At 43.4% G+C, this 1,147,132-nt stretch overlaps 8 protein-coding genes and 1 pseudogene across 23 annotated transcripts; 3 read left to right on the plus strand and 6 right to left on the minus strand.

Annotated features, from left to right (window-relative positions):
* Positions 1 to 14,581: 14,581 nt before the first annotated feature.
* Positions 14,582 to 263,319, minus strand: LOC121453471 (protein hinderin-like). Of its 3 annotated transcripts, XM_041660274.1 has the most exons (11): positions 262,996 to 263,319; positions 252,964 to 252,999; positions 251,945 to 252,081; positions 247,741 to 247,835; positions 220,876 to 220,991; positions 170,858 to 170,985; positions 108,183 to 108,859; positions 99,932 to 100,039; positions 54,479 to 54,660; positions 43,445 to 43,553; positions 14,582 to 16,225 (listed from the first exon to the last, which is right to left on the minus strand). In XM_041660274.1, exons 1-11 carry the CDS (start codon positions 263,291 to 263,293, stop codon positions 16,021 to 16,023), a joined length of 2,091 nt encoding a protein of 696 aa, XP_041516208.1. In that variant the 5' UTR covers positions 263,294 to 263,319; the 3' UTR covers positions 14,582 to 16,020. The 3 variants fall into 3 exon arrangements, with proteins under 3 accessions (XP_041516208.1, XP_041516209.1, XP_041516210.1); XM_041660275.1 differs by lacking the exon at positions 99,932 to 100,039 and having other exon boundaries at positions 54,479 to 54,582; XM_041660276.1 differs by lacking the exons at positions 170,858 to 170,985; positions 247,741 to 247,835; positions 251,945 to 252,081; positions 252,964 to 252,999; positions 262,996 to 263,319 and having other exon boundaries at positions 220,840 to 220,920.
* On the plus strand, positions 263,191 to 322,537 carry LOC121453472 (tubulin polyglutamylase complex subunit 2-like). Its single transcript, XM_041660277.1, has 7 exons — positions 263,191 to 263,543; positions 280,876 to 280,955; positions 292,553 to 292,640; positions 295,066 to 295,191; positions 317,560 to 317,673; positions 319,310 to 319,470; positions 320,812 to 322,537. Exons 1-7 carry the CDS (start codon positions 263,462 to 263,464, stop codon positions 321,046 to 321,048), a joined length of 888 nt encoding a protein of 295 aa, XP_041516211.1. The 5' UTR covers positions 263,191 to 263,461; the 3' UTR covers positions 321,049 to 322,537.
* An 8,994-nt stretch (positions 322,538 to 331,531) lies between these two features.
* Positions 331,532 to 743,731, minus strand: Fhod3 (formin homology 2 domain containing 3). 5 transcript variants are annotated; one of them, XM_041660396.1, is made up of 28 exons: positions 742,990 to 743,731; positions 703,772 to 703,878; positions 688,622 to 688,686; positions 569,675 to 569,742; positions 562,682 to 562,787; positions 491,165 to 491,259; positions 476,779 to 476,890; positions 471,455 to 471,549; positions 463,285 to 463,428; positions 457,427 to 457,668; positions 436,227 to 436,322; positions 433,650 to 433,991; positions 428,123 to 428,227; positions 407,325 to 407,423; positions 403,588 to 403,638; positions 397,050 to 397,261; positions 378,996 to 379,274; positions 374,173 to 375,050; positions 363,857 to 364,015; positions 356,387 to 356,569; positions 354,141 to 354,260; positions 353,118 to 353,279; positions 349,488 to 349,678; positions 346,377 to 346,569; positions 342,199 to 342,222; positions 340,599 to 340,773; positions 338,043 to 338,204; positions 331,532 to 332,120 (listed from the first exon to the last, which is right to left on the minus strand). In XM_041660396.1, exons 1-28 carry the CDS (start codon positions 743,152 to 743,154, stop codon positions 332,038 to 332,040), a joined length of 4,713 nt encoding a protein of 1,570 aa, XP_041516330.1. In that variant the 5' UTR covers positions 743,155 to 743,731; the 3' UTR covers positions 331,532 to 332,037. The 5 variants fall into 5 exon arrangements, with proteins under 5 accessions (XP_041516330.1, XP_041516328.1, XP_041516329.1 ...); XM_041660394.1 differs by having other exon boundaries at positions 407,325 to 407,459; XM_041660395.1 differs by lacking the exon at positions 342,199 to 342,222 and having other exon boundaries at positions 407,325 to 407,459.
* A 10,497-nt stretch (positions 743,732 to 754,228) lies between these two features.
* On the minus strand, positions 754,229 to 801,131 carry LOC121453495 (molybdenum cofactor sulfurase-like). 5 transcript variants are annotated; one of them, XM_041660314.1, is made up of 16 exons: positions 800,932 to 801,131; positions 795,006 to 795,095; positions 792,158 to 792,224; positions 789,426 to 789,804; positions 789,163 to 789,311; positions 786,792 to 786,868; positions 783,798 to 783,997; positions 782,267 to 782,383; positions 779,318 to 779,743; positions 775,710 to 775,872; positions 772,245 to 772,323; positions 768,663 to 768,787; positions 764,947 to 765,052; positions 761,401 to 761,539; positions 755,644 to 755,748; positions 754,229 to 754,418 (listed from the first exon to the last, which is right to left on the minus strand). In XM_041660314.1, exons 1-16 carry the CDS (start codon positions 801,065 to 801,067, stop codon positions 754,308 to 754,310), a joined length of 2,469 nt encoding a protein of 822 aa, XP_041516248.1. In that variant the 5' UTR covers positions 801,068 to 801,131; the 3' UTR covers positions 754,229 to 754,307. The 5 variants fall into 5 exon arrangements, 4 of the variants coding, with proteins under 4 accessions (XP_041516248.1, XP_041516246.1, XP_041516247.1 ...); XM_041660312.1 differs by having other exon boundaries at positions 789,163 to 789,804; XM_041660313.1 differs by lacking the exon at positions 795,006 to 795,095 and having other exon boundaries at positions 789,163 to 789,804.
* Positions 801,132 to 815,827: 14,696 nt separating this feature from the next.
* LOC121453400 (elongator complex protein 2-like) lies at positions 815,828 to 858,021 on the minus strand. Of its 2 annotated transcripts, XM_041660147.1 has the most exons (22): positions 857,847 to 858,021; positions 854,345 to 854,423; positions 852,316 to 852,386; positions 841,058 to 841,211; positions 840,602 to 840,679; positions 838,859 to 838,923; positions 838,584 to 838,650; positions 837,848 to 837,991; positions 836,525 to 836,620; positions 834,228 to 834,328; positions 833,901 to 834,032; positions 830,950 to 831,096; positions 830,632 to 830,820; positions 828,388 to 828,457; positions 827,861 to 827,956; positions 827,651 to 827,708; positions 827,028 to 827,100; positions 823,600 to 823,792; positions 821,807 to 821,928; positions 819,832 to 819,965; positions 818,935 to 819,042; positions 815,828 to 816,763 (listed from the first exon to the last, which is right to left on the minus strand). In XM_041660147.1, exons 1-22 carry the CDS (start codon positions 857,982 to 857,984, stop codon positions 816,589 to 816,591), a joined length of 2,490 nt encoding a protein of 829 aa, XP_041516081.1. In that variant the 5' UTR covers positions 857,985 to 858,021; the 3' UTR covers positions 815,828 to 816,588. The 2 variants fall into 2 exon arrangements, with proteins under 2 accessions (XP_041516081.1, XP_041516082.1); XM_041660148.1 differs by lacking the exon at positions 836,525 to 836,620.
* LOC121453742 lies at positions 826,600 to 826,699 on the minus strand (annotated as a pseudogene).
* Positions 858,022 to 858,170: 149 nt separating the features above from the next.
* On the plus strand, positions 858,171 to 882,881 carry LOC121453705 (zinc transporter ZIP6). 2 transcript variants are annotated; one of them, XM_041660638.1, is made up of 10 exons: positions 858,171 to 858,687; positions 860,384 to 861,241; positions 862,574 to 862,757; positions 863,826 to 863,995; positions 865,435 to 865,653; positions 872,221 to 872,326; positions 876,548 to 876,925; positions 878,216 to 878,296; positions 880,007 to 880,197; positions 881,709 to 882,881. In XM_041660638.1, the coding sequence occupies exons 2-10, from the start codon at positions 860,393 to 860,395 to the stop codon at positions 881,859 to 881,861; spliced, it is 2,331 nt and encodes a 776-aa protein (XP_041516572.1). In that variant the 5' UTR covers positions 858,171 to 858,687; positions 860,384 to 860,392; the 3' UTR covers positions 881,862 to 882,881. The 2 variants fall into 2 exon arrangements, with proteins under 2 accessions (XP_041516572.1, XP_041516573.1); XM_041660639.1 differs by lacking the exon at positions 878,216 to 878,296.
* A 28,456-nt stretch (positions 882,882 to 911,337) lies between these two features.
* Positions 911,338 to 962,064, plus strand: LOC121453474 (regulation of nuclear pre-mRNA domain-containing protein 1A). 3 transcript variants are annotated; one of them, XM_041660281.1, is made up of 8 exons: positions 911,338 to 911,614; positions 934,151 to 934,280; positions 937,664 to 937,770; positions 937,849 to 937,946; positions 939,372 to 939,498; positions 939,598 to 939,773; positions 958,677 to 958,872; positions 961,375 to 962,064. In XM_041660281.1, exons 1-7 carry the CDS (start codon positions 911,464 to 911,466, stop codon positions 958,824 to 958,826), a joined length of 939 nt encoding a protein of 312 aa, XP_041516215.1. In that variant the 5' UTR covers positions 911,338 to 911,463; the 3' UTR covers positions 958,827 to 958,872; positions 961,375 to 962,064. The 3 variants fall into 3 exon arrangements, with proteins under 3 accessions (XP_041516215.1, XP_041516214.1, XP_041516213.1); XM_041660280.1 differs by lacking the exon at positions 961,375 to 962,064 and adding an exon at positions 959,162 to 960,077; XM_041660279.1 differs by lacking the exon at positions 961,375 to 962,064 and having other exon boundaries at positions 911,339 to 911,614; positions 958,677 to 960,077.
* A 4,839-nt stretch (positions 962,065 to 966,903) lies between these two features.
* On the minus strand, positions 966,904 to 974,246 carry LOC121453381 (UPF0711 protein C18orf21 homolog). 2 transcript variants are annotated; one of them, XM_041660116.1, is made up of 5 exons: positions 974,112 to 974,246; positions 974,012 to 974,034; positions 972,007 to 972,206; positions 969,408 to 969,607; positions 966,904 to 967,459 (listed from the first exon to the last, which is right to left on the minus strand). In XM_041660116.1, exons 1-5 carry the CDS (start codon positions 974,186 to 974,188, stop codon positions 967,306 to 967,308), a joined length of 654 nt encoding a protein of 217 aa, XP_041516050.1. In that variant the 5' UTR covers positions 974,189 to 974,246; the 3' UTR covers positions 966,904 to 967,305. The 2 variants fall into 2 exon arrangements, with proteins under 2 accessions (XP_041516050.1, XP_041516051.1); XM_041660117.1 differs by lacking the exon at positions 974,012 to 974,034 and having other exon boundaries at positions 974,112 to 974,182.
* Positions 974,247 to 1,147,132: the final 172,886 nt, after the last annotated feature.

Below are 1,147,132 nucleotides of genomic sequence, written 5' to 3' on the forward strand. Positions count from 1 at the left end.
GTGACATGAGACCTATGGGACCCAGAACAGGCTGTCACCTTAGTTTTCTACTCCCTGCTTTCCTCTTTAAGGTCAGAGAAAGTCCTCCAGAATGAGGTCATTTTTACCAGTGTAGGCAGGTAACATGAGGTTCCACCGGGCAGGCCCCACACTCTTGCCAAACTTCACACTACTCCAGCTCTGCTCAGGACTTCAGGTCCAATCATTAGGCCATTCTCTTTGGGATAGACTTGATCTCTGTAGCTCGACTTTCATGTGACAATTACAGGGGGACAGCATTTTTTTGCTTATGCGTTCAACCATTCAAAGTGCACATAGCACTGGGCTAAGGATTAGGGGGGAGAGGTCAAAGCAGTGGACAAACAGCTACCTTCCAGTCCCTTACAGAGGTGCTAGTTTCCATTTGTAATCCTGGAGGTCCTTCTGGAAGGTGATGTCACTTTCCTCGATGGAAACAACCAGAAACATGGACATGGTAGGTAACTTGCCTCAAATCATACTGCAAGGAAGCAGTGGAGCCTGAACTCAAATCAGCTGCCCTTGTTCCCCCATTCCTAGACAATCAGAAGACAGCTACAGGGGCCAGGGAGGTTGAGGAGGGAACTCATGTAGTCTAGACTGGAGAGAAGGCACCACTGGCGGATGAGTGGGTGCTGAGTGGACGTAAGGGTGGAAGGCATGGAAGAACAGAAGGCGTCTGACCTGAAGAACTACAAAATACCCTGGAGAGGGGTAGGGAATGGGGCCTTGTTTAGACCAGTAGACTTCTCAGTCGTGACGACACCACTCTCGTTATTCCCAGCACCCCTAACCTCACAATACAGGTAAGTTTCAGCGGAGTGTGGAGGTCTCAGGTTGCGTAGCAGAACTGGCGCTGAACCCAGGGCTCCCAGCAGGAGATCTCTCTTCGTGTTGCCAGCATGCGGGACAGGTTTCCCTGTTTAGAGTGCACGCATGACTCAAGGCTCAGGAGCCTCTTGGCTAGGTTATCAGATCTCGAAGGCACACATTCCAAAAGGCCAGAAGAACGGAACCAGGCTTCCCTAGAGAGGCCCAGCTCTCTCCACAGCAGTTTCCTTCTCTGAAGAGTGAAAGCGTCTCTTGGGTCTCAAGGTTTGTCCCAACTCCAGTGCATCTGAAACTCCCTGCCAAGTGCTAGAAGGGACAGTGGGCAGGAGCAAGAGCAGAGGCGGAGCACAGCGTGAGTGCTCACAGCCCATCCGTGCACCGGACATGCATTCCCAGAAAGAGAAGCTCATACAGTATTCCTCCCATCCCTTTCTTCTTCCCTCAGCTCTGGGAGAAGCCTGTTTGCTGGGCTGGAGAGAGCCACCCATTAATGACTAACTACTTCAGCATTGATTGCAGGTCTGGCCAGAGCAGCTACTCAGTAGCACTGACTGCCTGTGTAAGAAATGACAGGGTTGGAGGGGTCCTTCCATGGCCTCATGCCCTGCCCTGCACACTCTGTGATGCCTCCCTGCTCCTCTGCCTCCATTCTGAATAGAGCTCAGAAGTAGTTCCTGGGGTAATGGCTACTGTGCCAGCATCCTACTGGGACCCTTCACGTTGGTTTATGGATACAGATCACCATGCTTTTCCAGATTTCTGACCATTCAAATTCCTCTTGTCCCTTAACACAGAGTCTAGGGTCCATTTGCTTCAGAGGGCCTCCTATTTCCCGCAGAGGAGAATCCCTGGGCTGGGCCTGCCTGGTATATAACCTGTTCTGCATTGCAGGGAGTTTATAGCTCTCACCCCAGTGAGCACTGAGGACAAGAAACAAACAATCTACTCTCAGTCTCCTGGCACTGGGTGGTGGAAGACAATAAAAACCAAGTGGAAGACAGGTTTTTATTGGGAGGTGAGGAAATTTTGCTGGGTTATGGAATCCATTGGTGAACGGTTGAGCAACAGCATGTATGTGGTCTCAAAAGACAGTGCTGAATGACAAAAGAGAAGTTCTTTACAGTGCAGAAACCCGGCCAACATCACCTTACCCAGCTGATCCAGGCTCATCTCGTCAATTGTGATGAAGCTGTCTGAGGGCATGGCGCCACTTTTTCTTGCAAAAATGCATGATCTGAATCAACCCCCCCAGGAAATATCAGATGAGCATATCAGATGAGTCCAAATTAGGGAACACACTATTAAGTAAATGGCTTATACTCCTCTACAGAAACATAACCACTAACCCCAATTCACGATTCTCGATTAGAACCTTGGCCAGCATGTGCCCATGGGTTTGTTTTTTGTAAAGAATATTAGTGCAGCAGCTGACCAGAGTCAAATGAGGTCCATGCATTATATTACATGATGGTACACTGTCTTCATTTCCTGAATTTGAGCACCGTGGTTCTGTAATAAGCTGCCCTTGTGTTTTGGAAGTGCACACAGAACTAACTACTTACAGGAGTCAGAGGGTGCTGGACCTTCAGCTTACCCTCGAGCATGTTTAATAATAATGGCATGGTTGTAGGCATGTCTGTGAGAACCAGGGAGTGGCCAAGCAATGAGCAAGTGTGAACTCTGAAACCTGAGGGTGAAAGATGTGCAGGCGTGCTTTGTATCATTTCTAAGACTTTTCTGTATTCTAAGCTTAACACAAAATAGCCGGGTAGCTCCTATTTAATCTTCAAATATTCAGCTCACATTGTATTGCATATAGATAAAAGGCCATTAAAAGTAAAGAAAAATGTTGAAAACATAAAAGCCAACAATGACTGTGGCCAGTGTGAACAATATTCACTGTCCATTCCCCCTTTCTGTGCTCAAGCAGCCTGACTGATGTCTTAGTTAGGTTTTATTATTGCTGTGAGGAGACACCATGACCACGGCAACTCTTATAAAGACAATATTTTAATTGAGGGGGCTTTCTTACAATTCAGAGGTTCAGTCCATTATGGCAGGGAGCATGGCTGCACTCAGGCAGTCATGGAGCCGGAGAATTAGCCGAGTGTCCTACGTCTTCCAGGCAACAGGAAGCCGACTGACTGTCACACTGAGTGAAGCTTGAGAAAAAGACCTCAAAGCCCGCCCCACAGTGACACACTTTCAAAAGAAGGTGTGCCCTCTAGCCTCAAGGTCTGGATTTAAGGCATGTGTCCAATGAGACCACACTTCCTCCAACAAGGCTACACCTCCTAATAATGTCATTCCCTATGAGCTTATGGGAGTCAGATACATTCAAACTATCACAACTACCCAGGCAGAAAGCAATATCACCACTGAATACATTGTGTGTGTGTTGTGCGTGTGCATATGCACATGCTGTCGCAGGTATTCTGCAGGCACTGTTCACCTGTTAATGAGGCAGTTTCTCTCAATGGCCAGAACTTGCCAAATAGGCTAATCTGAGTGGTTAGTAAACCCTTTGTTTCGGTCTCCCCAGCACTGGAATTACAGGTGTGCACCATAACACCTAGCTTTTTTGATCATGGGCTTTGGGGATTGAACTCTGGTCCTCATGGATACAAAGCAAGCAACCTTACTAAGCTACTATATTCCATTCTGGATGGAGAGGACATCTGTGAAAAAGGGACAGTGCACGTGTGTGTGTGTGTGTGTGTGTGTGTGTGTGTGTATAGTGTGAGAAGGGGAGAAGGGAAAGATCCCGAGTCATTAACAGTACCCCAGTATATAAACACCCCCACTCAGGCCAAGGTCACCTGAGATGAAGTCCACGAGAAACTGAATCAGGTCAGTCAGAGGGCCCACAGCAAAATTTAAGCTGTGGCAATTTTATGGAGAGCAATAAGACTTTGTATACATTTATCAGAAACAGAATATACAGATTATAGTGACAATTGCCAGGATCAATATAGTTGTAGTTGCCAGGATACAATGACAGTTACAAATTTTACAGGGTATACACAATTAATGTTGTAGCAGCAGGCCGCTTGGCCGCTTCTTCATTTCCTGGTCCCCCAGGCCCCCCAAAATAATCACACAGAAACTGTATTAATTAAATAACTGCTTGGCCCATTAGCTCTAGCTTATTGGCTAACTCTTACATATTAATTTAACCCATTTCTATTAATCTGTGTATCGCCACGTGGCAGTGGCTTACTGGCAAAGTTTTGGCATGTCTGATTCTGGCAATGGCTCCATGGCATCTCTCTGACTCCGCCCTTCTTTCTCCCAGCATACAGCCTAGCTTTCCCTGCCTAGTTCTGTTCTTTCCTGCCATAGGCTCAAAAATAGTTCTTTATTCATTAACCAATAAAATCAACACAGAGACAGAAGGAGCTCCAACACCATAATTTCTAAGACCAATTGTCCTGTCAAGCTTCCATGCTTCCTTGACTTCTGGGGGAACATACAGAGAAACACAAAGTAGCCTGAAAACTTCTCTACCTGAGGGAACACGTAGGTCTCTCAGGAACTGGAAGACTCATTGTTACCCAGGAGTCATGGACTCTAACCTGAAAAACCTATGGCATATGCCTCTCAAGTCAGCTAGGCCTGGCCAGCTCCATGATTCCCTGCACCAGCTCAGAAGTCCCAGCCTTGAACCAGCTCTCAGCTTTGCCTGCTGCTGACATTCATCTAGGTTGAGGTCTGTAAAGCCAAGTGTAGCCCTGAATGGATAATAAAGTCCCAGACTGAAGAGAAAAACAGGGAAGCAGCACTCTAAAACTGGGGTGGTAGGTTACTCTGCTAGGGCCAGGAAGGAGCTGGAAGCTCTGCCTGAGGCAGGACATGTTGTGGGAATTGGCAGGTCAGTTCCTGCGGGCAGTCTCCATGCTTCAGAGAGGTCTGCTGCCACCTGCTAACCTCCAGATAAATTGTGACAATACCTGCTTCGCATCCCAGTAGGCACGGGGACAACCTTTCATTGGAGCCCTAATTTGAACAAGGCAAAGGCAAAGGCAGGTGTGAATATGGATGTTGTCTACACTGTGCGGGCTGAAACACTCAGTTTGGGCTGGCATAGGGACTTGGATGTCACACAGATAGGAATCTCCCTAGTGCTCAACTAGCACCTAGTTGAGCACTAGGGAGACAATACACTGCTCCAGAGGGTTGGAACCTCACAAGTCTTTTCCCATGGGCTTTGCTTTGCACACACTGAGCGCCTACGGAAGTCTGTAAGCTTGCTCATGGTCTTAGTGTTTCTTCTGGTGCTGTGATAAAATACTCTGATATAGAGAAGTCAGAAGCTTGCAGCAGCTGCGCAGTAGAGAGATGGGTGTGTACTGTTGCTCAGCTCCCTCTAGACACTTCAGGATCTGTGCCAGGGAATGGTGTGACCCATAGTGAGGAAGTCTTCCTGAGAAAGATAACAGCCCCTGCATGGAAGCCTCTCTCCCAGATGACTCATGAGCCTCCCTCGTTGACAGCACCAACACCACATTTGCCTTATCTCTGCACTCTCCACATCTTTAAACACACCACTCCTTTGCAGGTGATGATAGAAGACAAGGGAGAATGTTCTAGAAAGATGGTGTCCTAATGCTTTAGACAAGAATTTGTCCTCATGAGGAGATGTAGCTTTTATTTCTAGCCCAGTTTCACTCTGATGTCTGTTTCTGGACAGAACAAGATGTAAGGCCGCTGGCATTCCTCATCCCATTTCTCTGCTCAGCAGACCTTCCCAAGCTCAGGCGTGAATCTGTGGGGGTGAAATGCCAGGCAGAGCCACCCCAGGAAGCAGCCCAATGGGACCAGAGTTCTTTTTGCTTTCACTGCTCCAAGTGGGTCTTTCTCACACTCAGCATCTCTCAACTTTTGCCACCCCTGTCACAGTAAATCTCTTCCTGTTGTGGATGTAGTAAGCTGTTATTCTGAGAAGAAACACATAATGGGATATTAAAGGACTCATGGATCTCCTCATTCATGCTCAGAAAAAATTATTACAATGTAACAAGGTCTGAATAGCATGAATTTATTACTATGATTTAACATTTCTAGCACGTGAGTTAAAAACGCCCCCTCCATAAATAACCATCCTTGGAAAACACAGAAAATTTACACAGTTTACCATTGTCCAATGCTACATAAATCCAACTAGCTAAAATCTCTCAGAGAAGAAGGTTTTTGAAAAAGTGAGGGTTCACTTCATCTCACATGGTCTCCCTCATCTCGGCATCCTACTGGCCACCCCAAGACCTAAAGCTAGCAAGGGTGGAGAAAAGGAGAAGGAGGGGCAGCACCCAGGAAAACCAAAGAGGGGGCATCCAGGTGGAAGCCCAGTGTGAACAATTGTTTGGGTGGTGGTGCCATCCTGGGGCCAGCCAATCAGTTGATAGACTACAGAAAAGGGGAGGAATCAGTTCTCAAATGGGGCTGGTCTGGGCGGCCACCGCTCGTGCTTCTCTAGCACCAACACAGCTCCCTGCTTGCACCCTTTTGGTTGCTCCATCTTCCAAAGAGACATGTCTCAGTGCCCAACTCGCGTTCTTGAGAACTTCGAGCTCATTCTGACTTTTCCCCTTGGTCTCCATTCTAGGGCTAGGTCAGCAGAATAGGCATAAAACCTGTAGGTGGTCTTCTCACCATCTTTACAAGGAATTTCATGAACTGATATGTCTGAAGCTCAGAAGGTATCAATAACTCACCTGGATATCTATTTCACAAATGGTGAGGCCAACTTTTCCAAAATAGCACGTTAGTTTGGAACTTTAATAAGAAAACAGTATCCAGTAAGATACAGCATAATGAGGTGGGCCATCACAACCTATTGATACTGCAACATGATGCTTATATACAGAGCTCATGCTTGAGAGCTGCACAACCAAGTTACACACAAAAGTGACAAAAAATCCAACAAAATTCAAAATGTCTTAGGTAAGTTTATATTCTACATTGGACCACATTCACAGCTATCCTTGACCAAATGTGGCCTATGGGCTATGGTTTGGATACGTCTGTAAGGCTTACTATAGCCAGGAGCACATGCCAGGAACATAAGGACGAGATCACAAAGTGGTGAGAGCTTAGAGAGTTTCAAGTTATTCACCCAGAAGGACTTGGAAAGAGAAGTGCATCACTGGGGCGTGCCTGACAGTAGGGAGCTGCAGTGGGGAGTAGAGAGAAGATAATGCAGGTGGATGAGGCAGAAGAGGGGCATGGGACCAAAGACTGAGAGCCCAATGTGCTGCTCTAGGGCTGTGCTCCTTGTCCTGTAATACCTGGGAAGTTCTTTGGATTTTTAAGTACGGAAGTGATAAATCCTAAATTTGGGAGAAAATAATTCCTACTGTATATTCGGCCCTGGGGAGGGAAAAATAGAGGTGTCCCAAAGCCCATCATCTCCAATCTCCAGTTCTATCTGCTGGCTCTCCTTCTCTGTTTCATTGAGAGAACTGCATGCAACATGGAATGGTACCAAGGCTGCAAAGGACTTAGGCTCGTTTCCTGTCCATCCTTTCCCTGTTCTTGTGTGCTTACCAACCCCTCTGATAGCAGTGATGGAGAGCTCACAATATGCCAGGAACCATGCTGCATTTGGAGGAATTAGCGATGAATAAGAGTGGCCATCTTACTCTAGTCAGCTTAGTGTGTAGTCTAAAGGAGGAATCGGGAAAGGGAACAGACATTAGAGCACAAATCGTTTATGAGAGGCTGAAGTAGGGTGTACAGTTGGCAAAGGCTGTCACAGTGCCCTCGGGAACTCATGGTTCAGAGCGCCTGGAACAAGTGCAGAGGGAAAGACCTGCAAGAGTGGGAGTCTAGAGACTGCAGCGAGTCAAATCATAAAGTCTGGAGCTGTAGGCGAACAGACATCCGAGAGCCACAGAAAACTTAACTTTCCACCAGGGTGGTAAGAAGACCCTGGTAGCTTCAAGGATGATAGCAGGGATGAGGTGGTACTATGTGCTGGGCTGAGCACACTGCATCAGCTCACACAACCCTTAAAATAACACTAAGAGGAAGTCCTAACAGGATCACTGGTGAAGACAAGAGTGAGGCATCCTAAGGTGTATGCAGGCCCTCTGGGGCTGACATCTCAGAGAAGTACTGGTAGACATGGGGAAGTTGGTGGGATTGGAAAGTAGAAGATGGCCTTGATAGTTTGGATATTTGACTCAAAACAGGAAAGAAAAGTAGAAAAGAGCAGTGACCCCCCCCACCCACCTGAGTTTGATCCACTCCATACTATCTGATGACCTTGGTGAATCTTGTTAAACCTCACTTTTATTATTGAGTGAAAAAAAAACAGCTCAAATCTTTTGTGTGCGTACATGTATATTTGTGTGCAGTTTCACCCCACAAAGGATTCAAGATGGGTTATGAGGAAAACCCTTATGCTGAAATCAATTTTAAACTCTGAAAAGAACCTTGCCTCCTACAGATCTGATGAGATACAGATAGCAAACTGTCTATAGCAAATGCTTTGGGAGCAGCCAAGCTTTAATGAACTTTACTTCATAAGGCCAATGCTTTCTATTCTCTTCCCATTACAAAGTGGGTTTATATATTCTGTCCTGGGTAACTGTTACTCCAGATTACCAACCCACAATGGCATAATTTTTGCCCTCTCAAGTTCTTCCTACCAACAATATTTTCGGTGTCCTTTGTTGGTACCCCTATATACTCCATTTGTGAAATTAGTTTGCTCATGTTTTATAATCAATTTTTATTAAAAATACATTTTTCATGCAGTATATTCTGGTCACAGTTTCCTTTCCTCAAGTCTTCCCCAATCCTTCCCATTTCATTACTAACCCAAATCTACACTCTTTCTTTCTCTCATTAGAAAACAGTCAACAACAACAAAATTAAAACACAAACCCCAAACAAACCAGAACAACAACAACAAAAAATAGGAGCTGAAGAAAAAGCAAAGAGAAACACACACACACACACACACACACACACACACACAGAGAGAGAGAGACAGAGACACACACAGAGAGAAAACCCATGAACACAAAGTAGGAAATTAAAATAAAAGCAAAAGACCTGTAAAATTCAAAAAAGAAAGCCCAGAGAAAATATTATTAGAAACTCTCCAAATATACCAGTTTTGAGTTGGGTATAGGACCTTTCCTTAAGTGTGGTTTGGATATGCCCAATGAAACTCTTTTGGGGAAAACTGTTTTTCTCCTGCAAGAGGTTATCAATTGAAGATAGCTTCTGGGTTGGAGATGGGGCTTGCATATACTTCTTTCAGCTCTAGGACCCATCTGGTTAAGACCTGTTCTGTGCATGCTGCTTCAGTGTCCTGTGTGCACTGGTCTTGTTAATTTCGAGGGCTTTGTTTCCTTGGTGCCCTCCATCCCCTCTAGGTATTTCTGCCTCCTCTTCATACTCTGAACCTGTGGGATTTGAGAAAGATGTCCTGGTTAGGACTGAGTGTTCTGAGGTCCCTCACACTCTGTACATTTTGCAGCTGCCAGTCTTTATTAGCTCCCATCTGCTGCAGGATGAAGCTTCTCTGATGATGGCTGAGTAAGACACTGATCTATGAGTATAGCAAAATGTCATTAGGAGTCTTTTTATTGCAGCCCAGTAGTATTTGGTTTTCCCCTAGGTCCATGGTCTTAGGTTTATTGGTCACTCGAGCAATGTCAGGTATGGATTCCATCTCATAAAGGCCTTAAATCTTACCAGATAGTGGTTGGTTACTCCTGTAACTTTTGTGCCACCAGTGTGTCAGCATGTCATATAGGCAGAACACCATTGTAGTCAAAAGGCCTTGAAGGTGAGTTGATATTTATTTTTCCCCTTTTGTATCATACAAAGTATGTTGCAATATTATGAACACTAGCCAATAGGGATAAAGAATCTAGGTAGCTTAACTTCTCTGTGTTTGGTGAGTTTATGTAGGTGTTATCTTTAGCAATATGGCCTTACCATCAGTTTGTGGGGAGCAATCAATATGCTTGGCAATAGCCTGGTTTGTTTGGCAGTTTTCATGGTGCCCATTTAGCCAACAACTTAATTAAATGTAATGTACTTCTGCCACTGGAGGTTTCATTTGGTGGTGAGAGATACAAAGTTGGGGTTTTATCTCCCCCATTATTTGGTGATCCCATTTAGATTTCGTGAGAGTGTGTGTGTGTGTGTGTGTGTAAGAACCTTCTACTATAGGTTTCCATATGACCCCTCATATGTGAATTTTCAAATTAAGCACAGATGCAAGTGTGTTGGATGCACAGATATACCAATGAGAAAGTCCTTCCCTCTTCACACAACTAACCAAAGTTACCACAACTTGACACAGTGATTTCCAGTTCTGAGTGTAGAAGTGATGCTGTGGGAGGCCTGTGAAGCTTTCACCTGCTGAAATGTGGGGTGCTCCTTTGCTGCTTCCCGAATAACAACTTGTTGATGGAGAGAGGGTCCTTTGTTCCGGCCGCCTGGCTAGCTTAAACCCAAAATAACCACACAGAAACTGTATTAATTAAATTACTGCTTGGCCCATTAGCTCTAGCCTCTTATTGGCTAACTCTCATATCTTGGTTTAACTCATTTCTATTAATCTGTATATCACCACGAGGTCGTGGCTTACCAGGAAAGATTCAGCATGTCTGACCTGGTGGCTCCATGGTGACTCTCTCTTTACTTTCTTCCTCCCAGAATTCAGTTCTGTCTTCTCTGCTTACCTAAATTCTGCCCTATCAGGTCAAGCAGTTTCTTTCTTGATTAACCAATGAAAGCAACACATAAACAGAAGGACCTCCTACACCAACAACTGTTCGTGGATTACCTTCTACCTATGTGGATTTCAATGTAATGGTATCATACCATATGTGGTCTTTTATGACCACTTGTTTTCATTCAGCTTCATGTTTTCAAGTTGAATCTATTTGGTAGTGTGTATTCATTTCCTTTCATTACCAAGTAATATTCTGGCATATGGAGATACCATAATTTGTTTATCTGTTAATTGGTTGATGAACAGTTGAGTTGTTTCTACATCTTTTCATTTCTCTTGGAAATATCCAGGTATGAACTTGCTGGGTCATTTTTGAACTGTTTGACATTTTCAACCTGCCAGGTGATTTTTCCCAAGTGAATGCACATTAATTTACATTCCCATCAGCAATGTATGAGGACTAATGAATCCATCTTTGCCTCAGAAGTCCTTTCCTTCACTGTCCTTGACACTAATGGGGCCTACCACCTTGCTCACTCTCCTTGACATCCTTCTATGAGAGAGCTGGCCAAAGCAATTTCTGACCTATCTCTACTTCTGATCTTTCTCTTGAAGGCCTTGTTATTCACCAGTCAGTGTTACTCCAGTTTCTTTAGGTATACATTCGTCCTCAGGAATTGAAGTCTTTCTATTTAGTCCCTAGCACATGAGTCAGTTGTCCTGTGGATGAGTTGCCACAAGATCCAGACTTAGGAAGAATTATTAGGAAACTTGATGACAGTAGTATATCAAATACTCTCTCTCCAGACTTGTAAGCACTAGAGGGACAAGGTGGCAGTAATGAAGTTCTAGTCTCTCTGTTGCCTGTGACAACATTGTGAAAACTGGTATCTCTGTATCATGTCTTACCTGCTTTGGCAGACAAGAAGTCTCAACAGGACACAGAACATGGATAGGGAATGAATAGCCTCAATCCCAATTCACCTAGGAGCAGCACGAATTACTGGCTGAGATGCAACCTCCAACATCTCCAAGCAGTTGCTGTGTGGGTTAAATGAGAATGCTACCTACAAGCCTCACTCAGTATTTAGCAGACACTGGATAGGTGTTATTTTACTTATCTTTTCAGATCTTGTCTCCTCTGAAAGAGAACACCACTAATGCTAGAGGAATATTTAATAAGTAACCTCAAAGTATCTCAGGTTTTCCATTGAGTGAAGGTTAAAATCCATCGTCTGATATTTAGCGTGCCCTTATTTGGGCCACCGTCTAATTCCACCTGAATGCTGAGATTACAGGTGTAATCCCTGGTTCTTCACTATAGATCTGTATCATGGTTTCATAGCTCACGCTGTTAACCACTTTCCCAGAGACGGCAATAGTGCCTAATGTGTAAAGTGAGTATCTCTCAAGTGCCCAAGAACACTGATGAAGATCTGAGCACCAGTGTTAGGATTGGCAGCTCAGAACAATGGAGCTGTGCCCCTTGGCAATATAAGGGATGGATCATTCCTACTGATCTCCAAGGACCAACCAACTGGTTTCCTGCCTCTACAACTCCTCATTTCCTTTTGGTCACTGTCCTGGAGAAGAAGTCTTTACTAGAGATATTATTTAGAGAAGCCATTCTGGAAATGCATGTTTGTTTCCCCCTAGGCATGTCATTTTGGATAGTTTTAGATAGCCTCCCATGGCCTCCACTTCTGCAGGTGAGACGTCCATACAGTAGCATCAGTCCTTGAGGGCTACCAACTGACAATGACCCCAAGGAGGACATACATGGTTCACTCCTAAGAGACAGAAATGGAATGCTCAGTTATAGATGGAATTCTTAAAAATGCTTTTCTTGGAAAAGTCCACAAAGGCAGATACTGTGCTGTAGAGAGGATATGAACCTGGTGGCCAGATATGTCTCTGCCAGGATGTGGGATATCAGACAAGTTACTTAAAAACAAGCAAGCAAGCAAACTAACAACACTTTCTTCTGTAAAGCAAAAGGATGGATTAAACAGGCTCCTGGGTCCATCCTGGTCACAGAGGATATAATAATATAATGGACTTACAGTGGTACAGGCAGGAGAGGCTGCAGACTAGTTCTGGACTACATGTTTGGTTTGCGTATGTCTACTTCAAAATTCAAGCATTGCTAATGTGACACTGTTAATAGGGTGGGGGGGGGGGTTAGGTGACAGACAACCTGGGCTAGTTCGTTGATAGTCATAAGGCCCTTATAAAAGGAGGTTTGTGTCAGCATTAGGGTAATCTGCTAGTTAAGTCGTGAGCCATATAAGGATAAAGATAGCTGCCCTCTGGATGACGCAGTACAGACAGACAGTACCCGCATCCTAGACCTAGCCTACAGAAATATAGAAACAAATTCCTGGCTTTAATAAATAACCAAGTTTCAGGCATTTTGTTGCAGCAGCATTGATGGGTTAGGAGAAGGAGCTTATCCAGTTCTTAGTGTGTTTGTGGTAAGGATGACAGGGAAGGAAAATATTTACAAAGCTGAAGCCTGAGAGGTAAGACGCCCCACCCCCACCAAGTGGAGCAGAAATGTCAAGAAGCCACGCAATGGGTCACTAATCTATGAAGCTGGTTCTCTAGCTGTCTGCTTATCCGTCCTCTCAAGATAAGGACCGTTTTACATATGCTCAGCCTTCTCCTCATACTCACAGGTATCTTTTTGACAATTGAGCAAACTGCTTACTTATTTCATTTCTGGTGTGAGAGAGGGCTGATGATTCTGCTCCTCTACCTGAGTCTCTGAGGGGCAGCTGCTCAGAGTTCTTGCTCAATGGGGGTGACAGGCTGGTCTGAAGGAAGGGAGCAAGTCAGGGTCTTTGGCTGTTTTGGGGGAACACAAGGGTGTGATTTGGAACTATGAATCTGTGCAAACCGTGGCTTGGATTCTTCAAGAACCTAACACCCACCAGGCAGGGTCACAAGTTCTATCTTTCTTGCTGATATGCTAAGGAGATGGACTCAGAAGTGTGCTTAGATTGAATTGTCCATTCCAGCAGCTACAGAACCTATTAAGTCCTGACGTCCTGGTGATGGGAACGGCATGGAGCTGCACTGGGAACACCAGCTGAGATATGGCACACTATTTCCATTTTTTTCAAATGGCCATGCACCCCTGTTGTCCCAACAAGTGACAAGGAGATAATAGTACTTACATAATTTGGGGTTATGCTCTTGCTCTAAAGCTATGGTTATAGCTTTAGATCAGGTGCAAGGGGAGAATTCATTATCAAATCACAAGAGGAAGATAGCCATATAGACTGTTTATCAACTTACCACAAACATTTGCCAATGTTAAAAATAATATACCTTTAGCCAACTGTAGTGACTTCTTTCAGGCCCTTTTCCTTCCCAGAAAAAGTTAGGTTCTTAAAGAATCCAAGCCACGGTTTGCACAGATTCATAGTTCCAAATCACACCCTTGTGTTCCCCCAAAACAGCCAAAGACCTGTGCTGATAAACCTCGTGCTGATGTAGAGCCAGTAAAAAGTGATTTGATGGGTGGGAGACAGTCAGGCCTTCTTTGGGACACCTAAAATGCTCTGGATGAGTCCCCACTGTGGGCCAGGTCTGAAGAGACACATGTGCCTCTTGAAAAGTGGAAGGGGGATGGGTACAAAAGGTATTCCTTGATTAATCAAGCACTTGAACCTCACTTAGGGAGTCCAGTGGACACACTCCGATTCCATTTTACAACACTGATTAGTTTTTTTCTCACAGGGTGGCAGTTTGCAAGGTGGGCAATACCTTAGCTGTGGCATTCACAGTGTGTGTGCAGCCTTGCTTTGAGGAAACACCTAGGAGCCAGTCACTGAAGGGAACTTTATCAGGAGAGGTCACATGGCTCCTATTTTCTTCCCATTCTTCCATGGGACAGGCTGCAATTAGCTCATGCCCAAATACTTTGCAACAACATATACATCTCGAAGTAAATTTAATAGAGATTAAAATGTTAACATATATCATTCAATTAATAACAAAGACACTAGTTTATATATATATAAACTACCACCCTCGTACCAATACCAAAAAAAAAAAAAAGCTGGCAGGGTATAGAAACTGTTAATTGATTTTTTTTCCTTTTACAAACTTCCCATGTTGTTAAGGCACAGAAGCAATTAAATTCCATTCACTGGTATGGCATCCCCCCAAAACCTTTAACTTTTAGGCAAACAAGCTTCTTAAAGAGATCATATTCCATTTCTCATTCTTCTGGAGACACATACTTTGGAGTAGCATGAACACCAATGCCCAGAACAAGTGACTATGGTTATAGCAAGTCTAAGAAAATAGGTAAGTTGTGACACACAGGAAAGAGAGAAGATGGTTCTGGAAACCTAACTGCCATTTCTGCCACTCCAAAGACGTATCCTAAAGGTATTTTGAAATAGAACAAGTTTATTTTAGTTACTCTCAGGGTGATTTTGAAAATTTGAATCTGCAGTGAACTGTCAACTTCCAGAGGGAACGACTATAGTAATTAGTCTTGCCCTTGTATTTGCCTCAGATGAAGAGTATGGAATTGAGAGTCTCGAAGGGAAAGGAAACTGGGTAGACTCAACAGGACTGAGCTTGGACTGGAGAGGAAAGATTTAGATCTAGGCAAATAAGGATGCTCAGCTGAGCTTTCCTAGACTTGGTGCACCCTGGGGCAGTCACCCTTAGGGAGTGAAGCAGGGGCAGAGGAAAACTGCCAACTACAGCCACTAGGTACCACTCTTTCTGTAGTGCCGTCTTCCTCTGACACACCTATGGAGGAAGAACACACGGATACCCAGAATTGGAGTCAACAAGAAACATCCTCATGAGACACTGGAGGGATGGTTGTCTGGACACAGGTAGATTTCCCCAGGCAGCCATTCCCACATAAGGTTTAATACCACAGTCTGGTTGGAAACTTCCCTCTAACCATTGAGCTTTTTAGTGTAAGGGGCAGCAATGGTCATGTTGATGACCATTATGACTCACATGTACTGGGTCCCAAGTAGTGGTGATACTAGGGTTACTAACTCCAATATCAGAATGAACAGTCACTCTCAGTGAGGAGAGAAAGAATGAAGGAAGAACCCTTCTGAAGTGGATACTTTCCTAATGTAAGGACAGAGCCAACATTTTGTAGCAGTAAATTGAAAACCCTCTTAAAATGATACTAGATATTCACCGTGTCGGGTATGCAGAAAATATCCTAAATTTCTAATCTCTGTTTGCCATAGAAAAGATTCTATCCCTAAGCCCACCTCCTGTAGCCTGTTTCTTGATTAGTTGGACAAAATACACCCTGATTTGTTAGGATGATTTCTGTATTCAACACTTAAGAGGATGCCAGTAGGATAGGTCCCTGTGAAAGGAGAGACTTGGCTGCTTTGCAGTTAAGTAATTTAACATCCTACATCAGCATGTAAAGGAACCCAAATATTTCCTATGGAAATTCTGCAGCATGTTCTTCAGAGTCATATGAAAAATATGTCTTCCAGAATCTGATTCTCCTCCAGGTCTTCAGGGCTCCTGCGCGTCCCCACTTTCTTCCAGATAGATTTCTGAGGGCTAGGTCGGAAAGCACTCCACACTCCTGCTGCTCTGGAGGGATGGTGATGAGATTTGGGAGCAGAATTTGGGCTGAGAGACTGAACCAAATCCAGCAGAGATGCCTCATACCTGTAAGACAGCCCAGACAAAACAGGACCAATTAGAACATGAGAAACCAAAAGGCCCTCAGAGGTACCCAGGGCAAGGGTTTGACCACAGATCCCACCATGGGGAAACTTAAGGGAAAAATTCCCAAGGAGGGGTTTGAGAACAAGGCCCCTGTTACTGTCTGTAAGGTTTACTCTTCTACTGACCCCACCAGCCCTTTTTAACTTAGGAAGAGAGACTGTAGAAGAGGAAGAACAGTCTTGAGAACAGGGATGATATTGCTTATGTCAAACTAGCCTGCAGCAGGCAGGGGCTCCGTCACCACGGTGTGCAAGTTTTTCTGTTGCATGACAGAGAAGCTGAAGAATTCTACATGTTCTTCATGACTTGGAAGTGATAAAGTACTTCTTGTATGGGACAGATTTGATCTCTAAGAGAAGTACTTATAATGTTTATCCACTGAGCAAAGGGGTCTTTGATATATTTGTACTAATTTTCCTATTTATGGGTAAGGAAACTGAGATCCAGAAAGATGAGTCAAGTGATTTGAACCAAGACCTGGTATAGGAGGTCCTTCTGTCTTTGTGTTGCTTTCATTGGTTAATAAAGAAACTGCTTTGGGCCTGTTGATAGAGCAGAACTTAGGTAGGCAGGGAAGACAGAACTGAATGCTGGGAGAAAGAAGGGCAGAGTCAGGGAGATGCCATGGAACTGCTGCCAGAGTGAGACATGCTGAATCTGTCCCGGTAAGCCACTGTCACGTGGCGATATACAGATTAATAGAAATGTGTTAAATCAAGATGTGAGAGTTAGCCAATAAGAGGCTAGAGCTAATGGGCCAAGCAGTGATTTAATTAATACAATTTCTGTGTGGTTATTTTGGGGCTAAACTAGCTGGGCTTCTCCTTCTCCCTTCACTCTTACAATCCATCTTTAGTTTCAGGAATACCATTGCTCTCTCAATCTCTTCCCACATTCTTTTTAAAAGAAAAGGACGCACATAGTGTAAGAAGAATAGTGTAAGACAAACAATTGGATTTTAATTATGCTCCCATTCTTCTCTTAGATAACTATTACTCATCCTGCTAGAGATGAACTAGAACCTTCAGAAAAGCCATCCTTAACTCCACAATCTAATGTCAGATCACAAAGCTGATTTTTAGTTCATAATTCTTTGCTCTTTTCTTTCACAGCATTGGCCATAACTTATAGAATCTAATTTGTACGAGTCTGTCTGACATGTTTCCTCATCTGATTGGAAACGGTGAGGACAAGAACCAAATGGATTTGTCTTGCCATCGTATCCTTAATGACAAGCACTTTGTAAACAATGTGTCAAATTACATTGTTCTATTTTCTTAAACATTTTAATTGTTCAAACAATTAAACGAGTCAGAACATAATGGCTCAGTCCTCTAATCCCAGCACTTGCGAGGCAGAGGCAAAAGTATTTCATGCCAGTCTAGTCTCTATAGAGTGAGTCTCAAGTCACTCAGGGCTATCACATGGCTACATAGAGAGATTCTGTTTCAAAGGTAAAGAAAGGATATGTTTACATTTATAAAAATTATAATAAGATAAAGAGATAAAGGGTAGCAATGTGATGAGGATGTAGGGATCTCTTCTTCACAGTCAGGGGAACTGCAAACTGGGGTAGCCAATATGGATATCAGTGTAATAAATTCTTAAAAAGTTAAAAAATAGATCTACCATATGACTCAACTATACGACTCTTTGGCCCAAAGGACTACGTTCTACAACAGAGATACTAGCTTGGACACCCAGCCATTGTGGTCGTTTGTATAGGAATGGCTTCCATAGACTCGTGTGCATGAATGTTTGGCCCATAGGGAATGGTACTATTAGTGGTGTGGCCTTGTTGGAGTGGGTATGGTCTTGTTGGATGAAGTGTGTTACTGTGGATGTGGGCTTTGAGGACTTATAAGCTCAAGTCTGGCCAATGTGACAGTTTTTCTTTCTGCTGCTTGAGGATCAAGATGTAGGACTCAGCTTCTTCTCCAGCACCATGTCTGTCTGAATGCTGCCATGTCCCAACAGGATGATAATGGACTAAGCCTCTGAACTGTAAGCCAGCCCCAATGAAATATTTTCCTTTACAAGAGTTGCCATGTGGCTAGTGGTGGCACACGCCTTTAATCCCAGTACAGAGGCAGAGGCAGGCGGACCTGTGTGAGTTCAAGGCCAGCCTAGTCTACAGAGCAAGTTCCAGGACAGGCTTCAGAGCTACACAGAGAAATCCTGTCTCAAAAGCCAAAACAAACAAACATACAAAAAACCCCAAACAAACAAACAAAACCCTGAAACAAACAAACAAACAAACAAACAAAAAAAACCAACACACAGACACACAAAATAAGAGTTGCCATGGTCATGCTGTCTCTTTTAACAATAGAAACCTAAAAAAAGACCGTCATGCTTATTGTTTCTATAGTCAAAATAGCTAGAGAATGGAAACAGTCTAAAGGTCCATAAATCAATGAATGGATAATAAAACTGTGGTACACATACACAATGGAATACTATTCAGTTCTAAAGAAAAATGAAATAATGAAAATTTCAGGTAAATAAATAGAGCTACAAAATATTACACCGAGTAAGATAACCCAGACCTAGAAAGACAAACACTTAGCCAAGTTATGAATACACAACTTGGAGTAAGTGTGGAAGATAGGAAAGTAGATGGGGACCACTGGAGGAGGGAGGAAGAAAGAGCTCTAGGTGGGTGGATAACAGGACTCAGGAGGGTAAAGAGGTGGGAAGCCACAAATAACATTAAAACATTTGAAAAAGCCATAGGGAAACTATTACTTTACAAGCTTTCTAACACACACACACACACACAGAGAGAGAGAGAGAGAGAGAGAGAGAGAGAGAGAGAGAGAGAGAGAGAGAACTTTAGTTGGGTTGGAGTTACAATTCACAGAGGGATAATGATCTCTCCAGGGGCCATAAACTATCCAACAGAAATCACACTGCCAGGCAAGGGCTTTTCTAGTTGTTGGTTAGGGGTTCTAAAGGACCCCCAAAACAATATTGCCATTGCTCTTGGCTGCTTGAGGATAGGACCCTATTGCTGAAGACATTACATACTTTTGTCACAGGACTTGGAGAAACCAAGGTAGCACTGGCCTGGTAGCCTCCTCCCTGAGGACTAGCTCTCATGGTGTTATGCAGCTGCTGGAAGATAAAAGGTCCCAGAAAATATTCACACAACCCTGAGAAATTTTGGTGCAAAGCTGCTCTAAACCCCACAGGAAGCACATTCAACATAAGTCCTGCTGGGTATTTATTCCTAACAAAGGGGTTCTGTGCCTTATTCTGAGTGGTCAGAGGTTAGCCTTATGTTCTCATGCATGGTCGGCTAACTGAAAAAGACACATCTGTTAAGCAAATGTAACTTTTGAGAGTGGAATCGACCTTGTGCACATACTTTTGTCTTAGAAAACACTGACTGGGGGAGAGATTTTTGCTAGATGGTATCTTCATTAATTTATTTAAAGATGGAAATTTATTTGTTTCATTTAACTCCACGATAGAGAAGATTTTACGTTTTACTTATCTTTCCTACATTCTGGATCTGACAGAAATATTGTACCCCTGAACTAGCAGCAATATGCTTGTCTGCACAAGGCCCACATGAAGCCATAACGGTTGATGTGCTAGCAAGGATGGGGAAGCTTCACAAGTCCCCACTCCTACTTGAAGAGCCACAGGCAGTCCTACTTAGGTAGAATCTGGGTTTTCTCCCCTCATGAAAAGCCCCTTGACAGCTTTCTCATGCCCATATAGTTATCCGTAAATCCATATACAGATGGGCATCACTACCAGAATCAGTAGGTTGCTGTGTATGTGTGTGTTTAACAATAATAAATATAGAAGAAGAGGACATGAATTTGAGAGGGGCATATAAGGGACATGGTAGGAGTTAGAGAAATAAGAAGAAAAGGAAGGGGTGAATATGATATAAATACAGTGTACTCATATATGAAATTCTCAAATAATAATATAAAAAGTATGTTTACATTACAAAAATTCAAATATATAAAATTATATAAAGAAAAGCCCTTTCAGTATCCAATTTCTCCATTCAAATGTCACTCCTATTCCCTGTATCAAAAGCCAGTGCTAACAGTCTAGTGCTTAAGATTCTATATACACCGACAGTGCTTAGTGCAATGCCTGGCCTCTAGTTATTGCTCCATAGTACAGCTATTTCTTTATTTGCTATTATGTTGTTTAATTGTTTTTATGAAGAAGGAGAAATTCAGTCACAGTCCAGCTGGCGGCCTTGGTGAGCTCCCAATAGATCAGCCCCACTGTCTCCGTGGGTGGGCGCACCCCTTGTGGTCCTGACTTCTTTGCTCATGTTCTCCCTCCTTCTGCTCCTCATTGGGATATTGGGAGCTCAGTTCGGTGCTCCAGTGTGGGTCTGTTTCTATCTCCATCTATCGCCAGATGAAGGTTCTATGGTGATATGCAAGATATTCATCAGTATGGCTATAGGATAGGGTTATTTCAGGTTCCCTATCCTCAGCTGCCCCAGGAACTAACTGGGGACATCGCCCTGGGCACCTGGAAGCCCTTCTAGGTCCAAGTCTCTTGCCAACCCTAAGATGGCTCCCTTAATTAAGATATGTGCTTCCCTGCTCCCCTATCCAACCTTCCTTTATCCCAATCATCCCGTTTCCCCAAGTTCCCCCCATCCTCCCCTTCTCACTTTTCTCTCCCCATCTCCCCTTACTCCCCTCCCACCCCACCCCCAAGATCCCAATTTTTTGCCCGGCAATCTTGTCTACTTCCCATAACCAGGAGGATAGCTATATGTTTTTCTTTGGGTTCACCTTCTTACTTAGCTTCTTTAGGATTTCAAATTATAGACTCAATGACATTTATTTATGGCTAGAAACCAATTATGAGTGAGTACATCCCATGTTCATCTTTTTGGGTCTGGGTTACCTCACTCAGGATAGTGTTTTCTATTTCTATCCATTTGCATGCAAAATTTGAGAAGTCATTGTTTTTTACTGCTGAGTAGTACTCTAATGTGTATATATTCCACACTTTCTTCATCCATTCTTCCATTGAAGGGCATCTAGGTTGTTTCCAGGTTCTGGGGATAAAACTGGACTCTCTGAATATGGCGGACAGTGAGGGCTGCTGAGAAGCCAAGGAAAATGGCACTGGGTTTTGATCCTACTTCATGTTCTGGCTTTGTGGGAGCCTAGCCAGTTTGGATGGTCACCTTCCTAGACTAGGATGGAGGGGGGAGGACTTTGGACTTTCCACAGGGCAGGGAACCCTGACTGCTCTTCAGACTGGAGAGGGAGGGGGAGAAGAGTGGGGGGAGGGGGAGAGAAGTAAGAGGAGGGGGAGGGAAATGGGAGGCTGGGAGGAGGCAGAAATTTTTTTTTTCAATAAAAAAAAAAGAAAAAAAAGAAGGAGAAATTCAAAGAAAGGATAGTTATAGGATCTGAAAAACAAAATGAAACACCCCAAACAACTCCAGTTAATAGAGACATTAAAAGCTATTATAACAAATTACTTCATGAATAAGCAGAGAGAAAGGACCAGAGACAAAACATAGGTATACCTATTCAAGATACTGACTAATCATTTGTATGGGAGAATTTTCTGAATAGAAAAATCCTGATAAATACCTAAGTAAAAAGAAAAACTGGGAAATGACGCAAGATATTACAAATAATTATTTATAATAATAGATATCACAAAATGGACTACTTTCCTTCAAAGGAAAAATACTTGCAAGGAAAAATGAAAAATATTAACAACTTGGTGCAAAAATGGGCAAAAAAAGCCATTCTTTATAGAAAATAAAATTCCAAGTCTGGAGATAAAGCTCAGTTGGCATAGTGCTTGTGTGGGGATGCATGAGGCGCTGACATTGATTGCCACTGCTACATAACCAGTTACATCAGACACACCTCTAATCCCAGCACTCTGGAAATGAAGCGCTGACTTTGATTGATTGCCACTGCTACATAAACAGTTACAGCAGACACATCTCTAATCCCAGCACTCTGGAAATGGAGACAGGAGGATCACAAGTTCAAGGTCATCACTGGCTATGTAAGAAGATGAAGGGCAGTTCGGGTTATATAACCCCGTTTCTAACTGAAGAATGCATAAGTGAATAAATAAAATAAATGATAATGATAATTATAAGATATTGTATTAGGTTACCTTTTTTATTATTAAAACTCCATTCTAAAGAACTTACAAATGAAAAACATCATGCAATTAACCAGACTCAAAGTATTTTCATCTCAACCAACTTCTATATAGTTATAATAGCCATTCTAAAACCATGGAGCTTGTCATTGGATGTTACACTTTCATTGTCAAATATACTTTTATGCATTTATCCACCACCAAAAATGAAAACTCTATGACATAGTTAAAGCTAAAAATTCAGTTTCATGTCCTTGTTCATGAATAAAGTATCTATTACCTGCTTTTTAAAGAAATGACAAAATAGACACATTCAAATATTTCAGGTGGACATACACTCTTGAAACAATTTGGTAATGTCTTTGGAATCCAGTGAGATCATCTGCCCTATAATCCCATCTCTAGGACTACCTATGGATATCCTCTCATATACATAAGCAATATGAATAAGAATAATCAATGAGCATTTTATCTAATCACAAGAGTGAAAATAACTTAAGTATCCATTCACTGCTTGACTGTCCAGTTGCATCATGGTTGTTGACTATGCTAGAACATTACAGAGCAAGTCAAACAAATGAGGCATGTCTACAGTTCATGCATCTATACACATGCCCTAAAGCACCCACAGAAAATTTCTGAAAGGTCACAGAGGAAGCTGGTGATAGCCACCCCAATCTGTGTCCAAAGCTGGCTGAGAGACTGGATATGAAGTAAAGAAGCCTCTTAAATCAACATCCTTACACATTTGCTCATCTGATGACAATAACTAAGAACAGTTGAGTTTTCTTCTGTGAACTGTAAGTATTTACTGTATTGGACACAAATGCCTTCACAGGCTCCTTCTGTAACCCCGACAACCTATTGAAACTTCTCTACAAGAACACAAAGAAACAGGTAGAGGAAAGCAGAGATTTTTATGGGATTCTTGGACTGCGAATAGACACAATAAATAAAATGTCTAAGAGTGATTAAATTAGCTCTAATCTTCAGTTTTGAAATCTTAAAAGTACCGAGCACTCAATTTTTTTCACTGTTCAGTAACAACATTGATCCTTTACCCAAGTCTGTGTGTCCACAAAATCTGACTCAGAGGGATATAAAACATGCATTTTAAGAATAATCTGAAATATATCTGGCCCCCAGAGTTTTGAGAGACTAACCCTGGAGCACTATCATTTCTTTGAAAGACTTACATCTTTACTAGTTCACATCACACTAACAGAAAGAACCTTCTAAAAATAACAAAACCTTTGGCTAACTTCCACCAAGATTCACAAGATGCCCACCTGTGTATTTCTGAGTTCTTGTAAAAAAAAAATCTCACTGTAAATTGAGGTATTGGGGTGCTGCTTAGTGGTACAGTGATTCTGTATCACAACTGAGAAGAGAGGAGGGAATAAATACAGATGAGAATGAATATAGAAGGGAAAAATAAAGTATCATCACTCCCTACACAAAGCACTTGATCTCAGAGATCTGAGCAAGTCTAATAAGCTGTGGAACCATAAAAATTGAATTGATTCTTTTCACTGTGTCACAGAAGGCACTGCACGTGGATTTTTAAAGCACATTGTCTCTGTCATTTATGACTACTTTAAAGCACTAGAGAATGTAATATATCTAGCTTTTTAGCATCTTAATTGCTTTGGGAACTTATAAAATGACCATTCAATATAAAATACTTTCATTTCTATAGAATTATAATTTCCTGCTAATCATGAATTAAGACACAATTTAGAACAGTTGGAAAAGCTACAGAACAATTGAAATGTACAGGTATTTATTTCATTGTACTGAAAGGTAAGTACTGCTGAAACTGAAACTTGAAGCTGAAGAACATTATGTGCCAGACTTCCAAAGGCAGAGCAAACTACAGAAGAACACAGTGCAGAAACCAAATCAAGAGAAGAGACTCTTGCCTCATAAACCTTGCTAGATCAAAGTGGTAAGAGATTATCCTGTTCATTAACATGCACTGAAGTACATTTAGGGCACACATAGATAAGCATTCAAGGACTCCAGGAAATGTGAGAGCAAATGGATAGAACTAGAAAAAAAATCATCCTGAGTGAGGTAACCCAGACTGAGGGACAAAATGGTACATACTGTAGTAAGAAGGCAGGCAGTGTCCTGCCGCCTGGATAGCTTACATCCGAAATAATTACACAGAAACTGTATTCATTTAAACATTGCCTGGCCCATTAGTTCTCGCCTCTTCTTGGCTAACTCTCACATCTTGAGTCAACCCATTTCTAATAATCTGTATGTCACCACGAGGTCGTGGCTTATGGGGAAAGATTCAGCATGTCTGACCTGGCAGCTTCATGGTGGGCAGCTCTCTGACTCTGTTCTTCCCAGCATCCAGTTCTTTCTTCCCCACCTACTTAAGTTTCTGCCCTATCAAAAGGCCAAGGCAGCTTCTTTATTTAACCAATGAAAGCAACACAAATACAGAAGGAACTCCTACGCCAACAAACTCACTTATAAGTGGATATTAGCTGTAAAACAAAGAATAACCATGCTACAATCCATGGCCCCAGAAAACTAGATAACAGGAAGGACACTGTGGTGAGGGGGACTATCAGGTCTTCCCGGGAAGGGGAAATAGAAGAGATTTGGTGAGTAGAGGGAGGGAGGGTGGTCAATGGAACATGAACAATCAGGTTGTTGGGACACAGAGGGAGAGAGTACTGAAAGAGACTACTGGGAAGGGGGGGACATTTCCAGGTCAGGTAAAAAAGCCTGGCACAAGGAACTCTCCCAGGAAGACCTCAGCTTACAATCCTTGCAATAGCAGATGCGTAATATGATCTGGCCTTCTCCTGTGATCAGATTGGTGCCTAGCCCAACTGTCATCAGAGAGATACCACCCAGCAACTGATGGAAACAGATGCAGACCCACAGTCAAACATTAGGTGAAGTTCAAGGAATCCTACAGGGGAAGGGGCAGGGGAAAAAGGGTGTTGGAGCCAGAGGGATCAAGGACATCACAAGAAAACTCACAGAATTAACCAACCTCAGCTCACAGGGGCTCACGAGACTGAACTGACAACCATGGAGCCTGCATGGGACTGATCTAGGCACTTTGCATTTATGCTACAGTTGTGTAGCTTGGTCCTCTTGTGGGACACCTAACAGTGGGAGCAGGGGCTATCTCCAACTCTTTTACTGGCCTGTGGGACCCTACTCCTCATACTGGGTCACCCTGCCCAGCCTTAATACATGGGGAGGTACTTAGTCTTACTGCAACATATATGCCATGTTTTGCTGATACTCATGGGGACGGGACCTGCCCTTTCCTGATCAGAAACAGAGGATAAAGAATGGATTGAGGTGGGAGAGTGGAAGAGGATGGGAGAAAACAACTGGGAGGAGAGGAGGAAGGGGAAACTGTGGCCAGGATGCAAAATAAATAAATAAATTCATTAAAAAACTTGTTTAGAGAAAAAAAAAGATTAGGCTGTCAGCAAGACTGTAGGGCATTTTCTTTATTAGTCATTGTGGAAGGCCAAGACCATTGTAGAACCCCTCAAGGGCCTCTGCATCAGCTCCTGCCTTCAGGTTCCTGCCTTGTTTGAGTTCCTGTCCTGATTTACTTCGATGATGAATAGTGATGTGGAAGTATAGGTCAAATAAACCCTTCCCTTCCCAAGTTGCTTTGGTTATGGTGTTCCATCACAGCAATAGTAACCCTAGTAAGACACAGGGTATATGCTGGAGGCAGCACCACGACTCCCATACTAAGTGTAAGAGGGAGCACTATGGCAATACATCTACGGAGGTATGGGTGCAGACCACTAGTCATGAGACAATACTCCCCTTGCAAATAAGCTTGACTCGGAACACCAGGAAAGATTTTCTTTGAGTTTACTGATAGTACTCATCATTCTAATTGACAATTTGTTGCACTGACAATAGTATTTCAGTGTGCATGTGCCATAGGGAGGTTAAACACACATGCATAGTTACCTAGGTGAAGGAAGAAAGAAAAGACGGAAAGGAAGAAGAGGAAAAGAGAAAGGGAGAAATGCAAAAGAAGGGGAGAAAAAAGAAAAATAGTGAATAAAATGGCATCAGATTTACTGTTAATCTCCCACCATGAGGTTTTATTGAGTTAGGAAAACGAGAAGAACTTGGCAGAAAGGGACGAGAGGAAAGGGGAAAGTACCTGTAGCCAAACAGACTGCTTGACTGTTGCTAGCCAAGGACAAGCTAAAGCAGATTCAGATAGGGGAGAAACCAGCTCTCTGGGGATTACTGTCAGACCTCAGGCCTGTGGGAACACCTTTTAGCAGTCTAAAAGAAAAACAACAACAAAAAAAAGCAACCCAGAAAGATTCCCTACCTGTTAAAGGTTGAAAGCATTCGAAAAATTGAATGATAAGAAAAAGCCCAATGAATCCATTATTGAAACATAAGAGCTGTCAATAAGAAAAAATTGACTCTGATGAAGATAGATGGAAGGCCAAGGACTTCTGGCTCATTAGAGCCAGGACTGGGTCAGCATAGTAACTGAACTGGACAACCCTTGTTTGCGTCAAAATCAGTGATAAATGGGAGAAAAGAGAACAATGAGTAAGTGGATGTACCATGCTGAAAATTCAACATTATTTTGATGTCTTTCGAGAGGCCTGGGGGAAGAGAAGCATGGCACAGTCAATCTTTCAACCCTACTTTAGCTTCTGCAAAAGGACAAAGCAGAACTGCACTGGCAACTGTGATGGGCACACAGGAAGCACCGTGGTGCACTACCTGCCAGGAGGAGTCTATTCTACACAATCACTTTGTCTTTCCTTTCCTTTGTTTAAATAGAGAAGTTCACTCTAAGGACTGTGGATGTAGCCCTGATGGTAGAGTGCTTGTCTAGTATGAAAAAAGACTTGGTTCCATCTATGGTACCACATGAAGCTAGATGCAGTGTCGCAATCCTGAAATCCCATGTTTTGGGAGACAGGCAGTAGCAGCAGGAGATCAAGGTATTCTCACCTATATAGTGAACTCAAGACCAGTCTGGCCCACAAGAGGCCCTTTCTCAAAAACAAACAAGATGCTTCTAATTGCTTGTAATAACTTTAATTCACAACTTTCTCATCTTAAACACAGAGTTAGAAGTCATTCTTATACCATACTATATATAATTGTATAAGTGATCTCAATTTCAGATTAAGCTTCTAATGCTTATAACTGGACACATCATGTTATTCCTTATGAGAGAAGAATATACTGGCTAACAACAACCTGCCCTACACCAATGCTTGGCTGTGTCTTCCTTATTCAGAGGGTAGAAAACCAGAACTCAACTAATCAAACAAACAAACCTATCTATCTAGGGCTGGCAGTACAGGTTAGTGGTAGCACATTTGTTTAGCATAAATAAGGCTGTGAGTTCATTCACCAGCACAAAAAAGGAAACATGAGCATAGAGTGAGAAGATTCTCATCTACTCTTAGACTTTACTTTGCAGCTCAGTCTAGCCTCAAATTCATAGTAATGCTCCAGCCTGAGTCTCTTGAATGCTGATATTAGAAGCACAAACTGCAGTGCCTGGGGAAAGACTTTAGAGAAAACATAAGTGCATAAAGCAAAAGCAAAAGCAGTCTATAATGAAGCATACTAAACATTAAACTATTTATTAACACATATAGTATAGATAGTGAGATTACGGTTATTGATAATTTATATGCTCCTTCAAAACCCTACAATTCTGTTCTAATTGCTCCAACTCAACACAAGCACTTACGGTGATTGCTGTCAAGCCACCTGTAAGAGCATGCTCATTTTATTTTAGAGTGAACCCTTCCTACTTCATGTTCATCTACAACTACCATGGGCGGCCTGTGAGGAGGTGAATTCTGGTTCTTCATGTCATAGTACTCATTTTTTCTCAGTAGGTTAAGTCTGAAGATAGTGGCAAGAAAGTCGATCTGAAGTTCATTACAGACTACAGAATGTTTTTAATTTCTGTAAAGGCTAGCTAAATATACTTATTAGTAGTGTTCAAAAGTTAGAGCTCTTGGTACACTTCTAATTCTGTGCTACCTTTGTTCTTAAACCTCTGGCAGGAAAAAACTTTACACACAGACAGTCTTTGTTAAGGTTTCTACTGCTGTGAAGAGACACCATGACCATAGCAACTCTTATAAAGGAAAATATTTAATTGGGGAGGCTAGCTTACAATTCAGAGATTTAGTCCATTATCATCATTGGGGAATATTGTGGCAACATGATGGGACATGGAGGCATGCAGGTAGATACGGTGATGAAGAAGTAGCTGAGTGTCTTACATCTTACAAGCATCAGGAAGTGGTCTGAGACACTGGGTGGTGTCTTGAGCATATATGAGACCTCAGAGCCTGCCTCCATGGAGAAACACTTCCTCCTAATAGTGCCACTCCCTTTGGGGGCTATTTTCTTTCAAACCATCACACAGGCTTTGTTTCATTTTTTTTTTTAAAAAAATTCACTTAAACAAAATATCCAATATCAGTAATGTCTGGCTTTTCTCTAACATGCCTGTTATAGAACTATCCAGACATTACTTACCTACACAGCTTTCTCTACTACGTTTCTTTCTTCTTACAACTCTTACAGCTGCAAGAAGATAGATTAAAATTTTCTCTCACATCAGCATTGTTTAGGTAAAAAATTATCTTGGCCACAGTATGAGGTTTTTGATCTTCCAATACTTTAGGAGTCTATGTTTCCCTTAAGAGTTCATGACCACAGTGCAGAGACAGACAGCACTCACAATGGGAAGAGCTTCCTCCCTCTTGTGATCCTTAGAGCCCGACTCACCTAGATTAGTTGAAAAGAATTATTTTTGTTCTCAAACAATTTCTCTTTTTAGATCTGAAGTTGTCTGGGTACTTCAAATGGATCACCTGTACTTTCTTTTAATCTAAAAGAAATGTGAACCCAGTATTTTCTCTGTATGTATAAACAGGAGCAGAGAGAACACATAAGTCCATGAAATCTGCAGGCTGTGAAATTAAAATGTTCATATTGATACAAATAATAGCACTAAAGTAATGATGGCATGTTACAATCCTGCCATGAAATCTTGTCTGAGTCAAAGTCAACACCTTATAGCCTACAGTGTGTATCTCAGTTGCTGTTCACCAAGATACTTGTATACTAGTGTAGAAGGAATGGATGGGGTCTGCTGTAGTATGGCACACAGTGGAGAAGGAATGGATGGGGTCTGCTGTGGTACAGCACACAGTGGAGAAGGAGTGGACGGGGTCTGCTGTGGTACACAGTGGAGGAGGAATGGATGGGGTCTGCTGTGGTACAGCACACAGTGGAGAAGGAGTGGATGGGGTCTGCTGTGGTACGGCACACAGTGGAGAAGGAACAGATGGGGTCTACTGTGGTACGGCACACAGTGGAGAAGGAGTGGATGGGGTCTGCTGTGGTACAGCACACAGTGGAGAAGGAGTGGATGGGGTCTGCTGTGGTACAGCACACAGTGGAGAAGGAGTGGATGGGGTCTGCTGTGGTACAGCACACAGTGGAGAAGGAGTGGATGGGGTCTGCTGTGGTACGGCACACAGTGTAGAAGGAATGGATGGGGTCTGCTGTGGTACGGCACACAGTGGAGAAGGAATGGATGGGGTCTGCTGTGGTACAGCACACAGTGGAGAAGGAGTGGACGGGGTCTGCTGTGGTACACAGTGGAGAAGGAATGGATGGGGTCTGCTGTGGTACAGCACACAGTGGAGAAGGAGTGGATGGGGTCTGCTGTGGTACGGCACACAGTGGAGAAGGAATGGATGGGGTCTGCTGTGGTACAGCACACAGTGGAGAAGGTCAGTTCTGGGAAAGCTCTCAAGAGGAGCAAGGAAGGAAAACTACAGCCCAGGCTATGAGGTTCATCTCTGAGCATTACAGCAATGCCAGTGTCCCCTATCTCTCCAAAGAGGTTCAAGAGGATTCAGAGGAGAATGTTAGCATGTGGCCTAGAGACTGTCTTTGTGACATTTTGGCAAAGAATGAGTTTGCTTTTTGCCCTTGCTGGGGATGTGTACCTGAGGCTAAAGTGAAAAATTTAGAATTAATTCTGTTGGCAGAGAAAACCTCCAAAGAGCCCAGTATAGACTCCGTTGTATGGTTGTTAGTGTTCAATTTTATGAAGATCTTATAATGACAAATATCAAGCGGAGCTGGGAAAAATACAAAATGTACAGATTGTGAGAAAAAGGACACCAGAAGTGGTATAGGGCTAAGTGTTCAAGGGGATAAATAGATTAAGGAAACCCCTGAAGACAGACAAATGTCAGTGGTGTCCCTGTATGGAGGCCTAGAGGCCACTGTGTGAAGCTGTGAAGGTGAAGCCTGGATTGCCTGTAGACAGCAAAATTTAGTTGACGCCAGTCACGGATACCTGCCAAGGAAAGCTGCTTATGAGAGAGTGGAACCAGCCCAAGAGAAAGAAGTGTGTTGCAGCCAACAAGGGGTTGGAGAGCACTTTGACATCAGACATAGAGATGCAGACTTTGGACTTTACACAGCTGGTTTTCGGTCTTGCTTTGGTCCAGTCTTTCCTCACTATTCTCCCTTTCCTTCATTTTGGAATAGTAATATAGATCCTGTTTAATTATATGCTGGAAGTAGATGACCTGATTTTTTAATTTTGATTTTATAGGTGATTAAAGTTAAAATTGCACGAATCTTAGAAGAGACTTTGAACTTTGGGCTTCTAAACAAGTTTGAAACTGTTACTGACTATGGGGACTTTTGAAGCTGGACTGAATGCATTTCTGCATTATTTTATGGCTATGAGCCTATGGGGGTTAGGGAGTGGAATGTGGTGGTTTGAATAGGAATGGCCCTTATAGAATCATGTGATTGAATGCTTGGCCTATAGGGAGTGGCATTATTAGGTGTGGCCTTGTTGGAAGAAATGTGTCACCATAGAGGCGGGCTTTGAGGTTTTATATGCTCAAGCCAGGCCTAGTGTGGCAGTTTGCTTCTGCTGCCTGCAAATCAAGATGCAGAACTCTCAGCTCCTTCTCCAGCACCATGTCTGCCTGCATGCTGCCATGCTTCCTGCCATAATAATAGACTAAATCTCTGAACTGTAAGCCTGCACTAATTAAATGTTTTCCTTTATGAGAGTTGCCATGGTCATGGTGTCTCTTCACAGCAATAGAAATGCAAACTAAGTCAGTATATCAAATGCAGTTAGTACTGGGGTTTATAGTGCTGGTAGTCGTGATCTACAATCTGTGAGCTCTAGAGAAGATATATCTTAGATCATTTAGAAAATACAGAGTTAATATTTGGGCTTATAGTGCTTATATCCATACCTTTTGTGGTGAGGAATGTGGGAGAAGATCTTCACTAGGTACTGTGGTTGAAATAAACTTGGTGCTGGCACCTTGACTGTTATCTATGGTTCTGGAGCTACACAGCTTGTTGGGATTATCTCTCAGCTACATGAGGAAAGCTGTGATAGGATTGATACATGTGGCATTGTAGATTATAATCATATAGTTGAAGGACATAAATACATCCTTTCCCTGCTCTTGGGGCAAGCTAAAGTGATACCAAAGCTTTTTGCACTAACATCTAGTTCCAAAGCCACCACAGAGGAAGGAATGCTGCCTGATACTTCAGGGTAAGTATAGGTGTTGGCAGGGGTTGAGACCAGAGGCAGCTACATTTCTAGAGCTGTAGGACTCTTCTGGATGCTTCCAAATATAGGCGAGGGTGAAACAGATTTCACAAGAGTAGCTAGCCTCAAGATTATGCATTGAGGAAGAGACTTTACCTAATTATTGCAGGGCAAACTTGGGTGGATTCAGCATTGTTGCCATGGCAGTTGCTTGCCCTCATTGTAAGGATGCTGAGGGAGTTGGCCTATGTCCAATGAGTCAATGCCCAATGACACTGGAGTTTCTAACAGGGCAAGTGTTCAGCTTTGCTAACTAACCCTTGGCTGGCCACTGAGGCAATGGGACACTTGGCAGTGACTACTGTAGTTGTTTAACTTCTTGGGGGCTGGAGCAGTCCAAATGAGTTTCTTCTTGGAATAAGGAATCACTTAGTATAGCCAGTTTCTGGGTTTTGGGAACCTATTCCCCATGCTGGGATGCCTCATCCAGCTTTGATGTAGGGGGAGGAGCTTGGTCTTGTCTCAACTTGATATGCCATGCTTTGTTGACTTTCATGGGAGGCTTTACCCTTTCTGAAAAGTTGATGAGGGGATAGAAAGGAGGTGGGGGAGGGAACATGAGGAAAGGAGGGAGGAGAAACTGTGATTGGTATGTAACATAAATAATTAAAAATTAACAAAATCTTTTTCTTTATGTATGACATGTGCAAGTGCCATGGCACACATGTGGAGTCAGAACACAATCTTGGGTCTTTACACTAGCCTTCTACCTTGCTTGATATAGCTTATTGGCTGTAGGTGGGTTCTCATGTTCTCCTCCTTGTATGGGAAGTACTTTTACTAATGCCGAAATCTCCCTATAATACCTGAAAAATCCTGCTAAGGCAGGTCATTCAAGATTGTCTTTAAACCATCTTTGCAGTGGTACTATTCATGGCATTTGATGGGAAGGCCAGTATCATTAACACACATTGTTCCTGAAAATTCTTGTTCCCCACATCACAGAAGAAAGCTAAAATGGATTTTAGCATATTGGATGTGTCTAACATAGCTATCTTTATACTTCTGTTGCAAGGCCAACATATAAACATATCATATTTTGGGTATAGGTATTTTCCTGAAATTCTGGCACTTTAGAAGTTAAGGCAAGAAGATCAGAAGTCCTAAGCCAATCTGGGATACACAGGAAGACCCTCTTAGGAAAATCAACCCAAAGCCAAATGACAACAAAACAAAACAATTCAAATGCTCACCTCAGAGTTGAGCCTAAACATATTGTGTGCTAATGTTGTGCTAGGTTAAATCTTGGAATCACATCATGTTCTCAGGCTTATGGGCCTTGGGAAGTTCTATAATGGTAGTTACTCTGTGTAGAGCATTTAGCATGGAACAGAACAGTGTGAAGTACTTTATATATACTGTCTTGCTTAATCATCTTGACATGCCTATAAGGGAGCTGTTATTATTCCCATTTTATAGATTACATAAAATTATTTTTCAAAACTGCAACACTAGCATTGAAGCCCAGGCCTATAAACCCAGGTGTTACAGGGCTCTTAGGTGTCTTATAATTGCCTCTTGAAGGTTTATGTTTTCATGATTCTGAGGATTACTTTATGTAACATATATAAAGCGATTTTCTACAAAGGAATTAAAGTTTCTAGAACAGTTAAAGGTACTCAAAAAAAGTTTCTTAAATGTTGAAGTTAAGAGAATCTGGTGATCTCAAATAGATGAAGAATTCCAAACTGCATTTCTTTCATGAGATTAAAAACTGTGAAATGATAGCAAGGGCTGCAATATTGAAACGATGCCACTAATTACAGTTTTCAGAGTTGAGTTGACACACCACAGAAAGCATAACCTCACTGTTTCTGGATTAACAAAGAGATGGAATGCTTATGTGACACGGGCCAAGGTACCCTTAGTAACTCTGCAACCGTTTGGGATTACAGAGTGTAAAATTCTGAAGTGTGTTTATATCCTACAAATGTGCACTTTCTGCCTTCATTTTAAATATTTTTTTAAAGCTGTACGTGGAAATGCTCACTTGAAATCTAAGCACTTGAGAGGCTGATATAGGAGACTGCAAATCTGAGGCCAGCCTGTACCACAAAGTGAAGGCATGGCAACAAATAAGTAAGGACACAAACAAAAATTTACAAAACACATTGGCAACGTATGATTGTTACGGAACATTTGGACAGCATAAAACTGTGAGGAATAAAATACTTAAGATCTTGTCTTCACTGTGCAGTCTGGACTTTGTAGCATGTCCTGTCACTAGTAAATATAAGCTGGGACGATATAAGCTGGGCATTATTCCCATGATAACAATGTCCTAATGAGGTTCCTTTAGTATTGATAATCAGCCAATTAGCTTCATTTTATTACCTTATTCTATAAAGCAAGTATACAAAGAGATATGGGTGATCACAACATTTTATTTTTGAAATGGAGTTTGTGATGGCTAATTTCTCTTGTCAACTTTATTGCATAAAGAAACACCTAGGGAATCACTGAGGCACACCTCTGAGTATGTTTATAAGGGTATTTCTAGGGAAATGTAATTGAGGTAGAAGTTCCTGAATATGTCTGTCAGCAACATGGGCTGGGTCGCTGAATGAATAAGAGGGAAAACATCTTCAAATGAGCATGTACATATCTGTCTCCTGACTGCTGCAATGCATACAAGTAGCTTCATGTTCCAGCTGCAATGACACTGAGCAAAAATAACCCACTCCCTCCCTCCTTAAGTTGATTCTTGTCAGGTATTTGCTCAAAATAATGAGAAAAGTAGCAACTTATTGTTCTTGCTATGTATCTCTATCTGGGCTCAAACTTAAAACCCTCCTGCCTCAGGCCATCTGAGTGCTCACATCCCATGTACGGACCACAAGACTGAGGTACTAATGGGATTTACAAGTGCGAATTATTGCATCAGCATACCATAATCCAATCAAAACAGGAGCTGTCCATTTGCTGATGACTGCATAATGAAAATCAGATACATTTACACAATAGCATTTTATTCAACTACTATGAAAAATGAAATCTGAAGGTAAATGAATGGAGCAAGAGACAATTATCCTGAGGTAACCCAGACCTAAAAATAAATATCACATTTGCTTTTATATAAGGATGGTAGCTTCTAAGTTTTTGATATGTGTACTTAATTTTGAATAAAAATAGAAGTTAGGTATCTATAATAAGGGACAGTTAATCCCAAAGATTCAAGGAGAAAGACCACTGACCCAAATCATCATGGCCAAATTAATTAAAGCGAGCTTTTAAAAAAATTGTGTAGTATGTAGCTGTCTCCCTAAAGGCAGGGTTCAAGAGATTGGCAAGGGACATGGGGAAGATTAGGGATTTTAAAGCTCAGGGCAAGGGGGTTTCAAAATGGGGGATTTTGTGGGAAAATAAGTAGGGTTACAGAAGCAGAATATAACAAGGTGATCATAACAAGGTAGTCATAACAACCTTTTGAAACAAAAGTATGGTTGCCGTTCCTGGAACAGGCAGTACAGAACCATTTGTAGTTAAGGTTACAGGTGGGGCATGGCCCAATCCTTAAGAAACAGAGGGTCAACCATAAACAGGAATGAACCTAGTTTGTCTTTACTATAAGATGGCTTTTAAGCCTAATATGGAGGCAGGCTGGTTTATCATGACAAGGTGGATGAGAAAACCCAAGGAAGGGGACATAGAATATAGCGTTACAAAGAGAAGCCCAGATTAGGAGGATAGGAGGGCAGGGTAAAGAAAAAGAATGGGGTGGGACAACTAACACTAAAACAGTGGTTCTCAACCTTCCCAATGCTGTGATCCTTTAATACAGTTCCTGATGCTGTGGTGACCTCAACCATAAAATTCTTTTGCTGTTACTTCAAAACTGTAATTTTACTACTGTTATGAATTATAATGTAAGGATCTGATATGAAGGATATCTGATATGCGACCCTCAAGGGGGTTATAACCCACAAGTTGAGAACCACTTCAATAAAAATAAAGCCTTTTGAAAAGCTACATGGGACTGGTAGAACTTTCATTTTACATATATATTAAAGGAATTTAGATGGATTTACCATATAACATGGAGACAGCACCCTAACTAGACATCTTATGTCACCAAGTAAACCCCCTAGTGCCAAGAAAGGGTTACATCTTATTGAGCCACTGGCCAAAAGAGTCCCACAGGAGCCGCCCCCCCCCCCCACATAAAAATAGTACAAGACTATTGGTTACTCCACACAACTTGTTGGTAAGGCCCTTAAACTGATAATAACTCCAAACCGAGAGGCCACCATAAGAACACAATTAACAATACCCAGGTCAATATGGCATGACCAGAGTCCAGTTATCCTACTACAGCAAGTCCTGGCTAGTCCAACACAGTGGAACACAAGAAAATGACCTTAAACCAAGTCTTATGAAGACGCTAGAGGACCTTAAAGAGGAAATGACAAATCCCTTAAAGAAATCCAGAAAAACACAAACAGTTGAAGAAAATTAATAAAACCATTCAAAACTGGAAAATAGAAATAGAAGCAATTAAAAAAAAAACACAAACTGAGGGATTCCTGGAGATGGAAAGTATAGGTAAGCAAACAGGAACTACAGACATTAGCATCACCAACAGAATACAAGAGATGGAAGAGATAATCTCAGGCGTAGAAGATACAAGAAATTGATACAGCAGCCAAAGAAAATGTTAAATCTAAAAAGTTCCTGACACAAAACATCCAGGAAACCTGGGACATTATGAAAAGACCAACCTAAGAATAACAGGAAAAGAAGAAAGAACAGAGTCCCAGATCAAAGGCCCCGCAAATCCCCCACCAAATAATAAAGCACTAAACATATAGGACAAAGAAAGAATATTAAAAGCTGCAAGGGAGCTAAATAGTGGTGTTGCACACCTTTTTTTTGGGGGGGGTTACAGGTTTCTCTGTAGCTTTGGACAACAGGACAGAATGGCAGCTTACAGAATGGGCAAAGTTCTTCACTCACCCCATATCTGAAAGAGGGCTAATATCCAAAATATATAAAGAACTCATACTAGACATCAAAAAACCCCAAATAATCCAACTAAAAATGGGGTACAGATCTAAACAGAGAATTCTCAACAGAAGAATCTCAAATGGCTGAGAAACACTTAAGCATTCAACATCCTTAGCCATCATGGAAATACAAATCAAACTACTCTGAGATTTCACCTTATACCTGTCAGAATGGCTAAGATCAAAACCACGAGAAACAGCTCACATTGCAGAGGATGTGGAACAGGGGAATACTCCTTCATTACTGGTGGGAGTGATATCTTGTATCCATTAAGGAAATCAATAAGGCAGTTGCTCAGGAAATTGGGAATTGATCCACCTCAAGACCCAAACGATGCTCAATCATACTACAAGGACACTTGCTCAACTATGTTCATAGCAGCATTATTCATAATAGCCAGAATCTGGAAACAACATATATGTCTGTCAACTAAAGAATGGGTAAAGGAAATGTGGTACATTTATACAATAGAGTATTACATTGTAAAAACAATGACATCATGAAATTTGTAGTCAAGTTGATGAAAGAAAAAAATCATCCTGAGTGAGGCAACCCAGATCAAGAAAGACAAACATGGTATGTAATCACTCACAAGTGGGTATTAGCTGTAAAGTATAGGATAACCAACCATGCTACAATCCACAGACCCAAAAGGGCTAGGTAACAAGGGAGGGTCCAATGGGGGTGGAATGACACTTAGATTTCTCTGGGAAGGGGAAATAATAGATTTCTTGGATGGACTAACAGTGGGTGGGGATGGAAACATGAGGAATCATGTGGAGGGTATAGAGGGTAAGAGTACTGAAAGAGATGGCTGAAAAAGGGGGGCATTGCAGGATGAGGTAGAAACCTGGTACAAGGGAACCTGCCAGGAATCTACAAGGGTGACCCCAATTAAGACTCCTAGAAATAGGGGACACATAGCCTGAACTGGTCATTTACTGTGGCCAGACAAGACTTCTAGTGGAGGAATGAGACATCAACTCAGTCACACAGCCTTAGACCTACAGTCTGTACTGATTACGGGATATGCTGGGGGTAAGGGTGGGGCAGAGATTGTGGGTGTGGCCAACCAATGACTGGTCCAGCCTCAGACCCATGCCATGAGAGTGCCCACCCCTGATACCACCTGGCTCACCAAGACTAAGAGTCTGGATTGGTCAGAGACCTAGGATAGAACCAAACATGACTGGCAAAAAAAGTCAATGTAATGATGCCTAATGATATTCTGCTATACTCATAGATGGATGCCTAGTCCAAAAGTCAAGTCATCAGAGAGGTTTCATCCAGCAACTGATGGAAACAGATAAAAAGACACAGTCAAACATATGGAGCTTGGGGAATGTTGCTGAAGAGAGGGAAGAGGATTGTAGGATCCAGATGGGTCAAAGACACCATAAGAAAACTCACAGAGTCAACTAACCTGGGCTCATAGGGGCTTAGAGACTGAACTGACAACCAGTGAGCCTGCATGGGACTGACCTAGGCACTCTGCATATGTGTGACAGTTGTAGTTTAGTCTTCTTGTGGAACTGCTAACAGCAGGAGCAGGGGCTGTCTCTGACTCTTTAGCTGACTTTTGGGACCCTATTCCTCCTATTGGGTTGCCTTGCCCACCCTTAATACAAGTGGAGGTGTTTAGTCTTACTATAACTTGATATGCCATATTTTGCTGATATCCTTGGGAGGTCTGCCATTTTCTAAATAGAAAAGGAGGAGGAGTGGATGGGAGAGCAAAACGGAGGTGTTGGGGGTGGTAGGAGAAGAGGAGGGAGGGGAAACTGCAGTAAGAATGTAAAAATATTAATAAATAAAAACTCAAAATCTTCCTGAAAACAAATAAAATAAGTCAAAAGATATAAAGACAAACAGTACTTTTTAGAAACAGATAAATCTAACTCTATGTGTACAAATTTTCTTGCTGTGCATGATGTATAGGGATTGCTTTGCTCTCTTTGTATGTCACAAGAAAGCAGATATGCAAGAGCAAGTGCCCTGATATTTAATGAGTCATGGAGGAGCAGAGAAGAGGCTCAGTGACCTTGCACTTCAGAGACCATGGATTAATCCTGCAGCCATGGGTCTGGAGTTAGTCTCTGTTTATCATCAGTGTGTTGTCACAGAACTGAGAAATAGACACTCCATCAGTATTTCAAAAAGTGACATTTCTGCTGCTCTGAAGGAGCACAGAAGGTACTTCCCTCATTTTAGTAGGAAATGCACCATATGACATGAAAGGACATACAGCTGTATAACACCTTATTTCCTAGTATGGTTTAAGATAAAAGACTTGAAATCCAAAGCTACATTACTGCAAGTATCTGCTTAATGGAAGTATACTTTGTGATTAAATTGGCATACATCAAGTATAATCAGAAAGGTTATTTACAGTGAGGAAACACATAATTCTGCCCTTACTGGCATGCACACAATTACAGCTGTTGGCTAAGAAATATAACTTCTTTGGCTTTTGTGCTTAGAAACTTTTCTTTTATTGTTGGCAGTGGATGTACCCAGTTTGGGAAGGTGCGCAAGGACATATTTGTGGCATGTAAAAAGTAATATTTGTGTTCCTAATGATTTGTTTGAGAAGTAAAGGGTAAACCGCCCATCTCTGGCTTCATGATGGATAAAAGAGAATCAAATGATTCAGTTTCAGAGCAACAGAGAACATCCCCAGTTTTTCTACAGAGCTAAGGTGGCTCACATATCCACAAGAAGCTCACAATGAGAAGGAACAAAGTCCCTCCAGGTGGCCTGGTCCGTGCAGGATCACTTGCTCTTACTAAGCAGAAGTGAACAGTATCATTTTGTTTAAGACCAGAGCCTCTTGGACCAAGATAACCACTGTCCTTGCCATCCCTGAGAGCTTAGGGGTTTGCAACTAGCACTGGAGTCACTGTAAAACGGAGAGAGAGAAAGAAGCGCCCTGGTTTCAGCAGGGACGGCTATAATGCTTTCCGCTTGTGCTGTAAATTACATGTTTATTTTGTTAGCATGAGACAGATGAATATTTCTACATACAAACTTGCCCAGCTAAAATCAAGATAAGTGATATTAATGTCCTATGGTCAGTATTATTGAACCTCAAAAGCAATAAACTTTATGAGTTGATAAATATTACATCTGCAACATAGTTAACATTCTTTTACTGTCTCAAGCACTTATTACACATTGTAACCGCAAGTCTACAATACATTATTCATATCTGGGGTGTCACCAAGTGATGGATTGCTGTAGGAGAGGCTGTCCTTTAAATAAATCAACAAATAAAAATGCAAATGTTAACATTTTCAGCCACAAACTTTTTCCATCTTAAATGGGGGAATGAAAATTTCACATTATATTGACAGCCAGCAGAGAACAATTAAAAACCTATACCATGAAGGGAAAGATGACTGCCATGACTGTTTTCTTTTCCTGTACATGGAATGATATGGATACTTTAGGTGTTTTCCAAGAACAAAGGAAAAACATCTCTCCCAGCACTGAAACATGCCATCATCTTCTGTAAGCCTTTCATAAACCTTAAACATTCTTGGAATTTAGGGTGTGTAAGGCTTAAAATGTATTCTCTTCAAAGGAAGAGTCAGAATTTGTATAACGAAAAAGTCTATAAAAATGATTAGTGTACACTTTGAAATGCGAATGATGCAAATATCTGGATTCTAAGGATGGAGAAGCACAAATGTGCTGTCCTGATTTTCACAGGACTGAATCATCTTCAACTCTGCACTCTGTATAACACACTGATGATATGCCATTGTGCACTCCTCTAAAGATAGGATCGGGTGTGCTACATATTCTTTTAGTCAGCCAAGTGCTTATTATTTACAAAGCTCCTAAGAATCTCTATTTAGCTCATCAGCAGTATTAAGGACCAGTAGATGAATAATCCTTTTCTTAACATCTGTAAATATAAGAATTTGCAGCACTCTTAACCAGGGCTTGTAATGCTCTACTATGCTGATATTCAGAAAATTTATGGTCATTCAGAAAATTTATGCTGAGGATGTTTTACAAAACCTTTACAGGGAAACATTTTATTCCTACTTTTCATGCTTCCCTCTAAATTGAAAATAAGCCTTTACAAATACATTAAGGTTGCGTTAGAGATCACATCTTAGTGCTGTAGTGTAGCTTAGGGGTGGATTGTTTGCCTACCGTGTACACAGCTCCGAGTATGCGGCCTAGTTCCAACTAACCAACCAAAAATGCCATTTAAATACTAACAGTAAGAAAATTCAGAAAATTTAGAAAATCAAGACTATTAGCCGTTTCTAACTCAGCTGGGCCAGTCCATGTGAGTTGGATGGAAAGCTTCTGAGTACAAGCTTCCAAGCTCAATGTGAAGTGGTACAGAACAAAGGGAGCTCTCTCCACTCTTCAGAATCATAACTCATTTGTTACTTAGAAAATCCAGCACTAAAGAAAGAGAGAGGGTCAGCGGGGAAAAATGGGCAAACTAACTAATCACTGTGATTATGCCACCCTTGCAGTGGGTGGGTGGGGGGACTGGTGATGTTGGCCATTACAGTACTTAAGTTAATGGCTTTGGAGTCTGAAATGCTGGCCCTGTCTTTTATCAGCTAAGGGTCTGTGATTGAAAGAAAGTGGTCTCCAAAGGGAGCAGCGTCATTAGAAGGTGTTGGAGGAAGTGTATCCCTGTAGGGGTGAGCTTTGAAGTCTCTTTTGCTCAAGCTTCCCTCTGGAGATGTTCAGCTGACTTCCGGTTCCCTACAAGATGTAGCACTCTCAGCTCCAGCATCACATCTGCATGCATGCCACCATGCTCCCTGTCATTATGATAATGGACTGAAACTCTGAAACTGTAAGTGAGCCACCCCAATTAAATGTTTTCTTTCTAAGAGTTGTCATGGTCATGGTGTCTCTTCACAGCAATGAAAACCCAAAGGAAGGAAGGAAGGTCTTAGACACTCAATCTCTCTAACTCATGGTTTCCCAATCTTAAAATGGGGATAAGTGTAGTCGTATCTCTACAGGGTGTGAAAACTAAATTAGACGACAAGTCAAGGATCTTGGCACAGTTCTGGGTACACAGTACTCAAGACAGCAGCCTAACTTACTATCCTCTGCAGCATTCACTTCCCTGTTTTTTTTTTTTTTGGTGTTTATCTTTCTGCCTTCAGAATTTATTGCATGCCAGTAAGAGCCACACTAGAACAAATACTGCTTCTCAAGTATGTGTAGGTTTGTCTTCTGTGGCACTGTACTTATATGAGACTTGGATAAAAGATAGCTCTATAGAGAACAAAGAGTTAAAACTCTTTCCTTTCTAAAACCATAAACCAAAGAATATATTTTAGAGTATACCTTTGAAATCACCAGCCTTGATATTAACAATTTAGGCAATTAAACTACAAATTAAGTCTTAAAATATATATTTATGTGATAATATGAGGTATTTAAGTACCCCAAACTAACCTTATCCCCAAGGAAACATAAAAAAAGTCCTTTTGAAATGGATGCACATGTGTGTATATATAAAATACTTGTATAATATGTTAATATGTGAGTTGCTATATTGATGTAAGAAGTTTTAAATAATATATTTCTTTAACTACAGAAATGGCTGGTCAAATGAGTAGCTCTTCTAAAGTCTCTGGTATAAATGAATGCAAATATACCTTTAGCAAATCACAAATCCACTGTGATTTGCAGAATTTAATCACTTAAAGTTGTTGCTGTGGGAGAATGTGCTTGTACACTGTAAAGATTTGTCCCTCGTATTGGTTTAATAAAATGCTGCTTGGCCAGTAGCCAGGCAAGAAGTACAGGCGGGGCAACCAGATTAGGAGAATTCTGGGAAGAAGAAAAGCAGAGTCAGTCATAGCCAGCCACCAAGGAAACAAGGCATGTAGAAAATGAGGTAACGCCATGGCCATGTGGCAGTACATAGGCTGATAGAAATAGTTGAATTTAAGATGTAAGAGATAGCTAGAAATATGCCTGAGCCATTAGCCAAACAGTGTTGTAATTAATAGTTTCTATGTAATTATTTGAGTCTTGATGGCCGGGAAAGAAAAGCGCATTCTCCGTCTATAAGTTGCAGACCAAATACATTACCTTCCATGATGAGCTGAGAAGGACCTGCTGCTAAGCGGTTTCTGTGGACAGGATACTTTGGGTTTCTATGGAAATCTTTGCCAACTGTCATATCATTTCAGAAGTGCAAATACGGAGAAAAGAACTAGGCGATGAATTTGGCAAACCTATAGCTTTATAGTAAGTGCCTCAAGAGTAAGGGCACTAGAACTGTCAAATTTTCTTCAGTCTTATAAACACTCTCCCAAGGAGAACACCAGTCAAGGGTCTCCCAGGCTCACCGTGAGGTGGTGTGCTGGGATGATGACGAGGCTGGGGTCATGGGGTCCTTAGGGCTTCTTGTTGCCATAGGAGATGTGGATGCATCTTTTCTAACGGCTGTCACTGTCTCTGTATAAACAATAAAGGAAATAATTTGAGTACTCAATAAAAGAAATAAAAAGTTCACTTCAAGTAACAAAGTAGACCATTTGGAGCACCCCAAAATCTCAACGGATAACTGTTTTTTCCTCCTGAAAAGGAACAGTGACAGATGAAATATTCTTTGTGTTGTTTATTTTCATACATATCAGTGATTTACATTGCCTCACTTAAAAACAAACAAAACCCACTCATCTGTACAGTAACAGAGAAGTTATTTTGTTTTTTGACATATTTGCCCATCATATTTCTCATGATTTGGCTTTACTGTGGAGATGTCTAAGAAGGTAAGCTGTTTTAATCTGTTCCCTTTAACATTATTAACTAAAACATTTTTGCAAACAAAACAGAAAATCGTAGCACCTTGCATCTCTAGACCTTTCAAGTTGAAGGAGTCTCTTTAAAAGCATTTAAGATTAGACATAAATATCTCATTTCTTTTAAAGAAGTCTGATTTGGACTACAACAAATATTATGTGAAAGACCTGAGTAACATATCTTCATTTAGGGTCCTAGGATATTCCTAAGCAATAATATATCTTTCTACAGTATGGGCTGATCTGGCCTCCATTCCCTTCTAAGAGGTGCTGATTCATTACTTTTCACTTCCTGATATTAAATAAAATGATGACAGTACTGAAAGGAGGCATTTTTCATTTTGGTTCTACCTTTCTACCTTATCTATCTATCTATCCATCCATCATCTATCTATCTACCTATTTTATATTTTTGTTCTTAATATGTTCTGGCTGCAGTTTCCCCTCCCTTCATTCCTCCCATTTCTCCTCAACCCACCTCCCCTCTCTTCAGCAGATCCATTTCTCCTCCATTTCCCTTCATAAAAGAGCAGGCCTCCCAGGGATATATAACAAGATCAGTTAAGACTAGGCACAAGCCTCCAGATCAAGGCTACATGAGGCAACTCAGTCGGAGGAAAAGTGTCTCAAAAGCTCATGAAAGAGTCAGAGAAACCTCCACTCCCACTGTTAGGGGGTCCCACAAAATATCAAGTTAAAAACTATAACATATATGCATAGGACCTAGCACAGACCCATGTAGATTCCGTGATTGTCACTTCAGTCTCTGTGGGCCTCAATGAGCCCTACTTAAGTTTTTCTTTTTGGTTTTATTTTATATTTATTACCTTTCAACAACATGAAATACCTTTGTCTTTATTTTGGAGAACTGTGAGAATTCTGTCACATTTTCTGTTGGTTTCTGGGAAACTGCTGCTCAATATTCATTAAAAGTTTATTTGGGAAGATCTACTCTTTCTCGTAGGAAAGAATGATGTGGTAGTTTGAAAGAAAATGGCTCCCAAAGGAGGAGGCACTATTAGGAGGTGTGGCCTTGTTAGTGTAAGTGTGTTACTGTGGGGGCGGGCTTTGAGGTCTCTTTTGCTCAAGTTTCCCACAGTGTGACAGTCAGTTGACTTCCTGCTGACTTCTGGTCAAGATGTAGCACTTTTAGCTCCAACATTTCTGCCTGCATGTCGCCATGCTCCCTGTCATGATGATAATGGGATGAACCTCTGAACTATAAGGTAGTCACCCTGATTAAATGCTTTCTTTATAAGAGTTGCTGTGGTCATGGTATCTTATCACAGCAATAAATATTTATTAAAAATGACTAAACCTTGATAACTTTCTAATAAGTATTTTAAGTTATTAGTTGTTTTAAGAGTCTCAGGTTCTTTTCTGTTCCCCATCTTATGGAACTGGAGATGGAGATCAAGTGCATGTCCAGCACTGCACAGCTATTGAGGGTGACACTGGATTAAATGCACTCAGGTCTGCTAGACAGCTATCTAGTCACCCTGTTAGATAGTTTGAAAAGGAAAACTAGCAACAACAACACTGTGCCTAACTGTTATGGAGAGATGAACCTGGTGGTAGACTCAAGGACAGAAATAATAAAAGCTAGAGAGTTTAATATTACAATTTAGGATAGACAGAATAGAGGCAGGGGATGAAGAGAGGTAACAAGTAGAGACAACAAGTAGAGACAAAAAGAAGGGGCTTGTGGGTGAGCAGGGAGGAAAGAAGACGTTTCTGGTAGGAAAAGATTACAATTATTCTTTAGTCACTACCTTGGAACACGACACTAGTCTTTTTTGTTTTGATACTCCTGTTAAAGTCAGTTCTGACAAGTGATATCTAATGAAAGTGAAGGAAGGGACTTTCAGAGGATCTAGGTGGTATCCCCACTTCTAGAATGTACATCAGGTACGTATGGATTCCTTGGAAAAGCAGGCATAACAACTTGCATACATGTGGGGAGAAGGACCACAGATTCCATCAAATTCTGAAGGGTATGGATCCCAAAAAGGTCAAGAATGTTGCCTCTCAGGTATAGGTCCAGTTTCTTCTTGTTTATCTTTTAATTCTCAAAGCGTTTTAAAAGTTAAGTTTTCAAAAGCCACATGTTAGTTTTTAACTATATTTGTTCCTTTAATAAATTCTGATTTAATATTAAGTCAGCAATGATATATCTTCATCTATCCACAGAAATATACAACCCTATACAATTACAAACACAAATACAAAGATGTTACATGTTATAAAAAATCTAAGTTCTAGGAAGAATGGTATCCAATAGGTTATCAAATTTTTATATAAATGCCTATGTTAATTCATGTGTGAATATACCTATAATTTTTGCTTATAAAGATGAATGGGGTCATTTCCTCTTTATATGTAGCTGGGTTTATCTGCCTACCCATCAGTCAACTGCTGTGGAATATTATTTTAACTAGGCAAAGATGTGTTGCATTTTTTTATCGTGCAGGATATTACTTTAACTGTGTAAAGGTGTGTTATGTTTGTTTGTGCTGCATTTGTTTCATGATGTAAGAATATGTGTTTAATTATGTAAACATGCGCTGCATCTGTTTCAGCTTGCCTGCCTAAGGCACCTGATTGTTCTAATAAAAAGCTGAATGGCCAATAGCTAGGCAGAGAGACTGAGTAGGAGAAATCTAGGCTTATGAGGAAGAAGAGAGGAGAGAATGAAGGAAATGCCCAGGGCCAGAAGCCAGGCAGCCACAGAGACAGAAAGTAAAAGAAGGTAAAAACCCTGAGGCAAAAGGTAGATAAAGAGAAACAGGTTAATTACAATGAAAAGAGCTAGCTAGAAACGTTGAGCCTAACATAGGCTGAGCACTCAAAACTAGTAAGTGTCTGTCGTGATGTGTGAGCGGGTTGGTGGCCCCAAAGGAAAAAAGCCTAGTATAGTCAACATTTCTGATAACTTTTTTTTTTTTTTTTTGGTTTTTTGAGACAGGGTTTCTCTGTGGCTTTGGAGCCTGTCCTGGAACTAGCTCTGTAGACCAGGCTGGTCTCGAACTCACAGAGATCCGCCTGCCTCTGCCTCCCAAGTGCTGGGATTAAAGGCGTGCGCCACCACCGCCCGGCCTCTGATAACTTTTCATGGTGTTCAAAGAGTAAGAACTTCTGCTTCTGGGCTCTTTGTTAAAAACAGCTGAATTGCATCATATGTTCAGTTTAGGTTTAGGAACCCATACCACACACACACACACACACACACACACACACACACACACACACACAAATGCTGGCATAACCTTTCCCCAGATCCAGTGACAGCACTGGTGGTTAGGACACCTCCTGTTTCTGTCCCCAGTCATGATGTCTTTGTTTCTCAGAGTCAAGCACTATTTTGATTATTGTTTCCTTTCTGTTCTCTACAGCTTTAATATGTATTTGGCTTAAAAATGTTAATTATATTCTGTCAATTATAAAAAAAAATGTTCTTTAGCATTGGTGCTCTTGATTCTTTAAAAACTAAGTAAGTTCTTAAAGTTTATTTCTGTTGATTGTGTGTGGTTTGCTCACTTTGCTGCGTCCTCTTCCGTGCCATGCACTATTGCTGTGGGTGGATACTGAAGTGCTCTGGTTTGGAGTGATTATGAAAAATAGGACTATGACAGAAGATAGCAGTTATTTGCTGAAATGCACTGTTTCTTTCTTCCCAGCAGAGAGTCATATGACATTCCTCAGTTTCTTTATGCTTAAGTATGGTAAGGTTAACAATACAGGATGTTAATGCACCAATCAGCCTGTCCTATAAAAATGTTCCACGTTTCTGTCCCACAGCCCATTTTACCTCTTCCTTCTCTACACTGTGGCGGGGTCAACAAACATCTTAGGTTTTGTGGGCCAGACTACTAGTCACTATGCTCAATTCCGCGATGGTAAAGAAAACCAGCCAAGGTATTATGTAGACAAAAGGCACAGCTGCATTCCAACAAGGGTTAGAGTGCCCTGGAGTTCAGGTCCCTTGCCTTAGTTTCAAAATTGTGTGTGTGGGGGGTCAATCTTACAGCTGAATATGATACTCTCTGTAGGTTTTACACATAAGTTCTTCTAATTGCTTAGGAAATCTCCCTCCCCCCCCAAAAAAAAATCTGTGTTAAATGTGTTTTCCCCGTCAACTGAAATGACCATGAGGGTTTGCCTTCATTCTGCTAATGTGGTGCATTACATTGCCAGACTTTTCTGAATTGAATCACCGTTGCATTCCTGAGCTAAATCCCACTTGGTCATGATTTATCATCTTCTTAATATGCTGCTACATCCAGCTTGCTTCTGTTTTGTTTAGGCTATTTCCATGCATATTTATAATAGATATTGGGCTACAGTTTGCTTTGTGGTTGCCTGGTTTCAGCACTGGGGACTCTTAAAGTCAGTTAAGATGTAAACTTCCTGTTCTATTTTATGGAAGGTTGTAAGTAGCATTTGCCTTTTTTTTTTTTTTTGAGGCAGGGTTTCTCTGTGTTACAGCCCTGGCTGTTCTGAAATTTGCTTTGTAGACCAGAATGTCCTCAAACTCACAGAGATCAGCCTGCCTCTGCCTCCCGAGTGCTGGGATTAAAGGTGTGCCCACCACCGCCTGGCTAGCACCACCACCCAGCCATTTGTCTTACTTTCGAAAGATTTGGTGAAATTCTCTTGTGAAGCTATATGGTTCTGGCTTCTTCATGAAAGTTTTAAAAAAACAATAATTGCTAGATTCTGGTAATTTATGTGTTCATCCAGGTCTTGTAATTTCTTGGCCTTTACTGTGTATTTTTGTCTCAATATTACTTTCTTATCCTAGGAGGCAGCAGCATGTTCATTTGGCTTTCAAAGTCTTCACAGAATAACCTATGAAAGATGAGCATTAGGAAGAATACAAAGCAGAACCTGTGTCTTGAGACATTCCAAAACAAACCCCTGGTATCTGACCCCAGGATTCTGCTTTCACCGAGATCAGGGTCTCATCTGTGTTTGGGTTGACATCTCAGGACTGATGCCATCCTAGGGCAGGGGTCATCAATGCTGAGAATCCACAAAGTTCTCCTATTGTGTTTCTGCAAAGCCGCCCTTTCTTCAGAGTTCTGATGAACTGGATTCTTTTTCCTTCCTTCCTTCCTTTTTTTTTTTTTTTTTTTTTGGTTGTTTGAGATAGGGTCTCTCTGTAGCTCCAGGCTGGTCTCGAACTCACAGAGATCTGCCTGCCTCTGACTCCCAAGTGCTGGTATTAAAGGTGTGCACCACCACTGCCCAGCTTGAAGTGGATTCTTAATTGTGTGGTCTTCAGTGTTTCTGGGAGAGGGTGATTACCTAGGCTTATCTATACCACTGTTTTCAATGATATGTTATGATAAGCAAATCTGAATAATTATTACAACCACACAGACATTATATCTCAAATACCTCAGAGTTAGCAAATAATCAAATTGGTGAATGAAAAAAACATGATTATTATGGTTTGGGTAGGAAATGTTCCCCCAAATGCTCATGCATTGAAAAGTTGGTCTCTAGTTAGTGATGCTATCTTTGGAGGTTCTAGAAACATTAGAAGGTGGGACCCAGCTGGAGAAAGAACATCACGGGGGTGGGAGAGATGCTTCCTATATCTCAAGGAATGTAGCAGTCTCCACAATGCTCCTCTCACCTTGATGTTCTACCCAAGGGTGGTAGCCTACTGGGCTCTCTGACACTGTGGGCCAGAATAAAATCCCCACTCTTTCAAACTGATTTTTTTTTAGGTATTTGGTCATAGTGATGCAATAACTAAAACAATTTTATCTCAACTGATGCAGAAAAAATAGATTTGACAAAATCAAACACAAATTTATGAGAACGATTCCCGACTATCTAGGAGGAACTTTTCCAACCTGATAAAAAAAAACAATTACAAAAAGCACCAGTAAGATCATTCTTAGTCGGTGCACGACTGTCTTCTCTGAGACCTGGAACAGGTAAAGCAAACAAATTTTTAACATTTATTTATTGGAATGGAACCCCTAGGTAGTCAACAACAACAAAAATAAAAGCCATAAATTATAGAAAGGAAGAAGTTGATTATGGACTAGCTATATTCCGGTCCTAATTCCCAGTACTCTTTAAAACTTATTGTACTTGGAGACAAAGCTTTCAAAGAGGTCATCAAGGGCTAATGGAGTCACATGAGTGTTGGTATCTTTGGAAAGAGGAGAGATGCCTGGGAGGCGTATATACAGAAAGGACCATGAGAAGTAACAATGAGAAGAGAGCCCTCATAAGCCCAGGGAAGGGCCTAGGGAGGTAACTGATTAGCCAATAGTATAGGGTACTTGGTAATCAGGGAAATGTACTACATATGAACTGGTGATTCCATGAGTGTAAAAGAACTGTGAGACTTATCAAGCTACATTTAAGACGTGTGCAACTGTAGTATATATAATTAAACCTCAATTAGAATAAAAGGAAATGAAACAATGACCAAGGTTTTCTTGACTTCTCAGGCACTGCTATTTTAAGGCCTCACTATAGTCTTTCTCTTTGACATTAGCAATCAATCATCATAAGGACTCTGAAGAGGTAAGCATATATTTTGCTTAAATCACTAAATCACTGCAGGCGCTGAGGTCAAAAGGTCTAACTGATTAGGTCCTTATTTTGAGAAAATGAAACAAGGGAAGAAAAAGAAAAATCAATATTTAGTGTTATGTTAATTCAGTTGACACATATATAATGAGAACATACCATATGTTGAGCTATGCTCTAAAATATAGAGGTGTGCATGTTATTGTTTAGTGACAGAAGATCTGAAACATAATAAAATAGATGATATTTTCAGGAATTCTTTCAATTACAGAGGATGGCAAATGTAGATGCTCTGGTTTAAGTGACAGTATTCCATATTTACAGCAAGATTAACTCTTAAAGAAAGATTCTAAACTTGAATTCCTTTTTTAGGATGATTTACTCTTCTGTCTGGGTTTATTCATAGCACTCTAGTGTGCGTGTCTTTCGTGTGCTGTTGATAAAGACATCAGTGTTTAGCATATCTTTTATTCACTTCTAGGAATCAGTTTATTTTCCTATGATTAAACATAAGCTACAGATGACAGTAATAATAAAGGGAACATAAGTAAATGATCCCTAGAGGCTAGATGGAAACCACTTCCGTATTTTGATTCTTCCAACATACTTATTATTTTGTGTGCTGTGCTTATCCACCATGGGGCATCAAGCATCTTGCATCACTACAAGCAGAGGTTCACTTATAGCACTGGAGGTTATTATTCACTTCAGTTAAGTAGAAAATAATCGTTTCCCAGAAAAAATAACAGTGTGTGTCCAACAGTATCAACTAAGCTGAAATTACTCTGGACTGAAGTTCTGCCACAAATATAAAGGGATCCAGGGATCTGTGACAGAGGAATGAGCAAAAGGTATCCCCAAATACAGTAGGGACCTTTGGAATGATGTTCAGGCAGAGTTAAAAAGGAGAGTGCCAAGCTCCATGGTCTGATTCATTTTAATTCTGAAATTTGTGCTTAGTGGATTCAGCCTTAGTTAGTTCATCAGTGTTGCAGGGAAAATGTTCTGAGTTGCAAGGGCTTTTGTGACAGAGGATCAGTCATTTTTCAGGTAGAAGCAGTTGTAGAATGTTCCCTCGTGGGGAGAAGGAAGAGGCAGGAAGAGCATGTGTTCCCCCTGAGCATGCCTTCTAAAAGCACTTTACCCAAGTTTAGATTATCTAAAGTAGCATTTCCTCATTCTATATAACTCAATGAAAACCAACTAAAATATAACATTCTAAATGATGATGGAAGAGAAAACTTACAATGTAGGCTAATTTGATAATAATGTACCCATTTTTGTTATCATAAGGTTGCTCTTTGAGTCGACTCTGTTTCTTTTATATGTTCAGCATCAATAAAGTTGGCCAAATGTTGAGGAGACCAGGAGAGGTGAAGGAGTGAGAGACTGGCAATAAAGATTAATGGCCCTGCAGTAAATATTCTGTATAACACTTCAGGATTAAATGATAGCAACAAAAGAAACCACAGATATAAAGAAGAAATGTATACCAAAAAATTCTGTCATGCTAACGAGAGGAGAACAATTAAGGAGGTGCAACCAAGCAGTGTAACTTGGGCAGTTAGTGCTGGGTCACTGACACTGGAATAATCAGGGCATCCAGACCCATGGTGCACACCTAGGGAAGTTAACTCTCCCATTAGGCTGGATGCTGCAGCAAAGGCCAAGGCAATAACCCTGCCCTGTCTCTAGTCTTCATGCACCAGCTCTGCAGTGGCAGAGTGGCTCAAGGGGGCAACTTCATGTCTTCAGTGATCAGGCAGACCATAAAAGAAGAGAAGAATACAAGATAGTCTTTTCCATGAGTAGAAAAACTTCATGGTTCTTATATTTTAAAATGTTAAAACATTTCAAACTTTTAAACAGATGAGGTTTTTGATATTATTTTCACTAGCACACTATGTTCTCTTGCCCTTTAAAGAAAAAGGGAAAAGAGTGATGAATAAAAGGGTGAATGACAGCGCTCCTGAAATCTCTGCAGATGTGTAACAGCTGCCTTCGAGTTAGCTCGATTGTCTAGCAGCACTCCTGGGACTCACTGTGCGGAACACAAAGTGCTGCAAGGTCAGCACACAACACGGCACAAGTAATGGGTTCTGAACTGCTGGTAGTCAAAAATGGTTTTGTTTCAAATTAGAAATTGATTTCTTTGGTATAGCAGCCTTTTCCAGGCTTCTGTAGCTGGGAATAGGAGAGGTTTGTTCCCGCACCGCCAGGTTGTCCCACCAGTTTTCACGAGCTGCTCTCTAACATTGCAGCCATCTCAATCAGCCGCAATGCTCTTTATCCCTCTGCTCTTCTTATACAGTTTTTCATTTTGCCATTTTAGCGCTGGCACATGACATACATGTGTTGACACGTCAACACAAGATTACGTTTTTGCAGAGTAACCACTAGACCAGTTCTGACTGGAACCTCTCTCTGCAGCAATGGCGAGAATAAGGGGAACTAAAGGTTTTCACTGCTGAAAGATGACTGCCAGAGAAAGTAAGAGGCTAGCTTGGACAGTAAGTCTCCTCAGTTTCATCTTTGTCTTGTGAGCAACACCTAAAAGGAAGCTTCACTGTTGTCTGTCCTCAGTGGCACTCTGTAGAATATTTATTTGCCTTATGCTAAAGAGAAATTGTGGTGTTTCTCTTTTGAAGTTTGGAAAAATTGTCATCTCTCAGTTGCCTGGAAGAGGATAAAGCAATTTATTTTAGATTACTGGCAATTAACCCTCAGAAACAGCAAAGCTGGCAGCAGGTAGGGAAAGCAGAGAAGGGTGTGTGTGAAATTTTCTCCTGGAGCACACCCATTCTCAAATAAATAAAGCAAACGTGAGAGTTGATGCAGAGATGATGAACAGTTGGCTGCTTAACATCGCAGGAGAGGAACTATGCTGGTAGACGGAGGAGTATGAAAAAAATCATGAGCAGGGTGTGAGCAGAAGAGGCTGTTTCCCATACATCTCTCCACAAGGAGGTTCATACCCCCCCCCCTTTTTTTGTCCTTAAGGCTGTTGGCATAGACTGCACCAGGAGTCACACTAGGAGCAGCTGGGAAGCAAATACCTCTTTCATTCATCATTTCAGAGTTCCTTGTAGTATTATTAGCACTTCAAAGAAGGCAAAGCAATATTTTCTCAAAGTTGGGTGATCATGTCTAGTTCCAATGTAAAGTTGCTCATGACCTCCCCATGTTACCAGTCAATTGAGGACTAACCATTATTATGGGACCTTACTTTTCCAGGAGAGATTTAGGTTCAACTCTTTATTCTGTTATTCACTTTGAGAACATCATTTAGAATCTATAACCTTACTGTTTAATTCAGATTTTAAAAAGGGGGTCAAATTGAACAGATTGTCTCCTATCAATACTCTCAGAGAAATAAATGCAGATGTGATCTGAGCATCCAGTAGCTGTGCCGCCGACAGTTTTGCAGGCATATGTTTATCTGAAATGCTACCTTGTAGTAATAAGAGCGGCGGGGCTGCGTCCCCAGCACCCCGGCCGCCTGCTAGCTTATGCCCCGAAATAACAACACACAAATTGTATTCATTTAAACACTGCTTGGCCCATTTCTATCTAGCCTCTTCTAGGCTAAGTCTCGCACCTGGACTAGCCCATTTCTAATAATCTTTGTAGCACCCCAAGGTGCGCTTACCGGGAAGATTCTAGCCTACATCCATCCTGGGTTGGAGCTTCATCACGTGTGTGTCAGAGAGCAGAGCTCTCACGTCCGCCCAGGAGAGCGGAGCATGGCGTCTCTGCTCCAGAGAACAGATCTGTCGAGTCTGAGCTCACTTCCTCTTCCTCCCAGCATTCATTCTGTTTACTCCTCTCACCTATGTTTTAACCTATGAGGGCCAAGCAGTTTCTTTATTACTTAACCAATGAAATCAACAGATTGATATATGACACTCCCACATCACTACCTCGAGCTCGGCATAGTGGAAATAACCTGCTGTCCACTGGCTTGCAGGCACCAGCCACCTTCCACCATCCTTCTCTTTCTGCTACTGCAGACACTACACTCACCTCTCTGGGGGCTGCATGTATCTTTCTGTTGGCATATCCACTGGACGTCATCCTCCGCATGTGACTGAAACTCCACTGTCTTCTTCTCCCTCCTGTTTTGTCCACTGTTTGGAGAGTTTGAGCACGCATTAACGGATGATGAGGTTCCATGCAGCCATCCATCACATTTTGACTTTAATAAACTGAAAGAGGAAGCATGAATGGATTGTGGGGGGCACAGGGGAAGACACAGATCACATGGACATATCTGAAATGGACAAGAGTTTCAATACAGTTCACGGCAGTGAGAATCTTTTCCTTATTTTAATTGATAGATAATTTGAATATTTTTCTAGATGTATATTTTGTGTATTGCTACAACTGTTTTGGAGAACAGTTTAATGATGTTAATCCTCAAAATTTACAGAGTTACAGAAATAAGACTCAAGTCCATTAAACTGCAATAAAGCTGAAGAGTATGAGTAAGAATCAGAATGTCTACAGAATGAAAAAAAGCAGATTAAAGCGAGATTGCATATCTAACACATTTCGTAAGTACTAAAGATGAACTTAAAATTAAATTAAAATGTCAGCATTAATATCCAGGGATAGGGCAACAACTGGAGGCCAAAGGAGGTTAAGTAAGCTGGCAAGGAGGCATTTATGTTAACTTTATGGTCTGGGATAGCAGCAAAAAGAGACTGAAGCAATGAGGAATCAAAGACTGGCAGGAAATCAAAAAGAAATGAAGTATTATTTATGTAAGATCAATCAAAAACAAAAGAAGATTAATGTGAAGATCTCTGGTGTGGTGAGGAATGTGAGGCAGAAGGCTGAAGAAAGATAAGCAGGAACACAAAGGCAGGGCACTAAGGCAATGCATTTGGGATGGAACTACAATAGGTGACAAGCTTGGTATATGGTCATATGGCAGTCACTCTAGAAAAGTGGAGAAATGAAGAACAAAATCTCCTTGGCTACACCTGGGATGGACCAACCATGTGGCTATGAGAGGTTCACCAAAGGATTGTAGGGAGTGGAAACAGTGATTTTGATTGGCACGTCAATGTTCTACTGAGATAATGATAGAAAACAACTGGAGGATGGAACATAGTGGACACACTGAGATTCACATAGATGCAGGTTTGTCAGAAAAATGCTGGCATGCTTGTCACTGTTCTTATCAAATGGTACAGGAGAAAAGGCCTCTGTCACAAGTAGTGTTCTCAGATAAGATGCTGATTTTAGGCACTGGTTCATAGCCCGGTGGTGAGTTTAAATTATCTGGAAAGGTTTTAGTGAGAGGACATCTGGAGTCTCACCCATTTAACTGAATGGACTGCCTGGGACCAGCCCCGCCCCCTCCATGCCTGTTTCCCTCTTGCTTGCTCTTCTTTTCAAAGGCTCCCAAGGGGGCTTCTACAATCATGGCTGTTCCTTGGGAAGATGGCATCTCCTTTTGCCCAGTATTCTGAACTCTAAAGAAAAGCCATGCCTTCTTGATTAAGATGTTAACTACTATCCATCTAGTTTGATGTTAGCTGTTGGCTTGTTGTATCAGAATCAATGCAATCCCCATCAAAATCCCAGTACAATTCTTCACAGACCTTGAAATGCTGTGGGACAATGGTCTTGTACCCTGTAAAGATTTGTCACTTATGGGTTAATGTAAGATAAAAGAATTAATTAGCTGGACGGTGGTGGTGCACGCCTTTAATCCCAGCACTCAGGAGGCAGAGGCAGGAGGATCTCTGGGAGTTCGAGGCCAGCCTGGTCTACAGGAGCTAGTTCCGAGACAGGCACCAAAGCTACAGAGAAACCCTGTCTCGAAAAACAAAAAACAAAAAACAAAAAAAAAAAAACCAAAACAAAAAAAAAAAGAAAAACCAAAACAAAAAAAAAAGAATTAATTAATAAGAAACCTGAGATAATAGGCCAACCAGTTTATAATTAATGTAGGCCTCTGTGTGTTTCTTTGGGACTGAAGAGCTGTGGAATCTGGCAGGACAGAAACCTCTGTCAACATAGAAAAAACACTACTCAATTTCATATGGAAAATCAAAAAACCCAGGATAGCCCAAACAATCCTGTACAATAAAGGGAGTTCCAGAGAGATCACAATCCCTGATGTCAAATTCTACTACAGAGCTATAGTAATGAAAACAGCTTGGTACTGGCACAAAACAGCTAGGTGGACCAATGGAATAGAATCAAAGACCCTTATATAAAGCCACACACCTCTGAACACCTGATTTTTGACAAAGAAGCTAAAATTATACAATGAAAAAGAAGCCTATTTAGCAAATGGTGCTGGCATAACTGGATGTCAACATGTAGAAAAGAAGCCAGGCAGGAACAGTTCTTTCCTCTTCCCAGAATTCTCCTATTCTGGCCACCCCACCTATACTTCCTGCCTGGCTACTGGCCAATCAGTGTTTTATTAAAACAATACAAGTGATAAATCTTTACAGGGTACAAGACCATTGTCCCACAGGGGCAGTAGAGGAGTGGGGAGAGAAGGAGATCAGGGGATTAGGGAGAAGAACATGAGGGATCGGGAAGGTTGAGTTGGGTGACGGACAGAGAGGGAAAGCAAGGAAAGACATACCTTAAAAGAGGGAGCCATGATGGGGTTAGGGAGAAACCAGGCACTAGGGAAATTTCCAGGAATCTACAAGGATGAACCAAGCTAAGAATCTAAGCAATAGTGGAGAGGGTACCTAAATTGCCCTTCCCCTGTGATCAGATTAATGATTACATTAATTGTCATCATAGAACCTTCACCAGTAACTGATGAAAGCAGATGCAGAGATCCACAGCTAAGCACTGGACTAAACTCCTGGAGTCCGGTCATAGAGAGGGAAGAGTGGTATTACAAGCAAAGGTGACAGACCATGAAGGGAATACCCATAGAGACAGATGACCTGAGGTAGTGGGAGCTCAGGGACTCCTGACTGATGGCTAGGGAACCTGCATAAGACCAAACTAGGCCCTCTGAATGTGGGTAACAGTTGTGTTGTTTGGGAAGTTTGTGGGGCCTAGCAGTGGACCCAGTATTAAATTCCTAGTACATAACTCGCTTTTTGTAGCCTGTTCCATATGTAGGGATACCTTGCTCAACCTAGATACAGGGGAAAAGAGTCGTGGCCTTGCCTCAAGTGATTTGACAGACTTTGTTGACTGCCCATGGAGGTCTCACCTTCTCTGAGGAGTCGATGGGGGTGGGGTGAGAAAATGGGAGGGGGGAGCGGGAGGATGGGAGGGAGAGGGAACTGGGATTGGTATATAAAATGAGATTGTTTAAAGAATAAAAAAAATATACTATTTAAATAAAAAGGATGCTAACTGCTAAATAATCTTTTCTTCTCTATTCTCTTCTTCTCACCCCACCCTCCCTTTGTCTTCTGTCCCCTCCTCTTAATTGTTTTTTCCTTTAGACTAACAAACCCATGTCTATTGAGCTCCAAATTTCATCAGAATATATGATGGTCTTTCTTAGTCTTTTGTTCTATGTATCAATAATACAAAACATATAAATTGATATGTGGCTTAACTTCCAGAGATAGCTGTTGAAAGAACCGCAGGAGGCCCAGATCCACTCTAGTGTGCATCACAGAAACATAGGAGATAAGATATACACCCTGGATGAGTCTTACTGTCTGCTGCATTCTTATCTACACATGAAGCCCCTTTTATATAGTTGAGTTTTCTAAGGTAATTGTTATGGGGAAATGAGAGCTTCCCTTTTTTTTAAACAAAGGTTTGGTTGTTGATGTGATTTCCTATTCATTAACTCTCTTTGAATAATTTTTTAAAATGTCCATGATCGAAAGATCACAAGTCATGGCAGAGATTGGGAACAAAATTCTTGTGAAAAGTTTTTATTTTTCAAGGGGGAAAACTTTTAAAGTCCTGAATGAAGAGATGGAATATAGAGAAGAATCCCTCTCCAAACATGATGAACTCCTGTGTGGAGGAGGATGAAGAGGAAAGAAAGGTAGGGAAATGTTTTCATGTCCCTTGCTGTTCTACAAAGAAAAGGGGATTTGTCCGTATTCTCTCTACTGTGGTGAATGAAAACTGACTACGGAAGATAACTTCAGACCTACAGAGGAGTCCATTATATACACACACACACATATTTACTTAGGTAATATTATACCCACCTATAGTCTTTGATGGAGTTGAAGAACAGATAGTTATTGTTATAGTTTTCCTTAGTTATGATAAAAAATAAAGTATATATAAATGCTGTAACTGTAATTCTTGGTTGATACCTGCCTTGTTATATGTAATTTTACTATGTTAAAGTTAAAACCTTCCTTTTTTATTTAAACAGAAAAAGGGAAATGGTGTGGGAGGTCCTTCTATATATGTGTTGCTTTTATTTGTTAATGAATAAAGAAGCTATTTTGGCCTGTGATAGGGCAGAATAGAGCTAGGTGATACAGTAGAATAGAGCTAGGGGGGGAAAACTAAACTGAATACTGGGAGAAAGAAGGTGGAGTTGCAAGAAGCCATGGAGTAGCCGGAGGAGAAAGATGCGAGCTGCCAGCTGGAACCTTGCCAATAGGCCAAGAGCCTTATGGTAAAATAGGAAATAATAGAAATGGGTTGATACTAGATGTAAAAGCTAGCTAGCAATACGCTTAAGTGATTGGCCAAGCAGTGATTTAAATAATATAATTTCTGTGTGATTATTTTGGGAGTCTGGGTGGCCAGGAAATGAATAAGCAGCTTCCAACAACAATATATGTATATCCTCATGTCACTTCCAGTTTGCTTTCTCTGCTGCTTTCTTGTGGTTGAATATTTCATATCTTGGCTTCCTGACCTGGTTCCAGTCATTATGGGCTCTCCCTAGGAACATTAAGCCAAAATAAACTAATCCATTTATAAAAAAATTTATTTTTTAAATAGTATATATGTATATAATAAAATAGGATCATATTTACTTTCTACACCTTTCCCCTCCTTCCAACTCCCTTTATATTCTTTTAATAAGCCTTCTCCCAAGTTATGTCATTTTTTTGATATCTACTAAGTCCAGTTAGTGCCACCCAAATGTATATGGGTGTGTAGCCATCCATTGGAGCATAGGAAACCTACCAATGGCTCTATCTTCAATAAAGGATGATTCTCTTTCTCCCAGGAACTATTCACTGCCAATAGATCCTCAGTTTGGAATGGCATCTGGGGATCATCTTCTCATCCATGCTGGGATTCTGGCTGGCTTGATCTTGAGGTGACCAGGGATGCTTTGAGTTCATTATTGTGGTTGTCATGTCATCTCCAGAAGACACTATTTTTTTTAAACAGCACTCATCTCCATCTTCCAGCTCTTACATTCTTTCTTGCCTCTTATTTCAGAATATTTCCTGAGTGTTGGTGATGGTGGGGTTATTAATAAAGATGTCCCTTTATGGCTTAGCACTCAGCCTTTTATTCTCAGCACTTTGACTAGCTGGATATCTCTTCATTGCACAAAGAAGCTTTTCTGACCAAAGCTGAGAGCAGCCCAGGTCCTTTGGTGGTAGAAGCAGAGCTGAACTAGATTTTTGACTTGAGCTAATTTCAATTTAAGGTTGGTTTATCAGGCAATCAAGGAGTAGTTATATGATGGACATAAAACAAAATCTTAATGAATGAGCAGACAACCAGCTTCAGGAGAGATATTTAGACTGTAATTAAAACTAGATGGAAATTTTAGAACTGAAAATTACAGTAGTTGATATAAAAATTGGAAAATGAAGATGAAAACATAAATGTTAAGTGAATTTTATAACAGAAGCAACAGAAATGACCTAATTTAAAAAATAGAAAAAAAAAACATTTGGAGAAAAATAAGCAGGCTCTCCGGGACCTTAGGAGAAACCCAAAGCTATCCAAGAAGGTAAAACCGAACCTTTAAAGGAGAAATCACGAGACTGGGGCAGAAAATAATAAAGAAATGTGTCCTAAATGTAATGTAAGAATATTTTCTAGCCCTGATGAAAGCTAAGATTCCAATGGAGTAAAAGCAGAGATAAAGAGGACCCTTCAACTTGAGAAATGTTAGTGATACACAGAAGAGAGGCAGGCATGACATATGATGCTCTACTAGCATTACAATAGGATGGCCAGAACGTAAGAGGGATAGCGCCACAATGCTGAAAGTAAACAGAAAACCTGTCACCTCAGAATGTGATTTCTCATAAAAAATTCCTCAAAAAAAATGATATTTTTAAATTAAAAATGGAAATTTTGTTGCTAGAACACCTGCACTAAAAGAAATAACAGGATGTTTTTCAAATCATAGGGAAATTACAGCATATGGAAATTTTGATCTATAAAGAGAAATGAGAAGCATTAGAATAGTACATGGTTAGATAAATATAAAAGGATGTTATATAAAAAAGGATGTTTTGTTATTATTATTTTTTTGAAAAGTACAGGAATCTTCAAGCCAAAATGTTAACACTATGCTATCAGGCTTACATGTACCGAGATGTTATAAGTGTGTGTGTGTGTATACATACATATGAGATAGACTTATATATCATATATACAAATATATGTATATGATAACAGTGCCATAGGATCAGGGAAGTAAATGTACTGATACAACTGAAAAGATCCCACTGTCTACACAAAGCAGCACAGTATTGCTGCTACACAGGCATACTCTAAGTTAGGGAAGCATTCTGAGCTGGTTACAGAATCTACCAAAAGGAACACCTGGGGAGTTAACAGAAAAAGTATATATTTTTTCCTTTAAAGGCAAGATGAAAAAGAAGGGGGCTTGCGGTCATGTCTGTAAAGCCAACACTTGGGAGGGTAAGGAAGGAGGGCTGCCAAGAGTTCTAGTCCAGTCTGTGTCACAGAGTAAGACCATGTCTCTAAACACAAAAGGAATGAGCTGGCCCTTCCTAATCTATATAAGCCTAACTTTAAATGAATTATGTACATTAGTTAGCTTCTGTCATCTGTTGTATAGAAAGCTGTTTGATTACAAGGCTGGAGACCAAACCCAGAACACTGCACAGATAGGTGAGCTCTCCACTCCATTACAAACTGTAACCGTTTGCAAAAGAAAGGTTAAGTTTTTCCAACAGAGTCTCACTAGGCTTACAAACCACACTTAAGGGCAGGCCCCATGCCCAGCAGTAGATAGCAACAGAAAATGAAGTTAATGATATTTTTGGAGGTATTTTTCTATCTCATAATGCTTTGTCTGGAATTTTTTTTTTAACCTCATAGGTCTTCTGCTTAACATATTATGGTTTCCAATTTTATTTTTATGGGTTCTCTCTGTGTGTGAATGTATCTCTGTATCCATGTTTCTAGTGCTTTTGTTTTAGCTCTTTTTTCTACTCATTTTTCTATTCATATATCAGAATATATTGCATGAAAAATATTTTCAATTAAAAATAGAATCTAAACTAAAAAATGTCAGAAGACACAAAAATCATAGGACACATGCATGCATCTAAGACAATGCATCAAAACAGATGTAGCAAAGCCTGTTAAGACTGAAGAGTGTGTCCTGAGTGAGATAATCCAGACTGAGAAGGACAAACATGTTATGTACTCACTCATAACTGGATATTGGCTGTAAAATAAAGGAGAACCATGCTACAATCTAGAGACCCAGAGAGCCTAGGTAACAATGAGGGTTCAAGTGGGGGAATGCCAAGCTCTCCATAAAAGGGGAAATAGAAGAGATTCTGTGAGCAGAATGTGGGCGGATGGGGATGGGAACATGAGCAATAAGGTGTGTAGGGGAGATTGATGGGAAGAGTACGAAAAGAGACTACTGAAAAAGGGGAGTGGCATTTGGGGATCAGGTAGAAACATGGTACAATGGAACCTCCCAGGAATCTGCAAGGATGACCCCAGTTAAGACTAGCAAAAGAGGATACACAGCCTGAGCTGGCCATCTCCTGTGGCCAGGCAAGACTTCAAGTAGAGTGATTGGGACACCAACCTAGCCAGATAACCTTCAACCTACAGTTTCTGCTGCCTATGGGATGTGCTAGGGTAAGGGTGGTCTAAAGATTGAGGGAATGGCCAATCAATGACTGATCTAGCCTAAAATTCTGCCCTATTAAAACATGAATATTATATAGCCACAAATATTAGGAATTAGCAATTATATATCATTACAAAGTCTATAGACAGAAAAGGACATGAAAAGTGTATCACAAACAACTTTAACACCAATATAGCAAAATAAAATTAAATGAAAAATGCATATTTCTTGTTTGTTTTTACAAGAGAAAACCAAACAAATTTATTAATGCACGCAGTACACATTGTACACGACAAACCTTGATGTGGGATGCCCTTCTGTATGCTGTGAATATGTCTTATTACCATTGGTTAATAAAGCAGCTGATTTGGCCAATAGCCAGGCAGAATATAGCTAGGCCGGAAATCCAAGCAGAGAGACAGAGGAGAGAAGGCAAAGCTGGGGGAGATGCCAGCAGCTGCTGGAGAAGCAAGATGTGAGGTAGCAAGCCATAAACCCCATGGTAAAATATAAAATAGTAGAAATGGGTTAATTAAGACCTACTTCGTAATTAGCCTAAACTATCAGCCAAACTTTTATAGTTAATATAAGCCTCCGAGTGTTTATTTGGTAACTGGTAGGTGAGAGAGAAACCTCCATTTAAAAATAGCGCCAATTTGGTGCACGTACATCCATACAAAGCCTACAAAAGCTTAAAAAAAAAAAGAGGGCTTCTAGACCCACAGAAACAGGTGTCAAGTGCGGCATCCTGGTAACCACATTTTTCAGATAGGCTCTGTTTGCTGCAGCGAGCAGATGCGCAGCTCCTTTAAGAGACAGCTTCCTGGTTCGTGCTGGCAGCACAAACAGCTCTTCTAAGAGGTCCTACTATGGAGCACCTGAGTATGGTTTGTGGGTAGTGTGCTATAAGCTGCTTCCCAGAGTTGGGGCTTACAATGCACTTCCCTGTTACTTAGGTAATATTATATTCTTCTGGAGTATTTGATGAAGTTGAAGACTAAATAGTTATAATTACACTTTTCCTTAGTTATGATAAAGGATAAATTAAATATGAAACTTTAGACTCAAAAAGAAAGGTTAGATGATAGTCTATTTTCCTTAATTTTTAGTAATAAGCCTGAGCCATCAGCCATACTTTTATAATTAATATAAACTTCTGAATGTTTACTTGGTAACTGGTGGGTGGGAGAGAAACGTCCATTTACAAACCCAACTGAAATGAACTCCAAATAGCTGCTTAGAGCCCTGGTCTACACAGTATCTTCAACAGACAGCAATAGGATTTTAGAGATATGATAATACTGACATTAGGCTTGGCTTTTGGCATCCACCAGTGGGGAATTATGGAAGTGAATTTATGAAAATAAACTAATGAAGCAAGGCTTGTCAATTCTTCCAGTGCCAGCAAGTCTGAACTGGTAAGAGATGTCTTTAGTGATTGACCTCCATCCTTTGTAGTTATGGGAGTGAAGATACCTTCATACTTTTAGTCCTTGCTTTTACACAAATTATTAAGGGAGGACAGAGAGTTTTTCTGACTCTGCTTATGGTTAACTGTCTTCAAAGTGTTATGCTAAAAAGCCATATTTTATAATGATGCATTTTGGTTTTCTTCATACCATACAAAAACATCACAAAACACTAAAACACTACAGAGGAGCAAGACATAAGAATTCTTTTAGGATATACACACAATAACAAAAAATAGCAAACTATTTCACATACTATTTCTACACTATTATAAACTGCAGCAGTAAAAGTTTCCTCACATTGGCAAGAAGCACTGAGAAAATTGTTGGTCCCCCATGTTCTCTTGAAACTTTGCTAGGCACTCAAGCAATTGGACACTTCCCATTCCTTTGCTTCATTTAGGCTCACAGAAAATATAAATGGGCTCTCAGGATGTTTAGGGTCAATACTAGAGGATATAAATTACAATTTATTATTGTGAACCTTTCTAATAACTAGAGCATGGCAATCTTTTATACAAGTTGGCTGACTTCTGCAGCTTTTCATTATCTATGTTAGCAGTGAAAATGGCTTCCTTTCTTCCTAGAAAATTCCTCCTTCAGATGCTGGTTATCGGACATCAGTACTTCCAGCCCAGCTTTTTGCCCTCTACTTCAGCAATCGTCTTTATCAGGGCTCTTTTCTTGAATGAGTGTATTTTCCTTACAGACCTGACTTTGATATTCTAGAAACATCTCAACCATCTGTTATTCTTCCTTTAATTTCAAAACCAGCTTTTCTGAAAGTGCTGTACTGGAGTCCTTGTAGGCATTTCTTAGCCACAGCACCCGACTAGGATCATCACTGAAACTGTTTCTGAAATTCTCCTAAATTCATTTATGCTTTTTAGAAGACTGCCAGCTTGTCTTTGCCACGGTGTAAGCTGCTGGGTGGCCTGGTGCGGTTCCCACTTTTGTCAGACCTTTGTTCTATAGCCATGCTGACTTCCTGAAATATGCATACTTCTTGAAAAAAAATCTCGATTGTCAAAAACTAAGAAGAAATAGAAAAACATAGTCTCAGGCCTAGAAAAACGGAACTCAAAAGTCAAAGATAATTTTACAAGAGAAACTGCCAAAATAGCTTCACTGGTAATTTTTATCATGTGTAAGAAATAAGCATTAGCAATCTTATACTAATCCTTTCAGAAACAAAAGAAAATATAGAATATTGTGTGATTATATGATACACGAATCTCATGGAGTGTGATAAAAAGGGTATTACTAAGATATTACCCACATGAACATGGGACATAAGAATTCTCAACAAAATATTAGCAAACCAGATTCTAGATTACACACAGCGTAGCCCATAATGACTAAGTGTGTTCTTCTGCAAAAACACAATGTTAGCTGGACATTTCTAAATAAATCCTGATGTTGACCACATGAAAGAATTAAGAGAACAACCACACGATTCTATCACTAAATACACACAGAGTATTTGACAAAATACTGATGGAAAATCAACCACCATGGGCATGAGGTGAACATTCAATTTGCTAAAAGGCTTGTTGATGTTTGTTATCCAAGGTCCCTATGTCAGGACTGGTTTCTCCAGTTAGTGGTACTGAAAAAATTTCCCCCAACATAGTATTTTTATTAATTATCTTGGAGTTTCACATGATGCATCCTGATCACACTCACTTTCCAGCCCTCCCAGGTCTGCCCTCTTCTTGTGCCCCCTCCCCGAAAAACCCCACAAGTCTAATTTGTGTTGCCCATATACTCACCAGAGCATGGCACACTCCCACTGGCCAGCCCCTTTAAGAAAACTACCCTGGAAAATTTTTAAGAGGTGAGAAATGTTTAGTTTGAGAACCTCACAATGACTGAGTTTGTCCTTGGATGAATGACAAGTGTCTCACTTCTTTGGCTTTCAGGTTTGTAGTGTGATTCTTTCCTCCTACAGGGAGGGACTCATATGCTACAGGCCTGGCCATTCTCAACGCTGTGTTGTGCGGACTTTTAGTCTGTAGATCTGTGAGCTTAAAAAAAAAAAAACTCCTTGTGCAGCATGCCTGGTTCAAGTACTTGTTACAGTAATGAAAAAATGGATTAAGAAAAGGCATCAATGAAAACCTATATTAATGGACTTACTAGTGACATATTGATTGTCTTTTCCTAAATATTGGGAACAATGTAGGAATTTCTTCTCTAGCTACTTTTATTCCATATTGTATTGGAAGTTTAGACAAAACAATGAAGCAAAAACAAGCAACAAAAGACATAAAGCTTGTAAAGGTATAAATAAACATTCAAACATAACATAATTGTGAACTTGAATATGTTAAGAAATCTACAAAACAAAAAAATTGGCAAGTTATATGCACTTAAGCAAATTGTGGTGCACAAGTCAGATATTTATAAGCTAGTATTTTTCCCTAAATTCTACCATTAAATTCAATTAAAAATATATGCAAGATCATTATAATGAAATTTACAAGGCATTACTGAATTAATTTGAAAAGATTTAAATAAATGTAGAAATAACATGATTTCACTATCAATATTTTGAGTATGTTAGTTATCCTCAATGGATCACATCAAAATCAAATTCAATTTTCTCAATAGAAACTGATAAACTAAGTGTAAGCAGTAAATACCTAGAATAGCCAAGAAAAATTTCAGTAAGAAAAAAAAGGTAGATTTTTTTCTGCTAGATTTACTTATTTACTAAAAAGTTGAAATAATGAACACTCCATATTATTGACATTTGAATGGGCATAACAATCAACATTGTCCTGTGTATATGCCCTTGGTATTCAGTTGACTTCTGACAATGTATTTCACAGTTTAATGAAGAAAAAAATTGAATAAATAATGCTTAAATAACTGGGTATCTGCATAAAGAAAGAATGAGAGCTGGGCCGTTGTGGTGCATGTCTTTAATTCCAGCACTCAGGAGGTAGAGGCAGGTGGATCTCTGTGAGTGCTAGACCAGCCTGGTCTACAAAGCAAGTTACAGGACAGCCAGAGTCAAACAGTGAAACCCGTTCTTTTAAAACCAAGCCAAAGCAATCAAATCAGCCAACCAAAAAAAAAAAAAAAAAAAAAAAAAAAAAAAAAAAAAAGGAAAAGAATGAGTCTTGAGATTTATTTTGAAGCTATCTAAATATCTATCCATATAGGAAGTGAAAAATCAATAGTAGTACAGACCTATACAGTGAATTGTTAGTATGAAATAAAAAGCAATGGATTATTGAAACATACAATAAAGTATATTACTCAAACCTTGTGGCTAATGAAAGATACCAGATATCTACATTTTATATGATTTTATTTTATGAATATTTATACCATACAAAACAATTTGAAGTGATAATAGTCAGATGGCTGGCTGTTTGGGACAGGGACTATAAATATACTAAAAAAATGAAACTAAGAGCTTTTGGGTGTGTGCATGCTTTATTAATTAAGGTGCCAGTTACACAATATATATGTTAGTATCTTCTGGACTTGAGAAGGCCATTACAAGCATGAATTCAAGTGTCGGCTGTCTGCTCAAGACCTGCATAAAATCAAGCCAGTCAAAATTCCAGCATGGATGAGGGATGAGTTCATGTAGCCCCACTCTTAACTAAGGAGCAATTAGCATTGCTAGTTGCTAGTGAAGGGAGAGTCAGTAGCTACTCATGCTCCAGGGGATGACTCTATATCCTTGCCCATGCTGGAAGCACTACTGAACTCAGTGGATTGAAAATAGAGGATATCAAGAAGGAGGGAGACATGGTGAGAAAGCGCTGCTAGGAGGTGGAGGGCAGCAGGGGGTGCATATTAAGAAAACACGTTAAATATATACATGGAATTCTCAAAGAATAAATAAAAAGTACACTTGAAAAGAAATTAAGCAAAAGTACAGATAGAAAATATGTCACCAAAGGAGTCTTGAGATGTATAAAAGTCCATAACAACATATTGTTTCCCACAGACTAAACTGCATAAACAGGCACTGAACACATGCTCTGTACCATGAACCACAAAGTCAGCTAAGCAGTATTTCTTACTATTTTTACAGTCTGGATGAACCATGTACAGAATTCACTGAAGAGTTATGATGGACATCCCATATCAGTTAGAGATGGGCTAAAACTATTAGGGACAGCAGTTATTATTTAGCATTGATTGGAGCTAGTCAACTGATGGGAAAATGATCAAACAAGATAGAAGATTAAAGCCATGATATTTAGAATTACTATCTTAGTCTCCTTCAAGGTACTAAGATTTTACTAAGTTATTCCTCACGTTTTAATATTATAAAATACTACTAAATGGGTATCTAAGAAACTCTGTTTTGGAGTAGGCAGAGGTAAACCACTTTACTAAAGCATCCGCAAGTTTTCTTTCTCATTTGCCCATGTCTCATATCGCGATAGTCTGCTCTTGAATGGCAAATTTTAAATGTCATTCAGGACCAATTGAAAACCACTTGTATTTGCATTCCTTAAAAAGCAGAAAAACATTAACCTTTTGTTTTATTGAATTTAAATGCCAGGGAAATGCTGATGCAGTCTTGGGAGACTGAAATACTTTTATAAGGAAGAATAGCTGTCATTTATTAACACAAAGAACAATTACTTGATAGGATGCCTTCTGACAAAAAGCAGATTGGTATTCTCATCATAGAAAAGGCATTATAAAAAAATCTAGCCTAGACCTCTGAGACTTGAATAATTTAAAGCTGCATTTGGTGCAATTTGAATTTTTCTTTAGGGAGGCAAAGTTAAATACCTTTAATTTGTTCTAATTATTTCAAATTTGCAAGTTAATTATGGCTGATCATTAAATAACAAAAAGGACTATCGTCTCCATAGAGTTTTACCTCCTACCCTCTGCATTACTTAAGCTAGATTTTAGTATGCATGAATTAACTTTCTAAATAATCACACGGTTTGACTAAATGGCTCAGTAAAATGAGCTCTGATCCTCAGAATAAGCATTAATGGACATTAGAAATGCTACTGGGACTCATGTTACTTACATTATAAGTATTTTTAATGGAGTCTTATTTACTAATCTTTATGTACTGCTCAAGTTAGAATGCCATATAGATACATTATTCCGCTTTACTGGAGGAAAAGTCCAATCTTGGAGACAATAAAAACAAATGTCCATTTAACACCAACTAAATTCATATTGAAATTTATGCAGGGATGTGATGATAGGATTTCACTTGTTCTTGCTGTTCATCTCAATAAATCAATCTAGGCCAGACGGGTTGCTTATTCTATAAACAGAGTATTACTGATATATTATATGACTCAAACAGCAAAGGGGGGTTTAGTAACAACTCCAAGTGGAACATTTAAATTCTATCCACTGTTTTCAAAGACTTGGTGATGTTTTCTGCTTTCAGCTTCTGGGCACCATTTCTAAGCATATTGGCAAAAGCGAAAACGAAGCCAGATGTCATACAACCATACTACTTAGAAATTTTTACTAAATATTCTAGATAAATCTTCACATCCTTAGAGACAGATTGAAAAAAATATTTTGAGACCAAATAATCTTCAGAATAAGATTTAATAAATAAAATGTTCAACATACTCTTATATTTGTTTTCCCATTTCAGAATCATCGATGTAAGTTTTATTTTCATATATCCAGTACATTGGACCAGAAGAGCCTACTATGTGTTGATTCTATATTTAGGCATGGAAGCACACAAAGGAATAACTGTCTTTGAATACTTATGGGTTAACAAGGAGAAATAAATGAGCAAACAATATATATATATATATATATATATATATATATATATATATACACACACACACACACACATTGTGGTATGGTGTAACGATGGTAGTATAAGCAAAATATAGGGATGAAAAAACAATAGTAGAAAGTTTTAGAAAGGGGTAAAAGGGAAATGGAGACACGGAGGGAAGAGAAGTCATGAGTTGGAGTGGCACTTTACAATGGGATGGCCCCTGGCTCCATAATGGAACACTTCTATGAACAATTTATGTCATGGGTTGGAGCAATAGCTCAGCTGTGAGCACTTCCTATTTGCTGCTCTTTCAGAGAATGTAGATTGATTCCCAGCATCCACATGGTAGATCAGTTCCAGGGTATCTGACATTCTCTTCTGACTTCCACAGGGGCCAGACACACATGTAGTATACAGTATGAAGACAAAACATCCATGCATATAAAAGTTACAAAAGAAAAGAATTGATTCCAGATCCCTTACTTGTAGTAGGTAGATGATAATATCTGGACAACAGGCTCTTTGGAAGTCTTATAGACATAACCGAAACATGCTTTGTGTAGTGTAGGGAAGAAAGGAGCAAGACTTTAGGAGCACTTATGGGAGTCTAGTAGTTGAGACGACTTGTTTTGGTGTCAGAGAAAACTGAGTAGATTTCAGCTATTTGTAAGTTCTGGCAGATGTGATTTCTTAACTTGTCTTGTCCCCATAGGCATCTCAACTAAAAAAAAGAGATTTTTATTATCAACTTCTGTCATCATTATTGTTATATTAGACAACATTTTAAAAGCTTAGAAAAATAGCTGGTTCATAGTAGATGTTCAATACATATTCACAGACTAGCTAAATAGATGAGTATTAATGATAATTGACATTATAGAGGAAAGGTAAGTCATTTTTTCATGTACAAATTAAATGGATAAGTTATGGAGATGTTGAATTTGAGCGATCTGCAAATGACTCCTGAGAGACTATATTAGTATGCAGTTGTAAAGATAGGATTAGACTTCAGGAAGGAAAGAGATGGGACCCAAGACAGAGACTGTAGCATAATTGGGATATAAATATGACCTAAGTCATGAGAATGAGCTGAGAAGATGGAAGAGGATAGAAGTGTCAAAATAAAGATAGCAGGCAGAGGAAAAGGAAGGAAAAGCCAACAGGGAGATAATCTCCAATGAGTAGATAAGCAAAGAAGTAAAGAATACTGCCAAGGAAGCACAGACATAAAAAAGATATTTGGATACCAAATCAACCCATAATAGTTGAAATTAACCCTGTTTGGCTATAGTACATAAACCATTCTGTATTGCTGGGTTTGGTCAATTAAGATTCTATTAAGAATTTTATACCTATATTCACTTAACATAGAATTTTGTAGCTTATTGGATTATAAAATCAGGTAAGCTGTGTTGCTATTGGAAAGTCATGTAAGATTAAACAGTTGGTAATGTTTGCTTTGTAATCACAGGGACCTGGGTTCAACCTCCAAAATCAATGTAAAAGACAGGCACCGTGAGACATATTTACAACGTCAGTATTGGGAGGTAGGGTTGGATGGATCCCTGGAGATCACTGGGAACTTATTGCTTTCCTTAATGAATCTTAAAAACCACAACAATAACAACAACAACAACAAACATAGACAGCACTTGAGGAACTGAGAGGTTAAGATCATCCTCTGGTCTCCACATTCAGATATGTGTTAGACACACATATGCATCATCACACACCAACATGAACATGCATACACACACATAACAAAGTGACTTGGGAGTTGGGAGAATAGTAATGACCATGGTTTCAGCTGAATGATACAGCAGGCCGCAAATGAATGGAGGTGAAGTAGAGAAAAATGACCTGAGAGATGAGTAATAATGCGATACGAGATGAAATATGCCTCACTGTTGTTTTAAGAATATGGAGCTGCAACACCTAAGAAACACAACAATTACCAGCATGGAAAGGTGCAATAAGTGGCATTCACAAGTTGGTGGTGACCAACAGCTGTATAACTGGACTTAAGGCCCACTTAACAGGAGGGAAGTCATGCCTGGTACAGAGAACCTAGCCACCTTCCAGGGCTAGTAAAAAGAAATCTACCATTGCGCTTTACAGTACCAGCATAATTTCTTACAGCATTTTAATTTTTTTTGTTTGTTTTTTGTTTTTTCGAGACAGGGTTTCTCTGTGGCTTTGGAGCCTGTCCTGGCACTAGCTCTGTAGACCAGGCTGGTCTCAAACTCACAGAGATCCGCCTGCCTCTGCCTCCCGAGTGCTGGGATTAAAGGCGTGTGCCACCATCGCCCGGCCCAGCATTCTAAATTTTTAAGAAGCTTCTCATTACAGCAAATGGAGACAATCAAGGAAAAGCATAACTGGATGCAATACAGAGATTGACAAATTGTTGGGAGTCCAGAGCCAACAGATACGTCTACATCACAGCTCCTGCGTCTAAAGCTCATGAAACATCACCGAAGGGGTGGAAAGATTATAAGAGCAGGAATTCTAGGAAGTCTACTATAAAACACTCTCTCTAAGAAGTGGCTGCATTAACCCAGACCCAGAAAGACAAATATAATATGTACTCACTCATAAGTGGCTCTTAGACATAAAGCAAAGAAAAATCAGCCTACAATTCAGAATCCCAGAGAATATAGACAAAAAAGAGGACCCCAAGAGAGACATACATGGATATAATCTACATGGGAAGCAGAAAAAGACAAGATCTCTTGAGTAAATTAGGAGCGTGGGGATCATGGGAGAGGGTAGAAAGAGAGGAAAGAGGAAGGGAGAAGAGCAGAAAAATGTAAAACTCAATAAAAAAAATTAAAAAAAAGAAGTGGATGCATCAACAAGACTAGAACAACATGGTAATATTAACAAAAATGCTAATGTAGAAGGGGAACTCACCACTGGATTGGGGGTCTACCACTAATAACTACAAGTAACTAGTGCCTGCTTAGATGAGCACCCTTTATTGGTTATTTAATGCAAAATGGTCAGCCTTGAAACCACATACACACAATACACACAGACAACAGATTAAGTGGGTTGTATTAACATACATATATATACACATACACGTGTGTGTATAACAAAAAGGAAAAAGAGACGGGGACGAGGCAGAAATCCTTAATAAATAAATAAATTAAAAAATAAATAAAAAAAGAAAAATAAAACATATATAATCAAGTTTAAAAAAAAGAAAAAGAAAAAGAGACTATTAATTGGAGAGTAGGAGGCATGAGATAGATTGGAGGGAAGGTACCTACGAGGGCCTGGAGGGAGGAAAGTGAAGGGGAAACATGATGGAATCCTATTTAATCAAACATTTATAAGAATAAACTTAAAAATTAACAAAAGAATAAGCATTCTTGTACATGTTTGTAGGTAGATAAGATTCAGAGTACAGAGGAAGAACTGAGAGGCTCTTGTAAGAAGCAGTGATACAGTGAGAGAGTTGGGAAAGAGGAACGGACGTGAATGAGTCACTATAGCAGACACTTTTGGGTGTGAGACCTCTGAGATATTCAAGCAGAAATTCCCAATTCAACTTTAAAATGTTCATCCAAAGAGAGGCTAGTGACCTCACACGTTATTACATATTAGGACAGGTCTCATTTTGAGTGAAGATGTACTTTACACTTAGAGGCATCTTTAGATTTAAACTGGTTTTATTAACGTGAAATTCATTAATGCATTCTTATTTTAAGTCTGTGCAGAAGCAGCAAGAACTAAGTGAGAGGTTTTTTGTTTTTGTTTTTTAAGTGAATGATAATGATTATGTGAAAAATAAAACATGGCTCCAGCAACCACCAAACTGTTCATTCAGAGTTCTCCTGTTCTAGTCCAGATTCCATAATTCTATTAGGTTGTCAAGAAACAAAATAGCTCTTAAGTTAATGAATGCATGATTTTGCAAAGAAGTGATCCCACGTAACTTTTAAAAACATTAAAAAAACGGTTAACAGATGTGAAGGTAACATACTTTTCACAAAGGACTTGGAGGATTCAAGCTACATCTGACCTGGATATGTGCCTTCTCTAAGAACTACCTCTCATAATATCTGAAAGTTCTACACAAGCTGCTAAGGGAAAAAAGAAATTAAAAAAAACCAGTAGAGAGGCCAATACATCAGCAGAACTCCCAACCTACCTATAACTTCAGCAGAAGCCCCCTGTTCTCCCAGAGGTGAACCTTGCTGCCAAAACTCCTGAAGCCACATCAGTTGCCAGAACCCTAGGCCACAACTCCTACTGAACTCACCAAGGCCAGCTGGACTGTGACTGAAAAAGCATGGGATAAAACTGGACTCTCTGAGCATGGCGAACAATGAGGGCTGATGAGAAGCCAAGGACAATGGCACGGGGTTTTGAACCTACGTAATGTGCTGGCTTTGTGGGAGCCTAGCCAGTTTGGATGTTCACCTTCCTAGAAATGGATGGAGAGGGGAGGACCTAGGACTTACCACAGGGCAGGGAACCCTGACTGCTCTTTGGACTGGAGAGGGAGGGGGAGAGGAGTGCGGGGAGGGGGAGAAGGGTGGGAGGAGGGGGAGAAAGGTGGGAGGAGGGGGAGGGAAATGGGAGGCTGGGAGGAGGTGGAAACTTGTTTTTTTTTTCTCCTTTTCTCAATAAAAAAATGGAAAAAAAAAAGAATACTTCTCCACCAGAGAGCAAGCCCACTGCCAAAAGTCTAGTACCCAACCCAGGTGGAAAGCTGCTACTCAATCACAGGCCACCCTTCCCAGAAGACTAAAGAGAAAACAGAAACCAAAAAACACCATCCAACAAAGACAAACCCAGAAATCAGCACCTAGACTTATAATCTCCCCAAATCTAAATGCGTAGATGATAGTGTAAGAACACAATTGACAACAGCAAAGGCAACATGTCATCCCCAGAAGCCAGATATCCTACACTACAGCATGCCCCGAATATTATAGCAGAGTTGAAACACAAGAAAACAATCTTAAAACCAAATTTATGAAGATGACTGTGGTCCTTAAGGAGGAAAAGAATAAAAACCTTCAGAAAATGCAGGAAAATAAAAACAATTGGAGGAAATGAATAAATACCTTAAAGGAGTCAAGAAACGCAACAAACAGTTGAAGGAAACAAACAAAACTGAACTTTCAGGATCTGAAAATGGAAATAGAAGCAATAAAGAAAACACAAACTGACAGAATTCTGGAAATGGAAAAATCTAGATAAATGAACAAGAACTACAGAAAGAAGTATCACCAATACAATAGAAGAGATGGAAGAAAGTCTTTTAGGCATTGAAGCTATAATAGAAGAAATAGATACACCAATTAAAGAAAAAGTTAAATCTAAAAAAAATACTGATACAAAGTACACAGGACACTCTGAAAAGACCAAACCTAAGAATAAGACTGGGGTCGGGGCAGGGCAGCCCAGCTCAAAGACCCAGAAAATATTTTTAACATCATAGAAGAAAATTTTACTAACTTAAAAAAAAGGACAGGCCTATAAAGGTACAAAAGTTTACAGAACACCAAATAGATTGGATGAGAAAAGAAACCCCCCTCACTACATAATCAAAACACTAAAAATATAAAACTAATAAAGAATACTAAAAGTTGCAAGAGAAAGAGGCCAAGTAACATATAAAGGCAGACCTATTAGACTTTTACCTGACTTCTCAATGAAGACTCTAAAAGCCAAAAATGTCCGGATAGATATCTTGCAGACTACAAGAGTTCACAGATGCCAGCCCAGATTATCACACCAAGCAAAATGTTCAATGACTACAGTTGGAGAAAACAAGATATTTCCAAACAGGGTTGAATTTAAACAATATCTACTCACAAATCCATCACTATATAAGATTCTAGAAGGAAAACTCCAACCCAAGGAAGGTAACTACACACAGGAAAACACAGGCAATAAATAATCTCACACCAGCAAGAGCAAGATAAGGGAAACACACACACCACCACCACCACCACCACCACCACCACCACCACCACCACCACCAAAATAACAGGAATTAAAATTATTGATCATTAATATCTCTCAATATCAATGGACTCAATTACCTAGTAAAAAAAGTCACAGACTAATAGAATGGAAGCAAAACCAGGATCCATCCTTCTGTTGCACAGAAGAAACACACCTCAAAGATAGGCCTTACCTCAGAGTAAAAGGAGAGAAAAAGATTTTCCAAGCAAATGGACCTAAGAAACAAACTGGTGCAGCTGTTCTAATATCTAATGAAAGACTTCAAATCAAAGTAAGTAAAAAGAAATGGGAAAGGACACTTCATATGCATCAAATGAAAATTCATAAAGATGATGTCTCAATTCTCATCAGCTATGCCCAAACACAAGGGCACCCATATTTGTAAAGGAAATCCCATTGAAGCTTAAGTCACAGCTACCCTCACACATCGACAGTGGAAGACTTCAATACCCCACTTTCACCAATTAAAAGGTCATCCAGATAAAACTAAAAAGAGAAATACTGGAGCTAACAGATTTTATTAATCAAATGAACCTAACAGACTTCTACAGAATATTTCACCCCAAAACAAAAGAATGCACCTTCTCAGCACCTCATGGAACCTTCTCTAAAACTTTTGGTCACAAAATAAGACTCAACAGATATAAGAAAACTGAAATAACCCTTGCATCCTATCAGACCACCACAGATTAAGGTTGCATATCCTCAAAACAGAAATAACAAAAAGCCTACAGAGTCCTGGAAACCAAACAGCTATCTACTATATCAAGAAAGACATAAAGGAAGAAATTAGATATGTCTTAGGATCCAATGGAAATAAATGCACAACATACCCAAACTTATGGGACACGATGAAAGTGGTGGTAAGCAGAGACAGTTCATAGCACTAATTCCCTACATAAAGAAATTGGAAAGATCTAATACTAGCAACTTAATAACATACCTAAAAGCTCTAAAACAAAAAGAAGCAAGCATAGAAAATAATCAAATTGAGTGTTGGAATCAATAGAAACAAAGTGAACAATACAAAGAATCAACGAAATAAAGAGTTAGTGCTTTGAAAGAGTCAACAAGATAGATGAACCCTTATCCAAACTAACTAAAAGAGGGAGTGAGAGACAATCCAAATTAACAAAATCAGAAATGAAAACGGGGACATAACAAGATACACCAAGGAAATCTGGAAAATCATTAGGTAATACTTTAAAAACTTGTACTTCAGCACTCGGGAGGCAGAGGCAGGAGATCTATGTGAGTTTGAGGCTAGCCTGGTCTACCAGCTATTAGCCTGGTGTACCAGCTAGTTACAGGACAGTCACCAAAGCTACACAGAAAAAAAAAAAACCTGTCTCAAAAAACCAAAACCAAACCAATCAACCAACCAAACACACACAAAAAACCCTCTGTACTTCACAAAATTGGAAAATTTAAAATAAAAGGACAAATTTCTTGATAGATACCACTATCAAAGTTAAATCAAGATCAGATAAACAATTTAAATAAATATATAAAATAGATGTTTAACACCCAAGGAAATAGAAGCAGTCAGTAAAGTCTTTCAATCAAAAAAGGCCCAGGGCCAAAGGGTTGCAGCACAGAATCCCATCAGACTTTCAAAGAAGAGCAAATGCCAACAGTCCTTAAATTATTCCATAAGAAAGAAAAAGAAGAAACATTACCAAATTCATTTTATGAGAATGTAGTCACTCTGATACTCTAACTACACAAATGCTCAACTATCAAAGAGAATTACATACCAATGTCTGTAATAAACACTGATGCCAAAATACTCAATAAAATACTCTTAAATCAAATTCAAGAACACATCCAAAAGATCATCCACCATGATCAAGTAGGCTTCATTCAAGAGATTCAGGAATAGTTCAACAGATGAAAATCAGTCAAAAAAATCCATCATATAAACAAACTTAAAGAAAAAACCCTACATGATCATCTCACTAGATGAAGAAAAAGTCTTTGAAAGTCCAAAACTCCTTCGTGATAAAAGTCTTTGAGAGATTAGTGATAAAAAGGGATATACATAAACATAATGAAGGCAATACAGCAAGCTTATAGCCAACATCAAAGTAAATTGCTGTGAGAGAAACTTAGAGCAATTCCACTAAAATCAGGAACAAGACCAGGCTATCCACTATCTCTCTATTCAATATAGTACTTGAAGTTCTAGTTAGAGCAATAAGATAACTGAAGAAGATAAAGGAGATTAAAATTGGAAAGGAAGAAGTCAAAATATTTTTATTTGCAGATGATATAATAGTATACATAAACAACCCCCCAAAATTCTAGCAGGGAACTCTTACAGCTTATATTCTTCTTTATCAAAGTGGCTGGATACAAGATTTATTTAAAAAAAAAATCAGTAGCCCTCCTATATACAAAGGATAAATGGACCGAGAAATCAGGAAAATAATACTTCACAAAAGCCACAAATAATATAAAAAAATTGAGGTAACTTTAACCAGTCAAGTGAAAGATCCATATAATTAAAAACTTCAAGTCTTTGAAGAATGAAATTGAAGGAGATATTAGTACATGGAAAGATCTCTCATGCTCATGGATCGCTAGAATTAACATAGTAAAAATAGCCATCTTCTTTGTGGGAGCCTAGCCAGTTTGGATGTTCACTTTCCTAGATATGGACGGAGGGGGGAGGTCCTAGGACTTACCACAGGGCAGGGAACCCTGACTGCTCTTTGGACTGGAGAAGGAGGGGGAAAGGAGTGGGTGGAGGGGGAGAAGGGTGGGAGGAGGGGGCGAAGAGTGGGAGGAGGGGGAGGGAAATGGGAGGCTGGGAGGAGGTGGAAACTTGTTTTTTTTTTCTCCTTTTCTCAATAAAAAAAAAAATGGCCATCTTACCAAAAGCAATCTATAGATTCAATGCAATCCCCATTAAAATCCCAACATAATTCTTTACAGACCTTAAAAGCAATTTTTAAATTCATGTGGAAAAAGAAAACCCCACCCCAATAGCTAAAACAATACTGTATAATAAAAGAACTTCTGGAGTTATCACCATCCCTGATTTTAAGTTCTACTATAGTAATAAAACAAGCATGGTATTGGCATAGAAATAGACAGTTTGATCAATGGAAATGAATAGTAGACATAGACATAAATCCACACACCCATTGACAACCTGATTTTATTTTCATAAAGAAGCCCGAAATACACAATGGGAAAAAGTATATTCAACAAATGGTGCTGGTCTAACTGGATGTCTGGATACAGAAAAACATATCTATTTCCCTGAACAAAACTCAAGTCCAAGTGGATCAAAGACCTCAACATAAAACAAGATACCATGAGTCTAATTGAAGAAAAAAAATGGGGACTAGCCTTGAAAGGATTGGGACAGGAGACAACTGTGTTGTTGCCTTGAACTGAGACATTGATAGTATATGCGCTAAGATCAAAAATCAATATATAAGATCTATAGGACAAATTGGTAGCTTTCATAAAAGATTCTCACCAACTTCACTTCTTACAGAAGATTAATTTCCAAAATATATAAAGAACTCAAGAAACTAGACATCAGAAAAACATAATCCAATCAAAAATGGGATGCAGATATAAACAGAGGAATCTCAAATGACTGAAGAACATTTAAAGAAATGTTCAACATCCTTAGCCATCAGGGAAATGCAAATCAATATGACTTTGAGATTTCATCTTACACCTGTCAAAATGGCTAAGATCAAAAACACAAGTGACAGCTCATGCTGGTGAGGATGGGGAGCAAAGGCAACACCCATCCTTTGCTGGTGGGAGTCCAAACTTGTAGAGCTGCTTTGTAAATCAACATGGTGGTTCCTCAGGTAACTGGGAATCGATCTACCTCAAGACCAGCTATATTACTCTTGTACATATACCTAAAGGACACTCCTCCCTACCACAAGGACATTTGCTCAACTATGTTCATACAGCTTTTTTAATAATGGCCAAAAATGGGAAACAATCTAGATGTCCCTGAACTGAAGAACAGATAAAAAAATGTGGTGTATTTATACAATGGAATATTACTCAGCTATTAAAAACAATGACATCATGGAATTTTCAGGCAAATGGATGAAAAAAATTATCCTGATTGAGGTGATCCAGACCCAGGGAGACAAACATGGTAAGATGTTAAGTAAAGGATTATCATGTTACAATTCACAGGCCCAGAAAGGTTAAGTAACAAGGAGGGTTCAAGTTGGGATACATAGATCTCTCTGGGAAGGGGAAATAGAATAGATTATGTGAGTGGACTAGGGATTGGGTAGGGATAGGAACAGGAGGGATTAGGTGCAGGGTGGTGGTTTTGGATGGAGAGCGTACTGGGAGAGACAACTGGAACTGGGGGACATTAAGGGAATGATATGTAAACCCAGTACAGTGGAAACTCCCTGGAATCTTCAAGTGACCCTAGCAAAGAGTCTTAGTAATGAGAGAGAGATAAAGAGCCTGAACAGGCCATTTTCTATAACCAGGCAAGACCACCTGCCAAGGGACTGTGGCACCAACACAGCCTCAAACTTCAATTTACAATCTGTTTTACCTCTAAGATGTGCTGGTGTAATGATGGTGCAAAACTTGAGGAGTGGCCAACCAATGACTGGTACCACTTGAGGCCCATGCCACAAGAGGGAGCCCATGCCTGACAGTTCCTGGACATCAGAAACCAGAGGATGGAGAGTCCAGAGAGCTAGCTCAGAACCAAACATGACTTAGAAAAGCAAATTCAATGAAATGATTGTTAATGATAATCTGCTATACTCATAGATTGGTATCTAGCCCAATTGCCATCAGAGGAGCGTCATCCAGAAATTGATGGGAACAGATGCAGAAACCCAGAGCCAAATATCAAGCAGAGCCAGAGGTGGGAGGGGGTTGCAGTAACCAGAGGAGCCGAGGCCAACATGAGAACACAACCCACAAAATCAACTAAGCATGTCTTCTAAGGGATTACAGAGAATGAAGTGGCAATCACAGACCCTGTATGGGTCTGAGTTAGGTCCTCTGTATATACATTATGGGTGTGTATGGATGTTCTTGTGGGACTCTAACAGTGTGAGTGGGGGCTGATGTCTCTGACATTTCCCTGCTTTTGGGACCCTTTTCCTCTTACCGAGTTGCTTTATCCAGCCTTGATATGAGGGTTTATGACTAGTCTTACTGTAATTTGTTATGCCATGTCTAGTTGACACCCATGGGAGGCCTGCTCTTTTTTTTTAAATTTTTTATTTATTTTATTTTATTTTAGTTTAGTTTTAGTTTTTCAAGACAGGGTTTCTCTGTAGCTTTGGAGCCTGTCCTGGCACTAGCTCTTGTAGACCAGGCTGGCCTCGAACTCACAGAGATCCGCCTGCCTCTGCCTCCTGAGTGCTGGGATTAAAGGCGTGTGCCACCACCGCCCGGCTTTTTTTTATTTTTTTATTGAGAAAAAAAAAGTTTCCACCTCCTCCCAGCCTCCCATTTCCCTCCCCTCCTCCCGCCCTTCTCCCCCTTCCCCCACACCTCTCCCTCTCCCTCTCCAGTCCAAAGAGTAGTCAGGGTTGTGGAAAGTCCAAGGTCCTCCCCCCTTCGTCCATGTCTAGGAAGGTGAACATCCAAACTGGCTAGGCTCCCACAAAGCCAGAACATGAAGTAGGATCAAAACCCCGTGCCATTGTCCTTGGCTTCTCATCAGCCCTCATTGTTCGCTATGTTCAGAGAGTCCGGTTTTATCCCATGCTTTTTCAGTCACAGTCCAGCTGGCCTTGGTGAGCTCCCAATAGATCAATCCCACTGTCTCAGTGGGGGGCTCTTTTTTTTGAAGGAACAAAGAAGAGGCGTAAATCTGGGGGAGAGAGGAGGTTAAGGGGGGGAGGATCAAGAAGAGTAGAGGGAAGGGGAATTATAGTCATGATGTAATGTATGAGAGAATATTAAAAGAAAAAAATGTCTGTAAAGCCAATGAAGCATAATAATGATTGGCCTTGTAAGACATTTCCAATGGTGTAATACCTGTATCTTTATTTTTGGGATAATAAATAGCTGTCTACTTGGATAGAAGGCCCAGTTCAATAGGAAGTATCTGATACTGTAAAACTAGCCAACTACTCATGGCTAGAAAGATAATAGAACTAGAAGAAAAATTACTACTACCATTTTCCTAAACCAATATAATTTATAGCTGTACTCTAAATACACAGCCTTATACTTCTAGGTGATTGTAGTTCTCATCCCTTATCTTTTCACAACAGATGGAGATTATTATAGAAATCCACAAATGATCAAAATATGAAGAATAGAGACCATGGAATGCCCAGCCCCAACTATTATATTTACAATATTCACCCCTACACTAAGGCTCAAGGAAACTCATAAAAAAAAGGCAGCAGAAAGATTGTAAGGGCCAGAGGAACTGATGCCTTCTGTTTGATAGCACCTTCTAGATAACACAGGGAAGCTGTACTGTAGCCATGAAATCTCAACAATACGCTTGTCTAAACAATTTCATAATGATGCACTAGTTGACAAGTCCATGTGGATGTGGAATGCTGAGTATTTACTGGGCGAACAGATGTACTTCAGATGCCATGTGTGGGACTAGGATGACAGCACTTAGAGTCTGTTGTCATTCTTACATGACATGGCTATTCACAGTCATCCTGAGACTCATAATCTACATTTTAAGCTGTTCAAGAATATACTTATGAAGCTTCAAAAATCTTACACAAAGCTGGGCTGTTGTGGGCACACCTTTAATCCCAGGACTCAGGGAGGCAGAAGCAAGCAGGTGTCTTTGAGTTCGAGGCCAGCCTGATCTACAAAGAGAATTCCAGGACAGAGATACACAAAGAAACCTTGTCTCGAAAAACCAAAAGAAAAAGAATCTTACACAAGAAGAGAAGGCACGCTGACAGTGCACAAAACAACACCACCCTTTCAGACTGACCATGAATACAACACAAAATTCTAGAACCAAAGCAAACCCAATCTATAGTGCCAAAGGCTAGTAAATGTCAAGAAAGAAAGTCTTAATGGTATCAGGTGTGGGCTGTGACTGGCATCTCCTTGAAGAAGGCAAAGATATACTGGGTGAATTAACACAGCCGGTCTCACTGATGACCAAGGTGAGGACAAGCTTGTGTTTCTACTATCTCTAAAACAGCGAGTAGTTCCTAGGTGTGGCATGAGGATGTGAGACCACTATAAAAGTACCAAAGTGTCATTCTTCTTTTTTACTTTTATTCTCTCCCAAGTGTACCACGAAACTCTTCAAGGCACATGACCTGAGAGAACATTAAACTGAACACAGAAGCAGATAGAAAAAGTCAGACATTAGGGAAATTTGTAAAAAACAAATAGAAAGCACAATTTTCATACATATGTATCACTTATGTTAACTTAAAAATGAATATTTTGTTTTAATTTCTATTACAGAAAATATTAATAGATATTACATCAAATAGTTATGAACTATTATCTTAATTTTCTATTGCTGTGTTAACACACTATAACCAAGGAAGCTCATAATTGTTTAATTTATACTTACAAACACTATTCTTTTATTCTCAATTCAAAATTTTGTGAAAGCTTTGAAAGTAAGTAAAAAAGAAGCTGAGGTAAGAGATTAGTTGAGACCAGACATTTGAACAGACTAGGCAACATAGTAAGATATTTTTTCAACTTTTGCTGTTTAGTAGGTCTTATTCATAGAAGCACCACTGAATGAAGGTTGCGAATGTAACAGAAATCTGGTTACAAAAAAAAAATGTAGCATTTTAGAGGGATTCAAAGAAACATGTAAAAGGCCCTATAATTGGAACAGTCAGCTTCCAGCTACAAAGTCATGGTTACTTGCTATTTGTATGGGTCATGCGCTGGCACTCATGATTCAGAGCCATTCAACAGTATGAAAAGCCCCAGCTCTAAAAAAGGACACGGTGAAAGCTTTTAATTGCCCTAATGTGAAGAACCTAAGGGAAACCAATCATGCTTTTAAAAAATGTTTATTAATGTAATTTTTTATTGACTCTTTGTGAATTTCACACCATGCACCCCAATTCCACCCATTTTCGAGTCCCTCTGTATTTGCCCTTCACTCTTGTATGGTCCTGTGCAAAGGGTAAGCTTCAAAGCCTCTGGCTTCTGACACACGACCAATACTGGACCCTCGCGGAAGCACCTCTCTGATATCCTGCAGTTTCTCTGAGTCATGGAGATCCCTGTGGTTATGATTCTATAGAACCAGTTCCTTCACAGGCTCTAGCAGGTCATAGATGGGGTAGATGAGGGGGATTGCCCACTCAAAGCCCTGGATGTGTGTCTTGGTGGTAGCTGGGGTGTTCTAATTGGGTCTTAGGGACCAGCCCCCTTAGGTAAGAGGTAGAGCCAGCTCTCCCATGCCCATGGTGAAGGGGGGGATCAGTTTTTCCAAGTGTATAGGGGACTGGGGCTCTCTATTAGGGGCAGAGCCAGCTTTCCTATGCTGGAGTCATGTATCTACTGAGAAGCAGGGCCAGTTCAGCACAGCCCTCATACTTCAACACATGGTTCACATGGGCCCCTGTGGAACACTGACAATAGACATAACACAGACCCCAGCTTCAGCAGGCCCATGGACCCAGACATGACCAGCAGTTGCAGCAACTTGGGGTCAGATGTCACGATGGCCCCAGGTAGCAGCGCAGGCCTCTCAAATTAGCATGGGCTGGGCAGCAGCGTGGTCTCTGGACTTCAGCATGGCTCCAGATGGCAGACCCTTGGCGGTTGCATGGCCTTCAATAATAACAAGAGCCAAGGATCTTAACACAGTCCATGACTGCAGTAGGGTCACAAACCTAAATATGGCCCCTGGCCACAGCTTGAGCCAGATGTCAACATGCTGGAGTCATGTTGACCCAAGAGTAGCAGCATGACCCTTGGGCACCAAGATGACCTTAGGTGTTAACCCAGACTCTGGGCATCTGTACTGCCTTGGGTGATAACTAGAAGCATGTACACTGATACAGACCCTGCCTATGGTAGGGCCATGGACCCAGATATGGTCCTCGACAGCAGTTCTGGCCCAGATGACATCATGGCCACAGGTGGCAACACAAGACCACTCAGATTGGCATGGCCCCAGCACCTGGCATGTCCCTTGGACCCAAACATGGCTATAAGTAGTGGCCAAGAAGCTGTGCATCCTTGTGGCCTTTGGTGGCAACAGGTGGCCATGGACATCAACATAGGCTCTGGATGCAGTAGGAGCACAGACCTAGACATGGTCCTCAGCAGCATGCTGTCAATCATACTTATTTAATGTTAGTAGTGACATGTAATTTAAAGATAGTCATTAAAATATTTTTATCACTTATTGTTTGTGATACTGGCTATATTGTACAGTTACCAAATGAACCACACTTTGAAACTTCTGGTATTTGAAATTGGGCTCTTCGATTGTGATCTTCCATAAAAAGTCTTCTGTGTGCATCCAGCAAGTGTGATTCATCAAAGTCCTCACTGTTAGGTATAATGCTTCATTGATTACTGCAGAGAAGTGAATAATAGGGGCAGAGCTGCTAAATATAGAGATACAAATAATCAGTCATGGGAACTATGACAGTGTATTTTGTGTACTCCTTCATGCATCAGAGATGTAAGTTCCTCTTACATTGTCCAAAGGTGCTGCAAACAAAATCTGAGGATCCTAACCAGCTGGTGGTGGCGCATGCCTCTAATCCCAGCACTTGGGTGGCAGAGGTAGGTGGATCTCTGTGAGCTCGAGGCCAGCCTGGTCTACAGAGTGAGTTCCAGGACAGGCTTCAACGCTACACAGAGAAACCCTGTCTCTAAAAACTCTAAGAACAAAACAAACAAACAAACAAACAAGAAAACAAAACAAAATAGAGGATCTTAACTATGGCTCCTGAGGGTGGCTTCGCACATTTCCATCAGCCATATTTCCATGCTAGAAAGCATGTTAGAGTGACTTCAGAGCTACTTTAAATTTCCAATGAAATATGTTAAGGTTATTAGCTAAAAATACTGACCAAGAATTACAATGAAATGTTACTTGATGTCAGTCACATTACAGCAGGACACTTGTCACAATGATTCACACAAGCACAACCAGTGTAGAGAGGACTCTGGCTAGCGCTCCCCCTATGAGACAGGATCAGAATCAGCCAGTTGAGAGACAGTTGTCTATATTCTGTCAATTATGTTTTAAATAAATGCTGATTGGCCAGTAGCCAGGCAGGAAGTATAGGCAGGACAACCAGACAGGAAGTAAAGGCAGGTCTAGGAGAACAGGAGAATTCTGGGAAGGAGGAAGCCCATTCCTCCCCAGTCTTGTCCAGACTCGGAAGAAGGAAGATGTGATTGCCCAGCTGAAAAAGGTACCGAGCTATGTGGCTAACATCGATAAGAATAATGGGTTAATATAACTTATAAAAGTTAATAAGAAGCCTGAGCTAATAGGCCAATAAGTTTATCATTAATACAGAACTCTGTGTGATTTGGTTGGGACCTAACGTTTGCGGGAACGGGGCAGGACACAGAAACCTCCGTCAACACAGGGTGCTATCTAAACACACATTCCTGGGCCTTGTCCCTCAACACTATGATTTAGTAGATGACTAAATGTCTTTGCAATCCCCTATAATTTGTTTTAAAACATAGATTTTACTTTTCATAGCTCATAATTAAAGAGATTAGATAACACAGACTAATTTGAAGATTTGATGTGATGACGAAACACTATTGAAATTATTCGGGTAACTCAAACACTAAACTCTAAAAATACATATTACTATGAATCACTTAACAAAACCATAACTGGCTGTGATGAAGAAGGAGGTACGGAAAGGCAGGTGGATACATAGCCATCCTCAACCTTCCAAGCATTATCAAGATATCTATAAAAATCAGCTTAATAATCTGTCATATTAGGGCATTTCAGGATGAAGTTTAAATGTATTATGAAAAGATACACATCTTTAGATATTATTAGAATTCTTGTTCAAATGCTTTTGTGAAATCAGCATCTTCTTCCTGCTATATTTTCTTTCAAGGTCAGAAAGCTTATAGAAATGAACTAAGATTCTGTTAATAACTCTAGTAAGTCATTTTTAAAGTAAATAATATATGCATATGATTTAAATACTTTAATACTATGACACAGAGTAGAAACATATCAAATGATACATATAAAATCAAGATTGACTTGTAAAAAGAAATCAATACTTTCTCTAATTTATCTGCCTTTTTTTCATCTTTACACATTTCATTTTCTTAAAAAAGGAAGATCATTTCAACGATATTTTGAGAAGGACTTCCTATTCTATGTAGCCCAGACCTTAAGCTCAGTCTTCCTACCTCAGTGCATGGGTTGTGGGGGAAATTTATTACCATGCCCTCCTAAGATTAAAGCTTTCACCTTAGAATAACTGTCAACATCTCATCATTTCCAAAGAAAATATAGGTAATTCCCATACCTCTTCAACCAGATTTCCCTAATGTAAACATCATATAAATCTACTGCACCAAGAAAGCAAACTATTAAGAAAACAGATTGGTACATAAATACTGACTATACTCTATAGACAGCTGGACTGCATCAGTCATTGCATGTCTTCCTTTGTGGTCATCTAGTAGATACCATGTTTAGGTATTATATCTCTTTAGTTTCCTCTAGCCTGCTATAGATGCTCAACCTTCCTTCTTCATTCATGATTTATATGACCAGTTTGCAGAAGTGCTCACCAGACAACTAATGCCTGTCAATTTGTATACTTCTCTTGTTTTCTCACAGTTAGTGTTCTGAGCATTAAAAAATAAACTGAGAAGCACACATGGCAGTGCATGTCTATAACCCAGCACATGGCAGTGCATGTCTATAACCCAGCACTTGGAGGCTGAGGCAAACAGATCCCAAGTTTAAGTCCAGTCTAAGAGGTTTAAGGCCACCCTAGACTATATAACACAAAGCCCAAACCAAGAATATAGATGTGAAGTTCTTCATCACGCTAAAGCAGTTACATGATACCAACATGACTGAATTGCTGGTGAGAATAAGCAGAGCTGTTTGATTAGGTTAGTGTCTGCAAGATTTCCTGCTTTTCACATATCTTTCTGCTGTGAGAGTTGTTAACTGTTGCCTATGCTCAAGAGGAGTGAAAATTCACTTTGCTTTCCCCTGGGAATAAGAACTTAAGGACCTAATTAAGAATTTCCAGTGAAAATACATATTTTCTCTTGTATTTATATATATATTTTGAGTTTTAACTCGATGTCATACTAATAATTTTGCTCTTTAAGGTGATCAAACTTCCTTGCTCTCTGGTGTTATCTGTATCTTCATTTTATTTTGTCATCCTGAGCATTAACTTTATTGAAAAAAGAGTGTCTTTTATTAGAGATTTTAGGAACCAAGATTTAGATCCTAGAGAAATTTATTGCTACGGTATCACTGCTCCTAAGCAGCTTTTATAAATCTAGGTGCGCGCATGCGCGCGCGCGCGCGCGCACACACACACACACACACACGCGCGCGCGCGCACATGCATAGAGACTCACAGTAAAGTTTTGGTAAACAGCTACTGTGATATCATATACACACACTATTGACTGAATTGTTTCCCCTTATATGTATAATCTCACCCCCAATTCATACAAGGACACATCAAGAAAGTAAACATGCATGCCAGTTAGAAATTTCTATCTTCTAAACTTGAGAAAATAATATATAATATTTATGTCAAGACTTCTAATTTGCTTTCCTCTTAGGACTGAAGGAGGTGGAGGGAGGGATTGGGGGGAGTGGAGGGGGGGAAGTGGGAGGAGGGGAGGAAGTGGGAATTTTGATTGGTATTATTTATAAAGTAATAAAAAATAAAAAAGAATTTTGAATAATACTAAAAACATAACATGTTTTAAAGATGTTTTAGTTGCTTAAAGTGAGCTCAGGTGAGTACAATAGTCATCACAACCTAATGTTACATTATTATACACACCCCAAAGAAACATGACATCCATGTGCAGCCATTCCACATTTTCCTTTCCCAAGTGGATCACCAAGGACTTACAACTTTTATCTATGCAGCTGATTCCTCAGGACATTTTGTTCAACAGTAACCATGCTTTAGGAGTGTGCATCCGCAACTTGCTCCTCTCTACTGCCAAGTATTCCATAGTAGAAAAGGACATTTTATTTACCATTTACTGGCCATACATCTGTAGTGCCTCCACCATTCAGTGACTATAAGAAAACGGAGCTATGAGCATGCACAAGAAGTTTCCTATGTGTATGTTATTTAGTGGGATAGATGGACAATTCAAGTATTCAATGATTAACTGATGATTATACAGCTATCAAAAAGGTACAGAAATTTTGAAAATTGTAATGTAGGACTAGGAAAAAGTACTGCAGAGAAAACAACCTTTAAAATAACTCAAAACAATTTGAGAGATGAGAACAGGTCTCCAGAGCACTGCCTCCAGCATCTGGTAACCATCATTCTATTCATAAGTTCTACAAGATCAGCTTTCATGTCACACAGATGAATGGGGTCAACCAAGAAGACAGACAGACACCAAAGGAACAGAAGGTTGTACCCACAAATAGCTCCACACATCTACAGATAATTGATTTTTGACAAAAATAAAATAGCATATTGGAGAAAAGACAATCTTATCAATAAATGGTTCTGGGCAAATGGCACCCCAATCATTTACAAGCTCAGTCCTGAATGGACTGAAACCTACATATAGGACTCACAACAGTGAAATGCTATAGAAACATAGCCCTTAGGACAATGCTCTGTGTACTATTTTTTTGACACATTGTAAGAGTACATGAAATTTAAAAAAAAAAAAGATAGCCAGGAGGCGATGGCACACATCTTTAATCCCAGCATTCGGGAAGCAGAGGCAGATCTCTGTGAGTTAGAGGCAAGCCTGGTTTACAAGAGCTAGTTCCAGGAGAGGCTCCAAAGCTACAGAGAAACCCTGTCTCAAAAAACAAAGAAAAAAAGAGATACCTAAAACCTGTATAGCAAAGGAAACAAACACTAGGGTGAAGAGTGAAAAAACTATTTGTAAACTATATATCTGAAAAGTATTAATATACAGAATTATAAAAAACTAAAAAAAAATAACAGCAAAAAATCAAAAACACAAGTAGTCTGGTATTAAAAATGGGAATTAACCAAGCAGACATTTTCAAAATATATTACAAATGGCCAATAGGTAGATGGCAACTAAAAAAAATAAGGAAGGATAAAAGAAGAGAGAAAGAGAAAAGAAAGATAGACAGGTGGGCTCAACGATCTCTGTCAACTTGTAACTTCTGACATAAATACCCCCCCCCCAACTTTGTCCTTAGGATTCTCACATGTAGGTATTTCCTAAGGTTTCTCTCTCTCCTCTCTCTTTTTTTTTCTCTCTCTCCCTCCCCCCCCCCAACCCTTTTTTCAGAGATAAACATCCATACTTTTAGGTCTAACGCTAACACACGATTTCCAATTGAAATCCCTAACTTTGGTGTTTTTGAAGATATTTTGATCCATTTCCTAGTCATCTATTGGAGAGCTTAGCCTGAGAATCCTCCCTGCTGAACAGTCCAACTTCCAAGGTTGGGAAAACCTCCTTGTTAGTGTTCGGGGACACAGGGAGATTAGGGGGCACCACAGCATCTCTAAAGCTGCAGCTAATTAGTAAATAGCAAACCCCAGCATCCGACTACACCAGTGATCTTCAAAATCAAATCAGCCAGCTCTTCACAAATCTCTTTTTCTGAAGTCTTTCCCTCCATATCACTCAGGTTCCAAACTTGGAACCTGACACTTAAAACCTCTTAAATCTAACCTAATCTACCATTTGACTCTTCAGTGGACTTCCCCTTAATCTTCTAGTTGCAGTGAAACATTCCTGCCACTGTCTTCATACACAAGTGTCAACTTCTTACTTTCCCTAAGAGTCTCCCCACCTCCTTCCCACTGGCAGAAGAGGATGTCCCTACTTCTGGACTGTCAAATACTACCTTACCTTTCAGGACTCTGCTCAAATTGTATTTATAAATAGATACCTTTTATTTCCTATGCTTCTTAAAAACTTAGATATTTGCCTTCTCTTTTTTTTTGAAAAAAACCATTTTATTACAAAACTTAATTACAACTAATAATTTAAAAAGTTCTTGTACTTTAAGAAACTATTTTATTAAAAAATTTATTATGAAAATCCTACAAATAAATAAAACTATTATTCACATACCCAAAACAATGAGGCCCAGAGTCTGCACAACTCAAAGCACTTATGTGCAGTAGGAACAGAAGCTGTGAAGCTTCACATTAAGTCCTACACTTTCAGCTCCGACTATATTTTATCTACCACCCCCACCCCCAATGACAGAAATAGATCTAGAGAAAACACTTAGCCTTTCTCGTCATTTGTGTCTGCACCGCACTCAGTTCTCACTCTCCCTAGAACTCCTTAAGGTAATAGCTCCCCTACACTTTTGGCACACTCAGCAAAACTGACGTCTATTTATTTAGCTGGTGGGGATCCAACCCAGAATCTCAGCACACTAGACAAATGGTCTACTGTTGAGCCACATTCCCAGCCCCTACTTATTTTTAAAAGTAAGTATTTAATAAACTGGTTGAATAAATGGGTAAGGGCAATAAAGTGTGGTTAATAAAGTGTCTAGCATTATATGAAAGCACAAAAGTGGTGAGAAGTTTAGAAGTCTGCTTAATTAGAAAAGTGGCTACTTTATAAAAGTCATCTTTTTTCAGTAAATAAACAAACATCTAAGGAATTAAATAATAAAAAGGGTCTGTAAATAGTCAAAGATTCTGGTGAATTCAGTCAGTTCCATCTTTCTGTGATAATTACTTTCCAAGGGCTTGGCTCAGCTGTGCTCTATGATTTGATCATTTGTCATTAAGGCTTTGCATATTATTTATTTTCACTCTATAGCATTTATGCAGGAAGGCTGCAATGGAAGCTCCCTTGTCTGTGATTCTTCCCACAGATAATAGAAAATAAATTGCAATTAGATTTTGGTAATTGTATATAATTAACTCAAAATGAGCTGTTAATTATAAAAAAATATGTTTTTTAACTTTCTCATTATCTCATTTATTTTACTTCCAAATTCTTAATGCCTCACTTGAGTCAGTTTGATATTTTAAATACATAGAGTACTTTTAATACTCAGATAATTTAAATTTCCAAATAAACAAAATTTAGCTCATAATTAAATTTTATCTAGGGAGTTCTCCTATTAACATCAAAGAGCTTGTGAGGTAGAAAGAAGGTCATTCTTCTAATGGTTTGTGATTAGTCTTCTAAAACAGCAGGCATTCTAGCTCAAACAATGCAGGCTGCTCAAGGCAGTAGAGGACTCTTGACTGATCCACCTCTACCATTTCCATTACCAACTGAGTCAGCGAGAATTACTGTCCTCTCCTTTTTAAATTTCATTTTATATTTAAAAAATTTAAGAGCTACTGGGTGAGAATTCTTGGCTTCCCAACAACTCTCACACTGTCAAAGCAATGACTAACGCTGCTTCCATTTCTTAGATAACAATATTTCCAAAGTCCATGTTTTCATCATCATAGGCATACTAAAAAAGTTTTCTGGAAGCAGTGTATAATCTTATCATTCTTACAGTTTAAGGTTTAGAGCATACACAGCATAATGCCTGGAAACCTTGTTAAAGCAGGCCCATCTCTTCACAGGAGCACCAATCTTCACAGCATTCTCTATACACACCTGACCACCAGCCAGGAAAGCTTTCTGAAATCCAAAACAGGAATCTGAACAGCTACAAACTTCCAGGAGCGAATCAGCATGGCTATGGTATCTATGGTATGACTGCAGTATCTGACGGAAACACCTTAAAGGACAAAGGTTTACTCTGCTCAGTCTCAGTTCAGTTCATGGATGCTGGAATGTGCACAGGAGCTCATTCACATCATAGCAGACGCTACAGGAAGCAGAGGGTGGGTATGTCTTTCAGAGAGCCCCTACTTCTGATATGTGGCCCCATTTCTAAAGCCTACTGAAATAGTGCTGGGAGAACCAGGGTTCAAAGCACAAGTCTCTGGGTGGGGATTCATTTCAGATTTAAACTGTAACAATCTGTCAAGTATAATTTACCATAATAAATTACTCAAAGTATCTTGTAAAAATAACTTCTGGCCCACCGACTTTATTTTGGAGTAGTCTATCTTTTAAAAACATACCAGAATACTGAATTTGGAGACTGCTTTGGTAAGATGGCATTTTTACTATATTAATCCTACTGATCCATGAGAGATCTTTCCATCTTCTGATATATTCCTCAATTTCTTTCTTCGATGTCTTAAAGTTTCACATCACTCAAGTCTCCCACTTGCTTAGTTAGAGCTAACCCAAAGATATTTTCTATATATTTGAGGTTATCATGAAAGGTGTTGTTTCCCTGATTCCTTTCTCGGTCTATTTGTCATTTGTATACAGGAAGGCTATTGATTTTTGTGTGTTAATTTGTATACACCTACTTTGCTGAATGTGTTTATCAGATGTTGTAGTTTCCTGGTGGAATTTTAGGGTCATTTATGTATACTATTTTATCATCTGCAAATAAAAATATTTTGACTTCTTCCTTTCCTTTTTGTGTAACCAATATCTGATTTGATTTAATGCCCACTCCATGAGATGGATGATACCAGACACCGCTAGGGTAGTCAAGAGCCTGAGACTGAGAGGTTAGAGACCTGTGGGAAATATAGATAGTACTGTTCTGTTAAAGCAATGTAGCAATCAAATGATTGCTAATGACACTCTGCTATACCCATAGATGTGTGTCTTGCTCAGCCATCATCAGAGAAACTTCCCCCTGCAACAGATGGGAACAAATAGACCACAGACAGACAATTTGCAGTGAGTGAGACCTTGGACTACTCGACCCTGTAAGGGATATTTCCATCAACTCCCTCCCTTCAGGGCTCAGGGAACTCGTGGAAGAGGAGGCAGAAAGAGTTAAAAAGTCAGAAGGAATAGACATCAAGGTATTGAGGCCTTCTAGACACAAGAGAGCTGGCACATACATGAACTCACAGAGGGTCTGCACTGGACCAGGTCCCTAGAGCTGAAAGGAAGTATGGACACTTTATCCATCCTTAACTCAGATGCTATCCCCAATTGATAGCCACTTGCATATGAAAAATTATTTTTCCCCAAGGGCGTATCACTGGGAAAATAAACCATTCTTAAGGGTAGGCCTATGCCCAACAGTAGATGACCGACACAAAAGCAGCTTTAAAGGTTCTTTGTCTCATTATATTCTCTGAGGGTGTTTTTTCCTGTTTTGTTTTGTTTTTGCTTTCTACCTTACAGGTTCTTTTTTGGCTTCTTACGGCTTCCAGTTTGGGCTTTTATAGGATTTCTGAGTATGGAAATGCGTGTCTCTACATTTATATTTCTTTCTTGTGCTTTTACTTTAGCTGCATTTCTTGTTGGTTGTTTTGTCATATTCTGATTTTTTAATTTATCTTTATTTTTTATTTACAAGAGACAGAAAAGGTATAGATCTGAATGGAAGGGGAGTTGGGAAGGAACTGGGATGAGTAGAGGTAGGGTAAATGATAATCAGAATATATTGTATGAAAACAAATCTATTTGTTTGAAAATTTGTATGAAAAACAAATTACCTGAACACAAGAACATATGTTCCATCATGCTTACTTTATCATTGTGTGCAATACTAAAGAATATGGAATAACTTGAATACTTGGTGATAGAAACTTACTAGTTAAGCTACCTATATATACTATGGAATGTTATACACTTATAATAATGAATTAGCATTTGTAGTAGTTTTCTATTATTTAAGAACTTACCACAAATTAGTTGAATTAAATAAAATGAACTTTATAGTTTTGTGACTCAGAAGTCTGATGGGATCTCACTTGGATAGTCAGGTATCAATCAGCAGGCTGTTCCTTTGTTCACTGAAGGTGCTACTTCCTTGCTTGTTATCAGATATCTGTTCTTATTCTTTTACCTGAATTTCTTAGCTTGTGTTCGCCTTCCTCCATCTTGAAAGCCAGCAAAGGATGGTGGAGTCACTTTCATATTTATAATCTCCATTTTCCTTTTTCCCCCATGTGTCTGGACCAGCACATAAAGATTTTCCACACTTAAGGGCTCCAGCATTTAGACTGGGCCCATTAAAAGAATCCAAAGTAACCGCCCTATGTCAGTGTTTAATCATACTTGCAAAGTCTCTTTGCCATGTGAAGCAACAGATTCAGGCATTCCAATGATCTTGAGCATGAACCTCTTTGGGGGAGAAGTATTTCTTTATGTTTGTTCATGTGTTTATTTAATTAGAAAGAGTGTGCGGGCCACAGTGAGTACACAGAAGCTCAGGAATTGGTGCTGTCCTTCCACCATGTAGATTCCCTGGGATAGAATTCAGTTAATCAATCTTGGTAGTGCACAGAGCAGTCTCACCAGCTCCCTATGGGGGAAGATTATTAGATTACTACAACTATATATCTAAAAACTTGATAATCATTAAGTACTATGTGGAGTGGGAAGGCCGATGTGTTCAGATTAATCTGAAGTATACACACGTGCTGTGTCTATAAGCATAAAGAGAGGTTTAGGAACTTATATCAAGGTACCAACAATTAATTGAGTCAACCAAAATAGGATAGGGAATGAGATACAGAACAAAAAAGACAGATATTTTTTAGATATGCATCATTTTATTTTTTACAACTGACTATCTTATTATTTGTAAGATAAAAGGGTATTAATTTTTAAATTTTAATGAAGGTTAAACTATTTGAAGATTATGATTTGAATGTTTTCTAGATTATGAAATGAATGTATTATTAAAAACATACTGATTTATCAGATGTAGAAATTACATATTACACCTATATGATGAGATTATAGGTGTATTTAATTTTCTTGCTTTGACTTGCTAGCATTTTTAATGTTTTTATGTCATATGTAAGTAATATATATATATACACACATATAAAATAGTATTAATAGGAAAAATATTTTAAACTAAAAAGTAGCAAAAAGGCTAGCATGGTGGCTCACACCATTAACCTCATTACTTAGGAGGCATAAGCAGGGATACTTCTGTGTGTCCAGGTCAGCCACAGTCAGTGAGTTTCAGATCAGCCAAGTCTACACAGTGAGACCCTGTGCCTCCCTCCAAAAAAAAAAAAAAAAAACAAACAAACAAAATTTTTACATAGCAACTAAAAATGGTAATGCCCCCAAAAGAAAACTATCAGGGAATGAAAATTCTACAAGGAAGAAATACAAAGTGCTAACAGAAAGTTGCTAATTACATAGGATTCTGTTTATTAAATTTCCAAGTGTCGCTTAAATATTAAAATCAACATTAGAAAGCTAATTAACTCGATTGAAAACATAACTCTGTCCCTTTCTAAAGCTTCTCTGAAAGGACAGTAAAAGAATGAGAAGGATAGAAGCCCATAAATCTGTAGAAATATGACTCCCCAGAAATCAGCTGGCTGAAAGTGGCCTGAGCCTGAACGCCAAGCTGCCCTTGGCTCTCTGTCTCCATCTAGTGGTGGAGACAGGAGCTGTGCCTTCATAAAGGTGGGAAAGTGACTGCTGGTGGGGGATGGTTCAGTGGGTAAAACGATTGCTGGGTTTGATCTTTAGCACCCATGTAAAAAGCAAAAAGCATAAACAAACAAAGAAGCAAATAAAAGACAATACCCACATAGGTGTCAAACGCTTGTAATTCCAGCACTGGGGAAGCAGGGATAGGTGAGGCTCACTGACCACCCTATTTGTCAAGTTCCAGGCCAGACAGATGCTGTCTCAAAAATCAAGGGAAATGGGAGATGGATCGGGAAAGCGTTAGGGGGAGAAGTGGAGGGTGAATATGATTAAAATGCATTGCATGACATTCTCAAAGTGTTAATAAAAATATTAACAAGGTAGATGACACCTGAGGCCTTCGCATGTACACCCACACATGAACACATGCACATGTATACATAAGAATGATCCTAGACTTGGGAGTCTGAAGCACAGTTAGGGCTAGAAAGACAAATAGTTTAAAGGGCCTCTTCTTCCTTCACAGAGCTCCTCACATTGCCAGCTGCTATAATCCAGATCTTAAGTGTTCCGGGAGATTTTCTGGCTGCTGGTGGTACATTTAGATCAGCCATGAGCAAACACTGTGGACACACTCTTTTTCTTTTCTTCTTAAATTTATTTATTTATTAAAACCCCATCTTTTCTCATTTTACATACCAATCATGTTTCCCACTCCCTCCACCTCCCCGCCCCATCCCATGCTCACTCAGAGTGGGTAACGCTGTTAGGAATATTTTTTAATATTAGCTCCCTGACGACACAAAAATTCCCACTCAAGCCAAATCAAAACAAGCCAAATTAAGAAATATCCAGGTTTAATGGGAGATCTGCGCTTTCAGGTGACCCCGAGGGGGAAACTGGGAAGCCACAAGAACGCGACCCCCAGGAGGAAGAAAGGAAAGGAAGACCACGTGTTCTTCTTTTGGGGGATCACTTAAGTACCCTGGGGAGTGGTCCTGACTCCACTGGCCTGCTGGGATTTGAAGTCCAGACCAGGCCTGGGGGCTGGGATAGAAGCAAGGGACTGGGACCTATGCTCCCAACCTAACAAAGGCTTCCCAGGGGGAGTCAAAAAGTTTAGCACTTTGCTTTGAGGCAGAACCAAGACCCTCCCCATTATATCTACGCTGAGCAAGGTATCCCTCCAAAGAGAATGGTTCCAAAAAGCCAGTACAAGCAGTAAGGATAAATTCTGGTCTCATTGCCAGTGGCCCTACAGTCTGCAACTGTCATATAACTGGGGGACATACTCTTGAACAGGATAGGAATCCTGGCTCCTTTTCTCTGTTTCCTTGCTACCATGAGGTAAACAACGTTGTTCTTCCAAGTGTTCTCTACCACGATACTCTGCCTCACCACAGACTCAGAAACAATAGGCTAACTCATCACAGACTGAAATCTCTCAAATAAAAATGATCTTCTCATCTTTTGAGTTTTTTTAAATGCATTTGTTATAGCAATGCAAACCTGACTAAGAGCAGCCTAGCTCATAAAATGGTCCCATCCAATTTTCCCAGCAAGTCATACAATTTATCCATAGGAGAACTGACTACCTAAGAGAAAAAAGACTTATAGGCAGAAACAGTTAGAAGTCCTCATGGCTCTAGCCTACCCATAGGGAACCCAGGAGTTGACAAACTTTGCTGACACACACCAAAACTTTTCATAGTTCTTTACCTCTTTTACTTAGAAATAGCAGTGGCTTACTAGACATCTGTGGACAAAACAAACTTGAACTTGTTAGAAAAAGAATAAAGTACCAGGAACAGAAGCAGCTTCAAAATCTACTACAAAACATCTCCAGAGTTATGAGAAATATGACACATATAGAACAAGAATGGGCGAATATTTTTTAAAGGCACATTTGAAGAACAGTGGTTCTTTGACATTAAAAATTACAGCAATAATAAAGTTGAACAGAAACACTGAAAGATAAAATTCAGCAAGATTCTTATGGGCTAGAGGGAAAGATAAAGATGAATAGTAAAAATAGGAGAGGAGGAAAAAGAAGCAAGGAAAGATGCTCTAAGAAATTCATCTTCTGAATTTCAATTCAAGTTCCAGGAAGAGACCACACAAGAATAGACTCAATAGACTGAAAAAAGTACATTTCTTTGCACTGAAGCAAGTTTCCCAACTGTAGGAGCACACTTGGTACAAAAATAGGTGTTTAAAAGGCTAACTCATGTACAGTAGCACTAATGGTTACAATAATTCACAGAAAGACAAGGTCAAGATACTTTTCATAGAGAATGTATAACAAAAAGATCAGTATTCAAACTGCATCAATTTTAAAATGGCAGTAAATGTAGCACAGGTTAATACAGAAATAGTGAGGCACACAGGAGCTACACAATAAATATTTGCTGACTAAACTAACACAGTTTTACACAGTATTAAATGATTTCAGAAAAGGGTCAGGAAATAATATTCTGCATAAGCATAATCTTTATTACTCAATATAGAATACAATAATTAGGAATAAAATGGCTTAAAGATTGTTTCTGAGAAGTAGGATTGTGAATGATTTTTATTCTTTTAAAACTTTAAAAAATTTGGCAATGAGAATGTATTTATGCAGTTTTATGTGATCAAAAATAGTAATAAAAACCAAGCAAGTAGCTCACAAACATGACCTGTATGTCTCAGTAGAGGTAGAAGGATCAAAAGTTCAAGGCCAATCTTGGTCAGATAATGAGTTCAAGACCAGCCTGAGCCGGTTGAGACTGTGCCTCAAAAATACCATAATTATCAACTGTTAAAAAAAAAAGAAAATATCTTAATTAAGGGAGCCATTTTAGGGTTGGCAAGAACCTTGACTCTAGAGGGATTCCCAGGGATCCTGAGAGATGTTCCCAACTAGGTCCTTGGGCAGCTGAGGAGAGAGAGCCTGAAATGGCCCGATCCTATAGCCATACTTTTGAGTATCTTGCATATCACCATAGAACCTTCATCTGGCGATGGATGGAGATAGAGACAGAGACCCACACTGGAGCAACGGACTGAGCTCCCAAGGTCCAAATGAGGAACAGAAGGAGGGAGAACATGAGCAAGGAAGTCAAGACCGTGAGGGGGGCACCCACCCACTGAGACAGTGGGGCTGAGCTCACCAAGGCCAGCTGGACTAGAACTGAAAAAGCATGGGATAAAACTGGACTCTCTGAACATGGCAGACAATGAGGGCTGCTGAGAAGCCAAGGAAAATGGCACTGAGTTTTGATCCTACTGTATGTACTGGCTTTGTGGGAGCCTAGCCTGTTTGGATGCTCACCTTCCTAGACCTGGATGGAGGGGGGAGGACCTTGGACTGCCCACAGGGCAGGGAACCCTGACTGCACTTCAGACTGGAGAGGGAGGGGGAGAGGAGTGGAGTAGGGAGTGGGGGGAGGGGGAGGGAAAAGGGAGGTGGGGAGGAGGCGGAAATTTTTAATAAAAAAAAACAGCGTACTTAAGGACTGAGGAGATGGCTCAGTGAATAAAAGTACTTGCTGAGTGTGAATGAAAAAAAAAAGAAAAGAAAAAGAAAACAAGCTAATGATCAAGATAAAAGTAAAAACAATTTTTGGATTATCAAACACATTCTAAATATGTATATCCTTAGTATTTTCAACATCCCCCACCCTCAGGTTTACCTTGGTCCAGAGTCACTACCATTCACATGGAGATCAAGTTCTTGGGGTTTAGTAAACTCTTTATCAGCAACCAGTTCTCGAGACTTAAATAGCGCTTGAGTCTTTAACCTGTAAAAATAAATTTAAGAATGTCTAACCCCAAAGCACCTGACAGACTCAATACACACACACACACACACACACACACACACACACACACACGCCCTAAATACACATTAAGTAGGCCCATCAGTTTACAAGACTTAGATTTTCCATATAGAAGCATGTGGGGAGACTGAGCTGGTGAGAACATGATTTTAAAACTCAAGACTGTAAATGACTGTTTTGCCCATTGTGTTAGTTACTTTGCTCTTAGTCACTTTTCCAGTCTCTGTGATAAAATGTTAGACCAGAAAATCTAAGGGAGAAAAGGTTTATTCGGCTCCCAGTTTGATGATGTAGTCCATCACAATGGGGAGGACCTGAAAGGAAGAGGTTGAGGCAGCTGGTCACACTGCATTTGTGGTTAGGAGGCAGAAGGAATAAATGCTAGACTTCAGCTAGACTCCCCCTTTTCATGTAATCTAGGACCTGAGCTCAAACAACCATATACCCACAGTTAGAGTGAGGTCTTCCTACCTTAACCAACCTAACCAGGATAGGCCTTTACAGGCAAGCCTGGAGGCTTGTTTTATGTGATTCCCGATCCTGTCAACTTAACAATCAACATTACTATCACAATTTTCATTATTGTTACAAAATACACAAGTAAATAAATTAATGGGGGAAAGATTTATTGGATTCATGGTTTGTATTTCTATTTCTGTGGGTCTGCAGTGAGGCAGAAGAGCGTAGCAGAAGAAAGCTGCTCACCTCTTGTCAGCCTGGAAGCAGAGAGGGACAGGAAATACCCATCAAAGGCACACATTGGACAGGCCTGTCTTGTAGATTTTACCAAGTCATAATAATGCCGGAAATTGTGAATTATCAATAGCTTTAACAGAAAAGATTAACTCATTGATGGGTTAATGGATTATTTCATTGGCTCAATTACTTGATTAGACCAGAGCCCTTATGAGCTAATCATATCCCTTAAGCTCCATCACTGAACACTGGACATTATGACTGAGCCTACACCATGTGGGCCTTTTGAGGAAACACTTTAAATAGAAGCCATTTAAGTCATCATGGTCTAAATAAAGACTTTTGTAATTCTCAAGTATTATTGACTCTGTAAAACATAAACTCAGGAGGTACCCAACTTCTCATGGTGACACTTCAAAGAGCTGGTAGATCAGTGACAAAATATTTTCTTTAGGACACAGACAAAAATAGAACTAGGTGTCCTGGTTAATTTCATTTGTCAACTTGACATAAGCTAGAGTCATTTGTGAAAAGGGAACCTCTACTGAGAATGGCCCCAACCAGATTGGCCTGTGGGCACTTTCTTGATTAATGATTGATATGAAAAGGTTCAGTTCCCTTCAGTGCTGATGGTCCTTGGTGCTGTAAGAAGGCTGAGCAAACCACAGGGAGAAAATGAGTTCCTCCATAGCTTCTGCTTTGGTTCCTTCCTTAATTCTTACCTTGACTTCCCTCAGTGATGGACTATTACCTGGAAATAAACCCTTTCCTCTCCAACTCGCTTTTTTTCCCACAGTGTTTTTATCACAATAGAAAACCTAAGACAGAATGCATAGCATCTACTGAGATTAAGACCATACTCACATGTACTGAAAAGGGAAGGCTGTTGAAAATATCCGTACAAACCCTTTCTAGAATTTAGGGATCAATCACTGATAACAAACATGTGGTGCTTAATATGCATCCCTTCAGCTTTTTGGAAAATGAGTTCTGATTACATGTACAAGTATATTCTTTAACTATGAAAAAAATAGAGGAGGAGGTAGTACACACCTTTAGTACCAGCATGTGGCAGGCATAGGCAAGTGGATCTCTAAGTGTTCGAGGCCAGCCTGATCTACAAGACAAATTCCATGACAGCCAGAACTGTTACACAGAGAAATCCTATATTGAAAAAACCAAAGCAACCAACCAAACAAACAGAACAAGAAAACAAACAAAAGCTATTAAATAAAACTATGAAATGTTTTGTAAAAGAACCATGAACATGGTATTTTCACCATCACAAGACATTCTTTCAGTTGTACTATACATGGTGATAAACAAAGAATTTACAGTATTATTATTTTGTAGTGACACGCAAATGAACACAAGTGTCAAATGCTAAAATCAGGTAATTATAAGAAAAGAGTAAGAAAAACTGTAATAACAGCAGTCAGTAGCAATCACTTATGGAATATTTCTTACATATATTATTGTGTTGATCCTCATGAATACCCCAGAAGCAATAACTTTATTATAAGTATTTACAGAGGAAAGAGGGGCAGATCTAGGCACAAAATTTACCCAAGGTGGAACACTTTTAAGTGGTAAAGGTGGTACAGTTCTCCTAGCTAGGTATACAGTATATACAGTATAAAAGAGAAAGACAAAGACAATATTTATGAATAGCTTTGAGTTTATTCACTACAAATGCATTCTTACTCCCAAAGGAGTTTATGGTGGTTCTTGGCACTACCATCAACTGTATTCTGGATAAATCTTGAACTAGTTTAGAAAGGACTTACAAAGGAAGGCTTTCTGAAAGCACTGACTATGTATGTAATCTCAAGGTGGCAGAACCAATTATAAATCAGAATTAAGTAAGTGTTAACTGAAGGGACAAAACCAACTCTATTTTGCACTAGGCCCCAAGGTGGCTGTCAGCAGAACGCCAAGTTCTCTAGTCGGGAGTCCAGCTGCTGAAGGTGCTGTCAGCAGAGTGGGACGTTCCCTAGACTGGAGCCCAGCTGCTCAAGATTGATATCAGCAGAGTGGAAAATCCCCCGGGCTGGAGTCAATCAGAGAGTCACCAGTACCCCTTATGCCCAAAACAATAGATTTGTGGGTTTTTTTTCCCTTTATAAACCCTGCCTAGGAAGAGTGGCATGTGGGATACCTCCTCTGGCTCCCACTGCATTGGTGTGCAAGAAGAGGTCCAAATCACGATTTGCATAATTAAACCTTGCTTTTGCATTTTGATGAGTCTATCTCTAGTGGTCTTTTTGGGGTCCCAGCGACTTGGGTACTACATTAATGTTTTCCCAAATTCACTTAAATGGGAAAGTCTCATCTCTGAGACGTTAAAGTAGTTCTGAACTACTTTAACTACTTTAATTATATGCTACTCATTTAGTATTCAATTATAGATTGTATTTCTATACATTTCCTAAATATCCTAAGCACCATAAATAATGCCATGTACATAGCCAGTATTAATTTATTACTAATTGAAATGAGTTACCTGATCACTTAAATTACAAATTCAGTAAAGATATATAATTGTTCATATTATATATAAATTAGTATATGAGACTGCATAACACACTGAAAGAGGCCAGGTTTTAGTCATCTAGGTATACCTTCCATTTAGTTTTGGGCAGAAATAATAAATACTTTGCTAAAACAATGAAAACTGAGCTGAGTTATAGGCTACAGTAGATAAAATATATTATGATTCTCCTTTGTATATATCCTAAAACCTAAAGAGCTAGGGACAAAGAAACTAGATCTAAAATTAAGTAAGGCATAGATAATTGGAAAAGGAAAGCAAACATTTAAACCAGAGGAGAAAGCATAGCTTGAGAAAGAGCTATGAGTGGTGTATGGAAAGAGTTGCACTAAGACAAATTTTCAGAAAAAGCATTTCTTAGGAAATTGAGCAAATGGGTAGACAGGTGACTGCAAATCATAGCAAGTTTTGCAAACTAGAATGATTGGCAGCATCTAATCTAGAACTAATTTTTTAGCCAGGTTTTAAAATACAGAGTGGTAAAATAAAGGCACTGTTAGGGTTCATTTGCCACAGAAATTTTTGGTTTACGTCACTATTGGGCAGACTTTCAGATAACTCCTAAGTGATAAAATTGCCTGACTCTAAAATGCAGGACAGAGAGTAGGCCAACTTTCAGTTTAGAAATGAGAATTGTGACACTGATTAAACCCAAGTCCTGATTTCTGGCCTAGCCTGGCCCAGCTGACCATGATAGATCAGATGATTTCCATAGCAGAAAAGCAGGAAGAGAGAAGCTCCTCTAGTTAAAAGTGTCTGCAGGCAGGTGTGATGAAAATTAATCTTAGCACTTGGGAGGAGGCAGGAGAAAACACATGTTTGGGTTAGCTTGGGCCACAGAGGCAGAATCTGTCTCAGAAAGCTTCTATTCCAGTATCTTAAGTTTATCTGGGAAACTCATTAGAAGCTTCTAACTTCTTGACCTGGGGGAATTTTATTTTATGATCAGAGCTACAAACAACAAATGAAATGGCAGAATTGTGATGGCCAAGATTCACAGAACCACAAAGACCTTTAAGAGATGCCTAAGGCACCAGAAACCAGCATGATCAGGTCTGAAGATGGAAAGTACTGTGACTGGGCACTGTTTCATGATTTGTATATATTTACAAGTCCCGATCAACAAGACTGAAAACACCCTAGTGTAAAACACTGAGGACTTTCAAAGACTGCAATTAGCAACTACACAGAGTAATACTCATCCATGCAAGGGAACTGACTAAATCACATGATAATTTGAGGACAATAATTCTGAATACAGGACAGTATTCCTGAATACAAAACAGTCAGTGAAGAGTTCAGGAATAGAATATAGAAATAAAGGCTCCCATCCAGGAAAATGGAAATATAAAATTGTAAGCCCAAACACATTTTGGAAAAAAAAATATAAAGGTGGCAGTTGCTGTTAGCCTTTAGAAAAAACACTTTCTGCCTTAACAGCAGACATCCTGGCAGCCACTGTGTACAGAGTTAAACTTTTAACAATTGTCCCCTGCCTCCCAGCTTCACAGCTAGGCAGGTACTGCAGACAAAGCTTAGCTTCTAACTATTGCCTCTATGGGATCCTCTGCTTGTATTTCCTTAATTTTTAACTGTCCCTTATGTGACTCTACTCTCTGCCTTACATTCTTTCAGGGACAGTGAAAAGCAGCTGTGTCAGCCACAGGCTTTTGCAAACATCATAAGTTAACATCCTATTGTCCTATAACCAAAAGTTGTAAAACTTAAAATGTTGTGACTTTAAGCTTGACCTCAAGGTTGCAAAAGTTCTTTGACCCACACCTGGTGCTTGATTTTACTATAAGAGAAGGTCCAAAACGAACACTCACTGCCAAAATTTCAGAAGCTGATCTCTGGCTGTTGTCACAGCTATAGCTGATAAGCTTTGTGTGCCCCATAGTGTTTTTTTTCTTTTTCTGTAATAAAGCTTGATTCTGGTTTAATAGACTTTGGTGGTCTATCTCCCCATCATTGCATAAACCTTGGATCCAATAGTTAGGTTAAAAAGAAAACTGGGATAGAGAGAATGAGAGGAAGTGCAAACTATTTCTGTAGAATTTTCCAGAAGACAGAAATTTTTAGAGTTTAAGAAATGAAAGGTGAGAAGCCATCTTTTGAGTTGTTAGTCAGGGCTGTCTAAAAGACTCCAAAAACAGTCCACTGCTGTTGCCCTTGATTGACCCCTAGAGGCACAAGTTAAGTTCCTAATAGGGCCCAGAGGCCCTTGAGCTGGCATTGACCTGAATGCCCCTTCCCTGAGAAATTTCCAGCAAGCTTCAAAAGGGAAGAGACAATCAACAGTACCGTTCAGTTACGATGCCTATGAACCTCGTTGCTGAGTTTAAAGCAAACAATGACAGAAAGGTGGGCAATTAGTAGGCTGGGTCCCAAGGAAGGATGCACTTTTCAATGACTTTGTTTTTGTCTGTACACTTAGAATACTGGTGGCCTAGAAACTTCAAAAGCATGGAAGGGGGTCAGCTATATAGTCAAAGAAGTAGAAAGCTTTTAAACAGTAAACCTACTCTATTGTTCTACTCTAATCAACCCCAGTGGCACATGTGTGGCCTCACTTGCCCTGTTCCTACCAGTAAACACTGAGTAGAAGCCGGACTTTCATTTTCTCTGGGCTTTCATGAGGCAGTCAAGCCCTCTGCCTCACCAATGTTAGAGAAGGGATACTACAGAAGAATATTTAAGCAACACCCAGTGACTAAGGCTACAAACTAAATACCCAGAACAAAGCTGAAAACCAGTCATCACATCAAGAATGAAAAAAAAGAATGGCAGAAATACTTAATGACTTTGTGGGTGCCTAGTCTGTTTGGATGCTCACCTTCCTAGTCCTGTATGGAGGTGGGGAGGACCTTGGACTTCCCACAGAATGGGGAATCCCGACTGCTCTTTGGACTGGAGAGGGAGGGGAAGAGAGATGGGGGGAGTGGGAGGGAAATGGAAGGAGGGAAGGAGGTGGAAATTTTTAATTAAATAATAAAAATAAATAAAGAAATAAAAAAGAAATACTTAATGAGAATAAAGAGCAAGCACTACAAAAATGCCTCAAAGAACACTTCTGAATATCCTTGAAGGAAACTGAAAGACAGAAAATCTATAAAAAGAAACAGGAGACATAAATAAAAACCAGACAGAAACTGTACTTTGGAAACATGCTCACCTGAGATAAGTAAAAGAATATCGTCAGTACAATGGAAAGAAAACAAACCTCACTAGATTAATGTCGATGATCAACTAAGAGGGCAGAAAGGAGAGCCGGACACTCGACTGCAGCACAAGAGAAACAACACAGTGCAAACAGAAGCAGCGTAGCTCACAGGATCAGATCCCAGGGACCTCAGCCACAACAACAACAAAAATCTAGATTTATGTCTATGAAATTTGAGAGAAGAACATGAGTGGGCTCAAAATGTGCTATCAGAAAATGCTTATCAATTCTGTAAATGCAGCAATCTTTGTAGTGACAAACAGCTCTGTCTTTTTATTGTGGTGGTGATATCAATAAAATGGCAGCAGATAATCATATATACTGTACCGATGATAACTCACCAGTTAAGTTATGTAACATGAAGTCATTGGAGAAGCTCATATGGGATGTCTCTGTAATATTTTTAAAATGACTCATGAACCTATAATTGCTTCAAAATAAAATTTGAAAGTAACTATGAATATGTGTAAAAATATCATTAAAAATATACACACAAATTTTCCTCAAAAGTCCTATTTCTTCGGTCTTTTTACTAAGCTAGAATTATAAAGAGATGAGTGCATCTAATAAGAATCTATAGATGGAGATGGCAACAAGGCAGGAGACAGAAGCTTTTTCCTTGGAAAATCTGTAATTCATTGGTTTTCAAAGAATATAAATGACACATTTTAGGATTTTAAATAAACACTCTGATTTACTATAGTAAAAAAATAATGTTCTTAAATTAAACAATAAACTTTATGAATCTGAGTAAAAAAAACCACACTGAATAGTAGGTAACATCAAAATAGCAATCCAGCTTTTGAAACCATATTCTAAGGAGATAATTATTAAGGGAAGAACAATGGGGGTGAGGATATATCTCAATGGTAGAACACTAGCATAGCATGAACAAGGTCCTGGGATTGAGCCCCAGCTCCAATAAAAATAAATAATAAAAAGGAAGATACAGAGCAAATATGATCAACACACATGTACTTGTATAAATGTCCTTAACACATTACCACATGCTATAAAATATTTTATATGATGGCAGAAAGACATGATGACAACAAATCACACTGCTTTACAACCTGTTTTTACACTCTGAAATACTAGGACTTAACTTAGAGATTAACTTTCCATAGTGACAAAGCAGATGGCTTTGAAGTCTGAGAAAAGTCACCACTGAAACTTCAGAGATAGTTCAGTGGGTAAAGAACTTGCTGTACAAGGAAGAGGACTTGAGTCCACATCCCTAGATAGGCATGATTACATATGCTTGTAACCCTAGCACTGGGGGTGGTTAGGCAGGTGGAGCCCAGAATTCAGGGGCTATTCAGCCTAGCAGAAATGGTGAGCTTCTGACTGAGTAGAGACTTTGTCTAACGGAAGTAAGGTAGAGAATGACAGATGAAGACACCTGAAGTCCTCGTCAGGCCTCCACATGTGTCCTTAAAGACACAAGCACCATGTACATACTTGTATGCATACAGTCTGTATAAAACAGCAATTTACTTGTAGTCATAGTTGGTGTGCACTCCAACAAGCCAAGATACTGAAGAACCTCTGTGAACTGAGGTTCATAAAAACCAAGTGTTTGAAACTGTATTCTCCAACCTATATACAGTGCAGAAAGAAGAGGTAGGACTCACCAATTGTAATCTAGTCGGGACTGGTGCAGCTGTTGCTGTTTGAGGAGAAGCTTTGTCTCTTGTTGAGCCAGAAGATGCTGAAGGCGTTCCTTTTCAATTTCTAGTTCCATTTTCTGAAGCATCAACTGTTGCCTTCGGTCTTCTGAGAGTTGCTTTTTTACATCAGCTTCACTGGGTTGCAATGTCACTCTACCATGCATGAGAGATGCCCAGGAAAGCCCACAATGACATGATTCCATATGTGTCTTACAGTACTGAGGGGCCATGTTTGCAGGCTGATAGTTCTCACGAACATAGTCTTCACTTTCAGAGCATTTATGACCACAGTACTGACTTAATGGAGTACGTGAAAGGTGTGGATATTCCTTTATCTTCAAGTCTTCTGAAGGTAGGACTTTCTCTATTGGGGCTGCATCTACTGGTTTCCTCCCTAGAGATTCAGAATTACCTGTTCTGGTTTCTGATGACACCCTCTCTAAACCCTCTTTGTGATGATGAGGTGTTATTGGTTTAAACGGATTATTCCTCAGTGCTGTAAGGGATTCGGAAACTGAGTCCTGGTTTGCTGACTTAGGCCTTGCCTTGGTCTGACAGTAGGTTTGTGGTTTGGCTACACTCAGGTAGGAACCATCCAGGTCCATCAGTGAAGACTGGTGAGCACTTTTCCTGTTGGTTATCTAAAAAGAAACATGGAAAAAACAACTTTTGGTTTTTCTTTTTCAGTGATATATATTCACTAAAACAAAAGTTGTATTTCTTTTTCTTAAATATTACAGTATCTACATTGCTAATATTCCACAAAGATATATCAATTTCAAACAACCTTTATTTCAGCAAATCTATAGGAGGAAAAGAAAGATCCAGCATTATTCCATGTTGCTTTTGCAAATCTTTGGTGGTTTTAGGAGTTGCAAGTACTTAAGGTTACATAAAATCAACTTTAAGATGTCAACACATTAAACATTAATATCTAAAAATGTCTATCTTTGAATATTGAGCCAAGAAATCCATGCAGTCACCTTAAATATTCTTTGATTAGCCATTATACAGAACAAGATTTGGTGTAAAACATTTCACATTATTCTGAATAGCAACTGTTAGATGAATTTTTATAAATATCTTTAGAGAATACAGATAAAACCAACTAATTTCGACATACATAATTCTAATAAAAAGCAATTATTTAAATATTTTTCATTTCAGCTACAAACATAAGTGATTTTTCAATTAAACCATTCAAGTGATTACAGTCTAACAGAACTCAGGCAGAGAGGGAGCAGTTGTAAATTTAAGCTGCCAGGTGAAGAGCAAGATTTCCCAACATTTTAGCTGTAAACCTGTTCTAGTGGGAGAGTGAAACTTCATCTATATCAATTATTCTCAAACTTGAATGGGCATGAGAATTACCTGAAGGGCTACAGAGTCTCTGACTCTGTTCAGAGCAGTCAGCTCTCCTGCATCTTTAGGAGGGTTTCAGGTGATGCTGAGCGAGCACTAGTTCAGCTCTTAACATCTTTGATTTACTATAAGTAAGTGGGTTTTCCTCTCAGTGCCTTTTAGAAACATTGTATATCTAAATTCTAGCCAGACTAGATTAAAATAGTTTAGGCTCAAGCAAATGCTGAATGTAGCAAAGATAAGCCGCTTGTTTGTAAAGTTGGATACTTGGGATTAACAAAACATTAATGCAGAAGAATCTTAATGAATGAAATTGATAGGGAAGAGTATAATTCTGAAAATGAATCCAACAAAGTCTAGATTCTTCCAAGGACAGATAATCTTCTATAGACAAAACTTAGATATTAGGTATAACATATGAGAGTCACCAAGTCCCAATTACTTAAGTACAAAGATGGGTTCTTCAAAGTGGTATCATTCCTAGCTGTGTAGATTCCTTTTGGGAAGCTAGAGTATAAGTTTTAGCACAAAGGCTGAAAGGCACAGATCATCTACCTCTGGAGAAAACACAGTCGCCAACACAGACACCAATGAAAGATAAGCCAAGAGAAGGCTAAGCAAATGAGAAAGAGTGATGGAGGAAGGTCATTGGTTAAATAAAAAGAAACTGCTTGGCCCTCATTGGTTAGAAGATAGGTGGGAGGAATAAACAGAACAGAACACTGGGAGAAAGAGGAAGTGAGCTCAATCTCCACAGCTCTCCTCTTGGGGGCAGACGCCTCAGAGAGACGCCATGCTCCGCTCCCAGGCAGACGCGATTCAGCTCCAACCCAGGATGGACCTAGAATCTTCCAGGTAAGACCGGTGCTCACAGATTATTAGAGATGGGTTGATCGGGATATCAGAATTAGCCAGTAAGGGCTAGAGCTAAAGGGCCAAGCAGTGTTTAAATGAATACAGTTTGTGTGTTGTTATTTCGGGCACAAGCTAGCCAGGCAGCCGGGGTGCTGGGGACGCAGCCCCGCCGCCCCTATTACTACAAAAGAGGTTTGAAATATTCTTTATGGCATCCACTCACACCTTCCTCTTCCCTTTGGCTTTCATTTACAAAATCTTTCATTTACATAAACTCTCCTACTTCTGTGCCATTTCCTATCTGGATTCAAGTCCAGAAAGCCATTAATAGTACTGAACAGTACTATTAACCAAACAAGCAAAAGAATCTTAAATCATGTTGTCTAGATTTTATTGTGTCTTGAGCAGCTGCTTTGTTACAAGTTACTCAAGGCTGGCTACAAATACTGAGACAGAATAACTTGGCATCTTGTTCATAAATAATCGCCATCTGTCTTAACATCATAAAGCATAGGCTTATTCATGCTTATTAAAAAATACCACCTTTAAGCTTATTGGACAGACCAAATCAATGAAAGCAGCAGCCTCAAATCTGAACATAGGAGAACCATCTGAGCCCACACCATGGCACACCAACTTGGTATGTGTCATTGGCCACTGCTCAGGAGATTGCCAGATGACACACTTCCAACTGTGCCCTGACTTGGTTTAGCCTGATCCTACTGTCACTGACATCACCAACTTCAAAGTTGTCAAGTTCCCTCAGCCGAGCACCTGCCTACCTGAAATGGCTCTCTGATTGGTACCAATGCTGCACTTACTACCTGTTAGCTTCTATATACTCATTTTTAACTTTGGCACTATATGTAATTGATTGAAGTGTGATGTATCATTCTAGTGCCAGATATTATCAGAAAGGAATGGAATATTGCCATAGTTATGACTTCAGAGGAATGTATAAGTACTTGGTGAAGGTGACTCTATTAACACTCAATATATTCTGACATTGTAGAAGGGCACAAAGGTATCCATATGTTAATGACACAGCTTGCTAATAACATAACCCACTAAAGTATTTTTTTTTACTTTTCCTGGAAAATTATCTGCACACTGAGTTTATTTGCTCAAGGTTGTTGAGAGAAATATCCCTTTCAAAATAAACTAATATATCACAATTACTACATTCATTTCTTATTGCCACTATAGTGAATTACTACAAATGTGGCAGTGTACAACACAAATGTCTTCTCCAAAGATTGTGGAGGTCAGAAATTAAAAATCTATCTCATGGGGCTCAGATCCAGGTTTTGGCAGGACTTGTTCCTTTGGGAAACCCTGAAGACAGAATCTATTTCCCTTTTGTTTCTTTAAAGCATCTAGTGACCATATATATTCCTTGGTTTGCCGTCTCTCCTCCATCTTCAAAGTGCATCACTCCAGCTTCAGCTTCCAACACTATAGTGTCCTGCGCTCTGACTTCTTTCTTACTCCTTTTGGTCTATAGGGGACACCTATCCAGGTAATCCAGGATGATTTCTTCACCTTCAAAGCCTTAATCACATATGCAAAGTCCTTTTGTTCATAAAGACCGCTTAACCATATAAGTTGATATTTATGGTTTGCAGGATTTAGGGCATTGGTGTGTGTGTGTGTGTGTGTGTGTGTGTGTGTGTGTAGTATGCATATCTTTTAAAATGACCTAATTCATGAACAGTTTAGATAGTTATCTAGACAGAATGAATGAGTTCTGAGATCTTTGGCAGCAGAAATAAACATCTCCCCAATTTACAAGAGCTGAAAAATGATGGCTATTCAACAACTTCTGACAGAAAGGGCTATGTATATATCTGTGTATGGAACATTTGTGCTTACACATACTATATTCTCAATAAGCATGCTTTGACTGCATGCTTTGTTATTGGAAAAATTCAAGTTGAGTTATGGGCTAGTTATGAAAAAAAATAGAATCCTAGGACTTGATGGGAAAAGAAGAACCACAAAGCCAGTCAGAGCTCTGTAGCAGGTTCCAGCCCAACCTGGCGTCCAGAGAGACTCCTCAAATCATATGTCACCAAGAGAAAGTGAGAAAAGACATAGAAAACAAACTTCCTAAATACAAACTTTCTAAATATAAAATTCAGCTACTTTATTAGCAGAGTTGAAGATATCTATTGCCTTGGGGACCCATGCAAATAACAATAGACCTGAATGAAACAGATGTGTTTTTCTTTCTAAAGCTGCTCCATCAACAAACACACATAACACTTAACAAAGGCTTAAACTAACAAAAAGTTCTGAATTGTTTCTGTATTACATATTTCAGTGCATGTACATGCATGCACGCAGTTGTGCACCAGCACAAAGCTACCATGATGCTCACAGAGAGATCAGAGGACAACTTGTGGGAGTTCGTCCTTTCCTTCAACCACCCAGGTCCTGAGGATCAAACCAAGGTTGTCAGGCTCAGTGCCAGCACCTTACGCTATGGATCATCTCTCTAGCCTGCAAAAGGGTTTAATAGGAAATTTTCACATTAACATATAACACAAACTTAGAAATATTATTTTTTAAATAGAGGCAAAATTTCTAGTAAAATGCACAGCTTAAGAGTATGGTTTAATAAAATTTCACAATTGTTCATATGGGTGTAACTATCTTCCTGGTCAAGTTACAGAACATCTCTATTACCCAGAAGCTTCCTTGTATGCTTTCTGGTCAACACCATTGCTCTATGTTCATCAGTTATACCTTTATTGATTTACACCTACAGTAAATGAACATTCATTTTTTTTCATCACTACATGGTATTTTGTTGTATTACTAAGGCACAAGTTATTTTTCTCTTGTTAATGGGGGGGGGGGACAGCCATTCAGAACTCTTATAGAGCTGCTATTGTTCATACATAAGTGTTTTAAAAATATTTTTATTTTTTGAAATTTAAATATAATTACATCATTTCTTTCCCATTCCATCCCACTTCTTTCTTCACACACAAACCTGCCTGGATCATTTAATGTTATCTATATGTATGTGATTTTAGGCTGACCACTTGGCATTGAATAACCATTTAGAGGCTCTTCCCTGAAGAAGAATGTTTTTCCCACTTTCAGCATTTCGTAGTATTTTATCTAGGACTTGGGGACCCATCTTATTTTTTTTTCCTTCCATGTTAACACATCTTTTGGTAACATCTTTGTTCAAGATATGTTTAGAGCCAAGTTGGTGAGATTCCTCTGACATTTCTAGGAGACAGAATCTCACAGAAAACTTCTGTTCTCTGGCTCTTAGAAATAAGTGTTGTATTGTAGATGTATCCAGGTGTTTTCTGTGTTTTGATAGGCTGTGGTTTTCTTTAATAGTCTCTGTCTGTAATTTTTTTTTCTGTAATTGAATAGTAGTCCACAGTGTATATTTACCACATGAAGGACATCGGGTTATTCCCATTTCCTAGTTACTGTGAGCGTGTGGTATATGCCCAAGAAGCAGACTAGCCGGGTCATATGGTAGATTTATTCTCAGCTTTATAAGGGCTCTCCACAGAGAATCCAGATTGACGCAGCAGTTTCTTCACGACCCCTTCAGCGTTTGTCTTCAGTCATTCAGCTGATCTTTGCCATTTGGACTGGGGTAAGATGAAATCATCGTTTTTTTTTTTTTTTTGTTGTTGTTGTTGTTTTTAGTTGTTTCTTTGTCATTATTTCTTCTTTTGATAGCAATCTTTTCAGGTTCCTGGGATATATTTTGAATTGGTTGGGGTTTTTGTTTTGTTTTTAATCTCTGTTTTTGGAGTTCTTTATATATTCTGGATATTAATTCTCTGTCAGACATATATTTGGCAAAGATTTTCTCCCATCCTATGAACTCCTTCTTTAAGTGATATTTTAGCTGTGCAGAACTTTTTAATTTTATGAGGTATTCTCAAGTATTGGCCAATGGAGTCCTATTCAGAAAACCCTTTCTTACATCTGTATCATTAAGATACCACCTATATCTTTCCTAGCAGTTTCAGTGTCTATGGTTTCACATTTAGGTCTTTGATTCATTTGGAGTTACTATGGTACAAGGTGATAGATACCGGTCTAATTTCACTCTTCTGCATATGGACATTTGGTTTTCCCAGCACCGTAGGAAAATTTTTTCTTTTCTGTGGCTTACAATTTTGTCATCTTTGTTAAATATTAGATGGCTGTAGTAATTCATACTCATGTTAGGATCTTCACTGTTGTTTCACTGGTCTACATCTGTCTTTTTATACAATTATATAAATTTTATTACTATAGGTCTGTAATATATTTTGAGATTATGAATGATAATCTCTCCAGCATCCCCCCTCAGGACTGTTTTGGCCATTTAGAATATTTTTCGATTCCATATGAACTTGGATTTTTTCCAATTTTTATGAAGAATGACACGAGGAATTTGATGGACTTGCACTGAATCTGTTAAAGACTTTTGGTAGAACAGTTATTTTCACAATCTCAATGTCACCAATCCACAAGCATGGGGTGGTTTTCCACTTTTCTAGTCTTTTATCTCTTTCTTTAGTAACTTAAAGATTTCATTGCAGAGAGATCTTTCACCCCTTTAGTGAGGCTTAGTCCTATGTATTTTATTTTCTCTACTAATATCTCTATGGTGGTGTAGGAGGGCCTTCTTTCTATGTGTTGCTTTCATTGGTCAAATAAAGAAACTGCCTAGGCCTTTTATAGGGCAGAACTTAGGCGGGGAAGATAGGACTGGATGCTGGGAGGAAGAAGGCACTGTGGTAGACACCATGGCTCTCCTCTCTGAGACAGACACTGGTTAGACACATGCCAGTAAGCCACAGTCAAGTGGCAATACACATTAATGGAGATGGGTTAAATGAATATGTAAGAGTTAGCCAATAAGAGGCTAGAACTAATGGGCCAGGCAGAAATTTAATTAATACAGATTTCTGTGTGGTTTATTTTGGGTGTATGCTAGCTGGGTGGGATGGAACAAGGAGCCCATACCTCAATACAACACTATGGGTTATTGTGAATGTCCATGATATCTTTTTCTTCAAGCTCATTGTTGGTGCATAAAAAGTTATTGATTTGTTCAGAGTTGATTCTGTATCCTGCCACATTGCTGAAATTGCAGGCAATTTCTAGTTTTTTTGTAAAACTTTAGGGATCTCTTATGTTTGACTTCTTTCCTACTTGTAGCCCTTTAACTTCCTTTCTTTGCCTTATTGCTCTGGTTAGTGCTTTGAGCACCGTATTGAAAATGAAGAGTGATATTGGAACAGCCCCAACTCACTCCTGACTTCAATGGGATTGCTTCATCTATTTCTCCATATGAGGTTACACTGGCTTCCACATGCAGGTTTCTCATAAATAGTTTTTATTATGTTGAGATACATTTCTTTTAATTGTAGTGTAAGATTTTTTTTTTTTTAATTTTGAAACAGGGTTTCTCTGTAGCTTTGGAGCCTGTCCTGGAACTAGTTCTTATAGACCAGGATGGCCTTGAACTCACAGAGATTCACCTGTCTCTGCCTCCCAAGTGCTGGGATTAAAGGTATGTGCCACCACTGTCCAGCGTATACTAAGACTTTTATCATGAAAATACACTGGATTTTGTGAAAGGCTTTTACTGTATCACTTGAGATAATCATGTGATATCTGTATTTAAGTTCACTTTTATTTATTTATTTATTCATTCATTTATTTAATTAATTAATTTATTTATTTAAGATTTCTGCCTCCTCCCCGCCACCGCCTCCCATTGCCCTCCCCCGATCAAGTCCCCCTCCCTCGTCAGCCCGAAGAGCAATCAGAGTTCCCTGCCCTGTGGGAAGTCCAAGGACCACCCACCTCCATCCAGGTCTAGTAAGGTGAGCATCCAAACTGCCTAGGCTCCCACAAAGCCAGTACGTGCAGTAGGATCAAAAACCCATTGCCATTGTTCTTGAGTTCTCAGTAGTCCTCATTGTCCGCTATGTTCAGCGAGTCCGGTTTTATCCCATGCTTTTTCAGACCCAGGCCAGCTGGCCTTGGTGAGTTCCCGATAGAACATCCCCATTGTCTCAGTATGTGGGTGCACCCCTCGCGGTCCTGAGTTCCTTGCTCGTGCTCTCTCTCCTTCTGCTCCTGATTTGGACCTTGAGATTTCAGTCCGGTGCTCCAATGTGGGTCTCTGTCTCTGTCTCCTTTCATTGCCTGATGAAAGTTAATATTCAGGAGGATGCCTATATGTTTTTCTTTGGGTTCACCTTCTTATTTAGCTTCTCTAGGATCACGAATTATAGGCTCAATGCTTTTGTGGTTTATTACATTGATTTCCAGATGTTGAAGCATCCCTGTATTTGAGGAATGTTTTCTTCTACTGTGGCTCTCAGTACTCTGTCCTGTATACTTATTGTTTTAACTACAATATACCATGGGGCTATTCTATTTGATTCTTGTCTATTTGATGTTCTGTGTGCTGCTTATATTTTTATGAGCGTGTCCTTCTTAGTCTGGGGAAGTTTTGTTCTATGACTTGCTGAATATCTGGTCTATACCACTGACCTGGGATTCTTTCCTTTCATCTATTCCTTTAATTCAAAGGTTTGACATGTTTCATGGTATTTCACATTTCTTACACCTTTGTCCTGTATTTTCTTTAATTTTTCATATTCTTTGCTTATTTCATCTAGATCCTCCACTTTATCTTTGGATAATCCATTGATATTCACTGATAACCCATTCTGTTTTATTCATGCTACTTGTAAAGCTTTTGAGTTTTTTCACTAGGTTATTTTTTTTATTACATCTCCATTTCAGCTTGAGTCCTATTCAATGCTTCTATTTCAGTATTGAATTCCATTTTCAAAGCCTGGTCTTTCTTCACCATTCCCATCAGCCTTACATTTATGCTTTATTGAATATTATTCAGATGCTTATTCTCTTTATAGTCTCATTAAGTTCACTGAGATATTTGTGTGTGCTATCTTTAAACCTCCTTGAATTCTTTTAAACAAGTTTACAATTGTTCTTTTAAATGTCCTAGAATTCATCTCAGTAATTGTCACTGGAGAACATGTCTACAGCACTGGTGGGTTTGGAGTGGGGTGAGGAATACTGTCTTGATCTCTCATATTCTTTGTATTATTGCAACAAGATTACAGCACTTGGACCTCCTTTGTTGGTTCTGTGTCTGATATGGAGACAGCAGGCTAGGGCTCATGTGAAGGCTGGGTCAGGCCTGAAGACAGGGTATGCTTTAGAAGGAATCAAGTCAGGTGCAGGGAGGGGGTTTGCCTGGCCTTCAGTATGAAGGTTCTGACCCAAAACTGTTGTTTTGGGGGAGATCTGAGGATAGGAAGGTTTGTGGAGGAGAGGCTTGGAAGGACTTCCCTGATGAAGAATGTGCATGACCTTTATTAGAAACTAACACAGTCGTTTTATTTTATATCCCATCACAAAGTGCAAAATCCTCAGTTGTTCCACATTCTCACTAATACTTGGTCATATACTTTTTCAAGTCATTCTATCATGTAGAAAAGTCTCACCATATTTTAAATTTTATGTTTCTATCATGTGAAATGGCACTAAACAAGTTTTTCTTATCAGCTGACCCATCTAGATAATTCTTACAGGCATGCATGCCCAGAGACAAACCCAAACTAGATAGTCCTTCATAGGCATGTCAGGAGGCTTGTCTCCCAGCTGACTCCAGATCCTGTTAAGTTGATGACCAATATAGTAACTTCCTTCCTCTTTTTTTTTTTGTTTTTTGTTTTTTCAAGACAGGGTTTGTTTGTATAACAGCCCTGGCTGTCCTGGAACTAGCTCTTGTAGACCTGGCTGGTCATGAACTCACAGAGATCCGCCTGCCTTTGTCTTCCAAGTGCTGGAATTAAAGGCATGCGCCACCACCTGGCAATGATAATTATTTCTAATGAGAAAACTTGGCTGTAAGTGATCATGTTCAGTGACCACTGAATAGTCACATACTCCCCAAACATCTGTCACTTAGGGTGTTATGAAACTTTTTTTTTTGGTGTGTGTGTGTGTGTGCATGTACACACTGATGCACATGCATGCAACTGGTATCTGAACCAGTAGTGGTAGGCAAACACACTGCTAATGATCTATATCCTTAACCCCCCCCCCACACACACACAATTCTTAACTCAGAACCTAGAATATACTATGTTAGCTGTCTTATATACATAACTCTTAATATTATCTTAGTGTCAGCCCTACAGCTCTACAAGACAGCTGTTTACTTTTGGAGACAGGGTTTCTCTATGTAGTACTGGCTGTCCTGGAGATTGTTATGTAGATCAGGCTGGCCTCAAACTCACAGAAATCCTGTCTCTGCCTCCCAAGGGCTAGGAAAGCTATTTTAATTAGCAGTTTATGGATAAGAAAATGAGGTTTGATTAAACAATGTAATTTATCAAGTTCACGTCAACATTTCATATGAGACATGCCCTAGCTACCACACACTTTTGTTTTTACAACAGATATTTTAAGATTAATTTTCTTTTATTTATATGGATATTTTGCCTGTATATATATCTGGGTACCAAGTGTGTGGGTACTGAGAATCAATCCCACATCCACTAGAGCTGCCAGTAATCCTAACTTCTTTCTTTTGAACAATCTTATTTTACATACAAATCCCAGTTCCCTCTCCCGCCCTTTCTCCCATTATTCCCTTTCCACCCATCCACTCTTGGAGAGGGTGAGGCCTCCCATAGGAAGTCAACAAAGTCTGTCACATCACTTGAGGGCAGGACCAAGGCCTTACCCCCTGTATCTAAGCTGAGCAAGGGACCCTTCCTTAGGGAATGGGCTCCAAAGAGCCATTTCATGCACTAGGGATAAATAATGGTTCCATTGCTAGTGGTCCCGCCAACTGTCTACGCCACGCAACTGTCACCCTTATTCAGAGGGCCTAGTTGGGTCTTATGCTGTTTCCTCAGCTGTCAGTCCAGGGTCAGTGAACTCCCACAAGCTTGAGTCAGCTGTTTCTGTGGGTATCCTCATCTTTGTCTTGATCTCTTTGCTCATAATGCTATTCCTCCCTTTCTATGACTAGACTTAGGAGTTTGGTCCAGTGCTTAGCTGTGGACCTCTGCATCTGTTTCCATCAGTTACTGGATGAAGGTTCTATGATGACAATTAAGGTAGTCATGAATCTGATTACAGGGGGAAGGGCAGTTTAGGAGCCCTCTCCACTATTGGATTCTTAGCTGGAGTCATCCTTGTGGTTTCCTGGAAGTTTCCCATCTCTCTAGCTCTAGCTTTTCAACAATTCTTTACAGTACAGTAACAATGGATAAATATACAAACTAATATTACCAGTAAATGATCATGAGAAAAATGCCTGGATGGTCCTTGTCTTAAACACTGGAATCCAGATTGACATTTTTTTCTTAAGTCTAAATGAAGTCATATGATTCATAATCTTCTGTATCTGGATTCCATGGTCTAATATTACATTTGTTAAGTGAAATCCATGGTGTTGCAAATAGCTGTAATTCTTTCATTTTTACACATAGACAGTGGAAATCTACAGGGCTTTTTTATTCTGTAAAAGGTCAGGCATTAAGTATTTGAGATTTTGCTATCTCATCTACTTTTGTGGCACAAAACAAGAGATAATAATAAATGAATGTGCATAGCTGTGTTCCAGTTAACCTTATTTATGGACACTGAAAATTTAAATTTCATGACTTTTTTCTTTTCCCTGAAATATTCCTGTCCTCTCTATAACCATATAATAATATAAAAATATTCTTAGCTTACCAGTTCTATAAAACCATGTAGCTGTCCGTACTTTGCCTGCTCTTGTCAACTAAACTGGTGATTACATCTTCCGTATAAAGAATTCTAATAGGGCTGAGGATGGAGCTCAGTTGTAGCATATTTACACTGCATGTGGAATGCCCTGGGATTAATTTATAGAACTGCAAGAAAAAAAATTCTGGATGCTAAGATAAACACAAAACACAACAAGAAAAGTAAACAATGTAGTTGAGTGTAGTGGCTCAAGACTATAATCCAGCACTGACTCAAGAGACTGAGTAGAGATAATCCTGAGTTCAAGGTCAGCCTGAGCTATGTAGCAAGCCTCGGTCCCAATAATAAGCAAAACAAACAAAAATCTCAACCAATCAAAACCCCTAAACCAAGTGCCCTGTAGTGCTCTTCATATGCTTCCTATGTGATAATAAATGGGATAAGACACTTATCAGAAGCTAGAACGATATTTAGCAGGAAAGCATGCCAACTAATATACATAATGCCAGAAAAAGAACTGCATTAAAAATTAGGGGGAAATGATTATCACTGATAAAAGTAATTGAGCACTTTAGGATTTTTCTTATATAAAGGATGCCACCATCACTGACCATGGGGAGTGGCTTCACCAATAAAATCCTTAGCATAGCATACTACAGCACAAAAAAAAATGACACTTCTGGTTTACAACAGAGTTGGAGAATGGTGCTCTTTAACCTGGGTAGACACAAACTAAATGGAAAAATACCATAGAAAAGGAAAAGATTTAAAAATCAAGCATATGAGGGCTGGTAAGATGGATTGGTGGGCAAAAGACTTGCTGCAGAAATCTGACAGAGTTTGATCCCCAGAACCTATGGAAAGTTAGGAATAAAGAAACACTACAAAGCTGTCTTCTGACCTCCACACATGAACCATGGCATACCCAAACTCACATCAAACATACATCATGAATACCCATATTTACACAATAATAAGATAAAAAAGGGTGTAAAATACTTAGGATAGACAATATGAAGAATTTTCTTCAACTAAAATTTAGGAAACTAGTGGAATTGAAAATTTTACTTAAGTTTTAAGATACTTTTTAATATAATACCTTATATATAATATCTACATTATAAATATGTATGATATGGTAGCTTATAGACATCTATGCAAGTACATATATAAACAGCATATTCCCTGTTCTTACATATTAAAATACCCTACATTATTACTTTGTATAATTATCCACATAAGTAGTAATAAGAGCGGCGGGGCTGCGTTCTCAGCACCCTGGCCACCTGCTTGGCTAGCTTATGCCCCGAAATAATTACATGGACACTGTATTCTTTTAATCACTGCTTGGCCCATTTCTATTTAGCCTCTTCTACGCTAATTCTCACACATTAATTTAGCCCATTTCTAATCATCTGTGTAGCGCCCACAGGTGCGCTTACTGGGAAGATTCTAGCCTATGTCCATCCTGGGTCGGAGCTTCATCGCATGCGTCTGCCTGGGAGCTGGGAGCATGGCGTCTCTCTGAGGCTTCTGCTCCCGAGAGGAGAGCTGTGGAGTCTGAGCTCACTTCCTCTTCCTCCCAGTGTTCTGTTCTGTTTACTCTTCCCACCTATCTTCTAACCAATGAGGGCCAAGCAGTTTCTTTTTATTTAACCAATGACCTTCCTCCATCATTTCCCCTTTTTCGGTTTAAACAAAAAAAAAAAAGGCTTTAACTTTAACATAACAAAATTACATATAACGAAACAGTTATCAAGTAAAAGTTACAATAATCTTTATCATAACTAAGGAAAACTATAACTATAACTAACTATTCTTAACTCCATCAAAGACTCCAGAAAGATAGAATACTACCTAAGCAAACAAGAAAAAAGCAGCTTTTAAAACTCGAGAAATGACAGAGACATCTCGCTGCCTGGACAGTCACCCAAAGTTCCTCTGTACCGTTGGGGCATCCATCTTCAGCCTTCAGGCCCATGGTATCCAGCAGACATTTCCATAAAGCAGGAAAATTCAAAGTCTGTTCAGTCACTATCTGTTGTGTCCTGCAGAATGTCTCGCAGACTCTTTCATGAATCAGGAACCCCGAAAGCTCATCTCACCTTAGGCAAGTTCAGTAGTCCTCTCTCTGTGGGTTCTCTGTGTCCAGTTTATGCAATAGTCCAGGCAAGAGCAGTTTCTTGCCCAAATAGCTATCAAACTCCATAACGAGCCTCTTCGATGCCCATCTTCCTCTTGAAGTAGATTGGTGCTGCCAGGAGCAGAGTGTCTCATTGTCATGAAAAGTCCTAAGTTATTAAAACATTTAAAATGCCATATTCTATAATCTTTGAAAAATATGAAGAATGCCTATCTAAAATATATCTACGCACATCTAGAAAATATTAACTAACATGACTACAAACTTGACTATTATTTATGATTATCCATCAACAACCTATATTTCCTAATTATACATTACATTTTAATAATGAAATACACAATCACAATACCTTAATTAATATCAGAAATACATATACACATAACAAAATTGACCGTGAATCTCTATCAATAAAGCAAAATCTATACTAATGCAAATTATACATACCTATATCATATTCCCCTTTAAATGTAAAAGAACATTTATAAACATTTTTTGGGAATATGGGCGCAGTTATTTCTCTCCAAACTGCTTCCTGCTGAATGGGGTCGTCGTTAATTAGGTCTTTCATGGTATAACCTGTGAGCTAGTTTCATTTCAGTTGGCAGTTGAGCGAAGCAATTTTCTGAAGGTGTTCACACCAACCCTTCAGGAGGGCGTGGTCCATCATACCAAATCGGAATAGAAGAAATGAACAGGGTCTCATCCTCTGTGAAAACAAAATAAGAAACTCCTTTCCAAAGCATCATGTCCTTAGATCCAAATTTCAAAGTCCAGGCATCAAAATATCTATGTTGGATTAGCTCAGCAGCATTTATAAATAAATATCTTTCAGCATCTGTTGCTCCTTCCTCAGCATTCAAATAATTTAAAGAGAGCATAATAGCATACAGTATCAAAATTCTCTGTGTATTTTCAATCTTTGTACAGCTTTGTTTTAACCTCTATTTCGTTTATTTTTACTTTTAACTTTTTGCTTTTTGAGACAGGTTCTCTGTATCTTTGACCTAGAATTACTCTGTAGACCAGGCTGTCCTTGAACTCTCAGAGATTGGCCTGTCTCTGCCTTGCAGGCATTGGGATTAAAGGCGTGTGCTACCACACCTTGAAGTCACAGAGGTCAATCTCCCTCTGCCTTCCAAGTGTTGGGATTAAAGGTGTGTACTACCACACACAACAACTCTCTTCCTTTTTTTGTTTCTTACTTTAAGAACTTCAACTTTTAGTCTGCATATATTTTTAATACACTGTAAACCATTTAAAAATTTTCTTTGTCTTTGAATCTCTCTTTACTGTATATCTCTCTTTTTCTGACCACGAGTCTTTAATTTACCAAGCAATATCAGTAGGACTAAAGCTGTGGCTTTGCCAGCTAGATCCAGTCCATTCCTTAGCTTTCCAACCTCGTGGCTGAGGTACTGGCCGTAGCCGCGTTTACTGCCACAACTCTATGGCATTTCAAGGTCCCTGCCAGCAAGCGAGCTTCAGCAGCCTGTGCTTGCAAACCGCACGAACCGCCTGCTTAAAAGAGTCAGAGTTTGCCCTGGCAGGACAGCCCAGAAAGCTGGCATTTTTAAACGGCGCAGCTTTTTTCCTGCTATGGCTGAAAACCGAAAAGCATGTGTTCAGCTTTTCGTCAACACCGTTTAAGTGTTTTGTGGCAGGACCTCTTAATGAGCTGCAGGGTTTTGCAGCTAAAGCTGAGTCAGGAAGCTTCTCTTAGATGAGAGTGCTTGCTTGCCTCTAGCAAGCAGAGTGCCACAAATGCTTTAAAGCCAGAGTTCACGCTGGCAGCACAGCCCCATGAAGCTGTGCTTTAAAATGACACAGCGTTTTTTCTGCTGCTGTTGCCGAATCAGGAAATCTCTCTACAGCACGCCACCAACAAACAGCAAAAATCTTTGTTAAACTCTCTCTCCCTTATTTTTAAGCCTTCTCAGGTTTTTTAAGTGGGTTTAGTCCATCACGTCAGGCGCCATAAATCACCACTATAAAGTTAGATAATCTGCTATAAAAGAACAAGTAGAGCATAAACTAAATACCAGTAATATTTCCTTTATTAAGACATTTTGAGAACTTTATATTTGAGAACTGTATTTACTTCATTTCTACACCACCCTCTCAAACTCATACCTCTTTATTATTGTTACACAGATGTGTGTGCACGCAAACATGCACACTACAATCTGTGGAGTCTATTGAGTGTTGCTCATATGTGTATGTGTTCAGGGCTGATCACTTAGCATAATATAACATATCAGGGTAATGGAGAAGACTGTCTTTCCCTCTCTAAGCAATCACTAATTACCTGAAAGCTCTTCATTCAGGGTATGGACTCGATAAGATTTCCACTGTCCTCTTTGGGAAATCAACTGGTGCTGCCATCACCACATCTTTGGATACTTAGGAACTGATTACTTCCAATGTGCTCATGAGTTTTTATCCACAGGAATAGTTAATATTACCAGCAAGTCTTGAGGTATTTATTTTTTTATGGTAAATAATTTTCCTACCTTGACAAGTGTTAACAATTCTAATTTTCCTCATCAGTTTATGAAAAGATAATTATCAATTCTGAGCTTCAAAACTCCCTCTCCTTTTTTTAAAAGGTCAGTAGCACTGTGTGTGTGTGGGGGTGCAAGTTACTGTTACCTTGCAGGATATTTTGGAATTAATGTGGAAAAAAGCACAGAATGGCATGTTGCATTTTAACATTATACATGGACCAGTTGTCAAACTGACAGAAAATTCGTAATGCAACAGCTGCACTGTGTGGTTTGCCAATGTCTCATCCCAAATAAATGTTCATTCTCCTCAGTGCAATTAACTCTCCTATACTGGCAGATTTTGCTAGAAAATCATCAAGGTAGATTACCTTCCAGCGTTATGAACTAAATACTTACAGGTGTTATATCATCAGTTATAACTTACAAACTTTTGCATTTAGCAAGACACTCAGGAAAATGAATCATCTAATTTATGAATAATTTATAAGAAATTCACAGCATGCTCCTGGCGTCATCTATGGCCTTTTCCAGGTCATATGACACCAATTAGAGCTGAATTTTAAATTATTCAATAACCTGAACTCTCTTGTCATTTAACATATAGATATCAATGCAGTAAACAAGTTAAATCTAATGGACCCTGGGGGTTTGTGCTCCTTCACAGCTCAGCAGCTGAGGCCGTAGGCTATCAACGGAAGGGAAAATGACAAAACACAACAGCCACACACATCTGCAAGGCTCTAATAACTTATTCTAGTTCCCAAAGGGACTGCAGCACACTTTAGGAATATTGAATCTAAAAGACATTAAAGTCACTAATTATAAGGTTTAAAAGAATGTAAGCAAGGGAAGACACAAAATGACATGTAAATGACAGAACAATGAACTAGATACCAAGTACCATACCAGGTTCTAGGAATACTACCATAGGTCTGCCAATAAGTTGTTTTTGCAGTTACTACCAGATGCAGTAAAGGGTTGAACTTTCTTTTATCATTACTATACTTCCTGAAAGTCAGAATTTTGAATTGTTATAAAAACAGTTGTAATAACTGATAGTACATTCAAGCTAAATTCAAAAGACACTGATTAGAATTCCACTATGGTTACTTTGGCGTTCTGTTGCTTTAGGCATGTTACTTTGGCTCTCTGAAGTAGTTTAGTCATTTGTAAGGAGGGATTTAGACTTGATAATCTTTGTGGTGTATGGTATCCTTAAGACTGGAGTTTTGTAACCCAAGGAAAGGGGAGAAAAGAAAAAGGGCAACAAGTGAGTACTCAGTTACTACTCTCTGAGATTCACACATTAAGGAAAACTCACACATTATTTTATATATTTGCCCAAACAGATGACTGGATGGGATAAATGTATACTTATGATAACAATTCTAAGAATTCTGATAGAATCCTTTAATGGGACAATTATTTCATCAAAAGAAATGTAACTACAGTAATGACTCAGCTCATTTAGTCACAATGCAGAAAAAGGGAGCTTTAAAAGTTTTAAATAGTTTCTAGAAGAAATAAACACACAGCTAGTTTTAATTACTTAAGACCAGAAAAAGGTTGTATATGTTTGAGTGTGTGTGTGTGTGTGTGTGTGTGTGTGTGTGTCTGTGTGTGTGTATAAAAGCAGAGAAGGAGATTGACTTATGGCTACATTGGAAAAGGAACAAATATAAGAGTTCCAGTGACTCACACATTGATCTTCAGGGTCTTAACATGAGATATGGGTTTAAACACAGAGCAAGAAGTATACATCGCTAAGCAATCATGGTCATGATGAAATCCTGCCCATCACTGCCCACCCTTGTCTCATCTCACATCTGTCTTACAAGGTGATATGATAAGTTGCCAGAATTGTGTTAATTATCTTCCCAAGAGACAACCTTCCTCTGGTAGGATGAATAGTCATTTTCATTATATTAATTCCACCAATTCGTTCACATGGGTAAGCTTTCCATCTTCTGATTTTCTCAATTTCTTTCTTTAGTGTCCTAAAGTTTTTATTATACAAGTCCTTTACTTGTTCAGTTAGAGTTATCCCAAGAAATTTTACCTTTCTGGGGTAATTATAAAAGGCACGATTTCCTTGATTTTTTTTCTCATCCTGTCATTTGTATATAAGATGGCTACTAATTTTGTGTGTTTATGTCCTGCTAATGTACTGAAAGTGTTTATTAGTGGGATATATATATCTGCAAATAAAGATATCATGACTTCTTCCTTTCCTATTTCTATCCACTTGATATTCTTCAGTTGTCTTATTGCTCTAGCTCCGACTTCAAGTACTATATTGAGTAAGTATGAAGAAGGTGGACATCCTTGTCTTGTTCCTGACTTTAGTGGAAATGCTTCAAGTTCCTTCTCTTTAGCTTGATGTTTCATGTGGGTTTGCTGCAAATCATCTTTATTATGGTGAGGTATGCCACCTGTACCCCTAGACTCTCAAGGACTTTTATCATGAAAGGATGTTGGATTTTCTCAAAGGCCCATTTTGCATCTAATAAGCTGATCATGTGGTTTTTGTCCTTCAGCCTGTTTATATGATGGGTTTCATTTTTCAGTTTACATATGTTGAATCATCCCTATATAATTTTATAGTGAAAATTAGATACAGAAAAAGATACCTTGTCAGAAGTGGTGAAGAATTTTCAGAAGTCCACTCAGTTAAAGATACAGCACCCACAAGCTCCTAAGAGGGTTATATGGCATTTCCTTGTGCCTCCTTCTAGTAACATATAAAGGAAGATGTATCAGAATTACACCCAACTTCTCAATGGAAAACATGAAAGCCAGCAGGTCCTGGGCTGATGTGCTGCAGACACTAAGAAACCACAGATGCAATCCCAGACTACTATACTCAGCAAAGCTTCCAATCACCATTGATGGAAAAAACAAGATATTCCATGACAAAACCAGATTTAAACAATCTGTATCTACAAACCCAGCCCTAAAGTACTAGAAGGAAAACCTCAACCCAAGGAAGCTAACTGTACCCACAAAAACACAGGCAACAGATAACCCCTCACCAAAAAAATTCCAAGAAGGGAAACACACAAACACTACTACCAAAATATAACAGGAATTAACAACCAATTGTCATTAATATCTGATGTGGGAGTGTCATATATCAATCTGTTGATTTCATTGGTTAAGCAATAAAGAAACTGCTAGGCCCATTTGATAGGCCCACCCTTAGGTGGGTGGAGTAAACAGAACAGAATGCTGGGAGGAAGAGGAAGTGAGCTCAGACTCCACAGCTCTCCTCTCGGGGGCAGACGCCTCAGAGAGATGCCATGCTCCTCTCTCCCAGGCAGACGCATGCGATGAAGCAAGCCGCCAGGTTAGACATGCTGAACCTTTCCCGGTAAGACCGGTGCTCACAGATTATTAGAGATGGGTTGATCGGGATGTGAGAATTAGCCTGTAAGGGCTAGAGCTAAAGGACCAAGCAGTGTTTAAATGAATACAGTTTGTGTGTTGTTATTTCGGGTAAAGCTAGCCGTGAGGGCGGCTGGGGTGCTGGGGATGCAGCCCCGCTGCTCATATTACTACAAATATCTCTTAATATCAATGGACTTAATTCACCTATAAAAAGAACAGGCTAAGAGAATGATAATGAAAATAGGATCCAGCCTTTTGCTGTATGCACAAAATACACCTCAACCTCAAAGACAGACACTATCTTAGAGTAAAGGGTTGGGGAAAGATTTTCCAATCAAATATACCTAAGAAACAAGGGTGTAGCTATACTAATATCTAACAAAATAGATTTCAAACTAAAACCAATCAGAAGAGATGAAGAAGGATACTTTATACCCATAACAGGAACAACCCATCAAGATGAAGTCTGAATCCTGAACATCTATGCCCGTAATACAAGATCACCCACATATGTAAAAGACACATTACTAAAGCTTAAATAGCACATCCAACCCCACACACTAATAGTAGGTGACTTCAACACTCCACTCTCTCCAATGAAAAGGTCAACCAGACAGAAACTTAACAGAGAAATAAGAGAACTAACAGATGTCATGAATCAAATGGACCTAACAGACCTCTCTATAGAACATTCCACCCAAATACAAAAGAATATACCTTCTCAGAACCTCATAGAATCGTCTCTAAAATTGATCACATATTCAGTAACAAAGCAAACCTCCACAGATATAAAAAAACAAATTGGAATAACCCCCTGTATCTTATCGGATCACCATGGATTAAAGTTAGAATTTAACAACAATACCTAATCTCAGAAAGCCTACAAACTCATGGAAATTGAACAGTGAACTTCTGAACCACCCTTGGGTCAAGGAAGAAATAAAGAAATGAAAGACTTCCTAGAATTCAATGAAAATAAAGGCACAATGTATCTAATCCTATGGGATACTATAAAAGCAGTGCTAAGAAGAAAGCTCATAGTGTGGATTATGTGGAAGATGCCTGAATCCCAGCCTTTTCATTCTTCACTAATCATCAGGCTCCAGAATGGACCCAAGAATTGCATGTGGACAGATGTATCAAGGCAGTTTTCAAAGGGGCAAGAAAAATGAATTTCTACTTTATGAAGGAGAGTTTAAATTCTTATACCCCCCTCCCCACCAAGTCTGGGACTTACTAGTATCCAATTAATAGTATCTGAAAGTGACCTACTAACTGCTCCTAAGACTGAGACCAGAAGTCACACTGTTATGTATGCCACTGGCTAGGAGAAAATAATTTGCATTAAACTTTAAGACTAACAACTAGACACAAAGTGTTCTGAAAACAAAAGGGGTATTTAAGAAGAACCATTAGGTGTAACCAACAGTAAGAGGTTTGGAAATCTTGAGTATTAAATTAGATCAAGATTTGCCAAAGTAAATCACAGTCCTGTAACTAAAGACCAGAATTCTTCCCGAGCCTCTGTGTGAGCAGCTACAACCCAGGGATGCTGGCAAGCTTCCTAGGAAGAAGTAATTCTGAAGCAGAGCAAAGTATAAAACCAGGGAGTGAAGGTGCCTGCTTTTGGAGGATTAGCCCTGCCTTAAGATAAAAAGAACTGTTTGGAACTAAGTTCTTGGCATTGTGTCAACCTTTATTCTAAAAAATCTGGGACACTCTTATTTAGCTTAGGTTTATTTATTGTAAAAAGCCAAACAATTTGGTTTAAAATAACAAAGAATAAATTGATTCAACTTCCTAGTGCCAAATACCCCAACTCACTTTTCTATTCCTAAGAGCCCTGGTTGGTGCCACTTCCTTCCATGTGGTTTTACCATTCCCTCAGCTCAAATGATTGTGCTTTCACAGCACCCCAAAAGCATATTACTCATTTCTTTATTGCTGAACTTACTTCAACCTGCTCCTATGCCGTTAAGTGTTAAAATTTCCTTGTGATGTTATTCATTTATACTTTTAAAAATAGAAACTCAATACCAGGTGGGCTGTGAAACTTCTGGGTGATCTCCTGTCTCTGCATCACAACTGCCTGTAAGAATGCTTGGATTATAGACACATGCCAATGCATCTAACTTTTTAACATGGATTTTGGAGGTTGAACTCAGGCTTCCATAGCAAATGTTTTTACCTATTTACCATCTCATTAGCCCTTAGAGGATTTTTAATATAAGATCTGTGGAACTATACGAAAATTTGGAGTAAAAATTTCAATTGAAAGCAGAGACAATTACATTACTTTTGACAATGTTGTATAAAAAGAGCTTAAAACGAGAAATTGTAATGGAAAAAAAACCCTGCAAAATACATGCTATTTCAGACTAAAGTTGGGATAGGCAAGCAAACAGTCTACAGAATACAAAATCTGAATAAAAGGCCACATTGGCTTTGGAGTCAAACTTGGATTAAAGAAATTACTCTATGCCACAAACAAGGACACTACATTTTGAGATACAACACGCTCAAAAGAGGAAGTTTGGAACAAGCAGAGATTCAAAAACATGAAGCAAATTGTGTTTTCTACAAGTAATTTCTAGTTTATGTCTTCCAATATAAAAGAAATTATTACCAAATAAATATGATGCTATAACTATCTATTACAGATATCTGGGACCCAGAGTACCTACTTCCTCCTCCAGGGTCTAGCATGGTGAGTATCCTATAGAACTCAATACTTGTTTTTCCATATTCTTCCAGATCTAGCCTGTAATACATCCAAGTGCCCTGGCCTGTTATGCCCAGGATGGCCTTCCTGCTATTACAGCAGTGGAGCTCTTGGCTTGGGCTAGGATATCCTTTTACACCATTCCCTATGCTTCTACTCAGACCTATCTACCTTCACACTTCTGACTTGAAATAGGAAGCATATCCTGTTTCTAACCCAGTACCTTCTGTCCACCCAACTTCATTCCACCCAAGACCCAAGCCACTTCCAACTTTTGAACCCCAAATGCCGCCAGACCTTCTCTTCACCCCTACCCCGCACTGTCTATAATGAACTCAGAACAAAGGAAGTCTACATACTGAGATCTCATCACAAGAGCACCAACAATATGAAAAAAAAATCAAGCCAGTATCTTCTCTCCAAAAGCAACAGTCTTGTGAAAATACATGCCAATGAGATACAGAAATTAAAGCAACAAACATAAACTTCTTAAAAGAATGCAATGAGTAAATAAGCAGCTCAGTGAAATAAAGGAGAAAAAGACTGAAGAGAATAAATGCCCGAGCCATGCCCCAGAAAACACAAACACTGACGGAAATGATGAGGGCAATCCAATGGATTTCAATCAAAATGAAATTCAATCAGAAGATAGAAACATTAAAGAGGAATCAAGATAACATGTAATTGGACTTGAAAAACCCAATATCCCAACTTGAAAACTCAAAGAAAAGCCTTAGGAGTAAAATGAATAAAGCAGAAGATAGAATATTAGGTCTCAAGTATACAATACGGGATCTAGACTGAGTAATCAAAGAACATCAAAAACAAAACAAAAAAGGAAAGGGACATATAGGAAATATGGGAACCATGAAAAAGAAGTCCTTCAGATTATAAACATAGATGAGAAGGAAGAATCCCAATGCAATATCATAGAGCAGATCTTTACCAAGATCACGAAAAAAACTTCCCCAAACAAATGTCCCTAAGGACAGATACAGCCATACAAACACAAGAAGCATAAAACAGAATACCAAAAGACAAGGACAGTAAATCCCCAAGGCAAAATTGGTAAAAAATAAAAACAAACAAACAAAAAGCCCCACTTAAGTATACATAACAAAGAAAGTATTAAAGGTACAAGTCACATATAAGGGAAAACCTATCAGAATAATAGTTGCTTTATTAATAGACACTTTGAAAGCTAGAAGGTCTTCGAGCAATGCATTCCAAGTTCTACTTATGACAGCCAACCTGAAATAATATAGCCAGCAAAATTATTAATCATGACTGAAAGAAAAAAATGTCTATGACATAAACAGTCTTAAACATTTTTATATCCAGCAATTTGCCTGCTTGCCCTAACTCTCTCTGGCAAGTTCATTCTTTCCCTGGTATTAGAGCTTATGTCATGATTCCAGTGTACACTGAAGACCAGCTGAGACGTTGAATCTTGTAGACGGAGCATGGATTGGATTATTGGGCTTTCCAGTGGGAGACAGCCATTGTTGGAATAGTCAGAAAACAGACTATAAGCCACTCTAATAAATCCCCATATTTTTGTAAAAAAAAATTTATAACCAACAAACCAAACATTATTTTTTTGAAGACAAGAATAAGCATAGAAAAAAAATTGGAAAGAAATACAACGCCATAATTACTAAAACACAAAATACTACTGAGAACTCAATACTCCCAAACTCAACAACATGCTGACCACAACTAACACACACATTTCAATAGTAACTTTAAACGTCAATGACCTCAATTCTTCAATCAAAAGACATAAACAGAATACTGAATGGATCAAGAAAGAAAATCCATCTATAGCTATCTGCTTCCTACAAGAAACAAATCTCAGGGTTTTTTTTTTTTTGTTGTTGTTGTTGTTATTTATTTATTTAAAAAACTATCTTAAAACAAAAAAAAAAAGGGGAAAAAATACTCTCATTTTACATACCAATCCCAGTTCCTCCTCCCTCTCCTCCTCCCACTTCCTCCACTTTCTCCCCCATCACCCCCCATTCACTCCAGAGAGGGTAAGGCTTCCCATGGGGAGTCAACAAAGCCTAGCCAAGGCCCTACCCACTATATCTAGGCTGAGCAGGGTATTCCTCCAAAGAGAATGGGTTCAGAGAGCCAGTACAAGCAATATGGGTAAATTCTGGTCTCAGTGCCAGTGGCCTGACATTCTGCCCCAGCCATACATCTGTCACCCACATTTGGCGGCCTACAAACCTCAGTTTTAAAAGAAAGGCACCACCTTAGAGTAAAAGAATGGACAGAAGTACTCGAAACAAATGGAACCGGGAAGCAAGCAAGCATTGCTATCCTAATATATGACAAAATAGACTTCAAACTAAAACTAATCAGAAGAGATAAAGAGGGACATTTTATTCTAATCAAGGGAACAGTTAACTAAAAAAAAAAAAGTGTCCTAAACACACATGTACAGCAAATTCAGAGGTGACTAGTTTCATAAAAAAAAAAAATCAACTACTGGAATAAATACACAAATTAATACCAATCCATTAATAGTAGATGACCTCAACATCCTACTTCCTCTAATAGACAGATCATCTGGACAAAACATAAGCAGAGAAACATCAGAATTCATGAATATCATATACCAAATTGACTGAACAGAAATCTACATAATCTTCTATTCAAATACCAAAGAATAAACATTCAACTCATCAGCACAGGGAAGCTTTTTAAAACAGACCACATCCTGAGACACAAAACAAATCTTTACAAATTCAAAAATATTAAATCACCCCTTGTATCCTATCTAATCACAATGCAATAAAACTTTAAATTGACAGAAAAAACCCATTAGCAAATATGCAAACTTGTAGAGATTAACAAATTTATTACTAAATGCTGATTACTAAATGCTGAATGGGTTAAAGACAGAAGAAAAAAACCTGGAACTAAATGAAAATGAAAAAAACAACAACAAAACCTCTGGAACACTCTGAAAATAATCCTATAAGGAAAATGTATAGCTCTAAGGGCCTAATTAAAAAATCAGAAAGAAAACAACATATGACTTAATGATGCAACTTAAAAAGCCAGTCAATGCTATGAGACAACTGTCTTTTATCCTGTCACTTGTATTATTTTTTTTAATAAAACACTGACTGGCCAGTAGGCAGGCAGGAAGTATAGGTGGAGTGATGAGAACAGGAAAATGCTGGGAAGAGGAAAGGTTAGTCTGCAGTGGTCACTCAGACACAGAGGAAGCGCCAGACACAGAGCAAGCAAGATGAGACTGTCTTGCCGAAAAAGGTACCAAGCTATGTGGCTAACACAGACAAAAATTATGGACCAATATGAGTAATAAAAGTTTATAAGAAGCCTGAGCTAATAGGCCAATCCGTTTATAATTATTGTAGACGTCTGTGGGTTTCTATGGAACTGAACGACTGAACAACCAGGTGAGACAGAAACCTCTGTCAACAAGTCAATGGTAAGAAGTAGTAAGAACTCAGAGCAGAAGTCAATAAAATAGAAGCAAAGAAAACAACACAAAGAATCAACAAATGTAAGCATCATTTCTTTGAGAAGTTAAACTGACAGACCCTTGACTCTACTAACCAGAGAGGACCTAGATAAACAGAATCAAAGATGAACATAACATTATAGCAGATACCAAAAAACCTCAAAATATTATAAAGGGATATTTTAAAAAAAAACTGTACTCCATTAAGTTGTAAAATCTAAAAGAAATAGATGATTCTCTAGATGCAGCCAAACTTCCTGAGTTAATTTTTAAAAAATTAACCCAAGAAGAAATCAACAACTTAAAAGAGGTCCATAACAAACAGGGAGGTTGAAATAGTAATACAAATCTTTCCAGCTTAAAAAACAAAAGTCCAGGGCCAGATGGCATAGCATAATTTTACCAGATATTCAAAGATCTACAGCCAGTACTGTTATCATTTTGCTGACCTTCCCTGTCACCTGGGTACCCTGTCCCTTTAAGAGACAAGCTCTGACCACCCCTAATCACCCTCCCTCCTGCTAAGGCAAACTGATCTTGACCTTCTCTCCATCCTCTTTCTTTCCCTGTCAGTCCCTCCGTACCTCTTTTGTAGAGGTAACTACTGCCTCCCCCTCCCATCCCTCTTCTTTCAACTCTCCCTCCTTCTATATCTGTCTATCTATCTATCTATCTATCTATCTATCTATCTATCTATCTGAAGGTGATGGAAATGAAATTGCCAAATAATAAAAGAGACAGAACTGTAATTGGCCAACTCTTATCACCAAATACGGTTTTAGTACAGGGATTAGGTTACATCTATTTGAGTTGTTGACCAAAAGGGTCCCAGAGGAATCCACAAACAATTCAGGCTGTTGTCAAGACTACAAACTGACAGCAAGGCCCCATTGCTGAAAAGGGGACCTTCATAACAATGACACAACTCATTTTAACATGGAGAAGCTGAGCCCTCCCCACTACGTGCCCAGTGTCTCTGGTATAGGAAGGTACTCCGAACAAAAGAAGAAGAGAAATTTAAATACCACTCTAGCCACAAACTCTTGGATTTACAATGGTGTCTTGCCTGCAAGAAATGCTCGAGCAATGGAGGCACAAAGCTTGCAGGAGTAACCAACCGCTATCTGACTTGACACTCCATGAGATGGAACCCATACCTGAGACTATTGGGGTGACCAAGAACCTGAGATGAGACAGTCCAGGGACTTACAGTAAAACCAAATATTACTGTTCTAAAAATAGAATAAAATGACTCCTAATGACAGTTTGCCCTCAAAAGCAAATATTACACAGAGCTATAAATGAAGCTAGGAAGTGAGCTGCTTGGAATGTCAGCCTATGACTAATGAAAATACAGCCACATACTATTAAATTTGATGTTTGACTTCTGATGTCATGGTATCTTTCTATTAACAAAAATTTTTGTTATGTGATACCATGGTAACCTTTGGAAACACACATTGCCATAAAGTAGAACTGATTGGTTGGAGAAAGCAGCTGACTGACAACTGGCATTTTAACAGGGACACAGGTTTATGAGATACACTAGGTATCCTAAAAGGGATTCCTATATTTTTGTGGTCTGGAAGGCAGTATCTATGCTCAATGTCATGTGTATACTCAGTAGAGATTAGAGGTGGGCCTACCTTTATATTTGATTGTGATATCTTGCATACAGAGAAGATATGAGAAGGCATGATAGAAAATAAAGGTTTTTTTCAACTCACGAGTATAAGCAAGAGTGAAACAGGTGGAAAACCTATTGTTAACAGCCATTTGCTAATTCAAAGGGGTCTTCTATGAACTACGACCTCAAATGACTAAAGATGCCAGGGGATACCTTGCAAGGTAACAGACTAAGAAATAAGAAGTTCCAGGTACCACACCACAGGAAATGTCTACTTTTCAATAAAAAGTTACAAAGAATACAAATAAATAAGAGAAAGTAAACTATATTTAAAAACATCAATTGAAAAGAATAGAGGCCAAATATTAGATACTTTTCAAAGCACTATTAAAAAATATCTTCAAAGAGCTGGGCAGTGGTGCTTTTAATTCCAGCACTCAAGAGGCAGAGATAGGTGGATCTCTGTGAGTTTGAAGCCAGCCTGGTCTACAAGAGCTAGTTCCAGGACAGGCTCCAATGCTACAGAGAAACCCTGTCTCAAAAAAATCAGAAAGGAAAAAAAGAAGAAAAAAAGCTTCAAAGTCTTAAACTGTTTAAAGAGTTAATTGCTGTGGGGTGATCATTCTGTATGCTATGGATATGTATTCCCTTACTGGATAATAATGAAAGCTGTTTGACCAATAGTCAGGCAGGATAGGGTTAGGTGGAACAATCACACTGAGAACTCAAATGGGGAGGGGCAGAGTAAAGAGATGCCAGCCAGCTGCCAAACAAGCAGGACATGTAGAGAATGAAGTAACAAGCCATGAGCCATATGGGAGGGAAATGGGAGGAGGGGAGGAGGTGGAAATTTTTTAAGTAAAAATAAATTAAAAAAAAAAATAGGTGGAGCCCAGGTAAGGCGTGGTTTTCTGGGATTCAAGGAAAAACCTCTGTACTGCTCAGGTGATCTCTCTCTGCCATTCCTGCAGGACACTTCTGTGCTTGGATTTCTCATTTCCTGTTTCGTGAGTTTTCCCCTTATAATAAATAAAACTATAATTGTATACTTTAGCTAGCTTGGTTATTTCAACACTTGGAGCCCAACATATTTGGACATAGACTTCCCAGCTAAGCTATACAGGTATTAAATATTAGGTCAATAGTTGTTCATGTTTCTTATACATACAGTCAGATTAATTAGGTTCTTTAGATACATATTGTATTCTGTCTAGATAGGTAATCTTCAACCACATCATGGATCTGCAGAACATGGCATTTAAATGACTTAGTGTTCTGTTGACATGAGACATGATTGTTCCTGACAGCACCAATCTATTCCTGAGAGAAGGTTGAGCACCAAAGACACTCCACTTGGAGTTTGCTTTCTTCTTGGCACAATTGACCTTTGGGCAAGGAACTCTGTACCATTCCCGTGGGACAATGCTGTGCTTGGATTTTTTGTTTCCTGTTTCATGAGTTTTCCCATTATAATAAATAAAACTACAATTGTTGTATCCTTTAGCTAGCCTGGATATTTCAACACTTGGTGACCTGGAAATGTCATCCCTACTGGCCACCTTTCATAGAACTCAAAGATACTATCTGTGTTACTGGAGAGGTCACAATTAATCTTGCCCAGCTGTGAACTCTGTGAGTTACAATGATGACTCAGCTGTCAAGACCACTGGTATGACTGTGGCACGAATATCATGGTGACAACAACTTTCTCACTGGATTTATATCCTGCTCCATGAGATGAAACCCCCATACCTGGCACCACTACAAGACTAAGAACTATGGTTAGGTGGGTCACAGGCTCTAAGGGAGAACCTACTACTATCATTCTGCTAAATGGACATAGTATAAATTGACTAATGAATTAAGATTTTATGTTTATAAGACACATCTATAAAAAGATTTGCCTGCAAATGGCTATTATTATTCATAGTAGTTAAAAACTGCAAAAACTTCAAATGTCTATTGACTGTTGAAGAGAAAAAAAATGGTACATCTGTAAAACAGAATATTATTTGACAAAAATAGAACAAACTTGATAAATGGTATAAAGAGAATTCACTTAGAAATGATGCTAATCCAAAATACAAATGTAAATGACTATTCTGTGATAATATTTACATCACACATTCAGATAATTCATAAATAGAGAAAACCGATTACTGACTGCCGAGATTCAAAGGAAGAACCAGGAATGAATGCAAATGCACATGACAAACATTTCTGATGTGAGGTTAGAAAACTGAAATATACTTTGATTACATAGATCTGTAAATTTGTCAGAAGATCACAAATTCATATACTTGAAATCACTGAAGTTTAAAATAAAACTACTAAAATGGACAATATTCATTAATTCACTTATTTGTTGATGTTTATCTAATGCACAAATGCAGGTACTTCTGAGAATGTGGGTTCATCTGTGCAAAGAGTCTGCCTGCTTCTACTGAACTCCATTTTCTAGCTGAAAGAGATAACTAAATTTGATGGTCATACTGGCAAGAGGTAAAATGAGAGGGCTGCCTGACTGAGAGTGAAGTGAATGACAGAGCCTTTCTGAAACCCCTGTCTCGGGATTCTGCTGTCTTTGCAGGGTCTCATCTGTTCAAGAAACAAGTCACAAACATGGGCGGTCCGAGGTTCTCCTAGTTTGTGACAAATGGGCCTTTAATGTGTGTTGGCTGAGAAGCCAGAGATACAGCACTTGCTAGCGTGCAAAAGCTCTAGGGTACCATTCTTAGCACTAAAGAAACAGGTTTACTGGTTGAAAGGTTATTTGATTTGGGAAGTGACATATTATTGGCATCCACATATGTCTATGGCACTATATAGATAGTGAACAACTGTTTTTAGAAAAGAGGTGGAAAGAAGAAAAGTTAATTTTAAGGACAAAAAGACTTCAAAGACTGGGTTAGATATTGCTAAGAATGAATAACGATAAAAATTCAAATGAAAGATTACTGCTACAGTGTTTATGGCCTCTTTCTTTTTGTCTTTGCATTGTTCATTGAGTACAGTCATGACTGACTTTTGCTGGTTCGTAGAATATCATGAACATTGGTTGAACTTTTTTATTATCTCTAACAGTCTGGTATTTTTAAATGCTTAAAGATTTTCTACATACATTATCAAGTTGTCTAACATTTTAATACTTACTTCAGAATCTGAGTATCTTTCAGCTTGTTTTACCCTTAAACATTTTTAGATAAAAATTATAATAATATATTTTGATCATATTCTTTGCCCTCTATCATATAATCCTGCTTTTCCCACCTCCTTACCCACACAACTTGAGATCTTTCTCGCTCTCTCAAAACAAACATCTTTCCCCCATCCCCGCCCCACACGCACACCAAAAGGAGAAAATCTCTTACGAGAGATGTACACTGTTCTGTGGTGGGGCTCTGTGCTAATTATCATTTCCTGCAAGAAGACTATTGTCTGATGAGGGCTGAGTGATGATGCAGTGATCGGGATCCCAGCCCAGTGTTCTAGGTTACTTTTAGGATCTAGAAATCATTCTGAAGTATCATATATTGCATAATTCATGAACACATTTTGGCTGAAGTCAAAATTACGGTGATTGTTGAAATTTTCTTATTGTCTGCCAAAGACCACAACAAATAGGTCATTTACACTGAATGGAAGCCAGAGAGTGGGAGACAACCTGACCATACAGAGAGCATCAAACCACAGTCCTACTGCAGAGTGTGGATGGGCAACTAAAAGCTGAGCTCTTTTAGCACCTTTCATGTGGAGAGAGAGAGAGAGAGAGAGAGAGAGAGAGAGAGAGAGGACTTGGTCATTTAAATTAGAAAGATAGTCAATACAATAAATTGAAATAAAATAAGCAGGTGGCTATGAGCATAGAGTAGGCATGTTGGCAAACAGTCTTCTTATTTTGTATGTATCAATAAGAACTGAGCAATTCAGATTGTATGGAATATATGCAGATGCCAAAAAGTCATTATCTGTTCAGCATAGGCCATCTGTCCTAATGAGCTGTATGTAAAGGGTTTCCACCAATCAGTCTCACCTAAGAAGACTGACAGAGCTCCAGCAGGGTAGAGAGCATTCGGGGGTATCAGGCTTATTAGCTAAGTCCTAATTACCTAGTGACTCAGGTGACACCACCACCAGCCTTGCTGTATTACTTGCATGAAACTGTCTCCACCAATAAAAAGGGTAGGGCAGCGTGCACTTGAGCAGCACTTGCAACTGAATGTCATAACAATTGGATTTTTCTGTGGTTTCCAGAAATGATTCAGACCATGTGTGGTTAAATGCTTATGCAAGACAGTGACCATTCACCAGGAAAAATGGAAGCAATAACTAAAACCTGCCCAAACCTGTTCCTAAACAAATACTTTTCTTTTTCCAAGCCATACTTTGAGATAAAGGTGAGGGAAAAGATGAGGTGGTGTAACAAAAGAGAGAAAAACCAAGAAGAACAGAAGAAAGGGAAGGAATAAGGAAAAATAAAAAAGAAGGTAAGCCAGGAAAAGAAATATTGAAAAACAAATAGAGTCCCTTTTCAGTTATTGCAAATTAGGCTTAAAAACCATTTTAAACTTAAAAAACCCTGAAAATACCATATTTGGTTATATCTCTATATATTAAAAACAGTTTAAACACTCTTATCAACGCAGATTGAAATAAGAAATAAGACAAGGAAAGTATGTCACAGGAAAATGGATAAAAGGGGGGATGGTGAGAGAAAGACTATGGGCCTTGGATAGTTCTCTCACAGACAGTTCTGCTTCCTAGCACTTTTGCGACTAAATACACCCATTTCTTCTGCTAGAAAACACGTCTAATGAGTTTACACTGTGAAGGGATTCACTAGCCATTTAAGAAATGAGATTTCTCTTTCACAGCATAGACATTTACAACCCTCAGTGTCTGTGAGAGTCACCTGAAGTGTCTGAGTTCCACCTCCCACGTTTCCACTTTAGTAGGTGCAGGTGGGCTTGAGGATCAAATTCCTTAGACTAGTGTTCAGCTGATAATGAAGCTGGTCTGGGGACGACATATCCAGGGCCATGCACTAACGAACATCACATGTGGACATCTGGCTATAGGAAGTTAGCATCCAGTTTAAGGTTTCTTATTTCCTGATCGTGCACAATGAACCCCACTTCCTTTCCTGCTCAGACACAGCATCATTCTCTATGCCTAGTCTAAAGCTAAACTTCAATCACTGACTAACTTTTTGTGAATTACACTACAGCACATTTTCCTTATGAAAGAAAGAATCCTGACTATACGTTACTCATTGTGGAATATTAGTTGAAGATGTGTTATATTCCTTTATGCTGTGAGTATTTGTTTAATGATGCAAAGATACGTTGCAATCTTTTATGTTGCATTTGTTTAACTCTGTGAAGTTGTGTTACTCTACCTGTCTAAAACACCTGATTGGTTTAAAAAAGAGCTGAACAGCTGATAATGAGCCAGGACAAGGATAGGTGAAGCTGGCAGGCAGAAAGAATAAACAGAAGACAAAGAAGGAACAGGAGGTAGGAGTGAGAAAAAGAGGAGAGGAGGATGCCAGGTACCAGCTACACAGCCAAACAGCCAGACACAGAATATTCTAGAAAGAAAAGATATAACAGAAATAGAAAGAGGTAAAGGCCTTGAGGTAAAAGGTAAATGGGATAATTTAAGAAAAGCTGGCTAGAAAAAAGCCAAGCTAAGGCTGGTCATTCATAAGAAAGAATAAGTACCTGTGCGATTAATTGGGAGCTGGGTGATGGGCCCCTAAAGAGCAAAGAACAAAAACAAACAAACAAACTACATTTTGGAATACCAACATGGGGCTCTCAAATATCCCTAGGGCCTAAGAAAGCTGAAACAAAAACAAAAACAGATTCATCTCCTTTAAGAAACTGCCTTGGGAGTTCCTGGACAGTCAGACATACATAAAGAAACCCTGTCTTGAAAAAAAAAAAAAGGAAAAGAAAGAAAAGAAAAAGAAAGAAAGAAAGAAAGACTCTGCCTTACAGCAGAGCATTTAACAGTTCTTTTCATGCTAAATAGAAACAGAAACATAAAAAAATGCTTATGTGCAGGGCACCCAACTACAAACCTGGGGGGGTTGAATGCAGTTCCTGGCAAGGCACCTCCAACCAGGCCACAAGCTTTAGGCTTCGCTTTCACAACTAGAGAAGCAGGTGGAGCTTAGCCACACCACATAGCAGTGTTTTTGCTCAGCAGACAAAAAAAAAAAAAAAAAAAAAAAAAAAAAACTAAAAACTAGTGATATTCAGTAAAGACAGATCCAGAGAGGAAAATAAAAACCTCTAAGTAAGTATATTTAATAATGACATAGGCTTAAGAAAAGAAAATGAGTAGAGATAGTAATAGAAAAAAAATGAATAGTTTAAGAATAATAAAACAAAGTCTTTAAAGAGAGAGCAAAATAACATTAAAAAAAGAATAAGCCACGTAGAAATGGGAAATACACAGGAAGTAAGCTGCTGTATGGACCTTAAATTTTGATTGTTGATAAGCAAATGGCAGTTGCTAAGAGATGTGAGACTGAAAGAGGAACTGATGATAAAAACAAGCCTAGGTATTTCAAGAATGTCTAAACTTTATAATGGAACTCAAAAAAAAATACTTCTTTGGGGAAGAGGTTTTAGTTTTGTTCTCACAGGAGAGGCGAGGCTGTGGATTCCTTCAGGACTGATATGGATTAGGTTTTTTTCTTTTGATTTTTTCGAGACAGGGTTTCTCCGTAGCTTTTGGTTCCTGTCCTGGAACTAGCTCTTGTAGACCAGGCTGGCCTCGAACTCACAGAGATCCGCCTGCCTCTGCCTCACGGGTGCTGGGATTAAAGGCGTGCGCCACCACCGCCCGGCTGGATTAGGTTTTATTAGGGGAAGATCTCCTGAATCTTGAGAGGTTACAACTGGTATTTCCAGGACTTGGTATTATCTCAATTTTTTGAGAGACCCTTAAAGATGTCTTCACCCACAGGATGAAGTCAAGAACAATGGCACTGAGTTTTGATCATACTGCACGTACTGGCTTTGTGGGAGCCTAGGCTGTTTAAATGTTCACCTTACTAGACCTGGAAGGAGGTGGGTGGTCCTTGGACTCCCCACAGGGCAGGGAAGTGGTCTGCCCTTAGGGCTGATGAGAGAGGGGGAGGTGATTGGGGGAGGGGGAGGGATATGGGAGGCAGTGGCAGGGAAGAGACAGAAATCTTTCAATATTCCAACTAGAATATCCTTATATTTAGTGTTTGATAATTCTAATTGCTGAAATACATAAAACAGTCTAATTCCATTTAAAAAAAAGAAGTCTGGACAACATGACCCCCACATGCCCAAGAGATGGGATTCCCAGCTGCCCAGACATAAATAATTACACAGAAACTATATTAATTACAACACTGTTGGGACTATTAGTTCAGGCTTATTATTAACTAACTCTCACAACTTAAATTAACCTATTTCTATTAATGTGTGTATCACCATGAGGCTGTGGCCTACCAGAAGGTTATGGTAGTGGTGTCTTTCTCCTTTGGCAACTACATGGTATTTCCTTGACTCTGCCTACTCTCTCTCTGTATCTTTTCCAGCCTGGCTATATTCTGTCTTCCAGGCCAAAGAAGCTTTTAACATCATTAACAAATAAAAGCAAAACATATACAGAAGGACATCCCACAACAGGTTATGGATGTTTGTTAGCATTTAGGGGAATATAGGAATGGATAAAAAGACAACAATTAATCTGAGATTAATAGTTTATTTTTTGCATTGGCATGGATTTTAGTATACTGATACAAATTTAAAGTTATTTTTGTTAGGCAATATATATGTTTCTATTCTTTTTTTGGGGTCTTGAGCTTATGAAGCACATTAAAAAATGCAATGTATAATTAAGAAATGAGGTTAGTAGTTAACTATAATAATCAAACTTGTAGTCACATTAGGTATGTTTTGAAGGTTTAAATAGGTATATTTTAGATACACAGATGGTCTTCAAACACGTCAAAGACATATAGAGTATGAAATTTAAAGTGTTTTGTTAACATGGGACTTTTCATGATAGTGAGACATGTTTGCTCTTGGCAGCATCAATCTACTTCATAAAAGAATGATGGGCATTGAAAAAAGCAAACTCTTTATGGAGTTTGCTTTCATTGTGGCAAGGTTAGCCATTTGGACAAAAAATTGTGTTTGCCTTGACTGCTTGACAGTATGCTATACAGACAGTGCGGGACACAGGAAAAAGATGAACTTTGCCAAGACAAGGCAGGAAAGTCCTTTGACATTCCTGCTTCACAGAAGAGGTTGTCATATATATTTGCAGGACACAGAAGAAATGACTGATGAACTTTGCTAATACAAGATGGGATGGTCCTTCAAATTTTTTGTGTCACTGCAAAGTTCACCAGATATTCTAGGCACACACACAACAAATAAGCACTCACATATATACTACACAAAAATATATAAATACAAAGACATAATTTACAAAATTTCAAAAATATAATGAAAGAGAAACAGTAGTATCTCAATACAAATAAAAGTAGAAGAAATGCAAAATATGGGATATATGAATAAAAATGCCACAATAAAAAACATTACATTGTATGCTAACTTTAAAAATTACAAAAGAAGGTGAACATCCAAACTGGCTAGGCTCCCACAAAGCCAGAACATGAAGTAGGATCAAAACCCCGTGCCATTGTCCTTGGCTTCTCATCAGCCCTCATTGCTTGCCATGTTCAGAGAGTCTGGTTTTATCCCATGCTTTTTCAGTCATAGTCCAGCTGGCCTTGGTGAGCTCCCAATAGATCAGCCCCACTGTCTCAGTGGGTGGGTGCACCCCTCGTGGTCCTGACTTCCTTGCTCATCTTCTCCCTCCTTCTGCTCCTCATTGGGACCTTGGGAGCTCAGACCAGTGCTCCAGTGTGGGTCTCTGTCTCTATCTCCATCCATCACCAGATGAAGGTTCTATGGTGGTATGCAAGATATTCGTCAGTATTGCTATAGGATAGGGTCATTTCAGGTTCCCTATCCTCAGCTGCCCAAGGAACTAACTGGGGACATTGTCTTGGGCTCCTGGGAGCCACTCTAGGTTCAAGTCTCTTGCCAACCCTAAGGTGGCTCCCTTAGCTAAGAATTGTGCTTCCGTGCTCCCCTATCCAACCTTCCTAGACATGGGCGGAAGGGGGAGGACCTTGGACTTTCCACAGGGCAGGGAACCCTGACTGTTCTTTGGACTGGAGAGGGAGGGGGGAGAGGAGTGGGGGGGAGGGGGAGAGGAGTGGGGGGAGGGGAAGAAGGGTGGGAGGAGGGGGAGGGAAATGGGAGGCTGGGAGGAGGCTGAAACTTTTTTTTTCCTTTTCTCAATAAAAATAAAAAAGAATGGGGGCAAAAAAAATTACAAAAGAAAAAGATAGAAATAATACAAATTTTAACAGTGGTGATGGGAGGGAAAAAATAAGCTGCTAAACCAGAATCATAAGAATTCCATTACAAATGGAAAGTGAAGCATATATTAACAGAAACAAAAATGAAAGTACATCCAGAAAGACCCACATAACCATCAAAAAACAACATTAAATATGATTAAAATAATACTAAATAGATCTGAATTTGGATCTAAGAATAGAAGAATGTGGATTGAAAGAAATAGAAACGAGCAATATTTTTATACTTAAAATCTATTCAAAGAAAATTGACTTTTTAATGTAATGATAACAAAAATCTTTAAGAGTTTATAACATACAGAAGTAAATCTATGGTGATAATAGATTACAATAAAACTCATGGAAAGTGAGAACTCAAGAACAATGGCAATGGGATTTTGATCCTACTGTACTTACTGGCTTTGGGGGAGCCTAGGCAGTTTGGATGCTCACCTTACTAGACCTGGAGGGAGGTGGGCGGTCCTTGGACTTCCCACAGGTCAGGGAACCCTGATTGTTCTTCGGGCTGATGAGGGAGGGGGACTTGATCAGGGGAGGGGGAGGGAAATGGGAGGCGGTGGCGGAAAGGAGGCAGAAATCTTTAATAAATAAACAAATTATAAAAAAGATAAAAAAAAGAAAGTGAAATGAAAGCAAGCTATTGCAGAGACATATACTGTATATTGTTTATGAGCTGTTGTTATTTGGATCTGAACTGTCCCCTCAAAGATATTATGCTGACAATCTTGACCCTGGCTGGCATCATTACTGGAAAGAAATTCGTAGGAGTAGGTTCCTGGTAGAATGTGTGCTCTGAGAGGCATCTTTTCTCCATGGCCCTCTTTTATTGTTCTCTCTCTTCTCTAGTTTCCCTGCCTCAGTGAAGGAAGCAGTTTAGCTACACCACGAGCTCTTTACCATAACGTTCAGTCTAGCTTTATGCCCAGGCAACAGTGGGTTAAACTCTTTGAAACAACAAGCCAGAATAATCTTTTTATGATTCATTATGTATATATAAACTATGTTTAATCTATCACGAATATTTGGCAAAATAATGAAAAAATGATGGCTACAGTGGTAACAGAAATAATAAAATTATGTTTTTTTGAGTCAGTGTCTCACTATGCTGTCCTGACCGGCCTGGAACACACCGAGAGCCCCGTTTCTGCCTCTCAAGTGCTGGATTAAAAGCAGTTACTATCACTCGCCTAAGTGATAAAATATTTGAAAAAGACTTCTAAAGATGCCATCTGCAGACCCAAGAGCCCAAATGAAATATTATCAAGACTATATAATTAGTCAAAAGACAGTAGGAAAAGCTAAAGAGAAAGGTTACTAACAACTAGAAAATAAATTACAAGGTAGCAGACATAAAACTCCACCATTTTGATAATTACATCAAATACAAATATCCCAAGATTTCAGACTGGATAATAAGCCAATCTGACAATGTAGTGTCTATGAGAATCATGCTTCAATTATAGAAGACAAAGAAGTATCAAATTAGAAAAAAAATTGTTCTACAAATGCCAGCCATAAGGAAGCAGGAGTACTGATTTCAAAGAATGAACACTCTTAAATGTAAATGGGTTTAATAAAGGAAATTTCAAATATGTGGTAATAACAAACCCATAAATAGACTTCAAAAACTTGAACTTCTGTCTTATTTATGAAAAGAAAAAGTAGATCCCAGTTCACTAATTGAAATGCTGAACTGTGAAATTTTAGATTACATAAACATGCATATGTAGATTTGTATATATCTGTATATGTTTATAGAGAATACATGCATACAATAATTAAAGATCAGATTATTTTTGTATGCAGGTGAAATATTTACCAGGATAACCCATAAGATAGGATATAAAAGAAGTTCCAATAATGTCAAGGAATTGAAAATATTTAATGAAAATTAAATTAGGAACACATGACCAAAATCTGAGCAATTTGTAAATATTTAAAAAACCTTATAGCCAGGCATGTTGGTGCATGCCTGTGACCCCACCATTCAGAAGGCAAAAGGAGGGAAAGTGCCAAAAATTCAAGGTTAGCCTGGTTTACACAGAATCTAGGCTACCTAGGACTACATAACAAGACCCAGTCCCAACAAAACAGTCTTATGGTTATGAACAATTTAAAGGGCAATAATTAGAAAATATGTTGAAAAATATTAACAAAACTACAGGAAAACTTGTGTGATATAGCTACAATAATTTTCAAAGGAAAATCTGCAGTTTAAATGGTAATAGTCACTTACTGTTTAAACACAGAGATGTAGTTTGGTGGTTTTGTTTCTGCATAAATGTCAGAGTATATATACATAGGCTACCATTACTATGATGCCAATAGGCTATGAGACTGTGTGGGCCCACTGTGTTTTAGATGTGGTGTGTGTTCTGAACCATTAAATGGTGTATTATCATAATAGAAAAGATGCTAAGGTCCACATCAAGGACTTAAATATTTATATTAGCAGCTTGAAAATTTGCAAATTAAATTGTGAAAAAGAGTAATTAAAAAGGACCAAGAGAAGAAATAAGTGAAATACAAAAGAAGATGACAGAAAAAATGATACAAGCTGATCAAGGAAAAGATAATATAAATGAAAAGAGGGTGCATAAATACAGATATCATAGACATTATTAAGGTATTATAAAGGAAGCTACTTATGATATAGAAGTTTTTCCTTATAGTTTCCTATTTAATTTTCTGAGATTATGGCATAATTAAATTTCTCCCTTCTGTATACTTCTCCATGTTCTCCTTCAAATTTATGGCCTCTTTTCTTGCATACATACACATTGCCCTAGTCAGTATTCTATTGCTGTGAACAGTCACCATTACCATGGCAAATTTGTAAAATAAAGATTTAGTGGGACTTGCTTACAGTTTCATCAACATAGCCCATTGTCATGATGGGAGGAAGCATGGCAGCATGAAGATAGACAAGCTGCTAGAGAAGTAGCTTAGAGTTTTGTTTCTGGCTCATCAGGCAGCAGAAAAAGAGAAACACCTGGGCCTGACTTGAGCTTCTGAAACCCCAAAGCCCAATCCCAGTGACACACTTCTGTGGTGGAGCAATCTTTGTATGCTGTAAATATGGATTACTCTCATGGTTTAACAAAGAGCCGGTTGCCCTATAGCTGTGCAGGAGGGGATTGGGCAGGAAAGCCAGACTAGGAGGATGCCAAGAAGGGCAGAGTCTGAGGAGATACAGAGACATAGAGGAAGCAGGAGATGGGCATGCCATACTGAGAAAAGGTACCGCTGTGTGGCAGAGGACAGCTAAGAAATACGGGCTAATTTAAGTTGGAAGAGTTAGTTAGTGGTCATGGAGAGATGGCTCAGTGTTTAAGAGTATTGACTGCTCTTCCAGAGGATGTGGGTTCAATTCCCAGCACCCACATGGCACGTCATAACTGCCTGAAACTTTTGTTTCAGGGTCCACAATGCCCTCATGCAGACATACATGAATGCAAAACACCAAAATACATAAAATAAAAATAAATGGTTAGTTAAGAATTAGTAACAAGCCTAAGTTATCAGCCAAGCATTTATAATTAATAGAAGGTCTCTGTGTGGTTATTTGTGAGTCAGTGGTCCTGATAAAAAAACTCTGTCTACACACTTCCTCCAAAAATGTCACACCTCCTAATCCCAAGTAGTGCCAGATCCTGATGACCAAGCATCCAAATCAATGAGCCTATGGGGGCCATTCTTATTCAAACTACCACATATGTATATATGTATAAATACATATTGCTAAATATAGCCTGTTAGGTCTGTATAATGTTACTTGTATGTATGTCTTCAGAGCTGAGAGTTTGGTAATGGACTATATAAACCATTTTTAATGAAACAGACAAATGTAATGAAAAGCAGAATCTGTCAAGCAGGCTAAAGGTAAATTAGAAAATATTATTAATAGTATTCACATGTAAATTAAATTATCAAATTAAAAATATTTTAAGAGGAAAGCTGAGTTCCTGATGGCTTCAGTGATACTTATTCCAGTAATTTAAAAAAGTAGAAAATGAAGAAAACAATTCCTGATTAATTTAATAAATCCTGAATTACTTAAATACACAAATCAAGCAAAACAATCACAAGAAAACTATAGCCTGATAGCCTTTATAAGTACAGATATTGTTAAAATGGGAATATAGGTAATGGGATGTGGCTTTTGGCCACTCTGCTAAGCAGGGAAGAGAAAAGAGCCTATGGTTAAAAACTTCCAGTTGCTTACAATGTTACAGTGAAAACAGACACTGCCATTATAAAGGAAGGGTAAAGGTTAAGATGGCAAAGCCTGAACCACTGAGAAAGAAGATGGCTTGTGATTGTGATAACTGAGCAGATAAGAACAAGACAGGATTCTGAGAAATGATGGTGGACCATTTGGCCACCACTCCAAGTCCATACAGGGTACAATTCCTCTTTATATATTATTGCTTATAATTCAGCTTATTTAAGAGATAATGAGCTCACCCTATATCCACTTTCTGTGAAGGCTCCACAAAAATTCCTGTACAAAGAGGTTCAAAGTGGGTTTTTTGTTTATTTTTTGTTTTGTTTGGTTTTTTCCCCTCTTTGGGGAACTACTTTTTTTTTAGGGGGGGGGGTTTATTTTGCTTACATTTTCACGTTGTTGTTCATCTTTGAAGGAAAGCAGGATAGGAATTCAAACAGGGCACGAACCTGGAGGCTGGAGCTAATGCCATGGAGGGTTGCTGCTTACTAGTTTGCTCTCATGGTTTGCTCAGCCTTCTTTCTTATAGAACCCAGGACCACCAACTTTCCCAGGGATGGTATCACCCTCTGTAGGCTAGGCCCTCACCCATCAATCACTAATTAAGAAAATATCTTATAGGCTTTCCTTCACTCCCAATTTATGGGGGCATTTTCTTTTTTTTTTTTAACTTTCTTTTTGTTTTATTGAGAAAAAAACAATTTCCGCCTCCTCCCAGCCTCCCACTCCTCCCCCCTCACTCCTCTCCCCGTCCCCCCACTCCTCTCCCCGTCCCCCCACTCCTCTCCCCGTCCCCCCACTCCTCTCCCCCTCCCTCTCAAGTCTGAAGAGCAGTCAGGGTTCCTTGCCCTGTGGAAAGTCCAAAGTCCCCCCCCCCCCCATCCTGGTCTAGGAACCAGGATGATTTGTGTATTTAAGTAATTCTGGATTTATTAAATTAATCAGGAATTGTTTTCTTCATTTTCTACTTTTTTAAATTACTGGAATAAGTATCACTGAAGCCATCAGGAACTCAGCTTTCCTCTTAAAATATTTTTAAATTGATAATTTAATTTACATGTGAATACTATTAATAATATTTTCTAATTTACCTTTAGCCTGCTTGACAGATTCTGCTTTTCATTACATTTGTCTGTTTCATTAAAAATGGTTTATATAGTCCATTACCAAACTCTCAGCTCTCCAAACTGGCTAGGCTCCCACACAGCCAGAACATGAAGTAGGATCAAAACCCCGTGCCATTGTCCTTGGCTTCTCAGCAGCCCTCATTGTCCGCCATATTCAGAGAGTCCGGTTTTATCCCCTGCTTTTTCAGTCACAGTCCAGCAGGCCTTGGTGAGCTCCCAATAGATCAGCCCCACTGTCTCCGTGGGTGGGTGCACCCCTCTTGGTCCTGACTTCCTTGCTCGTCTTCTCCCTCCTTCTGTTCCTCATTGGGACTTTGGGAGCTCAGTCCAGTACGCCAGTGTGGGTCTCTGTCTCTATCTCCATCCATCGCCAGATGAAGGTTCTATGGTGATATGCAAAATATTCATCAGTATGGCTATACGATAGGATCATTTCAGGTTCCCTATCTTCAGCTGCCCCAGGAACTAACTGGGGACCTCGCCTTGGGCACCTGGAAGCCCCTCTAGGTCCAAGTCTCTTCCCAACCCTAAGATGGCTCCCTTAATTAAGATATGTGCTTCCCTGCTCTCCTATCCAACCTTCCTTTATCCCAATCATCCCGTTGCCCCAAGTTCTCCCCATCCTACCCTTCTCACTTTTCTCTCCCCATCTCCCCTTACCCCCCTCCCCCCCCCACCCTTAAGATCCCGATTTTTGCCAGGCAATCTTGTCTACTTCCCCTACCCAAGAGGATAGTTTTTCTTTGGGTTCACCTTCTTATTTAGCTTCTTTAGGATATCCAATTATAGACTCACTGACCTTTATTTAAGGCTAGAAACCAATTATGAGTGAGTACATCCCATGTTCATCTTTTTGGGTCTGGGTTACCTCACTCAGGATAGTGTTTTCTATTTCCATCCATTTGCATGCAAAATTTGAGAAGTCATTGTTTTTTACCGCTGAGTAGTACTCTAATGTGTATATATTCCACACTTTCTTCATCCATTCTTCCATTGAAGGACATCTAGGTTGTTTCCAGGTTCTGGCTATTACAAATAATACTGCTATGAACATAGTTGAACAAATGCCCTTGTCAGATGATCGGGCATCTCTTGGGTATATTCCCAAGAGTGGTATTGCTGGGTCCAGGGGTAGGGTGATCCCGAATTTCCTGAGAAACCGAAACACTGCTTTCCAAAGTGGTTGCACAAGTTTGCATTCCCACCAGCAATGGATGAGGGAACCCCTTCCTCCACAACCTCTCCAGCACAGGCTATCATTGGTGTTTTTCATTTTAGCCAATCTGACAGGTGTAAGATGATATCTCAAAGTTGTTTTGATTTGCATTTCCCTGATTGCTAAGGAGGTTGAGCATGACTTTAAGTGTCTTTTGGCCATTTGAACTTCTTCTGTTGAGAATTCTCTGTTCAGATCAGTGCCCCATTTTTTAATTGGGTTAATTAGCATTTTAAAGTCTAGTTTTTTGAGTTCTCCATATATTTTGGAGATCAGACCTTTGTCTGTTGCGGGGTTGGTGAAGATCTTCTCCCAGTCAGTGGGTTGCCTTTTTGTCCTAGTGACAGTGTCCTTTGCTTTACAGAAGCTTCTCAGTTTCAGTAGGTCCCATTTATTCAATGTTGCCCTTAATGTCTGTGCTTCTGGGGTTATACATAGGAAGCGATCACCTGTGCCCATCTGTTGTAGGGTACCTCCCAATTTCTCTTCTATCAGGTTCAGTGTGCTTGGACTGATATTGAGGTCTTTGATCCATTTGGACTTGAGTTTTGTGCATGGAGATAGATATGGGTCAATTTTCATTCTTCTACAGGTTGACATCCAGTTGTGCCAGCACCATTTGTTGAAGATGCTTTCTTTCTTCCATTGTATACTTTTAGCTCCTTTATCGAAAATGAGGTGTTCATAGGTTTGTAGGTTAAAATCTGGGTCTTCTATACGATTCCATTGGTCGACTTCTCTGTTTTTATACCAATACCAAGCTGTTTTCAATACTGTAGCTCTGTAGTAGAGTTTGAAGTCAGGGATGGTAATGCCTCCAGAAGTTCCTTTATTATATAAGACTGTTTTGGCTATCCTGGGTTTTTTGTTTTTCCATATAAAGTTGATTATTGTCCTCTCAAGATCTGTGAAGAATTTTGATGGGACCTTGATGGGGATTGCATTGAATCTATAAATTGCCTTTGGTAGAATTGCCATTTTTACTATGTTGATCTTCCCAATCCAAGAGCAAGAGAGATCTTTCCACTTTCTGGTATCCTCTTCAATTTCTTTCTTCAATGCCTTAAAGTTCTTGTCAAATAGATCTTTCACTTCCTTGGTTAGAGTTACCCCAAGATATTTTATGCTATTTGTGGCTATCATGAAAGGTGATGCTTCTCTGATTTCCCTCTCTGCTTCCCTATCCTTTGTGTATAGGAGGGCGACTGATTTTTTGGAGTTGATCTTGTATCCTGACACATTACTAAAGCTGTTTATCAGCTTTAGGAGTTCTTTGGTGGAGTTTTTGGGGTCGCTTATGTACACTATCATATCATCTGCAAATAATGAGAGTTTAACCTCTTCCTTCCCAATTCGAATCCCCTTGATCCCCTTATGTTGTCTTATTGCAATTGCTAAAACTTCAAGCACTATATTGAAGAGGTATGGAGAGAGTGGACAGCCCTGCCGTGTTCCTGATTTTAGGGGAACTACTTTTGAGAGTTTTTCTCACTTTCCCTAATATCTCTTAATAAAGCTTGCTTCCATATTTCTTTACGCCCATGAATACCCACGTCCTTATTCTTCAGTCATGAGACAAAGAACTGAGTGTCAGTCTCTGACGTTTGATGGCCACTGACTGTAGTATTAATAATAAAACCCAGAGATAGATACTGACATTCAACCTGAAGATCAGAAAAGCAAAGCAGCCAGTCACTGGCTTATACCTCTACCTCTGACTGAAAATGGGAGATCCTGGCTCCACAAATCTTCAGATTGAGGCGGAGAATGAGTCCTGTCTCCTCCCATTTTATATTACTCTTTAGTGCTGGGATTAAAGGCATGTACCACCATAACCCAGCCTCTATGGCTAACTAGTATGGCTGCTGGGATTAAAGGTGTGTGCCACCACTGCCTCGCCTGTATGACTGACTAGTGTGGTTGCTTTGCACTGATCTTCAGGAAAGCTTTATTTATTAAAACACAAATGATATGCCACTATAATCGAGTTTTCAGAATCTTGCGTCCCTAAATCAAGCACAACTGGGCCAAGGAAGGTCCCTCCCATTGCACTCAGAATTCCTGCATCACTGCCTAAAGCCTCTATAGTCACAACTGTAAAGAAAATCAACTTAGCATTTCACAGGTGTTCACTGATACTAATAACACAAAAAATGAATTTTCTGTTAGAAATATAACTTCTAAAATCTTTGAAGTGGAACTAAGAGAGGCATAAACTAAAAGTTAGAATCAAATTTACTGCTGTGTTAAACAATAAATGACAAAAACTTGAAAGCAAATTTTAAGCAGTCTGCCAGTGGCATGAAAAAAATGATCATTTACATTTAAAATACAGAAAGAGCCTGTCTGTTACAAAATGCTAGCAGTGCTTTTCAATGAGCAGGAGCTCACTGTCTCTAATTAGAATTGTACAGCAATTGCTCAAGTTATTTGTCTAGACTATGGAAACTACCGTAAGCCAAGAGTGTGTGCAATGGCTTGTACTTTCATAAGTATATCTCCATCTTAACATAACCCTTACCTCCCCAAACTCTTAATGATTTAACAAGCACAAAGTCACAGCAATGCTGCATCTGTGTTTCTAACATCCAGCTTAGAAGTCTAAACAGGAGAAGGTAAGAGGATATATCTGGGGCTCTGACAAGCTTCCACATCTCTTAACACTCCAGGGAACAAGATGACATGTCAAGAAAAGTAGCTTTATTTTTAAAGAGTTTTATTTATGTAATGTAACAATCAAAGGTGTTCAATTTCCTGGTTGTGTTATTAGATACCTCCCTTCTTTAAAAGCACTTTCTATCATCACAGCAACAGAGGAACCCACTAGACTTTCTTTTCCAAAAATTATTGACGACTGATCCTCTAAGGATGAACTACTATCTTGAGACTTCAACCATTATTTACTTTGAAGTCATAATTCTAAGATATTGACCAGGTGATGGGAGTTTCAGTCAGGTTTCTGATCCCTGTGAATTTTTACACTATCTGAGCTTGGGAGCACTATACTCTATCTTCCTTACTTGAATAATAGTCATGCATAGAACTTCATCCAGTTAAAGGATTTAACCAGGGATTCTATCAGATCATAAGAGAAGTTGGCAATTCTTACACCTTGGAGTATGAACACTGGGTTTGGCTTTGGTCAAACCCTCCCTGATCTGAAATTCAATGAGGCACACATTTGGGTTCCAACCAGGCCAGGTTACCTCTCAATCTTCAATGAAACAAAAAACCAGTTCAGGAACATTTATGCTTCCACTGCTTGGAGAAATCTTTCAAGAAACTTCCATAAGCATTAAACAAATACAAACATATCCTGCTAAGTATATTTTTAACATTATAAAGTCCAACTCCAGAGTCAGAACTCAGAAACTGTGCTAAAGGCATTTTCCTTCATAGAAAAAGATTCTAATAGAACAGGGTTCATTACAGAAATGTATTGACTAAAATGAGCTTCATTGCCACTAATGTTCTGCTTAATTTTAAAGATATTATAATACTGAACAGAACAATGGATTACATTACTAGCACTTTATTGAAAGAGTAAACTGATTTATTCCATTTATTTGTTCAGTTATCATCCAGATCATTTGCCGAAAACCTTCTGGTGTCTAATAGGAGACTAAGATGCAACTTTATAAAAATAAAAAGTTATCATTGAACATAATGAAAACTCCAATTTGAAAATTAAACAGTGCACAGTCCAGCTTCATGCTTTTTTTATGGTCTGAAGTTTGTAATGAAGATGAATGAGCTGTTGTAGTTTACTTAAAATAGCTATTCTGAATTGTTTTTTTTTTCTGAGGAAAAACTATAAAAACAATTAAAATATTTTAGGGAGGTGTGGCCATTAGATTCCAAGGCAATTCACTTGAATGCCAATACTTGTAATCCTTAAAATAAAATAGCTTTTAAAATTTAATTTAAAAGTACTTCTAAAATTATTTCATGAGGGTGAGAGAGGCAGTACTTAGCATGAAGACTTGTGCTCATCAGCTGAAATTCACCTCTTTGGAACTTCAGTTTGAAATGAACTGCCCTAAACCCATTTCTGCGTGGATGGACAATTACACAGACTGTTTGCAAACTAGTCCTAGCTGGCAGGATCAGGACACAAGACTACTCCTAAAGGAAATGTGAACTGTTGTGCACACAGCTAAGAGTTCAGGATATATTGTTCTAGATACCTACCATGAATTCTAAAGAAACTTTTCCTTACAGCTGATGTCCCCCATGTACAAAGTTCTTACAGACTTTCTTTACCCGTCATCTTGGAAAATTTAGTTTCTTTTTTAAATTTATATTTGACATTTCGAGTATTAAGAAATTTATTTATTTTTGCCAAAGACATCTGATTTAACTATTTTTAAGAAGTAATAATATCTTCAGCATAAATCTAACGGTGGTATTATAGAAACTACAATGGGAATACTAGCTTTGACACAGACTAGATTTAAGAACTTCACATTTAAAATAATCACTATCAACCTACAATCAATAACGTAATTACACTGTGGTTTATGGAATACTCAACACCTGAACGAAAATTTCAGTTTCTGTATAACATACCATAATTTATTTAAACAGTCCCTTATTAATGGAAATTTAGATAGTATGCTGATGATGGAGGCTTGGCTTACTCCATCTTACCCTTCATTTAACTAGACCAAGTGGGATACTACAAATCACACTCCAAATTCCCTTGCGGCCTGGTCACAGACTCACCAGGCCCCTCCTTAAGACTACATTAAGCAGGAGCAACTGATAGAGAAGGTGAGTATCTTCACTGGAGCTAGTTGAATATTAGGTAGAGAGTTTCAGAAATGCAGTGATTGTGAGTTGTCATCAATTTATCATAGAGTTACCCATGGTCCAATAGGTAATCTCCCAAAATTCACTAAGGTTGATTAGCAATTTCTTTTCAGGCTATTATTTTGGTAAACTATATGGGGATGAATAAACTTTGTTAACATTTTCCCAGAAAAAGGTCACAAAACAGGCAACTTGATTATTACAAAATTTTTCTATGCTGGGTTTTCTAGTTTGTTTTCTCCCAGTTGCTGTCAAGTAGTTGTCTATGTTTTAGAACAGAACTCTAGATTTTCTCAGTTCCTAAAAACTAATTGTGATATATAATTGATCAATATTACCCAAGTTCTAAGGTGAGTAGCCTTCTTATTGCTCCCAAAATTAGTAAGGGATTTCAAAGCACCAACTGAATATTGTCTCTTACTCTTCCAGGTGTATGTATGGCTTACCTCCTCCATTTTCCTTTTAATGGACCCACGACTATTGTTAATGGAGAGCTAACCTGCATAACCTAAAAAACTGCAGATCTAGTGAATGCTTTAGTGACAAAATCTTAGCACCAAAAATAGACATATTATTGCAGTTTCAAAATTAACAGTATAAGATATCACAAACAATGTAGTGGAAGAAGAATGCACTAGCTTAAACAAATTGTGTTTGTTCTGCCCTGCTTTAAGGTCCCTAAAAGAACACAATCTGGGGCTCCTTTAGCCGTTCTCTAGGGTTTTCCACCTCTCAACTAAGATATGGAATCGCCAACCCATAGTCACAAAATGACGGCTTAGCCTCCAAGATGTAGTCACTGTTCCCTAGAGCAGAGCTTCTGTCTTTTGTCTCCTGGCATTTGGTCAGGTATGTGTCCATCTCTACCTGCTTGGTCCTGATGGTATTGAGCAGACCCATAAATTCCTAAACTGTTGTTCTTAATTGTATCCTTGAAAACATTCCTATAATTTTACAAAAGAAATTTTGCCCTCATTTATGTCTTATGAAGACTTTTTTAAGAAGTCACTTTCTGGAGGCTGAGGTTCCCCACCCCGCTTAGGAACTGACTATCCTTTCCTATTTTTTAAAGATAATGTCTTCCTTTGGCCACCAGTGACATAAAGCTTAGACATTTGGTATGCCAGTAGAGACCAAAGTCTCTAACTCATTTGTCTTTGAATGTTAGTTTACTGGGGACATACCCATGAAGAGAAAAGTACAAGTTATTCTCAGGTGTTCTCCTTAGCTAACATGAAACTAATACAGATGCCAATCTTACAAATATCCCATGCCTTCTCAGTACATACTTCGTGTATCTTTGATGACTGCAAACAAAAGATGAAAGAAGTGATGACTGGCTCAAGAAACTGAATTATGGCTACTATTGGTTAAATTGCCATGTAATTTTTCAGATGAGACACAATTTGAGGCCCCACTGTAAAGCAGTCAAAACAAAAGGTATTGCTAGATCACTGCTCTGGAATAGGCATCCTTTCCTGAGGACGTTACAGCATTAGAGATGGAAGGTAATCTGGAGAACTGGAAAAGAGTCCAGTGAAAAAAGAAAAAGATGTGAAAATTCCAGCAATAGAGGCTGCTCTCTGGAATGTTTTGCAAATAAACAGCCATTACTAACTCAGCATTTCTCACTGCTTCTCAGACACTAATCTTGTGAATTTCGTCATGATCATATCAGAAAGAGCACAAGCAACAGCTGCTGTTGGTGACTGCTCACCATGAAGAAGGCCTGATATGCCTGAGCAAAGAAGAAAGACAAGTGAGTTTAAACCTTTCTATATGAATGCCACTAAAAACCAGGACTTGTAAAATGAAGAAAAATTTACAGATTACCTTAAAATTAGAAAAAAATTGAAACTCAGCAAGATAATGTTTACATAATCTACTATTAACCAAGAACCTGTTTAAAATGTGGGGAGTACAGGAAAACTGGAGCCATTTCAGAAAGTTTACATTCTTTTTTAATTTTTTTTTTTTTTGGTTTTTCAAGACAGGGTTTCTCTGTAACTTTGGAGTCTGTACTGGAACTAGCTCTTGTAGACCAGGCTGGCCTCAAACTCACAGAGATCTGCCCGCCTCTGCCTCCCAAGTGCTGGGATTAAAGGGGTGCGCCACCACTGCCTGGCTAGAAAGTTTATAATCTTTGAATACCTTTTATGAAAAAGGAAGTCAGTCAGTAAATACATTTCTAAATCCTAGGTGTTAAAACCATCAAAATACAAATGAATGACTCACAGCAATGTGTTTAAATCCATTCTGGAAGACAATGTGTTTTCTATTCTTTCTTTCACTATTCTTTTCTAAAAAAAATGGGGATAAACTAATAAAATGCCAAGAGTTTAATAGAAAAAAAGTAAAAGCACAATGGTAGTACTCCAGAGCGGTTTTCCTGAACTTCAAAGTCTTGTGTTATCAAACCAGACTGAAAGGAAAAGTTATGTGCATGTCAAGCTCGACACAAGAGTTCCAACTGGACCAAATATTTAACTCACACATAGAAATACTCTGCAAAAAACTTGCCCAAATAATGCCTGCTACCTTTTACCTGGTGATAACAGTGAAAACTAGATGAATATTGCCTTCCAGAACAGCAAAATAAAATGGATGCTTCAGAGAAATTTTTTTCCTTTTCTTCATCTGGAAGTGTTCATGTAGGAAGACAAACATGACAATGAAGATCCCTCTCTCCTCCTTCCCCATACCCTTTTGTTAGCTATTTCTTGTCTAGCAACAGAAACCTAAGCTGTCAGAGGATGTTTAGTGTTTCAATAACATCTCGGAGATTCAAAGAAAAGGAACCCAACCAGTTATTTACTGTTTGTTAAGTTTAAAGCCTTTGCAAAAAACGCAGCAAACAGCTAAGACAAATATAGACATTTTCATCTGCTCCAGTAACAACCTTGCACTCTGTTAGAATCTGGGTCCCACTCATTACAGCTGTAAGTAATTGACTCTGAGCAAGTTATTTTATCGCTTTGACCTCCACAAAAGAGGGTAATAATGGTGCCTATTTTATAAAGTTAAGGTGAGAATTAAACATGTCAATGTACACAAAGAACTTAAAATAGTATTTGATACAGAATAAATGCTGTGTAAGCACAAGCTGTCACTGTTATTGCTGTCATTATGAAAATAAGCAAGAGTCTAAGAAGGTAAAATGTAGAAAAGAATAGGCTTTAGAATCAGAAGTTTTGAAAAGTATGCATAATATAAATGTATTGGACCAGTTATCTAACCTAACAAAAGCTATTTTACTAAGAAGAGGCAACAAGAGACAGCCATCTACCCCACCCCCAATGCATTGCTCCCAATGAGCTCCGTGGAGACCAATTCTTGGTGGACATAAGAGACATAAGAGTTGAAGGAAGAGTTTGGAAGGCACCAATGCAAGAACTCCTCCAACATCCTAAAAAGCAATATGGTACCACCAGAACTCAGAAGACACACAACAGGAAGACTTGATCACCCTAACCCAGAAAAGATAGAAGAAAACGACTTTAAGCATTACTTAATGAAAATGATGGAGACCTTTAAAGAGGAAGTGAAAAACTCCCTTAAAGAAATGGAGAAGAAGACAAACAAAAAGCTGGAAGAAATTAATAAATCCCTCAAAGAAACCCAAGAAAACCAAGAAAAAGCAATCAAACAGGTGAAGGAAACAGTTCAAGATTTGAAGATTGAAATAGAGGTAATAAAAAAAACACAAACCAAGGGAACTCTGGATATCGAAAATCTGGGTGAATGAACAGGAACTTCAGAGACAAGTATAACCAACAGAACACGAGAAACAGAAGGAAGAATCTCAGATGCTGAAGATTCTAGAGTCATTAGTCAAAGAAAACAATAAATCCAACAAATTCTTAACACAAAACATTCAGGAAAACTGGGACACCATAAAAAGACCAAACCTGAGAATAACAGGAGTAGAAGAAGGAGAATTTTAGCTCAAAGGTAAAGAAAATATATTCAACAAAATTATAGAAGAAAACTTTCCCAACCTAAAGAAGGATATACCTATGAAGGTACAAGAAGCTTACAGAACACCAAACAGACTAAATAAAAAAAAAAACCACCTCTTCACCATATAGTAATCAAAACACAAAATATACAGAACAAGAAAGAATATTAAGAGCTGCAAAAGAAAAAGGTCAAGTAACATATAAAGGAAAACCTATCAGAATTACACCTGACTTCTCAATAGAAACCATGAAAGCCAGAAGGTCCTGGATAGATGTGCTGCAGACACAAAGAGGCCATGGACAAATCCAGATTACTGTACTCAGCAAAGCTTTAATTCACCATTGATGGAGAAAACAAGATATTCAATGACAAAAACAGATTTAAACAATATGTATCCACAAACCCAGACTTACAGAAAGTACTATAAGGAAAGCCACAAACCAAGGAAGCTAACTATACCCACAATAACACAGGCATCTGATAACCCCCCACCAGCATAACCCAAAGAAGGAAAACACAGAAACACTACTACTGAAAGATAACCAGAGCTAACAACCACTGTGGTGTAGGAGGTCCTTCTGTTTATGTGTTGCTTTCATTGGTTGAATAAAGAAACTGCCTTGGCCTTTTGATAGGGCAGAACTTAGGTAGGGAGAGGAAGGCAGAACTGAATGCTGGGAAGAAGGGCTGACAGGCAGACACCATGGAGCTCCCGCCTGAGATGGTCACTGGATAGAATCTTGCTGGAAAGCCACAGTCTTGTGGTGATACACATTAAGGGAGATAGGCTAAACTAATATGTAAGAACTAGCCAATAATAAGTTAGAGCTAATGGGCCAGGCAGTGTTTAAATTAATACAGTTTCTCTGTGGTTATTTCGGGTGTTAGCTAGCTGGTCGGCCAGGACAAACAAAGGGCCCACTCTCCTTGTAACACCACTGGTCATTATTATCACTTAATATCAATGGTCTCAATTCACCTATAAAAAGACAGAGGCTAAGAGAATGGATACATAAACAGGATCCAGCATCCTGCTGTTTACAAGAAACACACCTCAACCTCAAAAAAAGATACTACCTCAGAGTAAAGGGTCACTAATCAAATGGAACTAAAAAACAAGCAGGTGTGGCTATTTTAATATCTAACAAAATTGATTTCAAACTAAAATCAGTCAGAAGATATGGAGAAGGACATTTTATACTTATAACAGGAACAATTCATCAAAATGAAGTCTCAATCCTGACTATCTATGCCCCTAATTCAAGAGCATACACATATATAAAAGAAACATTAGTGAAACTTGAATCATACACCAAACCCCACACACTAATAGTAGGAAATTTCAACACTCCTCTCTGGACAATGGACAGGTCAACCAGACAGAAACTTAAGAGAGAAATAAGAGAACTAACAGATATAATGTATCAAATGGACTTAACAGACATCTACAGAACATTCCACCCAAACAAAAAAGAATATACCTTCTTCTCAGCACCTTATGGAACCTTCTCTAAAAATGATCACATGCTCACTACAAAGCAAACACCCACAGATATAAAAAAAATTGAAGTAATCCACTGTGCCTTATCAGATCACCATGGAGTAAAGTTAGACTTCAACAATAATACTACTCCCAGAAAGCCTACAAACTCATGGAAACTAAACAGTCAACTACTGAACCACTCCTGGATCAAGGAAGAAAGAAAGAAAGAAATTAAAATCTTCCTTGAATTCAATGAAAATTAAGGCACAACATATCCAATCCTATGGGACACTATGAAAGCATTGCTAAGAGGAAAGTTCATAGCATTAAGTGCCTATATAAGGAAAGTAGAGAAAGCTCACATCAATGACCTAACAGCATGCCTGAAAGCTATAGAAAAAAAAAGCAGACTCACCCAAAAGGAGAAGACAGGTAATAATCAAATTGAGGGCTGAAATCAACAAAATAGAAACAAAGAAAACCATACAAAGAATCAACGAAACAAAGAACTGGTTCTTTGAGAAAATCAACAAGATTGACAAACCCTTATCCAAACTAATCAAAAGGCAGAGAGAGAACATCCAAATTTACAAAATCAGAAATGAAAAGGGTGATATAACAACAGACACTTTTTGTCATGATATTAATGGTTATATGGAGAACTAACTAATTCTAGAAATAGGCTTTAAATACCTTTCTGTAAATGATTTCTGGTTTGAGTTTCTATCAGTTTTCTGCAGCGAACCATGAGCATGCCTAACGGTGACCTATGCAGTCTCCAAAATAAGGATGGGGTCCCACAACGACAAACAAACCAAGTCTATGATAACACAACTAAGCTGAAAAATACCACCTAAAGTTTGGCTTTGGACTACAGACTGCTCAGAACAGTTTTTGAGGTGGTCAGCTGAGATGATCCTACCTCACAAACTGCACTTTCCCATTACGCATAGACTGGACAATAAATGAAACAGCTAACTCTTCTAAGACTTGACAATTAACCTAAACTTTCCTTTTCAGGATCCCCTAAAGATATCATTGCCCCCAGACAACTGACAGTAAATTTAAAAATATGATACCCACATTCCCAAAGGGTGGGGTGGGTTTTTTTTTTTTGGTCACTTACTGGATTATAGATATATGTCATTGTTTAAGGGGTTACAAGTTGTTATTGGAAATGGTCAGGAAAAAAGCTAGGAGATAATCACAAAGGAGATTAGATTCAGGGTTCTTATTCTGAAAAGAAAAAATGGAAATACAGACATTGTAGGATAAAAGGGTAGATTACTGAATATACTCTGAAAAGAAAAAAGGGAGGATATACATGTGATAAGATAAAAAGGTAGATTATTGAATCTACTTTTTAAAATGAATACTAGTTTTAAATATTTTATAATGGATTGGACATTTGTATATTGTATACAAATTTTGTATAATATAAATTTGAGATTAATTTTTTAGAATATACTGTACATACATTTCGACCCTTGTTCATGGTATTGCACTCATACATATCATTTAACAATGTAATGCAAACTTCTAGTTCTTGAAAGTTATTATTACCAACTATTTAGGATAATAAGAAAATGCAGGTTAGTAATTAGTAGCCTATTAGAACTGATCTTGTAGTCATATTAGGAATGTTTTCAAGGTCAAACAGAGATATAGGTTAGATAGGATGTCTTCAAATATTTCAGAGATCTACAGACTATGGCATTTAAGATGTTTTAACAACAGAGTTTCTCTTTTTCTTTAAATCACAATAAGACATTTTTGGTACTGGCAGCACCAATATACTTTGGAGAAGATGATGGGCATCAAAGAAACTCCACACAGTTTCTTTTTTGGTGGCAAAAGTAAACAACAAGGAAACAAAGTGCTTTTGCCTCGATTGCTGATGGTATGCTGTCCACATTGGACAAGCGGGACGCAAAGAGAGTGACTACAAAACCTTGCCAAGACAAGGTGGAACAGTCCTTTAAAAACACTGCTTAATAGAAAAATCTGTCGAATATTTTAAACCTGTAGGATGAAAATGGATACCAAAATATTGCAGAGGAACCTTGGGTTAATGTCCAGGTAGCCAGCTGTTTTTGTCATTTCTCACATTTTTTGGAAGTTGCTTGGTCATACTTCCTGCTTACTCAGGTAATATTATTTCTTTGGTGGGTCTCTGACAAAGTAAGGGGAACACTCATCCTTTGCTGGTGGGAATGCAAGCTTGTGCAACCACTTTGGAAATCAATGTGGCGGTTTCTCAGAAAATAGGGAGTCAACCTACCTCAGGATTCAGCAATATCACTCTTGGGAATATACCCAAAAGATGCCCAATCATACTACAAAAGCATTTGTTCAACTATGCTCATAGCAGCATTATTTGTAATGGCCAGAACCTGGAAACAACCTAGATGCCCCTCAACGGAAGAATGGATAAAGAAAATGTGGCACATCTACACATTAGAGTACTTAATCAGTGGTAAAAACAATGACATCTTGAATTTTGCATGCAAATGGATGGAATTAGAAAACACAATCCTGAGAGAGATAACCCAGATCCAAAATTATGAATATGGTATGTACTCACTCATTAGTGGATGCTAGCCATAAACAAAGGACATTGAGCCTATAGTTCATGATCCTAGAGAAGCTAAGCATTAAGGTGAACCCAAATATATTTTCCTGGAAATTGGAAGCACACAAGATTGCCAGGCAAAAGTTGGAAGCGTGGAGGTGGGGGGAGGGTAGAGAAAAGGAGAGAGAGGGGAAAAGGGGAGAGTTGGGGAGAGCTTGGGGGAGTGGAATGGTTGATATGGAGGAAGGACGGATATGGGAGTAGGGAAGGAGATATCTTAATTAAGGGAGCCATTTTGGGGTTGGAAAGAGGCTTGGCTCTGGAGGGATTCCCAGGAGTCCAAGGGGATGTCCCCATCTAGGACCCTGGGCAGTGGAGTAGTGGCCTTGTCCTGTAGTCAGACTGATGACTATCTTGAATATCACCATAGAACCTTGGTCCGGTGATGGATGGAAACAGAGACAGAGACCCACACTGGAGCACTGGACTGAGCTCCCCAGGTCCAGTTGAAGAGCAGGAGGGAGAATATGAGCAAGGACGTCAGGACCACAAGGGGCTGGTTCACCCATTCAGACAGTGTGCTTGAGCTAATGGAAGTTCACCAAAGCCAGCTGGACTGAGACTGAATGAGCATGGGATCAAACTGGACCCTCTGAATGTGATTAACAATTGGGGCAGACTGAGGGGCAGATAATGGCACTGGGATTTGTCTCTACTGCATGTACTGGCTTTTTGGGATCCTATTCTCTTTGGATGCATACCTACCTAAGCCTGGATGTATGGGGGAGGGCCCTGGACTTTCCACAGGGCAAGGTGCCTTGCCCTCTCTTAGGACTGGAGGGGGCGGAGGGGAGGGTGTGTGGGGGAACAGGAGGGAAGTTGGAGGAGGGGAGGAAGTGGGAATTTTGACTGATATTATTTATAAAGTAATAAAAAAAGAGGAAAAAATAAAAAATTCTACAAGTAGGAAAAAAAAACTAGATAGTTACAGTTTTCCTTGTTTACCAGACTCAGAAAGCAAACTCTTTAAAGAGGTGGGAAGTGTTATAAGGTTGAAATATATCAAAAGAGAGTTTTGGATGATAATGTAAATTAGGATAGAAAATGAATTCGATACAAGATTTTGGACTCACCAAGATAAAATAGATATTAGGGTATTTTCTCTGAATTTGTCAAATGCCAATGGACTAGACATTGTTGATGTATTTATTACAGCATAAGCAGTATATAGTTATTGTACTTGTTGTATATAGTTTTTCTTAAACTAGTTAGAGATTTCTTTTTCATTTTAGAAAAAAGGAGAAATGTAGTGATATTTTGTTTGTGATCTAACAAATAAAGCTTGCATGAAGATCAGAGTGTAGAGCTAAGTCTCCAGTTAGCCATAGGGACCAGGCAGTAGTGGCACACACCTTTAATCCCAGCACTAAGGAGGTGGAGACAAGAGTGATATGACTGGGCAGAGAGACAGGAGGTCAGGATTCATAGACAGGATCACTCCTTTGGTCTAATCATCGGTAGACGTAAGAACTCTCTAGTGGCCGGCTGCCATGCTTCTTTGATCCTTCAGTTTCACTCCTAATTGCTACTCCAGCTTTTTATTATTAACAATTAAAATTTGTGCTACACCTTTTTTTGTGTTGTTGAATAAAAAAAAATCAAAGTCCTTTTGTTAGGGACTGTACTTTAATTGTACAGTTCTGTTGGATATTGGAGACAGTACCTATTTCTCAGAATAGGGAGCAAAAATTCTTTTAATACTTTGGGTCATCTCTTTACTTTATTGATAGGTTCCTTTGCAGTGGAGAAGCAGCTTTTAAATTTCATAAATTCCACTTCCCAATTCCCGGGGTTATTTCTTGTGTTCCTGGAGTTCTTTTTTTTTTTTAATTTATTTATTTATTAAGGATTTCTGCCTCGTCCCCACAACCGCTTCCCATTTCCCTCCCCCTCCCCCGATCAAGTCCCCCTCCCTCATCTGCTCGAAGAGCAATCAGGGTTCCAAAGTCTTGCCTATGTCTGTATCTTGACGTGTTTCTCTTTATTCCATGCCCCATGAGTGTGTGTGTGTAAAACATGGGTTCATTTTCCTAGCACCATTAGTTGAATAGTCTTTTCCAGTGTGTGTTTCTGATATTTTTGCCAGTTTTTAGGTGTGTCCCTTTTCTCTTTCTCTTGTCTGGATGTTCTGGAGAAGACTCAGAACACTCTATGTTGTTTTAGGAAAGAGTCTGAGTGTGCCAGGAGACAGTGAGCACTCCTGTCTACTACCAGATTTAGGATGAAATTGTTTCAGTTTTCTTTCCACTTACTATAATCATTATTTGCTTATATTCTTGCTGTATATAACATTTGCCACACTGTAATATGTTCTTGTATTCCTAGATTCCTCAGACTTTTAATCATAAAAGCATACTGAACTTTTTCAAATGCTTTTTCTCCATCTAACCAGAATATCCTGTGATTTCTGTTCTGATGTATAGCTACAGAACATATTAAATGTACTGATCTTTATATGTTGAAGTAACTCTGTATCCCTAACATAAAGCCAACTTGGCTGTGATAATCTTTTTATGTGTTCTTAAATTTGATATTCAGAATTTTTGCATCTGTATTCATGAAGGGAATTGATCTAAACTTTTCTGTCTTAGCTGTATTACCAGCACGTTTTGGTATCTGAGAAATAATAGTTTTGTAGAATGAGTTGCAGAGCATTTCTCCCCTTTATGTTTTGTGAAATATTGTGAGAAGTATTGTTAACAGGTCATTCCTAAAAGTTTGGTAGAGCTCAACAGTGAATCAGTCTTACACTTCTTTGTGGGGAGATGTTTCATTATCACTTCTAACATAGCTTGTAATTGGGTTAAAAAGCTGATATAATCTTGATTTAATTTTATTAGGCTACATATATCTAGGAATTGATTAATTTTGTCTACATTTTCCAATTTATTGGAATATAAGCCTTCCATGTATTCCCTAATGTTCCTCTGGAATTTATTAGGGTCTGCTGTAACAATTTCCATTTTATCTCTAATTTCTTGTTTTGAGTATTTTTTCACCTTTGGTTAGCTTGGCTAGAGGCTTGTCAACCATCTTTATCTTTCAAATTACCAGCTTTTTGAGTCTATATATTGTAATTGTATTCTTTATCTCATTACTTTGCCTTAATATTTATTATTTCTTGACATCTGCTGTATTTTTTTGTCTTTTTATTTTTCTAGAACCCTGAAGTGGATCATTAGCTTACTTACTTGAGGTCACTCTGATCTTTATACCAGACTCAGAGCATAGCACCACCTATGTAACAAGCAGTATGCCTGATTTTAGAACACTGTGCAAAAGAAGTGGATGGATAAACTAATTACAATAACATCACAGTGCTCTGCAAAGATGGGCACAGGCTAGTTGTGAATACATTAAGAGAACACTAGACTTCATGATGAGGAAAGGCGAAAAGAAGTCAGGCCAGTATGGTGCTCTTCCTATGGGAAAGCAGGAAAAGAAAAGAGGGGGCTTCCAGTGATCAGCTTAGAGAAGCCTGTCACAAGGTATGAACCAGACAACAAAGGAAGTGACCCTTATTCTCCCTTAAAAAAAGAGAGACATTTTCCCTTTTTAAGTCAAACAGCAGAGCCTCGAAGCTGCCTCTAATTCACAGCTTCATTTTCACTGTTTATGAGGACATTTAGAACTTGACCATCAAGTACTTGAGGAAAACATAGTTTAACCTGGAGTGGTGGCTCAGGAGTCAGGAGCACTTGCTGCTCTTGCAGAGGACTGAGTGCAGTTCCCAAAAACCTTGTGGAATAGCTTCTAAGCACCTGTAACTCCAGCTCCAGAGATATGACACCTCAGATATGTGCACACACCCACACAAACACACATACATAGACATGATTTAAAATGAAACATATAGTTTAAAAAGTTCTCTGGATTAAGCAAAAAAACAAGTGATACTTCTCTCTCCTCTGTCTCTGTCATGGGACTCCCCTCTGTATGATGTGAATACCATTGGTTAATAAAGGACTGCTTTGGACCTATAGCAGGGCAGAACTTAGTTAGGTGGGAAAGACTAAACTGAATGCTGGGAGAAGGAAGGTGGAGTAAGGAGAAGTCATGTTGCCCTGCCGGAGACAGATGCTGGAACTTTACCCTGTAAGCCACAGCCTCGTGGCAATACACAGATTAATAGACATTGGTTAAATTAATATGTAAGAGTTAGTCAATAAGAAGCTAGAGCTAATGGGTCAAGCAGTGTTTTAAATGATAGAGTTTCTGTGTGATTATTTAGGGGCTGAGCAGTCAGGAACAAACAAGAGGCTCTCTTTACAACATGTCTCTGTCTTTCTCTGAGTTGGAACACAGGTCTTTACACATGCTACACAAGTGTTCTATCTACCCCACGTCACACCCCAAGACTAGGTACCTCCTTTAGAGATCATACTCTCTCCATATACTTGACCAATATTTTCATTCTAATATCTCTTTTAGTTACACCACCCAAGGTTTAGATTAAGTGTGGCAGTTTAACAATGATTATTCATACTTAGCTTACATAAAAACCAACAACAACTAAGGAAGTTTTATTTGTCCACAATTTCAGGTTGGGTCTCTTCCAGGTATTCTTAAAGTCTCCCTACCAACTATCAACTTTTCTTTTCCTCCCTCCTGTTGGTTTTCTTTTTCTTCTTTTCTTTTACTTTAGTGATCATGTCTTAGCTCATAGTCTATGCTCCTAGGATTCTAAGACTCTACTAATACTGTTAAATGAAGGCTCTCCTGTCTCCCTGCTGCAGTTCCCTCTTAAATAAGTTGCCTTTGTTTTGTGCTGTCTCATTCAACTAGGTTATGCCAAGGGCATGAGCAGGAATGTGATGAGGAACATAAAACTGACCTTCACAAGCACTCTGGCCTAAAGGCACCTACAGGACTGTCAACCTCCATTTAGACAGTGAAGGCATGCATAGAAATAACATAAGCTGCCACATCCCTCTGTGGTCACTGTAAAATCTAGCTTTCTGAAAACAGAGTAAAACTGGTCTATGTTAAACAACTCAGCTAAACCACATAACATGGCATTAATATAGTTGGGATTTTTGTTTTCACTTTCCCATATATGCAAATTGTAGTTTTAAAACTAGGATTCCATTAGCTAAAACTCTTAACCCATGTAAGGTAGATGTCTCCTGTCTGAGCAGCAATGTTCTTAAGAAAGTTTGCAAGAAATCCTCACGTTTGACCTTTGAGTTTTGACACTACTTGGGAAATGGTAGTTAACACATTCCCTGCATTTTCATAATATGAATTTTTTATGACAGTTATTTTTATGTTAATATATAAAGATTATTTTTTGCTATTTGAAGATTTAAACTCATAAAAACAGAAGACATCAATTATCAGTGTTAGAAGGCCAGAAATGTGGCTTTTACATCATAAAAGGCAAGGTTCTCTGAATACTCATCAATTAATGTCATATAGTTACTTATAAACACTTGTATATTTAAATGTACAAATTAACATATACAAGCTTATACAGTTCTAAATATTCATCAGTTGATGTTATGTGGTTACTTATAAATACTCATATATTTAAATATTTAATACATGCAAACATACAGAAGCCACCAAATAGCTTTTTATTCAAGAACTAAAAACAGAAAGGGGTTTTCCAAAAGGAAACCACTGCTCTTTATTAAGTAACCATCAGTGCATTTTCTTATCCCATCAACTGTCTCTCCAGTAACCCCCTCCTGCTTCAAGTTTCTGTCTCTGATCACTAGATTCCTAAACAACAGGAGAGGAAAAGAAAAGAAGAGGGCCACAGTCAGGGAAGCCAAGAGATAGTTGTATATTTTAAAACAGCATGCATATAATGTGATTTCCAACATAAAAGGAAAAGGAACCTTCTGGGTCAGAAGAGGTCACTTACCTGCTGCTCCTGTGCTCTAGCAGCACCAAGTTCTGAGAGTGACATGGTGAGCTTCTCTTGCTGTTCTGATAGGTACCTCTGGTAGAGACTTAGAAGTTCTTGGCATTCTCTATACTGTAGCTGAAGAGGTGAGATTGCAAATTAAGGAGAAAAAACTGGTTCATATACAGATTTCAATAAAGAAGACAAAAGCAGAAATACAACAACATTTGGTCAGAGGCAGTGAGTATGGGGTCATCAGATAAAAGCAGTGTATCTGTCCAGTCACAAAGCAATAATTTTAATAAATAAAGTAGCACTGAAGCCAGGTAGTGGTGACACACACCCTTAATCCCAGCACTTAGGAGGCAGAGGCAGTGGATCTCTGTGAGTTCTCCAAAGTTACACAGAGAAATCCTGTCTCAAAAAACCAAAACCAAACAACAACAACAAGAAGAATGTAGATCTGGCCATCCCAGTGAAGAGACATTTCTCTTAGTTCTTTGCAGAGTTATGCAAAGGAACGCCTATCACATTATGTAAACAAGCAAAATGAAGCAGAGCATAGACTGTATGACTGCAATCCCATGTGCCCAAGGATGGACTGGGCAAAAGAGTCAGACATAGAAAGAAGGAAAAGGGAAAAGGAAAAAAGAGGAGAAAGAAAAGATAAGGTATGAAAAGGGAAGAGAAGGAAAGGAAAGGAAAATATAAGAAACCAATGATTTAAATTTAAGAGTTAAAATTATAACAATCTCAGACCTGACACAGCAAACACCACAGGAACATATACAGGGGAAGGAACTGTTGAGCAAGTGAGCCAGAGACAGAGACCAATGAGGGTCCAGACATGAATCTGGGACCTTCAAGGGAGTAAGTAGCCAGGAACTCCATGGGTCTGGGCATGAGTCTAAGACCTCCAATGGAACTAGGCCTGAGCTAGGACCTCTGCTGGTCTGGGCATGAATCTGGGACCTTCAATGGAGTAGGCAAAACCCAGAGATCTCTAAGGGTCCAGGTATGAGTCTGGGACCTCAGAGGGAGTAGGCCTGAGCCAGGACCTTTGTGGGTCCAGGCGTTGGTCTGGGACATCAAAGGGAATAGGAAGGAACCAGAAACCTCTGTGGGTTTAAGCCTGAGTCCGGGATCTCTGAGGGAGTAAGCCTGAGCCAGGTCCTCTGCTGGTCTGGGCATACCCAAGCCTGGGAACTCTGAGGGAGTAGAAAAGAGTCAAAGACCTTTGCAGGACCAATTCTAAGCCAGGGACCTAGGAAGGATTGGATCCAGACCAGGATTTACAGAAACAGATTAAAGCCAGTAATAGGCCAAAGTAGGGTTGAGGCAACTAACTCCACCTTGGGCTGGGGCAGGCCTGGGGCAACCAATTCCACAGGAGTGAGACTGAACCAGAGGCCTAGGCCAGAGTAGGCCTGAGAAAGCTAGCTCCATGGGAGCAGGAGTGAATCCAGTCCAGGGACAGTGGTGGACCAGAACTAAGCCAGCAACCTGGGACTGAACAGACCTGAGACAGCAAACTCCACAGAGAATGCTCACCAAAATCCCAGCAAAATTCTTCACAGACCTTGAAAGAATGGTACTCAACTTCATATGAAAAAGCAAAAGACCCAGGATAGCCAAAACAATCCTGTGCAATAAAAGAACTTCTGGGGGCATTACAATCTCTGACTTCAAATTCTAGTACAGAGCTACAGTACTGAAAACAGCCTAGTATTGGCATAAAAACAGACAGGAGGACCAATGGAACCAAATTGAAGACTCAGATATTAATCCACACACCTTTGAACACCTGATTTTTGACAAAAAACATAAAAAAATCAAATGGAAAAAAGAAAGCATATTTAACAAATGGTGCTAGCATAACTGGATATCGGCATGTAGAAGAAAAAATAGGCCCATATCTATCACCATGCACAAAACTCAAATCCAAATGGATCAAACACTTCAACATAAAGCCAGCCACACTGAACCTCAAATAAGAGAAAGTGGGAAGTACACTTGAACGCATTGGCACAGGAGACCACTCCCTAAATATAACCCCAGCAGCACAGACACTTAAACAATTAATAAATGGTACCTCCTAAAAAACTGAAAAGCTTCGTTAAAGCAAAGGACATGGTCAGTAAGACAAAATGTCAGCCTAGAGAATGGAAAAAGATCTTCACTAACTCCACATCAGACAGAGGTCTGATCTCCAAAATATACAAAGAACTCAAAAAAAAAAAACAAAACCAAAAACTGGTCATCAAAAGAACACATAATCCAATAAAAAAAAATGGAATACAGACCTAAACAGAGAACTCTCAATAGAGGAATCTAAAATGGCTGAAAGACACTTAAGGAAATGTTTAACACCCTTAGTCATCAGAGAAATGCAAATCAAACCAACTCTGAGAATCCATCTTACACCGGTATGAATGGCCAAGATCAAAAACACTGATGATAACTTATCCTGGAGAGGTTGTGGGGAAAAGGGAACACTTCTGCATTGCTGGTGGGAATGCAAGCTGGTACAGTCCCTTTGGATCAGTATGGTGATTTCTCTGAAATTTAGGAAACAACCTTCCTCAAGACCCAGTAATACCAATTTTGGATATATATCCAAAGGATGCTCAGTCATGCCACAAGGACATATATTCAACTATGTTCATAGTAGCATTGTTTGTCATAGCCGGAACCTGGAAACAACCTAAACGCCCCACGACCAAAGAATGGATAAGGAAAATGTGGTACATTTACACAATGGAGTACTACATAGCAGAAAAAAATAACTACAAGTGGATGGAGCTAGAAAACATCATTTTGAGTGAGGCAACCCATACCCAGAAAGACAATTATCACATGTACTCACTCATAAGTGGTTTTTAAACATAAAGAAAACCAGCCCACAAATCACAATCCCAGCATACCTAGACAACAATGAGGACCCTAAGAATGACATACATAGATCTACATAGGAAGTAGAAAAAGACAAGATCTCCTGAAGTAAATTGGGAGCATGGGGACTTTGGGAGAGGGTTGAAGTGGAGGGGAAAGGCAAGGAGGGGAGCAGAGAAAAATCAATAAACAAAAAAAAACCCTATAAAAATCTCAGAAGAAATCATACAAGTGCTTCTTTGTGACTTTGAATTAAGAAACCGCAAAAAAATGCCTCAAAATGAAATATGTTGATATTGTATGTATGGTAAAGAATTAATATTCAGAATATATAAACAGCTCCGATAACTAAACATAAATAATATTAATCTAATTTTAAAAACTGTCAAAGGCTGAGGCAATCTGCAAAAGGAAATATGTAGATGACCAAGCAAGTCAAAGAAGCTAACCACAACTGGATATCGGGGAGAAAGGTAAATCAAATGCACTAGGAGAAAGGACTTTATATCCAGTAGGACAGCCTTAATCAAAGACTCATGAGCCGGGCGGTGGTGGCGCACGCCTTTAATCCCAGCACTCAGGAGGCAGAGGCAGGCGGATCTCTGTGAGTTCGAGACCAGCCTGGTCTACAGAGCTAGTTCCAGGACAGGCTCCAAAGCCACAGAGAAACCCTGTCTCGAAAAACAAAAAAAAGAAAAAGAAAAAAAAAAGACTCATGAAGGCAAGTCTAACAAGGACATACTCAAGTGGAACCTTCCAGGCTATCTAACAGGCATGTAAATGTACCACTACTTTGAAAAACAAATTAGTAGTATTTTAAAGTGTGAATTTACTACGTAATCCAATATATCTCATCATCCAGGAAAGAAATTTTAAAAAGCCTAAACAAAAAAACTCATACATGGCATCTTCAGAGCAGCCCTGCTTATAGTAGTTTAGAAGCAACAAGAACCTTAATAATGTCCATCAATTTATCAACAGAGCACTATCTATAAAATAGAACATCTTTTGATCATAAATAAATGAGGAATTGTTACATAAAACAAACCTTGAAAATATCATGTCATGAAAAAGAGTACTTACATAGAGTAGATATCATATGCATTTATTTTTTTTATTTTTTTAACATAACTATTTTTTTTTATTGAGAAAAGAAAAAAAAAGTTTCCCCATCCTCCCAGCCTCCCATTTCCCTCCCCTTCCTCCCACCCTTCTCCCCTTCCCCCTACTCCTCTCCCCCTCCCTCTCCAGTCCAAAGAGCAGTCAGAGTTCCCTGCCCTGTGGAAAGACCAAGGTCCTCCCCCCTCCGTCCATGTCTAGGAAGGTGAACATCCAAACTGGCTAGGCTCCCTACTTCATGTTCTGGCTTTGTGGGAGCCTAGCCAGTTTGGATGTTCACCTTCATAAGCATTTATTTTTATGAGAAGTCAAGAATAGTCAAGTCAAACAAGGAAGTAGATCAGTGTTGCTAAGACTGGAGGAGAGGAGCTTGGGCAATGGGTGCAGGTTTGGAACTAGGTTTTGGAGTGAGATAATGGCAGTGTTGTTACTCGGGAAAATGTCATTTACTTGTACACTTGGAAATGTCAGATTTTTATGTAAACATTATCTTAATGATTATTTTGCCTATTTTATACATTAAGTTCCTAACTCTATTAAGCATAAAGGGATTATACTTTGAATTTTTGTCTTGTTTTGCATGTTAATAATCACATCACTAATACTGTTACCAGGAATTTTCTGCTGTGCTCCTTCCCCCCCCCCCCCCCACAGCTCCTAGCATGTGAAGAATGCTCAATGTAAACACACTAAGTCCAACTTCATAGGTCAGACACCTCCCAGCTTCTTAATGTTCTCCCTTCTTAATTTTCTCCCTTTTCCTCAGATCATTTCTGAATCTCCCTCTCAGCACTTATTTAGGTATGCTGTTGGCATAAGAATTACTGTCCAATGGGATTACTCTATACATATACTTCTACACCAGATCATCATGATTAAGAACAGGGATAATATTTCTTAAATGTCAAAAATTGTAACTAGTTTCAATATTCCTTAACATTTTCATAACCTAATCATTGCTTCTGGGCAGATTCCTGTTCTAATAACTTTTGCCAATCATAACTGCATAAATAACCAACTGCTTCATTATTCTGGTTATTAACCTTTAACAAAAAGGAGCCCAAGATGGCTTATAAGAGAAGACTGGCTCACAGTGAAAGGCCAGGTCACTGAGCTTATAGAATACATTAATTCCAAGAGCTTACTGAATACTTAGCATCTGAAACAATAGCAGAAATAACAGAGGAAGAACAGTGGTCTAAATAAGGTAATAGTTTCTAATGTTAATCTATGTTGGATTCCTGTGGTTTTACATTTCTGGTTTTGTGTGTGTGTGTGTGTGTGTGTGTGTGTGTGTGTGTGTGTGTAAACTTCAAGAGACACAAATGATTTGTTTGGTCCCAAGGTGTTTGTGACAGCTATTATGAATACAAAACGTTTTTATTCTAGCTGATACCATAGGCAATAATATTTATAATAGATGAATGTCTAGTCACAGAATACAAATTTTATTCTGGTAAAAAGCAAGCACAATTACACAGACTATGAGTTAACGTCAGCATTTGACATGAGATATAGACATTAAATACATGCCATGTGGCAGTGTGGTGTTTTGACTAAAAATGGCCCCCACAGGCTTATAGGGAATGGCACTATAAGGAGGTGTGGCCTTGTTGGAGAAGTGCCTTTGCTGGAAGAAGTGCATCATTAACAGGTGGGTTTTGAGGTCTCAAATGTTCAAGCCAGGTCTAGTGTGACATTCACTTCCTGCTGCCTGCCAATTGAGATATAGAACTCTTAGCTCCTTCTCCAGCACCACATCTACCTGCAGACTGCCATGCTTCCATCATGTCTGAAATTGTCAGCCAGTTCCACTTGTATTTTGTAAGCAGCAGGATATAAAAATGTATAGTCTTACATTTAGTTTTTAAATCTCTTTCTTGATTTTACAAGATTTGAGAATGACCCATATTTCCTTTTCCCTAGCATAGTGAGACTTTAGCCCTGTACCTGGAGTGAGATCTTAGGAAAATCCAAGTAAAAGTCTTCTTCACTGAAGGGAGGACTTACTTACCTGAATCTTGGTTATGTAACTGAAAAGGATGTACTAGATATAAGAGATGAAACCTGAGAAAAAGGTGTACAACAAACCATGAAACAAATAGGCATGCTGCAGCATGGCTAACCACCGTGTAGAAGTGAGAAAAGCAACCAGTTACCACAGTCTGTAGTGAAGAATGAGGTCCTCACAAATGACCTACAACAGTAGCAACTTGTATTGAGTAAGATCCCATTGAAATCTAAACAACTAAGCCAATCAGGTGAAGAGGCTACAGTGAACGATTTCTTCCAGCAGCATAAAGACTTAACATGAAAATGGACCACACAGAAAAGGAAAATGAAGCCTCTGAGTAGAATGAATATGGTGGCACATGAAACAGTAAGGACTCTGAGGTGGGGAAACTAAAGACCAGATAAGATGGCCTAGCGGGCTGCCAAAATGAAAAGATACTGTAACTCGAACTCTCTCTCTGGTCCAGCAAAATCCACTGCCATCACCCACCTTAGCCTCTACTCTGATGTTGGGAATACCACTTGATCTGGTACTGAGTATCTGCCTTCTTACAGATAAAGTCAAGAGAAAAGATTCATCATTAAAGGAGAAACCAGGCAGAATAGCCAAGATTGCTTTATTTCAGCCACACACCACAGAAAAAAGATTGCAACTCCTCCGGGGACTTCAGGGAGCCCACGCACCACCCTCTTTCCCCAGGGGTGGTTCCACAGAAGAGGGAGTGAAAGCCAGGAACTGAATCCCCACTTTTACTCCCTCCTCTGTGCTTATGATCATCACTGGAAGCTTCATGAGAAGAAGCTTCACTCCACTTAACATTAAGATATCCCTGTTTGCAAGAGTAGGATAGGAAGCTAATCAAAACTGAAGAAGTTTACTGTTCCAGCAGCAGAATGGAAGTCACCAGGAAAGCCTCTGCCTTTATCAGGTGGTAATGATTTTTACAGGTGATTAAGCTTCCATCCCCTCCCAGCAATAAAGAGGTGCTTATTCCCATGTGCCAAAAAATGTATAGGAAGGACCCTGAACTTTCAAATGCAATGCAGAACCTCTTCTTTTCCATTGGTGTGATATCAGAAAGGTATACTAAAAAAAAGAGGATTTAAATAGGACTATAATACAATATTTCAATTGCCCATAACACAGTTATCATATGCCATACCAAGAGCCAAGAAAATATCAATTCAATGAGAAAAGAAAATCAACCGGTATCAATACTGAAAAAACCCAGATGTTAGATAAGAATTTTATTGTTTACTGCAAAGGACTTTAAACTGGTCATCCTGAAATGTTTCAATATGTATGCTTCAAACAAATGAAAAATTAGAATGCCTCAGAAAAGAAACAGCAAATACAGAAAAATTAAATTGAAAATTAGAAACTGAAAATTATAATAATCAAAATAAAATGCCCTCTGCAAGGACTCAATAAAATAAAAGACATGGGAAAACTAATGACGTTGAAAATACAATACACAGTACACCTCCTGAACAGCAGAGAGAAAACAGATGAAAAAAGAAAATAAACATAGCCTATAGGAACTATGGCAACATAACAAAAGATTCACCTGAGTGCCACTTCAATACCAGAAAGAGAGCACAAGGAAGGGGAAAGAAGAGCATTCAAAGATGTAACAGCTGAAAGTTGAGCAAACCCTGAACAGAATTAACTCCTAAAAATCCATGTCAAGAAACATCATTGTCAAATTCTGAACGCAAAAGACAGAAGTTTGGGGAAAGAATGTGAAGGAGGGGGAAAGAGAAATAATCTTGAGAGCAAGGTGGAAGTCATACCCAATAAAGGGAAAATGATAAATGACAAGGGTCTCATTATGAAACATGGATATTGGAAGACAGCAGCATGTTTTTTGTTTTTTGTTTTTTTTTTTTTTTCATGTGGGGATACTAAAGACCAGACAAGATGGCCTAGCGGGCTGCCAAAATGAAAAGATATTGTAACTCTCTCTCTCTCTCTGGTCCAGCAAAATCCACTGCCATCACCCACCTTAGCCTCTACTCTGATGTTGGGAATACCACTTGATCTGGTACTGAGTATTTGCCTTCTTACAGATAAAGTCAAGAGAAAAGATTCATCATTAAAGGAGAAACCAGGCAGAAAGAACTGTCTGTCTAGATTTGGATATTCAGCAAATATATCTTTCTGACATGGATAAATCAAGGAATTCTCAAATGAAGGATACCTACAAGAATTCATTGTTATCTAGTATAAAGGACTAAAGAGGGCTCTAAGCAAGAAGAAAATGATAAAGGGCTGAATTTTAAAATATCATGGAGGAATGAAAAACAAAAATAACCCAACTCCAGACAGACAAAACTACTTGCTTTCTTGTCTTGAGTTTTGTAAATTATATGTGACAGACAAAACATGTAAAACTTTAACACTGAGAGATGAAAGAAAAGAACAAAAAAATCTTAACAACCTTGGAGAGAAACAAACAAAAGCAACTTATTTTTAAGTACATCCTATTTTTATTAAGGCAGATGGCTTTTATGTACTTGAAGCTTTTAAAATCACATTTTATTCATTTACAACTGGGTGTGCACATGCATGTGTGTGCAAATACGTGTGGGTGCCTGCGTGTGGAGGAGTGCCTGGGTGGAGATCAGAGAACAACGTGTAGGAGTTAGCTCATTATTTCCACTTTGTGTATCCTGGGAATTGAACTCAGATCGCCAGTGTTGGTAACAGGTCGCCTAGCCAGCTGAGCCAGCCAGCCAGCCCCAGTATATTATTACCTCACATTGTGGTATCTGCTCAGTGTTAAATAAGTGCATCAACAGGTGACTGTCCGCCTATGTTCCTCTTCTAGTTCAGGACATTCTTTAGATTAGGCCATCTTTACCCTCTGTAACTTCTGGCTACTGGCCTACTAAGTGCACTCTAAGCACAACCCTTTTCAAATAGTGCTTGCCGTTTACATAGTCAATATGCTTCTCCTTTCTATTATCACTAAAATTCTGAAGAGATTAACACACATGCCTAATCTCTATTTCAGCATTTCCAATTGAACATGTGGCCAGCCTCAGTCTACTCAAACCACATCTTGAAAAGTATTCTCTAATTTAAAATGCATCAATTTGATTTCAATTTCTATCTTACTTGCTAATCACTGACTCCTTCTTCAAAGGACCTTTGCCTTCGTTTTTTAGTTGCTGACCATTCCTGCTGCTTCTGCTTACACTCTGTTCTGTTCTTAATCTTGTTCATTGGCTTCCTTCCATGCGCACATCATCAAATGCAGAAAATCTCTCCTATAATTAAGCCTATCCAGTTAAATCAGTAAAAATGATCTTTCACTCTCCAGTAGTTTCAGACTCAGTATATATGCCAGTGACTCCAAATATTATTTCTTAACTACCCAAGAAAGCAGAATGACAGAGGTGCCATGGTGGTAGGACTATGATCTAGTACTGTTTACAAACATACACGGCAAAATAGATTTTATAAAATGCAATAAAACAATTCACTATTCATTTCAACCTTCAATTTCTCTGATCAATTTCAAATTAAAATGTTGATTTTACCTTTAAATTAAAAATGTTGATGTTCAAAAAGGCAAATAATCTTCTCAACAAGGGCTAGATGTTAATAACTAATACTCCCTTATAATACACCAGGTCTCAAAAAAATGAATATTGAATATCGTTGTGCTGGCACATGTGAGTACCTACATTTCAGTTTCATAGAAGGATGAGGGTGGATGCAATACCACTGCATGTGGGGAGTAAGGCATTATTGCTGGGCTACTTCCTAGAGTAAAGAGTGGGAATCTTCTGTCTTCAAAAATTGAGAGAGAAGTTTTAAATGTATGTGTTAGTTCAACTGCATGTTAAATCTTCTCTCTTAAGTAGCAGGAGCCAGTAATAATTTAGGTAAAAACATGTATTTCCTAAAATATAGACAATCCCACAATTGAATGCCCAATGTTGACAATTCATAAGAGATCAACAAAAGTGAAATGCAAGGCCTACTGTTGTCCTGGCACTAAGTGACAGAAAGGTTACTCTCCGGCTAAGAATTGTTCTGGATTATGTTTTCTTATTAAAAAAATATTTAGATTACAAAATTAAACAAATAAAAGCAACACTGCATAATTTAGCTGTCATTCTCTACCAAATTACTTATAACTGTAGCCATAAAATGATAATAATTTGCCATATGTGCAGCTGCAAAGCTAAGAAAAGCACTGGTCAGTACAACACAAAATGTGAACCTATTACCCCCCCTACTGTCCATGAAACTGAATTGCAATAAAATAAAGTTTTATTTCTCCAATAAGACAGGAAAAGAGTTCTGTTTTAACACTGCTTTAGAATACACAAATTTGTGACGAACTTGGGTATGATACATGCATAATGTGAGTATCACTGTGACAGACACAAGGTACAGGTGGAAAACTACAACTTAATGCAAAATTGCTAAAATAAAAAACATGTGCCCTGAGCCTCAAGCCTCACACACCTGCCAGCACTCACTGTCCACTTGTGTGTCAACACACACACACACACACACACACACACACACACTACAGCTTTCATAATGAAACATAGTTTCATTAGCCTCCCTCTACTGTTACCTACATAAGTTTTGTGTAATCCTTTCAGTGTTTTCAAAATAGTGTGCTACAGGTAAAGCACCCTACTTATTATAGCATTTAACATGACACAGAGGAAGAAAGATGAGAATGCCTCACTGAGGTACCAAGTCATGTGGCTAAACATAGATAAGAATTATGGGTTAAGTTGTAAGAGCTAGTTAATAATAAGCCTGAGCTAATAGGTCAAACAGTTTATAATTAATATAAGCCTCTGTGTGTTTTGATGGGACTGAAAAGCTGCAGGACTCGGCAGGACTGAAATTTCCATCTACAAATATGTGCAAAACTGCACTGCCAATTTTATTAAGTTTATTTTTTTCACTTTTTAAGAGGTTTTATTAGTAATTTTTGAGTGTTGGGGCCCTAAACTCACTTGCCCAAGTATCTTGTGTTGTCTTACCACACAATTTTGCATTATATAATGATTTTCAGAAATCCCTGTGTGTGCATATATATATACGTGTGCTTGTGCATGCTTATGGAAGAGCTGACTGTATAACCTGTATAACAATAAAATTTTATTAAATCTATCCTATTAACATGTGGGACTAAAGCATTTATAAATATCAAAATCATATAAATTTTTGGATATAGTATCATTATATAGTCTATTTTAACCTTAAATTCTCAATCTTCCACCTTCAGACTCCCAAGTACTGAGATTCAGGAATGACTAGCCCAGCTAGCTTAAAATGTTTAATGTGTCTACTTCTTTTATCACCATTTCCCTATTGTCTCCATTTAAATAGGCTCTTTCCTAAGTTACAGATCTTCACAAAAATTTAGGAGTAAATATTTATCTATGTGCATAAACTACAATAAAACACAGTCAAGTTCCTTTTTAAAAAATGTTTTTCCAATTCACTATTTCCCATTCAATACCCTATTGACTATGGCACATGGTCCTGTTCTAATTTTACTATGAAGACCTCTTCAGATGTGAAGTAAAGGTCTGAAATGAGGAAAAGTTTCTGCTAAATAAAAAAATAGGATCTTTTAAATTAAAATACCTGAAGTAAGTTTCTCTGGTATATAAAATATAAGTACCATCTACAATGGTATTAATAATTTCTGTGATAGGCAGAGTTGAAGTAATCAGCTAGCTTATTATATGGTAAGAGAAGAGATACTGTGGAGACAGGGTGAAATGACATGTCTGGTCTCACAAAAATGAATATGAAGAATGGGCAATGTATTAGAATGAGGAAAGTATGGTTGTAAAGATCCTGAAAAAGGAGAGAGACCTGGGTGTGAATCCAGCTTTTTTTTGACAGCTTCCATGTCACTGTGCTCACAATACCAAATCTTCTCAGTAATTTTTCTTAGAACCAAGGATAAAAGGCCTGCTCTAGAGATGAGAAAATATAAAGTGGTCCCATTAAGCCTATGCTTTAAAGGAACTCAAATATTACCTGTGGTGTTTTGATTGAAAATGGCTCACACAGACATATAATTGAATAGTTTTGCACATGATGGCTGTTTAGGAAGAATTAGGGGGTGTAGTTTTGGTGGGTGAGTGATGTGGGATGTCCTTCTGTATGTGTTGCTTTTATTGGATAAGGAATAAAGAAGCTTCCTTTGGCCTGTGATAGGGCAGAATAGAGCTGGGCGGGAAAACTAAACTGAATGCTGGGAGAAAGAAGGCGGAGTCAGTGAGAAGCCATGTAGTAGCCGCTGAAGACAGATGCACAGGAACCTTGCCAGTAAACCATAATAATGATAATCCATAAAATAATAGAAATGGGTTAATTTAAGAAATAAGAGCTAGCTAGCAATATTCTTAAGCTATTGGCCAAGCAGTGTTTTAAATAATATAGTTTCTGTGTGATATTTTAGGAATGAACAAGCATCTTCTGACAATAAAGGAGGTGTGTCTCAGAGGGTGGGTTTTGAGGTCTCAAAATTCTAAACCAGATCTTATTTTTGACACCTTCTCTAACTTGCAGATCAGATGAAATAGCTCAGGTACTACTCCAGTGCCAGCTTACTTGACTGCTGCTATGTTCCCCACCACAACAGTCAGTGACCCAGCCTTTAAAATTGTAAATGAGACCCTAATTAGATGATTCCTTAAATAAAAATAAAAATTTTTGTCTTGTATATGTCATTCAAAATAAAAGATGAAAATGTGATATTAAAAGAGAATGGAGTTTAAAAGAAAATACAATCCAAACATGTTTTCACAAATAAAAAGTACAGTATCTCATAGGTTTTTCATTTTTCCTAAAAGGAAAAAATTTCATTGAGGCAAAAGGGAATTCAAGTTAACCTTTCAGATCTGACAATACTTCATTTAGTTAACAGCTTTTCTCACATGACTTCCTAACTTCCATATTATCAACTTGCTAGAAAAAGAAAAAACAAATTATTTTTCAGAAAGCAGAGAATCTAAAAGTGAATGGGTATCACTAGGTATTATGATATCAAAAGATGGGGTCAGAGTATATTTTGGCTGCTGCTTTGAGAGGTCATCGGTATGTACACTAAGCTGTAGGAAGACTAGAGGGGGGCACCAGTTTAAACCACTATGGAAAGCAACTTTATCATTGAAGTCATAATTTTTATAGAGAATAAGACTGGAAAGCTTTTTTTAAAAAATTAGTTATTTTTGGTTTTTCAATCTTTTATAACATAATGTATATATTTGGATAGTAAAGTGTAGTGATATTTTGTGTTTTAACAAATAAAACTTTCATGAATATCAGAGTGCAGAGTTAAGCCACGTAAGGCCAGGCAGTGGTGGCACACACCTTTAATCCCAGGACTCAGAAGACAGAGGCAGAGGGATCTCTGTTAGTTTAAGGTCACCCTGGGCTACACAAGATTGAATTTTCTAAAAGAGAAACAGAGCTCACACAAAGGTGATCTCAGTAGTTAGGATCCCATGCCTTTAACCCCAGCACGAGGTAGGTGGAGACAAGAGTGATATGCCTGGGCAGAGGGAATACAAGGTGAGAGGAGACAAGAGCTCAGTGGAGTCTGGGGTTTGGTGGAGACAGTTTCAGTCTGGACACTGGTGAAGGTGGAAGGTCTCTCTAATGGCTGGGTACTCTGCTTCTCTGATCCTTCAGCTTTCACCCTCTGACTCCTGGGTTTATTTTTTTAAGATCAATTAGAATTTGTGCAACAGTAAAGTATAAAAATGCTCAAATATTTCTTTTTCAAAAGATGTCTGGAGTAAATTAAAAGTAGCTACATATTAATTTCTCAAAGAGCATATTTTCTTATGTATGTCTATGTACAATATAAGATAATTTCCACATTCATGGGCAGACATTGGCATAGTATAAACCCAGTGATCAAATCAATAAATGCAGGAAAACATCTGATAAAATTCAATGTCTTTACAAATCCTTATCAATCCAGCAAAGAACAAACATACTCCAAGGTCATATACGGAAAGTCCATAGCTAACTCATATTTCATAGCAAAAGGCTGAAAGATTTTCCTCTAAGATCAGGACAAAGCAAGGATGCTTACTCTCAGCACTCTAACTATGTAAGTTCTGTATAAGTTCCAGCCAAAGCAATTAGACAAGAAAAAAATGTTTAAAAAGGGAAAGAAATAAAATTATCTCTGTTAACGGCATGGACTTATAGATATAACCTAAAGGCTCCACCTAACTACCTCATCAAAAGTCCATTATTCTTGGGGAAAAAAAACTGCTAAAATTTGCATGGAACTAGAAAAGAACTCAAACAGCAAAGAGGAAGCCTGTGCAAAAAATTAACAAAACTGGAGGCATTAATCTATACCACTTCAAAATTATTACCAAATTATAACCAGAACCAATATAGCACTATCATACAAAGACTCACTGACTCCATCAACTCAAACTTGCTTGGAGATTTAAGTCTAAGACCCAAATCTATAAAACTAGATAAAAGTATCAGGAAATGTTCCATTGTATTGATCCCAGATAATTACCTGAACACAATTCCAAAAGCAGTTAGGAAAAGTTAAAATATGCAAATCAGACTGCATCAAATTAAAACCCTTAGTCATAGTAAAGAAAACAACGAAGAAACCAAGAAAATCTGTGGACAACAATCTGATAAAAGGCTGATAGGTAAAATTCACAAGAGAGAAGACAAAGAGACGTTTCTCCATGGAGGTTTCACAAATGGCTAACAGATACATGAAAAAGTGTTTCATCAGAGAAATGCTAATTAAAACCACAATGAATTACCCCCTCATATCTGTTAGAGTGGCTTCTATCCAAAAGAACAGACGAGGCAAGCATTTAATTCCAGCACAAGGGAGGCTGAGGGAGGAGGCCTGGTATTTGAGGACAGTTTGGCAAACACACTAAGTTCAAAGCTTGCCTAGGCTACATGGTGAAACCTTGCCTCAAAAAAAGCATGGGATAAAACCGGACTTGCTGAACATAGCGGACAATGAGGACTACTGAGAACTCAAGAACAATGGCAATGGGTTTTTGATCCTACTGCACATACTGGCTTTGTGGGACCCTAGGCAGTTTGGATGCTCACATTACTAGACCTGAATGGAAGTGGGTGGTCCTTGGACTTCCCACAGGTCAGGGAACCCTGATTGCTCTTCAGGCTCATGAGGGAGGGGAACTTGATTGGGGGAGGGGGAGGGAAATGGGAGGCCGTGGCGGGGAGGAGACAGAAATCTTAAATAAATAAATAAATAAATAAATGAACGAACAAAAGATGTCAAGGACTGATAATGCTGTGTAGAAAAGGTAACCCCAAGAACTGCTCTGAAAACGTAAATTATTAATACAGTTATTAGAGCAAGAAGTATGGAAGTTCTTCAAAAAGCTAAAAAGGGGACTAATGTATTATCCAGAAATCCCATTTCTGTACATATAAAATGTCTTAAATCAGTATGTGTAAGAAATACAGACCTGCACTCTTATATTCAGCACTGAACCATTCACAATACCTAAGATATGGAAGTAGTTCAATATCTGAAGAAAATGTAGTCTATATTGTGTAAGAGAATTCTTGTTAGCCTTAAGAAGAAAATTCTGATGTTTGCAACAGGACAGACCTAGACACTACATCAAATAAGCAAGGCACGCATGTGCATACACGTGCGTGCACACACACACATACAGTCACCTACCAAACTCACAGTAGAGACTAAAGTGAAGGTTACCATGGACTAGAGCAGAGACTGTTGATCAGCAAAAGAACTTTAGAGATGTAGCGAGAGAAGTAATACCACACTGTACTTCAGAGTTACTAAGAGATTCCAAATGCTTTAACCACAAAGGACACATATATAAGGAAATAGATTGTTTAATCAATGTGACATCCCACAGTGTAGACACATCAAAATGCTATACTGTACCCAATATACAGATATACAATTCTTAATTGTCAATTAAAAAATTACAGAACAGAAATTCCAGAAACTCACACTTATGTGATATATTTCACTAGTTATTTAAACATTCAAAAAAACCCTGAGAGCTAACATTTTCTTTCTCAATTACATGTAAATGTGCCAAACTCAGACTTTTGGTTATAATAAAGTAAAACACATAGAAAAAAGGTATAATGATGACATCTTCATAAGATTAATCTGAAAGGACTATTTATCAAGTTTTCTGGAAATAATTATACTTCTCATTAATGCATGCATATTATGATAAAATTTAAAATGCCAAGAATCCACAATCTGTTGATAAGATGACTCCTATGACCAAATTATGAGTGACACCTATTACAGACATAAAACATAGCACAGTACTTGAGCACAAGGATGAATCCACATTCAGTACTTTTCCAGACCCATGAGAAAATGGCATTTGAAACTAGGTTTAGGGCCCAGTGATGGTGGCACAAGCCTTTAATCTCAGCACTCAGGAGGCAGAGGCAGGTGGATCTCTGTGAGTTCAAGGCCAGCCTGATCTATAAGAGCTAGTTCCAGGCTCCAAAGCTACAGACAAACCATGTCCCAAAAAAAAAAAAGAAGAAGAAAGGAAGGAAGGAAAGAAAGAAAGAAAGAAAGAAAAGAAAGAAAGAAAGAAAGAAAGAAAAACAAACTAGGTTCAGAACTACTATGATCTACTAATTCTGCAGCCAGGGAACCAGTGAACAACACAAAGCTAAAGCTATTGCTTTGTGGTTTTGTTTTTTATTCAAGAGCAAATTCCTCAGGCTATCCAACAGAGGTACACACCCGCACTTACTATTGATTTTTTTTCCTTTCATGGTAATTATAGTAATTAGAAAAATACCTAAATAAGATTGTCTTTTCCAATGCAAAGTGAAGGATGGATTATTGGAAATGTTTATGGTCAATGGGTGACTAATGTGGTATGTTCCATAAAGGCAATAAGAATAATATAAGTTCATAGTCAATAAAAACTTTCTTTGTGTGTGTGTGTGTGTGTGTGTGTGTGTGTGTGTGTGTTGAGACAGGGTTTCTCTGTACCTTTGGAGCCTGTCCTGGAACTAAACTCTTGTAGACCAGGCTGGTCTCGAACTCACAGAGATCCACCTGACTCTGCCTCCCAAGTGCTGGGATTAAATGCGTGTGTCACCATTGCCTGGCAAAACTTACTTCTTTTGTTCACATTTTACATTTTCATTCTGCTCTCTTGAAAATATAAAAATAAACTAACAAAACATATGGAAAAGTTAATTATATATGGTTTAAACCAGTGGCTCTCAACCTCTGGGTTGTGACCCCTTTGGGGAGGTCACATATTAGATATTAACATTATGATTCATAAAAGTAGCAAAGTTACAGTTATGACATAGCAAGGAAAAAGTTTTATGGTTGGGTTCACGATAACATGAGTAACTGCATTAAAGAGTTGCAGCATTAAGGTTGAGAATTACTTGTTTAAACCTTTTATAACTAATTTTATGAAATTATATATTGTATTTTCTATGGACTATATTATGCAAAGTGGGATTCCAAGAGCAAAAATATTCCTTTAAGGAATATGAAAAAGTAAAGTAAAACAGTAAATGTTAAAATATAACAACTTTTTAAATTATTAAGCTTGGTAGTTTACAAATATTTACACCTCAGCATACATTCTTTCTAAAGTCCCAGGTCACTGTAAATTGATATATTACAGGTTACTTTTATTTCTGGTATAAAATAAAAGCCACAGAGAAGATTAATTTACACATATTTAAAGAGAAAAAAATGTCTTCAAATACTGTAGGAAGTGACCTTAGAGGAAGGCAAACTAGAACCATATGTGTTCTCACTAACACAAAGAAATAAGCAGTCCCGGGACTGTCCACAAATTCAGGCCCTAAAGTGAGATGGAGCTCAGTGGTGGTGGACTTGTCTAGCCAGTTCCATGTTCCATCATTATCACTATAACACAATCAAGATAAGGCAATTCTAGCCCAAGGCCTTCTCTTCTGTTGGTGGTAGCTGCTGCTTATTTGTTTCCTTTTCATTAGACTAGTGTTGGATAAAAGCAGAAGACAGCATCAGGAACAGTCCTAGTGACCACCACGATCTTGGAATGCACACCATCAATGGAGCAACATGCTAATGGCTCAGCCGAAGCTGACAACTATGTAGGTTCCTAAGGTTACAAAGATTTTTTTTTTTTAAAAAAATTGTTCTAAGGATGGACCCAGTGTTTCATGAGTGTTAGGCAGGCACTCTACCACTGAGCTACAATTCCAGCCCTTAATATAATCACTGTCTACTGCTATCAAATTGTTATAGCAGCAACAATATGTAATATATTCAGATTTGGTGTGAATGCTATACTCTTCATTTATACTGAACAGAAGATTAATTAAGGCAAAAGATGAGAGGTTACTGCTTGTACATGACTGACGGGTAGGGAAAAAGAGCAGATCCTGACACTAAATAAATGAGCATGGTTAGAGGCCCACTTTTCTGAACACTACAAAATCAAAGCATTGGTATGCACTCTTTTTAATGCATTTGCACTGCCTATTAAAAAGCATGCTCCTATCCACTTATATATTAATATCCTTATTTGAAAAAAATATTTTAAAACCCTGTTACTATACTCAAAATTTAAAGGGCAGTTCTGCACAGAAAGCATTTCTTCTCTGCCTGACTTGTCTATAAAATACAGGTCACTAAAGTGTGGGAGGGTTCACTCTGTGGAAATGTCAGAAGTCTCAGGAGACTGTTCCTTCCTCACCAAACATGACAAAGATCAAGACAATCTACAGGCTATGATTTTAGGGACCAAGAGTAAAGCTGAGGTCACAGCTAATGAGCTAAAGTATTTGCAAGCCCTCTCAGGAGAGACTGAACCCAGAAGATGTGGCCATAAAAGGAAGGTAAGAAAACAGCTGAAATTTGTAACAACTTTTAAAGCTCATCATGAACCAGTGTGATATGTAGGCACTTATGAGAAGAAGCATATACACGCATGCACTAGATCTTCGTCGTAATTCTATAACAGGGGCTCCTACAGCAAGAGACCTGAGGGAGTCCTTCTCATTGGTACCTACTGGAAGCTGCTAACAGTGTTGGGAAATACATCCTACCATCTGTCTTAGTTCAGACTCCTAAGGAGAGAGAGGCTCATGATTAAGCACAGATTCTGCACAGTTCTGGCAGCTGGATGTCTGAGCGCAGAGGTGCCTTAGCCAGGATCCTCTTCTGAGCTGAAGACTGTATGTTTACAAGGCAGAAAGAACCAGAGTGCTTTGGGAAGTCTGCTTTATAAATTCACTAGTCCCATTCATGAGCACTCTACCTCTAGGCTGCATCTCCAGTCCTTCTTCTCATCTCTTAGCATTAGGGTTTCAAAATATAAATATTTGGAGGGGGGCATAGACTATCACTCTAAAACACTTGCGAGAGACCAGAAACAATAATAAAATGCTCTTAGTATCGAAGGACCCCCATGTTATGAGAAAAGTGGGTCAATGGGTTTGAATAAAAGTAAAGTATCATATCTTACAGAAAGTGAAAGGAAAAGATACCAGGCATTATCTACTGAAGAACCGTATAGAAGTAGACTAACAGCACAGACATAGTCAATAAAGGGAGTGGTAAGAATAGGTAGAAGAACCTAAGAATTGTGAAAAAGGCTACCTCCCCAACTAAAGTCTTGACCTTGAACAAAGGACTCTCTGTTGTAATTCACTGAAAGTAAAAGCAATTAAGGTTCATAAGGTAGGGAAACACAACTCCACTCTTGCAAGGTTCCATTAACAAGAAGTAGCACACTATGAACTCAAAGCACATTTTTATAATTGAAGAGCAGCTATGAATATGCAAAGAAGTAAAGCTAAAGTTTCAATAGCTAAATCAAAAACAACACACTACACATCTGTTACTCCAAAGAGGCAGTAAAAGAGCCTAACAACAAAAAACAAAAATGACATAAATAAACCAACAGAACAATAGAAGGCCAAAGCTTAACGTTGTCAGTAACAGATTAGGAATCCACAATTAAAAGATGACTGGAGTCATGGCTTGGTAGTTAAGAGCACTGACTATTCTTCTATAGGACCCAGGTTCAGTTCCCAGCACTCACATGGCCACTCACTGCCTCATCTTAATCCCAACTTCTGATGATCTGACACTGTCTCCAGGCTTCCACAGGTAATACACCCATGTATGCATACCCACACATACAAATTAAGCAGTATTAAATCTTTGAAAAAAGAAACAAGGGGCTGGAGAGATGATTCGGTGGTGAAGAGCACGAATGCCCTTCCAGAGGTCCTGAGTTCAATTCCCAGCAACCACATGGCCCAAATCATCTATAATATGATCTAATGGCCTCTTCTGACATGCAGGCATACATAAAATGTAAATAAATTTACAAAAAAGGAAACAAATAACTACATCTTAAAATAATGTGTTTAAAAGAAATAAAAATATCTTTAAATGCATTGTGATACAGTTTTTGGAATACAGTCAACAGACAACTTGAATAGGCATTTTTAGTTTTAGGTGTTTGTAAGAAATAATGCAAAATTAGGGAAAATGGTCTGCTTGAATCTCCAGGTTTTAGAAAGAGAGGAACAAACTAATTCCCACATAAGTGAAAGGAAGGAAAGAAATAATAGTAAGAATCATGAAAATTAATTTAAACAATCAAAAAGGAAAATTAAGGCCAAAGATGACTTTTTAGAAAAAACTAAAATTAATAAAGCACAAAAATGAAAAGGTACAAGGCACAAAAGAAAAGACATTTCAATGACTGTAAAAAAGAAAAGAAAACTCCAACTTCCTGTAATATGAAGTAGTTTGTATTGAACCAACTCTTGAATAAATGACAACTTTAAGAAGTCTGTGTGTGTGTCTGTGTGAGAGTATTTAGAAAATAAAGGGAGAAAACACTGAGTATTCCATTTTCTACAGCTTTTTATCTGAAAGTACACCTAACTCACTCTTGAATAAGACCTAGCTCAGATAGGTCTTATTTGTTGTTAAAAATAAAAACTAGAAGAATAATAGCAGTGGGAACTGAGGAGGCATACTACAAGGAAGAAAAGGTAGTACACAATCCCATGAATAAAATTGTCTAAGTCTCTGGCTTGCGTGAATTATGCACGCATAGAGAAGTCTCCAGGATGGAATGAATTGATTATAAATTCTTGTTATAGCCCAGTCTAAGAAAACAGAGGTTGGTGTCTGAGTTTAGGTGAGAAAAAGTAAAATTTAAAATTCTTCAGAGTAACACAATAAAAGGCAAATTGTGTACAATGTATCATTCATAATATGGAAGAGAGATGTAAAATTCTAAAAAAAAAATGTGGCCCATGATGGCAATCAATGGAGCCCAACCCTAAAATAACTTAGTGCTGGGGCTGAAACAAAAGAGATTTAAAACAGTCATTAAAACAATGTTCAATAATGAAAGAACAAGGAATTCAGCACAGAAGAAAAACTATAAAGTAAAATGTGTTATCAAACTTCATATTTAATTATTTTACTTGGCAAAGTAGTATTGTAAATGGTATTTTTAAATTTCATTTAAAAAAATCTTTTCACGGTATAGCAAACTGAACCCATACATAGCCTCTGTGAACTAGGCAAGCATTCTACCACTGAGATCACATCCCCAGCTCTGGTTCTACTTTTAAATTTTCCCTCTATTTTTATTGATATATATATATAATTTTTTACATAGGACTAGATTTTATAATGTCATTTCCCTATCAGAATATAGTATAATTGGGAGTATACTGTGTTCCATCTTAGTTACTATTCTATTGCTAGGATGAAACACCATAATCAAGGCAACTTATAAAAAACTTAACTGAGGGCATGCTTAAAATTTTAGAGGGTGTGGTAGTTTGAACAGTTGGCCTCCATAGACTTATGTTTTTGAATGCTTGGCCCATAAGAGTGGCACTATTAGGTGGCTGGCCTTGTTGGAATAGGTGCGGCCTTGTTGGAGGAAATGTTTCACTGTAAGGGCAGGCATTGAGATGTCACATATTCAAGCTACACCAAATGTGGTACACAGTTCCCTTCTGCTGCTTGTGTATCAAGATGTAGAACTCTTGGCTACTTCAGCACTATATCTGCCTGTATGTCACTGTTTCCCACCATGACAATAATTGACTATACCTTCGAACTGTAAGACAGCCTCGATAAAACGTTTTCCTTCATAAGAGTTGCTGTGGTCATGGTGTCTCTTCACAAGAATAAAATCCTAACTAAAACACAAGTTGGTATACTGCTGTGATAAGACTGATCATGTAGCAATGGGCCATACTAGAAGGAGCATTGAAAACAGTGGTACAAAGAATGATTTAAACTGTGGGGACATGGCTCAAGAGGTTTCAAGAGAAAGAATTTATTATGTTGCCTAGGGATTGTTCGCGTGATATTTTAGCTAAGAATGTGCCAGCTTTTTGCCCTGTCCTAAAAGTCTGCCTGAGGCTTAAGTGAAGATTTTTGGATTAATTGCACTGGAAAAGGAAATCTCAGGACAAATGACTATGGACTCTCTTGTGGGGTTACTAATATTCACTCTTACAAAGATTTACAATGAAAAGAAACAAGCTTAGCAAGTAAAAATACAAAATGTACACAATGAGAAGAAAAGGTGCACCAGAACATAGAATGGAGCTAAATCCTATGTTCAAGGAGATAAGCAGGATTTAAAGAAGAGCTGGATGCTTTTTAATGGAATAAAGGGAGTGGTGACATCAGGGCAAGACCCCACCCATATAAGCTTCTGACTTGTGAAAAGAAAAAAAGGAGGCACAGTGACTGCACTGAAAGGACCAAGAGATGAGTGACTGATCCTCCAGCTGGATAGCCCAGTCTCTAGGCTTTAGGCCCCCTCCCACCCATTTCAGCCATACTATACCAGTCAGTAGCCAAGGCCCCTGTGGGCAGGCTGTTCCACATTACCACCAGACCCTGTAATTTACAAGTCACACTCCAACCCCAAACCCACCCATCCCCCATGACCTCAGTGCTTCTCTGAGACATACATAGTGACTACACCAAGAAGACCAAGAGATGAGTGACTGAACCATTAGCTGGACATCCCAATCTCTAGTCCCTATGCCCTGGAGTAAAATCCTGGGCCCTCCCCCACTATCTTAGCCACACTAGCAGGTCTGCAGGCAAGGCTCCTACAGGCAGGCTCCTTCTCCCGCTGCACTGGACTCTATAACTGACAAGTCCCACTATGCCCCCAAGCCCACCCATTCCCCAAAATATAAGCAACTCCCTGAGACACAGACAGTAACTTCACAGAACAGACCAAGAGAGGATCCCTGAGACACAGACACTAAATGCAATGATTAGACCAAGAGGCAAAAACTCTGTCTGCACCAACTGGAGGAAGAGATGGGTAGACACCAATGCAAGTATGCATTCAACAGCCTAAAAAGCAATATGGTACCACCAGAATCTAGCGGTCCTACAACAGGAAGACCTGAACATCCCAATGCAGAAGAAGCAGAGAAAATGACCTTAAAGATAACTTCATGAAAATGATAGAAACACTTAAAGAGAAAATAAAAAATTAATTCCCTTAAAAAAATCAAGGAAAAGACAAAAAATAGAAGAAATAAATAAATCCCTTAAAGAAAGCAAAGAAAAACCAATCAAACAGATTAAGAAAAGAGTTTAAGACTTGAAAATTTATAGAGGCAATAAAAAAACACAAACAGAGGGAATTCTGGAAATTGAAAATCTGGGTAAACAAACAGGAACTATAGATATAAGCATAACCAACAGAATGCAAGAGATGGAAGAAAGAATTTCAGGCATTGAAGATATGATAGACAAAATAGATACATTAGTCAAAGGAAACATTAAAGCCAACAAATTAAAAATTCAAAACATTCAGGAAATCTGGGACACCATGTAAATGTCAAACCTAAGAATAATAGGGATAGAAGGAGGAAAAAATACCAATTCAAATGCACACAAAATATATTCAACAAAATCATAGAAGAAAACTTTTCTAACCTAAAGAAGAAAATGCTTATGAAGATACAAGAAGCTTACAGAACACCAAATACACTGAACACCCCAAAAGAGTCCCCTCAACACATAATAATCAAAACACAGATCATACAGAATAAAGAAAGAATATTCAGAGCTGCAAAAAAGGCCAAGTAACATACAAAGGCATAACCATCAGAGTAGCACCCAACTTCTCAATGGAGACTCTGCAAGTCTGAAGGTCCTGAACAGATGTTTTGCAGACACTAAGAGACCAAGAACACCAACCCAGATACTATACCCAGAAAACTTTCAAACACCATATATAGAGAAAACAAGATATTCCATGACAAAACTAGATTTAAGCAATACCTATGCACAAATCTAGTCCTACAGAAAGCACAAGAAGGAAATCTCCAACCCAAGGAAGTTAGCTGTACCCACGAAAGCACATGCAATAGATAATTACACACCAGCAAATTCTAAAGGGAAAAACAAAGACACAACCACCAAAATATAACAGGAATTAACAATCAATAGTGATTAATATCCCTTAATATCAATAGACTCAATTCATCTAAGAAAGATACAGGCTAACAGAATGGATACAAAAACAGGACCTATCCTTTTGGTACACACAAGAAACACACCTCAACTTCAAAGACAGATATTACTCCAGAGTAAAGGGTTGGGAAAAGACTTTGTGATCAAATGGACCTAAGAAGCAAGCTATCCAAATATCTAACAAAATAGACTTCAAATTAAAGGTAATCAAAAGAGATGAAGAACATTTCATATTCATCAAAGGAAAACACCATCAAGATGAAAACTCAATTCTGACCATTTATCCCCCAAATAAAAGGGCACCCATGTTTGTAAAAGAAAAATTACTATAGCATAAATTGCACATCAAACCCCACTCACTAACAGTGGGAGACTTCAACCCCTCACTCTCACCAATGGACAGGAATGCCAGACAAAAAATTAATAAGAGAAATAAGGGAAATAACAGACATTATGACTCAAATGAGCTTAACAGGCATCTATAGAACATTCTACCCAAAGATAAAAAAATATATCTTCTTCTCAGAACCTCATGGAACCTTCTCTAAAAGTGAACATATACTCAATGGGTCACAAAACAAATCTCCACAGATACAGAAAATTTGGAATAAACCTCTGTATCTCATTGGATCATCACACTTAAAGTTAAAATTCAACAACAATGCAAAATCCAGAAAAACCTACAAACACATGGAAACTGAATAATAGTCAACTAAATCCGCTAGGTCAAGGAAGATATAAAGAGATTAAAGACTTCCTAGAATTCAATGAAAAGGAATGTATTGAACAGTATGAAAGCAGTACTAAGAGGCAAGTTCAGAGCACTAAATGCCTGCATAAAAATGTTGGAGAAATCCCACACAAGCAAATTAGCAGAACATTTGAAAGCTCTAGAATAAAAACATGCAAACTCACCCAGGAGGAGAGGATGCCAGGAAATAATCAAATTAAAGGCTGAAATTGATAAAATAGTAAGAGAACAATAAAAGGAATCAAGAAATAAAGAATTAGTTCTTAGAGAAAATCAACAAGATAGACAAACCTTATCCAAACTAACCATAAGGCAGAGAGAATATCCAAATTAACAAAATCAGAAAAGAAAAGGACAAAGACACTGAGGAAATTCAGAATCATCAGCTAATGCTTCAAAAATCTGTACCACACAAAACTGGAAAATTTAAAAGAAATGTACAATATTCTGGATAGGGCCCACATACCAAAATTAAATCAAAACTTGATAAACAATATAAAAAAACCCTATAGGGCCTAAGGAAATGAAAGCAGTGATTAAAAGTTTTCCGGCCAAAACAAAGCCCAGAACCAGATGGCATCGGTGCAGAATTCTACCAGAATTTCAAAGATCTAATTCCAATACTCCTCAATACTCCAAGCAATAGAAACAGGAGGAACATTGCCAAACTCCTTTTACGAGGCTACAGTTACCCTGATACCCAACCATACAAAGATGCAACAAAGAAAGAGAACTACAGACCAATCTCCCTCATGAACACTGATGGAAAAATACTCAATAAAATACTGGCAAACCAAATCCAAGTACATATAGAAAAAGTCATCTACTATGACCAAGTAGATTTTATCCCAGAGAAGCAAGGTTGGTTCAACATACAAAAATATGTCAATACAAACAAAGTGAAAGAAAAAATATGATAATCTCATTATATTAAAAAGCCTTCAACAAAATCCAACATGCTTTTAAAATAAAGGTCTTAGAGAGATCAGGTATATAAGGAACATTTCTAAACATAATAAAAGCAATTTACAACAAGCTGACAGCTAACATAAAATTAAATGGAAAGAAACTCAAAGCGATTCCACTAAAATCAGGAATAAGACAGGGCTGTCCACTCTCTCCATGTCTATTCTATATAGTACACAAAGTTCTAGCTAGAGCAATAGGACAACAAAAGAAGATCAAGGGGACACAAATTGGAAAGAAAGAAAATTCATTGCTATTTGCAGATGATATGATTGTATATATACGTGACCCCCAAAAACTCTACCAGGGAGCTCCTACAGCTGAAAAACACCTTCAGTAATGTGACAGGATGCAAGATTAACTAAAAAAATCAGTAGTGTCCTATATTCAAATAATAGACTGAAAAAAATCAGAGAAACATCACCCTTACAATAGCCACAGATATAAAATATCTTGGGGTAACTCTAACCAAACAATGAAATACCTGCATTACAAGAACTTTAAGTCTCTAAAGAAAGAAATTGAAGAAGATATCAGAAAATGAAAAGATCTCCCATTTTCTTGGGTAGGTAGGATCAATATAATAAAAAATGGCAATCTTGCCAAAACCAAGCTACAGATGCAATGCAATCCCGATCAAAATACCAACACAATTTTTCACAGACCTTGAAAGAACAATAATCAAGGTCATATGTAAAAACAAAAAAACTCAGACTAGTTAAAATAATCCTCTACAATAAAGAAACTTCTGGAGGCATTACCACCCCGAACGTCACTCTAATATAGAGCTATAGTAATAAAAACAGCTTGGTATTGACATAAAAACAAACACATAGACTAATGAAATTGAACTGAAAACCCTGACATTAATCCACACACCTATGAACACCTGATTTTTGACAAAGAAGCCAATGGAAAAATGAAAACATATTTAACAAATGGTGCTGGTCTAACTTGATGTCAACATGTAGAAGATTGCAAATATATCCCTATCTATCGCCATGCACAAAACTCAAGTCTAAGTGGATCAAAGACCTCAACATAAATCCAGTTACACTGAGCATGATAAATGAGAAAGCGGGAAGTAATCTTGAATGCACTGGCACAAGAGAAAATATAACACTTGTAGTACAGACATTGAGAACAAGAATCAATGAATGGGACCTCCTTAAACTGAAAAGCATCTGCAAGGCAAAGGACACAGGATATAAGACAAAACAACAGCCTAAAGAATGGGAATAGATTTTATCAATCCCATATATGACCGAGGGTTAATATCCAAAATGTATTAAAGAAACACAAGAAACTAGACATTAAAACACAAAATAATCCAATTAAAAAATGTGTACAGAGCTAAACAGAGAATTCTCAACATAAGAATCTTAAATAGCTGAAAAACATTCTTTATTTTATTTATTTATTTATTAAAGATTTCTGCCTCCTCCCCACCACCGCCTCCCATTTCCCTCCCCCTCCCCCAATCAAGTCCCCCTCCCTCATCAGCCTGAAGAGCAATCAGGGTTCCCTGCCCTGTGGGAAGTCCAAGGATCACCCACCTCCTTCCAGGTCTAGTTAGGTGAGCATCCAAACTGCCTAGGCTCCCACAAAGCCAGTATGTGCAGTAGGATCAAAAACCCATTGCCATTGTTCTTGAGTTCTCAGTAGTCCTCATTGTCAGCTATGTTCAGCGAGTCCGGATTTATCCCATGCTTTTTCAGACCCAGGTCAGCTGGCCTTGGTGAGTTCCTGACATTTAAGGAATTGCTTAACCTCCTTAATTACCAGGGAAATGCAAATCAAAATGACTCAAAGATACCTAATCTTACACTTGTCAAAATGGGTAAGATCAAAAATACTGAGGACAGCTTATGTTGGAGAGGACGTGGAGTCAAGGAAAAAGTCCTCCACTGCTGGCAGGAGTACAAACTTGTACTACTTTGGAAAACTATATGGCAGTTTCTCAGAAAATTGGGGATAAATATACCCCAAGACCAGCAATACCACTCTTGGGCATATCCCAAAGGATGTTCAATCATACACAAGGACACTTACTTTCTCAACAATGTTTATAAAAAGCATTATTGGAAACAACCTAGAAGCCCCTTAACTGAAGAATTAATAAAGAAAATGTGGTACATTTACACAATGGAGCGCTACTTAGCTGTAAAAAACGACATCATAACATTTGAAGGCAAATAGATAGAACTAGAAAAAACCATCCTGAGTGAGGTAACCCAGACTCATAAATACAAACATGATATGTACTCATTCGTAAGTACATATTAGATGTAAAGCAAAGGATAACCAGACCTACAATCTGCTGCTCCAGAGAAGATAGGTAACAATAAGGACCCTAGGGGGGACACATGGATCACTCTAGAAAAGGGAATTAGATTAGATCTTCTGGGTAAACTTGGAGCAAGGGGCATGTGGTAAAGGGGAGATGATGGGAGATGAAAACATGAGGGAATGGGACAGTCAAGGGAGGAGAGGGACAGAATGAGAGAGTAATGAAAAGGTACTCGACAGAGAGAGCCATTATGGGCTTAGGAAGAAACCTGGTGTTTTAGAAATTCCCAGGAATCCACAAGGATGACCCCAGCTAAGACTCTTAGCAATAGTGAAGAGGGTTCCCAAACAGGCCTTCTCCTATAATCAGATTGGTGACTACCCCAACTACTATTATAGAGCCTTTATCTAGTAACTAATGGAACCAGATGGAGGGATCCACAACCAGGTCAAGCTTTGGGAAATCAGTTGAAGAGAGGAAGTGTAGTAGGAGGCCTCTTGTTTGTTCCTGGCTGCCCAGACTCCTCAAATAACCACACAGTAACTGTATTAATCAAATCCCTGCTTGGCCTATTAGCTATAGATTCTTATTGGATAGCTCTTACATCTTAATTTAACTCATTTCTATTCATCTGTGTATCGCCACACTGGCAAGATTCCTGTGCATCTGTCTCTGGCAGGGCTACATGGCTTCTCCACCTTCTTTCTCCCAGCATTTAGATTAGTTTTCCTCACCTAGGTCTATTCTGCCCTATTACAGGCCAAGGAAGTTTCTTTATTCACTAACCAATAAAAGCAACACATACACAGAAGAATTTCCCACACAATTTTCCCTTTTATGTTTAAATAAAAAGGAAGGTTTTAACTTTAGCATAGTAACTACATATAATAAAAGAGGTATCAAGTAAGAATTACTATTATAATATTTATATCTATTTATCTTTTATTATAACTAAGAAAAACTATAATTATAACTATCTATTCTTCAACTCCATCAAAAACTCCAGAAGGATATAATATTATCCAAATTAACAGGAAGTGCATTGTAAACAAATTCCAAAACTCTAGAATTGAGAGACATCTCGTTGCCTAGATAGTCACTCAAAGTTCTTCTGTTATGTTGGGGCACCCATCTTCAGCCTACTGGCCCATAGTATCCAGCAGACTTTTCCATGAAGCAGGAAATTTCAAAGACAGTTCCACCTATCTTGGCAGCTTGTCAGTCACTTTTTTCTGTGTCCTGCAGGATGTCTTGCAGATTCTTTCATGAAGCAGGAACTATGAAGGACAATCTCACCTTTCAGCAGTCATTTCTCTGTGGATCCTGCATGTCCAGTTCATAAAGCAGTCTAGGCAAGAGCAATATCTTGCCCAAATGGCTAACAAACTCCATAAGGAGCCTCTTCGAAGCCCATCATCCACTTGAAGTAGATTGGAGCTGCCAGGAGCAGGTGTATCTCATTGTCATGAAAAGTCTTAAGTTATTAAAACATTTTAAATACCATTTTCTGAAGGTCTCTGAAAGATTTGAAGAATACCTATCTAACTAAAATATATCTCCATGTTTCTACAAAACCTAACTAACATGACTAGAAGCTTGACTATTACAGATAACTCTCTATTAACCTATATTTCAATTATACATTTTTAAATGAGCTGCACAAACACAATACCTTAATCAAGAGCAGAAGCATATATATAACAAAATTGACTTTAAATTTGTATCAATAAACCAAGATCCATACCAATGAAAATCTCTATACCATTTACCCCTTTAAATATAAACACACATTTATAAACAATATTTGGGAATTTGGGTGTAGTTCTCTCCAAACTGCTTCCTGATTTTTGTTGGGGAAAGTTATTCTTGGGGGTCTTAGTCCATCAAACCCCATTAGTTTCAAAATTAATCCACAGGTTCTCATCTTCTGTTAGTTCTAGTTTTTATTTTTTATTTTATTTTTTGAGGATCCTCTATAGAAATTTTTTATAGTGGCTAGACTTATTTTCATTCTGACAAGCAGTGTATAAGGGTTTTTTTTCCTGCATACTTACCAGCACTATTTGATATGTTTTCTTAATGACTGCCATTCTAACTAGGGTGAGATAGAACTGCATGAGGCTTTAATTTACATTTTTCTGATAGCTAGAACTTTTTTCCTATGTTTATTGGCTATTTGTATTTCACTTTTTTGTGAATGCATTTCATTAGCCCATTTATTGATCAGAGGTTTTTTTGATACCTTGCTTGTGATTTTGAGTCCTTTCTATATTTTATATATTAATCCTCTTCCACATAAGTAGCTAAAGAAGCTTTTTCTCCCACTGTGCAGGCTGAGTCCTCAAATGATTCGTGGTTTACTTTGTTATAAGGCTTATTGTTGTTGTTTTATTTTTTTGTTTTGTTTTAAGAAATCCCAGTTTTCAACTTGTTAACATCATTTTTTGAACAATTACAGTACTTGACAGAAAGTTCTTGCATTTGTCAATATATTAAAGAGTTTTCCTTACTTTATTTTCAAAAATTCAAATCTTACCCAAAAGTTTTAAACTAAGCTGATTTTTGTATAGGATTAGAAGTGGGTAAAGGATCCCTTCCCCCTCCCTTCAAAAAAGGAAGGCCCTAAACTGAGCCAGTTATTTGGAGATTACAGAAGTACCTGACTCAGACAATAGCTATCCTCAAAATAAGGTGGTTTGCAGAAAGAGACAAAAGAACTTTAAGTATTAAAAACAGCATATCTAAGGAAAACAACTGACACTTCCTTTCTGTCTCTAAGGGAACCAGTTTATTCCCTCGCTAGCATAGTTATAAAAAAGCCTAAACACAAAGCACATAATCCGCTTTCTCTGAAACTCTGGCACTGTATTTATTGTTGGGCCCTGTATCCTGGTCACAGTGAGAATATTGCCGGTCCATCTCAGGCTAGCTTTACACCCCTCCTAAATAGCCATCTTTGCCCACCTCTGTGTCTGACCTCACACCCTGTCACAAATAGACAAAAACATTTTGAAATCTATCAACTCAGCAGCTTCCGTAAACCTAAGAGCTAAGAATGCTCTCGAAAAGCATGCAAAGCCCATCTTGCTTTGGAGTAGTAATTACCTCTCTGATAAGCACACTAATGTGTGTGTAAACTGTCTTGATTCATGATAATTTTTGTTCTGTAAAACTATAAAACTTCATGAAGCTTAAAATAGCTGTTTCCACCTTGGAAAACAGAATTTAGATTAACCTAAATCTGTGTTCCTGGGCTATGGTCACTCAAATTTGGCTTTAGAAAAAAACTATCTCTTATTTTACATCAACATCATCAATAAAGTAAGCATCTTAATAATTCAGTAAATACATAGGAAACAATGTACCATGAAAAAAATTGTCAAAACTACAGACATGCAAAAGCTATAAATTTGGAATTCTCTGTCACAGTATATATTTAATACACTTAATAAAACAGATAAAGAAATAAAAATCTGAGAAACTTAGAACAAAGCATGGAAAAAAGATCCTATCCAAAAAAATTAAATGATAGGAAAAATTGAATAAAATAATTAAAAATATTCCTACTTAAAAGTTTCCAGAGGGTTAAAATTGAAAGGGGCAATAGCAATAATAAAGTAATGACTAAAAGATTTCACTAGCACTATTACCTAAATTTACAGACTTGAGATGACAAAAGATTTCTTAGGAGGATGAACAGAAGTTACCACAACAGTCATCACAATGAAGCCATATATATTATAGAACAGGGAATGCTTCAATTTACATATGTCATTACAACTAATTATAAACATGTATTAATACATGTTCTGCATTCATTAAGGAGGCTGTAATTCTGCCTCCCAATTTTATGTAAATATAGTCACACCTGACACATACTCTTACAACTTATCTATAAAATTTATTTTATGTGTTTCAGATAATTATAAGTTGCTAAAATAAGTGAAAACAAAATTATTTTAGTATCTTAAAATCAATTGTGTCTCTTATATCAGTCAAGAACTGAGGAATTCCTCCTTAAGGAGGAGGCAACTATGTTTCAAACATTCCTTTTGGAAACATATTTTGAAGGGGAAGAAAACGATGTGAATCTATTACAAGTTAGTTAAAATTAATGTAATAAAAATCTATTTAATCCCTCAAAACCTGTACTTCTCCAACTTTATACATATAAATTTGAAAACATGGAGGAAATGGAAAAATCCGATAAGATAAAAACACAAACTACTGAAGTTTTTAAAGAAGAAACAGATAAACAATAAAACTTTATGGTTAAAATGTTTCTATCTGGAAGTGTGGTAAACACATTTGAGAATCAGGTTTCATTTATGAATTTTAACAAAAATTTAAGGGAAAAGGCTAAAATGTATCCTAAACCAATGAGCTTTGATCAGAGAAGTTTTTTTTTGTTGTTGTTGTTGTTGTTGTTGTTGTTTTGTTTTTACAGGAGATAGCAATTAACATGGTGGAGGTCTATTGCTTTCCAGGACAGGTTCTACTCCCAAGAGTATTTGGGACTTATAGTTTAAAAACAAAGAACATAAGTTGGGTGGGTAGGAAGGTGGGGATGATCATGGGAGGAGAAGCAGGATGCAGAATGAATATGATCAAAATATATTATAGGAAATACCCAAAGAATTAATAAAAAAAGACATTTTAAACACCATCCTATAGCTAGATAATTAATTATATAAAAACTCTCATAGGAAGTATGAAAAAAGAAAATACTTCCCCAAACACCTTCAAGCTCAGCATTACCCGATACAAAAAAAGACAAAGGCATTGTCAAAAAAGGAAAACTTAAGGATAATATGTCTTTTCAGAAAAAATTAACAAAATCTAGCAATATATAAATGAATAATATATCATATCAAGTAAGGGTCAGTTCAGGAATATAGTGCTGGATATTAAAAGCTCTCTTGATTTAACGGCATTGCTAAATTAAACAACCAAAACCAATGGATTCAATCATATCAATTGACACTGAGATAGTATTTTTTAAAGCAAAACAATATTCCTTTGTGATTAAAAGTAAAAGAATAACTATCAACAAGTCAGGAAAGAAACTCCCCTGACCGCCCCTTTGATCCCATAGGAATGTTCAATCTTGCTGAAAGCTAATAAAGGACATCTAGGTAAGGCAGCTACAATCACAGTTAATGGCTAGAGACTAAATAATTACTATTAAAATATGAATGAAAGTGAGGATGGGCCAATTTCATTCATCCAGGTATTACAACTTCTCATATTATAATAAGAAAAAAAAGGAAAGTACACAGATTGTAAAAAAAAAAGAAATCCATTTTTACTTTCAAAAAACATAACTGCCTATTTGAAAAGTGTAAAATTATCTAAAAATTCAATTATAAGAAAATATTGTTAGAAGGTGGGTTTTGGTAAACATATTTAAGAACAAATCAATGCTTATGAATATACTATGTAGAAAGGAAAGCATTAATTTTATCTCAAGATATTAAATTTACCTTTAAAAACTTTAAAGCCTTTATGCTATTTTTAGTTTAGTTAAAGCTTTATTTATTCACTTCTTAAAGAAAACTTTTATATCTAAAACACAGAAAACATACAGCACCTTACATATCTAGGTTATAAACATAGGTAAACTACAGTAATGGCTTATTTTCTTAACCAAAATTAAATTGTTAAAGTTTAAGTTATTATAATAGGCATCTTGAATTTTGTTTTTATTAGAAAAAGCAATTACTTTATATTAGTGTTTATGAGACATCCAAAGTAGAATAAGGCATCTAGAACAGGATAAAGTTTGGCATTTGTGGTAGTTTGAATGAATAAGAATGCTCCTAATAGGTTCATATATTTGATACTTAGTCATTAGGAAGTAGAAGTGTTTGAAAAAATAGAAAGGTAGGAGGTGTGGCCTTGTTGGAGGAATTGTGTAGAAGTGGGTGGGCTTTGCGGTTTCAAAGGTCCAGGCTGAGACTCTCTATCAGCTTGTTGATCAGAAAATAGCTCTCAACTACTTCTCCAGCACCATGCCTGAGTGCCACCACACTCCCACCATGGTAATAAGGGACAAAGCCTCTGAAACTGAAAGCAAGCCCCCAATTAAATGCTTTCTTTTGTAAGAGACTCTTCACAGCAATAGAAAACTGACTAAGACAGCATTTATGACTTTATATTTTTAAACTAAAACTAGAGATGCATAATTTTAAAAAATATTTTATTATTATATAATGTATTAAGAGATAATCTGTAAACTCTAAGACGTCTGTGCAAGCCTTTGAGTAATTTTTAAAGAAAATTTAAAAAACACGTGGGATTTTTTCTTTTATAGACCTAAGATCTTACAAAACCTGCTTAATCATTTGTTTATTTTTGAAGGGGTATAGCGGTACAAAGACAGATGATAGACAGGTAACGTAAAATAAAATTATAATCCTACCAATCTTTTTGAGGGTAACAACAAGCTGATTCTAACTTAATATGAAGAGTAAGAATAGCCAAAACAATTCTTCAAAGGAAGAGGAAAGTTGAAAGATTAGTATTTTAGGATTTCCAGTACTTGCCATATAGCCAGTCATCTAGTGGATTGGTGAAGAAATAGATACAAACTAACAGAACACAAAGCCTTAAAAACACATCCACACAAACACAGTGACATAATCCTGAATTGGCCAATGATAATACAATGATTTGCCTATGAGTTGACTATAAGAAATGCACTTTGAATATTAAGAGAGAACTATTTAGGAAAATACAGGATAGAAAAAGATTTACCATGCTAACACAATTCAAAGAAGCTAAAGTAGGTCAAAAGAATCTTAGAAAGCATAAATTCCAGTGCACGAAATATCACTGGGGATAAATAAGGCTGGTGCACAATGACAAAGGAGTCAATTCATTATACAAAAATAACAATCTTAAAGTTTTATGCATGCAAAAATATACCTTCAAAATGTATGATGCAAAACCAGACAGCACTGCAAAGATATATGGATAAACTCATAACCAGACTCATTGATTTCAATATCCCATTCTCAGTAAATGATAGAACAATTAGATATTAGAAAAAAATGAGCACACAAACAGAAGCTTTGAACCATACATTTAACACTTGAGAAACAATCTACTGAAAAGCGGAATACAGCTCCCTATAATTATCCAAAATTACATATTTGAAAGTGAGATCTTAGAAAAAGAGAGCAAGAGAGCACATGTATAATCTCAGCACTAGGGATATTGGGGCAGGAGAATCACAAGTTCAAGGGCAACATGAGCTAAAAAGCAAGACCTAATTTCAGAAGACAAAATAAAACGTAAAGAAGATCTATGCAGTGTAAAATCAATTTCCTTTACTTAAGTTTCCTTATCCAGTGCTATGCACAGAGTAGTTCCCAGCAGTCTTACAGAGCAGGGGGAGTTCAACCACAGGATCAAGTTCCTCAGTGGTTCAGTCACCTCTCAAAAGGAGGTAATAATTCTCTTCCCCGAGTCATAAAAAAGAAAAAAATAAATAAAACTCAAACACCTCTCAACTGATTGATTCCTTATGGCTGATATCTACCTCAAGTTCAAAAACTACACAGAAGCTGCTAGGAAACAGAGCAAAAACAGTGCTGGAGCACCTCAACTCCTCTGCTCTGGAAGTAAGCATCATAGGTGAATCATCAGAGCAAACGTCATGGTCCTGCAATACTGAATGGGGAGATTAAATTTTTATTTTATTGGTAAGGTTTCCAGAAGAGGAACTATGTATAGGAGGAATGAGAACAATGCTATGCTTTAGTGACAGGGATGTTTCTTCTCTTATGTAGCAAACCGCCCTAACCATCAATAATAGTACCAACTTGGTGCTAAAGGGAACTTTGAAAGGAGTGAAAACACTTTCCTAGAAAAATATTCTGAATTCCCAAACTAAACTTAAACTTGTAAACACTTTATTTGCGGTTACTGTGGGGGAGCAGTGGAGTGTGCCAGAGTGTGGAAGGAGCTCAGAGGGTAATCTGGTAAAGTCAGTCATCTCTTTTCACCCTTACTGGGCTTCCAGAGAGTAACCTCAGTCAGCCAGGCTTGCAGTCACATGCTTTTATCATCTCCTATCCTCTCCCAACACTCATATATGATGCTTGATGTGGCAGCAGATCTTCTGATGAGAAAGACGTTTTCCTTTCTGCCTGCCCAACATATTAAGTATAACTCAGATTTTGTAATTGTGAGAGCTACTAATTTCAGACTTATTTTAAGAGATCATATAGAAAATTCACAAAAAAGCTGGAGTGAAAATGAGTGCACTGATTCACATCTAGTACTTTCTGCACCGTTCTTTCTTTATTCACAACTCCCCAAAGAATAGAAATCTTTGCAAAAATTTCAGTTGCCTCTTGACCTGTTAAACCAAATCACATTCCTATCCAGACAATCCTTGTATGCTGGATCAGTTTTGGGCTAGAGCAATTCTGATTTATTTTTAGCAGGTAATTTGGGGCAAGAACTCTTCTCAAAGCTGCTTCTTGCTCTGTCTTGCAAGACTGCCAACCCTGCGTTTTGCACTGTGCAGAGTCAGCTCCAGCACTGCAGGTCCACTAAGTGTCAACAATAGAATGCTGCCCTAGTTGTCAGAATACAGGAAAAGAAGAGGTGAGACCTACTGAAAAAGTTTAGTGGCTTCAATGACCATCCATCTCATGATAAAACCTCAAACAACTCAAAACAACCGTGTAATTGATAACTGCTATTTAACATACTCCAGCCACTCACAAAAGCATCCCCAACTGCAGGAGACACAGAAGCTGACTGTACACACATAACCAATGGACAAGGAATGTGTCCACAAAGCAGCCTTCTGTATTCTGCTACTTCCCTTGACAGTCTTCCCTACCAAACGACTCACACTCTCACACTCAAGGTTTTGTAAATGCACCAGAGGCTAAGATGTCCAACAGCATTAACATAAAAGCTTTCGTTAGAAAGTTTACGACTCAGGTTAAGAGATTAAAGGAACAAAACCATAGAGAACACATTAAAAGCTAACACTGTGACCTGCAGTATTCAAAAGAGTGGAAAAACCTACATCTCAAGATCAACATTTCAGAAGCAGAATATTGTAAATATTCATAAGCCCCAAGATCTTTATTAAGACTTACCTCTTCATGCAAGACAACAGAACTAACCCAATCAGGTAGATAGCTTTACAACAAAGCATTCTGAAGAAATAACCGGATTAGAACGTTTAACCCTAAAAGTTTTATTTCATAAACGTATTTATATAGAGATGGACTCTGTCAAAAAGTGCAGATTTTTAAAAATCTCTTCTGCAATTTGGGGGGATGGAAAAGCATGCCTGATTTGTATATTAAAGCACAAGCATCTGTCCTACTGATGATATTCTAGGGAAGCACATTAGCATAAAATTTAACGATGTCAAATAAGTGGATGTGAAATAGGGACTGCGTAAAGACACTATTTCCAAGGCTGACAGAAACATCACTGTTTAGAAATGCAAATGAAACCATTATGTTCAATAATTATATGAAAATATGAACAGTTCAGCATGTTTTCCAGCCCTGATGGCGGTTAATGGGATGTACGCTTATGTAAATAACTACTATTAAAGCTAATGCTGAAAAAAACTAATAAATTCATACTAAAGCAACTGATTTAGTATGCTTTTAAACCCCAGCAGTGCTCACTTATTAGAAAAGAGTACGTTATTCTGTTTAGAACTCATTACTGCTACGAGTCACTGCAGCTCCATCAATTACCATGCATTAATGAAAATGGGACACATACAAAAAAATTATTGCCTCTCAGCAGTTTTCTTTAAAGACAAAATCTAGGGGTATTACCACCATGGGGCCTTCTATGGAACATATCCACATGATAATCTTTATTGCTTAAAACAATACTCCTAACGCTGTCATCCTAGGGCATTTTGTTGGGAGGTGACAGAAGAACCCTTGCGCAAAATTCTTAATATTTCACAAGGTTGACCATTTCAACATCAATGGGAGGATTTTAATATTTGAATTACATTTGTAAAACCTTTACTAATATATTTTTAACACATGACTCTCTGGTCCTTTTTTTAAAGGGAATCTAAGAAATAAGAATATATGTTGGTAATTTTAAGATGTGAACAATAGGTGGCTTCGTTCCAAGACACTGTCTGTTCTAACAGATAAATCCCACTTGGTTCTGCATTATGATTCAGTGAATACTGTGCAGCCACAAGATTGGATTTTGAAGAATAAACCACCTTACACTTCATTCTTGCCAACAAGCTGGACTTTCTTATAATACATAAAATATTTAGCATAAGATAATAAGGAACTGGAAAATTCCTGGTCTTTAAAATTCTTGTTTAGCTGGAGCCTAACAGCAAGGAAATGCTGACGGAGTGAGACTGAAAACCAGAAATGTCTTTGCTCTTACTCTCCTGTCAACTACTGTACTTTATTCTGTTTCTGTAAATATAATTAAACTGACCCTCCATCTTTTTCTAGCAGTTAGAAAAACAAAACCCTTCAGAAACTAATAAATGTAAAATACAGTTGCTAGGTCTCAGACACACTGTTGCTATTAAAACGGAGTACGTGTTTACTTAAAAAGTACAGCTCTCACAAGAATTTGATTGTACTTTCAACTCTTATGCTTATTGATTAGAGAAACTGTTATTGTAATTGATATTTATCAGTAGGTAACAGCAGAATGCTGGATTAGGTAGGCTTTGAGGTAAGGTGTAAACTGCTGCCAGGAATCATGTGTTCTCTAAGCAAGGAAAACTGTATCAGCAAATTATTCACATAACAGATATTACTAATGCCAGATATAGCAGTCTCTACTACAGTCGATGTAGGCAACAGCACACAAGGCACAAACTATGTCTGAGGAAAATAGATAATAAGTATATTGTAGAGTGTTATGAATAATCAACATTGATTCACGGTTTCAAAAACAAATAATAAAACAAAAAACAGCAGATAAGGAATAAGGGAAAACTTCGAGGAACAAAAAGGTGGGTAAAAAGTCTGCTACCATTGACCAATGTCAAATTCAAGGAAGAATATGTATTCCTCGTGTGAAACAGAACAAGACAAGGATGTTCTCTCAGATATATCTATTTAACATGTAACTGGAAATACTGCAGAAAGAAAAAGAAGTGGAAGACAGAAAAAAATATCTACAATTGCTTTTATTTGCAGACTGACATCATTTTATATATAAAAGTACTAAAGAACAAAGGATTTAGGAAGGTTAAAAGCTATAAGATTAATATATAAAAATTACTTGTGTTTCTAAATTTAACAATATAAAAAGTTAAAACCAAATTTAGATCAAACTTCAAAATGGGAAGGCTGTGCTGCTGTTAGCGACAATGTACTCATGAGGCCTGAACACTAAATGCCAAGACAGAGAAGGTACGGTTCCCTGACTCATGGAATGATGACTCTAGAAGGCTGGTCCATCGAGGAAATTACTATTCCCAATCTCAGTCTCTCTAGTCCCACCAACCCCAAATCTATTCATTAAATTCTGGAAACTCATCGGACAACAATAGCTAATGATTCCCTACTTTCTGCGACGATTTGACAGAAGCACCCTTTCTTTCCTCAGCTCCACCCTGCACATACCTGAAGAGTCAAGAAAAACAAGTAGCTCAGTATGCAGCATTTCTCCAGGGACTAAAGAGTACTAAGCCAACTCTGAAGCCTTTCAAGCATGGCAGCCCTCTTGGAGAACTCCCTTCAGGCTTTAGACAAGCCATGTAGAACTGATGACCTGTGTAAATGGGCTACAATATGGAAATCTCAAAACTCTGAAAACTTTCTGCCTTCAAACACTTCTGATAATATTAATATCAACCAGTATCATAAAAAGATAATAAATGAGAGGAAAGTCATGACAGTTTTACCATTTTATCTGTAATGACACATAGTTCACATAGTCTATTAACCAACAATCACTTCATGACTATACCATTATGATATTTAGACTTGTGAAAAACTAAAAAACCTCTTAAATGCCGAATATTGGGTATAAGTTTTAAAAAACAGAAGTTACTGTGAAAGTCTGTAACTAAAGTAAAAGTACTACTGTCTGTATGGAGAAGGCCATTCGAAGGTTAAGAATATAAAGAAAAAGTTATTCTTGATTAAAAACACAGTCATTCATTATACTCTCCAAATTCAAAATCATTACAAACAGATATGTCAAATGGACCACTGAAGAGGTATTTCAGAATAGTCCTTTATGGGAGATAAGCAACATGAAAGGCTAAAGAGAATAATGGACGTTATGAACAGTAAGTACTGTAAAACTGATTCACTGAAAGTCTGTTTAATCATGCAGGAATTGTTGGAACTTTCCTAAGTAATTTTATATAATCCTATATATTTGATAAAACATAATCAGAACTGTTTAATTAAAAAGTATAGAAATTTTTATAAATATAGAACTACATATACTATAAATATATACTATATAATTACATATGTGTTATCTATATGTTATATGTTATGTACTATATATATATATATATTACTTAATATACACACATGGGAAGTTTTGTTTTAAGTTCACTTTACTGCATATGTGAACACTGAAAAGAAATAGCTATCCTATCCAAGAGTGCCATATAAACTTTATAGCAATAGTACTAATAATAATTACTTGAATTTCAGTTTCTCTCACTGGAAAGCAATAAAGAAAAGGTTCTCTAGAATCAAGTGCTAAGGACTCATATCTGGAGTTTTTCAAGAAAGCAAAACCAAGCCTATAAAAGGAAACTACTGATTTATTCTAAAATGAGTATACCACAGATGTGAAAAGATCCCAGTCAATATACCAGAAAAATACCTATAAGTGTACCTAGAATAATACTAAGTATTTGTGAGCCCCTCCCCTGAGGACCTCCAACTGCCAGCTTCCACCCATAGAACACTCTAACTACTGAACCATGCCCTCACTCTACAGAGTAAAAAGCCCAATCTCCTGGACTTGAAATCTCACCAATATCCAATACCCTGGAAAGGTCCATCCCGCTCCCCAAGAAACTCTACCGTTTCTCACCAAAGCAGGGGTTTTTCTCTCCAAATAAATTTCTTGTGTGAGATTTGTTGTGGGGTGTGACTCTGTGGTATTCCTTGGCTCCCGACTGCCAGGATACCTGTCCTTTTGAGCTGTAACACTTACAGTAATATTAAAAATTGATGTCCACAAATGTATTACTACCTAGTCAAGGAAGTAAAGATACAGACTATGACAGAAAATGGCACCTAAAAGCACAATAAAGTTTACAAATACAATTTTTAACAAATGCATCAAATGGTTCTTTTACTTTATACTGAGGAAAAAACACCAGAGAATGGGGTACCTTTTAATACTTTCCTACTTCACTCAGACTTCCATAGCCAAGACTTGAAGATGAAGCATCTTAAGCATCAACTGATTTTCTCACAGTTCTGGATTCGACATTCCAGGATCCTGGTTAGGTTTCATATGTGCTGTCTTATGAGTTGCCTTGCGGCTGTGTCCTGTACATTGGTGGGAAGGCAAGCTGGGATCTCAAGCTCTACATGATCAGGGCACACCTACCACTGTGACCTCATTTAACCTTAAGATCTCCTAGAGACCCTATCCAGCTATGGTCACACCAGGGATTAAAACCTCAATGTACAAATTTGGGACAGACACAGTTTGGCCTATACCAAAAGCTACAATAACAAATAATAAATGAACTTGGAACACTCAGAACTAAGGGTAAAAGGGTAAAATTAAAACAACCCAGAAATCACTCCTCCAAATAAATAAGTTACCCTTTAGCTAAAAACTGTCTCTTTCTTGAAGCCTTCACTCTTCCTCAAGCATAAAACTGTTATAAATTGCATCCTTCCTAAAATGCCACTGTAACGCTTAACTGTTCCACGACTTCTTTAAAGTCATACTGGTACAAAAAAGGCAAGATTTGACTCCAAATTTTCAATTCAGGGGGGATGGCTTAGGAAATAAAAGAACTTGCTACCAAACCTGACCACCTGAGTTCCATCCCTGGGGCCACATAATGAAAGGAGAGATCTTATCCTGCCAGTTGTCCTCAGACTTCCATATGCGTGCTGTTGTGTACACACAGACAGACACACACATACACACACACACATATACATGCACACAAATAAGTGTGTTTAGAAAAAAACTGAAGCAAGAACTATTCCAAGTGTCCATAGCTAGCTAGAGAATAGGAAGACATATAAATTAAGGCAGATAGTGTGTGTGAATTGCTTCAGACTCAAATAGTGTATTTATTTGATTACAACAAATAAGTTATATTCAGACTGCAAATACAACTTATTAAGAATGATGTTTTAAAGACACCAGAATAAACAAAACTGATCAAAGGACCAATGCTAAAGAAAAAAAAACTGTAGTAAGGGGGGAAAAGCAAACACTCTTTCCTAGCTATTCTGTAGGAGCCATAGAAGGGGTCATCCAAAGGAAGGTCACCAGTCATTTGACACTAGCAATGCACAGACTTGAATGTCAAAATCAGGACCTATTTGAAGCTGGGCCAAATAATCAACAGGCTGAGGCAGGTGGACTGCAAGTTCAAAGAATGCCCGATTAGAGGCTGAGTGTAAAGTCTGTCTGGGAAAGCTTTGCTAGACACTGTCTTAAAGTTGTTTTGAAAATGTGTCTGGGAATAAGGCTTAGTGGTCCAGTACTTGTCTAGTATATTTGAGGCTCTGGGTTTGATCACCAGTACTGAAGAAAAAAAAAACATTTGATCTTTTAAAGCTATAGAAAGGTATTAAAAGGCAAGTGATGTAATAACACTAGTATTTAAGAAAGTGATGGAACATTCTTAAAGAACAGTTAGACTGTAGATATAAACACAAGAACACCACAACCATGCAGGAATGCAGTGAGGGACACTGAAAAGGACAATAGGCTCAGAATGTGTCACAGGGAGCACAGGAAATACTGAAATCGAAACCCAAGAACCTGTACAACATGACTACCCATATGTAGTCTCTTACGAAAACAGTTTTAAAAGCTTCAGATACAAAACAATATAGATATATATTAGACCTTTTTATAAAGTTATGCTTCAACAGAGGGTTACTAATATTGGACATGTCACCAGTGCTGAAAGAGTTTAGCATAATGGAGAGAGGGGTCAAAGTTCCCTTTTGGCTCTGCACCATGCTGTCCCAGTCACTGCTCCAGACGCAGAGGTCTCCTTCCCTTACTCATCAGGCTGTCACAAAGAAGGAAAAGTATGAGGAAGTGCTCTGTTCATGACAGGAACTTGCAAACGTAAGATGTGTAGTGACAGAAGTACTAAAGAGAACAGAAGGCAACACAGTGTTATGTTGATGCCTAAAATCATGAGACCTGTTATATAATCACTTCCTTTAAAACTAAAGTCTGTACATTTTATCTAGATGATTAAATTCAATATTATTGGCCATCTTCAGTTTTTATGTGCTTTTAAAAGTTTTCTTGTCACTGATTTTCTCAATTTCAATATTTTCGCTATAGTTCTATTTGCTACAAACAATTTTTTGTTTCTAAACTGTAGTGGAATTAAATGTACAGATAGCAAGTGGTGAATTTATTATCCTCAAGAACCCTCTTATAGGGAACGTATACACATAGGTGAGCAGGACAACCTACAAGTGCTTTCTCAATTAGTTTCAGAAAACCCAACTGTACAGATAGTCTGCTATCAAAAAGTAACTTAAATATGGGATGAACCAAAATGAAATTAAGCATACAGATAAGTTAATAGAATTATATTATTTTCTACAAATATTTGCTATCAATTCCTTCTACCCTGTAGTTACCATTAGTAGCTAAATACTTTTAAGAGAAAATAATCTTATTTATCTATTTGTGCCAGGAATTAAATCTAGGACCTTGTTTAACCAAGCAAGCACTCTGCCACTGAGCTATATGTCTAGCCCAACAAATAATCTTCCAGACAATGAATGGTTTAGAGGACAACAAAAGTAACCAGTAAAGATCAGTTTTCCCCTGAAGTGAGATTGTTTCCCTACAACATTCATTAGCAGAAAGAATTATTGTCTGTTAATTCTGACTTATAATGACCTTCCGTGACAGCAAACAATAACATTATGGCCCCAAACCTACTAGATACACACAGCATTATGCAGTAAGCAAAATGGCCTCAAGCAACACAGCGCCTATAGTAATTTACTTTAAAGATTCATTTTGTATGTTTATATTTATATGTGTCTTTGCATGTATGTGTAGGGCCCATGGAGGCCAGAAGAGGGTGTCAAATTCCCTGAACCTGGAGTTACAGGTGGTTGTGAGCCACTTGATGTGGGTGCTCACAGCTGTTCAAATAACTAAAAATAAGTGACAGTGAGTGCTCAGCTACGGATCAACCCCCACACTCAAGATTCAGGGATCATAGTACAAAAGTGGGTGGGGTAAATATAAGACGGAAGGATAAAGAGGAATGCTCTGAAATACTGTTCCTTCGATGGGACATGGCTGCTGTGTAGATGAACACATAGGAGCCATGTTTAGCCTCACACGACCAGCAGAAGTTAGTTAAAAATCCACCATGGAGGGGAAAGGACTCCACCAGGGAGTGGAGAGGAATCCCCAACCTTGAAGTTATTGATAACTGAAGACTACTGGGGCAGAGGCAGTTTTCTTCAGAGGTTGTCTATGTTTCTGTGGATAACCACACACCCATGTGTACAAAGCAGCACTAAACAGATTCAATCTCTCCCTCGCTCTCTCTCTCTCTCTCTCTCTCTCTCTCTCTCTCTCTCTCTCTCTCTCACACACACACACACACACACACACACAGCATCAAGTTGGAAGATGTATCCTGGGATAATGGGGGAAAATGAAGGGAAGGAGGGAACATATATGAGCAAAATAAATTATACACATGTATGAAATTTAAAGAGAATGAATTTTTAAAACAGAGGGGGAAGCGCTTGGTTTCCAACGAAGCAATGCAAAAAGAAGCCCAAATAGACAAACAAACTCTGCCAAAACAAAAACACTAACAACAAAAAATTCTTGGTTTCCTTCAGTGAGTAACAAACAGATACAAGCTAAGTTTTCTTTCACAGAGCTTAGAAGCCAGCCAAGAACTTATATAATATACTAAAAACCTTCCAAATACTAGTGAAAAGGAAGCACGGAAATAAAAACCAAAAGGAACAATCATCCCCTGCTCATGCTCACAAGACAAGTGCCATCTTTTAGTCAGTGCCTACTACAGAACTTGGTAAGATTCTTTACAGGTGTGATAAAAAAAAATTTCAAATTCTAATAAGCCTGTCAAGCAGGCATTATAGATAAAAGGGAGTATTAGATGCAAAAGGAATCACTTTTCAGAGTGGAGATATTGTTCGGTAGTACAACATTTGCTGAAGTACTGAATTCAGTCTCCAATCCTATGATCAGTGGGGTTCAGGTGCTGTTCCCCAGTACTAGTTGGGAAAGTATTTAGTGAGCAGGCATCACAACCTGAGTTCAGATCTCTAACATAATTGTCAATAGCATGTACTACAATCCCAGCGGTGGGTAGGTGGAGAAAGACAGATTCTTGAGATCACTGGCCAGTTCATCCAGCCCAATCTAGCTCCAGATTCAATGAGAGACTGTTTCAAAAATGAGGTGGACAGTGACTAAGGAAAACACCTGACGTCCACCTGTGGTGCCTTCAAATATATGAGCATATCTGCATGGACAAATGCACCACATGCATGTGTGCAACACACACACACGGTTCGGGAGAATGGTGACACAAAGTCATTTAGTAGCCTTCTTATGTAGTCAATGAAAACAAGAAATGTTTTTACTCTAACATGCACTGTGCTTCAGATATTTGCTATCACGGTTCAGAACATAGTAATGCTACCAGACATCAGACCTCACTCTCCTTCTACAAGCTTTTACTAACACCATCAATCTGAGTCATTCTCAAGAAATACAAGTTCAAATATTAATTAACTTTACTAATGAATACACCCATTACAACTTAAAATATTCACATGCATGCATGTTTCAGAATTAGAGTTGTTGGTCAAATTTCTCTTTAGGTCTCTTAAAGATTCTCTCTTGTTTCACACACACTCAGGTAGGCAAAGTTCCACAAGGCTCAAGAGACCCACGTGGCAGTGGAAATGCCATATTTATTTATACTTCTAAGGTCTTAAAGCATAGTATTCCTTGTTTAAAGACTAAAAATTATAAGAACGTTTATGTTTATATATATATATATATATATATATATATATATGCTATCACATGTCATATCCTTATGCAAACATGCAAAATAACTTTCTTTTCCACTAATGAATTAGTCTGTATTGTTAATCCATTATTATCCCTTAAAAGAAAAACTAATTTGGTATACCATACCTTAAAAATGCCCCAAACTACAATTCGTTGGTATATTGCCATGGTGCCCCACACAGAAATGAACTTTAAAATGAACTGAGATTATCTGACTTCATGTAGATGAAAGAGTCTGAACCATTCATGTGTGATAGGTAAATGTATGCGTAGTTAAAATTATATTGTTTTAAATTACAAGCTCATTTTATGTTTCAGAGTTTTATGGAGTTTTATGTACTGTAAAATCATCTGTATTAACCTCTGACAGGTTTATTCTATTAAGGAGATTTGTACCTGGGCAATATACTTGTAACAAAAATCCTGAGTATCATTGTTAGTATCATTTCTTTCTCCCCTTTTGACAATAAACTTCTATAAACATGACCTACCATTTGTGATTTAAAATGCCTCAAGAGGGATTACAGCAACTAATCTATTTTAATTGTTGCTAATACCCCAACATTTACTTCAGTCCTCATTCACAATTCAAAATAAGTGCTGACACCAACTCCCTGCTTACTGTATATGAAACAGTTCTAAGTCTATGAGCTCATGTATATCTTTCCCTTTCTCTGAAGAGAGTTAAACAATGAGTATTTTAGGCTAAGCAAACCCTGGGGTCTTGAACGCAACTACCTGTGGAAGTTAGAGCACAGAAGTAGCCACAGACATAAGGGACACAGCTAAATTTAGTTACTATCACTCTGGATTCAGGCTACAGAAGTAATGTGTTTGTGTTGAGTCTTGAGCTAAGTCCTGGAGGAAACACTAAATATTGTGCCACTCCACTTCACTTGCGCTGTCTTAACACCCTGCTTTCCAGAAGAAACCATTCATGGCCTTGATAAGTTTATACAGCTTAAGCACTGAAAACACCATTCTTCACAGAGTACTAATGTCACTGCCCACTGAAATGACATGCTACCTTCTTAGAAAGCTAAATAAGTATCTTAAGTATTAATACAACAAACAAGGACTTACTCTGGCTGTCCAGCCTTTCAAATATTCTAATACTAATCTCTCTTACCTTCTTTCCTCAAATTAATTCTGATGCCACTGGATGCAATACATCTTGTCCCAAGAAAGTCAAAATATTTCTTTGTTTCCATAGAAAAAGTAAGTTCTATATCCTCTTAGTATATCACTCACTACTTGCAACACTATCCAAATCAGACAACTAACTGTCTGTGCTTAACCTTCTCAGCCTCTTTCATGTCAGAGCAAACCCACATGATATCAGTAATATCATACAGCACTATCACGTGAGGGATGGGAGGACTCCCCAATAAAATTCCTTTATTTTCTTTTTACATGGAGAGGACTTACAGTTGCCCTTTCTTCCTGCCCTAATTTAAATGTGGTCCTTTGAACTCGAACAGACATTAGAAGCTAGAACTGTAGAGCTGCCAACACTGATAACTTTAAACCCGCAAATCAATACCAGAGGTCATTTCTCTCCAGTTCTTACGTGAAAACAGACCTTTAAATGGAAATGTCATTGGATTTCTAAACTACTATTTTGTGAAAGTGCTATCCAAATTGTGTTCTGAATTTTCAGTAAACAGCATTTCTCTAACAAGGAGAAAAAAAAACAGCAGAACATGGTCTCTGTCCTGAGGGCTGACATTCTTGGAACAATGAAGTCAAAAAAAGCCAAAAGAGGCCCAAGATGATGGACCCATGGAGGGATGGAGAGTCAGACAGACAGATAAACAGACAGAGTCAGAGAAAGAGAGACAGAGAGATGTCAGAGAGAGAAGTCAGAGTGAGACACACACAGAGAAAGAGAATGGGAAAAAAAAACTTACTATCATAGTGTCATTAAACCTTATTAATGATCTACTGTACAAATTAAGAAGTAAAAACTCTAACTGTATTAATTTTCTATCATATGATTCTATTGTGTGAAAACAAGTTCAGAACTCATTTTATATTAACAGTTTTGTGATTTTTCAAGCTAGTTAATTTATCTTTATGATTAGATTTCTCTAATATTTTAAATGCATTATTATCAATATAAGAGATTGTTTGTCACCTGCAGAATTTTTTAAAAAATAACCATGAAGTTAGTAATGATTCTGACAGTAAGGACAAGGACTCTTTCAAGCGCTCACACTGCTTTAGCTGAAAGATCCATCATTCTTTGTTTAAGGACAACTGCTTCTCTCTTTGATCTATGACATTATACAATTCTACCCAACCAAGAGAAAGTTCATAAGTACGGTTATTTTAATTCACATATCCCTCTAAGTAGAACTTTTTAATTTAAATACGTTTGTACTGGGGCTAGAGATATGATTCAGAGGTTAAGAATGCTTACTGCTCTTCCAAAAGTACTTAGCACCAATACGGGGTGGCTAATAATCAATTGTTACTGCAGCTCCAGGGAATCCTTTCTCTGACCTCCATGGGCATATGCTCTCACAAACACAAAGCCCCACACACATACAACATAATTTAAACAAAAAGTCAGTCTTACATACTGTGTTTATTTTTGTACAAACCATGCACTACGTACATGGGTACATACACACACACATGCATTCTCAATACTTCTAAATTTAAATTGCAAAGTTTTCTGCTTCATGACATTGCTTATTGGTTTTATACTATAGTGTAAGCATTTATCAGCTACAACGGCTATATACACTATAAGCTGTTGTTCTGGCTTCTAGATTTTTTTTTCATTTCATGTTTATAACAGAACAGGATTCCTTTCAACTGTTTTAAACTTTACCTAGGAAGAATTCTAAATATGAGGAAGTTAAGCCTCTATTATAGTAGTGGGGGATTTAATGAAGATGCAACGTTTTGTGGTAAAGCCCAAATTTCTTATTGTCTGTTTTAGTTGATAAATGTGTTCTGCACGAGCAATAACAGCAGCAGAACAGCTGGATGGCCTTATCAAGCACAAAGGAAGCAACAGCACATGCTGCTAAGTGTCTTTCTGATTGCCCAGAAATGGCAGCACATGCAGATTTATTCCCTGTTATAAATTAGAACAATTATTTCTCTGGAGTATACAATTTCTTCATACAAGAGTCAAACTTACTGTACATAAAAATGAAAGAAACTTTCAAAAGGATATCTTCCCTTTCTTTGATGATCAGTTCATTCTGCTCTTCCAACTGCCGGATCTTCTTCTCAAAGGATTCCTGCTCGGTTTTCAGTCGTTCCTCTGTCACTTCCTTTTCTTCACTTACTCTAAAAGAAATAACAAAATAAAAAAGAGGGAAAAATAAAAAGTTCACCAGAATAAAGACACATATCTACAGCTTCAGCTCACCCAAACTACATTTCTGATTCATGATGTAAGTGGAGACTGCTCATTCATTCCCTGGCTGTCCAGACCCGAATAATCACACATAAACTATATTAAGTACAACACTGTTTGGCCTATTAGCTCAGGCTTCTTATTAACTAACTCATACATCTGAAATTAACCCATTTCTATTAATCTATGTATCACCACAGACTATGGCCTATTGGTAAGGTTCCAGATTTCTAGCATCTTTCTCCTTCAACAGCTACATGGCATCTCTCTGACTCTACCTACTCTACATATCACTGTTCGGATTTCTCACCTGACTTTATTCTGCCCTTCCATGTGCCAAAGTGGCTTCTTCATTAACCAATAGAAATAAAACATATATAAAGCATACAGAGGGGAATCCCACATCATCTCCCCTTTCCTGTCTAAATAAAAAGGAATGTTTTTAGCTTTAACCCAGTAAAATTACATATAACAAAACAGGTATCAAGCAATAATTATAGTTACAATATTTCTTTGTGAGTCCGAAGTTTCGTATCTAATTTGTCTTTTATCATCACTAAGGAAAACAATAACTATCTGTCTTCAACTCCATCAAGGACCCAAAAAGGATATATATTACCTAAGTACACAGGAAGTGCATTGTAAGCAACTTCCAAAACTCTAGAATTGACAGAGACATCTCACAGCCTAGACAGTCACTCAAACTTCTGTAAAGTTGGGGAATCCATCTTTAGCCTACAGGCCCATAGTATCTGGCAGACCTTTCCATGAAGCAGGAAATGTGAAAGGCTGTATTTCCTATATTGGCAGTTTGTCAGTCACTTTCTTCTCTGTCCTGCAGAATGTCTGGCAGTTTCCTGTGTGAAGCAGGAATCCTGAAGGACCATCCTGTCTTTTAGAAAGTTTAGCAGTCACTTTTCTGTGGGTCCTGCATGTCCAGTTCTTAAAGCACACCATCAAGCAGTCCAGGCAAGAGCAGTTTCTTGCACAAACGGCTAGCCTTCTCAATTGAAGGCAAATTCCACACCAAATGTCTTTGATGCCCATCAACCTTTTGAAGTAATTGGTGCTGCCAGAAGCAGATATGTCCCATTGTCAAGAAAAGTCTAAGTTCTTAAAACAGTTTAAATGCCATATTCTGTAGGGCGTTGAAATGTTGAAGAGTATCTAACTGAAATACATCTTTATATGTCTAGAAAACCTAACTTATATGACTACAAATTTGACTATTGTAAATAACTATTAACATGTAGTTTTAATTATTCATTTTTAATGAATGTATAAACATAATACCTTAAACAAGAGTAGAAAAATACAAATAAGAAGATTGTCCTTAAATCTATATCAATAGACGAAGATCCATACCAGTGTAAATATTCATTTCTATACGATATCCCCCATTAAATGAAAACAAAATTTACAAACAACCATTTTGGGAACTTGGGCATTGTTTTCTCTAAATTGCTTCTTGCTGTTTGTGGGGAGAAGTATTTTTAGGGGTTCAAGAAGATCTTTCAGGGGGTCTTGTTCCATCAAACCACATTAGCCTCATCTCATCTCCTGTGGAAACAAAAGCAGATGCTTTTCCAAAGTAATACGTCTTCAGACTCAAATTTTGAAGTCAAAACACCTTTAAAATAAACATGTTGGTTTAGTTTAGCAACAACCCCCACAACAAAATGTCTCTGTGCAGTTAGTTCATTAACAGCCAAAAAATTTAAAGAAAACATACAGTATACATAATCCAGACTCTGTGTATTTTCCATCTTTGAGTGGCTTTTTTCTCTCAATTACTTTTTAATATTTATTACCTTTACTCATTTAATCTACGACTGTCTGTTCTCTTATATTACTTTTACTGTCTCTTTTAAGACTTTGTTTTATTTTTTAAAAAATTATTTTTTATAACTCTCTATACTCTTTTTCCTTTCTCCCAAGCCTATATAAATTTTTTAAAATAATGTATCTCATCTAGAGGTCTTTTATGTCTGAATTTGTCCTACTGTGTAATTGAAATCCCTTTCCAACAAGGAATATTTTCAAATAGTAAGCAGTGTGGTCACAGCAACCCTGGATGCTGGCTCCGCCTCTCTTGGGCTTTCAATATGGCAGAGGTTCATTTACTATCAGCTCTGCAAGCCAAGTTCACTGCCCCAGATCCAGGGATGCAGCAAGTTTATGTTGTTGCCATTAATCAACTTGCAGCATACTGCACACACACACACACACACACACACACACAAATTGATTCTTTGAGAAAAATCATTAAGCTTGATCAACCCTTAACAAATCAAAGTAAAAGGGAAAGATGATCTAAATTAATAATGTGAGAGACAAGACAGTCAGGATATCAGACACCAAGGAAATCCAGAGAATCACAATGACATACTTTAAAAGTCTATACCTCTTGCATATAGAAAATTTAAAAAAAATGGATAATTTCCTTGATACATATCACTTACCAGAATTAAATAAAGATCAGATAAGCAATTTAAATAAATCTATAACCCTATAACCCTAGTGTAATAGAAGCAGTAATTAAATATTTCTCAACCAAAAACAGCACAGGGTCAGATGGATTTAGTACAGAATTCTACTCAATTTTCAAAAGAAAAATAAATGTCAGTACTCCTCAAATTATTCCACAAAATAGAAACTGAAGGATCATGACATATTTCTTCTTATGAGGTCACAATTACACAAGAAAGGAAGTAAGTTACTGTCTATTTTCCCTTATGAACAGAAATGCAAAAACGCTCAAAATACTTGCAAACTGAATAAAAAATACATCACAAAGATTATCTACCATGAGCAAGTAGACTTAATCTTAGAAATGCACAAATGGTTCAACTTACGTAAATTGATAAATGAAATACAACACACTAAACAGAATTGACAAAAACTACATGGTCATCTCATTATCCAATATCCTTTCATGATAAAAGACCAGGAGAGATGAAGGATACAGGGGACATACAGCAACATAATGAAAGTGATTTCCAACAAGCCCACAGACAACATCCCCAGCTCACACATAATATATTTTGCCAATTCTCTGTTCATATCAGACTTTGAACAAAGGAGTCCACATGCCCAAATTTCATTGTAAAAATATCAACAATATAAAAAGGATCAAGTCAGTACCTCCCCTCCAAAAATCTACTGGTCTTGAAAAAATAAAACAAATAACCCCCCCAAAAAATGATAGGCCAATAATAATTACAAAAATGAACCCTAGGACACAGAATTTAAAAGAACAATCAAACTTCATCAAGGAATTCAAGGAGTTTAAAGACAAAAAGAAAGAGTTAAGTAAAATTAAGAAGAATGAATTTAAGAAAAACAAATGCCTGGATGATGACCAAGAAAACACAAACAAGGCTGACATAAATAATGAAGACAATACTGCTTGGTCAAAAGTGAGACCCCAGCCCTCTAACATCACTAAATCCAAAGAGTCTGGAATGTAATATTGAGTTGAAAGTGTCACCCCAGCCCCTGGCCTGGGAATTGCCCTGGTCCGGACTTCAATTTCAGGCGGCCAAGTGCTTGCACTCCAATTCCCAGCCTGCCAAGAGCTTGTACTCAAACTCCCAACCTGCCAAATGCTGAGCCCTCCTTGGGAAGGATCAGGAGCACTCACACTGGGTATTTAGTCTGGAGCCAGAAAAAGGAACATGTGCTTATGTGCTTTCTTTCGGGTTTTGTGTATGCTCTCCCTCTGTCTTCCCCCTGCCATGCTCCCAGCCACCCGAGAGTGTGGCATTCATTAAACGTGGGCATTTTTGATTCAGTCTAATCTGATTTGATTGTAGTTCTACACTGGCAGAGAGGCTCAGTTACGAAATATTTCTAACAAACACAAGACTTAATAATGGAATTTAATAAAGAGACAGAAACATAGAAAAGAACTCAAGCTGAAATAAAGATGTAGTTGCTCTCTTCCGGCACGTAGGTCTACATGCACGGCACTCATACATAAAATTAAATAGTTTTTTTTTTTAAAAAAAAAAAGATGTAGTTGAAAAACACAACAGTCCAACTAAAAAACTCAAAGAAAAGCCTTACAAGTATAATAAATGAGGCAGAAGATAGAATTTCAGGACTTGAATTTAAAGTGAAAGAATCTAGGTCAAATAAAGAGCGTGAAAAAATAAAAAATAAACAAAACACAAAAAATGTGGGATAGTATGGAAAAAACCATTCCTTTGAATTTAAAGGCACAGAAAACAGAGAAGAAGCCTAAGTCGAAGACATAAACCAGATCTCCCTCAAGGTCATAGAAGTAAATTTCCTCAAACTAAGAGAAACATACAAATAAAAGCACATAGAACACCAAGTAGAATAAAAATCCCCACGTATTATCATAGCTAAAACACTAAGTATACATAACATGTATTGAAAGCTGTAAAAGAAAAACAAAAGCCACATATAAAGAAAAACCCATCAGAAATAACAGCTTATTTCTTCATGGAAATTATGAAAGCCAGAGAGTCTACAGTAATAGATTCCAAGTATTAAAAGACTATGACAGCCATCATAGATTAATATGCTCAGTAAACTATTCATGTAAGTGGGGAGAAAAGAAAAACTTCCCATGATATAAACAGTATATATATATATATATATATATATATATATATATATAATATGTCTCCAACAAACCAAACCTAAAGAAAATAGGAAGCAATGTTTTCAGCTAAAGGGAGAAATGTGCTCTGCAGTGATACTGTGGAAAGAAAAGTGAAGCTATAATGATTAAAAAAAAAAGTGCCACTGAGAACATAAACATCATCAAAAATCAACAACACAATGACCACAATTCACACACATATTTTGATAATAACTTTAAATATCAATGGCTTCTTTCTCCAATCAAAAGATACAGACTGACTAATCAGCACCAAAACAACAAACCAATGTCAAAGCAACCCTGGCATGACACATTTGGCTGACATATTTTAAGCCCATTCTGGCAAGAACTCTGTCTTTCTAAGACTCATTTGCCCCACCATCCCCAAGAGCAGGAACTCTCAGATTTGGAGGTGTTCATTTTGAAAAATTGTTTCTACTGTAGAGTCATACTTGTGTGTATAAAAGAACACTAGGAAGTGTGAGAGTCAAGGTTACATTTTAAGTTTAATTACTATGCATAAGAGATCCATGAAATAAAAACACCTATGATCTGCAAGCCCCTTGCCCATGGACAGATAGTTCCTGACATGCTGGAGGCTGTTGTTTATGGGAGATAACAAATCACATGTTCTCACTCCCATAAACAAGTTTGTCTGACCCATCTGCACTGGATGTGCTTCATCACATGTGGGCAGGAGGTAAAAAAGCAGGAAATATGTCAGGATATATACTTGCCCCTGGTAGGACCTAATGAAAATGCAATGAATTATGGGTTTTCCTTTTTATGTCCTTGCCATACTTGATTCTGGGCCATTTCCCAGGAACCTGGGTATAGATCTGGCCAGGTTCCATCCACCTAGCTGGTATTTGATTAAAGTTTCTTCAAATTTGGCTTTATACCATGGTAGTGGCCTTATTCTCAATTGGTGGGATTAATAGGAGACAACCAACCTTACCATCCACAGAATTAGTAAACCTCAGTCCTACTTGAGGAAAAAAATCCAAGTCCAGTTGATGACAAGAAATAATAAAAGTCAGAATGGAAATAAATGAAATAGAAAAAAAAGAACACATATACACACTGGTTTTGCAACAGTTAGTGGCTCAAGATTCACAGACCCTTGGCCCAACTAGCCAAAAAAGTGAGAGAGGGAGAGGGAGAGAGAGAGAGAAAGAGAGAGAGAGAGGGAACTAAACAAGAAAAATTGGAACAGACACCAAAGAAATGCAAAATATTACATAGAAATGTTTTAAAAACTTTTATTGCATTAAGTTGCTGTCTTAGGGTTTTATTGCTATGAAGAGACTCTATAACCATAGCAACTTATTCCTCCAAACAAAAGCGGGGCCTGGGCTATCAGAACAATATTCCAGTCTCAGTTAGGGTTTCCATTGTTGTGATGAGACACCATGACATAGCAATTTGATGGAGGAAGGTCATTGGTTAAATAAAAAGAAACTGCTTGGCTCTCATTGGTTAGAAGATAGGTGGGAGGAGTAAACAGAACAGAACGCTGGGAGGAAGAGGAAGTGAGCTCAGACTCCACAGCTCTCCTCTCGGGAGCAGACGCCTCAGAGAGATGCCATCCTCCGCTCTCCCGGGCAGATGCACGCGATGAAGCAAGCCGCCAGGTTAGACATGCTGAACCTTTCCCGGTAAGACCGGTGCTCACAGATTATTAGAGATGGGTTGATCGGGTTCAGGTTTAGTCCATTATAGTCAGGACCAGAAGCATAGCAGCACACAGGCAGTCTTGATCCTGCAAAGGTAGCTGAAAGTTCTACTTCTGGATTCAAAGTCAGCAGGAAGAAGAGTGACATGGGTTTGAACTTCTGAAAGTTCAAGTCCACCCTCAGTGACATATTTACTTCAACAAGGCCACACATACTCCAAAAAGGCCACACCTCCTAACAGAGCCACTCCCTATGGACCTATGTGGGCCATTTTCACTCAAAGTGCCACATATGTAAAACCTAAACAAAATGGATGAAATTATAGATTCAGAAAAACCACCAAAATCAAATCATAAAGAACTCAACAACCTAAACAGACCCATAACAAAGGAAGACATTAAAATCATAATAAAGTATTCAGCTAAAAAATAAATAAATAAGGCCCAGGACCAAATGGATTAATAGCATAATTCTACCAGACTTTTAAAGAAAGACCCACAGACAATACTATGTAAACTACTCAAGAAAGAAGAAAAAGAAAAAAGAAACAGTATGAGCAGACCAAAATTCCTTCTACAAAAGTAGTATCATTCTAGTGTCAAAACCAGATATAGATACAACAACAAAAAACTGTAAGTTGAAATCCCTGATGAACATAGACTCAAAAATATTCACTAAAATGTTTGTAAATAGTACATTGAGATATATCAAAAGATTATCCATTATGATAAAGTTGGTTTTATCCCTTATGTGCAGGAATGGTTCAATATTTGTGAATCAATAAATGTAATAAAATATATAAATGGACTTAAAGAAAAAAATCACAAGATCATTTCAATAGATACAGAAAAGCCCATTGACCAAATCCAGCATGACTTAACGATAAAGTTCTAAAGAATGTAAAGCAAGAGGAAATATATGTCAACATAAGAGATATGAGAAGTCCACAACCAACATAATCCTAAACAGTAAAATCTTGAAGCAATCCCACTAAAGTCAGGAACAAGAGAAGGAAGGATATCTACTATCCATGCTGTTGTTGTTAGGCATGAGAGGGATCCTTGCCATGGATCCCTTGGAGGGTGGGTCTAAAGGTAGGTGAGCAATAGACAAATCCACCATAGAAACAGTGTGTGGAGTTTATTGAGATAAAGGGAATGGAGAAGGGAAGAGAGAACTGAAGAGACAGACAGAGAAAGCAAGAAGGGGAGACTGGGGAAGGGAGGGGAGGGAGAGAAAGAGTCAAAGGTCTGCTTGCCTCGTCAGAAAAATAAACTGGAGAGAGACTGGGAATGGGTGGAGTTTGTCTCTTAAAGGGACTTTTGTATCTACATACAGTCAGGGAACTGCTTGCCATGTGCAGAGAGGTGAGGTGTTGTAGGAAATTAAGGCCTGCCAGGCCAAAGGAGCAAATCTGGAGTCTGCCTGGCACTGTCAGAGGTTCTGACCATGCCTAGCCAATGAGGGATGACCATGCAGTGTCAACTGATCAGAACATCTGGGTGCTGGGAGAATATACGTTTTTCCTGTTGTTAAATGAACGAATCTGCTGTATGCCTTCTACCTGACTCCCAGTGTCTGAGATATTGACACGGCACCTTCTCACCCCCTCCCCCAAGGAAGACATTAGAGCCCAACGACAAGGTGTGACACACTGTGCCAGGTTCCCAAAGGATAGGGCCAAGGTATGCCTGGATACTAAAACCTACTCCTTTTCAACACTGTGCTCAAAGTACTACCTGGAGCAATAAGACAAAAAGAGGAAATCAAATGAACAGAAACATGGGAAAAATAAGTCAAACTATCTCTATTATAAGATAATATGATACTATATGTTAGAGACCCCAAGAATTCTATCAGAAAACTGTGAGGAAAACAAGAAACTAATTCAATAATGTGACAAGAAAGAGTCAATTTGCACAACTTAATAATTTTTCTATACACTCAACATATAGAGAAGTATTGTGGACACACTCCTATTTAAAATAGCCTAAAAAATATGAAAGAATATGCCTAACCAAGGGAGTAAAAGAACTTAACAATGAAAACTTTAAGCATCTTAAAAAATAAGTACAGAAAGACACTAGAAAATAAAAAGACATCCAGGCTCATGGATTGGTACAATATTGTGGTAATCAACATTTTACTGAAATATGGTTTCAGATTCAATGTAATCCCAATCAAAAATCCTCATCTCATTCTTCACAAAAATAAAAACATAAAATGTCACCCTAAAATTCACATGGAACCACAAAAGACCACAGATAACTAAAACAATCCTGAACAAAAAACCTGCTGGAGGGATATCCATTCCAGATCTAACACATAATATAGAGCCATACTAATAAAAACCATTAAGTAGTGGCACAAAGATTGACATCAAGAGCAATGGAATACAACGAGTACATATAACTTCAGACATTTATTTGACAAAGACAACAAAATCATAAGCTGAAGAAAAAGCATCTTCAACAAATGGTAATGTGAAAACTGGATGTCCACATTCAGAAGAAAGAGTATTTATCACCTGGCATAAAAAATAACTTCAAATGGATCAAAGACCTAAATCTGAAACCTGAAACACCAAAACTGCCAGAAGAAAACACAGGCAGAACTCTATATGATATAACTGTTGGAAAGAATTTCCTGAATAATTTCCCCAAGAATTAGGACTAACAATTGAAAAATGGGACTTCATGAAACTTAAAAGATTCAGCAAAGCTAGAGAAACAATTAGATCCTGTAAAGAGAAAGCCTGCAGAATGGGAGAGAATCTTTGCCAGCTATACATCTGACAGAGTAATAATAATATCTAGGACACAGAAAGAACTAAAAGAAAGCAGTCAAATAAACAAATGTACTGTCTAAAAGAATACAGTACTTTAGAAATAACAGATGAAGCAATGTTTGCAAAGATTTTAAGAACTACAAATACATATCTATTATGAATATATACTCAAAAATCCTTAGCAAGACACTAGCAAGCAGAATCTAGGTATATAAAAAAGTATGTCACAACCAGCTGAGATTTATCTCAGGAATGCAAAGTCGGTACAATATCTAAAACTTAACTCATGCAATGTACCATACATTAATAGAACCAGAGACAAAAATATATGATTATCTATAGTAGATTTATAAAAAACATTTGAAAATAAAAAAATTATAATTTAAAAAATTCAATAAATAGAAAAAACCCACCAGATGATACCAACAAAATGCTAACATGGAAAGGGGAAATGTAATGGGACCCCATTCCTAGATAAACACTGGAGGCAATTAAGGAATGATGAAAATGGGAGAACTAACCTTCCCAAAGTAAGAGGCCCCCAACTGGGTATCTAGCACAAATGGTTAGCCCTGAAACATAACAGTATACAGTATACAGATTCAGCAGGTGATATTTATATACTAGGGAAAAATATATATATGTAAGAAAACATTGAAAGAAAAAGAAGTCATGAACTTGAGAAAGGCAAAGGGCAGTATATGAGGATGGAAAGGGAATGGTAAAGTTATATATTTTTAAGTATATTTTAATTTTAAAAATAAAATCTATTAAAAATATTAAGAAAATTAAAAATGAGAGAAAAAGACCATCTATTATAAGCCTATAAAATATTTTACTTAGTAGTGAAATACTAAAGTAATTCTGCTTATGTTCGGAAACCAGGAATTCAACACAGTATTACCTTACAGCCAAGGCAATCAAGCAATAGAGAGACTGGTATCCAGACTCTAAAGGAAGACTGAACCCATGTCTACGTCATATCATGTAACTTCATGTACAAAACTAAGAAATTGTCTGTGAACATATCCCCTACTCTCATTTGATACTAGACATTACACAGAGATAGGAAAAATTATAAAATTCACTATAAAGTACTGTAATAAAGGAGATCATAGAAAATACAGGCTCCCATAGAAAATTGCAAAAGCCAGCTGTATGTTTATATTGTAGTAGTGAACAACTCAAATATAATTAGGGAAATAACTCCCCTTACATCATGAGAATAAAGTGTAATCAGGTAAAATCCACATAAGGAATACAAGCCTTAATATCTGACAAGTGCAAACACTGCCGAGAGAAAGAAAGACTAAAACAAATGAAAGCATGTGAACTACTGTAACACAATAGTTGGGTGGAGATGGTTTGGGGTTAAAGCATGCCATTCACAAGCTTGTGGGCCTTGAATTGGATCCCATAGCCCATGGATAGGCCTCTCAATTTCAAAACTTACAACTTCACTGAAGAAGAAGGTGTGATAAACCTATAGATTAATCAAACAAAACTGAGAGTTCAGAACATGTCTCATATTTTTTATTTACAATCAAAATTGATTTTTGATTGAAATTTGATTTCAAGCGATTGATTTTCAGCACACTGATTTTCAGACACAGTACTAAGAATGAAATCAGACCCATATCTATTACCCTGCACAAAAATCAACTTTAAATGGACCAAAGACTCCAGCATAAAATTTGAATTGTTGAAATTGCTGGAAGAAAATAAACAAAGTATCTATAAGGTATAGGTATAAAAATAACTTTTTGAACAGGACTCATTTTCCTAGGAATTAAAACCAACAACTGATAAACAGGACCTTACAAAACTAAAGATATTATTTCTTTGTAGAAAAGTAATCAAAAAAAAAATGAAAAGGCCCAGAAAGTGTGAAAGAATCTTTGCCAGCTATATATCTGACAGAGTTAATTTCCAGAATATAGAAAGAATGCAAAGAAACAGTCAAGAATACAATCAATCCAACTGAAAACTTGGCAATGGATCTGAACACAGAGACTATTGATTTCTAAGTTTTTAACATCCAAGCAATTAAATAAATGCAAATCGAGAGCACTTTGAGATTTCATATTATACCAGTCAGAGTTGCTAAGATCAACAAATGCTGGCAAAATGTGGGGAAAGGGAAACTCTCATCCACTATTGGCAGACTGTAAACTGTTACAGCAATGATGAAGATCAGAGAATTCTCAAAATGCCAAAAGTAAATTTACCAAAGGACTTCACTTCTTACTCCACAGATACTTGCTCAGTCATGTTTATTGCCACTCCATTCAAAATAGCTAGAAACCAGAAACAACCTCAATGTCCTGCAAATGATGACTAGATAAAGAAAATGTAGTACACATTTACAATAGTATTCAAATGTAAATAAAAATAAAGTCATGACATTCCCAGTAAATGAAGAGAACTTGAAAATCTTATACTGAATAAGGTAACCCAGACCCAGGATGACAAATGCTGCATGTTCTTGCTTATTTGTGGATCCTAGATCTAAATCTTTAGATGGAATAAATGCAGAAACCAAGGAAGTATAAGAAACAAGGCTGTCTGTAGCAGTGGGAGAAATTGAGTGCTGGAAAGTATAGTAGGACACAGGTGCTTTGTAGGGGAATAATGAAAATAATCGGAGGGCACTTTAACTTGGGGAGGGGAGGAGGGCAATACAGAGGTAAGGGAAAAGGATACATGACAATAAGGTTGTTTGAAAAATTCTGAAGGAAATATTGGTTTATGATTAATTACAATTACACATCTACTATATGCACACACCCATATTAGTTTAAATTAATTTACACCAATTGGGATGATAATACTCACCCCAAGAACCACAAACTATGTAACAAGAACCCTGGGCCCAAAATTGGAAATCTTTTGAGTTGTTGATCGGGGGCACCCAGGAAATTCCCCAAATAATATAGGCTATCTCTGTTCCACTTGGTTGACTCCCAGACTTAACTGTTGCTGCAGAGACCACACACTTTAGACACAGGACTTGGAAGAATTCAGCTGAAACTGACCTAGAAGCCTCTTCCCAAGGGTTAGCTAACATGATATAATATGGTGATGTGCAAGCTGCCAAGGGAGAAAAGCAATCAATAGTCCTACCCAGCTGTGGAGCCTACAAACACAATAATAATAATAACCACTATAACAAAGTATCCCCAAAGATGTAGTAGTGGTACTTTATTATTGTGTGTAACCAACACACATTGTACTTAAGACCAGCTCAATGGTAGAGAATTCAGGACCTAATGGTAGGTATCTAGGACCATAAATTCAGCCAACAACCTGTGGCTGAAAGGAAGATCATGGACCATAAAAGAGAATCTACTACCACTACTTTCATAAACCAGTACTATTTCCTACTGCATTCTAAATATTTATCCTTACACTCACAGATAAAGTATGGTTCTCACCTGTCATTAGAGAAGTTTTTTTTTATTTTTTATTTATTTATTTATTTTTTTGAGACAGGGTTTCTCTGTGGCTTTGGAGCCTGTCCTGGAACTCGCTCTGTAGACCAGGCTGGTCTCGAACTCACAGAGATCCGCCTGCCTCTGCCTCCCGAGTGCTGGGATTAAAGGCGTGCGCCACCATAGTAGATAGAGACCATTACAGAAGTAGAGAACAACTTACCGTGGGGTGCTCAACTGCAACTGATACTCTACAATACAATCTCTACACAGACGACTCAGGGAGGGAGCACTGAGAAAAAGGGAGGGGAAGACTGTGGGAGCCAGAGAACCAGGACAGCTGCAGCAAGATTTTGTTATCTAAATATAACAGTGAAGCTGTACCCACGAAATCGCCACAAAATGGCTGCCTAACAAAACCTGAATACCACCACCAGTTGCCATGTCTACATGGATGGGGTAAACCTCACAAGGCCCAGCCCTAGAATAAGTAGATACAGGCAATTAGTGGGTGCTGAGAGAGAATTACTCTTCTCCAATGAGGAGTCCCCTAATAGGTTCTCTGATCCTAAGTGGCCAGCCTTAAGCAAATATACATACAATCAACACTAAATTAACCCATATATATGTATATATATGTGTGTGTGTGTGTGTGTGTGTGTGTGTAAAGCATCAATAAAGATCAAAAATTTGAGAGAAAATGGGGGACAAAGAAAAAGTTGTAGGGGTGGAAATGATGAAATAACAGTATTCCTATATGAAATTATCAAAAACAGCTGAAAAACCACAAAGATACATATTATGAAAAGAAAGTAAAAGTGTATTTATTCATACTTGTCATATTAATGGAGATCCTTTTTAAAAACTACAAATAAAAAGACAAGCCCTGTACAATAATAACAGCTGACAGAGAAATCAGCAGAAATTCTCAGCTATATAGTGACTTTCAGGCCAGTCTGAGCTACATGAGACCATCTATGTAAAAACAAAGATCTGGACAGAAGACTCAGCAGCTAGCAGTGCTTATTGCTCTTTCAGAAGACCCTACTTCAGTTCCTAGCTCACAACTGAAACCTAGATCAGTGGTTCTCAAGTTGTGGGACGTGATCCCTTTGGGTTTCTAATATAAGCTATCCTGCATACCAGATATTGATATTATAGTTCATAACAGTATCAAAATTATAGTTATAATGTAGGAATGAATTAATTTTATGATTGGAAATCAACACCAAATGAGGGACTATACCAGAGGTTTGCAGCATGAGGAAATTTGATAATCACTGCTTTAGATTCTGGAGATCCAATGACTCCCATCAGAACCTACACTCAAAAGGTACACATACATAGACACATGTGCAATAATAAAAGTATAAAAAAATTAACCCAGATAAACAAATATGAAACTTTATATGCCCATCTATAAGTATAGAAAAGGCAATTGTTAAAAACAATCTTCCATAATAAAAAAAATCTCATTAATCTGAGTACTAAAAGAACTATTCCTCCAATCTAATAAACATCATCTATGGAAAATTCCTTATAGTTATCAACTTAAAAGGTTGAACAAAAAGAAAAATTTGTTTCTGTCCTTGTACTTCTATAAAAAGGCAAGACTGTCAACAACAACTTTATTAAAATGTCTGAAAGTCAATGCAAGAAAAGAAAATACATACAGACAAAAAAGAAACACAGTCTTTATGTACAGGTGACATTGTTCTATAAGAAACATTTAGATAGCTACAAAAAATACATCAAAATAAGGTATTTTAAACAACAATATTACTGTGATAACCCTCTATCCTGGTATTCATTTCCTGTTGCAAAGGTTAGGGCTAACTCACAAATACCCACATCTAAGATTCGGTCACAGAAGACACTGACGTCTGTTATGCGCACTGTTGCTAATTCCAATGGAAGTCAAGAGTCAAGTAAATGCTGAAGGTGTTGCCCTACTTCTTGATGCTTATAGAAACTGGCTGAAGAAAAAGGAAACTAAACAGAGACCATTAAGCTACACTGAGCAAGACCTTAGTGATTTCAAAGATGTTTTACACACAATGCACACATTCTCCCCCTCCTCTCTCAGGGGAGGGGGGCAGGGTGAATTTTTAAAAAATGCTTCTCAATGTATTTTAAATCCTGGATAACACCATGTAAAACATGTGTCAGAGATAAAGGCAAAGTTGAAACTTTTGTTGAGGCATTAAAAAAATTAAAGTCTGTATCTCAATATAAACAGAAAAGACGTATTAAGAGATTAATGTTTGGGCTCAAAATTTCTTCAAACAGCAAAGCCTCCAAGAAGCTTACCAGTACTTTCAGCTGACATGTTTTGTTGTAATGCACTGGGCACCCATAGAGAACACCGATTTTAAATGTGCTAATCAATGGCTTTAAATCCTCATCAGCTTGCTCAGCAGTATGTGCATCCCAACTGCATCTGTCTCTATTGCTGTCTCTCAGATTTCTCTGCTTTCTCTGTGCCTCGTGGTTTACTCATGTCTGAATATGTTGGGAAGTTCAACAAAGAAGATGAGTATAATTCCAGTGCTCAGAACTAAAAAAACCTTCCCATGGCTCATATTCTACTAATCTCACTATGAATAGACTGCTTTGAGGTTTGCTGGCACTTTTGATCCTCAGTGCACTACAGGCATCCTATTCCTCTAGGCAACACTTCCCTTCAGGTAGGCCAGATGCTACTACTCAATGTCTTTCCCCATCCTCAGCTTTATACTTACCTAGTCTGGTGAATTTCTATATTTACTATACATGTGGTAGTCTGGACTTTGGTAGTTTACTTTTGGTTGATGTTGCTATGATTATGCCTATACTAAACAGTCTCGTCCCGCCTGGGTTTATGAAGTATTCTTGTATTTCTTCTATAATTCGGGGACCAGTATGTAACTCTTGCCTTCATTCAGTTTTGTGCCTCCTTCTCACAATGTTAGGTGGCTTTTTAAGAATCATACACTCTATTCCTGAAATGTTTTACAGAGGAAGACAGAGAATGTAGTAGGAGAGAGCCACTTGTTGGTCCCCAGCAGCTCAGCCCTGAAATAATCACACAGAAACTGTATTAATTAAATCACTGTTTGGCTCATTAGCTCTAGCTTCTTATTGGCTAACTCTTACATATTAATTTAATTCATTTCTATGAATCTGTGTATTGCCATGTGGCTGTGGCTTACCAGCTAAAGTTTCAGCATGTCTGTCTCCAGTGGCTCCATGGATTCTCTCTGACTCCTTTCTCCCAGCATTCAGTTTAGTCTTCCCCACCTAGCTCTGTTCTACCCTATCAGGCCAAGCCAGTTTCTTTATTCATTAACCAATAAAAGCAACACATAGACAGAAAGACATCCCAAACCATTTCCCCTTTTCTGTTTAAACAAAAAGAAAGGTTTTAACTTTAACATAGTAAAATTACATACAACAAAACAGGTATCAAGTAATAATTATAGTTACAATATTTAAAACTATAAGTTCTTCAACTCCATCAAAGACTCCAGAAGGATATATTATTAGCTAAGTAAACAGGAAGTACATTGTAAGCAACTTCCAAAACTCTAGAAATGACATCTTGCTGCCTGGACAATCACCCAAAGTTCTTCTGCACGATTAGGGCATCCATCTTCAACCTATAGGCCCATAGTATTCAGCAGACTTTTCCATGAATCAGGAAATTTCAAAGACAGTTCCACCTACATTGGTAGTTTGTCGGTCGCTTGCTCCTGTGTCCTGCAGAATGTCTAGCAGACTCTTTCGTATAGTAGGAACCCCAAAGGACCATCTCACCTTTAGGCAAGTTCAGCAGTCATTTCTCTGTGGTTCCTGAATGTCCAGTTCATCAAGCAGTCCAGGCAAGAGTAGTTTCTTGCCCAAATGGCTAACCAATGGCATAAGGAGCCTCTTCAGTGCCCGTCTTCCTCTTGAAGTAGATTAGTACTGCTAGGATCAGATGTGTCTCACTGTCATGTAAAGTCCCAAGTTCTTAAAATATTTTAAATGCCATATTCTGTAGTCTTTGAAAGATTTGAAGAATCCCTATCCATCTGAAATACATTTCTGTACATCTAGAAAATGTAACTGACTACAAGCTTGATTATTATAGATAATTATCTACTAAACTATATTTCTTAATTATACATTACATTTTTAAATAAACTACACAATCACAATACCTTAATCAAAAGCAGAAATACACATATAACAAAACTGACCTAAAACTTGTATCAATAAACGAAGATCCATACCAATGCAAAGTATCCATCTCTATAGCATATCCCCCTTTAAATATAAACAAACATTTATAAACAATATTTGGGAATCAGGGCGCATTGCCAAAGATGACTTCATGCTGATTGGGGGCACTGTTAATCAGGTCTTTCACGGTATATCCTATGTGCTAGTTTTATTTCAGTGAGCAGTTGGGCAAAGTAATTTTTTGAGGGATGTTCAAGGTGAATTTTCAGGAGGTTTTAGTCCATCAAGCCACATTAGCCTGGAAGGATTCCAGAGGTTCTCACACTCTGTGGAAACCAAAGAAGAACCTCTTTTTCCAAACCAACATATGCTTAGACTCAAATTTTGAAATCAAGATACCTTTGACATATATATGTTGGCTTGGCTTAGCAGTCCCCAGAATGAAATGTCTCTCTGCAGTCAAAAATTCAAAGAAAACAGAATAATATACATAATTCAAACTCTCTTTATTATCTTTACTCCATTAATCTATGACTAACTGTACTCTGTCTCTTTAAAGACTTTGTTGTGTTTTTTTAAAAAAACATCAATTCTTTTTATAGCACTCCATACTCTTTTTCTTCTCTCTCCCAAACCTATGTACATTTATCCAACACTGTGACCCATCTAGAGGTCTTTATTGTCTAAATCTGTCCTATTGTGTATCTGAAATTCTTTTGTCTTGAAGGAACTTTTAAAATGATAACCTGCTTGGTAGCAGAGCCTCTAGATGCTGGCTCTGCCTTTCTCCACTTTCAAAATGGTGGAGGTACCATTACTGCCAGCTCTGGGATCACCAGGTAGGAGCCATGCTCAGCATTTTAACTCTGAGAATGAGCATGCAGCACATAAACCCTTTTTATCTTAGTAATAGCCAGATATGCCATGCAGAACATTGTGCGGTCTGGAAATATCTCTGTGTATGGCAGCAGAAATCCACCATGCCCTCCTGCTTATGCACTCCTAGCAGTCCTGATCCAGTTGCCTGCCTAGGCAGGGGGCGCAGAGCTGTGGGCATCATCTCAGGTATTTTCCTAAGTGGGCATACAAGCACCCAGGCCCACAAACCCCATTCAAGTGCTCCAGAGCTGGACCTCCAGACAGAGACAAAATTTGCGCCAGTACCACAGTCCAGAAAGCCAGCATTTCAAAATAGCGTGGCTTTTTTTCTGCTACTGCTAAGTCAGGAAAACCTCTTTTAAAGGAACTGCTGCATGCCACCATCAAATAGCAAGAAGCTGTATTAAACTCTGTATTTTTGTGTCTATAATTCCTTTTCAAGCTCTCTCGGGTTTTTAAGTGGATTTAGTTGGCCAAGTGGGAACCAATTTGTAGTAGGGAGCCACTTATTGGTCCCCGACTCCTCAGCCCCAAAATAATCACACAGAAACTGTATTAATTAAATCGCTGTTTGGCCCATTATCTTTAGCTTCTTATTGGCTAACTCTTACATATTAATTTAACTGATTTCTATTAATCTGTGTATCACCAGGTGGCTGTGGCTTACCAGCTAAGGTTTCAGCATGTCTGTCTCCAGCAGTGGCTCCATGGCTTCTCTCTGACTCCACCTCCTTTCTCCCAGCATTCAGTTTAGTCTTCCCTGCCTAGCATTGTTCTACCCTATCAGGCCAAGCCAGTTTCTTTATTCATTAACCAATAAAAGCAACACATAGACAGAAGTACCTCCCACACCAAGAGAACTTTCCTGTCATCCCTGTAGCAAGTGTTGTTTCCCTTCAAACACCTGCACCAAGAGAAATCAGTTTTTTTGCCAAATAAAACCTATGAACAAACACTGTCAAAACAAGTTTTGTTTTTTTTGTTTTTTTTTGTTTGGTCCCAGGGAATATTTGCTGCCCCAGGGAATCCCACCCTTATCTGCCCAATGATGACCTCTCCCACAGACTTTAGCTGAAAATCTCATTTGTTTCCAGGTTGTCCAGGTATGTTAGTACTCACTGCTGCCTTTCCTGAGCAACACAGTTCTCCTTAGAACTTAGGCTAATTTGTTACTCTTCCATCTCAGCTCTATTTTAAAGTCCTGTGTTTTCAGTTTGTTCTACATCTTTATTATTGTAAGATAAGCAATAATATCCTTTAAGTCATTAGACTTAATTGTATAATTACATATGCTTACCTACATGGTATTGCACTTATTTTCTTCACAATTCCTTTTCCATTTCCTAAGCTGGAGCAAGTTTAATAACAAAACATTAATCAGCGTTAGATTATAGCCCACGGAATTACAATATGTACTATTTATAACATGGAAAAACCAAGTTCATAATGCAGAAACATGGAGCAGTAAGTCCCCACCTCATCCAGAGTCAGCAAAAAGCACACCACTTCTTTCCTACTCTTGTTATAAATGCAGTGCTTGAATCTTAATAAGAGAAAACAGACAAATCCATACTTAGGAAAATTCTCCACAACATATGACTACTACTCATTGAAAGTGACAAGGTCAAGAAGGAATGAAACACTGTCACAGATTGAAGAACACTAAAAAAAAACATAATTATAAATGGGACTTTTCTTCAACTTGTTCAATCCCACTGGACCAATTTTTCTCTGCCCATTGGGTCGCTGCAGTAGCTTATGGAATAGTCACTCAGAGGCTAATATATATTATATATAATTGTTTGGCCAATGGCTTAGATTTTTTTACTGGCTAACTATACCTATAAATTAACACCTTTTTACTGATCTGTGTTTTGCCACATGGCTATGGCATTACCTCTGTTCTGGTATCTTTCCTCTTGGGATGCTGCTGGCATCTCTCTTCTTTGGCAACAACAAGGCACCTCCTTGACCCTGCCTTTTTTTTTTCTCTCCCTATCTTTGTTTCGATTTCCCACCTAGGTATATTATGTCTGGCCATTGGCTGAAACAGCTTTACTTATCAATCAAAAGTAAAACACATAGTTACACCTTAGGAACGATAAGGACATCCCATATCATCTCCCATTTTCGGTCTAATTAAAAAGGAAGGTTTTAACTTTAACATTGTAAAATTATATAACAAAGCAGTTATCAAGGGAGAACCATATTAAAAATATTTATTCCATTTGTATTTAGCAAAATTTAATAAAATATTCTATCAACTGGTCTACCTTTGTGAGTTCAAGCTATATATCTAATTTATCCTCTATCATAACTAAGGAAAACTATAAGTATCTAGTCTTCAACTACATAAAAGACACAGAAGGATATAATATTACCTAAGTAAACAGGAAGTTGTAAGCAACTTCCAAAACTCTAGAATTGACAGAGATATCTTGCTGCCTAAACTATCACCTAAAGTTCTTCTGGAACGTTAGGGCATCCATCTTCAGCTTAGAGGTCCAGAGCATCTGGCAGTCTTTTTAGTGAAGCAGGAAATTTGAAGATCTGTTCTGCCTTGGATTGGCAATGTTCATCAGTTGTTTTCTTTTGCATCCTTTAGAATGTCTGGCAGTTTCCTCTGTGAAGCGGGAATCCTGAAGAACCATCTCATTTTATCTTGGCAAGTTTAGAAGTCACTCTTCTATGGGTCTTGTATGTCTAGCTCATACAGCATACCATCAAGAAGTCCAGGCAAGAGCAGTTTCTTGACCAAATGACTAGCTTTGTTAAATTGAAGGGAAGTACTGACCGGTTTTTGGTATCAACTTGACAGAAGCAAGAGTCACCAGGGAGGAAGAAACCTCAATTGAGGAAATGCCTCCATGAGATCCAGATGTAAGGCATTTTCTCAATTAGTGAACAATGGTGGAGAGCCCAGTTCATTAATTATGTAAAACATATTCTTTGAGTGACAGATTTCAGAATGGACTATCTAAAATGAAGTTTTGAATACCAACTCTTCTGCACTATTAATGACTTTCTACCTACAGGAAGTTAAAAAGTCCATCTTTTCTTACAATTTCTATGTAATTAATTATAAGGACTATTGTATGTCATCCCCAAACCCCAAATGATTAAAGTTTCAAAAAAGGAAATAAACATAGTTGAACAAATGCTTTTGTCATATGATAGGGCATCTCTTGGGTATATTCCCAAGAGTGGTATTGCTGGATCCAGGGGTAGGTTGATCCCGAATTTCCTGAGAAACCGAAACACTGATTTCCACAGTGGTTGCACAAGATTGCATTCCCACCAGCAATGGATGAGGGTACCCCTTCCTCCACAGCCTCTCCAGCACAGGCTATCATTGGTGTTTTTGACTTTAGCCATTCTGACAGGTGTAAGATGACATCTCAAAGTTGTTTTGATTTGCATTTCCCTGATTGCTAAGGAAGTTGAGCACGACCTTAAGTGTCTTTTGGCCATTTGAAGTTCTTCTGTTGAGAATTCTCTGTTCAGTTCAGTGCCCCATTTTTTAATTGGGTTAATTAGCATTTTAAAGCCTAGTTTCTCGAGTTCTCTATATATTTTGGAGATCAGACCTTTGTCTGTTGCGGGGTTGGTGAAGATCTTCTCCCAGTCAGTAGGTTGCCTTTTTGTCTTAGTGACAGTGTCCTTTGCTTTACAGAAGCTTCTCAGTTTTAGTAGGTCCCATTTATTCAATGTTGCCCTTAATGTCTGTGCTGCTGGGGTTATACATAGGAAGCGATCTCCTGTGCCCATGCCCTATCATATGACAAAAGCATTTGTTCAACTATGTTCATAGCAGTATTATTTGTAATAGCCAGAACCTGGAAACAACCTAGATGCCCTTCAATGGAAGAATGGATGAAGAAAGTATGGAATATATACACATTAGAGTACTACACTGCGGTAAAAAAACAAAGACTTCTCGAATTTGCATGCAAATGGATGGAAATAGAAAACACTATCCTGAGTGAGGTATCCCAGACCCAAAAAGATGAACATGGGATGTACTCACTCATAATTGGTTTCTAGCCATAAATAAGGGTCACGGAGTCTACAATTGGTGAACCTAAAGAAACTAAATAAGAAGGTGAACCCAAGGAAAAACATATAGTTATCCTCTTGGCTATGGGAAGTAGACAAAATTACCGGGGAGAAAATTGGGATCTTGGGGGTGGGGTGGGATGGGGGTAAGGGGAGATGGGGAGAGAAAAGTTAGAAGGGAAGGAGGGGGGAACTTGGGGAAACAGGAGGATTGGGATAAAGGAAGGTTGGACAGGGGCGCACGGAACCACAATTCTTAGTTAAGGGAGCCACTTTAAGGTTGGCAAGAGACTTGACCCTAGAGTGGCTCCCAGGAGCCCATGGTGATGTCCCCAGTTAGTCCCTTGGGCAGCTGAGGATAGGCAACCTGAAATGACCCTATCCTATAGCAATACTGACGAATATCTTGCATACCACCATAGAACCTTCATCTGGTGATGGATGGAGATAGAGACAGAGACCCACACTGGAGCAACGGACTGAGCTTCCAAGGTCCCAATGAGGAGCGGAAGGAGGGAGAAGATGAGCAAGGAAGTCGGGACCACGAGGGGCGCACCCACCCACTGAGACAAGGGGGCTGATCTATTGGGAGCTCTCCAAGGCCAGCTGGACTGGGATTGAAAAAGCATGGGATAAAACCGGACTCTCTGAACATGGCAAACAATGAGGGCTGATGAGAATCCAAGGACAATGGCACAGGGTTTTGACCCTATTTCATGTTCTGGCTTTGTGGGAGCCTAGCCAGTTTGGTTGTTCACCTTCCTGGACATGGATGGAGGGGGGAGGACCTTGGACTTTCCACAGGGCAGGGAACCCTGACTGCTCTTTGGACTGGAGAGGGAGGGGGAGAGGAGTTTGGGAAGAGGGGGAGAAGAGTGGGAGGAGGGGGAGGGAAATGGGAGGCTGGGAAGAGGTGGATACTTTTTTTTCCTTTTCTCAATAAAAAAAGGAAATAAAAATTCTTAAGTTACTGAAAAATCAAAGTCTAGTATTTCTATTGTAGAGTAATGTACATTTCATTCTTACCTAGAAGTTATAAAAAATGGTTTTTTAAATATAAAATAATGATCAACTTACTTTACAATGAGAAACTAATGGTGCATCTGGTTTGTTTTATTTTGTTTTTGTAAGAAAAGATGGACTTTTAACTTTCAATAAAGGAGCTAAAAGTATACAATGGAAGAAAGAAAGCACCTTCAACAAATGGTGCTGGCACAACTGGATGTCAATCTGTAGAAGATAGATCCATATCTATCACCATGCACAAAACTCAAGTCCAAATGGATCAAAGACCTCAATATCAATCTGAACACACTGAACCTTATAGAAGAGAAGTTGGGAAGTACTTTACAACATATGGCACAGGAGATCACTTCCTATGTATAACCCCAGCAGCACAGACATTAAGGGCAACATTGAATAAATGGGACCTCCTGAATATTGAGATTTTATTTTTCTGTGGAGCTGAGAGGTGTCTTTCTGAGCCCTTGTTCCATAGCATCAGTACAGATATTAAACAGGAGGTTCCCATAAAGAGCCTGTATGAGGACCTGTCCAAGATACAAATATGTTTTCCCACATCATATTAGCAAACTCAAGACCATATTTTAAAAAGGGAGAGATGCAGGGCTTGGGAATAGTTCTTATAAAGATGCTTTAAACATCAAAAGTAATATTTGAAAATTATGTAAACATTATGCATTTATATATTAATCTACAACTGAAAAAAGGACAAACAAATGACAATGCTTGTTCTGTAGGCTTGATGAGAGCTACTGAATGCCAGATCCCTCTGAATACACTCTGCTGAAGGCCAGTGTAGCTGCCAACCAATCTCAGTGATGTGGCTACTTAAACAATACCAATAGCTTTGCATCCAAGCCGAAGCTTAAGTAGGTGTATTTAAATATGTCACAGAAATATGTCATTTTCTTAATGCTTTTGGCACTTTTCTCCATTTGATTTGACCTTATACAAGGTACAAGCAATCTCTTATGGCTATTTTTTTTCTAAAAGGATAGGAATTAACATAACTTTTAAAACTACAGTGTAAAAAAAAAAACTACATTTCCTATTAAGACTTCAGCATTATTTTCTATTTAATCAAAATTGAGTCTATTCATTTAAAAAAAACGATATATTAGACCAAGGCAAGCTAAGCATAAAAGCAGCAGATTTTGTGGTGTAGGAAGATCTTCTTTCTATGTGTTGTTTTTATTGGTTGAATAAAGAAGCTGCCTTGGCCTCTTGATAGGTCAGCCCTTAGGTGGGTGGAGAGACAGAAAAGAATTCTTGGAAGAAGAGCAGAGTCAGGCAGACACCATGGCTCTCCTCTCCAAGACGGACACTGATTAGACTCATGCTGGTAAGCCATAGTCAAGTGGCAATACACATTAATGGAGATGGGTTAAACTAATATGTAAGAGTTAGTCAATAAGAGGTTAGAACTAATGGGCCAGGCAGTGTTTAAATGAATACAGTTTCCATGTAATTATTTCGGGTAAAGCTAGCCAGGCGGCGGGAAGCAGCCCACTGCTCCTTTTACAACAATTTTGTATTATTTTATATGATGTGATTTGTAAAGCAAATTTTTCTCATAAATAAGCAACTACATTTAAACATCTTTTTTTTATAAAGAACACAATTGTTTTTTTCTCTTCAGAATGAAATTTGAGCTTTCATTTCCTCTCTCTTCATTTTACTTTGTATTTTCTTCTTGAATACCGAGCAGGAATGGGGATAATCAGAATCTGAATATAATGATGACATCTGCAAAGAGGAGTTGCTCAGAGCAGGGGACCAGAACCCAGGGAGATGTAAAAGAGTATCTATGCAGGAGTCTATTAGGAGGTAGAGACTCAGGCAGGTAAGAAGAGCATTGTGGGGAGAAAGCCAGTCAAATATGCTACAATAGGACCTAAGTAAGGTGAAATGAACTAGGAGATAGTGGTGGTGTAGCATGGAGACTCAGATCCCAAGCATGATGGGAGATCTATGCAGTATTTGGAGGCAGTTGCTGACAAACAAAGTCAATAAGGAATCAACACAGTATTCATATCAAATTAACCTTAAACAGGTTATCAAACCATAAAAAGCTAAGAAGGACAAACACTCAGTCAGCAGCCCTGTATGGGGTATCAAAACCCAGGTAAAAAAAACAAAGTTATCATCAAGAAGGCATGGGCATACAGTGACAGAGTGTGTGGTGAATGAAGAGGATACATACAACAAGGGATGCTCTGGCATGAAATCAAGGCCCACGCAGAGGAAAGAAAACATTCAAATATAAAGAAAAGGCCAACATGAAGAAAACCAGAGGGGAGACAGGAAAACAAAGGCAGAGAGTAGCGGGGACTGATCTGTGAATAAACAGGGAAAAGAAGGTATACAGAGAAGGACTGGTGGGCTGAATAGCTTGTGTCTTAACCAGTTCTAGCAGGCTGAGGCAAGTTTGTCTTCAGTAAAGGAGTAACAACAAAAATTTGGATGAAATGTTACATCCAAAAGGACTAAGGAAAGACACCAAGAAAACAAAACAAAGAAAAAGAGGTCCTCACTGCAAACTAAAAGAGTTAAAATTACAGGTGTTTTTTAAGCCCTCTTGGACATTCATCAAGAACAACCACCTGTGACTGCAGGTCGAGGGAACCCAACATTCTTTTCCAGCTTCCAAGTATACCTACATACACATGCACATAAGCAAAGATTTTTAAGAGCAATTAAAGTGGTATAACACTTCCCTATGTGTACAAGGCCCTAGTCAATTCCCACCACCTCAAAACTCAAAACAAAACAATCCTTACAACAGAACTATTTAGAATTTTGACTATAGTGATTGTGGATAAATTTACAATGAAGACTGGTAGTACGTAAGAGACAAATTCTGTGAATGTCAGTTTTCTAGTTGTAATACTGTACTGTGGTTAATCAAAATGTTACCATCACTGGACACTGGGTAAAGGGTGGATAAGTTCTCTACATATTTATAACAACTCCAATAAAATCTACAGTCATCTTAGAATAAAAAGTTATTCTTTTTTAAGAAATAAAAAGATCATCTTTCTACTTCATTTATTTCTATGATTCCTAGAATTCTATATTATAATAAAATACAAAGTTTATCGAGTCTGATACTAATAAGAAATTAAGTACTGACATAAATAGGGCAAGGAAAAACTCATTCTTCAATAAGAATTCTAATGTGATAATGAAGATAAAACCACTTTGGGAAATATAATGTAGCCATTAGAGTATCATGCAATATAGGATGGAGACACACTCCTTAGATGTACCTTACTATAGTGGTGATAATTTCGGAGCAAAGGTACATTAAATAGTTCCAGTGAATCTCCCCTACAATAACACTATGGTTTTAAGATTCATTGTCCAAAGTCCCATATGTTAAAGATGTGGTCCCCAACTTACGTTACTAGTAGAAAGTGGCAGTAATTTTATAATGTGAGGCCTTTGTGAGGTGTTAGGTCATTGGGAATAATCACTTGAAGGTGACTGTTTGGGCAATACAAAATCTTTTTTTAAAAGTCTATTTCCATAAGACAAATGGCAACAATGACACATTGTCTTAGTCAGTGCTCTACTGCTATGAAAAGAACCATGACCATAGGATATCTTAAAAGGGAAAGCATTTAATTAATGGGGCTTGCTTATAGTTTCAGAGGTATAGTCCATTCTCAGCATGACAACACATGGGCAGACATGGTACTAGAGAAGGATCTGAGAGTTCCACACCCAGATCTGCAGGAAGGAAAAAGAGAGACAGCCTCCAGACCTGGCTTGAACTTCTGAAACACCAAAGTCCAGCTCCAGTGACACTCTTTCTCCAACAAGGCCACACCTCCTAATCCCTTCAAACAAAATCACTTCCTGGTGACCAAGCATTTGAATCTATGATCTTATTCAAAACACCATAGACATCAAATGTATTAGCAATATTCTACTCTTAAAATGAGCTGTCTCATCTATAGATGCATCTAATATAAGGTTTTGTCTCACCTGGCCAGTTCTTTAATTAAGTTGGCAATGCGTCTTTTGTCTTCAAGACATAAATCTTTCAGTGATGCACTCTTCATTCCTTCCTTGCAGAAATCCTAGAATAAAACACTTCTTGTTATTTTTTTTTTTTTACTAAAAACAATTGTTAAGTACTTTTTGAGAAAGAATGCTCGGGTGACATTGGAAGACACTGAGAATATCTGACACTGTAGTCAAGACTGTTTTAAGACATGAAGGCATTCTAGGAGACAGTAGCTGTAGATCTTTAAAAAATCAGAATTCGGAAGGGACAGATCTAAGAAGACTTGGAATTTACCCCTAGTGTTTATCACATGCTAAGAATGTGATAAGTATTTTTTACCTGTTATTTCATATTATTTTAATAGCAGTGCAATTAGGCAGGCATTGTTTCAGTTCTTTAAGAGTATCCAGATTGGCCAAGGTTATAACAGCCACATAGCAGAATGGGGTACAAAGATGGGCTGTGGTCTTAAACACTATGCTATGATGTGGGAGGTCCTTCTGTCTATATGTTTCTTTTATTGGTTAATGAATTAAAAAATGGCTTGGCCTATAGAATGTGAGGAGGAAGGTGGAGTTAGGGAGAAGCCATGGGTCCTCTGCCTGAGACAGATGCTGAAAACTTTTGCAGGTAAGTCACAGCCATTATTACCATAATAACAGAAATGGGTTAGTTTAGGATATGATTTTATCCAGAAATATGCTTAAGCTATTGGCCAAACAGTATTACAAATAATATGGTTTTCTGAATGGTTATTTTGTGGCTGGGCAGCTGGGAACCAACAAGCAACCCTCCGTACAACAATGCTACTGTGGTTTTTGTAGTAGAGTGGGTTTTCTCCAGTACTGTAACAACTTCAGAGGGGTCTTTAAACCCATGAAATTCAAGGAATCACTGGAGAACCCAGAATTCTTGGTGCTACACATAGTTACAGGTAGTCGTTATTCACCATGTGGTTACTGAGATTTGAAACTGGGACCTCTGAAATAGCAGCCAGCGCTCTGAAACGCTGGCCATCTCTCCAGTTAAGTTTCCTGGTTAAAATGATTGAACAAGTGGTGACATGTTAGTAAAAGAAACTTTACATCGGTAAGAGAAGTTTAAAAGTTCCATATACAGCATCAAGGATTCTCACGAATAGACTGAAAAGCAAAACACTTAATTCTATAATAGATATTGTATGGGTGTTTATATAAAGTTCCAAACATATAAAACCAAACATTGCTGAAAAATAAAAATACACTGCTTTATGTAGGACAGGGTTCTGAAAACTAACACCTGAAAGACAAAATTAGCTTACTATATATGTTTGTAAATGAAAATTTATTTTAAAAAAACAACAAAAACCCACTAAGTAAATCATTTACAGAGTCCCTAAGATTATTTTCATACCACAGGGGTAAAGTTGCATAATTGAGATGGATTATTTTGGTCTGTAAGTCAAAGAACCAAGTCAGTAAGTGGTATTCCTCCACAGACTCTGCTTGAAGTTCCTGCTTAACTTCCTGTTCTGTTTTCCCTTTTTTGGGACTATGACCTGGAAGTGTGTGCTAAATAAGCCATTTCTTCCCCACGTTGCTTTTGGTCAGAGTGTTTAAACACAGCTACAGAATAAAATAGGAAACTATGCAAATGAAACAATACGACAGCTGGAAGAAGCGTAACTAGCTAATGGCTTTCATTTATGCCTTTCTGGGTGCGCTGCAGTGCTCATACCAGCATCAACTAACAGCAGAAACACGGCAATGCACCATTTCTACTCCTAAAGCCATCTGAAAAGATACATTGTTCACCACCAAATCCTGTTCACTGCCAGACAATCATTAGTAATACATATCAAAAATGTCTGCATGACATTAGGAATTGTAAAACACTTTCTCCAACTAGTCTGACCATAAATGTTTGGGCTATTTTGGGCTTTGGGGGGTAATAGTCACTATAGCTACTCTGTGATTCTACAAAAGCAGTCATAGACAATACCTCAAAACATAAGCCTACCCAGGGGTTAAAAAAAATTGTATTTACAAAACAAGCTGTTGTATAGCTGCCTCCTTCAAAATGAAGCCCTATTTTTGAGGGACTGAAGAAGCTTAAGTCTTCCAAGGCTCAGGAAGTGCACCTCACAAAGTCCTACTGCTCCCAAAATTCTAAGAGCAGGACACAGTACCTGAGGAGAGAGCTGCTGCCTACAAGTTGAGGAGGGACCTCCAGGGCATAACTGTTCTGAGTTGTCACCCATAGTGAGGTACATTTTGGTGATATAGCTGCCTTGGAATTTTGCATGCTCTTGTAAGTCATCCCAGTAAACTCACTGATTCACCAAGCTAGACTGAGTCTGTTGGTCTTGTCTTATCTAGGATAGATAACAGATTGATCAATTTCCCCCCAGAAAATGTCACACACCATAAGAAAGAAGATTCCGCCCATGAACCCAAGATTACAAACACTAATGTTAAACTTTGATTGAGGAAAGAAAATTTAACAATAGTTATAGCATTACAATAAAGTGAATTTCATTTGAAATACAGCAGTTAAGACAAGTGGAAAAAGACATACGCCAAAGGAATGTGCAGATACCATTATGAAGACAAAGAAAAGGGCAAAACTAGTCAATGGTCTATAAAAAGCAAGAACTGTTGGCAGGGGAAGTAGTTCAGTAGACAAAGAATGTTGGCACTGTAAAAGTCAGGAGCCCCCAAGTCACATAACTAGGCAGGCAATGGTGGCCACCTCTATTCCCAGCAGTTGGGAAGCAAAGACAGAGGATCCCCTGAGAAAACTGGCTAGCTAGATTAAGCCAGATTTGGCTATATCTGGGTTCAACATAATATCCTGCCTCAAAAACAAAGTAGAGAGGAACTGAGGAAGAAACTTGGTGTCAAGTTCAGGCCTTCATACACACAAATATGAATACATGGATAGGCACAACATATGTATATGCAAAAAAGATGACAAAAAATAAAAGAATAATAAAGAAAGATGAGCTGGAGAGATGGGTCAATGGTTAAGAATGCTTTGTGTTCTTGCAGAAGACCTGGGATCAATTCCCGCCACACACAGGATGACTCACAACCATCTGTAACTCCAGTTCCAATGGATCCCATGTCCTCTTCTGGGCTCCTTTGCACTAGTCAAACATATGTGCAGGCAAAACACTCACACACATAAAATAAAATAAATCTGTGATACATCCAGAGTTTTACTGCAATCCCAGTATTGGGGGGGGCAGAGGCAAGAAAATAATGAGCTCAAGATCAGACTCAGTTACACAACAAATTCAAAGCCTAATTCATATATTTGAGACACTGGTTCAAAACAAAACAAAGCAAAAATGTTTAGCTTTGTTATTCTAAAATACAGAACAAAACAAACTCTAAAAAATTTTAATGACATTATTTTCTAAGTCAAAGTCATAAAAATGTAGACTGATTTTCCTAATGTAAGCTTCATTCTAATATGAAAATATCATCCATCAACTAATAAATTTTGAGAAATAAAAACACAAACAATACCTAACCATAAAAATAGTGAATTTAACTTACTCATGAATGCCAGAAAAGAGGAACATGGAAAATTTAAACCTTTTGAGACACAGTAAGATAATATATTTTCTTGGCAAAGACTTAGAGCACATCTGTTATACATTTTAGAGCAAAACTCTCAAGAAGTCCAGATACTTTATGTTGATACTTAGCACTATCAAGGGCCACAAAAGGTTTGTGTCTTCTACAGGCCATCTTTTAAAGGTTTTTGAGTCTTATTGAGCATTATGTATAAAAACCAACAAGCTCAGGAGACGGCTTAGTCAGTAAAGTGCTTGTATCTTAAGCATGAGCATCTGAGTTCAAATGAGGACAGAGTAGCACTTGCCTGTAACTTTGCAACTAAAGGGGGCTGTAAAGGATGGAGACTGACCAGGGCGAGCACTGGGTTCAGTAAGAGACCTGTGTTATAAACAAAAGACAACCCCATTCCACCCCACCTCATCTCACTCCACCCCCAAAAAACCAACAAAGGAGTGTTAGAGGGGTAGAGGATGAGGAGGGTACCTAACTTTGGTTTCCACACATGCACACACACATGTACACATGTTCACACCCACCACTACCCCCCACCCCAACTCATGCACACGTATATGTACACACACACACAGAAAAATAAATATAAAAAAAGATCACTGACCTGTTCAGCTACCAAATCTCCTGCACCTTTTAAAGATTCCATGGAAGCATCAGTCACCCTGGAAGCCTTAACTTTAACATCAACTTTTGGATTTATCAACTTGAGTCTTGATCTTGTATTTCCTTCTGTGGATATTCCTAAGAATGTTCATTAAACAAGACTTCAGATTTGATCTTAATCTTTTCAGCTTCCCCACATTCCCCATTAACCCTCTCTTGGTATCATGTACTTTATGGGACCTGATGAGAAAAAATTTATAAATTTCAATTTAAAGCGCACGTGTGTGTGTGCTTGTGTGCACACAATCACAAAAGGTTACTTATAGAAAATTCAGTAATTCAGTTAGGTACTGGAAGGATTTTTAGATCACATTAAAAGCAATAAGTTACAACATACTGAGATGACATGGGACATCAAGGAACCAGACGGTTTTTACCCTGAGTACCTTCAATGATTCTGCTTGATTACTCATCCAACTGAACAATCAGTGAGCATAAAGACTTGTATTTAATCTGGACCAAATTTTCATATTTTCTTTTGAGATATGAGATGTAAATTTTCAAAAAGAATCTCTTTTCTTTAATAAATGACACATTGTATAAACCATAAATGCTGACTTGCCCAGCCAGACCCTAAAAAGAACCAATATTCAAATCTTTTTTTTTCTTTTTGGTTTTTCGAGACAGGGTTTCTCTGTGGTTTTGGAGCCTGTCCTGGAACTAGCTCTTGTAGACCAGGCTGGTCTCGAACTCACAGAGATCTGCCTGCCTCTGCCTCCCAAGTGCTGGGATTAAAGGCATGCGGCACCACCGCCCGGCTAGTGAAAACCAATATTCAAATCTTAAGAAGTTATAGTCAAATATTCACTAACACTTGTTTTTTAAATTTGTTTTTAATTATATAGAAATGAATTGTTCCATATCCAATTGCACATACAAGGTTGTTATCCCAATATTTAATTTTCTCCTAACAATTAAGAAACAAGGGAAGTTTCAAGAACTTTAATGTAGATGTCATACCTGGAACATAAACTACTGATTGTTCTTCATCAGAAACTAGGGAGGAGAACATAAAGGAAAATACTTTAAAACATCATGAAATATCCATGCATATCTGTAATAAATCTTCATCTATTTTGAACTGAGAAGTTATAACTTACTTAAAAAGAAAACTAGAAAAATAATGAGTATTTCATAAAAGTTCAACTTTGGATAGTCATAACCGTATGTGTAGAGAAGACACTGGAAGCCATGGTTCATGCATCTTTCCTTCACACCTATTCCCAAATAGGATACTTTTGGGATATATGTTTTGCTATTATGTTGTTTTCCTTTTATGAAAAAGGGAGTTAAGCACCACTGAGGAACTGACAGTTATTTTAGGCAGAAAGAATAAATAATTCCAAGACAGGCATTAGCTGTGAAGATCAAACAATGTTTCAGGGCAAATCAACCATGCAAACACAAAGGCAGTATTTATTCTTCTGTAATACATTCGGGAAATGTCCCAAGAAGCCCTACTATAGAAGACATGGGAAAAATTTTAGAACAAAAAAAGAACTATTTTGAATTTCAAAAGGCCTATAGCAAATATATATGTTTATATATACATATATAAACTTTTCTTCTGATAGTTTGTTTTCTGTTGCAAATATGTATATATATGAGTATATATTTTCATGTGCATGCAAATGTATATACACATATATTTGCTACAGATGTGTATATACATATATATATATATGTATATGTTTATAAATATATACATTTGCTAGAGAAAAAGAAACATCACAAAAAAGCTTTCTTTCTAGAGGATCCTATCAGGAACTCTGCCTAAATCCAGATACACCTATATAAACCTACAATTTGATAACATTCCAGGCAAGAAGCATATAAACAATTTTCTATCCAAACTATCTAGGAAATTTCAATTTTTTAGTTTATAAAAAGATTTCTAGATACCACAGTTATTAACCACAGTTGTGTGAAAAAATGGTATAGCGGGTTCCATAACATATCTATAAGGTCAACATGAAGGTTAATTCCGAAGTCAGGATCATACAGAAGGTCCAGATTAAGCTCTATGGGCTACTAAAAGAACCCAACCTACTGAACAGGGGAAACAGATTTTATAGGGAGGAGGAGTTGGGGGCAGGAGAAGCACCAAAATACACGCTGTATATGTATAAAATTATAATTTAATAATAAAGTAAATAGATACATATTTTAGCTCAGTATCAATCCTAGAAAGGGAATCTTTTTCCAGGGAACACTATCAGAATTGCCTAACAATATGATAGGTTTGGTGATGCAAGCCTATAACTCCAGCTACTAGGGAGGCTGAGCAGGTAGAGACCAAGATCTGCCTGGACTACAAAATGAGTTTAAGGACAGTCTGAATTAGGACCCTGTCTCCAAGGAGGAGAGGGTGGGGATATGAGCTGGGTGAGGACTGGGACTGTAGAAGGCTTACCTGGCATGAGCAAGGCCCTAAGTTCTATCATCCACAGTAACAGAAAAGCAGGAACTCTCAGATGCCACCCACTGCCTGAGCTACTGGGTGTTTTCTTCTGCAGCACAAGTACACGTGCTATCACAACTCTGAGATTTGGGTTGACTGGCTAGGTGGTAGTACAGACCTATAATCCCAGTACTCAGGGGAAGAAGGCAGAAGATTAAGAGATCAAAGCCAGCCTCCACTACATGAAACCTTGTCTCAAATAAAGAAATACCTACAAATAGACGTTCACTGAATAATAAACACTCATAAATTTTCAATTTCATCAAGCAATGTGGATGAGGTCTGACAGTATTGGAGAACTAGAATTACGACTATTCCAAAGAAACCAACTTTGACTTCACCATAACCAATCTCAAATAGCTCTATGAAATGAAATGGTATGGTCTCCTGAGCAACAGAAACCATTTTTTTTTTACTTTATATACTCTAAGATTAACACACAGACTTTATACACAGTGGGCACTTGATAAATGTGTGATGTTTGAAATGTACTTGACAAAAACAAAAATAGGGGAAAAAATTCAAGACAATGTTACAAAACATGCTCCATAGAGCAGTGCTTTTAATTATAAGCTAGATGCAGGGTGTTCTCCAAAGATGTACTGGAAAACACATTATATTTTCTAGGTCATTCACCAAAAGCATGCTCACAACTGGAAGAGAAAAACCTGAGTCTAGAACTGGGAGCCTACTCAGTTTCAGAAGCTCAAACAAGCATTCCCCCTCTCTCCTCCTTCTTCAATCCTGACACTTCTACCATTCTTACTCTCAGCTAATAATGTTCCCTATTTCCTTAAGAATACAAACTGTAAAGACCTTCCCAATTTTCCCTTCTTGCTACAGAAGAAGTGTTCATGCACTGATCTAAAGGAAATGGAGCCCTTACACACACACACACACACACACACACACACACAATTACTTTTTCCCTTTTCTCCCAAGGATATTGCTGCTGATGTTTTTGATCCTCCTTCTGTTTAAGCTACCATAATTTTTTCTATTAAGTATTCCTACTAGTATCTAAAGATGTACTACTCTTTTAATTTTTTAAAAAAAGGAAAATAAATTCCTTAACCCTGCATCCCCTCCAACTACTGTACTACATACCCCTTTACAGCCAAACTTCTCAGAAGAGACATCCACAGTCTCCAATTCCTCCCCTCCTAATTAGTCATGAACCTATTCAATCAAGCTTTGATTCTACCAATCCAATAAAGCTAAACTAAAACCCATATTGGTAAACTTATCAATTAATTCATAAGCTTCTTTGGATTTGATCTATCAGTAGCATTTGATATAAATGACCACTCCTTAAAATTTGAATGTGAGACACCACACTCATAAATTCCTCTGCTTTCCTAACAATTCCTGCTCCTTCCCCTCAACTTCTCCTAGACTAACCATTCCTCATCACTTTGGAGATCCCAGGGCCCCCAATTTAGAGGGTTTTTTTCTTCCCTTATTTTACTGATGATCTTGATTCTCCTATCTTTAAGTACTATAAGTTGATTTCTACCAAATTAATCATTAAATCAAGCATATCTGCTAAATTTAACACTGATAGATACATAAAAGATACCAGATTCAGTTAAATCCACTACTGAAGCTCTTACTTACATCTCAAAGGCCACCCATCAGCTTTCCCATACTCCTAGCTGCCCAAAATGTGGAGATATTCTTGACTTTTATTTCCTATCTCACATTTGGGAAATTCTGTTGTCTTAACTTTTAACATATACCTACAGCCCAACAACTTCTGCAAAACAATGGCACATAAATCCAAATCACCATTTCTCTCACCAGGATTGCAGCCATTGCCTCCAAATTGCTCTCTCATTTCCAATCAGAACTCATCAACATTCTACTTTTTTGTTGTTGATGATTTTGTGTGTGTGTGTGTGTGTGTGTTTTGTTTTGCTTTGTTTTGTTTTTTTCAAGACAGGGTTTTTTGTGAAATAGTCCTACCTGTCCTGGAACTTACTTTGTAGACCACTCTGGCTGACCTTGAACTCACAGAGATTCACCTGCCTCTTCCTCCTGAGTGCTGGGATTAAAGATGTGAGCCAACACTGCCTGGCAACATTCTACTTTTTAAACAGAGGCCAGAATAAACATTTTAAAACTTTGTGTTGTTCCTATTTAGAATAAACATCCAAGTATGTACAAGGTCTATAATGCTCAAGAACTGATCCCTCCACCCTAACTCTCTCCTCATTTCTTGATACACTTACCATTCACTCCTAGCATCCATGAATCTGTTAAATGACTACAAAAGCTCCTATGTTAGAGCTGGTGTACTTATGGTTTCTTTGACTACATAGCTTTTCCTCCAAGCCTTCATACTTACTCATTATCTTTAAGCCTTTGGCCATATATCACTGTTTGACTGAGGCCTTCATTGCCTAACCACATAGGGACTTAAACTGCGCAATTCTCTCCAACTGTGATTCCTCTGCTCATCCTTGGCCTTTTCCTACTTTATTTTTCTCTGAAGGATCTACTATTAATAGATGCATGCATTTTATTTATTCATAGCCTTATCCCATCTCTTTAAAATGTTAACACCAAAAAAGATGATTTTCATGCTGTATATTCAATTTTGTATGCATTTCCAAACAAAAAGAATAACTAGTATTTACTAAGCCATCTAAAAGGAATAAAATTGATACTTATTTTTGAGGCATGAGTCCAACAACTCTAAATATTAATTTCAAAAACATTTTTAAAAATAGCATTGGAAGTTGTCTCTTCCAATAACATAAAACAACCTATTGTCTCATTAAAAACTCAAATATTTAACTTATATAAACTCTCCCAACAAAGCTATACTGTTTAGAAAGGTCAAACAGACAAAGGGTATACCAAATATATATTAAAACTGCATGCCAGATTATTTATATATTTTGTTAGCTAGAAGTAATTAAACAAGAATTTCTTCAAGTTACAAAATATTCTTGATGATGATAACAATCTACCTATATCCCCAGAAAGAAAGTAGTCATTGGAAGTCAGGGCAGAAGTGGTATAGAGGAACAAGTATGTGAAATAAATAAGCTAAGTAGGGCTGGAAAGATGGCTCAGAGGTTAAGAGCACTGACTGCTCTTCCAGAGGTCCTGAGTTCAATCCCCAGCAACCACATGGTGGCTCACAGCCATCTGTAATGAGATCTGGTGCCCTCTTCTGGCCAGCAAGCATACAGATAGACAGAACACTGTGTATATAATAAATAAATACATTTTTAAAAAAATAAAATAAATAAGCTAAATATTGCTTACTGTTCTCTAATGCTTTGAATACTATATCATTTGCCACCAACACAGGTATATGTAATTATTATTTACTACAAAGGTTTTGAGGTCAATTAGGCTTAAGTCAATGTAAAGTCTCAATCTATTTTTATTTGAAAATTCAATGACAGAGATGATAATTATTGCAATGTTTTGGGCCACTCCTTTATAGTTTACTTTATTTATATTGTTATTAAGTCTGTTAATCCAGCAAGAGCACATTAGTCATTGAATTTAGATACTGAAGAAAGAGTATCCACTTCTAACACTACTATGAACTATGTGGATTAGTAGGCGATGTTCTTCTGTGTCTGTATTGTTTTTATTCTCTAACGGATAAAGCTGCTTCAGCCAATGGCTTAGCAGAGTAAAGCCAGGTGGTAAATGTGAACAGAGATATAGAAACAAAGTGGCAGAGTCAGAGAGATGCCACACAGCTGCTGAAAGAGACAGATGTCAGAATGCCAAAACCTTACAGGTAGGTGAGTCTAGTGGTGATGCACAGATTAATAGAAATGGGTTAATTTAAGAAATAAAGAGTTAGCCAGGAATGTGCCTAAGCAATTGTTCAAGCATGTTATAATTAATATAGTTTCTGTGTGATTTTTTGGGGTCTGAATGGCCAGGAATGAAAGAGCAGTCTCTGTTTACAAAATGGCACCCACCACCTGAGGCAGCCTCTTGGTAGCTGCAATTTTTTTTTTCCAGATAGTTAGGCTCTGTTTGCTGGTAACAAGCAAAGGCATGGCTCCATTAAAAGAAATCTTCCTGGCTCAGCATTAACAAAAAAAAAAAAAAAAAAAAAAAAAAAAGAAAAAAGAAAAAAAAAAAACTGTGAGGCCGGCTTCCTGGTTTGGGCTGGCAGCCATGAACTGGCTTTCGGGAGGTCCTGCACTTAAATTGTGTTTGTGAGCAGCATGCTACAAATTGTTTAATGGTCACAAAGACCTGCTGTGTCCCTGAAGCTGGGGTGATAAGCATGCCTCCATAATGTTGGACTGGGAAGAGCCAACAGGCAGGGCCATGGAATTGGTCCTAGCCATGCCCAACAAGCACTTAAAAAAAAAGAGGAAGGTACTTATGGTCAGAAAATGATTGCAGCTATGCAATAAAGACAGATTCAGACAAAAAAAAAAAGAGACTCCTAAATGGGTTACAGTATAGGTTAATGTACATGGGCTTATGAGAGAGAAGAAAGAGTACAGAAAGTCATAGATTAAAGAAGTAATGATAATTAAATATTAAAAGGTAATAGAGTAAAACAAAGTAAGTCATGTAAAGATGGAAAACACACAGAGTCTGGATTATGTATATTATTGCATTTTATTTACATTTTTGACTGCAGAGAGACATTTTTTCTGGGGGCTGCTAAGTTAAATCAACATAAAGGTATCTTGACCTCAAAATTTGGGTCTACGGATATGTTGCTTTGGAAAAGAGGTTCTGCTTTTGTTTCCACAGAACATGAGAACCTGTGGATTCCTTCCAGGCTTATGTGGTTTTATAAAACAATACCCCCAAAAGGTCTCTATGAACCATAAAAGCACTTTGCCCAACAAACAGCAGGAAGCAGTTTGGAGAAATCAATGCCCAAATTCACAAAATGATTATTTGTAAATGTTTGTTTTCATTTAAAGGTGGTTGATTATAAATGGCTAAGTACCCACAGTCAATCTCTTTCTTAAAAAAGCGGAGGGGGGGGATATGATATAAAGATGAATATTTAGCATTGGTATGGATCTTGGTTTATTGACACAGATTTAAGGTCGATTTATTATAGTGTGTGTATTTCTGCTCATTTAAGGTATTGTGTTTGTGAAGCTCATTTAAAAATGTATAGTTAAGAAATAAAGACTAATGATAGTGATTTATAATAGTCAAACTTGTAGTCAAGTTAGTTAGGTTTTCTAGATATATAGAGATATATTTAAATTAGATAGGTAATCTTCAATACTTCAAAGACCTACAGAATATGGCATTTAAAATGTTTTAAGAACTTAAGACTTTTCTCAACAGTGAGACATGTCTGCTTCTGGCAGCATCAATTACTTCAAGAGAAAGATGAACATCGAAGAGTTTCCTTATGGACTTTGCTAGACATTTGGGCAAGAAACTACTCTTGCCAGGACTGTTTGATGTTATGCTGTATGAACTGGACATGCAGGACCCACAGAAATGACTGCTGAACTTGCCTAAAGGTGTGACAGTCATTTAGGGTTCCTGCTTCATGAAAGAGTCTGCCATTTTGCAGGACACAGGAGAAAGTGACTGACAAACTACCAATATAGGTGAAACAGTCTTTCAAATTTCCTGCTTCATTGACAAGTTTGCCAGATACTATGGCCTGTAGGCTGAAGATGGATTTCCCAACTTCACAGAACTTTGGGTGACTATCAAGGTATCAAGATGTCTCTGTCATTTCTAGAACTTCAGAAGTTGTTTACAATGAACTTCCTGTTTACTTAGGTAATATTATATCCTTCTGGGGTCTATGAAGAGTTGAAGACATATAGTTATGGTTATAGTTTTCCTTAGTTATAATAAAAGATAAATTAGATATGAAACTTTAGATTCATAAAGAAATACTGTAACTGCAATTGTTGCTTGATAATAGTTTTGCTATATGTAATTTTACTATGTTAAAGTTAAAACCTTCCTTTTAATTAGAAAAGAGAAGATGATGTGGAATGTCCTTCTGTATATGTGCTGCTTTTATTGGCTAATGAATAAAGCTTTTTTGGTCAATGGCTGAACAGCAATATAGAAAAAAAGTAGCACCATGTAGCTGCCAAAGGAGACAGATGCCAGAATGCTAAAACCATATAGGTAGGTCACAGCCTGGTGGTGATATACAGATTAATAGAAACAGGTTAACTTAAGATATAAGAGTTAGCCAGGAATATGCCTAAGTGATTGGCCAAGCAGTGTTGTAATTAATGTAGTTTCTGTGTGATTATTTGGGTCTAGACGGCCAGGAACGAAAGAGCAGTCTCCATTTACAGTAAAGAAATCCACACTCAGCTGGGTGGTGGTGGCATACTCTTTAATCCCAGTACTTGGGAGGCAGAGACAGGAGGATCTCTGTGAGTTTGAGGACAGCCTGGTCTGCAAGAGTAAAATTCACAACCAAAAACCCTGTGTTTTACCAGAAGATTTAACCCACAACTGCAATGTGGCATCCTCACATTAGATGCCAATACTTTGTGTCAAATAGCACCACTGAATCATAATATGCAGTAGATATAAACAACTTTTTTGAAAGTGATGATCTATCACTAATTATCTGCTCTCTCATGATGAAAACTTCCAGGATTGAGAAATCTCTCTATTACATTTATTTAATCATTTAAGTGAAGCACTGAGAATCTTTTATTCAGTAAAGCACAAAGAATATCAGATCATAGGTGCATACCATTTGACTTTATCCTAGTGGGATTTTACTCTGGAGAGGTTTGGGGAATAATCACCAATGTGTCAGGAAGAAATGGAGATTCAAAGACCTAATAGTTCATATTTATCATTACATTTTTTCAGCAAATAGCAACAATGTACATTTAACACAGCTGTAGGCCTTTGGAAATTTAGAATGAAAATATCAGAAGCTGAGTGTTAATTGGTTATTATATGGAATAGGCTAAGGAAAAAAGCAATACCAATAATTTTGCAATTACTTTCTTACATCTGAATTTCTATAGGACCCAATTACCATCACACTTTCCCATACAACTTCAATTCTCATCACTAGTGGATAGATCTGAATGTTTTAAATTGACTATTCGGCTCATGAGGAAATGTAAAAGGTAGGGAGTATGTTATTACGTTTATAACAAATGATGAGTGTTATGACTGCACAAATGAGTCCAAGGCAGCCAACAACAAAAGCAAAGGTTTGGACCACACACTGCTCATTCTCGTCCCAGTGAAACAGGCTGTCATCTCCTCTATTGTATATCAGAAAAATACCATTAGCTGGTATAAGGAAATAACTCTTTATGTTTCCTAAGGACAAGCCTGGTCCCAGTTTCCTGAGTTCCTAATTCAGCACAGCGGTCCTGATGTACATATTTGCTTTTCAACTCTAATAAGTGGAAAAATTGCTTTGAAAGTACACTGGTATGATTTCTTTTACATTACCCGAGGTAATTTTATTTGTTCCTCGCCCACCTATCAGAGACAAGCAGTAATTCCGTTTACTCAGTGCACAACACTAAACCCTTGGCAGCTCAGATCACAAAGGCATTCCTGCCTGCGCGCAGGAAACTCTAACCCAAGTAACTCAATAAAGGAAACTGGAAATACAATTTTCTAAGTTTCACTGGGAGCTATGTCGAATAGAATGTCCAGAATGATTCTGCCAAAGGTAACAGTAACGCCTAAAACAATGTCATTGCCACACCTAGCAAGCCAACTGGCTTCTTTTCGGGCGCTCAGGGACACCGATTACAAGTTCACTCCACTAATGTCCCTCCAGCAAGGAAGTACATAACCAAGGCGACCGCTTAGGATGCAAGAGCTAATCTAATCCTAGAAATGAACCCCTGGAAAGCTCTTCAGTTATTGAACCGGGGATTCTAACTACTGCGCGACTAGAAAGCTCCAGTTTCCTGAGCAAAAACAACCCTCAAACTTCAATTTCCAACAAGGGTGTTGCACAATCTAGTAAGTCAACGCTGCTTCCAGGCACTTCCTAATGCATCCCCTAACTAACACCAGCGATCCAGCCCCCATGAAACCTACACCTCTCTAAAAGACGCAGGAGTAAACACAGCATCACTAAAGGGACTTTCTCAGTCCAAGAAGCAAGCAAAATTACCTGATTTGTTCCCAGTGGCGCACACTAAGGCTAATTCCAAATCAAGAGAAAAAGACTCCCTGCCCACCCAGCAAAGTGTGTCCACCCCCACCTGCCTTCCCTACCACACAAACTCATTCGCACCCTACATCAGCCAGTGATTTCCCGGCAAGGGTTGGCAAAGGAGCTTCTCCAGCCCTGCCTGAGGCGTCCCCATTAAAGGCCATCTTGGCGGAACCCACAGCCGAGGAGGACGGATTTCTCACGAGCCAGAATTCCTACCTAGCGACACCTCGTCGCCAGGCAGGCGCGGGGATACTCAGCTCGGAGTGGAAAGGCCCGTCCCTGGCCCGGCGTGCGCGCCGCACTTCTCTGGCCCAGGAAAGCCTCGCGCCCCCACCCTCGCCACCCCGGGCGGCGCGGCGCCCCCTAGCAGCGGGGCAAAGGATACAGTCGCGGCTCCAGAACGCCGAGCCCGGCAGGGAGGGGCCCGCCGCACCCGCCATCTTGAAACAACCGCCACTCGAGGCGTCGCGCCGGGGCCGCCACGCCCCAGCCTCCAGGCTCAGTCCCCATTGGCCGCTCGGCGCAGAGGACCGCCCTCGCTTGCGCCTCCGGCCCTGGCGAGGGGAGAAGCTCCCGGTCGAGGCGAGGCGGGGTCGCGGAGATGTGAGCTGAGGCCCGGGCCAGGGTCGCGGGAACGAGCGCCCGGCGGAACTGCTGCTGCCAGGGTCGCCCGGGCCACCCATCCTCTCCTCGCCGAGCCGTCAGGCGCCGAAAACTACAACTCCCGGCATGCTGTGAGCCCGACGGCCGCAGAGCTGAGGCGGGGTCGGGCACGTCAGCCGGCCGGCCGGCTCTCCGCGGCGGCCCCGGTCACTGTGGCCGGCGCCGCGCGCGGAGTGGGGACGCGTGCCATGGAGGAGACGCCGCCCCCACTGCAAGCCGGCAGCAAGCCGCACCTGGAGAAGCTGACCCTGGGCATCTCTCGCATCCTAGGTGAGTGGACAAGGACAATGGCTGGGGAAGGACGAGGGCGGAGGGCTGGTGCTGGGTGCTCTGCAGGGAGCTGGACCTGACTGCAGCTGTCGCGAATTCCGCAGAGGAGGAGGAGAAAAGGGGGTGTGTGACCGGGTTGCTAAGTGTGTGCAGAGAGTTCGGGAGGGTAGCCTCACACCTGCAAGGGGGAGCAGAGACAGGGGCACCCGGCCTCTGGGGGTGGGGGCTGGGGACACTTGTCTCCCGGGAGGCTTCCTCAGCCCAGGTCGTAGCCCTGAAAATGCAAGCCCTGCTGATGGTCGCAGGGTGCACTGAGGTCATGGTGCTGCCGGTGTCCCAGGGCGACCGCTGGCCAGCGCTTCCCTGCAGAGCACTGAGCCCTGGAGAGGAGCTGACCACGCTGAAGGAGCTGAGAGTTGTTCTTTCGGTTGGACATTAGTGAACTAACCACCGCAATCTGAGGGTGTGAGACAAACTCACACATTCACTCCCTAACCGCCCAGAGCGGATCGGTAATATTTCCCTGACCAATCGGAGGTAGCAGAGACCAAGAGGTACCTGGCCTTTCTGGGTCGCGGAGAATCGTTTCCCAGAGATGATTCTAGATTTTCTGAGATAAAAGGAGGGGTCAGGGTAAAGCTGCCTAAGCCGGTTGAGGAAGTGTGCTGGAAATGCTTTCCTCGCAACTGGAAAGGAATTGGCATTTTTCTACGGTCACCCACAAGGCCCCTGTGTGATCTGTTTCCATCTTCACTGCTTTGACCATCGTGGGATCTGCTGTTGAGGCTTTAAAGACACTAAACTTGTTCCTAGTTAACTCCATTTGCTGTTAGCCCGGCCTTCCGCCTGGAATTGTCTCCCTTTCATCATTAAGATTTCTGATCAAATTAGTATTATCTCTGGTAAAGTTTACTCTTACTCCCCCCCCCCTTTTTTCATTTTAGCAGCAACTATTAGCACTGTGTTTAATTATGTGTTTATTCAGCCATTGTTTATAATATAAATCTGAGACCAGGCCTGATTTACCCTAGGAATGTGAGATTTGTTTAATATGTAAAAACTAATGTAATAGAATGTTAGTAGAATAAAGGACACATTTACAACATCATTGACTGCCAAAATGGTACTTGAAAAAATCCAGCACCCTTTGACTGAAAAAAAAACTTACAAATAGACTATTCCAGTAATATTGACACTCCTTTTCAGTCCTGTCCCTGGGAAAGGAGTATAATGCTGATCACAAAGTCAGGCTGTGCTACTGATGAGATTTTTCCCCCCTCAAACTCAAACCAAAAAAGAATTAAATAGAGAATTTTGTCGTCTTGATAAAGTGCATTTGTGAAAAATCCCATAGCTAACATCATGTTGATAGACTACCTGCTTTACTCTTAAGATCAAGAACAACAACAAAATACGCTCAAAGTTTAGCAAAGCTGGTTCAGGTTTGCTAATGCACCAGGCTCAGTTTGTTCCAGCGGAAAGAGATAAAGCAAAATCAACAAAGAAAAAAGTATAGGCATGGAGGATAAGGAGACCCTGCGGAAGTTTTCAAGAGTTCTCTAACTGAAACCACACGGGACATACTTCATCTCCCTAGCAACATGTTTATAACAGTGTGTCTGAAATGTAGGTCTGGAGAGTGCTCTTAAACTGTAGAGTCCAAAATTTATTGGCAGTTATATTGATTTGGACATCCTTTATCTAGTATGTACCAAGTTGGGGTCTCCCAAAAAGAAAAGCTTTTATTCAACACACTTTAGCTGCATTAACAATTTGGAGATAGTGAGCCAGGTTCCTTTAACAATGATGGGAACAAACCTCTAAGAAATCCAGCTTCTCAGATGCCATCCTGTAACACCCGATTCTGTGTTACCCCCTCGGTACAGTTCGGGCGCAGGCCTGGAGATTGAAAGAACACACAAAGAGACCTGGGTCATTCGAAAGGAGATAAGCCGAATGCCATTAATTCAACCTTGGGGAAATCCTTATGTACCTAGCAGCTGCACAAGGATTTCTGCCCAGGCAGGTGGGAAATTACCACACCAAAGATGGAGTCAACAATGCCCTACAGCTAATCACCAGGCCGGGCAGAGGGAGCACAGGAACAAACAGAATGCTTTAGTTAGCTGACCAGAAACTGTCCTCAAGATGAACCCCAGGAACAAGGGTAGACCCCGGCACTACACCATCCAAGAGCCAAGCTTACAAAAAGGCCTTGTAAAGGATTGCAATCTTGGTGTACTATGCTTGATCTTTTCAATCTTCGCATTTCTACTCAGCATTGTACTGGAGATTTTGGTCAGGAAATAAAAATAAATTTTAAGGGGAGATGTAAAGATAACTCTGCTTGTGAATGATATGTCCTTACATATTAACCCTAAGGAATTCACACATGTGCGCACACACGTAGCAAAAGGCAATACAAAAATGAAATTAGGAAAGCAGCTGTTTACAATCTGACCAAAGGAATAAACTAGAAATATGTAAACAAAGAAGTCCATGACTTTTGCACTGAAATAGTAAATAAACAAAATGAATGAGAAGAAATGTCATCATTATAGAAGACTAGCTTTTCCCAGGTGGATCAACAAATTTAGGAACTGCGGTTGCTATCAAATCTCAACCGCCTCCATTGCAGAAGCTAACAAATTATGCAGAAGTTAATATCTAAATATAAGAGACTAAGAATAACCAAAACAGTCTTGGAACAGAAGAACAAAGTTCCTCTTGCACATTCTTTTCTCTTTCTCTTTGAAAATTTGCTATATTGAAGATGACTAAAAGTTTGAGAGATAGTAATACTAATGATTATAAACAATGTGAACAATTATGCTGCTGATCTCTACACTTACATGTGATAAAAGGATAAATTTTATGTAACATAGTTACTACATTGAAGATAATTTATTACAAAATTATAGTGATAGTTTTTAAAAGGGATACTGGCATAAAGAAAAATATACAGATCAATGGTATGGAATTGAAACTCGAAAACTAGCTGTCATATTTAAGCTTTATTTTTTTGTTTTATTTTATTTGACTTTTTTCAAAAACCAAAACAAACTATCTTTTTTCATTTTATATACCAATCCCAGTTCCCTTCCTTCCTCCCATTCCTTCCACATCCTCTCCATATCCCCCCTTCACGCCCACACATCCCCCATCCACTCCTCAGAGAGGATAAGGCACATTGCTTTGAGGAAGGACCAAGGCCCTCCCTACTATATCTAGGCCGAGCAAGGTATCCTTCCAAAGAGAATGGGTTCCAAAAAAAACAGTACAAACAGTAGAGATAAATCCAGGTGCCACTGCCAGTGGCCTCACAGTCTGCCCCAGCCATACAACTGTCACTCACATTCAGAGGGCATAGTCTGATCCTATGTTGGCAGACTATCCCATTAAGCAAGAAATTTCAAAGACAGTTCCACCAATATTGGCATTTTTTAATGTAAGAGCCTAAGTTACTCTTAGGAGAGATAAGAATATCTTCTATTTATTAGCAAACAGAAACTTTCTCCAAGCCTCTGGAGAATGAGAGTTTTTGTCTAAATGCTTGACCTTGGTTAAAGGACTTTCTTAGGATATCAGACATTCCATTATTGAATATTGAAGGTTTTTTTATATGGCTTAGTTTATCAAAATAGCTAAAGTTTAAAAGTGAGCAAAGACAAAACTAGGCAAATATTACTATGAACCAGAGTAGTGTTATGCCCAGATGACAAAGTCCCCCAAAGACCACCAAAGAGTCAGCATCTGTATGCAAAAGCAAAAAGCCTTTATTCAAACTCGAGCTTGGACCCTCTGTGTGTCCAATGCAGTGGTAAGAGATCAGAGAGCCTTGAACTCAATCGGGGTGGAGTTTTTATCATAGCAGAGGTTGGGGTTAGGGGGTTTCTAAGGTTCAAATTGATTGGCTGACATTAGTCTTGGGGTGTCTTGGTGAAATGGGTTGGCTCTATGCTGGGTTAAGGGACATCTGGCGATCCTATCTTAAATGGTTGAAACTAAGATATTTCCTTCGGAATGTTAGATATTTTCCACTTGGGTGCCAATTGGTCCAATCCTGAGCAGTCTCAGATTGTGGGCTTTCCTAAAATCAGGTGCTGCTTTAGTGTAAATCGAAACTCAGGCCTACTTTTTGGCTGTTCTCTATTGAGCCTTTTGGGGCAGCAGTATAACCAAGCTGCCCTGGGCCCTACAAGTAGACCTTGGGAATTTATAAATCTTGATTATCAAATATACCATATTTATCAAGCGTATTTTACTTTCTAAATTTTCTAGAAACCTAGTATTCACTAGTATGGGAGTATGCAGAGTTAGTTATGCTATATGGTTCCACAGTGGCAGGGATTTTTTCCAAAACATTATTTTGTTTAAACAGGATATCAATATACACATTTTCATCCTTCCAACCCCACACAAAATTTCCCAGAGGGAAAGTATAAGAGAACACCCATAACACATAGTGAGAATTATTAAAAATGAAAATAAAAGGGTACTGGAGAATTATGATCCCCAAAGTCAAAATGCTGCAATTTCCTCAAGCAGCAGTGGTTGCCATGCAGTCCATGCCAAGTAGGGGATTAGATTTGGAGGAGAAGGACAAATAGGTGAGGATTTGCAGTTAGCCTTCTTCCCTGGTCAGAGCAGCCTCTGGTTTTCCAGGGATTGATTGCCTACTGGAGTTAGGGTCGGGGAGAAAAGTTAGGGGAAGATCTGGTTGATATCCTGAAGATGGGGGTTGGGGAGTAAGGGAGGATGCAGCAGGTGGTCAGGGATGAGACTGGGGGATTAGATTTGGGGGAGAGGACTGATAGGCAAAGATCTGCAGTTAACCTACTGGCTTCCCTGACTGGGGTCAATAGAAAAATTTTAAGTCATACAAAGCAATAGATTCAGCTTGAAAACAAAATGAAAGATGTCAGGAGCAAAGTATTATATCATGGATGATTCTGTTTAGTTGATGGATTCTATTTACATGAAGATGTCCAAAACAGGCAAAGCTATAGAGTCTAAAGTATACTAAGGGTTGCTAGAGCCTAATGAGAAAGGGTTCAGAGGCATGACTGCTAATAGATATGATGTTATTTCTCAGTATAATGATGTACACAATTCCATTAAAACACCGGACTTACTAATTTTATGTAATTTAAAGGAGTAAACTTTATGGTATGGGAATTATGTCCTAATAATGCTAATTTTAAAAAGAAGAATTTTTTTTATTGAGAAAAGTTTCCACCTCCTCCCAGCCTCCCATTTCCCTCCCCCTCCTCCCACCCTTTTCCCCCTCCCCCCACTCCTCTCCCCCTCCCTCTCCAGTCCAAAGAGCAGTCAGGGTTCCCTGCCCTGTGGAAAGTCCCAGGTCCTCCCCCCTCTGTCCATGTCTAGGAAGGTGAACATCCAAACTGGCTAGGCTCCCACAAAGCCAGAACATGAAGTAGGATCACAACCCCGTGCCATTGTCCTTGGCTTCTCATCAGCCCTCATTGTTCGTCATGTTCAGAGAGTCCGGTTTTATCCCATGCTTTTTCAGTCACTGTCCAGCTGGCCTTGGTAAGCTCCCAATAGATCAGCACCACTGTCTCAGTGGGTGGGTGCAACCCTCATGGTCCCGACTTATTTGCTCATGTTCTCCCTCCTTCTGCTTCTCATTGGGACCTTGGGAGCTCAGTCCAGTGCTCCAGTGTGGGTCTCTGTCTCTATCTCCATCCATCACCAGATGAAGGTTCTATGGTGATATGCAAGATATTCATCAGTATTGCTATAAGATAGGGTCATTTCAGGTTCCCTATCTTCAGCTGCCCAAGGAACTAACTGGGGACATCACCATGGGCTCCTGGGAGCCACTCTAGGTTCAAGTCTCTTGCCAACCCTAAGGTGGCTCCCTTAACTAAGAATTGTGGTTCCGTGCTCCCATATCCAACCTTCCTTTATCCCAATCATCCTTTTTCCCCAAGTTCCCCCCATCCTCCCCTTCTCACTTTTCTCTCCCCATCTCCGCTTACCCCCATCCCACCTCGCCCCCAAGATCCCAATTGTCTTCCCAGCAATTTTGTCTACTTCCCATGGCCAAGAGGATAACTATATGATTTTCCTTGGGTTCACCTTCATATTTAGCTTCTTTAGGTTCACCAATTGTAGACTCCGTGACCCTTATTTATGGCTAGAAACCAATTATGAGTGAGTACATCCCATGTTCATCTTTTTGGGTCTGGGTTACCTCACTCAGGATAGTGTTTTCTATTTCCATCCATTTGCATGCAAATTCGAGAAGTCGTTGTTTTTTACCGCAGCGTATTACTCTAATGTGTAGATATTCCACACTTTCTTCATCCATTCTTCCATTGAAGGGCATCTAGGTTGTTTCCAGGTTCTGGCTATTACAAATAATACTGCTATGAACATAGTTGAACAAATGCTTTTGTCATATGATAGGGCATCTCTTGGGTATATTCCCAAGAGTGGTATTGCTGGGTCCAGGGGTAGGGTGATCCCGAATTTCCTGAGAAACCAAAACACTGATTACCAAAGTGGTTGCACAAGATTGCATTCCCACCAGCAATGGATGAGGGTACCCCTTCCTCCACAGCCTCTCCAGCAAAGGCTATCATTGGTGGTTTTGATTTTAGCCATTCTGACAGGTGTAAGATGATATCTCAAAGTTGTTTTGATTTGCATTTCCCTGATCGCTAAGGAGGTTGAGCATGACCTTAAGTGTCTTTTGGCCATTTGAACTTCTTCTGTTGAGAATTCTCTGTTCAGTTCAGTGCCCCATTTTTTAATTGGGTTAATTAGCATTTTAAAATCTAGTTTCTTGAGTTCTCTATATATTTTGGAGATCAGACCTTTGTCTGTTGCGGGGTTGGTGAAGATCTTCTCCCAGTCAGTAGGTTGCCTTTTTGTCTTAGTGACAGTGTCCTTTGCTTTACAGAAGCTTCTCAGTTTTAGTAGGTCCCATTTATTCAATGTTGCCCTTAATGTCTGTGCTGCTGGGGTTATACCTAGGAAGCGATCTCCTGTGCCCATCTGTTGTAGGGTACTTCCCACTTTCTCTTCTATCAGGTTCAGTGTGTTCGGACTGATATTGAGGTCTTTGATCCATTTGGACTTGAGTTTTGTGCATGGTGATAGATATGGGTCTATTTTCATTCTTCTACAGGTTGACATCCAGTTGTGCCAGCACCATTTGTTGAAGATGCTTTCTTTCTTCCATTGTATACTTTTAGCTCCTTTATCGAAAATGAGGTGATCATAGGTTTGTGGGTTAAAATTCGGGTCTTCTATACGATTCCATTGGTCGACTTCTCTGTTTTTATGCCAGTACCACACTGTTTTCATTACTGTAGCTCTGTAATAGAGTTTGAAGTCAGGGATGGTAATGCCTCCAGAAGATCCTTTAATGTATAGGATTGTTTTGGCTATCCTGGGTTTTTTGTTTTTCTATATAAAGTTGATTATTGTCCTCTCAAGTTCTGTGAAGAATTTTGATGGGACCTTGATGGGGATTGCATTGAATCTATAAATTGCCTTTGGTAGAATTGCCATTTTTACTATGTTGATCCTCCCAATCCAAGAGCAAGGGAGGTCCTTCCATTTTCTGGTATCCTCTTCAATTTCTTTCTTCAATGCCTTAAAGTTCTTGTCAAATAGATCTTTCACTTCCTTGGTTAGATTTACCCCAAGATATTTTATGCTGTTTGTGGCTATCATGAAAGGTGAAGCTTCTCTGATTTCCCTCTCTGCTTCCATATCCTTTGTGTATAAGAGGGCGGCTGATTTTTTGGAGTTGATTTTGTATCCTGCCACATTACTAAAGGTGTTTATCAGCTGTAAAAGTTCTTTGGTGGAGTTTTGGGGGTCGCTTATGTACACTATCATATCATCTGCAAATAATGAAAGTTTCACTTCTTCCTTTCCAATTCGAATCCCCTTGATCCCATTATGTTGTCTTATTGCTATTGCTAGAACTTCAAGCACTATATTGAAGAGGTATGGCGAGAGTGGACAGCCTTGTCGTGTTCCTGAGTTTAGTGGGATGGCTTTGATTTTCTCTCCGTTTAATTTGATGTTAGCTGTTGGCTTGCTGTATATAGCTTTTATTATATTTAGGTATGACACTTGTATCCCTAATCTCTCCAATACTTTTATCATAAAGGGATGTTGAATTTTGTCAAATGCTTTTTCAGCATCTAATGAAATGATCATATGGTTTTTTCTTTCAGTTTATTTATATGATGGATTACATTGATAGATTTTCGTATGTTGAACCAGCCCTGCATCTCTGGGATGAAGCCTGCTTGATCATAATGGATAATTTTTCTAATGTGTTCTTGGATTCGGTTTGCCAGTATTTTGTTGAGGATTTTTGCGTCGATGTTCATGAGTGAGATTGGCCTGTAATTCTCTTTCCTGTGGTTTTGGTATCAGAGTAACTGTAGCTTCATAAAAGGAATTTGGTAATGACTATTCTGTTTCTATATTGTGAAATACATTAAGGAGTATAGGTATTAGGTCTTCTTGGAAGTTCTGGTAGAATTCCACATTGAAACCATCTGGTCCTGGGCTTTTTTTGGTAGGGAGGTTTTTGATAACAGCTTCTAATTCTTCACGACTAACAGGTCTATTTAGATTGTTCACCTGATTCTGGTTTAACTTTGGTATATGGTATTTATCTAAAACAGTGTCCATTTCTTTTACATTTTCCAGTTTTGTGGCATACAAGCTTTTGTAGTAAGGTCTAATGATTCTCTGAATTTCCTCTGTGTCTGTGGTTATGTCCCCCTTTTCATTTCTGATCTTATTAATTTGCATATTCTCTCTGCCGTTTGATTAGTTTGGATAGGGGTTTATCATTCTTGTTGATTTTCTCCGGGAACCAGCTTTTTGTTTCATTGATTCTTTGGATTGTTTTCTGTGTTTCTATTTTGTTGTTTTCATCCCTCAGTTTGATTATTTCCAGTCTTCTACTCTTTCTAGGTGAGTCTGCTTCTTTTTTTCTAGAGCTTTCAGGTGGGCTGTTAAGTCTCCAATATGTGCTTTCTCTGTTTTCTTTAAGTGGGCACTTAGTGCTATGAACTTTCCTCTTAGGACTGCTTTCATAGTGTACCATAAGTTTGAGTATGTTGTTTCTTTATTTTCATTGAATTCAAGGAAGGCTTTAATTTCTTTCTTATTTCTTCCTTAATCCAGGTATGGTTCAGTAGTTGACTGTTCAGTTTCTATGAGTTTGTAGGCTTTCTGGGGGTAGCATTGTTGTTGAATTCTAACTTTAATCCATGGTGATCTGAGAAGACACAGGTGGTTACTAATATTTTTTTGTAACTGTGGAAGTTTGCTTTGTTACCGAGTATGTGGTCAATTTTCGAGAAGGTTCCATGAGCTGCAGACAAGAAGGTATATTCTTTCCTATTTGGGTGGAATATTCTATAGGTGTCTGTTAAGTCCAATTGATTCATTACCTCCATTGATTCTGTAATTTCTCTGTTAGATTTCTGTCTGATTGACCTGTCCATTGGTGAGAGAGGAGTGTTGAAGTCTCCTACTATTAGTGTGTGCGGTTTGATGGCTGCCTTGAGTTTTAGTAATGTTTCTTTTACGTACGTGGGTGCTTTTATATTAGGGGCATAGATATTCAGGATTGAGACTTCATCCTGATGAATTGTTCCTGTTATGAGTATAAAATGTCCCTCTCCATCTCTTCTGATTGATTTAAGTTTGAAGTCAGCTTTGTTAGAAATTAGTATGGCCACACCTGCTTGTTTCTTAGGTCCATTTGCTTGATAAGCCTTTTCCCAGCCCTTTACTCTGAGTAGGTGCCTGTCTTTGTGGTTGAGGTGTGTTTCTTGTAAACAGCAGAATGTTGGATCCTGTTTTCGTATCCAATCTCTTCGCCTGTGCCTTTTTATAGGTGAGTTGAGCCCATTGACATTAAGTGATATTAATGACCAGTGGTTGTTAACTCCGGTCACTTTTTTAGTAGTAGAGTTTGTGTGTTTCCCTTCTTTGAGTTGCGCTGGTGAAGGGTCTCTAGATGTCTGAATTATTGTGGTCATTATTGGACTCCTTGGTTAGTGATTTTCCTTCTATTACTTTCTGTAAGGCTGGATTTGTGGCTACGTATTGTTTAAATTTGTTTTTATCCTGGAAAATTTTGTTTTCTCCATTTATAGTGAATGAAAGCTTGGCTGGGTATAGTAGTCTGGGCTTGCATCCATGGTCTCTTAGTTTTTGCAATACATCTATTCAGGACCTTCTGGCTTTCATTGTTTCCATAGAGATGTCAGGTGTAAGTCTGATAGGTTTAACTTCATAAGTGACTTGGCCTTTTTCTTTCGCAGCTCTTAAAATTCTTTCCTTATCTGTATGCTTTGTGTTTTGATTATTATATGGCGAGGGGATGGTTTTTTTTTTTATCCAGCCTATTCGGTGTTCTGTATGCTTCTTGAACCTTCATAGGTACATCTTTCTTTAGGTTGTGAAAGTTTTCTTCTATAATTTTATTAAATATATTTTCTGGACCATTGAGCTGAACTTCTCCTTCTTCTACTCCAATTATTCTTACATTTGGTCTTTTTATTGTGTCCCATATTTCCTTAATTTTTTTTGATGAGAGTTTGTTGGACTTGCTGTTTTCTTTGATCAGTGCGTTTATTTTCTCTCTGTTATCTTCAGAATCTGAGATTCTTTCTTCTATCTCTTGTATTCTGCTGGTTATGCTTGTTTCTGTAGTTTCTATTCGTTTACCTAGATTTTCCATATCCAGCCGGCCCACTGTTTGTGTTTTCTTCTTTGCCTCCATTTCAGTTTTCAAGTCCTGAACTGTTTCCATTATATGATTGATTGTTTTTCCTTGGTTTCCTAGGGTATCATTCACTGATTTACTCAATTCTTCAAACTTTCTGTTATAGTTCTCATCCATTTCTATAAGGGCGTTTTTTTACATGCTGTTTAAGGGCCTCTTTCACTTTCATGAAGTCATTTTTTTCTACTTCTTCTTGATTAAGGTGTTCATGTCCTCCTGTTGTGAGGTCGCTGGGTTCTGGTGGTTTCATGTTGTTTTTCAGATTGTTGGGTGAATTCTTGCATTGGCGCCTGCCCATCTCTTCCTCCGAATGCTCCCCTATGGATCTTCTTTTACAGGATCAGGTCTCCTTGCCTACTGATGTACCTTCCCAGTGATGGCACTCCCCAGTGATGGCTCTCCTGGTGCCCAGATCAGATCTCCGTGCTGCTTGGGTAGCTCGTAAACAAATGGTCTACCTTGCTTGCTGCAGGCAGGCTATTGAGACAAAGGAACTATTGCCCACCCAGTTGCCCTCCCAATTCGGATTCCGTCCCAGCGCCCAAGCAGGCTGAGCTGGGAGATGTTATGTGGCCAAAGAGGGGAGGGAGGCAGACGGCGGGGGGGGGGGGTCTGGATGCAAGCTGGGTGGGATAGGCCAAAAAGAAAAATTTTTTAAAAACAGCCATTACAAGAATTCTTACTCTGAACACCAATATTATGAAGCCTAGGAAATATAAACCTTTGATATGTTAAAGGATAAAATGATAAAAGGGACCTTATTCAGGTAAGCTTAATTAAGCCAAAGATGTCCTTTAAAACAGGCTGCCAACAAAAAGGGATGCCAAAGAGATATGAAATATGGGATAGTTTGTAATGTTCTTGTCTGCTTAACGATGTGCGGAACCACTTGACAGGAAGTAAAGGCCTTCACAGCAGTAACGTTGGTCTTCATAGCAATTAAGTATATGGAAACTGTAGCCCTACTACAACTATAAAGAGCTGAGCTCTTTGAAAAAGATAAATAAGCCAACAAGATGAGTCCATGCTCCAAATAAAAGCATAATGGCTGACAACTAAGCAATCAGTGAAACAATTGAGTGTAGAACCCAGTCATACCATGCCAGGCTTCTGGGCTACAGAATTGTGAGCTAATAGAGTGGTATTTAAAGCTGCAGATTCATGCTGATTGCTTACCAATGCAAAACCAATATATTCCCCAAATGTTTTAAGCAACAAACAAACAAGCAAACAAACATGATAGTCTGTAGGGATGGCTCTGCAGTTGATTACTAACTGCTCTTCCAGAGGACTTGGGTCTGCAGCACCCACATAGTGGCTCATAATAACCTAAAACTCCAGTATTAGAGCATCCGATGCCTTCTTCTAGGCTCCACGGGCCCTGCTTACATGCAGTGCACAGACATATATGCGTACATACACCCATATAAATAAAAATAAACAATAAAGGGAGGCTGCAGCCAGGATGTAAAATAAATAGATGAATTTAAAAATGAATAATAAAAATTATATACATATATATGTACATACATATATATACACATACACATATGTATATGGGGTTATGGTGTGTGTGTGTGTGTGTGTGTGTAGCATAAATGAATACTGACAAAAAACTTAAATCTAGGTCAAAACCCAGTTCAACTATTTGTAGTTTCCAAAAGCGTACACAAAGCAGGCTGAATCATAACTGCTAATGAAAGATTTTTACATGTCTTCATCAGCCATTGATGGGGACTCAAAGACAGTAGTATTCACACAGTATTTTTTATGTTATTAATCAGTAAGAAGAAAAGACATATCAAGTAGAGTTGAGTCAAGAGTAGTCTTGTACAAGCTTATGAAGTTTTTCCTGCAATGAGTGGTCACACAGAATATATTCCTTCCTTAACTAGTCAGATGCTACAGTATGTGTGTAGTATTTCTACACAAGGAAGGCTACTTAAAAACGCAAAATTCTTGTCTGGATATGTAGTTTAGTAACAAAGCACTAGTTTAGAAAACACAAAATTCTATATCCAATCTCCAGTGTGTGTACAAGTACACACAGAGAAAGACAAAATTCCAGTGATGTAATGGGGTCTAGTCTTATAGGAAAAGCAATTGATCACATCTATCAAGATTTCAGATTCCCAAAAGAATAACATGTTAGTGGTTCAGTGCCACATATGAGCACAGTAGCTTTATAAATATTAAAAAGTGTGTGTGGCAGGGATGGAGGAGTTCCCATTGACCAGACTCACAAGCTGGTCTTCCTGTGATATTACTAACTTTAGTTTGAGCTTTCTTTGTTAACTAATTTTCTATGTTGTCCAACCACCTCTACACCTGTACTGTCTATCCCCATCCTCTAATGGGGACATTACTTTGTTCCTGGATTCAAATATACTCTTGCCTAACTGACTTTAGTTTATATAATGACTTTTTTGATATTCTTATCTAACTAAAGATTGTCTTTATCTTCTTCCTCTGGCTCTTACAGACTGTGTTGTCATTTCTTGTATTACAAAGCCTTCCAGAGTTGTTTGTTCGTTGGCCACAATTCTTGTCATTTAAACGACATCTTTCAGACCTGTATGTAGTGATGAGATGAGCTTTTCGTCCCACCTGGCTCCCGCACGGCTAGCTTTACACCTGAAATAACAACATACAAATTGTATTCATTTAAACACTGCCTGGCCCATTAGCTCTAACCTCTTACTGGCGAATTCTCACATCTTGGTTAACTCATTTCTAATAATCTGTGTAGCACCACGAGTTGGTGGCTTACTGGGAAGATTCTAACCTGTATCCATCTTGGGCCCAAGCTTCATGGCGACTGCCTCATTGCCTTCTTCCCAGCATTCTATTCTGTCTTCTCTGCCTATCTAAGCTGCTGTCCTAACAGAGGCCAAGGCAGTCTCTTTATTTGACCAATGAAAGTAACACATAGACAGAATGTAGCCTACCTACATCACCTGTAAGTATATCTCAGTTCTGAGCAAGTCATCTTTTCTGAACCCTCAAACTATTAATACTTTTTAAGATTCTTAATTGCAAATGATAGAACGTAGTGTAGCTAGATTAAAGCTAAAATTACAATTTATTCAAGGATCAACTAAGGGGCATGGACCTACGAAATCTTTAGGAAAGGTAAAGTGAAAAACCTACTGTTTAAAGGAGATATTGAATAGGAAATAGCTATAATTAGTGTAATGAAGCTGGCGGGAAAGAAATTATGTCACTCTTGCTACTGCTATCACCACTATAGTGACTCCTTGAAATCAAATTATGTTTCCAAGAAAACCGAGTTTGTCTATTTGCCTGCTGTCTCACCTACTAATTACTTGTCCAGATTTTATAAGAGTAGGTTTCTATAGAGGAATTGACTTCACCTGGTGGACTTTAGTTTTATTGGATTCTGAAAATTGTAGTCATTAGCTGATCAGTCTCTAAAGCACAAGAATACAAACTTGGAAGGAACAAAGTAGGTCTCCATTGGACCAGAATGCAGAAATTGCCACATCATTCTACAAGATCCAGATCAACTGGACATTATTTTTGACATCTTTAATGTGTTCAGTCTTCATAGACCTCCTGCCTCTAACTATTATGGTACTCAGGGTCATTTTTACCAAGTTTAACATAATTATGCGTTATCTTGAGGCTTTTGTGGTTTTAAACATTTGTGTTGTGTATCTAACTAGCAGTTTTTCTTCAAACAGTGTTCCTTACCTAAATTTTTATTACCTAATAGTAATTTTCCCAAGTTGAGGCCATAGCAGATCCTAATTAAATCTTGAATCATTGACTATTGAAGTGTATTCCACTTATCTATTGCTGATCTACTCCAAATACACAGTAATTTGAAGCAAATTAGTGAATGCTCTTCTAGGTCCAGCAGTGACTGAGGTTTAACTGAGATACTTCTCATTTGGGGCCTCTCAAATGTTTGCAATTAAATAGCAACTCTAATTACCTAATGGCATCTGCATTCACGTGACCGCTGTCCCACAATGTTCTTTATGGCTTCTGTTTCCAGAGACTAGCTTGGGTTTATTGTGTGTTGGCTCCAGATTGAAAGAAAGGAAAAGGAAACTTTCTGTTGACTTAAAGTTTAAGTTCAAAACTGCCATAGTGTGTCATAATTGATTTTAATGGTTGAGACAGTTACAAAACAACCACAAATTCAAGGAGCTGGAAATAAGACTACCTTACAGTGGAGAAATGGTGTTAGAAAAAAGGAACTGATACCACCCAATTTTAGAATGAGTGACTGCAGGGAGCTGAAACACTGGGTGATTGTATGTGTCCTCTTGTAGCTGTAGACACCAGACTAGCCCATTTCTAAGTAAGCAAACATCGCTATTCAGCTCCCACTGAAGGAAGACAGCACCTTCCATCCCTGCATCCCAGGATGGAGAATGACTCACTCATGGTTTCTGTCTTTAGTACCATGCTTTCAGTATCTTAGAACATTGAGTAAAAATAGAAAATTTTATGCTTCTATAGGAAGGTTTCGGAAAGTGATCAAGGAAGACTATTGTCAACTTTGAGCTGCACATTCACATGTATATCATCCACACATATATGAACAAATAAAAAACTCATTTTATTACATTTTTTGATATGATGCTTAGACCTCATATTAAAAAACATAGCTCAAAATAGTTTATAGCTCAAAATATCATATCATTAAATATAAATATATAGTATTTACCATATATAGTATGGGAAATTATATCAGGAAAATTAGAGATCAGTGCAAACCAGAGTAATCTAAAGTGGTTTTATGGTGGAGGTAGAACATGAAATATATGTAAACAGAAGCATGGACACACTTGTATATGTGTATCAGAAAGCAGCTACAACATAATTGAATATGAGTAAAGATTTAGTTTGGGGGTGATTAGAGACATAAAGGCAATGAAAAAACTGATACTGGAGTAAAGGTTCAGACAATGAAAGATAAAATCAAACAAAAATATATTAAAACCCATATTTTGCCAACCAAACGTGTCGAACAAGATTTGTAGCATGCCAAGAACAGATCAGAACAAGAAGAGGGTTTGTGGGTGTGATTTTTTATCATGGTTTGCAGTAGCCATGATGTAAGGGTGACGGCAGTGAGAATGATGCATGCAGTATCGCAGAAAGTAGGTAGACTTTCCATTAGTTACTAGGTCTGCTGTAAAAAGTACCATAGACTGAGTGGCTTTGAATGGTAGCTGTTTACTCTCTCAGAATTCTAGAAGCCTAGAACCTGAAATTAAGGATGTTAACAGGGCACTGTGAAACCATTTCTTTTTATCTTCCTGATAGTTGGCTGGTAGTGGTCTTGTTCTTTATTTTATGAACGAGGATTCATATCCTCTACATATGTATGGGAGGAGATGTTTGTTTGTCCCGGCCACCCAGAACCGAAATAATCACACAAAAACTATTAATTAAATCACTGCTTGGTCCATTAGCTCTAACTTCTTATTGGCTAACTCTTACATATTAATTTAACCCATCTCCATTAATCTGTGTATCACCACGTGGCTGTGGCTTACGGGCTAAAGTTCCAGTGTCTAACTCTGGAGGCAGCTCCATGGCCTCCATCTCCCTCTCCACCTTTCTTCTCCCAGCATTCCATCCAGTTTTCCCCCACCTAGCTCTGTTCCCCTATAGCTCTGCTATAGGCCCAAAGCAGTATTCTTTATTCAATAAAAGCAACACATCATAGACAGAAGGACCTCCCACACCACACATCAAAACTGCATAGCAGTCTTTGCTCATTGTGCCATCTCCCCAACCCCAGCTTTGAATTTGTTTGTTTGTTTAGGCATTATTTGCAGCTTGGACTTACCTGAAACTCACTACTACAGTATAGCCTTGACTTCTGTTAGATCTAGCTCCCTTGTTCTGGCAAGTACTTCAATAAAGTTTGGTACCACCATGCCTAGCCTAGCCTAGTCTAGCTTTTAAATTCTGAACTCCATCAAGTAGAATAACATGTCCAGTAGACAAATTTTATTTAGAAGAAAATTAAACCAAGTCCTTTTTTTTTTTAAAGTCAGGGTTGTCTTGGCTGTCTTGGAACTTGCTATATGTAGACCATATTGGCCTCAATCTCACAGATACCTGCCTGCTTGCCTCTGATTCCTGAGTGCTGGATTAAAGTACTGTATCACTGTGCCTGGATAAATTGTATTTCTTCTAGAAACTTAAAGAGGTGTTATTCCTTATTCCTTTTAACTGTGTATATACCAAGAGATCCAGTGTGTAATCACTGAAAGTTTAGAATCTCTGTATGTTATTCAACTAGATAAATGTAAAGGGTAGAGACAGTTTAGTTGTGGTCTTTCTTTGGGGTATGCTGGGTCCTACAGGTGATGGTACTGGGGCTTTGAGGGATCAGCCAGTCCTTTACTTTGCTCATAGGGGATATAAATGCTCATCAGAAGGATTTGACGGCCATAGAGTAGTAATCAACATGTAACCAACCTAAAGTACAGAATGTGTGAGCAGGCCAACTACAACTTTATACCATATTTTTTCTTCTTCCAGAATCTTCCCCAGGTGTGACAGAAATAAGCATAATAGAAAAGCAACCTGCTGAACGTCATATGATTTCTTCATGGGAACAAGTAAGTTTCTGTGTAGAATCTTCATCTTTCAACAAAGAGAGGTCAATTTAAATGCCCCTGGAAAGGAATAATTCAAGCAAGAAACTTATTATCATGTCAGATCACAGCTTCTATTCCATTCCACTTTCCCAACAAAGTGTTTTCTCGGACCCTGGGGATCTATGAAAGCAATGGATGTTTAGGTTGTATATATACACAACAAACTACAAGTTCAGCTGTGGAAGAGAAAGGTGCCTATTAGTATGCGTCATGCTAGACAGAAAATGGGTAAGTGTTGCAGAAACCACTAACATATCTGTGTGGCTGATGCTTCCCAGCTTCCCTCTGCAAGTTTTTCAGACCTAAATGCTTTTCATTATCTGGACTTTTCATGGTTTGTATATAATGAAAGAATCTGCCTTTGAATTTTCACAACATCCCGGGGCCAAGAGAACCACAATATTATTAAGCATCGTAGTGACATTGCATAGTTACAGAGTCCCTGACAGTTCTTGGGTTAGACTCTCCAGTGCAGTATAGTGATGATGAAACTGCGGCGCACAGAGACCCAACAATTTGGCAAAATACCTTTCTTTTCAGCCTTATATAGATCATGGCCATAGATTCTAAGTTTTCTTGCAGATAAGTCCTTCACACACTCTTGCTGTACATATATTGTAAACGTTTACCAAGTGACAAGTGACAGTCCTCTTCAGCCCCCCAAGCTCTTACTCTTCCAGTTAGTGCTTCATTTCTCCCTCTGTGGTACACTGATAACTTCCTTATAGGGGCTTGTTCATCTCTTTAACATCTAAATAAGACAAAGTGAAATCTTCAGTATATTTCTCCTTCTAGCTGCTTGGTCATCTCTCCTTTGCATGCAAAGCATGTAGAAAATGTGTCAAAGTCAAGATTCAGGAAGTATTTTCTGTTCAAGGAACAAATAGTTTAGGCTCTCTGGCATCTCAGTTGTCACAGTAACTCATTTTTGCTGTGGGAACAAACATTGAAAGCAACCAACAATATACAAGTCCGTGACTTGTTGAATAATTTTGGTGCAGAGGACCTTGTGCTACAGTTTTCCAAGCCCTGGTCTAAACAAGTGTCCTTTTTTCCATCCCCCAATTATTCACTAACTCTCTGCAGCCTTTCTGTCATATTGTCTCCTTGTCTAAGTTAGTGTCAGGGTAATGCTGGCTTTGTAAATGAATTTGAAAGGGTTGCCTCTTTTCAATATGTTGGAATACTTTGAGAAGAAATAAAAATAGTTTTCTTAAATATATGGTAAAGTCTGCAATAAAGCCATACAGTTCTGAGTTTTCTCTATTGGGAGACTTTATTACTGCTCTATTCTTACTCATTATTGGTCTATTCATGCTTTATGTGTCCTCCTGGTTCTAATTTTTTGTTTAGCAATTCAGCTTTATTCTTATTTTTCTCATTCCTTTGTTTTATTATTAGAGTCTGTATTTGAAGTCTTTTCTGTATGTGTTTATAAGCACTGACTGATATAAATGTCTCTCTTAGTACTGCTTTTGTTATACCTTGTAAATTTTTTTAGTAATATACTTCAAGTTTTATGTTATCCTTTGTGGTTGATTGGAAAAAAATGGCACCCAAAGGAAGTGGTGCTATTAGGAGGTGTGGTCTTGTTAGAGGAATTGTGTCACTGTGGTAGTGGGCACAAGATACTACCCAGTGTCACAGACCACTTCCTGTTGCCAGTGAGTCAAGATGTAAGCACTCTCAGCTCCTTCTCTAGCAACATGTCTGCCTGCATGCCGCCATACTCCCTGTCATGATGATAATGGGCAAACCTCTGAACTGTAAGTGGGCTACCACAAGGAAATATTTCTAACAGTTGCTATGGTCATGGTATCTCTTCACAGTAATAGAAACCCAATTAAGACACCCTTGGTTTTTTTTTTTTTGTTGTTTGTTTGTTTGTTTATTTTTCGCCTTTTGTAATCCTTTTTTAAATTTGTTTAAAACAATCTTTTTATTTCACATACCAATCCCAGTTACCCTCCTTGTACTCCCCCTACCTTCTCCCCACCTCACCCCTCATCCACTTGTCAGAGGTCTCCCATGGGAAGTCAACAAAGTCTGTCACATCACTTTGAGGCAGGACCAAGGTCCTCACCCCTATATCTAGGCTGAGCAAGGTATCCCTCCACAGGGAATGGGTTCCAGAAAGCCTGTTTATGCACTAGGGGAAAATCCTGGTCCTACTGCCAGTGGCCCCATGAACTGCCCAGGCCACACAACTGTCACCCATATTCAGAGGGCTTAGTTCAGTCCTATGCAGGTTTTCCAGTTGTCAGTCCGGAGTCAGTATACTGCCACTCACTAAGGTCAATTGTTTCTGTGGGTTTCCCCATCATGGACTTGACCCCTTTGGTCATATTATTGCTCCTCCATCCCTTCGATTGGACCCTGGGAGCTCAGCTCAGTGCTTAGCTGAGACACTCTTGTTTTAGGAAATATTTACATTTCACTTTGATTTCTTTATTCATTCGATTTTCTCTGAAGAGAATGTTGTTTAACTGATATATTTGTATTTTCTTAAGTCCTTCTTACTGATTTCCATTGTGGTCAAAATTTTCTTTAAATTTCATGAGACTTGTTTTACAGTTTATCATAATTTCCTTATAGAATGTTCCATGTGCTAATAAAAAGAATGTTATTCTGCATTTTTTTGTTGAAATGAACTATAGATGTGTGTTATGTCCATAAGGTCTGAAGTATAGTTTAACTCTGATTTTTTTTCTTGATTGTTATGATTTGTCCACTGGTAAAAATCATCTGTTAATAAAATTGCTTCAGTGCCTGGCTATTGTTAGTTTAGAATCTGTTCCTCTGTTAGAGTAAGTGTCTTTATTAAATATTTGGTATTATGTATTATGGTAGTTTGAATGTAATTGGCCCCCATAATCCAAAAGGGAATAGCACTATTAGGAGGTTGGCATTGGTGCAGTAGATATGGTCTTGTTGGAAGAAGTATCTGTTGGGGACAGACTTTGTGGTAGTTTTTGCTTAAGCTTTGCTTGGTGTCATAGTAACTTCCAATCAAGATAGAGCCAGTACCATGTCTGCCTGCACACTGCCCATGATTAAAATGGACTGAACCTCTGAACTGTAAGCTGACACCTCAATTAAATGTTGTCCTTTGTAAGAGTTGCCATGGTCATGGTGTCTTTTCACAGCAATAGAAACCCTAAGATACATACATACATACACACTCACATATGCATATATATTTATATGCTTCCTTTTGTTGAATTGATCCATTTTTTTATATAGTGACCTTCATCTCTTTGTACAGTTTCTGACTTAAAGTCTATTTTATCTGATACAAGTTAACAAGCTACTCCTATTCACTTTTGATTTCTTTTTGTATGTCATAGTGTTCAGTTTTCCATTACTATAATGAATATATGAAATAAATCAATTTGAAAAGAGGAAAAGTTTGTTTTGACGCATGGTTTTGGAGATTTCAATCTATAGTTTCTTAGCTGTTTGCTTTTGGGCCTTTGTAAAGATAGTATATCCTGGCTGGAGTGTGTAGTAAAGAAACCTGTTTACTTCATAGCAACTGAAAGACAGAGGAGGGAAAGGGAGAGGCTGAAATTCCATTATCCCCTTTAAGGACATGCTCCCAGTGATCTAAGACTTCCAATTAGAAACATTTAAAGAAGTATGCTGTTAAGCTCTTCTGTTTTACTTTAGTTTAAGGTAGAGAAACAAATCAAGTCTGTCTTACAATTGTGGAGGTTTTAATCAATCATGGCAGGCAGGGTATGGCAAAGCAGAGCAGCTTCTATCATGGTGGCCAGGAAACAAAAAGAGAATTGCTGGTGCTGTTGGGATTCTCCTTTCCTGCTTTGTACTCCACCAGGACCTTGTGTTATGGGATACTGCCCACACGCACACACATTTAGGATGGGTCTCCTGCCTGGTAATGCTGACTAGGAACACTCTAGCATACATATCCAGATGTATGTTTTACTAATCTAGGTACTTCACTAGTTCGATAAAAATGTTTCTGTTCTTAAATTACTTTTATACTTTAGATAGTTTTCTTGTACCATGTGATTCACTTTTCTTTCCTTGTTGGAATACATTAGGACAGCGGATCTCAACCTGTGGATCTCAACCCTTTTGGCAAACCTCTGTCTCCAAAAATATTTATATTATGATTCATAGCAGTAGAAAAATTATAGTTACGAAGTAGCAATGAAATAATTTTATGGTTGGGAGTCACCACAACATGAAGAATTGTATTAAAGGGCCACAGCCTTAGGAAGGCTGAGAACCACTGCATTATTTCAGCCTTCAAACTTCCTAGACTGGGGATATTAGTCTCTTCACCAAGACCTTGAGCTTCCCAGACTGAATTATGAGTATCTGTACCAAAATTTGGTATTTTTTTCCAATTGCCAATTATTTTCAGCAATTACTTTCTTGCATACATTTTCTTTGCTTCTCCCTTCTTCTGAATTCTCATAATAGTTTTCAGTCTTGATGGTGGCCTGTGCATTTGGAAAGCTTTTTTAATAATTCTTGAAAATCTTCCTTCTGCTTGATCTATTCTGCTGGTGAGACTCTTACTGTATTATTATTTAGCTCGTTAGCTTCAGAATTCCTGTTTGCTGCCTTCTTATAATATTTATTTCTTTGTTCATTCTTATCTTACATCTTAAAATTTTTCCCTTTAAAACCATGCAGCTGACTTCTTTCTTAAGTAGTAAATTGCTTTTCTTTTCTTTTCTTTGGGATCTATTGCTAGAACATTGTGTTCTTTAGAGCTATTTTACTTTGCTTTGCTTCATTTCATGTTTCTTGTCTCATTTTTTCATGTGTTTTTTGTGGCTTTTTTTCTAGAGTTTTTGTTTTGTTCTGCATCTGGTAAGTCAGTTGCTTACCCTAATTTTTATAGAATGATTTTTACAATAAAAATTTTTATAGTTCTGTTCTAGAATGTTGGCTAAATATGCTACATTGAGTTTGACTACACGTTGACACTTCAGTTTCTATGTGATTTCTTCAGCAGTAATCAAAGCTGGTGATATCTGCAGGTAATTCCCTGATCTCTGCTGCAGTAGTTGCCAAATTCTCACAACACCTGAAATACAGGTCTTTTAGATGCAGCAGGTTTACTACAGCTCTGGACATGATGCACCAAGCTAGGTGTGGGGTACCTGTCGATTTTTATAGGTCACATTGTGTGGGGTACTATCACAGCATGCCCAACAGTGGAATACACTGTTAGTATGAGAGATTCTTGTTCACTAGAACATCCATTGGGCTCAGACCAACTACTTGCCAGTGTCCAAGAGCTCCAGAGGTATTGTCTGCAGGTTATCTGGTGCCAGCTTCTGCAGACAGGCTTCCCAGCTGTTTCCCAGGAACAAGGGTGATGAGCAGGGCGTCGCCTTCATTTTTCAAGGCATCAGCAGGCCAAGTTTCTAAGGTCGAGGTGTTCAGCTGCCTCTTGTCTGTTGAAAAATAACTGTGGTTTTTGCCTGGGCTTCACTGAGCCAAGCCACTCAAAGAATGCTGCTCAATCATCCCTACCACCAGCCTTGAATTCCCAGATGAGTGGAACCACCTGTTTGCTTCCCAAGGCATTTGTAGGTTGAACTTCTCAAGGTGGCTGCCAAGCTATTTTGGGAGCTAAGAGTCAACAATTAAAGTCTCCTAAGCTGCTGGGACAGCTTCCTAGCTATTTCCTGGTACCCTTGGTGGGAAAGGTCCCATGGTATTGCTATTCAATAGGAGGCTGAATGGATGAGAGCAGAGTTTGTGCAGTAATCTTTCTCTGGGTATCGCTGTGATGTGATGGCATATGGTACTCAGGGAACTCTCCAAACTGAGCTTAGGATCTAAACTGTTTTAGCAGCAGATACCTTGGTTTCTGGGGTATGAGTAAGATTTATTATGAGCCTCTTCTTACTACTCTGTTCTTATCCAATCAGTCCATTTAGGTTGATCTAGAGATGGAATGGTAGATGTGTTCTTAGTTTCCTCCAAGAAGGCCATTACATTTTCCTGAGCTCTTCAGCATCTCTACTCTTCCTCAGATACCCAGTGGGATAGCTGCTATTGGTGTTTTCTGTTTGTTCATTTGTTTGTGTCTCCATTTAAAGGTAGTTTTCCAGGCCAATTTGCTACCCATAAATCTTTTGGATGCTAAAGCGCCACTATCTTCTGACCTCCCCTCCTCCTCAGGACCCTTCCTGGTCTTCTTTGTCCATCAAAGATCCCCACATGTTGTTCATTTTTCTCTGTATAATTCTAGCAATAGCTTAGACAAAGAGTATTGTTTTTATGTAAGAAGTCTTGTGATGGGCAGTTTGAGTTGCTTCATCAGACAGTATTAAGCCACTGTTTCTGAAATTCTTGTGCCCTTTTCGTTTGTGCTAGCTAAATGACTGCTAGACTTACCCCTGTCACCTAGAGCTCAAGACAGGAAAAAAAGCTGATTCCATGTCTGCCACTTTTGACCAGAAAAGTGAAAGATCGCTCAAAAACCTCCTCTTTGAACTGTGTTTACATCAGTCTGCAGCCTGGATTGCAGAAGTCTTAAAAAGCAAGTGTTTAATAGGATACAGTGCTCTTTAGTTAAGAGAGTGTTCTGTCAAGGATGAAGAGGAAGGTGGGTTTGCATTAGCAGTCCATGTATAACCCAGCCTCCTCTTGGCTCATTCACAGTTTCTAGTGCCCAACCTATAGTAATGTCATAATAGATACTTATTAAATGATGGATTAATGAATGAATTAGATAAAACAACTCAAGAGACTATAAGACTATGACATTATAGCCTGGCTGTTTATGCAGAGTCCTAAAATAGCACCAAGAGCTCTGAAACCAGGTTGCTGCCTTTGCAAAGACCTCCCTGACAATCGTGCTTCAGAATCTTAATTGGGTAAGCCTTAACTGGGCATTATTGACCTGAAGGTTATCTTAGCTGAGTTTTATCAGAGCCTCAGCAATGCAAGTATTGACCCCTAGATAAGACAAATTTTAGAATTGTTTTTAATTGTGTGTACAGAAGAGTCTTCAGCACTTTATCTTTGGCTCCAGACTCTTAGAGACTCTTAGACCATACTCACCAAAAAGGTTTCAATAAACCACCTCCTCTGCCTTTTTCGAGGAAGAACTTTGAAGATGCTTTTGAGAATTGTCCTAGGAATTTCATACCATCACGCCACGACCCAGGTTTTTCCTCCACTATAGAACGTCCTCTCGAAGAAGACTTTAAGTAGATAAATTTGTACTCATTGCTTCAGAGTGCCAGTATTATTTTCATGTACCTTATTGGTGGGCTTCATGAGAAACCTTTTATTTGGCTGTATTTGCAACAGGAACTCAAGATTGTCAGCTTAGCAAAGACAAGTACCTGTTTCAAAATTAATACCCCTCCCTGCCCCTTTGTATCTTCTGTCCTATGCCCTTCCCAGATAAAGTACCTCAATGGTAGAGGGAAGAGTAGCATACAAGATTGTGTAGAAGTAGGCAGGTGACAAGAGACAGTGAGCAGCTCCTCCCCTACCTTGAGGTATAGACAATTCCGATGAAGAGTTTCTAGAAATTCAGTTCCTAAAACGGATTGTGTAATAGTAGAGTTTCTAGTGGGTTCCATTTTTAGTGTAGTTTAAAGAAATTTGTGGTTAGAGGAGAAAGCATTGAAAGTGGAGAGCTGTGTTACAGAACCCTACCTTGCGCTGGAATACATGATTTCCACGTTGCTGGTCTGCAGGGTTATTCCTGACTTTCTCTTTAGCTCCTCCCTCCAATCTTCACTATGTCCCCTTTTCATTCACTTCCTGTCCATTATCTTCTTTCTTGTTCCTTCCCATCTTCTGCCACCAAAGGTGGGGAGCAAAAGGAAAGAGTGAGTATGTATTTGTTGTGGGAAGATGCCCTCTGAAGTAGGTAGGCTGTTCTCCCCACCCCAGGAAAAGCCAACTTTATATTGGCTGAAAGAGAAAATAAAATATCAGCAAGTGAGTCATTGGCCAGGGCAGATAACCCACCTAAATATAGTACCCTGAAAACTTCACTAAATAGAGCTCACTGTGACAGGAGGCCCTGTCAGGACCATGGGTGCCTGGGACAGAAAGACCTGTAGCAAAGCTACCTTAAAGGCCAGGCAAGGACCCACCAGTCACTGTTAGAAGAATAGTGAATATTTAGTGTGTTTCATGAAATTTGGTTTACTTCACAATTTATATGCTGAGGTGAGTACTTGAAATATTTTATTTTGATAGTTTACTCTGATTTGTGAATTTTGACTAATTCTTTTAAAAAATTTAGCTCATTTAGTAAAGTACTGACACAGCATGAGGGCCTATATTTGATACCAGAACCCATGGGGGTGGGAGGAGCCAAGTGTGGTGGATGCACTTGTAACACTAATTCAGTGAGAGTCCTTGTATCAAAAAGCAAAAAGGTAGACAGCACCTGAAGAATGACACCCAAGGTTAGCCTCTAGCATCCATGGACATATAGGTTTATACTATGCGTTCTCTCTCTCTCTCTCTCTCTCTCTCTCTCTCTCTCTCTCTTCTCTCTCCCCCCCCCCACACACACATACACACTGCTTGTATAAAGTAATGTCTTTCTTGGTGAGACAAATATATTACATCAGCAAATGAGTAATTAGTACTACTGGAATTCTACTAGCCCTTTCTGCAGGTATCGCATAAACTGTTTATTAAGAATAGCTGGAAGAGCTGAGCATAGTGGTGCACTCTGCAATCCCAGCGATTCTGAAAGCTGAAGCAGAGGAATCAAGAGGTGGAGGGCCACCTGAGCTACAGAGCAAGGCACAGGCAAGCGTGTGTGTGCGCAAATATATGTATATGCATTTTTATGCGCTATATGTATGGTATACATATGTGTATAAATATATCTTACATACATGTATACACATATATCACATATGTGTGTTACATGTGTGTATATATTATATGCTATGTATGTGTGTGTTTATACATGTATAAATATGTATATATAAACTATATGTATGTATAAATGTGTATATATAAACTATGCCCCTACCATCCTGGTTTTTCTGCTGGTCCAAAATAAAAAAGGCTAGAAGTCTCAAGTTTGTGTTTCTCTGTCAGTAGATGGCACCAGCAGCCAAAATCTGTAAGTAGGTCTTAGCCTCTTAGAGCTACAGAAGTAATCATTTTTTTAATTGAAAAATTTCTTTTCCCACAATAGATTTTGTTCATGTTTTTCTCCTTCCCCAATTCGTCCCAGATTCTACTTACCTATCTACCCACCCAACTTCACATTCTTTTCCTTTTTCTGTCTGTTTCAAAAAACAAAACAAAGTAAGAAGCAGAAACCCTACAAAAATGAAAATCAAAACAATCAAAAGACTGATAAGACAAAAAAATGCCAAGGCAAAATGTAATGAAACAAAAAGTCTACAAAGATCCTATTGAGTTTGTTTTGTGTTGGCTAACTACTCCTGTGCTCAGGGCCTACCCTAGAGTGTGATTAATGTACCTTGTGAGATTCCACTTGTGAACACTGATTTTCCCTTTGTTAGCCAGTATCAATTACAGATGGCTCCTTGGCTAGAAATAGGACCCTGTGTCTACTTTCCCTTCTGAGTTCCCAGACACTGTCTAGCTTGAACCTGAGCAGGTCTTATGCGTGCTAGTACAGTCTCGATGAGTTCTTCAGTCCTATTGTATCTAGAAGACACTATTTCCTTGGAGTAATCCATCACCTCTGGTTCATACAATTTTTTTGACTCCTATTCTTCATAGTTCTCTGAGCCTTGGATGGGGGTGGGAGGCTGATGAAGATATTCCCTCTAAGACTGAGTGCTGCAAAGTCTCTTGTCTCTCCCTCCTTGCACATTGTCCAGTTGTGGTCTCTGATAATTCCCATTATCAAGCTGCAAGAGGAAGCTTCTCTGATATGGATTGAGCAAGGCACTGATCTATGGGTATAGTTGTGTGCCATTAGGAGTCATATGCATACTATGTTCCTTTAGCAGAATAAGTAGTGGGTATTCCTTTAGGTCCATAACCTGTCTAGACTTGGGTTCTTGGTCATCTTAGCAACATGAGGTACAGACTCCATCTCATTAAATCAAATCAAAAGGTTACTTCCATAACATTTGTGCCACTATTATACCAGTATATCTTGCAAAAGTCACTATTTTGTAAGTCACAAGGGTTTGTAGCTCCGTGGTATTGATGATAACTTTTTTTCTTCTAGTAGCTCTTTTCTGCTGACTCTCTCAGAAGTTAGAATCTTAACAATTCATAACTGCAGGTGTCCTATTGAAAGTCTCAAGAATGAACAGAAGACACTAAAATCAAGCCCTGCTCAAGCTAATATACTAAGTAGGAAATAAAACCTTAGAATCTCGTAAGTGTGATTGGGAAGTATTTGGTTTAAAAAATAAACACACACACACACATAACAAACAACAAGAAACAGAGAGGAAATTTAGAAACTTAATTCACTTCAATGAACACTGCTGTTCATTTTATAACTGACAGATGCTGCTTAAAATCACCTGTAGGCCTAAGTTTTCGCATACAATCTTGAAGATGTTACCATAACTTCTCAGTCTTCTTTTTTTCTATCAGGTTGTGCCTTCCCCACCTCAAGTGTTCTGTTGATTTCACCTTAGAGTGTATTCTTAAACCTAGATTAGCCATTTAAACGATAGTGCCCAAGGTCACTCAACTAATGGCTGAGTTGGAAAATGAACCCAGATTGTCCTGCTGCAGAACACCACACTTAGTATTTAGGACTGACAGTATGACCCAAAGTGAAGGATGTACATAGTGGTCGGTATCACACCTTATAAGGATCCACAAAGCCAGATGCTTGAAGTTGCTACTGTATTGTCTTTTTGCCTCCATAACCATGTCAGAAATTACTGGAAAAGATTCCAGAAAGAACCTGAAGAACTTAACCTCTCTCTGCAATTCAGGGATTTGGGTTAAGTAGAGAAGACTAATCAGGCCTGTACATAGATGTAAGTGAGTTAGATTTTAAGGCTTGCTCCTATTACTGCCCGAAAAAAACACTAAGCTGTTCCTTTATTATCCACACCTCCAGTTTGGGTGACGTTTTTTATCCATATGAAATACTTTTGTATATCCTATTGTAATCTTTGTGTTAAGAACTGTCAAAATAGATTCATGTTAGTAAATGCTGTGGAAATAACATACACGGCACACTTTTAAGGTGTATTCCTGTCCAATAATTTGTCTCAAAATACATGTACATGGATCTGCAGTTTATGGCAATCTGCTCTGATAATGTCACACTTTACTTGGAACATTCTCTTGCTACATCCTATTGTCCCCTCTTAGCTTTTACTCCCTTTGAACACCCTCTCCAGCTAACATATCATGACAAAACAGAGACCTAATCTGCTTTATTCGGACACACACAGAAACACACTGGTAACTGTTTGCTAGGCCCAGTACCTGTCTAGTAATTTTATAGGTTATCCAACTTCCTACATGGAGGATAAAGAAGATGGTTAACATTGTATGCAAAACTCTGAGACATTGCCTTCATCTGTTCTCCAAGCCCTGGCCTAACACCAAGCAATTTCTGATTCTAGAAAAACAACTGTGTAATGCCTGAAGATGTGAGAAACTTCTATTTGATGACCAATGGTTTTCATATGACATGGAGTGTGAAGCTGGATGGTAAGTCAGCCTCCTTGATGTTGGAGAACACTCTCCTGGTAGAGGTTAGGTGAGCAGCTCTGAAGGTCCTTGGAATTGTAAGATCTTTTCATCTATACTATTCTTGTGGGTCTCAAGTGTCAAATCCAGAAGCTGTGATCCCCTCCCCTCCAATGCTAATCAATGCTATCAGTGCTTTCCCTACACTTACAGTGTTTGAGCCTGAGTTGTCCTGATCTAGAAGCCCAGTTTAGAGACTTCTTGCTAGAGGAAAATAATTAGTCACCACATAGAGAACCCAACCGACTCAAACATAAAGCATCTGAGAACTTTGTAGCTACAGCAGTACTTTCTACTTTCCTTGAAACAGCTGACCAAGCTCCAAATGTCATTCTTACCACTGTGCAACTTTAAGACTCTAACTCTCAAACCAGGGCTTCTCTTTTTTTACATCAATCACCTCAGCCTACATCACCAAACACCTATGTCCAGGCTTTTATCTAAGCCATGTATCTATACCTAAACATTTGCATTGCAGATGTAGAAGCCCAGCTTGTTACATGCCAGAGATATCAGATAGTATGTAAAATGTGAAAGGTGGTAGACCCTACATATATATATGAAAATTCTTCAAAAAGTTCATAAGTTAGGAAGTCCTGAAGTACCCTTTGGGAGCCCAGCATGTGCCTGGTACAGTCTTACCAGATGTGACCTCAAAGAAGCCTTCATTTCTTTATACTCTAGCTACATCTCTACATGTTCTTGGGCTTAGGGAAGCACCTATAGCTCCCCACTGCTGTTGATAAGGAGGAGTGACTTCTGTTACACAGAGAAGCCACACAACTGACTTATCTCTTCCATATCTTTGCCTTCTGCTAGCACATCTGAGTTGACTTTTTTGATGATTTCTAAAACTTCTGTATCTTGTACCTAGCCAGAGGTACTTTTTCTAGATTATTAATGAATGTATGATATTAGCTTTTACCAAAATCATTCTATTCAGTGGACTAAAATCCTTGTTCATACTTGTAATATCTTCTTCTGTTACTTTATTTCTCAATCACGGTCTTTTTATCCCCATTACTAAATGGCTTAATGCAGTGACAGAAAAGGCAACAGAGCTGAAGAGATGACTGGGTGGTTAAGAGCATTTACTGTTCTTCCAGAGAGTCTAAGTTTGGTTCTTAAGCATCCATGTAACTCATAATCACCTGTAAATCCAGCTCTATGGGACCCAGTGACTCTTCTGGCCTCCATGAGCATCCATACATATGCCAAACACTTGCATACACATAAAAATTAATTAAAGGTAGTAGAGGTGGCCTTTAATATTTACTTTAGTGATCTTTCCTGGTATTCCATGATCTGTATTCCTTTGCTCATTCTAGCCTTCTAGATTTCTGAGTTTTTGTTTGCCACTCTTTATTCATCATCTTATATCAACAGGGTTCTATTATGGCTCAGTGGTTAAGAGCACTGCCTGCTCTTCCAAAAGTCCCAAGTTCAATTCCTAGCAACTACATGGTAGCTCACAATCATTTGTCATGAGATCTGGTGCCCTCTTGAGGGAGAGACCTGGTCAGCAGTCCTCATCAATTAGACCATGAAACCCAATATGGACAAGTTCAACAGAATCACCATATATAGGCTGCCTATGTGTGCTTCAGCATTGCCAGGGCATAAATTTCATTTTCATTTCTATATAATATAAGGCAATATGTAGTATGCGGTTTCTTAGTTATACCCTGTTCATAAAAGACCAGACCCAACAAACAAGAAGGGTGCTAAGTTCTCTATATCAAGGGAAAATGACAAATGGAAGGAGAGCTATTTTCCATCATGAAGGTTTATAATTTTTTAAAAAAAAGTGTCTATTACATAAAGCCACGATTCCATTGGAAACTTTAGTTCTTACCAGGCAATGGTGGCATGTGCTTTAATCCCAGTACTCAGGGGGCAGAAGCAGATGGATCTATGTGAGTTCAAGGCCGCCTTGGTCTACAGAGTGAGTTCCAGGACAACCAAGAACATCTAAGGCTACAAAGAAACCCTATCTCCCACAAAACAAAAACAAACAAACAAACAAAAAGGAAGTAGTTCTAGCTAATATAAGGGAATTGAGTGAGAATATGTTTTAAGTCATTTAGTCTTCAGAGTTACTGAGTAAATTTTCTAGCCCTTGTGAATATCCCATTAAAAACTTTTCAACGGTGCCATAATAAACATGGTTAGAACTGCTCATCATCCTGGGAGCCCAGTTCCTCAATTTGTTTGCATAAAAAGCTAGTGTGTGGGGCATATATAGTGAATGTTCCTCTTCTGTGACCCTCTCTCAGGCTCCTCAGCCATGGAGCCACTCTCAGTGGGTTTATTGGGTTAGCCAAGCAAAATCACTTATGGTCACCATTGTCTAACCTACCACTTGTCATTCTTTTTGTTCCCATAGAACACATCATTCCACTGGGAAGCATGGTGATTAATGGTATTTCAAAACTGACTCAGCTCATCCAGTCTTCTCTGTATTCACTTCCTAATGCACCAACTCTGGCAGACCTAGAGGATGATGACGAAGGTACCTGGTTAGAACTTAGCCCTCTTGGCTCACTTTTTTGATTCAGAGAACTATAGGAACATGCTGTAGAATTGTCTTCCACTAAACTGCAACTCTTTTCATCCATAGCTTCTGGAAATAAGATAGAAACAGAAGAAAACAAATATCAACAAACAAAAATTTCATGAAGGAAATTCTAGGGTTGTGTCTTTTATTTTTTTTTTTCTTGTACCCATTTTAGTGACAGTGATGTAGTAATGGAGGCACTTAATAAGTAGTTACTGCAGGAATCAGTGTTATGGATTAAAATTCACTCAATTCAGAGGCCAGCCATGGTAGCACAGGCTTATAATGTCAGTACTTGGGAGACTGTAGCAGGAGAATCATGCATTTGAATTCAGCCCACTACATAGTGTGACCCTTTCTAAAATAAGAGGATTCAAGAAATAGGGAAGTCTAAATACAGCTACTTTTCTCCCCATTCCGAGCTCTAATCACTTTGCCACTTGAGAATGAGATGGCTTACAGACCGAATAACTGGAAGAGACCAAGAGCAGAGATGGCACGTAAGGAGTTCTTTAGTCAGAACTGTGTTTAACTGCTATGACAGAGTCAGTTATACCGTCTTCTGAAGTAGAAATCCGAGACTAGACAGACCATTGTAGCCTGATTGAGATAGGCAGTCTTCAGGCTTCCTGCAGTACTAGCCTCTTGGGATATAGTGTTGTGTTTTGATTTTCGTTGTGGTTGAGATATATATAGGCTCTACCTATGGGCTTCAAGTCTCTGCTCCTGGGGAAGAAGAAAAGACAAGGTAGGGGAAAGGATCTTGGCAAAATCTACCATTTTTCCCTTATCAGAACAACCATGTTCTCCAAAGCCATTGACCAGAGCATTGTTAAAGCAGGGGAATCTTGAGGGTATTTTGATTTGTAAAGAATTATTTCTTCCAGTGGAATTGGGAATTAAGAAAAGGAAAACAACTTGTTTCTAAGCCTTGAAGGTTTACCAAAGTCCTTGTAAGGGTAATAATGTAAGGCTTTACTCATAACCAGTTGATCAAGAAATAATAGTACCAGAATGGTCAAGGGACAGACTGGTTAAGTCATGGGTACTGGAAAAAAAGAGACTGTTACTCAGAGAGCTATAGGATCACCAAGGATAGGGAGATTGGTTACATTGGCTTAATACATGTATGTTAAGTCTTCTCTAAAAGGCAAAGAAGTAGTTAAATAGACAGGCTAGGGTTATACTCTCCTTGAGATTAGAAGACATGAATCAGATTAGAGAAGATATTTTCACACAAGACTTGAACAAGGAATAGGGACCACAGTGCCTATATACCTATGGATATAAAAAACACTCAGCCTTCTGGTTTCTGCTGGGTGTATGCATTTTACAGTAGTCTAGACTTCGGTATCACTATAGGACGTGAGAAAGAAACATGTTAAGTAAACACTAGTAAAAGAGAATGTTTTGGTGCTAGAGAAATGCCTCGGTGGTAGTTAAGGATGCTCTTACAGAGAACTGAAGCTCCTAGCACCCACATCATCAGGAAGCTCACATATGCATCTGTAATGCTAGTTTCAGGGATTCAAATGCTCTCTGCAGGCACCTGCATGCAAGGGGTGCACATAAAATTATACAGTCATACACACAAGGGAAGTAAGTTGGTTTGGGGGCTAGGGAGATAGCCCAGCAGGTAAGAGCACTTTTTCTGGTAGGGGCCTTGGTTTGCTTCCTAGCACCCACATGCTAGGCTCACAACCAACTTTAACTTCAGTTCTTGTAACGGCGTAAACGAATGCAGACAGATTGTAAAAATATATATACAGCTTTAATGGCGAAATAGACTTACAGAACCACCATTCCAGCGGAGACCAGGAAAGCAGAAGAAGCTGCTGGGAGCATGCTCGCCAAATTTATAGGCAGACATTAGCCCGAGGTGAACATGCCCCCTAAGGGGCGGGACTTATCCCTACATCTCCCCTTTTTGTCTAAATAAGACAGAACTAAACCAAATACAACTATATACAATAATAACAAATAATAAATATAACAAACAATATTGAGAACAAAAGTTTTGCTAAACATTCTATATCAAGGAGTCTAAATAATGTAGAGAGTAACTACAATTATATAATCTTCAACTCCGTCAAAGATCTGAGAAGGGAATAAATACTACTTTACAAACGAGATATATCCAAAATGTGCAACAATTGACAGAGACAACTGACTACCTGGGCAATCACCCAAAAGTCTCGTTTGCAATGTTGAGTCAACCAACTTTGGCTAAGGCCTAACATAACTGACATACCATTATTAAAGGCAAGGAACTTTCCAAAACTATCTTACCCTGTCTTGGCAGGATATGACAGTCCTGTTTTATCCATTGATGCACGCTCTGTATCTCTGTCAGTGGTTGAGGTATGGGCATTTCTTTGTCCAAAGGCCAGTTCTGCCAAATAGAAAGGCTCCAGGTGGAGTGTCTTTGGTGCTCAACATTCTCTCGGGAATAGAGCCATGTTGCCAGGAGCAATTGTGTCTCCCTATCACGAAACTCTGAGTTAGATTAAAGGCCATTTTCTACAGCTCTTTGAAGAGGTTGAAGATTATCTATCTATACTGAGTATAATCTCTATATATCTAGAGAACTTGATTAGTCTAATTATAAATGACAAACTTAGATGACTATTAATCTATATAACTCTCAATATCTATCTAACTTAAAGACTAAGACAATAAACAACTGTGTAACAAATGAGGATAATGACCTCCAAATATAAACACTGTACAAATATACATTGCAATATGGTAAATATATATCAATACACAAACATTATATAAGTATCTTAATCAGAGGTAGAAATGTACACTGCAATATGGTAAATATATACAATGTATATTTATCAGTACAATATATGTCAATACATAAAAAATGTTTTAAACAGAGATAGAAACATGCATGCATACAATAGTAAATATAATTTAACTTTGTATCAATATATAAGAATCGATACCAATATATTTGTCTAAAAGCAGTAACTCACAATTATAAATCTATTATCCCATCATTCCCTCTTTTTTTTTCAAAATGATCCCTGAGCTTATAAAATTCCTCCCCCAACCTCCTAACCCCTAAATGATGTCCCTAAACCCAGGGTTAAACTTAACTGGGAGAGGGGACGTCGTCCTCTAGAATTACTTCCAGCTGTCATGGGGGCGACGTTCTTTCTGGGGGGTTCCTGTGAAAGTAAAATGATGGTTAAATTTCAAGATCAATGTCTTTTAAAATTGCAAATAGTCTCTGAGTATTTTGTGGAGGTCTGGCCAGAATGTTGTACAAGATGTGCACCATTTTAGCTAACCAAGTTGGGATCATCTTGTGCAGTTGGTATCCAAAACAGGTCTTATAGTAGCGCTATCAGTATCATGACTTCATATCAACCAGGTAGAGTTTTTGTTGTGGGGCCCCATCTTCTTCCTGGAAACTTCAAATGTCACTTCAGGAAAAACTCATTGTTCATTGTGAAAAACTTAAATATTAATCATACAGACATATATAGACATACATATATATATTCAATGAAAGGCATGATAAATATATTCAATGAAAAGTATGATAGATATGAAGAAAAGCAAAGATGTTTTCTAAACTCATATTTCTTTCTGTCCCATATCATGGCTCTTGACATGAGACAGAAACTCCAGAAACTCTGGGTTTTTCTCTTACTAACAGGCTTGGAATTGGAGAGGGACTGAGCCAGAGTCCAACTTCAAAACCAGCTCTACATATTTATAAAGAAATGTTTAATAAGACATATATATATATATATATAAATTAATACTTACAAAATGTGTCCATCCATCAGTAATTAAATATTCAGGGTCCCTCAATTTCTTTGAAGATGAGTATTTTCCTGTGGAGATAAGAAAAGAACCCTGCCTCCAACCTACCTGTATTTCTTACCATCAGTATGCTCGCCATCCTTATGAAAGAATTGTTATTTATCTTTTCCAAGTGGCTTCTCTTCTTCAAACCGAACTTTTATTAATTTTGATGGTATCCACAATTTTTCCTCACCTGTGGAGATAAGAGCAAAACCCCTTCCCCAACGTAGCATATCTCTTGGCTTTCATTGTGAGGTCAGCACATCCTTGAAATAAACTGGTTGATTTAGTTCAGTAGACTTTTCCATTATCCAATGTCTTTCTACAGCCGTTGTTCCCTTCTCATTAGCGTTGAGAAAATTCAAGGTTAACAAAGCATTATGTAACCTATTTCTGGGGGTGTTTTCCACCCCTTTCTGTTTGTTCAACATATTCTTTATAGTTCAATTTGATCTTTCTATGACTGCTTGACCTGTAGGATTGTATGGTATACCTGTAACATGCTTGATATTGTAATAATCAAAAAACCGTTTCATTTTCCTAGAGACATAAGCAGGACCATTATCTGTCTTTATTTGTGTAGGTATATCCATGATAGCCATAACTTCTAATAAATGAGTGATTACTGAATCAGCTTTTTCTGAACTTAAAGCAGTTGCCCACTGAAAGCCTGAATAAATGTCAATGGTGTGATGAACATATTTTAATTTGCCAAATTCTGTAAAGTGGAACACATCCATCTGCCAGATTTCATTCCTTTGAGTGCCCTTTGGATTAGCCCCTGCAGGCAGTGGCGTTTGGTTATAGAAAGAGCAAGTAGGGCATTTCTTTACAATCTCCTTAGCTTGTTGCCATGTAATTGAAAACTCTTTCTTCAAACCTTTGCTATTAACATGATGTTTTTTTATGAAATTCAGAGGCTTGTAGCACACTACCAATCAATAATTGATCAATTTCTGCATTACCTTGTGCTAGAGGACCTGGCAGACCCGTATGGGATTGGATGTGTGTTATGTACATAGGGCAAAGCCTGTTCCTGATCAAATCTTGAACCTGGAGGAACAATGAGGTTAGTTCTGTATCATCAGGTATAAATTCAGCAGTTTCAATATGTAAAATAACTCTTTCTGCGTATTGTGAATCAGTGACTATATTAATAGGTTCTTTAAAATCCCTTAGCACCATAAGAATGGCATATAATTCCGCCTTCTGGACAGAATTATAAGGACTTTGTTCCACCTTACCCAAGTCTTCTGATTTGTAACCTGCCTTCCCTAATTTATTGGCATCAGTATAGACTGTACGGGCTCCAGTTATTGGAGCATCACGGACGATTCGAGGAAGAATCCAAGAGGTTCTCTTTATGAAGTTAAGCCTCTTGCTTTTTGGACAGTTGTTATTAATGTCTCCCAAAAAAATTAGCACAAGCTCTTTGCCATGGTTCATTATCTTCCCATAATTTCTTTAGTTCATCAGCAGTGAAAGGCACTATAATTTCTGCTGGGTCTATGCCTGCTAGTTGACGAACTCTCAGCTTGCCTTTTATAATTTACTCAGAGACTTTTTCCACATAAGTTTTCAGTTTCTTACTTGGTTTATGTGGTAAAAAGATCCATTCCAAAATAATATCGTCTCTCTGCATTAAAATTCCTGTAGGAGAAATTTTTGATGGTAGTATGACAAGAATACAATCGAGTTCTGGATTCACCCTGTCCACATGTGCCTGTTGTAATTTTTCCTCAATCATTGTCAGTTCCTTTTCTGCTTCAGCTGTTAATTCTCTGGGACTGTTTAAATCTTTATCACCATCCAAGGTTTTGTTCAAATGAATTATTAGATCAGGTGTTATTTCAATAGCTGGTCATAGACTGGAAATGTCTCCTAACAGTCTTTGAAAGTCATTAAGAGTCTGTAGGCGATCTCCTCTCCTAATTTGTGCTTTTTGTGTCTTAATTTTTTGCAAACCTATTTTATAACCTAAATAATTAACAGAATCTTCCTTCTGAATCTTTTCAGGAGCGATTTGCAATCCCCATTTAGGTAAAAGTGTCTTTATTTCTTCAAACAGTCTGTTCAAGGTATCCGTGTTTGAATCGGATAACAATATGTCGTCCCTGTAATGGTATACTATAGATTTGGGAAATTTCTTGCGTATTATTTGCAATGGTTGGTTCACAAAATATTGGCACAGGGAGGGGCTATTTAACATACCCTGGGGGAGAACGGTCCAGTGGTACCTCCTCGAAGGTTGAGAATTGTTATAAGTAGGCACTGTGAAGGCAAATTTTTCTCTATCTTCTTTTTGCAAAGGTATAGTGAAAAAACAATCCTTTAAATCAATAACTATGAGAGGCCATCCTTTTGGTAATAAAGAGGGCAATGGAATTCCAGATTGCAGAGGGCCCATAGGTTGAATAACCTTGTTGATGGCCCTGAGATCTGTCACCATTCTACATTTACCTGATTTTTTCTTAACCACAAATACAGGAGAATTCCCAGGGCTGGTAGATTCTTCTATATGTCCAGCATCTAATTGTTCTTGTACCAGCTGTTCTAAAGCCTGTAACTTTTCCTCAGCTAAAGACCATTGCTTTGTCCATATTGGTTTCTCAGTCAACCATTTTAGAGGCAAGGCTGTTGTTATCTCTGAAGGGACATCAATTGCTTGTTCTTGTACAGCCCGAATGGCCGGTTTTCTCCATTTGTGATATCTTTTAATATTATTCTCAGAAATATAGGCTCTAGAAGTAGCAGGAATGTTAATTTCGGTATTCCATTGTTGTAATAGGTCATGACCCCATAAATTCTTTGTGATATTGGCTACATATGGCCTTAATTTTCCTATTTGTCCCTCTTGCCCTATACATTCAACCCATCTCCTGCTCTGCCTTACTCGAGATAGGGTTCCAATTCCCAGGAGCTGAACATTTACATTCTGAAGAGGTCAATACGGATGCCAAGATTCTGGGGTAATGATACTTACATCTGCACCTGTGTCCTGCAGGCCAGTAATAAAAATGCCATTTACACACACTCTCAGTTTAGGTCTTTGATCATTTATAGAAGTTTGCCAAAACACACGTAACTTATCTTTCTGATCATTATTGCTTGTAACAGTAGGCATGGGGCTTCCTAATTGTCCTGACGAGGCACATTCTCTGCAGAAACTGGAAATGACTGAACCATGTTTGCCCTGGGGGCCTGTGAGGCCCCCCCTCACGTTTCCCATCTGTATCAGGTTTCCTTGTCTATCTCTTGTAGACCTGCATTCATTCGTCCAATGTCTGCCTTTTCCACATCTTCTACATAAACCTGAAGGCTGAGTCCTCCTATTTCTGTTATTTCTAGAAGATGCATTATTATTATTATTTATGAAAGATGCATTATTATTATTATTATTTCTGAAAATCTGTTGTCTACAATTCCTTTTCATATGACCCATTTTGCCACAATTAAAACATTTGGTATTCTGGTGTCTCCTTTTACCATTGGAAATTGCTTCTTCTACCCATGCTTCAGTGCCATAATCAAATGTATCAACATTGAGTGTATGCAAGACCCATTCTTCCAAGGGCGCTGATCTGAGCTTTAAAGGGCCCAACATCCTTTTGCATTCCACATTTGCATTTTCATAAGCCAAAGACTCGATCATTATACGTCTTGCTTCTGGGTCAGATATCCCTATTTGTACAGCCTTAGTTAATCTTTGTAAAAAGTCACTAAAGGGTTCTCTCTGACCCTGTTTAACTCTGACAAATGATTCCATTCTCTGTCCTGGGTCTTGTACCCTGTCCCAAGCCCTTAAGGCTGCTGTAGTACACATGGAGAGTGTGTTTTCATCTAAATTAGCTTGTTCCTGAGGGTCGGAAAAGAGCCCTTCACCTAGAATTTTATCTAGGGAAATGTCAATTCCCTTTGCTTTTTCCTGCTGTTCTAAGAGTCTAGCCTCTTGCCTGAATAAGCATTTCCATTTCAATTGCGGTCCACTCTCAAGTACCGCAGAGCTCAGCTGGAGCCAATCCGAGGGGGTTGCTCTGCTTGTCGTGGCCCAAGATCTTAGAATCTCTTTAACAAAAGAGGCTTGCATCCCAAAAGTCATGACAGCCTGTTTTATTTCCTTGAGATCATTCATTCGGACAGGCTCCCATGTATCCTCCTTGATGACCCTAGGGTTTCTGGAACCAATCACCTTCTCTGTTGTTATTACTGGAAAGGCAGGTAGAGCTGTAGGTAGAGCTTTGTGGAAATTGTCCCGGAGAGATTTACCCACAGATGTAGTTAAAATTTGCCTTTTTACCCTTTGCTCTCTTCATCAGAATTTTGAAATTCCTAAGTCTTTTCAATTCTATTCACCATTGCCTTCTGCAATGTCTGAATCTCCTGTCCAGAATTATGTTCCAACGCCTTCATTGAGGATTCTAAAGTATGAAGTTTGTCCGTTAGAGATAACATCTCATCTTTGGACATAATTTTTATGGCATAAACCGTGCCTTCTTGTATTGACAATCTTTCCGTCAATCTGTCATAAGCTTTAGACAAAATCCGATTGTCACATTCAGCAGTTTTGATTCTCTCAGTTAATGTTTCATTTCCTACAGAAAGGGACTGAAGCTTACGATCCAAATCAGCTGTTCCCTCTTCCATAGTAATGAATTTCTCCTTAACATCAGCCTGGAGAACTTCAAACTGATTCTTGAGAAGATTGTTGTCATTCTCAATTGTTTTTAAGCGTTCAATCTCTGCCTTAAGAATCCTGGATTCGTCTCGTAAAGACTTTATCATATTTCTATTATCAAACATTTAGTGCCAAAGAAAACTATGAATCCCAGAAGGATCCATAGATGTGGGGTGATAGACACCTCTTGTAAAATCTCCCACATGGTACAATTAAAAAAACTGTTAAATCCTTGAACAGTAACATGTTCAGACATTTTATTTATAAAAGAAAATTTTTTTACCTGCAATGATCGGTTCCTGCCAGTGATGGTCTCTGTGTTTTTGGAGCCTGTCCTAGAACTAGCTCTTGTAGACCAGGCTGGCCTCGAACTCACAGAGATCTGCCTGTCTCTGCCTCCCAAGTGCTGGGATTAAAGGCGTGCGCTACCACTGCCTGGCCGGCCTCAAACTCACAGAGATCCGCCTGCCTCTGCTTCCCAAGTGCTGGGATTAAAGGCGTGAGCCACCACCGCCTGGCTGGCCTTGAACTCACAGAGATCTGACTGCCTCTGCCTCCCAAGTGCTGGTATCAAAGGCGTGTGCCACCACCGCCTGGCCAAGTCACTTTGTATCAGACCAAATCTGCCGCTGTGGCAGCTTTTGTTGCAAAACCGCAGGTACTTGAGCTTCTGCTTATTCAGGCAGTGGGATTCCGCTGCAAACTTAGCCAAGGCAGGCAGAATGAGCCTGTGTGGCCGAGTGTGTCTCGAACTCTGCACTGGGGCCGGAGTCACGAACTAAAAAACAGCACCCAGGAGGGTGCTGTGTTAGCTAGCAGGCTACCCGCTTGAGTCGGGGGCAAAATAGCCCGACGTTGGACGCCAAAAATGTAACGGCGTAAACGAATGCAGACAGATTGTAAAAAGATATATACAGCTTTAATGGCAAAATAGACTTACAGAACCACTGTTCCAGCAGAGACCAGGAAAGCAGAAGAAGTGGCTGGGAGCAGGCTCGCCAAATATAAAGGCAAACATTAGCCCGAGGCAAACACGCCCCCTAAGGGGCGGGACTTATCCCTACAAGTTCTCAGGACCTAATGTCTTCTTCTGAACTCTGCAGACACCAGGGCATGTGTATGGTACACAGACACACATTCAGGAAAAATACTAATAAAAATAAACTAAAACCAATAAATCTGAGTTCTTTTTGATCTTTAGAAGAAAGTATCTACAGATTTGAAAGGATTCATCCAAAATGGGGAGAGAGAGAAGGAGAGAGGGAGGGAAGGAAGGAAGGAAAGAAGAAAAAAAGAAAAGACATTTGTACACCCTGATTACTGGGGAGAGGGTGACAAGCTTTTATACTTGTGAAGAAATGATAATCATGCTAACACACTAATCGAGTTTCTTGTGTGTGATAGTGGAAATTAGAAAATGGTGAGAAACATTTAGTGGTTACGGGGGGGGGGATAATGAAAACTGAAAGTCCTGTATATGCAAAGTAAATGTACCTTTTGGGTTATAAGAAGAAAGTCATAATTTCTAGGACTGTTGCATATAACTTGAAGAAAATACAAGGAACATTTTTCAAACATTTATCCTATTTTAGTTAAACCTAAAATTATAAAGAGAAGCTAACTTAAAGTCTTGTAGGTTAATTTGTAGCCCATTCCGTGAAACAATATCAAGTCATAGATCCCAATTCTTCAGTGTAACCTCCTTCTCAAGTTGCAGTTTGAATTGGCTAAGATGAGATCTTGCTGGAACAGGGCAAACGCTATAAAAAGAAGAAATTTGGAGACAGGCACATGTAAGAAGAGTGCCATTTGAAGATAAAGGCAAAGTTAGGGGTGATTTTTCTGCAAGCCAAGAGCATGTGCATGCACACACACACTTGAGCAAGAAATGAAAAGCTAGAAGAGCAGCTGGAACAGATTCTTCCCCACAGCCCTCAGGTGGAGTGACTTCTAGGCCCTTGGATTTCAAACTTGTGCCCACCAAGTCTATGAGACAAGAAAACCGTTTAGGTCACTGAGTTGGTGGTACTTTATAACCGAAGCCCTCACAAACAGTGGTTTTTGTTCCTCGAGGAGAATGGAGACAAAGCTGGCATTGCAAAAGGTTTCCTTTATTGTAGTAATGAAGTCTTACACCTTATCGGGGGCAACAGTGCCTTAATGTATCAGTTTTCTATGCCTAACAGATTACCACAAATTTAATGAATTGAAACTACACAAATCCATTGTTGGTTTTGTTTATCAACAGTTTCCATGAGTTAAGAATTCACCTACAAGGTAGCTGAGTTCTCTTCTTAGCTAAACGCCCTGGCACTTTTTGATTAAAGTAGTCATATGGTTCTAATTATGTGAGAAAAAAATAAGTTAACTATTTATTCATCTAAAGTAACAACAGAGAGAGTGGCTCTTGAAAAGTTATCTGGGAATGAATAGAATTCCAGTCTGGCTTGTGGTTATAACAGAGCCACAGGTATGCCCAGAAGAGTTCCAGGAAGGAGGGGCTTTGAAAGACAAAATGAAGTTCACATAAGTTGCCTTGAAACAGGTTGAAGGCCATTGCAGACTTGGTGTTAACCATTGATAGAGATAGCCATTGAAATTCTCTATTGAATTTTTGCACTCTTAAAGAATTTATTTTTAAAAATTAATACAGAAAAATGTAATATATGTAAAATGAAGGGAGTGTGCAAATAAAGCATGCTTGAGATGCATGTAGATGGTATAAGAAGAACACCTTTGAATTTGAGGAAACCTTTTTAATAGTTTGTACCTCGGATACAAGCATAAGCTTCCCACTTCTTTATGACCTACCAACTCCAATTTGGGGAGGACAGTGACTTAAGTAACTTTGATACAGTAAAGGAATAAAACACTATATTGGCATCTCCAGTCTAAAAGGGGAGGAAAAGGAAGAAAACATAAAATGAGAAACATAATGGAATAAAATGAAATAGATCAATCATTGTAATAAGTAATACTAAATTGAATCTCCCTTTTGAAAAAATTCTATTAGACCAAAATAAAAAGCAGGACTTACCTGCATCCTACTTTTTAGGAGCACATTTAAACTGGTGAAGATACTTCCTCTTGAGGTAATGGCAAGTGGGTGATTGAGAACAGCCTTCCTGCTGAAGCTGCAAAGTGGGACAGCATTTAAAACTCATCTTCCTAAAAACATCTAAGAGCTACCAACATGATGAAGAAAAACATCAAAGCAATGTCTGGAAGAAGCTAGAGAATACTTACAGTGAAGACTGGCTTTGCCCAGGGTGCACTGTCCTTATTCACAAGAGACAGTATGCAACTGAAAAACTGAACATGTACCCATTACTGAGCCAAAAGAGAAGATGGATTTCAGGGCCTGTGAAAGGTGGTCCCCATTAAAAAACCACTCTACTCTTTGGGTTGGCACTGCAAAAGGCTGTAACCAAGGAGGCAGCATGAACTAGAAGAAACAACTCTTCACATGGATTGAAGCTCAAGTGTGAGTCATCTGTATATTGAAGCAGCCAGAGAGTTCACAGAAAATGTTAAACCCCAAAATTATATTAAATTAATTCTAGTTTTTTCATTGAAATTAATGTTCTATTTAATATAATTGTATTTTGCAATGGATTTGTAATTTCTAAAAAAAGTCACTTAATTCTACAATAAAAATTAATATTTCTGTTATCTAGAGTCATCTCTCTGATCAGGTGTCACATAAACATGGTAAATGAGAAATGTGATTGTCAGCAAATGGGCCAACCTTTCTGTAGTTATTTCTTTTATGCTAACTTTTTTTTTATTAAAAATAGATTCTTCTCTCATACAATAATCCCAACTTCAGTTTCCACTCCTCCAGTTCCCCTCCCCCACCTCCCTTCTCCTCAGATTCACTCACCTTCTTTTTCCTCCTCAGAAAGGAGCAGGTCTCCAAGAGATGATGGTGAGACAGACAAGGTGAAAGCCCTCATGCAGAGCTGGACAAGGCAACTCAATAGGAGGAAAAGAGTCCCAGAAGCAAGCAGAATCGTCAGAGATACATACACCCACCTCCGTTGTTAGGTGTCTCACAGTAACACCAAACTAACAGCCATAACATAAACACAGGGGACCTGGTGCAAACCCATGTAGGCCCCGTGCTTGTCATGTTATTTAGTCTTTGTGAACCCTGCTTAGTTGATTTGGTGAACCATGTTCTCCCAGTGTCCTCCATCCCTGCTGACTCCTCTTCTGCAGGGTCTCCCTATCTCCAAAGGGACAGACGTGATGGAGGCCTCCAATTTAGACACTCTCTGCCTCCTTATTCTCCCCGCCATGTAATATCTGACGATGGATCTCTGCATGTGCTCCCACCTGCTACTGGAGGAAGCCTCTCTGATGACAACTGAACAAGGCACCAATCCTTGGTTTCTGAGCTATCCAGCCTCTGGTTCCAAGCTATCTAGGCAGTGTAGGGCATGTGTTCTCTCTCGTGGGGTAGGCCTCAAGTTAAAGCAAACAATTGTTGGCCGCTCCCACATGTTCTGTGCCACCACCGCACCAGCACATCTTGCAGGCAGGAGAGGTAGTAGATGGAGAGGTTTGTGGCTGGGTTGGTACCCAGGTTTCTCTTTGCACAGCCTACACATTACCTTCTCACACCAAAGACACTAGAATGTAGGGTTGAAGGCTCCAAGCCCACACCAGCTCAACCTCTCTGTGTTCAGTGAGCTGAGTGAAAGTGTCCTTGCCGATGCCCCCAACCCACTATCAGTTTTAGAGGGTGACTTCTGTCCTAACATCAGCATGATTTGTTTAGAGATCTCCACAGGACCTTCTCAGCCAACAACTCTACCAAATGGAAGCCTTGCCTGGCTATAAAATATGGCCAATTGAAATTCCATATCCTTGATTACTAGGTGTCTTCACTAAGATCAACCTCTTAAATTCCAGGAAGTTTTTACTGCACTAGGTATCTCTACCACCCCCACAATGCCTCCAGTTCCAGCTGCCTCTCCCACACTCTCTCTCCCTCCATCCCCCAAACACACACACACACACACACACACACACACACACACACAACTGACTCCCCCATGCTCCCATTCCCACTCATCCCGAGTCTGTCTCCAGAATCTGTTCTATTTCCCCTTCCCAGGGAGATTGATGATTTCCATATAGCTCTCCTCTCCAACCTGTCTGGGTCTATGGATTGTAGCTTGGTTATGATTTACTTAACAAATAATATTGTTTCTCTGATTCTGGGTTCATCTCACTCAGGATGATCTTTTCTAGTTATATCCATTTCCCTACACGTCTCATGGTGCCATTTTTTAACAACTAAGTAATGCTCCATTGTGTAAATGTACTACAATCTCTTTATCCATTCTTTCATTAAGGAAAATGTAGGCTTTTTCCAGTTTCTGACTATTATGAATAAAGTTATAGTGAACGTCAAGTGTGCTTGTGGTAGGATGGAGCATCTTTTGTATATATGCCCAGGAATGGTATAGCTGGATCTTGAGGTGGGTTGATTTCCAATTTTGAGAGAAACCTCCACATTGATTTCACAGTGGCTGTACAAGTTTGCACTCCCACCTGCAACAGCATAAGCTGTCACTTGGGTTATTGATCTTGTCCATTCTAACAGGTGTGAGATGGAATCCTAAAGTAGTTTTGATTTACATTTTACTGATGGCTAAGGATGTTAAGCATTTCTTTAGATGCTTTTCAGCCATTTGAGATTTCTCTGTTGAGAATTCTCTGTTTAGATCTGTATCCCATTTTTAATTGGATTTTTTTTAGTATCTAGTTTCTTGAGGTTTTTTTTTTTAATATTAGACCTCTATCAGATATGGAACTGGTTAAATCTTTTCCCATTTCGTAGGTGCCTCTTTGTCCAATTGATGGTGTCCTTTGCCCTACAGAAATTTTTCAGTATCATGAGGTCCTATTTATTAATTGCTTATCTCAGTGTCTGTGCTGTCCGTGTTCTGTTCAGAAAGTTGTCTTCTGTTCCAGCATGTTCAAGGCTGCTGCTCCCCACATTCTTTTCTATCAGTTGCAGTGTATCTGATTTTGTGTTGAGGTCTTTGATCCACTTGGACTTGAATTTGTACAGAGTGATAAATATGGACCTATTTGCATCCATCTACGTGCCAACATCCAGTTAGACGAGCACCATTTGTTGAAGCTTTTTTTTTCCAGTGTGTATTTCTGACTTCTTTATCAAATATCAGGTGTCTGTAGGTATATGAACTTATTTCTGGGTCTTCAATTCAGGCCCATTGATCAACATGTCTGTTATGTCAATACCATGTGGCTTTTATTACTATAGTTCTGTAGTACAACTTGAAATCAGGAATGGTGATACCTTTAGAAAGTGTCCTTGTGTTAGGATGTAGCTTCTTTTGTTATACAGAATTGTTTTAGATATCCTCGGTTTTTTTGTTTTCCCATAAGAAGTTGAGAATTGTCCTTTCAAAATCTGTAAAGACTTGTGTTGGAATTTTGACAGAGATTGCATTGAATCTGAAAATTGCTTTTGGTAGGATGGTCATTTTTTTTACTGTAATCCTAACAATTCATGAGCATGGGAGATCTTTCCATTTTCTGATTTCTCCAGTTTCTTTCTTCAGAGACTTGAAGTTTTTATCATATAAGTCTTTCACTTGCTTGGTTAGAGTTACAACAAGATATTTTGTATTATTTGAGGCTGTTGTGAAGTGTGTTGTTTCCCTGTTTCTTCCTTAGTTCCTTTTGTTTTTCATTTGTATATAGGGGAGCTTCTGATTTTTTTCCAGTTAATCTTATAGCTAAGCACTTTACTGAACATGTTTACCACCTATTGTAACAGAAGGACCTGCTTAGTTGGGTTTTATGTCCTGCCCAGTTCCCACATATGGTAAGCCCCCAAAGAAAAATCACACAGAGGTCTCCATAAGTTATAAACTGATTGGCCCATGAGCTCAGGCTTCTTATTAGCTCTTGTAGCTTATATTAATCCATTATTGTTATCTGTGTTAGCAACATGGCTCAGTACCTTTTTCAGAGGGACAAATCACAACCTGCTTCTTCGGTGGTCTGGGCAGGACTGGGGGTAATGGGCTTTCTCCCTCCTAGAATTCTCTTGTTCTCATTGCCCTGCCTCTACTTCCTGTCTGGTTGACCCGCTGCTACTTCCTTCCTGGCCAATCAGCATTTATTTAAAATATGATTGACATTGGGACCTTGGGAGCTCAGTCCAGTGCTTCAGTGTGGGTCTCTGTCTCTATCTCCATCCATCAGATGAAGGTTCTATGATGATATGCAAGATATTCATCAGTATTGCTATAGGATAGGGTCATTTCAGGTTCCCTATCCTCAGCTGCCCAAAGAACTAACTGGGGACCTCGGCTTGGGCATCTGGGAGCCACTCTAGGTTCAAGTCTCTTGCCAACTCTAAGGTGGCTCCCTTAACTAAGAATTGTGCTTCCGTGCTCCCCTATCCAACCTTCCTTTATCCCAATCATCCTTTTTCCCCAAGTTCCCCCCATTCTCCCCTTCTCCCTTTTCTCTCCCCATCTCCCCTTACCCCCATCCCACCCCACCCCCAAGATCTCAATTTTCTCCCCGGCAATTTTGTCTACTTCCCATAGCCAAGAGGACAACTATATGTTTTTCCTTTGGTTCACCTTCTTACTAAGCTTCTTTGGGATCACCAATTGTAGACTCCGTGACCCTTGTTTATGGCTAGAAACCAATTATGAGTGAGTACATCCCATATTCATCTTTTTGGGTCTGGGTTACCTCACTCAGGATAGTGTTTTCTATTTCCATCCATTTGCATGCAAAATTTGAGAAGTCATTGTTTTTTACCGCAGCATAGTACTCTAATGTGTAGATATTCCACACTTTCTTCATCCATTCTTCCATTGAAGGGCATCTAGGTTGTTTCCAGGTTCTGGCTATTACAAATAATACTGCTATGAACATAGTTGAGCAAATGCTCTTGTCATATGATAGGGCATCTCTTGGCAAAGAAGTCAGGACCACGAGGGGTGCACCCACCCACTGAGACAGTGGAGCTGATCTACTGGGAGCTCACCAAGGCCAGCTGACTGTGACTGAAAAAGCATGGGATAAAACTGGACTCTCTGAGCATGGCGAACAATGAGGGCTGATGAGAAGCCAAGGACAATGGCACGGGGTTTTGAACCTACGTAATGTGCTGGCTTTGTGGGAGCCTAGCCAGTTTGGATGTTCACCTTCCTAGAAATGGACGGAGAGGGGAGGACCTAGGACTTACCACAGGGCAGGGAACCCTGACTGCTCTTTGGACTGGAGAGGGAGGGGGAGAGGAGTGGGGGGAGGGGGAGAAGGAAGGATGGGAGGAGGGGGAGGGAAATGGGAGACTGGGAGGAGGTGGAAACTTGTTTTTTTTATCTCCTTTTCTCAATAAAAAAAATATATATAAAAAAAATATGATTGACAGAATACAGACAATTCTCCTGCACCAACCTATAGGAGTTCCCTACAGAATTTTTATGGTCATTTATGTATACTATCATATCATCTTAAAATAAAGATATTTTGGATTCTTCCTTTCCAGTTTATATCCCCTTAACATCCTTTAGTTGTCTTACTGCTCTAGCTAAAATTTAAGTACAATATTGAATAGATATGGTGTAAACAGCCTTGTCTTGTTCCTGATTTTAGTGGAATTGCTTTAAGTTTCTCTCCATTTAATTTGATGTTGGTTATAGGCTTGCTGTAAATTGCCTTTATTATGTTTGGATATGTCCCTTGTATCCCTAATGTCTCCAAAACTTTATCATGAAGGGGTTTTGGATTTTGTCAAAGGCTTTTTCAGTATCTAATGAAATGATCATGTGGGTTTTTTTTTCAGTTTATTTATCTGGTGGATTACATTTACTCATTTTCATATGTTGAGCCATCCCTGTGACTCTGTGATGAAGCCTGCTTGATCATGGTGGATGATCTTTTTGACATTTCCTTGGATTCAATTTAATAAGTGTTTTGTTAAGTATTTTTGCATCTATACTCATAAAAGAAATGTTCTGTAATTCTCTTTGTTGAGTTTTTATGTGGCTTGGGTGTCAGGGTGACAGTGGACTCATAAAGTAAATTCTGCTCCTTCTGTTTCTATTTTGTTGAATAATTTGTATTGGCATTAACTCTTCTTTGAAAGTCTGCTAGAATTCTGCTAAAACCCTCTGAACCTGGGTTTTTTTTTTTTTTTAACTTGGGAAACTTTTAATGACTTAATCTGTTTCACTAGTGGTTATAGGCATGTTGAAGTTGTTTGTCTGATTTTAACTTTGGTAAGTGGTACCTACCAAGAAAATTATTTGTTTCTTTTAGATTTTCCAATTTAGAGAAGTATAGGTTTTTTAAGTATGTCCTTATGATTCTCCAGATTTCCTTAGTGTCTGTTATATCTCCCTTTTCATTTCTGATTTTATTAATTTAGATATTCCGTCTTTTAGTTAGTTTGGATAAGGGTTTGTCTGTCCAAAAAAAACCAACTCTTTGTTTCATTGATTCTTTCAGCATTCTTTTTTATAATTTCTTGACATCTGTTCATCTTGGATGTGCTTACATCTTTCTGTTCTAGAGCTTTCTGGTATGCTGTTAGGTTGTTAATATGAGAGCTTGTCAATCTTTTATTATGTGGCCATTTCGTGCCATGAACTTTTAGTGCCACTTTTATACCCATAAATTTGGGTATGTTGTGTATTTATTTTCATTGAATTATAGAAAGTCTTTAATTTCTTTATTTCTGTCTTGAGCTATTTTTCGTTGAGTGGGAGTTATTCAGTTTCCATGAATTTGTAAGCTTTCTGTTGTTTCTGTTGTTGTTGATGCCCAGTTTTAATCCGTGGTGATTTTATAGAATTCAGGGAATTATTTCTACTTTCTTGTATCTGTTGAAACTTGCTTTTATGTCCTAATATGTGGTCAATTTTGGGGAAAGTCCCATGAGATGCTGAGAAGAAGGTGTATTCTTTTGTGTTTGAGTGAAATGTTCTGTAGTTATGTTCATTTGCTTTATGCTGTCAGTTAGCTGTAGCATTTCTTCCATTTAGTTTTTGTCTAGATGACCTGTTCATTGATGAAAATGAAGTATTGCAGTCTCCCACTTTCAGTGTGTGAAGGTTAATGTGTGATTTAAGCTGTCATAGTTTTTCTTTTATAAAGGGGGGTACCCTTGTGTTTGGTGCATAGATAGTAAGAACTGAAATGTCATCTTGGTGAATTTTTCCTTTGATGAATATGTAGTGTCCTTTTCTATCTCTTTTGATTGATTTGGTTTGAAATCTATTTTGTTAGCTATTAATATTGCTACACCAGCTTGCTTCTTAGGTCTGTTTGCTTGGAATAATATCTTTTTCCAACCATATATTTGAGGCATTGTTAATGTTGAGGTGTTTCTTGTATGTAACAAAAGAAAAGGTCCTGTTTTCATATCCATTCAGTTATTCTGTGTCTTTTTATTGGGGAATTAAGGCCATTTATATTAAGGGATATCAATGAACAATGACTGTTAATTCCTGTTATTTTGTTGTTGTCTGTGGTGGTGGTCACAGTCTATCTGTCTGTGTGTGTGTGTGTGTGTGTGTGTGTGTGTGTGTGCGAGTGTGCGCATGCCTTCTTTCTTTTGGTTTTACTGATGTGAAATTATTTATTTCCTGCATTTTCATGTGTGCAGTTAACCTCATTGGTTTGAATTTTTTCCTTCTAGCACTTTGTGTAGGGCTGGGTGTGTAAATAGATATTGTTTAAATTTGACTTTATCATGGAATATCTTGTTTTTTCCATTTATGGTGATTGAACGTTTTCCTGGGTATAGTAACTAGGGCTGGTATCTGTGGTCTCCTAGAGTCTCCAGTACTATTGAGAAGTCAGGTGTATTTTTCTAATAAATCTGCCTTTATATGTTACTTGGTCTTTTTCACTTGTAGCTTTTAATATTCTTACTTTGTTCTGTATAGTTAGTGTTTTGATTATTATGAGGTGAAGGTGATGTGGGATTCCCCTCTATATACTGTGAATACCATTGGTTAATAAAGGAACTGTTTTGGGCCTGTGCAGGGAATAGAGGTGGGCAGGGAAAACTAAGCTGAATACACGGAGTCAGAGAGAAACCATGTAGCCCCACTGGAGACAGACACTGGAACTTTACCCAGTAAGCCACAGCCTCATGGCTATACACAGATTACTAAAAATGGGTTAAATTGAGATATAAGAGTTAGCCAATAAAAAGCTAGACTTAATAGGCCAAGCAGTGATCCAAATAATACAGTTTCTAGGTGGTTATTTTGGTTCTGGGCAGCCGGGATGAACAAGTGGCCTCTTTACAACAGTGAGGGGACTTTTTTCTGGTCCAATCTATCTGGTATTCTGTATGCTGTTTGTACCTTTATAGGCTTCCCCTTCTCTTGGTTAGGAATTTTTTTTCCTATGATTTTGTGGAAACTGTTTTCTTGGCCTTTGACTGGTATTCTTCTCCTTCTCTATTTCTATTAATTTGTAGGTTTGGTCTTTTCATGGTGTTCCAAATTTCCTGGATGTTTTGTGTCAGGAATTTTCTATTCTATCTTAAATACCTGATATTCTCTCTTCTCTCTGTCTCTCTCTCTGTCTCTCTCTCTGTCTCTCTCTCTCTCTCTCTCTCTCTCTCTTTCTCTCTCTCGTTGCAAGCAAGGAGAGGGGGCTCTTTGTTTGTCCCGTCCACCCGGCTAACTTACACCTGAAATAACCACACAGAAACTGTATTAATTAAAACACTGCTTGGCCATTTACTCTAACTTCTTATTGGCTAACTCTTACATATTAGTTTAGCCCATCTCCATTAATCTGTGTATCGCCACGTGGCAGTGGCTTACCATGGCATCTAGGCATCTGGGTTTTTGGGTGATTGGTTTCTCTCAGTTTGATGAGAATTTTGTTCCTTGGTTTCTGTTTCCTCTCTGGAAACAGTAAAACAGGCTGAATGTTGTCTGTTTTACTGGCCTGCTCAGCTGGTGTATGCATGGTGGATGGGAGGTCAGGAGGAGATGGTTTGAGGGATCCACAGGAAGCATCAATGGGATTGTGGTGGGGGCTACCACTGGTGTTCTGTTGCAGTGTAGTAGTGGGAGCGGTGGGGCTGCGTCTCACCACCCGGCTAGCTTTACCCGAAATAATTACACGGAAACTGTATTCTTTTAAACACTGTTTTGCCCTTTAGTTCCAACCTCTTATTGGCTAGCTCTTACATATTGACCTAACCCATTTCTAATAATCTGTATAGCCCACGAAGTGGCTTACCAGGGAAGATCTTAACCTGCGGCTGTGTTGGGAGTGAGAATCATGGCGACTCTCTGACTCAGCTTTTTTCTCCCAGCATTCTGTTCTGTTTACTCCACCCACCTAAGGCCTATCAAATGGGCCTAGGCAGTTTCTTTATTAATTAACCAATGAAAGCAACAGATTAGAAAGAAATCACTCCCACATCATTGCAGCTCTAGGGGCAACGCTGAGAATTGGTTCTGGGATAATAGAGAGAGTAGGGCTGGGGGGGGGGTGGATCTGTGGACTGCCTGCCAGGTCTTCTAGCAGGTGTTGCCTATAGCTGGCCACCCGGGTTGAAGGCTGGGACATAGCAGTATGACAGGAAGGGAAGGACTGATCCTAGGTTTATGGTCTCAGTATCCTGGCAGATACAAATAAAAATTCACTCCAAAAAAAATGTAAAATTAATTATGATGATTATAGTGTAACTTTGTAAAATATTCTAAAATCTATAAATTCTATATTTTATATAAGTGGTATGATAGATGAATTATAACCTAAATAAGCTTTTATATAAAAAGGAGGTAACATTACCCAATGCCTTGGATTTTTTTTATAAGTAAGTTTTCAGAAAGTAAATTTTAATAAAAACTATGTAGATACCTGAAGAAATTCAACCCCATGAACAAGAACCAACCTAAATTATAAAAAGCATGATGAACACTGAGGTTTCTCCCCAGTGTTGCTTCAAGGGAGGAACACACGATTGAGGCTGTAGACTTGGGACAGCATCCAAACACTAACCTTATGCTTCTGGTAACAGCAGAGGACAGTCCCACTGTTCCTAACTTCTTCATGTTTTCTCTTTTCTGGCAGGGTCTTGAACTTGTAAGTTATATAGCTGAGGTGACCCTGAACTCTTAATTCTCCTGCCTCCACCTCCCAAGTGCTAGTATTACAGGCTAAACCATCAGACCCAGCTTCTGCCTGAGAAATCCTAAAAGTAGGGCCAAAGTATTTGCTTCTAAGTAGTTTATCTGTGTCTAAGAACAAAGCTCAAGAATATTTATAGAAATAGAAAACATCAAAAAAAAAAAAGAAATAGAAAACATCTACCACTCAGTAATTTCTGGCATCTAATCATAGGTTACCAGTCAGGAAACTACAGTATTAATGGGGGAAATAGGTTAATTAGAACAAATCCAGAACTAACGCACATTTTGGAATCAGCACCAGAGGATAAGATGTATACATATCACTGGAAGGTGAAATAAGTTATGATTCATCCACCCCCGTAGACCATGCATCCCATTCTTAACACAGTAAACCTAGGAAAGGGAAGAGGCTTTCTTCAGCACCCCAACATTCATATTGCTCTGCCTTAATGTGGCTTCATTCAGTGTTCTGTCAGTTTCTATTGGTGATCAGAAGGCCTGATCCGTCAATGAATCTCACGGCATTTAGAGCATAGAAAATCTCACCATTTTTTCATCTTTGCACAATTATATATAATGCTGTGTAGTATAGTGCTGTATCTGTGTTGAGTTTGTTTGAACATTACTGTTGATTTTCTGTGTTTACAGCCAATGAAGACCAGCCAGAGAAGCCTCACTTTGACGGTCGCAGTGTGATATTTGAACTAGATTCGTGCAACGGTAATGGGAAGGTTTGCCTCGTCTACAAACATGGGAAACCTGGTAAAGATCATTTCCAAAGCATGATTCTACAGTATGGGTGTGGTCTTCCCTGAACTTGCCTGTCAGCTATCAGTGAACAAAAAGCTCTCTGAGATGCTGTCATATCTCTTCTTTGTGCCAAGACTCAGCCCCTCTGATCCCCTCTGAACATCTCCTACTAAGCTAATTTCTGTATTCCATCTCCTTGTGTGAGTCACTTTGAACAGTCCATGGGACACATGAGAAAAGCTTCAGGAACGACTCATTCTGTTCATATGGTTGTGCTTTTGATAAGCATTCGGGAAATGTGGTACCTTTTTTAAATACTTTTATATGTAAGCCAGTTAAGAGCAATAGAAATCTGAATTACTAGACCTCAAGTCCCCACATTGAAAACCAAGAGAAAGCAGGGCTAAATGATAGTTATTGAGAGACTATGAATACCTAAACAGAAACCACTGCCTGCTCCTGCAGACTGAATCTAGAGCTGATCACATTTAAGCGCTCTTCTTACCTCGTTCCGGTGGTGTGAAGAGGCATAAAGATTAGACATTACCTCTGGGGAGAAGAGATTGTTTCCAGGTAAAGCTGCTGTAGAGAAAGACCTGGAGATGCATTGTAAACAATGATTGGAATTAGATATGAGAAAGGAGTGAAAGGGATAACAAAGCAGAGGGAAGGATGGCTAGAAGCCATTATCATGAAAAAGTTCAACTGATTTGTGGTAATGACAGTTCTCTTTGAATGAGCTTAAGTGATTAGCCTGTGCTCATCTCATTCAAAAGAGATGCAGCCACTTCCTCTCATGCAGAGCTTGGCAGGCTTTCCTCTCTGAGCAAAAAGGTCTGGACAGTCTAGAAGACTAAAGAGTTGTTCAAGGCTGGTTAGGAGAGTGGCAAGGTTCAAATGAAAATGGTCAGGTAGTTTTGGAGAAGGAAGAGAGTAGGTGGGAAACACCTAGGGGAAGATGTTACAACTTTCTAGAAAGCTAATGAGCCAGAATAGGCTAAAGGTGACAGAAATGGAAGGTCACAGATGGATATAAGATAGGAGCTGGCTTAATAGTGCCTGGGTTAGCTGACCTAGGACAGGGTATCATATGAGCGGGACTGCAGGAGTGAGCAGGTATAGACCGGTGCTTCTCAGCCCCTTTGGTAGTCACATTATGATTCATAACAATAGCCACAAAAACAATTTTATGGCTGGAGTTCACCAACATGAGGAACTGTATTAAAGGGTGACAGCATTGGGAAAGTTGAGAACCACTAGTATAGACTCTTACATTGGATTTTTGTTATTATTTGCTTTCAAAGCACTTTTGATTAGAGACCTCTTTTTTAAAAGATTGTTTCTTACAGTTTCTTTCCATCAAAAAAGGAGGGAGTGCTGAGTCCACACAGAACAGAAGCATCTACTGAGATAGCCTTAATGAAATGCCTCATGGTCAAAGCCATTGTGTGATCAATCGGGAATCCATGAGTATCAGATTAATGAGAAAAAGCAGCTATGAAAGAGCAGAACTGGGGGCATAGAAGGAGAGTTTTATTTTGTGCTTTAAAACCTTTTTATTATGAGTTTCCCTTAACTTTCAATGTATATTGACATTTTAGCTAAAAGGAAAAACATAAAGCTGTCCCTTTCTTCTTATACTGTTTAGGATTAGCTCATGACACTGAGATCTGGTTCCTGGACAGAGCATTATACTGGCATTTTCTCACAGATACCTTTACTGCCTATTACCGCCTGCTCATCACCCACCTGGGCTTGCCCCAGTGGCAATATGCCTTCACCAGCTATGGCATTAGCCCACAGGCCAAGGTAAGGAGAGACTACCACCATCCCAAAATCTGTTGTGTATCAAGAATTTCCTGTGAAAGTGTTACATTCCAAAATCCATCCGCAGTAATAGATGAAGGGGTGGAACCCAGATTTTCAGTAAGCAGTGCTTCCATTGTTGGCTGATAGCCTCACATGATTTGCATCTAATTAAGTAATCAGGATCAACTGGGGTGTTATTTTTAATTAAATGTCACTGAGGGCTTGGGTCCAGATAACTGTTTTTTGATTAGCAATACAAACCCTTAGAAGGATTAACAAGTTTCTACTTGCCCTCTGCTCCTGGTATACATCTTCATTGGCAGGCACAGCTGTCAGTATGTATGCCCTCCTTGAGAGACTCATTACATGTAAAGTATTAATGCATGGGGTTTGTTGTTGTTGGTGGTTTTGTTTGTTTATTTTGGGGTTTTTTAAAATCTTTGTGCTAACACAAATGTGGCAATTCTGCACTTTTATCTTTTCACTTAGCATTCCATATGGGTACATATAGAACTATCTTCTGCATACAGACTGGGCATCATTTCAAACAGGGATGCCAGGCTTATACAGCCTGCCCTGAAAATACCAAGTGGTGGCTAGAAATTTTTAGTGGAATGAACTGGTCTTGTCTAAAGAAAAATCATAGTGATTTCTTATAGGACTTAATTAGCAAAAAATTAGAGACTGCATTCCTCTGTGGCTTTAATAGATATGGGCTCATTCTTTTCCTATTTTCATAAGAACAGCTTCCATGCAATCAGTGCTGTGAAGTGTTTGGGTCACACAGTGGCACAAAAGAAAAAGAAAATGTGGCTGTCCTTTTTTCGATGGCTTTCTGAGCAACTGCAGGTCTAGAGCACCAGCGCACAGCTTCCCATAGGGAAGTTCTGCAGGTCTAGAGCACCAGCGCACAGCTTCCCATAGGGAAGTTCTGCACGCACCTCTGCCACATCCCCTGGACTTTCCATGGTGGGCACCGTCTGTGCTTTGATGGCAAGTGGAGGACGTTGTCCCCTGGTGAGCTCAGTAGTTCTCATACTGCACTGGATATGCTTGACCAGGAGCTGAGGGGTCTTTCATCACTTACTGTTAGTTTTTAAGGCAGTTTTTCATTAAAAAAAAATGTATAAAATCAGCATTACGTCACTGGGTATGTAGACCAGAAATGTATTAGATTTTATAGCTTTTTGAATTTTGAAATAATCACATATACTTTACCAGCTGACAGTCTAAAAAAAATGTGGGTTAGTGATGGTCAGTTTGTAATGTCTGTCCTATGTGTCCCTGCTCTCGGCCCATTTCCCCTTCAGGCTGTGACTCTTTCTCACTTCTGCCTTACAGCAATGGTTCAGTATGTACAAACCCATCACCTACAACAACACAAGCCTGCTCACAGAAGAGACCGACTCCTTTGTGAATAAGCTGGACCCCAGCAAAGTGTTCAAGAGCAAGAACAAAATCTTAATCCCCAAAAAGAAAGGGCCTGTGCAGCCTGCATGTGGCCAGAAAGGACCCGGGCCCTTAGCTCCTCCTTCTGCTAAACCTTCCTCTGGCTCTGGAAACCCTGTCCGAAAATAAACATCCCATCAGCTTTACAGCAGTGATATCAATGCACAGATGCCCCATCCGCAGGCACTTTGTGACTGCAGGCTTTCTCCTGGGGACCAAAGCCTTAGCCAGGAGTTGGGAAGACCACATAAATTCTCCCCAGGAGTCCTTTCCTCCACAGGTTGTGCCAACCCCATCTCCGAAACCAGCTAAGACTTTCAGGTGTGTCTAGAGATGTTTTGTTTTTACATTTATACCCAATTCTTAATGTCTTAGCAGTAATTAGGTCCTCCCAAGTAAACCCATGGCTCAACTCATCATCATCAGTAACAACTAGTCATGTGACCATCTCAGTTACGAAAATTTTATACCCTCAGTTTCATTAGCCACATTTCGATTATGGATTCCATATGGGATAGCACGGAGACGGGGAGCACTTCTGTCCTGGAAATGTTGCATGCGAACACTTTCATGTTGTCAATGCATACTGTTAATACCTTAGCTTTAGAGGCTGTATGTTTTGAGAAGACACTTTCAAAGACACAGTCTTGTGTTTTTTATGATCTATACCACAAACACATCTCACTTAAGTCATTTCTTTTTTTTAATTTAATGTAAAAACCCACGTTTCTGATCATTTTCCTGTTTCCAGCTTTGTATGGATATTTCTACGTTTGCCAAAACCAACTTTTTAAGAGATTGACTCGTGTTGTATTTTATCTGTTAAAGCCAGTCTGTTCACAAGAACTTTTAGCTGTTCTGCTCATTCACAGCTGGGAGCTGTCTCTCCCATCTACCTCTGTTCTAAGCAATACCCTGCCTGGAACAGTGTGGGTGCCAGGAGGCCTTTGTAAGCATGTCCTGTAATTCAGAAGAAACATGATGGTATTAGACACTGAGCCATCCCACAGGTTTATCTTCTGTTAAATATTAGGCATATAGCAAAATTTCTATAAAGAAATTACTCTGATTTTCAGTTAAGAATATCTAATTCCTTCCTCTGTAGTCCTGGCAGTGGGCAACCCCAATGTTCTTAATGGCTACAATTTTTGTACTGATATTCCAGAGGTAGAAAAATAAAGAGTTCTGAGGAAGGGGAGACTGCACACACCCTTTCCCATTGGCTAGCATATGCTTTCTTGATATTTTCTATCAGTGGTTGTCCATCTAGGTTTTGTGTGCTGCCTCTTCCTACTAGTCACACTAGGCTTCTCTTTTCTGTTGTGATGGGAGCTACAGGTCTCTCTCTCTCTCTCTCTCTCTCTCTCTCTCTCTCTCTCTACCTGCACTCCTCTGACATCACCTTGAATATTTATGAACATTTCAAATTCTTGTTTGGGGGGCTGGAAAGATGGTTTAGCAGTTAAGGGCATGCACTGATAATGCAGAGAACCCAAATTCATCTTTAGCACCCACATGAAGCAGCTCACAGCCACCTGTAACTCCAACTCCAGGGGACCCAAAGTGCCCTTTGGCCTCCACAGGAACCTATGCACACACAAAGAATAAAAAGACTTGAAAAACATATTTTTTGTTGTTGTTGTTGTTCATTATAATAATACTCAGGAAGGGGATGGGGTCTTCAGTCTTTGTCTTACAATCTCTATTGCTGTGAAGAGACATCATAACCATGGCAACTCTTATAAGGAAACATTTCATTGAGATGGATCACTTCCACTTGAAGAGGTTCAGTCCATTATCATCATGGCGGGGAGCATGGTGGTGTATAGGCAGACACGGTGCTGGCTACCTCTTGATCAGAAGACAACAAAAAGTGGTTTGTGACACTGTGAGTAGCTTGAGCAAAGGAGACCTCAAATCCCACCCCGACAGTGACATTCTTCCTCCAACAAGGTCACACCTCCTAATACTGCCACTCCCTGTGAGCTTATGGGGCCATTTACATTCAACCTACCACAGTCTTTCTCCTCCTACCACTTCCATACCGCCAGGATCTCTGTGAGTTCAAGACCAGCCTGGTCTACAAAAGCTAGTTCCAGGATAGGCTCCAAAGCCACAGAGAAACCCTGTCTTGAAAAACCAAAAAAGAAAAAAAAAAAAAGGAATTAGTCATCAAGGACTGGCAGACTGCCTGGCTGCATCCACATCTTTTAATAGTTCAGATACTGAAAGGTAAGTGCTCCAGTGTATTTTGGGAGTACACAGAGCTTCATGTTAGCAGTGTATTCCAATGTTTTAAAACATGCTGATACATGATCCTAGTTTATGTTTCAAGACACGGTCTGTCTCTATAACCCAGGCTGGCCTCAACTTTGCATCTGTCCTGCCTCCATTTTTCCAATGCTGGAATCAGGGCACGTACCACCATACCTGTCCACTTCCAATGGAAAAATGTTTAAAACAACATCAATCTATCTTCTGAAGCAAAAGCAGCTTCAAAACCAACAGTATAACATTCAGTGTGGCAAAAAAAAAAAAATTCTTTATGTGTAACTTGAGGATATGACTGTTGTGACTGTGGCAGATTACCCATAATTTAGGAGATAATGTGAACCTTTTTAAATGATTTATTGTACTTGAACATTTAAAAATGTGTAACAGTTCCAAGGAAATCCAACAGTACCAGGCCGTCATTTGTCTGCTTTTGTGTTAAAATTAGAAGCAATCTTACATTATCTCCATGTAGTAAGTATCCTTCACTTGGTATCTGTGGAGCTCTTGAGTTTGATAGCACAAATGAAGCACCAAAGGAGTGGTGAACAACACACGCATCTCTGCTCATGTGTATTCTTATTTGTCTCATCATACTGCCCTTAAAGGCCAGAATTAAGCAGAGCAGTAAATCAAGAGAAGCCCTGTATAGGTGCTATACACATAGGCTACTCACCCAGGAAACTGGCTCTTTGAAGAGAAAAATGGGCACTTCTAGCAGAGTCTTAACATGGAAGATGAATGAGTTAAGTGGGAGAAACCCCCCATGAGGCTGATGTTTTTAAAAATGCAGTTAGTCAAGTGGTGGTGGTTCATGGCTTTAATCCCAATACTTGGGAGACAGAGGCAGGCAGATCACTCAGAGTACAAGGCCAGCCTGCTCTACAAATTGAGTTCCAGGACAGCCAAGGCTGTTATGCAGAGAAACCCTGTCTCAAAAAAACACAAAAAAGTAAAAAAAAAAAAAAAAAAAAAAAAAAAAAAAAAAAAAAAAAACAACTTTTTAAAAAGTGCAGGAAAAATGTTAGTATATGTTATACAAGAAACTTAACTGCCCAGGAAAAAATCCCTGTTTTAAAGTCACAAAATGAGAAGAGAGCTGAACCCCTCATGCTGTAATGTGTAATGATGTAGCTAGTAGCACATACCACACACAGTGTCACGTCCCTGCTTGTAGGGAGGCAGCCAGGCCAAAGACAAGGATGAAAGGGTCCAGCTAGTATGCACACAATAGCCTTTAGAATCTAATGCTTAAAGCACTGGTATCACATGGAAAATAAGATTCTTGGATTGCAGTTCAGATCTACAAAATCAGAATTGCCAAGGAAGATTCCAGGTATCAGGATTCTCTTTCCTTTTTTTTTTTTTTAAGACAAGACCTCGCCATGTATCTCAGACTGGCCTACAGCTATGTAGTCTCCTGCCTTACACATACAGACACACCCTGCCACTAATGTTTTAATTACAGACGTACACCACTATGCCCACTATGGGATTTTAAGTCAATTTGACAGTAATACTGAGTCTGAAACATTCTGCTTAAGGTCTGAGTTGTTTGGTTTTAATTTCATGAAAAATAAAAAATCTTTTTGTAATCCAGTAAAGCATATATAATACCTGGAATAGAGGGGCTGAAGATATGGCTTAAAGGTTAAGAGCACTGGCTGCTCTTCCAGAGGATACAGGTTCAACTCCCAGCACCTACAAAGCAGCTCACAACTATCTATAACTCCAGTTTTAGGGGATCTGGTACCCTCACACAGATATGCAGTCAAAACACCAATACGTATAAAATAAGTGAAAATTTTTTTAAAGAATAATGAATAGATTCAGGCGAGGGTGGCACACACCTTTAATCCCAGCACTTGGGAGGAAGAGGCAGGCAGATCTCTGTGAGTTCAAGGCCAGCCTGGTCTATAAGAGCTAGTTCCCAGGATAGGCTCCAAAGATATTAAACATTTACAGATATGAATACAACAGTGCCCATCACAGTTTCAATAGTTACTGTCTCATGGCTAAAGTTTTAGCTATACTCCTATTTCTCTAAATTTGTCTCTTAAACAATTGCAACCTATTAGTTTTTAAGCCATATGTCTTCCTTAGGTTTTAGAGGTTGCTCTGATAGTTATAATGCATGTTCCTTTCTCTGTTTAGAGCAGTAGTTCACACAGGGTCCCTGGTCGCACTATCTGTGCAAAGTAATTCTGACCATTACAGCTGAATGGACTACAGGTAGGTAGCAAACCATGGCTGTGCTCTTAAATTTGGAATATGTAGATAGATCCCCTACTTGGCTTCAGTCAATCCCACTTTGTACCATAACCAACAGCAATTTATAGAAGATAGTATTTTTCTTACAGTTCCAAAGGCATCCATAATGGCAGGAGAGGCATTGCTGCAGGCAGCCAGAGCAGGAAACTGAGAGCATATATTCACCTGCAAACATGATGCAGAGAAACCAGGAGCAAAGCTATACTATAACTCTAAAAGGTCACCCCTTTCCTCCAACAAGGCCACACTTCCTAAATACTCTATGGCTTCCCCAAGCACCACCAATCAGGGACCCACTACTCAAATATGTCGACCTATGGAGAATACCAGCCAAGGATTTTCTTATAAACCCACACAGCCTCCATAATGGAGTTGTGACTGCTAAATGAGTTCAGGCATAGAATCAGTCCTCAGAAAAGGCAGTTGCTGCTTTTCCTGTTCTCCCTTTCTAATGTGTTCCCACTGTTTCTAGGTGTCGACTGTCTGCTAGCAGCTGTGCTCTCCTAAGCCATTCACTCTTTGTTCCAAGACACCAGTTTGGTTCTCCCCTGTGCCTGTTTACCTGCCGTTTCCTCCTGCAGTTCAGCTCGAGTGTGCCTCTTTCCAGAACTTGATGTAGCCCCAGCTCTCCTGTAAGGAGATTACCATTCAGTGAATTTTGGTCATCTTACCTGACCTCTGTGGTTCCAGCAGATTTTTGTGACCAGGGGTTTTTGTGCTACTTTGGAAAACCATCCTAATCATTATGAAGCCCCATGGACCATTAATATATAAAATTTAAGTTGGTTATACAAAATTTTGCATTAAGACAAATGTGTCATATTTTAGGACATCTAAAAATTAATGAGGAAAAAGCTATGAAATTGCGTAGCTTTTTAAAAATTGAGAAGACAGTAACTGCCTTATTTTAGAGTCTGGATACCCTTAGTCTAGCTTACAGATTGTATTTGTCAGAAAACCCTGTCATAATGAAATACATTACACATGAAGCCACGAGTGCCCCTCATCTTTTCTGCACCACGTATTCTCTACTCAGAAGCCTAGCTGACTGGGTATCCCACCAGCAGCTATCTTGATAAGACTCTTAAAGAACAAAAAAGTAACTTGTGAGACATGCTGGGATGTACCACATCTTATCCTGTGTCTAGGAAATGTTCTTCAGCAGCGTCGATGCTCCATTTCTTCGGATGTAAAATGAAAATTTATGGAAGGGCTGTAAAACTCTATTAAATAATGCAAATCAAGTACATGGAGATGGCTTCAATAAGCAACAGCTTTTTAAATAGCATTCAGAAAGTCCATTTTCTCCCCATGAATTACCTAACCAACAGAACCGACTACTCTACTGGATGATATTTTGAGAAAATTGATGATCTATTTTAATACATATCTTCACTGTCTATTTCAAAGTCATTAGCTTTCTTTTAAAATTGAAAAGACATTTCATTTCTTAAGCAATTTGGTACTTTTGTGGTGTAGTTATCTCTCTGATAAAATGATTTCTAATCAAAACTAGAAATAGCTAAAGAATGCTGGATAACTGAAATTTAATTCGATGACAGCCTCGCGCAGCTTCTGTTATGCCTCCTAAGGAGAGGGATCATGGTTCTCCCTTTCCCAACTGATTGCCCAGCCCTGGCATGCAGTTACCTCCAGACCTGGCTCTCTGTGCAAATTTGTATAGTTATACCATTTTTTTAAGGACTGCCATAACGAGTTACAACAAACTTGATGGCTTAATAGAACATAAATTTACTCTCATGTACTTCTGGAATCCAAAAGTTCAAGATCAGTTTCATAGAGCCAAAATCCAGGTGTCACTAAAACTGTACTTGGGAGGCTGTCCTGGAGAGCCTGTCCTTGCCTCCTCCAGTAGATGTTACTTTGGGGGCACATCAATTCTTGCTGCTTCTGCTTCACCTTCTCTTCTGTGTTTCTCAAGTCTCTTCTGGCTGACCTTCATAAGGACTTGTGATTGGATATGAGGCACACCTGGACACTGCAGGATGCTCTGCCCGCACCTGTAAATGTCTTCTTTAGAAAGGAATGTTAGACTTCAGAGATTAGAACCTGAGGTCCCAGAGGTGCCATGAGTCAATGTGCCACAGTAGTGTTTGCTACTACACCGCTTCAAGGGACCATGAATGATGTAAATTTTTGTTTTGAGAGCCACAGATGATCTAGAAGCAACTTAAGAGCTAAGAGACTAAACTGCTACTTGTGCCCCTGCTCTTCATCCCTGTGTTGTGTTCAACAATGAACTTAAAAGAAGAAAAAGACTGTATCTCCAGCCTTCCCAGGCTCTATGCACAGTCTCCTTTATCCCCAATTCCCTTTAAGTTACTTTAAACAGAAAATAAAGCCTTACTGCTGAGTAGTACTCTAATATGTATATATTCCATACTTTCTTCATCCATTCTTCCATTAAAGGGCATCTAGGTTGTTTCCAGGTTCTGGCTATTACAAACAATGCTGCTATGAACATAGTAGAGCATATACTTTTGTTGTATGATAAGGCCTCTCTTGGGTATATTCCCAAGAGTGGTATTGCTGGGTCCAGGGGTAAGTTGATCCCGAATTTCCTGAGAAACTGCCACACTGCTTTCCAAAGTGGTTGCACAAGTTTGCATTCCCACCAGCAATGGATGAGGGTACCCCTTTCTCCACAACCTCTCCAGCAAAGGCTATCATTGGTGTTTTTGATTTTAGCCATTCTGACAGGTGTAAGATGGTATCTTAAAGTTGTCTTGATTTGCATTTCCCTGATCACTAAGGAAGTTGAACATGACCTTAAGTGAAAAAAAAAATCAGTTATCTTCAACAAAATAACATTTACCTCTCATCACATCCCAGCATTTATGTGACACAGTAGTACCTATGATAATGACCTGAAGGATTAGCAATGACATCTTACACAGGTAAAGTAGCACACTCTTTAACAAAGGTCTTATAGAGACATTTAGAATGTAAAAATTGCTAATACAGGGCCCAGAGAGATGACTCAGGCTGCTCTTGCAGAAAACCAGAGTTCAGTTACTAGCACCTGTATCAGGCTGCTCACATCCATCTAAAACTCCTATCCCAAGGGATCTTATGCCTCTTCTGGATTTTACAGAGTACACACACACATTTTAAAATTGCTAAATGGAGGGGGATAGATTATAAAGTGGCAACAAGAACAGGAAATAAAACCCTCCAGTTTCACTAAAAGATAATGTTACTAAGCTTAAAGGTACAAAATGGTTTTTTTCAAGGCTCTTTTGAGCTTTTTTAATGTATCTGTTTGATCGGTAGACTTGAACAATCCAAAAGGAAAAGAAATGGAAAACAGTGTTCTAGAGCTATCCTGAAAGGTAGGCTTGACAGACTTACTGGTATATTTTAACTACACTTTGACACTTCCCAACAAGGACCTCAGTTTACCTCCTGCAGCATGTCTACACTAACACTCCCTCAACAAGCATCTCTGGGTAAATAAAAGAGAATTCAAGAGCTGACCTCTTGCACCACAGTCTTGTTTATTCCACATGATAGGACATGGAAAACTGGTGAGAATCTTCTGTCTTTTTTCTGGCTTTCAGGACAGGAAAAGCCAAGCATAGTTCACTAGGCACATACTGTGAAGAAGGCTTTGCTCAAACATGTCCTATTGATCAATTCCTTTCTAGCGTGAGAGTTGTCAACACCAAAAAAAAAAAAACCTTATTTGTATCTATTCCTAAATAAAATGAATCACTCATGCACGCACATGCACGCACACCACAACTTCAGCTTGCTACCTATGCTACCTAGGTTGCACAAGGACAACTAACCCACAGAGATAGTAGGGAGTCATATGAAGACAGCTAGCCAATTGGGCAAGGATATTCACCTGACATTCTCCACTGCTAAGCTGATGTCACCCCCTAGAGTAAGCTCCTGCAACCTACACATTTAATTTGTCTAAAAACTTCCCTTTGCCTAGCCTCCATAGACACCTAGCAATGTACCGTAGTTCACCATAGCACATGCCATGCCCTGGATTGCAACATCCCTGCTAGTCCTGAACAAACAACATCCCTGCTAGTCCTGAACAAACAACATCCCTGCTAGTCCTGAACAAACAAACTCAGCCCCTTTTCTGTTTTTAGGTTGTCAGTGGTAACGAAAAAGTTCTGTTTGGGAAAATTGCATTTGGTTTTATCTAAGTCTCATATAAAGAAAGAAAACAATACCTTGTGGGACTGGTGCAATGGCTCGGCGAGTAAAATGCTTGCTATACAAACATGATGAGTGTGGATCCCTAGTTCTGTATAAAAGCCAGCCTTAACCGCTAACGAATGTGACCCAGCACTGGGGCAGGTTGGAGACAGGCAGGGCCTGGAGCTTACTGGCCAGCAAGTTTAGATTCAATAAAAATCTTCTAGATAATTAATAGTAATAATAATAACAACAACAATAGAGAGCCATGGAGGAAGATGCCTCACATCATCCTCTATTATGGTGCATACAGGAATATAACACACACACACACACACACACACACACACACACACACAATAAAATTCCTTGCAACTCAGTGGCTTTCAAAGTCATCTTCACATTAGTAATAGGGGGTAGAAATGAGATGATCTTTTAAAGGTTCTCAAGTTCAGTCCACACTCTAAACCATCTCGGTCACATCTTGAGGAGGGTAAGAGAGGAAGCTAAAGATACAAGTAGCTCTGAGTACACCGGGTGAGCTCCATCCACAGACTTTGATGGGCATCTCTGGCCTGCTGCATTGTCCCATACTGCAGTGAATATATTCAAATGAAGCTCTAAATAAAAGACTCTCCTTGCCTAGCAGCAGAGGAAGAAACTGGTTAACCTCACTTGCTTCTCAGAAGCATTTGATCCCTAAACTTAATGTTATATTCTCCCAGTCACTCTGATTGTGACCTATGCTAAAACAACAGAATTCAGCAGAACACTAGGGCCTCCCGAAGGGCACCGAAGTATCCATTCACCAAGCAGCGTGACAACAACACAGCTTCCTGTGTTTATACATTCCTGTCCTGTGTGATAGATAGCCCATGCCTGAGTTTGGTGCTGGGGCAATAAGCCAGTGCCCTCAAAGCCAGTAAACCACTTGTTAAATGATTCACATACAAAAGGGAAATGACTATAATGTCCTATGTCTCCTTTCCAAGGGGCGATTAAATCAGTTCCCTGGTCTGTAATCTACAAACCCGCTGACACTCCCAGGTTCTCATGCAGTCCTCACATCCATCAGGTAGCCTCTCCCAAATGCCTGCTTGAAAGAGTGCTCAACACAGGTTAGGGAGGGCACAGTCAAAGGGGCAGGTGTGAATACGTCATCTTTTTATGGCTAACATCTGCTGCACCTTGTCTATAAATCACCGTTCCAGATAGGGGCGCACAAAGCTTTTGAAAGGTGGAATATTCATCCAGCTGCTGAAAGTAGCTCCTGTAAATGGCTTACCTTTTCCTGGTTTGGGAGATAAGCTTTTCATGGGGGAGACCTGGCCAGTCTCTTCCTAGGCACCTGCCATCCCCAGTGTCACTCTGAAACCCCTAAGACCCCAGCACTAATGCTGTTTTGAACACTGTAGGTCTTGATCACTTGCACCTGAGACAAGTGAATGTAAAACCCATAAGGTTCTCTGTAGACAGCACTTTAAGTTCTACTTCATCTAGGTGATCAGTAAAGTTTCTGAGAAAATGAATTTTTATAATAAAAGGCAAAATATGTTGTTTCCAGAATAGTTCAGAATAGTGTGGCAAGCTACCCTGGTCTCTGTTTTAGCTTCACACACATCAAGCGTCCTGGAGAAGGGAGAGCATAACAAGGCTAACAACAGCTAACATTTCCTGCAACAAGTGGAGGATGCTAAAATGCTAAAGAATGTTAACTAAAAATAAAAGAATGTTAAAAAGCATGTTTTTGAGGCTACTCAGTCAACAAAACACAACCCAAAAGACCTGAAGAGCATGCCAATCAAGAGTCCTTGCTGATTAGGAAGGATGTGAACCTGCGTAGCTATTTAAGATCCTTCATCTATGAAATAAAAGTTTCTTGTGATGACATTAAACTCTGTTTATTTAGTAGTTGAAACATGGTGTACATTTATGAGCTTATATAAACATTTAGTACATCTAAAATCCACAACTGGTAAACAATCTGTGCTTGCTTTTGTGTACAACATTGGCATTTATATCTGGACGTTTTGTTGTTGAGGAGACCCAGGTTCCGAGTCTAATCACATTGCCTCGTGTTATCACAACAACTGTGACAGAAGTGATTTGTTCCTTACAAGGACTGCTGCTTCCTAGAAAAGGTGTCACACTGGGAACTAATAAACCAGGTATCAAGGAAACAAGAGAAACACAGCTGACTTGATAAAGAAAGTACATGCAGGAGATTCCTGGGGAGCCACGTCAATGCATGGTGGTGCCACAAGCAGTGGAACATCCCGAAATGAGCTCTCGGTTCTGAACCATCAGATGTTCGAGTCTCCTGCCCCTGCTGAGAAGGGGGGGGGGGGTAGCCAGAGTGGGCGCTCCGCTAGGCACACTTCCTAGGCCCTACAAACGTCACAGCTGCAGTTCAGATGTGCCAACCAGGCCCAGGGCTCTGGCTTCTTCTGGAGTCAGGCCACTCTTCAAGGTCCTTCGTACTGCAGTGGTCCCCACAGGTCACAAACAAAGAGACAAGAAGAGAAGGAAGTATTAGCCAGAGACATATGGCACTCAGCGTATCAATACCCACCTATCCAAAACATCCAGGGTGACCCAGGACTATTCTGCTCTTTCTGAATGAAGTGCCCTGGGAGAGGCCATGGGAAGAGAGGGTTGCAAGGAGGAAAGGGATGTCCTCATAGGGTTTATAGAGAATGGTAGCAGACTGAAGAAAGTGTGGGTGGCTGTGGAAAGCTCAATGTCTCCCTAGGGTGGAATGTAGCGGAACTGTAAGAGTCGAAACATGGGAAACCTGGTTCTAATAATACAAGAGAGGGAAACTAAGCAGCACATAGAGAGGGGTTAGCAAATGCCCAGCTGCAAAGTTGTGGGAGGAAACACAAAATTGGAGATGTAACCAGGCCCTATGCAACCAAGTGGTAGAGAGAGCCCAGGGCAAGGGGTGATGGTCACGAAGAGACTCTGAGTGACGTGGGTCTCAGCCTCAACTTGACCAAGGACCTTTTGGGACAGTGATTGAAATAATCAGTGACTTTCCCTAAAGAGATGCCAAGGAGCAAACTATCCAACTTCTTAGAGCATTTAGTAGATGCTGCTTTCTATATAGCACACAAGTTTCAAGAAGGCCAACGTCCACACCACCTTCACTGGGGCATTGTTGGTCGCTGGAGGTTGTTCATATTTCACACGGAATAGGCTCAGGTTTACCTTGGCAATACACATGTCCTATTGTTTGTTATCAGCAATCTTGATTGAAAATGAAGATTGCATAAGGCCGAAAGAAGTAGCCATTGTCTGCTTAAGAAACCCTGACATTTGAAAGGTTCACTACATTTCCCTGAAGTTATAAATTATATTTGGCCCACTATGGTTATTTGAAGGTCATAAAATAGGTATATTTATTCTGTTTTTAGAATGTTTAGATCTACCTCCTACCCTATTCACAAATTAACCAATTCTTCAGTTGATCAGAACAGTCTACTAATCATTGTAGAAAAAAAGTAAACTAATCCCTTGAATCTTTCCATTCCGTATTCCAACCCACCCAAGTTCCATCATACCTTCCCCAGAAAGGCAGGGCCCCATTTCAAGGCTCTGTTGGCAGTACCCCTTAATCTACGCCACTATTTCCCGCCCCGCCGCACAAAAGCTCATTTTTTATATAGCAAAGGATTTGAAAGTTCCAGGCTGTTTTCATCACCATTCTCTCCCCTGGGTCACATGGATGTCTAGCACAAGAACAGCGTGGTGAGGAATGAGAAAGCCGGTGTTCTCTTTCTGGGTGCTGGCTTCCCATTTGGGCGGGGGTAATTTATTAGTGTGAAGCAAACAGGGCTATGCAGTGCAGCAGAGTCTCCCTGTAACTACCTCTCTGACCAAGGCTTCCAGCTGAACCTGGATTTCTTCCCATCATCATAATCTTAGCTTCTGCTGGTCCATCCTTGCCCACTGAGAGGCAGTGACTAGCCACCTGGGCACACAGCTGTCTTTAGGAGAGAAGTTAGCCCATGAACTCTAAAAGTTCGACCAAAAAATTCTAGTCCTTTTTTGTAACATCTGTTTTCCCCCCAAGAGCAGGAATTTAAAGCCTTAGGCCTGGTGTTAATTTGTTCTATATAAGAACATATATTTGGCTTAGAATAAGGAAAAATAATTTTTTTTCTTAACAAGAGTCATTTAAAAAAACAGTGTACTTCAAATACCATCTTGGAAAAGAAAAGCTAAATGAACTGTGTTGTACACTGGTGCTGTGTCTAACGTGTTGTGAGACAAGTCTTTTAAAATAGATTGAAAATTTCTTATAGTTAGGTAAAAATCATCTCTAGTATTTCACTTATCAGCTACCACAGTTATAATCCTCAGTAAACAACTGCAAAATGTGTCACACAGTCTTCAAGATTGGTGCTCATAAGAGAAGCAGGAGGACATAGTCATAGTATGAGGGAACGGGAATTAGGAAGATAATCAGAGACTGTAATCCTATTGCAGGTATCCTCAGAATCCTCCCAGTGAGCAACCAAGACAAACCTTAAGTTGTCAACTGTTGTAGGTCATGCCAAAGGACAGCATCTTTACAACAACATGGCTCTGATCCCAAAACTTCATGATCCCGTTACAGATAGGAGCCAGATCCTATCTTGAAAGGGAACTCAACAATGAAAGTGTGAACCTCTCTCAATCATGGAAAGACCTGAGACAAGAAAAGGCTAACTATGTGTCCATAGTTTGTGGCTATGTTATCTGATAGGCAGAGTACATGGTATCAGGCATGCTATCACCAAGACAGACCCTTTCAATAAATACATCCAAGAAAAGAAAGAACAAGGAGTGGGATGATTCTCCCTAGCTGCCACAGCTATACTGCATCAGTCTGGGTTGGATCCCTCCAACACTACTGAGCTTCCACATCATCTAAACAAGGCCAAATCCAGGAAGCCTGGGCTTACAATCATTCCTGGGACAATGTATGCAATCCGATATGAAAAAGCGAGAAACTAAAATATAGAACTCAAGTTCCAAGAACACTATCTCTGGTCAGACCTGCCACGACGACTGTGGAGCCATGCCTGGAATTTGTGGGAGAGTGGGGTGACACATCACAGGCTGGTAGTCTCTTGATGAGATGCTAACTAGCAGTGACAGAAAAGCGACAGAATGTGCTGTGGGAGCTTGTGGGGGTATTAAAAAGGCTTGGCACGTCTGAACTGACTGTAGTGTTTCACACCAGCAGGTAGGGCATGGACAGCGGCCTTGTACAAGCACCATGCGTGGAATCCGTTACTGGCTCTGAGCACACGCAAGTGACCTTTATAGACAGGTCACAGATTTCTAGATTTTAGGATTCTGTTTTATTTCTCTAGAGGATGGACTTTTTCTTTAGTCAAGTGAATGATGTATCCGAGACATCTTTATCATTCATATCTATTCACCTTACCACCATTATTAAGAAATTAAACACAGCAAGCACGGTTTCCTACTGAGGTCTATCTAAATCACTGAACTTCACAAAGATTTTTTTTCCAAGTTGTTTTTTGTTTAGTTTTGTTTTGCCTTTACTCTTAAAAAGCTTGGCATTATCATCTCTTTAAAGTAGGATTCGAAGTCTTTTATCTCCCATCTTTAATTTCTGTTGCTAGCACCACCCAGTAGAGATACACACGGACATGCACAGGGCACTGCACCTCTTATAGTGACTGTGTCACAGAAAAACTCAGTTTGGCTAAATCAAAACAGAGTGTATGGCTGCTTTGCATAACACTGAAATAGTAACTATACCACAGGAAATTATGACAACCACCAAAATAGACACTCTCTGGACAGATTGAAGAGGAAAATTCATTGTTACTGTTATTGTTCCCAGTGACATTGTGGGTAGAAAAATCTGAACCATGTGTTGGGTCCAATGCAGACAAGCAACTTGAAGAATAACTTCCACCTCCAAGGAATGGAAAGTTAAGTCAATACCTTATACAGTCAGTCTCTCTGTTTAAAGTCCCTGGCTCAACCTTGCCATTCTCTGCCAGGGTACTCCCAGGTCTGACAACCTGTCGCCATCTCTCTCTAAGCTCACCATGATATCTTCTAGACAAGTATTTTGTGTTTGCTTGTTTGTATATTATTTTGTGGTTCAAGGGGTGGGGTTAGCTCAGGGCTTGGCACACGCTAGGCAAGGCTCTACCCCTGAACACACTCCCAAGCTCCCTACACTTCTTACACTGAGGCTACCCATCCCAGAAAGACCAGCAGTTATCATGTGCAAGGTGTCTTCCATTTGGCTACTAATTTATCAGTGACTGACAGAGGACAACCAATGGCAACCACTGAAGATAATCTCCTGAAGATGTGAAAAAGGCCTCCAGAAATTTCTTTTAAAAAGATTTCTTGTTATTATATTTTTAAATATAGCACTCTTAAAAACTGTAAAAAAAAAGTGCAGAAAAGTTAATCCAAAAAGAAGAGAGCTCCCTAAGAGGCCCACCCATCCTTCCTAGCACACAGGAAATAGAAGTCCACAAAGAAGTACTGTTGCATGGCCTTCACATAGTGTGACATGGGCCTCAACACTGGGATTTGGCCTATAGTCTTCAGCCAGTGTGGATCAGCATCACCCCTCTGGAGAACAGTTGGTCACCTGTGGCTAGCAATGCCACTCCTGGTCATACCACCTACCTACCCACGGCCACCTAGTGCTGCTTCTCCTCGCTACAAATGTGAGTCCCCACTGGTGTTGTTAAATGAGAGTTCTGAGTTGTTTGCCCCGAGATGGGACCCATAAATCCCCATTCGTGAGTAAGCCTAACTCTGAGGAACACATCTCTGACCAAGTTCTTAGACAGGTGCACCAGAAGAGATAAGGAGCCACAACCACACTGGGGAAAGAGTAAACTGCAACCAAACTAAATGTAAAGGGCTTCCCTGGGGCTTGAGAGCCACAAACTAAATGTATTCTGGAAGATGTAAAAATGACAGGACAAGTGACGATAGTCTTTCATTAAAACCTTGAGGGAAGCCAGGAATTATGGTGCATGCCCTTAACGCAACACTTGGGAAGCAGAGGCCAAAGGATATCTGTGAAATCAAAGATAGCTTGATCTACATAGTGAGTTCCAGGCCAGTCAGTGCTGTCCCCCAGTGTAACTAATCTTCTAAGGGGCAGGAACTAAGAGGCCCTGAGTCTGGATAAGCAAAGATGCCTAGAAGTTTAGATCTTGGTAGAACACTCTAACATACATCCAAGGTTGAGAAACACAAGCTCCAGGGCCTTCCTTGATACTCAAAATGAGTACCAAGTGCCAGCAGCAGCAGCAGCACCTAGGAGCTTGCCATAAACCAACTCTTATCCCATCCAACTTCAGCAAAATTGCATCATTCACTCTGACCTCAATGTTATTTTACTTTCTGGGAAGATTCCCAACAGACACTAAAGTAGATCATATGGGAAAAAAAAAAAGCAAGGTATGATAGGCTGAAGGAATTTGTTTTTGCGTTCATTATCCTGAAGAAAAAGCATGGTAGTGAGACATGCAGAACATTGCATCTCATACCCGAGTCACCCCTATGTCAATCTCATGGACAGGGTAAACTGGAGGTATCCTATTTTCGCATTCCTACTAAGTTCTCTGCCAGGGTAGCATGACTCTGCTTTATCCTGGGGACTCCTTTCCTTCCTCGGCATCCCTTATTCTCATAGTCAAAGCCAGTGGACACTCAAGCTGTCCCCTGAATGGCCCAGCAGCAAGCTGAAGCCTGGGAAATGTGCCTAAAACACTGTGGGCCACAGCTAATGCTGGCAGATGCCAGGGATCCACAGGGATCCCATTTCTTCACAGAGAGGGGTGACTAAGAATCAGTGCAGTGCAGAGAGAGGGGTCAAAAGCAGGCAGCAGGTATAGACTAAAAAGATGAAGCAATCACTTTGATTTAACTGAAGGCTGGTTGAAAGGAAAAGGGAGCCAGGAGAACATTAAATGGTAAGTATTCTGCTTGTTCATCAAATCACTTGCTACCCCTGCTTTTTATTGTTAACCTGCCAGAGACTACAGTAAGCCCTGGAGGAGCCAGCCTTTAGTTCAGCAAGTAGCCTCTGGTGCTGGGTGAAGAGCAGAAATTCAGCCTCCAGCAAAGCATTTGAGCCAGTACTTGGTAGTAAGCATTACCTTCCCATATCGGAGGCTTTCAGAGACCTTTGAGACCTTGCTAGTTAACACAGGGTATTAATTGATATGGGCTAGGGCACATACAGAAAGTACTTTTGAAAAGTATAGCTGCCAGCCCTTCCTCCTTAATAGCAGACACTGATAGGAACTTCTTTCCTTATTGCTAAGGAACGCAGGTGGACACTCTAATGGGCGCTTCCTTCTGAGTTCCCGGCTTTCCAGGTCAAACCGAAATGCACTCACGAGATTTGCGGTTGGCCCTGGAACGTTTTCTCTCCCGTGGCACCACTCGCTGACTGGGCACTTGGGTGGCCGATTTGACAATGCGGTCCATGATCTCATCGGCTGCATCATCGGTGACAGCAGGTGACTCATCGGTTCCCATATTCCACGAACTAGTGGATCCTGGAAGATGAGACAACCAGAGAACGCCACGTGCTCAGAGAAAAGACAAACAAAAGTAGCAGAATCTTATCAATTTTCTACGGAGCTGACATCCATCAGAGGTGGATTCCAGAAAAGGCCAGCGATAGCTTCAGAGTTAGTGTCATGCATGGGATGCTGGTCTGTCTCCGCCTGTGTCTGCTATCCTGCCAGTGAAGTGGAAACCTGCATTGGGACATTTGTTTTGCATTTCCCTACAATATAGCTATGTTCCTGTCTCTTGTATTATCTAGCTCTCTCCCCCTCTCCTGTATGTGTCATTGCTACCTGTAGGTCCTGTGATTATCTGAGGACAAATGACCTAAGCCAGACACTACATAGCACATCAGTGACACCCAGCAAGGCACATCCAATAAAGCACAGAGAGCTACCAAAGGGTTAATAAATCAGCTCTCCATCAGTAGCTATATGTGCCTAGTCATTGTCACTAATTGAACTCCCCTCCTGTTAAAGAGAAACCAAGCAGGTCTGTGATACGTTGGGATCACCTCTAAAGCACTGGAAGGGGACGGCTCTCTTCAGTCCTCAGCAGAGTTTGACACAGTTTGTCTTTGAAATACCTGTCTGCTCCTTGACAAAAAAAATGTGTTTTGTAAATAATGACACATCAAGACAGTCCAAATCTCCCTATAGATGGCTATTGACTATAGACAGAAAGAAAGTACAGGTTTCCAAACAACACCAGCTAGAAACCAATGGTAACTTAACATCTAGGACTGTGACCTTTGTGATAGATTAATGTCCTTCTGGAAATTCTGGGATGAGGAGGAGCTTCTTCAAAAGGAAAGATACAGGGGCATCCCAAACTGTTCATCTCTATACCTTAAACTTCATTTTGTAGTAGATGTACAGTTTCAAAAGCTTAAGTTCCCAAATTCATAGCCACTGATAACCCAGCCTAAGTCCCAGCTGAAACCAAATTCTGAGGGAAGGAAAGTGATTTTTTAAATTATTTAAAAATGAACATTAATATGTTAATAAATATGTATTTTACTTCTTCTTTCATACTGTTACATTTAAATTTTTGATATTCATTAGCATCTAGCTATTAATGATCTAGAATTTGATCAAACTATCTAGGAACAGTGGCTCACTGGTTAGTAAACTATGATATTTATGGGTGCACATGAGAGCGTATGTCCATCCATGTGCAAGTGTGTGCTTGAAGTCCTACTATAAATATGAAAGAAGCTGAGGACAATGTTTTCAGGTGGCAAGGGCTGTTGTAATTGTTGACACAGCTTTTAAAGTCTAGTTTGCTTAGCTTTCTAGTGGCATACCTACAGTATCTGCACGTGCACAAAGACTAACCGTGCTTGTTAGTTATAGCTAAGGGGACTTATTTGCTCCCACCAGAAGGCCACCTTTTCTTTCACCATCAAAAACCATCTTAAAAATGGGCGCTTCCCTGCAAATAGCCTTTTAGAGTTGTTGCTGAGTTTCCATGTGTTCTCAGGAAGGTCTGGGTGCTGTGGTAGGTGGTAGAGGGCCCCGTGATTGGTCCAGCTCTCAGACTGGACCACATAGTCTCTATGACAATGGCTGTCTTCAGAGTAGAGCCATCAACAGCAAAACTGTCTTTCATGTAGCAGGGCCCTGATTCCCTTTCACCTACTGGTTTACAATTAATTCTGTGACTTATTTTGAAATCTGAACTACCTTGCATGAACCTCACACAGCTCCCTCAATTCCATTTGGTCCTGATAGACTTTCAGAGCACTGGGCAGAAATTCAGGAATTTAGAGACCCTCCCCTCTGAGAATTACCAGCATCTCCCATCCACTCCTTCCCAGTGACCTCTTTTTAATGTAGCAGTCAGGAGAAACCTAAGGTCACCTCTAGCAATTGGTCCAGCACTATTGGGCTATTCTGTGATGATTGTCATCTAGTGACCTCGTTCTGGAATTGATTTCTGCTTTGCATCTTGGTCACTCTCTTTGCTACCTGGTAGAAAGATAAAACCAACTCCACATGCACATAATAATATTCCCTCTCTTCTCTTCTCTTCTCTTCTCTTCTCTTCTCTCTTTCTCATTCTCTCTCTCTCTCTCTCTCTCTCTCTCTCTCTCTCACACACACACACACACACACACATACACACACTAATAATAATAGTAAATACATTTGAAAAGCCTCAATACTGGAGTCCCTCTCCTAAGATGGTTTCCACTGTACCATTTTTTACATGCAACCAGTACAGCCTTCTGTAGAAGGAGGTATGGCTACGCCCTCACTGAGAGTACTGGGGACTTGATGGCTCTTCACACACGTTCTCTGGGCACAGTCACCTACAAATTGCAACGGGGTTATGGCATGGCCTATCTGAGAAGACAAACCCCACCCACCATAGGTTACCTCGGCTTGCCCGGCTGCGAGTGCGCACGCCAAGCACAGGGGTGGCATCCTCCACAGCCGGAGATGACGTTTTTAAAACAGCCTTCATGTTCTCGTGTTCAGCTGCATCCTCGGCATAGCTCAGACCCTGTGGCTGACTTGGTGTTGCTGGAGAACTGCCAGAGAACTTGCCAGACTGCAAAACCAAAGTGATGTTAAGATGTGAGGAACACTTTCCAAAGAGGCCGTCGAGCTTTGCTTTGAGGGAAACAATCTCTCCTCCAGTTACTCAGTATATTCTGGAGTTCTGTCAGTCATAGAGAATGTCAACAAACAGCAAATACCTCTCTACAGGAAGACATAGCACCAGAAAGTGATGCAACAGGCCCCAGAAGGAACTTCACCTAACCATCCTGCACTGGAGCGGACACCATCTAGGGGAGACTGACACTAACTCCCTCCTGCAAGAGCTAAACATCAAACAAAACCCTGACAAGACCTGACATTTGGCTTGTCCGTCAAATGCCTTGAGCTTCATTTTCTAAGCTATTGCTGAGGGTTCTTGTAGATCTAACCTCATCTCAGAAAGGAAACTGAAAGTCTCTAAGAATAAGCGGCTTTGCCAGAGGTCCCAGATGTGCTGAGTATCAGGTCACAGAACATGCCAGATAAATCCAAGCTGAAACTGAACTCAGCAATACTACTTTTAGTTTCATCGAAAATGCAGATGCTTGCTGTAACAAGCATTAAAAATGCAGGCTGATTTTCTCAAAAATGCACGCATATAGGTTTTCAGGAGGTGCTCTAGAACTCTATACCGAGTTCTATACGCGCACAATGCTTACGTCTGAGTGCAGAGCAAGATCATCCACAAGATGTTGAACATGGACCCAGATCAGATCAGCTCCAACTTTTCGCTTCTCAGCCACTGTTACAGACCTGTGACAAATCTGTGCTTAGGTGTCTATGCTTCTCCGTTCTCAGCCCCCAGGGTCAACCCTCACTGCGCTCCTTCCTCTCTGACTGGAAGATGCTCTATATATTTACTTTGGTTTGTTTTTGCTTGTGATGCTGTGGATCAAACCAAGAGCCATGCACATCCACAGCAGGGCTGTGCCACTGAGCTCCATCCCCAACCTGATTCTACTTTGCTTTGCTCTTTATTCTCTTCTTATGTCACTTAGTCTGGTCTGAAACTAACAATTCTCCTGCCTCAGTCTCTCAAGTGCTGGGGTTACAGCCACGCACCACTGTGCTCACCATATTCACGGCTAAGCTAGAATTCCAGTTCTCATGTTTGGGTTGTAAAAAGCACAGAAAGGGGCTGGAAGGGAAAGCCTTTGCCCAGTTTTCCAGGGCTGAACCTGCTCTTAGGGACAGGATAATGATTAGTCCTTGCTCAGGGGCACTGGAAAATGCAGTTAGCGCCTCACTCTCTGGCACAAACAGCATGACAAGAACTGATCAGATGGTTAGTGATCACAGGAAAGCCAACCAGAAAATGTCCGTGCATAGTTCCAAATGCTAAACAGTGCCAACACTCCATGCTGACTACGTTAGGTTACTCTACAGCACACAGAAGGGCAAAGACAGAATTCTTCACATTCATGAATTGTCATACCTCAATGTCATCCTCGTCATCGGTCTACCCGAAAGGACAGGACAGGACAAGATGGAAAAGACAGAAGGATTCTTAGAAGGCACAGAAGTCAACAAAGATGAGATAATCTCAACGACAAATCACATTCTAAAACCAGAAAGCAACCACTATCATCAGAACACACTGTCTTCAGTCAGAAGGTGCCAGGCTCTCCTCCCTGTTCTTACTGGGTACTTGTTCTGTGTGGAGACTGAGAAGACGCAGAAAGTACCTGAAGGGCTTCAGGTGGTAGTCTCCCGAGGATACCCATGAAGTCAGTAATTGGCTTCCTTGACCACTACTAATCTACATCTTCCATGCAGCTGGCCGCGTCTGCTTGGGCTCACCACCACCTACTGGCTTCAGTAAGTGAACTAGCCTTCATTTACTTGGCTGTGCCTATCAGCAACATTTTCATTTTATCCTAAGTTCTGGGCTCTTCCCTGCCTAGCCTGAAGGCCTAGACTACAGTGTACCCTTCTACACTGTACTGGCCACATGACAGTTCCCAAGAAAAACATACCATACTACCTCCTCCCCAGACACATGAAATCAAGCTCTTTGTAGAATTTTACCAGTCCTCAAGGTAGCCACCAGACGTGACACTGCTCTCACAATTACTTTATCAGCAGATGTGCCTTGAAGACCCCTTCTCTAAATACAAAGTGAGTATGAAAAATCATGTCAATGTCTTGCTTTAAATTCACTACACTTTAAGTATTTCCACAGAGGTTACAGGCCAGGCCAACAAACCAGGCATGACCTTTTGAGAACTGGCTATATTTTTGGAATGTAAGACAACAAGGTGCTTCGCTCAGATGGCAAGAGAGACCACTCCTCTCTAACATCCTTCTTTTTGAGTGGATTATTAGTTTAGCCAGGATGACTGGCATTTTTTTTTTCATCAGGCATATGCACATATGCAAGATGCTGTGTTTTGACTCTCCATCCTTCCCAAGGCCTCAAAGTGTCATTGGTCCCTTTCTATAGAAGAGATGAAGTCAGGGTTGAAAGGTGAGAAGGGTCCCACACTAGGGTCCCTCTTCCCTCTGCAATTTACTTGACACTAAGTTCTCATAAACTTACGAGGACTGTTGGGAGCACAACATGAAGATGCATGCACCCACAGGGCTCCAGAGAAAGCAGAAATGGTTAAGCACACAGGATTGTCCTTCCAATGGGAAAGATGAAAAACCTGTTCTTCCACCCAGAAGACTGGCAATTGGAAGTGATTAGTAGCCCGGTGATCTGTGTCATCTGTTGGACCAGGCCATATCAATCTCCTGCAGTCAGGACTAGAGTTGGCTAGTAATCTAAATGCTCCTTATCGCCAGGGGCTTCTGAACTCCCACAACCAGGAAGGGAGATACATAATAGTCAAAATGGCCTTTATATTATCTGTATGCCCAGAGGCTCCCCCAAGGGTGGCTAATAGCCCAAAACACCTCTAAACTACCTGCATGCCCAAGACTAGGCCAAAACTTTCCCTAAGCCCTTAAGTTATTACAGGTGGCCTATCTCTAGAACCCCTCTTCTTAGAGGAAATGACATGTACTCTGAGTGAGTTTCAATGTGATTATACTTCCCTGTGCACTGGAGATCGTAGTACACCAGGAAACATCTCCAAATTATATCGAGCTTAAATTTGTTGGGAATAAACTGCCTGAAAGCAGACTCTCTGAAGTCTTGATCCGAGTTGACAAAGTCAATCCAAACTAAGCTTTCATTCTCTTCCTTTGTGGTTCGCTTCCCTGCCTGGACAACTTCAGGGTGCCCCTCCGATGGTCACCACTGATGTAGAACCAGGTTTGGATGGAAAGATGAAGAATAAAGTCCACACTGAGCCAGTCACAGAAAGACCCCATGGGTTGTGGGATAGGGGAGTGAGCAGTGCAGGCTCAGGAGGCAGGAAGGTGGAGGAAGTTCAGCCTTACAGACCAGGGAGATCAGCCTCCAGAGCTCCTCCAAGGCTTCTGACTTGAACTCCTGCTTATTTGGTATCTACATTAAAACTGACTGACTACAGAATTCACTAGAATGTTGAGGGCTCCATGATTCGATTTCTGCTGTGTGTATGTCATTTTCTAATCAGGTTATGCCATCCCTGTGGGGTGACCTTGCCTCTCACTGTCAGTCCAGGCACCTAGAACAAGGCATACAGTTCAATCTCAGAGCATGCTAATATGAGACTATTTGGCTTTAGTAACAATATTCTAATATTCCAGAAGGTGGCAGGCTTTCCACGCAAATACAAACAACTTCTACTAATAGGGACTAGGTTAAAAGTTAACTTTGAAGGAATCTGTACTGTCCAGATTTTAATAGAAATTTAAATACTTTTGAATCACACTCTAGATACTTCTAACTCTCTGAGAGCCAAATCTTCTCAAGGAAGGACAAATTTAAAACTTAGTAGTCTCTGCTAAAAAAAATATTCTCAGGAATTTGGCAGGAAATTTTAACATGTTTTCCTAACTATAAGCATATTGGGCTTGTGTTGTTTGCCTTACAATATGTCTAATTTCCACAAAAATAAATGATTCCTTTTTTATGGCTTTTAAAAATAACACATTGGAATGAAATGTAGGTCATAGTTTGCCCAAGTGGGTCCAATCTGCTTTCTGAATACCCCAGAAGGCTCCAAGAGAACCAGATTTTAGGAGACAGAAAAGCCTGGCTGATGATACTAACGGTCAGAGCTGTGAAGAGTTGTAGAACAGGCTCCCTCTCGGAAAGAGTGGTCCTCTACCCCTAGGGCCCGGAAAGTCTGTGGGAGGAGGTCTGAGTAGAGGTGGGTGATATGAGGACTGGTAGTCTAAGGCTCTCCCTAGAATTGCCTTTTAAGTGCAAAGTGTCTTGTAGTCAGTGCATCTGGACAGCCACAGGAAGTGGGAGGCCTCAGGCATGCTTACTCTTAGCAGTAACCACATTCCTGGTTTTGCCTGCACCGTGAACACTCCCCTGGCCACAGATGGCAGCCTCCATAAGGCCTTAATTGATTTCTTTCTTCTGCAAAGACATCTGCCTGACTTGAGTCCAACTGAGGCTTAGAGCCCCAGAGTGATGGCGGTCCTGATGACTTAACCCGTTACTTCTTTCTTCCATCCCACGGATGCCAAGTACTTGCACAGGTGGGAAAGGTTCATGGGCATGAATATAAACAATGAAAAAAAATCACATTGAGATCTTCAATAGGTTCCAAACCTGGTCTAACAGTTCCAACTTCCTATTCCCTCTGAGCCTATTCAAATACGAATAAGCAGTGAGGAAAGAAAGGATTCACTGAAAAGGAGAATTCCGAGAAAATGTCTTCATTTTTTTCCTCAAATGAAACTTCCAGCTTACTAGTAATAATGTATGAGATAGTAATAATACCTGCATGTTTCACAGAGGCACATCAGAAAGGGACCGTGCCCTGAGCGCCTTCGTCAGTCTACAGCAGCTTCCTGCCTCCTTTCTGTTCCACTCATGGAACACGTCACACCATACAGCATCTGTAGCTAGTCTGTTTCTGTTTCTACTTCAAAATCCTTTCCCGGGCCATGGGATATTCTCCTGAGGCTTGAGGTGGGGAATAAAGAGCCAGCAATAGGAGAGAAAAGTGTCAAGGACAACCCCAAATGCCATGGAAAAACTTCCACTGGACTTAATGTCCTATGGAATATCTTCCAACCCTAACATTGTGTGACTCAAATTATGTGACCATAATATTATATCTTAGCGCAGTAACATCAGTTTGCCAACTCACATTCTCGAACTGAGTGGTTCAAGTGGCTGATATTGTTACAAGAATGAAATTCCTAAATTAACATCAAATAAATACATCTGCCTTCCTATGCTCCTGGCATCATCTGATACATGCCCCCAGCATTTTATCAAATGTGAATTGTCATCAGTTTCAAATAACACCAACAGGGCTACGACACACATTCTCCTCCAGGCACCCAGTCTCCAGGCACAGTGTCCTGGTGCTCCTGTACTACACAGCAGAACTCCACAGACACCGTCGAAGAGCAGTGTGAGAACACTTTGTAAAAGGGGAAACTTTGTCCACGATCGGGAAGAAGAAAATAACACACCCCCCCAAATCATGGACCTACTTATGATTTATCTCGGTTTCAAAAGCCACGACACGAAGCAAGCGAGTTCGTGAAACTTACATCGGTGATCATCTTCCCTCTGGTCTTATTTCTCTCTCTGTGATTGGCCCGCTTCTGTTTCTGCTGCAGAACCCTTTCCCTGGTCGTGCGATACTCTAGTGCGAATTCGCTGATGATCCTGCAGAACTTATTGATGTTCACCTCTCGAATTGCATAGGGGGGGTGGCCCATAAAGAGCAAAAAGGAGTGAAACCTGCAGGCAAAAACAACAATAGCGATGGCAGTGACTTCACTTTTGAGGAACCAAAATTACCAGTGTAAAAGTTTTCTATAAGAAATCATTGCGCACAATGGGAGAGCACTGTTCATTCCTGGGCCTCTGAAGTCAAGAGTCCTCTCGAGTAAAAACAGAAACAAAAGTCAAGGCCATTTCACTCTCTCTTCTGAATGGTAAGACTAGGAGGTAAGAGTTCAGATTACTTCATTTGCTTTTACATTTGTACATGGACCTGTGAAGCTTTCCAGAAAAATGATAAAGTTGTGTCTTAAAAAAACAGGCACAATTTCTAGATTGTGGAAGAACTGAGAAGAGTTTTGAAATCCCTGAAATGGTTCTTGGAGTAACTGTGAATATGTACAGATAATGGACTTCAAAAACGGGTTCTAAAGAGACGCCTACCAATCTTTCAAAGAATTTTGAAATGTTTTTCTTGTAATATTATATATGTAATCTTAATTTAACTAGGCTATGCCAAATTAGTTGAACAAAAATTTATTTCAGTTATTATGTTTATAAATCAAAAATTATTAAGATGAACATGGTGGCAGCTGCTTTCTCTCATGGGTCTTTCACAGTCACTGCTAACTGGTGGATCCGTAAGAACAGGTGAGTTTGCACATGATCGATGGGGCCAGTCAAGCTGTTAGGGCAGGAGGATAAAACGAAAGGCAAATGTATGGGTGCCAGCAACCCAAACAGGATTTTCTGGGAGGGTCAGAGGTTTTGAAAGCCAAGAATTGCTTGAAAGCAAAGTATTGCCTGGAGCAACAGTTGTGAAATCATATACAACTTTCTCATCTAAAACTTTTTATGTAGGAATTGATTACAAGGTAGAAGGCCCTAATATAAAGTTCTTTTTTTGGTCTACTTCCCAGTACGTGGGTGAAAGATGACCCTAATAGGTCTGGGCTATGCTTCTGGGCAGTGTTTAAGGACGTGAAGCAAGGCAGTAGGACTCAGTTCTAATCCACCCAGTTTAGCAATAAATTTCTGCTCTCATTCATCCTATAATCCAGGCTCCTACAAGACTTCATTTGAACCCAGAGTTCTAAAGGGTGGATGTTTATGCTGCACACTACCTTGTACCCCCTGTCAGTCATGAAACCTTCAGTACCAACCACAGCTATGATACATTTCTAATCCATCCTGGTCATCCCCAATAAGATGGCCAACAGTGAAGATCTATGAACGTGGGTCAATCAGGAGCAACCAACGTCCCCCATGACCAGCTTGAAAGGATCAATTCAAGCAAACACATGGTAAGGAATGGTTTCTTAAAACAAGTTTTTAATCTATCTTGGATAAAATGGTTAATAAAAGCAGGGACAACAGTTTTGCAAGATCTTCATGTTTTGCTCTAGTTTTACAAGACTCCAAATGGAAATTGTTTATTTTCATATTTTTTAAAGTTGGTAATCACTTGCATAATAAAAAGAATAAACGGTCAAACCAGCCTATATCCTCTGCTTCCCCTTTTATAACCATATCAAAAGCATAGTATAATTTGAGTGAGAAACTTGATAAAATATTTTATAAAATTCTCTTACACAAAAGCAATATAAGGTAATTGAAATGTAGATGTGATTGGATGAAGTGTAGTTAGGGGGTTTATAGTTAAACAGCTTAATCCCAAAAGTTCTCATTAATGGCTAGATACCAACTTAAAATAATACTTTTTCCCAAAATTGCTATCCTGTCCAGTACTTTACATCCCTCTCCCCCACTTTTCCTCACAAGTTACCATCAAGGCCAAGAAAGAGGAGCTGGTGGGGGGAATCACTCAGTAGATGAAGAACTTGCTATGCAACCTTAGGTGAGTTCAGAGTCCCAGAACCCATACAAAATGCTGGGCATGGAAGTGCAGGTTGTACTGCCAGCATTGGGGCAATAGACACAGGAGAATCTAGAGGCTTCCGGGTCAGCTCATCAAGTTCATTCAGTGAGCCCTAGGTTCACTGAGAGACTCAGAAAAAGAGCTGAGGAAGACACCTGATGTTGACCTCTGACTTCCATATGAACATATATGCACATATGGACACACACCAACACTATGCATTTATATCACACAAGGCCTGAGAAAGTACGTTCATCAAAGCAGAAAATGACACAAGAAGGAGTGGGCTACGGGGAGATAAGAGCATTAGGTTTAGAAAGTCCTATATGGTTTAAGAATACTAGAAGGAAATATTGAATAAAGAAAAAAGAGAGGGATACAGATGTCCCTATATCGCTGTGATGAAAATCAAAACAAGGTGATGGCTCATCAAAGAGTGACCCATCCTTGCATGGAAGGTAGGCAGACCAGGACTCTACCTGGATTAAAAGGAAGTGGCGCAGATAGGTACCGAGCCATACTAGACCCGACAGACCTGCACCAGCCTCCTTGGAAATCAAGCATGACTCCAGGAACCTGGTCCTCCTGGATCCTGAGACTCTGAGGAAGGCTGGTGTAGAGGAGAGCCCCGGGGTAGGGTTCCGACCTCACTCATGTATACATGCTGGACAGTAGCTGGAGAGAACACTACTAGAGGGTCTTCAGGGGCTGAGTGTAGGTCAGATACAAGAAAGAACTTTCCTGAGGAGGAAAGCAGTCTCACAGAGAAGTAGGCTCTTTGTAGGTGGCATGACTCCAACGGCTGCGGAAAAGTAGCCAGAGATCTTACAAAAGCATCTCCTGGGTCAAAGGGGATTTTTTTCACTAACGTAACCCCAACATTCCTTCTAATTAGGATTCAATGGTACTGTTTTGCATACATAGATATCAAGACTTCAGTATCTTAGGAGTACCTTCTAAGTACCTAGAATACACAGTAATGTTTTTGTAAATTGAACTTTCTGATCTGTGGGTATAAGTTATTTTCAGTTTTCTGTAACTTCTTCTGCACACACACCTGTTAATTATCCTCCGGTGAACGATCTTTAAAATTATAATTCGCTCTGCACAGTCTTTTAGGAACTCTGACATCCGCTGCTTTAAAACCGGTTTCATCTCATGTTTTGCAATTGCCTTGAGGTGATCCCATGAAGCCTTGCATCTTCTCTCCATCTGACATAAATTATCCTGAAGTTGATCAAAGTCAACCTGAAAATCGGGGGGAGAGAGAACATGGCAAATGCATGAAACAACTGGACACCAGCAGGAGCCGGGAGCCCAAAGCCCCTGGGAGGGAACAAGAATAAAACCAAACTTACATGTTGAAATACAAACATATTTATGGCCTAAAAAATGATTCACATGTGTATTTTTCATTATCTCCACATCAATTTATTTAGTGATAAAACCGTTCTCCAAGTGAATCCAATACAGGAGTCACCTTTTCTTGCCTTGTTTGGGAAGAAGTGTCCTGAGAATCTTTGGGAACTGTAAATTCAAATGTGAAATGAAGGAACCTAGTACACGATGAGCTGAGTAGACGTCTCATAAACCTTTTCAGGGTCCTCTTGTTCTCCAGGGCTAATATTTTACTAAAGGCTAAGGAACTTCTCCCAGTCAGAGAGGCCCTGCTGTGCTCAGCCATGGATGGCTCTGCTGTGCCCAGCCAGCAACAGACAGCTGACTTCTCTTCACCACAATTCACAATTTATATGAAAAAATGATTGGTTTCGTCCATCATTAATAAATCCATCCAACACTCACGGAATACCTACTGCATAACACTCCCTATATCAGTTACTAAATGCACAGAGACCCCATAAGTACACAGAGACAAGTGCAGGATGCAAACTGAATTCCTGTCATCAAATAACTTTATCCCATAGACTAAGCTCTGAGGGGTCTACAGTACCTTCAACACTGTTTGTGTGGAGGTAGAGTGGCTTGAGAGTTAATGCAAGCTACACACGCACACACACTTGAGACAGAGCGTGAACAAGTATTCTGGGAAGTGCAAAGAGTTCAGAAGGACAATAAACCCTATCTGAGGCTTTATAAGGTAATGTAGAGGGTTAGTTAGTCCAGAAAAAATACCCTTTGAGCACCAGGTTTGGTAGAATGAGATGAGGAGTGGGCAGGACACTGAAAGGGACAGGAAAAGAACTAGATAAGCAAGTGGAAATGGGCTGTATGTAGGGGCCGAGGTGGACAAGAAGTGAGCAGCAGTGGGAGGGGGTAAAAGTGAGACAGACAGATTTCTGAAAGAGCAGATCAAGGAGATGACCTTGATGGTCAATACAGGGAGAGCAGTAGGGCTACAAGGGAAGACCCACACAGGATTGGCAGGAATGACCTTGTACTTCCAGCCCCACCCAAAGAAGACAAGGGAAGGGACATGTTGTGGAATATTATCTTAATATTAATATTATTTTAACTGGGCAAAGATGTGTTACCTTTGTTTATGCTGCAGAATATTTAACTGTGTAAAGGTGTGTTACATTTGTTTATTCTGCGTTTGTCTAATTATGTAAACATGTGCTGCATCTGTTTCACCTTGCCTGCCTAAGGCATCTGATTGGTCTGATAAAAAGCTAAGCTAGGCAGACAGAGGATATATGGGGCTGGAAGGCAGAGAGAATAAATAGGAGGAGAAATCTAGACTTAAAACGAAGAACGAGAGGAGGAGGAAGAGAGAACAAGGGAGACACCTGGGGCCAGAAGCCATGCAGCAGTCAGTCAGACATGAGAAGCACTGAAAGTAAGATATACAGAAGGAAGAAAAGTAAAAAGACCCAAGACAAATGGTAGCTAAAGAGAAACGGGTAATGTAAGTTAAAAGAACTAGTCAGAAACAAGCTAAGCTTAGGTCGAGCATTCAAAACTATTAAGTCTCAATGTCATGATTTGGGAGCTGGTTGATGGCCCAAAAGAAAAAGCCTGGTACAGAATCAAGTCAACAAAGGCAGCCTGAAGGAGGATCTGCCATGGGAGAAAGACTAGGAGTAAGAGGATTCCCGAGGCCAGGAAAGCAAGGCTTAGTGCTCCAAGCTACAAACACTCCGTGAAGTCTGGGAAAGGGCAGCAGATAGCCACACGGTCTTCTGTTGGAAGATATGGATCTTGAACAGCCATCATCTAGTGTAACTATTGTGGGCAGTGTGGGTCGGTGTGGCCAGTATGTAGGCAAGGTACATTATGCAGCAACTATTTAAATGACAAGAAAATGTCTAGCGGGCATTGGGAGAAGGCTGGTATTGATGCGGGCCCAGGACGGCCACAGATCTGGTCTGGTATCAGTAATTCTGTGTCAGGGTCACTTTGGTTGCTAACCAGCTCCATCTGGGGAAGACCCTGGGCAGAACCAAATAGAATCCAGGTGTTCTGGGAGGCTCTGAAACAAGGCCAAGAGGAAGGGACTCTAGGCGAACTGGTTTTGGTCTTGAATAGCTATCAAAGCCTTCTGAGGAATGACTTGTGGAGGTGGTACAGTAGCGACTACGGGGCCATCTGAGGAATTTTCTGCATTGCTTAGGGCACTTCATATAAGTAAAGACCACAGCCTAGTGCCCACTACAGAACAGAGGACTCCATTCTGAGAAGCCTTCTGTGAGCTCTGTCAGGACTAGAAAACCACTGGCTGGGCCTCTTCTTGCCTCAAGACAGGGACACTATGAGTCCAACTGAGGGCTCCTTCTGGGTGTACCTGGTAACTGCCAGGTTGTAATTCCTGGGGGAGGTAAAGGAAGCCCTAGTCACCGGGTCACGTGCCAATCCGATGGGTGATGACAGAGAAGGGTGCTCCTTCAAGGAGACCTCTGTAACCCTGGCTCCTGGCCATGCTACTCTCCAGTCACACCTCATCCTCAAGTGCAGTGGATCCTAATACTTTCCACTCACACGTCCAAGCCTACTATATTTCCAGAAGTTTCCTCTACAGTGGCCTGGCTTCCAGAGCTTCTATAGCCTTCAAAATTCTGTTGTGTTTGGGGTTCCCCTGGGTATTGTTCTGCCTCAATGGTCCCCCTATCTTGCAGGCAGCTAAGTGACCACATACCACAATGGTCTCTTCCCTAACCAGCCATGTGCTCAAAGATATTAAGTCTGAACTTTAAGAGCCTGCAGCCGAGGGTCCAAAGCCATATACTGTTTATAGCCCTGTAAAAATGTTCCCTGTGTGTAAGATCATTGGAACAGCCAATCTCTGAGCATTGGGGCCAGGCATACTTGGGTTTCTGGCTCCAGATCTCATCCTGGGTACTGTGTCATCTCAGGAGGAGCCAGATGGCATCTTTTTGATATATTTGCCTCTGATATGCTTACCTAAAGCAGGCTGAATATTTGCAACATTGGAGAGAATAGTCTGGAAACTAGCACTCTCTCTCGCCAGTGGACACTGGAGTGAGGCTTGCATGGCAAGCTTGCCCTGCATACCTCAGTAGGAAAGAATCCGACCAAGAACCAGAGATAGGAAAAAGATCTTAAAAGTTCATTAGAAATGGCATGAAATGAATCATAATTGTGAGTTCCAGAGCAGGCAGTACAGGCTGCACCAAATGGCTTGCGAACAGAGGCCGTATGCCTCTGAGATGACGCAGAAGACCCAACAGTGAGGCCCACGAGGCCAGTGCCTCCAAGGCCAGGGACGTACCTTGGCTGACCTGGTGATGGCCCCGATCTCTGAGTACAGATCTGAGCTGTCTGGAAAGTTCTCCACCACCATGGTGCACACGTGATGGAGAAGTGACTGCTTGTGCACGGTATCTTTGACCTCTGGAACCTTCTCGAGGTAGCTTAACTCAAATGCTTTGGCCTGTTTGGTGACATCGAATAAAGACATGAGAAAAATCAGCATTACATGGGCTCTTTCAACAGGGCAGGTGGTTAGAATCAATGTCCTACAGTAGCCTGACGTTTAGTTTCTCCAAGACCAGTGAGCCACACAATCCTTCCTCTGCTGCTCAAACTGGAACAGCCACACCCAGCACATCCCTGAGTCACCTCCCAGGGCTTTCACAGGTCGCTGACACCTGCATACCAACAGTTTCTTTCTCCTCTGATCATTACTGAAAGTCTGCTTTCTGACCAGACTCAGGCCAACAGCAGCAGCCAATACGTTTGCTTTTTTAAAAGAGAATATCAGGCCTGAAGAAAAGGCTTATAGTGGCTAAAGAGGACATACCGCTGTTGCAGAGGACTGGTTGGATCACCTACACTGGAGGGTTCGCAATTTCACTGATAATGTTATCTCCGAGGCATCCAAAGCCTCTAGCTTCCATGAGTGTATACACTCATGTATATGCACATACTCAATTAGAAATAAAATCAGTCTTTAAAAGAATATCTGAATGTGTATAAGCTTAAATATTTGAGTGATAAGTGTAGAGACAAAAAGAATCTTTCTAGACAAAAATGCTCTGATGTTAATTTCTTAGAGCAGTCATACCCTGTAAGGGCCATGTACTTATTTTTCAAGCTTTCTTATAGAAGAGTTCCTATTCAAATGAATGGGGCTTGATACTTCGAGGACAGAAAGCTTTGAATTTTAAGCAAGAAGACATAAAAGCAGCTTGTTCCACTGTCCTTCAGGGAATCAAAGGCACAGATCCATTGATAAATGACAGCAGAGACTGTGACAAAGGAGGCCGGAGAGTAAGGGACTAGGAAATCTTACGTTGGTTCCATTTAGAAAGTTCCCAATGGCCAGGAGTGTGGACAGGATGAAGCCCAGAGTCTTGTTGTTCTCCAACTGGTCTATTCCTTCCTTCAGGTCCAAAAGTGGTTCAGCCACTTCCTTTCAGATAAAAAGAAAGCAGGAGATGAGAAAGAATACACATTTTGGTTTCCTTTTTCCTTTTCCAGGTTTGCGTGGTCCACAACAATAAGGCATCTGAGATAAGGACAGTCCTGAACGGCGGCAGATAGGAATCTACCCGCAGACATCGCAATGAAGACCCTTGGTCCTATGCAACTCAAGCAGGACCCTCAGGCCTTTCTCTCCACTCCCTCTCCCCCGCCAGCCACGGCTGCCTCCAGAGACCATCTTTCTTTCTTTCCGTGTTCCCTCAGCACCGGCATCACAGGTTCCTCTTTGTCCTTCTTGTTTGTGGCAGATGACTGTACATGCTGTGTCCTCACAGTCTCTGCATCACCACAGTTTCCTCCTGTCCCCTCTAGGCATCCCATGCCGGCCACCTCTTAGCCTAAGTTACTCACATAGATGTGTCCAATATTTGGACACTGTGACATGGCATTGTCATCTACAAAGTTGGCAGTCAAGAAGCACATAATTTAGTCACAGAAACCCAGATCCATATTTTAAATACATTTAAGAATTTGTGTTGAAGGATATGCATAGCTATCCTAAGGTGCATGAAGCCTCTGGGCTTTGGATTGGGCATGCTGGAAAGCCAGTTCTTGTTACTCTCACTCCCTCAGACCTTTGACCTGCCCTGCGCCTCAGTGGCCTCAACCTCTGAAGTCCCCACATCAGGAGGTTCAACTTTAGTCTCTCGAGCAGCCTTGCCTTGCCAGTGTAGTGCTCAGCCACAGCTAGTCACATACCCTTTCCTCCAGCGTCTCTGTTTGTGGCTGTTCTCTAGTGCAGCAGTATGTTAACTCCTCTGGACTCCAATTTCCATCTTCTCTGGTACTAAGTCCCACTGGCCCCTATTCAGCTCACAAAAGCATTCCACTGACCTGTTCTTTAATGTCTCCTTCCAAATCAAAATCCCTAAGAGGGACTTAGGAAGTTACTAAAACTTACAAGTCTCAGGAAATTCCTTAAACACAAGATTCATAAGGCCCCTCCCCAAGTTACATTAAGTCCTAACGACTTCTGGGGAAAGGGGTACTTTTCCAATGTTCTGTTTGTTAGTATGGGGCAGGGCAAGCCAGGAATGCCCACGCAGGAATGGGCTTCATGGTGCTACAACTCCCTTAGAGTTATCTATGTTCTTATAATTAACCCCTGACCCACCTTCATGTAAGTGACCCTGATAAACTCCGGTTCACTGAGTTAGTCTTGGGTGGAAGACTTCTTTGGTCTGCCCTTGTTGCTGTCTGGGGTAGATAGACACTGGTACACAGCTCCCTAGGGAAATCACACAGCATAGCCAGTGCAGGAAGGACGCCGATGTCTCTTCCACTGCTGTTTTAGAAGGGTCTCAGTACCTTTGCCATCTAAGCCCATCCCAACCAGTGTGTGCATGTCTTTGTGTCTGCACATCCACATGTATGTGAGTCAGAGGACAACCTCCGTCAGGTGTCCGTCTCTGTCTGTCCAGGGATTCTCCTGTTGCTATGTCCTATCTTGCCACACACTATGGTGTGTGGCTTTTTAGTTCTGGTATAATTCAGTTTTCTGTCTGCTGCCTCAAGCTGTTGTTACCACGGAAGGCGCTGTCCCGCTCACCATCCCTTTCCCTTCATGAAGGCCTTTGACCTCTGTAATCATGAGCCCAAACAAAATTCACCCCATAAGTCATTCCTGCCAGACATTTGGTCACAACAATGGGGAAAGTGGCTACTAATATTCTCTTGAAAGTACCCGTGAAGGTGCCAACTGCCATGGCCTGTGCCAGTTTAGGTTATTGTCATCAGGTGGAAGGATAATAGGTTTTTTCCCACATTCTGCTTTTCTCTATTTTCTACAGTGAAAATACAATCTAGTAACTTTTGATTGCTAAACATCATTTATTTGTTGCCCACCATCAGCATCTGAGGCTGCATCAAGAAGGCACGCATCACCTAGTACAGATGCAATTCACACACCCCAGTGTGTGAGCTATGATTTAGTCACCATCAGCTGCCCCTCCAAATGCTGTGTCAAGAGTGAGTCTTGCCCAGGTTAATATCCACCAACTGTGAAAAACCCTGGCCTCCACATGGGGCTAGGGAATGCTCCTGTGGCCTGCCTACCTTTTCTGTGGTCTCATAGTCCATTTTGAATGCCCAGAGGTGGAGCCGAGCTGAAAGCTCACTGATGGAGGAGAGTGTGAGGAGGAACTGCTCGGCGCTGCCCAGGGGCACGTCAGGGTTGGCCAGCTGAGCTTCCTGGATTTTCTGCTTCTCTTCTTCAGTTGGAATCATGGTCAGAATTTTCTAGAAAGATAGGGTGATGTAATGATTCTTTGTTAGTAATGGACTCTGCTCCTGCAATGTTTTCAAATTTCTGTTACAATTTTCCAAGCAGAGAGTTAAAAACATTCTGTTTTTATTAGTAGGCAGGTGTTATGATATGATAACCTGTAAACTTGACGTATTCTGCTGTAGGCCTTCTAGGGCATAAAAGGCATCCAGGCAAGAACAGGGAATGATAAATGAGAAAAAAAAGACAATATTGGAGAACAGCTTTCTGCTCGTGAGATACAGCAACATGTGTCAAGAATGTGTGCTTTGTTGCACAACTCATGAACTATTATTTTAATAGATTTCAAAAATGAAATACAAAGAAGTTAGATTGATTTTTCTGTATTAATTATAAATTTTAACTAAAACTCATAGAGAAATAATATGTTAATATCAAACACAAATCTGAGGAAAAACATATATATATATACATACATATATAGATAGATATAGATATATATAAAACAATACCTGCTCAATGATGAAAACAGTATTATCTAACAGTATTTTGTTATATTAAAATTTATATATTATTTATTTTAAAAAAACAATCTTTCTTCATTTTACATACCAATCCCAGTTCCCACTCCCTCCCCTCCTCCCTTTCCCTCTATCTAACCCTTCTATCCCAACTCCCATCCACTCCTCAGAGATGGTAAGGCACACTGCTTTGGGGAAGATTCAATGCCTTCCCTACTATATCTAGGCTGAGCAAGGTATCCATTCTAAAGAGTATAGATTCCAAAAATCCAGGTCAAGCAGTAGGGATAAATCCTGGTGCCACTCCCAGTGGCCCCGCAGTTTGCCCCAACCATACAACTGTCACCCATATTCTGAGGGACTAGTTTGGACTTATGCTGTTTCCTTCCCTGACTGACTAGAGTTGATGAGCTCCCATTAGCTCAGGTAAGCTGTTTCAGTGGGTGTCCCCATCATGGTCTTGACCTCTTTGTTCATATTCTCATTCCTCCCACTCTTCAACTGGACTTTGTTAGCTCAGTTCCAGTGCTCCACTGCGGGTCTCTGCCTGTTCCATCAACTACTGGATGAAGGCTCTATGGTGACATTTAAGATAGTCATCAGTCTGACTACAGGGCAAGGCCAGTTTGGGCACCCTCTCCTCTGTTGTTTAGGGTCTTAGCTGGGGTCATCCTTGTGGATTTCTGGAAATCTTTTTAGTGCCAGGTTTCTTGCTAGCCCCATAATGGCTCCCTCCATCAAACTATCTCTTTCCTTGCTCTCATCTCTGTCTTTCACCATCTTGACTATCCCGTTCCCTCAAGTTATCCTTCCCCTTCCCCTTCTTCCCTCACCTTCTCCTTCCATCGCCCCTACTCCCCCCTACCCCTATGCTCCCAATTTTGTCAGGTGATCTTGTCTATTTCCCTTTTTCCAGGTGACTAACAGTATTATCTTTCTACTTCTATTTGCTTTGGATAAAAGCCAATTGTGAAATACCAAGAGGACAAAGGATGTTAGAATCCGTTTGATTTTTTACAGGTTCAAATGCTTAATTTATCACATTTTTGAAAGAGAAAAAAATTCTTATCCATCCTCATTATTCCTATTTTAGCTCTGTTTGGAAACCCTTTCTTCCCCTCTACAAATACACATGAGAAACATACAGATGAGAGAGAGAGGAAAGAAAAAGGTAAAATTATCCATACTCACAGAGGCTATGATAATCTATGTAAAGAATTATAAGCACCTACAAAAATGTTTCTAAAACACAGAAGTGAGTTTAACAATGTTTCATGATACATGGCTTATACACAAAACCTACTTTATTGGTACATAGTAATGAGTAAATTTTAAAGTGCTATTAATGATGAAATATACAAGTGACAAATCTAATAAATAATTTATAAACTCTACATGTTGGAAATATAAATGCTAATGAAAACAACCATAGATGATCTAAGTGATTGGAGTGGGATACTATGCTTATGGGCTGAGATTTATAGTCAGGATGCTGTCTCCCCAGACAGATCTATAGGTTTAACTCAGTTCCAACCAAAAGGCCAACATGACTTTGCATAGACACAGACAAGCTGGACCTAGATGCTACATAGTAAGGAAGAAGAAATGGAAGAACCATGGTGAAAGGTGACCTCAGAAGTATCACTCTACCCAACTCGAAGAACTATAGAATCATAGTAATTAGGACAAATACTTGTATCAACAGGCAGAACAGCACAGACACGGGGCACAAATACAGTCTGTTAATTCTGACAAAGTGGAAGACTATTCAACAGAGAGGACAGAATTTCCAACGAGTGCTGTGGAAACAACTACATTCCATATTTGAGAAAAATGAACCTCAGCTTAATTCTCTTATATACATAAGGAAACTCAACATGGGTCATGGGTTTCAAAGGAAAATGTAATATCATAAAAATTATGGAAAGAAACAGGAGAAAATTTTTGTGACCCATGGTAGACAAAAAAAAAAATCCCCGATAAGGAGTTGATAAACTGTATCCTAGTTAAATTTTTTCACTGTAAAAAGAATGAAAACATAAGCTTTATTTTGTCAACATAGAGGACCCTATGACCTTGCCATTCTGTTCCTGGACATGTACTCCAGAAATATGAAACCTGATAGTCACAGGAAACTATCAAAATATTGGCAATTGCTTTATTCATAATGGACCAAGGCTGGGTCAAGCAAATTATTTTTAGTGGATAAACAGATAACCAATTGTGGTACATCCCCAAAGAGAACTGTTGTCTGTGGTAACATCAAGATGCTCTTGAGCCTATGATACTTTGATGACTCTCAAGGCTGTCTGTCATGCTGAGTGAAAGAAGACGATCTCTTCAGGTTCTACATGGTGAGAGTCCATATGGCAGTCTCCAAAAGACACAACCACAGTGATGGAAAATGTATCTCTCCTTGCCAGAGGCTGGGACTACAGAAGGGCAGCAAGGGAGATGGGAGGGTTTCAATCCAGATTGCAGGAATCCAGATACATAAACTTTATACTATATCGACTCCAAAAATGTTTAAAATCACAACTATAAAATTAACTGCTGCTATTAAATATGCACATGCTAACGCAATGCATCTGGGTATATCTGAGCAGAAGCAACCTTGAGCTTGATGCATCGTAACAGGCAGGGAGGACTGGCCTCGGCGTATCAGAAGCACAGCTATACTGAAGCTATATTCTAAACTGCAGAGCGAGGCTGCAGAAGGTGACACCTGGCAAACACTCAGGCACATCTCCTGCCAAGTTGTCCTTCATTGCGGCTCCAGGATGAGGCTATGTGTGCAGAATTTGAGTATAAGGAGAGATTTAGCCAAAATTCTCTAGGTCACACTGACCACAAATATAGTGTTTAAAAAACACTTATCCAAACAATTCAGACAGACAACACTGTTGGAAAACATCTATGGTTGGACCGTGACTAGTTTTTAAAGTATTTAGTAAAAAAGTATACTTTAATTTTCATAATGCTTAAATTGTTCTAGGCACAACAGTAATTTCAAAACAAAAGCTTGCCAACACCTAGTAGAGCCTTCAGGAGACAAGTTCCTGCAAGTTTTCTCCCTTTGAAGAAGGAACTGATGGTGTTTCCTTTGTTTTTTACTTCTCTATTTCAAACCATTTCTTCATCACGGAGGATTCTGAGCTCACCAGATACCTGCTAGTCTATTTTCTCATTCCGTATACCACTGTCAATAAAGAGGCTACAGGACAGCTGACCAGGTCAGTCACCTCTGGCGAGCAGAGGCAGGGTTGATGTCAGACTCTTGCCATGTTTATAGTTTATAGTTTCTTTGATGCTATTCTGAATTATCACTTGGTTATGAAAGGAAAGGAACATCTAACAAAACCAAAATGTAATAGCCCAAATATTTGTTTGTTTGTTTACTTCTTTCTAGATCAATGGTTCTCAGCCGTCCTAATGCTGCAACACTTTAACACAGTTACGCTGTGGTAACCGCCCCTCCCCCAGAAATCATTAAGATTTTTTGTTGTTGTTGTTACCTCATAACTATAATTTTGATACTGTTAGGAATCATAATATAAATATTTTCAAATATGCAAGTTTGTTGATGGGGTCACAACCCACAGGTTGAGAATCACTGTTCTGTATTACTACAATAACTACACATGTTTTTATAACAGAAGGTACCCTCCAAAGGAAAACAATGCAAACATATCCTTTATTGTGGACCTAAATGCTAGGCCATTACATTTACCTGCAAATAAGATTTCACTTGTTTTTGGCAGAATTCTTGCTATGGCAATGAAGAATATACTACAAAGGTTTGGGTCGAGCATCAGGGTCTCGGGAAAGTTTGGCTGGGGTTAGTTTGTTGACAGTCTGCATTTACTGAGAAAATGGGTTCTCTCCCTGCACTTCTCTCCAAAAGCAACTTAAAAAGCAGCCCTGATGATATCTCCTTTCGTTCTTGTGAGCACTCTGGGGCAGCACACTGGGGCAAGAGACTATTGTGCCCAGAAGAGAAGAAACAATTTGCTGGAGGTTAGGCTGAAGCTCTCCCAAGCAGAGCCGGAGAGCTACTGGGGCTGCCTCATGTCCTAGCAGGGGTTCCATCATCCAGGGATACTCATCTGCAGGTGCAAACACTATTAACAGCTGGGTCCCGTTGTCAATGCATTCTGGTTCCCTGAGCCAGCTATGTAGCTCACGAGCAGACTCACCTACATCCAGCACCTATGAAGTCAGCTAAGAACGGGTCTTAGGCCATATAAACTCCTTAGAATGACACTGTGGCCCAAACAGTTAAAGGAAATTTCTGCTGGATCTGACAGCCAAAGTGAGATACGTTAAATGCCATGAGAGACAACTGTATTGTCCTACTTCTAAGTGGACTATGCCTTAAAACTCAGAAAAGCAGAGGAGGAAAAGGAAAGCAATGAAGCGATGTCTTCCGGCTTCTGTTTGTGATCATTCTCTGCATTTTACTTGAAAAAAAAGTATTACAGATGCTCTCTAGAGATGACCCTAAAATAACTTCCTCCAGTTTAATACTCATCTGAAAGCCACTTCCTTAATGGAGTTAATTACTCAGGTTTGTATGACAAATCCAGACTCATACCGCAAGTTGCTAGGCAATGGCCCAGGATGTCACTTAATACATCCTAATTGTGTTTTGGTACACAGAGCTTTCCAGTCGCCCTATGAAGCTGCGATGCCGTGACATAATGTGTGTGTCCAGGAAGCAGACGGTCTGGCTGAAGGCCGGAGGGCATTAACTGCAAATCTTATTAGCAAAGGTCTGCAAGTTGACAACTGCTTTTTCTTCCCGGTCTCATTTTAACTCTTGAACGGCAAGAGTCCAGAACAAGCTTTGGGTCCTCCCTCGTGCATGAGTGTATATCTTTTATACCCCTCAGGCAGCTGGCATCAGTGGTCATGAACAGGAGAGGACAGAGGCTCCTGCATTTCCCATTCTATAAGAGGCCTATTGCCATGGTCTTCACAGCTCTGCCTGAGAACAGCTGAGGGATAAGCATAGTCCTAGGATACGGAAGCAGCTCCAATGAGGGCTTCTTGGCTGGGATGCTTTCACTCCCTGAGGAGGTTAGCAGTGTGTGGAGACATTTCTGGCTGTGGGTCAGTGTGGAGGTGGGTAGGTACCACTAGCATTTGCTATACTGGTTGCATGTCCTATTGCTGGCAAAGTAACAACGTTGTTCAAGTCAAGTGGCTTAAAACAGCGTAAATTTATTCTCTCATAATATTCAAAATCAAGGTTGTGGGAAGCCCACAATTTCTCTTCGGAGGCTGGAGAGGAGAACGTCTCCTTGCCTCTTCTGATACTCAACACAACTCTTGGCATCCCTTGGTTTGTAAGCATGTCACTCTAACATCCTTCTCTGTCACCTCATGGACTTCCAGTCTGCGAACCTCCCTGTTTGTTCTCTGATGCAAGTGGCACTCCCACCTATCTGTATCCAAATGTCCCTCCTCTTTTAGGAATACCAGTCAGAAGACTGATGGCCCATCCTAATGGAACTATTTTTCCAAGCAAGTCACCTCCTGGATAGTCATGAGCTTGGCAAAGTATGTTCAACCAAGTACTTGTTTCAGTGGATAGTTTTTCTTGTTATCATCTCTTCTTCCCTAAGTGGCAAGGTGTGCACGGTCTTCTGGGCTCCAAACCTTGCAGGTACTGTTTGCTCACGGCCCTCTCCTCTACCCAGGACTGTAGATGAGTCTAACACCATGGCTCAAGGCTTCCTCTCGGGGGACCTTCCTGACAAAGGCTTGCACTCCCTCTGGAGTTAGGCTTCACTGGTTCCATCCACGTTGAAGTTTTCCAAACAAGACTATGTTTGAATAAACCTCAGATGTGAAGGCCTCTTACCAATAGAAGGATGGATCACCTGAGACCACAAAGCAGTGTCCCCAGACGCCTTATCCACACCCAGATGTCTCCAGGTTATATCACCCTTTGGCACAATCTGTAGAGTGTCCAGTAGCTCCTTCCCTTTTCCATCATGAGGATAACAGGTTTCACCTGCTATAATCCAGCACCATCCCACAGAGGCAGGAGAGCATAAGCACATGCAAGGACAGGAACTGTGGCACGTTAGGTGCAATATGATAGGCTTTCTCATATCAGCAAGCATGAAAGCCTCAGTAGGCTTGCTCTGTTCTCCAGATGATCCAACTAAACATATCTGTTTATTTTTCCTTTTAACACAGGGTTTCATGGAAGCCAAGCTGGCCTCAGACTCCCTGTGCCACTGCGGATGACCTTGTACTTTTCTGATCCTTCTGCCTGCACTTACCAAGCTCGGAGACCACATCAGGTGCCATCACATTCACACTATGCAGTGCTAGGGATTAAACTGGGATTTGTGTATGGTAAGGGAGCCACCTCCCTAGCTCCAAATCACATCTTTTATTAGATCAAAACAATGTCCTTTATGTGGGCTTCAGCACCACATGAAAGACTGCAATTCCTAAGTGTTCCTAGACATATGGACATGACATGGAAGAGACTTAAGCATCCTCATATGGAGGACGTGATGATCTTTTTTCATTCTGAGGTAAGAAATGTTTGGTTAGAGCTGGGGTCCATAAGTGAGCCAAGATCTTTGAACTTCACAGGCAAAGGGGCTTATCTCCGCATCCCAGATAAACATCTAAGAATCATTAACATATTTCAGAGTTCAGTTGAGTAAAAAAGATTACAAACCATCCAAAGTGATATTCAATGCATTAATGTGATGCACATTTTGCAACGCTAACGATGCTTCATAGAACCCGGCTTACCTCGATCCCTTCTTTGTTTAAGGCATACTCATCAAAGTTCAAAATGGCTATCTTGATAGTCCTGGGAGGGGGCAGCACTGTCAGACCGATGTTGATGGCGTTGCTCCTCTTGGAATCCAGAACGATGATCTCCTGCCTTTTACCATCTGCAGCTGTTTTCTTTGTGATAAAACAAGGAAAGTCAAAAGATTAGTGTATCATCCTGGGTCCTTCCTGGGTTTCATTACTAAAAGCAGACACACTCCTTATTTAAAAGAGAAAGCAAATGGCCCAAATTCAGCTCGGGGAAGAACTGGCTGCCACTCAGCATAGGAAGAGAATGGGGAAGTGGAAGATCAAGGCTCAGGCACTTAGTTGCCTCCAATGGAACTTTACAAGCCTTTACATTACAAAATAAAATTGATTTTCTTTCAATAGGAAAAACATTTTGTGCAAGAACAAAACCTGTTTTCCCCCACCATTTTAGAGTTCCTTTCTTGCGTGCTGTGAAGCATTTGGATGCGTCTTGTTGGCTCAGTGTGTGCAGTGTGCCCATAACAGTGAATAAACACAGGGGCTGAGGGGACAGGGAGGACATCCTCTTTGTGTGGCTGCTGTGTCATTTTAGTCCTCGGGTCCCTGGATCTCCCCAGGGCATCGTTTACTACCCAAATGTCCTGCACCCCTCACAGCAGAGTGTGCCCATCTTTCCTGTCCATGTGACCATCATACAGCTATCCACTGGAGGGTGGAGGAGGAAAGAAAGGGCCTGTGCAGAAGAAGAGGTATGAGTGGTAAGTAGGAACAGGCCAAAGAGGACGGCAGAGAAGCAGAGGTGTCCTAGCAGCCTTGTAAAACCCTCTGATGGGGCTTTCCTGATGGCATGGGTGCTCTTCAGAGGCACGCCCTGGGCCTACCTCAAGATGATGGCTAGCATAGGGCTGGAACTCTATGTGCCTTTCAAACTCAATGTTTGTATCCCTTCTCCAAACATACGTTGGCCCCATGATAGCCAAAAAGGTAGAATCTAGTATCAAAGGTCGCAGGCTTGGGAGGGAATTAGGCTTAGGTAAGGTGGTAAGAATGGAATCTTGACAATGGGATTGGTGTTCTTCTTATGGGAACACAGCAAGAAGGACGACATCTTAAAGTCAGGAAGAAAGCAGAATTAACCTGGCTAGCATCTTGATCTTCAACTCCACAGTCTCAGGAACTGTAAGAAATGAATTCCTGTTGTTTAAACCACTGAGTATATAGTATTTAAAATATTTTTATATTTAGTTATTTCATGGGTATTAATGGTATACATATATGTATGTGTAGTGTGTGTATACATATATGTATGTGTAGTGTGTGTAAGCCTGGTGCCTGTGGAGTTAAAAGGGTGTCAAATCCCCTGGAACTGGAGGTATGATGGTTGTGAGCTGCCATGTAGGTGCTGGGAATTGAACTTGACTCATCTGGAAGAGCAACAAAAGGAACCATCTCTCCAGCCTGGGGTATGGTATTTTATCATGACTGTCCTGACAGATAATCACAGACTGTGACACAAGCAGTCTCCACTTTCTCCTTCAGATGTCAGGAAGTCATATGTAGGTGGCAATGGAGGGACGTGGGAGGAGACTGGTCCAACGAGCCTCGACAACTGCTCAGGTTCCCTTGGTGGAAAGGCATCTGGGAAGTTGGGACCCTCTGAGGGTGGCAAAGATGAAGGTCGGGGGGGTTCTCTTAAAGAAAACGCAGCCAGTGATGGTGGGCGCTGCTCACTAAGCAAGGATGCCAACGGCAGGGCAGCTGCTGTGTCTAGAAAAGGCCAGGTCTGTAAGCAGTGACTCTCCAACTGCGCCTTTACGGTCTCTGGGGTTCTGCCAGGCTCCAGGGAGAAAGCAAGCAAAAAAGATACCCTTGTGTTCAGGCTGAGAGCTGTCAGTGATGAGGCTAGATGAGACTATGTCCTGAAAGACCTCCCAGGCCAGCCTGGGGAGGAACTCTGACCACACCTGCAGACAAGTGCCCTCTGGACTGCCCCTTTGAAGCTGCCTGAGCCCAGGGGCAGATGAGCCACTCAACGGGGACAACAGCAGAGCTGTGGTCTAAAAGGAGAATCAGATCATGGCTCTACAGACCCTCCCAGGTCCTCAAACTTAACTGCTACTTTAGGTCCTTAAATATGTGTTTGGGAATCAACGCATGTAGATTTCCTCATGAAGTAAGTGACTGAGACCATCCCAGCCTGGGGAAGAGGCGGTGGGAACATACATCATCTTATCAGTTCTGTGCTATTAGAGAACCCTGACCAATACGACCTCTCTCAAAGGAATAATAATTCTATCAAAATTCTAGTAAGATTTGTTTTGAGATTTTAAAAATCCATTCTAAAGTTAATAAAAGACCATAATCATTTCAAGCTCAACAATATATCTTACAATTCTTTTATATTTATTTATCTGTCTAGCTATTTTGCCTGTGTGTATACATTTTACCACGTGTATTGTATTCTTGGTGTCAGAGAAGGCACTGAATTCCCTGGAAGTGAAGTTATGGATGGTTGTGAGCTACCAAGTAGGTGCTAGGAACTGAACCCAGGTCCTCTGAGAGAGCAGCAAGTGCTCTTAACTGCTGAGCCATCTCTCCAGCCACCAATATTCTTTTGTCAAGCACTAATAATCTCTTTCTGAATGGCCATGGAGCTTTATGCACTACTGAGCCAGTCAGCCGGTGTGCTGAGATAGCGGGACTGAAAGAGCTGTGCGGTACAATGGTACAGAAAGGCTCATACAGCACAGCCCCAGTCATCCTCGCCAAGACTGAAATCCCTGAACCAAAACCTAACGTGAAAGAATGGCAGCTAGCCTGTAACCAAAACAAGAAACAAAGTCAGGTTGAACACGGCAAGTGAGCAGCAGCATGACTGTGGAGGATCCACTGAGGTCTTCTGTTAAGTTGGGAGCGTAGCTCCCAGCCCCTGGCATCCATCCCAGCCTCCAGGCCTTGGAGTTGCTTTGGTCTGGACTCCAAATCCCAGCAGGCCAGTTCCTGACCCCTCCCTGGGAAGGGTCAGGACCACTCCCAGAGGGTATTTAAATGGGCTCCCAGAGGAGAAACTGGTGGTTCTGGTTTTGCATGGGCTCCCTGCTTTCCTGTCTCCCCGCCATGTACTTGGCCACGCACGAGTGTCATTCTTAATAAAACGATGGGCATTTTGATTTGGTTTGATTTGACCTAATTTGATTTCTTGTGCCAGTGGAGCCACCTCTCTTCTTATTTTTTACTTAACATCTTCCTTCTGAGGAAAAGGTCAAGGAGAAAGCAAGCACAGAGGCACAGTGAAAAGGACGAGGCCACACCTAAGGAGCCCCTGCCTTCCTGACTGCTATATGGCAGATGCCCATCTCTGCTGACGGCTGTCTCAAGACATCAGTGGACAGTGAGATCAACGCTTGAACACTGCACGAGAGGTTTAGAGACCAGTCTAATTCTCCAGCAGTCCGTTCTGTTTGTTCTGATTTGGTTTAACTGATAAGATTTCTCTAGGTAGTCTCAACTTACTCTGCAGCCCAAGCTGTTCTCTAACCCATGGCCCTTTTCTCTCAGTCAACCTCCTGGCATCTGGGATAACAGATTTTGGGCACTAAGAGTCTCTTTTCCAATTGGCTGCTTGCCTTTACAGATGTATTTACTGTCCCTCTTTGCTATCTCTTTTGGGTGTCTAGTTCTCAAATGAGAACTTTTCATGTCCGAGTGTGAAAAGAGCATCCCCCCCCATCCCCGGAGGACCAGGAGGCCTCCAATGCTGTTCTAGGCCACAGGAAGGATGGTTTCAGCCTTAGTCCTTCATCAAAGATGGAAGACAGCCAACCTCTACCCTCCTCTTCAGCAAGTGTCAAGAATGGTCAGGGTGGCAGGAATGCTGGAGCAGAAAGTACCTGTTGCCCAGGCTCCAGGCATAGAGGTCTCAACTACAGTGACAAGACGTGAAAACAGGGCTATCTCTAGGGTGCATCTGCTTCTGCATAGCAGGCGTGCGGCCCTGTGAGGGAAACAGCTGCGGGGCAGTGTTGGAACATGCTACTTTCCCAAGTGTGTCCACCGAAGGGTTCAAGGGAGAAGGCAGTTTGTTTATTTCAGAAGGGAGAGACCTTGAAAAGTCTCTAGGCTGTTTTAGCTCCAGAAAGCCTATTAAGGCAAGGTCCTCCCTTGAGAACCTCCATCTCCTCTTACCACCCCGCCCCCAGGACGGTCTCTGGAGACCTGCCTCAGGCCTAGAGGCCCTGCAGGGCTTGTTGTTCATTTGTTTTGCTCTTGACCAGAAACCCTGCAGGGAAAGGGTGAGATGTCAAACATGCCAAGATGGATGAGAGAGAATCAGAGGGTCTCCTGTATGTCCAGGGGAACAGAGACCTCAGAGAGAAGAGACGGGAAGGAACACAGGAGGGCAATACAACATTTTCTCTCAAGCTGTCCCAGAGAGGTGAGGGTCCAGTGTATAAGAAGACGAAACTAAATGTCTTTAGGATGAGGTTTCAACAGACAGCACTAGTGCAAAGGAGTTATAGGACCTCTGGGAAGCAAAGGAGGCAGCCACCTGAGCAGAGACTGATCACTGCTGAAGCTCAGGGCACAGACTATGAGCCAGGGGAGACAGCTGTTCACTGCAGCCCTAGGGGGTGGCTGGCTACCTGGGCTAGGGGTCCACCTCCTAGAGCCAGAGGCCTGCACATCTGCTTCCCAGAGAGTAAAAAGTCACATAAGGTAATGTAAATATTGACTGGAGTAGCTAAGCCATGCTAGGCTTAGCCGAAAAGGGCGCTCGCTGCAGAGACAGATGGCTGATGCTTCCTGGGCTAGAGATGTAGAATCTGGGCTTAAGAGCAGGTCAGTCCGTTATCCCTAAAAGCCAATGTTTTGAAGCTGCAGATAAGGACTCAACTCGACTCTGAACGGTTATGGGGGTATGAGGCCACATGCAAGTGTGATTGCACCCTGATTTCAGTCAACATTCCAGGGAAAGGAAAAGGCTCTAACTTCCCCTCTGAGTCATTCAGCTTTGGAAAACAGAAGGATGAAGATTCAGGTAGCAGGGAGAAAAGTCAGAAAGACATTTAAACAGTAAACAGCTTTCATTACGCCTAAAGTTTGTTAACATGCTGACACAACAGGTTACTTCTTTGACTTTGTCCCCCCTTTGCTGGGGATAGAACCCAGGGCCTTGCATACATTAGGCAACCACTGTACTACTGAGCTATGTCTTGAGCTCACCCTCTTGAATTTTTAAAGAGTCATTTTATTAGGAACAGAGGATCAAAATGTTTAAAAAATGAACGCTGAACACACTGAACTTGTCACCCCAGAGGTGCGATTGAAAATAGAAACTCGTCTAGGGACATGATGCATTTGGAGAACTCCCTGAGTCTTGAAGAATGTCTCTGGGTCTGAGAGCACTTCCATGAAAGGCAACTGGCCTCTGCGCGAGCAGCTTGGCAGCAGCGCTGGAGACCCCGGGTCTGGGTCTGGTTCAGCATGGCCATTCTAGAAATGGTAAATCATGCCTCCCGACTCCCTGCTCACCCGCCAAGAATGACACCACAACATATTTTCAAAACTCTCCCTTGAGAAACTGACAGCTACAAGGTTACAAGGTGCAACGATACAGATGTCACAAGGAAGAGAAGGCTAGAATTTTCCCAGTCTTTCTGCAAGAACAATAAAGAAATACACAGCAGAGCTTTCCAGCAAAAAAATAAAAAAAAATAAAAATAAAAACAAATGAAAACCTAAGTCTACATTAAGGCAAAAAAAAAAAAAAGCCCTCATTAGTTAAGAGTAAGATTTTTAGTTGGCATGGTGGTGCGTGCCTTTAACCCCAGTAGGTAGGAGGCTGACACAGGGCAATTGTTTTGAGTTTGAATCCAGTAAGGAATTATAAGACTGTCTTAAAAAAAAAATAACGGGAGGGTGAAAGAAAAGAGTTCTTTCCATTCCAGAACAGGCTTGCCTTATTATTAAGGGGAAAGTATTATTTCCCCATACTTTGGAGCCTCCGATGGCTGAGGCCAACGGCTAAACAACAAGATAATCTGTGCTTTCCGATCACTGAAAGCAGAGGGAGCACACAGACTCAGTTACTAACTGTGGTAGCACCACAGGAGGAAAACGTTGTGTTTCTAATCTCTAGGTAGAATTTGGGGTTCCTGTTGTTGACATTAAGAACATAACGAACTTCTTTGTATTCCAAATATGAAGCATGGAGACTTTTTTTACTTCTCTGGGAAGAGGCCAGATCGGGGCAGGAGGCCATGCTCAAAGGCCACGTTAAAGCAGGGGCTTACAACTGTGGGCCTACTCCATAATCTCTGCGGCATTTACAAATCATCTAGCCTAGACCTGTAATCCCAACATAAACAGGAAGGTCAACTACAAAGTTGAAGCCAGCCTGGTCTACACAGTAAATTCCAGGCCTGCCAGGGCTACACGTGTGAGGGGGGGGGGGGCGCAAAACAAGCAGAATCACCCAGGCTGAGGCTTATACCTTGGCCAATTAAATCTCTATCTCTCTATTTCTTTAAAAATTCTGATAGTAGTTTCTGATATACTAAGAAACTTCAGGGCAAACGGTAGTTTCAATGTGAATGCCAGGCATTTATTTAAGTACTTGGTTTTGTTAGTGGTACTGCTTGGGTTCGTTTAGGAGGCGTGGCCTTAAGAGGAGGCTTGTCGCTGGGGCTAACCATTTCCAGCTTGCTCTCTGCTTTGTGTTTGCAGCTCAAGCCCTCAGCTTCTTGTCCCTGCTTCCTTATCTTTGCTCTGCCATCATGGACTCTGACTCTCTGGAACTGGAAGCCCAAATAAATTCTCTATTCTATGGTTTGTTTTGATCATGGTATCTTAATAGAAATGTACCTACTACACAGAACCAAGCAAACTTCTCTAGTTCCATCTGGAGACCCTGCCCCAAATAAGCCCAAGAAACCACCGTGTCCTCAAAGGCAAAAACGGGTCCTCTCCTTGCCTCGTTTTTGCTTTCTCCAAACTTGCCTTGGTCTGGTAGTTAGTTGGGGTATGAAGAAGGTGTCCTTTGAGAGTATCCGGGGTCTTCCAGCCCCTGATTGGACAACAGAATTGGTAAGGACATTTCACAGGGTTCCTCATGTCGAGTCCAGACGCTTTGGGGACTCTACCTGACATAGTTCTCTGGAATCATTTGCACATCCACCACCACATCCCAGAGCAGCAGCAAGAATACGGCATGGTAAGGCTTCACCCAGGGCTCGTGTCGCCACACAACACAATGAGCAGCATGCTCTGAAGAGCTCCGTGAACACATTTGCTGCCAAGTCAGCAAAGTGGGCTCTGTTCCACAAACTAGTAAAGAAACCAGGAAGGAAAGGCATCTTTTGCTCTCCTCGTGTTCATTAAGTGGTCCCCCCCCCCCCCCCGGCACTGGCTCTCACACGTGAATCTGGGCTGGGGGTGACTGGCTAATCACAGCCATGCCCTACTGCTTTGGTCTGGTGTCAGCTTTCCAACAGAAACTAAAAGCACTTTCCTTTGTTTCGCATTATCTTGTGGAGTCAATTTCATTTTGCTGTAGACCGTTGTTTGTAATGAGAACCTTCTCCTGCGCCAGGGTTCGGAAGTGCCTGTTTACAGCTGTGCTGCACGGAAATCTCAGTCAGCGATCAAAACCAGACGTGGAATCCGGTTAGATCGGAATTAGCAACATATACACACGGGATCCACCTCTCCAGCGTGATGTCTAATATTAATTTGCATTCTCATTTCTTGTAACATTTTGAAAATTAGCTCCTGCTCAGATTTCCTTTTCTTTTTGAAGATAATCAAACAAGCACTAACACACAAACACACACCCAAAGGTATATGCTCCTGAGTCTCATTGCAGAACATTCTGGAAGCAATTTAATAAATGTTTCAGTTTAGCTGTCCCTTGGTGTCCCTAAGGGATTCGTTACAGGACCACCAGAGAGTACAATAATTCTCAACTGCCTCACATGAAATGGATTTTTACATATTTTGTATATAACCCTTGAAACCCTCTAGAGTGCTCTAAATCGTCTCTGGATTATTAATAGTACCTATCACGATGCATATGCCACGTACTAGCTGTTGTATTGTTTTAGAAATAATGACGAGGAAACATTCTGTAAATGTTCAGCAAAGTTGCACATTTTTAAAAATGGGCTCCATCTGCAGCTCATGTGATCTTAAGATGTTGGACCCGCCAGTGTGGGTGACTATTGTCCTAGGTCCCCACTTTACCAAACCTAAACACACATTTGGCCACTAGCAAGGCCTTTCCGTATTTTCAGAGGTGGTCCCTACTACACGTAAGAACACACTCAGGGTTAGAGAAAGGACAGAAGCCAGTGTCTTTTCACTGACCAGATCAGCCACAGTGAAACCAGGAGAGGAGGGGGATGGGTGAAGCAACAGACTCATTGGAAGTCTTCTCGTGGAAACTTAAGCTCACCGCAAGGGAAGTAAAACATGGCTTCACTACCAACCTGCTGCCCTTTTCCTTCTCTGTCCTGAGGCCACGGGCAGCCTCCCCCCAACAACCTCCAGGGTACGAACAACTTCCAGGATGCCAGCAGCAGAGCTAGCCAAATGAGCACAGGAGGAGGAGGCCAGTTCATTAGTGGATCCGGCACAGTGCATGAGGTGGGTCATAAGAATACTTGACAACTGCAGGCTGCCAGCTAACGCTCAGCTGGCCTTCTCCACAAGGCCAGGTTGACTGTACGAAGTGGGAGAGGACATGTGGGCACTCAAGTGCTATGTGATATCAGCCTGAAGAGGTCAGGACATGGGTACATTGAGAGTAGATGTTTAAGATTTCATCCCCAAGTGACATGTTCTGGAAAGAACAAGGTCTAGGCCTGCTTAAACCAAAAGAACTGGACTGATGAGCTTATATTAAAGCTTAGGAATTGACTTTTAAAGTAAAGAAGCTTTAATTCTGACTTAAGGAGGCTTCTGAGGCAAGAAATAATTAAAAGTCACACCTTCTCCAAACCTGGGGAAACAGACATGGGGATGAACACCAGTGGCAAAGGGTGGCAAGGAGTTTAAGAATCTCCACATGGACTTAAAAGAAGACTGACCAATGACTAGCCCCCTGCTGGTCCCTCAGCATCACCCAACAGCCATGGCATCTCCATAGAAACACATGCACACACACACACACACACACACACACGCGTGCGCGCGCGCGCGCGCACGCGCGCACACACACACACACACGCACGCACACACGCACGCACGCAAACCCTGAGGTTGCTACCTTGTCTTGTCTTCAGAACTGGTACCTGACTCTTAAGTCTGAGAGGCCAACTCAGCTCACATTTATATGACAAATGGCTGAATCGACCTGGGACTACAATTGACTCACAGTGACAAGCCCTTACTTATCTTTTCCACTGCAGGTGTCCAACCTGTAGCTCAGAATAGCTATGAATCTGGCTCAGCATAAAATCAAAAATGTTACTTAAAACATTAAAAACTTTTGCAATTGTTCGGGTGACTCAGTTGCACGGTTCTTGGGCATACGCTTTCTCGATGACACCATGCTGCGCCTGTCTACATTAGACTTTAGAGAGTACTTTCTCATACCCCAAATTCCTAAGAGAAGGTAGCTTCTAGCCTGTTTTTAATGTTCTCTATACCCTGACTCACACATTTTGTGGGCTGAGATACAAAATGGAGGCATTATTGAAGCACTTCCCTGTGGGAAATACGATCCATTGTGCAATTTATATATCAGAATTTGCTGACCATGGTGTTATGTCCAATCATTTTATTATGCTCCCCATGAATAATTGTATATAAAACCAGCATTAACAATACTGCAACAGTAATGCCTGCAGGTTCTCATGAACTCATAGAAAATAAGATTCAGTATGTCGGCTCGGAGAATTATCCAAAGAGACTAAATTATCATCTCTAAAAATCACTGAGTGGCTACAGCTAAGTTTAAAGTGCTTCTATGATCCCGAACTTGAGGTGACATTATATGAGTACATTCAGTGCACCCAGTAAGCAAAGAGGTTCAGTTCCTCAGGAGAGCACTGATATTGCTCCTGGGCTACAGGGCCATCCATAATTAGCCATTTTGCTTTTTTCATGGGTAATCTGGTGTGCTACTGTGCATTTTTGATGTACCATAGATCCAAGGAATACTATCAGAAAAGTTAGACTTCTTATCCCAATGGACTGCTTACCAAACAGTTAAAGCAGCGCAAACGAGCATGCTTCGTCAAGAACCAACCTGTCCAGCTCTTCTCCTCTGCTAATCAAGAACATGCCAGGGCCCAGCCTACCTTGGTGACAGACAGCTCCTTAGACTTGGACTCAAACAGGTGCTCTAGTCTGGAAGTGTCCACCTTGATGGGTTCCAGTTTTGACCACAGGAATTCCCTGCATCGGCGATTGTTCTTATTCGGCCACTCAAAGGGCCGGACTTCATTCCAGAATAGCCGGATAGTCTTCTTTTTCTTGGTGAATGCTGGCTGACCCCTGGGTACCTGGGACCACCCTAAGCCCTGAGGAGTGCTGAACACAGGAGAAGCCAATAAATTACCGGGGACTGGTGGGGGAGGCACAGTGTCCAACAGCGGCGGAGGGGGTGGGGGTGGCAAACCCAGAAAGGTGGGAGGGGGTGGAGGGGGTGGCCCTGGGGCTTCACGGGGGCCAAGGTCCACATCTAGAACATCGATGTCGTCTTCCTCCCCCAGATCAGTGAAATCCATGTCTTGGATCCTGAGCTCCCTCGGATTGGCCATCAGCTGGTCCCAGATGTAGTCAGACTCAGTCTTCAGTTGCGTAGGGGTCGTGTCTGGGACCTTGTCCTGAGACTCTGCCTCGGGAGACGTGGACCCTCTCCCCAGGTCCCCACTGTTGAATTTCTCAGCAAAGGCCTTTACACTGCCCCGGTTGTCCAAGCAGCCAATGTCCACTCTCTTGATGCTCTCCTCTGGGGCCTGAGAGTTGGCCTGCAGGGTGGATATCCTGGTGGCGAGACTGGCCACTGCCTCCACCTCCTGCACAGCCCTCCCAGGTTCGCCATCATCCTTCTCCTCACCATCCGTGGACTTTCGGTTATGGGCATACAGCATGTCCAGCATGAACCTTTTGCTGGTAAGGATGTCGCCACACTGCCCATTCACACCCACATCCTGAAGGCTGGTGGACCATAGACCTGAAAGGACATGGGAAGGAAGAGATAAGAAAGAGGGCAGGGCCTCCATTCCACAAGAAAACCAGTTATGCATGAAAACAGGTGAACACACAGGAGCAACTCTGAAGAAAACGCGAGAAAAACAAGGTAATCAAAGCAGATGTTCACAGCCGAGGACTCACTCCGGGTCTCCAGACTCTTCCAAATGCATGCACTCCTGGTTTCCGCCTGCACTATGTAACTTCCTCCCTTTCTTCTGCTGTGGCAGGAAGGCAGAATCTACCTCCACCATGGCTAAGGGATGTCCGTCCTATCTAGACGAGGGAAGGCAGGAAGTACCCGCCTGGTCCAAGGCAACTAAGCGCTAGAAGGACATCTCTTCCCTGGCTCTACACAAGGCCATCAGTTCAAGCTCACAGTCTCATCTCTAGAGGACTTAATGCTACTTCCTCCAAAATGCTTCCCCACGGCCCCTCTTTCCCTTCACTTGCCTGTACAGCTCATCCTCTGAGTTGTCTTGCTTCTATAGTTTACCAGTTTAACAGATGAGGTCCGAAGGGGTCTGCCATTCAACCTCCAGCCTCCTACCTGCATGTGAACTCAGTCACAGCCTTTCTCTCGTGACAGTCCACAACTGTCCCTTAGTACGACTCTACGTATGTATTAGGACAGCACTGGGGTAATTCTCTGCCCTGCTTCTTCCATGACCCTCTCATCAGTGTTTCCTGCCCCTCCCACTAGGTCCTTTCTGCCCCTCCCACTAGGTCCTTTCAGCCCCTCCCATTAGGTCCTTTCTGCCCCTCCCACTAGGTCCTATCTGCCCTTCCCAGGAGGTCCTTCCTTTCTGCCCCTCCCACTAGCTGGTCTTTCCTGCTCCTCCCACTAGGTGGTCTTTTCAGCCCCTCCTACTAGGTCCTATCTGCCCCTCCCAGGAGATCCTTCCTGCTCCTCCCACTAGGTCCTTTCCACCCCTCCCATCCCATAGAATTTTCCTTTGGCATTGATATTAATCATTTTTTTCCCATCTTACAACCTCTCTTGACTCCTCTTACATCTCCACCACTCTCCCAACTTTTGATCCTTTCCTTTAAGATAATGTTGCTTCTAAACACTGTTTTACTCACTCTGCTCCATCTGCTTTGTGATCCTTCCCAGGCAGTGCATCCAGGCATCCTGCTGATAAACCTTCCTGCCTGCCACAGCCAGAAGCTAGCCTTGCTCCCCACGCCCCTCTCTTGCTCAATCCCAGCTCAAACTAGCATGGCTCTCCTTGCAAACAGGGATACTGCTTTGATAGCAGATAAGCCGCCGGTCTTTCCCAAGAGATGGTCACATTCTTTCTCCATTGTTTGGGAAATGCTGACTTCTCTTATTATGATAACAGGGTGGTTAGTTTTTAAAAAGTTGGTCTTCTTGCTTATTTCTTTACTCATTTAAGTCTTGTGTATATTTGGGGTGTGTGTGGGGTGTATGTGTGTCTTTCTTGTTGGCTTCTTTTGGGGGGGGGTGAGTCTTTTGTTTGCCTGTTTCTTTTTTTAACGAGAAAGAGAAAGAAAGAGCAGGGAGTTGGTTGATTGAGGGGGTGGAGAGATCTGGGAGGAGTTGGGGGAGAGAAAAGCATGATGAGAGTATATTGTATACAAAATTTGCAATAAAAATGGTTTTGTATAGGATGCATACAATAGGTGAGTTTCTAAAAATCCACTGCTAATCTTTTAATGTAAACTAATGACTGAAATGTTAGGACTTAAATGTGTTGTTTTGTTAATTTATTCCTTTTGTTTTTCTTCCCTTGGTCTCCAGTTGGTTGCTTGAACATTGTTTTGTTTTGTTTTTTTAGTTCACCCTGTTTTAAATAGTGTTTTAAAGTAATGACTCTACATATTATTTTTAGTGGTTGTTCCATGTGTTACAATAAACACCCCTAAATTATTCCAGTCTACTAGTACTAGTTTAACAATATAAGTTACTCCATCCACCTTCTGTCAGATAGCATTGAGACTTTCATTTCAACCCCCAAGCTTCTTCTCAGTAACCTCTGGGAAGATTGTGTTCTGAGCACACAGCTAGGAAATAAGGGTTCACAGTGAGCAGGACAGATATCCCCAGCTCTCATCCAGCTGATCATCAAGTATCATATAGCAAAATATGATAAATATGTTCAGAGCTGAACACACAAAACAAGAAGAAAGGTGCCTGAAATGAGTTGGATCTCTTCCAAGCTTTACTTTGGGTGACTTCAAATTCACTTCTTAGTAACAGATACAATGGTGCTAAAAGTAGGATTTGGGACATTTTAAATTGTCTCTAATTTTAATTGTCTTGGTGACTTTGAGGAATAGCAAAAGCTGTCATGACAGAGTGGCCTTGACTCGGCTGCTAAGGAGACTGTGAACACTGTGGAATTTCAGGAACAGTAAATTTCCACAGATCTTCCCAACCCTGGAGGGATGCAGAGGAGTCTCCAGGAACTCCAGTTTCTGCATCTATACACTTGGATCTCACTTGCTCTTTGTGCAAAATTAATAGTCGGTCTCTGGGAGCTCAGAGGTTCCATTTTTGCAGTTTTCCTTTTTTGGAAGAATGTTACATGCTCAGATCCAAGAAAGTTCTGTTCCCTGTTTTAGTTTTCCTAATCCAACTTGTTGATGTGTTTTAGGCTGCTGAGCCCAACTATGATGAATAACTCATAACGCTACTCATAATACACGAAAATCGGTTAGTACTAAAGCGACCCAGAATTTATCTTACCCCCTGACACTGTGATTGTAATTCTGTTAAACTTGAGTAGCACATCTAGTGTTTAGAAATAACTATAATACTATTTTGAGGAAACTAAATAGTACTTCTCAGCATATATGTATTCAAATAAACAAGCTCTTTAGTGCAATACGTTCTAAGATATACACTAATAGTCTTCGAGTCTTGTTACATCATAGTGATAAATCATTTGTAAAGTCAAATTCAGTAGCATGTTCTAACTGGGAAAAACATAGGCAGTAACTATTTTGACTAGGTCATTGATGGATCTGTTGGGAAAGAGAATAGTTTCATTCATTCACTAAATCTTCTGGGCTTCAGAGACTATAGTATCAATTCCTGGCTCATGGCATGGAATGGCAAGGGGAACCTTGGGATTTGAGTGTGGGCTCTGATGTGTGGTTAAAAGAAAGTCAGAGCATAGTCCGTGCCTTCACTAGTAAGGGATGCTATACTTTACCACAAGTCATGGATGAGAAAACCAAACCCAGTGCTGTCACTGGTAGTACGAATTACCCTCTGAACCAAGTTCTAAAGACCCAGTGAGGTCCTTCGCGGCCAGATACACAATCTAGCTTTCTTCTTGGTCCCTGACTGTAAAGATCTCAGTCATAAGCGAAAGGAATGGATTTCAGAGTGTAACACCAAAAAGACAGAGTAATATAAGGAAAACACATAGGTTACATTAAAGAGCGGGTCTAAGTACAATGTGTAACACTACACCTAAAGCCTGTATGTGCTGGTCCAGTTTGTCAAATTCTCCTCCATGCACTGTTAAGCATGCTGTTTGACAAGTACTCAATCAATTTCTTTGCTGAATCTATTTTGGTGGCAGTGTTATACACTTCCCTCCAACAAGTCTTCTAAGGGAACAGACAACATGACAAGAAACCAATCGGGAACTGGAAAGGGCCACATTTGGTATCATCGGCCTTGAGACAGATCAAAGGAAACGAGTGGTTTCTTTTCCACATCTCAGTCCTCGGCACAGTTCTGACGTGTGGACCTCCTTCAGCACCTGTGGGAGTGAGAGATCCCACAGCACGGGAGGAGGTCGCAGAGCCAGAACTCTGACTCGCTGTCACTGTGAGACAGGCGGCAGGTGAGGAGGGAGTGAGCCTTTCCCGCCGGTCACCTTGGAGGCTAGCCTGTGGCCAGGTTATTGTCCAGCAGGACACCGGCACGTGGAGAAGGGGTTTCACTTACCTGTCGTCCTGTCCTCAGACAGCTTGCCTTCCTTCTCTTCCCTCTCCAAGGTGCTACTGGAGGACGAGATGCTGGAGGCCGAGCAGTTGTCCCTCTCGTTCACCTCCTCATTTTGCCTCTCTTTTTCACTCAGCGAGGCTCTCTCTTCAGGCTCCAGCTCCAGCGCCGGCTCTTCTTGGCTCTCTGCACCCTGGTGGGCAGAGGTTATGTCCCGGCTGGCTTCATCAGCACCCTGCCCAGCTTCTGCCTCCAGTTCAGGCTCGTGGTCCTTATCGCTCACTGATGAAGACAAGAGTAGAGATTATATCAACAACAGATTTCTTTGGGGCGCAGGAGTCACACAAGAATTGGGTTGGATTCCACTGGGCAAGGTCTAAGAGTAGCCCCAAGACTCCTTGCGGTTACTGAGCTAATGTCTGCTTCTCTGACCAGGACTGCGCAGGTGGCGTGCGAGTCCACTCAGTGAACCTTAAAATGTGGAGGAGTCAGGCAAGCCAGCCCCAGCAAGGGGAGCCTCTGAAATTGGAGATGCCCAAACAGCAGCACAAAAGTACCAGCAGGCTTAGAAACCTGAGGACCCCACATGTACCACCGGCATTCCAGATGAAACGGGCCATGTGGTAGGAATACAGGTGGCTTCTGTAAGCTGACAGGACACCCTGGCTGGCAGCCAAAAATGAACAGGGACCTGGTCTACAAAGTCACACTGAGCAAACCTGGAAGATGTCTTCCCAGGTCTCCTGGAGATCAAGGCCCAGCTGACCCCACGACCCCAGCTGAGCCGAATTGGGAAACTACAAGACAATATGCAGGTACCATTTTCAATCAAACACAGAATGGAATGCACGGTCTTTGGGAGGGAAACAGCAGAACCCACACTAAACCAAGCTGACTAGCAAGCTGCAGCCCAAAGCTTTTTGACATTTAGGTGTAGGGGCATTGCATTTGAATTTTAATAAATAAAACTTGCCTGAGGTTCAGAAAAGTCAGTCACACTGGCCAGCCTTACAGACCAAGCCATAATAACACACACCTTTAATCACGGTAGCCATACTAGTTTGCCATACATGACTTTAATCCCAGAACTAAAGAGGATTATAAAACGGGAGGAGATAACTCTCAGTCACAGTCTTAGTCTGAGATTCTTGGAGACAGGATCACCGTTTCAGCCTGAGGTAGGTAAGAGCCAGTAAGTGGCTCTTTTGCTTTCCGGACCTTCAGGTTAGTTTTATTTATTAAAATACAGGTGAAATGCCAGTACATCTAAGGGTTAGCCCAGCAAGGCCAATCCCCCTTTGCTTACACACTGCTTACCCACGGTGTGAAGTTAGCCCTCAATTGCAAAAACTGCTTCACGGACTCATTTGGTGTCTCACCCTTGAGAAGCCCAGGCCTGCACTCTTGTCTACACAAATGTTCTTTTCATAGGTATCTTTCTTTCTTCTCCCTATGCTTAAAAATATTTCCCCTTTCTTAATAAGCTCCAACTTTGCTTATAAAAATACTTTTGAAGTAAGTATTGGGTTGGAAAGATAGCTTGATAAATAGGAGCACTTGTTGCTTTTGTAGAGGACCTGGTTCAAATTCCAGCACCCGCATGGTGGCTCACGCCATCTGAAAACCCAGTTTCAGGAGATCCAAGAGGCATGCATGCGGTGCACAAACATACATGCAGGCTAAATATTCATACACATAAAATAAAATAAATTAGCTTGCTTATAAGAAAAGCACTGGGTATGGTGGCTTATGTAATCCTGGTACCCCTGAGAATCTGTGGCTAGCAGGGCTACGCAGTGAGTTCCCCACCAGCACGGGCTACACAGTGAGACTCTGAAAACACAACAAAAACTGCAATAAAAGGGCCACTCGTGGGCAGAGGCCACGTAAACCTGTGGAGACTAGAAACGTGGTGCCAGTGCCAACGTAAAATGCCCGTTTCCAGCCACATGCTGCTCCAGGGTGCAGGGAAATGGCTGTCTGCCTCACACAGCTCTGAGCTTTGGACAAGTAACAAAATGACTGAAAATACAAAAACCTCCAGGCAAACACCATATGGATAGGCCAGATGAGGTCGGGTCCCTCCTGACAGCAACCCCCTGCATGAGGCTATAGTGCTAAAACTGCCAGTGTCTAGGGACACATGCACAGACAAACAGACACACAGACACACAGAGACATACACACATACACCACACCACTCAAGTTGATGAAGACCTTCAGGCAAGACTGAAAGAAACCTCTCCCTCCCTCTCCCTTCTCCCACCCCCTCTTTGGAACATATTGCTGCCTTCAGGGTGGGGGAGAGGTAGCCACAGGGTACTTAGGGTTGGCCTCTCAGCCTGTGGGTGAGCCAAGCTCTGCCTTAACCACAGGAGGAAAAACGGCCTTCACTGGGCAGAGACTCAACCATCATCAGCTTCTTAGCAGGAGGAAAAACGGCCTTCACTGGGCAGAGACTCAACCATCATCAGCTTCTTAGCAGGAAGTCACTGTGCCAGGAGTCACTGGGGACAGCACCCTACCCTGTCTGGTACCTGTGTTATGCTGGGATGGATCAAGGAGATGGGTAGGGGCAGGAAGGATGAGAAGGGCAGAGGAAGGGCAAGGGAAGAACTGTGGCCTTTTCTTACACTCTGGACACTTCCCAGCCACCAGAGAAACACCCTGTGTGGACCCCAGGGTCCTGTGTGGACCCCACAGTGGCCTTCAGGCATGAATTTGGGGTGGGATAGTGTGTTTCTTCCCCCTGCTTGATGGATGACCTGCCATATGTTTATCCCTGGGGTCTCTCACTTAGCACAGGAACCTGCTTTAGAGCCCAGAGGCTGTCCCAGACAGCCAACTTCCCAAGCAAAGATGTTAGGGCCGATAGCAGAAGGAAGCCAAAAAGCACAGCCCTTCGAGCTCACACACCTGAGAACAGGCATGCCTTGCACTGTCTCGTAAAGGCAAAGCTTAGGACATATCCTGGGAAAGACTCAGTATGGCCTCCCGAGAAGCCTGTTTTGGGGTGGAAGGATCTCGATGCTAATTCAACATCCAGTCTTTAGCAGAAAGAGACAAACCTCTGTGAGCTTTACACGCCAGGCCAAAAGGGAGCATGAGCAATGGTGGTGTCATGATGGGGCTGACAGAAAGCATATGTGGACATGCACACGCACTTCAGAATACCCACATCAAATGAAAATGTGTCTGCGACAGCCTAGCATGTGGCCTGCACTTGGGCATTCATGGTGAAGCATGTGGGGGACCTGGACAAGGGTGTCTTCCAGTGACTCTGCCCCTGGCAGGGTGGACTAGAACAGCTCCCCAGCCCCTAGAGACCCCGCAAAGGAGAGGGAATACGCATGGCTGCTGCTGCCCGACTGTAGCTGGCATGGACCACCTGTGCCGTCTCATCCCGCTTAACCCACAGAACTCAGACAACAACTCAGGCCCGGGTTGGCCAAGGGTTGTCTGGACAGATGTGGTAACAGATGTGCTAGGTCTGGATGAGCCACGCACTCCTGGGAAGAAACAACATAATGCCACCCCAGCATGCCAGAACCTAACTGCACGGAGGCTGGGCCATTGATCTGTGATTCCAAACATTGGGGGCTTTCTTCTCATGAGTTGTAGGAAGGCCATCATCTTCAAAGTCACCTCCTGCCTAGAACACGCACCTCAGTGTCCATAGGGTCTGGCTAGAAAGCTGCAGCATGTGGGGCTGTCCTGACTAATTTACGAGCTAATTAAGTACTGCTCATACTCGTCCACATGAAACAAAACAAGCAACGAATTAAGACTCAAGTCAGCAAACAAGAATGGAGGTTTGTTCCTAGGAGCATGCAATGAGCCGCCAGTGATGTTCAACCCTGTCGCCCCCCTGCCTTCAAAAGTTTACCACGCAGTGACGACACTGGCTAGAGAGCCTTGTTTGGGAAGTCAGGCTCGTGTGTGTGTGTGTGTGTGTGTGTGTGTGTGTGTGTGTGTGTGTGTGTAGGAGGTCACTGGGCAAGATGACAGGAAGACCGGGAGGGAGCAGCAGGTCATGGTAGACCCCCTTCTCTAGCCATCTTAAACCGAGCCACAGCTAGGGCAAACGTTCTTTAAGGACCACATCTTCTCTTCTTTCATCTGAGAAGCCCTATCTGGTGCAGGAACCAGCATTCCCTCACAAAGTTCCTGTCACTCCTGGTCAAGTACCTACGATGACCCCGAGACACAACACTAAATCCCACCGTATTCTCTGTCCTCTTTTTCACTCTCTTTAATCAGGGCGTCTCTTAGCAATGCCTCTCTTCATACACACAGCCATTGTTTTGGGGTTACTCTTCCTCTGAAGGGCCTCTTGCCTTGTGGATAAATAGGAGAAGTATCCTCTATTCCAGAGGCTTCAGGACATAGAGGAGGCATGGAGTCTGTAGTCTGCAGGAAACAAAGGTTTTCATCAATGCCTTGGATGAGAACAAGTGTTTCTGCCTCCGGGCTACCCCAAGTTCATGTAGTTAACAAGCATTTCTCCAGTTCAACAGTAGTGTCGGTGGTGACATGGACAGTGATGCCCAATCAGCTGCACTGTGACACCAATGATAACTGCACAGGGTGAGAGAGAAGAGATCCTAAAGTTTTGCACGGCAAGGCACAAAAGTCCTATTGCCCCATGGGAATGGCATGATGCCAGCCATTTAGTTCCTACTACACAATATAAAACTTCTACCATCATGATGCATGTTTCAGTATCAAGAGCACCATGCCCCGGGAAGTTGATGCCCTGGGAAAGGGTAGCAAGGCACTTTCATGAAGTCCAGATGGGATCTATAAGTCCCCGTTCCAAAAAGACATTTTAGCAGTCTCGGAGGATGAGGAGGAGTTAAAGAGGCAGACACTGTGGTGAGAAGGGAGAAGAGCGCACACAGAAGCCTGGAGCGCATGCTATGTGGGAGCTGCTCAGCTGGCTCAGCTCAGTCAGAAGGACTTGGCCAGCTATCTAGGGCTAGGACTACTGGCCTTATGTGCTTAGAAAAGCACCTGAGAGCCTGCCTGAGGGGCAGTGACGGCTGCTTTAGGTAGAGAGCAAGCATGTGTTATGCTGTCTACAAGCTCCCCGTCTACGCCTCTGTCAGGTCGAGCATGCTTCCTGTGGGAACAGCTAGGCTTAGACATAAGGGTGAAGCTCCAATCAAAATGGACTAGAGTCAGGTAGCAACCCTGCAAATGATGAGACTGGAAATGAAGACTAGAAAGAAGCAAATGCCAGTCAAGGAACCTCCACAGGGGAAGAATGCTCATAACCCAGAATTACCCGGGACAGGTGAAAAATTGAAGCTCTCCACAGGGGAAGAATGCTCATAACCCAGGACTACCTGGGACAGGTGAGAGATGGAAGTCCTCCATGGGGGAAGACTGCTTATAACCTAGGACTATCTGGGGCAGGTGAGAGATGGGCCCTGGACAATGGGATGGTTTCCTCCCAGGTATCAGCTAGAGGAAGGGCTATGCTGAGTTTGAGGGAGCAGGCACTGTCAGCACCCTCTGGGCCACACTTACTGAGTATTTTGTATAAAATTTTTGCTGAGGTCTTCCTGATCTCTCCACAGGGAAAGCTCTGTGATAATCCTCAGAAGGTCAAGGCAAGGGGCCAGGGATGTGCACTTCAGTTGGTAGAGTATTTGCCTAGAATGCACAAAGGCATGGGTTCCATCCTTGGTACCACATTAAAACTTGATGTCATGATGCATACCTATAATCCTAGCAATCAAGAGGTAGAGGCCGCGAGGGGACAGGGAGGTAAGAAATTAGAAGTGATCCTGAATTACGTAGTGAGTCAGAGGCTAGCCTGGACTACATAAGAAAGACCCTGTTGAAAAGGGGGTGCCTCTGGTGGCTGGCTCAGACAGTAAAGTGCTTGCCGTATGAACATGAGGATCTGAGTTGATATCCTCAGCACCCACATAGAAAGGCAGGCATAGCACCGCACATCTGTAAACCAGCTGTGGGAAGACAGAGACAGGTAGATTTCTATAGCCATCTGCCTAACCAGTCTAGCTCAATCAGTGAGCTCCAGGTTCCAGGAGAGGGTCTGTCTCAAAAAGTAAGGTAGAAATAACTGAGGAAGAAACTTAACACCTACACATACACATGCCACACACAGATACACACACACACACACCTGCACACACACACCTGCACACATGCACATGCCACGCATACACATACACACCTGCACACATGCACATGCCACACACAGATACACACACCCCTGCACACACACCCCTGCACACAGATACACACACACATGCCACACACAGATACACACACACACCCCTGCACACACACACCTGCACACACAGATACACACACACATGCCACACACAGATACACACACACACCCCTGCACACACACACCTGCACACAGATACACACACACATGCCACACACACATGCCACACACAGATACACACACACCCCTGCACACACACACCTGCACACACAGATACACACACACATGCCACACACACATGCCACACACAGATACACACACACACCCCTGCACACACACACCTGCACACACGCACATGCCACACACAGGGCCAAAACATCACAGTGGGACATTATGCCAATGTGGCTGGGCAGAAGGGGCAGGGTGGGGTATGGTACCTCTTTAGCGTGTGTTCATCAGGATTCCAGCCCTGCCCATGGGACCACCATGATGAAGCAGGTACCTGGGGTAGGGGCTGCCAGGATACCATGCACTTGTCTTCACATCCTGGCTAGAAAGGAGACGTGCAGCTCCGCTTGTGTCTCAAGGGCTGGCAGCGGGAGGGAACTGCAAGCAGTGCTAGCAGCCGCACTTTCTCCAGCAGGGGCCACTGGGCAGGAGTGGAAGGAGAGCATTGCAGGGAGGGGAGGGTGACATTCAAGGGGCCCACAGCTGAATGTGTGCCGCTGGACTGCAGCCTGGGGAGCAGACAGCCACAGCTCAGCATTGCCAGGATGCACTTAGGAACGCCTCGAAAAATGTGCTTGGCCAGAAGCACGCTGACCTGATTCTGAGGGTGGAAACCAGACTTCAAGGTTGGGGAGAAGGATAAGAGAGGAGGGATAAGAAACCTTAACCCAGCGAAAGAATGTGTCCATGTGTCATTTATGCAAAGAAGAAGAAGTACCGGGACAGGAGGGGTCCTGGACCCGCAAGGCCAATGGGCCGCACTCGAAGGAGTGCTCCTTTTAGTTTAGTTTATTAATTGTGGAACATGTGCCTGCGTGTGTGTAGAAGTCAGAGAACTTCGTGGAGTCAGTGCTCTCCTTCCACCTTTAAACCTGGGTCCTGGGGATCAAACTCAGATCGTCCAGCTTGTTCAGCAAGCTTCTCTATCCACTGAGCCCTGGAACCAACCCTCCAAGGATCTCTTCACACCAGAGAATCAAACATTACAGGAGCAAGGGAGTTTAGGAATCCACGAGGGGACCCACAGATGTGAGAAGCCAGAGAAGCAAGGGGGTAACTGGCTCCTTATTCTGTGGATACAAAAGGCTACGCTGTCATGTACATCAGAGAACTGGACATCGGAAAATAGCAGGAAAGACCTGAGCATGGTCACTAGCTCCTCCTGCATTCCAAAGGCAGCCGAGCAGAGAGTCCTCCCAAAGGCCAATATCACCTCCTCAGCAGCTCTCCAAAACCTCTGCTGGACGTTGGGCCCTACTTGGCCTTGAGTGAAGTGAAGACAGAAGTTATCATGTATTAAGTATCTTTTCCAACCGCAGGTTGTGTTAGGAAGCATATTAAAATGTTACCCTTTTTAGTTTCCTCGTCTACACTGTAGAGACCCTTGTCTCCATGTGAGAAGTGAGGAAGCAGCTTCAGAGGGGGCAATCTACTTGCCATGGCACGGATGAAAACAGGACATTCACCATTGCCAGACTGTCCCCCGTACCTTCTGCAGCCAGCAAGACAGGAGAGACTGGAATGTCTACACCAGAGCACCATGGACCAGGAGCTGTTCAGTCCTATGGCTTCTTCCCTTGCTTACGACTCTCTCTGAATGCTGATCACTCACCACAGACCTTCAAGCCTAGCAGTGAGACCATTTCCTCCTTTCCTTAGCTGCTTCCTTCGGGTGCTTGAGCACCTCTGATGGCCCCTTGACTTCCCTACACCTCTGCAAGCAGCCTTTCACTAAACATCTCGAGTCTAGAGCACCTATCTTCCCACAGACTCTCACGGTCAAGCAGAGTACATGGATACTGCTGGGACTCTAGATAGACCTGCCTGAATGTCCTGTTAATAACAGGTTCTGCAGTGTAGAAGGTGATTGAGCCACAAAGGAGGAATATGCAATAGTCCTGAAAACACCCAGAAACATAGTCGTGCTAATAATGGCTGTTTTCTTCAATGTCCCCAAGAGTGGAGCCCAATGTTCACTTACAACATCTAGATTCAATCAGTCTCTGGGTGGCTTTAATCAGTTTTAGTCTGTGGTAGTGTCCCAATGGCTCTGCCAGAGCTTGGCTTTCAGGCAAGTCTTATGAAACCACAGGCTGGGCCAGGCTGTTCTATAATAGCTGCTCAAACAGTGCACGTTCCAGGGACCTCCCCAGTTTAGAGCTAATAACCAACACCATCGACTTGAGACTCGAGGTTTAATGCATAAATCTGAGAATGGTCCCAGGAGGAAAGACTCACAGCTCTGAAAATTCTTCAGACTTTGCTTTGTTGTTGGGCCAACGCTTGCTGCGCTGGTCGCTAAGATTTATCTAAAGCAGGCGTTCTCATCCCTAATACTGTGGGCATTTAGGGCCAAACAAGTCCTTGTCATGGAAAGCAGTCCTGTGTGTTATAGGATTTGTAGCCCTCTGGTTTCTGCTCACTAGGAACCCTTAACATTACACCCACAACCTTCCCATTACTGTGACAAACAAAGATGTCCCCAGACACTGTCAAATGTTCCCCCAAGTGTAAAATCACCCCCAAACAGAATCTCTGCTCACAGGAGTACTTTCATTAGCAGAGTACAAACTGACTTATGCAAGTTTCACAAAAGTAGCATGTTGTGTTGCCAGGGATAGAGCAGCTCAGCAGTTAAGAGCACTGAGCGCTCTCTTAGGACCAGGGTTTTGTTCCCAGCACCCACATGGTAGTTCACAAACTTCTGTAACTCTAGTTCCAGTGGACCCATGTCCTTTTCTGACTCCTGTGGACACTGCATGCATGCCGTGCATATCAACTAATGTAAGTACACACAGAAACACATAAATAGTTTCAATGTAACATGTTTTCACCAGCAAAAAAGTAATTTTACTGTTAATTTATAGGTCTTCGAAACTAAGGTCTCAGCCTTGCTTCAAAATTTAGATCTAGATGTTCATAGAAGTTTATATCTAAGATACACTAAGGTACCTTTAGAAAGCGCCACTTTATAGACCCATAATTGAACTCCACAGTCCCAAAACCACCAAGACTTTTCTCATTTAGCAACGTGGAACTCAATGTGAAGTTCCAGGCTTGTACTCATAGGCTGCGCCATCACCAAATCCAAATTCTGACACTCTCAAATCACATCCAATTTTACATATTAATCTTAATCCAAAGAGTGCATGGGAATAAGGACAAGGTCAAGAAATGACAATGAAGGTCATCAAAGCAGACAGATCTAGGACCTTGATGCCTGGTGTATTCAACTGCTCTGTGTGCTTGGGCTCGAAGTTAGGCAAGATCACAAGTGCTATAGGGAGGGTGGTTTCTAGGCTGGACATGCAGTGGGGTGGTAGAGTACCTGCCTGCCTTGTGCGAGGTCTAGGTTCAAAATAAACAACAGCACATTCTTGCTCCCTCTCTCTCTCTCTCTCTCTCTCTCTCTCTCTCTCTCTCTCTCTGTGTGTGTGTGTGTGTGTCTCTCTCTCTGTGTCTCTCTCTCTGTCTCACACACACACACACACACGCATGCATGCATATGCACACACACATTCACACAGCTGCAGAGATAGTTTAGTCTCTAAAGTACCTGTCATTTAGTCAATCATGAAGATCTGAATTCAGTACACAGAACTTACAGAGAAGCTGGGCTTGTCAGTACACGCTTGTAACCTAGCACTAGGAAGACAGAGACAGGCAGATCTCTGGGGATCTCTGGCCTGCAAGTCTAGCCTAATCTTTAAGCATTAGGCCAAGGGAATCCTAGCTTAGCAAATGAGAGGATGGCAAACTGCAGAATGATGACTCATGTTGACATCTGACCTCCACATGCATGCATAAGCACACACACATGTACACACAATAAATGTTTTTATACACTATGTAACCTATCTTATATTGAAATATATATGTATACACACATACACACACAATTTCTGTTCCTCTCTTCCTTCTAGGTGACACTTCTGACTTGAATTCAACACTGTAGTATCACAAAATAAAACATCCAGTTTCTGGTTCAGTTATTGTGCACCTGATAAAATACTGTAAATATTCTATTTCATACGATAAACAGAAAGTGGGATGCTATCCCAGGTTCGTACACTGTTTTCTGACAGAGTTCTGATTTTGGAATCAGGTGATGGAACCATAAACACTAGGTTACAAAGACTTCTGAACTGTGTGAAAGTCTTTCCTAAAGTCACACACACACTGGTGCTGTTCTGGTTCCAACATGTGGAATGGGAGAGGCCCTACTTCTCACTCATCCTCAGATCAGCCTTTTGTTGAGAGTGGAGACACTCCAAAATGGAGGAGCTTTCCAGTAGCCTCTCTGGCCCGAGTCAACCCTCAAAGAGAAGCACCAAGGAGCAACACAGCTCATAGAAACATGAGATGATGAGGAAACAGCAAGGCAAGGGGAGGACCCAGAATGCAAGCAGCACATTTCTTGTGCATATTATCTTGAAGATGTAAAGGGCTTCAAAGAGATTGCATCAAAAAAAGCTACTAGAACCTTCTAATCAGTGGATCTATCAAACTGAGGCAGCTTTCTCAGAGAAGCTCCAACCTGGAAAGTCATAAAGGAAGCCTATGTGTCTCAAACACACAAAATGTATTTGCAGGATCCCCAAGTCCAGGGGTAGTCTTACAGAATCAGGATTTTAGGGCCTGTAAAGACAGCATGTGCTTCTCAGCTACACTGCAGCTTTTAGATCACTGTGTATATGAGCAGGGAGAGGCGCCCAAGGAAAATAGAAGTTGTGAACACAACATGTGGTTACTAGGGTCCTGAGCCAGAGATAGATGCCAGCAAGGAACTCAGACTGTCATTGATTGTTGCTTCCAAGGTTTTGGTCATTGGACTGTGACTTGCCCTGCTGAAAAAGGTACTGAGTCATATGGCTATCATAGATAAGAATAATGGGTTAATATAAGTTATAAGAGCTAATACAAAGCCTGAGCTAATGGGCCAATCAGTTTATATCTAATGTAGACTCTCTGTGTGATTTTCTATGGGGCTTACCAGCTGTGGGAACTGGACAGGACATAAACCCCAACAAGCTGGCCCTCATGTTACAGAAGACTAAAGATCCTCATTGTCCCAGCTCACAGAACTTCCTGACTACACTGAAAGCATCAGTCTAAGGTTCTTGCTTTCAATGAAAGGCACTCATGTCTCTCCTAGCCTCCCGATGTAAGTAGGACCTTGTGTTCCTTACACCCTCTTTATTAAATAGGAACAAGCAAATTCATTGCTCTTCAAAACATGATTTTTTTACATAACATTAGAATATAAACTTGATGGTAAAGTCTGTTTAAAAACCATTTTACTTTAATGTTGGGTAACAACTGCCTATGGAATTCCCATGTGCCTGTAGCCTTGAGGAGGCACTGAGAGCCCTTCTTCTGGAATAGATCTCTAAAGATATGCATAAAGGCAGAAATAGGAGAGAAAAGAAATAGGAACATGACCGTGAGTGAGAGTAATCATTTCACTGTCCACCATTCTGTGTCTCTGGGATGAAGGAAAAGCATACCTACACCCCCTAAACTCAGAGCTCCTCTCTTCAGGTTTCTCACAGTACATGTCTAGGCAACACTAGCCCATATTCGGATCACCATGGGAACCAGGGCTAGGAAAATGGCACAAGTGAAGGCTCTCTGACCACCTCTGTTGCATACAGTTCTTATCTCTGGCCCTGGAGTTCTATGCTGTCTACCAGCATCTCTGAAGTTCTTACAGCCCAGCTTCTCAGCTTACGTGTAGGGTAAAGTTCCAAGGCTTTCCCAGTTCTTAACACCAGTTTCTTGAGATCATCACGTTGAACAAAAAGTGCCAGCTTCACCAGATTTCTCAAAGTTGTTCAATGTTTTCTCTTCACTTGAGATTTATACTTTATCTACTTCAAAAGACTTAAAACTTTAGTATGCCAAAATATGGCATAAAAGGGGCTGGAGAGATAGTTTAGCAGTTAAGAATATTGGCTGCACTTGCAGAAGACCCAGATTTAACTGTCAGTACCCACTTGGTGCTTCACAACTGTCTTTAGCTCCAGTCCAGATAATCCACTACCCTCTTCTGACCACAGTATGTACATGGTGTACATGCACACATTCATACAAAACACTCACAACACATAAAATAAAAATAAATAAACCTTAAAAAGAAAAACACAGCACAAGAAAAACATTGCAGGCAACTATCCATCTCTCCAACTTAGAACAGTTTCGCCTTTTCCAGTGAACTGCTGGTGGGCACAATGACTTTCACTGAGGATGCACAAGAGAGGAAACAGCAGCCTGCCCTCGGGTGGTGCTCCTGAAGGATTTGGTCAAAGGGACTGAATGGCATCAAGTGGCTTCAGGCGGGTGAGGAATGAGGAGGAATATAGCTCCAAGGCCCAAAGCCACAGGAATCGAGTTTCTAGCCAATTAATAAAACACTGGACTAAAGGTACCCAAAAGTTTCACGCTCACAGACCGGCAAGTATGAGGCTGATGACTGACAGTGTTCACAGCTGCTAGGCCAGGTGGGAACAGGGCACCAGATGTTTCTACCTCATGCCACAGGGATTAGGTCAACGAAGACAGTGCCTGTAACCTGAAGGAGACTCTAACAGCACACAACAAAGCCGACCAGGACACCCAGTCAGCACTACCCATGAGGACTACTGTCAAGACGATCGGTGGAGGCCTCTGTGAGAAATGATCATTCATTTAAATAGCCTGGATATTCTATGACAGAACTGCATGTCTATTCTTTATTTCCAGGTGCCAGGAAGTATACGCTGGAGAACCGTCTTACTTTAAATTCCTGGATCTGAGAGAGACGTAGCAGTAAGCCACCGTCAATTGTTCCTGCAAATGCTTCCAGGTGCATATGTGATTGGATTAGCCTCATAGCCCCAGTATCAATGGGTCCTTTGGTAATACCTTAAGGTCCAATTAAAGACAGCAAAAGAAACTCTGCTAGTGAATATATTTTTCTTGATTTAAATTTTATGTACTAGGCCCAAATTTTCGGATGCACCTCTAAAGTCCTTTCTCAGTATGCGCATACGGGGAACAACACAGACAACCTGGCCTGTGTATGTTCCCCAGTAAGGCGTATGGATAAGAGTTGTATTTCTAAACTCTCAACAGTAGCTTTCCTCCATTGAGAAAAGTAACTCCTCTCCATCTGGCCTCAGGAAGGTCCTGTGTGTTTGAGGAAAGGATTATGGTGGGAGCGTAGTTCCCATTCCCCAGAGACATATTAAAGGGGATATGTCTAGCCGGAACACATCGCCGGGACCAGCAAGACAATAGCTGCCTTTCGGGCCGATGGTTTTACTTTGTTTCCATGAGATGAATCCCCTGGCAACGACTCATTTGGTGATCATACTTTGTGTGACAGTTACTTGTTTCATTGCTCTGACAAAATGTCTGACACAGCATCTTATTTTGGCCCACAGTTCGAGAGTGCAGTCCACTGTGTTAGCGAAGTCACGGGGCGGGGCCTGAGGCAGCTGCCCACACATTGCATCCACAGTCAGATCACAGAGGGAAATGAGCAGGTGGGCCCAGTTTCTGTTTCTCTTTTGTTGCGTTCTGGACCACGGGCTGTGGAAGAGTGCCGCCCACAGAGACTGGATCTTCCCATAGTAACTAAAATTGGTCTAATTCAGACCCCTCACAGCTATGCAGAGAGGCTTGTCCCACGGAAGATTCTAGATGCCATCAAGTTGACAACTGAGTTTAAGCACCACAATTGACTATACTGACTTCTTCTTACTCAAAAAAGGAATTATTCCTTTTAATTCTTCGAAAAATTAAAAACAAATCATATCAAAGAATGTTATCTTAACTGGAACCCTCCACTTTGATCAGTGAGAATAGCCTTGATTCCAGAGTCATCTGTGGGTTTTGGCACAACAAGAAATAAACTTATCATATACTCTGATGCAAGCCCTCGGGTCTCAGTACAATGCCAGCCTACCAAAGCAATGGCTGGCGAGAGATGCTTTGCCATGCTCACTGACCGCTGGCGCTGCTTGCACAACTTACAGCGAGCACAGTGGAAGAAGAGCGCATGCAGATGTCAGCACCTCACTTGGTCTGCTAGCTTGACACAAAAGGAAAAATACCCAGACCATGACAACCAAGACTAGGCAGTTAGGGACACACATCTGCTGTGAGCTGCAAAGGGACCAGATGGGAAAACAATTCCAGCACACACTGTCTTGATGGTGGGGGCCAGTGGCATCGCTTATACGAAAGTTACAGCATACTTAGCTGAGACGGATTTGGAGGGCTCGCTAGATGGTACATGATGCCAACAGTTTAGCCTTTGGGTCCTCCCTTCTCAAGTGGATTTTGTGAGGAGAATGAAAAGGAATTCCAATGTTTTCATATCTTTCTTGCTTTGTGTTTTTGAGACAGGGCCTGCCTTATGTAGCCCTTGATCATGGTATATTGCCAAGACTAGTTTTGAACTCTTAATATTCCTGCCTCTACCTTTACTTGTGCTTAGAATTATAGATCTGTGCCACAGAGCCTAGTTCTTATGATTTTAAAAGTCCTCCAGTGTTTGAGTAAATAATTGTAAGCTGGATGTGGCCATTAATGCCACAGATTCTTGAGGTGAACTCGGGAAGATCAGTAATTCAAAGCCATGATCTGCTACATAGAGAGGCTTGAAGCCTACCGCCAACACACGAGACCCTGTTTCAAAATGCTAAAACCAAACATAGTAAAAAGCAGCCACAAAATGACTGACTGTCTTGAGGCATACATAGGTTAGGAACAAATATTAGCTTTTCCTTTTCTTATCAATATGACTCTGCAATGCTGGCTTTGTGCAAACACTGGGGAGAGGGTAGGCAAAGGGATGGCAGGCATAAACTACAACCACAACACACGGCATGTGCCACTGTGACTCTTCAAATGCTGGGATGCAGCCCTACCCATGGACTCTTCTCCCAGCCCTGGCATAGCCCATAACAGTCCCATGAATCTTCCCTTGCAGTTATCCTCAGGACACTGCAGATGATGCCATGCTACCCAAACACATGACCAAATATTCAACAGGAGCCTGGGAAGGAAGGGACAGGGTACGAGAGAACCACGAAATGCACTGTAGTCATATGCTCCAGAAATGACCAAGAATGAAGAAGCACGCCAACTCTTGGCACATGGGGCACACAACAGTGCCAGGTGTTTGGTGCAGGACAAACATCTGGATGTGTGGTTATATGTGTTATTCTTCTTCCAGATGTTGGACTATTGTAAACATTAGGGGTAAGCAAAAAGTTACTTGGGAAATTTGAAAATGAGACCTGATAGAAGAGGCCAGTGGTCAGAGGCTGTGGGAGTGTTTTAAAGAACAACAAAGCAATAACAAAGCAGAAGGGCTAAACCCTGTCACCTCAGCTTTGTAGTTCTATCAAAAAAAAATGCCCCAAATCAGCAGGAACTCCCAGCAGTTCTTGATCTTCCTCTTAGGGAATTCATTTTAGATCTATCATTCTTGATTTATGGTGTGTAATCATGTGTAGTGTTTGGGTGTTTGTGTGTAAATAGGTGTGTGTAGGGGGGTGCTGTGTTTCTGCTTTGATCACTTTTCCATCTTAATTTCTGAAGCAGGATCTCCCACTAAACATGGGGCTTACCGTTTGGCTGGGCTCCCTGACTAGCAGGCTCCAAGGACTCCTCTGTCTCTCCCCACTCCCTGCCCCCACGCTGGAAATATGGGTGTGACCACTACATCTGACTTATCTGATCCCAACTCAGGTCCCTTGTATTTGCACAGCAAACACTTTCCTGACAGAGTCGTCTCCCCAGACCCTCATCTCCAATGCAAAACTCAACTACACATGAGGACAAGGAAGTTGGAATAGGTGGTGGTCCTGCTTATTCAGACTACAGTTAACGCAGGAGAGCCGGCCACCTGTGTCTTGAAAGACCCACTGGTCTCCCTAAGGGAATTCAAACGATACCACAGAGGTTGTTTTATTGATGTCCAGGTGTGTAAATCCCAGCCTTGTATCGTGTTTCACATTGAAACCGCACCAGTGTGATTTTCAGTCAAACATCCTCTCCGTCTCTCCTAATCCTTTCCCTGGAGACAGCAATGACATTCGCTATTTATCTCTCTGAAAGCTTACTGGGAAAAGGTCATGTTGATTAATATGTATGACTAATATAGCAAATATATATGTGTATAAGTCTAATATATGTGCGTGTTTATTTTATTTTCTGTGCTCTTCTGGGAGCTTAAAATACAGTTTTCTTTTCTCCTTAGATGGGATGGCCTCAGGCAGGACTCTAATTAGACCTAATCCTTGAGGAACTGTCTTCTGCAGCAAACACTGAATGGTTAAAAACTCTGAGGACAAACGAGATTTTATAGGTACCGCCAATCCCCTCTCTTTAGGACTGTCCACTATTTCACATTTAGACTAACGTTGTTCTCCACAGCTGGAGGAACATGTTAGAGTGTAAAATCCCCAGATTAAGCACTGAACCACAACTCTGCTAGAGGCAAATTTTTATACTGCCTGTGGAAATGCCAAGCACAGAGAAGACAATAACCTGAAGGCGGTGTTTGGAAAGCTTACAGTTGCCACAGAACGGCTGCCTTCTCCGACTCAGGCTTGCATTTTCAGACTGAAATTACTCATCTGTGACTGAGCCATCTGCCTGGGACGATCCTCCATGGGGTCAGGAACCAGGAGTAACTAGACATACTGCAAAGTCTGGAGGACGGTAGCCTGTTCCTGCCCAATGGACCCCGAGGCTAGGCGAGCCGGCAGAAAGTTGGATAGACAATCTTTCCGTAGCACCCAGTACTGTTGAGGTCATGGAGTCCTGGAGGAAGCTGCTGCGAGTGATAGCCGACCCTCCCAGAGTCGAAAGCTCTGTGTCTCAGCTGCCTTCAGTTGGCTATGTCTACATCAGGCTGAGCCACAGCACTCGGTGAAGCCCAAAGAGCTGGCGCAGTGCTGTGAATACATTGTGCAAGCGCCTGCATCGGCAGCTGTGCTTTGTATTAACATGAAAGAGAAAGTCCCCCAGTGCAATGCACAGAGCAGGCAGGAAGGCAGCTGTGGTTCAAGGCTGCAGTGAATGATATTGCTAACAAAATTTCTCCAGGGAAAACCTGCCTGTCTACACACAAGCTTGTGGACACATGCGCACACACACACGCACACACACACGATACATATCAGCAAATTTCATTATTTTTCTTTTGTAGTATTTATCATCTATTATCACTATGTTCTGATTTTTTGTTTGCTTTCATTTATTTTATCCTCATCAATTTCAAAAGACAAGTCTTAGGATAGGAGGATTCCAAAGTTGTCACCTTGCAGTGGAAAGCTACGTACATCTGAATCAAGAAGTACTAAATGCCTGGTATTTAGGATGGTCAATATCAGTCTAATTTTGTGTATTTTTATCTTTTAATGACCACAGGTGGGTGACTTCTATCAATGAGTTTGCTGTCGTCTAAGCTGCTCTGGTAACCTCTAGTGCTGTCAGTAGCAGCACAGGCTGCAGCCACCCTGAAACTCACCTGTCCTGTTATCTTCATGTTAGCTTGCATGCTGGACTCCTGAGGGAGCCTGTTTGATGGTGATAGTCACGTTTCCCACCGCTCTCCCAGCACTCACCTTGGGGGTACTGAAGAGTGGGTGGGGAGGTGGGCACCGTGAGAGCCTCTTGTGAGTCAGCAGATGAAGGACTCTGGCTTGATGGGGAGGAAGAGGCAGGGGCTGCTGGCAAGCCCAGGTCCAAGGAGAGGTCAGCTCTGCCCCGGCTCACGCTCCGGCTTCTCAGCTCCTTCTCCTGCGTCTCGGCTGCCAACTGCTCCAAGTATTTGTATCTGAAAGTTAAATTCCAAAGGGTTTCCGTAAAAAGAAAGAGGAGCCCGTGGCTGACGCTTGTTTATGGACGAAACACCTGCAGAGTGAGCTGGTTTCCTGATGCATTGAACAGAGGGCAGGGCTGACTGGAGGGTCCGTCTGCCAAAAGCGCACAGCAAAGCCAAGATGCTAGCGACTAAAAAGCCTGCATCACTCATAAGCAAGGAAGGGAGGACAAGTGGCCACATCACACAAAACCGGATCCTGGTTCACTGCTGCAGAGTCTCCATTCCCCTTTCAGGACACACTGACTCAAATAATAACAACAACAATAAACTAGCAAATAATGAGCCGTCAAAGGCTCTGGCAGTGACAGCTGAGAAATGAACCCCCGTGGAGTTCACAGCTGTGAAGTGGGAGGGTTTCTTGGTGTGGTAGAGAGAAACAGTGCCCCCAAATACCAAAAGGGGGCTGATTGGATAGACGCCTCTTGGAATTCCTGAACCTGCTTCAATGCTCACAGCAACGCAAGTGGAATTCACTTTGTTCTCTCAGCATTAGCCCATGGAAACTTTTTTTATATTCTAAAATATTTCTGAGCAGGACTCAGACATCCAATAGCTTGGACCTGACGTCACATACAGTTTATGCATCAAAGTCAGTTTAAAAGAACAAAGATACATCTGTTTTGCATTGCAGACAGGCAGAACCCACTAACTGTTTATTAAGAACAGCTACCAATCATCTTCCTCACAGTGCACTTTATAGATCAGACCAAAATAACTTTGCAATGTGTGCTTCTCCAGATGTCCACACAGAAATCATGCGTGAGTTAGGCTGGGGCGGGTCTCCATCTTCCCCAGTGGGCAGCGTCGCTCCATGCCTATGCCTTAGGGCACCTCACAAACGCCACCTCCAGCGGTCACCAGGGACCCTGGACTTGACACTCCACGCTCACCAGCATGACGAAGGCAGAGAGCATAGTTAAAGTCTCTAAAGTAATTTAATTAAGAAGCAGGACTGCAACTCGGGGGCAGGGTGTGTGCGTGCGTGCGTGTGTGTGTGTGTGTGTGTGTGTGTGTGAAGCTCAGTTGGTCAAATGTGTACCTTGCACGTATAAAGACCTGAGTTTGATCCTGGGATTCACATATAAAAGCCAGATGTGGTGCCCTGTTCTTATAATTTTCATTCTGGGAAATGAGAGACCAGCAGATCTCTGAGGCTTACTGACCAATCAACCCAGCATACGGGGGGCAGCTCAGGCCACTCAGAGGCACTGTCTTCAAAAGCAACACAGACAACACCCAAGGAACATTTGAGGTTGACCTCTGACCTGCCCACAAGCACATGTGTGCACACACAGGAGCATGCACTTCTAGTCTCACCCTTCAGGAGCGTGTGGCCTCCTCTGTCACCTTCACCCCTCTGCTCCCCCACAGAGGCAGTCTGCCCTCAGGCTATGCCAGTGTGTACTGCTTCCTCTGTGGAGCCAGCTGGGACCAGCACAGCTGCAAGCAATCTCAGTCTTGCCTCTGAACTCATGTCGGATATGTAGCCCATTCCGCGTGGATGGCATGTTACATTTACTGCCTGGCATTGTTAGTCAGCTCTTCCCATGTGTGTGCCTGTTTTCAACAAGCAGATAATGTGATTTGGGAGGGCAGGGAGCGCAGCCTCCTTGGTTCTTTCTGTCGGTGCCTCCCTGTGTCCACTGATGAGAAGCCCGCAAAGTGTGCACAGAGAAAGCTGCCGAGGAGCCCTGACCTGCAGAGGCCCACCTGCAGTCAGGAGGCCTAGGGCGGCACGTGCCCCATCTCACTGGCCAGTGGGTCTGCTTTCCTGCGAGGAGCAGTGATGGGATGCACATGCTAACACCCAAAACTTGGTGCAGAGTGCTGCCTCAGAAAGGCTCTACTCTGTCTGCCCGGCTAAAAGGAGTAGTCTAGGAGATGTGAACCCCAGAGCAGAAAAGTCAGCGTCCCAGGAATCACATTCTCACACGAAAGGCTTCGAGCCAAGAGGCCAACTCAACCATTAAAAACAAAACGGAACAAAACCACTGGCTCCCTAGATGGCTACATCTTGTCTCACACGTGATCCGACCAACCCATTCTGGCCTTTTATCTGGTCTATCCACTCCATATTCTGTGGGCAGCTTGGTTGGCAGGCAGGGGCTGCCAGCCAGTGGGTTCAGATCAGTTTCTGACAAGAATCCAAAGGGCTGCTCTTCCGAGAGATTGTTAGACATTCACAAAGACTACTCCTGACTGTGCATAGGTGCATAAAGGCCATTGCCAAAAATGTATGGGACAGACGAGCCAAAAGACTTAACTAGAATTGTCCCCCAAAAATGAGGATATTTATTTCTAGGGTAACAAGAGGATATTTATTTCCAGGCTGGGGAGAACAGCGCGGGTCAGCAGGGGTACAGCTTCAGTTTACACAATGAGACTTATAGCTATATAATTGTGAGACTGTACCTCACATTACTGGCCCATACATTTAAATGCCTGAAGTGGTCAAGTATTTGATAGGTGTATGTGGTATACATACACACTCTTTAAAGTAACTTTTTTAGGTTTATTTACTGTATGCATATGAGTGTTTGTCTATATGCGTATGCATGCGTCACACATGTTCCTGGTGTCTGGGGAGGTCAGAAGAGGGAAGTGAGATCCCCTGGAACTGGAGTCACAGATGGTTGTGAGTCACCTTGTGGGTGCTGGGAACCGAACCTGTGTCCTCTGTGAAAGCAACAAGTGCTCTAAAGCACGGAGCCGCCGTTGCAGCCCCAGCTCACGCGTCTTTAGTTTAACAGGGCTGCCCTGGGCCCATGCGGATCCGGAGCATTTACTCTCCTGGAAGAGCAGCAGCAGTGTTTGTCTGCAAGGACTGGAGAGATGAGGGTGGCAGGCTGGTCCACATCAAAGTCACAGCTCACAGTGAGGAATGTCATGTGACACACAGGAACTTCCAGCATCCTGGGCAGGAAGCTAGACCTACGGCATGACCTTTGCATCCACAGTGACTCTTACAGCCATGCACTCAAGGGCTCAAACACATCCTCCTGGGAGTCACTAGCTCATGAGGTGACTGTCCCTTCTGACCACATGTCCCTAACGCCTTGTGAAGCAGCACCAACCATACAACCACGATGAGGCTGCGGCCAGAAGCACGACCTATGATGTGCAGCTCAACCGCTTACCTCTGCTCCTCCATCTACCCTTGCTCTGCTGTGCCTGTCTCCTTTGTTTATGCGATCATCTTTTCATTTGTCTAGTGAACGTTTGTTCAATGTGTCTGTTATGTGCTCAGGACCATAGTAGGTATTAAGGGATTAATAACAAACAAGAAAAATATTCCACCCTCCTGCAGCTCACAGTACACTGGGAGAGGTAAATAAATGTTTGGAATAGCTCTGACACCCAGAAGGTACACCAGGGCAGGGCCAGACCAGATTTTTTTTGCTCAGTCTCTTCACTGAGCCACACACACACACCCTGTATGAGCCAGTCCTATTCACTATGACTTTCCCTACTGTCCTCCTACCCAGGTCTCCCTCCCATTGAGTTCAAGCCCTCTGACATCTCTGGGCCTCCAGCAGCACGCAGTGTCCTTTCTCATGGTTCCTGGACCATCATCGTCATGCATGCACCCCCGATCTTCCATTCTGCTTTTTTCCTGGGATCCCCTTGTTTCCTCAGATGAGTCAAACTGAAACAAGAAAAAGGCTGGCTCAGACTGTGGGGGTCTGCCTGGCTCTGTTTACTGAACCCTGTGTAAACTGAGAGGTAGGATGTGGGGGAGGGCTACAGTACAGCCATAGAGAGCTGCTCTTGCACCTGCTGAGGTGACCACCTGCTGTGTAGAGGGGCATTCTGGGAGAAGAGAAGAGGAGATCAAGGGCAGAGCAGGAGCGGGAGAGGCGAGTGACAAGCTGGTACAGACTGGGTGGGGGGGGTCACTGGTAGTGGCACTAGGATTTATCACTACTGCTTGTACTGGCTTTTAGGGAACCTATTCTTTTTGGATGGATACCTTGCTCAGCCTAGATATAGTAGGGAGGACCTTGGTCCTTCCTCAAAGCAATGTGCCTTACCCTCTCTAAGGAATGGATGGGGGCAGTGGGGGTTAAGTGGAGGGAATGGGAGGAGGAGAGGGAGTGGGAACTGGGATTGGTATATAAAATGAAAAAAGATAGTTTGTTTTCTTAAATAAATAAATAAATAAGTAGCGAATATGCCAGCAATAAGCAAAAGCCTGAATGGGGAATAGCTAGAGAGCTCTGTGAGGTCGGCCTGAGCCCAGTTCTGACCTTGACTCTTGACTACACACTGGACATTCCCTGTAGGAGCCAGGGAAACTTGCTTGTGTGGACGTAGATTGACATTCCCAGAATAAACCACCAAGCCTCCCTTGCCTGTGTGGACATAACCTGACAGTCTATGTGTCAGAAGCTCCAAAGTACAGACTCTCTCCAAGAAAAACTAAACATAAAAACATTCAAAATTCTCTAACCCCAGGCAAAAAGTCAAGAGTCCTTCAATAAGGGTATGTCTCCTCTTTCTCTGAAGTTCAGCAGACAAAGAGAAGCTCGTTGCTTTGTCTCCAGCACCTTTCGCTCTGGCTTTACTGGCCACCACTGGTGATTAGGATGACAGTAATCTAATAGAATGTAGGAAATAAACCAATGTTTTATTCATGAGACTGACTTAAGCATCTAATTTTTTAATTGAGCACAGACAGTCTCCGCTGTTGCCTGACTCAGACTGTCTTGATCTATTTAGCTGATGGTGTCTAAAACATTAGCGCAATTCCACATCCCATTGGCACAGGCCAGAAATGGTGATGCTCCCCCTAGGCTCCAGTACAAAAGGCATAAGCTGAGCCTATCCCTCTCCGCATACTATATCGCCATCTGGTGACAGAGTTAGTAACTGCAGACTGTAGGGGGGAAGGGGTAAAAACCGCCTGTCGACGTCCAGAACCAGTGTCCCTTGTTTATCTCAAGTTATCACACACTTAATATGTGAACTTGACCGTTTTAAATGGAGTTAAATTAATGAAATGAGGCTGGGGAGATGATTCAGCAGTGAAGAGCACTGGCTGCTCTTTCAAAAGACCAATATTCTATCCTCAAACCCTACATGGCAGCTCACAATAGTTTGTAACTATAGTCTCAGGGGATCTGACGTCCTTTTCTAGCCTCTGAGGGCACCAGACATGCATATGGTGCACAGATATCCATGCAGCCAAAACACCCATACACATAAAAAATAAAATGGACTAAGTCTGCAGCCTGAAGACTTCAAATAAAGCTGCTAGGTTGTTAAGTCATTTGTTTATTTTTAAAACTACATCGTCTTCTCTCTCCTCTCCCCTCCCCTCCCCTCCTCTTCCTCTCTCTCTCTCTCTCTCTCTCTCTCTCTCTCTTCCTCTGGTGCACTAAATGCATATGGGGGGGGGGGTCAAAGGAAAACTTGCAGAGAGCAGAAGTTGGATCTCTCCATCATGTGGGTCCCAGAGATCAAACTCAGTTCATCAGGCTTGGCAGCAAGTGCCATTACCCTCTGAGCCCTCCTGCAGGGTGTCATTTATTCATTCATTCTATACTTTATTCCTCAGTGCCCACTGTGAGTACCAAATACTTCAGCGGCTGTTTGAGAATGGTTCCTTCCATGTAGGACGGAGAGTATTTCAGGAGGAAGGGAACTGATCAGTTATAAAATTCAAGGGTCTTCTGCACACTGGGGACAATATCTGGCATGGCGCGTGTGCTCAATTATTAAATGAATATGGACCAAGTGACCTGGAACACATACTAAGAATGCCTAAGCCAGGCTCAGGGGCCTCCAGTGTGATTAATGGATGCATTGTAGTGTTTGGTCAGTTATGGATTACTCATGGAATGAGAGTCCGTGAGCAGTTAGTGCCTAGTTTTGGTGCTGCCATCTTTGTTTGCTAGTGCTCACGAAGATATTCAGACAAGGACAAAAGTCATCCAGCGACGGAGTTTTCAGAACACATCTCCATTATTGTGACATATGACGGTAGCAATCATATGTCAAGATGGAGATGATAATATGCTCATTTTGAGGAGGGTTTTGGAGCAAAAATTTTGCCATGATGGTCACTCTAGGCCTCTTTTGATCTCTGATGTCTGTCAGCTGCCACATCTACCACAAATCCAGTTTTCTCAGCATATAAAGTAAGGAGGACAGGCGTTTGCAAGTACCAGCCGTGCAATGATAAGACGAGGTTAATGCATCTCAGAGGGCTCTGCATGCTTGGTTAACAGTGCAAAGTCAAGTGACACCTCGTTACAAAGTGAAGAAAACGTACGCACCTTTCTTCTCTTGCTTGTCTTTGCTCCTCTCTTTTGTCTAGATATTCCCGGCTAGCGGAAATGTTCAGAACAAAGGAAAAGAGGAGAAAAATAGACTTAGATGTTCATAAGATTAAGTAGCAATTATTAAAACTAAAATAATTGGATGTTAAAAGTCTAGAGGCTACTTCAAACATGCTAAACACAATGGATTTTTTTTTTCAACAAAATGGCAAAGATGTCAGAAGAGCAGGAAAACATCAGGCTCACTCAGGGACTACCCAGTGTTCTGTTCTCACCCAAGGCCACCAGGAGGCCTGACTTGGTGCTTTCGCCTTTATTTACACCCATGATATGTCCAATATTGTTCAATTTTAATGTTTCATGTTTCTGGTCTTACTGGTGAGGTTCCAGTTCGAATCTAAGTTTAGGACTCGCTGGCCGCTTGCCTTTCAGCAGACTGTTTTCCTGAAGAGTCTGTTCAGCATCGTCTCCACTGGACATAAGGACACAACATCAGAGAGACGAAAGCGGGTGTAAACTGGGGAGAATGCAGCAAGGATCAGATGTGCTGTGCAGAAGCAGCCAAGGTCATTGCCTTCCGAGCTAGAAACACAGTATTCCAACCCACAACTTAAAGCTTTATCACTAAAGCACCCGAAGCCAGAGAGTGACTCAGAGGTGTGCAGAGGTTCCGAGGCACCTGAACACTTCACTCAGCAACTGAGAGGTGGCTGGGCTGCCCGAGCAAGCATCAGCCCTGGAGAGCGGAGGCTCTCAGCTTTCTGTGCTTCCCTCTTGACTTCCCTTTCCATTCACAGTCTCAAATGTGGAGTCGTGGTCACTGTTACTAACTGTCACCCACGGAGAGGTGACTAGCGTTCTTCGTAGAAAGGGGGTCACTTGACCTGGTTCTCTCTGCACACTTAAATGACAAGTGATAATCACGTGAACACCAGAGCAAAGGGTGACTGGTGGTAAACCATCTCTGAAGACGGGATATCGGGGCCAGTCCCCAGTCTGCATGCATGTAGATGTGTGTACAACATGGGTTCGAATGTTATGTGTTTTCAGCCCCTCTTCCTGCTTTACTGGGATCCAGCGACACAAATGTTAGGGATTCGGGTGCTACTCCAAGGGTTTCTAAGACTTCTTTCTCACACTTTGTTTCCAAACTGGCCTTCCTCCCTCATCTCAATTCTGCTGCCTGGCTCATCCAATGAATTCCTTATTTTTCCCATGTTCCAGTTATTTCAGTGTATTTCTAGCTGGCTCTTCTTCAGATCTTCACAAAGCCTTGTCTTTTCAGTTATTTCAAGCATACTTCTCGTACTCTTTTATTTTAAGTCTTACTAGTAAAAGGCCTTACTCTATCATTCCACTGTAATATAACGGGAATGAATTCTAATATAGTTTGTCATATAGATCAATTATTTCCAAGAATAGCTTGTGGCAGAGATGTGTCTGCCCTTCCTCTTGGAGCACATCCACAATAGTTCTTTTCAAATCGGCCTGATAACAACGCCATCCGCGTCTCCTCTGTAGTTATCAGCTTTTCATTCTTTCTTCTTTGTCTAAAATTTCCCTAGCTGTTTGTGACGGACTGTTTTACACTGCATCTGTACATCTTCAACCTACAACAAGATCCTGAGGACTAAAAATGATACTCATTCTCGTTTTGTCTTTGCAGCTAATCAAAGAGGTTGGGTTCCACTGTGAGTTCTGAAGCAGCTTCTGATGTTGGCGCCCGTGTTAGCTCAGGTCTCAGGTGTTTCTACCGTGTTCTATCAGGCACTGTGTGCCACCCAGCAGCCATTATGGGGCCTGGGTGATAGTCCTCTCTCTAGCTAGTCCTCAGAGCTGGGCTTGCTATTTATGCTAGGAGCTACACATGTTCAAATCAGAGATGGGTGGGTTGTGCCTCAGGAAGTTCCTTGTTCTTGTATTCCTTGTCTCTGTCTTTCTGTCTCTGTAATGTATGTGTCTGTCCCTGTTTCTTTCTCTACTGTGTGTATGTGTGCATGAAGGTCAGAGGACAACCTTGGGTTATTCCTCAGAAGTCACTATGCACCTTATTTGTGTGTGTGTGTGTGTGTGTGTGTGTGTGTGTGTGTGTGTGTGTATGTGTGCATGAAGGTCAGAGGACAACCTTGGGTTATTCCTCAGAAGTCACTATGCACCTTATTTGTGTGTGTGTGTGTGTGTGTGTGTGTGTGTGTGTGTGAAGGTCAGAGAAAACCTTGGGTTATTCCCTGGAAATCACTCTGCACCTTGTTTGGTTTTGTGGGTGTAAGGGATTTTCAATAAGACTTTTGATGCATAACTTAATACCGGAATTTTCCACATATTTTGAGGCAAATTCCCAGCTGCTAATTGGTGGTAAAATATGGGATTTCTCAGAGATCCATAAATCAAGAAGCATTTAACTTGTCCCAGAGGTTTTAAAAATTGGATCTTATAAACCACTTCTGGAACTGCCTCAGAAGGGGTGCAGACAGGTTGGCGTTTCCAGGTATCATTTGGTAGAAATCTGGCAGCTCACAGTACACCGTACAAGTGCGGCAGAAAATGATGTTGGTTAACTTCATGCCACCTACTCATCCTCTCTCACCAAAGCCAGGCTCACCCTTCCACCAAGAGACTCTGGGTGTCTCCGCATGAATTAGGAAGTGGCCACGATGCAGCGTTACGATTCTGATCATATTTGGATCATTTCTACAATGACACATGTTCTTGGCCTCTGGGGAAAGCCAGAAGTCACTGAATCTATAAGTTCTCACTGATCATGCCTTATGTCCTCTAAACTAGCATCATCATTGGGAGACTTTGCCAAAGAAACTAAACTGATGAGATGGGAAACAGAAAGGGGGAGACACAGGAAGAGAGGGAACATGTTGATGCTATGGGAGGGATAATGAGGAGGAGAAGAAGGCATACGGTACAGGAGTGTGGTGGGGAAAGGTAGAGAAGGAGGGATGGAAAAACAGACAGAAAGAAGGGCAGGGAGGAAATGTAAGGAGGGACTTGGGGTTGTGCACTCTGCAAAGTGCAGCATGTGCAGCTCAGGAGGGGAGAGCTGAGCCCAGACAACAGCCAAGAGGTGAACCGCTAAAAGGGGGAGCAGAGGGACACTGGCTTCAATGGGAACAGAGAGGCTAAGACATGGAACCTTAATGGGCCATGCCCAGGGAGACATCCATGGAGGGGCACAGAGAACATGGCATAGGTTGGGAGTAATTGGTACAAAAATTCTCCCCAGGAAAAAGCAAAACATATTATATAAGATAAATGGTATTATTATTGTATTATATATGTTGTACTTTGTAATTATTGTAATATATTTTATATATAATACATCCACATATACGAATATAGGTTACTACAGGGAGAAAAGAACCAGAGAGTTGGAAATAAAGATTTTCTTTCTACAGCTAACAGAATGTGCATAAAACATGAGGACCTTCAGGGAGAAATGGCAAATTACATTGAGGCAATTAGGCTCTGTGTCCTGGGTAAAGCCCCTTTAACGGATGGTGACCAAGGCTGCACAGAACTCTAATTGTATTTGGCTGTCTGTGCTTCCTGCCACATGGCTAGAGGAAGCCAGAACACACCACACCCGAGAAGTCTGCTGCAGGTGAATCTTTCTCTTCTTCAAGATACAGACAGAATGGGGAACAAATGTATCGCTTCCCGACCCGCTTAGGATGCCTGTCCGTCTTAAGTCTGAAAGCACAGAAGTGTCTGGAGCCCCTTACTTGAATCTGTTCCGCTCTTCCCGCTCTATCCTCTGCAGCCTTTCTTCTCTCTCCTGTCGCCTCCGCTCCCTCTCTGCTGCCAGCGACTCCTGGTGCTGCCTAAAGGAGGATGTGAGAAGACTACTTGACGACGACCTGAAAACACAGCAATCATGTTTCAGTTGCTTTCGTTGTGGGTGGAAACATGGAGCAGGCCCTGGGGAGACGATTCATTCAGTGGTTAAATCTTTTGTCCCGTGGATGTGAGGACCAGAGCTCAAATGCCTAGAATCCATGTAAATGATGAATTATTAGTTTGGTAGACTGCCGGTAAATTCCAGTCTGGGATGGTAGAGACAGGGGGGTCCCCAGAGCAAGCTGGCTAGCAAGTGGGCCATAGCAGAAGCCTTGGCTTTGAGATCCCCTGCCTCAGTGAGCAAAGGTAGAGGAGCCATAGGGGATGATTCTCAACATCAATTTAGGACTTCTACCAACATGTATGCACATATGTATATGTACTTCCCCAACATACACGATACATGTAGGAAAACAAGTATGTCCATATATGCATACTATACACATGCACACACACACACAGAGAGAGAGAGAGAGAGAGAGAGAGAGAGAGAGAGAGAGAGAAGGAAAAAAAGCATAGAAGCAGGAATTAAGCTTCAGCTTGGTTTGAATGGAGGGTCTACCAGCACCCAGGTAGTCTTACACAATCAGTAGGCATCTGAAACCCTTCTAGTTGAGAAGCCTTGTCTGTAGACGGTGATAAGCAAACTGCTTCCTATACTGGTAGGACTGAAGATGGCAATGTATATAAACACCAAGCAACATGCTTGGCCTGTAAGTGATCATCAGTTGTAGTCATGGGAACCACTATAAATATATAGACCAGGCTGGGGCATTACATGTATGTACATGTATTTATACAATAGATGGGTACCTTTATATTTATATTTAAATTTATATTAAATTTTAATTTATATTTAAAGTTCTATGTTGGAACTTTGACTACAGTCAACTTTCAGCCTAATCCGTTTACACATTCTACCGTATACTAACTTCTCTGTACATCTCAAAATAATGGCATCATCTGAAAACCTGGAGCTTGGAAGACAGACAGAAAAGACATGAGAGAGGCTTAAGAAGTGAATCCAATTAAGGAATTTTCTTCAGTTTTAAGAATCATCCAGGGACACTCTGTATGTCAAAGGCCAGCTCTTATTTCTAGCCAGAGTTCATGTAAAAACTAGACCATTCTCAACTGAGTGGAGGCCTCAATGTGGGGGTGGGCAGCCTAGTATGAAAATCACAGGAATGTCAAGGAAGAGAATGGGTGAGAGATGAGGTTACTGGAAACTCAGCAAAAATGTAAAAAGGGGATGAGCTGGGGAGTCAGCTGGGTCTCTGGGGAATAAAATACACCATGAACAGCTATTGCTTCTGCTTGTTAACTAAGTTTTCCAAATATAAGATCAAGCACCTTTGAAATATACTGTCTCTTTATCCAAGGACGCAGAGGGGGCAAAACATATGTAAGTTCAGAGACAATAGATTTGCACAGTTGGGGACATGGCACTCCTCAGTGCTGAGAAAGATGGGATCCCATGTCACACACATCCAAGTCATCTTCGCGTAAATGTAAGTTACAAAATGGGTGGGAAGACAGAGGATTGCAACTCATTATCTTTATAACCAAGTTCTGTACCCCAGGTTCACAGGGAAGGTCTTAATGAGCCCTGGACACATAGGCATAGACAGAATTTATTTAATTTTCACCCTAAGAAGTCCATACTATGCTGTATAGAGTCTATATTTTCTGAGCTGCTGTAATTTTGCAATTTTATTTTTAAAATGCTATATGCAGGTAAACCTGATGCACAAACAGTGTAAAGGGATTCCTTTAGTCTCTTGCATATTGATTGATATTAAGGATATTAATATAATAATTTATATATACTATTATATAATAAATTTATATAGTATATCAATCTGATGCCCCGCAATAGAGAAAATATGCTCTTCTTATACACACAAAGATTTAAAACCTGTCATTGGATCACTAAGAACATGAACAGATAGATGACCAGTACCCATGTCATGTGATCATAATGCAGTTAAATTGAAAATAAACAGTAAGGAGATAAATCTGAAATAAAATCCTCATTAACTGTAAAATTTAACACACTTCTAAATTTTGTCTTCATACACAAATATATAAAATCAGGCCAAGAATTTGATTCTCTTAAGCTAATCCATATCTAAATCACCACCTCAAATGGGATTTTCAGGGAACTTTACAAATGAGTCTAAAATCTTTGCAGAGGATCTGAGACTAGTGTTCTTACTATTATTGTTATTATTAATTTGAATAAAACAAAGCAGAGCTTTGTCTCATGAAATGCTAAAACCCATTCACAAACCACAGCGGCCAGATGTGAATGTGATCTTGATTCATAAGTGAAATGGATTCATGGAAGGAGCTCACTGCCTAGCACACAGACAGACAGACAGACAGACAGACACACACACACACACACTACTAGATCATACACGCATGTCAACACACATCAGCAGGGGCACTGATAGGCCCTGTACAAATGGTGTCAGTCACAGAATTCAGGGAGCCTTTCCTCATACCAAACATGGGGAAAAAATTCTAAACAGTTAAGCCAAAAGTGAACCGTATATGAAATCAACCTATGCTATGTAGAGTGCTACAAAACATGCCTTCCTCTTGTAGTAGAAGCGGTGTGACCACACCATTCCTCCCAGGGACACAGCATCTGCCGACTCATGCTTTGGTCTTCCCAGGAGTCCTCTGAGCTGAGGTAAATGCTGCCCTCACCATCTAGGCTACTGTCACTCACATCCCTGCTTGTCTGGGTGATGGTGTTTTCCTGAGCTTCACGCTTGCTGAAGATCCCTGGAATGTTCCTCCTGGAACTTTGCACTATCACCAGGGATCCAGAAATCTCCCGCATGCTAATTAGCAATAAGGAATATCTTCCTCTATCTCTTTCTGATATTTGACCGCAGGGATTTTGTTTTGTTTGTTTGTTTGTTTGTTTTTGAGAGGAAAGAGAAACTTGAAGGACATTATTTTTCTCATAGGAATTGAACATTTTTTCAATTACACTAATGTCAGCAATACAAGACTGGTTTCAGAAAGAAATGAAATGATAGACTTGAGAGTGAAAAAGAGTTTCTTTCTTTTTTCTTTTTTTTAGATTTCTTAGGTTTGGAAACGAGCAGGTCCTTTAGCTCCACGCTGTGAAAGACATCCCTTCTTTCCCAGTAAAAAAGCATTCTGCCCAACAAGCTGATACAGCCAGTTCAATCATGACTTGAGTGGTTTGGGATGCCTCTTAGCTCCTAGCGAACAGACTTAGATCTGGGCTGAGTGAACACAAGACAGATGATCTGACCTGAAGTGGAGATAGAGGGCTCTCTGTCATCAGTGATCTTTCCCTTTAGATGATGAATTGGCACCTTGTTGATCTAAGAATCTGCAGACAGACTAAACATGAGATTGGAAGTCTTTCTGAAGACAAAGCTGAGGCAAACGGGAGAGAGGAATGCTAGCTTCAGTTTTTAAAACAGAATCATTCAAGACAGTCTCAGTCTGCCAGCTAGCCTGCAGCTGCTGGGCCAAGCTCAGGAGCCAGCAGCTTAGTCTTGTTTGTTCGTTGCACAGTGAATTCAGATGGACACACAGCATCTTCTAGAGACAGACCTCAAGTGGTACAGCTTGGTACAGCTGGGGCTAACAGGGCTAAAAGTGTAAGACCTCAGAAAGGTGTATTACACAATAAACCCAAGAATAAAGGAATATTGGGTTCCCAACAAGGCAAGATTTGTGAAATACTGATTAAAAATGCCAATGTAGGAAAAGAAAGGACACACACACAAAGTCATGTGAATAGTCCTTGTAACTAAAGCTTATATACCCAAGGAAGCACACACAATAGGTGTAAGAGCCCAGTCAAAAGAGTAAATTGGCAATGCAGAAAACTAATTAGTGAACTTGAACAAACAATGAAATCAATAAAAGCAACACACTAAAATTCCAAGAAAAAGAAGAATCCAAAGAACACTAATAATGCTTGGAAAACCACTCAACATGTAACTGGAGTGATCATAAGAAAGGAGAGATTAAATTTTTTTTAGAGAAGTAGACACTGAAAAGTTTCCCAAACACTGAGAACTATAAACCACTATGTATAGAAATTTCATTAATCCCCACATACAAGAAATATCAAGAAGACCATAGCAATTCATATCAAACTCAAATTGAAAAAAATCAATGACAAAAAGATAATCTTAAAAACAATCAGAGAAAACAGATGCACTGCACAAAGAACAACAGTAAACATGGCAAATTATTGTCAAAATTGATGGGAAAGAGATGAAATTCAAAGAAGAAATGTAGAAAAAAAGAGATGAAAAGCAGAGAACTTCATCAATAATTCTTTTGGGGAGCATGGAGGACAGTCATACTTTATTTAAACTAGAAAATGTATTTTGTTTACATTGCACCAAGAATTATCTAGTTTATATGGGTTTGTAGAAGTAGCAAATTCCTATGGAAACACAAGTTGAAATAGCTATCTGAAAATACATGCAATACACTAAAAAGAAAACCCCCCTTCCTCAGGAACTCTTTGTCCCAAATGTGCAGTTCTGAATACATCCTGAGGAAGTTACAAGGAGTTTGTAAAGGTCAAACACATTATTCTTTTCATAGCGGAACTCACAGAAGCCAGAGCCGCCACTGCAGCGTCTAACAGCCTGCAGATTTACGCAGTGTTTCTGTTAGTGTTTATAAAAATGTAAATATTTTGTAATTGACATTTTAAGTTGCCCTTTAGACTAATGTATTTTTCTATACATAGCTATACAACTACAAAACTGAATGTTTTATTTCTTCCTTTATTAGGCATTTTAGTCATTTTATTATATATATTTAGATTGTTGAATATGTTTTTAGACATGGAAATGGCTAGCAATTTTGGTATTTAATATGCCATGGATTTCTATAAATGCTTCTAAGACAAGGTAAGGAGAGATGACATGATATATTTTACTGTCCTTTTAATCAAGCCTCTTGGTTACCAACTCGCATTAGTTAAAATCGGAGATATGTACAGCCAATATTATCCTAAATGGAGAAAAACTCAAAGCAATCTTATTAAAGTCAGGAATGAGGCAGAGCTATCCACTACCTCCACTCCTTTTTAAAAACAGTTCTGGAAACACTAACTGGAGAAATAAGGCAAGAGAAGGAAATGAAAGAGACACAAAAAGAATAGACAAAGTCAAATTATCCTTATTTGCAGATGATATTATACAAAAATTTACAGAATATACAGAAAACACTCAGAAACATTCAACAATTTCAGCAAAGAATCAGGGCACAAAAATCAACTTTAGAAATCAGTAGTCTTCTATACAACAACAAACACACTAAGAAAGAGGTCATGGAAGCACTCCTATTTACAATAGCACCGAAGACAATCAATTGTCTTGAAATAAACCTAACCAAGGATATGAAAGATCTCTATAACAAAAACTTAAAACATTTGAAGAAAGAGTGTTGTGGAATAATCTCTTTTTATACCATGAAGTATCTTTGCCAAGGCACCTTCTCATCGATTTAATTAAAAACTAAACAATCACTAGCTAGGTAGGAGGTATAGGAGGGACAGTCAGACACAGAGAACTCTGGGAAGAAGAAAGGTGAGGTTGCCAGGCGACACAGGGAGAACAAGACAGGTTGGAAGACAGATAAAGTGTTGAGTCATGTGGCAATACATAGATTGATAAAAATGGGTTAAGTTGTAAGAGTGATTTAGTAATAAACCTAAGCTATGGTTAAGCTTTTACAATTAATAACAAATCTCTGTGTCATTCATTTGGGAGCTTGCAAGCGGGACAGAAAGTTCCGCCTACAAATAAGATAGACACTAGAAAATGGAAAGGCATCCTTGTTCATGGATTTGTAGAAATAATATTGTGAAAATGACCATTCTACCAAAAGCAATTTATAGAATCTCGACAATGACCAACATGGCAAGACTTGGATAAAGGTACAATAAGCGGCACTCACATCATCAGTGGCAATCAACAGCTGTCTAATTGGACTTGAGGCACACTCAACAGGAGGAAAGTCACACCGGATACTAGAAATCTAGCAGCTTCCTATGGAAGGTCATGGGCCTTAAAAAAGAATCTATTACCACTCTGCTAGACAAGCATAATCTCATCCTACATCCTAAATCTTCTCCTTATATCTACAGATGATATAAGGGTATATAGTTACCTTCTCTTAGCAAAGAAGTCTGACAAATGAAGACCATCACAGAAAACTACAACTGGACACAATGCAGAGAGCAACGGATCTCAGAGAGTCCAGCCCAATTGGGCACAAGTACATCTCAGTTCCTGTATCTGTGGTTCAGGGAAAATCTCCAAAATGGGGATGGAAATGCTGTAAGCACAAGAGCACTGGAAAGTCGGCTGTGAACTAGTCTCTCTCAGAAATGGCCACATGAATAAGATGGGAACAATGGCAATATTAATGGACACATAAACATGTAAAGAGGAAAGCTTGGGGGCCCCGCCCCAGATAAAGAACTAGAGACAGCTAATGACTACTGGGAGAAGCAGAATTAGCCTTTCCCAGGGATGAACCCCCTTACTGGTTGCCAAAGGCAACCAGCCTTGGAACTATACATACAGAAAAAAATGGACCCAGCAGGTTTTATTTATATGTAATTGTACATGCACACATACATATATATGTTCCATATATGTATGCAATAATAATCAGAAGAAAAAGAGGCTATCAACGTGGGAGTTGAGGAGAGGCATGGAAAGTGGTTCAAGTGGGCATTGCTGGGAGGGGCTGTAGAGAGGAAGGGAATGGGAAAGTGATAATATTCTATTTGACTTTTAAAAAATTTAAGAAAACATAAAAATATTTTTGAGCTTGATAAAATGTATAAGCCTCTAGCCAGAAAGATAATGAAAAAGGACATAAAACAACAGTACCAAGCACGGAGAGATGACATCACTGTAACACATATAGCTACTGAAGGAACAAGAGGCAACTATAGACGAGGGTGGCTAATTAACTTGATCAACTAAAAACCTCTGAAAGACAAAGAAAAAGGAAAGGAGAACCTTAACTGTTCATAGTGGAGGAGCATCTGTTGAAGAAATGAAACGTATGGTTACAAGCTTTGCAAGAAGAAAAGTCCAGTTGTCTTCATGGGCAAATTCTAAAGACTATTTAGAAAGGAGTTGTGCCAATCCCTCAGGAGAATATAACATCATGTTAACAGAAACCTCATTTAAACATGCAACTGAATCCATAATGATGGTGGTTGCTTAGGGAGGCATGAGAGTATTATTGAAGGTGAGAGATGCACCCACGTGCATTACCTTGGTGGTGCGAATGGCTTTGCTGGGACATATATGACAGAATTCCTATGGAATTTTCATTTGTCAATTTTACTGTGAAAATGTTTGGGAACAATATCCTTTGATTGGTTCAAGTGAAATAAAATCTTATTGGTAAAAGAAGCAAATGTTTCCCACATAAAAATGTAATCTCTAATTAAATATTAACAAAAAGCCAAGTGAAGTCTTCACTGCGTCTGATATTTCAAATTATCACTTAATTCACAAGGGGAAAATGCAATTTTTCCACAAAGATTTATATGATCACAGAACAGTAGAATGAGGATAATTACACCGAGCAGTGGGATGGCTCCCCCACCTGACTGTGAAACTGAGTGTCACATGACCTGGGGAATAAAGGAGGAAGTGGCAAGGGCAGTAACTTCTGCCCAGGACTGTCGTAGCTCACAGCTGGGGCACTGTGCTATCCAGCGCCCCAGTTCAGGTGGCAGGCCCAAACTGCTCACTTCACACAGCCAGGAAGAGAGAAGGGAAAGAGCTAGGGGATCCATAATCCTTCTAGAGAACATGTCCCCAATGACCTTAAGGCCTTTCTCTAGGCTCCACCTCCTAAGGGCCCAACTCCCTCCCAGGAGCACCAAGCCATTAACACTTGATCCTTTGGTGGACACTCAGCAACCAAACTAGAGTACCCTAGGTCAGGAAATGTAAACACCTTTCACATCTGGGCTGCAGCCAGTAAAACAGTGAGGAAACAAATCCCGGAGCTAACGCCAAGAACATGCTGCTGCCCTCCACTGTCACCACCGCAGCGACCCCGAGGACACCCGCTGTCCAGAAGGCTGGCACTGGTCCTGGTGTCTTCTTCAGCAGGCTACACACTTGGTTTCTGTGCAGTACTGAGCTTCCAGGCCATGGGTGGGAATCAGAGGATTCACGCAGGGAGGTTGGTCCCCCAAGGAGTCTCAGGTTACCTGACTGGCTCATGAGAAGGCACAGGGCCATTCCTTCAGGCCCTGCTGTCCTCAGGCTTCAGCCATCTGCTGGCTGCTGTTGCTGGCCCTGACCTTAGCACTGAGCAAATCTTGCCCGTTTTCTCCTCCCTTCTGACTTTCCAGCCTTCTGTCCAAGACCCTGAGTTCTCCAGCACAAAAGGAGGCCAGTCCTCTCTTGTCACGGCTCCAGGTCCCCCTTGCACAGCTTCACGACTCCACTATTCTGGCAGCTTCCAGAAGCACTGACTGCCACAAGCTGTCTGGCAGGTTGGCTGACAGACTGATGTCCACCCTGCCCATCCCTGTCTCCCACTTGGGGTCAATGCTCCCTCTGTTCTCTCATCTCTGAACACCAGATTCACTCCATGCCATCCCCCAGTCTCACATCCTGTCCAGCTCTTCTAGACCATGGTTTAAAGAAAGGTATAGACTCATCCCATCTCCTCAGCTCCTCTTGACTGTCTGCCCCTTGCCTCCAACCCTCACCAGTAAAGCAATGAAAATTTTGTCTTATGTTGGCAGCTAGCTCAATTTCCCATACTCCTTGAAGGGTATCCCTCTGAAAGAAGGCTCTCCCTACTGCATGGCCTATTCTCCCTCTCTCTCACCTTTCCTTCCTTCCTTTTTTCCTTCCTTCCTTCCTTCCTTCCTTTCCTTCCTTCCTTCCTTTCCTTCCTTCTCTTCCTTTCTTTCTTTCCTTCCTTCCTCCCTCTCTCCCTCCTTCCCTCCCTCCCCCTTCCTTCCTTCCTTCCTTCCTTCCTTCCTTCCTTCCTTCCTTTCATGTGTGTATGATATATATGTGTATAGGTATGCAAGCCCATACAGTTTTAAGGTCAATGTAATCTCTCTCTCTCTCTCTCTCTCTCTCTCTCTCTCTCTCTCTCTCTCTCTGTGTGTGTGTGTGTGTGTGTGTGTGTGTGTGTGTGTGTATTCAAAGTACTCACACTGAACCTAGGGCCTCATTCAGGTGAGACTAGCTCTCTACCACTAAGCTATACCACCAATCCTAGATGTCCCATCTTTTCCTGGCTCTTCTATGAAGGCTCATTTTCTTCGTAGTAGTTATGACAATGGAAACTATATTTGGTGATTCCTTTTTCTGTACATACATATGTAAGCCATAGGAATCTAAGGACTGGGTGTGATTCCAGCAATGCTGCATTAGCATGTCCAAGCACAAGGCAAACACACGGCTGCTATATGCAAACCATGGGTCTTTAGGACTAGTGTCCCCTGTACACAGCATGTCCAAAAGCAAGCCAGAAGCACAGGAGCCTCTATTATAAGACAACACTTAGTTACTTCTCATTGCTGGGCGTGGAGGGAATGGTGGGGAAAGCGGAAGTGTACAGTACTAAAGAACTGGGAAATAACAACACACAAACTGTATTCATTTAAACACTGCTTGGCCCTTTAGCTCTAGCCCTTACTGGCTAATTCTGATATCCCCATCAACCCATCTCTAATAAACTGTGTAGCACCGGTCTTACCAGGAAAGATTCAGCATGTCTGACCTGGTGTCTTGCTACATCGTGTCTGCCAGGGAGAGGGGAGCATGGCCTCTGAGCTCACTTCCTCTTCCTCCCAAAATTCTGTTCTGTTTACTCCTCCCACCTATGTTTTAACCTATGAGGCCAAGCAGTTTCTTTATTACTTAACCAATGACCTTCCTCCATCATTTCCCCTTTTTCTGTTTAAACAAAAAGGAAAGGCTTTAACTTTAACATAGCAAAATTCTGTTGTGGGAGCTGCTGGCCTGCTTTTCGTCCCGCCCAGCTCCCACACGGCTAGCTTTACACCAGAAATAACAACACACAAACTGTATTCATTTAAACACTGCTTGGCCCATTAGCTCTAGCCCTTACTGGCTAATTCTGATATCCCCATCAACCCATCTCTAGTAAACTTTGTAGGAAGGAAAGGGAGGAAAACTATGCACTGTCCACAGGAAGAAAACAGGAAGAGAGGTTTCAAGCAGTCCATGTACTTGTTATTTGGCAAAGGTATAGGAAGAGGACAGTGAGCTGGTTGTTTGATGGGAAAGCACAACTTGTGGCTAACGATCACCTAGCAGGAAGGACATGGAACGGGCAGAAAGGAGTACTGTTGGAGTGGGAAGCCCTGAAGACAGAAGACGAAGAACACAGGGCAGCATGAAATGCTCCCAGCAAGCACACACTTGGAAAGTCACATGAACACTGGGTTCTCTGGGCTACAGTCCTACTTAAAACTGTCTCCATGTCTTCAACAAAGTGAGCATCTTCACTGCATAGTTTTTTAATATACTTATTTATTATGTATACAATATTCTGTCTATGAGTATGCCTGAAGGCCAGAAGAGGGCGCCAGACCTCATTATAGATGGTTATGAGCCACCATGTGGTTGCTGAAAATTGAACTCAGGACCTTTGGAAGAGCAGGCAAGGCTCTTAACCACTGAGCCATCTCTCCAGCGCCCTCACTGCAAGGTTTTCCAGGTCCAACATGTTTAGTTTTAGACCACAGGAGTTAAGTGAGTCCTGGTTTAGAAGACTAGGGATAAATGTGTAAGTCTTAAGTGCCAAAAGCTGAAATAGAGGGACAAGAGTATATATCCACAATATGTTCAATGTGAACAACTCAGGGGCTTTATATGGGACAAATGTAATTTTCTTTGGTCTTGGAATATAAAAAGAATCACATAAGGAGAGAGGAGAGAAGATACATTGAGTTTAAAAGAGGAGTCCCTGAGCCGGGCGATGGTGGCACACGCCTTTAATCCCAGCACTCAGGAGGCAGAGGCAGGCGGATCTCTGTGAGTTCGAGACCAGCCTGGTCTACAAGAGCTAGTGCCAGGACAGGCACCAAAGCCACAGAGAAACCCTGTCTCGAAAAACCAAAAAAAAAAAAAAAGAGCCCCTGGACATCCTGGTTTGTTCTTTGAACAATTTCCTTGGGACTGAACTACAGTAAGGATGTGCATACAAATAGCAACACGGTTGGAAGATCCGTGCAGAATTCAGATGGGAGAAGAGCTCCCACCTGCAAACTTAATCACACAGGACCTGCCACTCGCCAGTAAGGGGGCAGTCAAGGTTTCCAAGAAGGAAAAGCTACCCACTCAGAGCTGTAGTTCATAAAGGAAAGGACATAGCCTACTGCAGTATCCAATTCCCGGCATGATTTAGTTCTTGAACTTGAGCAGTAATGGTGACGAGCCAGACCCCACACATGTGCAAGAACAAAAATCCCTAGTATCTGCTGAAGACAGGCATTATTGAGTAGTTCAGGGACTGGTGAAGAACCCCAGGACTCTAGAGCACACAGTCACTATGTGATTTCACCAGACCCTACATAAACATACTCCACCAATGGAACCTGCTTTCCTCCTCTTGTGCACTCTGGATGGAATGCAGTGGATTAATTAGGACCACATTTTGCTTTCCAGAGACTCTTATTGCTTGTAATGAGATTGCTATCAAGACCTAGTGGCATGCAGGCAGGAATCCCACAGCACAAAGAGCAGACAGCTTCTATAACTTCTATAACTTTCACTACATGTGGCCATTGACTTCTTTTTGTCAGGGTGACATGAGGTGTCATCATGAAGAAAGCTAATCGATCCTCTTTACACTACACTCCATGCTATTTGGAGTTTTCCTCAGCAATGTTTAGTTTAGTGGGGTTTTTTTCTTTATCTAAGTTGATCAATCAATCTAATTTTTTAAAATGCTCCATTGGAGAGTAGAAATCTCAACTCCACTGACACAATTAAAAACAACAACAAAAAATTCTAAGCAGATCAAGTGATAGAACACAGCCAGCAAGTATTTGGGACCCAGACAATCCCAGAGATCACATTTCTGTTAGATGCTGAGACTTGAAACCCCAGGCAAGGAGGACATTGAGACACATGTTGATACTAGCAAGGTCAGCACAAGAAATCATCTTAAAGAAGATGGGGAGGGAAGACACCAGTAATGGAGACCACACAGAACAGATGTCCATCTGGAGAAGGCCAGTAGGGTGAGGAAGACACCAGTGCCAGCAAGTTACACAGAGGACAAAAGACACAAGCATACCTAACAGGAGAACACAGGGAGAGCAGCAACTAGCACTGAAGGACGTACATGAAAGTAGAGATGGCCACAAGGACAGGAGGTCACTGTACAGCTGGAGCAGATGGGTTTTCAAGAGGGTCAGTGGAAGCGAGAGTTCATTTAGGGGCTTGAGCTGGAAGCAGAAGCAACTGCTTAGGCCAGCTTCCTGGTCCCCGTATCCCCAAATATCATTGTCCCCTTTATTTCAACGCTGCCAATCACCACTCCAAGCTTTCAAAACAATGCTGTATAGTCGTGTTTCAGTTACAAACACTGGCAGAAAGGGGAGCCCCTGATAGCCTAGAGTGACTGTTTCCAGAAGATGGGAGTCATTCCTCAGAAAGGGGTCTGGACACATCAATGCATCAACAAACCTGCCGTCCTTCCTATTGGTTAAGACAAATATGGTATTGGAACAAGGAGAAAAACATAAGATTCTTCCTCTGCCAGAGTAATTTCCAGGCAGGTAAAGTATTTAGATGTGAAAAATGTAGAGACAGCAATGTTACAAGGAACCACAGAGAAACCGCTTTCTTCAATAGAAACACAAAACACAGAAGACAGGAAGAATTGATGTCTATTACATTTATCTGGTAAGGTTGAAATGTGTCTACCTGTTCAACTGTCAACTTGACCGAATCTAGAATCCTAGGAGATAAACATACGGGCATGTCTGTGATGGAGTTTCTATGTTCATTTAATAAACATGAGGAGACCTACCCTAAGTGTGGAAGTAAGCATCCCATTGGCTGGAGTCCTAGATTGGAAAAAAAAGGAGAAAATGAGCAGGTTACCTGCATTCACCACTCTCTGCTTCTTGATTACAGAAGCAGCATGGCTAGCTGCCTCTTGTATATGCAACCAGACTTCCTTATAATGATGGACCGTCTTCTCCAATGGGGGAACCATAGTAAATACTTCCTCAAACTAATACAACATCAACAACTTCATAAATAGAATTTAAAGGATCTCACTGTCGCTTATGAAGTGCTTCTGCAACTCATCATGTAAAGAGCATGAGGACAATGAGCCAAAAGTAGAAAAGGAAAGAGAAAACATTCAACACAATGCAAGTGAGAAAAGTGCAAGTCACAGATTTACTTATGTACAACTACACAGTCAGAGGGTTACCTCTTGACAAAGAGATGGAAAACTAGGCTCTCACCACTATATTGAAAACCGAAATTGATATAGTCTTTATGGATCACAGTGCCAAAAAAGTCATCAAAATTTAAAAACTATCACTTTTTTTTTGATACAGGATCTCATGTAGCCCAAGATGGCCTACAATTCACTATGTAGCTAAGGATGATCTTTAATTCAAAATCCTCCTGCCTCTGCCTCCTGAAGTGCTGAGCATACAGCACTATTTTGATTTACCAAACCCATTTGTGGGGAGTATATTAGGATCCGTCAGATAATGGCATATGTGCAACATGACATGTTCTAGGAACCACCCTCACTACCTTACATATATCAGCAACAGACTGGGTGCATTACTATGGATGGGCTGGGATGAAGCAGCACACAGAGAAAAACAGCGAGGCAAGCTGTTAAAAAGAGTGCTTCAGCTCCAAGCACTGCTATGGAAAGAGAACCAAGACAGCATCACCAAGAGAAAAAGGAAGACAAGGGAAAGCTTGGGTTAATATCTGTCTAAATGATCTAGAACGCTGGTGTCATTATAATAGATGTGTGCTGGTCCCAGAGGTATACACATTGAGTCACTAGGATTGTCCCTTTTCAAAAACAGGAGGCAGTGCCACCACCACATCCTCCCTCCCTGTATACAACTTAACATTTTATACATTGTAAAGTCCATAGGAATTTTAAATAGCTTCTCTTGTGTTATATTCTCGTAGCTCCACTTCTGAGATCATATATTCAAGAGTTATCTAAAAAGATATCTGCATGCCCATGCTCATCAGGGCATTGCAGACAGCAGTAGTATATGAGTACAAGTCATATGTTCAGCAAAAGAGCAGTGGGTGAGGAAGTGCCATATGAAAACTTAATGGGAAAAGCATTTAAAAAGAAGACATATTGCTATCTATAATATACATAGGTGGAGTTTGTACTAAGTTTATTAAGTCATCCATAAAGACAACATACAAAATACCACACGGCTCTTCTATCTATCTATCTATCTATCTATCTATCTATCTATCTATCATCTATCTATCTTCTATCTATTTATCTATCTGTCATGCAATACTAGAGATTGAATCTAGGGCCTCTCACATGGTAGGTAAGCATTTTATTACTGAGCTATGTCCCCAAGCCTGCATAATCCCTCTGGTATGAGACATCTAAGACATCACAGATGTAGATAAAGACTAGAACAGGGGTTACAAGTACGGGGGAGAGGAGGATGGGAAATTACTGCTGAATGGGTGTACAGTGACAGCTATACAGATAAGTAAGAGACACACTATAACAGCTAAGATGCTACTACTTGGCAGGGTGGCTCTCACGTGGTCACCACAATGTACCACATCCCATGTACCTTACTACCCCTTCTAACTGCCTAGTGGATGCCATTACTGGTTTATCTTCCCCCAGGAAGAGGAAAAAGCTCGGCAGGGACAACCCTAGAAGCCAGGCCATTCTGAGCAAGGTTTCTGAACACTGTGCTAGAAGGCAGATAGGCAACTCCTGCTTATGGTAAGCAATCAGCGGCGGTAGCTCTAGCAGGAAGACAGAATTAGTGCTAACCGTACACAAGGAGCCTGGGGTTCATCTCAGCCATGTCCATAGGAAGTCCCTCCTAAAATCTGGTCCAGGATCCTCCAAGGTCCTCCTCCTAGGCAGTTCTGCCCAGGCCTCACTAAAAGTGAACTCTCTAGTCTAAGCACAAGGACTGATTGTCTTAAGTTACCTTTAGCCCATTGTGTCCACTCACTCAGCTGGCTCAGTCTAATTGCTACCCAGGTGCCTTCTACCGCCCGCAAGGAGGGAATGGGCATGTGTTCTGCCTCTCTCCAGGCCGATGGCCCCAAACTTCCCTGTGCTGTAGTTAGCGCTCATTTGTCTCCTTGGAATACTTGAGACGAATGGTTCAAATATTCCTTTAATTTTGTTGTCTTTCAGAAAGAAAATATTTAGACCTTCTCTGCTCAAAAAGCACATTTTCCAAATTGGGGCTTTTTCAAAGTCTGATTTCATTACACACTTGCGTCCTAAAGCCTTGAGGATATTGTAAACAGTTCCAGCTTTCTCGTTTTGTTTTGGCACAATCTAAATTCCAATTTCATGAAAATTAGTGCTGTGCTCTCTGTTTCTAGAAGACTGCTTTAAACGACTCTGTCACTGAATGAGAAATGGATTTACCTGAATATCCTTGTATTGGTTTGATTGTATAAAGTTTTCATCAGAATTTCTTTCTGGGGTCAATATATTTGTGATGGCTAATCTTGGTTGTCAAATTGACTAGATCTGGAACTAACTAAAATATAAGCATGTGGGCACACCTGTGAGGAATTTTTTTAGAGTGGACTGTGAGGTGTGAAGATGTACCCTAAATCCAGACGATTCAAAGTGGGAAAATGCACCCTAAATCCAGATCATGAGATCAGAAAAGCCATTGTAATTCGGCCATAGTTGGTGGCCATCAACATAAAAGGACATGGCAGAAGATTTTTCTTTTGTCTGCTTGCCCTCTCTCTTGTTGGCAAGTTCACCTATCCTGCTGCTAAGGCATTACTTTACTAGCATTAGCATCTATTTCTTTTAGATGTCCGCACAGACTGGAAACAAGTCTCACGGATAATTACTAGACTCCTAGCCTTCTAGTCAGGAGACAGCTTTTGTCCCACTAACCAGACCACAACCTGTCACTCATGCCCATAAAACTCTTTTTAGTATATAAATTTATTCTATCAGTTGTGTTCCTCTAGAACCCTGATTAATACAAAGTAATGCCAAGTTTTATTGACATCCAACACATTAACATGCCTAAACAAGCCTGAGGAATGGAAAACTAAGCTCATGATGATGGCTATTTTTTCCTACGACTTTGAAAATCCAATCTCATTTCCAAATCAAGACTATGAGAGTTCTAAAGTTACAGACTTGTGCAGGGTTCAGGCATTACGTTTACTAGTTGAGGTGTGGAGGTGATTGCTAACAAAAGGTACACATCTCTCCTTGCAAAACCATGCCTATTGTTCATAAGAAGTATCCTGAGATGCTTCTTTTCACTCTAAGCATATATTTGAGTAATGAATCTTAAAAATTATATTGAGTATGTATCTCAGTAAAAATAGCTATATGTCTCAATAGAGCAAAAAATAGTGATAGATGTTCAATTGCATTATAAATAATATACAAAGAATTCAGCTTTCAAGCAATAAACTTCATAAAATGTCCATTATTGTGAGTGCAATTGATGCAATACACTCAGGCAACAGCAGAAAAATGTGACTTGTGATCCAGGGCTCTACTGCATCCATCTGCCTTCTGTCTGTCTGTCTGTCTAGTTATCTAGCATCTATTTACATTTATCTACCTATTATCTAACTACCTGCCTATAATCCATCCATCCATTCATCCTACATTCCTACTATATACCCACCTACCTGTCATCTACCTATATATCTATTTCTACCTACCTATCTGCCTATCAGTTATCATCTTTTGATTATATTTACATCTATATAACATTCACCTGTCTTTCCATTTATCTATCATTTATCTTCTATAGCATATGAGTCTATCAATCTATCTGTCATCTATTTCTCTATCATTACAGGCACAAAATAACAAGCTAGCAAGGTTAGAACAAGTAGTAATCAGGTTCACTGGATTCCTGGCACAATGAAACTGAGCTTTTGTCATTTCATGGTATCATCACACAATTTTCAAATCCTCATAGGAAGGACGTCCAGAAAGGATATGCAAATATAAAGAAAAGAATAAGCTCTAGAAAGCTAGTCTAGCCAGTGGACAGTGGCCAAGGTGACCAAATTCCTATGGCAATAGCATGCCATGAAAGAGAACAGGAGCCTAGAAAGTGGAATGGGTTAATTTAAGATGTAAGAGTTAGTTAATAAGAAGCCTAAGCTATTGATTAAGGAGTGTTGCAATTGAAACAGTTTCTGTGTGATTATTTGGGTCTGGGTGAATGGAATGAATGAGCAGCCAAGGGGCAGCACATGCTTTTACATCTGCATATATAGTACATGTGACCACACCCAAAGTGGGCCAGTATCTTAAAGGTTATTGGCTGAAGGAGTTCCCACAGCAATGAGCGTTGATTCACTGGATTCTTTAGCCAGTGTTTACCCTGCTTCTACCATGGATAGACCCGGGTACTATGGAGGACATAATGGCAGAACCTGGTTTAGTCCAAAAGGACTGGTTACCTAGTAGGGTAGTTTGAAAGAAAATGACCCTCAAAGGAGGTGGCACTGTTAGGAGGTGTGGCCTTGTTGGAATAGGTCTGGCCTTATTAGAGGAAGTATGTCACCGTGGAGGCAGACTTTGAGGTCTCATGTATGCTCAAGCAACACCCAGTGAGATAGACCACTTTCTGTCACCTGCCAGTCAAGACGTTAGAACCCTCAGCTCCTTCTCCAGTATGTCTGCCTGCATGCTACCTCGCTTCCCACCATAATAAGGGACTAAAGCTCTGAAATGTGAGCAAGCCAGTAAGCCCCAACCCTCTATGACCTCTGCATCAGCTCCTGTCTCCAGAATACTGCCCTGTTTGAATTCCTGTCCTGACTTACTTCAGTGATGAACAGTAATGTGGAAGTATAGGCTAAATAAACCCTTTTCTACCCAGCTTGCTTTTTTGGTCATTGTGTTTCATCCAGCAATAGAAACCCTAAGCCATCTAGCAGATACGAGACTTGTAATGCCAGGCATACTCCAACATTCCTCACTGTGCATCCTAACCTTGTATCTGGTATGACAAGGATCATCTCCATGGTAACAACACCAAGTGACCTCACCTAATCCTAAGGGGACTGGCCTATGCTAAAGACAGTATCCTTAACTGACTTCCCTATTACCAAGTCCTGACTTTGCTTAAGAATCTTGAATTCAGGGTCTCTGTTGGCTGTGAAATCTGAGAGTTTAACATGGGTTCATTAGTTTTGTGTGCCAGGGGTATCTGATCCTTACTCTATTGGTGGAGGAATGCATGCATTTATTTTGCATGACACTGTGATACAAGGTTGTCACCTATAAAATTCATATATAAGAAAAAGAATCAAGTTACAACACACCCACACATGCTCACATCTCTCTCTCTCTCTCTCTCTCTCTCTCTCTCTCTCTCTCTCTCTCTCTCTCTCCACACACACACACACACACACACACACACACACACACACACACCTCTTAATCTATTAAATAAGTTTACAATTTTGCGTTGGGTTATATTCATGAGGCTTGAGTTGGATACCCCTGATAGGCCAACTCCACTGGACACCTCTTCTCCCTGTAACAATAAGATTCTGTTTGTTCCACACCCCAGTCAAACTTTGTGTGGTGGTTTGAAAGAAAACAGCCCCCAAAGGGAATGGCACCATTGGGAGGTGTGGTCTTGCTGGGGAAAGCATGTCACTGTGCAGGCAGGCTTTAAGGTCTCTTTTGCTCAAGCTTCCTTCAGGGTAACAGTCAGTTGACTTCCTGTTGCCTGCAAGATGCAGAGCTCTCAGTTTCATCACCACGTCTGCCTGCATGCCACCATGCTCCCTGTCATGATGATAATGAACTGAACCTCTGAAACTGTAAGTAAGCCACCCCAATTAAATGTTTTCTTTATAAGAGTTGCCATGGTCATGGTGTCTCTTCACAGCAATAAGTACCTTAACTAAGACACCTAGCTCCAGAGATGTTTAGTAAAACACTTCCACATATGTAAAAGAGAATATGAATGTGAAATACTGGTCCTATTTAAAAACAATGGTTGAGGCAAGTGATCTCTGTAGTCACCCATGTTTAGATTCCCAGTGATATGCCCCCATCCTTTCCCTACCCTCTCTGCTGGCTGCAAACAATGGCTTCTTGCAGTATTCCTGTGTGGTCAATATTCTTTCCTCACCAAAATCCCCCTTTAAGGGAAAGGGTTGGTACAATCAGCATTTCACCCTCAGGGGGTGAGTAGTATCCTAGAGAGTGAGCTGGAAATCTAAAGGCCTTCTCGTCTCCAACTCCTGCACTCTTGCCATTAAGGGTAACTGCTTTTAATTGCTCTAAAATTACAGGTCTTACCTTTCCCTTGTAAACACATCCTTGCAAAACCACTGGCTTCCAGGAGTAATAATCAGCAAGGAGTTCTGGTGGTCTAATGCACTTGCCAAGTTACATTCCTTCCACGCACCCATACAATTCTATTCTCCTTGGGTAGGTCTTAGACTAATTGCATAGCACCTCGGTGGGCCCACTTCCTTCTGATCTACATAGATTTACTCATTTGAAGATAAAACATTGTCTCTCAGACAAATTTCAGAGCTCATGTAATAGTCAGAATAATCTTTAAAGGGCAAATCAAGACATTAATACTTACATATGTTTATACTTTTTGTTTTTATTTTTTATGTGCATGAGTGTTTTGTCTGTGTGCATACATGTGTACCACATGCAAGCTTGGTGCCCACAGAGGACAGAGGACGGTGTTGGATCCCCTGGGCCTAGTATTACAGACAATTGTGAGTCACCATTTGGATGCTGGGAATCAAACCAGGTCTTCTGGAAGAGAAGCCAGTGATCTCAATGGCTGAGCCATCTCTCCAGCCCCAGAAGAAATGTTTATAATATCTATGGGAAGTATATGGGAGCTAGCATAATAATAAGAACAAATCATCTTCTCAAATGAAATACTTGCTTAGTAAGTAGTGCGACTGTCAGAAAAACTGATCTTCTAAAGAAAAATTCTTCATAATATACCTTTTACTTACGTTTTTTAGACCTTTCTTTGTTTTCCTTTGTTTTTATATTTTATTATTTATTCATTTGTTTTGGGGTTTTTGTTTGTTTGTTTTGAGAGAGGGTGGCTTCTCTGTGTAACCCTGGTTATCTTGGAACTTGCTCTATAGAGTAGGCTAGCTGCAAACAGAGATCAGGTGCTTCTGCCTCCAGAGTGCTGGGTCACAGGTGTGCAACACCACTCCTGGCTCTTTATTTTGTGATAGGGTTTCACGTAGCCCAGGCTGTCATCAAATTCACTATATAGCTGAGCATGACTTTGAACTCTGGGTTTCTCCTGCACTAACCTACCAAGTGCTAGGATTACAGGCAGACATGAGCACCACTGGCCTCCTCTGACTGCTCAGGGTAATTGATTTTCACCATGCCCCAGACTCACCTGGCTTCCTGTGGGGATGAGAAGGATGATGCAGATGATGGGGACACACTTGGTCCAGATGAGGGTCCAGCGGAGTGGAAAGAGTTGTTGCTGAAGTTGCTGTATCTAAAAGCACAGAGGTTTAGATTGGAGACAAAAAAAAGACAAAAGAAGTGATTTTTTTTCTAAATATAAGATTTAGAAAACCATCTAGCTTTTTGCAAGAAAAATATTTCTGAAGATTCTACTGCAAAGCATGATTATTTAAAGGTACAGAGACTTACTAAGTATTGAATTTTGATGAGTCTTCATTAAAAATGTTCCCCAAACTCCAAAACCCACAGGGTAGGAAGATTCATAACAAAGGGTTTCAGAAGAACCAGCATGTCTCCTATTACTTTATAAATGCACATTAAAATTAATTGTGGACATAAATCAAGAACTCGAACTGTGTTCATCTGTACTATGGTAATCTTTCTCTCTACTTATGATGACACAATTATAATACCATCGAAGACCTGTGGAAATGTTTGCCTGACTAAAGAAACAGCTTATTATTGTACATTCTGCTGCAGGTCGTTTCGAATCTATCATGTTCCTCTCCTTTCACCCCATGGCCAGTCTGTCGCCAGGCCTTCTGGACTAGCCTACGCTAAGAGATGAAGGCATCCAGACTTCATCCAACACTTATCCCAACTGAAACCTGCAGTGGTTACAATAAAATGAACTTTGATCTTCTCCCAGCCATCTCTATTTAACAGACATCAAGATTTGTAGAATCCGGGAGCTTCCTGTGTGCAGAAATATCCTTCAGCAGTTTCTTCTGTGTAGGTGTCATCACTGAGGGTGGCTCCCAGGAAACAGATCACCACCTGAAGCCTCATATAGAGCTGGCATTCACGTAAGGCAGCATCTACCCCTACATGTCACAGGTGAGGCCAACTCATTTCTTAAACTGTTTAGGGACACTGCATTAGGATGTGTGGGACCCCGAGGGTCACCGTGATGAACATTCACAAAGGTCTTGGACATGAGAAGTGCAGGCTGAACTCCCGTCAGCAGATACTTGTGAGAAGCGACTGGACTTTAGAGATTTCCCACAAGATATTAGCACCAGAAAAACCACTTTAGCATTTCTAACATTTACATGAAAAAATAACACATAGGAAAATGCTCAATGGTGCATTATTTAGCTCATGGTGATAGCTCAACCAGGTATGAGATAGAACAGTCAAGGAAGCATGGCTTCTTATTCGTTGACATATCATTGATTCTGCAACCATAAAAGCTGACCAATTTTGTAACTGGCATCATGGGAAATGTTGATAAATGGGCTAGATGGAAACACCAAGACACAGTTGCGTCACATTGTGTAAAAATACTCTAAAACGTAAAAATAAATTTTAAAAAGTATGTTCATTCGCTATCTACTTCTAAAAAGTGGGAGATGGGTACAAAATTTCAAGTTTTAATAATAAATTGCGACAACAGAAAATATTCATATCCCCCCACTCTAATTCTAGGTTCCTAACTCTGGCAGCTTGGCCATCGCTTCATCAATCTGTGTGTTCACATGTCAGGTGTGTACGCAGAAATGCACCTTCTCCACTAAGACTCAGACCACAAGGCTGGCCAGTGTCCTTTTCTGTTACTAAGTCACCTTCATGGTCCTTGGTTCTGAGGACTTGATCCCCTTTCTCCAACCCTTCTCAGGTCACACTGAGATGGAACATGGGGCTTTATAGATGAATACTCTAACACAGAGCTGTATTTTCTGTTTTTCATTTCTTATTCTGAGACAAGATCTTCATATGTTTCCAAGGCTGACCTTGAACTCATATAGAGCCCAAACTGGCCTTGAACCTGTGATTCTCTGGAATAGCTGCGGTTGCAGGATTTTCTTTTTTCTTTAAAAATTATTATTCCCTATGTCTAATATGTTAATTCATTCTCCAGATCAGCACTGGATTAATTTTTCAGAGGGAGTCACAAACCACAAGCTATGGAGAAGGCAGAGAAGCAAAGAATGAAGTTAAAGACAGGGCATTAATTGATGCCCCAGAAAGGGATGCAGAAAAGGATGACGAGAACTGAGTAGAGCGGGTGCTGCCACAACACAGGCGCCCAGCTTGGCTGTCCCAGCTGCCTGGACACTGGCTTGCTACTCATGCCACTGAAACTCACCCTCAAACTGCTTGTGGACATCCTGCTGAATGTTTTCATGGGATCATGTTGCTGAAATTCTGTTTAAATGATGTTATGGAGATAGACCATGCACAGTGTGTTTTCCCCTCCTTTGGTTTTCCTAATGGCCAAGTAATTAATTCAAGTGCCTCAGAGCCTGCCCAATTTTGGCTTCTCAGTTTCAACCAAACTTACCAGATCATAATTCACTATTCAGCATTTTTGTGTGTGAGGAGGGAGGGTTCATTATAATGACTAACGGGTTGGTCTCTATTACAACCTATTCAATTGCAGGAAGCTACTGAGTAGCCAGATCTGTGGCTGTACAGACCCACAAAAATCACAACAACTGGACATCCATCAGAAAGCCAACCCCCACCGACAATACTGAGAGTCTTCTCAGATGAAGAACCGGCTTCACTTAGTTAAACTACGGCAGTCTTCACTCAGCAGCGTGTGACTGGGTTTTACAACACTCAAACACAGACAACTGAGTAATTTACAGGTTCCTGTTATTCTCATTCCCAAGGACTACATGCACTAACGAAGCTTGGAAGAACCAAGGACCCAGAAAAGAGCCTTCAGGTGCTGACATCACTCCCAGGAAGTACAGAATAGCCACAAAAGGCTAATCCCTTGCTGGGAAAGCTGAGGTTGCCAGTAATGTCTTCTAGGCCGACCCAGCTAGCTCGTAACATGCATACAGATACTCTCTAGGAGGATGGAAGGCTCATGCTGGACTCACTGGGCTAAAAACTGTGTGCAAGACACAACAATGTCAGGATTTGGGACTTGGGAAAGACCTATAGGGAACCCAGAGTACTGAGCAAGACGAACTAGGTCTTAAATGTGGCCTAAGTATGGCTTCTTCTTCAGCTGGCTCCACCCGAGCTGCTCTAAGGGCCCCCTTCTCCAGTTAGCCTCTCCTCCCACCATGGCCTCCCAATCTCAGAAAGGTGAAGAAACACCCTCCAGCAGGCTGAATCCATGTGTGCCTGGCAGCGGTGGTTTGAAAAAAAAATGGCCCCCAAAAGGAGTGGCACTATTAGGAGGTGTGACCTCGCTGGAGGAAGTGTGCCACTGTGGGGGTGGACGCTGAGGTCTTTTATGCTCAAATTATGCCCAATGTCACAGTTTACTTCCTGTTGTCTTTGGATCAAGATATAAAACTCTCATCTCCATCTCCAGCGTCATGTCTGCCTGCATGCCTCCATGACAAAACATGATGATAATGGACTGAACCTCTGAACTGTAAGACAGACCAGTTAAATGTTTTTCTTTATAAGAGTTGCCATGGCAGTTTGGATGCTCACCTTACTAGACCTGGATGGAGGTGGGTGGTCCTTGGACTTCCCACAGGGCAGGCAACCCTGATTGCTCTTTGGGCTGATGAGGGAGGGGGACTTGATTGGGCGAGGGGGAGGGAAATGGGAGGCGGTGGCGGGGAAGAGACAGAAATCTTTAATAAATAAATAAGAGTTGCCATGGTCATGCTGTCTCATCACAGCAATAGTAAGGCCTACCTAAGACACTGGAAAACCTTAAAGGTGCCAATGAAAGGGACATTTCAAGATTCTTTTATGTTTTATGTAACCGAGAGGGGTTAGCAGTCGCAAATTAATCTTTCAGTTATCAGATGGGAGGTCTGATTACCCTGGAAGACTGGCCATTTCATGGTGGGAAGAGCTGCCTCTTGGTTAAGTTTTATAAGGTTCTATTTTGAACAAAGTTAAAATTCTTGCCAGTCCCTACATCACAAGCTTTGGTAAACATTTCACCCTTGTTGACAAGACTCTGCCTGAAGACTGACATGGGTGTTTCAAGCCCAGGAGAACATGGAGCCACAGGGGGAAAACTTACAGAGGAGAACCTGACTCTGGGACAGGCCTCCTAGTACTGTAACTACCTCTCACTGCCTCACTGCACACAGGTTGACTCGGGCTAAGTTACTAAGTCTCTCAGCCTCAGGTTCTTTACCTGACATAGTGATATAGTGATATAACCTGTGTCTTTCTTTCTTTTCTTTTCCTTTTTTTTTTGGCTTTTAAAAACAGGGTTTCTCTGTAGTTTTGGAGCCTGTCCTGGAACTAGCTCTTGTAGACCAGGCTGGCTTCAAACTCACAGAGATCTGCCTGCCTCTGCCTCCTGAGTGCTGGGATTAAAGGCGTGTGCCACCACCGCACAGCTTACAATCTGTTTCTTAAGGATCAAGTGATACTTTGAAGTTCCAACTTCAGGGGAGATGGAGAGCCTGGCCCATAATAAATGCATAGCAAAGTTTGCTCTCTTATTATTATTCCAATATTCTAACATAACCAATGACTGTGGATACAGGCTGCAGAAATACAAGATTTTAGATATATATGTTAAAAGAAGTATATTATTATAATGGATTTTACCTGCCTAGTTAAGCACTTCAAAGGTAATTATTTGGAGCTAGTGAGATGATTCAATGGGTGAAGACCCTTGCTGCCAAACCTGATGACCTGAGTCTGTTCTCCAGGACTCACAGGAAGGAGAGAACCGATGTTCACAACCTGCCTTTTGACCCTCCACACATGCCCCACCCAACAAATAAATGCAATAAAAGAAATTTTAAAAATAGAATATACAGCCATTAGAAAAATGAAAATGTGTACAAGGATCACCCACTCTGCACGTGAGCAGCACACCTGCCTGAAGCAGCAGTAAAGGCAGTGAGGTGCATGGGAGCAAGCCACAGTTACACTTCCCCTGTGCAGTCTGGCTCTGCACACCTCCCTTCAACCTACCACCACGACCATTTCTTAGTCCAATACTGGAGGGTTCATAAGTACATAATACGAGCATCTTAAGTATCCGGAAGTGGGTACAATCTACAATTCTATAGCATTAGAAGCCTTAGGAAACACAAACACATATGCCAGAAAACAAAGCAGGAAGCGACTGGAAAGATAAAGAACAGATGGGGAAAGACCAGAAGTCAGGTTTTGCAGCAGCAGTCAGCGGGAGGGCTTGAGGGACATGTGGGAGACAAGAGCGGCACTCTGGCCATGCTACAGAAAGAGGGTGCAACCCTCCCCTCACCTTGCAGCTCAGAAAGTTTGTGCTGAGTGTTGGGGTGGACACAAGAGATCCTGACAGAGTGTAGTCTAAAAGCCATTATTAGTAGTCGCACTAAAATCAGGTGCTCCTTAGTTCACACAGGGGACTTTCTCTTTTTCATCTCACTGTGCCCGTTAAGTCAGTGATCAGAGAGTTAGTTCAGCCCCAGTGCCTCTGTATCTGAGTGCATCCACACAAGACAAGCATGGAACACAGGCCCTCAGTTGTGTCTTCGTCCCTGGGTTAGTCACACACAGGCCTCAACTGCGGGCCAATCTACCTGTTTTCTGTCTGAGAGTCTCCTCCCTTGTCCTTGGTGAGGAGAGGTGAATCTTCAAAGTCATACGAGAAGAGATGGAAGGGGCTGTGGGGCACGTAGGGCAGCTTGTCTCTGGACGGTGACACCTTTAGTGCGCTGGAGGGCCGAGGAGCCAAGCCAGGGCTGGGAGGTGGCAGAAGAGCGGGCCGGCTGGCCTCAGACCCAGAGGCCCCTCCAGACACGGGGGTCCGTGCGGCTGTGCCAGCTGGAGGGTGCCTCCCCTGTGTGGTGGTGGGGAGTGCAGAACTCTCTGCATCAGCATCCTTCCCAGGGGAGCTGTGCCTGGAGACAGAGCTGGCCTTGCTGTTGGCCCAGAAAGGCCAGGTGCAGAGAGAGAAAGAGATTGGAGAGAGAGTGAGCAAAGGTTAGGAAAAGGAGAAAGACTGGGGAAGCCTCACTGTGCGGTGACTGCACGCGTCGAGTCGTGTGTTTCTTGAGACACAGGAAGCGTCCACCAGCAGAAACATCCACGTGCCCAGTCACCCCTGAGCACGAGAGTGTGCCTCAGGGCAGACAAGGGCTCTAGCAGGCTCTTCTGTGCCCACTTTCTAATCCCTCCCTGTTTCTCTTCTGGGTACACTAGCTGTGTGTGCTTTAGTAATGGCTTTCAGAGCTCTTTCCAATCTAGACATAGACATGGGAAAAGGGGAAGCAAGGAATATACCATGCTAAAGAGAGGCAACAACATAAGGAAGACTAATTCTGCCCCTTTCTTTTTCCAGGGCCTAACAGTAGACCTTCACTAGCTGGGCTCCTCCAGTCAGGTCTACAGCTACAGTGGCATGCTCCATCCCCAAACAGGGCCATCACAGGGAATGGTATATACGCTTAGTAACTTGGTTGTGTCATGGTGCAAGATGTAGATATACAAATTTGTTATGTGGCTGCCTTAAATATATTCAGTGTTTTTCAGTGAAATTAATTCTAAAATAAAAAATACATCCAGAGGACTGGAGCTAGACATTTGAAAATGTTAACACATTTATCATATGAGAACCTAAGTAAAATTGCATGTTTGAAAACCATACTCCCTTCTCTCAGACAACCTGATTGACAGCCATACAGGTTTGGGAATAGAAGGTAAACTGCTTCCTTTCTGGGGTCAAACTCACAGTTCTCTGCTTGTTTGCAACAGGGGCAGCACCAAAGGGCATCTTTCCCAATGAGATTCCTCCCGTCTATTCTGCAGATACCGAACCTTTGGGTTCAAGGTTTCTGGGACAGAGCATACACTGTTGAACACATCCAAAGGCTTCCAGTGTGCTTATAGAGTCTACATAATTCCTCGTGGCTCATTTTCATGCTAAGGTGGGACTGTCAAACCTATCCCATTCCCACGTCCCCAACTGACCCATCACTGCCCACAAGTCTAGCACATCATAAGGCAGGGCTGTTTCCTGATGATCCTCCTTCCTCTCTCATTTCAAAATGTATGACTAGTTCTCCATCATTGGTTCTTTGCTTTCTCCTCTGTGTGCTGGATGGCTCCTTTGCAGGCCTTCCCAAAGGAGAAGGAAACCATTGTTTTGTCAATTTCCAAAGGATTCTATAATACTTAGGAACAGGAGGGCAACTTAGTATGAAATTAGGCCTTTTACGTGTATGGAGAACAAGATAGGTGAAGTGTTATGCTAAGTACCCTGAACTTTGAAGCTGGGAAGAGAAACATTTCACTCTAACTTAACAACACATCCCTGAGTAAAAACATCATTTTGTAGTGACAATCAATTAAGTGAAGAAAATTATTTAAGTCCAAAACCATTTTTGAATAGTGGAAGATGTAGTTACTTGTGGACATTCTCGCTTATAAAAAGATGATTTGAGATAAATACTCATAAAATCTTAGGCATCTGGGAGGGGTTTACTGTGCCCTGCAGTCTCTTCTGTGCCCACTTTCTGCACCCTCACTGTTTCTCTTCTGGGTACACTGAGCAGGGACAGAATGGGCTATACCCAGGCGAGCAGATGACGGCAAGCTCTCTGAAAGGCTGTAGGCCTGTTAGGTGTCCTGGCTATAAACATGAACACTGGGTAAGTTTTCTGTGCTATATAGAATAAAAACTATTCCCTTCCACTTGTATAGAATGCTATCTGAATTAGTATAGCAAAGCAGTTCCCACAGATATTAGCTATACTAGCAAAATTAGGAAGGGGGAAATGTGGAATTCTTACTGTGGTACTTCCTGGAAAGATCTTAACCTCCGAAGAGGAAATAAGTCTTTCTAATCACCACCAATCTGGTTGAGCAAATGCCTTGGTGAAGGAGGGAGGGGTATTAGTTGTGTGATTTTGATCCCCGCCCCCCAATAAATAGTGGTCATGGTCATACAGGGAGGATTTGAGTGAAGAGTGCAGGCCTCAGATCAAAGTGTGTTCAGGCATTTCTACAAAAGTGCTCATTCTGCAGCTATGCACAGGGATGTGAGCTCTTGCCCTTGGGAGCTCGTTAAGGACAGGAGATCATGAAGCAGCGGCAGCAAAGGTCTAGAAGGAAGGACCCTCTGACTTTTGATATGAGGTGGGTCTAGCCCTCAGTACCTGTCCTTGCCCTGACATTGGGCATCGTCCTCTCTCTCCTCCTCTGAATTGGGCTCCGTGATTGGCTCTTCCTCCTCCTCCTCCTCCTCCTCATCCCTGAGATAAGACCAGGAGAGAAGAAACACACAGAAACAAGATGGAAAAGCGAGATGGATAGCATGAACAGGACGCCAAAGCACAGAAACACATCGGAGTGAAAGCAGAAGGCCTCACGGTTCATTAGCGTAGCCCATGTGGTTCTAAGGGACCTTCAGTGTGGGGAGGAGATGACGCAACCGTAAGAGGACTTCTTTGTCATCACGATGAATGCCATTACCCTGAGCCCTTGACATACAACCCAGAGAAGCTTCCTGCCTGGGGAGGACCTTCCGTGTGGCTTATCCCACTTCTGTGAGTCACCTGGTCAACGGTCCTCGTGATGCAAGCTCCTGCTGCAAACACAGTCGGCTTCACTGAGAGGCTGACCATCTGGTGTGGACTAGCTCACCTTTCTAGAAGGATATGCCCTCCATTTCAGTGAGTGCTCTAGACTCATCCCCTATTTCAAAGACGTATTTAACACCATCTCTGGGATTTTTCCTAATCTATTCAGGAATTGACTCGCTATGGGGATAGTTTTAGTCTAGAGTGGTCTGTAACTTCTGAGTTACAAGGAACAACCAATTGCTGGGCATGGGGGCACATACCTGTTATCCCAGTACTCAAGAGGCAGAGGCAAGTTCAAGGTCAAGCTGGTTCATATAGTGAGTTTCCAGTCAGCCAGAGCTATATATTAAGACACCGCTTCAAACAAAAGAACCCCATCGAAATACACACAGAAGGACAGAAGGCAAGGACAGAAGAAAGCAGTTCTCTGGTGACTTTGACACCTGTACCCAACAGCTCTCGCAGATGGAGGATGCTGTGGTTCTAAAAGGGGCCCCACCAGTCCCATTTTGAACTCTTGCTCCCGGTTTGATGGTGTATCTGGGGAAGCCAGGCTTACGTAGTAGGTGGGTCAGGAGGGGTGGCTCTGGAAGGTGACTGTGGACCCCAGGCCCTGGTTCCCGCCACCTTTCTATGTCCCCATCTGCAATGGTATGAAAAGCTCTCTTTTATTTTTGAATTTTCTTCCACACAATTTGGAATTATGATTATAAGTTCCTTTGACACTTATGTCTTGTTAACTCTCTGCTCTGTGTATTGTTTTTGAATTTACTTTGTGGGGTCTTTTTTTATGAGCAAAATTCTTAGTAAGATCCAGTTCATCTTTGGTGATTAGTGCTTTTTACATTTTGTGGTGTTTTTTTTTCTTTTTCTCACATCAAACCTTCGTTTTATTAAGTATTTTTCATTCACTTGTTAAGATGACCACATCATTTTCCTGTTTTTTCTGAAAAAAAAAATCTAACAAACTACAAAGACTGATGTTTTAGAACCATCAAGCCAACCTTGCATACAATAAACATGGCTCTGTTGCCACGTGTTTGTGACTGGCCAGATATGGCAGACAGAAAGATTGTGACACAGCCACAATCATAGGGCTGTGTCTCAGTGCCTGTTAGGTGCCTCTCTCACAAAGGCAGAGACCAGGGGACAGCGGGGTAGCAGCCTTCCTGCAGTGCCAAAGGCCCAGACGAGTACAGCCCATCTGCCTGCCAAGCCTGCACAGCCCGGGCTCATACTCCACAGCTCACCACTGGTTCCTTTCTCCTTCCCCTGCTCCCACAGCACCACGCTCGCCATCCACAGTCACTAGCTGGAGGTCATCATCCCTCAGCTTGATGGAGAATTTGCCGGAGATGTGACTTCTGGTCTACCCCGAATTCCATTGGTCTCACTGATCTAATGGGCTTCTTTGTAACAACGGAGCCTCCCCTCCAAAATTACCTGAGTCCATGTACACTCACAGGTAGAGCCAGGGAGGTTCTGAAGCCAGGCTGCCTGCCTTTGCTCTCTACCCTGACCACTTCTGAGCAATGCCACCCGTGGGCCTCAATTTCCTTGTTCCTTTACGCAGTGATAGTGACCGCCTCCTAAGAGAGTTGTGTTGTCAATGAAAAATACATTGAAAAGTTTTGAGGACAGTAAACAGGCTAGAACTACTTGCTGTCATTGCCACCAACAACACTGGAAAATCATCACCATCTTCGTCATCATCTCCTCTCCCTTCTCCTCCTCTTGTCCCCTATTCCTCCTGGTCCTCTGAGGAAAACTCTAACCTCCCTACTGATGCAGACTCAGAGCTGTGAGATTCGCAAAGAGAAGAGGCACAACACACTGCTAAGCATTCTCCCCTATCGCCAGCAGCAAGCTCCCGTCTCTGCTGGCTCTGCTCCTTGATTCTCCCCTATCACCAGCAGCAAGCTCCCGTCTCTGCTGGCTCTGCCCTTTGAGTCTTCTCTCCCCGACGTCTGAAGATGACTTCCCTGACATAAACACAATGCTGCCTCCTTAGATCCCATCACACAACCAACCATCGCACAGCACGAGTGATATGTGTAGCCTTGCAATCACAATGGCAGGGCAGGACAAAAGGCAGGTGGCACATTGACACACTAGGAGGCCCACCTCTATGGGAGAAGCACTGGCCTTGTCCCATGATGCCACAGGGTAGAGAAGGAAACATGTCTCCCATGACCTTAGACTACCTATGCTGATTTGATTTAGTTTCATTAAGTCTGTGATACAATAGGCAAACCAGATGATTCCCATGCTAATAATGTTACAGGCTGAAGGAATGGTCCGGATCACTTAGTTTTTTCCAAGCTGGCTTTTCTCCTAAAGCGTGACCGCTCATGGTTGATCCTATTTTGCTACGAAATTCTGGGCGTTTGGCCTCTAGGTTTCGAATGTTTCTTTTATTGAGTTTTGCTATAAAACAAGGCCAGCCTTACCCTATATTACAGGATGGTCTTGAACTCATGACAATCATGCACCTTTAGCTTTTCAGGTATTATGTGAGTCTCCACACATAGCTTGATTTTGCTTGGTTTCAATTGATGAGGAATTACTCACAGGCACAAGCTTACTATGAATTTGTCTGTATTTTCCTTTAAACAAAAAATAACGCCAGATTTGCGTCCACCTCATCCCCACCCATGCTGGAAAAGCCAGAGGCCCACAGCCTGTTCAGTTCTGCAGGACATAGTTTCCACCATAGTCAATTTAACTTTCCCAAATCTGCATCTCAGGGTAATGGCATGTCTCTTAGATTCCAAGCACAAACAGAGGATAATGAACGTTGCCAAGCTGTTTCAAAATCACGGTGCAAACTTTCAGAACAAAGGTGGACAAAAACAGATGAACTCACTTAGGAAGATACATACCTGGTGTGCATGTATAAAATGGCACGGTGAGCCCTCATATCAGATGTACATATATGAAAATAGCACGGTGAACCCTCTTAGATCAAGTGTGCATCTATGAAAATGGCATGGTGAACCCTCTCGGATCAGGCGTGCATGTATGAAAATGTCAACTATAAGGAAAGATACAGTAACTATACACCTAAAGGTACAAAGCACAACAATGAAGGTGGGCAAGATTATCACCTCTGGTAAACTATAAAATTCTGTTTTAACCTCTAAGTTGGGTAGCTATATTAACACCATACTGAGACACCATTTCATTTCTGCCATGCAAAATTGTCTGACATACTACATGGCGGAAGGGAGTATAGGCTGCCTCCTTCCTCTGCATTGCTGCAGGAAGTGAAGGGGTTAAGCACTTTAACACTGTAGCTAGAACTAGCCTATAAACACATTTATGTCCTGACCAAGAGGCCACACTTGCTGTACCCTTAGGAAGACATTCTGAACCAAGATGGCCCCTCTCAACCCAAAGGAGACTTTGCCCCACCTGTGTGACTGGGGAGATACTGGCATCTAGTGGGCAGAAATAAAGGAGTCCCCAGCGAGGAACATTAGGTCCAAGGTGTCCACAATGCCCAAGGACCTCAGGGTCCTCAAATATTTGAACACAAGAAAGAACCCAATAATGTTCTCAGCAGCAGTGTGTGTCACATTCCAAAACTTGAAGTGATCAAAATATCCACGAAGAGAAAACTGAATGAATGGACTATGATAACGTCCACGCATGGAAAACAAACGAGGAACAGCTTCCCACGATCACCAGTGCCCATCAGAAGCAGGATGTGCTCGGAGGAAAACAGGCACACAGTATGACATCTATTTTAATCAATTTTAAAAAGCAAATCTGAATAATACACTGCTTAATAACACATTTGTCATAATTTGTCCTAATTATAGGAAACAGAACAACCAAAAAGACAATGACAAAGGCATAGCTAAGCCTGTCACCCCAGGTCTCGGAGTCTAGGGCAACAGGCATGCAGACAGATGTCAGAGAGGAGTGGCATAGATGCCAGCGTCAAGGGAGTCCACACGCAGGCTGAATGCAACCCACGGAGATAGGTACACGGCCCAGCACACTTGCAGTTGACAATACCATGTCTCAATGTCAGTGGGCATCTCCGTCAGTTTTCCAGGGAGGTCACAGCTTTGCCAATGTTTTTTATGTTAATAAATGCTATATAAAGTAAGCCAGACTAGAAGCACAGGCCAGTGATGACAGAACCCTGTGAAGCAAGGATGACGACTCTTCTAGTTCCATACGATTAGGGCATCTTATATCACAATTAGATGAAAAACATTTCATTGAAATACTCTGCTGAGCTAAAGACAAAAAGTGCCCCCTCGGGCTTGGTTCTCATGGCTCTGCATTAGCAAATGCTTGACTTGTAGTTTCCACTCCGTCTCCGTGACTCACGCTTCCTGTTAGCATTAAGGTTGTTTCTAGGATACCCGGGGCCCAAGCCTGAAGAGTTCCAATTAGTGTTCTTAATCAGTTACGACAAATATCCGACCAAGTGCAGTGGTGATGTCATTTAAAAACAGAGATTTGCCATCTGCCAAACGGAATTAAAGCTCCCTCAAAAGATCTACACCAGCCAAGTGAATGAGAGACAGCTGACAGAGTCCAGCTGCGGCTCCAACGTTTCCATGGTGACAACCCTAAGTTAGACAGGAAAGTATTTATTGTCCCTGCAACCTATACCACTCAGAAAGAGCATGGAGCACATACCAGGAATCCCAAATACACCCCAGAAGCTGGCTGACTGGCTGGCATCTCAAGGCAAAAGCCCTTACATTTGCTATTTTGATGAGAGTCAAACACTAATGATTCCAGCACGTTCCTGTTGAAAAAATAAGGTCTTGTAATAGGCTAAATTCAATCTGCAGAGGGTAAACATCAACAGGAAGAAACACAATTGGTAGCTGGGGCTGCAGATCTGCTCAGGTGTGAATAGATAAACAGGTATAAACAGTGAGAGTCACAGGCTAGAAGCCTCTTTCCTTTCTTCTGCACACAATTTAATTTCATGCATGTAAAAGACATTTCTCTTAGCCACAGTCGCTAGCTCATTGTTTCCAATGCTCCTGAAGAGACCAACCCGAAGGAGGTAGATTGAGGTTTTCCAAATGCTTCTAGAAGGCAGCAAGCAGAGTGCCAGGCTGCTAGCCTCAGAGGACCTGCCTCAGGTATGGCTTCAATCTATCTAAATCCTTGGTCCACCCAAGGCTCTCTCTTCTATCACACCTGAAAGAACACGTCACAGCCAAGTGGGAACCTCTACTTCTGGCCCGTGTCACTGAGGAAATGAAACACATGACCACAATGCTATTCTACCAATGACACATCTGACATGTACCTTCTCTGAACAGGCTTTTTTTAAAAGTCAATCATAGGTTGAGCATCACCCCTGAAAGTGAGAACTCTGAAACCCTCAAAACCTGAAACTTTCTGAGTACTGGCAGTTTATTCTAAGTGGAAACTTCAAATCTGAAGTCATGTGATAGATTTCAATCAGAACACAGGCACCAAAAGTGTCTTCACGTTAGGTGTATGCAGTAGACACAGAACTGAAGTGAGCTTCATGCTTAGACTTGGGTCAGGTGCCTAAGGCAGCTCACCATGTGTTCTCAAAGCATTATGGGTAAGGATAGGTGACCACTCTAATGGCATTCTCCTGTGCTCTCTACTGTCCCAGGCTTTCCACCAATGAGAAGTATAATTCATGATGCATGAACTTATCCTGTCTCTTAGATATGAACAAGACAGGGTATTGTGTGTTTAGAAGCAGATATCAAGTAAAACTACCACAAGGAAGCCCAAAGGTTCTTTGGAGCTTCAGTGTGAAGTAAGATCCGTTCGATGTGTGACCCTGTTTGAGTCTACAGCTAATTGCCCTTTCATGTGCTTTGATTGAACATTCCACAATCAGCTTTTAATATGGTAATCGTGTAGATTGGTGTGTAGAGATAAACCCCAAATCCTGCTTGGCAGCCAGGCTTCTTCCCAGCAACCTCATTTCTGTTTTCTGTCCCCAGTCATGCCTGCTAAATTGCCAGCGGTAACCACTGGAGTTGTGTGGCTAGCAGTGGCTTTCTGCATTATTCTCCATCTGCTGGAGGAAACAGCCATGAGAAATGAATCGCCTATAAAGGAGGTAACTGCAAGACTTCTAAAGAGCAAGAGCCAGAACTATCTACAAAGATTATCACCTATGAGCTGAAGTTCCATAGGGGAGGGAGGAGGAGGGAGATGTGGAGAGGCTGAGAGGGCAAGAGGGGGAAGGGGAAGGAGGAGGGGAGGAGGGAAGGGACACAGATAAAGAGAGGAGACAAAGAGACAGAAGCTACACCCATGTTAAAGACGCTACAAGGTCAAATGAGTGAACCTCAAGATTCTGAACAGGTGACACGCTGCAGACCAGAGCAAAATTATCTTGAACTATTTTCAGTCCATTTGAAAACTATGTACTATCCAACCCTGGGTCCTGCCTAACACCCTTGTGGCCATCACAGCTTTACAATGCATTCTTAGCAGACCAATAAAGATCAAAGCTAATTTGTCATAAGATAGCATCTGAAACCCATAACAGTTTGCCCTCTCCACTAATATAGCTAATGAACGTCTTGATTTATAACTTCCTAAGTACTATAACTAATAAAAATCTCATGTGACTACTTTCATGGATGAAACATAGTATTTGGGGAGATCTAAAGCTATGTTCCTGGGCCATGATCATTCATATTTGGCTCCAGAATGACATATCATATTCCCTTTGCTATGAGAACTATTTTTGTGTTGTCATACCCAAGGACCACTTGATGCTTAATCTCAATTTTCAGCTTGATTAGAATGAGAAATGCTTCAGAGACTGGTGAGGCTCACCTCTGGTTGTATGTGTTGAGCGCCTTTCCTGAGAGAATTAGCTGAATGGGGAAGACTGATCCTGACCGCGGATGGAACCATTCTATAGGCTAGTGGCTCAGATGGAATACAGAGTTGGGAAAGAGAAAGCCCATCAGTGAAGAAATTTTCTCTTTGCTCCCTGTTCATCCAGGAGGTGAGCTGCTCTGCTCAGCCATGAAGGGCAGACCCTCTGGATCCATGGTCCAGATCTCTCCTCCCTTAACTGGTTTGGCTCAGATGTTTGGTTATAGCAATGAAACGCTAACAGAGAACTCAGTGCACATTGCTGAGTCTCACTGGGCCGCAGGGTTAGGCTCACTGTAGTCCTGAAGCAGCTCCTGGGAGATCAAGTGACAGGGTTACCAACTCTTTCCCCAACATATGCTTTTAAACCCCTAAGACTCTCCAGGAGCAATGGCCACCTCAGACTAGTGATTCACACCGTTGAGAGATGTTTGAAAACACAGAGGCTCAGGTCTTGCTTTTGCAAATCTTATCCGAGGGTTAAGCTTGAACGTGGAATATTAAAAGGTTCAGAAACATTGCCCTGGATCCAAGATACCACTGTTTTTCAGAAGTTTTGTCTCAATAGCGTCCACCTGGGCTCCCATTGCTACTCTCCCTGACCTCCAACCCAATTCCTATCAGGAAGATGGGCATTGCTTCAAGTATGCAGGGCTAGCATGGCTGAACTCACATACCAAATAATTACCAGACGTCATGTTAGGAGTTCCAAGGCCTTGCATGTCTCCACCTGCGTACCACATGAGCTCATCTCCTGCCACTTCTGCCTCCCTCCACATTCTACAGTCTTGCCTTTTCAGCTGCCTAGAGGACACTCAGGCACACCAAGCCCTCCTCCCCATTTCCTATTGAACATGGTATTCCCGTGGGCTGAAGAGGTCTTCTCATTCTTACCCATCAAGACTCAGTGCTTCTTATCCTTTCTTGGACCACTATTCTCTTTTCTAAAAGAATTTTTACATTAATATTTAATTCTAGGATGTGATAGTCTTTTTGAGAGGGTGTATTATTAATAACAAAAAGTAAAGTCCTCTTTTATCAAAAATACTGGTATGAATTTAGTGAATAAATGTCTGGAATGAAAATATTGACGTTGGGCGTGAGCACTTATTGTTCCAGGAGGGAACTGAGAGGCAGATGAAGATAAATCAAGAGTCAAGAATCACAAGGCCACTTTGGACTCCATGAGCCCTAGCTTCAAAGAAACACAAACCAATGAAGCATAATATACAAATGTTTGACACCTGATAATTGGCAAGTGTGCTGGTCTTTCCAGTGTCAGGCATTTCTTACAGTGGTACCTACACCCATCATGCAACACTCCATGGCACACAGGTAGCTATAACAGCGGTTCTTTGCTGCCACCAATGATATTGCAGTGGCTGCCCCTGAACACTTCTTCAGGTTCTCCCCGAGAGCCCATGCTTGTTTCTGCCTTGCCCTCTTCCACACAGCTCATGGCTCCCCTTCCAAAGCCATGCATGTGTATTGCTGTCCTATTCATCTGCACATTGTCCTATGAAACTGCTTCCTTTGTAAAGATCACAGATCCAAATCCTAGACTATGTAGGCAGGAAAAAGTAGGAGTAGAGTAATAAGTGCACATGATTTGGGCCTGTTGATAAAAGGCACTAATATTCCTAGCTCACCAAACTTGGTCAGTCACGAAAGGCAAAGCTCAGAACACGTGCTACTGCCAAGTGTTCCTGCAAGGCTGCTCAGCCAAAGCAGGCAGTTTGGGCTTCTCTAGTGGAGGCTCCTTGCTCATCTGCTTGGTGACAAAAGCTCTCAGGTTGCAGACAAGTCCTAAAGCACAAACAATACCAGGTCTGGGGCAATTGATAATTTTCTTCTTCTGATGTCATGATTCAAATTGTTCTCTCTCAACTGAGAAAGCAGATTTGCAAAAATGGTCCTAAATTTAAGAAGTGTAGGAAAAGAAAATGGCTTCTCAAGTCTCATAAGCATCTGCTTCCCTTTCAGGAGACTTGCCCGTGGCATACGGCCATGCCATGCTGTCTGCTCCCCAACCTTGCCCTGTCCTGCCCATGGATCTGTGGGGGAGAAATGCCAGCAAGCAGCAGGCCCGGACTAGCCACTTCCTCCAGAGGGCTCCTCTCTAGTCACCTTTAAATCCCATGTTTATAAAACCAAAACCGCATGGCAGGAGCAAAGAGCTCAGGAATGAATTGCTGTCTCGGGGCAATGTGGATTCTGTCACCAAGCCTTCCCAAAGTTCCTAGAATTGCCTCTGGCCCCTACTGAGACACTATGTCCTTAGGAAGCAGCTTTCTTAGGATAACAAAGGCAGTCACCTTCCAAAAGGTACCAGAGACCCCTGAGCTCTAAAGGCCATGGTCTGGGGTACAGAGGCAGGTCCCCTGCTCTGGGCTTGGTCCTACTGTGTGACCTCTCTGCAGCTGTTTACTGACTCTTCTTATTTAAGCTCTGTACTGGGTACCTATGTAAGCCAGTTCCCATAGTTCATCTCTCTCCTGGTCAACCTCTGGAACAGGTTCTGTTCGTGCACTGAGAGGCCAAGGACAATCCCAGGGACCCCTGGCATTAAACTCGGATTAAACCCAGGATCCAACCCTAGCATCATGTGCCTAACAGCTTTGACATGCTACCTCTGCTTAGGACAAGCAGCTGGAGAAAATGCCTCTTTTCCTTATGAAGCCACTTAGCCTCCCTGCCTTCTTCTCCCCCTGAATTCTATGCTCTTATGCCCGTACTCACATGCATGAGAAGCCCACCAGCTCACCTCTCCTGCCAATCACTCTCCTTCTCCATCCCATTAATGTCCTGCATCCACCAGGAAGCAAAGACATGCAATGGATATCCATGACACCATAAGCCACACCTGGACTACAGTTATGGAGCGACAGTGTGGCTACAGGCCAGATGTGTCCTCTTCAGTCCCCCAAGGGCCCTTGACAACACTTTACCAGCTGTGTTCAGTAGTGACTTAACTTTGCTCTCACGTTTGACCTCTTGGGCTTTTATCTTCAGGCTCAATCTTCATTTGTCTAGAATTAACTTTAGACTCTCTCCATATAGGTCTTTCTTTGTCTGTCCCTTACCCACCTCCCAGCCCCATATCTCGTATAGTGTCTTGCTATGTAACCCCAGCTGGCTGACCCTAAACTCTCAGAGATCCTCCTGCCTCTGTTTCTCAAGTACTAGAAGAACATGTATGTGGTATGGGAGGTTCTTCTGTCTGTGTGTTGCTTTTCTTGGTTAATGAGAAAAGAAACTGCATTGGCCTGTTGATAGGGCAGAACTTAGGTAGGCTGGGGAAACAGAACTGAATGTGGGGAGAAAGATGGGCGGAGTCAGGAAGCCACCAAGGAGCCACTGCCAGAGTAAGACATGCTGAATCTTTGCCGGTAAGCCACTGTGGCAATATACAGATCAATAGAAAGGGGTTAAATTAATATAAGAGTTAGCCAATAAGAAACTAGAGCTGATGGGCCAAGCAGGGATTTAATGAATATAGTTTCTGTGTGGTTATTTCGGGGCTAAGTTAGCTGGGCGGCCAGGATGAACAAGTGGCCTTCTGGCAACATATGCACCACCATGCCCAGCCTGATCATAGCACATTGGAAGCAAGACTGATAATTATTCCTTCCATGACTGGATCTAATCAATCAACAACTCTTGGAAAAGTCTGGCTCTGCTCCCAAAGACATGTTGAGAACCACATGTCCCATTGTCTACATCATCATGGATCACCTCAGAAATCCAAGTTCAGCAGTAAAGGCTATGAGTGTGTAGACCCTGGAAGGGAAGGTGTGTCTTAAGGAAAACACAGGGTCTGTAAAGGTCAAAGGGAAGCAAGCTCAGCCCTTCACCAACCAAACCAAGACTGAATAGGAACATCAGCCAGGCCTTTCCTCTAACCCACACTTGAATAGCTGGTCCCCTTGTGAAGCCTCACCCCATCAGAGCCGACTCACACCTGAAGATGAGCTCATTAAAGGCTCCCTGACTGGGAAACTGTGTAGCTGCCTCATTGGTAACATATCAAAAGATGATGATCCAGCGCTTTCTTTCCCAGGGATTCATCATCCTTTCTCCACCTCTTGCTTTATTTTTCCTGGGTTACAGTCTGGGTATCACGAATCAGCTGTACATGTTTGGATCCCACAGGTGCCTGTCCAAATGGCTGGGATTTCCATTCATAGGTTCCTCAAACACACCACACCCAGAGTTTCCTGAGTGAGCCAGCCCAGGATCCTGCCTTACTGGCTGCTTGGGAATTGACATTGAATAAGACTGGATACAGTATCCTATAAACCATGCTTTCTTGTATCCCATGACATCCCCCTACTTTCCATCCTCCTCACCTTTCCACTTCTAGATACTCTGAGAGCATTTCTAGGTTTTCCCAACCTCCTCACCTGACCCAGCTCTGCCCCAATGCTTCCAGGACCCCCCAACACATACACATACCCGCTTTTCCATTTGAGACTCACTGTTGGATCTGTGTGGTCACCCAGAATCTCTAAAGATCCCCAAATATACCCAAGCAAAGACAAGTCCCAAGACATTAGCTATCTAATCATGGTAAGTTTTCCAACAGTGAGGAACTTTACAAGCTCACTTCTTCCTCCACCCTCAGTCTTCCCTCTTTACTGCTACCACCCCCCCACCCCCAAGCTCCTTCTTCCTTGATCCCATCTTTGTTTCTTCCAGCCCACCATTTGCTAGAGAATACTCAGGAAGAGCCTCGGACATCTCCACACCCCTGGCTGCCATCCAATAATACTTACTTCGGGACGTCACAGGCCCCATCAGGGCTTCTCATTCATAATAAACCACTTTCCATCAGATAAACTTCCCCAAGTAGCTACTTGCTGCCCGTGGTACCACTGGTTGTTAATCTGGTTGTTATGAAATCCTCTAGCAAGTTTATGCTGGAACATAAAGCATTCTCTCCAGTTCGTGTCCATAGTTATTTAACAATTACCTTCTTTAATAGAACAACCTCTGGGGAAGTGTCAATATAACCCTCACCCGGCCACGCACTCATTTTTTCTGTCTATCCTAACTCTTCTACCACCCTCTTAAAGAGCCATCCGTATTAGGAGTCCACAAGAGGCCGAGATGGAGCCTGAGGGTCGGACCTCTGCTCTTGACCACACATCTCTCCCTTACTGTTCCTGGCCAAGCCTAGCTGTAGGAGCCAGCACTTAACAGGTCACCTAAGCCAGCCACTTTCACAAGTTAACCTTGTGTAACACCTACGCGTCTCATCGTACGCTCTTCCCTTGTAAACAGGTTGCCTATTGCCAGCTCCTTCCCAGAGATAGGTCAGCTTCACTACTCTGTTGCAGACTCTACGGGTAATCACTGAATGAATCCTGTAACCCTGGCAACAGAGCCCCGTGGGCAAGTCCTGTCCTAAAACTGAAGCAACCAAATATATCTCCTTCTCATCAGAATATAGGAAGCTGAGCTCATCGGTCCAGTGGGTTTCATAATTAGGCTCCTGTTTGCCTACTGCTTCCTGTGGCTGGTGAAGTGATGCCAATGCCCTTGCCCACTTTATAGGAGTACAGTGAACATCCCCCCCATCTCCTCCCTGTACTGGCACCCACAGGCTCCCCTGAAGGCTTGGCACCCCTCATCCCACCACCCACTGGGTCACTAATTGGTGTGCACTGACTACGAGATGCTAAACTTTAGGATGACTTAGACCCTGCTTCTCCTCAGCATCCTCCTCAGCATCCAGTCATTGCAACCCAGCTGAGGCTTCTTCAGTGGGTGTCTGCTCTCTGCACCTTCCTTTCTGATCTCTTCCAGAACGGCCAGTTAGTCACTGTACGCTTGCTCCAGAATTATATCTTCAGAAGTTCTTTTCAGAAGCCATGTCAGTGCCCATTCATGAGAAAAGCAAACCCAATGATAACTTCAATATCAAAGCCAATAAAAAATACAACTCTTTAAGATTACCATGCTCAAGTAATCGTTTATTCTGATGACTTCTTTCTCGGGAATCTAATTCACCCTCCAAAGCTAAATCATCATCCTTCTCAAACACATTCAGGCCCATCAGACACCCTTTCCAGTCCTGCTGGACTGGATGTAAGTTCTAAGCCATGACTGCCTGGGTTCCAAGCCAGAAGTGTCCCTGATCGGCAGTCTGATGTAGGGCAAGCTCCTTGTCTCTCTGTGCTTCAGTTTCCTTGTCTCTTAAATAAACAGGATACTAAACCTTTCACCACGGAATTCTCAACACATGAAATTTAGCACCACAGCCAGCACACAGTGGGTGCTTCCTAAGCGCTACCTCAGATAGCACACAGTGGGTGCTTCCTAAGCGCTACCTCAGCCAGCACACAGTGAGTACTTCATAAGTGCTATCTTAACCAGCACACAGTGGGTGCTTCCTATGTGTTACCTCAGCCAGCATACAGTGGGTGCTTCCTAAGTGCTACCCCTGCTGTTACTTGTCTTAAGGGAAGGAAGAACAGCCCAGAGAGGCTGCAGGTCAGAGAACATACATTCCTGTGCAAGCATGGAATCAAATCCACACAGGAAACCACTCATGGATGGCCGTGCTGACAGAATGTTTTATGTAGAAAGTGAGAAATACCATGTTTTTTAAAAGATATCGGAGAGATGGGGATAAAATGTCCAAAGGCTAATATTTAAAACAAAGCAAGAACAAGTATATTGTCTTTCCATGCAAACAATAAAGAATACCTATACATCAACACCAACAGACAGGATAAAAGAGTAGAGGATCTAAACAGGGGATGTGCAGTCACAACCGCAAAACCCCAGGTAACTGCATGTGACCTCATGGAATTAAAAAAAAAAAAAACCTCTGAAGAACTCCTAACACCAAGTGCAAGCAAGGAAGTATGAAAACGCCCAGCTACAGGCTGATGGGAAAGCACAAAGTACAGCCTTTTAGGTGTGATGGTGATGCTGAAATAAGTTTTCTTCGCTCCAGAGTCCCACAGCATTGAAATGTACGTCCTTTGCATCTAGATTTCCACTTCTAAGCATTTATCCCAGAAGAGTGCAGCTGCGAGCAAATGCACGGGAATGTGTGCACAGATGTTCACTACTGCAAACAGCACCAGGAAAAACCGAAGAAACCAAGGCAAAATGACTGATAGTATGGCACGTGGTCCATCTACATAGTAGGACACTGGGAAATACTTTCCTGATGTGTGATATGTTGAATGTTCAAGTATGTGTGTAGGCATGCACATGCCACAGCACGTGTTGTGATCAGAAGACAACCTTGGGTGTCAGCACTCAGCACCCATCTTTGCTGAAAAAGGGACTAACACAGGCATTGCTTCGCGCAGGAGATTAGATCTACAGAATCACGAAAACAAGTGCAGTCAGACAAAACAGTGAGCTCCTCAATCTGAAGCTGGACCCACAAAACCCTAAAACCAATCCCATCATACTAGCTGTCAGTCCTCAGGCAAGGAACTTCAACTCCACCTGCCTCCGCCTCTCCTGCTACCACATGGCAAATAAAAACAGTACTCACCCCAAGGGCAAAGACAAAACATCTCAGGTGTTCGGCAAATTGCCTCGTGGATGGGTATGCGCTCAATAAAGGCTTGTGGGTATTGTAGCTGTCACTACTGCTGAGATGCTATTTGATCGGATTATAAGGCAACGGCAATATGTTAACTGACATAAGCCTATAATAGTGGTACCAGGCTCTGAACTTTAGTCTCCTATGCTCAGATATGTCTATCTGATGCTCAACTCCAAAGTGATTCTGAATGCGACCCAAATGGTGGTAGACTTGGGAAGATCAAGAACTCCTTAGGAGCCATGGTTTTTCTCAGTCAACAAGTCCAGATGGAGCTCCAGACATTAGCATCCCTCAAAGGCCCACAATACCCTCTGTTAAACTCCTCCCTGCATCTCAGATGGACTAGGCCTCAGCCTTAGGATGGCAGAGACAAGACCACATCTTCTCACAGTTGCTTGATACTTCTGGGTTCCTGGCTACAAGGTCAATGCCTATCAGCAACCGACCTCTGTGTACACCTGTATTAGTGGAATGCTGTCCTTTGGACATGACAGGGTCATTAACTTTGTGATGACAAGCAGAAGACTTGCAGAAAGTTAGGCCCATTAATTTTTCACCATGGGCAGGGAGGAGCTTACAAGGCTCTATCCCTCTCTGATGTCCCATAGACAGTTAATAGTTTCTGGGAAGAGGTGCTCATGAAGACCCACCCCTCCCTTAAGGATTTATAAAGCTGATTGTTGTAGGGGAAAGGGTTCACAAGGCCACACCTGCTTCAGGGAGGTAGGAGTATGAGGTCAGAGCCTGAATCCACTATTTCAGCTTCATAGCATCTTACACACGACCATGGCTGCATCAGAGGGACCAGAGAGCATCTCAGCAATACTGACAGCTGCAATACTTGGAAAGCTTTATTGAATGCACAACCATCCACCAGGCAGTAATAGGCACCTAATGGTTGCTGGGTGATTTTTTTTCCTTCAGTGGTGTAACCATCCATAAGTTTCCCAGGCTCCTAAAAGTTACACGAGTTAGACTCACTGGTACTTTAAGCTATACTTGGGTGGAATTATTTGTTCCTGTCATTGGTGTGCTATCTGGGGCAGGGGGATGTTTGTTTTCATCGCCTCAACCAAAGCTCACACAACAACCTGTGTTTTTATCCTAGTGACTTTGCAATTTATTAGAATGAATACTTCTATTTCAAATGCAGCAGGCACATCCCTATCTTTATGCATCTTCTAACTTACGCGGGGACACAGCAACTCTTCTATTTACTCTTTTGCTTCTGGGTCAATGGTTGACCACATCAGCAGCTGAAGGCGACTTTGCGGAGCTGCCCCTCCATGCTGGTCCCCAATTCCACCTGCACATCTCTGAGTATATGCGCACACACATATGACTGCGCGCACACACAGTCATATGATTCCTACCCCACACAGGATCACGGGCTCCAGCCTCAGATTGCACCACTCTGTCATATATTTCTGTCTTGCCAGTTTGTTTCACGCAGGTGTCACATTCCATGATGTCAAAATTCTGGAATGTGATAGACTCAAAGCTGATTAGAACTGGCTGTGTTTGGTTACTGGTTGATTCATTAGATTAAGTCAGGCCTGTCCTTAACCAAATTCGGTGTATTTGCTAAGAATTTGAGGAGTAAAAATTTGCTAAACAGAGATAAAACCAATACCAGGAAAAGGATTCTGCTATAACCTATGTAGGCCAGAGAGTCCGGGTAACAGGTAAGACATTCCATATCTCCATTCTTGCTAAAAAGTGCTGTCTCTGTGATGGTTGTAAAATGTCAATGAAATCTTTATTCCAGGAATATCATGTACAGACTCTAATTTTAACTGATTCGTGATAATTTCTGAATGAAGTTACTTTTGATCCAAAGTTCGCTATGTGAACTTGAGGCAGGTACAGAATCCTGCGTTCTTATAAAAGAGCTATCTTGTCCAACAGTTGTTCCCAACCTTGGAAGCCTCCCAAGTAGCGGGTGAAAATTCCAGCCAAATACTCAGCCTGCTAAGGTGCTGACCCAGATGCAGCACCAACACATTGCAGAGAACTAATTCTCTTTAGTTGACGGGTGCCCTGTGCATGATGGGACAACATTCCTGAATTTGTCCTACCACATGCCCACTGCAACCCAGCACCAGTAGCCACAACCAAAAACATGCATGCCCAGGTGTCCCTTGGATGGCAATGCCATCCCTGGTTGAGAAGTACTTCCTTCTTCCCTAGGGGTTTCTAGAGCTAAGCTTATCTTGCTGTAACCTCCTTAACAGCCTCGTTTTCCCTGCATGTGTCATTAGCCCTTTCTTCTCACCAAGCTCTGTATACCCCCACCCCAACTTTTCATCCACCCATCTCCAGCTTCACCTGCATCATAGGAATTTATGATCAATAAGATCCTCATAATCTCTTCATGGAATTTTCTTCCCAAGATCTCATAAGTCCCAAGCTGCCCTCAGACTTGCTATGTAGCTGATGATGACCTTGAACTCTCAATCTTCCTGTCTACTATTTGAGTGCCAGGACTATAAAGTATCTACCACCACATCTGGACTATAAGTATCTACCACCACATCTGGCTTATGTGATGCCAGGGATCAAGCCTGTGCCACATCACAGCCTCCTTTTACTTTCTTGTTGTAACCTCAACTATAAGATCCCCGCAGTCATCTCATGTGGCATGGTGGGTTCCCCCCTTCTTCCTCACATAATGCTCATTGGCAATTTTAGCCCATTTCCCCTCCATTTCTCTAAAAATGTCTGTCTCCTCAGAACAGTAGTTGGTAAAATATAACCAGTGAGCTCAATCTGGCCTAAGATCTGTTCTGGAGAATCTGAACATTAGTATATATTTTACATTTTTAGTAGTTGAAAAACATCAGATTAGTATTTCATGACTTATGAAATTTACATGACAACCCGCCATTACCGCCCTTTGGTGTACATGGCATAAATCTCTATGTTCCATTCCCCAGCCAGCTGTCACTGTGCACAATTCGCCAGCTTACTCTTCCGTGTCCTTCAAATACACACATGACTGAGAGCTAGATGGTACCATGCAAGCATCAGTTGACTCAGTGAAGTTCGGAATTACCTCTGGAGAGTGGAATGTTGTGTGCAGCTCAACGGGATGGAATTCAGAGTTGCACACTAGGTCCTGTGCAGTATTTCATATCAGAAACACTGGAAGACGGGACAGATGGAAATCTATTATGCGTTGAAAGCAAGCACCTCGTTGAACAGGAGCATGCTTAGGGACGCAAATTAAGGTTAGAGACTGCTCTAACAAGCAGGAGATACAGGATAGAATGGGATATTCATGAAGAAAAGAACCCCAGCCTGTACGTGAACTCCACTGGGTTCCTGCTTCAGGCTAGACAAACTTCAAGACCATTTTAGCCCTGGGAATGGCGGCAATGGGAGTCAGATACACTGCTGGAGTTTGTGTGTGTGTGTGGGGGGGGGGGGGGTTTGTTCATTTTTGCTAATTAGATGACCCCAAATAATTTTCTCAGCAGTAAATAAAAAGGCTGTAATTTTTCTTCTTATAATCAAGTCTGCAAAAAGTAAGTGCAGAGATGAAATTCTTTATGGTACACACATCATACAAAAATTTTTCAGGTGACAGATGATCAATAAACTCTACCTGATTTTGGCCAAGGGCCAGTGTAGAAGCAATGGCCCAGTAATGTGGGTTCAGGGTCGCACTAACATTACTAAAATGGTAGTAACAATCTGGCAGGGTTACATGTGCAAGGAAGCATACATGTTTGTGGTATGTGACATGGTGTCCTTTTCAATTCTTGAATATTTATATTTACCTCAGTAAAGATGATGCCCATATAGTATGCCAACCAATTCTCTTTCCTAAAAAGTCTGACGTGTTAAGTCTTGTTCAGTGAATATGTTTAAGAGTGGGAAGGTGGGAAGTAGTTTTGAGCACTGAGTCAAGATTTGAGCTTAACTCCTGGCTCAGCCCATCCCTTACTCCTGCTATTCACCGCAAAGCCCACCCTACCTGCTGTCTGACACCTCTCCTGCCCTCCTGTACAAGAGGGTCTTTTCTAGAACTGAACTCAAATGAAATGAGCAAGGAGTTCCACGCACATTTCCCACACGACTTCCTTTCTGCCCTCTAACACTCTCCCATCTTTGCTAGAGGGTCGGTACGACTTGTGTCACAGAAGGATAAAATCCAGCCTCCGAGTCCTCCTCCTATGTGGCACCTACAGGAACCTTGCTACAAACGAGCACCAAGTATGTCCAGGGAGTTCACAGGCATTGCTTCCCAGGCCTCCAAAAAATGGATCCTAACAGCTGCTTGAGTCTGAAGTATAGTTTAAGTCACAGATGTTGAGCAGGGGACACTGCTAAGCACACAGGACCATTCCCCCGGCCCTTTCTTTGCCATCCTTTCCCCCATTGCAGTCTTGTCTTGAGGAGAACTGCACCATGGTGATGCCACCCAGCCTCTCTCCAACAGGCTTTATGAACAAAATCATTTTAAAGTTACAAGGTTGTTGGATGTCTTCTCTTTTCAGGTTTATATTTTTAATTTACATTCATTTGCTTATTTTTGCAATGCTAAGGATCAAACTCAGGGCCTCACCATGTATGCTAGGCAAGCACTCCATGCTGAGCTACATCCCAGCTCTTTTCAGTGTTTTCCATCTTTACAAACTGGAAAACACTTTCCCCAAACACTACAAAATTTACATTAAAGCAATAGCTTCGGCACAATGACAATTGCATAGCATTTGAAAAGAACAAAGCAAGCATTGTTTAGAGTAACATCTCTCCATCTTCTCCCCATCCCAGATTGAATTCCTGCTGAGCTCAGAACTTGGAGACAATGAACTGTTCTCAAGACAGTCCCCCCGAACTGCTGTCATCTTTGCTAGTGTATCAGAAGATGCTGTTACTCAAGCACACAACATAAGGACCTTTTAAAAGCAGAAGAGAAATGAAGAGACCAGAAACAAGCACAGAATCAGACAGTGAAGAACCAGTGGGGCCAACGAGGCTCACCGCACCCCTGCCTTCAGCATCTCCATTGGTTTTTAAACAGTATTCAATTACTGTGTACATTTTCCTCGACCTCCTCTGAGTCAATTCCTCAAGCTGCTAGCTAGGGGCTGTGTATTTTGTGATCCAGGATCTTGAAGAAACTTACCCAGGGCTGAACCACAGTGTACCTGAAGCCTTCTCCCAGCACAGCCCCTAGCTAGCAGCTTCCTTATTTTAATCTTTTCAGAAGTTAGGGGTTTTCACTAGAGTAGAGCTGGTCACACGAACTCAGAAACAGGACCATGTCTAGGGCCATGACACAGAAAGAGACCATGCATGCTGCACATGACTCTCAAACCAGGACCCCTCCCGCTTCCTGGTTAACAGGTACATCTGCACCAGACTGCTTGAGCTGTGCCTTGATGATGGAGATGCTGGGTTATTCTCTCTGCGATAGGGGCTGGGGAAACCCAAATATTCTTGATGATTGACTTTCTAAAGGTGGCCTGATGTATGCTGAGTTATTTTCTCCATCACCATGTAGCTAGGTAAGCTAAATTTGACTCCCAGAAATATTTCCAGGCTGAGAGAGAATGGTGGAACTATTGTTACTGATACTGATGGGAGCATGACATGCATCCTACCGCACCACCATGAATGGGATGGATGGTCAAGCTCTGTGGTTCAGAAACAGACAGCATCCACCTGGAGCAGCTGTCTCAGGACTGTGAAGCCCAGCCATCCTTCTGTTGCACCTGTTTTCCCCAATCCTTCCAGGCCACCAGAGGTAGAGTCAAGCTTCTTATATTTCTTTTTATCTACCTTATTCTCTTTCCCCAGCTGAGATGTAAGGTTCATGAAGATAAAGATCATACTCTTGTTGTGTATGTGTCTTTATACCTTTGCATGGTCCTGACCTATATTGGACACTCAATAAAATGTTTACTGAGTGGCTAAATGATCAAATGAGTAGGTGCTGCATAAAAATAAATATCTTTAAATTTACATATGTATGGTCACATATCTAAAGCCAATCTGAATAAGGCTATATTATCTCAAGAACCATTCCAGTCTCACATTGCTGTGTGGCATACCATTTATTTCTAGGCCATGGTTTTGTACTTTGGACTCTTTGCTATTCTATAAAATACAAAATGAGTTTGGCAAGGTCAAATCTATGCTTGCCATCAAGAGCAGATTGAGTGGGAAGTTCCCTGAGGGAAGAATGGTTTAATGGTAGAGGAAAGGAAGGAAGCAAGGCCAGGACATCCTAACCATCTAGTGGGGAGGGAGTCATGGTCAGTACATGTGACTCGCAGTCTCTCTTTCCCTCTCCCCAGTGGTATTCCCTCCCCATCACTGGGGTTGAGCTTACTTTTCACAGAGATCTCGAACTTGGCTGGGTTTGAAGGCAGGAACTGACTGGGAGCAAGGGCTGGTGGGAGCTGACAGTGGGCTCTTGATGTTCTGGATTGAGTGTCTACGGCTCCTTCTGCGGTCAAGGCCCTGGTGCTCACCCACACTGCCACCAGAACACATGCTGGCTCTCCTCCGGTCTCGGTGTCCACTGGGGGGTGGCTCAGCTGTCTCATCACCATCCTCATGCCTGAGTGCCACCTGAAAAAGCAGAGTGTATCAGGCAAGCCAAACTTGAGAGCTTTTTTCCAGTCCAGATTGTGACTGACTATATGTCACCTATAAGTGGATTTAAAACTGCTTTTTTGTTGTTGCTGTTTTCCCTGTATTGAAGGCCTCTACTCAATCTCAAAGACCCCTACATGTGTCCAGAAGTCAGTTCAATCTGTGATTGCACCATGCCTGTCACTATGCATTCTATGGATCAAATGGGTATCTGTATAGAGATCTGTATAGAAAGAGAGCTAAGTAAGAAAAATGTATTCAATTTGGGCATATTGTATGTTCCCCAGGACAGGAGAGGTGGCTTCCACAGAAGCAATCACCAGACATTTTCACACCTGTGTTCTTCCCCTGACAGGTAGATCAGTCCCCAAGACACACGGCTGATGGACAACAGGTCATCCATCTCCACCCTTCATTCTCTACTTCCTCCAGCCCCAGCATTTAGATAAGATGGATTTCGTGTGACCTATCTAAGTAACGATATTTGAAAATCTTTTGGCCATTTTAGTGCCCCTAGAATTTATTCCCGAACATGGTGTTAAAGGCTTGAGGTGAGAACTGACGAGTTCCCCAAGGCTCATCTCTGCATAGTCTCCCTGGAAATTCCTGTTCTCAAGAGTTCCGTCTGGAAGCACAAACATTAAAAGTGAAGTTCAATAATTGGCCAGTCATGGCTGCCATCAAAACTTTAAAACCCTAAGCAGTGCTGTGTGGGCAAATTTGGGAATGAGAACACCTTCCCAGTGGCAGCACTTCTGAGAGTGTCTGAGTCTGTTTTTCCCTCCATTTCTGACAGAAGGCTCTTAGACCATCTGAACTTCCCCTGGCCTGAGCTGTTGACTGTTTCTATTAAGCACACATTTGCAGTGATATGAGAAGGTCTAAATCACAGTTCAGATACTCCTAACTTCTTGTCTAACTCCAAAGGTCCAAGGATCGAGTGATGTTCCTCTCACAGTGCCTTCCCAAGAAGCAGTGTGTGGGGCAGGGTGGGGGGAGTTACTTTCACTGCTCCATGTCGAGGAAAGGGGAGACTGACCAAAAAGTTTTAGTGAAGAGAGGAATCAGAGGCAATGATCTAGGCATCACTGTGATGTATAATTCATTTGGGAATATCACAGATTCAGATCCATGACAAAACACTTGCCAAAGAGGAAGACAAAGGGGAGGATGGAGGGGGAGGAGAAGGACGGAGGGGGGAAGAGAACAGAGGGATTGGAGGATGAAGGGAGGAGGAGGGAACTGGGGGAAGAAGAGGGAAGATGGGGAGGAGGGGTGCAGCCAGGTGTGGTGGTACAGCTTATAGTCCCAGCAGCTAAGGAGCTGAGGCAGGAGTATTCCGAGGGCAAGGCCAGCCTGGACTGTGTAACAAGCCTCTCTTTGTAAAGAAGACAAGAAGAGGAGCTATAGCAAATTATGCTGCAATTATTACAAGATGCTGATATCTTTGATTCTTGTGCTTTTTAGTAAATATTCTGAGGTGGGTGGTTTCATTATGATTTTTTTTCACAGTATTTTAAGCCTCATTTACTGTGGAAATTTCAGATATATACAACAGACGGGGATGAGTAGAGAATGTGTGATGGTACAGCACCCACAGTCACCCACAACCACCCATGGTCACCCACAGTCACCCACAGTCACCCACGGTCACCCACGGTCACCCACAGTCATCAGTTACCCATAGTCACCCACAGTCACCCACGGTCACCCACAGTCACCCACAGTCACCCACGGTCACCCACGGTCACCCACGGTCACCCATGGTCACCCATGGTCACCCACAGTCACCCACGGTCACCCATGGTCACCCACAGTCATCAGTTACCCATAGTCACCCATGGTCAGTCACTCAGAGCCACCCACAGTCACTCACAGTCACCCATGGTCACCCACAGTCACCCACAGTCACCCACAGACACCCATGGTCACCCACAGTCACCCACAATCACCCACAGTCACCACAGTCACCTGCAGTCACCCACGGCCACCACGGGTCACCCAAGGTCGTCTCACACTTGTTAGTTCAGAATCAAGATTTGCTCATTTGCATGTCACATTTTGCCTTCCACCCCATGGTCAATTTTTCAATGACATGTCTAAGATTATTATCATCTGTAAATATTTTAACATATATCCCTAAAAAGATTGCTAAAACCATAAACACACTATTATTATCCTGCTTAACATAATAAGATCTTAATATTATCAAATATTAAGATTTGACGAAAGGTGCTAGAGGGGAGCTCTGGGCCTCGTGCATGGTATGCGCATGCTCTACCATTGAGCTACACTGACGACTGTACAGTGTTAGGTCTCCAGGGACTTAGACGCCACCCTGTGTCATCCTTGAGTCTAGACTTAGTTGTATAACTTGCTCTGAACAATTTGAACATTTTTAATGGGGCTCAAAACCACTACCTCTGAACTTTTTCTGAGTTTTTATCATAATATGACTGTGACCCATGATGGACAGCCATCTTAGTAATGGATGCGACCCTTTTCCACATGGCTGTCTCACGCTTACACAGTTCAGTTCAGCTCTTAGGTGAGGTGCATGTCAGGGTCACAACCTATCCACATAGACACTCACACCTCCTTTCTTCCTTACTCTGTGCCAACCCCTCCCATACAGAGGTTAGGCGTGACCATGCGACTGACTTTCTTTGGCCAGTGAACCATCGGCAAACACGACACCAAGCCTGGAAGTATTTGTGCTAGTCTTGCTTCTCACAAATGTTGCTATCCTGTGAAGAAGTGGGAGTGAGCTAGCTGATCACATGTGGTCTAGACAAGAGCCCAAATCAAATTGAAAACCAGATGATCAAGGCTAAATGAGACCTTTCAGGCCCAGTAAGGCCACCAGGTAGCTGAACCACCTAAAAGCATCTTAGTTGAGCCAGGCCAAATTCCTGATTCCAAGAACCAAGATCAGTGAAGTTTTTTAGACCAGTTGTTTATGGTGTGTTGGGGACACGGCAAAAGATAACTGATACACATTTTTAATCACCGATGAGATGGAAAGCTCTCAGGGAAGGGAAACCATTAGTAAACAAGTTTTAAAAGTAACAGCTATTTCTTAGCTGGAAGTCTCCAGCAGCAAGATGTCTTTCCCCATAGAGAAAGAACATTTTTAGAACCAAAAGTTAACACATCTGATCTGACAAAAGATTTTTTTTATTTTGGCCATTTATGTATTTGAAAAATCACATGTGGCTAAGAAATTTCAACGAATTTAATTAAACATGGATCAAATCACCTTTCTGAAATGGAATTAAATTACACAAAACAAGGCCTGTCCCAGAAAGCCCGAGACATATGGCCACCAGACATCCTGCCCCATAAGGAAGCACCCAAGAAGTCTACCCGAGCTTTCTGCAGGCACTTGAGAAGTTCAAAGTCTTTTTGAGGAAAGTATTGGCTCTGCATGTTGATTCTTCTAGCTCTCCATGCACATATTTAAAATTGGCTGCCTATGTCAGTAAATGTTTTCTAGAATGCATTAACTTTCAGACTGGAATGAGGATCCAGATTCTGTCTGCTACCTAAAGCATGGGGTTGTCACCCTGAGTTATTACTCGGGCATCAGAATAAACCATGCCTGGAGACACTAGTATCCACATGTGTGATGCTCACAAGAGGGAGGCATCCAAGCCTTTAATAAACTCTAGGCAGCTGTGCTAGGCCCTGGCATTAGAAAGAGGCAGGAGACACAGGACTCAATGTAGCTCAAAGTGACAGACAGACAGGGTTGTCTTGAGAACTGCTGGACAGAGCTGCAGAGACATTCGCTTATGAACAGTGGGGAATGGGGAGCAAGACTTCATGGAGATGATACTTAAGGAGTTTGCCAACTGGAGAGTAGGGAAAAGAAACCCACATAAAGTGGAGAAGAAGGTAAAGAAAGCTTCCTCAAATGACCCAATTTCCACATACAAGATACAGGGAAGTTGGGTATAGCTGAACCACCAAAGGCATCGGTGGAGACCAGTGCCATGTCAAGCCTAACTTAACCGTGAAATGGGAGGCAGCAATACCCACCACTGAGCAACCCTGAGAGCTTTGCTTCCCTGAAGATGGACACAGAGGGGAGCTCTCATGCATCCTTCCCATCCCTGCTACTTTGCAGGATTAGCCAATCACATATGCTGACCCATTGCACAGTGATGTAGGTGGGTCTTCTATCTGTTGCTTTCATTGGTTAATTAATAAAGAAAACTGCTTGGCCTGATAGGTCAGAACATAGGTAGGCAGGGAAGACAGAACAAAATTCTGGAAAGAAGGGAAGTAAGGCAGACGCCATACCTCCCCTCTCCAGGACAGACACATGAAGCTCCTGTCCAAGATGGACATAGGTTAGAATCTTCCTGGTAAGCCATCACTTCATGGTGCTACACAGATTATTAGATACAGGTTAAAGCAAGATATGAGAATTAGCCAATAAGAGGCTACAGATGACGGGCCAGGCAGTGTTTAAATAAATACAGTTTCTGTGTAATTATTCTGGGGCTAAGCTAGCCATGCAGGAGCTGGGCGGGATGAAAAGCAGGCCTGCCTGCAGCTCCTTCTACAGCACAGAACAACATGGAGACAGAGCAGCTCAGGATTCCTTCCCTACCCATCCTTTTATTAATGACTGACCGGAAAGCTGGGGACAGAGTGCTGGTAGGGCACTCACTTACGCAGACACAAAAGAGAAATGGATGATTCCAATACTGTTTCCTCTGTCCTGGTATGACTAACCATGTTTGCAAATGGCAGCTTCCAAATAGGAGCCAGGAACTTTTGACAACTCTGCCTACAAAATACTGTCATATTTGTGTTTTAAATAATGTCACATGGTACAAAGACAAACAGTGGAGTTTGATGTTCAATTTTGATTTTTCTTTCCTTGTGACATACCGGAGCAAAGAGAAAAGCACTCCAATAAGGCAAGAGAAAGCCCAGAAGAGAGCACATGCTGGGCAGCGTCATTAAAGCGCTGTCTTCTGTCCCAGGAATGGGCATGCGCCTGCAATTCTAGCACTTGGGAAGTGAAGCCAGCAGGATATGTTTGGTATTAAAGGTCACCCTGGCCTCATGTGGAATCTGAGGCTAGCCTGGGCTACATGCAACTCTGTCTTTAACATGGGGGATGAGGTTTTTCTAAAAAATACCCTATGAATTTCCACTTCGCACTGTACAGGGGAATAGCCCTCCCCCTTGCTCTCTCCTTCAGCCCCTCTCTTCCTCCCCTTCCTCCTCCCTGATCCTGCCTCTCCACCTGATTTCTCCTTGAGTAGAGGTCCTGACAACAGAGCACATGTTCTTCAAAACAGAATAGCTCTGAGTTTTCTCTGTGTCAAAGGTTCGTAAGCTTGAACACATACTGGGGTCTCCTGGAAGGTTTGTTGGGGCAAGATTTCTGGTCCCACTCTTGAGTTCCTGATTCAGGAGGACAGAGTAGGATCTGAAACCTTGCATTTCTAGAAAATTTCTCATGGTGTGGAAGCCCCTTGTACCACACTTAGAACCTGGGCCTGGAGGACATGTGACATCATCCTTTGACCTTTTCTGATGCTGTGGATGACTTAGAAATGGCGCATTTGTTACCTCATAGATATTAAACTGCTCCAGCAAGTCCAAGTCTGTCCCTTTCTTGTTCAAGTGTCTCTGGGACACAGCAGCGATGCCCAGCTCCTCCAAGCAGTCTACCACATCATAGAAGGTGTCTTGGTCGGGCAGTCCTGCCAATGTCTGCAAGAGAAGAAAAGGATACAGCCATATCTTAGGGGAACATCACAAGGCAATGAAGACATGTTCATAGGGTCCAGTGGTCTCAGTTCTAACAACCCACAACAGCGCAAGACACATGACAAGTTCATTCAATGAGGAAATCTCCTGGAAGTCAGCAAGGTGAACTCAGGATTCTTGCCCCTGGGGGCAACCTGCGACCTAGTGGGGGCTGGGAACTCCTGTGGGTGAGTTGTGACACTCATTAGGCTAGCTAGGAGAAGGGATTTAGCAGGTGTTGTCAAGGTTCCAAATCACATAATCCCCCGTGGTAAGTGGGCAAAGCCTTTAAAAGAAGGCGTAGGTCTCCCCTGAGCTCAGGCTGGTTTGGAAGAAAAGAGCAAGACACAATGAGCTGAACAGCTGTCTGGAAAGGAGTCCAGCAGACAACCACAAAAGGCTGCCAGAGTCCATCCTGGCCAGATCTTGACTGTAGCCTTGGAAGACTTTGTGCAGACAACCCAGCAAGGACCTGTCTGAACGCCTGCCCCTTGGAAACTGTGAGGGGAGCAGCGTGCCTTCATTGCTCCAAGCGACCTAGCGTGTGGGATTTGTCACGTGCCAGAAGAAAGTTAACGTGCTTCTAGGTTTGACGTTTCGGTTATAATCAATGGAACAGTGTGGGTTATAATTTGATGATTCTCTCCCATTGAAGTTCAGCGGGGCCTCTCTTTGCTCTGTGAAACTTTGGGGAACATGAGAAATTTCAAAGCAACAACCAAGAGCCAATAAGACAGAGCGGGGTGGGGAGAAAGCAGCAGACTTTTCTGAGTTCTACCTCTCGTACCAGAGGATAATCTCAGCAGGGTCTGATGTGGGAGTGTCATATATCAATCTGTTGATTTCATTGGTTAAGCAATAAAGAAACTGCTAGGCCCATTTGATAGGCCCACCCTTAGGTAGGCAGAGTAAACAGAACGGAATGCTGGGAGAAAGAAGCTGAGTCAGGGAGTCGCCATGATTCTCACACTCCAGACAGATGCAGGTTAAGATCATTCCTGGTAAGCCAGTTCGTGGGCTACAGCAGATTATTAGAAATGGGCTAGTCCAGGTGCGAGAGCTAGCCTAGAAGAGGCTAGATAGAAATGGGCCAAGCGGTGTTTAAAAGAATACAGTTTCCGTGTAATTATTTCGGGTAAAGCTAGCCGTGGGGGCGGCCGGGTACCGGGGATGCAGCCTGCCGCTCCTTATTTCAACAAGGGTCCTCTCAGAACACAAGAAGTCTGGAGAGCTAGTGCGAGCCCCACATCTTACATGCCAGGGAGATGAAGGCTCAGGGAGGGGAGGGACCAGAAATTACTGTAGACTGTGGGGAAGCCCCTCTCAGGGCCACCAGCCCAGCCTCCACACAGGTTATTCCAGCCTGGAATCCAGGCCCTGCTCTTTGGCCCCTATTTATTTCCCTGCCTTTGGATTTCTCAGAAGACCACATGGATTTGAAATTTATTTTCAACATGTTAGTTTGCTTCAGAAGACACTGACAGACACTTGCATAGATCACCTCATGGCCCCGATTTCTCTGACAACCTCTGCCAATGGTAGAAAGATTGTCTTTATTTGTACACTAAACAACAGCTTTTAGCTTTTTTTTTTTTTTGGTTTTTCGAGACAGGGTTTCTCTGTGGTTTTTATGCTGATCAAAGAGGATACAACTCACAATGACTGAGGTCAGAGACGTGATCATCTTGATCACTCAAGAGACCCAAAAAGGGTCCAAAACAGGAGGTTGTGACTTGGAAGCTACAAGAGATACTCATACATGTGGACAACAGACACCTGTGTCTGCCACAGTGGTGGTCAACTGGACTTTACCTGAGAACGACCAATAACTAGGCCAATGCCACCGCCGCTGCCACCAACACCACCCCACCTGGCATGCACTCAGAGACTCTTATTGTCACCACAAGCTCACCCCCTGGTTTCCAGGAAAACTGTAACATTTATTAAAGGACAAAACAGGAGGGGTGGCAATGCTAGGCAGGAGCATAGAGGGTAACTGGATCCCCCAAACTACGTAATGACCATAGAGCAGGCAACTCAAAGAAGGCAGGCTAGTTGGCCTCCACTCTATCCCTCCACTCCCCCACCTTCCATTTCCATATCTGGCATCAACAGGCAGTGGTGTGTGTGTGTGTGTGTGTGTGTGTGTGTGTGTGTGTGTAGGTCAGAGGATTTTTTGCTCCATTGTTTTCTTCAATGACTTTTGATCATAACCTTTAAGATAGGGAGTCTCACTGAGGTAGAAACTCACTATTTCAGCGAGGCTAGCTGACCAATGAGCTTCAGGGATTCACCTAGCTCACACATACCAACCTGGGTGCTTTGCATGGGTGCTAGGGACCTACACTCAGGTCCTCAAGTCCTCCTGTCCTTAAGGCAGGCACTTTACTGACTGAACCATCTCCCCATCCCCATAGTTTCTTTTTCACTTAAAAACCCTGGGGACTAAGCCGGAATTCTATACCTAATTCCCTTGTTTAGAGAGCCAGCTTTTAAATAATGAGACAGCCAGCTCTCTATAATAAACAGTCACTGAGACCTTTGCCAAGTAGCAGGAACAGAACTGAAGTTGCAAGCAGCCATTTTCAACCCCACCATGAAAACTGTGAGTTAGAGTTGAACCTGTGGCCCTCCGGTATTCACGCAGGCTGCAATGGGACTGTGGCATTTTCCTCTGTGCAGGAAGGTCCTACATCCTAGACACAAAGTCACCTTTTCCAGGCTGCCACTCTAATTTGCTCAGCTACCCTCACCACATTCCCACCTGGGCCTTTCCCAGTTCCCCTGCTTGATCACCGTTGGACACCTACAGCTGGCAAAGACATGACCTTGCCAGAAAGTGCTGGAGGCGTGAGTTTCCTGAGGCTGGGAACGCCCCACAGCTGCCTCACATCTGGCATTCCTGACCTCCGTTTCTTTCAGAGTTTTGTCTTGCCCAGATCTGTCACTAACAATTCTTTACTGGCATTAATCAGAGACCAAACTCTGTCTTCAAAGAAATTTGTCCCTCCTTGGGTTTCAGAGGATTAAAACCTTCACACGGGATCAAACCAGCGTGGTAAAGCCCATGCTCCACACTCTCCCAGGTATCACCCGTGGAAGTCAAGAACTGTGACCTTCAACCTCTTCCACAAGCAAATGGGTAAGTTAGAGAACCTAGTCTCCCTCAAAGACAGATGGGTGAATATACTGGGGTGTACCTGTGCAGCACAATCATATATACTCCCCAAAGGGAGCGCGTCATTAACATCCACAATAACAGACCCGAGTGAGTTTTATACAGAGAGGAAAGCCAGCCTCAAAGGGTTACGTGCTACAAGATTCCATTTGACCCTGAAAGACATGATTGATAATAGTACATTGATAATTAGTGGTTGCCAAGGGTTACGGATGAGGGTTAAGAAAGATCCATCTAATGTATAAAGAAATAAAATTAAATGTTTAAAACAGTTATCTACTTACCCTGAATCCCACATGATTAACTAGCCTTAGGTCCTAATGAAGCAATGCCTCTTCTCAGAGCTCCCTGGGGTCCTACCATTGCTTCCCCCATCTACCTCATCTTAGTCTATGAGATGACTCCTACATGAGACCCTATTCCAAGCAAGGGCTCTACCCAGGAGGGTTTCGGCTATGGTAGAGGAGGTTTCTGTCTCTTTTTGACATTTCTTTCCCTCAATTCTTTTCAAGACTTGGATAGGGATGCAGAAAGGTAGAGGTTCTGCTTGATGTTCTCTGGTAGACAACAACAACAACAACAACGCCACTCTGGTCTCAGAATCCAAGGCAGGCTAGGGTTTACTGCCTTTTTTAAATTATGAAAATGTCAGTTCTTAAATTCATGTTATTATACCACCATTTATTTTACTAAGATTGATTCTGGTTAGAAACCACCCAACTTGCAATAGAATTTCCCAGACTTTAGGATCTGGTGCTTTTTATTTTTGTTTTTGTTTATTACATACTCGCATTAACATTCCAGTTTGCTGCTCTGTTTGGTAGCTTGATGCATTTGACTCACTGGAGCCGTAAACATGACTGCAATTCATAAAGCAAAATGAACCCTTGAGTGGGCTGTGGGCTTTTCCAGGAATGGCTGTATCTGTCTGGAATGACCTCTCCAGAGCCTTCTCCATGTGTAAGACCAGCCATTGTTCTAGTTGGCTAGTCTCTTGCTCTAATAAAACACTGACCAAAAGCAGCTTAGGGTTGGAAAGGACCCATTTGGTTTACACTTCCAGGTCACAGTCCGTCACTGAGGCAACCTGGGACAGGAATCTAAGTAGGAACTGAAGCAGAACACGGAGGAACTCTGCCTGGCAGCCTGTTCTCTCGCGCGCGTTTGGCTTTCTTGATTCATAGCTTAAGCCCAATTGCCTGGGGATGGTGCTGCCCATAGCGGGCTGGGCCCTCTCACATCCATCATCAGTAGAGACATGTCCCTTACAGACATGGTCATAGGCCAATTTGATCAAGGAAATTCTTCATTTGAGATTTTCTCTTTCCAGGTGACTCATCTTATATCAAATTGATAGTAAAAACTAATCAGGATGGGCATAGATGAGGCATTTCAACAAGAATTCCTAGGGGGGAAGCTGTGCCTGCATAGACAGGTGGCTTATTCCAGCTGCAGTGGTGTGGAGGGGTGGAAAGGTTGCAGGTCCAGAGGCCCATTACCTTATACTGGCTAGCTTTACCCCACCCATAGCTGCTCCTTCCCCACCTCTTTCTCAGAACTAATAAATACACTAATAGACAAAAACTGACTAACAGGCAAAACCCTTTTGAAATCTATTAACTTAACCATCCCCTAACTCCCACCAACTCAAAAGGCTAAGGTTGCCATGAGCTAGCACCTGCAGCCTGTGGAGTGCTTTCCCTATCCCGCCGTAACCACCTTCTGTGCGCCCAACAATATATTTTAAACTTGCCTTTATTAATGACTTTCTTTGTTTTAAAAACTATAAAGCTTCATGAAGCTACATTCACCTTGGGACATGGAATCTGAATTAGTCTACGTCCCTGTTTCCAGAGCTGTCACTCAAATCTGTGACTAGAATAAACTCATATCCCTTCAAGGTGAGAACTGTCCTTTGTGAGCAGACAGCAGAAGAGCCAGAAAAGAAGGAACAAGCGAAGAGTCTCTGGTTTGTGCCACACCATGTCCAGCAGAGGATGAGTGTTGTCAGCGGCTGACTACAGAGTGCCCTTGTGCTGATGCCACGGTAAGGAAAGTGACTACAGTCTCTGCCAATGAGAAAGATAAAACTACAGCATACAACACTGAGCAAGAGGGAATGTTCTTTTTCGCTGAATTCAGAGTTCTGCAGAGCAAGGCCAGTGGCTGTAAAGGACAGGAAAGAGAAGCTTCATCCTCAAACACATGCTTCAAATCACACAGCAAAGAAAACTAATGAACAGACTTGAAAATAAGAGTTCTTAGGATTATTCACCCAAAGTGTGGCTGTCTCCTGTCACAAGCATGTAAGTTAGCTCTGCACTCAGCAGCAAATACTTCATTAATAAGTAAATACAAGGGTTGGAGAGGCGTCACACAGTTAAGATCATTTCTAGAGAACCTGGGTTCAATTCCCGGCACCCATGTGGTCACTCACAAACATCTGTACCTCCAATTCCAAAGGCCAACCTTTCTACTCTCTCTGGGCAGCAGGCACACACATGCTGCACAGACAAACAGACACGTAGACAAAACTCCCATATACACACACACAAAAAAAAAATCTTAAAATCAAAGAAACAAATGCAGGGGCCTGGAGAGATGGTCTCTGAGGGTACCTGCTCACACAAGGCGCACACCCTTAATCTTAACACTCAGGAAGCTGAGACAGAGATGGGGCATCAGTGTGAGTTCAAGACCAGCCTGTTCTACACTTTAAGTTTTAGCCAGGACTATATAGGGAGAAACTGCTGGAAATTCTTTTCTTTTCTTTCTTTCTTTCTTTCTTTCTTTTTTTTTTAGAAGCAGCAAGAACTGTGACTGTCATGGTAGAGGTAAGACTATCCTAAAGGGGGACACCGTGTCCTTCTCTTTAGCCATCTGACAATGACACCCAAGGAATTTTAAACTCTACAGGAATCTTAAGCTTGAGGAAGAGAAAAGCTGAAGCTCAGGTGCCTTCAGAGACTTCCCATGGCAGTGATGGCTCGCAAGAGCCCTGACCATGATGCACCAATGACCACACCCTGCCCAGCAATGCAGAGGTCTTGCCCATGGTTTAAACCTTAACTTCACGTTACTAGCCCAGAATCGACCACTGACCTCTTTATTGGCTCCTCTTCCCAATGTGGCCACATTAACTAACTTTTGCTTCTCTGCTTTTCACAGACTTGATTCTTGAGCTGGTATTTCAAGGACAGGTGGCCGAGCTTCACTTGTCAGGGCTACAGGGCCCAGGTCTACCCCTGGTGGCAGTCATGTGGCCTGGGAGAATGTCTTTTTGTTTTACTGTGCATTCACGGTTGACTAAAGAAAGGACTTTCATTCTCTCCTTACCCCCCCCTTTTTTTTTACTTTATTAATATATTCAGGATATTGTGGGGTTTTTTTTTTTTTTTTGGCCAATAGCTTTCTAGTTTGTCATCTGCCTATAGCTTTGAGATTTTCATTTTACGAACAAGACCCTTGATGATTTTATTCAGTAATATATTTAAATAGTTTCTTTGCAATCTTTTGCTGGTGTTAAAATCGAAGTAAACTTGAAATAAAACAAAAAGTTGTCAGTATCAAAATGGAGTCATTTATGTCCAATCCAAGGCAAATGGACAGTCTGTGCCACACTGCAGGGTCACTTATGTAAGTATGCCCAGGTTAAGAATTATCCACAGAACTCCAGAGAGGCTGTTTATGCCGTAACCCTTGTCTAAGGAGAGCTGCCTCCACCAATGAGCTAACACCAACTAAAGTCCCCTTACCAATGGCCTTTGTTTCAAAGTGGCTTACATGTGGCTTCCTTTCCTCTGAAGGTGTCCTAACCTCAGCCTCTGAAATTGTGCCTTTGGTGTCTTCCCATCACATATCTACCCCACATTGCCATCCCTTGCTACTTCCAACTATTTCCAAATAGATTTGTTTAGGTGAGCCAGTCTCCCCACTGTTTGGATCTCGCTCAGGCCACAGTTCCTGCAGCAGCCCTTCCTCTCTCACGAACACAGACACAGACAAGCGCCGTTTGAAGAGCACTGCCTATGGGTATCTGGCCAACAGACTTTCCAGCACCAAGATTTCTACAGATGACAGAGAGCCACACACTCTGTTCCCCACCTCTTCCCTGCTGTCTGCTACAGTCTCAGAGTCTGAATTCCACAGAGTCTGAATTCTTGACCTAGAAGAAGTCTTGCATCTTCCTGACTTCTTCTAGGTCAAGTTGCTAATTCTAACGGGGAAATGTCATTACAGGTGAGACTCGGCAGGAAACATCTTCTTACATTTCTTGCTATTGCCTTCCAATAACAAAGCTGTGGCTCATGAGGAACAATTTAACATTTTCACGTGGTATTAGTCTCCTACAGCTGGTGCAACTTGCTACCATGAGCTAGGTGTCTTAACATGCCAGAACTTCATGGTCTGAAACCAAGGGGTTAGCAGAACTAGGTTCTCTGTAACAGTTCCATGGACTGATCCTTCCTTGACTATTTCTAGGTTGGCTGTCAGTCAACTTTGGTACTACTTGGCTCACAGATGCACCGTTCTAATCTCTGCCTCTGTCTTCACGTGGCTATCTTCCCTGTACGTATTCATATTTTCTTCCCCCCCCCTCTGTGTGTGTCTCTCTCTGTGTGTGTGTCTCTGTCTCTCTCTGCCTCTTTCGCTCTCTCTTCCTCCTGTAAGGCCATCAGTCATATTTGGTTAGAGTTGTCCTAATAACTAAGTTATATCTGCAAAGACCCTATTCATAGGTACTGGGGTTTAAGGCTTTCATACCTATTTTTGAAGGGGTAACAATTCAACCTAGAGCACACATCAACCAACCTTGTTTACGAGAGTCATCGCATAAACCAACAGCTCCGTGTCAACTCCATCTTTTTCTTCCAGGATTTCCATGATGTTGGACCAGGGTTTGATGCCTACAGGTGAAGCAAAAATCATTAGCAGCAGCAATTCAATGGCACTCATTATCCAGTCACACTGGAGTTTCACCAAGGAGTTCTCCTTTGGGGATGGCAATGTCTTTCCATCCCTGCATGTGTAGGGTGGACACCTCTTTAAGCTGGACTTGTGCCTATCCTAATAAACTGTATTTCCTAGCAACCAAAACACTTTCCTGTCTTGTGCTCATTATATCCATAACTATTTGCTTGAGAAGTCTCCTTTATATTAAATACACAGTTTTTAAGTCTGTTCATGTGCACACTTTTGGGATGCAGACTAAAACCCTTTCTAAGTCATTGCTGAAAAGCCCAGCAGCAGACACTGAGCAAGACATGAAGACCTTTATTTACTCACAGTTCCAAGCAGTAACAGAAGAATGCTACTTCTAATCCATCAGGGTACAGATATTGTCAGGGCATTAGCTAGGTATAGAGTCTGGTGGGTAACTTCCCTTGATGGGTTTAGAATCTAGTGACGTAGTTAGACAAAAGGCACAAACATAGATACAAGCACAGAGCCCCCATCTAAGAAGCAGAAGACATATTTAGTTAGGGCTATGATGCTGGCAAGGGAAATGCAGTAAAGATGGATATGGAAGGCTTGGGAAGTGAGGTTCCTCTCGAGTGAGCCCCACTTCTGAAGGCACATGAGCTGCTCTCTCCGGCCTCTAGGATAGAGGTAGAAAACACGTCACATTTTAGACCATCAAGTCAAGTCAAGGCCATGAAGGAAAAAGCAGTCTTCTGGCATGGCTCCATGCCCGGGATAAATATTAGAAGTGATAGAAGCATTGGCTTGCCCTTGGGTTGGGGGCTGGAATGTGACCCTCTTTCCTGTGTGATTCCTCTATAAATTATCTCAAAAGGATATCACTTATCTTTGTTTGATAAAGTAAACTTGTAAATAGCCTAAACACAGCAGTTTCCAAATGCTGGTCCTTGAATGGTTTGTGACAAAGCTGATCCTGGCCTTGAGATAAATAAACATTTCCCAAAGGCAGAAATGGTATCACTCTCGTTCATCTCTGCTTTCAGCACAATGCCTGCTGTAGAGGACAAGGTCAATAAAATATCAGAGAACAGTAATGATTTCTCAGAGGGCATTTGGTATGTGAAGACGGAACAGCTTTACAAGAATGAGAGGGAAGATACACACAGGAAGAAAAAAGAAGGACTGAAAAATAGGCACCTTCTAGAAGACATGACACACACAGATTAATTCCACATGCAAATATGTCAGCTCTTCCAGCAAATGAACCTGGTTTCATCCTTTAGCTGAGTTATCCAGCAAGTTAGACCCAAGCAATCTTCTGCATCTATTTTTAATTCTGAATGTGCAGATATGCTCTCCCTCTCAAGACCTACTGAATTGTATCTGGACATTTATTGTCAAACTCTTTTGCAGTTAGCACCAGGGTATAGTTGTTCTTCAAGTGTCAACAGAGTGACCATTTCAGCCTTCAAGACAGCCAACCAAGGTAGCCAGTAGACCCTGGGCCTCGCTATCCCTATGAATTCAGGAAACATCTGCTTGTGTTTCTAATGGGGCATCAATCTCAAGGACTAGAGCACTCCCAGGAGATGCTGGGCAAAGTGCCTGGGAGAAACACTGAATCTGTAGTTTCTAATTTTTATGGTGCTTCTGGACTCAGAATTACTTCCTCATTGTTGACTTTGAATCCAAAGTGCCCTGTGGGGGCTGGGGAAGAGAAAGCCAAGCAACAGAGGCAGGTGTCCCAGAAAAAGGGAGCCAGATCCCTACCACACTTTCACACACACACACACACACACACACACACACACACACACACACAATACATAAGTACATAATGTAAAAAGAAAAAAAATTAGGTTGGGGAATTAAGGCAGGTTAGGGACATATCTAAGCTGAGAATCAAGTGTTTGTCTTAAGAGATTACTGCAAGGTGTCCAGGAGACGAAGCATTTCTAGATCCTTTCTTAGCATTCATGGGGTACATTGGAAGACAAGGTTGTCATTGTCATCGGTCTCCCTCAAGATCCACCCTAAACACTGCAATATAGGTTTCATAAGAGCCCGGTGCCTCCTGATGTTGGCAAGCACATAGTTGACTCAGACATTTGACTGATCTGTGTGTGCACACTGACTGTTGCACCACAGACACCCAAACATCAGTAGGTGCCATTATCAAGGTCATGGTTAGTGATGACACCAATACTTAAAATGCTCACTTTCCACAAGGCTCCAGGCCAGTCCTTTGCCACGAAGGCACAATGCTTCTTTCTTTAACTAGGATTAAAGATAAATACACATAATACATGATTGAGACATTTCCCATTTATTTTCATGATAGGTTCCTATATTAAACTTCATCAGACATTTTACATGATGCCTTGTACTAATGGTCAAACACATGTTGGACAATCCTTCCAGCACATTCTGGATCTTTCCAGGTAACAGATCTATATAGTCTCCACAGAGACTTTTGACATTGAACAGTCCGTTCAGTTCAAGTGTGTAACCTCTAGCATCCACCATACTTTAGACATCCTTCACCATTCAATTCACCCTCAAGCAGAGTCAGAGACAGGATTGCTTGAAGGGATGATAGACTCTACCCCATGATCATCATGTATGATATGCATGTACATAAATTAAGTCATATTCATCACTTTACATTCAAATGAAAAATATAAGTTCAAAAGCTATGTTGGACCAAATCAATAGATCCCAAGATTTATGAAAAAATGAGTAAACTTGTCTGTTCCCCAAGCTCGCTCTCTGTGGGAGAGGCTAACTACATGTCCAAGGGACTGTCTGTCACTCTACCTAGCTTCAAGATAACCCACCACAGGGCAAATCTTAGGAAAGAACTTGACAAGGTAGAATGACAACCCAACCATCTCCTAAAAGCTTCCATGACTTACCGTCTTTCTCTCTTCCCGTCAGGCATCTGTCCAAAGAAAGTGACATAAAGATATAAGAGAGAGAGAGTGTGTGTGTTGGGGAATGGTATAAAGTGCTTGATGTCCAGGCACAAGGTCCTGGGTTTGAGTCCTAGGACCCACCTAATAAATCTAGAGATGGTGGTGTGTGACTATAATCCCTGTGAGAAGGAGTCAGAGACAAGCAGATCCCCGGGGCGCTCTGGCCAGTCGGTCTAGACAAATCAGTGATCTCGCTTCAGGTTCAGCCAGAGACCGTGTGAAAACTAATCCAGAGAGCAATTAAAGATGACATCCTAGGTCAACTTCTGACCTACACATGCATGCACATACATACACACACACACACACACACACACACACACACACACACACAGAGAGGTGAAGATGATCCAGAGGATCTGAAAAGTCAGTTGTGATTCATGACACATTCAGGGCTAATCAAACTCACTTTTTATTATAGCCCCAAAGCTAAAGTATAGTGGACTAGACCAAATGAGGCATTTAAAATGTTCACATATTCATAAATATGAGTTACTACCTACGATGCACCTTTCGGTTTGTTTGTTTTGTGGTAATGAGGACTGAACACAGACCCTCATGCATACCCAACAGGCACTCTTCCACTGAGCTATACTTCCGGGCTCCTTTGATGAACTTTTCTTTCTAGGCTCTCTAAGTGGCATACTCTAGTCCATGTCACACTCCTGACTAACTAATAGATGGCCATGCATAGTGTTTATAAATACACCAAGGGGATCTAGTCTAGAATGACTTCAACTACCTTGGTGCTAATGACTTTTGGTTTATTTTCTTAGTTTTATAGTTGCTGATTCCTCAAGTCAGAGTTTTCCTGTCCAATAAAAAAAATGGAAAGACAACTGTCTTTCCCATGCCAGTCCCTCCTGCCAAGGAACGAGTCTGGAGACTCTACGGAGCAGAATTTATGGACTGTTTGCACGTGTGCCCACGTGGACATGCTCAGCCCTCCTTCAGTCATCTCCGGCATGCCGGGAACTGGAGACTGCTCTAAACCCTGCTGCTGGAAACACCTGGCATTCATGCTGCTCTCTTCAGAATTCCCTGACACACTGGTATGTTTAATTCCATCACAGAATCCCTGGACAAGTTTACTAGCAGCAAACCCGGATGACGCTATATGTATGTATTTCAAAATCACAGCCAAGACCACACATGTCCATGAAGAAATGTGCTATTGAGCCACACATGATGAACTTTCTCTGAGCTGTTTCATTAGTGATGTTCCTCTGTTTGCAGCTCTTCATGTTTAGTGGCAGGCAGATGATAGCAGCTGCCAAAGGTTGAAGAAATTTTATAGGCAAAATCTACCAAGCTGAGAAAACGATCGATGGGAATTTTTTTTTTTTTTACTAATTGAAAAAAGATGGCCATCATTTTGTCTTGTTGGAGAGACTTGGGATAGTAGAGGCCTCAGGCTGAGACCGCGGAATGAAGCTTGCATGTGGGAAACAAAGCCCCAGGTTCATCTGAGGGTCATTCCCACTCTACAACATGCCCTATGTGCAGTGGAACTCCAAAGAAAGATGCTAGGAGTTCCTACTCAACAAGGCCAAAGGAGAACCTCAAAGCTATGAAAAGGATGTCCCTATATTATGGCCCAATGACAAATGTCGTTGATACCCACAATTTAAAAGAGGCTACCAAAACGTCCAAGCATCGTCCTAAAGGAACTCCAGAGTTGGGAGATAGAACCCACATCCTGCAAGGATGAACCAAGTGAATCACCATTTTCCCAAATGCCCACCTGGCTCTGCGAAAGCCAGACATGGTTTCTGAGCTGCTGGCTGTCCTTATTCAGGACTGTTAGTGGCACTATAACCTGTTCTTACTATAAGACATCTCCTGTCTGGTACCAGATGACAATATGTCGTTGTAGAGGGAAGGTGGCTGTGGTCTGCGACCTGCCTTCCAGACTCCAGTATGGGATGGCAGGGAGAAGGGCAGAAAGCTCAAGGAACATCTATGGGTCAGTGTTACATAGGACAGGAAGAGAAGGAAAGACCCACAGTGATTTAATCTGGATCAAAAGGACAGGTCCGCTGTCATGTCCTGGCTAAGTCCTCACGTCCATTTTCTTCACTGTCACGTCACATCCCTGCCCAAATCTCCACAGTCACCACCCTGGACCCCTTATGGCGATGTCTACACACAGAATGCTCCCAATAACTCAGCAGAAGAGGGGAAGCCTCCCTATATGCAACACCGTGACCTTGATGGCCCCACGGCGGGACTACTCACCTCTTTTGGTGTCGACAGCAGAAACGGCCTGAATGAGGAGCGGTGCATTGGACTCAGAGTACTCCACAAAGACGAGCAGAAGCTTCAGGGCTGTCTTCACCACCAGGCGGAACTGGAGAGAAGATGAAACCATCACAGAGAAGCATAGGCGGCCCTGCCCACTTGAAGGCACTCTTCCCTCCCCCACAGCCAGCACCCACCGTCAGTCAACTCAGAGGTCATCCAGATTCCTTTATTGGTTCCTCACTCACCTCTTATCAGAAACACCTCAGCAGATAGGTATTAGTCCCCCGCCCCAACTGTGAAGATTGGGAAACTGAGGCAGAGTACGCTGTCCATGATCACACATCTAGTGAGCAATGGAACCAGGAATTCGAACCCAGGACATTTGACCCTGGGGTTCACATCCGGCTTCCAACAAGTAAGACATGCATGCTGAACTGGGGACTTCATTTGATCCCAATGACAACAGGCACAATTCATATTTTTCCAATGAGGAAGCAGGTACGGTAGGTCAAACACTTGGATTAGGCACAAGTGCAAGCTTGGGTAAGCAGGATCCTGAGCCAAGTACCCAGTACTTAAAGCAGACAGAGCAGGCTGCCTGGGGCCTTGGAACTCACAGACCCTGGATTCAAGGCTCAGCATTTGTGAGGTGCTGAAGCCAGCTCAGTACTTTCTTTCCCACAGTAGAACTTACCCTTGGAGAGACCATGAGTGACTCACTCAGTGGAAGCTACCATGGCTTTCTAACTCCAGCTCCTTTGGTCCTGAGGGGTTCTGGGTCAGTTTCTCTACCCCCCAGCTGCTCCTCTCTCTCTCTCCCTCAAAGCCTCCCTTCCCTTTATCCCATTTTCTTCCAAGAATCTTGTCCTCAGTGACCTTACACACATACCTCCTGAGGATCGCACGAATGATGCGCCTGAGAACACCACGCCAACCTCAGGCTGTCCATCCTTTCCCAAGCTGTTGTTGCCCCTTTCAACCCCACAGACCTCTTCTAAATTGAGATGGAGTTGTTTACATGTTTTCCTTCAAGGCCAAGAACTACACACGACTCAGAGTGGGTTTAGGGGTGTCTGCTAGCTGCTCTGATCTGTCAGTCAATGGCCAGGTCAAACCATCAGTCCCATTTTGCCCACCACATTGTGGAAATCAGTTCCCGCTTCTTCATTTGCCCTGCACCTCGAGGAAGACCCAGGGACTCCATGAGGCCTGCGCTCCCATCACAATGACAGGGAAACAGACTTGATGGGGAAAGTGAGGGAACCCCAAGCAAAGAACCGCACTGTACAGCTCAAAGGTGTATGGCTTCATTTCCCAGCTTGCTAGGGATGCCCTGTGATCATGAATCCTGATGCTCAACTTGACAGGATTTAGAATCTCCGCTGAAACAAACTGCTGGGCATATCTGTACGGGATTTTCTAGACTGGGTTAAGGGATGTGGGAAGTCTCTTAAGTATAGGCAGCACCATTCCATGAGCTGGAATCCCAGACTCAACCAAAAGCAGAAAGAGACCTGAGCACAGCATCTGTCTCCCTCTGCTTCCCGGCTGTGATTGCCTTGTGACCAGCCGCCCCAGCTCCTGCCACCATCCCTGCCGTCATGGACTATATCCTAAAAATACAAGACAAAAATCAACCATTCCTTCCTAAGTTCATTTTACTCAAGTATTTTTGTTCCACCAACTAGAAAAGCAACCAGATGCTCTCCAGCCCAACTTGATGGGAATTTAACTGTGTCTCCACTACTCAGTTTAGCTATTCAGGTTCATGGTGGCCTGCATGTTGTCAAATCCAGCAGTTACCTCTTCATGGATTTCATTCAGCCCTCGTAGCACGTGACACACTCAGTTGCTCTCTCTCACGGGAGAGGACAGCTAGTCTCCCACCTGATGGCGACTCCTTCACTGCTATTTCCAGGGTATTCAGGATGGCTCTGTGAAGACCTAAGGGTTTCTGCCTGGGCGTTCATTCCTCTTCTCACCACACACTCTCTGACAAGTTTATCTTACCCCTGGGTTTAAAAGCTCATCTAAGATCGAATGTTAAATGTCTGTTGCTTTCCAGGCCTGACCCAATTCCTGGGCTGGGTTGTCTTATAACTTTGACATCTCTCGGGTGCTAACCCACACCTCAGATTCACTGTGACTAAAACTTGATTTTCATTCATTCTCACCACATGCCACCCTCCACTACCAGCCTGGCCCATGCATGCCACCCTCCACTACCAGCCTGGCCCGTGCATGCCACCCTCCACTACCAGCCTGGCCCATGCATGCCACCCTCCACTACCAGCCTGGCCCATGCATGCCACCCTCCACTACCAGCCTGGCCCGTGCATGCCACCCTCCACTACCAGCCTGGCCCGTGCATGCCACCCTCCACTACCAGCCTGGCCCGTGCATGCCACCCTCCACTACCAGCCTGGCCCGTGCATGCCACCCTCCACTACCAGCCTGGCCCGTGCATGCCACCCTCCACTACCAGCCTGGCCCATGCATGCCACCCCCACTAGCAACCTGACCCGTGCATGCCACCCCCACTAGCAACACTACATAGTGAAGGTGGCATATCTTCACTGAGTTTCTCCTTCTAACCCATCACAGTGGCATGGGACCGGTCATAGCCCCTAACCAAGCTAAGGCCCTTCACAGTCAGGTGAAGGTCAAGAAGTCCCAGGTTTCCCCTTCCTTTTGTGTTCCTACCACCAAGGGAACTGTGTACTCTGGGGGTGGGGGGACTCTAAGCATTTTAGATGGTTCCTACCCCTAACTCCAGTCCTACCATTTCCCTGCTCCTTCCTGTCTAGGAAGAGGCCAAATTCCACAGTATTTTCCCAACAGGTACAAGGCTTTGGGGGGCAGCAGTCCAGAAGAATGAACTATGTTTTGTATGTTTAAAGCCAGAGAAGTGTCTTTAAGTAAACACAAACCCAGCATGTCCAGGCTTGGAGGCTTCCCCGGGAGGCAGAAATTCCTTTTGTGGTTCCTGAAAGGAACCTGGCAGCTGTGCAGTGTGCTCCCATGAGGCTGGTCTTGGCAGGGCCCGCTTTGTCGGTCCCATAGAGCCCTTCTGAGCATCTGTGGGGTCACAGGCCTTGACTATCATGATGTGGTCCCTAGTACCCAGAATCCGTAAGCCATGGATGCTTCTGCTGGAGAACCTGCTTTCCCACAGAAGCTTTCCTTTTCATGTGTTCCTCCCCTTTGCTGGAAAGGCTCTGTTGGGAGTTCTTCGGGCACCGCAATTTTATTTTGAAAAATTTCTTAAACATAATTCCTATGATCAGGAGTTCTGTGACTTCAGCTTCTAGTTAGTTTATGTTTGGTGCTTTCGGAAGCTTTACTAGCCAACGAATAGCAAGCACATTAGACAATTAAAGCGCTTTAGAGGCAAGAACATCGGAACGTTAATTTGGGGCAAATTCCTGGTACTAATTGAAAGCATGTCGCAGCTCATCTTCAGATGCATCCGGGGCTCCTACTCAGAAATTCCACATTAGCAATGTTGTGAAGGTTTGAAAGTAGGGAGGGGACACTGCTTCTAAATACTGCTATAGAATCCTTCATTTATCCAAGAGTTACTCTCTTTGATACCCTTCTGTATGGAGAATATAACCACACGCTCCGGAGTGCGAAGCAACCAGCACAGGGGCCACATTCCTCCTCCTCAAAGACCAGCACATTGCCTTTTCCACAGTTCTTGAGAAATCTTTTCTTGGTGCCGAGGACTAATTGGGCAGTAAAGTGCTTTTGTAGAATGCACAAGGCCCTTGCTTTATTCCCAGATTCATCTTAGGTATATTTGCACATTTGAATAGGAACCGCTGTTAGGAGTCCTAGCCCATATTCACTGGGAAGAGGCAAACATGGGAGGCAGTGGTAGAGCAGGGGAGGTGGGCTTAAGATGGCTGCAGGAAGGAGCAACCCCAAAAAAGGAGGGGTGGGAGTAAGCTCCAAAGCAGTCAGGGCATACACCATCACATGGCTTAGACACATCAATCCTCAGAGTGTCATTCCAACCCCAAACGCACAATTTTCAGCTCCGACCAAAGCCCCTTCTTATCCTAACAAGCACAGTGTCACGACAATGCATCCAGCACCTGGCAATCTGTCTAGCCCTGGAAGGGCTGATCCAGTCCCCATGAAGCATGTGACACCATGCGCTGGTTCAGCATCATGAAGCAGACAGGCGATATGACAACAGGGAATCAGCCTCAGCGGCTCAAAACCAAGTGGGTTGAAGAGGAAGGCACATCCCCGCAGGAGGTAAACCTGGGTGGGGTAGACAGGCTGGCTGTGCTTGAGTCCCTTCCAATCCACACATCTTTGCTTCCACTTCACAGGTACTACAGGCACTAGGCAAGCACTCTGCCAACTGAGCTACATTCCCAGCCCAAGAAAAGTGTTTTATGCTTTCCTAAAACATATAGCTAAGCAGGAATCTGCGCTAGTCCCTTTGTATGAACATGCCTCCACCATACTTCGTGAAGATTTAATGCATTTTCAGGGTGGCTGGACTCTGCTGCACCCACTATTTTGGACTTTATGTTCCTAGTCATCATAAAATATAGGCTGAAAGACCTATGTGAAGGCCAAAGTACCAGGTAAGTAACCAAGAAAGCAACCAAGGACAGCCTCCATATCCCCCACACTCTGGATCCAATGTCACGTCCATTTCAGAGAGGCTGGGGGTGGGGGAGCAGTACCACCATGGTGCTTGCCTAGGGTTTGGTTTTCCTGGTCATTGTGCAGAAAGCATCTAGGTTTTAGAATGCAGTTACCAGAGACCTGGAAAAGGAATACAAGGCAGTTTCTTAAGACTTCGCACGCAGCTCACTGGATTTAAGGAAGCAAAAGAAATCCAGCGAGTGGGTAACATATGCTGCTCACTGAGTTCAAATTCAAGTATCCAAAGCCTTCTAGTTGCCTTAGGATTTAAGTTACAAAGAGGTCTAGAGAAATACTTATGATTTTGCTTCATGTCCCACTAAAGGTAGCATAGATGTGTGCTATAGACAGGTGCTGACCTTTAAACTAGCATAGAAACTGTAAGACATCCTGGTCTATAGATCTTTATTGTACTATTTATACATTTACCTATACTCTAGAACAAACTAGGTATCAGGGGAAAAAAATCAAACCAGACACGTTGGCTCATGCCTGTAATGCCAGCACTAGAAGCTGAGCAGGAGGGGATCTCTGTTGAGTTTGCAGCCAGCCTGGCCTATAAAGTTAATTCCAGATCAGCCTGCTCCACAGAATGAGACCCTGTCTCTTCTTCCATGAAAAAATTGCAGCCCCTAGTTATGCATCATTAAGACTCCTCATTTAACTTTTTATTCTAATGTCATACTCTCAAGTTGTGACTTTCTAAGCCAGCAGTTCAAACTCAGGCCCAAGGGCCTTCATAATTATTAAATGGCTCAACAAAAATCTTAGGCTCCAGAATCTTTCCCTTCTCAACCTCTAACAGACTGTTTGAACATGGTGTGGGCGATTATCAGAAATAAAACAGAGGCTCAGACAGTGCCTCAAGCACAGAACTCTGGGCCTCGGCCTGCAAGGATTCACGGGGAATAAAAGGATCAGGGTTGGCACATCAGTCAGAACAGGAAGTCACCTGCACCAAGTCCCTGTGCTCTGCCTGAGTGACAGCTGCATGCTTCTGACAGTGCAGTCTACAGAAAGGAGACCAACGCTATGAACAGTGAAGTAACCCAGGGGAAGCTGGCTAGCCCTGAAGGTACTAACCGGTGAGTAAGACATTTTGTACAGTATAAAACAGAGCAAGCTGTCCAAAGATGATGGAAGATAAAAGCAAAACAAAAAGTTACAAATTATAACTTATTCTGCTGGAGTTTAGCTGAAACTTTATTTAAATAGCAGTGTGCAAACATTAGAAATATTCACATGGCTAAATTTTCCAGAGGATACCCAGGGTCATTGCAAAGAGTCATTTGAGGGCCCGAGAGATGGCTCAGCATGTAAAGGGGCTTGCTATCCAACATGATGACCTGAGTTTGACCCCTGGTACCCACATGCGAGTTGTCCTCTGACCTGCACACGGGCATGGTATGCACACGCCCACACATTCACAAACATAACAAATAAAACGTGAGAACTAAAAAGGCTCAATTCATAAAATACCATTTATTCGTTTTTTTACTATTGAGAAAGAGATAGCAAACCCTTGCATGAACATGCCAGCTAAGGGGCATCTTGTTACTGCTTGCAGAATGCAATATTGGTTGAAGGAAATCAACAACCTTGGGTGCTTTTACAGGAAGCAGCATGCCCAGGTGGGGGTACAAAACCCCACAGTCTAGGAGGCTAGAATAACTTGCTACATGGCTAATTTCTAAGTGGAAGCAAAGGAAAACAGGTTAGATTACTGCCCTTAGCCAGTGAAAAGCCCCATCTTCCATATGTTTTGGCTCGAAATATATGCATTGTGGAAATAGGACAGATAATATTTCCCAAGTAAAATAACTTTCTTCTACAAACAACTAGTCCTGGAGGCATGCCAGCAGACAGCAGGTAAGCCTGGCATGGTGAATGTGCTGTCAGGAGAGCTTGGTTGCCAGGAGTCTCCATGAAGTGAGTGCATACAGGTGCCAGGCAGACAAAAACAAAGTCCAGGGGCTGGTGGTGGTGGGTGGAAGAGGGAGTGGGCAGGGGGTAGGGGGAGGCTAAGAGCATTGACAAATAGAACCCAAGCCTGCAGGGCACCTCCTGGGATGACTCCCAGAACTCCTGCCTCTGTTGTCCTTCCTTCTTCTACTGCCCTAGAAGATGGAAACTATTTTCATTGGAGAAAGGGTATGCTGGCTGCCTGAGATTCTGCAATCTTCCAGATGTGTTCCCAGGTTCGAACCAGCAGTTCCTACTCTTTTTCCTGCTGAGAGAACATGGCCGCTTTCTCTGGCCACAGGAGCGAAGTGTCACAGTTCCACTCTCTCTTGTATTTCTGGCTTTCATAGGGAAAAAGCATTTGTGAGTGATGAAGCAGCAAGGCTAACTTATAGAGAAGCTTCTTGAGAGTGGAGGGGACCCAATTATGCTCCCTGAGGTTACACCACGGACTAAAGGAGAGATACTTCTGCCACCCGGGCCTCTGCTGGCTGTTCCCCTAAGACCTGGCCTCACCCTCAGGTCGCTCACTCCTAAAGCAAGTGCTTGTGAAACCGGATCTTCAACCTACTCCTCTCCCAGGAGAATGGTTTCCTACTGGGGCATCTAAGAAACCAAGCATGCTATGACACTGGGGGAGTGGCTCAGGTGGTAACATGTTTGCCCTGCAGGTATAAGGACCTGAGTTCAATCTCCAGAACCCATGCTAATAAAAAGGGAAGATGTAGCTTGCTTGTAATTCTAGTGCTGAAGAGGCAAGAGGGTCTCTGGGGCCTAGGCAGCCAGTCTAGCCTAGATGGGGAGAGACCCTGCCTGTAAGACACAAGGTGAACAGGGTCTAAGAGTGACATCAGGGGCTGAGCTCTGGCCTCCAAACACCAGCACACATGTGCCCACATGTGCAAAAGAAACTATACACATCGGAATCTGTGCTCTGGGTGTGTGTGCACAGGCAGAGGAGTGGGGTGGGGGTGAGCTCTACAGGGGACATTGGGTCTGAAGGCACAGTGTCACCCTGCCAACAGCACATGAACACACTGGGGTAATGAAAGGAGTCTCAGAAATACTACTTAATGGGATGTTGACAAATACAAGTCAAAAGCAACTTCACTCACTAAACAGGTTTGAATGATAGTAAAATATCTTCAAATATAGCGTCGAACCTGAAGCCACTTGACCAACAACATGAGAAACATGAAATGAACTCCAGTGAGTCACAGCACAGTCATGCTAGAGACTATTATACAGGCATCAAACAATATTTTAAATATTACAGTGACACAGAAAATAGTTAGACTATGTCTAGGGCTAACTATTTAAGAAAGAAACAAAGGAGAATAGAAAGGTTCCAAAGTTAATCATCATCATTAATTTTAGTAGCATCTCCAGATAGTATATTTTGTTTTTACTTTTAAAAATTTCTAGTTTTATATAAAGAGACCATTTTATTCTTACAATCACTAAAAAGCTTTAAATGTTAGTTTTTATAATGCTGCCAAGATGTTGAGATCATCCATCAGCCTGGGTTTTTTTCTTCAATCTGTTGTCATTAATTTCATTATGAAAATTAATATTAGCCCAACTTCTATTAATGGAACATATATTAATTCAAGTCATTTGAAGTAATAAATACAAGATTCAAATCTAGTGCTGATTTAACACAATAGGTACTATTCAAGGAATTGAGTAATGTGTTGGTAACTTCGTTGGCTAGGCCATATAGAATTCAATGGCTGAGCAGACATTATGGTATTAAATATGTTTACAGTGTGAGTTCAAAATATATATAATTTTTTTCAGATATTTTCTGACTTTTCCTTGCTGCAGAGATTATCACTCTCAGATTGGCAGCAAGAAAATCTCCCAACAGAGGGCTGGGGAGATGGCTCAGCAGGCAAAGTGTTTGCCACAGAAGCATGAAGACCAGAGTCTGGAGCATCACACTTGTAGAGAGGCTGGGTGGGTGTGGTGGTTCAGCTGTAATCCCAGAATGCAGGAGGCAGAGAGAGGCCATCTCCAAAGAAAGCTGGCTAGCTAGACCAGCCAAATTGGTATGTTCTGTGTTCAAATGGGATAGTGCCTCAATAATACAAGGTGGGAAGCAGTCAAGGAAGACATCCAATGCCATCCTCCCATCTCCACACTCTTACATGCCCACATATATGTGCACACCTATGTGCAAAAAAGAAAAAGCCTTATGATTATTAAACTTGCTACTGATATTAAGCCTGCCATGGAACTAGGGATGCAGAGGAAAGCAAGAGGCTTGAAATGCAAGGAGAGGGAAAATTTTCTTCACACGAGAGGAAAAGGTGTCTGCAATGGTCTAGCCGAGGACAAAGGGGAGGGAGGTGGAGCCACCCTGCCAAGCATCAAGAAATGCTCATGGGTGATGGAAGTCGCATGTGGTATACCATCACAGCATGAAATCCCCAGAAACCACAGGCACAAAGACCAGCTATGAGCTGCTCTCTAGGGACCTGCCTTGCACTCCTCTGGCAAGTAAGGGACAGGGTTAGGGTGGACAGAAGCCACCCACAGTATAAAATCAGACTTAAAGCAACTACCAAAAAGGGATGCAAGCAGGTGGACTCCTAAAATGACATCCTATAGCTTTCTGAACTTACCACTGATTCCTGAAAAATTAGCCCAGGAAATTTATGCTTAAGGTGGGGGCGAGATGGAGAGATGGGGAGGGGGAGGGAGAGGAGGAAAGAGGGAGAGAGGAAAGGAGGAAGGAAGGGAGAGAGGGAAACACCATGCCCAATGGTCTAAGCTGAGAACATCTCTAAATTAGGATGTTGAGTGTGCTTCTGGGAAGAAGAGCCTTTAACAAATGATACAGGACACAGGGCCAGGAACGAAGAGTGCTCAGTTTCCACATTCGTATCTACTCATCTACAGACTGTCTCCATTTATAGATGAAAAGACAACCCACAAGAAGGATGCACTGGACCCCAAAGCCCTAGCTTGTGCTGTGAGATGCAGTATGTCCTGATTTCAGAAGGATCTTGAGAAGGCACTGGGGACAATGAAGGAGTGACTTGATGGTCAGCTAGGCAGCTCCCGACTCACTTCACAGTGACCCTAAAACACCTCGGCTAATAAGTGTCATCACGCAGTTTGTCCTGGTTAATCCACACACTCTCTCTCTCCCTCAGCATTCTGTCTATAATAAAGAGGCATAACTTATTGAATTTATGTTATATAAAGCTGGCACTAACAGTTAAGATGATAAATGGCCAAGGCAGAATTCACAATTATCTTGAGGCTGGAACTGTGGTCTGATCAATGAGGAAAATTGCAATGCTTTGCATTTAGATACACAACCATCAGTCATGGACATGCAGAAAAGAAGATCTGGCAGGCATGATGTATGAGGAAAGGCCAGCGAAGTTTAATAGACTGCAGGCTAGCTTCAGCCAGCACCTGGGGCTGCTGCTTAAAAGGCCCGCTAAAGAAAAGATGGAATTTGTGGGAGAAAATGTCCTCTCCCAGGAGGCTGCTATACACCTCCTACCAGTTGCAAAAAGAAGGTGGTGGCCAGGAGAAAACGGAACTGGTTATTAGGGTCCTGTGACAGCTACAGTAAAGCATACGCTGTAGCTTGGACAGACTCACAGGAGAGCCATCTTTCCATGTGGATGGGTATGTATGTTTATGTGCACATGACTACATGTGGAATCAAGAGGACAACCTCACATGCCACTGCTTAGGAGCTATTCACCTTTATTTTCATCTGTTTTGAAATGGGGTCTCTCATTGGCCTAAAGCTGGCCAAGTAGTCCAGGGTAGCTGTGCAGCCTCCCCAGTGCTGGGATTATAAGCACACCTCCACACCCAACATGGTTTGTTTGTTTGTTGTTAAATGTGGGTCCCAGGAAGCAACCTAAGGTCCTTGTGCTTACATTTAGGCACTTTAATGATTTGGCTATGTATGTGCATGTGCATATGCACACACGTATACATAGATAAATCTATATATGTATATCCTCAGTCCCTGACAGCCACCCTCAAATGCTCAGAGCAGTGCATAGGGAATTCAGCGTGACTGACATATGCACAGTGTTTGGTAATGGTCTAGATGAAGGTGCTTCCCCCAGAAGAATGGCTTCCCATCAAGTCAGAAGAATGGCTTCCCACTAGGGTTGAGCTAGTTGATATTTTTCTAGAAATATCTGGATTGTAACTCAAGATAACAAGAGCAACTTTAACACGACTCAGCGTTCATCACAGCTAGGATTCTATAACTGTAGGTACTAATGACATTCTTCATGCCTCAGCCTATATGTGGGTCACTTGAGTGTCACTTACCAGTGACGCAGTAGTGACTACAGACCCAAATGTCTACTCACTCTCCTCTCCTGAGCAACCAGCACACTTTCCCGACACAGGGGCTCTACTTGGGGGCATTCCCTTCATTTCAAAAATATCCTTCCAAAGTTTATATGAGCTTTCTTGCTCCTGCCAGAGTCACTGTCCCACTCTGAGATATGACTCACGTTTTTCTAAATCCAGAAAGCTAGGCCTCGCAAGCTGTTCCTCAAGATGTCTCCACACCTTTCTCACCTCGGCTGCTACCCTTCCCAGGCCCTATCGCTTCATAGTAACTGTCCCCGTCCCTCCCATCTTCTCCCTCCTCTAATCCTATGTCCTCCATGCCGTGTAGCTCAGATTGTGCCCTAATGAGGGTTCACAGAGAGAATGCAGAACGTGTTAGGAGAAGTCAGCATGGCCGCGGCTCTTTTCATCCCGCCGTATGTTAGTTAGCAGGGATACGTCAGAGCAGAATACCGTGCCCATCTTCACACAGATGCAGAGGAAGCCCACTGATGTCCGTCAGCTGCCTGACACACAGCTGGAAGAATGAGGTTTCGTGGGGTGGGCAGAAATAGGCAGCAGGGGGAGAGAAGGCAGAAAGGAATCAAAAGGGTGGTTTCCATGGCAACATCAAGACCATCTCTGGTCAGGAGATGAGAGGGTCTTCCTCAGGGCCAGAATGGAAGGCAGAGTGGCAGGCCACGCTGTACAAACAGAATCAGCTTACCCCAATTAATTAAAATTACAGGTCCGGGAAGAAAACAACAACACACCCTTAATAAGTCATTGCAGGGGCACCCAAATCTTCCCTCTGGCTGAGGAGTTTCGAGATGGGGCCCATGTAAACAGAAAGACCTCAAAGAAAACACTCTGTGCTTTCTCTTTTAAAGCCAAATGCATCCTTTTCTTCTCTGGAGTTTCAAGTAACTGCAAATGTGCATGGCATAATGCCCCTCTGGCAGGCAGCAAACTCACATCTTGTTGCCTTTCATGGGAGGAAAATCAACCGCTATGAAAACAGAATAACAGGAATTTTTTTCTAACCAGCACTTCCTTTATCTACATTGTGCCTGTATAAGGCAAAGCCAGCAGGCTGTCAAGGCAAACCTTTTAGTTTAGAAGCCGTGACTCTGCCAACAGACAAGGCTCGAACACAGCTTCCCTGCCTTCTCCACCTGAGCTAGGGAAACCTACAGTAGCTGCATTGGTTAATCTGTGTGCTGAGGACAGAACTGAGGCATCATTCTCTAAACCTAAGGGTCCTTGGTAGGCTCAGGCACCTAGTCTTCGGGATCCTTCACTACCCAGATGAAAGAGAGGGAAGGGACGGCGGCAGGTTTTGTAGAGAAGGGAACATCTCAGGAGGACTGTGCTGGAAAAACACTTGCCAATGGCTGCTTGCTTCCTGCATTCAGCTGCTGACCTGAACTGAGTATACCCGGTAGCCTGATTCAAGATCGTGTCTGACATCACAGTAAATGGGACAGCAGCTTCTGGTGTCAGCCTTTTTAGCATCACCATAGGCCCCAAGGCGCAAGCTCACTAAACGCTATTTGCCCAGCCTTGCAATGCCAGGAAGTCATCGGGCACTAAAGACCAGCTCTTGGGAAAAATGAAAGGTGGAGACAAAACTCACATGTTCTAGACAGTCTAGTGCTAATGAAGCCAGAGGGTAGGGAAAGAGATATCTGGTCAACCCTGGACAGAGCCTGAGGAGGGACCCCAGAGCAAGCAAGAGCTCTTAGGGCCAGCCAGGGAAGGCAAGATTGCTCTGCCAATTTCTTCCTCTGGTTTAATGATTCTCTTTGCACTTCAAATGCAATGCGGATTCCCCTGTTCTTCTTTTCAGATCCTTTACCCTCAAGAGTGATCCTAAAGCGGGGAGGGGGACGACATAGGGACAGACACCACAGGCTGCAGTGATGCCACAGGCTAGAGGCTAAGAGATGAATTTGTTACCTCCTGCTCGTTCCATCTCATTTCCTATTTTTCTTTTTCTTTTGGGGTTTTGCGCCAGGACCTTACACTATAACCTAGGCTGGTCTTGAACCCACAGTAATCCTCTGCCTCACCCCTTCCAAGCATTGAGGTTTTAGATATGAGCCACCATGTCTTTTTATCCCCTCCCCCACAGTTTCCAGTTCTTTGTAACCCTTCCTCGTCTCTGGAACTTTCTCCTATCTTACTCCATTAGTGTCATCACACAACACCTGAGACTATATGATTTTTTTTTTTTAGAGAACAGAACTGCATTTTGCATAGGTTGACAGGCAGGGACACATGCAAGATCTTCATAGCACATTCCAGATAGGAAGATGGGAACTGGTCGCTGCAGATACCAGAAGGACAGAGGTCATCTTCTGACATAAGAGAAGAGCAGAGAACAAGGCTTCTGCTACAACAGCAACAATCCATTACCAAGAGAAGAGCCCTCATGGCCTGAGCTGCTCACAAAAGGCCACACCTTCCCACAGGGCTGCATGAGCTCCCAGCACAGGGGTTCAGGGAATGTCCTCAGGCCACGGTACTCCCCTTCCCCTGCGCTCATCTGTGCTCTTCCCTGTCCCCATGCCACCACATCAGTCTTGTCAGGACCGCAACAGAACTACAAAGATTTATTAATTCATTTGTAACATGTATTAAGAGTCCCTTTTTAATTGAAAAAATCTCGCCCATCTCTCTAGACTTTAAGGTCATGGACATCAATCAGAGAGCTATGGAAGGAACTGCTTCCAGACGACCCATCAGCCAGGGAGGCCTCCAAGCAGATGCAAGGAAAACAGAAACCTCCACCACAGGAGAGCAGATACAAATCTCCCTCCAGCCTCGCTAAGTCAACCTCAGAGACCCAGCATTCCACTCCACATCCAAGACCACGCGCACTAACATCAAAACAGAGTTGCTTCCATTTTCCATAGAAAACAAAGCTAAAAAGATAGAGGAGAAAAAAACATTTCAGTTGCCCAAGGGAAAATAGTTTTTCCATTATGAAATGGGAGAGATTTTTTTCACATCACAACACTGGGAAAGGAAATCCAAGGGCCAGTAATGGCACCGGGGCTCTCGTCTGGTATCTATGACCTCACATAGATCCTACCATTGAGGTCACAAAATATAAGGCGTACATAGGTACTTTATCTATGGTATAACATTTTAATTAAGCATTAGAAACCAAAAGTGCCAAAGGCATTTGATTACAGCTTAGGAGAAGAAAAGGCAGAAGTGCATTAAAACGTTATAAAGCTGTGATTGGCGTGGGCTTGAAAACCTACAAAGCATTACTCATCGTTTATACCAAGACAGGGCTTGAACAAAGCTGATAGGACTTCGCTTTGTGAAAACATTTCAGAGAGGAATTAAACAAAAAGGCAATGATTTGCAAAATGAACAAGATGTTCCAAAAAGAAAAGAAAAAAAAAACTTGTCTTACCTTTGACCCAACAAGAGTGTAAAGCCACTGGATGGTCTCACTGTGGTTGATGACTCCATTCATCCCATCCACATACAACATAATCTGTCCCAGTGCTGCAGACAGGGAAAAGAGACAAGGAGATGTTATGGGTTTATATAGAAGTGCGATCTTCAATGATCAGGAGGCCAACTGAGATTTTCATCAAGTTAAGGGCACCATTTATAGAGAACCAGCTCTGAAGGTAAGTGTGAGGATCTGATTGTGTCTTATTTCAGAACTAAAAGCAGTGGGGGCTATCCATGACACGTGAAGGGTGTACCCAAGGCATTGGAATCCCTGATTGCTGGGTGTATGCAACCTGGTGTATAAACACATTCTCCTCCATTCTGATGCATATGCTGGACAAGACAGAACAAGGCTGTAAGAGATGACAGCTGAAACCAAGAGGGCACACGAAGCTTCCCAAAGCAACCAGTGCCCCAGGCTGCAGACAGCAGACCCCATGTCTTGTAAAACCACCCTGTGTGAATACAACTCTGTTCCCTTAGAGAAAAGACAACACCACATTTAAGTGTTACTTTGAATTTTCTTAAGTTCAAAGCTGATATGATGGAAAACATCAGACTTGAAAAAAATCATCTTCTGACCAGTCTAGAGGTGCAGATCTGCGATGCCAGCTTCTCTGGGAGCTGAGGTAGGCAGAGTGGAAGTTCAAGGCCAGGGTGTCTACCTTAGAGAGACTGAACATTTTAAACATTGCAACGAGGGCTGAGGTTGTAACTCCCTGACAGAGTGCTTCCCTAGTGCACATGGCCCTGGAAACCCTCCAAATAACCTGCCATACACAAAGTTTTAAACTCTCAGTTTAAGAAAACATAATTCACTCTATCATCATTCTCCAAGAAGAAAGTGCAATGTATTGTCTTTAAACAGCTCAAGTAATAGTAAAATAATTTTCTTCTGTAGACACTGCACAGATAGGTGGTGACTATCCAAATTAAACAGGTTTCCTTAGTTCATATCTACCATCCTAACAATCTTTCACCCATGAGTAGTTGACATGGTATCAATAGTTTATTAAACTTCATTTTTAACAGAACATATCATTTTGAAAATTGGAAATTGTAGAAAAGAAAACAAAATGATCCCTAATCCCATAATTTAAGGATAATCATTTTAATGTACTGACAGACTTTCTTTAATACAAAGCTGGCATGTAGGTTTTAGGAAACAATCTGCATGAAATGGCACTGACTGAAAAAAGTACAACCCAAAATAGGGACATGTCAGGGATCAAGATAGGCAAATGTGTGTGTGTTTTGTCAAAAACTCCAGCATTACCCACCAAACAAAGGACCAAACAGACAAACAGACATTCAAGGAAAGCTGCATCTGAATATCTGAATACTCAAAGCTAAAAAAAAAAGGCATTTTGAGTGTACTCAAAACACAATAAACATTACACGACAGGTTCAGAGTCTAGCTAATATCTAAACACTGGATATACTCTTACTAAAAGCAGGGTTTAAACAGACAGGACGGCTCTCCTTCCGGGTACCTGTGCTAAGACACTAAGTCCTCTTTACATGTTTCTTCACGTGGCTTGAAGAACTGTCTTAATAAGAGGCCTCTACATTAAAAAAAGAAAACAAAAACAAAAAAATCCCTGCATACATAAGAAAGTAAAGATTTCCCCTAAAGTGCCATTTCTATGACAAGTAAAATCTAACACCTGTCGCAAGCCAATAGAAGAGTAATTTATTACAAGTGGCATGTGGCTCAGTGGGCAGGGACTTGCTCAGATCTAAACTCTGTGGTGCTGCAGAGGGGAGGGAAGAAAGGGCTGACTAGGTGCATGTTCGTTCTCTTCTCTTTCTCTGTCTTCCTACTGTGTGCATCACGATACTTTGGCAGTAGAAAAACAAGCAGTAAAGGTCAAAAACAAGGCGAAGGAAGTATGCATCTTGTAAGCTTGTGAGCTTTCTACCGTCTGTCACTTCCTCCTTCAGAAACGCCAGTCCTGACTTCCGCTAAGTCCACCCAAGGCCACAAGAGGTGCTGACTGGACCCTATAGCCCCCTGAAAAGTCCAGCCTGTAAGGCTCACCCTCCGCACACAAGACCCAAATTCTGGAATGATGGTTTACACCCAAACTGCTCAGGGGACTCTAGACAACAGATGTGAGAAGCTGGGCCCTTCTACAAAAAGGGACAAGCAGATGAGGATTTAAAACCTGGTTGATTCTATCAGCTTCTCACACTGAAGATGGCACTTACCAGAATGTTCGTGTCTAATGACTTGGCCTAATACCTGAACAATCCAAACCCTACCCTCTAAAAATAGATGTTTAAATACTGAGAATTCAAGAACAATTGCAGTGGGTTTTTGATCCTACTGCACGTAATGGCTGTGTGGGAGCCTAGACAGTTTGGATGCTCACCTTACGAGACCTGGATAGAGGTGGGCAGTCCTTGGGCTTCCCACAGGTCAGGGAACCCTGATTGCTCTTCGAGCAGATGAGGGAGGGAGACTTGATCGGGGGAGGGGGAGGGAAATGGGAAGCGGTTGCGGGGACGAGGCAGAAATCCTTAATAAATAAATTAAAAAAAAAATGCTGGCGCTTTCTTCCTGCAATGCCCACTCTAGACACAAGATGGCACTAACGAAGCTGAAGCTGCAAAAGGAATCAACAGCAAAGACTCACCAAACAAAAACCTGAGGAAAAGAAATCACAAGAGAAAAAGAAGTGGATGTCATGGTAACATAACTGCATCTGGGTCACAAGAGCCAGGTGTTTTTGTTTTTTGTTTATTAGTGCTTCTTTGTTTGGTGGGTTTTGTGTGTGTGTGTGTGTGTGTGTGTGTGTGTGTGTGTGATCTGTATTGTCAAGAACAGGCAGAACAGTGTGGTGGGGGACACCCTAGTCGCAAAAGGAGGTCCCTTGGACACTCCTGGCTCCGCCACAGCTGGAACGTACTGATTGCTTCCACGTATCTAAAAACTGAGACAGTAGCGAGAGGCCCATCTTGCATTGGTGGGGGCTGAGTAAGAATGCTGCCCAGACATTGGTGCCCACAATGTGTTCCGACATCAATTGTGCCCTGACTGGAAGTGTATGCTGAACATCAGCCTCTCGAAGGCTGAGCCCCTTACTGCTCACCTCTACCAGGTGCAGGGGACAGGATTCCAGGGAGCAACTCCTGCCTGACTCAGGTCTCCAAGACTTTTAACACAACTGCTATGTTTTAGTTTTTATACTTGGCCATATGATCCATTTTTGAGATTATACAAAGTTTAAAGTTCTTTTCTCTTCATTTTCTTCATTTAACTGCCCAATTGACTTAAGGCCATTTGTTAAGAGACTTTATTTATTTCAATGCTTTTGCAAGGTAGCAAAAAAAGATTATGCTTGTGCATGCTGATTTCTCTCCATTGATCTATTTGCCAATATCACATTATCTCAGTTACAGCTTACTGTAAAGATTTTACATTTATGTATGCTGTTACCTTCTATGTCATTTTTCTCCCTCAGTACTATTTTGACTATTTATGTTCCTTTTCAAGTAAACTTTGTTTAAAGTCCGGAAGCAGTTTGTCTATATTACTAAAAAGATTCCTGAGACAGGGCTAAGGAGATGGCTCAGGGGTTAAAGTGCTTGTCACACAACTGAGGACCAGAGTTCAGATCCCCGGATCTCACAGGAGTGCCTGGAGGTCCGCCTGTAATCCCAGCCCATGGACGAGCAAACAGTTAGCTAGACCAGCCATAAAGGCTAGCTCTGCGTTTGACTGAATGACTCTGCCAGAATGAAGAAAGAACAATCTAGAGGATACCTGATATCAACGTCCAGCCCACGCATATGGGCATGAGCTCACCACACACACACACACACACACATGTGCATGCATGCATGTGTGTGCACAAATATACACATGCAGGTACAACCCACACACATGTGGAAAAGGAAAAGGACACAAACTCTGGAATGTTAAGATTTATGGATAAATTTTGAGAGGACAGTTTTAGCAGGTGACTTCCAATTCATAAATCCACTATGTTCATTAATGTAGATTTCCTCTGACTGCTGTAAACTGTGCTTAGCTTTCAGCTGTAGATGTGGTATATGTTTTCTGGTTTTGTTTCCTAAATTTATATAAGTAGTCCCTGCCCTTTGAAGTTGTTGTAGAAAGTTTTTGTTTGTTATTTTTCCATTCCCCGTTGCTTATTAGGAGACGGGAATAATGGCGTTGGTGTGTTGTTCTTGGATCCTCTGACTTCGTTAATGTATTAATTCTAGGAGGCTTTAGTTTTTTGGTTTTGGTTTTGTTTCTTGCACTGCTTACACAGGCAATAATATTATCTGTGGAAAAAAAAATGTTTTTGTTTCTTCCTCACCAGGTGGTTACACCTGAGCTTTCCTTCCTCTGCGAGTTAGGACTTTGTGTTAATAGTCAATAGGAGTGGAGAAAGTGGATACTTTTCCTGTTCCCAGTATCAAGAGGAAGTCTGTTTAGATCTTCACTGCTAACTGTAATGTCAGAAGCAGGTTTTTGTGAATCCTGGAAGGATCTGTGATCACAAGTGATGATGACTTGCGTTAGGTGCCCTTTTGACATTACCTGACATGATTGTGGTTTTTCTTCAGACTGCTGATACAACTGGTTCATGCTGCCCGAATCTCAGCATCCGATGAGCCTTGCACCTCATTTGGTCATGGTGCATTAATCTTGTTACTTGCTGCTGGATCTGATTCGCTAACATCTTCTTAAGGAGTTTTGCATCTTTGCTCAGGATATCGGCCTGTACCATCCTGTCTGTCTGGTTTTCACATCATGGGGACTGTGGCGTCATGACAAGAGTTGGGAAGTATTTCTCTTCCTTTTTTCTGGATGGGATTTTATAACATCGGTTTTGTTTTGTCTTGAATTGTTTGGTAGAACTTGCCAGGAAGCCATCTGGGCCTAAAGAGTCTTTTTTTCAAAGTTAACTGCAAGCTCTTCTCTTTTGAAGTCATCATTAGCCATAGTTATAAGGTCTCAGCTTATCTGGCTCCATCTAGGGTTTGGTAGTTTGTGGTCAGTAAGGAATGGGTCCATTTTTCTAAGCTGTCCATTTTTAACTTAGAGTTATTAGCAAGACTCTGCTGCTGAGCTTGCACTGGTCTTATCTTTCTTTCCTAGTGCTGGCAACTCTGTCTTCTCCCATTATTCTTCATCAATTTTATTTTTCTTTTTAAAAAAGGTTTTTTCTCTTGATTTTTTCTAATGTTTCCATTTCAATATTTTCCATTACTATTTCCTTCTACCTTTCAGATCATTTTTATTCTTAGTCTTTTATTTTTTTAAATTTGGGTGTTTACATGGTTTTCTTTTTTTTCTAGCGTAAGTCTGTGGTGTTGCAATTTTCCCTCCTGTATCACATCCCACAGCATTTAGTACAGTGTCTGTTTATTTGGTACAAACTATTTTCTAATTTCCTTTGAGAATTTCTCCTTGACACATGGGTGATTCTGAAGCACGTTCATTTCAAGTGGTTGGACATATTCCTATTATCTTTGTCACTGATTTAGTTTAATTCCATTACAACCAGAAAACACATCATCTGATTCTAATCCATTAAGATTTGTCATGGTTTGTTTCGGGCTTTAGGATATGACCTATTCTGGTGACTGTTTTGCCTGTATGTGAAAAGGTACACGTTCTCCTGCAGCTGGGTGGAAGGCTCTGGAGATGTCCCTTGGGGCCAGCTGGCTGGTGACACCATTCCGTTCCTCGATAGCCTTGCTGATTTTTATTCTACCATGTCTGCTGATCATCAAGTGGGGAAAGTGAATTCTCCAAGTGAAATGGGATTTTCTACTTCTTATTCCAATTTCCTCTTGGGTGCCATGTATGTTGAGCTCTAGTTGTCTGAAGCACCAGCCCTTGTGTCATGGTGAAGTCCTGTTTACCACTTGATTCTCTCAACTCCACCCATAGTGACGTGGCCACTTTTTTTTTTTGCTTTATTTTGATTAATAGTAACATTTTTTTTTTTGCATTGTGATTAGATCCTTGCTCTTGAACCGTGAATACTAAGATAAGTTTCTTGTGACATTTATCTGGGTCTTCTTTAGTTTGTCTGTCTTGATAGGCCCTGCCTTTAATTGCAGTGACTAAGCTAGTCACATATCACACAATTATTGATGTGTTTGAATTTAGGTCTATCTGCTAATGAGAATATCTGCCAAGTTACTAATTCTATTTATTATACGACTCATCACAGATTCAGTTTACTTCTTTGCATGGACTTTCTCGTTTTCTATTTATCTTCTACCTGAAACACTTTTATGCTATTTTTAAGACTTTCACAAATCCAATGTCTGCATCATCTTGGCACTGGGATCTACTGGTTTTTCTTTCCCAAGAAGACAAAACTTTCCAAGCTTATTACATGACAAGTAACATTGGCTTAGATCCTGGATAATTTGAAAGTTATGTCAAGAAACTTTGGCTTTTGTTTAAGGACCACAGAGAACATTGTTTTATTTAAGCAGGCAGTTCACCTGACTCAGTTTGGGCCCTGAGTTCTAACCTCCTTTCATTAGGCTGTGGCTCCCCAAACCAGCAATTTGTCAAGCCTTTGTTGTGTGTCTGGACGGGCTCTTCAAAAGGATCAAAGAATCGTATAGTGGCCAGAATGGGATCCGGGCTGAGGTTTATTTTGTTTGGCTCTCTAAGTCTGGTCCGATGTGAGGATCACAGAATGGCCAGTGGGGACATGGACTCTGTTTAAACTTGCTTAGATTTCTGACTCTCTGGTGAATTCTTTAGGGCATGAATTCACTCAGATACAGCTTGTGATGAGCCTGGGATTCATATAAATCTGACACACACACACACACACACACACACACACACCTTCTTCAGTATCTTGCTATCTCTAGGTCCTCTGAGCTACCCCTTCAGAAGGCTGGGCATACTGAACCTGCTCTGTGACCAGCCATCTGTAATAGTTTCTACACCAGACACCACCAGTCCCACCCTCTTGGGACCAATGTCTTCCTAAACAGACTATTCGGCATCCTCAGGCTCCTGCTTTTCCCAAGTGTCCCCACAGCTAGTCTCGCCAAGGGATTACTCAGAGACAGTGGGGTCGGCAACACAGAGAAGAAAGAATACAGGCATGGAGTGTTTGATGAACACACCATCAATGTGGTGCCCTTTCACATTCTATATTTCTTTCCCAGTTTGCTGTTCACATTTATTCTTGGGCCTTCAGATATATTTGCCCATGTCTCTTCCCTCAGCATAGCGGTTGCTGTGTGTTTATGCCATCTCACCAATGACCCAACTAACTCCTGTGCCGCAGCCTCTCCGTGGACAGTGAACCCTTGATGAGGTCCACTCTGCATCTCACCTCATCGTTTAAGCCTGTGATCTGCCATCCTTCCTTTCTTCATCTTTCTCCTCCTTACCCCCTTTCTCTCTCCTTCCTGCAGCTTGAGACCCTTTCTTCCAAGTAAAAGTTGGTCCAGAGCATAGGTCACCCTAGGGGCTTTGCTGAAGCAGTGCTGAGAGACTCCAAATGTCCTCCATCCGACTCTATACCCTCCGCAACTTGCCTCCTTCTGGGGTCCTCAGGGGCCCTGTTACAGCACACAGTCCTCAACCACCCAGGCTCCAGCTGGAGCCCATTCCATACTTACAATTCCAGACAGTACTAATAAGTTGTGAAATCAATTCCACGAGTCTCAACCAAAAATGCATTGTTTTTAGTAAATAAAACAGTGGGAAATGGAGCCTTGTGCTTAGGGAGGAAGGGGTTGTCTTTGTTTTCACTGAATTTATATACATGCTTCTATCCTGCATGTCTTCCACTGATAATGCTTGCAATTAGTTAACTATGCCAGACTCAGTGTCCTTCCTCACTTTTCACCTCTAGTGAGTTCCTTGCCTCCCTCCTCCATGCTGCCTCAAACACCCCAGTTCTCAACCTGTGGGCTGTGACCACTTTGGGGCCACATATCAGTTATATTTCATATCAGATATTTACATTATAATTCATAACAGTAACAAAACTACAGTTGTGAGGTAATTCTATGGTGGGGGTCACCACAACATGGGGACTTCCTTCTAACACTACCACGTCTCTTCCATATTGCTGTCATTGTTAATATAGAAGTATGTCTAACCTCTTAGCACTTCTATAGATGTGGCCATTCTCAAAGTTCACTGTATAACTGAGTTACAAAATTCAGAGAGAGAGAGAGAGAGAGAGAGAGAGAGAGAGAGAGAGAGAGAGAGCGAGCGAGCTGTGACTATTCCAGGTCACATGTGGCCCACTCTTTGTATGAAAGGAACTGCTGGTCTTGGCTAGTCTAACTCTGGCTTGTCACTCCCTTCCCAATACACACTAGATAGTGTGTTAAACATCTTAGTTGAAGCTGAACAAGACTCTGTCTCCCCGTGGCCAAAGGACAGAGTCTGTGGCTCCACACAGCCTTTATACCCACAACCTGCTGTCCTTCCTTGCATCTTGTTCACACTACTTGGATCCCTGTCTCTGAGCCTTGGTCTGTCATCTCAGGGTTTCAATTCCAAACCTGCTAATATCCAGCGAGATGAATACCTTATGCTCATGTAAAGTACTTAGACAATGGACATTTACTCAACAGACTAGCTATAGACCTGATTTTCATTTTGTTTTTCTTCACCAATGCATGAATACACCTGCGTACACAGAGGCCAGCAGTCCATGTCAAAGCATCTTCAATCACACTGCACCTCATATTATGAGATAGAATCCTTCACTAGACCTGGATCTCAACAATTAGGCTAGACTAACTGACTTGTGTCCCCCAGGAAACTCTCTGCTTCTGCTCCCAACACCAAAATTATAGGCTCACACCTAGGTTCTGAGGTTCTGAGGGGAAGTGAATTCGAGTCCTTATGTTTTTTGCAGCAAGCACTCTGCCCTCTGAGTCATTTCCCTAACTTGCTGCTTCCTCTTTAATGTGTAGATTTTTGCAGTGGGGGCTATTAAAACAAGGGCCTTGTATATGCTAGCAAGCGCTCTACCACCCAGCCACATTCTCAGTCCCAATTTGTTCTTTTAAGAAAGAATGTCTTACACATTGAACACACTGAAGGATACAATCCAAAATTAGCTGTTTGCCTGCTTGTTCATGCCCTTTGCTATAGCCAAAGATACCAAAAATGCCATGGCCCAGTGAGGAGGAAATCCCTTCTTGGCAGAGGCACCCAACTTTCTTGACAAAAAGCTCTTACATTTTCCTGCCCTGGGTCATCATTTAATCAAACCCTCATCCATCCTTTCACTCTTTGGAAAAAAGATTTCTTTTTATTTTTTTAATTTTCTGTATGTAATGTACGAATATCTGTGCACAGGTGAGTTCAGGCTCCCACGGAATCCAGGCGCCCACGGAATCCAGGCGCCCATGGAATCCAGGCACCCATGGAATCCAGGCACCCACGGAATCCAGGAGGTGGCGTTAGATTCTCTGGAGCTAGAGGCTGAGGTAGCTGAGAACCATCAGACACAGATGTTGGGAAACAAACTCAGGTTCGTTCTCTTGAGGGCTGAGCCACCTCTCTGGCCCCTCTTCCGCTCTTTATGGCATAGGCAATAACAGTGGTTGCCTCTGTTGCTTCTTAGAAATCTGGAGACAAATTTTGCTGATTTCAGATTGGCCAAAGCTCCCCAACCTTCACTTGGGTTGTGCAAGTATCCACTTTTGACATCAAAACGACAAAGCTCTCCCCTTAAAATACACCAGCACTGGCATTTTTCTGAAGATCTATTCCATGAAAAGACATGAAATCTGCTCACACACATGCACAGCATTGGGTCCTTTCTCACTCCAGGCATTTCCCAGGCACCAAATCACCCTTTTTTCCCTATATTTAAAACATCTTTAGCCTATCCTTGGGGAGAAGGATTGAAACTTGGGGATTCCTTTTTCTTACATCTGACTACCTTACAAATAAACTCTTTTAGTTTCTGGTATAATGTACAAAATATGGGCCTGGATCAGTAACAGAATGTTCTAGAAAATTCTCCATAATGTCTCCATAAGACATGTTGTCATTTGAGAATGTAGCTTGAATAACTCCTATTTATTTCTACTAAAATTACAAAAGAAAAGCAAATTCTTTGAAAAAAAGTTATTCCCTTACCACAAACATCATTCAGGTAAGTGTGGGTGGAGACAACGTGTGACTTGCCCATGGAGACAGGGATGCTGTCATGGGGTCGGACACAGACAGCACTAAAAGGCAGGCAGAATAAGCATGAAGACTGACGATGCTTTCTTCAACTAGAACAGACACCTGCTATGACTTTTCAAATTCAAGTTAGCCTCAGAGAACAATGTGTGTGCAAATGCACGCGCACACACACAGGCACAAACACACACATGCACAAACACACACATGCACAAACACACACACACACACACACGCACATGATGACTCAATCCTGACTGACTTTGGGGAAGGTTTTCTAAGTTGAAGACGGGATCCCAACCTACTTTAATGTGATCATTGAAACTCACTGTGAAGTCTGAAATGGATTTGTTCATCTCCAATTTCCATTATTCCACCAGCCCTGCCCCCTTAAATATTGGAAAAGGAGGCTGGTAATGTAACCATTTTTGGAACGAAGTGAAGACCTCGCAGTTTGCCTTATTATTATTTTCTTCCACTTAATTGTCTGGCCTAAATAACAGACCCAGCCCAGTTCTCCCCAAGGGCAACTGTCAAAGAAATGCTCTTTCAACACCGATTACTCCATGAAAATTAAGTAGAATAAGCTGCCAATTCTGGGCTGGAGACAGGAATTTAATCAACATGAAGAGCGCCAATGAGGTGTCAAAGTTCTGGGCTCAGGGCTTGCACTTGAACAGAATTTCCAATGCAAATTTTCCAAATTTAGAAAAGAGAACTAACCTTTCTCCTCCCTAGAGTGTTGCCGACCCCCCCAAAAAAGAAAAAAACAAAAACAAACAAAAAAAAACTTCACCAAGATAAAACTGAAGGAAGCAAACAACAGGATGAAGGACTTCTCTGAACACTCAGAAGCTAATTAGTAAGGTTTCTCTCATGGGTCTTCCTGGTTGACCTTCCTTTTCTCAGGGTGTCATGGCACCAAGGGCTCGACCTTTTCTTCCATTTAATGCCGCCAGAGGACTGACCTATGTCTGGCTTCTCTGTTTACCCCTCCACCAATAACACTTGAAATTCCACACTCACCTTTACAGCTGGTTTCAAAGGCCCTTATCAGCCACTGGCACAGAAATGGCCTCATTATACAAAGCCGTGATAGTCTCGATGACATCTATGTACCCCAGCCTCTCTCAATCTTTCCTAGTCCACATTTCCCATACATTTTAGATAAGGAAAACCCCAAAAAGACAAAACATGTAATAGATTAATAGGTTTTAAGCCTCCAAAACCTTTTGGCAGATTCCTAGATCCTCTATGGAAAAAAAGAGTCATTTTAATTCTTTGTTTTGTAATGATTGCCAAGGACTTACAACCCATGAAAGACCAGTGGGCACTCACTATATTGACTCAGTTAGAAAGGAAATGATAGAAAGACAAAGAGCAGAGCATTGGGGTCAGGACGATAGAGGTCCCCCTCCTGTGCTCAAGTTCATCATAGCTTTCTCCACATGGACCTGGGGCAGCACTCTGGGTCGGTGACAAAGGCTTAACCAGTGAGTGACCCTGGGAAATGTGGCTTCTTGTACTGGGAGAGTCCATGTAGGAAGTATATTTAGGGAAAGAATTGCTGTAGGAAGTCCTTCTGTCTTTGTGTCACTTTCATTGGTTAATAAAGAAACTGCTTTGGGCCCTTGATAGGGCAGAACTTAGGTAGGCCAGGAAAACTAAGCAGAATGCTGGGAGAAAGAAGAGCAGAGTCAGAGAGACGCTATGGAGCCACCAGAGTCAGACATGCTGAATCTTTCCCGGTAAGCCACTGCCACGTGGCGATATACAGATTATTAGAAATGGGTTAAATCAAGATGTGAGAGTTAGCCAATAAGAGGCTACCGCTAATGGGCCAAGCATTGATTAATTAATACAATTTCTGTGTGGTTATTTCAGAGCTAAGCTAGCAGAGAGGCCAGCACGAACAAGTAACTCCTCCTTGCACAAAGGATCAGTCCATGAATGGAATCCTGCCTCTGGCTCACCTTCTAAATGCAAAACATACGAAATATAGAGTATTAAGCCCAAGCAAGCAGAACAGGGTTCATAGTACCCCAGATTGCAGAAGTATATGGCTATTATGAGCCTGAGAAACCAGAGAAGGTTAGAGGAAGAGGCTGAGAGACACACCTGCCTGCACCAACACCTGTGGCTTGCAGACAATGGACCAGAGTCCCGGATGTGATGAGCAAAGAAGTATATGAATGGTCCTCTGGCTTCTGTGTTCAGGGAAGGGCATCACCAAGGAAAACTTAAAGGACTCAGCCATGCCTTCCCAAAGAACAAGGACAGCATGGATTCCATCATGGAGCGAGGAGCAGTGTTTGAGTCCAGCACAGCAGGCTGATGGTCAGGGTGTCTAATTCTCCTGAGGGTTCAAAGCTAACTAATGTCTGACCTTCAGCTGTATCATCTGAGAGACAAGAGACTTCACCTGAACACCCCCCAAAGCTTCCCAACTCCAAAATTCCACATTTACCTCCTAACTTTACTCTGGGTGCTTATAGGGCTGTAATGTGAAGTTTTGGGCACTAGGGAGCGCTCTTCTATTAGACATTACCACCGTAAGTCCCAGCTTCCCAAGTGGCACAAAGCTGCTTTATTAATAAGCAACCATATGTAGACAGAGCATCAAAAAAAAAATCTGAAACACACTTTTGTGAATTTTTTTAAAATAACAAAACATGTGCCAACATATTTAATCCTGTATTTGTATTTAGAATTTCAGCGTTGAATTTTAACTTTGTTGAAACCTTCAACCTAATACATGCATTAACTTATTAAAATTCCACTGATTTCTGTAAATCTTCATCCCATGACACAGTCTCTGGAGCACTTGCTGTGTATCCTATGAGAAGGCTGAGGGACCTGTGTCCTGTGATTACCTTACAGCTAGCGTCCCCGCCACTGCCATGACACAGCCCAGGCTCTGAGTTCCTAGGCTACTCACAGAGAACAGTCACCATGGTAGAAGTCTTGAGTCACAAAGCTTCCACCCCTGGGGAGCCTAGCCTTCACTACCTGAGTTATCTACACGTGGGTGTGAGGCTGGTTTTGGGCTGTGATGCTCCCTGGCTCGTTCCACTGAAGGCCAGTATTCAGTAAGGGCCTTCCTAACCAGGCTTTTCCAATGGTCTCAGTGCTATTCATCTGCTTCTAACCAGAACCAAACTGAAGACAAGCATGGGGGAAATCAGAGTTCCAGCATCCTGAAGACTGTCCTTCACATTCTCCAATAAGACGGACTGAGGACAGGGGCGTGGTGGGTGGCACTGTTCCTTGTCCTCCCAGTCTGCTTTTTCTATGCTCCAGGTTGCTAGAACTAGTTTCCCCCGGCCATCAGTGTGCCGCTAGCTATACACAGAAGCACGCTGCACAGACAATTTCAAAAGCTCAATTCGAGCATGATGTGACCGTCCCCACGTCATGCAGCACAGTGAAGGTACAACACAGGACAAAACCTTCATTTCCTCTTGGAATATTGACTGCACCAAAGACCTCCAGAAGGGGGAACTTTAGAAAAATGCAGATTCAGTACGGCCATCACTGGCCCAACCCCCAGGTTAAATCTAAACTTTGTGGTGTACATTTGCCTAATGTACTTTAATGATGCTATCCGATGCTCCAGAGCAGTGGTTTTCAACCTCCCTAATTCTGTGACCTTTAATATAGTTCCTCATGTTGTGACGATCCCCAACCATAAAATTACCTTTGTTGCTGGTCCATAATTGTAATTTTGCTACTTTTATGAATTGTAATATAAATATCTGATAGACAGGATATCCAACATGTGATCCTCAAGGAGTAGCAACCCACAGCTTGAGAACCCAGATCTAGAGCAATACCAAGACATTCCAGAACAGCATGAACAGAAGCCCTCCTCCTGGCCCCATAATCACCTGCTAGACCGAATCTGTTGATGCTCCAAGGAGGAAAATAAAGATAATATTTCTTTTAAAAGATGAAAAAGACACAGTGATTTACCCTCTAGTGGTTATGTGAATACATCATTATCTGGCTTCCAAAGCTGAAATATACATGCATCAGTAATAGGCACAGATACATTTGCTCTGTGGGTACACTTCATTGTGAAAAATTGCCAGCTACGTGCCATAACATGGACAGACCTCGAAGAAAGACATTTTGATGGATGGAATGAGCCAGACGCTAAGGGACACCCATCGAATGCCTGCACTCACATGAATGGCGAGAACAGCTACGTTCAGAGAGATGGAAAGTGGGGGAGGCTAGAGTTGTGTCTAATGGAGGCAGACTTTGTTTATGGGGACGCCAGTATCAGAACTGGTGGCAGTGATGACAGCACAGCATAGTGGTGACAAACGTCAGTAGATGACACAACCTAAAGTGACAAAAATGGGTTTACAATGTGTGCATGTTTAGAACGCCATCACCACAGGAATGACAAAACCATCAACAATCCCATCTACCTGGCGGAAAACCAAGACCTAATAGGAGAAAAATCTCAACAGTAAGAAATATGGTTGTGACCTCAGGTGTCCTGGCTTTCTGACCTGGCAGCGAGACCGTGTTGTACTGATACAAATGAACCTTGCAGCCCTTGCATGGCGAGCAAGGCAGCAGGCGCGTGCGCCCCCACCCATCCCGCCTTCTTGGCCTGGATGGCAGATTCCATCTCTTTAATAGCTATTTCCTGGCAGCTGTAATCACACGCTCATTAGCAGGGGATTGTTTTGCCATCCTAAGAGTCAGGACTGGTTGCCGATGATTAGTATTTTGTTTTCATTTCTATAAATACACAAGCATTTCACATGTCATCACTACCGAAACTGAAGAAATGCTTCAGACCACAAATTCTCTACAGGAATGAGGAGTGAGGAAGTTGGGATGGGGAGCTGAGGTGGCTTACAGACCACAGTGCCTTACGAGCCTTCACAGGCACAGGGGCATCGACAGGTGTCCAGGACATCGGCGACACCCAAACTTCACACAGTGGCGATTACACAGGTGACTGAGACAAAAACGTACTCAAAGGCTCCTTAGGGGGATGAGTTTAAAGGAGTTTACAAACAATGCCTTAAAGCTCTACAGTTAAATATGTCCCTTAATGTCACACACAAACCCCAGCTGTTCACACACACACACACACACACACACACACACACACACCTGTGAGAAGACGCGCCAGGTCAAAGTCCTCGCAGCCTTCTCTGGGCCTCTCAGTCTGTTCAGCCCAGTGGGAGCTGTCTGTGAGGGGCAGGACCCTCCATATTTCCCACACCTTTAGCCTTTCTGAGCCTGACATGCCCACCCGCTCACAAGAGGAGTCCCATGACTTGCTGAATGCCAGGATCCCTGCTAGCTCCCCTGGGCAGCACCTCCTTGGCCAGATAGACAGAGCACCAGTTGGACCCCGTGCCTCATCCGAGTCTTAGAAAGGTTCAGCAGGCAAGCGGGGGCAGGATTTCAAGCCTGGGCTCTCAAGCCAAAGGAGCCCTGCCTCTTCCTGAACGAGCACCTAAGCACTGAGCACCAATGCAGGTGTGACTTGATCCCTGTTGCCTCAAATTCCTCTTCTGTGAGAAAAACAAACAAACAGAAGTGGTGGTGTTGCCTCAAGAGGGCCACAGTGAAAGCCAAATGAGAGATGACCTCATGTGCTAGTCTCTGGCAAGCTCGAGCATCTGCCAGTGATGCCAAGGGACAGAGAGGGCGAAGGCTCCGTGTCAGGAAGAGGCATCTATTTCCCTGCTCTCCATCAGTGGCTCCTACATGTGCCCACTCTCTGCAGTCCTGAGTCCAGAGCCTGCCCTTAGATCTTCTTGAGCAAGACTTGGCCCCGGAGCAAGCTTTGGGCTTTTACAGGTAGGCCAGCCTATAAAACTGGAGCAGCAGCAAGCAGACTTGTGAGCGGAGCACAGGGCGAGCAGGCGTGTCCTCTGTTTTAAGGCTAATTCATCAGCCAAGATGATGCAATGCTCACTCTGGGTGCTCAAGACACGCTGGGATCGGTCGCTTCCCAAAATGTGGACTTGCAAGTTGGTGAAGAAGCTGGCTGTGTGGAGTGTGACTCCAGAGGTCCAGCAAGAACAGACTTTGAAAAGCACGGCTGCCTCTCCTTGCCTTGCATACATGTCATAAGGAGAGGCTGAGGCTCAAATGTGCATGGGCAGGCAATTAATACGCTGCAATCCAGGCTACGGGACAGCATAATAACAGAGCTAACTCCTCCGAGTCACTCCCTCCTACGGGCCTTTCCCTAGACCCGGGCGGACAAGGGCCTCAACAGAGTTCTAGTCCTTTAATTTGTCAAAGGAAGGTTAAGCTGTGGTCTCAAGCCTTGCTGCTTCCCTCTCTCTTGTTCTCTTTACTTAGAGTAAGGCACCGAGGAGAACCACAACAGACGCATTCCCGGGCATATAGACCACCCTCTGCAGTCACAGGCACACTGAGTTAGACTATGTTCTGAAAGGTGAGGTGCTAGCTTCTACAAAAGGTCAAAGGGGAGGTGTAAGGATCAGCAGGACTGCAAATGAATGGTACCTAATCAATGAACGCTAATCACACACCAGTGGTAGTCTGCTAACCAGAGAGCAGGTGAGGGCAAAGTCAGCTGGGCCAACTTGAGCAGCTTCCTTTCCAGGGAGGAAGGACGGATGTGGCAGGGACACCGCTGTCCTCCCTCGTTTAAGCTGGGAAACTTTATCTCTCAGGGGGAAAACGGTGCTTCCAGACTGTAGGCTGGTGGGTGGTCTTGCATGCTGACCCAAGGCTTGAGGAGTTTGAAACCACGTGACCCTTGTCACCCTTATCATTCTTGAAAGCATGTACAAACCCCAGAAGAAAAATCTCACTTGATGAAACCATCAAGGAACAGTCGCCAGTGAAGACTGGCAGTGTCTGGTCAAGTCGGGAGGCATAAACAGCGCTATGGTAACATGGAGAACATGTTAAGGGTGGCTGAGCTGGTGACAGTCGGGTGATGTTGCCCATCCTATGGAAACATGGTGCCACCAGAAGGCAGGCGTGGGAGTGAACAGAGCAGAGGCAGGAAAGTGCACCACTCAACAGGGATATAACTACGGAATTCAGCCAAAGGTGGACCCAACGGGCAAATTCCAAGAGCTTCATTAGTCAGTGTGATACACAAGGAATTAGGTACAAGGAGATGCACAGATTGACCTCAAACCCCAAAGAGATGGCCCGAGTACTAGGTAACTATGGCATAGCTATCTAGATAAATCAGTAAGATTCCAGATTTTCATTTAAGTGTCAGAGCATCTGAACAATTACGTAGCTCATGGTACTTTTTACTGATCCTATGGGGAAAATTTGAAAGTGAACCTGGAAGTATTTCTTCTAGAGAACAGTAAAGCCAGGAGTGTCCAACTCTAACTCCATGAAACATACTGGCTGACCCTACCGCCTGGGCATTTTCTCATATATTGTACCTTAGAGAAACACACACAGATGCGTGCAAAAGGAGATGGGTTTATCCTCCCTACAACAGTAAACCATAATCTAGCTCTCTATCAGGAGAGTGGATGATGGTCCTGGGGTACCCAGAAGTGCCACATAAAGAAAAGCCCAAAGGATTCCTGTCCAGTACGATGCTGAGTGATGACACCAAGCCACAGAAAGACATACAGAACACTTCCCTAACAGCTGAGAGACAGAGAGGATTTAAAGACTCTAAATGCAGTTTGTCACCTCTGGAGAAGGAGCTCGGCAACAGCAGAAGGCTACACAGGGATCTTCAACTACACAACTAACTCTGACTTCTAAAGGGCAAAATGCACCCACACGTCTCTCTATTATTCTCTACGCTTCTTTGCTAAGCTATAGTGTTTCGTAATAGATGAGCGATTGTGAAAGTAACTCCAAAATGATAGTTTCTAAGGCAATAATGACTATATATCCTTCAATTTTATTCATTGTGTGTGTGTGGCCAAGCACATCCCGCAGCACACAGGCAGAGGGGGTCATCAGGTCTCTCCACCATGTGGTTCCCAGAGACTGAAGTCAGATCATCAGCCTTAGTGTCAAGCATCCTTACCCCTGAGCCATCTTGCCAGCCTGATGCGAACATTGTTTAGTGAGTGACGGAAGTATTCAGATCTACTTCCCTGTGGCACTTTACAGTGAGGAGAGAATGCTTGATTTGGCTTCCTTGAGAAGTTACATCACTTGTGGACATTCATCCGTCAGTGTGGGAAGAGATCCATTCTAGGACTTCCTACAAGCATCAAGTCCTTTGTGAAAAATGGCACAGCCTTTGAAAGTTACTATAGACACATCCTCCCTTATACTCCAAATCCTCCCCACAACTTCTAACAGCTGATAAGTGCAGGTGACTCCACTCTGTAGCTCAGGAGACAATGGCAAGCTCATTTATGCTCAGCACAGTGAAAAGTAATTAACATTTTCCCTCTACAGTTGGTTGTATCCATGGTGCAGAACCCATGGATATGGGGTATGAATTGTTTAAGTCTTAGTCTCTACGAAAGTTTGTTTGTGTGATGCTGTAATTATCATATAATATGGAAGATTAATGTGTCTTTAATATCAAGGTTAATGACCTTTTTGAATATTGAAAATCTTAGAAATTATCCCATAAATATGTGATATTTAGCTGGATATATAGGTCTTAATTTTAGCTACTGTCTTTTTGTTAAACAAATTCTCCCCAGATCCTAATATAAATGATACCATTCTGAGAATTTTTCTGCATGTAGCATGTTTTTTTTTCCCTTTTAGATTTTTTTTTAAAGATTCACTCTCAAAGGCAGAATTATTTGTTAGTCCAAACAGTTTAATCATCTTTTGTGAGTCACTGAACACTGTCAGTATATTTAAATACAGTGTTTACAAGCCTTCTGCTTCTGGACAAGAGAGAACAAAGATCAAGTTTCCCTTTCTGCCAGAGACATTCAAATTCTAGACTAAATATTACAGCTCTTTTGAAGACACTGGGCTTCAGGCAACAGACAATGCTGTTCAAGAAAGCTGAAAATTGAAGAAATGAGCCTTCAAACAGTTCAGACTGCTGCCTTGAGAAGACTCCCATGCCATGATACCGGGAGGACAGAACCTGCCAGGCTCTGCAGACCGCTGGAGTCGAGACCTGGAAGAGCCAAGCAGAGGATTCACCAGACATAATGGAAGAGAGCCACCTCAAGGAAGAACTCAGGAGACTGGAGGGCCCTCCTTTAGAGTATTCAGGAGGGCACTCACTGGCATAGGATATACCTGAGGCCGGGAAAAGAACCATCCAAATGGAAGGGAAAGAAAATGACCAGGCGTGTAGGGTATCCCTTCCACCTGGAGATAACATGTCAGTTCATCAGGCAGTGGTAGAGGATGCAGGAGGACATTGGTTGTGGGGGGATAACTGGCCCTTGTGATGGTTGCTCTTCATTGGCATCTTGATTAGATTTAGAACCACCTAGAAGAACACACCTCTAGGTGTGTCTATGAAGGCATTCCAGAGAGGCTTAAATTGAGGAGGGAAGACCGACTCCAACATGGGACAAAGAGAAAGCCAGCTGAGTACCAACATTCCCTGCTCTTTACCTCCTGGCCTGCCCAGAATGAACAAGCAGCCTTGTGCTCCTATGGCCACGTTGTTCCTAACATGATGGGCTGTACTCTCAAACTGTGAGCCAAAATAAATGCTTCCCCCATTAAGTTGCTTCCTGCCAGGTATTTAGGTATTTGATCACAGAGAAAAGTGATTATTGGTAACATAGCCCTAGACTAAATGTTTCCCTGGACCCTCCCTAACAACTTAAAAAGCAGCACGCAAAGACCCAAGCCATTTCCAAGTCGCTGTTCCAGAGTAAGCTTTACAACTACCTATAAAAACATGCAAATTCCCATGCAGCAAGGGACACGTTGTATGCGGCATATGGTATTAGAGGTTTTTTAAATTACCAGGCATTCAAATAAGGAGGAGAATATGACCCAAATTTAGATGAAAATAGATCCATTAAAACTGAGAATTATCGGACAAGGAAGTAACAGCATTCTATGTATTCAGAATGCTAAGTGGGAATCCAAATGATACCTAAAGTGCCCACACTGAAGCCCCAGAAAAGAAACACAGTAAAGAGAATGATATTTTAAGCCAGACCCAAAAAGAGGAACATGGGATGTACTCACTCATATTTGGTTTCTAGCCATAAATAAAGGACATTGAGCTTATAATTCATGTTCCTAGAGAAGCTAAATAAGAAGGTGAATCCAAAGACAAACACATAGGCATCCTCATGAATATTAACCTTCATCAGGCGATGAAAGGAGACAGAGACAGAGACCCACATGGGAGCACCGGACAGAAATCTCAAGGTCCAAATCAGGAGCAGAAGGAGACGGAGCACGAGCAAGGAACTCAGGACCACGAGGGGTGCACCCACACACTAAGACAATGGGGATGTTCTATTGGGATCTCACCAACGCCAGCTGGCCTAGGTCTGAAAAAGCATGGGATAAATCCGGACTAGCTGAACATAGCGGACAATGAGGAATACTGAGAATTCAAGAACAAATGCAGTGGGTTTTTGATCCTACTGCACGTACTGGCTTTGTGGGAGCCTAAGCAGTTTGGATGCTCACCTTACGAGACCTGGATAGAGGTGGGCAGTCCTTGGGCTTCCCACAGGTCAGGGAACCCTGATTGCTCTTCGAGCAGATGAGGGAGGGGGACTTGATCGGGGGAGGGGGAGGGAAATGGGAAGCGGTTGCGGGGACGAGGCAGAAATCCTTAATAAATAAATAAATTTAAATAAAAAAAATAAAAAAAGCAAACAAACAAAAAAATAAATAAATAAAAAGAGAATGACATTTATATGGAGAGGACTAATGATATGTTAGATACAGAAGAAGGAAAGATCTCTGAGACGGAAGACACAGCAAAGGAGATATTTAAATAAACAGAGGAGAATTATTTAAAAACAAATGGAGCACCAGTCATCTATGGAACTCACTGAGACCCTGAAAGGGTGAGATAGAGGAGATAACACAAAAACACTCGAAGAAATGGTGAGTGGATACAAATTTGATAAAAACAGAACCTACAAAGCAATGGATTTAAGATGCTCAACCTACAGCAAGCAGAAAGCATGAAAAGAAGCTGGCACTGCAGGGCACAAAGTGGTCAGACTGAGAAGGAGACACAGTGAGGGAGGAAATGGGCATGAGGAGCAAAGACAAGAGCCATAGCTGACCTGTTGACAACAGCCACGAGAGGAAAACGGAACGGTGTGCTGACTACACCCAGAGAACAGCCTTGGGCTGGCTGGTGGCTCAGCGGATAACACACTTGCTGATCAAGCCTGAGGACTGACGTTTGGATCGCTAGAACAATATAAAAGTTGGCAGGCATAGCAGCCACCTGTACTCTTCAGAAGTAGAGACAGGGGATCCTGGGGCAAGGCGACTGTCTACACTAGCTGGAACTGCCAGCTATGGGTTCAGCAGGAGACCTTACTTCAGTACATAAAGCAGAGTCAAGAGAGACACCCAGAGTCAGCTTTGGGCCTACACATACAGACAGATGCACACATCTGCACATGCCAAAGAGAAAACTGCCGAGCAACCCGGAATCTTACAATTCTGTTTATACTTATTCTAGTGGAAAGAGGCGATGACGTGTGCCGTGGCACGCATGTGGAAGTCAGAAGACAATTGTGGAATAGAGGCTTTCCTTCTATCATGTGGGTGCCAGAGTCAAACCCAGGTCATCAGGCTTAGTGGCAATCACCCATCTGCTGAGCCATCTCGTCAGCCTATCGGCCCTGATTTTGATACCCAGTAGATATATTTGAAAAGAACAAGTGAAATTGGGACATTTTTGTCATACAGGATAAACTAATTCACCAGAGGCAGGCTTCACTGCAAGGGAATCCGTGAAGCCTGAGGAAAACAGTGCCAGATAGAGTCAGAAGTCACAGAAAGGAATAAAGGCCACAGGAGAGGCAATTGTGTGGATCAATATGTAACGGTTTTTAAAATTAGTATTTAGATATTGTTCAAAAACAACTGGTTCCTTAAACACATACATCACAATGCGTGTGATCCCAGGTATGGTACCAGGCACAGAAGTGGGAGGGGAATGAAGTGCCTGAACTTCTTATAGTGGAGAAGTGCTTTTTTTTTTTTTTTTTTTTTTTTTTTTTTGGTTTTTCGAGACAGGGTTTCTCTGTGGTTTTGGAGCCTGTCCTGGAACTAGCTCTTGTAGACCAGGCTGGTCTCGAACTCACAAAGATCCGCCTGCCTCTGCCTCCCAAGTGCTGGGATTAAAGGCGTGCGCCACCACCGCCCGGCAAGAAGTGCTTTAAAAATCACTCACGTCTGTGGTAGGTTAAATAAAGATTTGCTCTAGAAACCAAAAAGCAACCAGAAGCAAAGGACTGTAGGAAAAAAAAAGAGACAAAACAGAATCTTAAACATTCACGTAACTGACAAAACAGAAAACGGGGGAAATAAAGTACAGATGGGACACAGAGCAGTAAAATGACCGACCTCGGTCTCACTGCACCATTAGGTACAGGAAACCCAAGATGCTAAGTTAGATTGGATCTAAAATGCAAGAGCCAGTGTAATTCTTACAAAAGAAGACACTCACATAAAGAGACAGAGCTAAAATTAAAAAAGAAGAAATTCCTTTCTAAAGCTTAAAAAATTAAATGTATGTATACATGTATTATGTGTGTATTATGGAAGGGGGGTTGCCATGGCACACTTGGAAGGCAGAGGACAGTTTGTGGGAGTCGCTTCTCTTAACAGATTCCAGGGACTAAATTCATGTTGTCAGGCTTGAGCCTTCTCACCAGCCCTAACACTTTAAAAGAGGAACACACACACACACACACTCACACACACACAAACACACACACGTGCACACACACTCATGCACACACACAAGCACACACATGCATGCACACACAAACACATTTTAGACTTTCACACAATAGAACATGCACTCAAAAACAGATCAGATCCTGACCCATCGAAAATACTCTCAATAAATTTAAAGGATGCGCACAGGAAGCGTAGAGATGGGATGTCCCTGCACTGTAGGCTGGGCTACAAAAAACAAGGAATCAAATCCCTGGCTAAAGCTCTCTCTCTAAGAACCTAGGGAAGGGCTAGAGAGATTGCTCAGTGGTTAAGAGCACTAGCTGCTCTTCTAGAGGACCCAGGTTTGATTCCCAGCAACTACTTGGCAGCTCACAACCATCTGTAATTCCAATTTCAGGGAGTGTGACACCTTCTTCTGGGACATGGCATGCATATGGGCAAAAATATACAAACAAGATACAGTCATAAAAATACAAAATGAAAATAAGTTTTTAAAAAATCTAGGAAAAGAAAAGCAAGTTAAGTCTAGAGCAGTGGTTCCCAAGCTGTTGGACAGGATCCCTTTGGGGGTCAAGCAAACCTTTCATGGGGGTCACATATCAGATATTTACATTATGATTCATAGCAGTAGCAAAATTACAGTCATGAAGTAGCAATGACATAATTTTATGGTCGGGTTTAGCACAACATGAGGGACTATATTCAAGGATGACAGCATTAGGGAGATTAGGGACCACTGGTCTAGAGAACACAGAAAAACAGTGATCAAAAGGAAAATGACTAAGAAAGCCTGGTTATTTGACAGACATCTTTAGTTAACCAAGGGATATCCAGAGGATAGGAAGTGTAGCTTAGGGTGGACAACAGTCAGATGGAGCAGGCGCTAGAAGAGAAGAAATGTCTACTCCATGACTACATACTGAGCCCCTCAGATAAAACCCCACAAACTCCTTGGGAAGATGTAAAGTAATAAAACCTCGCTGAAGCCTAAGTAGAGAATCAGGATGGACCAATATTCACTAGAGAAACAAAATATACAGCCAAGTGTTTTCTAAGAATCGAGTGCAAAGTCTAGGAAGCTGTCTGTACTGGTGAATCCACCAGACATTTGAAGATGAAAAAGATCAATTCTACACATATTCTCTCTCCCAGTTAATTAAAAGGGAAATAGCATATTCCCCTAGTTACCCAACAAGATAAGAATGACTGCAATGAACCCAGGTGTTAGAGAAAGGAGGAAGCGCAAACTGGTCCCTCTCCTGAACGCAGGTGCAATGAACTTAAGGAAAGGGGGTAGGGACAAACCACGCCCACTGGCAGCTCTTCCCACCTGATGTGGCTTATCAGGTATTTTGTCATAGCAGTAATAGGAGGAGCAACTAATGCAAGTTCTCAACACTCAAAAAGAACAATAATACAAAACACCAAACAATAAGTCTTGAAAGAAACACATGCTTCATTTTAAAAGTGGCAAAGTATATGAACAAGCATTTTACCCAAAGAAGACAGAGGGATGGCAAACAGAGACACAAAGGGATGGCTCGAACTCATTTGTCACCAGGTAAATGTAAATGAGAACCCAAGGTTTTCATCGCTTCACTGCTCACCTGGTAGAACGTCCGAAATCAGACTAACCACCTTATGTAGCGGAAGGATGCTATGGAGAAGTCACTGCAGAACTAACATACCACAACTACTGTGGAAATAAAAACAGAAAACGAAAATAGGGATGGTGAGGCACAGCAGGGCAAATGGGGATGGGGAGAGGCACAGCAGGGCAAATAGGGATGGGGAGAGGCACAGCAGGGAAAACAGGGATGGCAGAGGCACAGCAGGGAAAACAGGGATGGCAGAGGCACAGCAGGGGAAGCAGGGATGGGGAGAGGCACAGCAGGGAAATCAGGAATGGTGGCAGGCACAGCAGGGAAAACAGGATGGTGGGAGGCACAGCAGGGAAAGCAGGGATGGCAGAGGCACAGCAGGGGAAGGCAGCAGCTGTGCAAGCCTGCTGACCCGGGTTCAATGCCCAGAGCCTGTGTAAATGGAAGGAGAGACCCATTCCACAAAGCTGCCCTGACCTTCCTGTACAGGATGATTCACATCCGCCCACACATGCGAGCCTGAGCACACACACAATAATAAAGATAAATAAACAAATAAATTTTAAAATACTATAACCCTAATTCATGATTCAACCTTTCCCTCTTAGATATTTCCCACAGAGAAACTTGTCTTCACATAGGCACTTGCTACCAAATGCTCACAATAGCTTTATTCTGAAGAAGACAAAACTAGAAAGATAAAACTTCCATCAACATGTGAGTGGCTTAACCTTGGCATGTCTGCACAATGGGGGGCTGCTCTTCTGTTGCTCAGCTTTATGGGACTCAACAAAACATCCGAGAAAGCCAACTTAACAGAAAGATTTGTTTTGTTGCTTACGGTTTTCAGTGTTTGCCTTGCTACTTTGGGCTTGTGGCAACACCATGGACTGGTCACAACACAGAAGTCCTGGTCACCTATGGTCACCAGAGACAGGAAGGGGCCATGATCCCAATATTCATTCTGGGGCACGTATCCCAGAATTTTCTTCTCCTAGGCCCCAACATTTCTTCAGGCACTGCAGGGCTTAGTCATGAGTTTGACACATCGGCCTTTAGGAAGACTCCAGATGCAATACAGCGGCAGCATCAAACAATGAATGACTAATAACCCACATAGGTACTGAATTGTTTTTAAAGGTCTTTTGAATAAAAAGTCAGACTATAAAACATATCCTATATGATTGAGTTATATTACAATTCTACACATACAAGATAAGCTGTGGTGACAGAGATTTTTCACAGTGTCTAAGGGACAGAATGGGACATTGGGGACTAGTGTGACCATGAGGGTGCATCATGCAATGTTTAGGGGTGAGCGGTATCTTCATTAATCTTAATTTTAGTGATGGTTTTGCCTGTCTCTGCTCTTATCATTAACAGTTAAGTTGGCAAATAATTACCACCAACGCCTCCAAATATCAAGTCGCACGTAACAAAAGGATTCTGCCACCGAACCACCCACCATAACAAATATCTTCTCCCCAGCGAAGCAGTTCAAGGGCTTTTCCCAGAGGAAGAAGAGTAACTGAGAAATCGATTTAAGTTGAAGCTTGCTGAGTATGTAAACAAACTTGTTTTGTTTTAAACTCTCACCGAAGCAAATTGCACTCCTCCCCTTAATTATCTCCTTGTCCCAGGCTGAGCGGAGACTTCAGGCTCCAGGAGGGCACCGGCCAGGGACTTCAGCCTTTCCAGCACCAACAGTGACTGTGGTAAAGCCATAGGATGCCACGGTTCCCTCCAACTCCGCTATGCAGCTTCCCAAACTTCCCAGAGGATCCCTCCTTCCTTTATTCGTCCTTCCTTTTCCTCAGCATTTGAGGAAACAGACATCTAAAGTCCTTGCACTTGGTTCAAAATAAGACCACGAGGGGTGCACCCACCCACTGAGACAGTGGGGCTGATCTATTGGAAGCTCACCAAGGCCAGCTGGTCTGTGACTGAAAAAGCATAGGATAAAACCGGACTCTCTGAGCATGGCGAACAATGAGGACTGATGAGAAGCCAAGGACAATGGCACGGGGTTTTGATCCTACTTCATGTTCTGGCTTTGTGGGAGCCTAACCAGTTTGGATGTTCACCTTCCTAGATCTGGATGGGGGGGGGAGGACCTTGGATTTTCCACGGGGCAGGGAACCCTGACTGCTCTTCGGACCGGAGAGGGAGGGGGAGAGGAGTGGGGGGAGGGGGAGAGGGGCTTGAGGAGGGGGAGGGAAATGGGAGGCTGGGAGGAGGCGGAAACTTTTTCTTTCTTTTCAATAAAAAAAAAAAAAGATGTTTTAACTCGGTGATGAATGTGCCTCCCCCAAAGAGAAAGGAAGCTCTTTCTGTTTTTGTAGGGGAAATCTCTCAGTCAGAAATGTTGGGAGGTTTGAAATAATGGCCTTTAAGTCTCACGAGTGGGTGGGTGGGTGAGGGCTTCAGGCTTTCTGGGCTTGTAAAGCCTTAGATTTTACCTAGAAACAGCCCAACCTGGCAACTGCCCAAGCTTTAGTCTCTGCTCACCCAGGCCCTATGCTATCCTGTGTCTCCACAGAGAGGTCACTACCATCTGTGTTGTCACACAGCATGGGGGCTCAGCTACCAACCTGGCTCCTGCAAGTAAAACAGAGAGGGAGCCTTTCCATCACTCTCAGCTCGGAGAGGCAGGAAAAGCAGGCATTTTACTCAGCGTCTACACTGCATAAGCAACATCAACATTACAGCCATTTCTCCTTTGGGGTTCTACACCAATTTCCCCCAGCAGCATCAAAGACTCAGTGAGAAGCAGAAAGAGCATTCCAGATCAGATGTTCTATGATAATATTTTGGGTCTACTTATGGCACCCGGCAAATATTGTATCAAAACACAGCATATGCACACAATGGAAACACCAATAAACAAGCAAACACTCCATCCCCCTAAATGGACTCGTGATCCAAAAGTCCAATTTTAAATCAACCATCTTGCCTCATCTTGTAACAAAAGTACTTGAATGGCCATTCCACTACGCCACTAGAGTACCATTCCTGGGACCATTGCAGAATAGAATGCACTTCCCAGATCATCTTAAGAATGCCATTGTCTGGGGAGAAAACAATAGCCCAACATCTGCAAAACTGCTGTGCTCCTGGGATGCCCCACCTCTGAGAGCTTCTGAGGACGTGGATGATCTCCACAGCTGTGCTCAAAGCTGCGACGAGATGGCCCAGGTCAGTCTTACAAATGAAATATCAAAATTCTAAGTTGCAAATGGCAGGAGCTACTGTCATGGACCAGGAAGCTAAGACTAAATCCAGACATGAGGTGATTATAGCCAAAGTCCCATGGAGCACCGGGGTGGCAGGTGCTTCCCAGTGTGGGGAGCTGCCCCTGATGGTTACCAGTGAAGGTGAGCTGCAGCCTAAGGCTCCCACACTTACCTCCCCACCACGAGGAAAGTCTCCCCAACATACTCACAGATTCAGCAGGAGTTCCACAGTGTCTGAAAGATGCTCTAGGTTTTGTGAGGCAGGTCCTCTCCAGCAAAGGGGTTTCCAGGGACACTCTCCGCGGCTGCTCACAAGAAGCTAGCCCTGACCTAGCTTTCCCTATGCCAGTAGCAACATGTGCTTATCTTTAACCAGGTACCTTTAAAAACATGACATGTAAGGTTGTTACTCGTTCCCACAAGGAAAAGAGGTAAGGATTCAACAATTCCTTTTCACGAAGACTTAGAGAAGACAGCTCAGACACCTTCTGCACTCTGCCTTCCTTGTCACCCAAACTGGGCAGAGCTGGGCTTCCAGGGGTCATAAGACAGAGAGGATTCAGAAGGGGAAGAGGGCGCTTTCCCAGTACACACATCAGAAACGTGTGTATACACAGGGAGGAAGACAGAATTTCTGGAAGTTAAAAATACTCCCTCAGACGGGCAATCATTTGTGAGGAGGAAGAAGAGTAGAAAGGGGGGCAATGGGGGGGGGCTAATGAGCTAGTAAATATAGGCAAAGTATGAAAAATTACAGGTGTGGGGAGTAATTAAAGATAAGCATCTTTGAGCTAATGTGCTCTCAGTCTACAGGCTGCTGAGGGTCAGGAAAGATGTTTCTCCTCACCCCCCAGCCTCACCCCCAGTGCAACCTTTCCAACATTTGGAATGGACCTTCAGCTCCAGCCCCCTCCGTTTCTTTGGTAGATTGCCATCTCTCAGAGAAGCCTTCCTTGTCCACCATACAGAAAACGGCTTTGGCCCATCTCATCCCACCACCCTCCATCCCCACACTCGGCCTTCACAGCAGTCACACAACCTGCCATTATCCATGATATCCTTTATCAGTTCCTTGCCTCTCCTTAGGCCAACATGGAAAGTTCCACAAGGCAGAAGCATACCTGTCCCATTTGTATCTGAATGCCCAAGTCCTCCCGTTGGACACAAAACGAACTTTCGTTGACCAAAAGTTAAAGCCCGGGGGACTAAAAGAAGCAGAGGGAGGCGGCACGAAGAGGAGAGGAGACAGGGGGAGCACACGTAAACTGTGAATGCCGAGGCCTGAAGGCAACACATCAATGCCACAGTCTACTGACTACACAGACTCCGGTGTCACAAGCTATGGGCACCTTCCCATGGAGTCCTCGCCAACCACCGGGTCTCAGACACGAGAAAGTGGTGTTGGAAGTTAAATGTATCAAAGATTTAATCTAATAAATCTCATTTGTTCACACTTGTACACATTACTTCGAAACCTCTCTATTTAAAAGCATCTGGATGGCAAGAAGCCATTGGTCTGCTCAGGCAAAAATACTTGAGAAGGAGGAGGCGGACGGGAGAGATTCCACCAGGAAGGGAGCCCAGCGCATGGCAGCCAAGCCCCAGCTTGCCCACACACACTCACCTGCCTTTCAGGTTTCCACCAAAACACGCTGGCCAGTCTGCCACCCTTCTTGGGTCTCTCTTCAGCTCCTTCCAGCCTGTGGCCCCCTTCCCAGCTCACCCAAACTCCTGCCGAGTCCACGGGCGCTAGGGATCTAGTTTTCGTGTTCTGCAACTGCTGGACTGGCCAGTGACTCAGGGGCCCGGCACCTCACACTGAAAGCCACCTAGAGACGCAGACTGATTCATCAGGTCCAGGGAATGCCCGGGCTTAGGCTCCAATCATAAAGCATTACCCACAGACCAGAGGCAATTAACCAGGAAACAAACAAGAAGTAAAAAGGAAAGTTGACAGGCAGTGAGCAAGTGGCTGAGCCAGTAGCGTCTGGGTCCCCTCGTTAACAGCGCCGGCCGTGGGCTGAAAGGAGGCTCAGCCAGGGAGGCTCAGCTGTAAGAGGAGCTGGCCGGTACCTCCTAGCTAGCATGGCCTTTCCACCAGCATCCTTACAGTGTGCTCGGCATCCCCATCTTCAGCAACACCTGCACCACCTGTTCCCTAGGCTGAGATGCTGCTGAACAACCCAGGAATCTCATCTTTTGTACGGCATGTTTTACAAACACCTACTGTGTGCCAGAAGCCTATAAAAGACTGGAAAGCCATTTTATATGTTTCGTTTGAAGACTTAACTTGCTGCAGTAATGTTCCATTTCCCTATCCACCCAACTCTAGGGGCTTAATCGAGGTTTTAGACACATCGTACCCAGCATACATCACAGGAGAGAGATGCAAAGCATGATGTTTGCCCATAAACACTTTTAAGATGTGAAGTTATTCCAAATGCTAATTCAAGTTTGGGGATATCGAGCCCTTCAACACATTGTGTGTTGTGCCCTGGTACACATCGGAGCTCACTTGAGCCAATATACTGCCTTCTTTGACTCCAACACAGTTCCCTGAATACCCCTGGCCAGTAGGCTTCAAAACCTTTGTAGAGTCTGCGAATTTCAATTTTCTTTATGGAGATTCCTCCATCCTGATCCCCACACCATCAGCAATAGTAAGTAAGGTTTTCTCTCTTCCCACATCCTGGCCAGCATTTGATGTCCTTTGTTTTCCTGATGACCACCATTGTGACTGGTGCGAGGTGGAATCTCAATGCAGTTTTAATTTGCCTGATGGCTAAGAATGTTAGACCACTTTAAATATTTAAACTAAAAATAGAAACGCTTTATGACCTAGCTATATTACACTTTATTCTACTTTTTTTCCCCTTGAGCTATGCAGCCCTGGTTGGCCTAGAACTCACAAAGATCTGTCTACCTCTGCCTCCCGAGAGCTGGGACAAAAGACGTGCAGCCACCATGCTCAGAGGCAGGATCCACCACTTTAAATCCCGTCGCAGAGACACCTGCACACCATGTTAACTGTTGCTCTCGTCATAGCCTAGAAGCCCATCAACTGGTGGACACTAGGAATGAGGTGCCTCAACACAATGGAATTTTATTCTGGAGAATATATTAAGGTAAAAGGCATAGACCAATGTGGCATGCTTTCTCTCAGATTCAGGTCCTAGCTTCTTAGTTGTTATTTTTGTGGACATGAGTGTGGGTAAATGTCAGGAAATCAGGAAGTAGATCATGAGATGGGGGAAAGAAGCTTAAGAAGGACAGAGAGTGTGGAAGAACACGTGAAAGACAGAACAGAGAATACTGAGGGGTGGGAGGCCAGGGAGATGGGGGAAGGGGAGCAGAAGCAACAAACACCAAGTATACATGAAAATACAATAAAGAATCCTGCTACTTTGTACGGTAATCTAAAAATAAAAATCACACATGCATGCACACACATACACCTAACCTAAAATATGCTTTTTTTTTTGTTCACTTTAGGCAGATTAAAATTTCTTCTTGGCTGTATAGGATCCAGTTAGGTTTGAAGGAAAACACCATTCAATTTAATTTTTTGGCCACAGAGTTTTTCACCAAAGAGCTACTCTCAAAAAAAAAAAAAAAAAAAAAAGAGTGTTAGCACTTTCTGAACCAGCAGTGAGGGTCTATAAAGTACATATTTACTTGATATAAACTCTGTGTAATATATGTGTACACATTGAGGAACTGGCTCACGCAATTATGAAGGCTTACATGTTCACCATCTGAAGGTTGAGCTGATGAGCTGGTGACTCAGTAAAGAGCTGATATAGAAATTCAGGGACAAAGACTTGTGCTAGAGACTCAGAAAAACCTCTAACCTCCTTTTCCTATGGGCTGTTCATTGCAAAACTCCTTCTTGCTCTGGAGAAACCAGTCTTGTGCTCACTCCAGCCTCACCAATGAAGGAAGGCAATCTGTTTGCTAGCCTTGGAAAGTTAGTCTCATCAAGACAGCAGACTCATCTCTTCATGGTAACTCTCAGAAAAATGCTGAACCATGACTCTGAAAACATGGTCCAAACAAGCTGATATGTAAAATTAACCACCATGTGACATGCACACACTCCTCTCTCACATTTGACTTCCACTTACACTAACTGTGTTTTAAGTATACTATTGCGAGATGCTTTTTCTTGTGATACTGGTACCCCCTTACAATTCAGAAATCTGTAAAACCAGCTAACTGTTGTTATGGATTTGTTGCGGGTCCCAGAGCAGCTTGCTGCGGGGTCCTGGTGGCAGCAGGTCCACAAACCAAGGTCGTTGCAGCATGTCCAGGCAGCTTGTTGAGGGATGCTGGTGGCGGCAGACAGTGGGTCATAACACTAACAGTTTACACCTTCATCCCTTGATGTACAGACTTTAAGTTTAGGAATTTATGGTCTAGATCCTGGAGAGATGGCTCAGTGGGTAAAGTGTCTGATGCACAAGCATGCTGATGACCTGATTTCAGATCCCCAGCACCCATGTGAAAGCTGGGGATGGGAGCATGCGTCTGCAGCCCATCGCTGGGGGCATGGAGACAGCCAGGTCAGCTGGGGATGGGAGCATGCATCTGCAGCCCATCGCTGGGGACATGGAGACAGGCAGGTCAGCTGGGGATGGGAGCATGCATCTGCAACCCATCGCTGGGGGCATGGAGACAGCCAGGTCAGCTGGGGATGGGAGCATGCATCTGCAGCCCATCGCTGGGGACATGGAGACAGGCAGGTCAGCTGGGGATGGGAGCATGCGTCTGCAGCCCATCGCTAGGGCCATGGAGACAGGTGGGTCAGCTGGGGATGGGAGCATGCATCTGCAGCCCACTGCTGGGGACATGGAGAGAGGAGGTCAGCTGGGGATGGGAGCATGCATCTGCAGCCCACCGCTGGGGACATGGAGAGAGGAGGTCAGCTGGGGATGGGAGCATGTGTCTGCAGCCCACCGCTGGGGACATGGAGACAGGAAGATCCCAGGGGCTCAAGGACCAGCTGGAGCAGAAAGCTCCAGGTTATTGAAACCAGGTCTGAAAAAGAGAAGTGAAGAATGACAGAGGACGACATCCAACACCGACTCCCAGTCTCCATACATGTACACATGGATGAGCACACCCACACATACATACGTGCACACAATCAGTGGTTTAAATTTTCCTGTTTTATTTTTTCCTGGAGGATGCAAGTGTCTAACCTGTGAAACAGTAAAGCTTCCTTCCACCGCGACTCCTTTTTAGCAAGGTGGTTGAGAAGCAGCATAAAAAAGTGCTAAAAAAGCACTAAGTATGTATGTGTATACATATAATGTATACATATAAATAACATGACTGGATATGCAAATTATATATTATATAAAATATCTTGTTATATATATGTGTGTTCATCCACAAAGTAAAAGATTAAAATCCATATAATCTGACACAGATACTCACTGAAATGACCTCCCATTTTATTGTATTTTTAGAAACCAATAGCATTCAAAGGCTATCATTTTTATTGAAAACTACTAGATAAAAAGCTAATTTCCTCACTGTTTATAGTGGAAATCTGAGTTTGTCCATGAGAGAGACATCTTTGCCTCTCTCTCCCTGGCATCTGGAAGATGAAGGACACTGAACCACGGAAACCCCGGTGAATTCTACTTCCTGTCTGACTCCAGTTCAGACCCAGCCCATTTCCACAGGACGTGTCTCTGTGAAAGACAAGGACAGTGCTCACTACAAAGAGCCATGGGAAACCCATTAGAGCCACCCTCATTATAAATAGCCCTACCACGGCCTGCTGGCTCTTTAATTCCAGTGTTACCCAATGGAATCCAAATTCCCATCTGCAAATGAGCTTTGATGTGGGGACCGGACTGGCAAGGGTGCATGCTTGCAGGGAGCCTTCAGATGCGGCCACAGCCCTTCTACCTCTCCCTCAGGACAAGACAGGAACAGAGGGCTCTTCCCAGGAGTGGAGCAGTAGCACCAGAAGATCTTGAACTACTTAAAAGAAGGGCATTAATTTTCAGGATTCCAAAGGCAGATAATCCGGAGATTTAGTTCAGTTGAATTCTAGACTTCAATTCCAATTCTGCCCCCACACAATGGCTGTAGGATTTAATTCCAACTTTTAAAAAGGTTAGACCTTAGACCTTTTAAAAGGCTTTAGGAAATCATAGATCTATAACCCCAACTTTGGAACAACTCCCCATAATCCTGGTGTCCTACAGACACGGCCCACGTTTGCCTGACCACTCATTCATTTCCCAGTTCATTAAGGATGAATAAACATACATTTCTATTTTATTTCTGATTTTTGTCACAAGCATTTCAAGTCCCCTCAAAAATGCATAGCAGTGACTCTTCACCCACAGGAACAGAACGAGAGTGGAACCTAATGGACTCCCTGTTGCTGAGGGGTCGACATGGAGAGGAAGGGAGAGGCCTGCTGGGAATAAATGGATGAGCTTTGCTCTGAGAGCTGGACCAGGGATGTCAGTGGGTCAGCTATGGGCCGCCTCTTTAGCGCACCTTCCTTGAAATGCGCCTTGCTTTTCCAGCTCCCCTTTCTCCTCCTGCCCCCTCCAGCCACTGTTCCCTGTGTCCACTTCAGTCATTTGCACCCCTGAGTAAGGAGAAGACACTGATACCATGAGCAGGCGGAGAAGCAGTGGAGTCAAATGACCTCACACATGCTGCCTTCCCTCCTTCAGCAAAGTCCCATCCATGCTGAGTTCCGAGGTGCCTTTCACACCCTGAACCCTTTCTCCCAAGATACAACTCAATTCTATGAAAACTCCAGGTCCAATACCCCAACTGCTGGCCACAATGACGCCCAATGTCTAAGCACCTAGCATTTGTCTGTGAGGCATTTATTCTACGAACTAGCCTATGTTCTCATCTTGTCCGCCAGGCTACCCTGACTCCTGGCAAGTAAGCCGACATGGGAAACATCCTGGGAATGGCCCTACAAACCTGCCTAATGCTCCCGCCCACGCCACCCCACGCCCACAGTCCTGACGTGTGTCATCAAGGAATCTGCTTTGATCTGCAGAAAGCGCATTTGCTGGAACAACATAACATCGTAATGAAAGGGGTTGTGATTTAAATGCAGGCAACCTGAAGGCCGAGGTGACCGGGAAGCCATTGGATCCTCGGGGCCCTCCCAGCTGTCCCAGGCCTCTCCTCTAGGGCCACATCAGAGCCTGGTCTCTCCCAGGACTCACCCACCATGCTCCGGCACTGCTTTCCATTCTGAGAGACTTCACTATAACACCGCCCTCAAATCCTCACGACTTACTCAACCCCCTGGACATCGTATTCTATGGTGCAAGTCATCTTGCCCAGTTTAAGTTTCTCTAAATAGCACAGAGGAAAAGAAATGGCCCGTTTTGTGGTTTGGGTTAGGTCTGACCTACCTGGTAGTAGGTTTCTTTCATGCTGACCTAACCATCACCTTTGGTGTCCACCCTGGAAAGGTCCACTGGAATCCCCACTTTGGCCACTACAGTTACCCCACAGCCCCAGCACCCCAACAGGTATCACCAGTCTCCACTCACTACTACAGGCCCACGTGAATCAGAGATAAGTCATGCCTGTTTCCTCTCTGGACAGTGACAGGAATATGGAGTCAGGGTCACGTTACGGGTGTTAGTCTGGGTTCTTCCTACCCACCAGCCCTGGCTTTAACCTCTGAGCCTCTGTATAGACTCACTGTGTCATCAGTATCTGTGAACTGTTCAAGCACACTCATGACATTTCCTTATCGGTTTCCTCAGCTAGTTCGTCACCATCTGGATCCCACTTGTCTCTGACAGAACAATGCCGGAGCGCAGAGCTCACCAGAAGCCAACAGATCACTACCTGCCTGCACTTCACCCTGAAGATGTTTAGTGTGGTTCACTGATTTTGGGGCGGACCACAGAATAGATAGAATGCTAGGTGGAAGCTTAGTGGTCAGAGAGACACATAGACAGTGACAAAGCAGTATGGTGAGACAGAGCTGGAGCCATGGCTCGTCTGTCAGGAGCACTTGCTGCTGTTCTAGAAGGACCAGAGTTTGATTCCCTGCATCCACATGGCAGCTCACAATTGTCTGTAACTCTAATTCTAGGGGATCTAGTGCCATCTTCTGGCATTCACAGGTACCAGACACGCATGTGGTGCACGGACATACATGCAGATGAAACACCCACACATATAAAAATAATAGAAATGGCAAAAGTTTGACTTCTTCCTTTCCAGTTTGTATCCCCTTGATCTCCTTTATTGTTTTATTGCTCTAGCCAGAACTTCAAGAACTATGTTGAATAGATATGAAGAGAGTGGACAGCCTTGTCTTGTTCCTGATTTTAGTGGAATCACTTTGAGTTTCTCTCCACTTAATTTGATGTTGACTGTTGGCTTGCTGTATATTGCTTTTATTATGTTTAGATATGTCCCTTGTATCCCTGATCTTTCCAAGAACTTTATCATGAAGTGGTGTTGGATTTTGTCAAATGCTTTATCAGCATCTAATGAGATGATTATATGCTTTTTTTCCTTTCAGTTTATTTATATGGTGGCTTACATTGATAAATTTTCGCATGTTGAATCATCTCTGCATCTCTGGGATAAAGCCGACTTGATCATAGTGGATAATTTTTTTGATATGTTCTTGGATTCAGTTTGCCAGCATTTTATTGAGTATTTTTGCATCTATGTTCATGAATGAGACTGGTCTGTAATTCTCTTTCTTGGTTGAGTCTTTGTGTGGTTTTGGTATCAGGGTAACTATAGCCTCATAAAAAGAGTTTGGCAACGTTCCTCCTGTTTCTCTTCTCTGGACCACTTTGAGGGGTGTAGGTATCAGCTCTTCTTGGAAGTTCTGGTAGAATCCTGCACTAAACCCATCTGGCCCTGGACTCTTTTTGATTGGGAGGTTTTGGATGACAGCTTCTATTTCCTTGCAGATTATAGGTCTAGTTAAATTGTTCACCTGGGAGCAAAGAGGTCAAGACCATGATGAGGACACCCACGGAAACAGTTTACCTGAGCTAATGGGAGCTCACTAACTATAGCTGGACAAGGAAGGAACCAGCATAGGTTCAAACTAGTCTCTCTGAATGTGGGTGACAGTTGTGTGGCTGGGGTAGAATGAGGGGCCACTGAAAGTGGTACCAGGATTTATCCCTATTGCTTGTACTGGCTTTTGGAGAACCTATTCCCTTTGAATGGTTACCTTGATCAACCTAGATATAGTAGGGAGGGCCTTGGACCTTCCCCAAAGCAATGCGCCTTACCCTCTCTGAGGAATGGATGGGGGGTGGGGGGATAGGTAGAAGGAATGGGAGGAGGGAAGGGAGAGGGAACTGGAATTGGTGTGTAAAATGAAAAAAGGTAGTTTGTTTTCTTTTAAAAAAATGAAATAATTAAATAAAATTAATATAAGTGAATAAATAAACTAAAACGTGGTACAGTGAGGGTTTGCATACTCTTCCCAACCTGCCCCACAAGGGGACATCTGACAAAGCTGCTGTAAAAAGTCAGACCACGGATTTAATACTGTTACGACATGCAATGCCTGCAGCATAGCATTTTATCACGTGCAGGTTAATGTCTCTGTTCTCCATGGTTAAGCTGGAGAGCCCATGGTTAAGAATATGCATCACTCTTAGAGACGACCAGAGCTGAGTTTCCAGCACCCACACAGACTGGCTCGCTACCACCTGTAACTCGAGTCCACTGAGATTCCATGCCCTCTTCTGGACTCCACACGCTCCTGCGCTCCTCTACACAAACCTACACTCATGCACGCATATGCACGTAATTAAAAATAAAACATGTTATCCAGGTGTAATTGTGCACGCCTTTAATCTCGGTACTTGGGGAACAGAAACAGGTGGGTCTCTCTTGTATAGCAAGTTCCAGGCTAGTCGTCTCAAAGAACAAGTGAACAAAACTAAAATATGGAGAATCATGACACATCACACAAAACCCACCTCATGTCACCCTCATGCACCACCTGCATCTATAACCCCTGGCTCACATCTGTACAATACTGTTCTTCCAAGGACACCATACAAATGGTCTCTTACAATGTATGAACTCTAGGCTTGACCTTTTACACCCAGAAAGCATCTGAGCTTCATCCAAGCTACAGATGCCAACAGCTCACTGCTTTTTACTGATGAATAGTAATGCATAGATATATTTGCCACCATTTGCTTAACCATTCACCTGCTAAGGGACAAAGGGGTTGTTTTATTGAAGTCGTCAGATTTGATGAGTTTTTCATTGTATTGATTTTTCTACTCATTTGATGTGTAAGGGGTGTGTAGGGATAGCCCCTCTTTCTTGTCTGCCATTAGAAAGTCTCTCTTTCTCTGTATAATTCCTACCAGAACCTTTAACTGCTGATTTGGAACAGCCAAATCCCCATTTCACTGATTTTCTTCCTTGCCGTTTTTCTCATTGCCAATGACCCCGATTCTCAGCTTGGTTTTTCCTTCTGTTTATTTTAGATTCACTTGGCTCATCTTTCTCCCGTTCCTGGACAAGGTAGCTGAGGCTATTCATTTCAAAATTTTCCTATTTTCTAAATGGCTCTCTGTTTCCTCACTGGGTCTGATTTTACTGCATGCCACAAGCTACTGTGTTATATTTTTCTTATATGCCTTTTCTTTCCATATTTTTAAACTGCCTCTTGAGAATGTCTTTAATCCATGGATCATATAGAAGAATACTGATTACTTTCCAAATGAACTGAGATGTTTCCCTGTTATCTTCCAGCTATTGGCTTCTAGTTTGAGCCACTGTGGTTAGAGATCATACACTCTGAAGGCTGGGGGTTTGTTTCTATAGGCACTATCTCATTATGTAGCCCAGGCTGGCTTGGCACTTACTATATAGTCCAGGCTGGCCTCAAACTCATGATCCTGCTGCCTTACCCTTCCAAGTGCTGGGATTACAAGCATGCACCAGTGCTGTATTAGTTCTTCTAAGCTCATTGAGTCTGCATTAACTAGTTCTCAGTGTGCCTTGGTATGTTTTCTGGGCCTTAGAAAAGGCTATGTATTCTGCATTCTTACACACTGCTGCTATAAATGTAAATTAATGCAGTCCATAGGGAAGTGAATATAGCAGAAAATACGAAACTAAGTTACAAACACCTGGCAACCCAATTACCAAACGGTCCAGTTATGCCACAACTAGGTAGATCCCCTTGGGAATCTAACGGTCTATAACTCAGATTTGTGTTTTCACATTCATGGCAAAACAGCTCCCAATAGTCAAGACACAGGCTCAGCTTACATGCATTCAACAGATAATATGGATAAAGAAACTGCAGTCTGTATACATGGACAATGGAGTTTGATTCTGTCATAAAAGAGAACAAATATAAGTCACTTGCAGGAAAATGGGCAAAACCATCATGGTGAGTGAAAGAAGCCAGCATCAGGGAGACAAATATCACAATGTCTCTCACATGGGAGATGCAGGGAGACAAATATCACACTGTCTCTCACATGGGAGATGCAGGGAGACAAATATCACACTGTCTCTCACATGGGAGATGCAGGGAGACAAATATCACACTGTCTCTCACATGGAAGATGCAGGGTTGAGGACTGTGGAGGCAGAGGGAAGCTAATTCAGGGCAAGGGAAGGTATAAGGGAGGGAAGGGAAGAAGAGGTGGGGAATGGAGGGGAAGTAAGAACAAAGTATGACATTCATGAGTGAGAAAGCTGTAATGAAACCTTCTGTTCCGTACGCTGACTGAAGCAGTCATCATAAAGAAGAGATAAAGACCATGTATCCTGCTGCTGTTGAGTGGCGTGTTCTACACGTGTGTTGGCTCCTGGATGAGGACGTTAGTCACTTAGGTGGTGTTCTGGCCTGCTGTCCTGTCAGTTGTGAAGAGTAGGCTACTGACGTCTCCAGACATAACTGCTAACCTCTCTGCCTCTCTGTTTCCAGCAGTTTGTGCCCCACGTCTAGCGGCTCTATGTTTGGTACAGGCGTGCTTACCACTGCTATGGCTTCTAAGTGGTCTATCTCATCATCGTACAGTGTTGTCTGGCACCTTATTTCAGCTGTCGATAGTAATGTTCCAGCAGTTCGCTGGTCTCCTCTGTTGCTATCTCAGCCAGAAGACAAAGATACAGGTGAAAGGCCAGGTTCCCTGTGTGGTTTCTACCAACTCCTGGGTAAACTAGGGGGACACTACATATACAGTCAGGAATGAGGTCCTTACTGGAGATTGTGAGGTCCAAAGTCGGTGCCCCAAATGGCAGTGCTAGTAGTGATAATGCCCTAAACAGAAAGACTCTGACTGTAAACAAATAGAAGCTTAAACCCAGCATGCCTCACGAGCCTCATTTCTACTTAGCGGGGCCGCCACCACTCCCCTGATCTTCCTCAGCTACCTCAGTCAAGGGCATCTAGCTCTAGATTAACTCGAACAGCCTGCCTCTTGCTCCAAGACCCCCCACTCTGCTGACTACTGTATAACATCTGCTTGCTTTCCCGCCAAGCTGCTGCCCTCCATTCTCACAGGCAGCCTGGCAGCGCGCTCATCCACCTAATAAACATCTCTTGTCATCCACGCAGTGGTCCAGTTTTGTGGTTTCCCTGGGCCCTCACTTACATTGGCCAGCATGGAAAACTATTCAGAGGTCGTCAAGTGTGGCAACAGAGAGACCCAGAGCAAGTGACAAGTGAAGGTATCAAAAACCTGGGAGACTTGGGGTCCTTGCTCAACAGCAAATGGTAATGGAGAAGATTCTGACAGCCTCACGGGGACTGAAGGCACAATGGTGGGAGCAGAGGCGTCTCCTCTGGAGTCAAGACGGGAGCCTCTGGAAAGAGCTGTATCCTAGACATTAAAGCCAAAACCCCAACCGCGCAGTAACCAGGCAGTAAGCAGAAGCCAGGGTTGCAAACCACAAGGAGAGAGGTGAGAGGTCTCACCTGGGGAGACCACAGCTACCTCAGGTTAACTCAGATCCGGAAATTTCCATCAAGCTGTACTCTGGAACTCCAAGTTTGCTTTTTTCCATTTTTGTTTTTCTTTCCTTTTTATTGTTATTTCTAGAAAAGGTTCCACTTGAAAAATCACGGTATTTCAGCTGAACGAAGGGGAAAAGGGAATATTTATTGGGCATTTGTACTAGGGCCAATTTGCCGGCATAGTGTGTCCCAACTGCCTGTGCTCCCACGGAGCAGAACCTGGGGGTCACCCCTCAGGCAATGCTGAAAGTGAAAGAACAGATGGGCCCTTCCTTCTGCCTTCTCTGGTCCTAATGAGAACAGCGTTGGGGCTCACTCAGGCTCTTAGGCCTCCAACAGGAACTTTCTGACCTCAGGGCAGCGCGACAGTGACAAAGGCAGGGCGTAGACAGGAAGCCCAAAGCTGGAGACAACAGGGAGAAGCACACAGTGGGACCCACCAGTACCGTCCTCCACACCTGCTTACTGAGACACCACAGATCGAGACTGTTTTGTTAATTTTGCCCACGGCAAGAAAGCATCAAGACTTTCTTCCACGATTACACAAACACACAGAGCAATGATCTAAAGTCCACTTGCCACCAAGTTCATATGTAAGGGTGGCTGCAATCAGATGAAACCCTATTTGCATAGGATCACTACCGGTAAAAGTGAGAGAGGAACTTTCCTAGCCAAGTCTATATAAACTGGTGGCTGGCAAAGCAGAGTCCAGGTGCCAAACCCGGCTTACCACCTTAGTCTGCAAGCTAAGAGCAGTTTCCACAGATGAAGCATTGCAGGCAGTTTGATGGCAGGAAACAATTAATTCCAAATGAGTAAAATGTTATTGTCTCCAACTCGATGCATGCATGTCATGACCAGACATGAGCTATGACAACACAGACTCAGGTATCACTTGTATATTCTGAGTTAGGCCAATAAAACCATTTGTGTGGATTTTCTCCTTCACTCTGGAAGTAACTACTCTAATTTCAGATTTGCCTCTTGGAATGTGGTGGCTCAAATGTTTATCTCCAGGCTTTCCACAGGCCAAGTCCACCACCTTTGGCATAAATCTGCTAAAAAGAAGTGTTTGAAGCAGTAAATTTGCTAAAGCCATCATTCAAATAAAATATGATGACTTTAAATAACTAGTTATTAGAGTACAGTGAAATGGCATTCAGCTCTTCTTGTGGTAACTTTCTAACTTAAACATGACAGGCAGATTCATTTAAATTATGCTGTAACTCAGACTTCTCACTATTGAGCAGACAGACACACGCACGTGGACAAACACACTCATACGTACACATGCATACACTCACACATATACATGCGTGCACTCACACACAGTCTTTCCATGTTCTACTAAATAGGACAATATAAGTAGAGACTGATTTTTCCTTTCTTGGCTGTCCAGACCCAAATAATCACACAGAAACCATATTATTTAGAATACTGCTTGGCCAATAGCTTAGGCATATTCCTAGCTAGCTCTTACATCTTAAATTAACCCATTACTATTAATCTGTGTATCACCACGAGGGTTCCCTACCCATAAGGTTCTGGCATTCTTTTCTTTCAGCAGCTCCATGGCAGCTCCTGACTCTGCCTTCTTTCTCCCTGCATTCAGTTTAGCTTTCCTACCTAGCATTTTTCTGCCCTGTCATAGGCCAAAACAGTTTCTTTGCTAACCAATGGTAATAAAACATATTCACAGCATACAGAGGGGAAACCTACATCAAGATAACATTGAACTTGAACAATGGATTCCCCTCAGTGGCCTGCAGTCAGCTGCGGACATAGGGCCTGCTATCAGCCATGAGTCCTAGAGGCATAAAACCTGTGCACTTTACTAAAGCTTTGTGTGGATAAGTATGGGTCTCCACTCTTTGAGAGTGAAGCTGGAGACTTTACTCGAGTCACTGACCAGCCCATCATGCCTTGCGTGTGGATCACACAGCCCAGCTTCTCTAAAGAAATATTTTGGTGATTTGAAATGTCTTTGTTCATTACACTATTATTTTTTAACTCTAAAAAGTGGGTTTCCTGAGATGACATGGTTTGGAAGAAACAAGTAAGTAAATCAAGAAACCTTACGAGACCTGGATAGAGGTGGGCAGTCCTTGGGCTTCCCACAGGTCAGGGAACCCTGATTGCTCTTCGAGCAGATGAGGGAGGGGGAATTGATCGGGGGAGGGGGAGGGAAATGGGAAGCGGTTGTGGGGACGAGGCAGAAATCCTTAATAAATAAATAAATTTAAAAAAAAAAAAAAAGAAACATAGAGGAAAGAAAATGGAAGACATCAACCTGTCACAGCCCAGCCTGGCAGGAATCTGCCTCCCACCACCCACTTGGTGAGGAAACCGAGACAGATGTGACCAGGTGCTTTGACTAACCTTTTAGGAACAAATCTACAGGGTTTGGAGAAAGTCATAGCTGGCATTTACAAGTTCCCCTCAGGGAAGCAAGCCTCTGTCCCTTGTTAGGGAATGTTTCTGGGGACACTGGGAAGCAAGGGCTGTGAAACGGGGAAGGTGACTAAGCCACCAGACTCAGCTTCCACTATGGACAGTAACTGATCAATAGCAGTAACTACAGTGCAGAAACACAGCAAGTTCTGGGTTTACAGGCCTCAGATAGAAGTCTAAAACCTGAGATGAGTTTTAATTGAGCCCCTTCGTCTCTGTGCCACTCACAGAGCTACAGTACTCTTTAAAGACAAGTATTTGTATAGGGAGGCTGTTCTGGCCATGTGCCCTGTAAAGAATACCCACTCGGCCAGCACATAGAAACTGTATTAATGAAAACACTGCTCAGCCTATTAGCTCAGGCTTCTTATTAACTAACTCTCACACCTTAAATTAACCCATTTATATTAATCTATGTATCACGACTAGGCCGTGGCTTACAGGTGTCAGCATGTTACTCCTTCGGCAGCTACATGGCATCTGACTCCGCCTTCTTTTATCCTCTATCTCTGCTTGGAATTCCTACCTTGCTCTATTCTGTGCTGCCATAGGCCCAAAGCAGCTTCTTTATTAACCAATGGTAATATAACATATTCACAGCATCCAGAAGGGAATCCCACATCACCCTTGGGCTGGCTAGAGACCCCTCTGTCCTCACCTGTCCCTTCTTCCCAGTCACACTAGTAGAAAATCAAGCACCCACTGTGACAAGACTAAACACATCACACATGTTTCCACTGTTTAATCCCGTTATATTCTATAAAAGAGATGCTTTCTAGTCCATGGTTTATATATGAGAAAATTTCACTGACAATTTTTAGTTCCTGGTACTCAACTCAGGCTGCTAGTCTCTAGATGGCTTCATTCAAGGTGTGTATGTGTGTTGGTTTCCTGGTGAGCATAGGTTGTATCAAGTTGATACTTAAAACTAATCAGCACAGTTCAAATATGCATATACACATGTCTGCAAATACATGTAAAGGCCAGAGAACAACCTCAGGTATCATCCCCCAAGCAATACAAAATGTCTTACTTTTTTTTAATTTTTAAAAGATTCATTTTAAATTTTGCATGTATGTGTGTGCATGTATGCATGTGAGTGTTAGTTCCCTTGGAGGACAGAGACTCTGGATTTCTCTGTAGCTTGAGTTACAGAGAGTTATGACCGTCGTGTGGGTACTGGGAGTCAAACTGGGGTCCTCTGCAAAAGTAGCAGGTGTTCTTAACCACTGAGCCATCTCTTAACCCTGTCCCCACATTTTTTGGACTAGGTCTCTTACTGGGCCTGAAGTCTACCAATTAGGCTAGGCTGCCAGTTGGTCAGTGAGCCCCGAGAGCTGCCTGGCTCTGCTCTGCGGTTCTGGATTACCTGTGCCACACCTGGTCAGTGAGCCCCCTGAGATCTGCCTGGCTCTGCTCTGCAGTTCTGGATTACCTGTACCACACCTAGCTGTCACACACACCTAGTTACCCTTCTCATTTTCTAACACGGGTTCTAGAGATTAGACTCATGTTCTCATGCTTCCAAGGCAAGCACTGAACTGAGTTATTCCCCAGCCTCTCACTTAGATTTTAATGCCCACAGTGTCTCCATTTCCACTGAGGAATTGTCCTTTAAGCTGCTACCCTGCTATCCTGGGATAAACCAGGGATATGTGTTTCAAGTACTGGCCATTTCTCTCCTGAATCCAGAAGACACTGCACTGTCAGATTTTACTGAGGCTTGGCCTTCCTCTGACTTCTCTCTGGCATCTGCCTGTGGTCCTTGTATGTCAGAGTCACCAGACTGTACCCTCATGCCCAACTCTACTATAGAGCTACACACACACACACACACACACACACACACACACACGGTTCCTGATCTTACCTGGTTCCAGTGATGACTGCATTGACCTTGACCCTGTGCTAAAGTGGCCACATCCATGCCCTTCAATCCTTGTGATTCAGGAGAGGCAATGGCCCACCAAAACCCAGAGCCCAGACCACTTCAGAGCCAGTGTGGTTCTCAAGGCTAATCAGCCTCTGCCTCTAGGTGAGACTGATGTTGCCAAGCCCAGGGGGTGGGTTAGAGTGTTTCAAATTCCCCCTTTCATTTTTGACTGAGAAATCCTAAACTCCAACAATTCCACATAAACATCCAGGAACAGCTTTTACTGGACAACACACCTCAAAGGCTACTCCCTCTGTGTCCTTGTGCCTAATTAATTGACTCCCCAAGTCTCCTCACCCAGTTGGAAATGTCACCTGAGGCTTGTCCCCTCAGGCCCTATCATGCAGAGACTAGATAGAGCAGTGGTTCTCAACCTGTTGGTCTCGATGCTTTTGGGGGTCACATATCAGATATCCTGCATATCAGATATTTATATAACAATTCATAGCAATAGCAAGATTACAGTTATCAAGTAGGAGTGAAATAAGTTTTCGGTTGGGGGTCAGCACAACCTGAGGAACTGTATTAAAGGGTCTCAGCATCAGGAAGGTTGAGAGCCACTGAGATAGAGCTTGTGGAAATCACTATTTCCCTCACCCACTGCTCAGGCCCAAACCATTCCTTTGCTCAGCTGTCTCCTCGGCTCTAGTGTGGCCTCTGCACACTAAGTGTGCCAAAGTCTACTCCCAGCTGAGTCCTCTCACAGCTCAGGGCTCACAGTGCAGAAACCCAGAGGCATTTCTGCAGGCTGGGACAGTTAACAGAATCCTTGCCTGGGGTAGCTACACCACACAGTTCCTTTAGGCCAGAAACTTCCTTTTGTACACTATGCCGATGGTGGTCCATCTCTTGTTTCAGAGACTATCCTTCAAACTGAGTGACATGGTCTTCCTGACTCAAGTGAGCCGAGGAGCTCAGAACAGTGGAACAGCACCTTGAGTTCCCTCTACCAGGAGCAACACAGTGGATGGACCCTACCATGAGCTCTGAAGAACAATAGTCTAACTCTTACCTCCCACCTCACCATTCATAGAACCAACATCTCAACGTTATAGATGGGTTTACAAAGCCCCAGTGGGCAGGCCACCATGCTGATGCTAGGGGCCACTAAGGTGATTCATCGAAGCGTGGACCACATTATGGGGAATTTTGAACCCCAGGATAAAACTAAGCTAGTTTTTTTTCCCCTCAGATAACCATTTAGTTTTATCAATACAATCTTTCCCAAAAGAATGTTGTTGTTGCTTTAACCATTCAAATGAACTCAGCAAATGTACGCCTGAAATATCATGGCAAAAGTGACTGAGGTAAGCTGCCATCCCTGCTTTGGAGGGACCCCAGGACTGGTAGAATGAGGTACAGAACACACGGGAAACTGACCCACCCCCTACCCCACTCCTATAACCCAATTCTTAACCAAAAGAGATATGAGAGGCTTTGACTGTGAGCCAAACGGGTCCTTGGAAAAGTCTTCGTTTCCTAATCTCCTGCCAAGAGTGGAACAGGCCCAGCCTCAGAAGGAGGAAGCCAGGCGGTTTCCCCTGCAGACTATTTCCCATGGCCGGCACCCTCACCAAAGGCCACAGAGGTCACTACTGATGGCTTCCTTCCTTCCTTCCTTCCTTCCTTCCTTCTTTCTCCCTCCCTCCTTCCCTCCTTCCCTCTTTCCCTTCCCCCTCCCTCTCTCCCTCCCTATCTCCCTCCCTCCCTCTTTTTCTCTCTCCCTCCCTTCTTTCCATCCTCCTTATGTCAGGAAAGGGAAGACTGGTGTGGATAGTTGAGGGAAGAGGTGGGGGTCCTAGAGTGCCCCAACACATAGACCAAGCCTGAAGACTGAACTGTGGCCCTCACCACTGTATATCCTGAAACTCACTGAACAAAAGGAGGTCTATACATCAATGTACTTAATTCTGAAATCACAGATATCCCAAATAAAAATTATGAAGACTAAAAATTAAAAAGAAGAACTGGGTTTATCCTCCATTGTAGCATGAAACTGCATGGCAGGGCATACTGTGCCGGGCAGAAGACAAGCAGAGGACGGGCAGGGGACGGGCAGGGACAGGCAGGCTACAGGCAGAGTATAGACAGGCTACAGGCAGAAGGAGACAGGCAGGGGAGAAGCAGGAGACAGGAGGCAGGAGACAGGAGGCAGGGGAGAAGCAGGAGACAGGAGGCAGGAGACAGGAGGCAAGAGGCAGGGGACAGGAGACAGGAGGCAGGAGGCAGGAGACAGGAGACAGGAGGCAGGGGGCAGGAGACAGGAGACAGGAGGCAGGAGGCAGGGGAGAAGCAGGAGACAGGAGGCAGGAGACAGGAGACAGGAGACAGGAGGCAGGAGGCAGGAGGCAGGAGACAGGAGACAGGAGACAGGAGGCAGGAGGCAGGAGACAGGAGACAGGAGGCAGGAGGCAGGAGACAGGAGACAGGAGACAGGAGGCAGGAGGCAGGAGACAGGAGACAGGAGACAGGAGGCAGGAGACAGGAGGCAGGAGACAGGGGGCAGGAGACAGGAGGCAGGAGACAGACAGGCAATGGGCACACAGCAGGGGAAGAGGACAGAAATGAGTTAACTCCGCAAAAAAGCACAGGGCTCAGAGATGGGATGCCAAGGAGTCAGGCTGGGCAGGGTGACACAAAGGAAGGCTCCAAGAGGGGCTGGCCCACCGGTAAACTAGACTAGGTGGAGGGAGCCCGATTCAGGACCCCGTCTCCAGATCAGAGGGGCAAGGGCTTCTCCACACTCTAGACATTCCCATTTGGGAGATGTTTCCAGACCTCCTCGTGGTCTGTAACCTGCCCATGCAAGTCCAGTCATTTCTGCATCCATCCCAGGTGCCTTTTGTGACTATCAGCAAGTGCCTCAGAGAGCAATACCATCACGGCTGCTGGGGTGCTGCATGTGTCCTGGAGAGCAATGCGATCATGGTTGCTGGGGTGCTACATGTGTCCTGGAGAGCAATGCGATCGTGGTTGCTGGGGTTGCTGCACGTGCCTCAGAGAGCAATGCGATCGTGGTTGCTGGGGTGTTGCACGTGCCTCAGAGAGCAAGGCGATCGTGGTTGCTGGAGCGATGCATGTGTCCTAGAGAGCAATGCGATCATGGTTGCTGGGGTGCTGCATGTGTCCCAGACAGCACAACCTGTGGCACTAGATACAGCCTTTTCAGGCCTGAGGCCACCTCAGCCTTGTTGTGTTCTGAAAACACACATATCTGAGACAAACTCCCCTCAAGCCTCTTGTCTCTTTAGTTCTTCAATGAGGAAAAACATGAATTCTCCAACAGACCTTCCTGCTACAGAAATAAGTAACCTAAAGTAGATTACTCCCAAATCTTTATGATGAGAACACTTAGAAGAAGCCCGGCTGCCCGCCTGCCGTACAGGGCATGCCGACAGCGGGCAAGAAGCACCAGGCAAACTCAATGGCAAGATTCTGAACCATCCGATAAGGACATTCTACTTAAACCCATCTGTCTTGAAAGTTGCCCTAATTCTAGAACAACCACAAAAGCTTGCATCAATGGACCATCTGCACACTGTTCCACTCCAAGCAGAGAAACACCATGCAGAATCAGTACACACATTGCCAGTGGCTACCTATAAAACCCAGTGGCAGAAAGAGACCACATGCTCTCTGGACATCCTTTTTAATAGCAAAAGTTAGTAAGGTTCGTCTGAGGTCCCCCGGGGACACTGAGCTTAGCCAGCATTTATTCCATCCTGCCTAGCTAAGCCCAATCCATCATCAGGGGGGTTGTATCAAGAAGTGCAATAACCAGAATTCTGCCCAGCACACTGGCAGCAGGCAGGTTGCAGGGATAGGTGTGATAACGTACCCCAGCCAAATGCCTGAGGAGTACAGAAGTTGTAGCATGATGTCAACATTTTCAGCACTCAAAACCCTCCAAGTATAATCTGATAAAACAGCCAAGTAGGAATTTTAATTGACAGAGAACTCATGGCATTTAGTGGTGCGTGTAGGGTGCTGGCTTTGGAGAGCTCCTGAGCACATGAGATCACTCTTTGCCCAGAGGACCACGCAGGAGGTCTTCCGATGTTATCTGAGGCTGAAAGGGAAGAGGGGGGGAGGTGAGGCAGGACACCAGCCCAGCCCCCCCCCCCCCAGGTGAGGGATAACTTGCAGCATGAGAAGTTCAGCCCATTCCTCACTTGCTCTTTGGGTCTCGCAGCACTGTGTCCTTTGCACAGGAAAGAGAGTGAACAGCAGGAAGGCTGACTATTCCCCAGGTACCTGGGGCCTTATGATCAGGAACACAGAGCACTCTGTTCCTGGCAGTTCCATTCCGAATGCCCAAAATTGCCCAATTATTTCAGTCTCCTGTGTGGCAGCCTGAAAGGGACAAGCCGAGAACACTAAGACGCCATGGGCCTCCTCTTCACCTGTACAAACGTGGTGCTGCCTGTGGTGTGCTCGTATCACGGGAGTCTGATTTGAAGGCTTCTCCATCTTCGCCTTGTACCAACAGGTCTGTCCTCTTAATGACATCCCTGGACCACAGACCCTGGCGGATTCCTTCACTGAGAAGGCCACTGTATGCCAGGAACAAGATGAAGTTCTGCTCAGAATAGGACATGGAGGGTCTGGGCGTAAATAAGAAAAGGGTGTGGTCCTCAGAGATGGAATCACCTTGTCGAGGAGACAAATAATCATGGGGACGGTAGTGGCTAATCTTACCTGTCAGCCTGGCTAAAACCCATGCAGCTGGGCACACCTATGAAGGATTTTCTTAATGGGATCAACTGAGGGGAGAAGATCCACCCTAAATCTGGATCATTTGAGGTCAGAGGACACTGCCTAAATCTGCGGCACACCTTCTGGTGGCAGCCTGCCTGAAAGGATAAGGAGAAAGGAAGGTTTTGTGTTCAGTCAGACTGCCTCAGTTTACCTGGAGTTTATCTGTCCTGTTCTTGAGGCATTCCTTCACGAGTATTAGAACCTATTTCTTCAAGATTTCATGTAGACTGAAGACCAGAATTCCCTGGGACTTCAGCATCACATCAGGATTGTTGGGACATCCAATTTCATGAACTTAACACGTACCAAATTTTTGGGCTTTCTGTTGAGAGAAATCCACTGTCGGACTAGCTGGGCCACAGCCTGTAAGCCTCTCTAATAAAATTTCTATATCCATTCTCATCTTCTCTCTCTCTCTCTCTCTCTCTCTCTCTCTCTCTCTCTCTGCCTCTCTCTCTGTCTCTGCCTCTCTGTCTCTCTCTGCCTCAGTCTCTTTCTCTCTCTCTTCCTCTCCCTCTCTCTCTAGCTCTGTTTCTTTTGGAGAACCCCGACAAACACAGATACCCTGTGAAATGGGAACAATCACACAGCACAAGGCGTTCAGAAAGAGCTCTGCTGAAGAGATGGCATAGGAAGGGCAGCACAAAGGATAAAGAGATATCCTATAGTAAGTAAGGCAGTGAGAGTCAGCACATAGAGCTAAAGACTTAGCATATGGGAGATCACAGAATGGCCAAGCAGCTCAGCCTCCGACTTAGCAAACACAGAGCCAGGAGGATGTCCTGCCATGGTGGTGGCATAAATAACTTCTCGCTTCCTCCACCACATGCCTAGTCAATACAAATGTCCCATGAAGGCCTGCATGCTATAGATAATTTGTGCTCATAGCAGGACCTTCAGGGGCCACCACTGCACACTAATGTCTCTGACCCAGAGAGGAACAGCACCATAACCAGAAAGGGGCAGAACAATGGCTCATGGAGCTCCTCTATGGCCGCTCTTGCCAGTAACGGAATAAGAAACAACACCTAGCCATTTCCCTCTGCAGTGTCCTACAGCAGTGCAAGGCTGACTCTGGACCACAAAGCTGCAAAGACAAAAGCAAGCAGAGCCCCGGCTGTTTTATCCAAGAAACCCATCAGGTTACAGGGCAGGTTTTGAGGATGCAGTCTCATAGCCTGCTGCACACTGGGTGATGGCCACAGGCACGGGAGTAGCCTCTTAATTCAATCCTTTGTTATTTAGCCCTTGTGCTAATTTCTCATGCATGACTTATCAGAATCTTAGGTGAGACGATGTTTTAATACTACCCTGGGGATTGTGGTTCATGTTGATTTTCAACTTGACAGGCTCTAAACTCATTGAAGAGACAGCCTCTGGCATGTCTGTCACGGTTCCATGAGGTGGGAAGACCCATCCTCAATGAGAGCAGCATAATCTGAAGGGTCGAGATTCTAGACAGAAGAAAGACAATGAAGTGTACTGAGTAGCGGCCATGACTTTCTCCTTCTTGATGGCAGGTGAAATGGGCCAGCTCTCTCTTGCTCCGGCCACCATGATTTCCTGGACTGCATTCCCTAGGACGGTAAGCCTAAACAGAGCCTCCCTTCCTTCAGTTCCTTCAAACACTTCCATCAAGTCACCAGGTGATTAGATATGTAGAACAGGTATACAAACCAATAATATGCCAATGAGAATGTCAATAATAATTAAATAATTAAAAACAAAAATAACTAAAACAATTCTTTGGTGTACATACTACTTTTGACATTTATTGAAGAATAAAGCAAATTTTAATATCAAAGAGAGAGATGTGTTTATTTTTTATGTAAAGAATTAACTATTGGCTGAATATTTTATTAAAAAACCTTCAGGAGATACAGCCCCTTCAAAATTTTTCAGAGCTGACCAATATTTTGAATTTATGGCTGTCAGTGCTGAAACACTGCTTCATATAAATAAAAGCACAAGATAGCAGAAGTGTGTTTGGGGCCATTTTCGAAATCGTTGGAGATTCTGCTCTGATTCCAAGACAAAATTAATTTAATGGTTTGAATGTTATGAAACTCAAGGCAGCATCTCAAATAGCAATTATTAAAATCAAATATTGAAACATAATACAATCCAAAGATAACTCATTTGATACTCATAAGCTGAGGGATGAGGGTGGGAAAACACTTACAGTCTTTGTTTTCTATAAACCATTGTGCTTCTATAAAAAAAAAACAAAGAATAGGCTTTTTTCTTTTAATTATATTTATTGTATGTAGGTGTATGGTGTATGGTGTGTGTGTGTGTGTGTGTGTGTGTGTGTGTGTGTGGTAAGAGAGTAAGTGGACATGAGCAGAGGATCATGTATGCATGTGTGCTCATGTCAGGGTCCATGTAGGTAAGTCAGAGGATAATTTTAGGAAGTTGGTATCTTTCTCCACTGTGGGATCGAGGGGCTAACCTTGGGTCATCATGCAAGCACAATAGTTCAATATCCACTGAACTGTCTCCCTAGCCCAAGAGTAGAAATCTTTCTTTAAACAGTAAAAACAAGTGTAATTAATAACAAACAACAATCCCAGACTGAGCTGATGTGTTCCAGCGTTCATGACACGATGGGACATGTGTTCAGAACCAGGACTACAGTGAAACCATGTGATAGCATAGGCACATCAATCAGAAACACCTCAGAGTAATTACATATTTAACTCTGAATTAACTTTTGGTTAGCACAGCTTCAGAAACCTTTAGCTGTTGGCAAAAACCTTTATATGCAATTATGCTACCCCTTATGGGGGTCTAGCCACAGTTTAGGAAGCTAGGCCTTCCCTTTGGTCCACTACATGTCACAGGCCATCACTCACCTCAGCCACATCTCTACAGACAATGACCACAGGGGCTGTAGGTTGGAAGGTCTTCCCAGACCTCACCACCAGATACTGGACAAGCAGCCAGTCCGCCACTATCTGCAGAGTCACGGCATCCAGATTCCAGTCCCACACATCTGATTTCCAAGCAGAGTAGGGAGGGTCCGAGTTTCTCCCTAGCTGGGCAAGACTAGCAGCTCAGCCACGATGTACCAAAGGTCTAATTATTTTTGGCTCCAAGCACCTTTCCCATCCGTTCATCAACTGGTACAAGTCAACGCTGTAATCTACATGGAACCCATGTGCTATCGTTTGTCCACACAACAATGATATTTAGCTTAAGTACATTCCACATTTTATGAAATTCCCGAGAAATGTGATACACTAAGCTGATTGCTTTTTCAAGGAAATAAAAAATTAATTATGAAAAGCAAACATCTTAAAAGATCATGCAAAGAATAACAAAAAAGCTAACTCCTGTGCCTTTGAAATGGATGACATAGGGCTGAGCTATTGAAGATTTACTGACTACCTTTGGAAGCATAATAACGCTGATACTGGTGAAATTAAGAAAGGAAGGGAGGTTGTTGGGATTTTCATCCAAAACCTAACTCAATACAGTATTTTTTTGGTCTATCCATCCTTACTAGAAGGCTATCCTAAGCCTCTGCCAAGTTCCTTGTGGTCAAAGGCTCAGCCAGAATCCTCCTGTTTCCATTCCAGCTATATACATTGGGTTTATATTGGGTGAGTGGAAGAGTTGAATGGGGGACACATGGAAACAGAGGAAGACCGTGTCTGGAAGAGAGTCCTGTGTGTCTTCGCAAGAGAGCTCTGAGGCATGTGTGTGCGCACACATATGCACACATACATGCACACACTTAGATTCCACATATGAGAATGAACATGTACCATGTTTACCATAGCTAAGGAATCAACCTAGCTGTCCACCAGCAGAAGAACAACAGAAAATGGGGTCCATATACACATAGAATTTAACTCAACTATAAAAAACAAAATGCTGCCATTTGCAGGAAAATGGATGGAGGAGTTGGAGATCACTATGTTAAACAAGAGCCCTCTTTTTGAACAGAGATAGACGTGAGCAAAAGTCAAAACCTCCAATGAGCCTTTGCCTCTTGTGGGAGAGGACGGTCAAGGCATGTAAGAGAAGGGTGCAGGCAGTGCCAGGGACTTCAGCTTCAGTGGTTGTTCTACAGTTGCCCAAAAAGCCCAGGCTGCAAATCAAAGCTGCTGTCCTCATGAAACTGGCCCACTCCCTTTCCCTGAGACTGCTGTCTTTGAGGCTGCGCAGTGTTTTGTAGCAATTTCAGCAAGCATAGACAGCTAAGGATTGCAGCCCTTTACAGGGGGTGACATTCACTTCCTAACTCTGCATAACAGACAGCCACAACTTCAGCAGCTTAAAACAACACGCATGTGTCACCCCACAGTTTCCATGAGGCAGGGGTCCAGCCTCAGCCTGACCAGGCCTCCTTCTCAGGGTCTCACTGGCCTATAATCAAGCCGATGGGGCTGTGGTCTCAGCTGAGGCTTGGGATGCTCATCCAGATTCATGTGGTTGTTGGCAGATTTCACTTCCGCGCAGCTGTGGAGCTCATGGTGGCTTCCTTCTTCAAGGTCAGTAGAGGGATTTTGGAGTTTGCTTTAAGAGTTTTATCTGTCTGGGTTCATCATACCTAGGGGCATCTTCCTTTTGACTCAGAATCAACAAGTCGAGAAGTTTAACTACATCTGCCAAATCTGTTCCCTTGGCCTGATAATATATAACCTCATCATGGTTCTAGGACAATCACAGCTCCACCATTCTCATAGGGCTGACCTGCACTTAAGAGGAGAGGATTGTACAGGCTGTGGATCAGGAGAGGCAACCTTCTGGGCTATCTCAGAGCCCTGTTACAGTTTCCTCCACTACCTTCTAAATTCATGATCCTCAGTGCCTGGATTAATTACTTTTCCCGTTGTTGTAGCGAGATTATCTAACAAAACCAATTTAGGGAAAGAAGGGCTTATTTCGACTTTCTACTTTAGAGTACAGTCCACCATGGCAGAGGGGTTGTGGTGGGAGGAGCAGGAGACAGGATCACAATATACCACAGCCGGGAAACAGAGAAAACTGAATGCTGGCCATTAGCTTGCTTTCCCCTTTTCATTCCATCTGGGACCCCAGCCCATGGGATAGAGCCAGCAACATCCCCCTCAGTTAAAGCTTTCGGGCAACACCCACATCTACATGCCCAGAGCTATGCTTTCACGGCGATTCTAATCCAGTGGGGTGGACAATAGGGATTAATCGCCATGGCACCTTATCCCTGGACTTGATGATACATCTTGTTATTTAATAGGGTGCCATGGTTTCTTCTTCCCGTATTCTACTTCAAAGTGACTGCATCTGGCAAAGATATCAAGTAAAACCCACTGGCAAGTGAATAAGTCAGAACATCTTTATCTAATAAGGATATTAATCATAGAACAATTGGAGATAGCACAAATTGAAAAAATAATCAATGAATGTAGAATGTAGAAGAGGTCGGTGTTATCAAAACCCCCTCGTTAAGATATGGAGGAGCTAAGGAAAGACAGAAAGAAAATCTACAAAGGCAGGTGAGGGTCCGTGTGAAGGCTCGTCTTATATTAATAGTCTTCATGCATAGGGTTGATGAAACATGCCTGTTGAGGACTGACATATGGGATCTAACTAGGAGACAAGGACCCATCCTGAGTGGACACAACACCCTGCAAAGCGTCTGCTGCCCGAATGAAAAGCGAAGGCACGTAAAGACAGCTTGGTAGCTTACAAGTCACCGACTGTCCCAGTCCCTGCTGCTGCCCATGGACCTCAGGCTCTAGCTTCTCTGGTCTTTCGACATGAACTCAAACATCCAGCAATTCTCTAGGAAACCTCCAGGCATTTGGTGGGTATGTCTACAGAGGTAGCAGACTCATGGGACTGGGTACCTGGTTATCTACCTCTCCATTATGCAGGTGCTCACTGGTGGAATACTGGCTTCCACTGTAAGAACCCCCTCCTTATAATTTATATCTCTACATTTATCAGTTCAATTGCTGTAAAGAACCATGCTGGTTAGAGCCATTAAGACATACATTGGACAGAAACTCTTTGGGCAACCTTGGGCATGTGGCTGGATACAAGTAAAGATAAGGAAGTCCCCACCCCCAGGATAGTCATGGCTGGACACTCTCCTCATGGGTACCAACCTCTCTCTAGCCCGGTCTTGGCTTCACCAATAAACGCAAGCCCTGTGGTATTTCTGAGAGTCCTCTTGGGTCTCAGCCCTTAGGTTCTGGAAGGCAAGATGCCTACATACTGGCTCTCTGCTACTGACCTCACCACATATGTATGGTTTCCCAAATAGAAACCACACTTACTTGGTCAACCGTTCAAGTTTCTGAATCCTCCAAAAAGATTCTGGACTAGCCACCATTTGATAACAAAGGACCAAAGGGCGGTAGTCCATCTATCTGCCTTGCCCATGGCATGGATGGGCTTTACATGTCACAAACACAGCTGGCTTTATTGGGAGCTGAGCTGTTTCTTCCTTTCAGCCTTTTATATTTTACTTAGAACCTTAGAGATCAGAGGATGCACAAAAGTCAGCCAATGGCAGCGAGTCCTGAGTTTTGAGACCTGATGGGTCAGCTGAAGCATTGCCAAGGCAAGGTAGTGAGTCTGTGACTAGGAAGTTTTAATTGGCACACACCTGTTTGAAATCAACTCAGCAACCCTTCTGAAACTGCCTCCTAGCCTCTAATCTCTAAATCCGCAGCACGGCACTCCCACGCCCTCCCTGCTGGGAGCTGCTGACAGACATTGCTAATCAGCCATGGCGCTCTTTCCTGCTGATGCCGGGTGTGGCTTCAGAATCCTCACAGACTGCTCCAGAATGGCACCACAGATAAGTTTGTGTTGGCAGGAGAAGGAAACTGATTTTCCAACTCTTGGAGCTCGTCTGCCGTCAAAAACCCACTTTCCTGTAACTTCTACTTATTGCTTCTAATCCATCTTTAAAAGCAAAAATAAAATAAGATTGTCCTTTGGTCCAAAAACAACCACTTACTTAGCTAACGGCATCTAAACTCATGCCCTGACTAAATCCTGCTAGGCCCAATGCCAGTTCCAAAGACGGGGTTACCTGGGGAGTAAAGGAGCAGATATATCACCGTAAAAAAGTCAGGGGCCCTAGAAGTGACAGAAGTGTCTCTGCAGCTGAGACGCACCAGAGCCTCTGTGAACTGTTTGCAGAAGAGGGTGAGGGTGGCCTTGGTGGAGTCTCATTTTAAGATGATAGGGAAATGGTGTGGGAAGTCTTTCTGTATGTGTGTTGCTTTTATTGGTTAATAAAGAAGCTGCTTTCGGCCAGTGGCTTAGCAGAGTAAAGCCAGGCTAAAAGAAATATAGAGAGAGAATAGGCGGAGTTGAGGATAAGCCATGTAGCCCTGCTGGAGAAAGACACCAGATGCTGGACAGAACTTTACCCAGTAAGCCACAGCTACGTGGTGATACACAGATTAATGGAGATGGGTTAGTTTAGGATATAAGAGCTAGCTAGCAATACACTTAAGCTATTGAACAAACAGTGTTACAACTAACATAGTTTCTGTGTGATTATTTTGGTTCTGGGAAGCCAGGAACAAACGAGTGCAATCCCCCAACAGGGAGAGAAGAGGTAGAGAAAGAAGAAAGCGACAGATAAAACACAGATACAGAAAACAACTGAAATGAAAACCCTGCAATCCCTAAGTTAGCCCTGTAGCATACACCCAGTGTTCCAGTTTCCCACCTTCTGGTTGTACGTGTGAAGTTCTTATTAAAATGTTTACACTTAGTTAGAGTCACTCATGAACACTAGACAAACCAAGATGGACCTTGAGTGTGGCTCATTCATTCAATGTTTTACCAACTGCCTATCAAACATCTATGCGACCCTTAGGAAGATGCTAGCACTGGGTCTACAAAGGCTGCTGTGTATCATTCTGTTACCAAAGAACTTGTCCCATATCAGAAGCAGGAAAACAACTGTCCCTCAAATAAAGCAGACTACAGAGTAAAGCCCATGGCCATGCATCTCACCTAGCAAAATCAGGACATACAAAAAGCAAGCTATACACCATCCTATACTACTGATCCAGCAAATGTATCAGCAAGGACTTTTAATCATCTGGCACTTTCTGCTAAGGAACAAAAATAAATCAACTTGAACTTGAACTCTGAGAAATGAGACCTGTAAATTCTGGGCCAACTTTACAGCTTAGGGAATTATGGGTCTCTATGGTTCTTAATGTCAGTCAGCATGTTCCTTGAGAATAGTAATAACATCCATCTTTGTCCTCATACAGTCAACTTTCACTGAGCCCTGAAAATGTGTCTCCCAGACAAGGATGGAAGCAAATACAGAGTCAAGTCAGGTGCACGGAATGGAATTAGCCTAGGGACAGTGGTCCAGCACATGCTCACTGAGTATTTGCCAGCAAGTGTCAACATCAGGTTATATGCAGAACACCAAAATACTGAGGGTCCAAGATGGTCTTCTGGGGATATCTGTAAACCTGGGCCCCACTTGAAGGATGAGCAGAATAAGGTTGCTGATGTAACCCATAAAGAGGATGAACAAAGCACTCACAAGAGAACAGAACCCGACATTCACCCATGATGGCCTAGACAGACACACAGGGTATCACTCTGGTGGGCTCTTCCTGCATGGAGGAAAAGAGCAATTGAAGATAGGAGTGGGGGACTGAGCAGAGCAGAGCAATGATGCAGGAAATTAGTATATGACACAGGGTGCAAGAGGTACCAAAGACGGATAGGACTGAAAACAGAGATCCATCAGGGAGTGGCAGGAGGTGGGAGAATGGGTTAAGAAGGAACAAATGGGAGTCTGAAATCAAGATAAGAATGAAAATACAGGGTGATCTGAAAGGGCAGGAAGGGCAGACAAGCCTAGATTTGGTGGCTCATTGTTACAGATTAGCAGGAGAGTAGGTTTAGGAAGCCCCTCAGTTGGCTACGGGATCACTGTTACGGGGGAGTGGGAGAGTAGGTGTAACAGGCCCTTCAGATGTCTACCTTGAATGTGATGAATGATGGCACTCTTTGTGGAGATGGCACAGAGAGGTGTTGGCAGAGGGCCAACTGGCTATGGCAATACCTGGTTCAGGTTTGGATGTGGTGTTCTGGAATTAGAGACCCAGTAGATGGACAATAGCCTGAGCTATAGGACAACTATGGTGGGGAAAGACTCCATGTCAAGAACAGAGTGGTGTTGGGAAGCAAGCCTGTCTACTAAGAGCCCTGCAAACTCCAAGATGAAGGACTCAATGAACACACCAACTGCCTTCCCAGCAAATGTCAGCCAAAAAAATAGATGAAGTCTTCCCTCAGACATGCTGCTCAATCATAAGCCTGGGTTTGTGATCCAAAGCTGAATAAAAGAAGATCGCAGGCAAGATCAAGTAATAAACAGTCATATGGGCAAGGGCAATGCTTTGAGAGACACCTAGCCATCAGCTGCTGCAGAAAGCCCACTGACTGAGAAAAAGACCAGGTACTGACACACGACTTAGGTTTGTGGAAAAAAAAAATTCCTGGTGGATATGCTATAATGAGATTTGTCTAGAGATAATTTCATGCTTTGTATAAGAAGAAGCCAAATATCTATTTTTTTCTCTTTCTTCTCATTCACAGTAGATAAACGGATGAACACGGAGCCTTCTAGTGGCCGTTCTTCAAGTAAAACACTTAGGGACTTGATAATATGGGGCGGTAAAGAATTTTATTTTATTTTTATGTGTTTATTCTTGTCCGAAAGCCAGATTGAATTTCTGGAGAGATGGTTCTACACAGAATGCATTGGGAATGTTATGAATAGCCTACCTGGGAGGATGAGGTGTAGCTCAAGGTTGGAGCACTGGTTGGGCATGTACCAGGCCTAGGTTTGACCCCCAGCACACACTCAAACAGGCATGTGGTGGACACAGAAAAGAGTTGTCAAATTAACCATAACTACATGTTTTAATTACTTCTCTGTTGCGTTGATAAAACACATGCCTAGGGCCTGGCGGTGGTGGCGCACGCCTTTAATCCCAGCACTCGGGAGACAGAGGCAGGCGGATCTCTGGGAGTTCGAGGCCAGTCTGGTCTACAAGAGCTAGTTCCAGGACGGGCACCAAAGCTACAGAGAAACCCTGTCTCGAAAAACAAAACAAAAAGAAAAAAAAAAAAACAAAACCACATGCGGCAGAGACAGGTGGATCTCTGGGAGTTCGAGGCCAGTCTGGTTTACAAGAGCTAGTTCCAGGACAGGCTCCAAAGCCACAGAGAAACCCTGTCTCGAAAAAACAAAAACAAACAAAAAAAAAAAAGCACATGCCTAGAAGCAGCTAAGAAAGAGATAGTTTATTTTGGTTATGACTCTAGAGGGATGGGTTCATCATGGTGGGCCAGAGAGGTGGTGGCGAGTGGAAGGAATGACTTCAGGAAGCTGAGAAGTCACACCTCAACTGCAAGCGTGAATCAGGGAGAACGACTGGAAGGAAGGACAGGCCACTTCATCTCAAAGCCTGCCCCCGCAGTGGCTTCCATCTTCCTGCAAGGCTGCACCACCTAAACCTCCCCAAACAGTGCTGCCAGCTGATAATCAAGGGGTCACATACCACATGTATTCTCATTCAAGCCTGCACACAGCAGCACTGAGCTAAGCATATAACTTTACCATTTCTGCAGTTTAAAAAGGGCCCAGAGTCAGCCGGTTCACACGAGTCTGCCTACTGAGGATGCAAGTTGGAGGTAATGCTTCCAGTCCACCCAGCTGTGATTTCTCTAGACTCTTAGATATTAGGCATCTGTTACCATTTAATGCTCGCTACTTCTAATGATAGTTTTTTTTATTTATAAATTTAAATTTTACACATAGGCATTCTGTAATCATAGGATAAAAGGAAGGTACTTGGGAGGGGAAAGCAGCACTATCAGCAAAGCTGACAACAAGAACCTAGAGTCCGCAATGGATGGGCGCTGCCGCACTCACCCGTGACCACCAAGGGACGGATGAGGTGGGGCTGCCCTCCGCAGAGTACCCCAGCATGTTCTCTGACCTCACAGCAGAAGGAGCATAAAAAGCATTTTGTCACATCAAAGATAAGGACCTGTCTCTGTCCTTTCTTGCCCCCTCTGGTGGGAGCTCATTCACCCACTTGAGGCCAAGCAGCCCTGCACACAGGTCTATGGGATGGTTACAGCTCAGACCACAGGCTGTGCTGACTCGAATCTCTCAGAATCCCCCCCCCCCAAAAAAAAACCAAAAGCAAGCAAACAAACAAAGCCCAGCAGCCTCCAGACCACCTCCTCTTCAGTTCACCCAGATGTCCCAGGACAAGCGCAGGTGGGAAGAACTCTGAAGCCTGTCACCTGGAGGAGTACAGCTACCTCCAGCAAGCCCACCCAGACACATCAGGCAATGCCACTGGCTTCAGAGAACACGGGGCAGCACTTGGCTTCTCCTTCTGGAAACAGACTCCTACAGAAATTGAAGGAGCAGAGTTGGCTGGGGGCACAGTGCTGTTAAGTCTGAAGAAGCCAGGAGAAAGATGGAACTGTTCCAACTTGAGTCCATATTTTGCCCCTGTTCCTCAAGGAGAAAGGAGAGGCCACAGAGCAAACACTCTGAAGACAGAAAGCATCTGTCACTATGGACGCCAAGTAGCCACCAGAGGGACTTCACATCTCTCTGTCCCCAGAAAGGGCAGACTGACTCTCTTGCTGTGACCAAACTTCTCAGCAGGTCGCTGATTACACCAGGAGGCCACATCCCCAACAGGTGCTAAACTGGACACCTGTGCCAATACGTCGATTTTTATACAAAATCTGCTGGAAGTCATTTAGGTATTTTCCAAGGCAAAAGTGCCAGGGATGGAGCTGTCAGACACAGGGCATACACCGCTCCATATTGTTTTAGACTGAATAGTTTATTTAAGCCTAATGGTCTCATCAGTCTTTGTCATCTGGGTGATTTGGGTATATTTTTTTTTAACCAATGGATTTTAAAGTCATTAAAAATAGTTTTGAAGTTTTGGTTGTCATGTACAGAATATGCTGGTTGATTTGTAAGGAATTTACATAATTACCTTAAAGGTTTAAACTTTTGTCCTAAAATTATATACTGTAAGCATATAATCTTAATCAGGAGAGAAAAGAACATCACTCCTATGTGCTGAGTTTTGCTGTGAGATAGGACATTTGCTGGCCTCAAAGACAACACTTACCACTCAAGTCTAGCTTGGTGAACCATTAAGGGCATCGGTGTATTGCTTCATTGCAGAGCAAGGTTCCTTCCTTGCAAGCAAAGAGGTTACTTACAAGAGCAAGGCTGACCCTCCCCCCCCAGCAACCACATTATCTCAAAAGCCTCACACCAGCATGGGACACCAGCATGGGTGGCACCTGGAGTGCCAACCAGAACCAGGAAGTAAAGAGTTTATTTGATCTTGAGGCTTATAGGTCATCAAGTTAGTGCAGGATCACAAGGCAGCAACCTCAAGGCAGGAACCATGGAGAAACTCTGCTTGCTGGTTTGTTCAGTCTGCTTTCTTATTCCACTCAGGGCCATGAGCCACATCAATCATTGATTAAGAAAATGCCCTCCATACTTGAAATCTAATGGAGGCATTTTCTCAATTGAGGTTTCTCTTCCTAAATAACTCTAGCTGCTGTCAAGTTGATAAAAAAAAAATACTAGCCAGGATAGCCACATATATGTAACCCTTTCTTCAGGTAACCTTCCAAACTCTACATATTTTATCACCTCCAAAAACACTGAGACCACGTGCAGCTGGAACAGAATTACACACAACTGGAAGGAAGATACAGGAAGGAGTGAGTGGAGTCTCCACACCCTCCTATGATGGAACATAAACAGGCCCCATCTTGAGGTCACTTGCAGGTAGCCATGGCTACCTGATTAAGATTATATGCTTACAGTATAATATCCCACAGCAGTGCATAAAAATTAGATGGACAACTTATGATTGGAAAGTCCCAAGAAACAGAGATCCACGGGGACAAAAGTTTAACCTTTAGGTAACGATGTAAATTCCTTACAAACTAATCAGCATATTCAACACATGACAACTAAAATTTCAAAACTTGGTGTAGGAGGTTCTTCTGTCTATGTGTTTCTTTCATTGGTTGAATAAAGAAACTGCCTTGTCCTTTTGATAGGGCAGCACTTAGGTAGGCGGAGGAGACAGAACTGAATGCTGGGAAGAAGGGCAGACAGAGAGCCATCATGGAGTTGCCAGGTCAGACATGCTGAATCTTTCCCAATAATCCACGACAGATTATTAGAAATGGGTTGAATCAAGATGTGGGAGTTAGTGAATAAGAGGCTAGAACTAATGGGCTAGGCAGTGTTTAAATGAATACAGTTTCTATGTGATTATTTCGGGGGTTAAGTTAGCCGGGCAGCCAGAACAAAGGGCCCCGCTCCCTACTACAGATTGGTGCCACAACGTGGTCAACTAACTCCATGTAAAACCTGAGAGGGCTTGAAAAGAAATTCTAGACACACATAAAAAACAGTTTAACACAACTTTTTGCTGTTTGCTGGCAGGGTGCCACAGAGAGAATTTCTTCACTCAGCAGCTGCAACAGTAAAATAGCCATGCAGTTTTAAAATGCCGGCTTTCTGGGCTATGCTCTTAGCATGACCTCTGTGTGGGAGACAGAGCATTTAGATGGGGTTTGTGAGTAAAGTGCAATGGTGTGCCTGGAAGGGGGGTATTGCGCACTCGCGGTTCAGGGGTATTGCACGTCCGCGGTTCAGAGGCACAAGCGGCTCCGCTATGTTGGTCTGGGTGAGGTAAGCAGGTAGTACCTGTATTTGACCTGGGATTGTCACAGCTTAGATTCTTAAGAGTTTAGCATTTTTAAATGACTTTAAAATCCATTGGTTAAAAAAAAAAATTACAGCCAAATCACCTGGATGACAAAGACTGATGAGACCATTAGGCTCAAATAAACTATTCAGTCTAAAACAATATGGAACGGTGTATGCCCTGTGTCTGACAGCTCCATCCCTGGCACTTTTGCCTTGGAAAATACCTAAATGACTTCCAGCAGATTTTGTATAAAGTCAATGTATTGGCACAGGTGTCCATAACCAATATTACAGCCTGGAAGGTTGAAGCAACAAAATCTCATCTCTTCAGAGTCATTGCAGGCAGGAAGCTCAAGCTCTCATCTGGGTTCAGCTCACCTGGTATCTTCTGTGCCCTCTTCTCCTGGGCTTGTAGGAGATGCCCTTCTTTTCATACAGGTCTGTGGCCTCCGTTCCTCTTATCATAAGAATCATAGCCATATTGGGTTAATGTCTAATAATCTCATTTGCACTCAGCTACCTCTTTTAAGTCCCAGTTTCTAAGTATAGTCCCACCCTGGGGTGTGAGGTTACAATCTCAGCATATCTCAGTGGATGCATTTAGTCCCACCCTGAGGTGTGAGGTTACAATCTCAGCATATCTCAGTGGATGCATTCAGCCCAAAACATGATCTCTACAGTGACATCACTGATTAGCACTGACAGTAAAGGTTAGAGCTGCCACTGGGTCCTTCAGATGAGCTTACTACATGCCCTTTAGTTGGCATAAGACCAGGTACTATCCTTTTCACATGAGAGAGCTAAAGTTTAATGAAACAATTGTGCTACGTCTAAGAGATGTCACAATGCCATGACAACTGTCTTTGTGTCTCAGGGCCACTTTTTAAAACCACACCCTTCCAGGAACATGGTTGGCAATAAATGTAATAGCACATCCATTTTTATCAAAGTCACACATGAAGCAAGCAAGAGTGTAATAGAGCCCCTGCTTGCCTTTATATAATTGCTGTAATTCAAAATATTCAGTTTCCACAGCTTATTCAGTAAAAAAAAAAAGCCATAACAGTTACTTACATTTTTAAGAAAAACACATACATCATTCCATATTTTTGTGTCTGTCTTTTATTCTTATAGGCAGCTTTAAAATTTTTAATTTATTATTATTTAATTTATTATTTACTTACTCTTAATTTATTATTGTATGTGATAGGGTATTTTTGCCTGCATCTGTGCCTTTGTATCACATATGTTCGGTGCCTATGAAGGCTAGAAGAGGGTATTAGCTTCCGTGGAACTAGAGTTACAGACAGTTGTGAGCCATCAAGTGGGTGCTGGGTACCGAATCCCTGTCCTCTGGAAGAGTAGTAATGTCTGAACCATCTCTCCAGCCCTGTAGCTATCTTCTTAGATGTGGCTGTCTTGGGACAGCTTTATGTCACAGGCACACTTCTGACACTCTCATCTTAGATAAGACTTGATCAACAAGAAAAAATTGTGCGGGGTGGAGGGCAAAAGATTTAGAATTGAGATGAAAGCTTGTTAGCCAACTCAGGCTCATCCAATATAGCCAGTTTCCAACCAGAGCCTCCTGTCAGTACACTCCGGTCCCTCAGTGGTCCTCTGTCCTCTCTTCCTATTTCCCAAGCTGCGCTGTTCCGACTGTAAGCTACTGTTCTTTTTGTGTGACAGCCTTCTGCTCTGATGGATTCATGGCAGGCCTTGATGGGGAAGAGGCACACCAGAGTGCCGAGAAGGGAAAAAAAAACTGCACCCTGCACTTGAGAATCAAGTGCAAGAAGCAGAAATGACATCATAACTCCTGTAATAGAGCTGGGCTCGTCTACTTTAGACTGGAATTCTCACTTCACAGACTATGATGTCATTAGTCAGCGGTCTCAAATGTAAACACATGCGGGGGCAAAGAGGCAGCAAAATGAAGTGGACTAGCTCCAGGAGTGGCAGATCGTACAGAAGCCAGGGCAGAGAAGGTAGAGTCCCATGCCTGGGTTACAGGGAACAGCCACTTCCTTCTCTAACTGGCCATGCAGCAATGACGGCCCAACACCAGCTTTAACTTAGTGTTTCATACCAAAGCTAATTTATCAATGTCCACATTTTTTTTTAATTTGAAGATACTAGGCTAAATAGAAATGAGCTGCAGGCTCGACTTGCCTCCACAAATGCTCAGTTTGTCTCCCTCCACACCACGCCCACTCAGCAAGAAGAGTGACATCAATCAAGCAAGGAAGAAATCCATCTTGGACACCAGCCTCAGTTCACATGGGGCAGGTGGCACCACAGGACACAGTGTGCAGTAATATCATCCATACCAGGATGAGGATGCAGTCACCATGATGTCCCTGAAGTCTAGACCAGGAGCTCTGTGAGTGTGAGGTCAACCTGCTGTCCGTAGTAAGTTCCAGACCCACCAGAGCTGCACAGCGAGACCCCGCCTTGGGGAAAAAATCCTCTGCATGAAACCTGCCAGTCAGCACGGCTTCTCTTGGGGAGCTGCCAGCTTATACAGCCAGCCTGTGGCTTCCACACATCTTCCTCTTTTTCTTGTGAAGTCTATCATGTATGTGCAATCTCTAAACACGGACTACAGTATCTAAAATGTGCTGGGCATCTGCTTTAGGGCAGGGTTCAATCTCGGCTTCATCCTCTCCGCCATGGGGCCTGGTGTGGCACGTGGCCCACGGCAAAGACTGGGTAATGTCTGTGGAAAGTTGAAGTTCCCAGGAATCTACCACTCTAGGTTCTCCTTCCATAAGCATAATTGTGAGGTATAAAATTCCATGGTACATTTATATTAAATACTGGCTATCCTGAAAAACTGTAGATCATTAGCTATAACCATCCAAGAATAACAACTCAGATAAATATTATTTCTCCGTGTTGCGCAGCTAAGACCCTCTTCTCGGCAGCCTGCTCGCATCTGTGGAGAGCGCTTGGCTGCCTGAATCCCAAACCTGTCTTTACCTCCAAGTCAATAGGCACTCAATGGCACAGAACCAATGTCTGGGCCTCCATGTAAAAACAACTCAGGCATGCGGCTAGAGAGATGCCTCATCGGCTAAGGGCACTTGCTGCCCTTCTGGAGGACCTGGGCTCAATTCCCAGCACCCGCATGGTGACTCACAACCATTTATCACTCCAGTTTCAGAGGCTTCAACACACTCTTCTGGCTTCTGAGGGCACAGGGGACACACGTGGCACAGACACATACAGGGAAAACATAAAAAGATTAAAACGCATGCCCGTGTGTGCACATACATGCATGCATGCACACACACACACACACACACACACACCACCACCACCACCACCACCGGCCAACGGGGCTGAGTAGAAATGACCACCTCAAGCTCCATGGGTAACTAGAGTGCTCTAGAAGCAATCCAGACAAGTGCTGCCTTCACATCTACTCCTTCAGGCCCACAGGACTAGGGAGGCCTCATCAAGCTGAGCTCTTGAGAGACTCCTGAGGAAACTTCGCACACAATACGCTGGTCTGGAGCCACCTTACCGTCGGCAGTGTTGTTTCCTAAATGTTGTTAGGCCTGGTTTGCGAGCCTCCTAAAGTTCCCCTTTCTAAAGAGCCTGTCACCTTCAACCAGTCCTGTAACAGTGTCCCATGGCTGAAGTCACCATGAACAAGCCCTGGTCATCCATGATAGGCCTCGAAGCCCGCTGGAATAACTGTAACTGTTGATGGCTGATCTCACTGCAGCGACGGACACCCGGCAAAAGTGGCTTCGGAAAGAAAGGGTTTATTGTGGCTCACAGTTCGAGAACACAGCCCATTGTAGCAGGGTCAGTGTAACACAGCAAGTGTGTCTCTGGTACGGCAGCAGGAACGTGAGGCTCCTGGACACACTGCATCCAGGCAAGAAGCAGAAAGAAACACTGATGGGCACCCTGCTTCCTTCTTCTGTCTAGCACCCCAGCCCCTAGGACAGTGCCATCCAGTCAGAGTGGGGTTTCTCTCCTCGGGGAAAGCTCCAGAGGCATGTTTCCTAGGTGATTCTAAACCCATTCACACTCTCAGTGAAGACTAACCATCACACCTACAGGCTTTCTTATTTTACTTCATCTGTTCCCGCCCTCAGAACCACAGTGAAGATGCTTGACCACAGCCCCCACTCCCACTGCTGTCAGACCAATCCCTGGGTGCTCTGAGTGCCCCCAGGTGGCCTGCTATGCTCTCACCAGAAAGCAATAACGGAACCATAAAACTCAAGCAGGCTTCTTTCTTTTGATCTCCATCTTCCCCTCCTCCATCCCCAGTCCAGCGTAAATAGGTTAAAACAGAGCTGGGCAAACAGAAGCAACTGGAAGGTTATTCTTGACTGTGAATGTCTGCTGACTGCTGGCAGCCGACTGCCATGTCAAAACAAGTGTTCACAAGAACTCTGTGGAAGACACAGAGGAGTGACTCAACACGTGGCTTAGAAAAGCGATAGCTTCCTTGTATAAAAACAAAAAAGTCACACCCCAAGAAATCTGTCATTTCCATGCTCCCAGAAGGTACGGTTCCTGGCATAGGTTCCAGCCAGATGCATCACAGCGTGCTACTGGGTGAATACGGGGCCCTGCTGAGGGGCAAATCTCTGGAGCCTCACTGGACACAGGGCAGGCAAAGAAGACGCCCCCTTCTGTGGAAAACAGGAAGCAGGGAAGTGACTAGAGTGTCATGGGAAACTACTCTCCTTCCAGGGAATGCATGGCAAGTCTCTGGTCTCCAATAAATGGACACCACTGGAAAGAAAAGCAGGAAGGACTGACGCTGGCAGTGGGGATGGAGTACTAGACCTCCTCATATCTCACAAGTGCGCCGACTGTAGGAACTTAACTGCTGGCATTTTCTACAAGACAGCGAAGCATCAGGTGCCTTCCAGATCTGTCTGGGCCCTGAGTGGACATTCTAACATGCTAACATGGGTCATGAGTGGGAATTCTCACATGCTAACATGGGTCATAAGTGGGCATTCTCAGATGTTAATGTGGGTCGCAAGTGGGTATTCCCACATGCTAACATGGGTCATGAGTGGGAATTTTCACACATTAATGTGGGTCATGAGTGGGCATTCTCACATGTTAACACGGGTCATGAGTGGGCATTCTCATACACTAACATGGGTCATGAGTGGGAATTTTCACATGCTAACATAGGTCATGAGTGGGCATTCTCACATGCTAACATAGGTCATGAGTGGGCATTCTCACACGTTAATGTGGGTTGAGAGTGGGTATTCTCACATGCTAACATGGGTCATGAGTGGGCATTCTCACACGTTAATGTGGGTTGAGAGTGGGCATTCTCACACGTTAATGTGAGTTGAGGGTGGGTATTCTCACATGCTAACATTCAGTACATTGCCCATAGCATCTTTCTGGTCCAGATCAGAACACTGTAAAATAACAAACCACTCAGAGATTCAGGATGAAAAGTCAGCATGGCAGAGCCTGCATGGAGCTCCTGATGTCAACACCATCTACCGTTGCTGGCGGGCAGAATTCGCCATCCTCCACACTGGGGTCTTGTGCGACTACTGAGCTCCACTTGCTCTCTGTACAAGGATTCTCTGGGCGACCCCAAGGCTAGCTATGGGGTGATACTCACTGCCGCTTCCTAGAGGGGCTCTTCTCAGTCGCACCAAGTTTCCTCTTTCTAACGCCCTCCACATGGCCATATCTAGCGGCCTTCAGGCCCAAAGCCAGACTTTCTATCCAGTCCTCCTCTGTTAAATCCAAGTAGTTAATCACCCACTCTCTCTGCCTCCCTTGCAGCAACAGGTGACCATGTGATCCATTTATTAGTGGGGTGTGGGTTTGATAAAATTCTTATCTGTTCTGATAAACTGGCCCAACTCTAGCTGAAAGCCATGTTCCTCGCCCAAACTTGGATGCCGTGGGGATAAATGTTTACACATAAGAATCACACATATATGCTCCCAGAAGAGGGACAGATGAATAAAAACATATGGATGGCTATGTTAGTTCCACATAGCTTTCCTTATGTGTTAGGCTCCTTTTTTGTAATGATAAATGATAAATACTTGAAACAGTAGTATCCATAGAGTCCGTCTGGACTTGTTATTCATAATGAGACATTTCGGTGTATATTTCCTGTGTCATCCAACTTCTAAGTTCCTAACTTACGAGCGGGGGAAAGATAAACAAGTAGAAGTACACTTCTTCCCACCCCATTTCTCTGCTGCCATCCAGTCTAAGTATGCACAGAGACACAAGAACGAGGATGCAGGCAGGACCTGACCCTTCTGACACACAGCTGCCCCCTTTGGCTACAACGCATCATGAGTTTGACATCTGTGTGTCTACACAACACACCATCACAATCTCCATGTAAATGATTTAATTATATGAAGGACAGAAATCACGCATCTTGACAGTCAGGCATCCTTCCTGACATCTGACTCAAATCTGTTACAAGCCCAAGGAAAGACAGAAGGTGACAGAAGCCAACCTGCCACCCACACAGACATAGTCATCAGCACACCACAGAGCAAAGAGTGAGGCTAAGGAAGGCACCCTGTCCTATTTATCAAGTAAATCCCAATGATGAACACACAAAGTATACCCAGTGACCCAAGGGAGCTTTCCCTTGTGCCTTCGGTTGTGTGGGGTTTTTTTTAGTAGCACCCAACGGAAAGGAAAGCTTGACTAGCATGAACTACATGACCACATGGGACATAGGAGCATTTTCAGGGCAGCCCAGCTGCTGCCTCAGTCAGCTCTAACCACGGGCAGCTGATATTATCACACATCTCGTGTGCCTTTCCCTTCATACAAGGGAAAACTAAAAGAGGTCTGTGGCTTTTTGTTTTTAATGAATGTCAGCATACAGTTTGCAGGATCACACTTACTCACACGGAAGGGACAGGAAAACCCAGAACCATTCTGGCCTGGGTCAGTGCCTAGGCAGAGTCTCTGCTGGACCACGCTCAGGGAAAGTGACTTCCTTAAAAACAAGCCCTGGGTTCTTTGAGTCTTAATTATTTTCAACTGTACTCAATTTATTTTCAATAAAATGAAGATAATATGAAATGAAACAAAAGTTTTACATTCAATGTCTCCTTGGAAGGTAAATATAATCATTTCTGCCCCACCTACTGGCACAGGTTTGGAAGAAAACAGATGTTTTAGCAGAGGGGCATAAATCACCACCATCATAAGAGACCATTAACTCTGAATAGCAACAGGAAGCTGTGCTCCAAAGCCACCCCTAGACCAGTAAGCACATGAAGTGATAAGGTAGCCAATAGAATCATTTCTTACAATGCCAGTTCCCAGGCCACCTGAGGCCTCGTCATCAGCAACAGGAAGGTGTAGCGAGGGATGTGCACTGTGACAGAGGACAGCTCATGTTTAAAGAAGAAGAAAAGTAGGAATGATTTCCTCCTAGAAACAAATCAGGTTTTAGTTCTGGGTAGCTTTGAGCTAAAATCAAGAATTCTATCTGAGCCCAAATAGTGTGAGTCCCTTCTTACCAAAGCAAGGGGTTTATTTTAAAAAGTGAATCACCCATTCTTTTTTCTTTAGCAACCTAGAAGATACTAAGTCAGCCCTGACACTAGCCACTCCTAGGAGCTGACAAACTGATGAAAAGGCCATGAGTCTTTCCTGCCATATCCCAGACTCCATGCAAAGCTCCCAGTCTGTGAGCTCCAGAGGGAGGCCCTGGCCTCTGCACAGCGGGACAGCGATGGCTGCTTAGGACTCACCTCTCAGGATGTAGTTCTGATAGTTCTGGTCCGCCTCGGCTCCCACCTTGATCAAACACGTCAGACCTTCAGCCATGACAAATTCATGCACCAAATCCTTGTCATCCTGGCAGGAAGGAAGGAAAGACATGAAAAGACCTTTTTTTTTTTTTTTAATAAAAAAAGCATTCAAATAGGAATAGGTCCCTGTCCACCCTGTATCTAAGCTGCATTGTTCAAACTTTGGAGGAATCTTTGAAATAAATAACCCATGAGGAACTATTGCTCTATTCAAGTGGCACATCTAACTCTTTAATTTTTTATTTAACTTTTTTCAGACAATATATTTTGGTCCATTCATGCCTCCCCCCACCCCCACCGCTGCCACTTTCCCATCTCCTCCCATCTCCTCCCTACCTCTGGATTTCTGTCTTGCTTTGCTTTCAATTTTATTTTTGTAAGGTTTTTTTTTTGAAGGGGGGTGAGGAAGGAGAAATAGGGAGGGAGAGGGGTGGGGAAGAGAGAGGGAGAGAAAGAAAGCTAGCGCACATGAGTGAGCATCTAACTCTTGCCAAAGGAATTTTACAACCAGTCTTCACACAGGCATTTGCCAAAGACCAATTACTGCCTTCTGGGCAATCTAATAAAGCCATGGCAAATGAATCGCTTGCGTGCCCAAAAGCTTTACAGTGTTCTGCTTTCATTCTTCAAGATCCCCAGGCCTCGCATGCCCACAGGACCCAGGGGTGCTGGCCACATGAAGCTTCCACGGCTTTTACTACAGGAAGCGTCCTGTGTAACCTGTCAAGAAAAACACACTCTTGTCCCAGCAGATAGCCTAGAGATGGCAGCTTCAACAAGAGGCTTGTGAATGTTCCCTGTCAACCTAAAGAAGCCTCTCCTCTCATCTCTTGCCTTGCATGGCTGGTGGTACAGGGAAGGAGGCAGAGTAGAGAAGCAGCCTGTCACCTGCAGCTGCCTGCCATCCTTCCAAAGGGCCGCCTTGGTGAGCAGAAGGCAGGACATCGAAGCGGATGACTGCTAAGTTAGTGGTGATCACAGAGAGCTAGCTGTCCACCTAGGCAAGGGACCCTTGGAAGTCCATCTGAGAGCTTCACAGGAACTTGCAAGATGAGCAAACTGCCTAGCTGTACCCCTAACTGGGGGAGAGGGAGCTGCAGTGGGCCGAGCTGGGACTGTGAGTATCAAGGCTAGCTTGCTTCCTTCCTTCCTTCCTTCCTTCCTTTCTCCTTCCTGGTAAGATGGAGGTTCTAAGAAGCACCCACCCTCACCTTCATGTTAGGAGCACCTGGGGAGCTCTGGAGGACAAGGAAAAAGGACACTGTGCAGAAGCAGTGAATCTGAATTGCTAAAATGAGACCTAGGTTCTGCTTCAATTCCCAAATGGGCAGGTGACTCAAGAAACACTATCTCATACAACACATAGTCTGGGACTCAAGAGGGCAGGAAGACAGGGAAACAAAACACACTTGGCCAGGAACGCTGGACTATGTCTGGCCAGCCCTCAACCTGGGCGGTTGCTGTAAAACCTAATTCTGGGGAGCCCTGTGAAACAGATGTTTCCATTGCTGCTTTCTTCCACTGAGATGGGGGAGATCCCCTAAGTTACCCATTGCTTCGTCTCCAATGCACGAAGGATACAGCTGGACCATCCATCCTTCATTATAACAATGGAGCAGAAACTTCACAAACAAACCCCAGCAATGGGAATACAAAAAAACAACGCCGTGGTACAGGACGGCGGCAGTAGTGGCAACTGCAGTTTATCAGCAAGAGAGATAATAGGTGAGCTGGCAGGATTCTCCCGTCTCAACATGCAATCAGCCCCTTTCTTTATTATATGACATTTTTTCAATTATATGGATGGGAGTCTTGAGCTAAATGTGGGTAGACACAGTGCAGGTCCCTGGGAAGTGATGCGGTGAAAGGCAGGGTCAGCGCCAGCTAGGGGGCAGGGGGAGCAAGGCTGAACGTAATGAAAGACAGCTGTGTGAATGTAGACTTTGAGATAATCATGGCTAGGGAAGAAAGAGAAAATGGGACAGTATCATGAGTCTTTGGAAAACTACTTTACACTGGTAGGTATAAAGGATATATATGCCTTCTCCTCTCTCCCTCCTCCATCCGCTTTTCCAGCAGCTTATGTGAAAACTGGACATGCAGATGAGCTCATGTCTAGTCAGGAGGGTTTTCCAAGCATGTAACAAATGTTTATTGCTTTAACTAAAACTAGATTCACACATGACTTCATGGTGAAAAAGTGCGAACAAGCTCTCAAGAAACCACTCAAGCTAATCACTAATATTAATATACCAGAGAACTGAGCGTCTGGCAAAGGCACTCGGAAAAAAAAAAGCACCGGACAGGCGAGACGGCGTTTGTGAGAATAACTCAGACCCTTGGCGAAAATGCATGGACCCGTGCAGATAGAGCACCGAGGAAGGGGGTGCTCGTGGGTAATAAATGCAGAGAAAGTCTTCCAAGTTGGCAGGCAGTGTCTTCGATTTTAAATACATATCCCAAAATACATAGGCACTAATGCGCGGTTCTTAAAGACACTGGCTTCAGGCTATTATGAAATTAAAATATCTTCACTAGCTGATAAGCGAGTACTTCCACATCCAGAATTTTCTATAGAAGCTATTCACTGACTTGTGATTTTTCTTAATTAAATTTTTTTACATTTCCTTTGTGTGTGTGTGTGTGTGTGTGTGCAAATAGAAACACATGTTTGGGGGCACATGACACAACATGCAGGCGGAGGTCAGTGGGCAGCGTGTGACTCTCCCTGCTGTCGCCTGAGTATTTGGGATCAAATTCAGAGTTTCAAGATTGGCAGCAGGTGCCCTTAAGCGCCCCCACCTCCACCCCCAGGGATCTTATCAGCCCTGGAATTTGGTTTGTCTTGGGTGTTATTGTTGTTATTGCTAACACTTATTAGTCAAAGAATAATTAATTCAATACAAATAATCAATGTCTCTATTTTTTAAGCTCTTAAAGTCCGAGTTTCTAAAAGAAACTCCACGTTTAGAAAACTCAAGAGATGATGAAGATGTGGACCCAAAATTACACAAGGCATCTACCTAAGCCTTACCCAGCATGCTGCCTGTCAGATCCAGTTACCCAGACTCAAAACTCATGCTTGCCAGCACCGTCCTTGTCTACACAGCACCGAACTATTTGTTCAAAACAATTTCATGAATCAACAGGAAAACCTCAAGGGATGCACGCCAAGAAATAAATTGGTTCAAAGACTATAGAGCAAGTCTAAAAAAGTGTATTTTGTTTTCTTTCTAACTTTTTAATTTAGGAGAATCCCGCTGTATGTAAACTAGTCTCGCATACACAGGTGTGAATGAACTCACAGGAACCCTGCTTTATCCATCATTCTCTCTTTTCTCGTGCTACATAACCTGAAGCAATTCTCAGACTGAATATCAGCTAATACACTATTCCTGTGTAGCTTCCAACTCTAGAAACTTTAAGAATAGGTATTCATAAGAAACAATTTTTCTTTTTTTTTTCTTTTCTTTTTTAAGACAAGATTTTGCTGTAGCTTTGGAACCTGTCCTGGACCTAGCTCTTGTTGACCAGGCTGGCCTCGAACTCACAGAAATCCACCTGCCTCTGCCTCCCGAGTGCTGGGATTAAAGGTGTGTGCCACCACCACCCAGCATGAAGAAATATTTTAATATTAAAAAGACTATCAGACAACTAGTCAGTGTCCAAATTTCCAACTTTTTCATCACTATTTATACAAGACGTCTTGGTTAGGTATTGTCAGTTTGACACAACTTAGTGCTGCCTGGAAAGAGGGAACCTCATTCAAGGAATTACCCAGATCAAACTGACCTGTGGTCATGTCTGCAATAGATGGCCTTGATTGGCAATTGATATGGGAAGGCCCAGTCCACTGTGGGCAGCACCATCCCTAGGTAGCTACGTCCCAGTTATATAAGAAAGCTAGACGAACATGAACCAGAGATCAAGCCAGCAAACGGCATTCCTCCATAGTTCCCACCTAGGTTCCTGCCTTAAGTTCCAGCCCTGACTTCCTTCAGTGACCGACTGTGACCTGGAGGTGTAAGCTGAACAAACCCTTTCCCTGCATCAGTTACTTCTGGTCAGAGTGTTTTATGACAACCACAGAGCTCAAACCAGGACAAGATCCAAGTAAGAGCCACAGATGGTAATTCATTTATATGAATCTAAAACTCAGAAACCTCTATTAACTAATCAATAAAAGATAATGTTCCTACCCTCATTAACTTAGATGCTGAAGAAAGTCAGTCACCTTTTAGAGTAGCCCACAGTCTGGATTTGGCAGATCATTTACCTAAATTGATGTTCAATGTGTGCCTATGTCTTCAATTATTCATTGTTGGATTCATGTCTGAATCCAGGGTTGATTTGTTGGCTTGGCCACATCATACTTTATATTTCTATCAGGAAATACCTAATTAATTCAGATGATACCTTGTTTCTGTCATGTTAGCAACTTTTATTGTGTTATTAATTCATTAACGGATTCATTGGGGGGCACAAAACACTGGCATTCTGTTGCTCCTTATTACCTAGAACCTTTCTACAAAGATTCCCTTTTTAAAAGGAGACTTCTTTTGACCTTAAAGTTTAGTATGAAAAGGCAAGAAGAATTTGAGGTTCTAAAAATCTGCCCTTTTCCGAGTAGCCAGTCCACCAGCATTCACTACCTATTGGTGTTCTATCTATTAGTGTCCTTGTGAATGTGTCCATCAGTTCAAACTTCCTCAGTGTGTCTGGATCCATTTCAGTTACCATTCTTGTTGATGTGTATTGTTCTGACTCTGGAACACCACTGAGCAACCTTCAACTTGCTTCTGAGAGCTCTGGGGAAGAACCTTAGCATTATCTGATAGGTCCCTGCTATCCTTCATGTGATAAGAGGATACAGGTTTATTATAACATGACAGAGGAACCATGCCCCGAACAGCAAACTCAGGCTATGAGAGAAAAGAGGAAATGTCTTCAGAAATGTTCCCCAGGAAAGGGATTCTATTCCTGGAAGAAGCGAGAGCAGGATCCCATTCTAGAAAAAGAACAAGTTTTAAAGAAGGTAAGAATGTGTGTGTGAGTTGGATTTTTTTGCCCCACCTTTTTACCTAGTCCCTATTAACAAGAGAAACTCACTCTGGCTAAAATTATCTTCTACAAAGAAAATCTTTTAAAGAACAAAACAGGAACTGAAGGGAAGTGAAATCTATACATAAGTCTAAAATTATAAGGGGAAAATAGTGAACCTAAACAGATACACTCCATACAAACCCACAGCCTTACTCTGTCCACTGCAGTCTCTCTGGGATCTGGAACCTGACCTAGTCCTCCTTATGCTTTGATTATCTCAGAATAGGGGTGAAAGGAAGGCTTGGTACGGAGTGATAAGATGAAACCGGTGATGAGGGACTTGCGTGTCCACAAGGGAACACGCCCCCAGAAGCAGGTTTTACAGTACCCAAACTGGAATTAAGAGAACCGTCTACCCAAAGAAGAATGAACCTCAAGCTCACTGTATAAAATACAACCCTAGCCAGATCTACAGTCACTCCTACACCAGTTCATTTTCCATGAATGAACCAAAGTAGGACATATGCAATGTGACAATATAAATGTGAAGGTAATACTAAAGACTGCCATACATTGTGGGTACCTACCACTAGGGAGGAAACATGAATGCACACCAGGAACACGAAAGGCAACTACTGGCGGAGAGGCGGCTGGGTGTGAAAGCAGATACTGATTTGGGGGGAACAGAACACAGTTCTTTAATTATACTCAAATGGGTTTTCTTTTTAAAAACTGGAATATAGAAAAAAAACCATTTGATTAAGCTGTCTTTACTTTTTTTTTTTTTAAATGGTCTTCTTTTTTATTTATTTATTTATTTTGGTTTTTCGAGGCAGGGTTTCTCTGTGGCTTTGGAGCCTGTCCTGGAACTAGCTCTGTAGACCAGGCTGGTCTCGAACTCACAGAGATCCGCCTGCCTCTGCCTCCCGAGTGCTGGGATTAAAGGCGTGCGCCACCATCGCCCGGCCCTGTCTTTACTTTTTATACTTGAAATATTTGACATAAATATTCTTCTCTGGAATTCTGATCTAATTTCCTTGTGTGTGATGTGTATATGTATTTCCATGTGTGTGGACACATGTGCAGGTGCATGTGGAGACCAGAGGTTGACAGCCACAGTCTTCCCCAATGTCTCTCCATCCTCTATATTAGGCAAGGTCTCTCACATGAATCCAGAGCTCACCAGTTCAGCTGGAGAGGTTATTTAGATTCTTCTAGAATCCTGTTTCTGCCTGCCATCGTGCCCACCTAGCCTTTACCTGGTGTTGGAGATCCAAAGTGACCCCAGTTCTTACCTAACAAGTGCTTTCCCTGTTATGGTTTAAGTAAAATGCTGTAGGTCCCCAAGTGGCAGTAGTGGGCAGCGGGCCATGAAACCATGCCACAGGTCCCTGAGCAGTGGCAAACAGTGGGCAGCGGGTCCCAAGACCACAGTGGGCCATGTAGGCAGCTGGGTCCCAGGCAGGGAGCCCCCGAGTGCCCCACGTGCCATGACCAAGATGGGCAGGCACACCATGAAGAGGAAGTGGGTATTTATTTAGTGGGGTATGGAGGGGTTAAGGAAAAGGGGAGAAAGGGAGATGGGGAAATAGGAGGGGGAGGGGGAGAAGTGGGTATAAGGAAGCTAGATAGAGCTGCCTCTTTGGGAAAGAGAGGGAAAAGGGAAGGGGCTCAGGCTGCCTGCCTTGGTGTTAGAGACTGGGGCAGGGCAAGGCCTGTCTCTTTAAGGGACAAGACAGATCATTACATTCCCTACCCTACCATCTTGTGATGTCATCTAAACAGACTTTCCTATTTGTAACAAACACAGGTGCAAGCTTGTATGTATCTAGCTCCCAAACAAAGCAAAAGCAGGACTGTAGTATTTTGGCTTTTGATTTCCCTTTTTACCTGAAATATCTGCTTCAGCGAGAAAAGGGCCCTTCTTAAATCTCGGCCACTGGAGTTGTACAGTTTTTCTGAAACAAAGAATAGGACAATTAATTTAGTTGACTCAATGAATGGCATAAACATAAGAACTTATGAAGGATGACATCTTCTACCAGAAAAACGACTACAATGCCACCACTCAGGTCACCTCAGCAGTGTGAAAAATGACTCCTATACATCATGCCTGGTCTGTTACGGGTGCCAGGGAGAGGCTCTCTCACCCCATCTTCCTCCTCAGTACAAGTATGTTCCTAGGGTTCAACAGACTGTTTTCTGGCTTATAGATATTTCGACTCAGTGACCAACCACATTGGGAAAACCAACACAGCCTATACAATAGGTTTCAAGTAAATAGTTTATTTAAAAATTTAAAATTGGGAACTTGTATGATGGAGTATAGCATAAAATAATTTAGAAATTAGGAATCTGTGTGATAGAATAGAGCATAAGGTCACTTAGCACCTAACCCCTTGAACTGTGACTTTCAACCCCTCGTGGGATCAGGTAACGGAGGAGCACATACATACACACACAGACACACAAACCAAAAAAATGTTTCTGAATACACAATAACCAAAAGTTGATTCATAACCAAACAAGCAGTGAATCTCAAGGTGTGTCTGGCATCACCCGCCTCTGCTGCGTCACATGACTTCACTGCAGTCTGGACTCTGAACACATAGCATAAACTGTCTGCATTGTGCATGTCACATAACACCAAAGGACTTTCGAAATGCTTCAGCTCAGATTTGAGACAATTGTGTGTTATGAATTCCGGTGTTCTTAGTGTAACATGTCTCCTCTTAGAGAAATACAGAGATGTAATTGGTAACTAGAACTGTGGTCATGAGCGGGATGCACCTGCTATGCATGCTAACTCTGAAGGTGACATGCCCTGGGAGACGTGGAAGCAAGCAGTGTTAAGCTGCAGCATTTGTATCGAAATAGCAACTTAGTTTATTCAATTCCTACAATAAAGCGCTATACGGTATATAGTTTCTTGAGTGAACTCTGGTAATTGATCTCTTTCAAGGATGTATCAGTTTACACAACTGTTACAGTCTTGTGGAAATGGAAATACTTGTAATATTCCTGGTCCCCCTTTTATTGACTTTATCAGTCTCTCTCTTGGCTTTGATATTGACCTTTTGTGTCTAATAACCTTTGACTTAACAATCTGAGTAGAGACATAGCAATAATGATAGTCTTTTCAAAAGTCAGCTGTGGGCTCGTTGGTTTTCCCATTCTTTCTGCAGTTTGGCTCATTGATTATTGTCTTCTTTGTGTTTGCTTTTGGTTTCAATTGCTCTCTCTTTTCTAGTTTCTATTTTTAAAAAATAATTTCTTGCTGTAAAATAGGTAACTGGAACTTTTCCCCCTAGGGATTGATCACAGGGCCTCCAGCATGCTAGACAGGCACTCCACCACTGAGCTGTGGCCCCAGACCATCTTTTTAGTGGGCAGGACCTTCACTAACTAGTTTCATGTCTTTATTTTGGAAAATCGGCAATGATTCTCCAGTTTCTTCTAAGTAATGCTGGTTTTTTTAATTCAAATTTTATTAATAGTGAATATTTCAAATATTAAATTCAAATGTGAAGGGGTTGAAGAGATGGCTCAGTGGTTAAGAGCACATACTGCTCTTCCATAGGACCCAAGTTCAGTTGCCAGGACCCATGTCAGGTGGCTCACGACCACCTGTAACTCCAGCTCCAGAAGTTTTCTGAGCTACATGGACATCTGCATATACATGTGCACAGACAAGCACACGTGTGTGCATACATGCACAAATGCAAACAAACACATTTAAGATATAAAATAAATCTTTAAAATCCAAGTCGAAATAACCTAATCCTGTAACAGTTTTGACTTGTGGTTTACTTGAACTATATCACTTATTTCTAAATATACAGGATTTTTCAGAAGACTATCAATTTCTCAACAGTCAGAAAATACGATTTTATGGCATTAGAGCTTTTAGCTATATTAAGGTGTACTTTATGACCCAGAATATCTTGGTGAATCATTCATGTATATAAAATGGCATGTATTCTCTCATAATTAGGAGAATTGGTCTATGAATGTCCACTGGGTCAAGTTAAATGATAGTGTTTATAAACTCATGCATATATATGAGAGAGGGGGGGGAGAAGGAGGAAGACTCAATGTAGACTTGGCTGGTCTGGACTCACTATGTGGACCAAGGTGGCTTCAAATTCACACATATCCACATGCCGATTGGTCCCAAGTGCTGAGATTAAAGCCATGAGCTACAATGCCTTGTTTTTTTTTTTATCTTCTTACTGATTTTCCATTTACTCATTTTATAGATTGATATGAAAGGAGTGCTGAGTTATCCAACTAGCAGGCTGGATCTGTGCATCTCTGCTTTGGTCTCCATGAGTTTTTGTGTTAGCTGCTTTCTGTTTCTACTGCTAGATATATTCACACTTGGGGATGTTATGACTCATTGACCTTTTATCATCATATAATGTCTGTCTTTATCCTTGAGAGTATCCCTTATTTTAAAGACATGATTTGGGTATCAATATGATCACTTAGATTTAGCACTTCTATATCTTTCCCATTCTTTTATTTAAGCTCTCTACATAGTTTCCAGTGGACATCATTGCATCTCACTCTTATGCCATCTGATGATGCATGCGTTTTTCACAGTGCAGAAACTGAATCCAGAACATGCTACACACCAGGCAAGCTCTCCACCACTGAGCTACACACCTGCCCTTTGCTTTTAATGAGTGTACTCTTCCCACTGTAACCCTACCTCTGGGTCTTCACAGGTGACTCTACAGTGCACAAGGACAGTGACCTCAGTGAGGTTCCCACACTGATTCTCACCCCTTGGTAAGAAAACTCCTCTAGAGCCGGGCGGTGGTGGCGCACGCCTTTAATCCCAGCACTCGGGAGGCAGAGGCAGGCGGATCTCTGTGAGTTCGAGACCAGCCTGGTCTACAGAGCTAGTTCCAGGACAGGCTCCAAAGCCACAGAGAAACCCTGTCTCGAAAAACCAAAAAAAAAAAAAAAAAGAAAAAAAAAAAAAAGAAAACTCCTCTAGAAAAGACGAAGATATCTTTGTGAGGTCTCCAAAGTCCCGTTTGTCCAATGCCACTGAATTCAAACTAAAATTCCTCTAGAGGGAACACTTGTCTAGTCTGACATCCTTAATTTCCACCGCCATCTGTTTCAACACTTTCTATCCCAAATGAAGCAGAACAGCATTCTTTCTTCCCTAGTAATGACTTTGCTCATGCAAGAGAACTCACTTAGAAGATTCTAATGTTTAAAGATTTATTTACTTTTATTGTATGCATATAGGTGTTTTGCCTGCATTATTTTTTGCATACTGCATGTGTGCACTGCCCACAGAGACCAGAAGATGGCATCAGATCCCCCTGGAACTGGAGTTTCTGACAGTTGTGAGCTGCCATGGATGCTGAGAATTGAACACAAGTCCTCTGAGAGAGCAACACATGCTCTTAACTACTGAGCAAGCTCTCCAGCCCAAGAGAGTCACGAAATTTTAATATAGTTTTTTTAGTATCAAATATCAAAAGAACAGCTAAAATCCAAAATTATATGTGTGTGTGTGTTAAAGTATTTTCTCAGACATTCTGCTTTTTTATTCCATATGCTATAGAGTGTACAGAAGAATTTATGCCCGAAATCCACATGTAATCTTTGATAGCTTTCTTTATCCTTCAGACATGATTGGTAGCTGTTTTATGTTTGGACACAGGGTCCCCTCTCCTCAAGTTCTCCAGATCTGTAGTCTTGCACAATCACATGTGAACAAATGTCACACACTGGCCCCTTTGTCACAGGAAAGCCACAGTGGAGCCATCTCCAGTACATAGGAAATAGAAGTCATATCTGTTAGTTACTGTTTAATATTGTTGTGAAGAGACACCAAGACCATGGCAACTCTTCAAAGCAAACATTTAATTCTGGTGGCTTGCTTATATTTCAGAGGGTTCAATTCATCATGGAAGGGAGCATGGTGGCATTCAGGTAGGTATGGTGCTGGAAAAGGAGCCAAGTGTTCTACATCCTGCAGACAACAGGAAGTCGACTGACTTTCATACCAAGTGAAGCTTGAGAAAAAGATACCTCAAAGCCTGCCCCTGTAGCACAATTAATGAAAACCCAGAGATTTGAGTTCAACCTGAAGGTCAGAAAAGCAAAACAGCCAGCCACTGGCTCTTACCTCTACTTCAGTCCAAAATGGCGATCCTGCCTCCAGGAATCTCAGAATGGATGAGAGCTGTCTTCTCCTGTCTTATATTCCTCTCTAAGGCTGGGACTAAAGGTGTGCACCACTACCGCCCAGTTTCTCTGGGAAACTAGTGTGGTTACTGGGATTAAAGGTGTGTGTCACCACTGCCTAGTCTGTAAGTCTGATCCGTGCAACTGTTTTACTCTCTGAACTTCAGGCAAGGTTTATTTATTAAAATACAAATGATATGCCACTACATGCCCCCACAGTGACACACTTCCAGAAGAAGCTGTGACCCAGATTGAAGGTGTGCCTTCCAGCCTCAAGGTGCAGATTAAGGGTGTGTGTCATTAGGCCTCTTCCTCTAACAAGGGCACACCTCCTAACAGTGTCACCCGCTATGAGCTTCTGGGGGCCAATTCCACTCAAACTGCCACAGGTACTTCCTGGTTGCTGAGACACATGCGACAGACTCAGCTTCAGAGAGGAAGGGATGCTCTGCCCACTTTCTTCTTTTTATTCTGCCCAGGACCCCGGGCCACAGACTGGTGTCACCTGCATTCAGGTTGGGTCTTTCCTCCTAATTTAAACCTCTCTAGAAACGGCTCAACAGATACTCCTATGGGCATTTTCCTAGGTGGCTCTAAATCCCATCAAATCGACAATCAAAATTAACCATCATAATTATTATTTCTGTAAACCATTTATCCCAGGGTTTTTGTTTGTTTGTTTGGGTTTTTGGTGTTTTGTTTTGTTTGTTGTGTCTTTTTTTTTTTTTGCTTTTTTTCAAGACAGGGTTTTTATGTATAACAGCAATAGCTGTCCTGAACCTGTGCCCGCCAGCCCATCAGTCTTCAGATAAAGAGGCTACACAGTTCTTCTAGACCAGTCTGCCTCTAACTCAGAGATCCACCTGCCTTTGCCTCACAAGTGCTGGGATTAAAGATGTGTGCCACCACCACCTGACTTATTTCAGTAATTTTTAAAAGCATTTTGGAGTCAGAAACTCTTACTCAAACTTCACATACATGTTGCAGGAAAAAATAGTCAGACACACAGAATGTGAAAATTTCTGAAGACATGGGGACCTGGAAACTTCCTGCGGGCCTATGTGGGATTCTTCTATTCATTTCAGAGTGAAACTCTATCTAATCCTAAATCTGATGCCTTTCTTTCCTTCAGGCACTAGCCACTTAATTCTAAGACAGGAGATGTGCCAAACAAAGGAGTGAAGAGACATTTAGTGATGCCAGGGAGACAGCTCAGTGAGTGAAGTGCTCTCCACACAACCACAAGGACCTGAGTTCAAATACCAAAACCCATGTAAACCCAACACATCTACAGTTCAACTGCCCCTGTGGTGAGATAGGAGGCAGACACAGGAGGACCCCTAGAGGCTCAGGGGCCAGCTAGTATGGTGTCTGCAGTTAAGCTTGAGACAGCAAAGAGACCATTTCAAACAAAGTGGAATTCACATGTACATTGTGGTACACAAGTCTGCGCGCACACACACATACACACACACTCCAAATACCCAGGGCACAATTCAATTCTCAGGATGATGACCTGTCAGCCAAGAAGATAGCTCAGTATTGCAAATACCAGACCTTAAGGAAATGCCAGAGGCAAGAATTAATCCTTTGCTGTGAGAGAATATTCTTGCACACTGTAAAGATTTGTCACTTGTATTGGTTTAATAAAACACTGATTAGCCAATAGCCAGGCAGGAAGTATAGGTGGGGAAACCGGACTAGGAAAATTCTGGGAAGAGGAAAGACAGAGACACAGTCATCAGCCAGAAGCCGAGGAAGCAAGATGAGAATGCCTCACTAAGTAAGGTACCAAGCCACAAGACTAAACATAGGTAAGAATTATGGGTTAATTTAAGTTGTAAGAGCTGGTTAATAGTAAGCATGAGCTAATAGACCAACAGTTTATAATTAATATAAGCCTCTGTGTGTTTAGTTGGGACTGAATGGCTGTGGGACCAGGTAGGACAGTAACTTCTGTCTACAATCCTTCTAAGCATTGGAGGTGAATAGCATATAAGAAGCTGTTGGTAGAGGGGATACAAATGATATCCAGTTGTGCAGTGATGTGCATAGCTTATGGTCTGACATTGCTACATGCTGGGCCCAATCCAGGTCTTCACCCTTCAGATGGTTTCCTTGGAAACCACATCTACATCCTCATCTTCACTAAAGAATTCAGCCCAGGAAAAGTTCTTCATATGTCTAGACTCAATCAGTTTGAGAAAATAGTTGTCCTTCAGAATTTGAAGAAGTGACTTGACCTTGGGAACCAATGAAATACTTTCATCTCTGTCTTCAGAAACCATCCATGCTCAGAGGTAAAGGCAGAATCAGATAAGATAGAGTAGACTACTGGACAAGCTGAAAATTCTGTCCCAGACATGCCTTTTTCATCCCCAGGATCAAAGAATAGTAGAGAAGAGGGTCTTCAGAGGTCCTTAGTTCTTCTGCCTCTCTTTATACTCCAAAGAGAACCCTAGATATGTTCCCAAAGTGGCCAGTTGTTCACATTGTCCTGAAACAGGCTGCTGGCCCCATGACATCATTTTATGTCATCTTGAGTGGCAGCCTAAGCCCCGAGGGACCCAGTGATGAGACTGAGTTGGGTGGTCTTGGCTTTGGTCTCCCTGTCTCTAGCTATTGCTCTCTTTCTCTTTGTTAACTGTCCTCCTGCTTTCTTCCTTTTTACACTTCATTTTTCTCTTCTCCATTAGTTACCATCTGGAGAACTTCAGATACTTATTTCATCGCCGGCTTTCATACTGCCTTTAAAAGACTTTAAAACTGATGTTAGGTGTCTTAAAAATTAAACAATGTAGGAGGTCCAGCCCATTGTGGGCAGCACCATTCCTCAGGCAGGTAGTCTTGGGTTATACAAAAAGGCTGGCTAAGCCTGTGCAAGCCAGAAAGTAAACTTCCATAAACTCTGCCTTGCCTTGAGCTCCTGACCTGACTGCAGAGATGAACTGTGACCTGGAAGTATAATATTCAATAAATCCTTTTCCTTCTCAAGTTGCTTTTTGTCAATTTTTGTTTTGTTTTGTTGCTTTTTATTTCAACAACAGGATAAAACTGGGAACATAATACCTTTAGACATAGACCCAACGTTCTGTGTACAGTGTGTGGGCGGATGGTCCCTTCCAGGCACAGCATTTGGATTTAGGGAGTCACCTCTTGCCATCTGTCTGGTTTCCTGTATGCTAAGAAGACTGCCTAAGCTCAGAACCTTCTGGGCTTTGGGGACCCTCAGCAAGACACCATCACTGCCTTGGAGACAGAGCCTTTGTTTGCTGGGGTCAATGGATCTTGACAGGGAAAGGCTCTCCTTCTCTGCCCTGGACACTCTGAGAAAAGGGGGTAGCTGTTGGGTCTTGGAGAGAAGATAAGGATCATTAGCTGGGGTCAAAAGGGAACAGTCTGACATCAATCATGTGACCTAGCAGAGCTGGTGAAGCTCGGGAGTGCACCTGCCCCACGCCAGGGGGCAGGCCTCTCCCTTTCAGTGTCCTTCAAGAGAGGAGCAGCCATTCATCCAGGGCAAGTAGCGTAGCCTGCAAACAAAACGGAACCAGAGCAGAGACCCAGTTTTGAAAAGCACAGTTCTAAGGAAAGTTTATAAAAGCCAGTGGGGGGTGGGAAGAACCAAAGATCCACGAGGAAAGAATATACGGCCATGTTTCTACGATTAAATATAGCAAAGTGAAATGGTGTTTGCTCCCACAGCCAATTCGCACCTAACTGCAGATTTAGACACCTGGAAGAAGGAGCTGCATACGTGTGGAGCCCACGTTCTAGCTACTTCCCTTCTGAGTGTATTTCAAGCCGTGGGGCCTGCATTGGCTCAGTGAGCAGAGACAACATGGTGGGCCAAAGCTCTCCTGTTCTGCCTGAACAGCTGCATGAGCCCAGCATGCTTGGAAAGTTCACAGGAGCACAACCTGGATGCAGTTTCAAATTCTGCTGGGCTTCAATTATAGAAAAGACCAAAGAACGCCTAGAGTTAGGCTCGGCGTGTCCTAGCCTGTCATTAGCCCATACTCCCTGATGACACACAACTTTTATCTAAAGTCAGCTCCACTGAGTACCAGAAGAGCAGTGGGTCCTGTAAAAAAGATGTCAGCATGAGACGATGAGCCATGCGCCAGGGTTCCTGCAGGAGAAACTTGGCATTTTGTTCTAAGGGTACCAGAGAGACTCTGGGTTCACCTGGGATGCTTTAGTCTCAAGTAAGATAATTCAGCCTGAGAGAGGCAAAAGGACAGCTGTCCCAAGTTTAGCAGAAAAGTGCCAGCCGTGCTCCCAGGGGCGCACCAGCCAAGCTCTCAGGGGTGCACCACCTAAGCTCTCAGGGATGTGCCAATGCTCTCAAGGGTGGGGATCTTACCACGAGCATAGCCCTGACCCTCCCTGTTGGCTTTTAGAAAATCTCTAGGTCTCCGGTTTTACATTTGCAAAAGAAAGTATTGGCACATTATACTCCTAGAGTGGCTTATAGTAAAAAGACAGGCTCTGTCGTGGTATCAAAATCCCAGAGCAAATGGGCTCCATCCTCTGCTGTGGGATGTGGCATGGGGCAACTGCACTGGAAAGCACATTGATGGTTTCTTATAAACAGAAATAGACATCTGCCCTTGGGCCCAGCAGTTCTCCTCCTTGGCTATCCCAAAGGAAAAATGAAAACTTATACACATAAAACTATTTCATGCAGATTCACAGTTGCCTTACTCACAATAGCAAAAGTCTCCCAGAAATAGTCCAATATCTGTCAGCTGGTGAGCAGGTAAACAAGCCGTGGGGCATTCGTACAAGCAGAGCTAATGGGCAATACAAACACTACTGGCACATGCCACGACATGGCAGAGTTTCAACATCACACTAAGCGAAAGGAGCCAGACGCCAGGAGTGTGGATTGTACAACTGCATTTATACAAAGTTTTGGAAAAGACAAATCTGATCTTCAGGGACAGAAAGCAGATCAGTGCTTGTCTGGATTGGGGAGGGGGAAGGGTGCAAGAAAGATGCATGAAAGGACTTGAAGGGAAATGGTTTTCGTCTTGCTTGTAATGGTGCATGCAATTGTCAAAAGTCATCAAATTGTGAATTTAAAATGTGTCGATCTTCTTGCACGTAAATTATTCCTCAGTAAAGTTAATGAAGAAAGAGAAGGTTGATCCTAGAGTCTGTAATTCAGCTCACATTCCAACTCTTCAGAGACACATTCAAGTAACTGTTTCTAAACCACAGCAGACGTAAGGGGTCATGAGTGCCCACAAAGTGGTCGCCACAAAGCATCCATAGATAGAAGTTGCACATGCAATACTACCTTGGGAGCACTCGGGAAAGCACAGAAGACAGCCTAGTGGAGAGGCACGATTGCACGTGCTCATGCTGAATCTGGGGGAAGGAGAGCCATAGCGAGCACCTTCCAGCAGGAACCAGGACTGCTGTCAGCAGCTGCGAGTCGTCATGGGGAAGACGAAGAAAGGAAGGAGTTGTGTTGCTCACTGCCAAGGGTTGTGAGGAGGTTAGTTTAACAAGATAGCCCAGAAAGATACACAGAGGACTCCAGGAAATGCCGACAGAGAGAGTTCTCTTAGGCTTCCAAGGCCTGCCTTTCCAGGAACTGAAGAGCCCCAGACAGATGTGGAGAAGTGAGCCTGTCCCTAGGGTCGGTGAAGCAGGTGCGGCTCTCCTAGCTGAAGAAAGTGCACACTAAGGAGACAGTCAGCCTGGGGCAGCTGGGCAGCTGGGCAGCAGCGGTGCCCCGGCAGTGAGACAACTCCTGGAAGTCATCAATCATGGGCATGGCAGCTCAGCGAAGTCACATTTATGATAGTCACTCAACCACCGTGATGGCCATTATGTGCCCTGCTCTCGTGAGGCTTCAGGTTCACTGACTGTGGCTGGTGTCCTTTCACAGAGATGTCATTTGTCAGCAGATGAAAGAATTCCCATGGCTCTCTCCCCCTGCTCCTCAGCCCGCTTCTGGGACTCAGTTATCCAGCACTTCCTTTGCCCATCAGGGTCTCAATCCCAGGAGGACCAGCTCTGTATTGGCATCCAACTGACTCATGCAAGCAGGAATGAAGGGGAAGCCCCTGGGGGAGCAGCAAGGAGGATTTTCCCGGAGTGGTGGAGAGCAAAGAACAGTTAAGAGACTGTCGAGGCATGTAAGGTCTTAGTGAACCTGGGTTTGGTTCACAGAACCCGTGGAAGGCAGGTGTGATGATACATGTCTGTGACCCCATTGCTGGAGGGGTGGAGACAGCTTGACCTCTGTGGCTTCCTGGCCAGCTACCCAGCCCAGCCCACTTACTAAACTTTAGACAATCACACACACACACACACACACACACACACACACACACACACACACACACACACGTCTGGCCCTTTGGGAAGCGTCCAGGCTCACTTTCTAGCTCTCCACCCCTCCGCTCCTCCTCAGTGGCTTTACCATCAGTTCACGTTGTTATGTGAGGACAGAGAACATCTGAAACACAGTTGTAACCACAAGCTCCTAACTGAATTAGACAGGCATGAGGACCCCTGGTCAACACAATACAGTTCCCAAATCACTGTGAACGGGGGCCAGCTGGTTGAACTATTTCAGGTAAGGAAGTATGTGGGTGGGAAAAGGGAACTTTGAGCACATTTGCAAAAGATGGCATTCTCACTGGCTAGGTCACCCACATACCCCTGATGTCCACTCAGCATCTTCCATTACTCCCAAGGACAGAAGGATCATGGGAGTAAAAGCACAGGCATGTGTCATTAGGTATGGGACTCCACTCCCTGTAAAGCACCATGCTGGTGGCATCTCAGAAGCAGAACTGGGGGAACGGATGGGGCACACAGTTACAATCCAGGAAATCGAGCTGCAGAGAAAGCACGTTTTGCTGCCCCCCCCAAGGGGGGTTCCCCTCAATTCCCCCCTCCTTCACAGAACGGAGCCACAAGCATGATAAATTCCCTCGGTAATCTTTGTGGTCCGACAGTAGGGCCCCAGACATCACCACACCCCCTAGGGTGCTGTTGCTCGTTCCTGCATCCCCACATGGCCCCAGGAAGAGACATGAATACCCATCATTATGCCACACTTAGAGACTGCCTCAAACACTAACTGCAGATAAAGGTACCATTAGGCCAAATTCAGGCACCCAAACTGTTGCTAAGTTTGCAAAGGGAGCTGAATTCTGTTTTGCTTCTCCTACTCCGAAAATTACAAAAATAACTTGAATTTCATATTCTCATCAAGATCTAAGATGACTAGATATTTAGCCTCCTTGCACGAGTTAATAGACGTTTCTAGAGGATAGTGAGGCACGATCAGCCAGAAATTCCCTTCCAGGGGCATGAGTTAAAACAGAACTGTGAGGCTAACTCCTCTCACGGTCTGACATGTGGCAGGTGACGGTCATAGGAAGGACAAGTATATCTGACCTCAGATTACCAAAAAGGCTGTTACAGTTTAACCTCCACATGTCCTACGACACATATTACAGGAACTAGACACATGGACAATAAATCTTGTGAGGAAACTGGCAACAAAGAAGGGAGTTGGGGGTACTAAGAGGCAGGGATGGGTGGCCTCCTAGGAAGAACCGCATGACTGTGGATAGCCCACAGCTTGGATGGTGACAGGGTACTTACTTCATTTCAGGTACTGGGGAAGGGGTAAGCTACCTTTAGTTTTCTCAGACTTGAATGTGTGGCGGGAAGTCTTAGGGAGTATGCCAAGCGTAGGTCTGGGTTCAGCAGGCTGCAGAAGGCTTTGCATATCTCTCAGGCTCAGAAGCAGTAGCCCCAGGGCTTGTGGGTGGTCCAAGGATACCATTCGGAGAACCACTGGCCTTGGGACATTGATGGACATCTACAGTACTCGGGAGGGACAAACTCACCAGTCAGAGGTAGGCATCTACACACTCATGAGTGCCTTGAATCTTGCTGTCTATTTCTGCTCCAAGGGGGTCAGAGGTGAGTGAACAAAGGTGACACACACGGAATGTTAAGATGTATCATCAGCCAGAAAGACTAGGAGGGTACCACCACACTTGAGCCCAAACTCCATGCAATCTCTTCAACTTCCAGTCTGTTGGGCTAAGGATGACACAGAGATTGTGGGAGTGGCCAGACAATGGCTGGTCCAGCCTGAGACCCATGCCATGACAGCGAGCCCACACCTGGAGCACCAGGACCCAGAGGCTGGATGGCCCAGAGACCTAGGATAGAACCAAACACAACTGGAGCGGGGAAATGTCAATGTAATGATGCCTAATGGTATTCTGCTATATTCGCAGATTGGTGCCTAGTCACCAGAGAGGCCTCCTCCAGCAACTGGTGGAAACAGATACAGAGACCCACAGTCAAACATTGGGCCTAGCAGGGAATCCTGCTGAACAGGGCAGGAAGGATTATAGGAGCCAGAAGGGTTAAGGACATCACAAGAAAACTCACAGAATCAACTAATCTGGATTCGTAGGCGCTCAGAGACTGAATTGATAACCAGGAAGCCTGCATGGGACTGACCAAGGCGCTCTGTATATACATGACCGTTTTGTAACTTGTTCTTCTTGTGGCACTGTCTCTGACTCTTTTACTGGCTTTTGGGACCCTATTCCTCATACTGGGGTGCCTGGCCCAGTCTTAATACAAGGCGAGGTGCTTAGTCTTACTTGATATGCCATGTTTTGTCAACATCCATGGAGGCTGTCCTTTTCTGAATAGAAATGGAGGAGGAGTGGATGGGGCAGAGGGGAGGTGATGGGGATTGACTTGGAGGAAAGGAGGAAAAGGAAACAGCAGTTAGGATGCAAAACAAAAAATTTAAAAAAATACAGGAGTAGGGAAATCTGTCGCCCTATTAGTGATAAATTTTAGCACCATTCATTCTGACCTTTTCAGGTGGGCGTGAAACCCAGACACATGGTGCACATAACAAACAGATTGATCTACAGACAACACCAGCGATGGCCGACTAGAAAGAACAACAGACAGTGTTTTCTTCCCATGCCCACCAGTCTCCTGGACCACCTGACTGGGCCTGGTGATGTGTGTGAGGTCTGTACTTCACGTTGTCTTCTGCCCCAACTCTCCATGAGCCTCACTGGTTTGCTGGCTCCTCCTGGCTTCAGGACATGCTGTCTGCCTTACGTCATTTTCAGAATCTTTAGAGTAACTTGACTCCCAACACAAGAGTTCCCATCTGAGTCTTTCTGTGCCACCACACCAAGACATAGCCCTACTGACCCAGAGGGAGGTGGAGGACCCTGGATTTCATGGGAAGAGAGACTCCATATTCTTTCTGTGTCTGAGCCCACATATATGTTTCTAGGCCATGAGTAGGTCTAATGGAAGCCTCTGGTTATCATTTTTACCTCAGATGAATCATGCATTGGCAACTGAACAATGTTCTATGGATCTCAAGTGCTGATTCTGGAATAAAATCAATACCATTCAAGCCAACAAACATATTAAACTCCCTGTGATAGAAAGGCTAGAAAAAGAAATGAGAACAATTGCACAGTATATACCATGCCATAACCCATAGTCTTAGTGTTTTAGGGACCATAGAAGAAGGACAACAGGGTTTGCATCAGATGTCAGGGCAGAATCCATGGCCAGCTCTGTCATCACTCTCTTCTTCATCCCTAGTCCCATCTGTCAAGGTATCCCACATCCAGCCCTTTCTTGCCACTGCCTTCTCCACACCCCTGTCCTAAGCCATCATCTCCCACTGGGGTCCTGTGGTCTAAGCCATCATCTCCCATTGGGGTCCTGTGGTCTCCTTCCAGGTCACTCTGCTTCTTCGCTTGCTCAAGTCTCCAGGTCATTACCAAACACCTCTCCCTGAGGGAGACTTCTCTCACAGCCCGGTTTAAATTCTTACCTACTCTTTTCTTCCAGAAGCACCTAGTTTCTCTGCTCGTGGTGGTTACCACTCTTCTGCCAGGTACTTTTCCCACTTCTCTGTATTTACTGTCTGTGTCCCTCCTACACACACGGAAATGCATGCTCCACAAGAGTGGGGCTTTTGTCTGCTCAAGGCGCAGCTCTGTCCCGGGGCCTTAACCAGTGACTGACACATAATAGGTATGAATTAGCTGGTGAAGTGAAGGAAAGAATCGCCCCCCATCCCCTCTTCCCCTTATCTTGTGAATAGGGTTTTGAGTCTGCCACCGCCCCTTGCCCCTTCTTTTTTAATTTCTGAGGACTCAGAGTCATTCTCAGGATCTGTAAGGCAGATCAAGTGTCAGACACCCCTTCCTGACTAATTGCAGGAAACTCCAGCCCAGATTCTGACATAGACACTGCTCCCTTACACTACTCTTTGGAATGAAGGGAAAATTGATTGATTCATTCTCATACCCAACTAAATTAATATATATTTAGACTCAAACAGTCTCCAATTCGGTAATTTGGGACTTTTGCTTCAGTGGCTAGGAGACAAACACCCTTTAAGATGTCAGTCATCGCATAAAGTACCTTGTTTTTGTTACTTTGCATAAAAATTGTGTTCAACCTATTTACATCATGAATATTGATATTTGATTAGCTGGGGAAGTGAGCACCGATCAAACTCTAATCATGTGCATCCTACATTAATTTTCTGTAAGGTGCTGTTTCCAATAAGCCAGAGAAAGAAATGGCAGCTTGGAATCTGTCCATGGTACCAATGGCACCCCACCACATCCCACACCAATTTTCAGAACCTTACAAAAAAGCTCTGTGTTGAATCTTATTCTGGTTGAGAGGGGGATTTAAAAAGAAAGGAGAAAAAAAAGGAAAGAAGGTAGGGTATCATTATAAAGCAAAATAAGAAAAAGTAGAGTTCTCTGGTCCTCGGGGCCTTTCCTTTCACCTTAAGAAAATGTGCCCTCTGTCTAGAAGGACCCAGGCTAAGACCTTCCCTTTCTCTGCATTATCTTCTCCCACCCTGCTGTACCAGGGAGAGTTTTGGTTCATCTCAAGAACTGGATCCCAAGGAAGCCTTTCTTCAAGGGAAAGATCATAGCTGACTTGAGAAATTCCTAAGGCCATTGACTGAGAAAAAGAGGTGCAGAGAACACACAGAAAACAGCCCGGGCTTCCTACTGCTTCCCTCCCACATTGCTTTTATCCTCTATGGAAGTGAAAAAGCTGAGGGAAATTTAGATTCCTTTCCAACATGAGCAAGAAAGTCTTTAAAAGGGGGGTCGTGCTCTACAACATACACCAAATGCCCTGCACACCAGCCAATGGCCAGCTGAATGAACTGGCTTTATGTCTAAAGAACATAAAGGAGTGTGGACCAAAGATAGGATACAGAGCCAGCAAAGGCTGGAAGGCCCACCCGAGACAAAGGCGGCAGATAAACAGAGACCAGTCTTGATGCGGTGAGGAGCCTTCATTTAGGTGTAACTGCTTGTTTCTGCTTCCTCATGCACAATGCTCATATGTGTCACCAGGGGGGTCTCTCTGTCCAGCTGTGCAGGCATCAAGGCTGAATACTCCTTGCCTGCTACAATCTGTTGAACATAAACTATCAAGTCAATGGTTACTAAGATGACTAAAGCTGTCACTTCATGTTTCCAGAGACTGTAACCCATGAAATTAAGCTGGAAATTGCAATTCAGGACCAGCGAGATGGCCATGTTGGTCAGGACCTAAGTTCGATCCCCAGCATCCACAGAAAAGAACCCGGTGCGGTGGCCTGAATGCCCAAACTTAAAACCTCATTGCTGGAAAGGCAGAAGTACGCTGCTGGGAATTGTTGGCCGAGCAGCCCAGCTGGATCAACGAGAGACTGTGTCAAATAACAAAGCGGAGGCAGCCAGAGAAATGGATCACGGAGTTGCCACTTGGCCCACACACACAATACATAGGGGCCTGCACACGTGAGCACACATATGTACCCACACACATGGCTGTTCTCACACATCTGCACACACACACAAATAGATTTTAAAAGCTGCAAATAAATGGAAAAGATCCTTTGATGGCCTACAAGACCAAGTGATACAAATGATAATATCCTTGAAACCATAAAGCGGTGTTTCTCAACCTTCCTAATGCTGTAACCTTTTCATACGTTCCTCGTGTTGTGGTGACCCCCTAACCATAAAATTATTTCATTGCTACTTCATAACTGCAATTTTGCTACTGTTATGAACTATACTGTAAATATTTGTGTTTTCCAATGGTCTTAGGCAACCCCACGACCCACAGGTTGAGAACCACTGCCGTAGAGTATCTTGGGCAGCATCCTTAGGCCAGAAAGACTGAAACTGGGCACACTTTCCTTCTTCTAGGCAAGCATTTAAGCTATTCCCCCTTCCCACTTCAGAATCTTTGGCAGACACAAAGCAAGGGCTATCTTCCTATACGTGTGTAAATATTCCATTACAGGATTGAATCAAATTTCATTCTAACACGCCAGTGAGCAGCTGCCGAGACACCGTAACTGAGAAGCACTTCTCAGACCATACACAGTCAGCACAGGAAGGTCTCGGGGTACCTGAGAGCAGGGCTGGGCTGCAGGACACATCGATCTGCTGAACCCCAGAGACAAACTGTCTTTCTCCAGGCCTTTACGGAGCCCTGAGTGGGTCAAGAAACAGACAGCAGATTTGCTTGAACCCACTCTACAGAACGAAGCCGTCTCTCTTCCCTGCCTATGAGGCCTTGGTAATGAGGATGGACAGGATGGTTTCATCAGCTCATTTTGTCTAGTTCTGGATGACCAGATTTTAGGAATGGTTCGCCTGTTCCTGGCCCAGCCCCCTGCAGCTACAGCTGGAGAGAGTTGTGGGGGAAGTGGAGCTCAAGAAGAGGAAGCCCTGGCTTCAGGAAAACTCAGAGGCTGCAGCTCCAGCACTATGATTCCCTGGCAGGAACTTGGAAAAGGCACAGAAGGAGACGGCAGACCATCATTTTAGTATAAGAATACTTTGAAATTATAATATAATTATGTCACTCCCCTCTCCCTTTCCTCCTTCCAACCCCTCTGATTGTGCTCTCTCAAATTTATGGCTTTGCTTTCTTTAATCATTGCTGTTGTATGTGCACATATATATGTATATAGAGAGGTGTATATATAGAGGTATATATACATATATGAACATATAAATAAGTAGAGGTATATATATATATAAGTATATATGTATGTATGTATTTATATGTGTACACATGCAGCTGCTCAGTCCATACAGAATCACTGTTTGATCTCAGGGTTGATCATTTGGTAGTGGAAAATTAGTTGGGGATGGGATGCTACAGTCCGTTTGACACACTAGGGGATCTGCTCCTTTGATAGTAGACATTGACAGAACCCTTTGACAAGTAAAAAGCTACAGATAACAGACACACTAAACACAGTGAGGCTCTCAGGATTATATATTTATAATGACTTCTGACTAGTCAATCATTGCATTAGATATAGTTCAGGTATGACAGCTTACACTTGGAATCCCAATAGTCAGAAGGGGAAGGCAGAGCTACTCAAATCTGAACCAGCCTGGGGTATACAGTAAGACCCTGTTTCATAAACATAGATATAAGTATCAGAAACTGATATTCAATAAATACATTCCAAAAATGATACAGTCCTGAAATGGCTTTTGATGATTTCTATGCATCCCCTAGCAAGTGACTATAAGTATAAATGCAAACCTACACATGCCCAAAGTTTCCAAACCCTGGAAGCTCATGACAGCACCAACATAAATAGCTACAAACTTCAGAAATAAAGAAGCCAGTCTGATAAGCTGATTTCTGGACAGGGGGGCAGAGGCCCATCACGGCGCAGCTCAGCCGGAGTCTGGGGCTTATGGTGATGAGGCATGAACAGCTGAGTCATGAGAGCATCCAGTGTGCTCACACAAAACAGCCACAGGGAAGAAATCGACAGTGGCTGTCCGGCTTGTTAGTGCTCTTGAATGTGACACTATTTACACAGCTCATTCTCGCCTCTGAAAAATAACCCATGGCATTCGTAATATGAAGGCACACAGAAGGACCACTGAAAAGGGGTCCTTAGGAAACGAGGAACATGGACAAGGGAAGCCACTAGCAGTGGGGTGGCACAAAAGAATTCAGGCACTGATTACTAAGTTTGAACTCGGTATCTGAAGGTGATAAGGAGCGTCTCCTCTGGTCTTGCATATATAGTGCAGCTAAATTTAGAATCCCCTCTTTGCTATTCCAACTTTAGGGAGGGGCAACCAGAACTCCTCTTGAGTGCTCCTCCAGAGTGCTCCTCCAGAGAGCCAGAATTACTGAGTCCTCAGAATTCTTGAGAGTGGATGGAGCAGTAGGAAGGGCAGAAGCAAGAATGGAGGTTTCCAGGAATAGCTCAACAGTAGCGACACTGCAGAGAACCTGGCTTCAAGTTCGCTGCTGTTTCCCAATCCTTCCCACCACACCGCCAGTCACCAAGTAAGTTTCTAAGTTAACTGTATATTTTAGATCATCACTCTTGCTCAGTTCTCTTTGGAAACTCTGGCTCTCTTTAGATCCACCCTCTCTTTTTCTTAATTTAAGATACATTATGCCCAATTGGTTAAGCAGAAAGGGAAACAGATTGAAAAGTATAAAGTGAATTTGTGAATTACACTTCAAGATGACTTTGGAAACTAAGGGGGGGGGAGACCCATGCTGTAACCTTTAATATTTTTAATGTAAGCTACATGAAATTTTATAGTGAGCAAAAGTGGTTACAGAGCAGACATCCAGACATTTCTGGATCACTTCTTCGTAAAGCTATAACCCAACTCGAGTCTCCCAAAACATCTTTTTAAATCTGCTTGCTAAATAGCCTCTGAAAACACCTGGATATGTACAGGGCTGGGTGCATTTTTTCAATGCTTTTGTGCCTTAGTTTTAAAACTGGGAGGAAGATGGGGAGGGACAAAAAGCGAGAGGATAGGGGTGAAGTGGGGGGGAAGAAAAAGGGGAGGAATGCAAGCAATCTTGCAATTTTAAGTAGAGATGTGAGTCCAAAGCCAGTGTACTGTCTCAGAACAACCCCTCTGTCTCCATTCAGCGTGGAGAACCAAGGTACTTGGTAATATTCAAGGGAAAAATGAGGAAAAATTAGCAGGACTAAGACAGACAGACAAAGACAGGAACTCTGGAAGCCTTGAGGTCCCTTTCAGAACCATTTATCTGCTCCAGTGGAGTGGCCCTGGCTCTACACACTGGCTCTCACTGGAGCAAAGCATGGATTCTATCTCCTGGAGCCTCCCAGAGTCCTCTGCTCCCTCAGTCTGTGTGTCAAGCCCCAAGAAGTCAGCACATAGAGCCAAAGCGTCTTAAAGGTCCTTTGGCTCACAGTCATTGTCGTCTCTTACGAGGCCATTCAGGCCCAAGGACTCTACCATATGTGCTCTCACTTCCTGAGTTGAGACCCATGAGTGGCATCTCGAAATAGCACTTATTGTGTAAGCACAAAGACCCGAGTTCAAATCCCCAGTATCCATGTAAGAACTGTGCATGGCCACACACACACACACACACACACACACACACACCTATAATACTAGGTGTAGTCAAGGCACAGGGCCAGGCTGTGAAGGGAAGCATGAAGGCACCACGTTCACCATGTTGCTACCTCTTATTTGGATGGCAAACATAAGTGCTTTTAGCCGCAGGCTATCTCCCCAGTCCAGGCTACTCCTACCTTACACTTTGTCAGCACCTCTAATTCCTGACTACCAAGTTCACGTGCCTATGTCCAGCGTTAAGAACCCGCGTACATGGAAGCCCTCCACCCAGCCCCTGCACCCATCCCCACCCCTTCTGAGCCCCTCACACATATCCCACACTTCAATACCCTTCCCCCCCTCTTCCTGGAGTGCCAGCCTTCCTCCTCAGCTTCCCAGGTCACCCACCACTTAAGACCTGCCCCAAGGTCCAAGTTTAACAGGCTCCTCCCACCACTGCAGCTCTTTCTCCTCCTCCAGATCTCACAGCCCATCAAATCATCTCCCTCAGTTCACCATACAATCATGACATGATACAATGGTCTTACTGTGTGCCTACGCTCGTAAGTATGCAGGTACTTGGGTCCTGGGGAACGAACTCAGAAGCACTGTACCCCACCAAAGTACCCTCCCCCACCTCCCAGATCCCTCTGTGTGCAATTCTTCCTCAATTTATGGTTGGTATTTTTATGACGAAACCCCCATCACGTTCTGCCAGAACACTGCATGGGGAAGGAAGTGATCAAGGGGGACTCTGGCTAGCACACCTCCCGCCCCCGCCCCCACATCACTTGGATCTTCACACTAAGGAACAGATCTTGGAAGGAAAAAAGGTCAAGAGATTGTCTGCCTTTGATGTATAATTCAATTTGTTTCCTGATTCCTAATTTTCCCCCACAGCATGCTTTGAAGTGGCTAATTGACATGAAATTACAGACTTTGATCCTGAGCTGAGTGACTCAGGCTGGGTGAAAGTTCACTTGAACGTAATGAGCACCACGCATCTACAGCCCCTGCCCGGAGACGGTGCGGGGGGGGGGGGGGGGGGGGAGACAAAGAACTTGGCGCACACCACTTACAGGGATGTGAGAGGAGATTCATTTGGGGTGACTGACCCTAGCCTCCCACCTCACAAGATGGTCTGCAATCAGCAGATTCAGCTAGGATAGGAGAATCTGGTCTGGAGCAGCAGTCCTGGCCTTTGTGGCCAACAGGACCATTGGTGACTAGATCCCAAACTTCTCTGACTTAATGCTGTGTCACTTTGTCCCAGAGGAGGCAATTCTCCAAGAGTCCCCAGTGGGACTGACCTGTGGCAGTAATCCTGAGTGAGCGCCTTGGGAGATGAGGCTCCACAGTCAGGGGACATGCTGAGTACTGCGACCGCCAGGTAAAGACCACAACAGTCCAAGACTAGGAAGAAATGAGTCATTAAATGAGCGAATGAACAGCCCTCATAAGCTGAAACTCCCAGCAGCAGTGAAACGCTGGTGCTGTACTCCAATGGAGCAGGAACTGCGTAGACACACGGAGCCGTGGAGCCATCCCCAGCACTGAGTTAGCTAAGTACAGTGATATACGCCTGTAATCTCAGCACTGGGGAGGGGAGGCAGCAAGATCAGCGGTTGGTGGTCATCTTCAGTCAGATGGCAAATCTGCTGCCAGCCTGAGCTACGTGAGACTGTCTTTTTAAAAAAAAAAAAAAAAAAAAGTAGTAAAATGCTTTAAAAGTATTCTCCTGACCAAATTTTGGATCACATTTTCTCCAACATATTTAGTATTTAGTGAATGGCACATTCTGGAAAGACTTTTCCCCCCAATGCCTAGGGGTTTTGAAATTACTTATTATTTAAATTAATCATAATTACATATTTCTTTAGGACACTTTCATGCATGTACATCACTATGGACACCTTCATGCATGTACATCACTATGTGTAGTAATATGGGGCGGCAGGGCTGCGTCCCCCACACCCGGCCGCCCACATGGCTAGCTTATGCTCCGAAATAACAACACACAAACTGTATTCTTTTAATCACTGCTTGGCCCATTCTCTTCTAGGCTAATTCTCACATATTAATTTAGCCCATTCCTAATCATCTGTGTGTAGCACCCCAAGGTGCGCTTACCGGGGAGATTCTAGCCTAGTCCATCCTGGGTCCGAGCTTCATCCCGGGAGCAGGGCATGGCGTCTCTCTCAGGCGTCTGCTCCCGCGAGGAAAGCGGTCGAGTCTCCGAGCTCAACTATGGACACCTTCATGCATGTATATCACTATGGACACTTGCATGCATGTACATCAATATGAACACTTTCATGCATGTACATCACTATGGACACTTGCATGCATGTGCATCACTATGAAAACTTTCATGCATATACATCACTATGGACACTTGCATGCATGTACATCACTATGGACACCCTCATGCATGTACATCACTATGGACACCCTCATGCATGTACATCACTATGGACACTTGCATGCATATGCATCACTATGGACATTTGCATTCGTGTGCATCACTGTGCTTTGCTCATGCCCTGCCCCTTAAAACTTACTCCACATTCCCCAGGATACAGTTATTTTCTTAATATATACTTGTTCTAACTATAAAACTAATACTGCCCATTGAAACCATATGCAACAACTTTCATTTAAAATTACAAAATCCCGGAGTTATATATCTCAGCATGAAGAAGCCCCTGTGATCCTCACCCTGCAGAGTGTGATGGGCCCCCAACTTGCTCATTGGAGAGAACGGTCTCACAAAAACATCTGTACTACGAGCGTGGACAAAGGCTGTGTCTAGTGGCTACACAGAACACTCTCCAAAGTTGCCTGGATGGACTTCCCTTTGATAGCAGAACCTTCTCATGAGAATTCTCAATTCTGGGTCCCTCCATTCCTCTCTGAGCTCCAGGCTACCTGGTCTACCTGGGCACATAAGCCTCTTTAGCTATCATGAGAAATAACAGCCAAGGCTCTCAACTTCCTACAGCTGGGGACTATTTAAGGACCGCTGAATGGCTGAGAATGCCTGCCAAGGCTACACTGAAAAACCCTGTCTCAAGAAAAAAAAAAAAAGAGTCCTGGGTAAATTTATCTCAATAAAGCTGATTTTAAAAGTTCTTGTTTGGAAGAGATAGAAATGGGTAACAGCATTTGCTATGGTACGTAAGGACCAGAAACTACAGCACCCACAAAAAAAGCAGAGTGTAGGTGGATATACCTGTTACCCCAGCATTATCAGTGGGGTGGACACAGGAAGATCACTGGAGCTTGCTAACTGCCACCCAAGACCTAAATTCAATGAGAGACTCTGCCTCGCGGGAATAAGGTGTAGAGCCATAGGAGACCCAGCACACTCCTCTGGCAGCTACACACATTTATGCATCCAAATAATAATAGTAATAATTGCTCCTTCACATGCTAAATATGTACTCTTGTAAAGTTATTAATATTCTTTCCTCACTCATAAGTAGTAGCTGATGTCACAGTAACCTGCCAGAGACTGTTCAAGACTGGCCTGGAAGCAACTCCAGAGGTACTGAGTTTCCTCTCAGAAAGCCCACAGAATCATTAGTAGGAAACACCAACCCATCCTTGCTGGCTGTTCAGAGTGCATCTCAGGAAAATCCCACACAGATCTGGACAAAGCTCGAAGGAAGTGGCGTCTACGCTAGTACTCGACGTTAAACCAGAGACTTCCACTTTTCCAATGCTTCATCTAGTACAGGATTTTTCTCTCACTCAGAATCGGCTTGCCTTTCAGGCACTTTGGGCTCTAAGATGGCTGGGGAAGACATCTGGTTCTGTACCTGTGCCTCTATCATCTTGTATATATAAAAGGCCCCAGGAGGAAAACAAAACTGCCCCCCACCCCGAAATAAACCTTCTCATGAGCGGCAAAGAAAACATCAATTACTCTGCGGCTAGGCAGTGGGTACCTCTGGAGAGTAGAAGCTGCCGACCTTTAACCAGGGTCACTTCCCCACAGAGAAGTGCTCTTTGCTGCCTTTGCTTTGATGGGTCTAATTTTCTGCACCAAAACCTCAAGAAGAATGTTCCCAAAGTCAGGTCTGAACAAAAGGAGTCTTTTCTCAGAGAAGGGCTAACAGATCCATGGTTTAAAACCTAACTGCACAGATGATCTTTGTTCTCTGTGAGCCAGGGCCTCGGGAGAAGTTCAGGGGCCACTGGGGAAGGGTGGAGCTTGCTGTCAGCTCCTCACTGTGGACACAGTGTGGTCAAGGAGAACAGAAGAAGTGGTTTCCACTCACAACCACTTGGAAGCCTTGGGGAAGCATGGTAACCACAGGAAACCTCTGGGAAGCAGAGGCTAAAACAAGACGCAAGGCTGCTCAGGTGAGCTAAGTGGGAGAGAGCTGGGCTGGGGCACCTGGGGATGAAGGAAGAGGGAACCTGAACACGAGCAGCTCGTGATGCTTAGAGCAGCATCCAAACAGCACATGTGTGTGCTCCTGCGCTCACGGGTCCAGCCGAGTGCCAGGAGCAGCACTTCCTCTTCCCAAATCCACCCTCTTGGAAAGCCTTCTCTCCTGCTTGTTTATTAATGCAGAAATGCTTAGCATTAACTCCCCGTACTGCAGGGTCTGACCCCTACCACATGCTTCTGAGCATTGTAAGCCAGGCCTGAAAGCCCTTGGGTATCTGCTCTCAAGAGATCAAGCAGGCTATCCACACAGATGCCATCACCTTCCCTGGTCACCAAAGGGCAAGGTGTCATCATGTGCTCTACCCTCCGTCATGTACAGACTGCCAGTTACTTCATTCCTAACCCTAGTCTCCTTATCCCTTACTGTATTAAGGACATCAGTGCCCAGGGACCATTAAGACCCTGCTTGGCTGGAACTCATCAGGAATCAAGGCCAAGCTCTGACTGACTCAGCTTTGTGTCTTCATCGACAAAGCAGCTAATCTTTTACATACCAGGGAACACCCAGTCACTGAGTGGACTATCTTTACCTAGCACCAAGAGCCACACTCCTTAAGACTAAGAAAAACGGTCTCCAAGAACTGTGTGATCCAGATTTGAGCAAGCATGGGACTTGAAGAAGTATCACTGGGCACATTCTACCCTTGTTGTGCAGCTCATCCCAGGATGAATCTGTGTGCCAGAAACCTCTCCACAAAGCTCTTAACAGAGCGACAACTACAGTCCTTTCCCACCTGCATGACGACCTTTGCTCGTTACTATGATCAAATACTTGACAAGAAGCAGCAGAGGAAGAAATGGGGTTTTGGCTCACAGTTTGAGAGCACAGTTCTTCATCGCAGAGGTGTGGCGGCAGGGGGCTGAGATGCCTGCTCACATCTGAGTGGATCGGGAAAGCAGAGTGAGGAGAAGGCTAGGGCTCAGCTGGTTTTTCCTCAGTCAGGGACCAGCGGTTCCTTCAGTTGGTAATCTCTGGAAATGCCCTCAAAGACCCACCCAAAGGAGTTATCACTAACATCCTCAGCCAGAGGTTCTCAGCCTCCCTACTACTGTGATCCTTTAATCTAGTTCTTCATACTATGGTGATCCCAGACCTTAAATTATTTTCGTTGAATCTCCATAACTGCAATTTGGCTACTGTTATCAATTGTAATATAAATATTTGTGTTTTCCAGTCATCTTGGTACACCCTTGTGAAAGAGGCATTAGACCCAAAGGGGTCATGACCCACAGGTTGAGAAACCCTGCCCTATGGTCTTCTTAATCCAATCAAGCTGATAGTCAAAATTAACCACCACCATACCACTTTGATGCTAATCCCATTCTTTCCGAAATACATGAGGAAATGGAGACCAAGAGGCCAAGGGGCTGCCAATTAGGATGGGGGATATAGGGAGTTATTGTCTATGGAGCAGGTACCCTGTTAGCTTTGAAGGGACAAGGTGAACAAAAAGAGGTAACAGGAGGATCCCAGCTGGGTCTCCTAACTTTCAAAGCAAGCTCACCTCCCAGAGAGACTCCTGACTTTCTGGTCATCACCTGACCTTCCACGACCTACAGAGGACAAAGCAGAACAGGCCAGCCCCAGGCGTCCACCCTCTCCCACCAGCAGGAATCCCTGCCGGCCCTCCATGGTAATCTCCTCACGAGCCAGTTACCTAAGCATGTCAGCCCCTTGACAAAGAGGAGGAATGAGTTTTCCAAAGGCTCCTTCCCACACATACGCATTCCACAATTACACAGATCAGGACACAGGGGGAAATATGCATGAAAATGGCTTGATTTGTGGAAATAATCATGCTTATCGTGGCTTGGCCACAGAGCACTGGAACGCTCCCACAAACCCACTGCCACCCCCTTAACCCTCTAACAGCTTCCCTCGGGGCTGGTTGAAGCCACAACTCTGGAACAACTTGAATGCCCCCAAGTCCTACTCCCAGCTCCAACTGGTTTCATATAAGATCCAACCACAGACAATAAGATTTCGAGACCCCTGTCAAGTCTGACACATTGACAATTTCTTTCAGGGCTGGCTTCAGCTGCTTCTTGACTGAGCGATGGTTGGGTTCACAGGGCTGACTCTGTGGTCCTTGCAAAGCAGTCTTGGGCTCCTGTCCTAAGCATGCCATTCTGGAACTTTCACTAGTTAAGGACAAGCTGGCAGATCCCAGAAGGAAGCTTAGCCATCCTGCTCTGTGCAGGAGCAAGCAGGGAACAATATTCCCCAGACCCTGTTCTGCCTGCAATCACAGGCCCCGGGCAACACAGCTGTTCATCTCTCCCCTCAGCATGCCGACGGAGGCTGTGAACTAGATCCAGAGATTTCTAAATGTGGTTTTCATCTGACCTTCTATCTGCACCACCATCTGTAGAGCCTAGCCCTGGGTGAGGAGCTGGAGAATCTCCTCAAGTTCCACAAGGAAGGAAGGAAAACAGTCAACACCAGCCCCGAGGGGCTCCATACACCTTAACTGTGTGGTTCTGTGCCTGGTGAGCAACTAGGGCCTCAAGCTGAGGATGGCGTGGAAGGCATGGGTATCCCGGGTAGAAAACCTGACCTCGAGTCTCTGCAAGCCCCAGAGTAATCACATTACAGAGAATGCCTTCATATAGCAAGTCCAGAGTCCTAAGGCACAAACAGGCTGGAGCCCAGACTATTCAGTTCCTTCCTAGTCCTTGCCATGAAGTCATACTAACCCATGTGTCTGTCTGTCTCCTAGCTGGCTATCTGTCTGTCCCTTTCGACTTCCAGGAAGGCGCAAGCCTACAGATGATTCTAGTCTGCAGACCTGCTGTACAGAGGACTCACTGCATGGCAGAATAGTGGTGCGGCATTCTTGCCGATGCTCATACTAGAGGGGCTATGCCCTCCCAAAAGAGGAGCAGAGGACCACAGTACTGTCATTTCAGGGCCTGCAACAACAGCAATAGGAAGCCTGTGGGAGAAGTGAGACAAATGGGGTCAGGCTAAACTGCTACCAAGCTCCAAGTGGTCCCCTCGTACGTCTGGACCACGGATTTCTGTTCCTACAAAGCACTGGGAAGAAGTGACATGTGTAAGATATTCGTGGTTGCACTGCAGGGCAGAGCCAGGAGAAGCGCTCCCAGGGCCATTGCCAGAGTCCCAGCCATGCATTCCTGGGCTGGACATTCCTGTGTCACAGTCTTATCTTATCACCCTGTAGTGTCTCTACCACCTCCACCTTCCCTGTCCCCAGCTGACATCCGTGACCATCTGGACCCTTATCACTGTGCATGGTGGGTTATTCTTACTGCAACATTCTTCCCTAACAGCCATGGCCTCCTCACTCCCCATCTGGCCTCCCTTTTAGATGACCCAGACCAGGAAAAGGTATCCACTATCCGCGCATTTTCAGGTCAAGCTGATGCATCCCAAAGTCATTACGTCAGCAGAGATCTCAGTGGCCTAAGGAGATAAGAGCCCTGGGCAAGGAAGAGCCTGGCTGCTGGCGAATCAGCATTCAGAGGCCAAGTTCTGGGCTGTCCCTGGTGCAGCTTTCTTCCTACATCCAGAAGCTTCTCCCAGGAACACCTGGCTTCCTATTCCTGCAGGGCAGGAGTGGGAATTATTGAGAGTCAAGGTGTCCACCACCTGTCCTTCTGTGGGACAGGCCTTCCCCTGCCATCGGGCTGTGAATCGCCCAGACTCCCGTGGCATCTGCATCCGTTGAACAAATCTCCCACTTCCTTGAGTCTGCTGCACAGGAACCTGCCACAGGGATGCTTCCAGCAGGATGCCTGCAGTCCATCTGCCCCTCGCACCAAAGAATCGGATCAGAGTTGGATGTTAAATGAGTGCCACACAGCTCAGAGAACACAGTGAGGCTTCCTGCATGCCACAAAGGCCAAGGCCAGTGAGAAGGCTCAGAAGGGAAACACAGTGGCTGAAAGCCTGGAAACCCGGGTTCTGTATCAGGAAGCCACGCAGGGGTGGAAGGAGAGAAGAGACTCCACAGAGGTGTCTGCCCTCCAACTTTCGCCTGAGTGCCATGGCGCATACACAGATACACAAGTGCATGCACACACCTGCAAGCTACAAATTAAGGATCTGGGATTTGCATCCAGGCTCAGCATCCTTGCCTTTGACCTGCTCACACAATTGTACTCCTTCCAGAAGTGATGCTGGGTCAGGCTGAATTAGCCTGTATCTCTTCCCCCAGATGGGAAGGCAAGAGAGGTATCCCTTGCTGGAGGGCTGCTAAGCAGTCACAGGTGGCAATGATAGCTCCTTGACCTGTTCTGGCTGGATGACAGGGTCCATGGGAAAGGACAGTTCTTGCTTTATGTGTTGATAGCACCCTGCGTATGCTCTCAATGAACACAGAAGCAAAAGCTGCAGCAGACACTGAACTTCTGCAGAATTATTGAGAGATCACTGCAAAAGCAAAAGAGAATGCCTGAGAGTCCTGCAGCATAAACAGAAAGTGAGCGTCTTCGCCCAGGGTCATGCCAGCACCACCAGCACCACCACTGCCGCCACTGCCACCAGCAGCCCAACGAGTGCAATGTCGTATCTATCTACTTCAAAGATCTACAGACTTGCTGGTCAGTAGGAGGAGTCAACTCCAGGGAAACCATCCCAGGTGCCCATCTCCAGACAAGAACCCATGCGATACTTGAAGGTAAACCATGGTCCTGTAGGCAGTTGGAGATGTTTGCTCCCTCTGCCTGGAGAAATGAAGGCAGAGGGATCCACCTGGTCATCAAGCGTATGGGCTGCTCTCTGGGGAAGCAGTAATTATCTCAAGTTCCTTTCTTTAGCAATGTCAAAATTACCTAGGATTTGAGTGTGTTGTGGTTAGGGAGGAAGTGAGTTTGAGAAAGGGCAAACAAATGGGCAAGGAAGCGAGGCCCGAGTCAAATACTGGCACTGTCTCCCTGGAGGACTTACCCTAGCTTATGATTTAGAACTGAGATCAGAACCAAACTCAGAAGTAGCCTAAGAAGTAAATGAAATTACATGTATAAGGCAAGAATAAAACCCCAATGTCAATGTGACTTTGGTCTTTGACCAGAGAAGGAAAACGCTACCTCTCTCTCAATGGGCAACAGCAGATGCTACCAGCTGTGCCCCACAAGGACTCTAGTGTTAGTCGAAGGGTGTTAGCCTTTAAGATAAAAGTGACTGTGGCCTGTGGTTTAAAGCAGTGTGTAGACACACGATGGGTCTACAAGCGTCAGGAGGCCCTCAGCCAAGCCTTCTCCCACTACGTGAATCCCCTAGGAGAGGGGATCAGGGACCGTGCTAGAAGGTTCTCCATAGTGGTCTGAAGTGGTCCTGGAGCTTCTCTGTCAGCTCCTGGCTCTCACTTGACTCTCTATAGAGGCAAGGCAAGGCCAGGGCATCATCCCTGGTCCTTTAGTCCCTAGGCCACTTCTAAGGTCACAGGAAGCCAGCCACAGCATCTTAAAGTTTACAGCATCTGTGAGAGCTGGCCTCCGCGAGAGACAGACAGAAAGGTGGCATTTGGGGGCTTGTGGGACAGAAGAAAGGAAGGGAAGAAACATAGGAAGAATAAAGCAGAGGAATGGGAGACTGGCTCTCACTCATGTTCGTGTGTGTGTGTGTGTGTGTGTGTGTGTGTGTGTGTGTGCGCGCGCGCGCTATGTATCGTTGTGTAAATACTTACACATGTGCATGCAGATACTTAGGCTTATCTATGTATGGAAGCCAGAGGTTGATAATAACTACCTTCCCGATTCACTCTCTCCTACGAGAGGCTTTCACTGAATCTGTCCTTCCCTGGTCAGGCCTCTGACTCCGGCCATGACCACTCCCGACACCATGATTACAATCACACACGAGCCCAGACAAATTGCTACGTGGATGCTTGCGATCCAAATAAGGGTCCTTGTGCTCTCATTGCAGGCTCTCTGCTGATGGAGCATCTCCCAAGCTTTGTCCTTGGCTGTAGTCAAGCCACCCCGCCACTGTTAATGCTGACTCTGATTTCTCCCCCCTCCCCCGCCCCTCCCAGGCCTCCTCCCCCTGCATCTCTGCCCCTCCTGGGGACCCATCCAGGTTCTGCCCCCTGCTCTGTGTCCCTGGCTCCTCTGCTCTCTCCACTGTGCGCAGATTCTCTCTACTCCAGTAACTATTCACACTGGCAGCCACCAGGGGAAAAAAAGCGCAATGTCTCCCGAGTATTCCCTGATGAAACTTTTATCTCTTTGATCCAAGTTTTCCCCTCTGGACCCCACTCACTCTGGGGGAGCGGAATGGTCCCTGACCCAGCCTTCTAAGGGCTGAGGTCCAGGCCACACTGCCGCATCTCCCAGCACAGCACACAACAAGCTTCCAGAAGTACTGAAAGGTACTTCCAGAGGTCAGTGGGCCTCACTGTACATTTCAAACAACCGTTAGCAATCCCTGGAAGCCTTTAAAGGGTGGAATGTCCTTCGGAAGCAACGGACCGTTATTAACGGAAGGAATGTTTACCGCTCTTGCTGACTTGGCCTCTGCTAATCCTGCCCCTGATAGCTTTTATCAGAAAGGCTCACAATTCTTTTCGTCAACACGTCAATATTGACACAATTATCCAAAATCTCAAGTACAGTGGCATGTTTTCCAAGAGAATTATCATCTTGGCCATGGGCACAGACCAAGCAGAGTGCCAGTTATTGGAAGCATGAAGCTTTCCTGAGTAAATACAATTTAAACATGTTGCTTTCTTGCACTTAATCTACACAAACCCGCCCCTGTCCTAGAGAAAGAACATTCCTACCAAGGCTGCGGATTTCCTCGCAGCTTAAGAACACATTTGCTGAGTGAATTCCATGTCTCTGAGCATGTCAGTAAACAGACACCCCAAGGAGAAAAACTATTATTATTATTATTATTATTATTATTATTATTATTATTATTATTATTTTGGTTTTTTGAGACCGGGTTTCTCTGTAGCTTTGGAGCCTATCCTGGCCCCAAACTCACAGAGATCTGCCTGCCTCTGCTTCCCAAGAGCTCGAATTAAAGGAGAAAAACATTATTTTAAGAGCAAAGATTATGTTGTTAATCTATCCATTTACTAAGCACTTACAAGAAACTTTGGATTTCACTTTCACCGGCTTCCAGGTGAAGTAAAGACACCCAAGCCTTATGGCATCAACTAAACTAATAACATTTATGTTTTCAGCAAATTAGACTTTGGCCCACATGTTTGCCACAGCCTATGAGGCTCTCAGAAAGGAATTCCTACATGTTCAATTCTCCTCCCACCCCCAGGCCTCTTTGAGACAAGGAAGTCATGTATTGCAGGCTAGCCTGGAGCTCTCTATGTAGCCAAGGATGGCCCTAAACCCCTACTCCTCTTCCCTTCACTTCCTGTGCTGAGATTACAGGCATTAGGTATTTGTCATCATGCCTGATTTGTGCAGAGCTAAGGGCTGAGCCCAGACCTTCGTACACGCCAGGCAAGCACCCTACTGAGTTCCATCACAGTAACTTAAACGTTCATTTTGACTATAAGAAACCTTAGACATGCAAGGCAACACCTCACTCATGTGAATTCATTAAACATTTAACTCTCAAACTTAATCTCTGAAAATAAAAGTCCTCATGAGCAAAGTTATCAGAATGGTTCTTTTTAATCCAGAACACACATGAATCAGGGTTATACTGGGCAGCATGGTACTGTGTTTAAACTACTGGTTTGGCAATCTAAGGGAAATCTAATCTAAATTATGTGTAGTCATCTAATAAGTCAGTAACTGGGAACTAAAGAAGGGGAGAGCTCAGTACCTGCCTGCACCCACGTGTGATTTACCGGAGCCTCAGGGAGCTGTGTCCTGATTCCTTCAGACCACAGGCCGGTGAACAGAACACTGGACATGTAAACTAGGGCATGGGAGGAGCAGAGATGGTCAAGGGTGTGGAGGGAGGGAGAATATACGAGCAAGACTTTAGTAAAAACAGCTTTTGTGTAGGCTGGGTGTGGCGGCACACACTTTTGATCCCAGCGCTCAGGAGGCAGAGGCAGACAAATCTCTGAGTTCCAGGCCAGCCAGAGCTACACAGTGAAACTCTATCTTTAAAACAAAGGCTTTGCACAAAAATCATCCCCCCAAAGTATTCAAAAACTGCTACTTTCGCAATCTTATATTCGTGGACCATAACTTTTGGAAAAGATATTCAAGAACGTCTTGCCCAACTTGATTTTACTGAAAAACAAACAAAATCACCTGAAAATATGAAGTTTAAAAGGGACTAGTTAAAGAACACAGTATCCATGACAGATTTCTGACCAAGACCGAGGTCTCCCAACTCCTGCTGTGATTCTGTCTACCTAACCTCTTCAGCAGTTCCCATGGCACCTTACAAAATGCACAGGCAGGGCCAAAGATCTACAGGGCAGCCTCCTGTATCCAGCATCAGTACAGACATGTCCCCATTCAAAGTGTTTCCTGTGTTAGGTGAGTTCCCAGGAGAGCCCACAAGAGGACTCTGGATACTATGAGAAGCAGACACAGGTATTCGAAACAGAAACAGGTTCTTTCTAGATTTCCCCAGTTCTTCAAATACCTCCAATTGATGATCAGTGCTGGGCAAGATGCTCCTGAACCAAGTGACTGTAAAACCAGCAGGGCTAATGCCTGGGAAGGATTCAAGCCTGCCGGGGTTCAGGTCACACAGCCTTTGCAAATAGTGGTGGTGATGCCCTCAGCACAAATCTAAGGGCAGAAGAGGGCCGGGGAATGAGAGAAGCGCCTTCTCACTTTAGCGAGAGGTGAAAACGATGAGAAGGTGCTCTCTCAAAGAGGGAGGGACATGCTCTCGCTCGGGGCAGAGGCTGGCGGCAACAGTAGAGCGAGGAGAAAGCTGCACCTAGAACAGGTGGCATCAGAAGAGCTGGATAAGACTGCAGAAAATCACCTGCCCAACTTCCCACTTTTACTCTGCAGGGAGCCCTGAAAACTTACACTTGGGTCCCTGCCTTCCAACCCCTGGGCACAACCCACACTTACCATTTTCAGTTACTTTATTTGCTAAGAGGTCCCCAGTGACCCCCAGTGAAGCCAGGAAAGCTTTCACCTGGCTTGCTCAGCAGGTAGGCATGGGGTGGGAGCAGGCATTTCCCAGATACCTCTTTATTCATTTCTCATAACAACCTGCTAATGCCAGCCTTACGGTTTGGATTTGACCAACCAGAAAGTGATGCTCAGAGAAGTAAAGTGGCTTGTTCAAGGTTATAGTCTTAGGGTTTCTATTGCAATGACACACTTTCTCCAACAAAGACCATACCTATTCCAACAAAGTCATACCTCCTAGTAATGCCACTTCCCATGAGATTATGGGGGCCAATTACATTCAAACCACCACATTCTACTCCCTTGCCCCCAAAGGCTTATAGGCATATCATAATTCAAAATGCATTTAGTACAACTTCAAAAGTCCCCATAGTCTATCACAGTTTCAACAATGTTTTGAAGTACAAAGTTCAAAGACTCTTCTGAGATTCATGCAAACTCTTAACTGTAATCCCCTATAAAATCAAAGTTTAAAAAAAAACAAATCACATACTTCCAATATATACATTACCATTCCAAAATGTGGGGGAGGGAGCATAACGAGGATATACTGGACCAAAGCAAGACTGAAAACCAGCTGGGCAAACTCCGATCTCTGCATCTCCATGTCTGATGTCAAAACGCTCTTCACATCTCCAACTCCTTTCATCTTTGTTGACTGCAGTACACTTCTTTCTCTTTGACTGGTTCCACTCCCTGTTAGCAGCTCCGTTCGGCAGGTGTCCCACAGCTCTGGCATCTCCAACATCTTGGAGTCTCCAAGGCAATCCAGGCTTCAACTTGACAGCTTCACACAATGGCCTCTCTAGGCCTCCATTTAAGGACACCCCTGGCACATGCTTGGCCTCGTTAGACATGGGGACAGATTCCATAACCCCTTTCTTCTAGCCTTAAAGCCAGAACCATGTGGCAGAAGCTGCCAAGTTCTCCTGCTTGCTGGGGCTGGAACATGGTCCCCTCATTCAATTACATCTTCACCAGCTTTCTGTTTTTAATAATTGCCTTTACTGCCTATGCTTGGCTGTTCTGGAATTCGCTCTGTAGATCAGCCTCAGAGACCTGTTAGCTTCTGCTTCCCATGTGCTGGGATTAAAGGTGTGCACAACGCCAGGCTCTCGGCTTTCCCTTAATTACTTTTCAAACGTGGAAACTTAGCTGGGTGGGATCTTGCCCTGAGGTTACCACTCATTTTATTCCATTTTTAATCTCCTTGCATGTGGGATCTGGCTCTATTGCATTTCCTGATGTCCCTTTTCTCCATATATGTTTTGTAATTTTATTTGCTCAGCTTGCTCCTTTTCATTATAAATCTTCACCAGAATTAACACTAATAAACACATGAAAAAGTCGATACTAGTCTGCTTTGAGATTTTTCTCTGCCAACAGAATCAATACAAAACTCTTCACTTTAGCAACAGGCAGACTTTTTGGATAGGGCAAAAAGCAGCCACATTGCTCACCAAAATATCACAAGACCAGTCTCTAGCGCACATACAAGAATTCTTCTCCTCTGAAACCTCTAGAGTCGACCCCATAGAGTTCATCAGATCACACTTGGCACCACTGTCTTCTGTGCTCCTACTAGTACAGTCCATATGAGTAGTATTTAAAGCAGTAATTAAAGCATTCTACTGCTTTTCTAACCCTAAGCACCAAAGTCCAAATTCCTCCAAATAAAAATATGGTCAGGCCTTTCACATCAATACCCCAGTCCCTAGTAACAACTTCTGTCTTAGGGTTTCTATTGCTGTGAAGAGACACCATGACCATGGCAACTCTTAAACAGGAAAAACATTTCATTATGGTGGTTCACTTACAGTTCAGAGGTTCAGTGCAATATTATCATGGTGGGACACAGCGGCATGCAGACAGACATGGTGCTGGAGAAGGAGCTGCTACATGCTGATATGTAGGCAACAGGAAGTAGACTGAGATACTGGACATGACTTGGGCATATATGAGACCTCAAAGCCCACCCCACAGTGACACACTTCCTCCAACAAAGCCACACCTCCTAATAGTGCCACTCCCTATGATCTTATGGGTGCCAATTACATTCAAACTACCACAGTTACATAATAATCATCAGGAGACTCAGGGTTACAATCACAGACGTGGGATGCATGCCCCAGTCTGTCAGCTGGCACTCTGAATGCATGTTCCCATAAACCACCACACACATTCAAGTTAGAAGCTTCTAGATTTCAGTACCTGAATGGTGTATGGTGCCTCACAGCTTACTGACACTGAAGTAAAGAGCTTACAGCCTGACCTTCAGGGACCAGACAACATTTTTAAGGTAGGGTCTCACTATGTAGCTTTGCCTGGCCTGGAACTCACTGTGTAGACCAGAAATTCATCTGCCTCTGCCTCCAGGGTGCTGGGATGAAAGGCGTGTGCCACCGTGCCTAACCTGTCCTGACATGATTGCAGAAGCACGTGCTGGCACCTATGGCTTGTGCCCACTCCCTAACACATACACCAAGGCACCTTACTACAAAGGCAGAAGCCACAGAAGCCACTGACCCAATTCTAAGCACTGGAAGTGGCCAAGTTTTTTCTAAGGAATTTCTCTTGATATACTCTTGGCAGAGTCTGTTCAGACCATTTTAGGAAGGCAGCACACAGTCACCTGCCACTTAAAAGACAACTGCTCATTGTAATTACAACATTAGAAAATCTGTTGTATGAACAAGGAGGTGCTATGTAGCCCTCAATGGTATATGATAGTCACTGGGCGTGGCCTCCTGATGCAACCAAGAGTTGGAGGAAACATGTGCAATAATGTTCTCTCTCTCTCTCTCCCCCTTTCTCTCTCTCTCTCTCTCTGTCTCTGTCTCTCTCTCTTTCTCTCTCTTTCACACACACACACACAAACACACACACACACACACACACACACCAAAGCCAGAAAGTCTGTGGTACCAAAGCCATGTGTAATACTGTTCAAATCAATTTTATTTTACCTAAGTTGTAAGGGTATAAAAGAGCCTCAGAAAATGCAGAGGATCTGCAGCCTACCCTCTTCAACCTACTGCTCAACTTTGCTAAATTCCCATGCCCACCCTTCTTCCTCACTCCACAACTCATGGTTGCTAGCTCATTTTCTTTGAGCTTCCAGATACTACTATAGGGGACTTCAGTGAGCCATGATACCATATCGTATGGTGTCAAGCTAGTCTCATGGTCTTAATCTAGAAGCCATTGGATTAAGTCTACAGGAAGGGATGGGCCAGAAAATGGACAGAGCACCTACTCCTACATCTTCAGCCTGCCTTCAATCCTGTATTGGCACCTCTTTCTCTGCATGAATTGTCAGATGTTCCTCTTGCACCTGGAAACTCTACAACTTGCCCCTCTGTATAGCTCAAGGGATCTCTACATCATCTGATTCATTGTGATATTAATTATTGCATGTATTACGAGGCTACAATTTACCCATGTCCACCTTTGCCTGTGACACAGCACGTGATAAAGCAGGAGGAAGTCCTCCCTACATGATTTCTGGGTGGTAGTGTTCTGAATGAAGCTAGCTTTTATAAGCTTTGGGGAACCCCCAGAAAGATGGAGGAAGAGCAGGTGCTGGCTCAGAGAGGAACTGCAAGTCCAGACACATGACTCTCCATCCCCTCCAGGACTGAAGCAGCTTCTCGGCTCTCATGCTTTGGGGCAAGGCTGTCAAACTCTTGTGGGCTTTTTGATCTAGCAATAATAGAAAACAATAAAAGCTGCCTCCTTGCTTTCTGAACACCCTGACTTTTTATTGCTGGAATAAGACCCTTTCATGTTTAGATTCAAGCCAAAATTCTTACAAAAACTAAATATTCTTTACCAGCGCTTGTGTTTACTACACAGCTTTGAACCACATCTGAAGATGCTCTCCCCAGCCGACAACCTAGCAAAGCTAATATCTGCAACTGTCAGTGAAAGTCACATGACAACCCATTACAAGATGCTCTCAATCTCCTCGAATCATCTACACAGCCCTGTCTGGGGTGTCAGATTCCCAAGAAGAGCGAGTCCAACATCAAGTTACTCCTCAGTGACATTTCAGAACCACACTGAAGTTCCCTGAGTAGCCATTGCACACAGCTATATTTATGGAAAAAATATAGGATATCCCTTTAAAGGTGAATGCTTATTATACACTAATGTTTTTCCTTTTGACTCATATGGAACACCCTAAATAGTACTGTTGTAAGTCACAACTCATGATAGAGGGAAGGTGTTAGCGCTAGTTTTGTGATTCTGTTCCACATGTCTGGGGAAGAGTTGGGGTAAGCAGGGGTTTCTGTGAACATCGGTGTAGGAAGGAAATGGAAGTGGGATTCTCTTTAACTTCATCACTGATAGTGTTGCTTGTGGGGAACCCATAGGCTAAAGGCCCTTTCCCTATCCTTCCAGAAAGAACCTTGATAATCTTTGACATTCACAAGATAGTTGATTTCTATAGCCCTGCCTATGAGGTCAATTTCTAGTCGACCCTTACCCATAACATAGGAGTTCATGTTGTTTTATGCATACTCTCACAAAATAAACATTTCTTTTCTAAATACTTTCCTATGTGTTTGTGTGTGGTATGTACATGGGTATGTAATAGTGCATGTGGAGACCAGCAATTGGTACTGAATGCCTTCCCCAATCACTGCCCACCCTGTTTTCAAGGCAGGGTCTCCCACTGAACTAGAGCTCATCGGCTGAGCCTGGAAGCCTCAGAAATCTATCTGCATCCAGCCAGTGCTAGGGTTACAGATGTGTGTCTACCCTGCCCGGCTTTTCACGGGTGCTTCAATCCAAACTCAGATCTTAGTGTTTATTCGACAGGCTGTTACAGACTGAGCCACCTCCTCAGCTCCTCTTTCTAAATACCTTCTATTACATTACATTCAATGGGGCTTTGCCCCTTGACCTCTCAAGGAGAGAAGACAAACCAATGACAGAGCCAGCCTGTAACCCTGAGCTAACACAGCATGGCTCCCTATTCCCCGAGTTCTGCATTTGTTGGAGCCAACTGTAAGAGGTTCATTTGTCACAGACCATCCAAGGTCACGCAAAGAGGGAAAACCTTGCATAGCTAAGGGATTTACTTGAGCCTCACAGTTAATTATAACTGACTAAGAGCTAGAGCCAGGCTCACCTGCCACTGTTCACTGCTCAGGACAAAAGCAGTTCAACAGGAACCAAGACTCCACTTACTCCACAGGGGGCCTGGAAAACACTGGAAAAGTACAGGTGCCAGAGTAGCAGATGTGAACGTGCACCCTGGAACTGCGCATGGTCTCTCCTGTCTGTATTCACACAGAGAGATTCTGCAGTCGGTGCAGGGCCCCGTGTACTCACTCCCATCTGCCTGGCGGCTCCAGTCAGTCACATGGCACCTCATGGGGGGGGGGGGGGGCGGGAGATCCAAACTCCATACGGAAGCCGTCACACTTGCTGCTCTCCTGAAGCTCATAGCCCAGTCTGTTTGTCTCACCATTCCAGACGGATGCTGCAGCCAGACCAAGGCGGATGCAGTAAAGTCTTAAATCCAGGCTGGAGAAACTGCTGGTTCATTCCAGAGCCTAAGATGGCAGGGCATGGATTGGGGTTTGTTGTTGCTGTTGCTGCTTTGTTTTCTGGGCACAGGGTCTTACTGTGTAGCCCAGTGTCTCAGTGTTTTATTGTTGTGAAGAGACACCATGACAATGGCAACTTTTATAAAGGAGATCATTCACTTGGGGCTGGCTTACAGTTTAGAGATTTACTTTAGTATCATCAAGGCAGGAACCATGGTGGTACACAGGCAGATATGGTGCTGGAGGAGCTGAGAATCCTAGATCCAGATCAGCAGGCAGGAAAGAGAATGCCACACTAGGTCTGGTTTGAGCATCTGAGACCTCAAAGCTGCCCACAGTGACACTTCCTCCAACAACACCACACCTACTCCAACAAGAACACACGTCCCAATAGTGCCAGTTCCCATGGGCCTATGGAACCATTGCATTTAAACCATCATACCAAGGCTGGAACCTTCCTGCTTCAGCTTCCTGGGGGCTGGAAAAAAGCTTGTGCCACAATGCCTGGCTTATTTCTAATTATTTCTTTTAAATTCTTTTCTCTCTAAAACTAGACATATTTATTAGCCTGTGGCATTGAAATAGTTTGTTTTTTAATGGACGCTTAGGGGCTAAGGATATGGCTCAGTGGATGAGATACTTGGCTATGCAGACCCCCCAGGATACAGTGAAAAGCTGGGTGTTGGGATTTACCCTGCGTTCTCAGCATTGGGAGGCAGGGGCACATAGAACCCCAGAGCCAGGCAGGCTAGACAATATTCCAGGTTTATGAGATACAAAAAAAAAAAAGGAATAAAAAAGATTCTCTTCAGAAGTCTGATGAAAAGTGATAGAGAAGATACTCAGCGCCAGTCTCGGGCCTCTATACACATGTGCTCACACATACGTGTGGGAACACACACAAATCAAATACAAATGGTGTAGCCAACGTTGTTAGAGCCGTGTGAGCAGAAGGCAAGTCTTTCTCAGTGAAACAGCATTAGGAAGTATTTCCTACTAAAAGAACTGTGCTAATTAGTTCTACCATCCTACAGACATGAGCGAGGCAAAAGAGAAAAAGTAGTAGAGGCTTCCTCTTCACTCCCCTCATTCCATCCCAGAATATTTCCCTAACACGTTTCTTCTTCAACACCAAGTACTCCACGCTGGTACTGTTCCTAAGACCAGGAAGGATAAGGCAGCTTGCAGTAACCAGCACCTCAGGTGGTGGCAGGAGGGCAGGGCACACGGATTGGGCATTCTGCTGAAGGGAAGGGCTGTAATGAGGACCAAGGCTTTTGCTGGGGAGCAGATAAGAAACAGAAGTGACTTTGAGCTGGAGAGGGCAGAATGACTGCATGCACCCCAGCTTTAGCAACGTTTCCAACACCCCTGCTCTGCTGTCATTTCCTCTCCTGCTTTGTTTCATATTGTGAGCTTATGCTTGCTTCTGTTCATTCTATAAAAAGTGACCATCATATCAGCAGGTGGAAGAGCCAGAAAAGATAACCAACCATGTGCTCTGAGACCTAAATAGAAGCCAACTGAAGCAGGTTGGTTCGCAGTGTGCCCCTGCCCCCAAAGACACAGGGGAAGTGAGATCTTGCTGGAAGCTGGAGGTAGGGTAGGTCTGTAGATGGCTGAAAGTTTCCAGGCAGGGACTGGATCATTCTCTCCCAAATCCGAGTTTGAAATTCTGGCACATCCAAACAGACTGAGAAGGTATTTTTAAGGCACTGTCAAAGTTCAGAGGCAAACAGCTACCAGAAATGAGACAGGGAAAAAAAAACATGCTAGTGAAAAATAAGGCAATTATGAATTCTAAGAAAATGGATTCTAACAGGAAAGAAAGTGCAGTCACATTTGGGCACAACCCTAACAATGAAAACACCATGTGCATCTTAGAACAGTAGCAAGGAAAGGACCTGGGGAGGGCAAGGTGTGCAGTGTGCCGTGTGCCTTTCTGTGTGCATCGACAGCGCTGTCTATCTCCTTTGAGCTCTGTGTGAGTATCTGTGTGTAGTATAGGTATGGACCACTGTACCACCATCTTCCAGGCATAATGTGGTCACCGTACTCTATTTGGGGGGGGGGGCAGGATTTTGAGACAGGGTTTCCCTGTAACTTTTTAGAGCCTGACCTGGGACTTGCTCTGTAGACCAGGTTGGCCTCAGACTCACAGATCCCCACTTGTCTCTGCCTCCTGAGTGCTGGGATAAAAGGTGTGAGCCACCATCACTCGGCACCACTGAACTCTTAAATCCTCAGTATCTGTGATGATTTACAAGAGATCTGCCTAAGATTGCAGTCGTTCACAGGAAAAAACACTCTGAACAGGACATTGATAGCACAGACACTAAGGCAGCATTAGTACATGGGACCTCATGAAAACTAAAAGGCTTCTGTATAGCAAAGGACACCACCATTTAGGGAAAAGGGCAACACACAGAATGGGGAAAAATCTGAACACATACACACACACAAAAAAACCCACAACTTTAAAATGGAGCACAGAACTATGAAGAGTTCTCAAAATATAAAGTTCTCAAGTGACTTAGGAACACAAACATTTTCAATACTTCTAGCTAACAGGGAAATGCAAATCCACACTACTTTGGGATTCATCTCACCTAAGTGAGAATGGCCACGATCAACAAAACAAATGACAGCGCAAGCTGGTGAGGGACATCATTCACAGTGGGAGTGCAAACTTAGACAGCAACCATGGGAATCATCTGGGAACAGAGCTCCCTCAAGATCCAGCTAGCCCACTCTTGGGTAGATAATGGAAAGCCTCTATATCCTACTACAGAGCTGTGTGCTCATCCATGTTCATTGTCTCTCTATTCACAATAGCCAGAAATTGAAAACGACCTATATGTCTATCAACCGATGAATGGATAATGAAAACGGGACACATTTACACAATGGAATATTATTCAACTAGTAAAAAAGTGGAATTTGAAGAGAAATGGATGGAGCTAGAAGCAATCATCATAGGTGAGATAATCCAGACCTAAAGATAAATAGCATGTGTTTTGTCTTATCAATGGATGTTGGCAGTTAAGTGTTTGATAGATATGCTACAATCCAAATAACCACAGAGGTTAGGGACATAATAAGGGACCAGAGGAGATCTCCCGATGAAGGAGAAATAGAATGTAGTGTTTCTCTTTGGAGAAATAAAAGGGAAACTAGAATAAGAGCTTAAATAGGGAAAAAGATAAAAGAGGAAACAAGAACACTAAAACATTTGAAAAGCTATATGGAAACTTGTTATTGTAATAGTAAAATATATACATATATGAAAGGAATCTAAAAGGAGAGACTATGTAATAGGGAAGACAATGTCTCAATTAGATAGCATATGCTACCAAGTAAAACCCCCAATGCCAGGAATAGGTTATAAATTGTTTGCTGAGTCATTGGTCAAAGGGGTCCCATAGAACCCCATCATCATAAGTAATTGCCAAAGCTATGGGTTGCTCTTTACAACCTGATTCTAAGGCCCTATTGCTGAAAACGATACTTGTCAAAGAAAACATGTTATCAAACATGAAAAAGTCAAGCTGATGCCTAAGCAGAAATATCACAAGTGTTCACTGAGTTAGAAAGTACTCTATACACTACCATAGGAAAATGGTAATAATCAATATCACCCAAATACAAACCCTGTGACCTTCAATGGTGATCTGCCCACAAGATATACTGGTAAAATAGTGGCACAGATATGGGAGTAACCAACCACTTTCTCTTTTATTGGATTTAAGGCCTACTCCTAAGACGAAACCCACACCTGGCACTGCTAAAGTGGCCAAGAACCTAGGATTAGATGGGTCATGGGCCAGGGGGAACCTAATATTAATAATTCTGTTAAAGAAACATAGCAATAAAAGGACTCCTAATGACATTTTACTATATCCATATCTCAAAGACTTGCTCAGTCCACATCAGATAAGCTTCTCTTACAGAAGATGAAAATTAAAGCAGAAATGCACGGACAATACATTAAAGCCAGACAATGTGCAGAGAATGAGAGACATTTGGAGAAATCAGTCCTTAATGGGATCGCTTCACCAAACCCCCCCTCAAGGTTCAGGGATCTGTGAGGAATAGGATGTGGAATGATTCTATGAGTCAGGGGTGATGGAGGACTCTGAGGAAATAAGAGTCTGCCAGACACAACAGGACTGATGCACATATGAATTCACAGAATGTGGCAACACACCTCAGACCTTTACAGACAGGTTCAAGCCAGATGGAGTCTTAGAACTGAGAGGGGTAAGTGGACACAGGGCCCTATTCCTAAGCAAATGGGCACCAGCTGATACTTAATGACAAAGGGCAAATTAATGTTTCCAAGAGTTTCACAGAGTGTATCAACCACACTTCAGGGCAGGCCCCATGTGCATGTAGTTGAACAACACAGAGCAAACTCCAAAGGTTTCCTGTGTGTGTGCGTGTGTGTGCATGTGCGTGTGTGTGCATGTGTGTGTGTGTGTGTGTGTGTGTTGTCTTAGCATTTTTTTTATCCTACTTGCATTTTGTTTATTTGTTTGATTTTTTTTTTTTTTTGGTTTCTTGCTGTTGCTGTTTTCCTTTCTTTGAAAGGGAGAAAGAATATAAAGTTGGGTAGGTAGGGAGTTGGAAAGTTCTGGGAGGAGCTGAGGGAGAGAGGAAAATATCAAAATATACTGTATGAATAAACTTTCTAAATAAAAAAAGATTGAGCCCATTAACAGTCTTTCATGGAGGGGGCAGTCTCATGAAACTCTACCCCTCTCTGAGGATATATGAGCAGTCAACCACTGATGAGGAAAAGGCATTTTCTTCAGTATCGAACCACTTAACAGTTCCCATGTTCTTATAAGTAACTCTAATTAAACCCATGAATTCACCAAGCTACACATGAATGAAAACATTCATTTGTCTGTCACTGATATCCTATCTTCAGGAAATACATGTTTGTCTCCCCAGGAAGAGTCCCATTGTAGGTGGGATATGTGATTGAAGAAACAAATTCTCGTCTTTCATTCCAGGAAACTAAAAGAAGACATCCAAACTAAATGGTCAAACACATATTAATATAGCAGTTATTTTTCTTGTTACTGGAACCAAATAACTTACAAAAAGCAACTCGAGGGACGGTGGATTTGGCTCACAATCCAAAGGAATGTCCACGGTGGTGGATGTGGCTGGTTGTACCAACCAAGAAGCAGAGAAAGGGGAGGACTTCCTCCTCCTTCCACTTTTGCTCAGTCTGGGAGCACAGCCCATAGATGGTGCCAGTCACAATCAGGGTGGGTCTCTACTCCTCAGTTAAGACTCTAGAAATGTCCTTGTAGGCACACCCAGAGATGTCTAGGTAATCCAAAATCCATTCACGTTGACAAGTAGCACCAACCAAAAGCAGTATAACCAATTGGTTAGAACTGTGAAGGCACACCATGAGAATGAGCTTTGAAAGAGGCTAATTTGGGAGGGTAAGAATTGAGCATGGGCAGGGGTTCCAAGGTCTGATGATCTTGCATTGACTTAAGCAATGTTTAGCAAAAATGAATCAAATTCAGAAATGAGGCTCCGAATAAACAAAATAGTTCAATAGCCCCTCAAATACTCTGTCGGCAAAGCCATGAGTAGAAATTATTTCCAAATGTTTGGACTGAGAGAAATTTCACTCTGCAACTTAAAATCAGTTCTTTTAATCAAGCTCATTATTATTATCAAGTATCCTGATAAATAAGAGTTGGTCATGTTCCCATCACCCCTCTGGATACTAAAAGAAGGCCAATGACAGGATAGCATTACACCCTTCTAACAGGAAAGATGCTGTTCATACCTCAGCTTTCCCTACCTTTCATGGAAGCCCTGCTACCCCACTCGGCAGATAAGAAAACCAGGTCACTACATTTCCCAGCAGCTGCCTGTTCCTGGGAGTTTTCTGACATAACAGAGCCTCCCCAGCTGTAAGTGGAGGGAAGTACTATATTCCTATAAAAGCATCCGGTCCTGCCAACGTGAACATTCTATACACGCTCTTGTCACCCCTGAAAGATGCAGTAGACAGACTAGGGGACAGGTAGAACAGGTGAGCAAGGAAGAGGCAGCAAACAAAAGGTGTGACTCTTAACCCAAGCATGGCAGTATATTCCTATAATTCCAGAACTTGGGGCTGTTACAAGTTTGAGACCAGTCTGGGCTACGTAATGAGTTTGAGAGCAGCCTAAGCTACAGAATGAAGCTCTGTTTCAAAAATACCAAAGACAGGGAGGGGAAATGGAAAGAGAGAGATAAGGGAAGTGAAGAAGGGAAGGGAACTCTCTCCCGCTAGCAGGCATCCAGTCACTGATCTCAGACATCAGTGCCCAAACCCCTTTGTGACATTAAGGCGGAGCTAGGCTGCTTCCTCTTACATGACGGATAATGATGAGGTGCTCTACAGCTGTGGGTGCAAGGAAGGGTACCAGACTACATACTTCACCCCAATGAGAAAGGCTGTCTACCTGCTCAGGTGAAGGGATGTTTTTATTAAAAAAATTTAAAAAAAAAAAAAGCCGGGCGATGGTGGCTCACGCCTTTAATCCCAGCACTCGGGAGGCAGAGGCAGGCAGATCTCTGTGAGTTCGAGACCAGCCTGGTCTACAGAGCTAGTTCCAGGACAGGCTCCAAAGCCACAGAGAAACCCTGTCTCGAAAAACAAAAACAAACAAACAAACAAACAAAAAACAAACAAGAGATGTTTTTATGAATTTAAGAAGTTTGATTGGGACCCAAATCACACACAATCACAGTTCCAGAAACCAAGAAAACTCCCAACATTAAGAAATGGATGCCCACATCAACTAGAAAGATCCAGAAAGACTCCTGCCTCTCCAGCTACCTGGCAGCCCTACTCCACAGGAGGCCAAGCAGTCAGTGCCTTGTTCACATAGGAATGCCCAAGTGCCTGTAAGTTTGAAAATGTTCATTTGCATGAATAACAGCTATTTCTCAGTTTGCCACACTAAAAATAATCTTATTGACTGTGTGATGTTCCATGAAGCTAATTCCTTACTTCAGTTTACCTTATAGCAGTTTGACCAAAGTTGCATTCCAATCTCCATTCAAGGCAGAAAATGATACAGAGACCATGGAGGAATGCTGCTTACTGGCTTCTCAGTCTGTTTTTTTTTTTTCTTTTTTAATAGAACTCAGGACCACTGGCCCAGGGGTCGCACTGACTGAGATGAGTTGGGCCCTCCCAAATCTGTCATTAATAAAGACAATATCCCTACAGACTTGCTTCAAGTCACGTAGACAAAGAGTAACCAGCACAGGCTCACAGGCTCATACCTTCCCATCCTCATTCTGCTTGTGCACCATTGTTGAACCCCAAATCAGGTTCAAAGTGGGTTCAGTATAGGGCATTCAAATTAAAGCAGGGGCCAAACTTGTCCTCAGGACAAGCCCCTGACCTCTCCACAGAGCAGGCTCCATGCTGAGTTGTGTGTGGGAAAGGGAAAAGGCCCACAATTGCCTCAATTTCTGGGGAAGAACAGACAGTTCACAGACTCAGAGCTGGTAAAAGGCGGCCTCAGGGCGCTGGCTCTTCACCTAACTGATAACCCACACTGTTGCCTAGGAGAGTGGTATCTCCAGGGCGCGTGTTGGCCAAGAAAGGCCAGACTCCCTGTGTTCTAGACTTCAAGTGCCAGCCTTGAGTGACCATAGTTCACAGTGAGGCCTGGTTTTCAAGTGTTTTGGTCACTACACATGGCTCAGTCTCACACTCATGACATAATTGGTTAGGGATCATGCCCAGACTATCCTAGCCCTAATTGTCACCTTCTCAGCCACAAGTTCCAGCCTCATCCCAGGACAGGACCAGGTATCTGCCTATAAACAGAGGCATGGAGGCCCTACTTATTGAGATACTCCCAAAGATTCTAAAGAAAACTCAGATGAGTCAAAACTATTTTGTTTTCATTTTGAAACAGTGTTTCACACAGTCTAAGATAATACAGATAAGATAATACACATGTGGCCAAGGATGACTTTGAACGTCTGGTCCTCCTGCCTCTACCTCCTGAGTGCTGGGATTAAGGGCATGTATATCACCCCTATGTGGGCAAGGGATCACACCCAGAAATTTGTGCATGGAAGGCAAGAACTCTACTAGCTGAGCTACCAGCTCCAAAGCATTTCATGAATTAACTCAGAAGAGTACTGCAACTCCAGCTTCAACCCGACTTACAATAAAGATGAGGAAGGCAGCAAGTTACCAAAGCGTGCGTTACTTCCTAGACACACCAGACTACTGAAAGTGACAGATGAATGGGACACTCAAGACAAGACAGAAGCCTAACTCTCCACAACCACACCCAACACCAAAGCAAGAAACACTGAGGTAACGCAAAATTTATTTTTATGGGAATTTTAAGCACTGGCTTGGGGTCAAGGAATAACTTAGATTCTTTCTTTACACTTCAATTTCCTTAATAAATTGAGCCGCATTCGTGGACAAAGAAGGGAAACGACTTTGCAATGGACCCCTGCACCGGAGTGTATCCCCTCCTCAAACCCATCACACTGACCCTACCAGAGACCAGAAAAGTACATTCTATATGCTAGTATCACTTATCATTTCATTTTAACATAATTAAATAAAATCCCTGCTCAGAAGTCATGCTGTGCAAACACAGGACATGCGTCAAAGCCAGAAATTTGACTTTCTCCTAAATAGGGGGTTGTTTCCTTCACCACAATCAACAGAGCTCAGGGGGATCCTGAGAGCTCTTACTACGAGTCTGCACCTGAGCTGAGCCCAGGGCAGCTCCCCTCCTTGGTACTGGGCTGCTGCCCTTAGAAAACAAGACAAGCAAGGGTCCAGGCCAGCCTCCAGCAAAACAGCTCACACCAGCTCCACAACACAGTGTTGGCAGTGCGTGTGTGTGCGTGTACTCCTCACACATGCGACCCGTGGCTCGTCGCTTTCCACTGCTGTGATGGAATACCTCAGGGAACAGCTTAAGGCAGGAAAGGTTTATTAGGCTCTGTTTCAGAGTATTTAGTCTACGGCCAGCAGGTTCCATGGCAATGGACCCCTGGTGAGGCAGAGCATGGGGCAGTGAAAGCAGCGGAGGAGGAGGCTGTTCACTTCATGATGGCTGGAAAGCAGGGGGAGACAGGAAAGAGAAGTAACAAGACAGACCCCTCAAAGGCACACCCGATGACCTACTTCCTCCACTAGGCCTGCCTCTTGGTTCCCACCACATCCCAATAATGCCATCAGATTGACAATCCATTTACGGTTTTAATAGATTAATTCACTGATGGAATCACGGTTTGTTTCATTGTGTTGATGAGTTAATCAGGTCAAATAGCTCATGATTTGGCCAAAGGCCCTCTGAAAATTACATTAGGGATCAAGACTTTTAACACATGAGCCTTTTAGGGGGAGCTACTTCAGGTATAAACAGAGACACAGTCACAATCTACTAAAACGCCCAGATTATCTTATTTAACCTTTCCAAAGGTCAACTGAAATAAAATGTGATCCTAGATATGAGGCTTAACCGGGTTCTGGGACAGGGAAAAAAAAAGACATTCTTAGATCACGAAATCTAAATATAAAGTCTACAGAAGAGTTCATAGCTTCCAGCTGGGTGGTTCAGCAATGATTCTCATGTGGACCTCTGAGGTGCTGGAATGAAGGTCACACTAAGTGTCTATGTTTTCAACTTTTTAAAAGGTCTGCAATCACTTAAAAATAAAGTTAAAATACAACAAATTTTCAAAATAATAAAATCAAGTTATTAGGAATAGCCACAATTTATCCCAATATAATCATATAAAATTAAAAAATACTATGTGAAAAATAAATATATTAAAGGATATAAAAAAGATGGTTCAGCAGTTTAGAGCAGTGGTTGTTCTTGTAGAAGACCAGAGTTCAGGTCCCAGCACCCACATCAGGCAGCTCACAATGGCCAGTATCTCCAGGTCCAATTCCAGTTCTGACACCCTCGTCTGGCCTCTGCAAGCATAAACACACACGCACGCACACACACATACACACACACATGCACGCACACGTACACAGACACATAGATAAATAAAAATAAAAGCCTTCAGAGAAACAAGTATACCTGTCATAAGAAATCCAAACAAGAATACAAAGCCATTAGAATTGGTTTTTTTGATTTTTATTGAGCTCTACATTTTTCTCTGCTTCAACCCTCTCCCCAAGGTCCCCATGTTCCCAGTTTACTCAGGAGCTCTTGTCTTTTTCTACTTTCCCATGTAGAATAGTTCTATGTAAGTCTCTCTTAGTGTCCTCATTGTTGTCTAAGTTCTATGGGATTGTGGTTTGTAGACTGCTTTTCTTTGCTTTATGTTTAAAAACCACTTATGAATGGTACATGTGATAACTGTCTTTCTGTGTCTGGGTTACCTCACTCAAAATAATGTTTTCTAGCTCTGTCCATTTTCCTGCAAAATTCAAGATGGCGTTATTTTTTTTTCTGCTTTGTAGTCCTCCACTGTAAATTTACTACATTTCCCTTATCCATTCTTCAGTCTCAGCATAGACTGGGGACAGAATTCAGTAGTAGAGCAGCTACCTAGCACACACAAGTACCTGACATTGGTCTCCAACATGGACAAAAACGCTCATCGGTGAAAACTCCCACCTATCAAAAGACAATACTGGTCTGGCACTAGTAGACCAGTGTCTTATAACCTTTAATGACAGACAGCAACTATTGAGCTGTAGGCGATTTTAAACTCCATGAACTCGTATACTTCAGAGACGCGTGAGCCACAGGACTGCAAACACGGCAAGGGATGATGGGGTGGATGCAGGAGATGGATGCAGGAGGGATGCTCTAGAAAAACACAGGGAATGCCCAGTGTCTCAGAGTCCTGCAGATTCCAGTCACTGGCAGTTGCATCCAAACAGTGGACAAGAATGATTTTCTCGCCGTGACTCACAAAGGAAACACCCTGCAGGCAATAACTTAACATTCTCTTCCATGGCTTGAGTCCCTGATTCTCATAGAACAAAGTCAGAGACCCCAATCTGGCTTGGCCTTTTTGTTTTGTTCTTCGGATGTACTACTACTTAAACATTCAACGTGTCATTGTAACTTGACCAAGGTCCTTCCTAGCTCTACTAATGAAACGACTTCGCAGTCCTACCAACAGCCATCTTGTCTCTCAGGGTAGCCACTGCCTCTGCAGTGTGATAGAGCCATGTGGCGCTTGACAGGAATACCTGTGATTAGGAGACATTGAGGTAATTGCACAGCATGGCTTCTCTGTGACGCCTCCCCTGTAACATGTGCTTTCCCGATATATCATCTCTATAATGAGCTTAAAATGAGGATTCGGGAGCCCACTGCCAAACACGAGGCTGAGCAGAATCCTGCCAACAAGGGCTCAGCCCACTGCAGCAGCTATGCAGATGGCAGGAGTTTGAAGAAGGCCTTTCTGGACCCAACACAAGTCTCCTCTCTCCAAGCACCCCAACTTCAGCCTGATCCCCACAGAACCCTGCCATTCTAAGTTTTCTGTTATATGCCAAAATGAAGTAAAACTGGCCATTTCCTTCCCCATTCTGAGAACCATGAACTGCCTCAAGGCAAGAGCTATGCCCACAGCAGTGTTTGTACTTCCCCAGCATCTGAAGCAATGCCTGGGCCACACAGGTTCTCACCACGTGCTGGCGGTGCTGCGCAGACAATCTCAGTCTGCATCCACCTAGTTCAGCAACCATGTCAGCATCTACCATCATCCACACGTGATGGTACTGCATCCACACTGAGCTACAGCATCCCCTAAGCAGCCACACCGTCTAGACACAGTGCAGGTTATCTGCGCATCTAGACTATTTCCCTGACCTTCCTGCAGACCAGAAGGTCGTAAAGACAGAAAGGTGAGACCACACACCTGGAAGTAAGAGATTGGCTTTAGATTCATAACCGTGGGAAGGATTGTGCAATTACAGTCGGGAAGAACACTGTGGGAAGGAAAAATAAAATCAGTCCGGCAGGTTCTGTGACCATGTCCCTGGGTGACCTGCCAGTTTTCATGGGTGGCAGGCACAGGGGATAATTTTAGCAGATAATCATAGAATCCCATCTAAAATCCAAAAGGAAAAACCTGGAGAAGCGCCAAGCACCCAGTCTCAGAGGAAAGCCCCCGACGCATGGACATGCTCGGCAACATGAGAAAATGTAACTACTGAGCCATTTAAAAATGACGGGAATGTGAACTATGCGGTAAGTGGGATGATATTAACAGGACTTGCAACAACACATTGGGTTTCTTCCATTAGGTGCTCAGGTTCCTCAGCAAAAATCTAAAAGTTCAGCCCCAACCACTCCACCCTCAAGATAATCTTCAGAGTGGTTGGGCAGCACTGAACAGTGGCCCTTGGGTGCTGACGGTGAGAAGTGCGACAGATGTGGGCTGACAGATGTGGGCTGGGGGGGGGGGGGCACCGTGGAGCCAATGGAGCCCAGTCATCCAGTGGCCGCAGATTCAGAGAGAGTGGGTCAGGGCAGCCCAGTATACCTAACCTCTCTCAGCCTGACACAGGGCTCTGCCAAGAAGGATGGCAAAGAGGAACCCAGGCAAACAGCCCACCTTCTTCAGGGAAGAAGACTCCATCAGACACTTGAGAAAAAGCCTCATAGAATACCCCGCACCTCCTTCTACTAAACTACATGACAACTTGGCCAAGACAACAGGGATAGCTCAGCACACCTGAGCAAGGTTTTAAATGCCTCTCTCTCTCTCTCTCTCTCTCTCTCTCTCTCTCTCTCTCTCTGTGTGTGTGTGTGTGTGTGTGTGTGTGTGTGAGAGAGAGAGAGAGAGAGAGAGAGAGAGAGAGAGAGAGAGAGAGAGGTGGAAGTCAGGGGATGACATTGGCTGTCATTTTTCAGGAATACTATCCATGGTCTTTTGAGACAGGCTCGTTGGTCATTTGTAACTTGCCAATCTGCTTAGGCTATCTAGCCAGGGAGCCCCCAGCATCTGCCTAGCTCTTCTTTCTAAGTTCTGAGATTACAAGCATGGGCCACCACTCCAGCCACTTCTTCATGTGGGTTCTGGGAACCGAAAAAGGTCCTTGGGTTTATGAGGTAGGTACCTAGCTAGATGAGCTATCTCCCTAATGCCCCTCGCTATTTTTGTTGTGTGTTTTCAGGAAGAGTCTTGCCATGTAGACCAAGCTTGCCTTGAACTCACAGAGATCTGCCTGCCTCTGCCTCTAAGCACTGGGTTAAAGGCTTGGGCCACCACTCCAAGCTTTTCACTATGTTTTGATTAGTGTCTTAATTCTTAGCAATTCAAAGCATGATTCCAGATACCATGGCGTCTGCTTCCCCCAGGAGCCTTTATCACCTTGGCCCACTGAGACCTACTACATCTTAACAAGGTCCCCAGGAATGAATTCCAGGTGTCAACTTGATTGCTGGAGGATACCCACATCTCTGTCTCAGGATTATTTGATGGTACATCAGTGAGACTGTTTCTATAAGAGCTTAGCATTTGAATCAGTATACCCAGTACCACTGGAAGTTGTATCCACCAGTCTATGGAGGGTAGGGGTGAGGCTAGAACAGAAGGAAAACAGATGCTTTCTCTTTGGACCCAGGACATCCACATTATCAGTTCTGAGATGCTACCACTCCAGGTTGCCGGGCCTTCAGACCTTCCAGCTTCCATGCTTAGGTTTGACACTGAATATCATACTATCAACTCTCCTCCTCCACGACCTTCCGGTCTGGGTGCAATTACACCCCTGGCTTCTCTTCCAGGGTCTCCGGGTTGCGGGCGGTAGAAGTCTTCCAAAACCACACAATTCCAACCATAACATCTCCTTTACTTAGGTGTGTGTGCCCCATTATCCATTTCTCTGGGGAACTCTAACAAGTACAGTCACATGCAGCAAGGACATGGGAGCTCTCAGTCTCGAAGACATCATTCATTCATGACCCAAACACATTTGCCTCCCCTCTCCATCCTGAGCAGACACAAAGATACTAACTATGCCTCTATCGATAGTCCTTGGAGAGGAAGCCAGGGAACAAGGGCAGAGCCGCACTTCTCCAGCCCCAGGGAGAGGCGATCTGTAGCAGGAAATCTTAGGACCTTTCAGGATAAGAGCCTGACGGTCCAAGGCTGTGATGGACCCAGGAAAGTCTTTGTAAGAACTTTTCACCTGTCCTAATGAAAGAACAGGCCCAACAGTCTACGGGATTGTCCACAGCATCCTCTGGAGGCTGGGCTGTGTGCTCTTCACTCAGGCCTTCTACACATTGCCTTCACGGGATGCAGTGGTTTAGTTTAGATTTGTCGCGGATAGTCCAGAGCCATATGGCCTAACAGCATCTGCCTACGCTCAGTGCAACTCTGAGGTACGGGTTAACATTAGAGTTTAAAACATGAGCCCAGACAGCACTCAGACCAGGAAGCTATGGAAAGGTCAGTTCAGGACCAGATCTGATTCGTTTGCTTGTTTGTTTGTTTGTTTTCTTTTTTCAGATCTGATTCTTTTAAAAGACTTTTGCATAAATTCCCTATGTCAAGATGGTAATCGTATGGCAAATACAATCAAAGAACAATGGTATGTATGTACAAAAATAATCATCGTGAAGCCCATTATACTAAAAATCCAAAAATAAATAAATATACAAACAGACAAACAAACGGCAGTGCATGAGTTAGGGGACCTGGCCCGGACATGGGATGAAGCCCAGTATCACACGGTGCTAGAGGAGAGAAAGGGAGCTCCCGAGGCAGCACAGGTGCTGGGCAGTGGGCATCAAGACAGGTCTCCAGAACAACTGAAACCAGCATCCAGCCCAAGTCAGGTAACCACCGCTGGTCTTGACATCATCAGAGAAGCTGCTAGAACACGAAAGCAGGCACGGCCAGAGTGCAGGCTGCAGGGGAGGGACACGGATTTGAGCAGAACAGAAGCTCAAGCCGGGGCTAGCAAGGTAAACAGAGAGAGCGGGGCCAGAGCGCCCAGAAGAGGCAGAAACGAGACCCAAGCAGCTGCAAAGGGACGGGAGCAAAGCAAGGAGAGCGCTTTCAGAGAAGCCAAAGAGGGAGGTGAGGTGACAAATGACAAGAGGAGAAAGGTCCCCGCATTTGACCACAAAGAACTTGCTGTGGCCTGCAAACATATCCTGCAGCAGATGGAGTCAGCGAGGAGTGGCAGATACCAGAGGGGCTTGGAGGGGGACTTCAGAGAGGCCAGAGAACTATCCTGGAAAAGAACCACCACACTGCTTAGCTTAGCACACCTAAGATAAATAATCCTGGGGTGGTGCTCCTGATTGTCCAATCTTCTCTGTAATGCAACTATAGGTCGTGTGTGTGTGTGTGTGTGTGTGTGTGTGTGTGTGTGTGTGTGTGTGCGTGTGTGTGCATGTGCGTGTGTGTGTGCGTGTGTGTGCGTGTGTGTTTGAATGTAGATATACATGCCCACGTATGTGTGTATATATGAATATAGAGGCCAGAGGAAAATCTCGGGTGTCATTTCTCAGGAATGCTCTTGTTTTGAGACAGACTCTCACTGACCTGTAATCCACCAAGTAGGTTAGACTAGCTAGCTGCTAAGTAAGATCCAGGAGGCCACCTGTCTCTGCCTGGCCAGCACTGTGATTACAAGCATATGCTACCTTATCTGTCTTTACATAGGTTCTAGGGACAAAACTCAATTCGTCAGGCTTACAAGGAAGCGCTTTACCCTCTGAGCCCTCTCCTCAGTCCCAATAGAGGTCTTCATGGAACTATCTAGAACAGACCCAGGGGTGTCTTCTGCCAACAATCACTGGAAAAGTCAGGGTGGGGCCAGCATGAGTTGGGGGTTATCCCCAAAAGTGAGTGCACCTAAGGAGACACTCTCAGGCCGGCTCAGTGCTTCACAAACTGTCCGGGACATTTCGAATCCACCATGGCCAATTATTATGTAATTATTAAAAACAGGAGTAGTAAAGGGAATCTACCAAGGACACATAAACCCGTGCCACTTTTATCACCAAACCTGAGACACAAAATTCCATGTTAATAAGTACAGTCTGAGAAGGGAAGGAATTCAAGCAGGTGGTATTTAATACAGAAACTGCCACTGCTCCTGTGTTTTGTTGCAGGACAAACAGAAAACTCCAAGTGGACTAGGGAACACATATAAAACCTGCTTGGCAGGCTCTGAGGAGAGGCAGCACTGAGCCAGATTCACTTCTCAGCAGGGTCGACCATCCTGTTTCTGTCTGTTAACTCACCTGTCTATGCTTAGCCAATCAATCTAACTTCAGAGACAGATGCGCATTTAAACCATTTCTTTACTGTGATTTGGCAGTGCTTGGAGAACCCAGTCTCACCAAAATACATTGATGAAAACAGGGAAAGCTTTTAGTATAATTTTGACATTAATTTTTTAACTCTCTTCTAAAATGGATGCAAGAACATTTTCAAAATGCATCCTCAATCCTTCAACAGCAGGTTCACAATCAATCCAGGGCAGTTTAATGGGGCTTAAATTCCCTTTAGATGAAATAAGTAGTTACTAGCACCATATACTTAATATTTTTACTTATGTTTTATCTTTTACAAGAAGACTCACTATCCTGCCCAGACTGGCTCGAACTCATGATCCTCCCGTCTCAGTTTTCTAAGTACAATGATACATATGGATTATACTCAGAAAGTCGTAAGTGTGGATCTGTATGATGAAAAATAAAATTCAAAATGCTTAGCTAAACTCATGAGCCATCAGGACAGCATCCTCTCACTATGAAATGCTGGTTATCTGCTTCACAGGCACCTGCCATTAAATCACTGAGGAGATAATACAGCAACCTCGCCTCACAGATTTGTATTTTTGATTCCTGTGGACATATTCTTACTCTGTATCTCAGGCTTCCATCAAGCCCTCAAACTGACAGTAATCCTCCTGCCTCTACCCCCTGGATACTGGGATTACAGGCAATTCATACCAGTCCTCCCGCTCTCTGCCTTCTGCATGTTGGGTTCACAGGTGTGAGTCACCGTGGCAAGCTTTTCTCTTTCTCATCTGTCGTTAGCAAACAAGACTCATCCTGCCTTCCCTCACTGTATCTAGGAGCACAGAGAAAGCTCAAAATGACCCTGACTGTGGACTTGAATGCAAACACACCCCTAGCCTATAGCTGCACACCCTAGCCTACAGCTACACTTGGCTACACACCCTAGCCTACAGCTGCACTTGGCTACACACCCTAGCCTACAGCTGCACTTGGCTACACACCCTAGCCTACAGCTGCACTTGGCTACACACCCTAGCCTACAGCTGCACTTGGCTACACACCCTAGCCTACAGCTGCACTTGGCTACACACCCTAGCCTACAGCTGCACTTGGCTACACACCCTAGCCTACAGCTGCACTTGGCTACTCCCACAGTGTGAAATGATCACAAATGCTCCCCTGGATGCTCTCATTCTCACTTTCTGTATTTATCTCCAGGTGAATAGCAACAAGCCTCAACTCAGTGTGATTTATCCATCACACTTTGAATAGTTCATTCAATACATAGTTTTCAATCAGTAATTCAAATATGTAATTCACATATCTAATAACATCCCAATGTATTGAAACATTGAGCAAGTCTGCTAATCTTTCTCACGGGACTAAGCTTGTCCCCATCCTAAGCTGGAGGACATTCATACTAAAGTAGTAACCTGAGATGGAAAGGAATTTAAGCTGTATAGAAGACATTACTTACTAATCCTGCTTCATTCTGTCAGGCTTAAGTAAGCCAGTGTTGAAAGGATTGTAATCGGCGGAGCCATCAAAGCCCCCATGATTTCTTCTCAGCTGCACATGGCATAATCCTCTCCCCAGAGCACAACTAAGACCCATGACTATGATGGGTAAGTGTGGAGATGTAATTAAGGCCCTAAATCAAAAGATAGGTTAAGCCAGGAATGACTGTCCTAACCAGACTTAAGCAGAGTCTGAAGTGAGAACCAACAGCAGCCCAGAGGTGATCCAGGTGAGCCAGAAGGAGTGACTGGCATGTTAACAGCCAGTGACCTAAAAAGGCTGAGAGTTCTGGTCTAATAACCGGGGAACTGAATTCTGCCCGATAATCTGGGGATCCAGAGGCAGAATTTGAGTCTCAGATGAGGACACAGCAGTCAAGTCTTTCCTCCAGCCTGGTGACGACAAGGCAGAAGGCCATCTCTACAGCACTAGTATTACCCACCTACGTAAACTGCAGAAGAGCAAATGCAAGGGCGGGCGTCTCAAGCCACGATTGATGGTCCTTTACTGAGCAATTGGAAATCAATAAAAGTGATGGCTCTACAATTAAGAGCACATACTGCTCTTCCAGAGGACCTGCATTCGAGTCCCAGCACATATATCAGGAGGTTCACAACCACTTATAATTCCAGTTCCAAGGAAACCCAATACCTCTGCCCTCTGTGGTCACCTGCACTCACATGCATAGTCACACACACTCATGTACATGACAATAAAAAATAACGTTTAAAAAGTACCCCAGACACACGTTACTTTTATTTACAAACTACCTTCAACAAGTTTATCCTAAGGATATAGACGTACACAAAGACACCATCATGGCAGGCAAGCAGATCTCTGGCTGGGCATGAGTGGCTGGTAACGGAGGGCTGCAGTAAATGTGGGGAAAGTCCAGACCTAGCTATACCCTCAACTAACAGAAATAACCTGATTTTTCTACATTGCATTTTCCTCTTCTATAAAACAGAGAAAGAAAATGCTGACCCTATTAAGCCTCTAGGAAGGCCAGCAAGAAGGGAATTGTCAGAAATAAGAGATGGGGAAAGTATGGAAGGCCTACTGTACCTCACCCATTCCCAAGCAGAGCGGAATTCCTCAGGCTTTGGGGAGGGCTGGAAGCAGAGTAGCCCTGGGTACTTTGGGACCAGGTGCTATAGAAGATCATCCCAGGGACCCCTATTGTTGAACTAAATTGGCTTTCCCTTGTCTCCTCAATATCAGAACTCAAAGAATAACTGTCCTAGTAGGACCCAGAACCCGGGAGGCTTGGTACAACCTGACAGACAAGAATACATCATGACTTTCCCAAGACGCCACTCCCAGGAAAGGGTACTCTCCCTAAAGAGAAGCAAATGCTGCTACTGGGAGGTGGAAGAGGGACAGACAGATGAAAACTGCAGGGGGATAACTCTCTCCTTATAGAAGGGAAGGCTTCCAGATGGGACTTACACAGGACAAGGATTGAGAAGCAAAATAGCCGCTAGTATGTTGTCGTGGCTCATAACATATTTGGGGAACAAAGTTCTTCTACATATGAAAGTTATGTGCTACTAAAAAACACGTAGAGCTTTCTGGATTAGCAGGGTGTCTTATTTAAGGTTTCTATTGCTGTGAAGAGACAGCATAACCACAGCAACACTAAAAAAGGAACATCATTTAATTGGGTGGTTACAGTTCAAGGGTTTAGTTTATTATCGTCATGGTATGACATGGTGGTGTGCAGGCAGACACCATCCTAGAGAAGTAGCTGGGAGTCCTACATCTTGGTTCAAAGGCAACAGGAAGTAGTCTGTCTCACTGAGCATGGCTTGATCATATATGAGACCTCAAAGCCCACCCCCACAGTGACACACTTCCTCCAACAAGGCCACGCCTCTTAATTGTGCCACTTCCTTTGGGGGCCATTTTCTTTCAAAGCACCACACAGGGTATCTCTGTTCTTCTAAAACTCCCATGAGATACCCTGTAAGAGGTACTCAGGTCTGAACTACTACTTTCTTCTATGCATCTTATAATACAGAAGTTTCCTTCAGCTTTGTTAGTCTCGTGCTTAGCCTTTCTGCTGGGTCTTTGCATGAACAGCTCTACTTCAGCTGCTTCATTTTTCTCCACATTTGTCTTTTGATTTGATAGCATTTCCATTTTATTTCTATAATTTAAATCCCTTCTTTGGCCTGCAGTAGTCTCAATCAAATTTAGCTTCTCTTCTCCATCCAGCAATGCTATCTACTAACCCCACTGTTGACCATGCATGCTGACACTCAGCAAGAACCAGGAAAGCAATCTAACAGTTGACAAAGGTCAGAGGTTGTGAGAAAGAGAAAGGAAAGTCTGTACATTTAAAGAGCAGAGAACCTTAAAATCCAAAAAAACAGACATCACCCAGTCTACAAAATACTGTCCAAAATTACAACAAAGAACACTGATTACAGACTGCCCTCATTATATCTGAGTCACAAGCAGGTGCCACTTACTGTTCTCTGCAATTGACAGTGACCCATGAACTCAAGCACACTCGTGGTCCCGCCCTACTGCCTCCCTCCCTCCTGCACATGACCCCGAAGGGGCACAAATAAGAAAGGCAGTCAGGGTTTTCTGCCATTGCAACCTCCTGGGCTGTCACTGGAAGATGGTTTTAGAAAAGTGTGGGTCCTCCCCCTTCCTCCATATAGATGGGGTGCCTGAGGGTTCCGCATCTCATATCAAGGTTTAAGAAAAAAAGAGTCATTAATATAAATTTCACATTGATGACTTCATTTTCAATGTCTTGATGCACTGAAGTCTAAGAAACAGAAAAATACATCTCAACAACTTCTACCAGCAAGACAGGCATCAATGTCCTAACTAAAAAGCAGATGGCTCAACCAGTTACGTGTCTGTCTTGCAAGAGTGGGACCTGAGCGTGATGCCCCAAAACTCATACAACTCACGATTTTAAAATAGACATTCTAGGTGTAGTGGCGGTCACTTGTCATATCAGTGCATACTGGGGAGCGAAGACAATCAGACTCCAGGAGCTCACAAGTGAGTCAGCCACACCCACATGATGAGCTTCAAGCTAGTGAGAGACCTTGTGTAAAAAACAAAGTAGAGGGTACCTGAGGAAAACCTTTAGGAGTCCATCTGGCACAAGGGGGGGGGGATATGAAAATAAAGGGGAGAGAGGCAGGAAAGAAAGCTTTAATCTTAAGCATCCAGCAGACTCTGTAGATTCTTTGTCTAATGGATTTTAAGCTACCGATTGCAGTAAAACATGGGCAAAATTAAAAAGCAGCCAAAGCCTCTTTCAGAAGACAATTTCCAGTATGGCCAAAGTCCTGACGGGTCCTTGGCCTCCCTGCTCCTGTTCCAGCTGTAATAACCACTCTGTAAAACACTGGCCCCACAGAGGCAGAACTTTTGGGGTCAGACAAAGCTGTGATTACTGGAAAGCGGAAACACTCAAAAACAAATAGCCAAAAGAGAGAAAGGACGTTTTTGTTTTTAGTTCTTGTTTCCACCCCCAAAGATGGTTGCATGCAAAACACTGCATTGCTGTTAAGTACAAAATACATTCTTGAGCATAATATCCTAAGCACATCAAGTTTCCTTCCCAATCTCATTTGTTACAGAATATTTCCAGGAATTAGACTCTGTGTGTGTGTGTGTGTGTGTGTGTGTGTGTGTGTGTGTAATCACAATTACATGCAACAGAACTCCCCTCCTGCAAAACCATCGTGGTTTTTCTTGCTTCTCTGTAAACTTTCCTGAGCTTTCCCCACTTAAAGGGCCGTTTCCTTTTATAGTATTACATAACCCCAATTATAATGATGAGTCCATCTCCAAACCATATGTTAGCAGCTCTAAAATTACAACAAAGCATGGATTGTCCAGTCCTGCAGAATTTGAGATTGGGAAGGAACTTCAGAGGCCACTAAATTTGGCTGTTCACCCACTGAAGACACAGCCCAAGCTTGCTCAAGCATAAATCCAAGCTTCCGTCAGCAACCTTCACCCACAGAGAGGTAACCCTGGCGTGGACCACAGTGAACCCACGGCTTCCTCAGGACAAGCATGGTTGCTAGAGACAATGTCACAGACCCATTCTGGGGCCCTCTGGCCATCCCTGACTCTCCTGCATCCTATCAGGGCATCTTCCTGGTGCTCAGGGTCCCTGTGGCCATCCCTGCTCTCCTGCATCCTATCAGGGCATCTTCCTGGTGCTCAGGGTCCCTGTGGCCATCCCCGACTCCCCTGCATCCTATCAGGACATCTTGGTGTTCAGAACCCCTCAGTCTATAGCTGAGTAGCAAACCATGGGCATGCAATGCTAACAAAGCACAAGGCTGGTTAGACCGACCAGCTCACTCTGAAAAGCCTTATGTTCTGGCAATGTGGTCAGCTAAGACAGAGATCTTGCACAGGAGTGCTGCGATTCCAGGTGATGTTTTTATATGCCTCTCTCAACAACTGCAACCAGTGTCTCATCTCTTTGGTCAATCTCTTGGAGTCTCCACTTTGCTCTATAACAAAGCAGGTGTCCCTGTCAGCTTTGTTAGTATTGTTCTGAGATAAGGACAGTGGCATGCATATGTGTGTGTGTGTGTACATATATATATATACATATATATTTCTGTTACTACATTTGCACAGGAAGATGAGAGCCAAGAATTGAGGCAGGAGTCATTGTGTAATTTGTCAAGACAAACTCCGAACATGACAGCCCCATCAGTGTTCACTATGACTAGTATATAGACAATCTTACTGCTTAAAATAGACTGGAAGATGATACTAGGAACTGTTTTATATGTTCCCCGCCTTCTGAGAATCATCAGGTTGGAGAGTCGAGAGTGACCTCAGATCAAATTCACCGACACTATGAAGCATGATACATGCTGCTCTGGTTGGTTTTGTTTGTTTGCTTGCTTGTTTGTCAACTTGACACAAGCTGGAGTTATCTGGGAAAAGGAGCCTCCACTGAGAAAATAACTTCATTACATTGCCTTAGGCAAGTCTGTAGGGCGCTTTCTTATTGGTGATTGATACAGAAAGGCTAGGCCTCCTGGGACAGGTACCACCCCAAGGCAGGTGATCCTGGGTGACATAAAAGAGCAAATTAAGTAATCCCTGGAAAACAAGCCAGTAAGCAGCCCTTCTCCACGGGTTCTGCTTCAGTTCCTGCCTCCAGGTTCCTGCTTGAATTGTTGCCCTGTGATGTGGAAGCCAAATAAACCTTTTCCTTCCCAAGTAGCTTTAGGGCAAGGTGTCCATCACAGCAACAGAAAGCAAATAATACAAGGCCTCCAGGTTGACCTCTGGAATTACTGAAAGCCACAGGCAGAGATGAAGGACACTGGTCAATGTGGAGGAACAAATTGGGGAGCTGGAGTTCTTCAGAGAGGTCTAAAAGGTTGCCTAGAATCTGGAAAGGCAGGACCACAAATGCTCACAATAATGTTCCTGGGTGTGATCCAGGTTGGAAAAAAAAATATCTACAATATGCCTTGTCTGAAACCTATTATATAGCCTAAGAATTATTTTGAGAAATGACAAACTAGCGATTACATGAATTATGGCAAGCAATTCGTGCAGGAACAGCGCCTGTTTCTAACTGGGTGAGAGGCTAAGTGTGTGCCATGGTTTTATGAGACCATTCAAACGTGTTGTATCCATCCACCAGCTTGCTTCACAAACACTGCCTGAATGTGGCTAGGGCCAAGACAGGCAAAGGAGCATGGATATAAAATATGAAACCCACCACACTCTTGGTCTCCATAAAACTCTGAAGCCACGTGCAAAGTCAGTCATATGAGCAAGTGGTTACAACTTAGTGTGGCAAAACTGACAAAGGTTCAAACAAGAGATGCGGCTAAGAATTTCCTCAGGGCATCAAACTGAACTAGAATTTTCAAAACACTAGAATGGTGCTTTGGGGTGGGGGGAGGGTGCAGAGATTGGCACTGTGAAAACAGAGAAAAGCTGGGTCAGGAAAGAAACCCCAGTGGTGACAGAAGCTGGCTGTAGCCAGGACAGCTTAGGATTCCCAGGGCATGGCAATGGACGCAGGTTTTGGTCAGCAGAGAGGCAGGACTGCTGGGTGGATTTGCACAAAATACACCATGGGTAATATGATCATTCACACCGCCGAGTTATGCTTAAAGCATGTACGTCCCACGTTCTGTGACGGACTGCTGCACAACTTGCTGATTGGTTTTTCTATTAACACAAGATCACCACTGTTACTTTAATTACACCTTTACTTTTATGAAGACTTGCAAGAAATTATACTTCTCATGTTTTTTTTTTCTAGAAACACACCTCAAAGCAAGATAAGGGAAAGACAGAAGACAGCCCTGAGTTCATATTCTAACTATGCCATTTCTGCACTGTGGGTCCTCATTGCTACAAATGAGTCCTGCCTCACTGGCTGGTGGGTAGTGACGAAACATTGACAGTTATTAACTATGTGGCTCTGGGCACATTCTTTGGGTTTTATGGAAAATGAAGGGGAAAAAACACCCAACCCCAGGAATGTTATAAAGATGAAATAAAACAGACTAAAAAGACTCTTCACCAAGTCCAGAGCTGAAATCCTCTATACAGAATACAGTATTAAGAATAGCTCTGTGCTTAGGACAAGGCAAGAATTCAAAGATGCCAGCACCTTCCTTCTCATGCCTATACTTTCTCCCTTTGGGAAAGTCTGACTTCTGGTCTGCTCCATGGAGGGAAAGCCATCCACACAGAACACTCGGGTACCCACTCCAGCCCTTACACCCTCACATTCTGCTGACTTCCATTTATATCCCTATCCTTTCATCTTGATGGCAAATGACAGTCTTTTTGGTATCAAAATCTGCCCTAAGGCTCTCAGCACACGGAGACATGCACAGAATCTCAGAAGTTCTACCCACCAAAGACATTGTTGTCTTGGAAGCAGGAAGCCTCTCTGCCTTCCACCTCCATTTCTTCATTTGAAAGATGAGAAAAAAAATAGTTCCTATGCAGAGAAGACTGCCATGAAGATAAAGAGAAACAACGCACGGTTGCAGTTTTTCACAGCTGTTGCTATATGCACATGTTCTTTTTGTTTATTTTGGTTTTTATCCTGTTTTGTTCTTTTTTATTGATTTTATTGAGCTCTACATTTTTCTCTGCTCCTCTCCCTGCCTCTCTCGTCCCCTTAAATGTCCCTATGCTTCCAATTTACTCAGGAGTTCTTGTCTTTTTCTACTGCCCATGTAGATTAGATCTATGTATTTCTCTCTTAGGGTCCTCATTGTTGTCTAGGTTCTGTGGGATTGTGATTTGTAGGCTGGTTTTCTTTGCTTTATGTTTTAAAACCACTTATGAGTGAGTACTTATGATAATTGTCTTTCTGGGTCTGGGTTACCTCACTCAATATGATGTTTTCTAGCTCCATCCATTTGCCTACAAATTTCAAGATGTCGTTATTTTTTCTGCTGTGTAATACTCCATCATGTAAATGTACCACATTTTTTTTTATCCATTCTTCGATTGAGGGGCATTTAGGTTTCTTCCAGGTTCTGGCTATGACAAACAAAGCTGCTATGAACATAGTTGAGCACATGTCCTTGTGGCACGATTGAGCATCCTTTGGATATGTAGCCAAAAGTGGTATTACTGGGTCTTGAGGAAGGTTATTTCCTAATTTTCTGAGAAATCGCTATACTGATATCCAAAGGGACTGTACCAGTTTGCACTCCCACCAGCAATGCAGGAGTGCTCCCTTTACCCCACAACCTCTCTAGCATAAGTTGTCATCAGTGTTTTTGATCTTGGCCATTCTTACAGGTATAAGATGGAATCTCAGAGTTGTTTTGATTTGCATTTCTCTGATGACTAAGGATGCTGAACCTTTCCTTAAGTGTCTTTCAGCCATTTTAGATTCCTCTGTTGAGGGTTCTCTTTTTAGGTCTGCACTCCACTTTTTTTTAATTGGATTATTTGTTCTTTTGATGACCAATTTCTTAAGTTCTTTGTATATTTTGGAGATCAGACCTTTGTCTGATGTGGGGTTGGTGAAGATCTTTTCCCATTCTGTAGGTCATAGTTTTGTCTTGTTGACTGTGTCCTTTACATTACAGAAGATTTTCAGTTTCAGGAGGTCCCATTTATTAATTGTTTCTGTGTTCCTGGAGTTATATTTAGGAAGTAGTCTCCTGTGCCAATATGCATTGGATGAGCTTCCCCAAATTATGCCTTGGAAAATATTCAACATGCAACAGAACTGGAGTTTACAAGGTTCTCGGGATGAGGGTGCTGTCCTCATAAATGGACTAAAATTCTTATCTTTGGATTAGGTTCCTTATGCAGAGAAAAGACTTGTCATAGAAACAAATTTGCCCCTCTTCTGCTTCTGTGACCCCCCACCATGGTGTGTGAGTGACACATAGACCCTTACCAGATACAAGCATCTCATCCTCAAGACTTCCCAGGCCCTAGCACTGTAAGGAATAAACCTCTTTTCTTTATAAGTTACCTAGTCTACAGTAGCTCTGGCTGACCTCACACTATACAGACAAAGATAACCTTGAACTTCTGATCGCCTGTCTTTTAAGTGCTGAGATTACATGTGTGCCCCACCTCAGTTTACACAACGCTGGGGATTTAACCCAGGGCCTTGTGTGTGCTAGGCAAGCACTCTACAAGTTGAGCTAGACCCTCTTCCCTGTTCTCAACCTACATCAGAATATAAAAGCTCTCCCTCCATTCAGACTCCAGAAGTCTGTGAGACCCCCAACCCCCACCCATTTCCTTCCCTGCCTCCGTTTGAGAGCTGGAGATGGCCATACACACCTGGCAAAGTCATTCTTTGTAAAAATAGATCCATTTATTTATAACAGACTATGACTAGAGTGCTGTTCGGGCAGAAACTCAGATGACTGCCATTCGTCAGATAAATTGTGAACTTGTGCTGTGCAGCAGACACTGACGGGCTCTGGGCATAATGCAGTAAGGGAATGATTTGGAGCCTCTTCTCTGATAAACATCAGGGTTAGGGGAGACAAATTTAAGAAGTCAATCACACCCAGCTGATAAGTTCATTTGTAACACACAACCGTAAAAATCACTATACTATGCAAAAAAAAAAAAATCTCCCCATAAAACCAGACAGTACATGGGGAAAGCAGAGAACCCTAATATAACTACAGATAAACTTGCACACAGCCAAGATGGCGTCATATTTCTACCTAAGTTGGTAGGGGATTGATTTTAGGATCCCACCCCTGTGAACCTCAAAATGCACGGATAGAGATTAGAGAGACGGCTCAGGTGATAGGCAAGTCACAGACCAAAGTTCAAGCTCAGAACCCTGTAAAAGTCAGATGTGATGCTGTGTGCTTGTAATCCCATACACACAGGATGCATGCTCAGGTTCCTGATGGTAAATTGACAACTTATGTGCATAAAACCTGCCTACCCTCCCATGGACTTTAAATCATCTCCCATTGACTTCCTAAGAATTTTATTATTTTGTGTGCTTGAGTGTTTTGTCTATATGTATGTCTATACAGCACTATGTGTATGCCTGATGTAACATGAGGGCCTGGCTTGTTTGTTGGGGTTTCTGTCCCGCCCCGTACCCCACAGCCAGCAAGCCCCAAAGAAAATCACACAGAGATCAGTGGTACAGGAGAATTGTCTGTATTCTGACAATCATGTTTTAAATAAACGCTGATTGGCCAGGCAGAAAGTATAGGTGGGAAAACCAGACAGGAAGTAAACATGATGCAATGAGAACAAGAGAATTTCGGGAAGGAAGAAGTTGATTCCTCCCACTCCTGCCCAGACTCCAAAGAAGCAAGATGTGACCTGCCCTGCTGAGAAAGGTACAGAACCATGTGGCTAGCATAGATAAGAACAATGGGTTAATATAAGCTACAAGAGCTAATAAGTAGCCTGAGCTAATGGTCAATCAGCTTTATAACTTATAGAGATCTCTGTGTGATTTTCTTTGGAGCTTGCCGGCTGTGGGGTACCAGGTGGGACAGAAACCCCAACAAGCAAGCCAGCCCCTCATGTTACAGAAAAGAGCATAAGATCCCCTGGAAGTGGGGTTATAGACACTTGTGAGCCACCATGTAAGTACTGGGAATCAAACCCAGATCCTCTTGAAGAGCAATCAGTGCTCTTGACTGTCAAGCCATCTGTCCAGCCCCTTCCAGATGACTTTTAATATCTAACACAGCATAAGTAATTGTTACACTGTGTTATTTAAGGAATAAGAGCAAGAAAAAAGTCTATTTATGCCTAAGAGAGATACATTTTTTTCCATTTTGAGAATTTTCCATCTAGAGTTGACTAGGCCCAGGGAATCAGTGGACTGGGGGCAATATTCACAGAACTGCCTCACTGTAGTCTTGTTTACCATGCCAAGAAAGGACAACAAATCAAGTATTCCTCAATAAGGCCTAGAGCAAAGAAGGATACCTATGGACACACAATGAAATACTATACACTACTAAATAACAGATAAGGAACTCACTGTTATGCCGGGCGATGGTGGCGCACGCCTTTAATCCCAGCACTCGGGAGGCAGAGGCAGGCGGATCTCTGTGAGTTCGAGGCCAGCCTGGTCTACAAGAGCTAGTTCCAGGACAGGCTCCAAAGCCACAGAGAAACCCTGTCTCGAAAAACCAAAAAAAAAAAAAAAAAAAAAAAAGAAAAGAAAAGAAAAAAGGAACTCACTGTTCACGAATACAGGAAGAGCACCAAGAAGTGTTAAGTGACACAGTGCATTTGATAGTTTACCTTTTTGTTTTATTTTTTATTGCATGCACTAGAGATGTGCAGTTGTGATGGATAAATGTCCGTGAGTATTTACTTGTGTGGGGGATGTTGGTGTGCATGAACCATTATACACCTGTGGAGGTCAGAGGACAACCTTTGGCCATTTGGTCCTCACCCTTCCAATTTGTTTAAGACAGCATCTTAAAGTTTTGTAAAGGCAGACTAGACGACCCATGAGCTTCCAGAGATTCTCTTATCTCTCCTATTCCCATCTCCCTGTATGAACATGCTGGGATTACCAAAGAATGAGCTTTGTGGGGTCCGGGGACCCCAACTCAGCCCATCAGGCTTGCTAGGGAAACACTTTTATTCACTGAGCCAGCACCCTTTCTATCTTATCTTTTGGATGATGGCTTTTTCCCACCCTCCCAGACTTCCCAAGAACTATCAAATGTATAATCATTGCTATACCTTCCACATGGATTTGTCCTTTAAGGGAAAAACAATAAAAGGGGATAGATAGTTCAGCCTGTAAATCATTTCCTGCATATGCATGAGGAGACAGACCTACACTCAATCCTCAGAGCCCACGTGAAAAAGTGGGGTGTAGTGGCTCATGCTTGTAAGTGGAGACAGGGAGATACATGCTCCACCCAAACAAGCCTAGGGGATGAGAAAGTTCCAGATCCCATGAAAGATCCTCTCCAAAAGTCAAGGGGATACCTCTGAAGAATGAGCCTAATCTAACTCAAGCGGGGAGGGAAATAATTAATTAATATAAAACTCAGTTTTTGACAAATAGCCAGGAGTCTTTGTTAGCTTATTTCTAAATTAAAGTAACTAAAATATTTTCAACCATAAGGTTATTGGGAATAGTTGAAGGGCCTGACGGCCAGTTTAGCAAGATTCATGATACTGTATGCCCTGGTGGCTACTACTCGATGTTGGCTGGGCATCTGGGTGAGTCATGACCATTTTTAACCTCAACATTTGTCTCCTGGGAAGAAAAAAGTCGGCGGGTGCTGAAAGAGACAGTGGTAAACACTGAGAATCCGGTCCCACTGAAGTGGACAGCTGAAAGAAAGGACCAGCGAGCCCTGTCTCCTGTTGCTATTTTCACTCCTGAGACCCATGCCCTCTGCTTAGTGCTGCGCACTGTCCTCAGACAAACACACCCTGCTGTTCACAAGGCTGCAGGACCAGACAGGGAGTTAGGAAGCGACGAAGCTAACTGTAGACAGGCAGGGAGCACGCATCTCACTCTTTCCCATAGCTGGCTATTGCTTGGGGTCAGCGTTCTTTTATAAAAACCCTGTGTCGTGGAGTAAGACATATTTAATATCTAATTTGCAGCTGGTGCTGTCTAAGGGCTTATTATAACACCAGCTGTTCTGAGCTGACTAGGGCTAACCACAAGCTGGACTGACAGACAGGCTCCCAGTGTACCCTGGGATCCCACATGGCTCCCACCCTGGGGCAGTACACACACTGGCACCTCACCCTGCAAGTACAGACTCTAACTTCACCTAGAAGGTCTTTAATCACACGCAGGGGGGGTACTGGCTGTCAGTGGAAAGCAAGAGATGCCATCCATGATTGGCTCTCATCCTGGGGCTCATTTCTTAATTGTTCACAGCTCCTTCGTGATCTCAGGCTACCTGACACCAGCTGTACCTGCTAAGTACCAGCCACCTCCTCCCATTGTGTCTCATGTCCATACAAGTGCACACCATCAGTTAACTGACACTGGCTGTCCCTGGCGCTGTCCTAGAGGGCTGGGAGTATGGATACACCACTATAAATTTACTATAATCTAAAGAGCGTCCTTCAGAACCCCACAGTCAGAAGCAAGCAACTTCCCAAGATACTTGAGGTGAGCAGGTACAGAAGACTTCAGTCAAGCAACTCAGCGCGAGGCCTACTGGGAACCCCTGGTGCCTCCAAAACAGAACAGACCCAACTGTGTGGGCCTAATTTTAGGTTTTCCACTCAGCAGATTCATTCCGTGACTCGAGTATCAGCTCTGTTTTTGATTTTTAAAGGTTTATTTCATGTAGAAGTGCTTTGCCTGACTGTGTGTCCACAGAAGTCAGAAGCTGGCATCAGAGTCCCTGAAACAGGAGTTACAACCAGTTGGCAGCAACCGTGTGGTTGCTGGGATCTGAACCCAGGTCCTCTGGAAGAGCACCAAGTGCTCGTAACCATTGGGCCGTCTCTCCAGCCCCTGCTCATCTCAGTATGGAAAGAAAGAAGGAGCACACACTTCCTCTTCAGCCTCCTTGTGGCTCTCTAACCTTAATGTGTACCCACGGGGGACAACACCGGCCAGAGGAAACGCACCCAATTCTGGGGTCATCAGAGACACAATCTCCTATGTATAGAGTCCACGCAGCCTGCATAGCTTCCGGTGCAGCATTAATAGAGATGCAAGCTTGCTTTCTGCATCTGCTTACTGAAACTTAAAAACCATACAAGTCGACAGAGCTCCTATTGAGTATCAGCATTCTTTCCTTCCATGGTTTATGTTGATTCATGGAAACATGTGTGAGGCATCTGCCCTTTTATTCCAACAGAACGCCAAAGCTCTGGTGGCTGAGCTATGGCATTTTGTGCTCAAATCTAACAGCTAAATTGGGAGCTCCTTTTCTGGGCGGGACACACTAGAGGTGGGTCACCCAGCTGCCCTGACCATCAGCTGTCCAAGAGGCCTCCACATGAACCCAGAGGGGGGCAGCCAGCCACACAGCAGGGCCAAGGAGTCAAGGGAGATGCCGAGGTCCTCGGGGCTGTACAGCTGGAAAGACAGATTCCCATGCAGCCTTTGGCAGTGGAGAAGACAGCAAGTTGTAATTATTTTTGAATTCCTTTACTGCATCCAATGCTATTTCACAATATTTTCCTTGAATTTGATGCCGGGGAAGAATTTAACATGTTTATAGCCAGGCTCATAAAAAAAAAAAAATCAGCCTGAGTTTCAGCACAGTAAAATTATTTCTCAGGCATCCATGCTTTTGTTTTCAAAAACGTATGTGTGCACACACATGTATGCATGCATTCATGCACACATGTCACGGCGCATGTGTGATGTTCAGAGGACACGAGTCAGCTCCTTTTCCACCATAGGGTTCTTGGGATCAAAATCCGATTACCACGTTTGGCGATAAGTGCCTTTAACTACTGAGCCATCTTATTGCCACCCCTGTCGCCACCACGATCCCCACACCTCCCACCTCACCCTGCGCTAACCCACAGAGAATTCCCTCCTCAGCCACCGTTTGAGTTCTGCTCATTAACGTGGAATTCCCTCTCGTCCAGAGAATCTGGGCTCTTATAAAACACCAACCTGCATCCTGTGGCTAAAAGCAGAATCAAACAAGCAAACAATGCAAGCAGCAAAAAAATAAACCCTGAGTCACATCTCTTCTCTATCCATGTTGATTATCATCAATCTCACATCCCTGCCACCTCCATCTCATGGCGCTACTTCACTACTTTTTGGCCTTCAGCGGTCCAGCTCTTGACAGGTGACAAACCACTTCACTAAGCAACATCTGTGCTGTCTACACAGCTATGACATGGGAACCATTTTGTTCAGACTTTCTGCTGCCAGAGTCTTCCCTTAAATGAGATGATCAACCTAACACTATTTTTTTATTTATTTTTATTGCTTTTATTGAGCTATATATTTTCTCCACTCCCCTCCGTTCCACTCCCCTCCCCTTCTATCCTCTACCATGGTCCCCATGCTCCAAATTTGCTCAGGAGAGCTTGTCCTTTTCTACTTCCCATGCATATTAGCTCCATGCCTCTCTTAGGGTCCTCATTCCTAACACCAACCTTTATGGAACTCCTAGACAACAGGAAGTTGTGAGGCCCATTTATACACCCATGGATCATTACCTGGGCATAGCCAGAAACAGGTATTTTGGTCTGGATTGATTAAAGTTACAGCATCTCCAAATGTCAAATAAGAATGTTAATCAAGAGCTCAAACTGGCTCAGCAGTTAAGATCACTGGCTGCTCTTGCCAAGGACCTGGGTTTGATTTCTAACACCCACATGACAGTTTAGAAACATCTATATTCCAGGTACTGGGATCTGACATCCTCTTCTGGCCTCTGAAGGCACCAGACATGTAACATGGTACATAAACACACATGTGGGAAGAAAAGAAAATGCCGATTAACTTCCAAGGACAAACCTTAAGTGCTGGGGCTGAAAAGACGGCTTCGTAAAGGCTTGACATGTAAGTATGAAGACCTGAGTTCGGAGCCCCAGAAGCCATGTGTGTATGACCACATGCACCTGTCATCCTAGTGCTGGGGAAACAGACACAGGGAGATCCTGGAGCTTGCTGGCCCTCCCGTCTAGCAGAATTGGAGAGGAGACGCTTTGTCTCAAAAAACAGACTGAAGAGCAACAGAGCAAGACATTGGCCTCTGGTCTGCATATACAAGTGCATGAGCATACACACACACACACACACACACACACATCAGCACACATACATACATAGGTACACACAACACTAACAAGCATGCACCTAGGTGGCTGCACACTACGATATGCGTAACTATACTATATGCATTCACAACCCTGAGACCTTTCCTTCTCCTGAGAGTTAATGCTTTTTTCAACCTAAATTTCTTGAACTAGTGGTAACTATCTTTTAAGAAAAACAAGGCTAACATAAAAAAAAAATCAAAGGCAGTTAATAGTAGCAAGTGACAAGTCTTTCTAGGAAATAAATGGCTAGAAAGAAGAAATGAAGAGTGGCATTTAGTGCTCTCCAAGGTAGACCCTGTGCTGGTGGAAGGAAGATTTCCCAGCTCAAGTCTCCATCTTCAGGTGTTGGAGAGGCAGCTCCGGGGTCAAGAGCACTTTCTGCTCTTGTAGAAGGCTCAGGTTAGTCCCTAGCCAGGCAGCTACACCCGCCTATAACTCCAGTTCCAAGGGATCCCTGCTGCCTTTTTTGACCTCCATATGTATGCATGTGCGCATGCATGCACACACACACACACGCACACACACACACACACACACACACACACACGGCAGACACTCACATAGGCACAAATACAAACACATACGTAAAAATGAAACTGCAAACAAGCTCTATTTGTTCTCTTTCTCAGACTCTCACGCTGGTGAACGTGCGGATTAGTGAGAGAGAGGCAAGTGTGTGATCATCAGGAGTGCTTTCTGAGGCCCGGGGTCACAAGGCAAAGCTCAGGTCAGATTCACCCTCCAGTGCCTCTCGGCCCAGGTGAGTGGGACACAGAGACAGAGTGAGGAAGGGGATTTCCCTCAGCTCTCAGCTGTTTCCTCTCAGAAACCAATCCTCAAGAGGCAACAGGAGCACGGAGCCTCTGCAGGTTGAGAGAAGAGCATCAGGCGACAGGGAGGTCCGGCAGGCAGAAGCAGGGCATGCCCACCATCCAGGTACACACAGGGGCCCGAACTCCAGTGGGCAGGATGGAGGCTGAGCTATGAAACCATCTTTTGGATGTTTTGTCCTCGGTACTGGGGATTGACCTAGGGCTTCATACCTGCTAGGCAGGAGCTCTACCACCGAGCTGCAGCCCTGACCTTCTTTCTCTACGAGGCAGATCCCGCTAAATTCCCCCAGGCAACGGGAATTCTAGGGTCACTGAGTAAAGTTATTTGCCATCAAGCCTCATGACCTCAGTTTGATCTTCAGAATCCACATAGCGGAAGGAGAGAACTAACTCCCGCAAGCTGTCCTCTGACCTCCACAAATGCGCATAACACTCACACACAATGCATTAAAATTTTAAATATAGAACCAAAGACATGCAGGTGCTTGGCCTCTCTTTTAGGATTTAAGAAAACATCCTAGTCATTTTACTCCTGCGGGAGATGGCTTACAGTATTACTTGGGTTTTTTTTTTTTTTTTTTTTTTTGCTAAATATAGATTTACTGCAGCCTGCTAAACTTTAGAACCATCAAGCAATTAAATATTGATTGCCTGAATAAAACCGTCCAAACGAAGCAAAGCTGCCAAGAGGCTGTTTGTCCTCCGGGACCAACCAAATCGCATCCTGCAGATTTGACTGATGGCAGCATCCATCCTTGCACTAGCAAGTGTTCCTGGAGCCACTAACTGTTCTGTTCCCCTTCTTTTGTGGCACAGTAGAGTCTCAGAGACCCCAGCTCCCCGCTGTGGGCACTGCCTCTCATAGCAGTCCTCAATGGACTTTTCCAGTTTCCTGTGAGCTAAGGGAGGGAGCAGAAAACCTTGCGAGGGAAGGAGGCTGCTACCCGGGGAAAGTGAGCAGGCCTTCCAGGGGCCTTCTATGGGAAGGAGGGGCACACACCCAGCCAGACTCTACCTTTCCTCTCTCCTTACCCCAGCCCCACCACAGTATCTGTGGCTCCCTGCAGAGGTCTCGCTCCCCACCCCCACCCCGCCACACTACGGATGTTCTTGGCCAGAGGACCCAGCTGTGAAAACACCTGGCTCCTCTCCCCAATAGCCACTCCCTTCATGGCCAGGTCCTTGCCTAGTTGACTAGAAAGTGTTTTTTTGTTTTGTTGGGTTTTTTTTTTTCCTTACCCCTGACAGGTTAGACTAGAAGTCAGCTAGGATCCATGGCTGTCTCTTGATCCCACGCTACTGCCATCAGGCAAGTGTCCTCCTTGCTGCCACTGTCCCTCTGGGGGCCATCTCTTCATCGTATACACACAGCCACATGGTACAGTACAAAGGTTAAAGATCCAGAAAGACTCACTCAAGGCTTAGAAGCCTCCTTCTAAGAGTGGGCCCAATAAACAATGTGTATCAGGAGGGGGTATCTTCACAAAAGGACACACAAGAGCCACCAGGTCAGCCCCCCAAATCTAGCCTAGAGCTGGCACTAAGAAACAAGCATGTACGGATGAGCTGACAGTGGCCTCGGGGGCGGCAGTGGCTGCTCTGGCACTGTGGATAGAGACCACTTTGATACCCTGTTGTCTTTGGTTTGGAATCCACTTTGCTAAATACAATGTTGGGTAGAAATGAACAGTGCCTCCCACCCCAGCCCTTTGCAAGTCCTGTATGACTCACTTAGAAGAACTAAGAGGGAAGAAATGGACATTTTGAAGTCTAAATGGCTTCATTTCTCTGTCTCTTCCAAGAGAGGGACTAGTGAGTCACTGCTGACCTTTGCCTTACACGGGGGTGGCCTGCTCACGTGGGCTGCCACACAGGAAGGTGAGGGGGCCAGACATCCCTGCAGCTACTCCTGGGCTTAGCTCTCCGTGTCCTCCAAGCCTTTCCTTCCATCCTCAGCACAGGGCGCTAAGCAACTCCACAATGCACAAGAGAAGACAGACATTCACCTGGACAACCACAAGATCTCGAGCACTCCTTGAAGACTCTTTCCTGAGGCCAACTGCAAATCATTTTGAAATGAAATTATGAAGTGATGTAGACAAATTTGCTCAAGTAAAAGGTGGGTGTTGTAGAATATTATTTTAAGATGTTTGTTTATGCTGTGGAATATTGGTTTAATGATACAAAGATGTATTGCATTCTTTCATGGTACCATGTATTTTGAATTGTTCAAAATTTCTTAAAGAGCAAATTCATCTTTTTCACCCCAAGTCCCTCTTTAGGGCAGAAGCGGCACATCTAGGCAGCTCTTCCTCCAGAACCACGCCCACACTCACACAGAGGAAAGGGGACCACACCAGACTGCTTCCCCAGGTGCTCAGATGTGTGCCCTCCAGTAAGCACCTGACCTCCTGTGCATTTCAGCTACGGATTCCTTTTGACTTAAGAATGGCATTGCCTTTTCCTCTGAGAGTTAGCCATATTTCTACAAACTTTATCATCTTACTTAAGTTTCTATTGCTGTGATGAACAACATGACCAAAAGCAACTTGGAGAACAGAAGGTTTGTCTCAACTTATAGTTGTAATTCAGCACAAAGGAAAACAGGGGCGGAAACTCAAAGCAAGAACTAATAAGACAGGAACTGATGAACGGACGGGTGCTGCTTACTGGCTTGCTCCTCACAGTTTGCTCGGGCTGCTTTCTTATACAAGCCAGGGCTACCAGCCCAGGAGTGACACCATCCACAATAGGCTGGGTCCTCCCACATCAACTATTGGTCAAGATAACATCACACAGGCTTGTCTTCAGGTCAGTCTGAATAGAGGCATTTTCTCTTCCCAAATAATGCAAGCTTGTGTCAAACTGACAAAAAGGTAACCAGGACATTTGGTTTAATTTTAAGTAACAGAATTGAAATCCTGGTACTGGTAATTGATGTGGCTTTTTCTCCAATTTATCCTCAAACACATATGTGAATACAACCACTGACAGGGCCTGTTGCCTGGGCAGGTATCCCAATGCCCTTGCTCTGAAAGTGCTAAACACAGTGTTAGATTTGACCAGTTCTTCTGTTCCCCAGTTCTTTCCTAAAACTGTAGTCTTGAGTGCTACACACACATATAACACAGACACACACACAGACAGACAGACACACAGAGAGAAACACAGAGACACATACACACACACACAACACACACACACACCATACACACACAGACATACACAGAGAGAAACAGAGAAACATACTCATACACACACACCACACACCATACACACACACCCCATACAACACTTTCTCTCTCACACACTCACACACCACACACACACACCACACACATACACACACACACACCACACACATTCACACACCACACACATACTCTCTCACACACACACACTCACACAACACACACTCACACACATACACACACACACCACACCCACTCTCTCACACACACTCACACACCACACGCACACACACACACACACACACACACACACACACACACCTACAATCCTCTGATGCCAACATGGGCCTAGGGATCAGGAGAAACAGAGCAGTCTAGGTTATAATTAGCAAACACACTTTAAACAAGGGGCTTCCACTCTCCTCCCACTTCAGCAGTCCATTTCTCACCCTGCAGATGGCCCACAGGGAGAAGTCTATTTTCGGAGCATCTGGGCAGGGGGTAAAAGAAGCCACAGGAGCAACCACTGCCTGGAGCAGGGCTTAAGCAAAGGGAGAAGGGCAGATCTCCCCATGGCCAAATGGTGTTCCTACTCTAAGGATCATAGGCAGGACAGTGTGAATGGAATTGGAATGAGCCAGGGTGCTTTCTTAAAGGAGCAGGAACCAGAATCCAGGGTCCCCGTGCTCTGTGAAGGCTGATGGCTACAGTGTCCCCATGAGCTTCTCCACCCGTGTGGACAAGAGAAGGAAAGGGAGAAGCCACTGCACCCTGCCTCAGACGTTTTAAATGAGGGCACTGTGCCTGATACTGACGAAGAGCAAGGCTGCAAAAGCCAATAAATACAATATGGACACTATATGGCAAGCTCTGGAAGCTAAGAACAAACGGGAATCCAGACACCAGACTTCTGGGACCTTCAGGGACTAAAATTCCATGATTAAACGTCCTTCTAAGAATGCGGGTCTCTAATAACAGACAGAACCATGAGGTCACCAACTCCTCCTCCTGGACCACATGGCGTCCTTTGGAGAATTAGAGGTATGCCGAAGAAAACTACCAAAGCACTTAGGAGTTCAAATGTGCAAGTTACAATGTGTTCATGAACTCAAGGGAAAAGTACGAACACAGCTTGTTCAGCCTGTGGTGCTAAACAGCTACATAACCGAGGCAAGAACATTAAACTGCACCTCTGTCTCATGCTATGTGCAAAAATGACACACACTGACTCGAAAATGGGTTGAAGCCCTTGATGTAAAAGCCAGTGGGGTCAATCTTCAAAAGAAACGTCAAGAGCCAAGTTTCATGGCAATCAAATTAGGTGATTTCTTACAACCTTAAAGAAGATAGTAAAAGAGACATCATTAAATTTTTTTCTGCTTTAAGGGAGATGAAGAAGACGGACAGGCGGTTCACAGAACGTGAGAAGCTGCTTGCAGCTCTTGTGGGGATGGCGTCTAGAACATGAAGCACACTTGCATCGCAACGATGCATAGCAGCATGACTGCGCTCACTGAGTGTTGTAGGGACATGCAGGCTGCCTGCATGAAGTGTCTCAGCACTGCATTCCGCTCTGTGGCTACCATTCTGTGGTATGAGAGCATCATGATTTTATCAGTTTGTCACCTGATGCGTGTTTGAGATGCTTTCCAATTTTTGGCAGTGATGATTAATGTCAACATGAACATCAAGTACACGTTTCTGTGCAAATATTCCGTTTCCTTTCTCATATACATATGCACGTATGCATATGAGAATATATATACATTCATTCCATGACTGTTATGCTACACAGTAGAAGTTTTAAAAACACCTCTGCCATACTGTTTCCTATGAAATGGTATGATTCTATTTCTAAGGAAGTACCTAGAATGCACAAATCTGTAGAGACTTGAGTGATTGACACGGGTTAGGGAGGCTGGGAAAACACAGACTACTAATGAATGAGTTTCCATGAATGGGAAACAACAGCTCTAATGCTGGGGTGATCATTTCACAGTTCTGCAACTATACTAAAACAAGCATGTTAGACACTTTCAAGCAGTGAATCACACAGTGTGTGTTGATGCACACGGTACTGGCTATTTGTTGGGGGAGACGAAGAGAGCCATCAATGGTTATCAGTTCAGCTTGGAGGTTGCCAGGCAAGGGCCAAGGGTAGACATACTGAGATCTGGTCAGGGAGAGACAGTGTCTACCATGGGGAAGACATGGGCTATCCATAACCCCAGGAGCCAAGCTCAGAGTAAATAGCAGATCATTTCCACAGAGGGTCAGGGCTTCATGGTTCTGAGATGAAAGGACAAAGCTGACAGACCGTAAATGAGAAGTATGCTGAGAGATGATGTGGATATGGTCACTGTGGCCACGGAACAGATGTGCAGAACAATTATTGTTCCTACAAGGGGACCAAGGGTTGTTAAGGTTCAGACTTTAAAGGAAAACAAAGGTAGCCCTTGGAGGAGGGAGATCAGAAGTGAACAGAGATGGAGGAACAGTAATGGTGGATATGGTTTATCATGGATCCAGTAATCCAGGATTACAGACGCTGTAATCCACAGCATCCCAAAGCTCTGTGTGCAGCATTGTATTCAGAACCTCACTCCACAACTGAACAGAAGCATGCACACCTAGCCAATGTTCCCTGGTGGTGACAGGTGGGAGAGTGGGTGGACGGGTGAGTTATGCGACAGACCAGAGTAAGAACCCACCTGTAGTCTGATTATGCCACCCAAGATCCCAATGTCACACGCTACTAACACGTGGCCTTGTGCCAACAGCCTTTCCTCTTACCAGCCATTAAAGTAGCTTACAGGCTGTTCTGAAAATGAGCTGCTAGCCACAGTGTGCAATCCCATTCCAAAAGTGTCCAATAGCACTGGAAACCTAAAACTGGTCTCTCCCTGTGTGTAGCTGATCCCAGGAAGAAAGAAAGACAATTCGAGCAAATTCCTTCATCCCCCAGGCTAGAACGGGCAGAAATTCAAAGTGAAGAAAACGAGTAAAAACAAATGCACCCCCTTTCCACCACACCTGTAGCTAGAATTCGAACCCAAAACCCTCTCCCCATCAGCTCCATCTGTACACTGCTGCAGAAGATCCCCACACAAATACATCACCTGTTGTGCATGCAGGCCTGAGGCTGTGCTTTAGGTAGGTAGAAAGTGTTCTCAATAGAAAACTCTTACAAAAACATAAAATGCAACTTTAAAACATGAGAATCAGATGAGGGGAGACGTGAGGTCCAATATGCAGCAGCAGGACTGCGGGCTGCAGCAATGCCTACTTAATTCTACATGCAGGTAACAAGAGTCAGTACCAGCATGGCAACCAGCGTCTGCAAGAGCACCCATTTGCTTTCAAACAGACAGGGCAACAGTATGAACTCTGGGCAGACTCGAGTCCACCCACATCTGCACTCAGGAAATACATTTGTCTTCTATCCATTATCCAAAACCTACTGTGTGTATCTCTCTGCAGGCACAAACTGCTGAGCCGTCAACTCAGCCCGTGCAACCCCAGCCAACCCACACAACCATGTTTCCAATAGAAAATGAGCTTTCGCTGTGTTTAACCAACAATGAGTGAAGGAAAGGAAAACAATTATTGTGTAATAATTCCCAGCAGACACGAGCCTTACAGCCAGCAGCGAGACTCGTTCTCCCATGTGGACAAGAGGTACATCTGTTCCGCATCTTGACATGTTCACAGCCACATAAAAATGTCCTCACAGCTGGCTCCTCTGGACCTTAAAAGGCACAGATTCTGTCCATCCTGAGTCTCTAAATTCTTGTCCTTAACCTTACTCCCACTTCTGCTTCGATGGCTTTGTTTCCACCTGCTTTACACTTTCCAGACTCCGACACTGAGATTATCTGTCACAGCTCACATAATGTACTAATGTACACAGATTACATGAACCCTTAATGCTTAATTGACTCCTGCAAACATTTCATGTCCATTAGTTTGTCTCACAGCATGGGAGCCAAGAAAGCAGACGGGACGAGGAGAAAGAGCATTTCCACAGCTTCCACGCCCTTGTTCAGCAGGTACAGCTCCCAGACATGCTTCTCGCCCTCAGGAGGCTGACACTGAAGGAGTCAAGGCAAGCCTGAGCTACATAGGAAATGATCTGAAGTTATTTGGAAGCTAGGTACAGTGGTTCGTGCCTACAATTCCAGCACCAAGTAGGCTGAAGCAGATAGAATTTGAATTCAAGTCCACTCTGGGCTACATAGCAAGCTCTAGGCCAGCCTAACCAAAAGACTGAGACCTTATCTCAAAAACAAAACAAAGACAAGGTAGCATGTGTCTATGTGTCTTTTACACCAGCACTGGTGAGGCAAAGGAACCTTTGTGAGTCTGAGATCCTGGTCTATATAGTTGAGTTCTAGTCCAGCCAAGGGTAAATAGTAGAACTCTATCTCAAAGGAAAAAAGAAGTAAAAAGCAAAGCCATAAAAGTAGCCATATGTGTGTATGTATATGTATACATAGATCTTTGGAAAGTATGAGAATATATATAATTTTGTGTATGTGTGTGTGTGTGTATCTTTGTACTAAACCCTTCTGATGGAGGAGGGTCATCTGTCTATGTGTTACTTTCATTGGTTAATAAAGAAACTGCCTTGGCTTTTGATAGGGCAGAATTTAGATAGGCGGAATAGACAGAACAGAATGCTGGGAGAAAGAAGGCAGTGAAGCAGACACCATAGCTCTCCTCTCCAAGATGGAGGCAGGTTAAGATCCTTCCCAGTAAGCCACCACCTCATGGTGCTACACTCATTAATAGAAATGGGTTAATCAAGATGTGAGAGTTAGCCAGTAAGAGGCTAGAGTTAATGGGCCAAGCAGTGTTTAAATAAATACAATTTGTGTGTTGTTATTTCAGGTATAAAGCTAGTTGTGCGGGAGATTCCCGCTCCCTACTACACCCTTCTGAAAATTGAATCCCAAATCTCGGAATGTACATAAATAAAGCAACAGATTCTGGTTCGTTATCTCTGTGCACAGCCCTGTTCTGAGGGCACTGCTGGGCCCATTTCACAGACGAGCAAATGGAGGGAGAGAGAAGTCACGGAATCAGCTGCTAAGCCATAGAACCAGAAACAGCTGAACTTCAAACCCCTAAATCCATTTCTCTCTTTGGGCTTAGTGGGGGCTGATGTTTCATAAAAATAAAGTAAGCACTAGAGAGTTCATAAAGAACGACAGAGGAGAGAGACATGCATTAATCTAATCTACATGGGAAGTAGAAGACAAGACAAGATCTCCTGAGTAAACTGGGAGCATGGGGCCCTTGGGGGAGGGTTGAAGGGGAGGGAAGAGGCAGGGATGGGAACAGAGAAAAATGTAGAGCTCAATAAAAATCAAAAAAAGAAAAAAATAACAACAGGGGGAAAAGAGAAATAGATATGCTATCATTTAAAAATCAAAGTATGGATGTGGGAATAACTTAATCTTCCAGCCATGCTGGCTGGAGGCCTATAAAACTTCTGGGTGAAAGGTATGTGAGTTCACAGGCACACCACAAGCATGGCAGGCACAGTAGCCATTATACTGGGACTAGATCCTGGGAGCATCCAACAACCCCAGCTCATTGGGTAGCTTTGCCCTTGGCATCCGCCAGCCATTAAACTGGGTGCACATGTACTTAGAGCTGAGGACTCAGCACTTAGCACCCGCAAGGTGCTTATAAGAAACACAGGATCTCAGGCTTCGCCCAGGACCCCTAAATCTACAACCTTAGGGGGTGAGCTTGAATGGGGATATCTAAAAAGTTGCCATGTAGGAGTCCAGAACCTAGTATGATGTCAGGCTGTAGGCACTACTATACCACAGCACCAACCTGTAGCGCGATCCTAATTAGTCTTATTAAATAAAAACCCAGATTAAGATATTAGGGGTGAAAGCTGAAAGATCACAGAAGCAGAGCAGTCAGCCACTAAAGTTCTTACCTCTCCGAATGCTCAGACTGGATAGGCAGATCCTGTCTCTATGAATCCTCAGATTGAATGCCCTGAGCTCCTGTCTCCAGCCACCTAATAGTCCTCTCTCAGTCCAGCCATATCCCTTCCTGTCTCCACTTTCCTAGTGCTGGAATTAAAGCCGTGTGATCCCAAGTGCTAGCATTACCTTTGTGTGGGCTCTGTTTCTCTTTTAGACATATTCAGCCTCATGTAGCCCAGGGTGGTCTTGAACTCTAAGAGATCCATCTGCCTCTGTCTTCCGAGTGCTGGGATTAAAAGTGTGTGTCACCACGGCCTGGCCTCTGTGGCTAGCTAGTATGGCTAGTTCCACACTCTGGTCTTAAACAAGCTTTATTTGTTACATACAGTGCAAACAAAATCTCCCCACAGGAAAGCCACCTGGGAAAGCATGAAGGATTCTAGCCAAGCTCAGGCTCTGGGTTGCACTGCCTGCTGGCAATCGCTAGCAAAACTTCAGAGCAGTTTGCAAAGCGAGCTGCTATAATAAACCCTATGATTTTTCTGCTAACCTTTTCTTACAGCCTTTCATTTTGTGCAGTTTTGTGACTCTTACATCTCTCCGCCGTGGCATATTTTTGACTACAAAGATGAGCAGAGAGACCTCTGAATGATCTGCTCTGCCGTAAGAGCACAAACAGATAAAGCATCTCATATTTGAAATGTGCAGGCCTGCAGCGTTTCCGAGTTCAGAAGTCTTCAGATTTGGGGATACCGGCATCTAGGTAATGAGACATCTTGGGGCTCTGTCCCAAGGGTAACTACTAGATACACTGGCGTTTCATGCATGCACTAACATAGCATCCAGAGAGCCTTAAAGAGTATTTTGCATAATTTTGTGCATGAAACAATGTTACGTGGGGTGGGATTTTCTATCTGTGGCATATTTCGGCATGCAAAAAGTTAGGATTTGAGGCAGTCAAGATTTCAGATTTGGGAATTATGGATCTATACATAAATTATCCCAGGTGTCCAGTCAGGGTTCTAACGTCTCAGTCTTGGTTAACAGCACGAACAGGACACTCAGCAGCAGTCTGAGAGATGAGGTCTTCAAGGTGGGAAGGGAACTGTGGGAGTTCATGACGGAGCCACTATTCTGTCTACTCAACATTGGGTACAGTGCCAAGTCACCTAAGGCAACACATCCTCTCTGCTGGCATTCACCTTGGGGAAAGGCCACAGGTGACAGGCATACCTCACAGCAGCATCCTGGGAGAACAGGGAAAGGACAATCCAGGAGACACTCCAGCACACCCCCCTCCACACACACACACACATACACACACACACACACACACACACTTGCCCAGGGCTATTCTGGCTGCTCCAGAGCTGACTTGCTCCAACTCTGGTTTTGGAGAACATTCACCGGGAACTTCATAGGAGCCCGGGGTCCCGCACCCTGTAACCCTACGGCCCCTTCCCAACCAGAGCGTCCTGGCAGCTTTTCACATCATTGCCATGGCTTAGTGAAGCCTGGGCAAGGAGAGCATTCCGACAGCCTTGCCAGCTGGAGTCCCGAGCATGCGTCACTGCTGGCCACAGCTCGGGCCGGGCGAACCCTGCTTTCTGCAGAGGTGAAACAAAAGATGCTGTTCTGGGTAAACGTTTGGTGTTCTGCAGCAAATGGAAAGTCGTTGTGGTTCTAATTCAGACATGCTGAACCCTGGAACATGTTTGTGACTAAGGTCTTAAAACCCAAAAACATATGGCACTCTATCCCACACTAAGCGATTCCCATTTGGACACAAAGAGAATGACTTGAAGGGACAGGCGGTGTCACATTAGCTGAGAAGCTGTGGGTGTCAGGAAAGAAAACCAGACCAGCCATAGAAAAGGCCACTCTCCTCCGGCCAGCTCTGTGGCCTCAGACAGGTCCCTTTCCTTCTCCAGCGTATCTTACTGTTCATACACATATATACAATGTCTGATACACTAGTGCCAAGACATTTTATAGCCATGCTTCCCATGCTTTATTAACATGTTAGTAATGATTTTAGATAGCTTGTGTTTCGCATATTTTTTAACATATATGCAGACGAGCCCAGAGAGGTATCTGTGCATAAAGGATACAGCCATAGTGAGTAGGGGTGACAGGCAGTCAATGGGGCTTCTAATCTGCATTGGGGGGCCTTTGTTACGGCCTCCTGACTGCCATGATGAAAGCCAGAGGAAGGAGCGCGCTGGTCCTCACTGCAGCTCCAGCAGACCTCCTGCTTTTAGAAATAAAAAGGGCAAACCCAGTAGGCACACACGTTCTTGTCCTGTGCCTGCCACAGAGGCTCCCAGCCCCGTGGGCTTCTCCTCTTCTCGGTGATACCCAAGAAATGTCCATTTCAAGAGAACCATGTTTAAAATATATTCTGGTCTAAAGAAACCAATTTTTTAAGTAACGATTTATAGAAGGCATATGTAGCATGGGTGGGATGGCTCCGTGGGTGAAGCCCTCGCTGTGGGAGGCAAGCATGAGGACCGAGCTCAGATTCCGAGCTCCCATACAGCCAGGTGGGCACTGTTGCCCATCTTACCTCCAGCAGTTAGAGGTGAAGAAAGGGAATCTCCGGCATGAACCTGTGCCCTCTTCCTCCCCAGTCTTGGAGAGCATCCTCACATTTTTCCTGCACCCAAATGATTGAAAGGACTTTATGGACCAGAAGGAGCAGAGTTCCATCCTGCTTGAACTCTCAAGCAAGAGCCTGACCTTAGGTCTATAGCGCTATCCGCTGCTCCTTGACTCCAAACCCCGCAGGACCCCTAAACCCATCTGTGTGTCATCTGGCTTTGTACTGGGGTAGAGGCTGGAAACTGCCCCTGGTGGTAGCTACAGAAAGAACCCAATTGTTTCCCAGTAACAGTTCTCTATTAGGTTCTGAGACCAGATATGCCTCCTAAGTATGAAAATCATAGCTGGAAAAAAAGAGGGAAAATGGGGCCAGCAAGATGTCTCAGTGAGATAAAGACACCTGGCACACAACCCTGACAGCAGGAGTTCAGTCCCCGCACCCGCATAAAAGTGGAAAGAGAGCCAAGTCCACAAGGCTGCCCTCTGTTCCCTGTATGAGCATCACGGCCAGGGTGGTTTGAAAATGTCCCCCATAGTCTCAGGCATTTGAAAATTTGGTCCACGCTTGGTAGCACTGTCTTGGCAGTTTAGGAGGTGTGGCCCTGCTGGAGAAAGTTTGTCACTGGGGGGAGGTCTTTAAGTTTTGATGTTTGCATTCTCTGCTTTTATGCTTGCAATTGGAGATATGATCTGTCAGTTCTTGAATTCCGTCCCAGGCAACAAGTCTGCCACCTGTTGCCATGCTGTCCCCACCACAATGAACCCTAACTTTCTGGGTCCATAACCCCAAACAGACCCCTCCTTCTATATGCTGCTTGGGTCCTGATGCTTTATCACAGCAATGGAAAAGTAATTAATACAGTATCATTCACCCATTCACACACACATAGACAATAATAATAACAATAAATAATAAAAGGGGAAAGGGAGTAAAATGAGCAAAGGGGCTAGACGTGTCCAGAGCATAGGGCTGATGCAGCTAGCCAGTGCACATGCTGAGATCCTATGGCAGCAGAGGCAGGGATAGAGATATAGTCGCCTTAGCGTTGCAGCCCAGACAGAACTTTAGGGTTGGTAGAGCCCAGAGACTGGCTATGGCGAGAGTCTACATGTCTGTTGGGACAGTGAGACACTTTAGTATGGTTCTTTCATTAAACAAGCAGCCTACGGAAACCTCTAGGTGATTCAACAGACAATGAACACACAGCATGTGTGTAGAGACATGACACTAATTCATGTCAGAAAACCCAAGTATGTGTCCAGGATACCCAAGGGTGAGCTCAAAGCTCATCTTAACCACAAGAGACCAAAGGGGAGAGGCCCAGTCTTCCCATGAGCCCACGGAGACTTCCTCCAGGCACCATCCATCCCTGCCGTTGCCTGCCTCCTCCTCACACTGTCTAATGCGTTCAAACAACTCCTTGATAGGGGGACACAAAGACCTTAGGCTTGTATCATTCCCTGGATAGTGGAAAATGCTCAGGCAAAAGAGAACACAAAACATGTGTCAACTGAGAGGTCCAGGCTACTAGCTTCTAGTACTGCCCAAGCATGCGCAAGACGTCACATGCTGTGGGTACCCTGTATATGCCTGACCATCATAATATAACAAGTCGTTAAGATGACATGCTAACTCCACTCCCTACAGGCTTCCATTAAAGTGAAATCCAAACCCACATCACATGGTTGCACCTGTGCTTCCCCCTCCCTCCACCAAGCAGTAGTTGTTAAATTTTTAAATTATAGTTATTGTATGTCACCGTGATGAAATACCCTGAGACAAGCAACTTACGGGAGAAATGTTTTGGTTAGAGCTGATCACACAGCAGGAGCCTGAGGAAGCTGTTGGCATCACACTCACAGTCGTGAGACGGAAAGCGATGATTGCTCCTGCTCAGTTCTCTTTCTCCACTTACACAGTCCCAGATCCAAGTCCAGAGAACTGTCCACTCACAGTGATCCGATCTTCTCACCTCTACTAACCCAATCAAGATACTGCCCATGAGCAAGCCTGTATCTCAGGTAATGCTAAATCTCACCTAGTTAGCAACTGAGATTCACCACACATGCACGCACGCATGCATGCACACACATGCACACACATGAGATGCAGCAGTTCCACTCCTGCGTGTATAGCCAAAAGAAGTGAAATAAGTCTCTCAGAGAAATATGTACCTATATTCACAGCAGTGTGATTCACAAGACCTATGGACAGAGAAATGTCTGAACCTACAAAGGGATATTGCTAGTCGGCACTTAACAGGTAGGGAATTCTGACACCTGCCATTACATGGGAGGTGGGGAGTCACGGAGAGGGGAGGGGCCTTAAGGACATTATGCCAAATGAAATAATGTAGCCATGAAAAGGCAAATGCTATATAATTCTAGTTACGTGTGTGAAATGCTGAGACTGGCCAGATTTGTGAAGGCGCAAATAAGAATGGTCTCTTCGTGAGCTGCTGGCTGGGAGCACAGAGCCGCTTGATAGGCACGCAGGACTGCCTGGCAGTGTGAGATCTGGATACGGGAGGCACATGGTTATACACCATGAATGTGCTGAATACCAGTTCACTGAATCCTAAAGTAAGATGGGAAACTTTATCTTATAAGTATTTTGCCACATTTTTTTTAAAGTGGCTAAATGGAGAAATGGTAAATAACCAGGAAAACAAGCAAGACTGAAACATCAGGAGTGTTTTAAGATGCTGATGACAGACAAGAAGGGCGGAGGGCAGGGAAAAGGGCCAAAGAGGGACACTAAGAGCAAGGCCACTTGTTTGAAATGTAGGCGGTCTCCGTAGGAAGGCACAACCCATCTCTGTCTAAAGACTCCGGGTGCTTATCACAAAGGGCTTTGTTTTTTTGGTGTTGTTGTTTTGTTTTTTGGTTTTTCGAGACAGGGTTTCTCTGTGGTTTTGGAGCCTGTCCTGGAACTAGCTCTTGTAGATCAGGCTGGTCTCGAACTCACAGAGATCCGCCTGCCTCTGCCTCCCAAGTGCTGGGATTAAAGGCGTGCGCCACCACCGCCCGGCCACAAAGGGCTTTGTATCTCCTCCATTGGGACCATTGGGACGTAAAGCAAATAGTCTCCCAAACGGCCACAGGACATTCGATACATCACACCTTTCTTGAGGAGAGACTGTGGCCATTCAATGCTTGGCATCTCTGCCAATAAATACTTTTATTTTCAACCATTTGGAAAACAGCAAATCATTTTGAAGCAAACCATGAGGAGACCTTTTCAAAGGGAACAAAAGAAGATCCTCCTCATTCCCAAACTAAGAAGACGATTTATGCTAACATCTCTTCCAGTAGGCTTGATTTTTGCATTTTCACAGCACACAGTTCAACCCAGGAAGGCCAGCTTCAGAGAAAGCATGGGGCTGGGCTCTCTAAGAATCAGAGAGGAGCTTTGGTGAAGGCAGATTTCCACACCTGAACCCCAAAACTACAGCTTTACTTCCCACTTATCCCATAGAGGGTACTCTGGGGTCCTTCCATTTTAGGACAACAAGGCAAGGATTCAAAAACATAATGGTAGAAATTCAAATAAAAATCACAGTAACATCTCTTAGAATTGCTACCCAAAAACAGTGAAGAGCTGGTAAGAATGTGGAGATTAGGAGGGAAACAAAATGATTGTAGAAGAACAATGCTGGCACCCCAAGAACTATAAATTGAATTGTTAGTAACTGGCCACAGTACTTCTGTGTACATACCCGAAAGAATTCAAAGCAGAGCATCAAAGACACACTGAAGCCTACAGTAGCATTCATCGCAATGATCACCGCATGGAAGCAACCCCAACATCAGTGGCAGGTAGTCAATAAAGAAAACACGCTTTCTGTCCACTTAGAGTGGAATCATCCAGATTTTGAAACCAAAGAAATTCTGCCATTCAAAACATGAATGGGAATGGAGGAGACTACATAGGCAAATGGAGTCAGGGCAAATGCTTGCCTTGCAACCATGAAGCCCTGTGTTTGATCTTCAGCATCACAACAGGGAAAAGACAAACATGGTGTCTGTGTTTAGATGGTTTCACCCACCTAAGGTATCCAAACTACATGGAGACGGACAGCAGGATGGTGTTGTCAGGCCTGAAAAAGGCGGAAGCGGGGCCCTGATGCTCAGTGAGGATGGAGCTGCAGCTCTGCCAGATGGAAAGGCTCCAAAGACTGGCCACACAGGGTGGGCACACTTGCTAAGTCACTCATTTAAAGTGGCCAATTTTATTTTTGCATAGCTTTTTGAGCTACATCTTATTTGCGTGTGAATATGTGCACAGGGGAGTGCCATGTCTATGCATGTACACAGAGACGAGAAGAGGGCACAGATCCCTAGAGCGATAGTTACAGTCATTTACAAGACGACTGGCTTGTTACATAGGCACTGAGGTGTAGCATAAATTCTAATTGGTCTTAACAATAAAAACTAAGAGTCAGGGGGGCTGGAGAGATGGCTCAGAGGTTAAGAGCATTGCCTGTTCTTCCAAAGGTCCTGAGTTCAATTCCCAGCAACCACATGGTGGCTCACAACCATCTGTAATGGGGTCTGGTGTCCTCTTCTGACCTGCAGACATACATACAGACATAATATTGTATACATAATAAATAAATATTAAAAAAAAAACTAAGAGTCAGCAATCAGGGTGAAAGCTGAAGGATCAGAGAAACAGAACGACAGCCACTAGAGAGTTCTTACCTCTACCAATGCTCAGACCAAAGGGGCGATTCTGTCCTCAGACTGCTTCTCAGACTGACTGCACTGAGCTCCCTTCTCCTCCTGCCTTATATTCCTCTCTCCCCCAGCCATATCCCTTCCCGTCTCCACCTCCTTAGTGCTGGGATTAAAGTCATATGACTCCCAAACACTGGGATTAAAGATGTGAGCCTCTACCTCTTAACTGTTTCTCTTTTAGACTGGATCAATTCTGTGTAACCCAGGGTGGTTTTGAACTAACAGGGATCTGTCTGCTTCTGTCTCCCAGGTGCTGGTATTAAAAGTATATGCCACTACTGCCTGGCCTCTATGACTAACTAGTGTGGCTCACTCTGCACTCTGATCTTCAGGCAAGCTTCATTTGTTAGATCACAAACAAAATATCAACACGCTTAGATGTGAACTCTAATCCTCAAGGTTGTATACCAAGCACTCTTAACCACTAAGCCATCTCTCCAGCTCCTGTTTATGTAAATCTTAATCACAAACACCACACATGCTCATACCTATCTGCCACACATGTAATAATTCCATAGAGAAGTGTTCCTTCTCATTGTCTGTCACCACAGGCCATCCATAGCTGCTCACACTTTATACAAGAGCATGACCAATAGCAATTTTTCTGCCTTGGACCCAGGTTCTGCAAACTCTTGAACTCTAAAAAATCAGGGAATTGCAAAGGCTTTCATGAAAACATCCCAGCTCCAGCAGAAAGAGGAAAGGGGGCCAGCACTGACCCAATTCTTCACCATTATGTATGTCTAAAGGCTTTGGGATGATAGCTAACTCTCTAGACAAGATTCAGAACCTGGTGAGCCCTTCAAATCCACACTGGTGGCTGAGGACGCAACTCAGTCAAAAGTGAATGTTTGTGGTACAAGCATCAGGAATTGAGTTCCAGTCCCAGGATCCAAGTGGGACACACAGCAGCAAAGGCTTGTGGTCCCACTACCCCTGAGGTAGGCACGAGAAAATCATCAGGGATCCCTGGCCGGATTACACAGCTCCATCAGTGTGCTCCAGACCAGTGAGAGGCCCTACCTCAAAGGAGATAAGTGGAATTTCTGAAGATGACACCTGAGATTGTACTCTGGTGTTCACATGCATGTGCACGTATGTGTGTGCATTTATACACATGCATGCACCTGTGCACCTATTAACAGGCACTGATATATGCACAGGCATACACAAATACACAGTCCAGACAGGGATGCTCGAGGGGGTTCAGAGTCATTGTCATCCTTGAAAGACATGACCATAGATATCCTGCTAGAAAGAAGAGCACCCGCCCTCCCTCCCACCACCTCCACCTTCAGGAGATTGGAAGTCCCGAGGCATTTTCAGAGTTCAGTTCCTGCCACTGGGATGTTTTCATTTGCAGCACAGCAAGATTAACCAGAAAAATATGTTAAGATTAAAATCATACTCAAAATAGCTTTTAATTCCCTGCATGTTTATTCATTTTCTGTAGCTAGTGTCCAAGCACACAGAAGGAAGAACCCGCTTGCTTTAAGGCTTGCACTATTCACTTCCCTTCTCCTGGGAACTAGAACCCCAGTCTTATTTTAGGTAGATGTGCGGTCTTTCCCAGGACTCCATAGCAGCAACTTGCAGCTCCATGACTAAACTCTGGTCAATCAGACAGAGGCAAGAGCGTTATGAGGAAACCTGCAGAATGTCTCTGGGGAAGACGGGAGAAGCTTTTCTTCAGCCTTCCCTCCATTGAGCTCAGGCCGCCATCCTACTCTGAAAGGATTTGCTAAAAGTGATAGACAGCAAGAGAGAAGGAAGCACAGCCCTGTGCCCCAAGCAACTCCAGCCTCGTCCTGGAGCAAAGCTACAGACTGACCATTTGATATCACAGGAAAGGGAACCCTGCCTCAAATTTTTGGGGAAGGAATATCTAAAGGGAAATTAAATTCTACATAATGACTGTTAAATTCTTTTAAAGACCATCGAGGAGAGAATTCTACAAAAATGGAAGCAGTGGTAACAACATATTTTTTCTGATTGCTCCAAAACATGGGGCTGGAGATATACTCAGGTGGTAAGTGCTTGCTGTACAAATGTGAGTTTGAATTCACAGAACCCCTTAAAGGCTGGGTTCAATAGCACACATCGTTAACCCCAGAGCTCTTGGGGCAAGACAGAGAAACAGGAAAAGGAGACTATCTAGAAACCTTCTGTCCAGCTAGCCTGGTAAAATGCAGCAGCAAACCAAGTAGAGACCCTGCCCCAAACAAGGTGGAAATGAGTACTGACACTCCCAAAGTCGTTCTCCGACCTCCACACATATGCAGTGGCACACATGTGAACACACACACACACACACACACACACACACACACACACACACACTGAACAGGACCCTGTTTAAAACAGCAACACCAGCACCCACCAAGCTGACAAGTAACAGGCAGGAGGACCTCGGGACTGCTTCCTACAACCACCTCATGTGAGTCTAAAATAGTTTTTAAATTGCCAAAATCCACTTTTAACAAAGTAACCAGGCAGCAAAACAAATGCTCTGTCAAAAACATCTAAAGGAAAATAACAAACGTGAAAATACAGTGGGTGAGAACCCACTCCACACACACTGAAATTTAAGTGGGTGAGGACAAACCACCAATGGCCATAAGATACACATGAATTATCATCTGTCCAGTGAGATTGAAGGGAAGCAAGGAGGCATCTGGTCGACCTGAGACCACCATAACCCAAAATAGGCCAACTGGGGAACCACAGCTGAAACTGAGAAGGGGCACTGACCAACCATTAACCAGCTAGCCCTAGGCTCATGGATCAGACTGGAGGCTCCGGACAGTCTCACCTCCCCACGGCTTACTTTTAGAACAGAAAAAACTGCTGGGAGTTGAGAAAGGTAAGAACGATAACATGAGTGAGGGAAGGACAGGCAAGAATCTGAGAAGGCAGTCAGCCATGTGTCTGAACTTGTGTTTAGTGACAAGGATGGGCAAACAGCTCAACGAGAAACTAGGAACTCTGAGCTAAGCATTCTTTTTTTTTTAAGATTTTATTTATTAAGTATACAGTGTTCTACCAGAAGAGGCACCAGATTCCATTATAGATGGTTGTGAACCACCATGTGGTTGCTGGGAATTGAACTCAGGACCTCTGGAAGAGCAGCCAGTGCTCTTAACCTCTGAGCCATCTCTCCAGCTCCTGAGCTAAGCGTTCTTCTGAAAGGTCAGGGGAATCCACTTTGTGTAAAAATGAGCAACACAGGCCAAGTATGAGGAACACGCCTATAGTCCCAGCACTGCAGAAGCTGAGGCAGGAGGATTGCTTTGAGTTGGGGACCAGCTTGGATACATAGTAAGTTCAAGGCTAAACTAGGCTATGGAATAGGACCTTGTCTCCTCCTCACACTTACCCCAAAAGAGTGCAACATAAAAGTTTTAAGGACAAATCACAAGCAGAGTCCTCACTGTAGGGAAAGGGAGAGTAACGAGGTAAGTAGTACAGACCCCACAGTCGATAAACGCACACTCAGAAGGCACATCTAAGTCAGCAGTCTGTTCCTAGTGTGATAAGTATGAGAGGAGCTTACCCGAAAAAGCAACATAAGTTAGAATTGGAAAAACAGATACATTAAATCATGGACAATTTGAATACAAAATAAAATAAATGATGAAATGAGAAGGAACACACAAGTGCATGAACAGATGACACTTTAAAGATACAGAAAGCCAAAGGCGGAGCTTCACCAGGTCAAATACAGTTAACAGTGCCAGGGGCCAGAGAAGATCAGGGGAGATGGAGGAGAAAACTGGGCAGGGGACAGATAAGAACAAAGCATAATGACATATCTGTATGAAAAGGGCCACAGTGACACCCACAACTTCAAAAGCTGACTAAAGAACCTCAATTTGGAAGGAAGGAAGAAAGGAAAGAAGGAGGGAGGGAGGGAGGGAGGGAGGGAAGGAAAAATGTGAGGAAGGGAGGGGTGATGGAAGGGAAGGAGGGAGGAAAGAAAGAAGAGAGGGAGGGAGGAAGAAAGGAAGGAACGAATGAATGAATGAATGAACAAAGGAATGAAGGAACGAAGGAAGAAATGAAGGACGGGAAGGAAGGAGGTAAGGAGGGAGGGAGGGAGGGAGGAAGGAAGGAAGGAAGGAAGGAAATAAATGACAAAGCTGCCTTTCCCACTGAGCCATATGGCCAGCCCCACAAACTGCCCTTTGAATTAGCATGGCAGGGCGCTTGTTGCTCAGAGATGACCAAGGTCAAATCAAGGTAAGCACATGAGAGTCACAGTGCATACTGCAGAAGCGAGACTAGCCTGGGGAGAGAGTTCTGTGCTGGAAGACATCCACATAAAATACTGAGTGCAATTAACTCAAATGCATAAGGTATATTTAGACTCCTAAATTCACAATGAAATAAAAAAAATTAACTCAAAAATAATGGGGAAGAAAAAAATCAAGCCTTTATTATACTTAAGTTTTTTCACCATATAATTAACAAAAGCCCTACCTCTGAAGTACTTGTGTGCATGTGCATGCGTGCGTGTGTGTGTGCGTGCGTGTGCTCGTGTGTGTGTGTGATTGACATCTTCTAAAGCCATCCATCTTGTTCTGTTGTCACTGTTTGAGACAGGGTCTCTCACTGGCCTGGAACTCACCAAGCACGCTAGGCTGGGTGACCAATGAAGCCCCAGGGATCACCTCCTCTACCTCTCCAGTGCTGGGATTATAAGTGATGCAACTTTTAAGTGGTTCTAAGGATTGAGCTTGGGTCCTTATGCTTATATGGCAAGCACCTTTCTGGCAGAGTTTTCTCTCCAGCCCTAGATAACATCTCTTTATCAATTCATTCTAAGTCATCAGTTTTAAAACAGGTTAGGTTACCTTTTCAGCTTTCCTAACACTAATGTATCTATGGCTCATGTTATGTGGAGGACAGCAGAATCTGCAGATATTAGGTAACTGCAAGGGGGAAAAAAAACAGCGCTTGTGAAGCCTACCCAAGAAGGAACTGAGGGCTCTGAGGGCTCATCAAGTCTCCAGAATCAGTGGCCAATTTGGAAAAAAAAAAAAAAAAAAAAAAAAAAAAGGACCTTCTGCAGGAAGAATGTTCCCAGATTCCAGATTCCTCAAAAGATACAGGAAGAGTATTATTGTTGTTGCTTTTTTTTTTTACTTAAGGAAGGAGGCCTGATGAACAAGATTTAATTTTAAAGTTTCTTGTTTTATTTTTAATTTTCAGACTAGCTAATAAGATGGATCAGTGGATAAAGGACCTAAGTTTGAGCCTCAGGATTCACACAATAGAAAGACAGAGTCAATTTGTCCTCTGTGATGAATGCAGAGAGAGAGAGAGACAGAGAGACTTGTGTACACATACACACAAAAACATAAGTAAATGGGGATTTTCTCGTTAAGAAATCATGCACATCCTTTGCACTCATTTCTCCTTCCCATTCTGATCCTCCCCTACTTGCCCCCATAGCTCTCTCCTGCTCCCTCCCTGCCAGCATCTGCCTGGATGCACAACCACCGTTCGCAGTACCATGAGTATCCCCACACTCATCCCCAACTCTCCCCTCCCAAAAGCCTCCTATACATCTTACCCAGCGACATGCCTTTTCCATATTCAACACGCCCAAAACTGAACTCAGCCAGCTCCCTTAAGTTGGCTGCCTGACCAGACCCTCAGCTTCTCAAAGATTTATAGTTAGTCCGTACCATGCTGGTTGAAAACCCTGAGGTTTCCTCTGCCTGGCTTTCTTCCTGTGCCAGCATAAATACTCTATAGAAAACTATCTTAGCTGCCTCCAGGCATCCATTCAGTTTGTGGAGCCTCTGAATCATCAGTCCACTACCATTGGATGGATTCGAGAGGACATGGCTCGAGGAATTCACTGCGTTATCACTGGGAACACCCTGCGATTATGTGTGTGTGTGTGTGTGTGTATAGCTGCCCCTTCCTAAACAGACCAACTTCAGAAACCAGCGACAGCAGGCAGCAGGCAGCCAGGCCAGAGACAGGTGGCAGACTCTTGTGACTTGGTCCTTTCAGACTTTTTGTCTTCAAAGCAATGTCTTAAAAGAATTTGTTTCAAAATAACAAAATTAGTTTAATTGCAAATTCAAATCACTTTTCAATGTGAATTCTCATATATACACAGAGTGTGTTATTCTGGAAAACATCAAGTTATGTAAATAAAAATATTAAAAGACAGAACTGGCTTCCATTATCTCGTGGATCCCTTTTTTATGAACACCCCATGCAGAGGTTAGTAATATAAATCAGCTAGTAGAGTGTTTGCTTGGCATAAACCAAGTCCTGGGTGGGATACACAGAGGCTTCTAAGTCTGGTGTGCCTATACTCTCCGGACTTGGAATGTGGAAGCAGGAAGAGCAGAAGCCCAAGGTCATCTATGGCTACTGAATTACAGGTCAACCTGGGACATAGGAGAGTCTATCCAATTTTTTATAATTCCAGCCTTTGACCTCTTGTCTCAGCTGACCACTCTCTAGGAAAGGCCATTAAGTTATGTTTCTATAAGAACACTTACCCTAGCCCATGGCAGATAAAGAAGGGCTATTGGATATGTGTATTTGTTCTTCTGTGTTCAGGTCTCTTTAAATTAAAGTGTGAGCTTGGTTGGCTGCAGAATTCAGCCTCCACGTGCTTCTGTGAGGCATATCTGTATCCTGTCATTGCTGACTCTGCTTCTCAGACCCCACAGAAGCCCAGACTCAGACTGCCACACACACTCCGTGGGCCCAGATGAGGCTCAGGAAGTTTGACGTCCACAGAGATGGTACACTGAGACCATGGAAACTTTAAAAGAGGCCTCCATCTTTCAGAAGTACACTATAAGAAAGGCCTATTTTTATGTGATCTTGAACTTGATTTGCAAGTGTTTTAATGAAAAATTTTGTGACCATGTTCATGAGAAATTTGTCTATAATAATTTTTTATTGCTGTATCTTTACCTGGCTTGGGCACGAGGGTAATGCTGGCTATGTAAAGGGAGTTTGGAAGCACCCTTTTCTGTTTTAAGGACGGTTTGTAAGGTATTAGTATCCGTTCTTCTTTGGAGAATTCTGCACTGAGCCCGCCCAGCCCTGGGCTGCTGTTGGGAATTTGTTTTACTGTTTCAATCTCATTGCTTGTCACAGGTGCATTCAGATCATTGGTGTCCTCTCAGTTAAATTTTGGCCCGTCATATGCATCTCGAAATTGATCCATTTCTTCTAGACTTTTCCAATTTAGTGAGACAGAGGTTTTAATGTATGCCTGTATGATTTGCCTGGCGTTCTGAGACCTTTATAATGTTTTCTTTTCAGCTCTGATCATATCAGTTTGGACCTTCTCTTCCTTTTGATTAATTTAGCGAAGGGATTGTCGTCTCCTTTTATCTTTCCAAAGGAACAACTCTCTACCTCATAGATTCTTTGCATTTTCTTTGTTCCTATTCCATTAATGTATGCCCTACTCAAACAGCATGGCCATTCCTGAAAGACTAAAACTTTTAAAAGGCAATCCACAAATTCAGAAGAAAGACAGACCAACTTTAACAAGATTGGAGTGGGCTCTCAAAAAGCTATACTTCGAGAAATGTTCTGCATTTATATAATGATTTAACATTCAGCGCCTGCCTCCCCCACCCCCCAAAAAAGAATAAATCTACCTCATACATTCTAAGAAGATTCCCTCTCAAACACAAGAAATATTTGGTACAAAAGTCAGTGGTTTCCCTGGGCAACTCAGCTATCAGAAAACTTGTTGCTAATGATCGATGACCTGTGACTGATGGCTTACTCAAACATCTGGTCACAGTGTCTTCCTTCTTCTTAGTAAGGTCTTGTGATTGATATTCGTATATTTAATACACTGTCTGGGTTCGTCTTAACACCATGGAGCACTTTCTAGCATATCAAGGAGCAAGGAGTCTGGCTGTGGATGGCTAATCATGGATACTAAGACAACTCCTGCTTCCTCCCATCAAAGCCCCTCCTACCACATACCCTCCTATGCAGCTAGGCCATACCCCTGGCCTCCTACTTCTTTCTTTGGCTCCTTTTCATCCAATTCATCCCAAAATACTCTTCCTTAAGTGATACTCCTATCAGACACTTCCCTCCTCGGACTCAACGGCCCCTTCTTCTCCATTTGGCACTGGGAGAATGTCATTGTCTGGTTATAACCGCTACACACAAAGACTTTCATAAGCAGCCTTCATTTAGGTACCTCTGTATTTTTGGGGTTTTTTTTGGGGGGGGGAGGTTATTTGTTTCACTTTTTTGAGAAAGGGTCTCATCATGTAGGGTTAGTTTTGAACCCACAATCCTCCTGCCTCATGTCCAAAATGCTGGGGTCACAAATGCATACTATTATATGTGACTTACACTGATATTTTATTTGTACTTAACAGAGAGCCTGTAAAGCAGAGAGTATCCTTCTCAGCCGACGGCAAGGAAATCCCAAATCTTCTGCATTCTGTTGGATTTCTTCCTCATGAACCCCACCCCGCCGCAGTGACCCCCTCCCATCTTGGTCCTGCTCATTTGTCGGGTTTATCTGGTTGTGTTCACACCTTCTCTTTCCTCCAGGTGCTCCCTTAGCCCTTTCGTGCTACGTTCATAAATTCAATTTCCTCAAGTTGCTTACCACCCAAGTTCCTTCCCAGCACGTTTTTCTAGTTCCCAGGCTTTGGGTACAAATGGAGTCACTCCGGACCTCATATAGAGGACCAAAACCTAGATTTCTCTGAAGTTTGGGACTTTAATATCAACTCCGGAATAGACTCCTTTGATGGCATTTAAAGTTAAACCTTCCAGCTCCAGTCAAAATGCTCATTTTCTTAAGTCACTTGAGAGTCAGGTCTCTTTCTTTGCTGTCTGTATTCTTTGACAGGTAAAGTACTCATCACCCAGCTGGAGTGCCAGGACTGAAGGTCTCCCTGCAGTGTCTCAGCTGAGAAGGTCTGCCATGACACTCAGTGCTGCTGTGAAGATGACAGTTTCTGAGCTCACCTCTGCGCGCTCCTGCAGACAGCTGGAGAGGGGATTCTCCACCACAGAGTCAAAGGACATTCAGTAGCATCTGGAGGCATCCACACTGGGCACTGTTCCTGGTATCCAGTGGGTGGGGGGCAGATGCTGTAGACACCCTGCAAGGCACAGACCAGGCTTCACGACAAAGCCTGGTCCTGTTGTCACGTGGTCTGTGGTGCCAATACGGAAAAACGCTGAAATACCAGGGGTGAAAAAACAAAAACAGAGAGGTACCCAAAGCTATGGCCCCTAAGCCTGTGATGGAGGGGCTGTGAGGTGCTCAATGGTGCTCATGTCAGACAAACATGATCATCTGAGTTTGGTCCCTAGACCCCATATAAAGCCGGACACTCTAGCATGCATCTACAATCCCAGTGGTCCTCGTGTGGCAAGATGGAAGCAGGACACGAGAACGCTCCTGGAGGGCAGGCTAGTCAGTCTGGCATATGCAGCAGTAAACAGGAAGAAACCCTTGGAAGGGAACAGATAACCGAGTCTCTGACCTCCACACTCACATCCTGTATGTATGTGCCCACACTTATACATGAACACGTGTGTGTGTGTGTGTGTGTGTGTGTGTGTGTGTGTGTGTGTGTGACACACAGAGAGACAATGGGGAAGAGGAGAAAAAAGTGATGGAAACATTACAACACCCATCACCAGTTCCAAACCCATCACAAATGGTTTCAATACTACATTCAATTATTTAACTCTGAAGTTAAGAGGCACAGCCTTCCACCCCACAGCCGTCCCAGACGCATGTGGCAGGCATGGCAGACGTTGCAGAATGACACATCACAAGCTTGGCTGCAGCATCTCTGCCTACTAATTTTAATCTCTTCCTCAAAGGTCATGAATATTTTCAGACCTCTTAGCCCAAGCACATTGTGGGCAGACTTGGGACATGTCGCTTCCAGTTGGCCAAAGTACTTCATCCACCAGTGCTCCACACCGACTTACAGGCTTAATGTTGTCCATGTCACTTTCCAGGAGACGTTTTGAATCCATTATCCTAATTGGCAAATGATATGTAAGCACCAGAAGGCTGTGTGTCAGCAATTATATTTATAATGAAAGCTTAATCTCCACAGGAAAACAGTAATTCATTAAAACCGCCCTTCCCATCTGCCATCGCGGGAGCCAGAAGGAAAAGAATCTGCTGGATGCCGAGGCATGAATCAGCTGTGAGCAGAAACCCAGACAAGCACAGAAAGTGCCATGAAAGGAGACACGGGCGCCCTGCCTGCTCTGCCCTCACACCACCTTGCTGGGTCCCTGTGGGACTAATAAGTAAAGAAAACAACAACGTAAGGGTCAGAGCCAGCCTTTCCTCCTTCTACATGGGGAGTCTACTCGTGGAGGCTAGTTTGAGTAGACAATGTTCACCTTTGGCCATTACATCTTATCAGCGTTTCGGGGAAACCTGAGAGGATTTCAGGAAGAAAGGGAAGAAAGATGACTCCTTCTGTGTTCTCGTGTTTCAGCTTGGCTCTCGCTCTAATCGCAAACTCTGCTGCTCCGTATTATTCGTGCGGATATATTAAAAGCTGTCGTGTGCTGAAGATTGTGCCAAGGAGCCAATAATAACTGCTGCGTACCCGGTGTTTATTGAACATCAGGTGCCATTGTAACTACCTGATACGGATTCGTTCCTTCAACCCCTGTGATGGTCGATAGTATCAATTTGACAAGTTCTAGACCCATTGAGAAGACAAACCTCTGGGCATTTCAGTCAGGAGTTCCTTGATTGAGTTAAATAAGATGGGAAGACTCATGCCACCTCACCCCCAAGTTCCCAGTTTTTGCCCGGCAATCTTGTCTACTACCCATATCCCGGCGGATAACTATATGCTTTTCTTTGGGTTCACCTTCTTATTTAGCTTCTCTAGGATCAAATATTATAAGCTCAATGTCCTTTATTTATGGCTAGAAACCAATTATGAGTGAGTACATCCCATGTTCATCTTTTTGGGTCTGGGATACCTCACTCAGGATAGTGTTTTCTATTTCCATCCGTTTGCAAGCAAAATTCACGAAGTCATTGTTTTTACTGCTGAGTAGTACTCTAATACGTATATATTCCACACTATCTTCATCCATTCTTCCATTGAAGGGCATCTAGGTTGTTTCCAGGTTCTGGCTATTACAAATAATGCTGTTATGAACATAGTTGAACAAATGCTTTTGTCATATGATAAGGCATCTCTTGGGTATATTCCCAAGAGTGGTATTACTGGATCTTGGGGTAGGTTGATCCTGAATTTCCTGAGAAATCGCCACACTGATTTCAAAAGTGGTTGCACAAGTCTGCATTCCCACCAGCAATGGATGAGCGTGCTCCTTACTCCACAACCTCTCCAGCAAAGGCTATCATTGGTGTTTTTGATTTTAGCCATTCTGACAGGAAATGGGGTGAGAAACGTGAGAAGGGGAGGATGGGGGGAGCTTGGGGAAATGGGATGGTTGGGATAAAGGAAGGGTGGATACGGAAGCAGAGAAATATATATGCTAATTAAGGGAGCCATCTTAGGGTTGGCAAGAGACTTGACCCTAGAGGGGCTCACAGGTGTCCAGGGAGATGTCCCCAGCTAGCACCTTGGGCAAATGAGGAGAGGGAACCTGAAATGACCCTATCCTATAGCCATACTCATGAATATCTTGCATATCACCTTAGAACCTTCATCTGGCGATGGATCAAGATAGAGACAGAGACCCAAATTGGAGCACTGGACTGAGCTCAAGATCCAAATGAGGAGCAAAAGGAGGGAAAACATGAGCAAGGAAGTCAGGACCACGAGGGGTGCACCCACTCACTGTGACAGTGGAACTGATCTATTGGGAGCTCACCAAGGCCAGCAGGACTGGGACTGAATAACCTTGGGATGAAACCGGACTTTCTGAACATGGCGGACAATGAAAGCTGATGAGAAGCCAAGGATAATGGCACTAGGTTTCAATCCTAATACATGAACTGGCTTTGTGGGAGCCTAGCCTGTTTGGATTCTCACCTTCCTGGACCTGGATAGAAGTGGGAGGACCTTGGACTTCCCACAGGGCAGGGAATATGGACTGCTCTTCATTCTCGAGAGGGAGGGGGAATGGGGTGAGGGGGAGGGAGAGAGGGGGAAGGGAATAAGGGGAGGGGGCAATGTGTGGGAGGAGGGGGAGGGAAATGAAAAACGGGGAGGAGGCAGAAATTTTTTTTTCTTTTCAACAACTAAAAAAAAAATTAAAAAATTAAAAAAAAAAAAAGATGGGAAGACTCAACCTAAATCAGAATGGCATCCTTCCATGGGTTGGGATCTTAGATAAATAAAGAGGAAAAAGCTAGTTGAGTACCAGCACTCGTCCCCTTATGCTTCCTGGATGAGAACACTTCTACCTCCATGCACTCCCCACCATAAGGGACTCTACCTTCAGACTGCAATGCCAAATAAGTCAGTCCATCCTTACATAGCTTTTATCAGATATTTAGTCATAACAGTGAAAAATAAATACTGAAACACCCCCCCCCGACAACCCTGATTATATCATTTTATAGGCAAGGAAGCAGAGGCAGAGAGAAGTAGCTTGCTCAAGGCCACATAGCCTGAGTAACAGATCCAAGATAGAAACCAGACAGAACATCTCCAATCCTCCAGAGTTCACCCTTCTGTAAAGGGGGCCAGTGCCATAGGCAGGACAGCCAAAACGCCTATGCAATGAGTACACACACACACACACACACACACACACACACACACACACGTATGCACACACACATACACGCAGCACACACACACAGACCTATGACAAGATTGCATGTGCCATCTCACCGGGGAAGAGATGACAAGTGAGGCCTAAAAGCCTGAGTCAATGAAGCAGACATCACACATACAAACCCACAGATCCATGTGGCCTATGAGACACAACAGGGGGTGAAGGGACAAGCAAGCGCCCTCATGTCCTTCGAGCTTCAGAACATATCCTTTAAGGCACACGGAACAACTCATCACCCACTTTGCAAAAGAGCTGCTGGAGGAGTTACATTGACCTGCTGAAAAGTAAAAACCAGGGCGTAATGTAGTTGTGTCTGGTTGCAAAGCTCTGGCTTCCAAAGACCTTTTCTGAGATGTCACCCACTGTAGCTGAGGACTTTCAACCAGCCTAGTCTCTGAGAGCTAAGCCTGTCTGCTATTGTCCACAGCATCCCCTATAGGATGCTCCTGAAACTGTGAAAGATGTTTCTATGGACAAGGATGACCTGATATGGACAGGGGTCACACATGGATTTTAGGTACCCACAGGCACCCTTAAAGATGTAGGAACCCTGGCATTTGTCTATAAATAGGCGAACTGTACCTAGTCCGTGACTGTTACCCAAAGTGAGAACACTTTGGATTCAAGCCTTGGGTAGCCCTGCTGTCTTTCCTCATGGTGCATCTCACCCTCAGGATATGGTGGGTCTGCACCTGCTGGCCACAAGCACCCCTCCAGGTGACACCAGCATCCTATGAAACGTGTTCTTATGCTCAAGGGAGGACACACAACAGAACTATGTTGAGTACAATGTGAGTTCCCAACTCTCTGACCTTCAGCTCCTAACTTCCCATCACATACCTCCTGGTTAGTATTCATGGTCTATTTCTGGGTGAAGGGCAAAGAAGCCAAGGCAGTGTCCTGACCAGACAAATGGACTCCTCTTCCCAAGATGGTTCCATTTGTGAGTTACCCATTGCGGATTCACATATTATTGTCCCCCAAAGTTTCTCATACATTTTTTTGGCCTGTCTTACTTTGTGGTTTCTCCAGGTCCCAGAGTTGGACAATAAACTAACTCATACTTCCCTCTCCAGATGTGGGCAATCCAGCAGCACACCATGGTGTGCGATCAATGTAAAATGTCCCTCTGTCGGCTCATGTGTTTGGACACTTGGTTCCCAGCTGGTGGCACTGTTTTAAAAGGTTGGGTCTGTCTGGGGAAAAAAATGATTCACCAGGGCATAAGCCTCACGGTGTGGGAGGTCCTTCTGTTTGTGTGTTGCTTTTATTGGTTAATGAATAAAGAAACTATAGGAGAACAGAGCTAGTAGGCAGGGAAAACTAAGCTGAATGCTGGGAGAAAAGAAGGGCTAGCAGTTTGATGTCCCTGGTGCAGCAGCTGTGAACCACCCTGACTGACTCCACCCTCTCTGGTCACAAGCCAGAACAACCCTTCTCTCAATGCACTCTTTTCAGAAATTTTATCACAGCGACAGCGCTAACACAGTGTGATATGCACAGGCAGCTGCCAGCCGTCCAGGCAGGAAGCAGTCTGCTTGGCCTCTGAGATCAGCCGCAGGATCAGGTAGGACGCTCTTCTCAAGCAGGCTAGCTGCAACAGGCTTGTCTACAACAGTCTCTCTCCCATAGCTTGTTACTGCAGTAGCTTTCCTTACATCATTCAAAAAGCATTTGCTGGAAAAAAAAAAAAATCGAGGTAAAGAATAGGTTTGCAAGACTAAGTTGCGCTTCCAGGTGGGAGCAGAAAGGGTAACCTAGCACAAGCACACACTGTCTTCTCCAGAACAGCAAATGCCAAGCTGGTGTTGGACTATGCACACGGATGATATCACATTTTATTTAAAACTCACTCCCTCTCTCTGACCTTGAATATTCTGGCCTTGAAAAGAACAAAACTCAGGGTACCTCCAGTTTTAGCTCAACTAGATGAAGCAATACCTCTTCAATCAGAGTCACTGAGAGGGGAGGGGACCAGGAACAGCTGACTGCCCTGTTCACACACACACACAGAAAGAGAGAGAGAGAGAGAGAGAGAGAGAGAGAGAGAGAGAGAGAGAATGCTCATCCTTCCTTCCATCTGACAGGCCAGGCAGCCTCAGCCCCCCTGGAGCACAGCTGGTACTAAAATACCACATTCCCAAGTCCTATACCAGTCTGCCTGTGCCAGAGAAGCTCTGCATGAGCCCTGGCAGCACAGGCAACACTGCTCTTCTTCCTCACGAGGTCTGAACCACATGGGAAACCAGAGAGGCAGGTGGGGTCTTGCTTGAATTTCACTGAGAGGGCTTGCAAGAAGCATCGCTGGCTCCCCCCACCGGAGCAGGTCACCAGCCCGTGGCAAAGCAGACTTTGAGCGTCCTTGGAGTAGGACAGTCACTAAAGAAGTGCCCCTGCCTTCTCGCATGTTCACTGTCTTTCATTAGGCAGGAGTAAAAGAGAGGGTGCAGAGAGGCTCTTCCTAATGTCCTGAGAAGCTGGGGGAAGATCCTACTCTTGTCTTCACACAAGGACAGAGCTTATGATTCCAAAGAGAGGAGCCCACAGCAAAAGACAATGAAAGCCTATGCCACATCATCTATGGAGAGAGCGCATGTCTAAAACGCAGAACTCCGGGAAGGCACGGCAATCATGGTCGTACTCGCTGGGCATTTAATGGCTGTGCAATTATCCTGTCAGAAATGTAGGAACAGTAGCACAAATGATAATGATGGTTTGGGCTCCATACGGGAATGGAACTCAAGATTCTGTTAATGAAAATCCTTAGGGACTCAGAGAGGCCAGGGCTCTTCACCTGGTTCTTACACAGCCTTCCCTCTTGACTCCTCAGTCCCCAGTTTCTGGGGAAACTGCTACACTCCACATCTAGCCACAAGATGATGCTGGCTTGACAATCAGATCCTATTGCTCTCTCAATTACCCTCTCACCTTAGCTACAACATCCCTCCAGGGCACCTGACACCATCCACTACTGTCTGTCCCCAAGAAACAAGCAGCCCTTTGTTGTCATGATTGGCTGAGTCCTGGATCCTACACCATTTCTCCTAAAAAATAAAAATATGGATGGGAAGATGGCACAGTATGTGTCTGCCACTCAGGTATGAGAACCTGAATTAATCCCAGAACCCATACAGAGCCAGATGCGGTAGTTCTAGTGCTCTCACAAATGTGTGTTTGTGTCTGCTGCATATATATATATATATATATATATATATATATATATGCGTGTTCATGCATATGTGTACATCTATGGGTGTGTTTGGTGGATGTGTGTGTGTGTGTGTACAATAGCATGCATCTATAATCCCAGTGCTGTCAAGTGTGTGCAGATGTGTGGGGTGTGTATTTATGTATGTATGTGGGTACATTAGCAGGCATCTATAATCTCAGTACTTTCAAGTGTGTACAGATGTGTGTGTATATGTGGACACAGTAGCATGCATCTATAATCTTAGTACACTCACAGAAAAAGGGGAGGCAGAAACGAGGAATCTTAAGAGGCTTGCCATTCGAGACCAGCCTGGTCTACAGAGCTAGTTCCAGGACAGGCTCCAAAGCCACAGAGAAACCCTGTCTCGAAAAACAAAAAACAAAACAAAAAAAAAAAGACAAAAAAAAAAAAACAACCCTACAAACATATGGGAAGGTGAGGGCCAATACCCAAGATGTTCTCTAATATCCAAACAGGAGTCATAACAAGCCTGTATGCACACCCACCACACACAGAAAGAGAGACAGAGAGAGACAGAGAGAGAGACAGAGAGAGAGAGAGAGAGAGAGAGAGAGAGAGGCAGATATACACAGATGCACAAACGCACACACATATGCACACAGACACATACACATGTGCACATATGTGCATACACAAACACACACATACACATGAACATATACAAATTAAAAAGAAGAAAAAATACGTGGTTGCACATGCTTGTCATCTCAGTTATTCATGAGGCTAAGCAGGAGAATTCTAAGCCTAAACTATGGAGTGAGTTCAAGGCCAGCCTGGACAACTTAATGGGGTCTGTCTCAAAAAGTATAAAGAGGGGCTGGAGAGATGGCTCAGTGGTTAAGAGCACTCACTGCTCTTCCAGAGGTCCTGAGTTCAATTCCCAGCAACTACATGGTAACTCACAACCATCTGTAATGAGATCTGATGCCCTCTTCTGGCATGCGGGCATACATGGAGACAGAATGTTGTACACATAATAAATAAATAAATTTTAAAAAAAAAGTATAAAGAAGAATGAGGTTATAGTTCAAGATTGAGTACTTGCCTACCATGTGAGAGGCCCTGGTTTTGTCCTCAGCACAACCAATAAAAGTGAAAGAAAAATAAGAGGGAGGGAGGAAGGGAGGGAAGAAAGGAAGAATAAAAAAGTAGGAAGGAGAAAGGATGGAAGAAAAAAAGCCAAAGGAGGATTTTTAAAAAAAAACTAGCATGTTTTATTTTTGTCCATTGTATTAATTTTTTAGTTACCACTTAAATAATGAGTTTCACCGTGACACTTCACACATATTAATGCATATTTTTAAATTTTATTTTTATTTTTGGTTTTGACTATGGACATGTGTGTGGGTATGTGCATATGAGGTGCCCTCAGAGGCTAGGGGCATCAGATCTGAAGTTACAAGTGGCTGTGAGCCACCCGGAGTGAATGCTGGGTTCCTCTGCAAAGCAGCACCTATCTTACCCCTGAGCCAACACCTCAGCGCTCAAGTGCTCATTTGTCCACCACTGCCTCCCTTCACCACCTTTGCTGCTGATCCCCTCTCCCAAAAACAGATGCCTCTTCTGCTTCCACGCCAAGTGGCTCTCTGTATCCCCCCTCTTCTCTCTCTCTCTAGACCTCTTCAAAAACTGTTTTAAGTATTTAATATTGGATTGTGGAACAACTTCACCTGGGGTGGCATCAAAAGCACTTCCCCACAAGGCCTGTCTCAGTGTCTCTTGCCTGGCTTACTAACGTGCTGATCTGGAGACCCTCTGTTCCCTACCCATCCTATGCCAGACACCACAGCCTGAAGCTCCTACGAGTCCTGACAAGGGCCGGGCCTCAGTCAGGCCTTGAAAAGACTGACTTCCAAATCTTGGAGTTGAGCCAAGGAGAGGAAAAGCCACACCTACCACCCCAGCTCAGGCTGCACTCAGTACCAGTCCCAGGCTGATGTACCTGGCAGCGTGGCCTGCAGAAGCCTGGTGTGAACAGCCGTGGGCATGCTCAGGCCATCTCATCTGACAAACCAGCCATGATTCCCTGTCTTCAAAATTCCTCTGATATACACAGCACACGTGTGCTGGACACACACACACACACACACACACACACAAACACACAAACAAATAAACAAACAAAAAACAACCTTGAAATTCCTCAATAGGAAAGCTCCATGGAGCTTCTTTTCCAAGTCCCTAATGGTCTGGCTTCTTGATGAAGTACAAAGCACCACATGGCCCTTTCTGCTGCTTCTGAGCAGCGTCTGAGCCCAAGGTTCAGCAAGAGAAGTGCCCACCCAGCTCATCCCCCACAACCCTGCACCCACACCATACCTAGGGTACCAGGCTACTCTACTTTGTGCAAACGTAAGTTTTCAATTGGCCTTTATCAACCCATAGTCAAGGGAAGTTGATGAAGAAGAGAGAGTGTGAAGATGACCTCTACCACAGCAATGGGAAACACAGTGGCATGCCCCAGCTTTCCATTTCCTATCATCCTGAAGAGGGAGATGGGGTCCCTCAAGCATTAGAGGCTAGCCAAGCATCTCGTGAACACTGGTTCTGCCTCTGGGAAGAGACAAGATCCTCAGGCTGTGAGAGCAGCTGCACCACTGCCATTTGACCTTGCTCTAGCAATTGGTTGGTGGGTTTTGAGAATGTGTAGCTCAGGCTGCCCTTTAGCTTGCTATGTAGACCAGACTGCCCTCGAACTCATGGCACATCCTCCCGTCTGTCTCCCGGGTGCTAGCATTACAGGCACGGGCCAATACATTTTTCCAACAATGTGTAAAGCCACAGACCACAAGACTGCTTTGTGAGGCTGATGACACCTGCCGCACGTGCCCAGCACTTGGTGTATGACAGAAAGCAGTGCTTAGAGTGTATACACACTCTCTATGGTTGCAGCAGGAAGTGCCAGGTCCCTTGGTCCTTGCTGCTAAGGATAAGCAGATAGATCTGCCTGGGGTGAGAGAAACACACAGAGGCCTGGCACCTAAACTCTGCTCTGTCTCTTCTGACCACTCTCTGAACCTACAAATCAGTATTCAAGGTGAGCACTTTCATGGTTCTGTTGTCCATTAAATATTTATCGAATCCTCACAATTCTGAAACGAAATATCATTCCCTTTGACAAGCAAGGTCACCTGTCCATGGTCATGCAGTTTCTCAGGGGCAAGTCTGATATCAGAGCTGTACTCTCCCATCCTCCCAGAGCTGGGCCAGTCAAGGCTCAGAGGCCGGAAGCATGGATAGCTCTGGTCAAGGACGTGAGGAAGCAAGGCACAGAGGCCAATACAGCAGCACCATGCAGTCAGCAGACCTGGGCCCAGCTCTGCCTGAGAGGCCTTGGCTGAGTACCAGGACCAGTGAATGCCTAACTTCCTCAACCACTAAGTGGTAACTGTAATTCCTGTATTACATGAGGTGATATTTGCTGGGTGTGTTTTGCTCAGTGCCCATCAGGAAGCAGAAGCGTTAAGTGCTTGGTGGAAATTTATCGTTCTACTTCTGAGAAAAAGACAACCTGTTAAAAAGTAGTTTGCCTCTACCAAAACCAGGCTTTTCCCGTCAGCAGCTAGACAGACAGATGTGGACTTGAAAAAATATCCTCTGTCTCACTCGGGGTCCCTAAGTGCAACCGAACCTCCTTGAGTCCCTCTCCTTCTGCAAGGCGAAGATAATGTGTTAGAATAATAGAATAAACCTATACATAGCCCCTGCCCAATGATAGTAGCTCTGTATTGATTTTGATCTTGAGAAATGCCCTGGTCTTGGCCTCCCCAGAAAGTAGGGTATCAGGGCTCACCAAGATGCTAACTCTACTTTGATACAAGAACCTCAGACCTGTCTCCATATTCATTCACATCATTTTCCCATGTGACATCACAGTACATAACCGATCTTCCCATGTGAAATCACAGGACAGACTTGATCTTCCTGCATAACACATGGGACAGAGTTGATCTTCGCATGTGACATCACAGGTCAGACTTGATCTTCCCACGTGACATCACAGGTCAGACTTGATTTTCCCACGTGACATCATAGAATAGACTTGATCTTCCCACGTGACATCACAGGACAGACTTGCCCACTCAGGGGGGAGTTCGAGTTCGAACTTTCACCCACTCATCCATATGTGATATCTCAGGCCACACAGCACACTGAGGCAGATGGAAGCTTGTCAAAGAACCCACAGGAACAAGAGAGTGAAAGGAGTCTCCAAAGGCACCCATTCCAGAACACATGGGTCACCTGCAGCGCTCGTCCACAAGGCCCTGGGTCAGCATTCCTACCACAATCTCTCTACTACAGCTAGGGAGAATGGAGAAATCCACAGACGAGCCTCAAGGGAACACGGGTCTGCCTTTTCACTTCATTTATAAGCACAAACTATAATTTATTTATAGGTCCTTCTCTAATTACAGTAATATGACAATTGATAAACACTTCACACTTCCTCCCTGGTTCTCCTATCACTGGGACTGTAGTTCTTGAACTTGAGATGACGGATAACAAATGTCCCAATGTTAATTGTCTTTTTCCACCCTTACATTAAATCCTGAATCAGTTCCCTGTTATACCTAGCTTTATCTGATTTTTCCTTGGTGGGGCAGTTAAACTACTTTCCATTAACTATTTCCAATCCATGGAAATGGGCACTCTGCTCCCACAATCTTGCAAAAACCCCTTTTCCTGAGTCTATGACCAAGACACGAATAATACACAAGTAATCCTGAGAAGGTTACCTTGAAAAGCAAGGCACAGTGAAACACCACCCACCCCTTCCCGCTTCTGTATTCCCACATCCTCTGAATATCAAATATCTCGAAAGGGAGAAAGCACTCTATTTCCCAACACCGACTCTGATTGTCCATGACAGAAATGACTCCATCCCTTCATGGAAACAGTCATGGGCACAGAAAGCTGGTGCCCAGAGCTTGCCCTGCACTGCGCAGTAGACAGACATGTGATGGGAAAAGTTCTAAGGCAACAGGAATCACTCCAGAGCACAGTGCTAACCTGATCAAGGGTTGCTTCCTGGGCATCACTGAAGGTTTTGTTGGCTGGCAGTGTTCTGCAGTCTAACTGCTAGCCCATGATATATACTATGAGCCAACCCCTTGTAATTCTAGACACAGGTATCCCTACCAAATTACTCAAGTCAGTTTTGTTTTGTTTTTTTTTTGTTTTGTTTTGTTTTTTGTTTGTTTGTTTTTTACCAAATTATATGTTCCTTTTTAAGTGGCTAAGTTAGACGCAGTCTCTCGACCGGGACAAAGCAAGTAAACTGGTAATGATTCCAACGTGAAGCTCCATCTCCAATATCCATCATCTTAAGATCTTTAGTAATAAGATGAAACTAAGTCCTAGGGATGTGGTAGATAGTTTAAGTAAATAGAGGAGCTGAGCACAACTTGGAACAAAACTGCCTAAGAGACCTTAATTCATGTGTGTTCACATCTGTATTTCCTTCCCTGGGGCCTCTAACCCCACAGCTGACACAACTATCCTGGAAGGGTCTCTGGCTCCATCCCTCACGTGCCTTTTGTCTTAATTGCACCCTGTATTCTGCAGAGGAGAGAGCCAAGCTTCAAGTGAATTCCTGAACTGCTGTTTTTATTTTTGTTGAGAACTCACTCATGATCTACGCATCACACAACATCGTCATCCGTGGATAGATGGGCAATAGCCTGGTCTGAGCCTGGCGGCAGGTGTGGATCACAGTCTCCCTGGGTCTCTTCACTCTTCCCTTTGGGAGAAGCTGGAATTATGGGTAACTTGGCAGATCTAGCCATCACAGCCTGACTCAGACACCTTAGAGAGGTGGCGACACTGCAGAGTGGGGAGACAGTGAGCCCCCTGAGAAACCCCTCCCCCACGTGGACATTCTGTGGGGTCTGCCACCTAGGACCCGTGACAGACTGACAGAAAACAGATGGTGTGAGATACTTATCTGATTAACCCACAGAGAGCTTGTTTTAACATAGAAAGCAGAACCGCAGGCAAAACTAGGTCACAGGCTTGAAGGGGAATAAGAGGGAGGAGATTTCAAACAAGTCACTTACTGCAGTGGTGACTCTGGATTCCAAACCCGGCCCCCACTTTGTGCTGAAGCTGTGACTAGCAGGCAGATAAACACGGATGGGGAAATCAAAGGCTGAAGGATCCGAGTTTTCGGGGTAGCCTGGAATCCTGGCACCAAGCAGAAAGAGGGAATGTAGTCCTGTGTACCTAGAGATGCACACGGCTGGTCACTGTTGTATCCAGGAAGGAAGCTAGAAGGAGATGCCCTTCCAAGTCCCGGAGTTCAGTGCACAAGTGCCTCTGTGTGCAGGCAGAACATGGTTAGCTGCAAGTCGAAGGCCCAGACAGAGAAACCAATGGCAGTCAGAGAGTCAAAATGACCAAATGGCTCAGGGCATGGTGGACCTACTGGCCTGGGAACAGCCGGCTTGACCTTTCTCAGTCACATGTCAAGGACCAGCAGCACTTGCATGGGTTTGCTAGTACCCAAGGTGCCAGATGGCCGAGCTAACTTGCCCAGGCCTGGTATCTTGGCGCTCATGGCTGTACCTCATCCTCCTTAAGGAACACAGAAATGTCACTAAGGAGTTGGTTTTTCTGTTTCCTAATGAAAACCCCTAATCTGAAGGGAATTTCAAACCACACACAGAGTCAAGGCGTCCAGGTCACCTGTTTCAACTAACGTTCCAAAGCCCAGTGTCCCTGTCACCCACCAGAGGCAGTACTGGGAAAGGAAGCTGGGAGGGGAGCTGTCCCACAGGGCTAGTGGGGCTCTGTTGACAATCAGCAGGGAGTGCAGAGGGAAAGGTGGGAGAGGTGAGGGAGCTGTACCAGCCTACTTAGAAAAACAGAGCGGCTTAAGAAATGCTAACAGAGCTGCACTATGGGGGTCACACCTTTCCTCCCAGCACGCGGGGAGGCGGAGATAAACGGAACTTGAGGCCAGCTTGGTCTATAAAGTGAACAGCCGGGGCTATCCAGAGAAATGCTGTCTCAAAACAAAACAAAAAAAAAGATTTAAGGTGAGCATCCGGTTCTTGGACTTCCCACAGGGCAGGGAACCCTGATTGCTCTTTGGGCTGACGAGGGAGGGGGACTTAATTGGGGGAGGGGGAGGAAAATGGGAGGTGGTGGTGGGGAAGAAACAGAAATCTTTAATAAATAAATAAATTTAAAAAAAAAAAAGGATTTAGCCAGGCGGTGGTGGCACACGCCTTTAATCCCAGCCCTTGGGAGGCAGAGGCAGGCGGATCTCTGTGAGTTCGAGACCAGCCTGATCTACAAGAGCTAGTTCCAGGACAGGCTCCAAAACCACAGAGAAACCCTGTCTCGAAAAACCAAAAAAAAAAAAAAAAAAGAAAAAGAAAAAAGAAAAAAAAAGATTTAAATTTTAAAAAAAGATAGAAAAGAAAGGTGACCATGATTGTGAGCTAAGGCTGCAGACAGAGGGCCTAGTGGTCAAGCCTTACAGCTCTGCCCCACCCTCTAAGTCCAGGAACCCAAGGTCCTGTATATCACAGCTGTTCCGGAGGTTTCAGTACTGGACAAAGCCTGTGCCTTGCCTGAGTCCTGCTGCCACTCTGCATTGCACACTCAGGCCTCCTTTCAGCAATGGTCGCTAGTGCTGGTCTAGGCATTGAGAGTGCCTGGGGGCTGCGGGATAGCGCTACTGCTAAAGTGCTTGCCTTGTAAACGTGAGACCATGACTTAGATGCCCAAAACCCCTTTGTTAATATTTACTTGTGTGTGTGAGCGTTTTGTCTAGGTGTAGGCATGTATAACATAGAGACTAGAAGAGGGTGCTAGATCCCCTGGAACTGGAGTTACAGATGGTTGTGAATTGTCACGTCAATGTTGGGAGTCAAACCCTGGTCATCTGTAAGAGCAACAAGTGCTGTTAGCCACTAGGCCACCTCTCCAGCCCCCCAAAACTCATTTTGCAGAAGTGCTAGACCTGGTAGCACACACTTACTATCTTAACTCTGGGAGAGGCAGGCCCCTGGGGCTCACCAGCCAGCCAGCCTAATCCAGTGGGTAAATTCCAGGTCAGTGGAAACACACCCATCTCAAACCAAAGTAAAGAATAGCAGATGACACTTGAGGAACACAGAAGAGTGTTCTCTGATCTCTACACACACCTAAATAGACACAGACACATTCACACGTGCATGCACATACACACATCCCTTCAGCTCACTACTGCACACAGCTGCACGGCTCAGCCTGAAAAAGGAAATTCTTTGCACTCTATACACAGCCTCAACTGCAGGACACCAACTGCTTCTCTCCACCCGTGGGTGGAACGTTCTTCTCCTGAGTTCTTTTCTTTAAACACTTTCTCTGATGTAGGATTTCCCCTCTGTATGCTCTGTATGCTGTGAATATGTTTTTATTGCCATTGGTTAATAAAGAAGCTGCTTTTGGCCAATGGCTTATCAGAATAAAGCCAGGTAGAAAATTCAGAGATGTAGAGAGAGAATAGGTGGAGTCGAAGAGACGCCATGTAGCTGCCAGAGGAGACAGATGCCATGGAACCTTTACCAGTAGGCCACAGCCTCGTGGTGATTCACAGATGAATAGAAATGGGTTAATTTAAGGTGTAAGAGTTACCTAGTTAGTAATATGCATAAGCTATTGGCCAAATACTATTGTAATTAATACAGTTTCTGTGTGATCATTCACGTCCGGGAGTCCGGGAAGCGAATGAGCAGTCTCTGCCTACATTTCCCTATGCCTCTGACGTGACCTTCTGAGCAGTGTGACAAACCTCATGCAGATACTGCTTACTTCAGCCAGCTTGCCAGCTTCTATCCACCTCTCCATCTCCACGGCCTCACCTCACTGTCACAAAGACTGGGAACACGGCACTGATGACCTGGTGCCAAGCTGCTCTTCTGCAGCTATCAGCCCCGACAGTCTTTAGCGTCTTCAGTTTAATGCCACCCTTTAAATTCAGTGCTGGACACTTGTAAGCACGGGACTTCTGGCCACCCCAGGACTGATCAACTGGACTGACTTCTCTTAAAGGAAAGACAAGACAAGCTTCAGAAGAGTGAGAGAGAAAAAAAAAAAAAAAGACTTAAAGCCAAGCGAAAAATGGCAGCTATTAGAAAACCCAGCCACGTCAACTTCAGGGTCTGTATCAGTTGTTGTTGTCAATGCTGTGGCCAAATAAGAGGCAACTTAAAAGAGGAAAGTTTAGCCGGGCGGTGGTGGCGCACGCCTTTAATCCCAGCACTCGGGAGGCAGAGGCAGGCGGATCTCTGTGAGTTCGAGGCCAGCCTGGTCTACAAGAGCTAGTTCCAGGACAGGAACCAAAAGCTACGGAGAAACCCTGTCTCGAAAAAAAATCAAAAAAAAAAAAGAGGAAAGTTTACTCAGCTCGTGGTTTGACAGAAACCAGTCCACCATGGCGTGGCTACAGGTAGCTCTGCCAATGCCGAATGGAGCAGCTGCTGGTTCACAGCTCAGTGGGGTAGGGAGCAGGAAGGGGAATCCTGGCACTCAGCTGACTTCTCACTCTGCTTTTATTCCACCCCTCCAAAGGGCCATGGGATGGTAGCACCCAGGTTTAAGGCAGCCTTTCCTCTTTAGTTAATGTTCTCTGGAAACATTTTTACAGACATGCTGGGTACATCTTCTAGGAGATTCTAAATTCAGCCACATTGGTGAATAAGATCGACCATCACAGGATCTCACAATTTCCACATGGTTTCTTGTTGGTTTTTTGAGAAATGGTCTTACTATGTAGCTATGGATGCCCTGGAATTCACTATGTTGACCAGGCTGGCCTTGAACTCACAGAGATCTACCAGCCTCTGCCTCTGCCTTCCAAGTGCTGGAATTAAAGGCATATACCATTGTGGCCAGCCACACTTTTTTCTCTTCCATCCTGGACTCCATCCTGACCCTGCACTTCCTTGGCTTCTTTCTGTTCCTCCTGTGGCTCTCCCATCAGAGCCAGTCCCTTGGAACACTTTTCTGGACTTGAAATAGGATCCTTGGCAGAATCAATTTTTTTTTCTGCTAACTTCATAAAATGCAGACTTCTGCTGATCAGAGATTTCTTTTTTGAATTTAGATCTATAGTTTCACGCCTAAGATGGAAACAATGTTTTTATCTCTTTAGGGACCAAAGCTGAATTAAAACGGCAATATATGCATTGTTTTCTGTAATACATTATTACATCAGGCATTCATACTAAAAATATACAAAAGAAAAGTCATAGCAAGGAGGAGCATAAAGGTACAAAAGCCTGGGGCTTCTCTATACCAAATTCTTATTCCAGCTTCCTGCCAAACATGTCGCAACTCCTACGCTATCACACAGACCTGTCTCAGAGATTAGCTAGGACCATCAAAGCAGAGTCCCTGTGGCCTTTGGTTCTTGTCAGGGTTGCAGAGTTTCTAACCTTAAAGGCTGTGCTCCACACTTATTCTTGTGGGTACAGGCTTCCAAAGTTAGTGCTGGACAATTCCAAACCCTTGTCACCTCTGATTCATCAGTGCTCACCCTGGACTGGAAGGCGTTCCCCCACTCCAGACAAGCGGGAGTAAAGGGGAAGTGGGGTGAGGTGAGGAAAGCACTGGCTTGCTGGTATTGTAGACCCACGGGACAAAAGCTGATCGTGGGTCCTTTCCGTACGACCATGGGTGCAAAGCAAGGTTTTCAGGGTGCTTTCAGGGGGCTGCGTATCATGTTGAGCCTCTGGCGGCAGCTGCAGCCAGCACCTTCAGAGATGAGTCTGTTTCTCACATAAACATGAGTAGAAATGATCTTGAGAAGAAACCAGGACTTCACTGATATGAAAGGGTTTGCACCCTTGTCTTGTTTTCCTTTGTCATTTCAACTGGAGGCTGCTCCAGCTTTTGTTCATTGTTTTGCTTTGTTTCATGTTGTGCTGTCTTGTTACAACAAAGAAATGGCATCAAATGTAGCCCCTTGGAAAGGGGAAGATTATGTCCCAATGGGAAGGACACTTCAAGAGGAGATGCGTTCATTCCACTTTCCATACAAAACCAAACAGTATCACTCAAATGGTGTCTCGATTAAACTACTGCAGATCTCACAGAAGGAAGAAATGGACCCAACAGGACGGTTTTCAAGGCAGAGAAAACCTATTGTCTCGGCCATCAGTTTATCCATCCAAACCCTCTGGACCTGTAGCTACTGATGACCGAGACTAACGAAAAGAGAGAATCCGTTCAAAGCTGTGCCTGTGCACCTCGAGACCTTGTCTTCGTGTGCACTCTAGGGGCTGAGTACCATTTCTTACCTTTGCAGAGACACAGACATAGGTGTTCCACAAACTAGAATTTCCCATGAGTCTCCTGGCATGAAACATTCTGGCAGCATGGTCTATGGCTGCCCAATTCAGTTCCCTTTAGTGAAGTAAGAGTTGAAACCATTTCTGAATACTGGAATCCAACTAAATGTTTCCAGCGTCCTTCACCTTTCATAGACAGCCGTGCTCACACTTGACTTAAATATTTTTGTAATGACTAATTTTGATTCTTTTCCAAAACAGTCAGTGAATTTTTAAAGCCATGACTTTTTATATCCACAATCAGTTGATCAAACATTTAGGTACTATTTCATCAAATTAGATGCTTGCAATAACCAGGGCAAATTGGCATAAGGAAGGTTGAGAGCACACACACACACACACACATCAGTAACTGATTAACCCTTCCAGGCATTATAGTGGAGATGTCCTAGTCACACCGCATGAGTTGAACTGGCTACTGGGGGTCAACACACTGTGGAGCAAAGCATGTGATCTCCATCAATTATAGAAGACCGAACAAGAAGTAGCCAACAACACAAAAGATGTTTAGAAAAGTTTTGTGGTTAAAATATTTCAGTATTTATATTGGTTTGGTTGTATTTATATTTGGTATAATTTGTATTGCATGATATATTATGCCATTTGGTATGGTATTTATATTGCAGATGGGTGTATTGGTTTGTTTATAGGCAAAATCTTGTGTATCCCATGCTGGCCTTGGACTTTCTAAGCTTCCAAAAACAACACTGAACTTCTGATGCCCCTGCCTCCACCTCCCAAGTGCTGGGAATAAAGGTGAGTATCACCCTATTTAGTTTATATGTTGGTGGAGAGCAAACCAAAGGCCCTTTGGGTGCTAGACAGGCACATGACCAGTTGAGATGTATCCCTTGCCCACAAACACATTTTCTAAAAAGGATTTAGCACCTTCAAATTTGGAGCCAGACCACTGCAATAAAAGTCAACTTTCCATTGCCTTCCTGTCCCCAGGAAAGTCCATCCACATTTATGTCCCAAGTCTCTGGGAGTGGGGGAGGTGTCGGCTACTTTTCCATGTTGGGCTTCAGTGTTATTTCACACCTGGAATGTGCTTAAGCTTGTTCTTGATTTGTGGTAAAAGCTGGGAGAAATGTGTACAAAGTGATGGGTCAGAGGATTTTTCTTTAGACACACTTCATACATGTAAAACAACTGATTGATGTAATAGAGTTAGTATTCATGTGTATGCCATACTCTCTTACAGCAGTTGCAGATGGTCAGTGATGCATATCCCACAGACCTTTCCAGGTTTCCAGAAACATTACAATCCACTCTACAATAGCCTTCAGCCCATCATTTCTGCTTTGGAGCAATACAAAGGTTGACACTTGCCACCACTCCTAGAATTTCACAGCAAAGTAAAATGACATAAATTCCCCTTAGTGTCCATCTGCCCTCTCATCCATCAGGGATGAGAAGGGACCAGAAAGTGTTCCTTCCTTTCCATCCATGAATCCTTTATTTCCGGTACAGGCCAACATCAGTAGCATAACTGACATTCCCCTGATTGAAGGAAGCCTGAAGACCACAACAAACATCAAATAAAAGCAAACTTAAGCACATATGAGATCGTTAATGCATACAGTAAACTTTGTTTTCTTTCTTTTTATGATTTTAAATTCTTGCTTCCCCTGGTTTACTACTAGAAGGAATCTACCATTCCTGTGAGGTCATCCTCTTGGCATATAAAATCCATTTCTTCCTAGTGAACCCATGGCTGCAGTGGGAAAACCAGTGAGTGCAGGAATGACCCAGTGGTCCTCCAATGACCACAGGAAAGCCCTGTGGAACCACAAGTACCTTGCTTACTTAGTTCTGTGACAGCTAATCTTCACTCTCAAGTTGACTAGTGAAATGTAAATCTGGGTATGTGTGCTCATGAAGCTGTTCCCAGAAAGACTTAAGGGGGAAGACCACCCTGCATGTGAGTGACACCATCCTGAAGGCTGGGGTCCAGGACTCAACACAAAGGAGAAAGCCAGTGGGTACCAGCACTCATCCCTCTGCATCCTGACTGCAAGCGCAGTGTGACAGCTGCCTCACACTCTTACTCTTATGCTTTCCCTGCCATAAAGAACTATAGTCCCTCAAACTGTAAGCCAAAAACAAACAAAACAAAAAAAAAAGCCTTTGCACCCGGAAGTTGCTTCCTGCCAGGTATTTGATTACAGCAGCATGAGAAGTAACTGGTGCACCATGGCACTCTGCACCCCTACTCTCCAATGACCCAAGATTTCCTTCCAGTCACCTGACCACACCTGGAGTCTCAGGCTCCATTTCCCCAAATGCAAACTGAATGCTAGAAGTAGCTTTCCCAAAATTCCAGAAACCCATGAGGGCTAGCCCAAGCAGATAACATGACAATTACGGTTTCTGTGTCATTTCCCATCACACATGATCATTGAGAGCAGACAGCATACATGCCTGCCACAGGCGCCACTCACCAATGCAGGCGTGGACCCTCACAGATAGCTGTGTCCTCAGAATAATGCTGTTCTTCTTGCCCCGCCTAAGAGAGACAGGAAAGAAAACACAGGTGTCAGCAGAGGCAGCAGCACCCAACAACCTGAACACTGAGCATTGTGCCAGCACACCCTCCTAAAACAGATGCCCAGTGAGCAGGGACCTACTCTACACAGAATGTGACCTGAAATAACACATCATCAAAAAATGAGAACTTTGGCTTCTCTAGATTCATATACGTGTTTTATCACCAAGCCCAATTCCCCAGAGTCTATGGCGCCTGCTTGACCATTTTGGGAAGATTTTTAAATCTGAGCATATGAACTGAAATCCCTGGAATATAACAACACAATCTGCTCACCCAATACCATGGCTATTTTAACTTGTGTTTTGCAGATATAGGAAAGGGGAAAATATCCTACCATCTGGAATAGCGTGTCAATTCAAGGCTGTCATGGCTTCTCCCTGGGATTCTTACAAGAAGATGGAGTCCACCACAGATACTTGCAGGCTACTTATTATTGGCCCTGGCAACATGCACACTTGCTACTTCATCTCAAATCTTCCTCTCCTTAGTCTCTAGGAGGAAGAAATGGCCTGGGCCTCCCCAGCTCCACTCCTACCAGGCCTGTCCTAGGTAGGCCCTTGTATGCAGAGATAGAACAGCACTGATTTGGCATAAAATGTACAGTGTGAGAGATCACCGATCCTGGCTGCATGGAGGTAACAAGGGCCTTGAGACTAGGGAACCCTAGGAAGCCTGCCATTGAAAGTAAGCTGAGAGAGCAAACGGTCCAGAAACAGGAAGCATGGCAGGTCTTTCTGTGCTGAATCTCTTCCCATCCTCATCCCTTCTCTTGGAGCCTCACCTATAACAGAATCCAGCCATGCCTTCAGCATCCCAGTCTTAGGGTTGTGTGGGATGGAGACACACAGCCTAAGTAGTGACTGCATCAATTATATATTTTATTTTTGATCCCAGAATAGAAGGGTATGCATGCTTTAAATTTATTATTAGAAAGGAAAGGGGGAAACCAGCCGCGTGGTCCTGGGAAGCTATGTGGTGGCTTCAGTCGCCTGTGCATGGCATAGTGTCATTTTTCTTCGCAGAAGAATTGAATTTCTTTCTCTAGCTTTTTACTGCTAGACACCTAGGCTGGCTCCATTTCTTACTCATTATGAATCATGCAGCAATAAACAGATATACATGCATCTCCCTCATGTACTCAGAATCAAAAGTCTATTTAAAGGGTAATGTCATCACCTGCAGCTTGTTTCCGTGTTCACCTGGGTCTTTACCTGACCATGTATACAAGGCCCTACAATGACGGGCCCTGTGTGCGTTGGGGAGGCACAGGCTGGAAGCATGTTGAGGGCGTGTTGAGGTGACTTGAGCTGCCATGGGGGTGCTAAGGACCAAACCTGTGTCCTCAGTCAAAGTATTAAGTTCTCTTAACTCTGATTCATCCACCCAGACCTTCTTTTCTTTAACTTTACGACTACAGCTTTCGGAAGAAAGTAAATCCTAGTATCTTTCCCCAAGAAATAAGTAGTGTATCAGTCTGGGTTCAGAAGATAGCAGTTACAGGCCAGCAAGATGGTACAGTGAGCAAAGGCACTTGACGCCAAGTCTGAAGGCCAGAGTTTGATACCCAGATCCACCCCACGTGCTATAATGAAATACCACAAGTTGTTCTTGACCTCCACATCCATATTGTGACATGTGCATGTGTACATGCGTACACACACCACACACACACACACACACACACACATACATACTAGATAAATGTAAGTTTCAAACACACACAAAAAAGGTCCCAGTAGTTCTTAATGTGTGTGAGACACATAGACTGTATGTTCTGAATGAAGCCCTGAGTACTTTACACAGGTTTTGTCTTCTAGTACTGTGCATTTTATAGATAAGTTGGATGCATCGCTGAAGTCTCCCAGGTAAGATAACTGAGCTTGGCCCCAACCTAACCAACGTGACCTGCACCTGTCCCCTCCCTCCAGCTGCCTCACAGGCAGGTGTCCCCTCTTTCTTTCTCTTACTGCAGAGCTGGTAACACAGTCTGACTAGAGCACGCACCACTGCCTGCTGCACTAAGGGGGCAACGTGGAATTCCCACGGGCAGCCACAAGCAGCTGGCCTGGTCTGCCGCCTTTCCACTCAATTCTCCAGTGTCAGCTCTCACCTGATCGCCCAGCCCTCTGACCCACCCACCAGTCTGAGTCCTGTCACAATGTCTTACAAAACAAGCCTCTCCGCTGGCAAGAGCGCAAGCAAGGGAAGCCTCACTGAGTGCTGGTGGAAATTTGAGTGCAGCCACTGTAAAAGCTCGGAAAGCCACAGTACAATGCCCATATATCCAGCAGCGGCACTTCCGGGAATGTGCCCCAAAGAATCCAAGTCAGCTATCACAGAGAGACCTACACACCCATGTTCGTAGCTGTACTGTTCGCAGCAGCTAAGATACCAAAGAAGAGACCATGAACCTGCAGGCTGGGGATGTGGAGTGGGGAGGAAGAGGGGCTAAACACAAAGTGCAGTGAATGCGTCTGTGGAGATATGAAGAAGTACCAACTCTATACTATCTACAAATGCAAATAAAGCTAGCAGGGAGTAGCAAGTAGCTGATAAATGAGAAATAGGAGAGAGGTGAGATTCATTAGTTGTGCTTCTCTGAAGCACCTTAGTGCAAACTTCAGCATGTAACCTTACAGGCCTTCCATATTCCAAGATTCAAATCAACGGAAGGTTGGCACAGTCCCCCAGGAGCTCATGATGGTTCCTTGCTCCCTGCCACCCACATGTTGGAACACTGCCCAGCTGCCACACCTGTGGAACACTGCCCAGATGCTGAGTCAGATGGGCACGAACAAGTATGAGAACCTGGGACCCGGGGGGCAAAGACAGAGTGTGAGGCCTGTGGCTCCAGAAGCAATGGGCTTCCTCTCTTATCAGTGCGGCCTATGCCAAGGACCATCACCAGCTTCCGAATCCCAGTGTTCCCATCTGCAGGCCACACCCAAGGCCATCCCTTTCCAAGTGACAACAGGGAACCATCCGGAATAGACACGGGAATCAAAAAGACTCTATCAATGCCAGGGATGTGAAGATCAGAGCCCTAAGCTTCCAGCAAGTTCCTGGCCTCTCAGAAAACACTTGTAATACTTATCCCTTGGGGAAAGAACTCTCATTTGGGTCATTGAAACTCTCAAAAACCTGTGTTTACATTCCCAGCTCTCAAGAGAACAACTTCACAAGAAAAAAAAAAAAACCAGAAAGGCCTTGTCATGGCTTACCAAGTCCCGCTTAATCAGGGACTTCCTTACTTCCTTTGCCTAACTATGAAAGGCCGGAGCCAGCCTTCAATAGTTTTCAGCCAACAGTAGAAACGACACCCACATTGGCCTCCAGGCATTTAAGAAAATATAAGCTATTATTTCAGTCGAGAGTCGAAGGAGGTATGTAAACATTCTATAGAAGCAGGAGCAGGCCCCTCTGGAGGTCCTCAGGGAGAACAGCCCCAAACAAGCTTCCAACACTGTAAGACCCACTGGGCACCCTGGCTCAGAGACCGAAGGGGAATTTGAATGAGTTGTCTGCTGGCCATAGGATAAAGCTACCTAAGTCTGAGTTGTTCAGAAGCTCAAAGCTCAAGTCAGAGGTCCAACCATCACTGTGTTCACATCCAGACAGTCACTGTGTCCCCTAGGAGAGTGGGAAGCTAGAAGGATGCTAAACCTGGCTGGGTGAGCTACAAGGTGAGGTGCCTTAACCTCCCTGAGCCCAGCGTCCTCGTATGGAAAATGGGCCACTAACAAGTCAATTTTTTGCTGAGGGTGTGAAGATTGTTGGTGATGGTTGGATCTCAGGTCCTGTACAGAGGTCATTCCTGGCATGTGACAAAGGCTTGCTGATGGGAGGTAGCATCCTTGTCATCAACAGTCACAGTATTCGTCTTTCCTCTTCCTCTTCTGCTCTAACGCCTGCCTGTCCCCTCCGTGTAGTCTGTTCCGTTCTCCTCTGCCATTCCTCATTCCTCCCACATCACGTCTTTCCTCTCTTCCTCTCTTCCATCTCCCACGTTACTGACTTCCCAAGAATCCACCATGACAGTGTGTCACTGACACACTCTTGGATTCAATTAAAGTTCAAAGGATTTAACACGGACAGTGATATGTACACCTGCTGTGTGCGGCCCTGAGTGTCCTGGGCTCTGACAATGGATGGGTCACCCACTTTACTGCATGGCATGAGGAGTCCCCAGATATAAAGACTTATCGGTAGATGCTCCATAGTACATGTCTGTGACCAAAACACCAAGCCTATGTGCTCGAGCAGAAGAGACCGCCACCTTCAGAACCCTGGACACTGCTCAGGGAAACCCCAAGAAGCCCCTGCACCTCTCTTCACTACCCTCTTAGTGCAATAGCTGTGCCCTCTCCCTGTACCCAGTGACCAGTGCAGTGTTTCTTCTATGATCCTGCATTAACATATTTTTAAGCTTTAATGAAGTACTTTTCAGGAATCATAAAATCTACCTGTTGCAAGCACATAATTCAAAAACATGGTGTCTGAATATACGGGGGTCTCCTCACCACCACAGCCTAACTTTTTAACTGTCACTGTTCCCCACATACCTCAAGAGAAACCTCATGCCTATCTGTGGCCATTCCTCACTCCCATGTCCAATTCCAGGAACTGCAAATGAACCCCCTTTGTGCCTACTAATTTACTGTCAACTTGACATAAGCTGGAGTTATCTGAAAGGAGGGAACCTCAATTGAGAAAATGCCTCCCTAAGATCCAGCTGTGAGAGCACTTCTTTTTAATGGAGACAAGGTTTCTTTTTAAGAATATTTTAATGCAATCTTTTATCTTTTTACATAGCTATCCCTGTTCCCACTCCCTTCCCACCCTTCCCTCCACCCCACTCCCCATCCCCTCCTCTGATGTGTATAAAGAAGCTGCTTTGGGCCTATTACAGTGCAGAATAGGGCAAGGTGGGTTCGAAACAGAGAGAAAGAGTAGGTGAAGTTGAGGGGAAGCCATGTAGTGGCTGCAGGAGACAGACGCCAGACACTGGATGCTGGACAGAACCTTACCGGTAGGCCACAACCAAGCAGCAATACACAGATTAATAGAAATAGATATAAGAGCTAGCTAGCAACACACTTAAGCTATTGGCCAAAGAATACTGCAAATAATATAGTTTCTATGTGATTACTTCGGGTCTGGGAGGCCAGGAACAAATGAGCAGCCTCTGCCTATACTCCTCAGAAAGGGTAAGACTTCCATGGGGAATCAACAAAGTCAAACTTCACTTCAAGGCAAAACCAAGGCCCTCCCCACCTATATCTAGTCTGCCCAAGTTATCCCTCCAAAGAGAATGTGCTCCAAGACACCAGTTCAAGCAGCAGGGATAAATCCTGGTCCCACTGTCAGTGACCCCATAGACTGCCCAATCTCACAACTGTCCCCCACATTCAGAAGGCCTAGTTTGGTCCTATACAGGTTCACCCATTATCAGTTCAGAGTCAGTGAGCTTTCACTAGCTCAGGTCAGCTGCTTCTGTGGGTGTCCCCATCATGGTCTTGACCCCTTTGCTCATATTATTGCTTCTGCCTCTCTTGGACCAGTCTCCGGTAGCTCAGCCCAGTGCTTAGCTGTGGATCTCTGCATCTGCTTCCATTAGTTGCTGGATGAAGGCTCTTCAATGACAGTTAAGGTAGTCATCAATCTGATTAAAGGGGAAGGCCAATTTAAGCGTCCTCTCTACTGTTGCTTAGAGTCTTAGCTGGGGCCATCATTGTGGGTTCCTGGGAATTTCCCTAGTGCCATGTTTCTCACTAGCCCTTTAATGTCTCCCTCCATCAAGTTATCTCTTTCCTTTCTCTCCTTCTCTGTTCTTCCCCCTTCTTGAGCATCCCATTTCCTCATATTCTTCTTGTCCCTCCTTCTCCCCTCCCCTTCCACCCTCCCTTTTCCCCGCCATACTCCCAATATTTTCAGATCTTATCTGTTTTCCCTTCCCAGGGGGACCCATGTCTCTTAGGGTTATCTTATGTCTGTCATAGGGTTCTCCTTGTTACCTAGCTTCTCTGAGATTGTAAACTATAGGTTGGTTATCCTTTGCTTTACATCTAATATTCACTTATGAGTGAGTACATACATACCATGTTTGTTTATCTGGGTCTGGGTTACCTCACTTAGGATTTTTTTTCTTGTTCCATTTATTTGCATGCAAATTTCAAGGTGTCATTGTTTTGTTTTTTTTTTACCACTGAGTAGTACTCCATTGTATAAATGTACCACATTTTCTTTATCCATTCTTCGGTTGAGGGACACCTAGGTTGTTTCCAGGTTCTGGGTATTACAAATAGTGCTGCTATGAGTAAATGTCCTTGTGGTATGAGTGTTCATCCTTTGGGTATATGCTCAAGAGTGGTATTTCTAAGGTAGATTGATTCCCAATTTTCTGAGGAACAGCCATAGTGATTTCTTAAGTGGTTGTACAAGTTTGCACTCCTACCAGCAATGGAGAAGTAGTCTCCTTACTCTGCATCCTCTCTAGCATAAGATACCTTAGGTGTTTTATAAACCATTCTGACTGGTGTAAGTAGTATCTCAGAGTCATTTTGATTTGCATTTCCCTGATGTCTAAGATGTCGAGCAATTTCTTAAGTGTCTTTTGGCCATTTGCAATTCTTCTGTTGAAAATTCTCTGTTTAGATCTGTACCCCACTTTTTATTAGATTATTTGGTAATTTGATGTCTAGTTTCTTAAGTTCTTTATACATTTTTTGTGAAGTCTGTCCTGGAACTCACGCTGTAGACCAGGCTGGCCTTGAACTCACACAGATCCACCTGCCTCTGCCACCTGAGTGCTGAGATTAAAGGCATTCACCACCACCACGCGGCTTTGTAGAGCACTTTCTTAATTAATGATTGATGTGGAAGGGCCCAGCCCATTATGTGGGCCATCCGTGGCCCTGGGTTCTATAGGAAAGCAGGCTGAGCAAGCCTGTAATAAGCACCCTTCCATGGCCTCTGCATCAGCTCCTGCCTCTAGGTTCCTGTCCTGCTTGAGTTCCTGTCCTGCTTCCTTCAATGATAGACTACAAATGTGGAAGTATAAACCAAATAAACCCTCTCCTCCCCAATGCTTTTGACCATGGTGTTTCATCACAGCAACAGAAACTCTAACAAAGACCCTCTCTCTATAGACCTGCATTTCTGACATTTCATATAGATGGAACTGTGTAGTATGTCACCTGTGCATCTAATTTCTTTCACTCAGTCACATGTTCTTGATGCTTATCTAGAATGAGACATGTAGTGTTACTTTCTTCATTGCTGTGACCAAATGCCTGGCAAGACTTAGAACAAGGACCACCCCTAGCAATTTGCAGCAGGACAAACGTACTTGTGCCCATGACTTGATGAGACATAAGCAAGGTGGTGGGGGCAGCTGGTGACAGTGGCAGCAGGAATGGGAAGCTCTGCCAGGTCACAGCTTTATATACCAGGAAACAGAGAAGGAAGACTGGGGGATAAGTCCACAAGAATCCATTCCCCATCTAGGCAACCTCCAAAGGCTCCATGGCTGCCAAAAACAGAGCTACCAACTGGAGAGCCAGTGTTCACACACAGGAGCCTGTGGGGGACATTGCACACCCACAGACATCCAACCTCTTTCTTCTCATGCTGGCGTTGTCCCACCACACGCACAGACCACTTGCTTTGCAAATTCTTCAGCTAATGTGCATCGGGATCCTTCTACTTTGGGGCTATTATATATAAGAGCTCAGAAAGCATCTGTGTACAGACCTTTGCATGGACAAATGCTTCATCTCTCGGGGATATATCTAGAAGTAGAATTGCTGAGCTGTGTGGTCACTTATGTTTAACATTTTAAGAAACCATCAGGCTGTTGCTCAAAGAGTCTGCACCACTTTACATTCCCACAGCAGTGCACTGGGTGTCCAGTTTCACCACGTCCCCCTCAGTACATGCCACCATCTGTTACTATGATTTTAGTCATGCAGTAGGTGTACAGTAGGACCTCAGTGTACTTTGGGCTTGAATTTCCCTAGTGACTTAAAATGTTGAGCAGCTTTTTACATGCTTCTTGGCCATTTGTGCATCTTCTTAGCCATTTATGTATCTTTTTTTTTTTTTTTTGATTTTTTCGAGACAGGGTTTCTCCGTAGCTTTTGGTTCCTGTCCTGGAACTAGCTCTTGTAGACCAGGCTGGCCTCAAACTCCCAGAGATCCGCCTGCCTCTGCCTCCCGAGTGCTGGGATTAAAGGCATGCGCCACCACCGCCCGGCCCATTTATGTATCTTATTGGCCATTTATGTATCTTGTTGGAACAAATTCCTATTCGAACTTTTTCCCCTTTTATAATTAACACTTTGTTATTGAGTTGCAAGAGAGCTCTTTACATATTCTGATATATGACTTACAGATACATGATTTACAAATTTTCTTATTCCATGCCATCTATTAAATTTATTTTTAATGGAGAAATTGTTTTTAATTTAGATAAATCCAATTTGTTTTGTCACTTGTCTTCAATCATCTCTCACAGACGTTGGTTACCTCACAGGGGTCTCTGAGACTGTTGGTTACCTCACAGGGGTCATGGAGACTGTTGGTTACCTCACAGGGGTCTCTGAGACTGTTGGTTACCTCACAGGAGTCACAGAAACTGTTGGTCCCTCTCAGGGCTCTCTGTGGCTTCACTCCTCTCATCTGTCTCCAGGCCCGTCCATCTCAGCCTTGCCTCCTCGTCTCACCTCACAGACTACCATGGGCACGCACTTCTCCCTCTGTCAAGTCACCCATACACCACAATTTCACCCCTTCTCGGCATAGCCACCCTCTTGGTACACTGCCCCCCTACTGTCACAGGTCAGCTGCATAATTCTGTTCACCTCTATGTAACATGAGTCTATCCATGGATGAGTCATGGCTTCCCACTCTCCTTCCACTGGTCCAGGCCCCGGTCCTCTGTTACCAGGTTTGGGTCGCTCATTCTCATCTCCATGGTGAGTTTCATCTCACTGGCATCTACTCCATATTCCTCCCAGGGCCTGCCTTGCCTTCCATCCACCCCAACCCCAAGCCTTCATAATCAGGCTTCTGAGAAGGCTCCTTCCACATAGGTCATTTGTTGGGATAGCTGAGCCTATCACACAGTCTACACCAGTGGTTCTCAGCATGTGGGTCACAACCCCTCACATGGGAAGCCTGAAACCATCAGAAAACACAGACATTTATATTATGATTCATAACAGTAGCAAAACTACAATTATAAAGTAGCAACGAAAATAATTTTTCAGTTGGAGGTCACCACAATATGAGAAACTGTATTAAAGGGTTGTAGTGTTAGGAAGGTTGAAAACCACTGATCTGCACTACAGTTCGCCCAACTGGGGCTGCACATTGAACTCAGTTAAAGATAAAAATCACACTGCCTGGGCCCAGGCCTGAGGTGGGATATGCAAAGAGTACTGTTAAGGCACTGCAGGTGGTGACATCATCTCTGAGAGACTGAGAGCCTAGCCAGAGGGTCCCTAACCAAACATCCAATCACTGGAACAGCTCCTTCCAAAAACATGATTCCAGACTGTCCTGCAGAGCTCTGAGGCTGGGATGAGAACATGTGTGAGAAGCTCCCAGAGCTGGTGAGCAGGACTCTGGGCCACCCCACTTAGCCCTTACTAAACTGAGCAGGACTCTGGGCCACCCCACTTAGCCCTTACTAAACTGAGCAGGACTCTGGGCCACCCCACTTAGCCCTTACTAAACTGAGCAGGACTCTGGGCCACCCCACTTAGCCCTTACTAAACTCACCCCAGCCGTCCTTTTATTTGTGAGGCCACTTTCTCCCCTGTGCAGGCAGGCAGGTGACGATGGTCCACACAATTCTGCAGTCGTCATATAATCCTAGCATTGTTAAAGATGCACTGAGGTGCAGCACAGGCGAGCAATGCCAGAAACATCTTGAACTCATGGTCCATTTTGATTTTTAATCAATTTCATCACATTTAGAAATGTTTGCTGCTACCAAAATTTTCAAGACCTCCACATGCCATATATGTCCATATGGGATCACAGCCCACAGTTTAGGAGCTGTTCTGAGCGTTCCTACATGGCCATATCAGTGTGCCATGGCTCCAAATTCTGGCTATAGTTGCCCACAACTGTGAGTTCTAGGCATGGATAGGGAGAAACAGGCTAGCTCACTGTGTTATATACAACATCATATTTCACCTAGAAACAATACAAGGCCATATACTATCAATCTTTATAAAGTTCATAAGAGGTTCAGAGAGGTAAAGTTACATACCATGATTACACGGCAATGACATTAACCATAAAGTCACCTGTAAGAGGAGATTGTGCTTACGTTCCCAGCTGCCCCGACCCGAATAATCACACGGAAACTGTATTAACTACAACACTGTTTAGCAAATAGCTTAGGCATATTCCTAGCTAGCTCTTAAAACTTTAATTAACCCATTTCTAATAATCTGTGTATCAACACGAGGCTGCAGCCTACCAGTAAGGTTCCAGTGTCTGTCTTCTTTGGCAGCTACATAGCATCTCTCTAACTCCACATTCTCTCTCCTCTTTCTCTCTCTCTCTCTCTCTCTCTCTCTCTCTCTCTTTCTCTCTCTCTCCATATATATATATATGTTCAGATTTCCTGCCAGGCTTTATTCTGCCCTGCCACAGGCCAAAGCAGCGTCTTTATTAAGCAATGGTAATAAAACATATTCACCACATACAGAGGGGCATCCTTCAGCAGTCGTTACTATACAGAATGACTGAGATGGCCCTCACCGCCCAGCCAGATAACCTGAGACCCATGCCTGGGAGGCACATGGTGAGATACAAGAATTAACACCCTAACCACTTGTCTTAGTCTTCTCAGTCTGTTAACTCAGGAAGGAAAGGGTTTAGTTTAACTTACTCTTCCAGGTAACATCAAGGGAAGTCAGCGCAGGAACTGAAGTGGACCCCACGGAGAAGCACTGATTCCTGGGTTGCTTCTTCCAGGTTGCTCAGCTGCTTCTCCACATAGCCCAGCCCCACCTGCCAGGGAATGACACCACCCACCATGGGCTGGGCCCTCCTGTATCAATTAACAATTTAGAAAATGCCCTCACAGACCAATCTGATGGAGCCAGTTCCTCAACTGAGGGTCCCTCTTCCCAGATGACTGTAATTTGTGTCTAACTGAAAAGAACCAACCAACACAGCCACTACCCAATGCTGTTTTTCTGGGGTTACATAAAACTCAGCAGAGTGCCTGGTAATCAAGGAGGAAAGTAGTATCAAATATCTTTACTCTGTAAGTACATTTTATAAATATCTTCATTTTGTGAACCTTTATCAGAAGAATGTTTGCCCAAGGTCACCCAATAGCAGAGTCAGGAACAATCTAGAGGCTCCCTGCCTGTTTCCACTGCACTGTGCCATGCTTGCTGATTTCCCTGGCCTTGGGAGGCCTGCTCGCTTTTGTTCATATAATAATTGCTTTGTCCTTCTGCTGTTGAAGGTCTTTCTCCTCTTCTCTGGTTAGCTAGGGTCAAGTGGTAATTCCCAACAAGTGAGTTAATTTTTAGTCTGGTGTAAAGGACCAAAAGCAATGAACAGGAACAAAGAAATGATTCCTCTAGCAAAGGAGCTCGCTCCAAACACACCACAGAAAATTGCCACAATTTCATACACTTTAATTTTTAGACCATCTTCCTATAACTTAGGCAAAAATAGTACTTCTGTGGCCATGGTCACACCTTGAAAGGTCAGGTCTTAACTAGGAAGCGTTAAATTGTAGCTCTTGATCATGGGACATAGGAGTCTCCAGTCACATAAACTTTGCCAGATGCCCGGAGAACCCGGGAGAGACTTGAGTGCAGGTGACAGGACGAAAGGACACAGGTACCTGCTACCTGCATAAGGGAGCATCTCTGCCAGAATCTGCCTGCTGCTCAGCAACTAGGGATTGGCCAGCACCTCAAGGCTCAGTGATAGCAATTATCCTGTTGGGGGAACAGTGTGGCCCAGACGTTCCAGGTCAGTATTCTGCTGAGCCTTCTGCTGCCCAGTCTCAGGACAAACAAGCCTCCCACTAAGAGATCAGCTGTGTTGTTGTTCTTTTTAACACTCCATCTTGGGCATATTACAAAAGACAAGGGACAGACTGTTTCAAAGACATCCCAAGCCTATGGGGTGAATTTGGGACACATCTGTCAAGTGTGTTCCCACCCCCATCACCTTTGGGACTATCTGCTTCAGTCTGAAGTTTCCATGTCTTGAGCTCCTTTCTTGTTTCACTATCACCCATTTTCCCAGCATCCCTTGCTGTAAGGAAACAGAAATGGGATTCCCATTTTATGTTGGTCAGAAGTCATCACTGTGACACCTGAGAAAACGTAATTAAGAGAAGAAGATGTGTACTGGCCCATGATTGCAGGGTTTCTATTCCATCGTGGTAGAGAGAACATGGCCAAGCAAAGCAGCTCTGATCATGGAGGACAAGCAGAGAGACATAATGTCTGTGCTAGCAGTATTTCTCTTCCTTCCCCTTTTATTTCATCTGACTCCCAGCCTGCATCCATGAGGGTCTTCGCCTTTAGTCAATTCTCTCTGTAAATTCACTCACAGACACAGCAAGATGTATGCCTTACTAATCTCCTAGGCAGCCCTCAGTCCAAACAGCTTAATACATTAGCACTTTTTTTCTTGCACTGTAAAACCATTAAGGACATGATCTTTAAGCATCACTCTGGTACCCAGATGCAGTGTGGCTGAGCTCTTCCCACTGAGGGAGGTGGTGTAGACCAGTACCAGTATCACTGCATGAACCAACTTCATGTCAGCACAGCTGCAGATGCCATGCTGTGTAGGACCTGACGTGCCTTTGCCATAAGATCCTGGGGTAGCAGAGAGGTTCTGACTCTGAACTTAGTCCCACCGTGTGTATACCTGGCACACCACCTCCTCCTGGCTCTACTGCCTGGAACGTGTGACCTTCAGTTGTCTCTGATGAAAAATGGAGACAACCAAATCCCAACAACTACTAGATCCTCCAGCTAGATTCAGAAGATCCTGTGAACAGGAGCCTCCATGTGTTCTTTTCCCCTGACCTTTTTTTTTTTTTCGTTTTGTTTTATTTTGTTTTTTGAGACAGGGTTTCCCTGTGTAACAGTCCTAGCTGTTCTGGAACTAGCTCTTGTAGACCAGGCTGGCCTCAGACTCACAGGGATTCATCTGCCTCTGCCTCCCGAGTGCCGGGATTTAAGGGGTGCGCCACCACCCAGCAGTTCCCCTCACCTTTATTCTGATATTGTCACCTAATGCGTTAGCACTTTTTTTTTTCTTGCACTGCCAAATCATTCTAGTTTTTGTTTAAAAAAAAAAAGTCAGGCAGGACATGGACTTTAAGCATTACTCCACTAGAGACATTTTTCAAGTCAACAATGATCTACTCATAACACTGCTGGGGTCTGTTTGATCAATGAGCCATGAAGGCGTGCGATGAGACTGTCGTTCTAGCCAGTATTCTGAGGTCTACAATGGGATGTCATGGTCAGAAATAGGCAAAAATTATTTCAATGGAATTTTCCCCAAATATACTGGTCCCATAATCCTTTAATATCCATTTCTGAAATACGGGTGAAGGCTGGCAATGTGGCTCAGTTGGTGGAATGCTTGTCTGATATGCACAAAGCCCTAGGTTCAGTCTCCAGTGCTTGAGAGGTGAAGGCAGGGGCATGGAAGTTCAAGGTCATTCTCTGTTATACTGCAGGTTGGAGGTCCAGCCTGGGCTACAGGAAAGCCAATGAGTAGTTGTGTCGCTGGAGTGTAATGTGAGGCGCCTGGAGAGTTTGCTCATATGCTATTTGTGTGGCCCATCTGTGACTCTGATGACAACAGGAGTTTGCTTGATCCTACAGAGTACATTGACCTTCAGGTATGTCGCATAGGAATTCATTCTGAGACTCTGCCATTCACCATCCTCCAGGGTTTAAACATGGCTACGGAGTACTGAGAAATGTCAGGTGCCAGGCATTTATTTAGACAGGCGAGTTCTGAAGTCATGGAGTTTAACCAGAAACAAAGAGGGACAAGCAGAGGAATATTTATCTTTAACTATCAAGGCTACAAACGTGGCAGAAGCCCAGGAAGTCATCAGGGCACACTGGAGCCAGGGACCTATCTGAAAGTCACGCAAGAAAGGTTCCAATGTGTCCCCACTATTCAAACTCTGCTTGAAAAATCAATACTCTCAGCCAGTATTCCCCTGGCTACATTCTTAGCTTGGCTAAGAGAGCATCAGATAGCTTTGGGGGTCTCTGAACACCGGATCACATCAGCTGAGAAAGGCCTGGGAAGCATCAGAAACGCTGTGAAGGTCAAGAGGAGGAAGGTGATACAAACAGAGCTGTGTGGTGTGGGGCCATGGTTCAAGGTGGATAAGGAACAGGAAGAGACGCAGCCCCGTCAGATGGCTCTATCAGTGTCTCAGTGGACACAGGAAGGATGGCTATCTGCATGTGTAGTCCAACAGAGGCTTCACTTTCTATATACATCTCCTATTTCTCATGACTATTACCCTATCTTTCAGTATAGCAATCCTAAGTACTGTGCAATCCACATGTAGGCTAAGAAATAACTTATGCTAATTAACCTAATTAATAATTATTTTGCCCGCTGTAATGGGTAGAAAAAATTATATACCATAAAACTACCAGGATGCCTGCCAAAAAAATTAGATCATCAACTAAATTATTGGAAATAGTATTTAAAACAGCTGTTGATCCACCAAACATCTAGAGAATATTGATTTGTTTAACTTTGGTTAAAAATCCCTTGAAAGAGAATGTTGTGTGCTCTATTAACTCATCCCAGAAACTTCTTTTAAGCCGAGCTGACCCGCAAGGAGCCAAGTCCCTCAAGATAGACAAAGATCTACAGTCACCAATGAGGACTTGCAGGACTTTAAGTGGAGGTCAAGGTGATTTCTCCAAAGCATTTTAAGAGTTTAGTGTACCAATGCTGACAGTAAGGGGGACCAGCGTGCAGGGATAATGGTTGTGCTTACCCTGTGTCATCCTGGAAGCCTTCCAACTCATCGCGCTGTTCCGCCAGCGTGGCCTCCAGATCCAGGTAGGCACCATTGTGGGACAGCTGCAAGGTGCAGTCGTCGAGCTAGGAGAGAAGGAAGGGGTTAGTCCCAGTAATCTCCTCGGGTGGGAACCAGGTACCATCGAGGCACCTTAAGATGCCCTCAGGGGCTTTGTACAAACCAAGCGTGACTCTGAACTGTGATGCCTAGCTGAAGGAGGGCTGAGTGGAAGCGTAGTGGAAGCATGCTGGAGCGGAGCTGGTGCAAGTACACAGATGCATCCGTCACGGCTGGCAGTGGTCCACGTTGTTAAGATTTTGAAGTGGCAATTACCAGCATTTTGTTATATTTAGAATGATTACCTACACTTAAAAATTATTTTGACAAAGATTCAGACTAATATTGTGAGAAAACCAAGTATACCATGTCATGTTTGACTCCTTGAGTGGTCGGGATGGCTCTTACGGTTCATCGAGTTGGCGAGTCAAGACTCTAACTGAAAACATGCAGGCAAGCATGGCGGCTCCTGGCTGAAATCACAGTACAGTGGGGCGGAGAGGCAGGAGAAGAGGGAGGAGAAGTGAACTAACGGTCACAACTGTAGTCCAGGCCACTGGGACTCATCAGCTCCATTTGGAATGTCCAGCTTTATTCCCAGGAGTCTCAGTGAACACTGAACCTTCTTTCGTGGTCATCAAGGCCTTCCAGGGATCTGCCTCAACGTGCTCTGTGTCAAGCCCCAAATAACAACAGGAAACCCCACAGTTTTCCCAGCCTATGGCAACAGATCCTCAGCCCTCAGCCTAACTGCCTGACCCCGCCACCCCCCTCCTCGCATTCCAGCCACCACTAACTGCCACCATTTCAAAAATACCATCTTAACAAAATTATATATCTGCCACAGGCAGGGCACCAAGGAACACAGAACAGCTTCCTTCCCTCAGAGATACGGTGTCATTGAATGAGTGAGACGACAAACAGACTGTGGACGAGAGTAAGACACAGATAGACCAACTGCCAGGCAGTGGATGCTCTTCCTTAGCTTATTCTCCAGCAACTGCTTCAGCAGAGATGCCAAAACCCTCCACAATATTGCCCAAGTCCCCACCCAGAAGAAGACTATCATTGTTTCCTAGCCAAATGTCACCAACTTGATCCCCTAACTAAAGGGTAAACAAGCCCCTATGCATTTGTGCCAGTGAATCTCTCAACTGAAAAAGAAGAGGTGAGCATAGGCCTTTAGTCCTCTAAGAGGAACATGTGGGCATGTGCAGAACAACCAGGGGATGAGAAGCAAACTGGGATACTGACTATCCTGGGACAGATTGCCTTGGGGGCGTGGTGTGTGTAGCAGCTAAGATGCCAAGGGAGCCAACATACTGCCAAAGCGATGCAGCCTCCCCATTACACCCAAGACGCAAGATTAATATTTAAACTATCATCATGTGAGCCAAGGAGCATGAATAAAATGCACTGGGGCTCTAATGACGTAGATTTCTCCTAGACAGTTCAGAGATCGGAGGTCAGCTTTGGGTCTCGCTTTCACAAACTGGTAGAAGCCTGTATAAGTTACTTTGCTCACTGCTGTGACAAAAATACTCCAGGAAAGGTTTGTTTGGTCTGGTGGTTTATGAGGGAACACACTCCATTAGGTCCGGGGAGGTGTGGACACAGGAACAAGAAGCAGCCAATCACTGCGTTCAGCGAGGAAGCAGAGAGGTGAATGTACCAGCTCAATACACTTCCTCCTCCTTTTCGTTTGGTCCCAAGCCCCAGGGAAGGGACTATGCCCATTCAAGATGGGGCTCCCTTCCTCGGGTAAACCTTCCTGGAAACATCCTAGAGAACAAACGCAGAGGTGTGTCTCCCTGGTGATTCTAAATCAAGTTGCCCACAAAGATTAGCCATTTCAACCTCGGCAACGACTACAAAGTCACAGTTACAAAATTGTAAAGCAAACACCCAAAGCCAAGGTGTAGAGGCAACAGGGAAAGAAAGGCAAATTTCAAACTGGTTGTTCTAAATATGCCGGCAGAATATCCAAGCTTTCCTTACGGAAAGACTCAGACATTTCCCTGCCAGACCAAGTCCCTAGCCTCCATTACGGCTTAAGGGGAGCAACCTGATCTCTTGCCTTGGCCTCTCATGTCAAATGTCCTCCCGGATGACTTAAGGGTCCTGGAATTTCCTGACTCTGACAATTTTCATGTCAACCCTGATCCCCTGGCAGCATGTCCCCTGCACTCCTTCCTTGGCTGAAAGTTTGGTGGCCAGGACACTGTCGGGCACTTCAGGACATAAGACAAAGCAGGGAGCCATGTGGGAAGATAGCGTTACAGGGCTATTATTGAAGGGTGGCGATTAGGGAATTTAGGGGCAGTGACAGTGGCGTGGCTGAGAGACTTCAGATCAGGTTGCCTGCTGTCAACCTGTGGCCAGGGTTCTGGCAGGGATCAAGCTGCTCAGAGGGAGTCGATCCCAGACCCACAATAAAGGCCCTTCGATGACATCTCCTGAATGTGCCACTCCCCCCTGCTGCCCCAGTCAAAACACGCCATTTAAACAAGCAGCCTGGTGACATAGAAAACTCCCTCTGTTCCTTATTACGGATGCCTCGCCAAGTGACTCTGGGGTTCTTTGGACTGTTCCTAACAAAGACAGTGCACTCCGAAAGGGCAAGCTCACCATTCCGGAAAAACCTCAACCATCTGAAGGAAGGCTGATGTCACGTCTCGATTTATATATTCGTTCCCTCTCCCCAAGCCGACAAAGTGGTGTGTTGCTGGGGTGGTTTAATGATTATCTGGCTTCTGGCAGCAAATCTTGAGTCTAGTCTAGGCAATAAAATTCCTGTGTAACCCTGAAATAGATCTGAACAGAACCCTCCTATAAATATGCACAAGGCTACCATTTACACCAATTCTGTAGCTGCATAGAAATGAGAAAATATGTAAGTTAACAATAGACTTCACCATTTAAAGAAAATCTCAAGTGGGAGACCCTCTCATGCTCACATCCCCACTTTCCCCGCGTGATCTGGACAGCAACCTGGAACCCAGGCTGGCCTGTGTCTTGCTTCTCATGAGTGACATCTGATGTAGCCTAGCTGACAACTGCAGGCACTCACTCCTAGGAGCTGGCCTCCCTTCTGGTTATTGGAACCCCGCCACTGAGCGAGGCCAATCTAGATTGTCAAGCTCCAGATGATCCAACAGCTGATGACAGACACATGAGACAGCCCTACAGAAACAGGGAAACAACCTAAGCCAGCACTTCCCGGTAGATCATTGGGCTTCAGGGTAACTTCGTGGTTGTCAGTCTCCTATCTCCCTGATCTGTGAACACAGACCACCCGCAGCTGACAGGTAGGGCAAATCTGACCATCAGAGTTCCCAGAGTCTGGATAGGGGGTGGCGACGGGGGAGCACGCTAAATGTACTGTGGTATGACAAGCTCAAACAGGCCATCCTGAGATGGTACACAGAGCACACAAATCTAACTTTGGCCCTCCCTGTGCTAAAACTCCTGCTGGGGACAAAGGACAGCAGCAGGTACTGAGTACAAGGGACCTGGAGCACTAAGGAATTAGGGAGCAGTGATTCCTAAGCCCCTCCCCCCCAGAGAAGTGAGAGAAAGAAGGCATGCCAAGTCCCTGGGCCCCAGAGCTCACTCTACTGTTTCGCCTTACTCCTCTTGCAAACTTCAGAGTAAAAGATGACAATATTGTGGTTTGAATGCGAATCTTTAACAGGCTGTCATGACTAAACACTTGGTCTCCAGCTGGTAGCATTTTTTGGGGGGGGTGGGGTTGTGGATCCCTTAAGAGGTGGGGCATACAACACCAGGTATGAGAAGCCCTCTTTTTAGTTACTGATCGTGGTTTTCAAGAGACTCCTAGAACACACAGGCTGTGGCTATCACCCTTGGTTGCCACCCCCACCCCTAGAGATGGAAGTCAAGGCCCTATTGTTGAAATACTGTGCACTTCAGACACAGGGCTGGGAGACCCCTGAGCTGGAACTGACCTGAATGTCTCCTCCCTGAGCACTCGTTTTCATGGTACCCAGAGGGCACAATGCAAGCTTCCAGAGCACGGAAACAACCAAGAGTCCTACCTGCCTCTGAAGCTTATGAACCACAATAATGATCAGTAGGGCGTAATAGCACAAGAGGCACAGTAGTGGCATGCACACCTGAGTGGTAACCAACAAGTCGATAATTGGACTTAAGACCCACGGAGCAGGGGGAAATCACGCCTGGTTCAGGAAACCCAGCCAGCCACCAGGGCTAGTGAAGTCACGGCTCTTGGAGGAGAACCTACAACCACCACTTTACTAAACCAGCATAATCCCTAAGTACATTCTAAATATTTGTCCTTACACCCACAGATAAGTGTAGTCCTGACCCCACATCAAGGAAACTTCTCTTTGCAACATGCAGAGACTATTATGGAAAACCACAACCAATCAGAATGCAGGATTATGAAGCCCAGTCCCAGTAAATACATCTACAAAGTAGTCTGGCACCTAGGAGAACACTGTAGAAGAGGGGTGGAAAGATTATGTTATGAATGTACTTTCTTTGAATATGGCTTGATTTTTCCTTCCTCAGAAGCCTAGGTAAGCTGGTGATCACTAAGCCGAGGACGCGTGCCCTGTCCTGAAGCTGACTCAAAGAGCTTCCAAATCAAGTCCTAGACTTACAGTTAAACTAAGATGAGCACACGACCCACCCACCAATAGCAAGAACCTCGACCAGATTCCTTGAGAAGACAAAGGAGCAAGTTTAGGGGAATGGTAACACATAGACAGGAAAGTAAATGACACTTTATCTTTAAATAGCTGGAAGTATTGTAGTAAGGAGGTCACTTGTTTGTTCCCGGCTGTTTAGCACCCCCAAAAAATCACACAGAATCCATATTATTTAAATCACTGCTTGACTCATTAGCTCTAGCTTCTTATTGGCTAACTCTTACATCTTAATTTAGCCCATTTCTATTAATCTGTGCACCACCACATGGCTGTGGCTTACCACCAAGGTTCAGCATCTGTCTCTGGCAGTGGCTCCATGGCTTCTCTCCCACTCCTCCTTCCCTCTCCCAGCATTCAATTTAGTTTTCCCCACCTAGCTCTACTCTGCCCTATCACACAGGCCAACCCAGCTTCTTTACTCATTAGCCAATAAAAGCAACACATAGACAGAAGGACCTGCCACACCAAAGTATGTTAGACTTTTTCGTTCAGAAAGCTAGAATACATTGGCTTACATAAATATGATGTCCTGTGGTCTACATTATTTTATTTAAATTGAAAAACAATTCTATCACTACTTCAGGAGAAAAGGGGAAGGAGGGCAACAATATGAGGGTTAAGGTAGGGAGGTGAGGGAGACTGAGTGACTGTTCCAATATGGAAGCATGATGTGGGAAGGTCATTTGTCTATCTGTTGCTTTCATTGGTTAATTAATAAAGAAACTGCTTGGCCTGATAGGTCAGAACATAGGTGGGTAGAGTAAACAGAACAGAATGCTGGGAAGAAGGGAAGTTAGGCAATCGCCATGCCTCTCCTCTCTGGGACAGACACCATGGATCCAGCCACCAGGTCAGACATGTTGAATCTTTCCTGTAAACCACCACCTCGTAGTGCTACACAGATTATTAGAAATGGGTTAATCAAGATGTGAGAATTACCCAGTAAGAGGCTAAAACTAATGGGCCAGGCAGTGTTTAAATGAATACAATTTGTGTGTTGTTATTTCTGGGGCTAAGCTAGGTGGCCAGGAGCTGGGCGGCAGGAACACAGCCCGCAGCTCTATCACTACAAATGGTGTCCAACATGGGGCTCGAACCCACGACCCTGAGATTAAGAGTCTCATGCTCTACCGACTGAGCTAGCCGGGCGAGAACACAGCCCACTGCTCCCACTACAGAAGTGTCCAACACAGAAGCAAAATCTTGAATTTCTTGCCCGAGCAAACTAATAAGTAGACATACTCACCAGCATGAAAAACACCAACTAAACAGTGTGTGGGACTGGGGTAGAGCTGGGATTTCTCTTTCTGACCTATTTTATCTATTATGTCCAAACAAATGGAGGCATTTGGGGTTATTTAAGAGAGACAAACATAAATTTTATTCATCTTTTCAAAGAACCAAATTTTAATTATACTATTTTTCTCTGTTGTAACTCACTTTGTGTGTGTGTGCACGAGTGTGCACATGTGGTATCTGAGGGAATTGTTTTTAAGATTTATTTATTTCTATTTTATGTGTATGTTTACCTGCATATGTTTATACATACCACATGTCTGCAGTGCCCACAGAGTCCAGATGAGGACATCAGAACCCCTAGAACTATAGTTTCAGATGGCTGTAAGCCACTATGTGGGTGCTTAAGTCAGCACACCCCATCTTTCCTTTCTCATTTACATCCCCCGCAAGCAGCTTCATGGTGGCATGCTGATGGCCCTGATATAGGACCTGTTTCACACTGATGCCTTTCCCAACTGACATGATGAAGAACAGGACTAGGAAAGGTTGTCACCAAGCACTGTCCCCTGTAATCTCTGCCTAGGCTGCATAATAAAGATCCCATGAGAAAAGGAAATGGAGGTAGAAAAGCAATGAGAGACTTAAATGCATCTGATAAAGGACTTGTATTAGAGCATTTAAGAGACTGTTACAAACCTAACAGCAAAAGAGCAAGTAACCCCATTTAAAAGTAGGCAAAGGATTTGAACAGTCATGGACTACCATTTACACAGCCTGTGGACTCTAGGCTGTGAGCCAGGGATAGCCAGCTGCAGAGGAGTTCCTCTGATCCCCTCACATGCCCTCATAATAAGGTTTGTAGAATATAGCCCAGAACCCCAAGACTCTTTAACATGGGGTGTCTACCATCCATTGTCAGTGGTTCTCAAACTCTAGTGCATTCAATAGCCTGCTGGAACACTGGATCACATTTGAACATTCAAATTATGTGGGTCAAGGCAGCTGGATCCTAGGGATCTATATAATTCAGTTCCCACCATTACTTGGTGAATAGATCCAGGAACCTAGGGCTCCACTCTGAGAAAACAGATGAGATAATACTGTTAGATTACTTGAGGAAAGAAGTAAGCCAAGAGGAAATGTTGAAGCCCTAATTGCTTTGGAACTTGTTCCTCTTCTCCCAGTCTTTGGCTCTCCTTCCACTGCCACCACGTAGCCTCACGGGTTCTTTCTAATGAGCAAGTACATCCCCGGGGTCCATCTGTGGGTATGGGGCTAACACCCAGAAAAGATGCACAGGGATCCTTGGAAACAGGCCAAGCCTCCAGCTCCACCTGGTACCCATGACCAGGCCCAGGAGCAGAAGCCACACCTCACGGAAAGTCCAGCTGGCTGCCACTGTAAACTTCTAGGAAATGTTTTCAATAATTCTAGAGGGTGAGCTGTCTGTTAGCCAGGAAACCTGAACACACGAGCTTGTCAGAGCATCCCCAGAAGAAAAGGAAACCAGTCCAGTACTCATTACCATAGCTGTAAAACAACAGAGATGGGCAGAAGTCACAATGCTGGTGTGGCCACCTTGACCTTTTACAATAGGTATGGTTAGTTGCCAATAGGTAAGAGTAAAGAGAATATACTCTGAACTCCAGGTTCGGCATACCCTGGAAGAACAGAGCAATGGAGAGCCCCTCAGATTCCTCACCACCACACTTCCTTTGGGGCGCACACTATCCGAGTCTCCAGGCCACCTGCCCACCGGGCCCGGGTGTGCCGTAAGTCTGGACCATGACTCAAGAGATGCAATAACTCCCTATCCTCAGACCCTGACTGCATGTCAAGTCTCTTCACTTCTTTTGAGCTGTCTGTGACACCATATGCTATGTACACTCAGCCCCACACCTTCTCAAAAAAATGAGCAAGTTCCAAATCAGCAGCAAGAAGTCAACCACGTCCTTACTCTATTCCTGTGGTAACTCATTAACTATATGACCAGACAGCCCAGCTCAGTGATGAGTGAAAATCCCAACAAAACAGCTCTGCAGAGCTCTGCAGAGGTTCCTGCATGTGTGCTGTCATGAGATACTCAAGAGCCCCAGTGCTTACGTCAGCATGCACCTCCTGCCCTCTCTCATCGACATCTCCACAGCCAGCAGCTTCACGGCAGCAGGCTGATCACGCTGTTTACAGGACTCTGCCTTCCACAGCAGATATCATGAAGTAAAGGACTAGGGATGGTTTTCCCCAAACCCTGCCCCCTGTAATCTCTGCCATAACTTTTTCAATACTCTTGAAACACCTATAGGCATCGTGTACCTATAAATGGCAAACCGTACATGTTTGACTGGGAGACAATAAAGGAAAGGGGAAGAGAAGGAAAAGAGAGTGAAAAGGGGAAGGGAGGGGATAGGAGGGGACGGGATGGGAGGAAGGAAGGGGCAGGAAGAGAGCAAACACTGCCTGCTTAAGAACAGAATGTCCATCTCTGAGAAAGAATTCTCCTCCAGCCCTCCATCCAAACAGGTACACAGAGGGGACAGCTAAAGTCCTCACAAAGCCTCTCCGCTCAATGCCATAACGCTCCCAAGTTAGTTACCTAATAAAAGAAAAGAAATACCCAAACACATAGTCATCTCTAAGCAGTGTCTCAGACAGGCTGGGGAGAAAATGTGGGCTCTCCTGGTGGGAGATTCGTGCTGTGTGGCAGCCGTGAGCAGGGTTATGCCCACAGCCACACTCACTAACCACTGGTGAAAGCTATTGGTCCATAACTCTAGACATGTTCCGAGTAAGAGCACTGCTGTCTGAGGAGTCTCACCACTGACATAAAATAAAACAATTGGACCTAAGATTGCTAAGAATTAAGTCTTGAGAATTTATGAAATTTTGTGACTTTTATGTAAGTATATGGCATGGGCAGGAAGCCTGTGACGGTCAGAGCACGGCTATGTGGAGGCTGTTCTCTCTTTCCACCTTTACGTGGCTCCATGAATGAACCCAGGTAGGCAGGCTTTTGGTTTATGCAGTGTTTTCCTTTACCCACTGAACCATCTCGCCCACCGATAATCGAAGTTTTAAGCACAGTATATGTTTTCCTGTGAAATGTGAACTTGTAGATTATCCTCTGTGAGATTTAGAGTCTCAGTCATCGTATTACCACCCAGAGACACTTGACAGCTCAAACACATGCTGCAGTGTCGGCTGGCTGCCTGCCTGGCTGCCTGGTGAGTTGGGTTTCATGTTGTTTTTTGGTTTTGGTTTTTGTGTTTTATGAGACAGCTAGCTATGTAGACCAGGCTGGCCTGGAAATTACAGAAATCTTCCTCCCTCTGCCTTCCAGTGCTGACTTCTGAAAAGCCAGAGTCAAGGCTGAGAGTGGAGCTCAGGATTTCAGCCCTTGCCCGGCACAGGTGGGGCTCATGGTCGGACACCATTGCCCCCGCCCAGCACTGTTAAATCATTTTCTTTTAATAATAGTAAAGGAGCTGAGAGAAGAGATTTCAAAACCAGAAACCTTTTTCTCTCCACAAGGGTGGTGGCTCGCGCCTGCACGCTCAGCCTTCAGGAGGCTCAGGGGATTTGAGGCCAGCCTGGGCTAGATGGTGAGGCTTAGTGACTTGTTGCTGTGACAGAGCATCTACAAAACAACTTAAGGAAGGAAGGACTCGGCTTTGGCTCACCAGTTAGAGACATATTATGATAGTGGGGAGGTGGTAGCAGGAACGCAGGGCAGCTGGTCACACTGCAGTCGCACTCTGGAAGCAGAGGGAGTGACTGCTGGTGCTCAGCTGACTTTCTCCTTTTCATGCAGTGGGGAGCCCCGACCCAGGGAATGGTGCTGCCCACGGGGAGGGTAAGAGTCAGTGGACCAGTCTAGATACCCCCTCAAAGGCACATCCACAGGTGCTGTCTAGGTGACTCTAGACCTTGCCAAGTTGACAATATCAACTATCACAAACCTCATCTATGCAAATTGTTCAAAGCCTAAATCAGAATGTTCCTGAGGTCCCTCCCAGAAGCAGTTCAAATGGCTTTAGTCTCAGTCAGTGGGAGATTTGTGACAAGACAGGACTTGGTCCCTTTCTGATTCAAAACGAAGACAAAGGAAGTTGGCTGTGGAAAGCCCTTCAGACCTACGGTCTCCAAGGAAGACCATCTCCAGGGAGGGCCGTCCCCAGGGAGGGCCACACACAAGCCAGCTGCCTGCTTGTCGCCCTCCTTCACCCAAGTGCGTTTCTTAAAGCTGCCCTACCACTGTGTTTTAGGCAGAGTATAATCATTCCCAGATGTAAAAGAAAAATGCTATGACCAAGCAGGCATTGCAGCTCCGGATGTATGTGGTTGGTGGACATGTCCTGTGTCCTGTAAGGTTGCCACAATACTCAGGCTGTGCTTCCAGAGAGAAGCCTGAAGCAGCACAGTTTGATCACTCCACCCTCAGGCAAAGCACCCACTAGGTCCCCATTCTGCCTAAAGCCATCCTGATGTAGTAACCCCAGGCTGCCAGAAACACAGACACACCCGAGGCCCTACAGCCCTGAAACTGGGAGCAGTGAGGTGACGACAAGATCCAGACGAGGTAAAGCTGGGCAGGTCTCTCCAAGGAGCTGCTCCTGCCTCTTACCGATGGGGAAACCCTCTAGCTGTGATATGCTGGACAGGTGTGAAACTCCAGCTTATGATGCCCCAAGATCAAAGCTGTTTCCACCAGGCGAGTTCCATGAGAATTGAGAGCCAGGTTTGGACCTTGCAGGATCAGGAAACATGAGGATAGGCCTCAGGGAAACCTTTGGAAAGCCAGATGCAGGGAGCCAGGGTGCTGGGCTGAAGGTGGCCATGGAAGACTTCAGAATGCCTTGCGTGTGCTGCTGGGCACTATGGCCAGCACCAGAAGCCTGTTCACTGTTCACTTATGGCTCAGACGCTGCTGCCTCTGCTCAACTCGGAAACTTTTCTTTCCAGGGCTCTTCTACACACACAGTCCAGTGTTGGAGGAGGCCGCTAGTTAGCTCCCAGTGGCTTAGCCAAAAAAAAAAAAAAAATCACACAGAAACTGTATTACTTAAATCATTGCTTGATCCATTAGCTCTAGTTTCTTATTGGCTAACTCTTACATCTTAATTTAACCCATCTCCATTAATCTGTGCATTGCCACAAGGTCGTGGCCTACCAGCAAAGTTTCAGCTCGTCTGTCTCCCGCGACGGCTCCATAGCTTTTCCCTCACTCCATCTCCTTTCTCCCAGCATTCAGTTTAGTTTTCCTTGCCTGTATCTGTTCCCCTAGAGCTCTGCTATAGGCCCAAAGCAGTTTCTTTATTAACCAATGGTATTGGTATTCATAGCATACAGAAGGGAATCCCACATCAGTCCAGTGAATAAATATTACTAAAAATGCGGTGGGGAGCAGGAAAGAGGGCTTGGTGAGGAAAGGTGGTTACCACCCAATCCTGGCAACCTGAGTTCAATGGCCAGAACCCATATGAACGTGAAACCAGCTTCACAAAGTTGTCTTCTGAATTCAGAGAGAGAGAGAGAGAGAATGTGCACACGTGCATGCATGTATCCATAAACATATATAAACATTTTAAACAACCAATTTTAATAAAAACAGAGAGGTTTGACCTTTACAGGGGGCAGGAATTACATTCAGATCCTGTGCAATGTTCACTCTGATCCAGCAGCAGGACAGGGTCAACACATTGGATTTGGGGAGTGTTGTTATCATCATCATCATTATTATTATTAATGTTTTGGTTATTATACTTTTGAGGTAGAGTTTTGCTGTGCAGCCTTGCCTGGTCTAGAACTTACTAAGTAGCTCAGGCTTTCTGCACCAGCCACCTCCTCCCTAGCATAGCCATACACCAACATGAGTCCCACAGGTATACCTTACACAGACTCTAGAATTCACTTCTGATTTGTCCAATGATCACAGACCAACCAACCTAGCAAGCTTTTCTGTCATGTGGAGCACTCAAGTACATCACCTTCTGGAACAAGGTCTGGGCTCTGTCCAGCCCCAGAAACCTTGGGTTCCCTCAACCCTAGGGAACCATAATGCATTTTCTTTGATCCCACCTGGGTTCTATCAGGTACAATCTCTCTATAGACATCAAGGTGACGAGGAAGTCAGGGCCTTGTACAATGAAGAAAATCACACTGTTAGCGTACTTTATGGCAATTGAACCACAAACCATGAATAAAGGCTCAAATCCTGCTCTGGAATATGCTGGGCTGGTTTTTATTTATATTTGTGAGAAAGGACCTCACTCTATAGCCCATGCTGGGCCTGGGAATTAATGTGTAGACCAGACTGACTTCAGATTTATCATCCTCCTGCTTCAGCCTGATGAGCACTAGGTGCAAGGCAAATCGCGCTGTGTCCCCTTTGAAGTTCCCCAACCTTTTTTAATAGTTGCCAACAATGACTATTTCATCATATCTGCCTCTATAAAATACCAACATGGAAAATTATACATTATTTTTATAATGACTTACTTATTCTCTGAAAATAAAGGGGAATGTTTGGATGCCTATCTCGAGGAGGAACTTAGAAGCAAAAGAGATTAGCACACAGAGGAGCTGATGTCGGATATAACAGGGGATAACTTAGAATGGGAAGTGGAATGTGTGCTCTTAAACACAGGGCCAGCCAGCTCCAGAGGGGGTGCTCAGTTTCCAGCCTGCAGGGGCCCAGGCTGCTCAGCCCACATCGCCTCCCTCACTCATTTTCTAGCTGGGCCCTGAGCATCCAGGAGATAGACAGACAGCAAGCAAAAGAGATACTCACTCTGACGCTTTCTCATCAAGACCTTCCTGACCTTGATACAGTCCCAAGAGCCTGACGGGAGGAATATGGGCCATAAGGGCTCAACAGGCAATCATTTCCCTTCACGGTGGGCTGGCCTTCCCACATGAAGTCAATCCACATAGAAGCCTATACAGGAGGCAACAGCCAATCTGTCGGAGGTTGGACTCCTGCTGGACAAACAATAGATGCTCCACAGAGCAGGCCATATCGCCTCCCTCCAGCCAGGCCCTCCTACAAGGACTCATCTGGTTCAGTCAAAGGCATGTCAGAGTTTCCCATAGTGCTCCAGCTTAACTGCAGGGAAAACAATATGGCCAATGTGTTCTGTAACTGTGAGCCTATGCTTGGGTTGGTTTTCCTCAAGGAAAGCACAAAAATAAGTCCTTACAGTTCAACAGCACTCAAAATACCTTTACAAATACCGTTCCCTTGACAGGGGAAAGTTCTTGCTACTTTTGAAATTTTATTCCTCTCTGATATTTTATTCTGACTTCTCTAGAAGCTTCCTTTACATGTGATATGAAACATGAAAATGACATTACCAGGCATCACCTCCAAAAAACCTAAGAAAAAAATTGTGAAGCCGGGCGGTGGTGGCGCACGCCTTTAATCCCAGCACTCGGGAGGCAGAGGCAGGCAGATCTCTGTGAGTTCGAGGCCAGCCTGGTCTTCAAGAGCTAGTTCCAGGACAGGAACCAAAAGCTACAGAGAAACCCTGTCTTGAAAAATCCAAAAAAAAAATGTGATTTTTGTTTTATTCCATTTTTCAAAAACTAATCAATTATGGCTAGTCTGCAGTCCAGTTGATTAATTTCAAGCCAACTCTAACTTGGTAGGTATGTGGTTCATTCACATGGCCTAATTCCCTGTTGGGATGTGAGGGACACCAAGCTCTCCTGGACCTGGCAGGGACAGCTCTCAGACAGCTGGAAACACCCTACTAGACAAAAAATGAAGCCAGCGCCATACATTCTCTGGTTGACAGGACTAATCAATCCCCTTTCTTTCTCCCTGGAACGTAGGCATTATCAGTTGATCTGACTTGGCATGGGCAAGTGAAGCCTATGATTCCTTCCTACCTCCCAAGCTGAGAGAGGTGGCAGAGCGGGATCTCTTTCCAGGTGTGCATTGGCAGAGGCTTCAGAGATCTTCCCTGGGATTCTCTGCTGTAGGGGGAGTGGTTCTTAGGAGTACACAAAATCTCCCAAGACATCCAGAGCACTACTGGGGACCTGCTCTCCTCTAGGCAGCGCCACAGTGCTGGCTTCCTCCCTTCCTCCATGCAGATAGCTCCACACATTCATTTCCTTTTTCTGCATCCTCCAAAGTCTCTCCATCATGTATTACCTCCCATGGGAGCGTGTTTCAAATGCTTACTCACCAGATAGTGTTACCATTTTAGGAGGTGGGGTTTCTGGGCAGGAGTAGGTTACTAGCGGTAAGACCCTGAAAGTCATAGAACAGCCCCTGGTTCAGCTCCACCTCTGCTTCCCGATCCACCATTGGGAAACTATTCTGCTGAGGTGGCCTAAAATTCCCTGAAACATGGGTGAAAATAAACATTTTGTTCTGGGTTCCATTCTCACTGCGATAAAAACACTCTGACAAAAAGCAGCTTAGGGGAGGGAAGGGTTGAGCTGGCTCACACTTCCAGGTGGCAGTCCAGCACTGAGAGAATTCAGAGCCGAAACTCCAAGAACTTAAAGTAGAAACCATGGAGGAACACTGTTGGCTAGTTTTCATGTTCACCAGGCTTATGCTAAGCTAGCTTTCTTAGACAGCCCAGGGCTATCTGCCTGGGGAATTGTGTCATCTACATCAGTTAATAAGACACACACATACACACACACACACACACACACACACACACACACACCACCGCACACAAATACAACACACACCACAGGGGGGAGGGAGGGGGAAAGGGAAGGAGGGAGAGAAAGGGAAAGGGAGGGAGGAAGGGAAGGAGGGAGGGAGAGAGAGAAGAGGAAGGGAGGGAGGGAGGGAGGGAGGGAGGGAAAGAGAGAGAGACTTGCCTACAGACCGATCTGATCCCTCAACTGAGACTCTTCCCTTAGGTGACTATAGGCTGGGTCAGGTTGATAGTTAGAGCGAGGATGCCTCTCCTCCCTCAGACTGTTTCCTGTCAAGTGTTCTGTTCACAGTAATGCAAATCCACTAATATAACAACCCAACCAACACAGCAGCCACCACTCAGTGAGGGCCACAGCAGAACTTCAATTATGCAACTGACATTTTAGCATGAGGGAAAGTTCTAGATAGAGAGTAAGCCCTGCAGTGATTGTACAGCTCCAACCACTATGAACCAAGTCAACCCATCTATCAGACCATTCCTGCCATGGCGTACCCTACAAACCATCAGCCAATATAAACTCTTCCTCCTTTAGCTACATTGACAAGAAAAGTGACTCTTACCAATATGGAAAGCATGTAGCTCTGACTTTTTAGATATTTAAAAACTCGGGACTTCTCTGCCAGCACCTTACTCTCAAGGCTCTGGTTTCTCACCTCACTCACATTCAAATTTCTCTTCCCAGCAGCCTGAGATCCTTCCATGCGCTTCTCTCTTGCCTGAAATTCTCTTCACCCGGACAGATAAGGGTTTGCTCCTTCCTTCCCTCCAATTTAGAGTCCTTCTTGCACATCCCCCATGTAAAATAGCCCCACCCCTTTCCATCCATCCCCTTTCCCTATGCTTCTTACTCCTCACCATGACCTGACGTATGCCTGCTTGTCTCCCACCAGCATACCAGCTCCATGAAATCAAGAAGTTCATTCTAGCCATGACACTGCACCCAGGACCCAGCACACGAGTGGAATTTGGCTCTGATGGTGACTTCTCAGAGAGAGCAGAAAGCTTCCAAGAAGGTAGTGGGGCTTTGAGCCCAGAGAGGGTGGAGTCTGGCAAGAGAAGAAGGCAGCACAGACTAATGCAGGAACTAATGCAGCAGCAAACGCAGACTGAGAGCCAAAGCTCTATAAATAAAGTTTTATTGGCACATAAATGCACAATTATTTATGCATTGTCTATGGAGCTTTCAAATCACAACAGCAGAGTGAATAAATCATTGCCACAGAGACTGTTTGGTCTACAAGGGCTAATAAATTTCCATCTACCCTTTACAGGAAATGTTTGTCAACTTGCGATGGAAGATAAATTTTTCTCAAATTGTAAACTCATAGACCAAACCCTCATTTCTGCCACCATGATGTCCACAGACTTTCCAGGAAGCAAGGACCCCAATTTGAGAAAGCACTATGGAAATAAGAAAAGGAGCAGGGAGAAGGGGGAGGAGAAAGAGGAGGTGGTGATGGTGGTGGTACATAGTTTCAATCCTTAGCTCTGCCACACAGAAGCAGTGTGACCTTACACAAATCACTCAGCTTCTAAGACTTTTTCCTCATGGGGAAATGAGACTATGACCCACCACATGGCACCATTGCTGTGAGGAGCGCAATCTGGAAGGCAAAAAATCTTGCCGTGACTAGTTCACACTCTACCTACCAAACAAACCTTTTCTGTGTTTTTGAGAATTCATGGAGCTTCAAATGATTCTTTCAAAGAAAATTTGAAATTATCAAGTGTAAGTGTGTCCATCCAGTGGCCCTCAAACCTCATGCAACAAAGGACAGCTATGAACAGTCACATTGTCGCTTCTGTTTGGCTATGATAAGATACCACAACCAAAGGCAACTGAGAGGAGATGGGCTTATTTTAGCTCACAGTTCCAGGTGGTGCACAGCCCACCACAGTGAGGAAAGCACGTCAGCAGGGGCATGAGGCCAGCCTGGCAATCAGGAAGCAGAGAGACCACATTTGATCCTCACACAGGAAGCAGAGAGACCACATTTGATCCTGTCACAGGAAGCAGAGAGACCACATTTGATCCTCACACAGGAAGCAGAGAGACCACATTTGATCCTCACACAGGAAGCAGAGACCACATTTGATCCTGTCACAGGAAGCAGAGACTACATTTGATCCTCACACAGGAAGCAGCGAGACCACATTTGATTGTCACACAGGAAGCAGAGAGAAAGAACAGGAAGAATGGTCAGGATATACCACCTTCAAAACCCACTCCCAATGATGTATTTCCTCCTGATAGGTGTCCCCTTGTAAAGGGTCCATAATCTTCCCAAAAGTGCCACCAACTGGGCCTTTGGTGCAGGTTTCACATTCAGATCACCACAGCAGCCCAACACAAAATATATAAACTTACCAAAAAATGTTAGAATATTAATAACTCATGCAGTTCTCCCTTAGTGAACTTTGTAGATGACAAGGACATGTCACAAGATCAAATAACTGAACACGCCTGGGGGCTACTAACACACTACTCATCCAATCGTCGGAGAAGCGCTACTGCTCGAGGGCTGTGCCAGCACTCAGTGCCTTTGATAAATACGATTTGTTAATCAAAATACATGGAATAAAGTTGATAATCTCCACACTACTAGGGGAAAGACTGACTCCGGGGGAGACAGAGCAGTATCACAGCTACTTGGAGCCTCCCGCACTGCTCTCCAACTTGGCAGAAAGCATTCCCAAGTCAGACAGACCTTGTGACACACTCTGAACTGATAACATGCAAAGGACTGATTCTGTGCCTATTTTTGGCTGGTTGGAAGATAAACGGCTCCTCCAAGGGCAAAACCCTGAATCTCCTAGTGATGCAGGAGTCGTCGTCCAGAAACTGGGCCTGCACAAGCAAGGCTCCCTTGGGTCTCTAGTTTCTCATCTGTATGAGTTCTGAGGATCTCCAAGAACCAAGCCGATCAATCAACGAAGACACATAGCATCCAAAGTACTTTATTAACGAGAAAGAAGTGGGGGAATCAGCGTGTGGTCTGTTAAATCAACGACTAGAATACTCACCTCGTCTTTATGCACGAGCAGCAGCAGTTCTTAGGAACTAAGAGCAAACTCTTGAACTACCTACCGATGAAGTTTTTCACCCTGGGCGTGGGAGATCAACCCTGTAATTCCAACACTTGGGAAGCTAAGGCCAGAGGTCTGTATGAGTTCAATACCAGTTCAAGGGTTACATATCTATCCATTGTCTCAAAAAAAAAGTGTTATAAGCAAATGTTTAAACTTACCTACATAGAAAAATAGTTTATTCATGCCATTGGCAGACATCTCTGAGCTTTTCTCTTCCTATACAATCAAACACTTCTCACTTTCCTTGACTTTCCTACTACCAAAAGAGAGAATATCTACCACCTGCAATAGGCATTTGGGTTTTTGTTTATTTGCTTTATTTTGTTGTTTTGTTGAGTCAGGGTCTGATGATATGGCCCAGGCTGACCTGAAATTTCCTATATCACTAAGGCTGAACATAAACTCCTTACCTCCTACCGCTGTCTCCCAAGTGCTGGGATTACAGGTGTGCACCACCACACTTGAGCCAAAAGACATCTGTTACTTTGGCCTGATATCCATACTCACAAAAGATAAGACTGCTGAGCCATCCCAGTCAATACTGCTATACAGATGAACCCCTCCAGGAACGGCTTATCATGAAATAATCATGCGGTGAAACCTTTATTTTTGCATCAGGTTATTATTTTTTAATTTCCATGTGTGTGGAGGCACATATGTGTGCAGGTACACGTGTGTGTGTGTGTGTGTGTGTGTGTGTGTGTGTGTGTGTGCGCGCGCGCGCAGAAGAGCTCATTGAAATCAGAGGTTGATGTCAGGAGCCATCCTCGTTCAATCTTCCACCTAATTCATTGAGACAGGCTCTCTCAATCAAATCCAGATCTCGTCAATCTGGGGATCCCTTCTCTGCTTTCTCAGCCTTGAATTACAGGCAGGCTGCCCCACCCACTTGGCATTTACATGGATTCTGAGGGATCCAAACTCTAGTCCTGCTGGTTGCATGGCAAGCACTTAACCACTGAGCCATCTGTCCAACCCCTGAATCAAGTTACTGAAACATCTTTCATTCAGCCTCGGAAAGAGTGGACTTCGTCCCTGCCAACGCCGCCTTCTGCGCTGCCCACTGTGTCTGGGTTCTCCCGCTCAGCAAGAGGCTCTGTCCATAAAATGCTAATTTGTATCTGTCCTTTCAAAAGAGGCATTTTTCTTTTTTGCTCTGTGGGTGTAGGCTCCTTCGCAAGAATTCTGACCCTTTGCAGCAGGGTAGAAAAGCTGAGTGGAGAGTGGGAGAGGGGAACAGAATCGTTGCTTTCGTTCCTTGAGGCTGTGGTGCTCTGCACACCACCAGGACCTTCTCTTGGGGCTGAGGTTCTTCCTGAGGACACAACAGAAATAGTTCTCTCATGACTTCCTGATCTACTGCCATCTGGGATGAGGACAAATCAGTCACTATGTAATTCGGAAGTACCTGAAAAGCCTCTTGAATTTCGTCGCCATCTTCTTCTTTCTTACATTTCTGGTTCCCAGCTGGGAAAATACAAGAGGCCCCATGCCAACAACACCCATCTCCTGTACTTTTAATACATAAGCACAACACAAAAGTGCCGGTAAATGGGTTTTTCAATGAACACATCCATGTCACCAGCGTTCAGACAAAAGAATAGAAAAAGGGGCTGGAGAGATGGCTCAGCAGTTAAGAGCACTGACTGCTCTTCCAAAGGGCTCATGTTTGATCCAAGTACCCACATGGTAGCTCACAATTGTCTGTAACCCCAGTTCCAGGGGATCCTACACCCTCATGCAGAGAAATATGCAGATAAAAGCCAACCCACAAAAATAATAATAATAAAAATGATGATGATAATAATAATGATGATGGTGAAGAATAGAAAAAGTCACTTGTGGTCCAGAGATCTTCACCAGCCCCTACTCACTAACACTCCCTCCTCCCACAGATAGAGCTCCAAGACTCTGAACCAGCGCTCCTGCCTTAAACTTGATATAAATAGATAACTTCCTGCACTTGATCATATGTCTGAGATTTGTCTGTTGTATTACACGAATGTAATAGTACCTCCATTTTCAGCACTATACGTTTTTGTGTGAATACATATGATTAATCACTGTTGATGAAAACTGTTACTAGCATGAACACTTTTATGTCTTTGGGGCATATATGCTGCATACATGTCGCTTAAGTCTACAGCAGTCATAGAATCACGAGGTAAGTCCTAGGACATGCATCTGTGTCTGTTTCAAAACTGTCGAGAATTTTGAAAATTCAACATATGACTCTCCCCTTTGTTCCCTTTGGCCAAGCCTTGGTATTAGCACACTTTTTGACTTTAACTACTCTGGCGGTGCATGGTAGTCACGCTATAGTTGTGGCTTGCCTTTCTATGGCACGGCAGCCGTGGCTGAGCAAAAAATATCAACAGTCTGGCCCTGTATAAAAGAAGTTGGCTAACCTCTGCTCAAGAATAAGCAAGAGCAATGTGTGACACACAGCTATGAATCCAAGTGTTCTTATAAAGAGTTGGTACAGCCACTTGAAACAATGTGATCCCGTGCCCTTGCACCTCCCTTCTCTGTGGATACAGCTTTAGAGAACAGACTGGGTGGGATGTAACATCCGAGCATCAGCTTCCCTGTTTACTGTCTGGAATGATGTGGGATTCCCCTCTATATGCTGTGAATACCATTAGCTAATAAAGAAACTTGCTTGGCCTGATAGTGTAGAACAGAGCTAGGTGTTGGGGGGGGGGGGGAGACTAAACTGAATGCTGGGAGAAAGGAGGCAGAGTCAGGGAAAAGCCATGGAGCCTTCACCAGAGACAGACGTGCTGAAACTTTGCTGGTAGGCCACAACATTGTGGTGATGCACAGATTAATGGAGATGGGTTAAATTAAAATCTAAGAGTCAGCCAATAAGAAGCTAGAGCTGATGGGCCAAGCAGTGATTTAATTAATACAGTTTCTGTGTGGTTATTTTGGGAGTCTGGGCAGCTGGGAACAAACAAGAGGCCTCCAACTACACTGGAGAAATGTGGACTTAAAGCAAAGACATTGGAGAGGGATATTTGGTTGGGGGGGAGGGGGGCGCTCAGCATTTGGGGAAGAGACAGTAAAGAAGCCTGGAAGATCAGGCAGAACAATATGAAGAACAATGCTTAAGGTGGACCTGACTTTCAAAGAATTAGTATTTGGGACACTTTCTAAGCATATACCAGAAGCTCAGAACCAAGATGAAAAACTCTGGGCTGGGATTACATATTTTTTGTTACAGCAGCACCAGACAGACCAGGAGTCAGAGCAAAGCTCTACTATCCTTCACGCCTGACCTCAGGACCTTGGCACCTGCTCACAATCTCCCCTCCATCAAATCCCCATCGCCACTCTAGAAGACCCCTCCTCTACCACAATAGCCTAATGCCCAGGCTGTCAGTAACATAGGGAGCTGGAGGAACCTACACACACTGAGTTCCATCCACAAAACACGAACTCACATACAGAAAGCTAACAAACTCTTTCTCAAATGCCATCAAGAGACAGTGTTCTGGGGGCAAGTGGCTCTGCCACTGGCTTTGTTGTCATCTCCTGGGCGCTCTAGTAGCGGGGAGTGGTGAGAGCTCACACATGCCCTACCCTATGGATGCACATCCAGCCAGTGGCAGAGTCCACGATAGGTAAGACACAGCCCCTCTCCTCTGTGCTTGGATAGCTGCCCCTCATACCCATACCCTGGCTCTCTGGTTGCTGCGTCCCTCTAGACTAGAAGCTCCCTAAGGTCAGGATCCCTGCCTATTCTGTTCACTGCTGTTTCTGCAGAGCTCTGACAAGTTAGGAGCATGGCACGTGGTCCATGGGAGCTACACCACCAGCCACCAATCTCCCAAGAAACCAGGACCCAGCCTAAAAAACAAAGCACAAACCCTAAAAGAAACAGGTCCATGGAATGACAAGATCCCAAGGTGGACTGCTCGGCTTGGTCTTGTTGGTTTCAACTCCAAGTCTCTAATTATTCTGAGCTCTAATCAGAGACTCCAAACACTAAAGACACATGTGACCAACCACGCTTCCGGATGTATGCATACAACTTCATGACCCCTGTGCCGTCAGAGGGACTTTTGACGTTAGTGACTCAGTCGCAAAGGAGCCTCAGTTGTACCTTCTACCCTGGACCCATTCTGGAGTTCAACTGTGGCTCTCAGCACCTTGTGAGTCCAGTCAGAACCCCTCAGGTCCTCCAGCTTTGGCAAACTCTGGTCCCCAGATAAACACTATGCTGAATAATGAATTTAAACTGTTCAGACTTTACGGAGCTGTATCTGTTCACTTAATGAGACCAGCACACTCTTCTGCAGGGACCAGGCAGGCTGAGGAAGTTGGTTTGTTGTTTTGTTTTGTTTATTTAATGAGAGAAATGACCCTCTGAGAGTGTGAAGGAACCAAATAGGCTTAAAGTCACCAGAGCCCTGAGACACAAAGAAACCTAAGGCTTGGGGTCAGCCCCTCCCTCCCCTTTGTAATAAGCCTGCAGGATTAGCTGAGGCCTTACTCTGGCTGGCTGGGCCTATAGGATGCATGCAGAAGCAGCAATGGTGGGAAAATAGCTGCCACTTCAGGGCTCCCATCACTTACAGGAGGAGGACGGAGCAGGAGGTTCCCAAGGTGATGCAGGAACACTCACCAAGCCCAGTTTCTAAAGTCTGGGCTATCATGGTGTGACTTAAGTTATCCAGATTGAGCAGAAAGCATTCCTGGGACCTGCTGGGACACAAATGTGGGGAAGGAGCAGGGATTTGCACATGCTCCCAGGCCACCAGAAGGACGCATGAGACGGGCTGGGCATTTGAGCAGAGAGGTTCTGGGTTTTATCTAAGTCCTCCCCCGTGGCTGCTGTGAGAAGCGTGCAGTCTTTAACTAAAGGGCTGCACACAAACTCTAATGATCCAAGCAAGGTTCAGGCAAGCTAGGATTCACCGTCTCCCCAAATCTCCTCTTGCTAAAGTCCCTCGCTTCCACCCATAAAGAAAACATGCTCGTGTCTACACACTGTACAAACAAGACAGCCAACAGGCTTAGGACGAGGGTGACCCGGGACGGTAAAGTCTGGTCCCGAATGGCAGACTCAGAACTCTTAGGTGGCCAAGGAAGGAGGCCAAGAGCCACATGCAGCAAGGCACACGCCCCCATTAACTTCTCATTTCATCTTGGTGCACAATCTAATAATCTCCAGCGTTCTGGATGCTTTAGTTAATGCCAGCTCCGTCCCTTGGTGTCTGTGGCGGCTGGCTCCAGGATCCCCACCACAGACACCAGAGTCTCTGCCATAGGCAGCATAGCATTTGCATACAAGTCACGTAAGCATCCTTTCGTCCACTGGAAGCCATCTCTGTCATGCATACACTGCCTCGTACAGCACAAACGGTCACAAATAGTCATTCTGCTGCACCGATGAGGCGATGACCACAAATCGTCTGCTCAGTAGAGCACAGAGGTGAGTCTTTTTCTAATGTTCTGGATCCACACTTGGTTGAACCCTCACGTACGACACCTGCAATACAGAGGGCTGACTGTATTTTGATGAGTGATGAAATTCTGGGGGCCTCTATGTACTCTGGGATTTGAGAAATGGTACTCGTCAAAGCACAGTCGTGACTATCATCCCTCTGGAGAGCTACAGGGTGAGTAGACACAGCAAGGGCTGGGTAACACAGACACCAGAACCTTATCTCATGATTCATCCACACGGGGGCCTCAGAAGATTTAATGAAAAGAAGACTCAAGCAGCTATGAGCAATGATTTCTAGGCAGAGTTTCAAAAGGTCCTTAAGACACTGAAGTCCAAAGACACAGTTGACAATTTCTCCTAACGGTATCTGCTAACAAAAAAAAAAACAAAAAACAAAAAAAAAAACAGGCAATGCCAAAGCATAGGAAAACAATAAAAACTTGTGTTCACACAAATATTCTTCAATGAGCAAATTGATAAACAGACTATGGTAGGCCCATACATGGACTTGGTGATAAAAGGAATGGATTATTAATGCATCCAACAACTGACAAGGACCTTAAGTACATTATAGAGAGTAAAGACATCATTTTCAAAAGATCACATACAGAATGACTCTACGCACATGGAGTTCTGAGAAACCTCTCAGGAGAGATCCGTGCCCACCAGGGATATGGTGGTAAGAAGAAGAGCTCATGACCACAAATGAACACACCTTCTGGAAATGTCTCATATCTTGTCCGTTACAGAGGCCTCTGGTATGTACAGAGCTATATACCAAAACACAACTGAACTTCACAGTGTTTACATGGTTTCAGTTGACTTCAGCATCCTTCCTGTGAAGCAGTGATGTCCTGTCCTCTGTCCCAGAGTGAGAGTCAGCCTTAGGGATGTACATCTAAGGAGTGGTACCGAGAAAAAGGCAGTGCAGCCTTCTGGCACTCCTCTGGCTCTGGCGGCCTTTGAAACCTCAAACTACTGTAGAAGTCCAGCCCCAGAAGCGAGAGTGACTCAGTAGAGAGACCATGGAGTCAGGGACTGTCAACTATTCACATCTTCTCAGGCACGGCCTCGGGGCAATGGATAAGACACCCTGTGAGAGGAACCCAGGCCAGGTACCACCTGGAAGCAAACCCCTGAGAGACCCTGAGTCAGAGCACCAGTGAGCCCCTCCCAGATCCCTAACCCAAGGAAAGAGTGTGAGAAAACAGAAACAGTTGTCTGGAGGGAGGTTTTTCCACTGATTTGTATCCACAGCAGAACAAGCATAGATGCCCATATGGTTTGAGCCATCCCCTATGATTTAATCTTTCTTGAGAAAATTTGAATAGTATTTCATCTCTAGTCACCTAATAAACACTGAGCTCTTTCTCCACAGGCACAACCCCACATAGAATGGAGAGAAGGATCCCAAGACACAGCAGGAGCAGTAGAGCGTGAGGACAGGTAGAGGCGGAACCAGAGAGAGACTCTTGGACTGGACACCTTGCTGATGCTCTTCACGGAGGCAGCACACGTCTACAGGAGAGGAAGGTCTGATTTGGACACGCTGGATCGTCAGCATCTGCAGTATGTCCAAGAGGAATCGCCCAAGGAACAGCTGTGTATTGGTTTTCAGGCCCAGAAAGAGAAATGGACCAGAGATATGAACTCTGTGGTCATCAGAGCCCTTGAAGCTTCCTAGAAAGGAGAGTACTGTGCAGAGAAGGGGTGTCCTGACAGGCAGCATTCAGAGGGCATGAGGAGCAGAAAGATAAAGAAGAAATAGATGGCACTGACCAAAATGGGCAAGTGTTGCTAAGACTAGTTCAAGACAGGAAACTATCCATTGGGCTGAAAGGCAACTACATTAGGAAGTACAGAAGCTGGGATGGGACAAGAAGGGTCATGAGAGAAGAAAGCAGAGCTTAAATAAGGAGGGCCTAAGATAGAAGAAAGATGGAAACCTAGGCCTAGGGGCCAAGGAGAAGGACCCGTCTGAATGAAGGTGGCTGTAGGCCATATAAATGCCAGAGAAAGGACCCCAGAGCGAAGTGGAGAGTAAGGTCAGCAGAGAGTGGCTAGGTTCTCCATGAGAAGAGAAGCAGGGAAAAGCTTGGGAGGACAGACCAACAGGCGTAAGGGGTGGGGCTGCATCCCTGCATTCTCAGTCAGGACTTGTGCTGGCAGTGGGAACACTATGGGGGAGCAGGGGCCGGTAGAGGAGAATAGATGCGCTGGGATTGTTGTGAACACAGGATAACACTCGGGGAAATGGGCACAGCCTACCTACGGGGCCCATGCAGCTGACATGTGACATGCAATGAAGGGGAGAGCCTGTTTTGATTCTTCTGCTCAATGGCCTTCCAAGGGAGATTATCCTCCTAAAACATTGAACAGCAGTAACAAAGAGGAGCGGGGCTGCTGCTCAACGATAGAGCACTGGCCTAAACACGTCTGAGGCCCTAGGTTCAATCCCCAGAGCCCACCCAAGTAGGTGGAGTGAGTAGGCGTGGACATGGGGCGTGCAGGCCTATCAAATATAGAGAAGTAGCCATCCTTTTACTGCCTTGCCATGTTGCTCTTTGCTGCTCTCCAGAGACTCTGACACCAGACCAATACCTGCAAACACCTCTGAGAAGGAAAAAGGAAAGAAGCCCTCAGGTGAGGGTCCTCACTAGCTAATACCTGAATAATCAGCTTACCATGGAGAATAGCAGAGTCCCAACCCACAGGCAGCAAGATCCCTGCCTTCCCTGCACACGTCTGAGGCGTGAGCCTGTGTCTTTCCCTCCTCTCATGTTGTCTTGGCGTGTGGTCTTTCAGTGGCTGTCTCTCCATACACCATCCCCTTCAGTCTTCTTCACTTGTTCTTCGAGTAATTCTCTTCCTGTCTTGCTGTCTTCTCCTCCCTTCCATTTCTCACGTGTCTATTGGATAGGACGGAAATAACATCGTCCATTTTCCGCTGTGTCCATTGGGCAGGATGGAAGTAACATCCGGGAACTGATTTGTGTTGACATGGCATATAACATCAGTAAACTCAGCTTAAAGGGTCTCCCACTGTCTTCCCTCTGCATGCTTCTCTGGGTGTCAATTTCCTTCACCCTGATCTCTGACAGATTGCGATGGGATTCTCTCACCAGAGAGACACAAAGGAAAGAACACTCCAAGTTCAAGTTTCACTGCCTCGTGGGGGTCATTTCCTACAGCGATTGCTTCCTTAGAGATACTGTTCCTCATAATGGGCCATTTCCGTGAGGGACTGTTTCCTGTGAGGGGCCATTTCCTGTGAGAAACTGTTCCCTGTGGAAGGCTGTTTCCTGTGAAAGACCATTTCCTATAAGGGACTATTTCCTGTGAGAAGCTGTTCCTGTGAGGGGCCATTTCCTGTGAGAAACTGTTTCCTGCGGAAGGCTGTTTCCTGTGAGGGAATATTTCCTGTGAGAAGCTGTTTCCTATGAGAGGCTGATTCCTATAAGGGGCTGTTTCCTGTGAGGGAATATTTCCTGTGAGAAGCTGTTTCCTGTGAGAGGCTGATTCCTGTGAGGGAAGCTGTTTCCTGTGAGGGGCCATTTCCTGTGAGGGAATATTTCCTGAGAAGCTGTTTCCTGTGAGAGGCTGATTCCTATAAGGGGCTGTTTCCTGTGAGGGGCCATTTCCTGTGAGAAATTGTTTCCTGTGAAAGACCATTTCCTGTGTGAGAAGCTGTTCCTGTGAGGGGCCATTTCCTATGAGGGTCTGTTTGAGTGCATCTGTTACAAATGTTGCTGACCTGTAACTCTCTTATCTCTGTAATGGGGGCCTTTGTGCCACATCTCCCCTTTCAATAGCTGCACCACATTGCCCCTTGCAATGGCTGCACAGAGACCAGCCAGGGCAATCCATGCCCCAGTGCCTTTTGCAGACATGCCATGGTTCTATTACTGGCATACTCCGTGGTGAATCACTGTCCACAAAAATGCACCCAGTTCTGGGAACAAAATAAAAAAAAAAAAAAGAAAGAAAGAAAAGAAAAGACAAAGCCACTCGCATCTCTATTGTTCTGGAGAGTTCTGCCCAGCGGCTCTCCTCTCCCACTCCTTGACACATTTGTGGATGACTTGGAGGATGTACAGGAAGACGGGCCACGCTATTCAAACTGCAGGCCCTGGCTGCCCACAGAGCACACACCCGGGTATCGCTGCATTCTGGAAGGTTTACAGGAGCTGTTCTCACAAGTCAGCCTGAGTATGTGAGTATGTCTGCAGCTTGCTGCTAAGATCTCACAAAGAAAGAAATCCTCCCAAAGATTGCCTCCCCCCCCCCCATGACTGCTACCACTGGTAACAAAATCCGACCTGGCACTTCCGAGGTTGACAAAGTCAGAGTATCCAGTGTGAGAACTGGACACGGGGCACATGCCTATAATCCCAGCACTTACGAAGTAGAGGCAGGGAGACCAGGGAGTTTAAAGCCATCTTTGCTACATAGTGAGTTCAAGGTCAGCCTTAGCCACATGAGACCCCATCTTAACAAGCAAACAAAACAAAGAAAGAAATAAAACATTGAAATATACAGATAATGAAAGAAGAGTTAGGCTCCATGGCCACAACCCTTGCCTCCCCAAACCCGCTAATCATGGCTGCTACAGCCACAATGGCCTTAGGGGTCCCTTATCCCTTACATAAGCACACCGCAGCTCTCCCCCTCCTTAGCACTCAGCATAGGCAGCAACATGACTCAGTGTTCGGTACCCAAGAAGCGATGCTGCCAGCCCACAGAATCCACTAAGCTGGGCTCGTGGAGGCTCACAGAAGTGAAGCGATGCTAGCTGAGCCAGCACGGATCTCTGCTAGGTCCTCTGCATTATGCTATGGCTGTTGGCTTGCTGTTTTGGGAGGACTCCTGGCAGTGGGGATATCTCTGACTCTTTGGCCTGCTTTTGGGATACTTTTGCTCCTACTGGGTCCCCTCACCCAGCCTTAATGTGAGGGTTTGTTCCTGGTCTTATTGCGTCTTGTACCATGTTCAGTTAATGTCCCTAAGAGACCTGCTCTTCTCTGGGGGAAGATGGGGGAGGGGGAGAGTGAATCTGGGGAGGGGGAGCAGTGTTCAGGATGTATTGTATGAGAGAAGAATAAAGAAAATTTAAAAAATAAAGAAGTGGTGATTCTCCATTTTGGACAGTGGGTTTCAAGTCTAGCCTGATGTCCTCCCCCACCGAAGGACTCCTGACCCAGGTCATCTCCCAAGTGTCCCCACACAAACTCGTCTGCACATGTGCTGGAGAGAAAGAGGAGAGCCACTGGGCAGTTCCATCGTCATGATTCAAGTATGGATTATTATGCTATCACTAAAAATCACACACCCAAGAATGTCTGATGACTGAGATTCTGTCATTTTATATTCATGGACAGTGGAGTTCCGGGAGACACACAGAGTTGAATGGTTCTCTATGGTGGTGAGAACACCAACCCAAATGCAACAGAAAATGGCACCCATGGGATCATGTGGCCCTGCCCTGTCAACCCAACCCTTCTGTATAAGTTAGACTTTCTCGTCTGAGGACTTGGCATAGGTCCAGTGTGGAGAGGGCACAAAGCATAGAGCGGTCGATCCTGCCACACTCACCTTCGGCTTGAGAAGGTAGAACGTGTCGTAATCCTGTTGGTAGATTATAGATGGGACGAAGGCCTGAAAACATAAGCTCTTGAGGATCACACATCCACCGTAGGTTCATTTGGCATATATAATTGTTCCCACTTAATATCATTCTTTCAAATATTAAAAATATTTACTACAGTCAGTTACATATCAGGTCCTCGGCACTCTAAACAGAGGGAGTTCAGGTATGTGTCATTCTCCTGGGCTTTGAACCTTACTGGGAGACACAGACACTAACCACAGTAAGAACTAGTCTCCTTGACAGAGAGTGCTCAGTACACAGATGAGAAGACCACCTGGCACATGGTGCCCTTTGAGCAGCAAGGAGCAGTGGGGTACAAACTCATCACTTATTCAGGCTTCTGTCAGTGATCTCTGTGTCGCTCTCAAAGGGAACACAACGACAGAAAGCAAAGAAAGCCGTCTAGCCCTGGGCTCCAGGACTTGCCCGTCTCTCTAACACCTCTACCCTAACTTAGATACCGCTTTCCCAACCACTATTGTCCATAACACAGAAACGTCTTCCCTCAAAGATGAGATCTTGACCTTTCAACTCAGCAGTTAAACATCTAGGAATTTAATTAAGGAATTAAGCAGGTTTGGGCACAAAGACTTGGTTTTTTTTCCTATAAGTAAATGTATTATAGAATTACCTGTTACTTCTTTATTGTCAACTACCTAAATATCCAATGGTTCATTCATGCATGCATGAGTTTGAGGCAAGTTAAACATTACAGGAGTGCTTTCCCTCATGGACTGGAAGCAATGGAAACACGGATCGTGGTCCAGGAACAGACTGGATTACCATGCTGTCTTTAAAGACTGTGTACCTGGAAAATATCTGGTTTTTTTTTTTGTTTTGTTTTGTTTTTTTTTTGTTGTTGTTTTGTTTTGTTTTTTTTTTTGTTTTTTTTTTTTGGTTTTTCAAGACAGGGTTTCTCTGTGGTTTTGGAGCCTGTCCTGGAACTAGCTCTTGTAGACCAGGCTGGTCTCGAACTCACAAAGATCCGCCTGCCTCTGCCTCCCAAGTGCTGGGATTAAAGGCGTGCGCCACCACCGCCCGGCTCCTGGAAAATATCTGGTGACTTAGAACATGCTCAGATATATTCTTATGCTTTGTGTTCTAGTTATGGTGAGATGTGGAAGTGTTAGGACCAGTATCTTCCAGTGATAACAACAGTGGTTGGCATGTGTTCGGTATAGTTTGCTACTGTCCCAAACCCAGACATGTTCAGTCCCTGTCTTATTTATCGTATAAGGGATGAATCCTCCCTTGGTTCTTCTCTCAAGAACTGAACTTGACCAGTATAGCCTCTCTCCAAAAGCATCACCCTGAGTTCACAAACGCAGTTCAGATTCACAGCTACAGGAGAGCTGGCTATACTTTTTCACCTTCTGCAGGAAGAATGTTCCAGATTCTTCAACAGACACAGTAACAGTTTTGTTGTTGCTGACTTTTTATTTATTTAGGGAGAGAGGCCTGGTGAACTGAGACTTATTTTTAAAGTTCTGTTATAGCTGTTGTGAACATGGACTGTTTAGCTTGCCCCACGCTTGTGTAAGGGAGAAGGAGAAGTTTACTTGTGTCTATCACAGTAGGGACAGCAGGGCAGCAGGATCGCGCACCATCAGCGGCAGCAGGAGTCTAAGACTGCTGGTCCTCATCTTGGCAGACCAGAAAACAGAGACCTGGATGCTGCTTCTCCTCTGGATTTCTCTGTCTAGTCTGTCTAGTCTAAGACCCCTGCCATGGGATGCAGCTCCCCACATCCCCTGACAGTTAATTCTCTCTGGACATGCCCTCACCAGTATGAGTCACCAGTCCCTCAGGTGTTTCATAATCCAATCAATGGGACAATCTAAGTTAACCATCACACCCCTCAGACTGTTTCCCTACAGTACCTATCCCCTACCCTTCAAACTGCCATGCAGCAATGACACCCTCCAAGCAGTCCGTCGCCATTCCAGGGAACGAAAGCTAGACTGTTCTGGGTGTAGGACTGTTAGTTATACAAAATTTTGCTTTCATTTAAGAACAGTGAAGTAATAGGAGAGAAGGAAAATGGGTCAGTTGTCTCAAAGCCAACGCTGCTGAGTGCTCTTGCGTATGAGTCACGGGTTGTTCGCACTGTCACTGGGCTCGGGACTGGAAAAGATGACCTGAGTCCCGGCTGGAGCAAGTGCTCAGGTGAGTACAGGACAGCAGGGATGTGCACGACCCTAGCTGGGCCAGAAGGACCACCCTGCTCATTCTGTCCTCTAAGAACACACCTCTCAGGGGGTCCTGCTTTAACCTTGTCAGCTCCAGCCGGAGCATCTGGCCACTGTGGTGTGATTGGATTAAGAATGTCTAGGGCACTGGCACCGAGCACCTCGGGAGTGTGGGCATCCCCTAGATTAACCAAGAAAGACCCACCCTGGATGTGGGCAGCAGCTTTCCATGGGTAGAAGAATCCTGGACCACACGTAAAGAAGAGAAACCAGAGAAAGCCGGCTGAGCACCCATGTTCCCCTCTCTGAGCATCCTTTCACCAGCCACAGACAGAGGCTGCCTCTGTTACACACCTTTACTGTGATAGACGGTAAAGTCTGAACCATAAGCCAAAACAACCTCTTCCTCCTGTAATTTGCCCCTTTTTTTTATTTAGTCACGGCAGCAATAACAGTATCAAATACATCCATCAATCATTTGCTATAAACCCCTTTGGAAGATGCCTCAGTGGCGCCAGAGACATAGCTCAGTGGTTGGGAGTGCTTGCCCATCCTGAGTTCAGTTCCCAGCACCTACATGGAGTGACTCACAACCACCTAGAACTCCAGCTCTGAGAGATCGGACACCATCTTCTGGCCTCCACACGTATCCACATACATGTCTCCACATACACACGCGCGTGCATACACACACACACACACACAATTTTTTAATTAAACAAGTTGTTTAAAAACACCTTGGGCTTATCCTAGAACATCCTTTTTTTATCCCACCCTTTCATTCCCGTCTTCAGAATATATCAGAGTGTGGCGAAGCAGAGTAACCCTGTGAACTCTAAGTAAGCCTCCTTCTTGGTTATCTCTGTATCAAGAAGGCAAAAAAAAAGTATTTGATGAGGCATTTGAGAAACTAATTTGCTTCCTTCCTGACAAACCTAGGGAAACTGTTCTTTATTGAGCCCTCAATGTTCTTTTTTTTTTCTTCTATTTGTTCAAAAAGTTTAAGATGTTTTCTTAACATTAGTCCTTAAACATTACCCCTTGGAGTCTAGCAGTTTAATTTCTAAGTTACAAAACTAACTGGTGAAAAGGCGGTGTGGATGCCTTGCTTTGTGGGCACATACGCAGCCCCAGCCCTGAGACGGAGTGAGAGTGTGGCCCACAGTTAAGCCAGAGGAAGTGAGGAGCCCCGCTTTGTGAACAGATACAATGTAGATCCCGTTTGTTACAGTCTCTAAAATCCTGAAACTTCTGAGAATGTGTTCTTTCTGGCTGGTAATCAGTTGGGATTGTTTTTCCTTCCCAAGGATTCATCTTATCCCCTCTTTGATAGCCCACAAATGTTTTAGTCTGCCCATAAAAAGTTGAAGGTAATAGTAGAAATGCCAACATACATTTTCGCTTGTTAAAACGCCCCTGCCATTTGTTACACCCCAAGGTGCTCTTTGGAGCGGAAATGAAGTGGCAGGGTTGGTTCCCTGGAAATCAAGCCCCGCTGTGGTCAGGAGGCACGCCACAGGCTTCAACAGAAGTAGGAAACTGGCTGCCTTTACATAAGGTGTCATTTATTTCAGCTGTAACCACATCTTACTTAGTGGTTAAAGTGCAGGTGCCTGTACTAGAGCCAGGTGCAGCCCTCCCTGAGCATTCCCTTCACCAGGACAGTAGGAGATGGAACAGGTACCCATAGCATCAATCGACCTGGTGATCAGCTGAGCCCGGGAAGATACTCTGAACACAAACAAAAACGATGCCTTTCTAAAATCCTAAGGTGACTACAACCGAGTGGGAAGAGAAAATATCAACAGAGGCTAAGCATGATGGCCCAGGCCAGAAATCTCAGCATCAGCAGAAGAGGTGAAGACAGTGTGTTTAAGGCCAGCTAGGGATATACAGTGAGACATAATTGTGGCAAGATAAAACCCCCTCACTTGGCCATAGCGACCATGCTCCGGGAACTGTAAGGCTCAATGACAGAGTTCTGATACCAGAGGGATCCTTTCTTTACTAAAAGAAAGAAGAGGAGGAGGAAGAAAAAGAGGAGGAGGAGGAAAATCCCAATATGCAAAAGTATAAGAAACACTATCAGTCCCTTCTCCACATTCCACAGTCCAGTTTAACTACGATCTACCTAAGCTATCTGGACACTGACCCACCTGCCTGCCTCTCTATCTTAGATCACCCTAAAGCAAGTTCCAGTCATCTACACCCTGGACTATAAATATTTCATTACATATCTCCTAACAACACAAATTCTTATTTCAAAACAGCAGCATGGCTTTATCTCACTTTAAAGCCAGTCATGCGGGGCTGGAAAAGATGCTACTGACGAGTCTGCCAACCTGAGTTCAGTTTAGGGACCCATGTGGTTGAAGGAGAGAGCAACTCTTGAAAGCTGACCTCTGACCTCCATACTTACACGCCATGTCACACGCACGCACACAGGTATTCACCACACAAAATAAGTTAATAAATGTGTAATTTTACAAGTTAATCGTGTACACTACCAACTAGCCAGTCCCATCTGATTTTCCCCACCAATCTCAAATATCTATTTACAATGTGTTTGTTTGACTCGGCCTTCAACTTGAGCCTCATGCTGGGTTAGTACATCTCTAAAGCTTCTTCTCATTTTGTTTCTTCTAGTCTTCTCTTTTTCTTCACAATCTGTTTGGTAGCGAAACTGCAACGTCCTCCAATCAGGCTCTTGCTGATGCCATTCCTATGGGGAGGCTTAACATTTTTGTTGTGACTTACTATTCCTCTCCCACTTCACTCTCAAACCCAACACTGCAAACGGAGCAAGAAGAAGGGATTGTTTGCAGACAGGGCATTCCGAAGCCAGCCACGGAAGTCAGAGGAACAGCAGATGAAGTGTGGAGGCCACCAGGAGCAGTAGCTGCCTCTGCCCGAAGGAAGCAAAGTCCCACGGGGGCTGGAAAGTTTCACCACTAGTGAGAACCCAAGGGAAAGAAAAGCGGGTGGGGGAAGGGTGCTCCTGAGTGGACCTGGCATGGTAATGAGTTTGAAGCTGCACCAGCAAGAACTAACATTTCACGGTACCATGGGGGAGGGAGGGTGAAGACAGGCCAGTTGTTTTGCTGAGGGACCCAGGCTGGACTCCGAGGATAAAAGGCACAGGCCCACAGAGCATCCACCAAGGGAGGACGCACCAGAGCAGAGCGATGTAAGTCACAGCCCCGAGGCAGGCAGCCGTGCCCCGCCCTCGTGGGGAGCAGCAGCCCGTGCTCTGCCGGTTTTCTAATAATGGGACACAGTTGGCTACAGGCTTCAGAGTAAAAAAAGACTTGACTTTCAATCCCAGCTCCTTCACTTAAAGCAGCATGGCCTTATGGCCTTTAGCAACCTGCTTAGCGTACCTATGACTCAGTTTCCTTCTGTGTTCGCTGGCATTTCCTTGTCTGTGGACTTGCCACAGTTGCTGGGGACAGCGAGAAATGAAATTTGACATTTCTATATCAAATGAAATCTGGAAGTCTATAGGACAGTCTCCAACACGAGCTGGTTCCAGAAAAGCCCTGCCCTACCGCTCTCAAGTCCGCTCGCATGCTGTCCCAACTCAGATACTTGCAAGGAGCCATGGGAGCACCTGCTGGATGTCTGGCTGGGTTACTGACATGGTCTGTAGCCATGCATGAAGCAAAGCCAGCTGACCCATAAAGGGTTCAATCCCATGATCCCGATCTCAATAGCAAGGTTCCAACCAAGTGAGCTAATTACAGTGGAGCTAGATTCAACACTGCTTAGACTCATAGCCATTCATAGAACATTCTTAAACAGCATTGTCCTAAGATACCGAGGCATAGCCCACTTGCCAAGTTTACTAATGATCTCATCTTTGAAAAATCTCAATGTAATGTAACAAACAGATGTGTCCCTTAAGAGGATTAAGGTGGAAATTCATTAGGGCAATAATACGGGTGGATTTGTGTTCTAAAACTAACACCTGTCAGTCAGCGTGGTGCACGCCCTGTCTTAGTGCTACTTAGCTTCTAGGTACAACTTAGAGAAAGGGGCCACCAGGGCGTCACCTTCAGGAAGTTATCTAAAGAGAGAGAAGATAATAAGAACCCCACATACTAACAGCCTGATATACTTCACCTGTAACCTGTGCACTTGGGCAGTAATTGGTACTGAAATTACCCAAGCGCCATGGTAAGATACATGTTCTGAATCAGTAGATCAGGGGAGGCCGGAGTGTTCAGTTCAAGTAGAAGCCCAGATGATGTCCACCTTGTGCCTGTAGCAATGATCTAACTCTTGGTGCAACTGGCTGTTTTATGGATAGGATAGCCTCGGCCCTGCAGGTAGCCACAAAGACAAAGGTGGTGAGAAGGGATTAAACAGGGGACACTCGAGGTGAGCCCTGGAAGATGTGTTCTGAGAATGGACAGACTTCCTGGAAGGAGAACAGGCCAGACACTAACATGGAGCCATTGAACTCCACTGAGCCAGATCAGTGTCAGAAGCTAACTCTGGGATTTAAACTCACGTGACCAGGGGACTCCCATAGTTAGTCTCTCTTTCTATGACTCGCTATAGCATCAGTCGCTGGCCTGAGCAGTCATGTGCGTGGTGAGCTGGTATGGGTCTGATGAGACAGGTACCTGGAGCAGAGCGGCTATCACAGCTCTAGTCTCTCTAGCACTTAGTACATGGTGAAAATGATCCCAAATCAAACTACCTACATCACTAAAAATTACAGATATGGAGCTGGAGAGATGGCCCAGTGGTCAAGAACACTTCTTGTTCTTGCAGAGGACCTGGGTTCGATTCCTAGCACTCATACAGCAGCTCACAGTTCTAGAATGTGCATAATGTACAGACATATGTGCAAGCAAACTACTCATACCTATAAAATAAATATTTTTGAAAGTTTAATCGCAAAGTCATAATTGCTATTTTGACATACACGTTAGTCATGACTCTTTTTTATACACACAGTCTGCAGTTCCTGTTTTGTCTACCAAATGAGGAAAACTGCCCTTAGATTGCTGTTCTGGTTGTTGTTGTTGTTGTTGTGTGTATGGTGTGTTGTTTGTATGGGGACAGGGAGGGTCATGTGTGTATGGAGAGACCAGAGGCTGACACCAGGTGTCTTCATCAGTCGTTCCCCATTTTATTTTTTGAGACAGAGTCTCTCATATTGAACCTGAGACTTACTGATTCAACTACACTGAGTGACCAACAAGTCCCGGGATCCTTTTGTCCCCACCATCCCACACTCCTCCCCTTACCCCATCCCCATACATAGTGCCCGGATTTCAGGCTTGCACCACCACACTTAACTTTTTTTTTTTTTTTTGAGGTTCTGGGATATTGAGCTCAGGTTGTCACACTTCCGTGAAAAGCAGTTTAGATGAGCCATTTCCCCAGTACAAGACTGAGGACATCGGGAGTGTGCATATGTGAGTCTACCCGAGTGCTTCCCCTTTCTACCTCCAGAGCCCCCCGCCCCACTCCCAGGAGAAGTGTTCCCTAAGCCCTGGGAAGACTCACTGGTGGCCTGGAACATCCAGCCACTAACTGTATGTTCTTACCTCTAAGAACTCTACCAGGCCAGGAATTCTTTAAGCCCTTATGCTTGTAACATCACCTGCCCCCAGGCCAAAAGGTGCTTGGCACACAAAAGTGGTTGTGTTAGGCGAACTTGCCAAGGTAACGGATGAGAGGACCCAGGAAGTATAGCCTCTGTCTTCACCCACACAGCTAGCTGCTCAGGGGGCTGCACTGAGGTGTCCAGTCATTCAGGCCTATTTAGGCTCTCAGCTCCCTCCTCCCGGCAGAGAAATCGGGTTACTTAATTGCTCTCCACCTCTGTTTCTTTGTCCCTAAAACAGGGATAATATAAGCACTATATCGTGGAGCTGTATGATATTAAGTGAGATCATGCATGCACTAGTGCTCCCGGGGAGCACAGGCTACAGGCTGAGTGCTCCAAGCTGACTCGCTTTCTGTCATAGGTGGATTATCCGCTGGAGGGGCTGGAGATTGCGGTTCAGGTGGCAGAGCACACACCTAATACACACAAAGCCCCACACCGCACAATGTGTTTGTGGTGATGCGTGGCTATGAGGTTCGGTCAGGAGGATCAAACTTCAAGGGTAACCTCAGGATCATAGCAAGTTCAAGGTTAGCTTGGGACGCGGAAGACTACTCCAATTTTTTTTAATTGCTGGAAACTAACTAACATCTTAAAGATGTTAGTTACTTAACTAACTTAAACACACAGATGCCCTGAATTCTGCTTGAAGAAACGCTGGTTACCAGTCAGCCGTCTGCGCTGTCCCTAAGTGCAAAAACTTAAATACAGTGTATAAAAGCAAGTGAAAATACTGCTGGGGTCCTTAGCCAAAAAAGTCTAAGATTAGTCTTGGGTGGTTAAAGGTTTTCTCTAAATCCTTTTCTTGTGTTTGCTTCACAAAGGATACCTTAGAAAGTTCTGGGAGCCAGTGTGCCTGTTGTACTGTGGCTTCTGGTGGGGGCCCAGGAGAGGGAAGGGGGGAGCATCAGGATTTCCTGCCCCACCAGGAATACTGGATTAAGACTATGGAAACCTAAAAACATACTTGAGTTCGGAGCCTGAAAGGTCAACCCATGTATATAGGGTTTGAGACCCAAGGAGACCACTTCAAGGTCACAAGGCCACAATTATGAGGCTTCTGTGGCTTCAACAAAAGCTCACTGTAATCTGAGACCATGGTGAATGGAAGAACCATGAAGTGGGAGACACTGAGAAAACTTTTACTGAATCTGCTGCTGGAGAAGCGGTAAGAACTTACTAAAGCGACTCCCAAGGTAAGGCGCTCTGTGGTCAGAAAGAATGCAAGTACGGTGAGTATATAACCACCCAGAGCCAGAACAGAAGGAATGAGAGGATCTGCCCACTCTCCGTTTAAAAAAAGAAAAGAAAAAGAAAAGAAAAGTGGTTACTAGGTAGTCCATCCTCAGGGATGGAGGGAGCCCTGAGAAACTCTGAGCAGGGGGAGAGGATTTCTAAATCCCTCAGGTACAAGCACAGCCTCCTCTTTTACTTTCAAAACCAGTGGGCATCTAACAGAAAGCCGGAGGATTTTCCGAAATCACTTTTGCCCTTGGAATTAAGGGTTCTCTTTCCCAAATGTTTGTCCATGTTGATCCTCACAAAACTAATTATCTCTAAACTTTGATGTGGACCTAAGCAGAAAATACAGCAAGGAAGTAAACCCTTCAAGGTGCAGTCCATCTGTGTAAGTGGGAGGAAGGCTTTCCCGAGAGCTAAATGATTAGCTTTCGATGCCCGGCTCTTTACAATCACTTTGCAAGACCCCTGGCCTCCTTCAAAGGGTTAAAAAAAAAAAAAAAAAAGAAAGGAAGAAAGAAAAGACATGAAAAGAAAAGAAAACTCTAACGGGTGGACTGAGACGCCATTCTTCCCAGGGGACACTCATTTGGGGCTCCTGGGCCGAGGCTTTGTGAGCCTCTTGCCCGCGCCCCCGCCCTTCCTCCCACAGGGGCTGCTCCTCCAAGGTTCCTGAGGCCACCTGCTCCTCGGAAGAAAAACGGGATAGTGTGAACACTATCGCAGTGCGCGCCCCTTGCCAGAGGGAGGAGGGGGAGGTGTTCCCGGAAAGCGTGCTTTGTCGCGAGGGTCGCCCAGCCGCCCGCAGTGCCAGGGAGGCCCTACAGAGCTTCTGTCCCCGGCATCACTCAGGGCTCTCTTCCAGGAAACCGAGTCCCGCAGCTCACAGAGCTCTCTCCGTGCCCGGCTCGGGGCCAAGCGGGATACCGGAGCCGATAGCCCCGGCGTCTGAGCTGCACCCCGCCCACCAGGCCGAGCTAACGGAGAGGCCACGGAGATCCCAACACATCCCGCCTCCAGCCGGTGTGGCACCTGCTGGGCCCCACTCGTCCAAAGATCTGGACTAGGACGTGGAGCTATCCTTCCCGCCAGCCAGAGAGTCATGCGCCAGCCTCTGGGTGCTCGGGGCCCCTCTGCCTAACCCTCAGTGGTATCTGCCCTTGGGCGCGTGTCCCCGGGGCCTCTGCCAGTCCAGTCCGTCTGCAGCGCCCCCACCCTGACAGGCACGGCTGCAGGGGTTGCGTCCCCAGCTCGCCACCCACCCCGCGGGATCTTACCTTGTGCGGCGCCCGCAGCAGCCGATGGACCCCGGCCAGCTGGGTGCCCAGAGCCAGGTCCTCGCGGAATGTGAACAGCGGTGGCCGGCTGGGCTCTGGGAAGTTGGTACTGTTAAAAGGATCGGTGTCGTCCAAGAATTGCACGCGACAAGCCAGCGTGGCCATGATGCATCCCTGCCCCGTGGGGCGCGAGCCCCAGGGTCAGCGGGCCGCGAGGGCTGGGACGCCTGGTCTGCGCGAAGGGAAGCCGCCGCTAGCAGGCTCGCGGGCTGGCAGGCTAAGGCGCGCCGGGCTGAAGCCCGGACTCCGGCCACGGGGGGGCGGGGCGGGGGCGGGGCTGCGCCCCCTCCCACCCCTCCCGCTCGGGCTCCTCCCACCCCACTCGGTTTCCCCGGCACCAGGACGGGCTTCCCCGACCTAAGCGACCGCTGCAGGGACAGGGAATGCGAGAGCCACTTGCGCAGCGTCCGCAGCCCTGCGCCTAGCAGGGATCAGCTTGCAGGAACGCCCCTACGCAGAGCCGGCTGCACGTGCACCAGCAGCCCAGGTCCCTGCAGCACCAGCCTCGGAGCGCGGGCACTGGATTGGGGACAAGACTGTTCTCTGACTACGTTACCCCTGGGACAGAACACAGCACAACCCTTTGCAGATGAAGACGATAGGACCGGCCTTTCTGCTAGGCACACAGAGGCGAGGAACCAGCTCTCTGCAACCCTGTGGTTAGGAGACCGCAATCCTGAGCCCGGGTGTGGAGGACTCCAGGGAGGTTTGCGTCAGAAGAGAAAAGGAGCTGAGGAGTAGGAGCCTAGAAATCCCAGCAGCTTTTCTTGAGCCCAAGGGCGCCCGGAATGAGAGCCGATAGGCTGCAAGGCGAGGCTCCACGACCCCAAAGCCGGGCCCCAAGAGCACCCTAAGAATTATGGTTGAACCTGTCCATCATCACCACCCCTCTCCTCGGTTAGGTCTCCGGAAATTCTAACTGGACCATCTGCAGCAGAGGAGGAGGGGTGCTTCTGGACAGATCTCAGAACAATGAAAATGTGGGAAAGAATCGGAGGATTCCACTCGAAACCCCGGGAATTTGAGTGAAGCTTGACAGTCCCCCTGCTTCTTCCAGCCTGGAGCCGCAATACTCCACACAGCATATCCCAGCTCTCTTTGCTGCTCACAGGCGACCCCTATCGTTTCCAAAAAGAATTGACCGCCTTTTCCATTCCCAGGCTGCATTGCTGATTCCTAATCCCTGTTTCCCTAAAAGCAGCATCTGTCGTTCTTCACAACCAAGAGGGCTCCTAATTCGTCCCTCTCCCTTCTCTCTAGTTTCAAGAGAATAGAAATCCTTGTCCATCAGTTAGCAGCTTCACTCGCATCTTTCGCGGTGCCGTTTCTGTCGACTCTTCACTAGTATGTACACCCTCCTGGAGATTTCTCTGGCCTCTCTTTTACACAGCCTCTGATTCCTTTATCAGTTGTCCTAGTCTGTTTTGATTGGTAGGGAGACTAGTTTTTGAGACAAAATTTGAGCTGGGCGTGGTGGGGCATGCCTTTTGATCCCAGCATTCAGGAGGCAGAGGCATGCAGATCTGTGAATTCGAGGCCATCCTGTTCTACAGCACTAGTTCCAGGAAAACCAAGTCTACGTAATTGAGACCCAGTCTCAAAAGCGGGGGAGGCGTTGATGAAGCCCACATTGACTCAAACTCACGATCCTCCTGCCTCAGCCTCTCTAATGACACGATGCACCCTATTTGACTCATTTTTGCCTTCTCAGATTTTTGATGCTTAGTCTTTATCCACAACTTGACTGCAATTAGACTCACCATGAAAACATGCCTCTTAAGGGTGTCTTTAATGATGTTTCCAGAAAAGTTTGAATGAGGACTAGAAGACTCACCCTGACTAGTGGAGGAACCATCCCGTGGGCTAGCACTAAAGGAGAAAGCTGAGCAGCACAGTCACCTCACACTCCAGCTGCGTGCCTTCCCAGACACGATGGAGAGTCTTAGAATCTGCGTCAGCCTGCAGAGTTCAGGGGATGAATACTGATCCATCCTTCCATGAGAAACCACATGGAATAGAGATGCACCATCTCACAGAGGTCCTCACATCAGCCAGCTGACAGCAGACACCCCTCATCCAAATCCCCCAAATTTCACCACACCCCTCATATTTCCATTTATCCAAAACCCCTTATTTCCCCCAAATTTCCCTCACATTCATCATCCCCCCATCTCCCCACACTCCTCATGTCCCCCCATTTTCTCTCTCCCTTCATATTTTCATAACTTGGTCACTTCCCCCATTAACAGGTGAACCCTGTTTCTCCATTCTTTGATATTTTTTTGACAGAGTCTTACCAGGCAGTCCTGACTGTCCTGGAACTCATAGTGATCAGCCTGCCTCTGCCTTCTGAGCACTGGAATCAAAGGCGTGTACCACCATACCCGCTCCCCATTTTTTTAATTGGGATGGCTTCATTACTTGCTCCCACGAAAAGAGTGTGTAGAAATAACAGTGTGTGACTTCTGAGAACAGATCTGAAGAGACTCTGCAGTGCCTCCTCTCACCCAACCTCAGGGAGCTCTGGCCTGAGGCTACAGATCTCATCTGGGGAAAATGCTTCCCAAGACTTCTGAAGATTAGAAAAATGGTTTCTATGCAATAGAACAATGAAACATTGGGCAAGATGATTGCCTACAATCATCTGGAATGAATAAAGCATATGGCCTGAAGCTAAGGAGTTATCTAGGGAGATCTCTAAAATTGTTTAAAGTACCTGTTGGGTGTTTCCAGCTGCACATATAATGAATTTTATTTGCAGGAAGGGAAGAAATCTGGAATCCCTAAACTTAGAATTGCAAAATAAAGCAGTTTCTCATCCCCAGACTTCCAGACAGCAAAAGATTTAATATTTGTATGTATAGGTTTTTGCCTATGCACCATATGCATGCAATGCCTGTGGAGGCCAGAAGAGGGTGTTCAATCCCCTAAGCCTTAGGGCCTAAGAGATGAACTTAGTAAAATACATTTTAGAATGGGATTGTTGGAAGACTGAGAGATGAATCAGCAGTGTAGAGCAGTTGCTCTTTGCAGAGGACCAGGGTTTGGAAAAATGGAGGCTGCACCAGAGCTTGGAGCTAAGAGCCATAGAAGGGTGAATGTAACCATACCCAAGGGCACACGTACAGGGCTGCCATGACAGATGGTCACGTGTGTCTCCGGCTCGCTCCCTAAGTGGAAGTGTGTGCTGATGGGATTCTGCCTCAGGCTCAGCGCTGACCACTGGGTACGAATGGTCATGTAACCTGCCGTTTTTTATTATTGGTTTTTCGAGACAGGGTTTCTCTGTAGCTTTGGAGCCTGTCCTGGAACTAGCTCTTGTAGTTCAGGCTGACCTCAAACTCACAGAGATCCGTCTGCCTCTGCCTCCCGAGTGCTGGGATTAAAGGTATGCACCACCACCACCACCGGGCGTAACCTGCCTTTTTAAGTCAAGGGTTCTGGATGTGCTCCACCTAGAAGGTCTCCTCGCCTGCATGCACACTCAGTCAGTGGCTTCTTGGCCACTTTCCTGGCCTCAGGGTGCTGCCTGCTTCTCAAATCTGTATCACTCAGTGTATGGTGACTTTCTGTTGCTGCAATGAAACACCATGACCAAAAGTGACTTCAGGAAAGATGAGTTTATTTTGGCACAAGGTTCCAGAGGGAGCGTGAGCAAGAGAGCCATGGCAACAGTCAGCAGGAGCAGGAAGCTAAGTGATCACCTTTAATTTTATAAGAACCGTGATTTTCCTCACTGTGGAAAATTCCCCCCCCCCATGAATTTCCATGCACAGGAAAAATGAGAGGGAAGTGGAGTGGGGCTGTAAACTCTCAAAGCCCACTCTCGGCACCATGTATCCTGCAGCAAGGCACCTGCTAAGGGCTGTGGAACACCTTCAAGCAGCACTAACTGGGGCCAAGCACTCAAATACATGAACCTTGAGGCAACAGTTCTCATTCAAGCACCATGCTTAGCTTGGCTTTTGATTGTGGCAGTTCTGTACTTCCAAGATACAAATGTTTCAAGTTGAAAGGTGTCAAGTAATAAACCCTTGGTTATATAGGTCATCATTTCAGCTGGGCTCAGCGGTGTCCCTCCTGCTGCGGCTGTCATCTGAGTGCATCACTGGAATGAAGCAATTAAAATCGTCTCCCACCACGTCTAGGGGTGTCTGCCGGCTGTCAGCCGGTTGAGGTGGAGGACTTCTGTGAACAGCGCACCTCTATTCCATGTGGTTTGTCATGGAAGGCTAGATCAGTGTTCCTCGCATGAACTCCACAGACTGAGGCAGATGCTAAGAACCAAGAGCAGGCGCTGTTCAGTCTCTTGATCCCTGGGCTCAGATTTTGAGTTGCAGCTAATGATATAGCTCAGCAGGTAAAGTTGTTCGCCAAGCCTTACCACCTGAGTTCTTTCCCTATAACCCACAGGGTGTCAGAAGAGACTCACCTCCCACAAGTTGTCCTGAGTTCCACACACTCAGGCACACACAAAAATAAATGAATGTATGTAATAACAACAAAATCAGTGTCCATTTGACAGCTTTTGAAGGGGTTGGACACAAAGTCAGTCAGGACCACCCTGACTCAGAAACTGGGTACTAGATTCTGCCCCTGCAGAGGTAAAAGCGAAGGCATAAATTTGCAGAGAGCCCCGAGGACCCCAAGATGAGGAACTGCTTCAGTCATCGCTTCAGCAGTCAAATATATGACATACAGTCCTGGAGGCACAGAGCTCTCTGTATAGACACATGTTTGGGCACATGTGTGGAGCTACACATGCATACACAGGAAGGGAAGCAGGAGAGAGGAGCAGGCTATACAAAACAAAGCTACATCCCTGAAGGAAAAACAAAGCACAAATCTAAGAAAAATAGACCCCAGAAGACTGGTTTGTGCTAAGCAGCCTGAAGAGTAAGGTGGTGAAGCAGTCAGGCAGGCGTCCCTTCTGAAGAACCCCACCACCAGTGATGCAGTTTTCCTCGGAATCCAAAAACCCTCACCGACACTCAGCTGTTGAGAAATGCTGACCTGATAGCAACTAGTGCTCAGAATCCTGAAAGAAAAAACTGCGCTTACCTAATGCTGCCACCGGGTGGTAGACATGGCTCAACTTAGGCATTTCAAGATACTGTCCTGTACCACAGTAAGAACTGTGGTTTTCCTCAGTTTTCAGGTGAGATTTAGAGGTCTTCTGTCACTTATTCAGAGAGAGTATTATTTGCCATGATTTTAATTTAGGGTTTTGTAAAGGGAAATACGGAGATGTTAATTCTGCTAGCACAAGAGAGAGGAGGAAAGAGCCTGTAAGAGGCTGTGGGTGGGCCTAGCTTCCATGCACTCCCTGAGCTGGCCCGTGATGGCCTTTCTCAGAAATCCCAGGTGCTTGAAACAATACATACCAAAGGAGGTTTGGGTTGCCGCCAGGTCCCTATGGATCCTCAAAAGTCCCAACCAAGATCTTAATCCCCACCAGGTCCTCTAGATGCCTAAAGCCTATTATTTTCTCTTCCTGGTGACCCCCCACCTCTCCTTTAGCTACTTGTAGGTAGAATTTTTCATCAGGGACCACAAAAACGCTCTTGATTGGCTGACAGGAACCCACTCCCAGATAACCACACGGAGACTCTGAATTATGAAAGTTCTTATAACTTAAATGAACCCCTTTCTAGTAACCTATGTGCCACCCCAAGGCTCACTTACCTCATCTAAGTACTGTCCATCCTGCTTCTTCTGAGTCTGCCTGGCAACCCTCAGATTCAACCTTCATCTTCCCAGCATTCTCTCTGCCCCCAAAATCCTGACTCACTACTGGCTGTTTAGCTTTTTTTTTTTAAATTAAACTAATCAGAGTGGCATGTACTCACACAGTGTAAAAGAATATTCCACAGGTACTTGTCTTATTGCTGAGACAAAATACATGACAAAGGCAGTCTAAGAAGAGCATTTCTTTGGAACATGGTGGCAGGAGCGTGAGGCAGCTGATCACAGTGCATCCAATCAGGAGGCAGAGATGAATGTTGGCGCTCAGTTTGCTTTCTCCTTTCTGTTTAGTCCAGGACTCCAGCCTCTAGGGTGGTGCTGCCAATATTTGAGATGGATACACGCCCATTAACCTTGACCATCCCTCACAGACGTGTCCCGAGTTGTCTCCAAGGCGATCCTAGGTCCTGTCAAGTGGACAACTTAAACCATAACCACTTCCCCACGAATAAAGGAAAGGAGGGCAAAGAGGGCAAAATTGGTCTTGATAGCATCATCTAATGTTATCACTCCACTCACTGTCACTCCAAACAGCAAATGCCACTTTGGGACATGCTTGAATACCGCACACCGCGCCCCCGTGTCTGCATTCGGTGCACTTTTACCCAGTTTGCGAGCTTCGGGCAAGGGGGCTGGAGGTTAAAATACACAGACACACACAGAGAGACAGCAACACGGGTCATCCTTGAATTCACTCTAAAATTGGCCCCCCCTTTATTGTGTTCAGGGGCAGATTATATAGAGATAGCCACGCCCCAGCCAAACCCACCAGAAACCACTCTCCTGCCATCAGGAACTCCTGAAGGTCTCGTGCTCAGAGCAGCTGTAGGCACTCAGATCAGGGGATTACAAGAAATTCAGGATCTGGGGTCTCACTGCTCCCAACATCTCCCCCCTAAATTTTTTATAAAACGGAAAACCCTCCTGACCACACAGCCTTTTGGTCTCTACTGCACCTAGATTCACTTTGGCCAGCACTCTATTGAACCTGTACTCAGGAGAGAGTGACAGCATCTCCTCAGGAGAATACTGGCTTTTAGGGAACACAGAGAGTAACTTGAGCCTGTAAGACAGGTAGATTCAAGTATCCCAGAGACTGTTGGTTCCTCATACTATTTCCCACACACCCTCTTCCCCTCAAGTGAACAGAGGTGTGTGACCATATCAAACTCGGGACTTTTAGGAGTGGTTTTGCCATGACTCCAGGAGCAGTCAGAAACCACTGCTCCTTCAGCAGTCCCCTAAATAACATACCCCAGCTGCCATACCCCGTGGCCATTCATTCTTGTCAGCTGAGTGCATGGAGGACACCTTCTCGCTCATGCACCTGTTTGGCTTCCCTAGCAGCCCAGCTGATCCTGCTTCTGCTAAGTGACCATATGCTGTACTCTGATCTTACACAGGATTCAAAGATGAATGCCTATGGCAACAGGCATTAAGATTGCCAGCAGTAGGATCCCCAGTCACCACTGGACCCAACCTCCCATTTGAGCTATGGTATCCAACCATCCCTTTGGCTAAACAGTTACAATCTGGTGTGCTAATTGTAACATTTCAAGGGCTATTCAAGTAACCATTGAGTTGTTTCACCACATAAGAGGCATTCGCAATATTAATAGACGTCATACAAATGGAATAATGAACAAGACATTTGTTGTTCTAGCCATAGGTCCACCTGCTCCTACAATAGGGCAGTCTCTTGATTTAAATTCGCTCCGCTGCAGACTCTTCACCGTGCAGAGCCTGGAACTGCCACTGCCTTCTCCTTGTCCCACTGCTGCGTTCTCGGGCTGCCCAGTGAGGTCTGTGCTCCAGCTTGTCTCAGCTCCAGCACTTGTTGCATTTGCTGATACTCCTGGCACTGCTGTGGCATCCGCCAGGCTAGGCACAGACTGGGCAGAGGCAATGTGCCTTCCACCACAGCCACCTAGCAAAGCTCTGCTCCAGCTGCCTTCTAGCCCCAGCTGCATTCGTTCTGGGTCCATACTGGTGCATGGAGTGGAGCGAAACTCAGGGAAGCAGGCCTGCTGCTCTGCAACCACTGAAGGGGCCCCACTTAGGGAATTTGGGCATTGTCAATCTGTCTGGCTACTTCCTGCTGAGTGGGGACGCTGTATTCTTGGGGGTATTTGCTGCAATTTACTGCCATTTTCCAGCCGAGCTCGGACGCGGGTTGCGGCCATGGGAAAGAGGCAGGTGGGTGAGAGCGTGGCCCGGCCGGCCCTGCAGGGCGGTTGCCGCCATGATGGCGACTGCCGCCGCTTCCACTCCGCTGCAACATTTCTGGAGGTCTGGAGGTCTCGGTGAATCAAGCCACATGCTAGCCTCGCATTTCATTTAAATCTCGAATAAATCCTCAGGTTCTCATCCTCTGTGGAGACAAAAGCAGAACCTCTTTTCCAAAACATCAAATCCTTAAGCCCATATTTTAAAGTCAAAATACCTTTCTTAGCAGTTCCTAGAATCAAATGTCTTTCTCCAGTCCAGAACACAAAAGACAACACAACCAACATCATACATCCGTACACATTTATCTTTTTAAGCGCTTCAGTGAAGACAGGATTTCTCTGTGAAACATTCCTGGCTTGACCACGAATTCATTGTGTAGACCAGGACAGCCTTGAAATCACAGCAGTCCATCTACCTTGAACTTCCAAGTTATGTTAATAAAGGTGCGCTTTTACCCAGTTCGCGAGCTTCGGGCAAGGGCCTGGAGGTTAAAATACACAGACACACACAGACAGAGAGACAGCGACATGGGTCGTCCTTGAACTCACCAAGAATGCCCCCTTTATTGTGTTCAGGGGCAGATTATATAGAGATAGCCACAACCCAGCCAAACCCACCAGAAACCACTCTCCTGCCATCAGGAACTCCTGAAGGTCTCGTGCTCAGAGCAGCTGTAGGCACTCAGATCAGGGGATTACAAGAAATTCAGGATCTGGGGGTCTCACTGCTCTCAACACCTGAAGGCCCTTGAGACCAGAGGCAGTTGTAGGTAAAAGAGGGCAGGTGATGGCCCTGTCCTGTCCATCTCTACAGGACTTCCCTTGGCTTCCCCCAGACTAATCTCACATCTCATCGATGTACCCCTGTCCTTGGACTGCTAATCAAAGCAGTATCGTGTTGTGATTGGCTGACACAAACCGCCAGACCCTCTGAACTTGTTCTGTTAAAGCAATGGGAAGTGCAACTGGGGAGAAAACCACACTGGGTATTTGTTCTTATCATGCTTCCTGTACCTCTGAAGCAAAGCCCCTTGCTAGTAAACAACAGTGATCAGAACGACCAGAGAGTAAACTCTAGACCTCAGCCCCTCAGATCTCAGCCCCTCAGACCTCAGCCCCTCAGATCTCAAACACTCAGATCTCAGCCCCTCAGACCTCAGCCCCTCAGATCTCAGCCCCTCAGATCTCAGCCCCTCAGACCTCAGCCCCTCAGATCTCAGCCCCTCAGATCTCAGCCCCTCAAGCCTCAGCCCCTCAGACCTCAGTCCCTCAGACCTCAGCCCCTCAGATCTCAGTCCCTCAGACACCTCAGACCTCAGCCCCTCAGATCTCAGTCCCTCAGACACCTCAGACCTCAGCCCCTCAGATCTCAGTCCCTCAGACACCTCAGACTTCAGCCCCTCAGATCTCAGCCCCTCAGGCCTCAGCTCCTCAGACTTCAGCCCCTCAGATCTCAGGTCTATCACTTACCAGTTGGAAAACCTAGATCAAGCAACTGACCTTGGCCTCCGTTTTTTCATCTATAGAGGTGAGACTAGTAAACTCACAATAGTCTTCAAGAGGATCACACTGTTCTCTCCACCTGAAGTGCTTAGACTGTTGCCCACAATCATGAGTCAGCAGTTTAGGACCCAGCTCCAGTTTGATCTCTGCTAGGTTCTACTCCCATCTTCACTGGGTCATTTCGCCTCTCTGCTTATCTCCACGGGGTGTTTGGGATCTGTGAGGCGTGCGGCAGAGTGACACTGTCAAGAAGAGAGCTTGAGATGTGCAGAGGCACACTCTCTAGCTGGGCAGGCTTGTGTAACATATACACCTACTCCATTTTATAAAATTAAAACACCATTGTGCACCTGAAATAAATCCAACACAGTTTGTTACTCTTTCAAGAATTTCAAGATTTATATTTATTCATGAGAGGAGGCTCATAATTCTCATAGATAGCTGAGAAATATCAGCATGACATATTAGACAGCTGAAAAATATACTCGGGACAAAAAAATAGTATAAATAAAAAGATTCAGTCCATCAGAAAGATGTAGAAGTCGGTACATAATCCCAGTATGCAAAAAGCAGAGGCAGGCAGATGCCCATGAGTTCAGAACCAGATAAGTTCTAGGCCAGCCAGACATACACAGTGAAACCCTATCTAAAAACAAAATTTTTTTAAACTAAGAAAAAAAACCAGAAATTTTAAGTGTGAACACACATACATAAGTAAATAAATAGATAGATAACTAAATACCTTCAAAATATATAAATCAAGCTGAATATGGTATGGTGGTTCATTCTCTTGGGAGGTGAGGACAGGAAAATCAAGCCAGCCTGAGAGATGGAAGCCCTGTCTCAACCCCTGCCTCCAGAAATATATAGAATGAAAGCCAGGCAGATGCTCTAGTTGTTGCCAGCCTGCTGACCTTTTGCAGTGTTGAAATGTACCCAATAAACTTTGTGGTTTGGGTTTTTCAAGACAGGGTTCCTCTGTGTGGCCTTGACTGGCCTGGAACTTGCTCTGTAGACCAGGCTGACCTCAAACTCACAGAGATCTGCCTGCTCTACCTCCCTAATGCTGGGATTAAAGGCATGCACCACCATCATCTGGCCCAGTAAAACTATTTTAAAAAATGGGGCCACAAAAATGCCTCAGCCGATAAAGGCACTAGCCACCAAGCCTGACACCTGAGTTTGATCTCCAGAACCCACAAGGTAGAGAGAACCAACTCCCACACAAATAAAAAACAAAAACAAACAAACAAACAAACAAAAACTTCATCTCCTGAGTATCATGAAAAAATTTCAGCCGGGCAGTGGTGGCCCACGCTTTTAATCCCAGCACTCGGGAGGCAGAGGCAAGCGGATCTCTGTGAGTTCGAGACCAGCCTGGTCTACAAGAGCTAGTTCCAGGACAGGCTCCAAAACCACAGAGAAACCCTGTCTCGAAAAACAAAAAAAAGAAAAAAAAAGAAAAAATTTCATTGTCTGCAACTGCTCAATGTTTAAACGTGAGATGTGAGGATGTCTTTTTAGGTGTGGGCAGCCCTGATAAGCCTTATCTGCAGCCCTGATAAGCCTGGTCAGTGCGCATGAGCAGAGGTCAGGGGGCACGGGTTAAGAGTGGGTTGGGTCTCCAAAGGCAATGAGCGGTACTCATTCTAAGACTAAGTTCTACTGGATCAAGTCACAGGTCTCAATAACGTAGACAACAATGTGAAGAGAAACTTTAATGCTCTCTGGGAAAGAAATGTTAGACGATAACGCCCGGGGTATTTCTGGGAAGCAGGTGAGTCAGGACACTCCATGCTCTTTCAACACGGGCAGCACCTCAGATCCCACCGACAGGAAACAGGGAGAGGATAAATCCAAGGATGCATGCATCAGGTACACACCAAAGTTCACCTGTGAGAGAGGCGATAGTCACAAGACAAGCCATATTATTTTGAAAGTTGATAAAAATCATTTGCAGCTTGCTTTTAATCCCAGCGTTCCGGAATGCAGAGGCATGCTCATGTGTGTAGAGGTGCACATGTGTGCATATGGAGGCCAGAGGACAACCCTGGCTGCTGTTTCTCAGGTGCCATCCACAACGCTTATTGAGACGGGGTCTCTCATAGTCTGTTACTCACCAGGCAGGACAGGCTGGCTGAAGAGCCCCTGGAGTTTCTACCTTCCCAGTCTGGGATTACAAGCATGTATCAAAGTGTCCAGTTCAGCTCGTGTGTGTGTGTGTGTGTGTGTGTGTGTGTGTGTGTGTGTGAGAGAGAGAGAGAGAGAGAGAGAGAGAGAGAGAGAGAGAGAGAGATAGCTCTTCAGCTTGCAAGGCATGCACTCTACAGGTTGAGCTATCTCCCCAGCCTATAAATTTATTATTTATTTGAGACAGGGCCTCCCTGTAATCTAGGGCAACTACAAACTCTCTATGTAACCATGGATGTCCTTGAGCTCCTTTAGGGATCTAGGAGTTATCACCATACCCTGCTTCAAGAATGCTTTAATGGCTGGAACTCTTCACAAAGTCCTAACAGAAGATACAAAGCTAAGCATAAATGTTTCTAGTGAATCAGTATATCAGACACTCAGCTTTTATAATCAAGACTCTACAACCGCAACCCTGAGTCTTTTATCCCCAAGAAGATGAACTGCTGGGCTAGGTATCATGAACTTCACCGAGCCCTCTCAGGAGATCCTCTACCCACGGAGCCATCTGACCTTCTAATGAGATCTCTGTGGTGAACAAAATAGTTATCAGGATAGTAGGATTAATGTTTTCATGTGGTGGTAGGGATGGAAGCCAGATTCCGGTGTGTGCTAGGTGAGTGATCTCTCTACCACTGAGCCACATCCCCAGCCTTGTTATTTTTATATTCCTTCTACATTCAATAAGATTTAAGAACATTAAAATGCTTATAATAAAACAGCAACCAACACAGGATGAGACATTGGATGGCAAGGAAAACAACAGGGAACCAGGAACAAGCTAGGGACGTTGACTAGAGCATTGGGAGGGTACAGCAGCAAACCCTCCACTGCTGAAAACTACTCAGCACTCCTGTCAGAATAATTATGTGCCAATGGCATGCCAAGATCTTAAAATGGGGTTTCCAAGTTGGGCATGCATACCAACCTTTCTCCCCCGACTCTCAGAAAGCTTCTGGAAAACATCTTGGTTCCGCTGCCCTGTTTGCTGGTCAATACATATCATTTGACACCTGTGACAAGGCCCCAGGACCTGGCAGGGGAGAAGGGAAATGCAATGAGGCCATCACGCTTTGCATGGTGGAATCACAAACATACGACCAACCTCTGAGCACAAACGCAGCCCCTCTTTGCAGCATTTCCTGGGAATGGACCATCTGAGGTTGCAGGCTAAAAGGCACAAGAACAGCGGACACAGAAAGGAGCAAAAGACAATCTTGATGGTTCCTAGAGGTGGGAGGAATCTGAAGGACGGAAAACACTCAGAACTGCAAAGACAAACAGAAACCACCACTGACCCAAGCTCAGGGCACCAACTATGCACACAGAGATTTAACCTACAAAGGAAGTAGAAGTATAAGCACAGAATCACAAGCAGGGATTTGTCCACATAATGCTGACAGTGTGGAAAACTTGTATCTTAGACATCACACGGTACTGAAGATAACACATCTATGTGATGCTTACCACAAGAATTAAAATTAATTTACAAGAAGCTGGGGGCGTGACTCTATGAGCTAGGTGCTTGCCCACATGCATGAAGCCCTGGGTTCCAACCCCAGCCCTGCATAAAACAGGTGTGACAATCCACGCCTGTAATCCCAGCATTCAGAAGGTGGAGGCAGAAGATCGGAAATTCAAGTTTATCTTCAGCATGACAACGTTTGCCTGAGCTACATAAGACTTTTTTTAAAAAAAAAATCATAAAGGCCTTGAAATAGAACGGGGGTGGGGGGTACTCGTATTCTGTAATTGAAGAAGCAAGCAAAGTCTATGTGTATTTTCTATGTGTCTACAGATACACACGCCTACATACCCAATACAAAAATAAATAAAATCCCCTCCAGCTGCTTGGCATAGGTCATATGGTATGAGAGGACTCAGCAGTCATTGGCCAGAGCCTTTACCACTTTCATAACAAGAGGGGAAAGACATCAATATTAACAGCAAGTTTACATCTTGGCAGTGATGAGATTGCTCTTTTACTACACATGCAAGATGCAAAAGGGCTTTTTTAAAAAGACAGAATCTCAGTACATGAACTGAACTCAAGAGATCCTCTTGCTTTAGCTACCTGAACAGCTAGGATCACTGTGTCAGTGACTGGGTTTTCCCCATGGCTGCTTGTGCCTCTGCTTATTCGTGGGTCAGTATGGTTCGCCGAGGTTAGAAGCACTCGCTGATGCAGCTGAGCCCTGGCCTGTGCTATAGTCTGCACTCTAGCTGATGGGCATCCATCTGCTGGGAAATGGTGTCCGTGTGGTTCGGAGCTCCACGTTCCCAGGCCCTGTGAGTGGTAGAGGGTGCTGGAAAGAATAGCAGGTGCTCACAACATCAGTTAAGATACATTTCCTCATCCAGCAGCTTATCTGGATATGTCCGGGAGTCCAGACACTACTAGAGGGACGCCAAGCCCAAGCCCCGCACACCTTCATGCTCAAGTGGGAGCACCCACTGCTGGGGATGGGGATCCTGAGACAGGGGCCAGTTCAGCTCATATGGAGACACTCTCAGCTACCCTGGAAAACAGTGTCTCCCAAGAGCTGGCAGAGGGATGCCAGGGACCAACAGCAGCCACCAGACCCAGGTCCAGACAGCTTCTCCTCACAGACAACACTTTGCATCAAAATCTCATCATTTTGTTGAAAAGATCCTCAGAAAAGTTTCTCAGGTGGCAGGAGACATTTGCCAGATATTCTTTTATAAATACATATGCATCCATACACAGTTCCTTTTTAAGCCTTCCTTAGTTTTCTTTTAATATGTATCTTTAAAAAGCATTTACTGTCATAAATGCCTGTTGAGAAACAAGCCAAAATACAAGCCCGTGCAGAGTCAAAAAGGGGAAAGTCACAGTCTTCATCTCCCCTGTGGTAAACAGACAGCAGCTTGGGGAGATCTAGGCTCCTCTGAGAGACTCTCCTGCACACTCTTCTGTGAGAGACTTTCTAGATTGGGCTAGTGGGTGTGTGCTGACCCACCCTAAATGTAGTCATCACCATCCCATGGGCTGTGGTCCCAGACTGAACAAAAGCCACCGCTGATCTCCAGCATACACACTCTCCACTTCCTGCCTGTGGACTCTGCATGACCAGCTGCCTCACTCCTGTTGCCGTCTTTCTCACCATGACAGACTGCACCCTCAAGCTGTGAGCTGAAATTAAGTCTTCCTTGCTTGAGTTGCTTTTTCAGTGACTACAGCAATCAGAAAAGGAACCCATCCAACCTCCCCATTCTCAGAGACAAGGGCTGCTACATGGCTGATGATCACCCCAAACTAAGTTCTACACCCAACCCTGCCTCTGCCACTTTGACACACTGACATCTGAGAAGCCACCTGGGTCCCCTTCCATGTCAATACAGGAAGAACTTCCTCTTCCTCCTCCTCCTCACACTTCACAGTTCTCAGGGCGAAAGCTTGGTCTGTCTGAGTTGATGTTCTTAGCTCTTTGAAGCCATGAAACAGTTCCTAATGACTCAGCCTCTGTTGTGCTATGAATGTAAAATCCCTCACCTGGGGTACTATTTTGGCACATTGTGGTCTCTTTACAATGTGGAGCTGCTCTCAGGAAGTAGTCACTTGGGGGCAGGGCCTAGAGCTGGCCCTAGCTTTTTGTTCACTGTTTCTTGATTGGCCCAGATATGAGCAAGCACCCTCACTGTTGCACCACATCTGAGAGCCATTCCCATCCCCCCGCCCAGCGCCTTCCCTCCATGGAGGACTGTAGCTACCCTGAAGCCATGAGCCCAAATAAACCTTTCCTCCCCCAAGCTGCTTCTTATCAGGTATTCAGTCACAAGAAAAACAGCCAGTATGGTCTCGATAATTTTTAGTGACGGTCTTGATGCATACGAGTCACCTACTTGGATTTATTCTTTTTTTTTTAAGATGGGAACCAAACCTGAGCCATCTGAGAGGGCAGTCAGTGCTCTTAACTACTTAAGCGGTGTAGGAGGTCCTTCTGTTTGTGTGTTGCTTTCATTGGTTAATGAATAAAGAAACTGCCTTGGCCTAGTTGATAGGGCAGAACTTAGGTAAGCGGGGAAGACAGAACTGAATGCTGGGAGGAAGAGAAGCAGAGTAGGAGAGAGCCGCCATGGAACCGCCAGAGTCAGACATGCTGAATCTTTGTCAGTAAGCCGCTGTCATGTGGTGATATACAGATTAATAGAAATGGGTTGAATTAATATAGAAGTTAGCCAGTAAGAAGTTAGAGCTAATGGGCCAAGCTGTGATTTAATTAATACAATTTCTGTGTGGTTATTTCAGGGCTAAGTCAGCAGGTGGCCAGGATGAACAAGTGGGCCCTCACTGCAACACTTAAGCTATCACTCGAGTCCCTATTTGGAATTTTTTTATTTATTTATTTATATATTTATTTATTTATTATTTATTTATTTAGGATTTCTGCCTCCTCCCCGCAACCGCTTCCCATTTCCCTCCCCCTCCCCCGATCAAGTCCCCCTCCCTCTTCTGCTCGAAGAGCAATAAGGGTTCCCTGACCTGTGGGAAGCCCAAGGACCGCCCACCTCTATCCAGGTCTCCGGAAGGTGAGCATCCAAACTGATCGGTTTCTCTGAGTGAGGTTGAGCTAACGTGTATAAAGTAGTGATGGCTTAGTGACATCCAGTTAAAAGCTGCTTTCTCAAAGAGATGCACCAGTCCCTTAGCAACTGCCGTAGCACCCACTGCCATCCACAGACGTGTCTTTATTTTTGAAAGGCACAGAATTAACTGTGTCTTGTAAATTTTCTGTTTACTGACTACACTGTACAGATGTGGCATAATTTATTTAGCCTTGTTAATAGCTCTGTACAAGCATAGTCAGGATGTTCCCTAATTTTTTTTACGATATAATCATACTTTAGTAAGTAACCTGACCACACCTCTTTGCACGCTTGACTCAGGGTTGCTGTTAACAGTGGTGGTTTTGCCCCACTGGGGAACTGAACCTAGGGTTTTGCTCACATTGGGCTAGTGCTCTCTACCACTGAGCTACCTCCCCAGCCAGTGCACCGGCTTTTCTATGCAATAGCTTTCTTCAGAATGAAATCACTGGGCCAAAGAGCATGCATAGTTTAATTTCAGTTTGTTTCCATACATTAGAAATGTTGACTATAGAAGGCAAAGCATGCTGAGATATCACTCAGGAAGGTTCTTCACACCTTTTCTATGTGTGGCCCCCAGGCCCCGGGGGAGACACGGATGCTGCTCTTGTCAGGTGGGCTTCTGATAGTGAGCCCTGGCACAGTTTACTTATCCCTCCCTCGTTCCTCCTTCCTCCCTCTGGTCCTCCCTCCCTCTCTACAAATATCCCACGAGGTATATTTAGCACCTACCTTGGTGCCCAGCAGACTGAGTCAGAGCAGATGTTTCTAAAACAGCAGAGATTCAGTGATGGAGAAAAGGAATAGAAGAGGAGGCCAGCAGACAGGACAATGACAGGAGAGACACTGCCAGAACCAGGCTTACAGGAAAGAAAGGAGAATGGCTTTCGAGTTGGTAACTGCTCAGTAGGAACTTCCAGAGTTCATGGGTAAGAAGGATCACCAGGCCTTTTGTGTATCCCCCACCCCAGGCCTGAGGTCCACTGATGGTGATGGCGATCTTTTTACTGTTTTTCTGGGTGTCGGACTGGTGTTGCATTGAAGCACAAGCCTGGAGACACAGGTAGTCGTGAGACAGTCCGGTTACACCCCCTGCAATTAGTAGGATCAATTCGTACCCACTGAAGAGCTGAGCGCATTGCCCACCAGTGAGCCATCCTCTGCAGCCCCCAGCTAGCCCTTGTCGCTCCTGTCTGAATTCCCAACAATGGCTCACTGGACACTGACTCCACCAGGATGCTTTAGGTCCCTTTTTTGGGAAAAAAGCAGACATGATCTACACCCTGGTCGCTCAGGTGTTGCAGGCAGCATGCTGAGGAGAATCATATTGCTGAGGTGACCTCTAAGCCAATGTTCAGTTGCAATACAACAAGTAGAAGGGGCAACAGGGCAAAGGCCTGAGGCAGGAGATTGGAGGGAAGGCCAAGCTTACAGGCAGAGAGATGAGCGGGCTCAGAGGCAGAGCTCATGAGTTTGTCAGTCATGTGAGGATGAAGATGCAGGACGCGGTTTCCCTTCCATCTCTCATGCATTTAAGACTCCTGCAAAGGCTTGGGAGCTGAGAGCAGATGACAATGGGTCTGCCTCTAACTATAATCTCTTCCCCAGCTGCCATTAAGGGCAGAAGCCAGAAGGGAAAAGAAATGGGAGGGAGTGGGGGTGAGGCGGGAGAGGAGAGGGGGGAGGAAGGAAGAGAGAAGGGGAGCGTAGAAAGGGGAAGGAAAAGAGGAGGAAGGAGAAGGAAGGAGAGGGGAGAAAAAGTAGACTAAGAAAGGAAAGGAGGGTGATGAGGAGAGAGAGGAGATAACAGAGAGAGGAAGGGAAGGGAGAGGCAACAGCAACAGAAAGCATTAAGGGGTCACTAAGCTTCTGGGTCCCCCCTACAAGCTCTACGGCACTGGGAAGCCCAGCATCTTTAAAGAGGACACAACATTCCCAGAAAACAGACTTAAGCCCAAACACGACACACAGAAGATGGTTAAGTGGAGAGAGGGGTACCTGCCACCATCCAGCTCTGGAGTTGAGATCAACAGTCACTGCAACCTTCGAGGAAGGAGAACCACCTCCTAAAACTTACCTGGAAACGCAAGGAGCCAACGGAAACCTCATCCCATTGCTCTTCTTCAAAGGCCCTTGCTCCCTTGGTGATGATGTTGGCACGGAAGCGGGAGACGAGATCTTTCACTGAGAATGGCACCTCTTTTCTATGCTCGTCACTGTAAAAACAGACCAAGAAGGGTAAGCGGAGGGAGATGCCGGGTGCCCACACTGTTGTGACAGTTCTACACACTTCACGCTCCAGCTCTTACTATGCCTGAGGCCTAAATGGTCACAAAAAACTTCTCTCATGAGTGTAAAAGCAAGACACACCCATCTGTTATCTGTTAGACACATCCACAGCCCTTCCCTAGGATATGGTCCCACCCCCAGGGAGAAGCCCATAGGAAGCAAATGGAAGACAAGTTTAGCTGAAGAAACCCGATGAACAGAATAAAAGTTAAGCCTCCAGAAAACACCAGTTCTATAACATGGGACAAGACATAGACAGACAAAGATCTTCTTAGCACAGAGACCACACTCTCTAACACAGGCCAGAACATAAGAAAAAAAATATAAAAGATCATAGAGGAAAATATCCTTTGTTTAATGAGACAGGATCTCCCTCTGTTACCCAGTTTGGCCTCCACTATGCCTTGGCATCCCAAGTACCATGATTTTAGCCTATACCACTGTAGTAATTGGAGGCGGCGGGGCTGCGTCCCTGGCACCCCAGCCGCCTGCTCGGCTAGCTTATGCCCCGAAATAACAACACACAAACTGTATTCATTTAAACACTGCTTGGCCCTTTAAGCTCTAGCCCTTACAGGCTAATTCTCACATCCCGATCAACCCATCTCTAATAATCTGTGAGCACTGGTCTTACCGGGAAAGGTTCTAGCCTAGTCCATCCTGGGTCGGAGCTTCATGGCGTGTGTCTGCCCGGGAGCGGGGCATGGCATCTCTCTCAGGCGTTTGCTCCTGAGAGGAGAGCTGTGGAGTCTGAGCTCACTTCCTCTTCCTCCCAGCGTTCTGTTCTGTTTACACCTCCCACCTATCTTCTAACCAATGAGAGCCAAGCAGTTTCTTTTTATTTAACCAATGACCTTCCTCCATCATACCACCAGGCCAACTCATATCATTCCTGATTGAAAGTTTTGTTTATTGCCATGAGCATCTACAAAATGACCTTCTGGGTTCCCATACACCCAGTCCATTCAGAGGAATACACTGAAGACAGTTCTTAGGACTTCTCCGACACAGGAGCACACACTGTGTTAAATCAAAGGATGAGCAAGACTGTCTACAGTGAAAGAAATCTAAATAAGGATGGCTTCAGTCGGGTGTGGTCCCTACCTGATCTAGGGGTCACTCGGGGTGCACGCATCTGTAAACTTCTCTGTGCTGTGGGCTTGGGGTTTTTCTGCACTTTGTATACTTCAACAAATTCCTAGAATTTCTAAATTGGAATATGCTGGGACGTAGCAGGAGACAGTCACTGAACATGGTAGAATGTGCTCTGGGGATAGAGCTGAAAGGCTGTGGGGTTGGCGTGAAAGAATTGTGACATCCCTTCTGAATGGCAGGGGTCGCATATGGAGCCTGGGACCGGGAGATCTAAGCCTAGCTTCACTGCAAGCTGTGAGTAGCTCCAGCACCGGAGAGGACTACAGTTGGATTTACTTTCAAAGTTGGTACAAACTCCTTTGGGCTTTGTGGAAGGGGAGGTTTCTTCTCTGAAAGCTATTGTGTTACCATTCAAATGGAGGATCAATCTGCATACATACACTGAGAAACACTGAGGCCTGGCTCAGTCTCTGACCTATGACATCCTTCGGGGCCAGCCAGCCTTGCTCTACTCCAGCTGGTGGGAAGCATATGCCCTGCTGATAGGAACTAGGGCCACAGCAAGCCTGTCTTCTAACCTTCCACATTAAGGACCGGCTCTCTCCTGTTCTGGATGTCTGAAAGAAGGGTTCCCTGGTTCTGAGAAAATTCAGAACACCAGAAAAGCTAAAGCTAAGTCATAATTCTGCACCTGAGGAAACTTGGTCCATGGCCAAGGAACCCTATTGTGTATTCTCTCAAAAGACTAGAAACTCCAATAGCCAATCTTGAGGGAAGGTCAAGGAGAGTCCCATGGCCCCTTTCAGCTGTACGTGTAGGTGTTCAAGGTGTGAACATGTGTGCACAAGACCACACGTTCCATGATGTGCCGGGAGTACACACCTACCTCCCTGGCCTGAGGACTACGAATGAGAAGCCTGATTCCACCGAGGCCTGACAGACAGCTGGATGACTTTCCCTGGCTACCAGGCCTGCGTTTCCTCTAAGGGAGAATCCCAAGAGTTGGGATGGTATCCTAAAAGTATCTGAGCCCTCGGGGGAACACTGGGGGGAGTGAGCCGCCAGGGACATTGTGTCTGAAGGTGTATCTTACAAACAAAAACCTGCTTGTGATCACACTCAGAATGCTTTTATAATCACTCCTGTGTGAAGTAGGGCGGGAATCCTAAGAGACAGGGGCAAGAGGAAGATGGGCGATGAAATCAGGTCGAGCTGGTAACAAATTAAAACAAGGTGTAGAAATAGAATAATTAAAACCAGAGCTGGGGGTTCTCCGTGTTTCATGAGAGTATCAAGAGAGAGGCCATGCAGATGCTATAGTCTTGACCTTAAATATCCTCCAAAGCCCACAGTGGAAGCTGGATCCCCATCATTGTCCCACCAGAAATGGTGAAAGCTTTAAGAGACCCAAACTGGGAGGTGTTTGGGTCACTGGAGACGTGTCCTCAAACGGAACCGTGGGTGTCCCCAGCTCTTCTCCATTCTCTCACCATGTCCTCCTGCTGAGATTTGCCACAATAGGGCCCAAGCCACAGGGCCGCCAACATGACTGACACCCCAGAAGACACACATTCTCTTGACAAGTTGGTTGTCCCAACCTTTGCTACGGCAACGGTAGGCTGATCAGCACAGGCAGTAAATGAGAGCTCTCAGAATTATTAACAGGGACTGGGGCTGAGAAAATGGCTTAGCTGGTCAAATGCTGTGCATCTGAGTTGATCCCTGGCAGGCACACACACACATAGAAAGTCTTGCTTGGCAGCCCCCACTTGTAATCTCAGTGCTGGAGAGGAAGAGACAGGGGGATCTCTGGGACTTGGTAGTTGGCTGGCCTGGCCTAATCAACCTGTGAGCAAGGTGGAGAGTGACTGAGAAAGCAGCCTAAGAGTGATCTCTACCCTCCACACCCAGTTGAATACATGTATACCCTTGTACTAATATGCACACGTGTGTACACACACACACTCAATTTAGAAAGGTAGGGATGGATGGATGGACAGAGGGAGGAATGAAAGAAGGAAGGAAAGGAAGAATAGAGGAAGGGAGGGAGGGAGGAAGGAAGGCACACAAACGAGAATTTCCCCAAGTGTTCGCTGACTTCACCAGGCCTCATTTCTCACCTGTAACTGAAGGGTCTGGACTCACCAACTCCCAGATCTTTCCTTCCCAGGTGGGTACCAGGCCCCCCAAGGGCAAATAGTTATACATGTCTCTCCTGTCCCCAGAGAAAGGGTCTAACCTGGCATTCAGCTGTTGCTGAAGCTCCAGAACACTCAATGTGTTCACCAGCAGATACTGTGCCTCGTTCACCAGGGACAGGGTGGCGGCAGTGCCAGGAGACTGCCCTGAAAGGGAAGCAGGGAAGAAAGGTTGGTTTCCAGGCAATGCTGGTGCCTCGCATCCTCAAGGCCTGTGGTTTATAAAGGCAGATGCCTTCCACAAGGGAAAACATCAGCACTGGGGAAAGCGAGACTGTTCTAAGCATGGTTCAAACCTTTCCAAAGACAGAACAAAGAAAAGTCATGCGGTTCATGCATGAGGACCTAAGTTGATGCTCAGCACTCATGTAAAAAGCCTCCCTCAGTGGCACCCGCTTGTAATCCCAGGGATAGCCATCCCAGAATATGCTAGCTCTCTGCTTCAAATGATCCAGAGAATATAATAATAAAATGTGGAAGTGAATTTATTCTGACCAAGAGTTTTGTTTTTGCAGCAGAATCTTGTTACACAGTCCGACCGGCCCCAGGTTCCCAATCCTCCTGCCTCTACCTCCCCAGGTTACAGGCATGTGCCACCACACTCAGATTCAGAGACAAATCTTGGAAGCAACAGTGTAGTGCTGGAGTGAGTCCTGCCTGCACTAGTTAAAACAAAGAGGCTTGCAATGTATACAGGCTTACAACTTCCATCAGTTATATTCATATGTGCGTGTGTGTATGTGTGCGTGTGTATGTGGGGTATGTATGTGTGTATGTGGTGTGTGTGTATATGTGGTGTGTGTGTGTGTTAATTCATATGGGTATGTGCCTGCACATTCATGGAGGCCAGAAGAGGGCATTGGATCACCTGAGACTGGAGTGGCAGATGTGAGCACTAGAAATCAAACCTGAGTCCTCTGGAAGAGCAGCCAGTGCCTTTTTAAAAATTCTTCTATTATATATTTCATACCAACCGCAGTCCCCACCTCAATCCACTCCTCTTCTCTTTCCCTTCAAAAAAAAGCAGGCCTCCCAGGGATATCAACCAAACATGGCATATCAAGTTGCAATAAGACCAGGCACCTCTCCTCATATTAAGGCTGGGCAAGGTAACCCATTAGGAGGAAAAGGGTCCCAAAAGCAGGCAAACGAGTCAGAGACAGCACCTCCATTCCCACTGTTCGGAGTGCCACAAGAAGACCAAACTACACACCCATAACATATATGCTGAGGGCCTAGGTCAGACCATGTAGGCTCCCTGGTTGCCAGTTCTGTCTCTATGAGTCCAAGTTAGTTGATTTTGTGGGTTTTCTTGTGGTATCCTTGACCTCTCTACAGCCAGTATGTCTAACCGCTGAGTCATCTCTCCAACCCCACAAAGGCCTTAAAGGGAGAGAGAGAGAGAGAGAGAGAGAGAGAGAGAGAGAGAGAGAGAGACAGAGAACAGACAGTCTTTGGCAATCAGCAGGTTTGCATATTGTACTTATGCAGAAATAACCAGAAGATTCAAAGCTACTGAAAAGGAAGAAACTAAAATTCTTCTACTTTTATCCAAGTTGGTGATAAAAGGGCTGGCTGGGTCTTCAAGCAGGGACTGTGGTCTCCAGAGTATGTGGTCTACTCGCTCTGTCCTCTTTGGTCTGCCTAAGGAAGGTGCCATGTCATCATCTACAAAGGGCCGGCTCCCCTGTCACAGAGGAAAGGCACACTGCCCCGGGGATGACCACCTCCTGCATGACAAACAAAAGTCCCATTCAAACCCTGGAGCCGCAGCTGGAGGCTCCACAGCCTGGGCAAAAGATCCTCCCAGAGGTCAGGCATAGTCCAGGCCTTTACTGGCTATGGAACTGCAGGGCCTAATTGAGCTGTCAAGTGACAGACATGAAAGGCATTTCACATTAGAGCCCTGTGCTCCGCTCACCGACCTCGGAAGACAGGCCCGAATGGCAGTGTGCTAACCAAGATCCAGCTCTTCTTGCTTGATGAGATTCCCAGAAGTGGGTGGTGCTGAGCACCCCAGGTCTGTCTGTAAATGACAGCCACTCCCAAATGTGGGGACCAAACGAGAGCCCAGCTACCCAATAACAGAGTTCTAAGATTTGTTCTCTATGTTCAATAATTATTTTTCAAAATATATTATAGATTTATGATATTTTGATTGACTAGACACTGTTAGAATTATAAGAACTTAATCTAGAAATTTCCTAACCCTTAGACCCAGATGGTCTAAGCAAACTTCAAAGTCTTTGCATATGTTTCTATTAATATTCCTTTTTTAGTTTTATAGAGATGTGAGGTGGCCAATAAGAGATTTCTATGCATAGAATAACTCTAAGACAAGATTCCACTGAAGAAAAGAGATGAAATCCAAGTTTGAAAAGGAAAAAAAAAAGAATTAAAATGTCAAGCATGGAGATACAACTTTAATCCCAGTATCCGGGGGACAGAGGCAGGCAAATCCCTGATCTACAGAGCTAGTCCTAGAATAGCCAGGGCTACACAGAGAAACCCTGTCTCTGGGGCGATGGCTCAGCCAATAAAGCATGCATGAAAACAGAAGTTCAGATCGTCAGGACCCATGCAATGCTAGATATAGTGGTATGCATTTGTGATTCCTACACACCTAAGGTGAGATGGGAGGCAAGACCAGAATCTCTAGGAGCTTAAGGTCCATCATGCAGCGGTAAGCCAGAAACTCTGCCTCAAGCAAGATACAAATGTGCGCGTGCGCACACAAACACACACCATACATACATACACACTATTTACAACACACTATACACATACCCATGCACGCACCCCATACATACACACAAACACACACACATGCACACACATACCATATACACATTAAGAAGACATGTATATGAGCTATATACATACATATACGTACATATAGACACAAACAGATACGTTTACATACTCACATATTTTAATGAATACTCATGACATCTAAATAGCTATGGCATTAAGAAGATTATCACAGTACTGAATTAGCTATGGCCATGGTGGAAAAAATCCTGTACAAGTTTCAGCTCAAAATAACACTAAGTAAGATGTGTGGCAGGACTGGAGAGATGCTCAGCTGTTCTTCCAGAGAGCCCAGGGGCAGGTCCCAAAACTCACACAGTGGCTAACAACTGTCTTCAATTCCATTTCCAGGGCATCTGACTCCCACTCTGGCCTCTAAGGGCACTGCACACACATGATACACAGACATGCAAGCACATAAAACAAAAAATAAATGAAACGTTCTACATATACCATCTTTTGCAGCTGTTTAAGCTACCTTCGCAACTCTAGGTGAAAATGTAAGAATACTCTGGGGAATAATGAACCTTAATTATTTTCCTAAATTCTCCAAACACAAAACTGGTGGAAGGCCAGCTAGACCCAGGGAGCTTTGCACCGGGAGTGGCATCCTGGAAGCAGGCATAAGTGCCACGACCCGGCTCGGGCTCCACATTGTGCAGGCCTCTCCTCTCCTCTGTGCCCACACCGTTGTTACACCCAGGCTTGCTTCTTCTCCAAGTGCCAGCTATGGTTCTATGCTCCCGTGTCTCCTACTGCAATGAAGCTGAGCTCCAAGCCTCAAAGGAGGCCACAAAACTCCCAGGTTAGAACTCTGCAGTGTGTCTTACAGCCACAAGATGATGACAGGAGCCCATTGCCCAGTGAATCCACTTTCTGGGCTGAGCATGCCCCATGCAGAATAACTAGGGCTCCAGCCCTTTAATACCCCATCCCAATGTGATACCTTTTTCAGGTGTCTTCCTTGCATTTCGCTGGAAGTCAGGACTTTGCTTGATTAAATGACATGGACGGCCAAAAAACTTTGACAGCCATCTTGAAACATTTTCTCCACAGTCATAAGTATTTACCCTGGCCAAAAAAAAAAAAAAAAAAACCAAAGACAGTAAATTTTTGTCGCAATTCTTTGAATGATTATTCAAATAGAAAACAGTCAAATTAAAATAAGAACACAAAATAAAACATTTCAATGTCCCTACTAGCAGACAGCCGGAAGCAGCAAACATCTTGGAAAGCTACCTGGATATCTCCCAGGCCCAAGACGACTGTGAGGTGGAACTCATGGGGTTGGGGGGGCTTTTGGAGTTGTTCAAAGCTTTGCGGGCACTCCCGAAGATCTTCTTCGTGCTAAATACAAACCTGGGAGCACAAAGCTCAGGGGTTGAGATTTCCGGAGTGATATTTTGCCATAATAAGGTCTTCCACCCAGAATCATGTCCTGGTTTTTACAAAGGGCTGATGGAACGGTTTCTCTGACACTCAGATCACATAGGCTGATGTGTTTCATTCACAGCCTTCAAAGCTGTTCACACAAGGTACTGATGTGTAAGCAAACCTGCTGATCTGTGTTTTAAATTGTGGAATCCGGAGCTGAAGAAGCAGCTCGATTGTTAGGTGCACTTGCTGCTCTTCCAGAGAATTCGAGTTCAGCTCCCAGAGCTCACAAGACACCTCACAACTGTCTATAGCTTCAGTTCAGGGGCTCTGGTGCCCTCATGGAGACCACTCATGCACATGAAATAAAGCAAAACTCTAGACTACTTTAGAGCCTTTAAAACCGTATATCACAAGATTTAAGGTCACATCTTACCTTGGGATCACAGTATCTTAGGGTTACAAAGCAGATACTGTTAAAAACTTAAATTTCATGGGAGAAAATAGCTAGTTCCTTTTCCAGGAAGACCAGGGACCAAGAAACCAGTTTGTAGCGCTTGTCCTCCCTCCCCCCTCCCCTGTGCTTTCAGAGACCACACCAAAATCACAGTCATCACAATGGCTCTCTGAGCCCAAGTGCCTCCAACCTCCAGATGTCTGAAAAGCATTATTAACCAAAACATGGTGTTCATCTCAGCGGCAGCCAAGTGAAATTGATGACCTAGTTAAAAAAAAAAACTGCACATATTCTAGACAGGCAAGACTTCTCGGTGGGCTAAGGCACTCGCTGCCAATCCTGATGACCTGAGTCGATCCCCAGAATCTACATGGTAGAGGAAGAAAACCAACTCCCACAAGTTTTCCTCATACCATGGCACATGCATACACACACACACACAACAAATAATGAAAATAATTGCACATATCCCATGTAAATGTAGCTCTTCCTGTCAGAAGATTGGTGTGTAGTAATGTGGGGGAAAATGTCTGCCTGAGAGTCATTGTCCTGATGAATGTTCCGGGATGAATATTTAAATTGTCAAAAGTGCTCAAACAGTACAAACACTACATCGCCTGTGCTCAACACTTCAGTTGCCAAGAGAGAGACAAGCAATTGGCCATCAACACCGTGTTAGCGCCTTTCTCTTCTTTCACAGTGGTGTAGTACTCCAAGTCCTAGAGGGAGCCCTGCCTGTCACGCATATTGATTGGGATAAAAACTCCGGGACATCAGTGAGTTGCCGCGTTAGGCATGCCTGTGAGGCCATTTTCATGAGGGAGCTTCCACAGCGATCAACTGAGGGAGGGAAGACACACCCTGAGTATGTCGACCCCAGGGGCTGGTGTCCCTACCTGTAACAAGCAGATAAGAGAAAACCACCGCAACAGCTACACTCTCTTCTTCGCTTTCCACCTGTCAAGTTCTGACTGAGCACCCTTGAACTCTGGCTGCCACTGCCAGCAGACATTTCTGACACCATTCCTTCCCAATCAGAAGGGACCGAACCTTCAAACCAAGAGCCAAAATAAACCCTGCTCCACTCTGTGGCTCTTCCCAATGATTTGGTCACAGCCCTAAAAAGGAGACTGATACAGTCACCTGAGCTCACTCTGGATGGAACTTTAGCAAATCCCATGATGTGTTGGGGGACTGAATTCACAGCCGTTACAGAGGAAACACGTTTGCTATCTGTATTTCTTTCCATCAGAAAGTTTGCAATAATTAATAGATAATTCATAGTCTAGACGTTATGGGGTGGGGGATGGGTGGGTAGGATGCATGCTTGCCTCTAAGGGTGCACATATGTGTGCATATGTGTGTCAGTGTGGATGCCAGAGGTCAAACTTGGGTACTTTCCTCGGGAGCTGTCCACCTTTATTTCCTTAAAAACTTCAACTTGTTAACTATATGTCTCTTTTTAAGATTTATTTATTTTCAGGCAGTGATAGCACATGCCTTTAATCTCAGCACTTGGGAGGCAGAAACAGGTGAGTCTCTGTGAGTTTGAGGCCAGTCTAGTCTACAAAGGGAGTTCCAAGACAGGCTCCAAAGCTACAGAGAAACCTTGTCTCGAAAAACACACACACTACACACACACACACACACACACACACACACACACACATATATATTTTATTTTATTTTATGAACATGAACCTGTGTGCATGTATGTACACCACCTATATGCCTTGTGTCTGCTGACCTCAGAAGAGGACGTCAGGCCCCTGGAACTGGAGTTACAGATGCTTGTAAACTATCATGTGGGTGCTGGGAGCCAAAGCCAGGTCCTCTGAAGAGCAGCACATGATCTTAACCACTAAGCCCTCCTCCAGCCCATGGTTTTTGTAAGAGTCTCTCCTGGAACCTGGGACTCATCAGTTTGGCTAGGTGGGCTGGCCAGCATATGTCGGGGTCACCTGCCTCCTCCTCCTCCCCATGCTGGGGTTACAAGGGTTCCATTACCCCTAGCTTGATCCTCATGATAGAGTGGCTAGCACTTTATTGACCTAGCTGTCTCCCCAGCTCCTGCCTATTACACATAAGTCTCTAGTGAACTGCCTATGGTTGCATATTTTATTGACAGAGGTTGGGTGGTATTAGCTTAGACAGGTTTTTCTTTTTCTTCTTTCTTTTTTTTTAGGTTTTTTGAGACAGGGTTTCTCTGTGTAGCCCTGGCTGTCCTGGAACTCACTCCGTAGACCAGTTTGGCCTCGAATTCACAGAGATCCGCCTGCCTCTGCCTCCCAGGTGCTGGGATTAAAGATGTGCCCCCACCACCACCCACCTTCTAATAGGATTTTCATGACTGGAAAGTTTGTTATTCCATGTTCTTAGGTGTAGGTCATATTTAGGTCACAAGGGATGCAGATGCTCTAGAACCCAAACTTTCCTGCTGGAAGTGAGACTGGTGGGGCAGGAAATTCTCCTTAGGAGTCATAGGTAGAGCATGACAGGCAGAGGGAGCAGCAAATACAGAATGAAATGGAGCCTGCTGGTTGGGTGTAAAGGATACAAAGAAGCAGTGTGATTGGGGAGGAGTGAGGCAGACAGAATGGGAGATTGTCGTTGTCGTATCGTATAAGGCAAAGCTCTGTCCTCCCTCTGGCCTCTGTGTCCACAGAGCCATGCGTGTTACCTGCTCCAGAGCCTCACCTGTCTGCACACACTCTGCTCTGGCAAATCTGCATCCGTTTGCTGTCTTCCTCAAGCGGCACCTCTATAGGCTCCATCCCTAGTGAACAGAAGGTAGAAGCAAATTCAGCACCTCACCAAATGAATGGTTGTGCAAGTGAACGCTCATTGTTAGGAGATATATTACTTTTAATAATGGGCTTTGGTTAGATGAGGAAACACATCCATTTTAATGACTCTGGGCTTTGGTTAGATGAGGAACGTGTCTGGCTCTTAGAAACGAATAGCACAGATTTTCTTCTTCACTATCAGTACCGTAGTGTATGCTTCAAGAACTTCCCTGGTGGAACATCAACACTGGACCATCACATCCACAGTCCCCAGGACCTCTGCAAACTGCTCTGATCGATTTCTCTGCTCTGTGAGTCTCCACCTTCTGAGGTCATTGTTCTCTAAGCTACCCTAAGTCATTTGAAAACAGACAGCCAATATATGGCCATACTGCCCCAAATGCATCTGCTCTCATCTGGTCTCAGAAGCTCAGCAGGGTCAAGTGTGGTTGGTACTAAGATGGGAGAAATAGACAGGCAGAATGATACTGTAAAGATACTGACAGATGGGGCTGGAGAGATGGTTCAGAGGTTAAGAGCACTGACTATTCTTCCAGAGCTCATGAGTTCAATTCCCAGCAACCACATGGTGGCTCACAACCATCATGTAATGAGATCTGGTGCCCTCTTCTGGTTTGTAGATACACATGCAGACAGAACACTATATACATAAGAAATAAATAAATCTTTAAAAACAGAAAAAAAAGATACTGGCAGAGAGTGTACATTACCAGAATCAGACTAGATTCAAGCATCAACAATCATTACTGCTTTAGAAAGCTGCATTCATGGGATTGGAGAGGGAATCCAATGTTCCTCAATTGTTATATACACCACACATATACAGGATTAACATACATGTGTAATAGGTTAAATAATGGCGTATAAATATCCTGGGTACAAGAATTTGAACAAGAAGTGTATAAGAAAAACAGGTTTCAACATCACTAATTTAAAAAAAAAGATAACATGATATTATCTAGTTGAACCTAGCAAAGTAATCTGGAGAGACTGGGAAGACATGGGAAACATGAGGCTCAAGCAAGAGGGACTTGTTTTGAGTTAGTTTGTTTTGGTTTTGATTTTTCTGGTTTGGGAGTTTTGGGGGGCAGGGGAGTTCCAGACAGGGTTTCTCTGTGTAACCCTTGTTGTTCTGGAACTCCTGGAGACAAGGCTGGCCTCGAACTCACAAAGATCCACCTGCTTCTGCCTCCTGAGTGTTGGGATTAAAGGCGTGAGCCACTACCATCTGGCAAGATTTGTTTTTAAAATGTGTCATTCTTCTACTCAAAAATATTAAATTAATAACTAAGTATTAAAATTTAAAATTGCCTCCAAATCAGCACCAACTCAGATATCCTTCAGTAAACAATACACAAACACACTGTATTACATCCACACTCGGAGACACTGCTCAGTAAACAATACACAAACACACTGTATTACATCCACACTCGGAGACACTGCTCAGTAAACAATATACAAACACACTGTATTACATCCACACTCGGAGACACTGCTCAGTAACATGCGGTTCTGTGCTGTGTTACATGTAGAACTCAGGTAGATCTCAAAACTATCTTGCTGAGTGAAAGAAACTGTTTCTAAAGTTCACATACTACAAGATACCACAGTCTCTTTGTTCATCAGACATTAAGGTTGGGTAAAGAGAAACTACAAGGGGTAGAACCATGAACTTCTCCTGGATGGCGGGCTCTTCTGTACTTGTACTGTGGAGTGGCTGCCCAAATATATACATGTACAAAGGGTCAATATCAGTATTTGCTTTGGAACTCTAAAATATTGACCTATTGGCTTAAGGAAAACTCAACCACAGAATCAGGAAAAAAAGGCAAGAAACAAAGTCATAAAGACATAGATGTAGCCGGGCGGTGGTGGCGCACGCCTTTAAGCCCAGCACTCGGGAGGCAGAGTCAGGCGGATCTCTGTGAGTTTAAGGCCAGCCTGGTCTACAAGAGCTAGTTCCAGGACAGGAACCAAAAGCTACAGAGAAACCCTGCCTCGAAAAATCCAAAAAAAAAAAAAAAAAAAGACATAGATGTAGAACATCATGAAAGTTCAGCCACAGTTGAGTGGAAAGTCATGATATTCTATAAGTGGGGAAGGGCAAGATGCAGGAGAGGGATAGAGAATTATATATGTTTAGATATACACATAGATATATGTGTATATGTATATATAGATAAATATACAGATATATTATATACATATATGTGCATAATATCTAATATGCATATATGTGTGTGTGTGTATATATGTATTATTTTTATCATTACCATTGGCTTAGTGGGTAAAAGTGCCTAATACCCAAGTCTAATGGCCTGAGTCTGATCCCAAAAGCACATAAAAGGCCAGATAGGTGGCCTGCCTGTGTATTCTCAACACACTTTCAATGAGAAGAAACTCAAGGACCAGCTCGCCTGGGGTACCCAGCACAACAGCAGAAACCAGAGAGACCTTGCCTCTAAAACAAAGTAGAAGGAGAGAACTGACTCCCTAAAAGTGGTTCTGTGATGTCCACATACATGTCATAGCACATGGGCAGTCACACTCACACACACATACTGTGCTTTTTAAAAGGAAAAAAAAAGAAATATAGGAAAGAGAGAATCTTAAGAAATTAAACCAAGTATTAAATTTGTTAAAATTGAATGGCAGAGTTGTGTTAAATACTATTTTCTGTCTCCATGGTGGTGAACACTGTAGCCGTAAGCCACGTGTAGCTATTTAGATGAATTAAAATTTAACACATTTTGATCCAGGTGGTGGCGCACGCCTTTAATCCCAGCACTCGGGAGGCAGAGGCAGACAGATCTCTGTGAGTTCGAGGGCAGCCTGGTCTACAAGGGCTAGTGCCAGGACAGGCTCCAAAGCTACAGAGAAACCCTGTCTCACAAAACAAAACAAAACATTACTACATTTTGAAATTTAGTTCTGTTGTCTTCTAACCACATTTTGAGGATTCAGTAGCCACATATGGCTAGTGGTTGCCAGACTCTACAGTGTAGATGCTGAACCCTTCCATCATCATAGAAAGTGTACCGCACAGAACTGACTGCACCTCTTCTGCGTATCAAAAGGAAAGCACCAAAGCCTAAAAGGTTAAAAAAAAAAACAATTCAAGTGTTGAGAGCCCTAAGATCCCAGGTTTATATCCCCTTACCTCTGACAAACTTCTCAAAATAAGAAGAGCACAGCTTTTGTTTTCTTTCCTAGACATCATTTCGTTTACTAGAAAATGATGCTAACATTTGGTAGAAGAGAGACATTGAGCCTTTTGGTTCGGTTTGATTTTTAACTAGGGGATGAAATCTGTCCCTAGAGGTGACCCTGCAGAGAGGAACCGTTTTCATACCTTTAGCTTTGATGACCATGGTCTTCCGCTGCAGGTTGATGACAGGCTGGATCAGGCAGAGCCGTGGCTCCTGCTTCTGACTCAGGCAAATGCCATTGTGATTCACAACCATCCAGTTCCGGTCATACAGCAGCCCTTTGCTCCCCACAGGCCACTTGGTCACCTACGCAGAAGTGGGGGATTTAGGCCAGGGCTCCCCAAAGTCATTCACATCATTACCCAAACACAGATGACCTTCGTGAATTCAGCGCACGCTCTTAGAGGAGGAAAGGAGGAAAATGCACGACAGAGAGAGCCTGGCAAAGGAGATGCTGTGGACTTTCCTGTCCATCTCCAGAACCAGTCTCCATCCTTCTCCACTGACCAGGCAAGGCATGTGCATGCAAGGCATGTGGAGTGCAGGGTCTGCAGTAGCAATTCTCTTCTAACCCTGAGGCTAGCATCACTCCCCATAGGTGTCCGCAGATCCCACTTTCTGTATAGCCTTCCACTGCAGGGGATGCTGGACCGGGTGTCTCTCAACACTGCAGACATGTGAGTATACTAAAAAGGTCACTGAACTGGCTTGTTTCAAATGTGTAAGTTTTCTTGCTGTCCTAGTTTCAATTGCTGGGACAAACACCCTAGCCAAAAGCAACTTTAGGGAGGAAAGGGTTTATTTGGCTTACGATTCCATGTCACAGCTCATCATTGCGGGGACGTCCCAGAGGGAGGGGCTCGAGGAGGTTACGTCATGTCCACTCAGAGCAGAGAGAAACAAATGCACCCATGCCGCCTGTTTGTCTTCTGATTAAGCTCAGATAGCTTTTCTCTTACACAGTCCAGGGTCCAGCCCAGGAAACAGTTCTGCCCATATTCAGAGTAGATCTTCCCACCTCAATTGACAATCAAGGAAACACTCCACATCTAGATAATTCCTCACTGATATTTCCTCTCCCCAGGTAAATCTGGTTCACATCAAGCTGGTAATAAAAGTAAACCATCAAACCTACATTGTTCATATTTGTACAGAATTTAAACATAAAGCATATCCAGATGCCCAGGTCTTATATCCCAACACCAATTACAACCTAAAGGATTGAGACTTCTTCAAAAATGGATTGAAGGGAAAAAAAATCAACCCTTATTGAGGCCTAGAATCCTGTGCTTGACCTGTGGACACACCCATCTGTAAAAGCAAAAGGGAAAGCAGGAAGCAGCTTAAAAGAGAAATAGTTTGGACTCAGGGTTTGTGGGCACAACCCATCATGGTGGGGACAGCTTGAGCCTATGGTGGGACAAGTTTGCTCACATCTCGACAGACCAGGAGGCTATGGAGGGACAGAAGCGAGTTAAGCTGTGGACCTTGAGAACCACTTCCTCCAGCTTGAATCCACCTCCTAAAGATCCTAGAGTGTCCTAAAACAGCACCACCAGTGGGGACGAAGTGCTCAGACACATGAACCTGTGAGAGACATTTTCTACATCCAGTCTCCCATAGAACCACCAGGAGACTGTGCCATCCCAGAGACTGTGCCATCCCAGAGACTGTGTCACCACAGAGACTGTACCATCCCAGAGACTGTGTCACCACAGAGACTGTGCCATCCCAGAGACTGTGCCATCCCTGAGATTGTGTCATCCCAGAGACTGTGCTATCCCAGAGACTGTGCCATCCCAGAGACTGTGTCACCCCAGAGACTGTGCCATCCCAGAGACTGTGCCATCCCTGAGATTGTGTCACCACAGAGACTGTGCCATCCCAGAGACTGTGTCACCACAGAGACTGTGCCATCCCAGAGATTGTGCCATCCCTGAGATTGTGTCATCCCAGAGACTGTGCCATCCCAGAGACTGTGCCATCCCAGAGACTGTGCCATCCCAGAGACTGTGCCATCCCAGAGACTGTGCCATCCATCCCAGAGACTGTGCCATCCCAGAGACTGTGCCATCCCTGAGATTGTGTCATCCCAGAGTAAGATTAGGAGTCTTGGATCTTTGCAGCCTCAAGTTGGCTATAACAAGGAAGATCATCTTTTAGGTAACTAAAGTTGGCTGGCAGCCAAAGCATGCCACCTGTCCCGCAATGCAAGGATCACCACAACAACATGTTTGTGGGGGTGTGGAATAATTCATTATCTGCAAAAGATTACTTCCAGGATCCCCTAAATAGCCCCGGTCTATGGAAGTTCAAATCATTCTTCTTAAACCACAAGGTTTGTATATAACCTGTGTGTATCTCCCTGGAAGATGCTCCATCTCTAAGTTACCTCCATTATCTGACATGAGGCAAGTGCTCCGTGAATAGCGGTCATGTTGCTTAGGGAGTAGCGTTACAACTGCAGTTTTTCCTAATATTTGGGGGTCATCATTGGTTGACTCCTTCGATACAAAACTCGTGGGTCACAATGACCCACAGCAGTTTATTTCCACAGGGTGGGCAGAGGAATCACGGGAGAATATGAGCCTGAGCCTGGATCAGCAGACCCAAGAACCAGTTCTTGCAGGTGGTCTAGACACGGTGTTTGACCTTGGTCCTCTCGGGTTCCATGATGATGACCTAGCGATATTGTTACTATGCCTCTCACGTAACCATTTTATGGGTCAAATGAAACATGGCATGTCACCTGCTTCAGCAAAAAGCCCGAATATCCACCCAGCTACAGTCGCAGGCAGTTAGGCCTTGGCTGGAGAGGCAGCTCAGCTGGTGAAGATTTGCTATGCAAGCAAACTGAGTCAGGTCCCTAGGAAATCACTGGGTAAGAACTTAGGTGGGGTGGCATGTACTTGTAACCCCAGCACTGGGAAGGTGGAGACAGGAAAATGACCGAGTCCAGCTGATCACTCACTAAGCCTACGAAGAGAGGTCCAGGCCAGTGAGAGGCTTGGTCTCCAAAATCAAGGTGAGGGTGGGGTGGTGTAAGAGTTCCTTCTGTTTGTGTATTGCTTTCATTGGTTAATGAATAAAGAAACTGCCTTGGCCTAGTTGAAAGGCCAGAACTTAGGTAGGTGGAGAAGACAGAACTGAATTCTGGGAAGAAGAAAGCAGAGTCAGGGAGAGCCACCATGGAGCCACCAGAATCAGACATGCTGAATCTTTCCCGGTAAGCCACTGCCACGTGGCGATATACAGATTAATAGAAATGGGTTAAATCAAGATGTGAGAGTTAGTCAATAAGAGGCTAGAGATAGTGATTTAATTAATACAGTTTCTGTGGGGTTATTTCAGGGATAAGCTAGCCGGGCAGCCAGGCCCTCACCATGCAACATGAGGGCACCCAAGAAATGGCAGCCAACATCGTCCTCTGACCTCCACATGCGTGCACACACATGTACACACACTTCCATACACATATGAACCCATATGCACACAAACCCAGGGTCCTTTGAAGGTCCCCGCAAGCAGTGTCAGATTTAAAAACTCGACCCTATCAAGACACTCAGGAGGAAAATGTCTCTTCCAAGGACAACCTTCTGTCTTGAGTTTTGCCTGCTTTTCTTCACTTGCTCTTTCACTTCTTGTCAAAAAGAGGGGGAAAGAGCTGTACACAGCCTCCCAAAAGTGGGGGCAGTGCGGGAAACAGTGCTCAGGGAAAGGAACAAGGCAGCCATTTCTGTGAAGCCCTTACCTCAAATGCAGCGCAGGATTTGATGGGGTAGAGGTAAATGTTGGTGACAACGTGGGCCCCAAGGTCCCCATTCGGGATACCTGCAGCTTCCTCTGGAAGGGTCTGCTGGATGCTGCTGGCTTTGCTCAGAGACATGTCCAGGTCCACGGTATTTGCAGCAGGACAGGAGTCATTGCAAACTGTAGCGTTTGTGCAGGCATCTTCTGGAGGTGAGTGACAGTCACCCTCTGAGGATAAGGCTCCAGCATCATCGGTGCTAGCTTGAGGAACAGACTGGTCACCAGGAGAATGAAGGCACATAGCTCTGATGAACCTGAGAAAGGCCTGGGCATCTTCTAGTGTGGACATGTATCCAAAGGAAACCCTCACAGAGCCCGTGGGCCGTCCGTCTATGATGTCAACATCATCTCCACAGACATGGCCAGCCTGGAATTAGCCAGATAAGTCAGTCAGCCGGAGAAACTCGTGCTTCGTGGATAAATTGGAAAATAATACAAAAAAAAATAAATTTTATTTATTTTAAAATAAACCCAGGAAGGCAGAATTGCTGTGTGCCTGAGAAACTGTTTCTACTCTGTAGACACAGGGACACATTGCCTGGGCCACACCTGAATCAGCTATGAACTGGAGCTGATGCCAATGTGAAGGAACTTTAAAGAGACTAGCAGCAGGGCTTCATGAAGAACATTCTCCCCAAGGACTCAACAGACAGACTGAAGTTTCAGAAGCACCAAGGGCTCTACTTCACAGTCTTCCCAGGCCAAGGCCGAATACCACTGGCTACTCCCAGACAGCCTCTCTAGGTGGGAGGCTGGCATCCCTGATAGCAGGCCCTTGGAGGAGAAAGAGAAAGGCCACAATACCAGCACACAGCCCCTTGAAGGCCCAGGTCAGCTTAGCTGCTCCTGCCAGAACAGGGAAGGTGGAACACTCCGTGCCCACCCAGCTGCCTGGTGCTGGTCATGAGAAGTATGTACAGTAGATGCCCAGGACACCTCCCTAGTACAGGCCCGTCACCCACAGAGACGTGACGCAGCCTTCCACCCCATCCGGAGCCATAGCCAGAGATGTATGCAGTTCTGCCTTCTCTCTCTCTCTCTCTCCTTTTCTCCATCTCCCCGCCCTCCCTCCATCTCTTTCTCCCCCCCCCCACCTTTCTTTCTCAGATGGAGATCAACTTTTTCCTCATATTAATTCTTTGAGAATTTCATGCAATATATGTTGAAAATAATCACACCCCTCCCCCAACTCCTCTCAGACCTCCCCTCCCCTACCCAACTACGTGTCCCCCTTGTGTTAAACCCTTAACAAGAACAGTTTGTGCATGCCCACATGTGACTTCCGCTGGAGCAGGTTCCACCTACCAAGGATCACACCCTTTAGTTGGCCCGTTCTCTTTTTTAGAGTAAAATCTAGTTCAGAGGCTAGAGAGACCGTTTGGTGATTACGGAGGCTTGCTGCACAACCCTGGTGACCTGAGTTTGAGCCCCGGGATCTATGCACAGATGGAAGGAAAGAACTAACTCTACAGTGCTATCCTCAAGCCTCCACGTGTGTAATGTGCCGTCTGTGTCCACACATATGTCATGCATACACACACACAATAATAATAATAATAATAAAATAGTTAACTGGGACCTAGCACATGCATATTCTGTGGCAAGAAAAAAACCCTCAAATTAGCAACTATTGCAAGACACATAAGACTCTTTGCCACTTGCTGTGGTATAAAACTGGAATGTCCCCCCCTCCCCCCATAAACTCATGTTTGAGACTTGGTTCCCAGATGGCAGCACTATTTTGGGAACTTGTGGAATCACTGAGAAGTGGGCCCAGCTGGAGGAAGCAGGTCACTACAGCAAGAGCTTTGATCCTTTCTTGTTAGATGTTTTCTGCTGCCCAGTCAGTTCCCAAGTGGGCTTCTCTCCTCTGTCTCACTCCACTGCCATGATGCTCGGCCCAAGCATGGGGCCAAGTGACTGTTGACTGAACCCCCGAGATCATGAGTACCTCCTCCCAGATGAGCCAATGCCACTGGATCCTTTATCACAATAATGAGAAACTATTCTTGTAAAATGGTTCAAAATAGGCTATATGCTCCCAGAGTGAAAAACCTCCACCGCAGGACAAACAGGGAGGGTGAGGATTCTGGGAGACAGGACCGCTAGAGCCATGGACAAGTTCCACCCACACCTAGCCTGGAGGGAGGCTAACTTCAGTTAGGAAGCTGTACCCATGAAGGAGTAAAGAAGGAAGGCAAGGGTGTGAAGCTGAATGTCCCCCACTAACAGCCCTCTGCAGCTGCATTTTTAACCTCTGGCCAGTGAGACAATTCATTGGGTAAAGGTACTTGGCACCAAGCCTGAAAACCTAGGTTTGATCTCCAGGACCTACATGGTAGAAAAGAGATAACCAGCTTCAACAAGTTGTCTTCTAACCGCTACACACATGCTACAGCACATGTGCATACACACACACAAACACACACACACACACACACACGCTCACACAAATAGAGCAATTTTATAAATTACTCTCAATGTAAGAAATTCATCAGGAGGGCTGAAGAGATGGCTCAGCAGTTAAGAGCACTGACTGCTCTTCCAAAGGTCCTGAGTTCAATTCCCAGCAACCACATGGTGGCTCACAACCATCTGTAATGAGGTCTGGTGCCCTCTTCTGGCCTTCAGGCATACACACAGACAGAATATTGTATACATAATTAATAAATAAATAAATATTTTTTTAAAAATTAATCAAGAAATACTGCCACGGAGCTAATAAATTAAAGTGTTTTCTATTTTATCAGCCCCTCTTCTCTTTGGCCGCCCACAGAATGGGCCTGGCTGGCAAGATGAGCCTGAAGCAGCAGCCTCCACCGGCCCCAGTGACCAGCCACCACAGCCTTGCCGACTGTACTCTGTGTGGGCTACAGGGTCTTGTACTGACCTGAAAATGCTTCTTAACCATCTCATCGCTTAGCCCCAGGTGCCTCTGGCAGGCGCCCAAGTTACAGAAGCAACCAGTCCTCAGGTGGATGTTGTACAGGCTGGCCATTTTGTCTACCTGGGGATAAAGGGAACATGGGGTCAATTTTAGAAGTGTCTAGTTCTGCTATGATTGTCTGGAACAGCATTGAACCTCTCTTTCTTAACAAAAGGTGGTAGGCGATCTGAGTCTGGGCCTTGCTCTAAAATTCACGGTTGTTATGTAGCAGATGTAAAAATACCCCCAGGGCCTCACATGCTTAAGCACTTGATCCCCAGATATTGATGGTGTTTTGGGAAGTTGTGGGACCCTGGGTCGGTGGGGTCTTACTGGAAGAAGTAAGCCGCTAATTTGTGGGTCTTTGGAGTTATAATTTAGCCCTTCCTTCCTCTGCTGAGCAGTGAGGAGGTGAGGTGCCCAGTTACATCCCCCTGCCACCGTGGAGCTGCCAGCCACCACACACTCGTCCCAGCGATGGACCATGTCACTTCATCTGTGAGTAAAAGTCACCCCTTCCCTGAATTGGCTTTACCAGGTTTCTATCACCGTGGTGAGAGAAACAACCGATATCAGGATCTACGGGTTTATTCAACATTCTATTAAAGTGAATTACAGAAGTGTGCTTGAGAAAATGTCAAATCCAGACCAAAGTCTAAGTGAGGAACCTGTGTATTCCCAGGGAGCCTCAGAGGAATCTCTGAGTTGGGCTGCGGCCATTGCCAGCTCCTTCACATCCGCCACCACAGGGTCTGACCACAGAGCAGGCCCCAGGGAGGCCTGGGCAGCACCAGCTCGGCTCACAGCCCGTATCACAAGCATCATGTTGGATGCTTTATGACATCTATGTCCAATTTCTAATTTCTCCAACTTTAGGTTCAGTCAAGCTTGCTGCTCAGTCCAGGTGTCATGACACTCTCTGCTTCCCCCTGGAGGCTATGGGGTGTGTGCTGACTGGTCCTAAACCCGGCTCAAACAATTCTCCAGCCCCAGCCTCCAGAGTAGCATTGTGCCACTGTGCATAGCTAGGAAATAGAATCTGTTGTAGTGTAACAAAGCTGCATGTGTTCTAGCACGTTCAGGAAGAATGAGCAGCATCTTCCAACTTTAACTGATTGCTGAGTCTGTTCAAAGTCATCCAAGGCTATCTAGTGAGTTCTCCACCAACCCTGCCTACAGGAGACTCTGTGTATAAACAAACAGAGGAACAAATAAGTGTGTTTGAGCCTGGGCTTCCTCACAGCTCCTTCTGGGGACTTTTAAGGAAATGTCAAGAGTAAGAAAGCTTAGACAAGAACATTCCTGGTATAAAAGGATGAGTGTGATGAATTTAGGAAGAGCTGGACCTTGTGACTTGAGTCAGGTATGGTGGCTAACATCTGTAATTTCAGTACTTGGGAAGTATACACAGGAGGATTGCTGTGAGTGCAAGGTCAGTCTGGGCTGGAGTGAGACCCTCCCTCAAAAAAAAAAAAAAGGATGACTCAAATCCCACCTGGGAGTAGCCAATGATGCTCCCACGGTCATCCAATACATTAAAATTGATGATTGGACCCTGCACGTCAGGGCTGCTGAACTCGGAATCACTGTAAATTCGCACCACAGGGGCTCCATTGGGATAGCAGAGAGAAGACAGGGCAGAGTGGGTGTACTGTGCCAGAGCGAAGGTGTGCCTCTGGATGTTCTCCATGCCACCTAGGGACAAAAGCAGAGATACGGACTTCACACGCAAGTCACCCACTCCTGGCTAAGACATGCTTATTACAACCGCTCAACCCAGACCCCAGATAGTGGCTTTAACTATAGCTGTCTTTACAACAAAGTTGATTATTTTTGTTTTGCCTGTGTGGCTTGTGTGTAGTACCTGCTGGGTCCAGAAGAGGGAGTCTGATTTCCTGGAACTGGAGTTATAAGACAGCTTTGAGTCAATATGGGATTGAACCTGGGTCCTCTGAAAGAGAAGCCAGTCTCTTAACTACTGAGCCATCTCTTCAGCCCCAAAGTTGACACTGGATAAGTTTGTCTTTGTTGTTCTTATGGAATATTTCCAGAGGAATTCTTGCTACATTCTCTTAAATATATAATTATACACATTGTATACATATAAGCATGTAGATATATTCATATACATATATATTTGTAGTTACATGCATATAGTTAAACAACATTCCATTATTTAGTTAGACCTTTGTTAGCCAGTGGCAAAAAGTATGCAATATTTTTATCATTTTTGCCCTTAATGATTAAGTTCATTTTTTGTTCTTAATGGTTAAATTGTTTTAACATAATGCATAGCAATTAAGGCTACCTGCTGCCAAATGAATTAACACATGCTAAGTGTTTAAAGTGAGTAATATTGTATTATCATGCCTTTTATATCTAAAAAAAGTGACTGAAACAGGCAACTCACATAGACAGAAAGTAGATTGGGGGTCATTTGGGGGTAGGGAGAAGGGAGAATCTGTTTAATGACAAGAGCTTCAGTTGAGATAGTAAAAAATGTTTTGGATGTGACCTGTGGTGACCACAGTACAGATTGGGAGGAGAATCAGGATGGCCCAATGGGTGAAAGCACTTGCTGAGCACACACGAGCTTGCTGGTCTGAATTTGATGCCTGGAACCCAGGTAAAAAGTCATGAATGTTGCAAAATGTGGCACGAATCTGTAATCCTAGCACTGCTGCAGTGCAATGGGAGGCGGAGACGGGGGAATCCGCAGAAGGTTGCAGGCTAGCCCCAGCACTTCTGCAGTGCAACAGGAGGCAGAGGCTGGGAATCTGCTCAAGGTTACAGGCTAGCCCCAGCACTGTTGCAGTGCGACGGGAGGCGGAGACTGGGGACCCTGTAGAAGGTTGCAGGCTAGCCCCAGGACTGCTGCAGTCTGACGGGAGGCGGAGACTGGGGACCCTGCAGAAGGTTGCAGGCTAGCCCCAGGACTGCTGCAGTCAGACGGGAGGCGGAGACTGGGGACCCTGTAGAAGGTTGCAGGCTAGCCCCTGTACTGCTGACGTGCAATGGGAGGCAGAGACGGGAGAATCTGCAGAAGGGTGCAGGCTAGCCCCAGCACTGTTGCAGTGCGACGGGAGGCGGAGACTGGGGACCCTGCAGAAGGTTGCAGGCTAGCCCCAGGACTGCTGACGTGCAATGGGAGGCAGAGACGGGAGAATCTGCAGAAGGGTGCAGGCTAACTACCCTGAAATGCACAGCACAGCAACAGAAAGGACACAAGAGATGCTGAGGGAGAGAGGGAGAACACACCTAAAACTTGCCCTCTCTCTCTCTCTCTCTCTCTCTCTCTCTCTCTCTCTCTCTCTCACACACACACTCACACACACACACACACACACACAATGAATGGTAACACTCGTGTCACATAGTTCTAAAAGCTCTGGAAAGAATTCCCAGGATCATAGCACACCAGGTGATGCCCGGCTCACCGGATGTAATCTACTCCAGTCATATGCTTTCACGACCATCCCCGTAGGAAGAGGAGTGGCATCTGCCTGTGTCTTGGCCTCTATAGCTCTTGTCAGGAAAGAGCATGCATCATACAAAAGCTGGTGGAAGAGTGTCCAGGAGCTTGAGGTCAGGCATTATTAACAAGTCCTGGGTTTAAATTCTAGCCCTTTTGGGTACCCACGTGCCAGACTGAGAAGGCATTCAATATTTCTGTGATGGCTATTCTTAGCTGTCAACTCGACTATATCTGGAATTACCTAAAAATGGAGGGCATGCCAGTGAGGGATTTCTGCTTAATTTGAAGTAGAACGATCCACTTCTAACCCAGATCTTGAGGTTCTGCTGGAACCCATGTAAGGACACGGAAGAAGGAAGCTGTTGCTCTTTGCCTGTTTGCAGTCCATTCCTTCACTAGCATGAGAGCCTACTTCTCTGGAATCCCAGGATCTACTAAAGACCAGTTGAGACATCAGGCCTCATGGACTGAGCGAGTACTGGATTCTCGGACTTTCCATTCACAGCCAGCCATTGTTGGATTAGCTGGAGCACAGCCTAAAACTCATTCTAACAAATCCCTTTCTATACATAGAGAGCGATTTATCCTGTAGGTTCTGTTATTCTAAAGAACCCTGAAGAATACACTTGCTGAGCATACTCTCCATCTGGGGGCAACATGGGTTTGCCAGCAGCTCCCCTGTGGAGCTGTAGAGAAAATCCAGGCAGGCAAGAGCTGATAAGACCTCACCCGGCCCAGGGACCCAGGACCATGCCCCCACCACGCACAGCTATTAATCTTTGGTTCTGGGCATGACCTCTGTTAAAATGTGGTTGTGCCTGGAAAAGCAAAAAAAAAAAAAAAAAAAAATCAGCCCTCCCAAGCCCTCCTGAGTACCCTGAAGACATTTAGAATCTGGCTTCACTGCACGGAGAGTCTAGCTACTTAGTGTGTGCCGCTTGTCTCCTCCACACCTATGCGATCTCTTAAGGATACGGCAACGAAAGCTAAGCCCACTTGGGTATGTCCTCTGACCTGTGAGGTGCTCCAGAGCGTCAAATCCATGTTTCAGCGCTATTATAGCAAGGAATGATATGGTGCCATCTTCGAACCTGTAGGGAACAAGCTGTCAATCCACATGCATTCTGTGTTAGGTGAGGGCATTCGGGCATGTTAATAGCTCCCTTCTGTGGCTTATAAAACTGGCTCTCCCCACCATGGGAGGAGTTTTGCATGCCAAACCCACCTGGCTGCCTCTGGCCCTAACTAGCTCTGCAGCCTTTACAACTTCTTCACGGTGGGCTGCAGGTGACAGAGGACACTAAAATACAGTCGCTGCCTTGAAATACATCTCGGGAAGAACTTGTACAAACTCTTGAAATACTAAACTCTGACCACAAGAGGGCACCACTGACAGACATTAAGTCAAGCGAGTCCCTGTGAGGCACTTGACAAAGGAGTCTCTAGTTCCAAAGTGTCTGGAAGCACAGGTTTGGGTTAAATACGAAGGTCTCATTAATAACAATGATTGTAACCTTCTTTATTGACAAAGCGTTTGTTATGTTTGCACTTCATAATCATTAACTTCATCAACACTTTCATTAACTCATCTCTGACAGGTCACTGTGCCCCAGGCGTTGTTCCGGGTGCTAAGCACACAGCAGTGAACTGATAAGCAGGCTCCTTTCCCACAGCATCACGGCCTATAAAACAGGGAACAAGGCTCAGCAAACAGAGGCAGAGAAAACAAGCTGCAGTCATGAGGCAGGTTAAACGCAAACACAGAGACGGTGTGGGCAAGCTGAGTCTTTGCTAATGAAAGTCTAAGTGGAGGCTAAGTAAAAGTCAGAAGGAGTCTAACTTCAGAAGATGTCAGCCTGAGAATTTCCACGGGAAAAGGCCTTCTACAGAGAAAGGGAACCCGCATGGTCCTTCACAGAAGCCCGGCGCAGCACCAGGAGGGGCAGGACATCAGCAGGACAGTGGCAGGAGAAAGGGAATCTGCACGGTCCTTCACAGAAGCCCGGCGCAGCACCAGGAGGGGCAGGACATCAGCAGGACAGAGGCAGGAGATGTTCGAGGAGAGATGCTGGACAGCTCTAAGGTGACTTCAGCAAAATCTACACGACCAGGGTGTGGTCAAGAGGATAAAGACTTCAAGGTCACCCTCAGTTGCTGAGTAATGTGGACACTAATCTGGGTTTTGTGATCCAATTGAGAGAGAGGGGGGGGGACCACCTAAGGAGGACAGGCTACAGGGTGATGAGGGAAAGCTTTCACAAACATCCAGATGATAGAAAGCAGGCAGCAGCAGCCATGCACTGAACTGTAAGGTCTAGAAGGTGGAAACATGGTCCGTTCACCCCTTGATACACCTGTGTATTGAGCTTTTCATTTCCAGCTCACTCTAGGGCGTGCAGCGGTGGGCTTAAAAAGGCAAGCAATACTGTCTGTTCTCTGCACATCTAGGTGTGCTCTGGCTAAAAGAGCTCCATCTGAAGCAAAGGAGTGTGGTCTGATGCAGCCCAGCACTCCCATATCTACCCCCTTGAGCTGTTGTCCAAGCCAACAGGTCCCCTAGTTAGCCAGCAGTGTGATGTGAATAAAAATGACCCCAATAGGCCCATAAGGAGTAGCGCTATTAGGAGGTGTGGCCTTGTTGGACTAGGTATGGCTTTCTTGGAGGAGGTGTGTCACTAGAAGGTGGGCTTTGAGGTCTCAGAAGCCCAAACCTGGCCAGTGTGTCACTGATACTTCCTGCTGCCTATGGATCAGGATGTAGAACTCTCAACTCCTTCCCCAGCACCATGTCAGCCTGCATGCGCCCAAGCTTCCCACCATGACTACAATGGACTAAACCTCTGAACTGGAAGGCAAGCTGCAGCCTGCCTTCAGTGTTTTGGGTAACTTCTCAGCCTGGCTTGCAGAGGTTGCCACCAACACTGCTTCCCAGGTTTGGGCTTTGGGTTTAGTTAATTCTTGCAGAGGAGCGGAACAGAGCTCACTCTAGCAGCTGGGAAACTGAGTTTGCTGTGAACTGCTTGTGCATGCGTCCAGAGCCGCATCTTTTACGATCCCTGTTTCTCACTATCATCTCTCACCAGTGCCGAGACCAAAGTCCGGCACCCATGGCTTTTCACTCCTTCTTCTTGCAGCTCTCGTCTGCAGATCCGCTCCTCCACCCCGGTGAAGAAGCTACCCACAGGGCAGAGTTCACCCAGCCACCCATGGCACACTCCAGCTGGTCTCTGCCTCCCAAATCTGAACCCCGCCCCCGACTGTCCTATGGTGACATCGAACTCCCTTGACCTGTGTTCCAGACCTGGGCTCGGCTTGCACAATCTTACCGGTCATTCATGCCAGCTTGCCTTTGTTAAGGACACAGAATATGCCATGGCAAAGTTACCTTTCTGCCACCGACGGCCTGGGGATGTAAAAGTCCTCTCCTGCCAGGTAGGCGGCTGCGGTTCCTCCTCCGAAGTAGCCTTTCCTCAGCAGGGGAGCCACGCGCTTACTGACTAGCAGAGCGCCCAGGCCTGTGGGAAGCCCAAAGATCTTGTAGAAGGAGATGGGGACAAAGTCAGGCTGGTGAGCCGACAGATCCAAGGGGGAGGTGCTGACGTAGGAGGCTGCATCGAGCAGCACAAACCACCTCCCAGGCACACTCACGGGGCTCCTCCGCCCAGACTTGACCTCTTCTATCCATGACAGTGGGTATCTGGTGCCTGAGAAGTTGCTCTGAGCTGGGTAACAGAAGAGGTGTGGGAGCTGACAGTCAGGATCGCAGGCTCCGGCACCCCTTTCCTCCAGGGACCACATGTCCTCTGGCTTGACTGGGGTGGACGTGGCATTCATGGCTGAAGCCACCTTCCTCATTCCCACCACAGAGGTATGGTTGTCCGTGAGGTAACAGAAGTGGCTGCCACTGTTCTCTGGGGTCCGGGACACCCACGGAAATGCCTCTGCCACTAGCCTGAGAGCGGCTGTGCTCCCGGCTGTGAAGATCACGGTGTAGTCCTCCGGGGTGGTGTGGAAGTGGGACAGGATCCTGGGAAGAACCACAGTGTCACAGCGGGGCCCCTGCTCCAAACCGAGTATTTCCAAGTGTTTTAGGTCTACTCTATAGGGCGTCTCTACCTCCAGGATGCCTAGCCACAGGTGTAGTTGAGGCAGGACAGAGAAAGTCACACCCTAGAGGCTGGCCTTGAACTTTCTATTTGGCTAAGGATAACCTTGAGTTCTTACAAAGATCAAATTTAAACCTCTTGCCTCTGGAGTCCCATCTCTGCTTAGACACAGCAGAATTTACAACACAGGGTTGAAGCTGAAGCTTGCCTAAAACCCAAGAGTTCTGGGTTCACTCACAAGTATTTAATAAACCCACGGTGGTACTGTATCCTGCCAATACCAAAATTCAGGAGGTAGAGGCAGGAAGATGATAAATTCAAGGACATCTTCAGCAACCTAGTTAGTTCAGAGCTAGTCCAAGATACATGAGATCCTGTCTCAAAAAAACCAAAACCAAAACAACAACAACAAAAAAAATCTCCAGAGCAGACTCAGATACAAGATCAGACCTTCTTAATAAATGAATTCCAATTTTTTTAAAATCTGTAAGGGGACTGGAAAGATGACTCAGCATTTTAAAGCTTTTTTTTTTTTTTTTTTTTTTTTTTTTTTTCTGGTTTTTCGAGACAGGGTTTCTCTATGGTTTTGGAGCCTGCCCTGGAACTAGCTCTTGTAGACCAGGCTGGTCTCGAACTCACAGAGATCCATTTGCCTCTGCCTCCCGAGTGCTGGGATTAAAGGCATGCGCCACCACCGCCCGGCCTTTAAAGCATTTCTTGTTTCTGCAAAACACCCGGGTTTATTCCCAGCACCCACCTGGCAGCTCATAACCATCTACAACCCCAGTCCCAAGGGTCCTAACACCTTCTTCTGACCTGTGCATGAGGCATGAGCATAGAGCACATACATATACATGTGCTGATATTTTGTTTGTGCTCTAACAAATAAAAACTTGCCTGAAGATCAGAGGGCAGAGATAGGCACCAGTTAGCCACAGAGACCAGACAGTGGCAGCACACACCTTTAATTCCAGCACTCTGGAGGTGGAAGCAGGAAGATCAGGAGTTCAAGACCACCCTGGGCTACAAGAGATTTAACCAGTCTAAAAGAAAAACAGAGCTCATACCTTTGATCCTAGCATTAGGGAAGTGGACAGGAAGTAATACAGCTGGGCAGGGAGGGGAATATAAGGCGGGAGGAGACAGAAGTTTAGCCCCTTTGAGAATTTGATAGAGGTAAGAACCCTAGTGGCTGGCCGCTCTGCTTCTCTGATCTTTCTGCTTTCACACTCTAATAGCTGACTCTGGGTTTTTATTACTAAAAGCAATTAGAATTCATCTACATGTATATATAGGCAAAACACTCATACACATCAAATAAAATAAATAATTCTAAACAAAGTTTTATATCTACAATAACCTGAATATTTTGTACTTTGCCTTCATCTTTGTACTTCTGCCTATTCTATCACCATGAATTTTTAAAATATACTTATTCATTATTTTCTCATGTGTGGGTCTGAATATATGTATGTGCACCATGCATGTGCAGAAGCCCGTGGAACACAGAAGAATAAGATCCCCAGGAATTCATGATGGGCAGTTAAGAGCACCTTGTGGGTGCTGGGAACAAACCTGGGTCCTCTGCAAGAGTAGTAAGCACTCTAACCTCTGGGCCGCCTCTCCAGCCTCTAACACAGTGAACTTTAGTTCAGCAGTCTGTTTTACATTGCTTTTACTACTGCTGCCCTGATCCAAAACTAGCATCACTTTCAAATTTGAAATAATTTGAATTCTGTTGATTTAAGTAACATACCTTGTAGATATTATTTACCAGAAACCAGTTATTATGCATGGGGAACAATGAAAGATCTCTCTAGATGCAAAACCTAGTGAAAATAATGGGAGAGTTGAGCATAGCGGTGCACGCCTGCAGTTCCAGCGCTTGGACATCGGAGGCAGGAGGACCAGGAGTTCATGGCCAGCATTGCTACAAGGGAGCTAGAGGCAAGCTACCAGATAGCCTGTCTCAAGATGATAATGGGATTATGAAGACATAAACCTGACTTATAAAACAGAAAGAGAAAGGAAAACCAGAAAATAGTGCTTCTTCCTGAAGACACAGCTGGAGCCTGGGCCACTCCTGTCACTCCAGCCCCCACTCAGAGCCGCCATCCCTGCTGTACTTAGGCATACCCTCTGTCTTCTGGACTCCTCTCTATTGCCATTCATATGTTGCTTTTGAACCCCCTCAGAAGGTCTGTGGGACATAGGCCTCTGCTAGAAGGCCCGTCCACCTAGGTAGCATCTTAGGCAGACATCCCTGGGGCTCACCTGTAGCGGACCTGCTCCACGGTGTCATGGGTGAGTTTGCTGGTGATGTTCTGGCTGTGAGGATTGCCTGGCAGGTTACAGAGACAAAGCTTTAATTATCTTTAATTGAAAGTCATAATGAGATGGTCTCTCCCTGTGTTCCTTCAGAGCCCTCTCCCTCCACTTCTCAAGAACTTAAACTGTAAAAGTCACATATGGTCCAACAATTCCACTCCTGGTCCATACTCAAAAGGAAGAAATGCTTATATCCATATAGACTACACAAGTGTTCATACCAGCTCCATTCATAAAGCCAAATTCTGGAAGGAGAAGAAATGGCCAGTGATTGTGAACAGATAGACAAAGTACAATAATCCCCACACGGTGGGCAACTATTTAACAACAAAAGAAAAAGAAAAAAAAACCACTGACTATGACAGGAATGAACATCAAAAACATACTAAGCTTTTTTTATAGTACAGAAGGTACTGTGCTGGCTGCTGGGAGAAAAATTATGCCCACCACTGCAATAGTGGTGTAACTACAATGAAGGCAGCCAGCTGCTTTCTGATCAAGGCCGTGGGATCACATCTGGAACTGTAAACCTGACCAAAAGCCTGTGGCTAGGGATGCCATAGGCCCTGGTAGGGCACCTATAATTGTTACTCTAATAAACAGACACCATGTGTCTTTCAAGCTGCCTTCTAAATATTAGAATTCATGTCCATTCTTTCTACCCCAGCTAGCAGCCTGAGGGACTTGGCAGACATTCCCATTGCTTTTTCCCTCAGGTCAGTTTTTAACCCTGTGTCTTTAGGACCACCTGGACCACCTGGATCTTGAAGCTGCCATTTCTCAGGCTAACCATTCTCCCACAGCTATGGCTTTTGTCAAGGTTGCAGGATGATTTCATGTTTCTTTGCAAATCATAAATGAAAATCAAGATAAAATCCCTTAGGGGCCCCTTCTCTAGGGACTTCCTCAAATTTAAAGAGCTCCTGACTGTCCAGAGTAAAGACTCAAACCCCTGTGTGTACCTGTAGCATAACAGGACTGTCGTGAACAAGGGCATCTTGGGGTGGGAAGACCAAATCCCCTAGAGATAAATAGCTCCTGTGGCCCTGTTCCCTCAATTCCAGGACTTTGAGAATGTATAGCATTAGGTTAGTTACTTGCCCTTTCTGGGGCTCCGTTTGTTCACATGTAAATCAAGATATTGGGAGACTATTCCTGGGAAGACATCAAACATCAGAGGCAGCATTGAGGCAAAAGAAAAAATCCACCCAAGACCAGATTGGAGAATCAGTGAGTTTCCTGAGGTCACTCACAAAAGTGTGGGTCACTCAACGGTAGATACACATCCCCTGGGCAAGTTACAGGCAACTTTACCAACTACAGAATGGTCCCAACACAACCAGTTGTTTTTCTTTTGTATAAACCCTGGGGATCTTGAGAATGCTACTGAATCCTGTGAGCCCGTCCATTAGCCTTCCCCAAGGGACCATCAGTGGGTCCCATCCTGTGAGGAACTCTTACAGGTGACCAGAGGTCCTCTGATTCAAGATGGAGGCCATGTCCTACCTGGAGGAGACAGCTCACAGCTACACTACATAAACTTAATAGCACAACCCATGGCTCTTGGGGTGTCATACGGATGCATGACAATATACATTGCCACATAGTTAGGCAGCACCTGATATGACAAGTGCTCAGTGAACGGTGTAGTGATCAACTGATATCAGCGTCATTTGTCTCTTTCGGTTTATCTTCTGAGCACACTATGCTGATGCTTCCTAGAATAATGGCCAGCACAGCATCACCTACAGAGGCCTGAGTGGCCCTACCCCATCAGCCTATCCATTCAGACTTTCATTCTCCTCCCCTCTGTGGTCCTAGATCCTGGTTTTTGCTGCTACAGCTTCCTGCATGGTGTCTCCTGTTGTCCCAGTGAATTCTGGCTCATCAGCCAACATCAGCTCCCCTCCCAACCCCCCTAATATGCACACTGCAAACCCTACTGTCTTTCTGCAAACTCAGGTGACCATGATGCCAGCCTCCTTTGTGCATTGCCTTTTGAACAGTTGCTAAGCACATGTAGGGGAGATTGTTTGATGAAGGTCTTGTCCTCCAGGTCTGGACCAGAGTCTCCACCAAGAAAGGAACTATGTTTTCTTCTGATTTCATAGCACAAACCACACACCATAGTGACTCAAGGAATGTATAGCATGAGTGAATGAACGTTCTTCATGCTCCCCTACCCTCTGCTCCCCTACCCTCTGCACCAGACAGTGTTAAACTACCCCAAACATGGCACTTTCTTTTTTTTAATCATCTTTTTTTAAGATTTATTTATTTATTATGTATACAACATTACCCCAAACATGGCACCTTCTTTTTTAATCATCTTTTTTTAAAGATTTATTTATTTATTATGTATACAACATTCCTTCCATGTATTCTTGCATGCCAGAAGAGAGCACCAGATCTCATTATAGATGGCTGTGAGCCACCATGTGGTTGCTGGGAATTGAACTCAGGACCTCTGGAAGAGCAGTCATTGCTCTTAACCTCTGAGCCATCTCTCCAGCCCCCAACATGGCACTTGCAAACTTAAGATTCTCTTCCTGACACCAACCCATTCTGGAAGTGGTCTGTGTGTCCCTGAGCTGGAACTTTCTACCTCAAGTACATGTATATGTGCATAGTGACCCAGGGTGCTGGCCTGACCTTTTATCTGACATGGGTCTGATTTGTTCCATGTACCCCTATGTACTCCATGAATCCAACATAACTAAACACAGATTAATTAATTGATTAATCAGCTGTGTGCAGTTAGCTAAAATCTGTGCGTGTGTGTGATATTCCTTACCATAGACATTTTCCATGAGATCCTTAGTAAAGTTTGTGAGCTGGCTCTGGGGAAACAAGGTGGCTCCTGCATGGTCAAGGTAGACAGTTCCTGAAAAATATTAATTACAAATAAAGCTGCAGGTGCTTCTCCACACTTTATGTAAATCTGACCCGTGTGAATACACCAGTACCCATTCTTTTATTTCATTTTGTCTCCATTTGTTTCTTAGTTTGTTTTTGAGACAGGACTTCACATATCTCATGCTGGCCTCAAATTCTCTATGTGGTCAATGAATGCCTTTGAATTCTTAATCCTCCTGCCTCCACTTCCCCAGAGCTGGGACTCCAGATGTGTAGACCACAGCCACCTTTCAACACAGCTGGTATCCCTGAATTTCTTGGTGTGTGTTTCTTAATATACACTCGCAGCACTGAGGAGCCTACCTGATAAACAGCCCTCTCACAGCCAGGAAGTGCCCAGCAGACCTTGAGTTTCATGGTCATTCTGGAAGCTGAGTGTTTCCAGGGAAAGGGGAGCTCTGACCTTTCAAATGCATACAATAGGAATAAATCTATTTGTTTTTTAATTCACTTACCAGTTTTTTTGTTTTATTTTCTGGTGGTTTTTTTTGTTTGTTTGTTTGTTTTTTGTTGTTGTTGTTTTTCGAGACAGGGTTTCTCTGTAGCTTTGGTGCCTGTCCTGGAACTAGTTCTTGTAGATCAGAGATCACAGAGATGGGCCTGCCCCTGCCTCCCAAGTGCTGGGCTTAAAGGCGTGCACTGCCACCACCTGGCTTTTTTTTTTAAGATTTATTTATTTATTAATTATGTATACAGTATTCTGTCTGCATGTATGCTGCAGGCCAGAAGAGGGCACTAGATCTCATTACAGATGGCTGAACTCAGGACCTCTGGAAGAGCAGTCGGTGTTCTTAACCTCTGAGCCATCTCTCCAGCCCTAGTTTTGTTTTGTTTTTTGGTTTTTTGTTTTGTTTTGTTTTTTTGGATAATGCAGGGTCCATTTTTGTTTGCAACAACTTCATCAAGATATAACCCACATACCACAAAAAAAAAAAAAAAATCCATCCTCTGTAAGCGGACAGCTTAGTCGCTATAGTGTGTGTATATTACCTAATTCTGGAACATTTTATTCACCGCCCCCCCATCACCATTATTAGTCATATCTCCACATCCTCACGTAAGTAGTGTCTGAAAATGAGAATGTTATGGTTCCCCTTCATAGGAAGAGGGGGCACATATGTATTAACACAGACAACTGCTGGAGAAGCACACAGGTGACAGCCACTGGCCCTGGGGTAGCACTGCAATGGCAGTGGAGCCCAACGGCAGTGCCTTGGCCATTCTTCTATCTCATTTGTCATCTTTTGAATCTGATGCCACCAAAATGCATCATCTAATCTCCCCAATGTATTTAAAGTGCTTTCTTGGACAACCATGTTCCAGATGGTCCCATACCCACAAGTATGTTGTGGTCAACACAAATTGAATTTAGTGGATATTAATAATAATAATAATAATAATAATAGACAACACAGAGTTTGGAGGATGTTAAAAGGTGAAAATTAAGTCTGGGAGGAGCTGGGGGAGAAGTGGAAGATGAATATAATCAAAATACATTATATAGAATTCTCAAAGAATTAAAAACATCTTTTTAAAAATAACTCTTTTATTATTCACTGAAGACTGTGAAATACAAATTCACCAGACTGAAAGAAAAGCTTTGGACATCCAATAGTCAATGTACTAAGATGTTCACGTGAGAGCATTGGCTCCTCTTCAATTCCCAACACCCACACGGTGGCTCACAATTCCAGTCTGAGGGAATCTGATGCCCTCTTGTGGCCTCCACAGGCACCAGCCATGCATGTAATACAGAGATGTATGCCAGACAACATGCCCATCCACGCAAATACATCCTTAAATTTTAATTATAACCCTTAGAAAGATCTTCAGGCGAAGATCAAGGTGAGACCCCGACTCTGAGGAGCACTGTTCATCTTGCTCAGAATCTTCCAAGAAACTAGGAAGTCATTCAGGAAGATCCTGCTTTGTTTGGCTGGGGTTCAATGGTTAATCTTGCAAAAGAAGGCAACTGAGTTAGGTGAACCAGAGATCTGATCTTAGGAGGCCAACGGCAAATCCAAGTTAACCAGCCAGAGAGAATCTTGGCTCACCCCCCCCCCCCCCAGGCCTTTCTGGACCCCTGTTGTGACATCTGCAAGAGGAATGATGGTTTAGTAGGTAGTTGACAGTACCCAGCTGGATGCCTGGAACACAGTAAACACAGTTTTCAGAGTGAAGAAAAGCAGGCAACTGATCCGAAAGCCAACTAGCTTTAGATCTGTTTAAAAAGAGAAGTCAAACAACTTTTAGTTTCTTTGATATACTTGGCTGTTTCATTAGCTATCTGGTTCTAAGAAATTAATATTCAGAGATAGATAGAGAAGAGGTGGGGGGAAGGGGGAAAGAGAAAGAGGGAAGGAACTGGGAGAGGAGGAAGGAGAGAGAGAGGCCAGGATTTCTTCTGGGCCATGCACCTTTAATCGCCAGTCAGCACCTGATGCTGGACGACCTGCTCCAGTCACAGCTGGATACTCAGTATACCCCCTTCATTAGGGCCAGGAAACCCCTAGCCAACTAATCAACCAAAACATTTCGGCTCCTACAGTGTACACATTTAATTGCTCACAGTCACCAATTAAGCAGGTACATTTTCAACCCCACAGAAAATCTTCAAGGCGGGAAAGAAGGTGTGGGGGCTAGACCATTCTAGCTCGTTGGGTTGGTGGTTACTCCCCGGACCTCTCTCCAGCTTATTTCTATGGAGAAAAAGGTGAATAAGCACCAGTGTTTTCAGAGGTAGGAAAAAGCACCTGTTTAGTTCACAGACTTCTACTTCAGGGATGGAAAGGTTTCTCAGTGGGTAGAGCAAGCACAGCTCAAGCCTGAAGTCAGAGTTCCATCCCTGAGGTGGGCAGAAGAAAGCTGGGCATGGCAGTGCACACCTGCAGGGAGGTGGAGGCGGGGTTCACTGGCCATCCAGCCTAGACAGTCAGCAGACTCCATACCAGTGAGACCCTGGATAGTGGTATATTATTTGTATTTTGATAAATAAGTCTTGCCTGAAGACCAGAGGCAAAGATAAAGCCACTAGAGGTCAGGCAATGGTGACACACATCTTTAATCCCAGGATTTGGGAGATAGAAGCAGGTGGATCTCTGTGAGTTCAAGGCCACCATGGGCTGCACAATAACAATGCAGAAATAAATCCAGGTCGTGGTGGCCTACATCTTTAATTCCAGTACTAAGGAGTCATTTGCCTTAATCCCAGCACTAGAGGGAATATACAATGGGAGGAGAGAGAGGCTGTTTTAGTTTGCAGCCGCCCAGCCTTAGTAAAGGGAAGATTTCTCTAGTGGCTTGGCTGCTTTGCTTTTCTGGTTTTTTGGGTTGAACCCCAATTTCTGTCTCTGGGTTTTTATTAATCATGCTAAACCCTGCCTCAAGAAATAAGGTAGAGTGATAGGGGAAGACACTTGCCACGTTCTTTTGTCTCCATACACACCAGTGCACACACAAAGTGTATTTCAAGCCAGGGTGGTGGTACACATCTTTAATCCCAACACCCAAGAGACAGAGGCAGATGATCTCTGTGATTAAAGGCTAGCCTCGCCTACATAGAAATTTCCAGGCCAGCACAATAAACAGATCTCTCTCTCTCTCTTTTCCTTCCCACCCCCTCTCTCGGGGGGGGGGGGGGGGGGGCGTGTCTACCTCAACCACAATGCATTCAGGGAATTCTCTAAATAAATAAAAAGGATCCATCTGGGTATAGTGACTCTCACCTGCAATCCTACCACTTGAGAGGCTGAGTCAGGAAGTCGTCACAAGATTGAGGCCAACCTGGGCTACAAAGTGAGTTCCAGGACTGAGTGCAGAGTGAGACTATCGGAGGAGGAGGAGGAGGAGGAGGAGGAGGAGGAGGAGGAGGAGGAGGAGGAGGAGGAGGAAGAGGAGGAGGAGGAGGAGGAGGAGGAGGAGGAAGAGGAGGAGGGGGAGGAGGGGGAGGAGGAGGAAGAAGAAGAAGAAGAGAGAAAGAAAGTTAAACAACCTATATACCATCACCATGGATGTTAAAAGGCTTCAAATGCCAACCTGGAGGAGTGGCTACTACCAGCTAATGTCAAGTTTGGGTGCAGCTAGCTGAGGGAAAGGAGCCAGAGGGACGTGTACATACCTTTATGAACCGCTGAGGGTGTGAGAGATCAGGGTCGGAGAGGATTTGAGAAGACTAGGGATCCGTGTCACAGAAATAATTACTCCCTAGGCTCTGGAATTTGCTTCAGAAAATGAGGGGCCTGCTGCCCTCTGCACCTGCGGGTATTCATATCAGACTACTTCTGATTGGTAGGCAATTTCCCTAGTAAGTGCAGGGGAGGGAGGGAAGGACGGAGGTAGCAAAGAAGCTTGTCTGTCTCCAGGCAGTGAGGAAGCATGGGAAGAAGGGGAAGAAATAAGTTGGAAGGCTCCGGCTACAGAGTAGAGAGGAGGTCTCAGCTCCCCCACGCCCCCAAAGAATAATTAGTTACTATTCCAAGACTAGTAAAAGGCTGTTCTGCCACACACAGCAGGGACAGGCACCCCGAGGGATCAAACAAGCCGGTGTACCCTGGCCCGTGACCTTCCTGCTCCACCGTAGGTTCTAAAGTTTGCTGAAGCACCCCCCTTCCCAGTCAAGTTCCAGGACTAGTGGTGAGTTCTCAGTCTGCAGCAGTAGGCCGGGCTACACCTGCAGTTAATCTGAGCTTAATTCCCTGACTCAGTCAACAGGTTCCACCTGTGATCCTAAAGTGTGTGACCCGGTCCTACCCGTGAAAGCTCAAATTGCATGCTTCTCGAATTCCTCCAGTTTCCCAGCAAGCCAGAGCTCATGTAGAGCATTGCTCTGGCAACAGAAGAGAGAAAAGTGAGGCTTGGTGCCAGGCGAGCTTGGGGCACGCCTTTAAGTCCAGAGCATCAGGAGCAGAGGAAAGAGGATCAAAAGTTCAAGGCAAACCTCGACTACGAAACGAATTCAAGGCCAACCTGGACTACGTGACTACACAGAACCCTGTTTTTTTCTTTCTTCCTTCCTTCTTTTCTTTCTTTCTTCTTCTTCTTCTTCTTCATTATTATTATTATTATTATTATTATTATTATATTATTTCGTTTCTCTGTAGCTTTTGGAGCCTGTCCTGGAACTAGCTCTTGTAGACCAGGCTGGCCTTGAACTCACAGAGATCCGCCTGCCTCTGCCTCCCGAGTGCTGGAATTAAGGGTGTGCGCCACCACCTCCCAGCAGAACCCAGCCTAAAATATCAACAGTAATAGTAATAATGTTTCAAAAAGAATACAGAGAAGACATCCCTATAGAGAGAGGGTCGTGGCCTTGAGAGACCTGTCTGCTGATCGCTGTCTCGGCAATCGCTGGTCACCACCACAGAATCACTTTTCCAAACTGAATATAGTGGCCTTCCGCGCACCCCTGGCATGTATGGGACATCCGAGAAACACCTCTGCTCAATATTATGAATTGTGTGACCTTGGCTGAGACGGGGTCTTTAGGATGGGGTATTCTCCCAGCAATAGAGGCGGGCAAAGGCTCTATTTGAAGTGTGTGGCGGGACCTAATGAAAGGCCAGGCTGGTCTCGTACCACGGAGCAGTTGTACAATTGTAGCAAGAAGTTTGTTGCTGCTGAACGGACAGCGCGGAGCCGGCTACACCCACACAATCTCTCCCAGACTTTCGATTCCAGAGGAGTCCATCTCTCCTTGGCCTTTTAGCTAAGATCACGTGCAAAGGGCACCCCCAAATGAGATAGCGCCCCCCGCACGCTGGTTCCAGCCCCGCATGCCCCCGTGTATTCCCGCCCCCACCCCTCACCTGCTAAGCGGCCGAACTCCAGGTCCCGCAACTCTCTGCGCAGCCCGTAGCCGTGGGCCAGGCGCGATGCGATGGCTTCTGGATGGCGCTGGAAGGCCGGGGACTCAGGTCCCCTCTCTGTAGCTCCGCAGGACATGATCCGCGCCTGCCGTCTGAAGGGTTCAGGCCACCCAGCCCGGGAAGTGCGCGAGGCCAGCGACTCAAACCCCGCCGGCAGAGAGTGACTGGGGTCCCCACCCAGGGGCGGCGCCTCCCGGGCCAGCCTCCTCTCAGCGCGCTGAGTCACCGAGCTCTTTCATTCCTAAGCGGCCTTTGACCGCCTGGGACAGGACCCAGCTACGCTCTTCGCGGTCTCGCTACTCAGGTGACATCCAAGACACCTGGGCGTGAGTCCTGGCATATCCCCGCGCCACTGAGGCAAGTGGAAGGAACAGCGGAGTGCATGCCTTCTCACTAAGCAGATGTGACCCCGGTTCTCCTGGCCCAGAACCGGGGACCCTCGCCCCTTGAGCTCCAGACTCGCAAGGGAAGGACACTTGAACTGCTGTGGTCGCCAGCGCCCCGCGTTTCAGAGCAAAACCACTGGGCTGCTTGATAAACTCCCAGCGATTGTGCAACCTCGGAGCCCGGAAGCTCTAGTGTGACCCAGTCCAGCGCTGCTAGTGGGATGGGCTCTCCCTCCTGCACCCCGACGGCTCAGAGCACAGCGACTGTGTGCCAGGGCACTGCTGAGAGAGTCAGGCAAACCAACCAGCGCAGAGTAGGGACCAAGGACAAGGAGGAGACAGGTGTGCCGCGTGCCACCAAGATCTGAAAAGGACTGGGATGGGAAGGTGATTAGTTATGCAATCCCTGGTGGCACGGGAAGTGTGCTCAGACAAGGCGTGGTGAGGAACTAAATTAGGAGGGCTTCACTAGGACACGGTTCTCAGGACTTCCATGTACTGAGGGATTAGGAAAAAGGCTCATATCCCTGCACAACGGAGAACCCAAACTGCGGCCAGAAGCCAACAGCTGGGAGACCAGAGGGGGAGCCACCACGCCCAAGTTTGAAGCCTGGGTCAAGGTCAACCACTCCCAACCCAATGTTCTGGGTTAGAACCAAAAAATGCAGTGGGATGGGTGCTGGTGGCAGAGAAGCCCAGTGTTAAGTGCGCCTTCTTGCTTGGTGCTGCTTAACATTTGGACAGGAGTGTCCTGGCCGGAGCAGTGAGGTTATGAAGTCCAGAGAGTGCAAAAGTAATGGAATTCAGGGACAGTGAGGTCCCCAACACTGGCTCAGGGATTGGGAGACCGGGAGCTCAGGCACAGAGAAGCAAAGTGGGGCTCTATCCAAGCCATTTAAGTGGAGATTGTCAGTCAGTACTAAAAATGATAACGTCAGGCTGGAGAAACAAGACTCATGGAAGGCTTGAGTGGGTGCCTCAGGGACACAGAAAAGAGGTCAGAGTGGTGACAGTGGGACAGAGAAAGTACAGGGAGGAGAACCAGAGGTCATAGCAGCCCATGAGGGCTAGCATAACGTGCTCTACTGTGACCTAGTGAGGTCAGTTCTGTCAGAGCTGCCTTGCAAGGGCCAGCTCAGATGGAGAAGCAGCTCACTCATGAGCAATCTCCGGAAGACCCTCGCCTATTGATCTTGGAGGAAGTCGGGGGTCCAGGCCTATTTATCATCATGAATCAAATCTCCAAACAAGTGAGCATGAGGTTGGGGTGGGTGTTTCCTAAAAAGCGAATTTGGTTTAGATCATGCATATAATTCTGTACATCCACCTAAGTAGCATGGGCCTTCTCCCTAAAAGAGAAGCTGCAGGTCTAACTATTGGGGTGGTTTGGAAATCAGAAGAGGGCCAGTTGAGCAATGGTGTAGCTTTCTTTCCAAAGCATTGCAGTTTAGTGCAGTAGAACGAATGTTGACAGCAATGGAAAGAAAAACACAGGAAGCTCCCTCCCCAGAGGGACTGGAGAGACCTTTTCTGTGGGTAGAAGCTGGAAAGGCAGCTTGGAATCATGAAGCGATTGGGAACAAGGGTCCATTATATTTATATTCATAATGTACCCAAGAATACTAGCAGAACATAGCTCTCAGAGTGGGCACACCCAAGTGGGCCCCTCCTAGAGCTGTTTTCCTGGAGTTTGATTTCTCCTGCATTCACTCAGAAGCCACCCCTCCTTTCTTCCTTCTGTGCTGGGACACCTCACCTCCCTCCGACTCTTTGCCTCTCAACTCTATACAACCAAGAAGAGGAAATGATATTAGTCATTCTACATAGCAAATGACAGGTAACAGATTTGAGGATGCTCCCTGTGGGCTTATTTGCCTTAGCAAATCAATGATACACTCCCTAATTCTGTAACTGGGTGACAATGCACCCTGCTAGGTGTTGTGAACAAATGAAAGCCATTCTGGGGTTAGGGGTGTGGCTCTGTGGTAGTGTTTTCTGGCATGGGAAACCCTGGATTAGAACTTCAAAGCAGCAAGTGGGGAGGGAAAGAGGAGGGAGAGTGGAGGGAGATGGGGGGAAGGAAGCAAAGAGAAGAAAGACTAAGACACGGTGGAAACTGTGACTCCAAACCCAAAGGGCCTGGGGGCGGGGGGATTCATTTTCCAGCTTCTCATTATACTGAATATAGGCACAATCCTAAATTCCAGCCAAGGATATTGGACAGAACTGTGTGGGACTTCAAGAAACTCCCTTAGTTAGGGAAAGGTCTTTCTCCTCTTTCTTAGCTGGAATGCAGAGATCATGGCAGGGGGCCAAGCAGCTGGCAGGTGGAGGAGGACTGGGGCAAGTTAAAAGCCTGGGAGTCTGATGTTGTTAATTCCCTATCCATTCTGGGCTGCCTAATTTGACTCATTTTATTTGAGAAATAGTCTATCTTGTATAAAGGAGAAAGGTAATTTTGCATTTTCTTTCATACACAGTTGAAGTGGAAACCAAATTAATAGTTTAATATTCTTTTCCACTCACAGAGATCAAGGGAAAGTTTGCCCACGGTGAGAGCCAGAAAGAGCCCAGATGCAAAGCTTCATCCACAGATCCCTCAAGTGGAGGTTCTGAGCAGCAAGTGGTGGCCTTCAGGAATATACAGAACTCAGTCAAGCCAATCAGTTGGACGATCAGTGGCTACTTGCTGCAGGGAGCCCTTGAGAGAGCTGGCAGAGCTTACATCAGATGGCAGGAGGATGCCTTCCGACTTGGTTCCATAACAAAGGGTCCACCTATAAGTTCCAGAGAGGTCTGACTGGGTCCAGGGTTCTTCAAACCTTCCAAACCAAAGCAGGACCATCCATTCTTTCTCTCCCTTTCCTCCAGCCTCATGATCCCTGCTATCTAGGTTTCTTGCTTGTGATGTCAGGAGCCTCCGACTAAGCCACCTGCTATTTGTTAGAAGGGGAAGAAGTAGCCAGGCGGTGGTGGCGCACGCCTTTAATTCCACCACTTGGTAGGCAGATCTCTGTGAGTTCGAGGCCAGCTCTGGTCTCCAGGACAGGCTTGAAAGCCACAGAGAAACCTTGTCTCGGGCTGGAGAGATGGCTCAGAGGTTAAGAGCACTGACTGCTCTTCCAGAGGTCCTGAGTTCAATACAGACAGAACACTACATATTTTATTTATTTTTTTAATATTTATATATTTATTATGTATACGATATTCTGTCTGTGTGTAGGTCTGCAGGTCAGAAGAAGACACCAGACCTTATTACAGATGGTTGTGAGCCACCACATGGTTGCCGGGAATTGAACTCAGGACCTTTGAAAGAGCAGGCAATGCTCTTAACCACTGAGCCATCTCTCCAGCCCCGAGCCATCTCTCCAGCCCCGAGCCATCTCTCCAGCCCCGAGCCATCTCTCCAGCCCCTCATCCTTGTCTCACGCTTTGGAGACACCGCTGTCCCCTCTCACCGCTTGCTGCAGCCATGGTCAACCCCACCGTGTTCTTCGACATCGCAGCCGATGGCGAGCCCGTGTCTCCTTCGACAAAGTTCCAAAGACAGCAGAAAACTTTCGTGCTCTGAGCACTGGAGAGAAAGGATTTGGTTCTTCCTTTCACAGGATTATTCCAGGATTCATGTGCCAGGGTGGTGACTTCACATGCCATAATGGCACTGGCGGCAGATGATCCATCTATAGAGAAAAATTGAGGATGAGAACTTCATCCTGAAGCATACAGGTCCTGGCATCTTGTCCATGGCAAATGCTGGACCAAACACAAACGGTTCCCAGTTTTTTATCTGCACCACCAAGACTGAGTGGCTGGATGGCAAACACGGGGTCTTTGGGAAGGTGAAAGAAGGCATGAACATTGTGGAAGCCATGGAGCGTTTTGGGTCCAGGAATGGCAAGACCAGCAAGAAGATCACCACTTCCGACTATGGACAACTCTAATTCTTTTGACTTGCGGGCTTCTTACCCACCAGACCATTCCTTCTGTAGCTCAGGAGAGCACCCCAGCCCCATCTGCTCGCAGTACCCTGTAATGTCTGCTCTCACTGAAGTTTGGGTTCCATATTTTCCTCATTCCCCTTCAAGTCTAGCTGGATTGCAGAGTTAAGTTTATGATTATGAATAAAAACTAAGTAAAAAGAAAAAGAAACCTTGTCTCAAAAAACCACATAAATACAGACAGACAGACAGACAGACAGACAGACAGAACGGGAAGGAGTAACAAAATGCATCCTTTGGTATTCCGTCTACAGATTTGCCTGTTCATACCTTTTCCCATTTAGAGAGCATACAGGGAATTTTGAAACATATAAAAAGAGAGTACAATGACCCCAATGCCCAGAGTGAAGACATCTCATGGAACTTTATCCAAAATTGACCATATACTTGAACACAAAGCAAGTCCCAATAGATACAAGTAAATTAAAATAACACCCTGCATCCTATCTGACCACCACAGATTAGAGCTGGATATCAGGAACAGAAAGTAAACAAACTCATGGAAACTGAACAACTCATATTGAATAAATATTGGGTCAAGACAAGCTAAAAATGAAAGTAAAAACATTTTAGAACTAAATGAAAACCAAAATAAAACGTATCTTAAACCTTTGACACAGTGAAGTTCTAAAACGTTCATAGAACACAGTGCCTACATGAAAACAAATGGAGAGATCTCATATTAGTAACTCAACAGCACACCTAGGAGCACTAAAATAAGAAGCCGTACCACCCCAAATGAGCCAAGGGCAGGAAATAATCAATAAAATAAAAAATAGAAAAACAATACAAAGAATTAATGAAGTGAAGAGTTGGTGCCTTGAGAAAATCATTAAGACTGATAAATTCTTAGCCAAACTAACTGAAAGATGGAGAGAAGACACAATGAAATCAGAGATGAAAGGAGTAACACCACAACAGACACTGAGGAACTCCAGAGACTCTTAGGTACATACGCCACCAAACTGAAAACCTAAAAGAAATGGATACAATTCTTGATATATACCACCTACCAAAGTTAAGTCAAGATCAGATAATCAATTGAAATAGACCCAAAGCTCCCAGTTAAGTAGAAGGCAGTCATTAAAAGTCTAACCCGCCCCCCTCACAAAAAAAAGCCCAGGGCCAAATGGCTTCAGTGCACAATTCTACCAGACCTTCAGTGAAACATTAACACTAATACTCTCAAATTATTCTTCAAAGTAAAAACTTTAGGAACACTGCCTAATTATTTTTACAAGAGGGAAATTATTGATACCTGAACCACACAAAGATCTAACAAAGAAAATTACAGACCAATATCCCTTCTGAACAAAGGCAAAAAATCTCAATAAAATACTTACAAGCCAAATCCAAGAACACATAAAAAAGATTAAAAATGATCAAATAGGATTCATCCCAGAGATACTGTGATAGTTTAGGATTGGTAAATCAATAAACATAATCCACTACATAAACAAAATGAAAGACAAAAACCACATGATCGTCTCATTAGATGTAGAAAAAACTTAAAAAAAAAATCCAACATCCCTTCATGATAAAAGTGCCAGAGAGATAAGGCATGGTGATGCATGCCTTAATCCCAGCACTCAGGAAACAGAGGCAGGCAGACCTTTGTGAGTTTGAAGCCAGCCTGGTTTACAGAGCTAGTTCCAGGACAGGCTCTAAAACTATACAGAGAAACTCTGTCTTGAAAAAACAAAAATAAAAAAATGAAGGAAGGGAGAGAGGGGGCGGACAGAGAAAGAAAGTTAGTTGCTGTGGTCATGGTGTCTCTTCACAGCAATAGAACACTGACTAGGATACCAAGGAAAAAGTCTTCCAGACACAACTGTGATGTGGGAGTCCCCTCTGTGTGTTGCTTATATTAGTTAAAGAATAAAGAAACTGTGTTGGCCTGATAAGGCAAAACTTAGGTAGGTGGAGAAGACAGAACTGAATTTAGGGAGAAAGAAAGCAGAGAGAGACATCATGGTGCCTCTGTCTGAGACAAACATCGGTTAGAATCTTTGCCTGTAAACCACTGCCACGTGGCAATACACAGATTACTAGAAAGGGGTTAAATTAATATATAAAAGTTATCCAATAAGAAGTTAGAGATAATGGGCCAAGCAGTAATTTAATTAACACAATTCCTGTGCGGTTATTTCAGTGTAAGCTAGCCAGGCGGCTGGGAACTGGGCAGCAGGAAGAACAAAAGGCCCCCTCCTTCCTACACAATTGGACTGATGCACATACAAACTCACAGACTATGACAGCATGCACAGGGCCTGGAGAGGTTCCAGCCAGTTGGGGTTCCATTGCTGAAAGGGGAGGTGGACACTAGTTTCCATCTCTAATCAATAAGCTGTTCATCTCCAATTGGAATCTGCTTGCAATGGAAAAAATAGCTTTCTCCAAGGAAGCCTCAAACTTGAGAACAGGCCCATGCCCAGCATGAGATGCCAACACAAATGAACTTAATGGTAGGTATTGGCAGACTTTTTGTCTCATATTGCTTTGTTGTGTCAGGCTTTTTTGTTTTTGTTTTCTGTTGTTTTTGTTTTTTTGAGATAAAGTTTCTTTGTAGCTTTGGTGTCTGTCCTGGAACAAGGTCTTGTAGACCAGGCTGTCCTCGAACTCACAAAGATCTGCCCACCTCAACCTCCCAAGTGCTGGGATTAAAGGCATGTGCCAACACTGCCTGGCCTTGTCAGTTGTTTGTTAATGGCCTTTTGTTTATATATTATAATTTACAATTTTGTGTCTCTGGATTTTATTTTTGTGTGTATTTTTTTTTATTTTTTGTGTGCCTTTTCTTTCTTTCCTTTCAAAAAATTTCTGATGTTTGTTTTCTAAAGAGAAAGTGTAGAGCTGGGTAGGAGGGAAGGTTGGGAGGACCTGGGAAAGGGAACAATGTTCAGAATATATTACAAGGAAAGAAACATTTTTAATTAAGAGAGAGGGAGTGAGAATTGAGAATTGGCTGTTTTTGCAGAGGACCTGGGCTCTATTACAGTTATCCACATGGTGCTTAACAGCCATATGTAGCCCCAGTTCCAGGGAATCGAACATCCTCTTCCAGCCTTTCTGGACACCAGGCATGCAAATGGTAGGTACACAGATATGCATGCAAGCAAAATATAAACACACATACCATTCAAGAAATCTTTCTATTAATATTTATTGAGCTCTACATTTTTCTCTGCTCCCCTCCCTGCCTCTTCCCTCCCCGCTTCAATCCTCCCCCAAGGTCCCCATGCTCCCAATTTACTCAGGAGATCTTCTCTTTTTATACTTTCTACTTCCCATGTAGATTATATCTATGTAAGTCTCTCTTAGTGTCTGCATTGTTGTCTAAATTCTCTGAGATTGTGCTTTGTAGGCTGGCTTTCTTTGCTTTATGTTTAAAAACCACCCACCTATGAGTGAGTACATATGATAATTGTCTTTCTGGATCTGGGTTACCTCACTCAAAATAATGTTTTCTAGTTCTATCCATTTGCCTGCAAAATTCAAGATGTTCTTATTTTTTTCTGCTGTGTAGTACGCCATTGTGTAAATGTACCACATTTTTCTTATCCATTCTTTGATAGAGAGGCATTTAGGTTGTTTCCAGGTTCTGGCTATGACAAACAAAACTGCTATGAACATAGTTGAGCACATGTTCTTGTGGCACAATTGAGCATCCTTTGGATATATACCCAAAAGTGGTATTACTGGGTCTTGAGGAAGGTTGTTTCCTAATTTTCTAAGAAATTGCCACACTGACATCCAAAGGGGTTGTACCAGCTTGCATTTTCACCAGCAATGCAAAAGTGTTCCCTTTTCCCCACAACCTCTCCAACATAAGTTGTCATCAGTGTTTTTGATCTTGGCCATTCTTACAGGTGTAAGATTGAATCTCAGAGTTGTTTTGATTTGCATTTCTCTGATGACTAAGGATGTTGAGCATTTCCTTAAGTGTCTTTCAGTCATTTTAGATTCCTCTGTTGAGAGTTCTCTGTTTAGGTCTGTACTCCATTTTTTTTTTTATTGAATTATGTGATCTTTTGGTATCCAATTTCTTTTTTTTTTAATTTTTTTGTTTTTGTTTTTCAAGACAGGGTTTCTCTGTGGCTTTGGAGCCTGTCCTGGAACTAGCTCTGTAGACCAGGCTGGCCTCACAGTGACCCACCTGTCTCTGCCTCCCAAGTGCTGGGATTAAAGGCGTGCGCCACCACCGCCCGGCGGTATCCAATTTCTTGAGTTCTTTGCATATTTTGAAGATCAGACCTCTGTCTGATGTGGGGGTCAGTGAAGATCTTTTCCCATTCTGTAGACTGTCGTTTTGTCTTGTTGATCATGTCCTTTGTTTTACAGAAGCTTTTCAGTTTCAGGAGGTCCCATTTATTAACTGTTTCTCTCAGTGTCTGTGCTGCTGGGGTTATATTTAGGAAGTTGTCTCCTGTGCCAATGCGTTCAAGTGTACTTCCCACTTTCTCTTCTATAAGGTTCAGTGTGGCTGACTTTATGTTGAGGTCTTTGATCCATTTGGACTTGAGTTTTGTGCATGGTGATAGATATGGGTCTATTTTCATTCTTCTACATCTTGATATCCAGTTATGCCAGCACCATTTGTTAAATATGCTTTCTTTTTTTCATTTGATATTTTTTGCTTTTTTTATCAAAGATCAGGTGTTTGAAGATGTGTGGATTGATATCTGGGTCTTCTATTCAGTTCCCATTGGTCCTCCTGTCTGTTCTTACGCCAGTACCAGGCTGTTTTCAGTACTGTAGCTATTTAGTAGAGTTTGAAGTCAGGGATTATGATGCCTCCAGAAGTTCTTTTATTGTCCAGGATTGTTTTGGCTATCCTGGGTTTTTTTTTGCCTTTCCATATTAAGTTGAATACCGTTATTTCAAGGTCTTTGAAGAATTTTGCTGGGATTTTGATGGGCATTGCGTTGAATCTGTAGATTGCTTTCTGTAAGATTGTCATTTTTACTATATTACCTTCAAAGGATTTTTTTAAAAATATTTATTTATTATGTATACAATAGTCCAGAAGAGGGCACCAGACCTTATTACAGATGGTTGTGAGCCACCATGTGGTTGCTGGGAATTGAACTCAGGACCTTTGGAAGAGCAGGCAATGCTCTTAACCACTGAGCCATCTCTCCAGCCCTTCCTTCAAAGATTTTAAGTTCTTGTCATACAGGTCTTCCACTTGTTTGGTTAGAGTTACTCCGAGATATTTTATGCTATTTGTGAATATTGCAAAGGGTGATGTTTCTCTGATTTCTTTCTCATTTATCATCTGTGTAAAGAAGGGTTACTGATTTTTTTTTTTTAGTTAATCTTGTATCCTGCTACATTACTAAGAGTGCTTATGAGTTGTAGAAGTTCCTTAGTAGAATTTTTGGGATCGCTTATGTAAACTATCATATCATCAGCAAACAGTGAGTTTGACTTCTTTTCTGATTTGTATCCCTTTGATCTCCTTTTTTGTCTTATTGCTCTAGCTAGGACCTCAAGAACTATATTGAATAGATATGGAGAAAGTAGACAACCTTGTCTTGTTCCTGATTTCAGTGGGATTGCTGTGAGTTTCTCTCCATTTAGTTTGATGTTGGCTGTTGTCTTGCTGTATATTGCCTTTATTATGTTTAGCTGTGTTCTTTGTATCCCTGCTCTCTCCAAGACCTATATCATGAAGGGATGTTGTATTTTGTCGAAAGATTTTCAGCATCTAATGAGATGATCATGTGGTGTTTACTTTTCAGTTTATTTATATGGTGGATTACGTTGACAGATTTTCATATGTTGAACTATCCCTGCATCTCTGGGATGAAGCCTATCTGATCATGGTGGATGATGGTTCTGATGTGTTCTTGGATTCGATTTGCCAGTGTTTTATTTAGTATTTTTGTATCAATGTTCATGAGTGAAATTGGTCTGTAATTCTTTCTTAGTATTGTCTTTCTTTGGTTTGGGTATCAGGGTAATTGTAGCCTCATAAAAAGAGTTTGGCAATGTTCCCTCTGTTTCTATTGTGTGGAATAATTTGAGGAGTATTGGTATTAGTTCCTCTTTGAAAGTTTTGTAGAATTCTGAGCTGAAACCATCTGGCCCTGGGCTTTTTTTGGTTGGGAGACTTTTGATGACTGTTTCTATTTCTTCAGCAGTTATACATCAGTTTAATTTGCTTATCTGGTCTTGATTTAATTTTGGTGATATTTATCCAGAAAGTTGTCCATTTCCTTTAAGTTTTCCAATTTTGTGGACTATAGGTTTTTAAAATATGACCTGATGATCCTCTGTATTCCTCTGTATCTGTTGTTATGTCCCCCTTTTCATTTCTGAATTTGTTAATTTGGATATTCTCTCTCTGCCTTTTGGTTAGTTTGGATAAAGGTTTGTCTATTTTGTTGATTTTCTTGAAGAACCAACTTTTTGTCTCATTGATTCTTTGTGTTGTTTTCCTTGTTTCTATTTTGTTCATTTCAGCTCTCAATTTGATTTCCTGCCCTCTAGTTTCTTAGGTAAGTTTGCTTTTTTTTTGTTCTAAAGTTTTCAAATGTTCTGTTAATTCACTGGTGTGGGATTTTTCCAGCTTCTTCATGTAGGCGTTTAGTGCTATGAACTTTCCTCTTAATACTGCTTTCATTGTGTCCCATAAATTTGGGTATGTTGTGTGGTCATTTTCATTGAATTTTAGGAAATCTTTAATTTCCCCCTTTATTTCTTCCTTGACCCATTGATGATTCACATGAGCATTGTTTAATTTTCATGTGTTAGTGGGTTTTCTGGAATTGGTATTGCTGTTAACTTCTAGTTTTAAAGCATGGTGATCTGATAAGGTACATTGGGTTATTCCAATTTTTTTGTATTTGTTGAGGTTTGTTTTGTTACCGAGTATGTGGGCAATTTTTGAGAAGGTTCCATGAAGTGCTGAGAAGAAGGTATATTCTTTTCTGTTTGGACGGAATATTCTATAGATGTCTGTTAAGTCCATTTGAGTCATAACATCTGTTAGTTCCCTTATTTCTCTGTTCATTTTTTTTTTGTCTGATTAACCTGTCCAGTGGTGAGAGGGGAGTGTTGAAGTCTCCCACTACTAGTGTGTGAGGTTTAATATATGATTTAAGCTTTAAAAGTGTTTCTTTGACAAATGAGGGTGCCCTTGTATTTGGGGCATAGATGTTCATTATTGAAATTTCCTCTTGATGGATTTTTCCTGTGATTAATATGAAATGTCCTTCTTTGTCGTTTTTGACTGATTTTAGCTTGAAGTCTATTTTGTTAGATATTAGGAAGCTACACCCGCTTGTTTCTTAGGTCTATTTGATTGGTATATTTTTTTCCCAACCTTTTACTCTGAGCCGATGTCTGTCTTTGAGGTTGAGATGCGTTCATTCAAGAAATCTTAAAGGTGCCAGTTGTGGTGGCACACACCGGTAGGATTTGCCGAAGGAAGCAGAAGCAGGAGGATCACGAGTTCGAGGCCAGCCTGAGCTATATATTTTAAAAAAAAAAAATTCTTAAAGGTGCTGGGCGGTGGTGGGGCACACCTTTAATCCCAGCACTCGGGAGGCAGAGGCAGGCAGATCTCTGTGCATTTGAGGCCAGCCTGGTCTACAAGAGCTAGTTCCAGGACAGGCTCCAAAGCTACAGAGAAACCCTGTCTTAAAAAAAAAAAAAAGAAAGAAAGAAATCTTAAAGGCACATGTAGGGCATATGTTCACTACAGAAAACCTTTTCTAGGGGGACATAAGAGAGGGCAGTTTGGTTAGGTCTCTTGGTTTTCACCCAATTTCATTGCTTGGCATAACCAGGACTACATAATAGATTTTTACTTCTGTACTTCTGTCCAAAGCAGGACCACACCTCTCTGCCATCTGATGGCTGGGGTCTTAGCAAGCCTCTACTACTTTTCTGTAAGCATCTCATTGAGATCAGCTCTCCATGATAGCCATTTGGCTTCTGCTAGTTTTGTCTCTGTTCTTTTGGGATTTTTTGAGAGTCTGTGTAACCCTGACTGGCCTGGAACTATGTAAACCAGACAGACCTTGAACTCAAAAAGATCCATCTGCCTCTGCTTCTGTCTCAGAAGTGCTCGGATTAAAGGATTCAATACCACCACCGGCTTAATATCTGTTCTTTATCCTGATTTTAGTGCTGAGTTTGCCTCTTGCAGCTCCTGGGACTAGCTGCCCCAGTGACAGCAGCAGGTGACCTGGAAGCTGACCCCACAGCAGCAAGGATCCTATCAGAAAGTCAGTACATGACTTGAAGAGTCTGACTTTATAGACGTGGTCCTCCTGAGTGTAGCACATTAGTCCACATTCGGTGTGTTTCATCATTAGGAAGATGGGCTAGATTCAACGAACCAGAAAACCTGTACGATTAATAAGACCCCCTCCCATGTGATCAGGACACTACCAGAAACAGACCCTGCGCCAACCACTGTGTGTACATGAGGTCTTTTGCCACGTGGACTTTAAGGTCAGTTATAAGTACAGGACTAAAAAGCTGGGATTATAGTTGTGGCTCACCATGCCCTCTTATGTGGGCTTTTCAAAATGACACTGAAAAATCAAAAACTGAACTCTCACCGTTCTGCATGAAGCCAGCCCAGAAAGACACTTCAGAGTTTAGACGCCGAGAAAGCATCAATACAAAACATGTCATTGATGGTATTGCATCTGTGTGCTCAAACAAATGTTCAGCTGTGCCACAGGGCTTCTGAAGCTTGAGTGTGTTTCAGTCACCTGGAGATGGCTGTAGCAGATTCCACCTCTGGGTCTAACATCCCTGAAACTGAGACCAGTGGGTGTGGATGTATGGTGCAGAGGTGGGAGTGGGAGAGCTGAGAGCTGAGGCTACAATGTGACAGGTGTGCCATCAAGACTGAGACTTGTGTTCCTTAGAGTTTGTTTCAAAGATAGTCTCGGCTTCCAGCTTCACACAAATGCAAAACTCCAGGGTCAGGGCCAGTTAGCAACCAGTTGGTAAGCAGCTGGAGAGGTGATGCTGACACGGAAGAGCAGTGTCTTGTCTTCCCCTCTCAGCTCAGCAGGGGCTGAGAACAGCTCAACAGCAGCCCACCCAGGACTTGCCAACACTGCCAAGACTTAGTGCTCCCTGTGCAAAGTCTTCAGTTCTCACTCTCTCCCTTTGGAATGAATAGCAGGTCCACTTTCCTCTGCTGAGACCAAAGAGACACCGGGGACAGGTATGACTCCTGGTGTTCAAGGCAAACGTGTACTTGGAAGAATCCTATCGTCTCTCCTCTGCTTAGGAAAAACGTCAAGACAGAAACCATCCATTTCCTTCACTGGGCTGTCTGAAATTCCGTGCTGTGAGCTGAGTGGTTAAGGGGAAGGATAACCTCACCTTGACAATGGCATCTGCTCCCACTACAGAAACGCTCATTTTCCTTCCTTCTACACACTCAATTTGCCAGATGACCATTTTCCAGGAGAGCTGTTGAGTCCCAGCCTTGCAGCAGCCCAAACCTCTCCCAAGCTCCATTACCGGCCTTCCTCATCCCAACGTCTCCAGCCCATGCCACACATCCTTCATTCTTAGGACATCAGCTGTCATCTAAACTCAGATCGCTCACCGTCCAGCCCCTAATTTATTGCTTTACATCTGGAAATGATACTTGAAGCTTTATAAAGAATCTCAAAGTCTTTCTTTAAATAAAGGAAGGGAGAATAGCTACAGCTCAAGCTTAAAAGTGCCTGCCAAGTTTCAGAATACTTGGTAGCCAGTAGGAAGAGGTCAAGACAGCACACAGTGTGATGTGCTGATTTAGAGGGAGTGGAAAAGTAAAACTCGAACACGCTGGGCTCCTCTGTTACTTCCTCTCTCCAGTAAGAGCATCCCAAAGAAGGTTCTTTGGACGTGGTGTGAGTGTAGATTCTGCACTCCACACACTGGAAGCGTACTGTCTAGTGTGGTGGCACTGACAGGTAGGGGAACCTGGAAGAGGCAGGTCTAGTGTCTGGTGATCCAGCATTCTTGTGAGAGGGTTTTAAGCAGATGTGGTACCTCCTGCAATCTCTTTTATTTTCTGTCCTGTAGTGGCATTATACAAATAAAGCTTGCCTGAAGATCAGAGTAAAACAGCCCCAGCCCTACTGGTCAGTCTTACTATCAGCCAGTGGTAACACACACCTTTAATCCCAGTAGCCAAACTAGTTGATATAGAAACCAGGCGGTACATGCCTTTAATCCCAGAACTAGAGAGGATTATAAAACAGGAGGAGACAGTTCTCAGACACAGTCTGATTCTGAGATTCCTGAAGGTGGGATCACCATTTTGGACTGAGGTAGAGGTAAGACCCAGTGACTGGTTGTTTTGCTTTCTGTATCTTGAGGTTGAACCATTTCTCTGAGTTTTTATTAATTGTGCTTCATTTGTAAATTGAGACAGTGCTTACATTTTCTGGCTGCCCAGACCTGAATAACCACACAGAAACTATATTAATCACAACACTGTTTGGCCTATTAGCTCAGGCTTCTAATTAACTAATAATGCTTACATCTTAAGTTAACCCATTTCTATTCATCTGCATATTGCCACAAGTCTGTGGCTTATAGGTAAGGTTCTGGCATCTTTCTTCTTCAGCAGCTACATGGTATGTACTTGACTCCATCTTCTATTCATTCAGTTTAGTTTTTCCATCTCTCTATATTCTGCCCTGCCACAGGCCAAACAGCTTCTTTATTAACCAATGGTCATAAAACATTCGCAGCATACAGAGAGGAATTCCACATCACTGTCCCATCATGTGATCTCCCTAATCCAGACACATTTCTCATTATTGTCATCCCACCCACAAGGCCCTCTCCAGAACCAAGCAGATTTCAGGGCCAGGCTCTTAAATCCCAGAACTCTTAGCTACACAAACCTTTTTCTTTACCGAGTACCCATGCTCTAGCATTTGTCACAACACAAAACAGACACAGAGAGCTAAAGACTCCACATAATGCAAAATCAGACAAATTTGGCCATAAAGAACAAATGTTCTCAATCTGGACCGCACAAAGGTAGATCCAACCATCTCTGACAGCACAGAGAAGGTTCTGGATGGGTGTGTGTGTGTACTACGTAACAAGGGAAAGCGTCCACGGCCTTCATTGGAGAGTGGAAGGACTAAGGCCCAGATAGGGAAACTCATTCAATCACGAAGGTAAAGAAAGGGGACCTATTTACATAACACACACTTTAAGACATATCAGGACTAGCAGGGTGTGATCAAGTCAATCAGTGCATATCTGTTAACCCTGTAAATCTTCACGGTGTGATCTTCGCCACAGCTTGCAAAGTGCAGCCAGTCAGCGTCTGCGTCATTCCGCCTCGCGTTTCTACTACAGTTCTTCCAGGATAACCTTCTGATACCAAGCGTGTGACCTTCACTGCAAGCAAGACAGAAATCATTAGGTCAAAACAAGCAATGCCTGCAAAATTCCCCACTGGAAACTCACCTGCAGGGTTGTAACCAGGGCACCCTTACAGCCCTTACTTGTTTACAGAAAATGATGTGGGATTTTTTATGTTTCATTTCTTCCTTAAATCATAACACACATTTAAAAGATATGGAGGGACCTGGAGAAATGGCTCGGTGTGCAAACAGGATCACATGAATTTAAATCCCTAGGACCCATGTAAAAAGCCAGACTAGCTACATACTCCTGTAACCTCAGGGCTGTGTGGAGAGTAGACAGGAAGACTGCTGGCCACCAGCCTAGCTCCAGATTGACAAGAGAGTCTATCACAAGTGAATATGGCAGAGAGAAATATAACAGCAGACCTGAGAACCTTTTCAGGCCTCTACACGTACAAGGAGACGAGCATAGACTAATAAAACACAGACAGACTCTCTCTCTCTCTCTCTGTCTCTCTTTCTCTGTCTCTCTCTCTGTCTCTCTCTCTCTGTCTCTCTGTCTCTGTCTCTGTCTCTCTCTCTCTCTCTCTCTCTCTCTCTCATAGTCACAGAAATGTATGACGTTGAGGGCCAGGAAAGTATTCATCTCAATCAACACTTGGGAATCAGAGGCAGGAAGATGGCTGCAAGTTCAAGTCCAGGATGGGCTATACATCAAGTTCTAGGCCAAGCAGACGTATACAGTAAGACTCTCATAAAAAAGACAAAAAGACAGACAGACCACATGAAGAGCAGGGGGAGGAGGGAAGCAAAGAGGGAAGAAGAAAGAATCTGGTGGGAGGGGCTGGGGTGCAGCTCAGTGGTAGAGTATTTTCCTAATATGTTTAAGGCTCTCGTTGAATCCCTAGCAACACAAAATTCACCAGTTAATTATAAGACATGGTCCTTAAGAAGCCAATCTGAAAGTCCTGCTTGTATTTCTGGAAATGCATTACCAGCAGAAAGTTAAAATTTAGTAATCAGAGTAGCAGCTATCCAAATAACACAATGTATTGAATCCAGAACTACTTTCAAGTCATAAACCTTATCATTACAATAACAAAGAAAGAAACTGCCAAACGAAAACCCTGAGCTCTGCACATCTTCCCATGCTAACTGGCTTCCCACACCAGGGCCACAGTAGCAGTCTGAATACCAATCCAGGGGCAGAAGGAAGTAAAGGAAAGGGGAGGGTAAGAGCAAGAATGTCAGGGGAAGACGGACTGTCACGGCTGCCCCTTTTATAGCAAGCTGAACACTAATAGCAAACATGCACTTTAACAGTTCAATGAGCACTGACAGAGACAAGCTCCTCTAGAGGACAAGGCTGAGTGAGACCTGCTCTCTCTAATCTCTCACCCTCACCATGACACTGTCACTTTAAAAAGTATTTGAAACTATGTGTAAACAGTACAGACTGGAAAGACTGAAAAGTTCAGAAAGCTATCAATGAGCCGGGAGGTGGTGGCGCACACCTTTAATCCCAGCACTCGGGAGGCAGAGGCAGGCAGATCTCTGTGAGTTTGAGGCCAGCCTGGTCTACAAGAGCTAGTTCCAGGACAGGAACCAAAAAGCTACAGAGAAACCCTGTCTCGAAAATCAAAAAAAAAAAAAAAAAAAAAGAGAGAGAGAGAGAGAGAGAGAAAGCTATCAATGACTTACTGAAAGCTTAGGCATTGATTAAAAACAATTAACACTGGCAACTAACATGTACTAAAAGGCAGATTAAAATAACCTCTGCTAGGATTGGGGATATAGTTTAGCTGGCAGAAAGCTTGCCTCACATGTATGAAGCCCTGGACTCATCCCAGCACATTAAAAAATGGGTGTGACGGCGCAGACCTGTGATCCCAGAATGTAGGAGATGGAAGAGGACCAGGCCCAAAAGATCACGTCTTAGACAGCAAAGAAGAGGAGAGAGGAGAGGTAAAGTGAGGCAGCCATGGATAAAGTCTGTAAAAGCAATATGACAAAACCCAGCAACCTACTGAGCAAACTAAACGCTGAGTCCAACATAGCAGCAAACATCATGTTAGGAGGTACTATTTAGCTCTAAGTAAAGACAGAGTTCTGTCGCTCTCCATGAAAATGACCACAAAACATGCCACCGAAGACCGCCCCGTTTCTATTTAATCAGATGGAAGCAGAATAGGAAGAAAATACCTCGGATTTGTCTCTATAAACCGGGTCCAGTCATTGACTTCTTGGCTGGTCTTTTTCCAGGAGAATAAACAAATCTTCCCGTTCTCTAATCCGATTGCAACCACGTATCTGAAAGGAGGGAGATGACAGGCTGGTTCAGTATGAATTTCTCTCATCTCTACCTGCCCGAGTCCTTCTTCAGTGTCATCCACCTACACTGCTTCTGCTGTATCCCCAGCCTCCCCTCTGCAGAGGATGCATGAAGGTCCTGTCCTTAGCTTCCAAAGTCCCCACGCTAGAGTTTTCCCAGTGGCTGCACCGACGCCTGCTCTCCTAAGCTGCTTGTGAGAAGGAAAGGTGGTCACATCTGAAACAAGAACCTTCATTCCTGTTCCCATCTGACCACTAATCGCAAAATTCTAAGATTCAGAAAAAATCTTTTTAGTTTTTGAAGACAGAGTTTCTCTGTGTAGTCCTGGCTAGCCTGGAACTTGCTTTGTAGACCAGGCTGACCTCAAACTCAGAGATCCACCTGCCTCTGCCTCCCAAGTGCTGGGATTAAAGGCGTGCACCACCTCCTGGCTGATTTAAAAATTCTTTTTTTTTTTAAATATTTTTTTTAAAGATTTATTTATTATGTACACAACATCCCTTCCATGTATGCTTGCATGCCAGAAGAGGGCACCAGATCTCATTACAGATGGCTGTGAGCCACCATGTGGTTGCTGGGAATTGAACTCAGGACCTCTGGAAGAGCAGTCAGTGCTCTTAACCTCTGAGCCATCTCTCCAGCCCTGATTTAAAAATTCTTATCAGAAGCATAAGCACTTTGAAAACAGCAGCAACACTGCAGGGAGGTCCACAAACCAAAAAAAAAAACTGAGATACTACTGAACAACCAAATCTGAAGAAACTGACCTGTGGGGTAGGCTCAGCACAGGGCAGACACTGACAGCTGTCACAGAACTGCCCATATCCAGGACAGAAGAGCAGGGACCAATGTTGTGCTCCGTGCGGTCACTGTTGGAATTACACTCGCCCCAGACGACCACCTAGAACAGATTACATTGTGAAGCTTTCTCTAGTGGTGCATTTAAACCCCAAAAGATGATGAAAACTATCTGCTCTAGTTTTTATGTATCACAGAGAAGTCACGGTGTGGCAGACACAGTTCAGACCTCAGCTACAGAAGTGTACCCTGAGAGCAGAGTGTTATCTGGTATGTTCTGTAATACACAACATGGTTCCAATGCAGTGAAATCCTGGCCATCATGTCCTGGCTACAGAAGCCACCCTTGGAACTTGGAACACATTTATTGGAGAGGAAACCAGTCTCCTATACTACCTAAAGCTCAGGCAGTCAATTTGGCTATTAGGAGGACAGAACTTTGACAATACTCTGCATAAAAAATGAGACTTCCCCAAGAGCCCAGGGCTCAAGAGTGTCTGGCCACGAAGAAATGGAAAAAGAAGCAAAAGGACAAGCTGCAAATGCAGGACTAAAGCATGATTCTGAGCACAGGCCTTGAGACGCACACATTTCTGAAACTGCAGCAAGTATAACAGGTCTGTTTTAGTCACTCAATCCCTGAGAGCTAGGCAGACAGCACCTGCTTCCCTGCACACCCAGCAAGGGATGCATTCTCAACACGGGGATGGGAACAGTCAGTCCGGGAGAACGACTATGGCAAGCCCACACTGACTTTTAACCTGGGTGTCACCAGGCCTTTCAGTTATCACTAGAAAGAGGAGGGTGATGGAAAAAACACTACACCATTCTACCTGCCCTGGACTAGGAAACTCAGAAAAGACAGTCTTTTATTTTAATTTGAAAGATCTATTTATCAGGTACACAGTGCTCTGTCTGCATGTGTGCCTGCAGGCCAGAAGAGGGCGCCAGACCTCATCACAGATGGCTGTGAGCCACCATGTGGTTGCCAGGAATTGAACTCAGGATCTCTGGAAGACCAGCCAGTGCTCTTAACTGCTGAGCCATCTCTCCAGCCCCTAAGACAATATTTTAAAGCACAAAACTAGAGGGACAAGCAGGAGCTAAGGGCAGTTGTCAAACAAGGAAAAGGGTGGATCCAAACACAGAGGGCTACCTAACTTATTCTGAGTTTTCCAAGCTTCGGCCATATTCTGCCCCTCTTCCATCACTGCATTAAAAGGTCGTAACCTTTACTACTGGAAAATGGGAGCTGGGGAGACAGCTCAGTCTCTGAAGGCTTGCCACACAGATATGAGAACCCATGTTTGATTCCCAGTGCATGTATTAAAAATAAAATCCAAACAAAAAGGCGCTGTATCTGAACCCAGCACTGATGAGGTAGAGAGCATTGCTGGAGCTGTCTCAACAGCCACAAAAAAAAAGCTCATTCTTATAAAAGCATTGATCAGAAAATGAGAAATGGTGTCTTCAGCAAATGTCTCCCCACCCCATTCTCCCGGTTCCCACTCTTAACCAAGAGCTGATCCATCCCTTCTTTTGTGCTGAGGCTATCTGATGAAACAAACTGACCGAAAGGTCTTCTCTCCATGTTTCAGAGAAATATACTTGTAGAGTTTAGCAAGGAAAACCCTTTCAATGTACATATATAATGGGGAAGTCATGAACTAATCTGTAAACATATCAGAAAGGCAGAATAATGTGCTTTTAAGCATAACTGTAGATCTCAGAGATCCACCTGCCTCTTCCTCCCAAGTGCTAGGATTAAAGGCGTACAGCACCAGCGCCTAGCTTGTGGGTGAGGGTGGGGATGAAAGGGGAGAAGGGAGAAAGGGGAGTGGGGAAAAACATACAGCTCACATACACACAAATCAGTCAATGCCAAAAAACCCTGCAAAAACATTTAAAAAGTATTATTTTATCTTTTATTGAAAAAAAAAATACCTTTTTATCTCGACTTCCAGTGAAGAAATACTTGCTATCGGGACTCCAATCACAAGACCAGATGATTCTACTATGCACAGAAGTGATTTTGTTGGTGAATGCAAAGAGACTGAAAAATGGGTCTGAAAAAAAGGAAAAACCCACATACATTACACCCAATCAGGACAAGCAGCTCCTCTTCTAACCAGCGGCAAGGTCTGTCTGGGTGCCAACACCAACTCCACCAATATCAACTCCGGGGCCACTTCATCCACACTGCGCTCACCCACAATGCACTTCACCCAAGCTACACTCACTCTGAAGCAGAGGCCAGGAACCCACCCCTAAAGAAAGGCTATGTGCACGAGGCTCATGTCTCCTCCCTCTCTGGTGATTGACAACAAAAATCTTTCAGGCATTTAACTGAAGGCTAATTTATAATGCTAAAAAGAAATCTGGGGTGATTTAACTGTACACATGAAGTAGCCAGATTTTCATATTAAGGGGAAAATACTGTAAAGAGAGGAGGGAAGACATATTTTTTTCATTACTATTTAAGCAAAAGGCCTAATGGCAACCTTGATTGGTGTAGGAGGTCCTTCTTTCTATGTGTTGCTTGTACTAGTTAATGAATAAAAAAACTGTCTTGGCCTGATAGGCCAGAACTTAGGTAGGTGGAAAAGACAGAACTGAATTCTTGGAGGAAGAAAGCAGAGTGAGGGAGAAGCCATGGATCCTCCGCCTGAGAAAGTCACTGGTTAGAATCTTTCCCGGTAAACCACTGCCATGTGGAGATAAACAGATTAATAAAAATGGGTTAAATCAAGATGTGAGAGCTAGCCAATAAGAGGCTAGAGCTAATGGGCCAAGCAGTAATTTAATTAATACAGTTTCTGTGTGGTTATTTCAAGCTGGGCGGCCAGGACAAAAACGCGGCCCCTCCATACAACACTTTATATGGAATATGTAACTGCTTATGAAGAGAATAAACTTATCAATTCATAATCCAAGATGATATAACAAATTAACACCTGCATCACCTACAGCACTTGAACATTTTTTTGTGCTTCTTTTTAACATTTGTTATTTATTTAGTGGGTGTGTATAGTCATGTGTGTACAAGCATACACGAGTGCATGTCAGAACAGCTTGTAGTGCTCGGCTCTCTCTTCCACATGTTCATTCCAATGACTGAACTTGGTCCTCAGGCTTGGTGCCTTTACCTGCTGAGCCACCTCAGTGGTCCAGCAGTTCAACTTTTAAAATGAAGTGCTGCAAGTTAGGAAATCACTAGTGATGTCAAAGAAAAACAAATGCGCTGGACTTACAGTGGCTTTGCACCCTGACAATCAATCATGAATGAAAATACTGTTAAGTCAAAAATGCATCTAATACATTAGTCCATTGCACATCACAGCTCACACAAGGCGGCTGTGGAGTAGTGGCTTTCATCACGACAGCTGTGGGTCCACACTACATCACATGCTCAGAAGATCTAGATTCAAAATCTGCAATACAGTCTGTACCTTGGGCCTATCACTTTCACATTATCATGAGGAATGGTCTGTCTGCCCCCCACCTCACACATACACACAAATAAATTATAAAGAAATAAATCTTAAAAGGGAAAAAAAGGCTTAAATAGAATCTGACAAGGAAAGCCGAGTGCTCCCCAGTCGTCCAAGAGCATTGAGCCCTCCCAGTTAGGAGACTGTCTCCGCCCTGTTACCTTTCTGTTGATCTCACAGCTGCTAAATGTGGACAAAATGGACGTGACAGTCTTAGTGATACCCTTGCCACACAGGCTGTTTTACCGAATTCAGGTGAAGCCACATCCTGCCTCTTCCACAATGACCAGGTTCGATCTCTGGAAACAGCCAGTAAGAACTTGTCATCAGGTGAGAAGGCCATTTGCGTGACAGTCAGCGTGTGGTAAGCAAGACTCTGCACTTGTTTCCAAGACGCTGTGCTCCAAAGAATGATAACTGCATGTTCCTTCTGAGCTGCCTGCAGGACAGAGATTAGACAGTAACAACATGGAAGCCGAAACAAACTAAAACAACACATCAAAAATAGTATGGTGTTTCTGTGGCTCTATTTTAATGTATTATCTATGTGTCTCCACAAAAGCCTCCAAGGACCCTGCGTAATGAGAATGTTAGAACTTTTAATAACAACAGGACACGTGTGTACTACGTGCGTGGTTAACAATTTAGAAGTCTCTCCGCAGTCTGGTGAACAAGGAGTCAGTTTACTGGAAAGAGGGTCACCCCACAATAAAAAGTAAGACAAACGAAGAGGAAGTCACTGTTAACTATTTACAAACAAATCAATCAATGGAGCTTCAAAACCCAAAGTATAAACTGAAAGAAAAAGGCAAATACCCTAAGTATGGTCAGAGACCTCAAATCCTACAAATTCTTAAAGCTGAGAGCATGACGATCACAATGCCGTCCTCAATTAGCCAGTGACTAAGAGTCACCAAGATGCTATCAACAGACCACTCTTTTCAACCCAGATCAGAAAAAATACCTAGAAAATACTTTGTTTATGGAAACTTTAGAATACATTTAAAAATAGCCAAGAGGTCAAAGGTTGCAAAATTTCTTTCTTTTTTTTTTTCTTTTTTGGTTTTTCGAGACAGGGTTTCTCTGCGGCTTTGGAGCCTGTCCTGGAACTAGCTCTTGTAGACCAGGCTGGTCTCGAACTCACAGAGATCTGCCTGCCTCTGCCTCCCGAGTGCTGGGATTAAAGGCATGCGCCACCATCGCCCGGCTGCAAAATTTCTTGGTTTGGGTTTTTTTTTTTTTTTTAATTTTTTTGAGACAGTGTCACTCTGTATAGACCTGGCTGTCCTGGAATTCGCTCTGTAGACCAGGTTGGCCTTGAACTCAGAGATCCGCCTGCCTCTGCCTGTATTTTTTTTGCCACTGCAAAAGTATTTTTTTTTAAAGATTTATTTATTTATTTATTATTTATTTATTTATTTATTATATATACAGTGTTCTGTCTGTCTGTATGCTTGCTGGCCAGAAGAGGGCACCAGATCTCATTACAGATGGCTGTGAGCCACCATGTGGTTGCTGGGAATTGAACTCAGGACCTCTGGAAGAGCAGTCAGTGCTCTTAACATCTGAGCCATCTCTCCAGCCCCTGCAAAAGTATTTTTTTTTAAATATTTTTTATGGTTTTATTTAACTTTATTTTATGTGCATTGGTGTGAGGTGTCAGATCCCCTGCAACCGGATCTTCAGACAGTTGTGAGCTGCCATGTGGGTGCTGGGAATTGAACCCGGGTCCTCTGGAAGAGCAGTCAGTGCTCTTAACCACTGAGCCATTTCTCCAGCCCCTGCAAAAGTATTTTTAACTGAATAAAAATACAAGATATTAAAATCTGTGGAATGAATGCCTTATTTTGGAAATCTAGTTTCTAGGTTATGAGGACTGGCCACAGTGCTGTGAGACAGAAGAAAGATGCAGACAAATCTAGGTGCACTTTGTTGTACTTCGAGAAGTTACACACAGACACAGACACAAAGGGATTGGGGAAGGAAAGGTATTGCCAGTAGAAAGAATAAAAAGATGGCATGGTGGTTTGAATGAGATGCCCCTTATAGTCTGGACATTTGACTACTTGGTCTTCAGTGACTAGGGAGGCAAGGAAAGTTCTGAGGTTTCAAAAGGCTCTCCCCATTTCTCTGCTTCCAACTCATGGTCTGATATGTGAACTCTCAGGTCTTAGCTGTTTGACCACCATGCCTACCTGCTGACACACTTATCCACTATGATAGTGATGGACTCTTACCCTCTGGAACTGTAAGCTTACATAAACCCTTCCTTCTAGAATAGCCTTGGGTCATGGTTTTTATCACAACAATAGAAAAAACAGTATCACTGGTGATCCTGTGCTACTGAAAAGATCCTAAGGGATAACTGTATAACTTAAACAGCCTTACTTAGCACCCATTAAAGAATTCACACATAGTGTGCTGGTTTGAATGAGAATGACCCCCATAGGCTCACAAATTTGAATGGGTCACCAGGAAATGGCACTATCTGAAAGAAATTAGGAGGCGAGGCCTTGTCAGGGGAACAGTATTACTGGGCTGAGCTTCCTTGTCAGGGGAACAGTATTACTGGGCTGAGCTTTGAGGTTTCAGGGACCCATGCCAGTCCCAGTGTCTTCTTTTACTACTACTTATGGATCCGGATGCAGAACTCCAAGATTCTCCACCAACAGCAAGTCTGTCTATATGCCGCCAAGCTCCTTGCTAGTATGAAAATGGCCTGACTGACCAAACTGTAAGCTAGCTTCTATCTTACTGATGGACCCTGCCCCCATTCTACAGAACATGAAACCCCACCAATCTCCACCCTGAAAAGTTCCACCCCTTCCCAAGAAACTCTGTATAAGTTCTGTATCCTGTTCAGTTTGCTGCTGTTTCTCACCCAAATTGAGGCAGCCACCCTCCTGTTTTTTCCCAATAAATCTCTGTGTGACATTTGCTGTGTCGTATGACTGTGTGGTATTCCTTTGCTCCCGGCTGCCAGGATGCCTTTCCATTCAAGCTGTAATGATTACAAAGATCATCTGCACTAAACTTGGGGAAGCCTCAGTTCTTTGGAACCTGAACTGGCCCTGCACAGGGCCTCAATCACATGTTCTTTATTCTACAGCTTGGTGTAGACGTGATGCCCTGGCCAATATGAGCCCTGACCACTGTTCTGGAGGTTCTCCAAGGCACCCTTCATACACTGCAGGAGCCCAGACTGAGGACAGCATGAGATCTGAAACATGCAAACAGATACTAGAGAACTGTCTCCAAAGTTCCTTATGACAACACAAGGAGCATGCTGTTGCAGTCACTGCATACTCCTGTGAGGAAAAGACCTGGCCTGCTTAACTGGCTGCAGAGGACATTTTCTTCAGTGGTTAATCACTGGTCAGGTCATATGCATTTTTTTTAGTGTGAGCATAGGGATCAGCACCCCAAGACCCAAACTGTTCAAGGATCAACTCTAAGAATAAATGAGTAGCTAAAATAGATTTAAAATCTATTTAATCACATGTTTTTAAAGAGAGAAGAGGAAAAGAGAACATAAGAAAAAAGGTTCAGGCAATGTAACCTGGAAGGCTCATTTCATGTGGACTATTGCCTATATCTGCCATATTTACCAAAAGTTAATGACCCCAAATACCCATGACCGAGTAAAACATACACAGACACCATAAATGTCCTACCTTACAAGCAGAGGCAAGCAGAGTCTTAGAATTGTTACAAGTAACACAAACTATCTCAAAGCCGTGTCCATACCTGTAATTTAAGGAGAAAACATGCCTTCTGAATTAGCAATGTATTTATTCTTACATTGCAAAAAATTTCAAAGTGAAAAGGACCATTCCCTTGACCTAACACACAACTACTTAAAGAACATCACGTTTTACCTAGGCAACTATTTAGGGGAAAAGTAAGAAACCAAAGAAAAACCTTAGCTTCCAAAGGTAATGTAACTCATCAAAATGATCAGATTAACACATAGGTTTTCATGTCTAATGTCCGCCAGTCCAACAAACAACCATGAAAAGATGCTGATGGGAACCAACAAAGAAAAAACCAACTGGTTGAATAACAAACAAAAGCACATAATATATTACACTTCTCTACCTGGGAAATTAACACCAACCAACTAATAAACATAATAAAAACCAACATAAAGAAGAAAAACAAATCCATGTGAGATTTGATTCTCACCCCATGAAACTCTATTGGGAAGGAGGTAAATGTAGGTAGGAGGAAGGGGAAGAGAAAGTCAAGTCCTAAAGGGACCCTCAAGCTATGACTCTAAAACCACAGCTTCACTTACAGTTTCTGAACTTCAGGCCACAAGGTGTTCTGCAGAAGGTGATCCTCAGTGGGAGGCTCTGCAATACAATTTTAATTCTACAATAAATTTTTAATACAATTGTCTTTTTCCAATTTTAGCCAAATAGAAAATAAAAGCACAAGAAAATAAAATAGGCACACAGCGACAGAGTACAGACTGTGCGTAGCTTGTCTGCTCGTCATGTCTTACCAGAAAGGATAGCAGGCTGAAAAATCACTTCAGGATACCCAAAGGCAGGGCTAGTTAAGAGCTCCTCCTCATCAGAATTCTGAGTGACCAAGTCTCCTAGTTTAGAGAAACACGGACATCATGAATGGAGTTGTCACGACAATGTCTCAAAGCCACATATCAGAGAGGAGCCGCCCTTCCAAATAGTGTATTTCAGAGCTCTGTCCATGAGACTGCAAAGGCTTTTCTACTTCAGTATTTTCCTAACTAGCTCTTAAAGCAGGAATGAATTCCATAAGGATTCTGTCCATTTGCTTTTACCTAGGTATTTCCAAGTTTTCTGGCATATATAACTGACCCTTCAAATTGCTTACAATCTTGGAGTGCTCTGTGAAGTCCTGGTGAAAACTGCACCTGTGCCAGTGGGCCACATGTGAACAGAGCAGTTACTACAAAATGTTAGAACAGGCCTAAAGAAGCAATGGGTGCATGGAAATCTGTAACTAAATCTTAAGTAAATTCAATAATTTTCGAGACTAAATCCTTACCCTCAAAGACAGCTTTGTTTGACAGCCCCAAAGCAGGAACAGTGGCTCCTTCTGGAAGTTCATTGTTTTCCTAGAATGAAAAGCACAATATGTACATTACAGACACCAAAAGTTACTGATACCTCAAGTACCACAAAAAAAGTGATGTTCATAAATGCGGAGAATGTTTCGAGCCTGATTTGTGTGGCTGTCTGCCATCTTTCCAACTCCTGAACTGGCAGGTGCCACTTCCAACAACCCCTCTCCAACAGACAGGCTCTACCCACCATCCCACCTCTACCAGGTAAGCCACCCAGCCACCTGGCTGAAATGCAAGGTCAAACTCCACCCACCAAGAAGGCCTCAAGGGATGTCCCTGAAACAAGGATGTTGCTCAAAAAAGCAAGGTCATGTCATTTTTATTAGACATATGTACATAACTTAAAGCTACTTTATAACTTCGTGAAGTATGATCTGAAGAAACAATACTCTGCCTAGATCCTGCACTCACATGTGAGCCATTCTCTAACTATCAAAAATGGTATTCAACCATATGCTGAGTGCTTACCAATTCAACTTTAACACACAGGCTGGAACTAGACTCATGAATGATAGGAATTTAAAATAGCAAATGTCTGAGAATGGCTACCTGGGAGTGAGGTGCTGCATGATACTCTACACTGTAGAGAAGGGCAGTGAGAAGCAAGCCTGATGCTTACCCAACAACAGTCAATATCAAATACCAAGCAGTCAAAATCAGTGAGAACCACTGGAAGCCACAGGGCACCTGTGCTCTAGCACACAGGATCAAATGTGTCTGGAGCTAAACTTTTCCTGGAATCCCAGAAAACCCCACTTCGTTCCTTTCCTAGAGCTGGTCAGATCCTGGACCTGCTCTAGTCTGAGCTCCCTCTGGATCTTGTTCCAACTGCTCAGCAATAGCAGGAGCAAGCAGAAGAGAAGCAACTGCCTTCAGCGACTGAGAAAGCTGAGGCATGAGGTGCTGCCAAATAAAGCTGAACTTCATTTCCCACCACTCTGCTCTCTCCTGCCCTTCCCACACTGCTCCTGGCTTCCCCCTCTTAATCTCTGGGCTCCCACACAATACTCTTGGTTACAAAATGCTTTTCATCGCATTCTTTCAACAGCACAATATGAACTGTACCTGCCACCTAAAGCCTTGCACACTTGCCTTCAACTCTCATTCCCTCTTGACTTGAGCCCCAACAGCTCTGGCCTTCCCTTGCTTGCTGGTTCTCCTTCTCTTCTACCTTTTACCTGTGACCCAACTCCTAGTAATAAAGTATACACAGACACTATGTGCAAGAGAACCATTCTCTATAGTCAACTGTCTTCCCACTTCATTTCCAGTACTTTATTATTTATTACTCACTATTTATTTGAATTTTTAAGACAGTTATGCAGCCTTGGCTGATCTAGAACTCACTATAAAGACCAGGCTAGCCTTGAACTCATACACACTGCCAGCCTCTGACTTCCAAGTGCTGAGATTAAAGGCATACATCACCTACTTTATCATCTTATAATCCATGCTATTTGTTTTCTTCAATGCTAGAACCATGGGCCATATACATGCTAAGAAATACAATCTGTATTCTAGAACAAAATTCACATATATTTGAAAGTAGCCCAAATCTTATGCAAAAAGCAGGTATAAATAAACAAAAATAAAAATGTACTTGTAATATAAATGAAGTCCTATCAAAACATTTTCATTAAGGCTAGATGGTGTGGGAAGTCCTTCTGTCTATGTGTTGCTTTTATTGGTTAATGAATAAATCTGTTTTGGCCAGTGGCTTAGCAGAATAGAGCTAGGAGGGAAAACTAAACTGAATGTTGGGAGAAAAAAGGCGGAGTCAGTGAGAAGCCATGTAGCCCCTGCCGGAGACAAACACTGGATGGAACTTAACCCCGTAAGCCACAGCCATGTGAAGATACACAGGTTAATAGAAATGGGTTAATTTAAGATATGAGTAAGCCAGGAATATGCTTAAGCTATTGTGGGTGCTGAAAACCAAACTCAGGTCCTCTGCAAGAACAGCAAATGCTCTTAACTGCTGAGCCATCTCTCTAGCCTGTGTTTAATATTTACATCATTACATGCGACAATTCATGTAAGTCTATCAAACCAGACACATGTGATATGACTTCTTTCCTACCTGTATGCTACATCTACAGCCTGAAGCAAACTTTTTTAAATTTGAAAGAAAAAGATCGAAATAAAAAATTTAGAGGAATACTCACATCGCAAAGCATATAATTCAGTGACTGCCCTGAAATGGTACAAAAATTTTCCACAAAATTCCGAGGAGCAGAAAAAACACGAAGAACTTTTTCATCTGCTCCAGACACAAACTGAAACCGATCAATCATCGCTAAACATTTCAGGTCATAACCATGTATCTGAGGCCTTGCAATCTCATGCCAAGTCTCCTGAAGTTAAAACACAATAGATAAAATAAAAATGATTCAAAATCAGTCCTTTTCAAGAGCTGAGGAGACTGCTCCATATGAGATTTCAAATGGAAAGAAGGTCTTGAGTTAAGCAGGAAAGCATCTTACCTGATAGCCTCGTCTCTTCCATGGAGCAAAAAGGCGAGTTGTTTGATCAGTACTAGTGGTGATAATGAATTCTCCCTCTGGATCCCATATTAGGTCTTGGACACCACTAAAGTGTCCTGAAATGACAATGCCTGGAACCCACTGTCTCTGCAATAAAAATGATAACATATACCAAGATAAACAAGGACCATCAAGAGGAAAGCTGTAAAACTAAATATTCAAGACAAGATCATAAAATCAAAGGAGCTGATTGTTTCCCAATCAACCACATCCTTTGAAACAGTGTTTATGGCAAATTTCCTAGCAGTCAAGACAGCCTGATACTACCTGTCTATCAACTCTTCTGCAAAACAGGTAAATAAAAGTGACCACCACACAAATGTATTAGAATTGAGTTTATACTCATGAAGTATGCAGTGATAGCATATGCTACATGATTGCTGAGTATTTATTAAACTCCATAATGAAGAAAGAATATTGAGTAAAATGAGACTAAATTTGAGTGTGGACCTAAAGGGTTTCTATATTAAGTTAAAAAACTGAATCAGGTGTGGTACCAAACACCCTAAAACCAGCACTAGGGAAGCAAAGGCAGTCAGAGCTCTGTGACATCAGCCTAGTCTATATGTGAGCTCCAGGACAGCCAGAGCTACATAGAGAGACCCTGTCTGAAAACAAAACAAAACAAAGCAAAGCAAAACAAAAGTTAAAGGATTTATGGATATAAAGGACAGAAAAATGAACGACATCAAATTGGTCCACCTATTCAGCTCACAACAGCAACCATGTATACAGGTAATAATAGGGTGTGCCATGTACCTGTCCCCAGAGCCTTTCTTAATAAACTAAACAGGGAATAAAACTAAGAGAGGAAATGAAATTGATTATGCAACTAACAGGTCGTTTAAAGCCAAGCCTAATGATATAGTCAATAATACTTTTTCTTCTATTATATTGAAACAGGGTCTCATGTAACACAGACTGGTCCCAAACTCTGCTCTGCACACCAGAGGCTGGCAAGGAATTCTTGTTATTTTTATATCTGTCTCCAAGTGCTGGAATTATAGGTATGAACTACCATACTTGTTCTATAAATAATTAAACTAAGTTATACAGGTTCTAAAGCTAAGCTCTAAGGAGTGATTACAACAAGCTGCAGTTCACAGACAGCACTTTGGGATTACTAGTACAGTCTCCTGTAGCAACTCTCTACTTGCTCATAAAAAACAGCCCTGGGCTGGAGAGACGGCTCGGTGGTTAAGAGTGCTTGCTGAAGAATCATGAAGACTAGAGTTCAGATCTCAGCACCCATGGAGCAAGCCAAGCATCCTGCAAATGCCTACAACTCCAGCTCTCAAAGAATCTGACCCTCTCCTGGCTTCTGTGCACAGACAAGTGTGAGCACTTGCACATACACTGAGCATATGTTCATTCACACATACAAAATAAATCTTTGAAAAATAAATAAAAATCAATCTTGAAGGGTTAGGAAGACGGCTCGGTGGTTAGGAGCGTGCACTGCTCTTCCAGACTACCCAAATTCGGTTCCCAGCCCATGGCAGTCAATTCACATCTGCCTACAGCTCCAGTTCCAAGGAATCTAGCACCCTCTTCTGGTCTCTATTCTGGGCACCTGTATTCACATGCACATACCCACACACAAACACCTAAAAAATAAATCTTGAAATAATTAATCCTGATTGTAAATAAATGGAGCACTCGGTGTGGGCTGCTGATAGTCAGTGAAGCCCATGAGCACTGGGTCTGGGGTATGCAGGCACTCTGCTTCAGGCTCAGTTTGTGGTCAATCTACCACTGTTCTAAAAAAAAAAAAAAAGCCCACTTGAAAAAAATCAACTCTCGCGGGGTGATGGTGGCGCACGCCTTTAATCCCAGCACTCGGGAGGCAGAGGCAGGCGGATCTCTGTGAGTTCGAGACCAGCCTGGTCTACAGAGCTAGTTCCAGGACAGGCTCCAAAGCCGCAGAGAAACCCTGTCTTGAAAAACCAAAAAAAAAAAAGAAAAAAAAAAAAGAAAAAAAATCAACTCTCTACCCCACACATGGTAAATACTATGCATAAGCACAGTGAAATTGTTTTCAGATTTGGGGGCCTTCTCCCTCATCTAGTGTTTTCCTTCTGCAAACACCCTCAAAGAGTCTGAGTTAAGGAAACAGAATTCACCTTAAAAAAATTGTTCTAAACTAACATTGTCATAGATTTATTGGTTGTTTTAACTGTGGAAATAATCTTAAAGGCTAAGTTCAAATGAAGGCCGTAAGACTAAGTCTTCAATAAAACAAGAAGTTAAAACCTCAGAGGTGATTATTTCAAAGGCCATAAACTAAAAGTGATGCAAATCCATGAATATGTACTTTAGAAAGGAAGCTACTAGGTTAGTGAGATGACTCAACAAATAGGGACACTGGTCACAAAGCCTGATGACCTAAACTTCATCCCCAAGACCCACATGGTATAAGGAGAAAGTTGTGTCTATGTTGTCTTCTACCCTTTACACTTATACACCAACACATACACAAAATAAAAATATGTAAAATATATTTTTAAAAGGAAGCTATCTGATACACACTCAAAATATCCAAGTCACATTTCACTCAATACTCTTATTTAATTTACTTATTAAATTTAAAACTTAGGTAGCATTCAGACTGACTTTCATCTGGACACAATGGGAGGTAAGGGCAGACAACCCAGGGTCTCACATAAACTAGACTAATGCCACAGAGCCACATTTCAGTCCCACATGAATAACATCTGGGCATCATTCAGTACTGTCACACTACTGGACAACTCTGCATTTTCCTTCCTAGAAAAGCCCAAACTTCTAACTTGGTTTAAATACCACAACCTATCTTTAGAAAGGGAAGTCATCTCTGCTTAAATGTGTCTACTGGGAAAGCACAAGTCAGCAAGGAGTCCATATGCTCATACTGGGTTTACTGTACTCTGCTTCCAAAGGTGCAGTGCTCCATGGAATGCATGCGCGATGATCATGGTCCCATTCTCTCCAAACTGGCAATCATAAAACCCCAGGGTATTTCCACCTACTTCACCTACTCGAACCTACACAAGAACAGAAAAACAGTTATCAATCAACAGGTCCAATTCTCACACTAGAGAAGCAGTCCAGAGACGAAGTTATAGCTCATTTAATGTATACAAAGAGAGAAAATTTACAGCTCTAGGAATATAGATTTGGGGTGGATATACTGACTTTAAAAAGCTCCATTTTGTATTGCTTAAATATCCACACCTTACCTGTTCTAGCCAAATCCCTGACTCTTCATCTGGAGCCCAGAGAATCATGGTCTTGTCCATGGAGGCAGACAGCAGTCTCACTGGCTGCTGCAGAATACCATCTACAGAGCAAAAACCATCAACAAGCGGAGTCTGAGTCTGACTGAACAAAACAGAAAGGCGCATAGCACTGATGGCAACAGCAAAGGTGTGCAAATCCAGATGTGAGAACCCACACCTATAACCTCAGCACTTAAAGCACAACTGCTTTAAGGTCAAGACCAGCCCAGGAACCAGTCTCCAAAACTGTACAAACAGCCATAAGATCTACCTTTAACATAAACAAGTTGTGATAGATTCAGACAATGGAGTATTATAGAGTAATAAGCTAGCAACATGAACCAACATATTTATATGTCTAAATATGTACATGTATAATGAAAAATGGTGTGTACATATCAGTACTAAGTTTTGTCAATGACAACAATGGTGTCCATCACTACATAAACATGAAATTCAAGTTCAATAAACATGCCTAGGTCTGACAGGCATTGAACTTAGCACTGTGTCTCTACAGAAGAATGGAGGAAAGCTTCAAAGTTCTTGAACTACAGAAAAGCTGGAGGTTTTCTAATACAAAAATTTTAAGTAATATATATTTTTAAACATAAATTTGTTTTACTATTTTGAATTATGTCTGTATTTACATCTCTATGTGAGTATGTACAGTGGTGTCTGATCCCTCTATAGTTGGGAGTTAACAGTTGATAGTGAACTGACATGGGTGCTGGGGACTGTCCGGGTCCTCTGCAAAAGCCATCTCTCCAGGCCCTTTCTGAACATTTTAACTATGTATTATAGATGTATGTGTGAGGGCATCTGCTCACCTGTATGGGCAGATTTATGCTGTGCATGCAGAGGTCATTAAAGAGCATTAGATTCCCCGGAATTACAAGTCTTTATGAACTGCCTGACATGGGTCCTGGGAACCAGCTCGGGTCTCTGTAAGAGCAGGGGGTACTCTAAGAACTGATCCATCCCTCCAGCCTCTGATACCGACTCCCCACCTCTTTCTTTGAAGGCCAAACAAAGAGCTTCATTCGAGCATGGAAATGTGAAATTAGTGATTCCACTTTGACTTTCTCTATCTTTGACTTGGTCTTGGTGTAAGTGCTCAGTCAAAAAAAAGGCTTCCTCTTCTTTATTTACTTAAAGATTTTTAATTATGTGTCTATGTGTATAAGTGCAAGCACCCTTAAAATCCAAAGAAGGTGTCAAATAGCTCTCTCAAGTCCCTCTTTTTCTTATTTTTACTGGTAGAAACACAGCTTCAAATGAGCAAAAATGAGTGTATAGTCTTTCTTCCTTTTTATTTTGTGTATACATGTGTGTATTTGAAATAAGGTGTTGTTATTCAAGATGGATTAGCCTTGATCTTGTAATCCTCCTATCTCAGACTCCTGACGGCTAGAATTACCACTATATATTACCATGCTCACCTCTTTCTTTTCTACTGAAATGGGACTTTACTATGTAGTTCAGCCTGGTTACAAACTCACAATCCCCTTTCCCCAGCCTCTCTAGTGGTGAGATTACATGTGTGTACCATCATACTCACCAATATTTTTTTTTTAGTTTTGAACTAAACTTGAGCTGCTAGAAAGGAAACAGTAAATCGCACAGCTTGTTTGCCCTCAGCTACAGAGCTGGGAGAAAGCAGGTACAGGCATCTGTTAATGACAACAGAGCACATGGGTCAGGAGATGGAGAGGGGATGGGCTGGGAAGAGAGAAATCACTAGACAAGGCTAGATGGCATACATTGGAGCTGGCTACAAAAGATAAAATGATGAAGACACTGTGGCAAATGTGTTCAACCCAAGAGCTGAGCGGTGGTCGGTGGTCATCTGCGCATCAATGACTCCTGTTCCTAAGGACAAGAACTAGCCGTATACTAGCAGCAGTCTGAGGGTAACCCTGCCCCTCCAGAGACAGAGGTTAAAGGCAAAAGAAACAAGGGAAAGGTGTTTCTCACAAATACCATCTCCCATTATCACCACTTCCACACTTCCAAGAGTGAGGGTCCAGTATGGAATCACTTAGGAACTTTAAAGAAACACAACTGGTCAGCCTGCCTGAGTACAAGTTTCAGTGGAGCTGCTGTCGGTACGGTAATTACACAGGCCAGCTTACAAACGCCTCACGTTCATGAACTTCAGGTATACCCAAAGCAATCCTCCAGTCAGCTGTAATACTGTTTATAAGTAAAACACGGTTACATTTAATCCTGGAAGCAAGAGCTCTCTACTTCCCTCCTACCTTTGTAGAATGGAGGCTGCCAATGAACTGCGTTTACCCAGTTCTCATGTCCAGCCAGCAGGGTCTCCAGGGCCATTGCACACGTGATGCTAGTATCTACAACAGAAGCGACAGACACCCTTTCCTCACAGCTCTTTTAAAAGGAACACTTGCAGAATCAAATCTGTTGTGTAATGGCAAGAAATTAGAACAAAACATAATAATCCAGATTCAGCAAAAAGAACAAGAATTCTAAACTTCATTAACCTCACCCACTAAAAAAAGAGCTAAAAATGAATTTTCCCCTACATTTTTCTCTATGTGGGCATGAGTAAATATTAAAGAATATATTTTACTATTTGAAATATTCCTGAAAAGGCTGTTACATAGCGATTAAAAAGCAAAACCACACATTTACATTTTGAAACATCACACATACAATTTATATCAGCTCAAAAATCAGGCCTGCGAGTGTAGTTCAGTCACTATTGCCTAGCACACGCAAACCCTGAGTTAATTTCCAGCACAACTGAAAATACATACACCCTCCCCGCCCCCGCAAAAAAAAAAAAAAAAAGTAGTATTAAAGCAAAACCAAGGGCTGGGGCTTTAACTCAGTTGAGAGAATGAGTGTGTCCAGCACAGCCAGTTTGACATTAACAGGACAATGTGGTGCAGTTCTCCAATACAACAACATCTAGAAGGTATAAGGAGGAGGAGGTTCAAGAGTCAAGGAGGCCAACCTGGAATACATGATACCCTGTGTTAAGTAAACAGAAAAACAAAAAACCAAACAAATAAGTAACACAAGCAGGAGAGTCAGCCTCCTTGTTTATTTACTTGATAACTATCAACTTTTTAAAAAATTTAGCATAAATGAATAAAGAAAGCTAAATTCATATTACAGGCTTTAAAAACAAAGAAATGAAAACTTTCATATTTTGGCCTAGCTATATCTCCAATAGGATCTATGAGTGGCAAGCCAGTCTATTACAACATTATAAGAAAATCTGGATTACATATGACACTCAAATGTAAAGAAAGAATTTAGCTTGTCTCTTATGAACGTACTCCACAGGACCAGAATCCACACTAGGCTTTTAGGTCTTCCGAGGCTATGCTTGCAACATCTCACAGATTAAGTCACTGGTAAACAGTAGGCATAACGTTCAACAGTTAAAAAGACCTGACTAACACAGTTTATAGAAGGGTTTCAAACATGAAAAATAATAGATCTCACATAAAAATAAAAGACTAACCTTCACACAGATGTGTGGAGACCCAGACAAATAAAACAGCTAGCAGAGCTGAGTATGTCACAACAAACACGTCACTGTTACCCACCTCCATGTCGTACAGTGAAAGTACTTTCCTTCATTCTCACAGTTCTTAAGTTTCCTTCATTTTTCAAAAGCGGTGGTTTCCTATACAGTCTCCATATTCTTATCATGCAATCCTGTGAACAGCTCGCTAGGAAAAGGTCACTACCTATTTAGAAAATACATTACTTTTTAAAACAGTGTTATGTAGTAAATTTAGGTATAAGACTTTTTCATCTATGATGTGTATATTTCTAGATCCAAAAATATTAGACTTTGCTTCCTTATCCTTCATTTATTTGGCTGGAATTCATTTTTAATGGCATTAGCAAAAATATATACACAATGTTAATAAATATGTATATAACAACAGGTGGTTCTCTATAGCAAGGCCACAAAGTTCTAGAAAGAATTCTTCAAGAACATCTACATACAAATAAGACAAGTACTGTCATCTTGTAAATATCAGTTTACTCCATTCTTCACCACCCAATCAATAGCTAACAAGAGTTAAGAATCCCCTTTTCTGAGCCAGAGAAATGATGGCTCAGTGGGCAATGGTACCTGCCACCGAGCCTCAGTGAGTGTGATCTTGGGATTTGAAAGGAAACCCTGTTCCTGCTCCCCAGTGCTGTCTTCTAATCTCCAGATGCATGCTTAGCAACTTAAGTCTCTTTTCTGACTGGGACAGTAGACAATGTAACACAAAGAAAACAAATCTGTCCCTGCCATGCACACTTCTAGTAAAATCTCATACTGACCAAAGGTTGCCCACTCTGCTCCTCTTATCCAGTCATCATGTCCAATGAGAGAAAGCACTTTCTGAAACTAGGAAGAAGAGGGTCAGTGAGGTATGTGATACCTCAGTGACTAGTTGGCCTAGTCACTATCTTCAAGCCGTTTAAACGTTCACAAGATAGAACAGCACTGAAAACACTGAACAGCTGGAATTTTGCAACTATTTTAAAATTTCTACATTAAGATGCATTGCTAAGCAAAACACAATTCTAGTTTCTTAATAAAAAACATTAGTTACCTGGCCATCCCGTTGAACAGCTATGTGAACTTTGCAGTCATCAGCACCACACGACAACACCGGGACTGGGAAGGAAAACAGGCATGGCTGTGAGTACTGCAGCTATGATCACTGGGTGAAGAAACTAACTTCTGCTCCCCACACCATCACACAAATCAGCTGAAAGGGTCCAACCTGTCCCCAGGAATAAAGGGACACTCTACACAGTTCTAATCAGCGGTTATGGCAAGTACTGAGACAGTGCGCCCAATCTGAGCACTATGACAGAAGGAGAGTGAAAGACAGTGCAAGTGAAGAGCAAGGAGACTGAGGAGAAGGCTTCAATCCCTAGGACCCACATAAAAAAAGCCAGATGTGGTGTTGTGCATCTGTAATCCCAGCACTTCCTCGGCAAGATGAGAGGCAGACAGAAGAACTAGCAGAAAGTTGCAGGCCACCTACCCTAGAATACATGAAGTATATAAACAAGAGAGCCCTTGCCTCAGAGTGCACAGACAAAAGCACTCCCAAAAGTTGTCCCCTAACCAAAATAAATTTCAAGAAAAAACAAGTAAGGTGCATTTCTGCAATACTAGCCAGTGGACCAAGGGGAAAAAACCGTTAGCCTAGCTGAATACTGAAGACCCTCTAAGCCCAGCATCAGCTGCTACCTAAGTATCTTTACATGTGTTTTCTGACTTCAAGGATTTTACATTTGGCTTAAGAATGAATTAAATGTTAAAATAAAAGAGCACATAATCAAATATAGGAACTTTGAGATAACTGAAAGGTATGTGTTGCAAAACTAACCTCACTTCCCAGCCCCCTTTGCATAACATGGAACCAGAGCTCCAGCTCTTGCCATAGAGGACAGAGAGCAGGAGAGGCTAGAGTTTCCTGGCTATGCCTCTAGCAGCAGGGCCTGTCCCCCAGGTAAAGGAGGAGGTAAAGAGAATCACTGACCCATCAACTGTCATTTCTGTGGCTAAAGAAAACGGGAAGCCAAACTAAACTCACCATGCAGGACATGAAGAGTTCTCATCTTGAGAAGCTCACACAGTTAAGTACCTTTCAACTTAGCCCAATCAAAGAACTACTTTCTCCAAATTGTATTTATATACATCCATGAAAAATTCAATGAGCAGCAATAGCAATTTTGCAATGTATTACATCAATAAAATCTCAGCTACCAAAATTTCTAATAGTTGCCCTAATTTTATGAGCTAGACTTTGTTTTTTTTTTAATATTTATTTACTTATTATATATACAATATTCAGTTTGTGTGTATGCCTGCAGGCCAGAAGAGGGCACCAGACCTCATTACAGATGGTTGTGAGCCACCATGTGGTTGCTGGGAATTGAACTCAGGACCCTTGGAAGAGCAGGCAGTGCTCTTAACCGCTGAGCCATCTCTCCAGCCCCTAGACTTTGTTTTTGAATACTGTAATAAATGTTACATTACCAACACCTCAGTTTATCTGCTGTAGTTCTGTTTCTGAAACAGAGTCTCAAGTAGTCCAGGCTAGCCTTGAACTCCTGATCCTTCTGCCTTTATCTCCCTTTATCTCAATGCCCAATTTGCTTATTTCGTAAGAGCATTTAGATACAGGGCTTGTGAGTACAGTTCGGTGGTCGAGGGATGTTGAGCATGTGTGAGGTCATCCGCTGGATCACCAATACAAGAGAGACAAATGTAACAGATGCAAAATCAAGGTCCCAAACATTTCTTATGCTGTTCTTTTAATAAATGGGAGGACACTCACCAGTAGTTCCAGGCAAAAGAGAAAGGGAGACAGTCAGAATAGTTGAATCCCCGAAGGTCAAGGTCTGAAGGTATTTTACTAAAAAACAAAAACTCACCATGAACAATCACCCCTGAGCTTATCGACCTAAAGAAGCTGCATGGCATCACTAGTCTAGGGTGTCAGCAAAGAGATGGAGAAGTCAACCCCAGGTCTCGGTGCCTTTGACTAATTAAATGTTGAATTTCAACAAGATCAGAGAAAAAAAAATAGCTCATTTAAAAAGGCTTAGTTGGAATTTACTTAGGCAAATAGTTTTGTTAAGGGATATTTTTGAAAAATCAGAAAAGAAACATTCATATTAGAGTAACACTTCAAAGTTGCTTGAAATGTTGGCACTTACAAGTGCTCTTGTAAGCTGTTAGTCTTTCACAGCTTCTACTTCTTTTACCTAGATTACAAAGCCTCCAAACGTACCTTCTGAGCCCTTTTTAGACCACAGTCGAACTGTGGAATCTGCAGCTGCAGAAGCTATCAGAGAATGCACCACATCAGGTGGCTCACTCACGTAAACAGCGTGCACGGAATAAACAGGTCCTTCATGGCCTTGGAGACGGAATGCTTTTAAAACCTGAATCAGGAAGAATGACACACGTGTTACAAGAACAGAAGAATTATACAGCTGGGCATGGCAGCTCATGCCTGTAATCCTGGAATGCAGGAGCTGATCCAGAGGATCACTGTGAGTGTGAGAACAGCCTGGACTATCAATGAAACTGTCTCCAACTCATGGAATTATAAAAAAAAAAAAGAAAAAAAAAAGAAACTGTCTCGAAGAAGGAAGGTGAGGCTGTAGATAGAACATGATGGCTGTATATTTGTAATCCCAGCACTTGGGAGGCGGAGACAAGAGGGCATTCTCAGCTACGCCATGTTAGAGGCTCTTTCTTTGGTCAGCAGTCCAGGTGCACTGCACACAGAAACACAAGATGGGTACCCAATCCCTAAGATGCTCAGCCTTTTCTCCTGAATCCCCATTCCTTTCATCCTTCTTTCATACCCCGCCTCAGACTGGCCTCATTCTCCCCTCAGTTTGACTGTCCTGCCACTAAGAACTTAGGGAGGCACTGAGGAAGAATCTGGCAAGTCTCTCACTTCAGGTCTCAAAAATTAGAGCTTGCTGACTGAGCTTTCTGTCCCGCCTGGTCCCACAGTCATTCAGTCCCCAAAAAACACAGAAGTCTACATTAACTATAAACTGATTGGCTTATTAGCTCAGGCTTCTTATTAACTCTTTTTTTTTTTTTTTTTTTTTTTTTGATTTTTGAGACAGGGTTTCTCCATAGCTTTTTGGTTCATGTTCTGGAACTAGCTCTTGTATACCAGGCTGGCCTCGAACTCACAGAGATCCGCCTGCCTCTGCCTCCCGAGTGCTGGGATTAAAGGCGTGCACCACCACCGCCCCGCTTCTTACTAACTCTTATATCTTACATCTGAACCCATAATTCTAGTCTGTGTTAGCTATGTGGCTTGGTACCTTTTTTGGTGAGGAAGTCACAGGTTGCTTCCTCTGTGTCTAGATGATGACTGCAGTCTGAAACTTTACTCTTCCCAGAATTCCCCTGTTCTCCTTGCCCCACCTATACTTCCTGTCTGGCTACTGGCCAATCAGCATTTTATTAAAATACAATTGACAGGGTACAGAACATTGTCCCACAGCACTTGCCCCCCCCTTTTGTTTTCAAAACAAGAACTCTAAATCAAATCTCCCTTATTTAGCATTCTTCCTGATCATTATCAGTAACAGCTTGTAACCAACATTCTAAACAAAGGCAAACATTCATAATCTATTTTTTGGGAATGTGGGCGTAGTTTTCTAGGCTACTTCCTGCTGATTGGGGATGTTGATAATCTTATGGGGTCCTAAAGAAATTTTTTCTTTGTTGTTGTTGTTTCGAGACAGGGTTTCTCTGTAGCTTTGGAGCCTGTCCTGGAACTCCCTTTGTAGCCCTCTGCCTCCCAACTGTTGGGATTAAAGGTATGCGCCACTACACCCAACCACTCTCGTTTTTTTCTTTTTTAAGGACTTTATCCTTTTTCTTTTCTCTCCCAAACTTACACATATTTTTAAACACACTGTAAATCACTTAGAGGTTTTCTTCATCTGAATTATCTTTACTATACATCTCTCTTTTTCTGACCGCATTAGTCTTTAATTTGCTAAGCAATATGGCTAGGATTAAAGTCATGACTTTGACGGCTGGATCCAACCCATTTTTTAGCTTTCTGAGAGTCTAGCTTTATGGCAAAGGCACCATGTTTATTTCCACACTTCTATGGCGTTTCAAGGTCCATGCCACCACCAAGAAGAATGCTGTAGGCTATTCAAAAATATCATTTAAGTGTTTTGTGGCAGAAACTCTTAAAAGGGCTGTGAAGTTTTTGCAGCTAAAGTTGAGTCAGGAAGCTTCTCTTAAATGAGACACACTTGCCTCTAGCAAACAGAGCCCACCTGAGAAAATGCTGCTATCAATAAGCCGTGTTTAACTCTATTCTTTTCTGTCTAGAATTACTTCCCAAGCTCTCAGGCTTTATGTGGATGCAGCTGTCCACGTGGTCGCCAATTGTTGACTGATGTTTATGCTCCACCAAGTCACACATCCTGAGCTCATTTAGCCTCCCTGGAATCTTCTGCTAAGACTGGGCCCAGTAGGGGTGTCATTCTGTTCATTCAAATGCAGGTGGTTCCAAAATCCCTTCTCCACATGGCCCTCTAATTCCTGTAGCAGCCAGTAGCTCACATGACATGGTTCCATATCTTACCCATTTCTTTTTTCTGCAGAAGCACCTTTTTCCCAGGGCCCTAAGAAAGAATCCAATTTTCATTTACTCTTTCCCTCTCCATTGTATCCCCAATCTATTTTAACTAACCTATCAATGCCAAAAGCATTTTCTTACACACACTCTCCTTTTCTTCCTGTTTTCCCTATGCTGAGTTAGCAGTGCTATCACATTACTCTTGACATACTGCTTTCCTTAGCAAACTGACTTTCAAATGTTTGCTGAATAAGAACCCCTCCCCTGAAAGCTAAGGACCTCATCCACACTAGGCAGGTGCTCTGCTACGGATCTGTATCCCAGCCCAAACACAACAACAAAAACTTTGAGATAGTGTTTTGCTGTATAGCCTATACTGACCTTAAATTCATACTTCTGCCTCAGCCTGTTGAGTGCTGACAGTACAGGCCTACACCATAAGATCAGCCTAAGAATGAACTCCTAAAGCTAGTACTCAAATACGATCTTCCCTTATTCTCCACTATTTTTGTACATATATACTATCTAGTAACATTTCCTAAACTGTCTCCTCTGAATTCAACGGGATGCTAAGATTTTAAATGGGAATGGCAGGCTCATTTGTGTACTATTTTTCTTACTTTGAATCCTCACCCTTTAAATTTTTCCCAAGACAATCACCCTCCACCTTACAACTCAAAGGCCATCTGTTTGCTGTGGAGGTACAGTAAGTTCACACACCTGGGTATGGAGCACTTTGACTTTTCATTATTCAAGCTCACTAAGCTTTCAAGATAATGTCCTTGACTCATGACCAAGAGGGTCCTGACTTATCTACTTCTGTAGGGTAATGTTCAAAACCAGCACAATAACTTGCTTTACTTTTCTTAATCTTTGCCCAAAACTAGGAACAACTCAACTGTCCATTCAAGAGGCCCATGAACATCACACACTGTGGGGAATACTGCTTACAATTTGAGATCTATATTCACCTGGCAGTAGCTGCCCATTTAATAAACCAAAATGTCTGTCATTATCCAAAACAGAACAGCTCACATAAGATCAGTCTGAATGAGAGATTCACAAAGACAAGTGACAGCACAAGAACATGGAGACAGAAATTAGAATAAGGATACAGGGCCCTGACATGCCGAAGATAAACAATCTCAACTCAGTATGACACCTGTAATTCCAGCCTTCCAGGGGATCATGCCTTTAAGCCAGATTAGGACATACAGTGACACTGTCTCAGGTAATGTGTATGCATATGCATTTATGTATGTTTGTGTAAATGTATGGCAGCATGTGGGGCTGAAGGACAAACTTAGTCCTCATCTTCCACCTGATTTGAGCCTGGGTATCCCTTAGTTGTCTGCCATGATAGAGCACAGGCTAGCTGTCCCAGAGCTTCTGGGCGCTCTCCTGTTTCCATCTTCACTCCACAATAGAAGCTTTGTGATTCCAGGTGAATGCTACCACGCCCAGCCACTATGTGGGTTCTTGAGACTGAAACTCAGGTCCTCCAGCCTGTGTAGCAAGCATTTTACCCACTGCATCTCTGCAGCCCATGTCTCAGAAATATCTTTTTATTAAAAAAGCATATATATAACCTTGGCTACTGTGATGGTTTGAACAGGAATGGCCCCCAAAGTTTGGTCATTAAGAAGTGGCACTACTTGACACAGATTAAAGGATGTGGCTTTGTTGGAGGAAGTGTCAGTAAGGGTGGGCTTTGCTCAAATTAGGCCCAGTGTTTCTCTCTTACTGCTCCTTCTCCAGCACCACGTCAGTCTGTGTACCACCACACTCCCTGCCATGAAGATAGTGGACAAACCTCTGAAACTGTAAGAAGCTCCAATTAAATGCTTTCCTTTATAAGAGTTGCTGTGGTCATGGTGTCTCTTCACAGCAATAAACACTAGTTAAAAGAGCTATATAGTTGACCTAAAAAAAAGATAAAGTATTTGGGCTTCAGATAGTTTTTTCCTAATGTTCTTTTGGAAATTTATCTTACAGTAGATCCAATTTACTTCAAATATTGAGTTTGTAGCATATGCGACCATTTACTTTCCTGTATAACAATTCGATTATGCCCAGTTATTTTCTTTTTTCTTCATATTCTCTCTCTCTCCCCATCCAACTCCTCAAGATTCTTTCCCCCTACCCATCCAACTTCATGTTCTCATTTGTGCAAACCAAAACTGTAAAGCAAAACAAACAAAAAAAACTCAAAACTGTAAAAAAAAAAAAAAAAAGAAAAAAAAATGAGAGGAAGCCCGAGTGACTAATCCACATGGAATCATGCAGAAGCCCAAGCAACCGACCTGCCTGGGAGAAGCAAGCAACCAGACCAGACATGTGACATGTGCATGGCCTCGACCTCAAGGAGTGGGCCTTGGGTCCACACGAACCTAGAGGAGAGATCACTGGAGGCTCTGCTCTGCCTGCACCTGAAGGAGCGCCCAATGGAGTCACAAACCCCCAACTATACCAATTAGAGGAAGAGGGACCCCGTGAAGTACAGGCTCCACCAATACTGACTGGAGGAATTGGTGGTAGATAACAAGGTAAGAATACACTCAACAACATAAAGAGCAATACGATACCACCAGAAACTAGTGGCTCTACAACAGCAAGATCTGAACACCCCAACACAGATGAAGAAGAAAATGACCTTAAAACCAACTTTATGAAAATGATTGAGGTGGTTAAAGAGGAAACAAAAAATTCCCTTAAAAAAGTGGAGGAAAAGACAAACAAAAAATTGGAAGTAATCAACAAATCCCTTAGAGAAAACCAAGAAAAAGCAGTTAAATGAATAAAAATAACTCAAGACTTGAAAACTGAAATAGAGACAATAAAGAAAACACAAACTGAAACTGAGAAAATTCTGGAAAGGAAATTTGGGTAAATCATCAGGAACCACAAATGTAAACATAAACAACAGAATACAAGAGATGGAAGAGAGGATCTAAGGCACTGCTGAAGATACAATAGAGGAAATATATTCACGGGTCAAAGAAAATGTTAAATACAACAAAAGCTTAACACAAAATACCCAAGAAATATGGGACTCTATGAAAAGACCAAACCTAAGAATAATAGGGATAGCTGAGAAGTGGTGGCCCGCGCCTTTAATCCCAGCACTTGAGAGACAGAGACAGGTGTATCTCTGTGAGTTTGATGCCAGCCTTCTACAGAGCAAGTTCTGGAAGCCGGGCGGTGGTGGCGCACACCTTTAATCCCAGCACTCGGGAGGCAGAGGCAGGCGGATCTCTGTGAGTTCGAGACCAGCCTGGGATACAAGAGCTAGTTCCGGGACAGTCTCCAAAAGCTACAGAAGAAACCCTGTCTCAAAAAGCCAAAAAAAAAAAAAAAAAAAGAAAAGAAAAGAAACCCTGTCTCGAAAAACAAAAACAAACAAAAAATACAGAGCAAGTTCCAGGACAGGCTCCAAAGCTACACAGAGAAACCCTGTCTCAAAAAACCAAAAAGAATAACAGGGTTAGAAGAAGAAGAAATCCAACTCAAAGGCACAGAAAATATATTCAACAAAATCATAGAAGAAAACTTTCCCAACTTAAAGAAGTACATGCCTATGAAAATACAAGAAGCTTACAGAACGCCAAATAGACTGGACAAAAAGTCCCCTCACCACATAATAATCAAAACATACAGAATAAAGAAAAAATATTAAGTGCTACAAAGGAAAAAGGCGAAATAACATATAAAGGCAGACCTATCAGAATTACACCCAACTTCTCAATGGAAACAATGAAAGTCAGAAGGTCCTGAACAGGCCTACAGACACTAAGAGACCACAGATGCCAGCCCAGACTACAATACCCACAGCAAAACTTTCAATTACCATATATGGAGAAAACAAGATATTCTGTGACAAAACCAGATTTAAACAATATCTATCCAGCCCTACAGAAAGTACTAGAAGGGCTGGGCGGTGGTGCGCACGCCTTTAATCCCAGCACTCGGGAGGCAGAGGCAGGCAGATCTCTGTGAGTTCGAGACCAGCCTGGTCTACAAGAGCTAGTTCCAGGACAGGCTCCAAAACCAAAAAAAAAAAAAAAAAAGAAAGTACTAGAAGGAAAACTCCAATCCAAGTTACATGTACTAAAACACAGGCAATAGACAGTCTCGCAGCAGCAAATCCCCAAAAGGGAAACAAACGCAATACCACCACCAACAACAAAAACAAAAATAACAGGAACTTGCAATCACTGGTCATTAGTGTTCATTAGTATCAATGGACTCAATTCGTCTATAAAATGACACAGGTTAACAAATTGGATACTAAAATAGAATCCATTCTCTGCTGTATACAAGAAACACACCTTGACCTCAAAGGCATTACCTCAGAATAAAGGGTTGGGAAAAAATTTCCCAATCAAGTGGATCTAAAACAGAAGCGGGTGTAGCTATCCTAATATCTAACAAAATAGACATCAAACTAAAATTGATCAAAAAAGACAAAGAAGGACATTTCATATTAGTCACAGGAAGAAAAATCCATCAAGAGGAAATCTCAATTCTGAACATCTATGCCCCAAATACAAGGGAACCCACATTTGTAAAAGAAACATTACTAAAGCTTAAATCTCACATTAAGCCCCCCACACTAATAATGGGAGACTTCAACACCCCACTCTCACCATTGGACCGGTCTGCCAGACAGAAACTTAACAGAGAAATAAGGGAACTAACAGATGTTATGACTCATATAGACTTAACTGACATCTATAGAACATTCCACTGAAACATGAAAGAATATACCATCTTCTCAGCACCTCATAGAACCTTCTCAAAAATTGATCACATACTTGGTAAAAAAGCAAACCTCAGTAGATACAAAAGAAATGGGAGTAACTACCTGTATCTTACTGGATCACCATGGCTTACAGGTAGAATTCAACAACACTAATTTCAGAAAGTTCACAAACACAATGGAAATTGAACAATGCCCAACTGAATCACCAATGGGTGAAGGAAGAAATAAAGACAATAAGGACTCCCTAAAATTCGATGAAAATGACCACACAACATACCCAAACTTATGGGACACAATGACAGCAGTCCTAAGAGGAAAGTTCACAGCACTAGATGCCTACATAAAGAAGCTGGAAAAACCCCACGCTAGTGAATTAACAGAACACCTGAAAGATCTAGAACAAAAAGAAGCAAACTCACCCAGAAGGAGTAGACAGCATGAAATAATAAATTGAGGGATGGAATCAATAAAACAGAAACAAAGAAAACAATACAAATAATCAGTAAAATAAGGGGTTAGGTCTTTGAGAAAAATCAACAAGATTGACAAACCTTTATCCAAACTGACCGAAAGGCAGAGGGAAAATATTCAAATTAACAAAATAAGGAATGAAAAGGGGAACGTAACAACAGACACTGAGGAAATTCAGAGAATCATAAGGTCATACTTCAAAAACCTGTACTCTACAAAATTGAAAAATTTAATGAAATGGACAACTTTCTGGATAAGTACCACATACCAAAATTAAATCAATTAAAAGATAAACAAATTAAATAGATCTATAACCCATAAGGAATTAGAAAGTCATCAAAAATCTCCCAACGAAAATAAGCCCAGGACCAGATAGCTTCAGTGCAGAATTGTACCAGAATTTCAAAGAGCTAATACCAATACTCTTCAAATTGTACCAAACAACAGAAGAAGGAACACTGTCAAACCCTTTTTATAAGGCTACAATTACCCCAATACCCAAATCACACAAATATGCAACTAAGAAAGAGAATTACAAACCAATCTCCCTCAGGAACATTGATGCAAAAATACTCAATAAAATACTGGCAAACTGAATCCAAGAACACATCAGAAATGTCATCCCCCACGATCAAGTAGGCTTCATCCCAGAGATGCAGGAATGGTTCAACATACAAAAATCCATCAACATAATCCACCATATAAACAAGCTGGGAAAAAAAAAAAACCATGATCATCTCATTAGATGCAGAAAGTCTTCGACAAAATATAACACCCCTTCATGATAAAGGTCTTGGAGAGATCAAGGATACAAGGAACATTCCTAAACATAATAAAAATAATAATAATAATACAGCAAGCCAACAACCATCATCAAACTAAATGAAGAGAAATTCAAAGCGATCCCCCTATAATCAGAAACAAGAAGGCTGTCCATTCTCTCCATATCTATTCTATTAGTATAGCACTCAAAGTCTTTGCTAGAGCAATTAAGACAACAAAAGTAGATCAAGGGGATACAAACTAGAAAGGAAGAAATCAAACTTTCCCTATTTGCTGATAATATGATAGTAAACATAAGTGACCCCAAAAATTCTACTAGGGAACTCCAAAAGCTGATAAATATCTTCAGTAATGTGGCAGGATACAAGTTTAACTCAAAAAAATGGGTAGCACTTCTATATACAGATGATAAGCAAGCTGAGAAAGAAACCAGAGAAACCTCACCCTTCACAATAGACACAAACAACATAAAATATCTTGGGGTAACTATAACCAAACAAGTGAAAGACCTGTATGACAAGAACTTTAAGTCTTTGCAGAACGAAATTGAAGATTATCTCCCATGCTGATGGATAGGCAGTATTAAAACAGTAAAAATGGCAATCTACAGACTCAATGCAATCCCCATCAAAACCCCAGCACAATTCTTCACAGACCTTAAAAGAACAATACTAAATTTCATATGGAGAAACAAAAAGCCCAGGATAGCCAGAGCAACCCTGTACAATAAAGGAACTTCTAGAGGCATCACCATCCCTGTCATCAAGCTCTATTACTGAGCTACAGTGATGAAAACAGATTGGTAATGGCATAAAAACAGACAGGAGGACCAAAGAAATCAAATCGAAGATCCTGACATTAATCCACACACCTATGAACACCTGATTTTTGACAAAGAAGCTAAAAATATAAAATGGAAAAGAGAAAGCATCTTCAACAAATGGTGTTGGTGTAACTGGAAGTTGACATGCAGAAGAATGCAAATAGATCCATATCTATCACCATACATAAAACTCAAGTCCAAATGGATCAAAGACCTCAACATAAATCTATCCACACTAAACCTCATAGAAAAGAAAGTGGGATGTACACTTGAATGCACTCTCACAGGAGACCATTTCCTAAATATAACCCAACTGGCAAAGACACTGAGAGCAACAATTAATAAATGGGACCTCCTGAAACTAACAAGTTTTTGTAAAGAACACAGTCAACAAGACAAAACAGCTGCCTTCAGAACCCCACATCTGACAGAGGGCTGATCTCCAAAATATACAAAGAACACAAGAAACTAGACATCAAACTATCAAGTAATCAAATTCTAAAATTGAGAACAGATCTAAACAGAGAATACTCAACAGAAGACTCTCAAATGGCCAAAAGACATTTAGTAATCAGGGAAATGCAAATCAAAACAACTCTTGAGATACCATCTTACACCAATCAGAATGGTTAAGATAAAAAACAAAACAACAATGACAGTTTATGCTGGAGAGGATATCGGGTAAGGGGAACACTCCTCCATTGCTGGTGGGAAGTACAACTGTACGGCCATTGTGGAAATCAGTATGGCGATTTCTCAGAAAATTAGAAATCAACCTACCTTAAGACCCAGCAATACCATAACTTTTGGGTTTACACCCAAAAGGAGCACAATCACACCCCAAGAACATTTGCTCAACTATGTACATAGCAGCATTATTCGTAATAGCCAGAACCTGGAAACAACCTAGATGCCCCTCAACGGAAACGGATAAAGAAAACATGGTACATTTACACAATGGAGTACTACTCAGCAGTTTAAAAAAAAAAAAAGACATCTTTAAATTTGCAGGCAAATGGATGGAACCGGAGACAAATATAGCACATATTCATTCACTCATAAGTGGATACCAGACATAAAGTAAAGAATAACCAGCCTACAGTCCACAACCCCAAAAAAGCTAGAATTCTCTTCCAGAAACAGATGAAAGCAGATGGAGAGATCCACAACTAACATCTGGGCCAGGCTCCAGGTGAAGAAAGGGACGAGTGATAATATGAACAAAGAAAGGAGTCAAGACCATGATATGATGTGGAAACCCACAGCATCAGCTGACCCGAACTAGCTGAAGATCATAGCAGAGGATCACTAACTTCAGACTGACAACTGGGGAACCTGCATAGGTCCAAACTAGGACCCCTGAATACAGGACAATAGGGTGATTTGGACAGTACATGGGGCCACTGGCAGTGGAACCAGGATCTAATGCTAATGCCTGAACCAACTTTGTGGAACCCATTCTCTATGGAGATACCTTGCTCAGCCTGGGGGGTGGGGGCTCGGTTCTGTCTCAATGAGGTGATGGAACAGACTTAGTTAAATTCCCAGGAGAGGCCTTAACCTCTCTGAGGAGCAAATGGGAGGTGGGGTGGGGGGAAGGGGAAAGTGAAAGGAGAGGAGAGAGGGGGAACTAGGATTAGTATGTAAAAACTAACTAACTAACTAACTAAAGCCAAAATGAAGAAAAAAAAAAAACACAACCCAACAACAACAAAACAAAAATATAAAAACATGGAACCAGTTTTGTGTTGGCCAGCTACTTCTGGACATGGGGCTTGACCTAGATTATGTTTGATACATCCAGTGACACTCAATGGCAGAAAATATATTTTTTCTTTCCCAGTAGGTATAAAATGCAAACACCTGCTTGGCTGGGGACTTTGTGTCCACTTTCTCAGTGCTGGGGTTTCTTCTTCAGATTTTACAAAACAATAAAGTATTTAGGTTACAGATAAACAAATAAAGTAAGTTCATAGATGAGAAAAAAACGAGGGCACTCATAAATCAGAAAACAAAAAGAAGAGCTAAAACTTGAAAAGTAAATATAGTCATTTCTTAGAGTTAGAAACAGCTACTGACCTTATTATTCTCTAATTCCCAGTGAATCACTCGACTGTCGGATCCTCCAGACACCAATTCTGAGGAAGAGGCTGAAAAAGTTGTTTTGGTAAATATTTGCATTCATCTCATTCCTTCCCCTAGTTATTTTCTCATCACCTTCTTAGGGAATCTAAATCACACGGTGACAGACCTTAGTAGAGGGGCACTAATTACAGTGATAACACATGTAATTCATTTCATGTGACCTTACTTTTAAATAAAGCAAAATTCATGCTTCACAACAAAGTCCTATGGTGTGATTCCTGTGGTCTCTGATGTCAAGGGGTGGCAAGTAATATATTTACAACTAACTGTGTTTCTGCACATACATGAAGAGCCAGTCTTTGTATTATATAATGGCTTTTACTGATACACAACTTACTCTGATCTACTACTTGAGATAAGTGGTGTACAAAGTTTATTTTTTTTTTAAATATTACACACAAAACCACAGGAGAGTCTCACTAGCGCAAGAACATTCTGCACTTGCACCTAGATTATAATGCAGAATGAAAAGAAACTTAACTCAGAGTTAGACAACAGCACAGCCGGCACAGAAGGACAACTAAGAGAATTTCACTGGACTGAGAGTTACAGCAATCAACAGGTCCATTAGAAACTCTGGAGTCAGAGTCTCACAATAAAGAGAAATAATTCACTGCATTCCAGTGATTTTCAAAATTTTTGTCCCACTTCACATTCTTTAAGAATTTGAAGAACCAGCTGGGCGATAGTGACAGCACATGCCTTTAATCCCAGCACGTGGCAGAGGCACGTGGATCTCTGTGAGTTCGAGGCCAGCCTGGTCTACAAGAGCTAGTTCCAGGACAGGCTCTAGAACTACAGTGAAACCCTATCTCAAAAAAAACCCAAAAAAACAGATTTCGAAGAACCCCTAAGAAGCTTTTAATGTGGGCTATATATATCAGTATTAAAATTTTTTAAAAGTATTTTTTTAATAGTTTATTTAAGAACTACAATGATGTTGGGCTTGGAAACACATGCCTTTAGCCCCAGCACTCCAGAGGAAGAGGCAGGGGCACCTCTGTGGATTTGAGGCCAGTCTGGTCTACATAGTGAGTTCTAGGCCAGCCAGGACACAGTGAGACCTAGTCTTAAAAAAACAAACAAGCAAAGACACAGTTAAGATGGTTCATTACATCTTAGGCACCTGCTGTACAAACCCAGAGACCTGAGTTTGATTCTCAAACCCACAAAAAGGTAGGTGGAAAAATCAACTCTACACATGCACTGTGGTATGTACCCAACCCCACCAACAAACACTGGCAATAGTAATTTAATTATAATGATATACAAAATATGTTAATGCAAATTTTCATGGAAGCTGAAGAATTCTAATATTAGAACCACAAAAACTTAAAAAGAACAGAAGCACAATTTTATATGTCTACAAGGTTCTTTAATGTCTGACTGTATTAGAAAACAGCTGACGTTTCATATTTGCTTCTCTATTTAGTCTATTACAGCGTCACACATCATGTGGCTAATAGAAAAACCACAAAGCACACTCATGACAGCTGTGAATGAATACACTTCCTAGTATTATGAAAACATCATGGACCTCACACATCTTGAGATCACCAAGGGTCCTCTGATCCATTACCACCCCTTACTTTCCAGACTATACTATCAAGTGCAACAGGCATACAAGATCTTAACTAAGCAACAGTCCATCTTCAGCTGAAACAGACTGGGTCAACTGTCATTCTCCACCTATGCCCTGCTCAAAGGTTTTCCAACCAAAGGTTATGGGCATAGGTGTATCCATGCTTCAACTGCTATCAAGTAAAAACACTAGTCAGCTACCTAGTCACTGGATAGACCAGTTACCATTTTTTCCATAAGCTTGCTAAGAGTACTTTCTATAATGTTCACCCCAAACTGACATCAATCAAGGAAATGATAAATTAAGAGATAACAATGAAAAAAATTACTAACTGTAATTTTTCAAAAAGCATGAGATCAGCCTTCTTGGCTTTCTACTTACAGCCATCCCGTCTACGTATCCACTCCAGGCAATTGACTCGGGCGGTGTGACCATTCAGATTGTTGACAACTACCCTTCTCTTTAGAGGAAAAAAATATCAATTAGTACATTAGAATGTAGTACACAAAGGGATTGATAAATAAGTAAAAATCAGCTGTCAGTATTTTGATGCAATAAAAAAGAACAGAATTCCAGCTCAAGAGCGGTGACACACACCTTTAATCCCAGTACTCAGGAGGCAGAGGCAGGTGGATCTCTGTGAGTTCAAGGCCAGCCTGGTCTATAAGAGCTAGTTCCAGGACAGTAGGACTATTGACACTGAGAAACCCTGCCTCAAAAAACCAAAAAGAAAAAAAACAGAATTCCATCAACAGAGTTGCCTTTCAAGCCATCAACCTCTAACTGTGGCTTGAGTTACCCATTTGAGGGTCATAGTCCTCGGCAAAATACTACTAAGCTGCATTAAGAGAAGGTTTAATTTTTTTTCCCATATGCATTGGTGTTTTGTCTGTATGTGTGTCTGGGTGTTGGATCGCCTGGAACTGGAATTACAGACAGCTGTGAGCTGCCACTGTGAGGATCAAATTTGAACTAAACTAAGACCACCCCTCTTATGCCCTCTCCATGACCCCAAGTTCCTGAAAATGGGAGTTGAACTCCACCCTGGGTATAACTGATAAGGATAGATTGATGACACTAACCACATGGCTAACTACATGCTTCAACCATGAACATGTATTTTTAACTGCTTTACTCTTCAGTTCTGTACTTCCCCTCACCATAACCAATCAGGTTAAATGTCAGCTACCCCAAGACCCTCTGACCAGGCTGTGACCCACTTGTGGTTTTCCCTTATATAAACCCTAACCTGTAAATATTCAAGACCACTCTCCTCCACCTGCTGCACCGGAGTGATGGACAGTGGCCTAAGCTTGGGGTTCTAATCAATTAAACCCCTTTGTGTTTGCACTGAATACTGGCTCTGTGGTGTTCTTGCCACACGGGCATAACACGATGTGGGTACTGAGAACTGAACCACGGTCCTCTGGAAGAGGAGCCAATGCTCCTAACCACTGAACCATCTCTCCAGCCCAAGTTGATGGTTAAAAAGAAAAAAAAAATCTGTAGTTAATGTACATAAATTCATGGTTAATCAAATGGTAGGTTCTTTAGCCCCAGTGACAGTGGCACGGGTCATGAGGCCACAACTGCTAAAAACCTTCTTCTAAATCAGATCCCTGCAAGTTTTACAGTCAGATCCTCCGCTACCCCTGGGCAGCATGACTTCACACACAGCTAAAGATCTCCTCATAGGATGTCTCATTACAGCCCTTTCCAAGTTTGTTACCAGTAGCACTGACTTGACGCCTGCTTGTATGCCAAACAGAATTTCTCACGGCTGGGAAAAAGGAACGGGTAAATGTGCATAAACAAATGTATTTAACAAATGAGCTCTCTGAGGTTGGAAAGCACTTAAATGCAGTTCCTTGTCTTCCCACTAGAATGAAAAGTAATTACTCATTATCTTTGTAGCGTCACAACGCCTACAGCAAGCCTAGACCGGGATCTCAAAAAATGCCAAGAGAACATCATCCTCAAAACTGTACTGTAGCAGTGTGTGTCCGTGTGAAGGCCATAAGCTGACATCAGAATGTCTTTCTCAATCAATTCTCCACCTTTTCTGAACCCGAGATTACTGTTTTGCTAGACTAGGTAGCCAGTGAGCTCTGGAGTGAGCCCTGGAGTGAGCCCTGGAGTGAGATGCACATAGACACGCCTGGTTTTGACATGGGTGCTGGGGGATCTGAATTTAGGTCCTCATGCTGGCTTGGGAAGCACTTTACCCACTAGGAGCCATCTCTTCAGACCCGTATTTCAAGTGTTCTTATTCCTTAAATTAAGTACCCAACCAGAAAATATTTGACAAAGTATTGACAAAGTATTTTGGGTGTTCAACATATGGTATGTTAAAAATCTTCTAACATGCCGGGTGGTGGTGGCATGCACCTTTAAGCCCAGCACTCAGGATGCAGAAGCAGGTGGATCTTTGTGAGTTCAAAGCCAGCCTGGTCTACAGAGCTAGTTCCAGGATAGCCAGGGTTACACATAGAAACCCTATCTCAAAAAAACAAAACAACAAAAAAACTTGGTACTATCAGGTTATCATTAAAAAAATGTGACAGAGGTGGAAATGGTGGCTCAGGTCTGTGGTCTCAACGCCTGGGAGGCTAAGGCAAGAGCATGGTAAGCTTGAAGGCAACCTCAACCAAGTGGCTTCAGAGGCAATGCAGCCTAGGCTACAAAGTGAAACAAACAGCAACAAAAAGTCATGGAAGACATGGGAACAAATCCACTGCCTTCGCCCAAAGGTGGGCTTCTACTGGCCTAGTTCGCCACTGGCTGATGGGCAGTGTATAAAGTACACCTTTGGTTTGATATGCTTCTTCTTACCCATCAAGAATGTATGATAAAGGGATAACGGTGAGAAAAGCTAAGAGCACGCTAAAGGGAAGAGGAGGCAACTAAAATTTTTTTCATATAGAATCTTGTATCTGCAAAAGTTGAGGGAGATGAAATTCCAAATCAAATGTTAACAATGCAGCACTGTAGGAAACAGAGACAAGCATCTGCACTGCATTTTGGTTTCCAGCCTTTCAACTGTGACGCAGGACCCATGCAACTCTAACTTTTACCACCATAGAGTAAACGGTGGCGAGGCTTCATAACTCCGGTAGAATACATTAATTACTCACTTGAGAAGCTGAATAGGAAAACTGACAAAAAAATAAACAATTAGCTGATCTTCAAGAAATGGGTTAAGTTCTGCCTTATAACCAGGGCTTAGGACTCCCATCCGCTATTTTTCCCATAGTTCTTTAAAAGCTGCATTCACAACCGGGCGGCGGTGGCGCACGCCTTTAATCCCAGCACTTGGGAGGCAGAGGCAGGAGGATCTCTGTGAGTTCGAGGCCAGCCTGGTGTACAAGAACTAGTTGCAGGACTTGCTCCAAAGCTACAGAGAAACCCTGCCTCGAAAAACTCAAATAAATAAATAAATAAATAAATGTTGCATTCACATATCTAAAATATCCGTAGCATTTCTTTGCAATTCAGGACAGGCTCCAAAGCTACAGAGAACCCTGCCTCGAAAAATCTAAATAAATAAATAAATAAATAAATGCTGCATCCACGTATCTAAAATATCCGTAACATTTCTTTGCAATTCAGCGTAAGCTCGTTTAAAGTATAGTGGGGAAACAAAGAACTCAGATGCCGCGTGTGGCTTTAACCCACGCCTAAATTTTAATTTTTCTAAGGGTTCTGAGAAAGATGCCGTCCTTGGGGTTTCAGTTCGGGGGTCACGGGCCACGGTCACCCTAGGTAGAGGCAGCGCCACGCAGGAGAGGACAGAGTCCAGGCCCCTCGGGAGGCTCTCCTAGACCCCTTAACTGTAGTCGGCCTGCAAGCTAGGCCCGTCGTGTGCGCGCCTAATCCCTCGTACCTGAGGGTCGTAGAGAACCACGGAGCAGGATGTGCCGAAGGCCAGGAGTCCTCCATGCCCGCAATTCCAACTCAAAGTTCCTCGAACCCCGTTCGGGCAGCAAAAAGCGTGAGCCACTTCCAGCAAAGGAGGCACCATGATGCCAGCTGGTCAGCGGCCGAGACACTCCCGCGCACTTCCGCTCCAGAGCGGAACTACTCTTGAAAGCAGCGGCTTCTTCAGCGGACGCCAGCCGGTCCGCATTTCCGAGGGGCCGGGGCGGGGCTAAGACGGCCCGGCCCCGCAGGCCACGCCTCCCGGCCACGCCCCCGCCTGCTGGCGTGGTTCTACCCCGTAGCCTCTGCTCGCCTCGCGCATCTTTCCGACCACTTCTTCTTGCGCGAGCCAGGCCCGAGCGCTGGACGCGGGGCCCTCTCGGAGGAGCTCGTGGTCGGGGGCGGTTCCATCCAACTCAGCTGTCCACAGCGGACCCGGCTGGGCCGCGGTCCTGGCTGTGGAGAGGAAGGGCTCGAGGAAAGGACCCGCGCCCACCCCTCCATCGCGACGAGCCCGTGGCGTCTGAGAACACGCGGAAAAGCGGATCGGTCTTTGCAGACCGGCTCCGGAGTTGCACTGCGCGTGCGCCACGGTGCTAGCAGCGGGCGGCGGCGGTAATTACCGATTGTCCTGCTTGGAGGAGGCGCGGCAACCTGGGGCCGAGGGGTGGACGGGCTCATGATTCCGCCGCTGCTCCGTGCCCTGTAAAGGCTTCTCGGAGACCGGAGCCGAGCCGGTTTCCAGCCCCCTTGGACCGCCCTCGGGGAACCTGCGCACGGGACCCGGCGGCGGGACACCGGGAGAGGTGAGTTCCTCACGACTGCAGCGGGACGGCAGAAAGGAGCCCCGCAGGCCCGGGTCCGCAGAGAAGGGCTGCTGGGACCAAGAGGGGCAACGGAGAGTGGATGCTGCGAGGGCCCCACCTCGAACCCCATTCGCCCTGGATAGCTGCCCCTCCCAACTTGGGGTCCCCATGTGGGCTTGGGGACCCAAAACTAGGGACTTTCTGTGTTAACTTTTCGCTTGCATTCAAAGAAGCTACTAACGTGTTTCCTTACAGGAACCCTCCCAAGCAAGCTTTGTGCGCTTTTCCTTTTTCTCCACTGTCCCTTTTTTCAAAGCCTCTTGTGGCTTGTTTCTTTCTCTCTCTCTCTCTCTCTCTCTCTCTCTCTCTCTCTCTCTCTCTCTCAGACTTGGCCTAAAAGGAGATCCGGGGACCGGGCTGCGGGCCCTCAGCATCTTCCTCTGGCTCAAGGCCAGGTCTGCCCCACCCATCTAGTGATGCGCCTCTCCCCTTGGGAATGATTTCTTCTCGGGTCGTCTTTGCCTATCACGGGAATTCTCAAAATGCGAGGCCCTGACGATTGTTTGCTGGAGTCTGGTTCTATCTGCTTGTATGCGCCTCCATTTACCTGGGTGTCTGGTATGATAATCAGCACTTGGGCAACAGGGGAGTTTAACAAGCACTTCCACTGTGTGTTCTTTCTTGCACATAGATATTACCGGCTTTTCAGATGAGGTCATGAGAACCTGCCAAGGAACAGGCAGAAAAATGGTAGTCTGTTGCCCTCTATAGCTCAAAATCCCTCAGAGTCATTTGCTAGAGACATAGGTTTAACATCCATCCAAAGATCTGACTCTACTGTACTGCTTCTGCTTAACTGAACTCTGCTTTTCAAGCTCCACTTCCACTTGGAAAGGGATGGGGACTCCTCCTTCAGGCAGAGGCCTTGAATCCCAACATTATGTGATAAAACATTCTCTAGCTAATGTGTAGCAACCGAAGAACAATGTAGTGTGTTTTCACTAAGCTTAAGTCACTTTTTCAAAGAACTATTATTATGCAGTCGTTCAGAAGACTTGGGAAATCTCAATGCACTGATGTGAAATCAGGTCTGATTCATTGCTGAGTCGGGGTGCGGAGATCGCTTTGTGTGTGTGTGTGCATGTGCGTGTGTGTGTGTGTGTGTGTGTGCTCCAATCTGAAGATGGATAGAAAATAACTCGATTGACACAACTTGGTAAAATCATGTAGGATGGAAATAAAGAGCATGAATGTGTGTCCAAAGAAAATGAAACCATTTTTAAAAATTCCCAAGTGTCAGTTGAGGCTGTTAGCTCTAGTTTTTCCAACTTTTTGCCTTTTCTATTTATGGTGGTAGAAGCCCTTAGGTTTGGTTTTGAGCTGTAGTCCTCAGCTTAGTGAGAAGTGGAGACATGTCTGTGAGCACGTGGATCTTTTCCTCCTGCTGCTGCTTTTGCAGAACTAATTATTGTCTCTTTTCATATGACTGTCCTGCCTTTGCTCCAGGTGTGTGGGCCTGCAGGGGGAGACTCAGGCTCCTGGTTCTCTGTGTCTCCACACGACCTCGTCCTTTCCTGGTCAGAACAAACAGTGCCGTGTGAACGTTGACGGTGTAATTTGGCATCAGTTTTTAGCATGAAGTTTCTTAAATTGTTTTAGAAGTGTGGTAAAGAATTTTTCCCCTTATCTTTTCTAGGAAGGTGCAATGGCCAGGAATTTATCTGTAATCATGGTTCTGACCTTCTCCCTTTGGGTCACGAATCCCCTTCATGATCTACAATCAACAGTTGCTCTCTCTCAGACCACTGAGAAAATTAATTTAAATTGGGAGTCTGGCATTAATGTGGACCTGGCGGTTACCATGCAGCGACATTATCTGCAACAGCTTTTCTACCGCTATGGAGAGAATGACTCCTTGTCAGTTGAAGGGTTCAGAAAATTGCTTCAGAATATAGGCATAGATAAGATTAAAAGAGTCCACATACATCATGAGCATGAGCACCATGCCGACCACGAGCACCACGCCGACCATGAGCACCACGCTGACCACGAGCATCACACTGACCACGAACACCACGCCGACCACGAGCACCACGCTGACCACGAGCACCACGTCGACCACGAGCACCACGCTGACCATGAGCGCCATTCCCGCCGCAGTCACGCTGCTGGTGGTAAAAACAATCGGAAAGCCTTTTGCCCAGATCATGACTCTGATAATTCAGGTAAAACTAGAACCAACCAGGGGAAAGGCTCTCACCCACCAGAACGTGTGAATGGTAGAAGGAACGCCAAAGAGGGTGTGAGCACAAGCGAAGTAACCTCAGCCGTGTACAACTCTGTCTCTGAAGGAACTCACTTCCTAGAGACTGTAGAGACTCCGAAACGTGGCAAACGCCCCAAAGATGTAAACCCTTCTACCCCACCCAGCATCACAGAGAAGAGCCGAGTGGGCCGACTGGGCCGGCTAGCTAGTAGGAAAAGCAACGAGTCTGGGAGTGAGCCCAGAAAGAGCTTTATGTATTCACGGAACACAAATGACAATATTCAGGAGGTAAGATAAATGCTGTACAATATTTAATGCACCTGTTTGTCCCCTCCAGGGATGAGTGTGAAATAAAATAAAACAGTTATGAAAGGGGGAGCTTTTCTTCTCAGCTGGGCTCACAGTGTGCAGAATGTTGTGAACGTGCTTGAGGACTGGCTATCCAGGAGAATGAGTTTATTATAACTATAAAAAGATGCCAAGGTTAGTTGTGGAGAAAGTTAATATTAATATATAGACAGCGGGGGATCTGAGGAAGCAGGACTTAGACTCCGTGTTTTAGGGAAAGGCAAGGTTACAGTGCTGCAAACACAAATGCACCTGTGTGTCTCCCAACAGTGGCTTGTGGAGGGATTGAAGTTAGAGCAAGTTGACGGGGGATGTCAGGTAGTGCAGTTCCCAGGTTATGTGACTTTTCTAGAATAAACTCTTCCTGTGCTACATAATTTACTTTGGCTAAATGAGTATGGGGTGGGGGGAGCATTAGTTGTCAGTCTCTAATGACCGGAATGTAGGTGCTTCATTCAAGCCAGTACATGACCGAAGTTTGGGGTAACCATAGGAATGGGCCATAGCAGCACTGGTAATGAAGTTGTTCTGAGTAGTGTTGGTGAAGAGTTCCTTGTGAGTCTGAAATATCTTTGTAGAAGATGAGCAACAGATACTATAACCAGATAAGCTTTTTTGGGGGGGGGGGTGCTAAATTGCATAGAGGAGTTTCTCTTCAAACTAAGCTCGTCATCCAATTAAACTGTTGAATGCATCTGCCTGCTGGGACAGGTTTGCTTTATTAACCAGCATTGCCCTCTGAAAGAGTCATCTGTATAATTTAAAAATCTCTCATTGCGGAGAATCACTCTGCCAGGCACGTACACAGAACTGAGCTGAGTTTTTGCAAGGGGTGTCATAGCAGGAGGAGCAACATGTCTTGGGCGTGTTTGGGCCAAGTCGGAGAGCGGAGAGCGTTAGTCTCCGAACCTATTTCTCAATCTGTAATGAACCCCATTTCGAAATTAAAGCTCGTTTCCTTAATAGCTGTATACAATGAGTTAACAGGCTTGTGAATCTCCACTCATCCCCAAGCTCTTCCACAGGAGGTTTGCTCCCTTGGTGACTTGTGATGTGGTCAGGGGAGAATGACACACATAATTGTGACATAGTATCTTCTTCAGGCTACTGGAGGCAAATTCCAAAGTGCTGAAAGCAAAGCGGATTTTAACTTGCATTAATTTTATCAACAAAGTAGCTTTAGTAGAGCTTCAGGGTGATGAGTCAGACTACATTTTGGAGTCTCCTAGTGGGAATTTCTTTCTATGACTTTTTTACTGTCTTGTCCTTCAGTGTTTCAATGCAACAAAGCTGCTGACATCCCATGGCATGAACATCCATGTTATGTTGAATGCAACAGAGTTTAACTATCTCTGCCCGGCCATCATCAACCAAATTGATGCTCGGTCCTGTCTGATTCATACAGCAAGTGAGAAGAAGGCGGAAATCCCTCAAAAGACCTATTCTTTACAAATAGGTAAATCTACTTTTGTGACATAAGAACAGTTTTTAGTAGATCTACTTACTTGTACTTCTCTTTATATTCAAGACTATTTTTCACTGTAGCTCTAGATACAAAATCTTAGTTGTTCTGTGCCCTGAATGTTCTGAATATAAATTTTAAAAGTACATTTGGCTCCTTTAAAAAGACACGGCGGTGGGGATGGCTCAGTGGTTACGAGCACTGACTTCTCTTGCAGAGGACCTGGTTCAGTTCCTAGTACCCACCTGGTGGCTCACACCCATCTGTAACTCCAGTTCCAGGGAATCCAGTGCCCTCTTCAGACTTGTGAAGGCTCCTGCAAGCGTGTGGTACACAGACATACGTAAAGCATACACACATACAGACATATGTAAAGCCCAAACAAATTCACAAAATAAAAGTGTGTTTTTAAACAAATAAAGCCTCGTATGCTAACAGCTGTAATCTCAGTATTGAAGAAGCTGAGAAAGGGGGATCATGCATTCAAAGCCACCATGGTCTACATAGAGACTACAAAGTAAGGAAGGGAAGGGAACGGGGAGGAACAGTATTATACTGAGGAAGAAACGAATGTTTTGTTTGCTGAGGAAATTAGTGAGTTCCCACTTTGCCTCCCTCTCCTGTTTCATAGCTTAGCTGTTCTAGCAATGAAAGTCCCACTTGGTTCCCAAGTAAGGCAGAGTTCATCCTTGTAACTTTTTCTTTTCCTTTAATCCCCATTTAAAGGTTTTTCCACTAATGCCAAGCATGGTAGGACACACTTGTAATCCCAGCACTCTGGAGGCAGAGGCAGGTGGAGCTCTATGAATTCCAGGCCAGCCAAGGCCACATAGTAAGATCCTGTATCAAAAAAAAAAAAAAAAAAAAATTTCCACTAGGTTTACCTTCCCTATCTTGAAGTATCTTTATTTGTGTGTAAGGTTCTCTGTCAGGGCCTGCAGCAAGATTACAGTGGGGATGCCTGAATGCAGCTGCTTTGTGCTCACCTGCTGTTTAATGCCCTGGTAGGAAACCTCAGTTTACAAATCACATGACTTCCTTCTGTTCTGATTGGTTTGCCAGCCTGGCTTGGTGGCTTCATAGCCATTTCCATCATCAGTTTCCTGTCTCTGCTGGGGGTCATCTTGGTGCCACTCATGAACCGGGTGTTTTTCAAGTTCCTGCTGAGCTTCCTCGTGGCGCTGGCGGTTGGGACTCTGAGTGGAGACGCTCTGTTACATCTTCTCCCACATGTAAGTTCTGTGATGTGTCCGTCCCCTGCCGCGTTTTAGCCTCACACATTAAAAGTACAAGCGCTGGGTTTGCACTTGGACTCGCTGTGTTGGTATTTTCAGAAGTTAGAATTTTTGTTTTGAAAAGTTGGTCTTAAAGTGTATTTGGTAACTTATGCAAGATTTTAGTACATGGTGGTGAGACTTTTGTTTGGCTGGTTTTTGTTTCTGTCTGATAGAGACTGCCAAATCAGGCTAAGCTTTTTGAACTCACTAATTAAAGGAGAGAAATCCTGCTCGGATCTGAAGCACTGGGACTCCTGCCACAGGGGGAGCCGCTTGCTTCCTGTTGTTGCCACAGATTAAAGTGTGTGCCCATTCTCACGGCCACAAAACTGAGAGGTCTTCCTCAGGGTTGGATTTGTGTGTTTGAAGATTGATACTCCTTGACCTGAATGAATTTTGGGGGCCGTGGGGGGTGGAGGTGGTCCAGACAGGGTTTATCTCTGTGTATTCCTGAATGTACTGGAACTCGATCACTAGACAAGGCTGACCTTGATCTCAGAGATCCAAGTACAGGGATTAAAGACATGTACCACTACCACCTGGCATGAATTTTTCAACATACAGGCCTGATAAAGTGACTTTACCTTTAATTAAGTATTTGGGATAATTCACAAGCAGGAAATACGTGGAGGTCACTTTTTTCATTTATAGGCTGAGAATGTGCCTTAGTGGTAGAGCACCTGCCTGAAATAAAGCAAGCCCTGGCTTCAATCACAGCCCTGAAAAAAGAAAAATTGACAGAGATTTTCAGTTTGGTAGAAAGGGAAAGTTACTCCTTCAAAGAACACTGGCAATCTCATATTGGATTCAAAATGAAAGTTGTTCCGAGTGGCTGTCTCTCTGACTACCAAGTGGCAGGTGTTTAGGCATACCAACTCTGGAAGTGCATAGCAGAGACCCCGTGGCTCTGATTAGGATGCTGCACACCCAATTGGTTTCCTATCATAAGTAGCATCAGCTAGTTACTGCTCTACTCTGCCACAGGCGGCAGATGCAGTGCCCAGGTTCTCAGATATGTGCGGGGCTCACCCCTCCATCCTGACTAGGCTTCTCACAGGGCTGATCTGATGAACCTGTGTGAACCTATAAGTGGTACCTGTAAGTAATAGATACTGCATGATATGAAGTCTTTGTTAATTGGGCCATGGTAACACATCAGACATTGAGAAAATTCTAAGTTATGATGGTCACTTTGGAATGTCTCTGCCTTTATTGCACACAGACCCACTCTGTTAAGTGCGTAGCAGGTAGCGTCCACGAAGCTCCGAGTAGCTAGCGCTCTTCATCCTCTTTATTTTTTAGTGTCTCCTCAACTCAAAAGTGTTCCATTAATTGCTTAATGATTTCATATTTGGCGGTTCTTCTGACATATGAACTGTGTTATTTCACTTCAGTCTCATGCGAGTCACCACCACAGCCATAGCCACGAAGAGCCAGCGATGGAGAGGAAAAGAGGCCCGCTGTTCAGTCACCTGTCGGCTGAGAACATGGAAGAAAGCACCTATTTTGATTCCACGTGGAAAGGTCTGACCGCTCTAGGAGGCTTGTATTTCATGTTTCTTGTGGAGCACGTCCTCACACTGATCAAGCAGTTTAAAGATAAGAAAAAGAAGGTAAGGCTGCAGGTACTGAAGGCTCGCTGTACATCAGGCACGCGCTTAGAGTGGCATCCTGGCTGTCGGTAGCCTAGCCTGCCCAGAATCTGTGGTCTTTGTGTGAGAGGCTTTCAGTACCCTTAAGGATGGGATGCTTTTGTTCGCACAGGTGTTCGGATAGAAGCTCTGTGTCTTGATAACCTGGAGGGAGCAGCTGGCCTGCCCGCCTTCTGAGCACATGTGTTAGAATAGAGCCCAGAGGTTAACATCAGTGTCTTCCTCGCTCTCTCTCCACCTTATTATTTGAGACAGGTCTCTGCCAAGCCTGGAGCTTGCCTACTAGGCTAGGAAGCTGGGAGCCTCGTGTCTCTGTCTCCTCAGCGTTAGGATAACAGGCACACACCATCACATGCAGTTTTGGGGTTCTGATTATCTAAACTCAGGTCCTTGTGGTTGCGTAGCAATCAGTTTACCGACTGAGCCATCTCCTAGCCCAACCCTGAGTTTCTGTTCTTCTTTATTCCTTGTATCTCTTGGGGAATAAGAAGGAAAAGGCTAAAGGTGTGTATGTATGTGACCGAACCCAAAGCAGAGGCCTGGTGTTATGGATATATTGTCAGTATGTGGGACGCTGTGATTAAATGGTCTTTGGTTTTAAATTAATTGCACTCTAGCTGTGGTTCTGTTGTGTTTCAAAGGATACATGACTTACAAGTGTAGCCTTTGCAAACTGGATCATAAATTATCCCAAAGTCAAGTAGAGGTTGTTTCCGATAATGATACTTTCAGTCATAAGGTGTTCTGCCCCTAATCTGATGTGATCAGGCAGCCCAGTCAGAAGGCTGGCAGGGGAGCTCTCACAGTGATGAGTACAGCAAGCCTGGCGCTGATGTGATCCCAGCAGACCAGACGAGAGCTCGTCAACTGAGTCAGAACTTCTTTAGGTCACGTGAGTCTCATGTCTTTTTTTTTTTTTTTTATACCTGTGCCGTAGCTCATCTACAATATCCAACTTCGTTTTCTCTAAGATTGAGCAAGAGGTTATATACTTAAAGAGCTATTCTGAACATACACGTTAGATTTTGAAAGTATTGTATTTTAAACCGTGGACACTTTACATTAATTAGACTCTTTGTGGGAACTTACCTTTGAATCTTTTTAAAATGCATTCAGCTTCTGTTTTCACAGAAGTTCCTATTCTCACTGTCATTTCAGAGTTTGAGCAACATGTAATTAAGTTGTGCAATTATACAACCAGCAGAGCTGGCATGGAAAAGTCTGAAAATTAAGTGTAGCTGGCCCTGACTGCGCATCAGGCCCACTGTGGGAAACTCGCGCTCTGTGAACAGAAGTGCTGCCGCCTCCATCCTGTTTACCCTTAGGGATCTTACACTCGAAACCTTCCTATGCTGAGCTGGGAAGGGCAGGGCAACATACATCTGTGATCCACATGCTCAGGTGTTGGAGGGTGGAGTGTCTTGAGTTTAATGCCAACCTGAACTACATAATTGAATTTCATGACATTCTGGACTATATAGTGAGACTCTTGCTTTATTTTTTTAAAAATATTTATTTATTTATTATGTACACAATATTCCGTCAGTGTGTATGCCTGCAAGCCAGAAGAGGGCACCAGATCCCATTACAGATGATTGTGAGCCACCATGTGGTTGCTGGGAATTGAACTCAGGACCTTTGGAAGAGCAGGCAATGCTCTTAACTGCTGAGCCATCTCTCCAGCCCCGACTCTTGCTTTAAAAAGAGATTTTCAGCTGGTGATGCACTCCTTTAATCCCAGCACTCAGGAGTCAGAGGCAGGCAGGTCTCTGTGAGTTCAAGACCACCCTGGTCTATGGAGCTAGTTCCAGGACAGCTAGGGCCCTTACACAGAGAAACCCTGTTTCAGGGGGGGAAAAGAGTAATAAAAATAGCAGATTTTTAAAAAATCATATATTACAAATATGAACCCTCTGTTTAATGGACTGACGTTTGCAGGAAGAAGTAAACAGAAATAGCTTCTTCTGAGCTGGGCATGATGTCACATGCTCATAATCACAGCACCTACAAGGTGGGGGCAGAAGGATTAAAATCTCAGGGTCATCCTCATTTTCATATCAAGTTTGAGGCCAGCCTGGGCTATGTGACACCCTGTCTCAAAAGACAGAACAAATGAAAGAATAGTTTCGTCATTCTTTTCTTTTTTATTGAATTTTAAAAAAGATTTTATTATTTTGTATGTGTGAATACTTTGCCTGCATGTATGTATGTGTGCCATATGTGTTCTTGGTGGCTGTAGAAATCAGAAGAAGGCATCAGATTCCCTGGGACTGGAGCTACAGGTGGTTGTGAGCCACCATGTGGGTGTTGGGAGTTGAACCCAGTTCCTCTGCAAAGGTAACACATGCTTTTAACCTCCGAGCCAATTTTCCAGCTCAACCACTTCATTTTAATGACTGGAATTATGTTCCCTGTGGCTGTTTCCATTGCTGCAGTTAGACTGGTTAAAAGACATGCTCTGTTTCTTTTTTTTTTTTTTTTTTTTTTTTTGGTATAAAGTTTATTTAATGTGTTATGGAGGGGAAGGGGAAGGAGATTGAGAGAGAGAGAGAGAGAGAGAGAGAGAGGAGAGAGTGCTCTGTTTCTTTATATCCTTTTGAATTATTCTTAGCTTTAAAAATATGGTCATGGGGCCAGGCAGTGGTGGTGCATGCCTTTAATCCTACCGCTTGGGAAGTGGAGGCAGGTAGATCTCTGAGATCAAGGACAGCCAGGGATACACAGAGAAACTGTCTGGAAAAGCCAATATATGTTTATATATATGAGATCGTGGCGTTAGAGAGCACATTAAGAGTGTAGGCTGTCTTAGGGAAAGCCCAAGTGTGTTGTCCAGCGTCCATGTAGGGCAGCTTCCAGCACCTGTAGCTCCAGCTCCAGCGAATCCAATGCCATCTTTTGGCCTCCACAGGACCTGCATTCATGTGCATATAACCCCCCACGCACATAATTAGAAATAGTAAAAGTAAAAATACTTGTTTACTTTTCACTTACGGGATACTTAGAATTTGTCTTATGGGGTTTTGGTTAATTTTTATTATTTTATTTATTTATTGAGACAGGATTTCTCTGTGTAGCCCTTGGCTGTCTACTCCCTCCGTAAACCAATCTGACCTTGAACTCAGAGGAGTTCTGCCTGCCTCTGCTCCCCAGAGGCTGGCTTTAAAGGTGTGTGACACCATCTTTGGCTGTGAATTTCTTTTTCAAAACACCCTGATTTGTTTATATCTTTATTTTAATTAGTTTCAATTTTTAAAATTGCATTTATGTGGGGGAGGGCATGTGCATGCCATGACACACATGTGGAGGCAAGAGGATGACTTACACCCATGTAGGTCCCGGGGTAGAGTGCAGGTCATCAAGCTTGGGAGCAGGTGCCTCTTATCCACTTTGCTAGCCCATCAGCCCTAGTTTCCAATTTGTACCCAAATGTTTTCTAACTGCCCTTTATCCTGGCACTCTATAACAAGATTCTAAAGGATAGGCTACTATGGAAAATACATCCGGCCGGGCGATGGTGGCGCACGCCTTTAATCCCAGCACTCGGGAGGCAGAGGCAAGCGGATCTCTGTGAGTTCGAGACCAGCCTGGTCTACAGAGCTAGTTCCAGGACAGGCTCCAAAGCCACAGAGAAACCCTGTCTCGAAAAAAAAAAAAAAAAGAAAAAAAAAAAGAAAGAAAGAAAATACATCCGTTTCCTTCCCAACTGGAGCAGGTCACTAGTGAGCTAGATATGAGCCATGTGCTGTGCCAGTATCTTTAAGTGCAACAGCAATGTGATGTTCATATTGCTGAGGATCTCTGCCACAGGGAGGTTGAGTTATCTATCTCTGTGTTAAGACATCCAGTAAAATACAAACGTGAAGATCTGGGATGCCTGTGTCCTGTGCGCTTCTCTCTGCCCACCTTGAGTCTGGCGTGTAGTTGGTGATGACGAATGCTAGTGGAACGGAGGAAACAACAGAAGGTACTCCAGATAGTCCTCACCAAGTTTTGCAAACATTACCTGTCCTTATTCCATCATAGAAAATGTTGGGTAGGGGGCTGGAGAGATGGCTCAGTGGTTAAGAGCATTGCCTGCTCTTCCAAAGGTCCTGAGTTCAATTCCCAGCAACCACATGGTGGCTCACAACCATCCATAATGGTTGTGAGGGGTCTGGTGGTGCCCTCTTCTGGCCTGCAGGCATACACACAGACAGAACACTGTATACATAATAAATAAATAAATAGCCGGGCGATGGTGGCGCATGCCTTTAATCCCAGCACTTGGGAGGCAGAGGCAGGCGGATCTCTGTGAGTTCGAGACCAGCCTGGTCTACAGAGCTAGTTCCAGGACAGGCTCCAAAACCACAGAGAAACCCTGTCTCGAAAAACCAAAAATAAATAAATAAATAAATAAAATATAAAAAAAAAAAAAAGAAAATGTTGGGTATTCAGGTCTTAGTATTACTTAATTTATTTTCCCCCCTCATAAGGATAAATAAAATAAAAATACTTGACTGTGTGCTGAGTGTCGGAAGCAAGAGTGTGTTTTCCCTGAGGAGTCAAAGCTGTGTCCTGGAGTCAGATGTAGTCAATCACCTGGCATCATGTCTGTGGGAAATCTGCATTTCATCGAGACTTGCTGCTCATGCTCACTCTGTATAGTTAGACCTTTACCACAGTTCGACCTCGCATGTCCTTGCGGCTGGTGAAAGCTCTGAGAAGCACAGCATCGTAGCACCCACCTCCCCATCCAGACCCAGCTTTATTCAATATGTCCGCAGTCTTTCTCTTTCCCCAGCTGTTTTTGCTGTCCTTCTTGTCCAGGCCTAAGTTGTCTCCTCTTCCCACCCAGCCTGCCCACAGTTTCCGTTTCTCCCACCTGCTGTATTTACACAGAACAGGCTGTGCTCTACACCTCTGCTCAGAATCCTCCACGGACTTCCCATTGCCCTGTAGACAGAGGCCACTCCCAGCATGCTCTGTGCTACCTGGCCTCCTGCAGTTACTGAAGCGTGCACTCTAAACCAGCCACCTTCCAGAGAGAGCCCTCTCGTATTATCATGAATGTCATTTAGTTCCAGAAAAGAGCCAGATCGTTGCTGTTTGGGGGCCCTCCCTCTATTTCAAAAACTACCTAGAACACTGCCTCACCGTCCTTCACTCCAAAGTCCTGCTCGCCCTTACATATTGGTTGAACTGCTGCATTTTGAAGAGCCCATCCTGAAACTTTTCAGGTCTTGTTGTTATGCATTCTGATAGTACCCTGTGGTTTTCAAATGTATCAGTGTTTATCAAATGATTGTAAGCAAAGAATTGCATATTCATCATCTGCCTTAAAGCTCCTGTCCTTTGGGGAGCAGCTGCAGGATAGTAGTGACTAGGTCTGTCTTGCTCATTTAAATGTAATGCAAATAATAAAATTCATTTGATAATTTCTGTAATTAAGAATACTGTCTTCAACATAAATAAATAGCTAACGCACAGGCTTGATTGTTCAGTGAGAACTCTGCAAAATAAACGTTGCTCAGACCCACACAGGGAGCCTAGCTCAGTAGTAGCCAGCTCCTGTGGCCCACACCCAATCTGAGTGCCAGCCTTAGCTCATATGGAAACCTGTCAGAGAGAGAGAGAGAGAACTCTGATGAACTAGCTCAGAGGTAGTACTTGTCTAGCTCTAGCATGCATGAGGACCTGGGTTCCACCCCCATTACCACACAAAATGTACAAGAAAGGATCGAGGTTTTTGAAAAAGCCCACTGATAATTTCAAGGCTAAACCATAAATACTTGAGAAAACACCCGGTCTAGGGACGTCGCCCAGTGGTTAGAGCACTTGTTGCTCTTGTAGATGACGGGAGTTTGGGTCTCAGACCCCACCTCTAGCTCCAGTGCCCTTACCTGACTTCTCTCCACACATGCACACAGACATATAAATGAAAACTAAATTTTTAATGTTAAAGGTGTTTTATTAAGGAAAAGTACTTCAATCTGCATAACAAAATATGAAAAATGTAGGTTTCAATGCCCAGAGGTTACCACGCCAGAAGGAAGTGGTTGTGACTATCCCTAAATGCATAACACAGGTCAAGTTTGTTGGTTTAACATATGGATGAATCACCAGGATCTGGTTAGCATTAACGTCCACATTGTGCGTCATCTTGAGTCCTCCTGTGCCCCAGGAGGGTGCGTTTCTAACACTGACTGTGTGAGCCCACACTACAGTGGCTGGTGCAGGCCACACAGGAAGATTAACGGTGGTTTTTCTCTCTACTCAGACTTTTTTGCCTTTTTAAAAGTTTTTACAGCCAGAAGTTTATACTGGATGCTAAACAAGCAAATTTAAGGCCCTGTTCTTGGAAGGCTTTTGTTTCCTGGAGGTGTGCCAGTGCTGTTGCTTTCTCTGCCTTTTGCTTCCCTGGCTCTTGATTGGTGGGAGCCAGGGTCCCACCTGTGTTAGGCAAGTTCTCTAGCGCTGAGCCCTAGCTGTATTGAGAGCTGTCCACATATGCAGAGCAGATGTTTCAGAACATTGCTCTTCCTGTTTCAGAACCAAAAGAAACCTGAAAGCGATGAAGATGTGGAGATTAAGAAGCAGCTGTCGAAATACGAGTCTCAGCTCTCCACAAATGAGGAGAAGGTGGACTCCGGTGAACGTAAGTCTTCCGGCTGCGTGTGTCATTTCCTCCTCTCCCCTCTTCACTGCTGCAGCGAGTTCTCAGGGACCTCTCCACCACACACTGTACTCAAGACTGAGGTAGCCCAGGCCATGAGTGCTTTTCAGGATGAAGCAGGGTAGTCTCCTGAGGATAGCTCAGGTGACCTCAGACTAACAGAAACCCTGGTTATTTGTTCTGAGATACAGAACTGAGCTCAGGTGAGCAGTGTGTCGAAGGCCTTCCTTCACGCTTCTCCTTGAGTCCTCCGGAACTGCCACAGGCAGTCACTGCTGGGGGGGCCATGTGTGAAGGTCTGTTTTATGAATTCTTTCCCTGGGGAAATAGAAACAAATGCCGAAGACGGTGCCAATGACAAACCCAAGTTTGGGTTTACCAGAGCCTAACTTGGGGAATAAATGGGCGTATTCGACTTATGGGAACATGGGTGGCCCCAAAGTAGCCCTGCCACCCAAAAATCTCACCCAGTGTGGCTGACAGTTCCCTGTGGCTGCATAGATGGAGTCTCCCTTCAGTTAACACTCCACTCTCCATATACTCTACCCCTTCCAGAGATCCTAAGGCGATGTGCAGACATTCCATACAGCTGGCCAGAATCTCAGGCAAGAGGCCAACACCCCTCCAGTGCCTCCTGCTGTGAGGGACCATCAACCTTGGGGGGTCTTAGTTCCAAGCCTCAGTTGTGTGCCCCCCACACTATGCCTCCAGGGGCTTAGTGTGAACACGGTGACACCACACGGTGCTGGCGCCCTCTCCCTTCTGAAGTAAGAACTGAACTGAAATGAGGCCGTATGAGACCGTGGTGAGGGCTGCTTAGCATCACGTTGGGTTCCAGGATATCTAAATGTGTCATGAGTCTTTGGAAAGGGAAGTACCCTTCTTACAGACAGACAAGTGAACTTCTTCTTGGTTGATGAAAGAGACGTCTAGTCTTTCCTTCTACTCATTTAAAATGAGTCACAGTTTTTTTTTTTTTTAAGGGGGCTCCATAGTTTTAGGGATTTTCACAAATGTATACTTGTATCACTAGAGTCAACTAACTTCTTTTTTTTTTTTTTTGGTTTTTCGAGACAGGGTTTCTCTGTGGCTTTGGAGCCTGTCCTGTAACTAGCTCTGTAGACCAGGCTGGTCTCGAACTAACAGAGATCCGCCTACCTCTGCCTCCCGAGTGCTGGGATTAAAGGCGTGCGCCACCATCGCCCGGCTCAACTAACTTCTTAAAGGTAGATGTGTCCTAATGTTTCCCTGTATCTCCGTAAGGCCGCCAGAACAGCCGAAATGGCAATAATCCCAGCATTTAGGTGTTTGAGACTGGAGGATTAGGAGTATGGGACCACCCTGGGCTACATAGCAGAACTCTAAGACAAATAAACAATCCAGAATACTTAACCACAGAATACTTACCACAGGATAGGAGCTCAACAGATAGCCACTGACTAAGAGGAAAGAAAACACTGATCTTGCGGGTAAGCTTTTTAGGTCACCCTGAATTTTCCAGCATGCTCTTTTTCTCAAAAGAGCAACTGCAACACGTTGGCTCTTCTCTGGAACTGGTCCGTCTTCAGTGTTCTGATTGGAATCCAGTGACATTTGTAATCATAGGATCAGAAAGAAGGTCAGGGATGCTCCCCACAAATTGGTAACAGTGTACAAGAGGAAAAGTAGCCTTACTGTTGGTTTCCTTTCCTTTGTCCAAGCGGATAATCAGTGTGGACTGAAGGCAAGAGCCACCAAGCCCAGCCAATAAATGTTTCTTGGTAATGATGATAAAGTTATTAAGGTTATTTTGTTGTTTTCCTTGAATTTTGTCACGTAATAAATAGGAAGCCAGCTGATAGATCTATACTTTCTTTTGTTTGTTGTTAATTTTGGTTTTTGCAAGACAGGCTTTCTCTGTGTAACAGCCCTGACTGTGTTGGAACTCAATCCATTCCATCTTGAACTCACAGAGACCCGCCTGCCTCTGCCTCCCAGCTGCCGGAATTAGAGGTGTGCGCCACCACCTTCCAGCAGCATATGATTTTTTTTTAAAATGAAAAGAAAAACTCATCTTTTCAAATACAAGGAAGCAGAAGATATTAAGGGATAATCAGGAGGGCAGTTGTGGAGTACTGATGTTTGAAGCCTTTTACTCAGGGGGAGGATGTAGCTGCATTGGTAGTTCCTGCCTAGCATTCATGAAGCCCTGGGTTCCATTCCCAGCGCCACGTAAAGCCAGGTGGTGGTGGCAGCTGTGGCGGTACACTCAGGAAGTGCATCTTTGAGCTCAAGGCCATCTTGGTCAACGGAGAGAGTTCCAGGACAACCAGGGCTACACAGAAAAACCCAGTCTCAAAAAATAAAAACAACAACAAAAAAGAATTTATGCAAGCCTATAATCCCAGCACTTGAGAAGTGTTGACAGGCATCAGGAGTTCAAGATCATCCTCAACTACTTAATAGTTAATTCAAGGCTATCCTGGGCCACAGGGAGCCTCTTCTCAAACAACCAAAGGAAAAAAAATAACTTCTGTGCCTGGCTGTTGGTGAAACTGGACCCTTCTCTTCCAAAGCCTTGGCCACTCCCCCATGAATCCTCTGCCCTAGATGGCTAGGAAAGGGACCTTTCCTTCCAGGAGAGCTGAGAGCTGCGCCTGCCCCATGGCTGCTGGTCTGCAGAATGACTTTGTTGGGATTGAAAACTTTAATATTACCAGCTTCAAAATCATATAGGAACTGCAAGAAGGAGTTTAAAAATGTGTTGGAGAGGATTGGCTGGAGCAATGGTTCGGTGGTTAAGTGGTTCAGCTCAGTGTCTGCTCTTCTAGAGGACCCGGGCTCAACTCCCAGCACCTACATGGCAGCTCACAACTATCTGTAACTCCAGTTCCAGGGGACCTGAAGCCCAGTACCAAAACACTAATGCACATTTTAAAAAAAAACAAAAACTGGGTGGCGCACACCTTTAATCCCAACACTCGGGAGGCAGAGGCAGCTGGATTTCTGTGAGTTCAAAGCCACGTCTCAAAGGAAAAAAAAAACGGAATGGAATGAAAATGTCCACAATACACATCCCTTTCTCTTACCCAGAGGACTGTGTTCAGGCACTGCAGATAATTTTAGAAGCTGAAATTCTGTGTTTTATGTCTTGACTTTAGAGCTTGGATGAGTTAAGATGAGATCCCCTTCTCTCTCGCCTTTCAGTTTATGACAGTTGCAAATCCTGACTCACTGACACAAAGGAAGAGCAGAGCAGAGCCCATCTGAAGTGGACTAAGTTTCAAATGGGCTGTGGATAATTTGACAGAGATTTTTAATTTTTATTTTCAGTTTCTAATTTGTGATAATATTATCCATTCTCTTTAGTCGTAATCATAACAGATGCATAATTGGACAGAAAAGTCAGAGAAAGTGAATAAATGGACAAAAAAAAGCAGTAGCTTTTTACCATTTTGAGAACAAGCATACTCTAACCAGTTGTAAATCAACATGCATTTACAGTTTTGAAATTTTACCTGTAATTAAAAATAAGCATTAAGCCAGGCAGTGGTGATGCACGCCCATTAATCCCAGTACTCAGAAGGCAGAGACAGTCAGATATCTGTGAATTTGAGGTCAGCCTGATCTACAAAGCCAGTTTCAGGACAGCCAAATCTGTTACACAGATAAACCCTCTCTGGAAAAACAAAACAAAAAAGTCATTAATATACTAATAGGAAAAATGAGATAGAAAGAGGAACCAAGAGGAAGTAGGGCCAGTGAGATGGACGGCTTAGCTGACAAGGTGCTGATGTCAAGTGTGGTCATCGAGTTCAGTCCTCAGTCTGTGACACACTTGATGAAAGACAACTCCAGACAGTTGTCTTCCAACCTCCACACACATGCCATGGCCATGTGCCAACCCCCATGCAAGCTAAAATAAAGAAATAAGTGTAATTAAAAATTAAACTTAATAATAAACCCTTTTATGAAATAGGATCTCAATCTCGCTGTGAGGGTAGCCCCCCTCAGATGCTTTCTTGCTAGAACTATGCACTGAAACCCCTTCTTAACATGTGGTATGTTTCCTTTGAAGAATTCCGTCAAGTCTGTTGGCGTTCCTCATCAACAGAGCTCTGTTGCGTTATCCTGAAGGTCTGAGGGCTACAGGGCCCTGAGATGATGATCAGCCATCAGTGGAACATCAACAAAGCCCCCAACGTTCTTTGTGTTTATCCCTAGGACCTGAAAGCTATCTACAAGCAGACTCCCAGGAGCCCTCCCCCTTTGATTCCCAGCAGCCAACAATGTTGGAAGAAGAAGAGGTTATGATAGCCCACGCACACCCACAAGAAGTCTACAATGAGTACGTGCCCAGGGGCTGCAAGAACAAGTGCCATTCACACTTCCATGATACACTGGGCCAGTCAGATGACCTCATTCACCACCATCACGACTACCATCATATTCTACACCACCACCACCACCAGAACCACCATCCCCACAGCCACAGCCAGCGCTACTCGCGAGAGGAGCTGAAGGATGCCGGCATTGCCACATTGGCCTGGATGGTGATCATGGGCGACGGGCTGCACAATTTCAGTGACGGCCTTGCAATTGGTATGCTGCTGCATTGCTGGTCCTTGCTGGTTGGCCTGGAAATAGCTCATTAAATGTTCATTCAAGTTTAAAATAGGTTAGTTTAGGTGAGGATGTTGACTTCCAAAATTATCAAAAAGTTTTTTGGTTTACTCTTTGACAATGAAGTATTTAGTAAAGTGTGCTACAAGACAGTCTAGGATCTGTACCTCACCTATGGCCTAAGTTGTCCTTACCAATGGTTGCTCTTAGCTGGGGCTCTAGCTCAGTGGTGCTGGAGCAGTTACACAGTGTGCATGAGCCCTGGTCCCAGCCCTTGCATCACAAACACAAAACAGTGTTTTATCCTTTAAACATGAAGTGTGTGGGAGGCATCTTGTGTATATGCATGTCCCCTCTGAGGTTGGGTCTTTTCCGTGATGAAGGAATTTACTTGGACAAAGGAAAGGACAAAGTTAAATCCTTGTACCGTAATTGAGAGTTCTACTGGGAATTAGGCCATGCACAGCTGGTAGGTAACCGGTCAGCAGGAAGAATTAGCTTTTTGAAGGGGAGGGGCTGTGTCTTAGGTCTCCTTATGGAAGAGAAAAAGGATGCATATGCACAAGTCTAGTGACCGCATAAACTCCTCTGAGGCCGGTGAAGAGCTTGTGCACTCTGGCTGAAGAGGGCTTTCCTCTAATCTAGTTTATATGCTCAGACCAGTGTTTTCTATGAGAGCATTCCCTTCTCCAGTTTGTAGATACCTGTTCGTTGCTGGACAATTGAACCTCTGCTTCCCCATCACATATGCTGTGCTTCCCAGGGAAATCTAGGCCCAGTGAGATGTGCTGTGAGATTCTTAGAAGATAGAGGTTGGGGCCAGTGAGATGGCACAGAGGTAAAAGCATTTGCTGCCAAACCTGCCACCTGAGTGCCATCCCCAGCATCCATGTGAGGAAAGGAGAGCTCCTTTCCCACAAGTTGTCCTCAGACCTCACAAGTGGCATAGTCGCACACAAAATAAATACATGTTTATATAATAATGCAGGGTCTCTCTCAGCTCTGGCTGACTTGGAGGTCCCAGTGTAGACCAGGCTGGCTTCAAACTCACAGAGATCCTCATGCCTCTTCCTCTGAGTCCTACAATTAAAGATATGTGCCACCACGCTCAGCTTGTAGCTGTTTTATTTTAGTAAGAATATAGAGGTTGAGCTAGGAAGATGGTGTTTATGCACAGCCAAAATTTAGCACCATTGTTTTTCCATTATTTTTATACGCTGCAAGATTTCAAAATGCCCAGCCCAGCTATTCTTGACTTTACTTACACAGGTGCCGCTTTCACTGAGGGCCTGTCCAGTGGGCTAAGCACCTCTGTTGCTGTGTTCTGTCATGAACTGCCTCATGAACTAGGTAAGAGAAGCCTGTGAACTGCCTTGGCTGTGAGGATGAGCTGTGCTTCTCTCAGTGGCTCAGCTGTAGCACATTGGAGCTGACGTCCTCCTGCTCTCAGTGCTCGGGTGCAGAGCGCTGGAGCTGACGTCCTCCTGCTCACAGTGGCTCGGCTGTCGAGCAGAGCGCTGGAGCTGACGTCCTCCTAACCTGAGCCTTCCCGCTGTCTGCTCATCTGACTGCCTTTCTTTCTCACTGGACACACATTTCTTTCCAGCTGGATTTTGGACCCTACGAGTACACCATGCCTGCGAGGGTTTGTTCAGTGGTACCTGGGCCCCTTCTTCCTTTACCAAGTCTCTTTCTGTGCTGGCACACTGGGAACATGAGTGATTGTGTATGCTTGACTCATCCCAGCACTGGGGAGGTAAAGGCAGCAGGATCAGGAGTTCGAGGTCATCCTCAGCCATATGGTTTGAGGCCAGCCTGGGCTACATGACCGTCTCCCACCACCAGCATCACTACCCCCAAAAGTGAACTACAGCACATAGAGGAACACTTCTTAAGCTAAGAAAGTCAGCTTTTGTGGTAGGTAACTCTCGGTAGAACACTTACCTAGAATGCGTGACAGCCTAGGTATTTAGTCCCAATACCTAAAAACAGGCTCTTGATTGATGGGTCAGTGGGTCAGAGCACTGGCTGGCAAGCATGAGGACCTGAGCTCAGACCCAGCAAGCGGTGTGTTTCTGTAACCTAGTGGAGCATGGAGACAGGAGGCTTACTGGGGCTGGGGCTCACTGACCGCCAACCTGGCTCAAGGTTCAATGAGAGACTGCCTCCACGGAATAAAGTAGAAACTGATAGAGACAGGAAAGCTGGCCCTCTCTTCTGACCTTGAGTCCCTATGCAGGTGCTCGAGCGCCTGCATGCACGCATGCACACATACACAAACACACACACACAAACACACAGACGATGCGATGTCTTAGAGCTGAAGGAGAGGAGTTGATAAGTTGTACTTGAGTTGTACTACAATTTGAGAACTTCCTCCCTTGTGTGGATTCCAGTTCGTGTCCGGGTATGTCTCATGGACGGGCGTATGTTCACTCACAAACACTGACACTATTTTCACTTTTGTTCCTGCCGTGTCTCCAGCCCTTCAGAAGGCCTCCCATACCCAGCACATGCTTATGTAAGCCTGTCTCCCCCTCATTCCCCTCTCTCAGTCCTGCCCTGTGAAGTTTCTTAGCCATTTCTATCTCCAGGCGCTCTTAGTTAGGTGTTTCCTTTATCAGTTGCCAACCGTGTGAGTTCTACACTGCCCTCCTCTCTATTGCCAGTTGTTTTCTTATTGTTGTTTGTTTTAGTGTTTTTGAGATTGGGTCTCATGTAGCCCAAGTTAGCCTTAAGCTGGGGATAACTGGACTCCTGCTGCTCCTGCCTGCACCTCCAGGGTCAGCTCCCTTGAAGACAGTACAAGAACACAGCAGTAGACTTGTTCGTCATCCCTGACATAGAAGAAGCCTTCAGAAGATGTGGGATAAAATAATTGTTTAGTTTGTAGAACTGTTGAGGTGACTACACTCACTAATTCTGTTCTAGCCCTGGGTATTTTCTTTCTTTTTATTCCCCTGGAGAAAAATCAAATTTTTTTATGTAATCTGAGAAATCTCAGATGTGTGTTAAAATGATTTTCAATAACTTTGCCCTCATTTTTGTTTTCTGGTACAGGTGACTTTGCTGTTTTGCTCAAGGCCGGCATGACCGTCAAGCAGGCTGTGCTCTATAACGCCCTGTCGGCCATGCTGGCGTATCTTGGGATGGCAACAGGGATATTCATCGGGCACTATGCGGAAAATGTGTCTATGTGGGTATTTGCGCTCACCGCTGGCTTGTTCATGTACGTCGCTCTGGTTGACATGGTGAGTTTCCAGAAGTCAGAGGGCACTGACTAAGTAAAACAGGATTGTGTTCTGTAAAAATTATTGCAGGGTCTGGAGGGATGGCTGAGCTGCTATTCTTCCCAGAGGACTGGGGTTGGGTACCCACATCCTACAGGTCAGCTCCAGGGGAACTGACCCCCTCTTCCGGCCTCTGCAGGCAGTGTACAAGCACAAACCCACATATACATAAATAAAAATAAATCTTTTTTTTTTTAATTAAAAAATTTCATTGCAAAAATGGTGTTAGATTCCAGTGGTGCAGAGGGATCTTGGATCCCCAAACACGCGAAAACTCATCCCCTTGTTTTACTTTTTTTTTTTTTTTTTGGTTTTTCACAGCAGTGTTTTTCTGTAGCTTTGGAGCCTGTCCTGGAATTAGGTCTTGTAGACCAGGCTGGCCTCGAACTCACAGAGATCCGCCTGCCTTTGCCTCCCAAGTACTGGGATTAAAGATGTGCGCCACCACTGCCCAGCTTTGTTTTACCTTTTTAAAATAGAATTGGGGGGCTTGAGAGATGGCTCAGTGGTTAAGAGCATTGGCAGCTCTTCCAGAGGTCCTGAGTTCAATTCCCAGCAAGTATATAGTGGCTCACAACCATCTATGGTGGGATCTGCTACCCTCTTCTGGCATAAAGGTGTACATGCAGATAGTACCATAAACATAAAATAAATACATCTAAAAAAGGGGGAGGGGGGTGGAGAGATGGCTCAGAGGTTAAGAGCACTGACTGCTCTTCCAAAAGTACTTAGTTCAATTCCCAGCAACCACATTGTGGCTCACAACCATCTGTAATGAGATCTGGTGCCCTCTTTTGGCATGCGAGCATACGTGGAAGGAATGTTGTATACATGATAAATAAATAAATCTTTTAAAAAAAGTAGAATTAGGCTCTGAATTGTCTATAAATTTGAAGTAAACCCAGCCCAAACCAATGTTGTCCACAGGCTGTATATAACATTTCCTTATTGGCAAAATAAAATTCTTTTGTCACCAAGTTTGCATAAGAAGAAATTTCGTTGCTAAACTTGTGTTTCAAGTAGTGCAAGAGCTCCCCTCTCTGCATTAGCCTTAAACCTTAAGTCAGTGATGACACATGCCTTTAATCCCAGCACTTGGGAGGCAGAGGCAGGTGGATTTCTGAGTTCGAGGCCAGCCTGGTCTACAGAGTGAATTCCGGGACAGCCAGGGCTACACAGAGAAACTGTCTTGGGGAAAAACAAACAAAAACATCCTAGAATTGAACCTTAGCTGTGCAGCAGTACCTGAAGCGGGGAAGTCAGCATCACTTTTCACTTAACAGTGGGGTGAATGTTTACCCGCTCAGAATTCCACAGTAGTTACTGAACTAACTAGTCAGCCACTAGGACAAGAGACTCTGTGTGCATGGAACAGTTGAGTTCTAGGGGCGACCCCTATTTCACCCAGCTCTGAGCAACACCGACCTACAGATTACTTGGGAAAGCTGAACTGTTATGTTTGCCTCTTTCAGGTGCCTGAGATGCTCCACAACGATGCTAGCGATCATGGATGCAGCCGTTGGGGGTATTTCTTCCTACAGAATGCTGGGATCCTTCTGGGTTTCGGGATTATGTTGCTCATTTCCATATTTGAACATAAAATTGTGTTTCGTATCAATTTCTAATTAGGTTCTGAACCCTCGAGTAGCTTGAAGAAGCATTGCTGTCTGTAGTTGGAGTAGATGATCGAGATGTTCACATGCTGTGATACACAGCATTTAAAACTAGTGGATTTTGTGGGTTTTTTTGTATCAAATTTTGCCATTTGTTATGCTTATAAAGTCAGTTACATTGGGTAATATAAAGGTACGTTTTAATATTTAAGTTATTCTATTTTGGAAGTGTAAATTCTATGTGCGATCCACCAGTATTACCAGTTTATTGTATGTTTTGGCATGACATGTTCTGTATATCTTAGAAAGTGTCTTTAATACTCTTTTGTACAACTTTAGCATTAGTTGCCTGCTGGAGTTAGACCCCTGCAGACCTGCCAGTGGTGCGACAGGATGGGCACAGAGCCACAGATGCCAACGCTGGACTGAATATAGCCAGGAAATAGGAAAGCAGAGAACTGAAGGGCTGGGGAGGTGTCCATTGCTTAGAAAAGTCACAACAGTGACTATACTGTAGAGGGGGGATTTTAGATGTGTAAAGGGACATATTTAGTGCAGAGTACACTCTGAACATCTGTCAGATTGTTAATGTTCCTGTAAAAAACAGTGAGCACTTTGATAGACTTAATTTGGTTGTGTATTTGTATAATAGAGAAGTCTATTCCTTAATCCAAGCAATGTGTCAGTTGACAGAAACTAGGATTTTAAATCTGTGTATGGAGACAGGCTAAATGAGTTAACAAGTGTGTGTCACCAGAAGACTTGGTTTTCACTGAGGGATGACACACTCACAGTTACGTGATTGGGTGTTTTGTCTAGGTTCCCAAACAGCAAGTATTAAAACCTTAATCCATATAAGGACGTTATAACCCATTCTGAATTTATTTTGACCTCTTGGATTCAGAAAGCACTTCGCTCTCTTCCAGTGCTTTAAAATGTCACTGTGAGCATCCGTCCTTTTATGTATGGTACTGTACATTCACTAGGGTTGTCTATAGCACTGTCTAGATGTTTCTTAAGAAAATAAAAGTGTCAGCTCAACGTCAGGCGTCATGCTTTCTTTCATCTTACCGTGTTACTCAGCGTGGAGTACTGAGTCTGTTCACACTGTCTTCAGAACTTGTTCATCTCGCTAAGTTAAAACTAAGCCCATTAAAAACTTCCAGCCGGCATAGTGGCACAGGCCATTAATCTCAGCACTTGGGAGGCAGAGGCAGGTGGATTCTGTAAACACGGGGCTAACCAGGAGTACATAGTAAGACCCTGTCTCAAAACAAAACTCCCCTTTGTTTCCTTAAAGTTAAGATGTCTGAGGGCTAGAGACTTGGATCTGTGGGTAGGAGCCCTTACTACACAGCAGGAGGAACGGAGTCCCCAGCCCTAGCACACATATGAAAAGCTAGACATGGCAGTGTACTCTCGTGTACCCCCAGTGGTGGAAGGGCCGGAGAGAGCAAGGTTACTGGGTTCTGCTGGCCACCAGCCTAGCCAAAACACAAGTTCTGTAAGAGAGACTCTTGTCTCAAAGGAACAATGCAGTGTTAGAGATCCGAACACCTAGTGCTCTGGCCTCCATGTGCACATGGGTGTGCATGCTCATACATGTGTGCAGACACACCTGAAGTTAGAATGTCCAATGGTTGCAGTTTAAATGGGAAATGTCCCCCTGCACTCATGCTTGAACATATGATCCCTAGCTGGTGGTGCTTTGGGGGAGTGTGAACCTGTAGGAGGTACAACCCTGCTGGAGAAGTGAACCCCACTTCCTGTTTGCTTACTGCTTCCCCAGTGCAGATGCAGTGTGACCACCCAGCCCCCAACTTCTGTCATGACACCCCCCCCCACTTCCTTCCATGTCCCCCATCCCAGTCCCCATGATAGACTCCATCCCTCTGGAGCTAAGCCAAAAATAAGTCATTCCTCCCTCCATTAAGTTGCTTTTTTTAAAAGGTTATTTATTTTGCACCTTTAATCCTAGCACTTGGGAGGCAGTGGCAGGTGGATCTCTGTGAACTCAAGGCCAGCCTGGTCTACAGAGCGAGTTCCAGGACAGTCAGGACTAAACCTGTCTTAAAAAAAGAAAGGTTGTTTATTTTATCACAGCAGCAGAAAAAAAGACATTCCTTTATGCTATAATCTAGATTAAAATATGCCAGCCAATTAGTTCATTTATATATTACTCATTTCTGAACTCTTGATTTTAAAGGATATTTTTTAAAAAAATATTTATTACATATACAGTGTTCTTCCTGCATATTTGCTTGCAGGCCAGAAGAGGGTACCAAATCTCATTATGGATGGTTGTTAGCTACCACCATGTGGTTGCTGGGAATTGAACTCAGGGCCTCTGGAAGAGTGGCCAGTGCTCTTAATCTCTCAGTCATCTCTCCAGCCCCCTTCAAAGGACATTTTAAAGAACAATGCTCTATAGTTTGATCCCAGTTTTTTCTAGCTTTGGAGGGGAAGGTGTGTACCTGTGCGTGTGGTTACACGTGCATGTGCATATATATGTGGGGACCAGGAGGTCCACCAGTGTGGCCTCCACAATCTCTCTCCACCTTGTTTTGGAGACAGGTTCTCTGAGTCTGGGACTCCTGGATTCAGCTCACTGGCTGCTGAACTCCAGGCATCTGCTTCTGTGCCCTGCTAGCACTAGGATTTCAGGTGAGGATCGCCATGCCCGCTTCTCACGTGGTTGCTGAACTTCCCAACTCAGGTCCTCATGTACTTTACCTACTGAGCCATGCCCAGCCCAGCTGTCCCTAAATTTAAAATAAACAAACAAAAAGAACCAGTGCCTAAAGATGGAGGAGTGTTCAAAGTATTATTAGCTACATTCTAAATAGAACCAGAAACAAGTGAGTAATACCCCACCTCCTACTTAGGGCTTGTTGGGAGACGTTGGAACCATCATTTCTTTTCCCTAATGCAAAGGGTTATGTGTAACAGAGCGCCTGCCAGGATGAGAAAATCATCTTCCTTGGGGCTAAATGACCTTTCTGATCCAGCAAGCCATACCTGTGCTGTGCTGCTCCCACTGCAGCTGAGCTGTGCTGCTCCTACTGCAGCTGAGCTGTGCTGCTCCTACTGCAGCTGTGCTGCTCCCACTGCAGCTGAGCTGTGCTGCTCTTAACTGCAGCTGTGCTGTGCTGCTCCTACTGCAGCTGTGCTGCTCCTACTGCAGCTGAGCTGTGCTGCTCCTACTGCAGCTGTGCTGCTCCCACTGCAGCTGAGCTGTGCTGCTCTTACTGCAGCTGAGCTGTGCTGCTCTTACTGCAGCTGAGCTGTGCTGCTCCTACTGCAACTGTGCAGCTCCCAATGCAGCTGTGCTGTGCTGCTCCCACTGCAGCTGAGCTGTGCTGCTCCCACTGCAGCTGAGCTGTGCTGCTCCTACTGCAGCTGTGCTGCTCCTACTGCAGCTGTTCTGCGCTGCTCCTACTGTAGCCGTGTGGTGCTGCTCTTACTGCAGATGCACTGCTCCTACTGCAGCTGTGCTGCTCCTACTGCAGCTGTGCAGCTCCCAATGCAGCTGTGCTGTGCAGCTCCCAATGCAGCTGTGCTGTGCTGCTCCTACTGCAGCTGTGCAAGGTGGGGAGGGTCTTATACTAACTGGAAATGTCCCTCAAGGAGTTTGGGGAATACAGAAGCTTGTCCCTTGTCTATTATGAGACTGGAGATGAGAGCAGAGAATGCTATTTTGGTCAAAGGAAACAATAGGACCCTTTTGTAGTTCCCATTCCAGTCTGAACGTGTGTGTGTGTGTGTGTGTGTGTGTGTGTGTGTGTGTAATTCTGAAGCAATTAGTTCCTGTGATTCTGTGGAAAACCCAGGAACTGAGGAACTGTAGAACAGGCCAAAGTCAATGTCCAATTGACTGAATAATCTACCAGTCACTAGACCACTGAAGGAAATGACTCCCTCCGATACAATTTAATAGTATGGTTTCCTCTTCTGTTGTGACCCCACATTGGGGTGATATCTGTCAGGGCCCACATTGGGGCAACATCTGTTGGGGTCCAGCCTTGATGGGGTTTGCACATTCCACGGTAGGGGTAGATGGATCAGAAATATTAGATAGGAGAAACAGAGATACTAAAGAAAAAGGAATGGAGACACAGAGTAGAACCAGGAGGGTAATCCAGTGAATACTGAATTTGCTCATGTTATTTTTCATGTTTATATATCCCAATCCAAAAGGAGGGGAAGAAGGCAAAAGACTGCTTTAATGTATCACAAAGAACAAACAGCAATTACCTGTTTCAATGCCTGAAACATCAAGCAACTATATCCTGAGGTAAGCATTCTGTTGTTTAGGCAGGACATGCAGCAACCACACCTTAGACCATCCCGTAGACAGCCACTCCCTGGGTCAAATCTCCTGTCATATCCATGAAGAAGCAGATGTAGGCTTGAATTCTCTGACCTTTGGTCAAGGTGGAATAGACATACTCCTGTGGCCCCTCACATATTCCTCTATTTTTAATTTATTTAATAAAGCCTGTGCTTCTGCTACAGGACAGATGACTGTGCATGGCTTAGGCCATTTTCCACTTTCCAGACTTACCTGTTATCAGTAAATACAGTCCATCATGTATGTTCTGACTTAGGTTTCCTAGAGGGAATAAGATCTTACCCATCATTGACTATCCGCCTCTGTTAGTAAAGGGTTAAGGGAGAGTGTGCAGCTAGGTTCTGTGTACCTGAGCCAACTTTCCATCCAGAGAGTTCACAGACAACTAGATAATCATATGCAAGCAGATAACGCTTTGCAATATACATGCTCCTGTGACCACAATATCTCCTAATAAAGGAGTGAAGGATGACCATGATGGGGTGGCCTTTTAAAATTGGTCCAGGGTGTCTTTAACAGTTTTTCACTGAATCAAAATTCAAATTTGTTTTGTTAAACATCAAATCTAAGGACTCATTAGCATCATGTCATTAGACAAGCTCTAACCTTTTTCTGATCGGTAACATCTTCATAGTGAACTAAAGTAGGTACAAACATTAACAGGTCAATACCATAATTCTAGTATGGAAATTAACAATAAACACACAATTTGTCAAATTACATTTCTCTTAAATTATTTGAAACAACAAAAAAAGAGGTTTCTGTGATGGGTGAGCTATGAATCTTTTTCCTCTTCTTTTTTTTTTTTTTTTTTTTTTGGTTTTTCGAGACAGGGTTTCGCTGTAGCTTTGGAGCCTGTCCTGGAACTAGCTCTTGTAGACCAGGCTGGCCTCGAACTCACAGAGATCCGCCTGCCTCTGCCTCCCGAGTGCTGGGATTAAAGGCGTGCGCCACCACCGCCCGGCTCTTTTTCCTCTTCTATAGTTCAATTGCATTGCTGCTTCTAACTTTCAAAGATAAGTTCGAACTGTCCCAGTCTCTGAGTAGCAGCAAAAACTTCTGTGCCATTCCTCTTCATTCTTTGCCTGAATAATAGTGTTCCACTGTCTTTGCAAGTCTTTTTCCCACAGAGGGGAAGTCTCTAGGGCACCTATTTTCCAGGCTTTCCATCTCAGCAGCAGACAAGTAGTGTACTTGCAAAAATGAGTTCTGTGCCCCAAAATATAGTATGGATAAACTGCCAAACGTTCAGTCATCATTCTTGGGCTAGTTCCAAAGTAAATAAAACTCACTAAGATCTGGAAGTTTGAAGCTGGGAATCACCAACCATCACCACAACCTTCCTTTCTCAGACTTCAGCATGATGACATAAAAGAGTCAGGAACACAGGTTCATCAGTCTCACTCCGACTCTTTTGTGGGGACACCAGCATGTATGATGTCACCAGGGCTGGCATCCTTCTCCTTTACACACCAGACCAGACATTCCAGAATCCATTGAGCCTCATTCCCCTCCTGTGAAAAAAAACACAGACATGCCCTCAACCACATATTAAAACAGGGTCAAGTCCTTTCCTTAATCCAATGCAAGCGTCTTTCCATTTTGCTTTAGCAAAGGTTGCTCTGGTGCCATCATGCCAGAATCTATCCATGGCTCATGGGTATCCACGTTCAAGAAATTCAGAGTAAAAAGGTCATGACTTAAGGCATTATGTGGCAACGGAGAATATAATTCCTTCATTTTTTTATCTTTTGAAGTTGTGTTTTCAAGGAGCCATGGGCATGCTCCCCAATTCCTTGTCCTTGAGGACTATAAGGAATGCCTATTTCATGATCAATATTTCATTGGGAACTAAATTGTTAAAATGTTTCACTAACATATCTGGACCCATTTTCTGTATTTATAATTCTAGGGATTTCCATATATAAAAAACACTTTAAGCAATGAGTTATCACATGTTTGTTTGGGTGGAAACATCACCCCAGCCACTGGCATGCATATACCCAAAGAGTCTGTAATGTTCTAGAAAGTTCCATCCCAAACTCCCGCCCCTGGGAGTTGCCTCAGTCCAGACTCCAACCCCAAGAAAGCACACCAAATCATGACCCCTTCCCAGAGAGGCTCAAGACCACTCCCACAGGGTATTTAAACTGCCCCTCAGAGAACAAACACGTGGTTTTCCGGTCTTCCTTCCCCTTCTTATCTCTGGGGAGCTGAAAAGTCATCCAGGAGCATTGGTATCCATTAAACCTGGGCTTTTTCTAATTTGTTTGATTTGGTCTGATTTGGATTATTGCATCGGCAGAGATTTTTATCGAGGTTCAGAAAGTTTTCAATGTTTAGTGACTTTTTCAGTCTGTGCTGAGGTTATTAAGAAACCTGAATATGTATCGACAGTCACATGCACACATCTTAATTTGCCAAATTCTGCAATATGAGTAACATCCATTTTCTGTAAATGATTAGGAAGCAGGCCTCGAGGACTTACTCCCAGATGAGGTACAGGTAAATATTGTGGTAATATATGATATTGCTTAACAATCTGATGAGCAATTTCTCTTAATCCAAATTGTTTTCTTAAACTTTTACTTGTTTTTAATGATGTAAAGCATGTGATCACTGAGCAAGCTCAACTTGAGATGAGGTGATCAATTGAATAAGCTTATCAGCTAAAGCATTACCTTCAGACAATGGACCAGGGAGATTTGAATGTGCTCTAATATAACCCACAAAGCATGGCAATTTTCTTGGATGAATGGCATCTTGGATTTGCAGAAACAGCATTTTTACTCGATTATTACCAGTCCTAATACATGGAACTGTTTCTATTACCTGAAGAGCTTTAAAAATGTAGTGACTGTCAATATTGCCCAAGTATCATTATTTTGAAATAACCAATCGATCTGTTGCTTAGTATAAGGAACATTGATCACATTAGGTTCCCTACCAAAATATCACCTAGGATCCATCTGACTTCTCTGTACTGAACAAGCTACTGTTTCAAAGTAAGAATTTAATTTAATACCTTGACTGGCAAAACAGGAAGGTATGGCCATAAAAGAGGACCGTTTTGCCATAATACTGCTGTGGGAGTAACTTTTGTAGGTAATATACATGCTTGCTAAGGTTGATTGTAGAAGGAGCTAGCAAATGCCCCAAAATAACAACACACAAACTGTATTCATATAAACACTGCTTGGCCCATTTCTATTAATGTGTGTAGCACCACGAGGTGGTGACTTACCAGGGAGATTCTAGCCTATGTCCATCTTGGGTCGGAGCTTCATCGCATCTGCCTCAGGCTCGTTGCTTTTCCAAATAATTAGGTCTGCGTGGAGTGCAGGCTTTTCAGTGACCTCTTCTAAAAATGCCCTAATCCTGCCCTGTGAGGCCTTTTGCTAGGTATCATAGGATCAACCCTTCCCTCATTCGCTTTGCCCAGCCCTTGATTGGATAACAACCCTTGCTTGGAAGATTTGACTTCCTTTGGCTCGTGTTTTCCATCTGTGACTGCTTGCTCAGTGAAATAGATAGCATCCTGGCAGCAGGAGAGTGAGGCAGAGGGCAGCTGTGCACCTCAGGGCTGACTGGGAATCAGAGAGAAAGAGAGGAATGCTGGCTTTAGCTGTTTGCTCCTTCTGCTGTGTCATGCTGATGGGGATGACACAGCTTTGCATTCATGGTAAGTCTCACTCCATAATTCATCAGGAAATACCCTCACAGACTCACCCAGAAGTGTTTTCAACCTCCTAGGAATTCTACACCTGTCTATTACCCAGGCTACAATGCTCACACACACACACACACACACACACACACACACACACACGCACACAAATTATCAGATGTATACTATCTGACAAGGGGCAGTTGGAAGCTGAAATTTAAAATAAAGTTTGAGGGGCTGGAGTGATGGCTCAGAGGTTAAGAGCATTGCCTGCTCTTCCAGAGGTCCTGAGTTCAATTCCCAGCAACCACATGGTGACTCACAACCATCTGTAATGAGAACTGGTGCCCTCTGCTGGTGTATAGGCACACATGCAGGCGGAACATTGATACATAATAAATATATATATTAAAATAAAATAAAGTTTGACTTGCAACAGCTCCTACCAAAACGTCAGAGTAAACCATACTGTGTTCGTGTAGCACAATGCAATGCTCTGTGAAAAAATAAGTATCGATGCATAAAACAGCCTGTGGGGATGTCACTCGGGAGGATGTGTTTTACAGGTTCCTAGTCACGTAATACTCTAGATGCATGATTGGGAGGACAAATCAGAGGTTTCCAGAGTTAGTGTGAAATCGTTTGAAGCTGTGAGTTGGCAGTGTAAGTATTAGGGAGTGATGGGGCCATTAAGATAACTCGGGTGATAATTACACAAATCTACATGTGTATTAAAATTTGTAATAATTCATTGCAAAATGTTCCTGTAATTTTTTTTTCTATAAGCATAGAGAGACAAGGGCTGGAGAGATGGCTCAGCAATTAAGAGTACTGGCTGCTTTTCCAGAGGACCTGGGTTCAATTCCCAGCATCCACATGTCAGCTCACAACTGTCTGTAGCTCCACTTTCAGGGACCTGACACCTTCACACAGACATACACATCACTGCAATATAATAAAAATAAATAAATTATTAAAAAAGAGAGAGAGACAAGGAGCCAGAGAAGGGGAGTGAAGCAGGGGAGTAAGGGAGAAAGAGATGGTTCTGGGGTTAACAATGCTCAGTGGTACTTGTAGGACTGGAGTTTAGTTCCCCTTACCTTTGTCAAAGAGCTCGTGACTGTCTGTAACCGTAGTTCCAGGGGATTTGGCCTCTGTGGGCACCCGGACACAAGTGTGTACACATGCGCACACATAAACGTTTTTAGTAAGAGGATAAGGAGCTACAGAGATGACTTAGTGGTTAAGAGCACTTCCTGCTCTCGCAGAGGACCCAGGTTTGGTTCCCAGAACCCACATGGTGGCTCACAACTATCTGTAACTTCAGTTCTCTGAAGATTCCTTATCAGGTTTTGACATCTTGGTAACGTTCTTGTGAAATTAATTTATAAGTATTTTTGTCTTGTTTTTAATATTTTCGCTATATTTTTGTTGCATCCAACACCCTTTTCTGAACTCTACAGTCCCTGCATGTAGGAGGTGGACATAAACTCACATAGATGCATAGATACACAAAATGATTTTAAAATATTTTTTTTTTTAAAAAAAAGGATGTGGCTGGGCAGGAAGGAAAGGCAGGCGGGCCTCTGAGTTTGAGGCCAGCTTGTTCTACAGAGTGAGTTACAGGACAGCCAGGCTACATAGAGAAACCCTATTTCAAAAATTAAGAACAAAACAAAATTTTTAAAGAATGTGGTACCAAGGCATGATGGTTCACACCTTAATCCCAGCACTCGGGAGGAGGAGGCAAGCAGATGTCTGTGAGTCTGAGGCCAGCCTGGATTAAATAGTGAAACCCTGTCTCAGAAAACAAAACAAAATGATGGGGTATACTTGTCTCTTTTGATTTAATTATATTATTTATAACAGTAATTTATGCATGAATCTAAGTGTGTCCCTGTAGAGATTTTGAAGACATATTTTAATTAAACTTTAAATTTAATAAATTTACAAGATGACTAATTTAAAAATGATGCATATAGTTCAATTATTAGCCTTTTTTGAGTAACTAATTTGGATTTTGTAACCTCTTCCCTCACCCATGCTGGGATTCTGGCTGCCTTAATCTTGTAGGGGTCTTGTGGATATAGTAACAGCCTCCTCTATGATCTCATGTGTGCAACAGCTTTGTCAATCAGTAAACAGTGTTTGGATTCAGTCATCCACTACCTCTGGCTCTTAGTTGTCTGCCCTCTCTCACTCATGGTACTAAGTGGCTTCAGTGGCTTTTGGAAGAAGAAAAAAAGGTCACATGAAATTGGGAGGTGTAACGGCGTAAACGAAAGCAGACAAATTGTAAAAATATATATACAGCTTTAATGGAGAAATAGACTTACAGAACCACCGTTCCCGCGGAGACCAGGAAAGCAGAAGCAAGCACTGCGAACATGCTCGCCATATTTATAGGTAAACATTAGCCCGAGGTGAACACGCCCCCTAGGGGGCGGGACTTATCCCTACATCTCCCCCTTTTGTCTAAATAAGACAGAACTAAACCAAATACAACTATATACAATAATAACAAATAATAAATATGACAAACAATATTGAGAACAAAAGTTTTGCTAAACATTCTATCTCAAGGAGTCTAAATACTGTAGAGAATAACTACAATTATATAATCTTCAACTCCGTCAAAGATCTGAGAAGGGAATAAATATTACTTAACAAACGAGATATATCCAAAATGTGCAACAATTGACAGAGACAACTGACTACCTGGGCAATCACCCAAACTCTCGTTTGCAATGTTGAGTCAACCTACTTAGGCTAAGGCCTAGCATAACTGACATACCATTATTAAAGGCAAGAAACTTTTCAAAACTATCTTACCCTGTCTTGGCAGGATATGACAGTCCTGTTTTATCCATTGATGCACGCTCTGTATCTCCGTCAGTGGTTGAGGTATGGGCATTTCTTTGCCCAAAGGCCAGTTCTGCCAAAAACAAAGGCTCCAGGTGGAGTGTCTTTGGTGCTCAACATTCTCTCAGGAATAGAGCGGTGTTGCCAGGAGCAACTGTGTCTCCCTATCACAAAACTCTGAGTTAGATTAAAGGCCATTTTCTACAGCTCTTTGAAGAGGTTGAAGATTATCTACCTATACTGAGTATAATTTCTATATATCTAGAGAACCTGATTAGTCTAATTATAAATGACAAACTTAGATGACTATTGATCTATATAATTCTCAATATCTATCTAACTTAAAGACTAAGGCAATAAACAACTGTGTAACAAATGAGGATAATGACCTCCAAATATAAACACTGTACAAATATACATTGCAATATGGTAAATATATATCAATACACAAACATTATATAAGTATCTTAATCAGAGGTAGAAATGTACACTGCAATATGGTAAATATATACAATATATATATATATCAATACAATATATGTCAATACATAAAAAATGTTTTAAACAGAGGTAGAAACATACATGCATACAAATCAATATAATTTAACTTTGTATTAATATACAAGAATCGATACCAATATATTTGTCTAAAAGCAGTAACTCACAATTATAAATCTATTTCCCATCATTCCTTTTTTTTTTTGTAAAAATATATATACAGCTTTAATGGAGAAATAGACTTACAGAACCACCGTTCTGAGGAGACCAGGAAAGCAGAAGCAAGCACTGCACTGCCAGCAAGCTTGCCAGATTTATAGGTAAACATTAGCCCGAGGCGAACACGCCCCCTAAGGGGCGGGACTTATCCCTATAGGGAGGGAATAGTGGAGCAGGCGAGGACGTGTGTGTGTGTGTGTGTGTGTGTGTGTGTGTGTGTGTGTAGGAGAATGAAAGGTAAATCTGAAAATTGACTTTTAAAATTATTGAATAAAAATTTTTAAAAATGAACCTGGGTGGTGGTGGTGCACACCTTTAATCCCAGCACTCGGGAGGCAGAGACAGGCAGATCTCTGTGAGTTCGAGGCCAGCCTAGTCTACAGAGTGAGGTCCAAGACAGGCTCCAAAGCTACAGAGAAACCCTGCCTCAAAAAAACATGGAGAGAGAGAAAGAGAGAGAGGGAGAGAGAGAGAGAGAACATGCAAGTTATGATGTTAAATTACCAGGCAAGATGTGTCCACTAGTTCGACAGTGGCACAGCTGTTATGGGGTAGCCAGCTGCTTTCCGTGTCTGAGGCCCGAGGCAAAGGATGGAATTCACACCTGATACTGTAAACAGAAGGTTTTGCTTAAATGGCCTTCTTAATGTTTATGCCCACAGGTTAGTCCTGCTTGACCCTCAGAGGAACTTCTTCTCTTTGCAATGAATGGTGGCTAATGTAGAGGCTCACACTTGGCCAGCCAAAGTGCTGAGAATAAGTGAGTGTTGTGTGTTCAACCCCAAGTGAGACATCTATAACACACCCCGCAAGGGCCAGGGAAGGTCATGAAGAAGGGTGGTGAGGAGTTGAAGGATGAGGAGGATGCTCTGAAATGTCATATCTGGACATGGCGTGGCTGCTGTGCTCATGAACTCAAAGTGGTGGCCACAGGAAGACTGTCAATTACTTTTCTTTTCTTTTTAATATTTATTTATTTATTTATTTATTTAATGTATACAATATTCTTTCTGTGTGTATGCCTGAAGGCCAGAAGAGGGCACCAGACCTCATTACAGATGGTTGTGAGCCACCATGTGGTTGCTGGGAATTGAACTCAGGACCTTTGGAAGAGCAGGCAATACTCTTAACCGCTGAGCATCTCTCCAGCCCCTGTCAATTACTTTTCTATCGCTGCCATAAGACACCATAGCCAGGACACAATTGCTCCTGGCAGCACCAATCTATTCCCAAGAGAATGCTGAGCACTGAAGACACTTCACTTGGAGCTTGTTTTCTTCTTGGAAAAACTGGGCTTTGGGCAAGGAAATGCCCAGGCATCGACCACTGACAAAATGCACGATGTCTGAACAGGACAAGCAGGATACAAGAAAAAAGACTGTCAAATCTTGCCAAGACATGGTAAGACAGTTTTGCAAAATTTCCTGTCTCTGAAAATGGTCAGTTACTCTAGGCCTTAGCCAAAGTTGGTTGCTCCAATGTTGCAAATGAGACTTTTTGGTGACCGCCCAGGTAGTCAGTTGTCTCTGGCATTTGTTGCACATTTTGGAAGTTGCTTGATTGCACTTTCTGTTTACTCAGGTAATATTATTTACCTTCTCAGGTCTTTGATGGGGTTGAAGACCAGATAGTCGTAGTTAAATTCTTCTCACCCAAGCTATTTCTTTTTTTTCTTTTCTTTTCTTTTTTTTTTTTTTTGGTTTTGGTTTTTCGAGACAGGGTTTCTCTGTGGCTTTGGAGCCTGTCCTGGAACTAGCTCTTGTAGACCAGGCTGGTCTCGAACTCACAGAGATCCGCCTGCCTCTGCCTCCCGAGTGCTGGGATTAAAGGCGTGCGCCACCACCGCCCGGCAGCCAAGCTATTTCTAATACAAGACTTAAACTCCTTAGGATAGTTATTATAACATTTATCGTATGTTTCTTGCTTGATATTGTTTATGCTGGTTGTAATTCTAATTTCTATATTTGATATATGTTCTTATTGTATATAATTTTGTATTAGGCTTAGAACTCTTATTTAAACGAAAGGGGAGGTGCTGTAGGACCTCCTTTAATTACCAGCCCACTTGGGTGTGGCCTCTTATACTATAAATGCCCATGTAAAGCACATTCCGCTCTCTTTCTTCCAGCTGCTGGATTTGGTTCCTCTTCCCTGTTTGTGCAGAGGACTGTGATCTGTGAGTCTATCCCTAAATAAATAACCCTTTATTATACTCAGTTATAAGCTAGTGTGAGTTTTCTTTTTAGCGTCCATCTTCATTCTGGGGATGGCAAGAGCCCTTCGGAACCTCAAAGCCCACCCCCAATGACATACTTCCTCAAACAAGGCCACACCTACTACACACAATAACTACCCAAAGTTATTGGTAGCTATTGACTTCTGGGCAAAGGGGAGCCATGTTCTTCAGTGGAATTCCCCATGCTCATACTCATGGGAGTAACCCTAACTACACTCGATGTCACACACTTACACACACACACACATACACACATACACACACACACACACACACACACACACACACAAAGATGAAACAAATCCTTAGGAGAAAGGATTTTTTAGGGAAAATGAGGTTAAGTGGAAGGCTAAGATATATACATGCATGAAATTTTAAAAGAATAATGATTTTTTTTTGGCAAGAACAGAAAATATCTTGCAGGAGTCTGCACTCTCCTTATACCTTGTGGGTCCCCAATATTCAGGTTGTCACACTTGGCAGTAGCAACTTTACACTGACCCTCATTTATTTTCTTAACAAAAACAAATGAAAGAGGCAAATTGGATGTAGGATAGGATAATGAAGTGAAAAAGAACGTATGTGACATATATGTATGTATACACATATAATTTATGAAAGTCTACTGCAGTCCTCTATGTAATTCCTCAGCTCTCCAAACAGCCAACAATATTGACCTTACTGTTCTATATTGCACTTGAATGAAGCTTTTTTAGTCCAGTAGCTTTCATGAAATTCCCAGAGTTTATTAAAGCCACAGATGGGGCTCAAATTCCTGCCTACCGATCTCCAAGGCTGAAAACCTTGGGAATTTAGATCAGGCATCTTTATCTTAAGTGAGATTTCCTACTTTGAAGCCTGATTACCTTCTTCTACTTTATTTCTTTAGAGGGGTGAGATCCCCCATTGGAGCCGAGTGTATATCCTGAGCTGTGAGGGTCCAACAGATCAGAGATTTTGTTTTCTTTTCAGTTCCCAGGAAGCTGTGTAGTTCTGGCATGGTGTGGTTATGAGGTGCACCTGTCAAACAGGCTGGACTAGCTGGATTGCACCATAAAATGCCAGGCTTTGAGCAGAGAGGAGCCTGCCTAGTATCCCTGGACTTAGCTGAGTGCACAACCTGACCATTGTAGATCATTTAGGAACACTGTCATAAGAACGAACTACCATTGCAATGAATTTGCAGAATGAATCCTTCTTGAGCTCCTACTGGGACCAGAAGCCTTGTATGTTGGTGGTGTTTTGTTTTATTTTGTAGAAACATTTTAATAACAGTTTAGAAAAGTGTGCCAATAACCCGGTATCCCATGGGTTTTTAATGATGAAGAAGGTTGTTTGTGCCAAATCAGAATCGGATAACAGTTAAATGATGACAGTGTCACAAATAAACAAGAGCACTCTCTTCCCTGGTGGGGACATTGTTCCAATATGTTACCCAGGCTAGCCTTGAACTATGGAGTCCAGGCTGGCCTCAAACCTGCAGCAACCTTCCTGCTTCAGCCTTCCAAGTGCTAGGATTATAGGCATCTCATTGGACTTACTGTTGTGTTAATTAGCAAAACAGACCCAAATCTCTGCCCTCATGAAGCTTTAATTTAATGTAATATCAGGTAGACAAGAGAGAAGATAAATGGGTAAGTTATACAACATGCTAGATAGTGATACTTTATTTTTAAAAATTGTTAAGGAAAGGCTGGAGAGATGACTCTCTCCAGGGGTACAGTGGTCAAGAATATTTGCTGCTCTTGCAGGGGACCCAAGTTTGATTCCCAGTACCTCCACTGGGCAGCTCTCACAACTGCCTGTTACTCCATCCCAGGACATCTAGCACCCTCTTCTAGCACCCAAGACTCCCAGATGCATACGCACGCACACACACACACACACACACACACACACACACACGGGCACACACACACGGGCACACACACACGGGCACACACACACACAAAACAATTAAAATAATGCTAAGAAACCAGGTGTTTCTCCTGAATGGCCCAGACAGGGCACTGGTAATTGTAACAGTGGAGTCTCAGACCTCATCCTACCATCTCCCAACAGAACTCAATAGCTGACTATTAGTGTCTTCCAAAGCATTTCCCCAGGTTCCAAGATTCCATACTGCTGTTTCCCCTGATGCTGGTGGCTATTATTTTGAATATGTGTAGTTTTATCTCTTCTCCCTTCCCAACCTCTGAACATTTGGGGCATTAGCCTGAATTTACCTGTTGACGTCCATCTGTCTGCACGTCCTTCTTGGTGACCTCATCCAGTCTCAATTGTAGATCCAACTGTCTATACCCGTGCTCCCCAAATTACAGCTATAGTGCAGACTGCTCTGAATTTGCCTACCCAACATTGCCACTTATTGCTTAAAATTTAATATGAATTCCTGTTGTTTTTTCCCTCAAATCTGTGGCTTCCTACTGTCTTCTCTGTCTCAGCTAATGATAACTCCAGTCTTCTGGTTTTAGCTCAGCTGAAAACCTTAACATCTTTGACCTCTCTGTCTCTCATCTCCATCCCCGTCTGTCAGCCTGGTCTGTTCTACCTTCTCAACTCACCCAGAGCCTGCCTGCTCCTCTCTTCTCATGCTAGCAGTAATTGGTCTCTGGAGATCGGGTGTCCCACCTCTTCTGGGTTCTTTGTGTCAGAACAGGCAAGAGTGCTTTTGTTTTTTAATTAAAATGCCAAACCATGCTGTTCTCCTGTTCAAATGCCTTCCAACAACTTGCTATGTCTCTCAGAGTAAAAGTCAAAGCCCTTGCAGGTCCTGCCTATGAACTGCTTTCTTCCTCATGTTCTTTTCCTCTCTGGTCACCGTGCTAGGCCCCAAGCCTTCCTTGTGCTTGCACATCCTTTATTAAGTATGAGTTCCTGCTTTCCTCCTTCACATTTTGAAATGTCATCTCAGCAAGGCTTTTCCTGCCAAACCAGTTGGAAAATTCCAGAACCCAAACACCCATTTCCTGCCTCAATTTGCCTTAAGCCACTAGGCATAAACTGATGCCGTGTTTTACACTTCCACGTAAGGTCTGAGAAATTTTTGTCCGTTTTAGCCACTGTTATATTCCCAGTGTCTGGCCCATATTAATTGTTGAGAAGGCTCTTGTTCTCTAACAAGGACTGCCAGGTACAAACACATCCCTGCAGCTGAGTAAGTGGGTTTTGACTTTCTTCAGTGAGAAAAGCATGTACAGCAGGGGGCGCCATAGAGAAGGGACTACGAAGGGCATGCATGCATGGTGCATGGATACTCAGTAGACAGGATTCCTGTGGGGCATTCTAGGAAGCCGGCCTTTGTTATTTACATACTGACCCATCCTGCATGTTTTTTTACTTAGATGAGACCTAATAAAATTACCATCTTTTTTTTAATATTTATTTATTTATTTATTTATTTATTATGTATACAATATTCTGTCTGCATATGCCTGCAGGCCAGAAGAGGGCACCAGACCCCATTACAGATGGTTGTGAGCCACCATGTGGTTGCTGGGAATTGAACTCAGGACCTTTGGAAGAGCAGGCAATGCTCTTAACCTCTGAGCCATCTCTCCAGCCCTAAAATTACCATCTTAAAAATATTTATTTACGGGCTGAAGGGATGGCTCAGCAATTAAGAGTATTTGTTGCTCTTGCAGAAGATCCCATTCAGTTTCCCAGCATTCACATGGTGGCTCACAGCTGTCTTGAGCTCCAGTTCCAGTGGGCCTGATGCCTTCTTCTGGCCTCCAGGGGCGCTGTACTAATGTAAAACCCATATATTCAGGCAAAACACACATATGCATAAAGTAAATAATTTATGCATGTATTTTGCCTGCATGTACATTGGTATATCAGGTGTGTGCCTGGTGCCGGGAATTGAGCAACAAGGGTTCTTTGCAGCTGAGCTATCTCTGAAGGCCTTATAATTCGTTTTTGTATCACTTTTTGAAGATCACAGTGTGGTCTTACCTGATGTAGATGTTGTATGATAGTGTTTTCATCAGAATACCTGGTCCCTCTGAGAACAAGGCCAGCCTCTCCTACAGCGGAGATGGAGCCCTTACTCTTTCAACCCTGTGAGTAAACACCTGCCAAGCTCCTTAAGAGAGGAGGAATTTCATTTTGACTCACAGTTGGGAGGGATGCTGTCCATTGTGGTGGAGAATGCCAGCCAGGGCACCACAGTCTGTGGGGGCCAAGCAGAAGGGATGCCAGAGGCCCAACAACTTTCTCTTTTTTAGTCTAGTTTTTTCTTTGTAGTGACGTCATAGATTCTTTGAGATAGAATCTCCTGTAGTCCAGGCCATCCTTAAACTCCCTATGTAGCCAAGGATAGCCTTAGACCCTAAGCTTCCTGCACGTCCCAAGTGCTGAGATTACAGGAATGCACTGCCATATGCTTGCCTGCCTTCCTTCCTTCCTTCCTTCCTTCCTTCCTTTTTTTCATTCAGTCTAGGATTCCAGCCATTGAAATGGTGCTGTCTGTATTCAAGGCAGGTCTTCTCATCTCGGTTAAACACTTCAGGAACATCCAGAGGTCACGCAGAAGTCAAGATGGGCTCGTTATGTACGTGCTGGGGCAATGCATGAATAAGCAAGCTTCTCGCCTGCATCAGAACTGTAACAAAATAAACCCCCGTGGGGAGATGAATCTCAATGACTTGCTCATTGGAGAAAATGATGGCTGGGCTACTGTAGAAATGACTAACATTTCGGGAAGACTGGACCATAAGGCCTCAGCTTTCTGCGAAGTTCTTAAAAGATCTGCCAAAGCTTATCTGACCTTCCAAAAGCTTCCTGGGGAGGTCCCAGTAAGAATTAACCACTGGCTACAATAAAATAAAGCCATCCCAGCCCTTGAATATTATATGTTCTACTTGGCAGCGGGGGTGCACACCTAATCCCAGTACTCTGGATCTCTGAGTTCAAGGCCAGCCTGGTGTACAGAGCGAGTTTCAGTACAGCCAAGGCTACACAGAAACCCTGTCTTCAACAACAACAACAAAATTTAAACACTCATATCCCAGAGTGGTGGTGAGCCCTTTAATCCCAGTACTTGGGAAGCAAAGGTAGGTGGATTTCTGTGAGTTCAAAGTCAGCCTGATCTACAAATCAAGGTCCAAGACAGCCAGGGATATTACACAGAGATACCCTGTCTTGGGGTGGGGAGAAAGGAAAAAGAAAAAGAATTATATACTCATGAAGCAAAGGGGGATCGAGAAGCAATTCAGTGAAGTTCATCAGGGCAGCTTTGAAGGAGTGGTACCCCGTCGCATGCCAGCCAGAGCACCTCAGACTGCGGTGGCCCTCTCACAATGTCACAAGGTCAAGAGCTGTACTTTGTGATTTACATCAGCCACCATGCTGCTGATCCATAGTACCACTTCTGACTTTGTTTGCTTCTGTTATGGTAACAAAACTTCTGAGGTTGGATAATTTATATTTAAGCAAGTAATTTATTGGCTCCAGACTCAGGATCATGGTGATGGTGTCCACTTAGCCTATTAAGGGCCTTATTGCTGCATGCTAACATGGGAGGGAGCATCAAACGGCAAAACAAAACAGGCATGGAAGCTGAGTTTTGACTTTCTCTTCTCGGAGAGTAACCAATGGTGTCATAGGGGAACACACCCTCATGACCTCACCTCCTAGTAATCACTTCCAAAGGCTGCACCTCTGAACACCGTTAACCTTTGGGTATGACATCTCAGCTCGCATAGGAACACCAGGCATAGGGATCAGGAGTTCAAGGCCAGTCTTGGCTATATAGTGAGTTTAAACCCTGCCTGGACTGCATGAGACCATGTTTCAAACAACTACAGTCAAGTTTGTACCAATGAGCTTCGGAAGGACACATTTAAACTGTAGCAAACACGGAAGGATTACCTATCTCAAAGTATCAACCCTACCAGTGTTTGATATATAGTGTATCAGAGTCAGGCAGCCATAGACACACTGAAGAAGAGATGTGTTGTGCTCACTCTGAGACAACGAGGAAAAATCTGACAGAAGGTGTTTGGGGGTTTTGTTGTTGCTGTTTGACAGCTTCTTTGGTTACTCTTAGACTCATTCTTAGGCAAGGATGACCTTGTGAAAACAGAGGCTTTCCTGTCCCGCCTGGCCAAACAGCCGCTTTTAAAATAATCACTCAGAGGCATAATAGTAATTATAAACTGTTTGGCCTATTGCTCAGCCTTATTGCTAACTAGTTATTACATTGAAATTAACCCATTTCTATTAATCTATATATTGCCAAGTGGCCCATGACTTACCAGTTCTCTGACATCTTGTTCCTCCAGTGGCTGGCTGGTATCTCCCCTGTATCTCCCTGACTCTGCCCTTTTTCTCCCTTGGATTTCCCACCTGGCTCTATCTGCCTTGCTATAAGACAAAGCAGCTGCTTTATTGGTCAATGATATTACAACATATTCACAGCATACAAAAGGGTTGTCCCACAGCAAAGTGAACTTCTGATTCAATTGCTTCCACCTCCTGAGTGCTGGAATTGCAGGTGTGTGCTTGTGTGGTCTAAAGAACGGAACCGAGAGCTTTGTCTATATTCTACTAACCCCAACCTGAGTTATTTTTCTTTTGTTTTGTTTTTTGCCTGCATGTATGTCTGAGAAGTTGTCAGACCCCTGGAACTAGAGTTACAGGCAGTTGTGAGCTGCCATGTGGGTGTTGGAAATCGAACCTGGGTTCGCTGGAAGAACAGTCAGTGCTCTTAACTGCTGAGCCATCTCTCCAGCCACCCACTCCCACCCAGAGCCAGATCTCAGTTCTTAATGAGATATACAAATTTACTGGTAAGGAAACCATTTATTGTGGAGAAGCATTTTGAAATAAAGACATATGCAGCAATGGAAAGTGTGAGGCTTGCGGTTGTGTGGTCCAGGATGGACTTAGTGTGTAAAGGATTAGGAAGGAATTGATAATTACTTGATTTTTGGCATACTGAGATTAAGGGTCTATGCCAGCAGGTTCATTATACTTTTAACTTTGTATATTCTTGGAGTTTTTCATAATAAAAATTCAACCTAGATTTTTCTTTTGCATTTCGGTAATTATGGCTAACATAACATTTGCCATTTAGTCCTTTTGAGTGTGGAACTCTGGCAGTAACTACACTTCAGTGTGGCACAGCCACCAGCACTGTTTACGGGGGAGCTCTTTTGTCATCCCAAACAGAACACTGCACCTGTTAATAGTCCTTTCCCTCCCACGCTTTCTGTCTCTGTTACAAGATACCTGGCTTATTTCCCTTCGAGTAATGTTTTCAAGGTTCACCCGTGCTGTAACATCAAGCAGTTTTCTTTTGTGTGTACGTTCTTCATTTAGTTTATTCTCTCTTGTGCTGGCCCCACCCAATAGGGCTCTTTTAATGACATTTCTTTTATTATTTCGTGTAGGTGTGCCTGCATGGCACAGCTTGTTGGATAGTCAGTCAGTCCTCTGCTTCCACCATGTAGAGCAGGGATTGAACTCAGGACCTCGAGCTTGGCATCAGGAGCCTTTCCCACTGATCCATCTCACCCACCCCGAATAAATATTTAAAAAGAAATTCTCTTGGAATGGAAGAGGTGGCTCCGAGGGTTAATGTCCACTGTGAAAATGTAAGGATCTGAGTTCAGATCTCCAAACCTGTGTAAACTCAGACACAGTGGAGAACCTCTGTAATCACATCACTGCTGTGGTGAGAGGAGAGAGGAGACCGGGGAGTCTCTGGAGACTGGAGGGCCAATTAAACTGGAGTATGCCGAGCAAAGGAGACCCATCTCACGGTGGAAGGTGAGGAGTGGCACTTGAGGATGTCCCCTGAGCTCCACATGTATGCACAGCTCCGGTGCATACACAGAGAAGCATACACCCACTCACACACACATCCACACTCTTGCATACACTCTCATATACACACTCAAATGCACATTCACACACTCATACACATACCGTCACATACACTCTCTCTCTCACACACCCTTTTTCCACACACACACACACACACACACACTCAAACCCACATTCATAGTCTCACACAACTCTTTTTCTCTCACACACACCCTCACACACACACACTCTCTCTCACACACATATACATTCCACATTCACACACTTATACACACACACAACTATTCTAAAAAGGAAACTCCCAGTATGTGTGCTATATCAACATTATTAGAATAATCGTGTTAGTCTTTACATGTTCTTCGTTCCTCTGTTTTGATAAATGATATTAATATAATACATCAGGGAAACCAATTTAGTGTGGCCAAGGTAGATATGAACTACTGCTGTACTTTTGAGTCACCTCGTCAGGTTCGCCAGATCTCAGCCTTGGAACTTTTAAGGTCTAGAGATAAGAGAAGGGTCTTCATATATGTTGTTTGGATATTTTATGGATGGAAGAGGTGGAAAATGGATTTGGGAAATGGAACAATTTGTCACTGCTAGAGGCTCAGGGATGGCTTACGGGGCTGTGGGCTGCAGAGCTGTGAGAATTGCCCTACCATGTTTTTAGGGACAACAGCATCAGTTCTTCAGAAGCAGGGGCAGGTCACTGGGGAGAGGACTGGTCACTTTTGTGCACAAAGCTAGAAGGTAAAAGTTGGCGTAAGGATGTCCAGGTAAAGGAGCTGTAGCTATCCCTACTCGTTTTGGGATGATGTTAGCGGCTTCCTTTTTGAGTTCAGGATAGTTGCAGAACAAACTTGCCTACTGTTTATATCCTTCGAGGATACATTTTGTTAGGGTACTCCAGCCTAGGTGGGACAACCAATGCTATCTTTGTACTCCCTCGGTCCAACCGTCAGAAGGTTCTGTAGAAAACATGTTTCTCAACTAAAGTCAGCGTGTCATGGTGCTTCTGTCGGAAGATGGACTGTCAGTCACCTGGTGTCACCCGGGGTGTGCCACAGCATTTGTGTGAACAGGGGATTTAATCAAAGCACCTCATTTCCATTTCCTGTTTCCTGGGATTGACTTAGTAATACTGAAGATTCTGGAGACGTGAGGATGGAAGCACAACAGATTGCTTCCTTTCTTTTCTTTTTTATTTTTGGGGAAGGGGTGGTTTTTTGGTTTGTTTTGTTTTTTGAGATGGAGTTTCTTTTCATAGCCTTGGCTGTCCTTGAACATGCTCTGTAGACCACGTTGGCCTTGAACTCAGAGATCCATCTGCCTCTGCTTCCTGAGTACTGGTGTTAAAGGTGTGTGCCACCAATGCCCGGCCAGATTTCTTTTTTTAAGATGGCATGTGTTTTATCTTTTTTTAAAAGAAGATTTATTTTTAATTTTTACTAGTTTTAAGTATGTGTAAGTATGTGTGTGGACATGTGATATATATACAAGGTGCCTGAGAAGGTCTGAAGAAGGCATCAGACCCCCAGGAGCTAAAAGTAGAAGTTGGTTGTGAGCTTGCTGCTGTGGGTGCTGCAAATTGAACTCGTCTTCTGCAGGAACAGTAAGCACTCTCAACTCGTCAGTCATTCCTCCAGCCTCACACACAAATTCCATCTGTAGACACCAATATTTTGTCAGCACCCTGGGATCTTCTATCATGTGGGTGTTTAACAACACGTGCTGAAGTCCTTTCCCCTCTAGAGGCTCCTGGTTCGGGGGGCCTGATGAACCTGATTGCCTGACTGGTGAGGACCATGACAGTTCACGTCTGCTGATGCCCAGGCTAAATTGCTTTTTCCGACTTATTGTATCAGCACATTACCAAAACAGGGGAGAGCCAAAGACTTAACTAAAGACCAATTTATTCTAGGAATACTGCTATATTGTAGATAGCAAGATTATTTTTTTCTCATTCCAAGTGTTTTAATTTAGTTCATAAAAGATACAGCATATGATATCAATTGAGAAGGATATTTAAACCTGGAAACCTGGAATTTTATCTTCTGTGGGTTTTTACTTGCAGTGTTTGTAAATGAGCATTTGTGTGAATCTTTAACTCTGGGAAGAACAGAAACATTTGTTGTTGATTTTAATGAAAAGAAACATTTACTGTGTGAAAGAGTGTGTGAGTGTAAGTGTAGCATATGTGAGAGAGAGGGAGAGAGAAAGAGGAGAGAAAGGGAAATGGGGGCACATGCAAAGATCAGAAGATCCTGGTGCTGGGATTACAAGCATGTACCACAATGCCCAGTGTATATGGGGCTGAGGATTGAACCCCGGGCTTCCTGCATGCCAGACAAACTTCCTTGTGGTGATTTGAATGAAAATGATCTTCATGGGATCATAGGGAATGGCATATTAGAAGAAGTGGCCCTGTTGGAGGAAATGTGTCACTAGGGCTGGGTTTTGAAGTTTTAGAATCACAAGCCAGGCCCAATGGCTCTTTCTCCCAGTTGCCTGCTGATCCAGACGTAGAACTTTTAACTCCTTCTCCAGCTCCATGTCTTCCTGAATTCTGTCATGCTTACTGCCATATCAGTAATAGACTAAACCTTTGAACTGTAAACCAGCCCTGATTAATGCTTTCTTTTATTTTTAAAGTTATTATTATTTGATTTTTCGAGACAGGGTTTCTCTGTGTAGCCCTGGCTGTCCTGGAACTCACTTTGTAGACCAGGCTGGCCTCGAACTCACAGAAATCCACCTGCCTCTGCCTCCTGAGTGCTGGGGATTAAAGGTGTGCATCACCACTGCCTAGCTGTTTTCTTTAATAAGAGTTGCCATGGTCATGGTGTCTCTTCACAGCAATAGAAACCCTAAGATATACCTCTTTTCTTTTTTCTCTAAATTGGTAAACCCAAGATCTCGTATAATAATTTTGGGTTAATTGAAATTTGAGGAATGTGGCTGGAGATATAGCTCAGTGGTCTATCCTTAGCATGCATGAAGCCCTGGGTTCACTACCCAGCACCCAGTAAATAAACAAGTATAATTGATAAAATTGGAAATAAACTTGCTTTTCCTATTACCTTCTCCCTCCTTTTTATACGGAGGCAAAATTCACATAATGTGGAACTAATCATTTTACTTTAATTTTTAATTTGCAAATTAACTGCCTTTAAGCATACAAGCCACTGCTGTTTAGTACATCAATACTTCAATGCAGTCATCAACGCTATCTAGTTTTAGAATATTTTCATCACTCCAAAAGGAAGCTTCCATTGACTAGTCACCCATTTCCTCAATCCCTATGGCAACCTCTATTTCTGGGCTAGCTTATTCTGAATATTTCATATAAATGGAGTCACAAAATATATAGTCTTTTGTATCTGCCTTCTTTTATTTAGAATTGTGTTTCTTGTTTTGAATCAAGATCTCACTGTATACCCCTGCTGGCCTTGAACTTGTAGAGATCCACTTGCCTTTGCCTCCCAAGTGTTGGGGTTAAAGGTATGTGCCAATACTCCCTGCTTATGTTTTTGTTTTGTTTTTTTATTTTTTCTGAGACAGTGTCTTACTTTGTAGTCTCGCTTGACCTACAATTTATTATGTAGCCCAGACTGTCCTTAAATTTATGATTATCTCACCCCAGCAACCCAAATACTTGGAATACAGTCCTGTCCCATGGTAATAGGCCCTCAGGTCTTAGCATAACTGAATCCATGATGGAAGTGCCATTTGGGCCACAAAACTCAGCACAAAGACAGCATCATCTTCCAAAATGAAAACAAACACCTAATCCATCAAAGTCCATGATTCTGGGAGAGTCTCTAAATGTACTAAGCTTGTTTATTTGGCTTTTGTAGTTCTGCTTCTGGCTAACTGCTCTTGTTAACTTAAGTATGTCAACCAAGGATATAGGTTTTTTAAAAAAAGATTTATTTTTTTATATTTATTATGCATACCATATTCTGTCTCTGTGTATTCCTGCAGGCCAGAAGAGGGCACCATACCTCATTACAGATGGTTGTGAGCTACCATGTGGTTGCCGGGAATTGAACTCAGGACCTTTGGAAGAGCAGGCAATGCTCTTAACCACTGAGCCATCTCTCCAGCCCAAGATTTATTTATTTATTTATTATATTATGTATCGCCAGTTTTCTGTCTGCATGTATGCCTGCAGGCCAGAAGAGGGCACCAGACCTCATTACAGATGGTTGTGAGCCACCATGTGGTTGCCAGGAATTGAACTCAGGACCTTTGGAAGAGCAGGCAGTGCTCTTAACCACTGAGCCATCTCTCCAGCCCCCTGGGTTTTTATTTATTAAGAACAATTAGAATTAATGCTACAGGTGCTGGAGCTGAGAGTCCTTACATCTTGATTCAAAGGCAACAGGAAGAGAATTGTCTCACTGGGTGTAGCTTGAGCATAGGAGACCTCAAAACCCATTCCCACAGTGACACAGCCAATGAGGCCACACCTACTCCAACAAGGTCACAACTCCCATTGGAGCCCCTCTCTTTGGGGGCCATTTGCTTTCAAACCACCACACTCTGTCTTTAGAAGCAACAGCAGTAACAACAAACCACTAGTCCGGTGAGAGGGCTGAGCAGGTAAGGACGCTTCCCACATAAGCCGGACAACCCAGTTCAATCTCTGGAGCTCGCATAAAGATGGCAGGAGAAAACCAGCACCACAGGGTTGCTTTCTGACCACTACCTGTGTGTATTCCCTACATCGTACACACAGTAGTGATAATACAAACTCACACATTTCACTGAGCCACATCTATATATCAAAATAATTGAAAGTTTATGCCCTGGCAATGCTGAAGCACGCATGGGCAGCCCATATATGTCGGATTCTGTTGAATTCGTTCATATTGGGTTTCATGGTCTAAGTTGATGAGGACGACTGACCAGGTCTCTTCCTTACTGACCAGATCTCTTCCTCACATCTATATATAGACTCACTTAAATCAATAATACCATATAAGTAATGCATTAACCTATTACTGCTGTAAGCGTGAAAATATAAAAGCAGCGTAAGGATCCAACTTGGATCCTTTCCAAATTCGACTGTAGAATATGTTGTGTTTTCTTCCAGACCATCTGTCACACTTAAGTGCTTCTCGATTCATATAAAATACCTACTTTTTTTTAAAAAAAAAAACCTGGCTGTGGTGATTTTTGTTGTTTGTTTGTTTTGTTTTGTTTTTCTGGCAGCCTAGCAGCCACACCTGAATCTACTAATATTTTAACTACCACCTGTGTCTTGTGGTCTGAAATCAGCACCACTCTGGCACTGGCTTGGTTGCCAAATGTAGATTTTAACTAAGTCTTTATCATTGTGTTTACCAATAAAGAATCGGGTCAGATGTTGGGGTGAAAACCTGCTAGATCAGAGAAGCTGAGAAGCAATCAACTGGCCTTTCTTTCTGGTCAGAGATCCAGCAAGAGAAGAGTCTCCCCACTTGTCTCAAGACCTCAAATCCCCACTCCTTCCTGTATGACTCTCTAGCCGCATTCCTGGCCCCTCTGTCCTCTCTGTGGCCTATTCCGGCCAGTTAGTCTCTGCTCTGCCTCCTGATCCAAGGTTAATTTTATTAACACAGCTTTGGAGTTTCATAGTGCAATCAAATATCCCAAAGCAGTGGTGTGCAGCTTTGATCCAGCACTCAGAAGGCAGAGACAGATGGGTTTCTATGTGTTCAAAGCTATCTGGTCTAGGTAGCATGTTTCAGGACAGCCAGGGATACACAATGAGATCCTAAATCAAAAAACAAAACAATAAAAAGTGCTAAACTGTAATTTTGTTTCCATAACTTAAAAAAAAACAGACCCACTATCTCTGTCTTTCCAACTGCTATGTGCATGTTGTGATGTGTGTGCTTCAGAGTTCAGCTGTTTACCCGCAGTGCCAAAGTCCTGCACACTTGAACCTCAGCTCCTGGTGCCGCTTACTGTTGCTCTGACTGTTCTGCTGTCACTGGAAGCACCCAGATGTATTTTTTCTATAGTCATCATGTTTTCAGTAAATTGTGCTTCTTTTTAAAATAGAATTCTTGATCTTGAATCTGATATAAAACAGCTGACCATAAACTTTGCTGTTGAAGTTGAAGATGCTGCACAGAAATACTGGCCAGCTTTCTGAGGGTGAGAAAAGTGCCTGGAGGGAGCCAGCACGCATTTCTTCCTCAGAGAGTTTTTCAGAAGCATGGATCCCATCTTCATGTGTGTGACCAGGCTACATACAACCCCATACTGCATACAACACACACATATACAACATACACAAAGCACACACACACATGCCAGGCAGAGGCAGCCACAAGACTTTAATCCCAGCATTTGGGAGGCAGAGACAGGCAGATCTCTGTGAGTTCGAGGCTAGCCTGGTCTACAAAGTGAATTCCAGGACAGCCTGGACTGTTATACAGAGAATCCCTTTCTCACACCTCCCTCTGCTCCCCCAAACACATGGTGAATAGCTTGGTGTCTGTAGGTCATGTGGTCTAAGCCTTCAGGGTCTGAAGAAGTACAACAAAGAGGTCACATTGGTGGCACATTGTGGCCTCTTTCTGCATACTCCTCCCTGGGAACAGGAATAACTTGTAGGAGATGGGCATTAGCATTGAGGACACGAAGCACCTTTCAGTTCCTGGGTTTCTGGAATTCAAGGCATATCTGAAGGAACAGGAAAAGCAAGCACTGAGGCTGAGGCTTGGCCAGGGAAGCCGCAGAGCAACGATGATTGCTGTGTATAGTCTGGTCCAGCAGCAATCCTACTTACTCGGCAATAGCTGAGTCGGGAAAGAAAAGCAGCCAAACCTTGTTGATCCCTTGGGTGAGTTACACTAGTTCTTGTTTTGATTTAAAAAAAAATGTATTTATTTTATTTTTTGTGTTGTTTATGTACGCATACATACAGGTGCCTAGGCAGCCAGAAAAGGGGGTTGGATTCCCCAAAGTTGGGGCTACAAGTGGGTGTGACCCACCCTATGTGGATGCTGGGAATTGAAATCAGGTCCTCTGCAAGAGCAATAATTACTACTAATAATTACGAAGCCATTTCTCTGGTCCCCCACCCACTTTTTTGAGACAGGGTTTCATTATCCTTAAACTGGTCTCAAATTTGCCATGTAGCTGAGGCGGAGCTTCTGATTCTTCTGCCCCCATTTTCCAAGTGCTGGGATTGCAGCAGCAGGCCAGGATTTTTAGTGCTGTGCTGGGGAAAGTGAGTAGAACTTGCTGCATGCTAGGCTGCTAGGCAAGAACTCTGCCAACTGAGCTACGGCCCACATTTGTATGTTCGCTTACTTAATTACTGAACTGAGGTTTGAGCCCAAGGCTTCATGCATGCTGGCAAGCAGTGTACGCCCCGAGCCCTGTTTCTTTTTAGACAGGGTCATACTTCGAACCTACGCGGACCCCCCACCAACCATCAAGTTGTCACCATCAGGATTATGCAGTATTTAATGTAATCGATCAAGCAAATTGTCCTCCAAAGTGGCTGCACCAATATACACCAATGTACAGCCTACTCAGATATCTGGCATTCCTGTTAATGTAGCGGAGCAGTTTTCCCTAGAAACAAGGACTCAGGCCTGGCCACGCCCCAGGAGGCCGCCCGCCCCGCCCTCCCCGCCCCGTCCCGCCCCCTTGCCCCGCCCTCGCACCGTACCTGCCTTTTCTGCTCGTTCCTCCCTTTCACTCCCGCCGCCGGGCGTCGTCTCCTTTCCCAGGGTGAGCAGCGCGAGGGGCGGGGCCCAGGGCATGACGTCACTGCCGGCTGGGCGCCATCTTGCTAGGTTGCGGCCGGCCTCGGACTCCGGGGGTGGCGGTGGTGAGGGCGTGGGGAAGGGTGGGGTGTGGGGGCGAGGCGGCGACGAGGGCGGCGACACTCTCCTCCACTCGGCTCCACGGCGTGGGACGGCGCGGACGTGGTTTCGGAGGGATGTCCGCCTTCTCTGAGGCGGCGCTGGAGAAGAAGCTGTCCGAGTTGAGCAACTCGCAGCAGAGCGTACAGACCCTGTCCCTGTGGCTCATCCACCATCGCAAACACTCGCGGCCCATCGTCACAGTGTGGGAGCGGGAGCTTCGCAAAGGTGAGCGTCCGGGCGCGTCCGACCCTGGCTGCCGGCTTCCTGGATCCGGGGTCCTGCTCCCTGCTCCCAGTCTTTCCCCAGGTTCCTCGCTTCCCACCCCGAACTCCCCGCGCCGGCTTCCCGAGTTCCGCCTGGGCTCTCTAGTTTTTCCCAGGTTCCTGCCAATTCGGTTCGTGCTCCCTGGCTTCCCTCGCCGCCTCCCTACGCCCTACCCCAGGCTCCCGGTGATCCGGTCCGGGGTGCCGTGTTCCCGCGCCCTGCCCCAGGCTGCCCTCTTTTCACTCATGGATCCTAGCATCTCACGCCGCACCCCAGCTTCCTGGATCCCGGGTCCTGGCACTCGGTAAACCACTCCGACCCCTTGGTTCTCTTGTTTTTAGCCCTGTCTCTGCGCGTCCCACCCGTTCCCGCCGGGCTCGTGAGTACTTTCCCGGGGTCTTCGGGCGTGGGGATTACTAGTGTATCCCGATCTCATTCACCATGCCTCCTGCAGAACCGGTGCTTGGTCCGCAGTGACAGACTAAAAGTGTAAATAACCAAGAAGTCCACAACCAAACACTAAATAGTATCGAGAGATTTGGACCCAGCACCAGTTTAGAGCCCGAAACTCATACAGTCGGCGTTTTTCTCATCCTGTAGTTTTTCATGGAAGATAGGAGAAGGAAAAAAAAATCACGAAGTTGAAAGGAAAAAAAAAAGTAGGGTTGGGAGTTGTGCTTTTTTCTATGATAGATCAAATTTGCTCATGTATAACTAATACAGGTATGTCAGTTTTTGAACCGGGAGTTTAAAGACACGTGATGCGGAGTAAACATCCCTTGCTTGGTAGGAAAGAGGATCTCGGCTGGTGAATTCCTTTTAGCTTTTGAATTGTAGACGCCTTACCTGAAAATGACAGTAACCTAAGGACTCTTTAGTTCAGCGTCTTCATTTTACAAAATATTTAATAGTGATACCCAAAGCCAGGGGAACTTTTTTGAACAAATGTCTTTCGCTCACCGACACGCAAAAATTCAGTTCATTCCTGCTGAGTAACTTTATCTATAAAGAGCTAGTTTGTGCTAGATCTGCAGAAAATAAAATAGGTATTGGAGGACCGGTGTAGTGGCACACACCTTTAAACTTAGCACATGGGCGACAGGGGCTCTTGAGTTCGAGATCACCCTGGCTGGCCTATGTGAGTTCCAGGTTAGCCAGGGCTACATTTGTACATTGTGAGATCCTGTCTTTTTTCATTGGCTTAAACTGAATTTTATGTTACTTCTTAGATCATTGAACAGAGTGGCACTGTTCTTTATTGTTTCATACATCTGCATAGCTTTCATATAAAGTGGCTGTGCTTAACTTGTATGTTTGTGTGTGTTTCCAGACAGGGTTTCTCTGTGTGTCTTTGGCTGTCCTGGAACTCTACAGCAGGCTGACCTCAAACTTAAGAGATCTGCCTGCCTCTGCCCCTCAGGTGCTGGGATTAAAGGTGTGTACCACCACCGCCAGGCAACTTTATTTATATGTTAATAAAATTAGTTCAATGTGTATGATTGTTTGCCTTAATTATATATGTTCTCTTTTTGCTGTGCCTGGTGTCCACGAATCCAAAAGAGGATGTTGGGTTTCCTGGAACTATAGTTACAGGTATATGTGGTTAGATTTGATGTGGATGTTGGGAACTGAACCCAGGTCCTCTGCAAGGGCAGCAAGTGCTTTTAACTTAGCCATCTATCTCTCCAGCCCCCTTATTGCACTTACTGTAGGGGGAACCCCAACAGAGCTGCGGTTGGTTTGATCCTGGAATGTTAGCACCTAGCCTTAATCCGCCCTTTGTCTTCAACACCTTCTGTTTGAAATATGTAAATCGTGTCCGAGTTTCCCAAAGGTGCAAAGCCTATACAAAACTTGGTTGGAAAAAATCCAGCAAACTGTGATATTTCTTGATTGAGAATTTGTATTTGGCATTGTCCCTTTAAGAGACTTAGATGAGATGTTTTGGGATATGGAAATGAACTTGCTAAAGGTATAGATTGGATAACAATAAAAAGCCCTGGGCTAAGGCTCATACCTGGAGATTGAAGTTGAAAGTGTGTGTGTGTGTGTGTGTGTGTATGCCTGTTGATGTCAATGTTCTTTTGCTAGGAATATATCCAGTAATAGAGCACAGAATTCTGTATTGCATTATAAAAATGGAAATTTAACTTAGTTTTTTTCTTTTTTAAAAGATTTATTTCTATATCTTGTATATAGTGTTCTGCTTGCATGTATGTCTGCACACCAGAAGAGGGCACCAGATCTCATTACAGATAGTTGTGAGCCACCATGTGGTTGCTGGGAATTAAACTCAGGACCTCTGGAAGAACAGCCAATGCTTTTAACCCAGAGGCCATCTCTCTAACCTCAAATAACTTTCTTTTGGGGGTGTGTGGTACTAGGGATTGAACCTAAGGCCTTGTACACTCTAATACTGTTTTCTTAAAAGCAACATAACCCCATCTTACTATACCATGTATAGTGATAGTTTCCTAGTTCACAATAGTTAAATGATTGCCATTGGCTCTGTGCTGTAAGAGATGAGATGTTGAAGTTGATAAACAAAACTGTAGGAATGTGAAGAGGACACATGGTCTGGGTCCTGAAAGAAGACCATTGAGTTACATTTCCAGCCCTTACAAAGTGGAAACAGACATTCTGGTAGGAGAAAATGACCTTTATGTTGTGATATTAACACAAATTATTAATGCTTAATAGTTTTGTTGTTGTTTTTTAATTAGTGAACTAGATGCAGGTAAGTGCATTCTGCAGCTGGAGGGCTCCTTGCAGCCAATATAAATGTGCCCAACACAGAGTTGTGAACATGAGTATGATTTTTTTTAACATGTGATTTTGTTGTTCTTTGGTCATTCTGTTGCACAGAAAATGTTTTAAATTTTATTTATGTGTATAGGTGTGTATGTTTGTTTGTGCACCATTTGTGTGCCAGAGAAAGCCCGAAGAGGGTGTTGAAATCTCTGAAACTGGAACCACCATGTGAGTGCTGGGAATTGAACCCAGGTCTTCAGCAAAGGCAGGAAGTGCTCTAAACCACTGAGCCATCTCTCTAGCCCTATTGCATAGTTTTTTAAAAAATATTAATATTATGTGTGTGAATGTTTCACTTGCATTTATATATGTGCACCAGTGCCTAAGGATGCCATAAGAGATCTTCTCCTGGTTGTGAGCCACCTTGTGGGTGCCTAGAGCTGAACTCCAGTCCTCTAAGAACAATTGCTCCTACCCACTGAGCCATCTTTGCAGCCCCCTTTGCACAGTTCTTGAGTGTGAGTTTTATAGATGACAGTGTGTTGTAGTGTCAGAGGCTGGGCATTCCTTATAGAGCTATGTGGAACAGCATAACTGAATTAAGGAACAACCAAATCTTGAGTAAAACAGTCAGGGTACTGACCAGTTTGCCATTTAGAAAAGTTAGAAAACTCTGAAAATCTAGTGTTTACATAACGTGCAGTTGCAACGAATGCATGTATAGCTCTGGTCTTGGTGATGCTTACCTGTAATTCCAATTTGGAGGCTGAGGCAGGCAAATTAAAGTTCAACTTTAGGCTGCATAGAGAGACTTTGCCTCAAACAACCACCTCAACAAAACAAGAGCTATGTGGAAGGTAGTGGTTGAGCACTATATTCCAAGATAATGATTACCAAAGGCAGGAAAGGAAGGACTGAGATGTGTGCTAGGTGATTTCAATATATTAAAAAGGTAGTGGTGCAAGCGTGCAGGCAGATGGTAAAATGCTATGAGCCTGACTGGGGACGCCCTTATGTGATGAAATGCTTTATACTTAGGAAGAAAATGACATGTAAATAGATGTTCTGAATGACAGTGCGGACAGTACTGGTGGTGGTGAGCTTGCTTCTGCACAGAACTCACAGTGGTCTGGATTAGTCTGCCCCAAAATTCCTTTCCTCATCAGGGGTGATTTGTAGGGCCTCATCGGAGTCTCCTTCCACTTCTTCAGCTTTAGGATGATCTTTATCCCCTCAGCACTATCACTCTGTTGTGTTGTAAGTGGGTTGTGGTGGTGTGGTATGTATGAAGCAAATAGTGGACTCTTTTGGGTTTTCTTATTTCAGTTTTTGGTTGTTTTAACTCAACTGATTGAAGTACTTGTTGAATTTGTATTCACTGATAATGCTTTAGATCAGTAAGAGGTGACGTTAATAAAATAAAGACTGTATATTACCTGCTCTGATTTGTTTTAAAAACAGCACTGTGTGTGTATTCTTGAAGACATTGTTTTAAAATGACAGTTTTCTATGTTGTGTGATACTGTTACTTATTTCTGTTTTGTAGTTAGAACTAAATAAGTTTGCACTGAAGTTTTCATAGTTAAAAAGAATTGATGGAAGCACCGGATGGTGTTGGCATACACTTTTAATCCGAGCACTGAGGAGGTAGAGGCAGGTAGATCTCTGAGTTTGAGGATAGCCATGGCTACACAGAGAAACTCTGTCTGAAACAAAGCAAAACAACAATAAAATAATTGATATTTTCAAACCAATGTAGACTGTATCTTTGAAGATAATTGTTGAATTGTAGCTGTATAACTTTTCCCTCATTTTCTTTTCTTTTTTTTAAAAAGATTTCTTATTTATTATGTATACAGTGTTCTGTCTTGCATATATGCCTACTCTCCAGAAGAGGGCACCAGATCTCATTACAGATGGTTGTGAGCCACCATGTGGTTGCTGGGAATGAACTCAGGACCTCAGAAAGAACAGTCAGTGCTCTTAACCTCTGAGCCATCTCTCCAGCCCCTTTTCCCCCATTTTCATAGATTTTTTTTCACATCCCTTTCCAGGAATAAGATCTGTAGTATAAAGTTATTTTTGTATTATTTTTTGGATGGAATAAATATTTAAATTATCAGTTGATAGGCCGATCAAAAAAACAAATTGCTGGGCTGTGGTGGTGCACACCTTTAATCCCAGCACTCGGGAGGCAGAGGCAGGCGGATCTCTGTGAGTTTGAAGCCAGCCTGGACTACAAGAGCTAGTTCCAGGACAGGCTCCAAAGACACAGAGAAACCCTGTCTTTAAAAAACAAAACAGAAGCCGGGCGGTGGTGGCGCACGCCTTTAATCCCAGCACTCGGGAGGCAGAGGCAGGCGGATCTCTGTGAGTTCGAGACCAGCCTGGTCTACAAGAGCTAGTTCCAGGACAGGCTCCAAAGACACAGAGAAACCCTGTCTCGAAAAACCAAAAAAAAAACAAAACAGAAAAAGAAAAAAAAAACAGAAAAATCATGAAACATGTCAAATAAATATAAACATCACGTAGTTGTCTCTTAGCTTTAGCAAATAATCTTTACCAACACCTAAAACGTGTTAGCTTTTTTCTTTCTTCATCTTTTTTAAAAGTAGATACAAATTTGCATTTACTGAATTGATTTCATACAACATAAAATGTTTTGGTGAAGGTTTGTTTCCTAATAGAATATTGGGAAGAGGAGTGACTATTTCTATGTTGTTGTCTGTGGTGCTGTGGGTGGAGTCCAGGACCTCTTGAAGCTAAGTGAGCTACCTCAGCCCCTGCAGATCTTTTAAATGCCTTAGAGGGGAATGAATTCTCGTGTTTGTTTCTGCATTACATCACACATGTCATGACTGCTGAAGAGCAGCACTGAGTGTGTAAGAGAGAGGAGGAAAAGACACAGAGTAGTTGAGCATGTTGTAGATAGAGTTCTGATTACATGGACCCCAGGGGACCCACAGACTAGTTTTTAAGGAATAGTTCTCTTTCCTGTAAATGGTTAGTTAGATATGGAGCAGAAGGTGCATTGCTGTGCCATAAGCATGCTTCTTTTAAAATATGAATTCCTCTGAATTGAAATTTTAGGTTTTCTTCTCTGTGACGTACATTTTTTTTTAAAGAGTGGCAGTTGTTCCTAGTTAAGCAAGTTTCCTTTAGTTTCTAATAAAGATAAACATGTGCTCTTACTTTGAACAAACAAATGTAGTTTTATAGGGCAAAAAATGAGGGGAGATGTCCTGTAAGAGCTCAGTGTAAATATGTGTGCTGCTAAGCCTGGTGATTTGAGTTCTATTCCCGCTACCTGCATGGTGGAAAGAGTTGTCCTCTGACCTTCCCATGCATTCTGAAGAATGAACACACAAGCCATGTACAATACACACATAATATATGTAAAAATATAAAAGAAATTTCTCTTGTATGTTTGTATGCATGGGTGTGAGTGCCACCTGTATACGTTCATATCAATGCCAGAGGTTGCAGATGATGTCTTTTTCAGAAACCACTTACCTAGTTTTTTGAAATAGGATCCCTCATCCAGTGATTACTGATGAGGCTAAACTGGCTAGTCAGTGTGCCCCAGGGATCTGCCTGTCTCCGCCTCCTCATTGCTGGGATGTATTGCCTGACTTTTATGGATTCTGGGCATTAAATTCAGGTTATGCATCAGCCATAAGCCATTTCCCAGCCCAGGGTGTTTTTGTTTGTTTTTAATAAAACAAATTTTCATTTGAAATGTATAAGTAGATCTTTTGCTTTATTCAGGAAAAGGTTTTTGTATTCCCCTTAATGGACTAAGATGATTTAGCAGATAAAATGCTACAACTTTGTTTTCAGGGAGCTTTCATAGCAGCCAGGGAAGTGGATTCTGCTACTGAGTAATTGCACAGGAGACCTAGCTTAGTTTAGGGAATTGGGAAGACTTAAAGATTATTAGTGAGTATAATTTGCTACAAACTGTACTAACAATACAGATTTTTACAGTAGCTTTAATAATTTGTTTTCTTATATTGCTGGAAGTCAAACCCAGGGTCTTGCACATACTAGACAATGCCTTCAGCTGTTCTCATCATTAGAATGTGGGTATTTGCCATGACATTTCCACTGAACATTTATTTCTAATTCTAAATTTCTGTTTTGAAGGCAGGAAGGGAAGTAGCTTCTTAGATAACCTTTGGTAGCTTCTCACTGTTCCACCCTGCTGGTTGTGTTCTCAGGCCCTGCTGCTACACTGATTACTGGGCTGCAGCCCCACAGCTGTTCTTCTTCAGAATTTTCTTGTTTTTCTGTATTAACTGTTGAATTATCTTATTAGCTGCAAGAAAAATACATTCAGGTTTTTGAGAGGGCATCATTTCAAATTATTACTGTCTTAAAGACAGTTAACATCTTTGCAATAGCAATGTTTTTAGTTGGAAAACTGTAGTCTTAATATGCATGTGTGGTTATTATAAGTGGTCCTCAAACTTGTTCACTATCCTCCCTCTGTCTTCCTTGTGAAAAAAGACTTAAACTGAAAAAAAGTTAGCTGTGCTTTTGTAAATTAAGAAAATGGTCTGTATTGTTGAATGTTTGTCCTGTGACACGTTGGTCCAGTGTAGGGAGCATATTTCTGCTTCAGAAACAGTTTAAGTAAAGCTCACCATTTCACCCAGCGTGTTTCCTTCAGCTTTAGTATTTGCAAATATCGTAAGTAATACTAGCATTTGTTCCTAGGTTTTGATTTTAATTTTACTCAACTTCTTATTTACTCCTAGGCAGGGTCTTATGTAACTCAGGCTGGCCTTGGCTTATTTGCTGTGTAGCTAAGAATGTAGGTAAGGATGACTTTGACTTCTTGATCTTCCCGTCTCTACCTCTCAAGAGCAATTTTATAGATTATTCTTGAAAACAATTTTAGTTGAAGTGGTCCAGGATTGTATTTCAGCCAAACTACCAGATCATCTATTTCTCTTTACTTCTTCCTTTTTTTCTTCTTGTTTTTCAAGACAGAGTTTCTCTGTGTAACAGCCCTAGCTGTCCTGGAACTAGCTCTTGTAGACCAGGTTGGGCTCGAATTTACAGAGATCTGCCTGCCTCTGCCTCCCTAGTGCTGGGATTAAAAGCGTGCACCACTTTCTTAACAGTTTGTTATAAAATATGTTTTTTCTTATTTGGTTGACGTTTTTGAGTCAAGAGCCTTGCTGAAATGTGGCCCTATCTTCTTGGTTCTTGTATAGCTCCTGCTGGTACCTGGCTTTTGATTTTTTGCCAGTCCTCATGCTATAGTCTTCCAAGTGCCTTATACAAGGTAGTAGCTTTTTCTTTTTTTCTGGGGGAGGCAAGGTCTCCCTGCAGTTTTTAAAAAGTTTTTTTTGTATGTGAGTGTTTATGCATATGTCTGTGTATCACATGGTGCTTGGAGCTCATGAAGGTCAAGAGGGTGTTTGATCCCCTGGAACTGGAGTTAGAAATGGTTGTGAAGCCACCATGTGAGTCCTGGAAACTGAGCCCCAGTCCTGCACGAGCCTTTGATCTTACTCACTGAGACATGCTTCAAGCCCCCACGCAGTACTTTTCCCCAAACACTTTTCACCTTTAACAGAAATATTTGCTGCTCAACTTGAGTCTCCATCTACAGCCTTCAGAACACTGTTGGCACTCCTGATTCTCATGAGTTCAACTAGAGCTACACTATTGGCTTTGCTGAATTTCTAAAGACATAGCTTTGGATCTGTCTGCTTAACAGCCTCCCTAATCCCATGAGCTGATCTCTCATAACAAATATCTATCTATGTCTTTCTCTGAGTACATACTATAGGGTCTGTATTCTTTAGCATTACTCTAAACCCAGAGTTGCCTGGACATTTTACATTTATGAACATTGAGTCAGCTGGTATGTTTACAGCTGATGGTTTGGATGGCAGTAGTTATGCTGTTTACCTCAGCACGCTCATGACTAGGTGAATTTTTTTAGATTAAAAACTTTTTTAAAGATTTATGTATTTTATGTGAGTAGTCTATCTGAACATATACCTTTATGCCAGAAGAGGGCAGCAGATCTCATTAGAGATGGTTGTGAGCCTCCACGTGGTTACTGGGAATTGAACTCAGGGCCTCTGGAATAGCAGCCAGTGCTTTTTTTTTTTTTTTTGGATTTTTCGAGACAGGGTTTCTCTGTGGCTTTGGAGTCTGTCCTGGAACTAGCTCTGTAGACCAGGCTGGTCTCGAACTCACAGAGATCCACCTGCCTCTGCCTCCCGAGTGCTGGGATTAAAGGCGTGCGCCACCACCGCCCGGCAGCAACCAGTGCTCTTAACCACTGAGTCATCTCTCCAGCCTGAATTTTTAGATTTTTTTAAAATTTTATTGATTTTTATTGAGCTCTACATTTTTCTCTGCTCCCCTCCCTGCCTCTTCCTTCTCTTCAACCCTCTCCCATCGTCCCCATGTTCCCAGTTTACTCAGGAGATCTTGTCTGTTTCTACTTCCCATGTAGATTAGATCCATGCATGTCTCTCTTAGGGTCCTTATTGTTGTCTAGGTTCTCTGGGATTGTGATTTGTAGACTTGTGTGTGTGTGTGTGTGTGTGTGTGTGTGTGTGTTTTCTTTATGTTTAAAAACCACTTATGAGTGAGTACATGTGATAATTGTCTTTCTGGGTCTGGGTTACCTCACTCAAAATGATGTTTTCTAGCTCCATCCATTTGCCTGCAAAATTCAAGATGTTGGTTTTTTTCTGCTGTTGTGTAGTACTCCATTGTGTAAATGTACCACATTTTCTTTATCCATTCTTTGGTCGAGAGGGATTTAGGTTGTTTCTAGGTTCTGGGTATGACGAACAATGCTGCTATAAACATACTTGAGCATCCTTTGGATGTATACTCAAAAGTGGTATTACTAGTTTTGAGGAAGTCATGATTTTCTGAGAAATCACCACACACATAAGAAAATTATGAGTGGGGTGCTAATGGCTCATGCCTTTAATCCCAGCCCTCTGGAGGCAGAAGCAGGTGGCTCTCTTAGTTCAAGGCCAGACAGCCTGGTCTACAGACTGAGTTCTAGGACCACCAGAGCTACATAGAGAAACCCTGTCTCACAAAGACAAGCAAACAAATTATGTGTGTATGTCTTGGGGGTTGGGATGTTGAGGTGATATATTCCTGTGAGTGCAGATTTCTTTGGAGGCTTGGAAAGGACATCCCAGTGCTGGTTCTGAGAACTGAATTTGGTCCACTGCAAGAGCAGCAAGTACTGTTAATTTCTGAGTCTCTAACCCCAAACTCAGTGATTTTCTTAATCATGGACCTGATTTCCCACCACCAGATGACTAGATAAATGTGATATATCCATATACTGGAGTAACATTCAACCATAGAAAGGAAGGAAGTGCTGACATATATAGCAGTGTGGACAAACCTTATAAACATCATGGAAAGCAAAAAGAAGCCTCATATAGAAGGTCACATACTGTACAATTCTGTTTCTTTGAAATATATACGTTAGAGAAAATCATAGAATAGAAAGTGGTAGTTGAGATGTGAGGGGAAGGGAAATAGGGAATGAATGCTTAATGGATATGATGGGTCTTTGGAGGAACTGAAAATATATTGGAACTACATAAAGGCAATGGTTACATAATCCTATAAATGTGCTAAGCGCTCCTGAATAATTAATTGTCTGCCTTAACATAGTTAAGTGAGTTTCATCTTAACAAAAAGAATGCACTTTTTGTGTGTACTTGTATGTTCTCTCTCCTGTTTCTTCCGTGTGTCTTAGCTTCCGTTCTCTGTCGACAGCTCCTCGCTGCAGTTTTAGTTTCTCTTTTGTACAACCAACTTTGTTTTGGTACCAGTTTTCTTCAGTAGCATCCAAAAATAAATCTGTTCTTGTTCAACCGTCCCTCCTTTTATGTAGTTGTCTTCACAATGTACATTTTTTGTGTTGGACACTGTCTTAGGGTTTCTATTGCTATGAAGAGACCTCATGACCATGGCAACTCCTATAAAGGAACACACTTACTTGGGGTATCTTACTGTTCAGAGGCTCAGTCCATTATCATTATGGTGGAACAGGGCAGCATGCCCACAGACACGGTGCTGGAGAAGGAGCTTAGAATTTTACATATTTATCTGAAGGCAGCAAGATGTGAATTGAGACACTGGGCATGGTTTGAACAGATAGAAGACCTCACAGCTCGCCTCCATAGTGACACACTTCCTCCAGCATGGCCATATGTACTCCAACAAAGCTATACTTCCTGATAGTGCCTCTCTCTCATACTTGCTGATAGTGCCTCTCTCTCCCTATGAGCTTATGGGAGCCAATTATTCAAACTATCATAGGTACTAATGAATAAAGGTATACTTTTTTGCATTTTGATTGTTTTCAAAGTATGATATTGCACATCTGTAATCAAAGCCCTCTGAAAGGAGAGACACAAATTCAAGGTTAGTGAGCCGGACTCAAACTTATCAAATAAAATACCCTTGGCAGCATGGTGCCTGGTCCCGAGTGTGAGTTCCAAGATAATCAAGACTACACAAAGAAACCTATCTCGAGGGCTGGATAGATGGATCAGAGGTTAAGAACACTGACTCCTCTTCCAGAGGTCCTGAGTTCAATTCCCAGCAACAACATAATGGCTCACAACCATCTGTAATGAGATCTGGTGCCCCCTTCTGGTGTCCAAGCATACATGCGGGGAGAATACTATACATAATAAATAAATATTTATTTTTTAAAAAAGAAACCGATCTCAAATAAACAAAATGAAAAGCAACAACAAAAGACCATGATTTCAGAGGTCTCAGTCTCATCTGTCATCAGTAGCTTCATTGCTTTTGGACCCAACATAAAGCAGAATATCAGGGCAAGGAGCATGTATGTAGTAGAGCAAAGTTTGGTTTGTGGTGGCCAAGAAACAGAAAGAGCACATAAGTGGCTAAGGACAAGGTATACTTTCCAAGTCACATCTGGTTCATCCAATTAGGCCTCATTTGCTTGAACTTCACTACCTCCCCAACCTTTCAAGTGCAAAATCAGTGAGTGCACTGTGGTTCCCTGTGAGCTAGGCTCAGAAAGGAAAGAGATGTAGTGATGTGATCACACCAGAAGGCGGAAAGCAGCCAGGAAAGAGGAAGGCAGGCCAGGCTTGAGGGCTCCACAGCAGTCATCCAGGTATTGTCCCTTACTATAGACTTACTCTGAAGTTCTTCCGTGCTGGCCTTCATTAGTGCCAGTGTCTCTGTTCATAGAGGGTGATGTCCTTCCTTTGTCTTAAAGACATAGTAAGGTCACCGAGATACCTCAGGAGGTAAAGGCACTTGCCAATCCTGACAGCCTTAGTTTGAGCCCCTGAACCCACATGATGCAAGGAGAAAACTAACTCCTGCAAGTTGTCCTGACCCCCAAACCTGTGCCTCTCTTTGTCCTGCTCCTCCCCAAGTAAGTAACTGGGAGCCAAGGTAACTGGAGGGAAGAAGGGTTGGAAAGAGATTATAGGAAAGGATTGGATGAATTTAGAAATAAAATTAAATTAGCTAAGTTAGTGATTGAGCCATCCTTCTGAACTGTGTAACGGTTACAAACTTAAAATACAATAATACTGGCTTTTGTGTTTGCTTTTATATTTACCCTTACTGTTGAATATTATTTCTTAGGACTTTTCAATTAGTATCTAGTGTTTTTCAGATCAGCCTTAGAGTTCTTTTAGTATGTCCTGTTCGTTAGGTCTATTAGTATTGTTATTAGGTAATTTAACTTACCTTAGCTTTGGTAGCTTGAGAGGTCTTATGTAGGTGGATTTTTCTTTGGGCCACCAGTTCACCAAAATAAAACAACAACAACAACAAAAAAAAAACCATGGAGACTTTTATTAATTATGAAAGCTTGGCCTATAGCTCAGGCTTGTTCCAACAGCTCTTATAACTTAAATTAACTCATATATTTTAATCTATGTTTTTTTTTTTTTACGTGGCTCGGTTACCTTTACTCTGTACTGACTCTCCTGCTTCCTCTCTGGCTGAGCCTTTCTTCTTCCCAGAGACCTCTCTGTCCTCATGCCTAACATGCCTAGCTATGGGCCATTCAACTCTTTATTAAACCAGTTACAGTGACACATCTTCACACAGTGTGAAGGAATTCTCCTCAGCAGTCTTAGACTTTGTTTCACCTTTAAGGGCAGTCTTCTGGGTGCTGGAGAAAAGGCACAGTACTCAAGAGCACTGGTTATTCTTTTGGAGAACTCAGGTTCAATTCTTAGCACCAAGCACCCATAGAGCAGCTCACAACTGTTTGTATTTCCAGTTTCAGGGGATCTTCTGGCCTCTAGGCACCAAGCATCCAAGTGATGCAGACATACATGCGTGTAAAATACCCATAGAGGCAAAAAGAAAATAAGATCTATTTTTAATGGTTGTTTTATAACTCAGGCCATGCCTGAACTCATGGTAATCCCACCACAGACTCCTGTGTGCTGGGATTACAGGCAGGAACAGCTGTGCCCACCTGAGTTTTAAGTTGCATTGATCTTTTCCAAGAGTGGGTTTTATTTTCATCAATCCCTTCTTCCTCTTTAATTTAGTTGATCTTGTCACTATTTCTTCTTTTCTGCTTGCTCAGGTTTATTTTGTGGTACTGCCATACCTTCCTAGGTTTTGGAGCTCTGAGCTTGCTCTGAGACATCCTTGCTGCAGTGTGTATTCATGGTGTTCAGTTTCCTTTCTTGGCACTACTTCGCTTGTGTCCCATAGATTTGAAATGTATTTTAAAGCATATTTTCATGCATTTTTATGATGGCTGCTTTAAGACTTTGTCATGATTCTCATATCTTCTTGGTGTTGGCATGTATTGATTATTGATTTTTCATTCTATTTGAGAGCTTCTTGTCTCTAGTTGTAGCATGTAAAAGTTGACTCACTGCTAGGAATAACCAACACTTGGGAAACAAAAACACTACTCCAAGTTCCAATAAGAGTGAGAACCAGTCTCAGAAAACAACAGATAAGAAACAAACTCCCCAAAAAGTTGATTCATATTTTGTTTGTTTTGAGACCCATTTTCACTGTGTATCCCTGGCTGTCGTAGAACTTATTGTATAGACAAGGCTGGCCCCAAGCTCTCAGAGATCTTCCTTGCCTCTGACCACTGCCAAACTGGGTTTGATAGTAAGTGCTACTACATCTGGCTTTGATTCATAGATTTACTGCATGATGCTATGAAAATCTCACTCTTGTTCAGTCCTGTTTTAGTTGGATTTAAGACACAGCACATCATAGGAGGGAGGTGTGACTCGGGTCTTCAGTGACATCACAGGGAGAGTGGGAATGGGTGTAGCCTGTTATTGGTGGGCTTTTGTGAGAGTGGCGCCCAGGACACCTTCTCCCAGGAAGTGCTGGTTAATAGAATCCATTTGTAAAGAGGTCAGTATAGTGATCTCCAAATTAAATTATAAATCCAGAGAAATCTTTAAGGGTATTTTTTGTTTGTTTGTTTTTAAAGCACAGACTGGCCTTAAATTTCGAATTGTGATTTTGTTGCCTTGGCTTCCTGGTACTGGGATTGTGGGATGCACCACCTGCTGCTTAGGAATTGTGTAAGAGAGTATGTGTTGTGTGCATGCATGTGGAAATCTGTTTTCTTTGCCATAGAAGTTCTGTAATTGGTTGTCAAATTCAGTGATCAGCACTCTTACACACTGATCCATCTTGCTGATCTCAGGATTTTTTTTTTTTAACAAGAAATTTAGAACTAATTCTAAAGATTAGATTATTGGGAAAAGCAGACTTGGAAGCCAGAGCCTATATCATTTTGAAGGGAAGCCAAGAGTGGAGGTAGTATCCATTGTAAGTTTCCAGGCAGACTATAAACTCGTTTTACTCCAAAACGATGTTGGCACAGGAGTTAGAAGTCTATTAATGCAACAGAACAGAACAGTGGTTGAGGATGATATGTTACACGCAAAGCCTTTGTCATTTTAGACACTCAGATCCACGAGAATAATTGGAGTACCAACAAGTAGTTCTTATCCTACCCAGTGCCACCGAGAAAGTTAATTTCACCTGAATGAATGAAAAGCAGTTATGCAAACTGCAAGTGTGCATTTACTGCTACTTCTTGATGCATCAAGTAGTTTTTCTAAATATGCTATCAGCCAAGATTCATGTACGCAATAGATTTAGCTTTATAAATTTCCTAAAGTTTATGAGTATAGAAAATACTAAATTTCTGGAGCAATAGCTCCAGAGAAGATACTTACAGCATGAAAAGACTAATTTATTCATAAATATAAATTAATAAGGAAAGCAAATATCTCAGCTGAAACAAGGCAACATGATACGAATGGGAAGTAACCAAAAAAGGGAAAATAAACATATTCAACTTCTAAGGGTGGTAGTGTCACATACCTTTAGTCCCAGCAGAGGCAGATGGATCTCTAAAAATCTCTGAGTTTAAGGCCAGCCTGGTCTACATAGCAAGTTCTAGGACATCCAGGATTAATACATAGAGAGATGGGTCTCAAAAATCTAAAAGAGAAAAAAAATATATCACAAAAGTCAGAAGTGGCTTGATACTTCATGAACACCATCCAGTTTCAGCATCTCATCGTTTTTGAGAGAGGCTCTCATGTACTCAGGGCTGGCCTTTACCTCATTGTATAGTTCAAGCATAACTCTGAACATATGATTCTCCTGCCTCACCTCCCAAGTGCTGGATTACAAGTGTGCACTACTACTTCCTGGTTTATGCAGTACTGGGGATTGAATCTAAAGTTTGTGCCTGGTAGGCAAGTACTGTTCAGCTAGCAGTAGCTTCAGCCCAGCTGTGTAGAGCCCAGCCCAGGTCTCATCAGGTTTCAGCATTAATGACATTGTGTCTTTTCTGTTTCATGCCTATGGCGTCTCCATTTTGCTGTTTGCTTCTTTCCCCTGGTTATTTAAAGCAAATATCAGATATGGAGCCGTTTTATCATAAAGGATATGTTTACAGTACTTTAAGACCTATATTATTAAACTTTGATACAACCAAAAGGGGGAAATCATACCCAACGAAAATTAACCATGATTCTTTTTAGATTTATGTATGTGCTCATATTTGCTCCACTGAGCCATCATCATAATTATGAGCCTCATAACTGATAATTTTCAACTTAGTATCTATGTATAGTATTTCAGGTTCCCTTAGAAATGTCTTGAATAATTAATATATAAAGTAGAATCCAAGCTGGGCGGTGGTGGCGCACACCTTTAATCCCAGCACTCTGGAGGCAGAGGCAGGTGGATCTCTGTGAGTTCAGGGCCAACCTGATCTATAAGAGCTAGTTCCAGGTCAGACTCCAAAGCTTCTTCTCACTTTATTCTCCCCCTTTGATTTTGAGACAGGATTTCACTGTGTAGCCCTGGCTGATCTAGAAATTGCTATGTACATCAGGCTGACTTCAGACTCACAAAGATTTGTCTGCTTCTTGGTCTTCAGTGCTGGGTTTAAAGGCATGTAACTACCATGCTGGCATCCTTTTTCTGTTTGTTTGTTTTAAATTCCATGCAGTTTATTTGCTGAGAAGATTATGTTCTGTGGACTGTAGAATTTCTCTCACGTCTGTCTTCAGCTAGGCATGTTGGTGTGTACTTGTAGTTTCAGCACTTTGGAGACAGGCGGTAAAGTTAGCATGTGATCTAGGCATACCCCTACGTAAGGGTTTTAGCTAAGCTAGCTACAGCTGCATAGTGACAGCTTGCCTTAAAAGAAAGTTATAGGTCTCAGACTGGTAGCATCAGTATCATGTGAGAACTGTGGAAATGGATAATTTTGAGATTTACCCCATACAGAAGCTAGGTAGGACCAACAGTTTGTCTTTAGTTGACTTTGGTGACTCATGTTTGGATACCCAATCTGCAAAGAACTTACTCTTCATCAACCATTGGTTCTCTGAAATATAATTCATACAAGGGGAAAAAGCAAAAAGCACAACAGGGACTGGAGAAATGACTCAGTGGTTAAAGAGTCCTGACTGCTCTTCCAGAGGACCCAGGTTCAATTCTAACACCCACATGGCAACTTCACAACTGTAACTCCAGTTCCAGGGAACCTGAAACCTTTGTGTAGACATACATACAGTCAAACCACCAGTGCATATGAAATAAAAGTAAATCATAAAATGAAAACCAAATAATGAATTAAAAAACGGAATAGTCGCCGGGCGATGGTGGCGCACGCCTTTAATCCCAGCACTCCGGAGGCAGAGGCAGGCGGATCTCTGTGAGTTCGAGACCAGCCTGGTCTACAGAGCTAGTTCCAGGACAGGCTCCAAAGCCACAGAGAAACCCTGTCTCGAAAAACCAAAAAAAAAAAACCAACCAAACAAAAAAAAAACACGGAATAGTCTTCTGGCAACCCCCTCCCCCCAGTATTGGGGCTCAGTCTGTATTAGTTGCCTTTCTTATCACTATTACAGAATCCCTTACATTAATAATATTTCAGGAAAGCTTTTGGCTCATGGCTTCATAGGTTTTTGTCCATGGTCCCTTGTCCCATTGTTCTGGCCCTCAGATGAGGCAGAGTATCATGGCAATGAAGAGAAGACCTTTTCTATGTAAACACCCCTCTGAAAGCAAAGGAATGGATACAGGTCGTTAAGGTGAGGAAAGAGAGCAAAAAACAGAAACCCAAGCGCCAGTTTGAAATATCCTCTTCTTTTCTGACCCTTTGCTGTATTCTCAGTGTCCAGTTGTAACCTGAAACTACTGTGGCATGATCCTTTAGCAGATCAACTTAAAAGGAAGAAAGACACACCTGACAAGTGGAGGCATACCTTGTCTTGTCAGCACCCACAAACCAAACCAAAAACTGGAGGAGAGATTTTCTCTTGCTCATGGTTCAGTTTATGGTTGGTTGGCTCCTTTGGTTTTGGAACTGTGGAGAAGCAATGTTGTGGTGAATGTGGGGTAGCACACCTGTTCATCTGCCTCGTGGCTGTCAGGAAGCAGGGAGGGGAGAGGGACATGCCTCCAGTGACCTCCCATTGAAACTTCACCTTCTCAGGTCTCTGACACCTCCCAAAAGTTCCACTGTTTCTACACACATCCGAGCCTTCGAGTAGCATACCAGACGCAATGGTAATACCAATCCTTCCTGTTTGAGCTTTTCTAATATACCAGAAGGTGCATCTGTATGTCCTGCACACCACCCATTTGTAGAACTGCTGTGCACCATTTTCTGAACAGTGAAGCTTAAAATTTCTTAGTCTTTTTAGAATGTTGCCACATTTTTATTTAATTATTTTGTGTGCATGTGTGTATGTGGGCTTGTGCATGTCTGACTGAAAGTCGTCTTTTATTCCTAGTGCCTAATACAATGCCTGTGAATATAGTAAATACTAAATAATTTACCCGAGTTAATGAAATGGCATGAGATCTTCGCCATTTATAATTAACCCTTTGGTAAAATTCATTCAGAAACTTAATTAAAGTGCACTTAAAATTAGAAGACTTAAACTGGAGTGGTGGTATGTGCCTTGATTCCCAGCAGAGGCATTTCAGATCTCTGAGTGCTAGTTCCGGGTCAGCCAGCGCTACACAGTGAGACCCGTCTCAAAAAACAAACAAAATTAAGATTTAATGTATACTTACTGTAATCTTATTGTCCATAACAGTTCAGTTTGTCAGGGAGGAAAATGTTGGAGATTAAACCAGGGCCTCCGCATGCGCTAGACGAATGTTCTACCTCATATTATAGAACTTTGAAAAAAAAATTACTATGTTTATTTACTGAGCCCACCTGTAGAGGCCCACGGACAACTGAGAGATGTCAAGAGACGTCAACTCTTTTACCACAAGGGTCCTGGGGATCAAACTTAGGTAGTCAGGCTTGTCAACAATTGTCTTTACCTGTTTACTTCTCCTAGTATAGGTTTTTTGTTTTGTTTTGTTTTGTTTTTTTAGATGAAGTCCCATAACATACACCACACTGACCGCAAACTTGTGGTCCTATTGCCTTAAGCCTTCTGAATGTGGGATTACGAAGCATTGCTATGCCAAACCTTTCTTTGTAATAGATTTTTGTTACACGATAATGACTTTTCTCCTGATCTTCTGTAAGACCTAAGTGTGCAGTTTTGTGTGTGTGTGTGTGTGTGCGCGCGCTCTAGGAAGATCTATACCTTACACCTAGTGCAGCTTAAGATTTATCTCAGGGAAGTAAGTGAGATGTACAGTGTAGTACTTCATTTATAATTATTATTGATTATTAATTTTAATTATTAAATGACACTTGGCTTATGCTTTATTGATAGAAATATAGCAGAATACATAAATACAGTGGGATGTAATGTTCATAATTACTTTCATGTTGATGTGATTGTATTTATGTAGAGAAGAAATAAAGGAAAAAAGAACTTGGATTTTATTGTTGGGTTTATAATCTGCCAGTGTGTGTGTAGTTTGCAAAAATTCCCAGCCAGTGAATAGATCAGGAAAGGTAATTTTTGTTTTTGTGCCAATCATGGTTCCTGGCACACAGCAAACACTAAATAAAAATTGTTTAAATTGAATGGAAGATGTAGAAACTGGGTTTCTTCAGGGAATCTTGTGACCAGCAGAAGCTTAGGAACTGACGAGGTCACACTCGTGGCTCAACCTGCCTCTCTGCCGCCCAGAGGTGCTTCTTTAGGGAATTAGGGATTTGAGACTGAAGCCCAGGCATTAATGGGATGCTAGGCAAGTGGTCTACTACTGAGCCACATCCCACCCAGCCTCTTTGTTTTTTTTTTTTTTTTTTTTTTTTAGATTTTGAGACTGGAGCTTACTTTACTTATTAGGCTGGCCTTAAACTGTTTGCAGTGGCCTCCCAGGTTTTGCTATTACAGACCTGTGTGAAAGCGTTAATGGCTGTTATTTTTTTCAAAATATTTAATTATTTATTATGTATACAATATTCTGTATTCTGTCTGTGTGTATGCCTGCAGGCCAGAAGAGGGCACCAGACTCCATTACAGATGGTTGTGAGCCACCATGTGGTTGCTGGGAATTGAACTCTGGACCTTTGGAAAAGCAGGCAATGCTCTTAACCTCTGAGCCATCTCTCCAGCCCCAATAGCTGTTATTTTTAAAGTGGTCTGAATTTGTTTATAAATCACTTTTGCAATTTTTCTCCCAGAATTGTTGTGATTGTTTTCTTTCTGTTTTTCCTTCTTTCTTTTTCTTACCCTTCACCCCATCTCTGAGATAGGGTTTCTCTGTGATAGCCCTAACTGTCCTGGAACTTGATTCATAGACCAGGCCAGCCTCGAACTCACAAAGATCTGCCTGCCTTTGCCTCCCGAGTGCTGGGGTTAAAGGCATGCGCCACTACCACCTGGCAGAATTTCTCATATTTTAACCTTGGTTCCAAAAGAGGAAAAATTGAAATTGGTGTTAGGACCACAATCATTCCGAGCTTCTGTTATGCAGTGTGTGTGTGTGTGTGTGTGTGTGTGTGTGTGTGAGCCACAGCAAAACCTCTGATTAATTCTTCTGCGGGTATCTACCACCTTTTTTTTTTCTTAAAAGGACAGATCTTAGGGAGGGGGAGGGGAGGAGGTGGAAATTTTCAATAAAAAAATAAATAAAAGCAAAAAAAAAAAAAAAAAGACAGGTCTTCTTACGGAGACCTTTGGGGCTTGCTGATCAGGCCAGACTGGCCGGCAAGCCCCAGGGATCTATTTGTGTCTTCCTCCTCTGCCCTACTTTTTTCTTGTCTGTTTTTTGAGATGGGATCTCACTGTATAGAAAAGGATGTCCTGGAACTTACAGAGATCTGCTTGCCTCTCCCTCCTGCTTGTGGAGATGAAAGGCTTGTGCCACCATGCCTGGCCTAATTTCATGAACGTTTATAGTAACAGAATGAAGAAAGCTATGAAGTCAAGATACTTTTCAAATACATTGAGTACATCTGGTAAGCAGATTCTAGCAAAATGAGAATTCTGCTATAGGACTTTGCTACCCCATTCTTCCTTGGCTTTTTTTGTTTTGTTTTTCTGAGACAGAGTTTTTCTGTGTAGTCCTGGCTGTCCTGGAACTTACTCTATAGACCAGGCTGGCCTCCAACTCAGTAGATCTGTCTGCCTTTGCTGCCCATTAGCTCAGGCTACTTATTAGCTTAGCATATATTAACCCATTGTTCTTATCTATGTTAGCCACATGGCTCAGTACCTTTCTCAGAGAGACAGATCACATCCTGCTTCATAGGTGGTCTGGGCAGGCGTGGGGAAAAGCTTCTTCCCAGAAAGCTCCTGTTCTCATCACCCTGCCTCTACTTCCTGTCTGGTTGACCCGCCCATACTACCTGCCTGGCCAATCAGCATTTATTTAAAACATGATTGACAGAATACAGACAATTCTCCCACACCACCTTTTCCCTCTTTTTCTCTCCCTCTGCTTTTCTCTCTCTACCTGTCTCTCTCCAAGGCCTCATGCATACCAAGGGAGTGTTCTTCCATGAAACTGTATTCCCAGTCCTTGGAACTCTTCGGCTTGTGAACCTGGAATATCTCACTGTAAATGAAACAATATCCCCTGCTTCTGAACCTTAGCAACCTTGCCCTTCTGTGTCTGGCTCTGTGGTTTGACTTTGGGTACTGTGCCTAAGGAGAAGAAGAATAGTGCTTATCTTTTTGTGACTGGATTCTTCCACTTGGCATGATGTCCACAGAGTTCATCTATATTGTAGACTGTCAGAATTTTCTTTCTTTGTCAGGCTGTAGCATTTGGAAGGGGTGACCAGCACATTTTATCTATTAGTGAACATGTAGGATGTTAGATCTTGGCTGATCATGCCCCCTATTTCATTGTGGGTAAACAGCCTTTTTGATATTTCTTTGCTCAGTTACTAAATAACAATTTCTTACATTATTTGGATTAAATCAGATAATACATACATTGCTTAGAGTGGTATGTAGCGTATAATAAAAGTTAAAAAATGTTGTCATAACTAAGAAAGGACCCCATTTATTAGCTCAAGCACCCATTCAAAAGTACTGCAGTTGGTCTGTCATTTAGATAAGAAAAAATAGTTTTAAAAATCATTTGATATAATGGGGGGACTGGGAGGAGAGGGGTGAGGGAAAACTGCAATGGGGCTGCAAAAATAAATAAATAAATCATTTGATAGAGGCTGGACATGGTAGTGCATGTTTTTAATCCCAATACTTGGGAAGGAGAGGCAGGAGAATGTCTGAGTTTGCAGTCAACCTGGTCTACGTAGCAAAACACAGGACTGCCAGGATTACATAGAGAGACACTGTCAAATTGGACTGGAGAGGTGGCTCAGTGTTTAAAAACACTGACTGTTCTCCCAGAGGACCTGAGTTCACATGGGGCCACTCAAAACCACCTGTAACTCCAACCTCGGGGTCTGACTTTACTTCCATGCATACACATCACATACCCTCAGACAGCTAACATGCGTATGCACATAAATAAAACAAAGTCTTACAAAAAATAATTAATGGGAGAGGAAGTAAAAATTTGGTAACTCTCAGCTTTTCCCTGGGTGAAATCTGGGACAGCAAGGTCCATCACTGACCTCTGTGTACCTCTTTGATTCTTTTTTCCCCACACACATCTGACCTTCAGAAGAGGTAGAGTGGCTGCCCTGGTAATGTCAGTAGCAGTAGTGGATGAGTTCATAGGAGAAGCTGGAGCCATTCCAGTGAGAAGAAAGTTTGCCTGCGTTCAGTGAGGATGTTTTACATGTCTTAAGTTTTTTTCTTTTCTCATTTTTTTTAGCCAAACCCAACAGGAAGCTTACTTTTCTCTACCTGGCCAATGATGTCATTCAGAACAGCAAACGGAAAGGACCAGAGTTCACGAAAGACTTTGCGCCAGTCATAGTGGAAGCGTTCAAGCATGTTTCAAGGTAGGGTCCTTTTTGTACATGAGGTAAGAATATATGGAATGTATTTGTTGGAAGCTTTTTTTAATTTGTAATTTGATGGTTTTTGCTTTCTGTGAGGATTTGAGCTGCTGCTGAGGGCATTTGGAATACTTGAATCATGGCTTTCCTGTAAGAGACCAGAATGCCTGCTTTCTTGGGATGAATGTCACTGAGAGTAAAGGAACTGAACTGTAAATGCATGCTTGTAGAACTCCATCTTATGTTTGACATTTCTGAACTTACTTAATACCACAATATTTTTATGGTTTTCTCGTGTGTGTGTATTTCCTAACATTTTTAAGTACTTTAGAAATGAAGAATATGGGACTGGATGGCTCAGCAGTTAAGAGTACTAGCTGTTCTTCCAGAGGTCCTGAGTTCAATTCCCAGCACCCACATAGTGGCTCACACTGTCTGTAATTCAAGTTCCAGTGGATCTGACATCTTCATACAGATATACATGTAGACAAAACACCGGTGCACATAAATAAAAAATTTTTAAAAACGAATGAATATTTAATCATAAACTTTTCAAATTTTTCTTCAGGTAACTTTGTGTGTGGAAATCCTAGTTTATGCATTCTAAATATTTATATTTCATTTGTTTGTGTTTGTGTACATATGCCACAGTTGGAGATTAGAGTTGGACTCAAGTCATGAGGTGTGAGACAAATACCTTTTATCTACTGAGCCATCTGGCTCTGTCTTACATACTTATTTTCAAATATTATATGCTGAAATGTAATAGATTTCCTGGGCAACAGTGCTGAATAAGATAGTAAATCAGGCTGAGCTTCAGCATACGATGGTACATGGCGATCACATCCATTAGTGCTCTAGGGGTGAGAATGCCACGTCAGGTGTTGCTGTTACTGCTTTCTTAATGTCATGTGACCTGCAGTTTCCACATTGCCTTCTACCCTGCAGAGCTAAGTGCTACACCTTTCTCTCTCTCTCTCTCTCTCTCTCTCTCTCTCTCTCTCTCTCTCTCTCTTCCCTTCTCTCTGAGACAGAATGTGATTATGTAGCTCTGGCTGGCCTGGTACTCATTGTGTAGACTGGCTAGCCTTGAACTCTTCATCTCTGCCTCTCCCTCCCAAGAATAAAGGCCCAAGTCTGGCTCAGTTGAGACTTTTTTCTTCATTCCTGAGCTGTATGCCCAGTTACTTGTTGATGTTTCTACCCGGGTGTCTCACACTCAACTGTCTGACTATGAATTATGTCCTTGTTTCTGCCAAATTTGCGCCTTCTCTAGGCCTCATTATCTCAGGGAATGACAGCTTCATTTGTGCTGACAGCATGATGGGTGTCATCTACGCTTCCTTCTCCTTCACTGCATGCTCCATGGAGCACACAGCCTGCCGGGTGCCATTTTCCTGACTAGTTACCGTCATCTTTTCTTGCTGGTACAAGTAGCCACTCCCCTAGTATGGCTTGGTCCTCTGGGAAAACTGTAGGCAGAGTAGCAGAGTACTCATAATGCTCCCTTCTCTTTGAGCAAGACTGAAGGTGCTCCGTTGTGGAGCTTGTCTGCCTCTCTATACTCATGTGCACTGTGCTTTTCCCACCTGTAGTCTGCATTTTAAACTAACAGACCCTTTTCTAAATTCCTTGTACCTTCAGCTACTTTTTTGTTTGTTTTCAAGACCATTTCTTTGTATGTGCTTGACTGTCCTGGAACTAGCTCTAGCTCTGTAGACCAGGCTGGCCTTGAACTCACAGAAATCTTCCTGCTTCAGCCTCCCGAGAGCTGGGATTAAAGGCCTACGCCATGGCCACCCGGCAAAATAAATGTTTTTGTTTTTTTTTAAGACAGGGTTTCTCTGTGTAGTCTTGGTTGTCCTAAAACTCCCACTCTAGATACTTTTATTTTTGAGATAGGATCTTATATATCCCAAGCTGACCCTGAACTTGGTATGTAGCCAAAAATGACTGAATTTCTTTTTTGTCTTTATTTTTATTTTTGATTGTGAATTTCTTATCCTCCTACTTGTCCCTCTCAAATGCTGCAGGGATTACAGACATGTACCAACATGCATGGTTTATGTGGTGCTGGAGATCAAGCCCAAGGTTTCATGTATGCTTGGCAAGTACTCTACCAATTGAGCTATATGCCCAGCCCCTATCTTATGCTTTTATATATGTTCCTCTCTAGAAAAATTCACCTACAGAAAAGATTTTAGGTAGGAAGAGTGAGCCGTAGTATTCTGGGCAAGTTTGAAGATCATCAAGGAATGTGGAGAGTTTGCCAGAAGCAGAGGCTGTGGGACTGTAGTTCAGGCTGAGGATTTGGGTTTTAGAGACTGTAGAGAAGAACTTGTTCTGATTTGACATAGGGTGGATATTTTTTAAAGTGGAGGAGTTGAGGCTGGAGATGAGTGCATGATGGTGGTATAAAACCCAGGCAAGGCACTCGAGCATGGCTCAGCAGTTAGGAGCATGCACAGCTCTTGCAGAGGCCCCAGGCTAGTTTGTCAACACCCACATGGAAGCTCACAATTGCCTGTAACTCCAGTTCCAGGTTATCTTAACCATGCGCGCACGTGTACACAAATACACTACAAAACCCAGGTGAGGTGGTGCTGAAGGAAATGACAAATGGTTGAAAGTCACCCATGTCCCATTTTCCTGTAGTTCCAGTCTTCAGTTTTGCATTTATTTGTTTGTTTGTTTGTTTGTTTGTTTATTTTGGTTTTTCGAGACAGGGTTTCTCTGTAGCTTTGGTTCCTGTCCTGGAACTAGTTCTTTAGACCAGGCTGGCCTCGAACTCCCAGAGATCCTCCTGCCTCTGCCTCCCGAGTGCTGGGATTAAAGGCGTGCGCCACCACCGCCCTGCCAGTTTTGCCTTTATTCCTCAGATAGTACCCCTGTTCTCTGACTGGTCTGGATCTGTCAGGGTGCTGTCTGTAGTACCACATCCTCATTCATAGTGCTTATGGACAACAGCTGCTGGGAAGTGCCCCTTGCTTTCTGTGCCTAAGACAGTGGTGGGTTCAGCAAACTTAAAACGTGCACTGTCCTTTAGCTCCTTTCACTTGCGAGCACTATCATTGTAAGCCCCTAGTGTCTGCTTCTGAAAATTTGACAATTAAAACCATTTGATTTGCTTTGTTCTCTTACTGAGTTTTTTGTTCTTTTAGGTTTTTGTTTGAGACAGGGTTTCTCTGTATAGATGTTACTGAGTTCTTAAGGGAAGCAAGGATGGTGTTTGCATCACATCTTGACTGAGCTGCTGCTGACGGTGCTCAGCGCACCTGAGTAGCTCTTGCTGGGAGCCAGCATTTGGTCCTATTTTAAATCAACATTACTTTGTGGTAGTGTTCACTATACATTTTTACTCAGTATTTTTTTTTTTTTTAATTTAGTGAAACTGATGAAAGTTGTAAGAAGCACCTTGGCAGAGTGCTGTCTATTTGGGAAGAGCGATCCGTCTATGAGGATGATGTGTTAGACCAACTTAAGCACGCACTCTGTAAGTATAGGGTCTTGATCTCTTTTCTCTGGCTCTCAGGAAAACACATCTTTCATAGACTTCCTGTTTTTAAATCAGATGGAGATAAGAAGACCAGGAAGCGGACTTATGACCAAATAAAGGTGGATGAGAATGAAAATTGTTCCTCTCTAGGGTCCCCAAGTGAACCACCACAGGTAAAAATACAAGGCAGCTGCAGGGTTTTTACTCCATGTGACCTCTGGGCTTTGATCATTTCAGTGTTCTGGGTGCAAGAAAGGCATATTTCTGGCTAACAAATTGCTTTTCTTTGACGTAGTATGGTGTGTGTGTGTGTGAAGATTTTGTTATTTTAGTTATGTATGTGTCTGTCCATGGGTATGTGCAAGTGAACATCCAAGGAGTTAGGAGGTGTCTGTTTCCCTGGGCTGGAGTTCCAGCAATTATAGGCTACCTACCTGTCATGGTCCTAAAAGCTGAACTCTTCTGCAAGAGCAGTTCATGCTCGTAACCACTGTAATACCTTAAGTGTTGTATTGTTTGCTTTATATAGGGAATGCATTTCCAATAGCTAAATATGAATAAATGTAGTGAAACACCCACTATTAACACTAAAGATTTTATTTTTACTGGGTGTGGTGGTGTACTCCTTTAATCTCAGCCCTTGGGAGGCAGAAGCAGGCGGATCTTTGTGAGTTCAAGGCCATCCTGGTCTACAGAGTAAGTTCCAGGACAACCAAAGATACACACAGGGAAACCTTGTCTTAAAAACCAAAACAAACAAACAAACAAAAAACCCCCAAAAACTAAAAACCTTTTTTTTAAAAATAAAATACAACCAAAACATTTGTTATATGGCTTAAACTAAAATTCTATGCTTAGATGAACATTGCTTCCTTTAAATATTTTTTGTTTTTAAACATATAAAATGATTGCTAGAATGATAACAATAGGTGGTAGTAACACAATATATTATGTGTAAAACTTTTCAGGAAAATAAAAATTTTCTAGATTAATACTGTCTAGGTCAGAGTTAATAGCTGCCTTCTTTTTCCTCTGAGGTATCTACCATACTAGCCAGTCACTTACCTCAGTTTGCTAATTAGAAAAGTTTTTGCACTCTTTGCTTTCATAAACACTAGGGTGTGAACACCTCAAGGTCTAAAGCTGTGCCTCAAGTTCAACACTTAAAATAACATAGTTTTTTTACTTAACATATAAAAGAAGTATTGGGGACAAAAGAGATTGCTCGTCAGTTAAGATCACCACTACTCTTTCTCAGTTAAGCTCTTAACCTGAGAACCCAGGTTTGATTTTGTCCCAGCACACATTAGACAGCTTACCACTATCTGTAACTCCAGTTCCAGGGCATCTGGGTCTCTTTTCTGACCTCTGAGGTACCAGGTGTGATCAAGTTGTACAGACAGACATAAATGGAACAAAACACATGAAAAAAGTAGTCTAACATGTATTTTTTAAAAATGTGTCTTAAGAATGGTATATGTTGCAGACTTTTTGCTAATGAGTATTTCATAAGGATTAGGCATATGAAAGAGGTGTCAAGTCCTCTATATTTGTTAGAGCTTTATTTCTTTTGGTTCTGAAGTTGTGTAATTTTTTAGACTCTAGACCTTGTTAGAGCATTACAAGATTTAGAAAATGCAGCCTCAGGTGATGCAGCAGTTCATCAAAGGATAGCTTCTTTGCCTGTTGAAGTTCAAGAAGTGTCCCTGCTTGAGAAAATAACAGGTAAGAGTGAGGTCCACAGGGTTATCTTGGAGGTGGGTGTGGGAGCGGCTTGTCATTGTTTTGTTGTGCATTAATTGTATTACCTTGTGCTTTTCTTAGATAAAGAATCTGGAGAAAGACTTTCTAAAATGGTAGAGGATGCTTGTATGTTGCTGGCAGATTATAATGGCAGACTGGCGGCAGAAATAGATGATAGAAAACAGCTCACTCGAATGTTAGCAGATTTTCTTCGTTGTCAAAAGGAAGCCCTTGCAGAGAAAGAACATAAATTGGAAGTGCGTAACCTTTTCCTTCTTTAGTGCATTGTTATTTAATTTTCTGTACCTTAATGTATCTGTGCATCTTAGAGTTCTTGCATCATGGACTATTTTAGGCAGTGACCCAGGTAAGCTGCTTCTTGCCATCAGTTTTTCCCTATAGACTGCTTAAGTAAATGTAAAATTTTGGTCTTAGCAGAATTTGTTACATTTGAAATCATCTCTGTGAAATTTCATGTAATAGTAGAAATTTAAACCCTCTAAGCACAAACATAATAAGAAAAAGTCAAGTCTAGTAAGTCTTGTGTTAGTGGTAATTCACTAAGGTTGTTCAGCTTATTGAATTCCTATTCTTAGCACATACTGTTTTTTAGGTCCATCATTAAGTATTCAGATTACCCCCTCCACATGATTGTCACACTTAGTATATTCCCCCTCAGCCATACTCTCTGGGCTTCCACAGTGCTGTTCCGGAAAAGGTTATTGATGGATTAGGTATGGTTGTTACTGTTGGTGGAGTAGCCATTGTCAGCATAGGAGAACTGGGCTTAGCTTTGTTTAAAAGACCATTCAGTTAACGGGTTCTTACTTGAGTTGTTTTGAATTTCAGCGCCTTGTGAAAATGCCTTGAATTCAGTCCCTGTATTATAGACATCTCAGTCTTAATTTGTAGGTCTATCATGGTGTTGCCTCATAAATTTTTTTATTATTTAATTCTTGGCTCAGCAGTTTCTCACTAATCCCCAGGTGATGCTTAGACTGGCCTGCTATTGCAGTTCTGAGAGAATTCCTTGATTATTCCACATACCAATGCTCCACTCTTAATTTTATGCTGTCCTTGAAGAGGTTGCCTGCTTGAAATGGAATAGATAAGTTGAGTTTCCTAGACCATGAATATGGTAGTTCACTTAACCTGTTTGTGATGATGTAGTGGCCTTCAGTCTTAATGTATCCTTCCTTGTTTCCCATTTGCAGTGGTATGGGTGAGTATGCCAACAGTTTTTGTCTTCAGCCTTTTGGTACAGTTTCTTTAACTTCTGTTGAGCTTCTATTGCAGGTATTGGACACGGCATATCTTCTTACGATGTCATCACCATTAGCATATTTCCGGCTAAAAATAAACATCAAACTCCAAAGCCTGTATTGTCTCATGTTTTTGAAAATTGAATAACGAAGATTTTTTTATTCTATTTAAAACTGCTTTCTCACTTTTGCTGTTGACTATCATTGGTTTCAAAAATAGAATTTATATTTGACATGTAACTGTAGAAAATAGATCACCGTCCCTGCCCCATTTGCTGGTACTTTCTAGCCAGATTTACTAGTTAATAGTCATACAGAGAGCTGATGACGTTAGCGCTGCCATTTACCATGTCTCTGGGGTACTGTTCAAGGCTCTTCACATAATCCTATACAACAGGACACATTATTATCCACACTGTATCTTCATGGAAGTAAGGCATGGGAAAATAAAGTAATTAAGCACTACTGGATTGTTGAGAACCCCAACAGTGCCTCCAGCATTGGTGCATTCATTCCAAAGTCATGTTGACTTTCTGTTCTTATAGAAAGTAGTATATCCCTTTTGAAAAATCAGAAGTCCTATTTTTCCAATGCTTTCTAATATACCCTTTCCAACTAATCACAGGCTTGAAATCAAGGAAGTTTGATTGTTCAGCATGAATGAATTTTAAATTGAAGCCACCTCAATTATGATCAGGGTTTTTGTTTTGTTTTTGTATTTTTAAGTCTTTCTAGTTTTTCAAGACAGGTTTTTTTCTTTGTACAAAACACTGGCTATCCTGGAACTCACTACTTGTAAACCAGGCTGGCCTTGAACTCAGATATGTCTGTCTCTGCCTGCTGAGTTCTAGAATTAAAGGTGTGTGCCATTATGCCCCAGCTCATTATCATATTTTTAAAGATTCCATTTTCATAAACTAGGAAGTTATTTAGCAAGAACTCATTGTAAATTGTCATTGAGAAGCCAAGGGTTTTTTGTTTTTTTGGTCATATGACGTGACAATGACTTTAGACATGCTTTGTATTAGTAGGTGGCATCACCCTGAAGTAGAGACTGGGGACTGAAAGTTTAAGGTTTTGTATCAGTTGCACTGTCTCTTAAACTGGTTTAAGTTATCGAGGTCAGTAATCACCATTGTTAGAAAGTGAAATAAAAGTATCAGTTTAAGAAGTGGTCTTGTCTTGAGGAAGTTAAGAAGTGGTTCATGTCTTGAGAAAGCCACTATTAAAACATTTGAAATGATGAAAATATGAAGTGCTTCTAACTGTTTTGGTAGTTTTGGATTAACTTTGATAAGTGAACAGATAATAGACTTTTAATCTAGGCTGTTGCACTTGCCCATAATCCTAGTATTAGTGAGACTGAGGCAAAGAAATCCTGAGATTAAGGCAGTTTATATAGCAATCTGACAGGGGTGGGGGATGAATGGATGGGTGGGTGGGTGGGTGGGTGGATGCTGGAGATGTGGCTCATTGGTTAAGAGCACTAGCTGCTCTTTCAGAGGACCTGGGTTCAATTCCCAGAACCCACGTGGCAGCGTACAACTGTTTGTAACTCCAATTCCTGGGGATCTGATACCTTCACACAGACAAAACACCAGTGCACATAAGATGGGGGGAAAAGATTTATTTGATCTGGAACCTCTTGCCTCAGCCTTCTTATTGCTGGGATTGTGTCTACCACCATAGGATAACTTAAAGTGACTCTTTGATGTGATGTTTTTTGGAGAGGGTACAATGTACAGATGAATCCCATATCAATGAGATTCCTGATTGCTTAGTTTTTAGAAGTTATGGAAGAAAACATGCTTTTATAAAATCAGTGCTTGCCACCTTTAGTCCCAGCTTTCAGGAGGCAGAAGTGGATGGAGTTCTTAAGTTCAAGGCCAGTCTGGTTTACAGAGTGAGCTCCAGTACAGCGAGGAGGCTACAGAGAAACTCTAGAAAGAAGCAAAATAAACACATGGATAAGCACACATAATGATAGTGCTTGCTAATCTTTGCAAACTGTGCACTTCCAAGTCTAGGAATAGATTATGAAGAAGGAAGCCATAATTCCAAACACTAGAAGTCATAATGAGAAAGCATATAGAGAGGATAAGTGCTTATTTGGTATGTGAATATTGATGATTGGCCGGGCGGTGGTGGTGCACGCCTTTAATCCCAGCACTGGGAGGCAGAGGCAGGCGGATCTCTGTGAGTTCGAGACCAGCCTGGTCTACAAGAGCTAGTTCCAGGACAGGCTCCAAAATCACAGAGAAACCCTGTCTTGAAAAACCAAAAAAAAAAAAAAAAGTGAATATTGATGATTAAAGCTTGTTCTGGGGTAGGAAGATGGCTCAGTGAGTAAAGTTAATCTGGGCAAACATGAGAGCTGTTAGGATCCATAACCCTCTGTAAATGATGAGCACGGCAGCATGCACTTGTGATCCCAGCACTGGGAGGCAGACAGATCCTTTAGCTGAATCTGAGTTCCAGGTTCGGAGAGAGAAGACGCTTTCTCAAAGTGGAGAGCAGTGGAGGAAGACACCCGACTGTTGACCTCTGTCCTTCACATGCATTTGTGTTCAAGCACAGAAAGTTCCTTTCCCTTGAGTTGTCATGGTGCCTCTGTTAAACTGTATTCACTGTGTGAATTTGCTTAATATGGATAGAACCATAGTACAGACTTGAGCATTGTAAGATGTTGAGGATTGGTTTGCAGTAGGGAAGAGTGCTGGGGTTCATCTAGAAGGTCTCAGTCGTGCTAGTTATGTGCTCTCCCACAGTTATATTCCAAGCCAGGCTATCAGAGCCTGCAGCATATGTGTATGATTTCACCCATACTGAGTATTGCATATTTGGAAGTGTTTATTTTTCTTTCAGTTTCTTTTATCTTTTGACCAGTCTTGAGTTCTGATTTTATGACTTATTTTTGCCTGTGTGTATATATATATATATATATTTAAAATAGCCTTCTCTATCTATATAACCATAAAGGCCTTGAAATGTTTTGTATTATTTCTCAATAATTTTATTGAAATTTGTTTTGCATATAATGCAGAAATGTAGCAAATTGAAAGTAATAATTGCCCTTTTATTGATTGGTAGTAGGACAGGTATAGTGACTCAGGTCTTAATCTTAGTACACTGTGGACTGAAGCAGAAGCATGTGTTTGAGGCCAGCTTGGTCTTTTTTTCGAGACTGGGTTCCTCTGTGGTTTTGGAGTCTGTCCTGGAACTAGCTCTTGTAGACCAGGCTGGTCTCGAACTCACAGAGATCCGCCTGCCTCTGCCTCCCAGTGCTGGGATTAAAGGCGTGCACCACCACCACCCGGCCCGGCTTGGTCTTTGTATGATCTGTGTTACATACAAAGTGAGATTCTGCATCAACCTTCTCCCCTAAAACCCAAAATTAACGATTTCTTTACTAGTGTTGTGAAATGCTATTTCTGCCAAGCTTAATTCTTACATGTGCATACTGACCTGTAAGTTTTACACTTAATTGTGCAAATTGTGATTTTGATTGCTTTCTAATACCATTCATGTTTGCCATTTCAACTAATCATGGTTATTGTATGTATGCAATTTTATTTTTTCTCATTTTCAACTTTGTATTTTAATTGAGAGTGCTCATTCCTTTATCATGTCATGGGTCATTTTCCTCCCTGCTATTCATACCTAAGATAAAGTTTAATTAACAAGTTGGATATAATTAATAACAGTTTAATAAGCATATGAAATGTGGTTTCTCTCCCTCTCATATCTTGGTTTGCTGTAATAAAATTGGTGGATCCTGGTGACTGAGGATGACTGACACTGTGAGGGAGAAAAGACAGGAGGACTGCTTACTAGAAAGACCGCATGGAGCTCAATGTATACAGTGACTAAAGTCTGCTCAGCCATTTGAACAGAGAAAATGGCCATTTTTTTACCTTGTGAACGTGTACCTGTTTTGTTCCTCCCATTAGTAAGAGAGCAGCACCTGAGTAATCTATGACTACAGGGATGGAGTGAGCAGTGCTGAGGCTGAAAGGGGGCAGTGCCAAGTGGGCTGGAGTTCCCCTCTGTCCCTTACTGCTGGGGTGGAGAGCGGGTGCAGATGAACAGGTGTGCTGCCTGCGGAGGCAGAGTCCTCAGTTGGTCAGCACCGCCTAGAGTATGCTATTGGAGCAGTTGAGGATTCTTAGGAATGAGAGGAAATTCAAAGTACGTTGGAGCCACAATGAAGAAGGCATTTGAATTTCCCTGAAGAAATGATCACACAAGTTCAAAGCACAGGAAGGAGCAGTAGTGCTGGCTGTACTCTTGGTTGCTGAGTGAACCAGAGAGGGAAGGTGGGCAAAACTTCATCTAAACTGCATGCTGGCAGTGGTGGTCTGAGCTGCCCAGGTAGTAGCAATGAAGTGTTAGATGGATTCTTTCTTGGCTCTGAAACCCAGACTGGCCTCTTTGTTGCCTGTGTGAGGTGAAGTTTCGTTAATACTGTAAAGGTAATGTGTGATCACCATAGTTTTGCACCCATTGCTAAAAGCATAGATCCTACCTACAATTCTATTATTCCTTAACTTTTAACAAGATATGAAGGATGAGATTGTTGTATCCATGTCTGTTTTTGTATCCTGTCTTATTTTGCACTTTTACTGTAAACGTTTCCATATAATCATCACCCCCCCTTCCCTTTTATTTTTTGGGATGGCCCGAGCTTTGCCCATGCCAACCAAGTTCTCCTCCATCTACTCTTATCTTGATTATCAGTCTGACTTTAATAGCCAAGTTGTAGTATTTATCTATTTTTTTTGTTTGTTTTGTTTTTTGAGACAAAGTTTTTTTTTGTGTAGCGTTGGTTGTCATTGAACTAGCTCTGTAGATAAGGCTAGCTTTCAATTCTCTCTGCCTCCCGAGTGCTAGAGTTAAAGGTGGTGGACCCCCACTGTCTGACTTCTTTCTGTTTCTTCCTGTTGAAACTATTGGCTGAAATGACATTTAGCAATTAATAAACATTTTGGCAGATCTATTACATTTAACTTCTTGCTGGTGGAAAATACTGCTCTGAATCTATTTCAGGTTAAGTCTTTGCTTGTTTGTGATAGTAATGAATTCTTCTGAGGAAAAAAAAGTTAGGGCAGCAGAAGATACTTGGTTTTTATGTGTGCACAGGTCACAGGACAAAATCAGCTATTGTTTCCCAAGCACTAGACCTGTTGTTCTTGAGACAGCGTCTCTTACTAGCTTTGTACTTGCCAAGTAGGCTAGGCTGGTTGACTAATTAGCATTCCAGGTCTCCCTCTCTCTAATTCCTCAGTGCTGGGATCACAGGTGTGCCTCAACACACTCGTCTTATGTTTCATGGGCTCTGGGAACCAGATCCAGTCTTCATGCTTGCAAGGCCTCCCATCGTTACAACCTTTTCGGTAGTGTTGAAGTTCATTCTGTTGTCGTATGTCCTGCTTCTGGAACTCTTTATTTTACAAAATTTAGGCTCTTCACCAGGAAACAAGTTTTCCATGCTTTCCTTTTACTTAGCTACCAGTACCATGGTCTGTGATCTTGACTACTAGAATATTGAAATGTTTATCTAATTTGCATTACAGCTTCTAGGTCTGTCCTTGCTATAGCATCTATCAAAAATAATCTCATTCTTTGGGATTTGTTGATTGGCTAGGTCTCTGAGTTCAAGGCCAGCCTGGTCTGTGTAAGAAAAGGGATTGGGGAGAAGGAGGAGGAGACAAAAGAAAGAGAAGTTATTCCTGTCAACTCTTGTCAAAATTCTTTTCAGTAGCAGGGTGGTGGTGGCGCACGCCTTTAATCCCAGCACTTGGGAGGCAGAGACAGGCGGATCTCTGTGAGTTCGAGACCAGCCTGGTCTACAAGAGCTAGTTCCAGGACAGGCAGGCTCCAAAACCACAGAGAAACCCTGTCTAGAAAAACAAAAAAACAAACAAACAAAAAAATTCTTTTCAGTAGAGAGTAGCTTTGTTGAGCAACCTTTTTTGCCTCTGCATTAGAGGCTGGAGTTTTATTGTCACAAACCAGGATTTGACGGTTTTGAAGACTTGTTCTTTTTTGCAGGGAGACCTTAGTTGAATTTTAGCTTTTCTCCTTCATTACTTAGAACTTTCCATTGTACTCTTACCGTGCATTAAGTATTCTGAGTTGTTGCTACTTCATCTTGCTCATCCTTTCTCCTGGTTTAACCATGTCTAGAATGGTTTTCCTCTCTCTTCTGTCACTGTTGCTGACTTGTGTTTGTTTTGTTCTTCTAGAATGGAATCTTTATTGTCTAGTGTTAGTGGTGGTGGCTGTGTCATCATCTTGTTGTTGTTCACTGAGATGAGATCTCCCGCTGTAGTACAGGCTGGCCTAAACGTAAGAGTTTCCTGTCTTAGTCTTCCAAATGCTGGAATTACAGGCGCACCCAGATTAATATTGACTAGAGTTGGTTTTGTCAGATTGTTTAAGTCTTTGTTGAAGAAAGGGATTTACTATCACAGGTGCTTAACTAGTTTGCAAACTGTTATGTAGGATGAATGGAGAGGGAACCAGAAGACAGGCCATCCATTTCAAGACTGGATTTCTGGACTTACCTAGACCTGACTAGAAGTGGATTTTTCCTGCTGTGTATTGACTATTGTCTAGTATGCCTGCTGTTGTTACGGTCTGTGGGTTTTCTAACTTCGCTTTGGGGAGCTGTAGGAAACGTAGGATTCCTTTTAAAAATGACTTGAAATAAGTTAACAAGGATTATGAATGTCTGCAATGACTCTAAAATATTCATGCCTTCAGAGCTTAGCAGAGACCACGGCAGTGTCAGACTTGTTCAGCATGAATGTAAAATACTGTTTAATTAGCTCCTGTGTCTTTTCTACAGATGTGAATGTCTGCTTCTTGCTTAGTTGGTTAATTCCTTAGACTTTTGATTGCTACCAGTGCTTCTCGAGCCTTCTCTGTCTACCCCTCTCCTTCTTGGTTTTCCTGGAACTCACTATGTAGACCAGACTGGCCTTGAATTTTACAGAGGTCCCTCTGCCTCTGTTTCATTAGTACCACTTTTACTTTCCTAACCCATGGATTGAAGAATTAGGCAATTCAATGGTTTTGTTTGTTTGTTTTTCAAGACAGGGTTTCTTTGTATAGCCCTGGCTGTCTTGGAACTAGCTCTGTAGACCAGGCTGGCATCGAACTCAAAGAAATGCATCTGCCTCTGCTCCCAAGTGCTAGGAGTAAAGGTATGCACCACCGCTACACAGCTAAATTCAACCTTTTAAAGTATATGGTTGATAGACAAGTTATGTCCTTTGAGAAGAAAAAATCTAAGGATAATTTAAGTAAGCAAAGTAAATTACAGAATATATAATGATCCTTTATTTCTATTCTTTAGAGAATATTCAAACAAATTCCAATAAATCATCCTTTTATGACATAAATTTATGGCAATTTTTTTCTTCTAGGCACTGACAATTTTTTTTAGGTTTATTAGAGTTTTATTTCACATATGTATACAATTATTTTGATCTTACTTATCCCTATTACTCTCTTATCACTTTTCACACTGAAGAATATTTCTCCCCTGGCAACAATTAACTGGGTCCTGGGTTGTTTTTAGCTCAGTGTTAGAGTACTTGCCTAGCATGCAAGAGGTGCTGGGATTGGTCTACTGCTATCTCAGCACTGCACGAGTGGGTAAGATATAGGTGTGCGGGGGGGGGGGGGGGGGGCGAGGAAGAGTCACAGTAGAGTAACTCTCTCTAAATCAAAGGAGAACTGAGGGAATCTAGACAAGGCAAGAAAGAATATAAAGCAAAAGCATCAAAGTCATAATGGCTATAACCTTAGGTCAGGGTGCAACAAAGTGAGTCACTTTGTAGTTTGAATTTAATGTGTTATGGTGATCTTTACCTGTGAACAGGATATAGTTATAAAAATGTTTAAAAAGCTGTCAAGATAGCTTAGTTGATAAGGTGCTTGCTGCCAAGCCTGATGACCTGAGTTCAATTCCTGGGACCCACATGATGGAAGAGAGAAGTGACTTCTACAAGTTGTTTCTAATCTCAAGTGTATGTACAATACATTAAAGAAAAAACGTACTAAAAATGTGTATAAAACAAAAGTATTGAGAGACCGGTGAGATAACTCAAGAGGTGAAGGCACTTGCTCCCAAGCTCTACCTGAGTTTGGTCCCCAGAACCCATGTGGAGGAGCTGGCTCCTTCAAGTTACCTCTATACTTGGGCACTGGTAATGCACCCCTTTATGGGTGGATGGGTGGGTGGGTGAATGATTAGGCTGGGGGTATAGCTTAGTTGGTAAAGTGTTTACCTAGCATGCATGAAGACTTGAGTTTGATCCCCAACACCACAGCACTAGGGAGGTGGGGGCAGGAGGATCAGAAGCTCCAGATTGTGTTTAGCTACATAGTGAGTTGGAGGCCAGCCTGAGCTATAGGTGACTGCTTCTAAAAATGCAGTTACCAACATTTATGGTACACGGGGCTGGATTGGGGGGGGGGGGGTTAACTACAAATTTCTTTATATTTTGGCATATAAGTCCTTCAGTATTCAAGGTATAAAATTTGTATGCTCATAAGAAGTTAATTACAAAATACAGAGAGTATAGTTTAAATGTTTCCCCTTGGAGCAAAAGAAGAGTAAAATTTAACAGGAAAGTCATGTTTGGAAAGATTTTGTTTTTAGTAGATAAAATATTTTTGGGATTTTGATGGTCATGCCAATTCTTGAGTCTGTCAGACAAAACATTTAGAAATCATTTCTTGATTCTATTTGAATCCATGAAATCTCCTTGCATTTGTATCACTGGGAGTCTCATCCAGTTCAGCTGTATAACATCTTTATTGCCCTGTGGTGTGGCATGCAGTGGCAGCTAAATATCCCTGTGAAAGGACCAACGTTTACCACTCGTGTCTGCTGGTTTTCAGAGTGTCACCGCTTGAATCACTGCATAGGACCTGCTGTACACAATGAAACGTGGAATGTAGAGTGTAGATTTGTCAGGAACAAGAAGCAGTTTGGTTTACTGTTGTAAAGTGGGTTTTGTGTGGAAGTTGGACATGGGTAGGTAATTTTGAAGTTCAGTAGTAGAACTAGGATGAGGTAGTAGAACTAGGATGAGGCAAGGGAACAAAACAATAACAACAGCAATTAACTGCAGTTTTCTTATGTTCTGCAAGTAAAGTGTGTTATGTTTTTAGTAATAGGGTTTTACAATTTGGTTCTATTAGGCAATCAAGACTGATGACAGTAGCTTGTGTTTGAAGGATTTCTCTGACCAGTAACTCATGGGGAGGTATTCCAGGACTGGCTGAGATAAATTGTGAACCTCTTAATGATGTTGAGAGTAATGTGATTTCATAGGTAGAATTTGACTGGCCTATAGTCAATCTTTGTAGAACAGTCCCCAAATCTCATGTTTTAGGTCATGATGAGGAACCCCTAACTGCTGTGGGTCAAAGTCTGTTCCATTCATGACGCTTCTGTGAGTCTTGTTCCAACATAAGGTAATATGCTTGGGAGTTTATAGAAATAATCAGAATTTCCATGTCACAATACAGAACTAAGAAACTGGTTGTGATAGGAATTCAGTGTTTATTAAGCCACAGTGTTTTAATTCCAAAGACTTTTAATTAGTGTACTGTTGAGAAAATAACAAGTGTGTTTAGATTTTTTTGGATTAAAAAACTGTACCTAAGCAACATCAGAAGCATATTAACAAATAATTAAGAAGAGGAGATAGGTACTTTTTTTTTTAGAGATTTATTTATTAATTATGTATACAGCATTCTACTTGCATGTGTCCCTGTAGGCCAGAAGAGGGTACCAGATCTTATTACAGATGGTTGTGAGCCATCATGTGGTTGCTGGGAATTGAACTCAGAACCTCTGGAAGAATAGTCAGTGCTCTCAACCTCTGAGCCATCTCTCCAGCCCCCGAGATGTATGCGCATGCCCATTTACTCTCACAGTTAAGTTGCTTAGAGCTACTTCCGAAAACTCACCCAAGATTAACTTGACCCATGGTTAAGATTTGCTATTTACTATGTCAATTAGGGAAAAGCACTGGTTAAATGTAGCTGTTAGCCAGGTGATGTAACTAGGATAGTATTGAGCTGAACTAGTAAATATGGGATACTACATACGCAACGTGAATGAACTGTCCACAGTATAACTAGAGCCAGGAGTCCTGGCCCGGGTACCAGAGGAAGTGCAGTGCCTTAGAGTAGAGCACTAGGAGAGAGGCATGTGTGTCTTCAGGTGCTTGCAGGCCATGGAAAGGGAAAAGTTTGGTGTACTTCCATGGGCAGAACCAGGAGCAGTACTATTAGTGTTGGGTCTTTGGTCTGACATCTAATTCAACCTTAAATAGTCTAATTCCCATGAGATTGACATAGTGCTTCACACATAAGTGTGTTTGCTTCAGTATTGCCTGGTACATTGTTTCAACGTCAGTTAAAAACAAAACAAAACACACTGATCACTAAAAGGCAGCCAAAAGAGACAAAGCAAGTATCAGAACCAGACTTAACATGGGACTTTTAAAAATAATTGGGCCAGGAGTTTAACAAATGATTAATATGCTTAGGGTTCTAATGGGTAAAGCAGACACCATGCCAAATTGAGCAGATAATGTAAGAGAGGTAAAAGTGGCCCAAATAAAAACAAGATAAAAGTTCCCCAATTTTTATCGACAGATGACTAACTCAGTCGATGACAGCCATGGGTAATTGGTGAGCTTGTGAGAGGCCAATGAGGATTTCTTAAACAAATGCGGAGTAGAAAATAAACGGGAACACACAAAATGAAACCCAAATAATAAATACATCAAAGAATGGAGACAGTCTTGTTTTTTGCCTGGAATACCAGAAGAGAAGAGTAGAAGAAATGTGAAGCCACAGTGACTTAACGATTTCCAGATTGACTGGTAGAAACCTAATCCAGGGAAACTAGAATGTCCGGCAAGCTTAAGAGAACAAATTGCAGTTTAAACCTAGACAGATCCTGCTTTATGTAGCACCAGCAAGAAAACCTGGAAAGAAACCAGAGAGGAAATACATGCAACAAAGAAAGGCAGTGGACTTTGCAGAGTTGTTCAGGCAAGGTGTGAAGGGAATCCAGTAATGATGCCTAGTATTCAGGAAAGCTATGGTAAAAAATGTTGAAATACCCACTGACCTGGGGTTTTCTCTCAAAAGACACTTGCGCAAAGAAAGTAGTGAGTTTGCTGTTAGAGGTGATGGAGTATGAGATGAAGTAACAAGGACATGGAAAAATTGGATCCAGTGTTGACGTGAGTGAGATCTGTATGACCGACTCCGAGGGCAGCTTTATGCAGAAATTCCCTCTTGGTGCTTAACTCATGGTATCTGCATGTGGAGGATACAGCAGAAATGTAGTATAGATCATACAAAATTTTTATTCCAAACATGAACCCAGACTCATCTCATCTATCTGGCATCTTTGTTAAAAGCTGTGAAACAAGATTCTGTGGGGCACCCTGTTTAGATGTCATACTGTACGACATTTGAAAATCCCAAGGTAATATGTTATAGTAGCAACAATATAGTATATGTTATAGAAAATGCACTAAGGGAGAGACTAAAAGAGACACAAAAATATTTCAAGTTAACAAATGATGTCAACTCCATTTAGTCATCACTGTGTAGAAGCAGGTCATTTCTGTAAGTTGCATCTTGCTTTTGAAGTCGTCAGTGTTGTACGCTGCCTGTCAACCCCGGGCCACCCTTTTTATTCTTTTTTTTTTCCTGTAAAACTTAATGTCTATGTAGGAGGCAGTGGTGACTGTGCTACTGAAAATAAAAAAGCCACAGGTGTGTAATGACAGGCCTATTGGTCCACGTCACAGTTTTCTCCTTGGCTCTTGAATTGGGAGTCAGGACTTCTAACCCTTTTCAGTGGGCAGTCCTGTAGGTGATTTAGGACTTTTCACTTGGAAAATATTCAGAATACCCATAAAATTAATTCCAGGTCTCGAGAAACAGATTGGCATAGTGGGCAAACATAAGGATTAAACCAATCTGTATAGATTTGTGTTTCCTTTTCTTCAGTTGTCAGGTTTTTTTTAAATAAGCAATCCATTTTTATTCATTTTTTTTTGATGACTCTTCTAAGGGAAATTTTATTTTCAATCCCAGTTTTAATTTCTGAAAGTGGGTAGGCATAAATAAGGTTACATTATAATTAATCTCCATTGTAGTTTGTTTCTTCCCTTTTTTTCTCTCACCATAGTTCTATTTCTCCTTTCCTTTCCTCTCATCTCCTCTAGCCCCTCCCCTCTTCTCTCCTGTCCTATCCTCCCCTTTCCTCCCCTCCCCTCCCCCCCTCCTCTCCTCTTTTTTTCTTAGCTTTCCTCATTTTCTACTTTAACATGTGTACTTGGAGAAAACTTTACTCGGTCAGAGTCAGGCAAGACAGTCGTACTAAACGCTAGTTAGTCCCCAAACTACCAGTTGTTGGTTTTGAGTGAAGATTCTTACTGGTTGTGACTTAGTTTATCATCTGTAACATGTAGTCTCCACCTTAGAGATTAAATGGAGTGTTTAGAATAATGTCTGGTGTTTTTGGTTTGGGCTAGAGTGTGCTCAGTGTTGAATCCCTAACAGAATTTAAGTGATCAGATATCAGTTTAATGATACATGCGCAGAAAAGTACGGAGATGAACTGCCTGGATATTTATATATCTGACCCTTCTGAAATTGTATGGAAATAATATTCCATTTTCTCCATCTTTAAGAAATTTTGTGGACAAAGTCTTTGACGATTGTGCTAGGATGTTACTGTTCTGAAAGAGTAGAGATGCTTATGTTAGTTATTGCCAATCTCGTTGTTATTCTTAAATAACAGTGGAGATAGCAGTTGCAAAGGGAGGAACGGACTGTGTAAGCCTGTTTTCATAGCGTTCTGAAATCTGCTTAAGTTGCTTCCAACAGGTCACAAAACCATCTCACGGGAATCAGCTTTGGGGTTCCTGCTTTGTTGTAGTACCCTTTATAACACAGCAGAAGTGTCCCAAGAAGTGGGTGGGGTTTTAATAGGCAGGTCCTTCTCACTGCTGAGCCTTCTTGGCATCTGGGGGATTCAGTGGAAATTCTCCACTTTTTGTTTTTAGGGTTTTTTTTTTTTTAAGAAAAATGTATTTTATTTAGTTATATCTGAAAACCAGATATTACTAGTTCAGGCCAGCCTCATTTCTGCCTTACTCTTCCCAATCCCGAAACCACACACATGTGCGCTACCACATCTAGTTCTCTTGTGGGTTTTTGTTTATTCTTGTCACATTTGTGTATGAAGAGGGGGGGGCAGAAGTAGGAGCATCTTTAGGAAAAGGTGATTACACGTACAAGTTGAAAAATATTTAAGCCAGCCAGCCAGGCAGTGTTGATGCATGCCTTTAATCCTAGTACTCGGGAGTCAGAGGCAAGCAGAGTTTGAGGCCAGCCTGGTCTACGGAGCAAGTCTCAGGACAACCAAGGCTACACAGAGGAACCCTGTCTGGGAAAAGAAGAGCAAGAAATGTTTTAAATCAGTAAGTTTCAGAACTATGAGACCTAAAATAACATTTTTTTTCCACCTCTTAAAATAGGGTCTCCAGAACTCTGTAGCCCAGGCTGGCCTGGTACTCATTGTATAGACCAGGCTAGTTTTGAATTTTAGGTTGCTTTGCCTGTGGCATCTAAGTGCTGGGATTATAGTGTGTGACCACACCCAGCCTGGGAAGTTTATTCCTCTAGCTCAGTGCTTCTCAGCCTGGGGCTCACCTAAGACCACTGGAAAGCATATTTACATTAAAATTCATAACAATAGGGCTGGAGAGATGGCTCAGCGGTTAAGAGCACTGACTGCTCTTCCAGAGGTCCTAAGTTCAATTCCCAGCAACCACATGGTGGCTCACAACCATCTGTAATGAGGTCTGGTGTCCTCTTCTGGCCTACAGGCAGGATACTGTATAAATAAACAAATAAATCTTTAAAAAAAATTCATAACAATAGCAAAAGTATAGCAATGAGGTAGCAATGAAAATTTTTTTATGGTTGGGAATCACCACAGCAAGGGGAATTGTATTAAAGTGTCCAGCGTTAGGGAGACAGAACTACTGTGAATCTAACTGTTTTGAGCTAATTCAGATGCTACCGCAGAATGTTAATCACACAGCACTTTATGATCTGAAAGTTCAAGGTTCTTTAAGCATCATGGATCTGTAAAACATGCCCTTATTTTCTAAAGAGAACATGGGGACTTGGATGATCAGGTAGAAGATTAGGGTGGCAATGGTTTATCTCAAGTCTCCTGGCTTCATGACTCATTGCTCTGCTTGTTACCATAAGAAAAGCTGACTTGGGAAAACTGCCCTCTCCAGTACAGATGTGGAGTTTGGAAACAATCCAGTACCATTTAGAGTTAGAACAAATGAGCTTTGAAAAGTGAGCACATAGGAAATCCGCTGAGGCTGGAGTAGGCAGTGTTGGTGGCTGTATTGGTCAAGACAGAGTTTATGAGGTTGTCTGGGATATTCCGTATAAAGTAGGCATCGACTGCAGAGATCTAGTTAAGGCCGATCACATCATCTAAGGGACAGGTTTGAGCCCAGGCCTTCAGCATAATAGGATCTTTTAAATCTGAACTTTAACTCAGTGGTAAAGCATGGCAAGATGAAGGCTCCTGCTATCAAAGATGACAGGCTTATCTTAGTGCATAGGTGGAAGGATGGTCAGACACCGAAATAGCTCTATAACATAGAGTTAGTTTCCCCACCTCGTGGGCCTAGCCTGTAACAACAGAGCCATCTTCCAGCCTTAACCCGTTGTTTGAGATGGGATCTCTATAGCTGTGCCAGTTCTGGAACTCTGCATAGACCAAGCTGGCCTCAAACTCAGAGGTCCTGCTGCCTCTGCCTCTTTGCTGGGATTAAAGGTATGTACCACACCTGGTTTATGGTTACGATTTTTAAGGATGGAGGACATGGATTGAACCAGTGGTAGTGAGCTTTGTATGACGCTGGGAACTGAAAAGACTGCAAACTTAAAGGTTGTGGGATGAGACTGGCAAGTGAGGCAGAGATGTGGGCCTTTGTGAGTGAGCAGATTGGCGGGACATCGGAGACCAAGCTTCGGGGTATAGGCTGCCTGAGGAGTCAGTTCTGTTCGTTTTACTGTGGGGATGAAACTCAGACCAGTACACGATTGTTTAGGTCAGAGAACAGTGTGGGACTAAAGATGTAGAGTAATTTAATGGTACATGGCAAAAAAAGCTGATTATACTAGTAGGTAGAGGATTATTTTCAGTTTTGATTAAAGACTTAAATATACGGGTTACAAAACCCCCAGAATGTCAAATACAAAAATGTCAGCTTTACTGTCCATGTTTAGTTCTACCTTTGTTTTCACACACACATCCTATTGAAGCATATGCGCTAGTGTAGTGTTAGGTATTACACTTTAAAATTTTTATTTATTTATTTAGGACTGTGTTCTTTGTCACTCTGGCTGGCCTAGATAGAACTCACTGTGTACATTAGGTTGATCTTGAATTCACAGAGGTCACTTGCTACCTCTTCCTGGGTGCAGGGACTAAAGATTCCACTATACTTGAGTGTAGAATACCAAAGGTGCATATCACCATGGCAGCTATCTAAGGCTGGAGAGATGGCTCAGTGGTTAAGAGCACTGCCTGCTCTTCCAAAGGTCCTGAGTTCAATTCCCAGCAACCACATGGTGGCTCACAACCACCTGAAATGAGATCTGGTGCTCTCTTAATGGCCTGCAGGCATACATGCAGACAGACCACTGTATACTTAATAAATAAATCTTTAAAAAAAAACAAAACTATCCAATCAGTAAAATAAGAAAAGAGTAGAATTTGTAGAGAAAAGGATTCAAGTTGTTTTTCTTTGGTTAAGGTCACACTGGGGGTTGGAGCCTAGGCTACACAGTGAAATTATCTCAGAAACAAGATGTTCTGGTAGTTCATTGTGCCTTTCCCTCTTTCAAATACAATGTTTTACCAGTTACTGATGAGTGAACCCAGGGCTTTGCATGCTAGGCAAGCACTCTACCACTGAGGTACACCCGTTAACCCCCTCCAAAATTGACGTTTAGAAGTATATAGTTAGAAAACTATTCCCCTGCTTCTAACTGTTTTGTGTATACCACTCAGCTTCCATGGTGATATGCACCTTTGGAATTCTAAGACTGTGTCCTTGGCAAGTAAAGAGTTAGCCCTTGGACTGTAGGGCCCTTGAAATGTCTGTTAGTGCAGCTTGGCATCATAATTGGTTGGAAAGGCAAGGATGTTGTTACCTCTGATGTTCGTGGCTAATGTGCCCAGTTCTCTTAGACACTCTCCTACCCCATTTCCTAAGTGCTGTGGGTCATAGTAATCTGACAAACCTTCTGCCCTGCCAGGTAAATTCTACTTCTACAGAGTAGACTTAGAAGTACCAAGACTGCTCCCTGGTTGGTAATATTTTTGGCATCAGAAATGTAGGCAAGTGGCTCACAATTTTGGCTGCTAGCATCATTTGGGAGGCTTTTTACAAAATTCATACGATCTAGACCCCTTTTCAGATATTCTGAGATCTGATGTGTAATGGGGCCAATAGCTTTCTTTTACAAGTCAGGTGGGTTCTTAGAAATCCCAAGGAGAATGGGGTGTGCTGCCAGCACTGAGATACTCTAAAGAGAGGTTCTGCATGCTTACTCTTTTGTTTTCACTGCAGGCCTCTGTTGGCTAAAAGAATGTGGGCATTTCCACATGCTATCCTGGGGAACTTAACTGAGGATATCAAACCTTCATATTTGCCACAGATAGTGATCTCTTCTGCTAAACCAGATTATCTTTCTTTTTTAAAGATTATTTATATGTATACAACATTCTGCCTCGATGTATGCCCGCTTGCCAGAGGAGGGCGCAAGATCTCAATACAGATGGTTGTGAGCCACCATGTGGTTGCTGGGAATTGAACTCAGGACCTCTGGAAGAGCAGCCAGTGCTCTTAACCTCTGAGCCATCTCTCCAGCCCTAAACCAGATTATCTTGATTGACCTCTAGTCTCTCATTCCTTGGGGTACTGGTTGCCAGCCTTTTTAAACCTGTTTTTTTGGTGCCCAGTTTGGTGAGCTGTATAACCCATTTGAAGTTAAATGTTTTAAAATACATAGAAGAAAATGTATACCATTACTTCAAGTTGCATTCAAGTGCGGCTATCAGAATTTCAGAGTGTATAATAATGTATCACTTATTCATAACAGTGGGGGTGTAGTCATGACCTTAATTTTAAAGCAGTAATAAATGGAGATAGTAAGAAAAGATGCTGGCGCTGGGATTGTAGCTCCATTGGTAGAGTGCTTGCCTAGTGTACACAGAGCCTGAGTTCTTCTCCAGCAGCAGCACATAACCTGGATGTGCTGGTGCATGCTGTCATCCCCGCACTCAGGAGGTGGAGACAGCAGGCTCAGACGCGGGTCATCCTCCGCTACACACTGGACCATGGTCAGCTGTGGTTACATGGAACCATCTCAAGTCTACCATCACCAACAGAACTATAATGTATTATGAAGCAGCTGGTTTGTGTTGGAGACAGAGTCCCAGTTTACTGATAATGCTGCAATGGTTTATTGCCAGCAGTCACAGAAAAGGATTTGAAGTTTCAATTTAAGGAAACATAATATTTTGATACAAAGTAGTGTTGTTTCATTATGTTGTTTTCATGCATGGATTTAATACACTTTTATTCAACCCCTCTATTGCCTCTGTAGCCTTTTTGACTAAAACTCACAGTGGAATGTTCTTTTATTTGGCATTAACTGAATAATACACTCTCTGCAGAGATCAGTAGAACCCTAGATTGCTTTTTCATCATGAAAGCTAACAAGAATGGTTTGTCTTTGCAGGAATATAAGCGCAAGTTAGCCAGAGTTTCCCTGGTTCGCAAAGAACTCAGAGCCCGGATCCAGAGCCTGCCAGACTTATCTCGATTGCCCAATGTCACTGGCAGTCATGTGCACCTGCCCTTTGCTGGGGACATCTACAGTGAAGATTGATGACCAGTCTCTTCCAAAGCCAGGACTTTGCCAGACGTGGAGACAGGTTAGGTGAATAGTCCTGCAGAGTTATTTTTGTACGTTTTCAGAGAATGGTACAAGAAATGACAAGGAATTATAAAATGGTTTAAATGTTGGTTTGTTTACTCTTTTATTAGTGAGTTAACATGACTTAGTTAAACCAAGTGATTCTGTGTATTAATGAGCCTAATAGTGCTTATTTTCAAAAGATCTTTTGTAAGTTTTGTTTTTTTAATGTTTTTGAGGCCTTGTGAGAAATTCCATGTTTCTGTTTCTTCATGTATTTTCAATTGTTTTTCTTTATTTTTTTTCAGTATCTAATCACTGTACACTACCTAATTCCTAAGAGAAGAACTGATCAAGAGCTGATGTGAGACTGTATTATGGTATTGTTAGGACTTGATTATAGAAGAGACTAAATGTTTCCACCTCACCTTTACCCTTCTTACCACCCAAATATTGCTTCTCTGTGTCCTCATGCCTTTGAATTTTTTATTTCCTAGAGGTCAGTAACTTAACCCTAGGCATGGGTGTCACATGGAGGGTCAGATTACAGCCTATGGAGCGTTTTTCCATAGCACTGCAGTAACTCCACCCCGAAGGCCAACCCAGGATAAAGGCCTGCTCAGTAGACTCCCTTGATTACACTGTAGAGCTAAGTGCATTCAGTGCTTTGAGGACGATTTAAGTTTTGACGTCCTACCAAGAGTACAGCTGACTGCTTCTGTCAGATCAGTCATCATGTGTCATTGGTCCCTTTAACAGAACACCAGCCGTGGGGAGTAAAGGAAACTTCAGAAAGTGACATGCTTATTCCCTCGTCCATATAATGTAAAATAGCACTTAGCTTAAGTAGCTCAAGAACTCAGTATCCATAATACTCAGTTAAGCAGCCTGAAACATTTTATTTCCTTAAAGTTTTTTAATAACTATATATTTGGGAATTAAGCGATGCTACTACAGGGTAGATCTGGTGAATTTTATACTTGTATGTTTACAGATGTACATATAAAGCCAATGTACCTTTACTCGGTCCTGGTGTGTTAGAGAGGTGCATGCTCTCCAGCTTTCTTTTAAGTTACATTGTGAACCTGCAGGTTTGTATTTGTTAATGACAGGGGACTATTTTTGTCCTTCATTGCTTTGCATTTCTCATTGTAATCAGAGTCAAACTAGTTAGTTAATAGAACACCTTTTAAGTTTCACGGGCCAATTATATCTTGCTACTCTGAATGGCTTCATTGTTTCTTTCTCAGTATTAAGAGATTATAGTTGAAATGAACTACATGTGAAGGATGACAGGTAATTTATCTTCAATAGTCAGTAGGTTGGGAAACAGTGCTTTTAACAATCTGACCTCTCTCCGAGCAGTTCTCTGTATAGCATCATGCATCCCCTGCCTGTCCTAGCTTCCAGTGCTTTAGACAGCTTTGGGGAGTTAGGACACATTTCCTTATACTATAGCAGGGTCCCTGTGCACACCACAGACATACTTAACCTGTACTGTGGCTGAGGAGTGGCTCATGGCACATCCTGAGTAGCATTTGTCTGTCACAGGAAGGGGTTTGTGTGTGGCAGCCAGCCTCTCCCCTGACAGTAGGGTGTCTGCCAGTGCTGCTGTCTTTTCCCTAGGTGTAGGGATGGAAGAAAAGATTCAGCAAAGGAGGGTGGACAGATGCACATTCACACCCTGGTTATGCCTGTTTTGAAAGTATGCCAAATAAGTTAGTTTTTGTTGTTCTTGATGTTTTTGGAAGCAGAAGTTTTGTGTGTTAACTTATTTTCAGTATCTTGAACTTATTTATGATTTGCTGACATGGTGATTTATCCATCTAAAGTAGATACTTTTTTCCATTTAAAACTAATTTATAAACGGTGTACTCTTGGGAAGATACAAAATCTTTTAGAAGTTTGCTGAAATATTTTCACCATGAAGACAGACTTAGATACTCTTTTGATGCCAGTATCTGATCTAAATATTTATGATAAAATGTATTATTTTTTTAAAGAGCTTGATGAGATCTGTGATAAATGCTAGTACTTAAAACCTGGGTCCCATAAACCACAGTTGTTAGTTAGCTCACTAACTGAACACAAACTGTACAATATGTTCTAGAAGTAAGTTTTCCAGCCTTAACAGTAGTTAACATGGTAAGCCTTAGGAGATAGTCTAAGCTGGGTGTGGTGGTGCACGCCTTTAATCTCAGTACTTGCAAGGTAGAAGTAGGATCTCTGTGAGTTTAAGGCCAGCCTGTTTGTTCTACAGAGTTCTATGTAGTGAGATTCGTGCCATTAGTTTCATGGTGAGACCCTGCCTTAAAAGAAAAAGGAAGGAAGGAAGACAGACAGACAGACAAACAGGTTTAGGTGAGGGTATAAAATACCGAACTCTAAATCATGCACATTTTCTCTACCATGCATCTGAGGTGTGAGAGCAACCTGGCCTGGCCCTCAGGGCAAAGTGAGTCACATTTGCAGCAAGGCCCTATGCTGTGAATGGACACCCTCCTCTTTTCTCCACAAACAGTGCAGAGAGCTGTCTGCAGTGGCAGTTTGAACAGATTCCTGGTGCCTCTCTGCTCCTGCAACACTACAGTAAGTAAAAGAACCACAGGGGGAGCTGGGAGCCTGGAAAGGAGCTCTGCGCCAGCCTTCCCTGAGGAAAGCCACCCTGCAGGTGTGTGATAGTGCTCCACAGCATTCTGAATCAGGGCTTCTCTTTAAGAAATTCCTTAGAATCAACAAAAGCTAGGATGATCCAGCCATCATGATTTTCAGAGTTCAAAGGATGTGGTTGGTCCACTGTCACTGTCACGTGAGCAGTGTCACGGTGTGTTCATGGACTGTCTGAGAAGTCTGGAGAGGACAGGACAGTGACTGGGAGGCAGGAGGCCTTCCTGAATTCCCATTCTATTCTGATGGACAGGATGTGAAGTAACACAAAACCCTACTTTACCAACTGCTAGGAGTTACTCCTAAAGATGAGCCGTGCTTCCCAGGTGTGCTCTACAAAGTTGCTAACAGCGTGGACTCGGCTCTCCTGTACAGAAAGGGAACATGTGTCACTTAATGGATTTGGTTATACAGAGCTTTTGTTGCCATCTACAGTCAGTCTGAGGTGACAGGAGCACATGGGAAAAGGATTCTCCCTGTCTTTTACAAACCCTTTAGCTGTATCTGATGACAGTATAAGATATTAATAAAGTTTTATGTTCTTTTTGAAGAGTTTTTGTGCGTGTGATTTCTTTTCTTTTCCTTTTTTTGGTGAATCCAGTTGATTGCATAAAGGACAGAAAGGCATGGGACTAAAGGGAGGGAGTTGGCAAAGTCCTGGCAGTGTCAGTGAAGCAGAAACTACAAAAAGGGGTCTCTGTACTTGGTCAGTAGTCCAGACTTGTAGGACTATCAGTATTACTGTCATTTGTTAAGTTGCAGATGGCTGAGCGCCAAATTCTTATCTCAAATATTTAAGCAGGGCTGGGGAAATAGCTCAGTGGGTAGGAGCCCTTGCAGTAAGTAAACATGAGGACCTAAGTTTGGTTTCCCAGCACCTGAATAAAAAGCTGGGCATGGTTACAAGTTCCAGTCCTGGGGGTGGAGACAGGCAGATTCCAGGAGCTCCCTGGCCAGCTAGGATAGCTAGAATAGCGTCAGGTTTAGTGAGAGACCCTATCTGAAGGTACAGAGAGCAGCAGAGAAAGAAACCCAATGTCCTGTTCTAGCCTCAGCTTGGGCACATGTACCATGCATACACACACACAAATTATGGGTAATGATGAAGTACAAGTTTGCAATTCATCACATAGTTGGCTCCTTGGAGGCAGAGAAGAGCCACTGTTACATGCCAGCACTAGTACAGTGCTTTCAAGTGGACAACCAGTCAATACCCGAAGCTTCCTGGAGTATAGGCTTCCTGTGACATCCTGAATTAATTTTTGTGGTTCTAGTGATCACAATCAGGGCCCCTGTATGCTAGGTGTGTGCTGTAGTGGTAGCTAAACCACTCGTTTTCATGCTTTGGATTTAATGTAAAATTGGAAATACTAGAAATCCGTTTGGGCAAGAGTTTTGATAAGCCTCAGCTGTGGCTGGGAAAGTGGTTCAATTGTAGAAGGCTTGTAAATAAGACTACGGCCCTGGTTAGATCTCTGACATAACACACACACCACTCACACACAACTTAGTTGAAGTTACTAGAAAAGGTCAAACTATCCTGATTTTTGCACTCTGGAAAATACGGTCCTCTGGCTAGTGCCTTTCCCCCCATTCTTACATGGCACTTGGCCACTTCATATGAATTCATGTGCTTCCTGTTTGCATTACTCTAGTAGAATGTAGGTTTTATAAGCTACAGAATCCATAGCCACATGTTCTGCCCCAAAATACCATGCCAGAGGCTGCAAAGAGACAGGCCCGGTGTGCATGTGAGGGACCCCAAGGGTCTTCATGACAACTCTGCACCTTCCCAGTTCTCCTTCACATTTTCTTCTTCTTCTTCTTCTTCTTCTTCTTCTTCTTCTTCTTCTTCTTCTTCTTCTTCTTCATCATCATCATAATAATAATATCTAACCTGCAGTTCACCGAACCAGCTCTACCTTGCCTTGTTCTTTTTCCCTTTGGTTTGGTTTTGTTAGTTTGCTAGGCTTTCTCACAGACACCTAAGCTGGCCTGGGGGTGGGGTCTCGCTGCCTCAGGCTGCTCAGTGCTCACATTGATTTGGACTGCCCTTGATTGCACTTCTTAACCTGCTCATTCTGTTTCCAGCGGAGCTGTCTTGTCTCTTCTCTTCATTGTTCCCTTGTCTATTCAGTGTTCCTTCTTCTGGCTTCTCTGTTTAATATTAATTGCTGCTTGCTCTGTTTATTTCCCATCAATCCCCACCTTTAAATCTTAGATTCCATGAGACTGTCCGCGTTCCTTTACTCCCCAGGTTAGAAAAGCTGAAAATCACCTTTAAAAATTTATTTGCCAGGTGGAGGTGGCACATACCTTTAATCCCAGCACTTGGGAGGCAGAAGTAGGCAGATCTCTGTGAGTCTGAGGCCAGCCTGGTCTACAAGAGCTAGTTCCAGGACAGCTAAGACTGTTACACAGAGAAAACCCTATCTCAAAAAAACCAAAATATGAATGAATGAATGAATGAATGAATGAATGAATATATTAAAAATTTATCATCTATCTCTATCATCCATCTATCTATCTATCTATCTATCTATCTATCTATCTGGATTATAGGTGTGTACCAGCACGGCAGTTAGAGTGAACTGCTGATAGAGATGATTTCAAGTGATGTTTGATGGAGTGTTTTTGAGGCACACAGATTACTACTCAGCTGCTCATGTATCTTCAAATGTCTAAAAGCTAGTGGGAATGGAATAATACAATTTTCAGAATTTTATTTTTCTAAGCTAGGGGCATATTAGATCAGAACCATTAGCCTTGGCCAAGAACTTGTTCTTAGTGCAAATTACTGGGCCCAGTTTTACAGAATCACAATATCCAAGGTTAGGTATACGCACCTCTTTTTTTAAAAAAAAAATATTTATTTATTTATTATGTTTACAATATTCCATCTGTGTGTATGCCTGCATGCCAGAAGAGGGCACCAGACCCCATTACAGATGGTTGTGAGCCACCATGTGGTTGCTGGGAATTGAACTCAGGACCTTTGGAAGAGCAGGCAATGCTCTTAACCTCTGAGCCATCTCTCCAGCCCATATATATATGCACCTCTTAAATAAATCCTAGATAATTAAGATTTTTTTAAAAAAACATTTTTTTTAAAGAACATTTTGTTCTTTTATCTCGTGTGTGTGCGCGTACAGATATGTACATGTACCTGCAGGTCAGGGTTTTGGATACCCCTAGAGCTGGAGTTATAGGCTGTGTGAATTGTTTGAAGTTGGTGTTTCGAACACAACTCAGGTCCTCTGCAAGACCAGTAAACCTCTTAATTGTTGAGCCATCTCTCCAGCCCCTGAACATCCATCAGTGCTCCTAATCTCTTGCTAAAGTGGGATATGTAACAAACTTTAGAATTAGCACATTTGAGTTGTGCTTCATGGAGAAACACAAAATTTGAACTTTGAATTAATTCAAATAATTGTGATTCAGAACCATTGGCTAATCCAGATATATGTAGAAATACTGCTCTATTCAGTTAATTCTGTCTTCCTGTGTGTGCTATTAAGAATGGAACCCAGTACTTTGCCCATGGTAGTCACTCACTCTGCCAAGCAATATCTGTTTCTTTGTTCACCAGATAAAACTTTACCTTACTTACAGAAGTACAAGTTGAAGGAGGAATTTAAGTCATATATTAATATATGGCTTTCCCCAAATAATAATGTCTCTTTTTACTATTGCTTGTTCTCACAGAGTCTCACTATACAGTTCAGGCTGGCCTTGAACTCAGAGTCTTCCAGAGTTCTGGGATTATAGGCAGCAAATTCTTCCTGAGACCAAGCTGTTAAATCACTCCCAGTGCTATTGTGTAATCTCATTATATTCACTATACTGCCATAAGTAGGGGAGTGGGGTTTGGTTGTGGTTTTCAGATCTGAGCTGCAGTTAACACTTTTCTTCTGGTTTTGAGCTGGTATGTGAGTGTTGTAGGGCCTCAGGTGAGCTTCCCGGCCAGTTCATCATGTACCTGTCTATTGGCATAGACGCCCAAGATAGCAACACGTTTAGCGTTCTGTTTGAGGAGCTAGTCTAAATGTCTTTAGTAGCATTAAGGAAGACAGACCAACAGTTGTTAGCCCCTGTCTCTCTGCTTCCCTTTATGCTCATTAATGGAATAGAACAGTAAAATTTTAAATCAGTAGCATAAAGCAAGGTCCTTTCCAGTCATCTAATTCCCCATTGTGAACTTATAGAAAGCTAACTTCCAGTGACAGCTTACTGATTCTTAACGTGGTTTTTCTCTTCAGCAGCACTTCTAGTGATATGGTGCAGTGCCAGAGTTAAGAAGCAGTTTTTAAGTAGTACACACTTTAGAGCACACCACTTAATAACAGTATTTAGAGGAATGTCTTACAATTTAGGAAAGAATTTTCATTATGGATTTTTTTTTAGATATATTTACATCTTAGTGTTTGCCTGCTTGCATGTCCGTGTACTAAGTGCATGCCTAATGCCCAGGGGGATCAAAAGAGGGCATCTGATTTCCTGGAACTGGAGTTCTGGATGGATGTGAGGCACCATATAGTGCTGGCAAACCTGGGCCCTCTGCAAGAGCAGTATGTGCTCTTAATCACTGCACTGTCTCCAGTCCTCGTGCGGTTATACACATAGCACTTGTAGGGGTCGGTCCCCCCTCCCACCATGTGGGTCCTAGGGATTACCCAGGCCGTCGTCTGGCGGTAAGTGCTTCTGCTTACTGGTCATCCTTCCAGCCCTCTTGGAATATTTTTAACATCTTTATAGTCAGTGAAATAATCACTTTTTCAAATAAACCAGTGTGGTAGGCATGCAATTTTAGTTTTAGATGTTACTTGGCCATATGTGAAATAAAACATTTATGAGGTCTATTTTTGGCAGTTAATGACCTGAATATTCCAGTGCTTGTTATCTGTCATTTCAGAGACTTTAGTTTCTTAGAAAGCTGTAGACATTTATCAGACATCATTTGTCTAAAATATTACTTGTTTTTCTTGCTTTGATTTCTGTCTTTGTCACACTGGTGCACCGTGTGGATCTAGACCATATTTAAGATACCATACTACATTACACTAAAGGTTTTTTTTTTTTTTTGGCTTTTCAAGACAGGGTTTCTCAGTAGCTTTGGAGACTGTCCTGGAACTAGCTCTTGTAGACCAGGCGGCTCGCCTCAAACTCACAGAGATCCGCCTGCCTCTGCTTCCTGAGTGCTGGGATTAAAGGCGTGCGCCACCACCGGTGGCCTGGCCTAAATTTTGAAAATATTTTTTAAAATACAGGCTTTTTTTTTTTGTATGTTGCTGAAAGAAATCGTCCTTTGTATTTTATGTTGAGACCTTTGTTTCCTTCAGAAATAGATGACAATAAAAACTTAAAAATGAAATAAATGCTACCATTCAAAATCCACTATACCTTTATTGTAAGAACTGTCAATAGTTTCTTAAACCCTCAACCCTTTATTACATTGACTCTTTGTATATGGGGGGGCACTCATATGCATGTCAGAAACAACTGGTAGCGTGGGTTCTCTCTGCCTTGTATGTCAGGCATGGCCCCAGTGTCTTTACCCTTGAGCCATCTCTCTGGTCTGCTCTTTTGTATTTCATCTTCACATTTACCAGGGGAGTCCCAGTCACTTGATTAATGAGGCATTTTCTGCATAAGCACCAAAGGATGCCAAGAGCTTGTTTTTGGACCAAGTCTCCATGTGCTCAAAAATCCAAGAGAAGACAAAAGCTGTTAACGAACTCGAGTCTGAGAACCTGCACTGGGCAGTCCTTTTCAAAGGCCGTTCTCTTCACAGAGAAGATAAGAAGTGCCTGAAGTCCAGCTTCGGGTTCTTCTCAGATGCACTCTGACTAAGCAGCGCTTTTAGTTGAGAGAAGTGTTTCTTTCTTTTGCTCCCACTCCTTGAGGAGCAGATGGGTGTTGACTGTCCAGATGCAGGTGTTCTGAAACGAGAGAATGACTACGGTTCACACATTGCCAAAGGACAAACATTCTTCTGTAGAGAACTCCTCCCAGCATCTTCTACTCAGCAAACCACATGAATTTCAGCTCTCTATGGGCACTGGCTGTCCTCATCATAGTAATTCTCATTAACAACAACGAAAACCTCTTGGAATATCAGGTTCTGACACCATTTAGGAGGCGCACTGGATGGTTCTAGAAGTACCTAAGATACTCGAAAAATAAACCAGGAGGTAATGTTATCAGGCTGAGTTCTCTTCCCACCTGACTGCAGGATTCATGACAATTCTAAGTGAGAACTTTAAGAACATTCCATCCTTACAACTGAAGACCACGTCATTCCTCAACAGTGAAAGGCTTGGGAGGCACCATTCCACCATGTCTTCCCCATTAGACTGGCAGTGCCACAGACAGGCACCAGCCTAGCAGGTCTACATTCTGGTTCTTTCAGGTGGTGCCAGGTGCATATGGCACACTCCACAGACATCCACAGAAGAAGCCGTTCACCATGTAGTATGAGTGTTCCTGTGGGTGCTGGGGATCTGTGCTCAGGTCTTTGTGCTTACCGACTACCAACTGAACCCTGTCCCCAGTACCCCAGATGCAACTAAAATTGTTTTAAATATGCCACATTTTCTTTTATCCATATTTACACAAAAAGTGACATTTTCTGTTGAATTCTTATACAAATACTGACTAAAATCAATAATACACATAAAAGTAGACTTGACATTTTAACTCAGTATCATAAACTTTGAACCCAATAGAAATTTCAAACATTGAACAGAAATAACTCAGTCCTTGCTAGATTTTGTTGTTTATGCTCAAGATATTTCAGTTTCTTTTGTAAGAAAATACTCTAAATTCTTCCCACAGTATCTTTGGAGTGGCATTTAAGTTTATGACTGCACAGTGACAGTACTGAGGAGTCCTAGAATGAGAACTCCCATCTCTGGCAAATCTCCATTCAGTTAGATTCCAACGAGCATTTGTGACAAAGCAAAGTGGTACAGTTTGGAGACATGGTGTGAGGGCTTCAGGTTTGGTGGCACAGAGTAAGCCAAGGACACAATGGGCAGGCAGGAGCGGGGCTGGGAAGCCATGATCACGTATTTGACCCATGCCACAGAGTCAGGGTTAAATGCTACTGACAGAGCTGCATGTTAGCCAGGTCTTCATCAGGAGATCACTGCCATAGTCCTCATAAAAAGTCACCGAGGACAGCAGCAGTAGGAAAGAACAGGTAGAAACTGGTAATAAAGACTAAGGTTAAACCAAAAAAAAAAAAAAAAAGAGCCAGGCAGTGTTGGCACACACCTTTAATCCCAGCACTCGGGAGGCAGAGGCAGATGGGTTTCTGTGACTTCGAGGCCAGCCTGGTCTACACTAGTTCCAGGACAGGTTCCAAAGCCACAGAGAAACCTTGTCTTGAAAAAAAAAAAACAAAAACAAAACAAAAAAAAAGACTAAGGTGTAGAAGCTAGTGATCCTCCTGCCATTTTAATGAGTTTGTAAAGGAGGGCATTTTGTCCAGAGTTAAACAGGAGGGAAGAAAGCCTTGGTAAAGTTGGCTGTGGGTGTATGTCAGGTGCTAAGAGAAACGACATAGAAGTCACATGCACCGACTTAAGAGTTGAGGATTAGAAACCAAAGGCTCCTGAAGAAAATGTGCCAAGAAGCTGGGCGGTGGTGGCACACACCTTTAATCCCAGCACTCAGGAGGCAGAGGCAGGTGGATCTCTGTGAGTTCGAGGCCAGCCTGGTCTACAAAGTGAATTCCAGGACAGGTTCCAAATCAACAGAGAAACCCTGTCTCAAAAAACAAACAACAACAAAAGAAAATGTGCCAAGGCCTGTAATACACGGAATACTCAAGAGTGCATATTAAGTGATATTTCATACTTCATAGCAGCTAACAAATTAAGGTACCTGAAAGTCAAAGAGGGGCTTTTGCCTTTGGAATCAGACATCTTATGACTTGGGTGCGTGGAGCCTGGGGTATTTCTCTTTGGTGTTTTCAGGTTGGCTTTGTTTGTAGCAGTGGTTGCGTTGCTCTTCAGTGCTGACAGGAAGCTTCTACTCTTGCCATGGTGTTTCACTGTTTTGTTGCATGTTCTACAGGTAACCAGCTACCACAAAAAGAAGTTGGTGCCATGAGTTCTCTGGTAATGTAACTCAGTAAACCACGGGTATCCTCAGGTTCTATGTCAGTATGACAGAAGCAAGTTAGCACAGAGGCTACCCCCAGTCTACCAGGAGGAATCTGACAAGACAGATTAAAAACAACAGAATTGCTAATAAGAGGGTATAGGCTAAATAGTTATATTTAAAATGCTATACAAAGAACTATAGGCAACTAAGAAATGTGGAAAGCAGGAGGAATAGTCTTCCCCAGGGAAGAGCGCACCAACTGGCTATCTAATACTAAATGCCCAGTCTTGAAAATGTACATACACATAGCAGGTTATATTTAGGAATATATATGTACATACATATATGCATGTAACAAACAAAAAAGAGTCCATGAATTTGAAAGAGCAATAGGTACATGGGAGGTATGGAAGGAGGAAAGGGAAGGGGAAAATGGTTTATCTCAAAATAAAATAATTTTAAAAAATATAATAAGCTGTACTTCTTCAACATGAAACTGGTTTGTGTGGGAACTGGGTTTTGGAGACCAGACACTAACATTTGGCTAGTCTTTGTAACAGCAGTAAAGATTGACTATTTCCTTTATGGTATATTTTAGATTTATTTTCCCAATGAAACATAGCAGATCGCTGACATTTTAAGTAGTGCCTTAAGATCCATAGTGATTCTGTAAATGTTGGTATGACTGCAAAAACCTTTCAGTTTCCATCATTGCTTCTAGAAGTTAACTCTCTTATAGGGTTCAGATTTAATATTTGTTTTGTTTTATATATATGGATGTTTGCCCATACAAATATATGTGTACCATGTACATGACTGGTCCCATGAAGAAGCCAAAAAATGGTACAAAAGGTTGTGTTGGAATGGCTGCTGGGAACTAACAAGAGCACATGTTTTTAGCTGCTGAGCCATCTCTCCAGCCCCAGTAGGATGTATTGTTAAGACATGGTCCACTTGGTACTTAAATGCCTTTTCTATATAGCTCATGACTCAGTAGAATGTAAATCTGAGGTACTCAGATTTCAAACACAGACAAAGATGCAAATGAAGATCTGTGTGGTGGTTTGAGTGAGAACAGCCCCATAGGCTCACATGCTTGAAATCCAGTTGGTGTAACTGTTTGGGAAGGATTAGGATGTTAGCCTTGCTGGAGGAAGTGTTACTGGGGGTGGGCTTTGAAGTTTCAAAAGACGGTGACTCCCAGTGTCTCTCTCTGCCTCAAGGTTGTGAATCAAGATGTGAGCCCTCAGCTGTTCCTTCATTCGGCCACTATGGAGTCTAGTCCTGGAACCGTAAGCCTAATTAAACACTTTCTTTTATAAATTGCCTTGGTCGTGGTGTTTTATCACAGCAGTAGAAGTGTGACTATAGCAATTTGCATAAAGGCCTGCTGCCTCATAGTTTTTGGGAAAAGATTGCATACAGATTAAGTAAATTAGCTAAACATCCTGAGCCTTTCTAGTGACCGCTAACTAAAACTTCAGCAAAGTAAAACGTCAGAAGACTTACCTTCCTATAGGAACATTTTCCAAATATGTTGCAGCGATGTTTTCTAACAATTTCCTGTGGCAGGAAGCTCATAGGTGAGATCAGCCTAAGCCACACAGTGGGTTTAAGGCCAGTTTTGGCTGCATAGCAAGACCCTGTCTTAGGCCAGACCTAAGCTATAGTAATATCCAGTGCCTACATGTACTTGAGTAGGCTGATAATGTTCACACAGAGCATGCAGGATATAAAACATATCTGATGTGGGCTTCATCTTGTAAGCCCTAGGGAATTTTTGTTGTATTCCTGATACTAAACACTTTGCCAGGTGGACAAGTACTACATGCTGACATTGGACTGTACACAAGGGTAGTGTCGCCAAAGGAAGGATTAAGTGACGCCCAATCCTGTGAGTTACACTGGAAAACAGTGACGTGAGCACAGGTAAGCTCGTCCGTCACTTGTTTTCAGGCAGTTATCAAAAATAAAAATAAACCGGGCAGTGGAGGCTGAGGCAGGCGGATCTCTGGATCTCTGTGAGTTCAAGGCCAGCCTGTTCTAGAAGAGCTAGTTCCAGGACAGGAACCAAAAGCTACGAAGAAACCCTGTCTCGAAAATCCAAAAAAAAAAAAAAATAAAAATAAAAAAAAAATGAATAAAAAAATAAACTAGCTGGTGTAGTGGCACACACCTTTTACAATGGCTAGGGCTACATAAGAGAACCCTATCTCTAAATAATAAAAGTAAACTGTGCCCTTGGTGAACTGCTGTTACAGAAACACTGTGTGTGTGTGTGCCCTTAACAGTCCAGATGCTGGCAGGCTGATTTCTGACCTAAGGGATGGAAGACAAAATAAAACCACATTTTTATGTCCTAGAGCTGCAACCTTACCAGAACACTTGTGGAGTCTTTGTACTTTCTCAACAGCTTTGCTTCTTTAAAACTGAGTGTATAATTTCTTGCTTCTCGATTAAGGAGTTTCTGTATCTTGGGTGTCATTTTGGCCTTGGGTTTGAGGCGCACTCTAGAGTTATCCAGAACCAACAACTGGAAGCAGTGTGGACATGTTTCTTCAAAAGTGCTGTTTTCCTCTACAATTACATAAACCAAATTCACAAGTGAGCATGTTTGTTACCTCAAACAAATGGCATCATAAATGGGAAAAAGATAAATATACCCATGATATCAACAGATACAGTCTCTTGAAGCAAACTCCAGATACGAAAATTCATAAAAGCAAACTGGCAATGATGTACTTTACAACATTCTCTAATTCCCTCCATCTACTCCTTCAGCAACGTACAGGCAGGCCGCTGGCCTTTACTACTTTGCTCATTTGTTGCTTCGTTATCAATACATTTACCACACTTAAACTGCACAAGGGTTTTTCCTCCCTCCCTTTCATATTAGTACAATCAGTATTTTTTTGGGTACTGTGAACAATGGACAACCAGATGACAAACAACATCAAAGTGCTGGGCCAGGGGGTGGGGCTAAGGGAGGGGATCAGAGGTTGGTCCTGTTATTGTAACTAAAGAAGGTGGTTTGCAGAGAGAAATGACAGCAGGCAGTAAGTAGAGAGTTCCAGGCATGCTAAGGCATTCGGGGAAGCCCTGGAATACAACAGCAAGCAGGTCTGGTGTGGCTGAAGTCAAGTGAACAGATGAAGTATGTCAGAAAGGTTATTTGGCATGCTGGCTTAGAAACAGGCTGCAGGAATGCAGTTAGTAGCAATTCAGGAGAGGAACAGTAATTGTTTGGACCAGGTTGGAAGCAATGGATGTAAAAATGGGGAGATATTTTAAAGCCAATGTGATTTGCTGACACAAGAAGGACCAAGGAGAGATGTTAGGGAGTAAAGAATGGCTTCACAGTAAGGACAGGATCAGTTTACTCCGGTGGGAAGAACTAGTCATTTAAAAAAAAAAAAAAAACTAGGAAGGCCGTGAGATCATGAGTGTAGAATCTGGAGGAGATATCTAGGCTGGAATCAGGAATGTCTCAGTATACTGTACCCAACCCTAAGAATGAATGAGAAACTGTCATCTAAGAACTGAGTTCTAGGGACACAGTATTTGGATCTTGGAAGATTAGGAGAACCAACAAAGTATACTCAAATACAGGAGCAAGAAGTCGATTCCTGGAAGACCGGTGGGAACTCCTGAAACATCAGTGTGCTATTGAGATGGTTCTGTGGGTCACGGCACAGAGTTCCATCTCCAGGAACCCCTCTAGCAAGACAGAGTGTATTCCCAAAGCTCTCTGACTTCTGAACGTTCATGCTCTTGGAAACACAAACACACAATGTGTGGGCTAGAGAGATGGCTCTTCCAAAGAACGCAGGTTCGATTCCCAGCACCCACTTTACACAGCTCACACTTGCCGGTAACTCCAGTTCTAGGGGATTCACCCTCCTCTTCTGGTCACCAGGCTCCCAAGTGGTACAGACATAGGGCAAAATTTGCACACTTAATAGAATAAAATTTTAAAATAAAAACTGATCAAGGGACTGGAGCGTTAGGAGTATTTGCCGTTCTAGCAGAAGACTCAGGTTTAATTCCCAGCACCCACGGAGAAGCTCACAACCAGCTGTAACTTCCAGTGGATCTGACGCCCTCTTCTGGTTCCTGCCACACCAGGCACGCACGTGGTGCCCTGATATACAGGCAGGCAAAGCACAAAAACACATTTTAAAAAAAGCCTGACCAATGTGTCAAATGGTAAGGTTTAAGACATATTAAAGAATTTGGAACTTAGGTTTTTCGTGCAACTGAGAAACCTAGGCCTTTTTCTATGAGACAAGTCGATCGGCCTTCTCTTTTGGATCACTGGAATGTCGGAATGGCGCAGAGCTGGGAGACACGGGCCGAAGCCGCAGCAGCCGGCGTTCTCCTACCGTGTGTCGAATTGTAGGCCCAGCTGCAAAAGAGATCAAGGAGTGAGGCCGGGACACCGTGGCCGCCCTCCCGCCCGCCCGCCCTCCGTCCCTCTCCTACAGGAGGTAGCGGGCCTGGCCAGGGCAGCTTTCCACCAGGCCGCGAGCCGCCGCTTCAAGGTAATGCTTCTGCCGCATAGCTATCGCGCCCGGCCGCCGAGACGCCGCGAAAGACCACGCCGGAAGTCAGCTTTCGTGTGTAACCATTGTGGGCCTCCGTATTCAAACTCCCTCCGGAAACACGCACTCGCGATTTTGAAGTTCCTATCTTCTCGGTTTCACGCCGGGAGTTCGTCCTCTGGTTTTGACGTGGTCCCCAGAAACATCCAAAGTGAAGTTCTTGTGCCCGGAATGGAACAGGCTCCCGAGCCCAAGGCTCCACTAATCTCACTGACTTCATTCTTGTTTTGCTTCTTCTAACCATCAAGTCAAGATCTGGGTAATTTAACAACATTAATCAGTTAACTGCCATCCAGGTGGTTTTCTTTACTCTTCTAGTTTGTCCTCCCTCCCTCCCTCCCTCCCTCCCTCCCCCTCTCTCTGATTTATATATTATGTGTATGGGTGTTTGCCTGCGTGTATGTATGTGCATCTCTTGTGTGCTGTACCTGGGGAAGTCAGAAGGTATCCCATCCCTTAGAACTGGAGCTAGAGCTGCCACGTGGTTGCTGGGAAAAAAAAACCCGGTCCCCCTGCAAGAACAATTAGTGCTCTTAAATGCTAATCCAGCATATGCCCTTAATGGCCAAGACATTTCTCCAGCCCTAGTTTGATTTATTTCACGCACATTTTTTTATGAGTTCACTTTACTAATTTAATTTTTTGAGACAGAGTCTTTCTTCATAGCTCTGGGTGTCCTGGAACTCACTATGTAGACCAGGATGGCCTCCAACTCTCATATTTGCTTGCCTCCTGAGTGCTGGGATTAAAGGCAAGCACCACCACGCCAGCCTGGCATGCATATTCTTTAACTGATATCAAGTGTGACTTTTTTTCTTAAGTGTAAAGTAAAACATCTGATTTTTTTTTTCAAGATGAACAGCAAGTTAGCAAGTTATGTTAAGGCCTTTCTTCATAGACCCCGGCCTTTTCTCATTTGAAATATAATGGAGAACAGTTTGTAATGAGCATGACTGCTAGGCGCTTTTCTTAACACGCTAACATGTATTGTTAACTTATTGATCTTCATAACAAACCCAGAGCATAAATGCAATGCCACTTCATCTTAAAGAAATAGTTTTTTTCCTTTCTTGAGGTAGAGACATACCTTGTAGTCCAGGGTGTCCTCAGACTCACTCAGTAGTCCAGGCTCTTCTTTATCTTACCCTACTTTTTGCCTCAGCCGACTGAGTCCCAAGATGACAAGTGTGAGCCACCACACCACATCTGTTTCCAGACTGTGGTCCCTTACACCAGCCTGTAAGGCAGAAAAGAAGGGAGAATCACACCTCCTCTACTTTCCATCATCCTGTCCTTCCCCTGCCTCTTTCCTCTCTGAGACCACTCTCCTGTATTCAAATGCCTGCTCGGCAGCTCTGCTTGACTTCTCACCTGTTTTCTCAGTGGCAGAGTCGCTAAAATAACTGTCCTGATTGTCCACACAGATCTGCCCAGGTGTCCAGCATACTTCCCCCCTCGGATCCTGACCCCCAGCCCCTGATTCCTCTTTCCACCACTTCCCACTGCTCTGCTCTCAGGTCAACAGCACCCTCCAGGAGCCACAAACCATGACTTTGCACCACCAGGTCCAGCATTTCCTGAGAGGGTTATCTCACACATTATGAGTCCAGGAAGAGATAAAACCCAAAAATCAAAATATGGCTTCTCCAGAAATGTCCTTGGTTCTCTAGCCATAAATGCCAGAAGGGAACTCTAGTTTTCCTTCTTCTTCTTTTATTGTTTTTTTATTTTAATTTGTTTTGTTTATTTTTCGAGACAGGGTTTCTCTGTGTAGCCCCGAATGTCCTGGAACTCGCTTTGTAGACCAGCAGCTCATAACCACCTGTAACTCAAGATTCAGGGGATCTGTTGACCTCTTCTGGACTCTTTGGTCACCAGGCATGCTTGTAGTGCACAGACAAATGTAGGCAAAACACCCCTACATACATATACAACAAAATAAATAAATCTTTAAAATAAGATGGAGAAATGACTCTAAAAATGAATTGCATTTTCTTAATGTGGCTTATAGAACAAAACACAGTACAACAGAATAATCCGTTTACAAGTAGTGCGCATTTCCAAAGCCTGTAGTGGATGGAAGACAACCCCCCCCCCCCCCTCCAGGTGAGCGGCCAGCAGGGAAGCAAACCTTTCTGCATTTCTTCGCTCGCTTGCAGTTCCTGACAGTCACCAGCAGAGGGAAAAATAGTTTAGTTTCGCGTGGGTCCCCGCGAGGCGCAAATTCTCTTACCGAGGAGAAGCAACCAAGAGCACCAGGGAGAGCCCGGTCTGTGGGCGGGTAAGCTCGGACCGCTCAGGCTCCGCCAGGTCGGTGCACAGACTCTCGGCAACTCCCCTCAAAAGAGCTACGAGGGATAACTTGGTTGGGACTCCCTGCTGACCGCCCAGCCCCTGACACTGCTGCCTAGCAAAGCATTCTCTGGAGCTGGCGGACCCTGAAGGCGAGTCCGAGTGTAATCCTGAGGGACGGAGCTCAGGTCCTACTGGGATCCCGGTATCCCGGCCGAGTGCGAACCAGGTAGGTAAGCATCCTCTGGGGTACGAGCGCGATCCCGGCGAGAATCCTCCGTGGTTCGAGCGCGATCCCGGCGATCCCGGGCCAGCTTCACCGCGCATCCCCGGAGCCCAGTCCATTCGCCCCAAGTCGTGGCCAGGGCCGGGCGGAGGACGCGGGCAGTCCGAATGCTGAAGGATACGGGCGGCAGCCCTGGGCATAGATCACGGAAAGGACCCTTCTGCCAAGGAGATGTGGTATAAACGGTAAAAAACAGTCACGCTAGTACGCGGGTCAGTGAGGGGGCTGGAGAACCGCTATTTATTAGAACGGGTGTGAAGAATTACGTCGAGGACCTCGGCTTGGACTGTGGTGAGCAGTGCGGAGCCTGGATCAGTGAGCTATGGAAAGGGAGACACGGACCTGCTCCGGGGACGTTTCCAGACACAGTGGATGGAAGCAGAAACAGACGGAGAGATTGCACGGGAAGAGAACGTGCAGCGGGGTGGGAGGTTAGCCCGGGGAACAGCCCGACAGCGGCCGGCTAGACCTGCAGCTCCGCCGACGCGGGACGGGAGAGCGGGAGTCCGCGCAGGTCCGAGTCCACCTGTTACCACCGACGCTGTAAGCCGGTCACCCGGCCCGGGGAGCAGGAGGCCCGCACGCAGGCAACAGGTTTGCTCGGGGCGGAACCGCAAGGGAAGACACGAAGCTCTACAGGGATGTGGAGGTCGGCTGCCAGGTGCTGTGTTTTTCTGTGCCCCGGGATATTTCTGAAAAGCCATTAATGTTAAAAATTAGACTGCAGGGCCCCAAGATCTTGTCAACCCGCACGGTGAATAATTTGTTTACACGATGTCTCATAATACCGTGTGCAGCAGCCGTGCCTCTCTAATTATATTTAAATATATTCAGAAAGGGATCGTTTGGTTTTAGATAGCTAACCGCTCTTTGAAAATAGATGGGGGGCAATAAACTATTTCAATAACTTGAAATATATGCAAAAGTTTTGCCAACCTCTACACGAAAACGAGTGAAATGATAGCAGAGGCAAGTTCAGCCACCGCGAAAGAAATCGGTTCTGCTGGGCAGCCATCCTTCCCCGGTGTCGCTGCTGGAGGCTAGAGGGTCCTGGCAGACCCCTCCTGTGTGCTCCACTCTCATCTGCAGTCCCCAGCTTGCTTCCCTAGCTAGACTTGGCGGCTGTGGGGTCCCCTGGGCACACCTGTTCTTGCTTCAGACATTTGCCGGTTGTGTGAATTCGGAAGAAGTGAAGTTTCTCCGATGGTGGCAGTAGAGATCAGCGAAGAGAGGGGGTGGTTGACAGCGAGGGAGCCGTAGGAGGCGGGAGTGTGGGTTTGATTACCCGGGTTGAACTTTCCCTGCTGTTTCCCCCTGAGTGCCATGCCAGGAACGGGCTCCGGGCTCCGAAGCTCCCTCCGTTGTGGTAGCCAGGCTGTTAAGGAGTCTCTCCTCCAGCAGCGGGTATACGAAAGAATAGGACCGGCCTAGCATCTTCTCCTACAAACCCAGGGTTCCCCAAACCTCACCACCAAACCTTTGGCTTGAATAAAAATTTACAGTTACTCAGGATTAGAGCGAATGTATTTTATAATCATCACTCACGTGGTCCAGGTTAGCCTTGAACTTGCTCTGAGCCCGAGGATGACCTTGTACTTAGGAGTGTGTGGTGCCTGTGTGTACACCTGTACGGGTTCATCAGCCTGCACATCTGAAGGCCAGAGGCTGAGGTCAGAATGTCTTGCCCAATCGCTTCTATACCTTATTTTACTGTAAAAATATTTTTTATGCGCATGGGTGTTTTGCGGACATGTTTATCTGTGCACTACATCATGCCTGGTGCCCAGGGAGTACAGACAGTTGTGAGCTGCTGTGTGGTGCTGGAAGGTCACAGCTGGGTCCTCTGAAAGAGCAGTGGGGGCTCTAAACCAGGCGGCGCGGTCACTTTAGTTTTGAATCTCTTAGTGTTTTATCTTAGCTAGGTGGCCAGTAAGTCGGGGACCCACCTGTCCTGTCCCCATGCCACACACTCGGCATTTTTTTGGTACAAACTGCAGCAGTCGGTTTTTGCCGGTGACAGGATCCAAACTCAGATCCTGTTTGCGCACCAGTCACTCCTGGCTAAGCCGTCTCTCCAGCTCATCTGGTTTTGGAAACAGGGTCTCTTGTAGCTCAGGCTAGGCCTCACATTCTACATGTTGCTGAGGAGGGTGGTTTGACGATCCTGATCCTCCCGCCTCTACCTCCTGAGGGCACCACGCCCAATTTTATGTGGCGCCAGGGGTCAAGACTGGGGCTTCTTGGGAGCTAAGCAAGCACTGCACCACCTGGTCAGCCTCTGTACCTAGAGACAGATTTTTAGACTAGGAAATGCTGCATCTGTGATTCCTTCCCTTAGCTGTCCACGTGCAGCTGAGCACACTGTATTTTGTATAATGGAGAAACCAAATAAGCTTTGTGCGTGTCAGGTAGCTCTGGAAGGAGTTGTACCTGGTGGGACAGATCCTCTGGGGGAAACCTTCCTCCTTCTCCTTTCCTCAGTGGGCAGCTCTCATCTCCCAGGTTGCCTCACAGACACAAGAGGACTGCTGAAGTTCCAGTCACCACACCTACATTCCAAGCAGGGATAAGGAGAAATAAAGGCAGATAAGTCTGCACAATTAATTGGTCTGCTTGTATCTTTTGTGGCAGATTGTCCGCAAAAACAGCTGCCAATAACCCCTGTAGGAACATACGCCACTTTCCCTATCAGAAGTAGAATCTACTTTTCATTTCTTTAAGTCAGAGCTGATTCTATGATCTGCTTTTTTGTTGTTTGTTTTTGTTTTGTATTTTGAGACAGGGTCTTTCTACATAGCCCTGGGTGTCCTGGAACTCACTATGAAGCCACTTTGACCAATAGAATGTTTTGAAAGGCCCAGCAAGGGCTGCTGTTTCTGTGTCCCCTTCTTGGCATTCAGCCGTCGAGTAGAACAGCTTAGTTCTTGCTGCTGGGTGACGGACAGCGTGGTAACAGAGGCCCGACTTTCTCTAGCTCCTGCAGTACTCTTGTCAAGGCATCAGTCCATGCCCGAAACATCCTGGGTGCGCAAGCCCCAGCCCCGGTTGCTCCCACATAGAATGCCAGACCCAGCCTGAGCCAACTCAGAACTGTCAGAGAGGGAAGTCATTTCTGAACTGTGTAGACACATGAACGGCCACACCCCCAAACGCCAGGCCCTCCCACTGTGAGGTTTGTGCAGTGACCCCTTTGCTTGTAGCCCCGCTGTAAGTCTGTCAATCACAGAGGAAGGGTGGCCATCTTCTCCACATGGGCAAGAGAGGTAGCAGAGACTTCAGCTGCCAGGTACCAGGTAGCAGGTTGGGATAGAAGTTCCACTGAGAGAGACCTCAGGACCGTCTTCTTTGATGGTCACCCTGCTTTGGCATCAGTGTGCCATCCTCTGGGTTGTGCCCCAGCTCTGCTCCTGGTTTCTGTGCCCACCAGGCCCAGGCCTACCCTAAGCATATGGCATGCTGGCAACTCTGACCACAGTGTCTGGCCACCTGGCTCCTGATCCCGGCGGGACAGGCTCTGTGTCAGCCTGGCCTTACTGCCATGCCTGTTCTGTCGCATCTGCTCAGCCTTCTGCAGTCAGGTGTGGCAGGAGGTGGCACAGGTTTGTGGGTGTGCCAATAACGAGACTGTGAGGTCAGACAGAGGCCCCTTCGAGGAGTGTGGCCGATGTGGGTACCAGAGTGTCCTGTGCATGCCTGAGCAGAAACAACGTCTCTTTGGTGTGGTGGATTTGGCCTTGAGCTTTAAGAGAACTGGCTAGGCTTCTTCCTGGCCATGTGACCTTGAGTGTGTTTTTGCCTGTTGCCTCAGTTTCCACACTTATAAAATGAGGCTTCCATTTCAGAGGATTATTGTGAGATTAAAGAATTATTGTGAGATTGTGTGTGCTCAGTAAATGGTGGCTGTTCCTTTGCTGTTTTGTTTCACTTAGTGACTTGCGACTTAGCAACTGAGTGGTTTGGTTGAGGATCGATGTTTCTTGAAACCGTTAGCTGTTCCTCTTCCCCCAGAGCCACTGAAAGTTAATGGCTGCTGGGGGGAGGGGAGTAGTTTTTCATCAGCGGCGTAAATGTCCCCATGTTGCTCATGTCCTTATAAATAACCCCACCGTGCTCATGCCAGCAACCCTAGTTAGACTCACTGGTTTCCACTCTTCTTCCTCTATCAACAATAAACAGAGACATGAAGGCGGCAGCTGCATGTGGTGGTTAGTGCTGATTATCAGTGCCACAACCCAGAATCACTTGGGAGATGAGCCTTCAGGAGTCCGTTCTCTTTCCACGCTGTTGGACTCAGGGGTCTGATTTAGGCTGTCAGGCTCCATGGCAAGTTCCCTTACGATCTCACTTTCCCAGGACCTGGCTTTGTTGTGAGTAGGGCCTGTCCCTGGCAGCATCCTGGATGGTGTAGCCGGAGAAAGGAAGGTGAGCAGCAGCGAGCATTCATCGCCCTCTGCTTCCTGGTTGTGGATGCGCTTGGACCAGGACCAGCTGCTTCAGGCACTTACTGCTTTGTCTTCATACTCTTCTTGATCTGTGAGCCGGATCAACCTCTCTGAAGGACCCCTTTTCCCTTAAGTTGCTTCTGTCAGGATGTCTTATCACTGTGACAGAAAAGGAGCAACCAGGGGCTTGCTGGGCAGAATGAGGGATTCAGCCAGTGTGAGAGGGGAAAAGAGGATAACGGGTGAAAATGATCAAGATGTATTGTATGCATTTATGAAATCATCAAAGGCCAGATTAAAATGATTTAAGGAATTATGACTATGAGTGTGTTGTGTGTGGGTATGTGCCCTTGAGCACAGATGCCCACAGGGGCTGGAGATACAGGGGCTGGTGAACTACTTAATGTGCTAATATGGGTGCTGGGAACTGGACTCGGGTCCTGTGGAAGAGCAGTCTGTGCTCTTAACCACTGAGGCATCTCTCTAGCCCCTAAAAGTACTTGTTAAGGTGTTACCTGTCAATCAAAAGGCAGTTTTCCATAGATGTTCACATATAAAATTGAGAGTTCTTTCCTACTGAGAATGTTACTGCCAATATTGTTACTACATTTAACGAGTTAATTTAAAGTATTGTAAATATTATTATTTTAATTACTTTTTAAAAAGCTGGGTGTGGTGGCACATGCCCTTAATCCTGGCACTTGAGATGCAGAGGTAGGTGGATCTCTGAATTTAAGGCCAGACTCTACAGAATGAGTGTCAGGACAGCCAAGGCTACACAGAGAAACTCTGTCTCTAAAAACAAAACAAGAAAAATCATAAATTCAGAAGAAAATTATCTGATCATATCTCCTCTTATTCTGTGTCCCTCATTTTCACTGTCTGGGATGGGGTTGGAAGTTGGGAGCAGGCGTGAGGAGGCCCTTTTATTGAATAGGTCATGTGGCTATTCCATGCCTTTCTTGGAAGATAGAGACTGCTCCCTTGGGGCCAGAGGAGCCTGAGAGGAAAATCTGTGAGACTGGGGGCTTTGAACAACACATTTTCACACCTCTTGCAGATCACACACATACTGACTTCACGTGAGTCATTCACATCTGGCAGATTAATCTTCTCCATCAAGTTTTTTTTTAAAGATTTATTTATTTATTATGTATACAGTGTTCTGCCTGTGTGCACACCTGCACCCCAGAAGAGGGCACCAGATCTCATTAAAGATAGTTGTGAGCCACTATGTGGTTGCTGGGAATTGAACTCAGGACCTCTGGAAGAACAGTCAGTGTTCTTAACTGCTGAGCCATCTCTCCAGCCCAACAATACATTTTCAATTCAGTCTGACTTGGACTTAGTCCTAGGTGCAGTAACACCCCTGTGTGTGTGTGTGTGTGTGTGTGTGTGTGTGTGTGTGGTGTGTATGTGTGGTGTGTGTGTGTGGTGTGTGTGTGTGTGGTGTGTGTGTGTGTGGTATGTGTGGTGTGTGTGTGTGTTACACACAGGTGTGCACAGAGTGAAATGTCATGGTGCACACGTGCAGGCTGATGGACAACTTGCTGAAGTTGGTTCTCTCCTTCCACCACATGAATTCCGAAGATCTTCAGACTTGGCGGCAATTTCCTTTGCTCACTGAGCCATCTTGCTACCCCTCCCCCCCCCCCGTTGCTTATTTAATATCTTCTGGAGCTTATAACATTAGAACATGAAAATGGAATCAATAGAGTCATTTTTTTTCTGCCTAAAAGAAGAGACTTTGTCTCCACTGGCTGGAAAACTGGAAGCAACTCTTCTCAGACCCATCGACTCACTGACCTCCCCCAACACCCTGTGAGTGAAAGAACACTCTGAAACACATTTTTTTTTCTGAGACCTCCATAAGTTGTCTAACAAGCCCAGGGTGTGGTGACTTCTGTCGCAGGTTCACTTTGGAGTGCACCTTTGTCCTTCAGAAATTGTGTAGCTTGACAGACGGAGTCCGTGGAAATCTTTGGCCTTTGGCGGATCTGGAGATATTCCTTCTATACCCTGCTCCTCTGTGGCTTCTCTCTCCCTGGCAGATTTCAGCAGCAAAGGCCTGAACCCTAATATCGTGTCTGCTTTGTGGTGTGCTTCAGTGATGATGCCTTCTCTTAGTTTACGTCTTAGTCACCGTTCTGTTGCTGTGAAGAGACCATCACCACAGCAGCTCTTATGAAGGAAGGCATTTCCTTGGGGTTTGCTTACAGTTTCAGAGGTTTGGCCCATCACTATCGTGACAGGAAGCATGACAGCATATAGGCAGACATGGTATTAGGAAAGCATCTGAGAGTTCTACATCCAGATCCATAGACAGCAGGAAGAGAGACCCACTGGGCCTGGCTTAGGCCTCTGAAACCTTAAAGGCCACCCCCTGGTGGCAACAGTTCCTCCAGGAAGGTCATACTTCCTCATTCTCATAAGTAGTGCCACTCTCTGGTGACTAACTCAAATATATAATCCTATGGGGACATTCTTATTCAAGCCGTCACAGTTTACATTTCTACCAGAGGTTCTACTGCGCATGAGCTATGTGGAGAGAGAGAACGAGTTGGAGAAGGCGCTGTCTGTGTCGGTTGGGCTGTGTGCAGGAACCAGGGCTGCAGGGCTCCCAGAACCCTCTGCAGAAGGCCTGAAGGCTTCAGGTTTCTCATTAGCTTGTGGTGCCCATGGGCTGGAGCTCCCTGGGGCCGGCTCATTATTTTGCATCTCTGGAGCACTGTAGAGGGAGCATGTGGTGATGTGGGAAGGCTCAGCACAAACCCAGGAGTGGACCTGCTAGCCCAGCTCACAGGGAATGCCTCCTAAAAGGGTAGATAGGATGGATGTGGCCACGGGACTGAGCAGGGGGCTTTTGGACCAGTCCCCTAGTTATGAGGCTGATAGCCAATCAGCACTGTCCTCATCAATGTAATAGGGGTAAAAATAGCACCACAGTTACCTTGTGGTGAGACTAGGTATGGTTATGCAAGGTCTTTCTGTTAGCAGTGATGTGCCCTGGTACTCCTAAGGTAACTACAGCTACTCTACTGCTCCGTGGTTCTTGGGTGTGGTGGGGAGCATGGTGACCCCTGGCAGCTTGTATCCCTGAAGACTGCTTTCTGTCTTCCACTGTATTGTCCTGCCGAGAGCGCTTCCCACACCATCCCCTCCCATTCATCCCCCTGCTTCCCTGCCTCTTTGCCTTGTCTGCAGAGGGACTGCACAGACCAGAGCTGCAGTGCACCCTCTACTGCTGCTGGCATTCTGGGCTTCCTTTGAAAACTCACTGCTGCCTGCTGCGCGCTCTTACAAGTGCTGATGTGAACGTTTCTCTGCCAGGATTGGTGACATTCGCACACTGCCAGCACTTAGATTAATGTTGACATTTTTGGTGTTGCTTGAAATACAGATAAGCTGAAGTGTGGTTCTGCTAATGTCAGCATTCAGGGCCTAAGCTTTACAAGCTGGCTGCCTGGGAAGAGCATCCTTTCTTCTTCAGATAGTAAGATCATAATTTTTTCCTTAGCTGGCAGGATGTGCCCAGCTAACGTGTGAGTATAGCAACTAACCCTCATTGGGGTTTCATGATGTATTGGTCTTTTTCCTAGATAGTTGTCTTAGTTACCATTCTATTGCTGTGAAGAGACAACATGTCCAAGGTAACTCGTATGAAAGAAAGCATTTAATTGGGGCTTGCTTACAGTTTCAGAGGATAAGTCCATTATCATCATGGAGAGAGACAGGCATGCGCTGGAGCAGTGGCTGAGAGCTTTGCATCCTCATCTGTAGGGGGGAGAAGGGAGAGAGAGAGAGAGAGAGAGAGAGAGAGAGAGAGAGAGAGAGCAGAGAGAGAGAGAGAGAGAGAGAGAGAGAGAGAGGGAGAGAGAGAGAAAGAGAGAGAGAGAGAGACTGGGCCTGGTAAGGACTTTTGAAACCTCCACACTTTCTTCAACAAGGCCATACCTCCTTCAGCAAGGTCACACCTCCTAATTCTTCTCAAACAGTTCAACTACCTGGGGACTAGTGTTCAAATATATGGCACCTATGGGTGCCATTCTCATCCAAACCACCACAATAACTAGTTATTGTTTTAATTCTCCCCAAATATAAGCCAGTTTCTGTAAATAGATTCAAATCCTCTGAGGTGCAAGCAGTGTGTGGGTGGAATGATCTAAGGGTCAATCAAGGCTCCAGCATAGCCTGGGTCGGTTACTGGGTCAGTCTTAAGACTAACGCCTCTCAAAGCCATGGTTTCCAGAGCTTATCACCTGAGATGGTGTGTGTCTATGTTTGTGTATGTGTATACATGTATGTTCATGTGTGTGTACATGTGTTCGTGTGTGTTGACATGTTTGTGTGTCTGTGCATGTGTGTGTGTGCATGCACACATGCAGAGGCATCAAGTGTCTTTCTCAACTGCTCATCTTAGTTTTTGAGGCAGGGTCTCTCTGAACTTGGAGCTCACCGATTTAATTAGACTGGCTGGCCAGCACGCCTCTGCTCCCTCCTGTCTCCGCCTTCCACACTGGGGTGACAGGTGTGTGCCACTGCACTCAGCTTTTTCTGTGGGTGTGGGGGATTCAGACTCAGCCCCCCCCCATGCTTGCGTAGCAAACACTTTATAGACAACCATCTCCCCAGCCTGCTTCTGCCTGATGGTTGCTTAACAATTCAGAGGACGTGTGGTGTCTCAGTTGGGATGTTTCTGGTTTCCATTATGAGAAACACACTCCAGTATTCAGCCTTGAGCTCAGACCCAGGTTTTGGGGCACAGCTGTTTGCTGTGCTCTAGGTGTGGCTGCATTGGGGTTCTGGGTTCTTGTTTTCTCTTTACTTCTCTGGTTCTGCTCTGGGCTAGCTTTCCTTCAGGCCAGCAGAGGGGAGAGCTGCTAGTTACCCCTGATCATGACCCTGAGTGTTCTGCCTGGGCCATTCTCTCTGCAGGAATGTATCCCTGGAACAAACACTTCAGCAAAGGGAGCAGAGATGCCTCAACTGAACTAGACTGGTCAGGCCCACATGCAGCTGGGAGACCACAGTGGTCACCCCACAGAAAGTCCAGTGCCGCCCAGTTGGGTGGGTAGAGTGGGAGACAGGGAGGAGGTTTGTCATGCCCCTGTTCCAACACGCTGGTAAGGAGAGAACAAGAGGATTGTTCTCAGCCTAGCTCCTTCAAGGCTGGGTGCGCCTGTCAGCTAGGATTCACTCTGGATTGTCAGGAAGCTCTCGTTCTGCCAGGACTCCAGAAAGAATGAGTCTCAAGATTCCTCCAGAGTGGGGCAGGTGGAAAGCTTCCTGCAAACATTCTTTGTATATGTCCCCACTAGAGCCATGCAGTTCTAGGGGCCCACCAACCACTGGCACTCCCTTGAGATCTGCACTCAAGGGCATTCAGAGGTAGGGGGTGAGCTGGGCATGGAGGGTCACACCCTGAATCCCCGTATTTGGAAGACGGTGGAGGAAGGATCAAGCTCAGTCTTAGCTATGGGAAACCTGTCTCACAACAGGTGCTGGGGATATAGCTGAGTTGGTAGGCGTCTGTTTGGGGCCTGCCTTTCTCCTGCAGCACCTAAACCAAGGTGTCACACAGGCCTGAGACCTCTGTCGCTATGGAGATGTGAGCAGGAGGACCAGCAGGAACTAAAGGTTGTCCCTGTTCACTCCTGGCCCAGCTGGGCTCTAGGACATCTTGTCTCTACACAACCTCAGAAGAGCTGGAGCTGGGCTCCTTCTCAGGCTGCCAAGATGTCTTGGTGGGTAAAATGCTTACTTCCAAGCCTGACAACTTGTGTTCGATCCCCTCTCACCTCCACAGTGTGCGTGAACATGTCCACCAACCCCCTCCCCCTCACCTCATACAGTCTGTAAAGAGCTGTGGAAAGGGGTCTGGATTAACCAATGAATCTGCCAATTTGTTTTAGAAGATAACCTTTTGTTCTCACCACCACCAGTATTGTCTTACAGCCAGTTACAGTCTATGCCTAAAATCAATGGCTAATCGGGACCAATGCGCATCATGGGAAAGAGAACCCTGGAAATACATATTTGACACACACACTCAGCACCCCTCAACCCCACCTCAGGACTCAGAAACTGTTCAGGTCAAAACCTCATTTTGGATCTTGGGGATTGCAGTGGGGGCAGAAGGCCTCACTGGAAGTGCTCTGAGGAAGAAGGGTGGGGCCTGAGGGCATTGTGAGGTTGAGCAGGGCCAGGCCCTTCCTCCAGTAGTGGCTGGGGAAACAGGATGGAGACATGGGTGGAGAAAAAGTCCAAACTGTCTTCATCTGTGTCAGGAGCCCCTGGGCAAGCTGCAGCTACCCTGCGGCTCTGATGGCAGCCAGAGGGTAGAAAGTGGCTGCAGCTTGCACTCCGGGCTGGACTCTATCCACGTTCTGCTTCCCAAGCCCTCAGCTTCCGTTTGGAAAAGCCTTTGCCTTTATTTCCACCGTGCATGTGTCCCTTCACACCTCAGGACTCCTTCCTTTGCCTCCCCCGCCCTTTCTCCGCTGGACAGAGGGGGTCGCCGCAAAGGGCCCTGACCTTGCGCAGCACCATGTCTGCAGACTTTGCTTTCTCAGTGCCCATTGCAGACCAGAGGCTTGGCCATGTGTTCCGAAACCCAAGTGCACGAGGGAGAAAACAGTCCAGGAAGAAACAATGGCCAGTAAAGGGACTCCCCAGGAGCCTGCCCGCTGCTATGAGGCCGCAGTGCCTCCATCGCCCCAGAATTGAGAACTTGGAGACTCTGTCCTAATAAGGGAAACCAGGCCGAGGTGGCCTTGGCGGTTTCTATACCGGGGAGGGTGATGGGGGCATCAGGAGGTATAGCACCTTCTCAGGAATTACTGCTGACTGATTAGCACGTCTTCCTCTTGGCACCCCTGCTGCGCCTGTAGGACCCAGTGTGCTTTTGGTGAGGGCACAAGGTAAGTGAGGTCACTTAGATTGTGTCCTGTCTTCAGACAGTGCTGCATGCCTGTGCCAGTGAGTGTGAACCATCTGTCTGGGCTTGGGGCGGGGAGGGAGGGGGGATGAGCTCAGTGGAGGTGTACTCTGGGGAGGACAAGGGACAAGGCGACAAAGGGCAGGGCAGGACTGGGGAAGCCACTCAGACAGAGGGATGACTGACCCTCAGAGGGTGCTGGCTTCTGAGGATTGTCTTAACACCAGTGGCAAGGACACAGCCCAGCAGTGCCACAGCCACAGCCAGAGGATCCCTCCGACAGGCGTCCATCAGGTAAAGCTCCACTCGTGACTATATCGGAAAAAAAGTTCGGGATGAGCTAGGGTGATCAAAGTTAGTAAGTTTATGAAGTAGAGAAAAAAAATACACTTCAGGTTAATATACAAATTAGAGAAGAGAAAGAGGGAGGAGAGAAATAACAGGGAGAGAGGGAGAGAGAGGATTCAAGGGAGAGAAAGAAAGAGTTAAGAAAAGGACAGTTACTCAAAAAGTAAGAAAAAGCCATGTTACTCAAAGCATATGATTTGTTAAAATGTTGAAAGATTAAGCAAAGCTTGAAATTTAAGTATAGTATAAAAAATAAGCAAATGTGTATGGCTGGCATACTGACCTCTTTAAGAATTTTCTTTTGTAAAGCTGTTTTTTGTATCACTTGGGTTTAGAGAGAAGGGAGCAGTGACGTAACTCAGGGTCTTAACATCCTGACCTTAAGCTAGTGTGGTTCATTTGTTGCTTTGAACATCTATCCTTAAAATTATCTTTTTTTTTTTTTTTTTTTTTTTTCCTTAAAATTATCTTGCGAAAGGGGATGCTGTCTCTAGAGACCCGCTGGGCTTTGTCAACTGTGGTGAGGTTTCTGACTCCCGGCCAGGTGCTGGGGCAAGGGGTTTTTCCCTTCCTATGTCACTACCATAGTCTTTCTACCCTGCTTGACCGGGAAACCCTGGATTCATGTGCCTGGGACACAGACAGAAGCTGGGTGGAAGCGTCAGTTCTTAGGTCCTGCCTGTTGGTCAGGGAAAGCTCTGACTTGTGAGCAGTATACATGGTAGGGGTTTCAGACTCAATCTAGGCATGCGGGCTGCTATTCTAAGTCCCTGGTTTCAGGCCTTGTTTGCCAATGAAGAGAGGCCAGGACTGCAAACCCAGGCAATGCAGAAACCATGAGGGCAGCTGCACATGGATGTATAGTTCCTGCCTTGCACAAAAGCCCAGGGTGAACAAGTGGGGTTACTGTTCAGTCAACGTTCTTCACCCAAGTTGCATCCCTCAATGTTACAGGTCTGGGTCCATGCAAGAGAGAGCTCTTTATAATTCATGTATACAGGTGGCATGGGTTAGTGGCGGCTCTGGGGACAGTCACCCAGGGGCTCCTACAGGTCAGGGACTGTTGTTCTTTTTCTATACCTGGAGCCCAGCACAGTGCTGGACTCACAGTTCTCCCAGGCTTAGTGAGTGCAGGACGAGCCATTTATTTCTTGGGTACCACCCTCTCTTCTGCCAGGCAAAGGGGCATCATTCTTAAAAATTATTTTATTTTTTATGTGTGAGTGTTTTGTTTGCATGAATGTCTGTGTATCACACTTGTGCCTAATGCCTTTGAAGGCCAGGAGAGCATTGGATCCCCTGGAGCTGGAGTTAGAGATGGTTGTGAGCCACTGCGTGGGTCTCGGAACTGAGCTCAGGTCCTCTGCAAGGACAGCCAGTGCTCTTACTGTTGAGCCATCTCTCCAGCCCAAGCACCTTACTGTTTTAAATGAAGAGGCTTTAGTGCATGTTTCAGTATATCATAGGTAGCCCTGACTTGATTTTTTTTATTGCTTTCCAAATTATGTATGCCATTTTCTGCATGAAATTCTAAGTGGCTTTATTGGGATTATAACTTATATACTATATATTTCACCCACTTAAAATATTCAAATCAATAGTTCTTAGGTATTGGAGCTACCATTGCTTTAGAGGAAGTTGCCTGTCCTAAATGAAGCCATCAACCCATTATAATCAATCACTATGTTACCTTCTACCTTTGTCCCTGCTTAAGCAATCATTGACATTTCTGTGGCTATGAACTGTCCCTTTTCATGGCATTTCCTATAAATGTATTCATAGAATACATGGCTTATGATCAGCTTATGTAGCTTGATGAAAATGCTGATTGGTCATTCTGAATGAGGTAACCCAGATATAGAAAGACAATTATCACATGTACTCACTTATAAGTGGTTTTTAAACATAAAGCAAAGAAAACCAGCCCACAAATCACAATCCCAGAGAACCTAGACAACAATGAGGACCCTAAGAGAGACGTACATAGATCTAATCTACATGGGAAGTAGAAAAAGACAAGATCTCCTGCATAAGAGGGTTGAAGGGGAGGGCAGAGGTAGGGAGGGGAGCAAAGAAAAATGTAGAGCCCAATAAAAATAAAAAAATAAAATAAAATAAAGAAAATGCTGATCAGTGCTTTGGTTGGTGTCCAGTTACTGTTCTATTGTTGGGAAGAGACACCATGACCAAAGCAACGTATAGAAGAAAACATTGAATTGGGGATTTTCTTACACTTTCAGAGGGTTACTCCACTCTCATGGTGGGGAGCATGGCTGCAGGCAGGCGGGCAGGCATGGTATTGGAGAAGTAGCTGAGAGTTACAACCTGGTATTCAGGCAGCAGGAGGAGAGAGATAAACTCCAGAGGCACCCCCAGTGACACACCTTCTCCAAAGAGGCCACACCTCCTAGTCATTCTGGAACAGTTCTGCTGAGGACTAAGAGTGCAAACATATGCACCTATGGGGGCATTCTCCTTCAAACCACCCAACTGGCATCTCGTTACACTTGTACACCAGTTAGACGAGAACTGGCATTTTTGTGGTGAAGAATTTCTTATCTAAGAGCAGACGCTCAGCACCGGTGTCTCAGGCTCCCTTCCTGTTACTGGGAACTTTGATGAGTTTCTTATTCAGGTTTAGACATTTCTAACCACCTGGTCCTACACAATTCACTTCGCTTCTTACTGCTGTCTGCGGGTGGGATTTGCTCTTGCCTTGTGTCTTTTGACATATAAAAGCTTTTGCCTCAAAAGCTTCACACTATCTTCTTTTTGCCATGACAGTTGTTTGGGGGAGCTAGTCACATTGACTCTCCAGGCTTCTGCAGGTGTGAGCCCATGTCACCCACAGATAGACATAAGCCGACGCCCTCTTCTGCTCTTCGCTAAGTCAGGCTCTTTGCTTTCTCTAATCTAAATGTGTTGGCTACTGCCTGCAACACAGCACCGAGCAAGCCCTGCCATGGCCACACACAGTCTAAATGGTTTATTCTTGTTTGCTCAGTGAATGAATAAATATTTACTCCTCACATTTTGGACTGATAACCTAAAATCTTCTTCTTGAATCAGCAGATCTCTTCACTGCACAGTGCTCCATGATGTTAGGTTGCAGGGAGCTGTTCCACCCCGTATACTAGAGCACCAGATCCGCCGCAACTTCTTCAACGTGGATCAGTGCACTTTAAAATAATTCCTTAACTGAATGGATAAAATGTTACAGTTTTGGCAAATTACTCATAAATTTTATAGCAACATCTAATGAAGAAATACAACATGATATACGTATCTTGTAATGTGTACATATCTGAAGATAAATATATGTGTGTGTGTGTATATACATCCCAAATATATATATGCACACACACACCCAAAACATGCATGCTAGAATGGTAATAAATCTTTATTCATAGTAGCTGAAAAACAAAATTTGGGATACAATGGGATATATTCCAACAGCGAAGCCCTCGCTCTGCATACAGCGGTGTTACTGAATGGTCAGGGTCTACTTGTTACCGTATAGCTGACTCTCACAAGCACGAGTAAAAGAAGCCTCAAACACTACTTAGTGTAGTGGCCGGCGATAGCAGGGACGGGGTTGGAGGGCAGGGAATGACATCACCCTTTAGGACAGAGGTCGTTGACTAACCCTACAGGAAGACAGCTGGCTGGGCGGTGATCTTACCTGCGGCCCAGGTTAATGGGCTGCAGGGAGGGGGGTGAGAAAGGTGTCTCCATTTCTGTTCAGTTTCCTGATGCAATTTGTGCCATGTGAAGGGAGATAGAAGACTGGCTAGTTTTAGAAAGTTAGTGTGAGCCTCTCCTTTTCCGGGTCTACATCTATGCCAATAAAATAAAAGCCATAGAAATGTCCTGGTTGATCAAAGCTCAGTCTCAGTCAGCGAGTCTCAGGGCGAGGCTCTGTGGAGTCAGGCGACAGTGGTCCCAGCTAGCAGCTGGAGATTTCTAAGCCAATCTTCTAAAAGTCTGTAACGGGGACCATTTTCTGGTCTTGGATTACTGGCCTTTCCCCTCCACGCTCATTAGCCAGTGACCCCGTTAGTCAAAGGTGTCAGTGGTTGGGGAAGAATGACTGGGAAGAGGCATAAGGGGACCACTGGGGGCAGCCGTGCTCGGAATGGGACAGGACTGTGGATGTCCTGACTCTTTTTTCATATGATTTCTGACCTTTCCTGCAACAAACGTTATCGCTGTGTGTGTGCTTGTCCGCAACACATGTGAACACGGATGTGCGTTTCCACGGTGGCACCAGTCTACCAAATACCGACTTTCCGGGGTAGCTGTGACTGAGGTAGACATAGGAACTCTCAGGTCACACGTCGCAAGTCACACACTGGATATGTCTCCATATGTATATATGTAGATTACAGAACTGTGGAGGCCTAAGAGGCCACAGCAGAGTTCAGGAGGGCCCAGAGGCCCAAGAGGCAGGAAGGAGGGTAGATGAGAGGAAATGGCATCTCTGTCAAAGCCTCTGGAGAGGCTGCTGCTGTGGGTCAGGCCACTGTGGGTCACAGGTCTGAAAGCAAAGCAGTGGAGTGGAGCTCAGCTGTAGAAACGAAAGGGCAGGACCGTTGTGTTGAGACAGGCAGATGGGTAGCTGACCTCAAAGCTAGATGGGTGAACAAGTGGAATCTAGCTAAATGTGATTATTTTAAAAGAATATTGTTATTATTATTAATAATAATAATTTGCTTTTTGTGATACAAGGTTTCTCTGCACAGCCCTTGTATCCTGGAACTCACTCTATAAACCACGCTGGCCTTGAACTCTGCCTCCCAAGTGTTGTAACTGAAGGTGTGCACCACCACCGCTCACCCGGCTTTTTAAAAGGATATTATAAATTATCTACTTCCTTAAATGCTTAAAGTCTTTCCTTTAGTCTTTTCAAAATTTAAATGCGAATCATTTTAAACTGATGTGTTAACTGTAAACATCCGTGTTAGTGGTGTTCTGTGATAGTCGCTTTGGCACACCTACGCCCTTTAAACCAGGTTCGGCAAATCTGTCTCTCCAAACACATTTCTTTGGGATAAGCAATATTTTATTACCTACAGTCACCCCGTTGTTCAATACTCACTCACCTGAACCTCTGACTTCTGTGCAGCGGCTCCGCAGGGCTCACTGGTCAACCTCACCCCAAATCCCCCCCCCCCCCCCCCCCGCTGTTCCCCAGCCTCCAGTGACTATCGTTCTCCTCCCAGTTCTTCAGAGATCAGTGTTTTTTTATAACGTACAAATGATTGAGACCATGTGGTATTTGTCTTTCAGTGTCTGCCTTTAATGCTTTCTGGTTCCATTAAAGGTTGTCTCAAATGTCAGGATTCTATTCCGTGGATTCCAACCGAATAGTGTTCTGCTGTGTGTGTATGACATTTCACTGTTTCTCAGCTGATGGACACTTGAGTTGTCCCCGCCCTTTTCTTTCTTTTTCTTCGTCTTCATCTTGTCTTTCTGTCTCTGTTTCTGTTTCTGTTTCTCTCTGTGTCTCTCTGTCTGTCTCTTTATCTCTCTGTCTCTCTGTCTCTCTGTCTCTCTCTCTCTCTCTTTCTCTCTCTCTCTCTCTCTCTCTCTGCCCCATTGGCCTCCAACTATGTAACCAAGGCTGACCATGTGCTTCTGATCCTCCTGCCTCCATCCCCTGAGAGCTGGGCTGCAGCCGTGTGCCCCCTTTAAGCAGTGCTGATCTCAACCCAAGGGCTTTATGCATGCTAGGCAAGCCCTCTACCAAGGGGGCTACCTCTCCAGTCCATTTGTGTCCATTCTATAGCGATGGTGAACAGTGCAGCAAAGAACAGGGTGCCGATGTAATTTCATTTACTTTTCATATACACCCAGTGGTGGGGGTCCTAGCTCACAGGGTAGGTCTGTGGTTTTTTGCTTGTTTGTTTGTTTTTGTTTTGTTTTCGACAGAGTCTCACTGTGCATCCCTGGCTGGTCTGGAACTTGCTATGTAGACCAGGGTGGCCTCAGGCTCACATAGCTCCCGTGCCTCTGCCTCCTGAGTTGTAAGGCTAAAAGTGCTCATCATTACCCCAGCTGTCGGTTCTGTTTAGAATTTTGGAAAGAATCTTCATACTTTCGCTCACAGTGGCTATCCTAATTCACAGTCTCACTAACAGGCAAAGCTCCCCCTTTCTCCAATTCTCCCCAGCGCTTGTTGTGGTATTTACTTATATAATAACCCCTTTATTGGGGAGTGGAAAGGTCTTACTGTGGCTTTGATCTCCATCTTCCTGGTTATCAGACACACTGGACGTTTTCATGCCCGTATTGCTTATTTGTCTGGATGTCTCCCACTGCAAGCCAGTACTTTCTACCAGAAGTAGCTCTGTCTTGGGTCTAATAGCGTTTCAAGGGTAGTAAACTGTTGAGATTGCTTTTTCTTCCTTTAATGGCCGAGGAACAGCGTGCTCCACCCCAGATGTGCTTTCTGAGCACTTGGTTCCGTGCAGTTATTCCGCAGAGGGCATGTGTGTATCCGGATGCGGTGGAAATTGTTCACGGCTCTGTTTATCGCATGTTAAATTGTACTCTGGAAGAGCTACAATTCTGGTGAATCTAGCACGATTAGAAGCAAGTTGGTATCCAAAGCAGTGTCTGATGGTTGCTAAGGGGCCATTCAATGCAAATTAGAAGCAATAATAGCTAGGTCTAAAAGGGCAAAGAATTAGGACTGGAGATGGAAATGAGACCCAACAGGGGCCAAGGGTTTTGTGCGGTCAAATGGAGACGCACTTGCTGCTTCTAGGATGGGGGCGGGGTGTGTGTGTGTGTGTGTGTGTGTGTGTGACAGAGAACCAAGCAGGGCTAGGGACGAACAGGAACAAGTATATACTAATAGGAATTAAGGCCACTAGGCCATCAGAGAAACTGGAGCGTGCTACAAATAAGTAGTAGAAAAGAAGTTTGTTATTCGGAGTCAGTCGCCCAACCATTTTGAACTTGGAGGTGTGGGAGAGAAGAGGGCGAGGTTCCTGGCAATAAAACAGCATCCCTGAGTCACAAGCAACAAGATTGAAGGCAGCTAGAGAGGGCTGAGACCTGCAGGTTCCCACAGGCATTGCAGCGGCTGGCAGGGCTCATTGGCCACAGGAAGAGCACGCTACAAATGTGCTAATAAACACCTCACTCTGCATTAGCCACTTAATCTCACAGCAGAGGAGGACACCCAGCATGGTTCCCCAAGGTGCCCAGAGATAGGAGTGATCTGAACTTCTGCACCCAGCTGCTGAGATCAGACAGGAAAGATTTGTGTGGATGAGGAGGGGCGAGGTGCCAATGAAGAAAGGGTGGGCAGAACGAATGGCTATGAGCACAGGAGCACAGGAGCGAGCAGACAGGGGAGGGCTGCAGAAAGACAGCCTTGAGCAAGAGGGAGGCAGCCCCTCCCCCCGGAAACACACATATTTCAGTCACCTAGGAGGCTTGCTGCTGTTAGAGACAACCACAGTGCTGGGATCACAGAGGTGGAGGCAGATAGTAAAGTGTCCAGCCAAGGCTTCCTTAGTTCTTTCTTGGGTAGTTCCGAGGACTCAGTGGCTTCCAGAGGGGACCTATGCTAACTCAGGGCAGTTTTCACAGGGGACCATTCTGAACTGTGTGTCACGTGCATGGCCCTGTAAGCTAAGAGATGGATCCGCCTGAGATGCAAAGACCCCCAAGACAGTCAAGAGCAAAGCCCAGCAGGCACAGAGCTAGACTGAGAAAATGGGAGATTAGCTATGTAAGAGTGAACAAGGAAAATTTGGCTGGGTGGGCACTATGGTTTGGGGATGGCAAGAGTGTGTCCGTGGGGCTCATACGTTAAAAGCTTCACCCTGATGTGGTAATGATACCTTTAAGAGGGGGGGCCTATTGGGAGTTGAGTGGGTCGCTGGGGACCTGGCTTTAGCAAGGTGTAGCTCTATGGACCCTGGCTAATCCTTTTAAGGAGGGGTGTGATGACTGACCTGTCCGGGTTCTCCCTGACTTCCTGTCTCACTGTGTGATTTCTCCCTCTTCCACATACTTCTTCCATGATGCCACCTACTACAGGGACATCACCGGAGATGCTCCATGCTGGTACCATGCCCTCGATCTCTAAAACTGAACTAAATGACCCTCTTTTCTGTATATATTACCCAGCTTCAGGTATTTTGTTTTAACAGCAGAAAACGGATAACTACATGAGCAAGCCCTGGTTCTTCCTGCGAGTTCCATCTGTCCTTCTCTGAGGGCCGCTGTGGCTGAGAAACAGAGCCCGATGCTGAGTTCTTCACTGAGTGGTAAATGTATTTGTAAGCTGCTGATTGTGTCACTGTAGACTAACTAGCTAACCAAACATCCCCAGGACTAGCCTTTGTTACACCCAGGGAACTCTTGGTTGCCACAGGATAGAGCCCCGATTTCTACAGGTGGCTTTGGAGTTTTTCAGTCAAGCAGCAGGGAAGACAAACTGTGATTTCTGAGCAATGAGCATGGCATCCTAGAGATAGAGGTGGGTGACCCCTTCCCAGAGGACCCATATCTTCTATAATCAATGTTCTCCTTTTATAAGTTTATTGAGATAGAACTTTTAATATACATCACAGTATTTACCCGTATGAAGCTTACAGCTTGGTGGATTTAAATGTATCCTAGAGTTGTAGGTATAGTACGTGGCCTGGTTTCAGAAGTGTCCATCACTTCAATATCGGTTTTCTGGCATTTTTCGCATGCGCATCCTGCATCCACATCAGGCCTGGGTGAGCATGGATGTGCTATCTCTGAGGAGATGGAACGTGCTTTTCAGGCGCAGCTGTGCTGCACCTGGAGTGGCGTGAAACAGCCGAGTCACTATCTTTGCATAAGATAAAGTTTAGTCTGAAAATTAAAGGTTGACCATCTGAGTATGCTAAAAGATGCAGCTCCCTGCTCACTGTTTCCCAGGACTCCCTGCAGGGAAGATCTGCTCAGTCCCTGGCTGACTTGAAGGTCCCCGTGCTCACTTTTGCTTAGCCTTTTATTCACCTCTCAAGTTCTTTGTGGTTGGTTTAACTTTGCCCCTGGGTACTCCTCAGAGTATGGGCTGCTCTTCCAAAGTAGGAGGAAGTGGAAATGTTTGAATTTCCCAGATGGCTTTCATCTCGCTTGCTTTCCGCAGTGTTAGGTAGTCGAGTGTGACATTTCTTCCCCTCTCCCCCAGCCCTCTGCTCCAGCATTCTTGCTTCCTCTCCTGTGTGGCTGAGTTGTCCCTTTCTTTTAGAACATTAACAATAGCCGCCACTCACTGCAATTTACAAAACTCTTCTCTTTGACTTAACTCTCCTTTCACATACTGCTTATTATCTCTGATTCCCTTTCGACACAGTTCTATGGTTAGAACTGCTCCACTGATTTCCTCAGGAACATACCTAGGCAGAGCTTTGCACCAGCATAGCCCAGACTTTAGATGCTAAGGTCCTTGTGGCCAATCCAATGGCTAATCCTCAGACTCCCTCATCAGTTGCCTGTCATCCTTTGAGTTGGCTTCCTTCTTGGCCCTCAGGTTCTTTGTAGCTGTGCTGGTTACTGCCCATCAATGCAGCCAAGGCCTGGAGGGGACTTGCCCCTCTGGGGGTGGGGAGGCCTTGGTTCTTTAGCCTCCTCCTCTGCCTGGGACACTCCTCTGTCTGGTTCATGCAGACAGGCTGTTTATTGAAAGACATTCCATGCTGACTTCCATGTTTGTATCTGCAGCTGTGTTAGTCATCTTTTCTCTCTGGGACATTGACATTATAAAGTGAGGAAGGAAAGATTTATTTTGGCTCCTGGCTTTGAAGGTTTCTGTCATCCATGTGGGGAGGGCGTGGTAGAGCAGATTACACCCCTGGAGTGGCCAAGAAGTCACTGGTGAGATTTCTTCCTTCTCCTGTTTATTGAATTCAGACCCCCAGCATGTAGCTTGTGCAGCCCACACTTATGGCCAGTCTTCCCTCTGTTGGTATGAATGTGGACTATTCTTGTATGCTCTGGTGTCAAGCTCTTTGCGGGGAGGTTTTGGGGTCTAGCCAGTGGGAGGGATTATGGAGGTGAGGTTGAGAATCACAGCCCAACCTTACTTCAGGTCCCACCCTCTTGCATCCTGGTCCATTAGATGGTGAACAAAATGCTAAGCTTTCTCTGCCATTGACAGATGGACTATACCCTCAGAAACCATGCCCTTAAATATCTCCCTGTTCTCTTTTAGGTTTATTTATTTTATTGTATATGTATTTTTTCCGTATATGTGTATGTATGTGAACCATGCACATGCCTGGTGTTTTTGATGGTCAGGGGAAGGCGTTGGAGTCCCCTGGAACTGGAGTTATACATGGTTGTGAGCTGCCATGTAGGTGCTGGGAATCACACCTGGGTCCTCTTCAAGAGTAGCAAGAGTTCTTGACCACAGAGCCATCTCTCGAGCCCCAAACCTCTCCTCTCTCAAGTTCTCTCGGGTGTTCTGTCAGCAAGGAGAAAAGCAGCTAACGTGAGATGTGCCTTGTTAAACTCCTAGACCCTTCTCGTCTCAGTCAAATTGACAACATTAGCCTTCACACCAGCCCTGCTCAAGCCTGGGACAGGAGTACAGACGGCTGGCTGTTTGTGGAGAGGCATTAGGCCATCTCTCTTGGGCTGCTGTGTTTCCTCCACATTCCCTCGTCCAGTCTTGTGACTTTTTTTTCTTAAATAAGGTTAACTATTTCTTTCTGCCCCTTAAAAAATAAAACAAACATGGCTTCTGCCTCTGGTGTTACATCTGAAAACTTGCCACTCAAGCTCGGGTTGCCTAGATTATCTCCTGTATCTTCCACAAACCCTGTGGTTTTATGGTTTGCGGCTCTGCTCATGGCCTGTGGTGAAGCCAGTTTTTAGGAGGAGCCCAAGGCAGTCTGTGTCCATTTCCTTTTATTCCCATCAGCATCTGATTGGCCCAGTGCTGCTTGTTGGAAAGACCTTTCTGTCTCTGCTTCTGTCTCAGCTCCTTGGTCAGAGACCAGTTGGCTGTTTTGTATGGGTCTGTTTGTTTTGTATGGGTTTTTATTTTTCCAGGTCACGGCTTTAAATCACTTAGGTGCTGATGATTCTCAATTTATACATGGAGCCTGGACTTCTCCCCTGGAGAGGACCATGCCTACTGCCTCCGTGATGTCTCTTCTCAGGTGCCTAGAAGACAGGAAACTGAGCACAAACTAACGCAGCTCCATCACCTGCTTCAGGTCTCCTCTGCCTCACTTAGTGACAGCTCTGCCTTTCATGCTGCATGGGCCTCAAATCACAATCTCCATCATCTCTCAAGTCCTTATCAAATCTGGCAGGAAACATTGACCCTTCCCTAGAACAGACCAGGAACTTAGCCACTTCTCACCAGGAACTTACTACGTCTCACCAGGAACTTACCACGTCTCACCAGGAACTTAAGCATTTCTCCCTGCTGGTTTTGGCCTCTGTCACTCTGCCCCAAAGATCTGGGCCTCCCAACTGGTCCAGGGACTTCTGCTCTTGCTTCCTGCTGTCCGTTTGTCCACTAAGCAGCTAGTGCCATTCTACCTCCCAGGTCCTCCCAATTTCTCCCTCTTGGATTCAGAAGGAATTTCAGAGCCGGTCGGTGGTGGCACACGCCTTTAATCCCAGCACTCGGGAGGCTGAGGCAGGTGGATCTCTGTGAGTTCGAGGCCAGTCTGGTCTACAAGAGCTAGTTCCAGGACAGGCACCAAAAACTACAGAGAAACCCTGTCTCGAAAAAAATAAAAAAAAATAAAAAAAAAAAAAACCAACAGAAGGAATTTCAGAGATGTTATATGCGTAGAGCCACAGGGACCTCCAGTGTCCCTCTGTGAGTTGTGAGGACGCGGGAAGACTTAATTTGACTCTTAGAAGTGGACTCACAGAGAGGGAATTGTACTAAGTAAAGTTCTCAGGATGTAGTGTCCGTGATTGGATCCTGGTGGCTTTATATGATCTCACACACACACGCACGCACGCACGCACGCACGCACGCACACACACACACACACACACTATCTCTTGCCCTGTGATGCTCCAGGCCACCTTGAAATTCTGCCAACAACAAGACCATCACAGATGAGGCCCCTGGACCTTGTGTCTTGGGCTTATGAGCCCAGCAACTGCCTTTTCTTTATAAAGTAGCCTGCCTCAGGTTATTTCATCATAGTAACAAAACCAAACTACTGTAGTAGCCTATACAGCCTTTTGCTGTTGGCTCCACCCACTTACCCCTCTAAACCCACCTCCCGATACTCCCCTTGTTCTTTCTGCTCCAGTCATCCCCCTCCCCTCCTCTTGGTTCTTAGTTTCCTCCTTCTTCACTGATTCCTTTTAATCTCCCCTGCTTCCTGGTCTCTTTATCCCTCCTCCCACTTTGCTCAGCCCCATTTCTTCCCTGTTAGCTTATAAATTACTCAAGGGAAAGTTCCACTGGGTAGTGTTCGTGGTGGTATACCCCCAGTGCCTTCAGTGGTGCCTGTCCCCCAGTCCCTCCCAAGGGATTGTTGAGTGAATTTTTGGGCCACTCTCTGGCCTAGCATTGGCACCTCCAGCACTCACTCTGGGCAGAGGACCAAGAGCCTCTGAGTGGTTCAGGGAGATCAGAGGAACTGTCTCTGGTGGGGCAGCCCCAGGCCTTCCCTTTGTTATGGTTGAGATGGTGGTGGTTCCTGGGACTGCTGGGTGGTTGACTGAGCTGGGACTTGGGGCAGAGGAGCTGCTGAAGGCCCCGAATCAGGGTGTGACTGGAAGAGGCAGAGCAGGGCAGCTCTTCTGCGTTCCTCGATGATGGACAACACAGGCACAGGTCGGGAATCAAGGAGCTCAAGCAGTTTCAAGAAGGGGGACCCAGGGGATTTAGGAAAACCTCAGCAGCTGATGATGTTTGGCCTAGCATAATCTCCTCCAGGGGCGGTGGGGGAACATTCACAGATCAGTGTCTCTCACAAGCAAGCTTCCTCACTGAGACCGCACAGAGCCAGGCCCTCTGCCGACCACAGCTAGCGCCTGAGGGTTTAAGGTGCCCACAGCCTGCCTGTGTGTTCGTTGCCGATCTTGTTTTCCCTTCCACTTGCACACTCCTGTGGCTGAGTGACTGGACTCTCGCACAAGCATCTGTCCTTCCCTGTCATCATGGTGGGATTTAGAATCTCCCAGGAGACACACCTCTGGATGCACCTTTGAGGGAGTTCAGAGAGTGGTCTAACCGAGGAGAGGAGGCCCATCCTGCATGGGTCCCAGACTAGAAGGAAAAGGGAGAAAGCGAGCTGGCCACCAGTTGTACCAAAGAGCAGTGTTCTCCAGCCGAGACAAGGTGAGGACAAGCATTCCTGCTGAAGTCAGTCAAATGTCAGACAGTAAAGAGGAAAATTGTCGCGGCTTCCCAGTGCTGGCTCTTATTGTAGAGCTACTTCAGCATGGGGAAACCTACTGACTGCTGTAAAGCCACCATGGATTCCTAAATGATATGTCATAAAAGCTACAAACCCAATACACTTCAGATTAGCGGCTTTACTTCATTTGATGAACATTAGTGTACTGAAATTAAATCGCCACACATGGAGTGGACACAGCTCTCCTACCACCCTCATTCTGACCCAAGTCTCTTGACATACCGCTTGAACGTGCCTGGATTCTGGCGTGGTGGCACCTCAGCCACGACTAGAGGATTGAAATGGGCTTAGCCGAGCATGGATCACACAGCAAGCGATACCAGCTTCTCCAGAATAGCATGGACTGGGACAGCCGCTGTCTGCCTTAGCCGCATCCATCATGCCTGCTCACCATCGGTCAAGCTGCTCAGCTTCCTGGCATTTGTACCTGTATCTGTTGGGGGTTCGGGGGCTGTTCTGCAGTCTGTCCTCTCATAACAACAGAGTCAGAGCAAGACTGAAAAGTTACAGACACAGAAACGGAGTGTTTCAGCAGCCGAGGAGAAAAGGCGCAGAGCTGCTGGGGAAGTCACAGCGGCACGATGCCGTGAGTAATGCTCATGGCAGTGACCCTGTGTGAAGGGGAATGGCTGGGTGATGCCAGCAATCTCAGGCTTGGGAAAGCGAGACGGTCCCATGTGGACCCTTACACAATGCAGCTGTCAACATGCTTCTGTCTGTAGATTTCCTTCGTGACAGGGAGAAGAGTGTGCGTGCGTGCGTGTGTGTGCGTGCGTGTGTACGTGCGGTGTAGGAGAGGACACGGAATTCTATGACATTCAGAATAACTGGTCTCAGATGATTAGTGGTGCCCCTCCCCACCCCGGCAGTTAAGGCTGCTGCTAATTGCCCCCGTCTTAGGATTCTGCAGTGACAGACCAGACCCACGGAGCTTTCATCTTCATACCTCTTCAGGTCTCTTGTGACAGATAATTACGATTGAGTGTGAGCATCAACAGGAAAGCAGACCTCTTATCTCTGCACTGGGTACTTAAATGAGCATTTTAAGGCAAATTATTAATAACTGTGCTTGAGAAAATGATCTCAGCTAAAGCTTTTGAGATACTGAATTGTGTTATATCTGCCAGAAAAAAGAAAAGGCCTTTTTAGTGATAAAATGGGGGAGGGTTATAAAGTAATTTAATTTATCTAACAAATATTTATCACATTCCCTTAATATTTCATATTCTTTATTAGAGACCTTGGGAGATAGGATTCAGTTCCTGGCAGGGCAGAATTTTCCAACCCAGACCTTCTAACTGTGTTTACTATCTCAAAAGATGTGTAATATAAAGAACTCCCAGAAGCTCAACACAGTCTAAACACGTGAGAAGATATGATGTGAGAATCCCCTGCCCCAGCGGGCCCTGGAAACATAGGCAGGAAGGGGCTGCCAGAAGGACCACGGTGGAGGCAAAGGTAAAGGGGCAGGGGAGACAGGAGCAAACCGGTTCCTCTGGATTCGGGAAGTGCCTGTAGGGAGAGCTGCTAGCGCTGGGCTGAGGACAAGGAAATGTGGGCTAAAGCCTTGAGCTACAGACGCCCTAGAAAATGCAGAGACTGGCAGGTGACAGGCAGGGGGCTATCAGAAGGCCGATTAGGGCAGTTGGGAAGGAAGTCGGATGGGGAGGGGATGATCTGTGCTATGTGTATGTGGGTGTGGGCACAGTGAAGAGCATGGGGAATGGCTCAGGGAGCTGAGCTCACTTGGGGTAAGGGGTAGCAGACTGGAGGTTGGTTATGGGGGGGCTATAACGGCTGACTCCTCCCATTTCCCCCTGGCTTCCTGTCTCACAAAACGATCTCTCCCTCTTCCACATACAGTCACTATAGGGGTTAGGATTTCAACAGGTGAGCAGGACACATTTGGTACATTACACAGCTACATATGACAACAAAAACTCTTCTCCGGGTGCACAAGCGCGTCTCACAGGCAGTACACCGTAGCCCGCCCGCTACCATTCTCTCTGTGACGTCATCACTCTTCCATTTTTCAGATGTAGAGACTTATTTTTAGGGTCTTCCAGTCACATAGCTCAGTGGCTGTATTTGAACTCAGAGCAAGCTGACTCCAAAAGTTAGGTCCTTAACTCCCGCACTGCTCCGTTGCGGTTGGCTGTGGGCAGGAGGCTCCGACCGCAACTTAAGCAGGCAAGGGGGTTGCTGCCTTTTCAGTGTGTCGGGTAGACCTGGTATGCAAAGAGGCTCAACATATATTTGATGAATGAATTCAGAGTCAATCATTTTCCTCTAAGCATTTATTTATCTGGACTCACGGAGAAGATCCATCCTGTAGTGTCTGTAAACACAGCTGTACAGAGGCCAGATCAAAGTTTTTGTCTTTGTGTGTGTGTGTGTGCACATGCACATGTGCGTGTGTGTGCATGTGTGTGTGCTCATGTGTGCCCGGGTGCAGAGGTGTACGTGTGTCCGGGTGCAGAGGTGCACGTGTGTCCGGGTGCAGAGGTGCACGTGTGTCCGGGTGCAGAGGTGTACGTGTGTCCGGGTGCAGAGGTGCATGTGTGCCCATGCATGTAGACACCAGAGGTCAATCCCAGGCATCTTCCCCAGTCAGCCTCCATCTTGTTTCTTTTGAGACAGGGTCTCTCACATTGCTGGAACTCATCTGTTCAACGAGACTGGCTGGCCAGTAAGCCACACTGATCTGCTTGTCTCTTCTTCCCCAGCTCTGGGGAGATGATAAGTACACCTCACTATGCCCAGTTTTTCTACATAGGTTCCGGGTTCAAATTTAGACCCTTGTATTCATGTGATAAACACTTTACCAACTGAAACGTATTCCTCACTACGGTAATCACACAGTGGAGACGTACGTTGTGCCAGAGGGAGGGGATTGTAAACGGGTAAAAGGTGATCATTTTAGATGCAGGCAGGCTCCCCTTGTTTGGAGTGTAGAAACAAAGAGAAAATAAGTTCAAACATATCCTGCCGCAAATGGAAGGCAAACAGGCCTGTTTTCTGTGTGGCAGCATCTGCTTGGTGACAGCTATGTCTGCAGTCCCTGAGTAACCACCTTGCAAACTCGGCTGTGTCTTCTCTCAGTTTCCTTGCAGGGTCCTCAGGAGGTGTCTAGATCTCTCAGGGTATGAAGAGTGTCCTCGCCTGCTGTCTCCTCCCTTCCTGATGGTCTTGTCATCATCATTTGCCTTGGACATGTCTATGAACCAGGCAGGCAGGGATGGAGCCATGGCTGTCACAGAGACCCTCTTAGTTAATGTTAATCTAGTTTGTGCAAGCCACAAGCCAGCCATGCATGCTTCCAAATCCAACATCCTGCCCTCTAGCTCAGGCCTCCCCTCTGGCAAAGTACTTGAAGAGTCATCGTGTGGCCTTCAGCTACTGGGAACATCTGGGGTTCTGCATCCCCAGCCTTGGCAGGAGCTCTGCTGCTGTCCTCTCTCCTGCAGGCCTTAGTCCACCTGTGCTCCTGCCCCTGCTTGCTGGAAAAGCTGCAGGGACACTTGCTGCCTCCTGTTATGGCCCTGGAATCCGGCTGCATTTAAACAAGACCACACTGCTATTCACTAAGGAACTTCTGTCTCTCCCCATTCTACCACACTCCAGGCTTCACCATCCCTAGGAGGCTCCTGACCCAGTTGTCACAGGCAATAGTCAGAGCTCTCTCTCCTTGTCCTGTCCCCGATGCCCTGCTTTCCTCGATGTCCCCTCTGAAAGGAGGAGCGATGTGCTTCAAGGTCTGTTCTTGGCTTCTCTCTGGTTTTCTTTCTCTCTCCCTCTACCTCTCCTTGGCATGTGGAGCCAGGCAGCGCCCTCAGTCTGGGCAAGATGATGTGGTTGGATCTCTCCAGTACATAGGGGGTGGAGCTGGAGGTGGCCGGTCCCTGGCAGCCATCAGGGACAGGAGGCTGACTTTTCCTTGGCTTGTCTCACTCCCCACTTGCCTCTGTTCCAGCCCAGGAGTTTCCTGGCTGTCTGAGGCTTGCTCCTCCACTGTTCCAGTTCTGTGTATAGTCTGGGAAGAGGACCCAACCTATGGCACCTGGGAGGACACGCCACAAGGCAGGTGCAGAGGCTCACATAGGCTCACACAACTCTGTCCCTGCTGGCCCACACTTCAGTTGTGCCTGGTTCCTAGGGATGTGGGGACTCATCTTGACTTCCAAGTGTTGTGGGACTTTTCCTAGGGAGATGAACAAACATTTGTTCATTTCGGATGGGGTACTAATGACAAATATTACCCGAGTCTACCATGGAGAGTCAGTGACTTTATTGAGGTTACTTACAGTAGCATAGGTGTCTTAACGGTAGTTGCCTCATAAGAAGTCCTTCCCAGCACAGTGATGAGTCACAAAACCTGCATCTCTGGAGCTCCTGCACACCTTATAGGGAGTTCCACAGAAGAGTCTTCTCTCTCAGTAATTGTTAGATAATCCCTGGGAGGGGCTTGTGGACCTTAGACATTTCCTAAGTGTTGTATGAGGCTCCTGCCATTTCAATCGATGGTCACTCGACTGTGGTCACCAGCTCTGCTAGAGAAGAAGAATGCAGGGGGAGGGTGTAATGATTGTTCTGTCTCTTTAAGAGACAAGCCACGCCCACTCCCTCCCCCTTCCGCTGAGGCAGGCTGATCTTCAGCTTCCAGCCCGAGCTCTTTCTCTTTTTCGTCTTACCATCAGAGAGGTAACTTCGCGTCTGCTTCTCTCCTCACTTCTCTCCTTCCCCGCTTTGTCTCTCTCATTCTCTCCCCCCCCTTTCTCTCTCTCTCTCTTCCCCGCTTCTCCCCTTTTCCTTCCCCTCCATAACCCCCTGAATATTCAACCTTTCGCTGTATGGCCTGCCTATCCATGTCTCTGTCTCTTGCTCGCTCGCCCGCCCGCCCGCCCGCCCGCCCGCCACGTGTCTCCCTGCCTGGGCCCAGCCACCGCTCGGGGACGGGCAGCCGTCTCTGCCTGCCGCCACATGGCCCGCTACCACCGCTTGGGGACCTACAGCATTTCTGCTGCCTACCGCTGGGGATCCTGCAGCATTTTTAGTTTTTCTATTACAGAGGGGATGGCTGCCAGAGAGGCTACGCTGTCCGCCATCCAACCTCTGTCCTCTTCCGCCATGTCCTACAGTCCTGGGAGAGGATGGCTCAGCGGTACAACAGGTTATTCCACACCAACTGCAAAGAGACTCAGATTTCTTATAGATACTCTGAGCAAGAGAAGGGGTTTTGCCGGGCGGTGGTGGCGCATGCCTTTAATCCCAGCACTCGGGAGGCAGAGGCAGGCGGATCTCTGTGAGTTCGAGGCCAGCCTGGTCTAGAAGAGCTAGTTCCAGGACAAAAAGCTACAGAGAAACCCTGTCTCGAAAAAAACAAAAAAAAAAAAAAAAAAGAGAAGGGATTTTACTTCCCCTCTAAATTGTTTAATTTTAAATCCGGATACAAAGGTGGACGTGCTATGACGTCGTTCTGCATCCTGCTTTGCAAGTCTTGAGAGTCTTGTCTTTCATCGGTTCTGCGTTGAAACACGACGTCTACTCTGGCCCCATCCTGCCTTCTGTCGGAACCAACGGACTTGTCTGCTTTACTGAAGACAGAAGCCAGGTGAGAGCTGGACCCAGGTGTGAACCTTGGTCTCATCTACTCAAGAGGCTGATTGCTTGGGCCGGGGGTGGGGAGCTAGAGACTAGCCTAGGAAACAGAGTAGGCTGAAAGAGAAAGGAAACGGGGACAGGGGAGGGAGAGACAGAAAGAAGGGAGGAGGGGAGAAAAGAGGGAGAAAGGGAAGAGATACAGTATTTCATGCCTCAATCCTGAAGCCATGGGCGTTTTTTGCAAAGTTTGCCCAACAGTGAATCTAGAGAAAAAGTATCAGCATGTCCCTTTGGGAGAGCTGACATAGGACACTCTCTTGATTCTAGACCTACTTGGTTTGATTTTTATAAAAAAAGCACCAAAATCACATCAGAAAGAACCCACACAAAAATGCTATACAAGTTTTTGAATAAAAATAAGCCATAAATAAACAATAAATTCTCCATAGGCCCAGTGCAAATGGGTAGCAATAATACTGCATTGACTGTCGCTTTCCCAGTGAAGATATTTATAATCCAGGGCAAGTCATTGAATCAGCCCAGCATTTATAAAGTCCTTATAGTATTAGAGTAAGAGCTGCTTTCTAGGAAGGGTTATTGTAATAAAAAATAATTATCGGCTTGTAGACAGCCATAATTCATTGTTTAGAGGAAGAGGGACATGGTCGTGAATGTGCAGTCTTTGTCTCTCAGCATCGCCACCAGGCTGGTGACCAGGCAGGGTCCTGCGCCAGACACAACCTATGCACTGGGTTTTCCCCTAATGGTGGTAGCTGAGTGCCACGCCCCATTACCCATGCTGCCTTCTGTTCTTTTACAGCTTCCTTGCTGGGCACACGCGCTTCCGCGGGCAGAAACCAGGAGCTCCTCTAGAGGTGGAGCCATGCAGGGGAGGCCACTGGGGCTCATGGGACTCTATGCGTGTCCTCAGGCTACAACACAGGACTCGGGCGCTGCTCTGACCCCTCGTGTCTTGTGTTGCAGCCGGAGGGACGCAGCTGTGCTGCAGAGCCTGCCCAGTAGCCCCCGAGGGACCCGACATTGGCAGAGGGGACGAGTTAGGGCAGAAGGGCAGTGGGCTGTACCACAGGTCTTGAACCTAAAATATTCAGAAACTCAATGTCCAGAAAGCAAATGGAGACAGAGAGGAATGTTAAAAAATCTCTGGGTAGGATGGTAGATGTTACTTCTTTCAGTTAAATTTTTGTTAGGTTTATTTTATTCTATATGTATGAGTGTTTTTTCCTGCATGTATGTGTTTGGTGGTTGTGTAGTTCAAAAGAGGGCATCAGATCCCTGGAATTGGAGTTCTCCATGGCTGTGAGCCACCATTATGGATACGCTCTGGAGGTCAAAGGGCGACTCGAGTTCTTTCCCATCAGGCCTACAAGGCAAGTGCTTGTGGGCTTTTTGTTTGCTTTTTGTTTAACTTTTTATTTATTCTTTGTGTTTTTCGTGTAATGCTTCCCGATCCCATTCACTTCCCAGTTCTTTTGTACCTGTCCTTGAAACCTCCCTATTAGAATAAAATTTAAGAGAAAAAAGGAAAAATCAATCTCGTCATGGAAGCTGCAGTGTGACACATTGAGTCACACAGTAACCCCCTCTTCATACATCTTTACCTGCAAGTGTCCATTGCAAGGAGTCATTGGTCTGGTTTCTGCTGCACTATTGAAGCTGGCCCCTCACTGGGCCTCCTCTTGCTGCCCTGTGACGTGGAGATCCTGAAGCTTTGAGTCTGCAGGACTGGCCCCTCGTGTGCTCCTGCAGATCATAGATAGGGTGGACATTCCAGGGGACCAACTCATAGCCCTGGCTCTGAGCCTGGGTGATTGCAGGGTTGGGCACCCTGCCAGCTCTTGCCCACCCTCACCACCAAGGCGAGCTCTCCAGCATTGTCCTGGGTACTTTAGTCCTTGCAGCAATGAGCAAGGGCGGGGCCGCTTCTCCAGCTTTCATGCCCTCAGGGTCAGCTCTCCCACAGCTATACCAGCAGGGCCAGATCCACTGTGTTAGCCAGGGACCACTCTACCGAGTGTTGCAGCTGGTGAGGGGCAGGGACAGCTCTTCCACTCTTATGACCTCAGGGGTCATCTCTCCCACCTGCCTCAGGCAGTGGGGAGAAAGGCACCTCACCCCCAACCACACCGCCATATGGCAGGGCTCTTCCGAGCTCGTGTTCTCAGGGCTGGTTCACCCAAACCCCTGCAATAGGGTCAGTGAGGTGCAGGGCCTGCTCTCCCAAGTGCTGCAGCTGGTTGGGGGGGGGGGGGCAGCTTCACCTACCACAGATGGCAGGGGCACGGGGTGAGAGCACCTTCCTCTCACCCTCAGCACTACATGGCAGACGAGGGAGGGTGGCCAGTTAGCCCAATCTCGCACCCTCAGGGCCAGCTCAGTGGTGCCCTGCCAGCAGGGTTAGCTCTGCTGTGCTTCCCAGGGGAGCAGGGCTCTCTTTCCTGAGTGCTGCAGCTGGTAAGGGAGAGGGTTGAGTCCCCATTGTAGGTGGTGGGGGGGAAGGGGGACATCTCTTTCCTGCCCACGGGGCCTCATGACAGATGAGTAGCATAAGTAGCGAGGACAGTTCTCCCATGCTCACAGCTTTGGGACTGACTCCCCCACTCAACCTTTGCCAAGAGCGTTGGCTCTACTGTGCTGCCCTGGTGAGGGGCAGGGCCAGCTCTCTCGCCCGCCTCAGGTATAGCGGTGTTGGGGGGGGTCATCTCTTCACTGTTCATGCTGCCATATGGTCCAGATCTCTTATATTCATGTTCTCGGGGCCAGTTCACCTGGACCCCCATAAACAGGTCTGCTCTGCCGTGTTGCCCAGACGAGATGCAGGGCCCACTTTCCCGAGTGTTGCAGTTGGTGGAGGGAAGGGTCAGCTTCCTTGCCATCTGGAGATGGTAGGGGTAAAGGCATCTTTCCCTTGCTTCCACCACCAAACTGCAGACAAAGGAAGGTGATACAAGCTGTGCTACTCCCATGTCCTCGGGCTGGCTCACCTGTGCCTCTGTCTACAGAATCAACACTACTGTTGCCCAGGCAAGAGCAGGACCAGTTCTCCTGTATGATGCAGCTGGTGAGGGGTTGGGTTGATCCCCCACCTGCTGCAGGGGGCAAGGGTCGAGGAAAGGAGGCATCTTTCGCCTATGCTACCACACGGCATACGAGAAGGGTGTGACCTGCTCTCCCACCTCCATGGCCCAGCTCACCCATGCCCCTGAGAACAGGGTCAGCTACACTGTGCCGCCCAGGTGGGATGTAGGACCCTCTCTCCTGAGTACTTCAGCTGGTAAGGCAGGGCCAGTTCTCCATAGTGTTGTAGCCAGTGAGGGGCGGGGCCAATTCTATACAGCCCTATCTTCTCAGTCTTTAGTGGTATCAGGAGCCACAGACCTCAGCAGAGACTGTGGGTGCATCAGAGCCCTGAACTCAGACATGGGCCCCATCAGCAGCCCAGGCCCAGACATCACTATGGCCCTAGACGGCAATCAAGCCACCCACCTCCAGCTCTACAATTCTGTGGACTTGAGATTGCTGTAGAATTTGACTATGTATGTAATCTTCTTAAGGTAGGCATAGTCACTCTGCAACCATACCCTAAAATCCAGTCAATGGTGTGTCTGATCAATAGTATGCCTTTATGTTGCCACGTAGTGTTCCATTATAGAAATATATCAGTTTGTTTATCTATTTCCCTACCTCCTTAATTAGACACTATGATCAAGGGAACTTGTAGAAGAGAGGGTTTATGGGGCTCACAGTTTCAGAGGACGAGTCTATGACCGTCATGGCAAGGAGCTAGGCAGCAGGCCCATAGGCATGGTGCTGAAGCTGTAACTGAGAAGTTACACCTGACCCACAAGCAGGAGACAGAAAGAGAGAAACAGCGTGCTAGTGCAACTGGGGGTGATTTGGGCTTTTAAAACCTCCAAACCCACCCTCAGTGACAAGACCGTGTTTCCTAATTCTTCCCAGATAATTCCACCACCTGGAGTTCAAGTATTCAAACATGGGCTTTTGGGTGGCATTCCCTTTCAAACTACCACATGTTAAGGACATTTGGACATTTCTATATTTTGGCAATTACGAATAAGTCTCCTAGAAACATTCATGCACAAGGCTTTGTGTGAAACAATAGTTTTCATTCCTCTGGGATAAATTCCCAAGATTGCAGGTTCTGGAGCAGTGGAAGGTAGAAGCTAAACACCCAGAGTTTCCCAAAGTGGTGTCCGCTGCACCCCCCCCCATCATCTGTGTGTAAGACCCCTCCCTCCAGGTCTAAGCAGCCCTGCCTTACTGATTCATCCCATTAGGTTTGTAACGCCACTTCAGTGTGGTCTCAATTTTCATCTCCCTAGTGGCCAGTGGTGTTGAAGTCTTTTCTCATGGTTATCTGCCACCTGCCTTTCTGTCCTGGTGAAAAATCAATTGCTGTCTTTGTCCCATCTTCTGTTTCGGTTTTTTGAGACATAGTCATGACATGCAGCCAAGTCTGGACTTGAACAAAAATGGGAGAGAATGCAGATTTTTCTTTCTGAGTTTGGGTTACCTCATCTAATATACTTCCCAAATCCATCCATTTTTCTGCAAATTTCACTTTTTTAGAATTCTTATTATTTTTAAGAGTTCCTTTCCCCCTGCTCACTCATTTTGTATTTTTCTCTTAAAATTATTTAACAGATCTATAATAACTATTTTTAGAAGTTTTTGTCTAGTAATTCCAGTATCTTAGTCATGCATGGATCTTGTTAATTTTTGTTTCCTGTTGATTACAGACTCCATTTCCCGATCTTTCCTGACTGTTAGACATTATCAGTGATATGTGGTGTAGACTCTGGGCTCTGTTGCCTTTGTCTAAGATTGGTTAGTTTTGTTCTGCACACGGCTAGATTATTATTAGTGGGTGCACTTGCTCTTACATCATTCGGACTGTGGGCCAGGTCTTTACAGCTGAAAACTTTTGACAAATGGATCACAATAAATCTCAGCAAAAAGTCTTGCATACTTTCAGACTTACAATAAATAACAGCCTGTATGTTGATACATTGGAAATAGTGGGGATTCAGGATTCCATTAAGGTAAATGAGGATTTCTTCCGATTCTAGACAAAGTCCAATCATTTTAAAGATCAGAAGTCCTCCTGGCGGGATTCCAAAAACTTTACCTGCTATGACATACCTCATTTGTCACTTCAAGTGATTTCATCATCATTTTTAAATCTTTGTATTACAGTCCTTAAATTTTTTTTATTCCATTCCTTAATTTGAATGGGGGCACACACATGATGTGACATTCTTGTAGAGGACGGCTTACGGGAATTTTCTCTTTCCACCTTGTGAGTCCCAGGGATCAAACTTAGGTGATCAGGCTTGGCTGCAAGTCCCTTAACTTGCTGAGCCCACTCAATGGCTCAGTATTACAATCCGTGTTATACAATAATTGCATTACAGTTATATCACAGATAGTTAGAAAAGCTCACAGAGAGATTATCTTCGATGGTGTTTACTGAAGCATTGTTTAAAATATAAAGAGCAGAGGAAAGTGGTCACGTGTCTATTTGTAGATAATGGGTTAAGCAAACGTACCTCAAACTCTATACTTTCTATGCAGTGGAACGTCATACAAATATCATCTCTGTAATTAGGGCAAATGAAAGTATGTCCATTATGTGTTAACCTAGGGAAGCTTCTTAAGCAGAGAATAATCTGTTTTCCACTTATAAAAAACAAAAAACCTTGAGTATGTGTGTGATTTCCATGTGTTTAACTTATCTTTAAGAGGTGTACAATGGATGGTTTTTCTTTTGCTTGCTTGCGCTGGGGATCCCCAAGACAATCCTTGTTTTTGATGACTTACTGGAAGACTCAGAGGATCCCCCAAATATGATCCAGTTTACTTATTATAGCAAAGCCCTAGAGATTAATATCAGGGGTAGGGAAAGGAACATAGGCACAGGAAAATCTAAGGAGCCTTCAACTGTCACCATCTGAAGAATCACACACGGATCCTCCCAGCTGGGATGTGACAGGACACAGGAACCGCAGCCATGCAGGGACATTTGGAGCTTTGGAGGAAATCGTGCACAGGATGCCCGGGTCACCAGTCTCAGTTCCTTGCCCCAGTGGGAGTGACGATTTGAACGAAAACAGCCCCGATAGGCACATATGTTTGAATGCTTGGTTCCCAGTTAGTTGCACGGTTTGAGGAGGATTAGGAAGTGTGGCTTTGTTGGAGTAGGTGTGACCTTATTGAAGGACTTTCACCAAGGGTAGACTTTGAGGTTTCAAAAGCCACCCACCAGGCCCAGCTTCCCCTCTTTCTGCCTGCAGCCTGCAGTTCACGGTGTGAAGCTCTCAGCTATGGCTGCAGCACCAAGCCTATCTGCTTCCCTTGATGATAATGGACTCGCCCTCTGAAACTGTAAGCAAGCTCTCTGTTCAATGCTATCTTTTCTAGGAGTTCCCTTGCTTGTGGTATCTCTCCACAATAATGGAACAGTAACTAAGACACCCAGTGTTTCAGAGGTCAGAGCAGTGCATGGCAGCCCCAAATCTTGGCACATGGCATTGTTCACCATAAGTTTCATTGTTGGCATAAACTATCTGATGCCAAGGCCTTAGGTATACAGACACTATAAGCAGGATACTCCCAAGAGCTGGGCCCTGGGCTAGTCTAGGTGGGGGAGCATGCAGGGTTTGAGCAACCCAAGGCTGGCGAGTTTATTCTTCATTATGCAATGACATTTCTTATTTGTAGTACTTTGACAATAACCATGTTGCTTTTACCACCACAAACAACAGTTAAACTACTTCTTCCTTTCCCTTTCTCTTTTCTGGGGGTGAAGTTGGGGGTTAGGGTCTCATATCTAACAGCCTAGCCTCAAAGTCACCAAGAACAGTCTTGAATGTTTTAATCTCCTGCCTCTACCTCCCTGGTGTGCACCACCCCCAGTTCGTGCAGTGTTGGGATTGAACCTGGGGCCCCTGTGCACAGCAGGCAAACATCAACTGAGTGCCCTTCTAGCACAATTAAACTGTTAATACTTCTAATCTGCAAAAAAGGGCAATGCTTCAAACATATCTGTATGCTGTCCTTTTAATATTGTGTCACCAAGCTAAATCTCTATGCACCGACTTTCTGAACTACCCAAGTGACATTTCAATAACCGTAGGCGGCACGGTACCCTATGAAGCATGAATATTGGTAGGCATTCCCAACGCCTGGGAAATACCCTCATGAATTCATACCACACGAGGCCAGGAACAAAACTCTTCATTCTCAAGACAGAAACCTCAGTCCAGGGTGCTAAAGGACCTGAAAGTCATAACAGGATAAGAAGGTGCCCCAATGAAGATGTATTTGTCACCTACTTGAGAGCCAAGTAATTTCAAACCACTTGGTTCCGGTGACTATGTCTGAATTAAGCATTGAGAGTTGTCTTAGAAGCCTGGCCTGCATGGAGGAGAAAGGGCTGCTCTTCATTTGCAGGCAGCCCTGGTCCCGGCTCAGCACAAGCCCAGAGACCCACTCTCTCATCCGCTCTAGCCGCTGCCACCGTCACCCTATTGGCTGGCCCAGAATGAAAGTCAGAATTGCTTGCTTGCTGCCAAGCCCTTCGCCAAATGCTCAGATGAAGCTCCACACACAGCTCTGTTATCACCCGCATTTTACAGATAAGGAGACGGAGCCAGGGCAAGTCTTGGGACAGACCACAGGAGACAACGCCTCTTCATTTCTGTGCTTGATGAAGCGTGACAGTGGAGAAGTACATTTCCAATCCGCACAACCCAGCACTTGAAAGCTGTGCGTGATGCCCGGGGGGGCCATGCATCTCAATCTCCCAGAAAAGGCATAAATATGTTAACATTTTAGGATAAAAATCTTTCCCTCTCAGCTATATAAAATAGCAGGCATCACCAAAACAAAAACAAAGCAAAAAAAAAAAAAAAAGGGCAAATTGCTGGGAAATATATGCAGCCCACGGTGATGATTCCCTAGCATTTGGAGTTTAGATCTGATTAGGAGTTAAATTTCAAGTGGTAACAAATTCCGAACAAGTAAACTGAAACTAAATAAACAGTTGCTGTTCCTACTCTCCGGCAACTAATTATAGTGAGGACCCTGCTTCTTAGGAAGTATTGTTATAATAAATTATAATTAGTGGTTTGAAGCAGGGATACTTAAAAAAAAAAAAAGGTGCTGAAGAGCCTTGTAGGAGCTAAACCATTTGTGCTAAAGCTTCCCCTAAGAAGCTCAGTATTCTTTGGCAGCACAAAGCAGAAAAACCTGTCAATCAAAAGGCTAGTCAAGAGCCCTGGACATCACTCAAACAGGCAACCACAGTGAGCCCTGTAAAATGTTTCAGGCCTCGAGAGCTTCGGAAAATCTCCTGCTTTGCTAAATGCCGAGTGCTAATTGATGGAGCTCTGATGATTGCTGCTGGTTTCAAACTGCATTTCCATCAGGACTTCTCTGCCTTGGAAGATGTGACAATTTAAAATGTGCTTTAATATGCCGAGAAAGGGCCCAGGAGCAGCATGAGAGCTGCGCCCGCGAGGACACCTAAGATAACGACAGATGCGGGGGCCGAGAGTGTTCCAGGTGAGTGTGCCCGCGAGGACACCTAAGATAATGGCAGATGTGGGGCCGTGAGCGCTCCAGGTGAGTGCTCCCGCGAGGACCCCAAAGATGACGACAGATGGGGGGGGGGGGGCGAGAGTGCTCCAGGTGAGTGCGCCCACGAGGACACCTAAGATAATGACAGAGCTCCAGGTGAGTAAACAACTCCAATTTTTAACCAAAGGCTTGGAATTCAGCCCTGTGGTTTGTGTGAGCACAGAGCTGTCTTCCTCCACACACCCAGCCCTGCCTCCACGGACAGGGAAACGGCTTCCTCACTGCCTTCTCTTGGGGCTTCCTTTCCCTGCAGTCTGAGTCCTTGGCAAATGAAAGTTTGTGTGGTTGCCATCCTTGCAAATGTATCACCAAATCCAGGTATTGCTACAATCACCTGGAAATGAGCAGGCAGTGGTTGAATATTTCTACTAGTCCCAGTCTTCCTGGGCCCCTTCTCTGCCCCACCCCCCTCCAAAGACTGACTTCTATGCGTGGTGGCAGCTGGGCAGAGCATGTCAGAGAGCAGGATCAGCTGCTGCCCACCAAGCACCCCACCTCACCCAGTACACAGCTCCCATGGGTTCTGTAGCAGGCCCTACCCCTTTCCCCCTACAACTTGAATGTTGTAACAAGATCGCTCTAAGTCCCCGGGGAGCCTCCTTGCTCTCTGGCATCCCTCAGTCCTTAGCTACCTATCTGCAAACAATTCCCTCCTTAAACATTCCTCATTGGTCCTTTGGAGCAGGCATCTGTTACCTGATAGGACCCCAGCTGATGTGCAGCCACAGAGGTCCTCTCTGCAGGGTGACTAAGGTTAGGGTCACATCACAGGCAAGCAGGAGAGCCATTTGTCACCCATGCAGCCAAAGGATTTCCCCTCTTTTGCAGTGCTCAGTTTTTAGCGAATGTCTCATCTGGGAGCATCCCCTGGCTTTGGCGAAATGCACTGTGGGGCGTAGCTCTTACAAGACACCCTTAATCGTCCTGTTCCTTCTGTCTGTCCTTGACCGTGAGAGAGTGAATGGTGCTCACTAAGCCTTGGTTTCCTGTCCTCAGCTCTGCCATCACTGGGTTTGCTCCTATAAAGTCACCAGGTTCTAGATCACACAACCCAGGTAAAGTTATCTCCTGAAAGCTGGTCTCTGTGTTTGTACATGTATGTACATGTGTTCATGTGGAGGCCACAGGTCAGCCTTGGGGTTTTTCCTCAGGAACCATCCAACTTTTTTTTTTTTTTTTTTGGTTTTTCGAGACAGGGTTTCTCTGTGGCTTTGGAGCCTGTCCTGGAACTCGCTCTGTAGACCAGGCTGGTCTCGAACTCACAGAGATCCGCCTGCCTCTGCCTCCCGAGTGCTGGGATTAAAGGTGTGTGCCACCATCGCCCGGCTCCAACTTGTTTTTATGGGACAAAGAATCTCACTGGGGCCTGGAACATTCCAACTCAGCTAAGCGGACTGGCCAGTGAGCCCCAAGAATCCTGCTTTCTCCACCTCCCCAGAGCCTGGCTTCCAAGCACACAGTACCAAGTCCAGCCTTGTCTTTGGGTGCTAGGTGTCAAACTCAAGTTCTTGTTCTTAAGTGGTGAACACTTTACCCCCTGAACTACCTTGCCAGTTCCTGAAGCCAGTCTTACTCTCTCTGTGTGCCCTGAGTTTGTGGCCTGCTATGTGTACTTACTTGACTGTGTGAGCGTGTGTGTGTGTGCATCGTGAATGTGTGTGTATGTGTGTGTACATGTGTGCGTGCATGTTAGGGGATTTTATAGGTAGAGATAGGCTCATGCTGGTGTACCTTCCATAGATCTGTGGTCTTTCCACTCAAACTTGATTAATTTGGGGGCACAATAAGGCTTTATCATAGTTACTATCTGTAGTCATATGTAAAAGCTAGCTGAACTCTGCGTAAGATTAATGGTCCCCTAATGATATGTGTGCTTATCCCAGAGACTGACCCATAAATGTGTCATATCAAATGGCAAAGAACAGTTAGGTTGCTAATGAGTTGAGTTTAAGATAGAAAGAGGAAGCCAAGTGGTGGTGGTGCACACCTTTAATCCCAGCACTTGGGAGGCAGAGGCAAGTGGATCTCTGAATTTGAGGCCAGCCTGATCTAGAGAATGAATTCTAAGACAGCCAGGGCTACACAGAGAAACCCTGTCTCAAAAACCCAAAACCAACCAAACAAAGAAAACAGAAAGAGGAGGCCAGATCTCATTACAGATGGTTGTGAGCCACCATGTGGCTGCTGGGAATTGAACTCAAGACTTTTGGAAGAGCAGGCAGTGCTCTTATCCTCTGAGCTGTTTCTCCAGCCTTGCCCTTGTGCATCTTAATATAGCTGCTGTGCTTCATCTCAGATCCATAATACTTTGTTAAAATCACTATCCGTGTTGAGCTGTATTTTAAAGTTTTCCTGACTAATATCTTTTCTTTGTCTTTTTCTTTAAAATTTTTCTTTTGGTGTTGAGGAAGACTTGAATTTTTATGCTTCTGGCTTTATCTGTACTTGTTTGTTTTGATTTTATGGCTTCTATTTAATTTTCATCCACAGGCTCTTCTGTTTAGCATCCTCTTCTGACGCCTACTTCCTGGCTATGTTAGTAACATCAGAGGAATCCATGTCGTGGTTGCCTACGACAAGCTACGGGACAGGACAAGGTGCTCTAGAATAACTGCAAATTGCTGTCATTACTCTTAATAGTTTTCTTATTAGATCTGAAATTCTTGGTAACTGTGACCCAAGGTGAAGCAGGAATAAATAAAAGCAAAAGAGAAGCTTGTTAAATTGATGCGAATTAACAGAAATAAGTATTTAAATGTGTGCTTCTAATTGGATAGCCACATGTAGAAGAATGAAACTAGGCCCTTATTTCTCACCTTGCACAAAAGTAAACTCTAAGTTGTTCAAAAGCCTTAATTTAAGAGCTGAAACTATTATAGAAAAAACACTTCAAGACTCGACATAGGTAAGGATTCTGGTTGCTCATGAAATAAAGTCAACTACTGATAAATAGGATCTCATGAAATTACAAAACTGGACCACATACAGAGCGGGAGAAAAATCTTTGCTGGTCACACGTTTGCAAAGGATCAGTACCTGTAATATCCAAAAAAAACTAAACAAGATATCAAACAACCCAATACATAAATGCACTAATGTGCTGTGGGGCAATGGTCTGTACCCTGTCATTGTATTTTAATAAAATGGTGATTGGCCAGTAGCCAGGCCGGAAGTATGGGGGGGGGGCAACCAGGCAGGAAGTAGAGGCAGGGTGAAGAGAACAGGAGAATTCTGGGAAGAGGAAAGATGCAGTCTGCAGTCGTCACCCAGACAGAGAGGAAGCAAGATGAGAATCCCTCGCTGACAAAGTCACATGGCTAACACAGACAAGAATAATGGGTTAATGTAAGATGTAAGAATTAGTTAATAAGCCTGAGCAAATAGACCAACCAGTTTATAATTAATGTAGACCTCCGCTCTGTATGTTTATTTGGGACTGAATGGCTGCGGGACCGGGCGAGACAGAAACTACTCTCAACACTAATGAATCAAGGAGACAATTTTCACAAGATGAAATTTAGCTGGGCATGGTGGTGTCTCCGCTCAAAAACAAAAACAAGAAAATAACAGCAAAAAGAGATAAAAAAACAATGGCCAATATACATACAAAAAGAATGTCCAAACTCAACAGCTACCAGAGAAATGCAAATCAAAACTGCATCGAGATTCCATCTTACTCCAACCATAGTGACAGTCATTATGGAAGTCAGAATGAAGGTTTCTCAAAAAACAAACAAAAAAACTAAAAGTGAATCTACCACGCAGCCAGCTGTGTGACTCCTGGGCATCTGTGTGGAAGACTCCGGTCAGCACATGCTGAAGACACTCGCAGGATGTTTACTGTGATATTGGTCACAGTGGCCATTGTGGAGCCAGCCAAGGTGCCCATCAACAGAGGAATGGTGGCGCACACCTTTAATCCTAGCACTTGGGAGGCAGAAGCAGGCAGATCTCTGTGGGTTCCAGGCCAGCCTGGTGTACAGAGCTAGTTCCAGGAGAGCCAAAACTGTAACACAGAGAAACCCTGTCTCAAAAAGCAAAATAAATAAATAAATAAATAAATAAGAAAATGTAGTGTAAATATACAATGAAACAATGGGAAAACTTTTTCAGCCATAAAGAAGATTGAAGTCAGGAAAATGGTTGCAACTGGGAGGTGATCGTATTAAGTAAAATAAGCCAGTTTTCTCTCATTGTAGATTCTAGATGTTATACTGATCCATGAAACGTGTGCATATGGCAGAGGTAAAATCCTCTAGGGGGACACAGGAGACCAACACGAAGAGTAGGGGTTGAAAAGCAGGGAGGGATGCTCAGCATATCTATTCATATGAAGTTTTTAAAAAATAGATAAATAATAATATTTCTTAATCTTTAAAGGAAACACTAAAAAACAGAGTAAAGAAAATTAAGAATCAATCTCACAAAACTGAGGAAGTGAAAATGTTACAAAGAAACGAAGTAAATTTGAAGATACAGTAAGATCTGCCTGTAGTGGAAATGAATATAACCTGTTTGGTGCGGAAATTAAGAGCAGCTACAGAAAATAAACAAGCAAAGCAGCTTCAAACTGGGCATGGCTCTCTCTAAAACTAAACAGTTTATGACAATATATGCCAGGAAAATATTCACAAAGCTAAAAACACAAAATCAGAATGGAGTTTAAGGCAGAAAACATGCTGGGAGAGAATGGGTTTATCCTGCCATTGATAAGGGCTAGATTCCAGTAAAAAGTTATATTTATATTTATGTACCTAAAAGCATATTTCAATTTAAAAAAGCCAATAGACTGAAAATACAAATCAAAACCACAGCGAAATATGGCTGTTGTCACCATTTTGGTGATTTGAACTCTGGATCCCCCGCTGTTTTAGAAGGTGTGGAACTTTGGGAGGCGGGACCTAACTGAATCCTGTCAGTCACCGGGATGCTCATGCCCACAGGCCGCCTCCTGGATGAAGCTGACCCAGCTGCCACGCCTTCCCCACCACACTGTGAGCCAGGTTCACCTCACTTCCCTAAGCTGTGTCTGTGTTTGTCAGAGTGATAAGAAAAGCAAAGAGTAGAGCTACGGTCAGGACACAGAGAAACTGGGGTCTTCACACAGTGTCAAGATACAAATGGTCAACCACTTCAGAAAGCAGTTTGGTACTTCCTCAAAAAGTTTTGAAACAGAAAAGTACTTAGCAGTTGTTAGATAAGTGTATGCACATGACCAAGGAAGACGTGTCATTATAGAAAGTGTGTGTACGAATGCTCATAACGTTACCCACCTTAGTCAGAAAATAGAAATGACTCAAATGTTCCCTCTGGTCCATTCAGCACAATATTATTTAGTAACAGCGGGGATTGAAGTAACTTTACTGACTTGAAATGTTATGCTGAGTGAAAGATGCCAATCACAGAAACCACAGCTGGCATGATTGCATTAACTATAGCACCCAGAACTGACAAACCCAGAGAGACAGAAATAGATTGAAACTTCCTAGGGCTGAAGACGCTGCGGGGAAATGAAAAGTGGCAGCCATGGCTGTTATTCTTTTGGTCCCTGCCCTGGCCACGCCCACTCCTTTTAACCTCTGACCTCGCCCGCCATTGCTCCCTCTTTCTGTTTCCTCCCCCGCGGTGTACACACGGGACTCTGCCTCTCTCCTCCTCTTTCTCCCTTCTTCTCTTTCTCCTCTCTCTCTCTCTCTCTCTCTCCTCCTCTTTCTCCCTTCTTCTCTTTCTCCTCTCTCTCTCTCTCTCTCTCTCTCTCTCTCTCTCTCCCTCCCCCTTTTTAATAAACATTAATGGCTATTTTCTGTGTTTATATGTCTGACCCACCGCGTGCCTGCCCTCCCGCTGGTGAGAAGCTGTAGCCGCTTGCTCGGGTGCCGGACCCTAGAGCAGGCGCCCGGCACTGCTGGGACCGCCGGAGTTTGCTGTGGGGCGGGGGTACCCCAAGGGCGGGGGGACCCCAAGGGATATTTTTTTAAGAATAAGAATGGCCGTGTGGACCAGGATACGGACTGTGTGTTGTGCTTCCGGTCCCACACTCTCAGCATTCTAAAAACTACAGAAGTGGCTGGAGAGATGGCTTGGTGGTTAAGAGAACTTGCTGTTCTTCCAGAGGACCCAAGTCCAGTTCCCAGCACCCACATGGCAGTTCACTGTCCTCTCTAACTCCAGTACCAGGGGATCTGATGCCTCTGGTCAGTTTGGGCCACATGCACACACACACACACACACACACACACACACACACACACAGACCTCTACATAATTAAAAGTAATAAAAATGTTAAAATCTACTGAGATGTGTACTTTGAGTTAGTGAACTGTTTTTTTAATTGTTGTTATTGTTTGTTTTCTTTTTGAGACAGAACTTTTCTGTGTAGGCCTGGCTTTGTGGACCAGGCTGGTCTCAAACTCAGAGGTCTGTCTGCCTCTGCTTCCTGAGTACTGGGGTTTAAAGTGTGAGCCGCTACAGCTGAATTGTTTGTATGTGTGTATGTGAATTGTATGGCATATGAATTGTATCTTAGACATGTTTTGTTATAAAAACAAGCTTAAAGCCATGTCTAGTGGCACACACATTTAGTTCCAGCAGAACAACACTCAAGAAGCAGAGGCAGGCAAATTTCTGTGAGTTCATGGGCAATCCGGTCTACAGAGCAAGTTCCAAACCAGTCAGGGCTACACAGTGAAACCATGTCTAAAAATAAAAAGCAAAACAAACATAAAAACAGGCAGAAATAAAAAATAATAATCAGCAGAAGACAGCACAGGTGGGAAGGACCACGCCCCTCTGAATGTAGGCGGCTGTGGTTTCCTGGACAAGCTCAAGATGACCAACACTCCAGCAGGGTTGGGGAGGGGTGTATGAGCCCCACCCCTAGCTGAGGACCCATTGGCAAGTGATGGCTGCTGGGGGGGCCCGGGAGGAAGGCCATGCTCACTGGAAGGCCTCACACCAGTATGAGTATAGGCAGCAATAATTTCCCTCACTGGGTTATAGAAATCAAGCCAAAAAGATAGACATGAAGTTAAAACGGGGACGTGGGGTGACCTAGGAGGAATTAGGGTGGGGGAGAGAATATCGGGAGTGTATTGTGTGCATGTGTGAAACTCTCAAAGAAGAAATAAAAATGCAAATTTAAAAACATAATAGAGACAAAAAGGGCCATTATAGTGCAATTATTTCCTCCTGTGGGCACAGGGAATTAGCTCTGCAGAGCATTAAAAATGTCCACCTGTGCTCCCCCTTGCCAGGGGGGTAGGAGGGATATGGCCTCTTAGTTGATAGAACCAGCACTGCCGTGAGTGGAGGCCATTCCCAGAGTCTCACAGCAAACTTCCTCTGGGAGAGTTGCTCTACCCCCTGGGCCCCAATTTCCTCATGTGTAAAATTAGAAGGAAGCAGAGTGTGTAATCACTAAGAGCTCCCAGCACTTCCGTCCTCTGAAGACCTTGCTACGCCGTTCCTAGAGGGACCCTAGCGCTGACGTGGGTCTCAGTCTCTCAGCCTCTGGATGGTAACCATGCAAAGAGAAAGGACAGAAGGGGGTGCTATTCCTCCCCCATCCCCACCCCCGCCACGCAGGCCAGGGCCCTGTGCCAGTCCGGTTTTGTGTTAAATCAAGGTAGATGTGTGTGAACGTGCATGTGTGTTTATGTAGGGCCTTAGCATATACACGACAGCATGTAGCCATTAGAGGACAACCGTGGTGACCGTCCTCAGGCACAGTCCCCACTCCTGTCTAAGACAGGGCCTCCTGCAGGCCTGGACCATTGCCAGATAGATCAGTCTAGCCAGCCCACGGACTACCAGAGATCAGTTTGTTCCCAACTCCCGTCTTGCCTTCACTAGATTCCAGGGCCATGCCACCAGGATTTGTTTTTAAACTTGGATTCTGGGATCTGAACCTGGATCCTTTCGCAAACTGATTTTACGGACTGAGTCATTCTCCTGCTTCTTGAGTTTCTGTTTGTTTTTGTTCCTTACATCACTTGTTTGTTTGCTGTGTGTGGCAGGGGTTATGCACGAGCCATGATGTGGGTGTGGAGGTCAGTGGGAGCCGCTTTTCTCCTTCCCTGTGTGGGTCCTAGGGATAAACTCAGGTCCTCGAACTTGGTGGCAGAACTGTTTCCTGCAGAGCTATCTTGCCAGCCCTTAACTCAAGTTTTCAAGAACCACATTTTGTCTTCTGCTTAAAATATTTTCTTTGAAAAAAGTTTCATTTATATATCATTAAGAATAAGATTGATAAGACTATTTCTTTATTAGCATTTCCCTTCCGGCAGCTCTAAGAGTTTCTTCAAAAAAGTCAAAGCACCTCTATCCAGCCATACATAAGAGAGATGATGTGTTACGCTAGACTTAATTGTGCCTGGTCAGGTGGAAAGAGAGAGATGAGTCAAAGTGACAGAAACGAAGGGACCAGTGAACTGCCAGGCTGGGGTCGGCATCAGATGACAGGACAGCTTACAGGAAGCACCACCTTTGAATCTTCGCTCATCAGTGAATATAGATACATGGCAGCGTTCTGTTAAGTTACCGTTCTGAGCATTGGTTTTTCCTACCCATAAATGAAGACAATCTGCCTTGTTTTGTAGAAGTTGCATGATTTAGAGATTATAATACTGGCTGTTGCAATTTCTAATTATCCACGGAAAGAGCTGTTGCATTTAATGCAAAGAATATTGTCATTTTTCAGCCGCTTTCTCTGCCTCACCTGTGCTGAGCTCTGTGGACCAGCATCATCTGAGACCGCAACAGATTTCTTCTTCCCCTGAGGTATGACACACACCCCAGCAGAGCAAAGCTGCTGCCACCCACTGCCCAGCTTTATGATAGACTTTAGGTACGAGATCACTTTGCACCCATGGCTAAATTCCCCTCATTGCCTCAAAATTTCCCAAGGACAAAGCGTCTAGCCGCACGGCCACTCCAGATGTCAGCATGATGGCGGCCATTGGGCTTTGTAGGTCGGAGCTATGGCCCAAAAGTGATCTGGTCAGCCCAGAAAACTGAGGCTGTTTCTTCCCTAGATTCTCCCGTGGGACTAGAATGTCACTGTCTTCTTTAGTTGTCACATCTTGGTTTCTCTCGGATTTTTATTTCTCTAAAATGAAAACCACCACTATTTTCTTTATCTTCTTAATCCCTAAGCCCTCACCAATATTTTCAAGTAAACTTGGCTTTTTTCAGAGTCAGGTCCATGGTGTTCGTACTATATATGTATATTTGTGTGTGTGCGTGTTTGTGCGCGTGTGTGAGTATGTGACTGTGTGTGCCTGTGTGTGCATGTGTCTATGCCATATAGATATCTATACTTATAATTATATATATATTTCTAAACATATTTATTTGTAACTACATTCATGTGTTAGAGTTCTGAAACTGTGACAAAGATTCTTGAGATCATCATCATATAAGGAAAAAGGTTTCTTTTGGCTCATGGTTTCATACACTTCATCCCATGGTAATCTGGTCCATTGCCTTTGAACCTGTGGTAAGCAAGGCAGCACACCATGATAGCAGCACATAGCAGAGAAAAGTACTCACTTCATGGCAGCAGGAAAACAGAATAGAAGGGGCCTGGGACCCAGGAGCTGTGCTCAGACCACATACTCAGTAACCCTTCTTCTTAGGAGGAAACCCTGCCTCCTAAGTGCTCCACTGCCTCTTGATATCAGCATAGGCATTTGATATGTAAGCTATCCAACCTATAGCAGTTTGTTTCAGTGAAGATTTCCCCCAACACTAAGCCTGGGTTACATACCTAGCATCTTTGGATAGGATGCTGTAAGTGTGCACTGACTTTGTCTTCCACCATCCACACTACTACCAGAGCTGGGTGAGCAGGGAATTATAGGCGGCCCTTGGGTCCCTGGTCCCAGTGACAATGCCTGTCCAGGGGCTGGTTGGCCTAGACCATACCATGTGTTTTTCCCAGCCCTAAGATTTTTTGCCTAAACCCGCCAAGACTAAACTGCTTTGCTTTTCTGGAGGTCAGGCTTACCCTTCAGTTCGCTCCCAGGACCTCACTTTCATCCCCACTCCACGCCCAGAGATTAGCATTCTGCATCTGGAACCCCCACTGTCACTGCAATACTTAGACCCTCTGGGCCTTGTCAAGTCACAGGTCACACACCGTAGCCTACCCTGGCCTGTAGATCCTTAGTCACTGGAATATTCCAGAGCACTGCTGTCTCCAAAACCATTTTAAAGGTGGGTTCCCAAATGCCACCTACGACCCTGGAGCAAGTCTTTAATCACCCTGGCTGTCTGTAGCCGGCAGGGTCAGGCATAAAGGGACTGTGATGGTTAGTTTTAGTTTTCAACTTGGCACAATCTAGAATCTCCTGAGAAGGGGGTTCTCAAGGAGGGACCACCTACATCCAAATGGCCTGTGAAGGATTTTTCTTAGTTGAGTTAATCAAGTTGGGAAGACCCTCCTTGAATGTGGACAACACCATCATGGCCTGGACCCTGAGAACTGTGTGCCTTTTTTTGTGTTGTGTTTTTAGAGGAACTGAAGCACGCGTGTATGAGTCTGACTGTGTGTTTATCCCCTCTGCTCTTGGCAGAGGATGTGAAGTGACTGGCTGCTTGGCGCTCCCGTCTTGACTGCCCTGCAATGGCAGTGCAACCTGGAATTGTAAGCAAACACTTTTTCCTCTAAGTTGATTTTGTGGCACGGTGTGGCAGGGGGATCAGGGTGTTTTAATCACAGAAACAGATGTAGAACTAAAGTAGGGACCTTGAGAGAGTCTGAGCAGGATACAACGGGGCGCACTGAACAACTCACCCGCACCTCACTTCATGTTTTGTCTCCTGCAAGCACAACCTCATGGTAGCCCCTGGCCACCTTCCTTTCTTTGTTAAACTTCTCAATGTAGTAAAAATAATGTGTAATTGTTGTTTGTTATTTTTTAAAGACAGGGTCTTGCTGTATAGCCCAGGCTAATGTTAAATCCTTGATCCTCTTGCCTCAGTTTCCTGAGTGCTGGGATTAAAGGTATGTGCCACCATGCCTGGCCATAAAAGTTTGTCTTTTCTTAACACATGTACACCATGTGTGCAAAAAAAAAAATAATTCTATTCATGACAAGGGATTCCCTCCGAAATTGTGCCCTAGTCTCCAGAATATAAAGAGAGAACAAGTTGGAGTAAGCCCAATACTATCTGGGCAAAAGCTCCTTGCTGGCGTTGGGTGATTTCTCTTCTCTTTGCAGCAGATGGGATGAGTAGAACAACTGCCTCTTTTTCCTAAGTGTGAGGCGCACTTGACTGAGAGTACCCTTTCCAGAGAGTGCCGTATATCTACAACAACAAGAATATGCAAGTTAAAATTCCAAAAGATTTCCCCTTTTCGTTCAGACATTATGCTTTCCTGTTGAAAAATATTTCTAGTCAAGACTAGAGGGAAATTTGTCTGTCTGTTCTCCAAGAAGTAAACACATTGTGATTAGATAACGAATTTATACCTGGACTTCTACCCGAAGGAAGAGTTACCAAGTCCCAAGCCCACTGTAAAACTTGCACTCAGGAGCTAAGGTAGGAGGATTTCTAGTTTAAGGCCAGGCTGGGCTATATAAAAAGTTCTAGAGGCCATCTCAAAAAAAAAGGGGTTGGGGGGCTGGAGAGATGGCTCAGAGGTTAAGAGCATTGCCTGCTCTTCCAAAGGTCCTGAGTTCAATTCCCAGCAACCACATGGTGGCTCACAACCATCTGTAATGGGGTCTGGTGCCCTCTTCTGGACTGCAGGCATACACACAGACAGAATGTTGTATACATAATAAATAAATAAATATTTAAAAAAAAAAAAAAAAAAAAGGGGTTGGGGAAGGCCAGGCGTAATGTTGCACCTGTTACCCCAGGACTTGGGAGACTGGCACAGGAGGATGCTGTGAGTTTCAGCAGACCTAGGTTCAGTTCCCAGCAGGCATGGTGGCTCACAACCATCCATAATTTCAGTTCTGGAGATTTAATGTCCTTTTCTGACCTCCCAGGTCCCAGGCACCCACATGATGCAATACATACATGCAAGAAAAACATACACATAATACATACACAAATCACATACATAAATATACATACACATAAAAAATACATATCATAAATATAAATAAATCTAAGTAGCATCCCAGTTTGTGGCAGTGAAAGGAATAGCAAAATACAGATAGGTTTTTTGTTTGTTTGTTTGTTTGTTTGTTTGTTTTGGTTTTTCGAGACAGGGTTTCTCTGTAGCTTTGGAGCCTGTCCTGGAACTCCCTTTGTAGACCAGGCTGGCCTCGAACTCACAGAGATCCTCCTGCCTCTGCCTCCCAAGTGGTGGGATTAAAGGCGTGCGCCACCACCGCCCGGCCAAGATACAGATAGTTTTATAGGACTTTTCAAATCAGTTACTTTTCTTGTTGCCATGTAGGTTCAAAGTTTGAGAGTTTAGTCCATTGTGGTAGGAAAAGGCACCGTGCAGGAGTGGGAGGCAGCTGGTCCTATTGTATCTACAATCAAGGAGAGAAAGATGAATTACCTAACTTTGTTCTTTTTATTCAGTCTGGGACCACAGCCCATGGAATAATGCTACCAACATTTAAAGTGGATCTTCCCACCTCAGACAAGCCAATCTAGAAACTTCCTCACAGACATATGCAGAGATGTGTCTCCTAAGTGATTCTAGATTCTGTCTAGTGACCAGTTTTAATTGTCACAACTATTCATAAGGAGTAGGAGGATGAAACCCCTCCCTAGATATCTGTTTCTTAGAATCTTTGATTTTATGTCATGTTGTAATAAAAAGAATGAAAGTGCAACTGGCCTAGAAAGGACAGCATCCCTAAATTTGTCAGGACCTAAAATAGCAGTGAGAATTTAAGAGTCATTTGACACCAAGTCTCCTGACTGTAAACCTAAAGTTCTGGTACACTAGCCTTGGATGCCACTGGGGATACCACTGGGGATCCTTTTGAGACTCATTGAGGGAAAGCTATTTCCTCCTGGTGGAAAGATCAAAATCTACCTCTGGCCCTCGAGGGAGACAGGGCATTTTCTCTGCTCCAAAGACTGGAGCGTTACATACCATTATCGCGTCCCTTAAGAGTAAATCCAGCTGGGCCTGTCAATCACTTGACCAATAAGTGACCCACCGAAAAGGATGCTTCTCATAAGGCAATGCTGAGGAGATGGGAGGAATAATTATCCCTTCTCTCAGAGCATATGCTTGCAGAACTTCCCTCATGGAAGATTGCTTTCTTTTTCTTCTTTCTGTCTCTTTCCCAAAGGCTAAACTTTCTTTCTCTATTGCACTGGACTGCTTCAGCTCTCTTCTCCCTCCCCTTTCTGTTGTGGCTTCTATAAACAACATGGCTTTCTCCTTCTTTTCTTTTCTCTCTTCCCGGAAGCTGCCAAGTTTGGCAACTTACCTGTCCTGTTGTTTTCTCTTAAACTGTAATGAAACTGTCCTTGACCTTATTTCCAGGTCCCTTTTAGTGGCCCCGTTGTGAGTGATGTGGTTTCTTGCTTCAGAGAGAATAGAGTTCTTTTAGTCTAGTCTGTTCCCTAGGACCAGTGACTACTGAGAGCACTTATTTCACCTAATATTTTGACAGGTCAAAAAAATGATACCCCAAGGGCATGTTGAGTGCCATGAAACAGAGGTTGTATGACTCCCTAAGCAGCCACAGGACTCATCTTTCTTTGACCTTCTCCCACCCTCTTGTCTTTCACCCTCATTCTCCCTCGCCCCCCTAGTCGAGGCATCCTCTTTGCTAATTCCAGGTCGGAGAACTGGAATCCTTATCCCCAAAGCAAAACACAAAGTCTTAAAGTATTCTAGCAGTTCCCACCTTCGTTTTGTTCTGACTGAGACAGGAAAGGAAGGACCAGCACAAGTGACCGAGTCTTAAGAGGGTTGACCCTGGGATGATGAAACCAAAAAAGACCATCTCTTTGACTGCCCTGGACCCCCTCAAGGATCAAGAAACTAAGGAAACCAATCATGTATCACTGATGCTATCACTACACCTCCTTCACTCCCACCCCAGACTTAGAAACAGTGAAGACAGCTGCGAGTCCCTCTCAGACCAGCCCAGAAGCAAAGAAGACTCGAAGACCAAACCCACTGTCTGGCAGTAGCAGAAACCAGACAAGCTGAGTGGAAGGTGTTTAGACCAACTGTAGCACCTGGAAAGGACACTCTCCAACCTGCTGAGCTGCTTGCAGGCTGTGCAGTGTACTCCAGGTTCCCAGCTGTTGTGAGATGTCACCCATGCTGGTGTGGGCTTTGGTGATGCAGCTGTCTTTGAGTCATTTCTCTTCCTATAGTAACTCCTCACCCATATTTCTGTAAGTAATCCTAATAAATAACGGTATTGGTTCATCAAGTTGGACTTCGGTGTCTGATCCATACTTTGGCCTATCATGGGCTCCCAATCTGGGGTGAGTAGGGTGTGTGTGTGTGTGTGTGTGTGTGTTGCGTCTCCGCAGGAACAGTCTGCCACAAAACAGGGACACAAAGCACAGCACAATCCCCAGATATCTCATTATCATAACCACAAAAATATCACTGGGGCTGGAGAGATGGCTCAGCAGTTAACAGCACTTGTTCTTACAGAAGATCAGGGTTCAGTTTCCAGCACCCAAATGGTGACTCACAACCACCCATAGGTCCAGTTCTAGGGCACCTGATGCCCTCTTCTGACCTCTGTAGGCACCGGGCATACATGCAGACAAAACATTCATACATATAAAATATTTTTTTTAAAGGAAAGAACTCCTCTAACCTATCCTTGTCTGAATCAAGCTGTTTGGTTGGAAGTGTCAACCCAGCCCCTGGCATCCAAATATCCAAAGGGTCTGGAATGTTTGGGTGAAGTTCATCCCAAGCCCCCTCCCCTGGGAATTGCCTCAGTTTAGACTCCCCCAAGAAAGCCCGCCAAATGACCCCTCTCCAGAGATGCTCAAGACCACTCCCACAGAGTATTTAAACTGCCCCCCTCCCCAGAGAACAAACACGTGGTTTTCTGGTCTTCCTTCCCTGTCTCCTCTGGGGGGGGGGAGCTGGAGGGCCACCAGGTAGTGCTGGTATCCATTAAACCTGGCCTTTTTCTAATTCGGTTTAATTTGGCCTGATTCGGATTATTGCGTTGGCGGAGAGGTTTATTGGGGTGCAAAAAACCTTCAAAATCCACCAACTCATTCCTTCAGAGGGGTCCTCTGCCCAGACAGGTCCTATCCTATTCTCAGGAAGAAATGCTACAACTGGAAGAACTAGAAGAATCTAGTCAGGCAGGAGGCGCTGGGTTCCCCAATGGGCCTATAGTCATTTGACAGGCAAACGTTCTCTGCTTTTGTCTAGCCAACCCGTTTTCTGCGTTGTGCCCCTCCTGGGCAAGGAATCTTATGCTCCCCCTTGTCCCATGGTGCTGCTCTGAGCAGTCTAGGGTGAAGTTCCAAACAGTCCCTTTTCCAACTCGGGGATCTGTGGTGACTGCAGAATACCCTGGCTTCCTGGTTCTCCTTGGACCATGTACTCCGTTGATCTTTCACGGCTGGGTTACAGCTGTGTTGTAGTAGCTTAGGACCCGGGGTCTTTTCACCAGGCCAGCAGATGATACCCACAGGGTTCATGGTTGCCTCATGGTTGCCGGTCCCTATCCCTGAGGATCAGACATCTTGTCGTTGCTGACTCTGTTCGTAAGCATCCATATCAAATGTGCTAGCAGCCCCCTGAAGACTTCACCTTCCCAGTGGTAAAGTGGTCAAAGACTTGGGCTCCCCCGAGTGCCATGGGGGTGGAATGGGAGGCATTTCTAAACAGGCTACCATTTGTGTTCAAGATTGCGGTACTCCTTCCAAGAATGTGTGTGTGACAAACAGAACCCCGGTGACAGACTGAATGCACTAGCGGACAATAGCAACACCACACAGAAAAAAATGTAATTCTGACCCACAAAAATCCATAGCAACCGGTCTGGGTAGCCAAGCCGCAACGACTGCAGCACTCAGGCAAAGGGTCAGAATTTGGCAGCGTCCCTGCTTTTTATCCGGGCCCCTCCTCCATTGAGAACCACAGAGAGAAAGGCAATCCTCCTGCAGTCATTCAGATGTCCCCTCTTCTGATCGGCCTGCCTCCAGCTTTCCCCGCCAACAGCCGCCAGCCAGGGCAGCCAGGGCAGCCAGGGCACAACCGGAGCCAGCGCTTTTCCTCTGCGAAGCTTGCCACCCCGCTGTCTGCCCTGAGATTCTGCCAGCACCGAGTGGTGACTGTGGCTGGCGCCCTTGCTGGAGCCCAGAGCCTCTGCCTCTTCTCATACGAGTGTTCTGTTTATTTCCACACTAAGTCAGCATCCTCCTGCCCACTTACTACTTCAGCTGCTCAAAGAGAAATGTCCCCAGTTGAGGTGGGGGGGGGGAGAGGGGGGTGATTTGACAATGAGTCAGTAGAGATGGTTCTGTTGCCTTTAAAAGACACAGCAAAGGGACAGCAGAGGGACAGAAACGACCCCCCCCCCACACACACACACACTTTCTTTTCTCAGTGTTTTGCTACTGTCCCTGCATTACCCACACAGACAGCATAAATGCAGGTATCCTGAGGACAAGGTTCCACCGCGAATGGAAAATTCAAGAAGTTCCATAGGGAACTAAGCTTTGGGGATTCCAAAGTCCCCTGGTATCAGTGCCGTTTTCCTACTGATGGCTGAAGCCAATTCCTAACTCTCTCTCTCTCTCTCTCTCTCTCTCTCTCTCCTCCCTTTTTTGGACACCTTTCCCCTGCACGGGATTCAAGATTTGCACCCCCAGACAGCTCTTTGCTCCCCTTAGAACCTCTGTGCAGCAGTAATTAAGAAAAGGTCTTCCAGCGGAATGACACTTTTTGAAATGCTAATTGATGCGAATCGAGCCGTCAGGCTGTCGTTCACACCTACTCAGTCCCTGCCTCGGGCTTTTCTGCATATTTGAATCAGTAAGTTGGAATCCAAACACTGCTAGTGAGAGTTATGCAAATCAATTACTCCCACACCCTCCACTGAGATCTGTACCTGTGGGGTCCCAGAAAATCCCCTCCCCGCCTGCTCAGGTTGACAGTTTTAACTCTTCCGGGGAGACGCTCACTCTGCCCGAGAGCCACCGTTGTTGGAATTTTACATGAGGATTTGCATAAACTAATAGAAAGCCTCACTCAAGCCCTTTGCTCAGGCAATGGCTCGGTTTGAAAAGACACGGTACTATCCTTGATCCGGAACTCAGGGAAGCGCTTCTGTATTAGCTACAGAACTGATTTGCATCCACGGGGAAAGAAAGCCACGCCTACTGGACAGTTTGGGAATTGTAGATCCATGCCTAATAGTGCAGTAGTCCACCGTAGCCTACAGTAGCCAGGTATGTGCCAAGCGAGGTCAGGCTTTCTGGAGAAAGGCCTGGCCCCGTGGATGTTTCAAGCCAAGCTCCGGAACGGGTTTCAAACAGTTTTCTTCTGCTTCGGGGAGTCATTCACATTTACAAAGCTGTCCGCCCGGCCCCAGGGGAGCTTCATGGCTTCCACAGAGTGTTTTCATCCTGGCTCCGTACTTAGTGCAGTGGTTCTCAACCTTCCTAATGCCGCGACCCTTTTATATACGGTTCCTCACGCTGTGCTGACCCCAACGGTAAAGTCATTTCATTGCTACTTCATAACTGTATTTTTGCTGCCATCATAATGTAAATATCCGTGTTTCCAATGGTTTTAGGTGACCTCGCGACCCACAGGTTGAGATGTGCTGACCCAGGTGCTTCTATTAGCTCTTGATTACAACAGTAATCTCTGGGGTTCCTCACCACTAAGTTCCTTTTGGTTATTTTTTTTTTCTTGCTAAGACTCTTACCAAGATGGAGCTTCAGGGTCCTTTAAGCTGTTCTCTTTCCTGGGCCTCAACTTGGCCTTCTCTATGTGTTCTATATCAGCCAGCCCTGCAGAAGCCAGGCAAAATCCTGCTGAAAGCAGGGAAAATCTTAAATAAGCCTGTTAACACTGAGCTATGCTCCATTCCAAAGTCCACCCCCCCCCCCCCCCCCAAGAAGAGACCAGAGTGCGGGCTAAGCAGGCTTTCCAGGAAGCGAAAGAACAGCAGAAGCATACCTTCCTTCCAGAAAAGGCAGACGCTCCAGAAAAAAAGTTGCCAGTGTATGATGTTCTTTGAAGCTTTAATTGAAGATAAGATGGAGTCAGAATGATGGGACGTTCTGACCTGCTGCTAATGTGTGCTGGTGTGGGGAAAGTCGCTGGAAGGGGGAGTTGATCTCTGCGCAGAGGAAAGTCAAGGTAAGCAACTTTGCCCGTATTTAGTGCTGCTTGTGGACAGTCCCACTTGTTAGGTTACAGACCCCGTGGCTCCTCTGGAATTTTGTGGCGTCTGATACCCTCTTTGTTCTCCAGGTTCTGGGGGATTTGAAAACGTTCTTCCAGCCCCCTCAACATGCTGTATGCAGTGGCTAGCTCTCTTAGTGAAGGGAAGACAGTCTCATAAGGAGCCCCTGGTGTGGTGTGGTAATGGTTCTGCTTCCTCCCCCACTTAAAGGTGGATCATGCCCCTGCTCCACTCCCCATAGTCTGGAGACTCTTCTCTCCTTCAAATGCTCATTCTGAAGTGTAATTTTGTGTCACATTCTTTCTTTAATCTAAATTCTTTCTAACGGCATGGAAGTCATTTACATTTCGTGGGGCAACAAGACTCCTGCATGGCCCAAGAGCTGGAAGTAGGCACTACCCACAGAGGCAGCCAACTACATGATATTGGTGTACGTTTATTTTTAACCTTGTGGTCAATGATAAAAACCTGGGCCCGACCAATGACTCACTACAATGAATACTACAAGTAAAGATGTGTGAACTGAAGGGCACACTGTGTGTCTTGTGTCACATTGCAACTTCCACAATGAGACTGCTTTGGTTTCGTTTGCTTGGTTTTGCTTTTGCCTTTTGTTTTGCCCTTAACATTTATTTGACTTGGGGGAGAAGGTTGCAAGGGCAGAAGGAGGATGTGAAGGGGTGGGGAAATGAATGAAGTGGGGTGCAGGATGTGATAGCCGCAATAATCAATAAAAGGTGATTAAGAAAAAGATACCAGGAATTTTTGTTACTTACTCAATAGAAGGTCCAATGCTTGAAGAGCTGATCTCTCTACCCACGATTCCCCAATTTACTGCCTCCTTTGACAAATCTTTTGGCTTCATTACTTTCATCTCCTTTTAGAATTCACATTCCAACACAGTGAAGTCCCATCAGCTTTGTATAGAAAACACCTCTGGCTTAGCATTCCCTATGGTCCGACTTGGAAGCCTCTTCTGTCTCAAACCTGTTGGAGTGGCTGATCATTGAGAGTGGGCAGTTGAAAACTTTTTGTGTGAGAGAACAGAAAACACCACAGCTTGTGAGTTAAAAACCCGTCCTTGGAAGGCAAGTCCTGCTTTTTCTCTGTTCCTGTTTCTTCTTGCTTCCCTTTGCTTAATTCTGATACAAGTACACTTACATGGCCAGTGTGTCCATTAAGAATGTCTGTTTTCTGACCAAGGAGCAGAGAACAAGAGACTGCAGAATGCTCAAATCTATACTGCACTGCCTCCTCTCAAGGCTTAGGAAGCTTTGAAGAAGAGGCAGAAAGACTTTGAGAGCAAAAGCAGTAAGTGAATACAAAGACACAATGTCCTCTGTACACAGCAGGGTAGATGAACTCATAGCAGTTATGATAACTCGCACAGGCCCTGTGCAAGCTCAAGCCAGGAGAGGGGAGATAGACGTGGTGGCTGCTCCTTAGGCAGAGAGTTATTGTCAACTGATAGATGGGAGAGAGGGAAAGGCAATTTTTTTTTTTTTTTTTTTTTTGGTTTTTCGAGACAGGGTTTCTCTGTGGTTTTGGAGCCTGTCCTGGAACTAGCTCTTGTAGACCAGGCTGGTCTCGAACTCACAGAGATCCGCCTGCCTCTGCCTCCCAAGTGCTGGGATTAAAGGCATGCGCCACCCCCCCCCCCCCGGCGGGAAAGGCAATTTTTATAGACAGTCTTTGTAGGGACCATGCTCCAGTGGAAGACCTCACACCTGTGACAGCACAAGCTGGATTTGATGGGTAGAAACAAACAAACAAACAAACAAACAAACAAGATGCCAATTTGGGTGGGTAGGGAGGAGTGGAGGAAGTAAAGATGGTCAAAACTCATCCTACAACTTTCTCAAAGAAATAAGCCACACAAGCAAACAAAATGGGAAGTGTGTGTGTGTGTGTGTGTGCGTGCATCTTGTTTGAGTCATGATGGTGAATTTCTCTAGAAAGCAAGGTATTAAATGAGCCATCAGAGCCAGGCTACTTCATCACACTGATGGAGCCATCAGCTCAACCAGTGGGTACCTCCCAATTCATTACCATCTCATCATCTCATCGTGTGAAGTTTCCACTCAGCAGTGCCGTGAGAGTTTACTATTCCTATAACAAGCCCCAGAACGAGCCAGATATGGCAAAACAGAAAGGGGAAGACAGACTTCTTGGAGACACAAGACACCTCTCAGAAAAGAGCCACAAACAAACCCACCCACTTACTTATCCATCTGACCTTTTACATCCCGAGAAGATGGTCTTGCCTCCTTCACCTGCTGGGGCAAGGGAGGAACTGGTCTGAGAGCTTGACCCCTGGATCTTGCCCTTCCCTGTCCATAGACCAAAACCTCAGCTCTTTTCCTTTAGTGACCTCTCATGTTCTTGGCTCCTCTCTGGAGAGTTAAAGAACTAAGATTTCACACTGGAGAGCAGGCTGCAACTTTACTGAAACAGAAATTGCCCACCCACCCATCTCTCTGGAACACCCTGGTCTTAGTTCTTATCTTGGAGGATATGCTACTTTTCCACTTCATACTCTATTTTGTTGTTTTAGGCAGGGTCTCACTATGTAGACCAGGCTAGACCTTGAATTCACAAAGCCTGCTGCAGACTCCCAGGTGCTGGGGTTAAAGGTATGTGCCAATATTCCCAGATTAAGTTAATTTTCTCTTTCTTTCTTTCTTTCTCTCTCTCTCTCTCTCTCTCTCTCTCTCTCTCTCTCTTTAATCTCATACTCTTGAATTTTGGAATCTCTAGTTTAAGGATTGGCCTGGTTGTTCTGTACATAGTAAGAACCAGGTACCCTGGCTGTGACCTTTTCTGTGATCAATCCCCTTCCATGCTCTGGGAAATAATTTGTCTGGCTGTCTCTTCCTCCCTACTCTCTGGTTCTTGCCCCTCCAGTTTCTACTCTTGAGACTGACTAGCCTAGATGGTAGTTGGCTCTTTTCATAAGAAAGCACCTGGAAAATGCCGTTCACCATGAATATGCTACATGTGCCCTTAAACGCTTTCTTCTGGAATACATGTTGTGATTCTGAGCAAGAAGAGCCTTGGTGGCAGTTGAGAGCCTATGGCAGGTGAGGGACAGACAAATACACCTGACAGAGCTTAGGGGTGGGGGGTGGGGTTTATTGAGAGAAGGGGAAAGGGAAGAGAAGAGATCAACCTCTGGGGACAGGAGTAACAAAAGAAAAGAGAGAGAGAGACAGAGCGACAGAGAGAGAGAGAGAGAGAGAGAGAGGGATGCAGAGAGAAAAAAGGGAAGAGGAAGAAGAGCACGAAGTAGGTGGAGTTTTGCCTTTTAAAGAAGCAGGGTACTCCTGCCCAGCATGCAGGCCTGGCACAGGGTGTGGCCCACTCTGTCAGGTCCTCAAGGGATGGGGCCAGGTTCGTCTGGATGTTAACAGTACATCCGCCCATCACCTGAAAATTTTTAGTGTCCTCACTTCGTTCTTGCATTTGGAAAAGAATCCTAAGACTACTGTTACAGCAGTGATATGCAGGAGCTTTGTGCTCCACTTCCCCTTTTTAACTTTCCTGTCTCTTTCTTTTAATTGCTTCTCTTATTTCCTACCATACCTTCCCCACCAGGATAGAATCATTCCCTTGGGTGTAAGCCTGCAAAAGCCCTTCTTCCTTTAACTTGCATCTTGTCAGGTATTTGGACAGAAAAGGAACTAATACACATAGACAAGGCATTGCAGATAAGTGTTTGGTCCTTTATATTCTCTTGAAATAGCAAGTGGTATTTGTGAAGTCACCAGCGCCTAAGTGAAAACTAACTAGGGTTGGTCAGATAACTCGTGGTTAAAAGTGTTTGCAATGCGGGTTTGATTACCTGAGTTCAGAGCCTGGAGCCCACAGTGGAAGGAGAAACTTGTCTTTAGATTTCCATATGTGTGTGCCATGGCAAACACACTCTCTCAACACACTCCAATCATATATGAATGAATAAATAATCCCCAATACTAGCTGTGTTAAAGTTACACACATAAACGCACACATACACACACTCCTTTTTAAAAATATTATTTTTAATTATGCATGTGTGTGTCTGTGTGTATACACGAGTGCAGGTGCCTTCAGAAGCCCGACATGGCCACTGGAGCTGGAGTTACAGGTAGTTAGAAGCCACCTGATATGAGTGCTGGAAACAGAACTCTGGCCCCCTGCAAGAGTAGTACCGTGATAGACCTTCTATCCAGCCCTCACAAACCGGCTCCATAGCTTTGGCGGCAATGACATTGCTGCCACTATTGGGATACCATCAGGTAAGCCTCACACAACAGCTGGTTTCTTCCTTTCTTGAGTCTGTTATTAAAAATACTGTTTTTATTACTCTTTGATCCCTGAATCCTTAACTTTCTGGTTAGGTTTATGCCTTTTAGGTTATAGTGTTTTCATAGCAAAACCACAACAATAAGAAGCTGTCAACTAACACTTCCAAGGGACGAAGTACACCTATTCCTCTCCTTAGACAGTTAGTGATGGATCTCTATGGGACTTTTGACTTGGCCCATGCCAACATACAAGAATAAGGAAGTTATAGGAAAATGACCTTTGCCCTTGAAATCCTTCAAGAATGAAGAGTCTAAGTACAGAGGGATCTAATCTCCTGTCCTACCAGGTACACTTTCTATCAGTTCTTGCACTGTTTCCCGTTGTTTCTCTTTCCTGAGCCCTATCCTTGCATACATTGTGTGATCTGTGTGTGCACTAAGAATGTGCAGTTAGCATAATGGTGGTTTATTACTGTACTTCTCTTACTATGATAAAATTTCATAACCATTTGGGGACATTTCCCATTCAAACCATCACAGAGGGTGAGCTAATGTGGAAAGCAAAATGCGAGATCAGGCAGAGCCAGGATGCCTCAAAACAACAGGGCCAGTATCTTGATCACAGTTGCCTTCCAGTTTCATTGCTGTCTTGCGGTAATACATCTCCATAGTAGATTTTCCCCTAACCAGTGCCAGGACAGCTTGTAATTTCCACAACAAGCCCCACAACTAGCCAGCCATCGTCACAAAGGAGAGAGGGCAAGATTCTTTAAGGCAGAGTCTTAAAATCCAGGAAAGTCGGGGTTATTCCATTCACTTAGTAATCCACCAAAGAAAGCATCAACCTCCCTTTCATTACCTGATTCCAGGTGTGTGTGTGTGTGTGTGTGTGTGTGTGTGTGTGTGTGTACGTGCATGCGTGTGTGTAAGAGATGCAATCTAAACGTTTGACTCTGGATATGACTTCACTGTCCGCTGAATGAAGTCCTACTCTTGAATCTCTGACTTGGTTATTGGCTTCCATCTGGAAGGTTAAAGAACCAAGAATTGGCTCAGCAAAAACTGAGCAGAAAGACCACACTAATGCAGCCATTTTCTGAACTTGTACCCAGCTCAAAGGTTAGTGAGAAGGAAAGACAGGCCCGTGATGAGTGACTAGCTGACTGTGCAGGTATGTACTTGAGGAAAAACCAGCAGAGAGGGTCTCTGTAAGAATCAGGCCCTGACGCTTACTTATAAGCTGGGGTAGAAGAGGGGGTGATATGGGGAAGGAGGTGTACAGTGTCCTTCTGGGGCCCACAGCTGACAAATGCTAGGGGCAGCCAGAGAGTCACCAGCAAAAGAGCATTAATGGATAAACATCTTTCCTGCTGGGCAGGAGGTCAGGGAAGAATCTAGAGAAACAAGTCACTGTAGTCCCATGACCCTGTGCTTACAGAAATTATCATTGGCTCATTTAAAACAGAAGGGCTGCACACAATGACATGTCCCGGAGAACAAGTGAAGAGCCTAGAAGTTTCAAGACACATTCACTTGATATTTTGTCTTCCCCTGCTTTCAGTCATCATTCATGACTTCAGATCACCTTGACTCTTCTCCGTGCATGACCCTAAGCCCTACTGAAAGGACACACATGCCATGTTGGAGGCTGCAGCCTTCTCATGTTGGCAATGATAACCCAGCTTGCCTTCACCTTGGGCTTGAAAGCCATCTTACAATAAAGACAAAATAGGCTCATTTCTGTTTATGATTAAACCTCTGTTCTCAAGGACTGGGCTATGCCCTTAATGTAACTTTAACTTCAAATGATTCTGTACTGCCTGTTCCAGGAAATGACAACCTTGCCTTTGTTTCAGGAGGTTATGACCAACTTGCTATGCTTATGTTTCGTTCCTGTAATTCTGCTTGTTTGCCTGCCAAACAACCCATTTGGAAACCCCTACTCCTAAACTATAAAAATCCTGTCCTCACTATGTCCAGGGCTGATCTCGGAACCCCAGCTTAGGGTGGACAGCCCATGTACACATATAAAGCTGGTTTTAAATAATTTGGGTATTGTTAGGAAAAGCCCACATTCTAGAACCGGTTCCTCTTCCCTTCAATGGCTCAGCAACAATGCCACGTCATCACTAGAGGCCAATGATGTGACATGTCATCACCAATGAGATGCATGTCCACCTCCTGTGTGCACATGCTTCATACCCCCATAAAATCAACACTATCTTATCCCTGCTCAGAGACAGCCTCTCATGTCCCCCTCCCCCAAAGAATCTCCTGCACTGAATGAAAAAAAGAAATAGCTTTGGTAGAGTAGAAAGTTTATTGTAAATGTGAAGAAGAGCATAGCCAGAGTCAGAGACATTGGTAGAATCCAGAGTGGACATAACTAGACTGAGCTGGGTCATGTGGGGAGAGGGGAAAAGAAGAGAGAGGGAGAAGGGAGAGAAGGTAACAGAGGTGTAGCAGCCAGGAGGCCAAAGGTACAAAAGGGGTAGGTAGCCAAAATGTCTGGATTATATAGGGAAGAGTCTCTGAAGGAAGGACAGCTCAGCCCCTGGACTAGAAAGTTCATGGTAGAGGGCAGGGTATGCCTGTTATGATTGTTCATCACTTTAAGAGACAAGCCACACCCACTTCCTGCAGCCCCTCCCTCCGTCGCCATCTTGCTTCCCTTTGTTCCTTTCCTGCTCTCCTCTCTCTCTCTGTCCTCTTCTTTCTCTTTCCTTTCTCTCTCTCCTCTCTTTCCCCATTCTCCCCTCTTTCCTTCCCATTCCATAATTTAACTAATAAATATCCAATTCTATTCTGTACCATGTATCTGTCCATGTGCCTCCCACATGCCACACTGCTCGATGCTGGGAACCTGCACCTTTGCCAGGAACTTGCACTTTCTGGGGATTCACTGTCTGCTGGATGCCCGCCACTGCATGGCTGGGGCCAGCCACCTTGGTTTGTGGGACCCCACAGCAAGCTGCATCTGGACTCACAGCAAAAAATCATAACAATGCCAGCCACACCCTGTAACAAGGAGGGACTGAGGGATGCTGGGAGAACCTGGTGATCAGGTCTAACTCTGATATGTTAAATAGGCACCTCAGTTATTTGTCTGGGGTTTGAAAAGTAACAAGCTTGAGGCCTGTTGCATGGTGTCTGATTGCCAAAAAACCTATGGCCATGATTTTGGTTGATTGCCTTTCTCCTCGCCATTTGTGGGATTAACAGGCAAAATTCATAACTTCAGTGACTGACATACTGGGCAGTGGATGAAATATGCCTCGTTTGGGAATGCCTTGCTATTTGATCAACTTCCTCATCTTTGACTTTGGCTATTTAACTTTTGGATTGGTATTTAGTTAGAATCTACTTAGTAATTTTTTTATAACCCTCCTATCTTCTTCCATGGATAATAATTTTTCTCTATTCTCTTTCTCTCTCTCTGTCTGTCTGTCTGTCTCTCTCTCTGTCTCTCTCTCTCGTAGACAGAAGTTTCTGTCCTGCCCAGTCCCACAGCTGTTCAGTCCCAACAAAACACACAGAGGCTTATATTAATTGTAAACTGTCTGGCCTATTAGCTCAGGCTTATTACTAACTAGCTCTTACAACTTAAATTAACCCACAATTCTTATCTGTGTTTAGCCACATGGCTTGGTACCTTACTCAGTGAGGCATTCTCATCTTGTTTTCTCTGCGTCTGGCTGGTGTATCCAGACTGAGCCTTTCCTTTTCCCAGAATTCTCCTGGTCTGGTCACCCCCTCCTCATACTTCCTGCCTGGCTGCTGGCCGATCAGCATTTTATTAAATCAATACGAGTGACAAATCTGTACAGGATACAAGAGCATTATCCCACAGCACTCTCTCTCTTTTTTTTTTTAACTTCTTAGGTGAGGACCCATTAACAGGACAAAAGATAAAGCTTTAATAAACTGTAAACCTCCTGTACACATAGGACATACCCAGAGAAATGAGTACGTTTCTAAGAAGTGACTTTGATAGCACCATCTGGCTTAAATATCATCATTTGCAGGAAACAAAGAAAGAAAGAAGGGCTATGGAGATTGAGCAGAAACAGCTCAGGAGCAAGGTTAAGGTTTGTCATGCAGATTTAAGTGGGTGCTGTCTCCATCCAGAAATTTAATCATCTTTATTCTCAGAACAGAGAAGAAGACGCCCTTACACATGGAGATTTCCTTTACAGATGTAAATTTCCCTCACAAAAGCGGAACTCCCACTTTGTTTTCAGAGCGTTTCCCATGTCTGCAGTTTCTCAAAATAATAAGCTCAAAATGATGCTTATGCCAAAAGGCGCATCTCCGGTGGCACCTTCGGGCCTGCACAGCTCTGACTCTCGGCTATTTCTGCTGTATTCAAAGTTGGGTCTGACCTCCTCTCTCAATCTCTCTCTCTTTCTCTGAAATATCTTGGTAATCATCTTGAATTAAGTCTTTCTTACCATCTTAACAAGAACAAAGATTTTTTTCTATCACTTCTACAGGGTACCCCTCTGTCTGCCGGGACCTGGTATTGCTTGAGAATTGGCACTTACCTAAGGGACAGTGGGGACATGGGTTGGTTGTTTTGACCTTGGCCACCACAATTTCCCTTTTATTCCTTTTGCACTGGCAGAATGTTCTGGCTTCCTAGAAAGTGAGCATAGGAGGCAGGCCCCAGCCATTGCTTGAACACTGGCTGGTCTATATTCTCTGGGCCTGATACATAGACTGCACCAGAAATAAGTATTCTTCTGTTGAGGTTTCTGCACTGGTAATGTGTTCTATCTGGCTTACCCCCACAACCTGACTGGGGAATCTTTCTGCAGCTGACCAAAATGAAGCTAAAAATACAGAGAACAAGAGGAAGTGGTTCCAAAGACTTCTCTCGGAGATTCCAGTCAAACTTTGGCTCTTCCAAAGCTAGGGTGGCCCCTCCGGCCTGAGTCAGTCTGGTCTGAGGCACCTGGCAGCTGAGAGTCCTGTGCATATGGCCTCGTTCTGTTGCTGTCTTATTCATTCCCTGACCAACACTTCCAACTGCATCCTCCCTGGGCTTTCTCCTCTGCCAGTACCCAGTCTCTCTAGGATGGAGCAATTAAAAGGTGCCTGGGCCAAGGCCTGGCTTCTCCACTCCTCGCTTCTGCTGCTGTTAGATTCAGAGTGGGTCATCAAAAATGGTTGCGCTGGTGACAATATCCTAAACAAAAGAATTCTGAGTGGGTAAACAGAAAGACCGTCACTGGGTAAACGAAAGCCTGATCTCAGCACTTCTCAGGATTCTCATAAAGTCAGTTTCTGTTTACTAGGAAAACCACTGCCTCCCTTGTCTGCCCCAAAGGTTAACTACCTAGGGCAAGGACGTCCCGTTCATCTAAACAGCCTGCACCCCCAGATGCTCTCATACAGAAGCTGCTTGCTCTCTCACCAAGTTGCTGTTCTTAGCCTTCGCGTTTGACCCCCAATACGTCTTTCGTGGGCAACTTTACCCTTGCTTACAGTATCCAAATCTGAACCTCTCCATGTTGTAGTTTAGCAACGTTGAGAACAAACCACAACATACAACATACCCACATTGGAAGTTTATTGATAGGGTGTGAAAAAGAGGGGTTTGTGGAGGACTTCCTCGGAAAGGAAAGCGGTAGAGAGGAATCGGTAGAGCCTGCTTTTAAAGGGGCTTAGCATGTGTTGTACAGACTTAGGCAACCACACAGCGAATGTGCATAGATTATGCCGTGATGCAGGGCCGAAGGACCCTGGGCTGAGTAAGTATTTGGCTGAATGCTGTCAACACACGCCTGGCTGTCGGACCCTGGGACTGCCTAGGTGATGCCGGAAATGCTAACATTCATCCGTTTTGTTTATTACAAAACGTGATTAGGGATAGCAAGTGGAGGTGGGAAATGAGGGGCCTGGTTCTCGAGACTGCTTCCTGCTGACGTGGGAGGCATCAGTCATCTTTGGGGAACTTGAGAAAGCTGGGGTGCTGGCCACGTTCTGGGGTAGCTGGTTGTTTCACTGCTGTCCAGGCTCTGTGGAACCATCCGGCACTGTTGGGATCTGGCAAGATGCTGTCAGGGCAGAAGATAAAGTCAGGGGGAAAAAAAATTTCCTTAGGTCCTGGTAATTGAGGGAGGAAGGTCCCAAGACCAGGGATGGTACTTATCTGGAGTGAATCTGACTTGTTTGGGTGGGTCCAAGCGAACTCTCTGAAGCTTACGAGAATTTCTAAGTTTTTAAAAAGAGATAAGTTTTAGACACGTTAAAAAGCAACCGAAGGGAATTTAAAATTCTGAGCTGTGGCTATGGTGATATAGTGGTGGAGTATAGTGGGAAGTCCTCCGCCAGAGCTAGATTAACTATTAATCAGAATTCTATTGGCTAGTGGTTAAGTTATAGATAGTAGCATAGCAAGAAAGAGGAATCCGGAAGATATTTCATCCTTTTATACGTCTCAAATCACTTTCTCTTTATCACCAGTTAAGTTTTCCTACCTCCACATAAATAAACCTTAAAGCCCCCATGCCTTCCCCATCATCGTGGCCTCACCTTAACACTCAGGACTCAGGTGCTGACTACTGAGGGCAGTCAGTAGTAAAAAGTTATACTGAAATCTGCTCCATGAGTCTCCTTCTTGAGTTTGGGGTGTGGATATCTCCTTACCACCTGGGCACATTTTATAGTCTTTATGCCTCTAACTCTGTGGCTAACGGTTGCTAGTCCTGCAACAACATCCAATTAGTTTAATTAGACAATGAGGACTACTGAGAACTCAAGAACAATGGCAATGGGTTTTTGATCCCACTGCACGTACTGGCTTTGTGGGAGCCTAAGCAGTTTGGATGCTCACCTTACTAGACCTGGATGGAGGTGGGTGGTCCTTGAACTTCCCACAGGGCAGGGAACCCTGATTGCTCTTTGGGCTGACGAGGGAGGGGGACTTGATTGGGGGAGGGGGAGGGAAATGGGAGACGGTGATGGGGAAGAGACAGAAATCTTTAATAAATAAATAAATAAATAAAATATAAAAGGGCAAATGCCAAAAAAAAAAAAAGAAATTTCAAATATGTCATTGGAGATGCATAGGAAGAAAATTGATGAGGCAGGATGTGATTAGTAGAGACAGGAGCTCGCAGAAAGGGGTCAGGAAGGAAAGCATATGGGGTTCCCAATCCGGCTGAGTACAGTTGTGGGGTGAAGTCTCACACTTCTGGGATTGGAGACAAGGCAGTTGACCTTGGTGTCCTCTGAAACTTATGGGACCAGGGTCCTGTTAGGGTTGCTGTGTATGAAGAAAGAGTATCTTGAGATGGGGGAGGGGCAAAGGGTTTGAGGTGGGATAAGTGAATCCAATGAGGGAGGCCCTCAAGCTTAGCAGTTAACCCCTGTGGGGGGTTACAAGAATTACTTTGAAGGGGGCCCTGCCATTTAGGGGAAAGAGGTGAAGGGCATTGGTCTGGAGGAGAGAGAAGGACGTGATCCTCTATGTGGACTGGGGATGGTTAGGGGTTGGTGCATGGTCGGAGCAGGGGGTTTTCAGTAAAGTTCCATAGCAGGGAACAAAGATGATAAGTAGGGGGTGAGCAGGTGAGCAGGGAGAGGTGAGGGTTTGGATGGGAGGCCGGGGGGGGGGGGGTTAGAAATGGCCTCCCATACATGAGTGCAAATGGCACAATTGAAAGGAGTTGCTTAGGGAGAGCCCAGAGTCAGAAAAGAGCCACAGGCAAGAGCTTTACCCAGTCATGGTGAAGTTCCTGTGACATTTTAACAAGAATGTTTTTTAAGGATCAGTTAGTTCATTTTAGCCTTCCTCAGTCCTGAGGATGATGTGGGATATAAAAATGCCAAGGGATGCTGAGAGCTTTGGGAGATCTCGGAGGTGAATTCAGAACCATTGTCTGACTGGAGAGAGGCAAGGATTCTAAATAACGGAATAATCTCCCAGAGAAGGAAGTCAGAGAATGGCAGAGCCCTTTTGTTGGTGCTGGAGAATGCTTCTGCCCAGCCTGAGAACATGGCTACAAAAAACAGGAGGTACTTAACTCATCTGACTGTGGGCGTGTGGGTAAAGTCAAGTTGCCAGCCAGTCATCGGGAGGGATCCCCTGGGTTGGTGGGTAGGAAAAGGGGGAGATTGTGAAGTCTGGAATTAGGGTCTGACATTTGACAGATTTTACAAGAGGCAGTAAAAGTTCTTAAGAAATACAAGTCCCCAGAGGTGGGCTGCAGGTGGGCCTTGATAAAACGAGACAAAGCCTGGCTATTAGGATGAAAGAACTGGTGTGGATAGAAGAGAATTTGTCAAGTGTCAGGGGACCATGAGGATGTGACTTTCTGCAGTGGGTGAGGTGAGTCTGGGCCTGAAGGGCTGCTGCTCTAGCTGCCCCGTCAGCTCGGTTATTTTCCTTAGAGAGGCTGGAGATGTCAGTCTAATGAGACGGGCAGAGAGTAATTCCTATAGCTTTGGAGAGATGCAGGGCTTTTAGCATGGTTGTAATTTGGCCAGAGTTAGTTACGGATCCTCCTTTTGTTGTAAGTAGCCTGCGCTCTTTCCTGATAGCAGTGTGGGACAGGAGGATGTGAAAAGCATATTTGGAGTCAGTGTAAGCATTTAGGAGCTGTCCTTGTGCCAATCGGAAGGCACGGGTGAGAGTGATTAGTTCAGCCTGTTGGTTGGTAGTGTGGACAGGGAGTGCCCAGGCTTCAATCATCCCAGTATCTGACACTATGGCATAGCCTGCTTTTGGGGTACCCTCATGTAAAAAGGAGCTGCTATCTGTGTACCAGGTATAGATAGCCCAAGGCAATGTGTCCTCCTGTAGGTGTAAGGTGTAAACCGCTTTGGGTGGGTTACTTAGTCTAGGGGTTGTAACGCACCCTGCAGTCAGTTATTTCAGGGTCCCGGAGAGGCACTATCTGGAAGATAATGGGCTAAGAGAGAAGAAGGAGGCCATGCTAGGTTTGTCAGAACCTCCGTTTATTAGAGACAGGTTACAGTTTATATAGGATAAGGAGTTTGGCTTGGGATGGGGGCGGGGGCATGGAATCTTGCCGCATGGTCCACGGTCACATAGGCCAGGAGTTCCCAGGTTGACACACCTAGTTCTCTAGATAGTTTGGAATGTGGGGCAGGTTCCGCTAACAGATAGCTCTCTATTAACAGCTAATTGAGTGTGGGGTAGGCTCTGTAAATAGAACGGTTTCTTAACACAATTAGGGGTGTGGGGTTCTCTGCAGACTCCCCAGGACGATGGTTCCTGTAATGATTTTAGAAGGAAACGGTTCCTGACAGTAAGGGGTGGGGCAGTAGTTCCTCTAGGGTTTCAATGCGGGAATGAGATAGGGAGTGATCACTGTTGGCTCAAGGAAGAACACTTGAGATATTGATGATTGGGCAAGATTGGAAAGTAAGTGTGGCATTGTCTACCAGTGCCACCTGGAGAGAAAGAACCTGGGAAGGAGGTAGAGTTTATAGGCCCTTATCAATTAAGAGATGGGACAGGTTGTGTGAGAAGAGAGCGGTGGGTGACTCTAAGGTTAGTTTTTGTGATCCATGAAAGAGGAGCTCAGCAGTTGCTAAAGCATGCATGCAGGGTGCCCATCCTGTGCGCTAAGGTCTAGTTTCTTTTTGACAGGTGTGCCACTAGGTACAAAGGAAGGTCCCAGTTGGTGGTTTAGGACCCCAAGGGCATATCCCTCCTTTTCTGTAACATAGAGGGAGAAAGGACGAGTTAGGTCTGGGCAATTAAGGGCTGGAACCTGGAGGAGAGTCTGTTGGAGCTTCTGAAAGGGCTTAGTAATAGGGTTGAGGAGGAGCTCATGTGAGGGGCCAAGGGCTGTCTCATATAAGGGCTGGGCAAGGAGGGAGAAAAGGGATGCAGGATGGTAAGAATGGTAACATTTCCTATTTAGTAGAGGGGACTGCATGGGTCTGGATTAGATGTTTTCTAGCCAAAGTAATGACTTTATGGGTTGGGGTAATGGTTAATCCCAAGTAGGTGACCTGAGGAGTGGACAGTTAGACCTTAGAAGGTGAGGCTCTATAGCCCCAGCTGGACAAGAAATTTAGAAGAGCAGAGGTGTTAGTAGTTTGGCTAATTTGTAGGGATGAGTTGCAGAGCAGGGTGTCATTTACATAATGTATGAGTTTAGATTTGGAGAGAGACAAAGAGAGTAGGTTAGAAGCTAGGGCCTGGCCAGGTGGGTGCAGGCTGTCCTGGAACCCCTGGGGTAGGATGGTCCAAGTGAGCTCTGTAGAGAGGAGAATGTCAGGGTCAGTTCAGGTGAAAACAAAAATGTTTCGAGTCTGTAGAGTATTGAGATCCAGAGCGAAGAGATAGGAGGTTCCTGAAGGGATAGTGGAAAGAAGTTTGTAAGGGTTGGGCACCACAGGGTAGAGGAGACTACTGAGAATTAATGAGCTGGTCTTGAACCAGGTGGTAGTTCCCGTTAGCTTTCTTGATCTTTTCTATACTGCAAGTATAGGGGTGTTAAAAGGAGAAGAGGTAGGATGAAACAGTTATTTTCTTAGACAGTCAGAGATGATAGGTTTAAATCCACAAAGACTCTGGGGTAAGAGTGGGTCCTGAGCTTGGGGAATGTACCAGGTAGGGTCCTGTAATTGGATGACAATGGGGAAGTGGTGTCTAGCAACAGAGGGATTTTGGGTTTCCTAGACTTGGGGGTCCTCCATACATTAAGGCAATTTTTTCAGATTTGGACAAAGTGAGTTTCCTTTAAAAGAATCATAAATAGCAGGTGCTTCTTTTGTATTTTTGTACTTAGTAAAAGCATATTCTTATGATTACACAAAAACAAAGTAAGTTTTCAAGTATAAAACCAACAAATCTCAAATTAAAGACAATAGTTAAATGTCAGATTATGAGATGGTGCTTTGCTGATATCACATTGCTGACACTAAAAATAGAATAATATTAATGTATTAAAATTATGTGGAATAATAGTAGACAATAATGTCTGTTCTTAAGGAACGTTAAAAATATGTAAAAGCAGAGACCTGTGCTCCTGGTAAGAAAGGTATATGTAGGGAGTACACAACCTAGGACTCCTCAGCTTCAGCTTCTCTACCCCAAGAACACAACTATTAGACTCTGGTCTTCAGCTCCTGTAGAAGGAACAGCAGGCTGCATTCCTGCCGCCCGGCTCCTGGCCACCTGGCTAGCTTATACCCCGAAATAACAACACACAAATTGTATTCTTTTAAACACTGCCTGGCTCATTAGTTTTAGCCTCTTATTGGGTAACTCTCACATCTTGATTAACCCATTTCTATTAATGTGTGTAGCACCACGAAGTGGTGGCTTACCAGGAAGATTCTAAGCTGTGTCCATCTCAGAGAGGAGAGCTATGGCGTCTGCCTCACTGCCTTCTTCCCAGAATTCTGTTCTGTCTACTCCACCCACCTATGTTCTGACCTATCAGGCAGAGCAGTTTCTTTATTAATTAACCAATGAAAGCAACACATAGAAAGAAGACCCACCTACATCAAGCTCCAACCTTAGGTCTTCTCCCTGCTCCATTCTCTCTGATCCATAATTCATTGCCCCTAAAACATATCTGTAACCAAGAATATCTATAATATGAAACCTTAAAAAACTTCTTGTGACCATAAAGCCTGTTTCAATTTCTTTGAAGGGTAATGCTTATAAGTAACATTTTAAAAGACAAGTCTTGTTTATTTGTTTTGAGACAGGGCCTCACTATGTAGTCCTGACTGTCCTGGAATTTACTATGGAGACCAGGCTGAGCTTGAATTCACAGAGGTCTGCTCACATCTGCCTCGGAGTGCTGGCATTGAGGGCGTGTGTTACCACACCTGGGTAAAAAAAGTGTATGCTTTGGAATAATTCTTTTGTATACTGTGAATATTTGTCACTGTGATTGGTTTAATAAGGAAGCTCACTGGCCAATAGCTGAACAGGATAAGGTTAGGCCGGAGAGCAAAACTGGGAATGCTGGGAGGAAGACGGGTGGAACTGAGAGCCTTGAGCAGATGTAGGAAGAAGCAAGATAGGCCATACTGAGAAAAGGTACCAAGCCATGTACCAAAGCATAGATAAGAAATATGGGTTAATTTAAAATACAGGAGTTACCTAGTAACACTCCTAAGCATTTACAGTTAATATTAAGTGTCTGCATGATGATTTGGAAGTGGCTGCAGGCATAGGAAAACAGCCTACAAGTGTAATTCCTAACTCTCCTTTGTTTAATAATTACTTATTGAAATGTAGAATACAACCACATAGGATTGTGTATTATTTCAATTTCAGTGTTGCAGAGACTGAGAATGCAAGGCTGGGTTACTTAGCAGTTCTAGGACAGCCTTGGCTGTACAGTGAGATCTTCCTCAAAAATAAATAAATAAATACATACATGAAACTATATGTAATTTTGGTAAGCACTGTATATGAATAATATTACTTTCAACTTCACAGGACCTACATTCACTAGAGGTGGGCTTCTGCTTGTATTGCTATAAGACTGCCTGTAAGATTGTATCTTGCGTTCATTAATTGGGATGGGAAGAGCTTCCTAATCTTCAGTGGGACATGAGCTGCATAAGTGAAAAAAGCAAGCCAGGCATCAGTGTGAGTCTGTTCAGCCCTTGCTTTCTCCTGACTGTGATTGTGATGTGAGCAGGTGCTTCAAGCTCCTGCGACCTTGACTTCTCCACTGGGATGGGCTATACCTTGAGTTGGGGCCTCTAAAATCTCTTAATACTGTTTGATCTGCTAGAGTGTTGTAACACCAAATCAGGAAAAGAAACTGAGAGAAATACATACTACTTACTAATAACCATTCTTAAATCAATCAGAAGAAATACTTTAACATTTGGGGTATTATTATCACAGGAAATGTTTTAGAACTTTAAGATTCAATCACTTTGTATACATGTATTTGTGATATGTGGCATGAAATTGAAAGGAGCACAAAGAATGGAATGAATGATAGCAAATCTCATTCTCATCTATTATTTTTGGGAATGATGATATTCGATTTTGACATAAAAAAGATGAAAAACAGAAAGAAACTTTTTGTTGAGCTCCATCTCATTCTAATAACGAGCATTATTCATGCTTGGACATATGAGCTAATTTGTAAAAAGCCGGCGTGGATGGAAGGCTAGCAACTGCCGCTGGTGTGAGCACAGCAGGCAGGTAAGAGCATATTCTCTGAAGAGCCTGGCCGCTGTGAAGGGTGTGCTTCCCAAAAGACAGTTACCAGGAGACACAGAGACCTCGTGTGGTCTGTGGAACATGGCGAGGGAGTTCTCTAGACCAGGACAGGCAGACTTAAGTCTGTGGGCTGGGAGAGGCAGCCACAGGAAAGGACACCTGGAGATAGAGGAAGGCTAACTGACCTATGAGCACATTCATAAAACCCTCTTCATGTTTCAGCAGCAATGGCAACCAGTCAGGGGGTTTTGTGGTCACGACCATAGTGTGCTAAGTACATCCCCCCGCCCCACCTCTAGGAAGAGCAAGTGCTCTCTTCTCTTCAGGGATATCTTGGTTATTCTGGTTCGTTTGTTTTTCAAATTGGCTTGGTAGATCCCACAAAGAAACCTATAGGTAGAGCTGAGAAGATGATCCCTGGACAATATTTGCCATGTAAACATCAAGACCTGTGTTTGCTCCCCAACACCCATGGAAAACGAAGAGCATGGCAGAGTATACTTGTAATCACGCACTGGGTTGGCAAAGACAGGTGGATCCCTGAGGCTCTGGTCAGCCAGCCTAGCCAGTGAACTCCAGGTCCCAGCCAGAGACCGTCTCACAACATGAGATGGACAGCTCCTGAGGAATCAGACCTGAAGTTGATCCTGGCCTCTGTACACAGAGAGATGCAGTTGAACAAAGAAACACACCAATCCATCCTCTAATACTTTGTAAAATCCTGGTGGAGATCCAATTACCATTATTCTAAATCTGACTTGTTGGGGTTGAAATGACTCTTCCTCCATGGGTACTGTATGTGTCTCTCTCTCTTTTACATTTTTATAGTCTTCAGAGAAGTCTACACTTTTCCCCAAGGAGTCTTCTGGACATGTTTTCTTAGCTTTGCTCCTAAGTAGTTTATAGTTTTTCCTGTCATTTAAAATGCTATGTATATTTTAAATATTATATACACAAAGAGAGCATTTATTAGTATACATATACAGATTATTGTTTTTATGTACGAAGTTTGTGTTGGTCTTGGATTTGACAAAGCTGCCGAATTTTCTTATTGCTTTTTATAGTCTGTCGACTCCCATGGGGTTCCTGTAGATAGTTACTTTTCAGGAGAACAATGATCATCTTGGTCCCTCTGTGACTTCTCCTGATCTTCCCGTTCTTCTTGTGTTGACTACAATGGCTAGTACAATGTTGGTTCTAGCTGTTAATAGTGGGTTCTCACCGCTCTAGAGGCAGTGGGACCTGGAAGAATAGAGTCTATGAAGGAGGCAGACCAAAGTCTCATGCTGAAGCCGACTTTGTTTAGATCAGACAGTTTATATTTTGATGGCCAAGAAAGGTCATATGAGCCAAGTTCACATGAGTTCAAGGAGCTGAATAGCATAGCAAATGGCAATGGGTAAGCTGAAGCAAACCCACTCCTATTTATTACACCTGGGAGGGGCACTAAGGCGCACTCCAAGAACAATCCTGTCCTTTGGAGGACTGAGGTCATAAGACTCTTGCCCTGTTTGCTTGGAGTTTTCTCACAAAGAGGCAGCATTCTCCTCACACGGCTTCATTCAAGGGCCTTGTTCAGACATGGGTGTGCTTATTTTCCTCCCAGGATTTAGAGACATCAACAGTTACTGCACTGGAAACGTGCTCCCTGATGTCTAGCTGTCACAGTGCGACAGTATGTTAGGTATGTGGGGAGAGGAAAGCCACCAACATCCTGACCCATCTACTGTGAAGACAGCTCACCTGGTTAGATATGCCCATTGGTGCAATTGTGGCACAAATGTCTTGAGGGGCAACTAACAGCTAGCTGTCTGATTAGATTTAAAGGAAAGAGCTATAAACTTAACTAAGAACTGTACCTGGAGAGGTCATAGACCCTAGGAGAGAACCTACAGCTATCACTTTGCTGAATAGGTAGAATATCCACCTGCCATCTAAATACTTACCTTTATAGCTGGAGACTAATACCACCCTCACCTCTCAGCAGAGAAGCTTCTTTTTGCATTGATCAGAGAGAAACACATTGAACCCCAAATGACCAAAGCGCAGAGGGTAGGTGACTGTGGAGTGCTCATCCCCAATGGAACATTTCCATCACATTTCCCACAAGGCTCAGGGGGTACTGCAGATGAGGGCAGAAGACTGCTGAGAACAGTGTCTTCTGGACACGGTAGTCAACTACACTCATGGACTCTCAACAACTGTGGTTGCTTACACAAGACCTACACAAGATAAACCTGGTCAATATCTCAGCAATGGGAGGGGACTCACAAGGCTCCACCCCCATCTGAGAAGCTAAAGGTAGTTGATAGCAATAGCTTCTTCCATCTCCTAATACAGGCTTTCTTATATATAAGAGGGTGTGGCCCAGATTAGAGGTGGGGTTTTGTGGCTCTGCTTCTTCCTCCAGATCATTGTCCGTGAGGGTGGAGGGAGCCCAATGGGGAACAGGGTTCAGATGGCTGTGAATAAGATGGAGACAGCCCTCCAGGAAATGACTTGGGTGAAGCAGCTCAGCTTTAGTACAGAGTAAACATATGGCGCTCCTATCATAAGGCTTTGTATGCGGCTGCAGAGTCCTATAGCAAAGCCTAGTGCAAGTCCTAGTTACCATATGTGCAGAAGGGGACTTCTAACAAAATTGTGCCAAGGATCATGCTAAAGATAAACCAGGATCCAGGTTTAGAGACAACTTGCAGTAAGGCCAGTCCTCTGGACCCAGGGGCATTCTCCAGATAAGGTAGAGAGCAGGAAGTCTCACTGGGGGTGGAGGGTCCCCATGCCACTGAGCTTTGGAAAAAGTTGCCAGGCCATGATAGACTGCAACCTCTGACCAGTGAGGGTTTTCCTAGCTCAAATGATCCAGACTAAAGGTGTGTCTTCCCACCCCAAGATCTGGATTAAAGATCTTACCTCTGAGATCCAGATTAGAAGTGGATCCTCCTACTTCAAATGAAGCAAAAATCCCTCACGAGTGTGCCCTCTTTTTTTGAGTTTTAGTTAATTCCAGGTGTTGTCAAGTTGACAATCAGGCAAAGTCAACAAAATGATTAAGAACGCTGGCTGCTCTTTGCTTAAGTCCTGAGTTTGTTTTCCAGTACCCACACGGTGGCTCACAACTGACTGTCGCCCCAGTTCTAGAGGAGGTGACAGCCTTCTCTAGGCTCTGGGCACAGCCTCATTCACATGTGCACGCCCCACCCTATGTATACACTGAGTTAAACACAACAAAACATGGCTTTAAAAACGAAAAGATGTTAGGTTGTTATCATACACCAGTAGGGAACTCTTCTAATTCTGATTTTAATTAGAGTATTTATTGTGAACGGGTGTTGAATATTATCAAGTACTTTTTTTTTTTTACAATTTATTGAAATGATATTGCACTTATTTTTCTCTCTTATCAGTTAATGTGATAAATTATAACAGTAGACGTTCTAATTTCAAACCATCACAAACTGTCCTCATTAGCACTGCTGTGATTAAACTTATTTGATCATAGTGTAAATGTGTGCACATGGAGGCAGGCAAACAGTGGTTCTCAAAGGTATCCCAATCCCGGGGACCTGTGAAAATGTTACCTTACAGGAAAGCAGGAAGGTTCCCCCTGGAAATAACATTAAAGACCTGAGGATGGAATGGGTTCCATGTAATGAAGAGCCCTTGAAATCAGAGGAGGAAGGCAGAATTGAGGGTCAAAGAACAAGATTCTATCAAGATTTTATCTTGTATGAACAAGATAGAATCTGAGGTTGCTGGCTTTGAAAATGGAAGAAAGCCTTCAGTTGGGGGATGTTGGTGGCAGTAGCCCCCAGCTGACAGTCAACAACACAGATCACCCCACCCTACAGGTGTAAGGGACTGACCTCCTCAAACTAGAGCTTCCAAAGAGGCATGTGTGTGCCCCTGACAGTCGTGTGGTGGAAGCACACTAGCCCCGAGACCTACAGAAACGTAAGAGGATGAGTGTCTAAGAATCTGTTTTCGCTGATATGTTACGGCATCAGAAGGAAACAAATGTGCATGATCAACGTTTCACGCTCATTGTCCGTACCTTATTCAGTTCCGTGCATGTTTGCCCAGGGGCGGGTTTGTCGCGTGCGCGTGCGCTCTCTCCCTCTGCTCCCGTGTGCTTACCGACACACAGAGCAAAGGGAGGGGAGCCCTTGTCTGTTCACTCCAGAACTGTTTGCCTATTTCTTGGGTATCTGCCATAGCTCACTTGTTAAAAATCACTTGGCTTTGCTATATTTTTAAGTGTATCTTCATTTTTATTGCAGTATAATATATGTGCATATTTAAAAATCAGATGGTACCACTTGTAATAAAACCCCACTCGAGCCGGTTCTTAGCCACCCTCTTCTGGAGCCATCTCAGCTCAGTGCTTGAGCCGCTGAGTTGATTGCGTCTCCATTCAGACTTCCGAGAGCTGTGCTGCACTAGCTTGCTGTTGCAACACAACACCACAGACACGGTTTTTTAAAGAAACACATGCTCATTTGCCTGTTCCTCTGCTGGAAATGAAGTCAGAGTCTCAAAGGACCATGGACAAAATGGTGGCGGAGCTGTTCTTCCTAAGGCCCCAGGGACAGCGCTTTCCCCATCTCTTCTGAGCGGAGAGACTGCTTTGCAGTCTGTTATATTGTTGTCTCGTTTTGGAGATATTTGCAATCATCATCAAAGCCAGATTGCTGTTTGCTTCCACCCACAAGCACACACAATGTAATGGGGTTCCTCCGGGGACATTTGTGGGATCCATTCCATCTTGACTGAAGGTCAGAGAGTTCAAAGCTACTCTTGCTCCTCAAGGTTGAAAGACAGGACAGTTGACCAAAGGTGGGGCTACTGGATGCTTTGCTCATCAAAGGCCAGACACCAGGATGTTTGATTAGGGCGTGGTTACCAGGTGTTTTGAGAAGTAAGCAGGTAATTGCGCTTGCTTGTTCTTTTATCATGCAAGTCCTGTGCCCTCCCCCTTTTGACTGGGGAATAGAAGGGCTGTGAGGGATAAACTCAGGGCTTTTGTTACAGTCTCCACTGGAAGCCTCCTGACTCTGCCCCTGTCTGTTTCTGTCCTCAATGCACACTCCCCTTCTTAGGACCATGTGGACAAGTCGACCAATCACAACAGACATTTAGAGATAATCCAAGAAAATCTCCCCCATTTTAAGGGTTTGGATGTACTTAGACGTCTCTTTTGCCATTTTACTAGTATACACAGGCTCCAAAGGGGAACACCTGGACATCTGAGGGAGTCAGAACTCAGCTAACACACTGCTTTTTCTGAAGCTTATTGGCTTGTCCTTGTGGGTTTCACTAGATGATTTCCTACTCTGCCCCTCCCAGCATGCACACCTACACATTTCTTTTCCTCTGTCTTCTAAGCACAGTTATACGGCCAGCTTTACGTTAACACAATATTCAGTATTGTATCATTACAACCGATAAATATTATCCTAGGTAAAGCTGAAGTGGACTATGTTTTGCTTTTCTCTTCTTGATCAATAATTTATTAAAATACATGTGTCTTAGTTTTCTATTTGGGCATTACCAATTCAACCTTATGCTCCATCATCCTATGTATTGTTAGTTTTAATGTTTGCCCTAGGACCTCCTTCCATTCTCCCTGACTTTACCCCCTACATCTACCACACACTGTCCTCCAAGTTCTTGTCCCCACATCATCCTAGGCAACCTCCTGGCCTCCCTCATGGTCTGGGCCACAGGCCTTTGGTCTGCCCATCATTTCAGTGGGATACATCCTTATCAGCTTCTGAGAAAGGGTGCTAAAGGAAGTCCTAATTCTCCACTAGCTCAAACACTGCACCAGGAAATTGCATAGCGTATAGGAAATTGAGCAGAAGGAGACTGTCCACACAGAGAAATGCTAGCCAGTCAGAGGAACTTGGCAGGTCACACAACCTTCTTTCTTCATCAAATACATTTGAAGGGAAAAAAGCACTCCCAAGAGCATAATTTGTAATGAGAATGGTAGGGAGATGAGTCTAGAATAAAAGACCCCAGAAAGCCAACAATGTATGGGCCATATATGGACCCCGATTCAAATAAAGTATTTTTAAAAATCTGGGACATTAATGAGATAACTGGAAACTGGAATACTAGATTCTTGTAGACCACCTTGGCGGGTCACTCAGTCTAGGGTTGTAACCCGCCTGGCAGGTCAGTAATTCCACGGTCCGGAGAGGCGCTATCTGGAAGATATGGGCAGGAGAGAGAAAGAAGGCCATGCTAGGTTTGTCAGAGCCTCCATTGATTAGAGTCATGGTTACAGCTTATATGATGAGGAATTTGGGGGGCAGGGGCATGGGCAGGAAGGAATCTTGCAGCAGTGGTTCCAGCCGGTCGCGAGGTCCTTGGCCAGGAGGTTATGATCAGTCAGGTCACGATTCCTAGGTCAGGAAGTCGCAAGTTGACACTCCTAGTTCTCTAGATAATTGGAGTGTGGGGCGGTTCCACTAACAGATAGCTCTCTATTAACAGATAATTGGGTGTGGGGTAGGCTCTGCCAATAAAACAATTGTTAGGGTGTGGAACTCTTTGCAAACTCCTCAGGGCGATGGTTCCTGCAATAATTTTTTGGGGGAAACGGATCCTGACAGATTCTGATGGCATTGTTTAAGAATTTTAAAACTCTGTGTGTGTGTTGTGTGTATATATAGGTGTGTGTATGTGTAGGCATGTGTGAGTTTTGTGTGTGTATATAGGTGTGTGTGTTTGTAGGCATGTGTGTGTTGTGTGTATATGTATGCATGTGTGTGTAGGTATGTGTGTGTACATGTAGGTATGTATGTATAGATATATGTGTGTGTATGTGTAGGTGTGTGTGTATGTGTAGGTATGTATTTGTAGGTATGTGTGTGTATAGGTGTGCGTGTGTGTAGTCCTCACGTACAAGCCATGGCATGTATGTGCAGATCAATTAACAACTTGTAGGAGCCAATTCTCCCTTCACTATGTGAGTAACGAGAACTGAACTCAGGCTGTTAGGCTTGACAGCGAGCCCCTTACCTACTAGGCTATCCTGCTGGCTTGATACTGTCTAATTTTAGTTAGGTAGAGTAAAGGTGTTATAGTGTATTTTTTAGGCCCTTATCTTTGGGGGAGCCACATTGACAGGACAGGAAGCATGAGCTTAGCATGTAGATGTGTTGAGAAGTACCACAATTTGATCATCATCGAGGCTGGGTGTTAGGAACATGAGAGTTAAACAGACATCTATACTTTTGTTATTTTTTATTTTTGTTTTTTGAGATAAGGTTTCACTGTGTAGCCCTGGCTGTCTTGGAACTCGCTCTGTAGACCAGGCAGGTTTCAAACTCAGAGATCTGCCTGCCTCTGCCTCCTGAGTGCTGGGATTTAAGGCGTGTGCCACCACCTCCCAGCTTGTTGTCTGAGGTTTTCTGTCCTGCCCAGTTCCCACAGTTGTTAAGTCCCAAAGAAATCACACAAAGGTATACATTAGTTATAAACTGATTGGCCTAGTAGCTCAGACTGCTTATTAACTCTTATAACTTATATTAACCCATTATTCTTGTCTATGCTAGCCACATGGCTCGGTACCTTATTAAGTGAGACAGTCACATCTTGCTTCTTCACAGAATTCTCCTGTTCTCATTGACCTACCTCTACTTTCTGTCTGGTTGTCCCGCCTATACTTCCTGCCTGGCTACTGGCCAATCAGCATTTATTTAAAATATGATTGACAGAATATAGACCATTGTCCCACACTACCAGCTGACATCTCTACCTTTCAAGTATTTGAGTTTTTCCTCCACTAAATCAGATTTTAAATTTAATCTCATTTTAAATTTAAATGAGAAGGAAAAAAAAACCACCAACTACCACCACTCTCATTACCAACAAATGCAGTCAGCCACAGCTGGGTATGAACCATCAGATAGAAGTGTTTTTCTTCAGATGTTTAAAGATATTCCCATCACTGTCCTAACTCAGAGGATTCATTCTGAGAATATTTCAGGGCTTTTCTGTGTGTGGATCTGGGCAGTTCACAGTCTTCCTTCCTGTCCCCTTTAGGAGAACTCTTCTGTTAATTTTCTTCTGCATTCCTTACTCGTATCCCTGGGCATGGCAGTCATCTCTCCTTCTTCATTCACTGTGCTGAACTGAATAGCTTTAATCTTGAATGTTTTGCTTGAGAAATGGCATTATTTCTTTGACCAATTTTTTCATCTCATTTTCTCGTTTTTGAGTTTTGAAATTCCCATTGTTGGGATGTTGAATTGATGTTATTTGCACTGGGATCTCATTATGTTTGACGGTAAAATTAGAGCAAATTGGTCCCTTTTTAGAGTGGATTTTCCTATCTTGGACAAGCTGTGTCTCCACTTACTTTAAGCCCTTTCAGATTTATCAACTGAGTGTAAATTTTCCCTTCATTCTCCACACCTTAATAGTCTTAGGTCTAGCAGTTTTGTTTTCTCTTTGCGTCATTTTAAAGTGGAGTGTTTTGTTCCATTCTGTTTGCTAGCTGGTCATCGTTACATGTAGGAAAGCTATTACGTTTGTTATTTTAAAAGTCCTTTTGCTAGCATTCCCTTCTCCCTAAAAGTTTCACTTGGTTCTTTCTTTCTTTCTTTCTTTCTTTCTTTCTTTCTTTCTATCTTTCTTTCTTTTTCTTCCAGGTATATATCTATAGAATACCCACCCCCCCACCAATGAGTTTTGCCTTTCCTCTTAAGATGTTTAACTTTATTTCTTAATAAAGTTCTTAATAAGGGGGGGAGCTGGAGAGATGGCTCAGTGGTTAAGAACATTGCCTGCTCTTCCAAAGGTCCTGAGTTCAATTCCCAGCAACCACATGGTGGCTCACAACCATCTGTAATGAGGTCTGGTGCCTTCTTCTGGCCTGCAGGCATACACACAGATAGAATACTGTATACATAATAAATAAATAAATATTCTTAAAAAAAAGTTCTTAATAAGGTGTTAGGGGGTTGAGAACGTAGCTCAGTTTGTAAAGAACTTGCCTTGCAAGTATGAGACCCTAAGTTCGAGTCCCAGACCCACGTTTAAATCAATTTAGGCGTGAAGGCACACATTTATAATCCCAGCGCTGGGAAAGTAGAGACAGAAGATTCCTTGGAACCTGTGGACTTGCCTAGTCTGCCTGGTGTGCTCCAGGCCAGTGAGATACTGTGCCTAACAAGAAGATGAATTGTGCCAGAGGACCAAGACTTGAGTTGATTTCTGGCCACAAACCTGCATACAACAGGTGGTTGTGCACGCCTTTAATCCCACAACTTGGGAAACAGAGGCAGGCGGATCTCTTGTGTTCGGTGCCAGCCTGAGCTACATAGTGAATTTCAGGACAACCAGAGATATATAGTGAGATCCTGTTTCAAAGAGCCCCCAAAACAAAACCTGTACATGCACCACACGCATACACGTTAAGAACAAAACAACACAACAAAAGACAGGTAAACAATAATAACAGAAAAAACATATGCACAAAAAATTTCCAAACTAACCAAGCAAACAAAAACTCCATGCATTGTACCCTTTCTGTCTAAGGCTATTTCTCCCACCGCAAGGCTGGGTCACAGCCTGGGGGCCTTTGGGTTCTAATAAACCTCATGTGAGGGAATTGTGCCTGTTTTCTCTCTGACCCACCACTGCTACTCATCTTACAGAGGGCAGCGGGGAGGGGATGAATGAGGACACTTTCTTACATATACGACACACATGTCAGAAAATACAACGAATCCCATACACTGGTCAATAATGCAGTTTCTCATTCTCCCAATTAGTTAACTAATAACCAGGTCTGAAAGACATGTGGGCTTTTGCTTTGTCCTGTGACTTACGATTCATTCTGACCAAGAAAGGAAGGGCGGTCTCGGTCTCCTAAGAACTGGGGGATGACTAGTCTGACACCCTTAGCCAGGTCTCAGCCTTGTCAGGACCTGGGTCATGGAGTCTTCTGTGAGACTTAAATGGTCTCATAGAACACCAGCAGCTGACAGGTCACTGGAAGATCAGGGAGCTTGAGATAAAATTAGGTCACATCATAATTATATTTAAAACAAAACCAAGATGGGACTACGAATCCCAAGTACAGCTGCCTTGGCAGTAAAGGATTCATGTTGCTTTTCTCCTGCAGCTTAGCCAGACTCTGTTTTTAGAGGCAGATTATGGTGACATAAGAATAGGACCCTCTTTAATCCCAGCACTCGGGAGGCAGAGGCAGGCGGATCTCTGTGAGTTCGAGACCAGCCTGGTTTACAAAAGCTAGTTCCAGGACAGGCTCCAAAACCACAGAGAAACCCTGTCTCAATAAACCAAAAAAAAAAAAAAAAAAAAAAAAAAAAAAAAAAGAATAGGACCCTCACTCTGAGTCCGGTTGAAGCTCACTAGTTAGTTAACTAAGAAACAAGAATTTCAGAACAATTAACATTTGCTGAGAGCCTTCTCCTCCAAGTGTGCACCTGCAGTTTTCTAGGGATCTCATCAGAAACCCCACGTATGATAAATGATGAATCCTTGCCCTGCTACCCCATCCTGTGCAACCTTATTGGCTCCTGGTTTCCCTTATTAAATTAAAATCCTATCCAGAGCACCTCAGAGCCACCCTATAGCCTCAGTGATCAAAAATGGGAGCAGAAATAGAGAAGGGGAGTCCTTTAGAAAACGGCTGCACATGGGGCTGGAGAGGTGACTTAGTGGCTGGGAGGGCTTGCTGCTTAACCAGAGGGCTTGAGTTTGGTTCCCAGCACCGAGCCAGGCAGCTCCTAACTACCTATAACTCCAACTCTAGGGAATCCAGTGCCCTCTTCTGAATGGATCCTCTGAGGGGCTTGTGCTCACAAGTCACATATACACACATGAGTAAAAACAAAAATAATTGTTTTTAAATAGGAGGGGTGATCAGTGAAATTCCAAAAGCTTCCAGACTCTTACATACAGCCACCACTAGGCCATCTCTCTTAGAGACACCAGCAACCGTGCTTTCCGGTGAGCTTCATTCTTTTCCTGAGCTCCTTCCTTTCTGTTTTGGTAAACTCCAACGGCCTTCACATTGGCCTGCCCTGAGACGCTTGTCTTGGTTGAAGCCACAGATCCATGTGTCTCAAGCATGTTCTCACTGTTACTAGGATCCCACCAGAGAAGAGCTCTCAGACACAGTTTCTAGCCAGTTGAAAGTATTTATTCCAGTCAACTGAGACTACACTCAGGTATTTGGGACCCAAGGCTTTTAGAAGCAAAAGCCATATCCTGTTATTTTGCTTGGCAGCTGGAGGGGGAGGTTTTGCTAAAGCAAGCAGGATAACAGAAGCTAAGATCAGCAGTTAGTGGCAGGGAGAGGTTCGATGGCAGGTGGTTTAACAGAAGCCAAGATAAGTTAGCCTAGGGAATATTGACCTCAAGGTTCCTAGAATAGAGTTGGGAATTTTTCATCTAGGAGGTCAAATTCTAGTCAAACCTAAAATGGCCTCAGCAAGAACACGGGATGGAGGAACCTCTGCACTGTCCTGCCTGTTACATCATGAGTCACCTTTCTCAGTGTTCCTGGAGACTAAAGTCAGACTCTGGGTGTGAGTACAGACCACTAGGAAGAGTGTGTGCTCAGTGGGTTCAAAACTCTGGGGTCTATGAATGGCATCTCAGAAAGCCAGAATCTGGGTGCTAGGTGCTCTCCAGAGCTACATGTTAATCTCTCTCTCTCCCACCCCCTCTTCCCCCCCCTCTCTGCACTCACAGCTCCCAGTTCCTCCCAGCTCCTCAGGCTAGCACTGCTTTTCTCTTTCCTAATCCTTAATTCCCCTTTCTGTCAGTGGGAAACCTTCTTAGCATAGGCACTCATTTGACTAATCCTCAGCCCTGCTTCCTCCAGAGACGAGGCCTCAACTGCCAAGATGCTAAAACCCCAAGCCTTGGTGCAGCTTCATCTGGATGTTTCTCTCACCTTGCTTCGCTAAGTGCTCCAAACATTTAAATCATACCTTGTTCTTTTTAAAAGCCTGTGTTTCTGTATATATATTACTTAAATTCATTTTTAGCATTTGTACAACACAGAATGTATTCTCAGAGTCAGAGCCCAGTCTGGAGCCGTGTACTGGCGGAGACAGGTTTGCCTTCTGTGGTAGGTCTGTGTAGGGGCAGAAGCAAACGTTCTCACATTTGTAAAGGCGGTATTATGTGGGGGTCTCCATCAGATCTGCCTTGGACCCACTCCTCCCTCTCCAGACCCCACCACTTCAGAAGGACCACCAAAAGTCCAGGCTCCACCCCGCACAGCTCAAGACCACGCCTACAGGGTATTTAAGACCCTGCCTCTAGATCTGCCATGTGATTTCTCCTGCCCCTTTCCCTGCCTCACCACTAGGGGGCTGGAAAGTCACCCAGGAGTGCTTGGCCCAGTAAACCTGGTCTTTAATTGGCCCTCAGATTCAATAAGGTTAATTGCTGAAGAAGCATGAACTAGCTTAGTTCCCCAACAACTTTAACTCAGTACCTTGCATCTGATCAAAGAGGCCTTCCAGGCACGCTGACCTGACACGCTGGAACCACTACTTCTCCAGGGCGCCCTTCATGCTTCTACCTCTGCCCTTCAGTGAGGCTGTACGCCTCCCACAAAAGCGCTCAGCCCCAGCTCTTCCCATTATCCTCATCAGAACCTCACCCGAGCGAGCCCCTCCTGAAGCAAGCATTTGGAAGTTCCACCAAGAACTGGGTGTTCAGCTACAGCCACCAGCCCTTTTTATCTGACCCGCCTTGGGACTCTGAGGCTGCCCAAGCGAGACTGGGAGCTGAGATGGAACCTGGAAAGGCCTGGTCCTTGAGTGGCCACTGGCAGGGTTTCAGGACTTCACAAAAGAGCCTTGAGACCCCTGAGGACATCTGGCAACACTGGGAGCTAAGAGATTGGGAAGACCAAGTACTTGGGAAGCTTCTGGCCCATTCTCAATCCCTGGATTGGGCAAAAGGGACTTCTGAAAACTCCCAGAGGTGTAGGTAAGGATCCTGTCTGTGCGGAGTGCGTCTCTGTGAGACTCATGGGAAAACTGGATGCAGCGTCATTAATTCCTGAGTCAGAGGGACAACCAGGACACTGCTGGCCCTCTCTGGTCAGGGAGACAGAAATCGGCCTGGTTTGTGTTGGTGGCCACTGATCTGTGTCCTGTGGTTGCTGGTTTCATTTTTTGTTGTTGTCTCTGTCCCTTGTATGTTCTGTTCCTCCATTCATCTTTTCCAGTTATAAGAGACATGGGAAACAGCCTTATAGATGTTCCTGGCCATACTTAGGTGTTCTCTCTCTCTCTCTCTCTCTCTCTCTCTCTCTCTCTCTCTCTCTCTCTCTGCCCACCCCCACCCCGGGTAACCAGAGACTCTTGTGGATGAAACTGCTTCATTCTCCCTTTGCCCTGATCCCCGCCTTCAGTCACTGGGTTGTTTTCTAGGGATTCAGGGGTCTTTTAGGTGTACATACTATTAAAATATTGTTTTATGCTGTTCTACTTTTTTTGGAAAACTAGTTCTAGAGTTAGGTTGTTGTGGGTCTCCCTTCTCTAGACTCAAGCCTGCTTATTTAAAAGTTTTCTCTCTGTCCTGTGCCATGAGGATCCACATGTCCTGTGACATGGAAAAGAGAACAAAGCAAAACAGAAGGGAAAAAAAAGAAGACTATTGGTTTCACTTAACTGCCTAAAACTTTTGCTAAGATATAAACCTTATCTCAAGATTTGTAAGGCTATTATGTGAACTTTCTGTGCCTTAAGATTTCAAAAGTTTATTGGGTACGGTTAAATTTTGTAAAATCTTTAGCAAAAAAAGTTAACTTGAAACTCTTAACACAGGGGTTGATAGTTAAAAATCTATACATAGGTAATCTTAAAGGAACTACGCGGTATGGCACCATCTTGGCTTGTAAGCAACACGTGACTTGCCACCACTGTCTTAGCTGATGAACCCCATCAGGACAGAGGTAAACATGCGACTGGCAGCCATCTTTGCTAAGTTTCCGGAGGGTAATGCCATGTCAATTAAGGGTGAGCCTATGGTATAAACCAACCAAGGAGGCAACAACAGGTTTTCAAGGTATTTTGGATTAGGATGGATAATCCTTGTCCTGAAAACAATATCATAAAAAAAGGTTTATGAAAGGCAGGGTTTAAAAACAATACTTGTTTAATAAGGTGTTTGCTATACCTCCATGCTTATATTTGAGAATGTACCTCATGCTGGCAGCCAAACTTGTCAATGGAAGGGTTACCAAGGTGATAATGGTTTTTAAGGGTCACAGAGAGCAGCTGAGACTTGGCACTGTATAGCAGGCCTAGAGTTCCTAAAGAAATCCCAGTTGCAATGGGGGACCCCAGCAGTTTGGGGGATTCCAGTGTTATGAAATGGAGCTAGCTGGAGCCTAGAAGACAGGCTGTGTGGGCTGCAGAGAGCAGAGCCAGAGAGGTGACCTGAGCCCACTGGGGAAGCTGTCTGTCTTAGTCAGGATTTCTGTTGCTGTGAAGAGATACCATGACCACGGAAACTCTTTACAAAGGCTGGCTTACAGTTTCAGAGATTTAGTCCATTATCATCATGGTGGGAGGCATGGCAGCATGGCAGCCATGATGCTGGAGAAGGAGCTGAGAGTTCCGCAGGTAACAAAAGGAGACTGTGTCACTAGGCCTAGTTTGAGCTTATGAGATCTCAAAGTCCACCCCCACAGTGACATACTTCCCCCAGCAAGGCCACACCTACTCCAACAAGGCCACACCTCCTAATAGGGCCACTCCCTGTAGACCAAGTTTTCAAACACGTGAGTCTGTGGAGCCATTGCCATTCAAGCCACCACAGAAACCCAGAGGATCATGAGTAAACCCAGGCATTGAGCACCGAGTTGTTCACACTGTTAGAGTTTAGTCTTGCCTTGGCCAGACTGTGAGTACCCTGTTTCTTCCCTCTTGAAGCAAAGAAAAGTAATTGATTGATTGATTGATTGATATTACAGGAACCCACAGTTGAGAGATCTTAAACTTTTTTTTTAAAGAAAAATTTTGGAGTTTTACAGAAATTTTAGATAGCAACAACAACAAAAACAAAAACACCTGGATTTTTTTTAAAAGAAAGAAACATCTTTTAAAACATTTACATTTATAAGGTTAATAGGGCTTTTAAAGTTTATAAAATTTTTGTTTACGTCTTTAATAATGTTATCTTTTTTATATTTATTTTATTTATTTATTATGTATACAATATTCTGTCTGTGTGTATGCCTGCAGGCCGGAAGAGGGCACCAGACCTCTTTACAGATGGTTGTGAGCCACCATGTGGTTGCCGGGAATTGAACTCAAGACCTTTGGAAGAGCAGGCAATGCTCTTAACCACTGAGCCATCTCTCCAGCCCCAATGTTATCTTTTTTTAAAAAAAGAGAAAATAAAAAGCTAAAGAGTTAGAGTCACAGTCTGAGCCCCAAACACTAAACATCAGAAATTGGGCTATTCCTGCCTGATGATGTAATAAGACAATGACCTAAGCAGTATGGCAAAGAGCCTATAGGATGTCTCTCCTTACTTAAGGTCTATTCAGGCCAAGAGACTGATTCTAATCTCCTTGTTTTTGCTAATGTTGTTAAGTTTTAGCTATATTGATAAATTGAGTCACACAAGTAACTGTAATATCCTGTAAAGGTACACTATGAAAAGACCAGGAAAGTAAAGTTGCCACTTTCCCTAAGGACTGTATTGCTGTGGAACCTTTTGGTACACCGTCAAGATGTGTCACTCATTTTGGTTGATAAAGACCTGAATGGCCAAAAGCTAGGCAGGATTTTTAGGCACAAAGGATCCTGGGAAGAAGGGTGGAGTTGTGAGGAGATGTCAGGGATGCAAGCGAGCATCCATGGTTTTACAAAGTAAAGGTAATCGAGTCACATAAAAGAACATAGATTAACATGGGTTAATTTAAGTTATAAGAACAATTAGAAACAAACCAAAGCTATTGGCCAAGCTTTCACAATAAGAAATCTCTGGGTGGTTATTTGGGAGCTGGCTGGTGGGACAGAAATATCTTCCTACAAATGGTGTCCAAACATCCGGCCATGTTTATCCCCATAAAATCTGAGAAAACTTTTTAAAAAGGTTCTAAACACATAAAAACAGAGCCAAATGTGGCTTCCTATCTGGTGTTGCTCATGCTGGCAGCTGCCTGAGAACTTAAGCCCCCAGTGTATCATGAACTAAATGGCTTTAAGATTTTTCTTATGCAGACAGAAAAGGTTACAGATATGCAGTAAAGCAGGTTCAGACAGAAAAAAAAGCCTCTATACAGGTTACAGTATGCTTAACCCTGTGAGTAGACCTAAGGAAAAAAAATGGGTATAGACAGTCACAGATAAAAGTTAAAAAAAATAAAGTCTTTAAAGAGAGAGTAAAGTAATAAAAAACTAAGCCACATAAGTATGGAAAATACATAGGCAGTTTGGATCCTATTGGTTGTCTTGTTAATTTTGAATTTTTAAATGCTAATATACAGAAAACAATGGCTGCTAAAAGGCATTAGATTATGGAAATTGCTAAATTAAATCAACCTATATATTTTAAAATGTTTTAACTTCAAAATGGAAGTTATACAATATGTTGCACTGGGGAGAAATTATGCTTTTGTTTTCACTAGAAATGAAAGGCTGTGGATTCATTCAAGGTTGACAGAGATGGGATTTGACCAGGAGAGACCTCCTGAGTGTTGTGACCACATATATGAGGGAGAAAGCCAAAAAAGACTACAGGACAGGTGATATAAGCTAATCCCTTGACATGGGAACAGATTTGAGATGAGGTATGATAAATCTTGTTGGCTACAGAGTCCTCATGACTTATTATTATATAACATCCTTTTTATATGGCATGATAAAGATTTATATTGCAGTTTGATTATACAGTCCACATGGACTTATAAAGTTGACAGATGCCTTTTACCTGCTCAAACAAAAAACAAAAACATCATCTTTAGCTGACTTGTGCACACCACACTCCATTCTTGTGTTTTGCAGGTATGTATGTTATCTTTGAAACTTTATGTGTTTACAGGGCAAGGGAACCAGACACCAATGAGAATGGGTGGTCCAGGTGATTCATCCTCTCAGAGTGCCTCTCTTACAGTTTTCTCAGAGTTCTGCATCCAGAACAGCTTCAAGGCTCCTGGCTGAGATGGTCCAGCCTCACAGACTACTGCCACCAGGACTTCCGGTAAGCCTTGCACTTTTCCCGTGACAGAGACTGGACAGCAAGTAAAACAGGAAAAAGAAAACATTGTGGAACAATCTTTTTGTACACTGCAAAGATGTGTCACTCATTTTGGTTTAATAAAGAGCTTAATGGCCAATAGCTAGGCAAGAATTTCAGGTACAGAGGGTGCCGGGAAGAAGAAGGGTGGAGTCATGAGGAGATGCCAGGGACATGAGCAAGCACCATGAGAGGAACCTGAGAGACATTAAAGAACATAGAGTAAGAAATATGGGTTAAGTTAAGTTAAAAGAGCTAGTTAGAAAAAAAACCCAAGCTATCAGTCAAGCTTTTACAGAAAATAAGAAGTTATTTGGGAACTGGCAGGTGGGATGGAAAAGTCCACCTACACCGTATTTATGATTCAAAGTTTTATTTTGATACTAAAAGAGCTTCAATTAAAAAATTATTATTTTTTAAGGCTAAACCTAGCAGGGATAAAAATGTAAGTCCTAATCTTATAAAATCTACCTTATTATAAACTATTAGAGACAATTAAGACACACATTAATAATTACCTTATAAATGATCAATTTTTTTTAATGTGTTCTCATGCTATGTACAAATGTAATTTATTTACAAAAATAAACTTTACTTAGCCTCCTGTATATGTTTTCAGGGTTAAGCCTAAAGCAAATAAATAAAAACAAGTAAAGTTTACTTAAAATCAGGTATACTTTATAGATGACCTTCAAAACTTTTCAAAGGGCTGCCAAATATGCATTTAAAATTTTAATGGAAAAAGCTTTTTGGGGTAGACAAAACTGCCAGCTCCTAGGGGTGACAGTAAGGTCTCCAAAGAAAACGTGATACCGATGATTTCACCTGGATTGTGGTGACACTAACCCCGGACAAAAATCTTCCCATGCCTTTCCCACTGCCAGTGCCCAGTCAAAACTGTGAACACAGTTGGGTTGACTGCTCTACTTTGCCTAAATTAGTAGGCCAATTTTCCCACATTTCTCATCCACTTGAAAATCTCTCAGACCTTAGCCGGGCGATGGTGGCGCACACCTTTAATCCCAGCACTCAGGAGGCAGAGACAGGCTGATCTCTGTGAGTTTGAGACCAGCCTGGTCTACAAGAGCTAGTTCCAGGACAGGCTCCAAAGCCACAGAGAAACCCTGTCTCGAAAAACAAAAAACAAAAAAAAGAAAATCTCTCAGACCTCCTTGGTTTAGCAGGCAAGGCCTAGACTGCCCTATGCAGATACTGAAGATATAAAGCTGTCCTGTGTGGTAAACAAATGACCTCTCTCAGCTGTGGACTCCCAACTGCTCCGAATGGCTGTGAGCCCTGGGTTTCCTGAAAGCTGGTGTGGACCAGTCCGGTCAATGTGATTGGCCCCTGTCTCTTCAGTTAGGTCAGCTAAGATACTTCTGATGAATGCCCATTGCCTGAATCCCCTCCTGGCTTATGACTAGCATTTCAGCCTTCCCAGGACCTGACAATGATGTCTTCTTTTCAGCAGGAAGTAGTTACGGAAGAGAGTATATCACCCCTTACCCTCAATAAAGGTGGAATGTTAGGTCCAAAGGAAACTCCCTAGCAAAGGTGACAAAATGGCTACCTATAGTGCCTATTGGAATATCAGGAAAAGTGCCTTATAAAACCCAAATGAACCAGAGCTATCAACAGGTAGACTCTTTGATTGGAATAATACTACAATATGATAGGGCACTCAACCTGCTCTATGTAAAACAAGGAGGTTATTATGTGGCTTTAAGAAACATTCTTGTTGATGCTCAGGTTAGCAGCCTTTAAGGCACTGATGAGGAGCTGCTGAGGAATTGTGGAGTAGTACCTGCGGGATCCACTTTCTCATGGAAGAATTAAATGATGCCCGTTATTCTTACTGAGACTTTTCACAAATGTTTTCATCATCTTTAGGGAAAGCTCAAGGGTCCTGCAACTTCTGTAGACCTCTAAAACACAGCTTGGTACAATACAGAGAGGACCAAGAAGTGAGTAACCAGTCACCCAGCAGGGCACCCCACTCTCTAGGACCTCCATAGTGGGGCAACACCCCAGGCCCCTCCACCAATTGCTTGGCTTCTCTAGCCAGCCAGCAGGAGAGTTTCCTGCAGGTAGGCTGTCCTAGTACCCACCCCCATCCACCTGACCCCCACAAGCTACAAGCCCCATCCTGCCCCCAAACTCACCTATCCTCCTGCAAACTTGGTGGAACTCTGAAACACAGCTTGCTAAGATAGTGAGAGAACCAAGAGGTGAGTGACCAGCCACCCAGCAGGACACCCTACTCTGTAGGCCCTCCACAGTGGGGCAAAACCCCAGGCCCCTCCCCCAACTGCCTCAGGTTATTTAGCCAGCCAGCAGGGGAGTTTCCTACTCAGAGGACCTAGAGAGAAACTCTAAAGCACAAGCTGTGACTGCACAGAGTGGACCAAGAGAACACTAAGAGAGCAGGTTAAGAGAGACCTCAGTGGCCTCCCGAGACACTGATATTGACAGTACAGAGTAGACCAAGAGCAATCCCCAAAGATATAGACAACCACTGCAAGGATTGGACCAAGATGCAAAGACACTGCTGGCATCAATTGAAGGAAGAAATGGATAGGTGCCAATTGCAAAAATTCATCCAACAACCTAAAAAGAAACATGGTAACACCAGAACCCAGTGATCATACAACAGGAAGACTTGATCATCCTAACCCAGATGAAGCAGAAGAAAACAATTTTAAATGTAACTTTATGAAAATGAGGATCAACATAATAAAAATGACAATCCTACCAAAAGCAATCTATAGATTCAACACAATCCCCATCAAAATACCAACACAATTCTTCACAGACCTTGAAAGAACAATAATCAACTTCACACAGAAAAACAAAAACCCAGGATATTCAAAACAATCCTGTACAATAAAGGGACTTCCAGAGGCATTACCATCCCTGACATCAAGCTCTATTACAGAGCAAAAGTAATGAAAACAGCTTGGTATTGGCATAAAAACAGAGAGGTTGACCAATGGAATCAAATCAAAGCTCCAGATATTAATCCACACACCTATGAACACTTGATTTTTGACAAAGAAGCTAAAATTATACAATGGAAAAAAGAATTTTCAACAATGGTGCTGCCATAACTGGATGTCAACATGTAGAAGAATGAAAATGGATCCATATCTATCCACATGCACAAAATTCAAGTCCAAATGGATTAAAGACCTCAACAGAAGGATCTCAAATGGCTGAAAGACACTTAAGGAAATGTTCAACATCCCTTAGCCATCAGAGAAATGCAAATCAAAGCAACTTTGAGATACCATCTTACAGCTTTCAGAATGGCTAAGATCAAAAACACCAATGATAGCTTATGCTGGAGGGAATGTGGAGTAAGGGGAACACTCATCCATTGTTGGTGGGAATGCAAACTTATATAACCACTTTGGAAATCAGTATGGCAGTTTCTCAGAAAACTGGGAATCAACCTACCTCAGGCCCCAGCAATACCACTCTTAGTCATATACCCAAAAGATGTTCAGTCATACTATAAAGACATTTGTTCAAGTATGTTCATAGCAGCATTATCTGTAATAGCCAGGACCTGGAAACAACCTAGATACCCCTCAATCAAAGAATGGATAAAGAAATTGTGGCACATTTACACATTAGAGTACTACTCAGTGGTAAAAAACAATGACATCTTGAATTTTGCATGCAAATGGGTTGAACTAGAAAACACCATCCTGGGTGGGGTAACCCAGACCCCAAAAGATGAATATGGTGTGTACTCACTCATAAGTAGATACTAGTTATAAACAAAAAACATTGCGCCTATATTTTATGATCCTAGAAAAGCGAAGTAACAAGGTGAGCCCTAAGAAAAGCAAATATAGATCCACTTGGAAAGTTGAAATAGACAAGATCACCTGACATTGGGAACATAGGGTGTGGGGAGAGAAGGGAGGGTAGAAGGGGAAAAGGAGGGGTAAGGGAAGATGACCATGGTAGCATTGTCTGGGATTTGTTTAGGCAGCCATGTTGTTGAGACTTTCTGCATGTAAGTTCTCTGACATTTCTGAAGGACAGACTCCCACTCCCACTTCTGCTTCCTCTCCTGAGATGTTCGCAGTGGTAGCACACACATCTTGGTGGTAATCAACAGCTCTCTAGTTGGACTCAGGGCCTGCCCAACAGGAAACCTAGTCTATGGCCCAGTTATGATCTAGTGAAGCCTTGGATCTGGGAGGCCACTTTACTAAACTGGAGTAATTCCTAACTTTATGTTAAATTCTGTCATTAATGAGACTAAGAACCCCAACAGGGGACCTCGATTTCCCCACTGTCATTTTCAGTGTTTGATTCCTCTTCAGCTCTTGATTCTGGGATCCAGCTTCCTCTCTCCCACCATCCTCCTGTCCCAGCATCCTGTGGGACACTATGCTGTCCCCATGCCCTACACACTACAATCAACAGACTCCCTCAGCTGCCTCTGCCTGTCACTGTCACCTCAGCTTCAGCAGGTCCTTCCAGTTCCTGCTGCTCATACAGGCCATCGAGGGGACCCATGATGGTCAGAGACACCCACCCTTTTCTGCAGGCCCCTAGATGACTCTCTCAGCTCTTCTCGCACCCCATACCTCCAGGCATCTGGGTTCCTAGGCAGCCTTTCTGACAGTGGGAAAAGCACAGTAGATATCCTTATTCCCCAAGGGTCTTTCTCTTCCCACTCATATAACAATATACTTTATTCTCCCCACGGTAACTGAGCATAATACTTCCGGATTCTCATAGGCAGCTCTGAAGGCTGTCAGTTTTGCTGGCCAATGTATTTTCTCTCTGATCTCCTTTTGCTTCTGGACTGCCTCGACATGTTGTAATTCGTGGGACTTTTCCCATAATCTGGGAAAGAGATTTGTCACCTTGGATCTGCATGTGCTCTGGGCTCCTTTCTTGTAAAAACAGGTGAGAGGAAGCCATCCGCCCACTGCGTGACCTCATTGACTTAGCGTGGGAAGGAAGTACCTGAGGGCCCTCAGATGGGTGGTCCGGCCCCACATCACGAGAGGACTCTCTACCCTGTAAGGTCCGTCATATTATTTGAGCACTTTGGGGAGCCAGGCTGATAACCAGGTGCTTCATCGTCTCATGTGATCCCCAAAGCAACTCTGAGATAGAAGAAAGAAGAGAACTGCCACTGGCCAGGATAGGAATGTGGCCTTGGACTTCCAGCCCAGACCTGAATAAACTCGTAATGGTTAGGCTGTCTCAGCTACCTACCTCAGTCTTCTGCGGTGCAATGACAATTCTATTCTAGTACAAAGAATTAACAGTTCAAAAGCGTGTAATTTGTCTAACACAAGCATGTCACGTGGCTTTAAAACAGCTTTTTTAAACTGGAGGCCTCAGTCTAATTTCTCTCCCTTCTCTTTATCACAGACCACGTCTATCCCAGGTTTCCTGATGGAGTGTGAGGATTCCGATGTCTCCAACGACTCTATCTCTCAGCATTCAGCCATCACTGGGAGCCACCCTGAGCCGACCTCCCTTCTCAGCTCTCAGCGTTCCAGATGTTTCCTGGGGTCTTTCTGTCATCTCCACAGCTGATCACATTCTTGACCCTACGTGGTAGCTGGAATGTAATTGGTCCCCATAAGCTCATATTAGGAGGTGTGGCTTTGTTGGAGTGGGTTTGGCCTTGTTAGAGGAAGGGTCTCACTGCGGGGGTGGGCTTTGAGATTTCCTATGCTCAGGATACTGCCTAATGTCTCAGCCAACTTCCTGTTGCCAGCAAGATGTAGGACTCTCAGGTACTTCTCCAGCACCACGTGTGCCTGTACACATGATGATAATGGACTGAACCTCTGAAACTGTAAGTGAGCCACCCCAATTAAACGTTCCCTTCATAAGAGTTGCCATGGTCGCGGTGTCTCTTCACAGCAATAGAAACCCTAACTAAGACCCCGTTTTCAGGGGCAAGAGAGCTAAGATGGGCGATGGGAAGGCCAGTGGCTTCTTGGGCCTAGTTTTTCTGAATGCAAACTAAGGCGGTAGCAAAGCTTGACCAGGAGTGTGTGTGTCTCCAAGCTCCTCCATCCCTTCTGGGAACTCTTTTGTACACAGGTTCTTTTTCATGATACTTCTAGTGGGCATGGTTAATGGAAACCTGGCAGAAAACGAGGAGAATGGAAATGCCTAGTGTAATTATTTAGCCACCCATAAGGCTGCACTTCTGGGTCCTAAAGGCAGGCACATGTGGGCAGACCCTTGGGAACAAAGGGCCCGTGTGACCCACGTGCACACATGTGTGGTTACCTCCACTAAAGCCCTTGTGCGCATGCGTGGGTCGCCTGCCATCTGCATCATTAGCGTCTGACATACTCAGGCAAACCCCCTGTGCGCATGTGTAAGGCTTGGGTCGCCCGTTATCAGCGTCTGATGTAGTCATGTCTTCTCCCTGTGTGCATGTGCTAGGCGGCTTTTAAAAGCTGGTCGCACCATCTTTGCCCTCTCTCTCTCCCCCCTGGCTCACCGTTTCCTCAGGCCTGCAAGCACCTTGTTTCTCTAATAAACTCCTAAGTGGGTTTGTTTGCGTCTCGTGTCTTCTTCTCAATCGCGTTGGACATTTCACCTGGTATCCACTCCTTCTGGCTCTACCTCTTGAGCTTCAGCAGGGGCTGTTTCTGTCACAGCTCTGTCCTTCCGCTAGGGTTCCAGCTCTCCACCAGAAAGCCCAATTGTTTCAGTATCTGTGATGTAGGTTCCTAGCTGTACCCTCTGCTCCTCTTGCCTCACAGACCTTGGCATGGTAGTTCCTTGCTTCATCAAATGTCTGCCTTTTCCCTTGAATTTTCTTTAGATCCTCCTTTTTCCCACCACCAAGTCATCCCATCGAACCCCTGCATTGAACTCCCCCATCAAAGAGTGCCTCTTACCCCAATACTTGACCAAGAAAGCCGCCTGGAGAAAGAAGAAGGAATCCTGCCTGCTCCTCCATGACTGTCTCAGAAAGAAGGAACCCACACACAGTTCCCTTCTTTAGCATTAATTATCTCTATGTGTTCTGATCTCAGAAATCACCTGTTAGGAAGTTATTATTAACAGCAGCGAGGACACTAATCATTTAGATGGTAGGGAGTGTCTCCTGCCCCAGACGGGGAACCCCAGCACAAGGGGTAAGAGGGACACAGGGGCTAAGGGAATTCTCACGCTCAGATGACTGCTACCATGTGCTGGGAGTCAAGCTACAAGTCCTGCCTGCTGGTTGGTAAGGACAAGTTGGATTCTAGAAACACACAGCTGCCCCAAACCAGTCTTGACAGGTGGATGCTATGGAAACTAGCAAGCCCTGGGATTTCTGGGAAGGCACACTGCGGTATGGGGCGGTAAGGAAAAGAACAGCCCCTGATGATGATGAGACCAGCCCTGTCTCCCCAGAGTCCCGTGTGTTCAGGACATCGAGCAAACCCTGAAGCCTTTCATGTGTGTTCCTCTACCTGCTATTGTTTGACACCATAGTTATTATGCTTTGTCAAAAAGTAATAACAGAAATATTACATTTGAAGGAGAAAACTCAGCCAGGTTTCTGGGGATGAGGGAACGGGGAGTCGCTGGCAGAAGAAAATCTGAACACGGGAAATGGCAGGTGCCATGGAGGTGGCAGCCTCCGTGCTACCGCGGGGGGCTTTCTCATGCTCTAAAGGAGGAATTGAGATATTCTAGTTCATTCGTTCCTTTTGTCAGAGGAGCGGGAGCTAATTATAAAACACCTTCAATATCGTCTCTGGTGAGGATGACAGCCACTGTGGATTTTTTTCTCTCTCGCTCAAAATGCAGAAGCGATTGTTAGGTTTCATTACCTGGCCCCAGCATTCTCACAGACTATATTCTGGATGATTCTATTGTTTCTTATAATAACTTCCTTTTGATAAAGCTTTCTCAAATAATAAATGGTACACCCTTTGCTCTAAAAAAGAAAAGTGACATGTAACAGAAAAAAAAAAAAAAGAAATCAGAGTCTGCTTCCTACTCTCCATCTCTGAAAACAAAGCCCCAGGGACTAGCGTTTCCTTGGGTCCTCATGGAGAAGTGGGGGGAGGGCGTCACCTTCCTAGAACTCCAGTCTGGCCCAAGGGAAATAACTCTGCCTTCAAAGCCTTGGCCCAGGCAGTGGCCCTCAGCGGTTTGATAAGGTCTGCATCTTGGGCATGCTTGGAGGATGAGCAAAGAGCTCAGCCAGTGCTCGATACAGTGATGAACGCGGTCATGCCAAGTCTCTCTCCCCGGACAATCTGTCCCTGAGATGGACGCTGAGGGCTGAAGGGAAGCAGCGCAGGGGCTCCACACCTGTCAAAGTGGTGCTGTAGGTAGAGGGCAGTCCCAGAATCCTGAGCTGTGGTCAACTGTGGAGAAGGAGATCATGGATTGATGAGAGCCACAGAGCGAGGCACAGATGAGATCAACACTGCTTCTGCCCAGGCCGTCCTATGGCGGCAGATGCACCAAGTTCTTCTAGGGCTTAATGAAGAACTGTTCTCTAGGGCTGGAGATATGGCTCAGTAGTTAAGAGCACTGGCTGTTCTTCCAGAGGTCCTGAGTTCAATTTCCAGCAACCACATGGTGGCTCACAACCATCTGTAATGAGGTCTGGCGCCCTCTTCTTGCGTGTGGGCATACATGGAGGCAGAATGTCGTATACATAATAAATAAATAAATCTTTAAAAAAAGAATTGTTCTCTATACATCCATTGGTCATAATAGCTAGAACAGGCATTTTCCCCAAGAGAAACACTGGAAAGGTTTGAGGACAGCCCTTAAACTTCCGCCTCCTGAGTGTCTATGCCCAGTTTTGGGGGTATCAGGGGTGGAACCCAGGGCTTTGTGCACACAAGGCATGCACTGAGATACACCCCACCCCTGTGATTGTGTGGTTATGCCTGCTTACAGTTTTCTCACTTGGGGTGGCTCTCTGCTTTCTTAACAGAAAGGAAAGAAGGGCCCATTGAAATTCGAAAGCTCCCCGAGGCTTATAAACATGTTATTTATAAACATAAAATATAAATTCAACAGAAAATATAACTCAAATATCATTCAAATAAAATATAAACTCAAAAAAAGCACATGTTCTTCAGTGTGGGGCAGGGAGAGAGCCCAGCTTGCCCATCGGAATTGTTGGCTATTTGTGAAGCCGGTAGGGATGCTTTCCGCTCATCTTGCCCTTTCTGCCCCGACATTGGCAGGCTCTGATAAAAGCTGTCCTCGGCTGTAACAGTGAAGCAGTCTTGTAGCCAAATCTTGGTTAACTTTGAGTCCATTTAAAAGCTGTCAAAAGGAGACAACCACATAGCATTCGTAAGAGGAGAACAAGATGTGCTCCCCACATTTCTTCTCCAGCGTCACTGGAAGTTTTGGGTAGGGAAGTGGCTGGAGAAGCCTGCCCACCCTCAGCAGACGGTGACTCCGGGCTGGCTGACAGTGATTTAAGCTAAAAGCACCTGGCCAGAAAGCGGGAGCTGACTCCTGATTTACGGACCCTTCGAGGGGTGAAGTAATGACCAGGAGTTATTACTGTCTGTTAGGGCTCTTTGAAGCATGTCAGCTCTGCCCTCTCCCCAGATCGTCAGCAACGGTAACAGGATTCACTGACATGAATCAAAGCCCCACTGCAGCAGGGCCACGGACCCAGACATGACCCTCTGCAGCAGACCCAGATGTCACCATGGTCCTGGGTGGCAGCACAGGCCTCTGAGATCAGTGTGGCACCCATGGGAGATTATCCCTCAGACATGTGGTGCCAGACTCCAGGCCTCTGCAGGGCCCTCTATAATAACAGGATCCATGGACATTAACACAGACCACCGCGGCTGCATCAGGGCCACAGACCAGGACATGGCCCTTGGCAAGGTTACCCACATCAGCCCATTCCTCGCCACCCTCATCTCTTCAAATCCACCTCTCTCCCCAGCACATAGCCCATTCTGCCTCCTTCTCTCCCATGTCCTCACCATGTACACACTCATCACACAATAGTGCCCAGGGGTTGATTTCACGTGGCCAGGGCAGAGCCGTGGCTGTCTTCCTTGTTCCCGCCTGGGCCTAAAAGTGCTGAGCAGCTCATGGTTGATTTCTGCTGTCCCAGGCCAAGTACTTTATTTTTATTTATGTTTTCTAATTTTTTATTTGAGTGTGTGTGTGTGTGTGTGTGTGTGTGTGGTGTGTACTTGCATGCCACATGTGTGTAGAGGTTGCTGGACTTGGTTCTCTCTCCTTTTACTATGTGGGTCCCAGGGGTTGGAATCTGAAGCCAGGACTGTGGTCTTCTTTGTTCATCCAGGATAGTTCTGCCCTGTAGAATGCTCTTGTCTTAGTTACTTTCTGCTGCTGTGATGAAATGAAAGCTCAAACATAGAAAAACAGTTATTGTGACTTACAGTTCCAGAGGGGTCTTGTCTACCATAGCAGAGAAGACATGGCAGGGAAAACATGAGGACTGGGGCAGGAAGCATCACATATCTACACACAGGAAGCAGAAAACAAAAAGTAAGGCGAGCCCATAAACTTGCAGAATCTAGCCCTAGTGATATACCCCTCCAGCAAAGCTTCACCTACAAGTTCCTTAACCCCCCCAAAGGCACCATCAACTAGGGACCAAGTTTGGGACATTTCTCATTCAAACCACCAAAATGCTCAGTAGTTTTTTGATTTGATTTATTGTGACTAGGGAGATGGTTCAGCTGGTGAAGTGTTAGGCACACAGGCTTGAAGGTCTGGGTTCTGACAGTAGGGCAGCCATATGAAAAGCTAGGCACGGAGTGGGGGGGGGTGCTTGCCTATAACCCTAGCACTGGGTGGCAGAGACAGGAGGATACCTACGGCTTGCTGGCCAGCTAGCCTTGCTAAATAAGCGAGCTCCAAGTTCAGTGAGAGACCCTGCCTCCCAAAGTAAGGTGGGGAGTGAGAGAAGAACACAGCTAGCATTGACCTCTGGCTTCACACACACACACACACGCACATGCACACACACGCACACAGGAACACATACAGCACTCACACACATTTGACCTGTGATATGTATTTGAGTTGACTCCCCCATACCAGTGAAATCTCTGGCAAACAGTCCATAGTGCTGTGTAAGTTTGCTTGGACATATTAATATGAAATACTAAGAGAAAGAACTGGCAAGCCTATGACAGAGAAAGCATTAGCATGGAATGAAAGCAATGGAAATAAAGTTGTAGCAAATGACTTCTTCAGAAGGCCTTGGGTTAATAAACAATCTTCCCATAATTTTTTATTCTGGAGATTTACAGCCACAGCAGCTGATTTACTCCACGCTGCTTCGGACCAAATCCAGCTCAGCCTGTGATCACAAAATATAATTCAACACAAGGTGGAAAATAAGAGTTCATTTCTGTGCACCAAATGTCAGCCAGGCATTTAGAAAAATGTTAAAATACTGCTCATGCATGATTTTTTTCCTCCAGTAAATTTTAATCGCACTAAATAGGCAATAAACCAAATGCAGTTATTTCCTCTATAATTAAATTGACCGAATTCGCAAGTTCACCACATTAATTAAAATAGCACTCAGCCAGTTGTAAAATTATAAATACATGCCATTCTCTTCGGCTCCAGAATGTGATTTTTATTAGTTCGTGTACTGAAACTTATAGAGGCTGTCGCTTGTCCAGAACTATTTCGGCTTTGTTAATTTTTCAGCAGATCGTTTGATGGAAGAAAATGAAAATCAACGGCCTGACCTTTAACCTGTACCCAGTGCAGAAACTGTCTCTCAAATGCCAGTTACGTCCTTAGAAATGAAGTTATTCATCCTTAGAAATGAAGTTACCAGCTTCAGGTCCGACAACCTTGAATTTTCAGAGGGGAAAAAGTATATTTATTTGGATTCATTACAGTGTGGTTATAAATGAATTCAGAACACAGCCCTGTCCAGCCCCAGTATTCCCGAGACCTGACTCTGACTCTGGAGCCTTAATGATAGCAGAGTAACCAAAAGGCAGTGTGGGCTGAGCCTCTGATCTACAGTGCCGGCAGGTGGACACAGAAAAGAACTGGGATTGCTTTTGTCTTTTTTTAATGGGATTTTTAAAACGTAAGTCAGGGTTTAAATGTTTTGCCCTAACAGCCCTTATTTCTGTCTGAAATCCCATATGGAGCCACCTTTTCCTGGACTCAGATTTGGGAGCTCTTGAGTCTTATTCCGAAGCTTGGTGCTGAAAGCCCCTTTGTGCAGCCTCCAAGGGTCCCCTCACTCTGAGGAGGTGATGGCTACAGCAGTTCCCTCCTGTTGTTAGAGGCTGAGCCTCTGAGCCTGCCCCTCAATCTTCAGTTCATGTTCTGCTTTTCTCAAACCTGGAAATGACCCAAATATGCAAGACTGATCATAGCATACATTTCAAACGTTTCTACACTCCAGGTACCATATTATCAGATCCTGGGCTGACTTAAACTTGTCCACAGCACTGTGTAATATGTACGCATGCTGCCTGCTAGAATCAGTACTAGAAACAGATAACGAAGGGTCAACAAAATAGCTCGGTGCATAAAGATACTAGCCACCAGGCCGGCTGACCTGGTCCTTGTGGTGAAAGGAGAGAATTTACTACGGCTTGTCCTTTGATCTCCACATGTACATCATGGCGCTGGGACACACACACAAACACACATACACACACGCATACAAATAGATCATTTATAAAAGTAGAAAACAACATCCCTGTCTTCTAAACAGCGATAGAACATTCTATGCTTCCCTCCATACTTCCCTTTCTTCCCACCACAGTCTCTCCCTAGCAGCTGTGTTCAACCTGTGGTCCATGGGGCACCTGTGTCCCAGGGTAGCTTGGATGTGGTCCAACACATGTGCAGATGACAGTATCACCTTGCAGTGTCAGAAGCTGGACACCATGCAGGTGAGTATGGGGGTTGGCTGTTACTGTGGCTGTCCTGCCTCTGTACGGCCGTCTGGTCATGTTGTACTACATCCTCACCCGTTTGTGACGACTCCTTCTTTGTTCTAGTCTGATGCTAGGCAGCCTTGAATGACCTTTCCTCCGAGGTGCTGATTGCTACACCTGGTCCTCGTATTCTCAGAGCCTTGACCCCTGAGCTTGTCACTCAACCATCCAACTGTGCTCTGCTCTTCTCAACCCAGAACTGATTGTGACCCCACACAACGTGGAAACTTCTAGTAGGCCAGTTAGCTGTTTTTGCCTCACATGTCTACTCTGAAAGCAGACCCTCCTTTCACACCCGTTGCCTGCTCTGCCTTTCTCTGTGTGAGCAAAGTCTTGTTTAATTTTCCCAGTGAGTTAGAATAACAGCACACTTGATGGATCTAGAGCACTGAATTAAATTTAATGATAATACTTTATGTTTGATGTGCTATTATTGTTTACAAATGGATTCCTATCTGAACCCCTAACGAGGGGGAAGAAGAGGACACACGAGATATGGTCATGCTTAGGACACTGTGCCCGTATCATTTCAACACAGAACTCAGGCTACAGATGTTAAGATTTGCGAGTTAGACCTGGTGTAAAAGCATAAGAGGCCTGGGGATATAGAGGAGTGGTAGAGAGCTTGCCTAGCACACACAAGCCCTCAGTCCAATCCTCAGTACAAAAACAAAAGTCCTAAGAAGACAGCAAAAGCAACCATGGAGCTTTGGAGTTGGGACGTCCAGGGTGGTGAGGTGGAAGGTGGAGAAAGATGAGAACCTTGACCAGACACAGAGAGAAGACTGGAGGAAGACGGTCTCTGAGGGACAGGAGGATGTAGGGATATATCTAAGGAAGGGTAAGTCCTCAGCATTGGTGGAAATTACTTAAGAAAGGATGGAGAGGAAAAAAAAAGCAATTAGTAGAGGGCCGTGTGCTTTGACTCTGGATCCAAGGTTTCACCTTCGACATGGGGAGTAATGGGTCTTCACTAAGGCCTGGATCTTAGGGCTACAAAAATGGTCCTAGCACACAAGGCAATGGTGGTCGTGGGGAAGGGGAAGACGTGGGGCACTGAAGCCAGTGAGATGAAACAGAACGTCAGGACATGGTGGTCCATGGATGCCCAGTGCAGCCCAGACTTCTTGTTCTGAAAGGATTAATGCAGACGGGAGGGGACTCATCATGTCATCTGTCACATCACACCTTTGACTGGCATTGAGCCTGACATTGGCTGAGACGGCCATTATTTCCACAAGAATCCTTTCAGGCCTAAGTCCCACTCACGGTTTATGGTTTTGGGTCTGACTTTCGAGCTGTACAGCTTCACCTCTTTCATTGTAACTGGACATTTCTGACCCCCAGGAGAGCTCTAAATCTTGATTATGCTGTCTACCACTTTCTCTATTTTTCCCTGATTTGTTTTATTGGAAAATAGAATAATCATTAGCTTCTGTAAACAAAACAAAACAAAACAAACTGTGACAAGGTCAAACACAGGGCCCAGGAGCCCTAATTGGGAGCCTCATTAACAGCATTTAAAGCCCCATTAATTGCATTGGCCAACTGATGGCAGGCAGATTGCTTCCCTGGAGGCAAATCTACCCATCAGCCTCATCCTGCCCTCAGTGTTGATTCCATCCCTTAACAACCTCACGGTGATGTCTGGCTGCATTCTCTGACCTCCAGGGTGATGGAGAAGTTCCCACGACATCACTGTTTGATGCTTCTGCAAAGGCCCCATCTCTTCTTTTCGTTGGAAGGGTACCTCCACTTTTCTTGTGCAAATAAGCAGCCCCATAACTCTCCAAAAGTGTTAATAAGCGGCATCCATTGCAATAAACACTATTGATTCAATTACTCTAAGACATCTGGTGACATCTGCTTATGTGGTTGTTCGTGCCAATATTCAGCCAACAGGTTTGAACTTATTAACACTGCATCAGGGCGGGCAGGAAGTTCCGTCCCCAGGGAACGCATTCTGTCCATGCCTTCCCATAGGTGCATGGTGACAAAGACTTATTATCTAGCTTACAAGGCAACCCACTTGAGGTCACAGTATCCTTTGACAATATGGTACAATAACGTGTGGGTGCATTAACAAAACATGGTACAGATGGACAGTGAGTTTCATTTAACTATAAAAATGAATGAGATTATGTCATTTGCAAGAAAGTGGCTACAATCAGAGGTTAGCTTGTTAAAACCAGAAAAGAAATATATTTCTCTCTCTTGCTTAAACATACACATGCATACACACACAGAGGCACATATACACACACAGGTACATGTATACATGCACACACAGGTATACATACACACAGCACATATATACACATACATCTTTAGGGGTTTTATTGCTGTGATAAATACCAAGACTAAAATCAACTTGGGGAGGAAAGGGTTTACTTCCCCTTGTGAATTCTAGTCTGTTGTTAAGACAAGTCAGGATAAGAACTCAAGGCAGGAACCTGGAGCAGAGATAATAGAGGAACGATGTAGCTTGCTGTGGTAGTTGGAAGGCAAATGGTCTCCAAAGGGAGTGGCACTATTAGGGTGTGACTTTGTGGAGGAAGTGTGTCACTATGGGGCAGGGGAGGACTTAAGGTCTCTTGTTCAAGTTTCCATCAGTGTGGCTTTCAGTTGAGTTCCTGTTCCCTGCAAGATGCAGCCCTCGCAGCTCCAGCACCACATCTGCCTGCACACCGCCATGCTTCCCACCATGATGATCACGGACTGAACCCCTGAGACTCTAAGAGAGCCAACCCAATTGAATGTTGCCATGGTTATGGGGTCTCATCACAGCTATAGAAACCCTCAGTAGACATTTGCTCATCCTGCTTTCTTTAGCATCCAGGGCATGCCAGCCCAGGGGTGGCACCACCCTCAGTGAGCTAGGGCTTCTCACGTCAATCATCAATCAGGAAAATGCCAATGTGGTGGGGTCATTTTCTCCATAGAGGTTCCCTCTTCCTCAGTACTATAGTGTGTGCCAAGTTGACAAACACTAACTGGGACAATATATATGACATAAAGTTAAAGGGGGATTGTGGGAAAGTGGATCTAAAGAGAGATAAGGAAGAAAACGATGAGGGTAATCGAGAAAGATCACCATCACTGTCCCTCCTACATTCAGTCTATACCTTGTGTACTATGAAGTACAGAAAGCGAAGGGGTGCGATTTGGAGACAGAGGAGGTGGGAAGTCATGTCAGGGAGGCAGTATGGCTTGGCAGTGAATGGTCACGCTTTCCTCATGTGTTCAAACACTTGGTCCCCATGGCTGGAGGAATTTTGGAGGCTATGGAACCATGAGGAGTAGGGTCTGGCTGGAAGACATGGGTCCCTGTGGGAGGCAGGGTTGTGACATTTACAGCCAGGCCCTGTTCCTTGTCCTTGTCCAGTTTCTTAGTCTGCTGTACTGTGTGATAGTTGCTACGGCACAGCCCTGTTGCCATGGAGCTGACAACTACCATGTGCATCACAATCCTTAGCCATGAGCCCAATAAGCCCTTCCTCCTTATAAAGAAATTATTTATTTTGATTTTAAGTATATGCTTGTTTTGTCTGCGTACATGTTTGTGCTCCATGTGCATGTATTATCTGTGGAAGCCAGGAGAAGGCATCAGATCCCCTGGAACTGGAGTTGCAGATGGTTCTGAGCTGCCATGTGGGTACTGGGATTTGAACGCAGGTCCTCTGGAAGGGCAGCCAGTGCTCTTAATCACGAAGTCATTTCGCCATCTCCCAAAAATCCCTCCTTTAAGTTGGTCCTTGTCAGGTATTTGCTCACAAAACAAGACAATCAGCTGACGTAGGAGGACAATGGGAGACAGTGGATATGAGTGAACGGTAATAATACATATGCATGAAAATAATAATAGCAATCAAAAATCTGACACATCACTACCATGCATGGCTGAATGTTGCTGGGCAGTGGCAGACACAGGCACCTCCTGGGTTCTGATCAGATTCCTTCTGGATCAATATGGTGCCTTCTCCTGATAGCGGAGCTCAGCACCAGGGAGGAGTTCACTGCCTGAGCTGCAGTGGGCAAGGAAGAGACAGCAATGGCAGGGAGACCCTGGCAGGAACTAGCAGGCAGAGTTTAAGCTTTCAGCATTTGAGGGTAGAGTCAAATAGACTGCCTCAGATGTAAAAACAGAATTCCTAGGAGGCTACAGCTGGCCTTGCACAACCTTTCTGAGTCAGTCACAAAGTAATGCTTGCTGAGACAGCCTGTCTCCCAGGGGAGTCTGACCTGCCTGAGCAAATAATTCCAGAAGAGACCACAGACCTGCACACAGCCCTTGAAGCTAACCAACTCCATCACTCCCAAGCCCCTCACCCACCTCTTTAAAAAAAAACCCAGATGTCTTTCTCCCCACATCTTTCTCTCCCACCACCGTGTCGTGGAAGAGCAGCCATCTTTCTCTGATTGAAATGGACAGGCTGATCATCTTGAGGTTAACTTTGCTCGCCTTCTGCCTTCTGTCGCTTTCCTCTTCACCCCTGAATCTAACATGACCCTTCTTCCTGTTAACTAAACAAGACGACGCGAGCTGAGACAGGGATCAAGAGCGCAGTCAGGTGCTGAAGCCTACTGTTGGAAATATTCCGTGTAAGGGGTGGGTGGCTCTTGAATTTCAAAGTGACTGGTTTGGGCTAGTCTTTGGCCCAGCCTCTTACTCAATCTTGAGCATCATTGAAAGTCTGGACATTCCCAAAACTATAGAAATGAATCATTATTAAAACATATGTAGGGGAAGCCCAGCCCAATGGGGGGTGTGTTCGCCTCGGGCTAATGTTTATGTATAAATCTGGCAGGTGTGAGCCCCGCCAGTCCCCTTTGTACTTCCTGTTTCATCGCTGGATCTTTGGTGTTGTAAGCTCATTAAAGTTTACTATTTCATATTAAGCTAGCCTGGTTATTACGCCGAATCATTTTGGCATCAAACATACAGCATTTTAAAATGCTGACAATTGTAGCAGGCTTTCTTGGACTGCCGGCCCCCAAATTGTGACACAGAGATAATTATTATTAATTATGGATGCTCGGTCTTAGCTTAGGCTTGTTTCCAGATAGTTTCTTTTTATATTTAAATTCACCCATTTCTGTTAACCTATGTGCTGTCCTAAGGTTCATTTACTTCATCTACATTCTGTCCATCCTGTTTCCCCACTTCCTCAAAGTCTGTCTGGCCCCTATTGCCTGCCTGCCTGCCTGCCAGTTAGCTCCTCCCACCCCTCAGTTGGCTGGCTCCCCTCTCTGACCCCAGCCTTGCTTATCCCTTCTCTGCCTAGCTATTGGTCATTCAGCTTTTTATTAGACCAATCATCTGCCTTAGGCAGGCAAGGTAAAACAGCAACACATCTTTACATAGTTAAACAATTGCACCATAAATGAAACAACACATCTTTACATTGTTAAAAAATTATTCTACATGAATCAAAAACCTCAACATAAAACCAACCACACTGAACTTCACAGAAGAGAAAGTGGAAAGTACACTTGAACGCATTGCCACAGGAGACCATTTCCTAAATATAACCCCACTAGCACAGACACTAAGAGAAACAATTAACAAATGGGACCTCCTGAAACTGAAAAGCTTCTGTAAAGCAAAGGACATGACCAGCAAGACAAAATGGCAGCCTACAGAATGGAAAAAGATCTTCACCAATCCCACATCAGACAGAGGGCTGATCTCTAAAATATGCAAAAAAATTCAAGAAATTGGTCATCAAAAGAACAAATAATCCAATAAAGGCAATGGGGTACAGACCTAAACAGAGAACTCTCAACAGAGGAATCTAAAATGGCTGAAAGACACTTAAGGAAATGTTCAACGTCTTAGTCATCAGAGAAATGCAAATTAAAACAACTCTGAGATTCCATCTTACACCTATAAGAATGTCCAAGATCAAAAACACTGATAACAGCTTATGTTAGAGAGGTTGTGGGGAAAAGGGAACATTCCTGCATTGCTGGTGGGAGTGCAAGCTGGTACAGCCCTTTTGGATATCAGTATGGCAATTTCTCAGAAAATTAGGAAACAACCTTCCTCAAGACCCAGTAATACCACTTTTGGGTATATATCCAAAGGATGCTCAATCGTGCCACAAGGACATGTGCTCAGCTATGTTCATAGCATTGTTTTTCATAGCCAGAACCTGGAAACAACCTAAATGCCCTTCGACCAAAGAATGGATAAGGAAAATGTGATACATTTACACAATGGAAAATGACATCTTGAAATTCGCAGGCAAATGGATAAATCTAGAAAACATAATATTGAGTGAGGTAACCCAGACCCAGAAAGACAAATATAATATGTACTCACTCATAAGTGGCTTTTAAGACATGAAACAAAGAAAAACCAGCCTACAATTCATAATCCTAGAGATCCTAGACAACAAAGAGGACCCTAAGAGAGACATATTTGTATCTAATCTACATGGGAAGTAGAAAAAGACAAGATCTCCTGAGTAAATTGGGAGCATGGGGATCATGGGAGAGGGTAAAAGGGGAGGGGAGAAAAAGGTAGGGGAGTGGAGAAAAATATATAGCTCAATAAAAACAATTTAAAAAAGAATTCAAATAAAAATAAAAAATTATTCTGCAACAAAAATGCAACTCATCTTTACATAGCTAAACAAATATTCTATTCCACAAGAGGAGATAGCAGCAGCAATCAATCCAAAACACTAAGCAGTCCAAGGACACTGAGCATCTAGCACAATTAGGTCTCTCTCATCTGAATAATAATGAGCCCCCAATTGAAAACTCCGCATCATCTTTCATCTTGAGAAGTCCTTCTTGCAACTTGAAAGACATGTGGTGAAGGAAGGAAGTCACCATGGCCACGATGAGGGTCTTCTGTGTGCCAAGTGTCTCAATAGAGTGGGTTGTATAGTAGATGTACTGGGTCATTTCCAACCCTGGAGTGGGCTACCCTGAGCAAGGACTGTACTGTGGGGCTGGGTTTCTTAGCCAGTGCTGTCCCTCTAGGAACCCAGGGCTGGTAAAAGCTCCCATCACATCATAGCAAAGCCAAACTGAAGATGCGGAAAACCCATAGTTCCTACAGGATTAGAATGCAGTAGATGTACATATGTTAGTATTGATCATGGCTGTGAACAGGAGGAGGCAAAGATCCTTTTTCATGTTTGTGTGTTATGTGTGTGTGTGTGTGTGTATTAGAATGCCGTAGATGGATATATGTCAGTATCAGTCATGGCTGTGGACAGGAGGTAAAGGTCTCTCCTTTTCTACTCTTTCCCCCATTTTCCTATTTTTGTGGTATGTATGTGTGTATACATGTTTGCATGTGTGTGGATGTGGGTGTGGACATACATGTGGAGGTCCAAGGTTGGTGCCTGAATCATTCTTGATGGGGCTCTTCTACCCTGTTCTCTGAGTTGGGCTCTCTTCTAACCCAGAGCTCACTGATGTGGCTTCCTCTGGGAATCGTCTCTCTCTACCCCAGGGCTAGAAATCACAGCGTACTGTGAAAGCTACGCAGCAGATTGTGTGGACTCTGATCACCCACTCCAGTCCTTATGATTACATGATAGTTTACGTGGACTCTGATCACCCACTCCAGTCCTTATGATTACATGATAGTTTACATGGACTCTGAGGACCCATGCCCCAGTTCTCATGTTTACATGACAGTTCATGTGGACTCTGAGGACCCACGCTCCCGTCCTTATGACAGTTTACATACACTCTGAGGACCCACTCCAGTCCTTATGATTACATGATAGTTTACGTGGACTCTGAGGACCCACTCCAGTCCTCATGACAGCTCACGTGGACTCTGAAGACTCACAGTCCAGTCCTTATGATTACATGATGGTTATTATGGTCGCAGAGCCATCTCCCAGCCCCGCTAGTTCCCTTCAAAAAATCATCTACTCAGAAATTTGGTTGGATTCTAAAACACACTCTCAGAAAATACCATGACTAAGTAGAGTGATCTCAGGAATTCAAGGCTGGTTTAACATCTGTGACTGAAAGACATCCCCTCTTGTGTTCAAGTTCTAACCACCTGATGTGACTGGAAATGTGGCTCTAGGAGATAATTAAGGTTAAATGAGTCACTACGTGTGCTTCCTGACTGAGGAGGCTGGCTGGTGGCTCCTCAGAAGAGGGCCTGTCAAATGGAGTAGTCTATCTCCAATCTCAGCTGATAAGGAGGCTGGAGCTGGCAGGTATTCTGGGCCTAGGGAGTTAAGGCTAACTTGGGTGAGCTAGTGAGATTCTGCCAGAGAAAGAAAAGAAAAACAGAGGAAGAGAGGAGTGTCTTTCTTTCACCGTCACAAGAGAACACAGAAAATGACTATCTGCAAGCCAGGAAGAAAGTTCACCAGAACCCACCATGTCAATGAAGAGACTCCCAGCATGCACTCTGTTTTCTCCTTCTGACCCTCACGATGCAGGCACGTTATAAAGTAGGAGGACGTTGGGTCAGCAGGAGCTGGGCCTCAGGGATGAATTTTTCCAAGTTGCTGAGCAGGTTTAGAAATGCATTCTTCCCAAACTGGTCCTCCAGGTGTGCATGCAGCTCAGCTGACTCTTCACAGCTGCCTCCGGAGAGCCTGAGCAGAAGACAGGAAGCATCTGTACTCCTTGCCCTCCAGAGCTGGGAGAGAACCCGTGAGTGCTATGTTAAGCTGCTAGCGTTGTGGTGATTTGTCACAGGCTGAGAGATATGTGGTCACACAAAGGTAGAGCGAAGAGTGAAACGCTGTTCTCAAACTGGGGTCCGTGGATTGACGACACCCACAGATGTTTGTGAATGGGGAGATTGTGCACAGAAACTGAGAGAAGGCTGAGAAATTTCCATAGCAGGCGACCTTGTCCCAGCTTCCACAGGCATGTCAGCAGAGGTCACTTTCCACGGGCTGAGTTCCCGTGACAGTGTAGAATATAAAAATCTGAGAAACAAAAGTATCTATTTTTATAAACTATTTTTAATTTTTGTTAACCTAGACCTTATTTTGTTGCTGTTGTTGAGACAGGGTCTCAGGTAACCCAGGTTGTCCTTAGTCAAGCAAGCTATGTAGCTGAGGATGGCTTCAAATTTCTGTCCTGCGATAAAGGTATGAGCCACCATAGCCAGTTTATGTGGTGCTGAGGTTTGAAGTCAGGGCTTTGTGTTCGCTAGGCAAGCGCTCCGCCAGCTGAACCACATCCCAGCCATCTTATTTGTTTTTAATTTAGCAAATTATTAGTCAAATTTGGGAGGTAACAACCAAACTACTTCTATCCCTGTGTTATTTTAATCCAAGATTTTTTTTATTATATTTTATTTATTCATTTTACATACCAACCACAGTTTCTCCTCCTTCTCCTCCTCCCCTCCCCCCACCTCTCCCCATCCCAGCCTCATCCACTTCTCAAAAAGGGTAGTCAACAAAGCCTGGCACATTCAGTTAAGACAGGACCAAGCTCCCCCCCCGCCCCCCCATCTCCCGCATCAAGGTTGAGCATCATATGGAATGGCCTTCAAAAAGCCAGCTCATGCCCTAGGGATAGATCCTGGTCCCACTGCCAGGGGTCCCACAAACAGACCAGGCTACAAAAACTGTTGCCCACATGCAGAGGGCCTGGTTTGGTCCCATGTAGGATCCCCAACTGTTTGTCTAGAATTCACGAGCTCCTGTAAGTTTGGGTCAACTGTCCTTGTGGGTTTCCCCGTCATGATCTTGCCCCCCCCCCCCGGTCATAAAATCTCTCCTCCCTTTCTTCTACTGGGTTCCCATAACTTGGCCTGGTGCTTAGCTGTGGATCTCTGCATCTGCTTCCATCAGTTACTGAATGAAGGTTCTATGATGACAGTTATTCCTAATAGCCAGAACCTGGAAACAACCTAGATGCCCCTCAACCAAAGAATGGATAAAGAAAATGTGGTACATTTACACAATGGAGTACTACCCAGTGTTAAAAAAAAAAAAAAATTGACATCTTGAAATTTGCAGGCAAATGAATGGAATTAGGGGGAAAAATCATTCTGAGTGAGGTAATGCAGACCCAGGAGATAAACAAAGCATGTACTTATTCAGAAGTGGATACTAGATGTAAAGCCAAGGATAACCAGATAATCCACAGCTCCAGAGAAGCTCGGTAACAAAGGGGACCCTAAGAGGGACACATGGCTCACCCTGGGAAGGGGAAATAGTTGAGATCTCCTGGGTAAACTGGGGGCCAGGGGGCAGTAAAGGGGAGGGGATAGGGGACAAGAACATGAGAGAATAGAATGGTCAAATTTGGGGAGGAGTGGGGTGGGAGAGCAAGGATAGAGGGAGCTCTTACAGAGCTAGGGAGAAACCTGATGCTAGGGAAATTCCTAGGAATCCACAAGGTTGATCCCAACTAGGATTCCTAGCAACGGTGGAGAGGGAGCTTGAACTGGCCTTCTCTTGTAATCAGATTAATCCAAGACTTCAATGACTAAGTTCAGCCTTGCAAATGCAGTGATCACAGAATGCATGCAGTTCAGCTCTGCAAATGCAGTGATCAGAATGCATGCAGTCTGAAGCATGGTAATATGCACATTTTTTAGCATTATTTCCAACTAGCACAACTAGCAGGGAACTGTATGAAACTGTGGTGGCTACACTGGTGACGAATGCGGTTTGGAGCAGAAGTTGTGTGGAAGAGGATGAGCTCTGTCAGTAGAGGGACAATGATGTGTAAACTCCCTTCACGAGGCACTGGAATTACCATAGGATGTAGACCAGTGCTTCTCAACTCTCCTAACCCTTTAATACAGTTCCTCATGTTGTGGTGACCCCCAACCATAAAATTATTTCATTGCTACTTTATTACTGTAATTTTGCTACTGTTGTAAATCATGATGTAAATATTGGATATGCAGGATATCTGATATGCGATCCCCAAAGAGGCTGAGACCCACAGGCTGGGAATCACTGATGTAGACTGTGCCTGGTGCCCTTCATTGGGGAAGTCTTGTTGCTAAAGGAAAAACAGTCACATAAGCTAGCTGTGCACTCAGTGATGGAGTAAGACCTCGTGAATTACATAGACGCAAATGCATTAAAGGAGAATATTCTCCCTTTATGTATAATGTGGAAATGGAGCGTACTAATGCCTCATTGCATGCTGAGGTCCAACAGCTGCTGGGGAAGCAGTTCTGTCTTCATGTTTCTGTAAGATAAGAAATCAGTTTGATCCAATGTTTAAAGATGTGAATTCAGCGTCCATTCTTGCTGATTTGCCGGTTACCTTAGGAAAATATGCATGTGTGTGTGACTGTGCATGTGTTTGTGCATGGGGGTGTGTATACGTTTGTGGAAGTGTGTGCACATACATGGAGAGCCAGAAGACAGCCTCTAGACACCATCCCCCCCCCTTTTTTTGAGAAAATGTCTCTGACCGGCCTGGAGCTCAGTATGTAGGCTAGGATGACTGACAAGTCCCAGAGATCTACCTGCCTCTGACTACCCAGTACTGGGGCTACAAGAACACATTATTAGGTCTATAGCCTTGTTTGTTTGCTGTCTTGCTTGCTTGAAACAGGTTCTTGTAGTGTAGTTCTGGCTGGCCTGAAATTCACTACATAGACCAGGCTGGCCTTGAACTCACAGACTCACAGAGACCCATCTTCCTGCTCTGCTTCCTCAACACTGCTGGAATTAAAGGCATGCGCCACCACAGCCTGGCTTATTTTGTTTTGTTTTGTTTTTGTCTTGTCCTGGGGAACTCAGGTCCTCACTTCAGGGCAAGTACAGACAGAGCTGCTGCACTTCCTCAGCCCCAGGCATTAAAACTATAAAAGGAGGAATAAAACAAATATCAAAAGATAAGCCCAAAAGTTTTCAGCTCTGCAGAATTTTATGATACATCTCAATAACTACCACAATGTAGGTGATGGCATGCTATAGGCAGACACACGTGAAGATCTATGGATTTCTGTTTTGTTTTTCAGCAAGAGGTCAGTGCATGAACTTAAGGATAACTCAGCAGGTCAAGGGACCCCAGCCAAGCCTGATGACCTGAGTGTGATGTTTAGAACCCACATGGTAGGAGAAAACTGACTCCTGAAAACGGTCTTACAACCTACACACAGACACACAGAGAGAGAGACACAGACACACACAGAGAGAGACACAGACACACACACACATGAATACACACACACCACATGCTAAGTACATGTAATATATTTTTTGAAAATTAAAAATTTCAAAAATTTTTAGCCAATGGTAGTGACACAGGCCTTTAATCTCAGCTCTCAAGAGGTAGAGGCAGGTAGATCTCTGTGAGTTCAAGACCAGCCTGGTCTACATAGCAATTCTAGGCCAGTCAAAGCTACATAGTGAGACCCTGTTTCAATAAATAAATAAAAAGTAATGTATGCACAAGAAATCTGTGGCTCTGAAATCTATTTCCCCCATTTAAAATATGTAATTTAGGGGCACCTTACGGGCTACATCTTGGAACTAGTGATTTTCAATCAAGCGCTGAAGATAAATTTTGAAATAAAAAGCATATTTATTTCATGTTGGTGAAATGTTAAAAGTGAACATTCTGTGTTTGTTGTAAATACTTTGAGGTCTCAGCTCCCCTCCAACCGCTCCCCTCCAACATACCTCTGGGAGGCTGGTCTCTGCCTATGAGAGTCCTGGAGCAGGAGAGTCTGGCGCAGGGCTCTTCCGCCAGCAGCGTTTTTGCTCTAACTGGGTCAGATAATTTGGTAAGCAGAAGCTCATCGATCACACTGGAGACTTTAAATGTTGATAGGCATGTTTATTGTTGAGGCTGTGGAGAGACATGTAGTATGGGACTCACTGCTTGACTCAGCCTCCCCAGTGGTTGTGGGATACAGGGTAGCATCTGAAGCCATGGCCCTCACACCCACTCCAGTGTCAATGAAAACCACGGGCTTTGCAATTTCTTTTGCTTTCCCCTATGGTATGTATGTTTGTTCTGATTCTGCTTATTGAAATAGCTTGTATAGCAGGGACTGACGGTGGAGGCTTGCGATTCCAGCTACACAAGAGGCAGAAACAGGAGGACGGCAAGCTCAAGGCCTGGCTGAGTTACAGGGTGAGTTCAGGACTGCTTAGGCGACTCGGTGTGACCCTATCTCAGAATAAAAATAAGAGGCTGGGATGCAGCCTCTTATTAATGTGGGATCTGGGGATGGAACTCTGGTATTCATTTTACAAAAAAGCACTTTACTGTCCAAACAATCCCCCAGGCCTGAAACTCTACCCTTCAACATTCCTTCAGATATTCTCTCCCTTATATTTTTTGGATGAGTCTTTTAAAGCAAATCCCAAATATCTTGTAATTTTACATTCAAAGAATCTTATGCATAACTCTAAATACAGTCATTGAAAAGTAAAACTCCAATACTATCACATTCAACAAAATACATGATTCTTAACTCTACCTAACACTTGCGTGTGTTCATTCTTCTTTGATTATCTCAAACGTGTATTTTTGCAATCGTTCAAACTGATTTGTTCAAGATGGATGCAAACAGAGCTTCTACCACATGAGGAGCTGATCTGCTCCTGGTCTCCTTCAATGGAGCAGCTCCTGTCCCTCTCGCTTTGCTTTCTTGCTGTTGTTTTGGATGATTGTGGACAAGTTCTCATGCAGACCCTGATCCCTAGAGCTCACTCTACAGCTAAGGCTGCCTTGAACTCGGTGTCCTCCTGCCTCAGTCTCCTGACTGTTGGGATTATGTACCACCACACCTGGCTTCCCTCTTCTCTTTGACTGTGTGTGTGTGTACATGTGTGAGCATGGCGTATGTGTTTGTGGCACGTGTGCACGTGTGTGTGGGTGAACAGCCTGTTTATGTGCAAAGGACAGAGGAGGGCATTGGGTGCCGTCCTCCTTCACCTCAGCCTTATTCTTCTGAGGCAAGGCTCCTCCCTGGCCCTGGAGCCTGTGTATTTTGGCTAGGCCTCCAACCCGGAAGCCTCAGTGCTGAGACCACGCCCTGCTGAACATAGGTGCTGGGTCCAAACTGGTCCTCCTGCCTGCGCAGCAAATGCTCTCAACCATCTCTCAAGTACCCATCTCTCTTGGTTTTCAAAGTCATGTCGGTAAACAAATGGACTCACTTGTCCTGCAAAAGTATTAACATCTCCAAATTTGGACTGCTGCTTCCTGGGACTAAGTTGTTGAGCTATCCTTCTGTCTCAGGTAGTTCCTATCTCCCTGGAGAGTTAGTAAGAAACTTGGTAAGACTCAGATGTGCAGTATATGAGTATGTGTGTGTGTGCATCTGTATGAATGTGTGTATGTCTATCTCCACTGTGCATGTGTGTTTGAGTGTGTATGTGTGTATCCATACACACATCCAGTGCATGTGTATATGTGCACACATGCATATGTGTACGTATCTATGTGTATCTATGTGTGTATGTACACTGTGTTATTATATGTTTAGGTGTATTTGTTTTTATATGTGTATGTGTGTGTGTGTTTACACATGTGTGTATATTGTGCATGTGTATGCATGCGTACACATGTGTATTGTGTGCATGTGTATATGTGTTTGTGTATGTTTGTACATGTATATTCCTAGGTGTGCCTGTGTTCACACATGCAGAATACTTCCTAGGTGATTCTCTGGTCTTGCACTGCATCAACCCAACTGACACGACCCAGTTGCTCAGGTACTAACGCTGTCTCGTGGGAGATTCACTCCAGTGGACCCATTATAGTATCTTCCATTGACTTTTACATATTGGTTAGCAACCATTAATTACTGCCACTCAGATCCTTTATCTCCATTGGATTTTTAAAATGGTGATTTCTCTTCTTGCTTCTTCGTGTGTTAGCTTGAGTGGTTTTCTGTAGAGGAGTGTTTTCTCTTGGTTGGGTATCCTGACACAGTCTATAAAGAAAAGCAGGACAAACACTTGATTCTTTCCTTCCTTTTTATCAATTTCCAGAATAATAACTTTGTGTCCTAGCAAGCTCCCAAGGTGACCAATTAAATTTTGTTTTGTTTTGGATTTTTTTTAAAGAATCAATATGAGCTCACAGATTCTAATGCATTTGATGTGTTTCAAAACAGCCATCATTATTCAGATGGCCCCATGGCTGGTGTTGGGAGGCTCTTCCAGCTCACTCCTGGGGGCTTTCTTCTGTCGCGACTGCGGCAGTGCTTGGGTGTGTCTCGTTCTCAACCTGATGAGGCGTCTTGGGCTCCAGTGCACTTTCACCCCCACAGGAAACTGGACATTTCTACAAGGGTTTCTGATTCACTTCTGGCAGAAACTGACTTTATGGTCCACAAGACTATGTTTTCCAGGTCTGGTTTCTTTAAGCCCCTTTCTCCTTGTCTGGAAGAGGTCACTGGAAACAGAATACACTAATATTTGGGGCAAAATCCTTGCTTTGAGTATCTAGTATACCCATCATTCTCAGCAAGTTCTTGAGGAAAACCTGATCTTTTGATCTAACACCCAAAATTATCCTTTGCACCATCACTGAAACTTGATTTGACTTCATTCATTCATTTATTCATTGTTCCTTGGATAAATACTTCAGGCAAGCCTACGACAGCTGTTATGTAAGGCCTGGCTATGGCAACGGTATCAACAGATCTGGTCCCTGCTGGCACAGCACTCAGGGATCGAGTCTGGAGTGCCGCTTTTCTTGCGCAGAGACAAAAAGGAAGTGAGGAGGAGGACGCTAGGCAGAAGGCTCATGGGAAAACTCTGGGCAGAGGGAACCACCCAGCCAAGGGCGAGAGCTCAGTGTGAGTCTTAACACCAGGGCGGCTGACAAATTCCCCGCTATCCAAGGTTTCAACGCGTCCTAAAATTGTAAAATATTTTCTCACAGTGAAATTTCACAGGTTTCCAGCTGGTCTTTCACTGGTGATGTCTCCTGCGCTTACTTTTGTCATTGTGGTTTCTTGCAAGATGTTCCATCTTCCGTCTCTCTCCTTTTGACTTCATAGTCCTAAGATCTGCTTTTCTAATTCCAGTCGTCATGGGAGACAGCAGACCTTTCAGATAATAGCGGGAGGTGGGAGAGGGAGGGAGGGAGGGAGGGAGGGAGGGAAGGATGAGAGAGAATTAAGACAGAGCAGACCCCATCTCTTACCCTCCACTCAGAATTGACCCCTAGTGATGGGACACTTTGTGTCCTGTGCTCTTTCCAGCGGTGTCATCGAGCTCTGGGTTCAAGACCCCACCTTCCCACTTTCAGGCGCGGCTTCTGTGTTGCAGAGATCTCTAGATCCACCTGCTCCTTATCTCTTTGTCAGGGCAGGGTGTCCGGGCTCCTGCTGAGCCATGACAGACCTGTAGGCCGAGCCACTGCTTGGAACCCAGAGAGCAGTCCCCGCGTGTCTTGTATTCCTCCTCCTTGCCAAGCAACACACCACAAGGCCTGCCGACTGCACACTGCTAACATTCCTGCCTCTGGTCAGACAGAAGTGGCAAGAGCCTGACCCTGTAGTGCGGGTGCTTTAACTGCTGAGCTACCTCTCCAGCCCCTAGTCAATTCCCAAATGGAGAGAGTCTGTTTGAGAGTTCAGGGCGTTTTCATTTACTGAGCTTTCTCTTATCACCAGGGGTCACTTGGTGTCACCACGGGAAACTTGTTAATTTGGTGAGTTTTGTCTCTACTCATCTGAACACTTATATACGAAACATCCTTCACGCATTTAGAAATGTGTGGAAATAAACAAAGGCCCCTTGGGGGAGACAAGGCAGAGGCCATGTGCTTAGAGGTTCAGCAAGACGGTCATCCACAGCCATCATGGCATGGTAACAGGAACCCAATTACAGGCAGGGAACCAGGCACACTGTCGAGGGAGGAAGAAGCTTCAGGAATGCTGACTGGAAGCTGTTGGCATGACCCGGCTTTGGGTGTGTTTGAGGAATTTATCCAGAGGCTGTTTGGAGCTGGAGCTAGGAATCGATGAGGAATATGTCTTGTTCTTGTAACCTGCAAAGTCCCACAGCAAGCCCCTGGGTGGGCTGCAAGTGTCACAGTGGTTCACGTGGCAGTCAGAGAAAGCTCCTGGGGCAGGGGACCCTGTTGTGTGGCAATTTCTTCTGAACACAAATACGCTATCCTGGAGAGAGGCAAGTTTATACTGAGGACATCAACAACTTATAAGTCTCAGCGAGTCCCTGAAACTTAGAAGATTCACAAAGCCTCTTGGACCTAAATACTGCTGGGAAGAAGCTACTCTCTGGTCCGTGGAGGTGTCTACAAATCATGCAGGGAGGCTTGGAATGCAGCTTTCCTGAGACGTCACCCATGCCAGGGTGGGTTTTTTCATTATGCAGCTACCTTCCAGTCATGCCATGCGTGACCCTTCACCTATAATCCTGTAAGAAATCACAGTAAACTCAAGAGTTCACCATGCTCTACTTCCCTGCGGTGGTTTCATTGCTCTGGCATTGGTGCTGGATCTGTGGGTGTTTATCAAGTGTCCTAAGAAAAGTCACACAATAGATCCTGAGCTGAGTCATCACAGAGGTGTCAGCATTCCCTGACTTCGTGACACATCATCAGCTGGTCCCACCTTTCCTGGAAGTTTAAGTGGGTGTGAGTGTTGGGAAGCAAAGTGTGACCTATCTCTGGCATGCCGGCTACCCTAAAAGGCCTAGGAAGTCATGTGCTTGTGTGATTAGTGAGTGAGAATGGTTGCTGCCCAGAACCTCTTGCTCAAAGGCTACATTTACTTCCAGAATCAAATCCCAGCCTACCTGCAAACACAGCAGCTTAAAAATATGGCACTATACACAAGAGCATAATGTCTGTCTGTCTGAGGACTCGCTGTTTAGCCTGACCTGGCAGAGAACTCACTGGCACAGACTGGACTCATCTTAACCTTCTAAGCACTTCTGGGGTTGCAGCCTTGTGCACTATCCCTGGCAGAATAAGGCTATGTGTATGTGCGGTGTGTGTGTGATGTGTATGTGTGACGTATATGTGATGTGTGTGTGTGGTGTGTGATGTGTATGTGAGGGTGTGTGATACATATGTGTGGTGTGTGTGATGTGTCTGCAGTGTGTGTGAGGTGTATGTGACATGTATGGGATGTGTATGCCGTGTGTGTGTGATGATGTGTATGTGCGGTGTGTGTGTGATGTATATGTGTGACGTATATGTGATGTGTGTGTGATGTGTATGTGTAGTGTATATGTGGTGTGTGTGTGTGTGATGTGTATTGTGATGTGTATGTAGTGTGTGTTTTGAAGATCCACATGTAGAGCCACACGCTTGCGCAGTAGCTGCTCTCACTGAGTACACCATCTCCCCAGCCCCAGGTCTTCCCTCCTTCCCTCCTTCCCTCCTTCCTTCCCTCCTTCCTTCCCTCCCTCCCTCCCTCCCTCCCTCCCTCCCTTCCTACTTCCCTCTGTCCTTCCTTCCTTTCTTTTCTTTCAGTTTTTTGAGACAGGGGTTCTCTGTGTAGCCCTGGCTGTCCCGAAATTCATTTTGTAGATGAGGCCAGCCTCAAACTCACAGAGATCCGCCTGCCTCTGCCTCCCTGGTGCTGGGATTAAAGGTGTGCGCTATCACTGCCTGGCCCAGACTTATCATGACGCTTTACCAGTAGGGAACATGTGATGACTTCCAAACTGAAGCATAGCTTAGCTCAGGAGTCAACACTTAGCAGGTTTTTTTGATGATGCTCTTTGGTTCTTGGAACAATGATTGTCTTTTATTTCCTGGATTATAATATGAACTTTGGAGTCTGTGTTCTTACTGCACATGTGCATCTCTGTGGAACAGAGGACAGACTGGACCACCTCATACAAGCACTGAAGCAAGACATGGTGAATTACTTCCCAAAGAAACTCCTCTTGCTAAGGGTTGGGATTGTCCAGCCCATTACAGAGGGAAGGGTGGGACAGGGGCTCACATCAAGGCAGAACGGAAACAGAACACATGGTGAAAGAGGACAGGATGTTTTTAAAGGATTTTGTGTCTCTCCAGCACCTGTCTCTGTCTCCTTCAGATTGGTCAGCGACAACCCTCATTAAATGTGAATGTGTACATGTGTGTGAGTGTGTATGGGAGTGCATGTGTGTGAGTGTGTATGTGTGTGTGTGCATGACTGTATTGTGCATGTTGTGAGCGTATATGTGTGTATGAATGTGTGTCTGTGTATTTGCACATAAGTATGTTTATGTGTGTGAGTGTGCATGTGTGTGTGCTTCTGTGTGTGGAGAAGTGTGTTTCTATGTGTGTAAATATGCACATTGTGTGCTTGTGTGTGAGACAGTGAGTGTAGACCCAGAACTAGACTTTCCAATCTCGGTGGCATCTTCCTGAGGGTCCAGGGAGTGCTGTTTTCTTCATATTATTAGGGATGTGGTGGGGTAGCCTGGGCTCCCCAGGATAGCGTCCTAATGATCATTCCTCTACAATCTTGTCATTATTTCTCCTCAAAGTACAACCAAGCGAAGCCAGTTGCTGAGACAGACAGCGTAGGCTCATCATTGCATGAAACGGATGTCTCCTCCCTGTGGCCATTAATAATGCATACGTTAAAAGAGACGGGGAGCTGTTTGGTGGGCTAATTAAAAACGCCAAGCCCCACAGATGAGAAGCATGGTTCTCATTCAACTGCCCATTTGCTACCTGGACAGTCTGCGGGAAGCAAATGTGTCTCCTGAGCCAGACAGAAAGGGACAAAGTCTTTTAGCCACGGGAAATTTGTCTAGGAAAGCAAACGGGTCTGTGTGACTCCACCAGAACGCCACAGCCTCAGTGGCCAGCCTAATGAGAAAGCAGAATGCCTCCAGAACAATGCAGTTCTTATGAAATGCAGCAGCTGGAGTCTTCATCAGGCTGTACCAGCCCGTGGTCCACACAGCCTCTCATTTCATCAGGGAAGGGATGTGCTGAACACAGAGTGCAGGCATCCCTTCCCAAGGACAGAGGACCTCACGGAGGAGCGGTTTCCTGAGAAGTCGGCAGAGCTGGGAGCCAGGGCAGACTTCAGCAAAGCATGTTGGGCACTGCAGCCACCCACCCTGAAGTCCTCCAGAACAAAAACTGCAAGAGGAAAGGAGGGAAGCGGGGTAGAGGGATGGGGACTGGGAGAAGGTACAAGAAAGAAACAGAAGTTCTGAAGCCGGGGCTCTGGAAGCAGCTCAGTTAGTGTGCTTGCTACTCAAACCCAGAGACCTGTTTGATTCCTAACACCCTGGTAAAAGTCAGGGTGTGGTGTTAAACCTTGTAATCCCAGAGGTGGGGAAGAGACTGGAGGATTCTTGGGGTTCTCTTGTGGACAGAACAACTGAGGTTAACCTCTGACCTTCACAAGCATGTTCAACATGTGCACACACACACCCATATGTGTACTTGCAATATCATGAACACCCAACACACACACATATGCACACACACACCATACACACATCGCACACACACATATGCACACACACACACCATACACACATGTGCACACACACATATGCACACACACAGCACACACACATGCGCACACACATATGCGCACACACACCATACACACATGGGCACACACACAGACCACATGCACGCATGCACAACACACCACAGACACAAGCACACACCACAAACACACACACACACACACACACACACACACCACACCACATACACACCATATCTGTGTAGTCACTAACTGGCTCTGACTCAAGGCTGCCAAGCAGGAGAGCTGATTGGCCAGCACTGTGAATCGACAGCTTGAGGGGCTCCATGCCAAGCTGTGAGCTGGAAGTACAAGTGCTATTAGGACCTGACAGGAAATTGTAGCCTGAAGCTAGGAGCTGGCTGGACACCCACAGTGATCCTCCACAGTCTCCTGAGGAATAATAATTTCACAGGCTCCCTCCATCAGACAAGGCCACTCAGCACCCATGGCAGACGAAGTTAAAAATAGGTCCACGGCTGAGGACTGGCACAAACAAGAACATTGTTCAAACCTGAAGTACGGCCTCTTTTCTGCTAATGCAAGTGGCGTGGCTCTTCACTGGGGGCAGATTTGGCTTTGCTTCTGTCCTCACAGTGTTAGTCCCCACTTCCCAGCCCCCTCCCGAGAGAATTCAAAGGCAGGTCTCAGCCTTGCCTGACACTTGCTAAGCCACCCATAAGTCCCCGTGATGTTGATCTTCCTTGATCTGGCGGCCTTCAGCTAATGAACATCGACAGCTTCCAGAACAACAGCCCCCGCCAGCACTGGCCCAGTTCAGGTAATCAGGGGTGTGAGGTACAACCATGGTTTACAGACAGAGCCTCAAAGTTCACATGTAGACAACAAACAGAACCCCTAAATGTACATGTTGTCTGCATTTGGAGTTTGGATTTTGGAGGAGGTAATTACGGTTTAAAAAGGTCACAAGGATGGGTCGCATAATGGGATTACTAATTTCATAAGAAGGTGATAAGAAAACCAGCAGGATTGTACTTAAGGGGAAGTTGACCTGTTTAGCATGTGAGAGGCCCTAAGTTCAATTCCCACCACAGAGGGAAAAAAGGATGTGGGTGCTAAATTAAAACAAATGATCTCACTTCCTCTGCAAAGTCTGTTAATCTCAAAGATTCAAGGAGAAAGACCACCCCACCGACCCAAATCATATGGCAAAATTGGTTAAAGCAAGCCATGGATTAAAGCAAGCTTTTTTATTCATGTACTGGGGCTGCAGGATTCAAGAGGTCAGCCTTGGATGTGAGGAAGACCAAGTTTTTATAGCTCAGAGACAGGAGGTTTCCAAATGGGGGATTGGAAGAGCAAAGTAGGTGGGGTTACAGGAGCAGAACACAAGCATAGCAAATGAGTCATAACGACCTGCTGAAACAGACACGCCATTGCAAGGTGGTTAAACATAAAGTAGACTATACAACAGGTGGTCACAGCAACCTTCTGAAACGAAGGCAGGGTTGCAAGATGGTTCTAACAACTTTTTGAAACCAAGGCATGGTTGCCATTCCCTGCCATTCCTGAAACAGGCAGTAGAACCACTTGTAGTTAAGGTTACAGATGGGGCATGGCCCAATCCTTGAGAAACAGAGGTTCAACCATAAACAGAATGAACCTAGTTTGTCTTTACTATAAGATGGCTTTTAAGCCTAAAATGGAGACAGGCTGGTTGATCAGGTCCCACTTCCTTCCTAGAGTCCCACTTCCTCCCTGTGAATCCCACTTCCTCCTCAGAGTGCCATTTCCTCTCCTCAGGGTCTCACTTCCCTCCAGTGTCCTACTTTTCCTCCAGGGCCCTGCTTCTTCACTGTGACTCTCACTTCTTCCCCAGGTTCCACCCCCGTTTTTCTAGCTCTCTGCAAGGTCCTACTTCTCCACTGTGGCTCTCACTTCCTCAATGTGGAATCACCTCTTCCCCATCCCCGTACCCCACAAGGTCCTGTATCCTCACTGTGGATCTCACTTCCTCACTGTGGATCCCACTTCCTCACTGTGGATCCCACTTCCTCACTGTGGATCCCACTTCCTCACTGTGGAGTGCTGGTCTCTGACACAAAGAGCAGCCACTCTCCAGATGGAGCACTCTGGCTCTGGACGTCCCAGGCTCTGGAATTGTGAGAAACAAATTCTCCTTTTTGTGCGTGACCCTGTCTTGGGAATTCTGTCAGGAGATGAACGTCCTGAGAAAGAGGTCTAGGGAGCAGCAAGCCCTTCCAAGGAAGGGATGGATGCCTTCTCCAAAGCAAGGAGATTAAATGGATGGGGGCATGACAAGAAGCTCCCAGATACTTCCCCACCTGGTTTGGAGAAAACACAGAAGCCAGAGATATATACCATATCTGACAGCACAGCCATCTTCCCAGGAGGAATCTGATCTCATACCTTCCTCCCTACAGCACTCTTGTACCCTCCCTCCTCCCCTTCTGTCCTCACTCCCTCTTCAAACTCTCCTCCCCTCCTGCCCTACCCCCTTCAAGCCCTCCTTCCTGCCTGACCAGCTATAGGAAAGCCCAGCAACCCCGGAGCTTACCTGAAAATGCCCATCTCCAAAATGCTTCTTCAGTGCCAGCGAGAGGCAGCCAAGTCCCAGCTGACTTTTGAGAGGACAGAGGCAAAGTTGGATAAAAATGGGATTAGCAGAAAAGGCAGTCAGGGGCAAGAAACAGGAAAATATCTAAAGTGGAATAATATTCTCCATCAAGGAAAACATGGGGTCTGGAAGCGTTAGCATACAGAGCCAGAAGCACAGAAAAGCAGTTCTTACCTGGAGCCTCATTCAAAGCCATAAAGCGTGACCGCAGGCCACGGCAGGGAAAGGAGGCTCCTGAACACACTTGACCACTGGAGGGGATTGTCAGAAGATTTCAGATGCACCCAGTGCTTCACAGTTGGGCTTGCCTGAAAGATCTTTGAGGTTGTTTATAGATGAAATGCTCTGAACTCCAGCATTTGTTTCAAAATGCTCCCTTGCAGGGCAGTAGGGATGAGCTGAATTAGCACAGTGTAGCTGCCAAAGCCAGGCAAGGCTCAAACAGCTTTCTCCTTCTGCCAGATCTTATGAAAATAAAAACCAAGCAGCGTGCACAAGGCCTACACAGGTCCAAGCCTGACAGAGCCCCAGCACCAAGAAAGAAAGTGAACAGAAGCTCCCGCCCCAACCAAGAAGCAATCTCCAATTGGCATCTGCTTGCAAAGGAAAATTTAGTTTTCTCTAATGGAGTCTCACTGGGTACACAGGCCACACTTACGGATAGGCCCCAGGCCCAGCAGTAGATGGCCGATACTAAACAAACTCGATGGTGCTTTTGTAGACTCGTTTCTTGTATTGTTTCATTTGGGCTTTTTTTTTTTTTAACATGACTAGTCTCTTATTTGTATATTATGTTTTCTGATTTTGTGTTTTTATAAGGGTATTTTATGTGTGTATTTGTGTGTGTGCATGCTTCTTGGGTCTTTTCTTTTCTTTATTCTGGTTTGTTTGTTTTTGTTTGCCTGTTTGCTTAAGAGAAAGAAAAGGCGTGGGGTTGGGTGGATGGGGAGGTGGAGAGGATCTGGGAGGAGCTAGATATAGGGAAACCATGATCAGAATATATATATATGTGTGTGTGTGTGTGTGTGTGTGTGTGTGTGTATAATTTTTTCAATAAAAATATATATTTCAATAAAAATTATTCTTAACTAATAAGAATAAATATAAAACGTTTAGGCTGGAGAGGTGGCTCAGTGGGTAAGAGCACTGGCTGCTCTCCTGGAGGACTGGGGTTTGGTTCACAGCACCTACATAGTGGCTCACAACCATCTGTAACTCCCATTCTAGGCATCTGTCACCCTCTTCTGGCCTCCGTCTGACCTCTCAGTGCACAGACTTACATGCAGCCAAACACCCATACACATAAAATTAAAATAAAAAAATCCATACATAGAAAATATAAATAAATAAAAATCTCAAAAAACTAGGCATTTCTGTAGTAGAAAATGACCGAAACCAAAGCTGAAACATAACCTCCTCTATTTTATTTGTTAATATCATCAGTGCGTGACTTTGTTACTACTCTGCTGCTGTGAAGAGACACCATGACCAAGGCAACTTATAGACGAAAACATGTAAATGGGGGCTTGCGGACAGTTTCAGAAGGTGGGGACCATCACGGTGGGGAGTGTGGCAGCATCAGGCAGGCAGGCACAGCGCTGGAGCAGTAGCTGAGAGCTATGCCCTGATCTGTAGCAGCAGGAAGTGCTGTAGACTCCCTAGGAAACCATCTCCTCCAAAAAGGCCATGTAGTAATATGAGCAGCGGGGCTGCATCCCCAGCACCCCAGCAGCCTGGCTAGCTTATGCTCCGAAATAACAACACACAAACTGTATTCATTTAAACACTGCTTGGCCCTTTAGCTCTAGCCCTTACAGGCTAATTCTCACATCCCGATCAACCCATCTCTAATAATCTGTGAGCACTGGTCTTACCGGGAAAGGTTCAGCATGTCTAACCTGGCGGCTTGCTTCATCACGTGCGTCTGCCCGGGAGAGCGGAGCATGGCATCTCTCTGAGGCGTCTGCTCCCGAGAGGAGAGCTGTGAAGTCTGAGCTCACTTCCTCTTCCTCCCAGCGTTCTGTTCTGTTTACTCCTCCCACCTATCTTCTAACCAATGAGGGCCAAGCAGTTTCTTTTTATTTAACCAATGACCTTCCTCCATCATTTCCCCTTTTTCGGTTTAAACAACAACAACAAAAAAGGCTTTAACTTTAACATAGCAAAATTATATATAACAAAACAGTTATCAAGTAAAAGTTACAATAATCTTTATCATAACTAAGGAAAACTATAACTAACTATTCTTAACTCCATCAAAGACTCCAGAAAGATACAATACTACCTAAGCAAACAAGAAAAAAGCAACTTTTAAAACTCTAGAAATGACAGAGACATCTCGCTGCCTGGACAGTCACCCAAAGTTCCTCTGTACCATTGGAGCATCCATCTTCAGCCTTCAGGCCCATGGTATCCAGCAGACATTTTCATAAAGCAGGACATTTCAAAGTCAGTTCAGTCACTATTTGTTGTGTCCTGCAGAATGTCTCGCAGACTCTTTCATGAATCAGGAACCCCGAAAGATCATCTCACCTTAGGCAAGTTCAGTAGTCCTCTCTCTGTGGGTTCTCTGTGTCCAGTTTATGCAATAGTCCAGGCAAGAGCAGTTTCTTGCCCAAATGGCTATCAAACCCCATAACAAGCCTCTTCGATGCCCATCTTCCTCTTGAAGTAGATTGGTGCTGCCAGGAGCAGAGTGTCTCATTGTCATGAAAAGTTCTAAGTTATTAAAACATTTAAAATGCCATATTCTATAATCTTTGAAAAATATGAAGAATGCCTATCTAAAATATATCTACGCACATCTAGAAAATATTAACTAACATGACTACAAACTTGACTATTATTTATGATTATCCATCAACAATCTATATTTCCTAATTATACATTACATTTTAATAATGAACTACACAATCACAATACCTTAATCAATATCAGAAATATATATACATATAACAAAATTGACCGTAAATCTCTATCAATAAAGCAAAATCTATACTAATGCAAATTATTCATACCTATATCATATCCCCCTTTAAATGTAAAAGAACATTTATAAACATTTTTTGGGAATATGGGCGCAGTTATTTCTCTCCAAACTGCTTCCTGCTGAATGGGGGCGTCGTTAATTAGGTCTTTCATGGTATAACCTGTGTGCTAGCTTCATCTCAGTTGGCAGTTGAGCGAAGCAATTTTCTGAAGGTGTTCACACCAACCCTTCAGGAGGGCGTGGTCCATCATACCAAATCAGAATAGAAGAAATGAACAGCGTCTCATCCTCTGTGAAAACAAAATAAGAAACTCCTTTCCAAAGCATCATGTCCTTAGATCCAAATTTCAAAGTCAAGGCATCAAAATATCTATGTTGGATTAGTTCAGCAGCATTTATAAATAAATATCTTTTAGCATCTGTTGCTCCTTCCTCAGCATTTAAATAATTTAAAGAGAGCATAATAGCATACAGTATCAAAATTCTCTGTGTATTTTCCATCTTTGTGCAGCTTTGTTTTAACCTCTATTTTGTTTATTTTTACTTTTAACTCTTTGCTTTTTGAGACAGGTTCTCTGTATCTTTGACCTGAAGTAACTCTGTAGACCAGGCTGTCTTTGAACTCTCAGAGATCCGCCTGTCTCTGCCTCCCAGGCATTCGGGATTAAAGGTGTACACTACTACACCTTGAACTCACAGAGATCTGTTTGTCTCTGCCTTCTAGGCACTGGGATTAAAGGCGTGTGCTACCACACCTTGAAGTCACAGAGGTCAATCTCCCTCTGCCTTCCAAGTGTTGGGATTAAAGGTGTGTACTACCACACACAACAACTCTCTTCCTTTTTTTTTTGTTTTTTACTTTAAGAACTTCAACTTTTAGTCTGCATATATTTTTAACACACTGTAAACCATTTAAAAATTTTCTTTGTCTTTGAATCTCTCTTTACTGTATATCTCTCTTTTGCTGACCACAAGAGTCTTTAATTTACCAAGCAATATCAGTAGGATTAAAGGTGTGGCTTTGCCGGCTAGATGTAGCCCATTCCTTAGCTTTCCAGCCTCATGGCTGAGGTACTGGCTGTAGCCATGTTTACTGCCACAACTCTATGGCATTTCAAGGTCCCTGCCAGCAAGCGAGCTTCAGCAGCCTGTGCTTGCAAACCGCACGAACCGCCTGCTTAAAAGAGTCAGAGTTTGCCCTGGCAGGACAACCCAGAAAGCTGGCATTTTTAAACGGTGCAGCTTTTTTCCTGCTACGGCTGAAAACCGAAAAGCATGTGTTCAGCTTTTCGTCAACACCATTTAAGTGTTTCGTGACAGGACCTCTTAATGAGCTGCAGGGTTTTGCAGCTAAAGCTGAGTCAGGAAGCCTCTATTAAATTGCAGCTACCAAGAAAACATGCTCTTCTCTTTCCCAAGCTTTCTCAGGCTTTCAGTGGATTCAGTTGTCCACACATCTGGGCACCAATCTGTAGTAATATGAGCGGCGGGGCTGCATCCCCAGCACCCCGGCAGCCTGGCTAGCTTATGCTCCGAAATAACAACACACAAACTGTATTCATTTAAACACTGCTTGGCCCTTTAGCTCTAGCCCTTACAGGCTAATTCTCACATCCCGATCAACCCATCTCTAATAATCTGTGAGCACTGGTCTTACCGGGAAAGGTTCAGCATGTCTAACCTGGCGGCTTGCTTCATCATGTGCATCTGCCCGGGAGAGCGGAGCATGGCATCTCTCTGAGGCGTCTGCTCCCGAGAGGAGAGCTGTGGAGTCTGAGTTCACTTCCTCTTCCTCCCAGCGTTCTGTTCTGTTTACTCCTCCCACCTATCTTCTAACCAATGAGGGCCAAGCAGTTTCTTTTTATTTAACCAATGACCTTCCTCCATCAAGGCCACACATTCTAAACCTTCTCAAGCACTCCCACTAACTGGGACCAAACACTGAAATATATGACCCTGTGGGGCCATTCTTATTCAAATCCACATTGTACATGTGTGTGTTTGTGTGTGTGGTTATGTGTACACGTGTGTGTGTGTCTGTGCAGGGATGTATATGCCGTGGAGCATGTGAGGTCAGAGGGAAACTGTTGAGAGTCACTTCTCTCCTTCTACCATGAGTTCAAGTTGTCAGGCTTGGGCACAAGCGTCTCCCCTTTGACCTACCTCACTGGCACTTTTTAACCCTGACAACTATGCAAGAAAACCTGCTAGGTTTGGCCAAATCTGAAGCTTGGATCAGATGAAGGATGATGTCCAATGCCCAAGTCTTCAAACAAGAAAGAGAGCCTCAGAAATCCTTGAAATGTCACAAACTTCACCAGGGTCAGGAAGCAAGAGGAGGGGGGCAGCCACAGCCCTCTTGCCTGTTTGCTGCAGCTTTCCTTGCCTTCTGCCATACTGGCCTTCCTGCTGATGGGGCTGGACTTTCTGCCAAGGGGGCTGGACTTCCTATCAATGGAGTCGAATTTACTGCCTATGGGGCTGGACTTCCTGCCAAAAGGGCTGCTTTGGTGCTTAGCCAGCACTCTGCTGGACCGCTTGGTTGGGGAGCCTGAGAAACAAATTATGGACAAGGCCTGTGGGCTCAGCACTGACCCTTGGATAGGGAATCAAGGAAGTTCATTTTGGTTCAGAGTCCAGGCTTCCCCATGTCTCCCTCTCTCCATCACACATTTTGTATTGGTATGAACAAAAAGGGCAGGACAGACAGACGGTCCACACAGAAGGAATAGCCCCAGAAAGTAAGCCCTGGAAGGGCATTGAAAGGCAATGGGCTCTTGGGGTGTATGTGGGGGGTGGGAGTGGGGGTGATGGCCTCTGTCTTTCTGAAAAATTACTGGGAGAAGCCTGGGCTACCCGAGGAGCAGGCCAGCATCACTGCCCACTGGGGGTGCAGGATAGAGCTGAGACTGGCTTTGGACTTGAAGGGATAGAAAGAATGGCTGTAACCAGGGTGCAGGGTGGCTGACCTGAATGGGGTGTGGAGGTGGGGAGGATTTCACGCCAAATGCAGGGGCTGGAGCTCTGGGCATATCCCCAGGGATACAGTTTACAGATTGTGGCTTCTGAAACTTCCTCTGCAATGGTAATTTTGGGGGCAGAAGCCCTTTATCTTAGACTGAGCTTTGAGATTCAGAGGCAGCCTGAAGCTGAGACTTCTTTTTCTCAAGCAGAAAATTTCCAAGCCCCCCCCCCCTTCTCCTTGGAGCAGAGTCCCTGCATTTCATGTTTTTATAAGGCTTGTTTCTTTCAGCCTTTTTGAAGTACAGAGAGGAAATATTTTTCTGTCTCCGTCTTAGAAAGCTTTAAAGACAAGAACTTTCTCTGAGCACATGGACCTAGCGACTCAGTGATGGTGAGATGGAAGCTGTGGCCAATGAAGAGCCACCTTCTAAAAACACACATCAGTTTGGTTCACCAGTTAAGGGTTCCATTGAAACAGCACTCAAGGGGAAAAAAGAGTCATGTCTCCTGATCTCTCTAAAGCAATGGGCCCCTTCGGGAAGCTACTGGTGAGGGCAGGGAGCCATGCTGGACAGATGGTCCAGCAGTTAAGAATATGTACCTTGTCAGGCAGTTGTGGTGCAACCTTTAATCCAGTACTAGGGAGGCAGAGGCAGGTGGATCTCTGTGAGTTCGAGACCAGCCTGGTCTATAGAGCAAATTCCAGGACAGTTAGGGCTACACAGAGAAACCCTGTCTCAGAACAAAAAAGAGTATGTACCTGAGTTCAGAGCCAAGCACCCACACGGAGCAGCTCAGGGGCTCTGTTGCCCTCTGTCTTCTGGCCTCTTCAGGAATCTACAAATCCATGGCGCACACACATGTGCACATACATATGCACGCACACACACACACACACACACACACACACACACACACACACCATCATCATCTTAAGAAAGGAAAGAACATAATAGGTGCAGGGGTGATGCTTGATGGTTAGGGCACTTCTCACCTAACAATCTTGAGTTTGATCCCAGAAACTTACCTGAGAGAAAGTTGTCCTCTGATCTCCATGAGGAAGTGTTCCCTCACCCCTCCTACTTCCTTGGAGCGCTTTCCCTCTGTGTCTCCCTCCCTCCCTCCCTCCCTCCCTCCCTCCCTCCCTCCCTCTTTGTTCATCTTTAAGGTATTGGGGTTTCTTTCTATCACATTTTCTTTGGCTTCTGTCTTCATCCACTTGCTGGAGCCTCAGAGAACTAACTCTCCTGGGTACTAGAAACACAGTAGGAACCATACAAACCCCCAAGCTCCCCAGGACCAGAATCCAGAATCAATCCTGCTTGGCAAACCTGCAGCCTGGCGCAGGGAAGGTGCGGCAAATATTTGTTTAAGAATTTGTTGTTTTTGTGGAGAGCTGTGTACAGGGAATGTATTTGAACTGATTAAAACAGCGTCGGGGCTGTAAGGCTCACAGAAATAGAATTTTGCGAATCAAATAAACAAACCAGAATTCGGCAGAAGGCATTTTGGACCCCACAGCAATCCTACTTAGAGCAGAGTCCTTTTGTAATGGAAATGATCTGTCCCTTTGCCTGCTTGCTGTTCTTGAGTTCACAGCTCTCTGAAAGTGTGTCTGTACAAAATGTGTGTAAATAGATTTTTCGGTACTGTTTAAAGCACTCATATCATCCATTAGACTCTTTTCTTAAACACTACTTTGTATGTATGCTTGCATGTATGTGAGCATGTGTTTGCATGTGTGTGGAGGGCAGGGATCCAAACCATGTCCTTGGGAGTGGCAGCATGTGCTTTTACCCACTGAACTATCCCACTCTTCCCCCACTGGGTTTTTGTAAAATAGACTTATTTTTATTTATGAATGTTTGTGAGTGTCTGCTGCATGCGCCCGTGTGTGTGTGCGCATACCACGTATGTATGAATAACATTTAATTTTTAAACAGACAAGAAACTGGAGGAAACGATGGCCTTCATGGGAGTCCTAACAAAAGCAGGCTTGGGGAAAGGTGAAGGTCAGAGTATCACCACCCAGCAGGGATGCAGAAGTTCTAGAGACACTGGTACCCCCTTGCTCTGACTGTCAGTCTACTGAAACGAAGGACCCCAAGAAAGTGGGATCTCCCCAGGAATCTCATGCCAGAGAGAAAGCTTGGAGCCTGCACTAGCCAGAGGGAGGTTTCTCTCCTGAGAAGAGATTGGCTGGTTAGCCCACCTTATGGGGAGACAATGATGGGTCAGTGGTGGGTACCATACCTTGTCCTAGACTGCTTAGCTATGCTTGATTCTGGCCCTCTACTAGATCTTGACCTCATGTCTGGACCCTGTAGATGAACATACGGGGCTGTGCTGGATAGTTTTAGTCAACTTGACACAAGCTGGAGTCACCTAAGAGGAGAAAACCTCAATTGAGAAAATGCCTCCAAACACTGGGCTGTAAGCAAGTCTATTGGGCATTTTCTTAATCAACGATTGATGTCAGAGGGCTCAGCCCATTGTGAGTGGCTTTAGCCCTAAACTGGTGGTCTTGGGTTCTATAAGAAAGCAGGCTGAGCAAGCCATGAGGAACAAGCCAATAAGTAGCATTCCTTCATGGCCTCTGCATCAAATTCATGCCTCCAGGTTCCTGCTCTGCTTGGATTCCTGCCCTGACTTCCTTTGCTGATTCACTGTGATGTGGAAGTGTCGGCTGAATAAACCCTTTCCTCCCTGGCTTGCTTTGGTCATGGTGTCTCATCATGGAAGCAGCAAGTCTAACTAGGACAGTGTCATGGATCTCTTTGTCTCCCTCTCTCAGTGAAGCCACATTGAATAATCTCTTTTCCTGCTCCCTTTCACTATATTTTGGCTGTTTCAGTGGACTTAGTGAGGACAGGTAGCCCAAACTGGCTTGCTACACACAGCCTGTGACCTGTTTGATGGCGTTGATATAAACATTGTGAAGTTCTTTGGGATTAGTAGCCTACCTTGAGGGTGGAGCAGTCTCCTTGGAGGAGGAGCTTATCAGAAGGGCTTGAAATATGTCATCTCCAAATATGTCACTTCAGCATACTGATGATTTTGAGGTGAAATAAATTTAAAACTATTTAGAGCAGGAAAGGCTTCTTATTCTCCTCAACATTCTATAGTGAAATATGAAAATCCCTCTTGGTAAAGAAAATTTCCATTAGAGGAAAAACAAGAATTAGAATGCTACTAGAGGACAATTTTTACGACCTGAGAGATTATTATCTGCATAATAAGACAATATTGGTCATATGGACATTTCCATAATTTCTCTTCATTGCCTTCTAGACGCCCACAAGCTCGGTTCTTCTCTACAGCAGAGGATGGTTTATAAGCCTCGCTCACCAGCCCTTTTCTGAGTTGTATACACAGGAGGGGAGGGGGACTACATTTATCTATTTAGTGTGAAGTGATTGTGTGTACACACATATGCCATCACGTGAAATCTCATCATATAGAGAAACTGGCCCTGTGATCTTGGACCCACAGAACTGGGAGCTAAGGAAGCCTCATTTCTCTATAAAGCACCCAGACTCAGGTATTTTGTTGTGGCAACAGAAAATGGACCAGCCAACGAACATAGAGAGGGAGATGAAACAGTCTTTTGTGCCTTGTGGTAGCCCATCTGGAGCTGACAGATATTCTGTACGTAGGACTGTGAGGAGCAGAGAAACGGGGCTCACAAAGCTGTAGGACAAGTGGAAATGCGCCAGCTTCTTTGTGGAGAAGGACCCGCAGTTTCTCTGTTTCCCTTGTTATTAAGGGTGTGTGTTTGGTGGTAAACAGTGAATAATCAGCCTTAGGAATTAGAAAAGGAGGCTACTATCTTATAAATTCTGTAACTTGCTAGAAACCCGCAGCTTAAGCTCACTGAATACCATCCACACCATTCTATGGTCCTCAGATCAGAGACACATTAGTGTGGGATGACGTCACGGGTGTATATGGTAAGATAATGACAATAATGAGCTCTGAGCACTCATTTGAACGAAACTGGCTTACTCACAGGCTCACGTCAGTTACTCTTTAGCAAGTATCTGGAAAAGCCCTTGAGGAGAGGCAGGAACCAATCCCAGTGGCCACTGCCTGGGTCCAGTACAGACTCTGGCCTGCTGGCAGCCTGACCCACAGAACTATCCCAGGAGACAGAGGCCTGTTCCCGCGAAGAGACGCTCAGAGGAAGGGTAGGAAGGACAGCAGGCCCAGAGCTGCATTAAGTTTTAACCAGAAAGAACAAAAAGAGCTAATTTAAGCCTTGCATTTGCAAATGTCACCTGCACTAGGACGGCCAGACTGAGGCAGCGACCGGTGCCCGCAGTGCGGAGCCAAAGCGAGAACTGAGCGCCACCCAGTTAGTCCACACTTTGAAGGCAGTGCTATTGTGAGGCTGGGAAAAAGAGATCAAGAGGCTATTTAAATGCAAATGTGTCATAGAACCTACTGAAAGTGATGCCTCTCCAAAATGCTCCCAGCCAGCCTCCCAGCAGCCTCTGCTCATAATGGGTGTTGTTATTTTTTCAATCTCTGAAAAGCCCTGTGTTCCTGGAGTGCAGCTGGTGATGAGATTGACCTGGGGTAGGAGCAGTTCCGAGGGAGGTTTCAGGCTCCTGTAGGGCAGAGGGTCCTGTGCTTGCAATTAGCACCCACCAGGCTGTGTTGGGAACTCCCAGAGGCTTCTCTGCCCCCACATTACTTGCCTGACCACAATGCAGAGGAACACAAATTTACCCAGGCACTCGCACCAGCGGGAGACTCAGGTTCCCTGACCTGAGTGGGCCGTCCACACAGCCTCTGAGTCTGAGGTGCAGGGTCTTTCAGCCACAGAAGACTAAGCACGCTCCTGGAGTCCATGCCCGGGATTAAGAAAGCATTTCCAGGTCCCAAGAACGCACAGAAAACTCAAAGAAACACCAGACTGATTCAGAGGAGGCTGTGTCCGTGGATGAGCAGAGCCACCTAGCACAGTTCACCCACATAGATGGAGTCACGGGCCCAAGCAAGCAGGGTGGCTTGAGATTTCAGGATCTGTCCCATGCGTGCTCTAGTTTGGACTGAAATGTTCCCCCAAAGGACCGTGTGTTAAAGCCTTGGTCCTGGCTTGGCGTTGCTGACTGGGGATGGGTTTGTTAGGACAAGAGATTTATGGAAGATTTCAAACCTATGGGAGCATGGAGCATGTGTTCTTGCAGGGATGATAGAACCCCAGTTCCAGCCTCTTCTACTTTTTTCCCCTCCTGTCCTGGGGTGAGCAGCTTGCTCCATCCTGTATCTCTTGCCATGTGCATCGCCTCACTACAGAACCAAGAACAGAGGGCCAGCAGAGCATGCGTGAGCCATCCTTCAGCGCTGTGAAGTGGAATCTCCACATCTTCTCTCCGTAAACTAGTTATCTTGGATATTTGTTTCAGCAATGGAGATGAAACAAAGCAGTAAGTGATCATACCGTAGAGCTTCCAAACAGCAGAAACGTTCATATACAACTAGCATTGGCATGACTGTAAGCAAGCCCCAAGTAAATGCTTCTGTTACTAAGAGTCGCCTTGGTCATGGTGTCTTTTCACAGACGTAGAACAGTGATTAAGAAACCCCACATAAAAGCCAGGCGTGATGGTGCTCATCTTGAACCTCAGCAATAGGGTGGTGGAAAAAGGCAGTCCCCCAGAGCCCATAGGCTGGCCAGCCTAGACAAATCTGTGAGCTCCAGGCTTGGAAACCCCATCTTACAAAATAATAAGGTAGAGCATCGTGAAGGAAGACACCCAAAGCTGACCTCTGACTTTTACATGCATGCATGTATACATATGCACCTATATATACACATGTATACACATGCACACATTCATATAAATATACCCATACATATGTACAGAAAGAAAAAAAACGCTCAGTAACTCCAGTGATATGATCAAATTATGTTATATTTATATGTCAAAATGTCATGATGAAACCATACAATTAACCCATACTAACAAAAAGCAGAGCAGGGAGAACATGCTCAAGAACTCACTAAACATTATAAAAACTTCTAAGTGAACAACAAGGTCAATACGCAAAAGCAGTTGCGCCCCTATATGCCTGCAATCAAGAATTCAAAAGTAAAAGTAAGAAAACAACTACGCTTATATGGTTAGAGGAAGCTCTTCGGAAGCTCAATAATTGATTCTAGAAAGTCATGGTGCCAGGGACTGGAGTGCTCTTGTGAGAGACCCAAAAACGCTATTGGAAGAATGCAGACTTTGGGTTAGAGAGTGGTTGAGTGCTGTAAGTAGGGCGTAATGGGCCATCTTAGTAGGTGCCTGGAAGACAGTAATACTAAGAGCAATGTGGACAATGGATGCCCAGCTCAAGAGGTTTCAGAGGGGAAGAATATTAGCAACTGGCCTCCAGAATGTTCTGATGATATTTTGGCAAAGAATGTGGCTGTTTTTTTGCCTTTGTTCTAAGAATCTGCTGGAGGCTAAATTGAAGTGGTTTGGACTAATGTCACTGGCAGAGGGGAATTCAAGACAGCCAAGTATTGACTGTGTCTGTGGTTATTATCATTCTTGTGCAGGTCTACTGTTTAAAAAGCAAGGGAAGCAAGAAAGAAATACAAAAGAGCACCGTGAGATCTAATGGTGGAGCAGTGAAGTGCTGGTTTGTGCGGAAGGAGACAAGGAAAAATGAAAAGAAGGGATTGGTGCCTGCGGTGATGCCCACCCTGCTACTCCTACGACCTGTGAAGAGAGCAGGCTCGGGGAGTCATCTGCCCCTAAGGAGCAACAACAAAGGAAAGCTTATGCAAACATAACTCTTGGACAGAGCCAGTTTTCATCCCAAATGGGCAGAACTTGGCAGCTTTGGCCATGTGGCTCTGGAGTTAGATTCCAGAAGGATGGAGGAGTTGAGGGAAGCCATGAGTGTGGCAGGAAAGTCCCTTCATGGAGTCCCGGAGAGTAACCCATGGTGTGAAGTTTTTTTTTTATATTTATTTATTTATTATGAGTACAATATTCTGTCTGTGTGTATGCCTGCAGGCCAGAAGAGGGCACCAGACCCCATTACAGATGGTTGTGAGCCACCATGTGGTTGGTGGGAATTGAACTCAGGACCTTTGGAAGAGCAGGCAATGCTCTTAACCGCTGAGCCATCTCTCCAGCCCCCATGGTGTGAAGTTTTGAGAGTGAAGCCTGGATTGCCTTGAAGATGCCGGAGATGCCGGAGCCATGGGACGTCTGCTGAGAAGAGCTACATACAGGGGCAGGGACAGCCCAAGAGAGAAAAGCGTTTTCAGTCAGCAAAGCTGAAAGGACAGAGTCATATAAGCCCTTTGCCATTTGACATCAGACAAAGAGATACAGGATTTGGAATTTGAGATGTTTTTTGTTTTGTTTTGTTTTTGCTTTGGTTCATTTCTCCATTAAGCCCTCTTTTCTATCTTCTGGAATGATAATGTATATTTTGTGCCATTCTATGCTGGAAGTATGTAATTTGCTTTTTAATTTTTTACAGGGGATGACAGTTAAGAGATTACATTGAATCTCAAAAGAGACTCTGGACTTTGAAGCAGTGTTGAGACTGTGAAGAACTATGGAGACTTTCGAACCTGGACTTTCTTGCTTCTAATATGGCTACCAGTCTATATGGGCCAGGAATTGGAATGTGGTGTTGAATGAGAATGGCCCACATAGGCTCACAGACTCGAATGCTTGGGGAGTAGTTGGTGAAATTGTTTGGAAGGGATTAGGAGGTGTGGTTTTGTTGGAGGAGGTGTGTCACTGGGGTGGGCTTTGAGGTTTCAAAAGTCCATGCCAACACCTGTCTCTCTCATTCTTCCTCTAACTTGACAATAAGATGTGAGCTCTCAGCTGCTGCTCCATCACTGGGCTGCCTACTGCCATGCTCCCCACCATGATGATAATGGGCTCACCCTCAAACTGTGAGCAGCCTCCATTAAATACTTTCTTTTATCAGTGGCCTTGGTTATGGTGTCTCTTCTGAGCAACAGAAAAGGAGCTACGACAGAAGTAAATTTATAGTTGATAGTCTGAGAGGAAAACATGCACAGATTAATTATCTGCAAGAGGGACCATGTGACAGAAAAAATAGTTTTCCCAAAGTCCACTGAGACCAAGAGTTACACAGTGACTTTGTGTGGGAGAGTGAGGCAGGATACGGGCGCCACGGGAGTAGCTTGTGCAGGGGAAGCCTTCCTCATGGCTGCAGGAAGGACAGGCAGTAGTAGGGTTTGTGTAGATGTCGTTCAAACTACGCAGTTCATCTTTCCTGAGTGATGAGATTCCTAGCAGGCAACTGGTGGCAACCGTGTTCACCTTTGGAGGCTCTACCTTCAAGCATTGAGGAAACCATGGAGGGAGCGCCTGTCTGCACTTAAGAGAGATGCGAGGAAGAGGCATGAAGGTTGGGGGTGCTGTGGACACTCCTTCAGACATCAGCCTTTAAGATACCAGCCCACTTTGGGCACAATCTCATGTACTATAAGTGCAGATGAAAAGCATGTGTAGCCCCTTTTTCTGTTGTATTTGGTTCCGGTTCCCAGCTCATGCAGAAGACTGCAGATCACTACCCTTACTGTGAGTTTATCCCCAAATAAATAAACCTTTGTTGTACTCCGTTCCGGGCTATTGTGGAATTCTTTGGTACTACTACAGGGGGATGGCAAGATGAGCTTGCTTCTGACATGAAGTACTAACTGTGATATTGGGGCACTGTTTTCTTAGTTCCCCAATAGCAAGAAATAGGAATAGGTTTAACTAAAGAAATATAAGACTTAAGTACTAAAAAATACAAACCTTGTTGGAAGGAATTAAAGACTGAAAAAGTGTACAGAGCCCGTGATCATGGGTTGGAAGACCGTACTTCTTCAGGGAGGGGAGAACCACTTTAGACGAGTTTCAGATGGCTCTGTCCAGGCCAGCAGGGAAGGTGGCAGAGTCCTCACCCAGGCTGGCAGATCCGCAGCAGAGAGTGGTCAAAGCTAGGAGCTAGACTCATGTCCTTTGGAGAGCTGTCTTAGTGACCCATTTCTGTTAGCCTGGCCCCATCTCCTGTGGGTTCCACAGCCTCCTGAAGCCACCACCCACTGGGGAATACGTGCTGACAACGTGAGCCCCTGAGCTATGTTTCAGGTTCAAGCCATAGCATTCCCAGACACCAAAGGCTCGTGGCAGTCTCACAATGCAAAATGATTTAGTTCAACTTCAAGACTCCCCAGACTCTCAACAGTTCCAACGCTGCTCAAAACTGCCACACTCCTGTGAGACCAAAGGCAAATTCTTAACCGTGAGCCCTGTAAACTACTAAAGCAAGCTTTTCACACTTCCAACACACAGTGACACAACAGCAGGGCAGGAGTGGACCACAGCACAACCAAAACCCAGGAAGAAGAGCATCGTACTACAGCCCCAGAGCTGGCATCATTTGAGCTCCAGGGGGCTTGGTGAGGCCCCTTTGCACGTGGTGTCTTGGACTGGCTGTACTCCATGCCTGCAGTTGTCCTGACTCGTGCTTCAACATCCTGTGGCTGCCACTGTGATGAAGCCTTCACTTTAGCTTTGCAGACGGCCCACTCAGCTGCAGGAGTCTCCCAAGTTTGTCGTGGCTTTGCTGTTTCGTGCTTCTTTCTAGGTTTTCTTTCTTCCTTCCTTCCTTTCTTTCTTTCTTTCTTTCTTTCCCAAAGATTTACTTATTTTATTTCATATGTACAAGTGGTTCGCCTGCCTGCCTGTATGTACACTGAATGTGTACCTGTGCCTTCAGAGGTCAGAAGAGAGTTATTATATTTCTCAGACCTGGAGTTCTATAGATGGTTGTATGCTACCATGTGGGTGCTTGGAATTGAATTCAGATTCTCTGTAAGAGTAGTCAGTGCTCCTAACCATGGAGCCATCTCTCCAGCGCCCTCTGGATAGACCTCTTTCATCCTCCAACCCCAAGATGTCATGGTTGTTTTCCCTTTTCCAGAATCACAGAATATTAACTTGATAATATTTTAATATTAAAGATATTACCAGAGCTTTATTTTTTTTTTGTTTGTTTTTTGTTTTTGTTTTTCGAGACAGGGTTTCTCTGTGGCTTTGGAGCCTGTCCTGGAACTAGCTCTTGTAGACCAGGCTGGTCTCGAACTCACAGAGATCCACCTGCCTCTGCCTCCCGAGTGCTGGGATTAAAGGCATGCGCCACCACCGCCCGGCTATTACCAGAGCTTTAACATATGCAGTAGCCACACGACAGAAGTTGACAACAGAAAGGGACAAAGCACATCCTGATGGATGCGGCAGTAGAGAGGAACGCTGAAAGTGCCATGCTTGGGGGTGATGGAGGAAGGTCATTGGTTAAAAAAATAAAGAAACTGCTTGGCTGGCCCTCATAGGTTAGAACACAGGTGGGTGGAGAAAACAGAACAGAATGCTGGGAAGAAGAGGAAGTGAGCTCAGACTTGACAGCTCTCCTCTCGGGAGCAGACGCCTCAGAGAGAGGCCATGCCCCGCTCCTGGGCAGACACACACGATGAAGCTCCGACCCAGGATGGACGTAGGCTAGAATCTTCCCGGTAAGACCGGTGCTCACAGATTATTAGAGATGGGTTGATCGGGATATCAGAATTAGCCAGTAAGGGCTAGAGCTAAAGGGCCAAGCAGTGTTTAAATGAAACAATTTGTGTGTTGTTATTTCGGGGCATAAGCTAGCCATGTGGGCAGCCGGGGTGCTGGGGACGCAGCCCCGCCGCTCCTATTACTACATAGGGGAGAAAGCTTACAAACTCTACAGGCACTGGATTTCATTCATGTTGTGGTGGTTTGGAAGAAAATGGCCCCCAGAAGGAGTTGCACTATTAGGAAGTGTGGCTTTGTTGGAGTAGGTATGACCTTGTTAGAGGAAGTGTGTCACTGTGGAGGTGACTTTGAGGTCTCATATATGGTCAAGATACTGCCAAGTGTCATAGACCACTTCCTGTTGTCTACAAGATGTAGGACACCCAGCTGCTTCTCTGGCACCATGTCTATCTGCACTCTACCATGCTCCCCGCCATGATGAAAATGGACTAAATCTCTGAAGCTGTAAGCCGCCATCCCAATTAAATGTTTTCCTTTATAAGAGTTGCTGTGGTCATGGTATCACAGCAATAGAAACCGTAACATGCCTAAAATAGTCCAGTTCATAGATAAAGAGTGTTTCGATCATGTAGGGTAGAAATTTGAAGGGAAATGGAGAATGAACAATATTAAATATCAAGTATCTTTCACTGTGTAGCCCTGGCTGACCTGGAACTCACTACGTAAACCAGGCTGACTTCGAACTCGTGTATATCCAGAGTAGATCCACCTGCCTCAGCCTTCGAGGACTGGTGTGCTCCACTTTCTTATCACTTACGCGAGACATTTTCCGGAATGTGTTATCACTTTGCCTGTAACAGCTGCCCAGGAAGAAGGGCCTGTCCTACCTTCACAGACGCTTGCTATTCCGTTGCACTCCGCATTCCCACACCTCTCCAAGCTCCCTGGACAACCCCAAAGGGTCTAGTGGAGACAATATGGAGACACAGGAAAAGAAAGTTGCTTCTAAAGACCTAATGGCTGCTGCGCATCTCAGAGGCTATTTTCTTGGGTATCTACGCCACCTGCTGGAAAAAGTTACCAAACACTTTAAAATGCTTAATGTTAAGGATTCTATTACCATTTTTTTCTCCATTTCTGAGAAAATGTTATTATTGGTCTTTTGGATAAAATGTATTTGTCAGGAAGAACAATGCCTGCACACTTCAGGGCACGACGTCCTCTCTGCTGATCTTGATATGGCCCCTGGGCAGCCTGTCCTGCGCTTCTTGTCTGTGGTGCCGAAACCTCACCTACACAGGACGTCACAGAAGTCCGGCCATACATGCCAATTCTCGGGTCATAGTCTCATGGCCCGATCAACGTGTTCTTGATTTCCAAAGCCAAAATTTCCCATATCCGAGAAGTTATTTTTCCATAGCTCATACTCCAGCCCCTTCAGGCCTTTCTCCAGGATTTCTTCCGCTTGGCTCCATGGACTGCGTGGCAAACAGCAATCTGTTCATTTCTCCTGATGCCAAAGGACATGACAATGTATCTAGCTCTGGGAAACACAGGTGTCTGTTTTGTGAGTTGTTCCAGCACCTTGGCTGCCTGGGTCAGTCTAGCTCAACCCCCCCCCCCCCCCCCACACACACACATAGATATGGGGCAGGCAGAGCATGCCATGGTCCTAATGCCCTAGAGAGCTGGACTCACCCGATGAAACTCCTATTATAGTTAGTATTCATTAACTCTTTTTTTTTTTTTTTTTTTTTTGGTTTTTCGAGACAGGGTTTCTCTGTGGCTTTGGAGCCTGTCCTGGAACTAGCTCCTGTAGACCAGGCTGGCCTCGAACTCACAGAGATCCGCCTGCCTCTGCCTCTCGAGTGCTGGGATTAAAGGCGTGCGCCACCACTGCCCGGCTTTACTTTTATTTTCTATGTGTGGGTATTTTGCCTACATACATGTCTGTGCACCATACGCATACACTGCCTGAGAAAGCCAGAAAAGAGCACTGGATCCCCTGGAACTGGAGTTCCAGAGACAGTTTGGAGTTACTACGGAAGTGCTGGGAGCCAGACTTGGGTCTTCCGGGAGAGCAGTCGGTGATCTTGACCCCAGAGCCATCTCTCCAGGAGCAGTACTCACTAATTCTTGGCTGTCACCAGGCCTGGCCATCCGCTCCCTGCTCAGGAGACTCAGGCCGGAAGACCATGGGCAGTCCCCATGAGACTGACTGCTGACGTGCTCACTGCTTCAAAGAAGGCATCCTCCCTGCATCCCCATGCAAGTTTGCGGGTGCATTACGGTTTGCAATGTTCCCAAGGAGACAGCAGTTTGGTCCCCAGTTGGTGGCACTGTCCAGAGAAGTTGTGGAACTGTATTGGTCACTTTGGTATTGTTGTGATAAGACACCGTGACCAAAGCAACTTATGGGGCGTGGGGCGTAGGACGGGGGCGTGATTTGGGCCCCCGGTTCCAGAGGACTTGAATCCACAGTGGCAGGGACAGCATGGCAGCCAGCAGCAAGCAGCTGGAGCAGGATGCGGAAAGTTAAGAGCTCACATCCTTTATGGTAACCATGCAGCAGAGAACAAACTTGAACTGGGCAAGGCTTTTCATTCCCAAGACCCACCGCCGGTGACATCCTTTCTCCCGAACCTCTCCAAATAGCACCTCTACTTGGGAACCAACTCTGGGGGACATTTCTCGTTCAAATTACCACAGGAACCTTTAGGAGGAGGGGCCTGGACAGTGGTCGCCATCTCTGGGTTTCTGCCCCGACTTCCCCCAGATGAACCCTTTCCTCCCACATTGCCTTAGTCACAGTGATTTATATCACAATAACCAAAAAGAAACCGATAGGCCAGGCGGTGGTGGCGCACGCCTTTAATCCCAGCACTCGGGAGGCAGAGGCAGGCGGATCTCTGTGAGTTCGAGACCAGCCGGGTCTACAAGAGCTAGTTCCAGGACAGACTCGAAAACCACAGAGAAACCCTGTCTCGAAAAAAAGCAAAAGAGAGAGAGAGAGAGAGAGAGAGAGAGAGAGAAACCGTTAGTTCTAGCCAGAGATGCCCTTCTCAGGCGGCCATCGTGGGAAGAGTTCCGCTGCAATCTCCTGCCACCAGGGCCCCAGCACCATGCGCTGGAGCTCCCCAGCACAGTCAGCCCAGATAAACCTTCCCTGTCATTTCCGTCTGACAGGGAGAGTGAGATAGTGGTGGGTGGGGAAAATGGCTAAACAGCAGAAGCCCCCAAACAGATCTCAACCAGCCTACAGCTGGAGAGAGTGGTGGCGCCCTTGTTGTATACTGGGGATCAGCAAGTTCTATCCTGGGACCCTTTGAGGCTACAGTGAGCCAGGCTGCCCTGCCGCACCCTTTTGGCAATCCAGACACAGCATCGGGTTGTGGGAGGAAGCAGACTGGCCTCCCCACGGAGCCAGGCCAGAACAGGATGGAAAATCGCGGTTTCCAGTGCTCTTAGCAGAAGCCCGGACTTAGCCAGTTTGTGACTGGCTCAGAGCTACAAATTTAGGGGAAGAGCAGGATTGTAGCGGGCCTGTCTGCTTTAAAGTCCTGACTGAGGGGTTGTTACTACGGATGGGGACCCCCACCTCAGATAGCTCCTGTATCAACCTCATTCTGGCACGCCTGAATCTGCTGACATTGTGGCCATGGAGGACGTGGCCTGTGACGAATGTGTACGTTCTGTGGTCTGCTAATCTGCCATGCCTGTGCAGCTTGCTGTGGCCAGGCCAACACTGTAGAGGGAGTCAATGGGACGCTGGCTCCCCCTAGTGGTTCCTCTTGAGAATCCCTGGGTCCCCAGTGAGGTCTTCGATGGAGAGACCCACAGGCTGGGCAGGCACAACTTTGTGTGTGTCTCCCAAGGACCACAGCTCTTAAAGCTCAGTGCAGCCCAAACAAGTCTCTTGAGAATCTCCCTGGGAAAACGGTCCTTGCTCTGGACCGGGCCTACTTAAACTTTTCCACTGTGACTCCTCTCCTCTCGGGAAAAAATTTAAATTCTACTGGAGCACTTATTTTTAATTTTATTTTATCTTGGTTTTGTTTTGTTTTGTTTTTGTAGCCCTGCTGTTCTGGAGCTTGCTACGTAGACCAGCCTGGCCTTGAACTCACAGACATCCTCCTGCCCCTACCTCCTGAGTAGACCAGCCTGGCCTTGAACTCAAAGAGATCCTCCTGCCCCTACCTCATGAGTGCTGGGGCACAGCACTGTTTTTTAATTTTACTTAATTTTTTTTTCCATTTTACATACCAACCCCAGTTCCCCTCCTTCCTCTTCTCTTGCCCCCCCACCTCCCCCACATCCTACCGCCCATCCATTCCTCAGAGGGGTAATGCCTCCCATGGGGAGTCAACAAAGTCCAGCATACCAAGTTGAGGCAGGACCAAGCTCCTCTCCCCTGTATCAAGGCTGAGCAAGGTATCCCACCATAGGAAATGGGCTCCAAAGAGCCAATTCATGCACCCAGGATAAGTCCTGGTCCCATTGCCAGGGCGCCCCCCCCCCCCCAACATATTAAGCACATAACCATTGCCCACATTCAGAGGGCCTAATTTGGTCCCAGGCAGATCCCCCCCCTCCCCCCGTCAGTCCAGAGTCTGTGAGCTCCCACTAGTTTGGGACAGCTATCTAGTGGTTTATCCCCATCATAATTTTGAACCCCCACCCACACTGCTTGCTCATATAATCCCTCCTCTCCCTAGTCACCTGAACTCCAGGAGCTCAGTCCAGTCCTTGGCTGTGGGTCACTGTATCTGCTTCCATCAGTTACTGGATGTAGGTTCTGTAATGGTCTGTCCTGTCCCTTTAAGAGACAATCCCCGCCCACAGGCATATCTTTGGCTTCCAGTTTGAGTCCCTTTCCTTTCCATCTCCCTCCAAAGAGGGCTGTGGCTCCTCTTCTCACCTCCCCTTTCTCTCTCTCTCTCCCTCCCTCTCTTTACTCTTCCCTCTTCTCTCCTTACCCCCTCTCCCCTTCCCCTCTATAACCCACTAAATAAATATCCAGCCCCACTCTGCATGGCGTGCCTATCCATGTCTGTCTCTCACCTGCTGTGTGGCTCCCTGGCTGGGACCAGCTGCCTTCGGAGACCTCTGGCATGATCTCATGGCATGCCTATCTGTCTCAGTCTCTTACCCACTATGTGGCTCCCTGCCTGGGACTGCCTTCATGGCCCGCCATGGTTGTAGGACTGGCTGTCTGCCACTCTGGATCTGCAGCCACTGCGCCCCTTGGGGATCTGCAGCATTTTATTTAAACCATTATAGGTTCTATAATGACAATTAAGGTAGTCGCTAATCTGATTACAGAAGAAGGCCAGTTCAGGCACCCTGTCTACTATTGCTAACAGTCTTAGCTGGGGTCATCCTTGCAGAGGGCATATTCTTAATTTAACTTGCTTTATGTGTGTCTGTGTACCATGTGCATGCATGTTGGGAACCGAACCTGGGTCCTCTGCATGAGTAGCAAGTGCTCTTAACCACTGAGTCAACCCAACCCTAATGATTTTTTAAAATACTTATTTTATTTAGGCGTGTGTGTGTGTGTGTGTGCTCAGGGGCCTATAGATATCAAAGAGAGTGTCAGATCCCCTGGGGTTTCCTGGGTTCTGGGAACCAGACTCTGGCCCTCTGTATGAGCAATGTGGACTCTTAACCACTGAGCCATCTTTCTGTCTCATTAATAATGACTTTTTAAAAATAAAATATAAGACAGCAACTCAAACAGAATCTAAACAGCACTTTTTAAAACCAAATATTCTGCAGCTGGGCACAATGGCTCACACCTTTAATCCCACACTCAAGAGGCAGAGTCAGGCGGATCTCTATGAGTTCAAGGCCAGTCTGGTCTACAGAGTGAGGTCCAGGACAGTCAGCGCTACATAGTGAGACTCTGCTTAAATACATAAATAATAAATAAATAAATAGAACAAGTAAGCAAATAAAACCAAACATTCTAAAACAATAAATCCAAAGATTTGCTAATTTATTACTTGCACACTGAGAAATGGGAGTAGAAAAAATGTTGAAAGATTCTGTTTTCTATAGTTAAGCATTTACTTTTTTTTTTTTTTCCAGACAGGGTTTCTCTGTGTAGTTCTGGTTGTCCTGGCATTTGCTCTGTAGACCAGGCTCGCCTCGAACTCACAGAGATTTGACTGCCTCTGCCTCCTGAGTGCTGTGATTAAAGGTGTGCGCTACCACTGTCTGGCTGTATTTCAGTTTTTTTTAAAAAAATATTTATTTATTTATTTATTAGGTATACAGTATTGTTTCTGCGTGTATGCCTGCAGGCCAGAAGAGGGCACCAGATCTCATTACAGATGGTTGTGAGCCACCATGTGGTTGCTGGGAATTGAACTCAGGACCTTTGGAAGAGCAGGCAGTGCCCTTAACCTCTGAGCCATCTCTCAGCCCCTGTATTTCAGTTTTTAACATACAATAAATAATTTATAATGTGAGTTGAGGTTTCAGAAATCAAGTTTTGATGCTCCACGGCTACAAGGCAAAGCACATGGTCTGTGTTCTCAGAACCAAGTGAAGTTGCATAACCAAACCCGGACAAACTTTGCCAGGGGCACCTCAGATTCAATACGCATTTGATTTAGAATTAGCGTGTGTGTGTGTGTTTTGTCTGTTTGTCTGTCTGTGAACCATGTGTGTGTGCCTGGTGTCTGCAGAGGTCAGAGAGGGTGTTGGATTCCCTGGGACTGGAGTTGGAGATGCTTGTGAGCCATCATGTGGGTGCTGGAAACAGAACCCAGTTCCTTTGCAAGAGCATGAAGTGCAATTAACCCCTGAGAAATTTCTCCAGCCCCTTGAACTGACTTTAGGTCACTGCCTATTCAGAAACCATTTAATGTGGCCAAATTTCCTGACATCCCTGCCTCCCTACGACACATTCAGTTACAGGATGTGGAATTGCAACCCATTGTAAGGAGGCTGTGGTCTAAAGGCAGCTGGGGTGCATCCATAGGTAATTCCTCCAGAGGGCGCACTGCTCACAGAAGTCTGGCTCCCTCAGCTTGCATTGGAGGCTTTCATCTTGAGCCTAGACCACTTCCATTGCTGGGGAAGGGTGATGGAGCAGGAACCCTCTAGTAACAACTCTTGCTGGCTATTTTCAGCTGCGGATTCTTTTCTTTTTTGTGTGTTCAGTCTTTAAATTTTACTGTTTAAAAATGCCATACAGGGCTGGAGAGATGGCTCAGAGGTTAAGAGCACTGACTCTTCTTCCAAAGGTCCTGAGTTCAATTCCTAGCAACCATATGGTGGCTCACAACCATCTGTAATGGGGTCTGGTGCCCTCTTCTGGCCTGCAGGCATACATGGAAGGAATGCTGTATACATAATAAATAAATAAATATTTAAAAAAATAAAAAATAAAAATGCCATACATATATACAGTATACAATATCCTGGTCAAACCGCCTGTCACCCTGCTCCCAATTTCCCAACTTTATGTTCTCCTTTTATAACTATTTATTATCTATTTTTAATTCACTAAGTCCAGTTAGTGCAGTTGATGTATACATGGTCCTAGGGTCATTCCTTGTGGCATTTTGAACCAAATTTCCACTCTGGCCCAGGTTGGCCTGGAACTCTCTGTAGCCCAGGCTGGTCTGAAAGTCACGGTGATCCTTCTTCCTCAGACTCCTGCGTGCCTAGAATATAGGCATGACGCAGAAGTGTGTGCTTAAACAGAAACTGTAACTCCATGGAGCCGTTGCTTGGCGAACACTGGCTCACCCTCCAAGTGCAAAGTGATATGAATGAGCAAGATATGAGCAAGGGAAGAAAGGAAGGGGGGGTTCTCCTTGCAGCACCTGAGGACCCTGGAGATAATTTGTTGTGGGAACTCATTCAGCCAATTAGCTTTTAGAATACCGGCCCTCTACAACTTCAAGGTGTGTCTTTTTCAGCATTGTCTGGATATGGCCTCCCCAGGGAAAAGGCATAGATTCAGTATTTCTCATATAAGACATTTTGGGGATTCCGTTTACAGTGTCAAAGGTTGCTAAGAAACTTGGTTGGTTTTGTTTGCTTGTCTCCTTTTCTCTAGATAAGTGATGTTATTATAGCGCGGCTCTGGGATGCCATGGATGGAATTATAACCTGATAACGTAAGCCAGGAGTCTCTAGGGGTGAGCCCCTGAGTGCTTACCCCTCCTGTAAACAGGGCTCTAGGTAGGATTCTGAGTCCTGCGGGGTGTGTTCAGGAGAGAAGGGCCTCGAGTAGTCCTGAGTTCTGCTGGATTTTTGCTTCTCAGCTGGAGAATCTTCAACCAGAATCCAGAGTGAGCTCTTTCTCCTTGTCTTCCCTCAGCCTTCCTGGTCTGTCTTCCCAGACCCGGAGTGAAACCCTGGGCTATTTATCCTGTGGAGTTTCAGGGTAGCAACAGAAAAAGCTCTTAGCTTTGGACACCACCTTTGCTGGAGAGGCAGCTGTGCTCCATGTGGAAAAGATAGTTGGGGAGCCATTTGGAAATCCATTTCAATCAATATTGCTGGAGCGACAAGGCATGCTATGTGTGTGTGTGTATATATATATGCTACAAACAAGAGATCCTGGCTTAGGGGTGGTTAATTAGTATTTTGAGTATAGAGGTAGATCCGCTCCACCTGGACCAAAGGTCGGAGAATTCAACTCTATTCCTTATATCATGTTGATGAAATCTGTTGGCTCCCTGCTCCCCTTTTGGAGTGAAGTATATAAGCGTGTAGAAAATAAACGCAGCGGCTCAGTGTTCACTGAATGTCCTTCCCGGTGCTGTTCTGTGTTTCTGTCTCTTATTTTCTCTCATATCTCTGTTCTTTTCGCTGAATAATTCTAATCTTCACGCTCCTACCCTGCACCGTGCAAATTCCACTGAGGCTGGACCCCGACACATCCGATTCCCCTTTCCGCTGACCTGACGCATCCTTTGGGCTCGTCTTCGATGAAATGCATGTGAAATGCTGAGCTTGTTCCCTTCCCATCCTCACATGTCACAGTAGAACTTCTTCTGACACCCCAACTCTGCGGCGGGGCCCTGAGAGTGAGGTGTCTAGTAAGCCTGTGGCTCACACTCTGAGACTCCTGCACAGCCTGAGTCTCCCTGAGTTGCTCAGGGCTCTGTCGTGAGGGAAAATTCTCCTGAACTAATGGAAGATCACATCCCCAGGATCCACAGGGTGCCTCCCAGACACCATCTCCCAGATTCCCACAGAGATTCTATTCTTAGTAACTCCAAGTGGCCCAGCTGGGGAAGCAGACTAGCAGGGCTGTTGAGTCTGAGCACACACACAGCCTCAAAATACAACCCTAGGAGGCCAGAATGTGCCACTCAAAATATAGTGCTGTGGTGTATTTTGAGTGGGTTATTCTGAGAGCTGCAGAAACACAGTAGCTCTGAAAAGCTGTTCTTTCCTCAAAAGGCATTCCCGTGTGTGAAGGACGGCTAGTTCAGGAAAGCAGGTGTGTCAGAAGAGGGCCATACCTGTCTACACAAGAAAGCAACCCTTCTTCCCCAACCCCCTCTGCTTTCTCCCTTTTCCCATAATTCAACTGGTGCCCTCTGCAGGATCCCATATCCAGTCCCGTTCTCAGGAAACCTCAATCACCTGGACCCTCTTTTGACTCTGCTTTTTTGGGACTTCCTCTGCTTAAGTATGTAATAACACACCAGGATTTTTTGTTCGTATGTTTTATGTCAGTTTAATTTGTAGCAGACGAAGAACCTGAAGGTAGAGTTGAAGTCACTTCCCCACCACCAAGACAACACGCCCTCCCCAACACCCACAACGTGCAAGCTGACCTGGGCTGTGTGCTTTCAACTCAAACAACTACTGCTTATACCCTTACAACTGGCACTCCCCCTTGGTCATTGAACGTTTAACAATGTAAAAACCTCAGGTGGGCTGAGGAACTCTGGTCAGGAGAGTCACCTTCACTGACAACACCTGTGGGCTCTGAGGATCCAGGAGCTTCTGCTAAGATGAGGATGAACGAGCTTCCCTAGCTGTACACGTTGAGACTTCCGTCGAAGACATCTTCCGTATCAAAAGTTCCCTTTCCAGCCTTCTCAGGCCGCCCCTTGCATCCTCCAGCCGCCTCCACTGCCTGCAGTTGCTCTGATTAAAGACTGGCTTTGCTTCTGAAAGAGGCCAGTCCTTCTTCATAACATGTGGCCTGGATCAATCCTGATCTCACAGTGGTAACCAACACCTATCTAATTGAATTAAAGACAGGTGTGGTGGCACGCACCTTTAATCTGCCCTTGGGAGGCAGAATCAGGCAGATCTCTGTGAGGTTGAAGTCAGCCTGGTTTACAGAGTTCCAAGATAGCCAGAGTTACAAAGTGAGACCCTGCTTCAAAAAACAAAACAAACAAACGCCCACTCAACAAGAAAAAACGCATGCCTGGCACTGGAAACCTAGCTCACTACCCAGGGTTAGTAAAGTCATGGATCTTGAAGGAGAACCTACAATCACCACTAAACCAGCATAATATCCCTAGCTACACTTGAAATATTTGTCCTCATACCCACAGATAAGTGTAGTCTTCATCCCCGTCCCCGGAAACTTCTCTTTGCAACAGAAACTATTACAGAAAACCACACGTGATCAAGTTCCCATTGAGACATCTATAACACAATGACCGTGCCCAAGGCTCAGGGATCATTGTGGAAGGTGGTGGTGGTGGGGAGCAGAAAGATCTTAAGAGCCAGAGGAGCAGAGACTTTGCTGTGAGATTGTGTCTTCCAGAAATGTCAGAAGCTACATCCATGAAGTTCCACCAACATGGTTGCCTAAGCATGACCTGAACAAGGATGACACCAACAGACATTAACATGGAAAGGCCATGAGGCCTCAACCCTACATAAAGAGCTACAGGCAACTAAGGAACAGTGAGTGGAAGAAATAGTCTCTCCCAGGGAAGAGCACACCAATTTGTTATCCAATACCAAATGGTCAGCTCTGAAAACACACATACAAGTAACATACAGACTGAGCAGATTATATTTAGAACATACACACACAGACTGTTGTGGTTTGAAAGAAAATGGCCTCCAAAGTGGCACTAATAGGAGGTATGGCCTTGTTGGAGGAAGTATGTTACTGGGGGATGGGCTTTGAGGTCTCCTATGCTCAAGATACACCCAGTGACACAGTTCACTTCCTGTTGCCTGTGGATCAAGATGTAGAACTCTTAGCTTCTTCTATAGCATGCCTGCCTGCCTGCAGCAGCCATGTCTCACCATGATAATGGACTAAACCTTTGAAACTAGAAGCCACCCCAGTTAAATGTTTTCCTTTATATGTGTTACCATGGTCATGGTTCTCTGCACAGCATCAGAACCCTAACTGAGACACAAGGGACAGAGGGAACCCATGGAAAAAGGCCTGGAAGCAGGAAAGAGAAGCGGAAATGATGTCATTTTACTATAATCTGCAAAATTTTAAATTTTCTAAAAGCACTGGCTTCTATGGCAGACTCACTTCAGGAGAATAAATTGAGGAAGTGCCTTTGCCACCTCCCCTGGATGCCCTCCTGGGAAGGGACACATCATGCCACAGACTGGTTATCAAGAATCTCCAGGACCTGGGCCTCAGGAGAGGCAGGATGTATCATGGCAGAATCCACCTCCTCACGTTAACCTACTTGACCCTCACCTTCCTGCCCCAGCCTGAGACTCAGAGGACAGGAAGTCCCAAAGCCATCGCCTTTGCAGGGCTGTGAGAGGGAACTCCACAAATTGTAAAATGACTGAGGTCTTGTTGAGTTTACCTGGCTAGGGGGCCATCCTGGGAGCCTCTCTAGGGAAATTCTTAGACCCTTTTTGCCTTGGCGAACTGTGTTTGGGCTCAAGGGTCCCATCCTCTGGAGTTGAGACAATGGCTTCATGCATCCTATTTGCCATTATTTCTTCTGAGATCCAAGTGAGCCTTAGTGGCCCTCGTGAGACAGGAAAGGGGACTTACCTCGTCCTGGGGTGTAGGGGAGCATGCTGCATCTCCAAAAGCACTCAAGCGCATTAAAATAGCCATTAGTGTTAATGGTAAGCTATTTTAAAGATACCTTTCAATGTATATTTTCTTGTAAATAAGCAAAAAGGGCAATTTGACTTTCTAAATGACAGCTGTTGGACTCTCTGCTGCTGTTCTGCTGCCTTGAGCGAAAGAATTGCTGCTAAGAGAGCCACTGGGAGCCTTCAGTCGGCTCGAGGACCATTCTGAACACTCTGCAGACACCGTGGGGAATAGCCACAAGAGTGTGTGCTCTGGCTCCAGCTGTGACCATCTTAAGCGTCTGTGATGGACTTCCCTGCGCTCATTTCCACCCAGACCAGGAAAAGGAGCACTTCACCTGGTGGCCCAACAAAAGAACTGTTGTGACTTGTCGGTGCAAAAGAGACAACGTCACGCTTGGTGAAAGCACAGTCTTTCATCTGCATGAAGGTCTACTGGGATTGCCACTTCACCTTACGCTTTGAGACTTGGTCTGTCATTGGATGTGGGCTTCACCATTTTACCTGGGTTGGCTGGCCATTGAGATCTAGGGGTCTGCCCTTCTCCTGGGCTGATGTTATACACGTGCACTACAGCACCTGGCTTTTATGTTAATGCTAGAGGTCTGAACTCAGCTAGCAATCTCCCTAGACATGAAAACAGTGCTTCTCAACCTGGGGGCTGAATGAGATCATCAAAAACCACAGGTGTTGGGGCTGGAGAGATGGCTCAGAGGTTAAGAGCATTGCCTGCTCTTTCAAAGGTCCTGAGTTCAATTCCCAGCATTCACATGGTGGCTCACAACCATCTGTAATGGGGTCTGGTGCCCTCTTCTGGCCTGCAGGCATACAGACAGACAGAATATTGTATACATAATAAATAAATAAAATATTTAAAAAAAAACCACAGGTGTTTACATTGCAATTCATAACAGTAGCAAAATTATAGTTATAAAGTGGCAATGAATATAATTTTATGGTTGGGAGTCACCACAACATGAGAAACTGTATTAAAAGGTCGCAGCACTAAGGAAAGTTGAGAACCATGGCTTTAAAGGCATCTTTTTCTTTCTTTCTTTTCATTAAATAATTTTTCATTTATTTTACATACCAACCACAGTCTCCCCTCCCTCTTCTCTTCCCGTTCTCTCCTCACACCTCCCATGGGAGTCAACAAAGCACGTCATACCACGTTGCTGCAGGACCAAGCTCCTCCCTCTGCATCAAGGCTGGGCGAGGCATCCCTGCATGGGGAATAGGTTCCAAAAAGTCAGCTCATGCACCACGGACAAGCCCTGATCCCACTGCTAGGGGCCCCACAGAAAGGCATCATGAGTGCTGTTTTCTTGCCTGGCCTTGGCATTGGTCCAGCAGGCTGAGCTGGTGACAGCAGAGCCACTGCTGGCCCAGCCACGGAAGAGGTGGATCCAGGATGCCCAGCTGCACAACCTGTTAGGCTCTGCAGCTGGGCACATCCTCCTTCTCGAGGCTGATGTGTGATCAGAACGCTAAGGAGCCACACACAAGGATCTCCGTCTCCTTTTTATCCAAGGAGCCCGTTCTAACCACCAGACGGGACCTCACGGCGGACAAAGGAGGTGGAGGAGGAGGAAAACAGGTCAGATAATGAAACATGAGCCTGTGATACTGGCCACTGCTAGCTCTGAAGCCAGAGGAACAGATAAGGGTACAGGCAACCTCTAGACGCAGGAAATGCCCAGGGATGATGCCCGCCCACTGAACACCGAGTGGCTAACACTGTACTCTCAGTCCGTGCCAGACTTCTGGCCCACAGAACTGTGTATAGCATGTTTGTGCTGGGTTAACCTGATTCATTGGCCACAGACAAAGAAGAGATAACAAGGCGAGAGCTCTAAGCCCAAAGACATGATGTGCCAGGGTTCATGAAGGAAGCTCTGAAGAACATCTGACAGCCATTCTTGGATGAGTTCCAACCTCGGGAACATTACCACATTTACAAACATTCAATGCCAGGGAGATAGGGCTCCAGGCAAGATGGAACAGGTACACACCTGTCCTGATAACCCTCAGACCTTCTAATAAAACAAATGGGAAGGCATCAAAAGGTGATCAGGGACTGGGAGGTAAGGAACAATGCGGTGGTAAATCCTCTGGGCTTTTCTGTCCTGCTGCTTCTGCCTTGTGCATGTGCACCAGGTGCTTAAGAAGTCTGCAAGCCTGAGATACCAGAGAGTATACCAGCACCTCCAAGACAAGTTTAATGAAGGGACCGAGGGACAGGCAGCCTAGCAAGCTAGGCAACAGGGAATGTTAAAATAAACAAACACAAGGAAGCTGAACACCACAGTATGGGGTGGGGTCCATGACCCCATTTCACCCCTGTCTGTAAAGGTCAGAAGGGGGGACTAGACTTTTCTCCTTCACCTGAGTCGAATGGGCCCCACTCCCATCCTCATCCAGGGAGGTGAGAGAGAGCCACAGAGCTACCTCAATTTTGATTTGGACCCAGTAGAAATACAGTCCTCCTCAGGTTATCAGTGGAAGCTAAACAAGGAGACTTCTATGTCCACTGGCAAGAGTAAGGGACTCATGCTAGCCAGCAAGCTTACCGCGATGCTGTCTCCACCCACGCCTGTATTAGTCAGCTCTCCTGCCGCTGTGGTAAAGACGCCCTGGCAAAGGCAACTTTGGTCACTTTGATTGACAGTTCAAGGACACACTCACTCCACCTTGGAGAGGAAGGCGTGGCAGCAAGAGCTGGAGGAGGCTGGAAACAGCGCATCCACAGGGAGTGACACTGGGTGGGCTCAGCAGCACAGTGCAGAAGACAGAGGAAGATGACTAGTGAGGTGGAACACGGAACAGAAAATACCGGAACAAGGCAGAAGACACCAAAGCCGATCGAGCAGAGACTCGGAGCTTTAACTGTGACGGGAGCAACACTGTGCCCATGGACTTGTGGGCTGAAATACCTCAAATCTGGCAAAAGAGAAAATCCTACAGGGTTTAGGAGCTGAGTGAATCTCACTCTAGATAATCTCAACAAACAAACAAAAACCAAAAATGAAAACAACAACAAAAAACAGAAACCAAAAAAACTCCATCAAGTCACATTAAAATAAAACATTTGAAAAACACACAAAGAAAAATTTTCTTATTGGCAAAAGAAAAATGACATCTTGTCTACAAAGGAAAATAATTCAAAGGGTAACAAGTTTCCCATCTGAAGCCAGAGCCAGAGGAAATGCCCGACATTTCTCAAGTGCTAAAAGAAAGAACTGTCAATTCAGAAGTCTGTGTCCAGTGAAGATATATATGCCTCAGGAATGCAGGGTGGGTAAAAGTTTGCTCAGGCTGAAGGGAAACTAAGGGAAGTTGTTGCTCATACAACTCCCTAAAAGAATGGCTGTAAGAAGTTACTGGCACACAAAGAAGACAAAGAAAGAAGGAACCTTGATACTCCCTCTACTCCCACACACCTGACTTCACACAGGGCACCTGCCTGTGGTCCCAGCTGTAGGCAGGGGTGAGTGAAGGTTGCTTGAGCCCAGGAGTTTAAAGCCAACCAAGGTGACATAGTAAAACCCCATTATAAAAGGCAAACTATAAATGGCCAAAGATCTGAACTTACAAATCAAATCCACAAAACCCTCCCAAGAAAGCACAGGATTAAATCATTTGTGACTTTGGTTTTGTCAGTTGTTTCTGAACTATGACCAAACAACAACTAAACAACCCCCACTTTGTTAAAGGTTAAGACTCATGCTTATCATGACATCATGAAGAGTAAAAATGAGGTGAAGAGATGGCTCAGCAGTTGAGGAGACCAGCCACTCTTCCAGAGAGCCCAGGCACGAGTCCCAGTGTGCACACGGTGGCTCACACTGTATGTAACTCCAGTTCCAGGGGTTGCAAGACCTTTGTGGGAGCTGGGCGGTGGTGGTGCACGCCTTTAATCCCAGCACTCGGGAGGCAGAGGCAGGCGGATCTCTGTGAGTTCGAGGCCAGCCTGGTCTACAGAGCTAGTTCCAGGACAGGCTCCAAAGCCACAGAGAAACCCTGTCTCGAAAAACCAAAAAAAAAAAAAAAAAAAGCAAGACCTTTGTGGGGCATTCAAATGATGCGCAGAAACACACCCATACACATAAAATTGTGTGTTTGTATATGTGTGTATATGTGTTTGTGTGTGTGTATATGTGTATGTATGTGTGTATATGTTTGTGTGTGTATATGTGTTTGTGTGTGTATGTGTTTGTGTGTGTATATGTGTATGTATGTGTGTATATGTGTTTGTGTGTGTATATGTGTATGTATGTGTGTATATGTGTTTGTGTGTGTATATATGTGTTTGTGTGTGTATATGTGTATGTATGTGTGTATATGTGTTTGTGTGTGTGTCTATATGTGTATATGTATATGTGTGTGTATATACCTGTGTGTATGTGTGTATTTTTAAGAAGCCCATCATAGGAAGTGGCAACCTGCAACACCACACTGAAATGAAATATCCAGAGCCGGCAGCCCTACTGAGGGAGAAATAAGATTAATGGTTTCCTAGGACAGAAGAGGAAAGTGCAGATTAGGGTGTGAGAACTAAAGGGATGGAGTTTCTTTTTTCAGTAACGTCATAAAATTGAAAGAACAATTTATCATATATGATTATGTGAATATATGAAGAACGAAGTTGAAAACATTGTAAGAAAATGAAAACTCCAGGGCTGGAGAGACTGCTCAGTGGGTAAGAACGTGTGTTGCTCCTGCAGAGGACCCAAATCCAGGTACCAACACCCACACTGGGTGGCTCACAACCATCTGTAACTCCCACTTCAGGGATCTGATGTCCTCTCTGGTCTTTGTGTACATTCACACTCACATGCACCTATGTGTACGTGTGCACATACATGCACAGGAGCATGCGCACATGCACGCATGCACACACACACACACTCAAATAAATCTTTTTTTATATTATTTATTATTTATTTATTTATTTATTTATTTATTTATTATGTATACAATATTCTTTCTGCATGTATGCCCGAAGGCCAGAAGAGGGCACCAGACCTCATTTCAGATGGTTCTGAGCCACCATGTGGTTGCTGGGAATTGAACTCAGGACCTTTGGAAGAGCAGGCAATGCTCTTAACCTCTGAGCCATCTCTCCAGCCCCCTCAAATAAATCTTTTTTTTTTTCGAGACAGGGTTTCTCTGTGGTTTTGGAGCCTGTCCTGGAACTAGCTCTTGTAGACCAAGCTGGTCTCGAACTCACAGAGATCCGCCTGCCTCTGCCTCCTGAGTGCTGGGATTAAAGGCGTGCGCCACCACCGCCCGGCTTCAAATAAATCTTTTTAAAAAGAAAGATGAATGTCCAATGTTACCACAAATGGAAGTCAAGAACTAGAAGAAAGGAAAAAGAGACAACATTAACAGCAGAGGAAACCACAAAACTACAATGTCAGGTTTAAACCTACCACCGATAATCAAATTCACTGTAAATGACCTAAACACAACAATGAAAAGACAAAGACTGGCTTGTTGAATTTCAAATTATCCTAACTACATGATAGAAGAAATTTGATTCTTTATATGCTGAAGGTTGAGAGTAAAAGGATGAGAAATGATAAACCAGGCAGACATTAACTGAACCAAAGGCAGGGCTGTATTAACAGTCAGACTTCAGGAACAGCTGTGTGTGGACATGCAGACATTAACTGAATGAAAGACAGGGCTGTATTAACAGTCAGATTTCAGGAACAGCTGTGTGTGGCTAGGGAGCTAAGTATGTGGACACATGACTGTAAACCCAGTACTTCGGAGCCTGACACAGGATGATTTTCCCAAGTTCAAGGCCAGTTGGAACTGCATAGTGAATTCCCAACCGGCCTGGGGTACACAGTGTGAGAATCTGTGTAAATACAAAGATTCCAGCGCAAAGAAAATCCCCAGAGACATACTGGACCATGAAGAAAGGGAAGGGTCACTGGAGCTGATGTGGTATACACAGCACATGTTCAGAGAACAGCACATGTTCAGAGAACACACATGTTCATACACAGCACGTGTTCACACACAGCACATGTTCACACACAGCACATGTTCACACACAGCACATGTTCACAGAACACACATGTTCATAGAACAGCACGTTCACACACAGCACATGTTCAGAGAACAGCACATGTTCAGAGAACACACATGTTCATACACAGCACATGTTCACACACAGCACATGTTCACACACAGCACATGTTCACACACAGCACATGTTCACAGAACACACATGTTCACAGAACACACATGTTCACAGAACAGCACATATTCACAGAACAGCACATGTTCACACACAGCACATGTTCACACACAGCACATGTTCACAGACGGCTGCGTTATATATTAATGCACCAAACAACAGAACTGCAGAATCTATGAAGCAAAATGGGCAGACCTGGACATAGAAACAGACGCTCACATGTGCGCCCAGAGACTTGACATCCTTCCTGTGCAAGTCAAAGAACAAGACTGAAAATGAACAAGGATCGAAGACCTCAGCATCATCCAACAGAGTCTACTGGCATCTCTATAGTGCAGCACAATGCATATTCTTTCCGAATGCCCACGGAACATTAGCTGATATAGATCACACAAGCCTCAACAAATTGAAAGGAATTAAAGCCATACAGATTTGCTCTGTAACCATATGGGTTCAAAATAGAAATCAAATGGGAAGGAGTGGGAAAATATCCAACTACTTGAAACTAAGTGACATGTTTCTAAATAATTCATGGACCGCAGGAAATATCAAGCGCAAATAAAGAGTGACAGAAAGGCAATGAACGTAATGGCACTGAAAACAACACAGTAAAATAATAGAGAAAAGCAAGGCCCAGAAGAGTATCCACAGCAACAAGAGCTTTGCAAGAATGAAGCTCCCACCTTGGGGAACCAGAGCATATCAAGCCCAACAGAAATCAAACAAATGAAATAATAACAACAATAAAAAATAGAAACCAATAGAACTGAAAAGTAGAAGAAAATTTGTGAAACCCAAACAGATTCAATGAAGAGATCAATAACACTGACACATTTCTAGCAAGCTAAAAAAGCCAGCAATATCAGGAGTGAAGCAGAAACCATTACATGCTCTGCAGAAATGAAAATGATTACAAGTGGCTACTATACAACCCAAGAGACAAAAGTTCAGCAACTTAGGTGAAGTGGACCGGTTCTTCAGAAAGTACAACTACCAAACACGTTGAGCGTGAAATAGAAATTTTTTTAATTTCCCTGTAATTACGTAGGGAAACTGAATCTGCTGTTTAAAAATACTGTGGAGAAAGTTCCAGAGGGAGACCCTGTGGAGGCAGAGAGAGGCAGAGAGATAGAGAGCTCCAGGTTCAGAATTCTATTAAATGTCTGAAGAGTGCTAAATTATTTCTGTTCAATATGAAAATAGAAAAGGAGGAAACAGTTCTTATTTTATGACGTCGACATTAACCACAAAATCATAAAACAATAAACCACAGACCAAGATCCCGTGTGAGCCCCAGAAAAAATGTCAAGGGAAATCTAAAATAAAAACACTGATCTGAGTGACAATAAAATCAAACCACGAGCATAACAGAGAAAAACCAAGGTAGTCTGAGATACTTAACAAAATGCTGGTAATCCCAGGCCACATCCATAGAATTCTATACCAGCTTTAACAGGGTTATTCCAGGGACACAGGCCGATTCAGTACCTGAAAGCCAGGCAGTGCAGCCGCTAACTGCATTAGCTCCACTCTGCTGCTGTAACAAATTGAAGAAGAGAGAGATCGCTCAGCAGCTAAGAGCCCTTCCTGCTCTTCCAGCACTCGTAACAGGTGGTTCCAGGGGACCCAATGGTCTCTTCTGCCTGTCCGTATGCCCCTGAATGCATGCTGCACACATGCACACCAAACACACACAAATAAGTAAATAAGAAAATAATTTTTTAAAAGACAAGTTGATTAGTGGGAAGTACACTTGAACTCATTGGCACAGGGAACTACTTTCTAAATATAACCCCAGCAGCACAGACATTGAGAGAAACAATTAATAAATGGGACCTCCTGAAACTGAAAAGCTTCTGTAAAGCAAAGGACACAGTCAGCAAGACAAAACGACAGCCTACAGAATGGGAAAAGATCTTCACTAACCCCACATCAGACAGAGGTCTGATCTCCAAATATACAAAAAATCCAAGAAATTGGACACCAAAAGATCACATAATCCAACAACAACAAGAAAAAAAAGAAGTACAAACATAAACAGAGAACTCTCAACAGAGGACTCTAAAATGGCTGAAAGACACTTAAGGAAATATTCAACATCCTTAGTCATCAGAGAAATGCAAATCAAAACAATTCTGGGATTCCATCTTACACCTGCAAGAATGGCCAAGATCAAAAACAACTGATGACAACTTATGTTGGAGAGGTTGTGGGGAAAAGGGAACACTTCTGCATTGTTGGTGGGAATGCAAGCTGGTACAGCCCCTTTGGATGTCAGTGTGGCAATTTCTCAGAAAATTAGGAAACAACCTTCCTCAAGTTCCAGCAATACCACTTTTGGGTATATATCCAAAGGATGCTCAATCGTGCCACAAGGACATGTGCTCAGCTATGTTCATAGCAGCTTTGTTTGTCATAGACAGAACCTGGAAACAAACTAAATGCCCCTAGATTGAAGAATGGATAAGGAAAATGTGGCACATTTACACAATGGAGTACTACACAGCAGAAAAAAAAAACAGCTTGAATTTTGCAGGAAAATGGATGGAGCTAGAAAACATTTTGAGTGAGGTAACCCAGACACACAAAGAGAATTATCACATATACTCACTTATAGGTAATTTTAAAACATAAAGCAAAGAAAGCCAGCCTACAAACCACAATCCCAGAGAACTTAGACATCAATGAGGACACTAAGAGAGACTTACATAGATCTAATCTACATGGGAAATAGAAAGTAGAAAAAGACAAGATCTCCTGAGTAAATTGGGAGCATGGGGACCTTGGGGGAGGATTGAAGTGGGGAGGGGAGAGTCAGGGAGGGGAGCAGAGAAAAATGTAGAGCTCAAAAAAATCGAAAAAAAAAAAAAGACAGGTTGATTCTCTTCCAGTCATGGAGATCATCAATCTACAAAGACCTTCACTGAGATGAATGAAGGGATCCACAGGGCTCTGTTCTCTCCTAGAGGTTGTAGAGCACAATCTGTCTTCTCACCTCCTGGCTCCTGGGGCTGCTGGTGTTCTTCGGCTGCTTGCCTCCTCTCATCTGCAAGGCCACTTGAATCACGTCTCTCTGACAGATGTATACTGTCTCCTTCTTCCACAGTGAAGGACACGATACACTGGAGCTGCCCAATCTAAGATAGCTTCACCCAGCTCCACTCCACTGGTTCCAGGGACTAGAGCATAGCCATAGGGATGTTATTATTCCATCTGCCATGTCACACCCCTGGACTCTGTGCAACATTCACTGGCCTCTCTCATGCAAGGTCCCCGGTCCAAGATCCTCCTTAAAAGTCTCAAGATCATCTGGCCCCAAGCCCCAGATCCAATCCACATCTTATCAGCTTGAAATCCTCAAATGTCATTGCTCAAATCAAATGTGGGTGGTGTGCTTCATGTCTGAAATGTTCTAGGGCAAGAGTATCTACCTGTGCACTGATTATTATTTTGGGTTTCCCTTGAGCTCGTGGCTGAAACACAGGTGAAGTCATTTCATGTTTTAAGCACAGGCCTCCTGTGCCCATCAAGCACAGGACTCTAGTTAACTGAAGTCATTGGTACCCATGCCCTAGGTCAGAAGCTATAGCACTATCCTGGGCTCATCTTTCTCACATCTGCATTCAGCGGGAACCAAGTGCGGTGCACGTGTGCTCTGCCATGAAGCAACAGTCTTAGTCTCGCAAATGCCGGTTTATCTTCAAACTCTGCAGCTCCATGCTCCCATCTTGTCCCAAGCCCTCTCATTCACGGGTATGGAAATTCACCCCCCTTGACTCACGCTGCCACTGCCCATCCTAACAGGAGGTCCTCCGCACAGCGGCCAGAACAGCAGCACCGCGGCGTCAGCTTACTACTTCCTACCCCACAAGCCAACTTCCTAGTACACGCAGATGAAAGTCAGAATTCTCCCCAGTGCTGCTAAACGTAGTCTGGCTGCTGACTGAGTCTCAGTCGGGTTCTCCCTGACTCCCTTACCATGCTCGCCCAAACAACCTTGCTGGGTTTCTAGCATGCTCACAGCGTCTGAGAACCAGAGCCTTTCCCCCAACTGCTCCCCATTTGGAATACCTTTCACCCACAGATTGTCCAAATCTCCCCCTTCAGGTGGGCTGTTCTCTGCTCAAGAGCAGTCGCTCTGCTTGCTAAGTATCTTTATAGCTCCGTCTGTTGCTAACTTAAACAATTATTTATATGTACAGGGGTTTTACCTGGAGGCAATCTGTGTAACACACGCATGCTGTGCCCAGAGAGGCCAGAAGAGGGCACCGGATCCTTAGAACTAGAGTTACATTTGTGAGCCCTTACGTAGGTGCTGGGAACTCTTCTGGAAGAGCATCAAGTGCTCTTAACTACTGAGCCGCATCTCCAGTTCCGTTTCTTACCTGGTCTGTCTCCATCTCAAACCCCAGCAGCTCTATGGGACAAGGAGTTCAGCATTTTAGGAGACAGTATGCATTCAGTTAATAAATGACAGCCACCTGCAAACAGCAGGAACAAATCGTTGGTTTGGTATTTTTGTCTCTCCTTTCTGTTTCGTGTCCTGCAGGGTGCACTTCCTGAACAGTCATGCCATAATGGAGATCACAGGCATCCTTGCTTTGTTCTTGATTCAAATAGTGAGGTCTCTAGTGGCTGTGGTTAAATATAATGCTGGCTGTGATCTCAAGGAAAATTAAGATGGAACAGTTCTGAAAAGGCATGTTAAGCACACACTTTACTCATGACTTGTTGGGGATGTTTTATCAAATATTCACTGCACCTATAGCTACTTGACTTCAAGTCCAGTGCTGTCTCTGCAAGTCACACTGACTTCTCTCGCATGACAGTTCCAGTATCAGTTATGAAGAGACTGTCCCTTTCTGTCCCTGCAACCCCCCAGAAAACACAGCACAATGCTGAGATTCAGGGATGAGGACAGAATGGCAAACTCCACTCTCTTCTCTTTCCCCCCGCACCCATCTTTTGTGTGGAGGCCAGAGGGCCACCTAAGTTCTCGTCCTTTATGTCCCATCCTTGATTTTTGATACAGTCTCTCTAGTTGGCCCAGCGCTCACTAGCTATCGGCCATGAGCTCAAGGGATATGTCTTCAGCTCCTGAGCACTGGGGTTACAAATGCGTGTCACCACATTGGTATTTTTATCTTCTAAAACATGGTTTCTGGGGACCAAACTCGGGCCCTTACGTTTGCATGGCAAGCACCTTCTCCATCAAGCTGTTTTCTCAGCTCAAATGTGACAGGCTATTGATGCCAGCGAGGCAAGAGGTCACCTCTATATTAAAGCTGATCCCAGCATCAGAACAGGGTAGGGGTGAGGAAGGGACCTACTGTCCACAGCCAGCCTTTCCCTTTACCCTCCCCCCCTTGACATCAAGGATAGTGGAACTTGTCACCTGCTGGAGAGGAAGGCTACTGTGCAACCTAGCTGTGGCCTTACTGAGGTTTTAATACATCTTTGTTAATAAAGGTTTGAAAGTTTAATTTTTTTAAGTTAAGTCAATTTCAGAGGACCTTTTCTGCCAAATCACTTTGTGTATAAACTATTTATGACTGCTGATATAAATGGAAGCAGCTAGCTAATAAACACGATTCATAGTTCAACCACATTAAAACGTGAGCATTGGAGAAATGGCTCAGTGGTTAACAAAAACTTGCTGTTTCTTCCAGAGACCTAACTTTGGATCCCAGTACCCACATCAGGCAGCTCAGACATCTGTAAGCCCAGCTCCACATGATTTGATGCACTAGCCTTCTGCATTCATGTTCACATACCCAGTTGCAGACACAGACCTCCACACATAATTAAAAACAAGTCTTGAGAATGCTGACTCTTTAAAGACAGGGTCTCGCTAGGTAGCCCTGGAAATCACTGTGTAAATCGACTGGTTTTGAACTCACAGGAACCTGAGTCTGCCTCTAGAGTGTTGGCATTAGTGCCTGTGCCAACAGGTCACCTCCCACTCTTCCCATGCAGTTTTACAGCTAAAGAAATCTCTTGTATCTAGCTTGCTATCCACATTGCTGCTGTCCTATCTTATAAATCATCACGAATTCCGAAGTCTCCCATCGTGTTCCCTATGCACTTCTGAAGGCCATTTACAATTTTAGGTCTTATATTTAGAACTTTTATGAATACGTATGTTCTAGGATAAAGGTCCTTTCCCCCTACTAGGTGAATGGCGAATCTTAAAATGAGGTAGAGCTCCAATACTTTGTTAATGTTTTGGCTGCATGTATGCCTATGTATCAGATGCAAGCCTGGTGCCTACAGTGGCCAGGAAAGGGTGTCAAGATTCCCTGGAACTGGAGTTTCAGACATTTGTAAGATACCAGCTGAGTGTTGGGAATTAAACCTGGGTCCTCTTGAAGAGCAGCGAGTGATTGTAACAGCTGAGCCATCTCTCTAGCTTCCACCCCATTTTATTAAAAACAACAAAGTCTTTTTCTTTTCCTTTCCACATAAACTGCAGAATATTTGTGTAAGAAATAGTTTAAGAAGATCTTGTACTTCCATGTGTGGAGATACCCCAATAGTTTAAAAAGATCTTTGACTTCTATGTGTGGAGATAACCCATATGCGCAGATGCCCAGAAAGGTCAGAAGAGGGGATCAGATCCCTTGAAACCGCAGTCACTGTAGTTGTGAGCTGCCTGACACGGGTCCTCTGGATGGACTGCAGGTTCTTTGCTAAGCCAGTCCCTGCATCTACAGGAACCTTTTGAGGCCTAACTTCTTTAGATTTTACTGTTGTATCTTCCAGTTTGTGCACACTTCTCCATTTATTAACATCTTTTCACTAGCAGCGTGGATGATGTAGTGAAACTCCTGCGTCTGTAGTTGGGCTAGTATGCAACACTCACAGAGGCCACTAGAACCAGTGACGTTGTGTGCTGCCCTGTGGTCTTTTCAAAGAGAAGCAAGTGCTCTTAGATACTGACCCATCTCTCCAGCTACTTTTTAAACCTATGATACTGTATTTTTAATATCAGCTACTAAAGATGTAAAGTATCTTTAAAAATATTTTTAAAAAGTTATTTATGTTAGGGTGTTTTGTCCACATGTATGTATGTCTGTGTACCATGTGTGCATCCGGTGTTCAGGGAGGCCAGAAGGGGGCATCAAATTCCCTGGAACTGGCGTTATATACAATTGGTGGT

Source organism: Microtus oregoni, unplaced genomic scaffold (assembly GCF_018167655.1).
Source record: "Microtus oregoni isolate MIOR12 unplaced genomic scaffold, Mior012 000011F_ref0000422, whole genome shotgun sequence".
NCBI classification, from domain to species: domain Eukaryota; kingdom Metazoa; phylum Chordata; class Mammalia; order Rodentia; family Cricetidae; genus Microtus; species Microtus oregoni.

What these genes read in the sequence shown, in the direction of transcription:
- LOC121453474 (XM_041660281.1), top strand. Translation starts at nt 911,464, where the DNA reads ATGTCCGCCTTCTCTGAGGCGGCGCTGGAGAAGAAGCTGTCCGAGTTG. An exon ending in GCGTTCAAGCATGTTTCAAG is followed by an intron (nt 934,281 to 937,663) that starts GTAGGGTCCTTT and finishes TTTTTAATTTAG; the next exon opens with TGAAACTGATGAAAGTTGTA. An exon ending in CCCCAAGTGAACCACCACAG is followed by an intron (nt 937,947 to 939,371) that starts GTAAAAATACAA and finishes GTAATTTTTTAG; the next exon opens with ACTCTAGACCTTGTTAGAGC.
- LOC121453705 (XM_041660638.1), top strand. Translation starts at nt 860,393, where the DNA reads ATGGCCAGGAATTTATCTGTAATCATGGTTCTGACCTTCTCCCTTTGG. An exon ending in CAAATGACAATATTCAGGAG is followed by an intron (nt 861,242 to 862,573) that starts GTAAGATAAATG and finishes CTTGTCCTTCAG; the next exon opens with TGTTTCAATGCAACAAAGCT. An exon ending in GAAGGTGGACTCCGGTGAAC is followed by an intron (nt 872,327 to 876,547) that starts GTAAGTCTTCCG and finishes GTTTATCCCTAG; the next exon opens with GACCTGAAAGCTATCTACAA.
- LOC121453471 (XM_041660274.1), bottom strand. Translation starts at nt 263,293, where the DNA reads ATGGGTGGCCCGGGCGACCCTGGCAGCAGCAGTTCCGCCGGGCGCTCG. An exon ending in TCCCGACTAGATTACAATTG is followed by an intron (nt 100,040 to 108,182) that starts GTGAGTCCTACC and finishes TTATTTTTACAG; the next exon opens with GTTAAAGACTCAAGCGCTAT. An exon ending in TCCCAGCACACCACCTCACG is followed by an intron (nt 16,226 to 43,444) that starts GTGAGCCTGGGA and finishes GCTGTCTTACAG; the next exon opens with GTATGAGGCATCTCTGCTGG.
- LOC121453400 (XM_041660147.1), bottom strand. Translation starts at nt 857,984, where the DNA reads ATGGTGCCTCCTTTGCTGGAAGTGGCTCACGCTTTTTGCTGCCCGAAC. An exon ending in TCTTTTGCCTGGAACTACTG is followed by an intron (nt 838,924 to 840,601) that starts GTGAGTGTCCTC and finishes TTTCCTTCCCAG; the next exon opens with TCCCGGTGTTGTCGTGTGGT. An exon ending in GTGCTGAGCCTACCCCACAG is followed by an intron (nt 819,043 to 819,831) that starts GTCAGTTTCTTC and finishes CCCTCCTTTCAG; the next exon opens with ATACGTGGTTGCAATCGGAT.
- Fhod3 (XM_041660394.1), bottom strand. Translation starts at nt 743,154, where the DNA reads ATGGCCACGCTGGCTTGTCGCGTGCAATTCTTGGACGACACCGATCCT. An exon ending in CGATGACTCTCGTAAACAAG is followed by an intron (nt 463,429 to 471,454) that starts GTTGGTTGATGT and finishes CTTCTCTTGCAG; the next exon opens with ACATTGGCAGGACTGCCCGA. An exon ending in CACTCTTCAGTACCCCCAAG is followed by an intron (nt 379,275 to 397,049) that starts GTGAGTGCTGGG and finishes TGTCTTCATCAG; the next exon opens with TGAGCGATAAGGACCACGAG.
- LOC121453472 (XM_041660277.1), top strand. Translation starts at nt 263,462, where the DNA reads ATGGAGGAGACGCCGCCCCCACTGCAAGCCGGCAGCAAGCCGCACCTG. An exon ending in ATGGAGTGTGAAGCTGGATG is followed by an intron (nt 292,641 to 295,065) that starts GTAAGTCAGCCT and finishes TTGTTCCCATAG; the next exon opens with AACACATCATTCCACTGGGA. An exon ending in CTACAAACATGGGAAACCTG is followed by an intron (nt 317,674 to 319,309) that starts GTAAAGATCATT and finishes TATACTGTTTAG; the next exon opens with GATTAGCTCATGACACTGAG.
- LOC121453381 (XM_041660116.1), bottom strand. Translation starts at nt 974,188, where the DNA reads ATGCGGCAGAAGCATTACCTTGAAGCGGCGGCTCGCGGCCTGGTGGAA. An exon ending in GGCCAGGCCCGCTACCTCCT is followed by an intron (nt 974,035 to 974,111) that starts GTAGGAGAGGGA and finishes TCTCTTTTGCAG; the next exon opens with CTGGGCCTACAATTCGACAC. An exon ending in GGCCTACAATTCGACACACG is followed by an intron (nt 972,207 to 974,011) that starts GTAGGAGAACGC and finishes ATGTAATTGTAG; the next exon opens with AGGAAAACAGCACTTTTGAA.
- LOC121453495 (XM_041660312.1), bottom strand. Translation starts at nt 801,067, where the DNA reads ATGTCCTGCGGAGCTACAGAGAGGGGACCTGAGTCCCCGGCCTTCCAG. An exon ending in CATGGTCATCAAAGCTAAAG is followed by an intron (nt 772,324 to 775,709) that starts GTATGAAAACGG and finishes TCTGTTCACTAG; the next exon opens with GGATGGAGCCTATAGAGGTG. An exon ending in TTGGCTCCTTGCGTTTCCAG is followed by an intron (nt 755,749 to 761,400) that starts GTAAGTTTTAGG and finishes CTCCCCTGCCAG; the next exon opens with GTCCTGGGGCCTTGTCACAG.